We start from the raw sequence: 1,029,863 nt of genomic DNA, 5'->3' as shown, positions 1-1,029,863 counted from the left end.
TACCAGATCACGGGGAAAAATATTTGAATAAAAAATACGTAGTCAATATTTTATTCAAATTCATCAATTCGTTATAATTGAGCATCTAGAAATTGTAACATGTGATGTTGCAGTGAGATACGCATCCGCATTCTGTTACTAAACACTCGGCTACCGCGACATATATTACCGTCATTATTATTATAATTATTATTACGATAATACTGCACGTTTGAAACAAACAAAAAATAACAAAAAAAAAAAAACAAAAAAAAAACAAAAGAAAAAATTACAAAAAAACGAAGCGAAGTGAAATAGAAATAAGAATTTTCAGAAAAGTACATTATTTCAGGGTAATGTTTTTTGTAAAATTGTCTGCTACGCAATATTTATATACATACAATATAATATTATGTATGTATACATATATGTAAAAAATTACGATATATATATATATATATATATATATATATATATATATATATATATGTATATTTATACATAATCACGACGCAATTGTAATAGGACTAATATAAGAAATTCATGTATACCTACGTTTAGCGATATAAATCGAATTATACATATAACATATGTAATAATTCAATTTAACAATAATGATAATGATAATGATTCAGAAAATTCAAATACGAAGAGTATCGTCATTATCATGCGTGTAAAACAGATACGTGAATGTAAATGATGTTACTGTATGTATCGGTTCAAAAATCAGAGTCAAAGCGAAAGGAAATGACACGATTACGGTAGGATCTGTAGCTAACTAACACATATCTTATACAAAGTTACGTGTATGTGATATATATGCATATGGTCGTTAAATCGCATGCGTCGCCCACGCAGGTAGGTTGCGAAAATATTATATATATATATATATATATATATATATATATCTTAATATATATATATATATATACACACACACATCATTTATGTACCTTGGCGATAAGTCACAACCCCTTCGTGTAATATTGCACCTCTTCTTATGTACTATATTATATACAGCTGTTTCAGAAAAAGGAAAAAAAAAACTTCTATCGGCGATAAGAAATTATTCATGCAACAATTCGACGAGCAAAATTTGAAATTGAGTAAGTGTAAGAGACAAAAGAAAAAACGACTTGTTCAAAAATACCCTCGGACCGTGTGATAATAAATAATTTTTATTCAAATTGTATATCATACAATATATCCGATCGTCGTGTGTTGATGTATAATATTTTTGAGCGACCTACCTGTTTGAAACGAGAGAAAAATCGACGTGAAAATTGAATATACTATATATGTATAAAAAGAAGAAGAAAAACAAAACAATCAAAGCCAAGATAGGAAGAGCGAAATTTCTTTTTTTTTTTTTTTTCTTTTCCGATCTATTATAAAATTGTCACGAAGGAGCCGTGTGTATAGACCCAATTAACACATAGTGCCCCTTACCCAAAATCAGTCTACATATCAGACTCTAGCTAGCGCCATAAATCCATAATAATCCTCTTCGCTCTGCCGCTTATTTTAACATCGTGTTATAATTGCCTATTTATATACCCGTATATACCTGTTAATTTGTCATTGCGGCGATTTCGAGTTTTACTTAATATCTTGAACGTAGTAAAATATACATAAATACAAAATCGGACGAAGGTCTTGACGCGCAAATTTCTAACCTAAACCAATTCACCCCGACCGTGTCAGGTACGTAACTCGGTCGGCCATCTTGGATTTTTATTGCTGAAATACGGGGACTTGTACAAACGGTAAAATTGATCTTACGCCTCTGATATTCGCTCAAATCTCGTCGCCTTGGGCGTCAAAGTTTTCCCACTTTTTGTTGAATGCGTTTCGCTTTGCTTCTGGGTGAATTGATGTGCGGATAGTTTGCAAACTTTGTTTGCAAACAAAGTGATGTTCGGTTTTCGGCAAGGATAGATCTTCGATTCTTATGTGTTTAAAAAAATTCTGCGAGTTGTTGCGCAAAAGTTTGCTGACTACACCGTTGATCCACGATCTAATTGCCCGGACGATTTTATGTGTGTGATACTTTTTAATCCTGCATGCGACAGCTGCCTGGACTCTCGGTGTATTAAAAATATCACTGATGTCTAGTCTGCGTGAGTTTTATTCGATACACATCGTATGTGGTCGCATTATACTTAAAATTGTTGTTTTTTCTTCTCGCTATAATGCAATTTACACATATCTGAATATTACATATTATTGTAAAACCTAGGCCCTATTGTAATAGTAACTCTGGTTTGTAGTTATAAATAATCAATTGATTGATCAATTATTGTACATCCCCTTGTCGAAACATCGTCAAAATCTTCAATACAACACGTGCCATGTAACCACGAAAATTGTATCAACGTCATTTAAAGTCGTACACATTTGTAATAAAAATTATTTATTAGTTGTTTTTTGTTTAGTTTAGATGAAAAATTGTTGATGATTTTTTTTTTGCCTCCTAGTTTATTTTTAAAAATTCATTATATTGTGATAATACTTAGAAAAAGGGACGTGCAATAATACATTATATAATATATAATACAATGGACTATACATATACCTACCTATGATCTAGTTATACATTTCTGTCCCCCTTGGACAAACTATTTATTTTCTGCATCATTGTTTTACTTTTGTTCCTTCGTTTTATAAACAATTATATTGTTATGTATTTATATGATAATTATTATGATATTTTAACATGCGTAGAGTATAATTGTATTGTATGTACGTTGTTGATTAGTTGTTATGATTTGACTATGTAACTGAGAAGCTGGTTTTAAAATAAGGGCAATCCATGTCAGTATGGAAGTTGAACAAAAAAGATAAACGAAATGAAAGCTGAAAGCTGAAAGGCAAGACCATTCTTTCACGTCATCCCCAGATTATTCTTACATACAACGCGAGCATGTTTTGCGCGTTTTTCGTACGCAAAGTACTCGTTTCTATGAAGTTCGAGTGTCCCTGCAAATGCGCATGCGCGCTGTACTGAAAAACAACTTTCAAGTCCTAGGACTTCTCAGTACTTTGCGCACGCGCTGTCGCGAACAAATCTGACATTACGCGACCCTAACCTCAATTTCGTGCATCGTAAAGAAACGCGTGACATATTCTTGTTATATCAAGAATCGTGTGCAACCAGGAGACACCGGTTTTTTCGTCGCGCGTATTTGCAATACACGTTTTCGGCTCGCCTACGACTCATATTGCAAACTTACGCTCGGTCCGAAAAAACCGAGTTTGCCTCCTTGTTACACAATATACTATTCTTCTCCTTCGTTCTCTTCTCTCACTGTTCGATGGAATTTTATTTATTCATTTCTTACTTTTTATCACTTGTTTAACAAGTAAATTAGGTAAAGTTTTAACAACCTTATACTTTACACTTCCGTATCTTGGATCTGATCAAATTTTCTGCGTGACCAAACTCTCGTGTTAGTTTTCTTAACTTATTTCAAGTTTATTTATTTGTTTAACAATTGTTACTATTGTTATTATTATTTTTTTTGTCTGTGTCTACAGTCTACGTTTAAATCGGTAGTTTGCTCAAAATCTATGTGTCATACATAGTTATATATATAAAAAAATTGTTGAATTAATATGCCATAAGAAAATCATTGGAATGGCTCAATAATTTTGCTGTGAAATTACAACTCAGCAACTTCTATTTCGCATAATCATTATTTGTAAATTGTTTAGTAATTGAGAAATTTTTTTAACACCTCAACGATCTTCGCTGTGATTGGCTTCAATTCATTACGCGCATGTCGAACCAATGAATTTATTTTTACACTATCGTGATTTCATGCCCCTATAAAGATGTATCTAATTATAAGTAGATTATAGAGTTTAATCTTATCAAGATTGAATTTTTTTTCTTCCCATTTCTTCACCTAGCAAAAAATACTCGTTTCTCCATATTGCTGATCTTCCAATGTATCGTTTGGTTACATTGCAGACATGAAATCAATTTAGTTGTAACAATTTCTTTTTTGTATCAAGAAAAGACTTTGATTTTTTTCTCTTACCGATACTTCATATCATGAATTATAATATAAGATACACATCGTTAAAGTTATTTAATTTATATTTTATACTACGGTAATATTTTTAATTATAACTTGGTAAGAATCGATATTTTTATTATTATTGCCGTTGTTGTTATCGTTATTCATCTCGGTAATTCATTTTGATCAAGGTAATTTATTTAAAAATTATTTCAATTTCATATCACATTTCTTGCCTTCTTCAATTTCGAACAGTACGTGTTATAACGTATTTAACCATGCGTCGAAAGTTCGAAACACCGAATCCAGCCGAATTTCAAAAAAAAATGAAATAAAAAATATATATATACGTATGTGTATTACAAATCTCATTTATGTACAATATACAGGAGTCATATTAGTTTTTGATCCTAACTACGTTCTAGACAGCGATTTAATCTCAAATTGACGGTCTATTAATGAAAAAGACAGTAAATATTATTATTATTATTTATATGTATCTCTTTCTCTCTCTGTCTCCGTCGCTCCTTGTCTCGTCTCGCTCTCATATTCTCTCTCTCAACATTACCTTACTTATGCAGGTGAAAAAAAGAGTAATAAATTATTACCGTTACCATCATCATTTTCAGATAGTAATGTAATAATATAATTATCACATAAGGGCAATAATAATAATGTAAATTTTTTGCAAGTACACATGACGTATGTATTTGAATACACATATATACATATATATATATATATATATATATGTGTGTATGTATCAATATACTATATCTATATAAGTTGCATAAAAAAGACAGATTTTTTTAGATAATGCACTATACATATGTAATAATGACTATAATATTGAGGAAAAAATAAATAAATTGAAGAAAATAAATGAACGTTAGATCGATTATTATTGTATCATTATTTCTGAGGTTCGAAATGAGTCAGTCTTAAAAAAAAAAAAAAAAATACGCGTTTCAGCTCCCTTTCAATTTTAACTGCTATTTTGTTTCAAGTAATCAATTATAGATATTAATTTTTCTTGAATAGTCGTTACCACGTAGATTTTTTATTCATGGTAAACTTGATTTAACTAATTTTGTAGGGATAAAAACCTGTAGTTTGGTAATCATAACAGTTTCGAAGTAAATGCATATATTTAACTTCTTAAAGTCTTCAAATTAACGTTACAAACTTTTCAATCGCAGTTTCCGCAGATTCTTCCGAAAGGTCTGTGAAATACACGGAAGAGACGTTATTAGTTAAACAGTTCTCACATACAAGTTTAATGAGAATTACGATCTGCAGAAATTTATGCACTGGATATAATTCAAGTCGGGCAGTGCATATTACGCCTACCAATGAAAAAGCAGGCTTATAGTCGATTTTTTTTACTCACAGTACAGAAAATGTAAACAAAAAATTAATCAAGAACGATCGTTTCAGCGTGCAACCCACAGCGATCCTATAGAAATCCGTGCAGCCACCGAATTAAGATCATGAAAAATCCAGGAGTAGGTATAATCTCAAAAATCATTTATGAAGTATTTACAATTTTCGAATTTTTTTATTATACGGTTAGTATTTCCGTATTTAGTTAATTTTTTTTTTTTTTTTTTTATTATCATGCGAGTTCGAATGAATAGAAAACAGCTGTATAAACACTTTACTTTTTTTTGTTGTTGCAAGTATCCAATTTTCTCCCTGATTGTTGCTGCCATAACCTCAAAACTCATGACGAGCATCAGTGGTTTGAGGAGTTTATTGTCTACTTTGTATTCTTGTTTGTTGTAGGTATACAAAACAGTGAAAAGTTGTTAAATAGAGAGTAATAACTCGCTCGTTTCGTAATTGTATGGATTGATTTTCTTCTGTTATTTATCACTGTCACTAGAATATTCTAATAAAATAGATGCATATCGTTCTAATAATCGTTTAAATATTGTTGAGATCATAAGAAAATGTGATACAAGTTAAGCTATTTATCGTAATTATAATAGTTTTCGTTACTTATAGATTTTCTCATTATTGCCACATTAAAAAATGTTTATTCGGATTGCTGCACTTTTTCAATCGAATACGTTATATTCGTATACCATAATCAAATTATCGCCTTAGTTACAAAGAAAAAAATTGCGAGTGACTATGATGAAAAATGATAGTAATGCATACATCGTTTTTCAATTACAGTTACAAAACTATTTTTTTATTTTGCATCAATAACCACATACTTCCGATTACGGTGAAAATTGGAAATAGACACACATAAAAGTTTCTCCAATTGTTGAGATTTTTTTTTGAAATTGAAACGTTACACCGAGAGAAATTTTTAGTTCCGGTTAGCGCTCGGTCCTTGACTATTTTCATTTTTTACCAAAATCGAAAAATATAGTTCAAGGTACAAAATGTAAATTAGTTTCGTAGCTGTTACCAGAAAGTCTGGTATCCGTTACTATTTTTTCTCATTACTATCACTGTTACTATATTTTCTTGTAACTGTTGCGAAGCTTTAATGCTTCTGCAAGGATAAATTGACGTTAAAGCGTTTTTAACTAAAAAGGTGGAATAAACCGAAGAAACTGATTTTGCGTTGCAATTACCAAAAAAGGATCGACGATATCGCAAAATGGTTACGCGTACCTCGTTTTTCGTAATCCCAACAATATTCAAACAGTTTCTTTTTAACGATACCTGTTTTACTCAATTTTTCTAGTTTCTATAACAAATGAAATTTTTCTTAAGAGTAAGAATTTCTTCTCTGCATGCACGATGTAAGGAGACTGTAGTGTGTAGATGTTTATGTTTACCCTTTTCAATCCTTTGCTTCCGATGAGAAGCCCGTAAGACGGCAATGCCGTCTAATAAATGAGATACAGGTGTGCAAATCATTAATCTACGAGAGAATTTTGTTGAGAATATGTAAATTTGAACAACTGGTGAATTTGAAAAATTAACGACGGAGCCAGGAATCGAACCTGGAATCTAGCGATGCTTTACCGGAGACTTACTTCACTAGACCACCTAGCCGCCCTGACTCTGTTGTCATTAATTTCTCTCATAACCAGTGAGTTCAAATTTGTTTTCATGTGCCCGATTTGTATGAGTAAGAATTTCTTCTCTGCATGCACGATGTAAGGAGACTGTAGTGTGTAGATGTTTATGTTTACCCTTTTCAATCCTTTGCTTCCGATGAGAAGCCCGTAAGACGGCAATGCCGTCTAGTAATTATATATATTTTATATAGATATTTTTCTTAGCGTACGGCAATTCTAGTGCGAATTTACGCCGCGGCGGGACGCTGGCGTCGCGACGCCCCTAGGCGTCCTCGATCCACCCTCAGTGCGCTGCGCACCGCGAGTGATATCGCGTCGTTCTTGAATTTCTCTGATAAGAATAAACCTGCACCAACCAATTCGGGGCGATCCGTTGTTTGCTTGTCCGCTTTTCCACAACACTGTACTCATTCTAGTTATCATACATCAATATCAATACAACTAATATTACTCGCATAATTACGGGTTGCACAACGACACGGTGTGTTAAATTTACTGTAAATTTATATGTAGGTATGTATATAGTGCCAATTTGTGCCATAGTCGACAGTCGCCCACATCGCTAAAACGTAAGTTTTTTCTTTTTATCATCTTGTTATTTTGACATCTATGTAATTCTGGCGCCACCTCGAAGCTTCAAGTTTCTAACGTTCTACAACGAAAGATTTTACGGAGAAATGTTCAAGCTGAAATCCTGAATTCGCAAATTTAACTTCATCTCGCCATTTTTATTTTGCAACACTGCACTAAATTAAACATATCAAATTTAGTTTTATGTTCTTCATTGATTTAGTTGCAATTTCAAACGTTCGACGATGGACAATCTCGTTATGTACTTGGACGCTCTTATTAACGATTTCTTTTATCGATTATTGACCGATCAACTATTCACCTAGTAATTAGTCTAAAAATACTTACATATATCTTTGAAATCTTACCACTTCGCTCTTGTTTCGTTGATACGAATTTTTTCCTCATTCACTGGTCATTGCGAATCCATTTTTTTCCAAGTTCGCCAATGTCAGAAATCGAAAATGATAGAAACTGTGCTTTTCAATCTACCGTTGTATAAATTGACTCCCTTTCGTTCCTTTCCCCCATTCTACTCACATGTCTAATTACGTCGCGAATAGTTCACACTTGGCAAATTACGTCTACTGCGTAGAATCCAAGTATGAAATAAAGGCAAAGGCATTGACGGTGTCACATTGCCATTATCACTTTAGATTTGTTTCCGCTCGCTTTCTGTTATTATCAATTTCAATTTCAATCATTTCAACTGATAACTATTCACAAGTTGTATCATATATTCATTCGCTGGTCACTTTAGTAGGAAAAGTATTCTGACTTTTTATTTAAATTTGGTAATCTGTCAACGTTGTACAATATTACTTGGAAATTTTTTTATTTTATTTTGTAATACATATTATACCTGCTGAAAACTAATTTAACTCGATTCTTTTGGTTGATTTATAATTCTTGACGAGGGAAAATTTTTTTTCTGAAAATTGAGAATTAATTGACGTTTGAGTGGACTTATTATACGTAAGTGACTGAATTGTTTAGTAATTGATCGTTCGAACGACTTTGTAACAGTTTGCTATGGTTTACTGTGCGTCTGTATACAATAACGCTTGGCTACATAAACTCTACCATAACCAATTTCGCACACCATAGGGTTGATTAATAACATAACGTAGTCTCACTGTGTTATATATATCTGATATATGTGGTTTTTACGTCGGGAAAAAATAACCGTCAAAGATAAAGCAAAATGTATCGAGATTATCCGGTCAATATTCTCGCGTTATACGCATTATACGATAATGGTTATAGTAAATACATCGTAAATCGTAACTCGAACATCTGATCTCTCTTATCGAGTAGAGCTACACTATTATTATATGGGACGCCATGCGAACCAGGCGTTGTCAATATTTTGCCAGTTTCTGCTGCAGTCTTGCTTCCTTCTTGTTTCACTGTTTTTTACACGCTCATCTTCGAATTGTTCTTTTGTTTCTTTACCTCCTGCCCACAAATAATGAGTAAAACTTTCCGATGTTAAGGAAATCAATGGACTGAGAATTCTTATGGCTCCCCAATTTTTTCTTTCTTCGTACGTCAGTTCTTGAATTTGGATATTCTTCAGAAAGACGAGTAATTTGCAATCAAATGGATTAAAGGGAAGAGCGTTCAAAATGCAGATTCAGGCCTGAAATATGACAATTTTGAATTTTTTATTACCGAATTCTCAATTCACAAAAGCTTTTATTTGAAATAGAAACATGATAATCATACTCATGAGGTAATTGACACCAAAATCCATACTCAGCATGAAATTGCAGGGAATGGATCGTACTCGTGCAATGTAAATAATAACATATTTTGTAAGCTGCAAATGTGTGTAATTTTCGCTGATTTTTCTTCATTCTCTCTGCTCTTTCTACCATATTTCGCAAATTTACTTTCTTATCTGTCGCATAACGACAGAGCCCGTAGTTCCGAGTTAGTTTCTTTCCTAGAATTAGGTATATGCAAGTACACAACACAGGTCATTAACAGTCACCCTCGACACTTTGCACCTTTCGCAATCTCCTCCTCGGCTGACTCGTGGTGGGTAAATAGCCAGACGGACAAAACACAACCGCTAATTACATGCGTGAGACTCGACTGCAAACTCTTCTTTTGGCACTGTTCTATAAAACGACAAAGCCTTCAGTCGCTCGAAGAGAATTAGCCTCTTTGACGAATACGCGACGACTAAACGGAAATCAAAATTCTGCCGATCAGTTCAGGTAATAGAGTAAAAGTTTCTGTTGAACTTTCATAAATTTTGGGAAAATCCTGTGCGTTTGCGAGTCGCTAAAATTCCATAGGATATCCGAGAAAATTTTCGGATAAAGTCTGTACGCAACTTTGAAATTCTAGACATCTCGATTTATGTAAAGCTCATATGCTTTTTCTTCCTTCGTCTCGTTTCTTTTTTTTCTTGCTCTCTCCGAAGACCGCGAAAACAGTTGCGCAATTTATCGAATGCACCGCCACGCGGGTGCCAAATAGTGTAAATTATACGCACGTATATCTGGTGTGCATCCGTCGTTGGTTAAATACGGCTGCCAAATGGTTCGAGAATTTCGAAGGCTGCATGTATACAATAGCCACCGTTTTAAATACTTGTATTATATGTTATAAATGCCGTCCAAGAATCAGCTGATTCACGGACGTGTATTTTGGCCGAAACTTCCTAGCCGATCAAGCAACTAAATTGGTCAAATCGACGCTTGAACTCTATATCGTTTGTATAATATATACTTGACAATCTGTGAAATTGTCTATTGATATTCAATGAAAATTTCCAAATCTTGTTAAATTTATTATTTATTTGTATTAAAAATGCGAAGCAGGCAAACAATAGTTCTCAAGATTTGCAAGCGAATCGAACAATATGTATTTCGACTACCGTGAGAATTTAAGGAAACAATCTTTGCTCTTCAATGTGGCTCAAATTGTTACTAATGGTTATTGTAATTGCGCGGCTATTCGTGATAAGCCGCGCTGAAGTTGACTTCGTCTTTAAATTCGTCGGTTGAAAGACTCTTAAGAAGCTGTTGAGGGCATAAGAAAGCGAAAGAGAAGGGGAAAGAAACAAAAGGATACATAACACTCGAGATGCACTCCGGCGGTCGTTTTTCAGAATATGTGATGCTATAGTACTTGTAATAAAATCTGAATAATGAAAGTGTAACGTTGAAGTATTATCCGAAATAGGGATACGGAAAGGAAGGTATAATGTAAAAAACAAAAGTACGGTACAAGTAAGGAAAAGGTTTTTTTTTCACGTCTCGCTCAAATCTTCAATTTCGCTTCGAAATAAAAATTACAGAAAGTAAGTAATATAATCGGTATATTACATAGATGAATAATTACAAATTATGAATTAGGAAACTTTTTCTAACAGTTTTTTTTTTTTTTTCAAGAATTTTTATTTACTTGTCATGATATTTCAAGATTGATCCACGCATTTAATGAATATTCAGAATACTTGGATAGTAAAAGATTTTTTTTTCCCGTTGATGTATTTCGAAATTCGCGCATTTACTTTGACTCAAAAGCGACAAATTATCATTAACATTTTCACATGTGAAAAAAAAAGTGGATTCTATCCCTTTTTCATTAACAGGGCTGAGAAAATCAAAAAATTTGTTTTTCAGCATTTCTTGAGGATTTACCTTAAATTGGCTTACTTTAAGTGGATCAGGCCATTATAAACCTATTATATGGTGCCCAATTCGAATGATCCACGCTTGCCAAAACGAATATTGCTTGTAATGCCTGGGTAAATAGACACATGGTTATGTATATTATACACACATATATAAAATACATTCTGCGAGTTGAACGAACTGACAAACGAGTACCTGATAACCCGATTTCTCCGGTCAAAAGTCTCAAAGCCACAGACTCATCTTACAATATTTTGTCTGTAATTCAGTTAGTAGAAAATGACATCTTATAGAAAATCAATTCGCATACAAAGAAACGTCGAATTTACAACTAATTATTCGAGACTATCAAAAGTCAAGCTCAATGATTTCAGTAAAATATCGATAATTTCAAATTACTCAAGAATCTTTAAAAAGGTTGGAACTAAACCGAATAGGCAAATTTTGATTCGTACAGTATTTCCTTTCCACATACAGTTTCCCATTCAAAAATGAGCGGCACAATAGCTCGTTATAACCCCAAGTACGAAGCTGCATGGGTGGTATTACAACAACGGTAAGAAACTGTCGAAATAAAAGTCTAGAAAAATTCATAAGACGTTATTGAGTTGAAATAAACGTTTTTGCGCTTTTTCATATTTTTCATAAACTTGACGGTTTCCTACGTGTGTTATCCGAATATAACATAATAAGTTGTAAACATCACTTTTCGTTCGACGTTTAAACGAGTAAAGGTTCGTAAAGCTCGGCTGCGCTTCAGAGTGGAGTAAAGGTTTCGTTTTAACACTAGAACTACAGAAAATTCAACGTGACTGGTTTTACAATTTCATTTAAAAAATCCTACTTCATGTTACATTTTTTCCCCGCCATGACATAATAACTTTTATTTTGGTTTTGTTAGACTGGATTCACAATTTCGTTTTAAAATTTCTGCTTCGTGTTACATTTTACCTCGGTAGTCTAGCGTTAACCAGTATGGTTAGAACGAGTGAAGAAGTACTCTACTATGAATATGAAATTCCCAGGAAGAAAAACTTTGCTACCGATGTGATGAGGAAGAAACGGTGTGTTGTAGGAACGCTTGTCTATCTGAGTCGATGGCTTGAAACCCATTCGAATAAGAGAAGAGAAAAAAGGAAAACGGAACGGAACGAAAACACAAAAAGGAAACAGAATAGGCTTGTCTACATGTAGTAGCGTTGAGTCGCAAATACGTAGCAGCGAGGGGGAATACAGATATATTTCACAAGGAATCGATTGAGATTCTTGGGAATTGCGTGACGGCGTCACCATGCCTACTCGAGACCCTGCAGTATAAATTCTATGTATACGTGTATGGATATCAATATAAGAACAGCAATGTCCTTGACGGGTGCACTTCAGGACTTCCTTCAATATACATATTGCTGTTTTAGTTCTATCCGTGTAACGGGGGTTGAAAATTGCTTCCCTTAACCAAGTTCATGGCTAATACACCCGCAGTGATCTTCATTTTTTAGCTCAAAGGCATTAAAAATTGTGATTTACACCAACGACGGAGATTTGAAGTAATTGATATTATTGCAGGATATTTATTCATTTGCTGAAATTGTCATAACATAATGCTGATATTCAAATATTGACTGTCAAAATTAAGATGTAACAGATACGAAGAGAAAACGGCAGAGCTTTGCGAGCAAATCGTGAGCGACCGACTGCTCGTGTGCAAAATAATCGAACTTCATTGGTCAGCGATATCGTACACCGGTAATATTTTCGCCTGCAAAGCACGGAAGCCAACTTATTCAAAACAAACGATGAGATATCAAATTGATCTCTTGAGTCAAGTGGCGAATGGAAATTGGATTGTTACGATGGCCGTAGCAGCCATCAATCATAAGTCAGGCATTATAAAAAGTATACCAAGTGAGATGTGTTTAATCTAAAAAGAATTCGAATCGGCTGCATAACCTCCATAAGTCGTGTTTGACCGCTGAATCTTGAGGTGGCCAGCCTGCGCGAAGATCGGACAAGGTTCGCGCATGCGTGGCTGGATGCTCAATGTGCCGAGTTTCGCTGTTTCTTCTCGATGACAGATAATGCGAATAACCCGAACCTTTGCAAGCCTTCGGCCTTATAGGCAACTTTAGGTCATCGCCAATTGACGAATCGATCTGCAGAACGAAGGCGGGAGGTACAGCACGTATTGTAGCAATTTTCATACACGTTAAACGGGTGGATAGCAAGGAATGAAAGGCTGCGCGTATAATATCGATCAAGTGAGCCTTTCGGCTGGCTAAAAACACCGGGAGACCTTATTAAATATGCTAACCTTTTAAGCTTCCACTAGCAGAAACTTCAGTTATATTATATATACCGTCCACCGTTCATTCTTCGATAGATAATTGCGAACGGCCGTGGCGACGCTTTGCTGAACTCTTTTATCTTGGAGTACCGGAAATGTAACGACCGCTACACGTAATTAAGATCTCGAATTAATTTATGTTGAGGAGTTGAAGCAAATTTTTCTACGCTTGGGTTTCTTTTAAAGAAATTGTAAAATTGCCTTCCCGAATTTCATTGCGAATTTGGAAAATTTAACAGATTGCGAAACCATTTTAGGAAAAAACGAAAACGATCGATTGCCTTGAACTTTTGCAAGTTTTATAACTTTTGTCGATCGGTTCGGTTTCTTTGATTCCATTTATACCTCGGTCAAACTTTATCCTGTATCTACACCTTTAAATTGCGCCTCAGGAATCGCCTGCGTTCTACGTCTGCGGGGTGAATTTTTAACGGCTGAATGGTTCGTCGTCTGCTAAAATTTAATGCGCATGCACTACAATTCGCGAGCAGTTGTTCGCCGGGGCGACCAACCGTTCCAAATTGAGACGACATGGCGACAATTCGCTGCAATGTAAGTAACCTCGAAAATTTTGACAGCCGTCGGTGTTGAACACAAGTGCAAACGACAACTTTCAAAATTTTTGAGGTTACGTTCGTGACGGTTGGTCACCCTGGCAAGCAACTGCTCTCGAATTGTGGAGCATGCGCATTAAGTTGTAGCAGACGACGGACCGTTTAGTCTTGGCAATTCATCTTGTGTAATAAATGGCTTAAGAGATATAATAACTCCCGCGATTTCTATATTGTAACGATTTCAACGTGGTCAAACTGTTGCCAAGTTGTACGTGGGTATGTAAAATATCGTGCAGACTGGAGCAGATAGTAGGTAGTACATAGAGAATACCTTACACAGGACTTGTTGAAGAAGGAAAGTTGTATGATCTTGTAGAAATACGTGAAAGACGGAATAATCTCACTTGAAAAGCGCGGACTCTGAATGCGACGCTCGTTTAACGCTATTCACTACCCGTGAGCGATACTTTGTACAAAATGTAATCTGTTCAACTACAATCACGAGATTTTCTTCACTCGCAGAAAATGGAAGTTTTTATATTGACAGGAACGTGAAGAATGTTTTCAACTGTAAAAAGTCCGCTGAAAATTTTGAATTTACAATACATGTACGTAACTACTGCAGGCTAAGATTGAAATACTTTTTAACAGTTGAAGGAAATTCCGTCTGCAACGTGGAAACTAGATTTTCCTTTACGATCACTTGAACTGTTTTCCAGATTTAAAACTTAGGAATGTTATTATAATCACCTCGAAAGCGGAAAATTGAGTTTTCACTGCATCTTAACGTTTTAAAGTTTGGGTTTCTTTTCTTTCAACAAACCGTGTTTTACACGTTACACAAGAGTCAAGAATTTTAGTTTCACAGCTTCAAAGAATCTCCCTCATTCAAATGTACGAATTTGGCCTTAACAAAAGAGCACGTTAATGTAAATCATCTTGAATCAAAGGACTGTGTCTTTAAAATTTCAGAGCTTTTAACTTTTTATTCTGCAACAAATGGAAATTTTTTTTTCGCATTTCTTCAAATTCTTTTACGAATTTTCACTGACTGATTCAATCTAACTGCTCTTCTATCTTTTTCCGATATATCCTTATTAATAATCAAAATCGGTTTTTTATTTTTAATATTTCTAGCGGCTGAAACAATTTTGCTTATAAGACAAATTCTAATTTTTGGTGCTACGTACCTACATATTGTAATTCTCCAATTTGGCTTCTGTCTGTAAACCGAAAATTTCCTGAACCGCGTTGTATAAAATAAAACCGCAATTCTATTCGTCTTGCAGTAAAATTGATTCAACGCCAGAGATATAGCAACGGCTTCCACTAAATTATTCCATCGCCATTTATACGTACATATGGTATTATACTACATAGTAAACCCTCTGTTATTTAGATCGGTCGATTCCTACTCATAGATAATAAATTCGATGTATCCGGTCTAAAGACGTAGCAGCTCACGTGCTATATAATTTCGATGCGAAAACGAATTTCTTACAATACATTGCGGGGTCCGTAATAAAATAATTCACAATATACGGTTCCATGTTTAGATATTTCGTTGTAAAATTGTCACAAATTCGAAGATTTTTTTGTTCATCATTAAAACACCTACAATCTTATTGAAAAAGTGTCAAAGCGAAAAAAATAAAAACCAAAGACTCGAAATCAATACCCTACTGAATTAAGTTAGGAATTTCGTTATAAATCTCGGTATGTTGTAAGAAAATTGAAAACCGTAAATTTTTACAAAAATAGTTTAGCGATTGATAACCTGAGACGTATTGCATTATCGTGCATTTTTTGTTAGTTCGTAATGCGAAAAATTGATACGATCTTAATAAATACTAGCTCGTTTTGTTCTTACGTAATTATACATGAATCGCTTGACGTGAATTTTCAATTGAGTGAATATATTTTAAATGAAAGGATTAATTCGTCTCTTGCGATCTGTATTAATGTTACACAAGTTGTGTCTTCAGTGAACTGAAGGGCGAAATGAAAATTTAAATCTAGACGATCTGTCGATAATCTATTTACAAATGAAACAAGCTACAATTTGTTGCAATTTAATATACGGTATGCTTTTTTAATTACGAAGAACGGCAGAAAAGTACGATATTCAAACAATTGTTTACAACCGCAAGCCAATGTTTTTTCCAATAAATAAGGGCTCTACGATCAATCGATTAATCGAAAAATCAATAATTGAGCGTCCCAATTGAGCGACTTGCCGAGAAACGATTAATCAAAAAACAATTGAAAGGCTTGATTACTTGATTGATCAAGTAGTAGAGAATTAGCTAAACCGTGCCGATCAAACGATTAATCGTCCTAATTCAATTTGATTAATCTCACTACTTGCACTTGTTCATCCTTAGCCGCTAAATTCTTTCGTTTAGACAATCTTTCGACCGGATGATACACCCAATAAATCCTTACAATGTGACTCTCGGTATGCAAAGCAATCACATATGTTTCGTAGATACGAAAAACGGCAGAAAAAAGAATGAATTAAATCAATCGATTCCTTTTGTCTGATTGCGAGCAGTGAAATTCTCTCGCCGGCTCATCCTCTTGGCTTCGTCTGACCTCACGGCTACCGTAACTACTGCGCACCGTCTGCCGACTCTTTTCTGGCTGACCTGTGACAGGGAACAACCTCTTAAGCCCACACACGGCACGGCTCCGTCTGTCTGACTCATACGCGGCGTCACTACTGCGCCGCAGCTGCATTCTCATATTACATTTCTCGTTGTTTTCCTCTCGTCGTTATCAACACTAATATTATTCTGATTATTATTATTATGCCTCTAATTTACGAAGGCATCCGCAATTTTCAAATCGGTGAAAAATTCTTTTTGATTAAGGGTATATAATTGAACACCACCCTAAATTCTTATTTTGCACTTTCATAAGTTCACTTGCTTCAATAACTTGGAATAATTTTGGCGTGATTTAACTTTTTTTGTTGAATTATATATCATGGTTATAGTTCGGAATGGGTGACGTAGTAAGTCTGTTATTACCAACCCGTCGTACTGGCTACAATTTTTTAGCAATTGGAAAAAGAGAAAATGTGACTTGATTACTTTTTCGTGGATTATTTGATTTCATTGAGAAAGAAAAACTGGCTTTGGCTCAATTATTATTCAATTCAATTGGGGTTTGTTATATTCAAAAGTAAATACATCGAGTTTTATTTACATATATTTTTATTGGAACGAATCAAACAGAAGCATTGTTATTGACAATCATGTCAACCATATTGAACAAACTGCTCTCGCCCATTTTTTTTACCCTAGAACCTCGATCCGTGCCACTCTGGCCATTTTTTGGCGATATTGTCACACATATTGGAAGACTCTGTAATTTTTTCAGCAACGAAAAAAGGGTCCTTTTTGAATAAAAAAAATAATTTCTTTCTTTTTTGGTAAAAAATCAGCGTTACCTGAACGTAAAAATTTTTTCAAAAATTCCCTTCGAAAGCTAACAAAAAACTACAACTTTTATGTAGAGTCGTTTTTTTCAGTTACTTCAAGTTTTCAAGATATATTCGTTTGAAAAAAACGGCAATTTCTCAAATAATGAATGAAAAAATCTGAAAAAATTCACATAGAGTACCTTTTACTAGTACTTTAATATAACCAAGTATGGGGCAGATCTGAGATGGTCGAAAAAAAAGTGGCCGAGTTGACGGAGAATCCCTCATAAATGGGTTGAACGAAATTTGAGAAACATGCCACCGAACAAAATGGTCGACGTTATTTTTCATAACACTGTCTCCTATCGATTGATTTAACCCCATTAGAATTAATTAACCGATCGTCGAGATGTAAATTCTTAAAATTCATCCAGCTGTTTTAATCATCAACCCGATCAATTAATCGAGCTTAACGATTATCACGAGACTGCAGTTTTTCTCAATACGTCATTTTAAAGTTATTTTCCATTTTTCTGTCACGGGCGAATGAATGATTCAGTCATATCTTATTCCGCCGAAATACTCCATCACTCGTCACCTCGAGTTAAATGCCTGGAATTTCATAAAGCTTGGCTTCAAGCCCCTTGGGTAATCCGGAAGCTCGACGCGCGTCGCGAACTCGTTTCATATCGGTGGCTGTGTCAAATTGCTCAAGCTGATCTATCACGGGGCATGCGGAAATTCTCGAGAACGCGGAGAAAACGACACACGTACAACTCGTCCGCGGATTGTAAACGCGTTTCGCGATTTTCCCCTTATTCATCCTTTGTCTGTTTCTCTCAATTTCCTTCGAGTCAGAATTCACTCTTTGTTCAACTACATTGCGTATTTTATACGTGCCGTTGTGCGTATTGTATATTATGTATATAACGTACCAACTCCGGCACTTGCCAGAGAGATGAAATACTCGGTATATTCTTGGGATATTTGCACGCGCGAATTATTCCGCTGCAAATCGAGATGTATGCATTAGCAACAACTGTTTGTACAAAGTCGTGAAGGGTACTTTACCGAATCAATCTCGTCATTCTGTCTGAACAAATTCGCGAAATTGAAACACTTTTTGACATTCTTTGTACAGAAGCTTACCGTTAGATGGATTTGTGTAGAGAAATAATCAATCTGATCATTGCATGGAAGAATGAATCTGTGTTAATTTTAAAATTTATCATCGCATGATCAAATTTCTCGCAAAATTCCGAAATTTGTATGAGTGTATACGGAAATTGGAATGCTTTTTGGAAAATTTTACGATGAATTATTGTTTTCCCTGATGACGGAGTGATAATCATTGTTTAAGGCATTTTCTGTAAATTGTAAGATTATTCTGAAATTGTCCATAAAAAAATATAAGCATTAATATTTGCTTATAAATTTTTCTAATTTTGAACGAACAGAAGCTAAGAAAAAGAACACAATTCTTTAGATTAAATATTTCGCTCAATTTTATTACAGCAGTATAAGTACATATTAGGTGCAGGGAAAATTACTAATTAGCAAATCTAGAATAACAATTTGAACTATCTGTATCAGCAAAATTTAATTACGTCAATGCTGCCTGCCGGTTTAGTGAATTTCGGAAAATCCTATAAAAATATTGAACTTTCACCTGATTACTCTATCACGTAATATACTTTGCCAAAGTTTCCAAAAAGCTTTTAATACAATACTCACACCCGTAGCGTAATAATCTTAATTCACCCGCAGTACAGGTATAAAATACTTTATAATCATGGGATTACGATTCTGAATAAACGAGTACTTTCTTCAAACTGGAAATCTGCAGGAACTTCTGCGCCGAAAGATTTAACAAACGAATAGACTTTGCTCTCTTCCGGAGGCCGAAAAATTTCTGCACGCGAATATTTCGCTTGGGTATCGAGACGTGGAGTTGCCGCAGCGGCTGGCTTTGAACCACTCGGTATACAGCAGGATGTGCATGGCGACCTCAGTTGACCCGATGCAGGTAGCGCGGGTGCAGAAAGAGGAAGAGGGCGGGGGGTTGTTCCCTGAATGACGTCAGAGCTTCGAGCGCCGGTGGGTCGTTGGGGGTGGATGAAAAACGGAAGAGGAAGCGGGAGGTTGGAAAACAGGAGAAGGATAGCCCATTAGCGTTGATTCGGTTGTCCGTGTTCCTCGTTCGAGGGGAGGAAAAGAGTGTTGAGAAGGAATCAGAGGGAGGGAGAGGACGAATCGGAGAGTTTCAAGTTGAGTGTTTCTCTTCTCCCCGTTTCGAGACGAGCCGGATCTGCTCCGATTGTTCGATCGTTTCGCTCGGCGACGTTGCTTTATGGGCCAAATTTCAAAAGAAATTCACCTCAAAGCGGAATAACAAGTAAAGGAAGGAAGGAAGGAAGGAAGGAAAAAGTTAGAACGCGAAGGGTCGTATTGTCTGAAAATTGACCAACGACGATGCTTGTGATTAGATTTTATTCAGGTTTAATGGTTTGCAGAGTATGTTATACCGAGAGGAATATCCTTTTGCGGTTACCATACAGTCTTCAACTATTTTTATTTTCAACTAGAACCGAAATAAATAATTCTGGGGGATGTGTGAGAATTAGGTTTGTACCAGAAGCTTGAACCGCAAAATCTGGTATGTATTACTATTTTTTTTTTTTTTTATTATCTTCACGTCTTTCCACGTCGTTTTGACCAAGTTCAGCCTTCGTATTTTTCGTTTTTTCCGACATTTTTTGTGGGCGTAGCAAGGGCGCAGAAACACCTTAATTAATGTCTTAACATTTTTTTGAAAAATCTCTTACAAGCAATGACTTTCGAAAGTCGTGAAAACTTTTGGTTGATCGATATTCCGATTTCAAATGCGACTCTAATCAATGAAATGTAAAGTCCACTGTTGAAGAACAACAAAAAGAGAAAAGATTTTTTGGGAAGAGGAATATTTAATTCGATAATCAAATGTTGCGAAATGAGTTTGCATAGATTTTTAATTTTAAAAATTTTTTTAAGTCAAGCTTAATTGATTTTGATTTGAAACATCGGTGTACGGTTGAATAATTTACTCAATTATCGAGTTGAAAAAACAATTTATTGATTAAATTCTATTGAAGCATTCGTTTTCAATTGGCGTAGATATAATTACATTTGATTGATTTCACGCATGATTTTCGTTTGCTATATGTATAATTATAGCGCTGAGAAACTCACATTATATTTATAATAAAAGATCATTCTCAACTTCGATCATCCAATATTTCGATCCTTCGGTATTTATCGTGAAAGTCACCATTTTCTATGCAATTACAAATGCAACACGAATGATTTTTTTCATCTAATATTCAACACCTCAGATTTGTCTAGCAATTTGAATAACACAACGAAGACGTAATTGTTTCAGAATTATCAACACTTAGACGAATACAAGAATATGGATTCAATTTTGGAAGTATTTTGTACAAAACTAAATTCTGCGCAAAAGTGTCACTTCAATTTTTATTGCAAAGTCAATAGTTCGGTCACTAAAGTCGTTCAAGCATGAGTTTTTAAATAAAATTTAAATATCGAGCGGAGTTTTATAACTTTTCAATTGTTTTAACTACGGATTCAGCTCAATGAACACTACAAAATACTTCCAAGATCAAGTCCGTACATTGATATGTACCATGAACAGTAACAATAGAAAAAACACATATTCCTCGTGTTATTTAAATAAGGAAGCATCGACTTCCGGAAGCGACCCTTTAAAATTGGATTCGGCAAGTCTTTCGGGTGACACGGCATAGAAAAATATGTTGCTTTGGAACGAAACACCCAATACATATGTACGTACCCACCTATGTACACCCCAATTCATTTACGGACAGATTTTACCAGCCGCCACTTTACTCGCGAGGCAAACAGGCCGTAATTATCTCGAGTGCGCGTGTCCTCAGGTCTGATTAGTTGCCGCAAGCTTACGATTAGCGGTTAATCTTTCGTTGCCGATCATATATGTACATGCGTATACCTATAGCCTCCTCACCAGACGTGTAATTTGCTTAATTTACTCATTTACTCGGTCACTTCGTAAGAAGCGAAGCTGAATACAGACCCTCAAAAACGTGCAAAACTTTTGTTCAACCCTCGTTTTTCCGAGAATTTAAATATAAATATTTTCTACCATGTATTTTAGTGTAACGGTGTTTTGAATTTTGAACAAATGAGTTGGGGCTGAATGAGGACAGTTGAAATCTCTATTTTTGCAGGACGAGGCATAATTTAACAGAATTTACCAAAAATTGGACAATTCGCCGTCTGTTTTGTGAAAATAAGATAACAGAATTGCGAATTACCATTTTAATTTGAAGCGATAACTTGGTTTTAAAATTATTTTGGTAATTACTTTACTCGTGAGACATAACGAGTCGAATGACAGATCGAATGACAAAATTTAAAGAAAAATAAGTATAATATTTTGTACGGATTGAATTTTGATTCTTAAAATTGTGGATAACTCAAAATTCTAGGTAGATTATTTCATACTAAACCAAAACGACCAAACATTAATCTACCAACTTTACCCATTTTTGTCATTTCCAGCAGATAATTTTAAGTAACGTAATCAAACCGAAAGCTTAAGTTACTGCTCCAAATCCTCTCCGAATGATTTCCAAAACCATTCTGAATATCGGTATCAATTTCCGAAAATTAGGAAGTAAAAGAAAAGTATAAAAAACGAAGATCTTTGAAATGTCAGTGTTACATTAATACAAAGCCATAAACAAAGATAAGCCGGGATGCCGCAGATGCGGATTAAAGCGATACGAATCAGGGCTTCGTGGATATTTCACTGCAGTTTTCATTCCCAGAGAATTGTTGCCTCTGCAGAATAACTGAAAAGACTTTATTTGCCATTTCGATTGCTATACGAAATATTGAGCAGTGTTTTGAAAAATCGATCAAAATTCAACGGTACCTACTTATTGTTGAAACTAGTTGAGGAGATTGATTGACGAAATATCGATACTTTGATAGTACCTTGAGTAAAAAAAATAGAAAGTACTAGAATTATAAAAAAAAGTCTAGACTGCACTGCTTGAATTCAAATCACTTTACAATTGTTAAAAATCAAGAGATTGATTCGATTTCACTTTACGACAGTTTATTTTGTTCAGATCATTCTCTACAAAGTCGCTGAATCGAAATATCTTTTTTTTTTTCTAGCAGTTCATTGAACATCGCCATTTGATGATCACAATCAATATCTGTGGAGTGTCGTAAAATTGAATATTTAGCGATGCTAATACGACAAAAATAACGTTTCAGTAAGGTTGTAAGAATAATCTGTTAAACTAAACAATCAGCCACAGAGTAGACAGAATTTAATAAATGCTGTGGTAAAATTTTGGGCGACTTGGCACGGAATGCCCCATACATCAGAACACGTCCCTCGAGTGATCAGACTCATGCAGAAATATATGTACACCGCTTCCCGAATGAACGGATAACGTTTCTCCTCGACTTCACTTTCAACTTTACCTGTATATAGGTATAAATTCTCCGATATACCAGCCGTTGTGCTTTTATCGTCAATTCACTTTGTGCAACGCCTTTGCGCGGCAGATCCCTGTTGATAAACTAAACACCTCTTCAGAATGAAGCCGTTGTGGCAAAGCCAATCCTATCTCTCGATTGTCTCGTATATGCGGAGGGGGGCGGCTGCCAAGTGTCGAGATAGCGACTCTTGGCAAGAGAGGTGTTATCGAGAGTGAAAAGAGGTGAAGGAGGATCGCTTAGTGACGTCGATGCCACTTAAGCGAATGAACTTTGGAAAAATTGAATTTATTAAAAAAAAAAAAAAAAAAATATTCAGCGTTTTTTGATTTCTTTAGCCACTCGCTTGTTTTCTTTATTTTTATTTATCATGCGCGTTAAAATTCGTAACAACGACAGTTCAACTTTTTTTTTTATTGCATCCGTTTACTTTCTTCATCACCAGCATGACTGTGTTAAAATTCACTGTTTTGTATACCCAACATTCGATCATTCATTTGTATATTATTTTTACAATCTTTTTATTTGAAGAAATTTTAAGCCCCTTGTTGATGATTAAAATTAATGAATTATTAAAATTTTTTTGGATCTTGTTCATCTGTAAAGCGTTCATCAAATAATTACATCAAAATTATGATTTAACGTTCGTTATATTGTTCACATAAATTATTATCTATACATTTCTTTAATTAGCAAAACATGAATCGAGATCCACGAATATTGGAATAAAATAAGTTTTTCTGTTATATGATGATTCAGTTTATTTTTCGTAAGAATTTATAATTTCTTTTACATCCAATCAAAATTATGTATGTATTCTGAAAAATGTTTATCAAAGGTTAGCTGAAAGTGCAAAAACAGATTTTGACGGGTTGCAATCAAGAAAAATTATGCGCTTGTGAATAATTTGTCGTCGGTACTGATCCGGACAAATTTCTTAATTTGTCAACTTTGGAGATTTTTAATCTGTCGTTTCTCTGTTTTCAGAGAAACAATGGAGTTATTGTAATCACCCCGAAAATGAAAACTCAACTTTTTGAAATCTAGCAAATCACTTTCGACCATTTTCGGATGTGTGTGAATGAATGTGATCAATTTATTTTTCCGACGATATCGCGAAAACGAGTTACGCGATTTCAATGATTTTTATCTCAATCAACGCGACTTTTCCAAACTTAGATTTTGGCTAAAAATTGACACATTAATATATAAATAAAAGAACAATGACAACAACAATAACAATAATAATTATGATATTATGAGATTGGATGAACGGATTCGAATGAAAATTGGTACCGTCAAGATTTGGGGTCGCTGATCACCGATCTGAGGTCAGATTTGCAAAATCCAAAATGGCCAATCTAATATGGTAGAATAAAAATTTGAAAATATTTGGATTTTGGTAGAAATTAGTAGGCTGAAGTTTTTTGCGTCACCGATCCAAGGTGAGAATTCCAAAATTTTTAACAGTGGATCCATTCCAGTGGATAAGAATAATAAAATCGTAATGTTTTCACGTAATATGGTATTCAAGGGCCTTTGAATCGTCAATCCGGAATCTGAATTTGTAGTTCGAAATTCGAATTGGGTATAAAAATTTTTTTCCCGTGAATCTGGAACCTCCTGTGTGAAATTGGGAAGTTCGAGGGCTGGCGCACCGCACTGACCGTGCTTTAGGCTGACCGCCTAAAGCCGTTTGTTTAAAACAATGTCAGATCCATATTTTACAATATTTCAACAACTTCTTAATTCTCGTCTGAAACACCTTCTCTGGTTATTTGACATCTTGGAAAAGCTTAATAAATTTTGCTTGATTAAAGTTAAAATGTTGTTTCAGCTTTTTGTGTTTTTCGGTAAAAGTTTCTGGAAAGTTCCGGTTCTCCATTCAGACTTTAAGCAGTTCTAATCTTGATTCTAGAACATTATTGTAGCCTCATTTTCAGCGGATGAATATATTTGCGTGAAAACATCGCCTGTATCTTAAAAACTGACGAAAGTTTTCATCTATATATTAGAGTTTTTTTTTTAAATCACTACAAACGTTTTGAAGTTAGCTGAAGATAAACATCCTATACGGCCGAGAAGAAAATCAATCATTTCCTTGAACGAATTCGCATATATGTAGTATCGTACATACCTATGTGTATCCGAATTTGAGTGCATTAGGAAGTGAAAAGTCTGTTTGCTTTTGGACGAAGGGAAGCTTGAACAAACTCGCAAGGGTTTAATTTTAACTTGAAGGCGTCTGGATGAAATTTCTTACCCTATTTAGTTAGTTAATTAATTCATTCATACAAACCTTTAATAATTTCCGGGTTGGCTGATTACATGGAATTGCAGCTTTTGCCAGAAAATTCGCGAAACGTCAAGAATATTATGTTTTGCAATAATGCAAACGGTGATTTACGTTTCACCCAGGCTCACTTATAGAGAAACATATTAGAACTTCTTATACTAAAACTAGGAGGCACACGAGATGCTGATAGCCACTTCGCTAAATCATCAAGTTCGAATAATCAGGTTCAGTTCTGGTAATTATGAATTGTTTTCGCTGACGTTCTGGTGTTTTAATAAAAAATTTATATCACTATATACAAAGTTTTCATGCTCTCCTTAAAAAAGCGTATGAAAACTAAGTTGTGCGAGAAAAAAAATCAGAAACAGATTGAAAATATATAAGTATCATGGGGGATTTGAGAAAAAAATGATTCGCAATTTTTCAAAGGGGCAACCCCTAAAAATTTTGCTTAGGTTAAAAGAAACATTCTGAGAATAGATACCTAAGCGTTAAGCGTTATGTGGAAGATCGTCCTGATTTAATTTCTTACTTTTTAATTTTTTGTTTTTTTTTTTCAACCGAGTAGAAATTTCTAATCTAAAAAACTGGCCAAAAGTTGATGGGTCGACCTACATCGCATTGTATAACTTTGCATATTGTATTTTTCATCGAATGGCTTCAGTTTATATCCCACAAAGATTTCCCCTCGCACAAAATTTGGCCCTAAACTTTACGCTCCATGGCTTCAACCGATGAAAGAGGGACCTTCGAGAAATTGACGTTGATAAATAACCGTTGGCAACATATTATTATACCGTACACGTTACATTAGCTTATATACATGGTATACCATCTCCGGTTTATATATTCAATGGGAATTTATTGTAAAATAAAAAAAATTGCATGCAACGCCGGTGTTGAACCGCATATTTACTCGCTGACAGAGCGCGGAGATACGGGAAAAGCACTTTACCCACAACGCGGAGCTTGAGTCAACTTTCAAAGTTGTATATTATATGTGAGTATGTATATGCAGCGTGTGGTTTTATAGATGTAAACTGAGAGTGCCGCTGACGTGCTCTCTGAGAAGTACAGCCGCAAGCACGAAACGAGCTAAGGAGTCCTTGGGTTGTGTATTATTATGACTTATGCCAAGGGTTAAAAGGTGAAACAAGAATTTGAGAAACTTTATTTAAGGTATTTCTTTGGTTATTCTTGAAGAAAGAAAAAAAGTTCCTGATTCCAATTTTCGGCGTACATAAAATATTGCCTGTAAATAGAAGTGAGTAATGAAAATTTCGTTATTTATCTCACAGTCAAAGAAGTCAATCGATTATACAACGTTTTGTTGATAATACTGAATTCTATTGACGAATACTGTACTTACAAGTCGTCTGAGATCAAAATGATCGTTCGCAGAATCAGTACAGATTATCATTAGCAAACTGTTGTTGCTTTGTTAAAAAATGTGTAGTCATAAAAAAAAAATAAAAAATATCTCCAAGGAAAAAAAATTTCAGGAAATCTATTAGCAAACAAAATTAGCCATAATATCTATGTCAAAGAAAATGGATTCCATATCTGCAAGCTGTGAAAGTCTCTATAAAAATACAAAAATATTGAAATTATGAAGACGAAGCTCAGATATCGATGTTTTATTTCAATTTCTTGAAAATGCAAGTTAAAAATTCTGTATATTCGTTCAGTTTTACTCTCTGGGAGTAATTTTATCCACAAGCATATTTTCATCAAAGTCACTAATAATCAGACAGGTTTTTTTTGTTTTTCACTAGTCAATTTATTCATCGTTATCATTTGTTGTTCATAGTCAATGAATAGTGTAATGTTGTGCAATTAAATTGACACGTACAACGATGCCTAAACATGGTGAAAAAAAGCGTTTTAGTAACTTTGCAGACAATATAACATTAACCATTAATACTGGAGTTTCCTTCAAGTTTCCAGTATTTTCATATTATTCTATTTTTCAAAGAACTCTTCATGATTTAAAAACATAGTAATCTGATGAATACCAATATAAAACTATCTCGCAATAAAACCAATAAAAACTATAGATTTCCAGCTAAGCAACGTCCTCAAAGTTTTAGAGTAACGAATTCTTACATCAACATTTGTCTTGTTTATATTTTAGTTTTCTACATATAACGGCAATACAACGTTCAAGAAACATACAGCCTGACTTAAATACGATTGACTCGATCGGTACATTTCCAGCTTTCATTCCGTCATATTCTCAATTTCTTAGACTGTTTTTGAAATCCTTTTTTTTTTTTGCATCACATACGTGCATCCCAGACGTGTTGGCTCACCTTCGATCTTCAACGGCCGAATTTTTTAGACAGAACGACGAGCTTTTTGTCGCGGTGTCGGGGGTTGTTTGTCCATGTGGCCTTGTCGGTGTCCGCGACGTACGTCCGACAACTAAAGCCTCCTCCCCCCCCCCTCTCTCTCTCTCTCTCTCTCTCTGTGTCCCTCCACCCCTCTCTCCTGCCGTGCAGATAGAATGCAAGGTGTTGTGCGGGGGTTGCGCCGGTCTGCCGCAAGCGACCGATATTGATCCTTCGGGCTATTTTTGCACTCCGCGCGACTAGTTTCTATACGTGTATAAGTATTGTTATAATGCCTCTTCAATACGTCCCCCTGTCACAAGTTATTCTTTTCTCCCTCTGTTCACCCTTATTTCCCCACTCTTCACCCCCCCTCATCTCGTACACCCGTGCAGCCATTTACAATGCCGGTTTCCAGAAGCTAAATTTCTGTTTCTTTTTCATTGTTATTCGCTTCACAGCTCTTCTTTGGCTTCTATGTATCCGACACTAATTCTCCACGCTTTCTTCGATCATGAATCATAATCGTATATGCCAAGTTTCGGGACTGAACTGTGTAAATATTCCTTATTCGTACGGAGGTGGTAAATCACTGCCACGCGAAATGTTTTACTCTACGCTAATGAGCGTTTTTTAATTTGATTTATTCTTATTTCTTTTTATTTCAATTTTGTTTTAATATACTTAAATACGTTTGCATAGAAACGAGACTTTACTGCGGCATGTATTTTGTCTCGTTATTGCGTGCAGCTTGCAGCGAAAATGGAATTATGAAAAATACACAAATGATAGCTTTTATAAGAGGGGCGAGCTTCTCGCAACTTTCACGTTCGTGCCGACGCTAAAATTTTTCTATTTTCTTTTTATTCTATGTTTGTTTCTCAAAACAATATTCATTTCGTGGGTTTCGCCTGAATTTTTTTCCAAATAATATTTACCTCATACGGTATAATAATCAACGTGTCCTGAAAAAAATACGACAGAAGGAATAAAATTTTATTTGTAGAATTTGTTCTTATTTTCAGCTTGTCTATACTGTACATCTATAGCATTCAACTTATTTACTGTGTTTTAAAATTTTCAAATTATGATATTTACTTCGTGTGATTATATATATGAATTCAAAGAATTTTTTTCACCCACATTTTTGTGGGTATGTTAATCGTTCACTCTATTTGTTTAGTTTGACTGAATTTTTTCAGTAAAAATAAACCTCTTGTAACGCCAATTCATTGTCACATCATTATTGAAATAATAATCAAACGATAGTTAAAAGAAAATATATTTCGAGTGACCATAACGATATCCACTTGAAAAAGAGGAAATTTTTTTTTTTTTAAATGTTTACATGCACCAGTTTCCCTGTTTACAGCAACAAAACTCATTTTCACTTTGAACCGACGACCACGTTTTGGGTAAACCATAACTCGAAATTCATCTCGGTGTTCAGTTTAATAATTCAGTATATTATAGGTATGTCATATCATTTATACGAACGTGTCGTACGTGTAAGCGGAACATTATGCGAAGGCTACAGAGTTAGATGCATATATATTATATGTATATATGTATATATATATATATATATATATATATATATATATCCTATATATCCTATATATATATATATATATATATGTATATAATATACGCATACACAGCAACAAGCTATAATTAACCTGCAGCTTGATCTTGGCTCTCTGTTTGTGACCCCTTTGCGTGCGAGACGGGATCCGGACGGATGTGAAACCTCCCGGTCTTTGGGCACGACATGTGTTACGTACGTACGCCTCTGCGAAATACCGCATAAACGCACACACTCGCGGCTTTGGATGGCATGTCCAAGTGCAGTGTGTAGACCAGACTTCCCTTGGCACAGTTAAATTAAACAGACGAACGATTTAGTCGCGACTGCACGGGCTGGCCTGACCCTAAACTTTGAGATTTGAGCTTGACCCGGAGACGCGGCGAATGGCAAAAGACGCAGATGGGGTCGTTATTTCTCGGGAGGAGGGAAAAAATTGCATCCATACGCTACGATTGTCGGAAATTTAGGAAATGTTATTTTACGGAATTAATGTAGGTACTAAATTATTTTAGAATTCCATGCGAAGGAGTTGTCTGATTTTATCTAATCATTGTTGGATTTTTGGTATTTTTGAAAACGAAGCGAGCCCAAGAATAATTACATGGAACGAGTAATGACGCAAAAGAACGAATGTATAAATTCAGTATTCTCTATTCACCAAAATAAATGACATCCGATACAAAATAATATTTCATTTTCTCTCAACGAAATTAAATGTAATATATTTCTGGATGAATGCAAGAATGATTAGCCTTAAAATCGATTCAAAGTCATGGGCAGGAATTTAATTTATAAATAAAGTCGTACCGTTCTCTGGGAATAAACTGAATCAGTGACTTCAAATCATATTTAAATAATGTTAGTTGAGTAAAAATGATATGAGTTAGTTTTTCTGGTTTCGTCGAAGCAACGTCGCGTTTTGAAAATTATGAAATCATTCCAAGTCTTGACCAATAGGTAACTTTATCCACGTTTAGATGGCGCTGTTATCATGGCTGAAATATCGCCAATTTGAATTCAAAATATCGAGTTTAGTTTCGTTTTTTGCAGAGTTATCTTAACAAAACTTTAAAGCTAATCTTGAGACACGTTTCATTGTTTGTACGATTCATGTTACCGTAATTAAACTCTCTCTGTTCCTTGCTACGATAACCTTCAGATTCATCACCGATATTTAAGTATAATGTTCACTGTCTACATAATTTTCTCGTTTATCGATACAAAATAGTCAAAAACGATTAAATGAAGTCTACGGTATTTTACTCGTTTCATATTTCCTCTGATCAATTTTCTTTTGAGATGTTTTCCAAAATCAGTTCCATGAAGAAATTTCGTATCGAATGAGCATACCCACATTAAAATCAGAACTACAGCTCTCGGTTCAGAATGATCTCGTCAATGTTGCCATATATACTTAAAAGTTTTGCGGAGTCTCTGCACCTGGACTCATTTTTCGAGGACTGTCCCCGAGGCCTGAGAAATGTCCTACAGATGAGTAAACATGAGAACGATGAAATGGGGCTTCTGCAGAGTTTACACTCGCTAACTACCGGCCTCTTCACACCCTGTTGGTACAAAATTAGTAAACCGCAGACGAGTTCTCTGCAATAAGTTTACTGGGATTGGGACTAGACTACCTAGTCGGCATCACTTTTTGGCTATAGTTACGTTTGCGAAACGTGAAACGGTGCTTTGCTTGAGCTTTCATTTCTAAAATGGTGAAACTTTATTCATTTCCCACGTCCGATTTCAAAAATCGTTTCATATACACGTATATATGTATTTTTTTTTTTTCTCTTGATTTTGACCGTGTGCGACACTGATCACTCGACAAATTTCAAGAGTTTCTTTTCTTTTGTAAAGTCGACGGCGTGACTTCATCATACGGTTGAAGAGTGTATTTTACTGCAGTAAAATGATTGCCTCCGAATTAAGACTCGAAGTTTCTTTCGTGTCAGATTAAAAAGAGTTCGAAAGATAAACTATTACGCCGTTAACGAGAAATTGGTGTTTCGGATTCTTCTTCACGTATCCTTCACTTACTTGCCAATTACCGCGTTAATCGTATGATTTTGAATCTACTTCCCCAATTAACTGTCCGCGCGTATATTTGAATACTTGTCACGTTACGACTTATTATTTTTTTTTTTTTTTTTGTCAATCCAATTCTCGAATCGAATATCAACCATGAAGTGGAAAATTACCTGCTAATTATGACACGGAGAGAATCAGGGGCCAAGGTACATTCATGACAAACTTAAGTGTCGCGGCACGTACTTGCGACGTCATTAACGGAGAAATGTCTCAACGCTGTAATCCGTAATATTCTAGACTTCTAATCGGTCTGTGTATTTGATGCTTGTCGGTGATTGTAGCGGAGATATCCAAACCATGAAGTTCCTCTTACGTCGTAAATTACTCGTGCACCCCCCCGTGTAGGAGCGTAATGCTTCGATTATCACGTATCTACATTTGATTATCCGATGAGATTGTGAACGAAAAATAACAGCAGAAACAAAAAAAGCAGGCAGTTTTAATTGTATTGCATCTACGTAATCACGAACATTCGCCATTTGACGCTACGTTATGACAGAGAACATGTATAACTTACAGGTCAAATTCCTAGAACGAAAAATGTTTTCTTATGCAAATATTTGTTCCATAACTATATGGACAAACATGTTCATAAAGTGGTTCATGAGGAAAATTACAACGCAGATCGTATAGTCTTTTTTTTTTTTACGAGAAGGTATCGAGTGCTGAAATTTGGAACTATACACTCAAATAAGAATTTTTCCGAATTTGCTTGGAAGAAATAAATTCCAATTGTATATGGACCTATGTAAGATAGTTAAATTATTTGGAACATGAATAGATCAGGTTGGAATAAATTTGAATCGAATTGAATAAAGCTTATTCGTTTTTGTTGAGTGAATCGTTTGATGGATTAATACATTCAAGTAAAATCTATTTATTTGACACAAATTCATAAAAATTAGTGCACGGGTGATATTGCGTATCTAATGGTATTAGGAGGTATCCGCCAAAAAGGCAAATTTCGGCGTGAAAGGGCTGGTAATTTTTTTTTCGTGACATTCGCTACAAAAGCACCCAAAACGCATATCTACACTAAAATTATCCGAAAAACTAAACAAAGGTAAAAGGCTTTACATTTGGTCGAAACGACCTACCAGCATCAAAATATATTTTTATTCATCATATATATAAATGGTTGAAGGTCACATTCGCCGTTTTTGTTTTTTTGGTGCAAAACCCTTCAAAGCATCAAGATTTATCGGTTTCGGTAAAAGTCTTTTAAACCGCTGACTTTCTGAATTATATATATTTTCTCAAAACATGATATCGAACGTAACTGTATAAGGTCCTATGTGGGCACATGCAACCTTGCACCATTAGTGAACGCGATTATTTTTCACAAAGTTCGTGATGAAAGGGCATAACCAACAGTACTTGCGACCTTTTACCGTTAATTGATCCATGTTTCAATTTCAGCGTTTTTAAACGTGTTTTCATGTTCTTCGCGTACATATAAACGAAAAAAAGCCTCTTTACCTATACGAATGGTACATGGTCGCATAATAGTGCAAACGATCTTATGTCGTTAGACACGCGATACAGATAAACCGTAAATCTTTTTTGAAACGGGACGTTCCAAGCGACGCAGCGCGCTTTCGTCTTTTCGATTTCCGGGTATAATCACTTCCGCAGCTGACTTCTACTTTCACAAACACAGCATTTAGAAGTTAAAAAATGTTTTGGCGTGTAAAAGAAACCTGTATGTGCAAAATGAAATCCTGAAGCGTTCGCAGACTCGAACCAATCGGTAGTTATTTTCGAGGGTTTCATTCGGGTAAAAAGTTCGAAATGTAGAGAATACACTCATACAAACACACACAGCGCGCGACACCAGAGAAAAGGCTATAAAGGGCTGGTGAGAGGGGTCTGAAAATGCTACGACATTGCGATAAGCCTTTCAGATGAGACTTGGAAAGGGTACTTGGAAGAGGTGAATATTTTCGACGACCAGGCTGCGAAACTCTGGTAGTATAGGTGAATCCCTTATGTCCTGTCGGTCATGCTTTACAAATTGTCCGCTGGACGTGTGGCGGTTGGATTTGGTAGACAGTGAACATGCGCGTGAGTCAACAGAGTAAAACACTTTACTCTGCCATGTTACATTGTTTCTCAACCTGCTCTCACTAGTTGTCGCCAATCGACGATCCAGCAATTTGGTGTGTATTCCAAAACAAAATTGATTTTTCATTTACTATGCAATACACTTGCTCTCATTGATCATTAAGCTATCAAACTCAGTATAACCCTCCCTTTCATTGCGTCTCAGAAGAGAGAATTGAGTTCGTAGGAGTCATCGACTTATGGTAAGGGACTCAACCATCAAATGAACCCCGGCAAGATCGTTCGAGCCTTGGCAAGTAAGTCTCAGGCGTAAGGAAGTCGAGAAACTAGGATGAGGGAGTATAACGAGGCGTTTTCCTCGACTCGCACCGACCCACGGGTTCTGTAATGCGGACAAGTGACTTAGAAACACCAAGCGGACCAAGCGTCCGTAGGAGCCTACGAGGGATAAGTCTGCGAGGTGGAAAGGCAGTTTCGGTATCTTACTGCAGAAGCGCCCTCACGAGCGAGGCGCTGCTGCACCGTACTCGCGCCTGGAAGTAGCGGATCGCGAGCGTCCGTACTGCGCATGCGCGGCGGCGAATTCACGCGCCGAGCGAGGCTGCTCGGGCGGCGCAGTAGCGCGCAGTCCATGGAGACTAGAGTACAGGAGTCCAATCTTTAAGACGGAGAGGCAGAAAAGGCGTCCGCGAAACTCCGAGATTTAATAGTGCATGGTTTTATCAACAGCGTCGCTCCGGACGTTCTGATCCTATAAGTATAGTAATACAGTGATATAGTGACCAAAATTATAATAATTATAATAAACGTAAATATGTGCGGCATCATGGAGACTATTATATTTAATATACATATAGCTATCGGTCCAGAGTGACGACAGCGCCGCTGTAGCGGAACCCTTATTTCTCATGATTTCGCGGACACATCTTCAATACAGAGATTGAACTCCTGTACTCTAGTCTCCGTAGCGCAGTCAGTCTGAAAGCGAAGCCCGAATGAAGCGGTGAGTCGGACGAGTTTCGTTGCTGCGAGATAAAAGTAAAGCCAGCCCTCGTGTACGTCACACTAGTGGCGCCCAGACTAATACTTATTCCTAATTGGTTGCGCCATTTTCTGTCAAATCCCATATATATATATTAGGCTGATTCAAAAAAAAACGGCTAACTTTTTTTTTTCAAAATCCTCACATAAAAACTTCCGAGAAGGTGTGAAAAGACGCCTGTAAAAAGCAGAGCCCTTAATATTATTATTAAGAGGTCGCGCATCGGGAATTTCTATTTCCCGTTTAAATATACAGGAATAAATTTTTTTAAATTTTGCAATTTCGTATTTTTGCAACGGCTTATTGAATTAGCGGACCAAAGCACATTTTTCTAGGAAATTTGACGCTCTACAAAAAAAGTCCTTACAAAGTTTTCGATAGTCACACTCCTTCAAAAGTTATTCTAGGTCAAAGTTGAACTTACAAAAAATTCAATGTTTTTTTTTTTCGATGATACTATGAATCTTTTCTCATTATTTTGTTATAAAGAGGATAGATTTCGGAACGATTACATTTTTAAATAGTCAAGTGCATCAGTTATGGATTCTCCATAATAACATGTTTATTATTTAACGTCGCATTTTTGTAAGGTAACTTTATATTGACTCGATGGGAAAATTAATGATTGAAAAAGCCTAATTAGAGTAAGATGTATTTATTAAATATATATTTATAACAAAATAATGAGAAAAGATTCATAGTATCATCGAAAAAAAAAAAAAACATTGAATTTTTTTGTAAGTTCAACTTTGACCTCGAATAACTTTTGAAGGAGTGTGACTATCGAAAACTTTGTAAGGACTTTTTTTATAGAGCGTCAAATTTCCTAGAAAAATATGCATTGGTCCGCTAATTCAATGAGCCGTTGCAAAAATACGAAATTGCAAAATTTAAAAAAATTTATTCCTGTGTTATTTAAACGGGAAATTCCCCAATTTTTTCAGATACCAACTTTAAGCCCTCTCTCTACAAGGCAGGATTTCCCTATTAATACACGTGTTTCGGTAACATTCTTAGAACATATTTCATTGCAAGTAGACTACTGAACTACCAATAAGATCGTAGCACCGCGCGACTAGCGGTTGATTGAGGAAGCGTAGCTGGAGACTGTAAGAGATCCGCCGCCAGAGTTTCCTAACCTGTAAAATATACATAGCCGTGATATTTTCTGCGGAGTTGAGAGATGCGTCAGTTGCGGGGAAGGTGGTACCACCTTAGACAGAGGCAAACATGCACGCACGGTACATTCGAAGCATTAACGAAGTACGCCGACGTGAAACGGCCGCTCATCTCATGGACACGAAGGTCTATCACCGACGCGCGCAGGACGGCGAGGTTATGTAGATGGTGAATACGAAGGAGGGCAGCGGGTCAAGGTCACGCCTGCGACTACGCAACTCGCCCTGCGCCCTCAGTGAGGCCTAATCTAACCTAACCCAACTCAAGTCAACCTAACCTATCCGAGCTCAACCTGACGCGCAACCACCCTTAATCGGACCCAACCCAACCTTACTTGAATCAACCCAGCGGAACCTAATCGAACCCAACCCCACCATGTGCGCGGCATAATGTTGTTCTTTGAACACACGTAGCTACGACCCCTCACCCCCTCTCTTGTAGCGGGACAGAAATTATAGCGACCGGAGATTCCGCCCCAACTCACCCTTCCGCCCTTCCCCCTCCTTCTCGCACCCTGTACTGAAAACAAATTGCCCTGCGGTCGGAATCGCTTTGAATCGCTTCGGGGACGCTGGAATTATTCTTCGATCAACGCGCCGCCATCATGTTGATGCGGCTAATGGACTTACAGGATATACAGTCAAGGCCGAATGCTTGTCAAGATAAATGTAGGACAACGGCAGGTCTTAACAAGTGTAACCAAAGGCATTCGAGTTGGATCTAATTCAGAAATGAAATAAAAATATGTCTCCGTGATTTAGAGAAATATTTTGAAACGTTGATTCTTAACTGTTGATATCTTGTTACCAAGAAACGAAGGAATGTCACATTATTTTACCGGTTTTTCACCTACAACAAGTCGCTGTACTGATCCCCTGAATAGTTGAAAATCGTTTTTTCTTTTCAGATATTTTCATGTATCACGAAGATGTTTTTATAGTCAAAGGTAACTGATTAGATTCAGTAAAACTTTTCAACCATTGCATTCGTCTTGTTACATTTTCTTTTCAACAATTTTTTCACCTCACTTTATGTGGCACATTATATTTTCAGTACTCACTGCAGCTTAAAACCGTGTTCACCACGATTAGGAGATGCTTAAATATCCTTGTGCTGCTCTGTTATGTTTGTTCATGAATATTTTCACGTTCCCTTTTTTCTTTTTAAATAAAAAGAGAAAATGCGTCAAATCTCGGAAACTTGATACAACGGGCCGTGATAAGTATGTGCAAGGCTTAAAAAACAATCCAACATATTTTTCCGTATCAATTGCTTCGGTTTTGGATAATTTTACTTATTATTAAATTAAGTGATGTTTAATAATTTCATATAAAAATCAATATTACAGAATACATATACATATATATAGTTCTATTTTCCTCACTTCCGTATTGAAGGTTGCAAAATAATGACAAATGTCAAAAACGCATAGCTTCATGAATAAATGACGGTTTGATATCGAAAGATTGAAATGTAGCTACAAATCTGCGTCAATTCTTCAATAAATTAATCAGTGTACTTCAATTGTCTAACGATCTTTCTATATATTATCTGTTTCAGGTTAAAGAATAGTAAGATGCATACATTCCACCACAGTGAAGATCGTGAATGGTGAAATCGTGAAGTGTGATTATTATAACAAGGGGATAAATTATTAATAGAGTTTTCACAGCAACAGTGTCATAATAAACTAAGTACAATATAACAACAACACCAATAATAATAACAATAAACCAAGTTGCGTAATTAGCAACAGTGAAGAGCTGCTGTTGCAAAACGTCCGAGAGGTAATGATGCAGTCAAACTACTGCTCCAGAAGTTAGAGAATCTTACAGATATTATTATCGGCATCCTGCCTCCTACGCTGCAGCCAGTCACACCCCTAACGCTAAGGTAATCCACCCTATGTACTACATTTATTATTATCATTATCATCGTCATCGTGTACTTAAACGCAGCAACCATGTCTAATCCTGGTTCGAAGTTTTATCACAGCTAAGCCTGAACAAATTGGTTATCTAATTGTCGCTGAATAAAATAATAATATCCGAAGAGATTCCTACTTTTTTTTCATGAGTTTTAAATGTCGTTCTCAAACGTGGTAGTTTTTAAAAGTAGCGAATTCTGTTCACAAATTGTTTAAAAAGGTAAATTTTGCTTCATGTGGAGATACATCCCAAATTTTGTATATTTTCTAAAGGTTACGTCACTAAAGGACCCCACAGGAACCCTTATGGAAACTGGCTTTCAGTGAAACTCTTTGAAACCACCTGATTCTAGTAGCCTATTGCCAGTAGATCAAAAATGCCTGAAGGCACTATGCCCCAAAAACTCAGGTTCCTACCATTTTCTAGGATCACGTCCTTGGTGTGCAGAGTAATGAACGTTTTAATCCCATACAAAGATCGTGAATAGCAAAGAAGCAATTCAACAGATTCCCTAAACCAGTTCCCATAATCGTGCCCACGACTGCCCCATATCTTTTCCAGCTGGAACTATTTTCAATTCACACCATTGTCCTCCGAAAGGCCCTTGATCGAAGCACATGTTCCTTTACCAGCAAAAGTTTTCCAAAAATCATACATAGCTTGCTGGTAGTTTTAAATGTGCCGCGGGATCATGACTCCTTCAGGCGACGATAGGTGGCTCTGTTGTACATATTAACATTCGAGCGCGCACTAACGCACACACGCACACAAGCACACCTACACACACAGATTCACTCCCTCACTCCCACACACAGTGACAGACAACCTGGCAGAGACACGCACCCGCACGCACAGACTCACCGATGACATAGAGAAGGGCTGAATGTTGTCTTTTACATGGTGGTTATCAGGCACAAAAGAGTACACTTCAACGATGTATACATTGAAAACCTGAGTTTTTGGGGCATAGTGCCTTCAGGCACTTTTGATCTACTGGCAATAGGCTACTAGAATGGTTTCAAAGAGTTTCACTGAAAGCCAGTTTCCATAAATTTACGGTATTCAAAGTTTGTTGGCCAATGTTTCAAAATCTCTGAAGTTCTCTGTACACAAAGTCATCTTTGATTGTTCAAATTTCAGTGAAATTTAAAATTTTGTATAACAAGACCAGGAAATACTCCAATATTAAAAGTATCTCGTTAAAAATACGGTAAAATTATATTCGCAGGCCTAGCATTATCCAAAATCAAATTTTAATCCACGAGTTGAATAATTTTGTGATTTTTGTTCGAATGAAATTGCTCATTTAATAATATCATCATCTACTTATATCTTAACACAGCAAGTAAACACCCAAGGGATATTTTCACCCACTTTTTCCCACATTTCAGAGTCGATCGTTAAGCGAAGGAGTTTTCGCAACCGCGATTTTGTCTTTCACCTTTCTCTTCTGTCATATCCTGCCATTTCCTCCCGTTCTCCTCGCATGCGTGCGCATTTCGCCGCTGTGGAGAATTAACTGGAAAATATTAGCCGAAAGTGGATTCAGGCCTATAATTGAGACTCTGTGCTCGCGTTTATCAAATATGTACAAGACCCTCTCCCTTCTTCGCTCTTCACCGCTCCCCTCGAGCTACCGCTGGATATACTTTTACATACGGTGTATAGTACATGAGCACAGCGTATATATGTACCATAATATACTGGTGCGCGAGTCAGTTAACAGTTAAATCAGGGCGGATGAACGCGTGAAACTTTAATCATAAATTTGTATTTTACCAGTCGTATTAAAAGTTGTGCCTTCGTATACATATATATATAGGTATATTACATGGTGGAACGTTAAATGTCGCACACCGTGGAAATCTGCCTCCGTCGACTCGTAATTTTCCTGAAATTTCATTTCATGCTGCACATGTGCGGCGTGCATAGATTATGAAACACATTCTTCATTCCATTTTGTTCGAATTGCAATTTTGCCCACACATTTTGACGAAGTAAAATAAACAAATGAAATATAGGTAATGAGATATATGTATAACTTGTGCGGTTCGTTTTACGGTCACTTGGATGATGGTTTGAATCTCTTGCGAAAGCCCGTTTTGCTCAGTAAAATTGTAACAAGTCGTTGTTGGGATTTTTGATAAATTTCAAAATAGTATAACATCTTTTTCTATCGTTAAATCGATTCTGAATAAATGTATCTTAATATTGAAGAGGGAAAAAAAATGAAAGAATTGAAAATTAAGAAAGAATTTGTGACAAAAATGGTGATTGACTTAGGTTTGTGATAATGACATTTTCGCGTCACTCTTGCGTCAGAAGAAGAGTTTGAGAGATATTAGTCTGGAATTTTCGAATTTTGAAAGACGCTGAATTTGAATTTGATACCAGATATTCAAAATCTAAAATCATAGAATTAATATGACGGGTCGAAATTCAGAAAATGGAAAGATTTCTATAAAAATTAATATCTCGTGGTTTTCGAGGTTACTGATTCCAAAGCAGAAATCATATTTCAAAAATTTTGGATTTTGGTTCGCTTTATTATATTCGATGCATTGCATTTTGAAAATATGAATTTCAAAACCGGATTCACCCAGTTTGAAAACCTTCAGAAACCCAAGTTCAATTACTTTTTCACCCAGTAGTCAACGGTGTCAAAATCATAATATGAAATCTTCGAATCGTAAAATCGAAGAATCCTTTGTTTAAACTGCGAGTCAGGAATATTCGGAATTTCTGCATTCTCCTGAATCAACGTAACGTCATAAATCGCGGTAGTAAAACTTTCAATTTTTAGTCAGCTCATCCCGGAGTATAATATAATTTATTCGGTGGATATATAACAGGCACAAGAATAGATCGCTCTTTCACTCAGCTGGATATTGAGTGGTGTGCGCTCGAGTTTAGATGGCACATAAAAGTTGGTCGATCTTGAGTCAGCCCCGAGTTTCATACGAGTGTTTGCTGTAGAGATATACAAAATAGAGTGAGCGTCCCGCGAACGGCTTTGAAGCAGTTTTCTGAAGGACAGAAAATAATAATTCTCCCGTGATCTCTGTCGCCCTTCCCATCGAGAGGGTGCCACGCCTGCCAACCTATTCCATAGAGTACGTTTACACGGCGCTGTTATTCCGGTTTTATTATTGCCGACGTAGTAATATCAGATTTAAAAATGCGTGTAAATGGCGCATTACACCGGATATAACGGATTTACACGCATTTTTAAACCCGGTATTTCTACGTTGGCCGAAGTAAACCTGGAATAACAGCCGTTGCGTAAGTGTACACCATAGGGATCGTGGCCCTTGTTCCATGGGAAAAATGACAGAGCTGACGAGATAATCATTACGCTTATATAGGAATGCTTACTCTGTATTATACCGGAACAATCTCTTGAAACTCGAAAATTAACTGCGCATGCGCCAAATAATTGAATCTCATTGGTCGGTGAAATCTTCTCGCAGCGATATTATTCTTGTCCGCGTTACAGGCCGGCCAACGTACGCAAGATGTGTACGTTTGAATTTTCAAAGAGCATAAGCATTAAATTCAGACCGTTATTTGAACAATCAACTTTCCGAGCCAATGACAAATGCTTCTCAAACCTTTCCAAGTCACTACCTCAATTATTTAAGATTCCAACCTCGAAAATTCGTATCAACTACATCGCCGCCAGAAACAGTTTGACAGCTGAAAACTCGGGATGGCCAGCTTGCACGAAGAGCCGAAAAAACACGCGCATGCGCGGTTGATTTTCAAGTTTTAAGAGCTTTTCCCGTACATATCTATGGAGTTTGCCTGCCTTCCGAACCATTGCCAGAGATTATTTTAACCTTCGGAGGAAGTTTCTAGTCACGATTGTTGTACAGTCTTCAACTGTTTCCATTTTTTACATTAACCAAAAAATATAGCTCTGGTTAAAAAATAATTCCGGTCGAGTTTGATTACTGGAGCCAGAAAATCCAGTGTTTTTTTTTTCTTATTATTATTATTCTTATTATTTTTTTGCAACGATTGTGATAATTTGTCGTCGATGCGACAATAAATTAATCCATAAGTCTTATTTCACTTGAATATGTACAGAACTGAACGAATTGATTTAAAATTGCAATACACCCATCAAAAATGCTCTACTATTCTGAGAAAAAATTGATGCGGTTGAAATTTGTTCTGTTAAATTGAGTGAATATTTTTTTCTTTTTGCCACAAAGAAAACCAAATATTCCATCCTACTTGTAATGAATAAACGATTTTATTTGAAGAATGTTTTCGTGGTATTAAGTTGATGAAGTAACGCTTTACTTGCATGAAATATATTAATACTTCTGCGAACATACCACGGGCTTTTATAATAGATGGTCTCGGACCATGATTGGCGAGGGTGTAAGCTGCAAGCTTGTGACGTTCTCAACCTTCCTTTAAGTCGTCTGTTAGCGCGCATACAAGGCTGTCATACTCTGCGGTACCATATGATTCACGGATAAATAGTCTACCTGTACAGCCACAATATTTACTATGCAGTGTGCAGTAGTATCTAATCGTAAATTTTACACTCAATTCTATGTTACGAATAATACGATGTTGCATGAATAATTCATGTGCTGGGAAACGTAAATTTATTAGATTCATGTACACCCATTTTAATCTTGGTCATGAGTAGTATTGGGACTTATAATTCCCATATGTACGTCCAGTACATGTTTCTCTGGGTCTAACCAGGAAATGTATTATTGATAACTGTAATCCCATCATTTCTGTAATTACAAAACCATATTTGAATCCTTGAGTATAACGACACTCATTTGAAGTAGGATACAATTTCCTAGTTACTAATATAAATGAAGTTTTTCTCATTGTTTGTGGTCTATGTTGGACAAAAACCTGCAGACTGACAAGTGATTTTCTTACTTCGGGAATTTTAAGCAACATTTTAAAATTGAACAAATATGGTACACATATTTTTCAACTAGGGGGTTGAGCATTGTTCGTATATCTGTGAATATTAAGAATTCTTTTTACTTCCTCTTTTTCCATTTGAAGGAAATTTATTTCATCTTTCGGTTCATATTATATGCCAATGATTCTTTTTATTCCTCATTTCGTTCTCCCCATCTCTTCATCTGGCTTTACTCTTTACCCTCGGCCTAGTTTCTAGGACTCAAGCTCGCGAGGCTCGACCGAAGATTCCTATACCCTCTGAAGAGGGCTGAGACGTGCCTTGAAAATCTAATATAGGTGTAAGAGGAACAGGCTGAAAGGGCAGTGGCTCGTCGTCGGTTAGACATACATACCCCTCTATTTGGCGTCTCGCATATCAAAAACGCGGTCTCCACCTTTTTTTTCTTGCGCTCACAGAACGAGTCCCATACTAGAGGATAATTGTAATCCATGAAGTAATATTAGGAGGAGATATATCTCCCTACTATGTCGGATGGCAAAAGTGGTACAGATTTGCGTAAAAAGTTTGTAGTACCGATAACGCCACTCGCAGCGCTGGTTTCGTTTGTTGCATCGGAAATATGCGTGCGCATCTGCGCGCGCAGAAGCTTGACGTTCTATTAGCGTTGCCGGTGTTGCCAGCCACCAGGCGCAGTGAAACAAACGATACCAGCGCTGCGAACAGCACAATTGGAACTACAAACTTTTGTCTGAATTGTGGTCCACTATTGTAACCGGGAAGATATATCTCCTCCCTAATATTATTCCCTGTTGCAATTATATGATGTGAAAAAAAGTATGGTGAAGATTGATTGGCTTCAATCTCCGTGGAAGAAAATAAATTGTGCTGGATTTAATACTTCTCCGGCAAAATGAGGAACTGGCGTAGTTTTTTATTGAAGTTACGGGCGAAGTGCTCTGAGTTACCAGATCAACGGTTCAATTTATCTAGGCGAGATTCTGCATGGTTAGAAAAATCATAGTAAAGTGAGCAATAAAAGTGCACCAGCCGCCAAAGTAGGAAATTCAGCTATATTTTCTCCCGCGTTTGTTTAAGGATGTATGGGACGTTCGGTCGAAAAACTGTTGAAACAAAGGATCAAATAGTGTCATAGAAAATAATCTAGGTACATCTGACCGTAAAAAAGCTTGGGTGATACAGGAATAAAGTTTATATGAATCCTGCACTAAGAGAAATTTTATTTACAACGATTCAAGTATTTTCAAAATTCCAATAAAATGTGACACTGGTAACTGTTTCGTGTGATTATAGTTGTACATACGGTGTTTTTTGGTTATAGCAAGATTGAATCTATTTTTTGTTTTTAGTTTGATACATTTTTCTCAGTTAAATAAAGTCTTATCATCAATTTATCGATCAGTAAAATCAAATTATTTTCACAGTTACAAGACAATACAGGACGAGTGACCTTAATCGACAAGAATAGTGAATGAATTCTTTATAAATCGTCTGAGTATAATATTCGATAGCGATAATCTATTTTTATCTACATCAGAACCTTGTAATCTTTAAATTACAGCGATCTCACAAATCGGATATCTTTCATCAACTTTACAGTTAAAATTCACAGTTTTGTCATTTTTCTCTGGACTGCGAATATTTTTCTAATTACCGATTTTATTTGATGAACATCGCTTGAAGTTTTCGAATTTTTTGTCTCGGAAGTTTGTTTTTTGTTTATAAAAATTTTTGATGATCTGCTGATGCTGGGTCGCAAGCATTTTTTAGATCAAGACATCAAAAAAGTCATCGCAGTCATAAAAATCAAGATTCAGGACTAGTATACTTTTGACAATTCGTGTATAAGCTATTTGCGTAACGCAATTTATACGGGGACACGTCTTGTACTGACATGAGAAAATAACTTCTTGAAGAAACAATTTTCCCTTATCCATTCTTTCCCCCTAAAACGATTCCGAGGATTTGGGGATATGAAGCGGCAACATGGAGCAAGCCTTTTCAGTCTCTCTGTAACAAGTTTGTAACAAGATAAAATCAATTTTGCTTGCCACTCTGCAAGAAAGAGAAAAAAAAATAAAGGAAATCAAGAAATTCTGCATTGCGAGAGATTCTGCAGTAACGGTATTTCATTCCAGCTTCGAGAGATATTCGTAGGATTTTTTCTTTACCTGTCGTCATTCTATGGTTTATTGAAACTTGATAAATAACACGTGAATTTTTTTTAGTACGTATAATCCTTAACCGGCACTTTAATTCTAGGTCTTTCAATTTACTATCCGGTTTCAACAAATTTTATTCAATGTTTCTTTTGCTGTACCGATGGATTTTTAGGATTTTTTGCAAATCAAAATGAATTATTTAAGAAGGAAATATGTTGCTGATAGAAGTAAAGGGAAAAACAATTTTCGAAATTAACAAAAATTCCCTTCAAAGTAATTGAATGTAGAAGTGAAATACCAATCCCTTACAATAGCAAAATTTTTGTGTGCATAAGAAAAAAAACTACCCACGTTTCAGTGTTTAGTTTAGGTATTGTATAAAATTTCTCTAAATATGTTAAAGAAATGACTAGGAAATATTTTAAAAAAAACCACGTACACTCGTGAAATTGATTGAAAAGTTGACGGTAGTAAAAATCTTTTTCCCACACACAATCACAGTGTCCTCGTTTTTATTTTTGCCTCAAGGATAAAGTTACGTGTTATTGTTACCCCTGTCTGCGTTTAACGAGGAAAAAATGAGGAGAAGTAAAAAAAAAACGAAATACATATAATATACATAATGCAACGTATGTATGCATGTATTGTACACGTGTATTGACGTGAAAGGACGTTGGTGATTCGGTGACGTAAATAAAAGGAACGATCGAAGCACCTTATAGTATTAAGATTGGGTTACGAAGAAAATGGTCTATACCTTCACATCACATATTGTATATAGCTGTACGTGTATAAATAGATTTATTTACCAAGCACCGACCTGGCCCTTTGTTAGGAGGACAGAAAGTAGGCCACAACGTGACAACCTTTGACCCTCGTCACGGGTCTCGTACACCACATCGATATTTTAAGGGAAAATACGAGCAGCACGTTTTTGAGTCGGGGAATGGTGAAAACGCGCCAATTACTTCTGCGTGGAACGGATCCTTATTTTTTTTTCGTTTTTATAAATAAAAATAAATCCACATGGAAATTGAATTTGACGTAAGGTAGGAGGAAAAATTCTTTGGCTAAAAGAATTCTGACCACCGTTGCAACCTTAGCATGGTGTTGATTAGCAGTAATTGTGCAAAAGTAAGTTCAAACTGTTTATAATTCAGATAAAATCACGAAAAACGTGTGCATGTACGAATATTCATTACAAATTGTGGTAATATTCAGTAGTGCTGTAATAAAATTCGTTTTACAATCCATAAAGCAATAGTAGTTGTTGAGTATAAATTCAATAAAATTGAAGAAGAAAAAAAAAAAGAAAAACAGAAAACCATGCCTGAAAAGAATTTTATTCGATTCGCAGAACTGATTGTAGGCTACAGCATATTTATTTTCAAAATTCAACAGTCCAGTTTCACATTTTATAAGCAGTTTACTTCTTGTAACAGCCACAAAAAAAAATGATATCCAAAATATCACATAGAATAGTAACGGAAACCGAGAAAAAGTTTTCGACTTTTCCATCACAGTCTACCCCGTTTATTGACGTGTCAGTCTGGGAATTTTACTCGCTAATACTTTCATTAGTTGTTATGTCCATAATACCAACTACGGTGTGATTAAATATTTCAGTAAATTCCAAAAAGAAAAAAAAAAATACAAAGCAAAACAAAAACAAGAATCATTAAAAAGGTCTTTTGTTCGTAATCATTCAGTTTAACTCGAGAATAATATCTTACCAAATGGAATTACATAGATGCATTTCTTTCAACAAATTGGTCTGACTAGGGTGAACGGTGTTATAATTAAATATTGCTTAATGAAATCACGTCTCCATGAATAAGTTTTTCTCTTTAGTGTAAACAATCGAAATTGGACACTTGAATTTTATTCATGATTGAATGGGTTAGAAAGGGGATGAAAGGGGAAGCAAAATGTACAAGGATCGAAGAGTTGCCGCGTTAGGTGGCGTCGAGACGTCTGGCGTCTTGATTCCGGTCTCCACGTGTCTCTTTGCTGGGCGTTGTAGGCTTGCATGGGAACGCCGTTTGACTCGTACGGAAATTTTTCTCTTTCGAACCTCTTCCTTCTTTCAAGCTGTTTTCTACTTTTTCGACGATATACGTATACAATTTAAGCTCATTATGTACGGTGTATATTTTCGATAACTTTGTAAGCATTATTAAATTAGGTAGCCGTAACCTGGAAATCTAATACGGCGCAATTTGGTACGCTACTGTTTACCCAGCTTGCAACGCGATTTGCGCAATATTTACCTACCTCTATTCCGACTGTATGTACGCGAAAGCTGAGGTAACTAATTCCAGCCAAATTTTACCGCGTTACTCTGTAAGCCACTCGATTAGCGACCAAGCTCTATTGTCTTGGTGTGCTTAAACGCGAGCTTCCTTAGTAACTTTTTGGTAAGACATGTCCGACTGAACTAGGACTTTGCCTAACCGTAGACGGTATACCTTATACACATTTTTCCTCACTTCGAAGAGTCAGTTTCTTGAATCGAACAACACCGCATTGAAAGGAAAAGAAATGAAAGTCATTGTGTAAATTCGAATCCAGGAGGGTCCAATTGTCAAACATTTTTCTCTACAATTTGTTTGACGTCAGAATCATGTTTTTTGTTCGGTATTGATGAATTAGAGCGGCTCGATCCATTTCTGAAATGACCTCATACTAGTCGTTAAAAATTAACTTTCGATGTTATGAATAAATTTCTTTAGTAATGTGTGATTATATGCAACGTTGTTGATGGCAACCGAAGTAGTAACGAAGAAGATCATATCATGGAATTTGTAGAGAATGACTTTGCTGTGATAGCAAATAAAACAAGAAAATGTTGAGCTTTTCTTGCTGAAAAAAAAAATCAAGGATGACGTGACTGCTGTGAAAATTGTTATTTATCATCCGGCTTTCTTTGCAGTAGTCAATTAATCGTACTGTAAGTAGATGTGAGGCTTAATTATTTTTAACACTTATCTCGATACGCGAATATTTATTTTAACCTATCATTATTAGTAGCGACTGATTTTTATGCAATAAAAGAAAGAAAAAAATCAAGCATGTCGATACCATTTTGGTGTACGAAGTAGAAAAATAAATTGTTAGGCAAGATCAGAGTAAAGCCACATACTTGAATGACGTTATATTGAGTACAAAGTGCAGGGTTTATTTTGATTCATTTGATGATTTTTTCTTTCCAGAGTTAATCATGAGCAAATTAATGCTGCTGAACTCAAAAATTTCAGAACATAATTGAAGGTTTTTCGCCATGAATTTAAATGGCGCAGAATGGCTCTCAGTGAGCAACAGCACTTGGAAACAATATTACGGCCTGAGCAAAATCGCAAGCGTGTGATCAATGGCCGCCATATTGAAATTTCAAGTGTTGACATTAGCTTGAAGAAAACTCCTGACCAAAAACTTGATGTCGTAGTGGAGAGGTAATTTAGCATTGAAAATTAGTAATTCAGAGTTCGGTGTATCATTGAACCTCTTCGATTATTTAGTACTTCATTATCAATCAAGGGCGAAATAATGATGGGCAACGCATTGAGTAGACTTAACGAATCTACCGTAATGAGGCAGTGAGCAAGTGAGAATGGGCCAGTCAGCCACGTGATATTAGCGTTCCATGCCGCAACGCCTTGTATTGATCGAGCTACCATCAGCTGTAGTCGTCGCTCTGACTCTTCGTTTGGTACTTCATATGAATTCGCATACATATGTGCGTTATTTTGCATGTATATAACATGCTTACATAGCTATTTTGTCGATATATCTTATCTACAATTTAACATGAAGAAAATACGCCTGCATGTATGCAATTCAGTGTACGTCTTACAGAAACCCGCCTGCAAGTACGCAATTCAGAGTGCGTCTTACAGAAATCCGCCTGCATGTATGCAATTTGCTGTAAACTTTACAAACTCCGCCTGCATTTATGCAATTCAGCTTACATATTACCGATCGACATTTGTCCGTGAAAGTTGACGATCGGAGAGAGTGACGAGTCGACAGATGATCGTAAGCAATCAGACAAAAGCCATTCGGTGAAATTTACTCTCAGTTACCAAAATGCAGGTGGATTTCGATCAAATGTACTGTTGTATTTCATAAATGTACGTGGATTTACCTTGGATAGAATTATCCGTGGAAAGCATTTTCTTTAAACGACCCGGTGTATATGTACACAAGTGTAAATCATACAAGAACGTGCGAGCCTGGAGATACAGAAATTCTTGCGCAATCGCAGTATATCTATGATTATTATCATTATTATTGCACACACACAGGTATGGCGCTTCACTTATTAACCGAAGTTACTTCTTTCCTGGAAGCTTTTAATGTTTTTGAACTAAATTGCCCAGATTGCATCTCTTGAACAACAGTCGAGATAACAATCGGCGTTTTTTACCGCGGATTTTAAAGCTCAAACGTATCTGTGGTTTGCGTTTTTTTCTACGAACCGTTTTCTAAAACAAGTTTGAATACAATAGCTGACTAATTCACATTTCTGTGAGATTTTTCCAACGTAATTTCATGCACTATTTTTTTTTCCATGTTTGCGGTACGATTTTTTCTTTCATATTCTCTCTATCAACTTTTTTTCTGTAAAGGCTTGTAAACTTACCCAGCGTTCTTCCTGAACATAACAGAGCCACTGCATTTTGCTGCTTCATCGTGGAAATGTAACAAGTAAAATCTAGAATTACTGTAAATTTCAATGGACTGACACAGAAGAGTTCGCCAAATTAACGTGTTTCGACTTGACCAGTTTTTTTCTTTTACATCATTGTGATTTTACGTTTATTCCATTTATTTTAGTATTTTTTAATTCAGGTGAGGTTTGCAAAAAAGATCAACGGTTTGGGGATAACAATCGAACCTACCTCGAATATTGAAGATAAAAAACCACAGATCGTAATAAATTTGAACTAATTATAAAACTGCTTCAAACATTCAAATAAATAATGGATAATCCTAGTGTAACGGACCAAAAAATAGTTAATTTGGTAAATTTTTTTCTGCGAATTAAAATACGCTAATCTGTCTGATTTTTTTAATGTCAAATCGAAGCACTCACGAAGAACATAAAAAAAAACACACACACACACTGATCAGCGTATTTTAACAATCTATAAATAAAAAAACAGTAGCAAAAATCAGCTATATTTCGACCCGTTACATTAGGATGATCGCTCAATAGTTTCCGTGATTTACGATGACTTATCGTTAAATTAGGCCATTAAATTTTTGCGGTAACTTTGTATCTTTTTCAGTTTCCGAGAAGCATTAATAACGATTATTGCTGTTGTCATTTGTTTTATTTCGTTCGATTTCGTGATGAATTCCGGTTAAGTCTCTGCACCGATTTAAGACGATAAGCCGCGCTGCCACTTATTGCTGTATCTCGGGTATCGCAATCCTCTTATGCAAAAGTGCATCTGCACCTTTGCAAGTACTCGAGCCTATTTAGAGCCATTTAAGGTTTCCCGGCCGGCTCAAGGAAAACGCTTGGGGATATTTTACGAGTAACGAGGCACGAGTCTTGCTTCGTGTCGTATTTCCAAGCCGTTGCAGAGCTTGTGGCGTCTGCTTACTTCGGATTCACCCATGTCACGTATTAAGCTGCTCACGCCTCTCACCGAAATCCGCTTAGAATAAAGGCATCATGTTTTTGTTTCAGCATTTACGGAACAAATTTTTGTGCAGTTTTTTTTGCACTCTTTATATAGTAAAATTTCTTCATTGTCGCAAGCTTGTTTTTTATTCGCGAGAAAGAACTCCATTGGTTTTCAAATCTAGTGAAATTTATTCGCAAGCTTTTATTTGAATGATAATAATTTTTTTCTGGTGTAGACAACGATCGATTCGGCTCAGTTGGTTGTGTGGTTTTTTATGGTGCATTCCACGCTCCAATTCAATAAATTCAAATTCAAGCCCGTGAACAATGATAAATTTTATCCGTGTTATTCATGTTACTTTTCCAATTCGAATATCAGCTTTGATTGTTCTTTGTTCTATTTTATTTGTTTCTGGAACCGTTATTTTTTATGAATGTCTTCAGCTTATACGTTCATTTGATTTGAAAGAAAAATCAGTGAACAAGTAATCCCCTGAAATTTTGCGGTCTTATTGGATAATGATTATTTTTACCCATTTTCAAAAGTAAAAGTAATTTCCAAGCAGTTCTGAGCTTTAGTTTCGGCAAACGTATAACAACAACGATATTTTGTACTAAAGAACTGTTGATAAATAGTGTTATTTTTGTTTTATTAAATCGGTTTAGGAGAAAATTTCTTTTTCATTAAACATTTAAAGTTTTAAATTGAATATTATTTTCAATTCAATATTCAATTTTGTCACTTCCCAATTCGATTCCACTTATCAAACAGTTTTCTTTGCGTAATTCTAGTTACTTGCGTATTTTTTTTACAAAAAATATTTTTTTTTCCCGACTGAAGTTGTAATTAAAAACGGTAAATGAGTAAAGTCTTCGCAAATTAAGATCGACTGCTCATAAAAATAAGATTTTTTCACATCAGGTGTCAGTTTTGTCAAATAATTTTTTTTCGCATCGAAATTGATCTACTTAAACAGTTAATTGTTCCCCCTTCAAGATCGATTTTGTATCTATTGATTTGTTCCTTTTAAAAATCAATTGTCTTCATCCTGTTACAATGGAATGTTTACTATACATTGATTTTCTCGACAAATCAAACTGTTAGATCAAATTATAGATGGTAAGCCTGACGGGGAATTTACATAATGGGGTTTGACCGACGAGGCTTGAAATAGAATAATAAATGTGCCAAATGGACTTTTTAACTCAGATTAATTCTTTGTGTTCGGAATACTTGGCGTAAAGCGGATCGATCGCGTTTTGATTACCCCTGAGATTAATTGGATTGCCACATCAAAATGTATTTTTCTACTGAAATAATTTTACACTCATTGTCTATGTAAAATTAAACATCGAGTTGAATCTGAACGGTTTCGATTTTTCATTAGTAAAAATCTAAAAGAAAATGTTTTGCATTTACATATTAGAAAAAAAATTAAGCTGGTTATATTTCTGTATTACGATCCATTGCATTGAAAATATCAAATATAGGAGTTAAAGTTACTATTTCTTGGCTAAACTTTTAAAATAAATTCGTTTTATACAATGCTTATCGTAATAATATTGCGATAATTTTATTTTTCACTGTTTCATGCTCTAATCTAAGATCCACAGATTCCCAGAAAAAATTAAAGTGGCGTTGTTTTTTAATCAAGAGCAATTAGAAACATAATTTTTAGAGATCACGTTTGTGTTTCTGCGACCGAAACAGTAGCTGTCAAAATTTATTCTGTATTTAGATGAGTTGATTATTCAGGACGATTTTTGTTTTAGTTGAAACTTGAAATTTTTCTTCATTACGTCTGACGAAATCCCATAATTGTCGTAAAAGTTAACATAATCTCTAAAGTTTTAGATTACTCTTTAACTCAGCTCCTTATTGAAATGATAGACATTTTCTTAAATTTCGTTATAATAACGACGTTCAACGCTTCGAAAAAGTTTGTTCAACCTTTTTTTCAAGAACAAAGTTAAAAAGGTTAATTTATGCAAACCATCCTTCAAGTTTACAGAGACATTTATTTCTATCTCGTTTTATTCTCTCCCCATGGTACGTATTTTGCATAATTCATTGTACAAACATATTTTTAACCATCGTTTTTTTCACTTTATACTACAGATTGGCCCAAAGTTAAAAAAAAAAAAATAAGAACCTTGGTTCCAACACAGAATTTCGTGTAAGAAAATCGAGTACAATTACCACAAATATTATTTATGTTTAAGGATTTTAAACATACCACTTTTCTGCGATCAAAGAAAAAATAGCCAAGGTGAAGTTATTATAATCACCCCGAGAATGGAAAGTTAAGTTCTCACCAGATCTCGACGTTTTAAGGTCTATAAAATCACTCCGCAATATTTTCAGAAATGTATTTACGAATTTTCACGATTCTGTTCAGAATCAACGCAGCTTTTCTCAGCTTAGCAACCACCTTGTTTTTGGCTTTTATTGGTCGTTCAGTTTTTCAGGTATTTGAATAGTAAAATAAAAAGAAAACCACTCTACGCGTTAATATTTCATGGGCTCACTTCAGCGGGAAATTCTGGAAATTAACCTCTTGTTTTCAGGGGTTTTGTCGTTATTTCCCAGCGTTTTATTTGCTCGCTCCTCTATCCTGTTGAACCCGTTAAATTCGACAAATTTACGTCGAGCTTATATACTCAGAGCCCTTTGTGTCGACGACACGGGAATTCCGAGGGATCAATAGATTACAGCAGAGAAGTTGAGAGGTGGCATACGGAGGACGAAGATTCCGGCCGGGTACGCGAGAAACGACGGGGCTAGGAATTTCTAGATGAGTATCTGCGAAATTTTATAATCAACGCTTCACGCCGACTCGACCTTGTTCAGCATCGGGAATTTTAACGCCTTGAATCGGCATGCTGAGAATCGGTACGGAAAACTTATTTAGCAAAAAGATATTTTCGGAGCGAACAAAGAAAAGGAGAAAAAAAATTCGGAAAACATTGCTTGATATTTTTTGAATGATTTTCAACTTTTTTCGAAACTTTTGATCCGGATTGTCCAACCAATCCGTGCTTTATATCGGATCACTCCGCACAATTGAATTTTTTCAAATATTCTTCAGATTACGTTTATTGTAATCTATGTTAGAAAAATTTCACAATTTTTAAAATTCACATGTTACGATCTGTATTTTTTTTTTCTCTTGCTCCTTGCTAAAAGTGTAATTCTTCGATTTTTCCTTTTAGCATTTTCGGAAAATCGTCAATCTGAGGTCTTCAGGAATTATACGGAGATTTTTTCTCGTGAGGTAAAATTTCATCTGCGAGATGTTGAGATCGATTTATGCTCTGAATTTATTATATATACAGGCTTTGGGTAAATACGTCGGGTTAAGAGTAGAAGCTCTTTTCTATATGAGGCTTTTCCGCATCTCATATGTCAGTGAAGAAAAAGATCCTTGGATAAATTCCTCTCGACGTTTTGCCCGCGTCTCTGGATTCTGCTTTGCGAAACGTCGAGTAGCATAATAATATGACGAGAGTCGTTCCGACAGTCTCCGGCATTCACTTTTTTTTTTTTTGCTTATATTTGTTCTTTTAGGTATTCAGCTTGTCTGACTAGGACGGAAAAAACTTAGCAACAGTTTTAATGTAAAACCCTAGAATGTATTTTCCGTACAAAAATATAATATATCATCGTCGGAAAAAGACAGTAACGTTATCGCAAAAAAATTTGTCTGGATAAAAAGTCAGAGCTACTAAAGAGAAGGTAAAAATATTGAATTTCTTTTTTCTAGATAACTTCGTCGTAACGAAACGTTGGCACTAAATCATTATTTCACAAATTCAGAATTATTCTGAACTGGTTGAATTTGCAAAATATTAATCTGTTTGCAGTCAGTATGGTTTATTTAATTTCGAAGGTTCCCGAAGCTGCAGAATTTTGATTTTTCTCAAAAATGCATCGTTAGATTAACGTTACAACATTCAACCTCATTATTATTGACCTAAGAATTGTCGTAACAAGAAAATTATGCAGAATAGATGTTGAAAATGGAACTGAAGTTGATCTGATTGAAATCGACGTACCAAAACAATTCTCCGTCGAAATAGAAACATTAAATATCTTAATCACAGAGGAAGAAATTAATCCAGTAGTTTACCAAAAATTCGAAGCAAATCTTATCTTCAAAAACAAAAATTGCTCAAAGATATATGTGTTTTCCATTTTTAAAAGTTTGTAAACAGCATGTTACTTTAATTTATGGGTTCTTATTTCTTTACTCGTGCAAAAGAACTCGATCCATTATCTGTCCAGTTTTACATTTCGAATCTCAATTGCAATTTTTATTTTGGTTTCATTAATTGATGAATGAGATCGATTTGTTTATCAATACTTTCAATTTCATTCGTTAAATTTTGTGTGTGTGTGTGACGATTTTCCAAGGAAACAAAAAACAAAACACTTGAATCGTAGCCAAGAGCTTGGATACCGATTCTTAATTTTAAATCGCGTTGTAATATTAAGGGGATTAGGAAGCGAAAAATATCGGAACTTTTATTAATTTTTTTATTTTTATCTTATTAGTACAATCTCTTCCAAACATTTTGGCGCAAAAAAAAACTGAAAATTCTGCAAAATTCAGCTCAAGATGAACTAGGAAGGCTTCGACGGTTGAAAATGTGTTCAAAATTCAATTCGTCTTTATAAACTACTGAAAAAACATACGAAATTTTTGTTATTCCTAGGTTGTTTGTCATATTTTCGTCGATAAAAATCGGGCGTGGGAAATATTTCACGCGTTTCCCTCTAAACAACATTTGTCATTAGTTTTTCCACGATAACTCAAAAACGCTTTGACATATCGCCTTAATTTTTTTTTTTTTTTTTCGAACGAAGATATCAATTTTCTCTACAAAGTGAATCTATCTATACGTAAAGTTTTTTCACAATTATTGTTGGTATTTCGCAACAAATGTCATTTATTTTTCGGTTTTTTTAAATTTTAACAGTAACTTCTTTTTTAACTTACATGTTATTTCAAAAACTTCAGGTTCGGTCTGTAGAGAAACATTTCTTCAAAAGAATGGCACTGAAAATTACCGAAAACTCCAACCGTTACTCGGAATCATGGTAATAAGGGAACGGCGCATGAGACGCGTGGTCTTGTTCATCCGCCAATATCTACCGTAAATATTTATATTTTTCAAACTTCAACTACTCAGTTTTATAGCTCAAATTTCAATAAAAGCGCTGCAATAAGTTTTCAGTTTTTCACAAACGCTATTTGAATTTTATCTCATTTTCGGCCTTTTTTCGCTTCGTAATCCTCTTAAAATATGTATTAAAGTCGTTCAATTTCGCTCTGTGATGATTGATATTGTTCAAAAGACTATTCTTTAGAATTTCACTCAAAAACTTTTCTTTCATCAATTTGGTGTCTTTGAATATTCACTTTTCAATGCTGCACTGAAATTATTCATTCCAATCAAAGAATAGCAGTGTAGGATCTCCAACTGTTATAAGAAGACTGCTTCGATAAATTGGTAAAGTGAAATCGAACAAATCTATCAGATTTTTAACAATTTTCTAGTGCGATTTGAAATAACAAATCGATATCGAAGCTCTCGTTGAAAATTTCAGTACCTACACTTTGATTTGTTAACATATTTTATGCGTATTTTAATGTAATAATAATAATTCAATCTGCGACAATCTCGCTTTACAATCAACGTAAAATGTTTATCCCCGACTCACCGCATCCTAAAATCTACCGCGAGGCCGAAACACCTCGATTTTTCTCATATTCTCCTCTAGAACTGTCCGCAGTAGTGCGTCCAACGGTCCGCTGCGTCCGGCGAGTCGGCAGTAAAACAACCGTCACGATTCGGCGCCACAGGTTTGATAAAACCGTGTCTGACCAACGCTGGAATTACTACTGGAGGGCCGGACGCAGCGTGCTGTCGAACTACTTCGCCGCGATGTTTTATAACGGGGCGGGATTTAAATTCCGAATTTGAAAAGTTGCGAAAGGGTTTAATTCCGGATTATTTGGTGGCGAAACTTGAAGTAAGGAATTCGAACTTTGACGAAACAACAAAGTTTCCAAGAAATGCAAGATTCCGAAAATTCAAGTTACGATAGAGCAAAGTTCCGAAGAATAAAGTTTCGATAGTGTGAAATTCGGAAAATTCAAATATACTGAAAAAATCAGCAAAACCGAAAATCAGAATTACCAGGAGTCTGAACGTAAAAAGTACCGAAAATTCAAAACAAAGATTGTTCGAAGTGGTGAAATTTCACCAAGTTAGAAATTCATAGAACTAAAAATTTTTGATCATCGGGAACTTCGATGTTTCAGATTTTAAATTTTTCTTATTTTCGCAATTTCGAAACCTTGACTTATTGGAGTTACGCCTTTTCGGAATTGTGCCCATCCGAAACTTTGAGCGTCGGGTTTCGGACCATTCGAAGTATCGACATTTCCTCAAAGTTTGATTTTTTCACTTTAAGTTTCGCCGCCAAATAATTGAGAATTTTACGTTTTCGGAACTTTTTCAATTCGGAATTTCAACCCCGTGCCCCGATAACTGGAAAAGTGCGAACCGAATACGCGCGACGCATGAATTTAGTCCCAAGTGTAAAACCGCTCGTTCGAAAGTTGTGAATGGATAAAAAAGAGGCACATCAAGCCCCCAGCTTTGAGCTTACAGCGAAGCTCTCGGCAGGCCGACGCGCCTTATCGCTGTCGAGAGTATTTATGGGCCACGGACGAAATCCGGCGACGGTGGCAAAGTGTCAAACCAATTTTCAGCAAACTGATACAAACTTGGTTCAGGCTTGGCTGCTGGTTTAATACAAAGCGGTGCGGAGTGTGAGGAAATTATTACGAATTTGAAATTGTGCGACCTGAGTGTGGCGTTTTGTACTATCGACAATTCGTACTCCGAACGATCATATTATATACTCTATTCCATTTCCAGTATACCGTATTCCGAGGAAATTAATTCAAATTTTTTTTTTTTCTCTGCCAAAGATCATCGAATGGAACAACATTCCTACCGTATTTCGGAATTGATATAAATTACAACAAATTTGCACAACGCAAGATAAGATATCAACAGTTTGAAGCAGGATTTTATAATCAGAACATTCAAAGCGTCTCGATTGGTATCTTTTTCCTATTTTTCATTCGATTCTAATTTCTTTGGGCGTATTCCGTTTACCTTAATATCATTTAGATCTCCATCTTTACAAATAGTTAGTTCAAAAATAGACTCGTGTAAGTACCGGACAACACATTTCATTCAGTCATAACATTTGCGCGTTATAGCTATACTGTAACGTAAACTTTATTGAATGTTTTTCCGACAATTTGCGCGGATCTGGTCATCAAGCAAAACGAGCCTGAGGATATCAGAACAAGCATAAAAAAAACTAAATTAATTAATTACTTTTAACATTCTAATTATAAAACATCTTCTCAACTTATTGATATCCAAGCTAGTGTTTTTAGAATTTGCCCAAACTAATTTCCATCACATAGGTATAACAGAAACATTAGTTCATTCGTTTTCGCCACAATTGGTGCAAATGACATTGCTAGATATTAATATTTTCCAAATACAATCTTTCCAACTTTCGGTTCAGGCCAGTCTTCTTACCCATAAATATCCACTCAAAAATTGTTGTCGAATGATTTCGTTCATCCTTTTGAGCTAAAATGATAACGTCCAAAATCTTTCGTCGCTGGCAAAGAACAAAAATAAAAAAAAAAAAAATAAAAAAAAAAAGTAAACCGAAACAGAATGTAATAAAATTAAGCACAAAATTTTTTTGAGTATAAATTATCATTACTTTTTAATTTGTATTTCGTTATTCGCCATAATCCTTTTGTTATTGAAACAAAGGAACGATTTCGTGTGTATAATATTTTGATCTATTGACGTCAAAGACTTCATCTCAAAAGTGACGATTGGTAATTGTCGATAAGATTCTCGAAGGAGTTGAACGAAGTAGGATTCTTAAGAAAATGCTACCAAAAAAAAAAAAAAAAAAATTAAATAAATTACAGTGAAAAGTCTAAAATGAAAAAATAATACATGGTGTACTTGTTGTTTTTGTCGGATTGCAGATGACATAGGATGGGTTGGGCGGCGCTCGGGCGGCGTGCAGGTGGTGGCAGCCGCCCCCCTGTCTCCCCCCTCCTGTCGCTGTCTATCGCCTCCCTCGTTGGCTCCTTCACCCTAGCCATTATCTGCATCCTCACCCTCACCCTCACCTTGGCGACCCTGGCTCACGCCGATGACATGTACGTATTTTATACAATTGTTATTAACCACGCCGATACATACAGTTTGTTGCGACGTTGACACCCCTGTTGAAAAAAAAAAATAAATAAATAAATAAATAACACCCCCGTACGAATAGATGTGATACAGACATTTATTTGTACATATATTATAATGCAACGCGATGTAACATGTGCTATAAAAATTTCGTTCACAGTGATTAGATTATATGTTTAAATTGTTTTCTTTATATTTCGCAGCGGTTCGGAAAATTTTTTACCCTTTTTTCATACTACGTTTTTTCGTTCACTTCAGTGTATTGAAATGTGACATGTAACGAAAATTGGAATGATTGGGAGAGGATAAGTTATTTGAATCGAATTATTATTTAGGATTCATTTATATTATTTTTCAATGCAATTTCATTTCGATGACAATCGATGGTAAATAATTGTGATTTTATTCTTTTCTTTCTCCTAATGCAGCATCTTTGTGATTGATAAATTATCGGTTGGGTTCGTTGTACGCGATACAAAATGTCGGGCGTTCCTTGCTAACTTTACTGTAGAAGTTCGACTCTCATAATTTCGGATTTTGTCCACCATTCCTTTACATCGTCATCCTAATACAGAAGCGCGCTTTCGATTTCATTTTGTTTCTCTTCAGATCTTATTTGTTGACCGGTGTTTATCTTCGATTTTTCTGTACTCAGAGTAGATGCCAAATGTCATTATTGCAGGAAAAGAATTGTTGATAAGTTTGTTTCAAATTAATGTTGCTAACGAATCCCACTTTCGAAGGCAACGGGTTAACAATTCCCTTCTCTTGCTGCAAGGTTTAATTTTTTAGTTTTTTTCATTAATATTCCATCTACTCTATTTTTCTCGCATTAAGGTATAATTTTGCCATCTTCACCAGTTTTATAAAAGATTATTGTTTATCAATAATCGTTTGGGATCTATTACGAAAAAGTTTATTACATAAAATTCGTGAAAATCGATAAGATAGATCGAAAAGAAAACGAAGTAACGGTCTTTAAAGCCTAAAAAAATTACAAATAATTTCCGACTTGCGAGAAAACGTGAGGTAATACGATTTCTTTTTTTTTTAATTAAGACAAGGGTGAAAAGAAACGAAAATTGAATTCAAAATGGTAAATTTGAGACAATGGTTGATTTGGCATGGAATACTCGACATGCAAATTTCATAAATATTCTCTAACTTTTTTATACTTATACGTATAGTCAATAATCATTCTAAAAGTGATGAGCTGCAGTTCTTTTAGACGTTATAATAGTTTGTTGCAGACAATTGGTATTGTTTTCGTGATTTTTTCACTTTTTTTCATCATCTTTCTTTGAAATTAGACGCAGCTTAGAGAGTTAACTTGTGCATAGTAGGTATAGAATCAGTTTATAATATAGGTATATTTCAATGAAACTTGTTTGCAGAGCATTGAAAGGCTAATAGAAGGTATAATATTTTACTCTGTTTCCTTTAGCAATCTAAATCGATTTTAATTTGAGTTTTCACTTATGTCTTATCAAACGGCACGTGAAATTATGAATTTTGTTTCTTAGACGATTTTTCAGATTTGTGGGAATCATAATTGGGTAGTTCAATCATATTCGTTGAAATAAATGGTCCGTTGAAATGTATATAAGCATCGTGATTCAAAATTTTTCAAATAATTTTCAACACATCCAATGGGATAAATCTGGCGTACAGTAAAGTTAAAAAAATTGATGAATCACAGAAAAGAAAAAATGGAAAAGTCTGAGTTTAAAAAGCGCAATCAAAGTCAATTAAGTTGAGTTTCATACAGAAGGAAAACGAAATTGAAAATTATTCACTAAATAAAAAAAATTCGGTTGTTCGTCACCCAATTTTACAAAGAGTAAATTTTTGTTTCCTTTTTTTTCGATACAGCCAAGATTCTACTTCTGATCCAATTTTCAGTGTGTTTAGCTCTCATTTAATTTATGAAAGGGTTTTCCTAAAATTATCTGAAATAAGTTGGCGATAACCGCAAAGGTTTTCATTTGTAAGCATAAGTGTATCAATTGCAAAGTAGGTAACGGTTTTGTATGCAGTATTCTAAAGAAGAGAAAAAAATTCATCGATCTGTGTTTCCGAATTTAAAGTGTTCAGTAGGTTCAATATTTCTTTCTTCGGAGGAGGTATTTTTAGAGCTAGATTGAACTTGAACGGCACTCAGAGACAAGTTATATATTGTATAAAAATATTTTCTCAAATGAAGTAACACAATTTTATACTGCAAAAAAAAAAACGCCATGATTTCTAAAAAAAAATTCTTTTCAAGGGATTTAGTTGATGTGACGAATAAATATTGTTCGTTATATTTAAGTGACCGGATTTTGTCTCTGAAACAAATAATTTTGCGAAAGGCATGTGAATATTAGACAATGAGCACGTGTCACGTATTGCTGAAAGAAAAAAACAAATCCTTCAAGTTGAATAATAAAGATCGATCAAAATATCATTTTCAATTGAATGAGAATTTGCTCAGTCGAGTATCACAAGTACAAATGTTAGGTGGATCTGAAGAAATTTGTCTTTGAATTAAAATAAACTTGGCTCTGAGTGCGTGTGTAAAAAAGAAAGAAAACAAAATAATTGCGAAAGCGTTTAATTGAGAGTCGGTTAAATTTAAAAAGTGATCGGAAGTTGAGAGATAGAGGAAAGAGGAAAAGGATCGACGATTTTCGGGGCCTCCAAGGAGCCTGGAAAATCGCTGGATCCTCGACACGTCTATAATTGATTGTGTTGCAGCTTCGAGGAGGGGAAATCGGACAAGGAAATCCTGGACAACCTGCTGCTGTCGACCAGATACGACAAGCGGCTTCTGCCTCCGGTTCAAGGTACTCTGCGGCCCCCGCCCCACACCCGCCAAGATGACTACACCCCCGACCTCGAACCCCATGACCCAGACCACCCCGAGCACCTCCACCACCACAGGCACAACCATCATCATCACCATCATCAAACATCACCACACAATCACAGCACACAACAAACTCCCCGACGAAAGGGTATCAATACCGTTCTCCTATCTCTTTATCGCCATTTATTCAAGCATGCCTGATCCGGGCTGATCGGCTTCGCCGCGCAATCACACCTAAAATAGGTAAAGCATAGTTCGTTTCGCGTTGCGAAATTCACGTTTTTTACCACCCTTTGTTTTTACCTCCTGTCCGGTATTATTTCTTATTACATATCGTTTGTAACGGTTTCATCCGTTTTACCGTCACACGTGGAGAAATGGAATCCCAGAAGCAAACAATGGCTTAGTTGTGTACGATGGTGCTGAAAATTTAATATCACAGTGAATAGATTTGAAGAAGATCATTGGCCAAAAATCGATACGTTTCATCAATTTTATTCTCAGATATAATCGCGCATCGAGTGTTCGTTAGATTTTTCTGTTGAATTTCAAGATCCCTTTGAAAACATTAAAGTTGGAAAAAACTAGTATTCTGAATACAGGCTTATAGATATAGACGATTTGTTTAAAATCTCTTTAAAATGTTGGTCAAAGATCCAGTAAATTTATTCCATTTCACTCTACGAAAGCTCATTTCATTTGGATGATTATCGCCTTTGAAATTCGCTCAAAAACTTTTTTTTATGTCACGTTGGCATCGATAAATATTAAATTTTCTTAACATCGCACCGATATTGATTATGGTTGAGAAGGATCAACATTGATTTGACGATTGAAAAAAACAATCTGTGCCAGTGGCTCCGTGAAAAATAGTCTTTTGCATAAAATGAGCCATCTCGGAGTGAAGTGCGAGAAATCAACTGGATTTTGGATTATTTTGAAGTGTTTTGAAATGTAAAATCGATATCTCAGTATCTATCTTTGTTCATAATTCCAGAATTTCATATTTTTGTATTCATAGAGATCTTCATATCTTGCGATTCTAATAATACGTAAAATTGACAAGATATATCTATTTTCCGTTGGCTAGACAGCTCAATTCAATTTTAAAACAGTTTTCATTTCAGACGAATGTGACAAAATTTCTTCAACTAAACATAAATTTTTGGCTGTAAAGAGCTTCTTTTGTTCAACTAAACATTCATCTTTGGTAGATAAAATTTTAGTACGTTGATTATACACAACTAGAATTTGGTCGCTTTCTAGTATTTCATTTTTCCAGGTGTACTGCGGTCGAATTTTATTTTACAGGTATGCACTATAATTCTATTCTGCCAAATGTTGGCCTTACTCACTGAACCTGTAATTTCCTTCTTCCATTTATTCCAACCCCTGCACTGAAAAAAATTGTTATTTGATCCGAGTAAATATCTAGCCGAGTCAAGTATTTCTCGAATTAATCAATGCAACAAAAGCTTACAAATTACTTCGAATTAATTGATTGCAGTTGATCACTCATTTGATATAATTATAACACATACAAGTAATTACTAACCTACTTGGATCAAATGAAGTCCTTGTTTTTTTTTTTTTTTCCTCCTTATTGTATGAGTTCAAATTCACAGCGAGTGCGACGTGTCAAGCTTTCGGTTCTTTTTTTTCTCTCAAGTGTTTTCAATATGCTAGTGAGTTATATTATTGATTCAATGTTTGTTCGTAAAACTCTTGGCAAGATTCAGGCGTTAGAAAATATCGTTATTATTTCGCCGTCGAAATGAGGTAAATTAATGACAAAAAATTAACGTCAATTGGTACTTGATATTTTTTTTTTTTGTATCGTGAATGGTGTATTTTTTTTTATGTCGAGTGTTTTTCATTCCTCAGCAAAGAAAGCATTTTGACAGGCTGTGATACGGATTGAATCTTCGGGTTTCAAATAAAATATATTCGAGTACGGTTTTACACTTTAATTTACATACCAAAAAACATTTTCGTTTAATTGTGTAAATAATGTGTCGAGATCCTTTTCTTCTCTTACTATCTTTTTTTTTTTCGTTCCGCTTCTCTTCATTATTATAATCTTATATAATTTTCATAACGTTCTATAAATAAGGATAAAAAGAAAAAAAATGAAACTGATAAGACGATTGTCATGGTGGACGAATATGCTTGACACGCTCGCGTGACTCGCTGAATTCCTATTTCAACACTACATAGAAGTTCATACGCTTTACATGCAGGACCGAGTATTTAGTCGGGTTAATTTTATACGCTTGAAATGAACAACCGAGCTTTTTCAAAAGATTGAAACAAAGCTAGCCCATAGCAGAGCTGCGCAATCCGTACGTACCGGGGTGTTTGAAAAAACGACTCTTGGAAATAGTCGAATTGACAAAAAATTTGCGTTGCGGAAACTGTTTGCGAAAAAATGAAAAAAAAAAAAGAAATACCGGGAATTTATTTTACTCCAACAAGGAACGTATATTTCGATAAAAGAATGAAAAAAATATTTACGGGCTGGAGAAATGATACCGCAAAATTTCATGTCTCGGAAACACGAATCCGGTTGAAAAATATGATTTCAGCGAAGAAAAAATTGCATCGAATATCATTTTTTCTCAGCATGTTTCCAAATCTTTCGAATCAACGAAAATCTCCCAGCAGTCTCGCGACGAAAGCGATTCCACTCGGGATATAATATTCACCCCAGGATTTTTCTCGTCTTATCCAAAGTTTACACGCACGGTGAAACGTTTGATCAGAATATCTGTGCAGATCGTTTGTTGGGAAATCGAACGAATCGATCGAAGCTAGAACCAGAAAAATTCTTTTCCAGATCTCTCCGGCGCCCCGGGTTTTGATTTATTCTGACTGTTTTAAACACCCTGAGGTACGTACTAAAATGTCGTACGACAAGAAGCTTTTCAGCTGCCGCAGCATAATTAATCACGTAAATATCACGTAGAAAATATACACGTATGTACATATACTATGCGAAATACAAAACGACAACAATAACAACAATAGTAATAATAATATAAATGATATACGCGGCGTTGTTATCATTACTATTATTGTTGTCGCTGTTTTATTACTTTGCAGTGATCGGAATCGCCTTTTTATCGATGAAATTGGCTTATAATTATAATCTGTATGCGCATATGATAGAATATTTATTAATATATTACTGCGTATAATACATGATAAATTATAATAAATATTCACGGGTGATATCCAGGTTTACGTACGGAGTTAGACGGCTATCTAGTTACTCGTTTAATTTCCTGTTATTCGTACTTTCGTTCTCTCTCTCTCTTTCTATTTTTATCCTTTTCCGTTCTTTTCTTGCCTTTCGTTTTCTGTTTGATTTTAATTATTTCTCAATTTCCCAACGGTATAGCATATAGCATAGCCGGCTGATGTTTCGGTGTACCGTGGAAAAAGGTCCGGAGTTACAATATTCCCGGATGTGCTTATCGTGGTTCGCTGAACCGAGAGAACAGGCTTATATACATGTTTACTCGTAACTGTTACAATGCAGAACTCTGCGGGATTAACTGACGACAGCGTGGCTTCAATTTTCTCTACAGGAATTTTGAAACGTGTATAAACAAGCGTTTGTATTTTAAAATAAACAGTGCGATATAACCTAATTTGCCTGTTCATGAAAGGGACGGAAAAAAAGAATATTCACTGAATTTCAACAAAAACAATTGGCATTAATTATCAGTCGAGCAAGTTTTTTTTTTTGAAATTTGTTCATAGTTGCAACTGCGGATCAACGACTGCATAAATAAGAAATAGAGCATATGGAAAACGAACAATAATATTAATAGTAATAATAATAATAATAATAATAATCATCATCTCTGTACAAAAATTGCAATATTTGGCACGATTCGAGTACGATTACAATTGTTTTGTTTTCTTAATTCGAGTACAAGGTCTGAAACATTCTGGGAAAAAAAGGTGAAAGCATAAATCAGGAAAAAAAATATATCGTCAACTTTCGCGAAAATTGTCATGAAAAAATAATATCCTGGAAAATGTATTATGAACGAAATTGAATTAAAACGAATCGTGAAATGGACTTGAGTGGCTAAAAATACACTTCGTATCAGTGTGAAGCAATTTTAGCAAGTCTCAGCAGTTCAGGTCTGCAAACGCAATTTGTATCGGTGAGTGTATATTAACTTTCATATAATTAACTAATTACAATGCGTAGAGGCGTGCGTGCGTTCCTATCCTTAACAGATAATAATAATAATCATAACAACAGTGAGGTGTATGAAAATACATCACATATATCGGTATTTTTTTTCTACTCTTCCGCTTAAAATACTTGTTGTAGATCGTAATAAAAGAATCGTGGTGAAAGGATGTAGCTACCCAATTTGAAAAGCTTGCTCTGGAAACTCGAAGACTCGCCATTTGAATAACAATAAGATGTCATATATTCCTCTTTCAATTGTTCCCACTCACTAGACATGGTTATTGATACGGACTTCATCGTGAAAGGATTTTTTATGCAGCATCAATTTTTTTTTTTTTTTTTTTTATGAGTTTGCAGTGACTGAAGCCTGCAGCTCAAATGGTTTAAAAGTTAAAAGTCTCTGATAGAAAGTGAGTTTTTTGTGGAAATCCGTCTTTGAACAGGCTGAAGTACTGACATTACAGAAAAAGTACACATAACAAGTTTCGAAGCAATTATCGATTATCTATACAAATATCTTCAGAGAAAAGTGAATCTTTTTTTTTTTTTTTTCGTACGAAAATGTATTTTCAAATATTCTTAGCGGATGAACTATTGATCTTACAACAAAACTTCGTGCTACACTTTTAGCAGAAAGTTAAAATCGTTACAAAATACTTCGAGGATCGAGGATCCGTATCATTAAATGCTGTTGAATGGTTACAAATGGAATTAAAAAAAAAAAAAAGACACATCGAAAGTAATGACCTTTTTCAACGATTGATTTTAATGGAAAGATTTTGGTTTCCGAGAGTAAAGCTTACCGTTAGGAGATTGCATTTAAGAAATATCTTTCCTCGATTTTTTTCTCTCGCTATGGAGAACAAGTCTTTCGAGTGAAAGAGATGTAGAGAAAGGTTGCTTTCGAACCAACCACCCTACATTAGGTAACAACGACGTGGAATATGCCGCGACATTGTTATGAATAAATGCTACGTGGTGTCGCAAAAACGTCACACCTTGTACATACATATACATCCATGAATTATTGAATAAGGGCGCATCAAGCGAGGAAAGTCAAAGTTATTCACGAGCATGCAATCCGCGTTGATTGTGTGTGAGAGTACAAGGTACTCGCTATGGCTATGTGGGCGTAATATTGCCGAGGGGCAACTCCACGTACCTCTCTGCTCTTATTACACGTCCTGCGGTTGCAAGAAGCCAGCATTTCGGCGGCTCATCTGCATCAAAATCCAATCAGAAACTAAAACGTGATACGAACCGGGCACCGCTCTCATCCTCAAATTCCCTGGCTGATCAAAATCACAGAAAGTGTTCGTTAAACGAGGTTCGAAACCAGAGAGATGACTTTCAGAGAAATTGCGAAATTTACTGATAACTCAAGGCATTCGATTCTTACTTTTTATTTATTATTATTCAAAACAAATTTTCAACAAGAAAACAGTGAAGAACTATAGTGGTTTCAAAATATTTTTTAACGCCACGTTTCAAGACTAACAACTATTTCGTGGATTTTTTTTTTCATACATTTCTAAACGTTCCGAACAGACTTTCGGAACTTCGCAGGCTTTCAAAAGATTTTACGTAATGACTTCGCAAGACTTTATATATCATGTGTATGTACGGGCCGTTATCCTACACTCCGTGAGAATAGAGTGTGTATAAAGTCTTTATGAGACATCAAAATATTTGTCAGTTCACGATATTTTTGATAAGCTGATTTCGTCGGCTTTCACGAGATTTCGTAGACAAAACGACAACCGAAGGATGCGCAAAATTTCATCAATTTATTTCATTAGTCCCGCGAGACCTTGCGTGACGTTAGAATATATTATCTAATGGAAATTGGACTCTGTGAGACATCAGCATATTTTCGATTTCGGCAAAATTCTTGGAATTAGACAGTAAAATTTCGCCGGACATCACGGGATTTCAAAGACCTCTCCATATTTCATGGGACTTTATGACGTGGAAATTCAAAAATTGTAAGGTACAAAAATGAACTAACAAAAAAAAAAAAAAAAAATAGAACTTCGAAGAAATCGAAAGATTTCATGCGACGTATTGAAAAGATTCTAAATAATTAAACATGTTGTGTGCGCAAAACTGCTAGACGTGTAATAAACCTACAGAGAAAAAAAACTATTCAGAAAAAATATGAAAAAAGAAATGATTACGTTATTTATATTATATAATCGTATTATTATGTTATAAATAGACCAATTTTTGCGAACGAATAGAAGCCGATTTTTCCAAATTAGCCGTAAGTTTGAAGCTGTCTTAGAATTTCAAAATATCCTTGACATTTTTCGAGAAGAAGGCAAGAATTTCTTCCAGCACCTGCTTGGAAAGTTTGATTTTAGAAGCATGAAAAGCATGCGTAAAGTGCGGTTGAAAGATATTGGCGCATGCGCACATCTGAAATGCTCGATGTTCCGCACTATGGCTTTCTTTGGCGCATGCGCACTTACTAATAACTTGATTTCACGCACTGTGTCATCAAGTAATTATCCAACCGATATTTTACACACTGCCAGCGGCACCTTCGTGGCTTCTTAAATCAAACTTCCCTTTACAGGTGTTGGAAAAAATCACGTGTGTCACACTTGTAGATTATAGGTAATATCTGACCCATGCAAATGCTGCACCCGCCGATCGCGGCTCACGTTGCTAACTTCACAGTCATTGAAAATCACATATTTTCTGCATTTGTAGGATGATGTACTATTCCAAGCTTTCGTTGTTACACTGGGTCGAAATGACTCGAGCCTTTTTTGAATCGTTGTCATTGCAACAATCTAGGTCCGATCGGTTCGAAAAAAAAAAAAAAAAAATTGATTCGCATATTGGGTATAGAAGTATATTGAACAACCGCATTCACGTACGGAATCAAATAACTGAATGGTGAACAGAGATGAAGAAATAAGTTCCGAAAAAAAAACAATCTTTCATCGAAATATCGTGATTATTGGAATTCTTTTTTTTTCAGATCATTTTCACAGGTAAAAAATTTTCACACTTGAAGAGACGTTCGTCGAAGCAAAAATTAGTCCTTTAGTGAGCACATGAAAATCGCTCATTATTCTCAGATCTGAAGCGGGTATATTTTCGAGTGACAAAAACAGTGAGAACGAGTTTAACAGGAATCGCTTCTATATGGGAAAAGTTCTATAAGTTCGACCTCACATTCGGTGGTTCTATGATACATTTATTTCACACGCGGTGGTTCCACAAGTTTGTTTCTACATTTGAGCAAATTAGCGTGTGCCAGTTAGGTTTGTTATTCTACGAGTTTATTTTTATAGAACCAGATTTACCTACAGGACGAAGTCTACGAAAGTGTATACTTTGGTTACGATCTCTGAGGTTGTCCTATAATCTACATTGTACAAAAGGAAACCCGTTGAAACGAACTGAACTTGCTCATTTTGAAACAAATCTAGAGAAACGACAGCGTAGAAACGAATTGTATGAACGAATCGAACCTGCTCATGTAGTATTGCAGCGTGTAGAAACGAACCTGTGCAAACGATCTTGTAGAATAGCCGAATGCAGAAGCGATCCCGTGCAAATGAAATTGTGAGACCACCGCATGTCGGATGGAATTCATAGAGCTTTTTACTTGTAGAAACGATTCGTGCAGCACCAATGACTCATCAAAACAAACATGTAATTGTAAAAATATGAATGTGTTTATCAATGTTTTTTCACGGGTTTTTCATGGAAACCTGTTGTAAATCGATGCTGCTATTCAAAGCCTGTTCGTATCTACTTACAGAGGGAACTTTAAACTTTTCAATTCGATTCAGTGTGACCACGGAGGGTTGAACAATAAGATTTCCAAATATTCCTGCAAATCTAACATTGAGAATTTTGCGACTGATGGTAACCAAATGGAAAAGGTCGATGGATCGAAATGCCAAAAGTCAAATTAACGAAAGTCCAAAACGTAGAAAGGCAATAAATAAGACAAGGTGTACTATAAAAAAATTAAAATTTAGAACGCGAATATGTGGAAGTAAATTCGTACCGAAAAGAACTCTTAAGAATAAGCAAGATTACGAAGAGCAAAATATCGATTTGGGAAAAATATTAAATACTGGAAAAGTCGAGTGTTCAAGTCTCAGAGTCGTAATTTGTACAAAAATTCACAAATGCAAATTTTATCAACGCGAAAGATCAAAAATTCAGAAATTCAAAATGCTGAATCTTATTTATACAAAGGGACCAAAGCAGCGAAAGCGTATCTGCTACCAGTTTCAATTAATTCGCGGCGTTGAAACTGTTCTGAAAAACTTTTTTTCAAATAAAAAACCGGTCGGATTATTAACCTTTCGGAAAACAGTTATTCGACTTAGTGATTTATCGAAAGTAAAATGTTAGTTTCACTGATCTTTCGTTATTTTAGAATTCGTATCTTAACAATGTCGAGTTTTCGGCCAGTCGACTTTTTGGTCTTTCGGAAATTTCACTCCCACTCCTCAAAAACTGCTGGATCGATTTTTATACAATTCTATCAGAAGCTTCTGTACTAGGTCTAAAGTATCATAGGAGGTAAGAACAATGTAATGAAATTATCGTATTATGGATCAGAGAAAAAATGATTGACGACGTTCCGCTGATTGTTCCATTTTTTGATGTAAATTATCGAAAATATTTTAAGATCCTAAGCATTAATCTCCGTCGCATTTTGTGCTTCTACGTTATTGGAGAAAAAAAAATCCACTCGTCTCTGTACAATATAAATCCAATTTACTTCACCCTCTTCGGCGCAATTTGTCATTAACGCCTTGCAATTATTTAACAGGTAGATACCGATCCATTCGCCTGAGAGAATAAGGAAGATTCTCTGCTCACAATTAGGTTTTGAGATTATACAGCGGTATGGAAACTTGTCAGGATCTAATTCATAATTCCGTGTAACCGGCACGGATTCAATCCTCTCGTCGGGCGTTAAGACGAGCCGAGCACCGTCAAAGATGCATTATTCAGCATTCATCTCCGATATCGAGTAGAAACTTTAGGGCTTAGGATCATACATACATATTCATGTAAATACGCGGAACGAATTCATGCGATGCGAATAGATCTAGCGGAAAATTTAAAGGGCGTAATAATGCCTGACGTTTTTGGTTGTTTTCATTTTCATTCCTTCTTCCTTTACCGTTTTTGCATACAACGAGACTTAATCGATGACTCTGATAGGATAGATATGCGCTTGTAGAAACAAACGTCTCTCAGGTTAAAGAATTTTTCACAAGTAATTGTAGCAAAAATTTTAACATCGTATCGATATACTTGAATTGTTTATTTTCTATTAAAATGTAGTTATCGTTTATTTCTCAAATCGGAATGCAAAATCAAAAATGTTGGCCCAACATTTCACTTCTTCTCCAATGTCTTAATCCACGTACGTATTGTTCAGGTACAGATGAAATTGAAGAAAAATAATTGAAGGGGTTTTTGGAAACATCAAAATCATTATTAACGCAAACATTAGAACCTGATATGAAAATGAGTTATATTTGCACTGTTTATCGATGATTAATCGACTTCGTTCCCCAATGAAATCAGTTAATTGAAGTATGTTATCGTTTGTTATGAGTTCGTCTGATTAATCTAACAGAACAATTCGAAAATTGTGTTTGTATACAATAATATATTCAATCAGTAACACTGCTCCACGATCACACAACCGCAGCCATTCATTAAAACCCGAAATCACAATCAGTCCGATACCCCATTTCTATAACCCAATCATGGACGAAGATACACGTGTGAAATTATCTCTTGGAGATGTAAATCGCCGAATGCGGTAAATCAAAGTGGTAGAAATAACACGCTTCACGGACACCTTGTACGTATCATTGGGGCGATTGTTATGCAAATTGAATTTCCACTTTAAAGCCGTCACCTGCTCCTCGGATTAGATATTGTAGATACGTACCTACTCTGTGAATTATGTACAAGATAATACGTGTACGATTTTTCGGACTAATCTGAAGTATAAATAATCAGTGTACGACACTCGCACGGTGCTCAAATTGTATCCGAAAAATCCATTTCTATGTTGACCTATTGGATTCTCGTTGTAAAATTTCTCGTGGATTATACACAAAACAAATATTTCCGTCTCTAACATTGAGCAGCGAGATTTCGGCGTCGATACAATGAAATGAGAATAATTTACAGTACTTGAAACTTTCATTACAGTAACCGAATGACAATTGATTCATTTTTTTTGTCCGCATAGATTTTATGAAAGATTGCCGAACTCTTTTCAATACAATGGAATTCTAGTTTTCAATAACTTTGTCAATTGGCAATTTTTATTTCGATTTCATCGGTGATGTTTGTACCGTGCTTGCCGAAAATTGTTTGAAAAACAAAATGTTCGACGAATTTGATTCATTCGTAGTACAGAATTAAGTGTTTAATTGCATTGCATAGTGAAAAAATTCATACCAAACTGGCGCTGTAAAGATAGTTTGCATATATCACAGAAAAATTTTCCGTAAAGACCCAAATTAGAAGAACGGTTTTAATCTGTGACTACTTTTCAAATGATGAAAAGAAGAGAAAATTCACCCTCGTAATGAGTATTGCTTATACAACGCGTAGTAAGTGATGGCCTGACAGCGGAATTAAAATGATAAAGTAGCAATCGCTTAAAATTGGAGCTAAATGAATCCAGGTAAGTTTTTTACTGCTTTTTTCATTGCTCTCTTGATTGATTCTGTTTTATTACATTGTTTTCAAATCCGAAAGAAAATTTGTCATACGTCAAAAATGTATGTAAAAGTATCAAAAACTTACACACACATACACACAAATGCACACATATACCTTTGTATCTGTTATTATGTAAACTGTTAGTATTATTATTGTTATTATTATTATTATTATTATACTGTTATCCAGACCACGAAAGATACGTGGATATATATACATTTCATAATTCGAAATGATATGTATATATATATATATATATATACATATACTATATGCATAGAGTAACGATAAACGATGATGATTAAATGTATGGTATGGGATTATAATTGGAGCGCCGAAGTTTCAATCCTGGATCACCAAGAGCTGATGGTGATGATGATGATGATGATGATAATGATGACGTTGATGATGATGATGACGATGGTGATGATGATGATGATGATGATGATGATGATGATGATGAAATGTTGAGATCAGGATCATCTCAGCGCTACGGGTTGCCCTACGGGTTCGTTGGTGTTACAGATGCGGACTTTTGCTGTGGGATGCGACAGCCAAGCGACGTGGCATCGTTGACGAATCAATCAACGCCAACACCCCGCAATCCGAACCAGAACAAGAACATCAATAACAACTTCATGCCGCACGAAAATCTCCGCACCCATCTCCGCGGTCCGTCCCACTGTTGAATATAATATAAAAATAATGATTACGAGGATTGATTATTCATTTGATTTGATTGTTGAACTACGTACCGTGAGTTTTTCTAACCGCGGAACGAGCCATGAGCCTGCGGCAGGCAACCGGAGTTACAGCTAATGTTTAGGTTGAGCAAACATTATTTGTCAAAATAATCTGAATATTAGGGAATGTGGAATATGATGGAAATCTTAACACAGACAATCACCTCAGGTAATAATGAGGCAGTTAAGAATAGGACTGTCATCCAATTTAGTTATGAAGCGCGGTAATGAGGTGGCGGGACACGGTGATCGACCTGGGCATAAGTTGTAACTACGGTTGCCTGCCGCAGGCTCGTAGATCGTTCCGCTGTCAGAAAAGCTGACGGTGTATTACATATATATGTATACATACCGAGACAATCTCTTGAAACTTGAAAATCAACCGCGCATGCGCCAAATAATTCAATCTCATTGGTCGGCGAAATCTTCCCGCAGCCATATTCTTGTCTGCGATGCAGGCCAGCCAACGTACGCAAAATGTGTACGTTTGAGTTTTCAAAGAGCATAAGCATTAAATTCCGACCGTTCGTTGAAGAATCAACTTTCCGACCCAATAACAAATGCTTCTCAAACCCTTCCGAGTCGCTACCTCAATTATTTGAGATTCTCACCTCGAAAATTCGTATCAAATACATCGCCACCAGAAACAGTTTGACAGCTGAAAACTCTGGATGGCGAGCCTGCATGAACAGCCGACAAAACTCGCGAATGCGCGGTTGATTTTCAAGTTTCAAGAGATTTTCCCGGTATATAAAAAGCAAAGAAGAAAAAAAAAGCGGGCGAACGAATAATAATTATCATAATGTAGGATATGCAGGTATATTATTTATGTATAGGTTCGTCTTGACGATGATGTCGGTGATGGTCGTGCAAATTCACACTCCAGTATACATATTATATACATATACTTTGTGGAGATGTGGTTTCTCTCTGTTTAGCAATTACGTGTAGATTGTACAGATGTTCGACTGTGGAGTCCATTGTGGAACAAAGCGCTAAACTGAGATACAACATTTTCCCAGTCATTAGATAAAATGTATGTTGGCTAAACAGTAAACAGAATTCTTTTTTGAATTACTCGTCCACGGCACAAGAGAAGGGGATATTTCAAATTGAGAAAAGCATCTTCAAAATATTCGAACACTTGAATTTCTGGTACAAGGTGCGAATTCCGCATGCAAAATTATCGGTTAGCATAAAAATTTCTTTAATTCGTAATTCTTTTTATTCGAAATTGGACCGTAATACTTTACAAGGACCTTCTCTTCGACGGAAGGAGGTGGCAAAAAAAAATTTCATCGTGATCCGAGAGAAGCATGTGAAACATGGTTTCTAAATCGCACACCACTACCCAATTCAATACGAACGGTGGCGGTAGCCGATTGTTACATCCGGTTGAATCGACGATTCACTGATCAAATTGAACCCGGAAACGTTCTACGAATTTCCGTTTTCCGAATTATCTCAGCTTTCCTTGATCCAATTAACGATAAGATTGCGAAGACGAGTTGCGGGGAAAGCATGGTCAAGGGCTAAGCAGACCGGCGCTCGTTTTCTTGTTTGAGCCAATTTTCACGCCATTAGGAGATTACTTAGATTCTGTACAAATTGTGGTACAGTTTCAGAGCGCACAAGTTCCAAATGGAATCCCGCAGCCACGTGTCTTACATTGCTGGGGTTAAGACAAGTGCTTCGTGGTTCCCTTTTAGTGTTTATTAGGAAGTTAGATGCGAGATGAAATGAGAAATGAAAGAAAAAAAGTAGAGTGACAGAATGGAATTTAAAAAGCGTGCTATGATTAAGAAAGAACGGCATGCAAACGGTGTTATAGCGATATCTGAGGGTAATTACAGCATGATGGATTAACTTTGAATGGCTGTAGCTGTGGTGGTTTGGATTTTAGACCTGATGTCTTATCGCAGAAAAGGAATTGGTTCGCTCTCTACCAGCTTTCAGTCAATAGCGGTACGTCAATCATCATCAACTCATGCAGAATCACTTCTGGTTCTGGATAAATAAGACACCTACGTTACTCTTCCTCTCAACTGTCTTTGGCATGTTTTATACTACGAGTCAAAATTCAATCGGAGGTTCCACAACGTCAAAGTAACAACGTCTTTAGTCGTTTCCATGAAATAACTGCCCACAATCGGTACGATTACATTACTAGAACTCTTCTAATTTAACTGAAGAGGAACGATTTTCAGTAGTATAGCTCATAGCTCAGAAGAATCTACCATTTGTGAAGTCTGGTGTCCGCACTTCACGAAGATTTACGTAAAATTACGTAAAGTGTCGAAGTCGGGTGCGAAATCAGCAATCCAATAACACTGAATCACTGGTACACAGCTTTCCACCTTTTCTGGCATGAGACGTTCAGAGTAGCACTATCAAAATAGTGCCGCGTTAATGGTTGCGCACTTGATCTTAACCCCAGAATTTTCGTTGATCGTTTGTCGTACTATTCTATATTGTACATTTTTATACCTACATACCCAGATGTGTTTTACACTTTCAAATACATACACGCCGTGTGTGATGAATTCAGTGTTTGCTGTGTGTGGTCACGATGTGTAAACCCAGGGTCTCACTGAACCATGCGCTTACAAAATTCACCCTCCAATCTTGACTGCGGGACATCCTTCGAATTATTGCGATATGTGTTAGTATTAGATGTTCACCCTGCAGTCGATCCCCAACCGCACCTCATCATTCTCTCGTTCTCCAGCCATACTCCCAACAATGATTAGATTTCATTGAAAAAAAAGAAGATATTAAAGGAATGTTTTACGGTGTTTCTTATTGTTTTTCGTGAATTTTTTTTTTTTTTTTTTATTTAATATTGAACTATCCATGTGCACCAATCAATCATCTGCATTCGGCAGTTTTATCGCAGCATTCGATCACCTCTCACCGTGACTAATTCATCTCAGTGGATAACGAGGGGAACGGCAGAGCCATTTTATGAATCGTTAGCCATTCCACTGCCGTCAATGTTTTGGTTACACCACTTTGAGTCGTTAGATCGATAAAACTATGCTCTAATCGGTTCAGAATCCCTGACCTACATCCGTGTTTTAGCTTTATACTTAAATACACCTTTTTTACCTTGATCCCTTCACTTTTTTTTTTATCACTGTATCTCTGTCTTTCTCCATTTTTCTCCGTACCTTCAAACAAATCAGCATCATTACTCGCTTCATACAAAGATTTGTGTACACTAAAGACACGTTTCTAACCTGGACAAATGTGACTTTGTTGTTCATTTCATATTAGTTTTATGATCAAGAAACTTTGTGTCGGTGAGTTAATGGAATTCAAAAAGGTTGATTATTCTGCCATAAAAGCTTGCACCTCGTTAAGCACGGTTCTGGGAACTCTACGACTGTAATACAGTGAGTCTCAAAGTGACGTGTTGAGAGAAAACTTGAAGTAAGTTCTGAAGACGTTGACGAATGACTTCGAGTGACTTTTGAAATTTGAATTGTTCACTTGAGATCAATTAAAATGAATATTACTTACAAGATATCGTCTGACTTTAAGTGGCCCCAATCAACGAAACGTGACTTACGATTTTAACTGACTCCAAGTGAATTAAAATCATTTGAGATCTAATAAAACGTGTTTAAAAAACATCTTCACTGAGCGTAGGTGCATGCTTTTAGGAATGGTTAACCTTGCGGAGAATTTACGTTGATTTCACAGTGTCTCAAATGCTTGGAATCGTCATATGCAGAATTGTTTCTTGCATTCCAATTTTGACTAAACGATATTATGATAATGAAACTATCCGACTCATATTTTAACTGACCGATCAATCTCAGTAACTTGAAAACCCATTTTATCGATTTCGTAACTATTTCGAACCACCCGAATGATATCTAAAAAATGTCGCAAGATATTTCTTAGCAGTTTTGAGCGAATTTTTTAAGTAACTTTGAAATAGAATTTCCAACACTTCGAAGAATGTCCGATCATAATATTAATCGCGCCCAGGTTTATCAGAAAATTTCATAAACATTATGAGTAATTGAAAAAAGTTGTTTAATATGGATGAAAGCTTCAAAAGCTCCGATTAAAATGAATCAATCTCGATTTATTGTTGAAATAACTCCTCGAAAAATCGCATTGATTCTGGCACATTTATCTCACCCCGTAGTATTTTTTTGTATTTCAATATGAAGAACAGACAGTCGGCCAAATTTGTATACGAATCACAGCTTCGTTTGTTCGCAAATGAATTTTTCGTGAATTCAGTATTGCCTGACATGAAGTTTTTCTTCTGTTCGCGAGCGATTTCAGTCGCATAATTTCTTTCGCACAATTGCCGGAAAATCCATTTAGAAACAAAATAGAAACTATGTTCTGGTAAAATTGAGAACGTAATGCAATTTTGTGGTTTAAAAAAAGTGGGAACATTCACGTAGTCCGAAGCTAGTTCTTTTCTTTCACTTTCAATAAAATTTCACTTGTCCGACTTTTGGTCAAAATTTTTGAACTTAGTTTTTTTCCCATCGGTCTTCTATTTTAAACAATTTTTTACTGGACAATGCTCGTTGAAATTCTCTTTCAATTCCGCATCGAACATCGCGAGCCACTGTACATACAAACTTTCAACACCGTTATGAAATTATAACATCATCGATTTTTTTGTCACGCTACTGACACTTTCTTACACATAAAATCGTGAGGCTCGTGATCGGGATATTTTGCACGTTTCTATTTAGCAACTAGGCTGATATAATCACGCACAAGCTGCACGTAACTCGATTCATCACGTCGACTTTTGTGAACTGAGATAATTGCATATTGACCCCTTGTTTCTTTACTTCTTTCTCTCTCTTTTTTCTATTTTTTCTATTTTCTGCTTATTTCCTTTGTTCACCCTTCCTCTTTTCCCCACCTCCCTTGGATTTTCTTTGTTCCACTTTACGTCGTATTACATGTTATCCTAATTTCTCGCCAGGCGTGACACGATTAAGAGTCGACAAAGCCACTCAAGTGAACGGAAATACCAATATCCACTTTGTGGATACGTATAAGAACCGTTAGATATGGGAAAAAGTGTAATTCCATTAAAGTCACCAATAATCACCGCCGTGTTCAATTAGCCATCGGCTGTCTATGTACGATTCAAGTTAGAGATAGACATAACAACGATTAATTAACACAGTGGATCAATCCTTTTTTTTTTTAAAAAAAAAAGAGAAACAACATATATAAATCGAACATTACTTTCCTCATGTATTCATCATATTTTCGTCTCTTTTCTTCTCATCATCATCCACCAGCAGATAAGTATTAAAAAACAAAAAACTGTTTCATCTTGTTGTATGACAATTACGGCGGAATTACATATGTATCGATTTTTTTTTTATCCACTTTTCGTCCGCAGAATGATTCAATCTAGCTCACATGTGGTATCGTCATTATATTCGTAACTAAAACTTCCTCGATATGGTGTTTAATAAAAGAAGATTATCGGAATAGCAATCGAATCGAGTGTTTTTTATTCTTCTCGCTCTGTAAATCAACCACGAAAAAACCGATTTTATAAAAAAATATATCAGAATCAAATTATGTCATTTATTATTGACGACTGTTGAAATCTTTTAATTTCTGGCTGGTTCACATGCGCCTTACGTATACGTTGTTTATACCTATTACATCATATGTAACTACATAAGTATATATATTGAATATTGTGATGAACAAGTATTACATTATATCATAGTAGATTGCATTGATTGATGTTCTGCAAACATATGGCTTGTATAATGATTGTTTTTATTAAAACGTTGACAAGGGTTCGAGGGAAAGAATTATTTCAGGTGGCTAATTCGAGACATGATTTAGTGCCGAATGAATAGTGTTTAAATTTCGTTCCAATAATGAGTTTACCTAGTCTGAACTTCGAAGCTTTGTCAACGAGATGCGCATGCGCACTGTGGCATGAAAAAAATTGCTTTACGTTGTTACAGCTTTCTAGCTTCAGCTATACACCTAGAAATTGTCTATTTTTAATAGTATTCATAAGGTGGAGGTATTTATGATACATAATGGTCTTTGGTACATCAAAATTTAATAACAAGCCTCGCCGTTACTCTTCGGATGAGCGGCGACACGTGAATACGTGATCAAATCGATCCATTGATCGGGAGATTGTTAATCAACTGCCCGATTAAACATATACGGGATTTGGCATTTCGTATAACTTTGAAAGTTCGCGATTTCTTGGATTAAAAATCATTTGCAAAAAAGTTTAATTCCACTAAGTTATTAAACCATCGTGTTAAATCATTGTGCGAACTTTGAAGTGTTTGCTTGTTCGTTCTTGGATTATCTAATACGTTTTCTCAGTCATTAAAATAATGTAAACTCCGTTACAATTATGATCAGAAAATTCTTCCAATATTTACTATTTATATCTTTTCGGATTTTCGACAGAATTATAAATAATCGGTGATAAAACAAGAAACTAAAATAGTTAAAATTCAGTATTCAAACCAAAGATAATGACGCAAAAGCACAATATTATGTAACGGTAATAACGTTGTCGCAGAAATTATTTTAAATGAATAGTTTCGTCGGAAAATATTAATCTCCTATAACTGTCTCGTTACACAAACGTGAATAATTGATGTGTTCTATGTATATAATCATGCAATGAATTCAAGTGATCTAGAAAAATTGGATTTCGATATCGTCATTTCAGCAATGATATTATTTCCTTTTCTTTTTGTCGAACTCCCAACGAAAGATCACCGAAACTTCAAGGCTATGGTTCTTATTTTAGAGACATTCGTAAGTACGAAACGGCGAGTAATGAAGAAGAATATGAGAGGAAAAAAAAAAAAAAATCGCCTAGAATTCACGAGTGGTTATACGTCGAGTCCTTTTATAATTCATTGCTGGAGTGATCGAGAGTGTCGTTGATATATTGTACGTACTACTTGAAACGAGACACGGATCTGAAAGCTTTATTTACAGTCAAGTCGCTGGATCTTCCACTTCCACGACAATTTTTAAAGATAAAATTCACTCCCCCATTCAGTGTTTCTCCCTCTATCTCTGTGCCACTGTCCTCTATGCTTTTGTTTCACGTTGGTGCTCAAGACCTGAGACCTCAGACGAGGGTTCATTGTTATCCAGTGCAAGATGGAATTTTAAAAGTGCCATAAAAATTTTAGAATTTTTCACTCAACTCGGGACTAAAAATGTTCTTCCTCTTTTATATGGAAAAAAATGTGGAAACGGACTAATTTTTTTTTTGTTTTCTTTCTTCACGTTTTTGGCTCTTCAAATTCCATGCAATACTCGATAACGATGAGCGATATGAAAAATTTGTTTACTTCGACGTATGCAGACTTACAGGTGCAGCAATTTTTATTCAAGCATCGTGCAAAGTATTCTGCAAAAATTGTTGATAGTGAATTTGTTGATGTGTTTCAGGCACTCTGACCGTGAATGTAAGCGTGCTGCTATTGAGTCTGGCTTCGCCGGACGAATCAAGCTTGGTAATTTTTTAATATTGTATACACATAAACGTTATCAAGTTAATGGTAAATTAGAGCAAGACAGAATTGAGAAGGTTGATTGGCCAAAATCGATACTTTTTATTAGTTTTATCACGAGATGGTTGTACTTCACCGAGTATTTATGGAGTTATTATATTCGTAAAGTAATACGATTTTTTTTTCCAAATACAATGATATAAGATACTGTGATTACAAAACAAAAACTTAGAAATCGATGCTTCATTTCAAATTGACTTAAAATTGTTAAAAAAAAAATGTTGTAGATTTGTTCAATTTCACCCTATGATGGCTAATATTTTTCAAAAAACTATTTTCTACATATTCATCAGAACCTTCTGTTATCTCTTGGCATCTTAAAGCATTCAATCTTGCAGCATTGCATAGGCGTTGATTTTGATCGACGAATAGCAATCTTCCATTTCACCTCATGGAAAGTAAATGTGTTTTAGTTGCTTTGTAAAAAATAGTCTTCTAATAAAAATCAGCCATTGAAGAGTGTGTTTGAATTTGGAAGTAAACTCAGTCCACGTCAAGGCCTTTGCTTCCGAATCCATGTATCAGAGACGAGCTGACCGCCCGACCATAACAACGCTCTAACGACCACCAACATCTATCGCACGACAACAATCGGTAATCCGGCTTTTGAACAACGAAACACAGCTCAGATATCATTCTGTATTCGGTGGTCGGCGAGTGCGGTTGTACGATCTGGAGCTACACTAGATTTGATATCTGCCTTTACCATTCTGTTCAATCCCGGCTATCTTTTGGTTACCCTTGTTTTCAATTACAAGCTTGTCGTTCCCTTTCGACTGTGAGTTCAACCCAGATAATTTACGTTATTTTCATTTAGTTACATTATTTCTGTCCACTTTCATTTGGTTTCAGAGCCCAGTTCTCTCCTTGGAGTTGAGAGCCCGGTGCTCTCGATGCGTGTTATTACTTACACTGAAGCTTATCTTGCTATTATCGTAATAAGTATTATATTCACCCTTCAATGCCGTGTACCAACACCAGAAATGAAGTTATTTTATATTTCAAACAGACAGAGTGGAATTGTCGAAATTTTAACGATATTCAAGCGGTTTGAAGTCTAGCATCGCTTTTGGTTGCTTCTGGTGCTAATATAATTCCATTATTTTCGTATTTTTAACTTAGAGGCATTCATATCTTACAAATATACAAATTCGATAAATACTCAACTTACGACTATCTCTTAATAAGATTAATAAAAAACATTGACGCTTTGGCCAACCAACTCGCTTAGAAAAGTACAATAAGAAGAGAGAACAAGGAAAAAATACAGGGATGAAAGTACCGACTCTTCGAAAAGCGAATCAAGAGGGGGTCAAGATTCGAGGTTGAAATCCCACTCGCGAGTTCCTTTGAGCCGAACAAGAAGTGGGAAGGTCGGGACACCAAGTGGTAGTAGTAGAAGTAGTAGCCCAGTAGCAGCCTGTCGAAAATTCTCTTTGTCCGATGGGAATGAAGGAGCACTTAATCCCGATCAAAGTCGACGCCAAAATGGTGTCAGAACGTGGGGTTGGCCAGGGACAAGGCTGCTCTCCGAAATTGGATGAATCGTTGTTCGGACGTTATCAAGATCCGGTTTTTACCCTCGGCTGGAGGAACAAGATTAATGTTTTTTTTTCTCGTCGCAGTAAGAGTCTAACGGAATGGCGGCATTTTGCTTTTTGCTAGTCGAATGATCGCGTCAAGGGTTATTAAGGGTGTTCGTTTGGTTTTTTTTTTTTTTTTTTTCTTGTTTCATGTTCGCGGAAGCTTTGGCGTTTTTTCGGTTCTTGGGGGGGGGGGGGGGGAGTTTCAAGATTTACAGATTTTTATGAAATTTTAATTACTACGTATGAATTTTTGCGAAACAAGTAACTTTATTGTCTGTTTTGATTCGTTTTTTCGCGTATTTTCTTACGTGTCTGTTCAAATAAAATAAAAAATTGCCAAAAATTGCGGTTCTTCGAAACGCACCCTTGCGTAGAAATGCTTTTTGTAGGAATCCGAAGTAATTCTACAGCCATTCCTTGTAGTATGGAGATCAAAAGTTGATATCTACTTTTAAATCTTAGTGCAATTATAAACGATCAAGTTATGCCGTTCATTTGAAAAATAAAGTTTATAAAATGAATACCGCGATGTTGAATATCAACACTAGTTTTCAATCTAAATATATATTCTTCAATTGAAATTTCATGTGAATATCGTCAATTAGGGCCGTGAAAATATGAAAATGATATTAATTGACAAGAACAGGTACTCAAGTACGCAAATTAAATATAAGCTCTATTTCTTCCATTCACAGATAGAGCGATTTTATACGGATAGATGTGACCAAGACAAATACTCTCATTTTGTTTATTGAAGAAAGTAATGAATTTGGTGTCTTGACGGAACAAAAGATGAAAAATTAGATTCTTATGTCATACCTTTTTTTTTCATGACTCTTTTGAGAAGAAGTATCAAACAAAACTCATTCGTCTCACTGTCCTATTTAAAAAAATATAGTCGGTTCACTTGTGGAATTGGAAATACTAACGAAAATCACCTCTTTGTTTTTTGACTCTATCTAATGTAATGTGTGAAGAGAATTAAAATTCTAGCGGAATAGAATTTTTGCTTGTAAACAATTATACTTAAAGGCCAGATTGAGGGACTTTTGCAAATTATTTTCCGAGTATATTATTTAAAAAAAAAAATTCAAACCCCAAGACCGTAACTTCTCTTCAATAGATAAATTAAGGGGATGTATTTTCGTTGTGGTCTCATATATATGCAGAAAAAAAGAAAAATACCGAGAAACCTGTGAGTTGGAAAAATAGAACGTGGTCGATTTTATGTCTAATTTAACTGGACTCCGAATTCTATATAAATTGATAAAAAATCCCATGTACATGAATTTCTGAACACTTCCGTTATTCGCGATAGTAAGTTTTGAAATAACTACTCTTAGAGAAACTGTTGAAGTGAAATTAACAAAATATATTCGTGAAAAATTTTAATAACCTTGACGAACATGGTGATAAAAACATGCTGTAGAGTCCAATTCCACCCAATTCCACAAACCTATGATTGCAGAAATTTGCAATCTTTAGTGTAATGAGAATGGGCAATTTCTGTTTTAATCTTATTTCGTCGTTGTTCCGCCGGTGCAGAAATATGAGGTAGAGTTCCTCCTGCAGCAGCAGTGGTACGACCCGCGTCTGCGTTACAGCAATCGTTCAAGCTACGAATTCCTGAATGCAATTCACCACCACAACGATATCTGGCTACCGGATACCTACTTCATTATGCATGGAGACTTTAAGGATCCCCTAATACCGGTGCACTTCGCCCTGAGGATATACAGGAACGGGACTGTGAACTACCTGATGAGGTGTGCAATTTTATTAAGCTACCTTGCTCCACTTCAGCCCTTCAATACTTGCTACACCCCAGACATTAGAAAAGAGTTTGTGCGTGTCTGTGTTAACCCTAATCGGTCATCGATCATTTTTCAAACTCCTCGTAAAGTTCAGGAATAGACTGTCATCATTTTTTTGCTCGAAGTCGAAGCTGTAGAAAAAAAAATGTATATTTGTAAAATTTTTATTCCCGTTTAACCTTAACTTTTCCGATGCATTACAATATTTATGCAATCAATTTTGGTTAAGAAGACTGATTATTTGATTTTTATTTTGAATTGAGATTGAAAAATTCCAACCTGTTACAGGCGTCACCTCATACTTTCGTGCCAGGGTAGGCTCAACATATTTCCCTTCGACGATCCAATGTGTTCATTCGCCATCGAAAGCAGTGAGTATATATATATATATATATATACACATATATTATACTTTAATAAATTTAAATTAAAAAAGCAGAAGCAGGTAAACAGAAAAATCAGGAGATAGAGAAAAATTAGAGTTAACGCAACCGGTTTGTTCCAAGTCATACAAGAATTCAAAAGAACGTAGTTTTCATAGCGAGAATAAACAGTCAATTATTATTCAGAACGCAAAAACGAGCAGAAAAGCAATTGGGGAAAACGAATAGCTCAGAAAATAAGAGTAGCTTCGTATTCATAAATTTTATTTTACTTTGTAAAACCATTTTTTCTTATTTTCCTTTGTAAATTCATACAGCAATCTTGTTTCATCGTTGAAATATAATAGCGAATGCATCGTATGCATTAATTTGTGTGACATAGGATTGTTTCCTTATTTGACCTGGAACGATTTTAAAATCAAAACAATAGCAGGCACGGCAAGGCTCGGTGTTTTATCCAAGCTCTGCAGGAGGAACCGGGTAACGGCATTTATGCTCGAGTCCGTAAGAAGGCAATAAGCAGCGACGGTAAATTGTTTACCCGAGTCTTGCCAATATGAAGACGGTTATTAAAAACTACCCGAGTCAACGAAAACTCAATTAGAACAAACAGCACAGGGTTTTTCGACTAGGTAGCACCAAAATCTTTTTTTCTCCATCCCAGCGGTGGTCCTTTTATTTATTAAAATCACATATATATACATACGAAATATTATGTGGGGAAACTTGAACATTTTGAAAATTCACAGCTCGTTAACAACTTCGACTCCTAGCTGGAAATTTTCAGCGTTGTTTGGGGATAGAATGAAGTATATTCCTTAAAAATTTCAAGCGATTTCGAGTTGATAGAAAAATGTTACAGCTATCTGAAAACAGCGATTTTTCAGAAAACAGTTGGTTTTGCCAGGCCGTATATAAAAAGGAACGTGGTAATTAATAATAATTCGTGTAGGTAGTGATAAAGTATACCTAGGCGAAATGTTTGAGCCGTCGGTTGGCCGTCTACTTGGAAAATTATTGACTTGGCAGCGTTTCAAAGTTATGCGAAATTTTGTTAAAATAGTAGTTCATGAAAACGGTCCTAATTAAACTGGATTTTGCTTTGGAGTAAAGAACTATTTTTTCTTAAAAATACAAGGTCAGAGAAAGGGAATGCCGTTTGATTCGAGTCTTTAAGTCCCATAGAGCTCCCATGAAAAAATCGTGAATGTAACTAAAAAGCCCGCAAGCTGCGGTCGAAAAGTATTGGACGTACCCATATATATATATATGAAAAATGAAAATAGTTAAGGACTGAGAAGTAACCGGAACTAAAAATTCCTCTCAGTGTATACATATATTAGACTAACCAGTTCTTAGAGTTGACCTACAGGCTTCAAGTTTTGCGTACATTTTTTTTTGATTTTTTTGCAAACTTTTTCCGCCTTGTCCGCAGGAATTTTCGAAAATACCCTAAATAAGGACCACCCCACTGTAACTATATTTTCCTGTAACTGTTATGAAAATTTAATGCTTGTGCAACAATAAATTGACGTTAAAGTCGTGCTTAGCTAAAAAAGTTCAGTAAACCAAAAAAACCGATTTTGCGTTGCCAAATACCAAAAAAGGATCAACGATAGCGAAAAATGGTTACCTGTACCTCGTTTTTCGTAATTCCAACAATATTCATAGTTTTTTTAACGTTCAATGTTTCACCGAATTTTTCTAGTACTGTAACAAATGAAATTTTTCTCAATGTATAGCAAACAATGCAGGAATGAGTTTAAAAACGGGGCGAATGAAGGGATCGCTGATCGGTTCATTTTAATTAAACGTTTTCAAAACGGGGGAAACGGAAAAGAAATAGGCTGAAATTCTGTAACTCGATACTGAGATTAACGCTTCAGCCAACAAGCTTGGATCCTACCGGGAATATCCTAACCAATTCAACGCTGGCGTTAGGTTTCAGAGGGATTATTTGTATTTTTTTTTATTACTCGTCTTTTTTTTTCTCTTTCATAGCTGCCGACTCATCCGTGCTTGTCGGTCATTTCAGGTGGAACCCCAACATTGAACAACGGTTCGATTATTTTTCGACTTTGAGTTCGACTAGCTGGTGTCGGTGTACTGTACTGACTTGATTTTTTAATTAACTGGAAAATTAGTCTACTACGATGAAAAATTATTATATCCGTACACAGTAGGAGCAATAAAAGATGTTCAAACAATGCGGGATAACAATTGTCTTGAATTATGAATATCCTGAAAAGACACGATCAAGTTGATTAAGATATTTTCGAAATAAGAATATTTAGCCAAGAAAGAAATAAAGACTAATAACAATAATGAAAGAATAAAAACCAATAGAACGATGACATTTTTTTTCAACTTTGATTCACCTGAGGAATTCATATTATTCACTTCGTTGTGGAAAAATTCTTGAAATACTCTTGAAGAATAAGTGAATGTATTCTTTTCACATTCAAATATTCAAATTACGCTGTTTGTTCCTGCCGAAAATTTTATAACTCATCAAAAATTCTTTCTGATGGACGAACAGAAATTGATTGTAACCAGTCAAGTAAATATGAGAAGGCAAAAATGCTATTTCGGCTTTTCTTAACGAGAAGACAATCACCGTCTCAATTTTGCACCGAACTTTCACTACTTAAATCAAGACTTGTATGAAAAAAAACCTGTGTGCGGCTGTTTTAAAGTTGGAGCAATAATATATTGTAAAAAAAAAAAAAAAAAAAAAAAAACATCGGCAATCAATAACGCACATCAATGCGTCAAGTTTTTGTGTAATCGTTATAATTATAATTATTCCTAATATTCAATTGATTCCTCGCATAAATCAAGTAATATAATAATAATAATAATAATTATAATAATTTTCGTACGATTACGAGGCAGAGAAATCCAAAATGACCCTGTCGATTTTTTTCACAAAAAGCATACGAATCGTAATAGTAATTACGAAAACTACAAGCAATTAAATGCAGGTAGCATAACATATTTGTTATAGTTTACGATGAGCTCAATTTCCTTCAATCTCTAGTGAGTTGCAAATGGGAAAAGAATATAGTTCAATTGTTTTTAGTTTTTCTTGCTTGTATCTATACCTACATCAAATTTGATCCTGCAAAGAACCGATCACCTCGACAGATTTTCAAAGCGAGCTTTTAATATTCCAGTTTCGTACGAGCAAACGGCGATAACCTACGTTTGGAAGAACGACGAAGGAACTCTTCGCACCAGCCCGAGTCTGACCACCCTGAACGCATATCTCATTCAGAACCGAACCATACCCTGCCCCATCAAAGCCAGCTGGAGGGGTAAGTGATGAAAAGCCCTCTTTCACCCCCACCCTCCCCTTCTCCATCTCTCTCACTCAAATCCCCCTCCATCTCCTCCAAAACCTCCCCTTTCTCCCTCTTTCTCTTTCTCTCTCTCTCTCTCTCTCTGCTTTTTATCTCTGAAATTATTCCAAACATTTCGATGTTATTTTTTCATTACTCACACTTGCAGATGCAAACGCGCATGACACGAATTAAACAAACATTCTTTGCTTCCCCAACTTATTTTTATGCTCGCAGATAAAAAATATTTGAAGAATCAGGAATCTTTCATCGATATAATGAAACCGCACTGTTGCCGAGTTACCGACTCAAAAAATTACCAAATTTCAATATTACACTGTTAAGAAAGTTAGAAAATTTTTAAAGTAGAAATTTTTTGGAAACATTGTAGAATCTGATACGTTGTCGCCAAATTTCACAGCTTGTCAGTCGCTTGTAGATGCTGAATAATTCCGCGCTGAGCGGTGGCAAAGGTGGCTATTTTTACGAAAAACTGGGCTACGTTCGTACCTATGTAGCATGCTGTATATATATGTATACATTTGAGTATATATATATATACATATATATGCCGAGGGCGGATCAATAAGCTAAACTAGCCGCTCCGGAAACCAGACTTAATTCGCGTATCCAGCGTCGTTGCAGAATTGTTTTTTTTTTCTAATCATTTGCCGCTACCTTCTCTTAGCTTTTTATCTCAAACTCCATCTGTAATTAAGGCTGAAGTGGAAAGGGCTTTTTTCAACTTTGATATCGAACCGTTACAAACGATAATTTTATTTCGGAGTATGAAAAATTTGGTGAACTGGGCTTGCGAATAAATTGAAAAATAAATCATATTCTCGTAATTCTGATATAAAAATTCGTCTATCTGTAATTTTTTCCAATCATTTTAAAGGAAAGGATTGAGACGTTCGTTTTTTAAGTTGGTTTGAAGTTTTCATTTTCTTATGCTCTCATTCATCCAAATTGTAGATTCCTTGCAAGTTTTTAATGCTGTCTTCATTTCTCACTCTCCGAGAACTAAAAACTGTCGTAACATGAATTTGCTGCTCGTTATTATCGGCGAAAAATACAATAATTGAATCATCGATTTGAATTAAATATTGCGATTCGAGTGACGAGCGTATACTTACCGATAGTGAAAACCTCGTATTTCCGGAAGTTAACAGAACTTATCGTCAATTTCACATGAGCGAGATACGTTAAGTAAAATAACACTCTCAGATCCTACACAAGAGAAAAGAGACTACAGGCTGCAAAAAATGTTATATTCCACATAATCATTACATTGATTGATACTGATTCGTTTTCCAGCGTTATTTCAGCGCCTTGTAATCACGCACATACATTCATTATAGTGAACACGTACAAATTATACAATCATACTTTCACATCATGCGCATAGGCAGATAGAGCTTTGGCTGTGCTTGTTGGTATATGAACGTTGATTTTTCGCTGTAGATCATACGATTGTTTTCTCGTTTTATTTCTTTTCTCATCAGAAATTAATTTGTTTCGCCGTGGTTCGATTCGTCATTGACGTACTACGTACAATGAACTCCTATACAATTATACACACATACAGCATATTCACATATGTAATACCTGTATAAATTTAAAATAAAAATAGGCAATCATTATAACCGTATTACATAGTATGTATATTGTAATACGTAACCAATACCGAAAGCAAATGTTTCATTTCACCGAATGAAACAGAAAAAATTCTTTCGTTTCACTTTTTATCGATGATCAGTTGTTGGAATTATTTATTCCGCCACATTCTTATTGTACGTGATTCGATATTATTCGCGAGGATCCAACCACGGTGAAGCGCTGGTATGCTTGGTCTAGATAGAAATTAGTGCGATGGTGTGGTGAAATAGTGAGAGAGAAGAATTTAAATGCGTAGAAAAACGAAATTCAAAGTAACAAAATAATAATAATAACAATAACTATAATAGTGGAAGAATAATTTGGCAAACTCTGAAACTTTCTATTCACATTGTATATACCTATCTGTATATCTTATAAACGATGGAATAACGATTTTAATATATACATTAGAATAGTGTAGAAAAAAAAAAAAAATTGTTGGAAGTAAATTGAAAAAGGGAAACAAGAAAAACAGACAAATAGAAGAAGATAAGAAAAAATGGAGGTGAGTGAAGATCGTTAGGGAATCGGAGGCACATAGGAGCTGTTATGTTGCAGCTGACGGACAGCTGATACCTGACTACGAGGATGATGATGAATTCGATGAATTTGGGGACTCAAAGTGTTCGCTGTGCCAGCGCAGGTTTGAGGAACAAGGTAAAAAGCCGCCTTATCCCCGATCCCTACGTATATACAATGTGCACATATGTACACGTTATGTACACGTTAAAAGATGTGTGAAGCTAGGAAGAGAGAGACCGTTTTACAGTTTTGCACAAGGAGAATTTTACTTTGTAAACAAGAATTGAACAGAAAAAACCGGACCAAGCTTACCAACGCCTAACGACTAAATCCTCCACCAAATTTCATTACTCTGACACTTTCCTCTTCGATTCTGATGCGATATCGGCCATTGATTTTTATCTCTGATTTCTCCTCGTTTTTTTTTCATTCAAGTATTCATTTTTTCATTTAATCCGTTTCTGTAACTGTCTGTGATAAACTTTAGCACATATTCGCTAAGTTTTTTAAAAGTAAATCTGTGTTATACGTAAAACCTACACTACATGAAACGTCATTTTTGTGCATTCAAAAATATTTCATTCACACTGAATTATACAAACATTTATTGAGTTGTAACGATCAAATGATACGAGATGAAAGAGAAAGAAAAAATATTGATACCGTTATATTTATTTCCTGTCGCTAATGTTGCTACTGTTATTATTATTGTTATTATTATTAACTTTATTTCGATTTTCTTGCAAACTGTTTTTATATGTTTAGGTTGATGCTTTGTATGCTTGCAGCCGTAGCTATTCCATCAAATACTTTGAAAACATATCGGCGTGCAGTATACATTGTCGACTGTGACCCGAAAAAATTTGCAAAAATCATCAAAATGATTAATCATGGGTTAATTTCAGTCTTCACGTATTCATATTAGCTAGAAATAACTTAGAATTAAAATTCAAAGAATGGGAGAAAAGATAGTTGTAGCAGCTTGAAAATACAAGTATTTTGCGTCACAAACTTGTTACTTAATCGTTATAAATTTGAGAAAAAAATATTGAGATTGGTCTATTCGTAATCCAGGTAATTACAGTTGCTTGAAAGTTGATCTCATTTTCACGAGAGATCGAGCATTCTACTTCACCACCGTCTTTATACCCGGAATCATCCTGGTCACGAGCTCTTTCATCACGTTCTGGCTCGAGTGGAACGCGGTGCCAGCGCGGGTCATGATTGGTAAGTTCTTTCGTCTTTGTGTGAAAGTAGAAAGAAAGGAGAGACAGGTAGGAGTGAGAGGCTAATTCCCGCAACTGAAAACGTATCACGAATATGCGTAACACGCGAATAATAATTCGGACAGCGATCGAAAAGTCAATATGGCCGCCGTTGAGCTCCACCTGAGATTTTGTTTCGATTGTCAAAACTTTGCAAGCACTCAGCGCTCATCGATTGATAATTCGTTGGAACAAGGACGATGGCACGAATATTTCGGTACAAAATTTTGCATTCTCTAAATGGCTAACAACCCGGAATTCAGCAACTGCGTTGTGCGTGGGGTAAGCAGAGCGACTTTGTACCGCGGTCGATAACGTCACGCATATTGTCGGTCTGACTCAAGCCTCGGGGTTCAATCGTGTACCAGTAGCTGCTCCTTATCTTGATCGACCCTCTCGTACCTGGATGAATAATAATAATAACAATCCGCATGCAGTGAGTGCCAAGGGGCACGCTTTTCTTGAGGAGCCAGATTCCGCCCAACGATATAAATGGAACACGAAACGTCGTACTCACACACTCCGTCGCTTCGAGAACCTTGTCCGCGACTTTCTTGCATGAGACCCTAAGTTCTCAACGATGATGGAACGGAACGCACGCAGGACCCTGACCCGAAAGCGCCTATCGCGATTACGAATTCCGTGGTTTTTACCGGGAAAGATTCTTGTCGTGACCTTGATTCGATATCCGAGTTCTACAAACCTCTACGATTCAAAGGGACCAACAACCCAGAGGCAAAAAATTGTTCGGAGTTACACTTAACGCGTAACCCGTTAATTGACCATCAGGGCCAATTGTGCATGCTAGTACGAAACAGCGTACCTAGATTTTTCACTTTTTTTTTTTTTTTTTTCTTTTACATTCTTACGTTACCACAAGAATGAAATCTCTGATTCACTAAACAAAATTTTGCTGATACATGAGCAAGCCTTACTTTGAAGAAAAACGAATAAAGTCTGAAGAACAATTGTTGAAAATTCTTCAGACTCGCCGTTTTTCGTTTTCATTAAGGCTGTGCGATCAGTCGAAGAAACAGTTTAACGAATCGATTACTCGAATTTCGATAAAATGGTTGATTGAAACAACAATAATCGAAGTATATGATGAATTTGTATTTAATTCAATTAAATTCAATCTGATTCTTCGATTCTATTTGAGTTGTTACCGTTCGTTTTTTGTTTTTTTCATTACCCTTCGTTTTTGTTTCAATATTACAGGGGTGACTACGATGCTCAATTTTTTCACAACCTCAAATGGCTTCCGCTCGACGCTTCCGGTCGTGTCAAATTTGACTGCGATGAACGTATGGGATGGTGTCTGCATGTGCTTCATTTACGCCAGCCTCCTCGAATTCGTATGCGTGAATTACGTGGGCAGGAAACGGCCTCTTCACAATGTCGTCTATCGCCCAGGCGAGAATCCCGTCACCCAGGTACTTTTCGAATATTTTTATACATGATACGTGTTTAGTTTACTTATTCATCCGGACTGTTTTTCTTATCTCTCTCGATTAGAAACTCGAACTTCACTTTTCAATCAGTTTGAAATTCTCATCAGAATTTATTACGCGCAAAATAATTTAACTGAGTAGAAAACGCTACTCGTTGAACTGTTATAAAAAAAAAAAAAAAAAAAACGTAGTTCAATCGGTTCATGTTGTGTCAAATTGTAATATTTCAATAATTCCGATCCCCAACCAGTTGATGAGGAATTTTACAGTTTTACAACGAATCTTATCGTAAATTTGCGAGTTACCTGCACAACAATAAACCTGCTAAGTGTAAATTATATGAGGTGCGAAAGTTATTTATAATATTCAAAATTTCGTTCAACACGTTTCTTACAATTTTGAAAGAAAATTTTTCACACAACAATTATTATTGCTCAATAATTTTTCCTTACTTTATTGTTTGTATCGCGTAAAATCACTGCCATATTACGAACGCGACCTTAAAAAAATGAATTACCTGTAATAAGCTGTTGCGTTGTACGAAACATTAACGGTTCATTAGAGTAAAATTAGGCAAGACTACGAATATTTATCGAAGAAAAAAAAATATACCGTACGGTAGACCGTTATGAAATTATTTCGGTTCCTATGTACTCGTAACAATTTTTTTTTTCGTATATCTTGTGGTTACAAGGGCAAATGCAATACGTTTCGCTGAAACAAAAAAGCATGCGAGAAGACAAACTTGTAGTTGACTATCCTACATGTAGTCCTTCTAGTCAAATTATCGGTTGTATATAATATAAACGCGTTTCTAAGAGAAACGTAACACCTACAAAAGAAAAAAACAAACATATTTATAAAGAATTCGCGCAGTTAAACTGAATGTCTAAAAAAAAAAAGATTTAAAAACTAATTATGTATTTCTTTCACCAGTCAATATTCCATTTCGTTGATTTGTCAAAACTGATTTATCTCGTGTGATCATGATCGTTACTTGAATGCTGTTCAATATTTTTTTCGAAATTCACGGTTCCTTCCTTATTTTCATTAATTATTTCTAAAAATTATTTACACCCATTCAAGTTTCATACATTTTTTAATTGTTCTGTCTCGTCAATTGTTGTCAGCGCTTCTGATCATACACGATATATATTATGTATTTGTACACACCGGTTCATGTACTTCTGTAACTTGAAATCAGTAGTTTCGTTTTATTACTTTTGTCGGGTCTTGATCATTGTTTTTGTTATCACGTTTTCTTAGTTTGTTAAATAATTTCTTTACTCCCTCACACTTCCTTCGGTTATGTCAAACACATTCGTGCACCTGCAATTATATATTGGTGTGACGCACAATGTACGTATTATATTATATAATTAACATACATTATGTATAATATAATACCTTACAATAGAGTGTTTGTAATTGAAGCTGTTTGTTGCAAAGTTTCAGCATCATATTTACGTATTATATCTGTCGTGTTGTTTCATTTTTTTTTCAATCATTCTTGCGTATACGAAAGCTGCGTTACACTCATGCCGTAGAATTCATTGAGAAAAATTGACTTCTATTTTCATCATTAATTAACACGGATATTAGGAGAAATATTCAAAAATTGAGCATTCAATTTCACGTTTCAAATACACTACACAATCTCGATTGCAAAGCGCTGCGGACCTTGCATGCTCTGTTACTTTTCTTTCCAACTATTCAATTTATTCGATTCTTGTTTTCTATACAAATACTGAATACTTCTTCCAGAAATTTGCGTTCACAACGCTATCGTATACCATGTATAAGAATTTTTTTTCAACCAGTATAATAATTCCCAATCATTTTCTTCGTCATTTGTTACAATCTTCTACAACACTGCCATTATGCAATATATGTATAACGACGTGCGTAAGCATAAAGTTTAGTGCAGGTACTTAGGTTATTATACCGTTTCCTAATTTTTTTTTATGTTGCACGAATGAGAAATATTCTGTAATGACATTTTAATCTATGACTGCTAAAGCATCATCGTTTTTTTTTTCTTTTTTATCAGAGTGTAATGCTAGAAATCCTCCGATATTTTCATACACTTTTGGGGAATGAAATACTTTCTTCAGCTAATTTCACCGTCACTGACGAAAAAATTGTCAAACTTGTAGTTTCTCAAAGTAAACTAACTGACGTAACGCCTTAAATTACTCTCAAATATTCATCTGTTTTCTTGAAAAATGTTGTCACCCAGTAAAACTTGAAACCACAAATGTGACGAGCGTAGTTTTTATCCTTATCTCAAATCTTGAATCGATTTCATCTGACGTGGAATTCCGACGGAGTTAGCCATAGTTAAATTTTCAAAATAACTCCAAAAAGGATTGATCACAGAAGGTAACAAAGAGAAGAATTTCCGTAAAGGTTTAGAATTTTAAAGAGGTAAATTAAAAATATTATTCATTATTGTGAAGAAAGTCGAATTAACAAAAAAAAGAAAACCATTTTTGAGTCGGTATAAATTCATATAGAATTCAACCTTCTGGTATTGGAAACTAAAATGTGATGCGAGGCGAAATTCATTTTCCTGCTTGTTAACAAAATCTGATTTTTTCAATAAATGTCCTTCGTTTGTTTGTTTGTTTGTTTGTTTTTTTTCAAATTTATTTCTTCTTCTCCGGCGAGTATATACGATTTGATTTACACTATTTTTCAATGTTTTCATTTGTTTTCTATATATTGTTTGAATGATATTCGAATACAGATAATCTTGCAAAGAAAGTGATTTTCAAAATTCCGCAATGAAATCTCGAGCGTGCAAAAATGTATTAAAAGTCGTTACTGCACGAATGGATCGTGATAAACGATCCGAGTTTAAGATACGAATGAAATGTCAGGGCTACGATAAAAAGATCTCGGGAAGACAGGTTGATAGATAATTAAGTGTGATTTGGCTGATGGAAGGTTGGTGAGATGTAAGTCTCTTTGTTTGGTGTCTGTGATGTTGCAGCGGCTCCCGGCGGTGCTCAGCAGGATAGGCATAATATTGGCCAGCCCCCTGGTAAGATCCCCTTTCACCCTCGTCACAGTCGCGACATTCCGTATTACATCCTTGACCGGAACGCCGCGACTCTCAAAGAATTTTCAAAAAATTCAAACCAAAAACGAGCAAACGAGGTTTGAACAAAAACTCTACTCGAATACGCGGAGTTGATTATTTTCTGTAACGAATATAGAAAAATCCGGTAGCAAGAACGTTGGAAAGTACCTATCGAATTATTTTTCTTCTCTTGTTTTTTAAGTTCTTTCTTCCTTTTTTTTTTTTTCTTCTTCTCTCTACTCTCGTCAGTCTTTTTCGCATCGCGGTGTAATACGAAATGGCGCAACCGTGCTTTATACAATACAATACATACATACATACATACATACATGCATATGTATACTTTATATATTGCCGTATGTGTTTCTTAATGCATAACATGTATCACGAAAGCATTTACCTGACTGCTGATCTCTAGAGCTGGGCATTTCAACCTTTACGACGTATAAATCGTAATTTATCTATTGTGCCTTTTGAATTCCGAACACCCCGCACGTCTCGCATGAAGATAATATATCATATATTTTAAATAGGGAATTCGGTACAAGATTTACCAGTCTCAAAATCTCACGATCTTTGATTTTGTCCGCGATTTTTGAATTTAATGTGAGATCCTCTCATTGATTGATAAAAGGACAACAAGTTGACGCAATCTTACTGATGTATTTTCGGAAGGAATTAGTGAAGAATATGAAAAAAGTAGTATTCGATTGAGTTTTATATCAGAAAATATTCTTGTTGGATAAATTTCGAGAGTTTTTTTATTGCTGGTGCTGGGAAAACAGTATAAAATATTTGGAATTTAATCAAAGTTTGTCAAGATCTGAGACTAATCAAAAGTATTGAATATCTCAATTTATGTATATAATATAATATATATTTATGTTAGCCATGAATTATAAACCCAGCAGCAACGTTATGGTGTCAAATTATGACTTAGAGAAACTAAAAAAACACTAACCGCATAGTCAGTTATTATTTTGACTGGCTTAGGGCGGGCCACAGATGCTCATTATTTTATTGCATGAATGGAAACCTACTGAATTTTCCATGAAGTTTTCTGATTAATTTTCAATGACTTGTCTATTACAGATCATAGTTGTTACAATATGACATATTTTATATACTAATTTCAATCATTATTTCATTTGTCAGCTTTTATTTGCATATAACGCATGAGTTGTAGAAAATTCATAAATACGTCTGATCATTTGAAGAATAATTGCAAAACGCGACCACATCTTTTCTTTACAGTAATCATGACGATAAATTATAAAAAGACGTAAAAATCTCCTGACTTGTCTATTAATTTTCGCTTCTCGCATTTCATTGTACTTAAGTTTGCGATTTTTGATCGAAAAATAAGGGCGTCAATTATTGCTTTCTCGATTTTGTGTTGACCATTATTCATTTACCACGGCATGTCGGAATTTCGTTATTTCTTAACATTCTTCCATGCAATGAGCTTAGTTTGTACGTATTATTTCTGCTTTTTTTCTATCTGTTTTACCAATAGTTGTGACAAGCACGCACGTAATTCGTTATTGCTGCACTTCCGCTTTGCCGTGTATTGTATCTATTTACTACTTTGACACATCGTCCGCACTTTTCGTACGAAATCTCATCAAATTTATATTCAAAATAAATCATTAAGAAAATAATTATAATATAATAATTGAACATCGAGATGTAACAAAAAATATCAGATATGCATTTTCTCAAGCAAAAAATAACAAAAAACAAAAAATATATAAAACATAGGTTCGTGGTTATTTTCTTTCCAACCTATTGCACGATATGCAAATTGAGGAGTAGGTTGTTTTATTCAGGTTCAAAAAAAAAAAACTGATCGATGCAAAGTTAATCTGGTACCCGTCACATTGCACTGAAATATAATCGATCAAATTGTGGAAGGTTGATTCTCGTATAATTGAATGCGACGTAGCGGCTTGGCGTTCCAACAAGTCACAGACTCAGAACACAATTTATTAATTTATCTATGCACGAACCGATATATCGAATGATTTATCAAAGAATGGTAAATTACAGTAGAATTAATATAAATTAACTTGAATTGAAAGTGACGAACTTTCACATTTAAGTTTCAAATTTAAGTGAATCAGTACATCGTAATAAGACATTATAGAATACTCTAAAACTCTTTTCAAGGATACTAAAAATTTTTTTCATCAAATTAACGGTTCAACCATCGTGAATCAATTTTATCTATATAGCGTAAAAATTTCAAAAACGGACGATCCAGGTTTTTGTTATCAGTGCAAATTTCGAATTAAAATTGTACCAAGTTAAATTTTTTCGAAGGGACCTAGAAGAAATCTATTAACAAGAAAAAATTGAAGCATAAAGCCACGTCGTCTTGAATAACTTCTTATTTTGCAACTGATTCATTGTTTCCAAACGAATTACTTACTCCAGAGTAGGTAGAATTCTCAACGTCTTATAAAATTACTCTAACTATGTATCAGGTCGTAAGGTATCGATAAAATAAAATACACGATAAAATTTGTTATGTCTACATACAAATATACGTGTATCTACTATTCATGAAACAATTTTGCAGTCAGATATTTTCCAGGATATTTAGGTGAAGCAGTTATTGCGAATTGTGCAGAAATATTACAAAAGCTTCTTCAATTGAACATTCAAATACATTTGAAACTATCATTTTAACGATCGAATAACGCGCCAGTTATTTGGATTCTTCGGTATAAAATTATAGACAATTCTTAGAAAGAACTAAAATATTCAACTTTAACACCGGCCAAACTTCAAATTCATTATTTTCTTCAGTTCTTCTATTAGCTATGAAATACTGTTTGATGATAACAAAAATTTGGCTACCCTTCAGCCAGTTAATTCGTTAAACAGAAAATAAATAACTACAGATAGGGACAAATATAATGCATTTCTCACTCTCGTTTTGTCGATTCGTTTATTTTTATTTTTTTTTTATATATACGACAATGATGATAATTTTGAAAAATTTTCACACCGGTTCGTGAATTATGAGGCCTTGAGTTGAAAAATCCATACTATCCTGAATTAGGGGATGGAAGAAAAAGTTTTCGAAAACATGTATTCGAGGATTCAATTGAAAACCGAAACCTCAATCTGTACGATATATCAGTACTAAAAAAAAATGTAGATACTATGCTGCGGCAGCATGTAAATTGTAATTGGAACTGTAAAATATAACGCATGCGTGAATTTTTTCGTAAAAATTCAGAACCAGAAGAAAAAGTAGAACACGTTTACGATACATAATTACAGAATATCAAGTGGGCGATCCGATTTTTCAAAACAAAAAAAAAAAATTAAATAAAAAATAAAAATAACAAGAATCAAAACTCGGCTAGCGATAACGATACTGATTATAAAAAAACGTACACAGGGGAAAAGAAAAAAGAAAAAAAAAATAGTAAAAATTTTTTCGAGCGAAAAATCACGGATCGCTCAAGTTCGAGTGAAATATAATTTTCTGCCACGGAGACCCTGTCACAGGGCGACAAGAAACGGGAGGGTGGCGGTGCAACGGTACCAGGTGGTGGAGGAGGGGCGCCGAATGAAATCGTCACCTGCACAAATTGCGGACCAAATCCATGCACGCACACAGCTACGAACGGATGTGCAGCCGAGGTATGCATCAACCCTTACCACACATACAATCATCTCACCCCTGTCTGGACGCAGTCTTTACGACATCCGGTTCAACCATTTAGCCGCATGGTTAAATCTTCGAATTATACGCGTTGAAGATTTTTAATTCATTTATCGTACACACGTCAATTTCGAAATTGCGAATGAAATTCTCTGCTGATTTATTGAAGAAATTTTATTTCGCGTCAGAGTTACAGAGTAAAAAATGTTGGAAAAATTGTTTAAGAGCAGAATGTATTCTAGGTTAGGTTAGGTCAGTTCGTATATCGTATTTATTGATAAAGAAAGGTAGTGTTTTGACATGTTCTTTACTCTGTGTTAATTTTGCTTTTACGAAACATCGGCCTAGATAGTTGGCGAAATCCCTAGCCATGTTGCTTTGCCGTGCTTGATAAGAATTTTTAGCAATGAACCAAAGGGAAAGAAAAGTTTCAGGTACTGGAATTACATTCTAAATTTGAACCATTTCATATACGATCGATTCGACTGTCTGGAATTTTTTTACAGGGAAATTATAGAGAAATCGGAAAATCCTATGCATGGATTTTAGATGAGTAAAGTTGGCCGCTGATCTAGTTCCGAACTAAGGACGAGTGCTGCCAACGTAAAAATAAGCGTGAAATTTCTCTATAATTACCCAATGGTCAATGTACATGTTTAGCTGTAGAGTTGTGATTCAATGTGTAGATGTTGCGTGAAACGACACTGTAATGACCCTGAGTAGTGCTGCTTTGTGCAGGTGAGAAAAAAGGAGCCGCCGCATCCGATAAGAGTGGCAAAAACGATCGACGTCATAGCGAGGATCACGTTTCCGACAGCCTACGCCGTGTTCCTAATATTCTTCTTCATCCACTACAAGGGATTCTCCTAGACTCTGGTTAATCTACGGTTGAAAATACAACGACGAAATTTCAAACCCTGAACGAGTTACGCGAATTATGCACGGAACGTACCGATTTGTGGCCGGCACGCTTTGCGAAGATTAATTATCGACGAGTCGATAATTGCTGCCAATATCACGTTTTACCGAAGAAAAACGAAGAAGATTAAAACAATATACCGCGCGAATTAAAATCAACTCGTTCCTGATGCGTTACTTATACACATACACACGTGACATTATTATAATAGCAATAAGAATTATACAGTGCGTACACATACCTAGTATATATAATAATAATGATAATCAATGAACAGTTCGTATATGATTGAAATGCGAAAAAATATACCGACGTAACTAGAAGAAGGAAAGACCGAAATTAAATGTGAATGAATCGAAATCATTGTGCAATAAATGCTTGATTTAAAGAAAAAACACCAAAAACAAAAGGAACATCGGGCAAAATGTATTTCATGGACCATTATAATTTACGGTATCGTAATAAGAGCGCCACTTTACAATTACACTTTACACTCACAGTATAATATAATGTCATGTGTATATTATACAATTGCATATGCACAGATATAATGCGTAATTTGCGGTAGTTATCGATAATATAAAAATAAACTTAAGAGGAAGAAGTTTGATAATCTTACGTCGAATTATTCGATTATTATAGGTGACATACTACGTCACACGCATAAATATATGACGAATAATCCCACGCAGCGTTAAGAATTATGAAAATGTAACGAGAATTTTGCTGAAATTATTTTCAAAATACTTTGATCTGAATACCTTCAAAATCCGATATTTCTGAACAATTCGGTGACAAATTCTTCTTTTCTGAAGAAGAATTTCATTTGACGGATAATGTATAATAACTTGTAACAAAGGAAGCATAATCGCATGATTTTATAGTAGCGAGCTTTGAAAAATATTACGCGACTTAGATTTCAACGGATTGTTGATAATTGCATCATATTTTACACGTGGATTACACTCGATGATCGGCAATACAAATTGTACTATTTAATATGATAAATGATACGGAACCGCAATTGATATTATATAATTGTTGTAATATTACCCATATAAATATCGGTGAAAATTAATTACACGTTATAATAGCCTTAACTGTTGCGGCAAAAAGTGCTTGATCAATTATTCGATTTTAGTAGTCTATAACAATTTGTCGACTGTCGGAACTACGAAAAGTAAAGATTGGGGAGTAGAAAAATAACGGAAATAGTCAAATTTGTACAATGTATGCATTTTTCGCAAACACTGTACGTGTATAATGTGAAAATAGTGAAACGTAACCTAAAACTTCCCGTACGCGTTTATACGGTTCGAATATTTTCATTTACAATCGCGGCGACAAAACGTCATAATAATTGGTACAATATAATGCATCTCGATACGGTTCACAACAAATGCGGGCGAAATTTGAAAACTTTCACCAGATTCTAAACTTGTACATACTAATATTTATAATATTTTATCGAAAAGAATAAAGTTTTTCATAATTCATAATTATCGATACAATAAATAATGAAGGTTAAACCTGTACTCTGAGTCTTGTAATGTACGGGGATATTGAGGGACGGGTGATGGTCAAGCTGTCGATCAAGTAATATTGGCACGACACGACGCAACACGATTGATTTTGCGCACTCCTTGCAGCCTTATAAATAAATGTTAATAAGGGTGAGAAATAAAAAAAAAAAAAAAAAAAAAACATAGCAAATACTCGACGAAAAGAACCAGAAACTGAAAGGAGAGATTTCAAAAGTTAAATTAAAATTCGTCATCACATTTGCTAAAATTAATTTTAATAATAATATTAATAATGATGATAAAAATTTACTATATAAATATCATAAATCAATTAATCACAAAATACGTGCATATAAATAAGGATACAATGAAAGTAAAGAAAGAAAATACCAAAGAAACAATTATTATGTGGTGCTTTTTAAACGCTACGCTTTACATCCAAAATATATAAATAGTAAATGAATGATAAATAAGCTTGAGTATTATATAATATGGTAAAAAAAATAACTAACGAACTATTATAATATAAAAGGAAAATTATGAAATTTTATTTCTGTAGCTTGAGTTATTACCGATTATGGTTATTGTCACTATCATTATCACTTTCGAACTTAACACGATCGTCATTACTGAAAGCCATACGTACTGTTTGTACCCAATATGTTACAGCAATATATATTAATACACAGACCAATCAATCCGCATATAAAAACAATGTTTGCATTGAATAGCTTAATGATAATTGATATAGTATTAGAGATTTTAGTATGTAGGGTGAACGAAGAAGGATGGTAGAAAAGTAAGAAAGAAAGAAAGAAAAAAAAACGCGTATAAGTCTCTAATTGTAAGTTACAATTTTACATTTCAAGATTATATTGTATAATATCCGTATATACATATGAATACCTTGCACGAAATTGACTGCCAAAAACCACGTTCGAAAACAATAGAAACATACAATACGACACAAACGGGAAACAAGAAACAGAAAAAATTCGGTTTGAGCACAGATCCATTTTTCACTTGATTATAATCGCGTAGAAAGTACGTATACCTTTTAGAAATTTTTCAATATGTACGTAATTACCGCGTTTGAAATCTGACGCTAATGTGTAAGATAGTAGATATTCATGGTATCAAAACTGCTAGATATTTACGTAGAGAAACAATGTCGAACTTAAGAAATATCGAATTACAATTGCACATATACTTATATATGGGACATTATTTTTCACGTGTTTTGATGTTTTGGCAATTTTTTATGTCATGCTGCTGGATAACGTCCAAGTTCGCGAGTTTTTCAGATTTTTGTCACTGACGTTGATTGTAAAAATGAACCAATGTTTTCCCGAATCAGGCGATAGGGTATAAGAACCGTTTGTGGCCACCATTGAATGTTTTACTTTTTTCTTTTATTATAAATCCATTCAATTATCGGGTATTAATTCATTGCAAAAAAATCCCCTGCATGTAATATCAAACAGAACTCTTTGATAATCAATTCTGTTAACAAATCAATATTAACAGTGATCAGTGCTGATTCAACAGTTTTGTACTATTTGTGATCACGTCCTCATTTACGTGCAATTGGTATGCCCAATAGCCAAAAACGGTGTATATTGATTTCATGTAAATTTCGGTGAATTTTTCTCGAAAACTCAAGTTCGTTTCAAATTTTCTAGCAATTTATTAGCAATTGCAAGCTGAAAATTTACATTGCACACTCCGTATAAATGTCTGTGTGAAATACGTTTTGTTAGCATATGATATATCACTTCTTTGTTTCATTATTATTTGATAAACTCATTACTTACGTTTTCGAAATATAAAAATCAATTAGAATTATATCATAATACCTGTGCACTTAGCTTTCAATATACCGCACCTTAAATAAATGCTGAAAAAATTTAGAAACTTCTTGATCTATAGAAAATACGAATGTATATTATGCAGGTATAATTAAATACATAACAAAATGTCGCGATCTATGCATAAATTGCGACAATTATAGGTATATCTTTAAATACTCATCGTTTAACAAAAAAAGATCTCTCTCTATATATATTAAATTATATTAATATGATACGATATAGGTGTGTACAGTGCATATTAGAAAGTACGTATGATATATATATACATGTATGGAATATTAGACGTGTCCCTAAGGATCTGATATCGAATTTCAATGTTGTACTTCTCAAATTGGTTCGAAATAATTGATGAAAAATTGTGCGTTTTTTCCCTTCATATTTACCCGACCCTAGAAAGCCTTACTTATTCTCGAAAGAAAAGCATTAAGTTTTCGAGGTTCTTGATCGAAAGCGCGTACTGGGTTCAAAAAAAAAAAAAACCGTACAAAATTTTCTGAGAAAGGAAATGAAGGTAAAGTCCTTCTTATGAGAAAAAGGAAATTCTTATTCTTATAAAAAGGAAGATGAAGTCGTCGTGATTTTTAATATCTCCTTATTATTTCTTACGATAAATTCCCTTTTTGCTTAAGACCAATCTAATTCAGATCCTTGATTGCTCAGAAGTTTGGATTCACTAGTCGAAATTCCTTGCCACACCAAAAGTTAGACAGCGGAGTCAAAAATAGAGATAGCCAAATTTCCCAGTGGCATTTTAAAGGGAACAAATACACCTTCATTTTACTTTTTTACAAAATTTTGTACGGTTTTTCTTGAACTCGGTAGACATTTTTGAATAAAAACCTCGAAAAATAAATGTTTTTCTTATGAGAAAAATTAAAGCTTTCTAGGGTTGGGTGAACATGGAAGGGGGAATAATATGCAACAATTTTTTAAAATTATTTTGAACCAATTCGAGGGATGCGACCATCGGAATTCGATTTCACTCTTTTTGAGGACAGGCCTAATAGAATATGCATATACTTTTCTTACATTAATGCATCCATCCAGAGAAATACTTTTGCGCTAGAATTTCAAGGAATATCCATAACTAGCATCATTTACACGTAACGGCGCATTCTACGAGGTATAAATCAAAATCAAAGATCGAGATTTTGGATTTGCTCTATAATGTTTGATATGAAAGTATTGGTAAAAAATAGAGCTCAATTGAGAGAATAAAATTTCAATATTCCCTGTCTAAGATATTATTTCCGGAGGACCCGTTTTCTAAAATCTGAAAAAATTTAGAAAAATCTATTAAAATGCAACAATGTTTGTTAGTAGATTCGAAAAATGGAGCTTTCATTATATCAAAATATATACTATTTTGCGAAATGATAAATGTCAGGAAAAGCGATTCGTGGAATAAATTTAAAAAACTAAAATGAAAAACATTTTTTTCAAATAATGTGGATAAAACAAAGGTTTTGGGAAATCAAAAAAGAAGGTATACGTATATTGTGATGTCAAATATTTGCCAATCATAAAGATATATTATCAATATTAAAAATGAAGTACCTCTTACTGTAACGTATTTTACTGGAGCTTTCAGATTTTTTTACAGATTACAGACAATGGCCGCTTCGGAAATAGCGGATTAAATCGTATATCAGATAGGGGTTGTATAACATTAAATGGCTTTCCGTTTTTCGACTCGTACATTCATATAAAAAATTGTACAGTAAGTAAATCAGATATGTTAACTTCCGATCTTGATCGATATCTCGTGGAATACCCCATATGTAAGATATTCTTTTCTAATTTCATCGAAACAAAAGTTTCCTAACCGTCTGTTAGTTGACAGAAAAAATCAAATAGCGAAATTATTTGTCCGTTATTTATATTTTTGTATTTATTCGATAAGCGATTGAATTTCTGAAAATCGATAATGTATAAAATTTCAAAGGATTCACATTCGGTGCACCAAAATTGTCATTTTCTTTACTTTTCCACATATTCACTTTGATTTTTATCCCCCTCCACAATTTAGATGAGGTGAAGGAATTCCGCAATCCGCATTGATTTAGACATTATTATACAATACCGTAAATCTTTTCACAAATACCTTAATTACATAGTGTAACAACATAAACTTGTGTATAAAGAATTCGAATACAAAATTATCGTGTATCCGCATCACATGTGCACACACATTAAACGTTGTAAGTATAATGAAATTTCAGCTATACGCTGTCGGTATAAGCGCACGTTTGAAATTGTTCATTTTTTTTTTTTTAAATTCTATATCCATAAAATTTTTCTAGAGCCTATGAAAAATGGTACATGTATAAATATCGTTTCCTATTATACATATTTACACAGACACGCGTAGGGTAATGTACTTGTGTAAAGACGTAAATTAATTCTTGTCGATCAATTAAGATATACAAACGATAACACTGGTGTCGCGATAAGAAAATCACACAACGAATATTGCGTAGTAGCTTGAAAGAATGTAAGGGAAGCGATCTGTCAAGAAAAATACACAACATTGTTAGCTTGAAGACTTAAAAAGAAAATCAGCAGGCTTAATCAGCAATTACTTAGAATTTACACAAAACCAATTCAAAGTTGTATGAATGTTGGGTAAAAGGAACGAACGTTATATAGATATTCAAACGTATATTTGTAATTATAACGTAGGAAGCATGAGCTATATACATAATATAAAAAAGAGTAATTAACGGATAGCAAAAAGTAAAGAAAATAAAATAGAAGCAAACAAGCTTGAGTGATTAATGGTATGGCTTTTTTAACACAACGCTTGACGGAAGTGATGAAATTGTTGGAGCTACTTTCTGAATACGTGAATATTTATAAAAATGTCTTACCCAGGATGAAAATTTTCCGTTTCCTGAGTTTGATTGATTTTTTTTTTCCAATTGCCCTTATAACTTTTTTGCTCCTGCAAATTTTTTCTCCACAATCGAGCTAAATATCGATTAAAGATTTCACTAAAACTTGACAACTTTTCAAACAGTAATAAGCGTAGTAAAGTTCCTCTGAAATTGTTATGCTTGAGATATAAAAAGCAGCGGCTATAATTCCTTTTCATGCTTATCAGAAGTCTTTTTTTCATCCTGCCTTCGCAAATTTCAAGCCAGATATTTCGTTATTACTTCCGAGGTAACCGAAAATACAACTCGAATTATTTGCAGTAGACATTTTGTCAAGGAAAAATTTATCGCCTTCGGAGAATGGGTAAACTTTTTTTCTGAAAAGGTGCATCATACTTAGACTAGAGTATTTTTCTATTGGACAGAATACAAGAAGCAAATCTCAGTTCCAAATGTCTTTTATATTATTTTTATTTCCAAACATCTATTAAATCATTCTGGGTAGCAGCCAAACTACAATTTGACTCTGTATGTAATCTTTAAACCCAAATCTGTCGAATCAATTTTATACACGTTACCCCGAAACGCTCTAAAATCACACGCTAAATTATGCGTTAGTTGATTAGACATCATCCATAATTAATGCTCTTCGGACCAAAATGTTATATTTAACTAATCCAACGAAAAAAGGAAATTAGTATGTTGTGTTACAAGTGCGGAAAGTGAGTGATTTCCGATGAGTGTGAAGTTTGCGACGTGAGTCGCAATTGGCAAATGCTGCGTTCACATGATTCAGATATTGCCCATTCACACGTGTGACATATGTGATTTTTTCCAACACCTTTGAAGGAAAGTTTCATTTGAGGAGCAATAAAGGTGCCACAGACAGTGTGTAAAATTTGGGTTGGGTGATTAATTGATAATACAATGCGTAAAGTCAAGTGATTTGAAAGTGCGCTTGCGTTAAAGAATGCCGTAGTGTTTAAAACCGAGCATTTCAGCTCTGCGCATGCGCCAACATCTTTTACCGCACTGTCTGAAAATAGGGCACTTTACAATCGAACTTTCCAAGCAGGTGTGGAAAATAATATTTTTCTCCTTGCATTAGCTGCACCAATTAACTAGGCTGTGGTTCAAATCAACCAATTGTATGCTTGTATATCTCGTAAGTTAAGCATAGGAACAAAAGCTATACTAACATTATTATATTGTTGTTATGCCGTATATTATACATATACTTATATTATATTGTACGTTATGAATTATTATTATTATGACCATTATCATTATCAATACTGTTGTTTGATTATATATATACATATACATATATATATATATATATATATATTCGTTTATTACATGTTACAACTAATTATTGTGTGGAATTATATATCTTGCGAATGAATTGATGTTATTATGTGAAATTGTTTTTATGTATACTGCAGCAAATGATTGACAGTAACGTATTGTTATACAAATTATAACAATAATAATACGAAAGTTGAATCAAATCAGGTTTTTTCTTTCTCTGTATCGTTTGTAAATTTTCATCGTTGTTATATTCGTTGCTGGGCAGTCGATTGTTACATGACATCTTAGGTAGATTATATACACTGTTTACATCATTCTGTTTGTATCGACCATAGATTTATTTGAAGAGTATTGTAAGGAAAATAAGATAATTTTTATTCTATTAGTATGTGATTCGTTTTGTTTTGTCTTGATTACGATACATTATATATTTAGTATAATCTAATATATAAATGATAATTAATATTGTGTTCTGCGCAATATGCTGCCAATGATAATGGCAAGGACAATTCCGTATGTATAGTAATAATTATCTGATATGTTGATACATAATATGTACGTATTAAGGCAAGAATCAAGGGACGATAATTAAAGAATTAAAAAGACAAGCTTAAAAGAGAGAAATAAAATGAATGAACGAAGAAATATGTAAGAAAAAGACAAAATCACCAAAGCTTGTTTTGATAAATCGTCATCTAGTAATATAGCTACGTTCAATGGTCAACTTTTTTTTCTTCCATTTTTTCTCATATCTTGCACGCATCGCACGAAAACACAGCTCGATTGTAATTGCAATTTGTCAAATAATTGAGTGTGTAACTATACTATTATAAAGATGTATCGACGTCGTTGAGAAATTGAAAAACGAGAACAAAAAATATTGTAGTTCTAAAGGAAGGAGAAAACCTCATACATAACAGTAATAATAATCTACATTTATCCAATTTCCAATACTATTCTTGTTATTTTTGTACTTTTTTCACTGCACTGGCGAATATGCGTCTAATCTTTCTCTCATACTCTACTCGCTCTGTCTGTTTATCTCTCTTTCTCTCTTTCTATTTCTATTTCTTATACGTTGGCACCGAACTACATACTTTCGGTCAAACAATGAACTCGCAAACTCAGAAGTAAAAACGGAGAAATCTTACGGACTTTGATAGCTTTTTAGGGAAAACAATATTAGCTTTCCTATTTCTTTGAGTGAACATTCGAAAAGCAAGGACATTGGAATGCTTAACGACAAAATACTAGAATGAAATAAAAGTTTCTTATATAATGTGAAATTATGTAGTTCATTGAAATTCCATACATTTATAAATATGTATATAATAGTATATTGTGTTACAAGTGTGGAAAGTGGATGATTTTCAATGAGTGTAAAATTTGCAACGTGAGCCGCAAAGGCAAGCGGTGTAATTACACAAATGAGATATCGCCCATCCGTACGTGTGGCATACGTTGTTTTTTCCAAAAATTGTGAAGGAAATTTTGATTCGAGAAGAAGCGAAGGTGCCGCTGATAGCATGTAGAATTGAGGTTAGGTAACTCAAGCTGATTGCCACAGTGTATAAAATTGAGTTATTCGAAAGTGCTCATGCATCAACGAAAGCCCTAGTGTGTAAAATACAACACTTTACTTGTGCGCATGCGCCAACGTCGTTTTACCGTACTTTTCAGAAATGGCGCACTTTACGCACACCCATACACTTCGAAAATCAAACTTTCCAAGCAGGTGTAGGAAAGATAAATTGGAGCAAAGAAAAAAAAAAAAGATAAACAATATGGAAAAATACGAAAAGAAAATAGAAATAATCAATTGTCAAGACAAGCCTTATAGATATAGTCAGCAAGTGGATATTATTACGTAATTAATAATTATATGATATATGCATAATTATAAATATTTAATAGTATATATAAATTATACATTGAATCAAATTTTACTATTACGATACTATATTAAATTGTATTATTCTGCACTTCTAAGTACCCAATAAGTTTGGATCTAAACTAAAGTGTGGATATATTGCAGCCTGTGATTTAAAACGAAATATAAAATATGGTGTGAACAAAAACGATATTGTTCCGAAACTTGAAACCGCAGACACATATAACGATTGATAAAAATTATAATCACCGAGTATTTTATAACAAGCATTATGATCAAACTCTCAACGGTTTGTTGGAATATCCGGTGTAATCAGGAAGCGTGTGAAGCACAGAAATATAAACAGCTTTTGCAAATAACGTCAAGATGCTGAATAATCCCTTTACATTATACAGACCTATATAGAAATATGAATTACAATACGATGTAAAAAATATTGCTATTGTAAAATGCGTGGAAACGCGTGCTCTATTATAAATTCACAAACACTCTATGTACAGCCGATTGATCCGCACTATATTACATACATATACGTTATAATACATATTTAATAACCTTACGGTAACACGGGATTTCTTAATGGTGAGCGCGAATTTGTTGATTGTAAGTAATAATCATTATTATTTATCGGCTGTGTTTGTATGTACATGATTAAATATTAAACTACGGAACATAGATAAGATAATACTGATCAACGTGCACAGTGGTTTATTATTAATTTTCTTGAACGGCCCGCCACGCATGGATAATTTGAAATTTTCATTTCGTCCCTGATTCTATATTTTTTGTAAAGGTTTTTTGGCTTTGCAAGAAAGTTATAAGCCTGTCAGTGAGGATTTTCAATTCAATGTTTTTTGGATATGAGGGTATTGTTGATGGTACTTATTTGGATGCTAATTATCATTTTGGTAATTTCCAAATTGCAAAGTGAATTCTTCTAGATGTATTCCACTTTGATGTACTTGGTGCAGGGTATTTGTACACATGGTGTGTTGGAAAACACCCTCCATTGACGTGTTTTGCAGGAGGATTCAAGTAGCCGCAATCTGAGGTCGCTATAAGGGTCGAATCAAAAGTTACAGCCGCAAACAAGAGGTACGCAAAACTAGATTTCGTATATCCTGAGCTGTTGATTCTGCAATCTTCCAGATGCCCTTTTTTGGTTTCCTGATGGTCCAATTATTCTCATAGGGTTCTAGGTATCTAGTTGGGTCGATTACGAAAAAAAGAATATTTTCGGCGTTGAAATTCGCAATGAAACAAGCTGAATTCTTTGAATTTGGTCGGTGGAACTTTGGCTAACTTTGACCGATACTAAAATGACTTCGTCGGATCACTGTATCGACGTTCGAATTTTGGGAAAAAATCGATTACGCGCGGTTTGAAGTCGCTGTCAGCGTCAGATAACGGGATGCAGCCGAATAACAAAAATTATTTACGTATTTTCTTCGACGTCCATCAGCTGTTGATTCGACGTTGTTGTAGATGTTTCTGAAGCTTCCGACGGGTCTATACAATATTATGTCGTGTCAATCTATTCGCTGGTACAGCACCTTTGTTATTCGAATTCACAGAGAATGCGAAACTTCATCAGACTTGGTCTGCAAATTTTGACGATTCTAGATAGTAATGAAATCAGGTGGTTGATGCACGTTATCGAAATAATATTCCGGAAATAATCGATAGCACACAAATCAAATCCACATCGACCAACGAAACAAGAGTTATAGCCAGAATACAGAATATTTTTGTCGTTATTTTTCTGCTGTTCGCCCCACGCTCTTTTCGCTGCGTTCTTCGAGTTCCCGAGTTCCTGGGGGTCCAATAAGTCAGGAAATGGTCATACAAATCGAATCTGAGACCAAAAATTTTCCGCTCCATAATTTTGATCAAGATGAAATGGATGCTCCGTGTACGAGACGTTATTTGACGCAATGTCCTGAATTGAAGGCCTAAAAAGGTGACTGTTGGCGATTTTTTTTTATAGGTAGATACAGAATGAAGCTTCTTAAAACTTCGAGTTTCTTTTAACTCATATTTGAAAGGTACGAGCAAAAATTTTTATCATCGAACTGTCGTAGAATGGCATTGTTATTAGCTGACCCGTCAACTGAAGAATATATCTTTAGACAACGGTTGACAATCGAAAGACCTAGTCTCATGAGTCTGGAATCGGCAGGAAAGATAAGGTGCGTATTTCTTGTCTGAAATGTAAAAACTAAAATCATCATACATCATACATCATACATTCGTAGTATTGAAGTTCGAAACTAAAGTTTGGATGTTCGGATGTTCGGATGTTAAGAAAGTAACGTCACCAAAAATTTTTTTTCTCTGACTTGATCGATCTGTAGTAATCGTCGGTGACGAAAACTAGGTAGTCAAATTTCTCAGTCTGGAAACAACCGCGCAGTAGAGCGGACGGATGAGAGTCGCGCTCCGCAAATTTCGAGTACCGGGTTCTCAACCTCCCGGATACCGCGCTTCGGGTCCGCTACGCGGTGAAACTCGACTTCCAGGATAAGCGCTCCGTGGTTCCTGGTTCATGTTCACAATAAATTATTTCAATTCGCTTTTCACGCAAGCCCAAATTCAGTAGCTGTCAGTGCGCTGATAAAATTTCTATAACTTTATAGTCTTCTCATAATCTTTTTGGTGAAATATGTCGATAAAAAAATTATATTAAACCTTACACATTATTTTTGATTTGTTCTCATGCTGAAAATATTTATTAGTATTCGAGGTATAACTCGAGGTGGTTGGCGGTGGTCGTTGGAGGTGGTTAGGGGTGGTTGCGGGTAATCAAGGTGATTCCGGAGGAGGGGGACGAGGATTTGTGCTCGGTGAGTAAAACACTTTTATAATATTTCATGGCAATTGTAATTATATTTTATCTAAAATATTTCAAACTAGTCATGTTTACAATAAGTTATTTCAATTCATTTTTCGCGCAAGCACATATTCAGTAGCTATGAATAAGCTTATACAATTTATTATATTATTAATTAATTAATTGATCAATTACTCAATTATATTAATCCTTACACAATATTTTCGATGTGTTCTTATACTGAAAATATTTATTACTATTCAAGATATAACCTGAGGTGGTTATCGGTGGTTATGCGAGGTGGTTGAAGGTGGTCGGAGGTGGACGAGGAGGAGGACGAGGATTTGTGCTCGGTGAGTTTAACATTTTTATGATATTATATGGCAATTGTAATTATATTCCACCTAAAATTTTTCAAACACTCCATGTTAACAATAAATTATTTAAATTCAATTTTCGCGCAAGCGCAAATTCAGTAGCTATAAATGAGCTAATAAAATTTATATTATTAATCAAGTAATGAATTATAGTAATGCTTACGCAATATTTTTGATGAGTTCTAACACTTGGAATATTCATTAGTATTGGAGGTATAACCTGAGGTCGTCGTCAGTGGTCGTTGGAGGTGGTTAGCGGTGGTTGGAGGTGGTCGAAGGTGGACGAGGAGGTGGACGAGGATGACGAGGAGAACAAGGTGGATGAGGAGGATAAGGATTTGTGCTTGGTGAGTTTAACATTTTTATAATATTTAATGACAATTATCATTATGTTTTATCTCAAATTTTTCAAATTCGTCATATTTACAATAAATCATTCCAATTCATTTTTCGCGCATGAGCAAATTCAGTAGCTATAAATGCGCTAATTAAATTTATCATATTGATAAATAATAAATTGATTATATGAATCCTTACAAATTATTTTCAATGTGTTCTTATACTGAAAATATTCATTACTATTCCAGGTATAACTCGCAGTGGTGAGCGGTGGTTAGCGGTGGTCGCTGGAGGTGGTTGGAGATGGTCGGAGGTGGACGAGGAGGAGGACGAACTGAACTGAGTCTCAAATCCCTGTTGACATAAAAGCAGCTATTCGATAGAAATTGTAGTTTGTAGTTTACACAGCCCATTGCATGATATTTCATTATAAATACATATGTTTCAATGTATTTAGGAATAATTTATCAAATATACAGAGGTCATGTGCAAATAATAAATGAATTGATTCGACCGCAGTTTGATGTATTCATTAGAGCTTTAACAATAAATTTAAGCTTTAATACTTCTTTCATTTTATTATGGATGATCGAAAACATTTCCGACTAATCGTGCTGTGGAAGCATGGGGATTAAACCAAATGTAGCAAAAGATTAGAAACAGTGTATGTAGAGTACGGGTATTTTTCTAATAATGCAAATAGAATAGAATACCACGTCTTGCGAATTAGCTTTCCAGTCAGAGATGAATGATGAATTTTAAGGACTGCATTATCGTTGTTGAATACTCTACGCCTCATGGGAAAAGATCTGTAACGACAAACTTGATGCACCGGATCATCGTCGACTTTAACTTTTGAAATGTCCTACCATTTTCGAACGCCTCCTACCTCCCCCTGCCACCTCCGACCATCAATGGCCACTTTCGAGCACCCCCTATCACCTTCTGCCAGCGCCGACCACCTCCTACCATTTCCGAACACCTCCAACCATCCTATTTACCTATATTACCAGATTAGCTATGATATGAAAAGAGAAGAATTATTCATTTGGAAATGGGATTCTATTCGACGCGCGCTCGACGTATTCCATGACATTAGTATTCATAATTATTCCAACAACTTTTCATTTGCTCTCTCGATCTTGAATTTTCATAGGCATAGAATCGGAACGTTGTTTTAGCTGGTCGCAAGTGAAGTATCTGCGTTGGGTGGAGGAGCAGAATTATTTTTCAAAAAGTATTCGGATGGAAGAAAATTCAGAGTAACTGTAATACATCACGGATGCGGTAATTTTGAACGAGATGAAACGGATGCTTCGTATATGAGACAGTATTTAACGCTGCGTAGTGATTTAAAGACCTAGAAAGGTGATAGGGAGAGAATGAACGACGCTTCTTAACATTTCGAGTGTATTTTAACACACATTTGAAAGATACGAGCGAAATTTTTCATTATCCAACTGTCGCAGAACGGCAGCGTTATTAGCCGAGCCGTTCACTGAAGAATATATCTTCAGTCTACGGCTGACCATCGAAGGGCCTGGCCGCTTGAGTCTGGAATCGGTAGGAGAGATAAAGTGCGTATTTCTTGTATGAAATGTGAAAACTAAAATCATTATACATCATATCATATCATCGCACATCATACATCATACATCATACATCATACATCATACATCATCATACCTAGTATTACAGTTCGGAACCAAAGTTTGAATTTTCGGTTGTTCGGAAAGTGACGTCACCAATCTAAAATCGGCTAGCCGAATTCCTCAGTCCGGTAACAACCGCGCAGTAGAGCGGACGGATGAGAGTCGCGCTCCGCAAATTTCGAGTACGGGTTCTCAACCTCCCGGATCCCGCGCTTCGGGTCCGCTACGTATTTCGAGTACCGGGTTCTCAACCTCCCGGATTCCGCGCTTCGGGTCCGCTACGCGGTGAAACTCGACTTCCAGGATAAGCGCTCCGTGGTTCCTCGTTCATGTTTACAATAAATTATTTCAATTCGTTTTTCGCGCAAGCCCAAATTCGGTAGCTGTCAGTCCGCTAATAAAATTTCTCGACTTCCAGGATAAGCGCTCCGTGGTTCCTCGTTCATGTTTACAATAAATTATTTCAATTCGTTTTTCGCGCAAGCCCAAATTCGGTAGCTGTCAGTCCGCTAATAAAATTTCTCGACTTCCAGGATAAGCGCTCCGTGGTTCCGCGTTCATGTTTACAATAAATTATTTCAATTCGTTTTTCGCGCAAGCCCAAATTCGGTAGCTGTCAGTCCGCTAATAAAATTTCTCGACTTCCAGGATAAGCGCTCCGTGGTTCCTCGTTCATGTTTACAATAAATTATTTCAATTCGTTTTTCGCGCAAGCCCAAATTCGGTAGCTGTCAGTCCGCTAATAAAATTTCTCGACTTCCAGGATAAGCGCTCCGTGGTTCCTCGTTCATGTTTACAATAAATTATTTCAATTCGTTTTTCGCGCAACCCCAAATTCGGTAGCTGTCAGTCCGCTAATAAAATTTCTCGACTTCCAGGATAAGCGCTCCGTGGTTCCGCGTTCATGTTTACAATAAATTATTTCAATTCGTTTTTCGCGCAAGCCCAAATTCGGTAGCTGTCAGTCCGCTAATAAAATTTCTCGACTTCCAGGATAAGCGCTCCGTGGTTCCTCGTTCATGTTTACAATAAATTATTTCAATTCGTTTTTCGCGCAACCCCAAATTCGGTAGCTGTCAGTCCGCTAATAAAATTTCTCGACTTCCAGGATAAGCGCTCCGTGGTTCCTCGTTCATGTTTACAATAAATTATTTCAATTCGTTTTTCGCGCAACCCCAAATTCGGTAGCTGTCAGTCCGCTAATAAAATTTCTCGACTTCCAGGATAAGCGCTCCGTGGTTCCTCGTTCATGTTTACAATAAATTATTTCAATTCGTTTTTCGCGCAACCCCAAATTCGGTAGCTGTCAGTCCGCTAATAAAATTTCTCGACTTCCAGGATAAGCGCTCCGTGGTTCCTCGTTCATGTTTACAATAAATTATTTCAATTCGTTTTTCGCGCAAGCCCAAATTCGGTAGCTACGAATAAGCTTATACAATTTATTATATTATTAATCCAATAATTAATCAATTACTCAATCATATTAATCCTTACACAATATTTTCGATGTGTTCTTATGCTGAAAATATTTATTACTATTCAAGGTATAACCTGAGGTGGTTGAAGGTGGTCGGAGGTGGACGAGGAGGAGGACGAGGAGGACGAGGATTTGTGCTGGGTGAGTAAAACACTTTTATATTATTTGATGGCAATTGTAATTATATTTCATCTGGAATATTACAAACTTGTCACGTTTACAATAAATTATTTCAATTCATTTCTCGTGCAAGCACATATTCAGTAGCTATGAATAATCTTGTACAATTCATTATATTATTAATTGATTGATTAATTACATTAATCCTCACACAATATTTTTGATGTGTTCCTATACTAAAAATATTCATTCCTATTCCAGGTATTACCCGAGGTGGTCGTAGGTGGACGAGGAGGAGGACGAGCTGGACGAGGAGGAGGACCAGGTGGACGAGGTGGACGAGGAGGAAGCGGGGTGGGTCGTGGGAGAGGACCTCTCCTCTCCTCAAAGGAGGGGAGGGGGGGGGCGGGGAAGGGGGAAGGGACGGGAAGGGACGGGAAGGGAAGGGAAGGGAAGGGAAGGGAAGGGGCGGGGCGGGGAGGGAAGGGGCGGGGCGGGGAGGGAAGGGAAGGGCGGCGGGGCGGGGGCGGGAGGGTGGGAGGGAGGAAGGGCGGGAGGGAGGGAGGGAGGGAGGGCGGGCGCGAGATGGGGGGGGGGGGGTGTATTGCTCTATTAACTCTAACAGGCTCGCATCGACATCCCTCCTCCACCCCCCCCCCCCGCCCACCCGCCCACCCTTCCTCCCTCCCTCCCTCCCTCCCTCCCCGCCCCGCCGCCCTTCCCTTCCCTCCCCGCCCCGCCCCTTCCCATCCCTTCCCGTCCCTTCCCTTCCCTTCCCCCTTCCCTGCCCCTCCCCCTCCCCTCCTCTGAGGAGAGGAGAGGTCCTCCCCCACGACCCACCCCGCCTCCTCCTCGTCCACCTCGTCCACCTGGTCCTCCTCCTCGTCCAGCCCGTCCTCCTCCTCGTCCACCTCCGACCACCACGGGTAATACCTGGAATAGGAATAAATATTTCTAGTATAGGAACACATCAAAAATATTGTGTAAGGATTAATGTAATTAATCAATCAATTAATAATATAATGAATTGTACAAGATTATTCATAGCTACTAAATATGTGCTTGCACGAAAAATGAATTGAAATAATTTATTGTAAACGTGACAAATTTGTAATATTTCAGATGAAATATAATTACAATTGCCATCAAATATTATAAGGATATTAATTAATTAATTAATAATATAACAAATTGTATGAGATTATTCATAGCTACTGAATATGTGCTTGCACGAAAAATGTATTGAAATAATTTATTGTAAACGTGACAAGTTTGTAATATTTCAGATGAAATATAATTACAATTGCCATCAAATATTTTAAAAGTGTTTTACTCACCCAGCACAAATCCTCGTCCTCCTCGTCCTCCTCCTCGTCCACCTCCGACCACCTTCAACCACCTCAGGTTATACCTTGAATAGTAATAAATATTTTCAGCATAAGAACACATCGAAAATATTGTGTAAGAATTAATATGATTGAGTAATTGATTAATTATTGTATTAATGATATAATAAATTGTATAAGCTTATTCGTAGCTACCGAATTTGGGCTTGCGCGAAAAACGAATTGAAATAATTTATTGTAAACATGAACGAGGAACCACGGAGCGCTTATCCTGGAAGTCGAGAAATTTTATTAGCGGACTGACAGCTACCGAATTTGGGCTTGCGCGAAAAACGAATTGAAATAATTTATTGTAAACATGAACGAGGAACCACGGAGCGCTTATCCTGGAAGTCGAGAAATTTTATTAGCGGACTGACAGCTACCGAATTTGGGGTTGCGCGAAAAACGAATTGAAATAATTTATTGTAAACATGAACGAGGAACCACGGAGCGCTTATCCTGGAAGTCGAGAAATTTTATTAGCGGACTGACAGCTACCGAATTTGGGGTTGCGCGAAAAACGAATTGAAATAATTTATTGTAAACATGAACGAGGAACCACGGAGCGCTTATCCTGGAAGTCGAGAAATTTTATTAGCGGACTGACAGCTACCGAATTTGGGCTTGCGCGAAAAACGAATTGAAATAATTTATTGTAAACATGAACGCGGAACCACGGAGCGCTTATCCTGGAAGTCGAGAAATTTTATTAGCGGACTGACAGCTACCGAATTTGGGGTTGCGCGAAAAACGAATTGAAATAATTTATTGTAAACATGAACGAGGAACCACGGAGCGCTTATCCTGGAAGTCGAGAAATTTTATTAGCGGACTGACAGCTACCGAATTTGGGCTTGCGCGAAAAACGAATTGAAATAATTTATTGTAAACATGAACGAGGAACCACGGAGCGCTTATCCTGGAAGTCGAGAAATTTTATTAGCGGACTGACAGCTACCGAATTTGGGCTTGCGCGAAAAACGAATTGAAATAATTTATTGTAAACATGAACGCGGAACCACGGAGCGCTTATCCTGGAAGTCGAGAAATTTTATTAGCGGACTGACAGCTACCGAATTTGGGGTTGCGCGAAAAACGAATTGAAATAATTTATTGTAAACATGAACGAGGAACCACGGAGCGCTTATCCTGGAAGTCGAGAAATTTTATTAGCGGACTGACAGCTACCGAATTTGGGCTTGCGCGAAAAACGAATTGAAATAATTTATTGTAAACATGAACGAGGAACCACGGAGCGCTTATCCTGGAAGTCGAGAAATTTTATTAGCGGACTGACAGCTACCGAATTTGGGCTTGCGCGAAAAACGAATTGAAATAATTTATTGTAAACATGAACGAGGAACCACGGAGCGCTTATCCTGGAAGTCGAGAAATTTTATTAGCGGACTGACAGCTACCGAATTTGGGCTTGCGCGAAAAACGAATTGAAATAATTTATTGTAAACATGAACGAGGAACCACGGAGCGCTTATCCTGGAAGTCGAGAAATTTTATTAGCGGACTGACAGCTACCGAATTTGGGCTTGCGCGAAAAACGAATTGAAATAATTTATTGTAAACATGAACGAGGAACCACGGAGCGCTTATCCTGGAAGTCGAGTTTCACCGCGTAGCGGACCCGAAGCGCGGAATCCGGGAGGTTGAGAACCCGGTACTCGAAATACGTAGCGGACCCGAAGCGCGGGATCCGGGAGGTTGAGAACCCGTACTCGAAATTTGCGGAGCGCGACTCTCATCCGTCCGCTCTACTGCGCGGTTGTTACCGGACTGAGGAATTCGGCTAGCCGATTTTAGATTGGTGACGTCACTTTCCGAACAACCGAAAATTCAAACTTTGGTTCCGAACTGTAATACTAGGTATGATGATGTATGATGTATGATGTATGATGTATGATGTATGATGTGCGATGATATGATATGATGTATAATGATTTTAGTTTTCACATTTCATACAAGAAATACGCACTTTATCTCTCCTACCGATTCCAGACTCAAGCGGCCAGGCCCTTCGATGGTCAGCCGTAGACTGAAGATATATTCTTCAGTGAACGGCTCGGCTAATAACGCTGCCGTTCTGCGACAGTTGGATAATGAAAAATTTCGCTCGTTTCTTTCAAATGTGTGTTAAAATACACTCGAAATGTTAAGAAGCGTCGTTCTTTCTCTCCCTATCACCTTTCTAGGTCTTTAAATCACTACGCAGCGTTAAATACTGTCTCATATACGAAGCATCCGTTTCATCTCGTTCAAAATTACCGCATCCGTGATGTATTACAGTTACTCTGAATTTTCTTCCATCCGAATACTTTTTGAAAAATAATTCTGCTCCTCCACCCAACGCAGATACTTCACTTGCGACCAGCTAAAACAACGTTCCGATTCTATGCCTATGAAAATTCAAGATCGAGAGAGCAAATGAAAAGTTGTTGGAATAATTATGAATACTAATGTCATGGAATACGTCGAGCGCGCGTCGAATAGAATCCCATTTCGAAATGAATAATTCTTTTCTTTTCATATCATAGCTAATCTGGTAATATAGGTAAATAGGATGGTTGGAGGTGTTCGGAAATGGTAGGACATTTCAAAAGTTAAAGTCGACGATGATCCGGTGCATCAATTTTTTCGTATATTTGATAAATTATTCCTAAATACATTGAAACATATGTATTTGTAATGAAATATCGTGCAATGGGCTGTGTGAACTATAAACTATATCTTCTATCAAATAGCTGCTTTCATGTCAACAGAGCTTTGAGACTCAGTTAAGTTGGATCTCGATTTTTGCCATCGTATGTAGGACATTGGGTTACAAGAACAAATGCGAATTACGAAGAACTCCGTATTAGAGATAAGGATATTTTAGTTCAAATATACCTATACACAGAAGTCCGTATGTGAATATACTAAAACCTCTGTGTTTATTGTAAAAATCTAGTTTTAAATATGTGTACATATGTATATACACACGCATAAGTATACATATACATATATACACATACATGTACATAAATAATTGCCAAGAAATTCGAAACACTCACAACTTGTCGGAAATAGAGTAAAACGTAAGGTTTATAATATACAAATTACACAAGCGCACCATAAAACGTGGCAAGAGTAATCCCAGTGCAGTGATTGTATAAACTGAAGAAATATACATTTACATATACGTGATATAAATTAATAGTCTAGAAAAGAGTATTTAGAGAGCTTATCTAATTCCGATCTTGTCACAATAGATCATTAACATAATCAATATACGGTTAAAGCTGTATTAGCTACATTCACTATTAGAGATAATATTTTTTCTCCATTTTTATAGTTATTTAATTTCTTGTACAACAATTTTTCAAATTTCACCGCAAAATGCCCAACGAGTTCTCGTTGTTCAAACATGAGTCAAATTACCTTACAGATGGCATTACATTAATTTTTGCCTTCTCGCGTCGAGTTATAAATACAGAGAAATCCCAATGAGAGCTCATTTCTATAAGATTTATTGTAGTGTTATATTCGTAGCTACACCTGTTATTCTATATTATATAATGTCCTAAATTTTAAACACACGGCCCAACAATGGCTGAAAGCACAATGGCAAGAAGAGAGGAGCAATTTGCATCTTAATCAATCTTTTCTTCTCTATACGTAGCACAGCGATGTCACGTCGGAGGATATGTACTAGTGGATCACTAGGTGGGACACAGAACTGAAACATGATTATGTTAAAAATCTTCAACATCTCTTACAGAAAGTAGGTACGTTGCCAGACCTTATATATCAACAATGAATATTCATAGAGGCTATATTCATAAATACGTACAAAAGTAAGCTAATATTTTACCCGCAATTGCTTATTACTGATAACTTGATATGATAATGTCCCCTTCCCACCCCTCCCCTCCCCTCACACGACCCACCCCGCCCTACCTACTTCTGCTCCTACTCCTACTCCTACTCCTAATCCCACTCCTACTCCTACTATTCCTACTTCTACTCATATTCCTACTCCGAGTCCTATTCCTACCACTACTCCTACTTCTACTCCCATTTCTACATCTTCCCCTGATCCTACTCCTGATGCTGATTCTACTTCATCAAATATTGTAAAAATGTTAAACTCACCGAGCACGAATCCTCGTCCTCCACCTCATCCAGCTCGACCACCTCCAACCACCGCCAACCACCCCCGACGACCACTGCTAACCACCTCGGGTTATAACTGGAATAGTAATAAATATTTTCAGTACAAGAACACATCAAAAGTATTATGTAAGGATTAATATAATTAAATAATCTATTAATACGTAATAAATTTCATGAGCTACTAAATATGTGCTTGCACAAAAAATGAATTGAAATAATTTATTGTAAACATGACAAGTTTGAAATATTTTAGATGAAATATAATTACAATTGCCATCAAATATTATAAAAATGTTAAACTCACCGAGCACAAGTCCTCGTACTCTTCCTCGTCTACCTCCGACCACCTCCAACGACCCCTACCACTTCCTACTATCCCCCACCACCTCCTACCACCTCCCAGCACCTTTTACCACCTCCGACCACCGCCAATCTGCCCGTAAGATTTTTTTTATATAATGTTACAAATTACGTTTACACGTGCATGTAAGGATAACGTATTACAATTTTATGACAATAAATTTCGTCAAAAAATACAGATTTGAAACACTACGCACAGCAATTTTAGCTCTAATTGAACGACGTTACTGTCATATATTTCTATTTATACCAGGACAACTACTCACCAATTGCAATTTGTTGATCCTAGTCCTTCGTTGTTTTTCGGATTCAAAATGTTATCTGAAGCATGCATACTGATTTGATAGTACAAATCATGACGTTCTCAATAATCAAACTTGTGTACTTGAAAATTAGTCCTCAAAGTCCAAAGTCAACACGTCAAGAACCTGGACAGCCAAAACCACGGAGCGCTTGTTCTGGATGTCAAAATCCACCAGGTAGACGACCTGGACAGCCAGAACTACGGAAAATTAGTCCTGAAGGTCAAAAGTCACCAGGTCAAGGACCTGGACAGCAAGAACTACGGGGCGCTTGTCTTGGAACTCGAGTTGCACCAGGAAGCGGACCCGGAGCGCAGGATCCAGGAGGTAGAGAACCCGGTACTCGAAATCTGCCGAGCACGATTCTCATCCGTTCTCTCGACTGCGCGGTTGTTTCCGGACTGAGGAATCCGGCTATCTGATTTTCATCTATATAGATCGGTGACGTCAGAGAGAAATAATTTTGAGAGACGTCACTTTCTGAACATACGAACATTCAAACTTTGGTTTCGAACTTTAATACTATGTATGTATGATTAGACCTGTCCTTAAGAAGGGCAAAATCGAATTTTAATGGTTTTACTCCCCAAATTGGTTCGAAATAATTTAAAAAAAATGTCCGAATTTTTAAAAATTTTTCGTTCCATATTTAACCACGCCTAGGAAGCCTTACCTTTTCCCATAAGAAAAGTATTGGTTTTTCGGTACTTTTAATCGTTATTTTACCGCTGCCGTAATTATCAGCAAAAAAATCGAAAATTTCAGAAAATGTTGACTCAGAAATATGTTACCTTTTTGTCCAATTTTTTGGAATTCGATACAAGCATTTTTGGGCCAGATCAATCACATCTTTATTCTCTGTATGTTGCGAAAAACGCAGAAAAAAGTCGATCGATCTAGCCCAAAAATGCTTGTATCGAATTCCAAAAAATTGGACAAAAAGGTAACATAACTGTCAACATTTTTTGAGCATTTGAGATTTTTTAGCTGATAATTACGGCAGCGGTAAAAAAACGATTAAAAATCCCGAAAAACCAATGCTGTTCTTATGGGAAAAAGTAAGGCTTCCTAGGCGTGGGTAAATATTGAGGGAATTATTTTTAAAAATTTGGACATTTTTTTTTAATTATTTCGAACCAATTTGAGGGGTAAGGCCATTAAAGTTCGATTTTGGCCTTCTTAAGGACAGGTCTAATGTATGACGTATGATGTATGATGATTTTAGTTTTTACATTTCAGACAAGAAATACGCACTTTATCTTTCCTGCCGATTCCAGACTCAAGCGGCTCGGCGCTTCGATGGTCAGCCACTGGCTCAAAATATATTCTTCAGTTAACGGGTCAGCTAATAATAACGATGCCGTTCTGCGACAGTTGGACGATAAAAATTTTTATTTGCACCTTCCAATTATGTGTGTTAAAATAAACTCGAAGTCTTAAGACGTTTCGTTATTTCTCTCCCTATCAACTAAAAAATCGCTAACAGTTACCTCTTTAGTCCTTCAAATCAGGACACTGCGTTAAATACTATCTCATACACGGAGCATTCATTTCATCTCGATCAAACTTAACGCATCCGTGATGTATTACAGTTACTCCGAATCTTGTTCCGTACGAACACTTTTCGAAAACAATTCTGCTTCTCCACCCAACGTAGATATTTCACTTGCGACTACCTAAAACAGCGTTTCGATTCTATGCCTACGAAAATTTAAGATCTAGAGAGCAAATGAAAAGTTGTTGGAATAAGTATGAATATTAATGTTATGGAATACATCGAGCGCGTTTCGAATAGAATCCCATTTCGAAATGAATAATTCTTCTATTTTTATATTGTAGCCGTATTATTGTAGATAATCTAGTTTATCTCCTGGAAAATTATAAAATTTATAGTATGCATCACGTATTAATCGTAAATGGATCATATATGTATATCAATATCGTACATGGACCGCATATATACTTTTTGGTCTCTAATTCATTATTATATTATGATCTATGTATATGTACATTCTTTTCTTGGGTACCTATACTTTACTTAAACCACTGTTTTGCTACTAATTTCGGAAGAAATTTATTCTCCTTATCAATTTCTTATATCTCTGACAAGACGGTAAGTACACACAGGCTATGTACCGGCTTGGGCTTACCATTGCGAAGACTGTGTTACTTGGAAGGTGAATGCAGCCAGTATCATGTTGAAATCGGTAACTCTCTGATGTACTGCAATAAGTTCTCAACTCTACCTTCGGAACACCTCAGGGAGTGCAAGCGCACGACGATTTTCGGTTGTCACACCAAAGCCCAGTACGACAGCTGTCTTTGTATTCCACAGTCAACGTATTAGCTTCATGAGACGTGCATAGGGAAGGATGACAGTGTCATGAAATTTCGCGCCCCGAGGGGGGGGGGGGGGGGGTCGCAAACGTACTCGTTGAATGGCGTCTTGTATAAAATAACATGTTTTTTTCCACGTTAAATACAATTTTACTTTTACCAAACATACAATTGTTACGACGCAAACAACGCATACAAACTGAACAGAGTTTGATCAGGTGTTCAGACGGAGAAGGAAGATGACAATGTTGCTACATTGCTCACTTCCGAGGAACGTATCAACGCATAAAACAATAGCAATTTTTTGAGTGAGAATTGTGCGTAAATTCCTAAATTAATATAGGCCCATGGTTAGCACCCACGTAATAAGTCTCTGAGCGGAAGAACCACCTTAAGCGCAGTCCCAATATGCTGCGAGCAACATGTAAAGAGTTTCAGCCGAAAAACGAAGAATTTTATTCGTCATTTCTCTGCTGTTGATCCCAAGCTCGTTTTGATGGGTTTTCTGAGTTTTTGGGGTTTCAATTGGTTAGAAATGGTTCATAGAAATCTATTCTCAAACCAAATATTTTCCGTTAAAAAAAAAACGTGAGACTAATTGTTCCGATGTTTCGGAAATGTTGTTGACTTTGAACAATGCTGTTTTCAATTTCAATTTCTTAATGCATTTCATCTACAGAATTTCGCTCCAGAAATTAATTACGCCTCATTTGAATACGCTGCGAGCAAAAGAATGACAGTTACAGCCGAAAATCAAGGTTATGTCTCAAATTTTCTCAGCAGCTGCCCCTCGGCTCTTCAACATGTCTTTTTTGCATTTCTGAGTGTGCAACATGTCTCATTAAATTGCAGAAATAGCCAGGTTAACTTCCGAATCCCCGGTTTAGAAGTTACGGAAGAAACTGTCGAAAACCTTGTCTAGGTGTAGCCGGACCTGAATCCAAACCACCGACCAGCAACCCGGCGCCTCGATTGCGCGACCCGTCTGCTATTTTTGCAAGTTGCAGTTTAGGACCCAATCGATAAGCCGGGGATTTGAATCCAAGTCATTCCACTCCGCTAGCACCGAGCCACTTCGGCCAAAAAGGCTAATCTCTCTGGATTTTTCAGTTTTTACGAGTCTTAGCCTCGTCATGTTAGACACGTCTTCAATGACCAATTTAGACATTCTTTTGGTAGGTAGACTTTTCAGGCTGCCGACGAGGTTCACTTAGTTGAGGTCTATTACCTTCGATGGAAGTTTAGTATTACACGTTTTTCTCGCAGGAGTCATAATAATTCGCGACGATGAAACGAAGAGAGCAAAGTGATTGCTGGAATAAGCTCGCGATCATCCACACTTTACTTCATAACGAATTCTTATCACTGCGTAACTGTGCTCAAGCATATGACTTATTTGACGCTTCCAAGAACAGTTTTTATAGGTTACCAAAAATCAATCATGAAACGAAAATTCGTGAACGTTCGGAACTCACTTGGAGGGTAAGGCAGATCTTTGACTCAGAGACCGCCCTATGTGTCGACTAATGTGTGATTATAAAAATGGTATTTCTCAATAAAAGTCAAAGCTCGGAGTTCTCTCAGAGTACATAATCAGAGCTTGTTTTTTTTTTTTTTTTGTCACACACTTATCACTTTGAATGTTTTACTATGAATTTTAGTTATAGTCGAGGAAATAAAGCACTAAAAACGGCCCAACTGTCGATTTTTTGAGCAGTAAGACGGATTTTAATGCGGTTTTTTGCATTCGCTTCGTAAGAGCGCCTACAAACTTTGTGAACTAAATTGATTAATTAATTTTTTGAAAATGCATTATGGCATTAATAATATGCATTTTGCAAGTGCACTTCCAAGAGACACTAAATAAAAAATTTGCTACTCGGGGGTTTTTGGGGTCGCTGAACACGAATATCGCCACGGCAACCGTCTCCGAGGTACCTGGTGCCCAGGGTGGACAGTATCAACGTCTTCTCCTAGAGTTTTGGCGAAAATTGTGATCGAATTTGTGATTGAATTAAGAACAATGTTCTTTAATTGAGGTAAAAATGATAATACTCAAGATAATTTCAGAAAAAGACGTTGAAACGTTCACCCTGGGCACCACGTACCTCGGAGACGGTTGCCGTATCGATATTCGTATTCAGTGACCCCAAAAACCCCCAAGCAACGAGTTTCGACAAATTCGATCACAATTTTCGCCAAAACTCTAGGAGAAGACGTTGATACTGTCCACCCTGGGCACCAGGTACCTCGGAGACGGTTGCCGTGGCGATATTCGTGTTCAGCGACCCCAAAAACCCCCGAGTAGCAAATTTTTTATTTAGTGTTTCTTGGTAGTGCACTTGCAAAATGCATATTATTAATGCCATAATGCATTTTCAAAAAATTAATTAATCAATTTAGTTCACAAAGTTTGTAGGCGCTCTTACGAATCGAATGCAAAAAACCGTATTAAAATCCGTCTTACTGCTCAAAAAATCGACAGTTGGGCAGTTTTTAGTGCTTTATTTCCTCGACTATTATCAGAGATCAATTCTCTCAGTCAAATAGAAGACGAACTTCAATTAGTGGTCTTTATAAAATTTTTCAATAAACTTCAAGAAATCTATTTTTCGCTTAAATTTGTATTGATCTCAGATACTGAGCTTCATGAGTTTTAATTTAAACTGATTGACTAATTGAGTAATTGACCGATTAACTGATTGGCTGATTTTTATAAAGTCAGATCTTTTGCTGCACCTTCTACGTATTGAGCTTCCAAACCAATTTATCAAAAATTCATGTGTGTGACTATCATCTTGGGTCTTCTTATTCAGCCTCACACTCCTGCCCTTGGACCCATAGTAGGGAGCACATTAAATATAACTGTAAAACGATATTGACATAAACATTGAATTTTACAAAAGCGGCTAAGAAGCAATAATTGTTTCAAATATATAATTTGAATGTCAACAGAGATTAGTAACCAAATGGGAAGGGTTTCGAACGTCACACAAAATTATACTAAGAATATTTAAAACCCTATATAAAAGTGGTTTACTCAATATCAATCCGTATGTACCTATAAGTAGAGAAAGTAAAATTCATCTATTATTCAGGGGCATTGAGAAACAAGGATGTCAGACTAAATGATAATCAAGTGGTACGTCTGCAGGTCGTTGGTAACGTTTTAGGAGAATTACTGGAACGTGTCTGTGGTGTATGGCTAGGTCATGTAACGGTTATGTCTTTAAGCCCCCCTTACGTACCTTACAAATCAAAGGATATGATGAATCGAATTGCGTTGTTCGTAATCAATGATACACTACTCCAAAAAAGCAGAAATATGTGGAAATTACGTTCTTATTAACTCGTACTCATTATTGGCTATAACTGAGACATGCTGTTATTTTAATCAGTGATACATATCTGACATTGTTGTGACCACAGTGATGATAGAATTTTTAACGGCTCATCTCGACCCTAAATTAAGGGATGAGGATAATTTTTACCACATCCTTCTCTCGGTGTACGCATGTGTGTTATATCTGTTACATCTCTACTCTGTAACTTAAATCTCCGTGTGTGACATGCAGGTTATAGCAGCCTGTGGCGGACATTATGTTGGTCCTGTACAGGTTATTAACAGTCCGTGTGATATAAGCGTTATTCTATGAAGAAGTTAAGGATTGTTAGTTTAACATCACTCATACGAAATTTTGATACTTTGGAGTGGATCTTTCACATAAAGTACAGGTGTTCGAAAATATCGTCCACAAAGAATATGGCATTGCGTAGCAAACGATTTTAGATCTTAATTCAAAATCATAGGGTCACTTGCTTGTGTAGTAGGAGGCTTTTTTCCTTACGAGCATCACGTCATCTCACAAGAAACGATGACGAAGACAGTAGGGCTTAGAGAAATATGAAACTCATGTGGTTACCGCAACACCCCATCTCTTCCCCGTTTCGTCGCGTCTTTTAGTTTGGTGTTGTTATTGGATGAACAACCCGGAGCGTATAGTGTGTTCTCCTAACGTGGAATTGTACATGTGAAAATTCATGTGCATGTGGCGAAACTTGTTACAGCGCAGGAGAGATTTGTGAATGCGAAGCAGTGCCCGGGCAACAGCCAAGAACGCCCGGGACGCCTGCGCCGTCGTTCACATGCCTCTGGGGGAGGCTTTTCTATACGGGATTGTCGAGGTATAGTGAAAGATCCCAGGCAGCGGTAGTAGCGACCCGGGACTCTGCGGGATGAGTTGTTAAAAGACATACATAATGTATCTTATGCCGTACCGCGCAACCGAGAACGTGAATTAGAAAAACGAAGCCTAAAATTTTTTTTTAAGAAGAACTGACATACGCCATCGTAGTTCAGTGCTTTTCACATCGAACCTTGTGTCACCGTGTTTTATTCGTTCATTAAACTTTGGAACGCGAGACTTTAAGTGAAAATCCGGTGGTGAGTCGTGGCTAACAGGCAACAAAAAACGACAATCACTGACAGTATAATAACGAATGCAAACTTGGTGATTGGAAATTACGGGAGGGAAAATACAGTGATGAATTCTAAGCTGCGCATGTTTTTGGTTCTGTGTGTCGTTACAACTGTCACTGCTGTTGGATATAAAGGTAGTATTTCGGTCTGAAACTACTAGCTTATTATTAATTGAAATTGATTATCTAGATGTCATGAGCTTTGGAGATTCTTTTTCATTGTTCAGACTCTATTTTCTCACTCGGATCTTCACAAAATTGAGTCATTTTTCAAGTCAAGTTTTGACGGAGTTAGTTAGTTCTGAAACTGACTACAGTAAGGTTATAATATTACCAGGTGGAAACGAGCCTGTGACAATTAGTTTACAATTTAACGAATTCTACTTGGCGATGGTTTTCACTACTGGTGGCTTACATGAAATAGGAATTTATTTGATAAATTTCACTCTCTATTGCAGTGGATTCGGGAGATGCAATCATGTGAACTGGGTGTGTTTGCAAAATGTCTATTTCATATTCAAATCACATCTGAAACCTAAAACACTACTCTAAACATTTATATCAATTTTCACATACCGGATTCTTTCTGGCGTATCTGAAAAATCACTTTTTTCGGACAGTTATTTTGTTCCGGGGGTGGTAGATGGCAGATAAAGCTGATCTGGGATCAGCTCGTGAATATGGGACTTTCCACGTGGTTTTAAGGTGGGCTTGAATCTCGCTATCTCTAATAAATTGAAATTTTATCAAGGTTAGAGTACAGTCGGCGATGGTAGTAGAAATGATTTTAGGATATTTAATGAGAGCTATTTACGAGCGCACTTATTTACCAATGAATATGCTAATGATTTTTCCACGACTATTGTACCTATATCTTATTCGGGAAACTCCTAAAAATTAACACAACCTTGATTTAAATAAAGTGCTCGAAATGTTGAATTGAATCTTCATTACTACATCCTTTACATACCTTTAAATTGTTACATAATAAATAAAAGTAAAACTGCATCTCTCATAGGTGCCATTAAATGCTCATGCAGGTCAGCACGTGTATATTTGCATTTACGTTTAAATAAAACGCGTTGATGACATTTCAATCGTGATTTTGGGGTAAACGTGGAAACCAAATTTTAAGACGAGTATCATTCTTTGCTTCCTTAGTTACGGAGTAAATTTTCTCTTTCTTCTTTACGAGTTTTTCGTTCCAGGACTTTCTTAAAGAGTTGCTATGAATAGAAAAAACAATCCAGTCTACGGAGGACAGTCAAGATTGTGATTTTGTTTTCATTTTATGATAAGTCATCTTCGATTTTCAATGAGCTGAAAAATTTCGTAGAGCGCTCTACCGCCCAGGCATTGTGAGATGAGACACTGTATGATGAGATGCAGATTTTGACGTGATGTTTTATTTGGCTCTCTTGTTGCGGGGTGGATAATTCGGATCACGAGTGACTATCGATGACCGAATCCACACCCGGCGTTGATGTTATTACGGCCTATTTCGGGTTCGTAACCCGTTGACTACGCGCACGTACGAAGGATAAGAGGAAATGTGAGGCACTGCTATTGAGGAGTTGAATGTTTGAGTATATAATTGATTGACTATAAGGAAAATGGAGAGTACAATGAGAAGATGCTGTAACGTGTCGGAATTCGAATGCTCTATTCATATAATTTCGTCCATCTATTCTGCCGATCAGCAAACAAATGGATTCCCGGGCCAAAACAGCGCTACATGGTCTTGCTGGATTACGGCTGTCAGCTTCGAGCTTCACTCGATCCGCCGCGTGGCACCGATTCCCTCACTATCGTCCCGTAAACAAATAGGAAATATTATTATAAATAACCAGAGCTTAATTAATCGGTCACGTCAGCGAATCATACCTGCTTTTACATAACGAGATGAAGAGGCGAAGCATCGCGGATCGTACGTCGGTATTTCTGTCCATTGGAAACTTTGACCTTACGATTTAAATCGGCAATGGTGTCCGTGGATGTTCACTATCGTAGCATGTTTGTGCAGCCATCCGACAGTTGAGGTTCATTCTTTATGCTAGTAGGTACGTATCAATGTCCGGCCGAACCTTCGGCTTCAGCCACCTTCGACCAAAAAAGTACCGTTGCCCGCATCTTCGGCTTCAGCCAAAAATCAGCCGACGGTTTGGCCGAAGCCAAAGTTTTTTATCAGTTGTCGAAAAAGGGACGAATTTGTAGAAGCGCGGGCGAGTTGCGTGCCGAGTTAGGTACCGTCATCTCATTTCATTGCAATAAAGAAATAAATATATAAATCTTACCGAGTACTTCTTTTATTACTACTATCACGCGTAATACCAAATGATTCTACGCAATTTGCATCGATATTATTATCGGTCTTAGCCAGTGTTATAGAATTTCTTACTAAAGTTCAACCTTCGGCTTCGGTTTTGGGCAAAGGTTGAGGCTAGGGCTAAACAATCGGCTCCGGCTTTAGCGAAAATCTAACCTTCGGTCGGACACTAGTACGAATGCGCGTAACCATCTGGATTCTGGAAGTGTAGGTTCCTATTATTAATCCTTGTGTAACTATCCGAAAGCGCAGGTTTATTGATTATATTTGTGTATAACTATCCGGTAATGGAAATGACGTTACTCCAGATGCTCTCCTTTCTCATATATAATACATTAAAAATTGTGCTAATTCCTAACCACCCAATATCATTACTCCCACCAATACATGTATACCTTTTTATTCCATCAACTTCCTGAATAAACAAATACTAATTTCCTGTCACATGTAATTGCCTGCTTCGCCTCGCTGATTCATTGCCTACGTGCATTTACTTAGCCTAAGACAACCCACGGTTTACTCCAAACGTCCTGAGTATGATCATGTTAGTTTCCGCTTCGTTTTTTAATTATTATTACAGAAAGCAATTGGCGCCCAAAATTAACATAGAATGAAAGTGCACGTGGCCGGAGTATCGCAATATGGCGGAGGAAAAAGGGCAAAGAGGCGAATTTTGATGTTGGCTGAATGGAAGATGACTTGCGAGTGTGAATATATGGGGGAAAGCATGCAAGGGACTGGTTAGTTGCAGTTTAGGAGAAGAGGGAGCATTCTGCTGATGCGGTATGAGAACGAAGGCAGTGAGGTGATGACGAGAAGAGGATGCAGGATATAAGGTAGCTGTAAGAGTGTGAGGAAAGAATTCAAGGTCTGGAGGACGTAATACTCTCAAAGAAACTTGGAAGGTGGTCCGTCGCAGGGAAAATAAAAAAAGTTTATTACTTAACAAAATTAAATTGGATTTCTTAGGGAGTATGAAAAATATATTTTCGTTTCCTCTGCAAAAGCTCTAGCCAAAACGCATGTAAATATACCTCAGGAAGCTTCTTGATGCTCATTCAAAACAATATATAGGTCATGTGAAGAAAAAAAAAAAAAAACTTCCAACAAGTTTCAATCCCTTATCGCTTTTATTTAACCTTCAGTGTCAAATTTGATGTGTTTGATTTCAATTTTTTTCTTCTGCATCTGAAGGAGTTGCTACCATTGAAAAATTTCGCTTTGAATTAGATATTAAAACGCGCATGGGGATACATTATTTCCACTTTGACGGCAACTCCGAATGACGAACAATTCAACAAAGTTTTATGTCAAGTTTTTACTGTGATCGAGTTGGGTTGTACCTAAATTTATTTTTTCTCAAATAAAATTTGTGAAAACTACAGTGTTAAAGAAAACAATGTTGAATTTAACACTTTCTGCATGTCCCAGTTGGTCCACTATAGAGTTCGTGCGAATTTTACACAAACCATTGATGTCGAGTCGAGAGACGCTGAAAACCGAATTGAGAATGCAGAAACCAAATTAGGAATGCAACCGATCTGAAGCTGCTCGAAATCGAATCTATTGTAAATTCAAGGCTTTGAGTGACGACCTATGCAAACGTGTGCAGTGATACTCTGCTGTTGGTTGTAAGAGAAGTCGATACCATCGAAGGTTGCAAAAGGTGTAAAAGGTATCGAAAGCGCATAGGAACTAGTGAACACCTTGGACCTTCGGAGCGTAAAAATAAATTCGAAAAACCCGAGAAGCAAACAGGTATCACTTTAACATTAATGCGATTTTTTTGCAATATGGACAACGGCCCTCACGTCTGTTATTCACATGTTTGGTTTTTAAGTAGCAAGTCAAGTGACACATTATTCTATTCCCGAAGGGATTTTGACATAAAGTGGTTGCTGTATCAAAAATCGGAATGTGAAGTTAATGTGATTTCCACGTCAATAAATGAGGCAAAAAAGTAATATCAATTTTGGACAATATCAAATCTGGTAAGACAAGTTCTCGTACAAACAAATCGTAACCAATTCAAAATCAGGCAGTATCCGATTCATTATCATCTATTTATTATTCATACTCATATTCATTTTTTACATTATCAACTTCTGTTTTCAGTTTGAAAATGTATTCTATTAATATGTCCGGAAATATTTCAGTAATTTTGTGATAATTTCTTTATACACTTCAGCATCCTGTCAAGTTTGTACACTGGTTCTTATATCTTCGGAAAGGTAAGATCATTTTGAAAATATCGATATTTGCTATCGAAAATATGTCATTCGCCCGAAGCAATGCGACTTCTCACGTTAATCCGTAAGAGATTTAGATATAGGGACACTTTATTTAGACCATGAATTCAGACATCATATGTTTAAGGTGAGTTTGTCCACTTTTCACATCCTGTATACAGCTTAATTACGGGAACATACCGCACACATGAGGCTCCGTACAGAGGAGATGGGCTGCATGGATAATAGGAACGTTACTGTCAGCAAATACCTTATTCGTTGGACCTGTTTTGCTTGCTACAACAAGATGGGAAAGTGGTCAAATTCACCCGAAACTGACGCAGAATTAACCGACTACCAATTAAAACCTAAAAAATACACCAATAGAAAATTTATTACAGAAGTGTGAACGGTATTCATGGCGCATGATTTATTTCAAACTTCGTTTAGAGTAAAAGCGGTTGTTTTTTGGTAAATTTGTTGTATAATCCTCGGGTGTTACAAGCCGCTTCCCCTCCGGACAGAAAGTCACTTCGCAAGCTATTGGACGCTACAACGTCCAACGGAATTTGCTATTTGGAGCGAATTCTGTCACGTTCGGATAATTATATTTGAAAAATTGTCAAATCGAAAAAATCGAAGATCGCAAAAATGTTTATTTGAACCCAATAGCGCAATATAATTTTTATTTTTTTTATTTCTGTGGTGGTAGGACAAAGAAACTCGCTGGTTACAGATTTTTTTGAACATATTTAGTCTTACGGCAAAACACATACTGAGAACATGGCCGAAACACGTTTAATTTAAATGGGGAAATCCACCCTTTTACAGGCAGGGGTCAGAGTTGGGATAAAAATCTGAAAAAAGGGGTAATAATTTTGAAATTTTTCGGAGCCGATCTAGGGGTTGTCTGATGAAAAATTCCTCCGAGCCCTAAATAAGGACCACCCTAATGCACATATGTATATTGTATACGTATTACGTACCTACGCTGCGCGGCACTGTTTGTGCTGCCGAAAAGTTTCACTTCTGTCGCGTGTGGTTTGCCCAAATTGTTTTAAAATTATAATACGAGAATTTTTTAATTTCATTTGCAGCCATTTATCACACGTTTGGTCATATCTTTGTATTTTTTCTTTTTTTTGACCAAATTTTAAATTCCCCAACATTTCCACGATTCCCTGACCAATCTTTTTTGCCTTCAACATTTCCCGGTTTTCCCTGATCGTGGCCACCATGGTAGAAAGGCAATTAGTGCGCCACAATGCTACCGCATGCAGCAGTCGGGAAACCTCAATTCTTAGTAATGTTACCCCTGTGATCTCGAATACAGACATAACGTGCGAGTACTGTACATACTTTATTACTGTTCTTTATTTGTGACTGTACACGGTTGAGAATTCGGAGTACCTTGGGTGTAAAATTTGCTCAGTCAATTTGAGCCCGTACGCATTTGTGACAATATTTGCACTGAGACGTGTTCGTGCGAATGTTGTTATTCCAACGATAAGTAAAATTGGAGTGAATTCTTATGAGTTTGAGTAAAATTTGCACAAATTTAAGTTAAATTTTCACGAACCCGTATTGATTCCAAGCTGCAAGAAATTTACACGAAAATTTTTGACAGTGTAAATTTGTTTGTTAATTTGTAACGCTGATATTGTTGACAATGATATAAAAGTTCATATTGCGATAGTTGCGATGGGAATAAAGCTGATAATAAGAATGAAAATGAAGATACAAATGAGAGTAATGATAAGAAAATAGAAATGGTCAAGAAACGAATGTAAACGATAACTACAATAGTGGCCAAGGTCCATCCATTTCGTTTTTAGTATTTAGTATTTTTAATTCGTTTTAGTACCGTATTTTTCCCCTTCTCTGACGATGTCATAATGCCTTTAAATCCAATCTGCTAACCTAAAATGTTTTCAGTTTTCTGTTATTATTGAACAGAAGTAAACACTTCAAAATTTGTGTTAATCCAAATTGATACGTTACCAAAAATGAAGAAAATATATTTAATTAAAATTTTGACAGTTTCCTAGAAGATTCAGGGTACGGAGGGAGGATTAAGTACAGACTGCATAAGCACTGTAATGGGTTTCATAAAAGTTTTAATGCGGTTGAATCCATCGTGGTGCAAACATCTTTCTATCGGTTGTTGGCCTGTTTAATTATTTGAGCTATTTGAAGCGACTTAATCAGTTGAAACGGTTTCCATTGCAGCAATATGGTAATAGATTTGAAGAACTGAATTGTGTACATAAAACTAGTTTCTAAGAAAAAAAAGCATTCCAGAATTCAAATCTATAAACAATTCGCAGAAATGTCAACCATTAGAAACCAGCAGATTCAAAAAATCGATAAAACAGCCGGATACGTAGTAGTCGATAATAAAGAAATAGTTGCTGTGAAATTGATTGTTAATGCTGAGAGAGAATATAAAATTGTGAGTACTCCTTCAAATATAAGCGAGATCTTGACATAAAAATTCATAAAATCGAGCATTTATCTGCCATTCAGAGATAGCTTTACTGTTATCCCGATACTATACCAGAGAATATAAATAGTGACATTTGCGTTAGTCAACACAAATGTAGTTTTCTTACGGGTATACACGGCAAAATAAAATTGCAAAAATCTGTTCACAACAACATATTAAACCTGTTTAATAAGCCTGTGATCACGAAATTGGTAAATCAGGAATATATAACATGATTTTAGTCGTTCATATGACTATTTCTGACAAAAGTATTTTTTTTTTCTCAACATTTCTTGTAAACCGTTATTAATAGATTATATGACGATGAATGGCGATATTTTTTAAAACTTGATTCATCTTTTAACCAAAAGAAACCGTATTTTCAATGCAATAATTCTATTTTAAACGTACGTATATATATATATATATATATATACGTAATCATTCTAAAAATGGCAGAACATGAAAAATAAGGCTCAAGAGTTCAAGTTCAAATTTGAATTTTTTTGCGAATTTTGTCAATCACTATGTGATAGATACCTACTTATAACATGTGTGTGCTTACGATTGTTGTTCATACTTAAGAAATTGATCCAAGAAATTCGAAAATCTGCTTGTTTCTGATTCATCCTACGTTCTAAAAAAAAATTACAATTTCAGAAATGTCAATAAAATTTAGCAATCAGGTGATATAAAAGTTTTTGGACCTGTGACAGTCATAAATATTACGGATTTCCTGTTGTTTACTGTGGTGTGTAGGCAAAACGATATTTCTAAATTAAAAATACATAATAATACAATTTTTCACGAATATTTCTCCAACAGAAAGTTTTTACTTACTGCAAAAAACAACGACGCACGTTACAAAAGACAGTATATCCGAAAAAGATGGCACGGTTTGGACCATTGGTAAAAATTCCACACGGCATTGTTACGAAAGAGAGTCAATGCCTTCAGATACTTCGGATGATACGTCAACAGATGATGAAAATCGTCCGTCAACCCGCAATTCGAACACCTCGAATTCACGACTGAATATCAACATATCCAATGCATCACCTGGCATCTTTTCTGCAAATATAAAATATCAGTTCGCCCTTCAGCTCACAGTTTGACGAGGTCGATACCTGAATATAATCTATCAAAGTCACAAACTATGCTCTCAACTTCGGTATGTGAAGTTTCACCTGTAATTGTATTCCGAAATCCAACGAGGACCTTCTACGAGCAAACTATACGATATCTGAAAGGTACCTATATAAGTTTTCCGTCAACCAGAATCAACTTATGCTGAGGAAAATCGTATCAAGGCAGAAAATAATTAAAGAGACGTTATACAACAGCCAGTGGTTTTTCCGACGTTACCGATTGATTCAATGGAAGAATTTGCAAATCTCGAAGAACTTCTGACGTCAAATGAGCATCGAATATGCTTGGTTAATAGTGCTAATACTTATGAAATGCACGGTTACCAAAACTCAGTGCGAATAGGAATATCATTTCAAATATTTAGTCTGTGTGAGCTCATTTTTCCAGACTCTAGAAATATATTTGATGTACAACGCGTCTCAGAGTACGAAGAGTTGTACCAGAAAATAAAACGCCGATACTTTTTATTCCACTTTCTGCAAAAATTGAGATTTTTTACAAAGTCCCGAGAAGATATGAGATAACGATTTTTCTCATTAAGATATAATAATTAATCATTATATAGTACATTTCTTTTATGTTTGATTTGTTGCCTTATCACACGTATATAGTACAATTTTTTATTTGTTCATATTTTCTTAAGTTTAGTAATAATTGTACTTCTATGCTCTTGTGAGTATAAGTATGTGTAATAGACTGTGTACAAATATTAGATCCCAGGCAGTTTTCACAACATTCACATCGCAAGCATATAAGAATATTTGCCTCAATAATAACAGACGAATTGGCATAAAATACTGCTGTTATGTCCCAGAGACATTGTTGAAGCAAATATTAATTAATTATTAATATAAAATATTCCTGCGATGTCAGTATTGTAATTGCTGACTTGGATGAAAATACCTAATAAATATCATCTTTCGCAAAAGTGTGTGATTTATCTTATTCAGTTGTCCTGCGTTTTTTCATGAGAAAACACAGGTACGTAAAATGAAAATAGGTAAATGAAATAGGTATGTATATAAAACGAGCAAAATCATTTGATGGATACAAGTTACGATTACTTGATTAGCTAAAAATACTCACGATAATAATGCAATTAGTTCGGTGACAAAATTTAACATTTTATAAAGTACGGTAAGTCTTGAGCAAAATCCATTGTTCTGCACGTTAAAGGTGGCGAATGGCGTTTATTATACATATTATATAAAAAATTATACTAAAAATATATTCTCAGTTTGGATATTATACGTTTATCGTAGCATTGTGATATTCGGTCAAGTGAATTCAATTATACGTATAAACATCGGTTACCGATGTCGTTTTACGTTAAATGCTTTCCAAAAACCCTAATTTTGATGATGAATATCCGAATCGTAATCATTCAAATTATTGATAAGCGTTGTTAAAAAAACCGAAATCAGGGCGGACAATTTTTAAGTAATATGCAAAGTCAACGTCCGAAGTAAACTTTTCCAAATTTTTGATTCCTTCGAGTCACACATTATTGTGCTGAGTCAACTTTTATAAAAAGATAATATTCGGTGGTTTTTGGGATAGCTGATTACGAATCTGAAATCAGATTTTGAAAATTCAAGATGGTGGATCCAATACAGTGGACAAGGATTTCAAATTTGATGAAATCCGGTCAAAAAACTCTACGCAGCGTTTTTCGGGGTCACTTGATTGGATTCGCCATACTGAATTTTCAAAATCTGATTTTAGATTCGTGATCAGCGACTTCAAAAACTCCTAGGCAGAATAATTTCTCTGGATTAGATCGAATTTCAAATTGTTGTCCACCGTATTGGATCCACCATATTGAATTTTAAAAATCCACTAGCTTTAAAATCGGATGCACAGGATGCACAGGACACAGGCTCACAAAAAACTCTAACCCGGCGTGTCAAATCGAGCACTTCAGTTTTATGCATGCGCAAACAGCGTTTTACCGCACTGTTTGGAAATGAGGCACTTTACGCACGCTCCAAAAGTTTTAAAAATCGAACTTTCCAAGCAGGTATTGGAAAAATACCCGCGTCTCTGACACAAGGCAGCCATTATTCTCAGCGTTTTGAATGAATTGAATAATTCTTAACATGAGGTGTTTACCAGATAGATCTGGACATGTTATTTTGCGTATTGCTACATCCACTCACTCCGCAATTGGTGCTCAATGCACGAAAGTGTTGATCATTTGACTTTGTATCGACTGATGGCAGAAATTTTGAGAGTCGAGGAATTGTCGTGATGATCCACTAATGAAAAACATGATTCATTTAGCAGAACTTTTCGTTCGATTGCAGTTACTCTTCCGCCATCCAACGTTGGACCCATGTTTGTTGCTCCAGTCGGCAATCAAACTGCACCGACTGGTCGTGATGCGACCTTCACTTGCAGTATACGCAACATTGACAAATATAAGGTAAGCGCAAATTAGTATAATGATTAACGATCCGAAGTAATTGTCGGTGAAGAAGAAGAGATGGCGTGAGAGGAACTCAAAATTATAGTCACTATTGTGACAACAATACCAATAGCCGAAAAAATGACTTAAAATGATTCGCTGTGTCATAAAAAGAAATAATAATTGTTTCACACGCTGCCTAAAATATTTGCCGTATTACTAAGATTAATACAGTATGTTAGGCAAAGTCAAAGGCCAGGCCATAAGTTAATCACAGATACAGCTGATATACGCAAGATCTACACTTTTCTACTTGTTTCGTTCTTCACAATTTCCTTGGATCCTCATTAATTGTTGTACGCTGCTCTGGCCTGTGAAGACCCAGATTACAAGCTAACATTGAAAAGATTTTGTCATGTTGTGACTAAAATGAAAGTTGACTAGATTGTAATATAATTGTGATAACTTGGAGCAGCGCTCTGTTGCAAGTATAAAAAAACTAAATGAAAAAAAAAAAAAAATATCGATTGATCGAAAGCCGAATGATACAAGTTTCGAAATGCAAGATTACGAAAATTCAAGTTACGATAGAGCAAAGATCTGAAAAATAAAGTTTCGGTGGAGTAAAATTCTTAAAATTATAACATACTAACGTAGTGATAGTTTACTCAACGAGTTGGTGTAAAAAATCAGAAGAACCGAAAATAAACATGAACAGGATTCCGAACGTAAAACTATCGAAAATCCAAAACACAGAAAGATCACAGAAGTAGAATTTCATCAAGCCAAAAATTTACGGAACTGAAAATCTTCGATCATTCTGAATTTCTATGTATCACATTTTTTAATTTTCTCATTTTTGCACTTTTGGAACTTTGAGCGTCAGCCTTCGGACCATTCGAAAGTTTAATGTTTTGTCAAGGTTTGATTTCTTTACTATGAGTTTCACCACAAAAAAATTCAAAACTTGGCGCTTTCGGAACTTCAACCCCGCCGCCTGTGTGGGCGAATAAGTGTGTTCAGCCAAGCTTATGCAGATATGGAATAAATTTTGAAAATTTTTCCAAATACTCTGGGTAATTTATTGTTGAAAGGGTTGAAACATTTAACTCACACTTATGAAATGAAAAACGAACCGTTTATTCACTAGATATCAGAAATTTAATGTTCACGAGTTATTTTATTGATTGGAACAAGAAAGTATAATGATCGAAATTCAAGTGTGATTCTATTTTAACGGATAAAGATTTTAATATAAAGTAGCTGGATAAACAAAAATGCTTGGAGTTTCTTGCAACAAGGACGATTGGATAATCGCGTTTTTATTCCTCAATAGTTTGGTTTAGTTTGTTGGATGTTCGAAGAGAAAAAGTCGGAGCGCCCAGTCGTCCGCGAAAAATTTTCAGTCGGCGAACGATGCCCAGAGAAAAACAGATACATCTAAATTGAAAACGAAAAGTCGTGTACCAAATTTTATAAAAATTAATGGAAAATTCTAAATTGTTTCGAACTTCAGGCTATCGTCGTTCCGTAACCGGAAGTCGACATATATTCAACAAAACTGTGTCTAATCTTCATTGGATTTTGATTTTTCACTTGAACTTTAATTGTTTTTAGTAGTAGAAGTGGTAGAAGTTTCAAAAAATTTTTGAAATTCTTCTACCAAATACTTTATGTATCACTAAAATTTCGTCGAAGTCGGTCAAGCCAGTCCTCTTTAAGTTAAGCCTGAACAAACTCTACTCAGGGAACCCTATTCAACCTTGCTACCTTTCTCGAATCCCGATATTTACTTGGTCCTCCTAAAATTCTTGTCATTTGAACCAATGCGCAAAACTTACCCCTAAACCAGTTCTTTTCAAATTTTCTTATTCTTCCTCAGGATCAAACTCTTGCAACAAGGGAAGTGGAAAAGTTACGCACACTCCGACTCTTCTTGAGAGGCTTATTTTAGTTCTAGGAACATCGTATTCCGAAGGAGATACCACTTGTTGCTGGAAAGGTTTTACTGTTGCACATGTGCAAAAGTTGGTGCGTGTTCGAAAATATCGCGAAAAATTTTTAAACAGTGGGTACATTTTAACGAACTATTGTTTAGTATGAAGCAAATTTTGCTTGAAAGCGGAAAAGAAAAATATAAATTTGAGAAGGTCGTGTATATATCGAGTGTGAATTAAAACCGTTGGCCGTCGATTTTCAAGAACGGACACCTGTATGTTAACTTGGGAATAAACGTTCTGAACTGATAAATAAACCGTTCGAACTAATTCAAAAGTGAAATACGCTGGATGTATTTATACGCGTTTAGAACCCTTAGCCTACCAGCGCATGAAAGAATGCGTTGGTTATAAAACACACGTGTATGCTGTTTCATTTATTATCTGACTGTGATGTTAGGTATGCAAGAAATAGTATGAATATGAGATTATTTATAATTCTATCAACATAGACTTAACCTTTTTAATCCAAAATTGACAAGCAAATATAAATTAAGACAATAAAAGAGAAAATATTGAATAGGTTGCATGGAATGTGTCAAGTCTCTAAAAAATTGCTATCAAACTTACAGTACGAGTATATACAAACATGATCTGCAGTTACTCAACAATTGCGCCGTTATTAAGTTAACTCGTGGAGAAATATTTCCAGTATCAATACGTTGATACTTAGAGCAGGAATACTTGAATTACAAAAAATGTGAAAGTAAAATTGAAACGCGACGCGATCAATGCTGTATACGTGTTTACACCTTGCGAATGATTCCCAAAGATTATTGAGGACCGAAGACGGTACATCAGTAAAATGTACCGTAAATTTTTACCAAATCATGCTGCACCTTCCACTTGAATATATCGTCCAGCACTAGCGCACCTGGAGTGAATTTGAAATCCCTGACCGTTTAGCTGTGCGATTTTGATCTAGCAGGTCGTGGAATTGAAAGATCCATTAATATCAACGATTTTTATTATGTCTTATAGGCATTGCCGATCATCAGGAAAATGCAATCGTCATGGGATTCTCGCAATTGGATTATTCGTCATAATATCTCATTGACAGTACACATTGTTATTGGTGATCAATCTGCTGCTTTTCGTTTCATTGATTGGTGGATATAACTCATCGTTTCTGTAAAACGTACGAGTTTTAATTACCGGTTGAAATATTTTATAACACTCCGTTACGATGCAATAAAGTTGATTAGGTAGTTTTGTAAAACATATTTGTCGCAATTATTCAGTGGCATTCTACTGCAATTACATAGCCTGTTCAACTTATTGAAAAGCTCGGATTTTACTCCGACGACCTAAAAAGACTCTACTCCCTGGATTTGTTTTAATTCCATTCGTACTAATATTATTGTTGCTTGAAGCAAATTACGTCTAACGGGAACAATACATAAATCTTTGCTTTGCACTCACCTTGATTTACTTGTATGTACCCATGTTGTGCGATGAGAAAACGAAGTCAGTCAGCACGAGCGACAGCGTATATCATGTTTGACATTTTTAGTATATGTATATTCCACATTGTCTTTCTCATGTGAAACACGATGCGAAACGTTGATGCAGTGAAACATCTCGTACGTGCCCACATAAGCTCAAATACCATCGGAACGTATAAATACACACCTTCCAGCACCTTTCAGATACCGGTTCGTTGTACGACGTTTTCAAGATTAATTTGCAATCTCTTTTCATTTGCCTGAAAGGTATTTAAAATGTAAGAAATTGTCATTTCTGCTTAACGCATCGCGGTTGTCGCGTGACAATGGTCCAGTATAAGTGATGTAACAATGAGACATCTGTGATATATCATAATCATATTAATTCTACGAAAAGCACGAGGACAGCATTCAGTAACGTGAATTAGAGAACATCCCGTGATGTCAATTTTATCTATCAAAACACTTAATTCGTGATGTTATACCGGTATAGATATAGATGAAAAACAAAAAAAAAAGCAACGCTCATAGACCAGTGTTACATAACATTTACACCAACAGAAGTATTAACCAGATTAATCAAAATGTGATATCATAGTATGACAAATGTAGCAAGTATGTTAGCTAGTTTTTTAAGGAAATTGGTGAGATTCATAGTTAAAACGAAGTATTGTAATATTGATTCATCGAGATACTACCAAGAATACATTACATTCAAACCTTGTTTTTTTTTTTTTACCCCAAGTGGTGCATTGATTTTTTCTTGGATATGGAGCTGTGAATGATATATGGCGAATCGTTGACGTTTCGAGCCAAGTGAGGACCCTATTCAAAAAGAAATTTATATTTCAACATCCATTTGTATAAATAGGAATTGTAATTAGAATAAACCTATCGTAATTCAGTTTTTTAACAACGACGAAGCCATGACCCTTTTTTCAGTAACATACCTTGAGTAGTAGAAAAAGTGTCGTACATATAGATTCTTGAAAGGAAAGCTCTATGGAAATACCAATCTTCCACTTGTCCACCAACAGGACGTTTCATCTAAAATTAATTACACAAAGATTTAGCGTGATCAGTATTGAATCAAATACCTATAGCAGAAAGATGATGGAGACCGCGAAGATTATTATCGGGAACGACTATAGCGTAAATAAACTAATCGTGAGTGAAGTCACATAGTAACCCGATCGATAACAAGGTAGATGAGACTCGGGCTACAGTAATGACTTAACTCGAGTCGAGTTATTTCTAGAGAAACATGCATATTTGAATTTCTTATAGTCTTTTTGATAAGTATACTAATTTATATCTATCAATTTCGAACAAACGAAATGTGTTAAAAAAATAACGGGAATTGTGTAACTTTGCGTGTTGTATTAGTCCGATTCACGCGATTTTTTTGTTGTTGTGTTGGTGAACTTGGCTGAAAGCTTCTATATTGACGATGAGATAGGCATATTGGATATTTAGTCGCTCGTTGCCTGTCACAAAAGTTACATGTGTTTTGGTAGGCACGGTGATTTCTAAAATAGAACAGAGAATTTTCGTTAAATCTTGCTATAAGAATTGAAGAAAATGCCGCACAGTTTTATAAATGTTAAATATTGCCTTTGGTGAGTCTGTTATAAGTAAAACAAGGGTTTACGAGTGATGTGAGCGTTCCCAAGATTCACGTAAGGACGTTGAAGATGATAAGCGCCCAGGATGCCCCAGCACATCACGAGCCGATTAAAACGTGGAAAATGTGAAAGAAACGCTTATGAATGATCGCCGAATCACAATCACCAAATAGCAATATTTAAAATTTGTGAAACTTTACAGCATTTGATACCATTCTTGTAGTAAAATTTAATACAAATTCTCTGGTCCATTTTCAAAGTGACCGATCCTATCAAAACACATGTAATTTTTTTGACAGCTGACAGTAAACTAAATATTCAATATGGCTACCACAGTACAGCAACTTTTCAGTCAAGTTTATCAGTACAACACGAAAAAATCAAGCAAATCGGACTAATTCAACTCGTAAAATAACAAAATTCACATTATTTGTTTAAATACTTCGTGCGATGCAATTGCGCTGTCACGTGTAATTGCACTCACACGTTGCGAAGTGTTCGTATCTTTTTCGCGCGTTTATATAACGTTTGCTTGTAGCGCTGTGTTTATTATAGCAGTGACTTGCATAAAGTTTGATTTTCTCTACAAATTGTCCAAAATTTTCAGATTTATTGCTCAATATTACGGTGATTAAGTATTATTCATTATATATGTGACACCTTTCATTGATTTTATGCGTTGAGTATTTGATAATTATTGTTCAATGTGATAACTGAATTATTAGAATTGAGTGAATGTATTAGCCATTACAAATAGTTAATAGAAATCTTACGATTCATCTCAATCAGCTGCGTTGGCCTTTGAATAATTAATTGTGTTCCTTTCAGGAGCAAAGAAAACGTGAATATAGATTTTCAAGCACATTTATCATTCAAATAAACTTCTTATCTGAGTCCTCTTCCTTGTCATCCCGATTCTTCCTTTATGTAAAAGCAGAGAACGAACCTAAATGCACGATCTTAAGATCGTGACTCTGTTAGTAATGAAGCAAATAGATCCACGAATATCTTGGTTAGACGTAAGTTGAGTTGGTAGATATAAAGTACATCTCAAGTAATGAAATGTTTCAGGTGGGCTGGCTACGTACTTCAGATCGTACAATACTTTCTGTTCACACACGAACAGTTACGCACAATGCGCGAATATCCGTTTCCTATGAAAGTGGTAGCGGCAATAGCGGCACAACCAATTTTGTGACGAACCAATCGTTAGAAGATACAAATATTGGTACTTGGCGACTCCACATACGTCATCTTAAGGAATCTGATAGAGATTGTTACATGTGTCAAATTAATACAAGTCCGATGAGATCGGAAGAAGGTTGTTTGGATATCCTGGGTAAGTGATTTTCATTATTGCATGTTGTACGCACAGAAGAATTAGGACTCAATAATCGATCAAAAATCGTAGATTGGTTCAAAGTTTCATACACCAATAATATGCAGCTTCTGGCTAATATTTAAAACTTACTTTGGCTTCGAACTTCATTGAAACTCGAAAAGAAACCTCAAAGCATCATATGTCAGTTGTACGTTACCCAAAATCCATTTACGGGGCCAAAATTGTCAACTTGTCTCATGTCTAAAAATGACTCTATAGTTTTTGATGAAATTTGGATGACCAAGAGTCCCTGTCAAACGAAAATGAAAAGACAATAAATCAGAATTGTCGTTAAGATGGACAAATAAATTAGGTAATGTATTGAATGTGATAGCACAACGCAGATCCAATTCTTTGTTATTTTATCAATAACCTAACTGTGAAAGAATCAGTCAAAACAGAATTTCCGTAAGATTCAGTCTTTGGAGAATAATCAAAATTTGACCAGCTGATTTCAAAAATGTTATAATGTGTGAGTGGTTGTCAGGAAATTTTGTCTTCACACTCCTTGTACACCCTCTCATCAGCTACTTTACCTGCTGTTTTGTATTGCACTGTTCCTCAAGCAGCTCTTTATTATTATCATATAAACAGTCCTTTTCCACACTTCGATTGTAGACCACGCATTCTGAATCTTCCGTATTTTACAAAATTCTTCTTAACCAATTTGTCTTTGATTCGTTTTCACTCACATGTCGGGGTACTCTTTTTGGAAGCTTCTAACGCAATCCCTGATTGCCCCTAGTGACATTGATACCAAAAGTAGGATTGTGCTCATGATTTTTGGACTGTAAGTGTCGTCGGACAGTTTTATATCCTCAAGGTTCCATTAACGGGTTAGGTTGTCTTTGGGTAGTTGATACCGGAGTCGGGGTATCTCTAGTTCGATCAGCTATAATTATTTTCCTTGATGGAATTTTCTCGTTCTCTTATATTCATACCGCCAACGTAACGACTGCCTCGGTTTCAGGTAAACATGTCGTACAGATGCACATTGAAAGCTCAACGATTTTGCTCTGACCGATCGCATCAAATAATATATGTGATGCATGCATTAGCAACTTACAAAAACTGTAATGTAAATGTGGTTGAAATTATTAGATTTAGGATTTGAGATGAGCTCACCCGCACTGAGATACATCATTAACTTCTTTTTATTCGTGTTCAATATAGTACCACCTGATATTGTCTATGGTGGTGAGACAAGTGCTGATCTAGCTGTCTCAGAGGGTGACAATGCTACCTTGACATGTCGCGCAACCGGTCGTCCAACTCCCAGGGTGTCATGGAGACGAGAAGATGGTGAACCTGTTCTAACGAGATCATCATCATCAACATCTTCAGGTATGTGGTCATTCATCTCATGTAACAATCTTCTTACTTTTATTTCGAAGCTGATTGGCCTACACGGCATACGTTGAACTGATACTACAAAAAGAAATGTAAATAACGAGAGGCAGTGAAGCAGCCACTGTGCAGTAAAAAATGATAGTTTAAACCTCATCCTCGAGATCACAAGGTATTTAAATACGAAGTTTCACGCCAAATAACACGATGAGGTATAAAGTTGAACAAATACACTCAATGTTTCTTGTTACAATGTATTAAAAATCTGTACTCAACTAATAGAGTGGACTATACATAAGAGATATGAAATTTAAAATTGAATGAGTCACCGGCATGAAGGGTTATGAAGGTGAAGCAATAAATCTCAGTATTCAAATATTTCTCCTTTGTTCATATTGTGCATAGAACATTACATTTGCAAGCGTAAAGTGTTAACAAGGTAAATGCGATCGAATGGACAACACGAGTGAAACGGTTATACATGTGTAACGTCAACGATCAATTCAGAATACGTGCGCGTGTCCGATAGCGGGACGACCGACTCATCAGCAGGCGGGAAAACCAAAAACTTCATGGGTTTATGCATAACCAAAACCGGAGTTAATCAGTAACTCAAAAATTACAGAAGAAGTTAGTGAATCGTATAATTTGATTATGGCACTCTTGATAAAGGTGAAAAATGTGTCGCATAAAAATACACAAATAATCTATTGCAAATGGTCTTTGTGCTTATGTCATGGATCAATCAGTAATAATTTATGGATAATATGTAATCATTCAAAATGAAATAATCTTCTTCAATTTATAAAAAAATGAACCATTGCGTGTAAAAGAAAAGAATCAAACTATAAATAATAGATCATTGTATTTTGTATGAATACTTGCGCAAAATTTCAGTTCAATAGGTCAATTAGACATCGAGTTATATTGGGTGCTACGCAGCTGTTTTCAAAAATACGCCAAACCGTGAATAGCTACCACATCATCGGTTAAAACCACTTTCGAATAAAACTTACAGGATTCGTGAATGAAAATACATCATTTCAAATGTTTACAATGATTTTCCATAAAAGAAAGAAAAAAAAAAAAAATCAACACTCAACAAAATTCTTAAAATTCACCACGCTTTTTATTATCCTGCTAAATGTATGTACCCCCTCTGAGACAGGCTGACAAGGAATTGTTTCAACACTATTGCATCTTCGTTAAGAACTTCTTCGTGAAAATTTTTTCAAAATGCTCTACCTTCAGCAAGGTACACGGAACTGCTTCTGTGGCGTTGCGTCGCTCAATATCCAGATACAAATACGATGTGGGTGATATGCGCCTTGACTTTTTGACGCCTGTTTTCGATCCGTAAAGTGTCACCTTATATGGGCTGACTTCGGAATGTCCATATAATGACTTTATAAGGCAGTTCCGATGTCAGACACATAAAGTGACACTTTACGGATCGAAAACAGGCGTCAAAAAGTGACTTTTTCATAAAATCATCGGAACTGCCTTATAAACTCTTTATACGACAGTTCCGATGCGCAGTTGAAAGTGCACATTGAAACAGATGTATAAAGATACTTTATACTTCAGTTCTGACTTCTGTTGCTCGGGCCCACGTTCAAATCTCAACTGGCTTTAAATTGACTTTTCATGTTTTACCGAAAAAATAAAGTATGAGGCTCGCCTGTAAACGGTTTTTGGCTCGAATAATAATTTCAGTACTTGGTTTCGGCTCGCCTTCAGCTCAACTTCAAATCGTACGTGAAATTATTATCTTCGCCTAAAAACACCTAGTTTACGGGCATGCCGCATAATCTACTGTCAGAATGAACAGTTTTCTAGTTGAGCTTTCATGGCCAAAATTAATCCCCGCAGGTCTACGTGAAGTAGTCGGCAGATAAAGATGATAGTATTCAGAAATAAACTTTTCAGTTACAAGATTATTCAGGAAATTTGTTTGAAACCACACTGTCCTACGTTGCAGGGGTGGCGAATCTAATAAGACACGATACGTTCAACGGATCAGTGTTGCAATTGCATCGGGTCGAAAGAAAGCAAATGGGAGCGTACCTCTGCATTGCGAGTAACGACGTTCCCCCAGCAGTAAGCAAACGGGTGACTTTGGCAGTTAATTGTGAGTATAAATTCTCCTTATATAAAATCGATATTATCGCTGAACAGACTCTGAAAGATTTGATGTAATGAATTACTGCGATTTTCGTATTATGGCAATATTTAATTTTAATTAAATTAATGCACTACATTGTTGTGATAAAATTTAAATAAGATTCGAAAGATTTAGACCATCTCTCAAATGGTACGCTACCAAATTCAGATAGAGATTTCAACGTCGTGGTATGCTATCTCAAATTGCAAACAATGAAAATGCAATCCGGCAAAAAACCATTTCATTTATAAAAATATCAATATAGTCTGCTTGGACCATAAGTAGCACATTAACCTGACAATAGACACGTATAAATAATTTATCACCACTTCTACCATAGAAATCAAAAAAAAAAAAAAATGTCTGACACGTTGTACTGTGTAGTAATATGAAAACATCATTCCAAGAGTTTGAGCATAGGGTCACGAGGATTACTTAACACCACTAGCAAAAGCTAGTCCAGTTTTTTCTCAAAACTTCAAATTGAATCGGATTTTTTTTGTAAAATGATCGTGCTATTTTTAGACGAGGGCTTTACTTAGCGATGGCTTAATAAATATCGTACCGACCTTGCACCTTTTTATTCTCTGTCATACGGTCTTTGAGATTAAATTTAGCAAATTATTCAATTGCTATTAATTCATATGATAATTAAACTTTCCCAGCTGACTGAAGCGCACTTTTTGACACATAAACGATCATATCACAAGAAATTTCAAATCGAACCGACGTCTTACGAAAAAATGAAATCAAATCTCGTAAATAGGCTTGAATTAGTAACCCCGCGTACGAATAACTTACAATTAGCTAGTGTAAGTCATGCAGCTAAGGAAGTGAAAGCCAATAAACCTTTGTTGTTCTGATCCTCTAATTGTGAATGTAGATCATTCGGGCCACGCCAACATGGCTTCCTGGTTTCTGACATACCTAAACATATACACTCAAGCGACCGTAGATATCTCGCACTTCCAAAATCAAACTTTCCAAGCATTTACTGGGAAATTTCGTTTCGCTACAACAAAGTAATCACAAGCGAATGATGTATGTACCTCAGCAAAAAAAAAAGTCGAGTAAACTCACATAAGGCTAATTTTTTCAGGCACTAGGATTCAGTCCTCTCAACGTACATATTTCTTGGATGCATTTTCATACTTATCATCACCAATTTCATATAATGATAAAGTTGAAGAAAAAAATTATGAGAATAATCTGATTTTGCATAAAAGCATTCACTACCTTCCGTTTACGAAGTTCACGCTTACTGCTCACTAAGAGGGTATCAGACCTCTGTATCATTGATTCTGCTCAAGCTTCTAGGGTTTTTTCATTGGCCTGAGATATGAGGCCTGTCATATTTAATTTTAATAAATAGATTTCTCTTGGGTCCAATCGAAATTGATTATATCGGCACTTTGATAAGTAAAACGTCACAATGAATGGAGCCTGTGGTATATTTTTGCGTTGAATATCAATTTCCGTTGTCCTCAATTCAAGTTTCGACGACGAGATTTCATAAATTCCAATACTAACGGATACCAAAGCATGATAAAATGCAAATTTTTAGCAAATTGATTTATCGTCAGTTAGCGAACAAATACCAGATAGGTAGAACTATTTATAGAACAGCTTTGCAATTGCAGCCAAAGAAACACCCTTTGAAGTGAAATCAACATCAGTTCTCTGGAGGTCCGATACTTTCCATGTCGGTCAAACAGAGGTATATTTTCAGAAATAGCAGAACTTACTTGGGCTGTTCGATTCAATCATCTCAACTGATCAAGATGGACCTATTTATTCAGCCAATGGTTCAACCAGTTGACTGACCAAAAATAGTTATTCGTTTACAATGGTTCAAACCCTATTGGTCAACCGGACAATTCATTTTTACATATATCCATTTTAAACCGATTCAAAAATTAACTGATTACACTGTCGAAACATTTTGAACGGCTAACCGGACTTGGCTGGTTAAACAGTTGAACTATTGGTTGATTAACCACGTTGGTCGATTGATCCGGTTAAACTGAACTACTTAGTAGCAGGCCTCAAATTTACCTTTGAGTACCTTTCTGTGGCGGAGAGTCCACTACCCTTTGAGGAATACTCGGGGTATGTAAAAGGTCTCACGTAGTCACAAGCTTTGCCACAAGGCGACATCAACTTGTCAAAATTTTCTAAATTACAAATTTATTTTGTTTTTTCACCAAAGTACGACAAATTTTTAAAACTGTTGTGTCTTCTGTTCCTTCTTTCAAATTCGGATATCGCACAGTCGCACCTGCAGTTAAAGTTCCAAATCAATTGCTTGGAGCACCATTGGGAACTGATGTTCAGCTAGAATGCTACGTGGAAGCGTTTCCGAACACGATAAATTATTGGCTGAAGCATCGCGGGGAAATGTTACTGGATGGGTGAGTACAATGAATTCGATACCAAAAGTTCGCAATTCAAGAAACCCGGTATATCATATAAATATAAATATAGCTGATGTTTGAAGTGGTTGGAGTAAAATGTAAAACTTTCCTCGAAAAAGTAATGCGTCACCTTGCAATCTCCAAGCTCTGTTATGCTATATTGTATCGATAAAAATATTGTCCAACAAGTTCGAAATAAACAGAACAGACTAGTAGTGCATAATTTGATCAGGGTAACCAATGGAAATGGTTCACTTATTGTCAATTGATTACCTGCCAGTCACGCCTCACACTGAATCGGTCAAAGCTGTTTATTCGGACAATCAGCCACAAGCTTAGCTGACGCGACTGGTTCAAACGGCCTACGAGGTTAATTAACTAGTAGCGTGGCCTGACGGTCAAGCTTATTCGACCATCCGAACTGGCCAATCATTAAAAGGTGACTAAGACAGCTCAATTCTTTAAAGATATAGATTTTCTGCTTCGTGTGTACATTGAAGTCTTGAGATTTTCTTCACATGTGAAAAAATGCCTCTAAAAATTTCATAAAAATGACAGTACTACCGGTAAAACAGTAATGGCGTGTCTATGCACTCTGCCGCGTTCCGCACTGGCAGTGTTACATATTTTGACCAATCAAACATTTGCTATCCATCGTCAAGTTTCAAGTACCTATTGTAAAATAGTGTATTCATTTTTTGAGTCCTTAGTCGTCTGGTTGGACTACTCCTGGCGTTTCACGACCCTTGAATAGCAAGCGAGCAAGGCCCCAAGTGTTACATCCACGTGCAGTGCCTTTAGAAATTTAGAGAAACGCATGTCACGATGGCCCTTCAAGAGAAACTCGCATTAGTCGACCTCGTCGTCGAAAGCAGAAAATTTCGGACAATGGTATATGTGGATGTGGCTTAAGATACCGCGGGAGAGGTTAGGAATAAAACTTCTAGCGGAAGGCCGGGCCCGACTTACCATTGCGGTCCCCGCTAAACTACCTTGGGTGTAGATTCGCCACGAGTTCGCGCTTCCGGATCTCGTTACCCCTTTCTCGGAGAAACATCTACGTTGGGTCCTCCACACTATCTCTACCCTCGTTTCCCCTCCTTAAAAGCTCCTGAAATATATTCGAACCCCCATTACTCACCTTTTCCTTCAATCCTCAACCCCAGTAGGTCCCCGGATGGAGTCTAGTGGTAAAACTTTTGAAAAAAAAGGAAATTTTCATAGGTATTCACGCCTTTCGCATATTTCACGTGAGATTTTTTCACCGAGACATTTTTGATTGGATCCCGATTTATTACTGGCCAAACTTTGGTGTCAAAATTGAATAACTTTTGCACGAAAATTCTGTTATATTAAATTCCTTTGGTTGCTGGTTATGCTGATTTTTGATACAAGACGCAGGACAAAAAGGGTGTCATTACATCATACGTAGCTGTTGAATATACTCACCAAGTACGTTGCTCTTGGAATTTTTTGATGTCACTACGCGTAACAGCGAGGTCCTACTTGACGATGTATCCTTGCTGAGAGATTCCACAATTGGCTACACCAATTTTGTGTGATTCGTTATTTATTTTCAAGTGTTTTCGATCCGCGAACTTTAATAACCACGTTGGTTTCACAATGCGTCAACCACCCCGGGTACAAACCTCAATCATGAGGTCTCGGGAAGACCAGCGCGAGATTTCCCAACCGGCTCTACCCGGTTCTGCTCTCGCATTTAATTACCCGATCACAATTACATTGGAAACACGATCCAACGTTATTTAATAATCAAATCGATCGGTATGAGCCTCGATTCGTCGAGTTGATAGCCTCACGTTCACACAGTTCACTGAATCACTCTCGCACACATAACGAGCCACTGTCAACAAAGACTCACGTGTTATCTCTTCCGAGTTTCAACTAATACTGATCCGATTTTGGATTCTTCTCCAAATTTTCGTCTCGCTCCCTCTCGCGGGAATTTTGAGAACTTGGGACTGTACTGTCTTGTTGACCACTCGCTGTAGTGAGCGCGAGATTAGTGTACTTGGTTTCATTCCCACACACATCGTAGTATTATAATACGTTCTGTCCCTTTACTAATATCCAGCTGATCTATAGCGTTCGTTCACCTCCTCGCCTTACCTTACCTCTCTGTTATTACACATGGTTTCAAGTAATGCTCGTCCAAACTGCAGTGCTAGTGCAGTACACTTCTTAATTTTTTATCACATTCTGAGGTTGAGATCGCGTTAAACATCGGATTATAACTTAATAATCACATGGGGCAATAATGGGTCTGTGCTAACGGTCGATTACGAAATTATAGTTCATAAGGCACTAGTTTCAGCTGTTGTTTTCTGTCTGTGTATCGGTACGTGTCGCCAACAATCATCTTTTCACTGCGGTATTTGTTTTTTCGAACCAGTATGGAATTACACATTTTTTGACTTATCGTACGGTTTCTTAGTCCAACTGAAACACCTTAGCCGTGTATTAAGATATGTGTTTGACACCGTCCAAAATTGAGCGCAACTGCATTAAATTTTCCAATACAACTCTGTCACTTCATACCGTTACTTGACTATCATCGTGAAACCGTACTAATATCGACTATTATTTTATCATTATACAGGCCGAAGTACAACATAAGAGAAGATCGATCCGGTTACAGAGTACTGATGTGGTTGCTCATCAGGGGGTTCACTCAGGAAGATGTTGGTACTTACAATTGTGTATCAACCAATAGCCTCGGTAAAGCCGAAGGCACTTTGAGACTTTATGGTAAGCTTCACAAAGAAACTTGACGAATTCTTTTTTTAGTAACCAGCCACAATCCTTCGTCCAATATGCACGTCTTGATAAAAAGTTTTTGTTTTTTTCCACCCAAAACTGAAATGTTTCAAACACTTGACTTGCCTTGTGAAATATTCTCCGCTCGCATCAATTCAGTCTATGATCACGTAGAATATTTACGTATGCCATCCGTCTTATTACTGATGTGGGTGAGTGTCGTGTTCGTTTATTTCGCTCCAGATTCGATAACAATAGAAATTTTTTGTACGTGGCTTAATTTTTGAATTAATCCATTTTTTCATTTATTTTTATATAATTGTTACCGCCGAAAACTTACCTTTTATCGTATCAACATAATTGCAAGCAAAAGCAAATTAACATAATTCCTAACTAGTCCCTTACAACTAATTCTTGGGCAAAACTCAATTCGTCTCTGTAGTCGAACTTTGCATGAAGAACACCTACGTTTTATGTCATGGGAGTTTCTATGTACAGATATTCGGTACAGTGACGTGTTCTCCTATCAGCCTAATTATAGCAGATTTATTCATGGAACATTCAGGAAAAAAAGTTCTCAATGGTGCAACGTTTAGAGTTATCTTCTGCCAGAAACATGTCGATGATATATTTACATGTGTCAATAACCAACAATTAACTACATTTGTGAATGTTTTCAATATTTTTTATCCGAAACTCCAATTCACGCATGAGTATAAATTAAAAACTCCATCAGCTTTCCAAATGTCCTTTTCTTTAACATGAACAATAAATGAAAATGTAACTGGTTCACGAAACTTATTTGGTCTGCATATTACTTTAATTTTTCCACCAAACACCCGATGGATTATGAAATCAGTGTGGCCATAGGACTGTTTGATAGAACTGTTGTTTCATATTAGGCAAATTTTCTGTTGTTAATCTAACTCTTATACTTCTACTTCTGATTGGATTTATGTATTTCGTACTTACATTTTTATTGTTTGTTTCAGAAATCAAGATATTTGTTGATATCGGTAGACGGGGCAACGATGAGATCGCGATCTATGGAGGTTAGTACTTATTTAAGAGTTAATCATTGGCCGGCTATTCGGAACCCGCTCAAGGTCGGGGACGCTGGATGACCCGATGTACCTTCTATAAATTTAATGACAATATTTAAAGGCAGAGAAAGAAAGATGGGGATAGCACTGTATTAACAGAAGTAATTTATTTTAATCTTACTTGGTCGAAAGCGGTTAGATAAATATTCCCCTTGACGGATTCTCCCTCGAGAACTCTTAAGTTGATGTTCAACTGTTTGTCATTAGGTTAAATGTTTTTGTTTGTTTTTGATTATAATCTGGAACAGGGAGCGCGATAATTAATTATCTGAATGCTGTATCGATACTTTCCTATTATCCTCGGTCATGGACGTTTGTATACTTTTTTAAACGAAGGATAATCAAATATTAACGCATTATGAACACTGTCACATAGCTGTTCAGTATAACGTTTTTAACTATGAACAAACTTCGAAAGCTGTCTGAAAGAGTTTTTTTTGGTTTATGAAGAAGAAGATTTTACTGGTAAATTTGTGTAATGCATGTACGTATAATACCAAAAATCACAATTACCTGATGATCAACTGATTTATAAGATAATTATTTTCAACAACTCATAATAAAATACGACCGAATGCGACTAGATTTTTCTATATATTTGTACACATATTGAAATAGAAAATTTCTGCATCTTCTTCATTATTTTCGCTGCGTAGTTCATTCGTTATTTTTCATTGTTCTCTGCGAGTTAGTAATGACCGTCAGCATAATTTCTGTTGCGGACTTGTATTTGAAATTGACAGACCCAATGCGTAAAATTATTTTTGCAGTTTGTAAAAATATCAATGTGAAGGTTTACAAAATTTGCATAAAATCACATTGGGCTCATCATCCTGACAATCAGAAAAAATGTTTTACATGAATATAAACTTGTTTAATGATTTATTTGAGATAATCGGAGTCCTGTCTCATTGCGCAAAGTAATGAAATTATAACATGACTTCCCAAATCTCATCTTAAGTAAAATTTATTCCCCGTCGTTAAAATATTAGTCACATAAAAATTAAAATAATGTTACTAGATATATTCTATGAAGCGCTAGACGTTATTTTTTCACTTTACTTAACCTGTCTTGCAGAGAAAATGAGGTGCAATATGAGAACCTTGGTTAAAAATAATAATTCTATCGAAATTCTATAATTTCTATTAATATTCCAAATGTGTTTGAATCATGAACATACTGGAAATTAATGACATAAATAAAAGCCATAAAACAATTTCGTCTCCAATAATAACTCCACATTATGAAAAGAAATTTCTTCTGACGGAAAATTATCATCTTCCACAATTTTCCTGTCCATGAAGGAAGGACATTGGAGAATTGCGAAAATTTGTTCCACAACAAGGCTAGATTATTCATTTCACTTTTATTTTCACTTCATATCAGGCGACCATGTCTGGAACGTATAAGAGCAGATGTTATTTGAAATATGAAACGTATACTCGCAAACGTTTGTATCTTTCGAACAAACTTTACGTATATATTATGTATTTTACACTATTATGTAGAAAGTAGGATCAAAGTGCAGAGATACCTGTAGAATATGTGTGGGGTTTGTTTAATCTGTTTATTTATAGTAAAATAAAAATACTCTCAGGTAGCAGGGATGAAATTCAAGATATAAATATCAGAGAAACGTGGGATAAGAATGAGAATGTCAGACCGATTTTTATACCCTACATTTCATGAATACGTGTAACGAAGTTGAAAATTTCGAAGTGGCTAAACATTACTGAAATACAAGACTGCATTTTTTATGTTTAGTTGCTGGGTGAGATTTTGTGGCATTGTCTAGCTCCGGATAATTTATTAATTTCTCATAATTTGTTCGATGTGTTTCAGGTTCAGCGGAAGCTGCGCGTGGCTCGGGTGCACTTCAAAGTGGATTGTGTTTGCGCACAGACTTTTCGCGTAGACTCAGCTTTGTGTTATGGTTCATATTACAAATGTTCAGGCGCTATTAAATGTGTACGTGGCATTGAAAACCGGAAACCGATAGTGAATCAACGGTGAACAATACATCACCTGATTGACAAGTGCCAAAATGACAATTGTTAATATAGTAATAGGAAAATACACGGACAAATGAATTGTCATGCCAAACAAAGACGTAGTTTTACAACGTCAAATTTAATAGTACAGCGTGAAGTGGAACGAACAAGATTAACGTTGATGTGAATCACTAGATCATCCAAATATTGTGTACAGAAATTTATGTGAACATCGACGTTCAACGGACTTACGTGAAAAAATGATAACTAAACATGTGAATGATGATTTACTAAATATACACAAGAACCCACCGTAACGGCAATATGATTCATAACTTTCGATTGTACAAATATTCTTGTTGAACGTGGCTTTAATAAACCAAATATGCACAGATCGGTTAACCAAACTATTACGTTATTGTAGTCGTACAGTACGGACTATGAATCATATTGTAATTTTGCAAGAAAATAAAAGAAAAAAAAAAACAAAACAAATATGAGAAGTATTATTTTAAGAATTTATTTTGAACTATGTACGTTTTTGAAAAGAAGCTATTCTACTCCTGAATCCTGGGAAATTAACTCTTTTGAAAATTCATTTCTGTAACGAATAAACGGAGAGAGGATTTTCTTTTACGACTTGATCAGTGGTTGTGTCACATAAATTTTACCCTGTTCAAACACTTGTCAAAATCCTGATTAATTTTTTTAATAATAGCAATAAGCAGATTGAGTGTAACGTACGACCGGCTTCGTTTGGAAAACAAAAGACGAAGATTTGTGAAGAGGCAGGCTCGCACTAATTTGTTGTACAAATTTTAGGAAATGGATCACATGGAAGTAGACGTATATTTTTAAATTCACAATCAGACAAGTGCGTATGGATTATCACAGTAAACGACAATAATATTATAAATTTTGTGAACAAATCACCTACTCGGACAACCCAGTCATCGCATTGTCGCATCAGCAGTTCATTGCCACGAGATTCAGATCACGAACCTCTCTTGCAGGTGAGTCCAAAGTTGATCTACACAAGTGAATCGACGAACTGGCAGCGTGGTTAAGTAATATCACACCAAAGGTGGGCAGAATGCTTATGTTAAATGCCCCCCTCAGCCAAGTTGAGTTTCATCGTGGCACACCGACCAAGTCAACCTGAAGGAAAACTCTTGAACAAATTCCAGTCTAAATCAAGAAAGCAACTGGCAATGACGAATGTTCTCAGAAGAAGGTATGCGCTTCGGTTTGTTTGTACTTTGCCACTAAAATAGACAGGGATCCGTTTTTTACCAGCCTGGTACAGGATCACAGAAACGTATTTCCACCAAGGTACCCGTTGACGGGCTACAAGGAAAATTGTTTGATATCCTCTTGGTGGCAGGCTTGTGAAAAGCAACGACTAGGTTGCGTAAAGACAGCCTTCCGAGTCACCTTTCCATCGAAACTCATCAAACTACCCTAGGATTGTTTTCGTGTTGTGTTATGGGATACCTGCCACATCTCTGTGAACTTTTGATTGATAATATTTTTATCTGTGAATCGTCTCTTCATATTTGAAATATTAATCTTAGCCATACGGTTTGAGGGCCGCTATTATCTGGGAAGCTCATCTCCGCAGTGACAATATAAAAATACTTGTTCCTGTGATTATGTACAATAGATAAACCTGTTAAGTACAAGAATTAATCTTTTCATATCGTCAATCCGGAGATGGTAAGCCTTTCTTGATAGTGGCTTTAGGTTTATAGTTGCCTAATTTATTAAATAAATAACGACGAGAATTCCACCCAATCCAAACTCCTGGCCATCAACCAAAACTACTCTACTGCTTGATGTCAGGATTCGTAGTAGAAAACCACCGCTAAAAATTAGTCCCAGGGGGCCAGCACTTGCTAGCATAATATGTCAGCATATGAGTTATCTCTAAAACAGAGCATAATTTCATAAACTTTGCAAAGTAGGTAGTGTTCTCAGAGAGATAGACACTGCTGAAGTTCAAAGAAAAGTTTATTCAATAGGTCGGATAATAACCATCCAAGCCGAATTGCACGAATAAAATAATCCATGTTCCAGTTCGCAGTAATCTCCCGTGCAAAAAATTTTCCGTCGTATGAAAATGTCTCTTGACCTGCATATTTATACCACCCAAATCTCACTACTCACCAATTTTAAGCATAGCTTCAGATCGCAAAGCATAGTTATTAAGATTTATCAAATTCAGTCAAAGAAAATTGTAATGTACATCATAGATATGTATGTGTGAGCTTTTTCGTACTAACGTTTCCTACCTTACCTCCTTTCTGGGACCCAGGGTGGTCAAACTGCGCTTACCGACAGCTGACCTATGAGAATTCAAATAACCTCACCTTTCATTCGGGTCTTTACCTCTGACCGATGAACAGTCGAATTGCATCACCATTTGTTTCAGATTTGGACCGTTAACGAGAGCTGTATTGACGTTCTACTGACAGAGAATGAAAGTGCATAACGTTTCGTTGTAGGTTACTTACAATCGCTACATGAAGCCATGTTGACCTCTTACTGACTAGGGAAGTACCAGAGATCTGTTAACAACGGAGATATGAAGTGCATATCCATTTCATCATTTCATTTGGATTTCAATTGCCAAAGAAAGCCAAAAATCTTCAATTCGCTATGTTACCAAGTGATTTCACACCAATGACTGATATGGTGTGTTTTGTTTTCAATTTAAAAATTTACTAACTTCTAGACTTTTTAAATTAAATTCACAACTGAAATAAACCCACGTCGGCACTACTCGTGAACGTTGATTCTTTTAACTAGAGAATACAATGTTTTTGTACCGTCTGGAAAGGTAATATATTCTAAAGGGTAAGCCAGCAAACATACCCAACGCTGTGAATTAAAAAAAAAAAATAAAAAAAAAAAATTACACAAAATAAGAGGGACTACAGAAAAAAATTCATGGAATAAATGTAGATCGCCAGGCAGGAATTTCCAATGAAACGAAATTGAATCAACATAATGAAATACCATGGAATGAAGTAAAATTAGATAAAGAATGTTACTCCGGGTGAAAGATTTACTCGACTATCGGTCGTTGCTGTCGCAAAAAGTTTGTAATTACAAGTATGCCGGTATCCCCATTTATAGTTGACGATTGCAATCAACTCGACGAAAAGTCCGTGATTTCAGTTGAGAATTGTAATGAGTTCGAAAATGTGCGTCAATTGCACTTGAAAATTGTAACCAGGCGAAAAATAAATACCAATTACAATTTCTACTCGTAATTAGGAAGAAATTTAATACTCATTGGAAGTGTAATTTGTTATGAGAAGAAAGTTGGATGAAAAGTACAATTGTGATGTTTAAGTAGACAAAATTTCGTTGCTAATTATAGATATGACTTGTGATTTATAAAAAAATTCGTGTTGAAATTCGCCAAAATTATGATGCTGATTACAATTGTATTTTGTAATTGTTAATCAATTCGGTTCACTCACAAATCAAATTAGCTTATTAAAAATTTACCCAGCATAACGCGGAAGTGTCGCAAGCTAATGAAAAAGGTTTTTATGTCCTTCGTGGTAGCGGGGTTCAGTGCACTGTACCTGAAACACTTCGACCAGAACGTAAGCAGGTCAGGTCGTCTGCCTCAGTCAAAATCATCACACCGTGCCGCCAACATCGTAGGTGAATAGCAGGGAAGCATAATGAGGTATAATATAATCAATATGCCTAATTATTTGCACGGTCTAGTGATGAATAGTATTTAATAATTAAACTGTTAATTTTCCAATCAATCGTAAATCAGTATTCCTTTTATTCAAAAAAGTTCACTTTGTCATATTTCGTTTAATTCACCGTCGAAAATTGTCGTGCGCAAGAACTTAGGGATTATATTTCCACAGAATCTGCTTTGTGTATAAATGTTTTTTCCGTACTACTTATCCACTATCTTCACTAGTGTAAGATAAGATTGCCTTGTATTTTCAACTCATGAATAATCGAATTTTTAATTTTTGACACTATATTATTAATGCGAAATAATTTACGAACGTGGTCGATGATAAAGAAATGTTGGGCGTAATTATCATCCTAACATTTTCAAGAAATATTAAAATTCAAACTGATAACCTCAAGCCTGTCCTATAAGAAGGTGAACGTAAAATATATAGTTTATTTCCACCTTGTGTAAGTTGATAAGTTTTACCTTGTCATGATATTAGCCGATTGTCTTGGAGCTGGTAGTCTCACAAATAGTATAATCATTTCTGTGGTGAACATAAGGAAAATCAATTAATCCGGCCTTAAGATAAATCGTTTCAATAATTACTTGCCGATTGTTTGAAGCTGAATGCCTTATTCTCATTTTGTTTCAATTTTTTTCTTAGTACTAAAAAAATTATACTTCTTTGTGGCTGCAATTTTTTGTCAATTTAGCCCTTCTGTCTCACATGTTCTGAGTAAAATGGAAGAATCCTCGCGCTTTGTGTCTTCTTGACTTTTCAAGTAGCGAAAATTTTAGTAGTTGGTTTCACCCACCCGTCGCGTAGTTGTTGAAAAGTTTGACTATACCTGCAAAATTCTGACAGATGTAGCGAAAATTCAGTTTTTCCAGTAATTCCCCTTTCCTTAGGAATTGTGTTGAAAATTCATCACATTTAAAATAATCAGTTACAACTTTTTTCGGAATATTCCCAAGAATTTCTCACTGCCGTGATTAGTATCCACGTGCACAAATGTCTAATACATTTCAAAGTTCATCAAAGGACGATTTTGGTAAGATTTAATGAAATTACCTCACCTACGGTTCTTCTGGTTTGATAATTTTCCGCTTCGCTGTCAGGTCACCCACGCGAATATAATGTAACAGGAAATCCTTATAGTACGTTGAACCAGGAGTAACTGCAAACCAGTAGCATAGCCCTTTTTTCATTCTGCTAAGCAAAACGTCAACTCCAAAGTGGCAACAAGGAGGATTGAGTATCCGCAGATTATATTCTATCCTTATAAAAAGATTCATTAAGCTCAGAAACAATTTCTGTGCGTGAACCATTCGGGGATTACATAATAGCGTATTAGAAAATAAGATTATTAAGAGTTTAAACAAGTTTACGCACAAACGCGTCATTATCAAAACTTTTCAATCACGTTACGTCTGTGGTCTCTCATTGTCAGCAATCTGTAAATATTTCACAGAGTCATTGATTTTTCTGCACTGCTTTTACATCTTGGCATGCGTACGTTGAAATTGTTTTAACATAGGACAATACTGTGAGAAAATAGTACGATTATCTCATAATACATAGGACTCTATAAATGTAAATTATTTATGTTATTATAGAACAGAGTACAGAACTTACTAATTGAAGAGAAATTAGGGTTCATGCTTTCTTTGAACGTCTCACTAACAAATAGTATTGAAAATTTCATACAGGCAAATGCTGGAAATTTTTCAACGATCACGGTAACAACGGTAAAGAACATTCTTTGGGAAAAATTGTTTGGTTTCGATGATAACACATCAGATTTCTATGTTTTCACTGTGCAAACACAGTTACGAAACTCGACGTTTTAATATTCTTACGCTACTCACGATTCATAAGCAATGAGTCCGCGATTCTAGGAACATAAAAAATATCGAATTCGAAAATAAAACTTTATACGTGTTTTTCGAACCTCAAAAAAAAAATTCTTTCTTTACCTGTCAGACTAGACTTGCTCTTTAATATGCTAATAAAATATTCTGTATCGAGTAAGAAATTGGCAACCTTTCGAGCTGAAAATTTTACGAGCTTCAACAAAATAACCCGTATGCGTAATTCTCATTACCACTTATAGCTCTCCTTACAATGCATCAATAATTAAGTAACTTATATGAACAGATAACAATTACATAGTATTAAACCCAATCAATTTTAGATTCGCTCAAAATCAAGCTTCCAAAGTTTAAAAACTTTCATAAGTGAAAGAGAGACAGAAAAATACATTATACGTTTAGATATAGGTACAGCAGAATGAGTGAGTGAGTGACAAAAAGAGCAAAAGAGAGAGAGAGAGAGAAGTAAAGAAAGAAAGAGAGTTTCACAAAGTGAAATGGAGAGAGGACATGGCATGAGCTTCAGAAAATGTCTACTGATGTGACTGATATAAATGACTACACAATGTCGTTCTGGGTAGATTCACAGAACCGGATATTTGTATAATACCGCGGAAACGCGCAAGAACTATACTTGTCAGAGAAAATCAGTTACTCCGTTACTATTCAAAGCATAGTGGCGGTGGAAGGGGGGGAGCAGTGTCATGTGCGAGCACCAGGGATCGAGGCCAATCCGACCTGTTCACGGATTGGCCGGATATGCCATACTTGTCTTCCCGTCCATTGTTTGTTTCGGTAAAAATTTCACACAGAATTTATGCAGTATCGGATTGGTACTCATTGTACTCACAAAAGTCAGCTACTTGACCCGTGGTGGTTATTTGGGGTGGTTCACACCCTACGCTAAATTTTCAGCTCATATTCTACTATTTGTAAAGAAAAACGGATTAATTTAATTTTTTTTTCTCTTTTATAGAATATCATTTTTGAAATTTCTTAATTCTATCGTAATCGACTAAATACCAACACCTACACTTTTAAATAGGACGGAAATGCTGCTAACCTTTTGGGTTGGGTACATACTCGCATTGCACGTGAGCACTGCGGCAGTGGGCGAGGCTTATGATATATCGCCGACTTCCACGTATCACTTATCAAATCATCCTTCGTGGTCCGGCTCGGCTCTTGAAATTCGCAGCGTGAGCGGAGTTGGACACTTTGCAGCATCCGTGAATCCACACGAGACAATCGATCATCGTAGAAACAGACGTGGGTTAGAAGAGTTCGAGACAGATCCAGAAAAGTATATCGAGGATCTATCCTTTGAAGATTTTCCACGCAGCCGCCGTGAGATGAAAGATGTTGAGGAATTTACCCGCTTTGAAGGTTGTTTAATCATTCCACTACTCACGCGTAAAGAGAGTTGTTAAAAAATCGATAATACACTATTTCACTGTTCCGCTCTTAGGTCTTATGAAGAAGCCAAGGGTCCGCAGAGACGCTGAACCAAATTTGGAGAAGGTGTCCAGTTCAAAAAGCGTCCGAGAAGCTCGACTTAACTCCCCTGAAACGTGGTCAAAGCAACCAATCTCCATCGAGCTTCGTCGGCATTCTAACGCTGATCAAACACCCTTTGGAAAGGACATCCACGGGTCATCTGGTCACCACGTACCGAAAACTGACTTTGTTACCGGACACCGGCGTGACTTTTCCGAAAGCCGAGAATCGAGAGCAATGCCAGAACTCGCTAGATCGTATCAGGACTACGTACCATTGTTTCGGGAAAAGGTCAGGCAGCGTGATTTCGACGTGACGATTCCACGATATTATTACCCGGACCGTTTTGGGTCCGACCGAAGCATTGATGAGCGGAGACCTGCCAGTAGTACCCACTACTACAACCGATACAACGAAGAAGATGTCAGTCCATACGGAAGAGCTCACATTCAGTCGAAGCCCAAGAGAATAGTTTACTATGCACACCTTCCTGAAGTCGCTCGAAAGCCCGTTGATATTAGAAACAATCGCCATCTCTATGACGATGTCGTGCGTTCGCCACCCGAAGCTGTCGCTAGCTCTACATCGTACAGTCGGGCACCAGGACACGTAGACAATAACAATTATCGTTACAGGATGTCCTATCCTTACGAAGCCTACCGACCGTACCAAAGATATGCTTACAGACGGCCGTACGATGCTCTATACCGATCGGAGATGAACGATGACCAGTATATGGATCATGCATCGCTGAGAGAAGAACTCCGATATCCAGAGCTTGAAGGTGGGAGTCTGGACCGAAAAGTTTATAGCAGGGTTTTCGATAGATCCGAGTCTACATTGCCATGGCCAGTGGAAATTGGGACCAAACTCCATATCAAGGATGACAAGAGAATTCCAGGACGTCGGATCTTTGGTCAGAATAATGATGACAATGGGTATGAGGTGAACGCCAAGATTCAGGCCGCTTTGAATTCGGATAATCCAAATACCGAGCGTCGCGAAAGCAGCAAATAGGTGTAGGACGTTCAACTATTTCACGATAACCATTTTCATCAAAAGTCGATCATTTGATAACGGGGTGAAAATGGTGATTAGGGAATTCTAATACCTATAATACGGAGAAAATACCTGTTGGAATTTTTTGGTTAAATACATTGCGGTGAACTGTCATGTGCAAATTTCACATTTCCGGTAGTTGGTCGCCCTAACAAATAGCCCTTCTCGGAGTCTACCGCATGCACATTGAACTCTAGCAGACGACGGAGTGTACAGCCGTTAAGTATTCACTCTGTGCACTTGGGTACAATGAATCTGAGACGGCTAATTTTTTACACTAGACAGTTATATTGGCAAGACAGAGAAACCTACAGCACCATAGTCGGTCGAGCGCGAAACGAAGTCGATCTGAATAAAATTAACATAACCCGTGACCGTCGAATCAAACCTTAGAATACCGCGGGGATAACGACTTGTTGGATTGACACGGTCATGGGTTACATTATGTTTATTGAGATTGACTTTGCTTTGCGCTCGGCCGACTGTAGCGCTGTAGATTTCTCTGTATTGCCAACATAACTGTCTAGTGTAAAAAATTAGCCGTCTCAGATTCATTGTCCCCAACTGTACATCTAATTATTCATAAGTACCGCTCTGCGTACTTGGATATAAGTAGAGCTCAAGGACAGTTAGAACCAAGCTAATTGTACCCCGTTTTTTTAGTTTTTGTTTTGAGGAGATACCCCCGACCAGTTAAATAGTTTATTTACTTTCTTAGTATAACTAAATCGTGTTTGTTTTTGTTTTATACCTCGCTCAAATACCGCTTCTTTCGTGAAATCAACCCTGGTCAAATTCGAGAAGATGATTTGGTGGAAAGAGGCATGACCATTTCCACACGGGGTATCCCGAGCCTGACCGCCGACCCGACCAGAACACCGTAACAGTTAAAGTCACATTCGCGGATGTAGTTTCAACTTGTTGAATACCGCAATTGAGGTAACTTTTACTCGAAAAAATTGCTTTCGATATAATTACCGTCACGCATGTAAATCCAACAGGTTTTTATTCAGTGTGTATGTGTCTTCAAGTTACCTTAAACGACCAGTTAATCAAGTTCTCTTGGTCAAAGTAAAATAAATATGACTGCTTCCATATTGCAATGCTGTAATGCGTATACAATAGTAATGGTTAATTGGTTTCTATTATTATCATTATCGTCGTCGTCGTTGTCGTCGTCGACGTTATTATTATTATTATTATTATTATTATTATTATTATTATTATTATTATTCATGGAAAGTCAACGGCAATTACCTAACAACCTAATTACTCAAATATCGCGAACTTGAGAAGAGTCGCCAACGTCAAAAGAATTAACAAATTATAGGATAGGTGAAGGAATATACGTATGAATGAGAAAAAAAAGGTGTAACAAACGTTTGAAAATGATGTGTTACTCACAGTTGAAAAGCTGTGTGTGAAGTAAAGAATATATTGTAAGAAATTTGAAGATGTTAGACGTTTTTCCAAGGTTTCGAAGGATTGTCTACAATGCTAAAATCTCCTGACAAATGTTTACAAATTGTTATAAAAAACGAGTGTAATATATGCAATTTTTCGAGTGAATTAAAGTTCTGTTGTAGCTGGTATGGATTTCGATTTACCTTCAAAAAATTTATGATCGCAGCTCTTGCCGTACAAGGTGTATCGATGCAGATTCGAAGAAAATTATGAAGTTATAATATCCACATGCTATTGATGAAAAGTGTTTTGAATGTGTCAGAGAACAGAATGCAGAATTGAGTGTCTACAGTTTATATGTGCACGCAGTCAACGGATGCGTAACCTGTGGTTCCATGTTGACACGGATAGATATGTTGATTCATTGTGTACCGCTCTCTATTGTGATTTGATTTTTGAGTAAATAATAATATTTTTTATTTCAAAGGCGATTATAAATATTGATCATCCCAGCTGGCGATCGCAATGCATCACAGAAGTCTTTTCAAAGTATGAATAACATGCATGCGATTATTTTGAGTCTAATTATAGGACAAGATCTTTGGGTTATAGTTTTCAAAACTACTTACATTATATCTCACCAAGTTTACCAAGATGTAGACCTAATAAATTCATCACGGAACTACTGAAAAGCAAGTTTAGTAATTTTTTCAATTCCATAGTCTTCTAATGTTTCTAATCAAACGAATCAGTAGCTGCTCAACTTCAACTCTCGTGATTCGACCAGTTTAAGATTTTAATGAAAATTGGATTCGTCCATTTCCATTTTTGATTCGCATTGCCACGATCTCTGAACAACCATCTTGGAGGTATGTCATAGTCTCACGTGTGATCGGGAAATGGAATTCGCCAACAACCTTATTCAAATGACACAATAATATTCGTCATACAATTTTATTTACAAACAGTATTCAAGTAAGAGTGTTGATTTCATTTCAAACCTGCACAATATACACAATACATATAGGCAAAACTGGACCTTGAAAATTTCTTTGTATCAGTTGGTTTAAAAATTTCATTTGGTCAATTTTTTTTTCTTCACGAAAGTGTACTGGACAATTGATTTTCCAAATTTGTTGGTTTGTATTAATGTGCCGATCATGCACTACCGAAAACTTCTTCGAGTAAATGTTCTGCCAAATCTCCTGAAAAATCACCTCTCGACGTTATTTTGTGGAATTCTGCAAGCCAGGTGTTGATCTAAAAAGCAAGCAGCATAACAGTATTTATTCCGCAGTATTTACCGTGTATTTGTTTTAATAGAATGAATCGCTATTAATAATTTTTATAATTAAATAAATGGTTGGTTGCCCATTCAGATTTTTTTCAGAAATGGCAGTCGAGACCTCAAACGTAAGGTCAGCAGCCCAATTGCTAGTACTGAGCAGTGGTCTCGTGTGCCAAAGGTCCAAAATTCACAGTACGTTTGATCACCTTTTTGACAGGTCGACCTTTCATGAATCCAGATAATTCTTCTGGCGTCATTTTTAAAATTGAACACGCAGTATTAAGGGCCTCATTACGACTGGCGTCATCATCAAACTCAGCTCGCACTTCCAAGTCTTCTTCGTGATTATTCAATTGTTTCAGAAGCCCCTGGATACACAAATTCTTGGTACACAAATTATCCTAAATTGTTTTAGCATTATAATTAACGTGCACTAAATTTAATCTCGCAAATTATATTTGGTGCACTCGTTTCTTCCGAATTTGATTAATGAAACTAACATAGATCTGGCTAATAATTGCAAATACGAATATTGCATCCTGATCCCAGCCATCAGGTAATTCTTTCGCGTATATAGTTATAGCGCTACCAAGGTGAAATAAATGTTGTAGAATCAATCAGATTTATGAGGCAATATCATTATCATTTACCTAATTTCCTTCATACATGATTTACTGTTATATGGCAAGAAATTGTTAGTTCAAGAAGATGAACACGAAGCAATTGATAAAAATATACTCTCTCAGTTACTAGACCCCTGCTGTTTATCGTCAACCAATCGAATCTCTGGAGATTCCGTTGTGGTCACGAACCGGAGGAGACAACATTCTGTATATATTGTCGATACTTGTTGAAAAAATTTGGATTTTCTTCTGCCAAACGTGAGTGGAATCACTCGTATGAAGAACCAAACATATATTGATACAAATTATCTGTTGCCAAATAGTTTTGTAGGTGCATGTACCTTAACTTTCAAATGAGCGTTAGCATTCCTTAGCTGAGTCAAGTCAATCTCAAGTTCTTTATTTTTAGATATTGCTTGCTCTTTTTCTTTGACCAAATTTGCTACTTGTGCTTTATAAGTGTTCAGTGAAGATATTTCATTCGTGTTCGTCGACTCAGAGCGTGCTAATCTGGAAAATTCAATTCCGGGGCTTATTACAGCTGAACGTCACTTCTCAAGCATGCGTTGCCAATTGTGAAATAAAAACACTTCTGTTACAGATGAACCGAGCTTAAGAGACAAGAATTAGTAAAATAACATTGAGCCCAGTTTTTTCAAGTCTTGATCCAATTGCTGTATTCACATCTACCGATATTCCAATGCTTCGACTAAAAGGACGAAGAACGTAGCTCACAATCGGTAATACACTAGAACTCATGGGTGTAACGATGGGTGTGAGATTCGGCAAATATTTGACTCAATAATAAATTTTGGTTTCAAAGAGAAGCTGAAAGAGTTTTGGTCACAACAATTGGATCAAGGCTTGAAAACACCGGTTAATCACAGTGAAATAATCAAGATTTGAGCAAGAAAATGAAGAATCGTAACTTTCAGGCGACATATTGCAGCCGACATTTTGTTTATCAAGAAAATTCCAACGCGATATGAAAGGGGTGATCAAAAATAAGCGATCAGTGCCTTTTACAATGGTCGGTATTGCTTTTTTCACTGTCAAAATATACGATTTTTGCGAAAAAACATGGAAAAAGTCGGCTCTTTTTTCGAAAAAATGGTCATAACTTATTTCCAAAAAATCGTAGGCTGATTTTGACCATGCCATTCGGAAGAAGAGATCAAAAGCTATCGAGTTATGTTTTTTTTTTTTTTTTCAAGTGACGTTTTGATCAAAAGTTCCATCGCCGAAAGTCGTGTACAAATTTTGGACATTTGGGACGAAATGGGTTAAGCGGGGATTATGATGGACTTGACGCAATGTGACACGGTACAAAGGAACGGATCGGGACGTGAACTTCGTTGAAGGAAGATTGGTACCGGTTACGTTACAACATGGGTCGTCGTATGCAATTGAATATCGCATTACGGATTAGAATCACATTCTGAGAAAAAAAATTGGGAGGTACATTGTTGATTTCCACATGGTTGAAAATTTATAGTCAATTTAACTTGATTTCTAGTAATAAATCGTAATATCGTTGACATTACAATATTTTGGTAACTGTGGTAATTGTGCGGGGAAAATAAGAAAAAAGATTTCACAAATAGTCGATATTACCATACATATTGTTGTACATGAAACTATCTAGAGTAGAATGAACTATCCTGAATTAACACACCTTTCTCAACGTTACTCAGTTCTCTAACGGTGTACTTTTAAAGAAAATAAGAAATTTTTTCACAATTCCTTCCAAATCCATTTACCACCCACAGAGCCCGAAATTATTCGATTGGATTAATCGTAAGGTCCGATTTTACTGATCGAAAATTCAAAAAGTCAATGCAAAATTGAAAATACAAGAAAAAATAATCTTTTGAAATATATTTTTCAATTGTTTTACGGTGCATATATTCCCGCAATTTCATGGTACCAATCAAGACAACGCAAGAGTCCACTTCACCGTGCCCGAGTACCCTTGATTTGTTAGAATGTTTCGCAGTCTTAATAACGAATGAAATGATGATATATATTTTACATTGGAACAACGAGATCGCAATGCATTGCAGTACACTGTCAACGGCATACTTTCTCATTTTTTATTTAGAGCGAAGTTAAAGCAGATACGATAAGTTAAAAAAAGACACTGTGTAACGTCACTTATGCCAAAGTATATCCATATGCATTATACAGGTACAACAAAAACCTCGAAATTCAATTGCTCATGTACTTTTGAAAGTATGATTTTTACGGAAATGAAATAACGGGACCGAATTATTTTTAAATACTCTGCTAAAACATTTCTATTGAGTTTACCGTGAATGTGAAACAACTTAATGACACTTGTAAGATGGAACAATGTTTTTACATTAGTTCTTATACCGTTGAGTCGTAACAATCAGAAATTTGACTTACTTGCTTCCAAGTTGAGTTTTCGTACCGACGTCTTCATCGGTCTTATTCTTCAAATTGATGATAACTCTGCTTTTAGGCACATTTTTGAGTTGCATGAAATTGTTTCGTTCGTGAAGGTCTTTCCCAATTTTTATCTCCATCCATTTTCTGGTGTCTTCAAATTTTTTGCGCAAGAAAGAGTTTTTATCATTCAGATCTCTCAAATTGAGTTCAGTAATTTCCAATTGTTGCTTGAGTTTGGTAAAACGCTGGCTCAAGAGGTCGTGCTGTATTGTTTTTTCACTGAGAACTTCCTTGGTTTTCTTTAACTCATCTCTTAGTTTATCAGACAAAGCAAGAGCGGACCTAAGCTGTATAGTAATATCATTCTTAAGCAACTAATGAAATACACAATAAATTGGATACTTGAGAAATCGGAATGAGCAAAATTACTTTTCGATGAAGTTTTTTTGTCAGCTTTCCATAAAGTTTGTAAGACTTGTTACTCTTAACCCGAGCGCATCCACTCGATTGCTTTGCATTGAAGGCATGTGGTTTAAAATTTTCGAGGACAGAACTACAAATCTGGACAATTTTCTCGTGGACAGCATTTTCCCTCGTCGCTTCTATTTTCTTATCACGTATCGCCCTAGCAAAATGTCAATTATTCAAACGAGGTTGTTTAGCTTTTTAAGAAAAACAACTTGATCGTAATTTCAAAGCAGAATTATATTAAATTTCGCAAGTGAATTCTTTGCGGAAACAATAATTCGTTTGTCACAATTAAGTAAAGTGAAAATTGCAAACTTCAAAACTGCCTGACAAGGAGACTATCAAAGCTGGTTACGAATCTTGGGATCGTTCCTACAAGTTGTTCTCCACTTTTACATGTAGAAATAATCGAGAAATTGTAAAGTAGGATATAAATAAAGGTTGAGTTCGATTATCAGAACATGAGTTTCACGATTATTATATACTTTGCAATTTGTAACAAGGTGTTTGGTTTGACGAGTAGAGATGGAGTAGATGAGTAGTGTAAAAAGCAGAGTGTAGAATCAATGTTCTGGAAATGAGAGAAGACAGTAAAGTGTGAACAAGATTTGCAAAAGAATGTTTTGTCTAACAAAATGAAGAAAAACATATAACAAAATTAAGGCGCTTTCGGATAGAAGGAATAAATGCCATAGCGTGAACGTTGAGAAGTGTGAAGTGGGAACAAGAACGCTACACTGATAATCATGGATTTTTAGGAGTCTAATCAATATTGTAGAGAAATCGATGCGAGTAAAGAAGAACACGTTATGAACCAGTTTTATGATTCCCACGGTGGTAAAGTAAATATATGCGATGCGAACATTGAACTTTTAAAATAATTGAACGCTTTCAAACAAAATTCAAATGAATTTGATAATGAGTCACGTTTACGAGTGAACGTGGAGTAAACTGAAGCCGGTAATCGGATAATAAGTTATGTAAGCCAATATAATCGATAATCGATTTGTCAGAATACAATTTTGAGCAGAACAATAATTGCAAGTATTCAGAATAACGATGTGTTCATCAACCAAAACTTAACAATTTTTGTAGAAGTTTAATTGATGAAAAGAAACCTCTGGTTTTATTAACTTATAATTGACACTGAAATGCTGGATTATTAATTAGTAAAACAAATTATGAAAATTCACAATAATTTATTGGGGATAAGGCTGCCGTACCCTTAAGTTTCAGAAGGTTAATATTTGTGAGTGGCAGCGCAGCATTATTTAATTCTCGATGAATGGTTATGAATCTTTTAATTACTTTAGTTTTTAATGATCTGTTACGAAAATACGAATCGTAATTTGATAAAACTACTGGATTATTTTCTTCAGTAAGATATCTCCACAAATTCCAATATCAAGTAAATTCAACATATTGTTATTTGAAATGCTTAATTACTGTTCTAATTAAAACTGTATTTTGACAAAATAACTATCCACGATAATGGCTTTAATAGTGTAACAGCCGTTCACTACTAATGGCAATTTTAAAATTAGTGAAAAAACCTGTCATACTTGAACAGTTTTGAAAAATACCGATGCTTTCCCCTATTTGTAAAAATTTGAAAATGAACCTTTCAAATTGATTATGAAGATTATTTTTCTCTTTGTGAGCCATTTCGAGTTCCAGCTTCAAGTGATTCAACTTTTCTTCAAGGTTCCGAATCATTTCTTCGTATTTTTTCTTTAAGGGAGACACATCTTCCGCAGGTTTCATACAATACTGTTCCATATGGTCCCACCGATTCGTCACGTTCATCTATACACGTTGAAACCGATTAGGTATTGTTTGACTTTTCTTTTTCGATAGTTATACTATTGTAACATATGTCATTTGCAGTATCATTTCATGCAAATGACCAATAGTAAGCTGTGGTATACTAGCCTAGACCTCATCAGGCTTCCCTTAATGCCCGATCAGGTTCTGAACAGGGTGTCTGATCGGGCCCTAGTGACGAATGTGGCATAGAATTCCTTCAAGGGGGCCTGACCCGGCAGTGATCAAGTTCCTCAATAAAACCCTGATCAGGCATTGATCAGAACTGGATCAGGAGTGGTCAAGGTCAAAGTACCTGGTCAGACTTTAAAAAACGATCTATCAGTTAAGTCATTTTTGGAATTATATAACGAATTATCTTGTTTTTATGGAAGCAAAATATCCACGCAAACAATGTTAGATGTAATATTAGTTGGTACGATTGGGAACTTGGAAGGTAGATGGACTCGGGTCATCAGAAGTTAACTGATACTTTTAGCACGCGAGCGCCAAAGACTTCCACGAGGCCATCAGATGCGCGCAGTACTTGCAACGTGTAATATTTGGTCAGAGTCAGATCAGATTCTCCCTAGCAGAGTTTTTCTGACTTGCAGCGGATTAGGCCTTGAACAGGCATGCACAAATCAGGTATGCCTGATGTTCACCTCTGATCAGGGTCGAGTGGAACATCAATTTTGTTGTTCCGGGCGACTTGTCACTTTGGGTGTTAGTCGTGAACTGATTTCTCGAGCTCTGGTTTTCAGCTCGATCGCTTCGAACGCTGGTGGCGCCCTCTGCGTGCGAAACAGATTTGTCGCGGGCTTATCACATTTTGATAGTGTATTTAGGCGAGCTTATTCTTCTGGCATATTTATCAAGGTAACCCGAGCCTTGAATGCGATTACTTGAGTGACACGGGCTTCCTTGCGTTCTGTCTTTCAGAACCGCCCGTTGAACCTTGCGCCGTGTCTTTGGGGTTTTTTACTTAAACCAAGCAAATATTCGGTCACCCTCCCCCCCCCCCGGGGGTGTGGCCCCCACCATCTCGAGAGTACATTTTTTCTATTTTCCGAGTTACATCTGTCGATAATTAACTTGTTTTCATGACCGCTCTGGTACAATAATGTTAAGGGAGTGCCCTGATCGATTTCGACGTTCGCGTATATGTTTCCAGATATCGAAGTCCGCGTATCGCAAACGCAAAAAGGGCTTAACAGCGCCATTTCATACACGATTTTGAACAAAAGCAATCAAACACATTTTCATCCGACGCAGAAATAAAGAAATTGCACGGATTCTACGAAAACGCAAAAGTAAATCTGTAGAATTCAAGCCATCTCTTTATTTCTGCGTTAAATGAAAATATGCTCGAGTCTTTTTGTTCAGAAATGCGGATAAAATGGGGCCGTTAAGTTTTTTTTTCGTTTCAGATACGTGGACTCCGATATTTGGAGATATATACGACAGCGTTGAAATCGAGCACCCCCTTAAGAAGAGTCGAAATATCGACCGAACGGTTTGTGGCAACGCCAAATCTGAGGTAGTGAAATTCAAATAATAAGTAGTCTTATCCCACAGGCTGAGCCACAATGCAGTAGACAACACTTGGTTTATAAAACTTCAACTCGGTAGATGAAGAACTATCGTTAGTGAACAAGGTTTCAAGAGTCGTGACTGTTCAGGATACAAAGAGCCCAGCAGTGGGTTGAAAAACATGTTTTCTTGCAGTTCGTCACGGAAGGCAGGGAAGCCAGATAATAGTGATAATAATCACAATTAAAGCTATCGTACACTCTCAGATATATTTCTATAAGCGATGAACTTGTATGGGGTAAAGGAGGGATCTATTAGTAACCATCATTATGCGGCTTTAGGCGTTTTAAGTTGTTCAATAGAAACACCCGCATTTGCACAGGGGCAAAGAATAATCCACGGAAATGAATCACAGAAATGGTCCAAAATTGAAATAGTTTTGCAACATATGTTACCCGGTGTTAATTAAATTATCTCTCAGTTAATCCTACCTCGCATTCACGATTGAAAACATCCTTTTTAAGCCACTGCGATGTTTGTTTGTCATTGCTGCTCCAATACTTGGAGAATTTCCTACCCTCTAATGTCCCTACGAAGACATGGGTATCTGACAAACATCCCGGCTGCTGGTGCTTGTTGATTTCGACTGGAGCGGAGTTTGTGGTTACGTGTATTTTCGACAGGGCAGCGTGGTGATCTGAAAAATTACCAAGCGTATGAGCTTCATGTTGAGGGTTGTAGTACGATCTTGATCCTTCCACAGGACATGATATCGTCTATAAATCTAATGTGACGCGTATTCTGTTGACGTATAAGCATGAAATCGTATACCATATAGGGACTCCATCCCTGCACGCCAAACCCAGTCGGTGCTTCACGAATTGTCAATGGGAATCACAAAGGTATTGTGGTTTGCTGTACTCAAAACTTTAAAAGCAAATCAAGTCGATATCGCATCGCACCTAAAATATATCGAGTGGCTCCTGACGTATAGCCTTTTTTGCTATATACCTTTACTTCAAAAATAGTCCATACAAACATACAAGTTCAAAATACAGCCATCTGCTTTATAATCAGCTTATATAAACCGTTTTCGGTAATACAAAATGAATTTGTGGGCTGTTCTTATATCTCATTTTACGTCATAACAGGTGATGTGAAATATTAGCTTTTCAACTCGATTTAATTTCTATGTGTGAGAGCTCAAATATTTCGGACAAAAATTTCTCACTAATAACTTTATTTATAATTCTTGTATTGCGTTCTTAATTTAGAATCTTGGATTTACATTCTTATTCACTTAAGTTCATTATATGCCTTTTTATCACGTGATGTCACATCACATCCGATAAGATTTCATTTTGCGTATAATTCTCTGCATGCATCATCCTTTTCAATAATATTATCACGTCGAGCACGTAAGCAGAATAATTTAGTAAGCGTTGGTGCGAGCCTGACAAGTTTGCATAACTAGCATCTTTCTCTTTACGCTCCAAGAGTATAACGTTACTGAGTAAACAACCAGTTGTGATCTCGTTTTATGGGCTGAATCTTTTTGTAATTTGAGGTATGACGTGTTGGATTCGTAATGTGAATAACGTAGCCGAAGATAGCGAAATTGTTGCACACTTTAATTTTTGACTAAAGAAATCAAATTAAAAAAGTCCAAAAAATATAAAAAACAGTGTGTTTCATGAAACAATTTTTTTTTTCCAACGAGTAACTCGTTCAGATGTCATGGCAAGTACGTTAAGCATGAGGCATGCTAATGTTCGAACACTTGACTGCCAGACAGAGGAATTTCCGGACAGACCAAATTTCCAGACACACGGATAATTAATCTGAATTATACACCATGAAGCTTGTGGTACACGAGTACACGTGCCCATCTATTTTATCCAACCGCAAGTGTGTGAAATTCAAGAAATACTCCTTTAACGTTCCCAATTCAAAGGGCAGTTTCGTCATCAAACAACTTTGTTTTACCGATGCAAAAAACACGTATCTTCTTTTTTAAGGGGAGTAACATATCAAAGAATGATCAAAATCGTGGTTGGACACTAGTAAACATTTCCTTATCGCCAATCAAAAGTGGAAGGCTGAAAAAATGAAGGAATCTGCGCTCAAAGCTTCCAACAATTCACGGCTTAGCATGTTTAAGGCTGTTGACTTTTTGGTTAGAATTTCCGAGGATTCGAGTTCTTGGTACTACAGCTGATAGGGATATTCAGTACCTAATGTTCTTGTGCTCTTAGCCCTTAGCTGCAGTGCACATCACGATTGGTAGTAAAAATACCAACAACAATAAGAGGTACTACATTCAATGTCCTGCGGTTTCGCTAGTATTCAAGCTGTATAATAATATTGAAGAATTTCACAGGAGTAGGTAGAATTCAAAAAAAAACTGTACTGTACTGTAAAATCCGGATTAATAACTGAAAATCTCTCTCGAGCTACAATGCCGAATGCAAATTTCCTGCTTGATGTGTCTCATATGTGTACACACATTTTTTATGAACATTGAACATTTTGAAACCATTAGCTTTGAATCCTGAGAAGCAGAATTGAAGGAGCTTTATATGACGACTTTTTCTACTTAAACTACATTTCGACTGACTATAGAGATCAGGGCCAGTGAAATACTTTATTAGAAAATGTTTCTGCCATAGCAGAACTATGGTTTCAGTTGAATTGTTTTATCGTCATAGCAGATCATGTAATATGGAAAAACTGGTGTAACAATAATGTTAAAACTAAATCACATGTGGCTGCATTCGAGCTTGTGGATACAGTATCCTTGCATATCGACACTACCTCGGTAGATATTTCTAGTTTTACCTTCTGTGAGCTGCTGCCACGTAGCGGACAAGCCTTGAATCAGTAGCTCCACCTTACCTCAGCATACGAACTATGCGACCTTTCAAGGGCATTAGAGCGATGGGGTAGAAAAAGGAGAGAGAATTTTGAGGTTTTAAATACGTAATTCATTTCACATTCGAAAATGCAAAAAAAATTGTTTGTTTCGATGGTTAAACTCATCCACATACTTATATAGGCTGAAGTGAAGGCGAAATTTAAGGTCATGGTCAAGTACTCCTCCTTAAAAGTCTGAAAACTTTCGTATTGAACACTTTTCGTGAGAACTTGATTCTTTGAAGTTATTTAAGCTTTCGGTTACCGAACACCCTGTATATTTTATAACATGCGGTTTGCTACGGATTTTATGTATCCTCTTCTAGGGCAATATTCGGCACGTTTACTTTACACGAAGTGCCTATGGCACATGTGTCGTGCAATAGGCCCTCCTTAGTATAGAACCATTACCTTGTTTAAGGATGCGTCACTCTTCATTTTTTGCTGAAGCACTAGCAAGATTGTTCAATTCTTTATTGTATACGATATCCAACAAATGATCAAACCTATATTAGCATATCACCAGGTGTCCTATTTAGCATTGGTGGACTTCGGAAATGCATACACTTTTACTAAAACCTTCTCGTGGATGCCAAGAAATAAGATCTCGAAAACGTTAAAAGATCGAGAGCAAACGGAAAAAAGTTAAATTTCATAATCAAGAATCCATTAAAAGCATAAGAGATTATAGAGAAATCTATAATAAACTACCCATGCCAGTTCCCAGCAAAAACGACACGAAAGCAAATACTGAAGAAAATAATTTTGACTCGGATTCACCACCGCGCTTACCGTCAGTAGAAAGTGCTAGAGTAGAACCAAACGATTTCAAAGTGGGAGTAGAAATGAATAATTTCGAAGTACGAGTAGACAATTTCTGGAAGATTCGCTTTTCTATCAGTCTTGGGATTAAAATTAATTTTCCGCCAGTAGAACAAGCACATTTCCATAACGTCACTAGCCTCTCGAAAGGTATGCTGTTGCCGAAAATAGAAATCACACCAGACACGCAGACCGACCCACGGAGCCCAAAATCATCCAATTCGACTGAAGGTAATTGCCGAATCATAAATCAGAAACCCAGTTGTATTCTGAAACAAACGGTGATTCCCAAGATTCTCAAAGAAAAGATTTTCATCGATAATCTAAGGTAAATCACATTTAGAGATTCGTCTCAAATTTAACGTTCATTCATGTTGCAAGTTGTTTGATTCTTAAGTGAATATTATTTAAATCCAATTCGTGGTACACTATAGGATATTATACGACCATATGGAATTTGGGTTCGAAAATGGGTCCCGTGCAGGAAATTGCTAACGACTTAAACGTTGAGGCGTTACCAGGTCCGGGGTCCTATGATCCCAATGATTGATGGACCTCGCTCTTGGACGCCACTCTGTAATTTGGAGCGTTATAAGCGGACCACTAACACGGACACGGGTAGTGTACTTTGGTACTATAACCTTTGGCATATGCCAGCCTGTTTGTCCACCAGTGGATCCGACTCGACCACCTCGTGCCTTGGAGCGCTTTTTGAATATCGTTCAGGCTATCTGCTGATAAGAAATCTCATTCGTTAAAAGTACGTATCCAAATCTCAGAAGCACCCAACTCGACCGCGAAAAGTCACGTGTCATACGAGCTTTTTGTCTTTACTCTTACAATTGGTAAACTTATTTTCCAGTTTCATTGAAAGTATATCTAAGTATAGTATTCTCGCTTGTTTGGTGTGGGAACTTTCACGCGACGTATACGAGTATTTTACATGCAAGAGAATTGAAAAACTTTAATAATCACGCAAGAAATGACCTATTAGATTTTCAACATCGGACAAATGCAGCTTGTTCAATATTGGAAATTTAGTTTTTCCAGATGTGGGTGGTTTCCCAATTGCAAAAGCAAAGTTGTAGTGTACCCTTGTAATGGCTCATTCTCTCATAACTTTTACAGAAGACCCCCCACCCTGAATTGGCACCACCGTAATTATTAATGGTTTTCTTAACGACCTATTAAGCTATAAAAGTATGATGAATTCTTGAAAATTTTTAAAATACATTTGAAAACTCTTTGTGTTACATCGGAGGTACATCAAGAATGAAACCCGGAGAATAGATTTTTTCTAAAAAAGAAGAAAACCCAGTTATCTGATAAAAATACCGAAAAAAATTTCGGTGACCAGAAATCTACGAAATTTAATTTTTAAGCAAAATAACCTTTACTTGTTTTCGTGAGCTTATTTCTGAACAGTATGTAAGTTAAACAGGAATATAACAAAAGTTGTATAGGCGCTTTTATTATTTGAAGCTTTAGCTTTGACAATGGACACGTTTTATCTTCAACAATTTAAGATCATGTAGCTTATTGCATGAATGCGACCTTTATCTTTTGGAATTTCAATGCTTCAATCAACAATTTTGCGAACTTGAGTAATATTGGATCAATAATTGCTATTGATTTTAGCCCCGTTTATTCACGACTGAGAAAATTGATTGTCAACACTTACACTTATCAACTTTTACGTTGCTCCTAAGGTGCTATGCTTAGCCCGGTAAGCGGTGAAATGAGCGAGAATAAATACTCGGTTGGATACAAACCAATATTTTCTCAGTAGTAGGGATTGGTGGAACATGGTATTCGTCACGATTGTTTTGTACATTTTTTTTTTGATTGTTTTGTGATTGATTTTTTAATACGATTAAAGTGCACCCATGCAATCTTGCTTTCACGATAAACCAGGTATCACCGAGATGCTTGGCAGACTAAATAATGTCAAGCGCTGACGATATCTGCGTGAGTCTTTGCTGTGACACTAAGTGTCCGCTCTCACTCAGCTGTTTGCTGATAAATTTACTACTGTTTTTAAAATTCGGTCCATCACTAAGCGTGTTGAACTCCCAGCCACCCGAATCCACGCCCGCAACATTCGGTACTCCTGGCGATTTTCTATACAGACAAGCAAGAAACTTGCTCACGTTTTGCTTCGGTACACTAATATCAGCTTGAAAGTTTAAATATATAGCTAATATTTTTTCCCAACTAAAACGTAAAAATATGTGATCTTTGCCGCATGCTGAAAATGAACAAAAACAAGCTGTTCCTCAATGAATGACGTGTTAACCATTTTTCCGCTAGAGAGCAAAAGATGGTTTTGCCTACTGATACAGCGAATAGCCTCCATACAGAGGCTCCTTGTAGCACGCGTTTCGCGAATGTATATATAATAAATTAAACAAGTAAATAAAACTCCGGAAAAAGAAATGACTTATACAAATACAGAGAGTGAAGAAGAATATAAAAGAGAAATCTATTATTCTTCTACACAAGATTTAAAATTATTGTGAAATTTAAGTTTGAAAAGATACACCATTGTTTTTTTTTTTTTGGAATCAGCATTTTTGTATTAGTCGGGGAGCTCCTCCAACCTCGTAACTATCTCTCACATTTGTTACCATAATCGTAAATTAATTGAGAAATGCGTCCAATTCCCTAATTTAACATTTTTATTGGGTGAAATATTATGTGTAACTCATGGGCAATAACTATTCTGAGTTCGTGTCATATCTTTACTCACTCAAAATCGGCACTTTTACTCGCTCGTTGCACAATATGCTATTTTCTTATAGGCCAAAAGCTTTTTTTTTACGGTAAAGAAACTGCGTCAACTCACGCGTGAATTCCCCCCTTTTTTTTCTTAATTACTCGGCGCGAAATTCTAGCGAGTTTCTTGATTACAATTATCTGTATTCCCTCAATAAGCAGTCTAACGGCCACAAGTTTTTCCGTATAGTATCATGTTTGTATACCTGTGCATTCAGAACCAATAAGATGCGGCCTTTTGTCGTCCTTTTCATTTCTTTCTTTTTGCGTACGATTTTATCGAATTACCAGACTTGCTGGTATGTTGTTCATCACTACCAGCAAGGTTTCCGTGAAACATCAAAAATTTGGTGGGCAGGTTATTTTTTATAGGGTATATTATGTTTTCACTTCCAAAAACATTTCGATAAAATACATGACTGCTGGTTTGGATTCCCCATTTGTTTTTTTTTTTGTTTTTTTTTAACTGTTTTGTGATTTCATAAACAGATTATTCTTCGCGTGCTCGCTGACAATGAGTAAAGGTTCTTTTTTCTGATCGGTATCTGTTATCTATGTGGCCTTAGATCGTGTTAATTTGGAGCATTGTTAAGAATTGTTTTGTCGCCTTCGAGCGCACTGGATTCTACGATGAAATCATACCATTGTTAGGATAACCATGATTTTGGTATGAAACCAATCCTACCCGTCGAAGTTATCAATTTCTACAAAAAGTAATGAAATTCTTAAAACGAATCGAAGCTGCAAAAATCTTGCTCCGAGTACATCAAAGTGGATTTTATAAATGGTAAGTGAAGAGCCTATGAAATACAATGTAATCAGTCAATAATATTGAATAATTAAATGATATTGCCAGATTAACTCATCTCTAAAACGTCGGAGATAAGAAACTACTTTTACAAACTTCGTATCCTCGTCGAAATTACGCATGCTATGCGGACGAACTTCACACAGGTGTAATAAAATTGAAGTAAGTTTTCCTGGCAAGTGGACAATGAAAAATAATGTAATAATAATTGTTCGGGCAACTGACGTTTACTGATATAAAGATTTATCGTCTTACGATATGTTTCTCTCACTCTTATTCATTCATCGTTGATCAATCCATTGCCGGGACAATGAAGGTGAAAGTGCAGATAATACACTTGTCTCCCGAAAAGTACAATATATTATAGAGAATGTAAAAAAAAAAGAAAGAAAAGAATAAAGAAAGAAAGGAAAATCTCACCGAATCCTCCGTGACGTAAAATTATTGTAGATAATACACGATAGTTAACCAACGATTAGCTCGGCCGTCTGTCCGTTGGATTATAGTAACTCTCCCCCGAGGCGCCGCGGGACGCCCTGATGATAAATGACCGAATGTTTTAGAGTTTTTAACCGCGAACCGCTTACCTGCTTCACGGGCCCTTCGTGGTCGAAGGTCGCTGCCGCAATCTTACCGTAAATCACTGTTAACACTGACGCAAACGCTACAATAAGTAGATACACTTACCGGAATAAGATGTTGAACCCAATTTTGCTTCTTCATCCTGGAAAATCACCCCGGTTCCTTTGCCGTTCCGATTCTGGAGAAAAAAAAGCGAAGATTGCGATAAGAATTATGAGACTCGGAATGTAGGACGTTCGTTATAATACATGAACTGTGGCGAAAGCTCTTTTACAGTAAGAATCAAGCGATACGTATAACGAGTCTCATTTTTGAGAGAAAGTCCCAACGTTGTCGTTCAAGCAATGACATTTTTTTATGCTGTTTTAATTTTTGTCCTTTTTTCTGCTCCCTCGTCTTCCTGCCTCTTTTCTCTTTGCTGGTACATCGTTAACCATTGGCCACCCCACCCTTCTTACCTCCTTGTCCGGGGTATGAGAATCCCAAGCCCAAGCGAGTGTCTAGGGCAAGGGGATTTTTATGTAGATTGGGAAGGCCCCGCGTAATTTCGAGACTCACCGTTGTTTATTGCCAAATCCTTTTAGCCTCGAATGGGGTGTGCCTGGCTACGGATTTTTCGTCGCCGTTTTCGTCGACTCGCACGGACTCTTTCTTGTTAGTGAGCCACTGTGATATTAAAAAAGCTAATTCTTACGAAGCAGGTATTAACATAACGACATTCGCACTTAGTAATTTACAACCTTGAGCAGCTATGATACTATAATGGTACGGCCTTAATCAAAACTAACAACCTTCCCTGTAGACTGCGTCTTTGCAAGTATACTCAATGGTGGATAAAGCCAAGATCAGTCCTGAAAATATAGCTAATATATCTTTTCACGTTCATTAATTCATCGCGTATGGAATACAGAAAAGGGGAAGCGTCACAATATTTAAACGAATTGAATTTATTCGTTATATTGCTGGCTATGAAAAGTTGCGGCAAACTGACTATTCAAATGTGCGTATAGTAGCTGAGCGGATCCATAAGCCCATTATTATTAAATATTATTAAATGTTCGTATTTTAAGATCAATTGTTACAATCAGCCATTATTATTACAGCAAGTCAGGAGCTAGCTTGAATTTTTCTACATTACTTGGTAATTCTATGAAACGAATATCTCAGTCTAAGAAGCTGATTTAAATGCCAAAGTCGAGTAGGAACGGGTGTGCAGCCTCCCACGGATTGGTCTGTTTTTAGGTTATAAGTTACCTCTGATAAATGGTAAATTGTTACGAAGATGAATCCTTTAACTGCTGATAAAGAGCTATTCAAACAAATGTTATTTCTTGTTTATTATTTTTTCTTCAAATCCAACAAACCGATTTTTCCGAAAAAAAAGTACCGGTCAAGAATATATTAGGGACAAAACAGAGTAAAGATAGAGAATCAAATTCCACACGTGTAAAGACATTGACAAATAGTTCCAATATTCGTTATTTTTTTCTGCTGAGGTGCCTAAAAGAGACAACTCTCATAATTTCTTTACACGCGATTCGAACGTATTTTCACAGCAGATTTTTTTTCTTATCTGAGGGAAGAAATAGATCGTAGTCAAAAAATTAGATCACACTTATTCAGTAGTTATCCGAATTTCAACGAATTAAAATAAATGATAATTACATTTTTTTTTTCAAATCCATCATACTCTTGATTTTTTTCGTCAGGACTATGGCCATTTTTCTAGCAGTGGGATGTCTCACAATCAGTACATTTGCTTCGTACGACTTTATGTTGGAGATATTACGAATTTTGAAATACCACACGTTTTCACTATCGTTACTTGTACTTGTTCGATGAACTTAGAAAAAAAAAATTTGTAAAGATACGTTAGAATTGCATGTGAAATAATTACTTCAGCTGCTTCTTTTCCATCACTCATAAAGAAATGACATTGATTGAAATTATTTTTAACGTAGTCACACGTGTGGGATTTGATTTCCAATTTTCCTCTTGGTTTGTCCCAAATACTTTATTAAACCGTATTCTGTTTTGAAACATTGATCTACTGGATCAGGAAAAACAAATAAGAACCAAAAAACAACATTTCATTTGCTAGCTCTTCATCAAGAAAAGTTTTAGAGTTATATTTGGGATTGACTTGATACTTATCAGACATAACTCACAGTTTAAATATCAGACCGATTGACGTGGAGGTCGTTCTTACTCAGCCACGGTCTCTTCTTCTTTGAAGTTCAATCACTTTTGGCGAATTGCAACCATCTTTGTAACTTTGTAAAAAGGTACTTTAAATAATTGTACTTATGTTTTGGAAATATTGGCGTCCTCGTCAGTGAATGCATTCGGTTGAGTTTTAGAACAATGATTCTAGAAATAATGTTCACTGATGTCATTAAGCGTATGCAAAGTTTGAATCTCTCAAGTCATACTTAAGTCTACTGTAAAGTACACTATACTCGTACATATGAATATAGGTTCACTGATCAGATTCAATCAAATATAAGAACCAAAACCTCTTTTTCCAATTTCCTCACAGTTGCAAAGTCGACATTATATGTCATTTCGAATAGTATCGCAGAACTTTAGCCAATATTTGCAACTCGGCTTCCATTCGTAAAAAATAGATGAAATACAATTTACTGTGTCATTCCCACTACTTAACTCCAGAAACTTGAAAAGATGTGGTTCCAAATTGAATAAATCAGAGTTAAAAATAAAATTTGACTGAAAGAAATCTTTTATGGCGTCACCGTTAACGAATACCGAGATCGTCGATCAACGAGTTCGACTTATTTTCTCAAAGACACCGGTATTGTGATTGGTGGGAAGTTGTGGAGAGGTATCCATACGTACATGTACTTAAGGCATACGTTGATCGAAGCCTGGCCGTTATGGCGATCCATCATTCACCGCCCCATGAGTCGCGGACGGATCAGCTGTTCACGGATGCTTACCAACGCTTACGGATAAAGTACCTACATAGTCAACCCGTGACCATCATTAGTCGCAGGATATAAAATACCAAGACTGGTTAGATCTCAGATTTGATTTACTTATTATTTATAAATTCTGGCAATGGTGTGTGTATATAGAATTTTATATGATGAGGTATTAGAACTAAAGAAATTTGGTGCCATATCGTTTGTAATGTTTTTCCATGTACGGGAGAAGGCAGGAAGATGCGGAAGAAAGTAAAAATTATTTATCTTATGTACCAAACTTCCGGAAAATTATCATACCATCAACTGAAACGTTTATCAGCTATTATTAATCAATTTACTAGTCAACAAATGGTTATATATAATAATAATCATTCATCATACTGGAAATATAGCACTTGATATGCTATAGTAAAAATAGTAAGACTTTCTTTGGCTTTCTATCCGTCAACTCGACAATCTCCATCCGTCAAATAAGCCTTGAAAAATTATAAAATACCGCATAACAAGCATTATTTCATGAGTTTATGAACACATAAATTTCATCTGAGCTGTAAAGGTAATAGACGGCCATACGTATCAAAACTTGTCCCGCAATCACGTTCTACATTGATGTTTTCTTGCAGCTCATAATATTGTTCCGAAGACATCGACAAATGTTGATGTAATGTTATTTGCATATAAATATGGCTGGTTATACATATATAGAGAAAAATTATTCGAGAAGATGAGTTTGAAAAAAAATATGTAATACAAAGATGTGACAATCTTAAAAAGAGAATTGGATGGTAACTTGACAAAATTTCTTTTGAACTTGCAATATATTTGATACAAACATATATTATATACTTCTCATCTTTAGCAAAGACAACCTATACTTTAAAGAAGAACAAAAACCAACTTTGGATATTCTGGAAGGATTTTTTTTGTTTGTACTTCTCCACCTCAGTCATCTCCGTCAGAAATGTAAACTATATGTTGTAACGTGTACGATTTTCAAGAGCCTTTATTTGCTCGTATGAATAATCGTGCGTTATTGTGGGTAGTTTTACCGCTTTTAATAAAACTGGCAATTAGTGATTGATCAAAGAAATACGGCCTCCTCTTATAAGTGAAAGTCTGGATCGATCTCGCCGACCCAAAACACCCTGTGCTGTGAGCTAGAAGTTTCGCTTACTCAGGTTTTTGAAGCCAGAGTTGCAATTTTTGAAGATACGGGCTTTTTAAGCCAGTGTTTCCCTATCACTAGTTGCGAACTTGGGGTTTTAAAGCCAGATCCGCTTCCCTCATTCAACCAGATAAGACACCTGACATGCAAATATCTGCTATTAATTTGGAATGCAACGATTACCCTCAGAAAAGAGGTTTTTAAGCCATGACTGTGTGTCAGATTTGAGATATCCCAATATCGTTTTCGGACTCGGAATTTATGAGGACAGAGCCGTTCACTTTAAAGAATCATCCTACGTTGATCGAACGAAATGCAATAGTGCAATTGAAGCTATGATGTTCCCGGTTAAAGAAACAGAGTCATTTAATTTATAATTTCAATGGTCAAATAAAGTAGCGAAGAAGATAAAGAAAATTAATCAACTACTCGATATAATCGTACAAAAATTAATATAAAATAAAGTTTTACAGTATTCCTAGATACTGCTCCTATTTGAATCTAATGCCCCATGCAAAGATGTTGAGTTCAAATTCGGTGAAGACTAAATCTAGCGCTAATCCATCTGAAAAATTTGAATCCAATCTGAAACTTTAAATCTTCCTAACGAACCTAATACCGATCATTGACTCAGCGAAGTGCTTTACTCCCTACTGGCAACACACCCGCGAAGCACCTCTATTTATACCGAATTCGGACTGGTTACGAGCGGTTATGGGATGTCGTTGGTTCCATTCGGCTATCTTCGTTGTCGTTCGTACGTCTTCGGCGTCATGTCACGTTGTCATTGCCTGCGGTCCTAGTGGTCCTCTCGGCGATCGCTTCGGTTTGCGTCGGGTATATTCGGTTTTAGTTGAGGCTGCTCCATCATGTATACGATTCAGTTATCGGCGTGGTAGTATCAGATTGATAGCATTACAATGTTTGTATTATACTCTTGGCCAATAGATATGCCAAGTCGTATAAATGTTTATGAATAACAGTACGCCCCCCGTTATTTCGTAAGTTCCGAGGTATATAAAACGTCGGCACATTCCAATAAGTGACAGTAAAATATTTGATATCCTCATACATTAAAACTCTGAAAGAGTTTTAATAACACAAATTGTGAGAATAGTTTGCAATTCTCGAATCTTAACGTTAAGAGTAATCGCGAGTGGTTGTGGTGGTAAACTTGTTTAGTCTGAAGATTGAAACAGTTGTCCAAAAATACAGTGATTGCCGCGAAAATCTCGTTTGCATGAATATAAGACACAAGGTAATTATGGAAATAAACTAAAATTCACGCAGGTTGTACAAATTATTTATAAATTAAGATTTTAGAGAAAGGGCCAAGCAAGGCATTGAGTTTTACCAGCCAAAAGGCCACATCTGTTGACCATATGAAACTGACAATGATCTGTTTGTTGTTCCATCTTTCAAACACAATTCATTTCACTAGAAACATTTGGTGATACTGCAATTATATTTAGATTTTCGTGCAGTCCGACAATTGTAAATTATACTACTCATTATTATCCTTGCCAACCCTAGTTAACTTTCAACCCGACTCGTCCGCAAGAGAAATGGAGCACAGCCACGTCGCATCGGGAACTTGCAATGTGGGCCAACTAGGACCGAGCTTGACAAGCTTGTGCAATAACGTCACATTATACTATTATTTTATGTCGATTCTTGACGCCTTCATATACAAAAAGCAAAGCATAGCTCAAACGTGCGAGCGCATCACGCCTATCCAAACACCAGATCCCGAGTACGACTTCATCGTAGTCGGTGGTGAGTTACTTTATGAAATAAACGATTTATACTTGGAGGAGAGATTTTGGTATGCATGAACGTTACCGGAGTCAATGAACAAGATGAGGGAAACAAGTACAATTGCAAAATAAACCTCAGTTCTTTTATTTATAGGTGGTGCAACCGGCTCTGTCGTGGCTGCAAGACTGAGTGAAAATCCATCCTGGAAAGTTATCCTTGTTGAGGCTGGCCCTGATGAGCCAGCTGGTGCATCTGTCCCTGGTTTTCACAACACGATGATCCGTAGGTGTACAGGCAAATATAGAAATACTGTCTGAAAAATTTCAAGTAATTCGTGAGAGCTTTGTTTGGTAGAATCACCTATCGATTGGGGATACCAGACAACAAACGAGAGTTACGCCTGTCTTGACTTGAACAACTCCTGTTCGATTGAATCTGCCAAAGTACTAGGTGGAAACATGGTGCACAATGCAATGATGTACCTGCGCGGCAGCCCGTTCATATACGATCAATGGGCTGAAATGGGTAACGAGGGATGGTCATGGAAAGAAGTCTTACCGTTTTTCAAGAAATCCGAGAATAACGGTGACATCGATAGTGTTGGTCGAGAGTATCACGGCACGGATGGGCCACTTTTTGTCGAAAGATTTCCTTACCAACCACCTTTCGTAAATGTACTACTCACTGCAGCCGAAGAAGCAGGTTTTGGCTACAATAACGACCTCAACGGAAAAGATAACCTTGGCTTTGCTGTAATTCAAGGAACGGTTCACAACGGTGCCAGACGCAGCAGCGCCGCTGCGTATCTGCGGCCAATCAGACACCGTAGTAATCTTCACATCACTTTGAACTCCACCTGCACGAGGGTCATAATCGAAAATGGAAAAGCAGTTGGCGTTGAATATTATAAAGTAAATCAAAGATAAGCCATCAAGCTGGGGAATAAAAATTAATTAATGTGACCACGTATGATTTTTTTATTTTAAATGCTATTGACGAATGAACTGATTCCGATGAATTGTACGCAGGACGGCAAATTCCATACGATACGCTCAACCAAGGAAGTCATCATCTCCGCAGGTAATATTCGGTCTCCCCACATTCTACTCCTCTCTGGAGTTGGGCCAGAGGAAGATTTGAAATCGCAGGGAATTGACGTGGTCAAAGATTTAGACGGCGTTGGCAAGAATTTCCATGACCATCTTTCAGTGTCGCTTACATTCACCATCAATGAGCCTGATGTCTACGACAACAACTGGGCCGCTCTTGCTGAATATCTAGGTTTCCGGACTGGACCCTTGTCTAGCATTGGAACAGCTCAGGTGGTGGGTTTTTTACCATCCAAAATCACAACGCCCGACCTTCCAGACATGCAGATAATCTTCGACGGTTATCAGGCCGCTTGCGCGCCTGGTGAAATCGGTGCCCTTCAAAGCGATGGTAACCGCCAAATTCTGCTTTTGGCAGGGTACTATTACCCCAGAAGCAGAGGTATGTCTGAAGCTTTCGATTCAAGCAATATAATTCTCCTACCTATAATTAAGGAATTGAAGACTATATGGAGCCCATCAAGCAACTGCAGTTGTTTTCTTTCACAGGGCAAATCAGTCTGGCTTCAAGTGCTCCACTTGAATATCCTTCTATCTGGGGAAACTATTTAAACAACCCTGCTGACGTTGCTGGTATTGTAAAAGCCATCGAAACTGGTCTGAAGTTTGCTGAAACAACGGCCGCGAAAGCCTATAACATGACCTTGATCACACCACTTGTTGAGGAATGCTCCAAATACACTTTTCCAAGTGCAAATTACTGGGAGTGTGCCGTTCATTACTTGGCACATGGGGCAAATCATAATGCAGGCACCTGCAAAATGGGTCCCCCATCAGACCCACTTGCAGTTGTCGATCCTCGGCTACGAGTTTACGGAATAGAGGGACTACGCGTTGCAGACGCATCCATTATGCCTCAGGTAATTGCCGAAATGATTTAATTCGTGGTGTGATGCGTGAACTTTGTCTTTGCAAAGAAATGATAGGCGAAATAGAAACCTAAATAGTGAACTCTATCTGCTTGTTCTGGATGATAGCACTTTATGCAACAAGTGACGAGAACTAGGGAATGGTGATGAGTCTGCACGCGAGCACAAGTCGGAGGCGAAACGGAGAAAAATGCAGAGCTCGCACTCGAATCTCCATTTCCTGGTTTCGTCACTACTTGCATACAGTATTTTTCATCATGAACGCGTCGAAAACCAGTTTTGGTGCCCGTAACACGTGCCTATAATTGTCTGCAGCGTCAGCTGTGTATCAGAACTAGCCTCACTCAGTTTGCTTCAAGTGCTCATGTGTAGCTGTGCACAGTGCTTTTTAGTGCGCATCTGCAGTGGCGCACATCATTCTATACGACGTAATGCGCGTGCGTAACGGTGCGCGGTGATTTATATAGTGTGGAAAATTAACGTTTTACAACACCTGCTCTGGAAGTTGACTTTTCGAGCGCTGTATGTCATCTCCGAAATACACAATAATCGCATACTTGACTATATATGTTTCATAAACGCACATGTTCGGTTAAGTATCAGATAACTGCACAGATTCCGCCTAAACTATATTACTATAGAAATATAACCACACGAGTACAGTCTGTATTAAACTCACACTATCTTTTTCACTTTACTAGAAACTACTCAAACGCCATCTGATGCCGCTGTAGTAATTTAAGTTTCTAAATTATTATATTCCTCTGAAATTCAACTTCCAGATCAGTTTTTGTAAAAAATATTGTATTCTACGTGTGGGATAAGTAGCATAAATAACTATTACAACTCATGTGTGGCAAGAAGATCATTACATAAGCAGGAGTAACAGTGCATGATATACATGTTTTTATAGGTGCCCACCGCAAATACTCAAGCAACTTGCGTCATGATTGGAGAGCATGCCGCTGACCTCATCAAGAAAGATTGGAAAAGTGAAATCTATTCTTCGTAGGAAACTTGTCCGTAGCGGTACCAAATGTGAAGCAAAAACGAATGAGACCCAATGAAAATAGCTTGATTTAGACATTTTTAAACCAGCCCCACTTCGATCTTAATAAAATCTCTTGCATTTGCCGCAAGTTCACGTTGGAATTGTGCTAAAAAATAAAAATAAACCACGGCAATAACTTTGACGAGAGTGAATGAAATACGAATCTCTCAACTTTGGCTTATTCAATTCGTTAGAAATCTCAATTTTTATATTTGAACAATTATCACAGGCGTAAAATAATTATTGTCGCCGAATTACAAAAGCTGTGCTGCATAACTTCAACGAAATAATTCGACAGAAACACGTTGTTCCTGAGATCTTTACGAATGAAAATTACTATTGCATGTGCTCTGATATTCACTACTTTGGGGACTGGCACACTTTTCTTGCTCACGTTACCGCAATTCTTGTAACTACAACTTCTTACCGTGATAAAATTACCGTAAAAAAAGCCCACCGCCCCTAGATATTGATTATACTCTACAGTTTATTCGGAATTGTTCCATACTTTGCCTTTATCTTATGCAATGTTTCATTTTCTTTATCCGTTTTCGGAAATTTTTTTTATTATCTCTACTTCAAACCGCTTGCGCGCTTTGTCCGTTATCCTTCCTTCACTGTAAAACGAAGTCATCTTATTGATAACCGACGTAAACCGCCTTGTATGCATGCGTCAGAGGGATCTTTTAAATATTTACCAAATATTAAATAAATACCTGAAAATACCGGAAGTTATTTTTTAGGATATAACATCTGACGTGCACATGCATGCAATAAATCACTTATGTAGAGATATTTGTCTTGGGTGGGTAGGCGCATCATAGAATAAGTATAAACAAAAGGCAAGAGAGGATTCTTACGTATACCCGTGGAAAGAGTGGTAGCGGGCATAACTGTCCCACTACCCTGGGCCCAGGGGGTCGAAATGAATGAACAAATAAAAGGCGCAAAACGCTTTTACTTCTTCATTGGTCCGGCTCGACGGAAATTGCGGGGAGTCGATCAGGGAGTTCGTCAAATTTTCCCAAACTTTAGAGGAAACTTGTTTCAATAAGACACTTCAACTTGAAAAAGATCCTTCTAACGAGTCACTTCAGTTTTTGCATGCGATTAGTACAGTTTTTCAAAATTTTCTCCGCATTTGTTCAACAAAGTTAAACCTGTAATTTGGTAGAATTTTGTCTTGCGCTATTTCTTCCAACGTCGCATTCAGTTCTTGCGAAGCTATATTATTTCTTTTAAAACTCGTTCCATTAAAATTTTTATGTTGAACCAAATATTTGAATTAACCTTTTGTTATTGTGGTCCAAACATAATTATTTTAATTCATTGAACATTTTGTTATTGTCTTCTAAACTCTGTCTCCACAACTAATTAATTCGCAACCGATCCTAATTAAGTTCACAAAAAGACATTCTCTAATTTCCCGCCGAACACGCAGAACCGCCCACAGTCTGAATAACCAAAATCAACGAAAGGTAAATGGCACCCTTTTATTACGAAAGGTCTTTTCCTCTCGATAAGCGCCTAACCAAGAGAGAAAAATTCAGTATGCATTTGGAGTAATCGTGCATAATACCATTTTCCTTGCATACAAATTATGTGACGAGTAAACGTTTTCGTACACAACTAAAAGTCAGACCCGTCTCACAACACCTGCAGGCTGTTAAAATATAAAACTGTTGTGCTTGTTTAGCTTGTTTACTTACCGAAGTCTTAACCGCACATGAACAAATATCCACATAATATGAAATATATACGCGGGAAATCTGCGGCGAACAGAAAACTGAAATTGTATACTCTGGCACCTCTACCCAAGAGTATAACTTGCGATCGATGTTGATATTCGCGAGTATACAATCTCCACCTGTGATTGTTATTTGTAACCGGCAAATCAGTTTGCTTTAGAACGACAAGGGCCAAACAGTTTTTGCATCCCGCGAAGTTGTTATCTCTGTAGGAGCTATACGGTCACCCAAAATCGTGCTCCTGGCCCTAAGAGCACCTCGAGTCAAAGTGGGTCAAAATCATTAAGTATCTGCTTGGAGTGGAGGAGAACTTTCATGACTATGTTATGTACTCCGTCGACTTCACCGTTAACGAGCTGGATCGCTCGGATAACAAGTGGGTTATTTGGCGAATTGTACGCCAGGTGATTCGTATGCATATATTTTCCGGTGATAGCAATTACTGTAAGCTCCAGTCGTACTATGTGAACACGATTATTCGAGTGGTCTATATTAAACACGGTTCAATTAGAGCCGATTTGGAATGAACGCCAATGGTATATCAGCCGATCCACTGATTTCACCCTCGACTGATTCCCACGGCTTTAGGTCATTTTGGCACGTCCCAGTCTGTACCAATACTAAATGTGTGGAAGCATCAATGAGGCTTTTCACATATTGGTGGTACACCTTTCCCACCGTTGTCATGGATTCCCAAACGTAGTTGAAAAGTATTGCACCACTTTAAACAAAATAAGAGATAAAAATAATACTTTTTTATGGTACTTTTCACCCGTACCCAAGCCAATTCAATTACTGGAAGTACCGTCAAGCAAAGACCACTATCGATAGAGGAATCCAATTGAAAGCAACCAATTGATTATCAGACGCCTGGGATAAGGCAACCAGCGTACCAGGTGAGAAGTACGCGCCGGAACGAAAAGATCGTTTGCCGAGCTCCAGAGGAGACAACCTACCCACGTGACCATCTAGACCAAGAAATCCCATTACAATCAATTTGCCTGATTGTTGTAAAGTTATTTTGATGCATTTTTTTTTTTTTTTAATCATGCTATATTTTTATCGTACTACTTGCATGTGAATCGATTTGTCATAATTAGGGCAAAACTGACACATCTAAATTACTGAATACACCTGTTTAAGATTTGATCCTTCACTACTGTCAAATTTTCACCATACGAAGTGACTGGGTACTTCACTATCGATAATAAACCTTTGCTTGATCACTTAATATTCCTACACGTATCATTCTTTTATCCGAGCAAACGTCGAGGATTCGGACAAGATTGCTGCACTCTTTCTAGTTGAATTATTATTTGATCCAAGACTATTAACTAATGTGACAAAATCACCTCGTGTGAGATCTGAACAAAATTTAAGCAACTGTTTGAGCTTGCTTAAATCCGATCGCCAGATAGGGAAGAATTTAATCTAATACAGTTTCAATTCATTGGATTCATGAGCTCTGAGAGAATAATTATTTATTTGTCAAGGATAAATTTCAAATTCAAATAATGTTGAGATATTTAACTGATGTCCAATGAAACCTGGTATGAACTAGAAGTTCAAAAGAATTGGAGTCACGGAGTTTAGAATAAAGCAAATTCAGTAAAATTAAGTTAACACGACGCAATATATGAATTTTTAGTCACTATCGTATACAACGAAATTTTGAGGAATATATTAATTTACATTCACTGATGTGCAAGCATGATGAAAATTCGATAACGAGGAAAGTAAGGTGTAAATACCAGCCAATAAAGTTTGACTTCACGTCACCTGATCACGCGCTTTCTAGTGAGGTTCAAATCGGGGTCACTCATTCAGAAGCTGTCTGAAAGTCAGCCAATCCCAAGCAGACTTTCGTAGAAGATAAAGCTACAATACATCAAAAGAATGAAAAGGCGAGTTTACAATTCGCATTGGATTTGCATCGAGATTGATTTCAGTCTCTGGCTCGTGTCAAATGGTTGACAGTGTCGACTGGGGGTTTCCAAAGAGTGACCAGCGTCGTTGTTCTGTAAGCAGTCTTTTATCAACAACGGCACCAATAAACGAATTAAAATTTAAAGATGTTTTGGTAGAGTTGAGTCGGTTACATCTTCATGCCACGACAAATAGACTTAGGAAGTACTTTTGCGTAAGGACTTGGCATTCACTTCGCTTCTAATCGCGTACGTTTTCTTTAGTGGTTGCCGATGGAGTTGGCAAAGACGAGTCCTGTATTCACTTCTATTTGTATGTTTTATCACGTACTTGTAATTTCGGTACATCAAGCTTGGAACAATGATAAAAAAAAGTATCAACGCCTCAGCCATTACAATAAGTTTCGTACACTCAGGTAACCACCCAAATTTCATTCACCATTCAAAAATTTATCGTCGAATCTCAGTAGTAGCAGCTAATTGAATTTTTTATCGGCTCCGATAAATCGGACTTCAGGTACATACATTATTTTTCGTCGACATCACACAACAACGAATGAGCGGCTAAATGTAAATCCGGAGAATCGCTGAGCAATTAATTTTTCGTTAGACCCAGCCTAAGAGAAATCTGCCGTTACAGCCATGCGAAGTAACGAAGCGTCATAAACGACTTTAAGACTGAAACATTTGATACTATTCCTTTATACGAAACAAATGAAATTCATAAGTATTTCCGGCAATATTCTTGCCGAGGGAGGATTCTGAAGGGGACTTCCGGTTGTAAGGTGAGCTAGTGTCCCTAATTACCGTGTCGGTTCATGAATACGATTGCCGTTCTCCGCTGCACGGAAGCTAGCATGGCGTCACTGGTTGTTGCTTGCTCATGAATTTATGTATCTCCATTTTGCAACGTGCACAGAGAAAAGTTTGTAGGATTTCTTCGTCAAATTTTGAAGTGAAAAATGCCATGTAATACCGTGATCGCTGGACATACATGTAATATACTAATTTCTACGATACTGCAAATGAAATATTATGAACTAACGATCACATTTTTACAATGCTGGAATCCCTTCCCACTACACAAACTGCTTCAAGTTTTTCCGAAGTAGGTAATGCTACAAAATTATTAAGGCACTGCCCCACCTACAACATTTTGAAGGAGACTTATTTCTTGTAGGGTAATAATGGCAATTTGGTTTGTATAGAGTGTTACGGGACTATTAACAAACGTGCTACAACTCAACAACGAGTACTTTTATACACCTTGCAAAAAGAACTAGATTATGAAAAACGATGTAAAAGTTTTAGTTCATCGCTCCGTATACGGCGTTTTCGTAAACGACTACATTCCTTATGCGAAAAATATTGTAATACCGTACAGATCGCTGTAACAAGTATTTTTGATACATTGAACTGCAATGTGAAAGAAATGACAATTCTGTAGAGAAATGAGGTATGTAATGTTTGGAAAACAGTGGCTACGGCAATCATCATTTTACTTTACATCGAGTGCGTCACTGACCGTTATTCTTCAGTAGTGGATTTTTTTTTCAGGCCTCATATTCCAGGAAACTACCTCAAAATTTATGCCCTCATTTTTTTAATAATCATTCCGAAGACACGCTATAGAATAAGAAATTAAGCTGTTCACACCTCAAAGTTCAATCGTAGAAAAGAGTACTCAATCAATATATAATCATGATTTGAAAATTCAGGTCACATTCGTAAAGCTGAAGACAAAATTACTCCTAGCATCGATACTCCTGCGATTATTAATGATCATGCCAAGAGTTGCCGCTCTTGTTCTCTTGCATCCATTATTAGAATAAGAGGTTCGGATACCTTGAGCGAGCGTTAGTGAGGTGATGGAAGAAGGAAACCATCCGCGATTTAACATATTAGCGTTAATTAAGGCAATTATGTCCCCGACGTGAGCATGAGAGTGTGTCCGATGCTCGACTCATCCATATTCAGCAGTCACTTCCGTCCACGTTACAACGAGACTTCAGCCTCGTCGTCGTCTATGCGTTGACAGTCATCGTGGGATCTTTTGTACCGCGTGACTTTTCAAGAAATTGAGGACAATGCAACGGTTGTACAACACTGATTAAGAATGCGATTAGCCAAGCCATAAAACTCATCTTTCAAGTACAATTCTTCCCTGTGACACAGTCAGTCGTTTCGTGGATATAAATCCATACTGCGATCAGGAGAAGTTCTGGATAGTTCCCAAATTCAGCTCTGGCGTTGATTGAGGCGTCTGACAATGAGCTCGACAACGGCGAGATGCTAAGATCTCTGAAAGGCAGCAAAAGGTGCAGGATGTACATGTATAGAGGAGGCAACTTCCAGGTGCACACGAGCATAAATAGGAACCGGGAAGGTCTAGCTTTGTGGAATGACCAATGGCAGAAGAGAACACAGCGCGCGCCGTTCGTATCGATCCTTGGAAGAGAGGAGCTCCCGGGTCACCCGCGGGTCGCTCTCTTAGTTTTCTCGCTGTCTCCTAAATCCTGCCGGCAAGATTTATTCAAGCTATGAAAACGCTGCATTTTGTATTATCTTGGCGGTGTCTGCTTTCTGATGGAAATGCAGCCCAGCGGTCTAAGCCTTCTTCTCAAACATCTGCAAGTGCAAACTGACCCTTGAACGTTGTCTCCTCCGTTTCTCTCCACAGGACGCATGCGTCGAACGACAAGGCAAGTCCACCCTACTCTTCGAGAGGAGGGCGAGAGTGTCACCAGAGTGCGTGTCGCGCTATGCTGATGACATTTCTCCGCACATGCGTAGGTCTTCGGCCTATCGGTGGTCACGTTATTAAAATTTCTAAACCAATGACGTTCTGGGAATCGAGTTACGTGGGCTGGACCTCTGAGTACGGGGAGTTGTTATCACTTCCGAGATCGCGATCACCCAAAGGTGATGGCCCAGGCAATTCTGGCAAGTGTCGCCGCTGATTCTTTCCTCTCAATTATCGGGTTAAAGGTTGTTACGAACTTAATTTGTAATATTTTTCCATCGCTTATGGCGATTCTGCGTATATTCATTTTGAAGGATGGAGCAAAAATATTTTAAATTTACGTGAGTTATAGGCAGAAAACAGTTAATTTGATCCAAAAATTCGTTCCATTTTTGAGAACTCCCGCTTGAGCTTAAGAAAACATCGTGAAATGGAAATTTGTCACATTGTGTCAAAGGTCAAGACTTTTTTTTGGAAAGATAAAATGCTCGCTGATTCGACATGAAGCTTATCCGCCTTTATTGAACCTTGCTGATCTTGTATTTTCCTGGTCTGACCTAATGGTGAAAAGATTGAAGGTTATGTGTAATATTTTGAGAAAAAGGATAACAGACGATCCACGTCACGTGCATTTTTTATAGGGTGTTGTGTGTGTCTGGTTGAAGAATCTGATGGGGAACGAGGCTATTGTAGATCTGGGAATCACCTGGTTCATAGCATCGAATGATTTTTAGATAAATGGTACTTGTTATGACGTAAAATATGGTATTTGTTATACCTTAGCCCAGTTCTTGTCCTCATCCTTCGAGAACCGCCTATACGATTACCATGGCGATGAAGAGTACGCGAACAGACTATGGCTCTTGTATCACGGGTAAACAGAATCACCGTCATTAGATATTGTCTGATGTCGGTTAATGGAGTAAATGAGTTTTAAGCTAAAAAAGTAAACGAAAAAAAAGGAAAGTTCCATTAACAGTGGTTTCCCATGGTGGGAATAGAAATTTTTGAAATTCAAGCGACAAAATCTCTCTTTGCGCTTATAACAGAAGGAATAAAAAGATTCGTAAAGTATGCGTTAGCAATACAAATTTTCGATAATTATAAGTAACAAAAACAATTTTTTTAAATTTCGCCGCTGGATTTTGACATTCGTGATTATAAGTGAGCATCTGAAACTCATTTTAATCCGCATTAGTATGCTGGATTTGAGAACAAGTAACGTATAAAAAGTGAGAGTAAATCCAAGTGTTTGGCGATTTGACTTTTCCACGTAACTATCCATTTATGACTGCGGTGTTCGTGTGCAATGAAAAATTGACCCCTTGATAAGATCTAATAGTTTCTCTTCCCAGTCAATTTGTCCTTCTTGACTAGCGTTGCTGCAGAAGTAGTATCGTAATGCATTATACATGCACATGAGACAGTGACAAGCATTAATTATCGTACCAGACAAAGCTCACGGGGTTCTGATTACCCTCGATTTTGCCTCCGTTGTATCTGCCAGCCATCGGATGGCGGAAAACCTGATACAGTTGTAACTAGATAGCTGTTTAAGTGCTCACAAAAGCAGAGGTTGACGTCTCAATTTTTTTTACCCGAGATAGCATTGTTACCAGAGAACTCTGGGACCACGTACGTCGCAAGGAGTTGTTAGAGCTGTTTGGAAATAAATTTTATTTATCAAGACCGGACAGTGCAGGTCGTCCTTGCTTAAACATATCGATGCTTGAATGATAAAATGTTCATACCTTGACCGCGCAGCCCGTTTTCAGTACCTTAGCCTGCGATTGTCAATTGATCAACAAGATAAGCCAAACTGTGACTTACGAAACCATGATCGTTTTGTCTTATTCTTGTGAGTTGTGAAATTTTTATCAAGTACTTTGATTGCTTAAATTTTTGGACTAAGAATTGAGCTAAATGTCTCACTTCCGCGTTCGAAACATTTGACTATGTCTTTTTTTCACTGAGATATTCGCGCTATTTATATATATACCCCTATTATTTTCCCAGATGTAATTAACAGATATTCAGAGCATTTCATGCAGAAACAGTACAGCTGAGGTACGCAGACTACGCAAATTTGTCGTTTTAATTAAAGTACTTTAATTTCGAGCTGAAAACGAGATACATTTCTCCCGTATGGTGGAATCGGAAAGTCAAATGAGAAAAACAAAGTGATTCGGGAAACACTGAAGTCCGTACCTACGAGTATATTATTCCGTGAATATTACATTTGTGACTTTGCCTTGGCGCAGGTCGCTGGAAACGGGAGGCACCGGGTTTCCTAATTTCCTCCGGGAAACGAAATGCGAAGCATCATCCGCCGCTGCACCGTCGGTCCTGTTCGTGAATTATTTACCAAATATACAATTGTCTTCGAAAATTGGCAAGAAAAAAAATCTCGCCGACGTTTCGTTTACTTCATGTTTGTTTTCATTCGATCTCTCGTAATTAAAAAAAAGGATATTTTTTTTACAGTTAAATTACCCAATGCTTTGAAATTTTCGAAAGTTTCTATTCAAGGAATTCAACATCGCGATAACGCAACCATCAATATCAAGCTAATGATTTGTTCAATTGCAAGTGTTTCTCAATGTCTTCAAGCACTTTTGTTGATCTAATGTTTTGCATACCTTTCTCCATGAACTACCCCATTTTTCACCATTTCCAGCGGAGGCTAATTGGTCGAGGAAAGTGTTTTGTTTCGTCCATATTGTAGGCACATTTTTTTACTTTGTTACCGCACCGTCTCAGGAGACACAGAGGGATGAAGGCCTGCTTCGGACGTTTCAGAACAGTGATGAATAACGTAAAAACAGTTATTTTTCGTCGCACGATTGTTCGTTTACCCCCGCGTATGCCTTGGCTTTGATCCCTCATTCCCTCTTATCACCCTTTGGCGGACAGAAAAGCCCGGGAAGAAATGCTGACGCATGCACTTTAAATCTGAAAACCCCCTGGTACCGAGCCTTTAAAAATTCACGTCGTGAGACGAGAGAGTGATAATTTGTTGCCGAGACGTGCTTTTCACCGCCAAAATTGATTAGTTTCCCAAGACGTGGTTGACGGAGTGCCGACGGAGTTGGGGTTCACTTTCGTCTTGTAATGGAACAAAACATTTCCAGGGTGTTGCGATTATAAATTGTACGCTTTCAGAAGCAGTAAAGAACTGCCGGAGAAGCTCGAGGTTTGTCAGCGAGATGCAAATGAAATTGTATTAAAGTTTCACCTCCTATGTTCGAGCTACGTCAGGAGCGCCTCGACGCGCCCTAGGGAACGCCATGGAAATATTAAACTTGTCTTTTCAACCTAAAATAGAGCGCGAAAAAACGAACTTTGCTATCTCTGTGTGCTTATTCAAGAGGTTTCTTGAAATAAAGGAATAACCAACAACGCATGGATCATATACATGACAGTGTCCACGTCATTATTGTCTCAATGATTCGAAACGTCGCTTTGACAGTTGATTGAAACGCCCTTCGGTAGAGAAATTTGCCGAATAATAAGTAAGCGCGTCTTTTTTGAAAAAGATAATGGAATCTGAAAGTTCCTTTTTCTCTATGCAAAATTCAGCATCCAGTTTTCTTATCTTCGTATTGAAGACTTTCCAAGTTTCTTACCCTGTAAAATTGCCTTGGTTGAAAATCACCGAAATCCGTTCATTTGCTTTCCAAAATTCAATCTCAAAATTCATCACCGTTTATCTGAAAATTGTCGGAAGTGATTCTCTAGACCTAGAAACTCAATTTTTAATTGTTATGGTAATTGTAATAACGTCCCTTCTTTTTCTTCTACCGTAAAAAAGTTGCGGAAAGTTAAAAACGGAAATCCGCGAGGATAGAAAAAATACAAAAATACCGCAAACTTATAACTATTTTCCCTGAATTTGACGAAGAATAGACAAATTGAAGAGTTTGAAATACCACTGACTATCGTAAAATACTGATATAAAGAAAAAAAAAAAAACTGGTCAAATCGAAATGTTTAACATATCGCTGATGATGAGTTACGAAAATATTGTTCTAAGTCGACTTGTTTTTCGATATTATACGTTCAAATTTAAGCCATATATTCAAAAATATCTCTAATCTGCAGAAGTTTTTCAAACGGCCTGGCCATTTTAGGTACCTCGATCGCGAAGCATTTTATTCTATCGTAGCTTTTGTATTCTTCTTCATCATTGTTAGTGTTAATTTGGTTTAACATATTTAAATTACTCATTGTCAGCGAACAATAATACCCTGCAAATTCGTTTGCCATCGGCCTGATACACTTTTCGGCGAGTCACAAGGGTTCATGAAAGCATGATGAAGATCACCACAAGGAATGCGAAGCTAGCATTAGACTCGTCCGTTGTCTAGCCAATCACCGGAAGAACCGTATAGCTACCGCGGCAAGATTTATCCACGTATAATCACAGACTCTGGCCTTAAGCATTGTTATTGGTGCATTTTAATGCGAGAGATGACCCATGGTGTTATTATCGCCGTAGTCTCGTCATCGTCTGGTGAAATTAGCGGTTGTTTCAGGGGCTCGAACATAACTCACCCATCTGTCAAGTCCAGGATGCCCGAATTCGTTAGTTCTCGAGTTATCCTTAACTTACGAAGCAGCGAATTTCCATTTATCTAGACGTTTACATGATCAGGGCCGTATCCGTCGTGTTCGAGAAGCAACGAACAATTTCGGGCAAACTTGGGAGTTGTCAAAGTCGCTAGTCACATTGTTTTCATCTTTCGCCCTCGGAGAGTTCACCTCAAAAGGGGAGCATCCATTTCTCAAGCACATGAAGCTCGTCATGGATGACTGAGTGCCGGTCCAACTTCTTGAAAAAGTATCCGTTAGCTCGGGCCAGGTTATCTCGAAACTCGTCACTGCCTTGCGGGACTGTCGACCACAGGTAGTGTGGATGTTAGCCTTGGTAAAATTTTGGTTTCTCATCATAATGTTGATTATCCTGCGGTCTTTCATAATTATACCCGAAGATTTCGTTAATACGCACCCTCGAAACACCATATCAAACCTCGGGTTCGTCCTGGTAGTATATCCAGCGTCTCTAGCACGGCACATTGATTTATGTCCGAAAAATGCCTTCCAGGCAAAAGGCTTGAAGAACCCCGGTGACCCAAGACTGAAATGGGCAAACTCAATTTTCGAACTTCCCAATATCACACTAAAGTTTAAGAAATTTCAACCCTTGAAGTCCTGATGTAACGGATCCCGAGACTTTTACGGACAAGTACGTGTAGCGTCCTGCAACTAAATGCGGCACTTCCACACTGTTTGAACCTCTCAAACATAATGATCGAGCAGTGTTTTCAGAATCAACTGCTGAAAATGTACAGAAATCTCTTCATTATTGTCCTAGTCCCTGTGATGCGATATGCGGAAGATCCTTTTCTTCTGGCTGTTCAGTAAAAATGCAAAAGTTTTCACAAGATTCACGTCAGTTCAAATAACAATGAGTATGAACAAAACCGTACAGCCAGAAATGAAAAGTCATACGAATTGTGAAGTTCAGAAAACAATTGAGTTAACAACCAAGCGATTAGAGGAATGCGGCAAACTTGTTGTTAACCGAACTAATTTTACTGAAATTATCCCTGAACACATGATCTGGTGGATAGTTCATTCACAGCGTATTAATCGTACTGGAAGGTATATATCCCGGAGTACTCGAGACGAGGCGTGATTGAGGACAGATTAGACCGTATCATTCTGGGTCCTCGATATTAATTCAGTCCCAATTAGTACCGTTTCCTTCCCGGCATTAGTGTCACGGTGAACGCACAATCTCGGAATCTCTCGTATTGTACGCCACCCGGTGGATGCGCACCGTCTGCCGTCGTTGTCATGAATATTACATGCTTCTTAGCAAGTGGAAAGATAATTGTCAAGATGTCTAAATGGAGCCGCGAGGAGGTGGACAGAAAATACATAATACATAACTCGGAGCGAGTCCATACTGAACGCAAAATAGCATGTAGCAGGTGCTACTGTACAGGTAATTGTTGTTCTCTCATAAGTTCTTCGCCGTCACAACGCTTCGGCTTGCACAGACTTTTTATCAAACAACAATCAGTTTGATGTAAAATAATTCATCAACATCCATCGCATGATGGGATTCATCGGTGAACTTTAAGCGGACAATTTGGTAAATATTATTTTTGAGACAGTCCCATATGGGTTTTAAAAAATATCCATTAATTGGAGTATTATGCGGACCCTGATCACAATACATTAAGTGGGCTGACTTCTACTTTAACAAGTTGATTTCAAATCCTTCTCTATTGCCACCGTAATAATTGGACTGTCTGTTCAATAATGGGGGTCAAAAGAAGATTAAGAATAGTATATGGCTTGCAAGCAGTGCGAGGCCGGTAGTCACAACGCGCGTATCTGGTTTATAAGAACCCTCTGCAGGAAAGTCGCGATGACTTATGTGGCTCTGACGTTATCGGCAAACGTCTCTGGAGCTCGACCCAACACTGGCCTGGTGGTGGATCTCGTAAATCACACCGATTTACCCACCCACTTACGATCCCTACAGTCCTGAAGATGCGATATGACAATCAACGAGGCAGGAGGTAACCTCCATTTCGTCCCATCGTTCCGCAACTTATCGAGTCTCTCATTGTTACTGTTTTCTTTCCCTTATTAATATACCCAGAATTTCCCCTGAGTTCGGACACTCCACATCCTGTGCCATACCCACCACAAGCGCATACCGCATACCTGAGTTACTACTGGCGCTCATACTGCAACGTCTCCCTCCCAAAACCGAGCTGCACGAACACCACGTATGTCGGTGTGGGCTTGCCGCAGGATGTAGGGTGTCCGAACTCAGAGGAAACTCTTGGTTTGTATGTGGAGCATTTAACCACGGTGCAGGAACACACTACGACAAGTATATTCTTATTTTATTTTTTTTTCTAATTACTCGTATTAGGCCGGCCGAATTTTTAAAGTGCATGTACTGTTTAATCAAAGTTGACTCCTCGGTCATTCCATAACCCCAATATTTTACTTGACCTGTTTATTTGACCACTTTTTTTCTAAATATATTCTAGATCGCTTTGACAATTTGCACGATACACTCCTTCGTCTCAAACCACGATTTTTACGAAGTAGTTCTAGCTGGGTATGAAAAAATAATACATATATTGTGGATTATCGAGTCAATTCTCATTCGAATAACTGAAATATTATGAGCAATGACAGCCGCGTCGTGATTAGGGTATCGAATGTATGATTTCAAAGTCATTTCAGTGAAAGATGATGTAAGGAACCGGCCATCGTTTGGGAGCTTTCTAATTTTATTGAAGTGTTGCCAAGCCGAGTTCGTCTCTAGATCGCGAGTCACAAAGTGACAAAGATACTGCCATCGCACAGCTACCGCATACGTGTCAGTCTATCTACCTTATGAAGATTCCCCAAAGCTCCTCTAGAAGTGATGAAACATTTTTATTAGGCCAATTTCAACGACCCACAAGTGGTTGACCCGGTTCTTAGCGAGATCCGCGTTTAAAACATATCCCGCTGTTTTGCACCAACACGGAGTCAGGGAAATCATCCACTTGCCATCTGTACACGTGAACAAACGGCTGCGCTAGCTGTTGGGTTTCGTATGCTTTGCTACCGCTCCGCTCTCCAGAGGCGGGATGTCCTCAGAATAAACACCGGGCTTTGTTCCACGCTTATGAATAAAACATTCGATAATGCATCTAAAACCGCACTGTACACACTGCACACCGACTCATCTTCTCTTCGCTTGCTCCATCTTATTCTCTTGGTGCCTCATCTGTCTTTCTATTTTGCCCGTTCTCGCGCGCAGTTCACTTCGTATCACGTTGCAACGACAATTTTCGAATGCGTTACACTGCGTAAGGTGGACTGTACCCTTGATCAACCGTTTAATCTGACATCGTACGCTCGGCTTTTTCCCACCATCGCCGCCACAGGGTTAGTCTTACTTTTTCCTGCGTTATATGATCTGGTCCGTGAACTCGATTGATGTACATACATCAAAAAAATAGTGTGTATTGTTTAACAAGCGCGGAAAATAGGTCGTATCTCAAATCATCCTTCCGCAAGTGTCACACGCAATATTTTTTCCGACACCTGCGTGGAAACTTTGATTTGCAAAACGAACCGAAGGTGACACTTACACCGCGTAAATCAAGGTTACTTCCCAGGTAAAACGCGGTTGAGTGATATTTGAGTCATTTCCGGCAGAAAATGAAGTCAACTGATCGAAGACTGATAAAGAGGGCGCACTTCAAACCACTAGTTGATTACATGTCGACCATTTGTTCAAGAATGTTCACAACAGTATGAAAATGGACTGTAAATTGATTGATTGTGTCATCGAAATCACGTCGAGCGAAACTTTAAAATTTCAAAAATTTCCCCATTATTTTTTTTTTTCTTTTTTTTTACTACGTTCGCTATGGCCAGATATATACGTCATGGAATGTTTCACTGGAGCAAAAATTGTCACCGTGATTACATATTTAATGTTTACTTACATTTTATAAAGTGGTTCACGAGAGATTACTTGGCAAATAATTTAAATATGATTAGGTGATTTTTTACGATTTCTAAGATTTCGTATGATTTCTTGAGATTAAAAAGAGATTCCCGTAATCCTAAATGATTTCTCTGGACTACCAGTGATTAGTCGTGCAGAATTTTATTTCAATATTATCGGTTTCACTGTAATTTTGGAGATGATGAAATTATTTCAAACGATGTTGAGACCATGATCCCTCGAGTGAAACATATATTTAATTTTTGTTACGGCGTTGTCTACATCTTCACGTTTTTGAACACTTTCGTTGACATATGATTAGCACCGCTTCGTCTTTTGGCTTATTGACAATCATCGTCACATCTCGGGTGAACAGGTACCTTGCCGACTTTCCGCCAATTCTAAGTTAAACTCTTTCATCAATATTTCGACTTCATAATTGGTCTAATGGCAGTTGACATTTTAAAGAATGCGTTACGTATGTTGATACGTGGGGAAATATTTACGAAAAAAATATTGCAGCGTAAGGTTTATTTAAAAAAAAACTCAACGAATTGTATACGCATAGGGATCTACATGACTTGGAAGTTGTAGGTATTTTGAACTCGACTTGTACAACAAACTTGAATCCTTACATGGATAACAAAGTGGAATAGATCTCTATGCCTGTACAATTCGTGAAGTTGCTTGGCATGAATCTTACGATGTAAAATTTTTTTCAGTAATTGTCCAAGCCTATGAAGTTTACCCGTAGGATGAATTTTTTTTCATTGATCCGATTCGAATTCAATGATTTTTTGTGTATATTACGTGTGGCATTACTTTACCTGTGTGTTCTCAGAACCAAACGCATTCAAGATTGTTCACAAAAATTCAAACATATTGTAAGCAAGTTACAGACATTTTTTGACGAATGGAACAGTAGAAACTGATTGCAGTGCAGCTCATCTATCAATATTCTGATAGGTCTTAAAATCAGGTAAAAAATTGCAATTTATTCTGATACAAAATTTTCGTTTAATCAAACGGGATGCAAAGAATCGAAATAATTAGAAATCACCTGAAAATCGAAGTGATTTTTAATATTTCACGTGTTTCTCTAACATTTTAAAAAGCCTTATTCTAAGTTTTAGTATTGGCTTCAGACTTCTGTAACATACGAAGCCTGTTTGGTGGATATTCCTATTCTACCTGTAATGGAGCTATGCCCATGTTTAAGCTAATAGGTAAACAAATAACTAAATAAGTAAATAGTCGTTTATACGTGAATTTTGTTTCTAAATTTGACATATTTGTGGCCATGTAGTCAGACGCAGCTGAATCGAATTTCACTTTAATACGATTCGCCAGACACGCGCGCACATAACGTAAAAGTAATCTACGATCAATTATTATTAGTCGAGGAAATAAAGCACTAAAAACGGCCCAACTGTCGATTTTTTGAGCAGTAAGACGGATTTTAATGCGGTTTTTTGCATTCGATTCGTAAGAGCGCCTACAAACTTTGTGAACTAAATTGATTAATTAATTTTCTGAAAATGCATTATGGCATTAATAATATGCATTTTGCAAGTGCACTTCCAAGAGACACTAAATAAAAAAATTTTCTACTCGGGGGTTTTTGGGGTCGCTGAACACGAATATCGCCACGGCAACCGTCTCCGAGGTACCTGGTGCCCAGGGTGGACAGTATCAACGTCTTCTCTTAGAGTTTTGGCGAAAATTGTGATCGAATTTGTCGAAACTCGTTGCTCGGGGGTTTTTGGGGTCACTGAATACGAATATCGATACGGCAACCGTCTCCGAGGTACGTGGTGCCCAGGGTGAACGTTTCAACGTCTTTTTCTGGAATTATCTTGAGTATTATCATTTTTACCTCAATTAAAGTATATTGTTCTTAATTCAATCACAAATTCGATCACAATTTTCGCCAAAACTCTAGGAGAAGACGTTGATACTGTCCACCCTGGGCACCAGGTACCTCGGAGACGGTTGCCGTGGCGATATTCGTGTTCAGCGACCCCAAAAACCCCCGAGTAGCAAATTTTTTATTTAGTGTCTCTTGGAAGTGCACTTGCAAAATGCATATTATTAATGCCATAATGCATTTTCAAAAAATTAATTAATCAATTTAGTTCACAAAGTTTGTAGGCGCTCTTACGAAGCGAATGCAAAAAACCGCATTAAAATCCGTCTTACTGCTCAAAAAATCGACAGTCCATTGCTTTATTTCCTCGACTATATTGAGCGTGTGTGGATATTGGAAAAAGTGTATGCAGAATTGTAAACACAACTGCTACACCCGTTTAGTTTTCTCCGCTTGGTATGCACGAATCAATACTCACGCAGCGGAACGCAAAACTTAAGACGGCTGAAGAGATCAGAGGGTCAAAGAAAATGTGGGGCTGGTACGATAGGCGGGAGGGGGTGAGTCGAGGCGTCTTCATCGTGTCTCAATGTCTCCCCGAAGGCGCTCCGGCAATTTGAGCTTTCATTCGCACAAAGCAGCACCGCGGAAAATGCCAACATAAAAGAGAAGTTAAAACTATGCCGCCGTCTTATTACTGCCAGGGGCCACTCTCTCCCCTTACCCTCCATCTCTCTCCCTCTCGATAGCTATTACCCTCTGTACTACGCCATCACGCCTCCTGTTATGGTGGGGAAAATATTTTCTTTTTGCCTACTTCTGCGGGAGCCGCCTCAGCCTTGATTAAATAATTTATAATCCTCAACGAGACGGGGAATGTCATTGGGGTGAATCGGAACATGGGTAAATGCTTTTACCATCGAATCGTGAAGGCGTTTTACGATACGCTGTACGTCGTGTGACAGCGGTGGGACAGTTTTTCAAGGATCCGAGTACAACCTTTACTCTAGTTTTGTAACATAATTATTCATTTTTATGCACCGAGCGAATTCTGCATTATACATGTAAAAAAATTAATAAAATGAACCAATCAAAATACTAAATTAAGCAAATTTGGGAATTTTTAGTTTTTTGATATCGGTCAGATAAATTTTAGAAAAATAGTTTTCACTGCCAGATTTGGCCTCAAATGATAGGTTACATGTATAATTTCCATTAGAAATACCGAATCAGGAAATATTTGGGAATTTTTATTTTCTTTTATGTTAGTCAAACGATTCTTAAAAAAAAAAAAAAAATGGTCTTCACTTCCGGATTTGGTCTCGAACGATCGTCTACGATCGCCAAAAATGTCATGCTGTTTTCATCTTTAAAATTTTATAAATGCAAAAAACGATTGGAGAGAAAAATCTGAAATAAATTTCCAAAAGAATCTCAGTTCGTGCAAACATTACATGAGTAAATTTTTCATTACATGTACATTATCGTACATGTTGGCCCTTGAAAGCAGCTATCATACGAAATCACGCGAAAGTTCCACGCCCGAGGCAATACATTATTTTCTGTACCACGGAGAGACGGGCTCTTCTTATTACCAGACCGGCGAAGAAAAGGATCGATTAGTTCGGTGTGACTGTTGCCTGCGACACGTCCGAGTGACAAAGAGCGATCACGTTTCACCCGTGTGAGAGTCATGTGTTTGTTCTCCAGACCTTCTTTTTCCATGGCTCTCAAAGCGGCATGTGGCACATATTATAGTACCAGTGGAGCTTGGCTCATTCTTTCTTTCCTTGTCCCGTCACGTACGCATAGTTTCCAACTGTATGACATATTTCGACCGATTACGGTCTACGAAGTTCGCTTTGATACCACTTTTTTCTTTTCTTATACTCTACTTCGTGCAAAACCGCGCTTGAACAAAATGAGGAAACTATTTGACACAATGTTTGTACTTACCGCGGTTCCAGCAGTAATTTTCCCCACAGATATTTTAGTTTTTGCGGCTGCTTTGACCGGACACCGAATGCCGAAAGCGCACCAGCTCACCAAAATTTCAACTATTCCACGCGGTAAACGATAGATCGCACAAATCAGCCCCGCATTTGCCTTCGCGAGCGACTGTGCGGTCAAACGAACTTCCATATCTACAATACGCGCAACCGACTCAACGTTTGACCTGGCAGAATAAGATCGCCGTCAAACGAAAAAATTAATTGGAATAACAATCGAGATACGATGCAGTTACGCCGCTTGCGTTGTTTTTTAGCCCTGGGTAATACAGTAGCAGGTATGTATTAGGTACGGCCGAGGCGAGGTATCCAGTCTCTTTGTGGAAGACATCAGACATCGGCATACCGTAGTTGCTTTGCACAAATGCGTGCCTTCATGTTCCATCGAAAAGCCAAACGACCGCCACGATCATTCGCCATTCGCATCCGACCGCTTGCACGTTTGCATTTAATGCAACTCGTTGAACTGCACGCGCTGGTATATCGTACGGAAAGAGCACGAGCTTGAGCGGCGTATTCTGAGTTCAGAATTTTCAATCGAAACCACTAGACATCCCGTACGAACAGGATGATAGTCCTTGGAGCAAACGAGAAATTGCCGGCTTAGGGAGGAGAGCGGGGAGAAGAGGGACGGGCCAGATAGGCGAGAAATTCTTTGACAAATAAAAACAAATGCTTGTACTTGTTCGAAAGAATTTTGTCATGGTGAGATCAAGCGTATAATACGACATGTATGCGCATATGTAAATTATTACAGTTCGTAGAGTAAACGTGTCTCCGAGAGCTCGAATACATCGGTTCACGGAAACGGTTCCCTGCTGCATAGATATGTATCGGTGACCATTTTATGCGCACTTTGCCGCGAGTGTAGGTTCGATTCTGGCTATAACGTTGTTATATTCAAATTTAGATACTTGACTAGTCCATAACTGCTATGCCGCTATCCCCCGTACTCAAATTCTGATGATAATCGCAACGGTGATGAAAATAACAACGACATAAGTGATAATTTTGTATTGCATCGTTTTTGTGTTACATATGTGCCGTATGTGGTGTGCAGACGAGGAAAGATAAGCAAATCACGCGATACTGCGGTTGATATTTTTTGAAGCCTTGACAATTATTGGCTAATAATTTTCTACTGATAGAAATAAAAAATTAATTATTGAGATTAGAATCACCATTTCCAAGAAGGTCTCAAAATTCGCATCTTCAAGCACAGAATTATTACTAATTTTTTGAAAACAACCGTAGGCATGTTATTGGAGGTAAAATGGAATTCTTAATTCCTTTTATAAAAAGTACACTTCTAACCTCCGAAAATTTGCTTACAGGCTTATTCTTTCAAATGCATCCACACCCAGCGCCTGTCAGATTCCTTACTGTCTCACATTGTTTTGCAAAAAAATTTACAATCATTTCTTTATCCGTCAGAAGGGTAATCACCGCTGTTCATAAACATCGCAGAGAAATTGTTCAAATTGTAAAAATCGTACAGTTTCAGTGATATAACAATGTGACATCTGCGATACATGACATCAATATTAATTCTGCGATAAGTGCCAGGTTAACACTCAGTGACGTTCATTGCATTTACCAATTAAGCTTCCCTCGCTGTATAATAGTATGATATCTGTGTTACTTTGCAGCAGCATCGAACTTGTGGAATGCTATATAGAAGGCACCCCGTGATGTCAATTTTATATAAAAATAATTCACAATGTGACGTCACAGTCATGCAAAAGAATCAAGTGTGTTTCCTGGGACGGAGATCTATGGAACCAACTCTGAACGGGATGGTTATATAAATGAACGAACGCTACTACAGAGTTATTAACAAGAAATCAAAAGAATCATACTCCTTATTTTTTCTACCGCGTACAAGTTGCATTTGGACTTGAGCTTCGTTCCGTGCTTGATCGCACACACACAGTCGGTACTTATGAGCGGGCAATGGTTACCTTTCCAGAACTTTCCCTTTCCCGTATTCCCTTTTCCAGACAACGAACCGGCGCCTGGAGTTGATAAGAGACATTTCATTAAGAATACCGGCGAAGGCCGCAGAGAAATGATATTTGAGGCGGGTAATTAGAATTGTGTTCATCCCGGTTCTTTGAGACGGTTGTTTTCATTGCGGCACAAAGAAGCGACCTGGGGCTAATCTCCGATCTGTTACCTTCCCTCCCATCCGCACCCGTCGAGGTCCTCGTCCCCGTCCCTCCATCTGGCCACGCGCTTCAGCTGTGCTCGATAGGGGCTGGTGGATGAAAATTTTTTCAATCGTTTCGTAATCTTGTTTAAACCTGTCGCCCTCACCCTCGCGGCTGTTAGCTCACTTTGTTTACACGGATTATGAACAGTCTTGATTCAAGGGAAAGGCGCTTCAACGATCCACGTTTGCGGTTCTTTGATAGTATCAACTTTTCTTCATCTGCGAAATTAGACTGTTGCCTCTGTCGTTGGATCGTACTTTTTAACAACGCAGATCGAGATCTCGATCGCATTGTTGAAAAGTACGATTCAAGGACGGAGGCAACAGTCTAATTTCTGTACCGGATCATATACAGCTATTGATTCATCAATTTAGAAAATCCGGTACAGAATTTGTGTGACGTAATCGGCGTGCGTTTGCAGTCTATATATATGCGTAAAATAAGGTGTGCAAATGTAAATGAAATTTGTTTTTTTTTTAAACGCGCATCAAAATTTTAAGTAGAACAAATATGAGCTTTCAATATTGATATTTAGAGGTACCTGTTTCATTTTTTCCATTTTCCATTTGAATAAGACGTAAAAAAATCGGAAATCTTTTTAAATTTTTTCTCTCGGAAACTGCTTGACTTATCAACTATCCAAGTACAGATTATAGTCTGTAGTCTATAGTTCAATGACTGTACAGGCAACTCGTATCTCTTTCACAAAATGATTGACGATAAGCCGGTACACGTTTGGTTTAATCGACAAATTCAAAAACGCGGGGTTAATTACGTGACAGAGTTAGTCGCCACAAGCATAAACAGTAAAAACGTTCGATACGCAAGTCTATGTTGTGTTCGCGAAACTCTTGTGATACATAGAAGAAAATATTGACACAGTGGCTATGACAATCGCATCTGTGCGCTTTCTTCGGCTGGTTTAACTTGACCTTTTCATTTAACGCTGAAGAGGAGCGAGCTACTTCGTTACGGGGTGAATATATTAATAATGAGAGCAGACGAACACACGGATGTGAGTCGAGTCGCGCTCTGGCAGGTATATTTGCCAGGGCTAAGCTTCGTCCCTTTATGAATACCCAGCAGTTAAAACGGAAGGAGCATGTAAAAGAAAGGAAGAGGAATAAAAAACAAAAAAAAAAAACAAAAAATAATAAATAAAGAAAAAAAAAGTGAAACAAGATTTTAAAAAAGGAATAACGAAAACATTTTTAAAACTTCGCAAAAGGCAGTGAATTCGCGTCTGCCCAAAACTCCCAGAGTACCCAAAGCTTGCTAATTTAAAAGGCGAGACGCGTTGGCCGGTTGGCGGGTTGTGGTCGTTGGGAGGAAGGAGGGTTTGAACAGGATGGAAAATGGAAGGTTGGGGAAGGGGGAAGGGAGGAGGATTTTTCATATGCTTACGTGCACAGGAATAATGAGCTTGTCCATAAATAAAGAATAGAACCTGGCAGAAGCCGAATGGGTATAAATGAATTCTCTCGTGGTTACCTGATTATTATTGTTATCATTATCATTACTGCGAAAACAAAAAGAAGCACGTTCTACAGTAAACGGCGCAAAAGTAAACTCGATACCTCGGATGAACGAGGGTTTACGACGATGATCGATTTTTTTTAGATAAACATTGATGAGACAAATACCTACACGTTGTATGGATTGTTTTCGAAAAATACCTACAATTTGTAAAGTCACATTCACCGATTTCGTAGTGGAATATGTTAGTACTCGTAGAAATATGTACGGCTTGTGTTACATTTTCATACTTCTACACTGATTCATTTTATTGTGGTGCTTTCAGGGATTTCGAGAAATTCTTTGACAAATTTGAAAACAATAATTTTTCTCGACGGAGTGACGTTGGGAAGAATAACGTAACAAAGAATCTATTCTTACGTATGGAGAACTATCAGCTGTCCAATAAACACAACGAGTTACTGTAACAGTTTGTTTTACCATCCTCTGAAAATAGATTCGCTTACGCGAGACGGTACGATTTAATTTTAGTGATTTTGATTAATTACTATTTGAAAATAATGATCATACCTGTAACAAATCGCCTCTCTTTTCCTGTCACCATTTCACGGCCTTCATCTGCGAGGAAACACGAGACTTTGTTGCACAAGAATTTCACACTTTATTTGGATCACACACAGTTACGCGAAACGATGTTGGACCGAATGCAAACTACGTTGAAAGGGAAAATCAGAGTAAAGAATTAGTTACCGAAAACCGCCGAACAACGAAAGATCACCATTCACTGCTCAGGCCTGAACTTGTTCTGAATGACAATTTCGCAGCACTCGCGAGACTGCTAATCCTCGGTGTGTACAGAAAAGGGAACACACCGCAAAAACAAACAGGTGTATTCGAGCACGATAGAAGTTCGAAGGTCGAGCGAGTAAGAGCACCACAATGCGGTGTTTACGAATGAGATTGATCGAAGAGGGAGATAATGGATAATTTTGTATTGGGAACTCTGGCCTTCGAATACGCTATCTGGTGGCGAAATTCAACATCTCAGCGAGTAGGTCGTATCACTAACAGCTGACTTGGACTATATGCTTGTTTGTGTCGAAACATTGATGTTTCAGATGTTTCGTGTAATGAAAGTTTCATTTTATATTTTAAAATTGCAGACACGAAATGTATTTTTATAAAAATTGTTTACATTCGTTTATGTACTCCGTGACCTACTCACTCTGATGCATATTTTCACCTCTAGGTGTAATTTTCTAAGCCATGTTTGTGCCAGAGATCGCAATAATACACAGAATGTGAATTATCCATTGTGCAAGTTCACGTGGTAATATTGCAATCGTGTGTTTCTTGTTAAAAGTAGATTTATGGCTAAAAATAAAACATCTTGGAACCAATCGGAAGATAGGCTTTTGAAGAGAACACTCTAATTTTTAAGATGTTACTAATTTCAAATTTCGAGAGTACTCTTTGCAGCAGACCCACTCGCGAAAGTGATTGGATTCGATGTTTGCATATTTGATTGAAAAGATGATAACTCACGGTTTTTAGAGCACTTTCTCATTAAACGATTAATAAGTTAGAAAAAAAATTGTACAGCAGGTTTGAAGAAAGTGTTTTGAACGGGATACGTTTCACTTTAAAACAGCTGTCTCTGAAGTCGATAAAAAAAATTATCATGTTCCGTGCAGACGTTTGAACTCAAATTTGCAAATTTGAAACATATTACTTTAAAGTAGTGTGTTGCTTGAAGAAAAACTGATGTGCACAAAACTTGTGAAACCCATCTTCAATTTGACGTTTCAAGCTACAAAATGGTTTTTAAAAAGTTTCTGGTCTCAATTTTTTGCAGAGTTGTGTAAATTTAAAATTGCTGGGTTCTCTTAAAATTAAAACGGGTGCCCCCCTTAATAATCGTGATCAGTGTATGTTCAAGATTCACTCATTGAATTTATAATTCGTCGATTTAACATTTCGTATTTCAATGTCAAAAATATATCCTTCTTCGATTTCAATTTGCAGTTATTCCATTTTATCGCAAAATTCATGGTATTGTTCGACTAAATAAACGAATTGCAAATTTTATATCCCACCTAGGCGTACTGTAGCGTACAACGTTACATGTTGCAAATCAAGGAGTTCAAAATTCTCACCCCTCCGAATTGAATAAATATTGGAAAATTCATGGACCGGCTATCATACACAATTAAAAAAACATATGGTGTATAGCACGCGTAACAATGGTCACTGACTGAAAAGTTATCGCGGGATTGGTGTGATGATTATTGTCGATATTATTATCATTACTTTGCTGTCGATGATCTCCCGTCTTTGTCCGCAAAAAAATCATTAATGAAAAGTAGAAGCCTGAACTATGCTTACATATACTCAAAAAACTATTTCCATTTACCACAACGATCAAAGGGGGATCACAATCGCACTATCCAAGGCTCTGTTCTCAGTCAAAGAAGCTCTGAAACCGTCAAGCATATCGAATCGCAACAATTAAGTCACATGCCAGCCACGAGGTGTTATTTATACTTGACTTCACCGGTGTAAATGCAGAAATAACGCGTTCACGCACACGAACACCGTTCAAACGCGTACCGTACCTACGGGAGCATCGCTAATCTTGAGTTTCTCCTCTGACCAATACCTGCCTCTCGTTGACGTCGACGCCGACGTCGAGTCCGCCTCGGGTTCGGGTCCTGAACCAGGTCTGAGCTTTTTAATTAAACATACTAAGGGCCGGGGGATACTCGGGTCGGTCCGCGGTAGCGGGGGCAACGAGTTCTGGTGCGCCTAGAGTTCAAAGCGCTGCCTTGAGAAGTCAATATCAAATACCTCCAAGTCAGATGGAGTGCGAGATGAAAGGCCGCTCAAGGCGTCCACTGGGACTCGAAAATACATCCTCGGCGTAGACTATTATTATAATAAAAGCGATAAATTATCATCCGTAACACACGGCGTATTACATGCGGGTGCCGTAGAAAATTTAAACAGTCGTCAAAGAGTTCCTTCTACACGTTATAAACGAAAATTTGAAGCAAAAAAGCTGTGGCTCGAAAATTTACGAAACATTTGCCTTGGCGTGTGAGGGGGTCGGAGCGACGTCGAGCCTTTATTTTCGGTGTGAAACTCGGATAGTACTAATGAACGAAAGACCGGTGTAAGTATCGTTCGAGATAAATGCGGCAGCGCGGCGGTATCGAAAAGTGGATAGTATCGTACGCGGTCGGGTCTGCGTATACCCATAATCCTTGTAATTGGCTTGGCTAACACGTGAACTGATGATTGTCGCCAAGGTTCGATATATATCACCCGAAGACACGGGGACTCGCGGTAAAAGGCCTGCGTGTGCGGAATTCATTGCGAGCAGAAGTCTGGGTGACGTCGCCGGACCGAGATAACGCTGAAAAGCGGCCACCAGGAGTTCGTTCTCGCGTGCAGGACTCCTCTAAGAGCCCTTCGACTGGAATTATCTGCTAGCCTCGCAGGCCTGCCGCCACCCGGATTGCCGAACTCCACGATTGCGAAAGCACAAGAGTCTGAAAGCCTGCACTGGCATACCTCGACATGTGTGGAAATTTGTTGAAGATAGTCCGGAGAGTGTTGCAACTGTGGTGGAACTAGTTGTGGTAAATTCTCACAATCTCTGTCACTCTCTGATCAGCGCCTCAACAGATTCCGTTATACTTGAATATCTCAAAAGTAGATATTGAGCTTTCGATACAGGCACAAAAATTTTCTCAAATTTACTAAACGTGGCGAAATAAATATCTTGTCGATGAAAATAACTGTGATTTCATTCGATAAACCGAATTACTATTTGGATCATTTTTCTATTTCAACAAAATTACATTTTTCTCAATCGAAGAACGTTTTTCTTTTTTGTCGTATTTGGTGAATTTTATAAATCTTTTCACTGTGCCGCCATGCCGGTGTGAATGGATTCTCATAATTCTCCAAAAACTCTTGTGGATTAATTTTAATAAGAACAAGTCGATGGTAAGCTTTCATGAATTTTAGGCAGTTTGCTTGCGAGTAAATCCTACTCAAAACTCATTGTGCCGTAGTTGAAGAAGCACCTTTTGCAAACAAATACACTCAATATTTCCAAATTTACATATCTTCGTTGCAAGTTCACTGGAATTTTCAAAATTTTCGAACTGATTTTATGACACTTGTTATATTGTACGTCATGTTGTAAGAGTTCGGTTTGACCGTAAACTTTGCGTAGTAAAAATCGAGTTACCACTTATTGACATATATATCGAATAGGAATAATACTACAGTGAATTTTGAAATGACGTTTTACTTCGTCAAAATCATGGTCACGCACTTTGAACCAGATCAAGGCTCCATGTTAGCCAGGAGACACGAGGATTTGTTCAAGACGCCGAAATCACGTTATCCTTAGGCAAATTAAACTGATTTTGTAAAGACTCTAATTGTAGACTTAAAGAGGATCGATCATTGGTTTTTCTCGCTTACTCCGATGCACTCTCATGGTAGTGGTGATCGACCTCTTCAGATAATCGAGAATAACCGTTAGTGCAGCTCACATCTTCAAAAGAGCGGTATCAATTTGCGTGTAGTCAAATTTATTTATTCAAGAAAAAGGAAACAAATTGAAATTCAGTAGCTGGGTGCACGAAATAAAATCGAAAACACTGGTTAACAAAAATTCACTTTTCACGTGTAACATGAAAACTCTCAACTGATTATGTTAGGAACACGATTTAGTATAATATAATTGAAATTAGAATTAGAATAAATATGGTTTCATAATGAGAGTAGATAGGAATTTCAAAATTAGCAAGAACCTTCCTCGTTACAAAATTTTCTTGACCAGTGAAGTCAAACGATACAATATCCGACACACTTTTCGTAACGAACGTTGATGGAACGTAGCGAGTGTGTTAAAGCCTCTAAACTCGCGGAAACGCGTATGATGTTTTCATATCTATATCACATCATGCTTTTTTGGGGAGACCTCTTGATCCAACGGCGGATCGCTTGAGGTCCCGGTAAAGCAGCATGCACTCCGGTACTTAGAAAATCTTTCAGGATTCAACCACCTTTCAATGTCCTTGGCGAGAGCGAGAACTGGACCCGGTTTAACAGCTACGAGCTTTTTGCGATACAAGCCAGTGCATTAGTAGTTCTGGTCACGACTTGCGATCACTCGGATGACCGCCAACAGCCACCTATCTCAGAGCACTTCTTTCTCCCAACACCTTGTTCGACGATGACAACATACCGCCGGTAAGAAGAGTCGGCAAAAACTTACAAGTTTATAATTGAATTTATACGTACGTGTCTCTAGCACCTGTGATTCTTGCTGTGGTCAAGTTACAGAAGCGTCGGCATCAAAAGTCATCTTTTGATCCGTACTTGAGAAAGTCAATTATATTGGACATGAAAGTAATTTTTAACTAACAAGGAGAATATCAGACTTCCGGATCACAGATTCTGCTGGAACTTTTGAGGGTGTTTTTCGGACTCGAAATATTGAACTTTTAATGAGCAGTTCCATCTTTTTTTTCCCATTTGCTGCACTATTTTTGCCTCCGTGCATCATATTAGTTTATTTCTAGTTTTAATAATTTTGTACTTTTATATCCATATTCTTTTTCCCTATTCAATAATGCAATATTTAGTCAGTTCGTATATTGACTTTGCAGTTTGTTTTACTTTTGTCGACTTCCATTTCTGACGACAATTCTTTTGGCTGCCCATATACGTAATGTCTGTCTTCTCTATTATACGACGTATATTTTCTGTAAAATGGTTATTTTCTTTCTACAGTATAGCTGTTATTCAATTATCCACGTTTTGTTTTAAAGGCATTTTCTTCACATTACGTGTATGGCAATCCACGTGGAATCAACTTTCGAAGAAATTGATAGGTGTTGGGTAGAGTTGACATTTTACGTTAAATAAATAAACAAATGAATGGTTGATCAATATCTGCACTTTTGAGATAAGTATAAATAAATTTTAATTTGCCAGGAAATTTTCCTCACGCATGTATTGTTATCCTTCGTGATCTTCTTCATGCCAATAAAAATATCTTTTAATCTAGCGGAAGAGAATTTATCATTTTATTCCAATAGCAATTTTAGAATTGTTCCGATTTAAAAAAAATTTTGAATCACCAATGACAGTTTTATGAATATGACCCGCAAGGTATTATAAAAGATTTTGTATCGCACGCAACGCATTGAGATAAAGGTCTATACGAGTACGAACGTAAGTAAGAAAATTTTTTCATTTAGAACAAACTGTAATTGAAACAGATAAAAGTTTATCGTTAACGCCAAGTCAATTACCTAATAGGTTCATACTCGAGTCAAATCTTTTTTTTCAGACAAACTCGAAACATTTTTGCTCTGAGTGAATTCAAACAAGCGAGGCGTACTAAAATTGGATTGTTTCGAGACGTTCCCTTATTTCATCCACGTTAATAAAGGGGGCATTTTGTACGGTGAAACCTAAGGAACCTTACTGGACACTGAAACAAGTGTCTGGTTAAAAATAATTATATACCAGCAGGACAATTTAGTAAGATTTCGTGTTAAGTACATATCGAATGTAATTGGAAAGTAACTAACCCTATGTGCATATAAATCACATTACATAACACTTGCCGGTGAAAACGGTTAACTCGACTATGAAAATGACTGAAATCAACTATCTAAGTCTTTAAATGCTTGTAATGTATTAAAAAAGTGGAATTTCTGAAATCACTTATCTCAGCGCAAGCATCCCATTTATATCGATGAGTTGAAAACCTCTGACCGAACGAATTTTAACGTAGACATAAAAAAAATTTGAAATCTATACCTAGGAGACTTTTTGGATCAGTAAGCTGCAACTGTGCGAAAATAGATTTTGCTGTGCTTGCCATATACGTTGGAGCATGTGCAAGTAATAAAATTTGTACAAAATACGAAATTCTTCATCATGCGACCAGACAATCAAGTAACGGAACTTATGCAATGTGTAATACAACTAGCAGCTTCACTTTGACTTATATCAGCGATTGTAAATTACGGTAATCCGAGGGAGTATTCACTTGTTGAAATCACAAACCACTTTAAAAATCAGGCACTTGGAAACCACTTAAAATCATTTAAAATTGCTGAAAATTATGTGTAATTGCGTGAAATTGCACGTGTATGCAATTGTGGAACTCACAACTTAAATTGCAAAACAATCGCTTAAAATCACTCAAAATCAGTTGAGATCGCTTGAAATCTAATAAAATCGTACGTCCTTTCACTTCTTGAAATCGCATCCAGTTTGAAAAGCAGTCACTTGAAAATAGTCGAAATTGCTTGAAACGATTCCAATCGCACGTCACCCAATCTATGAGTGAATAACCCCTCGCGGTGATCGGCCTAATCGTGAGTCACACGTGAACCGGAGGTCGGAATACGACACCATGATAAAATCGACCGGTGATTTTCTCGACTAGCGGTAGGATAACGAGTGGGAATTTAACCCGTAGAGTTCGTATCCGACGATTAAATGGGAAAGCGAGTCTCATGCGTAGACCACCGTGGTAACTCGGCTTGGCATGGCCTCGGCATAGTTGACCTTTGTCAAGACCATCTTCAGCATCCATGATATTGAACCGCGATGCAACTCCAGCCGACCTTTCTCCATCTCATAGTCTAATGCACTTGGGCATTGCAGCTCCGGAGCTGGAACTGCAAGTGAATGCAGGAAGCGTTGGAATATACTTCTCAGCTTTGGCATTACTGCGCCAGTTGTGGAATCTCCAACAGTACTCTGATGGAACTCTGGTGCATCTAATGGCCGATCCGTGTCCTGACGCGCACCCCTCAGACTCCTGTGCCAGTCGCTCGTCGTGTTGCTCCAAGGTGTAGATACCCGGTGATGTAACCGCTGATGCAACTTATATCAACTGAATCCTTGATCAGCTCCATGAGACTCGAACAGTCGTGCTGCATGCTGTTCCGGTCTTTCGCTCCCAGCACGAGAACATCAATTGGCAAAATGGACACTTCTGGTACAGGAATGCTGTCACCACAGTAGAGTACGTGTGGAGGAATCCACCAGAACTCGAACATTTCCCAGACCACAACCGCTCTCATGTTTCTTTGTTTTTTTTTTTTCATTTTTTATTTCAACTTTGATCATACTACGCAAGAGTATCTTTTCTGATATTTGTAAATATTCTTTGAGCCTCTGTTCCTAAGCTATGAATAGCCGTTTGCGATCGCACAAATTCAGTTATTTTAAACTGTCCTAATCCTACAACTGAGGGCAGATAGTGGCAAGACTAAAGTGAAAATAAGTCACCTTGATTCTTCTGTAAAGAATCATTCATTTATATAACTTGGATCTGTTTTTCGCATTCAAACTTTACCATTAACGCATATATGGAACTATTCGCAGTATTTCCATAATGCTTCGTATCAAAAAATCGTTACTTATATCTTAAGATTGCGAATGTACATTTCCAAGTTACAGACGGTTGATTCATATTTGACTTATTACCAGTATAAAATGAAGTCAATTGATCCGGGATTTGAAACCAATAGATGACTGCATGTCAAACATATGTTCACAAGTGTCCGCTAGATGTTGCATAGGTGTTGTCTTGATCTTAATGTTTTTCAGAACATTCGTCAACGTACGATTGATATTGTTTCGACTTTTGGCTTATTACCAGTCAGTACCACAACTCAGGCGAAGAGTCATCGTTTTATCGTCTTCCTGCCAACTGCAACTCAAATTTTTCGTTACATTACACTAGCCTCAATTTGTCGACCATATGTCGACGTTTCGACAAGTGTGCTCTCTTGGTAATAAAGTACTGTAATATAGGATTCAAATGCCTGATAATCGGTTTGATCCTAGACTCTTTGATGGCAAAATGTGCTCGTCAGTGATCGTGAGTTAAAATTTTGAAACTCGTCTGATACAGCAGATGAGTACGCGTCCCAACTCCATTTTCAAGGATCGTTTAGTATGGATTAGTGTACGGTAACTGGTTGTGAGCTGACATTCTGAAAACCAAGATCGCTTCATCGGAAATTTGATTTCTTATGCTTGTGAACCATTGTTCTACACTTTAGTACGCACGGAACTCATTGTTTTCTCTCTCTTCAATTGTACCCCCTTAACTTTCAAAAATTTTCTCACTTTGACGACCGTTAACACAGCCAAGTCTGAGAATCGTTAACCCAACTAATCACGTGCCCGGTAAGTAATTTATGTACATAATTAGGAGCTGACGAATAGCATGCACTATGATTTTCATTGTCTCATTATCGAGAACATTTATGCAATTCCACCATTGAAATTTCATTCGATAAATCTACGAGACATGCGTCGCATTAATGTATCTCCGCGAAAATCACGATGTCGCCGTGGTGCCTTGTTGATCGCATAGATACAAGCCCATGAGAACGCTCGGTGAAGGAGCAGCAAGTTCAATGATGGTTTTTTCTCTGGAGGACCATCGGCCAGGGTATTTCGCACGATAGGTTTGCCCGGAGTTGACAATAAATTCTGTCGTCGCGAATACATAAGTGCAGCGTAGGTGAGAACAGGTTGAGCTTGCTCGTGTTTACCACCGCCTGGGAATCTATCGCCACCCACTCTTTGGGTGCCAGGAATCGTCAGATAGATGCGCTATCAGTTTTGGTACATGAACTACCGTCCATACTCCGTGTTTTGCATGTTTGTGTCATATTAGACATAAGCGCTAGTGAACTATAATTGCATATATTGGTATGTATAGATATGGAGATTAAAATTTTAGTACTTACGGCTGATTCTAGAAAGGTACCGTCGACTGCAGAAAGACTTTTTGACGTGGAATCGATCCTGAAACAAAATAATTATACTCATAAAATCACATGTAGAAAAATATGCATCGTATTAAGGAGTAGTAAAAAAAGTTGTTCGGGTGAAACTTCAAATGTGTTGAGTCCATAATAATTTAGTCACACATTCTAACTTGTACGTTTACTTTCGAAAAGTGCACTAACAAAAATCAAGCAGGTACAGAACCGATGAAATTCGATAATTAATCAGTCCAAAGTCTTTCAGGGTATTTAAAAAGCAACGCATTGATTAAAGGCATCGCGAGAATAAATTAATGGAAATCGATGATGTATTTTATAAACAATAAGATTCGCTCCATGCGAAAATTTGACACATTTGGAAATCCATCCGTACTGTAATTTTGTAATAAGAAATTGTTATTCCCTAATTTCATTTTACCGAGCTCGAAACAGATCGGAGCCAAAATTTCAAGAGATGGTCGGTCAAGGTCGATCAAATTTTAGTATTTTTTGTCTTATGATATTTGAAATCTATAACGACTTTGAGAAGCACAAACAACGTTGGAATAGATGGGTGATTCTCACTCGAGTCAAATGGGTTCTAAGTGTTGACTCTTTGATTTGACAATTGGAACTATGAGAAATGAATTCAACTGACACAGTAGCAATACTGTGCACAATAATATGTGTCAGTTCTAATTCAGAATGTTCTAACTATTCTAATGAATTACTTATAAATCAAGAAAGATTTGTTCCCTTATCGAATCAGGGGTGAAAATTTTCATTTTTTTATATTGTGTTTCTTTCAAAAAGGAATATGCAAATCAATAGTAGCATCTTTATAGTCTTCACTTTTGTGTATATATTCGAAAGTCCCCCGCCATTGTTTTCAACAGGAGTTTAGACTGTTTATTTATTTTAATTTTTTTCTCTCGAAAACTTCTAATCAAAATAAATGATTTACAGCCTAGCAATTATTTTCTCATAGCAATTTATATTTGAGAAATAAGGTGTCACAAGTTGTCAACCGATAATGCTCCAAAATTTTCTATAATTGGTTAGATGAAAACGAGAGGCGCACAAAAAAGATGCCTTCAAATAAACTTGCGAATTGTATACGAAAGTTAAAATTCAGAGCTCCATCAATATAAGCAAGAATCTCTCCTTATGCAGCAGGTATATCAATGTCCTTTGCATGCCACTCAAGTCTTACAAATCATACCTGTTGTCAAAGAATTTTTCGAAAAAATGCGCGGCTATAAAACAGTATTTCCAGTTGTCAAGACGAAATTTACAATTGTTCAGCAATCTATTGTTTATTCATAAGAGTAGTTAGACCGTATGGAAGGCTTGAACAATTTGATAATATATAGTGTTTTACCTCGAGCTTTGAGATCTTGAAAAAATTTACAAATGAAGAACTTGAAACTTGATAAAATGGTACAGCTGAGTCGCACGAGTTGTGTTCTTTTTTTTTTCGAATAACAGAAAATCAGTGCCCACGTAATATATTCCGGTAAGCGAGAAATGCATTTATAACTTCAATCCAAGGTTCTGTTTTACGTGAAAACTAATCATACAACTTCGAGCTTTGCGACTGACTTGATAAATATAACCAGAATGAAATTAGCTTTTTACGGATCAAGCTGAATTCATCTCAGTGAAAAAAAAAGAGACAGTTCGGAGTAATCGAATCACAATTATTCTTACGTGTCAGCCCTTTTGGAGAAGTCCTCTTCAGAACAATTGAAATATTTATTATCTCGATAGAAGGAAAGCGCATACACATCAATATTCTACAGGATCCTCGCAAGGGTCACACCGTTAATAGTGTTAGAAATTATTTTTACTTGTCTGACGACTAATTAGTTGATCAGGTGCAAATCAGCACTGAATTCGACGGTGAAACTTCAAATTAATAGGATGGAAAAATGTGCGAGGTATAAATGTTTACGACAATGTAATGCGCGTACTTGCCGACTCGTCAATTTCGACATGAAACTATATTTGCGAAAAGAAACGTGCAATATTATTGTTGGTAATGGAATAGTGAGAGAATGTTGGGATTTCTAAGTAAAGTGAAACCAGCGGCTGGATCGTTCGGTACAGTTGGATCGATTGCACTTTCGCAAGTTGAGCTTTCTTTTTTACGACGGGATGCCGGTAACAAGGAACTCAGTAATAAAGTTGTGTCGTGTTAGGTTTAAGGACGATGCACCATGCGCTGTGCGCTAGCACCTGCGGCATCGGTGTAACAATCTGCCCCTTACACTGAAATTACTTATACCTGAGGTGCATTATTATGTTTATAATGTGCGAAGTGAAAAGTTACAACCGTCACGATGCTTCGATACACATGTCGGTCGTAGATTACATGTAGGTACACATATTTGATGACATACGTAAAGAAACAACAGAACAAATTATATAAATTGCATCTTACGCCTCATTATTTTAGCGGCATTGACTGCATATATTTTTGATATATCTTAAATTTGCACAGCATAGATATCTCACGTAAGTTCAAAGTAACACAAATTTCATTATATTTATTTTATTGCTCATGCGTATCGTGTGTTTAAAATATATCTTTCGTTATATTTGACGTCATTTTTTTTTTCGTTTGGAATACCATTCTAATGCCACTCCAAAGAAACGTCAAGGAAGCCAGCAGAAATATTGTGATTTTTTATATGAGTTAGGCTGCTTGTTTAGAATCGTGAATGATGTCAATTTTCTCGAATTTGACAGCTATTGCAATCTTTAAACTGGAAGTGTTGAATTTGAATATTTTTTCAGCACACGTCGAGTGGCATTTAATTAATTATCCATTAGGGTGGTTCGAAGAAACAGTTTTTCTCTTTCGGTATTCAACATTTTTTAATCCTTGACTCTGGTTCTTTAAGCTTTTCAAAACTTTATAGCAAAGTATAGTTATCATCAATAAAACACTGTGGATTTTCTCTTTGTCGGTAAAAATTGGTAGTTTTTAGATTACTTTAATGTGTGCCCTAATGATGATAACTATTCTTTGTTACAGAGGTTTGGAAAGCGTGAAGAATCAGCTTCAAGGATCTATGCATGAATTTAAAAAAGTTTGAACAGATTACGAGTTAGTTAAAACTTAACGAAAAGTGAAATTTTCCCTTGTTAAATGAATAGGAAATAAAAATTTAAAGAGCAGCCTGTCAGACTTGACACTTTTTTATGAAACACCAGCATTTGAGAGCAAGAGAGCGGATAAATTCAATTTCTATTTTCAACCGCCCTTATTCTACCCTGAAAGAAATTTTATTGCAATATTTGCTTTTCCCCCATACACAAAAGTACAATAAAATATAGCATTTTAGGGACAATCGCGGTACAGTCGTGAAAAGTACAATAGTGAGTAACTAAATGCACAACACTTATAACAATGTTTCAAAGATCATATAGTAATTCTTGCTTGTAAAGACAATATTAATATGTATAGAAATAGTATAATGTCGTATTATTCTAGGAATGTTTATGATTGTACCTCGTTTGTTCCTAAAATGCTATACGGAAAACCAGATATTGCAATAAAATTTCTTTCAGTGTAATATTCTGAATCCTGAAAAGAGAGATCTTGCTACGAACAAATGGATGGAATACTTCATTTCAATTTTATGTTTAAAACGTGGCATAAACTGCGATGTGAGATACAAGTTTAAGTCGTTATTTTAAACGTCATATGATGTGATTTTCAATTACTGGGCAAGTCAAAGATTCACATTCAGGAAATAAATGGCAACATTCAATTACGCATTAATGACAAGGCGGCGAAAACGCGTCGTGATTGATACAATGTGCAGGATGGGTGATGGAAGAGCCACAAGGGGGAGGAGAAACGATCACGGATTTTTTGTGTTCATAATAAACGGGCTTGTTGCCCGTAAGCCGTTGGCAGGATGTATAAATACGACAAAATGTGGCATGCGAAATGAGATTCGTTTACGTTCCATTTTTTTGTTTTTTGTAACCGCTTGTTACCGTGCAATTTCTTCGCCAGGCGTGCGAAGGATCCTTGGTAATTAGACACTTTACATGCATTTACAATCAAGGCCAAAGCAATGAATTCATTTTCGCGGTACGAAGAGGACGTCATTGCTGAGCTGATAACATCTAGAAATTATACTTATGAGACTTTCCTTGCATTCTGTCAAAGGCTTAATCAATTACGAACAATGGCTCACATCGCTCCATTTTATTTATCAGAATCTGCACAGCTATGTATTCCTATACATTTCTAAGATATACGATCCGAATCTTTTGTCGTTAATATTATTATTTATTAATAAAATATTCCTTTATTTCTAAAGAAATTGTTTCCTATTGCATTGTTTCGTTCGTTTTATAGCATAATTTGTATAAAATTGTCTACGAATCGTGTCGGAGTCCTTCGACTCTTATGAATTTTTGCTCTCGATAGAAGCATACGGTCAAAGAAAACGGGACATGACAATTTTTTATGCCCTCATCATTCCGTCATTTCATCGTGACGTCACATTAATTTCAGATTTATACATCTATTGATCTGTTTAAAATTAAAAACCTGTTTTTTTTTGGAAACTGATATACTTTCAAATACACTCTAGCGGTTCCAACCAACGTGCGTATCCTGCGTCTAATTTATTTCGGTAAGAACCGTGAAATGATTAAACGTGACATGGAAAAAACAGCCGTCCTTTTCCCTATTTCACCCCATTGTAATAACCGCCGTTTAATTGTCGCCTTCCTATTAAACCTGTAAGAGGAGCGCCCCTGCACGATATCCTTCAATTAACAACGATACCTCAAATTTCCACCACAATGTGAGGATCGAGTGCTATACTTAGGCGCGACTATCAGAACACAGATCGGGAATTACGGTCGCGAGGCAAGACACGCAACCGCAACTTAATTTTGTCTCTGACGACCGTATACGAGCAATTTAGTAGCCATATGCGGTATAACGATGCTGTATGCAAATTCAGAAAATTACCTCTTCCTGAGAACAGAGACCATGCAAAGTCCCGTGAAACGAATGCCCATGTGCATGCTTACAAAAAAGCGACCAACTACCAAGAAGACTAACGTGCAAGATTTACAGCAGTGTTAATTTCAACCAACGGAAAATCAACATCTTACGCGATATCGTCATTCTTGGGATGATTCGACATTTTTGATTCCTTCATTTTTGGATAGTTTTATTCAGAAGCTTCGAAAGATGACGATGGATAATTCTTCTTTAGCAACCGAGGAGTGAATGACACCGTTGCAGTATAATAGGCGGCTTGCGCCATCCCGGAAATTCAAGTATAATATATAAATTACGAGGCGTAATTTAGCGATTGGACATCAGCAAGTGCGCGGTAACCGCAGACTAGCAACTAAAGTAACGGAGCGCCGAGAGGCCTAATACTATCTTATGACGCCCTAATGAGATGTCTTCGACTCTTTACTGCTACCGCTCTTTATTATTTGCTCCTCCAATAATCTATTTGATATCTTGGTCCAGTTCTCTGATCGTTTCCGCGGTCTGGACCACCAACAGTCTTCGATTTGCTCCACCTGCTAGATCAGCTACTCTTTCCGGATTGCACGAGGTCGACTCGGCCAATTGATGTTCCTGAAAAATAGAGAAGATTGTTCCGTCTGCTGTAACTTTTTGCGAATGGAAATCAGTTTCAATCTTCTCATGACCGTATCTAAAAGACTAGAATCCAAACAAGAATGTAACCGAGAAAACCATGCGTTAACTTGACGGAAAATGAAGAATTCCCGAGAAAGAATTCTAGACTTATTTGTTTAATAGGATTTCTGAACATCTAAGATCGCACCGTTTTTTTGACAAATGTGTCCGTTTACCGTTCCTCGACATATCACCACCACGAACCAGCCTCCAAGCCCGCGAGCGAATCTCTCATTATTATAATTAATATGGGACTTCCTGTAATGAAATCGAACCTTTTGCTTCACCAAAAACGCACACAGACACTTTACTGACATAAAGTAAGGAAGTGGATTCGACAAGTAATTGATGGTTCAGGCGCGATCCAACGATCGCACTTGGCCTGTGCTCCCCCTTCGATGGTTCGGATGAGAGTGTTTGCACCTTCACTCCTCACCGCTCGCTTCGGGAAATCGCGCGCAAAAAGCATGTTTTGATTCAAAGGTATTGCGGTTAGGCAAATGTTTTGGAAATTCTTAATAAATCTAGCTTAAATCTGAGAGAGGGGGCGCCTATACTTCCAAAATATGGTTTTTTATACGACCATTATTTCGGATTGACGGCATTGATGAATCTTAAATTGGTAAGGGTATTCTGCTTGAAAAGATCTTTCAAACAAGCCGTCATTTGACTCTCTCTCTCTCTTGCTCAAGCTTCTCATCCTGCCCCTCACATCCACCCCTCTAGGTGTGGCGGGGGACTGTCCACCCTTCCAAAAGGTTCATTTTTTGATCCCATAAATTTCCTCCAAATTTCATTCTCATCTCGCCATCCGGTCAAAGTCACCCAGGGCTACCGTTACTTTTAGCGTACCCTGCATATTGGAAAGTAAGAAGGGGATGTAGTGACAAATCAATCAGCACACGCAGCTGTTGACATACTAAAAGATTTTAATCGTATATCAACGCGCTTTCGTCAGAACAAAACTGTTCATTTAATTTCGATTTGGTATTTAATTAAAAGGTGGTCGTGCGATTTCGCGGCTTGGCATGCCGCTGAGGTCAGCCAGGTGTCTCGCATTCCCGGTCTGAAGCGTTTATCAAGTTATTAACAGCAAATTGCAGTCGGGTTGTTATTACGTAGAACGTGGTTTCCCAGCAGAGTGTCGCCCCGTACATGGCTTCACTCGCTTGAGACCTCAGGGTCGTGAGACTCTCAATACCCCGGCATGTCCCATGGTGTTCTAGAACCCCGGTCCCTTACCATTTCAATGTTAACCTTTCCAAGATTTCGGAGCGCACTTCTCTTTCATCGGATCGAAGACCTTAAATTTCTTTGCCGTGTTCGCATATTCGGTTTTTCATATAGTCCAAAATCTAACGAAATAAATTTTCGCGAAATGTAACCGAAACCGCAGACTTCTGTCTCAATTCCAAAACCTGCCGGAGAGCTTTTTGAATTTCACCGTTTGAGTAACAGGATTTTTGGTGGCGCTTGGTTAATTGTTTTTCCTTACATTTTTAATATTTTTTTTTTTTTTAGTATCCACTAGCATAAGTGAATATATTCATTCCATTTATTAAATTTGATCTATTTACTTATGAAAGCACATGAATTTAATCATGACCCTGATACATGTCGCGTGTCTAATGGCATAGGGAATGAACACCGTCTTACGACCTTTTACTGTTGAAAAAAGCAAAAGGGTGTATATTTTTTTTCAACGCATCTAGGGTTAAATCATGAAAATATGTTCATAAACATTGAAATTAAATAAGAGTTTAATTAAGAGCAAATTCTCGTATTTACTAGTAGATACGACCTTCCGCTGCTGATTTAACCATAAAAACTTACGTCGACTAATTCTATAAGAGCGTACTTGCGAAAAATATTTTTTTTTTCTCACTTTGCTTAGGCTTAAGTATAAATTCATCAACTAAACGTAAAGGGTCGTATGTGCCGGTAAATACGACCTTTTGGTCCTGATGAAAATTGAAAAACTGATTTTCTGCAGTGATTGCATAAGGGCGTAACTTCCAAAAACTATTATTGTTATTCGTATTATTCCGATAATTAATGATCTGGATAATTGACGCTCAGAAAATCGATGTCTTCGCTGTATAACTTTATTATTTTCAATATTTTAAGCATTTTAGTAGTCTTCAAAGCGTTTGCAAAGAAGAAACAAAAATTGGCGATTGCGACCTTTTGTTTCTATCTTTGTACAATCTTTTCCAAGATCTTCAAATTTTTACAGATTCCGACTCATTTATGCATCTAGACGGTTTAAGAACGTTTGCAGAGAAAAAAAATTCGTACAATCTTTCGTTTTGATCTTTTCTTTTCCACGTATACTTACTAATAAAAAAACTTTGTATCTGCCCAAATGCGACCTTTTGCCTTGATATTTACGAGCACTTGATTCCAATTAAATTACACATTTCGATCAGTTTCAGAGCGAATGGTAAAAATAAAAACACTACACACCCTTCGACCACTGTAGTCGCATTTTTAGCTGCACCGACCTTATTCCATTAGACACGCGATGTAGTTTAAGGAAGCAAACTTACATGTCAGATGCGCTTCGATGCAATGACTGCGGTGGGATAACTGTACGATTTGATTTTCTATTGTGCATCGAAATCCACGTTTATATAGGCGTGATGAATACCTGTATGCGGCTGCTTCGAATAGAACAATCCTTGCACGTTCCTTGAGCCGTGTTTCTATACCTGATTGCTTTATTTGTTGCGATTCTTTGGTAGACAATGCAATAAAGACGTCCGCAATATAAATCAGGCTTGTCATGATCGCTGGTTCACATTATAGCAAAACAATTCTTACTTTGCATAAACAAATATGACACTTCCTCTTTCCCAGAATAAACAATCTTATAAGCGGACATTGCGTTCACCCACATTTGTCTTCCGCTTTTTGCTGCGGAATCTTACGAGAGATCTTGAACTTCTCGTTCCACTCCTTCTTTTCCTTATTCTTACTCTTCTTCGTTAAATAATTCGATCTTAGATAGAGAAATTCAGAAAATGTAGAAGCTGAAGTGAGAATACAGACGTTTCTCAAAAATCTATTGCATTACCCGAATCGATGCTTAAAATCAGAAAAATAATACCGACTGAAACAAAAAAAAAAATACCTCGCAATTCCGATTATTTTCAATATTTCAAAACCCCCCGTTACAAACCCAAAATCAGTGCAATTTGGCTGTCTGATCTATACGAAACTGAGTAATAAATACTCATTTGTTTCTGTCAATTTTTACTCCATTCAGGCATGAATTCATCAATTTTGTATACCGATGCTCCATGTGCTCTGCTAACAGAAATTCGATAGGCTCGTATTCAATTCTTTTAACCTCAGTGCATGTGATTTAAACACGAACAGCATAATATTATAGTGTAGAGGTATAAACAATATAATCTGAGAACTAAGCAAGCTTATGCAAAATAAAGTTATGATTGTGTAACGCATCACAAGTACGCATTGCATACTTGAATTCCATCACGTGAAGAGGTTGTGACTTCTGACACACTACTACCCACTACGTTTCGCGTGTTAAGAATTCCTAAATGCTGACTAGAGCGAAACTCTTTTCGTTTTCTCACAATTTTCACCCTCGTTATTAATGGGTAAGAAAAGCATTTAATACTGATCTCGAAAAACTATAAAAGACAATTTTGAAATCTCAATATTCCCGGTTTCCTACTCATGGCGAAGATTGAAAAATATTCTTTTTTTCGTACCTCCTTGACGATTTACTCTTCTAGCTGAATTCTCATCAGAGATATGAAATTATCGAATTGAAAGTGATTCAAATAACGGTGTGTGAAATTTTGGAAGTCTATGAGAAAATGAGTTTTGATTTCTATTTCAAGGCGTGCAGATTTCAAGATCTTCCAAGGTGGCAGCTGTTTTAATTTGTCACACTTGGTTCAACGTATTTAAGCATTTTCCATGCTTTACTCATTGATTGTATATTTTCTCTTCCCTTTGGAAAAAAATAGCGTCCAGTAGTCTCGGTGATAGGCAGTGTGGGAGCGGCATGCTTCTGTCGGTCGGTTCCAAACGGCACTTTCACTCTTCTGCAATCCTGAGGACACTGGCCGACCCAGATCAACTCGCACTCTCATCCCGGCTGTTTTGACCGTATTCGTGACTAAGCCATACTAAGGCACCGAGAAAGGACTTACAGACGAATCTGGACACCTTCGTAGGGCGATGGCACCAACGGTAGGCCACTTACCAGCCACGTCAAATTCAAACAGAATTTCCGTTAATCTACGTGTGACGAATGCTTTCGAAAATCGTGGTAGAACAATCCGTGATTACGTAACTTTGAGATCAATGCATACTTGTTAATAGATGAATCACAGATGATATCAATCCATAAGTCTTATAAATATTTATGGAAATCACCAGTAGTCGACAACCATTCACCAGCTCTCAGCGGCCAGTAGAAAGCGCCAGTAGTAATCGACCACGAATACCAGAGCAAGAATGTAAAATGAAAACTTCACGCATGACCTGAGAACTCCTAAATACCTACATTCTGCTAGTAAGCTTTGATAGGGTAATTCTGAGAGAGATGCTCCCCTTAAACGGAAAATGTCATAAAAAATCATTCGCTTACAAAATCGAACTTTGTACAAAAACTATGTTAGGCAATGAAGAGTACGGTACAAGGAATTTGTATCTTCGTAATTGCATATAATTACAAGAGCTATCAACATACCGCATCGGCCATCTCACCCCTAAGGCATGATTCTAGATAAAGATTTTCAAAAAATACTGTACAAACAAATTATGTTATACCTGAACATTAATAATCTACTGGATCCGACACAATCTGCTGGTAGGAATCATTAGCTCTTTGAAAATTAACCGACGCTGTCCGCCTTGACATAGAAAAGAAATCTGTCGTCGTAGTAATATTCATCGATTTTTCAAAAGTCTTTAATCTGATCAACGATTCTAAACTTTTTACCAAATTGAAAATCCTCAACTTCTCGGGAGAACTAATAAAATAGCTTTTCTCGTACCTCACTAATAGATCTCAAGCAGTTTTACTGTTAGATCAAAATAGGAAGTGCTCAAAGTCCAAGAAAATTTATTCTCGACTTCCTCAGGGATCTACATCAGGACCATGACTTCTTCTCCTATTCATTGATGAAATTTTCTCTGTTCCAAAATACTTTAATCATTTATTTTTGACTAGCGATTCACAAATTTATCTTGATGTCTTACCTCGTGAGGTTAGAGAGGGCCTAAATGACATAACAAGCGATGCTCATGCCATTACGGTTTGAGTCTCTGATAGTGGATTAAAGTTGAATCTAAGGAAAACCAAGGCAATGATCTTTGGCAGCCTATTCTATCTGAGTCAGCTAAACGTTATTCAACCGATCGAAATTGTTGCGAATGGGGCTTCTATCCAATATGCCCATTCAATTAAACACCTTGGATCGCATATCTCGGCTGATCACACCTGAAACACACAGGTTTTCAATGTTTTCCGAAAAATGTATAGAGTTCTACGCAAGCTTAGGTACATGAAATGCCCAAGAGTTTCACTTACCGGTTTTATTTCACGACGCTTACCGCAATATGGTGGATCTTTAACTGTTGATGATCGGATGTTCTCGAAAGTTTGAACAAATGAAACAAGAAAAAGCAATCAGACAGTTATCTAAAACAGAACCCAAAGCCTTCAAGTTTCGAACTGCATGCGTATTACTTTTTAAATATGGGTACGCGCATTGGATTACCAACGTGCTAAACGCTTGACCCACGACCTTCACCCATGGGTTGCCTATCTCAAATGATTGACCAATTTATGCAAACTTGATCACATGTTCAAGTCTGACACATTTACTTGTCAACACTCTGCATAATATCATTATCCGAGTGTATGGATGCAAAATTAACCGTCACTAATGTTTCGATAATTTTTTCACATAATTAGAAAAGAAATCGGAAATCAAAAAAAAGATAATCAAAATTTCTCGGCCGAAAAATTGCATACACAGCTAGCGTCCGATAGAGTCAGGAGAGAAACGAGAATGGAATGTATTGAGTATATACCTACAGAGAGCGAGGCACTCCTCATACCCTGAAATCAGTTCTATCGTTGATATCACAACTGATACCAGAGTCCTGTGACTCGTATAAGCGGGCTGCGGCAGGTACGGCAATTATGTAGAGTTTACATACGTAGACACACACACACACACACACGCGAGCGAGCGCACGTATGTACATATGTAATATTAATAGGCACATGAATATGTTGCATGCATACGTATTATATACGGCGTACGGTGTATGTAGACAGGAGAAAAAATCCAGCCTGCGGCGTCACCGCATCACAATCGTCGAGCCTCGGTCGAGTTCTACTGATATCGCTTCGTGCGTGGGCGAGCAGCAGAGCAACCGGGCGATGGGGCGACGGGCAGGTGGATCTTGGTTACCCGCCGGCGTTAAAACCACTCCGCGGTCCCACCTGTGTCTGTGTGATGCCCGAGCCTACGCAGGTACCGTCGTCGATCCGCAATAATAAACGGCGAAAGGCTCGACGCGCCTAGATCGTAAGCGAGTTTTATCTTCAGGGGAACGTGGACGGGGGTCGCGGATCCGATGCAGCGGTCCGCAACGGCGACTCGTTCGAACCCCTCGGCAGCATTTAACGAAAGTAATTCACCGGGCACTCGAGTCTGCGAATTCTGCTCGGATATTTGATCAGATTAGCTACAGGTTACCTATGCATTTAATAGTAAGCTGTGAGCAATTATTTCTTTTCACATTGGAATACTTGTGCCTATGAGCTACTAGATTTTTATCATCTCTGAAATGCGAAACGGTTGGTTGGGATTGCCAGATTTTGGATACTCGAGTATGCAGGGTACTCATGTCGGAGTGGTATTGATTTCGAGGAATCCCATAGCTTCTCTGATTAGGTTTAATTGAGATCCTTCCATTCATGGCACACGAGATCATGTGTAAGAATTATGAGCGTGTGTATAGCCGACTGACTTTCAAATTTTTGGGACTTATTTTTGGGACTTATCTTTGGGCCTCGTTTGCAAACAGTCCCAGGACTATGCTCTATGTCGTATGGGAACATAATGGATAGTGTGACGTGTAATTACGAGATCGTATTATTAAGTAATGAAAAATGCCATAAAGCGAACTAAGCCGTCGAGGGTTCATTCATGTTACCTGACAAAATTTTTAAAGATAATTTTCTCGATTTTAGCCGTCAGACGCAGCATTCGTCAAGCATACAAGGGATAGAGAAATAGGTCATTTGAGGAAATCTACGACGGTTTTCGTCGGTTAACACAGTAACAGTGCTTTGTGGCAGAGTGGCGGATTTTGCCAGATAGTTAGACAGTCAATTGGTTAGTAAGACAAATTGATTTTTTCAGAAAATTTATAACCACATATGTGGTTCCCAGATGGTTTCTGCTAACTTTCACTAGTTCCTTCACTTTCCTATCTTTACTTCTATTTTCAACGTTTCTAGTACCTAGCTGCATTTTTTCTCACCACCTCCGCATCTTGAAAATTTGTGAACCTTGTTCTGTCTTTTCTCTATCCTATCGCACAACTTGCCTCTCTCAAGCTTTCCGTCAATGTCAAATATTGTAGCTGTCCACGTACTCTTAAACAAAGCGGAGATGTTCACTCCGCGAGTTATTGTCAAAAGTTTTCTATCCCCTCATGTAACGATATGTCAATCCAAACTTATTGTCAACAATCTATAACTTCGATCCACTGCAATATCATCTTGTTAAATATATTCATTATTATTTTTAATCACTATTAATATTGTAAAAGGAGTTACAGGTACACTGGTTGCTCAGACATGGAAAAATATGGTTCATTGTGTTGATCTGTCTTAGGAAATTAATGTCAGAAAATAATTGTTTTTGAAACACAGCTAAATCACATCTTAGAAACATCCATAGCCTGTCAAGCAAAGGTAATTTAGTCAAAATGTCTTTTCTTTGACAGCTAAAAGACGTCGACATATATTGCATTCACCGACTTTTAGACATCTTTTAGACGGTATGTGTCTTGTATGAGTACGTTTGTTATATCCCAAGAAAAACAAATGCGACAAGCAAAATATCCTTGATACAAGCGAGGCGTAATAAATAGTGTAGAAAATGTAGACGATATAGCTAAGCTAGACAAAATAAGCGTCCAAGGCAATAATTAAAGAACCAAGCATGTTGAAAAAATCACAGTATTCAACGAAACCAAACTTGACATTTTTGGTTTGTCTCCTAGGATTCACAAGTAAAGTTTAGGCCATACTTTATGCTCTTACGCTTTAAGACTTGACTTGAGGGACTCACAACTCCAAGATAATTAACAAGCTATTAACAAGATAATTACCAGATAAGCACATCACCGCATTTTCGCCAGATGGTACTCACAGATTTTCCACGTTGGTATTAATGTCGGAAAGATAAATGCTGATCCTGTCAAACAATAACCAAATGAATACAGACGGATGCCGACGATGTTCATGGCGATCCAGCATCACTGGACAGTCCTGACCACAAGTATGACGACGTCAGAGGCTTATTACTGATCTTAGGCATCGGCTATCTGCTCATAGAAATCGTCAGCGTCGAGTCCACTTTCGCACTGATTACTGCTGAAGTGATCTTGCGCAAAGAGTATCGCGCAGTCTCGGAAATATTTCGATACTCTGAGTACAGCTGCTGTGTCGAATTAGTGCACCAGCTGTTTGTCTACACTTGGGATGTACGTGTGTGGAGGATTTGGCTGGATTTGGATTATTGAAAATTAAATATCAGTTTCTTTGAGTCGTTGAGAATCGTTACTAAAGTTCTTGTTTTAGATGTAACCGAGAAGGAGCTGCATCGACGCAGCTGATTGTAAGATATGTACGGGTATAACCGAGGCCGGTGGTAACATTGAGTTGGGTCTGAATCAGGTAGTCGGCTAGCTAGGATCATGTGTGGCAATTGCTGCGTTTCTAGTGTGAACGCCTACTGGACTGCAGCTGTGCTGTCCGGCTATCTTCTGAATAGCCTACGATACCAACACCGAATGCACTTCGCACAGCCGGATTGCATTTACTTACGTTGCATTGCTCCACCTTCTTGCGATGGTTTCACTTCAAGTCATTGCCAGTGGTTCTCTTCGTAGATTCGTAAGTTCGTTCAATCTGTTGTAAACTAGTAGTATGCGTTTACGGAATGGATCTATAACGCCTGCATGTTTCGTCGTCTGCTGAAGATTAATGCGCACGCGCTAAAATACGAAAGCGACTGTTCATCAGGGCGATCAATCGTCATAGACGAAGAATCGCTGCGATGTATGCAACCTCAAAAATTTTCACAGTTGTAAGTTGAGTGCATAAATGTGTACCGTCACCATAAAATCCTCGATACTTAGTACCTTTAACCTCCACTTGCAGCGATAATTTACAAGTCACAAGTATACATCTTTGGTAACCAGCACAGTGAAGCCAACTATCAATTTGATTAACAATACTATGCTGCTTCACGCGTCTTCATTATGCAGTACGCATACCGATACAGCAGTGAATGAAAATGATTAAAACCTGGGTCTGTTGAGATTCTTATTTGCACATATACGGGGGATTCCACATCAACCAAACCCATTTTTTGGGTCACGACCTCGTTTTAATTTTCTAGATACTGTGAAGTATATTGTCACATACTCTGAAAGAGAGAGTCTTACGCTAATTTCCAGATCTTTCAGTATCATACCCATTAAGATACCCGCGGTTCCTGTTCCAAATCCAAAAGAGAAACATACCCTGATTCATTCTACAGAGAATGCAAATTCGAAACTTTCAGGTGACTTGAAAAATTAACGACGGAGCCAGGAATCGAACCTGGTATCTAGAGATGCTTTGCCGGAGACTTATCCACTAGACCACCTAGCCGTCCTAAACGTCCTGTCACTCTAAACAATAGAAATACGAAACGCAATTTTTCTCAAAAAGGTAGTCGTTCATCGTGATACCAATGTTTTCCATCTTTCGTGGACGTTTGAGTCGAACGATGTCTTACCTCCCAAGAAATGTTCGAAGCACGCCATTTCGTTGTTAATTTCTAGAAAAAATTAGATGAAACATTTAGCATACGGGTATTAGCAGTGAAAAGTCAAAAAAATCTACGTGAGACTCTGTTAGAGTGGCCAGAGCATTCATCGATTTAAAAAAAAATCAAAAGAGGTGAAAATGCCCTCTTACCGATATTGCTGTTGGGGCTCTTTTTGCTAGAACATAAATTCTCTCTCTCTCTCTCTCTCTCTCCCCCTCTCTCTCTCTCTCAACGGTAAACAGGTGTTTCACATCGAAGGGTTATTATTTTGGCCTAGAAATCGAAGCTGCGTACAGCAATTAGAGGATTGGATCGAATAGCGGTGAGGCTTGGCGTTCGACGTTGGAAGATGATCAATGATAATGATTCCACCGAACGTGATCGACATGCGTGATCCCGTGCAACCACATGTGGCGTACGAGTTCAACTGACCCCACTGCTCCATAACATGAATCTCAAGTTTGAACTCGCAGCCCTCTTCGACGCCGATTTGCATGCTGATGAAGCGCTGACGACGTTCGAATAACTGTGCGGATAACTGCTGGTAGTGGCGATGCTCTACAGGCATCCAAGTTCCGACGTACAGAACAACGGTTCTCGTATATAATGCACGTCTACATGCTGATAGTCGTCGGATATCCAGGTTTTATGCGAGGGTCCCGGATCCCACCTTCGGGTCGTTTACCTGTGGGCATGGTGGTCATCGATAAACGAGAGCTTCGTTGGGTTTAATCAAAGAATACTCCCGGTCAGCAAGTACCGAAACGGTCTTGTTCTCGTGAGATGTCAGGTTGAGAATATTGGTCTCACAGAAACGGAATCCTAAACCTACAACACTGAAAATAGATATTGCGTAGCCTGCACACAGTACAGATATCCCAAGCTATCGGAAAGTTTGAACCGAAAGATCCTTTCTTTCCAGAGACATTGAAAATACAGCAAAATCGTCTGAACTAAACTTGAGAGTTGTCCAGTTTGGATAAAAATTAATACCCACTTGTTTTCTTATTATTTAAGTTGGATGTATTTGAGATTAACAACTCATGGTTGGCTTGACTCCATTTCGGCGATACAGACCATTGAAGGTGTTGCGAAACAACGAATGCTGGTTGTTGGCAACTCACATGACATCAGGCCACGTGTTGTTTAGTTGTAATCTTGTAAATATGGTGACAATTTTGCGAAGCTTTTCGATATTCATTTGATGTACAAGAAAGCGAAATACAATTCAAAGATAGTTATAGTATGTCTTTACTACGACAAAATTTTTCCATTAGCCTCACCTCTGTTTCCACATTTTCAATGCGATCAATCGGGGATTGTGGTATCCGTTTGCAACCCGACGGCCTGTACCACAGAAATGGGATCAGGCGGTCCATCGGTTAATGATTACGAATTGTTTGTATTGGCAGCCCTTACAACCTCTCAAAATTTGTTACCAATGTTCTAAAACATCCTGTAGTAACGCTTTTGGTTGGCAATGGCAAAGATGTTACTGACGAGTAAGGCGTTTTATCTATGAGTAAATATTTTTTTGCTGGGTCAACTAGTCTTTACTTTTTATGTTGCGGCAAGTCTCGCTATTCAGCCAAGTGTAGTATCAGCATCTGTGTGAAATCAACTAAGATCTATGATAAATATTGGACTATCCAGTCATTTCAGCTTTCATCCCTTCCAATATCGCATTGGTATATGCCTCGTTGTTTGGCGGAGGTGACATTTGACATGAGCGGTTCAACGATCAATTAATCGAGACTTCTTCCGTAGAGGTCGAAGATAGAACCAGCGCACGTGATCATTTAGCCATTTCTTAGACGCGCCGCAAGGCATGCCAAGAAGATGAGGCACTTGGTATTCCTTGCGCGGGTCTTTTAGCTAAGTGATGCAGTTACTTACCATGCGGTCTGTAATCTTTTCAAATCAAAATCAAAAACAATTCATGGAGCTTGTCGTGGCACAGATGCTCGTCCAAATCGCTCGCCGACCGCAAACGTGGCAACAGAGCCCGTGATCGTTGGATATAACCAACCGATACTGCATCACTGAATCTTCCACCGTGCCCCCTGGGCCTTTCGACGATCTCACGCTCGCAAGTGAGTTGATTTTGGAGAGGCAAAGAAGAAGAGAGGTTGAGAAAGGGCGCAGGAAGAAGCAGCCTAATAGATTATTAATTTACACGTCCACTGATCGAGCCAAGGACCTGCGAGAAGAGCGGCAGATAGATGAGGACAGCGCGCAGACTCGCATCTGTCCCAAACCTGTCTCTTTACTCGATTATCTGGCATTATGTAAAATACGTTTTCATCAGGGTACCGGGTAATAAGTGGTTGTCGGTAACGGTTGACATAATGCGCGTACCATTACGCAGAATTGAGCCTTTTTGCGGCGAAGCTGCACACTGCTATAGTGTCGCTTCCATACGATCAACGCTCACCTCTGCGTGGACATATAGGCCAACATGTATGAAAGCTCACTGAACACCTTGACCACTGAACCCAATAGACTCATCATTGAGCCCGTGATGATGCGACGTTGATCGTGACACGATACATGATTGAGCGGCCAAGCTGCAACTTTAAAGAACGTTTTTTCACACAGCTATGACGTTATACCAAATTTCAGCGACTGCAACTGCCACACTGCTACACTATATATTCTCATTGTCAATATATATGCTCACTCACTGATTAGTAGGGCGGCCTGCAAAAACAATGCTCGATCAGATTGTCTATCACCCATCATGATAAGTAGCAGCTTTCCAAAGAGAGCTCAACCAGTGGTCACTCGTTCTTTGTAAGCTTCCGCATGCGGATAGGTGTGACATGTACGTGACCACAGTTTTCCCAAATACGTTCGCATCCGTTGAAAAAACTATCCAACATAAATCTGGCACGGATTATGTAATTTTTCAAGTTGATTTCAGTGCTTCATTGTGAATAAAATTGCTGTCGGAGAAGTAGAAAACAAAAAAATGAATACTTAACTGCTCTACGTAGACGAAGGGATGGCCTGTGAGGGTCGAAGCACTAAACCATTCAAAACGATCATATTTCTCGTACATCAGCATGTGCATAAATCGGATTATTCCTTAAAACCTAACATTTCACCGAGTTGTCGAGTTTTGCAGAAGGCTGCCTTACGTGCTGCCGCTAAACCTGGAAGAGACCGAGAGTCTCGTTGCAGACGACGGAATTAATGGCAGGCATTTTCGAGAGTCACGCCGCGCCAATTAGCAAAGGTTGCCAACCCATCGTCGGAACGGCAGCGGCATAGCGAACTCTCTCGGACTCTCTTGGCTACGATATTCAACGGCGTACTGAAATCGTGTGCACCTGTGTCATCGACCCCCCATGTTACATACGCAGGTATCCCGCGCCTTGCGCGACATTAAAGTCATTGAAGGAAACGACACTGCATATGTCACATCGTTCACACGGCTCGACCAGGGGGCCAGCACCCACCACGCCTTGGTACCGGGTACTGCGCGACGCCTTGCTGCGATAGTGAAGAGAAAGAGGGTACAGGGTCCCCACCCTGGCCGCGTGACTGGACCTGATGCAGGTAGCAGCTGACTCGAAAGTGACCTCGCGCTACGGCAAGTGCATATCCGCCTTCTTCAACGGCATTTCGAAAGCTCCGACGCACCCTCGCATGTCCCCGTCTTAAGAAAGCCTTTTCGTGATTGAGACCTCGATGATTTTTTCAAATCCATTCGAAGAGTAATGTCGCTCAATGACGTTAGGTTGAATAATAAATTCCAACCTCGAAGATATCTAATTACAAATGGTATATAAATTTTAAATCCACCGAGAGTTAGATTTTATTGATGCATGCAGAAAAAAATTGATTGTCAGACTCCCTGAGTGTAACATATAAAGTAGGGCTCGGTTATAAGATAACACTCTATGGTCTTATTTCGTCTAATTTCTCAGTGATGTTTATGTTTTCTGTCATTCAAATCGGAACAAAGTGTCTTCGATGTTTTGAGTCAGAGTTGTGTATTTGGTTTCATTATATTGAATTCACATGATTATTGTTCGATATGGTACAAAACTCCTGTAGCATTGATCGAAGCATAAAACATAACTCATCATCAATGAATATTATGCATAGAACTGTACATTATTTTTAATTAATGTATCTATTGCAGAGCGTTATTTTGGGAGATAGCATTTTGTTTTGTTTGCAGGATGGAAAGTAGAATATTTATGACAATTATAAGTTATCACGAATGGAAGAATGTCATTCAAATGATCGTTTATTCCCTAAGCAGGTTGGTTATTTGCATATAGAAACTTCTTATTAGTTTTACTACAAGGGAATCATTGGTGAGCTCCGAAGATGTGATCAGAAATTCACAAATAGATAAACGAAATTATGTACAAACGTTTAAATACCGATACTTCATTTCGAATCGCTTCAAAATGATGACAAAACTAAAACACTCGTTTGATGCCATTCCACAGTGGCTCATTCTATTTAGATGGTTATTTTCTACAAAATCACAGAAACAGATTCTCTTTTTATTTAGCAATTGACTCACTTTTTCTATATGTTGATTTCAGTAGACCAACGTCAATACCTTGACATAACAAACCCAAGAACAGCAGATACAAAAATGCGTTCATATGAATAAATTTCAATGATGTTAAAAGAAAAGTGATACCATTTGACTTTAGAACCCCATAAACATACAGCCTTTAATTTGGCATCTTTCCACAATGCTCGTTATTTTTTCCCGCATTTACATTTTTCGTGTTTAACACGATCTGTAATAAAATTCACAATATTTAAAAGTGAATTCAAGTTCATAAGAAACTTGATTTGAATTCGCATCTTTCAGTGGCTCGTTTGTACAAATTTTGAATATTAAACGAATAAAATTCCAGAATGTTACAATGCTTCTACTTGTCAGATTGTGATCCTAAAAGTACTACTCCTTGAAAATTTCCTCAGTAGAGCTCCTTGAACGGATGATACATCGACTCGATAAATGAATAAAATATTTTCAGGAAATGAAGAATGCCTCACTCCGAGTGCATGCTATCACATCTAAACTACAGCCGACCGATATTGCTTAAATTAAATTTTGTAACTTTTCTGCGATGTCGCGGAAGAGAACAATTTTCAACTTTGTTGTACTTCCACCGTCTTTCGTTCCAAATGCAGTTCTCCGATGTTTCTTCCTCTGCAGGTATATTTCTTGGGATGCAAAGTAAGATCAGGAGAACTATCGCCAGGTTAATTACAGCCGCTACCGCTAACTCCATTTTAACTATCTATTTTCTCCGATGTTACTGCCCACGGCAAAAGCAAGGCAACGGCTAAGCAGCCTAGCCGCGTCTCTTACCGATGGTAAATGTGTCCCACGATGTCTCGGGACGTAAACTAATGTCTTCAAGCCTCGGCCTATCGGCTACCGGTCCGAGGAACTTAGAGCCGGAATTCCCGAGGCACAGACTTCAAGGCTTAATGAATCTACTTACTCCGCGCCGCTAATTCTTTCAAGTGCGTGGTGGTAATTAAACGTCACAGGTGCAGCCTCACCGACTCTCGATAGCTAGAGTGAATACCGTTGCTCTGTGCTATTAAACCTGTGAAACATACCGTGTATGATCTGTAAAAGACGACAGTTTGCTTTCGACCTTAGCTGTATTGCGTTGCGAATATCGAACTGCAATCGCATGAGTACAAGTCACTGTGAATTTTTTGTTCTGTCACTAGTTCTTTGTTATTTGCGTTCATTCCAAGTTTTACGGAGAGGGCTGTCTATATAGTAATTTACGTTTAAATGCTTGATTTTATAATTTTTCTTACACCACGAAAACATTCTTTTGCCTAACTCTTTATATGGATTTCAACATAAATAGGAAATTTGAGAAGTGTTCGTAACTTCAGTGTACCTGGCGCAAGGTTTTTACACAGAGTGCAAAAGTATGGGAGATTCAAACCGAATGTTGTCTGCTGTTGCACTGCAGTAGTGAATAATCCAAAGTCAGATAGTTTCAATTCAAAGAAATTTCACACGGTCCCCTCTCCAATAGCGCTCAATTATGCGTTTGATACTTTTTTCACCTAGCATCGTCACTTGACGTATCCTATCACCGGTAAGTGCAAAAGTGGGCGTAATACACACGTCATTAGTACACCATCTAATACTTCCACCGTGATCAAGCCTTCTGCCACCTTCTACTCAGCACTGCCATTGCACAGAGTTAATTCATTCGTTATTATCCACAATACGAATTGCCTTTCGGCACTTACGAAGAGTGCGAAATGCGCGGCAAGAACTCACGCGTATATCCGATATTTCTTACGTTTTTGGAAGTAGGTGGATCAGACACATTCTATACGTAAGCTTCGAAGAACATTGGGAGGGTGATTTGCTGCTCCTAAACACTGAACATCTACTTCTCCTTATCCATCAACGTCCATTTGTGACGATGATTCTCAGCTGTTGGTGCACAAGCATACCTGTACACGTACCTCGCGAATATGAAACCGCTTACAGGCAGGTACACCGACGTCTACCACCCTTGTTGATGAGAGAACGAGCTCTTTCAGATGAACAATTTCAACGTACCTCTTGTTCGTCCGGTAATTCCCTTGGGCGATCCACCCACGAGGAAGCGGCGCGGCAAGGCGCAGGTGAGATGTCACGACGTGCGCGCGTAATATATCGCTTTTTTTAGATAAGCAGGTAGGTAGAGGGCACGGGTGGGTGGGTGGATGCACTTGTGGAATACCGCGAGTTGTTTTGTATAACGTACTTCCCTGTAGATAGCCGTATTGTACATTTGTATCCCTCCAGTTTGCCCCTGGCGTCGCATGTCAGTCCGACAAAGGAGGCAGGCCAAGATAAAGGAGGTAATGTTTTCGGATTACCATTAGCAAATGCCAACGACTGATCACCTGCCTTCCACCAGCGCATTGAACTAACCCTTTTTTCAACTTGCAGTAAGCATGGCCGACGAAGTTGAAAAATGAACGAAATTTTTAAAGTCATCAAAAATAGGATACATACATGTACACGAAAAAGAAAAGAATAAGTAGTCTGCAACTTTACTTATTCAGATTAAGTAACGGGACGTTAGGTCGTTAGTATAAATTGCACTTCGATAAAGCTTACAGATTTTCTTTCTTTTACATACAATTTTTCATGCATATAACTAATTATTTCAGTAGTTGCCTAATATTGCATTGATAGCCAGAGGATAGAGATAGGTCAGATATTTTTAATTTTTCATTAAAGTCAAAGAAGACATACCTGCTAATAAAAGCAGCTTATCTCAATGGTGCTTTCGAAAACAGCTCATCTAGGCAATTATGTTGTCTACATCGTTTATCTCATTGGCTTTGACACGAACAGCTTATTTCCGGGGTTACGTTAGAAACAGCGCAAGTAACAATTTTGCGCATTTAGAGATAACTACTCAATGTACCAATTCAGCTGTTCTCTCAAACAACTACTTTTTTGAACCTACATGAGAAGGTAAATTTTTCGCACTGCTCCACTACCTAAAAATCGTGATGGGCACTGACGAGTGACTTCCATGCTCCAATGATGTTTGTTTCATCCAGATATTGTATTTAAATTAAATCTATGTCAAATAAATCGACCTTTCACAATGCACATTTACTGGCTTCTACAATTTTCTAAATTCCACCAAACTTTTAATAGTCATAATCAATGTCAATATCAACTTCGTGAAAGTTAGATATCTTGATTGCGATTACCCCATTTTTTTCCTATTAATTTTCTACTCTTTAAAAATTGTGTTAGAGAAGATCAAGTTTTATCCAATAATTCTGCGCTTTATTGCACATAATCTTAGGCCTATTATCTAACACCTAATGCGCAATGGATGTTTCAAAGCAACCTTAGAAAAATACTTCCATCGTTCAAATCGCTTGTCCTCTTGAGCTCAAATTTCGATCAGATTCTAACATCGGCTAATTTCCAGCTAATACTCGAATCGACGAGTAAGGATGGTAGAAAAAATATGATTTCTGTCAAATTGGCCCGTGATGCTCAACAGCCACGAATTTCCATAGCGATAAAACGTCGAGGTGGGATATTCAGGCTGGTGGCTGAGATGCGCGAGGTCTGTAACGGAACTGCGATGCAGGCACGCGCGCTGTGGATACTAAGTATCCATTTACCCCTACTTTTTGTGCATACTGCATATAATATGCAGATGCAAACGTTATAGAGATACATTCCCAACTCTACAGCTGAAATACGTGTATTTATACGACCGCACGACTTCTCTTACTTAGGTCAGGAAGTGCGACTTATAATTACCAAGATTCTACGATCTGTAATAGGTCTGGCATACCTAAGCATCTACGGTAGGTTCATATGTTATTAGTTGCCATATTCCTGCCAAGATCCCGGTTCTCTGTAACCTCTTAGTCGATGAAGTACTATTTTTATAACCTTGGAATATTTACTTCTATGCGTGCATGTTGTGTCTTTAGGTACATGGGGTATTCCATGTCAACTCGGTGTACGTTTGATCGTGACGTTCTGAATTCTTATGGAGGATTTTTCCTACGGTAACATAATATTTACAGAAATCTGCGAAGCTTTAATTTTTTAGACTAAAGTCACGAAAACATCCAATAAATTTTCAGTAACTAGAATTGAAAGTATTCAGCTGTTAATTTAAAAAGTTGAACAGAACTTCCAATACAAATTCTCCTCGAGTCGAGCTTGGATGCAGTTCGGAAATATCCTCACAATTTTCAAAATTCACCGAAGAGTTATTTGCTCATGCGTATGTAATTACGCTTACGTTGTCAAGGATATGATTCACTAGATTTGATTCCAGACTCTGTCGCACACCTACGTACATGTAGCGTAACGCGATAGAATAAAACTGTTGATCAGGTTGGATGGACAAACGTAGAGAAAGTCGGACGCGTAACCCTGGTGACCTGGCAATGGACCAGATAATACTTTAATATGGATGCCAAAAGTTGATACACCTGCCGTACCTAAGCTGAGAGAAATTTTTAGTTCCGGTTACCGCTTAGTCCTTAACTATTTTCGTTTTTTATCACAATCGAAAAATATAGTTCAGGGGTCCAAAATGAAAATTGGTTTCATAGTTACTACCAGAAAGTCTAGTATCTCTCACTATTCTTTCTCATTACGATCACTGTTGCTATATTTTCTTGTAACTGTTGGGAAAATTTAATGCTTGTGCAACAATAAATTGATCTTAAAGTCTTGTTTAGCTAAAAGAGTAGAGTAAACCGAACAAACTGATTTTACGTTGCAATTGCCAAAAAAGGATCGACAATAGCGCAAAATGGTTACGCGTACCTCGTTTTTCGTAATTCCAACAATATTGAAACCGTTTTTTTTAACGATACCTGTATTACTGAATTTTTCTAGTTGCTATAGAAAATTAAATTTTTCTCAGTGTACGGGGTCCCGTGTAAATGTTGCCCAGAAGGAAAACCGCAGAAATTATAAACCCATCGCAAGTATTTGATCATTACTTTGCTACGAATGATTAATCGACCACTAAGGGACATGGCAGTCGTCCACCACAAACTACGATGGTAAAAGATACTGTAACTCTGAAAAATATATCATCGCTTCCGCAGTAGCGAGATACTGTTATGATAACAACACAATTCCGCTGGAAATGAAGATTGTTAATAATTGCCTCTGTTTGGAGAGATTGATTTTATCTAGCAAATATTATTTATACGTACACATAGTTCCTTAATGCAAGAACGATTCAGGCCATTTTGTGATGATTATTTATCACTCAAAAGGAAACTATCACTGTATTCATATTTAAGAAGATGCCAATCTACTTGTTGTAATGTTTTCATGAAATTGGACGTAACTAGAAAATCAGTGTGACTCTGGAAAAAATCTCAGCATTCAAGATGCGGTCTGTACAGTAACAGAAAGTATCATTCGCAGTATCGACCAGGGCAACAAAAGAATATTTACCTATATCGATTTGTCAAAATCATTCCATACTGAATAAATAAAAAAAACTTCTTTTTTTTTGAAATTTCAGAGTCACATATTCAATACATGGAAATAAGCTCAAACAAAAATAAATTAAATAGAAAAAAAAATCAATCAATTATTGGGAAACAATTTTTAAAAAAAATTCCTTGTTGAATCCATCGCGATAATAAAAACTTCACTCGAGTCCGATACGTTATTGTAAAATTTTGGGGAACATTACACTTTTTATTCATTACCATTGTTATCAATGTAAAAAGTAATATAAAAAAATGAGGGTTTTTTATTTGTTCAGCTGATCCCAACGCGCTTACTACCCGAATGTCATACAGTGTTTTGATCAGTACACTGAGGACTACCTATGATTAAATTTTGATTCAAATCGGTAGTGTCCACTTACAGTTACTCTTCTAGTCAACATTTTTTCAAGTTAGTTGAATCGGTATCTCCGTTTCTATGCAATGATTTTCGACATGGGGTCTTCAGCGATCCCGGGGTGACACCAGTATTATACAGAGAAGGTATGCAGCGTATGAGTTAAGAAAAAACGGAAACGCTATCGAACAACGAATATTCAACCACGAACAAATTAAAAAAGCAAGAGAAGACGATAACTGATATTTCCGAAAAGAAACAACAACAGGGTACAGACAAAAAGATTGTTCGCTATCGAACTGGGTACATGACTAGAGTGCTTTTCCCAAAATCACGATACTGGACACTTACTATGCGGGGGCTCTCGGGTATGTAAGGAAATAATCCAGACGGTCCCCAAAATCGTGGCCTTAAAAGCGTTTTGACGTTCACAATTTTTCACGGAAGACTAGTATTAGTCCACTTCATCATCCAGACTAGAGCATTTCACACAAAACTGTGAATAGACGTGGCTTCGGATATCAGAAAAACTTGGGAATAAAGTTTAAGCAAAACTTCGGGCCTGACGTATCATTGCGGTCCCCGTCGAACTACCCTGGGTGGAGATTCCCGAGCTCACGCTCCCGGACCCCGCTGCCCCTGGACCCCTAGGTCCTCCTCCCTGTCTCCTGCATTGTTTTCCCTCCTCAAAAGGTTCTGAAGTACAGTTCAACCCTTGTAACCCACCTTTCACCTCAATCCCAGACCCCAGCAGATTTTCGGCTAGAGCCTAGTCGTAACAAGACGTTTACCAGAGAATACTAGAAATTGGTTACGCGACAAACAAAACCCACAATATGATTAATGAAGAACGTGGAAAAAAGCATGCGACGAAATAGCACAAAAATACTCCCCACGTATGGTATGGCCGCTTATGGAGGGAGTATAAAGAAAAAAAACATCAAGTTACGACAGTGAAAATAAATACATATAGAAAAAAAAAGTCTTTCGACGCATCATTCATATTCTGTTTTGTTATTCTCGTCAGTTTGCACATCTCAGAAAACTTACAAGAAATATCAGTTTGTTGCCCGCCTCCTATTTCGTCGCAACACATGTATCTTGAAGAACGTTAAAAATGAAAATGTACGTATTTTTTTTTTACCGGTATAAAAATGGTCTAAGTAGGTGAAAATGACTCCTAAGGATGGGTAAACAATCGGGTGGTTTTTCAGATTCGGATTGAAGCGATTGATATATTTGAATGAAACCAACGCTGAAATGTTTCATCCATCAATAGACACTTCAGTATTAGTTTCATTCAAATACCTCAAGCTCGTTATTAATTTATCCCGTTGGGTGCCCGTTTTTAGGGTCATTTCCACCCCTTCAAACCGTTTTTCCTTCGACAAAAAATACGTGTCTTTGAATACTTTGAGTACCTTAATTCTACACGCTTTCAGTGGCACCTTCGGTATTTCTCAAATCAACCTTACCTTTACAGGTGTTGCAAAAAATGGTGTGTTTCACACGTGCACATGGACGTTATTTGACTTATGCGATTGTAGCACTCGCCTTTGGCTTGAGTTGCCAACTTTGCACTCGTATTCTAGTGAATGCAGCACTTGTCTTCGGTTCACGCTACATGCTTCGCACTCGTTGGAAATCACCCACTTCGCCCACTTCTAACACAATATGCTAGTTCCATATATTTGATACGTGTCCAAAATGTATTTTTGTGTTGACTCGACGTCCACTCCAAAACCGGGATAAATTTTATTTGAAACCCTCGAAATGCCCATCACAAAATGGCACCCTTCAAAAACGAACCCGATCCCAAGTGTAGAGATTCTTCATGACAAAGTGTGTAGATGTTCGTATATTTTATATCCTGCGCATTTCTCTCAACATTTGATATGTTGTCGGAATTTTTTAAAATTCATTACATTAAATTATGTCTTCTCTAAATTTAATAATACGGGGATTCTCATTAAAAAAAAAGAATATACTCGAGCAACGTGTTGTCAGCATAATTGGTCATGATTTCGTCGAGTTTGCATTTAGCAGCCAGGAATATCGATTTTTTTTTTTTGTTACGTCATCAACATAGAACAAGATTCTGAAGAACAAATTTTTTTAATTTAAAGTTTGTCCGTCGAGTACCTTTTTCTTTTGGCCACCTCACACAGTATGACTTCCGTAATACTGTGAATCATTATCATATAAAGGTACCGTACTAATTGTGAAAGAAACGATACCCAATTCGATTCTACGTCAATTTACGAAACTCGAGTCGTCGGTCAGCTCATTTAAAACGTATATTGACTTGTAATTTCGATTCAAATTTGTGTTCCATTCGTCACTGAAGTCTTTACAAAACTATGATTTCTTAAGCTTTCAAGTACTACAGGATAAACGTTTTTTTCTCTTTCATGAAGTGTTCCGAAGTTCGCGATTTTTTTTCTTGCCTGTCTTTTCTCCGACTTCACGAATATCAATCTCAATTCAAGGAGTGCATTACTTGCAATCGATAAGCAAGGCGTGAAGTGTGTACTATCTTCGTAAATATACCGTATAGATATGATGTAAATATTCAGTCGTCACACATCCAGGTTAGTCCTTCGCCTGAGTAAGAAGCGGCGGAGGATCAAAAGTTGAGGTGAACGTCGATAACAAAACTACAAGCTGTTAACAGGTAATTCTGTAAAGGTCGCGCAGTCTTTCACTCGTTTTTCTACGTCTTTAGAGTCGCTCGCGCTACCATTTGTGGGCGAGGCGATCGGATCGCTGTTTGTCGACGGCGGTGCTCTTTCTCCCTCGATGGTTCGCGCATTATCCCACTGTTCTGTCACACCAAGGTTCACCCGGCGGATTTCGAGCCGTGACTCACTCCCTCGTCCATAAATTCGACCTACGCCGTTTGTTCTACCGCATGTGTTGGTCAATACCAAGTGCCAGATTTGCGGCTCGATTCAGGGACATGCCAAAATGGAAAACCATGGACTACGAGAGGAGGACTACGACGACTTCTGCGTATTGTACGTACGGGTAATACAAGCTCACATCCCTACCGCGGTACCTCTGTCTAACTCGGGGACTCCGGGGATCGAGCGCTTGGTACATATCCATCGAGAGAGGAGGGCTTCTAATGAGGCGGCGTGGGTGAATGCTCGCGGAACGGCGAAGATGCACTAAACGGGAATACGGTGACAGAGGTTACCTACCTGCTTCGTCGGCCGACGCCGACTGAAATACCGTATACCACCTCACACAAGCAATATTGGATTTACAGTCTAGAGAAAAAAAAAAAAAACGTCAGTATCCGATGAGTGCCTGTCGATAATTTGGTTCAAATCTTATCGAAGTCGTGTCAAAATTTTTGATGAGTTTTTCTCAGAACCAGATTTTTCAAATTGATGTCCATGGTGTCTCAAAAATCTAATGATCGATGAAGTTAAATTTGTGTACACGTCTTCGGCACTGCTACGTTCAAAGCGAAATATATTTCTTTTAAAATCATTTTTGTAGCACTTCATGCTGAAATATAAATCACAGAATTTCGATATCAGTCGAATTATAATTTTTAAAATAACACTATCGTTTTAGTTCTCTTTTTTCATTCATTCTGGTACTTGCTGTAGCTTGCAAACGCATACGGATTGAAAATGCTTTTTGGTTCCTATTGACCTATTCCAAAAACACCTTACAATTTAATGTAAAAAATGGACTCAAGTGACTACTTAAGGACGTTGAGAATTCATTACACAGAACGTAAACTCTAAATAATCCATTTGCGAACACAATGAGTCCTTATTTATTGAAATTTACAAAACAATACGATGATGGTATTAAAAACGAACAGAAAGAATCAACTAAGGATTTGACAACTTTGAAAAAGGGCTCCTGCTCCCAAATTAAATGTTGCATACGAACCTGTCTATCTGTTTTCTAGTTGTTGCCGTACGAAAAACAAATTTCGTTTTTAGAATAGGTTAAAAATAGCTCCACCGATTTTGGTAAGGATATAGTTAGAACTAATTATTCCGGTTGAACTTTCTTTAGTAGAGTACACAATTTTTAATTTTTCTCAAGTTCAGATGAGATTTCGGGAACGAAATCAAGTCAAATAACTACATTATTATTTTTAGACCTCGATGTTGATGGTTTTTATTCATTCATATCCTTGCTAGGCATTGAAATCTGTGTAAATTAGATGACTATCTATTTATCATCATCCGAAAACGAAATTCAACAAATCTACATACTACAATGGAGAATACAAAAAATTTGAACCTACCAATATAAAAATCGAATTTCTCATTTACAACAAACCCAGTAGTTTTTACTCCTGCAAGAACGCCGTCTATATTATTAAAAAGAAATTTTTCCAAGTTAATTCAAGAAATTTAAATCATGTGTAACGAATATTGCATCACCGAGTACACGAGTTACGGTTACTTTGCAGCGATTGGGCAATCTCATGTTCTAGATATGACTACATACCATAATTAAATATATACAGTATTGATTTCTAAGAATATTGAAATGAATCATGTAAGAAAAATAGGAGCTACATATACTACGTTGATTGATTTATGAATCATGGTAGATCTCGCTCCACAGACTTACTTACATATATGCGGCTTCTTGGCGGATAGATCTGTCGTCATAAACTCATACCAACTACGTATTATAATTTTATTGGACGTGTGAAATCACTGGACATTTTACGTCTCTTATAAAGTGTTGGACAGAGGTCGAAAATGTGAGTTTACTATGAAAGATTGTTCTGATACGAGGCAAAAAATAAATTCCAATATATCCGTATGCAAATGACCTGAAAGCAAAATTGAAGTTAAAAAGAAAAAGAAGAAAGAAACAACAGATGGTAAAAGGCAGAAACAGCAGTGAAGAGGAATGAGAAGGCGGGTGCGCAATTGTGATTGAATGGTAGAATTACGAGAGATAGGCGAACAGGTTAATTTTTATGCAAGGCTAATAACACGACGGCTTGATGCAGATAAATCACACAACAGAGTAAATGAAGCGGATTAGTATATTGTTGAGAGTGTTAGGCCAAGGCAAATTATTGTATCTAGTCAATGTGCATTCGTTTACGTGCCTACTATTGCTGATGAGCAACGAGTCGATATAATTAATTGAGATACCTACGAAGATTCTCAACGTTCACAGTAAATGCGCAATTCGCTGGATGTTTATAATGAACTTTGCGTCAGTTTGCACGACTGTATAAAGAACTATATGGAACAAGAAAATGACTTGGTTCAGGGTAGTTTCTGATTGTCATAAGAAATGTAGTCGACTCAAGTTTGAGTATGAATACGAAAACCGAAGACTATCGATACGAAAATTATCCTGCAAGTCAGACTCGATCAGCAGTAAACACAAGCAACATTGGAAGACAAAATATCAACTTTAAGCTCTGTCCTCCTAAGTCGTCACCTGATACACTTTTTAGTCAGTCTTTGAGTTAACTGCAACGTTAAAATGCGTCTTAGAATGATATTTTTCATGGTTTTTTAAACAATGAACAATTACGTACGAATAGACAGAACCGATTAAAATCATCTATAAGGATGAAGACGTGGTTCTAGACGAACGTGATTTACTTTCTGATAGTGCGGCATAAAAGATCGATTAAACCTCTTCGATTAATTGAATAAGAATCGAAAATTTTTGGCTTATATTTATTGGAAATCAATAATACTTCGAAAACACTTTACTTGTATGTCATCCATGGATGGAGAACCTCTTTCTTGTGTTGAGCTATGTTAGGTTGCACGACTGATGACTAGGCCGATTCAAACGATGAAGATACGAAAATCCCACGGATGTCACATCTGCGTAATTAATTGCCACATAATCCTACGATTACAGAGGTCAACACTTCGTTTTCACACCGTATCCCTGTTTTATGAACGTCGACACAGGGACGTTTGTCAGACGACGAGAAAATCCGCGTGTGATGTGGCTTAAGCTTATCAGTATACATATAACTCGATGTTGCGCCGAGAAAGTGCACATCGCACACGCTCACCTCCATAAGTCTACATGCAACATATTCACTAGTTATTGATGCATTACGATAATGTATACAAACCGAGGAATGATACTTTGAATTCAAATTTGTTCGACGGAGAAATCAGCTTATTGTTTATAGTGGCGATGAATAATTCGTATTCATGATTGTAACGCGGAAAATTTATCACGGTGATCATAAGAGGTGATAGCTTCTGAACTTAGGATAATGATAGTTAATCAGAAATTCTCAGTTTATCCTATTCTTTTAAGAAATGCAGCGATGATCGCTTCCAAAAATTATAACGAAAACGCCATTTATACCTACTACGCAGAAAAACAATTTATTTGATGGAAGTGAACCATCAGCAGTCCACTAGCAAGTGAATAATTTATTAGTATCAACTAAATTCTTGTTGATTCAAATATATTGTGTTGTAAATTACATGAAGTTTTTTTCCTTGCGTCAAGCGAATGATATAAGGGAGTCCAGGGTAAGGTGGGATGCTTAGATAAAGATCATGATCATTACTATTCAAATGACATTCTTGTATGCCTATTCACTCACGGTTAGCCAAAATGTTTCGTTATTGAAGTAGCCAATGAAACAATGCTTTCACTGCAAAGTGGGAGATCTTTGAAAACCGTATATCCCTTCCTCTTTGCCAAGGTCCCTCCTATTCGATCCAATTTCATATCAACTTGATATTCGACAGGTGATCGTTTCTTTGGGTCGAACCATTTTTCCATTCATGTACTATCCGAAATGAAAGGTTATTCAAAGCGTTGATGTATTTAGGGTATTAATGAAAGCTAATTTTTTTTCATCACCACCATTTTACGCGATGGTTGGCACGACGCGTACAAAAATGTGTGTCTCCGATACTGTAGTCAATATTTAACAGCCAAAACATTTATATATACCCGTGAAATTAAGAACAATACAACGTTCTGAAGCACTTTGGTAAGTAGGACGAAATATGCTGTGAGAGCTCTGATTGACTCTCGTTGTTTCTAGTAATGATCTATTTCCTTACTAAATGTCGATGCCAATGGTATGTCTTAAAAGGATGGTTGTGTTGTCAATCAACCTGAAGTTTAAACCAGTTTGCTAGTTTTCGCTGCGGCGATCGTGTGAAGGTGCCGTCCAGGCGTGACCTGAACGGGTGGAAATAGCTTCCTACTGCCTGATAGTGGGGCAGCATTGGAAAGCTATGAGTGGATGTACAGCTGCGATTCCCGCCACATATGTAATGATTTTTTGTGCGCTTTCTTGCGTCAATTAGTTACGAATACGTAGATGCTGAATAAATTACGTGAATGATCAAAGTTATTTACATCTGATTCGAAGAAAAATTGAATACCATAATAATCAGCTACCAAACCGGTTCAATCACTTGCGGAAGATATTTGAAAACGGGGCAAATTGATAGCATCGTGCGTATCGTTTGCGAGTCAAAAATTGTCACACGCTAAACAGATTGATGCGGAAGCGACATCAGGCAATTATCGCGAGTCTGTCATTAACTAGTGACGTTTATTGTCACGGTACCGACATATACGCTCCTCAGAAAAAGGCATCAAAAAATAATTGGCACGTCGGTGAGATTCATGTGAAACACATGCAGAGCAAAGGTAGAATATCGAAACATGTTTTGAATTCAACCCCGAATCTTGGTATTTATGATAGTTGCCAGGTTTTGTCGTGAGATGGGGGGTTCAAAGCACGCTTTTCAAAGTAGTATAGGAACGGATTCCAATACGCTGCGATGAATCGTATATCATACCTACAGATGCAGATGCTGCGGACAGTAGGTAGACATTCCATAACAAAATTCTAATTGTGAGTATTTCCTTTTCTGTAGTCGTTAAAACCGATACGAGGAATAAATTTATATTACCATCCAGGTACAAAACGCAAGAAATACCTACATCAGCAACAAGGAAGTGCACCAATGGTTGAATTCCTCTGACATGTTGTTTCAGAAGTGAATCGCAAGTTTCAACGGAACGTGAACACACGAGGTAACCTTACCGGACAAGTTCAATCCATAAAAAGTCTCGCCCATCACTTTCTTCCTTTACTTAAAGGCCATCAAGGGTGAATTTCCTCCTAAGGATTCATTACTTTTCTCACGTGTAACAAATCTAGTTGATCGCCTTCCTTCTGTTAGGTACCGCGCGTTACACAGTCACATACCTCGGTTAAACTCGTATCTCGTATTGCACGCAGAACATTCAGCCCGGTCACGTACAGTGGGTTCTTCTGTTGTTAGATTTCCGCTGTGTGGGGCTACACGTTTTATCAAATCTCATTCGTCAGCGGAATGTCTCCAAGTGGGTGTTCGCGACATGCAAACTCCAAAAATGGTTTTATTATACGAGGAAGATCCCGTTGTTGCCCGTGCTCCCTGAAACTCGCTCTCTGCCTGCACCGCGTCCTTACTTTAACTCAGGCGCTAGTTGAGGCATATATCTCGCACACGCACATGTGAAGAGACGGACGCGAATGTAGAAATACAGGTACACGGTGCACTCTCTCGGTTACCGTAGAAGTGGTCCTAGGAAGAGGATCAGGTCGAGGGCACTATACGGTTATGCGGTTCGGTGTCACCGGCTTACCGTCCAATAAAGAAACTCGAGACGTTAGCAGAAGAGCGCACGCGATCGCCTAGAGACATCTTTTGCGGTCGGTGCGGCGAAGCAGCCTCCGGGTACTCGTTGGCTCGTGGCAGGAAGCCGCGATGTAATTAGTAGAGTTACTCTGATTGCCGCCAACCATCATATAGACATCAGTTCAATGGACGATGATTAGATAAAGGAGCTCTACATCTGCAACGTACTTATCGAATTATGCCGAAATTCTCGACAGCCGGCTACGCGATAACTATTGTTGGATTACTATAATCCCCGGTAGCTCATTGTTGCTATCGATAAAAATATAATCTTGAAACCTGCCAGATCGGCAGTTGAGCCTACTATGTAACGAAGATGTTGTCGCAGGAAATCGAATAATTTTAATATGAAAGAAAGTATTAGTTCCAGTGCAACGGTTGCAACTAGAACAGAATTTCTTCTCGTGCACCTCAGATCTTAAAATCTAATGCGGTATCGAGTTGAATATTTTCAGGTTGCTCAAATTCTTATGACAGTGATTGAAGTCCACGTCAAAATTCATCTGAAAAATGATGAAGAATTATACATACGAATGTCATGAGTTATGATTTACAATGTTGCATTTTTCTGCCTCTACTAGATCAGAGCCTAGCTAAAAGATTTCTTCAAAAATAGATGTCAGGATATTTCAAGATAAGCAGGTTATAATTTTGCAGGTCACTGTGAAATCCTTAGACAATGTAAGAGCACAATAACAGATATTCGAGATAAGAGCCAATCGTGAATATCAATCTTTGTCCTGTTCAAAAAAATGATAGGGTTTGGCCGAATGTCTTATCACCCGTCTCTTGAGCACAGATTCGAACTATCTAATAATGACGATTTGGGAGACTGACCCGGAAAACAGATAGTGCAAAAATATCACTCTTAGTTTCTTGGAAGAACTAGTGTAACGTAAGTTCTTAGGAGGTGCTCGACCATCGTAAAAGACGTTAGGTGACTTGGGATCTCTGCTAGTCCCGAGATCTGGTGGTCAAGCAGTGCCGCTCCCAAAGTAATGGCGCTATCAAGTGCGGATCTCTCGCTATCCACGGTCTGGTCAACAACCTTACTTACCCAGCCGTATATACTTCATAATAATATCCACGGCCAACGATATCGTTCTCCTGTTGGTGGGTTTTGAATTACCATACCTACCGGATTATCTTTCGGCGAAAACATCTTCATCGCCAAGACCCTTGGTAACCCGATAAGCGAATTAAGATTAGTGGCTTCTGATGCGGCGCTGAGTAAAGTCCAAAATTTACATATTCACCAAAGGTCGGTGACAGCGACGAGAAACGTCAATCCCCGGGCGATATCCTTTTCGGGCTAGAAAACGAACCGACGTCGATCGGCAAGGGATCACTGTACAGGGCTGAAGTTGGCGCCAAGAAAATAGTCCCATATATGCACGGTAGGTAATTTTTAATACGGCTTGTCGCATCGATGTTATACATATAAAAGTGTGCTAATGTTGATCGGCGACGATCAATCGGAAGCTCAGAACAGCAAAATTTCCGGTAAGAAAGCTTGCTCGCGTTCGACTTAAGTGAACGTAAAATTGATCATCTCGCGACTTGAAAGACCCACTCAGCCGTGATGTCACTGATCTTACAAATATCACGCGCAGTGAGTCCTGACTTGTAATCCAGTGAAACCGAGTGTATGAAAGTGTCACGTTCCCACGACTACGTAGCCGCTTGAATTTATGAACGTACTTACTCTGCACCTGACAGTTCTACTTTCTGCAGTAAAATATATTCAATGACCATTTTCACTCTACTTATATCTCTCCATATAACGAAACAATTTTCAAAATCAAATCGAACATTTTTAACAATGAATCTAACAATAGCAAAATATAACAATACCTATTACAATGCGAAGTTACGTGAGAAAACAAACAAATCGTGTGCCGATCTCTCATTAATAACTCCGACTGCCTAAAAATCAACGAAATTATTATCAAGATGATCCGTGATATTGTTTCCTCAGAGTATTACCCTGTTATCTATTCAAGTCACAAGAGAGACTCGGGAAGATACGATCAGAAATTGTGGTACACGTAATACGTTATTGACATGCATTTGAAAGACTATCGTACGACTTAGAACGCTACAACAAGTTAGGCTTTGAGTGATCCGTGATACTCCAATGGCTCGTAAAAGTTAGACCATAACATCCAAAAAAGAGTGAGACCAGTGATCTCACATAAATGTTTGATACTTGCTTATGATATCCTTGAATATAAAAACTTGTAATTTGAAAAGACACATTCATTTCATTTTAGTGCAAAAATGTTTTGGATTTTAAAAAATTTTACCGCAATCGAAAAAACTTTTTTCTATGTGTGAATATTCGGCTTGTACAGTATAAATTGTGTCACGTAGATTTTAATTCCTAGGAATCCCGAATAGTCGTATCGCCTCAATTCTTGTAGTGAGTGATTATGCACAGAGAAACTTGCGGAATAATATCGTAGTATAAGTGAGCATGCAAGCGGTCGCGTTTAGTAAATAGCGAAGGATTTTCTTGCGAGGAACACCCGCTGCGAGATCTCACTCGCGAACGTGCAGCGCCGTCGGTCTGTAGAATGTCGAAGTAGAGTTAGGTACCGAAGTGAAATATAAAAGGAACTTGTGAAAAAAGGCCCTCGTGACGGAGTGACACTTCCTGAAGCCTCGTCGGGCCACCAGTCGAGACAGTGCAATCATTAATGGCCATCGCACGAGCGAGTGCTCCCATTGTCCCAAAGGCAATTCGAACAGGAAGCGTCCAACCGCGGCATTACGGTTCTGTCATTATTGTGAATTGCCACGGTACGGTGCAAGGAATCCCCTGCAGACGTCTGTCTCGAGCGATTCAAACGTCAAGATAGCCACCATCCGCGCTTCAGGAATGGATCGGCGCTGAATTGTTCGTCGTGTCTATCCGACCTCTCCTGAGATATCACGCGAGTTGTTCGCGAATATAACGTGACGAACTCCCTTCTTCCCGACTGGACCAGACTCAGTCGCTGTTCTAGGACTCTTTGAGATATTCCGCAAGCTAGGAGATTAAAAATGGTACAAGGTAGCGAAAAGTCGAGAACTCGAGGACCAATCGTTCGCCAGTTGTGAACCAAATTTGATCACACCGCCTTGATTCTTGTCGTCGTCGAATGCTTCGGGCGCCATAGCCATGAGCGCATCGCACGCCCTGCGGGTCAAGGCGATCTGGAGGATTGCTGTGTCGGTAGAATCTCTGTACACATGGATCCTGTGGAATAACCACACGTGCTGGCTCGTTGAATGTGTGCGCGTTGCACAGGTACGCAAGAGGTTGCCCCCCGTATGCACCGTCCGTCGTTTGGCTCGGTTTTATCCGCCCACTCGGAGCTTGCGTCGCATGAGACCCCCCCGGGCCCCCCTATCTCTCTCTTCAGTTGACAGCTGTCACCTTCCTTGCGGCCCGATGAATCTGGCGCTGTAGGGGGTGAGAGAATCCGGCAACCTCCCGTCAAGGCTTCTTGACGGCTCTGGAGAGGCGACATCGCAGGCTCCGATACTATCGGGGAATAAACACGGCCCCGATTAAATCTCAAACGCGAGGTAAAAACTGGGGAACCAAAAAGAACGTTTAGAAAGAGATCGGATGGACCGTTGCTGCCCTTGACCGCTTGTCACGGTGGACATCGGTGACGGGTCTTTGTCAAGCCAGCTATTCGCCTCCGTAAACCGAGGACTTGAGGATGACAGAGAATCTTGAAGTATCATTCGTCTCGAGATTAATTTAGTTCGCGATGCGGTACCTCGAGTCGCAATCACTTCGCAGCGTGTGGTCAGAATATTTTGTGACGCACGTATTGGCCGTCGGTAACGCTGGCACGCATGCGCTGTGTAAATATTCAACTGAAACAGATGATTTCAAATGATGATTCATTCCATAGTTAACCGTATTATCTCTGTAGCTGTTTACATTTTATTTATATTTTGTGTTCTTTTTGTGGAAACATTATCCGCCTGATGGCGAGCAACTTAAATCGCGATGCGAGTACCTAACCAAACCCATTTAGTGACTCTTCGATTCGGATGTAATTAGAAAAGAATATTTGTTTTGAAGGACAGTCGGCTTTGTTGTATATAAAAAACATTTTTCTAAATCCAATGAATTTCTCAAATGAATACTAGCTTGAAACACGGAACTGCACTTTTCATTTTTCAAAAACAAACAAGGCTTTTTTTTCACTCGGAATACATTTTTGCCTTAGATTGAAGGAAGGGATTTAGGAAAAAACAAAAACTGTTACAACAAGTAACTTTTTCGTCTCAGTGTATGTACTTGAGTTTGGTAGATGCAAGAATATTCGAAAAATGGATTTCTATTTTGAAAAATCACTTTCTAAAACTGAGATATTGCTTATGAAACTTGGAAGAATTCTGTGAACTTATAGTTTTAGCTTAGTTCATACTGCCGGTAAGTAGTTGATAATAATCATTTCAGCGTCCTTACACGGAACATTTCGTATAATTGAATTCTCTAACAAAATAAGTACACACCCATCTTTATTGTAGACTCAAACTTTTGATTTTTACTAAAAATATATTGTGTAAATTCCATTAACTTCGATTATGACTAGCAGTGACTTCTAGCAGAACGGAAAAGGGGTTACTCGATGTCAACGGTCATCAATAAGAATACGTATCTTTGACGTTTCGGCCCTTTGAGGAGGGCCCTCCTCACACTAAAGTTAATTTATTAGGAGGAAAGAAAAAATTCTAGCAGAACATCTCATTCTCGCGAACGCGTTCGAGTGCATTACACACATTCAATTTCAATTTAAAAATGCATGTATAGCTCATATTATTTTCATCAAAATGTAATCTCGAGGGGAAAAAAAAGTTTCAATAAAGAATATAGAGATGTGAATTTTTTACCACCTAGTTTTAGAGATATTTGTGATTGAAATAAAATGAAAAAAATTCATTCCACAATTCTCCATAAGTTCGTAACGCATCCCAATAGGAATTCCTTAAACTGGCCCCACCAAGGTCAACCAAATTAACCACTTATCCTTCTATATCCCGCTACAGAGATATTGACATTCGAATATTATGCGCGCGTATCGGATCGTTTCCGACCAATGTGGGACGTTTGTACGTACATGTGATGTGGTATATGCATAAATGACGAGGTTTAAGTCTAGACCAGTCGTTGATCAGTCTTACAAGCACGTTGTTTCTAGATTCGCTTCGAGTTCGTGCTTCATTAGCTAATGGAATTACTTCAGCGCAATGACACAGCGGTTACATAATTGCAAGACTCGAGCACGATTGAGAGTTGGGCAACGATTTTCCATCGCCTTTCACCCACACGTCTTCAACTTCGTCTCTCCCCGCCTGACCAGTATTCCGCTGCTACCTCCTAGACCATCACTTATCTTCAGAGACAAATGACGAATGCCATCCGAGATTAACAGTCTCCTGCGAAATTGGGGTTGCCCTGTTGTGTTGTGCTATGAGTATACACACACTTCCACGTATGTGTAGGTACAAGATACGTGTGCACGCAACTTTTGTTAACTTGGTGAACATCGAATACGACAATCGACATGCCGCACGCAAGCAGTGACAATCCTGTATGCGTATCTCACTGGAAGAAAGACCTCTGACATTATTTACGTCATCATTAGCCTCAAAGCTAGAAGTGTGACACTGATTTATATCATTGCATGATGTCACATTTCAGCGAAGCAGCTCCACCGATCCTATATATTCAGTGCCTGAACAGAGCGAAGAGCGAAAAGGTCAGATGATTATCGGTGTGGGAATCAACGGCGATTTGACTTGACAAGGTTAAGTTTTCCGAGAACCATAATGCACGCACGAGAACCGTCATCAAATTAAATTGGCAAAATTCTTCTAACAGGATTAGACGCCTCGCCTCATCTCTTACAACTATCGGGCGACTATATGCCGCGAAGAAGATGCTGCGAGTTTAACGGGGTTCTTTACAGTTTTAACTCTTCCCCTCCCTCTCGACGAAGGATCCTGAGGTACAGCAGAAGTTGTATACGTATCGATTCTCCGAGTATCACCCCTCTGGCTGTTATTCATACCAGACTGTGTTACAGCATCCTTGGCTCGCAGATCATCTCACCCCAGCCATCTCGTTGATATTAATGACACCCGCTGGATCGTAAGTTTGTCACTCCTGCGTAGGATGGGGTTGCTGAAGCTGTTGCGGCATCATTCAAACTACCCCGTAAGAAGCATCAGCTCACGGTTGAGCCGGAGAGCGCTAATTGCATACATTTTTAACAGCAAGAACTCTTAATCAAGCTTGTATCATGAAAATGTATGTATAAAGCCTCATGCCCGTATAGCACCCGGGAGGCGGTGGAAAGTTTTTAAAAGCCACGCCGCAGAAGGGTTGCACTTTTCCTGGCATAACTGCACGAGCCCTCTACTTCGACTCTTTACGACTAAGTGCGATGCTGTGAACGACTTATCGCCGTCGACCCACCGACTCAACTCTTGGAAGTAGTCCTCGCCACGGCGTAAATACCACTGCAAGCTCATCCACGTCCGAGCTTTATAACAGCTATTCTAATTACCACGAACAACTACCACAGATGTCTGCTATGCCAAATCCTGACCCTTCAGCTGATGATAGAACCTTAACAGTGCCCCACCATGCTTTTGGAGTCAGGGCTCGTCGATATTCAGAAATGTTCTACTTTCCAGGCTAGATACCATTCGCTTGATCCGCATTGTACGCCAGGTAAAGCATTCAGACTGAAGTATTGTGTTGCATATTATGGAACATTTTCGGTTCAATCCACCGAGTACTACTTGGATAGCTTGATAAGATCTTTCAAGATAAGGCTAACCAAATACAGCAAGATCTTCGGTAATCATCTGCTACACCAACTGAACTGTCGTTCCCGAATTACGTGTATTTGCGGCTTTCCATGCTAACGGTACCAACTTTTAATCCTGATTCCTTTAGATTGTTTTGTTAATTTGTTCTCAGATATACCATGCTCAAGATGTTGTGGGAAGTTTTTGCCTGATTTCCATTCAAAATACCTCTACAGTGACAAATTTTTGAAAAATTCATATTCTTAATGATCACTTGTTTTTCAGACGCTTACATCGCTGCTTCCACTGCGCGAACTTGCAAAAAACTCTAATGCAATTACTTTTGTAGCTTGTCAGGAATCTCGTGCCACTGTAAGTTTAAATGGTAATTCGTAATTCGTAGATAATCAATTACGGATACGTCCAACACTGATATCGGCCGTCATGCGGACAGTAATAATGGGATCCGACACCTCTTTTAATCAAACTGCCAGTTCGATACGCATCACTATTATGAAAGGTCGGACTCATGTAACGGCTAAATTCATGTCACGGTCTCTTCACACGACAGAAAATCCACTTTACTCCGCTTATTACGTAGCCGAAATAATACGCTACCCAGGATATCTGGAAAGGCATCATTATTTTGCTTTGGTGAAAAAATCTTCGAAGTCTTACCACAACCCTGTCAAGCGCGGTTACCGGAGTCATTAATTTACAGCCTTAAGATCTAAGGCACCAGGGACCGGCTTACTTGCGAAACTGAAATGGTATCAGCATGAGAAGTCACAAGCTGAGATACCAGACTCTGATCTCTCAGTGCGCCTGACCCCAAGTGCCGTTACAAAATGTGACCCAAGCACGGCGGACACGGGCTCTACCGCCAGGCCGCCAACCCTTGCACGGAGACTCGGACCCATTATAGCTATAGCACGGATGTACTTTCTATAGCGGTTGGAGACGAAAACCGTTGCTGAAGTGTTACGTAAGGACGGATTGATTAACCCGAGATCAATCGTTGTACGAGCAGTTTGCTTACGCTTGTCGAATGTCCTTATTATTTTTGACAGCAGGTCCAAATAGCTTCGATTCATTGTCTGGATCGTGACCGACTGATTTTTTGTGTCATTGAGTTATTGCAGGAACTTGAAGAAAAATGTACTCTTGTAATAAAAAAATAATATAAAAAAAAAATTGTGAAATGGTTCTTATGTCAATTATACGTACAGTTGTGAAGAATGACGGGACTTTCAGAGGAAACCTATGTCATCGGAATGCGGTAGACATTAACAAGTGTCGTAAGTACCGTTTAATAAGTTTTTGTTCAGCAGAGTAAGCTGAGATCATGATTTTTCCGTCACGAACAAAAGAAATGCATAGAACTTCAGAAATAATTAAATAATAATCGATGCAACTACCTTAATAAAGGGCGCGAATACCGTAGAATATTAAGGACAGTACCTAACGCGAGACTGAATCGAGATGACGGTAATCACTTCTTGTATCATGACAGCGCCACTTTCATCGACAAATATTGAACAGCGTAATAGCTGAGTTCTTGTATCGAAATTACATCTCAAGTACGGAAATGGCCGACAGACAAAAAGCAGTTATCTGTCATCCAAAGTAGAGTGCTTCGTGTAATACACTTGTAGTAAAAAACACGCCTATAGAAAAACGTTTCATTTTAACTTGACGGCGTACAATCACACATTCGCTCTCTAGAATCGTAAGAAACACGTGTTCGTGTACTTCTTGTTGATACCACAGATCGGTGAGTAGAGAAGACTATTATTCGACATTTGGGCCCTCAAATAGAGGATCTTCTGAGAAGCGATCGGACAAATCTACACTCAGAAATGCGTGAAATACGTATACGTTTTATCAAAGTATGAAAAAATATACTCGTCAAGCAGTCAAGTGAAAACGGGAAGAGTGGAAATGATAATGGTATCATCAAGCAGATAAAATACCGTAGTCAGTTTGACAATCTACGTCTGAAATTATCACTTACCTACTTTAATTGAATCCCGTCGAATGAGAAGTTGATGGAGACGAAATTTGCCGCTATATTTTCAACACTCTCCAATGCTTGAAATAAAGTTGCGAAACTGATTGTTTGTGAAGGGTACCCAAAAGAATATTGGTACCTAAATACCATGGCCGTGAAACATTTTTACTTCCAACGTATGCCTGAAAGCCGATACATCGGCATTGACAGTTTTTGCCGCGTGTCATCAAGATAGAGGACGGCACAAAAGACCGCCGTTGTCGACGCAGTCATCCGAAACAGCCGCCGTGGTCGCACTGTCCAGAAATAGTCGCCAGTACCGGGGCACTTATCAGAACTGGCAATCGGCCCACTGAGACAATTTTATGTTCATTTTTTACTCTGCCTGCACTGCGGCTAAAAATCAACCTCTGTAACAGAAGATGACTGAATACTCGATGTCCTTAAAAACACACAATCCTTCATTCAGGGAAACTTGCTTGTGAGACCAAGATCGATACAGTATACAACTATGTCAAATTTTATCATATTTTCAAGAAAACTTGATGAATATTTTGTGCAATAAAGGACCCCGCAGAATCCTTGTAGAAATTAGCTCCCGGTCGAATTGGCTGGATTTTCAGTATGTTATAGCGTATATCCTCCCGATGAAAAGTTCTCATGAACACACGTCCCAAAAATCAGTCGTTTCCGAGATAAAGGCTTCCGAAGAAAGGTGTCCAGATTGTTTGACATCTGTGGATTCCGAGATTTTTACCAAATGTAAAGCTTCAAGGGACTTGAAATTAAACATGCCACTCAAAACGCCACACGGTTGATTTTCAAAGATAGAAAGCTGTGATTGATTCAATCAATGCATTGATTTCATTCATGAACTCGCTGGCTTATCGGAAGGAGGTACAACGTCAGATTTCGCGTGAAGAACGAGACGTGCAATAATAGACTTGTTTTGTTTTTCACGCGTGTACGGAATCTCTGCGAATCGGTTGTACAATTTTAGAGTGATATATTTGATCTCAAGTCACCTTGAAGCTTTATAATTCATCAAAAAAATCTGGACATCTTTCCTTCGAACCTTGTACCACGGAAACTATTCATTTTCGGGACTTGTGTCCATAAGAACTTTTGATCGGGAAGATATGTACCATAACATACTGAAAACCGGGCCAATTCGACCGCGACCCAACTTCCATAAGGATTCTGCGGGGTCCTTGCTGTGAAAATGTTTCGAGACACAGTCTTTGGCCAAGTATCCGAATTTCGACGACTCAAAATCCGTAGAAGCGGGAATTCAAGTATCCCGGATTCCAGTCATCTGGACACTGTCATTATCCACGGGATATATCGAGTAATAGAGCGTCGCGAAGCCCCGAGGTAATCAATTTGCGCCAACACGTATAGGTTACGTTCTGCTTGGGAGGGATTGCGTTGTGTTCGACAGCGCGTGACGCCGGGATGACCACAACACAGAAGGCCGCTTCTGGGTGCTCCCGGGCCGCCCTGGACCTACTCCAGATCTCGCCGAGGAGTCCACATGACGTTGCGCTTCGTCGCCAGCCACGCAAACTCGTGACATCGTTATCGGCACCATGGCTCTCATGCAGAAGCATCCAACGATCCCGTCGTGCCAAGACTTGATTCTCGGACGGTGTGAGTTGCGGGTAACCAATTGTCTCACCATCCTCCGAGTCGCAATCATACATACTCACCCACCTTGGGGTGAAATTGTTACGCGTAATGTGGGTTCAGGGCTCACATTGTTCCATAGTCAATTTCGGACGTGACCACACAACCACATAATTGAATACTTTCTCTATATTCGAAAATGTAGTGCAAGTCCAAACCATCATTGGATTTCGAAAAATGTTGAAAGGCTTCTTTCCATTCGTAAGGTTTTTTCCAATTTGCGATCACACAAAATTAGAGTGTGTTTGCTGGGATAGAATATTGAGCTTTTTTTAAATTATACTATATTCAAGCCATACGTCTTACTGTTTGATCGTTTTACCAAATGGTAGGTACTCAACACCACCCATACTGGCAGAGTAGCTTACATGGATGTTCACCTATGATAATAAATGGTTCATTATTAGAAATAATTTCACATACTTACTCAGTAATTTAAATTGCACACGTTGAAACCGGATACTTTAATAGAATTTAGCATTTTTCTAGAAAATGCGTTAAAATAATGACTTTATCAGGTGAATTTAAACATTTTTTTTGTACCTTATCATCCTACTATATAACTGTCACTACTGAACATAGTGGGGTCAAACTGCAGTATTCTCTGCAAACCCAGACATTTATCTGATCAAGAGATCTCTATGCAGGAATCAAGCTCACGCAAGATCGAGCAAAAATTTTTTAAGCCAGAAACTTTATTGTTTCAAATCATGTGAAGATCTTTCAAAGAAATCGTTGCGCCTAGCTTTAGATATACTCAATATACTCATATCTATTGCCTAGCTCATTCAAATGCTTGTTCAATGTAGCAGTTCCAATTCCTCCAAGAATACGATTCTGACGATAGGATGAAATGGCCGTGCAGGGTAATCTACTCATCGGATAATAATTTTCGCAACATTAATCTTCCGGACACTACCGGGACACGACAGCCAATGACGCCTCCGCTGAGGAGTCAGGTCACCAAGGACCTTTTGCGTCACCGACCCAACGGGTTCATAGTATAAACAGCCGTGGTTAAATTCACAGATATCTTTCAATCTTGTCCAAATACTCTTTTATTCTGAAGTTAATAATTCCTTACGATCTGGCGTACACGCATGTAACAAACAATCGTCATAATACACCGCAATGGTGTATCGAAATGCCTTGATTATTTATCAAGGAGCCACAAATTCGAAACGCTTCACGCGGGAGCTCCAACGCGGTCTCATGGACATTGTTAAGTCCACGCCGCCGCCAGTAACTCATCAATCGTGGCGTCATGTCAGGGGCTCCAGCACACATATGTACACCCGCCTCGAACCAAAAACTCCTCCATATTTAATCGCGAAAGCCGTTAAAGCTTTATTTCAACGATGACAACAATCCGGAACAATGGTCGATTCGATACGTGCAATCTGCTGATAATCAGACGCCGGGATCCCTACGTGGTAACACAAACAACTCTGTGTCGACGCCGCAGAGAACCAGACGGCTCTAATGTGTATCCGCGCATACTCGTATTCAACTCAAAAATGACGGACTCCCCCCTCGTATCGCTATTGGTTGGATACCGATGTCTACTTAACTGTCTCGAGCACTTCTGGCCGTCACCGTATCTAGAACTCGACTGAAAATCTGAAAACCAGCGCCTCGTTTCTGCCCGATTGTAGCGCCCGACTCCAGTGGCTAATCCAAGAAACTTTTGACTGACAACACAGGGTCCGTTATTCAAATCAAATCTCTATCTATACGTACCGCAAGAAAAATATTTTCACTTTCTGATTTTAACTAAACATTTCTTCTCTGTATTAACATGAACGTGGACATAAATTATTATATTTTTTTGTTTTTAATAAGGTTTTATTTTAATTAGTTGGTGACAATTACGATCAATTTTTTCTATTATGTTCATCTTCTGTCCAGTGTAAATAATTCATGCGATTCATTGATTCGAACACACATGACTGTCTTCGTGAGATGTGTTTTCAGTTTTTTTTTTTCTTCATTGCATGTTATGAAATATTCCTAAAAGTGTTTTTTTTATTTTTTTCAGTGACTGTAACGATCAACATTTCGGAAACACATTATGAAAAGTCACGTATGGCCTGGTGCACATGAAAACTGACATGAAAATCGAAGCAAGGTGATAAGAGGCTTGAACACAGCGTAGAAAGGTAGCCTTTCTTTGGCGTATCATACTGGTCAATTAGATCACCGATGAATAGTTGTAAAAAGTCGATGAAACAACCGGCCATTATACGTCCTCGGCGAGACTTTATCAAAGGATAATGACTCATTGTAGTCAACCGGCCATCAAACTACCGACAGTTTCCAAGTTTTGCTTAACGACCGTCAGTTGCGGGTGGATTTCAGGCTTTCAAGGCTTGGCAGGATTCACTATTTCAAGGCTTAAAGGCTGCAACACTGCCTGCAGGTAACGTTACCTCCGTCTTGTTACATACACCGACACCCGCGTGCAGCCTACTTTCACCGAGAGATCACACGTTGTTGCAACGAGCTCACACCTTCTGCATCGCGTGATACAGGTAATTACTCAAAAATACCTAGCTTGGCGGCGTTTTCCTCGCCTTGACTTAGCTAACAAAACGCTTCGCAATTGGTCGTTAAGATATCGTGCGCCTAAATGCTTTGCGTTCTAACTTTTCAGCTCCTTACTCTTCGTCCTTCGCGAACGCCCCATCAACGGAACGACGTTTACACGTATCTTCTAATGGACTGTAAATTGACAAAATCTAAAGACAGTGTACTCGCAGTACTCGCACGGCAGTCCAATCGCTTTATCATACAAATGACAGAGCTGGTCGGACCCGTGCAATACCATAGAAACTCCTGTGTCAACAACCGGGCGTACACCATGGAGATTCAAGATTTCTTTTCGCGTCGATGATCACGAGACAGCCGCATTGCCGCAGACACATTCTGTAAATTATCTATTTGAACGAGCATGAAACAATCTCGGAGTGACATGAGGTCGAATTGGGAAGCGGGGAACCTACGCTAGAAAATATTTCGACCCAAATAAAGAAATCAAGCTCTAGTAGAAACCCTATACTTTTATATGGTACTATATAGCGGCTAGTTGCCTTGTTTTTTAAATTTAGGTTACTAGTTTTCAGTAGTAGGTAAGCGCCGATGCTCCTTAGCTCGATCCTACACGAAATTATTTCACATGGAAAAATCTTGTACAAATTTATTCACACCCAATATTATCCTACACAAAGTCATCCTATTCAGTGTAAATTTTTTTTTTCTTTAAATGGTATCTTGTGATACAAGTGCGGAAAGTGGGCAATTTCTGATGAGTATGACGTTTGCAGACGGGATCCGCAAAAGCGAGTACTGCATTCACACGAATACATCCGAGTGCTACAATCGTACGAGTACCAGTGTGAATGTAGCCTGATCAGGTGTGGCAAACCCTATTTTTTTAAAACATGTGAAGGGAAGTTTGATTTGAGAAGCAGTAAAGGAGCCACTGACAGCGCGTAGAATTGGTGTAAGAAAACTCACGTTCAATGACACATTGCGCAAAATTAAATTATTCGCAAGTGTGAACGCGCCAAAGAAAGCCCTAGTTTGTAAAATAAAGTATTTCAATTTCGCGCATGCGCCTACGTCGTTATATCGCACTGTTTGGAAATAGGGCACCTTACGCACGCTCCACAGACTTTGAAAATCTAACCATTCAAGCACATGTTGAAAACAGATATTCTTAATATCACGCGCTGTCAATGGCACCTCTGATGTTTTTTTAAATGAATCTTTCGGCGTAGATGTTGCACAAAATATCATGTGTGACACATGTGGAAGGGCGATATCTGAACAAGTGCGAATTGTGGTACGAGTCAAAATTTTCGTTACTGGTTACACCATACACCATTACTCACTCAAAACCTGTACGACTCAAAAACATGTAAGTTAATTCATTACTGTTCTTATTTCAACTGATGTATAATTGCGCGAATCGGTGAATTGTTCAAATATTGTTCGGAAGTGAAGAATTATTCTTTTCGTTTGACAACTCTTTTTTCTCAGTATAGATGATCTCACCCACTGCCACATTCAATGTGGTGAATACGCGTGTGATTTTGAAATGTGGTCAAAAACACGTTGGTACAGACTGTATGGTCTTCCTTCATTATTTTCAGTGATACGTCTTTCTAATAGTCAACCTCCTATGCGAAGACGTCTTTCAAAGTCGATTCCGAAATTTGCAACTTGACTCATATCACATAGTTTCTAGATTGAGTAACGTCTAAACATCGACTGGCAAGCCATATCACCGGTCCGTGAACTTCAGAATGAATGTAGTATCATTAACCCGTAGAATCCCGCCGTGCCTTTCACTGGAATTCAACGTTTTGGTTCGGATTGATAAGTCATTTAAATTAACAGGAGATCTGATTCGTAATAACGGGATTCTGTTCACAGGATATATTTTTACCTTGGCTACACTTATATGCAAACTAGCCTTCGGTAAGATTGTCATGCACAACTTCAATGACGCCTTCCGCGGCAACCGGATCAATTTTGTCTAGTTCACGGTCATCGAGTGCCGTGAAACTGTGATGCGTTGCGCGTTTATCAATCAAAGTCGCGGGTAAGCAGTTTAACTCCGTAAGACTTCATTGTCGGCTGAATGGTGAGAACGATAAACAAATTCAGATTTGCCCAGTATTCGTTGCAGTGTAATGTTTTTATTAAAAATCGCAAATTTATTAGAGGCGGTGTATTCATGCATTTTTTCTTCTCTATAAAAAGGCCTTCCAAGTACCAGGCACTACAAACCTTTTACTTTATTTCATCTAGGTCTTTATTTTTCACATTCATTTCAATTCTATCATTACGGAGCTGAAGTAGATGTGTTGCAACGGTCACGCGAATCTTACCGAGATCAAGGCATATACGGATACACAAGCGTACACACTCGAAAGAAAAGAAAAAACAGAATCAACAAAGTAAAATAATTACAACGAAACCAACAAAATGAGAACAAGAGAAAGCACGGGATCATAATGTTCGACACCAGACAGTTGTAATTCCGCTGCTGTTAGTCCCACGCCCTTTTTGATGTCTTTTTTCTACTCCTGAGGGTCCAATTAGTGGAAAAAGAGTCCTGCAAAAACTATTCTGACACGAGAAGTTTCCGTACTCTGAAAATCGCAAAAAAGCAACGACCCCTTTTGTATTTTTAGAGTAAAAATTTGGCCGATTTAAAACAATAATCCAATCAATTTTTTGATGCACTATATCGACGTAATTCTGCTAGAGGAATCGATTGCGCAAAGAGGTACAACCGAAAAATATAAAACTTTCTTTTTAGGTAGGCGCTAAGTGCTAACGACACGAAATTCAATAACCAGGACGAAATACCACAAAATAAAATGAAATTGGATATAGAAAGTTTGAATACTGACTAAAAAGAACTGTGAGTAGTTGGTAGAGGGGCACGAGGGAGCGGGGAGTAAAAGAAATACATACAAACGAAAAGAATTAGTAGAGAAAACAGAGATGCAGTCAGACTAGGTAAGCCATTATTGTACTGTACTAGCAGTGCCGGAAAGATGGTAACACGGATTTCAAATATACCACGTTGTCCACGACATAGAATGCAACGGAAAGACTGGAGCTATGACTAAGAAAATATAGCAAGTTACCAATACCAGAAAAATATGATACAAGATACGTACGTTAGATTTTACAATGAAATAACGGTGGGTCATAAAAGTTGAAATTCTGTTGCTAGTATAGAAATTTGATTTGTAGGTACGAACTAGAATTATTCACGCTCAACACACTCGATGCGATGGTAAATCAGATAAGCTAAATAAAAACGAACTCGATACTACGGAATATATTACTGAAATGGATAATCGAGATTTAAAATGTAGATAAGAATACAACGAGAGAGAACAAAATTTATATCATACAATACGGTAAGTTTTACAATGACACAATTCAAATCCTGGAAAATACACGGATTCAAATTCGGTAACGCAATTAACAGGATATTTTAGTATTGCTTAATATTTTATCAGATTTTAAGACGTCTCAAAATTTTCTTCAAAATCGTTGCCTCGGAGGCAAGACGTTGATTTATTTTTGAAGATCCAAATCTGTGCGGATATCATTTTTCTTGAACTTCGTAAAATTCATAAAAATAATTATGACTTACGCAAAACTATTTTCATATTTATCATCTAGACTGAGAAGAGAACAGTGGAATCGTTGGATCACAGCAAAGAGGAGAAATAAGGTGGAGAGGAACGAACAAGATGAAATCGCAAGATTGAAAATGCACGACACACAAGACGGGTGTCGTAAGTATGAGGAATGAAACAAAACCCTGCAGTCAGGACTCAACGAGGACGTGGCTGCTTTGTTCCCATTGTACCCGGTGTCACTTCAAGGTAGCGTTCGGTACACGCAGTCGAGCGTGGTGTCGGGTCACCAATGCGTCCGAGTGTCCAAACCGCCTCACCCGCTCGAAGAGACCAGATGATTGGTGATAAAGGAATAAGAAGAAATCGTTGCCACCTGGGCGAAGTTGACTGAAGCAGGAGTAACGAGTGTTCGTTTAAGAAATCGTTTTCCTTTACTCGATTTGACTTTACTTGCGAGAGTCAACTAAAGTGAAAAACAAAAAACTTGAACGAACACTTGGAAGTGCTTAGGGCTGCGATTTGACATGTAGGTTCGTCATTTCAATGTTTGTCCTCCATACTTCACGATGTGATTCGATAAAATAATAAGGATCTAGGGACTACCATAACTGCTACGAGCTGATCAGGTTATAGAAAATCAAGGTATGTTCAAGCTGATGGCGTTGCGTGTTACCTGACAGCAGCCAAGGACTGGGCGTACCCAGTGATTGACTGGGCTGACATTAACAGTTATTAAATCAAGATAACTACTAGCGATGGACTTGGCGCAGCCCTTGTGTACCGTATAAAATAATAATACCTGAGTTTCGACAAATAATTCGTGACAAAGATAACTACTCGGACGTAACGTTCGACACCTGACCGTCTCGATGTGCGGTGCCGGCAAAATGAACCAACTTTAACGATGGGTCAATCAAGAGGTACACGTTTCTCTCAAGAGAGGCACAAGCTGCTTGCGTCATTGGCGTACGCTTCGATTTTCTGAACCGTCGTAGCGTCTGCAGGGTAAGACAGCACTTTCCAACACTCCAAGATAAATACAAATAAGGTATACACAATAAGTGTATGTGGTAATTATTTCATGGCGTTGTCGGTTTTTGTTTGGTGAGCTCAGAAGTACAGCCAATGAATTGGCTTAGGAACGAAACCATGCCTGAGTCCTTGCAGGTATCGGGAAAATGGAGTCTTCGGAATTTTCATTTGTCGTCAAGGTACAATTCGTGTCGGGTTGTCGAATTGAGGCTTCGTGTAAGACGGATGTTGGATTTTTGTCCACACTCGTTCCGTAGGAGTGAGGTGTTTCACAAAATTAGCTTTTTCAGCAGGTTGACACGAAACGAAACTTCACCCTGGTAAGGGGGGCAAGGGGGGTCAGTACAGTTGCTCTTGCGTTGGGCGAACGTAACGCGATTCGCGAGAAACTTTTCGCGATAATAATCGTTGAAACCGTTGGAAAATTCAAATGCTCGTATTTGACAACCAGATAACTTATGGCCAAGACTTTCCAAAAGTTCGGTGGTTTTTTCGAATGAGATGAATGAGGTCGCGGCTTATTGGCACTGCTACAATATTTTTCGGATCAAATGCTATTCGGATAAAAACTTTCTGTTTAATGCAAGACTTTTTATTTAAAATCTTGTATGGAGTTATGGACAGTATATCGCCTTGTCCTTTCACCATGGCCGAGGCAAATGTACCGATACGAGATTTAGCGAAGAGAATGACGCGCCGAATCTTACCGCTCGTTCATCTCTGTCAGATACGATGCGGTGAGGCAGTATTTGTTTACCGACTTAGAAAATTGGTCGAGTGACAGACATCACTGATCCTGCAAGGACCGAGTGTCGTTTGTCCCTTCCACAGAAAAACGATCCTCACGGTTGTCAAGCTCGGTGAGTGCTTGCGGGAGCAGAGATAGCAGCTAATACGAATTCCAATGTTCCACAATGAACTGACTATATGAGTATGTGAAGGAAACGAAAACGAAGGGAACATGCCACTTTCAGGGATACATCCTCAAAAGAAGTTGGCTGTGCTACAAAGACACGTGGATCCTATTACAGTTTTTTGATCTCATTGCAAGTTGAGGTCTAAATATGTCTAGAACTTGATTTACGAGGAAGCTTATACTTGAATGATTATTGTAACTTATTGTCAGCTATACGGGAATAAATACGGGTACCTAAATTATCTGGGAATGAAATTCGTTATCATAAATCCACCGCAGACCGTACCGGTTATCCGCAATGGTTCTGTCGTATTTATCTCACCGTTGAAAACGTTAAAGAGAGCTCAAAGTGTACGTCGGGATCGCTTCTAAGCTTGACCTTTGTCAGACTCACGTGGATACTTAACCTCCGTTACGTTTTACGTACAAGCGAACTCTGAAGAATTTTTCCGTGATATGATGTTTACAGTCTGCTCTATATCAAAATTACGATTAGTCGCCTGGATCCCCAACCAATTGTCACAAACATATCGCTTCATTGCTCCGAATATAAGTGGCCATGCGTTTTAAATTACTATTTTGAACCTGCCATAGTTATGATTATAGCCATTTAGCGGATCTTACATGGTTGTAGCGCCTGCGGGTGTCGGTAACGGTGCATAGACAACAGCTGTCTGGGATATTGCGATATCGATTTGCGACTCTTGAAATCAATCAGATTTTATTCTCTGTTGGCGTTTTTTAATATTACAATGTCATAAAGAACTCCTTGTTACTGTATGCAAGGTTTGAGATGTCGCTACAACTCATGTCCTACATCGTGCAGAGGATAGGAATGAATCTATCGCCTATGATTAAATCTCGCGTACGTATAGACATCTGATGTTATCAGGGTTTATCGCAAGAGAATTCATTTTACATTTCATTGAACCTCAAAACAGACGACCTATCACATTTTGAGCTCATCAAAGAAAACGAGTTACACTAACAATAAGTTGAAAAAAGCTCGTGAATTACACGGTGAACCCCAAGAACCATTTTTCGCTGGTGATTTCTCGAAAAAAGTCAACGCCGACTGACTTGGGCAGTTTCAACCTCTAATATTATATTGACGGAGAACCCTGCCCGTTTATCTTCGATTGGTACGGGTATACGTGATTTTAAACACATTCTGCGCCAATGCTACGGGCAATGGTAGTTGCAGAAGTAGTCGTGGACAGACATGGTACCAGCGCCATAGGGGGAGAGGCCGGGGACGAGGCACACGATGTGACGTGGCATTAATAAAACCTCGGAAGAAACAGGAGAGAAGACTGGAGAGGTGAAGAGTCGACAGGTGACCCGAGGCGACCCGGTCCATGCGAGACATGACGTTCTGACAAAACTAAAATTAGTTCACCGGCCACGGTGTAGTGAACAAATCAAACGATTACTTGCCCGATGGTTCAGGGTCCGAAGGAGCCGATGCAGCCTCCGTGACTCTTACAAAGATACAAATGGCAACGTACAACGAATTCGTTAACGAAACAGAGAACACTTCTCGGTATAATATTGGTTAGGCTGAGATAAGCCAGCAGCATCATTTATAGCTCTTAGAGAGTGACAACAAAGCACAACTTTTCACGCGTAGAATCGAGTTCACGTGCTCATTTAAGTCGTACGGCTGTTCTCAAACTACGAGGTGCGTTTGATAAAAAATTATCTCTGAGTTATAAGTCGGTTATACTTTTTTTTTTAGAAATTTATATGTCCCAAAACTTGTGTGGAATAGTTCATTTTTCTAACGAATATGATTCTAGAGATCAAATTCAATCCATGTTTTGTAAGGCCGGATAAACTTGCTTTTCTCTGCTTCGTAATTTGATGAGTGAATAATGAAGATTCACAATACCATAAAAAGTGGGAAACTACGACACAATAATATTGTACAAGTGATAAAACTGTGTTGTTACACTCGGAGAAAAATTGTAGTGCCTTTAACAAAATGATTTTATCATCAGTGTTTTTATTTCAAGCATGAATACGTTTGGATGAGTGAAGAAAATTTGTTGATTCTGTGAGACCACAGAGTAATTTTATAAGCTGGGCCTTGAATAGTGGGAAGAGAGTGACCTTGGGACTATGACGTAAAAAAAAGTTTGGGGTCTTCTCAGTAGTGACACGGGTCGGTGCGATCAGTTGCCGGCAAGCCACTGAGTAGCGAGTCTAAAGTGAAGCCGGGGTCTCCCAGACCCCAGTGTGACAACGATGTAATTTTTTTGAGCATAAGTACTTCTATGTCAATTTATTTTATGTTTATAATATTATATATTTGTTCCCCATCGCTAGATTCAAGCCAAAGATCCACTGAGTAAATGTTTATGCATAATAACTCATACAAATATTACTAACGTACTTTACAGTCAAAACATGCAAGCTCGGAGTAAGGCACGCAGCTGCGAGGAGGTAGAAGCGCTGTTTTTCTCTCGGCCACAAACGAGAAAGTTTTGATACTCGAAGCTTGTACTAGTAATACCGTAAATGGATTGTAATTATGTGGATTGAAAAATAAAACTAATAAATATTAAGACTATTTTGTCTCAGAGAAATGGAAAGGCTTTTGGTTAGGAGGGACGAAGTCGAAGCATTAATGTCGAGAAGTTTGAGTATGAATAAGCATATAAACACCATTATTTACTTTCTTTTAAAAAAATGTCATTTGTTTTAGATATTTTGTTACATTTAAATCGTATTCATTTGACTAGATCAAATTGTTTTCGAATCTTCCATCTCATCCTAAAACAAATAGTATTCATTGAAAATCATAATTAATGCTGTTGAAGGTTTCAAATGAACATCCTCATTGAAATCGGATAATTAGGAAAGCCAAATGGCTAAAGTACAACGAATTATTTCTTAAAGTTTTTGAAAGCTCTCTTCTTTGAAATGAACGAAAATTTTATTTCAATCAAATGAACCAACGTAAACAAAAGTTTTTTTATCAAACTATCGAACAATCGTTCAACCGTATAGCAATGTAAAAATTCATTTGAACTGATTAAACTTTTTCCTGAATGTAGGTATTTTCTGCTGTAAAATAAAAAATTAAAATCAAGTGGATCACCCCCCCACCCCTTCATAAGTATATTGCCCTGTGAAGACTGAGATTATTCCGCTAAGGGGTAACGTTGTCGTAAAAATTTATATATTTGACAATTTTTTTGATTGGATTGACGAAAAGGTAATAAGATAATAATATTTAAAGCAGTTATTGGTCATACTTAGATTGGTGTCACTCTTTAACGATGTAAGAAAAAATCGTTTCAGCAAGCACAACATAATTAGTTGAAAAGTTCGACCCACAATAATATTGAAGTAAGATCGCACTTCATTCTGTCTAATCAATCATTGCTGATTGTTTTACCAACTCACAAGAAGCACATTTCTCATCCTAAATGCCCAGCAGACGCCTGTTACGTAAACCGATATTGGAGACGCCGTATCGTGGTCTCAAATTGAAAGGAATAAGAACTCTTCTCGCTACGCGTATGGTAAATAACCGTGTCGTACGAATATCACCGAACCCTAACCTCGATTTGTCAGGTGGCACACCTGCCACGGTTGGACTGTAACGTGGAGCGGCTATTATCTCGAATCTCTGGAAAGAGGTCCTCTTACAGCAGCCACTCCACAGCAAGATATCGTTCGAGGTAATCGCTTTTGTTTCGCTGGCGTATTATTATACCTGGCAAAGCTATTGTCCCTGCATGCTCGGCTTCGTATACGTTTATCTCGGGTGGAGTCAGGCTGGCATGAACTTATATTAGATTAGAACCACGGCACAGCGAAGGGGCGGACCAATGTGATGAACTAAACGCGTCGGGTCCTGGGATTAGTTCCCTGGCCGGTTGTCATCTCCGCGGGAAGCCACTGTACCTACTCTCCTGCAGGCTCGAGTTACCTCCTCGCACGTTCATTGGCGTATTTGCCACTCGGTTGTTATACCTTCGTGTTACTTCAATCGTTACCTTATTGTTAAACACAGCGATTGTCCAACTCCATTTTCCGAACACGTAGCATCGCAATTGCCTGCGCAAGGCAAGCAGGGTAAAGATTGGCTCTCACGTATTGCGCAACGTTGAAACGTGCTTGGCTTTGGATTCTCATCTGGATTGCAGATGCGGAAAATGATATTTAATTTGGAGTGTATGGTCCCAGTGACTGCGCTGATGTGAAATTATGGTACAACGTAACCTCCGTCGATAGTTCTCGCCGGGACGCTCGTGTTTTTAAAAGTATAGTGCAACAAACCCAGTGTGTAGTCGAATTGGAAGTGTTAAGATCTATTGAATGGCGTTTGCCTTCTGACCGTATAACTTTACGTCTTTCAAGTGCATGCCTCTCGTTATATCCTCAGAATAAATTATATCATGTGTGTTATGTTTTGTCCCGGAGACCACTTGAGAGTGACGAAAGTTTGATTACCATAGCGGAGAGAGAGAAAAGGAGAGATCTGATACTGTCGTAACCACTTTTATAGCCATAATGCACGTGCCTATATTCACAAGATCATTATATACAGGATGTACCGACCTAACGGTTGTCGTCCGGTCCAGGACATTCTATTCAGACATATCTTCACTTGCTACCTAGTAGCCGTTTATTTAGAACTTAAACACCGATTAGTGATCGTGCTAGTCACGATCTTACGATCACGCACGCGATAACCCAAATTTGAACGTCACGCGGGATGTCGTAAAAGTCACTAATGTATCATTTCGTTAATAGATAGATCTTCACTTTCTGTTCTTTTTGATATTCACGAATGATGATAATAACGTCGTTTTTCTAATTATTCCACGTCATACACTCTTTCATATTCTGTCAATACAACGATAAGGATACGAAGGAAAAAAAGTATTTCTTTGTTCTTGGTTTCAAAATTCTCGATGATGCAAAGAAATATTCGGTCAAGTCTAATAATAATCGTTTCTGTCAATGTACGTGATTGTACAGGTTATGTGGTATTCGATTGCTCTTGGCTGACAATTCTTCGAACCATGTCAAAAAATTCTGCAATTCTATGCAAGGAACTGTGGTCCACACGTGGAAAAAATTATTAACGTAACGTTTTTCCAGTTTCCGAAAACTTTTCAAAAAAATATAGTATTCTTTTTCGCTTATTTCAATGCGTTTCCTTCGGTTCATCCATTCAATGTTGATGACTTGGAATGGAAAATTTTTAAATTAGAATCTTATTAAAGAGTTGATATTTCATGCTCTCGCCTATAAATGAGACATTTATTTCAACTCTCAGGAACAGCTTCCAAAAATATCCATTGTTCTGCAGCTATATTTTGCCATGCTTGCTAAATATATTTACAATTACTTATGAGAAGTAACTGCCGTAGAAGCTTGGCAAATTTTTCATCAACACTTTTCGACTAACCAAACTAACCAAAAAACAAGTTTGATTTGTTTGGTTATTCGGAATAGTTCACCAAATGTGCACAACAAATTCCAGCCAAAACAGGAAATATTGTAGAAATTATACACTTTGCAAGAATGAAATTTCCCAAAAATATATCGGAAGTGATTCCACTACAATGTTATGTGGATAAATGTAAGCAATATTACTGTTTAAAGTAAATAATTTTAACAATTTTACTCTGCCACCTTCCCCCTCCCCCTACTCCTAAGAATAATCTAAAATTGAAATTTCGATCTTGTGCACTTCCGTTATTTATTTCAAATACAGCGTACCTAATTTGAACTCACTGGTGATGAGTGGAATTAACGACAACAGAGTCAGGGCGGCTAGGTGGTCTAGTGGAGTAAGTCTTCGGTCAAGCATCTCTAGATACCAGGTTCGATTCCTGGCTCCGTCGTTAATTTGTCGAAATCACCAGTTTTTCAAATTTATATCTCCAACTAAAGTTTAAAATTTGCTACTTCACCAATGGGTGTCATCGCCGACCGTCGACCGAAGATTGCCGACTGCAATCAACTCGATGTCTGCCCGCCGAATCCCTGCCCGATCGAGGAGAGAGAAGAAGAAGAGAAAGCGACGAAAAGGCACAGGAAGAGACTGCGTGCACGCACCAGGGGCAAGTATGCAAATCCACACCGGGCACCGTGTACAGGCGATAAAAGCTTCAGGGTGTGACACAAAGTCGACGCGGTATTCTTATGAGAGGATCCAGGCAACGGGATTGCGGGTAATCTGGCGTGATAGCAATTGTGTGTATTTGCTACCTACCCAGCTACCTGCGGTGTTATTAAGGACGCAACGATCCCATGAGATCAAAGGAACCAAGGCGAAGCTTTTAATTAACGGCTGTCACCGCACCGCGATGCGACGCATCGGTCCCCGACGATAATGTCCGACGATCTCGTTCGTCGATCGGTGCGAATGCCCTCAAGTGACGACGAGTGGCGGGCCCGATGAATCAGCCCTCACCTTCGGGTCCTTGGCTCGGCGAGAAATCACAGCACTGTGTTTGGTTGGTTGGCTGGTAATGCCCGTCACCCGCAGCGATCCGATTCCTTCTTATAATTGCGATTATCCGGATGTCGCGCCGGCACGGCGGCAGTCAGCGCTCTTCGAATCGCCATCAACTCGCCGGCGAAGAGCTGCCAGTCACTCGTGGTGTTGGCCGTGCCGGATGCGCTTTGCCGCACTTTACGACCCCGTTAAGTTTGTCATTCTGTCCACTTTCCTTCCTTCTCCAACCGTCTCATCGCGGCTGACTCGCGCCTGGGCTAATTGGACGCGATAAATTCACGACGCCACACCATAAACTGCATCGATACTACCGCGATGTTCTCCTCCAGCATCCCCGAGCTTGAAGAAACTCTTTCCGACCCTCCGCCAAAAGTACGAACCCTACGTCCTTGTCATCAAGGTTGCCTCTCTTCGCATCACTCTCTTTCACAACTGCCGATCTTCGCGGCGTTATGTCTGAGACGATAAATCTAATCGCTTTGATTTTCAACGATCGTCGAGTTGATACTGTGGTTTGAGGAAGAATTCTACTCACAAAAGAGATTCAAGGAAATGAAAAGACTCGAGAGACAATTTCATTTTGTTTGAGCTACTATGAAATTATGACGATCGATATACTGATTCGTCGTATTACTGCTATTACGATTTTCAAAGTATGTATTTGGGTACATCCCTGTTTCCGATAGATACACAAATGTATCTTACGCATTTGGGGCGAGATCGCATATAAATTGAAAGGGAGATTTTTAAATTACTATATGATGAAAACAGTAATCGACGATCCTGTAGGAATATAATCTGGGGTTTATGGTTGCCTTACCGGGGACTTATCCGATTCCAAGAGTTTTTAATTATTTTTCTTATTTTCTGGTAGTTTTTAATCCCCCCGATGAAATTGTGTTATCCATCACATTTTTTCGGTTAAATGAGAAATTGATATTACATTATTCGACGTTCGTCGAGTCGTAGCAACAATCGCCAGAAAATATGGTAGATAATTACGTTCAAAAGGAGTAGCAACACATACAAGATTGTCCGCTTGCAGATACGAAACAGATTTTCATCGTGTAGGTGCCCAGAATGGTATTTTTCACTTACGGTGAAAGTGAGAATAGTTCAAGACTTTGTAGCAGCAACGTCTAGAAATTATTCTCCAAAGCTGTGGCAGAATTGATCTTTCGACGACACGAAAACTCCACACGAATACTTTGCCATAATTCAAATTGACACCTGATAGATCCTGAACTCTTGATGGATCGAGATTGGAAGGAGTACTAAACTAAGGTTCCGATGAGACAGCTTACCAAGAAAGTTTCTTTCCAGGAATACGGTGCTTTCAAAAATATTCTCCATCGATCTGTACGTAATCCTTTAACGCGAACGAAACGTTGCATTACGAGACAAACTTCTGCAGCATTCGAAAAGTTATCACCAGGAATTTGAGGAGACAGTCGATGCCGAACAACATCGTGAACGGACCTTACGGACGACCGGGAGAACCGCAGATAGGATCTCGGTGGAAGAACAACGGTAGGATCGAACAGGGAGCTAGCCTCTGACCTTTGTTCCCGTCAAAGACCCGCGCGAAGACCCGGCCTTCTTCAGCACGCAAGTCCGTACCTTGCCGCGTGGTTAATGCCGATCATTGCCTGCCTGATCGGCGGCAGGCTGCCCGTACGATACGACGAGCCTAGAGAATCGCCGCTAATGGAATCAATTAGGCTTGGATTAATATTGACAGATTTATTGACTCGGCTTTTGTAGGCGTCATAGTGCAGCACCGATTTCACGCTGCGAAATTAAAATCGACGCCGCTTACCAGTTCCTAAACTTGTCAGACTTCGGATTCGTCGAACCATTCGGGTACCAGAGGCAGAGTAGTTCCGAGTGTGTACAGTAGGTGCGTTACAGGCTCTGTTGTACGATTGATGAAAACCACGCTTGGTAATGGTACCCGTTCGAGACAGAGCGATTTCGTAAGAAAATTTCGACAACCACGCGAGGAGTCGATCGGTAAAGTCAGCGAGAGACGGCTGAAATGGATTATACGAGAAGTTTCTCCCACCGCACTACGGCTACCGATCACGCAACACGTTCACATCTGTCGGAAGGTCGACTTCGAGATCGGTTACGCATTCGCCCTGCAGAAAGGAGGCTCGCGGTAAACGCGATAACTGAAAATATGCAAAGCCCCTCCCTCCTTGTTGGGAGTACTGACACCACTCTATAATCAATTTCACACGTTGATTAATACGAAGTAAATGAATAGTTGGGAATCGTAGCTCTGCTCTCCGCGAGGCCATATACGGTGTGAAAGATGATTTATCCGGTTGGGGTCGCGAGGTCCTTCGCTCGCGTAATTATCATACGACGGCCGATTAAAATCGCAGCCCCTCCGCGGCTAACATCAATTTCAGCTAATTACATGCATTTTCATTTCAAGTCCGGAGACCGTATTGCCGTTCGTAGCGATACTCGCGAGCCGTCTATCGGCATCGGTGTTCTATCTATGGTACGCGGTGTTACAGTATAACCTACGCGTCAAGAAAAATTGTCCGAACGTGCCGAGGGACGAGGGCAATCATCCTCGCCTTCTTCGTCCACGTCGTGGAGAGGAGAACCGTAAGACTTACCCAGAAGAAGCAAGGATCGTAACTTCCGACTATTAAGTTGTCAGAGATTCTTTACATTCCGGATCGCTGACCAAATTTATAACATTGACCCGGTCATTTTAAGAGCAAGCTTATACCCCGATTGTCGTGCCTCTTTCAACCATGGGATTAAACTAGTCTTATAACCCATTGCCGACGATATTGCGAGGCAAAAAGCAATTATTATATGCGTCTCCATGTGGGAAACTTCACTAAATTCAAATGCCTGTTAGACGTGCAATTCGTTACTTTGATTTCTCTTCGATCTGTTCGTTTCTTACGTGACGTACACTGAACTCTCAAAGATCCACAGTTTTTGGAACTCAGTGGCTCACGTCGTGCGAATGAATTTTATAGTGAGATAATTATTCACACAACATATTTATGCAACATCTCAGATTGGAAAATAAACGTTGAATCATATCATCTGTAGATTCGTTTGTAAATTTGATAAGATAATACGTAACGCCAGAAGTTTTATGAATATACCAAACGGTTGATGTTACTTGAACTGATAAGAATGCACTAAATATAATCGATCCCGACCAGGCAAGGTACTACGTGTTCCACGTATCCGTATTATTAACTAAAATCTCACGTCAATCGAAATAGTTTCGGAATTTCCTTGTAGAGTTGAATTGAATCTTTTTATTCATACAAGAGAGAATTCTATACCATTTCAATTGAATTCTTGTAGGCAGTAATTACTATTTCGTATTATAATCCGAACTTATTTAGAAATTGTGTCACCATATCAAATTTTTCAATCTTGGAAATCGTTCCCTAACCGGAATTGTACAACTAATTATTAAAAAGAAAACGAACAAAATTTCCGTGAGAGAGAAAGAGAGCGAGAGTGAACTTACCTTACAATTTACCAAGGATTTAAACGTATTGCCGAATGTTTAAATCCGGTACACTGATGCTAATTTCAGTCACCTTTTTAACGATAATTGCTGGATATAATACATGTACTGCATATTGTTCTACAGTTTTCCGCTATCAGATGCAGTCAGACGGATAGAAAATAAAAATTTCTTATTCACTCGAACCGTAAGCTACAAAAAAGTGATACTTGCAGCTACAGATTTTTTAGGTCGATGACAGAACATCGACAGTCGCCTGCTGGCTCCATATAAGCGAAATCTAGCACAAAAAGACGCACGGAATGCATTACGCTCCATTGATATGACGCTCGGAAGTTTGGTATCATATTTATCTTCATGCCTAGATATTCCAATATTAGCAAATACAATCCTCAAAATGAGAAATAACAATTATATTATATAACAGTAACTGAGAACAATGTTTGGGTTGGGATCAGGAAATCCCGTTAATCTAGATGCTAAAACCATTTATGGACCGATTATACGCCATGAATAGGCCTCGAGATGAAGTCGGCAATTTTGTTGCAATAAAGAAGTTTTAAGTGCCATGTTTTTTTCTCATTTCATACTTTACTAGGTTGAAAATAATCAGATTGTTTTTACTTTCTTATCTCATTTTACTTTTTCTATTTGACATAAACCTGGAACGAATTCGACAGGTTGTAAAAGGCTACGGTATGACGTCACTCATGCTAGAGTTCGTACATTACGTGGGATATTTCACGTGTAATCAACCTGAGCAAAACTCTAACCATCTCAGAACCGGTTCAAATTTTGTGAAATATTTTTATTGGTTGCCGAGAGTATGTGTGATATTTCGTGGATTTTTATTTGAAGGCATTTAGACATTAGCAGCCAATAAAGTATTCGGTTTTGGATAAATCTGAAAAGCTCAAATATCCTTGACTTATTATCAACTTTCAAGAGTCGCTGCATTGTTTTCGATATCATGACTTTGGAATACATTCATGTAATAAGAACTTTTTTATTGCCAACTTCTCTTTTGTCTGATTTCTAGTTTTCGAATTATGTTAAATTGAGCCTTAAATGTTTTTTATTATGGAATATATAGAATTTACGAAAAATCGCGCGTCCTCTTATCAATAAATAAAAACATTTCACCAAGCTGGAACTGGTTTTGAAAGGCTGACGATTTTGGTCACTGCGATTACACACGGAATGCTCCATTTACTCTTGGGATCACCATTCGCAATCAAGATAATAAAATTCGACCTAATTATTTCAAATTGCTCTGCTTTATACACGTGTGAAGAGTAGAAATTTCTTGTAAATATCTGATTGTAAAATGCCTCATAGGAGTGCTACGAAATCTCTGCCCATTTTGACCGGAGCGCCTTATTTACTCGATTGTTGACAAGTTAGTATTTTGTAATTGAACACAGGTTCAAAACTTTTCTCGAGCTTAAGATTAAGCTACCTATTCAGGAGTAACTCTTGGTACCGCATAACCGAACGCTTTTGCTCATCGTGACTATTTTGGAATATAATAATACCCAAATTCGTCAACAGAATAATAATCGAAGGTATTTGCTCACCCAATTCTCTGCCGCCTGATATCCGCTGCTCGAGACACGACCTCCGTCTTGGTACAGAATCCGCGTTCGTGGCCACGAGACTTTCTCCGCAATTGCCGTTTCATCCTGACCCAAGGGACGGATGGTGACAGCTTTGTGGAGCAGGAAGACTTGGATTTGGCGAAGCTAGCAGTTGACCCGTCCATCCCACGACCTGATTGTTCCGTCACTGTGTTGTCAAGCTTGGCGTTACTCTCACATTGTTTCAAAAAAACAGTTTCCTTTGACTGTGAACGGGCTGCAGCAGCTATCAGCAAAGTCTGAAGCGAACAGTTGCTGTTCTGCGGAACGCGTTCAGATATTTCGGGAAAAATTTTCTGGTCCACATTTATATTGCAGGTCTGTGGAAACGCGTTTACAGGTTGCATGTTCCCTGTCGGTTTCACATGTCGAATATCGTCCCCGATTTTACCTTCCAACGGGGTGGCGGCCAAGATGTACTTTGAAAAGGCATCGATGGACTTTGAAGGTTCGTTGACGAGAACGTGCAGCGTGTCTTCGGAGACAGAACAGGCGACCAGATTCTGGGAACCTTTGTCATCTGTCCCGACATCGTTTTCCCGAGGCTTCGACAAGACAGGTGTAGAGAAAAGTTCGTTGTCAGAGTCAGATGGAGGTAGCATGGAGAGTTTCAACTCTGGTACAAGGACTGGATGCCGTCCGCCGGTCATCGATTCTGTCAATTCAAGCTTGTCACTAATCAACTGGTTCAGATTTGCTTCCGAATTTTGTCCACGAACAACATTGTCTGAATTTTCTTGAGAATCTAAGCTAGTCGAAGAGCCTTGCGCGATGCTAAGGTACGAGGTATCGTCCGATGTCTGTGGAGTGTTCGTCTGAACATGAGAAGCGATCGCGTGCATGTCGGCAGCGGCATTTTCCAACTGCGCTACTCGATTCTCGAGAAGCAGGATCTGCTGGTCCCGAGCCTTCAAAAGAAGAAGTGCCTTCTGGGCCCTGCGCTCTTCTTCTCTGGCACCTCTGAAAAAAGAAGCAGGTCGAAGATTCACACTGAGGATTAAGCAATATCATGTGTAATGAGACATCGATTAACGACTAGCTGAAGTCCTGCGCACTATTTCACTATCTACGAGACTCAAGTTCGAACTGAAGATTATATCCTGTTTAACTTACCCTGAGTATCAAAAAATCTCAACTCATTTGAACATTTTAAAGCCTGAGTGAAACTCATCATTGAATACCTAACGCATAAGCCACAGAAGACCTTGAATTCTATGTAATATTTTTCTATTTCCGAATCAACTTTCAATTCTCGTATCTTATCCGGATGTCTGTTTGAGATCTGAACCAAAAAAGGAAAATACCAATGAATGCGTGTTTCAAGTAAATTACTTTAAAGAAAATGTAAGCATTTCGATGAAAAATTCGACAAAAAACCGTGGAAATAAATGAAAACCACCTTTTTCGTTTACACATGAAGTAAGGTATCTGAAAAATTTCACGTCTCACTTAAATTCATTTACGTATATAAAAATGTATATACTCAGATAATTACTTGAGCGCAAATTTTGCCAGATATAAAAGCAATACGTGCAAAGTATTTCTTGCAATACAACAAGGTGGTGTTTACATTTGCTATCGCAATCAGAGCAAGCCATTCCGGATAAAGGTTGTCAACAGAACATCCGTTAAATCCAAACAAGCTTTGCTATAGGTATTACTGATTCATGTAACGCTTGTTACTGCGCATTTTCTACCCAAGAAAATAATACGTGAAATCAATCTTACTGCTTAGCGGAAATTAGCGTTCAATTTTGAAATCCTTTATCATGGAGGCTCCAAAAGAACCTGATAAGTATCCTGCGGGTTCGGGTCCTCTCCCAAAATTGTGGAAATTAGCGTTGTTTTTAATTTTCATACCTTTTCATTTTATTTTTTATGCCTAATCTCTTAACTCTTTGTACAGTATGCTCGGCACCCAAAAATTGGAATCGATTTAACTTACATCAACATCGTAGAAAATTTATATGCAGTCACGAATTTTATTTAGAAACAAAATTTGCGATTACTTTAAAAATTGTTTCCAGTCGTTGAAGAAGGTCCTCTTTCGGGCTGAAACTGTTCGATAACAAATCGTTGTGTTTTTGAGATGTTTGATATCCATTGTAAAATCAACACTCATCAGTAGTATTAACAGAGAATTTATATCAAGGCTAAGAACCAGAAGGGCGTGACCCACGTTCTTTTTAATTTCGAGGATCTCAAAAACATCAGCGCGTCTCAAATAATGTAAAAGCAAGTATTTGATTGACATCCGAGACCTTTTTGCTGTTTTTCTACTCTGGTACATTATGCGATGAAACTATCTCCATCTCATCTTCAAAGTTACAGAAGCTACAGAATTCTAGAGTTATTCGAACTTTCGAGTGCGGAAGCAGTTGATTTATCGGGCTCATTACACTCGGGGTGGAGACGAAAGTAGGGGTTAAGGCGGAGGGCTGCTACCCCAGCGGCATGTTTTACAAGACGGCATTAATTGCTCAAATTAAATATGCACCTCTCTGGTACGCGGTAATTTATTTCGGCTTCCTTGAGCTCCTCGCGCGATGAGCCTGGCCGGTGGACTTCGTCGCAACCCACACCCACCACCATCATCCTTACGTTCATCGTCATCGCGCAGTGAAATATTTGGAAAATGAATTCGACCTGTCGAATAACAGGCAAATGCGTAGACGTATTCCCGTGTGACGTATTAGCCCGAAAGACGGACAATTACTAATCTTTCAATCAATGTAAAATCTGAAAAAGTATCCAGTCTTGTTTCTTCTTCAAAATTCCATCAACGGTCCAATATTCACCCGAGACAGAAGACTTGTTAGCAAACTTTAACAAATTTCTGTAATAGCCTATTAGATGTTTGGCTTAGGTTAGTCACGAGTATAATCCCCCAGATTTATGGCAATTAGTTAGCTGTGAAAGGCTCGTCGTTGTGAAAAAAAATTTCGCAGATTACTGTCTTAATCTGCGGGCGAGGGCGTCGTTGAGGGCGACTGCTCCGTGACGCCTTCTGACGCCTAGCGACGTCCTGCGAGGAATTCATTAAATAGGTTCCCGCATTTGTTCACGACACCCTCAAGATTCTAATTAAATAAAATAATAAATGTACAAGGTGGCAATTAAATGGTGCGACCCCTCTCCACAAATTGGGACCGGAGTGGTGTCCTACCGAACCAAGACCGAGAAGTTTCACGACCCCCTTATTCAGATTTTCTTATGCTCAGCTACACCAATTTGTCCTCGTTAGAAATCACTTGCACCCAGGCTTATGATTGTTCCGTTGCAGAAAGTATTATCAATATGATTTTTAGGCCCATCAATTACTTATTGTTAGAAGATATTATTGAATATAGCATGTAAATTAGAAACGTAGTATGATAATACTTTCAAGTTTTAAATTAGTGATCTCTCCTTTTGTTCAAGAAAATTTCCACACTGACCATATTTAGTTTCATATTGAAGGAATTTTTATATTAGAACTCGTACTGCTTTTATTATATGTATTTGTCTGTTTGGATAGAAGATAAATTTTATTTCTGGTGTTGGCATGGCGACGATTGAGACTGGAATTACATTGTATTGAAGGGTGAATATAATACTTATTACGATAATAGCAAGATAAGCTTTAGTGTAAATAATAACACGCATCGAGAGCACCGGGCTCTCAACTCCAAGGAGAGAACTGGGCTCTAAAACCAAATGAAAGACAGAAATAATGCAACCAAATGAAAATAACGTAAATTATCTGGGTTGAACTCACAGTCGAAAGGGAACGACAAGCTTGTAATTGAAAACAAGGGTAACCAAAAGATAGCCGGGATTGAACAGAATGGTAAACGCAGATATCAAATCTAGTGTAGCTCCAGATCGTACAACCGCACTCGCCGACCACCGAATACAGAATGATATCTGAGCTGTGTTTCGTTGTTCAAAAGCCGGATTACCGATTGTTGTCGTGCGATAGATGTTGGTGGTCGTTAGAGCGTTGTTATGGTCGGGCGGTCAGCTCGTCTCTGATACATGGATTCGGAAGCAAAGGCCTTGACGTGGACTGAGTTTACTTCCAAATCCAAACAGTATTTTATAATAATACACAGAAATTTTATGATATGGAAAATATTTCTAAAAAGTGTTGTCGCAAATTTTTATTAACCTACTGCTTTTCCCAGTTGCAGACGTTTTATCATTCATTGTCTCATTGCCAAATTCCTCTCGGTCAAAAATCAAAAATAGCCGACATTGGCATTGAGGATGATGCTCCTGTTTGTCAAGTTCAAACACATAATGTCGAAAAATTCATTCCGTAGCTGACTAACTCCAATGAAACCACTTTAACGATTGCTATAAACTTTTTATAGTCCAGTATGTGTGCACATGGCTAGTGCTTGCAGCCGCTTTGTTCCTCCGCGTGTCCCAGCCATCGGTCATAAAATTGTCACGTCATCATTCTCTGTCACGACGCGAACAGGGATATAAAAAAAAAAAAAGAAAAGTGGAACGAAATTTCACGTGTGACGAACGCGTCGTCCCAGAACTACTAATTACACAATACCCTCAAATCTTCAATCATACACCCTACGGAATTCTGACAGGACACATTTCCTTTAAGACAATCGTCTCGGACGCACACACGGAAATGGGAACATGGTCGAGTTGAGTAATTCGTTACCGAGGAGGGCAGTTTCGGCATGACTGTAGAGGAGAAATTGAACCCAGGCGTACATCTTCATAATACGGCTTATTAAAATTACAAATGGGCTGCCTGAAGGGTCCGAACGTCAACCGCAGCCCCGTCTAGGGACAAGCCGCAACGTACTTGGGACAGTGGGAATGGGATGGATTTCCTTGGTGACTCGACTTCTGTTACGCGCTTTATGCCAACATTTTGACCGTTGACCGCCGGAGATTACTCTGGGAGACCTTTGGCTGACCGCGAGATAGCTGCGAGGCCCTTCCGTACCTTCCTTACCTGCTCGCCGAACACTGAACTGAATTAATGTTATTGTTTTGCTAGCTCTCTAGCCATTTCGTCCCTGTAAAAGCCTCGGGAACCTAGGCTTCTCAGAATACGTAAGCTAAGTAATTTAGTCTCAGGTGACGGATTACAAACTCAAACGCATCCGAAGTCCAACTATTGCATCTTTATACTGTACACGAGACGGCTTTGCTACACGACGTAGTTATGCAAACAGCGTCCAGCGGTCCGGGAAATATCCGTCAATTTTTCTTGTGTCCTTTAAATATTCTATTTTTACTGCCTTTGAATAACCTAAAAATGTCCTGGAAATATTCTCGAATTTGTTACGGATTTTTAACCGAACACCATGATACAGTCGGTTAACGGTTGTGATCAGACCTTTTCGGAAACACATTGGCACAAAGCATTGAACCCCTCGTGATGCGATTAATGATAGTGAAATGAAGAACTGAGTTCTGTCATTTGATCACGGCGTAACATTGAAAATTAACAAATGAGTCAGCTATGGTAATAATTTATTGTTGTACTGAGTAAACTTCGACATCCAGGATTATTTCATCCTTCTGACGTAACCTCACTTTTAAAAAAACAAGTCATATCACACCGACTATTAATAATCTTCATACGTACTGCGATGGGGCATAAGAACCTGCTTTACCGAATAAGAATGGGACAATGACAACCCAAATTAACAATACGACGAGCCATCAAACGTTTCAATTATCGCAAAAGGATTATGTAGACAATATGGAGCACCGACGTAGCTACACTGTACCAGAGATCTTAGGAACAGAAAATATGAAGAAGGTAGTACGAATAGCGCGCAAAATTCTGCGTCTCTTGAGTGAATTTCTTACAGGTTGTAATGATTCCCGTATTCCCTCCTTCGCTAAACAGCCATAACCCTGAATGAACCAATATGTTTTCCTTGTCTTTGTCTCGCGATGAAAAGTTACTCTAACGCAAGCTTCAACCATTAAAATTGAATTATAAAGAGTACCTACACCTTAAAGGAGACACATCAGTGAATCTTTATAATTTTTCATTTTACTGAAAATTTAAACTCATATTAAAGCATAAAATAAGAAGATTTCACCCAGTTTCAATCAATTATGTTCCATATGTGTCCAAATACGATTTAAAGTAACGTCAAAGAGTGGTGCTTTTCGTAAAGCCCCTTGCAGTACAATTTTTGTCGTAAAAAATTTTGCAAAATAGTGACCGTAATCGTATCATACCTAGTGTGAAAGACTGTGAAATGGAAAAACTCCCGCAGGAAATCGCCGGGTTGACGATAAGGACTTGAGCAATAATTCGCGAAAATTATAAACAAGCCTAACGGCTCGTGTGGATTTACCCTATTAGGTATAGCAGGTGTTGGTGATAATTATTATTATTATCGTAGGAGCGTAGAGGACGAAAGTTGCTCTGGAGACGGTGATCCGACAAGTTACCACCTAATTATGTCATTAATTGCAATTGACGATATTTGCAAAAAAAATGTTAAATCGAAATTAATGGTTGAAATAAAATGTTGCAAGAATATTTTTTTGTCATTAATTTTCAGACCTGCCTTACTTAACTCTAGTTTCCCCCTTTTCTTTACGTTAAAAAGTTAACATTCAAATTTCAACTATCTAATGTTTCGTTGAAGTAATTTCTTCTCGTAATAAAATTTGTCTGCGCTGCACGTAAGTTTGTATGAGTTCAGCACTGTTTGGAGGAGTTGAAGATCTAATGACATCAACCGGCAATGCGAAATAATCTTATAACTGTAATCAAACAAACGTTACTTTTATCGCTGATTTGAAAAATGTCAAATAAAAGATAGAAATGAGAAAGAAAAACGAAAAAAACTTTGAGTACCCGGTTCTTTAAACAAACATCTACAAAAAATGATCTCGTATGTGGAGGGATATTCAGTGAGAACTTAATGCAAAAATATTTTTGTGCATGTAAAGATTAATTGTAAGTGATATTTGAAGACGATTCGTATTAACACCACTCGAAAAGTGACATTCTGATGATTAAGTCGTATTACTTATTTTTTGATTTTCGAGCGATTAGAACTCGCATTATATTGAAATAAAGATTGTGAAAAAAATGTTTTCCGCAATATTTGAAATTCCAATACCTCTCAAATTCTTCAATGTCAAGGTTTACAATTGCGAATTAGTTCTTCAATCGATAACTAGGAACCGAATTCGAGACTGACACCGAATTTTGTAACTACGCGTCCAAAAATGGTCTGCCAGGAACAGAATACCTCGATAACCTCACCAATTACACGATCCTTCCCCACACTTCATTTATATCACGAATATAAATAAAGCATAGTGGAAAGGATTATTATCCACAATATATATATACACATATATTATGTCATGTATATGTATATATATATGTAGGTATATATATATGTATATGCATATATGTATGTATGTAAGTGCAGATCGAATTGGCTCATTACTAGAGAAGTGTCAGTCAGTTTAATATCACGGCAGACCTAGGTACTGTTGGCTAAAGTGAATAATAAGAATAGGAATACTCAGGCCTTGGTACCGAGTCAAGAGAGCAGATAAAATCGCTTGCCACCAATATTAATAACAATAATTGCGTCTCAGATGATGAATGATCCGGCGTGTCGTCCGAGCAAGGAGCGCCGTGCTCTCCACCATTAAATTCTATTCTATTCCATTCGCGACAACGATCTTCGTCTCCTAGTAATTAGAGTCGACTAATGACGCTCTATAAGGACAAGCCGCCTTGCTCAACAGGGGACCGTATCTTCCATCGGACGTCTACGCTGGTTTATTAATAAGATTTGATTGCCTCGACTGATTCCAACGACCTTTAATGCGCTTTTCACTCTGGCTGATCTACTTCGCAGCTCCTTTGGTAATGTCACGTTCAACCTGTGCTCACTTATAAGTTTACGAGCCGGTACGGACAGCGCTGATTGCATCCTTGTCCCCGCGTCGCTAACAGCCAGGTAATGCAGCTAGGCGCGTAAATAACCAACGAACACTCGTCCTCCGAGCTTATTAAACACGCGAAGGGAAGGGTGAGGAAGGAGGTGAGAAGGTGAGTACAATAAACCCACCATTTCTGGTAGCGAGGAGGCAAAGGGTTAGGAGAACGTTGCTAGGATCAGAGCGGCGCGCGGAGTGAGCTCGGTGCCGTCAACGTCAGAAGTCGAAGCCGCCGTCAAAGGAAATGGTGAAGAGTCATCCATCGAGTATCCATCAGCAGTGGTTCCCACCGGCCGGGCGTTGAAAAATAAACAGTCGAATTACAACTGCGGAGAAGGCGCCTGGTCGCGACAAGGGCCATAATTACACTAAACGATCTCCAACCACATTCAAGTAGCTAACGATTGTAAATGTGGCAATGGAACCCTAAGCCTAATGCTACGAAAGTGCAGCCCTCCAGCAAATCCTTCATGGTCGAGCCGCTCCAGTTTAGTCACGAAATTGTCGTTCTAGATGGCTCCGTGGACCATGTAAGGTTCTCATTGTTCAACGTGTCAACCACTTCCCTCCGCGGTGATTGTTTTTCTTCTCACCATGGTTATGCCGGTATAAATACGAATATCATCACCGTTAGGTATAGTTCCATACGAAACACAACTAACTACGAATCGTTCAACTGCTCTAAGCAGCTCCGGTTTGGAAGTCCGATGCCTCGATGATCGTACGCGCTCACGTGGCGTTAGATAAACTTCCCGATGTGTGCCCGTGTTGGTGTGCGTGATGCGTGTGTGACGGATCCCCTAAGCAGGAATTAAGGTGCAAGTCACGCCGATGGGGCGATCCAGGCTTCTGAGGTTAGGGACGGGTTCCAGACGTTGGAGATGCACCGTTGACTCCAGGGACTTGGAGGGCGGGGAAGCCATCTTTGCTCTTTTGCGCCCAGGCCTCCACGAATCGAACCTCATTGACAGGTTCACAGCTTCTGAAGATTCCCTACTGATTCTTCGCTCAACAAGCTCTTCGGAGGGGTTCCTTGAAATCATGTTACGTACGTGGTCTCAAGACGCACACCCACCCACGACAGGTTACGAAACGATGAAACTTTTCCGTCTGTATAATTTCAATCCAGAAAATTAATTTTCACGTCCTTACTCGTATCCATAGATATTTAACGGTCGAATATCCACATCCGCACTGGAACTAAGAGTGCTGAGATCATTTTTTCTTGATTGAACTGCGGATTCCATACTATCATTCAATATTTATTTTCGAAACTGTAATAATTAGCTGTTTTTATTCAAACGATCCAATTGTTCGTTATTAGCTCATGCGTAGCTCGTTGTGTTCATTTAAAGAATTATTCTCACGATGAGACAAAAATCTGATTGAACGAAACAAAACGACGTTCGAAACTTCAACGACAAGCTACTAATTACATGAGGTAGAATTTTTTCACGGAAAAATACCGTTTCTAACGTGTAAAAATTTTTTCAAATTTTCTTATAAAACATAAAAGTGTCTTTTCCGAGCGTGACGAATATTTTTCACGGCGTTCTGTCAGAGCATTTTCTGAGGGGGGATGTATTCCTTCGAACAAAAGGAAAGCGAGGACGAAGCAGCCGCTGTTAACACCTTCTGGACAAATCACTCGATTTTCGCGGACGATTTTCTCGACACACGTCCGAGAAATGGGGCAATCTAATGTATCACCCGGGGAGTGGACAAGACACGATAGGAGGAAGGTGGTTTACTGCTCACCGGTAATGACGAAACAGATGGCCTCCCACGAGGTCCTAGTCTTGGTTCTTACGTCACGTCCGTGTATCCCACAGGAAGAGCGAGGCGAAAGACGTTGATGAAGTGTGCCCATTATCGGCGGAGGACAAAACCCACTTCGCGGGTCAAGCTGGCTTTATTACCGGAAAACACACCACCTTAAATCGACCCTCAAGATGTACCACTTCGCTCGACCTTCCTCTCCAACCTTTTACTTGCTTTAAGTAGGTAGGTGCCGATGCTGTTCCAAGTTTAGCTTCCCTTCTGCAATTTACTTTTCGTACTGGGTATGAACTTTGCCAATTACACACTCACAGATCAATTCGGCTTCTGTGACGTGGGAAAAAAACGATGTAAGTAGTCTTACGATTCAACAACCTCGAAAAACTATCTCTGCAAAGAGCGATCAAATCGCGGAGCTAATCACATTTTACGCTTGTGCATCACAATAGAATTTAATGTATAACATTACAGTTATTCGGATCTAGTCGAACAGAAGTGAATAACTGATCAGAGTATTATGACTTCTATTAAACGTCAAGTTCAGTTTCGTATTTGAACCGATGTAACCAATACTGCAACACTTCTGGGCACTGCAAATCAGCACGTAGGTTCACTTAATTCAATTCAAACATCTTCATGAAGTCAGTTTTACCTTCTCTCCAATGTGGACAACAGACATGGGTAAAGGTCAAATGATATACGCGATAACGTGCAACGGGACGAGTGGAGAGTATATAGCGAATATGAGAGACAGTCGCTGTAACTTATCAATGCATCGTTAGTCCAACGCATAGCACCGGATCAGTTCAACCGTAACGAACTATTCAAGTTGCGGTAATAAACAGCAATTTCTTCGTTACTCACAGACTCCAAGTAGGCGTCTATCCTCTGAGAGGTGACACGGCCAGGACTACGACACCATTTGATATTAGGTCAGAGAGTCGATGTACATGTCTGAGAAAACAAGGCAAGCGGGAGCTGATAACTCGATGAAAAAGTTGGATAACGAAACGCGTGAACGAAAAATACAGGGAATGAAACTATGATCATTTAGTTTGTGGTCAGTAGAGATTCACTTCAGATATAACGTCAACGCTAATCTGCTCTTAAAGCTGATGTATATAATTTAAGGTCATATTTGAACGTTTTTAGTTGACGCATAAAATCCTATTCCTCGAAACGAATCAAACCTGCCAGATAGCCATGTGTCGCAAGTGAATTTTTAATATTAAAAGAGACCTTTCAAGTTGAAAATATAATCATTTAAATTATGCGAGTTTAGAAAATCAATTACAAATTCACCCTAAAATAATTTCACCAACTTTAAAGATATTAATGGTTAAAATTTGAATACGTATTTGTCAGTCACCAGATATTGACGAATGAAATCTTCATATAATTCTGTAATCGGATAAATATCCGATTTGTAAGGAAGGTGTCATTTTTACGGTTTGTTTTTCAACTTCAACAAATCTTTCTGGATCAGACTGGTTCACTTGTAAGCTTCTTTGATTTTTGTTTACCTTAACAACAACAATTTTTCAAGATAATGTGTACACAATTTTTCCAGAACTGTCTTTAAACATTAACAAGGGCGTAGATTTTGAGTCGACAAAATACGGTAGCGATATTTATCGATTTCAAGCTGAAGAATCATCTAGCGAAGCATCGATACAAACTCTTTTCATATCCTGCATAAATAGAGAATAAGAGGTAACAAATTCACTGAAATAACAAATTCTTGACACAAATAAATTAAACTTGTCTGAATATAATATTTTGTCGATCCGAAACATCTTTCTCTCGGTGACACAAGTACGCAACAGTCATGACGATTCCTGAGACCACTGAAGCAGCCATTGTCAGATATCGTTTCTCTAAATGTTCAATCAATTCACATTCATCCATATCGTGAAGTTCCATGTATGCCTGTCAGTTCTTCTCAACATTTAATAATAATCAGATATGAATGAGTTTTCAGCGACTTGATTACACTCATGACAAAGACACCCTGTAAATCCGCATTTCTCGAACGGACTTGAAAATACTCCGAGCGAATTGAACACACAAGAAAAAAATACACAATATATTACAAAAATGTGTCAGAACTTTGTAAATTATACATGGTTAATTGGTTATGTGTCTATCAGTACACTTTCAATAATAATGTTCAATATATCGCATAAGTATAACGCCATGTATCGATAATAAACTTAGCACTGAATTGCCTTTCAATTGTGTAAATTCAACCAATGTGACTTCAATAAAACTCCTCTGAAATTGAGGTCATTCACGGAGAGAACAAAAGATCAGATTGTACTAAAAACTGCAGAAAAAGAGGAACGCATCTGGTTTTTTGGTAACATATACATCGTAAAATACAGAATTTGCTCTAAAAACAGAGAAAACCAGTGCTTGCCTTCTTTTCTCCGTGTTCGCCCTATTTTTCCGGACGCTTCTCCGGCCTTTGAAAATGTATAAATCAAAGGAGCCAAGTGCTTCAAAATTGTAACCATTTACATCTTAGGTCAGTTTAGATTTTGCGATGGATTCGATGACCTCAATTGAGTGTACGCACTGCATACACGGATAATACTTCTGACGCATTTTCTATCTCTACTGAAAAACCGATGAACATTTTTACATAAAAGTTTGTCTTCCTAAGCTGTTTCTAAATGACCAGTATCAACACTAAGTTCCGGTCAACGTGTACTTTGAGATTGAACCACGATTACGGTTAGACGATTGTGTTTTCTTCCATCCGAGCCCGCCACTCTTACCGCCTACCGGCTGTTCATTAAAAACAGCATTGACATCAACAGTCCATGATAATCTACGCTTTAGGAATTGGCCATCCGTATCATCACAGACGAAGGGGTCCTGCAGGTATCTCAATTTTTTTCCATTTAATGCAACCGAGACCCAACGCCAAATCGGTGTTGTATGCGTGGAGCAGCGACTAAGTCGCGTCCGTTGATCAATCGGCGTTGTTATTTGGTAAACCAAGAAGCGAAAGAGGACCGTGTGGTCGGCATAGACGGTGTTTTTTTCTGCTTCTGTCGTTTCAAAAGAAATTCCTCCGATCGCCGCGTGGCACAAAAGATTAGTTAGCGGAGTATCACTCGACCGGGGACAATGTAAAAGTAATTTGAAGCGAGCGCCCGCGCGTACGTGTGTGCGTCTTTGACATAGGCGTCGACGAGGAGGACCCGGTCGTGACTGACGTCCCCGAGAGTCGTGCATCGTCATCGTCCGAAGAAAAGGACACCGGTTTCTGAGGACACCGAATACCCCTCCTGGAATGAACGTATCTTGGACATAATACCGCAGTCTTTTCTGGCTACATCCTACGCTGCCTAAAAATCTCACATTCGCGCTACCAGAGCTCGTGGTCCTCGATGTGACGCAGCCGGATCTGTGTTTCTTCTTTTTTTATACTAAAAACTTCGGAGACTTGTTTCTATCCTCTAATTTTACAGCTTCCTATTAGTGTAAATAAGTCGTTGGCAATTGACTACATTTCACTTAATCACGGTGTGCCAGCCGGTAGGACTGCAAGCTCTGCATTTCCAAGCTCACGTATGTCTCGTATCGTAAAGTATAGCCGTAGGGATGATAATTAATGGAGTATTTCGATTTAATATTTCCTAACGCCACGCGTCGGAAGAGGATCAATTTTGAAAAGTGTGAATCTCAGTTTTATTTCACTCGATACAGTGTCAAACACGGAACGCGTGCCGCCGAGTTCGAGTGATACAGCGAGTAGTGCCAAAATAAACAAGGCTACGAACACCGAATCTACCCAACCAGCTCAACGTATTGCTCGTTGAATCTAATCAAACTGCAAATGTATTTTATTCGTGACCAAGTCTGTCGGATGAATCTACAGGGCCAATTCACTTTGCTTGGAGCTTGAGTTGTCCTGTTTTGAAAAAAGGTTTACCAGGTTGAGACCTACGGTCGCTAAAAAAATTTTGGAACCAACGGCGAATAATTCTCCGAGTAATAACGTAACAAAGTTGACGAACTGTTTATTAGAGCGATAACCGAGGCGTGAGTAACACAATACAGGCTAATTATATGTAGTAAATGGCGTTGACGACCGGGTGGGCAAAAAGCACCCGACACACGCTCGAGCGAATGGATCCATGTGTGTGCGTACACGTATATGTGTCAGCCAGCAAAAAGGACCAGTTAAGTTTGGTTAGAAGGTTCAACTTCATTCTCCATGGATTCATCCGAGCCGGTAGTCGGCTTGGGTGGCTTTCCTATTTCTGTCAGTTTTTTTCTGTTTTTATTCTTATTTTCTCTTTTTTTGTGTGGCCGTCTCTCTCGCTCACTCTGTTCACTTCTCTCACTTTGATCCTCGCGAGTCGTCGCTAATGCGTCTCTGTTATTTCAGTCCTTATCCCCAGCAGTTAGCAGTTAGCCAGTTAGCAAGTTAGTAGAGATTCTCGATTAGTGTAAACTAATGCCACTCTATCCCACCTTCACCTATTGCCGGAGGTACACCATGACTTTTCGGCCGGTTCTGAACCCACGCAAGTTTAAAACCCATGTGAAAACTACCGAAAAGTCTATCCGTTGCAAAGTATCCCTATATGTGTATGCAACGTTCCTATTCAACGGAAAGATATACCGAGTGATCAATGCTTCATCAATTTGCGGATCAATAGGCGACGTAAGTCGATTTTTGCGTACGTTTATATCCGGAACAAGTTGACTGATTTTCATGGAGTTGATGATGCCAATGGCAGTGTTCTAGGACTACTTTTATGAATTGGAAATACTCCATCCCGTCAACTTACCGATTGTTAACAATCTACACAATGACTTGTGATCTACATAATATTTGTCAATTGAATGTAAGTCTTCAGTGGTAAAAACTAGTTATATAATTCATCTCACTCACATTTGGATTTAGCGTTTGACAAATGTGTTTGAACAGAAGATACGAATTTCCTTAGATTCCGAGACGATCAATGGTTATGAGTAAAGGTCATCAAACAGCACAGACATTTCATGCCCATCTTTCAGAAGCCGGTAATTCTTTTTCACCAAACCTCCTCTCATAAAATATGAATGATCTGCTGAACGTGAAAATTTTCACCAAAATTCTGACAAATGTATGAGTTTTTAAATGTTTTAACAACAAAAATTAGCTTGCCGCAGTTATCAAAGATGAATGACTTTTCTAACGAATAATGTGCTTTCTAGAAACTAAGAAGTTAATGCAAAACTGTTCGGGTGGAATTTTTTTTTTAACGATTCGAAAGCTAACTGCAAGCTTCAACGGTCGAGTTTATGTGGAAAAATTTCCAGGAATTATGATCTTTGACCCTGTAATAAAAGTTCGGCGATAGCTGGTAAATTGAGATTCATGATTTTAGAAAAAGAGGAGACAAACTTCAGGTACAATACGTTATCTTCTCATAGTTATGCGCTTGGGCGGTGAAGCCTGCAGATAACGTTTATATCATGATTGTCTTAATTTGTATGAAGTCGAAATTACTGCAGTGCGATCGAAACAATAAATTTTTTACGACAAAAATGGCTTGCTCAAACTGTGTGTCTACTACAGGCATATAAATTAAAAAGTTATAAGATACCTTTATCGACTTTACCTCATGGAGGATTAATTGAATTCATTACAGGATATGAGAATTTATACGAAAAAATATTCCTAGTAAATTTAACCATCACCCCTCGCCATTTTTTTAATGAATTAGTGTAATTCCTAGACTATTAATGCATCCTTCGGAGAAATGTTCGTACTAGGAATTGTTTGTTCACAATGGTAATTGAGGATAAAATTTTCATAACTTGCTGGTCGAGTCCAATTCTAGTATTGTTCTATATAAGCAATGCACGTTGTTTTTAAGCAGCTACTATATATACTTCACCCTCCACGCGTACATACGATAATCACTGATTGATGTTTCAAATTCATGAAATGCTCGTTAATAATGCGTTATGGGAAAAAAAAATTCATATATCAGAAAAAATGAAAAAAAAACGTCTTGTAACTCTGAGTTTTATTGGAATATCTTTGTCTTTGATCATGAAATTTTTGTGAATTTTTTCAAGATATTCCGTAAGGACGTAATTGTCGGCTTGAAAAAATCATAACTCGCGAACAATTGGGAGTTTTTTTTTTTTTTTTTGGAACAAGTCACAAGTGTTTTACAGAAAGTACTTATACGATGAGAAAAATTACCGACTGTTTTTGACTCATTGACTCAACGTGGAATACCCCATACATATTTTTTTTTCCTTTTTCAGGTCTTAAATTGTCAGCAAAGTAGTAAAAAAGTATACATGATTTTCGGGATTACGCCATTTTTTTTTAACTGTCAATATTTTTTAGTCATTTACGTGTAAGCTACAATCAAATTCATACAACTTCAGAATATTTGTGTATTTTTTTATTATTATTTTTGTTTTTTGTTTGAAATGAGCAAAACAGCGTGAATCGTGCGAACCATGTAGTAACTTTTTTCCATTACCTTCTTAAATATTGCACACAATACCTATTTGTAGTTATTGAGCAGCGAATAAAATTTTGAACATCCTTCGAATATGCACGAATATGCATTTCTGCAATTAAAAGATAGTATTTACGTTCATGGACTTCATTATTCTGAACGACACTAGAATATCTTAATCGCGAAGTGAAAGAATAGTGAATTTATTCATCCAATAGAGAAAAATGAATTTCGCAAGATCTGCGAATGTCAAGCAAGCGGAAACCTTTCCGGATTTGATTAGTCATTTGACAAAATGTATACTTCAATGTTAAGTAGTTACTACTCAAATACCGTCTGACTTTTAGGCAACCGTCGAATTTCAGTAGAGTGCTTCAGAAAAAAATTCATTTGTAAAAGATTTGTACATCATTAAGCTAGGTTCTTTGAGTGCTGGCGATGAATAAATTGAATCATACTTTGATCTGCATTAAAAAATAATTATTTATAACAAATCGAATGAATTTAATTTAATTTTATTAGAAAGTTGTGCAAACGTTATTTTAACCATACATAGCAATAAATCTGCATCAGGTTTCGAGAGTGATCATGGCAGCTGATTTGTTCTCGAAAGGCATTGATTCGCTGTTTACCGAACAATAAACAGCCCTTGTCATGAGTCGTTGGTGACGAGGCATTTCAGCGACCCTCATTCTGAAAGCAGGCGCGAAGAGCGTTCGGGCCCGTTCAGGCCTAAAAAGTAGGTGATTAATGATTTTAGGACTTGAGGAACGTCTCGCTAGACTAAGCATGCTTTCCCTTCGTCTTTTTTGGCACACTGACGTGTCTGTAATTGATTCTGAATTACTTGACATCAAGGGAAAAACATCGCCTCGCTATATTAGAACTTTTGACAACATTGTACCGGAATCCAATCGTATTCGACAAGTGCATATCAATTATCAGCGAGAAATTTGAACGATATTAAATAATTTACTGCCAATGCTAACCGGTGCTCGAAGTAAATATCACGTTAATTCAACGAACTATACGTCGCACCAACTAAATAAACAATAATTCTCCTAAATAAATGACTATGAAGTTGATTTACACAGAACGATGTTCAGTTAACGAGAATTTTTAGTTCAACGACTTGCTTTACGTAGTGGATCGAAAAATCATTTTGATCATCTATACTTGTCGAACCAAAGGACGTTTGATTGAAACAAGATCATATTTTGCTGGTTGAATTTCATCGACTATCTTGGATCAACGATACAAGGCTTTCTTTCCAGGCTTTTCAGTATAGATTTTTTTTTAGCCTAATTGAACTAATTTGTTTTACCAACCATTGAAACTTTTTGACCGAAGCATACTATGTATGCTGGGAATTTTATGAGAGTTATAAATGTAAAACATATGAAGTGAAATTGTGAAACGATTTGCTCATTCAGTCAGAAAGAAAAAAGAATCTGAGTGAATCTAAATTTAGGATGCAATACAAGAAATTAGATTCGCTTTTTCACCTTGTGCTAGTTAATGATAACGATTAAACGTAAATACCGTGTATTACATTGCGTCGTAGACAAGTTGGGCAGCCGTTTGTCCCGCGCTCTTGGAACTGAAGTAAATCGAGTAGCTACGAAACGGTTAAAACAGTCACTTGAAGCGTAATATTTCAAAGCCCCAAAAGGGAGCGTGGAATGTCAAGAGTAATTTGAACAAACGGACGACAACGTCGTCATTTGTCACTGAGGTGACGCGGGCAACGAGTGACATCGAAAGCTTTGGCGTAGGTATTGCTCGGACAAAAATAAAGAGACGCATTTTTTGGACAACGGTATCCAAGCCGTAATAAGCGTTTCGTGTCAAAGAGTCTATTTTCATTTGCTCGACACACGAAGCGTCATTTGAATTATCCAAAAATACCTTGCACGCGCTTTCGTGGATTCCAATTTCTAAATAAAAAATCTCACTCTAAATTGGATGACATCCGCCCAACCGTTAGACTCATTCTTACTTGTCCATCAGCTTTACGATTCTGTGCTAAGGTGATCTTACTTGTCTCGTTCACGGCTATTAGTAACATGCGGATCAAGAGGGACCCTGAATGCGCCAATCAATTAACGAATCCTGCTTTTCTTTTTGTACAAAAATCATACTATAATAGAAAGTCGATTATCCAAACGTGTTACATCGTATTATTTCTTTCTTAATTCGCACTATGAACGAGTTCAACATTCAATCCTTCGACTTTCAAGCGTCAATATCATGTTCTTACGTATTTTTGCCCCGCTGAATCTTCAACTATCCGAACGGTACTTCATCCGAATTAATTCCGATAATCGACACTCTGCAGAAGAAGTCGAGGAGAAAGTGAATCGAAATATGACACACATGTCTTCAAACCAACTAGTCGAGGAAATAAAGCACTAAAAACGGCCCAACTGTCGATTTTTTGAGCAGTAAGACGGATTTTAATGCGGTTTTTTGCATTCGATTCGTAAGAGCGCCTACAAACTTTGTGAACTAAATTGATTAATTAATTTTTTGAAAATGCATTATGGCATTAATAATATGCATTTTGCAAGTGCACTTCCAAGAGACACTAAATAAAAAATTTGCTACTCGGGGATTTTTGGGGTCGCTGAACACGAATATCGCCACGGCAACCGTCTCCGAGGTACCTGGTGCCCAGGGTGGACAGTATCAACGTCTTCTCCTAGAGTTTTGGCGAAAATTGTGATCGAATTTGTCGAAACTCGTTGCTTGGGGGTTTTTGGGGTCACTGAATACGAATATCGATACGGCAACCGTCTCCGAGGTACGTGGTGCCCAGGGTGAACGTTTCAACGTCTTTTTCTGGAATTATCTTGAGTATTATCATTTTTACCTCAATTAAAGTATATTGTTCTTAATTCAATCACAAATTCGATCACAATTTTCGCCAAAACTCTAGGAGAAGACGTTGATACTGTCCACCCTGGGCACCAGGTACCTCGGAGACGGTTGCCGTGGCGATATTCGTGTTCAGCGACCCCAAAAACCCCCGAGTAGCAAATTTTTTATTTAGTGTCTCTTGGAAGTGCACTTGCAAAATGCATATTATTAATGCCATAATGCATTTTCAAAAAATTAATTAATCAATTTAGTTCACAAAGTTTGTAGGCGCTCTTACGAAGCGAATGCAAAAAACCGCATTAAAATCCGTCTTACTGCTCAAAAAATCGACAGTCTATTGCTTTATTTCCTCGACTAAACGAGATACCACGCGATGCATACCAATGCTGTAGCTTCGAACGATAACCTCTCTACGGTGGTTGTATGAAAAAGCGGGAGTTGAAAAAGATGAAATACTGAAAAATTGTATTCGTGTACCCAGTCAAATTATGTAGAATCTCACGGAGCTTTCATGTGCGGATGAGAAGCTGTTTGCATCGAACAAACTTCGATAATTAAAATCCTTTCGCCCTCTTTGGCCGGCAATCAGCCGGGCAAGCAGATTTGGTCTTTGAAAATGGTCAACCAAAGGCTGCACGAAGCCAGAGTGCGACGGGTCAAAGCTCGTGCTTTCCTTCTTAACACGGCAAACATTCACCAGGCGATCCTCGACCCATTTCAACAACGTTTGCCTGGATGATATGTGCGACCTGGACGGACTCGCTGCTGAGTTGATAATTTCAGCAAATTAACCGTTCAATTATCTTACGATTCTACACGCATATCGCCGTTGGTGGACCGGTACTCACGATTTGCACACGCGTTTTGGTCCCCGCTGTTCAAGTAGGTGTGTAGCAGCCTGTATCGCACCACAGTACCTGATCCCGTATTTATTGAACGCGCCAGGTCGAGAAAAACGCTTCACAGGCACCGTTATATCACGGTTGTGATGCGGTATGGATTGCTATAGAAGTTCGTGTATGTACATCGAATTCCACCCACCTAGTAACGTAAGTCTCGATTCTCTTCGTTATTGTCCGTGGAGATTCCACCGCCAGCTGACAATGGGATTTGCCGTGAGCCATCACCTAAAATCACAACAAGTCGTAAAAGAAGTATAAACTCGTTTGAAATGTTTCACCAATTCTTCACGAGTTTCGACATATCTCTATATCTATTATATAGAGGAGAATGTTGCACCTTGGACTGAAAATCATTACCCCACTAAACTGCAAATAATAAATGACTAAACATAAATTGAAAATCTGAAACGTGTATTGCAAATAACTTTAAAAGTCATCCTTATACTTCATGGATTCGTGAAGTGACATTTTTTTCTCGGTTTCAGAAGTTATCGTTCAGTTTTCCAATTTCTATCGGATAATTTTGTTTGTCAAATGATGTTAATATAAAATGTTGGTTCAATTCTATCCTGATCATACTAAATAAATAAATTATGCAATATTGTTCAAGTTTAGCCTGACAAGTACGTCTAAAATATCGTTATATTGTGTTTGGAACTAAAAAAAAATTACATGAATATCACGAAAGAATTGAAACTAGTATGGTCCAAGATACAGGCCCATATTTCACTTCAGACCCTTTGCCGTTTGGTGAAATCGTGAAACACAGTGTAAAATCGAAGAGCTTTGTTCTTTAGAGTTAGACATTGACATAAAAGGTTATGGCAATTTGAAAAAACCCGGTCCGTCTGATCTTGTCATCCACTCTATGAACGTAAACAACTCGCATAAACTACAAGTGCGGCGGAATCATCAGGTAAAATGACTCATATTCAATTTATTTTCTTATCCTATTGATTCTATAAACTTACCGCAGTTTAATGGGCGTGCTGCATTTGAAAAAATTTCTCGTTTCTGTGACTGGGTATAGAAGATTTGAAACAGAATTTTTTCTGGCATTTAACAATTTCCGACTAATCAAACGGCGCTTGGAATTAAAATCGAACATAATTCAAACAACCTGTTGTTGCGTAAACTTGCGAAAACAAACAACTGTTCACGAATTCTAATTTATATAGTAAAGGCGAAAAAAAAAAAAATGGCGCAGTCAAAGAAAGAATATGACTATGTTTATTCGAATAGAATTTTTAGGATTCCGTTTACTTATATTTTGGTAGAATTACTTTACTTTTTAAAACATTTCGTTTTCCAAGTTTTCACCAACGTCACATTTTTGCAAACGAATCTTTAATCTTTAATTTAGAATTACTTGTACTACGTAAGAAAAAAACCAGACATAATGTATTCAAACCTAATTGTACTTGTCGCGATGTATTTACGCAGCCCCGAATCATTGACTTCGTTGAAGTGTAGGTTGTATAATCGTGAGTTGATCCTTGTCGTTCAATCCGAGATGGCACCTTTACAAACGCGTGGTTTTCACACGGTGGGCTATAAATATAGTTGCCTGAAAGCAGGGCGATGATACGGACATGTCACTGGCGGTAAGGCCTGGCCTAGGAGACGTTTGTTTGCCCCGGAACGCTTGAGTGACAAACACGAGCGCGCACGAAGATCGTCCTCGGTGTTTTGACAAGCAGCGAAGCTGCGGAGAGACGCTGTGATGCAGCGGTGTAAACGCGACATGTAAAGCGAACGGGAGTCAGCATCTTGAAATAGTATGTCGAAGATTTATCAGCGTTTAATGGTCCCAAAATCGTAAAGTTTCAAGCTGCGCGCGCTCCGCGTCTCCGAGACTTTGTCAACGCCTTTGTCAAAGTTATGTCAACAGAATCGAAGGCTCGGTGCCAACAGCTGGGCAAAGCTGGCGTTTATTCTCGAGTTAACGATGCCTTGTTTGCTGCAGGCGACACGCCACGGTTTTCGAAAGTCGCCTCCTTTACTTCCCTCGAGACAAATTTCCGACCGACGGAAAAAGCTCGGGTGCTATGTACTTGATTTTTTCATTCTATTACGCGAAACTAACATTCAGATCTGGTCGTACCAACGCATTGTTGTATTAACTGCTTATTGACACGTAAATTAAATCACGGAAATCAATGAAAAATGAACTAGGCACGTTATTTTACAGGCACCCTTTACTCGAGAAAAATCAGCTTTACTTGAAACATCGATAAATTTATCTTCAAATTTCAATGAATTCATGACAGTTTCTAGACACTTTCGAATATGTTCACAAAATTAGCGATTTTTGTACTAAAATAACCGCTTCGTGCAATTAACTAGATCTAAATCTAGTTACTCTAGGAGGTCCGTGTAGCTTTTTGAAAGACGTTCAAAATTGTTTACTCTGCAAGCACGACGAGAAGATGAGATTGGTAAATAAATGCAGTGGAATACAGAATTTCACGCCTAGCATTGCTTCCAGGATCAACACGAGTCTTCGTGCTGAATACACATTGGCTGCGTATTTACTACGGAGCTTGAATCATTTCCAACAAAATGTTTTTTCGTTTTTGCACAGAATGAAATTCTTCGTTAAACTTGTCACACGGCTGGACGGACGCGCCCCAAACAACCAGAGCCATGCCGCATTGTTTAATGAGATTTAATTACGCTTCTCGGACGTACGTTGAGCACCGGAAGAATAATGCTGTAAGACGTAATCGGCTCATACCACTTCGCTAAAGCGTCAAGTAACGGTAATGTGGTGAAGCATCTGCCAAATTACGCCACTACGTGTTAACTCTGCGCAAACTTACAATCATGGTTCCATGAGGATTTTGCAATTAACCATCGCGGGTGCGGAAATTTGCAGTAATATAAGGTAATTAATAAATTGCAACAAATAAACCTTGTAAAGTGAATGAAGATTCTCAACGCGTGTCTGTATTTTTGATGATAATTATATTTCATACCCGATGAAAAAATAGGCTGATAGCTTTTTTACCAGAACTGTCGTTAAAAATGACGTGAGTCTCAAAATGCGTTCACATTTTTTGTACATGGGTAGCAAAAACTTCAATATCCCGTCATTCAAATCAGTCAATCATGAATGTGTCAAGATTTCCATTTTAATATAATCAATATTCTCAATAATCAATTATTCATGATCGTCCCGATCTTAGAATTTTAATTGATTGTTATTCACATCCATAGGCCATCAAATTGCTTAAGACTGAAATTCGAGCTGACGCTAGCGAGCCAGCGGAATCATTGAAAGATCGCAGTTCAATATTTATTTCCAGATTCAAACAAAGCTGCTATAGGCATCAAAAACGTGAACCAGTCTCTCTTCTTCTACATACATTACGGTTACGTTTATTATACATCCAACATTTTGTAACACAAACAAATCAAAAATCTTAGTCCATTCGGATGTATGTATAAATCGAGTTCGCTTAGGCGGGAAAAAATCACACTCATATAAATGGCCCTTTTTCGCTCCTCTTGCACAATGTACTGTTTCAACAATAATATGATCATTCGTCAATGATAAATAAATTGGAGGCTCGAGTGAATGCAAGACTTTTATAATGTGTTGCAGTACACTGAGAGAAATTTTTATTTCCGGTTACCGCTCAGTCCTCAACTATTTTCATTTTTTACCACAATCGAAAAATATAGTTCTAGGTACGAAACGAAAATTAGTTTTCTAGCCGTTACCAGAAATTCTAGTATCCGTTACTATTCTTTCGCCTCACGATCACTGTTACTATATTTTCCTGTAACTGTTGCGAAAATTTAATGCTTGTGCAACAATAAATTGACGTTAAAGTCGTGTTTAGCTAAAAAAGTTCGATAAACCGAAAAAACCGATTGTGCATTGCCAATTACCAAAAAAGGATCGACGATAGCGAAAAAAGGTTACCTGTACCTCGTTCTTCGTAATCCCAACAATATTCAAACAGTTTTTTTAACGATACCTGTTTTATGAATTTTTCTACTTGCTCTAACGAATGAAATTTTTCTCAATGTACCAAAACGGCTCTGTCAAATTGTAAAATACAAACCGAAAAGGCCGCAGGCGGCACTGTAGAACTCTAGAACTGTAGAACGTCCAATGTAAACATGAATGAGAATTTTAAAACGGTCCAAATTATTTCTAGCATACGAAATGCAGACGGTTTGACGATTCACGGCGGAACAGCGCAAACGCGTGAAAGTCCCAATCTGTCATCGGTGGAGGTCTTGACTCCCGGAGGCTTCCGGGTGGCGTGGCAAATGGGTTGAAAGCAAACACAGATACGAAGCCGACTGACGACAAGCGGAGGGCATCGCTCAACAGGCGTGACATTATTAAAATCTGACCGCGAGCCGCGGGGACCCGTTCATCTCATCGGGGACTTTATCACTTCGTCATTTCCTCCGGTATCTTTGTTGACAATCCGATTTTTATCCGAGATTTAATAACTTTTCAGCAAACAAGCCGATCGACGATCGCGATTATAGAAAGTTAACCGAACAAGAAGGAAGAAACGGAGGTTAATTTTCCAAAAAACTGTTGATTTTTTGTTTTGGAAAATTCTACGCCTTGAATTGAAAATTGAAACAAATTGAATGAAATTATTTTTCTTGCGTAGGCGAGAATGTTTTACCTGAGACCAAATTTTTTTTTCTCCAACAGATCCTGGTGAATGAGGTATCAGAACGTAGATTATACTTCTCAATATCGAGTGAATGCGTTTTCATATACATTTTTTCTAACAATGAATCTTGCTGATTTGGTGCTATATTTTGTCTTTCGGACAATATGATCCATGCATGGTACAACATAGTGATGTACCTTTTACGAGAGTGTACATATTGCACCTTGGACCATGCACATTTTTCGTTTGATGTGATAAATTTCGACTAGTAGAATGTGTCTTTTACCTACCAAAAAATATAAAATACAAGTAGGTGATAAAAATGCGTAAAACGTTCACTTCTCATAGTCGCATAACATCAGTGTCGTAATTATTACTGAAACAACACAACAGACGGTAACTAAAAAAAAGGAGTGCGTTATTTGTTTGAGGTTGGGTTCCAACTGAGAGATACACGGTGTAACTACTTCGAAACAGGCATTCCCTAAGTTATACGAATTCAAAAAACGTGACTTTAAAACCCCTTTATAACATACATTTGAAACGTTCGATCTGACATACTAAGCAATTACACAGGTGTGAAAAAAAAATTTTTTCAATTGCGTGGAATGTTTTTTGTAAATATTATGTTTTCGAGTGTGCTAAATCTAAAATTAACTTCCATTCCCCTCGATCACGAACGGTATTCTTGAAAAATACAAAGTGTTCGTATGAAAAAAAAAAGCATAACAATAATAAAAAACCACCATTTTATTACAATGAACCAAGCAATATTTTTTACAAAATTGAACAAACAATTTCTTTATGAAATGTATTAAACATTCCGTGTTCATTCTTTTCGCCTATGAAACTTTTTCTTTTTGTCTTTGATACAATTCCGAACAGGCTTCCGCTTTCCATTTTTTTTTTTCCTATTTGTATTCATTCTCGAGCCTCACTCTGATAAATATTAAATGGAAGTAAGAAATCATCTTTGCATAGGATTTTTAGCATCAAGAATAGGATACGAGATTTCGAGATAAACGGGAGTTTCACTCTAAATGAAGCTCCAAACACGAGTTCAAGAAAAAAGCTGACGTGATGGAACTTTTTGAGTATTTTTCCCGGTTTCAGTGAGTGATAATCGTTAAAAAACAGTATAAAAAACCTGTGCAGATTTTTTGGTCGCAGACCTGTGTTATTTCTCATCGGATGATCCAGTTTTATGTACATACAACGCCACTCAGTTCGACCACACGGTACTGTTTGGGATGAAGCAGTATTGGGGGATTCCTCGGAAGTAGTACTCGAGAAACTTCACGCAAAATTTTACAGATGGCAGATGTAGCTTACGGAGTCCAAGGTTGAGAAAACGCGAGCTGAACATATGAACACGTGATAACAAAAGATGTCTGATTCGGTTGGAACCACGAGAGTTATAATTAGGTTAACTGGAACAGAACTCCCCTCGTCGCAAAAAGAAAAAAAAATGACACAGATGAAATCCGGGTTTTCGAAATATTAGTTATGTCTCATACTTCCCGAAAATCTTCAAGTTGTCGTTGCTTTCGTTAATCATTACCACCTCACAAATATGGGTATATAAATACGCGGCACACCAGCGAAGTCATCGAAAAATGATGTCCTCATAACTGTAGTTGCATAGCTGTGGTTAACTCTGCACGCCAAGTCTCAACTCCGTGTTATTATTTTTGGTTTCACCTTCTTGTTCGTAGGTGCATTCTTCTAAAATATTAATGATTTCAATTATCTAGCATCAAGTGCAGTGTTACAATCTTCAGACCGATATTGAAATAGTGTCATTTGTTGCGAAAGTTCTTCATTAAATACACTTACTTTCAGCGAACCTCGTCTGGATCAGTAATTAATTCTCATCTGCTTATTACGCAAAGAGGTCTGAAAGGTGTCTGCAATGCCAATAAATGAACGCATAATAATGGCTAAACGCGATTCCAATTCGAAGGAAAAGCGATTGACTTTCAAAGCGAGTATCATATCGATTACATACTTATAAAGCACTTTGGGAGAGCGCTTGATCCGTTTAATTTCCGAATTCAGATCCAGATGGAAAAATTGATCGGCGACAATCTTCGCGACAAGGAAGTATAAGAAGACGGTTTACTCGCGCAGTGATTCAGTTCCCGATCGCAAGTTTTAGGAAAACTGGAGTTACGACCCTTTCAAACGTTGCCCACCAAAAATAGATGGTTTACTGCTTCCCTTAAACACGTCAACGTTTATGCGAAAATTCCTGAAAGTAAATTGACTGGGAATATTTTGGTACGACAGCAGGCTGTCACGATCCGAAGCCAACTCAAACGATGAAGCTGCTTCGAGGTTCCCCTTCAAAATGGCGGGTATTAATATCACAGCGCCGGAACAGTGTTTGGTTTGGAGTTCGCCTGTCGCCGGTCAGGCGTGTCGCCCGTGTAGAGCCGATACTGGATACACGTGTATGTTCTGGCACGGATACGCGATCCACGCGTGTCGACGCGGCACACACGCAGCCGTGCAAGTCATCCGGCGGTCGTTCGAACCAACTGCTACTGTTCGCGATATCGCAAAAATCCTCATGTTTTTCTACATCGATATCTTTCAATTACCGCTAATATGATAGCTCGCCGTTGTTGCAAGTCACCGTCACGTCGTTCACCGCAACCTGCGTCACGCAATTAATTGCCGTCAGCCGCAGACCGCCTATCGCGTCACTGCGGATGTGCATTTCGGAAGATGGGATTCGGACGAATCACTGCAACCTCCATTTCACTCCGAAATCCAATATGCAATACGCGTCAACGGAGTGGCATATTCGGTTGAATTTCACAGGTACGACTATAACGACTCGAAAGCGAAACACTGTCGCTACACAATTGTGAGCTTGTAATAGACGCTATAGTGACGTAACGAATATTCGCATTCGCAAAAATCGTGCCAATATTTTGTGAATGTGAGTGTCACTGATGTTTCATATTCTGCTTATTGAAATTGCAAAGATAATATTAAATAAGACAAAAAAAAAAACAAATAGTAGTTTGGTAATAAACTTTCATTATAAAAGTTTGTTGTCTGTATAAAGTATTCTTCGATTTACTGAATTTGATTTAATCATCTTAAAATCACACTCTGATCTCAAAATTAATTTGTTTATATTATCAATTTATTGTCAAGTAATCAAACAAACAATCGGCTTAGTTTGAATGAGCTCGACAATTTTTGTAATAAGACACAAACGGCGCTAATGTGTGCGTGCGACTTGCCAGTCCGTTGTCAACTTTTAGTCGTAGAGAAATATCGCCAGATTTAAAAATCTATATCCACATTCGCATTCTCAAGTACTTAAAAATTCACATTCGTCGCATCACTAATAGACGCGTATGGTTACAAGTTGACTGCACATTGACGGCGATTCTCAAGCCAGGCAGTTTGTCTTAAGAGCCACACTTCTGTGTTGTGGAATACTAAGGTACCTAGTTGATTTGAAATGTCAGCAATATTTGAAATCGTACAATACTGGTTTGTACATTGCTAATCACGTATTACCAAAAAACAATGTACAAGTAATACTAAGAATTATATATGTTTCTTTCAGCTGCTTGTAAGCATTCCCATAGGATGATGTATTAGCATGACTTTTGAGCTTGTCGAAACAATGGGCTAAGCAAAATATTCTTTCACAGTTTTTTCTCTACAAAGTGAACATTCCCGCCGTATGATAACAATTCAAGGATATTCAGAGCTTGAAATCTTCAGTCTTAACGATCGCGAATGACTGTATATTTCGGTGTTTCTGTGAATAAGTTTGCGATAAGATTTACGAACGCTACGCGGTGAATTATGTTGCGTTTTTAAATTTTTTTGGTGATTTTAAAATAGATCAGAAATACAACTTCTTTGATAATTACGTTAACTATGTAAGTATAATGAGGAAAATAACTTCGAAAAGATTGAGAAGTAAGATGAACTGTTTTCGCTTGGTTGATCCTAACTATCACCATAGCATGAGCAACTATAAATGTGCTTTCAGTAACCATATATTTATAGTTTCACGTCACGTTGTAATAACTCGTACTCATAACAACATTACTGACTTGATTAAGAGCCTTGTATAAGAGGGTAAAAATAGCCTTATTCTCAAAAAGTTAGGTTGGTATAACACTGGAGCGTGTGGCTAGCCGTGCAAGCGTCCCCGGTTCAAATTCTTACAATTGCGACGATTCTCGTATCAATGGCAATGCGTGTTTCATCGCTCGATAGTTGACAATGCATAGTATAGTTCAGACTGCCATGTCCCTGTGTCAAATACAACAATAAACTTCTTGTTTGGACCATGCGTGTAGTTGGTAGTTCATATCTACCGCTACTAAACGCGTATAGTAGCATACAACTATGTTTAAAGCATGTTTTGAACAAAAATTGTAGTGGTAAGGTTTGGTGACCCTATTCCATGGCTAAAATATGGAAAATTCTACTGTATATTTTTAAAAGCGTTGTTTAATAAAAGCAACGATAAAATCATTACACATCCATAAGCAGCAAGGGTTTTCCAAAAAAGTGTAATGTTGTATTTTTTGCGGAAATTTTTTTTTCTGCGGTACCGGTGACAAAAATTGGCGAGGGTCACAAATTTCCGGGTGTCGGAGTGCGATAACGACCATTGATCGAGGGGGGTCGATTAGGACAAGTAATTGGTGTGTGGGAACCTCTCCACACGGTGAGCGTTCTGCTCGTTCTAGTTGATTCGAGTTCATTTTACCGCGTGTCGTACAAACCCCGATTATTCGCTGTTCCCCGTCCTTCCAGCAACGCTACACCTTTGCAAATATATTCGCGTTCCGCCATGTTTCTTCATCCCTTGAATCATTCTCATTAAAATGTCATCAATTCGTTCTTAATAATATTACCAATCTTCGATAGTATCGCATGTCACGCAGAAAAATCTGCATTATTTTAAAAACACGGAAAGTTGCATGGAAATATCGGGTTCGACTGTTTATTTGGAGAATAAATTTTTATTCATTCAACCCCCATTGATGGCATTAAAAAAATTGAAAAACTCGGTTTGAGAAATTTCTGAAAACCTTTGTGATGGACATAAATATCATCTCACAAACGAAACTAACCACTTTGCTCACATGCTTGTAGAAAAACATGTGTATATCAGATGTAATAAAAATTATATGTAATCGCATGTCGTACATCTGTAACAAAATAAATTTAACATACGCGAAATACATCTGAAAATGAAATTCGAAATCCTATTGTTACGATGCATTTTTAAGAAAACTCGATATATCGCGACTTTAGGATAATTTGAAGTTCATTAAACCATAATACATCATTGCCAAAACATACTCATATTATACAAACATTGAATTTGAATTGAAATTTTGCATTTGCCGTGATTTTTTTGCATCGTTTTGTTACTTTATCTTTACGAACTTCAACCTCGTGAAAATATGCTACCAGAAACAATATATATTTTTGAAAAATAAATCTATAGTCATGTATCGATAATATGCAAAAAAAAAAATAACATGTTCCGTAAAGAAGACAGTAAATAACAGTGTATACACACATAATAATCTATAGCATGAATGTGGATTACGTTTATAGTTACTTTTCAATATATTAATTGCGTTTCCAATTATGTGCATACATGTGTGGCAAATATTCAACACAAGGTAGTCATACAACATACACGTGTGATTATTTTGTGCTAACGAAATCTGCGTTGGTTTCGAATCATTGCCCGTTACAGTAAGTGCATGTAAAATATGTACGACGAATATGATTTATTCGTGAATTTTATTTTCACCAAGTAAAATTGAGTATCTTTAAAAATTCTTGACTAATGATTGGAAAAGAATCTTCTCTCTTACGAACTTGCCGCACCTGATACTTCTAACCAAACTAAATAATGTTAAATATAATTGACGCACAACAGCGTTGACAGATACAGATTCAAATTAGAGACTTAGATAGATTTTTCAGCTCTGATTATTTACGTAAATTGTGTAAAGTCGGATGAGTTCTGCGGAGAAGTTGTCGATAACAATCTCGCAGTAAAGGCAAAGGAGTCTACGGCGATCGACTGATCGTGGATAATTCGCTCGGCCACCGCAGCATTTCAACAGATAAAACCGAACACGATTCTCGATCCTCGAGACCAAGAGTAACGCCCGGAGAACACGATGCGACGAGGCATTCTATTAGCAGCGCGCCAGAACCGCAACACGACTACAGGCTAGATTTTTTACCCTACCTAAGTCCTTCGCTATTGTTTCTAGATGGCCGAAGTTCTTGTTGGAGATATTATTGATGCGACGGTTTCACGTAGCTTCGAGCCTATGACCGCAGCGGTTGGATTACGAATGTCACGTTGATATCTGAAATAACAAGGGGGACCGACGACAATCGTCTTGATTTGAGACGTGACACTGCAGCGTTTCGATGGTGCAAGTAAGCATTAACCGAAGCTTGAAAACGTTTTGTAAAAAAAAAAAAAAAAAGAAGCTTAGATGCTGCAGAACTAATCTTACGTCGTTTCTAATTGCAGTCCTGCGTTTCAACATTCAATTACAAATCATTCGGAACATCGAGACGTTTCACTCGAAAAAGTTTGGCTAATCACTCAATGAAGACGTATTTCCACGGTATGAAGTCTTGGGATTGATTTCGACAAATGATCTGAACTTCCTCTTGTTTCTAAAAAAATTGACACAATCAAAGGGTTCATATTATGTATTGCAATTACCAAACTAGTCGGATTCGTAAAGCTATAAATTGAAAACTGTATCGTGTGCATCGCGTAAATTGAAATCGTGGCTGCAATAACGAAATTTCACAGAATTTTTTTTTCGGAGGGAAAGGAAGGGAGCCAAGAATTGCCTAAATTTTATCACAAATGTGCAAAGTGTCCCCATGACGGTTATTTGAAAGTTGATCCATGAAGGATATATTCTCTCAAAGAGAGTCTTCAAATTTTTTTGAATAACCTATCAACTGATCTTTCAACACCTCTTCAATGATTTGAAAAAAAAAGAGTATACCGCAATATTATCTTGGACTACAAGTATTGTAGTAACCCTAAGATCGATTTGCACACACAGCTCTGTTGCGTAGTAATATACTCTGAGACCACGACTCCTCAAGGGTGCATTTGGCGGCCACATTTAATATATCTTGAAATCAGCACCCAGGGATAGTTAGAGAAGGGCGGAAATTTAACGACCGTTGGATCGTTAGAACTGACAATAACAAAATTTTCCCATTGGCCGTGGGTGTTGATTGCATTATGACGAACGTTTGACCACGTCTTCAGTGTCCCAGTGGAGATGATTGAGCGTTCGAGCTTTAATTAGAGCCTCGCCTGATCTGATGATACAGCAACGCGTCCGGGCGAGATTCCGCCTGGCGCCTGGTTTCGGTTAAGCGAAGTGGCCAAAAACCTATCATGTTTATCTCACTCTTTCCATATACATGTCTTTTTTGCATTCAATATTGAACTCAGTTTTCAATACTATATCACTGTGGAACGTTGTGGTTCTCAATAGTTTTGTTCAACAAATAACACCCAATTGTAAGACGTACGTCGATATTGAATAGTTTTTTATGTCAAGTTAACGACGCTATTTATTGCCATTTTAAGACTGCATTCAGTAGTAGGTAAATCTGTGAAATTCGAAAATTTATTAAGAATTTAGTTTACCTACTTGATGTAATATTTGTCTGCAAGATAGAACATATCAATTATGTTTAATATCCAGTATCATTAAGCATTCGTCGTGAGCGATATAATCGATAATATATTCTTTCAAAAAGTTATAAAAAATAAGTATTTCGATATGCTGTAAATTTGAATAAACATCTCCATTGTCCCAGCTTTAACCTCGCCTCTGCTTCGTACCGCCAACATCGTACTCGTATTCGTGTAAGCGTAGCACTTGCCTTTGCGGCTCACGCCGCATACCTCACACTCATCGGAAACCACCCACTTTCCGCACTAGTGACTAAATATGATTATTGTTTTGTTGACGTTAACTTTAATTAATTGGTAGTTTCGACTGATTTTTATTTGGCTTATTGTGTTAGTAATATGAATTGAGTAGAATAACTCAACTACCTTTTCTCTTAAATAGTACATCAATTGGCATCAAACAGATCTATAACCAAACCCTTACAGGCATATTTATTGGCACCCGATTTGACACTGGTGAATTTTTGATTAACGAACTTAATTCCTTTGTATAAACCACCCAACAGCGCTCTCTTTGGCTTGGGTTCAATGTTTATTTCATTATATTTCTCTCGTATCACCTACAAGTCCATCGGCTCTTTATTTGGCATTGGTATAGTTAGGAAATGTACACATTATACCTCCATAGAACGTATTCGTAGGAACCAACGCATAAAATCACTAATTGTAATGCATTGAGAAAATGATCGAGAGCAAGTGAAAGAGTTGAATTTCGTCAAGAACAAGCCATTCAAAGAGAAGCACGTCTCCAGGAAATCTTTAACGAACTACGTGACTAAAGATCAAAGAAAAAACGTGAACTGAGTAAGATTTCAACAAATAGCCATTTTAAATTTTGAGTTGAGCGTATCAGATTTGAGTCCGCAATTGCCATTCTTTTAGTGAAGTCTTCAGCAGTGGATCTGCATCAAGCTACACTGATTGCCATCAACATAGTGCATTGCATCGTACCTCCCTTGATTGAAAAACTTTTCTATACTGGACAACTGCCCACTATCCCGAAACTTCTGTTTGCCTTCATTTAGCGTGATTCAAACATTTTCTCTCGATCCCCGTATCCAATAGTTAACCTCAATTCATTATCACGCATTCGGATACCTTAACCCTGTTTTGTCTCGCATTTGAAAGCAGCGCTACGCTGCACTTGTTCATTGAAAGTTTCATCGCGTTCTCTTCGTGAAGCATTGCTACCGAACACTTGTTGATTAGGGGTCTTTGGAGTGATTTCCTCCAGAGTCTAGAGCACAATAAACGACGAGTTCCTAGGCCAGGCCACTATCCTCAGTGAGAAAAGGTAGGAAACCTAGGTAGGAAAGTCAACACGTTTCACGTGACTTTGAAACCAAGCCGGCGTTATCGCCGCTGACTAAGCCGGTGACTTTTGCTACCATGGTTAAGCGTCTGTCCGGAATGGACCAGAGGCTGGCAGCGGCGTCGAGACAAGGAGTTATGATATCGGTGCCGATCGCCTCGCGGAGTGAAAATACACCAGCGTGAGTAATATACAGGCAGGCCCAAGCGAGCAGGCGTGGGTACATATATAGGTAGGTGCCTTTGCGGGTTGATCTTTTATAGTGTAACATCCAGTACGCGAAGGGAATGATCCGTGAGCACTGGAGGCGCGAGATGATATCGGCGCATCCCTGCGGTAGAGAGGGTCAAGGAGCCCTGAACCCGGAGGAGTCAGCGATTCTAGTCGTAAATACAGGCATGCCCTGCTACTATTGTCGATCCGGCGTTATTACGACCGATCCAACCGCCACCTGGGAGTTGGGACCAACGCACTTCTCAAGTGCGGTAAACGTGGCCACTGTAAGCTACCACGACGCCGTTCGTGTCTCTGCCGGTGGAAGTCGTTCCGAGCCCGGAAGACCAGACGAGAAGCGTTGCTAGATAGGTATGCATCAAATTTCGAGAGTTCTCGTGAGCATTCTTTTATGTCTCTCCCTCTCTCTTTCTCTCTCTCCATCGTCTAAATGAAAAATATACCGCGCAATCTCATTCGAGCCATTCATTCCATATAGGGCCGCTTCTCCTCAATCTATCAGCCGGTGGATTAAACAATATCTAGAGAATAGTGGAGTGGATACGGCTACGTTTAGGTTGCATAGCATACGTCATGCGGCAACATCAGCGGCGTCGCGAAATCGTGTGAACATTGAATAAACATGTTGGGCATATTTGAATTTTTTTTCTCATTCGTTAAATAAAATTGAATAATTAGCGGACTCGTTTTTGATAAATTGAACTTCACTTCAAGTAAGTTCGTCCGATCATTTAACTTGTCTCGGAGGAGTAGAAAATCGGGCACAGCATTGCTCTAGTATCGTAACTACACGACGATGTAGTAGATGAATATTTCTAAAATGTTACAGCGATAACACGCACTGTCAGTCTTGTGAAATTCAACGCTATCTCCCCTTATCCGACCTTCCATGGTTGTTTGTTTCGGAACAAGCATACGTCAGGTGGGCCATCTATATTCTTCGGGTGTTTCAAGTAATACAGCCTTTCAATAATTAAACTTCCTTTTTCGACTATAGTAAATCATGGGAGGTTCCGATTCGAGCGCAATCTCCCCTCATTCCCTTATACCGGTATACGTGTTTCCCCTGCCCGTATCCTGCCAGCTTTCGTGCTCACGCGGTCAGCAGAACTACAGTGAATCGAGAGATCAGAGGCAAGCCTAACTCCTCAACCATCGAGCAAAGCGCGCGGCTCACTGATTCCGAACAAAATTGGCACGCAACCCACAGCTGCGGGCCCGATTGGCCGTAGGATGGTCAGGCGGCAAGGAGGCGACGAGGCGGAGGCCAAGAGGCAAGGAGGCATCTGTGTCCAATCTACTTGCTGGCCTTGCCGGCAATCAGAACCAGGGTCCGTCATTATCCATCAAATTGCCAGCAAACGGTAGGCCCTTGGTGCGCGAGGGAATCATATTAACGTGCTATCCCACCACCGGCACAAAAGGGTACCATCCTCGTCGGAACCACCACCAGAAATGATTAGGTGATCGATAATTCAGAAATCCGTGGAAATGATCGAATAATAGCCGTGAACTTGTGGTTCTCGAAAGTCTAGGACAGACACACGTACCTACAACTCGTTTCACAAGCTGTGGCGTCGAATCAAAAGTGAATCCCCGCTCGAAGCGCCACAGATGGTTCGTCATTAGAGCACCGCAGTCACTGACTTAATAGTTTGAGGTTGTTCAATTTATTCCATTAGTTGTCTAATGAGTACTTTTGCCATGTAATCACGTATTTTCGAGAATAGCGGTTATTCTTAGAGCATTCGTCAATGAAGCTGAAGCTAGCGGGCAAAGGTAGCAGCCAAACCTTTTAAACCTTTTGGGATTAAAATAATGCAGTTTAGTTTCATCCAATAATTCTGTAAACGTATTGAGGGTTCAAGGTGTTTTGCAAAATTTTGATTTCCGACTTTCATTACCTAATGCGAATGATCATTAGAACGTTTGGCTGCTAATTGCGGCTGCTAGTATAAATTAAGTACGGATTTTGCAATACGATCATCAATCATTTGATAAGGAAATTAGTAAAAGTGATCGAGGATTATACGTTTTCGTTACTTGTTATTAGTCCATGAAAATATTATGATCATTCGCTATTTTACCTAATCTTTTTCACACAAAAACTCTATTCTTAAGCAGGATTACTAAAAATTGGAAGACGAACGGCATGATTTCGATTATTCGAAAAATCGATACCACGATTCTAACCAATAGAGATTGGGGAAAAAAGATGTTATAGCAATAGGAATTATAGGCTAGGTGGTCTAGTGGAGTAAGTCTCCGGTAAAGCATCGCTAGATACCAGGTTCGATTCCTGGCTCCGTCGTTAATTTTTCAAATTCACCAATTGTTCAAATTTACATATTTTCAATAGGAATTATACTTTGCGATATTATGTACCATTTACACAAATAATTATAATCAAATTGATGGGCGCGAGGGAATTCAGAGAATAACTCTGTGTATTGACTCACCAAGTTCTTCGTTGAGGTTACGACGGTGGACGGTTAGTAACAATCGCAAAATTCAATATAACAAATTTTCCAACGAATAACAGTATCTTGTGCCCTCGTTACATAGCGTGCCAGTTATCCTGTGGTATGATTTCAATTCGAAGACTTAATCGCAACAGTTATCGTGTTTTCAATCAATCAACGCAATGCTTTACCACCCTTTTTACTAACACAATGAGATTTGAACAGCTATTTACACCTTGATCGTAGGTATTCACGTTACTGTTATCGCGTGACTTTCAACGAACCGATCTTATTCAACTGGGTCGCAGAACAAGGGGTAAGATAGCGATTTAAAAAAGACTTAATTGAGCCCGCGGACGATGAGCGAGAGATTGTGTTCACGCGTGAGTAGATTCAGTTACTACTTTTCATGATATTACTCACGTACCTCGGTTTGGAAAACGTAGTGTTTGACCGTTGATGGATACTTCGTCTCTTCTATCCGCGGTTGTTACGGTTATTCACACTACTGGGAACGGATAACCCCGAATCATCTGGTCAAACACGTCAAGCGCGAGACAGGAAAAACAAAATAACTGAAGATTTATACGCCAACTCAACCAATGTCCAACCTTCCTTTTAACTTTTTGCTAATGTTTCATTGATTTTATCGTGCTAAAATGTATACTAGGTGATTTTTTTCATCTTCGTGTTTTTTTGTTTTTTCACAAAGCTATAATTTTTCTTTCATCGAGACGATAATTCAACCAAATTATAGAATCGACGAAGCTTTCCCGAGATATTTGTAACAACAAAATTGCAATAACATGCAGTAATAGAAAGTGAACTTTTATTTTGTGACCGGTAAAGAAGATTTATCCAATACTTGCATCACGATAGGATAGTTTCTGACGGTATAGTGACAAATATATAATGCGTATCAGTCTTTATCCTCACTTGCAAAATCTGCAGATCCCTCTTTCCAAGTAATCGTTGATAAAAAAACACTCAGTTGGCTTCATTCGGATTTCATGTTTAATACCAGCCACCATCGCGTTTCTTCGATATCCTCGGGGCGTAGATACGAATAGTTTTTCAGCTCATAAGTTTTCTTTTCACGCTCAGGATTGAGCTCTGAAATAAATGATGGTACAAGAAATGTGGGATTGAAATTTATCGGAATGGCAGTTAATTTGAAGTCACCTCACCAATTGGTAATCTGATGTTTGTACCCAGCGAGGTGACATTGCCAGTGCCAAGCTTTGGCGATACTAACGCCGAGGATTCCTGGATCAGGTGACCGGCCTCTGTGTTGAGAAAATAGAACAGTTTTGGCGTTTGTTCAAATTGATGGCACATCTATACCACTTATTAAAATTAGCTTTGATGAAGAACGCAAACCCGTAGTGGAATAATATCTAAAAAATCATCCATGGTGTGACATCCACCAAGCAAAAATAACTATAAGGTTCATCAAATCTGTTTCTCCTACAAGGCAATACGGTTTTTCTTCTGTGAAAATCTCAGGAATCCAAAAAAAGTGTTTAAAGCAAGATTGGAGCGAAAAATTGCGTAAAAAATGCATTTTTAACGAGGAAATTAGTTTTTCTATGGTTGTTTGAATCAGCATTTATTTACAGAATTTTTTTTTTTAAAGCAGAGGTTTTACCTGTCGACGATATATGTCAAAGAAATATTTTCAACTACTCGAGGGAATGGATACGGAAAAATTGGTTTGAGCACGAAGAGCAAGAAATTTGGAAAATATAGTCATTGGTACGAAAAAACCAATCGATTTAGAAACTTCAAAACCAATGCCAAAATGTACTCTCATAAGGTACAGTACGGATTTCTAAACTTGCAGATCGATAAGAACATGAATTTCAAACACATGTAATTATTCAGATCGTCACAAGTATTCATTGTTTACCTTTTAAAAGTATATCACTTCGAGAAGACGCCGACTTCCCTATATTCTGGTTAGAATGCAGAGTGACGTCAGGATGTATTGTTTGCATGCGAGTGAATATGGTTTGAGATTCAGTGATTTCATTGTCAGCAAGTCCTCTTGAATTTTGAGAAACTCGACCAGCAGAATCACCTGTTAGTTTATTTACGAACTGTGTGAATAAGTACATTACTTGGATTGGACAGACATAAAAGGACATTTTCAGAGCGTCGACACCTGTACTGGTAAAATATCTGACGCTGAATGAAAACAGTAAATGATCTACTAGCATGAAATGTTTACATACGATTTATCCGATGTCAAACCGGAAACTCTTGAAACATCGCCATTTTCAAATTACCTGAAAATTTTTGGTTGAAATGAAAGTCGTGTTTAACCAAACAATTTATTCTATAATTTTGATTTTTGAACGTAATTTCAAATTTGGCACGATCATTCTTCTTCTATTGGCTATATCTTCCAGAATACTGAACGTAATTAAACAAACAAACAGGCATCGGAAAGAGTATGAGATACTCGTCAAACTGAAGTGACATAAATTTTTTTTTTACGACCATTTGGTCATGACCTTAATTCTTGTCATCGACTGGCAAATTTAAAATTAAAAAACAAAAAAAAAATATCGTCGTATTCGGTTCCCAAATGTACTGGCGAGAAAGAATATGCATTTGTCGGAATTGACGTTTAAAATTATGTTTTAAAATCGCGATTTGTAAGCATATAATTCTTTTTTGTTTTTGTCACAGAATACGTGTAAAAAATTCAGGCAAGTTATAAGAGTCAATCGATACTTTACCTCCAAGGTTTTCGGTTTGATATTAGATGACACTTATATAAGGTACAGAACGATACGCGAGAATTTGAATTCAATTGCAAGAGTCTGCAGTAGCGCATTTTCATCAAATTTAACTACTCCGTGTCAGCGTGAAATTTTCACAAAACCTTTACACCGCAGCCTTACATAATCACAGTGTCTACGGATTGAAATCTATGAAATATTGATCTTTCATGAAATTTTCATCAATGTTGTAACTCAAAGCAATTGCAGCTACTCGAACATAAAAAAATAGTTGTGAAAACTGTATATAGTTACTGTATATTTTTTTCTATAATTCTCATATACTGTACATATACGTGAAATATAAAATGGCAAAATAAATATAAGCAATTGAACATACGTCATACGTCAATATGAAGCGTGATTAAAGTGCCCCATTTCCTAACAGTACGGTCAAACGACATTGGCGCATGCGTACAGCAGAAATGCTCTATTTTCCACACTAGGATTCTCTCTGGCGCATGCTCACTTTTGATTAGCTCAATTTTGCCCACTATGTCATTCAGCATAAGTTACCTCACCCCAATGTTCGCGCAGTGAGTGCACCTTCGGTACTTCTTAAATCAAACTTCCCTTCACAGGTGAGTTAGAAAAAATGGCATGTGTCACACGTACGGATGGGTGATATCTGACTGGTGTTATCACAGCGCTTACCTTGGGCACACGCGGTAAACTTCACACTCTTCAGATATCGCCCAATTTTCGCACTTGTAACACAATATACTAATGCTGTCACATTTACTGAACACGTTTTTATGTCTTCAATTTACACGGCATGTATTACAGGCTCACATATGTTCAAGGCAACAGATATTTCACGTATATTTATTTTGCTATAGGTTATATGTGACACATACATTTTTCCATATGTTTGATATACCTATATATTCGTGTCGTCATAAAATTTTGGTGCCGTGGCTGCGTAGAAGTTTAATTACTGAATTTCAAACAGGAGCACCCTGATACGGTGGCTATTTACTCTGAATACACTCAACGTTATAGGATCACGCTTTTAGGAGAATGAGGACCAGCACGTATCGTTAAAATGATTTTTCCGGCCCGAGGGAAATACTCACACAAGTCTGCGGTACGTTTTTGTACAACTTCCAGTATTCGGTACGATGCTTTGCCCGGGGCTCTCGGTTGAGATTCGACGTTGTCCGCTGATACGACTCTCTTCGAATTGATGTAAAATCGAGGCACGAATTCATGGTTGTGTACTGCTCCTAATCGACATTTCTTCTTTATTCACCGTCGTGTGTGTTTAATTTTACTGTCGCAGTCCATTTCATAACGGTGGACGGATCGTGATTGTAATAATCGGTCTGTATAATTCATGTTTTAAAAACTGCAGTCATTCTTCACTAGGTTTCTTATTTTTAATAAAATTTTGATACAGGGTAGGATGTTTCTTGCGCGGTTCTATGTACACAGTACCTATCGAACCGGATGTTTTTTTCAAACCACTCTTCGCAAAAAGTAACTGATCAAGATTGGGGATGGATTTTTTTAACGGAACATCTCGACTGCGCCTGCCAGCAGCCGGACAGGCAGAGTTGTAAGGTGAAAGGCTACTGATGGTGTGTAATTTTTTATTCATTGTCTCATCAACCTTAGAATTTTGTGTTGCGGACTGCTTGCGACCGAATAATCTCCGTTTACGTTCAATCTTTGGACGAGTATCCAACGCAGGTAAATCATCTGTATCTCCCTGAGCTTCTTTACGTTTAGGAGGAATTGTTTTGACATCCAATTTCGGTTCTGGTGGCTCCGGTTGCAAAAATATACCAGGAAATTTACCTGCAGTTGACTTCAGAGCTTGGAGTTTTTCCATCTGACGTTTACTTTTCAAAGCAAGATCTTTCCATGCTGCGATCTCATCATCCGGCGTCACTGCGGCCGATGAATTATCCGTAATCTTATCAACAGATCCTGCGGTTGAGAGAATCGAAGGTACTTCATGATTGCTGGATTTTTTCTCATCAATATTAGACGACTGGCCGTCTGGCTTCTGAATCCGATCACCTCTCGCTTGAGTCGTGCCCTCACTGGCCTCAAATCTGCTACTTTGTTGTATCGGTTCTCGGACTACTAACGACGATGTTGATTGTTTCTCTCTTTGACTCACTTTGCCTTCCATCGATTTTACCTGCTGATCGTGTGACAAAGTTAAACTGGAGGAGCTATTCGCGGTAAAAGAATCACTCGCTGGCCGAGATAAGATATCGTAATTAACGTGTTTCGACGACGTCGTATCAGAATGTATTGTATTCCGTGTGAGTGCATTTTCTTGTGCAGCCTCGTCCCTGGTCATAAATTGCTTCACGTTAACACCCCATAGAGATTTTACGATGTAGAATGGCTTCTCGACTGTCGCCACAACGTCTGAATATGGATCAACTTTTCGCGCTTGATCCTTTATCCTCACTCCCCATTCGGTGCGCACAAAGTTATCTTCAGTTACGGGATTTCCATGTTCATCCATCATGGCTGACTGTACGCGCATCATTTTTTCACTGTCCTCTTCTGCAGGCTGCGATGTGGGCTTTATGTCACTTTCCATGTTCCTCACATCTTTTGTCGGCTTCTGGGTTGTATTTGATTCATGCATCGGACTATGATTTGAGTTTCGAGGTCTGAGGCCGACCACGGCCTTGACGAAATTCAACAACGATATTTTCCGAAACGGAACGACTTCCTTACTCTCAATAAACTTGGCTGATCGCTGGAGTGTACTGTATCGGACCAAAGGAACTTTTTCAGAAAACAAATTAACTTTTTCGGTTCTCTTATCAAACGTGTTACTTGTGCCGTGGAAAGGTATCGTCCTTTCAGAAGCTCCATCCTTGCGTACGCGTTCTGTGCCCATAAACGAAACATTCAACCGTATTGACAAGTATTTAAGATACGTTTTTTCAAATTATTATTCTAATTTCCAGACAAAATTTAGGCAATGGATTCACGATGAGGCAAAGTCCACCACAAACAGGCAGGACTGAGTAACGTTTGAAATGATTCCACTTTAAATATGGATTCAAAATGTGGAATGTAATTTAAAATGGTCCATTCAGTGATGAATCAATTTTTTCACTTGGATGAAGCAATGATTTAATAAATATCTTGACTATATGGCATGCATGAAGGCCAAGTATGTCTGCCTATAGCTATTCGTTGACTATTTTCATAGAATAGAATGATAATGTGGCCAACAGTTGGCACATCGACGACAGAAAATAACACGGAGAATTGCACTTGCTTGTCGAGATTAATAACATATGCACAAAACGGAATGACAAGCATAGCAAGACGTATATCAATCTTGGGAGAAAAAAAACTAATCGCAGTGTTTAATGTACCATTCTATATTTCACCTCTTTTACATTTTTGATTTGAAATGGAATTGTGGAAGGCATTTCCATTTGTTTATTTGAATGATATTTCACATGCATATTCCAAGTTGTGTTTTGAATCCATTAATGAAAGCATTTTACCCAGCCCTACTAATACGTCACTCCCTAACGCAATAAGTTGGACATATATCACTGTATAATGATATTTTTCTCACCAGATGATCTTGTAAACCTTTTACTGAGTTTGGATAAGAAGCCCTCATCGTTCTTCTCACTTGCGATCACGCGCGACTTAGCTGTAAATAGTCACATACGTCGCAGTTTAGGTATATGTACGTACAATCTAAAGGTGCAGATAACTCGCTTTGAAATTTGGGAAGATAGTATATAAAGCAAAAGTTGAAAAATTAATAGACAAAAATATTAATATTGATAAAAAAAAAACTATGTGGAAAAAGGCTCCAAAGAAAAAGATCAAAGACTTTGCGGATCAACAACATTGCAGAAAATTAATCTGATATTTTGTAGACCTTCAATCGAGCTTCAAATCTTTTCTCAACTGTCAAACATCAAGTTTCGTTACGTTAGGTTATTTTTCGAAGTAGCAGTTGTGAAATGTGATGAAAGAATTCGATGACGTACATTGGCATTAAAGGAAGCGAGAACTCCTTTCCTTAGGCGAATCAAACGACGTTTAAAGCATGTTATTACACTTACAGGTCGATATGTGTCTGGCAGGACCGAGTAATCTTTCAATCAGTACGCAGGAAGTGCCACTCTGCTGTAGTAACGAATTAATTCTTGCGGAGTGTAAAGTTGCGTTCATCGTAAGAATAAAAACTTGACAAATTTTGCTAACGTAATCAAGAAAGTTAAAATTTTACTTCAAAATATTATTTTGTATCGAAAATCCAGAAAACTGTCTATTTTTCGGAGTGTCGATATTTCTTTATTTTTGAACGCTTTTTTGTCACGAATCGAGACTCACACTCGAGATTCTAACACAGCATAAGCAAACAACTTCAAGATTGTGAGACTCGTGTACTTGCTAGTTTGTTTCGTGGGTACGGATTTATATGACAAAAAAATACGTATCCACAATTCGATAAGAAAATGATAGCGTTTGCAAAAAGAACTATGTTCCGTAGTTTTAACGCTTTGACAGAAAAATAGTTTGTCTATTCGATTTTATCGCACTGGTCGGGAATATCGTTGGTAATTTCAAACTTTTAATATCATGCTGAAAATATTTTTGATCAACTCTTCGGTACAGGTACGAATTTATTCTCGATAATACGTCACTTTCTGTGACGCTGGGAGCGACTGAACCGAAAAAAAATACACAATTATGAATGAGATTGATTATAAAACTTGAGTACAGAAGGTTGGACAAGTGGTTTAGTATTACCGTCATCAATTCTCAATCAGGAAAGTCATTTTCTTGACTTGTGGAGTTTGGCAGGTAGAAATTTTGCAGCTGCATTTAATTTGACGGACTCATATATGCACGTGATATTTACTGATTAATTTCCTACGTCTATATAACTTGTTTTATTTATTTTCATAATTATTATTTAGAGTAAAACTCGATTTTGACTTTGAAAAACCTGAAATTCTCAAGGAGTTTATATTACAGCCAACTAGGTTTCTTTCTCAGTTACTTTCAGGTAAACTTTCTGAAGTTTCAGCTTGTTTTTAACACTAGTCTCAAAAAAATTATCTACAGTAATTAAATAGAATTCCCATATTTCTTGATATTTTTTGATGAACCACGCCATTCGATTATAACAGATACATCAAATCCGCAGAATCAAAGATGGAATAGAGAAGTTGAGTTGGAGGTCCTGGACGACGAAAAAATTCCATTAAAAATCTACCCTTGATTAACCATCGACTGAAGATAATACAGTAGTAACGATATTTCATATCGCAGAAATACATGTACTCTATAATTTGAAGCACTGTTTTAGTTGCGACATTGCAACTAGTTCGCAACTATATTTCGTGCATATGACTTCTCTCAAGAGTGTTTTAAGCGGAAAAATATTTTTCAGATTTAAATTGTCGAGGTATTGTTCCCAGCTCTGCCCCATGCAACGTCCACCCGTCAGAATCAATGATTTAGCTTCGGTTAATCATCTCGAACTTTTTTCCCTGGAGACGAGACCCCCACGCCACCACGGTAATGGAATAATGGACCCGCTGGCCTCTCACGAATACGCGGGATTTTGTATCGATCTACTATATTCGACGTCGAAGTACAGGAACTTAATTTTCAGACTAGTAACGGACTTTGGTCCTGCGTGTCGTCCCATTTTGGTTCTAAATCGAGCACCGCAGCCTCACCCCGTACCTACACCGTAGAGGTTTATGAATGTCGAAAGTGTTTCTGCGGGAACGACACTGTCGTGAGCATTGGTCTCGAATCGCAGGCAAGACCTTTCAATGGGCTATGGCAAGTCGATCCACGTTCCTCGATAGCCTTTGATGAAAGTTTAAAGGACATTATCGCGGGTATCGGTTGGACATTACACACCACACGTGTCCCTAACTGTACCACCGTCGTCGATGCAGCTTTAAACAGCAATTCTGTCCCTCGCAGTTTAACGTCCGTTTCGCCTGACACATGTGCTCTATGCCTTTTATTTCGCTTCGCGACTTGAATCACAATCCGTATTTACCTATTTGACTTTCGAGTTCACAGAGCCTTGCAGTCAAAGCCCTAATTCGACATTCCATTTTGCCTGTTTCAAATGCACAGTTTAACTCTTATCAACTATTGAAGCGTAGATGTATTCAATTCCACACATGATGAAACGTACTTCTTCAAGCTTGACCACCCAATTTCTGAATAATTATTCTGAGACCAAATGATTTTCAGAAGTAAGGTCTGTTGCACTTTGGTGTAGAGAATATGGTAAAGGAAGAAAGAGCATATATTATACGTAAAAATGATTAGGAATCAATTCCCTCTGTGATAACTTTTCAATTCTCTTTTCAGGGAAATTCTCGAAATCACGATACGATGCTAGTTTTTGAACGGACTATTCATTACTCCACATCGCCGTATCATTTTTTAGTCAAGATTCTAATTCTCTCAGACACACGCCGTAGCTGAAGTTAAACATCGGCAAGTACCAAGCAACACCCAAAAGAGCTGTGAGGGAATTTCAGATATTTCCCGTGCCGAATGCCAAGAAGCCAAGACATTAACCGTAAATTTGTGGTCCCTCGTGCAAAATACCGTCGCAGCACGGCAATTGTATAAATTGGCTATGACAAACTTATCGTTCTTCCGACTTGTACCCTATTTACCGAAGCGTATGTGTTGTCGCAGCCCTGGTTGAAGTGGGGCCCTAGACTTTGGTCAATATTTTTTCTTCGTCGACGCCGCATGCAGGTGCGTCTCTCGGTCCCTCGTCGTCGTTTGAGACATCGTTCCCTAGAGGCATTGTCCTTCTTTTGCCGATCACGTACACCGACCAACTTCTCCGCTACGTTGTTTGATTTGTCGCAAAATTGATCAAATAAAATAAACGCCCGTGCGTTTGGTGGAAAAGCTGCCTGCTTTCTGCTGCATGGAAGTTCATCACACCCAACTACAGGCGCTCTTTGAATCGAAGCGTACGATAACGCAACAAGTGCATGAGAATACATTTTTCAATTGAATTCATTGCAAGTATGCGACTAATCACGTTTCCAAAAGTAAAACAAAACCAGTTCTTTTGTTTTTCATTATATTGTTTTTGATTGCATTATTTTAACTCCTATTACTGAAATTTGTATTAGATTTTCTATAAACGTCGTATGAACTGTATCAGAGTTCTCTGAATTTTATGAATCTTTTTTTTTATGGAAACGAACGTTCGAAAAAAATGGTGGACATCAATTTTTCACGCTCCCCATTTGAATTTAAGGTAATTTTCATCAAAGCCGTTCTCGAGATCATCGTGAGAGTTTATCGGGAAAGACAGACAAACCGAGGTTTCTTTCATTTGAAAAAGTAATTCTCTTCCGAGACCAATACTTTTCCCATATCACGACAGGCGATAAAATGTAAAAAGGGAGGAAGAGCGACAGAAATAAATCGGTGCTTAGAACCTGAAGGAGTAATCAATCAACCAATTGACGATGAGTTAACAAGTGTGTCGCTTAATTCGAACGATGCTCACGTCGAAGCTCGTCCGGTGCGCTCATACAAATACTCACAGACAGACGCAGGCATCGCGGTAAGCGTGTATACGCGATGGCTGGGGTTTAAAGCGTGTCTGCAGGGGGTGAGTTTACATTCACGGAGCAATGCGCGGTCCCGAGTCCCTGCGGCAGGGGTGAAACCGCTCGTTTATCAGGAACCGACTTCCAGTGAAAGCGACACCGGCGTCCCACACCGTGCGAATAACAATTCCTTCGATTGAAAAAGTATTGCCCGGCAAGCGACACGCCGAGTGGTTTGGAACTGGGGACAAATTTTTTTCAGCTCAACGATTTTTTCAATCCACTTAGATTCCATTGAAGAATTTCCTCCGTTTGAACGAGTCTTCTCCCGGGGGTTCAAGACTCTCTGCAATGGAAACCGAAATCACACTGGGATAGTGTCGATCCTTTAGACATATATATATATATATATATACAGCAACACTATCAAACGTCAGAAATTATGTACGCCAGCTTTCTCTCGCTGATCTCGATTACTCAAGTTGTGGAACGTCTTATATCTCTGCTTAATCACTTGGTAACGTGACAGTAATTATACATCTCGGATTACAAATTCGAGATCTATTCTAAATACTTACAAATGTACGGAGTACTTTGTCTCTATTTTCAGGTTCCATATCGATGAAATTTTTCATCCGAAATAGTTCTATAAGTTTCGAATTCGATGTTGGAGACAAACCTATTAGTAGAGTGTTGAGTTACTTTCAAAGTATCCTCGTGACTTTCAAGCGAATCAAGCTTGAATGTGGGAGGAATCAACACCGAATCCAGCTCGACTAAAACTGTTTTGGTAGCAGCGTGCAACCTTTCATTCGGCTGATTCTTTGAGAGAGAAGTATATTTGATTCGTCAGATTTCAAACGATGTTTATGAATTTTTAACAGCCTTAATAAATAAATCCGCATGGAAAACAAGTCTTCGTGTAAAAATCTAATTCTTTGACTCAAATCACGAATCATGCTTTAAATTTCGAACTCTACAAATAGTGAGAAAAAAAAAGAATCCGAAGTCCAAAAGACAAGGCAAGTGTTCCAAGTTAAATCTGTTTGTATTCCGGCCGACTTGAAATCTCAACACCCGACGTTCTCAGATCGCGATAAGATCGAGTTACGGACGGAAGAATAGCAAAACGGTGTTCGTATAAAATAGGTTGTTGGAAAGGTAACGTTAAAACGACGTGGCTCGTTGTCAGTAGGGACATGACTTTAATTTCCAACCAAAAATACAACCTTGACGTGAAATTAGGCAGCATCGTTCGGGGGATAAGACAGGATTCCGGTCGTTCCCCCTCTTCGTGAAAATTTACCGAGTCTGTTTTACTTTGTCATCTCCGGTTCATCCCGGCTGTCAACACGGGTATATTATAAATGCGAGCCAATTTAAAATTCATTACAAGGTGTAGAACCCGCCACACGCCCCTTGTCTGTCACTCCTCCGTCCGCGGAGGGGGTAATTGTTCGTCACTGGTACGTAAGCGGATCTCCGTGGACCGAGATGGAAGCGAGACTCGAAGGGCGAAACGGCCGATGAAGAGAGACGGAGAAAACTGTTGAGGGGCTCCGCTGCGCGGGGTTGACTTGGGGCGAGGAAAGGGAAAAGGAGAGGGATCGGAAGGGGGATGGGAACGAGGCAATCTCCCTCGTCTTGTTTATTTAAATAATGTAGGCGGAAGGGTGGGAGAGGAGGAGACGAGCGAGGCAAAGACAGAGAAAAAGAGAGAGAGAAAGAGAGAAGGCCAAGGGGGTTTGCCGGAAAATGGGCGACTACAAAGCCTTAAAATCCGCTAAGCTGTCGGGGGAAGCTGTCTGAAGCGTGTGACATCAGAGAAAACCCACCTGCCACACGAGCCACATTAGCTGCCACTTTTGGCTGGTTCCTCGTGTTACCGGCGAATGTTTTATTTTCGTTTGCCAGAAATGTTTCAAAGCTATCCAATTTTCAATTTTTTTTTTTTTTTTTTTCTTTTTTTCACTTTTACGTACCGCAGAACCTACAAGGTGCGTAAAAGCCGAGGGAAAGTGAAGAGAAAAAGGAATCTAGTTAAAGTATTTGTCCTCAACTATAGCTTTTTCCCGACAGGCAAGCGGAACTCATTTTCAGTCATCGTCTAGTTGTGAGAAATTTATCTGCAATGCTGTGTAATATATTCTGATATCGTGAAATGTTATGATTAAGTAGAAATATGCGGGTAAACGGTTAGAATTGGGTGAGTTTTGACAATACGTAATATATTCGATTAGGATTTCTTTTAGTTGAAATTATGTAGATCAGGCTTCTTTGAAATTTTTTTCCCTTCGTAAAATTAATAATCAATGAATAAAATTGTTACTGACGATAACCATTTGATTCCGTGACATGTTTTGCGGTTTGCACGGTATTTCAAAAACGGTTCAAACCGATTTCTTTTCACTTTTGAAGACATGATTTTGGGACAGTTTTTCCTCTTTGCCACGGTTCGAAGTTTATGTCCTTTTTTTCGACAGAATGACAATCATTTCAAGTTGAAATTCGACTTTTCATCATAATCTTCCGACATTTATACTTAATTTTTAAGAAAATTGTAATGATTCGAAAAGTGGGCATGCCACAAAGAGGTGAAACTATCCAACAATATTCACTCCGAAATTAAGATAAATTGAATCAGCCGTTTTTGAGATGTTCTGAGCACTGCAAGGCACGTCACCAAATGGAATAGTTGATTTTTGCGTCAGCATAACAATACTTCTGATGAATCAATTTTTTACTAAAAGAAAAAAAACTGTAAACGAAGCTCGAATCATTATAAACAATACCTCTAAATAAAATGAACCCCAATCGAAACGAAGAATTGAGCCATGAATTTCAAAAATTGACTAATTTTTTCAATCGTAATGACCACAGAGTGATTATGTAAATTATAATTCCCATGTGTTCCAACTTCAACTCGAATACTTCTTTAAACTCAATAAAATTTGATCATTTTATTAGACATAAAATTAATTGCAAATAAATCATTTCTTTTACCAAATTCAGTTGTAAGTAATTTCGAGTAGTCAGTTGGTTCTACAGAATAGAATACTTCTAAACGCGAATCGAATAAAAAAAAGTATAATTGTCCAAGTGTATACTATGGTTAGAATCGTCAAATAAACAGAAAAACTGACAGATTTACGTTTCATTGTAAAATTGTAGATGTGCAATGTTTTTTACCTCTGTTGCGTTTGTAGTTTAAAATCAACAATCGAAGCACTATGTAGAATGAATTACCAGCTCATGTTTTGACGGACAGTCACAAGAGTGAAACCTATTAAAACCAAATGAGCTTTTCAATTCTTGAGTAATGACGCATAAAATTTTCCGAAAATGCGTACAACGAAGGAAAGCGGAAGAGAAACCCACGAAACGTATTATCAATCAAACAATTTCAGAATCGATGCAGTAAAAAAACGCCTTTAGCGTTCATGCTGAGATCAAGATGTTACATTGTCGTCAATTCGGGAATTTTAACACCAGCCAGTGTTTAATCGACATCAGATAGTGTTTAATTCGCACCAAACTGTGCTACATTTTATTAACAAATGGTCAAACCTTTTCACAACTTTGATAATTTTGAGCTAACTGTATTTTCGATACTTGTCAAAATTAACCTAGGACTTCGCTGTGGGCAGACAATTTTCACTGAGGGTAAAAAAAACGTAGACTGTGTAATTTGCATAACATTCCGCAGGATATGAAAAAAGCGTCTTACCGCGGAACGGCAAAACTCGTGCCACCGAGAAAAGATATGTCATGAAAAATTGCAAAACGGTAATTGGAACAACCAACACCCTTCTTTCTATCCGCTGGAGCGGAAGGCCGGGAAACTCTGGGTCCGAGAAAAAGTGGGAAGAGATAGGATATATAGATATAACGCTGGGAATAAAGAATTTACATGTTCGAGTTGCGCTATCAAGCTGGATCCCCTCTCTTCCCCCCGATTCTCAAGCCCTGCGCCTATCGGCCCCACCGCGAATCCAAGGCCAATCAATCGCTCCTGGAAGTCTCTTCTTTATAAATGAGGAGCGAGAAGGGAAGGTCGGGGTGGTAGCAGCTCAGGCAGTTCAGATATTCACGGGTTGATTACCGGGCGAAGGGGAGGAGGGGAGGAGATGTTGGCGGGGTACGGAGTGGTTGTAAATTCCCGGGAGGACGCCTAACTCGACAACTGACAAATTAGCCCCGCTTTTCGGCGACACTTGCGAAATGGGGTGACTACCGGTTGCCCCCATTCTTCCCTTTCTAGCCGGTCTTGTCTCCTCTCGGCAAACAGCTCCGGTATAAATAGATATATATATATATACACGTATATATTATGTTATTTCGCGCCGATCAAGGATGGCTGCCCCCCCCCTCTTGCCCCTCCCCGTTCCACGAAATAAGCTTCGAAACGTTGCGCCCTTCCTCGACTCAATTTTCTTCTTGACGTCCAGCGATACGTCTTCGACTCGCGGTCAGCTGAGCCCGTGCTATTCGTCACTTATGCAAAGAACACCGGGCTTTGGGCTTCACTTGGTATATAAGCATGTACGTAGTCTATTTTTACGAGTCCTCGATGCTTCGAGTCCGTAGTTTAATGATGATGGAGTCATAATTGCGCCACTTGGACGTTATCATGCCTCTCACGGGATCAACTCGAATCGCACTGATTTTCAAAGTATTCGTTACACTTTGGCTAACGATCAGTTAGGAACAAGATCTATAATGAGAGAATTGTTTTTCGGTATGTCTGAGATTCATTGTGAAGTATAATTTGGACGAGTAATCGATACTTGGGATCTTTCTACTTGGGTAAAGTAATCATGCTTCAAAGAATAATGGATGCACAATGAGTTGTAGGACGTGGAATGTGAGTCGAGACAATTTAGCTGCTAGGCGTTTGTGAAAGAAATTTAAACGATTACGACCGACGATACGTGAAGTTAACCCACAATACTAATTGTAAAACTGAATTACTCGACTTACAGACATGCCATGCCTGCCATACTGATTTTTAATGGGTTACCTGCAGGTATTTGTATTGAATTATTCCGATGCGGTTCAAAAGTAAGGGAACCGAGTGAACTTCCAGTGTCGGAGAAATTTCATGGTCAACCCCATCCGCCTGTATGCGATATCACAAGTGACACGATAAGCTTGTAGGTATGTAGCATGCAAGGAAAACATGGTCGTACCGTACAGTAGATTCGTGCTACATATAATATATACGTTAACATATTTGAGCATACATGGATTACGTACCACTTGGAAGGTGATATATACGAGGAATATAAGACAATATATGCGTCAAATGTGAATCACATGTGACCACATACGAAAAGTATGTTACACATTTAATGCGAAATATGTATAAGGCATAAACACTGCTGACCTATGTGGAATTTCTGAGAGGATAACTATATACGTGAAAAGCACAATTATTTTCACCTATCAACTGTAACTTTTCGTTGTTCTCTTTGTTCTCGGGATAGGTGTAAATTGGAATGCACAATGTTCGCGATACTTAGACTTGAGAGCTGAATGTGAAATACAGCTGCGGAATACCAGGAGGACGTGAAGAGAACTCGATGCTTGAGGTTCGGCAACTACCGTCTGGAGACCGGTGCCCCGGATCAACTCATCCTGCGGCATCGTTCCTGAAACTAGACCGCAGAACGAGGCGCCTAGATGCACCAAATTGCTTCCCAGTATGTACGAAGCCGATATAGAAATCCACGAATATGTCTGTTCAAAGTGTGCCTCACGCGGGTCCCAGGTATATAAGTCGAGTGCGTGGGTTAAAAATAACTGAGACGCCATCTGCCCATCGTCGCACATACGCGCTGATAAACACCACTCAAACATTAGGTCAAAAAACTCTGAGATCTTGGCCCGTGGACTCCTCCTGCTCTAGCTTTGATCTCACAAGGTGATCCACCTCCACTCCAAGAGGCAATCACCCCCAAGGCGTTTCAGATTATGGGCACAAAAGACTCGGACGTCTGCGGACCTAGTGAAACTTTCATCTCGAGACGGGCTACCGTGCTTTCCCATGTCCGTGAATTCACGTTCTCGAATCTTGGCATAAAAATATCACCGCTCAGTTCGGTATCGAAAATCAAACAGTGATTTTTCTTCACAAGTTGAGTAGAATTTGCAATTAGACGCAACGTATATAGAACTGGTGTTTTATTGTCGTGATCACGTGCCCGTCGAAGTTTATTATAAACTGAACAGATATCTCATCTCGTTATTATCTTCTTAATGAAAATAAACACTAAAAACGAAATGTCCCTTGAAACGATTGTCTACTCACATTTTATGGTAGCATGGGATGACCCGATTTCAAGTATTTGTCGCTAACAGCTGTTGCCTGGCATCATTTCACTTCAGGAGCAAAATGCATGTATCAGCGCAGTCGAAAATTATCGTAACACGGAGTGTTTTTGAAAACATCATAAAAAAAAACTCGGGGGAATAAATTAACTTACCGACTGGAACGAATAGCTTCATAAGTATAAATGGATTTAGGTTTCATTCAGATCCGGCTAAAAATGTGTTATGATGTGATCGACGTGCCCGAAAAATTGTTGGAAATAAATTGTTTTTCTTACCAGTACGGATACGGCATTGCCTAATATTTTCGTATATCTCGACAAAAGTGACTGTTGGAATGTATGATAAAACGGTTCCTATAAATATCCTCCACTGAACTAATTAAGAGTAACTGACAAATCGATACACTGCTCAAAATCAATGAGTCAAAGTATTAGAATTATACAGTAGGTATGCATGAAGTTAGCAACTCGGAAATTTTACCTTCAGAGATCTAGAATCAGTCAACTGAGAAAAATCATGACAATGTGGATCGACAGCTCGGCAATTATTTTCCGAAAACATAGATTTTTAAGACCATGAATCATAACAAACATTGGTATCATGAACATTCAAGCTTTTTGATATTTCAATCTATTGAATATCAAAAATTGCTAATAGTTGTATGGAAATTGTCATAATAGTTTTCTTCAATATTGAGTTGTGTTGAGGTCAAATTTCATCGTTGGTGAGATTATGATTTTTAAATCTTCAACTCTTCGGAAAAAAAGAGTTCGCTTGCAACAATTTTACCCCAAGTGCCTTTGTTTGGAAAATAAAAGTTTATTCTCAAGACTGAGAAACTCTAACGATCGGAATTATACCACGTATAGGTTAAGTAACTGCATGATCGTTGATTTACTTTGATGTTACCAATAGAATTAACAATCGTTGAACTAAAATCGGGTAATAAAGCTTGAACCTTCAATCATGTCGTCAATCCCCGTTCGTTGTACTCCGAAGATAGAAACTTCACGACAACGTGACTGAAACTGTACATTAACATTTGACCGAAGTAAACTCATACCGCAGATTTTATCGAAGATAGACTCGATTAATCCGGTATAAACAACTGGCGCACCGGTTACTCATTCCTACTTTTGTAAATTCTGTAAATCATAGCTAGTCCAAAACGTCCCGTCACTCTTTCTTATTTTCATACCTTTGGTACTTCATTGCTCGATTAAAAGGTCTTGTCACTGACACGCACAATAAGTTGCTGCATTGCGTGCAGCGACACAAGCATGCGTACGCAAACGAGCACGGCTCTACACGATGCTGAAACCGTTTCTGAGAAAGTTTTCCGGCAGTACGTTGTAAGGAGTGGTACTCCGAGAGGCACCGCAGCCCGAAGCATCTTCTAGAGAGGATAATATAGAAGGTCTATCCTCGGAGTCTCTAACTTAGCCACGTACAATTACCATACATCTCAGTACTGCTCGTATATAGCCAAGCCGGGTTATATACGCTTAGACCAGAGTTATGGATGGATACGCTAACTTCCACCAGCTTAGCGCTATTCAAGATATATCGCGTCCCATTTCCCTGGGCTTGTTTCTCGGTTCCATACTTTGGTTTGCACAAGAAAGAAAAACAACGGAACCGCCTTTGCGAAGGATGGGAAAATCTGGGCTGAAAAGACATCGCTCGCCTTTTCGCGCAAATATATGAACCACTGCATCGGGCGTGAATCGAGCCAGTACTACCGCAGTCTTGCACTTACATCCTGGTGCGAAGGAAACAATACCAGTACGACGTTCCGCAATGTATAAATTTGAAATTGGCGCGGGTTGAGGACGAGGCGCGAAAGATCCGACATTGCGAACGAGACACGGAATCTGAAAAGAAGCGATTTTCCTTGGCCATCATCGGCACGGTAAACGTTTCGTTCGCTGTCGCCCGCCAGACTGTGCCGAGCAGGACTCGTTGATCGATGGGCGCCCGTCAGTTGGCAACAGTTTTAATTAAACCACCCTCGAGATTAGCTCCCCCTTCCACGACCAAACGCCTGTTTCCGACTCATTCTAATTGTTTTAAATCTCACCCCACAACAGTGCAGAGTTTCACCCGTGAGTGTTAGGGGAGAAAAGAAAATATATCTATTAAAAGAAAGAGAGGAAAGCACGCGGCCCATCAAGGTGACAGATTCCGCGGTTTAAGTGACGTTTATAAGATCTTATAAGAGAAGCCTCGCTCCAGCGGCACCCCTTCTCACGATTTTCATCCCCAATTGTATCCCCGTGAATTCGTTCTATTAATTTCTTTCGTCCCACGGTTATTCGTCACTTCGCAGTCTGCGGCACGAAGAAGGTCTCGGCGCGTGCACGCCTTGGCATTTCGGATATGTTCGACCGTAGGGCACGTGTCAGATCAGGATTTCTCGGAATCTCTGCCACGTCTGGCATGTGCCGGGAATGTCCGCACGGATGACGCCTTGGCACACCGTCGCCCTTCGTCTTCTTCGTTTCGTCGCCCAGACGTCTTGGACCCCACGAAGATCCGACTTCCGGCATCCCAGTGTCCGTCGGACACCGACAACTTCTCGAAAGCCAGGAGACCGAACGTCTGTCAAGCTGAAGAACAGCGCCGCAGACTCTTGCCAACCGCGATGTTTCGCACCACAAATCACAACCCTCAAGGGACTCGGGTAATAGCTTGGTGAGATCGTCTCGGTGATGCGATGTCTCGTCGAAAGATAACAGCCAGGATCTCGCCATTCTGTGGTTGAGTGAATATCTGAATTTTTCACTATCATACGAGATTTCCCTCATGTTCATGAATAATTCAATTATAGCTTACTTCAAATGACCTGTGACTCGGTGAGACTTGATGTTCAAACTATGATTGTTCGGCCCGAAAGTTGGATCAAAAAATTTTATCCTTGATACCTGTTCGGACTTACAAAAATTATACCCAATATATGGCAGAGATTAATATAAATAGTTAATTGGTGCTTGTGTAAATTTAAAAACCTGTCGCCTCTACGCCCTTGACCCCACTATCTCTCCTGACCAAGGGTTGTTTAATCGTATCACCATAAGGGTAGCAAGATATTAAGTTCACATCCCATTACCATCATTTTGCTATATATACACATAAACGTGTTACAAAAATCGAAGTCATGTTCAGTTGACAGTCATTGCGATATGTGACATAACGTTCTCTATCAACGTTCCCAGATATCCTTGAACTCGGAAGTAACGATAAACAGCAACGTACAGATTGTACAAAACCTTATCACCAACCTGAGCCACATATTTCCAATCTTGAAAGAATTACGTCCGGTCAAAGTCGTAAGCTCGAAATCTCGTCGCGTTGTTGACATTTTACTCACTCCCTGATTCGACGGGCGGCGGTTTAATTGCTATTTTGTTCTGGTCTTTGCTGTCAATGTGTCACAGTTTGTACAGAGGAACAAAGAAATTAATATCATCACCCATCAAAATAAGTGCATTGAGATAGGTAGAAAAATAATGCTATTTATAATAATATTAATATTGAGAAAAAATGTTTGCCTACTGAAAAGATTAGAGAATATTAACAAAACAGTCGTGACGGAACAGTGGTTAATTTAAGTGGATGACAGTCTATCGTACATGATTTTTTTCACCTAAGAGACACGAGATTTTCAAAACTTAATATTAGTTTAGGGAAGCAATTCACGGCTAATGAGTAATGAAAAGATTATTCATTTATGAATGATAGATAATGTTTCGGAGTAGCAAAAAATAATCATGTGACAGTAGTATGCTAAACAATTGATTGTTGACGTACGACATCAACATCCCTGTAATTTGCGTTAAAATATTGGAACGTCAAATATCTGTATAAATTCAAGCTGAGTTTAACTACGAAGGCCTTACAAATTATCGACCATTCCAAGAGAGAAGTTTCACACTGATTACCTGCTTCTGACTCAAAATTATTGAGCAAATGGATGAGCCTTTTAAGAATCTCTGGGAGTTTTATTAACAAGCAAACAATTAAAAGATTAACTTTTCCAACAGTATTAATTTATCTTTCTCTAAAGTTGCAGTGCTGTTACCTATGTATGTACGCGAAGAAAAAAGCGTTTAATGTAACATCATCATAGTTAAGAAATAATACATTTTTCAAAAAGAAACGTTATGCAGGCATACTTTTAGCACAAAAATAATCTCAACGGATTCTGACATTCTTTGAAATATTTTGCATCACAATGTTATCATTTACTACCTACTCCTGTACGTGAAAAATTATAAAAATGGCTGTGAGTCGACTGATTCACATCAGACAAAATTTTACCCGGTGGACGAACGACGTTTCCAATTCGTATCTTGCTTGATTTGTCTGCAATAAACTAGAGCTGGCCAAGATTCCGTCAGACTAGTTTTGGTACAATCTTGACCATGATATTCATGAAACGAGCTTAACTTTCGCGAAACGCAATTTCCCGTTCCGGAAGTAGTACAACTTGAGTCGGAACGAACCGATTGCAATCATAAAAAGATACTGTCTGAGAAATCGTAAAATATTATCGAAACTACACGTTTCTTCCTCAAACTCTGCGACGATCCGAATCCTCGCAGTGACAAACGTCATCATAGGTCCGCAGTGGCGAGATATCACTGAGGTTCAACTACAGGCTGAATTGAAGCTGGCACGTTCGTAGTAATTCAAACTTATCCGAGGCTGAATCGAAGCAGGCTCCCTTTCCACCCTCATCGGAGCCAGAGATTCTGTTCGCGTCACGCTACCTTCCTTGGAGTATTCCACATGGTCTGCACCTTCCTCCGGCGAAACCACGAAGCGATGAACCCCCGGAAAAGCGGAAGTTGGAACACGCGACGCGTAGAAGACGTCCTTCCGAGCCGTGCTCGAAGAAATCGTCCCGAAAAGAGTGACCTCGGGAACAAGACCGGGCAGAGCTTGCATCGTGGAAACCTATCGCCAGGCATTGCGTGTGGCGAGGTCATCCCTCGACTCCGTCGACGATTTATACTCTCGTCCCTCGGACCAACCCAACTAGTGCTGTAGCAGAGTCCACCCACTAACTTGCACAACCCTACCAGGACGCTCGGCGTCGAGGCGGATGCCGTTAATATATCGCCTCCTGTCCCGCTGCTCGAAGTCTTCCACTTTTATCGGCTTCCTCAGGCTTTCCGACTTACCTACCGCCGAATTCGCGATGAAAACCGACGAGGAAAGTTTTTAAACGGAAAGATTCTCAAACGCTGACCCTGCCGGGATCTCGTAGAAGTTGAAGAAATCCAGAGGGTATGTAAAGCAGGAATTTACATACGGGGAACAGTTTTATCGCGTCTTAGGTACGAGCTATCCGAACAGATCTGCGGGCAGAGTTCCGAGCTGGACGCGATATATGGACAACCACGGTCAGGAAGTAACGCTGGATGGATTTATGGTCATCCAGGGTGTGCAGGAGATGCAAATCGGCAACTTGCGAGAGCTAAGCCTCGCCGAATTAACTCAAGCATCGATCCGACAAGCCGGAACTTCGTCGCCCTCATCCTCGTTGGCTCAAATATGCAATTGTGAATTCCGTCGACTTGTACTTTTTAGATTTCGGCTGAATAGCACCGTGTGCCAATTTCTCTCGAATAACGTTTCTATATCCATGCGTGCGATACGAAGTTTCTCAAAATCACAAATTCGTGGCAAAATCTATCGGGATATTTTAGATAATTCGTAATTATCTCTCTATCATTGAAATGCTGCACGAATACTACAAGATGACTTGTTATCTGTTTACTGGGTGGAAAACTATTTTCATTACCAGGTTTTTCCAGATTCTCAACATCTCAAAGTTTTAATTGAACAAGGGAATTTGCAGAACTATTTTCATTACGTTACCATGAAGCTAGAAGGGCCTTTCGCCCCTTCATATTTGTATATCTTAATTACGATGATACACGTTGTACAACTTTACTTAAAAAATCGTTTTTTCTCAATTACAGTAGCTTCCAATAAGGCTATTGAGTATTCCATTAAAAAACATGAGTTATTCCGAGCTGCAGTTGTTCTCCCTTCAAAGTGAAACAAAAAAAAAAAGAAATCAATTATCGTTACACTTTTCACAAAGTTCAATCGATGGACGGGGTCTTCTCACAAAATTGATCTTGTGATTAGAACAGTAACGCAAATTTGTCGGTATTTTGCAAAATCAAAAATAAAAAGGAAGATGGCTCAGGGAAATTTCGAACGATACGTTGACTCAAAAAATGATCCATTTGATAACATCGCCAAATAAGAGTTCGGTGTATTTAGTGGGAAATAAACGAAGAGTAATTCACACCAGATACCAAAAGCGGCCCGAGCGACTCCGATTCATGCAGGTTTCAATTCGAACGACTGGACGCGGTGCCGTTTAACCGGAGCCGTCACGCACCCCTCGGGTCTAATGAACCGCAAATGCATTTTCTTAACGACGCTGTTAATATTTAAACAAATGCGATCCCTGTCGGCATTTAGAAACCCATCCGGACCCTCGTACGTCACAGGGTATAAGGTAGCTCCAAAATTTTGGGTCATCGACTTTCTCGTTGACCTTTGGTAATTTGTTCGCTATTCTTCTTTTCGAGTCGCGGTGTAATTGGAAGAAAAAATAAAAATGTTAATGATCTAACTGCCGCTGTTGCGTGTCGCGCATTCCACGTGTGATCGGCTGAACCGAAACTCTCAACGTCTCGGAACCGGTTCAAACTTTCTGGAAAAATTTCGCTAGTTGTTAAGAGTATGTGTGATTTTTTATTTTTTTTGTTAGTAGATTTTCATTTGAAGACTTAATATTCAAAACAATATGGTGCCCGCCCTTGAACGTTAGTAAATAGATGAAAATATCTTAATTTTTCACATTTCTCGAAACCCATACATTTTCTCGCTAATAATTTCAAAAAATACTTCTTTGTGAGTGCAAAAAAGGCGTACTTGTATTTCATCATGGGGCCAAATTTGATTAAGCAGACACGAATTTTGTGCTGAATTGTTGTTTAATTTGACAAAGAAAACATAATCATTTATCAACGCATGAGGAACACTCTCCAAATGTGACGGAAACAAATCAAACAATGAAAATTCCTGTTCATTCAATGGTATCGGAAGAATTAATGAGTCGATACAAATCTGAATCCAAAATGATAGCATTTACTCAAACCTGTATTTTTTGGATACGGACTACATCGACCCATTACTTCTGCAGGAACCATGCAACCAACGAAACTTTTGGTTTTGTAATCTGTTTCATTTGAGTTCTCAGAATACTTTTGATGTGACTATTTTTTCATAATAATTCAGCAAGAAATTTATAAATTCTGAACTGGATTCGGCCGGACGATGAAATTAACACACGTTGTTCTAAATTGACAAAGTAATATTTTCGAAAATTTGTAGAAAACAAATTTAGAGCATTTTCCATTTTTTGTCACCTTTCAGGGGCAGCCGTATGGTTTTACATATTATGACTGTAAAATTGGCTTATTTACACATTTTTACTGCGATGCGATGTATCTCTATTTCACACATAATGTTCATTGTCCACTACTGCAACCAATCGGTCAGAAATTTAATATAGAAAAGAAATGAGGCCTGACGATCTGTTCTCTAAACATGAAAAAGCGACGTTGACCAATTAAACAAAAATATGGGCATAATTCCCAATGGAGTGAAACAAGTTCATGATGAGACAAGAAATTCAAACAAATTGAAACATCCATTTGATGATTCTAAGTAGTTACCATTCCGTGGGAGGTGATAATACGGACATAAATGGTTAGCGCTGGAAAATCGAATATTTAAAGGATGTCTGATCTCCGTTGAAAACAGTAAATAATATTTGTAAATTTTCACTTTCTTCTAGTAAAAAGATCTCTTCAAACTCTGGCAAATAGTACAGGGCTTAGGGTTATGCTTATGTGTGAATTGAGAAAAGGCCGGGAAATTGACGGTAAAATACAAAAAAATATATCATTCAGCTGCAGTAACGTACCATAACATCTGATCCAGTCAAAACTGTCGCAGCAGATTACTCTCGTGGTTCCGTCAATCTTCCAAGCTTTTCTTAGCCAACCTCCAAGTACGGTCGGTAGCCCGGTCATTTCCCAAGTTTCGAACGGATATGGTTTAGAAGAAGAAGGAATTGTGAAATACGATCCGCCGTATTCGACGTAGGTCTGACATCCCTTTAGTGGGTCATTTATCCAGCATAGTTCAGATCGGCGGGATGTGGCGTAGCGTTCTCATGGCGACCCGTAAAGCACAGGCCGAGTCTTGAGTTTGGGCTTAATTGCGTATGTTTATGCCCCTTTGCTTTTCTCCGGCTAAAAGAAGTACGTGACATGTTTATGAACAGCCCGGTCCACTAATGCTCGATGCCCTCAATCAACCTATTGGGTGAACCGCCCCGACCCCCGACCATCCTCTTCGAGCCTCCGCTCTCCGCAACTCGGGGGCGTATTGATCTTTGGGGGCGCTTTGATCTACGAAAGGGTCCCCCGCGTGCGTGCACACACGAGCGTGATCACACACTAGCCCGAAGCAAGAGTTCCGTCGGGGCACGTTCTACTCAGATGGTAAGTTTATCAAGGAATTCTTTTGCCTGGGACAGAAGTGCCCGCTTAATTACAAAAATGAGTTAGCCGTTCCGTCGCGGAGTGGTTTAGTTAGCGACGAATTCCAACGTGTCAGGGAAAAATCTGGACTCGAGGGAGACCTTTTTCTCCCTGGTGTTGTAACGCGGTTTATACTTGCCGCAGAAGACGAATGAATCCGCAATTAATCATTCGTCAATTTTAGTCTCGGCGTACGAAAATCCTCAAACAAGTTGAGCCGAGCCCAGCGGCTCCCTAAGGGAAAAATAAACGTGATCGGCTTTTCCGTTGAAAAATAGCGATTAAAAGTAATTTAGCTTCACGCCCCTTCTCTCTCTCTCTTTCCCTTCTTTTGCCTTCCTCTCTGCCCCCTCAGACTATAGATCAACGTGGCCGTTCGGAGCGAGAATATTTAGGGCGGTAATTGCTGGTATATTTTATTAGAATTGCACACCAACTTGGCTATCCCGTAAATTTTCTTCGGAATGTCCTAGAATTTTTACATCCAGAGTAAATGCATACACTAATTCTCCTCCTCTAACGTTCAGTCTTCTGGCTTTTTCCTTTCTTCTCTCTGTCGATTTCGTAAACTAACAATTTCATTTGTTTCCTGGCTTGTGCATTCGCGGCAGACGAATTGTCGCTAACAGCGTCTTATCTCTGGGTAGGTACTCGGCCGTCTCGACAATCCCTTCGGTGTATTTATGCCGCGCAATAAATTGGTAACCCTCAATGTCAGCGTCTTCCCATTATTCGGGTAATTAAACTCTCCAAGATCCGGGGACACGTAGCCTTAGGGGTTTGCGTTGAGGCCTCGTTTGATGTAGCTAAATGCGTTTGACAACAGAATATCTTGTCGTTCTCTCTATCCCTCTCTCTCTCCATGTGTACCAGATTATCCATCGTCTTTATAGCCCTGAGGATAATTTCTCTGGTGTATAACGGAGGTACGGCATGAAGACGGAGCGGACCAAAACGCGAAGGTACCTTTGCTTTCATGTCAAGTCATCGGTTATTTAATGCTACCAATTACGCAAATAATATCAATTAGTGTACTTAAGCAACGAATGATCTCAATCTAAGACCAACAGCTTGGTTCGATACCGAATTATGAATGTGGATACGATGAGGGTTGAATCTATGTGTTCGCTTGAAGCCTCATGGGAAATTCTCTCCGAGTAAAAGGAAAACTGGACATCAACTGACCCCTACATCGGAACGAGTTAAGCTACACCCCTAATATTAATTTAATAACGTCAAACGTGAACAATTGACAGGCAATATAAGAGATCGAGTGATCGTGGAACGAGGCGAAGTCCGTCGGAAAAGAGAAGCAAAGAGAAACTCCCCTGGTTCTCGGGGCAGTTGTCCCAACTTCCCAGCTAGTTAGGAGAAAACAACGACCAAGGGCAACCCTTCCATGGGCTGTCACTGGAGGCAAGTGCCTTTCCAATACAATAGAAGTTGTTCTAGTTGATTTCATCACGCCGTCGTTCAGTACTCACCCTTTCGCAGAGGGAATAAACGCTAGGGTCAGTGAGGGGGTCAAACAACGTAAGGATTTCCAACAAAGGGTCAACTGCGCCACGGGACAAGACTGCCTTCTTAATTTCCTGTCCTGCTTTCTCTTTCTTCGTGACGGGAAACGTATTTTGCTGTCTGTGGACCCCACTTTTTCCCGTAATCATCGTGTATACGAAATACGCGTACAGACAACGATCAGGCCTCAGTGTTCCAAAGTAACAACCCCGTATAAGTGACCTTACAATCGGGCTATTGCACGTAACGAGAACATCTCTCTCGTTTTGCCAGCTCAATTTTCATTTCATTTCACCTAAGTATTGCTATTTGATTCTCTTCAATTTCGAATGAACCATATTTGTTTATAAATATGAGGCAAAACTCGTTACCTTGTTACTACAACAGTGTGAGTAAAGCTGAAACATGTTTTGCATTTGGGGTCTTATTAAAAAGAAGACATCGAAATCCGATATTCGAAAAAACGTAAATAATTCCGCAATCATGATTATCAACCACAAGTAGACGTCTCTCAATTGTTTTTTTACTCGAAAACAATACGTTTGAGTTCCTATTTTAAACCAGCTGTGATTTTTCGTACGAATCATAAATGCAGCACCATGGTTACACTTGCGGACTCGTTTTCAGTTTTGTTTGCTGAAGTCTGAATCTTGAAAACCGACGTCCGGATAAGCACAGGCTGCTAAAAGACTATTTGTTGACCCTGTATAAATAGGCTTCTTGATTGGTGGGTTATCGCGAAACGATGAATTCGAATGCCTACTTGTCGAAATCACGGACGTGTAAGCAGATGAACGGCGGTCGCGGTGTGAAAAAATAGATCGGTTGCTCAAGAGCGCGGTTCACCGCACGAGCGACCGCTTGGGGTACTATTAAAGCCCTGTGCACACTGTGCGTTTTTCCGCGTCCGATCAGCCTGCAGGCTGCAATGTCCGCCAGCTTTGAGACTATGCCTCCTTTACAATTTTCCTGCGATATTCCGTTCCTCCGTACAGCGAGAAACAAGAGAAAATGAATATCCCGATACACGATCAGCCAGCTACAATAAATCAAAACCCACAGCAACGGTATTCGAAGCTGTTCAAAGTTCGCAAGCTCAGCGCAAGCGATCCAGCACGAAAAAGCACGCCGTGTGTGCACTAGGCCTTAAAATACGGGACGAAAGCGTGTCGTGAGGTCACCCTGGCGGTATAAATATTTAAACTCCCGAATTAAGCTTAGATGATAAAGTGGCTCTAAGTGAGCAGCTCGCGCAGGCCTCTGGCTCCTATCAGCCGCAGGAACCCAGCAGCTCACTCATATCGGAGACGGGGACCACGCGCAGAGACCAACGAGCGCTTGTATACCGCCGGGAATAATCTTCTGAGTGTGTCTTGTCGAGAGCGAACCTGTCAATCCGTGGACGAGCGGGCCTATATCGAGACGCCAGTCAAAAACGCGGTGTCGCATGACGTCACGGGACGACGTCCGACTTTGCGGCACCGTCGTCGGAACGCGCGTGGCGAGGCGCCGATAAACCGAAGCTTTGCAGCGGCAACGTTTTATTCCGCTCAAGTGCTTCTGGAAATATAATATTCAGCTCTGACCTTCGCTCGGTGGTACGGAGGTTGGGCAATTTCATTCTCTTATCCGATCACCCCAGAGTATATTCACACGTGAGATACCAGCGGTGGTGGCGGGTAAACGCTAGGTAAAACGAACGGGGTGATTGGAATGGAGTTACTTCTGCAAGAGCCTTGACATTGGGCTACAGTATGTAAACGAATCGAATCATTTGAAACTACTACGGAAATTTCGCCTGATCCTTTGACGTTCGTTCGAATGACCGAAAATCCTTGAAATCGCGTCGAACCCAACGAGATGTGAAAATCTTTATACATGATATCGCGTGAACCAGTTAATCAGTTGTCAACCCCTCGTGGACTCTGGGCTCAACTGAAATGGTGACTGAAAACGTTGATCCCTAGGCTAATAATAGACTTCTGTATCAGAGTTTCGACACTCTTTTATCCGATGGGTACAAAAATGCACCGAGAATAGATGCGCTGGAGTTGCGATGCTGGGTCGTTTCAAGTTTATTGCGAGGGCGTTAGAGGACGAGGGTGTGACGAGGGGACTAATGCACGGTCAAGTGCTAATTACCCTCGGAGTGGTGTTTCCTCGTAACAGCACCAATTTTATGAACCCCACGACGTGTACGAACGTCTTTACCGAGGAAACGAACCTCGCTCGACGTCATCTCCGGGGGCGCCGTTGGCCAGACGGTCTTTGCTTCGGAAAGAGAGATAGAAATGAGAAGAAAGAGGGCAGACTCCCGGCGGCGATCGATACCTCAAAAGCTCAAGGTGCACAAAACAGAGGTAAGAGGAAGTCCCTTGCGGGCGAGCCGACGGACTGACGGAAGGACGGACCCTGCGCTTTGTTCGACGTTGTTGGATAGCGGTGGTTGTAAAAATGATAACGGATGGCCGGGGAGCTAGGTGGACCACGGGTCGGGACTGCTGGGTAATGAAGTACGGTCTGTATAGACGCAGCCTCGTCCACATCTAGTTTGCCCATCCTAGGAATTCCTCCCGGGACAACGCTGATGCGAATTTACTTGCAGCTTAATCCCTGCAGAGAGTTTTCGACACGCGGTGAATATGTTCTTTCACGTATACTCTGCAATGGTATTATACGTTGATATTATTATTATTTGTCGAAACCAGAAAAAAAGTTATACGCACTATGTACTTGAATGTACTCAAATACGGTGCATGTAGCAATCCTGCACAAGTAAAAATTATTATTTGTCTCCAGGGATGGACAATGTACGACTTACAGCTTGGAATTTCTTAAACTCTATTCAATTTTACCACTTTATGTGTAGTTGTAAATATGAATAGAAAATATAAAATGTTGATGCAGAAAAAGATTTTCGTTTTAGGTATTAGGTACTTCTAGCAAAAATTGACAAATGAAAGCTACTGCAGGTATTTCCTAAATCCCCGTGTTGATAAGCAATGAATTTGAGGTAAAATGCAAAATAATGTTTGTTTCTTCACATGCAATTTTGTAATGTATCTTTGATTGTTACTGCTATCAATATTCACTGCCAATTATAAATTACAAAAGAATACGCGTGTTAATTTTATTTGTATAGCAGTATTTTAATCACCTGACAAATAACTTTTTCTAGATTAAATTGGTAATTGAAAATAAAAATTTATAAGCTGATGTCTCCAAATTTAATTATTTATAACTAAACGTATCACATTGGCATTATTTCTCAACTTCGAGAAACTGAGGAAGAAATTTTGAAAAATACCTAAAATAATATTCGTTGCATATTTTCAGGCCAACCCGCACCTTCCTTCAATATTTTTCTACGATGCGAAACATTCCTTACATATGATCAGGGATTTCCATCCAACATTTCTTCCAGTTCCCTCACACTTTCCTTCCTATGCGGTAGGGACTTGAGATATGGTAAGCCTTTCACATTCGCCAGACAACTTACTCACCCCGATCATCGATTTTACATAACTCAATCGTGACTGCACAAGCCATACGGATTCGTGGAAAACTGTTCAACAGTTTAATATCGGAAGCTTATGCTTTATTAGTTCTTAGTAACAGTATTCAATTTTAGTTAACTTTCCACGACAGTTGAGCATCTCACAACAAATGTGTATATACATCATACACACATACGCTGTATATCACCTTTCAGTCTCTACGAATGGAAATCAATTGTGTGTTCTAGTGCGTCACACGCTGGAGATTGATTCGGGAACTGTACAATTTATTACACACTTCGTCATTTATAGATATCACTCGAAACTAAAAAAAAATTTTAAACCGTGGATGAAATATTGACCTATAGGCGTCCCAGAGTGAACCTATGCTTACTAATTTTGTACAAATCGATGAGCTTCGTAACGTACTTAATTTTCATCGAGAACCAATAGCCGGAAAATAAAAACGTAGCCTCGGTTCGTGCGGAAGGTTTCGTACCTTCCTTACATTATACCCATCGTCTCCGTGAGAAGGTTGACGTACAAGGATCATGGCATAAAATCATTCGGCAATAACTTTTGGGTGTAAAGGTGGTGCATAAACGAAAGCGGGACGCGTTGGTGAGCTGACCTTATTTTGCCCTTGAATACCGGGTGCGCGGCATTTGCCAATCGGCCGGTAATTTCGATTGGCTTCGCCTTTCAAGATTCACTTCGGTCGGAGGCAGTTGGTGCAGCATCACGCAATGCAGGAGCCGAGAGACCGTGGAGTCATTTCACTGCTGAAACTCATTACCATTCGTCAATTTGAAGTACGCTCCGGCAAAGTGACCAATGGCTCTCTATATTCGGGTAATGGCCGCGGACCGGCATCCGTCACCCCGATCCCAGCAACTCCTCGTCCAGCTCAGTCGACTCCTGGACCGAGAGCCAGTACACAGGGTTATGGGTGTAACACATAAGCGCCCATCACCCTCTGGGAATTCTCAAGCGACAGATTGGCCTTCCCCTGAACGGCTGAACTGCACGGCGGCGAGGGGGGGGGGGGGGGGGGGGGGGGGGTAGAGACTCGGCCAAGCTCAAATGAGTTTCACTAACGAGTTGACAAATCGAGTCTCTCGGGGCTCGTGGCGAGTCGGACCTATAAAGCAAAGGTCGAGGGCTGACCGAGGCTGACCGGGGGCACAGATCACCCGTTATTGCCAGCGGTCGTTTATTGCTCTTGTTCCTACTCTTGTAATGAATTACTTCCAACCGCGCGAACCTGTGGACGATAGGAGGCTCCATTTATTTACCAAGTAAATGCCGTCTAGGTGCCCGACGTTCCCGAGGTACAATAGCAGTCTCTCCTCCTTGCCACCTTCTTCGTGGGACTTTCCCTCCCAAGGACAGCTGCCAATCAACCCTGCCCGAACGAAGAATTATCGAGCGAATATCCCCGTTTACTTACAGTCACGGATAGGTACGCCCATCGACCCACGGTACTCGCCAAGGTCTGTGCTTCAAAGTTCTAACCAACACGGATCTAAGATCCTTGAGCTATCCGCTCGAACGTCCTGCTAGATCTTCCAACCTCTGCACCTTCGTATCAGCAAGATCGTTGACTAAAGATGTAGGTGAAGACGGTTGTTGCGGGCGTAAGAATTCATTTCAAAAGCAACGTTGCGTTCTCGACAGAAGTTTTTTCTATCCTGCTTGTGCACACTCCTCACGACTATTTAAATTTGTAAGAATGTTTAGGATTTTGGATGATTAGGATACTGGTAGATGTTTGATGTTTGATTTACTCACGAACTGCAGTCAGCCAGTTGTTCTTAACAATTCGGTAATTGAATTTGTTCTGACATATATTTTTAACGAGCTCATGTTGCTATTCGGAAGAGGAAGGTCAACTCTAATTATTCGAGGTGAGAAATTCTTCTCAATAATGTTTGAAAACTAATATGGGTAGGAGTTAAAAATCCTATTGGCTTATATTTTCTCTCGAAAAGAGACGAAAACGTGTTTTTGGTTTACTTTAGATGCTATCCAAGAGATTAAGATACCAGCTACTTTCAAAGGCCGCATATGCAAGTAAGAAAAACTTTCATCGCCAGGAGAAAATTTGAATGGCTATTGTTTTAACGGGCCATCATGGTAGTTGGCTGAAAAACAGAGTTTTGATCGTTGATGCGCGTTTACACGAATACTCCGAAAACGATATTTTGTTTTTTTTTGTTTGCAATGTATGTTCTGAGACGTCTTTAAGCCTGTTATATACAACGCAACAACGGGCAACCCTGGACGAATTCTTTTAATGGCTAGCGGTTCAGGTTGGGCGCGGGACTATAAAAAGTTGCTTCTATAATGACCGAGTTTTCTCCATTAGATGCCGTGTGAAACTACAGATAACTCTCGTACCATCCGGACTGATTCGCACGCAATTCCAGATGACACACGAAACCCCATTAGGGCGATCGTTTCTAACAGCTTTTTATCAACGTCGAAAGTGACGATACTCTAACGTAGGCAATAAATACGATATGAAACTGCTACAGAGAGATCCGAGGAAAATAAAAAACAAAAGAGGAGATCAACGAAAGACTGAGAAAAAGAGAGCGGGGGAGAGACACAGAGAGAGAGAGAGAGAGAGCAAACAATAATATCGAAGTGAGACAAAATAAATAAACTAGATGTGAACAGCAAGATGGAATAAACTGGCAACATAAAGTAAATAATAAAATAAATTATAAACTGGAAAGTATAATGCAAATAATAACATGAAGTACGTTACAATCAAAGATAGACACGGCCTGACAAGAAGACCTTTGTCTCTGTGACAAATTTTACTTACGATTCAATTTCTAATTTTGCCGTCATATTCACAAAAGACGCCTATATATTCACGTCTCCGTTATTAAGCTAACTACCGAACAGGCACTGTGCTTCTCAGCCGCCGTCAGATATCAGTAGAAACGCTCTTTAAACTCGGGAGAAGTCGATGCTAGAGTACCTAATTTCAAGTAGTAAAACATCCGAATACCATATATCTGTGACTATGAACGATCTTCGGTGCGTGGCATTGCAAGCACAAGAAACATATGGCGTGTCCGTTTGACTAAGATCACGTCAGGACACGACGTTTTTCTGTAGTCGTAGTTAGTTAGCGAAAATTAGTCACATAAGACTGCTGACTTGATTAGAAAAAGGCGTCATTGTTTTCAGACTGCCACTTTCACATCGATGCAAAGGAGAATTTTTAAATCTAAGTTCCTATTCGTAGAACGATTGAAATCATTGTCACTGTAAAGCTTAATTTTTAGGACGATGGTTGCCAGTTTAAATGATATTGTAACCTCTTCTCCAACGTTCTTTGGAAATGGCGGGCAGGCAACTCTGGTTCGCTAGAAAATACTAAATGAAATCCGGGGCTATTTTATAAGTAAATACACAGGGTACGCGAGCAATGGGAATAGCGATCAATTATAGCAGGCTCCTGAGTTGGATCCACGCGATCTCGAACCACGGAACGGAGAAAGCTTACTTGACTAGCTATCGTTCAAGGCTGATCCGACCTAGCCGAAGCCGTCATTTCGAGGAGCGGTGTATGGATGGGTGTACCTACAGGTATACTCTACACGTGAACGCGGATGCGATCGGGCCGGGCGGCTGCATCCACCAAGATACACCCTGTTATTTTCTGGAGGGCAAATTATCCTTCAGGCTGCAGTGCTCTCGATGTACTTGAGGCTTGTGGAGACTTGCCGCAGTGGCCGGGCTGCATTACCGCCGTAGTTGCACAGAAGAAGTAGCCTCTTCGCGCACGTATCTCCAACAACCACGCCGCATCAAGGCACGTCCTACTGGATTGCGGGCGAATCATTTCTCCGTGCTACCTGGTATTGCCCGATCATCTTCCTCCTCCGGAGTCTAAGAGACTTACGTAAATGTCAGTCGTAACATCGTTCACATGGATATTACGTTCGTCGCACAGTATCGTGACTCACATGGCGAGGCTTTTTGGGAGAAGTACTCACCGGTTTGGACCAGAGATATGGACCAAGGATTAATCAAGTATCACTTTGAAATATCTCATTGTCAGTGATAGTCCCGATGATGGACCGTGCCTGGGATAGAGAAGCGAATTGCGCAGAAGTCAAGGTGCAAAGTTTTAATGAGAAAAACCCAATTACCAGGATAATCGCGCCACACCGTCCGATACAAACGAAATTCGGCAGGATGGACGAACTCACGGATGGCTCACGCTGATGGTTTCGCGGCTGTTGTTAATGGTGATTTGTGGCCACGGCTCCTTTCCAGTTCAATTATTGGATTAATTGGTTCGTAAAGAGGTGAAAGAGAAAAGGACAAAACAATGCCACCTCGCTTTAATTAGCTGCCATTGCCATTATCCCCTTTCGGCTCCCGACCGCCCAGCTTCGGGAGATCCACGCCGTAGCGAGTCGACAATGAACACGAAGCAAGTCTAATTTCTGAACAACATGGCATCTCGAGAATCATAAGAAATTTTGCAACGACGTGATAATTGTGACATGAAAACGCAAATAGTCTCGTCAAGAGTATACGGAAAATAACCACCTTGTATCTTGATTACTTGAGTCTCGTTCCGTGTCAGGTTTCATGCGCTTTTGACCCTCTTTTCTACAAGTTTATGCTCCAAGAATTGGCTCACCCTCGTTTAGTTTGTTTCATCGTACAAGCTTGAAGTTTCCACAGTCTTCTTCCTTTTTTTCCCAACACCCAACCATTTAGTCAGCGCACAAACTTTCCCCTGATGACTCTTTTTGTCACGAACGTTACGCGTCACCGCAAAGGCGATTAGGAATGAAGTAAAAACTGGCTGTCATGAAAGGAAATTGGAATGAGCGCTCGTTTTTCCTGGTAGAAAGGGAACCTGTGTCGATATTCGATGGTTGAGACGAAATGATGTACCCAGTGGGGGAGAAGAATCACTCAGTCTAAGGATCCTGGAGTAAGAAGGCAGCTGGGACATTGGTGATCACCTCAGTTTTCTGCGCAACGATAAATATTTTTACGCACTTGTGCGATTCTAATTTGCAAGCTCGTGCAATAGTTGGCTTATCAAACATTGAAGAGTCAACATGAATCATGTGAACTTTTTTAACTGACATGTATACCGGCCGGAGAGTACGGAGTAACTTTCATATTAATATTATAACCATTATTTCATTTTTCATAACGCAAAAAAAGGAATAGATATGCATACAGAATAAAAATAAACATATCCATAGTAAGGATTCGTGACCACGAATTTCGTTCCCCGACGTTCCTCTTTCATATAAAATAAACGTATCCGAATTACATAAAATTCAACGTTATCACAAACACATTATGACGCACCACTTCTTCCTCACTGAGAGATTAAATAATTCAGAGAAAGAAATCAGTATTTACTATGTGTTCTAAATCATTCATGTCTTGAATCTAATTTAATTATGCCAATTAACGATCATTCAGTTTGATTGCGGTAAGACAAGACGTGATATTTAATACATTCGCTCATTATTCAATCATTATAAGTTAGAAAATTGAAAAAACAAAAAAAAAAAGAAATACCAAATAATTGAGGCACACTTTAAATTGACGCTTTGTCGCAGAATTAATTGAACTCTAAATTAAATTTAATCCAGTAATATTATTACCAAAGAAAATAGCCATTTGCATTGACGATTATTGTAGTATATGTAATAGATATCGGTATTTTCAGGCTTGTGCCTCATGCTTTATACGCGTTCGTTGATGAGAGAAATTCCCGATTAATCGTCCAAATGGATCCAAATGGTCGGTTGAGAATCGCAAATTTGAAAGACGTCTCTTCTCGGTCACGACTATAGATCGACTAACTAGTCGTTATCGTACATACTTTAGTGAATTACTAACACACACGGACACATATATATTTCACAAATTTATCAATCTCCGTCAATTACGTCCGCATTTTCCTGACAAATAAGGTTTTTTTCAATAAAATGCGTGTCAGGAGCTGAAAAATCGGCTTTTTATAACAGTTTTTGATACCCCTTATTTTGATCACTCACCTCTCATCCTTATCTTGGAGCACCCGGTGAGAAGGACTGTAAGTTGCGGAGCTCCGACAGTGTATGGTGCTGGAAAGGTATTGTCGCTCCATGCCCCATCCCATGACCAGCTCCCTCACTTCGCACACTCTAGGGTCCTACTGGTATTGGCCCATGAACCTGTTCCACGATACTACAGACATAATATATCCAACATCTTATTTCTACTCCAGTACATGAAAAAAATAACATCAGAACAAGTAGAGCCATTCCAATGAGACGCTAGACTGGTTTGTAACAGTCACAAGTTCAGCTTATATGCCGAGGCCGCTGTGCGGATGGAAAGATGATGACGGCAAGACTCGGAAGCAGAAAAATCGACCCAGATCGAAATTGGTGCAAGTGCTACTCACGTAGTAGAATCATTGAAATAATTAAACCGCGAGCCATGGGATAAGAGGCCTGCCAGAGTAAATCTGCAATTAAGCTTCCCGCCTAGCTACTGTTGCAATTACTTTTGGAGCAATAACGCGTCTACAGAAAAACTTGTGTTCATATAATTGCATATTTTCCAACAACAATCGTCAAAATATTTACTCACCAACTTTTCCCGTAAATTAAAATACATTTATGTAACGTTCTCACGGTTCACGCTTACATTTTTTACTTAAAGTAGCGGTTTCTACGACAGTAAAAAAAAAATCGTGAAAACTTCTCAGTACTTGAAAGTGCTCAAATTTGTACTCTGCGCATTTGCTTTTCGAAGACGTACGAAGAAAAAATAAGAAATAGTAAACCATGCTTTTGTTACATAAAGCATCATATGCACCCTAGATGCAATATTTGTCTTCCGTTTGTGCACACGCACTTTCCTACGACTCGTATCACAAGCAGATCCACTTTGCCACCATGATACACAATCTACCATTAATCACATTAGAAGAATCTAAATTGAAACAGAAGCATATTTAATTGATGCCTGCAAACATTGCAAAAAATTAAACACTCTGAAGTACTCTTGCATCATGAATATTATGGGATATTGATAAATATATAGACGAAAATATGTAAGGTAAGATAAAATTGCGTTTTATAAAAATCATCGAACATCTACACTGAGGCGATAAGCACGTGAAGCAGCTATTATAGTCCTCTGAAGTTGAGAGGCATGTTCGTATGTGAGTCCAAGATAATAGTGAAGTTGGGTAGTTTTCTGGTGGACGACTTTGGGGACCTTCTGCTCGTCCGAAGCAATTTGACGCAGTGTTCTCGGTTACGTGTCCGGAGTGCAGAGGTCCTGATTGCGGGGGGAGTTGATGAGCCGAACATCCCTCCCGAATGGTGCGGAAGGCGCGAAAGACAGACGGGTATAAATCTCACCCTATATTATTTCTGCCACCCTAAAAATGGTGAATGCCTATTTCGCGAGCCGAGGGGAAAGGTTGAGCGCAAACACGACCGCGCGACGTTACCGCTGACCAGTACCACCGATCAACTCCGAACATCGCAACATTCCGCTTTGATGCTTCCAAGGACCTTGTCAAAATATTTGCGAACCGTCCTCAGACCTCTTTCCCATTGCCGAGGGGATGTCATCGGAGTTCTCCTCCTTTCCGACTTCCAATGAATATCATCATCCACGTTCTACGCACACTACTGAAAATGTTCACGTGTCCGATCATAAAATATTTTTAAAGAATTCAGCGTGTAATTCATTACATGATTTATCTTGTAGATTCGATAAAAGATATAAGAAATTATATAAAAAATTACGAAACCACGAATCATCAGATATTATGGATCAAAAATCACGGGATCAACTACACAGTGATCTATGTGATTTTCTATCTATACATTCGAGTCGAGTAGGCGGACATCGGGTGTTCTTTGATGGCACTGGGGGTTGCGGAGGTGCAGGAGTAACCTCCGTCAGGGAGTCGAATAATCGGCAGGACTTCGTAAGCATCAGGGATCCTGGCGGTGCAGCTTCCGTGAGAATCGCCTGGGACAAAGCTGCGCTATCGAATGGACGATGGCGCGGTACCGAGCGAGAAAGGAGACTCGGTAATGTATGCAGATTGCGAGAATGCCATTATGTCTCTTTGAGGCGGCACAACTCGCTTTGGTACCACTTTGCTGGCCAGCAATCCGTGCCTGTGGAAAACGTACATAGCTGGTACATACCTACGTGTGTACGTACCTCAGCGGCGATCCGACGATAATAATTAACGTTGATTACGCAATAAGCAACGAACGCCGCGGCCATCTTTGTAGAATACTTATTAGTTATTACACGTGCATCTGCGCTAGAGAAAGGCTCGAATGGGGCTTGAAGGCTCACTTATTATGCCCGCACGGGCACGGATCACCTCGCTGTCAATTATCAGAGTGAAAATTTTGATCCACGTTACGTCCAACGGAGTCAAGGGTCATTACACGGATGCCATACTTATAGAGCAAAACCGCGCTACACGATAACAATTATGGTGTTTTGGCTGGTATAAATATTTTCAAACTCACGTGCGGGCAAAGCTAGAATAAATTCTTTCTATTATTTCTACGTCACTGGAGAAATTACGGTCAATTCTACGATATGATGAGTTATTTAGAAAAGTGATTACACTCGTACGAACATTGGATGCACGTAATTCACCAAGGAGTTGAATCACACACCACAATGATATCCCGTAAAAAATAATTTGAAATGATCCGTGTACGATATGGAAATAGCGGTAGTCTGGACAAGCTTGATAGGAGCAATATATGACAGTAATTTTCTGAATGGCTAGATTCTACATCCCAAACATTGCAATAATTCGAGAAATGAGTATATACCCGATAAATTGCTTACGTGTAACGAATCTTATCGATTCTAGAGTACGGAAGCGATCTTTCAGTTTATGATAAGTGCTCCAAGGGTTTAGAAACGACAACTAGCCATCTTCCCCCAAGGGTATTCAACGATAGGCTTGTGCCTTGGCCTTGAAGGGGGAGCGGAAGGACGTGGATCTAGTCGGCAGACGGTGGAAGATGTAAGGACAGTTTAGAGACGAAGTCTGGCCACCGCAGATTACTTAGGTAATTGGTAAACACGAGGGTTTACCTCGAAGCTACGGTAGGCACCGAGGAGAGGAAGAAGAACAAGGAGGAGAACGGTAAGGATAGAAGCGAAGGGTCGTGAACGCTGCAGGCGATGCTGGCGGAGGGCCGACCTCCGGAATATTCGCTTTAAGGGGGGAAATGAGCCTTAAAATTGTTTAAAGCGGCCCCTGCACGTAGTCGGAGGGTTCCAAATCCCCTTACGACGTCTCCGCGAGACCTTGGGGAAAGCTCAACACTTTCCCGGCGGCAGCTAAAGAGATTCACCCTCGAAAGTACCGAATTGAATCAAGTATCGGATGGCTATACCTAATAGTACGAACGAGGTAGGTCGTGGCTCCCCAATCTCTTCGAAAATCTGAAAAATACGGCGAAAAATCAGTTTTTAAGTATTGTTGGCGCGCCGTCCAACGTTATTGGTGGATAACGAGAGAGCAGGACTTCAAAATATGTTCACTTTTCCAATGTAATCAGGTTTGAACAGTCGATAAAACTCAATATCCTGACATTAAGGGGACACTTCTTTGAAATTTCAAACTTTTTCAATTGTGATGAAATTTTTATCTTCAAGAATGTTTCATTGAGTGAGCACTTTTTCAACTCTGGATTAATTGCATTTAATAAAATTCGGTATTCTTTAAAAGGCTTCCTACGCGACACTTTTTCTCATAAAAATTTTTAATAATTTCAGTGACGCCATCTTAATCAAAACGGGGCTGGAGCTGGCAATAAGTTATGTTGTTATGGTGATTCGTAGCATGCATCGGTAACTGGCCGGTTGACGATAAACGTTTTCCAAGCCTTCTCGAGGGTATGAGAAATTTACTGAGAACTAACAATATTTCAAATTTCCAACGTGTTGCAAGTGCATGAAAGTTCACTAAATTTGGTATTACGTTTAAAGCAGTACGGTTACCGCCTGTGCGAATAACTGTATTATTAAATGAATGAATTCTATCAATCACTTGAAAAAAATAATAATAGAGAGAATAAATGTAGTCAGCAGAAAATGCAAACATGTAATCAATATATTAAATATGTAATATAGATATGTAAGCACCGTACGCATTAATATGCTGATCTCCAGTCACGTATTGATATACATTAAATGGCTAATGAATGTCGTTTTAAGTAAATATTAACAAATACGTGTCCATTACTAATGACTTATTCACGAAACGTGTATTGTTCCATATATAGTATATTATCCTGTAATTTTTTTCTATATTTCATGCACGTTTTTCGTTATTACACGGTACGTTCTTATTAAGTGGAAGAAACATATTGGAATGCGCATGTCATGCTAGCTAATCTTGTATCTCTCGAGTTAATTTGACTGTACGATGCATGCGATTGAACACCCTATTCATTTCATTATTGCAATTAAACTGACAGGTTACTAGTCAGGGTATTGGGCGGATTTGGAAGCGAGAATATTGATTTTTATAGTATCCATTACCTAGACAATGAACAAATAAAAGATCACAGTCGGTGTGAGAGTACGTTTAATAATTATCGCACTCTTTTTGACAGGTTATTCTTCATACCTTTAAAGCTTGAGTGCATAATGCATAAACGACTATTCGTGAAACAATTCGATACTGATCATGTAATTTCTATTATCGAAGACTCTTTCACGTATTTGACACAAAAATGGTCAATTATTTAAGAAATTATTTAAAAACAGAATATCTTAAAAACTCGAGTCACAGTCACACTTTGTTGTCCGGATATTGACGCGAGTCTAAAATTCACCGTGTACAAATATACTTACTATTTCATGATCAGCAAATTATTCCACGTAAGTATAAAGGAAAAAGAAAGAAACAGAAGTCGAGGGCTGTCCGCGGTCAGGTGCGACAACGAGACAAAACCAGAGGATACCATTGCCAAAGATGAAACTGACGTGCTTAACCCGTGAAAATCCGATTACCTATTCTTCATCGGACTGAGCTTCCGCATCGTCTCTAATGAACAGTGATTAATTATAGTTGAATATATCAGGTAGGCTGTGACCGACTAGCGAGCATCCATTAAACTCCCTTCCTCCGTGGGTAGTCAATTCCGTCGAAATAATTACTCACGCTCTTCCGCAGAGAGATATCATACCTGCGTCTACACACACGCACACACCCACATTGCTCCGGCTTACGGAACATTCTTATTATTTTACCGTGGCATAGCTAATTTTTAATTGCGACCGCGCTCCAAGGTAATACTATAATATTACGGTCGCATCGTGCTTTATGCATACTCGTTACACACGCACTGGCTGGGACGAGAATAAGGTGTTGCAACCTGAACGAAGTTGTGCGAATGAGCAATTGTCTTAGCCGACGACTTTTAACAATGTATTAACTATCTCGCTGAGGATAAATGGGTTATTATCATCACGGTATAGAACCACTTCTGCCGTTTACGGTAAACTATGATGTCTGACCTTGAAACGTTCAAGCTTACAATACAGTTCTATTACTACAACAGTGCATAGGAGATGCGATGCGAGCGTGAACAATTAATCGATATACATACGTGCCGTGCCTTGTCCTCTACTCACCTACATCCAACTTTTCCAACAACTGTGTAAACGTCTTTCGACGATGCTATAGTCACGCTTTACCGAACGAGTGAAATATCACTCATTTTTACTATTACCTACGCTTACGCATCACTAATGCAAAAAAGCTATTGATAGTACCATTCTTCGTCCAATGCCGAACAAAAACACTCGACTATTTTTTTTTCCCATGCGAGAATAACGCCAAGAAATGCATACCTGCAATAAGTGGTAACTGAATGACAGGAATACATTTCCTGGCATTATTCTCGCGTAAAACAAAAGTTTTTTCAGATATTCGTATTCGGCATTGCCTGTAGAATGGCGATATTAGTTGTTTTTTTTTACGTCAGTGATACACTGAGAAAAATTTCATTTGCCACAGTAACTAGAAAAATTGAGTAAAACAGGTATCGTTAAACAAAACTGTTTGAATATTGTTGGAATTACGAAAAACGAGGTACGCGTAACCATTTTGCGCTATTGTCGATCCTTTTTTGGTTATTGCAACGCAAAATCAGTTTCTGAGGTTTACTCTACTTTTTTAGTTAATTAAGGCTTTACCATCAATTTATTCTTGCACATTCATTAAATTTTCGCAACAGTTACAAGAAAATACAGTAACAGTGATCGTAATGAGAAAGAATAGTAACGGATACTAGACTTTCCGGTAACAACTACAAAACTAATTTTCATTTTCTACCTGGAACTATATTTTTCGATTGTGGTAAAAAATGAAAATAGTTAAGGACTGAGCGGTAACCGGAACTGAAAATTTTTCTCAGTGACGCGTAAGCTTGAATAAGGGACAAAATAAGTTAGAATTGCCGTCATACTATGCACTGTAGGTTTGATACTTCGCTTGAATGATTTAAATTGTTACTTTCAGAGGGATGTCAATACTGTAACGGTTTTACATGCGATCCCTGCGAACAATCTTTTCATTTCATGTCGTGTGAATTACAGATTACGAAGTGCAAACCATTGACATCAACCACACATTTTTGCAATCCGTCGCTACCAGGAGTGTAAAATTGCCTGAAACACTAAAATATTTGCAGTTAGTTTAAACTCGACTCAAGGTTATGCTAGCTGAATGGGATATTTTTTGAAATTATCCAAGCGAACCCATAATCACAAACATAAGCCCTACCATTTGTCAAAGTTTAAAAAAATTCCATCGGTCAGAAAAAGTGAAAACTGTAATAGTGTATTGTATAACAAGGAGGCAAACTCGGTCTTTTCGGGTCAAGCTTAAGTTTGCAATATGAATCGTACGTGAGCCAAAGACGAATATTGCAAATACGCGAGGTGAAAAGACCGTTGCCTCCTTGTTGCACACAATTTTTTACATAACAAGAGTATGTTACACGGTGTTTCACGAAACACAAAATTGAGGTAGAGACGCACGATGTGAGATTTGTTTGCGGCAGCGCATGCGCACAGTACAGAAAATACCACTTTCGACTCCTAGGAGTTAAAAGCCGTCCTTTCTGTACCCTGCGCATGCGCATTCGCAGAATCACTCTGCCGTGATAGAAGCGGATGCTTCGTGTATTTACATAACCACGTTGTGTAAAATACTATTTGCCACATTTGACAGAGGTTCGACATCCCCTTCAGCTAAAAATTCAGCTAGAGAATATCTCACGTCGAACTAGTAAGTGCGAATCATTGTATTCTCCTAGGATTAATAATGATAATGAGAACAACATCGACAACAATAGTATTGTTAATCGTATCATGGCTTAGTTGTCCAGGCGAGTTCATTGATTAATCCCTGATAGGTATAACCATCGCCGTATACGTCTGACATTTCGAGTGACAAGGCTGTGTTTCTAGATGGCGTGCCGCCGCACTGCCGTTCCTGTCCTGACGTTCTATCTATTATTTAGCTTTCGATAGGTCACTGCGGACTTCTCGGACGTATAGCCCTCGTCAACCTGGTACAAGCGATTTACAGGGCGTCGCACGAGAGGAATTAATGCTAAACAGAAGGTCTCACAGCCGCTGTCAAATTCGCATCTCTTATTGACTCGGAATAAATTCGTCCGAGAGATGTTACATCAGTCCACATAAAAACTCAGATGCGACAATCGAGTGGCATTGGCGGTAAATAACACAGAATTTTGCTTAAATAAAAAGTAAAATGAACTTCCTTCAATGACAATGACCGGATTTACCGAAGTAACGTAATTCCGTAACAATTTGAAATTTGTTGGGTTCACTCGGAAGTATCAACGTTGTTTTCAAGCATCAAATTGTTCTTTTTTTTTCATCTACACTAGCTTAAAAAAATAAATAAAACTGAGCAAATGACATTGAAAATTTCAATGTATTTTTACATTTAACGTAACGCAAGCGTTACGGAATTCGGGAATTTTTATACTTGTTTCTATTTTATTTATTTATTTATTTTTTTTTTTTTATTTACTACGAACATGTACGCTGGGGAAGATTGAAAAAAATTGAAAAACGACCAAAGTAAATGACACCCTAACGCACAGTGATATTTCGTAAAACTCCAAGGAAGCACGCCGGTGTTCTCCTCGTGTTAATAATCGCAGGGCATATCCACCCCTTGACAAACAGGAAAAGCAACAGACCAGGGCTCGGTTATGGTGCTCGGTTGGAGTTGATACGACATAACCGTAGATTCGACCGCGCTGCATATTTAATATCGCATGTTCCATGATCGCCAGAATTTTCCCTGGTGGATCGTACGGTCATAAGAACCCCCAGTGATTGAGGGTTAGCGTACCCCTGATGCCACCACGGCGTCCATGGCCGCATTAACTTTTCATTTTTATATAATTCCGTGGCCATATCGTCGGGCACTTGATGCTGGTTCTACGTTCCTCGAGACTCGCCCCATGCGACGGGTAAATAAACTAGCAAAATAATACCGGAGGAACGCCTGGGTTTCTATCTCCTTCAAATAAACAGTCATTATTCACTCAAATCGCCAGGTTATAGTCGCAACGATATATAAACACCGGAGCGTATATTTATTTGAAACAACATTTTCTAGCTCAAGTTTCTTCGGATCAATACGCGCGTGAGAAATTCCGAACCGACATACGTCACACGGTCTGCTTCGCTCGATCTCCGACCTCATCTCGCGTCTCTGTTTTGTATAAATATATGCTTCCTTAGCTCGGCTTGAAATTATTTGGAAAAATTCGACGTCATCTTTCCCATTTTTTTACACTTTCACAATATTTATACTTGCGCGTGCGATCGAATCGCAGACGTGCGAGAGCTTTAAAAAAGCTTTTAAATATTTTCGAACTGTGAGGAAACGTAAAAGAATACGGATCATCTTTTACTACGCGTGATCTAGCATTGATCGCTTAATTTTTCTACGCAAGATTTCTTGAAATGTATCACGGATTTAACCACATATTTTCATTCGCACGAAAAATTAGTCAAGCTGATATTCAAAGTTATAAAAATATGTTTAATAAGAAATCGTATCAAGTTATAAGATTTAACTTTAATTATTCGATCGGCAATCTGCTTAATAATTGCGACAAAACGGTTCATGTAGTGGAATAATCTATTTCCTGTTGAGTATTTAGCTATCCTTACCTACACTGATGAAAATTTTATCAGGGAATAACAAGAACTCTTAATTCGGCGATAAACTTTGTCCGCAATATAAAGCTTGTCAAAAATTTGGAATATAAATTCCCTGCTAAGATTGCAAAACGTCTCTGAGAAATTTTCATTAATCCATGTGCAAGAACAACGTACGGAACAGAGCGATGATGAAATATTTTAATGTTCAGCCGAAGATATTATCATGCATTTCTTGACGCTGCGAATTTCATTGGTCCCGTGATCCGCGATGTTCAAGTTATTTAGAAAAGTACAATTTGTGTTTTGAACAACTGCTGAGAGAAATAATTTAAAAAATATTTGAAAACTCAATAACTCTTCTTAATATTTTATTTGTGCAAAACCGTTCCAGAGGGTAACTGCTATGGACACAGTGGGTTGAAACGAGATCAAAGAATACGATCAAAGAGTGACTGAAATTGCAAATGTGCTCTGGCTCGCGGCAATGAGTTAAAGGTAAAAATTGGTCTCAGGTGCTGAGATTTATTACGGACTTTACCTATTTTCGGTAACTCGATCGATATGGAAGTGTCGAAATACACCGAAATAACGGGTTGTAACAAACTTCTTTGAAAACGAGAGAAGGAAAATCTGATGCAGCTATAATTTAATATAAGACGAAGTTATACAGAGTACCAGAATTCATCCATTTCCTGTGATTTGAGGTATTATTATCAAATTGAGATGCGAACGAATTGTGCAGAAATAAGTTGACCAATGTAAACATTCAATCAAGGACGGCCGAGAGTTGAACGGGAATGATTTTACATCTTAAGTTTAAGTAATAATAAAAAGAACATTGTCCAAAAATCGCAGAGCTCAGCTTTGTGATAAATATTATTTCACGCATATTGATTAAAATAGAAACTTGAGAACGTAATTGAAGAAATAACAACACCTAAATTACCGAACCCTTGGGAAACTTTATTTCTGTATTTTAGAATCAAACGAACAATATAGTAGAAAGTCAGCCAGTCAGTAGAAGTTCATTATCCTCTAGATTCTGTTACCTCGCTAACAGTAAGTAGGTATAACCTGCTATTTCATCACTTCAAGTAACTCAATTTTCGTTTTATCCGTACACTTTATTGATGAATAAATAATAGACAAATTAATATAAATTATAATTTAGGATTCTGATCTATCATGTAAAAAAGTGCATTTATCTTCGATCACGTACCCCCTTGCACCCTTTTCTTTTCACGGAATAAATTTGAAAAAAAATTGTAATGTCGGTGACAATGGAACCATATATAGCGATAGCAATAGTGATAACGGATGAAAGTAATTAATCTCTTCGTAATAATTTGTAATAACGATCGCTATCTAAACGTTAGCAGCTTGTACCAGCTTACCGAAGACAAAGAATCAAGGCCAAAACTCTGTTCCCTGAAAGTTCAATGCCCAACCCTGACACTTCAGAAATAATACACACTCGTTAACGTAAAATAAATCAGGGATCGACCTTCCGGTTAGGAAGTACCAAGTGAAATCAATGAGTGCAAGCTGTCTGCTTATGAAGTGCACTTTTCACTTGTAGGAATAATTCTCCGACTTTTATCGATTCTATCTTAACTGTCTGAATTTTCATTGTCTTTCATTTCCAAAGGTACACTATTCCAGTCCGTAATCAACTCTATGGAACATGGTGAGAGATAAATGGGTACTGGATGGCTTTACTACAAAAATTCAGTCACATCACGTTCGATTCTTTGCCGATGCTCTCTATTTTCGAGATGTAATGTAGAAGAAAACGAGGTCTGATTACAGCAAAATACGGATATTGAATGAACGATGTTTCGACGTAACAACAGGAAAGAACGAGTTCCGACTTCGGGATATAATACTTGGCATTTTTTCCTGATTTCATGACAGAGATAGCCGATAAGTATCTCGTACCTTTTCATTGTGAGTTGATTTTGGTTCTCGATAGCCTTTTTTAATATTCAAAATGCATTTTATTCGGATCTTGCCGTATCAACTCAATACGTGAATCTTGAACACACGAGTATGATTCATATCGAGGTGATCTTAATCGCTGAACTCACCATAAGTAGATGGCGATTTTACAATCGGAAGCCAGTCGTGAAGTTGAGGACAATGTCGACAAGATTCTACACCCGGTCTGTAAAAGCTGCAGCAAACAGCAACGTATAAGTCTAGGTAAACGCGACCGGACAAAAAGCCACTCGTGGAAAATCTATTGCGTCTTTGGGTTGAGTGTGGGCGGAGTGTGCGCGTAAATGATACGGAATAAAAGTAATGTGCAGCACGATACAACGCCCCTAAGTTTCCCAGCCTTGTCCAAGCCACTGGAGCCGCAAACCCCGCTAAGATCGTATGTGCCGGGGTTTCGTCGACCGCCTTGGTGCCTCTGTAGGAGTCTGTTAGTCGACCCGGACCTCGAGGGTAACCCGCGTAATCGATATACGCGCGATAAGAACTTTCCTCCACAAAGACGGGACCACCGACTCGTCGAGGGGGACCAGCCGACGACGCTAGACAATCAATACGCAATTATCGAAATCGTCGAGTCTACTGCCGACCAGCGGCTATGTAACAACGATTCGAGATACGTAGACGTAGATATGCGAGTCTCGCACCCTTGGGTTAGCAGTCATTATTGTTTGATTGAAAATGAAGGTCGGTAACAACACCAAAAAATTGTTTAAGGTGGTTGTTCATTTTAATACGAGGGAGAAGAGTTTCTGGCTGTGACGCTGGATGTTTAAAGAACTTTACGTTCCAACAAGTTAATAATTGAGCCAAGTATACTTCAGTACTATCTTGTGGTTTGTTTGATAAATAAATTAGAAAATGATATTGGTGACGTCTACACTAAGAGATATTGATAGACGATGAATCGAAAAATCTAGTTCTTGGAACGAAATAAAAATATGATTTGTAGCTGTGATTTGTGGTCTACTTCTTACGTCTAATCGCGCGATATTTTTTTGTATGTACTGCGACGAGTTTATGACGATGCGACTGTATATTGATGTTCCAGCCTTATATTTAACCGAAGAAATGACTCGACTAACCAATCAGATTTAATGCTGCGATAACTAGAAAATCCAGTATTGTCAACTCCGACCACACTCAACAGTGACTTTTCAATTATTTCACCGTAATTGTATTTTCTCACAGGCAAATCACGAATTGAAATTTGTTCAGACCATTTTCATTTTACGATCCTTCTCTGTTTTCTTTAATACGTTGTGTAACACAGCCCACGGAGAACTGATACCATCCAATGAATGCTTTTCTATTAAGATCCTTTCTTTGCTTACATTTCTCGCGCAATTCAACGCAAAGCAAATTACTTATTCCATAGCAATTGAAGGATCTCAAAGCTTGAGTGTCTCTTTTCGTTCTCTTATTAGTCGCAGAAACGTATGCTGATTGTTACGGGAATTGTTTTCAAATTGAAAAAGATTTGTTAGAGTTGGGAAAATTCGGGATGTAACTTCGCTAGCTTTAACTTCAGCCCGGTCGGATCACTTCTGGAAATTGGATCCATCTACCCGTACGAACGTGAATAATTAAGCTATCGGACAAGTGTGGCTTGTAGGCCCGATGATCAAGTTACGGTTCAACAATCTCGGTTACAGCGTGGATTTTTTGCTGGTTCAAGTTTTGGTACACAGCCCTAATCGATTCTATACTGAAATAAATTGCGATCGGACGATCCAGCGCGACGCGACGTATCATATTCACAGCATTCGGTGTGTTACAGCGTGCCCGGCATACCTAGACTCTTGGTTAAGAATAAAACGTCGCCGTTGTCCTTTTTTGTAGCGAGACTTCTCGGTCCGTTTCATGCTTAGCTAATGGCTCTTGGACCGGGGACAATAATCTATAAGATGGGACCGGCGAGCCAGGCAATAGCAGCATCGGGAGGAGCACAAAACAATCGATTCCAGGAACCCTTGAACCATTTGATTACAATGTCAAGCCTCAATTAAGTCGGTAAAAAATCACCGTGGGCTGTCAACCAAGCACTCTGTGCTACGGGCTGAGAAAACAAACAAGAAAAGGTAAAAACTAACAAACAAATGAAAAAGAAAAAGACACAACTCGGTCTCTTTTGAATACGTGACGCCGAATGAGTAAATAGCCTCCGCTGTAAAAAAGGTGACACGAAATACTGACGAGCAACGATTCGCGGAATACGCTCAGCGGGCAAACGCCGACGTGACGGGCTCATCTTGTCTTCATTACCTGTCCACCGCGATGTCCAACGGGAATGGCGGTGTGCTCAAGTTTTTTAATCTTCTTGGAAGACCTTACAGAAGCGATCGGAATGAGCAAAGGACGTTATGCACGGGATTTGAACCTCAACGCCCTCGGGGAGATGGGAATCAAAGTGTCGCTCGGACGACGACGCCGAGCAACGATTAGCCAAGGCTAACCGAGCCGAGAGTCGAATCCAAGCTCACCCTTTAATTACACAATGCCTCTGCCGCTCTGAACATCGACTCTTCTTCTTTGTGACTTTTTTTGTGTTTTTTCATTGTCGAGTCGGACTGTTCGAACGAACGAATGATAAACACGCCTTTGCATTTTGCAATTTTAACATAAATCCGATACATCAGACTTGGCTTGTAGGGGTATAAAGTACTTGAGCATGATTCTCTAATAAGTAGAGAATGTTTTCAACGGACCATCTGGGAACCCGATATTTTCTTCATTAGCTATTTGTTGTATACCTACCTTCGATTAAATGAAATTCTTACTCTCTTGTTCGTTCTTTTCCGATTTCCTTCATCAAAATGTGAACGCGATCGTCGGTAACTTGAATAATAACGTGCTCGTAAAAAATTCTCGTTTCAATCCTTGCTCAAGTTACATTTTTACATTCGCTAGATAGGATGGATGAAAAGATTCAGAAGGATGTGTATTTTTTTGTTATTCGAATCGGATTTACGAGTAAGTAAAAGTATTCGGAACGTTATAAATATCGTATGGAATTGAAACGAATGAAAAGTTAAGTTCCGTTTCGAAACTTTGCCATTTTCGATACTCGTCAATTGTGCGGATGATGAGAATAACCAACAGCCTAAAATAAGACCATCGATCGAACTCAACGTGAATCAGTCAATAGTTTACGTCGTCGAAGGTTCTCTGAAAATACGGAAAAAAGAAAGAATATGTGGGACCGGTCCCCGGAGATAAATAAGATCCAACGGCCGCGGGGATAAGATCTCTTAAGTGGCAATAATACATCGGCAGAGTGACACGAAGCGCATAAGTTGCGGAGGATCATCGCTGCGTCCTCGCAGCTTCTCTCTTGTACCGGATCGAATCGGACCACCTTGCAGGCAAGGACTCATCGCCGACCGAGTCGACTGCCGCGGTGCTTTGAAGGGATTTGTCACACCGCGACATGTAGCTGAACAACGACCATGATACCGAGAAGTCTGAAAAAAGTGTCACGCCTTTGGACAGAAATTTACTTTTTTTTATACTAATTATGGTCAGGATGGAAGAGCTTGATACACCCGACGTTACACTCTCAGTAGCTTTCGATGCTACCGAGAAAAAGTTCGATTTGCAAATGGAATGGGAACGTAACGAAAAAAAAGGATTAATATTTCTTTGGATTCTCTTATCCGATCATTGACTCAATCAATTTACTAACAATCGCTGCGGAAGAGAATTTGGATTGCAGCTTGTGATGATCGGAAAGTACTGTTTTAACTATCGCAAATGCTGTAAAAAATAACTCTTATTTTTTCACCAGTAAGCATCATATAAATTGGCTTGCAACAGCTTCTGAGAAAATATTCTCTCGTCTTTAAAATCATACGGTATTTCTGATCATTCGCAAATTGTTATACATGGAATTGTTGGGTATTGAAGATGATGAAGTTGACGTGGAATCTCGTTCTTCATTTTCAAGCGAAGGTATTACGTATCTGACACAGTGACCTAGAAAGGGGATTGTATTGGGGTGTAACGCATGACGTCATCCCCCCACATGGGAACATGGATAAGGGGTCATGTTAATCATGCAGGGGTGCACCGAGGGTGGATCGATACAGAGTCCATGGACCAGAGAGCATGTTTGGCTTGGGGCAGGGGTTGCGGCGCTGCAAAATGATATTGAAAACCCTTACGGGAAGGTCAACGCATTCACGAGAATATCCAAAAGCAATCGAAAATGGTTATGCATTATATACGTAGCAACCAAAATCGTCCAGTTCACACGTCAGCAAAAGGATTTTTTGTTTTTTCTTCATACAGCAAATCATTTTGCATTTGTCTTTCATAAGAATTTCAATCCTGATTATGACGCGTTGTCTACAAAGTTGTCATCAGATGTGGCACAACGTCTAGATCAAGTTGACGAACTAAAGCTTTTATAAACTCGGAAATTTTGCAATCTGTTCATACGTAGCGGGTAAAATAGACAAAAATCTTGTCTTTCATTAAGAATCGAGTCGAAATAAATGAACGAAAGGATGTCCGATTGAAGAGGTTTAACAAACGAAGCTATGTAACCGCTGCCTACGATTCGGATAGCGCAAAAGCTGTGATGGAATTTGATGAAAAAAAAAAAAAAAATTGGTAGTATACGGTAAACAAGCACAACGATCTCAATTTCTTATTGGATGAAGTGAGACAGGCGAAAGCTAAAGCCCGAGTTCATCGCTTGCCTCTCCTACGTTCTCCTATATGCCTAACCAACCGTGATAGCGACGGGGGAGAAAAATCAAATCCAAAAAGTGTCCAAACAGCGGCGATGGCTGCTAGGCAGGGATCTGGAGTCAATTTGTCAGAACGGATCGTCTCAGTGTCTTACGGATCATCAGTCTGGGATATGCGGGTCGGTGGAAAAAAGTGGCAGACGAAAGTCGGGGGCGTCTGGGAAACCGCCGATTAAAACTTTTCCAAGACCGGTGGAACTGAGCTGACTAAAGTGACAAAGTTCGATCAGCCGGACCTTTTTCTCCTCCCTGAACAAAGCGTGTAAGCTTTGTCTTCTTTGACTGCGGCTGCATTCGGTTATTCGCTATAACAGCTGCGTGGCTGTCGCTTTGTGTAAATGGCCCCGCTCTGTTTCCGGACACAGTCAAAGACAATACAGTCGTTGTAGTGTTGCAACTCTTTTATTGGATGCGATCGGATCAATAGTTGGTTTTCACGTAAGGTATGACCGGTTATATTCACCTTACCAGAGTAAGTTCAGAGTTTCCTGAAAGTGGACACAAATCGGGCATCTGCCCTGGCCGTATTTATGCGTTGACGATTGTTTCGAGGGGAAAAACGCAGTCAATGATTTTTTTAATTTTGGTCGATTACGTTCATGCCGGATTATCATCTTTTTCCATTAATAATAAACGAATTCTCCTGCCACAGTTCGGTTCTACCGTTATTTATCTTTTCAACTTCGGTAATGTGATACTTGCAAAAAGTTTGATCACATCTACGATCTCGTAAATTCAGTAAAATATTGGATGATGTAGATTAATCAGGTTCACGCTAACAAATACTACGATTGAAAAGTTATTCGTAAATAACTTGACCTTTGCGAATTTCAAACCACTCACACCCTTCAAAAAACGTCAAGCATTTATTAATCATGGATTTATGATTTTAACTCGTTGATATTCTACTTCAGGAAGAGTACCGGATGAAATGCGCTATAAATGATCGTGGTATGTGAGTATGATTCAAATATGCGAAATGAAAGAGTATTAATTGCCCTTAATTACACGAGATCCGTATTCAATTAAAAGATTATTGTAGAATAACCGCTGACAGTTCTCTGGAGCAGAATCACTCGACGCGTAAGTAATTCTCTTTCATGTTATTCTGCTCGTCCCTTCACTTGCGCACTGAATCCTGCTGTATGCACGATGAGACATACCGAAACTTGATCACGCCAGATCCGGTAGACAAGTTATTCATTAGGAGAATTGGAACAGGTTGGCCAATTCAGTCCAGTACCGTAAACTCGCTCAATGATAGGGGGGAAAAAAAACAAAAAAATTTAAAAAAAATTTTGCAATCGTCGACCGCGCCGAGCAGCGATCGTTTGGTGGAAAAGTAGCGATGTGCACGGGTGACTATCCGTCGGATAAAACGTGCAGCTTACAGGTTAGTTTTGCCTTGCCTACCTCTAGGTATCTCTGGAAAAGTCTAATTGACCGGACGGATCACGTATCCCAGCGCGGCCTGCCGTATATAGGACCGTTTCAAACGTTCACGTATGAACTACGGACGTACGTGCAACAGACGAACGTATAATGTGTAGGCATCCAACAAAAGCGACCGAAGAATCTTATTTAAAAATAATTGCTCGGTTATGATTATTTCCTGCTGTTGATTACGGTTAATTGTTTGAAATCTAAAAGTATAATTAGACAGCTATTTAAGTCATAGCCACCCAACGCATTACCGCTTCAAACTATGACTGGCTGGTCGCGTGAAAGGCGCGAAAATTTACACCGCCAATCGACGTCCCTGTCGTTACAGATACACGTAACGCCAACGCAACGCGGCGCTTCTCGTGTAGGAGTTTACTGGAGAAAGCCTGAGGAAAGCCTAGTAATTAAAGCCTCGGTATTTAATAGTCACAGTTGTTGATCGCCTGACCAGGGCTCGGTACTAATGATACTGCAATAAGGGTCTATTTTAATTTCACTATGAAAATTGGAACAGTTTACTTAAAGTAAATCACAATTTGGCAATGATTTAATCTTACTTGCAACTCCAGAAGTGATCGACTGGAAATATCTCGTAATTTTTAAAGAGAAACACAGTGAGCGTCAATTCTTTTTCAAATACGACTATTACTTGATATTGGATTTGGACAAAGCGTAATGCTCATTCTTCGGACCCTCCTCATCGGATATGTTGAAACCAGACTTGTACGTGTTGTGAAAAAAAAAAAACTAAAATTCATAAATTATAACACGATGAGAGATCGAAAAAACCGTATTTGTTTGAAATTTTCCGCTTATTTTCATCGGCGCAACTAGTTTAGTGAAAGAGTCGTGTCGCAGGCAATTCATCCATTGCTTGATTCCAGGTAGTGTGCGATCCACGCGTATACGTGACGCTTTGAAAGGAGCTTTGCCGAACCGCGCACTGTCAACGAAATTGAGATTTCGAACATGGTCTGACGAGGCCGCGGTCCGATTCGAGCTATCAACGAAATGAGCATATTCACCGTTTCACCGAGCATTGGCCACCGCCAATTTGTCGCTGGCTGCATTAGCCCAGCTTTCAAAAGTTCCCCGCGTTTGATGAAACGCGCCGGTACGCCGTGTTTTCTCTCTGTGCAGACTCGCGTAGGTACACTTTTAAAGTAAATTAGCTTTTTAGTTTCCTGTGCCTAAACATGGCCACCGGTTCTGTAAAAGGAGGGCCGAGCCTTCCAGCGCTGTTCGTTTCGTTCGGCGCTCGGTCCGCGCAGTGCCAAGGGTCGACGATGGTCAATGGATGAATGGGGATTATATACACCGTGCCACGCGGCAGGACTGAATACCCAAAAACACAAAGTGTATTGCATTCAATTCGGACTTGAACCGCGCTCGTGTCTGTGGCGGGCGCGTTGGCCTGACTACGTTTGGTTCTATCAAAGATCCCAAATTATACGGAAAAGCATCATAAAGCGCGAAGTACACCCCATCTACCGCACCCAACTTCTATTCTGGAATTGTAAATGTACGCACTTCTGGATTCATTTCAATTATTCTACTCAATCCTGAAACGCTTGCTGGTATGAAACGAATACCTGACAGGTCAATGAAATAGATAAATTTCGATTCTGTGTATCGAATAATAACCAAAACCTTTATTTATTACGTATAAAGTTTGTTTTTTCTTTTTTCTTTTTACTTTTATGAATAGTTTCTGAAGTTTTCGGTTGGTAGGTAATACGGATGCCTATTCGGGAGGAAAAGGAAAACGTTTTCACCAAGATGCGATGGACTTTATCGTTGTTAACGTTATCAGGGGCAGTATAATGAGAGCATGATGGAAGATTGAGTTCGGGGTTGGATACGAGAAGGTCGATACGAAAATAGAAGAAGTACGAAAAGAATTCATTTTTAAACTTTGTTTATCGATTCTTTGACATCTGTAGTTTATTACTAATTATTGTTTGACAAGTTTGTTTAGTTGTTATTTAGAACAGATGTTTGAGAAAATATGTAGTTTTACCTGAAATCTAAAATATCGTTCTGGTTTCTACAAAAACAAACTTTACCTAACAAAAGTATTTTTTCATTTATTAGTCAAGCAAAAGAAATCAAAATTTGGCATCTAGATCCAAGACTCGAAATTCGTGTTGACCAATGTCTTTTGAACACTCACGCAACATGATTTTGCATCAAATTTAGAAATACACATATGTCACGAGAATGCAGTAACGTTTGACGCCGACTTGACGGTACCTGACGAAGAATGTAAGAGATACGCAAAAATTGATTTCAATTTCAACCACCGTATTTCGAATTTCGCTACAATCATTACAATCATACGCACCACACCTTCGGTCAGTGCACTTAGTTTGACCCGATTAACCATCATAATCACTAGTAATTTTTCCGGTAGGTCGAGGATCGTATTCGGCAACTGGAGTTTCCTGCAGGTACCACGGCACTTATTCTAGATTTAATAATCTCGTACAGACTACCCAGTTCACAAGTAAAGCAAAAAAAAGTTGAGGGTTAAAAGAAAAAACGTTTAAAAGCAAATACCTGCCGCGACTCCCCGCGCGGCGACCCCGGATGAACTCTTGGCAGTCGTTGCGGGGGGCTTTCTAACGAGGCATGCAATTAACATTTTTATTAGGCGGTCTCGCTTCCATGGCCCTTCGCGCGAGCCCATCGACGTGGTCCTGCATCTACACTCGACTTCACATCCGTCGATACCGCTGCGGCGATGCATAAGTTATTAGCACGCGTTTATTCCTGCAAGTAGGTACCTACGATTGCAGCGGCGTGCAAAATTCCAACCATTTTGCACCATTCGGTCTTGATCCCGGTGCGTGGACGATGCGCAGGAAATATAAGGCGACAAACTTGGATTCGAGTTCGACGAGGAGGACGGCTCTTATCTGTTTTTAAGATACCCGAAACCTTGTCTTCCTTGGTTTGTTAGAGCCCACGTCATTTAGACATTGGACATCTTCGTCGTTTGGTACTCGCGTGAAAACATACACATCCACAAATAGAGTATAATCGTTTCATTCCAGTGTTCAAAGCTTACGATGGGTGCGTATTATACTCATTGAGTTACCATTGTTTGTAAAACTTTGGTCATTGATTGCCACTTTCTGCGTTGAGTTATGAAATAGAAAAATTTAGTCGTAAATATGCACGTTCATATTCAGAATCTCTCAGTCTAAGAAAAGCAACTTGATTCTGACGAATCGCAGCAATGCATTTTGCCCTTAGTTACCTCACGCACAGATTGTCATGTTGACGCAATACTTCTGGAATACTGCTTGGATATGACTTAAACAACGCACTACTGGGTAATGATAAATTTGAAACTGCACCTTAATATCGACATTATTTTTCTTCCAAGGCTACAGTTTCGTTGAATAAAACGAGTAGGTACCCACCTAAGTCAGGTACGATCATTTATCTCCGATCATAATCATTAAAGTTGCTTAAATCGACACGAGACGCGTGTATTTCTCACTGCCAAATTGTCGCTGGTGTAACTTAATAAAAAAATCATACATCACGCGTCCGTGAAGATTTTACCAAATTCTCAGGCAAAATGGGGTCCGTTACCGCAACGCGAGCAATGCTTCGGCAACAATTTCCAGCAGAATCGAAGCGGCATCTCAGGACGTAAGAATTCCAGTTTAAACGCGGTTTCGAGACGTTTTCGCCGGATGCAGCTAATGGGACCGAAAGAGCGTCGTCGGCGGCCGCAGTCCTCGTCGATGTTTCTCGGGCCCAAACCGTCGGCTCGAAGCATCGGCTGTATCGGAGGTTCGATCGGTCGTTACGCGTGTGCCCACGCATCTGCCTCATATCTGGTTCTTCCTGGCAGTCGATGCTCTCGGCAGCGCCTTCCTGCCTCGTAGCTTTGGGACCAAAGGTCACCGGTTTCCTCTTACTCGGCGAGGAACCGCGCGACGCGTATGTAATTACGGACCCCCCTTTCGGCCCGTCGGCTGGGACGTGGAATTCGTCCTCCAATTATCAGCTGGAGGCGCAGGGCCGACGGCTCAGCCCCAAGATCGAGCCCCGAAGGCCGAACGTCTCCGGCGACGATCCGAGGCGCACTCTCCGGATACGTGAAGCGACGGCGTCGATACGCGGTGGACGCGTGTGTTGCCTACGAGGATGCTGCACGCCCCTCGCTCAGAGGCGACTCTCTTAAATCAAACGGCTCACCCCGCAACACCCGCTCTATAAATTAAGACCCTCGATGTAAGTGCGCGGGCTGCTACCTCGCCTCCGGGTATTTCGCCCTCTGTCGGAGAGGCGAGAACCCGGGGAGACACCGCGAACACGCACGCGAGGGACTCCCGTCTTATTCCACTGTGAGTATGTCGGGGTGCTTTCTCAGAGGTCAGTTAGTATATTATTCCGCTTCATTTTCGCACTCCGGTCAGATCGGATCGTGATATGGGTTCGGTGAGTGTGCTCGAGTACGGAAAGAGATTTTTCGAATAGCGCGTACTTTGTACGCGAAAATTGAACGTACGCACTTGAAATGGTACGGAATGAAAATATCTGCGTAATCAGAATTTTGTGTCAATCGTATTATACGTATTCACAATAACGGCGAAGGAATAGTATTTGCTCGATGTCTAGAGTTGAAAAATCACTGTGACAGTATCATCTTGTCATAAAACTATCGAGTCGATACGTCAATCGTCATTTCATCAAGTCCGAAAGTACCAACAAAATTACTAAAAATTTTATCACCCAGCCCAGCTACCTGTTTAGCACAAGCCTGTTTCAGTGTTGAGTCTCACGAACTGCAGAATTGCAGATTTTGTTTCTTCTGCGGCTATACTATACTCTTGCACGGGTGTCGAACACGATATCACTATTATTTCCTGTTGCCCATTACAAGGGCAAAGAAAACATCGCGCAAGTAGTACCTACCACACGACGTAAGAATCCACATCCGATTCGAACACGAATTATCTAACAGATTCTCAAAACTGCGAAAAACAACGTTCGCTGATAATAGAAACAGTATAAAATTAGCCGTGACCCACGGCGAGCGTCAATTGTCTACTATTACAGCCTTCTCCGAGTGTAGGTATACACACCTATCTCGACGATAATAACCGCACGACCTTTCGGCCAGGGTAACGAGCAGCGTGTTTCCTCAACGCTCTCCATGTCACTACAAACCGCATTGGTAACCAGTCGCCCCTATAATTATCACCAATCGGCGTTCAAAACACACCGACGTTATTCCCAATCCGACTACTTATTCCGTCCTTGTGTGGGTGCTCGAGCGGTGCGTGGCCACGGTCAGGTACGTACCTCGTAACTTGTACAGGTACCATAAGCACAGCCCCGAGAATGGTACCGGGTCCGGTCGTCCTTCTGGTCCGAACGTCACGTAGCGAACCCGGGTACGGGGGCGGGAACGAAGATGTAATGGGGTCCCGTACAGTGGTCGGTGTTGATAGCTGACGGACGGTGAGAGCGAACCGTGGGTTCACCGAGAGGTCACTAATGACACACGCGGACGGTGGAGACGAGAGATAGCCGCCGAGTGCCGCGGATCGTACACATCGCATGTACCTACACCTCGCGTATAGGTAGGCAGGTAGGTAGGTAGGTAGGTACATATACGAAAGGCGGATTGGTCTCATCAAAGCGAGCAAACAATGCTGGATACCGTCGAAGCTCGATGGCCGCGACTGGAACGTGTGGTTAACCAAATCACCGCCGGCTCACCCGTTGCTCTTTGCTGGGTGCCATACAGTCAGGTTCGTTCCGTTCGCCTGCCGGCCCCGCCGATCACGCGTCCCGAGTCCTGAAGTCCGCGCCATCGGGCCTGCAGGTAGTAATTTGTGTTTGTTTTATTCTGTGACGCCTGCGAGCGCGTTTTTCTAGATGGGACCGTAACGCGGAGATATGTAGGAATGATATCGCGGTATTAACGAACCCGGTTACTTATTACCTGGGACCTTATATCCCCTAGAGGAATCGACCGTAGCAACCTTCTTCTTCGCTCTTGCGTGAGGCTGTAACGTCTGTGCGAGTGTGATGTCCGTCTGTGCTTACGACTTGTAGACTTGAACCGTGAACCGCGATCAGTTGCCTCGGGTGCTTTATACGTCACCGCAAGAAAAACGTTCGCGTCTCACCGAATCGCCGTCCTTAACATTGGCTCGCGTTTTGTCGAGGGGAAAGAAACTTTTTCCTTATCTGTCGTCGTGGTATATGTACCTATAGATTCAAAAACACAGTCATAGAATCTTCGTTTCCGGGGTATTTGATTCATCCCTCAACAAGAAGTAAAGGCGCGAACTAAGGGCTTGTAATCGTTCTACGTGAATCAAGTCACTGACCGATAATTACAGTACCTATCTATTATACCTACAGCTTCGAGCCATGTGGGAAAGAGGCGCGGTGTCCTTGAGATTGACAATTACCGGGATCAAAGCTACGTAAACATTTATGAAATCGTATTGAAGACCCTCCCCAAAGCCAGTAATTATTTCCCTCCGTTCCGCCCCCTTTTTTCCGCCGCAATTCCATCCCGCCGGTCCGTTGATACCCTTCCAGCACGGCGAGTGGTTCGGACCGGATTTTCAGCGTACAGTGAAGGGTTACGCCATTCATTTGCTCTTCGTTAAGGCATGTCATGTTACAGAGATCATTTTGCTTGACGGAAAAATGTGACACGCGACATTTCATTGCACGGAAATTATTATCAAATATGTATCACGTGTCATGATCTGCCTTCTTTATTTCGAAGTATATAATTATTTACAAGAACATAAAATCGACGTAAAGACAGTCAATTCTTGCTGTTATAAATTTTCACATCCCAAAGATATAGTACGAGCCATATCGATCGATGGGTAATCCGCAAAGATTTGTCGAAAGTTATATTGTGATTTGATACTTTGACATTTCCGAAGTAACAGAAAATTCGGCAGAGCATTGCATCGAATTGAAAATATTTTTCTAAATTAGGTGAGTTATCTTTAATTACGAACGATAGAAAAAAGATTCTCTTTTTTCTAAGGAACGGGTGAGAAATAAATAGAAAACATTGTTGATATAAAATCATTTAGCTTGAACCTTTATCGTAATCATATCGACCTTGTAAGTTTGATGCTTTTACACAGTGAAAGCCGAAGCAATTGACTACAAAGTGATTTTCGTGTCTTATGCAATATGCTCAGGCTCTAGATGCAACGAAGCACAATGTTCCGAGAAAGTGCAACACTTGTTCCGCGATTCACACGCACCACCTGATCATCGATACTTTTCCATCGGTCACTTTATCCCTGAACACTCTGTGCCTCGAGTCGCTGTTTGTAACGACCAACTTCAACGCGTTTTCCATTGATTCAACCAGTGCAGCAATATCGCAAGAAAAGAAAGCCCATTAAGCTCCATCGATTGGTATATTTTCTAATCCTCATACAATTGAAAATTATTACCGTAGATCGTGAGAAAGGCTGTTAATCCAATCGTATATTCGGACGGTATACAGATATTGTAACAATATCTGAACCCCCCCGCCGTGTTTGTACATCACGACACAATGGCGCTATTTATCGCACGATTTTCCTTAACGCACGCGTCCTAAAAGACCTCGACCACGGTTTTTCATCGCACGCCTACGAACAATAAGCGGCGACGAAGAGAGGGGTGTTCGTAAACGCATGATACTCGACTGTCAGGGCGCAACGTTGTAATTATAAACCAGTCAGCGGGTGTGATATCGGTTGTGCGGCGTAGTTTATCCAGGCATACCCGGACCTCATAAACATCAAGAGCTACCTCGCTCTTGCGTTGTGTAATGCTCGGATGGCCAGGCGCGATAGATCCGCGCGTTCGCGATGTGGAAGCAAGTGTTTCGCCCAGGTTTCTACCTGTATACGCTCATTGCTCCATACCACTCGGTATACCTGTTCCAGTTAAGCGAAGAGCCGAAGGGGGTTGCCGTTAAACGTAGACACCGAGACACGGACGAAGGCGGACCGGAAATTGCCCAATTTCCTGAGTGCACACGCCGATCCGTCAACCTGACGGAGACGAAGTTGCACGGGAATCTCGTGACTTTTAATGTCAAGTGTCAAAATAGAGCTCGAAATAGTTTCAATAATAATGAAAGATCGCTCTGCGGGTTACACAATTTTTCACGAGACAGGTTTCGCGATACAATTACGGCAAGTACGGATATACCCGAGGCATTCGACTAGGGTCTGACCCTCGCCCTGTCGGATTTGGTACCGGATTTTTTATATCGTTGTTCCAACTCTAAAAAGCATTCCGATTGTTTTTTTCACGTTTTACCTACCCTCGCCGGTGCCCACGGAGTTCGTGAAATTATGATATTTTGACAATGATTGCGAAATTTTTGAAAATTATTAAAGAAATTGTGTAAGTCGTGCGATCGAATCGAAAATATTGCAGCCAAACTTGACGTGAGCATACAAAACGGTAAGTTCTTATTCATTTTTTAACTAATTATTGATTTTTTCAAGTCATTATGATATTTTTTTTAATTTTCAGGATTCAATATATTTTCTATAACAACAGCAATCTGTCCATTGAAACTGAAATGCAAAATTGAGAAATCAAAGTGACTAAAAAAAAAAAATCCGTTTCAATATTGAATCTTTTGTTGATTTTCGATTGACATTTACATATAGTTGTTGTATTAGGAAAGATATATTGAACCCTGTTTCGTGGAACGAAAAATCGATTATGTATTAAACAACCGACCAACCGTTCGAAATTAGAGGTTACGCACTAAATAATGTCAACATTAGGAAGAACGCATCACAAATTTTTTAACGTGTCTAACATTTAATACAAACGGTGAGTCTTTGAAATTTGTTTCATTTTTGATGACTTTTCGGAGTTATTCCGCAAGGATTCGATATTTTTATTGAACGGTTAATCGTCGTGTTTCACTAAAGAACAAATTTTTGTTCTTGGTTAGAAGAAAGAAATTATAAAATCCGTGAGATCACCGATAAGTCAAATCTGTGAGCTTAAAAATCTGAAACAAATAATACTCATCGTCAGAGTATAATTAAGACATTACACCGACATGTGTGATGGTGACAAAGGAACTGGTAATTATGAAGTCAGAAATTTAAACAAAAACTACCCGAAAAACATGACAAATGGTAGGTATTTGAAATTTCATGCCCCTGCGTGGATTCGTCATTTTTACGTAATGTAAGTATATACCCAAAGAAAACTTCACGTCGATTCGACTAATGTTCTCGAAGTTACGCGCTCATTTGCAAAGACACCCCAGCGGTGTACAAAGTGCTTTTGAAACTTTGAACGCGTTTTTTTCAAAACTGTTTTCAAAGTCGATGAGCAAGATATCTCGAAAGCCTCCTGATCCGATCAGCCTCAAATTTTTACTCGAGCTTAATGGATATATTTTTCAGTCCTCGACCGAAGGTTTTTTCTCGCAGATAAACATTTTCCATTTCACAAACAAATTAGGGCAAAAATTTTTGTGGAAAATCGACATTTTTTTTCGCGGCGCCACCGTTTGGTAAAAAATTAATATTTCGCTTATTCCTTCGATTACAGAATAGGTAATACCTTGTATTAACTAAATATTTTTTGTCTTTTCATTTCAGATTATCCAGTCCAGAGATATCTTGCTTACCGGAATACGCCGTTTTATAAAGGTGCTCCCGAAGATCGGCTACAGCAGCTTTAAGAATTATTATTTTAACAAATAAAAAATATCAGAACGAAGTTCAACATTACCACAACATGTATGTAAATTTCTACATTAATAAATCGTAACGTCTCCGCGTGAAAAATCCTTTGAAAAAGTCGCTTCTTCTCGGCCTCCTGACTGGGTATAACCCAATTCTAATTCAATCAGCTTGGTTAGGTTAGCAAATACGACATTAGGACCGGTACCAGTTTCGGAATAGCTGTGCTTGAAGTAGTAGGATAAATACTGCAAGGCCCGAGGCACAACATAAATCATTTTGAGATGTTTTCCCCAATTTTGCGTGGGGTGCGACTCGTTGACGTGTGTGACATCCATCACTCAGGCCAAGTGGAACGTTGTCGGGAAACAACCCTCCCGCCACACTGCACAGCCTTCACTTTATTACCAATTTTCAACTTACTCACCCGCCGCCCCGCGCAAGCCTACCTATACATGTGCGATATACGTACTTATAAATATATGTATAGCTGGTTGCTGATACGAGGAACATGTGACGCAACCAAATTTCCGCAAGTCGTGCGACTCGTCTCAACCGCTACGTCTGTGTCGAGAATTCTCGATGGTGTTAAAAGAAAACTAATCGTTGCTAGAATAATCTGCTACGGTGTGAATGTAACACCGGGTAATAGTTAACAGCTTATTATCCTGTCTATGCACCGGCTGATATAGAAGAACGCATGGTGATCGACCTTTCAACTATAATTTATTCACTTAGTCTAGGCCAACAAGTGAAACTAACATAGAGCCAGCTAAACTAAAGTGAGAAACGCGCAAGCAAAGTAATCCCCGTACAAGAGAAATGTTATTAATCAAATAGTTTCAAACTCGTCGACAGTCAGCATTTTATTTACCTACGTATAAGGTCTTTGTTCATTTAGAACAGCGTTTCTCCTACGGTAGACTATACATATAGTGAAATTTCCTATAATCATAGCAAAAAAAGCTGGCCTGCAATCGATCCAACGAGTCGTAATTTTCGTTTTCTATTTTTCGTCTGTATTTCAATTAACTTGGAAATTCACACGTCCAATTTCATATCAAGTGTATACTTTTCATGTAAAAAATTTTCACAACTCGCAGCTGTTTTCAATATTTTTAACCAACAATTCAAGACCGCTGTCCGCTATGCCCAATGTAATTGTGATCCACGAACGAATATGACCTACATGAACGTACGCCGTTGTATCAGAGGATGTTTCGAAAAAGATTAAACACTCTTAGCCCAGGACTAGAGTGACGGGGACTAATCCATAGGATCTTGGACTTGCGGAATCCCCTAGACTCGGTTGAAGGTGACAGTAGATAAGAGACGGCCCGTAATTAACAGACGTCAATCGTTCGGAAGAGCTAAGACCAAGGGGATCAATGCTACAGTAGGAGAATCCAGCCTGCGTCCTCACGCGAGGGGATGCTCGTAATACGTTAGCTCTATGGGTATCGGTAAATTTTCTCACGCGGGCAGTGAACTCGATTCCACATGTCCTAAAACAAACTCAAATCCAAGATACTTGACGATAAAATTTCATTTCGTTATCAGGTTTCGAAAATATGTAAATAAGATTCATGCGTCATCAGTAATCGTAAGGTAGTGCGTAAACCAAAATCGGATCGTATTTCAAACATTGCCGACAAAAACTAGTCAAGCGAAGGCTCTCGATCCTTACGAGCTTTATAGACAGGAAGACTCGCGACCTGTTTTGGTACAGATTAAAAAAAACTGAAATTTGCGAAAAATATAGAAAATAATGAAGCGTCTCTGATCGCACGTGACAAATAATGTCGCGTCGCTTTTGGCGTCCCTTCGCGGCGGCACCAACATCCGGAAACGTATATTACTTTCTGAGACTAGACGTCGTTTCACTCTGTCACTGACCTCACTCCTGTATTATACATGTATGTAAATGAAACGGAGCCAGGGAAGGGGATGATGTCAATGTGCACATGGCTTGTAACGTTACATATTTATGGGTATTTACCCGTGACTGTATAACAATAACAATCTATTATCATGGATACAAATGTCATTCAACAAATGCGTTCGCCTTTGCGAAGACTTTAGACACCCGCTGCCCCCATCTGACGGTTGGTCATTTACTTCAACCCCTCTGAGATAACGGATACGCCCCCCGCCGCCCCCAACGCTCTCACTGAGAAAAATTTCATTTGTTATGGTAACTAGAAAAATTGAGTAAAACAGTTATAGTTAAAAAATAACTGTTTGAATATTGTTGGGATTACGAAAACCGAGGTACGCGTAACCATTTTGCGCTATTGTCGATACTTTTTTGGTAATCGCAGCGCAAAATCAGTTTGTGAGGTTTATTATAATTTTTTAGTCAAACAAGGCTTTAACGTCAATTTATTGTTGCACAAGCATTAAATTTTCGCAACAGTTGCAAGAAAATATAATAACAGTGATCGTAATGAGAAAGAATAGTAACGGATACTAGACTTTATGGTAAGAGCTAAAAAAGTAATTTTCATATTGTACCCAGAACTATATTTTTCGATTGTGGTAAAAAATAAAAATAGTTAAGGACTGAGCGGTAACCGCGACTAAAAATTTCTCTCAGTTCACCACTGTCGAAATTTTTTTAACAAAACACGTACTAGACTTTTAATGGGTACTGAAATTGCAAAATTTGATTACAATCAAAAGTTTGAGACAAAATGATGAGAATTAGTGTAAATTTATTGAACAACAAAATCGTGCCATAGTCGCGAGGAATCCAGAATCTAAGAGTAAAAAGAGATCGTCACGTTCTTTATGTTGATTTATACAAGACAGAGTTTCTGTTTTGTGAATTCTTCAATGACTTCTTTGTAAAAAGTGAGGAAGATCCAGATGATCGGCTTGGCCGTTCTAGAAATAATGAGCAATCGAAAGCTGATGTAAGTTACACAAGTAAGTACACTTATATTGTTCCATCGATCACAGGTATATATGTATAAGTATACCTATCGCGCCAGGATTCAGTTGTATCTGATTAGGGTCAATGCACACTTATATACCGCTGCGAACGGCGGCGATGCGCGCCGAACCGCTACGAATTAATATTCTCACGTGCTTTCTTGTGCAAGTACGCGCATTACGCCATTTACACCGCAGCGAACGACGCCGAACCGAACGGCGGTCAACGGCTATGAAAAAACGGCGAAATTCTCAGTTTTAATTATTTGAGTACCTACTTATTTTTTCAAGTTTCAAGTTTTCAAAAATTTTCAATATTTTCTAATCACATTTACTGAGTAAATATTGACATAAGGTATGGTAGAAGGAACACTGCATTCCACATCCATTGCGATTCTTGTGTAATGTTTCACATTTTTCCATTATTACATGTGTTTCCTCCAATTAATAAATTCATTGCGAAAATATAACCTGCAGACAAGGGAATTACAACATTGAAGGCAATTCTTTCGTAATCAATTATTTAAAAAGTAATTTTAGCAATGATCGAAGTTGATTAAGAAGTTTTGTACTATTTACGGCCACGTTCTCATTTGCATGCGATCGGTATTGGCACAAATGGATCAATGTACATTAGCCAAGAACGATGCATCCATACCCTATCAAATGTACATCGTGCCATTTCGAAATGCGATCCAAAACGCTGCTATCCCGAATTGTCACTAGAAAATACTGAAGTTCAAATTTCGATTACAAAAATTGAATCATACCAAGATCAATACGTACACCTACAGACATTTAAAATTCTACAGAAAAAGAATATCACCAATAAAACATTCGAATTATGAAAGCTGTACTACACAGTAGGTTAGAAGTTACGAGCTACGCGCTAATTTTTAATTAATAATTGGGACAAACAAAATTTTGTAGCCCGAGTCTTACATCAACTATTCGCAACGAGAACGGCGTGAAATTCGCAGTTGTGACTTCGATAAGGATAAGCATACAAACCGAACCAGTTTTCGACACAGTCAATTACAACGAAACTGCACATCCCAAGCGTACCTACATTTTCCTATAAACGTATAATATACAAGCATTTCCCAAAAACAAACGACTCTTACAGCTGGCTGAGTGCTCAAGCCTCTGAAACTCGCGTTACCTACGCTTGTGCCGTTTCAAAGTGCAGCGTCAGACGTCGGCCAGAGGTAAGTATGCTGGAAATGCAAGCGGTACGAAACCAAGATCGAGCTGCGAAGGCGACGCGTCGAGATTCTCCGCGGAAATAAATGCAGGTGCTGTTAAAACAAACTTTCACTTTCCGCAAGGCTGTTCGAAGCCCGCTGTAATACGACAATAATTAATAACCGCGTCGTAATATCAATATTAAGGTTCTACATCAGCTGTACGACGTCGCATGCACCTCGAATTTCATTTTCACGATCGTCAAAATTATCTGCCGATCATCGTCGATCCAAGCGACGAGGAAACTCGGCTCTGTACGAAATCAACGTCGCGCGTCATACGCAGCGCGAGCTCGGGCATGCCTCGATATTTCGGCGCGAGCTCGGATGCTCGCCCGCTGCGTAAGGCGACGCAAAACGCGCAGGCAGGCAGACAGACGGCAGCGTGAGCGACCAAAGGGGCATTTGACGCGAGCTCGGATCGCTCGGTCCCCACCACAGCGCCAAATGGGCGTGTCGATGCCCCCACCCGGGTCGCCGACTTCCCCTGATTCCCCTGCGACTCCCCCACCATCGGTAGTCCAAGCCGCGACAGCGGAGCGGCTGTCGTCGGTGTCCCCAACCGTGTGCCTCGGGTGTCCCCCGAACGTGATCCACGCCTTCCAAACGCTGATTGGCCGAATCTGTCCCCGTGTGGTGACACCGCCCATCGGAGTCGTGCGAATGATGCGCCCAGGGATCATTTGACAACGAAACTTGACCATGGCATACGTAATTCTGTCATCGTAAATTGATGGAAATTCGCCATTAGAATTTGTCGGTTTAGGAAAAAAAAATTATTCTTGGAATTGAGATTATCACGGCCTACTCGTCGATGTAAATTAAATACGACTATGAATAACGAATCGATATAATTCGACGGTGTCACATTACCGCAAATAATGCGAGCTCGAATGCATGTATGCAGGTCGGAGCGAACTTATTCGTTCTTGTCTGGCGTGGTAGACAGCTGGGCAGCTGGACTGCGGGTAAACAGGGTTATATAATGCTAATAACGATCCGCCCCCTTGTATGAGAAATAAAAATATTTACTTTGCTCGGAATAAAGTCGGTGCCGCATGTTATACGCGATGCTAGCCGCCAATGTGAAGTTCGAATATACTGCACACGATTTTCTGTATAATCGATAGCGCGATTGTAAAGATATTTCCACAATCGTTGTACCTAACACCGATCTTTGAAAGAGAATTTACAATCTTCCAATACCTCATGTACAGTATTTGTTAGGGACTTTGTTACAAGAATCATTCGTTATTTATGATACTTATGCATACGCAGGTTCCATGATATCAATCTACTCTTCACTCTCATCATTCACAACCAGCAGCATTCAGATTGATAAAGATGTCATCGTTAATGTCGAACGATATCTGGTGTATCGGATCGAATTACCAACCGAAAATATTAGCCTGGTATTATTTGACTCGATCGATTGGCCAAATACGTTACACACAGTATTACAGATACGCTGATTATTACTTATTAAAGACTAGAAAATTGTCTTTCTATTCGCGGCTAGGTTCCTTATTTTTAATTTTCAGATTCTTTCGCCCGATACGATCATCGTGCAATACATCCCTCGACACGTCTCTCTCTCTCTCTCTCTCTCAAAAATAACCCAGCGATGAGAGAAGCCCTGCTTTCATCCTCCTCGGATGCGCTGTCATGCTCGGCTATTCACCTATCCGACGTTTCGTCAGTGAAACGGTGGCACAAGGCTCCCTTTCATTCTCCGTTTCATCTCCCAATATCCCTTCGCACATAACGCGGATCGTGTCCATGCGGGATCCGATACGCGGCGCGTCGGTTCTCGCAGCGTCTAACGTACGTACATCTCAACAGTACAAGGTAGTGGATCGTAAAAGGTGAAGTGGACCGGCCTGAAGGCAGCGGCGCTCGGCGTCCGCTCCTTCCTTCGGCCGATCGTGAATGTTCGGGTGTCCTCGGCTCGGCTCGTCGTTTGTGGCAGTGGCCGCGCACCTCGGCTCCGAGTTTCAAGCTGCGTGGATAAGCTCGTATACGCGAACCAGCTGAACGGGACTGGCTCCTTCACCGGTGGGCGCCCCACGTTCGATGGATTATACACGCCGATTAACGATCTAATTAACCCCGTCGCAGTCATGACCGGTACGCGTCGACCGTCTCTCGATTCGAACACCTCCTTACCCTCCGAGTTTGAATCAACGTGTAACCGCGTCTCGCCCTCTCCTCACGTCTACCGCAGTCTTATTCCGTTCGCGCGGAGTCGCGCAGCCTGAAACAACGTTAAACCGCTCGGCACGCGGATAAAACGAAAAATTCCCGACAAACGCCGGTTCGTCGCAAGTTCCCTCCCCGAGTGTGTTACGTACGATACGTATACATGTACATAACGTATACCAGTGATGTTTTAAAATTGTATAATATATATATATGTATATAATGTGTGTTTGTGCGAAGTATTAACATTGATCCACGAATACGTCGAAACGTGACGTCTAACGTGAATCGATTACAGTCACCGTCGTTCCTGCGACAAAAGCTGAGCAGCGATAATCTCCCTCCCTCGCCCCTCGCCCACCTCTCTTGAATTACCTCAAGCCTGCGAGAATTCTGGAATCTTTCGTGGTCCTGGGACACACGGGGCACGTCGTCGCCGTCTACGATCACTGCGGCAAGTGATACGCGAGCGAGGATACCGCGAAGGGAAAATCGGACTCGTAGGCGGAGCCTAAGGTCGGGGACACGTGACAGGGAAACTGTCACGCCGCCCTTTCTCCCTACCACCTGCCGCTCGCTACCTGCCCCCTCCAACCCGCCCTCCCCCCCTCCCCCATTGGGCCGCGTCCCAATTCCGCGGACCGAAATTCACCCCGGATATGTATCGCGATATTGTTAAATAAACAAAAACAAGTTTTTCCAACCACGAGCGGGGTGGTAATTTATTTACGACATGAATGATACTTGGAAGCGTTTTTCTTCGATATTCGCGAGTTTTATACCCTGCGATTTGTAGATGCGGGTAGGTGTAACACGCGTGAAAAAATGTCGGCGATGATCGTGTTGTTACCGAGTAGTTGTATCTAATCGTGCGGTATGCAACAAGGCAGCGTTGGAGGCTACGAGAACCAGGGGGTTCCGATAAATCTGGAAAAGAAAAGCCGGAATGATTTTGTGCCGTTTAACAACGACGACGTTGGAGACGTTCTTCGCGATAATTCCTCGCGCGGGGGTAGCGACGTTAAAGTGAAAATGGAAGCCGAGGATGCGGAAAGTGTCGTCGAGGTTGCCGTGAAGGCGGAAGCCAGAGAGGGATGCGAGGCGACGGCGGAATTCTCGATCCAGAAGACGGTTCCCGATGCCGAATCGGCGCCTCCGACGTCCTTCGCCAAAGTTATAAATAGCGCCGACTTTCTCAAGCCTCAATATCACCAAACTCATCCCGGCTACCATCACCCACCGTTTCCGGTCGTCGGACCCAACAAGGTGCCGAATTTCAACTTCCAGAACTTTTACGCGGCTGCCGCCGCCGCCGCTGCGGTTTCACCGTTTCGCGGTCAACACGTACAGCCTAACAAAAGTATGAACAATTTTCACGGCGGCGCTACGCAGATTAACGTGCATCAAAACCCGACGCCTCAGCAGCAGCAGCATCATCAAAACTTTAGGGGCAGACCGCTGTCAAACGAGAGTTATCAACATCGTTTCAACACCAATTATCACCAAGTGAACAACAACCCCGTTTCTTATCCCGGATTCCAAACCGCTTCGCTGATGTCGCCGCCAACGACGAACTCGCTCACCTACAACAACAATCATAATAATAACTACAGGACGCAGTATCCGAGGCATCGGAAATGGAACAATCCGGCAGGACTCCGAGGACTTCATCCGCCTATGCCGGTGAGTTGTTCAACGCGTCCTCGTTTTTACTACGATTTCGGAAAACGTCACAGATTGCACGTATAGTCGATGCTTCCGATTCGGAAAACATGCGGGATTCGCAGGGTTTACCTGACAGGATCGGGTATCCTTTGTGGGTGTGATTCGTGATTTCTTCAAAATAGGCTAGGTACGTTAAGCGAGTACGGTTTTATTTGCAATCTGCACGCGTTTGCGAAACATCCGATCGGTAGAACCAAACTTGCCGGCGTTTCAGATTTCAGAAATCCGTCTATGTGGGTTCAAATTCATCGATGCCTGGTATGGGTAGAGACAAACCAATAATACGCGTTCGTTGAATATCCAGAAGTCTCTTTATGTGGAACTATACATTGACATTTTAGGTTACGTGTTGTAAATTTGAATTTCTAATAATTTTTTTTTTTTATATTAGTTTCCGTTTGCGGATTTTTATGAGAAAAATTTTATGACCTTACGTTTGTGAATATGTGCAAGCTTCGATGTTTCATTTATCGATCTAAAGACAAACTGTAGGTACTAGGTATGTATTAACGCAGCATTCAAGCTTATCAATGCAAACTTCACATTTCTGGAATTTTTTCAGATTTATACCTCAACTCTAAAATAGCCCGCTTTGCGATCGAAGGAAATAACGCGGTAAAAACTTTTTTTCAAGTTTTATCGCAACAGTATCAATGTTCAAAAAAATCTGTAACGGCGAGGACTTAGTCTCGGCATTATTGCTGCTATTTGAAAAAAATATGCGTCATACCATCCAATCTCCACGAATTGTACACCCTCGGAATCCGACTTTTTTTGTTTATTCAGAGGAAGTGCAATTCATCTAAATCGCCTGATATGACGGTGTGTATTTTTTCCAGACAGCAGCACTAATGCCGACCAAGACCTCGCATTTACAAATTTTTTAGAACATCGTTACTCTTACAATAAAATGAGAAAAAAAGTTTTTCCCATTTTATTTCCACGAGAAACTTCGATCGTAAATCGGGGACTATCTTAGAGTTGAGGTAAAAATATGAAAAAATGAGGCGATTGTTTTTGAATTATTTGAAGTTGATTCGGGGGGAGGCGAGGCGGCAATAATTCGTCAACCACCCTAATGTGCACTCAGGGCTTCTGAATCGGATAAAAGTCTGACAGGTCCGTCGGGATCTAACCTTACGTTCGCCATTGTAAAAGCAACGAAAAAAAAAGAGGTAAAGAAAGAGAGAGATAAAATAAAAACAGTTTGTTCTTTTTATCCTACGGCGTTCGCTATCGCTTTCGTTCTTTTCTCTCTCTCTCTCTCTCTCTCTCTCTCTCTCGCTGTCGGTCATCCGGTCACTCATCCTGCACTTCCACTGCGCTGCTGCAGCGGCAGACCTCGGCGCGTATATTAAATCTCGCTCCGCAAAAGAAGCAAGCCGACAATTAAACGGTCAATTATAAACCCATAGTTTATATTTTCACGAGCCTTGGTTGCGACGTTCATGGGTGAGATTCACGGGGTAGGCAGGAGAGGTAAAGGTATAATGCTCGCCTGACGTGGGCTCGTCTTCTCTATCAACGCGTAGCGTCCTACATCATTTATGAAAGAGGTAGATTTTCGGTACATGTATACCGGGCTCTCGGTGTCAACCTGACCAATTATTTTCCCTGACCATTATCGATTCGCTTAGTGATTTTTCATACGATTTTACGATCTCAAAAAAAGGAGACCTGAATTTTTTTCAGATTTTTCCCTCCAACCGTTAATTTTCTGTGATTATTCAAATCCGTCTAAAAATTTTTGATTCAATTAATTCATTTCAAACAATTAAACAAAAAATCAATTTTTAGACGGGTTTGAATGATGACAGAAAATCAACGGCAGGAGGGAAAAATCTGAAAAAATTCAAGAGACCTGTTTTGAGACCGTAGAATCGCATGAAAAATCGTGAAGCGAATCAAGAATGTGGAGGGAAAATCATTGGTCGAGTTGGCGTGGAAAGCTCTTGAAGCGAATGGATCGCGATAAAATCAGAGATTCGAAAAGTTTGCATTACCAGTTCGTACAGTTCGAATTGTGTCGAGGAATAATCCGATGGTGACGATAAGGCGGCATTGCTGTTTAAATAATTGTCGGTCGCGACTTACGAATTTCGAAAACGCACACGACGCAGTGTAGCTTCGTCGTCGACGGAAATGCGCAGTGGGTACACATCAACCGCCAAAAAATCCGAACTCTCTAGGGGTCGAAATTACAGTGATTACAAGCGCAGCCCCTCCGGGCGTCTCCGCACCTCGTCGCGAGGAGGAAAACTGTGTTCCGAGCATCGAGATACGCCTTATTGAGGGAGAGCAGGGGTTTGATTACACGTGAAACGTAAGTGGCGTTCGGTTTACTTAACGATCATAATCTATCGTGTAAAAAATTGACGTGCGGAGGAGTTCTCGAAGGGTGCCTGGTGGTAACACGTTCACAGCGTATAACGTATACACAGATTCGCCGATGTCATAGGTATGCACATTAGGGTGTCCGTTATTTACCAATTTGGTTTTTGACTTTGCAGCGCCCCTAGAATTTTTAGTTCGTGACCTGAAAAAAATATCAGACCCATACAAGCCCTTGATATTGATATCGAACCCTGCCACAAAGACGATACATTTCCCATTTAAATAACATGGGGTTTTGGCACGTTTTACAATTAATTTTTTTGTTTCATTGCCAGTTCATATGTGGCAATGACAAACAAGTATTTTTGTAGAAAATTGAACGCTCTGCAAAAACTTTCTCTTGACTTTTTTCGATAAATTTACTTGCTGAAAAGTTATTTAAGCTCAAAGTTAAACTAAAAATAATTTATTCGTTTTTTTAATTATTTTGACCGAAAAATTGTCATTATTTATGTAAAAATTAATTGTTTATTGCAAAAAATATCTCATTTCAACTGTATTATAAGTCAAATTAGTGTTAAATATTCCGATAACCAGAAAATTTAATTTACACTCTGAGTTGCTCTTAAAATTTTGCACTTTATTTGAAAAAATGTGACAGGATTTATAAATTTTTAATACATTAATGAACACAATTTATTTTATTAAACATTTCTTAGTGAAATTTGGAAATTTCTTTTTATATTCACTTACAATTTGAATGACATACTGTTTTTGACTTTCGTGCTTGGTGAGAGTGTTGAATCAACTTTGATCTTAAATAACTTTTGAGCAAGTAAATTTATCGAAAAAAGTTAAGAGAAAGTTTTTGCAGAGCGTTCAATTTTCTACAAAAATACTTGTTTGCCATTGCCATATATGAACTGGCATAGAAACAAGACAATTAATTGTAAAACGTGCCAAAACCCCGTATTATTTAAATGGGAAATGTATCGTCTTTGCGGCAGGGTTCGATATCAATATCAAGGGCTTATATGGGTCTGATATTTTTTTCAGGTCACGAACTAAAAATTTTAGGGGCGCTGCAAAGTCAAAAACCAAATTGGTAAATAACGGACACCCCAATACACATTCAATTGCGCCACATAGGTACGAGCTTCTCTTTTATCATTTTTTACGATGAAACACGTTTTTCCTGCATCCGTATACCGGAGAAAGAAGAATTGTTCGCTTACGAAGAACTGCTGTCAGTCAACCGTTTGCAACTTCCAATCCGTATATAAGAAATGAGGAGTTTGTTAGATTTTTGGAAATCGCGTGAGTTGAAATCAAGCTTCCAAAGTTCCTTGGAAATCGATCGAAACACTCATCTATCATTTCATTCCCGACAACTTCATATCCTGCTTCTTATAAACCCGCAAGCAGTGCAGGTTAACTGTTTTCACCAGTGAATTACCTGCAGTTGCAGAAGAAGCATGTATATGTATACCTTTGACATATGCTACGTTATGATTTCAACATGGAATTATCTTTGCGCAGCCAATCACTGCGAGTGTGAATTCTAAAGCGGTCATTTACTGTACATAACGTTTATTCTATCTTTCCTCATTGACTATTCAACGTTGTCGGTCTTGTGTCGACGACGTCCTTGTATCAGTGCTGCGCTGTCAAATTTTGTTATCTTTTACCTTACAAGCAGAGATGAATATAAAAAAGTGGTTCAGGCGTACAAATTTGTAGTCTCATACGCTACGGCACGTGCTACAGTGAATTTAAAATCGATTTAAAAGCAAAATAATACCGAAAATAAATAGCGTGAATAGAAACGAAAAAACGAACTAGGAAAATCTTCGTACGACTCTCTCGTGTGTTGCCAGCACTTTTTCTACACATGTACATGTATCCCGATCTTCCGAACAGCCCTGCTGCTTTTATAACCTTCCCGGCAGACACGATCAATCACTTGTCAATAGAAACCATTGTGATTTTCTCTCTATCGTGTTACGAAGCCAGGTATATATGTATATGTATAATATACTATACACGTATAGTTAACGATTCTTATCCCGCGTCAGACGATCTCATACAGCAGCGATGCGGCCAATGCGGAACGATATCGTCGTCTCGTATTTGTAAGTGTTATCAAGACTGCTGTTTTCTGACGAGTCGTTCTGCACTTTGTCTGCATTTCTTTGTTACGTCGGTAAGAACTGCAATCACAGTTTACATTTGCCGTCGGATAATTCCGAGAATGTATGTACATAATGTACTATAATCTTCGTGATCCTTAACCCTTACGTTGCACACCTCTAACTTTGAATATGGAAAAAGAAAAGATTCATAAAACAACAATATACCGGAAAATGGATCATTCTATTTTAAAAATCATAACTCACTGAATTTTCAACATTTTTAGCTGGAAATTCAATGAGTAACTCTCAAGATATTTCACAAAAAAAAAAAATATTCATTTCAACGCGTGGGGTTGAATTTTTGTGAAAAAATGAATAAACGATTTTTACGATATTTCATTATTTTTCCTGCATCAAATTCGATCGATTTGGATGTTTTTCACATGGAATAATGCGATGGACATGTCGCGGGGTCTTCTTGACCCCCGCGTGCAGTGTAAGAGTTAGTGTCACACTCACATCCGCAGCATAAATCCTCCTAATAAAATGTAATATCTATATTTGAATCCTCAGGCAGTTCTGAATTTATAATATAACAGTCCACTTGATTTCAAACGATTTTACGACACCCCGTACGGGTTGATCAAGCGGTTTATAAGTACGGATATAGCTAACTTACGTGTGAGCCTCGAACAACTTTGTGCCTCATACGAGCTGGTTTCTCTATCAACTCACGTTATACCTATAGTGCATATTAGATCTATAAGCGGATCGTGTAATAGCTGAACTTGAGACTGGCTGGCTGATTAACGAACTTGGTTAGCGTCTCGGTAGCATAAATTATCATCATAATACGGCAAACTTGAGTGTAAGTTTAAGGCGTTTCATACTACAGCTGTACACGTGAAAAAAAAAAAAAAAAATTAAACAAAATTGTTTCAATTATTCCGCAATTTTCTTTTCACGAATTATTTTTAACGTTCACGTGTTACGAACTCATCATATTTCAAAAAAATTCGATTTTCAATCACAGTCACGGAGGACGCTGAAAAGCCCGTCAGATCAACCTTTCCCATCCAATTAGGGTAGAAAACGTTCGGAGGAAGTAAACAGCACTGTTTCCTAACAGGCCAACAGACTCTCCTAGGATATTGAGTGTATACTGTTTACACGATTCGAGCGTGTCTATTGCTTATACACGCCGAGTTTGGGGCTCGCGCGGTGCCCGTTACGAAAGGCTTTTGTATCCAGCTATGCAGTTCTTCCACGGTGCATCGGAGGAGAAGATCCTCCTCGGCTGAAGCGGCCTTCCTCGCAAGCACATGCCGAAAACGCCATGTGTTACGGCCGGTCGGCCGCAGGTAGGAATAACGCAGCGAGAGAATTGAGAACAACGGAGACAACAACCTTGCTGCTGCAGTTGCAGCACACCGACGTAAGCGCCAGGTGCAATGCAGCGTCATAAGAGGGGGGGGGGGGGGGACGAGACGCGGCGTTACGGCTTTTTCCTGTATTTTTAGTCATTTTATACGTTCGAGCATCGGAAAATTATTTTATCCGATACTTCGGAACAATTTCAGAGGACTCGAGGAGGCTCAACTGTCTTTGGGAGTGAAATTTCTGCAGGGTAAAAAAATTCGACGAGGCGAAAACGATTTTTATGATGCGAGTGGTCGTGGTACGGGAACCGGAATGTGTACAAAGAATATCAACCGCGGAAAGGATTTTCGTTTACGAAGTAGGTACGTGGTATCTGATTCTGAAGTTCATTTAAATCGAGTGAATCATAGTCAACTCTCTTTACGGCTAAAAGAAAAACTGAATATACTCGTTGGGCGCAATTTATTCGATACATTGAGAAAAAATTTCATTTCTTACAGTTGCTGGAAAGTTCTGGTAAAACTGTTATCTTTTAAACAACCTATGAATTTCGATCGAATAACAAGAAAATATGATACAAATACGGATTCAGTTTGATTACAATTGTCTTCTTTTTGCTAAAACGTGAAGTCATTTTAGGATTCAGCGTACTCGAAAACATAATAATTACCGAGAACGTCCCATACAGCTGAAAAAAAATATTCTTTCGCAGACCTGTGTAATTGTTTTCATTGTAAGGGTTATTATTCGCAATAATTGCGTCACATTAAGGGCTTCCGACAGCATGACGGTGGGATTAAATAATTATCGGTTAAATAGGATCAGCCGTCGTTTCGTCGCGTTGCGTAGCGTCGCGGCTGGGCAGACAGTCAAAGGAGAAACGACGGCGCGTGCGCAAAGCGTCGAAACCACAAACCTAACCGCACGGGAATTATTCATATACATACTTTGTTCAGTTTTTCGTCCTCATTCGGACGTTGCATTACTATAATTCGTCACGTTGAGTGACTGCTTCACCGCCCCGCAAGGCTTGGGTCGCACTTTGAAAGTATTCAAAATCCTCGATGTGAAACCCAAAATTATTAAGTAGAGCTCCATTTGTTATGATTATCAAAAAGTACAATAACGAATGGAGTTGGTCTTTGCAGTGATTATTAGGATACTCTAAAATGAATAACATGAAAAATCTTTTTATGAACATATATCAGCGATGAATGTGGAAATATGTGTGGATTGTGTTAAGGTTAGTTGTTCACTATATATGGGGGATTCCATGTCAAGTCGAACGAAAAAACGAGATTTTTTGCCTGACCACTCTTCACGTTTTCGTCCTTTTACTCACTCGAAGTTTGTATTGAAAGCATCGAAACGGAATTTTTTCAGATTTTCCTGACCAAGCACTTTCTTACAACAGCTAGTCGCAAAATCAGCTTGTTACGATTTCTCATTTTTTCGAGTTGACATATCTTGAATTTCAGATAACATATGGAAAAAGTTCCTACGCAAAAGTTTGGAATCTTTGTATGAAAGTTCTAAGAATAATTTTGAGTAATTTTTCGTGCCCCTTCAAAGTAGGTATAGTTTTGATGAAAAATGTTGGAAAATCTTCTGTAACAAAATAGTGCCCGAATCGAATTGGCCGAAATCCTTAAACAGCATATCTTTTTCGATACGAAAGATTGTCTATAAGTTTCGTAGTGGGCGGAAAAGTAGTTGAAAAGTTACAAGCAACAGTTTACATGGAACTGTGAGACTTCTCATCCATTCGTACCGTAACGTGACGGTAACGACGGTGAAAGTTATACAGTCGGCATTACGATACGCGACACGTCGTTGAATTCTTACCTTGGATGAATGTGCTTCAACAATGTTGTCCGGCGGTAGGGAAATCACGTAAAGTGTCAGGAATCGCGATAAATGACAGACTGAAGTACGCTCCTCAAGAAAGAGTCGTCGACTGTTATAAACAACACGCGTAACAATTGACGATCGCGCTCGAGTGGGCAGGGTAGGCAAATCGCTTGACGAGCCGCGAACTTTGAACCGAATTCTCGCCACTGTGTGAATATTTGTTGATACATTTGCACCGCAACAATTGCACCGCCCACTATGAAGTTTTCAGACAACCTTTCGCATTGCAGAAGGCACGCGGTGTTACAAATTGTAGCCAATTCGATCAGGGCTCTTTTCAGTTACGAATAATTTGCGCGCATTTTGTATCAAAACTACACTGAAACGGGGTACGAAAAATCCGAAAAAATACTCTCGCGAAGTTCGCAAGGGAACCTAAAATTTTTGCGAGGGAATTTGTTCAAATGTCGTCCAGGTTTTAAGCTACTATAGCCGTGAAATATCAAACATTGTTGAAATCAATTTATTCGATGAACTGTCGCGAAGAAATCATGTGTCGAAAAAATCTGAAAGAATTCAAAGTTCATCCTTTTAATGTATACTTTGACTGTGTGAAAAGGTAATCGGATAAAAATGGGTCAGGCCGTTCTATTTGACGTGGAATACCCCATATATATTCGGATTTTTTGCATTCACTTAAGATTTAAGGAATTTAGTGCGGTACTGTTTTTGGGCGTCATAATCATGGCAAAAAAAAAATGCGATTTCTTCTTGTACATCTAACCGATTGTAATCAACAGTTCCTTCCGTAATTATTTTGAGTTTGAAATGGAACATTACGGTAAGGTACGGTTGAAGCTCGGTAGGGCGACGCAGCCGTCACTTAAGTCATCGAATATCTGTCTTGATGCTAGTCGTATGCATTAGTTTGCTACATCTAATGTATCCATCTTTTACGCTGTACACCGAAACTCACATCTGTATCGATCACAGGAATTCAAAAATTCACCATGTATTCAGATATTGAAAGTTTGAAACTTGCACCACGATAAAGTGAAATTTCATCACGACATAAAAGATGTACCATTTTCATACGTAGTAAAATTATTTTCCATTACGACATTTATGAAATTGTGACGGTTCTGCTGAATCTTAGAAGCCTGAGTAGACTGTAATTCATACCCCATTAGGTATGGATAATTGTGAATTATTGCTACTCAGCAAAGTAAAATCTTCGATCATCTATCGGTCAGAATGCACTGTTTTACACACACGACAGACTCGTTGAGTATAATGCTTGTAGTCAATTTACTTCGGTTAAAATGGATCTTCAAAAGTAAAAGAAGCATAAAAATATTTCTCACCAAGCTCGCTTAATCCTCATCCTGGATAAACCGGACCCGGTTAATTGATGTTACGCTGTAATTACCCAAATCACTTGAGAGACACTTTTATCCGTCCAATATACAGAACATAAAGGATCGCGAAGAAGAATTTCGTGGAGAATCGGACGTACCACCACTTGGTTCTGATTCGTAGTTCCGTAGTACGAAAGCACAGGTATACACACGGTACTGTAAAACATAGTATCCCACGGTACAATAATGTTCTTTCGTATAATTACGATCGGAATACGGATCGAGGGTCATACAACTGACCGGCCAGGCACACATCGACAACGCGATATAATAATTTTCAACCTAACCCAACTCCAATAGGTCACGAGCAAGTATCGCGGTATTCACTTTGAAAATTGAAATTAGTAGGTATATCACTCTATTTCATACTGATTTATCTAATCGGTGATCCCCGATCCCGATCCCGATCCCGCGCCAGCACACCGCACCGCATTAAACTACCCTGCATGCGGCGTGGATCGTCCCCCTCCCCCCCCTCACGACCAAACCGCGGTTCCCTTCTTCCTCGATCGAGTTGTTGGTACACAAGGCTATAACGGGCACGCACATTCATCCTCATTCAGGCATTGTCAATACACCTACACGGAATGAGTAGGTACAGGGTGAACTACAATATAATATACCGAAGGGCACTCACCTTTGAGAAACCGGTTGAATATATACGTATGTTGGATACTGAAAGCGTCGCAACTTGCAAATAAAGGACTTTAATTTATGTATTCTCATGATTTCGGTGACAGAGGAAGAATCGGTGTGTGACTCTGTAATTTCTGTCCATTGAAGCTTCGCCCTCGGCGCGACGATGTCGGTAAAAATTATGCAGAATTTACGATAATGAAAACCACTCGTAAATGATCTGGTAACAATAAGCATCCTCGACAAGGTTACTTTGCCAAAAGCAAGACGAAGGAAAGAATCTGTCTCTGTTGAAAAAAGCGAGGCTGACGAAAGATTCTTTTAATATCGCGTATTGTTTTTTACTTTCTTCAACAAACACTATTTTCTTTATACGAGTTTGCCAAAATTCGCCACCCCGTATACGTTACACAACGCACGTCGCAACACGCAGGTCTGTGTATGTATTTACGTACGTACGTAGGTACATAGAAGCCAGCGTCGATCACAACAGAGTGTTCTCAAACTAATCATATCTTGTATTTGGAATGGCTATACAACCTAGTCTAACGACCAGATGGTGGTTGGCTCCGCGGCAGGGCGACGGTACACGATCCGGTGATTGTTTATGGGCCCATTAAACAAGTAACTCATAGTCGCATAGTAAACATTACTATAATCCAGGCAGTCGACTAGACCAGCTCGCCGGCCAGTCGGTCGAACTCTCGCGAGTTCACTCGAGCTATCTCCTATCTTATCCCATTCCATCCCATCCCATCCCATCCCATCACATCCCATCCATGTTTTCTCAAATCCGCTCTAGGCGTATACGATTACGTTATATACAAAGCAGAAAACAGTGTTGCCTCGGCGTGCGCAGCTTTACGATCGCTGACACCTACCGACCCACGGAACACCGCCGATATTACGACCATGAATATTAAAGTAATTGATGCCTCCATAAAATTGTATGACGCGCGGTCCGTCTCTGATCTCTGCTCGTGCTGTCCGGAGTTGTCGCTACGGCCTCGTGTCGTTGCGAATGTGATTAGCCGCGATTTACGCACCGCGCCGCGCGAGTGCCGTGCGTTATACATCCGAACTCGAAGACCTTGGAACATGTGAGGGGATTTTCGCGAGAGTGTTCGACGAGACGTGTTGAATTGCCGCGCTCGAGTCGCGCGTCTGATCGTTTTAAGGATCGGTACGGTTGGTGTAAAGAAGAAGATGAAATAAAAAAACAAAAAAAAAAAAAAAAAAACAATATATACACGAAAGTGAGAAGGAGAAATGAAACATTTAACGTAAAAATACAGAAGGTGAAAAGTACTGGGATGTGTACTTCTCGAGCGGAACTTGATCGGGTGACGCGGCGCCCCGCGTTCGAATGCTTGCGTGTGTCGGTATCGGTGGGTGTAGAGGGATCATCCGGTACGGGGATCCGTATGGGATTCCATGCGGGATAAAGGGAGGAACACCGTGTAACGATGTATCATGCTGTTGCGCCCCCGGCGCGTCCCGCAATGGCGGAGCACTGCTTTGAGTCGAAGCTTTGAAACGGGCCGCTTCGTGGTCCTGCATCATTCCTTTACACGCCTTCGATGCCCAAACATGAAACCGCGCGACCGATACGAACGAGCACCCTTCGCTCCTCGCCGCCGCCAGTACGGCCCGCATCGACATTCCGTGTGCTGGAAATCTTTTCGCGTGGACACTATTAATTTCTAAATCCCTTGTAGACGTGTACCAACGCCCGTTGGTCTTCGAGAACTTTGGACAGATTTTATGTTCTTGCCACCCAACCAAATTCCGTTTCACGTACACGCTTGATACACATTCGATTATTCATTGGCAGTCTCGGTCGCAGATTTTCACGAGGAATACACGTGGTGGCCTATGGGGCGATAGTCCTGAATCACCTTGTACATCGAAAGCGATCTTCTCGTTATTTATGTTTGTTTTCAAACATTTCATGTCTATTTATATCTCGAATTGTCCGTCGTGGTCAGACATGAAATGCATTTCGAGGATGCCCGACTTTGTGAAACATCCTGTGTCTAAATCCTTCGGGGTGAAACTTGTTCATGGGTTGCGCTCCGTACATCGTCTCGTTTACACGCAGTCAGGTTGAATATTTCCTCGTCAATACAACCATACCATACAGTGGTACAGTTACCTTACACTGTCACACTGTTTGCCTAACCTAACTCAACCTGGTGACACGTTAGAGTCGAGTTTAAAGCTTTCCCAACTGCCATACAATTGGAAGTCAGTAGATCAAGGAGCAGTAGCAATGGTGCGGCATGTTTGTTGAGGTGTGTAAGCGTGCCTTTTAACGTCAAAACGACACTTGAGGGAAGGAACACGGTTAATTAACTGTCAGAAATTCCTAGTTTAAATAATTTGTGAAAGTGTATTTGAACTTATAACCGCACAGTCGGTACAGTAGATCAAAGTTCTCCTACTAGTGAACTCAGGGTTTGGTTCCTGCATTGGCTGACGATGAGTAAAGCTGCCTCACCTTACCCTTGAATATGGGTAAGTGAATTGTTATTTGTACGACACAGACAGGTTACAGAATAGAGTTTTTTGTAAGTGAGAACCAAGTCTGTGACTGCTACTATGTGTACTTACATAGTAGCAATAGCACTTAATTCCCACTTCCATCGCAATGATCGCCCACGGGCAGTTTCTGCCCCATATCCCGTCTTTCCTATATTCGTGATAATGGGTATAATTTACACACATGCACGTATTACATAAGCCGATCTTTCTCAGGTGTTTGCAAAGGTCTGAGTGAAAGTTTGTAAATCGAGCAACAAACTTGTGCTGATTAGAACACGGTATCAACACCTCTATAAGTGTATGTCTACACTCGTTACGTCTGTCTTTACCAACCGAGAAAAATTCTGATCCTTCCTAAGTAAATTCTTGGAGTTGATCTTCTGGATTTTTCGAGTGGCTGAAGTTAGATTGTTGCCAAACGAAAGTTCCTACTAATGACAGATTGCATTGACAGAAAATGACAAATAGCTTTCCAGTAATTTGCTCCGTATAATGTTGGCGAGGTTTTGTTTGGTAGTTTTTTACACCTCGGTTCACGGCTTCGAAGTTTGTCGCACACTGGCAAAACCGCGATGAATTATTTGCCAGGATACATGTATGCTTAGACATACTTCGATGTGAGGATATCAATACAGGTATCATGAAGTTACGTATAAATATCATTAATCAATGAAGAATATTATTAGACGGTAAATAAAAATCATACATGCATATAATAAAGGTGATAGGCAATACCTGTTGTACGTTAGCCACCTTTTAACGTCAGACCAAGCTTATGCAAAATAACTGTCAGCAGTATTGGAAAAGTACTCATCCTACGTCACCCATCATCAAAGAAACGGTAATTATATTGGCTGTAGTAAAAAGCTGGTGCTCGGTTAATTTAAAATGTCTATTTTATTTCAAAAACATTTATTCGGGAAATTCTGACAGTCAATTTTTTGTAATTGCATTTGGTCCTTGTGGGGAGGGGGGGGGGGGGGCAGCTTGTACTCGTCGTGCCGCCATTTTATTATTAACTTCACTGAAAAGATTCTAAAATGTTCTTGAAACTATAAATAATTAAGCCCTCACGCGGGTGCGCGGTTGATTTTCAAGTTTCAAGAGATTGTCCCGGTATAACTCGATTCACATTTAACGACATCTTCGTCCAAAGCTGATCAGACCCAGATGGACAACCACGCCCGTCGCACCAAAATATATAACGAATGACAAGTACCATACTGTCCAGTACTTGTATTCAGCATACTTCAGCGATATTGATTTCCGTAGAAACTCATCTCCGTGACGCAGCAGCGAAGTTTTCGACATGTCGCCTGCAATTTAACGAAAATAAAATACGAACCCGTTCGGTCTCAGAGTCTGTTTTACGCATAGCGATCGCAGAGAGAATTTCGTTCCTGGCGGGTGGATGCGGCTGGGTACTTTGACGTACGGTTATTTATAGGATAACCGTTAGCTTATTAAAAACATGCGTCATGATGAAATAACTATATGCCACGTATACGGCGGATAAAAATATATCGGATGATCCGGCATGCGCGTTGAATACGCGGAGTAAGTTAATTGAACGGACAAATTATAGATTTTAAGACCAACGCGGTATAAACGTACACGCATTGTACGCATACCTGCATCCCTACATCCCACATTATTGGAGACCACACGCAAACCAAGGCGAGTTAAATTCTCCCATTACGTCCATTGTGGCAGGCCTTAACGCGGCTAAAATATTGGCATTGTCCGCGACGACGCCCACGGACGTTATCAGGTATCAAGCGTCGTGACGCTATTGTAACCGTTGACGGCGCTAACAAGCTGCCATGAGTTGTGTCTAATGGAATTATCTACGCAACGCGATGCTACGTATGTATAATGTACAAAACGCCCGTCCGCGTATCCCGTTAGGGAACGTGACTATATTAGGGGTAGGATACAACGGAGGGGGTACGTTTGTCAGGGTTACCCCACGTATAAACCACGAAATTGAAAAAGTTTTGATTTCGCCTGTCTCGAGAGTACAAATAATCAAATAAATAAAATAAAAATATAAATCAAACGAGTTCTTGGTCTTATTTTCGATTTATAACCAATCATCAGGTGTTACAAGATGTCCCCGAAATTTCAATTGCCGGGTGGAATTGTCCGATAGCACAAATTTTCAACCGTTCTTTAATAGTCTTCACCACATGGTGAGATTTACCATATGAAATTTGTCTACGTTACGTTTAGGGCCGTAACGCGAAGACCCAGTCGGTACAAAATTCTAAGTTATTTGACTCATCTGTAATCGTTACACGAAGTCGTTTTTTTTTTCTTTTTTTTTTTGCAGCAAATTATTTTCAATTTCGTCCTTTTACCGCCGTATCAAGTTTCTTGCCGTGTTATATACATATATAGGCACATACCTAGCCATAGGGAATCCGCGAGTCTTGTTCCGTCAGCCGTGATAATGTTTATTCGAATTTAAATAAGAAAACAACCTGTTGAAAGTCTGGCTAACGCTGGGGCTCCCGGTCTGTGGAAGAGAAGGAATCAACTCAATTAAATCTCTCCATGGACGCGTCCTAATTAACTCCTCAATTACGTTGCTCCACCCCCCCCCCCCCCCCCCCTCCCCCTACCACCGTCCGCACGCTTTTCAGCAAACAAAGAAACCCGTCGATCTCTAACGTAAAGGGGAGACCGGCGGGTACAGGGGTTGACTCTTGCCGGGGATCGAGGCTTTGGGTACACATTATAATTGCGCATATTAAAATGGCGTCACGGCCTGCCAGTCAGCCATCTTTAATCAATAATGGAGCATGAGGGACCATGACAACAGATACCCTTTCCCAGCTCCCCTCACCTTTCCGCACCCGCTCTACTCTCATACTCTTCCAAAGACTCTCGCTCTCTCCGTCTCGGTACCCTCGAGCAAGGGTTGCTCGACCTGCTTGGCTCATCCACCTCCCCGGATGCCCAAAAGGTTTCCTTTCACAATCCCCCTGCACTACGCCGGTGTCGTATTACGGCCGCGTCAATCTCTGGCATCCGTTCCGAGCTGCGTCAATTCTTCGTCACGATCTGTAGTTCTTTTTCCAGTTGTTACGAGTGAGTAGCCGCATTTTATGACACCTGTGATAATTGTCTCTTCCCTATTGTTTCGGAAATTGATATCGTACTATTTCGAATACGTAAGTAACGCTGAATTGCAGATTTTTATGAATTGCGCTGATTGCATTGTTTGTTCGAGTTACGAATTAAAACGAAAACGATAACTTAGGATGGACGAAAAACCGACTTGACAAAATACGTTTGGTTGAATCAACAATTCCTTATAATTATCAGGATATAACTTCGAGAGCTAACGTGACACCTAAGATGACTTTGCATAACTCGTGGCGTAGCTTCGCGGGATCTTGAGTGACATTGTGATATTTCAAGTGACCACTTCACCTCGGATGATTTCATGAGAAGTTCAAGTGAATTCAAAAGACTTTTTACCAGGATGTACACTTGACTTTGAGAGCGGGATTCTCCCCTCGGTATGACAAACCTCGTATTTTTTGGGTACAACAATCGCTACTAACGGATCAATTTACGGCTAGACTCTCATTCAACGAACCTTATCTAAAAGTTCTGTACAACTAAAATGATGCAACTACACAATTCATAGTTCGAAGCGATAGTAATGCATGCAATTCTGGTGCACGAAGCATTGCCTCGAGGTATAATCATGCTCCTAAGAAGTTCGCAGTCGTATCTAAAATACAAATTAACAAGCTAAATATAATATACCTAATAAAAAGCTCAACTATCCCTGAATAACGTAAGCTGTAATTAAATTTTACGAAATTAAGTTCTTAGTTCGAATTCTCAATACTTGTAAATTAAGTCGTAACACTGCTTGGACTGCTTTATCGGCATGCGCTAACCAAACGGTTGGATATACGTGAAATATAACATCAGCGCGATGTGATAGATAACTTTACGTTTCGGGGTTACAAAGCCACCTTTTGTACAAGCTTCAAGCGAAGAGACACTAACGCGATTAAGTGTACATTCAACTTAGATTTGTCTACCCATGCGAAACCGCTTTTTGTATAGAAATGACCATCGAAGTCCGTTCAAAAAAAAAAAAACAATCCGTTTCGCCGAGGTCTTTATTGTGTGCCATGCGGCTGATGGTGCAGATTGGTTATTATATATGGGGTATTCCAGCTGAACTCGACCCGGTTTGGACCTCATGGATTCGGATTCAGTTCTCAATTTTTTTCGAAATTCTATTAACCCACAAAAAGACCCTCAATTTTTTTGAGATTTTTAAAATCAAACTATTTCGAGTTATGATTTTTTGTTCAAATCACCTTTTTTCAAAAATGACATTTTTCAAGAGGACGTAACGCAAAAACTTGAGGTCTGACAATGAAATTTCATGCAAACAAAATACTCGTTTCGACCCAAAGTTTCATAAAAAAAATGTTGAATAAAAAAAATAAAAAAAATGATGTTTCGTCAAGTACGTCACAATTAATTTGGCTCGATTTTTTTTTCATCAAAAGGTGCATTTATTACAAACATTTTAAGACCAGGATCAAGATGCCTGGAATTTTCGTTAAAAAGTTACAACGATTTCAATTCAAGAAAATCATTGAAATCCGAGATTCGACAATATGTACTCGTACATCGCAAAATACCGAATAACTTGTCTCGGAAAACGTAGTAAAAGTTACTCATTTATTTTTTTTTTTTTTTTTTAGAATAGTCTTTTGAAAAAAATTCAGAACTGAATCCGAATCCATGAGGTCCAAACCGGGTCGAGTTCAGCTGGAATGCCCCATATGTATATTGTGGAGCCAATACAACTATGCACAATTATACTATAAAAAGTAATTCTGTTGCATGTTTTTTCGTACACTGAGAAATATTTCATTTGTTATTGTAGCTGGAAAAATTCAGTAAAACAGGTATAGTTAAAGAACCTGTTTAAATATTGTTGGAATTAGGAAAAACGAGGGACACGTAACCATTTTGCGCTATCGTCAATCCTTTTTTGGTAATTGCAACGCGAAATCAGTTTCTTCGGTTTACTCTACTCTTTTAGTTAAATAAGGCTTTAACATCAATTTATTGTTGCACAAGGATTAAATTTTCGCAACAGTTACAAGAAAATACAGTAACAGTGATCGTAACGAGAAAGAATAGTAACGGATACCAGACTTTCCGGTAACAGTCATAAAACTAATTTTCATTTTCTACCTAGAACAAAATTTTCCGATTGTGGTAAAAAATGAAAATATTTAAAGACTGAGCGGTAACCGGAACTAAAAATTTCTCCCAGTAACTCTTTTTATCGGTAACGTTATCACCAAAGACGACGTCTTCCGTTTTCGAAGTTATACCGTACAAGAGGGGATCTTGTTTGATTGCAAAAGTACGTCAGTGCCGTCCGTAGAGGGATCGGAATTATTTCCGAGCAGTTGTTGCATATAATACCTGCGGGTCTCTTTGCCTCTCGTATTTGAAGTATCGTCTCGAAGCTCCCGCAGGTCGCCGGGCATGCGATGCGTGCGTCGAGCGTTGGAAACAGATTAATCGGAGAACTCCTGCGAGAGAGTAATTTATTCGTCACGCACCACAGCTGGCGGTTTCTCTGCGACCGGTGCGTTCCCGAACGATTCCTCCCAGGTATCCCGAGTCCAGGCGAGAGAAAGGTAGGCTGAAACCCTGCAGCTATCCCGTGTTATACCCGCTAACAACTAGTTTGTTATCAATACGCGTTACCGCAATATATACACAAACGAGCCGACGATACGCCGACGAGTGACGATTATCGATCAATTACACGTTTCGTTCATCCCGCGAGTAGGTATGCGTACTTATAACCTGTCATTATATCAATCAGCTAGTCGAACGGACGACCGCCAATGAATGAATGGCAATTAACCGCGTCGCGTCATCTCACCGTAAAAGATATCGGGTATTATGTGAGTATTATATACCTAATAGGCATTCACGTTACGTAGGTACGTAACTACGTTGGGAATTAGTTGACCGAGGTTCTTAGTTTAATAAAGCGCCAAAAATATCTATTAGTAGATTGAATTTGACAGACTAAGAAAAGCACCGGCACGTGGGCGCGAAAGATGAAGACGCTACTTGACGTGGATCCACTCGAAGAAATCTGACTCCAAATCGCTTTGAAGTGTTACAAAGATAACGTATAGTCGCATCTTGCCTGTAACTCGCAATCGGTGACAGATTCGTTCAGGCTCTTACTTCCGACTTCTTAGGCGCAATACGAAAGTGTCCTACGCATTTTTCGGAATGTCTACCATTTTTTATTAAAATTAGTAAAGCGTTACGTTTTCGCAGATTCACTTATAATAGGAGGTGTGATGGGTGAAATTCTCTTAACCGTTGAAGAAGATGTGCCGATTCTACTAGTTTGTTGATGGTAGTAAAAATGTGGTAAATTATTACACAATCCGATCTACGAAGTAGCATCAATACCATGCAGATGAAACGAATTTAATAAGGTTTCGAGGAAGAGGTATAAACCTATTGACTTGTATAACTCGGTCGATTTCTTTATAACGGTTGGTATGATAAAATTTTAGCAAAGGTTCGAAAGTTTATTTTTCCTAAGATTTGCTCCTACTCGCCACAAATAAAAATAAATTCCTATACCACGGTTTGGCGTCAATTCAAAAATATCTGGCGCTCGATGTTCCATTTAACCACAAAAGTTTCTTCTCGGCATCCGACACCGGCCAATTTCAAGACCGAATTGTTGTCGGTATACGAATCGAAATTCGGACGGACGCGGGAAAGATCCAGCTCGGTGAAACCGGTCCTGAACACTGTTGCGAATAGGTCGGGAAGTCGCGTGTCTCCGCGGTGTCTCACGGGGGCCGGAAACGGGCGTAACACAAACAGCAGATGACACCCTCGATATTACAGGCTACATATCTCGGGATAATATCGCCCTCTTTGCACCGAAACTCTCTTTTGGAAGCGGTCCTTGTTATTACTGACCATTCTTACTGAGTGAACGGTCGCACGTCAGAGGGGCCCGACATCCGTCACATGTTACCTCGGATGTAAGCCGCTCGCTTTACCGCACTTATCGAAAACGTGAGTCGACCGCTCGTTCCGGCCGCAAGTTTTTCCACCGTGGCTTCGGCCCTGGCCGTTTTGTCACCAGTAATCACGCGCCTCCAAGTGGGCGTCACATGGCGTGTCGCCTGTCGCGTGTTGCGTGTCGCACGTGCCTGCAGGGATTGATATGGGTTGCGTGATGACGATGGAACTATCACTTGATTCGCCAAAGTCGAGCCTTGGTTATCGTTATACGACTCTCGTGCGATGTTCTCGAGTGGAAGAAGAAAATTGCTAATCGTAACCTCGATTAATCTGCAATTTTTCCACAAAAGTTGAATCAACTATTACTTGGAATGAATATTATCTCTCGCTCGCGAGGCGGGCAACAATAATATAACTTAAACACTTCAACCGAGGAGTTCGTCTGATATCGGCAAACCGTTGCGAACGAACAGCTTGTTACAGGGCAGGAAAAACTACGAGAAGTAAAATTAACTCTAAAGTCACATGATTGAAACAAAGTTATCGGTTACCAGTTATCGATCACTAATTATAGTTTATTTCACGGTAAAGAATAATTTAGTAATATGTATTATACCAAGATTTGCGGGGAATATTAAATATTCTTCTCCTTGCTGTGATAATTAATGAACACGATAAGTTGTGCCGCAATATGATACGGGATTTGGGAGGGTGAGAGGATCGTAGAACTGAGTTCGTATTTGAAAAAACAAACCGATTCGTCAAGTTTTACGAATTTACGGACGTGTTTCGTTAAACCATGAAACGAAGCCGAATACAGTAGCTGCGTATTCCGTGACTTATGAAAATACGAAACGGGCAGATCCTATTTCTGTAGCTTTCACAGTCACATATTTTAATCCTGTATTACTTTTTCTCGAAACCATTCTGAATTCAATCATCGTTATCTGAAAAAATGGATATGACGAATGGAAAAATAGCGGACTCGTATCGGAACAATATACTGTCAGAAACGAGTAGTTTTTACATTGATCTGGTTTCCGTAAATGTGCACAAGTCCCCGTGCACTTTGCTCGCAACATAATATTTGCCTACTTTCCTGGATGATAGAATTATATATATATATGTATACGATCGACCGAGATCTGTTATTCGGATTTTACAGCGCGCGAAGCCGGCACCAATATTCCAGAAATTGTTAAATCTTCGGAGCTGGCTAAAGTAGCATAACTCACGGCTTTAGGAGTTTATTATCTCGTGGGAAAACGCTTACTTCTGCGGGCTGAAGCGACGACAAGAGACACTCACCAGACCACCGGGAACCATTGCACCTCCTCCCATCCCATCGCTCTCCCCCTACGGCACGGGATCTGGGATTCTGGAGGTCAGAAATATCTAAATACTACAAACTTTGAGTGGCCGTTTCGAGGCTGACGAAATACTCGCGCTTTACCCGTTCGGTCGGGGATGAGAATAAGTCTGACGACAGAACGATCGCCCTTTTCCTTATCAAAGACTCCTTAAGGAAAAGGAGAGCCGAGCGTCGACTTACACCCACCTTCGATTTACACCGGCGCATCTTTCACCTACTGCAGGCCACTTCTTAAACCACTTTTCATTAACGATTACACAATGGATCCGTGCTCGGGGAGGACCACACAGATCGCTGATGTCGAGCTGCACGCTTTGACCACGGTCAGGGATTAAATCATCTATCTTATATGAGGACTCGTATTATACCACAGTGACACTAATGTTCACCACGACTTTGCCCCTTAGTTAACTCCAGGATGAAGAGGGATCGGCTCGCCTTTTAGCGACGAAGGTCGAAAAGGAAAGAGAGAGGGAAGTCGTATAGCCGGAGTGCACTACGACTTTCGGACTCCTGGGCAAAGAATACACATCCAGTGTAGAATTACGGTGTCTAGCTGTTAGGATGGTCGGAAAATTAATGTAGTGACGGGAACTTTCATCGACCTGGAAAGCAATCAGCCAGATTGCTTCAAACTCACCGGGATTCGTAGCTGAAATTAAAAAACATATATTGTATAATAGTGTATTGTATAGTATACAACACAGTATATTGAATATGGGGTATTTCACGTCAAATCCTTTCTCACAATCAAAGTACGTATCGAAAGGATGAACTTTGAATTCTTTCAGATTTTTTCGACACATGATTTCTTCGCGACAGTTCAACGAATAAATTGATTTCAACAATGTTTGATATTTCACGGCTATAGTAGCTTAAAACCTGGACGACATTTGTAAAAATTCCCTCGCAAAAATTTTAGGTTCTCTTGCGAACTTCTCGAGAGTATTTTTTCGGATTTTTCGTACCCCGTTTCAGTGTAGTTTTGATACAAAATGCGCGCAAATTATTCGTAACTGAAAAGAGCCCTGATCGAATTGGCTACAATTTGTAACACCGCGTGTCTTCTGCAATGCGAAAGGTTGTCCGAAAACTTCATAGTGGGCGGTGCAATTGTTGCGGTGCAAATGTATCAACAAATATTCACACAGTGGCGAGAATTCGGTTCAAAGTTCGCGGCGCGTCAAGCGATTTGCTAACCCTGCCCACTCGAGCGCGATCGTCAATTGTTACGCGTGTTGTTTATAACAGTCGACGACTCTTTCTTCAGGAGCGTACTTCAGTCTGTCATATATCGCGATTCCTGACACGATACGTGATTTCCCTACCGCCGGACAATATTGTTGAAGCACATTCATCCAAGGTAAGAATTCAACGACGTGTCGCGTATCATAATGCCGACTGTATAACTTTCACCGTCATTACCGCCACGTTATGGGACGAATGGATGAGAAATCTCACAGTTCCGTGTAAACTGTTGCTTGTAACTTTTCGACTACTTTTCCGCCCACTACGAAACTTATAGACAATCTTTCGTACCGAAAAAGATATGCTGTTTAAGGATTTCGGCCAATTCGATTCGGGCACTATTTTGTTACAGAAGATTTTCCAACATTTTTCATCGAAACTATACCTACTTTGAAGGGGCACGAAAAATTACTCAAAATTATTCTTAGAACTTTCATACAAAGATTCGAAACTTTTGCGTAGGAACTTTTTCCATATGTTATCTGAAATTCAAGATATGTCAACTCGAAAAAATGAGAAATCGTAACAAGCTGATTTTGCGACTGGCTGTTGTAAGAAAGTGCTTGGTCAGGAAAATGTGAAAAAATTCCGTTTCGATGCTTTCAATACGAACTTCGAGTGAGTAAAAGAGCGAAAACATCAAAAGTGGTCAGGGAAAAAAACATCTATTTCGTTCGATTTGACATGGAATCCTCCATATAGTAGACGAATTACACCATTTTACTCATAGTTTGTCCTGCATAATCGTTTTGATGCTTCTTTATATTCGTTGGAACTTGACTGAAACTTTGAAGAAGTTATTGAATCTGGTCAAGGCTATTTGTCAGGGCTAAAATCACAGCTGCATATATTGGATCTTTGTCACGCCTAATTTTTTAACTGTGCCAACAGCAATAATATCAACATTCGACTTCTTTTTTGCGCACTCGAAATACTTCTGACTTTCGGTTGTTGTAAATTTTTATCACTTGTTTTTCAGTGGCCAACGTGGTTCTTTCGACCGGATTTACCTCCCGTTTCGACGCCCGTCACTACCCACGTTTCTAGTTCAGTGGATGGTCCGATTACTTCTCCATTGACACCAAGAATTCATCCCGACATCTCAAAAGTTCAAGATCTCCCACTGGACGGCAGCAAGATTCATGGTCAAACACCGACTATTTGCACGGTTAGTTGAAACAAATACTATGCCGTGGATGTGATGCGTTTCAGCTTTACCCGTTACAAGAAACATTCTCTGCCTATAAGTTAAATTATATTCGCATACACGTATTTCAAACGGATCACTAATATTATGGGGTACAAGTATAATTCCTTTTGCAATTAAAGAAAAAGTGGCTTTGAAACAGTAGATTTTTTGATAATTTTCACGTGGTTTCCATGTTCTCCGGAAAATCTCTGGAGGTTATTATGTATAATAATACCAGCATGAACTATAAGTATTTTACAAACAACGAAGATCTTGATCGATTCGAGTGGTAATTACATCATTACGAAATACTCCATAATCTCAGAATTCAGAAGATTTTGGCGAAGCTCGCGATTTGCGCATTTTGTCACGTTTCACTTTCCTTATTTGGATTTCACTAATATTCTAGACTCTGTATCTTGAATTATTGCAATCAAATGGTATTGTGAAAAAACTCATTGCACGGTAGATGGTCAAAATTTTATTTTTTAGTGGTATCCGATCTTAAATGAACTTGAAAATCTGAATTATATTAGGTGATGGATAAATTAGATTTCGTCGATCTTGGAGGGAGGATAATACAATTATTCGATCGATCGGATGACGGTCCTCGAAGAACAACCGAACCGTGAACAAATAATACCCGCGCGTGTACAATAAGTCCGTTCGAATAATACTTTCGGCAAATAATGTCGTGTTGAATTATAAGGTCGTGAGAAATGTGCGAATAGAGCGAAAAGCTACCCCTTTCCGTGCATATTCTTCACATAATTAACCTTAAATAACTTTGTACAAAAAACTCGTATTATTCTGATCTTGTCATCGACTGTAAAATACTTCAATCATACAACATCGTCGCGTTCTTTTCCCGAAAAAATGCTCTCTCGTTTACCCATGTGTACTTATCTTATCAATATCCGACGAGCAATGATTTCGAACGAACTTTAGAAAGTCTGATATTTGATTTATAGTGTATACATTTTTCCAACCAATTTACAAAGTTTCGAAAAATACTAACGGGATTTTTATAATCCATCCGTAAGTTTTGACACTCGAAAAAGTTAACTCGTGTTAATAACATTGATCGATTGGTTTTCGGATAACGAAAGTTTCATCTTCGTACAAATTGGTAAGGTGACTGACCACCTATCACCCAATGTGTAAAAGTTGATCCTCGGTGACGCGCGAGTGAATTCGAAATGGACAATTTCCATGTCGTCAGTCTGTGCGAAGATGCGGGAGCAGTGACCATGTTATTCAATCAATGTTCACGGGACTCCATTGTACGCGGATGCATCGTCGTGTAGCCCGCTTGTCCGGAGACACGAAACGCACAGTGTACCTACCTGTACCTGGTTTTATGTCTCGAGACTCCCGCAGGCTGATATGTGCGGCACCGTGCGGACGACATCTCGTGATGAATTACCTCTCTGATCTAGGAGAGATTCTTTCTTGTATTCTAACTGTAATTCCTTTCAACCGCAGGGAATGTATCCGAGGAGAGAAATCTTCAGCCGCGATACGAGTACGAATGTTTAATCGCGGCCCGCGGATGGCGACAAATTAATCTTTAACATTGGCCAATACAAACGAACATTCGTCACTGCAAATAAGGTGAAAGAATTTGGAATGTCGGATCGGGGAAACGATGAGTGATTTTTGGCGACCAAAACGGTTTCGCAAAATTCGAAGATCATTTTTCGATAACCTTTCGGAAACACGTCTTAGGAGCTTATACTGTGACGGTCATTTGTACTTTATTTGTCCGGAATTGATTCGTCGCAATCCGTTGTGCTCAACGATTTGGAAAGGGACAATTACGAACGAGGTTGAAGCTGGCATAACGTTACTGTAACGATGATCACTTACCTCACATCGTCGGGATTGTCTGAAATTTCATCAAGCACAATAAGCGAAATATAATCATACTTTGAAAAGCCAACTAATTGAAAGGTAATTCAAAATTGAACAAGAACGAAAGAGTGCAGTTACACTCTCGATTTGTGCCACGATCCATGGTGAAATATCCAATCACACATTTCTTAGCATTCGTACGTCAAGTGACTGTAATTGCATTCAAATTCTGTCTATCAATAAGTCAAAGCGCTGAGCCCAAAGAAACGCTTTAAACTCCTTCGACTCGCTGTCTAGTTTTTTGTCTATATTAAATGAGCCTAATTCGTTCGAGATGAAACTGCAGCCGGATAAATTATGCACCCCTTTTTCCAATTCTTCGTTGATAATTAGATTCTGAAAAAGTATTCAAATTTAATGATCAAAAATTTGGAGCTGCTTTCTGCCTCATACCTAAATACGGTTATGGAAGTTGTTTGGAACCTCGGAAGCGTGATCACGATCACCGAAGTGAACGCATGTATTTTTCAACGCTATCGAAAGCCGACCAGCCACCCTTTACCGATCGATGTAGAGTTTACATTTCTGTCGCAATATTTGGTATTCCGTTTCCGGCGGGATTGGGGATGAGTTACGCTGTTCGTGTGTTATGCATAACTGCATCGCGATGGAATGTTTTTAGTCCAGATTGATGTCAAAATCACGGCGAAGTCCCCATGTATTTTTACTTTTGTAAACCGCAATCTTTCGAACATTATTCCCGAGAGAATTTCATCCTCAAGGATCGCTCAAAATCTGTAATCGATGCATTGACCAAAAATCTTCGAGTTCCGCGTACTTCGATCTCTTTTTATACGCGTAGATATTTCACTGTAAAAACATAACGCCTGCTGATAATGAGTTTACGGCACAATTTCCTACGAGTTTCATGAGAGACAAAAAAAATGAACAGAAAAAATAAATTCGAATCATGGAAATTGGCGGCTTTACAACCTGCGGTCGTCGGCTCGCAGGAGCCGGTGTAGCGAGGCGTTGGAAACTTTATGACAGGCTGCGTGGTATTTTATAACGCCGGCGATAAGACAATCTTGGTAATCACGTGAGAGGACGGGGACCGGTCAGTGTTCGAGCATAAATAAGGATTAGTTAAGTTGGCGCCATCGCATTAGCATATGGCGTTGTAAAATAAATATCCCGTAACGGAAGCCCCTTGGTTTCGTCCCCCCTCTTCGGCATCATCATCGAGCCGAACAGCTGAAGCTGACTGACGTTTGAGTCGGAGCCGGAAAGCAAACGTGGCGCGTTGGATGCGGCGTCCTATCATTTCTCGGAAATAATTAAGAGCGATGATAAACTGGCTTAGGTTAATGAAACGGCGTTGCAAGTGTCTTCGTGAACGAAGCCATTATGCGCGGCCGGCGACATTAAAAGCTCAAGGCGAATGACTTATTAGTACAAACTCTGCTGCCACGAAGACGAATCTCTGAAAGGATATAAACGCGAACGAGAAGAGAAATTAGAGGCCGGAGTTCGGGGGGGGCAAAAAAATCTGTACCAATTATCTATACACGAAAAGTAATAGGCGTAACAGGAATTACAAGAACGGTGCTTGTATCAGACGTTGCGAGAACACGTGCGTTGCGTTAAAATCGTATGTTTTCACCGCTTCGGATCAAATTTTTGATAACGCGAGTGTTTGAAAGTATCAATACCGAGGTAAACTGCACGCAATATATTGATAGACTATCGAGTCATGACCATTCGAAGGTGGTAAAGAGCCAGTGCAATGAAATCCTTGTTACAAGCTTGAAGCTCAACATTCTTGTCTCTTGAAAAGCTGTCGAAGAATATCGAAACGAGTCAGGCACGGTCTTTTGAAGCGGTCAATTTGCCGTACCATCCGTAACCAGATTTTTCATATCCCATATCAAACATATTTTAAGCTAGTTTCGACAAAGACGGAAAATCATAGCAATAAATTTCATAGTTCTTCGATTTTAGACTTTGATTGTTCATAACTAAGAAATTTTTGCTTTTGGAAAGTGACATATTCAACATTTTCCGTAGAGAGTTTAATAAAGCTTTGACAACATTTGCTAGGAAGTTAGATTATCCGAAGCCTGTTAAGCGTGCGTAAAGTACCTTATTTCTGAACAGTGCGATTAACCAACGTTAATCAGGCACATGCGCACAATTGAAATATTTTATTTTCCACACAAAGGCTTACCATTGTTTTCAAATTTTGGTTTCATTACCAAATTTTTCATTTGTTTCGATGCTGAACTACACTCTGAACGGAAGTATCAATAGAAAATTGATTATTTCGCCGCCGTTTAAAAAACATCGGTGTTCCTGGCTTGCAGGTCCAGAAAAAACTTAAAATTAGTACATTCAATTTCGATCGTATTAGACTTGAAGCGAAAATAGCATCATTTCATCAGTTTGGCGTCATGGCCTATGAGAAATAACGATTGTTTCCAAATTATCATTGTTAATTAGTAATAAATTTCATTCTCACGTAAAAATTTGACAATTACGAAACCCTAGAGAGTGGAGAATTTTGAGTCCTCCTTGTTGATTTCTATCGAGATTCACAACATCATATTTAAGTTACACCGCTTTTAGTCACAATCAATCGCTGATATTGAAATCGTATAACGCAAACAGACAGCGGTCTCAAAGTCCGTCCGAATTGAACACTGTAAGGCTGTACGCCAGTTGTCCCAAGTACGACTTGCCTGTGATCGATGAATGAAAAAAAAATTCATCATCTTAGGAATAAACATCGTTATTCCTGCAACGACGACGTCCGATGAGATTACATATTGTAGAGGATATCAGGTATTCACGACGGCGACGTGCCCTGCAACCTGGCGACGGACGGCTGTGACTTATAAAGTTGTAAGGACGCGGGTACAGAAGTTTGTATAGCCAGGTAGATTGAACGAGCGCGACGACGGGACGCGTATGCGTAAAACGCGGGGTACTTGGAGATGATTGCTTATTAGACATCAGGCCCAGTGACAATTTGATAGATCGAGCTTTTTGTCGCCTTCCTCGTCAGTCGCTGGTCGGTCGAGAATTGAGTTTTTTGCCCCCTCACCGAGTAACTAATAACGAGATCTTCGCGTTGGCTTATCTGTGAACGACGTTCGGCCAGGCGACGCGCTCCTTATTTTATTTTCCTAGTCCTGCATCGTCGTCCCCGACGACTCGTGTCGTCAAACCGCGTCAAGAAACGTCGGGAAAATAGTAATAATTGTTACTCCGATATCGGACCCTAATTGCTCGCAATTAGTCTCACTTCGGCATCGCTTTCCTCTACCGAGAATGAGGCATGTGCTTGCAGTATGTAACACAACACCTACCTTCCTTCTTTCTCCTTTATCGGATGAATTGTTTCTAATACAGTGAAAGACTTTTTGCATTTACACTTTTTCAGATCTTTACAGGAAAACGCTTGTGATTTTCTTCGGACTTTTTACATCCAACGATTCTAGAAGCGCACTGACAATGAGGGAAATTTTTAGTTCCTGTTACCGCTCAGTCCTTGACTATTTTTTACAACAATCGAAAAATATAGTTCTAGGTAGAAAATGAAAATTAGTTTTCTAGCTGTTACCGGAAAGTCTAGTATTCGTTGCTATTCTTTCTCGTTACGATCACTCTTACTATATTTTCTTGTAATGGTTGCAAAAATTTAATGCTTGTGCAACAATATATTGACGTTGAAGCCTTATTTAACTAAAAAAGTAGAGTAAACCGAACAAACTGATCTTGCGTTGCAATTACCAAAAAAGGATCGACAATAGCGGGAAATGGTTACTTAAGTCTACCTCGTTTTTCCTAATTCCAACAATATTCGAAGAGTTTTTTTTTTAACGATACCTGTTTTACTGAATTTTTCTAGTTACTCTAACAAATGAAATTTTTCTCAGTGCACGGTGTTTTCGTCGTTGATATCAAAACACGTTTTGAAAAACTTGTGCAATTTCTGACCGGTGGTAACTTTCAATTTCTAACGGACGAAAATCGACAGAAAATATGCCCTACATGTCGGAGATGAATAATCCATGAAAGAGAGACGAGAGTAGGAGATGCGTAAAATCATCCGCTTTGAATGGAATGATTTGATTACGTGTATTAAACGGTGCGCAGTGATCGGGTGCAGATATTCGTGCCGTGCGATTAATCGATTAATCGGCAGCATCGATTAATCATTTTTTCGATCAATTGACCAATCTTTTTTCCGATTAATTGATCAATCGACGGTCTCAATTAATCGAAGCTACCTAGTGATAATTCTGCAGGTCGATCGGTATATTAATCGAAACCATCGATTAATCGATCAATTGGAAAAACGATTAATCGAAAAATTCAATTGATTTAATCGATTAATGGATTAATCGCACAGCACTAACAGATGTACAGCTGACGATAAAGCTGCTGCCTGAGCTTCGATATGTGTAAGCGAGCTGAAATTTTTCTCGGAAAATTGCTCGCGTTAATAGCTCAGCTGATGCCGATTGCAGGCCGAGACTGACATTCGAACAATGTGTTCGTGGATAAGGAGAAAGCGTGCTAGTGACGGTGATGTATGTACGTTACACGTTTATCCGTGCTTCACTCTGCTCTGTCTTCATTACCCCGAAGAATTGATTAAAGATGTGTCAAACCTGTGCCTAGTCACGTCGAAATAGCGTCACAAGGAAAAACTTACGCAACTGTGTTCAAGGTGACAGAACCAAAGCCGCAAGAGTTGAAGTCGATTGGAACAAGAATATGCATTGATACGGAGAAGATCTCTGATTGCAAGTTGCGTATTCTAACTGGAAAAGCCACATCAGCGTTTAGTTTTTTTTATTTTTTTTTATTACATTTTTTTTTTGTGCGTGTAGCACGTCTCTATTGGGAAATTCCGCTTTATTTCTTTTAGAATTAAATTCTCTACGGTTTGCTCAGAATACATTTTTTCTTTAGTGTCGTGTATGTTCACTGCGGTTATAAAAATTATAACTGTGCGAGGTCTTGGATGCACGCCAAAAGCACAAGCGATACGCAGTTTCAACGATTTCGAATGCAGGCCTTATTCAATGTGACGCCAAATAGAAATATCAGAGAAAAATATTTAGAAATTGTTAGAATTATAAAAGTAGAATGTGGATATTCTCTCATGTCCATAGGAATTGGATGATCCTACATTTTTTGGGTAGACCTTCTTGGATGTACGTATATTTGATGTTGAAATTACAACATTCTCCCGAACTGCATGCGTTTTTTACCCCCCATGAGTAGGGCTTTGGATAAAATAAGTCTTGGAAGTAAGAGGAGAGCAAAAAGCTTCGAGGTTAGATAAATTAGTGCCACCCTAATGCACAGATACCGCTTATGTATACTTATGTAGGACAGAGCACATTAATTACGGAGGCTTGACTACTTTCCGTACGGTATAAGTTGAGCATAAAGAACGTTGTTAAAACAAGTGGCCACCAGTGAAATTAATTTCGATGATAAATGACACGAGTCAAATCCTTCCGAGTATGATCCATTTAATATTACGCTATACGCTAGAACTAACGTATATTATGAAACAGCTTTGGCTATAGGCTGCTTTTGGCCTCGACAAATTAATGGCCTTTGTGTTTTTTTGCGCTTCTAATAAGCGATACTTATTCGCCGAATCAATTCTCTCACCTTTCATGTATCCGAGGATCACCGAACATACTGATTATTTTAATGGCTCTAACGCGATTACTTTCTGTACGTCATTTTGTGACACGCGATAACGATGAGAAGAAAAATTGAACATAAATAAAATCAGTGCCTTGCGAATTAAATAAAACAGTAACGAGCTAAGGTATAATGATTACTGAATGAACGTATCTTCTATCTTTCTACGACATGAAATGAACAAATATTGAGTTCCATCAGGCATATTGAGTCTTTATCTTACCGCGTATGTAAAACCTTGTGATCATTACTGCCGAATTTTTATCATCCAGAAAAATTTACCCTAGAAAATCATATTTCTTAACTCTCTTCCGTAAGACTCGTTAAACGTAACATTCTATCAAATAATAGACGATACAATATCCCTGAGGCACTTCAATAATACACTTAAACTTTACGATCTACGCTTACAATTAGCATAATCAGCCATGCGCTGATATTAGTCGCAGGTTTATTACAATGTGACTGTAAAATTATCGCTAGTACACGTTCTTGTTTACTTTCGCACGAAATTTTTTCAACATATCTCACGACCACATTCCGGTTGAACAAAAAATTTTCGACGCTTGAGATTTCGTTTGACAATCTTGATCGGTGATTATCGATCGGACGGCGGATAGGCGAATGGCCCGAGGCGATAGCTCTGTCAACGTGAGTTTTTAATTTATAGACGCGGTAGTTTCCACCCTCGGAATAAAAAGCTCAGGCAAAGCTCGAGTCATCGCGCCTCGACGACGCCCGCCGCCGCAGGCGCAAAGCCGTCCCGATGGAAGGCACATCTGCGCCCCTAATTATTCTTCAGATTTAGTAGATCGTTACGGCTTGTAAAATTACCGGCAATTTCACACCCCTAACCTTCTTTGATCCTCGCCTTTCTTGCTGGCTAGTTCAGAGCTCTCCGTGCGACTGAAAAGCAACGCGCGAAGCACCCGTACGTGAATCGTACGCGGGCACATATTCCTATCGATATTCCGAACAGGTAGTTACATGCACACCTACATTAGGCATGGCACGTTTTCAATTATTGGATCGTTCTTTACGACCGCGTCGAGGAACACGCGATCCTACGATGTCCGAGTCCAGAACTCTCCTCCGGTAGTTAAAAGTTGAAGGCCACGTCGATTGGTACAATCCGTTGTAATTAATGATTGAGAATACTTGAGTCAATTTCCACTCGTTTTTAATACTATTGGATATTATCCTTCGGTTCGGACCGCTCGTCGTCCATTCGGCACGGCGTTAAGGGGTTGCGGAGTCAATGCTCCAAGCAATTTAGGTCTTACTTCAGATCCCTTGATTCGTCAAACGTTCTTAGACTGATATTCCACTTCGTGGCGATTTAAATTCAAAGTCTTCTCCCAAAGAACCGTTTCTGAATCGCACGGTGCGGATGATCGCTGAAAGTGCCAAATAAATGTGGAGACAATAACTTCGCCTAGTCAACTATATAGTTATTTATAGATTATAGGTTATGGATTCTTAGGCTTTGCCGTAATTTCATAGTATTTTATACGTACTCTTACGTAGTTTTAAAATTTTGATTATCTCGATTCGAATATATATGGTTTTAAACTGTACTTCAAGATTTGCTTATATTTGGCACGAATTGTGATCTAATATACTTGACACCAAGTAACATTGAGCCAAATAGTTGGGAGAGTTGACTTGAAACTGTGAGCCACGATGCAAGATGGTTTGACACTAATCTTGTCAGTAAAAAATTTGCAAGGACTTATTGAAAAATTTTCAACACGCAACAACATATATATTAAAGATTGGAAATGCCTCCATCTTTAGATATCATCCTACGAATTAAAATCGACTCAACGCGCATTGCCCTGCAAGATTTACTTTCTATTCAATCCAACTTTCTCTGTGCTGGGTGAAACTTTGGTGATTCAGCTTCAACTTGAACTTGAATGATACATTGTAAAAGGTTCGGATTAAAATATGTACTTATCAGGATCAACGTAAAATCCACAGTTATGGTTGTTGAATATTTCAATAGAAAATGACCAAAATTAAAACAAGAAAGAATGTGTAATCAACCGGCGATACAAATCCATACATTATCTAGGAATTAATAGCAACAAAATTTATATGAAAACAAAAGTCACATTTTCACAGACGCAACATGAATTGGTAACTAAGGGATAATGATCCGAGGTGCAGTTGCCGTTTGATTCGATATTCGCAATGCAAACAGAGTCTTTTTGGTTGTTCAATTGCAGTTGATATTTGCTAACGAGAAAGTGGAGTTTTATTTCATGCCGATTAAATGTATGAGAGGTATTCCACCCTGACTTGGTAAATCATTTTCCCTCGCCATTTTTGATCTTGTTCATAACCTTTCATAGGATCGTCCTTAACTCTAAATGGTACTCCTGAATTATTTCGGATTGTCCTCCTCAGCCGTTTTTTTTTTTGTTTATAAATGTTTAAAGATCAAAATAGAATGACATTTTTTAAATCCTCGAAAAGTTCTTCGATCAAATAGGATCGATCATTGGAGGCAAACGTTATTTTGTATATTTATTTGACTAATTGCAAAAAAGCATTCCGAAATTTACTTAATGTGATATTTTTATCGATAATTATTCATTCTCATTGAGAATTTTTTCGAAAATTTCAAAGATATCATTCCGTTTCGATCGTCAAAAATTTATTAAACAAGGTAACCGACGGAGAGAAAAATCTGAAATAATTCCGTAGTGCTATTTAGAGTTAGGACAATCGAATAAAAAATTACGAAGGAAACGATAAGTGGTGAGTTGGCGTGGAACGCCTCGTATACATATACATCTCCAAAAACAATGTCGGGATCGAGGACGACTAGACGGATCGAAAAAATCCTGATACCATAAGGGCAACGCTTTGAGGACGCGAGAGTTGATAAGATTGAAAATCGGTATGAAATCGTTTTACGAATGAACGGGAGACTACCGGATGCTTCGGCATCGGCCGCACTTCAGCCGCGGTGAGCTGCATGGATCACTGTAATTTAATAAATTGCGATAGCTGCCGTCCCGGGGCAAATTGTAGCATAATCATTCATTAGTGGGTCGTGACTTGCCTCGGCGTGTGTAAGTCGAGCCTAGCTGTGTAGGTGCAGGTTTCACGGAGCCCGATAGTCTGATACACCATGTGGCAAGCAAGCGAGCGAGCGAGCGAGCGAAGCGACTTCCACAATCGTTGTCTCTATCAGCCACCGAGCGGGGCTGCCTGCGAGATAAAAGAGCCTGGCCGTACAATGTTGTGTTTAGAATGTGTGCTGTTGGTGCATTCCCCTTTCGTCATTCCTAGAACTAATTCCGTGACTAGAATCACGCCAAGTATTTAAGAACCATTCTACTAGGGTTCCGATCGCTCGCTTGCGTCGCGTCCTTTCGCTCGGTACGAAAAACCGCTTACTCACTTCCGATAAGTGGTAATTGATTGAAGTTGGTGGACACTGGTCGTCGGTCGCGTCGTTAATCGCATTTCCGTTTGCATTTGTTCTTTTTCTTTTTTTTTTTTTTATTTCATCGGAGCGAGAGAGGAGAGAGGATCAATTTTGCGCCCATCTACAAGGTCACTGATTTTAGTTGATTGGGCGACATTTGTTGACCTTGAAATGAATCACACGCGATCAACTCATTTTTCAATCACATAATACACTGCCGGCAAAACGATTGGGTACACCGGTCGAAATTACGTGCCGCACTAAACGTTAGATAACCGACTCGAATATAAAGATGATCAAATTTCCCAAGCTGCGTTTTAAAGAGGAAAAATTAACCTTCGTGTTGATATTTTAGAAAATTCTCTACGATTTTTTTTTTCTTTCTTTTTTCTTTTTCAGGCCCCGGTACGTAATTTTGAACTGGGCGTTTTTTTCGGATGTCTCAGAGTCGTCGAATATTAACCCCACAGCTTTGGGAAAATTTTTTCTTCAGTTTTTTCTATGAGAAACTTGAAGAGGATATCAAAACCTACATGTTCTTTTTTTCGAAAGTTTGCTACGATTTTTTTTCGCCCCAGTATCGCATTTTTAACAAAAAAAAGACACGTTTTAGAAAAAAGGCATGATCCGCTAACTATAGAGTTTCAGAGGAAATGTCAGGAGGGTAAAAAGTTGCGTAAGTTGACACTGGAGTAGCTACAATTTCTTCAGAATTTTCAAGTATTCTTTTAACAATTTTTTCGCCTGGAACTCGGAAAATCTTCGTCAGTATCGAATTTACGAAAAAATATTAAAAACAAAATACGCAATACCAGGGTGACGATAAATCGTACGGAACTTTCTAAAAAAGACAAATGTAGGTTTTGATGTGTTTTTTAAGTTTACCATAGAGTAAACCGAGGAAAAGTTTTTCCTTAATCTGTGGGGTTAATTTTCGGCGGCTAAAAGATAACCCAAAAATGGCCATGTTCAAAAGTACGTACGGGGGTCAAAATGAATCGTAGAGAATCTTCTAAAACAGCAAAATGACAGTAAATTTGTCTTCTTCAAAACACTGCTTGGAAAATTTCCGCTATCTAACTTTTACCGCGGCAAGAAATTACTTTTGGCCGGCAATGCATATCGTTGCAATAAATATATGGTCTATTCCACCAGTATTCTGAATGATTTTGTTGAATATTAGTACTGTAAACTGGGTCCTTACTGTAATTGGAGTTATAACTTTGAAATCCGTCCCCTCTTTACAACGCTATCTTGAAATCAAGCAAAACTGTCGAATAGTAAAATTAGATAAGATTGAAAATATTAAAAGAAAACAATTTCCAAAGTTAGTTATATATTTCTTGCCTGTAATAAGATTCTCTAAAATTTAGCTTTTGCAAAAAAGACGACGTAAATTTTCAGGAAAAAGAATGATAATGAAAGCCATTTTTATTCCGTGGAATCCTAAAAAATGGCTTTTTAATCGCTGTCGTGTGCTTCTTTTCCCCATTTCGCTATTCATCACAATGCTACGGTAATTTCCAGTAATATTATAGAATCCCGGGTAGGCAGGTATATTGAATTTATTATCTCCGTAACTGGTAACGTGCGGTATATGTGTACAAAATAGCGAGTAAACATCGTTTGCATAAAATTCCGTCCCACGTGACGCGACCCCCACGAGAGTTTAAATGTGATATCATTAATCACTTTCGGTCAATTTAGCGTCTCCGATAAACACGACTAGTTCGGCTGGGCCAGATAACGGGTGTCGGAAAAGGAGGAATCTGTCCCAATGACCGAGTCCCGGGTTCTAATTATGCTTACTATTTTAATATCGCGTGGGACGATTGGATTTTGCTGTAACAAAGGTGCACGACGAATGTTAATTAGGTGATAAATAGAAAATAAATTTGCCCTCATCCGCAGAGTAAATAAAAATGTTCAGTTATTCGGAAACTTACAGGTTTTTTGAAACAACGTTTTTTGAATAATAATTGTTATAAATAGAAAAATACAAAAAATGTAAATCATTAATCAATTTAATGGATATATTTGTGGCATTAAAGAATCACAGAACATCCAAAACTGAAAAATCTAATTAATTCGAAGACATGTAAATTTTTTTTTTATAAATCACAATATATTTATAACAAATACAGATGAATGACCGATCGTGCAGTTTCAGAATCTTAGCACAAGCAAATCGTTATGTGTAAATACAGAAATCGCACGAAGGATATTGATGTATTCTATATCATATCTAAAGTTGGTGTGAAAAAGTTCCGTATAATAGAGGGATTATACACTCTGTAATTGCGTAATGTAACGGTAAAATCAACCCCACCTAAGGGCCGCTTTCCTCCAGAGCAGAGAGCTCATACAGCAGTGATATAAAATCCCGCGTAAATGAGATTTTTATAAAAGCTGGTGGAATTAAGCTCTTCATCGCCCCCATTAAGCGGATTTTCCCCGAGTTCTTTACCCCCATTCTCTTTCTGTTAGAATTTGAAATATTTCGCATGTGCGGGTAGGGCGCGAATATCTTACGCGCGTGTGCGAAACTTTTTCCTTCTTTCATTACTCCGGCAAAGCTAATCCATATTTCAAACCACCAAGCTTTGTCTTTTCACCAATTTTTCACCTCCGTCATTTTTCTTTCAACGTTTCTTTTTTTCCGCTGCAGGCAAAATTCCGACATTCGTTAATTAACGAAACAAATGAAATTTGACCTTTAGTATGCAAAAAATGTAACGAGGCGAAAAAGGTTTGCATTTATTTTCCACCTCTGATGTTCTCGTTACGCATACAATATACCATCGTCTGATGTAACTTATTTTCAACCCCTTGTCAAGTTCTTTCCAACCCTCAATCCTCAATGCGTTCTTCACTCCCGATGAAGACTTTCAAAAATAAAAATATCGCAAGACTCGTCACGCAATAAGAAAGTGTATTCTTCTCCAAATTAAGCAGCTTTTGGGAATGCCGGGGACTAATCCACGGGATCAAAGTCTATAGTTTCAGGATAAGTCGAAGCATCGCTTGCCTTTAAGTGAGTTAACGCTTACTGGCTCCGAACGCGACGTTACGACGTTAAATTTTGGCAAATGCTTTCCGGCATCGTTTCGCTATCGTGCCTATCGTCACAAGGCATACATAACGGAGAAATGCATTTTCAAGGTAGCACTTGGATGTGTATCGATTACCGGGAATCGGGTGTGCCCGTGCCATTACGGGATGAGTTCTAGTTACCCGCAAGTCGCCGAGATGTTATCGAGATTAGTTCGTTATAAATGATTACGTCAATTTATCGATATTTCTCGGAAGCGTGCCCATTATTTTCAGAATGGCATCGAAACTCTGTATCATGCTGATCAAACGGACATTGATTGAATTGCATTTGGAATCACTTTGTTGAAAAAAATTACATCAGAAGTACAAAATTCATATTCTGAATAAAATATCATCACGATTTTGGCGTCAATATAACAAGGTGACTGTCTCACTTGGAGCAATTTGAGTTTGAGCGGTTTCAAGAACATTTTACAATTTTGAAAATGAAATTCCCAAATCTAGCAACGAGCTCGAATCGATAAACAAATTTTAAATATTGTGTTGAAATTTCAAGTCGATCGAATGAAAATTGATTGAAAACATGGTCTTGGGGACTTACATACGCCATTTCGCGATTTTCTTATTAATTTTAATGAAAAAATAATCTAAAATAATCTTAAAACTGTAAATAATAAAGCCCTTGAACTCAAATTGCTTCAAGTGCTTCCATTTTCTTGAAAAAAAACCCTAAAAATAGATATGATTTTAGACCGTCCAAGCTATACCCCCCATAACTCGGAGGTTAAGAATTCAACAAATGTGTCTTCTCGTGAGATATATACCGACTGATTCCTGAAGAAATATTAAGAAGCTAAAACAAAAAAAAATAGGTGAAAAAAACGTACCCGCAATTAGGTGCAACGAGCGAGTCGATTCAACGTCGACGATGCCACTCGACGTCTGTTATTTCCTTATAACCAACAACTCCACCCGCTTGTTCAAAGAATTTTAAAGGATTTTCATCGAGTAATATCGATGGTACTCGACGATGGCAAGAACTTTTGTTGCAGGCTTTATTTTCCCTTGAAGAAACGACGAGTTGCCGGCAATATCTTCGGGCAAGGATCGCAGTTTCAGAGACGGAGGGGGGAAAACGAGGAGGGCTCGAATTATGCGCCCGTGGAGGGAAAAGAATTACGAAGCGAATCCATTAAGATGCTCGATTACGAGTGTATACAGCAATTGTTCAACGTTTGCTTGCTCTTCATTACTCGCTGCTTGTTAGTCGCAGCTGGTTATGTCCGTGTGTTCGAAGGTACGCGTGCAATGGGTACATCGGGTACATCCTACCCAAGGTATACACACAACCCAACGCAGGTTAAACGGAGTAATTAATAACGTCGTCGTCGTCGTCGTTGTAATCGCATCTCCATACACAGCATCGCCCCATTATATAATGTCGTTTTTATTTTTTCCTTCCATCTTCTACGTTTTCTTTCCCTTCGTTTTCTGGTCTCCGACATACGCACCGGTATACATGCGAGAACGGGGAGAGTTCGGCCGTATCATCGGCGCACGGCCTGCACGACCAGCATCTTTATTCGAAATCTGTTCCGCATCAATAGAGGTCCGCGCACGCCGCGATGCTTTGTATCGTTGGGACGCCCACGCGTGCTGTTCGGGCCACGAGGGGATCCTGGTAATAAGCAACGTTGGTTGTACCCTAATAAGGGTGCGGTCCCTGGACATCGGTTCACGAGAACCAGAAAAAGAGATATATAGACGTGAAAGAGACCTTTTGGTCAGCGCCCGGCGCTCGTTGATTGAGAGAAATCGCGGAGATCGACGGTTGATTCGTTTCTCTACATTCGTGTGTTCTTACACGTGTACGATAAACCCGCCCAACAATATATTACGTGGTTACACACAGGCGAATCTCGATTGTTCGACTACTTTCGCGTACCTATGGGGCATTCCGTATTCAAATATTTTTCCATACTCTCCATAGCTCTGAGATTTCCCAAAATCCTTTTTCTTGTCTGCAATTCGTTAGGTACACTTGACCGTCGATCGATGGTGGAAAGAACTATCTAAATACAGGATCGTCACGCAAGAGTGGTCATAACGAAATGGAAGACGTGATTTGAGTTCGCATGGAACGCCTCATATGTATGAATGATAAATCCAGATGCGCAGGTATAACTTTGCGATCTATCGAGCCAACACGCCTACGTTTTAAAACGCGTTGCGTAAGGCCGCGGGACTTGTTCACGTAATACGTATATACCAATACTTGCTATAGGTTAAGCAGCAAGAGGTTGGTTCAGGTGTGGTAAGGTGCATATCGATGTATTAATTGGGTTTACGCGTGGGAAAGACCTAGTGAACTTTACGATCGTGTACGGTTATCGCGTTGACCGAGTGTGTACTTTGGCACACAGCCTACCAGCATCGGAGGATAATTCATAAACTTTGGGTCTGCACCCGTCTGCATATCTATCTCAACGTGTTTATGTCCGTGCCGGATACGCCTCAAAAAGCTGCAGACGAGTGATTCTGTTCTGAAATTATCTTGGAGTCAACTCAAGTAACAAAAGTCTCGGGAGTTTGATATCGTCTGCCTTAGGAAATCTCTTTTACACCTTAGCATGTCCACGAATTATTCTTCATTGAGATCGACAATTTTTGATTGAATTATTCAGAAGAAACGGGCACCGTCAGTAACGATTTTGCAAGCTTATTCGACTCGTGATTGTCTATTGTCATTCTAATTTCAACGAGTGTTTAAAACGTGTAATATATCCGACACTGCCATGCGTCTACATTAGAACGACTTGGTCGTTTGACATGTCGGGTCACCAAGCTGCTTAGTCAGAACGGAAAGTTAATTATTTCTATATTTCATGACCATTTCTTCTTCTTTGTGTCGTCCATAATGCAAATTAACAGTCAAAGCCACTCATACTATTCGAAAATACGTCGATACGGACACATGATCAGTAACCGTTGAAAGTATGTCTGATTATCATGATATTCGACAGGTGACATATCGGAACCCGTCTTCGTTTATGGTACATCGTCGCTCTTCGTACGTTATTACCGAACCGCAAACGCGTTGGATTGATCGAAAGTCACCGAGAGTTTACAGTTTACAGTTGGATGAAGTTCACGGGATACGAGCGCGCAGGTACACAGTGAGAAAAAACAAAGTATAGGAGAGAAGCTGGGATTATTTAGTTTTATTGTCCCAATCGATCAATCAACACAGCAGCGAGCGGTATACTTCTTGTAGAAGCCATTAGCCTAAACACGGTTTAATAGTCGGGGTGCTGGATGTCGCTACCAAGGCATCATCAGCCAACCACGGACGTCAGATCCCAATCTCTTCTTGACTGCCTTCATACTTGACGGACGGACGGACGTACGAACGGTGTTTTCTATCGCGGAGCTGCTCGTGTACCGCAGCGCTTCGTCAAATACTTCCTCAACGTCGTACGTATGTGGAATACCGAAAGAACGTGGTTTCAGGAATTGCGTCAGTTTCATTCGGATGGAAGCGCCAACCGCACGCGGGAACAATTCAACAATGAAATTTATTCAACAGAGTTTCTGCGCATTTACAATCATCGTAATCAACGCTTTTTATTATTGTACTGTTACTGTTATCAAGATGAATTTCAAAGTGATGAAGAGAAATATCTGTGACGGCGCTTTATAAAGTTCATAGTTTATTCAAACCTGCCGTTTAACTCACGATTCACGCTCAAAATTCACACGTAGACATTTATCGTGGTTACAGTAAGCACAAATCCACAGTGTCTAGTACACTGATAGATTTGCTCCAAATTCGGAGTGAAGAAATCAGAATCAGCGCATTCGTGACGGTCCTTTCAATTCTCATAACTGCAAAACTGATTCTTCACGATTTCGTGAAATGATTCTCTCCGGGAAAAAAGTTATCCTTATTTAATTCTCACCGTCTCCTACGTCTACAGCAGAACCGCGAACGGTTTAAGCCTGTGACGAACACCTCACAGCCTTGGAGGCATATTTTCTTCGAAGGAGCATCAGGACAGCCCAAAGTAGCAAAACCTTAGGGTGCTCGTCAAATTGACACATGCTTGGCCATCCCTGTATAAAAAAGGGACAAGGCTAGTCCTCTACAGGCGCAAGACGTAAGCGCGGAACGTGAAGCAGCGACCTCTCCAGTCTCGCTGGTAATTATACGAAGCTACTCGCGAGTCTCGTGGCCCTGCGAGCGCTACCCAGGTGCTCAAGCAACCCTAATTACGTAGAAGAACACTAAACTGCAATTAACAAGGTTCTCGTGGCTCCGCGCCATGATGCCTCGTCTCGCCTGCTCCATTCTTGAGTCCATTTTTTCTCTTACCGTACACCAAGTGGGAGAAGAGGAGGAGGTGCTTTCGCAGACTGCTGACCTCGGCCAGGATGAATTATCTCGAGACGTTCGGAGAACGTGTACCCTTCTGTTTCCTACCGTAGTTTGAATTCTTGACCGTAATCACACTCTCTGAAAACTCATGTACGTTGAGCACAACCTATGTTACACAACGCTTGGTATAACCTCTGAACAACGTGCTTAGAAGTGTCGAGAAAAAGTTCCTTAGTTTAGCCTATGTCTGTCCAGCATGATTTCAGACCAGAGAGATTAACATTCTTCGACTGAAATCAGCCAAATCCTCGTTACGCATGTTGTTTCGAGAAACGGCCGTTGAGCAGCTCGGGATGTGTTATACCGTTTTCAAAGGCCAGCCGTATCAAAAGCTTGACATGCGATTTCGCGGAAATGCAATATTCATTAACGAAAAGGTCCTCGTCAGACGATGACATGAAAATAGTTCATCGTAGAATAAAGGTTCTTGATCAGCTCATTCAAGGAGACACATTATGGACAACCACACAGCCCGAGACTTGAAGTCGTCAAGAAGACGTTTCAAAGATGTCTTATGACCCGTTCGTGACGTCTAAAGGCCTCGACAGAGATCTTTAGGCCTTGAAAATATCTCTTCGACGTAGAGAAATCTGTCTGAGGTCGAAACACGTATCATAAGATTTGTAGTTTTGTGCTGTTTAGGATACGACTCAGTCGTGACAGGTTACGTTGAATTAAAGTCTTAATTACTACAGTAATGACGCCTTAAAGGGAAAACTGAACCATTATCACAAAACCTAGACTTTTATGACACAAAAATAATATAAAAATGATAATCTCAAGCCCGATAAAAAATGTGATTTCATAGCTAGCCACCTCATCAGACCTCAGGTATGCTCCTCTTCCACTGTAACTTTCTTTAATCAGCGCAACACTTTCTCTTACGATTACTATAAATCGTTTATCCGTTTTTCATATTCCCAAAATTTTCAGTCAATTTTGGAAAGATCGCACCGATGTGGAATCATACGTAAGTGACCGATTAAGATTCCGTGGAAAGGCCTCTCGGTGTTAGCAAAATCTGCCAGGATGCCTCCAGAATTATTTTGAGATGCTCTTTTGCCGATAATCATCAGCCATTACAAGTGAAACGAACTATATTTTTCCGGCAAATCAGTATACCTGCGTAAAAACTGTTCTCCGGGCATCATTTTATAGAATCGAACTGAATTCCTTACGCTAAGCCCAAGCAAGTACCTAGACGCGCGAGCAAACGTCTACGAGTGGCAAATAATTGGTCGAAATCAGAAGGTCCGCTGAACGATGTCTCTACGGCTTCGTTTCTCCGGGCTTTTTGTGACCCGGCAGACACCGTTATTTGCCGTAGTATTTAGCTGGCTTGTCCCCTGTCCATCGGAACCGCTCCATCGGAAGCGCCGGTCGCCGGCACAATTAACACCTCCCAGGACGCTAACGCGTCCTGGGCTCCCGGGCTTTACTGCCGTGCGGACCTTTTCCCCCCTTTTTTTTAGATTTCCTTGCCCGAGTAACAAGAAAATAAACGTGGCCGGTCCAGGGACTGAAATCCTTCTTTCTTACTTCTGTTCCTCCCGCATCCCTGTTTGTCCTGCCCGGTAGGAGCCGCTGCCCTCGTACCGCTAAACGAATCTGTTTGTCTAGCCACCTGACCTGGTGCGCCGACTCTCCGACGGTAAGACGCCTAGACAATACCGAAATGCCTTCCTATACCTGCTACAATTTTTTTACTTAGATCCCCGAGACTTCCCGCTCGTTATTGTTATTGTTATATTTTGATATTAATTCTCGGTCTCTAGACTCGGTCTCTAGACTCGGAAGGTCGCACTAATCTGGAAACTGAATATCACTGTGCCAAACCGTCTTCAAACGACTTATTGTCAATCCAATTTTTCGGAAACCAAATGGTGTACTTTATCTGCGATTGATCGGTGAAAGAGTTGGACGTATTTTGAACATGTACATGAAGTTTCGATTCATCGTCCTTGATCGAAATACAAGTTGCCATACTGAGAGAAATTGTTAGTTCCGGTTACTGCTCAGTTCTTAAATATTTTCATTTTTTACCACAATCGGAAAATATAGTTCTACGTACAGTATGAAAATTAGTTTTGTAGCTGTTACCGAAAAGTCTAGTATCCGTTACTATTCCTTCTCATTACGATCACTCTTACTATATTTTCTTGTAGCTGTTGCGAAAATTTAATGCTTGTGCAACAATAAATTGATGTTAAGGCTTTATTTAACTAAAAAGTACAGTGAATCGAAGAAACTGATTTCGCATTGCAATTACCAAAAAAGGACCGACAATAGCGCAAAATGGTTACGCGTACCTCGTTTCTTGTAATTCCAACAATACTCAAACAGTTTTTTTAACGATACCTGTCTTACTGAATTTTTCTAGTTATCGTAACAAACGAAATTTTTATCAGTGCACGAATAGTGAATCCCAAAAATATACTGATGAGGCATGACTGAAATCTAGTTAGGCAGCATGAAATTGTGAGATTATGGCTGAACATTGTATAGACTTGTTCGCTTTTAATCGAAACTCTTTTCCATCAGGCTTCTTCGATTGAAACGTCAAATACATTCATGCTACCAGCAACGGATTTTTTCATTAAGTCATACCGATTTTTTACTATATTAGAACTACGTAATTCTGCAGTTGATGTTTGACGAATTTTACGAGACTTCCGTTTTTGGTCAAAGCACATCGTATAGAGGTCCTATAGATCTCTTCAGAAACCTTTCGCACCCCATTTGGATATCGTTGTAGCAAATCTGATCAAATTCATGCATAATAGACGTTTATGAAACTGTCAAAACAAACTTCGAAAATCATCACGACGCTTTTAACATTATATCAGATGGATGTAGATGAAAAGTAACAGTAACGAGAGTTGCATAATATGATGTATAAAATTATGTGGTATACCTTTACAATTATTCGAACTATAGAAATGTTCAATTTATGCATATTTCAGAAGATTTTTGTGAACAATCCTATCAACTTGTAATCTAGGGCGAAGATATTACTCTGCTAGTTTTTATTTCACTTTTGAGATTGGATTCATACTGATCTTTCCATTTACCTTTTTTGTATGTTATTTTCATTTAATATTTGTAATTATCATTCTGACATTAACGTTCATTTTCAGGGCAATTATATACCATATTTGCAATTTTTTTTTCCATCGCAGTGAGACAGAGATGTAAGGTAATTTCTCAGAGTGACGAGACAAAAATTTTCAAGTTTACATTCACAAAGATTTATTCGAGATAATTGGTAATGACGTGAAAAAATTATTGTTACAAAAAATGGTTGGTAGGTTATGATGATATTATTCTAAAGATGGCGCAGGCGTCATAATAATTAAGTAGTTGATTGATGTGACAGTTTAAATATTCTTCCACTTATGGCCTACCGCACCTCACATTACCCAGTACAGGCTAATAATCATCCAGCGTATAAGGAAACGTGCAATCGCATCATCGGCAATTAAAGTTGTTTCGAATAAATTTGAAACTGCATTTAAACAAACGCATTGATACCGCCTGCGGATGGCGGATGAGATTGGGGGAGGTGAGATCGCGGTTATTTTCTTATTGTTAATTAACACGCCACATATGTGATCACGCGAGCAGTATCGCGGTTTGTAGTTTTGTTGCGAACGGGTTTAATGCGTGTGAGAGAAGGCAGCTGGCTCTTCCGATAATGCGGTCCGTGCTGGCGAAAAGCGTGACGCAGGTATGCTGCGGATATGCTCGTTGCTCTTTCGCGTTATCAACAAAAAAATGTATGGGATAGTCGTTTGCGGGTCCCCGTGCCTTTCTCTGGCTGAGAAAATTTAATGATACCGTAATACGTGAGCACTTTGACACAGCTGATTAATTTCTGAACAACAGCGATGTCTTCTTAACGATATTTTGGAATGGTTGCAGTGATCCGTTTAGGAAATGGATTGGAGCGTTTTGGAAATTGCTGGTTCGAGTAACAATCTAAAGCACAGAAATTTCACAGGTGTTAGAACGAACGAGGTGACGACTGTTTCCGTTAATATTACATAACGAATTTTTAGAAACTTCAAATATGCATCTTGAATTGTCAGTATTCCATTTATTGTTAATCACTTGCAAACCCTGATATCTGGTCGGAGACACTTGCTACTCAAACAGTTCTTACGTAAATATTTTTATCTTCTCAAGTTCAAATGTACACCAAAATCCGACCGCGTATTATTTTCTCCGCAATCAACAAGCTTGACAATTTTATCTGTTTGAGACCCGATCATCACAGGTCTGCGGTATTGAAAGCGTAATACCGCTAAAAAAGTTTTATGAGTGAAATGAAGCTGCCGCACCGCAGGGCATGAGAGCGGTAAAGTACTGTGGTCGAGAATATACGGAGGAAAATAGCCCGAGGAGAAGAGAAACGTGAACGCGAAGGCAGCGTGGGAGGACACAGATTACAAGCCTGTCATTCGCCGAGGCGCCTGCAACCAAGGATGATACATTCGCTGGAATGCAAATTTTCCACGTTTGCGGCCGAAGGGAAGAAACGCATGCGATTATCTTCCTTGAGAATGTCCGGAGAATTAACACCGCGATCGTGTCTCCGTGATGGCCAATTCCAGGGGGACTTGAGGATAGTTTAATTGGAGAAACGCCACGGATTCGAGAATGTTATCGGTTAGACTAGGCCAGGTGGAGCATCGGTAAGTTGGGAAGATTTTAGAGATGTCAAAGAATTCAGACTTTGTAACGAAAATCGTGGGGATTTAGTAGAGAATTTGGTCAAGATTACGGAAAGATCTGATATTCAAAATCTGAAGTGGTTAGAAAAATTAGTTTTTCAGCGTTCGAAGAAGAATAGAAAAATCTGCGTTATGTCAGGGAATCTATAACGGGCAGGAAATTGATTAATCATTTAGGGGCTTCAGGATAGCGTAAGAAATCTACATGAATGCCGGAAAATGCACAATTTTTTCAATTTAAAATAGCTCACGGAGATCAGGAAATTCAAAGTGAACCGAAAATACTTCGGAGGACTTTTCGAATTCTTTTCGGGACGTGGAAAGATTTATTCACATCTTTCGAAAAAGAGGATCATTTTCTTTAAGTTGGAGAATATTGTTGAATACGAGGGCTTGTGAAAATTTAGATATTGATTCAGATGTAGAAGTATAATTTTATTTCGTTTTTTCTACATTAATCTTCTCCAACGATGCGTAGGTACAAATTTTACACCGTAAAAACCTTCAAAATTTGAATGTTTAAAATAGCTTTGTAAGGAATTTTGGAAACGTGAGGATGATTCGCAGCTTAGATCCTGCAGTCGCAAAACAGTTCAAAGATACATCGCATTGCTCGATCTGTTCCTTTCACAGACGCGAGGTCGCACGGCTGAATGAAGATCGATCCATGACACATTTTCTCATTACAGTCTGAAACCGACGTACACCTATTAGAAACGCAATTATTTTCATGAACTAGTCTCGCAGTGAAAATCTTCCTTACACAACAAAATAATTATTGTACTCATAAACATGCAAAGAGAGGGTATGACAAGGATGTGCCTCGCGTGTATTACAGGTACCGGCTGACAGGCCATGAGTAATCGATGTGCCCGTGATGGTGTCTCCTAAGAAACACAGCCAAGTGGATACGCGGTACGCGTGTAGATACGTACAAGTGTCGGAAATTTATGGAGGCCGACTGGTCGGATTTTTCGTATGATAGATATAGGCAGCTGGAAGAGATCAGTGTGTCCATCCTACAACGCGATACCTTTGCAAAGCCGCGCGGCGTTACTGTGAATTTTTTATACTTTACGTGAAAAATTGATACTGGGAGCTGCTAATATCGTGGCGTGACTGCTGATGCCACGGCATTTTATATCTATATTTATTAATATTTATTAATCATTTCTCCAGCGAGGGCAAAGTTGTCGATAATTCTGCCACACGGCCGGAGTCAATCATACGTAAGCTTACGATTAGCCGAGCCAAGGTGAGCCAAGGTAGGCGAAGCGTTCCCGCGTTGTCACGGCAATTAACCGTATAATTTTACGAGTGTCTCTTCTCTAGCGATCGGCGCGTTGCTCAACGGTACCTTTATCGTTCTGCAAATTGAATTCCAGCTGAGAGTGATGCAACGACATTGCAAGTTTTGCGTCCACCTTGGCTTTATTCTCATCGTAAACTAGGGAATTTATCGATTATCTAAATGGCGCGGTAACACGACGGCGTGCTTAGCCATGTATACTCGAATAGATCCTGTAGTGAATCTTGTTTTAATTCTTCATCACGTTTCATGATATTTTCAAAACTGACCAAGTAATTCGACAATAATAACACAAACATACGATCATTTTTTATTCGAATCAGTTTTGCGCGCCCTCCCTTAGATGCGTCAAGCTTCACTCCCAGGCGACGCTAAAGATTTTTTCCAACCACTTTTTATTTGCCGTATGAACATTCTTCACATCGAAGTGAGTAGAAAAATTCTTTCATATTATAGTACCGAGATATCAACATCATATAGCGATGGAATGAATTCGTCCAAAATACTCAGTCTTAGAAAAATTATTTTTCGTGAATAAAAAGAGATGAATGTATGATGTTGCTAATTCACCATCTACCGCAGGTCTCTTAAATGTCATTTCCTTTCTCAGGCAATCAACTTGTGATCCGATTTGTCAAAATTAACCCTCAGCATGTTCAATGATTTTTCCAAATTAGTGCCGTTAATATGAATGAATCTGTAGGTTCATACTGGCTTATAAAAACTGATTGAATTTCGCTATTTTTCTGACCCTGAATAGACGTGTTAATTAAAAGAGTTGCTTGGATTCAAGTATATACACTATCTAACCCAACCCAAGTGACATTTTAATCAAATCCAACCGAGTCAACAAGACCTACGCTACGTGGTGGTATTAGTGATATTTTTGCTTAGTGACTTAATTGGAACGCAAACCAGGTTTCAGTGATGTTGACTTTGCACTTCGTAGTTTAACCTACACGTTTGGTTCGACCGTATGGTTTTGATTTTTATATGAGCACCTTGTACACAGTATTCAAAGCAACGCAAAAAAAAAAAAAAAAAAAAAAACGCTGAACGGAGGTACATGGGAACCAATTATCCCCCATAAACGCATCATCACAGTTTATCGATGGACCTGAGGCCGAATACGACGTTAGACTATTTGAATGACGGACTTATGAAGCATCCGCGAACTAATTGAAGCCATTTTGAGGAATAATTATGGAGGGAATAATCGGTGACGTGAACCCTGGTGGTGTTGAACGAAAGTGTTTTGCAAAGATGTTTAGATCGTAAGTGAAGCCTGGAGGCAGAACGAAACCGAAGAAGGACGAGAATGGACCACACAACTTGTGGTTATTAAGCATACAGGTCAAATCCGCAGAGGACGCTACGACGGCAAACAGTTTGATTAATTATCATTACCGCGTCGTACGTTCTTTACAGATGATCATCGTCCCGCTTGTGCAGTCGGCGACATCATGGCCAATTACGCGAGTGAGGTTACCCGGCTTTACAATGACATGTTCAGAGCTGGATAATTAACTACTGTCGGAAAAAAGCGTCGTCAAAACACATTTTTTTCCAAGCCGAGAATGAAACATTGCCATTTTTGGTCGATAGGTAATTACCTAGGCAAGCCACCTGTCGCAACACTTGTGTCCGCGTAGTTACTGTAGGTGTTACGGAATTTAACGATGGCACAGAGGGTCAGGAGCAGCTAAAACTTGAAGAAGAATTAAAAAGTTGAATTTTTTTTTGTCGATTATGTCTTTGAATCGAAATGCCATTACAATGAAATCAATATATTTTACAAATAGCATGTTAAATAAATTCTTGGAAAATTTTTCCGATGTCTATAACTGCTCATGTCATCAATCATTCCAGTCACTTATGGTTTTACAAAAGATTTACACGAAAAATAAGATTGCTCATGAAAGTGGCAAAGAAATGATTTACCGTCAGTAGTAAAAAAAATGGAGATCGAAACCAAAGTAGATACTACTGAGGTTGACAAACGGTTACTTCTTCGTTGAATCAACATGATTTTGATTTATTCATCAGCTTCAACTCACCCTTGGCAATGCTTGCTGTCGTGGAACCAGTAGTAGTGTGTTGGAATACTGTAGTACATTCGGCATCTCATGGTACCTTTGATTCGTCATTTGCTTTGGTTGCAGTATTGATCGCGGATTACTAAACATCATCCGTTCGACCCATGGAATTGAAGCGTACAATTGACTAGCGAAATTTTCAATTAGATACAATACTGCTAGAGCGGAGACGTGTATAATTGACGATCAAGCATTCAACGTGGTAAAAGAACTCGAAACTCTTACATTGACACTTGTCGTTCGGACAGTCAAGCCTCGCGAAGCGAGATTAAGACTATGAGGCCTGGTAAATAAGTCTTCGATGAGTTCGATGAAGGGCGTTTTGGTGAAGGAGGTTGCATTCGCACCTGCAGCGTCAGCGTCTATTGTGCACCTGTCGTGTAGCATGCTCTTAAGACAACACTTTGGTTGACCCAGGATAATAATCCAAGGTAAGAACCCGGCTGGTGGCCGGGAAGTGAACATCAGCTTGACAATCACTTCGAATGGAAGAGTGTGACTTAGGAAAATTCTTTGCTTATTTAGAAGACGGGACCTCGGGGGGTAGAAGTGAAGGAGACGAGCGACTCCCTCGCTCTCTCGAGTCCCTCTATCTCCTGGGAAAGTACTTTAGAAAACTGACAGGAATATTTATACTACGTCCCCTAAATAAAGCATCTCGGGTTCATTCATTCACATAAAGTCTCTACCGAGAACAGCAGCCCGGAGAGACAATGCCCGCAACAAAAAGGGGAAATCAGATTTTCACACCGTTTCAAAAACCCGAGACCATCGGCGTCATCGTAGTATCAATTTTCCTCGCGTCAGCAGCAGGAAAGAAAAGGGTAAAGGGCCGTTTTGTTTGCTCAGCAAACAAGACGCTCGACGTCCAAGGGTCAACCTGCGCCACCTTGCGGCTCGTACAATATGCACTTCGAGCTGACCTCGCGCCCTCCGAGCTTTTGCTCGTCTGGTCCACCGGCGGATTCTCTCTCCTTTCCACTTCCCTCGCTCGTAACAAGCTCGCTCAGTTTGCAATCGCGCATTGACAGTCCCAGACGAGTTTATTCTCGCCGCAATATTTGCATATTTACGAGCCGCTCGTGCACCTGCATATAATTTTTCTCTCGACCCGTAGCTGATCTCCGGCTTGAAGTGAGCCGGTGGATCAAGTAGCTCGGAATTTCGACTGCCTTGGGACGATCGAGGAACGCGAGAACATCCTGGAGGTCAATGAAAAATATTTCCTATCGTGCCGCGTGGCATGGTCCAAGTTTCACGTCGATGACGTTACACCGACGGGCAGAGGCATATTGCTGCCAGGGCACGGTGCATGGTGTCACTGCCTTCGAGGGGGCCGGATGGCCAGAGAACTCGGTGGCGTCAAGGGTACTCCAAAGAGCTGCCAGCGCTAATTAGCGCGTTGCCAAGCGACGGGGACGCTCGACGTGATCCAAACTTTCCACAAATTCCGTCGTACTCTCTCGAGAGATGCCGCTGACGGAAAACCCGTACCTGAAAATTTACCTGACTGACGCAAACTGTTGGGTTTGATCTGAAAATTTGTACATTCCGATAACATTAGGCAGAGGGAAACTGGTCTCTCTGATTTGTTTCGTGCTACTCAAAACCTGGAAGCGCGTGTGTCTGTGTAATGGGTGATCAGTGCCTCTTCGATTATACCTCGAGAACGAATGAATGGATATTTGCCAAAAATCTAAGTTCCTTGACCGATAATAACTTGCACACGAATGAATCGATTTCTATGATATTTGGGGCATTCATTTAAATCACTACTGATTACATTTTTGAGCAAAATCAGCTTAACCATCTATGAATTATTCCGCGAATGAAAAAATACCTTTGTCCAAATTTTTCGTTTTCGTAAATAACGACTGGTTCTTTACGTGAGTAGTCTATTTTTCCTGATGGTTTATCACCCATGTCAGTAACCTAAACTTCAAGTAATACAAGATCATAATTTATTTTCCAGCCTTGACTCGAGTAATCACAAGATTTGTACGATGCATCAAAGTCATTCGTTGTGACAGGGTCAACAATTCAAACGGTTACCCTATTTTAGGCTCGCTTATCGTGTCCTCGAAGGTGCAGTTACATGTATAAGAATCCTGTTGGCAAATTTACTTGCCCCATAGCGTTCAACGCAATAATCAAATGCATAAAAGAACATTTTTTTTTTTACGCGGAATGTTTCTTTCCCCGTTTTGCCATTAGCTGTCGAAATTTTACTGCGTCAAATTACTCTGACTTATCATTCAAGCTAACGAGACCCTAAACCCCAACCCCACGACCGCTTTCAGACTTCACCCATTTTCTTCTTCTCCGTCTTCTTCATTTTCCCACGTCTATTCTTCGCCTCTCGAAGGTAATAGCGAGGCAGTCGAGAGACAGGGCGCTACTTGGAGCAAAAAAAACTTCACCAAAGTATCCCTCTTGAGAATGTTCGCAAAGGTGAAAAAGTATGAAAAGTAAGTTTTAAAAAAGTGCTCACAAACGTACATAGAACTGAAATAACCATCTCAATGCATGACTATTCCTTCTTCCTCAAATTTAAAATCACAGTTAGATACTCTTCGATGTAAAATCACCCAAAATTATCAAATTTAATCACCTCAGTTCGTTGTACGCCAATGATTCCGGTGTGGAATCAGACTCGAAGAGACTTCATGAAGCTGTCACTTTGAAGATAACGGTTCGAAGGTGGCAAACACATACGTTAAATCGCCTGTGATTCGCGCCGCTGCGGCCGCGAGGTACTGCAGTCTTCCATTGTTTGCAATCGTTGTTGTTTTATCTCGCATCTTTTGATTTACACACCTTTCTCTAACGGGCACGCCTATTTCGCAACAGATTCCGTAAGGCGTTACTATCTCGACTGTTGTACATCTTCAACATCGTCGTAGTCAACTGAACTGAAAAGATGAAGTGAAAACCGATCCAATTCCGTTTTTACAATGATGGACTTGAAAACGCAACGTGAATAATTTTTAGTCGATCCGTATAATCCGTATAATCGTAGTAACAGTTGTACGAATGTTTATAGTGTTATATCCATCCAAAACCTCGTAATCATTCCGTCAATAATACAACAAACTATACTGACAGGTTGTAGTTTAAATATCGTAGCAATATTGAATGGTAAATTATAATTCACACGCAATGTATTTCATTTAATTCCTGATTGATTCGTCGGATACTCGCACCATGTACGGTAATGTTTAATTTTAGCCAAACCAAGTGCGAAGATTTTAGTGACAGTTCGTGCGTATAGTAGCTCGATAATTGCGAAGGATACGACGATTTTTCAAATATAATTGGCGATCAATGTTCGCGACGCCAGTTGTGACGTCATCTTCATCACCCGGAATGGAAATTCGTTGTAATTGCTGACACACCGCCATCTCATTTGTCATTTAAAAATCCGCTGACAAGTGTATCGGAATCATGGTCAATTCTGTAAATGATCAGCGACGAAGCATTCCTTACGAACTATTCCCACCTGAAAAATGTTGTTCAACTCTCGCAGGCGAATCACTGCGACGTATGAAGTAACCGGTAGACGTGGTTTTTTGTTCCGATATTCACAGCCGGTACGTACGAGTAATAAATTAAAAGCGTCATTGAACGCATCCGGCAGTGTCACATTCGTTGCGATAAACCTTCTCTCTTGAAATATCAAACAGTTTAATTACCCGAAGGCCGGGGCGTCTCAATCGTATCTGATGACTATTGACACCGCGAAGAACGCCAACCAACAATGACGAGCCTGACACGGTGGGAGTGACCGAAGTCACTCGACGGTCTCACGGAATGACGCAACGGGCTGACAATGAAACTACAAGGTCACGATAGCGGGAACTCGCACAAGCCTTCTGGCAGGACTCTGTTATTCATAATTCTTATTTATCAATTTTTTTTTTTTTTTTTTTTATCCGTAGTACGTACTTTCGACGCTAGCCTTTGACAATTACGTCGCGATGGGCGGCTCTCATAAAATTCTCACCGCGCGATCACAATCGCTTCTATCTATCTATCTAGCTCTTTCAATATTTATATTTATAGATATGACACAATGTACAGCCTTCAACATCCGTCACGAAATTGATAGTTATATTATGTCATTCTCAAAAAGAATTCTAACGTAAGAGTCTCGTCACTGCAGTCGCACGAACGATTTATACCAAAGAAACAAAAAAAGTACATCGCCACTCGAGTGTGTTCATAAGTAAACCATTACCATTTACCTGTAGCTGCACGTATCTAGTCATCCTGAAAAACTTGGCGATTTTTCAAATGATCTGGAATTTCACCCCTGTTTATGTCGTGTACCCAATTTTTCTTTTTTTTTCGTTACATGTTCACCGTATAATAATTTTTCTTGTCATTCTCGTTCCCCGAGGTCCGTGAGTTATATATTATATATATATATATATATATATATATATATATATATATATATATATATATATATATATATATACTTCAAAGATCCGTTAATCTCGCAAAACCGAATCCTTCCCCTATACTCTCTTTCAAGTATGTTGGAAATAAATTTTTTTCGCCATTCGGCAATTATCGGTTGTTTCGAATTTAAGAATCGAGCCTGAAAAAAGTAATGCGTATAATCTGTGGCATAAAACCGTTTGACCTTTCGTCCAGTGTGTAACATGTGCATACAGACGTATACATACACACACATTCTAACCCTAGCATTACCGAAAATCTCTCGACCGCTTACGAATATTCGTCGAGCCGCTATGGTGGGTTTCACCAACCTACGTGGTGAACGTGTAATTTCACTATTACAGCTAATCTGTTGACATTAGACTACAGTCTGCCAAATTGTTGGGTCAGCATCGGTCTCCGGCACGGTTTCCCGACCGCCGCTCGGTCGCGGTGCTATTATGGTAAACAGTCGAAGCCATTCCGAGCGTGGTGGAACCACCGAACAGTCGTGATTATTCTAATTTCTTATTTCGAAATGACCATAAGAAAACGTCCGCTGTTCGCGATTACCTGCATGAGAGGCGAGACGGGACAATTATCGGACTTGTTCCTCGGCATCGGTGGGCAACGGTGGCCGTGTGGTAGTAACCATGGCCTCGGCGACGCGAGGTTCGAGCTCCGGGGGAACAGTGTCAAAAGTCTTCGTCTCACGTCGCAGCGAAGGACTCACTCCGGTTGTGTATTCAAACGAGAATGAAAGTGCCGCAAGTAAAGTAGCGAGGAAGAAATGACGGACGACTAAGTCCCCCTGGGATTGGGAAGTAGCTGATCCATTGTTGAACTATCTCTCTATTCTGCTCCACGTTTAATGCATAATCTATTACGGGCTTTTAACAATGCCGACCACCTCGAGCACTCGCTTCGCCAGGTCCTGGGGAATTGATCTTCCGCGGTCCGCACCCTCATATTTCACGAATGTTTTGACGTCTGCTTTGTAAGCGTCCGCGGCGGGGTGAATCGATCAGCGGAGGAAGCGTACTCTTCTTCAAACTGTGGCTTGGGGTAGCGCCGTTGGGGGATTTAGCCCAGTGACGACGATCACCCGTGTGCCCTAGACGTCTTGGTTACGCGACGGCATGCGATAATCCATGCCGCAGCCGTCAGTCCTCTCCGAACAAGAGTGCCACGGAGAGGCAACGTGCCTGACCCAGCATCTTCATGCGCCGCGCGTTACCGAATCAGGAACAGGAAGTCGTCGCTGATTCCGCCTCGTCATTTCCCGTAATGCGATATATGGCAAAATTTGGAGCATCACTCCGGGGCTATTAATCTATCGGTAGGCCCCCAGGACCAATGCACTTTCAACGATATACATATTCAACGACCGGCGAAAGAATCATCCAGGGGTCGGTAATTAGGCGGGTGCGCTTCTTTCCTCCTCGCTGTGATCGATTGGCATTGGAGAAATGATTTTTGCCAGCTGAAACTACATCTACTCACGTCTCAACGCAACGGTGCAAACGTCAAGATTGGCGGAATACTCTTGCAATTAGGTACTTGTAGTTGTTTAAAATACGTGTGACCGACACTTCCGATCTGGAGAAATACATGTTGCTTTGATATACCAAATCGAACGAATATGACATTCGCCCAAGTGTCTTGAGATGAAAATTTGCGGAATTCAAAAATATTGGAAACAAAAGAAAAACATCATCTACAAAACGCTGAACGATTTCCACATATAGGTACAAAAGTGAGTCTTCGCCATTGTCGTTCGGATTTACCACACCCGGTTGTCAGCCATATTGTTAGCGCGTCAATACATGCCCCCCTCTCTCTCTCTCTCTCTCTCTCTCTTCCCCTTTAGTGCGTGAGCAATCTCCTCTCCCCCTGGTAAAAAGGGTTGACCAAAATAATCGTGGCGAATAGCCTATAGGGTCGCTAGCTTCCTCCGTGTCCACGTTCTCACTGTCAGCGTCCTTCCGTTTTCGTTTTCACTCTTACCTCGGCCTTTTTTTTACGTCGACCTACGTGCGGCCATCCCGTTTTCCGACCCTTTTATTAATAAAGGGGTCACTTCGGTTCGGTTGGCCCGGGGGTTGGAAAAAATCGCGCCCCCATGGCCCGGGGATATTTTTCGACCCATCAGTCCCGCCCTTTAACAAGGTGTATCAATCTCTTCTTCCATCTAACCGCGCTCGGCGTATCGCGGCTGCCTCGGGAAGGGCCGGATATCGTGAGCCGTCATTAGTGTCTCGGGGAGGTCACACCTGGCGCCCCCAGCTAGGCGCGACTCCTCGTGACTTAACGACGCGAACAGATGTGAATCGGGGATCGCCAAAGGTCTGCGAGAATTTTCGTTGCTGCATCGAAGGAGGTGGTTGCGCTTCGTCAGAAAGAATTGTATATAGTCAATATATCTATGTGTACACGTGTATTAGGGTGGTCCTTGAAAATGTCATTTTTGAATTTCAAACGGCGTGCCCCCCAAATCGGCTCTATATCATACAAAAGTAATTCCTCAATTTTTTTTCATTCGACCCTTTCAGGAGCACATCACATGTACCAAACGGATTTGCATGAAATTTGATACGGGGCGGTTTCTTGGATCGCTGATTACGAATCTGAAATAAAAATTTGAAAATTCAGAATAGGGGATCTAATATGGTGGAGCAAAATCCATACTATATATATATATATATATATTGCAAACTTCTCGAGAGTATTTTTTCGAATTTTTCGTACCCCGTTTCAGTGTAGTTTTGATACAAAATGCGCGCAAATTATTCGTAACTGAAAAGAGCCCTGATCGAATTGGCTACAATTTGTAACACCGCGTGCCTTCTGCAATACGAAAGGTTGTCCGAAAACTTCATAGTGGGCGGTGCAATTGTTGCGGTGCAAATGTATCAACAAATATTCACACAGTGGCGAGAATTCGGTTCAAAGTTCGCGGCTCGTCAAGCGATTTGCCTACCCTGCCCACTCGAGCGCGATCGTCAATTGTTACGCGTGTTGTTTATAACAGTTGACGACTCTTTCTTGAGGAGCGTACTTCAGTCTGTCATTTATCGCGATTCCTGACACTTTACGTGATTTCCCTACCGCCGGACAACATTGTTGAAGCACATTCATCCAAGGTAAGAATTCAACGACGTGTCGCGTATCGTAATGCCGACTGTATAACTTTCACCGTCATTACCGCCACGTTACGGTACGAATGGATGAGAAGTCTCACAGTTCCATGTAAACTGTTGCTTGTAACTTTTCAACTACTTTTCCGCCCACTACGAATCTTATAGACAATCTTTCGTATCGAAAAAGATATGCTGTTTAAGGATTTCGGCCAATTCGATTCGGGCACTATTTTGTTACAGAAGATTTTCCAACATTTTTCATTCAACATTCAAAATGATCCCGCAGTCTGGTCGTCGTAAATTCCACCTGAAAAACATCTGAAATAATCTGATTTATCCAAGATAAATAATATAATATGGCAGAAATTTCTAATTCATTCTTTTTCAAAAAATTCAACGTCACCTGCTGAAATAAATATCTGTTTTTTATCGCGCAGTATCTCCATATATACATATATATATATATGTATTTTTTTTTCATATGTTTGTGTCTTAAGAGTTACGCGGTCAATTTTCAGCTAAAAATATCAAAAAACCAGTGAGTAATTTTTTTATGAGAATGAATTTTCTGTTATTTAGTTATTTTATGAATGTTTTTTTTCGTATTCAAAATTTCATTTTGCTGAAGATACCTAATTTTCCTCAAAATATCACGGTTAAAGAGTGTCCTAGAACTTTTTCAAGTTATTTGAATCTATATATCCGTTTGTGCACAATGATTTTTTATGCGGGGTCCCCAGCGACTCCGGTGTGACACCAACGTTATACACGGTTGGTATCCACCGTGAGGGTTAACCGACTAGATTTCGTAAATTCAAACAGTAATTCTTGTTTCGACGTTTCATTACGTTAACGTTACTAAAATCAGGCTCACGAAACTCTGTATCAAATATTCTGTACATGAAATGTGAAAAAAAAACATGCACTTAACCTGCCGGCACGGAAATCGATATAGTATGCCGAAAAATGAGTGCACCATATTTTCGTTATTTTTTATACACGCAAACCGTACGCATAGTATGGGTTTTATAAAAGCTGACACCGAGGTCTTTGCTTGCAGAGCTTGTTATTAATCAAAACGCTGCCATCTCCCGGGGCAGGTCTACGCTCGTTAGCGACGGGGGTGAAAGGGAAAATCAGGGGAGTTGCGGTCCATCTCTTAATTACTTCCGCGCCAATTAACACCGCTTCAACTAAGAAGGGGTGAAGCATGAACCACCGATGGGAGAATTCACCGCTTCGAAACCGGTCAAACGTTCCAATTTCCTTTGTCTCAACCGGCCACCCCATACGTTTTTTATTTCATGGCTTGTCGCGATAAATAAGCGTGTAACAAGTCGGAAACCGGAGAAAAGTTGCGGAAAAAGATCATCCGTAGAATGCAAATTTACATCTCACAACGAGTTGAGAAATCGAAGTAAAGTTGTTCTTGAAAAGCTGTAAGGAGCGGTCGATGGCATCAAGTGGTTCATCGACGAGCCAATTCTTCTTCCAAACTAGCAGTAAAGAAATTTTTGTACCTAATTATATTTATAAATTGAGAAAAAGATGAAAATGTAATATATCGATGCGTTGTCTTGGTAACCCAGATTGGATACGCCAAGTGATCGTATCCCCACAGCGAAGTTGTTATCATGTGATTTTTGAAGTGAAATTGAAGAGGCCACGGCGCATATCTGAATCAATTCCGAAGTTTGAAAAGTTAAGGAATGTAAGAACACAGATTTGACTTCATCAATTCCGCCAAAGGATTAAGGACGAAAAGAATTGTTAAAAGAACGAATTTCACCTCGGCAAGGAATCGGGCTCCAGTTTCGTGTACCTTCCAGGGACCGACCTTAAAAGATTTCCGCGACTCCTGATTTACCGAAGCATCGGTTAAAGGCAGTGGAGTAAGCCAGTCACGTGCCAAGAATGCCCGGGAGTGCCCCGGAGTGCTCTCTCGACCAAGGGGTTGAGAGCTAAGATAGCCAAGAGGGATCAGCTGTAGACTCCGGGAGGAGAGTCCCGTGGGAAGTCAATCAACCGGCCTTTCTTCGCTTCTTTTCGAAGTCACGAGGCGGTAGGGTCGGAGGGCAGTAGCGGAAAGACGAGGTGGGGGAAAGGGAAGAGGGCAAAAGAAGGCCAGGATCCGGTCTAAGCTATCGGTATATCAAAGTGTTAATCTTTATTGGGAAATGTAGCGAACAATAACGTGGTCTCTTTTCACTTTCCGAATGGTTTTATTTTTACCCGGAATACCGTGCTCGAGCGTTTATAATACCGTGCGCTGATTTAATCACGTCCGAATGATTAATCATGATTCTCGCTCCGATAATGGTCCCCTACGTATTTCTATGTCTGGGCTGGTAAGAAAGCGTCACCGCAACGAAACCTCGCGTGAGAAAGACTGTCGTTAAATATTTCGACACTTCGCGATCGACTTAAGAGTCCGTAAACTCAAACTGAAGCGAATTAAATACCTCAACTTTTGTATCTAACGTTACTCAAAATATTTGAAGAACACTTTTCTGCGATCATCGTAATGACTAAAATCTTTACAACTGTGTGGAACAGGAAATAGAACAACCGTGAATGCTTGTAACTTATACACTGTGAAAATATAATATATCAGTGTGCATTTTGATAAACCTGGCCGTTTTAGCGGCCAATTCGATATTCTTCAAAGCCAGCCCCACGCTGTTTCGTATTATTTTAACGTTGCCGGAGTTCAATCCTGAAATTGCCAATAAAAGTTACTCACAAAAGCCAACACGTTTACCGGGCTATTTAAAACTATTTTGATGCAGGGAGTGCTTCGACATACCGGTAAATCGGAAAATAATGCGTTTTCACAGGTGAAAAACTTTGAATTGTCACTTCAAAATACGTTTAACAGAATACAAAAATTCCAGTCTGAGAGTCAGAAGGTTAATTCGTGAACGAAAATCAAATCAAATTTACCGAACGACCGGCGTCCTTTCAACAACCACGTTGCTCCCGGCTTCAAATCTATACGCGAGAACAGAAGCAAAAGACGTTCTCAATACGAAGGTTAAGCTTTTTCTGAAACCATAAAAATCTCTTCGGTGTACCAACTAACTAACCGCAACACCCACGCGGGAAAGTAATTTTTTACTCATCTCTGGAGTCCGTTCTGAAACACGCGCAAACATACCCACACAGATCCAGGTGGGTATATCAAATACCGCCGTCCCCCGATAGAATAACGCTTTCCCGGGCAAAGGATCGACCGGGGCGACGGGCGGGGGTGAAAGAGGAATGGGGTGAATGAGGGGAGGGTGGCGGAGATCGCAGAAGTCCAGCACACGGCAAGTCGGGGGTGAATCCAGTGCAGAAGCGAGGGTAGAAGGTTCACGGACCGGGGGTTGGCGATTGGCATTTAATTAGCGGCCGGATGACCGCCGCCGCCGCCGCCGCCGCTGCTACTGCTGCCACCGCCTCCGGATCAATACGCCGTCCCTGGCTGAGGGCGACCGCCCTCCTCCGCCTCAAGCTCGGCTCGATCGTTCGCTCCATTCGAGTCCAAACCCTTTGCTTCTCGTCCTCCTCTCCCGTTCCACCCTTTTTCCCCCCGCCCCTTGGACTCTAGGTCCTGAGGTCCTCCGTTCCCCGCCCATTTTGACGAGAATTACGCTCGCCGGTCCCGGGCGACCGGCTGCTGGTACGCCGGATCTCGTCCAGTCATATTCCTGGATACGTATTTTTACGATCCAGATCTCGGAGTGAATTCCCTGATTGCTAACCTGTCGGCACCCGTGTTAAACCGCAATCGCTATTGGAGAATCCGCCTCGAGAGAACAATCTGGAAACGAATCCCTCGCGACGAGTCACAGTTCCGAACACACCTTTACGTGGACTCAATCGCTGTGAGAGGAAAAATATTATCCCGATATCTTCCTGCGATCTTGGGCGAAATCGTTATTTATGTTTAAAATTATGACAACTCGCGTAACGAGGTTGAAAAAGTATTGCCACCTTGAGGGTTCGCAGAAATTCACCTTGTATTCTCTTTCAGGCTGAAGTTATCTTTGCTTCGAGACGGGTTTTTGAGACGGCTTACAGTATGTATATCATGTCCTTCACCGGTTATATTACCTATACCTAAGTACTGGTGAATGACCTGGTTTGGACTTACGTGCGGAGCTGAAATTAAGACGCTGCAGTGGAAGGATCACCACTAAAATACGCGAAATGGACTGATCAAGTCGTGTTTGGGTAACTGAAATAGAGAATTCGTGTTTTAAATACGGTTTGATCAATTATTTCGTACGTTCGATTCTATTTCAGGAATACGAATCTTGAAAAGGTTCTGCTCATTTGTTATTCAATTCGAATATTTTGTGGAAGGAAGCCGGAGAAGTTAGCGTGAATACGCGAATTGAATGTAGATGAATCAGAGATTCAATATCGAACCATTTCTTGAATAACCAAGAAGTGTTTAATGTTTCCAATAATCGAAATATCGCCCCCTACTTTGTGTAAATGTACCTAAGACGAACAGGTTTAGTTTAACCCATTTACTAGGAAGAGACCAATTAAGTCTAGGGAAGGATTAGGACGCCCTCGATACTCACATAGTCTAGTCTATTGGTTTCCAACACCTACGATGTTTCGATTAAAACGCTATGCTCAAATACTTTCACCCACGATACAATCACGAAAAAATCATATCGTACGAGTGATAACGATTAGAAACAGAAGGTCGTTTCTAACGCTGTCATGACAGTGTGTGTCAGTCGATAGTAACAGCTTCTGACAACGAGTAAAGTGGCAATAAATACTCTCCAAATTTTCAGACCGATCAATCCATTTCTGAAAATCATTCCTTAGTCCGCCAGAAGCTGTCACGATTATACGGAACAAGGTGTAGGTACTTGAAAATTCTCGTTAATCACCGATTTGTCAATTGTTGCCAGCATGACTGCGCACCTTTCTTACGATACTTACCAAAGTCGTCTCTTCACGAAAGGGACGGAGCTGCAGGGAGAGAACCACTGATCGGCAGTCAGACAGAAACAACACACAAGACGTGTATAAAATACGCGACTTGTTAACATTGTTCGCACCTCACATGAGCACCGCACTCAGGGAGCGTCCTGCGGTATAATCCAAGGATTGTGCTCGGAGCATGCCCGTGCTGGTTTGGCCGAAGAGAGACCCTTTCGGCGATGGCGACCTTCGCCCTGAGATCCTACGGAGATATTTTATCCCCGAGGTTTTTTACGAGCCGATATATCATACATCGACCACGGTACGAGCGGCCTGCTCCGCGTTCACGCCCGAGACCAGGATACCCAACACCAATGCTGACCGTGCTGGATATCCGTACGAGTACCTTGGACTCGAGGATATTCTTCGACGTAGCATCGTGACGGCTTTCGCGTCCCGCGCCGAAGGGATCGGTGTGAAATCTGGGCTCACTGAGTTTTGTGCCGTTTTATGTTTCCGATGCCTGTACGCGCCGCTCTGCCGACAATCCCTTCGTGTACCCTTCGTAACTTACGACAACTCGTTCGCTTTCGATGTAACGCATCGCGAAGCTCTGCCTACCCAAGGAACCCGGTCTGCGCCCATCGCGGCATTAGGTACTCATGGACCCACTTTCAAGTATAAACGCGTTACAGTTCAACGCCGCTTGCCGAACCTCGAGCTTAACCACACCCTGCTACCGCTGCACCAATTCGATAATTTTTCACGCCTCGTGCAACTTTGCTGCAGGTCTCGCTCGTGCGAGGAGAGAAGTCGAAGAACGTTTGAACGCTGTCGAACACCGTTTAGACCTAACGTATGCTGATTGAAACCAGTACGTGTTACGCGAAGTAAGTACATCGCTTCCACATTGAGCAAGTTTTGCTACGGCTGGTGAACACGTGTCAATATATGACGTCGGATCAGAACTGCAAGAGATACTCATTACGGAATGTATCCAAGTGACCTTGATTTCCGCGGTTATACCGACCTAACAAAGGTGACATCGACAAGTCAGTCAGAAAAAAAAGACTTCTGGATACGTTGACAAAAAAATAATATACATTTTTGCTAAAGAGATAATTACTGCGCAGACGATGTTGATCATTCTCGTTTTCCACAGTATTTCGTATCCTCGTGCCTGGACGGCATGTTTCGTCACTCGATTCCAGTTAACCCGAGACACTGCGGGGCAGAAGCTTTCTTCCGGACACTCCTTGGACGCATCACGATCGCTTGACACGAGAAATCCTCATCATTGCATTATGTCTCGTCCCTGTTGTGTCCATCCCTCGATTTATTAGCGGATCCTCGTTCTACACCCTCCTCGTCCTGCGTTAACAATTTTTTTCTTCCATTATCGACGCCTCACCGTTTCCCGCCTCTTTAGAAGAAAAAAAGAACCCTTCGAGCTGTAGTTTCAACACGCAGTCTCCCTCGTTAGCACAGAAAATTGCCTCATACCCCGCTACGATAGACCTGATCCCGTGGCTAATTTAGACTCTGAATAAAATTGTTCTCGTTTGTTATTCTTGTAAGCATGTCATCATCATAATCTTCACCCAAAGTTACATGCGTATGTGTAATACAGTATTGACTTTGTGTCACGTTTTTTTTTTTTTTTTTTTTTTTTTGTAGTAAGTCAGTTCATTCATTTCCTTAGTTACTGTACCAGTACTTACTAAATTTCAAGAGTAATAAGCTTTTATGAAAAATCACGTTCAGCGTTCCAGAACATCTGATCCGAAAGTTTTTATAAATCGTTGAATACTCAACACTGCTTTTTCTTCACGATATCACATTCTATGAGTTGTTTCAACATTTTCATAGGAAATTGGAGGACCAGAATTTTTCAAATTGAATCAAATACATGTCAATCTAACTAATTGTAACTCTGTCAAAGATTGAAGCGTGGATTGAAAAACGAAAAAAGTGGTTATTGGGAAAAATTTTCATACTTTTCTGCCACGAGAAATACGATGAAATCGGTTTGAGCACCTTTTGAAACAGCGGGTAAAATTGGCACTATTCAACAGCGTATCAATGAAATGTAACAGATTTAACATTATTTTATATGGGAAAATCGTGGATGGTGCTTCAATATCGTAACGAAATATAGAAGTTCGTTTTCAAATTATAGTCTTGCCCGTCTCCTAGAACCAAAATAGACACGGGTATTGAAATCAATTTCAAAATAATTTTTGCCGAATCGCGTCAGTAAATTTGTGCCACTAAATTTTTCAAGCTTACACTGTTTCTGAAGGCTCGGACCATACAATCAGAGATCCTGGTTTCATGGCCGATATCCGAATCTGTTATGATTTACGTTATACTTGCAGCTGCTTGTAAAAAAGTAACAATTCTTCATCGGCAGTTTCGAGTTGACCGGTAAACCAAAATTGTGGTAATATCCGAACGTCACTGGCATTCGATCTTGTACCGCGATATTAAAGCCAACAAGTTTAGCTAGCGCGTAAACTTGATTCGACTTGGAACACGCGTTGGGGGAACAAACGAGCGTAGGAAGTATTAGTTAACACGTTTCCACTGGCAAGATTATTACAAGCCTAGGGCGTCACGTTGAAAACAATTTGGACTGCCGATAGGCTCTTAAACTCCAGACCTCGGATCCGACGACCTCAGCAATCACGCTTCAAAAACTTTGTCACGTGTTAAGAAGTCATCAGGGTGGATATTGTTCGGTACCGGGATAAAACTTGGCGGAAACAAGTTATCAAGTTTCGAATAGTGGGTGTACACTGTACGCGTATATCTATAACGGAAGGATACAAACTGGGATGAATTTGTGAAATAGTTATGGGTTTGGGTACAAGTGGTGATCTACGTACGCATTGCGTGTAAACAGGTTGTAGAATCGCGTGTGTCATTTCATTTAGAGAAGTGTTTCATCGGAGTGTCCTAGGTGCGTTGAGTTCGGTTGTTACAGAACATTCGTTGCCCATTATGCTATTACGGTTGATTTTCGTTCAGCCACCAGACCGCAGCTATGGGACGAGTGAGTGGCAAGGTGTGGCAGTCACGATGAAAAGTTAACCCCCGCTCGGATATAGACAATGTCGATCGATAACCCAGCCTTTGCGACCCATCGGAAATTGCCGGTGAAGAAAGAAACGATAGATGGATGAAAAACATACTTCATTAAAATGTCCAGTCACTTCGGAAGACCAACCCCGAACCGTGGGCTACGTTGCCGAGTATGTTATGGGGATGAATATGCCGCGAATCGATAAATCGACCATGAATTGAATCGAAAACTGAAATATTATTGACTTATTCGCCGTATAAATCGATCACTGAATCCGTAACATTCAGTCGACACTTGTAACACAATTTTGCCTTCTATTCGCAAACGCGGTAATTACACAGATCTGCAAAAAAAAACACTTTTTTTTCAGCTGCATGGGATGTTTTCGAGTGTGCTAAATCGAAAAATGAGTCTAAGTGAAAGTACAAACACGAGGTCGAGAAAAAACCTGACGTGATGGAACTCTTTGAATATTTTTTTCCGTTTTCAATGAGTGAAAATCTATAAGAAACAGTATGAAAATCCTGTACAGTTTCTTTATTGCAGACGTGTGTTATTGAAAGTCTTCAGACATTGCTGGAATATTGCCACGTTGCTGCAGCTTGAGAAGATTTAGCGATGTTTTGAAAGATAGCAATACTTTCGTCAAATACCCACAAATTTTTTAGCTTTATTTCGAAAGAAATGAAATTTATATATTTTCACACTATTGTACGTATTTGGGTTACAGTTTGATTGTGAAAACTAGTTTCAAAATAATTTGATACATTTTATACGTTACACTGAATTTTGGAATTCCGTGTCAGAAAAATCCAGACTGGTATCTGATAAGTTCATAAAGTTTACATTGAAAGCTAATGACGATTCTAAATTTCTTTTTTTTTTTTTTTTTTGTTAATGGTCAGCAAAAAGGTTCATAACTTTTAATAAAAAAATCAACGTTTTACCGATAAAAATTGAAAAAATTTCACTCTACATAACGAAAACTCTATGCGCATGTGTCGATCGGAGATCAAATTAACGAAAATCATAAAAAACGAGCATCGCGCATGCGTTGTACAAAGTACCTACAGATATACGAATGATGTTATAAAACGCGGTGAATTAAAACGAGCCCTAATGTGTAGCTTGCACTCTTAGCGCAATAAACAAACTCTGGGGATTTCATCATATTAAATTCCGACGGGGAGCACATTCTCCGGTTTTTCCAGATGCGAACATATATCGTTGCATTAGCGAATGCCTTCATTGGTATACACGGGTATGTATGTACATTTTGTTTTATCAAACGCGCATCAAAATTTCATTAGAGCATCTCAAATAGAATATCTCAGCCGAATATGAGCTCTTAATATTGATATTTAGAGGTACCTATTTTATTTTTGCCATATTTCATTCAAATAACAGGTAAAAGAATTCGAAAAATTATTGAATTCTTTTGTGACGTAAACGGCCTGATTTATAAACTATCTAAATACAAATTATTGTACGAAATTGCAAAGTCTATAAAAAATACTGAGATGGTATTTTCGGAACTCTAACCGATTAAGAGATATTCGCCTATAAACATTGTGTCGTCTTGAATATCTCTTAATCACTCGGAGTTAGGAAAATTCTATTCAAGTACTTTTTTATTAAGCGTGAAATTCCCCATAACAATCTATACTTGGTTAATTTATGAGTATCGCCGTTTACGAGAGAACAAAAATTTTTTAAATTCTCAATTTTTTTTAACGTATCATCTAAATGGAAAATGGGAAAAATAAAGTAGGCGCCTATATATAAATATATATTAATCTTAAGAACTCATATTCGACCGAGATCTTCTATTTGAAACACCCTACCGAAATTTTGTAACGAGTTTGAAAAAACAAATTTTTTTTTATGGCACACCCTAATATACAGGCACGTCGAAGCTTTGTTTTCTGTCTCTTTCTTTCCCCGTATGGGGTTGAAAAATCTTCAACACACCGTGAGTCGCGTGCCTGTCAGTGCAAAATCCCAGGCGCAAAGCGTTACTCGTTTTAAATTTAAACCCATGGATTAAACCGCGGATCAACTTCCCCTCTGTGGCCATGTAACCCCGGGTTATTTTTCGTATTGTTTTTCGAACGAAACGATAATGGGATTTCAAGAATACGTTGTCCGTATTTTTACTCACCCACCACCTTGTTCGTGGTGCATAATTTTTACTTTGCTTTTTTTTTTCTTTTTTTAATGCCTTTGCCCTGCCGTGTCATTTCCCAAGGGATAATACACTGCGTTCTGATTCGGCCTTTCTCTGGGGGTTATATCGAACATCATTCTGGTAACGAGAATTCGAACAAATTTTCGAATCTTCGATGTACTTTCCGTGTCGAATTTTTTGCCGAGAATTCGTATTGAAAAAAAAAAGTTGATAAACAAAATTATTCTAATATTGTGGTTGAGTTTCGTCACATCTGTCTCAATATGGTCAAAGGATCAATTATCAATCTTTAACGAAGAAATCAAACTAATTAGTTGTTCAACAATTTATGCACGCTCAATACCAAGGCTTTAAAAAATGGGACGATCGTCACGACATTCTCTTCTCTTTGCTTTAATTTCGTCTCTCTGCAATCGGCTAGACGAACTCGAATGTCATTTGGAATTTTCCCGCTGGATTAAACTATCGCATCGGTAAAACACAAAGGATTTCGAACAGTCCCTGAAAAAGGTTTCTAAATACAACGAATTCGTAATATATTTAAGTGCGTCGAGATCCTTTGATCAATTTAACCGCCCCATTTCGTTCGTTCCACGGTAAAGGTTAGGATGAAGCATCAGAGGCAACTTGCGGGAAACCATCTTCGATCCTTCGGCATTTTAGAGAAGTTATACGAAGCCTGGATTGGGTCAGGCTAGCCGGGCCAGCGAGGCTGGGACTTGTAAGAGACAATAGGAAACGCGTGTAACGCCACGCGCCCCGCGCAGCCACGGATCCACGCATTCACGGACTCACCCTGCACGCACACGCACGCATCTCGATTGCACCTTGCGAACGTAACGAGGTATTCAGCAGATGTGGGCGTCTGCTTCGAGGGGTGCCCTGGTCGATTTCGACGTTGACGTATATATCTCCAAATACCAAAGTCCACGAATCTAAAACTCGAAAAACGGCCTGACAGCCCTACTTTGTACGTACACTGAGAAAAATTTCTTTTTCTACAGTAACTATAATAATTCAGTAAAACAGGCATCGTTAAAAAAACTGTTTGAATATTGTTGGAATTACGAAAAACAATATCAGTTTCTGAGATTTACTCTACTTTTTTAACTGAGCAAGGCTTTAACGTCAATTTATTGTTGCACAAGCATTAAATTATTGCAACCGTTACAAGAAAATATAGCAACAGTGATCGTAACGAGAAAGAATAGTAACGGATACTAGACTTTCTCGTTACAGCTAGAAAACTAACTTTCATATTGTACCTAGAACTATATTTTTCGATTGTGGTAAAAAATGAAAATAATTAAGGACTGAGCGGTAACGGGAACTAAAAATTTCTCTCAGTGTAATTATAATCAAAAACAATCCAACGCATTTTCATTCGAGACAGAAATAAATAAATGGCACGGATTCTACGAATTTACTATTAACGTTTCGTCGAATCCGTGCCATTTCATTATTTCTACCTGAAATGAAAATGCATTGGAGTATTTTTGTTCATAATTGTGTCTAGAATGCGGTTGATTGTGAGATACGTGGACTTCGATGTTTGAACATATATAAATATATTCGTGAACGTCGAGATCAACTAGCACCGGCACCCCATTAACTTCCAACGTCATTGGCTAATTCGTACGAACACTAGGATGGAGTCAAGTAGGTACAGCGATTGTATGCACTTAGCGAATAACTCGAGCCCAAAAAAACCTAAAGCCTTCTAAAACTATATCTTTCTGAATCCCAAAAGTTCGTTGAAAAAAAAAGAAAAAATAATTTCAACCTCACACAAAACATCGAACATCAGACATTTTCTCACCTATTCAATTTATCAGGGCACGAAATTTTCGTCGTAACTACAGTCACAAATTCAGATAAGATGTACCCTCGATCGCGGAATCCACTACCCCTAGATTTTCATCAACCACGATTACGCTTTTTGGTCACGCAGTCCCAGTTCAGCTTCGCTCTCGCAAAGTTGCAGTTGAATAAAAAAATGGGTGCGTGTACTTATGTACGCGCGTGAGAAGTTATACTTCTTTGGCATCATTAAAAAATACACAACATGTCAAAATCTTCTGTCACACAATGATAAAGAAAAGAAGTATGTAATAAAAAACAATAAAACAAATAACGGATGTCTTACATTATATTTAAATAATCTATTAAATTTTTGTGACGAACTTTTTATTAAATGTTCTATTAAATTTATTTCTTTATTTTGTAAATATTAAAAAACCAATAATAAATATTCAACATTGATAATTCAATAATATTTAGTATTAATTATATTAAATAATGATATTTTGATTTATATCAATAAATAATACATACGGATAACTAACCTCAATTATATTGGAGCACTTGAAAAAGTATTTCAGCACAATTTTTTCACTAATATTCACAAATAGTAAATAATATTAATCCAAATATTCAATTTAAATCACTACTGAATATATTTTATTGCCACATATATAATTCGCACCTGTATGAAAATAAAACACGTGTTGTGACTGTAAAAACTAAAACCATGTGGATAAATATTTAGCTTTTTTTCGAGACTTAATGAATTCGGTTGAGTGGGCAACTTCATCCTGTTAATTTTGTGTTACAGTTTTGTGTTACAGTGATGCGCGCGCATCCTGAAATTTCACTCTCATCAGTTTTTCATAACGCGCCTAAAGAAGTATAACTTCAAAAAACTAGAAATTACGAAGCTAGAAAGAAGAAGAAAGCGTAAAGAAGCTGGAAATACGTGCGTCATGCGAGATTTCTCACAGCCACGCTTGACGCCGCGCCGCAAACGCTCGTAACAGCCTCGTTTATAGTGTACGCGTGTGTCCATAAAATTTGTTACATAGTATACACACTCGTATACCCGTGCAGACACGGGACTACACAGTGTAAGACCCAGGCAAGTGTTATCTCGAGCCGCTCCTAATACGCGGATGTGTATGGTGCGTATCCCGACGCCTGTAACAATAATTTCATTCTCCAATGGCTCCGATGCTGTGCGCTGGAAAAGCCTACGGGTGGGTAATGAAATGCTAACTGCCTGCACCCGCCGGCGCAGCCTGTTTAGCATATTGTCGCGACCACAATGGCAATTTGCGTGAAATATATCCCCCATTTTACCAGGACGCGGGCGTTTCAAATGTACCGGAATTAACTCGTTTCACACGGAATATAGGTTCATCGGAAAAACGCGTGTGCGCGGAACGCATATTTTTCCTTTATGTGTTAAAATAATAATAATAACAATAATAATGACAATAACAACAATAATAGAAAGGAAACGAACGACACGGCTAGTATACGCGACTTGCGCCACAACCCCTAGAAATCACACGGACAGAATTCATTTTCCAGAACTGCGACTGCGTTTGAATCCGCGGCGTCTCTCCAACGATAAGTTCACGTACGCCGATCATGCCGATGTATCGCAAGGGTCATTTATTAGCAAGCTATTAAACAAATCATATCTATTCTAAGTTATCCTTTGTGCTATTTGGATCGATGAAGTTTCTCGCTGCTCACGAAAATATTTTCTACGTCAGGTGTTAGCTGTACAAAGTAGAATCGTTTGGAGAATTTCTCATTTTTCTACTGAAATTAAAATAGCCAATTCAATTTTGAATTGCCAAATATTACCTCAGCTAGTATGAGGTAATATGTATCGAAACTTTTGCCCCGATATTTTGAAACTTCTTTCGGCATAAGTTTGGTGAAACAAGCAAAGCTTGGGCCTTCGTTGCAATCACAGATTCTCTCAGTTAAACGTTTCGCAAAATAACGAGAACGTGAGTGGAACGACTGTATTTTACACGCTTGTCAGATTCGTAAAGTCGATTCCATAAAGTCCGTCTCAAGTGAAAGACAATTTTTCAACTTGTATGCATTAATTTGGCAATACGTGAAAAAACTCACTCGCGAGTGATAAATCCCTGGTCCAATTGAGGGATATAGGTGTGCTGCTTACCCGCGTGTAAAAGAGGGCCATTCGAGCCTCGCCGCGCGATAAATATCCTCAGCGACAAAATATTGAGAAATAAGAAAGGTCGGCCGGAGGAGAGATGACAGACGAGGCCCGAAGGAGCGGTAAGTCAAGGCGTATGCTAACCGAACCGTGTCCCGGACCCCACGGAAATGATATCTGCACCCCGACAGAATCGCCCTCTCTTTCTCATCCTTCCATTTTCCTCCTTCTCCCTTTCTCACTATCCCTCGCTTCGTCTCGAAGTATGATCCATGTAGCAGAAGAATAATAACGGTCGAAAGGTCGGCTGGAAATTGGAAATAGTCGATTGATATCGATCTTGTGTCGAGTCTGTGTGAGGAGGCAATTAAACGTTGCCTCGAATTACTTGTATTACCACCGACTGCTTGTAACGCTTGCAATTAATAGTTCGACGTACGCGGTTATAAAGCTTTAATTTTCCGGTAACGAGCCGAAGTTAACATTTTAGCGCGGAACGTATTCTACGTGGAATCCGCATTGATTTTGATACCATAAAATTACCCTTCGTAAAAATTATTTTCTTTTCTCTGACGAGGAATGTTTTAGCAGTAATTAGAATTTCGATTGGAAAGAAATTTCAGCTTTTAGTTTGACGGATGATCTCTGTATGTTTGACATTTTATGGGGATAATTCGGTTTCCGGTTCACATTCAATTCTTCAATTCAATTTATCGAAAGAAAAATTATAAGGCATAGGCCTAGACGGAACGGAACTCGCACAAAAATGTCAGACATTTGTCCGTGCTTAAGCCCATTCTGTGTTTTCCTTATCTTATCTTACCATCTTCTACGTATTAGTAATAACAAGTACAAGTTTTTTAATCCAGTGTTCGTCCATTATCCGGAAACTATACCGTTATGAAATAGAGATAAACCGAAAGCCGCAATTATCCGAATGGATAATCAATACGCAACTTGTTGAACTGACAATTCAACGCACACAAGGATGCATGTATGTATTTTTATACGCATTATTCGCTGGTTTTATGTCCGATTGAACGATCAGTTTCCCCGGTGGCCTGTAGTTTATTGCCAAAGGTCGTCGCTCACTAGTTGCTACCGCCGCTAGATACGGTCTGTAAATAACTCGATATAATTCTCATTTCATAAATCGCCTCACCTCGAAGCGATAAATCTCTACATACTTACGCAGTCGCTTGAATTCTTATCTTTCGCACGCGACCCCCACGTTCACGGCTAGTTGACAGCTCGAAATATCCCTGACAGCGTTTAATTTACATTACTTCCCAAAGTACGTCACTTCCTGTGAAATGTACGCACGAAACAGCGAGCAATATATTATTGTGCAGGAATGACGAAAACTTTGACTTTGTTCATTTTTTTTCCCCGACATCCATCGTCCCGCGCTTTATTCGGCAAGTGGGACAACATTTTTAATTCGTTAGTCGGTATCGATAGAGATAAACACGTTTCTTCGGATTTATCTATCATCCGAACCGTATGTTAGAAACGAATCGTAGGTTAGGTTAGAAAGTAAGCCAATACGTACCTGTTCGATGCCTTTCCTCTATATTTAAAGATCTCGGTTAGAAACTAATTCAACCATTTTCAAAATCGCCGCGAGTTCCTACGGCCTACATCATTGAAATTGATAATAATACAGGACCGAGGAGAAACTTTCCTCTCTCGAACGATTGACCGTAATTACGATTATTGCGCCGAATACTTTTTTTTTCCGCAGCGATAAAAATCGCAGGTTTTAAAATCTTTCGAATGCAAAACTGTCCGATCGATTATCGTGCCGATTGTCGAGATCTGAAAACGTTTTCTGTAATTGGGACCGCGTAAAAATGCGTGGTCGCTAATGATTGTACGGCTGCCTGCTTCCGGAAGTGTGATGAGGCTGGAGCGAGAAGCCGTTTAGGATAAAGAAACGACACTCGTACGCCGTACCTGGGCATTATACGTACATATACTGGCAGGAGATAGAATTGCTAACGGTTATAATGAGGATACAAAGGCGGGAAAGAGGAAACGTGAACCCGCCAACCTGCGGAGAGGCCACCAACACCAGTAATAAATGTTCTCGCTCTCGTAAAAACGTTATTGCCTGCTGGGCGGCGGCGCGATATGAAAGACAGTATATATGAATATTATACGTATAGGGATGTACGTGCGAAGAAGAGACACGCCGAAAGTCGTTCGCACGTAATATCGCGATGTTCTTCAGGCTTTCCGCTACCCTGCCGCTCTAAGTCGTGTATCATCACCGCCTGTCTCCCTTGCCCGATGAAACAGAACGATCGTTTCAGCGACGCGAATTATCAAAAGTGGCGGAAAATTGCCGTAGCGAAATAAAAGGGGAAAAGAAAGGGGTAAGTCACAAGGTGAAACGGAACGGGATGAAAGAATGGAAAATAAATCGGCTTTGGAGAATTCTCGCGATTCGAAGGAAAAAGATGCGCCGAATATTATTATTTTAATCTGACGCAATGCTGGTACAGAAGCGTGGAAACTAACCGGTCGAACAGTTTAAATTCGCTGAAATTTATACACGAAATATTAACTGGAAAATTGTACGTGTCGGAACGCGTGATAGCAATTTCAGCACATGATCGCTTGCTGTTATTCCAATGATCCAAACGTGTTGTGACGATATTGAAAATAAATACGATTTGCGTGCAAGAATCCGTCAAGTATCTAGAAGAAATAAAATCCTGATCAGGTAACGAACTGGTACACAATACACGACGACATTTCAAATAATAGATATAAAATCGCGTGATTAAATTTACAAAGTACGTATGCTCGAGTATTTATAGTCGAAACCCCCTTTCGTTATATGGAATTTCTCCGATCCGCTTTGCGCTTTAACGTACATTTCAACGATAACTGCTCGATACATCTTCTTCATTCTTCTCTATTTTATTTTATAGACTTTGGATTGAAGTCTACTTTTATCGTATAAATTTTGCGCCGTTTATACTCGTTTAATATTGAACCATCAGGTCTGGTTTGTTGGCCTGAGCCGAGTAGGGGGAATAATTTTGTTCTACTGTCAATTTTTGACATGGTTAATCGATCACCCTGAATAAATGGATCATTGTTTGGAATATTATTTAATTTATACAATATTTTTTTTATTTTAATCGGCTTTATTTCCATTGTTTTACAAAGTGTCACAGTGTTTTAGCTTTCGATTCGAGCCTTCATTACACGGATGATGGAATAAGCCCTTTTCTTTTCTATAGTTTATTTATTCATGTGTGTCTTAGTTTCCAAATTTCGAGAAATTTTGTTCAATCCGTTGGAAAAATCTGGGAAAATTTACTCACAAATGTATTTTTGTAAATAGAGGTCGTAATGAGAAAAAAAAAAATCATTCGTCAATTATTTCGACAAGTTCTCCAGACCAACGCAGACCTTGATATATGAAATGGAACCTCATCTTCGGAATATGATGGTATGAGAGATAAAAATCCTCGAACTATGATATTGACATACACAAAATGTCACATCTTACATATCAAGGGAAAAACATTTCTAATTTCTAATTCAATTGCAGTAACTGGCCTTGATCGACTCAAGTGTGTAAAATTTCTTTTTCTCGATCTATACACTCGTTGTACAATTGGAATAATCATTGAACATACGATACTTTCACAGTGTTCAAGATACGCGAAAATTGTAACAGTTCCCCGAAGAGGTGAGAATATATCTTAAATCCATCTCATCACGAAATTCTCTTTCGTGCACTTGGCTCCAATCGCCTGTCAATTATCGGCTTTCCCTTGCCACGTGTTCTCCTTTTCTTCCGTCCTTCCGTCTTGTCTTTATCTTGAGAGACAAAAAGCAATACACGATGTGCAATTTCCATATCGCGTAGGTCTAAATGGGCGCGCGTGTTTTTCGACTGCAGGGGGATGATTCTTGCTCGAGGTAAGCAAGGGTGGGAACGGGGCTCGGGTTCTGGAGCTTTTGGGGCACGGTGTTAATATAAAGACAAATGAACCGCGCTTACGCGACCCCAGCCATGTGTCTTTATATAGACAGAGCGCGTCTCGTGCCGGCGTGGAAATATCAACGGAAAATATTTGGTCGTAAAATTGTTGGGTCGGCCCCCTTTTCCCACCCGGTGTGCAACGTCCTAACGGCAGTCTGTGTATCTGGACGAAAATTTCATAAGCGAAAGAGAATTTTATTAGCTTCGCTGTACGTAATTTATTCCGAAAGAACGGGGCGACAGATTATAAAGTGATATTAGCTGTCGGGTGTTTCGCCTTCTTTACGTCCGCGCGCATTTTACTTTACGCATCTCGGTCCTCGTCGTGCTCGCGCTTGCCGAGGAGGGCGAGATGCGCGAAAAGGGCGAGAACTGGTCCTGTAAGCTCTTCCTCTGAGGTGGACGATTACGTGGCGTAGGTGGCGCGGTATTAAGACAGGTCCGCGGAACCTGCTTGTGTGCGTCTGCGTCGTTATTTGCATCAACGGAGCAAAGTATAACTGACGCAAATGGGAATTTATGTACTCCTGGTAATTATTCCACGGTTTTCAAATATTTATGGTTGAAACACTGCAGTTTGTGCCGTCGCGAGGATGCGCCGGTTCGAAGATGGTTTAATCCTGTTTTGCGCACGATGATACAAAGGCACTACGTCTTCCTTTGCCATTGAATATTAACGAAGAGATGTCTTGAAATATTCCAATTAAACAGAATAATCAATTGGAAACGTTTTAATTTGTATGTAATTGTTTTAGTCGCGATGAACTGCTTAGGCCTGTCACGAGTGCACGGGAATTAGTGATTTTTAATACAAACAAAATTTCTAATCTTTATTTTAAAAAATTGGTTTACAACTTTGGTAGCAATAATTTTGCTTAGCGATTTTTTATTGCCAGTAGAAGACATTACAATTTTATATAACTTCTGAAGGCACGTTTCGACTTTAAATTAGGTGTAGTTTTTGGAATGACACGAAAGTCTGTCGCGATAGTTTCAAGTTTGTTTAAAAAATAGTGAAGATCGAATATTTCAAAAAAACATTAACCCTGTCGATTATGATCAGTCATACGCAATAAATGGTCTCAAAAATGATTGAAAATGATTTTCGGTGTTCGATAAAATTAGATTTAAATCCAATCACGTTCAATATGAATAACTCAGTATTGTCTGCAATGAATTTTTGTAATAATTCAAATCGAGATTTACCAAGTCAGTTGTATCGACCAAAGAAAAAAAAAAATATGTTTTGTGTATTTCTCCTATTTGTTACATCTAGAGAAATGTTTACGATCAGCTCAGTCATAACGGGTTATTTCTTTCGACATTTAGCTATATAAAGTTGCCAGTCAAAGTTCAGTAAAAATAAAAAACAAAAAAATAAAATAACGTACAATGACGTGATTGATTATCAGAGGCCAAGAATGTTTCGACGGTTGGCACATCTGGTAGTGATATTTTTTGTTCAATACTAAATTTTGCGCGAGTCGCAATTATGCGAACAGCCAGCAAGAACAGAGTTTCGAAAACACATCAGATACTCGTTTTGAAATACAAAATAAATGCGCGATACAATCCCGAATCAAGCATTTCAATCAACTTATTCTGACAATTACATTTGCACCTCGTTGTCTCGATTTGCATGATGTAATATTGACAGTCTGTGGAAGCCGATGTGTGACTGCATCTTTGAACATTTCTTATCGCTTTGAATCTTCAGATGTTCATCTTTAAGATGCTACACGTTGATTGGATCTCTGCAGAAATTCCTCCATAATCTTATTCAGTAAAGAATCAATGAAAGAATCTCGGTAACAAAGTTTTTTTTTCCACTTGTTCGATACAAATTTTACAGATTAAACAAAGAGAATTATTCTGTTTAAGCTGTCGCAACCAAAATGTAGCCGACCAAGCAGTAATAATGCAATCTCTTGATAAATGCCGAGAAAACTATTTTCTTATCGTACAAAAGTGAAATAAATTTTTCCCAAGTCTGATATTTGCATCTGAAGTTTATATCTCTGCAATATATTGCTAGAATACCCTTAATTCAGAATGATTTTCGGTTAAATAATAACACTACGCAACAAATTGAATACTTTTTTTTTCACTGGGTTTACATTATGTAATTATGATTCCTATTTAAAGTCAATTGAGGATTATAAATAATATTTTCACATCACGTCAGATTTCATAGAGAAAGGCATTAGCTGATTTTTTTTAAAATTATACAAATAAGCGACAAAAAACCTTGTCTTTCACTAAGGAACTTGTATTTTTTTCGACAATTGCCTTTCCTTTTTTAGTTAATTATCGCGGTATCCCACTTCTGACACTGCTGTAACGAACTTGGCGTTACGGACTTAGATCGGGTTCGTTAAGCGATAAAAAAAAAAAAGTGACCAAAACTGGTAAAAATTACAAGGTGGGAAAAATGCTTTGTTAGCGATACGTGTTCCTTGGTATAGGTGGAAAACAAGACTGTTTTTAGCAGCAACCTTATTCACGGTGGCATATTAAAGCTCTTATGTCTTTTATCTATGACGATTACTAGACCAGAAAAAGGGCAAAACGTGTGATTTCACCCTTTGTAATATTTACCTAGCAACCGTGGTTTTGAGACGTGATATCTAAATATAAATTTGCTGTCTTTTTTTTACTCTTTACACGTAATGCGAACAACTATTCGAGATATTGATGATTTTTTAGTGTCGCACAGTGTTGCATCGGTTGATCAATTGTAAGGTAATAGAAAATCATGATCAATCAATGACGCTGACGCATGGGCGCAACTTCAATGCTGTATTTTACACACTAGGACGTTCTTCGGCGCATGCACACTTTCGAATAACTCGATTTTATGCACTGCGTCATTGAGCATAAGCTACCCAACCCCAATATTACACGCTGTCAGTGACGCCTTCGGTAATACACAAATCAAATCTTCACGGATGTTGAAAAAAAGTGCGTGTGTCACACATGCCGATGAGTGATATCTGACTCTTGCGATTACAGTGCTCGCTTCTGCGCCTTGCGCTGAAAACTTCCCACACGTTTGAAATAGCCTATTTTCGTCACTTGTATCACAATATACTATTTTCCTCATACCTCAGCTAAGAATCTCTCTCCGTACCCAAACTCGTCACACTCACATTGAAATACGCACTCTGACGGTTATTTTGAGAACCATTTCAAAGAGTCTCGAAATAACTCTTACGTATAATTAGTCTATTGTTTAGACCCAACGTTTCACCAGTTTTATAAAATCAATTTTCAACAAGGCGCTTAACTTCGTCGCCATTACTTTTTCGGAATATTTGAATATCATTGTCGGCCTCGGATTCTCTCAAGAAACAAGGATTGGCGTCGCGCTGTTTTTTTTTTTTGTTTTCTCTTTATTACGGTTAATCAGCCGGAAAATTGGTCAAGTAATACACGCCATTGCTGCCACGCATTGTCTTTACCAGATTGAAGATGTTTCTCGCGCACGCTCGCGTGTATAAATCGGCGATTGCACGCATTCGTTCGTTTATACGAGGCGTTTATGTTCGTCGCTCGCACGCTGCGGGGCTGAACGCCTGTCTCTCACACACAAATGCGATGCGAGGTTAATGATTCCTCCACAGATTACGGCCAGCCACAAACGCCGTCGGGACGCACCCTTGCACCCTGTTACGTCACCGTAAAGGTGACCTACTGTGGAATTTCAATGATCCTATGATGGGGTCCCTGAAGCTTTTTCGCTGATGTCAGAATGGCTCTTCAATTGTTTGAATGACATGTCCTAGATATCGTACGAACATATTCAAATGGTTCTCCGAATCACGTGTATTGTTTGGGCCATAGAATATTGATGGATTTTACATCTTTTTACAGTTCTGGTTGGTAATCGAACCAGAACTCTAACCCCCCCCCCCCATGAAACAGGTTATTACTTTGCGAAATGTTTTTGTTAGTAAATAAAATCATGTGTGATATTTTGCGGATTTTCAGTCGAAAACGTTTCGATGTTAGCAACTTATAAAATAGATGCGAAAATATCGACAAAACCGACAATAATCGAGTTCAATCGAGTATAACTTAAAATTATAGAAACCGCAAATAAAGAAAAGAAAAAATCAAGAAATTTCAGTTCAAGGTAAATTTTAAAGTTGCAATATTCTTGATAAAATATGGAGGCTCCGAATTACGAATCATATGTAAGCATATTCAAGACTTTATGCGTGACAATGTCAATCATTGCACGAGAGTGAAAAAATATTTCTTGTAATATGCTTAATCCTTTGAAGCGCTAACGAGCTAATTGTCTGTTTCAACGGAGATAAGCCTGTCTCGTTAAAAAGTCTTCCTCCTTCTTTCAGCATATTTTATTTTACTTTACTATTCTACAAATTGTTCGGAACGGTTGTACTCGAGGTGATAAATTTTTTAGTTCTTAGAACAAATTTAGCGTAGGTACCTGTGAGAAAAAAAAAAAAAAACGATTGAAACACACTTTCAAATTTGCGGTTTAAAAAAAACATTTTTATTAATTTTTTGCAACAGCAGCTCAAAATCTAACCAAAAATATAAAAAAATTGTGAGAAACTCGAAATATTATCGGTACGCAATGATTTCAAGTTTCTCAATTTTACGCATGAGAAACTTTTCACCTCGCAGATGCTATCGAGGAATAAGTTTCGGAAGTAATGCATCTTCCGAGGGTGCAATATGCGAGAAAAGTGTAATTCGCGGGCCACGTAATCGACATATGTTTCGATCAAGGCATACGATTTCGCTCCGGTACCGCCGCGTGAAATACGAATTCTAACGATGTACGGTCGGTCGGGTGCTCGGGAAGTAAGAATAGATGGTATCGTTGGCCCGATTTCCTTATTTATAACGGGGTAAATATTTATCACGGGTCGGTGTGCCGCGTATAGAGAACAATGCCAATCCATAAGCGGGAGATTTTCCTTCCCGCCTCCGGCAGCATCGGCTAGTGGACCCCGTGGGATTAATTTTCGGCCGAAGGGTAGAAATATTCACGGTTCCTTAAAACCGGACAAACCCATCCCTTACGGACCATCTTGGGCGGCGTTCTGCCAAATATTCACTCGAAATACTGACCTCCAGCCATCGCGCCATGGATGCCCTGCAGTTTTACCTCTCCTTCCTTGGTTTATTCACCTTATTTCTTTTTACTCTTTTTCGTTTGGTTTATTTGTACAGAAAATGTCGTTTTATCGTACGATATTTTATGGAGGGTGATTTGGAAAGTCAAATTGTCGGTGTTATGTACAAAACACAGTAATAACAAACTTTAATTCGTGGCTAGTGACTGATTTCTAGCTATGATCAATGTTTGGACCAGCAAGGAAGGTATCTCGGATCGATCTCTCCGATTTGATTTATTTTGTAGTAATATGTTATAGTAGAGCAAAACTAAGCGATACGTATTTTTTTTATCTACCATTAAACACTTTGAGGGGGTGAAACCACCTCGCACAGTAAGGCATGTCAAGGGGCGATTTGGTAGTTTGTTTGTTTTTTTTTTTTTGTTAATCGAGAAAATGAAATTTTGGCTTTTTCGTTGTGTCAAAATTTTTCCAGTTGGATTGGTTAAATAGTGTTACGTCCTTGTGAGTTAAACTGCCAAGTCGCCCCTTGACGCACCTCACTTTACATGGTGGTTTCACCCCCATAAAGTACTTAATCGTACATGAAAAAAAAAAAAAAATACGCGTCACTTAGTTTCTAGTCTACTATAATAAATTACAAAAGAAATCAAGTCGGAGAAATCGATTTTAGATAACTTTCTAGTACAAGTTTGTTGGTTTTCGTGTCAGAGAAAATATCCTGGCTTCGTAGTGTTCATCTTATAATCAATCCTTCCGCCGGCGAAGGTGGAACAAAAAATGAATAATAAACGAACAAATAGTGGCGAGTGTAATTCCTACCTCATAAAATTAGCGATTTCTGGACTATCCAAATCCTCATTGTCCATTTTCTGTTACAGTCGATCAGATGCACGGTGAACGGATGCTCGTGCGACTCGTTTACACCAGGAAAGCGTCACCTGCGGTACTGCGAGAAATGCCATCACGGCTGGGTGCCTCACGGTGAGTTTTTAGTCAAACGTACAAACCCATAACTTCGACGATCCTTGTTCGGCATTGAGTTAGGGTGAGTTGTCGTACGGAAGATCGCGCAAAGCCGGATAACGCGCGGCGGAACGCAAAGCATCCTCCGATAACTCTCGACTATCGTACAACGGGCATGAAGCGAATTTCTCGAATGTCAGCATACTTCATCCGGCGAATCCTGAGGGACAAAATTCAATTTTCCGACGATGACCAGCACTCGTCCCTCCGGGGTTCTCGCGCTCTCGCTCCGTCGCGTAAGACCTCGGACTTTATGCGGTCGTAAGTTTTAGAATGTTACAGGACGGCGTTGCGATACATGTATTTTTCGATATATACACGCGCGTATAGACACGGTTGTATCCCGTATCGCGCTTAAAATTCCGCTCGCTTGACCCGCGATAGATTGGAGGCGGCCCGGCGGTGCACTGCGGAATACATATCAATTTCCAAGCACGTCTCCGGGGACACCCGTGACGATACCGAATTTTCCTCGCTCTTTTACAAAATCATAATTCCCGCGATCCCTTTGTGCGGTTCACCTACGGGCGAATATTATATATGGGTGAAGACGAGGAACGTATCTTTGCGTTTAACGCAGACCCCTGTCGCACCGCGTATAATCTTTCGACGAAATGTTTCCCGAGTCAGTTTCGTCGTACAGGTTTGCGAAACTTTCGATTATCGACTTTCGCAATCCGCACAGTGCTTCGGTACGTAACAAAACCTGAGATTTCTAGAGCGTACTAAGCTTTGTAGGTGAAAGCTTTTAGTTCAATCGTGATACATTTAATGCCGATACGAAGCTGATCCCCAAAAATGCAAAGCGAACTTTGTTGCTAATCTTTATTCGATGAAACTGGCTGTTCGGCTGGTTTTACACAGATTTTAACCGAGCATGCCAGGAACGATGAGATGTAATTGTGATCCAAGCTAACGTCTCTGGATGTAAAGCTTGGAGCTTCGACCAAGTTAATAGAAGTAATGTAGTCGATAGAATCGACGATAAAAGCTTCGCTCTCGTTGCGATTGACCATTGGGTTATTTTCGTTCGTTGCCCGAGTCACAATTATTTCGACATATCTATATTTACGGGCGTTGCGCCATGCCAAGCTTGATATCCTTACGAAACCTGGTCAGGTGCACTGGCTGATCTTTCGCAAGAAAATTGCATTTACAACAGGCTTGGGTTCCTTGGAAGTTGGTCAGGTATAGAAAACCAACTTGATGAGCATTTTGAAATTCCGTAAACCGATACGACAGTAACAACACAATCGGAACAAAAACTGCCAACTGTCTTCAAAAGCTTCTCTCTGATCGAATGCCGTTGCAGTTTCGCGTCGATTTCATTACCTTTTGCTCGGTTAAAAGAAGCTTCGCTTCGTTGCAGAACCTGCTAAATTCACCATCGGAAGGAACAAATGTCCTGACGCACCACTTTTGTAAGGTAAAAAATTGTAGAAGAGAACCGTCGCCCGATCCTAGTGGATTTTCACACCCGGTCTCGTAAGTCTGAGAGGATTTGCTATTCGGTCCGAAAGTCGCCCCGGGATACGAGGCCTCGCCTAGGATGGAATGCAACGCGACTTCTCTCGAGTTTGTGACAACGGACTTAGACACCAACCTCCTACCGTGTGCGTCGCGAGTTTCCTTTCTTTTCGTCGCATCATTTTTCTCCTCTATTTCTCCTCGATTTCTCCCGAGCTTCGTCGATCCTCATTGTGAATCGTCCGCATTGTCACCCCGGTACAATGGGAGCTGGTGAAGGTAAGAGGGTAATTGGCCGATCGCCGCGTCGGAAGACGCACAACAATGTATCGCCTCGGCATCCTGCACAAAACGGCAATCGGGCCGATTTTCCTTTGGACACGGTCAATCAAATCGTTCCGTGCCGCGTCGCCGCGACTAAGATTAGAAATTTTCTCTTCTTCGAGCCGACTGACTCCGTCCTTTCCCCTCTTCCTCAAACCAGCTCACACTCATCGCTCGTCTTCTTTACGAGCCGATCCCCCTTGTGTACGCGTGGATATTGTACGCCTCTACCAAAATCCCCTCCCTCCCTTCACCATCTTCTTCTTCTTCTTCTTCTTCTTTAAAGACGGGCTCGTATTTATTTTTTCAAAGGCTTAATTGTATCAGATACGAAAGTTTCACCCTTTGAAACAGGCCCGAATGCCGTCGAATAAAATTAGTCCTGGTGATTTGGTCAAGGAGGTAAAAGATCCCCCCCCCCCCCCCCCCCCGTTCACTGCTCTCGTCGCGATCACCGGCATCTCCCTCCATCACGCACCAACCGGAATCATTCATCTCTAGCAAATTAAGAGTTCCCACAGCGCAGTTCCCATGGCGACGTCGACGCGGAGATAAGCGAGACTCGAAAACGCCTCGCTGCTCAACATCGTGCCGAATGTTATACTTGGCAAACGTTATTTTCGGTCACTACGTGTTCGACCAGCCGTCGAGGTCCGAGGATCTCGTAACCGTACGTCTCGTTTCGATCGAGTGATCACCTGTTATGCGATAATTCGCCGCTCGGTTCGTCTGTGTATAATTATGTAAGATCGATTTTAATGAAGATTTGTAAACACCCGGAAAACCAAACCCAACCCGGTCAATACGGACCGAATTCGTCAAGACCGATCGAATTGTGGGCAAAAACTTCTCGTCGAACATTCAGCGTGGAATCGTTTTATCTGTAATAGCGTTATACCCCGTTATGTGGGTACACGGTTTAAGCTCGTTGGAACATTAACGGTGCGCTTGATCCAAGGAGAAGCTAATTTATTCCTTCTTCTTTTTGCGCATGCAATCTCTTCACACTTGAGGACGCTAGAAGCGATCGAGTACAATTATTCTGTGTAGATTTTACACGTAGATTCAATTAATTCGTCAAATTCATGCGGAAAATATATTTTTTGCAACTCAGAGCAAGAAATCGGTTATGTGAAACTAGAATAACGTCAAATGGCGAAGATTGTTTCAGGTGTTTGTTCAAGAGTGATTGGAAATTCATGATACGATAATTTCGTGGTAAAATGACAAGATTCCTACTATTTCTAATGTCAAGTAAATAGTGTGAAGTAACTGTACCTAATACGGCGTAGTAGCGATTTTTCGATAACTGTGCTATGAATCCAAAAAACGTCGACGGCATCTTATATTAGAAAGACCTTTAATCGCTGCATAAGTTTGTTAATACAAATTTAATAATATGCCTATCAATCGATACGTTTAGTCTAATTTGAAATCATGGTAGGAATTCCTAATATAACCATAACTGTTATTGAGTCGTCGGAGAAAATTCTCTTTCTTGCGTAGAGGAACCAATGTATCCAAAAATTATACAGAAACAAACATCTGCACTTATTGCATTGAATAAGTTTGATCAAAGTAATTCACTGATTTTTTTCGCAAAAGTCTCATCGAAATAGCTGCACATTTTTGAAAATCTGCCGGTTCTTCTGTTTGTTTTTTTCTTCAATTTTCGCTTTTAGGTCCGATTTGTTTCAATCAGACACATTTTTCACAACGCAAATCTCAAGCAGGCCACATTGGATCGAGTTATCTTATGAAAACAAGGCAATAGCCATACTATTCTCAACCGTACAGAGTTTGGCTGTCAGAGACTATCCGGAATACCTACTGCAACCAGATTTATAAAAGTGACCCGATTCAGCCTATCCCGATCGATTTGACCACCTGACGAGTCCAAAAATTAATTCTCCGCCAACTCACCACCCGAGAGTCCCCGGAGTTTAACGGAAAGAGCCAACCATCGACAAAGCACGCGGTTAAGATAAGTTGTCAAGACAATTGTAATTTCGCACTGGAGGCATTGTACTGCCAGGGAGCTGACTATAGGTCGGAAAAACGTTCGAGTGAAAATATCTTTAAACCATTACGTGTAGTAATGCGCCTGGTTTTTCTGTTCTGTTAATATAGATATATATATATAGGTAGATGTACGCAAATCGTTCGGTGATTTTTGTTATTCACTCTCTTTTTCAGAGACGACACCGATAATATATTATTCATACATTTCATGAAGGGAAAAATTAGACGTCGGTTTGTTGGATCCATATCCCCAAAATTTAATATCCTTTTATTTTGTGTAATCTCACAAACTCGTCAGTTTTCAATCCAGATCCTCTGTTTCTTAATTGTAACGATTGAATCTCAAATCGTATCGACTGTTTTCCAACCGTAGTTTTCCGTGTCAGGATACAGTCGGCGCTGAGAACCCTGCAAAGCTGTGTATACTCGTAATTACGTAGTACCGATAAGGTATTTTTCGCCGACGACGTATCGTTGTCAGTCAGATGTCGCAGGGACGACGGGACGTCGCGTCGTCCGTCCGCTCGCGGAGCTCCGACCGCGTCCCGAAGGAATCTTGAGTAATATACTGACAAAGGCCTTTTTAAATTGTAATGAGCTGCCAAAGAGTGAGTTATGTTTCGTCCAAGTGCCATCGGGTCCTCAACGAACCCCATATCTCGTCGGCACCCCCGTCCGCCACCCCACGTCATGAATATATTTACATTGATCGTCAGACTCGGCATTTTTCAGTCGGTTCCGCGTCAGTCACCGATCCGTGTGCGTCTGTCCCTCGATATTTTATTTATCGGTCTCTCGCCCGGCCGTCCGTTCGTTCAAACGCGCAAACGGTGTGAGTGTACGCGCGTATATTCATCCCGCAGGACGCTTCCCTCGAAATCTGTCGAAGCGAAATCGCTTCCGCATAACGCCACCCACACCAACGACGCTCTGCTCGTATTCCCGCTAGTCGGGTATGAAAATAAACTGCGAAGGATGAACGATGACTTCGACGACAGCCTTCCAATCTCCCGTTCTTAATGATTTTCTTCGTCCCTCGGAACGTCCGTGGAAATGTGCTCGGATCTTTCTTTACGTCGCGTCGTTCGAATCGCCGTGACAGATTCCTTGGGATCACCAACCGCGTCCGTTCGGTAATTTAGATTCCGCAGTTTGACTCGGCGCAGAACTGTGCCTCGATTTGAGTTTTAATCCGAAGGCACGCTCGTTAAACGCGGTAGGGTATCGCGGCAGCCTCCCCCGGTGAAAATAAGTTTTAATACGGGGACCGAAGATAAATTGATACATTAGCATCTAAGAAATGATTCATGGCGAGGCTGGTCGCGGTACGCGTACGAGCGTGATGTATCATCGTTGGCATTGGTTTCATATTAGAACAAATAGGATCGTGTTTTAGGCTTTAAAAGGCACCCCCAGCCCTTAATGGGACCCGGCACCCCCCGGGCCGAGGCGACCGCTCCGGATGCTCGTCGATCCGGGCCTCCGATTGGCCGATTTCCCCTGGACCGCGGAAGCGATTCGTCGAAGAGACGCGCGGCGCAAGGAACAAAGACATCGCCGGCCGCCCCTCTATTAGTAATTTATAGTTTAGCCGGTGTTTATTAACGGAGGGGTGAGTGCGTCGCTTTTAACTACGGTTCGCATGATTTACGCGTGACGTAGGCAGACGGAACGCGAGGCAGGGAGGCCGTGCCGGGGGTGCGTGTAAGGCGCTACATTGCCACGGGACGTCTTCATGTCGAGGGGCTTTTCAGGTTCAGCTGCTTTGCTCCAGGCGCAGTTAACGCAGATGGAAACGCAGATGTTGGATAGGTCCGTTGCAGTTCGTGCGGTTACACTGCGGATCTCGGTCTCACTTTTGTCAGTTCTGCTTCTTCCTCATTCTCTGACGTCGAGAAAATGCGACCTACGACCCTACGTGCGATCCTCGCTACGAGATGACTGTGCACCGAGAATAATTTCATTTGTCACGGTGACTGGAAAAATTCGGTAAAACAGGTATCGTTGAACAAACTGTTTGGATATTGTTGGGATTGCGAAAAACGAGGGCTACGAAACTAATTTTCATTTTCTACCTAGAACTATATTTTTCGATTTTGGTAAAAAATGAAAATAGTCAAGGACTGAGCGGTAGATGGAACTAAAAATTTCTCTCAGGAGGGCTCATCGTCGGTGGCACCTGGCCGCTTATTCAACGTCCAGTTAACTCGAAACTGTGTTGGTCTAAACCGTTGGTAAAAACGGTTTTTAAACTCCCCTTAAGGGGGTATTCTAGTGTAGAGGCATGAATTTGAGGTGTTTTTTGAAGTGCTATAAACAAAAAACAAAAAATATTTTTACCATCCATTTTTTTATCAGGCGTTTATTATTATTTCACGATTACAAAAAAAAAAAAACAAGTCAAAAAATACAAAATTGAAAGTGCTATGAGTTGTTGAAGTGGGGGGTACAAAAAAAATGGCGCGCCAATGTTGTCACGATTGCAAGCATTTTCAAAATCAGAAAAAAAAAAAGATTATTAATCTACATAAATGCAGCTATCGTACTAACTAAAAAAAAGTCGAAAAAAAATTTTTTTTTGCCAAATTACGGCTGTCCGAAAAAATAATACGTTTTTTTTTGACTTTTTTGGACGTTTCTGAATTTTTTAAAAATAGTAAAAATTATTATTTCGTTATAATAATAGTTCGTGCGATAGAGACATGTATTGAGAAGATTCTCACCAAATTTCAAGTAAATCGGTTCAATAGAACTTGAGAAATCATGTCAACCGTTTTGAAAAATGTAGTTTTGAGAAAAACGCGTTTAAAGTTTCGAGTAAAATTCGTTCCAGCCGCGCCAGTATTGAAGACGTGTCACTAAAATAGCTATATCTCTGAAAATAATTGAAATTTTGACTTGTCCTTTTAAGGACACATTCTTGAAAGGTTAAGCTTTGAAAATATAAAAAAAAAAAAATCGATTTTTTCAAATTTCTACACTAGAATACCCCCTTAACAGGTCGGAGGATGTGGATTGAAATTGCGAATAATGAAAATAGCGGAACGCGTTACTTACCTCAGATTTTACCAAAGGCAATTGGTCAAAAATGGTAACCAATAAGAAATTTTACTCTCCGGGAGGGTAAAAAGAGGTCTTGAAGTTGATTTTACAATTTACACGTCTGTTATTCTTTCGGAAAAATTAGCAGATATCGTCTGCAAAAATTTCTGTGACTGTGCGACCGCGGGGTGTGTGAGGTTGCAAAACACAGAGTGATTTTTTATAGCCCTAGATGAAAATCTCTTCAGCACGGTGAGATATAACGAATACAATAAATATAAAATCTTGAGGGATCGAAAGGGTGAAATAATCTGGTCATATCACATTTTTTGGCAAGACTCTGCAACGACAGGTTAGCGTTGTTTTGAGTTTATTGTAAAAATAGATCGATACATTTTTTCTCCTAGAATGTAAAAGTGCGTGGCATTCTGTATCAAAAAATACTGACAAATGTATGATCCGAACCTGATTTATTATGAAATATCAACCTGGTAAAGTGGTACAGAAGGGCCCTTCTGGGTACCTCGTGGTAAAGGTAAGTCATCGGTACCACAGAAAAATTCTGAACATTGGCACTGATTGACTTCTGAAATGTGATCACAATTTGACAGATATTTTTTTTATAAATATTGTATGATTTACGAATTTCTGAGATGCGTTAGCTCCGAATCATATTCTCGAATGCGATGTTGTTGAACAATAACCAGAGATGCGACGTTGTTCTTCTCAGTCGTCGAATCGTCCAAGCTTCATTAGCGGTAGTCATAAGTGTAATTGTGTGGGCAGGTAGAGAATTCAAATGGTTTTCTCTGATGTGACTGTTGCGTAACTTGCTGAATGTGAAACACCTTTTATATTAGGCTTAGATAACTACGTTTGATGATTTCTTCGAAATGTCTATAATTATCTTCACGCATACACCATAGGTAACGATGCAGACCTGAGGCTGTTTCGTCTTAATGACTGTTTAAAAGTGACATCAAAATGTACATAATTCATATTTTGAATTATACCTACCTTTTTCAATTCTTGCGGAGCCTTTGCTGCTTTTCACATGCAATACGTGCTTACGTAATAGATGCTTTACAAGCTTTGGTGATACTCTCATAAAGTATCCCCCAAGATTGTGTTTCATATTATAACGTCGTATTGATTACTTAATCGGAACCTATGCGATCCTCAATCCATTGTTAAACAAATCTCCCCGTCAAAAATTGTTTATTTGTAAAAGGAAGAATTAGATTTCGCCAAGAATTAATTTAAAAACTGGAAACTCAGAAACAAATCTGATATAGAGATGAGCTTGGCCTCAAATCATCAAACTTTTGGATCAGACCTCTTCAAGTTATTAGCTTATAAACATACACAGTTTGTTTATTACCGTCTAAGTGATTAATAGTATCAGACGGCATCAAACAAAATTTCAAGAAAATAGGTATAACATTCTTCCTATGTATTAGCGGTCCAATGAATCAGCAGATTTTAGACCCTGTCAAAATTTACCTTTTCTACAGTTAATCCTATCATAATATGTCAATAACAGGATAGAGAAGAATTTTTGTTTTATTTTTAGACGGGCTGTCTCTACTTTTTTCGGAATCCTGACGCATAGACGTAAACTCATTGTGTCAATAAATTTTAGAATGAATTGAAACTCAAAATTCCATATCTTTATTTATTTATTAGGAAAGATCAATTCAATTCATATATATTTTAGAGTCAGAATAAAAAATCAGTCTCACTTATAATCTGTCATTTTATATTTTCAAGCGAAATGTAGGCTTGCATGTTTTATAGTACGTCAAGAATCGTGAAAAGCAAAACGTATATTAATATTGATGCCTTATGCCATATCTTTCAATCTAACTTGTTTTCGGTCAAAACAAAATGCAAGATCGATTCTATACGAATCATTGGACAATTACTGGCGATGAACCCGACATGAGAGATTGGAAACAAATGTCACACAATTCGTACAGAATTGAACTCGCATTTTGTTTTGGACTGAAAACAAGTTAGCCGTAAGATTGAGGCATAAATAAATATTACACTGAGAGAAATTTTTAGTTCCGGTTACCGCTCAGTCCTTAACTATTCTCATTTTTTACCACAATCGAAAAATATACTTCTACGTACGAAAAAAAAATTAGTTTTATAGCTGTTGCGAAAATTTAATCCTTGTGCAACAATAAATTGACGATAAAGGCTTATTTAACTAAAAAAGTATGGTAAACCGAAAAAACTGATTTTGCGTTGACAGTTACCAAAAAAGAATTGACAACAGCGCAAAATGGTTACGCGTACCTTGTTTTTCGCAAACTCCAACAATATTCAAATAGTTTTTTTTAACGATACCTGTTTTACTCAATTTTTCTAATGACTATAACAAATGAAATTCTCAGTGTACCGTACAAACTAAGCACATTGAAGCGCGGAGGAGTGAGCAAACAAGATCCTTGAAAAGTCAAATTCATCATCTTCGATTTCTGATCTTCGAATGATCGTAAATCTAACGCAGCTACAAATTGTCATCGATCATCGTGCAGCGTCACCTTCAGATCTCTGCGAGCAAGGTGATCGAAATCGTTGCGGGGTACAACGTTGTAAGAGAGGTAAAAATAGCTACTGATACGTAGTAGGTGCCAAGTGACGAGAGTAGAGTCACCGAGAGCGAACCTCCAAGAAGCTCGGAGAAGCTCAGACGCGAAACGGCGCGGCGTTGGTGGGCCGCGACGTCGCGGTGTAAACAGTGAGGCGCCGCGGCGCTTTACGACGCCTCGCGTCCCCGCGCGTTGTTTACCTTTCTGGCAGTAGCCACGCGCTCGCACCAGCGTCGGAGACACCGGCGTCCGTCGTTCCGTTCCTCGCCGACGCGTCGGGTGGCGTCTTCCGTAAACTTACTGCACCGGAGATGCAAAGTTTTATTGGTTGGCACCGTGTCTACGTGCGCGTGATCCCCGGGGGCGAAACGCCGCTTGCCTACGTCGCCGTCGCTTTTCCAAACCGAGGAAATCTCCGATACCGCTGTAAAAATGTCGACCGATTTCTTTTACAGGCCTTCCGAGTGTCGTCGGGAAGACCAGACGGCGCTGGCGTAACGCGTCTAACTACTTGGTCTAACTATTGCGTTAAGATTCGCGTCTTTCTCTACGCAGTTGCAAAACAAACTGTTTGCCAACATTTATAGACTGGTCGATGTATCGATGCTGGAAAAGTCAGGCTGAAACACTGAATCATGCATAAATGGAACGCCGAACGATATTAGGATCAGCGAATGTACAATCAAAGAATTCAAGAAAAACCTGATCGAAAGTTTGGACCGTCGATCATACGATGTTACGTATCTGGATAGTCGTTGTTTTTTCTTACGCTTGTAAGATATTTAAATGGATACTCGTCGCGAAATGTTCACCAATTTTTTTCAGAGGCTTTTTTTCCAGACGACGTTAGCGTAACGCGTCTAACTACTGAGTCTAACTATTGCGTTAAAATCCACGCCTTTGTTTCTGTAGCTGCAAAACAAGCTTTTGACGAACATTAATAGACTGGTCAATACGTCGATGTCGGAAAAGTCAGATCAAAACACCGAGTCATGCATAAATGGAATGCCGATCGATATTAGGAACAGCGAATGTATGGTAAAACAGTGCAAGAAAAATCTGGTCGAAAGTGTCGACCGTCAATCACGCGTTATTATGTATCCCGACAATCGTTATTTTTTCTCACGCTGGTAAGATATTTAAATGGATACACTTGCACCCCGCCTTCCTCGGCTCCCACTCCGCACAATAACAGGGTCGATAAATCTTTCGCGCGCGTTCGGAGCACGTGGGCTGACTGAAAATCGTCTTGTTAGAGCACCGGGCGACGACGGAACTAAGTAGGTACAGACCGTTCCACTGGTTGGACCAAATTTTCTGTGACGCACGAGGAACCCCGAAATGCGCCAGGCGTCAAACCAGTTGGCGTAAATATTTGCGCGAAGGAAACGGGGTCACCTTGACAACCCGTCTCCATCGACGTGTCACGAAGAGGACGCTGGGGGCGAAGATTTTTTAAAACCGATGCTAGGCAAGCTTGATAACGTAGCTGTTTATTTTTGGCCTTTTTGTTTCTCTGTTTTCATAAAATCGGGATCTTAGAAGCGCGCGCCACACATTTCTTCGCTTCCAGTGTGTTCGAATGACGGATATTAAATGGTTTGATCAAATGCTCTTCATTTCGTTTAATTTAGTCGGCCTATTCAACGTCTGGATGTTGGCCGCTTGACAGCTACTGGGTAATATCCGATCTTGACTAGAGTAGAGAATTCTGGATAGCAACGTGATGTGATTTTGCCAGAGAATAACTCTTTGAAGTTCTTCCAAGGTTCCATCACCTGAAAATTTTCACATCGTTTCAACGCGGAGGCTTTGATGCGGACGCATTTTCGTACTTGACAAGTTCGGTACTTTTACTGGTTTACTTACCGATAAGTGCTGTTGTAAAATTTATTCTATGCCGAAACATATAATACACAGCACTCTCTCTCCCTCTTGCTGCAACTTGGATCGCAGCTCTGAATTTCGAAATTCTTTGAATACTTCTATCAAGTCTGACGAGGAATGTCGGCGTTACGCCATTAGCTTCCATGCAGGTGGCGCCACTCTTACCATTTACGCGAGAATATATACGACTTGAAATCTCGTCGCTGTTTCGCCAAAGGTGCCGTCATTGGTCTACAAGTTGACAAGTTGATTGATTCACGTTATTACATTCTTAATTGCCATCAATTTTTACACATCGCGGAGCCACATCGCCTTCGGTCAACACGGATATATTATAGAAAGCGAGTTGTTTTTCACAACCTCCAAATAGGAGGTGTTAGTCGATGAGTGCTTTTTTCAGTCCTGTGACGAGAATCGACAGTGATCAGAGTAGTCAAACTTACAACATCGATACGTATCATTTCAACAAAACACTTTACAAAAAGAAATCTGTTCTTCTTTTCCCGAATTGGTCCCAGCTATATGGGACAATTAGCGGTGTAAATCGAAAGCTATTTTCGACACGAAAAAACGTTGGATCCACTCGAGTTGTTTTCATTTTCGTAAAAAGTTTTAGGTATAGGAATCTTCCAATCATGCGTCCGAAACATTAGCTATTTCTCTTCTGCCACGCCGATGACTCACTCACATGCACACTTATACATACCTGAAGAAGAAAATGCGTTGCAAAAATATGTAGGCTAGAGTCCTTCGAGTAGATTGAGATTAAATATTGATGGAATCGGTTGATATAGATTAATGTGCGACGGTCCTCGACTCCGATCTCGTTTGGCGTCCGCGATCTTCGAGGGGGTTATTTGTCTCTCGTCGTCATTCGCTCCCCTTCGGTGAAACAGGACGAGGAGAATTTCCTGATTGCCACCTTGGACACGCAGATTGTCGCGACGCCTTATCTCGACCATTCGTCTCGGCGGCCTCGACTCTTCTTTTCTCCGTCGCTCCAGCACTCGTAGAGTGAGGAAGGAAGGAAGAGCTTCCGTTATGAAGAACGGTGTCTCCGGAGGTCCAACGCATCCATCTCTAGATAGCCGGACCCGGCTTTTTCCCTCCCGCTCCAGTTTTACCATGGGGGGAATCTATTAGCGGGCAGAAATAGATGCGCCCTTGCACAATCACTCCCGTTACTCCTCGCCTCATGGAGAGGCGCCGAACCGTGTGCGGGGACCGATAACAACGAATTATTTCATTATTCATTTATGACCTGTTTTACGAGGCCTCGAGCTACGCCCGTTACGAGTCCAATAATAGAGGCTGGACTACTGTGAAACACTTTGGCGTATTAAAAACTACTTCGATAAATAACGCTTTCGATACGTGGCTGTTGGTAAACAGTCCAAGTATGAGACACGGTTTGTCAACCGAGCCACTCCCTTTTCCTCGTCAATTACCTTCTTGGCCTGTGTGATAATAAATTGATACAACGAAAGCAGCGTGCTGCGGATAGCAGAATTTCAAATAGTTGAAGTGACATTCGAAATGGCAAATAGTTTCGTCGTACGCGGCATTAAAAACTAGCGATTTGTGAAAACCATTCAAGACATCGGTGGAAAGGAAGCGTTCGGTCGACGAAGCAGTTTGTGCACAGCGCGTATCTGTATAATCCGAACGAATTAAAATCTATCGTAAGGTTTTCCCGAAATTATGAAAGTTCGTTTACTCGTCAGCATGACCATTCCTATGGCGTGGCTTGCCTGTGTTGCCTCAGCTTTAACGACGTACGTATGGATGACCTAACCACGTACATGCGTAAAGGATGATCATCCGCGCGCACCTTGTAATATGGGTCCTTACTACTTCGATCCTTTGATTAATTAATGGCGCGCGGTGAAACGGCTGATCCCCGACGGGGGCTTCTGCGTAATAATCAGTAATTACTGAGAATAATTAAATAATACGCGTTTATCGCCCGGCAATCGACCGCTGTATGGGTGGCCCCGGCGACCACCTCAACAACTGCTTTACCAAGTGGATATCGGAAGACCTTAATAATCCTGAGATTGATTTTAAAACATCGTTTTCGCGGTCCTAAGTGCATCCATGTATTATTCAAACGCACTCACGAGAGTTGATGTTGACAAATGAGAAACGCACAGATTCGTGTTACGTGGTAATTACTTTCTTAGGTTAGCGATTTTTCGAACTACAATTAGAGTGAATGTTCAGACTTACTGAGAACGAGATTCAACGGGGTTTATTAACGATTATAGTCATGTGACGACGACTAAACAGCCTATTTCCAAAAAACATGAAATACAACTCTCATCAGTTATCGATGACAAATAAATGTAAAGAGTTCTAAAATGTTTCAACATCCGTCAAATATTATAACACTGGCTTAACTATTTATTGCAAAGGACTAATCTCAAGGGATTAATCCCAGACAGTTTTTAATTTTCGAAGTAATCATAATAACTTATTTTCTTCTCTAATGACAGAGAAAAAAAAAAGTTTTAAAAAAATAACGTGACTGAAAGCGTATTTTGCCCCTCCGTCAAAATGACCTTATAATATCTTGAAGCGTTTCATTGTGGGACCGTTTCGATAGCGTCGAATATGGATAGTGTGACAGGCGAAAGGTGAAGGACATTGTTCACCTCGGGAGGCGCGAGGGATTGTGATATCGGAATACAAATGGCGCCATCTTTCTGGCAAAGACTCCCCTTAACAGTATACGAGCTCGAAGTTCTCGCGAGCGTATTTGTCAGTCGCGCAGCGGTCGGTTTTTGCCAACCTCAGGGTCCGTGACCTGAGTGTCGAGGAGCGGTGAAAAGAATTATTGACCCTTTCCACTTTCTTTAGATGTACCGGGAGCCAGTCGTGCAGCCTCAACACTGGATCACCTACAGACTCGCCGATAAAAAGAAAAAAAAAAAAGAAAAGAGAAAAAAGGAGAAAGAACTCGAATGATTGAACGGAGTAATCGATACGAGAGTCAAATTTTAGATTTTATCGACGAAACGGGGTGTTTTAGAGTACCAGATCCCATGTTTTCGAAATATCTCTTGCCCTTGGTATCGTAGACTATAAATTTTAGTGTCGGTGCCACGATTCACCTATTTTTAATAATACAATGTATTTTTAGCCCACCTTCGAGTCAATTTCAGTGAAATCACATAGATTTTATATTGTTGACGTGCGCTCGCGACACTTACATTTGAACTAGGTTTGTAAATTTATTTTTTCGGTTTCTGGCGAGTAAAATTTACGAATATTACTGAATAAGAAAACTTACGAAACGAGCGGCAAAATTTTTACAGAGCAACGGTTGCATCAAACGACCCTCAAAACTACCATTCTGAAGATTTTTAGTTTTGAAATGAGAACTCAGCTGCGCTATATTTTTGTTAGGTAACTTTTTTAGTGAGGTAAACTTATCGTAGAAAATAGCTCAGGACTTGGAGCTGGCAAAAATGATTAATCGATTACTCCAAGATCGATTCAAAACAAACGGAGAAAATATGAGGTTGGCGAGACCATATTGATGTTCACGCAGAATAGTAAACGGAACAGAGTAGTTCTTATCACCGTACTAATTGTCGTATAAATTGTAGGTAATCCAAACAACCGCATTAACCCAAATATGTAACTTGTCCCGGCACAATGTGTGCCGTGAATGCACCGACAATTTCAACCTCAATATAAATATCGTTGAGGGTAAAAAACTAGAATGGTCGATTGATAGTAGAACCAAAATATTGAATTTTCAAAGTCGCGGAAATCTAGTTCGTCTAATGATCAACATGAAGAAAGTATAGAAAGTATAGAAAATCGAAAACATAAAAAATCGAAATACAGAAAAAATGTCAAAACACAGAACGGCAAGATCTAGAATTTGCATACGATATTCCATATTATCAAGAAAAATTCTGACGATTTTACACTTGGCATTTTGTATTCTAACCTTTCCATTTTTGACTTCTCCATATTTTGCCCGTCTAAATTTTTAAACACCGTAAATAAAAATTTCACTGTAAAAAATCCAATATTACGACACTTTTATTTTTTTCATCTTTCTACATTTTCACCCCCACCCGATAAACATCGCGTGCTTCTTTGAGGCAAAAAAGAATGAAAGAAAAAAAACACACACACACACACAAATAATTATCACGCTTGTTCCGTTTGCAAAATATGACCTGAAAATTTGAGAAAATAAAGATTAAAAATTATCAACAGTCGTTATCACCCCGCCCGTTACATAAAGCGTAATTCTTGGTACAGAGTAGCGGGATACATCGGGTCGTGGGTCGTGTGTTAAGGGGGAGGGGGGGGGGGGGGATGTGGGGGGAAAGCAACGCCGTGAACGCGAAGGTCGCGGGGTCGGATGGTCTCTGTAACCAAGATTGACGCGTCCCCTCCCATCAACGGTGATTGACAGTGCTTGGACCGCAACAAAGCGCCGACGCGCAAGCCTTTTGCGCCGACCTGCCGCGCGTCCAACGCTACGTGTTACATCTATTGTCTTTCTCTCGCTCGGAGCTTTGCTTTGCCCTTTGCGCTTTACCTACGCCTGCCGCCCTTATGGCTCGATTCAAGTGGTCGCGGCCCGTACGTGGAAGACACGGTACAAGTACGCCCAATTCTAAACGCGAATCGGAAACTGAAGCGAGTTTGATGGAAAAAAAAATAAAAAAACAAATCAAAACTGGAGAATGTAATTTTTCAGCGACGTTGGATGAGTTACATCCGATAACTTGTGATTAAAATAACACCGGTATGCGAAAAAAATAATTTTCTTTTTTTGGTGAATACGATGACTTTTAGTGTGCTGAGTTCAAAAATGATTTCCATTTCTCTCCATCGCGTACGGTATTTGTACTAAATACAAGGTGTTGGAATAAAAAAAAAGCATAACAATAATGAAAAAAACCATGATTTTTTACAATGACGTAAACAATGTTTCTTATAAAATTAATCAAACGATTTCTTTGTGAAATGTATTCAACATTCCGTGTTCAGTCTTTTCACCTATGAAACCTTTTGTTCTTCTCTCTGATACACCTCTGTAGACGCTTTTGCCTTCCATTTTCTGTTTCCCTGTTTGTATTTATTCTTGAATCTCACTCTGATACATATTAAATGGAAATAAGAAATCACTTTTGCATATGGTTTTTAGAATCCAGAATAGGATACGAGATTCCGAATTAAACGGGAGTTTGACTCTATTACTGAATGTGATTTTCAAAAATCCTCAACCTTTGTTCACACCATTGATCCGATTTGTTTGCCTAAAAAACGAGGTATTCAATAGAATAATTTAATGACCAATTCAAATTGGTACTCTCCTTATTTCCTGAATTCCACTTGTATCGGTGTTCAACTTTTTTTGCCACAACACTCCACACTTCAATGTCAGTACTCATCGATTGAAAAAAAATTATCGTTTAAACCAATTTAGTAGTTTCCCTTTAACCTCCGAAAAATTTATGTCATTTGATCAAACATAAGTTGATTCAGCCGATGATAACCTAAGCACAGGCTTTACCAATAAACCATAGCTGCGCTGATTTATGTTTCTTCGGAAAATAAAATGTCTCGTCGTTATTAGGTCACATGATATCTACGGCACTAGTTGGAATGACGAATGTTTTCATCTATCTTTCCAAAAACTGTGAAATTGTGTAAAAAACATTCTTCATCATCATTTCCGTTTCATATTCCTCTTCCTACTCAGAATTCAGCACAAATGAAACAGTTTTAAGTCGAGTAATTACGAAAGTACCGTCTTCAAGCCAGTCTACACCGAGCGTCATTCCTCTAGATGGCTGATTCCGAGCTACCTTCGGAGGTGTTGTAAGGGCGTAATCGTAAGATGGGTACTTCTGCCAGCACGATACCGGTGGATATAATCGTAACGGAGCTTCGCATACAAACTGGTGCTAATGGCTCGGATAGCTTTTGTTGTTTTTAATTAACCCTTTCTTTTAAGACGACCGGGGGGAGCTCTAAAGCTCTTCGGAAAGGGCTGCCGGCCGTGGAATATACCCGACACTTTTACACCCTCGCAGTCAGATTCCCTGGGGCGGAGTAAATACACGCGCAATTGCACCTCGGAGACACAAACGCTGCTAGACTGCCTAGTACCTACCTAAAGGTACCGAAACAATTACTAAGGCTTATCCAATCGACGACTCATCGCGTTCAATGTTTGCCGCGCGTGACGCAAAACTCCCAGAGAATTTCAGATCTTTTTATTTTCATTACCCGTATCACCGATGCCAGGTACCCCCAAACATCCTTTGATCACGGTCTGGGTAAATTGATTTCCAAAAACACCCGTCTACGTTCAAATCGTTGTTCATTTGTTCAGCTGATGAAATCGATTTGTTAGTTACTTAATCTTGTACGAAATTTTTTGTTATCACTGTTTGGTATGAAATATGCATGTTTTGCAACCTCTCTGAATTGACTAAGTTTACTTTATTTGTAGTGCAAAACCATTTTGCGAAACAATTTGGTTTTTTTTCTTATATTTTTACCTGCGAGACTGAATCGAAAATAATTTCAACTCCGTGATTTTTGTGTTTTCGTCCACTGTTAGGCGCGAATTAATTGAGTTACAATGAACCGGTTGGCTTGTGCTTCAAGATATCATCGTTTTGAGAAAGTTATACGCGCGTAGCGGGAAAAAACAAGTCACGTGAAGAATGAGACGAAAAACTTTGAAACAAAACAATAAAACCAAGCATACCGTGAACGAAGAGATACCGATGCTGTGAGAAATGTACAATAATACAGGAATGTGTGCGTTTAGCTGAAAATAAAAAAATGTCTGTAGCGCATCGTATTATTTAAATTGAGCGTTATTACCGTATCGTATAATTATCTTGTATGAACTCCCCATGGACTTGATTTTCGAGGGTACCTACACCTATAATATACCACTCGTGTTTCACGAGTTAAAAATTGAGATGGATGGAACTCTAACGCCGCCATACGTAAACCTACACATGTGCCTTCAAAGGCTCGACATGTGTGACAGCGAAGGCTACAAACCACAATCGAACAAGCTTAACCCAAATTCCCACCGCTCTCTCTCTCTCTCTCTCGGTCTCCATTTTTCAGACTTCTTGGAGGTTCAAGTCGTTTAAATCAAGCTTAGGTGTCAATTGACTATAAAAAAATAAGCACCATGGCGGGTTATAATGAGGCAATATACCCCGGAAGCACGTGGGTTAGGGGACTTTTTTTGGGACTCGTGTATCTCAGGAACGGTTTCGAGTTTGAAAGAAAGCACGTGTACCTTTCAATGCTAACTTCAACGTCTTTCGATATTCGATTAAAAAATCAAAACATTTCGGAGTTGATTTGATTCGGGGTATAGAGCTAGATTCTGCTCAAATGGTATCGGTATTGCATTGCTAGGTCTTTAAACGTATCAGATTTCAGAGTCAAGTTCAATACGCGTTCCTATCAAGGCACTTTGGTATTCCGTTCGTAATTTCCGAATCTCTGAACCCATGTATGCATAAATTTACACACCGTACCTACCGTGCCGTTTTCTATTTTAGTTACCGCTGTTGCGTTTGAAATTGCTGACAATCATGTCTCAAAATTAGTAGGGTATGCAGTACCTTGTCTCTACTAAAATAGTTTCGCCGTGTATCGTTACGTTCCTGTTGTCGAATCACACGCAGCAGACTCTCACCTTTCGCGTCTCCGTCGTTTATACGAAACTTATGGCCCTCGAGTGGTTCGAGGATAAGAGGCAGGAGATTTGGTACGCGGATAAGCGAGCGACGAAGAAGAATATCAAAATACAAAGGAAACAGTTCCATAATTACATGGTTGCAGTGCCATGGCGTTCGCCGCAGATGGGATAATGTTATTCTTAAACGGTCGTTTAACCCGAATATTTGCATGGATAATGTCGGGTTGTCTCAACGGACGTTATAAGATTTCCGCAGGCCATACGCGCTCGCTCGCTCGCTCGTTGACTGGCTGCTTGCGACGATGACCGCAGACGATGTCCAGAGTCAGGGGCTGATGGTTTAATTACAGTTACCGGGGTTTAAACTCGTGGTAAATCTTTTTGATGCCCCATAAAACAAATCAATGCGAAATGCACCGAATTACATACATCCCCACCTTGGAAGAGCATTCGTACCTATCTAAAATATCCCGCCAATCTGCATCGTCTGCTTCGCGAATCACACCATGCAAACTCGAAATGACTCGACGTGTACCGACCTCGAGCTGTGGTTGGTCAAAAAAGCAGCAAACACCGTCCAGGCATGTCGACTGTTAAGCTGTCATAATCCCTACATTTTTTATAGGTCAATTGGCGCTTTGGAACCTGAGGCTCCAGTTGATGTGGAATACTATCGCGAAACATGAGTCGTATGACTTTCTGCACACGACTACGGAAACGAAGGAATTAGAACGGGGCCTAATTTCGGCAGTCGAAGGCGTGTCGCGGTCGGATAAAAGAGAAATTTTTGCACCATGCAGGAAACCTTATACCGCAGGTCAGCCGAATGATTTTATGCTGTCCAGGTCAAATGTGGGTTCAGACATAAATATTTTCGTAACGGAGAATTATCGTTGTCACCGATACCAGAAACTTGCGAAATCATTCGTTTCACGTTTCATTCCCGTTATCGTTGTTCGCATTAATGTGATACTATGTACCACCCAAGTAAGATTCGCTGTTAAACGCTGGGGCCTCCTCGGAGACAAATTAAATACAATGATACTTGGGCCTTGGACTAGAACATGAGAAGTCGTCACGGGAACGAAACACTGCAGCGATCATAATTTAAATGTTTCGGAAGTGATGGTAACGTTAGCAAATTTGCTTTCAAATTTCAAGTCACGGACTTGGAATCATAGCTAAATGCTCCCTAAGAACGGTTTGGATTAAGAATTGATTCCATATTTAAATGTATATCGGACTTGCAAAGTTATTTCCCAATAAGTATTCTCTCGCTTATTATTCGTCAAGTGATACTTTCGAAAACAAGCAAGAGGGCCGGAAAAGCGGGGAAGTGAAAAAAGTTTCGCACAGAGACAAGCTTTGGATCGAATTTGGAGAGAGGCCAAGAGGATGTGATAATACCTGAAAGAAAAGGTGGGAAAATTGGAGTTCTCGGTAAAACCTCGAGTCTAGATAAGTGCAAATGAAGAACCTACGCCAACGGATGCTCGTAAGAAAAATAAAGCGCGTCAAGTTCGACCCGGTTATTTCCCCTCGCACAATTTCTGTGCCTCTCACTGCCCTCCGTCCCCTTCTCGCCCCATTGGGCGCAGCGTGTCCGATACCGATCGGAGTTATCTCCCCCGCAAATATATATTAATGCGAGTGATATATCAACCAGGCCCGCGAGGGACAAAACCTTAAATATTGGATAAGTTGGTCCGCGGTCAGTCCGGAGAGACCAAATCTCAGTGATGGATGGTGCCTCGCTGACTGTCATAACAACTTCGCCAAGGATGGAATCGAACCGCGTCAAGTCTTTCCAACGGCGGAGCCGCGTTTGATTTAGGTTCTTCTAGGCCGTCGGCTCTGCGTCATGCGATTCCGGACACCTCGGACGGCAATAATAATTTCTTAAAAATCTCGACTCCTTGCACGATATTGCTAATAATCCCGTACGGAGGAGTGAAAGAGGTCTACGCGTACGCGCCGGTTATCTTACCGCGGGCAAAACTCCTCGAGCGATAATTTATCGTCTCACCCTGGAGGCTGGGCGACGACGACGCTGTTTACAACTACGGGTGCGGATAGGTGTATATCACTGGCACCGTATCCCGGTTAGACGTTACGTTCTATCGGGAACCGGCTCGCTCCGCCGACAGCTACAGCCGGTGTCGCGTCAGCAGACTCGTCTCCGGGGACTCTCAACCCTTTGCTTGGCCTGCATAATCCACAAGCCCTCCGAGGATCCGAGTGAAATTGGAGCCGCTATCCCCGACCACCCCCGTACGTACACCTTTCCAATCCTGCTTCCGCCCTGAGACAAACACCGGAGGGAGATGATTTAGGACCGAATTACCAAGATGAATCCAATAACCAACGCCGCAAAATTTGTCCTGCAAATTAAAATTAGGACCCCGACGGTCCCCGAGGAGCCACAAAACGGCAACCCGGCTTTACCCTGAACCTTTTGTAATATCTTGCCCCGTTGATGCGGTTCCGGTCGCCAAATATATTTTCTCATCCCATCGCCAGTTTATGATAAACTAATTTTTCTCATCGTTATTTCGCAATTCTTCTCGGCAATGTAACAAAACTACGAGTATATTATGCGCTCGCGTATCACGTACACGAGTCTCGTTCAGAAGCAGTTTCGCGTCAGTTCGACTTACGGCAAAGTCAAGAGTAAGCTGGAAATAAAAAGTAGATGAAAATTGTTTTGCCCGCAGCAGCAGCGAGCGCGGCGAAAGAGACGCAAGAGTTCAAACGTCGCGGAGAGAGATTCGTCGAGATAAAAAGCACGCGATGTCGTTTACTCATCTTGGTCTTATTTTTTTTGGTCGGTTCAGAGTTCTCAGAGCTTGGGACCTGGACTCTGTCATTGAGTGTTTATCTGCTCGGTGACAGCCGGCGATACCCACCAATAGTTTGTTTACATCGTAAAACTTGGCGATGCAACGCAAATTCAATATGTTAGAAGACTCAAAGAGAGAGAGAGAGGGACCGGAAAGGAGAAAAAAAAAAAAAGAAAGAAAAATCGAAAAGCGAAAAAAATATGTACGCCTAGTGGGACTCCTCTAGTAATTTTACGGCGATGAGATGTCTCTGCGACTGTTTATGACGAGTGGATAGCAAGATATAACCCTCCGAGAAACCTTGTGACACATACATCCTCCGATACGTTCGCATCGCCTCCATTAAATACTACTTAAATGCGTGTGTGTGTGCGTGCGTGAATATAGATAAGTTGTACATTTCGTCGCTTTCGAGGACAGACGCGGGCTCGAATTATCTATATACACAATTTTTAAATGTTTTCAAAGCATAACCATTATTAACAGCAACAGCAGTTTGAAGTGTCTGAGAGGCAAAAATAATGAAACTCCGACACAGACTGATCGATGTCATAGTCCATGCATATTCGAGATAACCCTTCGTTGCGAAGTCACTCAGCTTGAGATATGTACAACTGCACTATATACGTAGTGATTTTTCACTGTCACCTGTTGATATGTACACACATGTATATATGTATGGGGCATTCCAAAAAGTTTTAACCAATTCTCCATCCTCTCCTCTTGCAATTTTTTTTTATCCTTTTTTGGACAAAACACCCTGACCTACAGAATTCTGAGAATTTGTTCCATTTTTTTCTCGAGGCTTTTGGCTTGAGACTTATGATTTTTACGGAAACCTTCGGAAGACGTGGCATGAAAAAGTTTCGTAGAACTGTGAATGATTATTGGAAAAACCAGTCGTTTTCTGTGTTTCCTAATATCAGAAGAGTCAATCAATTGTAAGAAATTCTCTACAAACATATAAAAGTCTCAATTTTTTTGCGAGGATTCCCTGACCTCACAAAAATTGATCTGAGATTTAGTTTTGCAATGAAAATCATGACAATCTTTTGAAAAATCTAGAAATAAAAAATTATTCTGTACGATAATATCGTTGAAATTGACGAAAAGGTTGGATTTCTTACTTTTCATTGACACTTTTTCGTTACCTCGATTTCCGTTTGTTTTATTTCTCATTTTCTGCCCATTGCGTTGTCACGTTTTGGTCGCCCTTATTTTTGTCACATTCGGCAACTCTTTTTCTCACCATGAAAAAATTGATGCTTAAAAGCAAGAAAAGAAAAAAAAAAAAAATTAGAAAAAGATTAAATGACTTTTTTAAATCATTGTTCACAATTCTACAAACTTTCGAAATTGGCTGCTTCGGATAAATTGTTATTCAGAACCCGTGATCACATAATTCTGACAAATTCAACAATATTTAAAAAAGTAAGGCCTTCTACGCAACAAATTCATTCGAGAATGAAAAACCTGAGTGTCAGCAACTGGTCGAGACTTTTCAGAATGCCCCATATGACAATATACACACGATTGATAGTTTACTTTACTTGTTTAGACTCGGATCTTCTTTTTCTTCTCTTTCCTTTCTATCTTTTTGGCAGGTCCGGTTTTTGCACGTAAAAATTTACGAAACGTCGGTCACTGCACGATGTATACACGCACGAAAGGCCGCGGTAAATTCAAAAACTTTTCGCATAATCGTTGCTGTCAAGAAGTTGAAAATCTTCTTCTCTCTTCTATATAATATAAAGATACAAGATACGATGAATTATACATTTTACAATTGCGCAAGTCAAATCGCCGTCAATGTCTTCTCTGTTTCCGTTGTTTCATATTCATCTAACATCATGGTTCACGCGTTCGCACGTTTATAACGGTACAGTCATTTGGACTAATTTTCAGTTTGTCAAAACTGATTTACACCGTGGCTTCTACCAAAGATAAACATCTGCAAGCTTGATCCTAAATTAGTGATGGTTTTAATTCGAAAAAAAACGTTTGACAACTGTAGTGAATTTCAAAGTCAGTAAAAACAAAAATTTCATAATGTCTCCCTGATATAATTCTAGATCAGTGACTTCAGGTAAAAGTAGAATCGTTCACCTAAACCTTAAATGCGAGCTTTGAGTAAACAGAGTAAATGGATATTTCACTCGTTCTCTCGTTTTAATACTCAATTTTCGTAAAAAACAATTAGAAAAAATTTTGAAATGTAATAGTATCCTCGTAACAACTGCTGAGCTCGCTAATAGCGAATCATGACTAGCGGTTTTTCAAATCATTCCATCCTTACAATCCTTACGGAATCACTGATCACTCTCTGAAATCGCTGTACATAAGAAGCTGCATGCGATTGTCATTCATGATGAAGCGTTTGCTGAAACCAAAAAATTATCGTTTCTCACAAATTTGCTAGTCGATTTATAAGTATGGATAAATCAACTTTTTGCCAATCTAGACCAAAAAGATCTCTCCTTTATCTAATCCTATTGAAATTTTTATCCCAGGTCAAGCCAACTCGCTAGAACAGACTAGGTATTTACTTATCAAATAAGTCTAGTTCAATTATTATCGCACACGTACGGAAAAATCGTAATTGCCAGACACGTTGGATTCGAAGATGGGCAAGAAATTGATGGCTCATTGTTCTCAGATTTATAGGTAGAAAAGGAGTAGTTGAGACCGAATACTTCTGCTCGAGACGGTAAAAAATAGGCAAGCTATTTCTATTTCAATCATCCACGATCGTCCACGCCTGCAGCGCAGTGTTACAATTGATTATGCTGTTCTTTACTTGCCACGTAAGACAGTGAATACCGCCATGGATAGAAGTCTGTGAACCTAAACTTAAACACTACAAGTATACACAAATTTTGGTAGAACTAATCACATTATGACTCATAATTTACCGTCTACTTGAATTGATGATTTGCGGATAATTGAAACGAAGCAATTTTGTAATTGCAACGATCCAAAGACATTAGTTAGTGAAAGCGATAATTGATTTGAAAATTTTTCGAGTTTCTGTGTTGTTAATTCAGTAGAAAAAAAAGTTCAAGTCGCTGGATATTGGCCCACCTGAAATAAAGATTTTTTTAAACCTGGTAGAATTATTCACCTACTGACCAATCATGCAACTGTTAACAACATTTATTGTACAAAATAGACAAGTTATTCAAATTCATTTGACGGATGATTGTGAACATGTACAGTATACTTGTTCAACAATCCCATACAGTGATCGTTCACCAATTACGTTTCAGTTGTATCGAACAAAACGACAATTTACATCTTCACGATGTAAAATATTTGATTGAACTAGCATAAAGCATTACTCGATGCTGCATTTCATAGCCACACACACCATGAATTCAAATTAATCGATCATTACTCAATCGCAATACTTGAAAATTCATTCCGGCCACTTTTAACAGAATGATCACTCATTTTTGCACATTGAAAACTAGTTTCGTAGTTTCCCTGTAGAATCAAAATTCGATTGAACATTTTTATCGCATAATAAAAATTCTCTCTCTCTCTCTCCCTCTCTCTCAAAATCGAAGTTTTTTATATTTCTAAACGCGCGTTATCGTTACGGGTAATTAATAAGACGTCACTAGGACGAATGAATGGATCCAGTGTCTCCGTACGGCAGCGTTCAACGGTGCGTCAGGTTAGTTACGCTCATCGTCATCCCGACCCATCCCGGTTGCGCCGTTTGCCACCAAGGGGGGTCTCTCTCACTCTCTCTCTCTCCCTCTCTCCCTCTCCCTCTCTCTCTTCCATTCGACGTAACACACACTAAAGAAACACGCCGTATCGTATCGCGTTCCCGACGAGCCCTCCGCTCTCCTGGTCTTCCTCATCTTCCTCATCTCTGTGTGGAAGGCCGGTACTTTTTCACACATCGTCAACGGGTGAAATGACGAAAACAAGACTCTCGGTCGGGCTTCTCGGGGACACAGAGAGCCTCTGTGCGGCATCCCGGGTGAAGATCAGGGTGACCAACCGGCCACCGGATGCGGCGGGGAGGACCAGTCGTCTTTCCTCTTTTCGCTCTCTCTCTCTCTCTCTCTCTCTCTCTCTCTCTCTCTTAATCTCCGCTCTCGTTCTTCGTTTCCTTCTCGCTTTCTCTCGGCGCATGTGTTTCACGGAGATAACGCTGTCGCGACCGCGTTTATCGTGCCGTGCGAATTATTCCGGCTTATTTTAATACTCGGAGTTAATAATCCACTCCAGAAGGGATTTATTTATTTATCGTTTTTTCCTTTTTTTCCATCTGTTCACGGAATTTGGCGAAGAATCTTACGTACCAAAATCGCTTGTGTCTGGTTGATAGCATGGTTTTTGGTTTTTCGTAACCGCGAATAAGAAGAATTCACGAAAATACGAGTGGAATGATTGTAAGCGTTTTGGATGTACTATAATTTATGCACTTTTCGGTTGAAATTGAGGCGACTCATCCTCTCATTTTTCGATTGGATTTCATTGTGAAAATTAAATTTCAGAAACTATTTCAACGTTAAATTGGAAAATTATCGTTATACGGATTTGATTATTTTCACTTTTTATACGGCTAAGTATGGTCGACATCTCTCGCGCCGATAAAATTATGCTCTTACAACGTGTGCTTTAAGTTATGAAAAAACGTGAAATTCTTTAACTCGAGGAATCTTGACCGTATTTACGCTGAAAAATGTAATGTTTAACTATGCGATATGAGAAGTACTGAAAACTTTCAGAAAATTTAGGCATTATTTAGCTATATAATAAGAGTACAATTCGTCCTTAGATCACATTAGCCATATGTTTCTTGAATAGATAAAATTGAATTTAACAATTAGGAATCTTTCTTGCCGATTGGCTTTGTGTATCGACTGTTTTTTCGTAGGAAGAATTAAGTGTTTGCCATTTTTCACCATCAATGACGCCAATGCACCGCTGCAGAAAATTAAGAAAAATCGTGCAGAAGTCAGCAAATATACGTGTTAATCGTTAAATGTTTATCCTGCACCCACGAATTATTCAACGCAAGGTGCTCCTTCAAGAAACGACAGTCGTACGTTCACGAGACGGAAAGAATCTCCATCGAAATTGTACGAAGATCTATAATTATCGAGTATATAGTACGAAGGTGATTAGATTGTTACAGAAAGGTTGCGCCGCCCTCGCATTTGCCCGCCACAAAGAGAATATAACATTTCAAAGAACGGCCGAGGTTTAAACGATGACTTTTCCTCCTCTCTCTCCCTTTCTAGAAATGTTACCGTATCCAACCGAATTCCGTTATACGCAACCTCTCACGCACGTATGTGGGAGTGTGCGAGAGTGTTTAGCCGCGTGGTTTCCTCGAGGGGCGAGATTGTTCGTCTATTGTTCTTTGGGAACGACGTCATCGTCTCGGACAGTCGAGACCTGGTCCCGAACGCTCACCAGCTGTTCCGGTGACGTCGAGGTTTTACGATTAAAAGAAATATGGCGAAGGAATTCAAAAAATAACCATCAGCGTGTTATAAAATTGTTACGCAAATCGTTGAAACAATAATCTCCGCCAACCGAGCCGTGAACCTTCCGGTTCTCGCATTAATAATTCTCACACAAGCCACGGGGAAGTGTTTCTTATCTCTTTCTTCCCGGTCTTCTATTCTCCGCGGCTGTTTTCCACAGTCGGTGGGCACTGCGCGAACACCCGGGAGATGATGCGGACCGGGTTTTGTCAAACAATACAATTCGTTAGTGTCACTGAAGAATCGGCCGTTTTATCAAGTATGTTTATAAGCGATGCGCAGACGCCACGCCGAGTTATGTGCCTGACACCTGGTCTCTTGTAAACGACTCAACGGGCTCGAATTAGGCAGATAAATACACCGCGTGATGATTCTATAATAGCCCTGTGTTTTAGGATCGCAAACTCGTGACGCTGCCCCCCACCCCCCACCCCCACCTCCATACGTCGCTAAATTATGGACGCGCATAACATACGAGGAGAAATATTCTTTAAATATCCACCGCGCGTTGCGTGTCTTAATAACGTAAGGGTTATATTTCAGAAATTAATGAAATTAGGGAGAATATTTTGAAAAACAACTCTTTCAACATCGATATTCGTAAAGTATAGTCCGCTATGTCAATGGAACGATAATATTGCGAGTAATCGAACAGTGGGCGTGAATGATCGTAAAATATCGTAACACATGCGTGATTTCAGTCTTTCTCGTACATTGAGAAAAATTTCATTTGTCATAGTAACTAGAAAAATTCAGTAATACAGGTATCGTTAAAAAAAACTGTTTGAATATTGTTGGAATTACGAAAAACGAGGTACGCGTAACCGTTCTGCGCTATTGGCGGTACTTTTTCGGTAATCGCAACGCAAAATCAGTTTGTTCGGTTTACTGTACTTTTTTAGTTAAATAAGACGTTAACGTCAATTTATTGTTGCACGAGCGTTAAATTTTCCCAACAGTTGCAAGAAAATACGGTAACAGTGATCGTAATGAGAAAGAATAGCGTAAGATTATTTGAAAATTAAAAATGAGGCTATATCAATATTAAAAATCTTTTATCAACTATGAGTAGTAGAGTGAAAATTTTAATTTATTTATAAATATATCCACACATGAGCCGTTATTAAGTTTAAAATTCATTCATTCATCCAATCCACAATTCATTCATTATAGGTGTATATGGTTAAAAACAGTGTATATGGTTAAAAACAGTGTATCTGGTTAAAACTGGTGGATATGCTTGAAATTATAAATAATTGTCGATAACCGTCTTTCGTCGAGGCACTATATTTTCTGATTTCACTTTTAATGTTCCTCTTTTATATCGTCTCTCTTTAAATTTGGGCTTGGGTTTGGAGTGTTTAATTTTTATTTTAATAGGTATGTCCTCGTAGTTTAGATTTACTTTTTTATGTTTAAATGGTCGATTCTGAATCGATTACGAGTTCTTTTCAGAGAGGAACACCTCCGCACCTCCTTCCTCCTGGAGAGACGTAGACCAAGCCTCTTAATTTTCTCCTTCTCAAATTTGACCAGGTTCCCCACTCCCTGGGCCTAGCCTAATCCGATCGTGCCGTTTTCATTGCGCGGTTATATTTGAATCATTACAATAGCAACGGATACCAGATTTTCCGGTACCAGCTACGAAACCTAATTTTCATTTTTTACCTAGAACTATATTTTTCGATTGTGATAAAAAATGAAAATAGTCAAGGACTGAGCGGTAACCCATTCAAAAAATTTTTTTCTCAACGTACGATCGAATTTCCGTCAATGGTTGCATAGCGCGCGGTTTCCTGCCATCGCATTCCGATGATTCACGCTAACGACGTAAATTTACAGGGTAGATAGGTTGGTATATTTTTGCCTTCGCACAGCAACGACCGGAAAATGAAGTCTGGAGCAGTCGGACATTAGACAATGACGTATAACGACGGGGGCAGCAATTATCGAATGTTACCGCGACGGGCACTCGCCGCCCTGCCAAATTAACATACGTACCAGCTACACGTACGCCTTTTACTCCTACTTTTGTTCTCGATACGCAGAGCTTGCAGTGAACGGTGTTTAACGACGGCGGGCTTGCGGATGCGGCGCAACGAACCCCGAGTCGAAAGGTTCCTATGGCGCATGCCGCACCGAGACATGACAGTCCGTGGCGAATAAATCATTCCAACAACCGACCCTCCGCGCACGCTCTTCCCAAGGCGGCCGGTTTTCACCTGCAGACGGGCAAATAGCCCAGTGCATTTCGTTTCTGGCGCAAACCGTAGCGGCGGGTCTCTCTATGCATTATTCAGACGGCCACAGGCACGGATAGGAAGGTACTTAAGTACGTGGTGTAGGCATGTATCCCCGTGTGTGTTTTGCATAAGGGTCGTGCCGACGCGACGGCGAAGCCCTGCAACTCGCGGGCTCAATTAGCACTGGATAATTAGCTCACCGTCGTTTTATTAGCAAGGGACAGTGGCTTCGGAACATTGGCAGCTGCTAATGTCTGCCCCGACTCGCACGTGCTAAACACCACGCGTCTCTCGCCGTTTAAGCACCTACTCGATTTTTCCTCGCTCGTTGTCTCGGAACGAAGCGGCAGGCGGCTGTGAAGAATTCTCAACGTTGAGAGTAGCGTGTATTTCTCTTAATACAGCAGTTATCGGAACTGATACTGGATTTCAATAGCAGGGATGCTTCGTTAACTGCTGGAACAAAAATTGATTACTGCGTTGGAAAGTACGAAATCAAACTTAACCCTCCGTTGGCCATGTGCTTTTTTGGCCAACGTGTACGACTTCGTCCGTAGCTGTTTTTTACCGACTTGAAGGCAAAAAAAAAAATACCTCTCCAGGTTTCTTTTTTTTATTCCGACAGTTGGATTAGGAAAATATTTAACAATTGATTACACTGAGAGAAAAATTTGCGCATAGTGTTAAAAACCTGTATAGCTAAAATATTATAGTCGGGAAGATAATTTTTATAGTAGAATTCACTGAAATTATCGTTTGGCGCACTATAAACACAATATCAATTTTACCATACACTTATAGTTGATGCAAGGACGTCAAAGGTACTATAATAATACTACAATTAACTATATTTTTGTTTCTAATGTTCACCGTACACAGATGTTCATCAGGATTATATTCGTAGAGTGCGGTGAGCTCTGTTCTGTAGTCTTCGATAGTATAGAGTATGGTTCAATTAACTAATTTATAATCAACTATTTACGGATAAGTATTTAGACCACCCGAGATGATTTCTGCAACTTTTGTCAGAGTTGGATGCATCGTACATAGTTTGACTCGACTTAAATATGGTTAACGCCAATACAGTAATTATTCAGACAAGATCATACGAACATAGTTTCAACAACTAAACATACACTGTTGAAGATATTTGAAAATCTACGACACATTTACAACACAAAGTGTAGTTGAATTACCAATTTCGTGTTATAAAGTGAATTACTAAGCATTCTCAATAAATGTGCATTATGATTTTGTCACTTTGCTTAACTTAGTCGGAAATACGCAAAAGAGTATTTTGAATTTACTTCATTGTGCAGTAAATGTATCAGGTGTATTTGGAAATTTCATTTACGGTACTTGAAATTTACTAAAAATTCTGCTGAATTCACTTGATAAATGGAATAATCTTGTTGATCAGTTTTCAGTGACTGTACCCGTCATGTCTGTAGGTATGGACCGTACATTGTATTATCAATCAAATAAAGTCACATGTTCCCATAAGGTAGTTTGGCGTAGTAGGTAGGGTGCCCGATTTATATTCCGAAGATTGCGAGCGAAAGGGGTTCAAGCCTCGGTTAGGAAAAAATAATGCGCTAGGTTTCAATCGATCCAAAATGCGTTTTCAACGGTTGTAGTTACTGATAAATTGTCAAAATGGTGTCTGCGCTCACGAAAAATCATTGAGATGATTTATCTACGAGTTCCTCATCTATTTTTTTTCATTCCAGTTTTACTATACATTTACGATGAAGCTACTCAACTCGCATAGTAAAAGTTAACAAATTGCAATCTAAAATTTCCAAATTATAAATCGAGTAACGATAAGTTTATCACGTTTACCGCACTAATGTTTGAATATGGTCAGGTCTTCATTATTGTACCGTTAACCATACAACTTTTGTCAGATGTAACCATAAATTCATAGTTCGGAACAACATAATGCAATAAGTTCTATTAACTATAAATTCGTACTGTCCCCTGAGCACACTATTTTTTATGGTAAAGACAACCATAATTTTCTCTGAGTGTAATGACAAATTAATTAAGAAAAAGAAATCGAGCCAAGCGATCATTTAACAGAAAGTCAGTGTGGTCGAATTCGTATACGTTGGCCAACGGAGGGTTCAAAAAGATGTAATCAGCCTGATATTCATCGTGTGGTCTGTCTCTGTCTCTCTCGTCTATGTCTATTTTCCAGAGTCTTAGGGCTTCGTCCGACTTTCTTAACGGCAGCAAGCAGGTATTTCAAATAATGACATTGAAAAAAGAGGACGACGTGTAGAAACGATTACCGTCATTTTGAATTTTATAATCTGAAGTGGTAACGATTATTTAGAGATAACGTTCAAATGTCATAATCTTGGCTGTGAACAATTTAAAATTGGTATATTTAAGCAAACAAACGGCGAAAGCCGCAGCAAATTATCGTGGTCATTTTTACCGACAAGATCAAGGAACAAGATAGACGAAATCGTCCAAGAAATTCCACTAAAAAAAACATCAGGTTCAATCCTATCTGTTCTTTCTCTTTGATCAATCTCGGGATGATAACATCACAACAATTCTCATTTGGTTTAACACAAGGTACCAAGACAGCTTCATTAAAAATATAATACAAAACGGAAAGTGTTTCAAACAGCGTGTTATTTTTGTAACATTTTGACGAAAAGTAATCCGCAACGATTATGCAATTTCAGTCAAAGAGTCGCGATGTTTAGGTGTTGAGTTTGGTTATAAAGTAATTTAGAAATTGAGACATCGCTTGTGGTCGAGAGTATAATCGAATCGAAATACGATCAAAACAAGAAGGTCGTCACGCACAGACTATTTTTTCATCCTCTTGTGATGAAAATAAAGGCGTCCGAAATATTATACGAATCGTAGTAGCTTCTTCTGATCTCTGAAGCCTTTCAAATAAAGAATAACATCTTTGAAGTCAATAATTCACAATCAACGTTTCTGCAATTTTCTCGTGGACGTAATGTTTGTTTGCTGCCGATCTAATCACCTTGGAAGTTTTCTCTTTTACCGGATTACCGTGTCGCACAGACGGCTGTCTGCGCACAATGCGGAAAGCTGCGGAAACTCTTCTGCTGATAATCCGGAGTTAGAGGACCTAGCTGGGGAAAAGTTTATCCAGCCAACTTGTAGAGCGCGCCGATGTTTCGCCTTGTTTTCTCGCTAACTTCAGCCAACTTCTTTCACCGCCGGGGGATCCGAGAAGGAGTTGACAAGGCACTGTAATTATAGAGATTCTACCAGCGCGGAACTTCTCTATGCCCAGGGGCGTTTCTAGTTCCGCTAAACTTTTACGTATTTATCAGAAATTGTCGTTAAATGTCGAGTACTTATCGATAATCAATCTTTGAACGAAATTTCATAGTTGTATTATAATCTAATCGTTCCTCAATTCAACGATTTTTCACCATAATCACCGTATTTTGCTCAGCTTCAACTTTACAAGAAACGTCATGTCAAGGCCAAATTGAGTATTTGGTTGTAAGGTATGCTGGGAATATCTGATATTAGGTAAAAATTGTCTGAGAATATTTCGTGTTTTACGAAAAATAGTTATTTTCTTTACCAACGATGAGAAGCGAGTCTGTCTCCGAAACCTTACTCTTCTCACCGTGCCTAACAAAGCAGCAATTCATATGCTAATCAATACGGATAACAATATAGTGAAGGTTCGCACTAAAATTATTTCCCGGAGGAGCAATACTTGTCCCTTTAGTCGTATATGATACGCGAAGGTCGTAGATGAAACTACCGACTACATGACCCTAACAATTTATAACTGCGGTAAATTCATAACCGTGTACATTAAAAGTAACGATACAACCTCGGTATTGCGGCAAATGACCCATCACCGTTTCCCGACAATTTGGAAGCCGAATCCATCCACGAAATTCGCCACTTTTACGGCCGCAAGTCATGAGGCGTGGATTCGGATGCGAACGAAAATTTAGAGACGTATAATCACCGAGCAAGAAATCATTTGTCCAATATTTTAGGCTTTGGCAGATAATTTTAATCGTTTGTGAAATTCTTTCAAGTATTGTAAACAAGTGGCGGGGAGTTAATCAGATGACGTTCAAACCCAAGGCCCAAGCAAAGCAATAGACGAAGACATAACGGTGGAAAACTGTTACCGCAAAATAAAATCGCTTCGTACTAGCGTGTGGTAGTAATTGAGAATAAGGTTGTTATTCGCAGTCCTTCGGGTTTCATGTCACGCAGAAAGCACATGTAATAATGATAAGTAGGTATACCAAGAGAAGGTATCGTATACCCGCTATTATCGTTAAGATGTAAATGTTCCCTGTCTAATGGTGACTTAATTGAGTTGAACATTAGACTCTCCCTCCTACGCGCCGTGTATTACTCGGGAATATTGAGATATTACGCTCGTTTGCATAATATTCGTATTAAGGACCGATCAGACGGCAAGCTGCCTATCGCGGGCGTTGAAAAGAAAAGTATAACCTTCGGTTCTTTTGCCTAGTGAACTGTATTCCCGCGTTGTACGATTTAACTCCCGAATCGCACCTTCCGGCTACCTTTCATAATCCTTATTCCCAGTTCGGTAGAGTGCTACCAATTTTCGGCCTCAGTCCCATTCGGTGGTAATAAGTAGGTGCATACCTACTAGACCGAATGTCGAAAGCAGTCTCGGATTTGTAATTTCGTTCCAAAGTTGCGAGACTTCCCGATATGTCGTGGAGTTCGGATTGAGGATGGTGAAATAAAAAGAGTCGGGGATATGCCGAGTAGCGTTGCAAAGAGTCCTGCTACGGTCTCTGAACCAAATTCGAATACCTTCGTCTTGATCATTGCTGTAAAAAATATTAGGTTATCGAATTTACGGAGAGTACAACTGTCAGCGATCCAAATGTACAGAGTTTATTTTCTAAAGTGCCTTCGGTCCGTCAAGAGTTAAAACTCAACATCGATGTCTCGCCAGGTATCGTTTTCACATGCCGGACAGTTTGAGTTGAAGTTGCTTGATCACGCATATTCAAAAACAGCTAACACACAATCCAACACTGACAATGAGCGGGAATAATTGCATTCCAAGATTCTTTCCCCGATCATCGAGTGTTGTTTGTTCATCACCAACTTCAGTCTATTAATCTTGCAACTGGGTGCTTCGGTTATCGACGACGAGTGTACCACCAACCAGTGGAATGTCGCGATATCAAACCAGTAAGATCGACACATCGCGTTCTTTGAAACAAAGATGACAAACAATTTATCAGTGGCAAGAAATATCCAACAATCCCAACAACCATTTTCGCGTCGAAATCTTGGATGACTGACGTTTCGAGAGTTCTGGCAAAGAGATCACGCGGCACACTGTGCGTATAACGAGTATGCCGTGCAAAGGTATCAAAATCCCGCGTGTGAGTTCGCCGGTGGTTTTATATACCCACAAGCTGATAGAGTCATAAATAGCAACGTAGCCCATTGATCCGAGTAATCGCATGTATTACCCACCTGTGCCACAATCCTCCTCTCCCTCTGCGCCGCTGCCCTCCTCTGTACCCTCTCCCTCGCTCCTCCCTTGCTATCTGCCGGCGTTTAGCCCGCACTTTTCTCTTTTTACACCGGGGGCTGTGTGCCACGTGTATTATTACGTGACTCGCCATGCCGCCGTAGTTCCTTCGCCGCGGCGTGGACGTGATTTCGCATCCCATTACTCAGGTTCCGTTCCTCAATTTTTCGCAGCTCTTTAATTCCGCGTGCGGGGATCTTCCTGCTTCCGGTTCCGAGGCGACCTTGAGACCAAGATCGGAAAACCACGGTACGCATGCTGCGGACATCGGGTTCCCCGCTGCGTCAACTCCCTCCTCCCTCCCCGAGACTTATTGAAACGAGGTGCTTTTTACGAGTCCCGATAGATCAGCACCGTCATTAGGAAAGGCGCAAACACTCGTATCTCGGCTCTTTAGAGCCCGGGTCTCCGTGTAATCTTGTCACAGGCGTGCGGTCACCCGAGATAGTGATCTTCTACCGACCGGGCGATGTCCCGGTTGGCATGGCACGAGCCACGATCGGCACCAGGTCGTATACGTACCTGCTGTGACGGAGTTTCGGCGAGGGTTCTCAGAGCCTCTGTGTCGCGCCGCCTTTCAAAGGGACGAGGAATTCCCCGGAAAAACAGGACACGCGGAAAGTAGACACGTAAAACTCGCGAGTGGCAACGCGTCCATTTCGCGTCACGATAAATCCATAAGCCACCAACGAGAAGTTTTGCTTGCTCGGGCGAACCCTACCATTGTTGGTACGATTGTTGAGGTTCTGCATCACGGGTGACAGATTGGTATCCACCATGACCTTAACCACGCTAACTGTGGCAGGCTAACCACGAACAACGACTTGTGTTCATTATTACTTACTCGGGGACTCCGACGATTTGATCTATGGAATGATGCGTCAAAGGACCGTTGCGCCGGATCACGAGGATGGGCGACAATGCCACACACTTCCACCTACAGGGACGGGAGTCTGGCTCGAAGTCTTGAGGACGACGCCAGGTTTTCGGGGGTGCTTTGAGCACCGCGGCGCCAAAGTTTTGGCGTCCCGCGGGGGCGGCGGCTTTGACCCAGTAATGGTGTGCCGAGAAGAATGGAACATGTCACCAGGGGGCAATGGACCATGCCGATGACCACTAACCGCCCGACCAGCCGACTGGCCTCGAGTCAACCTGTGTTTTTTTTTCTATCTTTATTGTATTTTTGTTTTTTTGTTTTTTTTTTTGCTCGTCTTCTTTCGAGTTCTCTCACTTTTTGTCGGGCCCAGCCGCAGGAACCGCATGGGGTGGTTTGGATCACTCTCGTCGCGTCATTAGTTGTCTCGTTGACGTGCACATTTGTTATTCGTTCGAAATACTTATTTTTCTTTGGAAAAAAAAAGTAATTAGTATAAAAAATAAAAACGTTTTCCAAACGATTAACTTCGAACTTCTTTTCAACCAATCGCTGTTACTTTTAACACAATGTCTAAAGTCTCGTAATACTTTTGCATCGGTTCGCATTTGTAACGGTCCATTCGAATCCCGTGATATCCATCAACCCTCGTATACCTCTACGTCCGGTGTACTCAATATTTCAAAGTCACTACACTCCCGCTATTTATTCGGGGTACGCATTGGTCGTTAAAAAAATAACAATAGCAACTCTGAATAATTCGTCAGTCATTTTTGCAATACCCAATAGTTGCACAGCGTGACTTTTGGGAATATTTTGTAAAGAATTCTTAATTTTTCAGAATATGCTAATCTTAGCATACAATATAGTCGAATCGAAACCTTTCGGGAACTTTCTACAAGTGTAACTACGAAAGAAAAAAAAAAAAAAAAATGGTCGGAGGGTAAAATTTGGCAGTTAACGCTGTAAAAACAGCATTGACATTGCAAGCCCGCCGATATTATAAATTGAGGGTGGATCTGTGTCCGCCCGTTAAAAATTGAATGATTTTATTCGATATTCGGTTCTGCGTAGGATGAGCTTTGAACCTCCAAGACCTGGATTATTAGAAACTTGCTCGTATAACTTCTCCTCATTGGATATCATCCTCGTCTTTTCGTGGCCCTCCGACTTATTATGTATACCGAAGACACGAGAGGATTAAAAAGACAAAGAGCTCTAGAAGCCAATCAAATGAATGACAGTCCGGAGCCCGCCTCGTAACCTTCAAAAGGGCTGCCGGAGGGCTGGTTCGGGATTGGATGCGGCTACTCCATATTGATGAGTAGCGTCAGACTACCGGCGGGTGATCGGGCTGAGTATATGAAACAATAGAGGCGCGTCCACGGTGCCGGGTGACGTGGCGTCGATCAGATTTTAACGATTAGCCGTGTCAGTGCTCGATTCGTGTGCCTAGATGGTCGATTTGCTCTTGCACGACGACGAGTTGTTGCCTAGAATCATCGGATTAGAATCACACGGCGCAGGTGATTGAATTCGTTGTTGGTTCGTTTTTTTTTTTTTTTTTTTTTAAAGTCTTTTTTTTAATGTACATTTAAAAGTTCTTTGGGGTATTGGCAGCCAAACGTAACTTGAATTATCAGGACTAATTGTTTTTCCGAGAGTGCGTTATTGATGTCAAATTTACAAGCTCTTCATTCAAGCAACGTGTATCAACTAAACGAATCAATTGTTAAACATTATATGCAGCTTGTAGATTTATTATATTTTTATCAAAGTTCATCGGTGCGAGGATAAATTTTTGGTGAAATGAGCGCCCGCGTGGAAGGAGAAATATTGTAGATTTTGCATCTTCCGTAGTGAATTTATGGACTAGACTTTTTTGGAATTAAAACTACCGTGATTGTGACAAGCTTTATAAATCTGACATTGATAGTTTAAAAACGAATAGTAAAAGTTGCAATATGCTCAGGTAGATCTACCACAACTGATGTAGATTCGACTCCAAAAAAAAGTGTTTTCTATATATTCACCACAGAAGATGAATAATCTACATGACATTTTTTTCTCTGAGGTGGAGCAAAACGTTTGGGACAGATTGACAAACTTTTAATATAATTGTGGCTGACAAATGTCAAGTTTACTGCTAGAATCAGTTGGCTGAATACTTCATTCTGTTTCACAATTACAAACAATATGACACGGTGAATAATGATTGCGTGTTATCGATGATACGCAGTGTCTTTAGCAGAGAATCTTACCGAAATTGTAATTTTCGCACTTGCCGAACAACATCTCAAGCAGTATAAATACAAATTTATCAAACCGTAAGTATGTGTCAGTGAATGAAACATACATGAAATCGCCGAAGTTTGTTTGCAATTACACTCCGTACCTGCGACCAGTTGAAAATGATAAAATGACAAATTGACGCGTCACATACCGCATATTCTACAAACTCAATGCATCTTTCAAAAGTAGGTGACGTCCATAGTATGACGAAATACTCACGGTATCTTGAATTTGCCCGAGATTAAGCAAACGAAAAGAAGTTTGACATTATTTTCCCGTCAGATGATGATAGCTGTGCAATGACGACGATATAAAATATATTCTGACGTATTTCTATGTAACATATCGCCTCTCGACCTCTTCCCAGAACTTGAGGACACAGCGTTAAAAGATTTCAACAATCAATCAAGCAAAGCTTCCGACAATGAGCTTCTCGGAAAGCGTATAAACTACGTTCCTGACGCTTGTGTTATTTGTTCGTATGGACAACCTGATATCCGCGATTTTAATTTTCTTTGTTTTTCATATCCTTTTTTTTTTTTTTTTCATTTGACCGTAGTTGGCGCGAGACGGTACCGCGTCACTTGATGTACGTATATAATTCGTCTGAAAAAGATGTGAAGAAGCTTGGGTTCATCGTCGAGGTTATCCTACGAGACAAAACTAACGACATGTCACTCAAGCCGCAATCGAATCAACGACATGTCGCTCTATCGTACTTATGGCTTGCTAATTAGCTCCTCCAGTTTATCCGCGACGCGTAACATAAGAGAAAAGTCGACCGTCTCGGGACTTGATAGCGTGCGACAGCAAAGGCGTCTCATTCTTGAAAACCATAATCTCTTCGTATGTTCTCGCGTAAAATTTTCTTCCATGCAACGATCGGAACAACGACCACGCGACGGTTTATTTAGAAAAATTTTTAATCATCCTCGAGTTATTCCGAGTCACTTCTAGACGCTGAATCTTCTACCTTTTTAACTTTTGGTTTGGTTTGTGATACAAATACTTAGCCTGAAACTACACGACTTGAAACCGTTCATATAATCGCATTTTCAGCAATTTCTTGAGGTACTTTTGAATTTTGTGTTTAAGATACCTTGAACTTCAAATCAACGTGTATGTAATATGACCCTTCACGTATCGATCTCAGATGTCGTTTCTTATTCCCGAAGAAACGAAAAAAAAAAAAAATAGTAGTTCACGTTCTTGATGGGCTAAAATGTGAAAAGATTTAACCCCACCGAGTTAAAAATACCGAAAACTGTGCATTTATTTCATTTATTCAACAAAACCAATCAATATTCATCGGTGTGTGAAAACAAAATTTTCAGAGCTGTTAATCAGAAGCTGTTATGAAGTATCAATACTGACTCAAAAGTGAAAAGGGTGTGAAAAAAACTTTTAAAAAACGGCTCTTTGCATTTCGAGCATCCGATTTTCTATCATGGTTTCATTTGAATTGAAAATCAATAATATGTAAATTAATGTTCATTCGTCAACTGGCAATCAGACGAATTTTGCCAGCTTGCCGAAGTGACTAGCGATGCAATTTCGTAATAAAAATTTTCTCCTTATATTCTGAAAAATATATTCACTCTTCTGGGAATATTGTTTCCGTGGTTCCGATTCGAAGGTATTTATGTCACGAGTATCCGATGATCGTCGCGTAATAAGACCTCCCGTAATCCATCTCCAGTTGGACCGGTTGACGAAGAGAATCACGAAGCTACAACAAACGAAAAGTGCGCGATTGACGTACACATCCTTGATCATTCATTGTTGGCCGGGCTGGTATCCACTCGAAGGTAAGGAAACAAGTATCGTGCCCAGGTCGTAAAGAAGCGGTGCGGTGACCAGAAAGACTCGATGATTTCCCGACAGAGGGACGTCCGCTTTGAAGATGGAGGGCAATCCGTTGTCCGGCAAGGATCACGAAGAGGGAATTGTAGAAGCCGAAGCGGATGACAGATCTACCCGTTCACCCCGTGGAAGTCACAACAGAGTCACTCACGGCGTAGGTACCTGTACCTTCCATCACGTGTTTCATAAATTAATGTAACCTCATCAAAGGCGACCAGCTCGTAGACTAGCGGCACCAAGGGCTTGCGGAGAGCGCATTTATTACGTCCCGACTCTCGAGATATGGGAGGCACTCCGCGTCGTCGTTCACGACTCCAGGGGTCATTACAAAGGGGATGGAGGCGGCGGCAGTCGACTGAACGAAACAAAAGAAGTAAGACTGATGCTCGGGGATAAATCAAGACTAACCAGACGAGCGGGGTTTAATTCGAACGCGTGGGACGGGCTTCGTTTGGTTCTACTTTCGAACCCGCCCCCCAAAACGAGGAACGGACCCGAGCTACTCCAACTGCTGCCACTCCGACTGGATGTTACGCGGAAATTAGACTGGACGACCTGCGACTCGGCGATGTCCGATTGCTTTTTCGACTTTTCACATGACGCGAATGACCGTTCGAAATCTCGAATCATTTTTCATTATTTGCCCGCGAGCGAGACGAGTAAAATCCAACGGTATTATAATCTCCTGCAAATTGAACGCAGGATTTTTATAAAGTTGACCAGCTCTGATAGTGACGCGGAATTCGATGATTCTCGAGATGTTTCTGAAACTGCGTTTAGTTACTTGATTACATTTTTACTGGAATTCAACAATTTGAAGCAATTTCTTTCTGATCTTATCTATGATATCTTGCACTTTTTAGATTTAATATATTCAGTGTACAAGTATACCAGCTAGCACTCTTATAAAAGTAAATCTACCTTGTCGCAAAGTGAAACTGATCAAGAAAGCGAGGAAAGTATGAGCGATCAGGGCTGAGATCTGGATACACCGGCTGTCCTATGTAAATTTTATTCAGCAGTGAAGAGATTTAACTCTTGATTTAAGATTCACTGAGAAAATTTGCGATTTTCAACAGTTATGACATACGTGATTCGATTCTAATGATTTCGTCTTTAATTCAGAGATTGCTATTCTTTTTCTCAGAGAAATTTCAACCCGCGTAAATTTGACAGTGAAAGTCGAATACGATGCCCACTTCCCTGTTGGATAAACATAAAAAATTATATTCATAAACGAATATCTTCAATGAATTAGCGATTCTCGCTGAAGGCTCCTTTTAATTACAGAATATTGATTCGTCTTCTACATTCAGACAATCGGATTCTTATGAGGGGCGGGGGGATGCTTAAGCGGTCTAAAATCAAACCTATTTTCAGAAGCTTTTTTAATAAAAATACTTCGAGCAATTTGGGTTTCAGAGCTTTATTAAATATAACTTCAAGATAATTTAAAAAAAAATTTATTGAAATTAATAGCAAATTATAATCCAGTGGCGCAGATTCCTCGGTCAATTTTTATCCGATCGACTTGAAATTTTAACACGACGTAAATCGATTTGTCGCGCCTGGCTATATTTTTGAATTCCAATTTTATAATATTTTGAACAATATTTTTGTTCAAAAATAATTTTTTTTTCCATTTTGGCTACAAGCTCCAACCCAAAAAAGTGTGTGTAACTCAAAAAACATTTCTATCTCTGACGAGTTGGACAGCGATATCGGAAGATGTGCCACAGCAAAAGCTCTCGAATTCGGAATCGTTCGCCACTCGCATGCGCCATGCCGCTGTTGCGTTATGAATTTCAATGAAAAAAATCCTAAATGTTCTCTAAACTATAAATAACAAAGCCGTCAAACTCGAATTGCTCCAAGTGTATTCATTACCTTTAAAAAAAAAAAAAAAAAAAAACACCCATGATTTTAGACCCTCCTTAAGCTAGAACGGACCCAACATCGATATAACAACTTTTCGGCGGTACTTCAATCTTGTCGTCGGGGTGTAAGCTCGAGGCCGTTAATCGCGAACATCGCTGCAAAGGTTCGTTGAGAGCAGGGATGTGTGGTGCATGTGTTGGACCTTGAGACAACCGTGCTAACTGCTGGCGCACGCCCGGTAGCAATTTATTCGTTGCAGGCACTGACTGGAAAGCGAGCATTGAAAACCTGGACCAGCAATCTGCATTCATTTGAATGAATAACCGATCAATAACCAATAATAAGTTGGGCAATTGCCGGTTTGTCATTTTAGCGATACAACGAGGATCGATGATAAACTGCGCCGATTGCAGATGCCTGCCGCACCGACCGAATTTTGGTTTTTGCTACGCGGCTTGTGGGGATCGTTGACAAGGCTCGAAGGCCAGGGAGAATGCCATTGTGTCTGCCGCTAATTTGGTACCTGGTGCAAACGGGACTGAAATTGTTCACAGCTTTTTTATTACTCGAAGAGCGCTCTCCGAGTGGACAAGACATTGCCAGGTAGCGTCGCGTCAAGCGGTCTAACGAATGGCGACCGAGGGGACGCGATGTATAAATCATAAAATAATTGCCGGTTACAACGTAATGAGGTATCGAAGGAATTCCAGCGTATGTTTTCCTTTTGTTGTTTATGAAGCCACGCAACTCTTTCTTCCGTATACTCAATTCTCTTTCGCACTTTTTTTTTTTCACACGAATTGTCTTTCCTGGAAATAATAAACGTCCCACTGCATGGCCCTGAGCGAATATCGTTTTGCAATTCGGTGCGTGTCGAAAAACAGAACATGTATCGAAGATTCTGCACCGATTGAAAGATGAAGCGAAAATAATGAGGTCATCGATTTTTGGTCGACGGTCAAAATTGGCTTGGATTTCACGAGGTTGAAGTTCGGAAAATTAATGCAACGACACATGTTTAAGAAAACCCGTTATTACGCAACTTCGTGATTTTCTGAAATCTGGTACAACGTCATACAGTATTGAGAAACTCGTACATTTTTTCAAATCGAACCTCTTTCGAGCTATTCTCAAGCTGCATACTCGTGATTTTTTGTATAACGTTGAGTTGTGTTATTGGTACTAACTTGTAGCTTGCTGGATTGCAGAAATCGATAACGGCAAACCGAAATTATACGTGAAAATTGATCGCAACCCGTGCGTCATCTCTAGGTACTCTTACTTGGTTTGACACTTTAGCTAAACTGTAGCAACGGTATCTCAACGACCGTTAAACTGATTGGGCTGAAATTTTGAGGATATTTGACGATCAACTATGCCACTGGTATAAAAATTTGGTAACAAATTGTACTCAGAGCTGATGGAATGAACATCATGATGTATTCGTTATTTTTTTGGTCTATTTTACGTCAAAACTCCGCCTTTTTTTATAAAAATTAAAAATCAAATCAGCACAAAAAAGCACATTGTAATGAAAATAATACTCGGATAAAGGTTGCGTATGGACGACTGGTAGTTTGTCCACCCGTTTGGCGAATGTGCTTGCTTCTGGCATAGTTCTGGTCCGTATCTTAACGACCGTTCCACCAAAGACTAACTACAACTATCATGTTATTTTTACTCGGCATAAAGTTGAAATAATGGTACGTATACCAACTCAAGACGTCAGTTTAAGCGCAATACAATTACGAATGTAACTTGTTGACAAAAACCATGCTAGACTATAACGACTTTGACTTATTGTTAGTAGATGTAGAAAGATTTAAATTCGAACCGAGAACAAGTGACGATGAGCTAATATTCAAAATACTTTCCCGCGGGTTGCGTGTGAGAATAAATTGGTCTATGCTGGATATTTTATCCCCCTCGATACGCATCCCGGTCCGTTTTTCATTGCAAATGCAGAGCGGTAGGTCGAAGAGTAAAGGTGGCGGTATAGAAATTCATCCATTCACATGGGGCGGAGGAGGGATTCGTCGATGGTGTGTAGCTCGCCGAAAGCAATTTGTGTGACCGCCCCGCCGGTTGGTAACAGGCAAGAGGAATTCAAATTGGTTTAGTTTTTCTGCGGTTCACCGGGGACGTCGAGGAGCGTCGACGTCCAATTGGCCCTCGAATCGGGTCGGCTGTCGTCGTCCTTGCGGGGTCCTGAGGGGTCCTAAAAGGGCTCGGCTCGGCGATGCAGCGATCCCATTAACCGGGCCTTGTTCCCCTCGGGGCCCGCGCCCGGAGAAGACAGGGGACCGCCTCCGGAGTGTGTCTCTGTGCGTATAGTGGAGGCAGGATAGGCGGCCAGTGGGCTCCCTATATTATAAGCGCGGTGGACGTGTTGTAATCTTCTCGAAACAATGGACTTGCCGGACCCGCACCGTCGCTGGGTGGAAAAAAGACAAGCGACCGATAATAGCCATGCAGCAACGCCGGTTCGGTCGCCTCACGCGAAATACCGTGGTGGTCATTTTCGCCAAATAGGAACGAAACATTCTTTAACCAAATCAGCCCTGATCAATATCATCGCGTAGAGAAAGTTCGAGGAAATTACACATCGGGGTCCCATTCCTTCTTATCGACGATCAAGCGTATCCAAAACATCAAGCAACGATCAAAGCGTTGCTCAACCGTGCCTACTTGTTCTCGAATCACCTTGGATTATTTTTTCTCTTTTTATTACATGCTCACATAATCCAAGACCGTGTCGAACTTCGCATCAACCTCTCAAAGTACTCCTGAGATTCAAACCAGGTTGAATGTTATTTCGTTCGTCTTTTTTTTTTTTTTTTTTCTCATTTGCTGACGTAGTTTTTTATGCGTCGTGTATTTTGTTTACTCTGTATCCTCTTGTGAGCTTCACATCGGTAGAAGTGAAACAGAAATCTATCAGATAGAGCAGATCGTGGTGATTTGGAATGTCAACAAGAAGAAGAAATCCCTAAGAAAATACCATGTTCACACCAAAAACAGTGATCCATTATAGCACCACTGACTTCTTTCTGTTTAGATAGACGTCTACTCGAGTATATTATTCGGTTGCACCGAAAGTCGAAACGCTCTAAATTAGAAAAATGTACAGAGAATAATGTAAACCATTGAAGTTATATACATGCATGTTACCGAAGTACCGATTCACGAGATCATTTTTCGTTTTGAAAAGTCTGTTACATGTACGAAACAAAAATCAGACCAATGCCAGACCGCCGCAACTCGTGACTCACAGGTTTTTGAAACGTGTCCGTGAATTTTGACCTCATGGTATTTGCGAATAATTGCTGCGAGCGATTTTTACTCGCTCAAATATTAATATAGACAATATAGTCGCAAAATCCCCTGCATGGATATGTTGAGATCACGTTTATTCAGTCGCGCCGAGGATATTATCCTTGGTATCAAGACAAATAGCGAATCGAAACATGTAATAATTATGCAATTTATCTTCGAACAAAGTTATGATATAAACGAGACACGCTATAAACGCACTGATAATTACACCAAATGATTGGTTCAATCGAGTCAAAAATTATGCCAGTACAGTTTATACGGAACACAATGACATCCGGAAAGGCAATATTAATCGCCAAAATTTACCATTACCCGAACTTATACGCAATACTCAGTCAGGAAAAATTTCGTATCCTCGAAGGATGAAATTAGAAAAAAATGGGGCAAACGGGACGATAAAACACGCGAGACTCGCAATCACTTCTTAGAAGCTACAGGACTAATTGGTCCATTGGGAGGAGACAGAACCATAAACTGTCGCGTGCAATCAGTGAGCAGGCCAATTCTAGTCGGGCGGTAGAAGGGTCCTGGGTCGCAGGGCCCGACTTTTAGTTTTATAAGGGGTTTTGGGGCCCCTTGCATATACGCCTACCATACAGAGACTGCCTACATACGGTAACTACCAACGCATATGAGTCGCCGAGAGCGTGTACGAATTTACATTTAGAAAATATAACGAAGCACCGTGAAACAGCCATTAGTCGTTCGGAGATGACAGACGGTCCAGAACCCCCGCGGATCCTCCACCAGTCGACCTGACCCAACTCTAGACCACCGAAACAAAGAGAGAACGAAACGCGCTGGGCCTTAATGACAACGGCTTACCGACTCCAGTGGTTTTCATCGAATACCTGCGACCTTTTCCGCGGGATAAAGCTCACTCTTGATCCCGTCACCCTATTTCCGACACCGAAAAGGCGTCAGCGGCCTGAAATTCACGCGAGATATCGGTTAACCGGTTCCCAATCAGTTTGCCAAAAGTTACAAGATTGACGTTATTAATTTACAGCGTCACCAAGCATGTTCGGGAGAACTTGTAACTAGTTGAAAAGATTAAACCATTACCACGCACAACCCTGGTAGGAGACACTACAGAAAACTGTATGAAAATGGTGTTATACCATTTGCTAATGGCAGCTTTTTACAGGAAGCAGCATTCAGTGAACATAGTTTGAAAACATGACGTTTGACTTTACGTAATTCGTCTGGAGATTTTGTGTAGTTCAGGTTTGCTGATGTAGCTAGAGCAGTTTAATCTCATGTTGTGTAACCGAAATGCGCAGTCATTGTAAGCACTCTAACATTACGTAAGCCCACGGCTGAAGATACATGCTTATCTACGCACGTTATTCGTCGGAAAACGTCGATCGTTGGAGACATTATAACTGTAATGAATTCAAATGGAAGAAACGAGGCTCGTATGATTCTTTATCCAACGTACATTGATCATTCAAGAAGTAGGTAAACTGAAGTTATGGAAGTAAACTTACGAATGATAATAAATAAACACTGTGTAAGTATAATCTGCATGTAAAGAAATATCACTGCAGAAGAAAAACCCGGCCATCCTGATGCAGAAAACAACTGAAAATAAATTTCAGGCTCAACAGTAAAGTACTTGGCTTTGGATTAGAGTTTTATCTGTTTATAATAGTACACATACGTGGTCCCAGAAAATTTTAACGGATTGTGGCAAAAATATGCATGTAATATCACTCCTGAAACGAAGAATCTTCGACTCCTGCCTAAAGCGCTGTTGTACAAAATTGTCATCTTTGCCTGATATTCGCGTGCAATTGGACTCTATTAGACGACCTCCAATAGAAGCAGAGGTATCGACGTACAAAAGAGACAGACAGTTTCCCGTGCTTACAGACCGACGATCCACCTGCCAAAATAAGCTACGACGTGGCCTATAATTTCTGTTGAAAGGATCGACGCAACGTGTTGTCGTCAGTGGCGGATGGATCGGGTCGATGCTTCGAGAGGAATGGCGCAGGTACCCTTTGCACCATGGATTTAGGGAATGCGCGAATATAACGGAGCAAACAGATTTTTCCCCTAGCAACAATTCCTCAATGATCTGGTTTGTAGATTACGAATGATCACGTTGACTGGGTACATGTGAAAGACCCTCACGTAACCGATATTCACGGTCGGAACGTGACACTATTGTAATACCGAATGTAAAAGTGTCAATTTCACGTTGCAGAATTATTGATGTACGTCATCTGTAGCCAGGGACCGCCTATTGTAGCATCTTATGCCGCTTGGTCCTTACAGACTGGGATACGTACCAGCAAGGTTACTTAGAGATTTACGTATGACGTGATCAATCACGTTGCGTTGCGTAACCTCTGGCAGAAACCTGAAAATAGACTCATATTGGCGACCATTCAAGCACTGAACCATATTCAAGACTGTCGTCTGGTCCTGCGGGTTGTTCGACACACAATGTAGTAGACCACAAGGTTGAACTCATTGTCAGCCACCAGCGAGCTGGGCCAACATTTGCATACGAGATCAATTTATGCCGGTTACCACGCTTGGGAGTCATCTTCAAAATGGAAAAAATTACTGGGTAAATTTTGATTGAAAATGATTCCATACTCTTGTGGAAGACTATTTCATCATGTTCCATGATTACGTGTTGATTTCAGTTTTCTTTTTTCCATTGCGTTGTGAAGATGTATCACGCCGGATATCAACCATTGCGTCGGTTACTTTACAGTACTGAATAGCTTATATCGCTAAGCTTTCAACAGTTTCCAATAATGTAAGGCGGGTAGATTGTGCAAACCGATCACTGTGAGGCCAGTCTTACAATTAGAGGCTGCTAATACTCGCCCGCTGTTGACCCGTTCTCTGAAAATCTTTGCTATTCATAACTTGTGCCCGGGATATGTTCAATAAAGCAGGTGATCTTCTCCGTATAACGAGCCAATTAGAAAGATGGCCGATGACTCGAAGTCTTTCTTTCTTTACCTAAGAATAGGCCCAATCTCAGACGATTCCTGCACCATCCATCCATCTCGACTAGCAAAGAGGCGTGTTCTTTAATTATTATAATTATCAGGGCCGTAAGACCGAAACCGTAATTAACGCAACTGCGCGCCAGGACATTTTGACAGATTCGTTCGCGGCTGCGTGGCTCTGAGGTAGGTATAGTGATAAAAAAAACGTATGCAGATAGATGTGTGCGCATTTCCGTTGCGTCCACGCCCCACAGCCTATTCCAGCTACACCGGTGCTCACACATCTTCTCCGAAAGCCTAACATCGCGAACTATTAAGGTGTATCTGCGATAGCCTAAGGAGATGGTATAGTTTCGCAGTGTCTGACGCAAACGCTCCTTGCCCCTTTTTGCTCGAGCTATTATGGACTAAATTAGGTTGCTACCTATATATATACATACGATTACGAACCAGTAAACAGACCAAGCGTCAAAAGCGCTGGGTTCGAAGGTATACGTTATCACATACAAAACCTTGATCGATAAGGGGGTGATGATACCGTTTCAACACGCAGACTTATTACTAAAGTCCCAGTCATTCCTAGAACGAATTAGCATTTTTTATACATTGTTCCATTTTGAGTACTAGTCACGATTTCTGGAAATAGTGGAAAATGATTGCGAACCCGTGAGGATTAGGATATAACTAAACGTATCTTATCAAATTTGCCAGCCAATGATAATTGCGCAAGTGCCTCAGATCGCAGTCCATGCAATCTAGCATTTGATATGTGGATTTTTGACAATTTTTTCAAGATCTTCAATAAATGTATTATCAGCTGACGGTTACCAAAACGGTATGCTCCGTGCATACGTACGCCGAGGGTCGCGAACAAGGACAATTACCGATGAATATAGGCGTCGATCGATAATTAAATCACGAGGGATATTCCCGTCACGCGTTCACGCAATTATAATTAAGGATTTATTAGCGAGCGTACACGCCCCCTCGCCCGAAGACCACAGAAACGCCTCCCTGGGTCCTAACAACCAGCAGGTAACAGGTTCCGGACCGTGGCCCAAGTCGAACTCGAAGTCGAACTTGAAGTCGAATCCCGGTCCCAAAGACGGTGCCGGGATCGTCCCGACGTGGTCCTCTTCCCGAGAGGGAGAACAAATTAAAAACTGTCCCAGTGGCCGTAAATAAAATGCGGTCGGCATCCCACCCATCTGCATGGACGAGACTTAAGAAAGGCCTCCAGACACGCACCGGCGTATCCGCCACGCTTCTACCGGGTGATAGTCGAGCAGCGTATTGCCGATAGTCCAGCGGAATTGAAGGTACTTCATCGAGCTCAGGGTTGCCCAAAAGTACGGAGTTCGATTTCAAGTGATCCGACTAGTCGAGGATTCCGAGGCCTTCGACTAGGGCATGACGTTCGAGTCGGCGGTCCGATTTCGATCCGAGTCTTCGGACACCCGGTACGTGGAGTCCGTCGTCAGTGTGTTATTTTTGTAGAAGGATGAGAATATGAGATACTGGGTCCTGGCGCCGCGCGGACCAAAATAATGACACAGACCAGGCCGCGGTCCCGTCAGGAGAGCTTTTAATTACAAACTGATGACCAAGCCAAACCTGAAAATAATGTTTCCGAGGGGTTGGTGCGTCCCATGGACTTGGATTTATTAGTCGCCAGCCTCTCACGTGGCAATCAACCTTCCCGAACCGATGCCATGCGACTCGCCCGCGACCGTCGCATTGGATCCTTACCATTAAACTCGTTCCTTAAACCTCTAGAGTCAGTTCTTAACAGCTCGACTCAAGGTCTGCCGTACGGAATGGCATCGCACAGGCTATCGTTCCGTCAGATACTTGTGTTTACAAGTAGCAATTTGCAGGATAAATTCATAGTTAGCTAGCGCGTTAATGGTTGCAACGTAATTTCCGACTACGTAGACACGTCTTTTTTCCCGATTAGCGTAGGTCGATGTCGTCGCTAAATCAAATCTAATTGCGGAAAATCTCATTCGCGGGAAGATGATATTGCTGAAATTACAACAGTATGACAGAGTGGAACTATATACTCTGTTTAAACGTCAAATTCCCTTTAAAATTACTCTCCAAGGTGTTGAATTTACACTCATGCTGCGGTGAATAAATTACAGTCAACTCTACGTGCTCAGGGGCAGTGTCGGTGGTTGGCTCGTGTAATGTCCGTATTCGTGAGTGTAATCAACCATTTCACTCGTCATACGGTAACACGGAACTCTGTTGATAAAGCAAACTCGACTGTTTTCCCAGTTGGCCACCTGCTCCTTTCCTGCTCCAGGAAAAAGGAGCACGGAATTATTGGCGTTATAGTCTCCGGCTATCCTGCGAGCACCCGAAATCATTCAACATTTCATTTTGTTAACAAGCACACAAGCACCTATTGATGTTTATAGACTATAGAACATCTGACACTCCCACTTGTAGCGACAGAACAAATTAACATTGATAATGCTTACCAGGATGAAAAAATTGATATTATTGATACGTGCAATTGTTGTGGATTTTCGATTGTTGAACTTATGTACCTGTATACGTATAGATACATCAGTTACAATAGAAGAATTCACGTGCGTTACGCAACGATACATGTAAATCACTGATCCAGATGCTACCCCTTTACACCTGTTCCTGATAGTGAAACAATTCTACCCGGATCACAGTGAAGTTTTGATGTGTTATTAAAACTTTGGTTATATTGCTCGGAAATTAATTTCATAAACTAATTACGATCGAGTTCCCTCGTGAAACAGTTTTTTCCTTTACGTAACGCAATTATGGTTTACGCGTGGATTTTTACGTAATGTAATTGTCTCCGTGACAGAACGAAAATTGAGAATCGCAATACAACAAAGTGCACTCTTACGCCCTAGTACTAAAATTTGCTTATTTTTTTTATTCCGCTATAAAAAAAAAAAAAAACTTGTACACCATACGCTTGTCTCTCAAAGTATCAATCAACTGTTATGCTCAAATCGTGTTTGACAAATATACCTACTTGAGTTTTTCCTCGAGCTTTCCCACAGGAAACAACCTCCGACAATTTTAATAACTACACATATGTATCCGTGTAACTTTGAATCCTCCAACCAATGGAAAATTTCATTAACTTAACCACCGGAGTATTGCAAAGCGAATTCGGATTTCCGATGCTTTGATATCCTGGATGACGCCATCGGTGGGCTCCCTGTGAGGGGTGACGAAATCCAAGGGTGGAAGAATCTGCTCTCCACTGATCTCGACGCCACTGGCACAACGCAACGAAACTCCTTGTCAGCCATGCCGTTCGATCCAACCTCACCTGCACCAAGTTTACAGTTTGAAATTACCTGGCGGTTGGTCAGGGGGCGGGGGGTGGAGGGAGTCTATGCACGGGCTCAATTTCCGATTCAACCAATTCCAACTTTGGCCGATTTGCCGCGCAATACGTACGCCGCGCCATGCCGGGCAACTTCTGGTTGAGGATATAATCTGATCCGGAATCACCATTGGTTGAATAATCTTATATATACACATATATATATATATATGTATATGTATATATATATATATATAGCCACTGCGTGCCGTACTCAGATTGCGGCAATTACTCGACCGGGGTAATTATTGAAGAGACGGACCCGAGTGTTGTTTAATCTGTGATCTGCGGCTCGGAGCGGATTCCGCCGCGGCGACCCCGCGGGCTTCGATTGCGTAAAAACACCGCGAGCGTGTATCTCGGGCAGATCGCTGCGGCAAGATTTCCGCGAGATAGCTGAATCGTTGGCTCGATTTTCACCCCGCGGTTTACTCGTGATTTTCACAACTCGGTTTATACCATTTTCACAAGTCGTTCGCGCGCCTTGGATTCCCCTACGAATAATCGCATTTACTAGCGGTACCTGGTACAGCGCGTAATGTGCCGCCTCTCACGATTTACTCCGCAGTCAGATTTCTCCCGAGGTTCGCGCCGCACGAAACCTGCGGAGAAAATACCCCCGGATTCAGAACTGCCCGGCGCAAATTATTCTCCACAATACGGCGCTATTATGAAATTTCGATGATTATACCGCTGGAGAGATGTCGACCGAGCTCGGGAAACGATTTTAACCGCAGTGATTGGATTGAGTATTGTAATCGGGTTGTGAAATCCGAGACATCGCGTTCCTTGCACAAAAGTCTTTAAAGAGACCGATTAATATTTGATTTTTATTGATTTGTTTTGAAATTTATATTTATTGATTTGTTAAATTTTCATTAATCTCTCGTTATCCGATTTACAACTTGTAACTTGCTTAAGAACATTCACGTCTGCGAAACTGTATATATATATATGTACGTGTATAATATACATCAGTCAAAAATCTCTTCGAGGTGGTGAGAATCATTGAATATAAAATTCGCGTAATTTCTCGCTCTCGAAGAAATAGGCAACTGCAGCGTGCGAGTCAGCATTATACTTTGCACTTATCTCGACTGTGATTATTGTTGTAGAAAACGAAGCTGCAGTAAATTTAACGATAACTAGCAAGCTGTATACTTTTTATAGGAAAAATATTGCTGACGTCGCGTGAGTCACGTAGCGTAACGCGGGATCATTGGTGTGTAGGTAGAGCCTAATAGGTTGAAAAAAAAAGGAGATCATGAAAGCCGAAGTATTTCACTATCGACTAATCTCAGCGACAGACCGAGTCGGTCAGCTTGTGTAAACAACTCGTTGAATGTTGAAATGATTTATTTACCCAGGTAATTTATTGTCCGCGTTTCCTGCGAGGCGAAACTCCTACGTCGAGAAAATTCAGTTCAATCAATTTCGCTCATAGTTCAAAATTTTTTCAGAATCAATCTACGTGACATCTGAAATCAGAGATTGCACTTGCACACGATTTATTGCGAGTGATTAGAGATATTTATTTACCTTCCTTACTTACTTACTTACCCTGTTTACCCTGCGCCATGGATGGCGTTCGAGTAGATTATGAAAAAAAAGTTACGTATGGACAAATTGAAGTGAATATTGATTTTGCGCAATTTTAAAAATATTCTGAAAATTGGAAGAAATTGACAAAGGACGCAAATTTGTGTACTTATCGTTCCTGTGTTTGCTCAATTACAGTATGGCAATTGCGATGTCAGAGTAATTCTAGTTTCTATCGTTCCTCGAGATTTGCGATCGGAATTTTCTGAGGAGAGCGAGATTAACGGTTATAATAAGTCACTCGACCGGATACAACGAGAGGTTGAAAACTTGAAGGAAACAAACGAACGAACAATTCCGGGATGAGTAATGTTTAGCGGAGAAGTTCTCGTTGTGCTGAAGTAAGAAAAAACGCGACGCAATGGTTCCTCATGACACCTAATTGCGTGCAATTGGAGAGCGGCGCAAAACAATTGCAAAAAGCCAAGACGTACCGTATGCAATATTCCACGGCAATTAAACAACGCATAAATAAATACAAAATGGTCGTTCCGAAGTCCCACGGCGCAGACTGGTTAGTAGATGTTGGAAAACGTCGCTACGGCGAATGATTCTGATTGTAAGTGGCGCGTGTTAGAACTCGAACAGCAAACAACCGCTGCAATCGGGCAAACCGGCCGCTCGATGCGTTCGCGCGCGGGCAGATAATTAAACAAAATGTTAATTACATAATTGCGCGAGAGCTGCACGCGGAAAAAGAACGCGTTGTAGTATGCAGCGGAATATTAGCGCAAGGGATACTGTGCAGTCACTGGGGAAAAAACGTATGAAGGTAGGAAAAAGATGTTTAATAAGACGCCGATCACAAATTATTTCATACGGTGAAAAACGACAACCGGTCGAAAATATCGCACGCGTTACGGTGTAGCAAAAATTACCTGTTTCAAAAATTTCATGCCTGTTGTATCTTCGATGTTGTAACTGCGTTCTCGGCGGGCTGAGCCTTTTTCTTTTTAAAAAAGCCACCTTTCCGAGGTGGATACAAAAATTGTTCCGCAGTAGTCCGCACCGCCCAATTACGTCGATTTGAACGATTGTTTCCTGAAGATTTTCGAAATACAAAAAGCTGCTTTACACCATTTCCTAACCTCGCATGATTAACGACATGGAAACTAAAACGGAGTCCGAATATTTCGAACCCGAAAATCACTCCGAGAATCGTTGGCTTTTGATTTTTGGTTACTTCAGACTTTCGAACGAAGTGAAAGGGTGTTGTTCGTTGGAAAGTTGAGCGAGGATCTAAACAGTCCCAAGTCTCATCCTCGTTTCCGTGGACTACCATGCTCTCTAAAGTTGATATTCACTCATCGGCAAAGATTTCGTCTACTTATAATTAGAGTCGAATGGATTCTATGATATTGAGAGATTCATTGTTGAACTGCCTCTCACAATATACCTACGAATAACAGTTTACTTGACGTTGTATTTTCGCATTACATACTATAAAATCTGGGTTGCTTGCCCCCTACTGAGCATAAACATATCCAACATGACGTGATTGCTTTCTCGCCGTGTGAACACTTGACCAGCAGAATCAGCTTGTTTTCAATGATACCCACATTTTTTCGAAGTATTGCATTCCAATGATATGATACTTGAACACTGCTGATAATTCTTTTCGTTCTTCAATGCAAATGCCACTTTATTTTTACTTTTCCATCCCACTGCGTAAGCTAATATTACATGAGGCTGAAGTTAAAAACGTCAGTGTAACGAAACTTTGGGGGGCAAAAATCACTATTATGCAATTTTCTCGTGACTCTGAAGTGGCTAAGTTTTGAAAACATGAATCATTTTTTCCTTAGTATAATTTACTGCATTTCAGAGATTCCTAATGTTATTGCCATTATTTAAGGTAGCAGAAACCTTGAACGGAGATTTTTATCTTCGCAAATAGAATGGGTATAGTTCTGTTGATTTTGCTCTAAATTTGAACAGTTATGAGCAGAATGACGTTAATTTGGTGAAAAATTTTGTCTGAATTGCTTCATCCGTTTCCGAGTTATTGCCGATAGAAATAACGATTTGTTTGTTTGTTTTTTTTTTCTTTTTTTTTTCTTTTTGCACAAACTTGACTCAGCAATAGTTCGACAAATTCTGCGCAACACCAATTCAATTTTGTGTTAGGGAAAGATTGCATTGACTGAAACCGAGGTTATAAAAATCCTCTTATGACTTTTGAGTTTTCGTTGAGAAAATTATTGTCTCACACACACACACACACACACACACACACACCCAAAAGCAGGTAACCGAAAATGCTCAAAGACGACTTTCTCAATCTCAAAGCGTAACGATCTAGTAGGAACTCGAGCACTCGTTTTTCAGGGTGATTGTATAACAACGTCCTGCGTTGTCTGAAAACGGAAAGGCGAAAAATCAAAAAGCATTCCGATCTAAGAAAGCAGAAAACTTCTATGACCTTAATCATTATTCAATCCTATAATTAGTGTACAGAAAAGTTCTGCGCCAAGTGCACTGAGTACCTAGAGGTGAAAGGAAGAATCTAGATCACGTGAAGAAGAGGTTGTACACCTACTTCAAGGCGTCAGGGGAAAATAAAATTGAACGGAAAGAACGGAAACTGAGTATCAACTCTGAGGATAAAACCGAAGGTGTGCGGATCCGAGGTATGTATTTTCCACAAGTAGTTTCAGTGGGTTTCTTTCACATTCTCGGTTACGGAGGAGGCCAACACTAAGTGAACAACGTGGTTTATCGCGATGCGCCGCGTGACTGCGGTACAAGTTGTCCGCACACATGCACATCCGTGCTACATTACGCCCTGGAAGCATTTCTGCTCCGACGTCATTCCCGATCCTCCCGGGTATCAGTGTGTATAAAAGGAGACAAGAAAAGGTGGAAGAGGAGTGCAGAGTAGAATACAAAATAAGCAGGAAAATAAAACAAAAGGCAGGGGAGGGCCGGGAGCTATGCGTGCTCCGCCCCGCCCACGCTTTCAAGAGACCCAAGTCTTCAACTTGTCCACCTTCTTTGCGTCGTACAGTCCCTCCCAAAATCACTTTTTGCTCCGGCTCTCGCATAATCTGCATATACTTTGCGATTTTTGTACAGCGGGAGAAATCTTGGAGGGAATCAGGCGAGACCTAAGGTTTTTGATGCTGCGGTTATACAACAGATTTAACCCTCGCCTGACACACTGGGGTCTCAGAAACCCGAAAGTGTAACCCCAAGCTCGCGTTTCGAGAGATGAAAATATCTTAACTTAAGGAGTCTTCGTCTCTTACGACTTTTCCAACGCATAGATAGATTTCTCAATCAATTAGCTATGGTAGAAAATTTTTTTTTTTTTTTTTCTTTGAAACACGATCACGCAAACCCCAGTGTGGCAAGTATGTCGAAAAATAGTGTGGCATGCGAAGGTTAAGTTGGGTACTCAGAGATAACGTTTATAGCGAAGTCATTATACACTTTCTCAATTTTTATTCACCGATTGAGGAGAAAAGTTTGCATTTACGGTAACTATTCCGCAAGGATGTAGTGCACTTCACGTTCAAGTAATTGCCACATTTTCTGTTTTCGCTAAATATTAGCTATTGTGGTAAAGCGTTATTCATCATGAATTAAGAACCATAGCTTCTCGATTTGATTACACGAAGGTAAAGAAAGTATAGGACGTTATACCTAAATACCGACGTGATGTGAACAGTGGCCGATAAACGAATATCTTTTATTCGATCTTTGCAATTATAACATAATGCGTTGGTCGAAATGTGGAATCGTATGAAGGATCCAAATTGTAGAAGGTTACCTCAAAGTTCCCAACTCGTTTCATATTAGGAGCATTTAATGTTTACCGACGTGGTATTTTTATGCATTATTTGGTTAGAAACGAAATTCCCAATGTAGAAACCACAACAAAGAACTTCAATATCCCTTAGCTGCACATTGAGTTCAAAATAACCCCATGGCATGTTCGCCTTAAATTTCACGTGAAAAACATTCAAAATAATCTCATCTGATTCAAGATAAATAATGAAATTAATAACCCTGTTTTCATCGTATATTGTCTCCATATTTTTGTTGTTTCAAATATCTGTGTCCTTAGACTTACTCAATCCAATTTTAGCTCAAAATATTGAAAATTCAGCGAGATGTGATTTTTTGAGTAGGACGATCCATTTTCCCTTACTTTATTGCTGCATGAATTTTTTTTCGTATTCAAAATATCATCCTGCGAAAGACGAGATAAGACAAAAAAGATAAGAATCCTAGAATTTTTTCAAGTTATTTGAAGCTGTATCTCCGTTCCTACGCAACAATTTTCGACGTGGGGTCTCCGACGACCCCGACGTGACACCAGCGTTATACACGGGAGGTGTGCAGCGTAAAGGATGTTGAAAAATGACCACCACCGCCAAGTTCGTTTCTTGATCTATCAGGCGAAGGCGCGATGTAGAATCTGAAGATCCTTTTGGCGCGGAGCGTACGAACGTAGTTGACGGCCCCAGGCGCCATCTCCGGAGGATCGCTTATCCTTCGTGTGTCCCTCGTCGAGGTATTACCATAGTACGCCCGAAGCACGGTGAACGGTGTATAGATGGGCCTGCACCTCCTCCGCGGCGGCGAGAATACGAGGAGAGAAAACGAGGGAGAGCCTGCGAGAGATCGGGTCTTGCAAGCTTCGAATAACATTGACTGGCAGAAAGAGTCTCCTTTCGTTGCCCGAGGAGCGAGGGGCTGGAGAGTCGGACATTATGCATGGTGCTGGTTTCTAGCACCGGCGTTACAGTGGCGGTCATTGAGCAAACCCCCGAGTCCACAAAAGCCGGACGCCGGTCCTCATCGCGTTTTGAACAAATACCGGTACGCACGAAGGCTGCTCGCCCATCGGTGGCCGAGGCGTGGGAGTGGGAGTGTTTTGAAACATTGTTAAAACGCGGGGCGAACGGGAAAAGCAAGGCTCCGCGCATTGTCCGCGGCTCGGTGTTCCTCGACAAAATGTGCGGAAACTCTCTCTTTCGTTCGTTCAACCCCTCAGATCCTGCGGCCGGTGTTTACAATGCAGAGTCCAATCGCAGCCACCCCCGCGAAACGAACAATCGCTTTTGTCTTCCGACAAACGCAGGGGTCGCGAGTTACGAGAGCGGGGTGGCTCGGTTTCTACCTCCCAGAGATTAAACGTTTTCGCGAGGGTCTTTTTCTTCGCTTCGCCCCACTTACGGTAGGTATGGTATAACGGAAATCAAAAATCGAGGAATGAACTTCGGCGCGTTGCAAAAGCCGTTCTTTTTTTTTTTCTTTGTTTTCTCAACGCACTTGTCGTTAGAATCACGTCAAGTGCGGCGTGTCGGAGGCAAAATTAAGGATAGAAAGAAAGTACTCGAGCTAATCTGTGAAAGGAGAAGAACACAATCGTTACCCTCCTCGGCAGCACATCATCGCGGCTCCAGAGATTAATGCGAGAGTTTGATTAATAGGAGATGATATTCTCGATAGTCGATACAAGTGTGCATGTATGCATATAGATACGAATACACGTATGGCGGGGACTGGAGAGAATCACGTGACAGAGGATGAAACAATTTATATGCGGACCCCGTGGGAGACGTATTGTCTCTGGGTTGACCAAAGAGAGGCCGCCCCGCGCTCTCGCCTTGTCTCGCTTTCACTCCCGGCCATGGGCGCGGGACACCTTTCTGGTTCGAGCGAGGCCCAACAGGGGGCGCTATTGGCCTCGGGGTTCAATAATTATCACAGAGGGGGGGATGCCCGTCTTTTTCATTCCAGAGAGAATAAGAGAGGCAAAGACAGTAAAAGAGAGAGAGAGAGAGAGAGAGGAGGATGTCCAAAAAAAAAAAAAAAAGGAAGAACGTTCTCTGCTCTGGTAAATATACCTGTATACTATATATTTCAATCTCTCGAACTTCATTATCCGAAGCTGAACGTTTTTTGGTACCACTTCGTTGTTCACTGTTCATATGCTTCTCTAGTTCGATTAATTAATTCTTCGTTCCAACGGAATGCCCGCAATTGCGATATTTCCTAGAAACGCCTATTCGTTGCTGAATTCAATATTTCACTTCAATCACTTCAATATTTCACGTCAATTTTAAAATCCTTGTTTCAAAAAAAAAACACTATCGCGGCACGGAGTTGCGACTTCTTCTCTCCTCCATTGTCAAATTTACTGCTTTAGGTGTAACAAAATAATGATTGAATGCATTGCGATAATGCCGAGAAGAATCTATAAAAAAATGTTCGCCATTGAAACAAATAAAACACCACCACGAGATGAATTGAACGACATTGAAAAATGTTGGTCGTGCAGTTGAGACATCGCTTCTAATCTCAATGCGTTATACGCGAGGGTGAAAATGTCTCCAGAAAATTAAACAAGTTAACTTTCCACCAATTTTAATCAAACGTAGCACAAGCTTTTATCATTCGTAGCTTCTTCGTGTGATGAACTTTCAACAGTTTTTCAGTGTAACATCAAGTGAGATAAAAAACAAACTACGTCCCGTTCAAAGTGCTCTTGGGACCAGCCCATTTCTAGTCGGGAAGGAAATCAATACTTTTTTCTTTTCAACCTCTCTAATCTCTCATTTCCATTCATAGACCTTTTCATACAGTAGCAGAAGCTTCCTAGGATCTCAGTTCGGTGGTAGATCCGGGTGTGCGGTGAACCAGCCACACCTCTGCAGTCCTCGATTGACGCGTGGCACATGGTCGGCTGCGTGTATGTACAACGTACGCATAATCTCGGTGTAGGGTGTCGGATCTGGAGGACTCTTCGGGATGCCTTAGAAATGTTTACACATGTCTCTGCTCGGGGGAAATGGCTCTTGGCTGAGTTTGCTCGGGCACACGATGAGGCTTGTGGACGCACAAAGATCGTTTTATAGTCTGGTGCCTCGCGTAAGGGATAAAGAATCGTGATCCTCTCACAGCGCTACCGCGTGTCACGTCTCCGATCTACGCGCGCACATCGGGGGACAAAACGCCACAAGGCCTGCCTTGTTAATTACTACCGGCGTAACCGATTCCATTAAATAACGGTCACCCCGTGGCCGGAATCTCGGATTAATGCACATCTTCGCTTACAACTCAGAGTTCCTTACGCGGCTGGAGGATTCATCGCCATCGTGTTAAGTTGCCCGCATTTCACGGATAAAGCTAGTAATCTCACACAGCGAGATGCGTTGGGAAATATACCGATACGGAACTTGAAAATTTATCCTGATCCTGTCAATATTTGAAAAAAGTCAAATCCTCAATCAATTGAAATCATCTTTTCTGTAATTATGTTCTGATCTCAAATATACAGATTTTCCCGGCTCCCGGTTGCATTTACACTCTTGTTTCACACAGCGAATAATTTTTTGAATACGCATGTTTTTTTTTTTGCGTACTGCATGGATAAGTTGAATGATTAGTCGATTGGGTTTTCGGTCTTAATTCTAAGATCTTATCGGCGCAAACCTCCCATTTATCCTGATACAGAACAGGTCGAGTCGAGTTAAGTTGGTTTATTTTGACACATTACGAAATGAAACGTACCTTTGATAGGATATTGTTGCAGTTTCTTGTTTAGTATCAATTGTCTCTTTTTACGATGAATGGTACAATTTGCAAAAATCTGGCTTTGCCGAAAAAATATTCAGAAGCTGGTGAAACGGCTCTAAACGTCAAGTTTTCTCGTGATCCATAGTCGCTGACGTCTGAAAAGATTGTTCCAATTTTTGTTAAATGTTAAATAAAAAATGTCCAGCTTTTTCATTCAAGAATTGTACGCAAAGCTATTAATGAGTGATCCACGTTGATAGAAAAGACATAGAATTATCGAAATTACTGGTTCAACTTCGCGGATGCTGCACGGAAAGTAATTACCGTTGGATCTAGCACATGTTCAGTTTTCTGTTGTCGTTACTGAAAAAAAATGCCCTGTGTTTGCTAAATCGGCAGTTCAATTTACCACGGAGGAAAGTTGCGATTACAAAAATTGTAGTAACTAGAAATGTGCCAGTCTCCAAAGTAGCAAATTGTAACAAATTTCTTTTCTATAACAACGTTGAAATCATATAGAATGAGTAATTTTCACGATAAAGTGCAGCGAAAAAATAACTTTGACGTAGTTTTATAATTTTGAGTCACACAATATATTTTATTAGTTGTTCTGCCCTTCGAAACACGATTCGGTTAAAATTGTATGTAACAAAAAAAAAAAAAAAATGGTAGTTGAAGAAACAGGTGTAATTATACGATACTTACTAAATAGGTATGCGTTCACTCACGTAATTTACATAACATACCTGAATTTTCTATATCGTTTATTACAACGTCATCTGATCTCTTGGTTTTGGAATTTCGTTGAATGACAACAGGCCAAATTTGTTTTTAACGTATAATAACTTATCTCAAGTTCGATGTCCGCCCCATGTTTCGTGTATTGCGTACGTTGAATTTATAATTATAGCATTGACTGTCACAGGTGCCTTTTATTTGAATTGAAATATTAAATTCGAGATAAGGCTGTGTTTTTGACCGCTGCGGAGTACAATGTCGTAGGTTTACTAGAGTCGTGGTGTCTCTCCAAAGAGTGGCTTACGTCGCACATTCCGACTCAATCACAGACGGCGCACTATCCAACCGTCACAAAATGCAACGGTAATTTTGTTTTCCATGTAGAAATAAAAAATCGACAATACTAATCAGCAATTTCGACATACCTCCGAAGCGTGATTATGAAATTCCCTTCTTTCGTTTCGTGAGAGTCTTTCTTGAAACGCGGCAGGCCAATTAGCGAAATATAAGAGGCCAATTTGAAGTCGACGAGGGATGAAGTGGCGGAATAAAAAAGTTGTAATCCCGAGGAGTCAACTCTGCAGGGGTACTTAATTTGTAGCTCGTTTAAGGTACCCGTGAAAAGTGAGGACCGGTAGAAGAGGGGACCTAGAAAGGAACAGCGGCGTCTAAACGTCGTGTTATTCCTGGATGGTGATCGTCACTTGGCTTTTGTTTATACTCGGTGGGACAGAAATACGAGAGTGTCGCGGCGCCGCGACGCTTCTGGCTGCTTTGACGGGGTGACGTCGGGTCGACCAGCTAGACGTGGACCATCTGCTCACGGTGGGGAGGAGAAAACATCGCTGGCACCGACGCCGCCGCAACGGAACTATTTCTGATCCACGCGTTGTTTGATTACACGCGACGACCAGTGACAACGTCGATCAGACGGTTGGTTCCAGGAAGACTTCGTTAGGTAAGATACAGTGACGGGATACAGAGACACTTCTGTGAAGCCGCTGAAAAATTTCACCCAACGACCTCCCGCACCCGCAGTGCCTAAGCCTGTGAGCATCGGCCATAAGGAACGTCGCGACGACAAACGAGCCGCATGCACTAAGCGTTGTAACGCGTAAGTACGCCGGACGATCCGATCCGTACGTACGGAATTGGGGTTTTGAATGAATTTTTTTTCCATTTTTAGAGGTGCACAATGCACTGCAAGGCAAAATAATGAGGAGGTATTTTTTGTTTTTCGTTAGAAAATGATAATTTTTCATGTTATAGGTGATTGAATTTCACTGACTTTAATATATATATTAGGGTGGTCCTTATTTGGGGTGTTGACGAATTCCGATAAGTGCGCCCCCTAGACACGTTTGAAATAAATTAAAAAAAATGTGTGCGAAAACGGAGCGCTGTAGTCCAATTAGAAGACGTGCCTGTAAGCTCGTTTTGTTTTTCATTTGAATAACATGGGATTTTCAGACTACTTCAGTCATTATGTTTTTGAGTTGTCCCCATGAACGCAAAAAATTCTTTTTTCACATAAATCTGTTGTTCATGGATCTCGGAATATCGTAAAATCTTTCCCGATCCAGAAAAACAGACGGCGATCAAAACATTTTAATTTTAATTATTACTTTTTAAAAAAGTATAAAGTATAAACGATGTGTTTTTAAATACACTAATTGAAATACATATTTTTTTCCACATGTACAATTATTTTTTTTTACAAACGTATGACGTGAATAAGACTGCCTTTTAATTGGTGAAATACTGTCAAGCACCAAGCGGCTAAAAAGAGGTATTCTCACGTTGATCAATTTGCCGTCGTGTATAATATCAGGGGGATGGGGGGCGTAAAGGTTGTGATAACGACTTGTGGAAAAATATACGCGTAGTTGTACCCATGAACAACAGATTTATGTGAAAAAAGAATATTTTAAAACATAATGATTGAAGTAGTCTAAAAATCCCATGTTATTCAAATGAAAAACAAAACGAGCTTAGAGGCACGTCTTCTAATTGGACTACAGCGCTCCGTTTTCGCACACATTTTTTGTTCATTTATTTCGAACGTGTCTAGGGGGCGCACTTGTCGAAATTCATCAACACCCCAAATAAGGACCACCCTAATATATATAGATATACCTTAACATGGGTGACGTCACAATGTTATAGCTTTCAATCTGTTATATTAATGGCAATTTTGATTCAATCGAAAAAATAAAAAATACGTCCAAAATATTTTTTTCCAATCTACAAGAATATGAAATAAAAAAATTTCATTAGAAACCCCAATCGCGGAAGAGAAAGCGGATGCTCTGGTCGATTTCGACGTTGACGTCCATACGTGTTTCCAGAATATGTGTAAGTGCACGTATCTCCGACGTAACAATGCGCGATTCTATTATCTATATGCAATTCTGAACACAAAAAAACTCCAGCGTATTTTCGTTTGACGCGGAAATATTAATAAAAGAAATTCGTGACATGACTTTCCATGTCTAATTTACTCCGTGTTGGATGATATTGCTTAACAAAATAGACTCGTTTTATTACCACGAATCGTACCAACCGTCTAGCAGTGGGTTTTCAATTCTGGATACTAATCTGTCGACAAAAGCTTTCAATCGCGTCGGGTTTTTCAGACGATTGTACATCTGTACGCGTTATAAAGTTTACGGATAGCGACGTTGTTCGGTCAGCGATGCAACAGAAGAGAGCTTATTGTTAGGTTTGAGCCAGCAAAATTAACGTGTCTTGTCAATCGTGGGTAATCGTTTGAAATATTTGAAAGCAAAGTTTGAGGAAGAAAACGAAATTGATCATACATCTGCGGAGTATCAAGTAAAAGATGTGTATTGTTGTTAACTCAATTTTCCATCGAAAATATTTTCCATCATTTTCCCCACTGTTCAATATAGAGGGTAATAATCTTTAATGAAAAAATATAGTGTATATTAATTTCCATAACAATAGATCAAATTAAAAATACAATGGTAATAATGTTCTTAGTAAGCTTACAATTAGTCTACGAAATTTCGAAATCACTCACTCCAGTCACCGAGGGCTTTGCCATGTAGAGTATTATGTGTCACATGCGTAGGAAAAAGTTGCGTTTCGGTCTCCGAAATCGAGCAAAAATTCACACCACGAACGAATGTAGGTGTAACCACGTCGGAAAGTAGGACAGTAAATTATTTTCGGCATTGACCACAAAACTACAAGGATAAACTCGTCAAGAATTTTGCCCCGCATTACACAGAGGAATTGGGCATGGGAAATTTTGTCCCAGTCTGTCGTAAGAACTTTTTCCTTTGCCTGTAAGACTCCGGACTTTCGACCAAATTATACCCACCCCGGTGACACTGAGGATAATGAGAGGTTATCCGTGGCATTCTTGCACGCAAGCACGGCCAGGCCCGCCAGGCGACACTTTGTGTAATCATTGACCAACAACGTACGAGGAACCTTTCGAGTGGCACCGCGGGCGACGAAATCCTCCGTTTTTTCTCACTTTATTTGGAACGAATAAAAAACGAACGGCAAATGATGAAAAAAAAAAAACATAAGAAATGAATTTAATCATGTAAAAGATACGTCGAACGCCAGGTTTTTTTTTTTATAGTGCAAATATGTTAACTTGTGGCCTTGATCGTCCAGACTATCAAATTTTTGAATTACGTCGCTGCGACAATGATCGTTGATTGGCAAAAGGTAGCGTATGGATAGCTTTTAAGATTGCTGTGCCACGTCAAAATTAGGTTCCCGGTTTGCCTATAGAAATCAATTTCATCCGTATTATAATTCTCCTTCTTCCTTTCAGGGTCATCTTCTTGTATTTTCTCATCAGGCCTAATTCTTTCACGGGGCCATTGGCTGTTTGATTAATTTCGATATTAATTTAATACGCACGTCGCCCGAAGCCGTCTTCGCATCACAAGACCCCGTTATAGATTAGCAAAACAATTGAACGTAATAAGGCCCGTGCATTTGTCTTCGCCTACTTAGGCTGTCGTGCCAAGTGGTGTGAAGAAGAAAACAGAACAAAAACTGAAGTTAACAAAAAAAGGGGAAGAAAGGAAAAAGTCACGTCATATTTCATGCAAACATGCACGCCTGTCGGCACAGCGTCGACGTTTGTGCCCGGTAGATATCTCCTGCGCCTCAGCAGCGTCGGGATTGCAAACAGGTACCGTCGGTGTTGAAAATGAAAATTGAACGATACGGAAGAACGTAATTTGGTGTTACCATTTTTTTTTTTTTTTTTCAATTAAAATATCCTCCACTTAAACAATAACAAATCATTTTGAATTATTTTCTGCTATTTTTTTAACAAATACACATCAGAACTGGAACGTTTTCGGATGGTTTCACCAAAATTGGAAGCACAAACACAGATTGCCGTTTCAACTCCTGCTTTGACGTGTTACGAGCTGGAGTAGAAAAACGGAAGGATGCTTTTCTCTTAACTACCTACCCGTCGTATTGAGGGTTTGAATCGAGGGGGTTGGATTATACACATAAGTTGCGAGAGGCAGCTGGATGACCACTCCAATCAGACGATGATAAATTGTTACGATTCGTCTTGTTGTGCGTGTATTATAGTCCGGAGGTACGAGGGCGCCAAGTGGGATGAGCTTTCTCACAGTTTGAGCTCCTGCATAAAGTAAGATCCTCGTCTCTCTAATGAATCGTTAGTATTTCTTTCCAAATGACCGCATAAGGACAGACGTATATACCGTTTCGGACCAAAGGATAATAAGCTTGAATCAGAGCAACGCATTAAGTTAGACAGAAGTGAGTTTTCTTTGAATCTTCCGATCTTTACAGCGTCATGCGCTGTGCTAGTGATACCCCATATTCTGTACCATTTCATCTAAATGAATCAGGAGATTGATGCTTTCTTATCGGTACCGTTGCAGAACATGACCATAAATCTGAATCGTAATAACGTGGTTGAGAAAATGTTCGATTATGTGCAGTAGCTGTTTAGATATATGAGTGTCATCTCAATATCTGATTCACGTAGATGTTTTTTCAGTGTAACAAGGTATCAGTAAAAATGACGTGAAATAGTTAACCCGAAGAATCCAGCGCATGAGCAGGCTTTGCGCTGTACATCGAGATCTGGAAACGAGCATAACGTCCGAGTAAAATTGCACCTTCTTATCCGAAGAAAATTGCGACCGCAGGCTTCTCTAAGAAAGTGGAACAATGTGCCATTCCGTTGGAACGGACGTCAAAACAATTGGATTTTTTTTTTTCGCTGCATTTCGTTTCGGCTTGCTCGGACTTAAGCAGACATGACAGCGTTATGGTTGTATGAGCACGCGGTCCAAGTGTGTATACATGTGGAGGTATGTTGAGAGACGAGATGTATAACACATTGAAACAGTGCGAAGCTGGAAGAAATCGTCGTTTCGCACGACTGCGTACCGAAAGATTCTCCGCCAGTGACCAGTAGCTAGACCGACAAAAAGTGGACTCCTAGTTTTCACGAACAGCCCCGTTTAACCATATAACCTTCCTGCTCCGCGGTCCAAGATTGTCGTGAATGGTGTCGGCGTTGAGGAGAACCAGCGCGACTTGATACTACCTCGTGTAGATGCAGCCACGGCTGCACTTCCGTCGTGCTTTGTGCTTGGGTGCCGAGTTACACGGTGCGGACATCCGCTCTACCCGATAAGAGGAATGAGAGAATAAAGAAGGAAAGAGAGAGAAAAGAAATAGATGAAAAGAAGAAGACCAGAGAGAGCTGATTGTGAGCGTAATTATTGCATTCGTTTACAGCGTACAGTTTGGGCTACGCACGTCGGCAGATGCCTCGCCATTCATGCTCAGGAACGATAATCCTTATTTGCTTTCAGGTGTGAATCCCTCGCGCGGCGCAGGGTACGATCCGTGCATATATTCAAACGCAATAATGACGGTGCCGGGACAGGACGCGAGACCCCGTTTCAAAATTTAATATCCAGGTAAAAAAAAAAAAAAAGAAAAGGGAGATGAAGAAAAAATGGCAGGGGAAAGGAAAGAGGGAAAAACGACATGCCTCTGGTCTGTTTTCTGTCCGTACAAGCCGTGTGGCTGTACGGGAAAACGAGTCGCGTCCCATGAGATGGCACGGCGAAACGCATTGACAATGTAATCGAGAGCAAAGCCAATATGGAGCTACGCGTTGTAGGCGAATTGTGTGTGGAGCAGGCATATTCTTGCGTACAGAGAACTATGTGGAGGTTGCACAATTCGTTGGGTTCTTCTGTTGCGTACCGTGAAATTTGAACAATGGTGCCTTCTTCTATCCTTTAAACGTACGAACCACTCAATTTTCTTGAACGCCAAATAAATTTCCTACATATACCTAATTCCAATTTCGCATCTGCCGCGCTGGTCGCATTTATACATACAGAAATATGACACACAACGCGTGCTGTCGTACTCGCACATTTTTATGCATGCGTGTTTTCGTACGCTTGGTCATAATTCACGTACGTAATACCCACACTTCACCTTTACCAGTCGCTGTTTTTCTTCATCTCCGCCATGCACCCACTACGTTCCAGAAATGAAATTTTCACTTCAGAGGGGTGAGTTTGAAGAATTGACAAACCTGGCAAAAAAACGGAGAACCTTGTCAGCAATCAAGTGCTGTTTTCATGAATACAAAAAAAAAAAATAATTTTCTTTCTAAAAGAATTGGTATAGAAAAGTCGAACTCCTGATTACGCGTATAGAAAGAATGATTTTCAGCACTTGAAATATTAATCGACGAAATACTTAAATAAGATTTGTGTGAAAGCAGTGAGTATCGGGTCTCTATGGAAGAAATCGAAGGTGATTTTTACGTGAATTTCACGTAAGAGTGAAATATAGTCGATCAAGTTCAATAATCAACCATGCATCTTTTGGATAAACCTATAGTACTCCTGTAACGAAAGTAACATATGGCCGTGCCAGAATACACTGGCATCGCATTGAGTTTGATGAGAGTTCTGAAGTATCAATTACAAAAGCAGTTGATAGTTGATTCTTCCATCACTGACTCTTTTAGTTACTACGACCGCAACAATAACCCATGACAACACAAAATCTGTATTGACTATCAGCTACGTGCCGCTGTCACGTGCAGTACATGAACTTTCAACTCATGATTCTCAGTAGAATTTAGCTTCAAAGATCGTGGCACATGGAGATTGTGATGACAATGCTTGAGCTTACTAGTCATACAGACTCACGATCCTCCAAATTTAGTTTTATTCTCACTATAAACAAATAGGTAAAATGTAACTTTGAAATGTTACTCGATACGTTAAAATATACTGTTCTTCGGAGTAAACTGCTTTTGAGGATATTCTTATATCTGGAATTTATTCTCATGCGGTACAACCATGAAACAAAAAAGGAATAAGAAGGATCTACTCATGTGTCGCCAATTTCCTGATTGTCCTTCTTTTTTTTCGTTAAGAAAGTTCACGTCTACCGTACAACAATCGCTTAAACGATAACAACGAACACCGTCTCTTTGCCGTGTAGTGTAGAATTTGGTGCAGGTAGGGTGAAACAGCGTTTTTTTAAAAGCTGAATGTTTCCGTGAGATGTCCGAGGACGGCGCGCATACGCGCATGCGCACAAACCTAAACCTTCGCACTTAACGATGGAACGTCAAACGGACCGCGTGCCGAAAATCCAATCAATATAAATTAGAAATGCGATGACGATGCGCGTTTTCGCGGGCAACCCGGTGTTGGGTGGAACTAGAAGAAGAAAATTGATAATAATAATAATAATGAAAAAAACCACAGTCGCAATTATCGGCTCGTTTTATGACGTTTCGATCATTAGAGGCGCTGCGTCGGCTCGGTCATTGTGAGGTCGGAAACAATGGCGCAACCCTGGGTGTCAGAATAATACAAATAACCTGGCAGAATCGTATACGTGTGTTGGTACTGTTTAGTTGTTAATTTCCTTTGAGGTCCTTTTTCTCAGGCACCTTTCAGGGAGGGAACCTGGGGCGGAGCCCGTCACACCTCTGCGAGAGGGACGCAATTTTTCGCTACCCGCCTGACAGTCATCCTCGTGTATTGTTTCTCTCCCTCTCGCTATCCCCGTTTCTCCTGTTTCTCGCTCTTTCTTTTTTTCCACTTTCCGCGCGTCATTATTGGCTCCGAGAAGAAAAGGTGTTTTCATAAATGAGGTGAAACGTGACGAGAAAACTTGCACTAATGCCACACCATGGAGCATATCTATGAACAACGGAACCGTTCACGATCTGACACATCGTATCCACTTGGACTTTAAAGTCCTCAAACGAGGTAGCATTTTTCCTTTCTTCTCGACTGCTCGTAAATCTGCTGTGCAAAATTCCTGACCGTTTCCTTATTGGGTTGGTTAAACTGTAATTATCGTGCATTGCAATAATATCTAAACTATACCAGTCACGAAGTGTCGAATCAGGAAAAGGTGAAACAATAGAAATAACAGACAAACTTTACTGCGGACCCGCGATTGAACGTTGTTGCGTGAAAGTATCCGAAAAAATTTAACGATTCAAAGTACGAGGCACGCGAGGATGGTTGTAACCGCCGTGCACAAACAGCCGGCGTCGACTAACGATGAGCGAAGAACTTCCGCGGTTGAGAAATCGTTACACCGTTTGACACCGATGGTATAACGGAAAGACGAGCGAATTCAAATAAACAGATGGGAAGCTATGGCGATATAAACCGGAGGCCACGGACCATGCGGCGAATGGAAACGACTGTAGTCGGGCTCCCTCGACGTCCGTGTGTGTCGGAGAGATGTTTCTCTCGTAACCAAATACGAGCGTGGAGCCGAGACTACGGAGGATCCAGGTTTTGTCCTGTCAGTCATAGAGGAAAGCACGTAATCCATGAGAAAAAGTTCGCGAAAAATTCCTGGGACGCAAAGGACCCGCGCGCGGCGTTCAAACGACAAAAGACAACGGGGAAAAAAGACGAGGGTCTCTGCCGCTACCCCCCAGCCTTGGCTCACGGCTTCTGGATCCTGGATCCTGGCTCCCGGTTACCTCCTGCAGGAAGGATGATACAAAATATTAATATTGCGTCCCTCATAACTCACGGGTGGGTGAACGCGTTACGCACGCTCGAAGGAACCTCCCTAGGGACTCCGGGGATAAGCAGGATGCGAATGTCTTTGTGCTTTTAAAGGCTCAAGGACCACCTCGCCGACGTCCATTGTGGCCGAATTACAACGAGCGTGTGTTTAGAGCCAGCCCGGTGCACCGCGTGGAGAATTGGGAAAATTTCTCTCTATTATACCGCAGGCATAACTTGTCAAAAATATTGTGATTGGTCGAGTATTCAGCCGGCCGCTCCGGGCTACCTGGTGAAACTTTGGAAACCAAAAAACATTCGATGAATATCGTCTACACGTGGATTAAGTTTTCTCCCACAATGGGACCCGGAGGTGAACCCATCGAGTTTACCTAATGGAGTATTCACGAAACGCCAGATATGCTTGACGATAAATGCAGTTGCGATGTAGTTATACGGATACAATGCTTACATTGAATGAGACTCTTCGGCATTTCTCAATCTGTTCGAAAATATGATTCCCGGAATTATCGTCCTCGTACACAGCATCCCTCACATGCTCCAAACGCTTCGAACTGCTCTCGATCCAAGTTCCAAACCAAGAATGAAGAATGATCAGCTCAAAGTTGAACAGTATGAGTATAAAAATACATATGCACATTCGTATCCCAGTCCAGCCAAGATTGTATCGGACGTCTCTGCGGAAATCAATCGATACCAGGCTCAATCGTTTAACAATCGGATCGGGAACCCAGTAATGAACAAATTTTCGAATACAAGCGCCGCATAATGCCAGTGTATCTGGATAGCGTGGTTTGATTGCTACTTTAGGATCGAATTCATTCGTAGGCTACGCGCAGCCAACGAAAAATTACAAGGTGAAAATCGGGGCCACCACCAACTGAAGGGTTAATTAGAAATTTGGGTTCGTACAACAGAAAAAAGGTCATCTCATCATTGATTCCCAGCACGATTGTTAACGTTTACGAATTAAAACGCGGCATAAGGAACGAGTGCGACTATGGTGTAGGTACCAAAGAAAGGTGGTTAAAACTGGACTCGCAAAGGGTTACGCTGGGAGGAGGTGGAATATTTCTGGCTCATTTTCATTCCATCTCCGCTTCCGCAGAGGGATATAATCGCGGCAGAGAAAGTTGCAGGTAGGTATATTTGCACAGGGGCCTTGGAGCACCGGACGTACAGCGTAGGTACCTACAGACGGAGTGGGCAGCCCGCCGGGATTCGACCTTTACTTGCACGATTTAGGGTCGCTGTGATGATGTTACAAATTTAATCATCTGCATACTTCGCGATTACACAGACCGACGATCACAGAGGTCGTCACCGGGTGCCCTACGGCGTTGCGAAACCGGCGTTATGGGGTTGGCCATCGTACGTCTGCGTCGGACACCGCCTCATCCTCTCGGGTGTTGCTGAGACCCCGTGGTCGCCGAGGCTTGTCACTCGAAAATTTTTGCCCGAATATTCGATGAAATTTGACACGCTGAGCGGTGCGTCGAGCTCCTCCCAAATCCCAATTTGCGAAATGAAAATTTAACGCAATTTTCGTACCAGCGAATGGATTCTTGGAGAGAACGTGTCATGGGACCGTGACACAACCCACGGCCCGCTTCAAAGCGGGTTAGGACAGTGACACGTGGCTGGGTTGGGAGCAGGCGAACTTCACCCTTGGCATTCGATTGCTTGGATTTCGACGGAACAACCTCGGGCTCGATGCTTTTAATTCGCCACCGCTTTCGCCGAGACCTTGATCTATGATCGCTATCGCAACACAAGGATTCCGGCGTAATTGGTTTTTACCGAATGGTATGTAAGCAGGATATCTGGGTACACTGGTGCGGCTTCGGTACGATCGTATATTTGTTTTCCATTCCAGCGCATCCCTGAAATCTGGTGGCAGATCAAAGGTTGATGAATTAATTAAGGTATGTACTCTATCGGCATACGTACTTCTCGGTCAACCTTCCTCTCTCGCTTCGCCTAGTGCCGATTCCACCGTTATCCAAATTTTTGTCTGATGATCTTGAGCGACGCTAGCTGCTCATCGAAGTTACATAAAGTGACGAATTACGGGCCACAAGGAAAAATTGGTTTGAAAAGTTATCAAAGTGTAAGTCAGTTGAACTTTCCTGCATCCGAATATGACTTTTATGATCAAGAAGTTGAAGAATCTGACGCTGATGCAACGTTGAAAATGTTATTCGATCGATAATTGAACGTTATCATTTATACTTAACTTTCCAATGAAATTAAGACATACCATGGAATTCGAATCTTTCACTACCCTAACAAATATTTTAATGGTGATAAACAAAAAAATACTTTGACTGTCATTTTCGGTTTCACTTAATCACTGCGTCGATGTAAATGAAATTCCAACCCTTATTGCTGTAAATAACTATCAGCATTCATCCAATCACGGATAGAGTCGATAATTCATTGTTCGGTTGAGCACGATCAGTGGAAGAAGTGAAAAAATCGCAAACATAGTTTGGAAATTGCCGCGCAAAAAAAAAAATTGTCGTAGCTATCAGTAAATGGAGGAAGCTCGGCGATCGATCCAACATCAGTTTAAACATTTAGTAACGTACTTTAGTATTCGGAATCGATTTTTCAAATACTGCGAATGGCATTACCGAAGCAGGAGACGGATTATGCGTATCAGACCTCTTCAAATCCGTGAAAAAGTGGCGTAGCGCATATCGCGGATAAGCTGTGCGATCGTTTTTATACCCTCGAGCATTTAACCTGGTTGCAGGTTCTTCGGGTCGGCAAAACTTCTCCGTCGCTCAATCTTGCCTCCTTTATTAGCCTCGCCCTGGGGGAATAAGGGTGACTTTTTTATTTCCCTCGGCTTGACATCCGCTGATCTCCACCATTCGAGTGTTCCACTTGTTGCGTCCCGTCGCGCCTAATCGTTCCGACGAAGCAGCGGGTCCCCTTCTGTTGATATTTTATCCTGCCCGGAAAAAACGAGTGGATCAAAATGCATCCACTTCTCTACCCCTCGCTCTGTACCTTCTGGATACGCGACAGAACATTGAGAAGACGCAGATTTGAATCTTGGTGCGGAATGCATTGCTGAAACGAATTACTCACGGTGGGTTCAAAAACTCTTGTCCATTTAATGAAATTCATTTTTCAACTCAATTTCTGATCTTGATATTTTAACATCGCAAATCAGGATAGAACTTCGAAACGGTTGACATTTTTCTGGTAATGAGGCAAGCTCGGTCTTTTCGGGTCGACCGTAAGTCTGCAATACGAGTTGTAGGTAAGCAACCTATAAGCCGAAGACGAGTATGCTTGTGCAAAGTTACGCTCGAACCGAAAAGACCGAGTTTGCCTCCTTGATACATAACACACTGTGATCTAATTCGACGAAATTTGTCATAGATGGGCTATTCCACTCGCCACGTGAGCTTAGAGTGCGAAAAGCGAATTAAAGGTCGTAATTCTAGGCTAGAAAAATGGTGTTGCGTGAACCCAGGTCGGCCTTGAAGGACTGGTACCACCGCTTTAACACAAAACATCACTGTCAGTATGCGGTATTCGTTGATGAGAAATGTTGGAAAAGATTTGCTACCGTCAAGCATTCGTCGAGAACGTTAATTCGCGTGAATTAAAACGATTCGAGTACTTTTCGACTTATTCCTACCCACACCTAAGCCATTTACACAGTGACTCGGGATAAATGGCAGCGTATTATTTTCGTGGTATACTTATACGGCGTGGAACAGTGTTTGACGTTGTCATAATTTGTTTTGTCGTTACCCGTTCTCCGCACGCACGTCGAGCTGCGCCGTTCCGTCGCGTCGTTACTACTGCGAGTCTCGCTCCAAAGCACTCATTTGTCATTTCTTTTCTTCGGGTTCGGTTCGATTCAACGCGCGTGAGATTCCTCGCACCTAACCCAACTCCGCCTGAAGCTCACTGCGTAGTTCTTAGTTTCACCGGTCTTGAGATAGTCAAAGTTGAATCCGCGTCACGACTCGATGGGCACTTGACACGATTTGTCAGCGGATGGTCTTCGAATTTTTGACGGCATGTGCGTGTGGCCCTAAACGAGAGAGGAAGAGAATGAATCCAAGGCGATGATTACCGTACTAAAATCGTACCGCCGGCTGAGAGCCACTGCTTCAGACCACAAAACCGCAGTCCAATATAATGAGATTTAAATTACTGTGTGACTGTGACACACTATGAATATCTTTTTTCATCTTTTTTCTCACTTGTTATGTCTGTTTCCACTGTTCCGCCTGAATCCCGATCCCAAACGAAAATCAACCAATACGGAACCTTGAATTTTCGATTAACAAGTCTTCAGATTGTCTATTTTCCCGGCGCGATTTTTCACTCATAATCTTCGATCAGCTGAACAGATGTACCGATTCGTGGAAACTTGTAACACTTGGTGAGCAAGACGTGAATTCAGAATGCAAATTACCCTCATCGATAACATTTTAATAGCATTTTAAGGATACGGTATCCTAATTTATAAACAAATGAAATTTGAGTGTCGATGAACAAAAACAGGGTTGATATCGATAAGACAAACTAGACATTTTGATACAAAATACCGATACCATTATGTTCAAATGAATTTCAAACTTCTATGCCATTACGTTATGATTATCATTATAATTATCATTATCATTATCAAGTACTTACATCATTACACATGAATGAATCAAAACCTCTATAGTAACAACAATCTCAAGCATGTGATTGTTTTATGAAGCTGAAGTTATTTCTATTAGCCAAAGTTCGGAGTGAGACACGCTAAAGTTGATTCAAATAAAGCAGTGAAATCGAATAATAAAAATTTCGATAAATCTCATGAAATGTTATTGCTTTTATAGAATTATAAGCAAAAAAAAAAAACTGTACAGTATTATTCTGTTGATTGAAAGTGTAGTAAGCTAAACTGTCAACTCTGACTGCCACCTTCAGCTTCCTGATTATTTTGAATAACTTATGTACGTAACGTACCTACTAGACCAAATACATAAAATATTCTGAAAACGATTCGATGATAAAAATTCGGGCATCAATATCTGTTCTGGATCTGAAAGAGACAGTTTTTTTCCATCATCGAGGTTGCACGGTAATTTAGTAGGTATGCGGTGCTAAAGTATTCAGTCGTGCCTGAAACCCAGCGTCACATTTTTGCAGTTTCACACCGCTTAACTCGATTAACCGTTGGAAGACATCTCTGTGCAGGGGCTGAGACGGCAACGTGACACGTAATGAAACTCGATTTGTCAGTCCAGTGGTCCCCTGCCGAGATGTTAATTTTTTCTCACTTCATCCCACTCAGGTGAACAAAAAAGTATTAGTTGCGGGCAGGAAGTAACTTTTGCTAATTTCGTCATGTATCTATACGCGTATCGTTACTATTCATCGACTGAACTTGATGATCTCTGTAAGACTCATAGACAGAGTCTCATTGATATATAGAGAGATGCAATTCAAGCATGAAGCAAGGAGACCTTATTTTGCCTTATTCATCTTGCACACGTTCATTTGTCACCCAGTTTTGTTCGCGTAACAAATATTTCTTACTCACGTGGCCATAACAACCGGAAAGAGACGCGTTATAACCACGTGTCACTGACCGAGATTTTTTTTTTTTTTTTTTTTTCTTTCATTGCTCGCAGTGTTTTTGTCAATCAATTAAGAGCCCCGTTGTAATTTAGAACGCATTAAGAACCCTCTTGGCATTCCCGGCATTCCTGTGGCCCTCCTTGGTCCCGGCTGGCTGGTCCGGCTGCAGAGCTCCTTCGTCCTCCGTCCGGGCAGGACCTCGCCTCAAGCCTTCGCCCAGGACCTGTCATTAATCTAATGACGAAATCTGTATTTAATGCCAATGCGGCACCACTTTTAATACAGGCATTATCAGATTATCACATTTCAGAAGAAGAACGGCCCGACCATTGCAACTCCTCACCTCCTCGGGGAAGATCCGATCGCTCATCTTTAACGTCCTTTTGCAGTCGTGGCAAAGATTTTTCCTCCCTTCTTTCCTTTTTATCGTCTCTCTCTCTCTCTCTCTCTCTCTCTCTCTCCCCCCGAGATCGAATCTGCTTAAAATCTCTCCTCCGTGAGGTATCGGCTTTCAGTACCTGCCGCCGAGTAGCCTCACCTATTGTTTTCAACACATTTCGCCGCCTGGATTGCTTCGCGCTAAGATCTCTATACTTTATTTCATCAATCCCGTGAACATATTAGCCACACGGATTTCGACTTCGTTGGAAAAATCCCGCTGCCTCAGTCATGCGAAAGTTCCATGCGGTGTGTAATTCCCGTCGGCTGAAAAAAGATTATACGTATAATATGTATGACTTCAGAGTTCGATAACTCTGGTAAGAATATGATGGAGCGAAAATTCACAAACGTTTAAATAGCTTATTTATAAATAAAAATATTATATACATACAGTTTCTTATATCCAATTATTTGTCGTTGGTTATAGAGCAAAAGAGCGTAACTTGGTTTTTCATAGTTCATTGCCGTATTGGTAAAACTAAGGATTCGTTGCTTCTCAAACAAACAATATGCGAAAATTAAAAAATGTTGGAAGCCATTTACTGCTGCCAGTTATATTTGTGAATAAAATTGAACAATCAACATTTTTGTATAAATTTAGCAACTTTGCTGGTTCGTTTATCCCACGCTCCTTCAAACATCGCATCTTTGCACCTTTTTATCCTTGAAGACTAGGACTATTGAGATTCTTCGAAATTTCAAATCACGAGATTCAAGTAATTTTCAGAACAAGTCTTTAAATTTTTGAAATATTTCATACTGTTTATCAGCAAGTAGCAATATGCCAAAGTCTACCTATGATAACGAACGCTTAAAACGACATTTTTTTGAATTTATTGGCGTCGATAACTGCAACGTTACGATTTTCGCTTGACAATGACTAATGGCAAATTAAAAGCAAAGAATTCAACGCTTCTAAAATTTTTTTTCCCCACTTTTAATCCATACTTCTTTCACGGTGTTATCAAACTCTGAAATGACGGATCTCAGCCTGAATTTTTGCACACACAGGAATTGGCGTTGATTTGTACCAAATTGCGACAACATTAGTTACAAACGCTGAAAATAAAGCACTCATAACTTGATTCACCTAACAAACTCATCGACTTGGACCTATTTTTACGAGCCCCGACTCGACCGCAAATTTAATCAACGAAACTGAATCCGCCGTTTTCATACGCGGCACGTATAAGTAAGTTTATTTTTTAGTGTGAGTAACCTTTCGCGGAACTACCGACTAGTGTGGATTCTACCGAAAGACTTACGAAGACGGCGATTTTTGAGCGAGGTCAGCTTTGTCGCATCCTCTAATTCAGAGGCAATGTAATTTTCGTCTTCGGTCTCACGGTGTGCGACGTCACGGGACGTGCGCGACGAAACCCATGTCACGGCACTCTGCGTTTACTTAAGCTTATTACGGTCAACTAACGTCGCCTGCAAAGTTGATGCTCACGCAGAAGAAAAAAAAAATACCAGACGCGATGCATCGTTCGTGCGAATATGATAGCATCGCAGAGCGAGAAGGAAATAAATGTACACATACTGCGATTCTGCTCTAATTGTTTCGAAATTTCTACTTTGTATGCACACTTTCAGATTGGCGTTAAGATATTTCTTCTACCACCCCGTTGCTTCTTAATACAGGATTGTGTATTCGAAATTATTGTTCATACAAAGGTACTCCGAGAAAAGTCAAAGTATGAAAGGGCGTTGTGAAAACCACGCATGATTTACCGAACGAAGTTGAATTTTTCTCCATTCGAAGTGAGACGTCTTTTTTACTGAATCCATGCATCCCTTGTCATGCTCAATTGGGGAAATTTGTATATATTGACCCTTCCAAGTTTTCATCCCCACCCCTCAATTGGCGTCTTGACCGACGAACCAGATGATTACTGAAATGGAATGGCGACTCCGTTAGTGTAAATGAATTTTTTTAAATTCAAGTTTACCTTATTTCACCGAAAAATACCGTTATCGAGTAAATGAACTGAATAATGCGAGATTACCGATCGTTATTTACTGTGATAAAACGTGGCTTAATTCGAGGAAAAAATAACGAATCGACCGAGACTACGTCTTCGTCAAATTTTTCCACTTCAGAGTTCGATAAAGTAGATAGTAGCTAGTAGTATTCGAAAGTAGATAGTCCACTTAAGAAAAGAGCACAAGAGTACCAAGTAGTTCACCCTAAAAGCCCGCGGGGACGAAGAAGAAGTCAAGTGGCCCCAGATACGGATCGATTATCGGTTCATCTCTCGCGCGTGTATACGAGTGCATAGGCAAAGTCGCAGCCTGTCAACTCCTATCCAACCGTGAAAGCCTCGGCCGACAATGCGCCCTCAACGACAAAGGCGACATCCTTAACAAAAGCGCCCGCGTAGTACCTGCGGTCGTTTTAAACCGCTCAACTAATCCTGTTACGCTTAGGTACGCTTTACGCTGTCGCCTAGCAGTCGACGTGTGTCACCGCGAGGATGTCAATCCGAAATACAATCCCAGAGTTAACGCCGCACGCTCTGCGGGGTCGGCTTACACAAGACTCCAAGGGAAGCTGCCGCCCCGGATCTTAAGGGTGGATGAGACACACGGTCCGAAGACAAAATTAGGAAGACCGTCAACGCGAATGAAACAATAACCCGCAATAATGCCATAGAAACGAAGCTCAGCAAACTCGAATATCGTAAGCTGAGATATAAAGTGTTTGAGAAAAGTTTTCCTAATCCGAACGATGAAAATTATTGAATTTCGGTGTTTCTGGGGACAAATTTAACGTTTTTTTAACTCATTTTCCTGACCAGATCTCCACGTGTTTTCTGGAAACATTTCGTCAGAAATCTTGCATTATAATAGACTTATAATCGGGTGAATATAATTGTCATCGAACATCTGATGCATGTACTTACACAAATCTATTTTCATACAAGCCAAAGATTACTGTTTGTAGAATTTTCTTTCACTCAATATCTGGAGATAGATCTCTACGGTAAACAAAATAAGTTGAAGAACATTATTTTTAATGATTTTAAACGTCCCGATTATAACATTTTTTCGCGAATAATTGATATCTTAGTTTGGGTAATTCGAATTTGCTTGTACGCCAGTCTGTCGTATCCGCTATTTTTAACTTCCTATTTTAACACTGGGCTTAGAATTTTTCAACAGCCTCAAAAACGCTATGATAGCAAATTTGATTGACATCGTTTAAGTACTTTCAAAAATGTACGACACACGCCGGTATCTTCGATTGACTATTTGAACATACTTGCTCCTAAGAAAAAAATAAAGTACGATTCGTGACACCGATTTTCACTGACAAACATCTATATATTTACTACTTATACTAACAACATAAACAAAAATAGGTATAAGGATGAAGAAACCAAATTTCTTTTCACCTATGTCTAGGAAATGATTAAAAATTGAATATAACGTACCAATACGCATAAGTTGGTCATAAATTACAAACTGAATACTACTACTGTCGATGAAAGGTCTTGAAAATTCGAGCCAGCTGAGTCAATAGTGAATATCTAATTAAATAATTGATTAAATTAATTTTAAATAGTTTCTACAAAATACTCATGAATACGAGTGTCCGTTCACCTGTCAAGACACCTTGTTTCGCAATAATTATCGTGACACACACGACAGAATGAACCTTAAAAGTTACAGTAGATCCATCGCGTCGCGCGATAAGATGTCGAAATATAGCAATCAAATATTATAATCAGTTACAAGAGTCTGATTTACAAAACACTGAAAAATTACCTTCTGTTTCGCTGACAGTTAAACAAACTATTTTTACCAAATGAAACATATCGTTCTGGCGGTAAAAATGTCAACCAAAGCGTTCGTTTTATTCTGTTACTTTTTTTCTACCTTTGATCGAACGTGCGACAACTTTTTGTCAATTCAACCGACAAGAGACCCTTACCCCACACGAATCGTTTTTTTAATCGCCAGGAAATACTTTCGTTAAATCAACGCTGAATTTTCGTCACGCACCTTGCGAACAACACGTGTAACGATCCACAGAAGCTGCTTCTTTTTTCTTTCGCACGGAATCCCCGTGCATTTCGATGCGGCAGTATCTCCGTACTTTAGCCTCAAGTTCCTTTCCTTCTCTCTCTCTCTCTCCCTCTCTCTCTCTCTCGTTCTCGGCGGACGGCGCAGTCACGCGTCCGGAAAATGTGACCTAGTGTCACCGAGCAGGTATAAAAGGCGATTTTCAGATTCCTGTGTATCCCTGTCGAACGGCGACGGGATGACAATACCTGCATAACTTGGGTGAGGTAACCGATGTCATTGTGTGTCCGCCAGGCGCGGCAGCCCTTTAATCGCATAGACATGATCGTTTCACCTGTGGCTGGTGCCCAGCGGGGTTCGGGGTCCCTTTTTTTCCTCGTTCACACTATTATTATGTACCGGGGTGTGAAATTATGGTACACATTCCGGATAGTTTTTTTTTTTTTTTTCTCCTCTTTTCTTTCTTTTATTTTCACGAGTCGATACGTGTTAACTTGGACAAATGGGAAAAATAGAGATTCCGTCACGGTGTAATTATTTTTTGTAAAAATTCATTTCCTATACTGACCAAAAAAAAAAATAAAAAAAAATGTTCGTGATGTAGATAAAGAAATATTCCGTACCTTTTGTAAACTCGTTTTAGTATGCTTGTTATCATTGGTATTCGTGATACCAGTACAGCTGCTTTCAAAAAATTTCACGTACTCCAGAATCGATTTATTTCTAGATCAAAGTTCAATGCTCATCGAAAAAAAATTGTGCCGTAAGTATTTTTCCCCGCCGTTGGTCAAATTCGTCCTTTATTTTGTTTATCCCGGCCATCGGTGGGAACAAGTAACTGCGGGAACAATTTTTTTTTTTCATACATTTTTTACTCATGTGAAATGAAGAACTTTGGTTAAGAAATAAGTCGATTTTGGACGGTGAAAATTACTTATTTAAAGAAGATGTACCGGTCTCCTTAAAACATCAAGACGTGTACGTCGTAAGATGAAGTCTGATGCCTTTTTAAAATATGAACAATTTTTTTTCTCCTACAAATAAACTAAAATTGAAAAACTCGAGACATCATCTCTTACCGTTCATTCTGACCTACTCTCTTTGCCCATCACCGCTAATTTATCAGAAGCTCCAACTCTCGATAAGAGAAGCCTACATCCGAACTGCAAAAGTTGTATAACATTTGTTTGAACCAGTTATCCCAAACAGCGCAACGTTTTCAGCGTCATTGAAATATTCGGCTGAACTTCCCGTTCATTATTATGTGTATATATTGGTATTGGCCAAAGATTCATCGAACATATTTGTCATACACAAGTGTATTCTTGAATCGTAATAGATGTAGGTACGGAAACGAGAGACTGCACGCGGTGCCAAATATAAATGTGACAGCATGATGTTTATAATAACTGCTAGCTGTGTACTGGTGGATAATGGGTCTTAACTTTTATGGTTGTATCTGTAGTTTATTAGTTATGCTAATTTCGTCGCTCACCCTGGGGCATTGAATCTTTTAATACCGTAGCTTTAGTAATGTATGATTTCCAAATTGTCACTTCGATTTAATTCCAGCTAAATTGATAATGAAATTACCGGCAAAGAAAAAACGAAGAGATCAAAAAAATATAAAATAACAATTTTCGCCTCGGGCGGAGGAAAGTGGAGGGGAATTAAGATTCGGGATGTCGTTTAGGAAGAAAAATCACGCGCACATTTCGAGATATTCGTTCGCGGCATTGTACGTGAAGTGATCCCGTGACGATAATGTAATGTCCATTCCCACGCACAATCGATCCTTACACAGCCGCCTCCGGGAGGCGGTTTACATCCTACTTATGGCCTGCGATTTAAACTAGCTTGATTGCGCCCAATTAAACAGGTTTTTCTTTTTGCTACTTATCTTTTTTGACAGCCTATGTTTTTATGTCTGGTTTCAGGTAAGTCGGGACAACTATTATACAGCCTCGGCCGACACATTCACACGAGTCATCTGTCCCGTAAGTGGTATTTTAGAGGTTGTACATCAAATTTCAGTACCACGGTAATTCCCAGTCGCGTCGTAAAGCGTGTCGTGATACTGACGTTTTTCGTTTATTCCTTAATCTTTTTTTTTTTTTTTTTTTTCTACTTCTTTTTTTTATCCTTACTTCCATTGCAGCCAGAAGATATACCGCCTACAAATTGTTAACGCAGATATTATCAACCCACCATTTAATTAATATCGTCGAGCTCAAAGGTAATCACGTTGATTACGGAGTCACGGGATTGACATTTCAAAACGCGGAACAGTCGGGGATTCATAATATGCGCGTGCGTGACGCGACGTGGTGCCGTTTAAATTATCTATTATCGTACGTTAATTGCGCAATCCTTTTAGAGACATACGAATAATGCACACGTTTCGTCATCGTGATGCCTGCGCGAGCTTGGGAAAAAAGCGCATTCAAGCCAAACAAACGTTCGTGTCGTGTAATTTGTTCTTCAAAGTCTTCTCCTTGAGAAGAGACTGCGAATATATTCCAGACTTCGGCACTTGTGATCTGATTAGCTCGCTACGTACAGAATTTTTTTGGTTTCGCATTAAATTTCGAATCATCTCAACTAACAATACCACGGATGAAACGATTTGTTTGTATTCGCAAGCCCGGTAATAAATCCTCCTCGTGTCATGAGAGTGAATTTATTCATTCTAAACAATGCTGGCTAATATAGGAATATCATGCGTAAAAATTTTCGTCAATTCATTATAGTGAAATCAATTTTGCTTACAGTAGACAGTTATTACGATTATAAAAAATTTTAGGCGTATAACCTGTTTCTTGAGTTGAAATATTGACTGTTCTTGAAATCTTGAAAATTGGTCACTAATATCGTACTAAAATAAAAGCTCCAAGTAAATTTGTAGGTAGGTATAAGAATATGAACTGGTCAGTTGCAGCAAAATGAATCAATTTTTAGCTAACGAAAAACAATACAGGCAAGACATGTCACAATTTAAATGAAAAATTTGTAGAATAATCAATTTTCTGCATATTTTTGAGACGTGTAGAAAATTCTGTGAGCAATCATTTACTTTCCCAACTGATTTCATCTTACGTACAATTCGAAAATTTAGTTTTTAGCTTCAAACGAAGCCTCGTAAAACCGGAACACGGTAGCAAAATTCTAAAAGATAACTCATCCGATTTGAATTTTCTAAACACTAACCGAATTATTTCGAAAACTATAAAAGTTCGGAAACTGTTTTTGGTTTCATTTTGCGGACAATCAAATTTTCTACAAAAAGATCATGAGGCGTCGGTTGAGGCTGAAAACTAAATGTTCAAAGGTTACGTAAGAAGGAAAAAAAGATGAAAAATATGTAAGGTGGCCTAATATGTACTCAAATCCCACATACATTTGAATCATACGAATTCTTGCCTACCCAATTAATTTCGACTAAACTAGGGATTGCAGGAATCAAAAACGTCTGAAAAAAAACAGAAACAGAAAATAACATTACTTTTAAGTTTCACATTTTTAATCAAGCAGTTGTCGCAAATGTGTCGCGGATAAACGGACAGGTCAGCGTGAAGATAAACGCGATAAAATTGGATGCGTCGTAAACTGGTCGCCGCAAGCACATTTTGTTACTTGGGTCCAATTTAATTTATGCACAATTGGAAAGAGCACGGCAAGAAGCCGCCACACCGAACAGACATGACACGCGGACCCGCGAAATGTCGCCAGTCACGACGACTACTCGAGAAAGGGGGAGCGGTGCGAGAAAATCTGTAGGCGGGTAATTAGCAGTTTACTAATGCACTCGGCCTTTTGTCTCCGGACCGCATCGGTTATCTCAGCTCTGATCGGAGCGCGCGGCTCTGTCGATTGGTCGGCGTGGCTCGGCGTGGACCCGCACTCAGTTTTGTGTGTATAGAAAATCACGGTGAGATAAGATAGTCGATACGATAAGAGGAAAAGAGCTCTTTCGGAAAGGAACCCTGGATCAGAAAACGACGACCTAAGTGCTGCGGTCCAGATCGAAAGTCCGCGAAGAGCTTTTGGGAGGATGACGATATCAACTTAACAATAGAGTGCGGTGATGGATTGTTCAGCTACCCACGCGACATCTTCAAATGCTAATCGTCCGTGCCACTGTGCATCCATTTCTCACCTTTGCCAACAGTCCGATGTGACTCGTCCCGATTTGCCAGAGTCAAGTTCGACAGAAGTTACGATGGTTCAATAGTGTCGTATCAAAGTTTTATCAGAGTTCGTGTTCCGCGTGAAATGGCGGTAATAAGGTTCAAACGTTTTCTAATGCTCTGAAGAAGAATACTTGTCACGGTCGTTGGGCTGAATCCAGTGAAATCACGTATCAGGCTAAATTGTTATTCAATGAACGGCTTTGCGGGGATAGTGAAAATGCTACTCATCAGCTTATTACTAGAATGCTCGTACTTCACGTCGTTGGTATAATAGTTTAATCAGTTGCGATTGTATTTTTTCCATTACATAGCTATAACTATAACGAGAGATTGGAGACGGATATTAAATGAAAATAAGGCACGTTGTTTCACAAGCGTCAATTATACACTCAGGCTAGAAAAATATAATACGGTGTAATATAGTAAAGTACTAGAGAACCATATCATTACATTTATCGAATTTTGTATTGATCGAAGAGATCGGTTTCTCGGGAGAATTCGTCCAAAACGAAGCAGGAAGTATGCATGGTGTAGCAGCGGTTGACGACAGCATCGTAAAAAGTAACTATGAAAAATTGTTATAGCGGAGATCTTTCTCACAAGGTGATCCTGACAAAGTAGGAAAAGACGTCATCTTCACGGATCCTTCAGCGACTCTAATCACGAGCGACAAAAAAAAAATTCCTAGCTCACAGTTTTCTTCTACACAATTTTAATTCCTACGTTACGAATATCCCTTGTAAGGTATGTGTTATGAAAGTCGACATATCCAAATGCCAGGTTAGTCAACAGGGGCGTTTTTTCTGAACAATTAGAGACCAAAAGATTTAATATCTAACGAGCGGCTCCTCTGACTCGTTACGAAAAAATAATTTTACCCAGACTGCACCTTACCACGCAGAGAGGATGGCTCACGGAACCTGTCTTTTGTGTAATTGTACTTCAAAAGGCTTCTAAGCTGCCGTTTATAAAACTGCCTCATCAGGAGGTTTCTTTGAGACACTCCAGTTCTTCGAATTTGTTCTCCTTCAAGATTTGTAGATATACCTACGTACCTGTACATCCTCATCATGATCCTGAGCATACAGATAACATATTTAGGTTTGATATGTGCCTGAGCCTTCACAAAAATACCTGTGATTTCTGTTCAGTTAATCACATCAATATTGATGGTGCGTTTTCTTTTGAAAATATGAATAAAACGGCGCACCTTCTGTTCATCTAGTTGAGTATTGCTTTTGGAAACTATAATACAAGGTTGAAAATCTGTTCTCTGTCATAGCCGACTTTCCAGCAATGTAACATCGATAATAAAATCTTTGCGGGGTTCGCGTGGCAATTGTAGAAACAGGCACGCGGTTTGGTACATCATTGCAATCTCACCAGGTTACCTTAACGATCATGGTTGCGTTGAAGAGTTACCACGTTTATTGGATGAAACGTCGCTCGCGTGTACCAAGTCTTTGATAATCGCGTATGCTCGCGAAGACGCTACGTTAGCAACATACCAGAGGCTTGTCTTAATCCCATTACCTTCGCACCGTACGTTATACGAGTGCTGCACAATTCGAACTCGCACCTCTCGCTGAGGAGGCAGCGACGGAAACTGAGAAATCAAGGCAAGCCCCGGGGTTTGACCCGCTCTCACGCCCCGATTAACGACCAAGCCGACGAATATGTAAATCAGCCAACGTATTCTATTGCCGGGCCAAATGTGGGACTAAAACTACCACTAGCGCCTACTTCCTCAAATGTCCATCCAGACGTCTACGTATCCTACGCGTGACGAATGGAATCTGTTTACTTTTACGTGAACTTAGACCAGTACATTAAGCATGTAAGTTGAATCTATGGGAAGCATTTGGTTAAAAAGATGGACAATTGGAATAAAAGAACCGCCAATTACTAGTAAAACTCTTTTTGACAGTTACAATAAGACTTGTTACTTTAACGTACCATGAATTCAAATTACTCTAAAGTGATCAAATCATAAGAGGAACTGGTCGTCTACGTTGTTGGCTATTATGTTGCTTTTTAAAGATTTCCTATTCGCAATCAGTTACGATTGAGATGCGAATCAAGGCCACTAGGCAGCCACTCTGAAACCTAACGAACGCAACACACAACATTTATTCAATGATCAAAATGTCCAGAAAAAACCGATGTGTTTCATGCGTTTGAAACGAATTGACCATTAGCTGATTTCTTACTCGACAAGTAAAATCTTCGTTACCTCAAATACAAGTTTTGTGGTTGTGTGTCAAGTTCTCTGCCGTGCGGATGAACTATTGTGATCCCAAGGCATGACCGATTTTCACATCAGAAATAAATACCAAAAGGGGCAAAGGAGGCTGCCGGCAATCCCCACGGGTGTCTTACTTTCCTGACGGTGACATTGGAGCCCTTCGATTCGGGGATACAAACCAAGGAGAAGACGGCGAATGAGATGAAGCTAAGAAGTCTGCAACGTCATCGCGGCTGTCGGTCGGTTGGGCGGCTCTGGTTCCGCGTTGGATGCTGGATGGATGTTGTATTAGCATGACAAAGAGACGATGGGACTCCTTCTAGGCGCTTCTGCAACTTATACGTCGAAGAAGGGCTGCTGATGGTGATGTTCCTGCTGCCGCTTATGCCGCTGCTGCAGCCTCTTCTCTCAATTCAAATGCGGTGGGCGTATGTTATGCTAATACTACCATCTACCTCTGCGTTAATGTACTATCAAACAAAAGGTCCGTTTTCTCGGGACGCAATGCATGCTGTACCTTCCTTCATATGATCCTGCAAACGATCTGCAATAAGGTGCAAGTGGGAATAGAAAAACCAGAAATGCGAGAAGCAATAGAGTCACATTTGCATTATACTTTACACTAATGCTTACGTAGTATGGACGCATGCAGAAACATTTCAAATGGATTCAGTCAATCATAGAACACGTAGAAACGTGTCATCGAAACAGACACAAAGTCCCTCTGTGCGTTGTAAGAAAGTATTACGCGAGTGTTCCAAGTACTCTATCCTGCCCTTCGCGTACTTGACTACATCTTCCCAAGAACGTCACTAGTCACACTGTGAGATTAAATTCAACAGCTAGAGAGAATGAGAATCGAACGGTGAACCTGCCGAGGAGATCGGCAGGGGACGGTGATGAATAGCGGCACGACGCACCGTGACGAGCATCACATTAGTCCGTGCTCAGACAATGGCGTATAGTGATTGGTGGCCAAGGTAAAAGATGTGTACAGAGATGGATAGAGATGAAAAGAGAAAGAGTAAGAATTGGCGGAAGCTGGTTGTAAGAGGAGAGAGATCAGACGAACCGTATTCGCTTCCAGGTGAATGTTTTTTAGGGTTTTGAGTGCTGCTACAGGAAGATTCTCCGGACGGGTCTTATACAAACCCATTGGCAGGTCGTAAAGGCAATCGTAAACGGGCTTCGGAGAGGCCTTACGGGCACCGCCACCATAAAATGACAATTCTCGGGAGTTATTTTTGTCGCATTTGCAGAGTGTCCCGTCAGAGACCCCTTGAGTACACCCGATGATCCTCGAAGAGCGGAAGCTACATAAGACGAATTTTTGACTTGCCATTTTCAACCACACACCCCACGCACATAATTCACTAGTCTACATTTTTACTGCCACTCAAATGCCACACAGTGGTCACACGTTTCACGATTTAAGCTTTGCTAACGTTCCATTATCGATTATTTCATCGGGCATTTTACAGAATGCACGAGTGTTGTTCTACCTGATATTCCGAAGTATGTGAAGGTTGTTTTAAGGGCCAAATGCAGTTGCGACAAAGAAAAGTGTAGGGCAAATTTTTACCATTTTTTTCATGCAAAAATCACATATACTTAAACTGAAATGTACTTTTGTTTACGAATTCTATGAGTTTCATTTGAGACTAATTGAAATGCATGACGTGGCAACCATTTTCGGGTCGGCGGATGTTTGAAAATAACTTTCGCGGTGCCGAAAATATCTCAATAATTAATGAAACGGGTTTCCTGAAATTTCAGAAAGATATTTTTAGTACAATCATCCAATCTGTATCGTGACCGGTTCTACTAATATTCATTTTTCGCGAAAAATCGGCCATTTAAAGACGGATATGCGATTTTTAAGAAAAATAGTCGGAATTCACACTGATTTACCTGTTACTACATATGTGTAGCAACTCAAGCTAGAGTGGTTTCTCAACAATTGTGTTCGTTTCGTTTACGTTGCTATACGGAGGGAAAGGAATTCTTCAACTAACAAAATAGATTTTGTTAGAGTCCATTCACTTCAATCTAGTATCCCTTATTTTTTTCCAAATACGATGACTTCAATTCAATAATTTCAATTTAGTTAGTTTTTTCAAAATAATTTAGTCAAGCGAATTCCTTGATTCCACAAAAGCCCTTCTTGTCCTCAACTAAATATCATTTCTTTTGAATTTTATGTATTCTTCCTCTATGACGCGTGTTTGTTAACAGAAACAATTAAGTACTTCAAATAAAACAAGTACACGAATCTAGCCAACAAAAAATTTACATCGATTGAATGCCGTGCTTTGTTGATCTAACCGGAGCTTGTGTGGCGTAACTGATTGAATCAGTTACACTAATTTGTTTACGACGTAAAAGAAACACTACATACTTTGAAACAAGTAGCGAATATATTCATCGTAAACATCAGTATACTAATACTATAAACGGCCACTAGGCAGTGAACTTTCTTGCTACGGAAATATCTTTAGAGATGGTTATAAAACCAGGTAGTCAGCTAAGAAATCAGATACAGATCAAGTAAGATGAATTTGTCATCAGACCTATTAAAATCGAAGAAAGCATAATACTAAGTTTCTCGAGTTATCGAAATTGATATTGACTACAAATAAAGAAAAACTATTGACGCATGTTCAGTTTATGCTTCTACATATACAATAATAAGTTTTCGGATTTTACCCATTCAATATCGGCTAAATCCCACAAAATTTAAAGTTAAACAGAATTATAAAAAATGTCGTTCGAAAAATAACTTTTGTACGCCTGAATAACTCTAATGCTCAATCAGCACAAAAGGTTCTGTAGCCACAAATTTCATTATCTGTTTCAACCATTGGACTCTTGATACAACAAAGCACGAACTGGAAACAAGCTTAATTTGTTTCGATACAACAATTTCATATTTCCAAGACAAAACGATTGAAGTGCGTTCAATCAAATTTATTATCATTTCAATCACACATTTTCTTGATACAAAATTCAGATTTTCCCAAGGAACTCGCGCGTGTTATCTTGAATAAATTGATGGTCAGCATGTTCACTCAAAGGCTTGATTCGGTTCTATGTAAAATTGTCACAAGCATTTTTTTTAATCAAGTAAGTATTGCATTCGCCGAATTTGAGTTGAATCAAACGAACGTCACTTGACTCAAAAATACTCCTTTCCCTCCGTGTGCCCGGAATGTGCACATCTCGCTTTATCGCAGGGAATTAGGCTGGATGAGGATTAGTGATCGTCGGCCGTACCTTCTTCTCATTATATCACTTGGCATACCACGTACTAGGCGACCTGCGTACCCAATAACCTTTTAACTATCCGTGAGCCTGACGCTCATGACGTGCGCGCTTGGATCTGGGGGACCTTGTGCCGACGCTTCCGCTTATTTAAGCTTTTCGTAATCCTTTTACAGTCGCTGGTGCCCGTCATTGGAATTCTCTTCCGACTGATCTCAGGTCTGCTTCGACTCTTGCCTTTTTTTAAGCACGAGCTCTACCTTCACCTCTTCTGGACCGAAGAGTCTCGTTCTGGCTTTCGTTATTTCTCTTTTTTCCATTTCTCTTTCGCTGTGTAGTCACCCTATCGCAATATCTTTATGCTAGCGGTAGTCTTAGACTCGCAATCAGTTTTCAGCTTTAAGTTAACAGCTGTATCAGCTCTTTTCGCGTTACACGATACTCTATCTCCTGTATTTTTCTCGCTTGATTTTTTTTTCACAATTGCGATGGAAATACCAATGATCTAACATCCAACTGAAAACAACCCTCCTATTCGTACTAAGAACACGGAAGCAACGAGTAAATGTCCAAAAATACGGCGTGAAATTCCACAGCAGCGAAAAGTGCTCGGAAAAACACTGACATAAACGACATTGTCTGACGTGTTGACCGTAGTTCAATTACGTTGTCGTTAAAAATCCCTAACGATCAATCCACTTGTCTGTCTGACGGAAGAATGCTCCGAACTATTGCACAAATGTAGATACCCCGTTCCAGATATCATTCTGCTTGCAACACGTCATCCAGTTTTCGAAAAACATTCAAATTTTCACAAGTCTTTCAGCATCTAGAAAACCAATTTTCATTTTCTGACATAAACGACATTGTCTGACGTGTTGACCGTAGTTCAATTACGTTGTCGTTAAGAATCCCTAACGATCAATCCACTTGTCTGTCTGACGGAAGAATGCTCCGAACTATTGCACAAATGTAGATACCCCGTTCCAGATATCATTCTGATTGCAACACGTCATCCAGTTTTCGAAAAACATTCAAATTTTCACAAGTCTTTCAGCATCTAGAAAACCAATTTTCATTTTCTGACATAAACGACATTGTCTGACGTGTTGACCGTAGTTCAATTACGTTGTCGTTAAGAATCCCTAACGATCAATCCACTTGTCTGTCTGACGGAAGAATGCTCCGAACTATTGCACAAATGTAGATACCCCGTTCCAGATATCATTCTGCTTGCAACACGTCATCCAGTTTTCGAAAAACATTCAAATTTTCACAAGTCTTTCAGCATCTAGAAAACCAATTTTCATTTTCTGACATAAACGACATTGTCTGACGTGTTGACCGTAGTTCATTTACGTTGTCGTTAAAAATCCCTAACGATCAATCCACTTGTCTGTCTGACGGAAGAATGCTCCGAACTATTGCACAAATGTAGATACCCCGTTCCAGATATCATTCTGCTTGCAACACGTCATCCAGTTTTCGAAAAACATTCAAATTTTCACAAGTCTTTCAGCATCTAGAAAACCAATTTTCATTTTCTACCTAGAACTATATTTTTCGATTGTGGTAAAAAATGAAAATAGTCAAGGACTGAGCGGTAACCGGACCTAAAAATTTCTCCCAGTATAGGGTTACCGATATTCGACTCTGACCAACATCAGACAACCGCAGTGCCGGTATACATGATAAGAATTACCAGGCTTAAACGTAACGAAAAGCCGAGTCACGCACGAAGCGACGTGTCAACCGAGGTGACGCGACAAGCATCATCGTCGATGTCGGACGAGCGTCCTCGGCCATCCTCTTCTGGCACCCCAACGCGCCCCGTCACTCCGGCGTAAAATATGGGCAACCCTAACAGAAGAGCCCGTGATACGCGTGTCGCCGCGGCAAGTTCGTCGGTGTAAACGCCCAGTGCATTCTGGTGTGAACTCTTGGCGCGCTTCCCTGTCTGTCACTAAATTATTCACTCCCGCGTGCGGCGCGCGAACGACGCCCCAACAATGCCACCCAGCACCACGCTCACCCGGACACGCACAATGCCGCGTCGCACAGCCGCTGTCAAAGTCCCGTCAAACTCCCGTCGACTGTCAACCGTCAGTTAAACAGCGGAAGAACCGTGCAAACGAAACCGCACGATTATTATACGCGCCGATACATGGCCAAGGAAGAGCGATCCTGTTTCACTCGATGCAGCGAAAACTGGTTGGTTTTTTATTTTTTTTTTATTTTTTATTTTTTTTTTTTATATTTGAATATTTGAAACCCATTTGAAGGTTTACGTATCCGCATTAGAGCGGTCCTTGTACGGGGTTCAACAAATATTCACGGTGGAACACGAGAAATTATTTCCAAATGGTGAAAAACAAATTCCCTAATTTTTTCAGATTTTCATTTCATTCCTCTGATCTCCCTATTTAAGCGGGAATTGAATTTTAAATATGCTCATTCGCTGTATATCTTACTTAATTTTATTTCAAAGTTATTCGTAGGCGAAAAAATACGTATTCTCAAATATCCAGTGAGATTCATCTTCTTTTCAGTGAAAAATGAAAAATCGTAACTGGAGTATCCCAAGAGAAACGCGTGCTACAATAATTCGTTTTGTTTTTCAACATGACAGATGATCAGATTAAGTAAAAAAATTACCTCAATATTTGCATGTCATCGACGGTGATATTACGTAGTGCGGACATGTGGGTTATTCCATTATCGTCCTGAATGAATGAATGTCAGTGTTTTGTTTAAATTTTTTTATTTAGTTTATACCTGATTGACAAAACGATCTTTTTTTTCACCCAAAGGAAGATGAACCTCACTAAATATTCGACCACCCTAATCTTCATACATGGGTTTACAATACTTAGTTTACAATGGTTTACGGTAAATTAGTTTAGAATAATTTTGACAGTGAAAAATGTCTGAAAGTTATATAGTTATTTGTTATTTGGCAATGCAAGCGTTTATGTTGGGATCTGAATTTAGAGATTCGGCACTTGAAGGTAGATGTAGATTAAGTTTTAAAAGAGCACTGATAAACTCTGTTCTTTGTTGATCGTATAAAAGGCATTGCCATTATACATGATTAATATTTTGTACGTATTGACCACAAGCATAAAATAGGCTGTCAATTACATTGATACGAAAAAGAGACGCAGTCGGATAGCAGCGAGAACTCTGTGAATGTTATCGTAGCTCAGAAACTCGTTATACTCCAAATTTAAGGTTGGATTCTTTCCCATCATTTCAACTGTGAAGGCTTATCAATTTTCAGGGAATATTTTTTAAAACAAACCACTTCAATCTCCGATAATTTATATGGTTGTTTTAACTGTAAACTTCTTACCATACAGAATGTTGAACTTGATACGTTTTTACGTAACTTGAGGAACTTGAGTCTTACGCGTTGTTAGAATAAACAAAAAATAAAAAATCCGTGGATGGGCCTCTTTTTCAGAGCACTGTGCTCGGAATAAATTGAGCCTGACCAAATGACAATAACAAAAATACTTTCACTGCATACACATTTTGGTCGGAAATAGGAATTTAGATTTTGAAAGTTCCTGCTTCTTTGTACTTGACATTGAAAATTTTTCGGTCTAAATCAGACATTCGTCCGCTTCAACAGAACGTCAAGAACGAAGGATGCGAATGATATAGTACTTTTGGCAGGTAATATAATCACGTACAATAAACTTGGGTAGTCCGTGGTAATCAGCATCGCTAATCCTTAGACCGACCATGCGGCATATCTTCAACGTCAGTTTTCACAAACGAGTCCGGTAGAATGCATTTGGCGACGTAATTCAATTTATATTAAAAATCCAGAACACCGTAAAGCGCCTCTCTCGTAAACCATATAAAAGCAATTCTATTTCACGACAGTATAATTAGAGAAAATCTTTACCGCTCAAATCTCCATACATATGCTCCTTGGACATCTTATACAATTGCGGATTACAGATGTGTCCCTGCCGCCTCAGCACCCCGTGGCTATTCCGTAATCGGTTCGTTTTACGAGAAAAATATTTACAGTCGTATTCGATTTTTATTACCGTCGTAAAAAATTGTGGAAATGCCGTAAAAGTGAAGAGCTCGGTAGAGCGACAGAGGGACAGTATACACTATAATTCACGACACACCAATGCCCGGTATCTCGTGGTAACCAAGAGCCCATATTGAAGGTTGGGGACTACGCAGGGCCGTTCGGTTTATGGGGGCAGAAACTGGCGGGATGACAAAGACCGCGCTGGCAAGAGGTTTTCGGCCGAACAGCATCCCTTTTATTTCGGCCGAGGAACGGTACTCCTTCTTATTCCTCATCTTCCTCTTCCTATTCTCTGCTCTTGCGTTACCCATTTTTTGTCCTCCAGAATTTTTCCGCGAATATTGACCCTTTTATACCTACTGCAGGCGTAATATAGTCCTTAACCGCCCGCGGCACGCTTTGAATGACAACGTCGTTTACCCGAGCGCTGCTTCGAACCGGCCAGGCAATCCATAAATCTGATAAAGATTCTTTGCCTGCAACGGGGAGAGCAGCGATTTTCGAAATTACGACGTACTTAATCCCGTCTACATCTCTTGAATAAAAAAAAAAAATAATAAAACTCGGCCGTCACGTGAGATTTTTCAAGGATATCGGTTCTTTTCACCTCCTGCAGACAATTATTTACTATTAACCCGCAAGAGCTATCAAGTTTTTAGCAGGAAATCGTATCTCCCGGGCCTTTTATATCAAGGCCGGGAACCGGGAATTGTTCCTCAAGTATACGTCACGATGTGCATGTATCATGCAGTTTAACGGTCCTTGTAGTTTGCTCGTATTCGGTCGCGGCAACAAAGACCGTCGGGCTTGAGTTGACGGAAAGACGACTGGGATTCATGCCTCGGTATTTTCCACGTGGCCGGGGAGAGGTGGTGGTAAGAGATAATCGTGAGTTCCGGAGGAGAGGACCCGGGATTGTGAGCCGGAGAGTCGAGCAAAGTCACCGAGGCCTTTCACGAATCGTTCACGTCTTTAATTAGCCGTGAAGGCCACTAATCGTCAGCCGGTATACTTGGAATTCATGGGCTGGTGCAATTTCGAACAATCTACTTGTCAAAACGTTTTTGTCTCGATTTCGTGGCAAGGCCATTATCCCGTCAATTCGTCGCCCGTCTTCTACCTCACTGCCTCGACGTCGTCGCCAGCTGCGTCGGTAAAAGGCAATCCCAAGCTTTTCCAGAAGACTCGTTGAATTCGCCAGAGACGCTACAGTTTTAACCTATATATCGAAAATGAGTAATTTAATTTTTTCCAAAAACAAGAAACGAACCTTCCAGGAACAATGATTACCGTTTCGATTCAATGTTTGGATGTAAAAGAACGTTCGATATTTTCTATCGATTACTATAGGATATGTTTACTGTAACCTCATGCGGTGGAAAAATAATTATTCTGAAAAACTTTCAATCATTCCCGAACTCGTTAATCACGGAAACCAATAATTTTTCAAACCTCTTGTCCATTGCCCGAGAGAATCGGCAATCGTCCCAAACATTGCCGGAGGCCATTACTGTCAGTCGTACTTAAACGTCACCGAAATTCTCATGTTTCACCAACTTAATAATTATTCCGAGGAGATTGTTGAGCAACATTTTACTGTACGGTAGTTTAGAGCATTCTGACACACAAACTGGCTACATGGAATCATCTGTGCCGATGCACTTCACTTGCTTCCATTATACCTATCCAAGAAACTATACCTACTTGTGAACGTATCCGCAGCATATGTTCATCGGCTTTTTGACAGATGTAATAATTTCTGCTACAAAAACAAAAAGAAACGTACCACGTAACGCATCAAAGCCCAAAAGGACCCGTTTATACCGATTCGTCGTTTTCGTTTCACCTCGGGGTTATGCCAAACGTTCTCAAAGATTATGAAAAGACTCGGAAAAGTCGACCACCTTCCATGACAACGAATTCTCCACCACTTCTGGGCACAATCGTCGCTGATACGCCGGAGTCGGATTCAAGAGCATAACGTGCAAAAACCGACAATAAGATCGAATCCAGGTTGAGCATACGTCACGAGTAGTCTTGGGGCTCGCGTGCATCCTCGCGTTTTTGACAAGCCCGGCACTCGGCACCTTTCGTGACACGTCCGCAGAGCCCGTCCTTCTGCGAACCTTCCTCAGCCCGTGATATTCCTTTCTTTCCGTTCACTCGACACGTAACTACGGTGCTGCTGAGACGTCTACAACGACGTCCACTTCACCGCGGCCTGCGTTCACGCTACAAATTTCAGCTACACGTAGCCCACGTGGATACTTGTAGGTACAACGTCAACTACCAGCAGTGCGGATCGGCACTTGGACCACGGCTCGTGACTAGAGACTTTATTTTTACGACTCGTGCGTCATCGTCCAACCGATTATCACAACTCGAGGAAGAGTCGCGCTTCGTTTCCTTGACGTAAGTTCTGCGTTTCATGGGAGACCCTCCTCCACTCGGTGTACCACTTGGACCCATGCTTACACAGGATCCAGGGATATTCTCAGAGCGTTACGTTGCAACGCACCGGGCACGAGAGAGTCGGGTAAGGAGAGGACCGAGAGGGGAGAGTGCAGTCTGCTGGTTCCTGGAACCTAAACGGTTCAAGGTTTCCCTTTCACCCGCCTCCTGCCCCCTAAAATTGCACGTTTATTCGTATCAATTACTAATCGCGTATAGTATCTTGACGATCCTTAATTACCGTGGAAGGGCATCAGCGTTACGGACCGTTCCGGATCCTTCTCTCTCTCTCTCCAACGGCAGGTGAACAGTCGCCCCGAGTCCGCGGCACATGTTCATTCTTACCGGCTACTATACGCCCGACCGTACACGTCGGCACCTCTGTAGAAACTCCGGAGCCCTACATGCTCTCACGAAAGTTCAATAAACCTGATGAGAATTATTGCAGTTTCCTTTGTTTTTTGCTTTTTTAATCTTATTCACGTCGCTGCTCGATTGCAGCCGGTTGAAAATAGGGATGAGATACCTTGAAGAGTGTCTGGCAGTCTAGAGGTTTGATAAAAGTAATGGATTTCAAAGAAATCGTGACTGATCCGTACACTTTTGCAATAAAAGAAACATCAAAGGCGTTGCCGTATCGGTTGTTATCAAAGATCAGCCGATCACGTAAAAGGATGCGAAATGACCGGAGAATAGAAAATCGGCCTTGACAAACATTTGAAGATAAAGTACCTACTTGGATTACGTATCTACAATTTTAAACGGAAGCATAACACAAACAAGAATCAACGGCATTGGAAAAACAGAAATAACTCTAGGTAATTACGTATTGCAAAACTTGATCGAATGATTCAAAATGGAAGATGCTGAGATGCACGATAAGTATGTTCTTTGGAGGTCGGAAATTTAACAAAATTCACAGAATGCTGAAAGTTTCGGTAGGAAGCTAGAACTGATTTACAATCAATCCATCATCGTTTCTGTGTAAAAAAAAAAATTCCAGTACACGTTAACCGTTCTTCCAAACTCTCGTGTAAAAAAACGTTTCAATTTTTTAACAGACGTGTCCACGGTTGCAAAAATTGTCGTAAGCACATTAAGATTAATATACTTGTTTGCTCGAGACTCGGTCATCTTCCTTCGCAAGCTTTCGTTTTTACAGGATACAGGTTACGAGTGCGCTAAAAAAAGAACACCGACATACACAGAGAGGGACGAAGTAGGTACGTTGAAGTATCTACTGTTGATATACACCGCGAGTAAAATTTAATTGCAAAATTCATAATTCCCGTACGGAATGTAGTCGCGACGGAGAGAAGCTGCCCGTTTTATGACGCCTGTCCCCGACTCCATGCACGCAGAGTCCAGCATCGCGTGAGAGACGCCGTCCGCCCGCCAGCTTCTTTTAACGATCAAATTAAGACGTGTGAATTTTGGCGAAGTCCTGTTACGCTTAATTATTCTATCAAATGAGATATACCATTGTCGAGCGGTGTAATTGAGATGTTTCTCAGCCTTCGTGTTACATATATCGGTATGTATGTGCGTACCTCGTACCTGCCTCTCAGCGGATACACATAGGTACAATGTACTCGAAGAAAAACGCTCGTGTACGGCTAGTAAATAGTGGTAAAAAACGGAACAAGAAATCCAAGGTATGCTATCCCGAAGGTAGATATGCCTAACCTGCGGGTAACGATGATACACCTTTCACGAACGAGCTTTCATACGCTGCAAAGTATTTTCTATGTAAGCTTGTAGCTTTGAGAATGCTACTAATTGTAAATTAACTCTTTCGATGCAGTTGTCGCGCTGCTCTCTCCGTGCTGTGTGAGAAATTGCTCAAGTTTCATTTCGTCGTTCTAAAATTGCTGCGTGTCAGTCAACGTGCATCGAAAACATGAAAATTTTCCTCAGCGACTGTAGATGAAGGAATGTTTTCTGAGAGTCTATAGAGACCAAGTAATTTGAAGTCGAGAATTTGATGTTATAATTTTTGTTTTATCACAATTACAAATTTCACAATCAATTTCTGTAGAGAGTATTAATATAAGAAATGAAAAAATTAAATAAATCGGAAGACATTCTGATACACGATTTCTAAAAATCACCGATCGTCATCCACTTTTTTCATCAGACGTAACAACCTCTTTTGACTTGGATGTAGATACGGATTGAGCGAGAGAGATATTACAACATGAAAGAAAACAAAAAAAAAAAAAATGTAGAAGAAGAATAAAGAAACGAAACCTGCCGATTTCCATCTACTACGTTTTATTTAATGTTGTGCTGGTACATGGTATCCTGTATGAACAAAATCGTTGTCACTTCCGCACAAAATTGTCCGAAGAAAACGAAATATACATTCTTTCAAGAAGCTTATATTTTCACGTAGTATTTCAAGTAACTGGTCGTTCTTATAATACCGGTTGACACTGTTATTTAATATTTGTAACGCAACAGAATCATTCATCGTGTTAAACCAAATAGTTTATCATGCGACTGGTTTTTTAAATTCAAACGGTTCTCACAGCCAAATTTATCATGTTTTAACTGGAAGTTTTTCCGAACGAATAATCCAACATCTTATGCAACTTTCTCATTTTTCTAACTCTTTCTGTAACTTTGCAGCTGCGTGACGTGGAGACTAATTGTCACAAATAATTGCTGATACAAAGACCTCTGTAGGAGTTAATGAGCAAGCGTATCTCTGTTACCGAGTATGTCCAGTAAAGATGACAACACACAGCCGCGTGCGAACCTTTCGAATAATAAAAACAAATTGTTTTTCCTTGTTAAATAAAGCGTTGCGCAATAAAAAGAATAAGTTTGTCTCTCGGCGGACTCGATTTATCTACGGTGACAATCAAAACATGTTTGCGCGGAAAATGTAGTCGTCCTTCGAATTAGGTGACGAATTTCGTGCAACGAGGCCTCCAAATTCGGCAAACGAGATGAGAACCCGACCCGATCGATCCATGTTTAGTTTCACTGCAAAAAAAAAAAAAAAAAAAAACAGCAAAAATCATAATCGTTCAAGAATCAAAGCGATTTGTCACTCATCGTAAGACACGTATATTTTTTGTACAAGCAACGCGATGAATTTATAATCGCGATCGTGTTATTTGAATCGTGGAGACACGAAATTGAATATCAACCGCGGACTAGATACGCAGAGAAGAAATAAATGTCAAGGGAACAAGGAAACAAAAAATTGTGAAAAATATTATATATTTTGACGTTTTTAAATTCCGCTCGAATCAATCTTCTGACGCCAGACTGTTCAATCACGCATAAGCATAATGCTGAAACACCCTAATTACGGTGACTTGCAATTCCAGGACACGCGGTGCTCATCAACTAAAGTCACTTCAATTGCGACTGGAATAAAGCACCGTTTCAATATCGTGAGAAGTTAGCAGCCAGCCAGAGAGTGATTCGATAGTTGTTTGTGTTGTTCCATACCGCAATGTATCCATTCCAAACGAAATCGAAAATATCCGTCGTAGCAAGTGTGTCAGTGTGTAAATAAACTTTTCGCGTTATTATAAATTCTGAATAACTTTTATATCATTATAATTGAATGGCAGAGACACTGAATTGTAATCCTCGTATCGCAAAGTACACAAGCTTCAATAATTTTTGGAGGAAAAATTTGATTGACGTCGTAATTGGGAAAGTTTTTATTTTTCGTCGCGACGGTAACTGTTTTGAGAAAACAGCTCTCGGAACAATTTCGGAAAATAATCTAGGAGAATTGAATTGAAATTTATTTATGGAAATTTATGTTTCGAAAAAAATTTAGAAAGGAAACAGTAATTGCGAAAATACGGCTGGCACTAATCCACAAAGTATGACATGAAAATCGTTGTCGTATTTCACGTGAAAGTTAATTTTTTTTTTTAATCTAAATTATGTTTACCATGGAATTACAGAAAATCAGAGAAGAACATTTGTCTAGATTCAAAATGCGAGCAGTTAATAAATGTTATGAAATTAGATTAAAAATAAAATTCAGTAGTATACGTTTTATTAATTTTACTACCAGGTAGTGGTGGTCATACATAATATTTATCAAATTATTACACTTGCACAGATAAGAAATAACTGTGCAGTGAATTTTCGATAAAAGAGTCTCCTGAATAAAATGAGACATCGTTGAACGAAATCGAACAACTATGCTCGATTTTTAATAATGTTCAAGCAGTTTGAAACAAAGCATCGATATCTTAGCAGCTTCGGTTTATGGTTGCGGTATTTTTCAAAAAAATTCAAACGCAGCCCGCGAATACCACTTGACTAAAATCAAATGTGCGTGGAATCCATTAACCTTCACGTGACTCTAATTTTAGTTGCGCAGACTTTCCTTTGACATGCTATTAAATTTTTCGACGTTAACAAACACCCTTGCGTCATAAAAATCACATGTTTTGCTAATTCACCCTTACGATTTTAGTCACTCGGTATAATAATTCAAAAAATACTAAACGCACGGTTATTTAGTAATAAAAGCATCAATTATCATCCAACCGGTCTCTTTTAATAGCTTGCGCTCATTAATTATCACGCTCCGTGGTCCGCAGGGTTGCAAAATTAGTTGACAATGGGTTCGGCACGCTATCTGCACATGCACGTGAATAATGATACAGCCGTTGATGCGGGGTTGCAGGGATGCGACAAGGCCCTACGTGTTTTCGATTTCGCCCAGGGCGGGTTGCCGGTGTAAACGCAGTAATAAGCTGTTTTGGCTTAGCCGTACTTCGGCAGCAAGGGTGGGCAATACGAGCAGTCGATGAGTAATTATTTGCATTACCCAAACCCATTCGCCCGATGATAATGCGCTAATCGTGCTCCAGTCAGACGCAGCGACAGTCGAGGCATCGCCGGGCTTGTTGCGTTACTTTATTGATGTCATTCCAGACGCGGGGAAAATCCCTGCGGAAACCTCGAACGTCATTAAAAATTGTCAGAGATCCGAGATAATATAGCGATTCTGTTGACGCACTTGTGCGTGCGTACTTTTAACAGAGTTTCCGATTTCTCGACTTTTTTATTCTCGCGGGGATTGAAGAAATTTGGACTTGTAGGAATTTCCGGGAATTGTCGAATTTTCGAGAATTTTCCAAAACTTTAAAAAAAATTATGAAATTGTTAATTAAATAAGAGTTATTTGTCTTTCTATTAAAATGTAGGTACTTTGAATATGTATCTTAGCTTACTTCCTGAGTTGAGTAAAAATATTAATCACACGTTCTTTTAAGTAAACAAATAGTGGCTACCTGAAGTATTTTCATAGAAACAATCTTTAAATTAAAGTTACGTACGATATCTACAGTCACATACTATCAAGACGCGATTTCTCGATTCCCCGACACTTTTTTCTCGTCTCGAGCGGAAACCCTAACTTTGAATTTTTTACGTAGAAATTCAACCTAGCAGGATCAACAAAACAATACAACTTTTTTGGATAAGGGAGTGACGGTAGTTAATTTTTTACAAAATCGATCATAGCTGCGACAATTTTGGAATCAGAAACGATAAAGGTTTTTTTTAATCTTGTACAACTTCCAATTCACTCGATGTAAGTATGTTCTCATATCAAATTTATATAAATCAACTGAGAGACTTTGTCGTTCCAAATACCGCCGGCAGTAAATTTTTTTTTCCCACCTCGGAACATCGCGGATTGACAACAAAGCGTAGTGTAAAAAATTGACAATCCTTTGTCCAGAAAACATCAATATTTGGCAAGTTTAATAATTCCGCTTTTGAAAAGGAACGGACACTTTTTCGTCCGACTAGATAAAAAGATTGCTGCCTTTTGACGAATCCGTGATCAAACGATCCCGTACCTAAAAAATTCCCCATAAAACAGTACAAATATCATATTTCCCTCTATTCTACGAACGTCGTCTGCCGTATTCCGGATTCTACAGTCCGAGCTGTCACTTTATCGCTGGGAAAAACACGGGCGTCGTGAGTCGCTGTGAAAAATGAGATTACACGTGGAGGCAACCCCTGCACGCAAAGTCCTCGAATTGCCGATTCACCCTCGGAACTCCGCGTGAGCGTTACTGCGCATTACGCGAATCCACTTTGTACGGGTGCGGTCGGGTGATCCTTGGCAAGGACTCTCTCTTTCTCTCTCTCTCTCTCTCTCCCTTTCTATCAAACGGCGTATTTTTCACCCGGTGGTGAAATATGCTTTGCGATTTAAATTTTGTCGCGGGGACAAATTGCCTGACAAATCGAATTTCCCCGTCAGCTACCCGACTTTAGCCCCGTATTCGCCGATCGAGCCGAGCAGACCTTTCCTTTCTCCTGTCCCCGCATTGTTCATTTTCCGAACGATTTCAGTTATCCACTGTCAATGACAGCAACTGCCGTACGGTTTTGAATTTAGGTTACACGCGCCATCCTCTACTGGTGATATTGAAAAATTATTTTATCACGAGGTGCGTTTTACCCTTTTTCTTCCTCTATATTCTGTGATTTAAATAACCAGGCCATAACAAATACTCAATTCAATTTTGTCTTACTCTCTGTGTCCGTCATTATAGAATCTCAACAATGTGATGAGGGGAAAAACTTATATCCATACATTTTCGAGAGTACTAATCGAAGTGTTCAAAAATCATTAAACTTGGCATAATTTCTTGGCAACGATGAACTCGTTTGCGTAACAACTAATTCAGTCGTTGCAACCACATCGTTGCAACGTTGCGTACTGATGGGAATCGCAAGCTCGCTGAGCTTGCGCGCCAAATGAAGGAAGGAATTAGTTTTCAATGGCACGGCGAGTAGTCCCTGCCAATTATTACCCCGCAAATTCTTGCCGCACTAATTAAGTGCCTGCGGGAACTTCTTCCCGGTATAATAAACAGCAGAAGTGGCCGAGCGTCCCGCAACTCTGAGTATGAAAAGACCTCTTGTGCAAAGCACGCGTTTGAAACAGCAGCAGTGAGCATTTTGGTTCACCCTCTTCGTCATTTACCTACTCGAAAAAAGCAGGAACCGTTCTTTGCGAAACATGCTGCGGTCGGTATAACCTTTTTTTACATCTCGCGAAATATTCGTAAGGAATAGGAAACCTTTTCATTTTTATGCATGTCAAGAGGGATGTGAAGGTACGGCAAGACAAAGAAGCGGGCTCAGCGAGTCGGTGGAGTGAAAAAAAAAATTGCTTCATACTTGCAGCATGAATTTTGGCCAGACTTGTCATCGTTAATTTCACCGGAAGCCGCGCAACACGATTGCAGCTGCAATTACTCCGGTGCACCAGTCGCACAGGTTGTCGCCCTGCGATTTCGCGATTTTATCGAGACCGCGTAATTAGAGCCATCCGCCGGTATTCACTGGCGAAAAATACTCCGAAATTCAGCAAATTAGTATTGTAGCTCATACCGGAAAGTCTAGTATCCGTTACTATTCTTTTTCACTGAGATCACTGTTGCTGTATCTTCTTGCAACTATTGCGAGAGTGTAATGCTTGTGCAACAATAAATTGATGTTAAAGCCTTGTTTAACTAAAAAAGTATAGTAAACCGAACAAACTGATTTTGCATTGCGATTATCAAAAAAAGATCGACGATAGCGCAAAATGGTTACGCGTATCTCGTTTTTCGTCGTTCCAACAATATTCAAACAGTTTTTTTTTAACGATACCTGTTTTACTCAATTTTTCTAGTTACCGTAACAAATGAGATTTTTCACAGTGCAGAAAGAAACGACTAGAGGGTTTCGCATCGTTTGTTTGAGATCGAAATTTCAGTGCGAAGAACGCAACGATATTAACAAAACTGGGTGCAATAGCTGAGAAAAAAATGTCATGCAACAAAACGAAACAGTCATAAAGTGCACGTCGAGTGAGACAAATCAAAGGTTGAAATTTTCTCTTAACACAGAATCCCTTATTTCGAGAATAAAGGAACTTGATTTTCATCTACGCGCACCGAAGTAGATGAAAGTTCGTAAGGTACTGAATTCGTACGAAATGGTTGAAAACTATTTTTTGTTTGGGCAGTGTTTCGTTGAGCTAGATTGATATTTAGGTTACCACCGTGGTTATCGAACAGAATCCAAGCCGGATTCATAACGACAACGATGACTTATACATAGGGAAGGTAAGTCTTTGTATTTTACAGTTGGGTAGGCGCGTTACGGGTGGAAGTGACGGAGTGTATCCTCATCTAACCGTGTAGGCCACTTTCTTGTTCTTTCGTTACAGTCGTGACGTGTGAGAGTTCGGAAGATCGTCCGGTTGTTATCATCTAACGGTATAACAGTGTCACGATGAAAAGCGTCCGAGTGATATTAACCCCAACGCTCCACGCCGGGGTCAAAACGACCCCGCGGTACGTTAACAGTAAACTCCGTATGAAAAACTTCTGTTATAATTTGATTTGATCCAAGATAAATAACGAAATATCGTCAAGATCTTCAATTTATTCTTTTTACAAAAATTCGTACCTCACTCGCTTAAATAAATTCCTTTTATTATTTCATCGCGCATCATCTCCACATTTTTTCATTCGTAAATATCTGCATCCTGAGAGTTACACAGACAATTTTCAGCTCAAAATATTGAAAATTCAGTGGGTTATGATTTTTTTAGTAGAATGATCCACTTTTCGTTATTTTGTCGTTTTATGAAGTTTTTTTTTTTTTTTTCTAAGAATCATAATTTCATTCTGTTGATGGTACCTAATTTTCCTTGAAATATCATGGTTAAAGAGTACCCTAGAGTTTTTCAAGTTATTCGAATCGACATATCCGTTCCTACACTGAGAAAAATTTCACTTTTTACGGCGACTAGAAAAATTCAGGAAAACAGGTATCGTTAAAAACACTGTTTGAATATTTTTGGAATTACGAAAAACGAGCTCCGCCTAACCATTTTGCGCTATCGTCGATCCATTTTTTGGTAATTGAAACTCAAAATCAGTTTGTCAGGTTTACTCTACTTTTTTAGTTAAACAAGGCTTTAACATCAATTTATTGTTGCACAAGCATTAAATTTTCCCAACAGTTGCAAGAAAATATATATAGTAACAGTGATCGTAATGAGAAAGAATAGCGACGGATACCAGACTTTCCGGTAACGGCTAAAAAACTAATTTTCATTTTCTACCTAGAACTATGTAGTAAAGATAATAATAACAGTGATGCAATTAATAATAATAAAAAATAAAGAACAAAAGGAATAATAAAGCAGTAAAATAGTTTCACAGTGTTAGCATCATTTGATAACAGTAATCGAAGACTCAGCATGGCAAATTAGCAATTCTGCAAGTAATAATTATAGCACGCGCTACGGAACAGTTCAAGATTTTCGGCTTCGGTAACTTCAGCGGGAAACGCATTCCAAATGCGTATGCCGCGAACGAGAAAAGAGTTTTCATATATACAACAATTCGATCTAGGCAGACGTAAATAATCTTCTCTTACATCGCCCCTACGCAACTCAACAGGCAAAAATTTTAAGTTACATCCGAACAGCTGATGATAATTTAATCGTATTTCTTTGTAAAAGAGGCGTGCTATGAAATAATTTCTTCTGTCGCTCAATTTTAACCATCCTAATCGCTCAAAATACGGCGTAACGTGCTCAGCCCTTGCAATTTTAAAAAATAGTTAAGGACCGAGCGATAACCGGACCTAAAAATTTCTCTCAGTGTGCGCAGCGTAAGGGTTAAAAATAACAGTCAGTACCGACCCAATTTCCGCTATACACGAGATGAGCCCGCAGAACTGTAAACTGAAACAAACCCACGGTTTTTTTTTAACTGAAACCTTTTTCAGCGGTGGTTACGACACCGTGGGGTAAGAGCCTCGTATCCCCTGATGAGCCAAAGAATCTAATTCCATGAGTGGAAAAAGGCCGAAGGAGGGCGGATCTCGGAGATCGGGGGACGGCAGGCTTTTCTGGGTTCTCGTTCGCGGCTGCCGGGGTTGGGTATAATTTTCAGTAGCGGTTGGCCCGCGGCGATATTTCGGCGTCGACGGCGGACCGACATCAAGCGGCACTGTATCAATTCTGTCAATTGTCAATTCACCGAGGGGTGAATAAAACCGAGCGTTTGAAGTGCGTTCAGCGGCATCGTAATCCCATTCGTTCGACGGTCTCCGACACTTTACCCGAATTAGGTATCCAAATTCGGCTATTTCCTCGATGAAAATTTCATTCGCTAAAGCCCTTTCCGTTCCCCTTTTACCCCGGTAAAATCAACCGCAGCGATGCGAGAGGAGGAATCTCTCATAGATTTAGTGGGACGTATCCTTCGTGTTTCGGATACCTATCTCGATTCCTCCGACAACATCGCCGAAAGCAATGTGCGAGAGTGTTTTCCCTCTGGTTTTGGCACCGGCATGTGGCTTCGGATCGCGCGATTCTATACGGTTCATAAAACCCCTCGCAGCCTTGTATCGCGTTGGAAAATTTCCTTAGCGTTTCTCGAGGAGCATCCGTATCCTTACCTACTTTAACAATTTCCGTACGCCTTTACGCGATACTGTCAGCGGGCCTGCCTCCCATTCTGGAATTAAAACGACCAGGCAGTGCGAGGGCCTTCTTCCCGATCTTTCTTCCAATATCATCATCTGGCTGCCCGTCCGCCGGATATTAATCCGTGAGCGGGGCCGAGATTATTGAAATTACACCGCGGATCCGAAATTGAAGGCAGCGATGCGACCATCGTGTCCGTTGTGCCGGCGAGCCAGCTAACGATTACACCACCATCAACCGGCCACGACCACCGAATAGTCGGTATGCCAGTGGCAAAGAGAGGGGCCAGCGAAATAATGAGTCACCGACCGATCTATCTGGTACTCCGGCCATAATGCGAACCCCCGAATATCTGGTATCGCTGGGGTCGGCCGTGACCGCAGGATTATTGTGAAATTCATACGGAAGAGGTCCGACCACAACATATTGAAAACTGCGGACCCTGGGTCAACACACTCCGCCCGTTTGTTATCCACCTCCTCGTCCCTCCCGGCGAACAAAGGAACGTGTCCCTCAACAATCGGCGACAAATTGGTCGCCCTGTGTTCAGATTTTATATATTTACCGCGTATCAATCACTCGGTCATCCGAAAATGTAGCGTGCACATTTACTCAAATTCGGCGTGATTTTCAATGAAATCGGAATTCCGTTACATCAACGAATCGACCTTCCATCGAGTCTAACCTCGAGAGCTCGTTCTTACGCACTTCGAAGCTCTCGCTAGTCGCGAATTCGTTCGTTTCACTTATCACATCACTCGAGAAATAATTTTAAACGGCCAAAGGAACACACCGCACCGATTCACTTGTGTAACGTTTCACCGAACCGTTACTTCGTTACGCGAGGGCAATATTCGAACGTGAAAACTGCTGGGTTTCAGCGATCCAGCACCGAAGACCTCGAGCATTTCAATCCGGAACTACGACCGACGAAACCGACAATGAATCGTTATGGGGCACTTTAGTGAGCTCGGTTTGTTCTGAGAAACCAGTTTGAAAGCATCGGCGCCAGTCACCCTTGCGGATCACATATTGGAGCATTAATCTCCGCAGGGTGCAGGGTGCGGCCCAGGGGCGTGTACTTCTTTGCCATAGGTATGCGGATCTGGGACGCGGTTCTACCCTCGCGCAAAGAAAGGTGTGCACACCGCGGCATCGTGGACCGAAAGACGTTTCACGTACCCCAAAGGTGGACCACCGTTAACCTTCCAATGTCTGGATCAGCAATTACGAGCATTGCCGCACTGACCGCTGGTATGACGAATTTTGTTGCCACCTTGCATGATCAGTCGATGTTACGCCGGCGCGCAGGACGCGTCTTGGAGGCGGAAGTTCCGGGGCCGTTATATTTGTGAGTGTCGCTTCTGTCGGTGCCTGTGGATTTCCGTTCCTCGTAGAATCTCAGACCTGATTAGGACGAACGGAACGGTTTCCCTGAAGAACCGGTATGACATGTTTTTTTTTTTTTTTTGTACGTTAGACGACCTCAACGTATATGGTCCAATTTTGCTAATACTTTCAGATTTTTTGAAAGTATTGCCGCTGTTTAGCAACAGATTCTTCGGGAGTTGGTTCAAATATATTTGTTTTTGTCACTTGTGCTCTCTTATTATCTGTGAGCTACTGGATGGTTTTCCATGGTTTAGTCATTGTCGAGTAGGTGGGGGGAAATATATAGAAAGAGCAAAAAGTAGGATCAAATTTTTAAATAAGAGAAAAGTTAATTTACAGAATTCCAAAATGTAGACCCAAAACTGTAGAAAAACCACATAGAGCCAGTAAAGAATCGTTAGAATTCGTCTCAACAATACAGAATCTTGTACTGATTAGAGATTTTGTTTTTGCCTTTCTATATTTTCTCTTTTTGTACTTCAAATTTCTGTATTTTCAGTTATATATACTCGAACTTTCTGCACTTCGATCATTCCACGAATAAAATTTTTGCCTCTTTGAAAATTCGATGTTTCGGTCCTTCTATCAATCGGCTGTTCAAGTTTTTCGCCCCCGCCTTGTCGAGTATGAGATTATTGGAATAAATTATTATCAGGGATATAAATTAGCGGGTCCTTTTGTCGTCCGAACGCGTTTCGAATACGAAATTCTGAGTCTCGTTGTATTTTCGTATTTTTACGCTCACGTTCTGTTCGTGGATAAAAATTCGGCGCGGTGGTAGCCCCGGGTGTCTTTGAGCCAACGGAGATTGAGTCGTCAGAAAAATCAAGTATATCGGGTGGTATTATAAAGAGTTCCGGAACAGGTTTCCACATGTATTACAGGCGTATACACGTGTATGCACGTTCGTGCGGATGCCCACTTATTTATGAGGTGAGCACCTATGTCACGGATAGAAAAGACCGTGGAACGCTCTTGGGATCCGATAATGAAAACGCGGAGACGAAATGAAGCCGTAATTAAATGGTAAAATTTAGTCAAAATTCTCGAGTCGAATACGCGGTGCGCGTGAAACGGCTCGATCCTTGCGACGTGGTCAAAGGCATATCCACGCGATCCACTCAGCCCAGCTGAATAAAATTTATTGTGAAACGAACGGCCGTTTTTTCCATCACCGCGCAGCGGTTCCTGCGATGCGACGCCGCTAATTGTAAGAACCGGGTTTTATTAACGACCCGATATCCTAACGCGTAAATTATCCAAATTCGACGGCATATAATAGTCGTCGCTTCTTACGTACCCGTTACTAATTTGTAATTTCGACTGCCGGCCATGCGCGCATGCTGTGTGTACGTCAACGTAGATACGTACACGTTATACCTCGTGTACCGTACAACGTCTCTGCGATATATACGCGTCGAGCATTAACTTGTGAACCTACATTGCGCTCGAGTGTAATACAGGTATGTCTCGTCGAGCGAGTGACCGCTATATTAATATCCAATTTATTTTAACCGTCTCAAAATCACTTCCTTCCATCATCGAGACGACTGCCTGCTCCGCGGATCGATTATTATCGCGATTCGGCCGATAGATTGTCGGATAGAGGATACGGTGCTCGGCTTGCCAACCAAGGACATCGTAGACACCGATTTTTGACACGTCGTAGCGCCGAAATGACCGGAGACAGGCGACTGCCGTATCTTTATCCGTATCATTCAATTAATATTTAATCAGTACGTAACGGAACTCCGTCCGCTCTGCATCGGGACAGAGATTGGACTAGTTGTGGGAAAAAAAATAAAGGATTCGGAGAAGTGAAAGAACTGATCGATAATTAAGCCCGGGGAATTTGTCGCCATAAGCGACTCGTCACCTGTCGCCCGGAGCCGTTTTCTTTCTGACTTGTATTTATACGTCACTGTTCAACGTGTTTGTGATTTTAATACGCTTTTGCCGTACAAACGTGAAGCGGAAGTAGAGCTTTCTCTGTAGCAAAGTGGAATCGTTGTACGTGTTTCGTAACTTCAATAACAAAATCAGAATTATTTAATTGGTTCTTGCAAAAATACACGACTGCTTTTCAAGTTTACTTAATTTACGGTGCAAACAAACTTTTGTTCTTTAATTGCATACCAATTTTTTGAAAGTTACTTTTTTCCGAGCCATTTAAACGTGGGCGGAAGACACGCAAGTAACGGGAATAATAATTTCACAACCATGATTGAAAAAAGGAATTATTTTATATTTCATTTGAATTTCCTGTTGCTTTCGAATCCTTCTGAACCGTATCAAAATTTTCTTCTCGATAGTTTTTAACTTGACTCGTCGTTTCTACTGAAATCGTTACTTTGTTTACAATTTTCCTGTCACAAATCAAAAATCAGAACCCCGTTGAAGTTGTTAAACACGTAAGACACGAGAAAAGAGATAAATTCTCATAATTTGATTTCGAATTCATAAATTCGTTCCGCGAATTGCCTCAGTATTCGTATCTTCAGTCCTAGATTTTGTATTCATAACGAATACATATCGCAAATGCATTTTTTCGTGATGATTTCATTCGAATGAATCCTTTTTCTCTCTGTGTACGACCTGAAAACAGTAATTTTGCTGCATCACAGAATGTCAACCTAAATAACTTGCGGAAAAAAAAAAAACACCCTCATGGCGAATTGAATCGAAAAAAAAACGAACGAATCATGTGTAATTTGTATATTTAAAAAAAAAAAAAAAAAAAAAAAAAGAAAAAACAGTAATTGGTGAATGTTGAATGCGGGTTCACGTCAAGCTCCAGGGCATAGCCTCCAGAGGAATGCAGAATCCCGGCAAAGCCAGGATATTAATCCCGTCGTTGTTAGTGAAAAAAATCTGGACGTGGCTTGGTCCCGGTTGTAATTTTTTTTTAATCAGTGTTTTCATACTCTGTACGAAATATTGAAAATTAAACGTAGAACGGCAGTGAAGCGATAAAAAAGTTGATCGAAACAAAATACGTCAAGTTTTCTGCAGGCAATATAATGTACGGAGTAAAGTTCGTGAAATAATTAAACGTAGTTCATCACGCGCGATTCATTGGAACAGATGTAACGATAAACTGAGCTGTGTTAAAGATACCATGTATCAGTCATACGTAGAAACGATTTTGCATCTTCTTACGCAATTTTTATTTACCCACTTGTAATTAATATGGAAAATCGTAACAAACATTCTCAAAATTTGAGGTATAATATTTTCGTAGCAAAAACCATGTTAGGTTTAATTTATAAAATCAAGCTTTGAAAGGATTTTTGAAGCCTCGTTGCAATTTGTAAAATTTCTTTCGAACTATCTTCCTAATACGTACGTTTAATTGCCACGTAAAATTCCGAAGGCAATTTCAATTTTGACCAGTTCTTTCAAAGAAGGAACTCCAATTTTTTTTCATACTTGTTTCGTACCAGGCCAAAATTCCTGTCTTCGCGAAAGCGTTAAGATATAATCCGTACCGCGATATTCACTCGGCAATTCTCCGAACGCGACGTCGAATCGCCATATTTCAGTCCCCTGTGGCGTTTTACACCCGGAAATGCGGCAAAGAGTAACCTAATTACGTCCCCAATTTTACCCGACCTTGCCGAACGTCAGTGGAACGTTTCGTTTCGGGATGCGCCTCGCGCATCTGTTGATTTCGAGTCCTTGGGAAATCTGTAACACTTACAGCATATCTGGCTGCGGCGAGTGATATGCTAAACGAAATTAGAGGGTGCAGAGGTTGTTGCCTGGGTGGATTTCCGAACACGCGATATCAAACCCGCGTGCAGCATGAAGAGCTATAACCTAATGTATGGACAAAGCCAAACGGCGCACGCTGCTGCAGTAAAGCAGAAAATTGCCCGTCGTTCCTCCCTTTTCTTCTCTTATTTGCCTTCCAAAATCCTTCACTCAATGCCGCTTCCATTGACCCGTGCTTCGGGATTATTTTCAACAAAAATCGTCGCGTGCAATACCGCACGAAAATTATACGATACTTTTTGCTGTTTTGCATACTCTGAGAAAATTCGGGGAACGCTATCCTGCCTGGGACAGCTATCATTTTTCAAAAAACGATGGAGCACGCTTGCCAAAAGATGGGGCAAGGGGGGGGGGGGGGGCAAAACGGGGTACTTGAGGAAATACTAAAATTTTGTGAACGTAAATATGTTAAATTTTCTTTTTTTTTTTTTTTAGTTGCAAACAACGTAAATAATGTCAATTTTCAATTTCCGGTAAGAAAAAAATTTTTCTTTTTGTGGGCAAAATGGGGTACCCCTAAAAAAAGTAATTTTTCTTTTCTTTTTTTCAAGTAAATAAAATACGTGTAATAACTACTTTTTAAATTGACGTTAGTAATAAAATTTACTCTCAACATAATTTTAAAAAAGTTGTTATTATTGTTCTTAAGTTATTCGTGGATATAAATTTCTAATTTGTGATACTTCGTGAAAATAAATTTTTAATACGTTAAAATTTGTATTTCGTTTATTTGTATTTTTTCGCAAAAAGTATACAAATATTTTTCTTTTTCAGCTTTTAATAGTGTAAAATGATGCTGGATGTCATTTTTGACCATTCACGAAATTTTGTCGAAAAAACAAATTTTTACGAAATTTTTGGGGTAGGCCCATTTTGCCGGCCTACCCCGTTTTGCCCCCCCCCCCCCCTTCTCCTATATTGATTTTCATACCGTTTGATATTCGATATTTTTTAAAACTGCAATAAAAAAAAAAAATATACTCGATCGACGTACGTCGTGCAGTCAAATTGCGTTTCATGCAAATATGATCATTTCCAAAAACTCGTTAATCTTACTGGGCTAATTGAAAGTTATATTTCGATCAGGTCTCGCGTGTGCACTGTTGGAAATTATACGTTGAAATTATTACTGAATATTGCACCGACTTCCTGTCTATGCATGATAATAGTACACGTGCGTAATTTCCTCAAAGAGTAGCGGGTGAAATTCACTAAGGAGGTTGATTAGCCAAAAATCGACACTTCTTATTAATTTTAATACGATCTAGACGTACATTGAGTATGATTTATCGAATTATTAAATTCGTAAAGTACGAAGATCTCTCTAAAATTACAAAAAGAGAAAATACTGAAACTATAAACACAAGGTTCGATGTCGATGCATCGTTAAAATTGTTAAAAAAAAAAACAAAAAAAAAAAACCGGCAGATTCGTTCGATTTCGCTCAACGATTGCTTATTTTATTCGGAAGACTGTATCATAAAAATGCACTAAAAAAACTTTTTTCCGTCACGTTGGCATCGTTAAATATTAATTTTACTGTACCGAGTATTATCAATAAATGGTAATATCGAATTGACTAGTGAGAAAAAAAGAAAATTGGATTCAGTAACTTTCTAAAAAACCGTTTTTTTTTTTTTTGTCTTGTTTTTTCGTTTTTTCTGTCTAACGCGAACCCTTCTCACGGTAAAATCAAACAAATTGGCTAGATTTTCCGCACCGGTTACAGCCGATTTAATACGAAGCATCGATATCCCATCTTTCGATTGCGACTCCAATGTCATCTATTTTTGTTTTTCCACCGCGATATCTTCGAAGCTTACGAATACGAAATGTGATAAATGGTCCGTACAGCTCCGTATCTCGCAATAAAATTAATGAAACGTATCGAGTTTCGACCAATCAAAATTCCCCGACGCATGCGACGACATTAATCGAATCACGGACCGGAGACGACAATTGAACTACGACTGGCCTTCGGCGTTTAAAGGCATCGGTTATACTTCTATCTTTGGTTATATATATATATATATATATATATATATATTTCTGTGAAAGCAGTTAACCCGTTTCGAACGAATGATCGCAGGTGTGCTCACCTGACGCGGGTAAAGGCACTTATATAGGCGACAACTGGAATCGTGTCACGTACGATCTCGGCATACGGTGTAATTTGATATTTCGCTTCGATTGCGTTACGAGCGTCCGAGGCTAATGCTTTTCAGCCGGCCGTGCCGGTTAATTAATTCAATCTCGGTGCCCGGCGATAATTGCCTAAAGTTTACCAAAGTTCAATTTGACACCGGGAGAAACGTGAAGAAAATTCGTAAACGGCGATCCCGGGATTTCAGCTTTCAGCGGCCAATATCGTTACCTGGACCTTGTGTAATATACATATATATATATTGTATGTACAATATACGTGCACACATACGCACACATGCACCTGCATTCATAGTACGGCAATTGCGCAACGCGTCCAGAACACGCGTGCATGCGGGTTACGATATTATTAATGAGCTGGAGTAAGGAATTTCTCAACCGGAAGTGAATCTCCTCGCTCCTCAACGCACAGCGTTATACACCTTTGTACCATACCCCCCGTGCAAAGTAATTTCCAGGTTCATTCGGATGCTTCGGCAACGGTTAGCCAAAGGCAGGAAACAGTTATTGCAAACCATCCATCCCGCTCTGTCTTTCTCTGCATCTTTTTATCTCTCTCTCTCTCTCTCTTTCGGCGTTTGCACAGAAGCGAAATTCGGTACCGATGTCACAGTACTTAACGATAATCAAGACCAAAGAAAATTTATTACTGGATAGCAGGCAGGAATTGTCTTGAATTTTTTTTTGGAAAATTCTCTTTTCCGGTAAACCAATTCCGCGATCTGTAGGAATATTTTTAAGCATCGTATCGCGTCGGCGTAATCGTTTCTTTATGGGTTCTCAAGAGTGCAAGGGAGACGAGTCCATTGATATTGTGTGTGAGAATGCGATTGGTAATCGGGCAAATTTAACCAAGATTAAAAAATGAAAACTCTGCAATAATCATCGATGAGTTGTTGTAAGAACTCTGCCGTTCTAATTACCAGCCAAACATACGCGTGAAATAAAATACGCTCGTTTTCGAATTCGAAAACCTGTCGATTAGTTTCTCAAAAGAAACAATCATGCGCAGGACGATAACCTCCACGGTAGACCGGAACCCGGTTTGTATTCGATTAAAGGTAAAAGATAACCGATGTAAACGACTACTTTGGCCAAATATATTTGGGACTTGAAAGAAATCCGTAATTCCCTGCGTATATGCTCCAAAAATTACGTACATTGTACCCAAATTTTAACGGCTAGTAAATCTGCAGTTTAATTTGAATATTTAACAGCGAAACTAGACCTACGTTGAAGATCAAAGCTGGGAAGTAACCGTAAAGGAGTACTGCAGGGTACACGCTGATCCCAGGATATAAAACGAGTATTCGGGGCACATAGCCCGGTTGTTAATGACTCTATTATTAATTGTCACGCGTTGAGGTGTGTGGGTATGTATACGCGTACCTGTGACTATGAAAATGCAGAGACGGCTGGGACGCGAGCGTGGAATTTTTCGAGAACTGGAGTGGGCGAGAGCGCGTTGTAGGCGCACTTGACTCTAATTAGCGAGCCATACATATTCAAAGGCATCGCAAAGTCCCGAGGGAAGTCAAATTATGATAATCTCAAGAGTAATGTTTCCTCTTTCTGGCCCGTGTAACTGAACCGACCGACGACTGACTGTCTTCGTAGACGCCACAGATAACTGACGCGGTAGATGAAGGAGGGGGAGAAAAGGGGAAGGAGGGAGGGCGTCTCGCTAATTATTCATTAAAAAGTTTTTGCTCTTAATTGGGAGTGTTTAATTTAATTTTGCCCGGTGTAATTGAAGCGGGCTATGATACGCGATTCCAGATGAAAAAGGTTTCGACACTTTCCTGACGGTATAAGGTTATAACCTTATTAACAACCGTCGAGTATCCTGCAGGTGAAAATATGCGGGACAAGAAGGTGACAAACTTTTCCGATTCACCGGACGTTTCGAAAGTCAATAAAGTTTCGCGAAACAAGGATTTTTCAAACTTTTGGAAAATTGGAAAATGCAGTTCAGCTTCATCGTCGTAACTCTATAAATGCAGAAATTTTGATTTTCGGACTTCATTGCCTTATTCGAAATAACGTTGGAACGTTTTGCTGCTAGCTTCAGTCTTTTTCGAATCATTCCATGCGGTGTGTTTCTGGATATTAATGAAGAAAGTTTATGCCAACTTTTGTTCTTTGTACTGGTACGAAAGCTGTCAAGTTATTCCAAACTTTCGTGAGAGAAAAGGTAAGGCAAGAAGCTTTTCAAAGGCCAATCTTAGATAAAATTCGAACTAATATCTAGGAACTTGACGCCTATTTCATTACATTTCATTCCATTTTAGCCTGGAAAAATACTTGCGTGTCAATATTTTATCCACACATCCGGTTTTTTTCTATACATAATTATTCATAGAAACTTTTGACATGAAAGATTGTGTATTCAAATGGCAATAAGTTTGCTTACGTGGTAATAGAAATAATAGGACTAACACTTTTGCTGCGCGGTCCTATTGAGAGGGATGTGTTTCAAAGATACAAACTTGGGCCCGAAAGTAGGGGGACAGTAACCGAGTAAGAAAGCAGGGAATGGGCCCTATTGGGAGAGTCCACTGTATAACCATTAGTAACAGGTGGAGATGCGCCCGTTTCATGAAACTTCACTGGCGGTTAAAATTTCCTGATGATTGAAAAAAAAAAAGAACAATTTAAAATTCCAGCGTCGTGTCCCAATAAGATGATTCGCGTGAGATGATTTAGCGAAAGGAAAGTAACCCGAATGTTTGGCATGATTTGGCGTTTCAAGAAGTTGTCGTAAAATGTAAGAAAATAAATAAATAAAAAACCAAACTAAAATATGAAATTCCCGAAAAAATTCCGGTGCGGCGTGTCGCCACAGTGAAAGTATCCGGATTCGCCGCCGAGGAAGATCGCGGCGTTTCGATCTCGGGCGGATCGAGGTATTGTCGGGATCGAGACGAGGGGAATAAGATAGAGGAAATTGAAGTAAAATTGCGGAATAATTCGAACCGAAATTGGCACGCGGAGGCGCGTCCGAAGTCTATATCTGCAAAGGGCCGTAACAAACACCCGCGGACCGATTCCATCAACCGGCGGGAAACCACTCGGCAAGTTTTGATATCAATGCATCATCTCGATTCTCGCGCGCTCACCTCCCTGATCGATTTTCATTCCGTCGTTGGTTGCGCGCTCGACGCTATCCGGATCCTATCTGCGACCAGTTCGCCTTCGTCGGCTGCAATCCGAACCGCCTTTAGGTACGGGGTGTTCCTCAAAATCAAAATTCTCGTATCTTATCCGTCGTCCCGATAAATCGCGAAAAATACTCGGCCCTTGTTGACTGGCTGCTCTGTGATTAGAAAAACTGGTGTAGTTCAAGGGGGGATTTGCTTTTTGCAAGCTATGATGATGATGCTTCGTTTGAGAATTTTTAATGACGAAACTGGCCGGTAGATTAAATTCGAGCTTTGCACATGCATTTGTTATGTATTCAGGTAATTGCACAATTTTTTTCAATAACTTTCTTGGAGAAAGACGTCTGCTACACGTCCTCGACCATAACGGCGCTCCGTCGCTGGTTCAACATGTTTTCTCGAGTCCGAGTGATCTGAAACAAATAAATGAAACGGGATTTCACGTACATGAATCTATAGTATGACCTGGGGAAAAAATAAATAAAAATAATTGAAGAAACGGTGACTTTTCAAAATGACGTTATCAATTTCGGTCGAAAATTCGGCCCGTTTCTTTGCAATAAAAACGTAAGTAAAGACCGAAGAAAACATTTTACCAGCGACGGAGCGACGTCAATGTGTTCGAGGAACGGTAACAGGCGATTTTTTGCAAGAAAATTATTGAAAATTTGGTGCAATTACCTGAATACATAGCGAATAAATGTGCAAAGCTAGAATTTAATCGATCGAATAGTTTCATCGGTAACAATTCTCAAATAAGATATTATTTTCGGCTTGGAAATAGCAAATCTCCCCTTAATACGTATCGGATCATGTATTTCGCAGTGCTTCAAATTCAATTATGTGTACAACTTAGCGTTGGATCATTTGGAGTATTGTAAAAAAATTGATACCTCTTACGAAAAACTAAATCGTTTGCTCCTTTTTCTTACACACTGAGAAAAGAGTTTATTTACTGTTAGCAAACGTATATTTGGATAAGGCGAAATAATGATCGATAGTTGTTTAACAGTTAACAAATCATATTTGGCTCAGCTAGAATATGATAATAAAAACGAAACATTCATTTCGCCATATCCAAATATACGTTCGTTAACAGTAAATAAATTATTTTCTCAGCTTATAAGTTAACGACTCTTTCTAATATTGTATCAAAAAAATTTTCCGTGTGTTCGAAATAAAGTACATTCGTGCAATAAAACTTTGACAACAACTTTCCTAAGATGTAAATTGTAATGATCGATGTGATTACAGAGCAAATTAATAACATCACGTTAGTTATAATTCGTACTTAATTTTGCACTCTCAAGGAGAATTTGTGGTAATCCTGGGAAACAAAGAATCGATAGACGCTATTGGTGATCAATGTCGTCTGTACCTCGGGAAACTAATTTTACTTTCACTTTATCAAACTGTGAAAGTCCACGACATACGGATCCTCAAATCGATTATCCAATTGCGCTTCAAAACACAGACGGTACTCCTGACTGCCGCATAAACTAATCCTCAATTTATAAAAAAAATGTCGTTCAAACATGCGAATCCTGCGAGATAATTTTTCGATGCACTATTTAAGAATTTCGATCACGATGTGAGGAAAATTTAATACCATCAGATATTTGTCTATTTACATAATTTTCAAAACACAGATATTTCGAATTTGCATAAACTCGTCTGAATCTCAAATATCGAACGAATCGACGCTCAAGCAAACTAATCACGAAGTCTGCACGATACTACATCGATTCAAAATTATAAACATACGAATTGCGACTAATTTACTTACGTACCACTTGACGATTTTCTTGACGACTGAATTCAGCGTATCGGCATCGATTTCACGCAGGACGATAACGGAAAAATTTCTGACAACTCCAACTCGATCCGCGCACCTTGTCAATGAATTCGGTGCGGAGCTTTTTCAGACACCCAGTATGAACCGTAACGTGTGCATGCGGGTATGCCGCACATATATATGTGTGTGTGTGTGTGTGTGCATATATATATGTATATATATAACATACCAGCTATGCCGTGCGAAGATATCGGGCTAAGAAGAACCGGGTTCCGTTTAAGAGTTTACGACCGCTCGCGTAATTATCTTCAATAAATATCTCCGCGGCACGAGAACCTATATCGAAATACTTCTGGGGGTCAAAGGCGAGAGCCCCAACCTCCATCTTTCGATCAACGCGTTTCCGTCGCTCGCCAGCTCGCCGTAGTTCGATTATTCCGGCTGGTGCTGATAAACTTATAATAATTTACCGGCTGGAACCGGGCTGCCTGCAGGCCGGTGAGTAATTAAGAGATTCGATTCTGACGCCGTCCAATGATCGCCGATTCGCTGATCCAACGACACCCTTATCTCCGAATCGAATTCCGATCGATCTATTCGCACGAGGTAATATCTCGGCGCGCTGCTACGCGTCCGGGAACTGAAAGGAAAACCGGCCAGTAAATGGACAGGCAAATTTTTCGTACCAATAAATGCCGGTTGTTCAGGAACGCGGCGAAAAAGGATTGATATTTTGCTAAGAATTTGAAGCGTTTGCAAATTAGACAAAGGAATAGCAAAGACCGATTTTTTTTTTAACACGACCGGTTATCTGACGGGTTACAGGGAAATTGTGCCTTTGAACTGTTAAAAAATTATAATTAAAGATGAAACGACACACCGTTACTAATTGAATCCGGAAGTGTATCATTCGAGGGTTGAATACACGACGAAACGAATCATGAAATTGATTTTCTGTGCATGGCTGTTATAAAAATGACCGGAATTATAATATCTATGACTTCATTGGCCGCAACTTTTGTGAGATATAAAGTTACATAGTACCGTAATTGTAGTAACCTTCCGAACTAAAATTAGTTGTCAAGCTCTTTGAACCACCCAATGAATAAATTCGACCATTAATTGTATTCGTAAACTATCATCGACTTTATCGTCACTCGAGAAAATTACACGATATTTTGGACAATCGTTAAAACTTGACTTGTTTTCCTGAATTTCAATATTAATGTCAATTCCCTAAAAGCAGGCTTGACGAAGAGTCGATTGAATTCATTCCAAGTGTTCGGAATACTTGAAGTTGAAGTTACGTGTAAGTATAGTCGTACGACAGATCGTTTAACTTCACCTTCAAGTCTCATGCTAACTCTTTATAAACATAGGAAGTAACTCGAAGTCACTTTACGGTCGTGAACTGTGAAGTAATTTCAGTAAATTTTACGTCATTTGAATTGATGGGAATTCAGTTGAACTAGGACCTCAACACGGACGGAGTCGGACGAAATGATGTATGACTTCAACGCGAAGTCTTGCACAACTAAATAAGCGTCCACACTCTATACTGCAGAACAGTGAACCCATCAGCTACGATATTGGACACTTTGGCGGTACACGTGTGTGTGTGTGTGTGTATACATATACATTTATATATATATATATATATATAGATGTTAAGAGGTAGAATGTGTTTGTAAAAAAAAAAACGTGGAAGTGGATCATTCCGTTTCGTGTATAAATCTCGATATTATACGCGTATGCAAATGGGCTTCTTCTCTCTGCCCCGGGGCGTTGAGACATCGCTGCGACACGGTTCGAAGAGGCCGGACGCCCAGCGAAAGGGACGGCGGCGCTTCCACCTCCGTAATAGTCGGTCGGACAGCCGGACGAACGGACATTCAGACATACCCTATGCTAATCAGCTTCCTATTTCTCGAATGGAAAATTAACGCCCGCTGCTCGTGGTCTAGAAGCGTAATTTTTGGTGGCGTGGATAATTGCGCACATCCAGCGAGGCCGGGCAACGCAAGTAGGAGGATGCGAAGGCATCCGATACGCCGTGTTCTTCGCTCCTACCAGCCAAAGAGATTGGCTGTTGTTTGTCAGCCGAGTTTCCGATGCCTGATACAATAATCACCCCGCGTGCGTAACGTGGGATAATAAACCGTGATCGAGGTACCATTTGCGCCAACACGAACGGAAGTAAGAGGCGAGAGGATGACGATTCCGTCACAGCGATCACTTTCCGAAAAAACAATGACCGCTTCGGTTCTGGGACATTTTTGGGAGCGTGACGTTGAAGAAAACGGCAAAAATCGAATCGGGCAAGGAACGCGAGGCGCGTAGTAATTAGACGAGAGGTCAAGCAAGGTCGGAACGATCGTCCAACGAAAGTACAGAGTTTCGGTTACGAAACGATCTCCGACGCGGTGTTGCAAAAATGTGTAGTACGTCGGTCGGGTACCTACGGGATTCTTCGTAGAGAATCAAAAACCTCCTTCTCCTTCTGAGATACGATCGACACCGCCTGGTCTAAGCAGAGGTTGGCCCGGGGCTATATTTGACCGTCTTTGAGGACCTGAAGGCAATAATCTTGATGGCACACCAATTACCCACGTCTCGAAGCCATCTGCTCCTTCTGGCCGAACCACGAGAGAACGAAGACCGGACGCTGGTGGTGTTGGTGGACAGGATATCGGTGCTGGAGGCTTCGTCTAAGGCGAGAGGCACCGGCTACATACTCATCGTGCCTTGTACCATCCGCGGGGCCGAAGATCGACCAAATGGTCCCGTCCGTCGCGGAGGATACCCTGTCCCATAAAGCAAAAGTTAAAGGCCGGAATCAATGCGCCACGGCGAGCGGTTTGTCACAATAATCACAATCTGGTGGTCGCGGGATGAGAGGGTAGACTGGGACTTGAGTTATGGGATATTGTGATCTTGGACGAGGCCGGGATCTTCGTTCAGTCGTACGGCTGCGTAGCTATCCTATATAATTATGCCGAAATCAGAGTTGCCTACACGAAATTGATCACGTTCCGAGCAGCACGGTCGCCCTGTTATTATCGGGGAATAAAAGTCACCGCGCTACCAAAAGGAATCTCTTCCCTGGCGACAACCGGGTACCCTTCCTAACGGTCCTTATCTCCAACGTGTTATTTAAATCCCGCGATTGCTTTTCCACGCTCTTCGTACAGACGTGTATGTATACCAACCTGCGCACCTGACTCTGATACCGGTGCGATTCCAAGAGTGTCGTGGTGCTCCCTTTACACTCTTCGAATGCAACCAATTTCACGTTACGCGTACCTCAAATTACTAGCTACCTGTCGACGATTAGGATCAACCGCACGGATCTATCATTTTTCCATCCATTATACGGTCTGATCCAGGATTTCCGTAGATTTCGGAAAAGAAAATTTCTCAATTTTTCAATCCAGCTCCAACATCCTTTCCCAGATCTCATGAAAACTACAACAAGAACCGAAAGAACATGTTATTCAAAGTTCCTTGAACTTTTTTCCAAGTTACGTAAAGCGGTTGTGAAGCGATTCTTCGAGAGCACCGAATATCATTCAAACTCGTTAAATTCCGTAAATGAGATTACTGAAATTATGCCGAAACGTTCGTTAAAAAAAACCGCGATACTTGTCGCAGTCCGTTACGAGCGTGTCACGGGGTGGCGGCAATAGCTGTCGCTTATCATATTTTCATCGGGTAAAAAATACCCCGGTCATGAGCCACACGATTGGTCACCTGTCCCCCCGTCTAACGAGTAAAATGACTTTTACGACGGCCCGACGTTGTCCACGGGAGGTCCTTGCGGCTGACCTTTCGCCTGGTCGGGGTGTCTCGACCAATTCCTACCAACGCCAATCCCCCACAGGACTTCGTAAACGTCATCGAAACTTTATTGCGCCGTTTTATACCCGTCCCACCTTTGGTAACGTGGCAACGAAATTTACGGCAGGGCGATGCGTAGGGATAGACATACGCGATAAATGAAAATATCTCCAGGTGGGGGTGAATAAGTACGCAAAGCGCGTTGAACTCGCGGATAAACTGGATCGTCTTCGAAAGTTCGCGCTTTCCACCATTCGCGATGATCAAGGATCGAACCGTGACCGTTCCGATTTGTTTATAGATCGGTATAACGCTTATTTTGTATCAGTTGCGAACGCGGTGTAGATTCCCGGCACCTTGAAGTTCAATGAAATTGTAAATACAAGTTGTAAGAGTATAAATCCGAACATGTGTTTTGACTTTTTCATTTCAATACGCGAAGCTGAAATCAATCGCTAATGAAACATTGAAGTGAATTTCAAGAAGCAGTGTGTTTGTTCCTATCGTTTCTTCGTTTATTCGTTATTTCATTTCACCCTGAAATATAAAAAATTACTTACCGGTAGTCACGTATTCAGAAAAGTTCCCGATCCTGCAGAAGCATGCACGTGCTTTGAGCCGAAGGGTGAAAGTGTCATCGCGAGATTGACTGAAATTTGATTGAATGAAAAGCACGCGAGGAGATCGTGTTAAGCCGATATTGGCCTCGATGCGCGTCTGTCGCGCATTACACCGATAATAAGCAAACCCATAAAAAAATTGGAATGATCGAGAGATCGAGACACCGGAAGCGAGCGTTTGTCGTTAAATCGCAGCCCATTACCTTGCGGGTGGTCAAAATTCTTCGGCAGTTAAAGAAAAAGAAAAATGAAAAAACAAGGAGGCAACAATTCCTCGCGGGTTCTTTTCCCTACGGATTTTTTTCGCTCTTCCGCCTCCGCGTCAAGACGCTCGTCTTCTCGACGCAACGCCACTCCGAACTCCTGCACGAGCCTCGCGGTAGTCTCATGCCACTTTCTCGACGGGGACGGTTTATGCCGTGGAGAACGTTACCGGAGGGCCGCTGGTCACAGTGGTTGCCTCCGAGTGACTCCCGGTGGATTACCATACAATACCCGATTTCCATATATACGCGTTTTATTGCGTCCACACACGCCACCGCCTTGCCGCCGTCCGTCTCTGTGTCGAGTTACACGAACACAACGATTCGTTAATGCAAGTGTCGGCGTAGCATGCGCGCGGTGTGATATGTAGAATTGAGCTGGTACACCTGTTTCTCGGGTGCGCTAGGTGTAATCCCGATTTCCAGAGCGTAGAAGGAACCTGATCGAAAAAAAAAATAGAGATAGAGGCTCGGTGAAATTGTCATGTTTGAAAAAAAATTAACTCGCTGGGAGAAACATTTCTGCATGTGAGAAAAAAAGAGCGTGTAATGAGTAAATTTCAAAAAAACTAGCCTGCATTTGTATCCTAGATAGGATTTACGAATTTCTAGTTTCATTTGAATCGATATTTTGCGCAAGAAACCATGTGTGTATGTATACCATTCCATGAATTGAATGAATTTTTTTTTTTTATTACCAGTCAAATAAACGTTCAATATATAGAATTGACTGACAAGTGTTAAGATTGAAAAAAACATTTGATTAGATTCGGATACGTGTAATATTTCCGCAACGTTACAACTAATTCGGGACGATTCAAATAAACATTTCAAGTAGAAATAGTTTTGACTTGAAACAAGCGAAAAACATTTCTTGTTCTCAAGAATTTTCTTCGTTCTGCAGTGTAAGTAGTTTAATCTTTAAAAAGAAAAGCCCGTTGATCGTTTTTTGTGCGCTGACTGCGGAAGGCTAAAGAATCGGTTATACGTTTTATGTAAAACACTCAAGTCGTCCTTCGTCATATAAACAGGTGAGATTATCTATATATCTGAATTCGTAAACCGAGTTTTCAGCTAATCTACGCGAATACCAGGAGTACTTATACAGATAGACGGTCAAGGACGATCATTTAATAAAAGGTACAAAAAATATTGGAAAATACAGTACAGACAAAGTTTACAATAAATACAAATTTAACCAATAGAAAAGGAAGTGGGATATCCCGCCACTATAAAGCGATTCGCGTCAACTTACGACTTCCCCTCTGATCTAAGCGTCAACGAAAGAAGAAAAAAATAAATAAATAAAAATAAAAAAAGGAAAGAAAGTAGGGAAAAAAAAAAACAATCCCCGCAGTACGGTGATAAAAATTGACGGAAACACGCGTGGAAAGCGAGTATCATGCTTAACCGTAACGTGTATACCTATATATGTGCGTACGCAGGTAAGAAACGGGGTGCATAGTAATGAATAATACGAGTACCTACCTATCCACCTATATATTCAAGACCTAAACGAAGCGTAGGTACGTTAAGTCACTGTAGTCCCTTACTCGAACGATCCGCACCGTTTTGACCCCCCTCCCTGCCCTTCTTGATTTGGTTGCGGTACGTAACGAAATTGCTCGATCATCAGACCACGATTCGCAAAACAGTTCGTATTATAGCGAGATCCCTTAGGGCCTCCACTTCTTCCACCTCTCCCGTCGTGCACCTTCCTACTTCTTGGACAACTTCCTTTCCGCTGGACGCATGCTTTCACCATCACAACTTCAAACTACGCGACTCTTCCTCGTGGCGATCAGTGGCATCGCCAAAAAAACCCATCCGCCTTGACGCTTTTTACCTTTTGACGATACTTCGATTTTTTACCGCGTAGAATAACATTGGAATCGTCCTCGATCGCGATACCGGTTGCTCATACACAAAATACGTGTTGCCTAACTGGAGTCAGATGTCTATATTTGAAATATCTCAAAAACCTACTAATTTTGTATATAAAACTTTTTCTTTTATAGTTTTTCGTTTTTGAGATATTCGCCAGAGACGATTGAAACCGATCAAGAACCGTGTGCAGTGAAAAAGAAAATTGCTAAGATCCGTGAAAACTTTCTTTATTTTTAAATATCATTACTTATCAATGTTACATAAGGCGTCGCAATTAGCGTCGTGTTGGAGTACGGAAAAACAAGAAATATTATAACTACGTGGACATAAATTGACAAAATTATTGCAAATATCTGTCACTGGATGCAGGCATCTCACAATCAGTCGTTCCCATAAATTACGGAAGGACTAGTTTTCTCGACAATAAGGCGTTCTTCCCTAACGGACCTGATCCGAAGGTTCAAACTGCATCAGAGGTAGACCGCGTCCACGGATACGATTTCACATGGATCATAAGGTAAAGGAGTTATGTGCCCAGAACTTTCCTTTCAACGAAAGTGTCCCAGCAGCCGTGGTGAGCGGCCGCCAGAGTTGTCGGCAAAAACTGCACGATGGGCGGGGTGCGCTAGTTCAATGTGAATTCCTCCTGGAGCGAGGATTTCACCTCGACCGGCTTTATACCGACGAAAGAGAGACGACCGTCGAGTTCACGTGGACCTGCCTATGAGAACAAGTGACACTGCCCCACGACCACCGGCGGAGATTTCAAATAACGTGCGAAGAAGAAGAAGGAAGAAGATAAAGCATGCTTTCCTTGGTGAACAGAAATCTCATTTTCCTTTTCGTGGTCATCGTACTTGGATGTCAAATCAAATTATGTTGAACTCCGCCTGGATCGTACTTTCTATCGATCTATGAAGCTCGGATCTCCGGACTTGTTCACTTTAAAATGGATTCTTCGCGATACTTGATCCTGTCGTTATAGGATCCTTCCTGCGCCTATTCGATAAGCTCCGGTCTTCCTGACTGAGCAATAAGACGAAGATGGTGACGATGATAAAGTAATTAAACTTGGTCACAAGTCTCTACTAAAATAATACACCACCTCGTTTGAGCACCGCTACAAAAACTGTGAAATTTATCTGAACTGAGATTCCAGAATTTTTTTATTTGGATCAGAGTTAGGAATATCCTCTCACGTCACTATTCCGCAGAGCCGCCTCGAACATGATCACGCTGACTCTTGTTCGGTCGTTTTCCGAGATGCCAAAAAGATGCCTGAACAAGTGCACGGTAATGGAGCAACTTTTTACCGACGACCGTCGCAGGAATGAGGAGCGTGTAATTACGCGCCGGAAGTAATATGCATAAAACCAACAAGTACCGCGGAGTATCTGCACTGCGTGTATGCGTATGGCACGGATACCAACGCACGCGTCATCTGCCCGGCGACGCGCTTAAACATTTTCACGGTAGTGTGTACTTTTAATAAGCCGGAAACTAACTAGAACCGACTGGAAGAACGAACAAGGGGACAAAACGGACGGATGGACGAAGGAACGGTCAGGCGAAGGGTGAGCAGGAGCAGCGATTATCGACAAATGACAGAAACCACAACCCCGCTGGTAACGGCGCCATATGCTCGCCTCGGTCTAGCTGTCGACGACGTTTCAAACCCCGGTGCCGCACAGTGTCCAGTTGTGAAAGTGTCGACGGTCGTTGTGGTGCGCCGTAACCCGTCCCTCAAGGAGACTCGTGACATCTGCTCGCTCAAATTGAACCGGAACGAACGATGGCAAAAACGGCCGCAGGCGGTCGGAACGACGAAGCGAGCGAGCCGGCAGGCAAGCATGGGCCCAAGAGAGAAGAAGAAGAAGAAGAAGAAGAGGAAGAAGAAGAAGAAGAGAAGAAGGACGCCAATTGCGCCGATGTCGATGCTGGTGAAAGTAATTGGAAAATGAGGAAAATCAGCATTAGCTGGACGTCGAGGCGCCTGGGGATCACCTGTAACCTGCCCCGGTTGCAAGCTCGGCAAGGCTTTCCGCCAACTGGCGAACCGTCCTGCGCGCGACGTGTACCAGCCGATAATTTGTTAACAACTTTCAGGACCGGGCCGTACCTGAGGCACGTGAATCGAACTGCCTGGCTCTCCACACGTCTCGACATCCCTGTTGTGCCCTGCAGGCGCGTTAACCTTCCGCACAATGTTCCACGGTCGGAAAGGTGGGTGGGTACATCGAAACAAACGGACAGATGTTTAATGAGTTTTGTTCCGAGTTTGTTGCCGAGCTACCCCTGGACTGCTGCTGCTGGGCTGGATGTATGCAGTTTGAACGGGATGGATGGAAGTTCGTGATTGTAAATAGGAAATGTGCCATCGTGCACTCCCTGCCAATGCCTGGGACCAGCCAACGGCCGCGTTGTGATTACCCAACTTGCGATCCGTGCAACCTCCATCACCGTCCCCGTAATACCCGGTTTAATTATATTATCACCCTGACATCGTGGGGCGTTTAGGACGACGCGTCTTTCGTACTGTCGTTGAACCGTCGATTGCCAAGTTATCGAACTGTTGAAAAGCTGCGTTCAATCCCTTGCGGCACATGACAATTCGCGGACATTTCAGGTATCTGAGAAAGAAGGTACGCGCTCAGGGAAACGGTGGTTACTGATTCCGAATTGGAAATTGAAACGGTCGGTTTGGTACCGTGAACGAAATTCGAAAGACGGTCATTGTGGTGTGGATGAAAAATGTACGATTTAAGAGGGTTATTGAATACCTTAGAGGAAAACAGACGAGAGAATTTGAGTTCTAAAATTTCATTACTTCAAAGTATGGCATATTTATAGCCTTGTTTGAAGAACCGATGACAACGGTTAGGTCTAAACGATCCAAATTCCATTGCGGCAGTCCGTACAACAACGGGAAAACCCCTTCCCGAAGAATTGAAGGGTTCGGATCAACCCTAACGTTTCGCTTTTTAATAAGAAGAGAGAGAGAGAGCGAAAGGGGGATAAAAACGAGAAGGACAAAACAAAAAATCGTCTCTGACAGCCCGATTGGCTGGCACCGCCTCGAGGGGTCCCACAATACACCGGGGGGGCTTGTCCACGTCCTCGGTAATGTCCAAGGGGACCGTCGTTCTGCTCTAGAACACACATAATGCTTTATACATGCGTGCGCGTACGGGGAAAAGCGAAGAGACACACGCCCCCTACATTGTGGGACCTACAAGGACCCTGTGTGCGATCAAGGGGCGCCCTTATGTCCTGACAAAGGGTTGTCGAGCCAAAGCTGTTTTAAAACCGAATTTTTTTTCTTTTTTTTTCCGATTCAGCCAACAGGAAAGCGGCCATCATGGGTTTTGTCAGCTTTCAGTTCCATTCGCTCTCTTTCTCACCCTCTCCGTTTCTCTCTTTCTGTTTTCTCTTGACGCGGATACGGCTTTGCGAACTGAACTGTACTCCATGGAGGGTGACAGGACGAACCAACGATCAAGAGTGAGGGAGAGGGAAAGAGAGCGGCACATTTCTCCCTCGGCAGAGTAGCTGGGGTCGCCGTCAAAAGAGACTGCCAAATGCTAATCAAGCATGATTTAACGTCGTATTAAAGGTGCGCTATCTTTATTACCCTCGTCGAACGATGTCGGCTGACAATGAGTTGTTTATACGCTTCTGTCGTATCTTAGCCTAACCTGAGTTCATCTAATATTATACGCTTGAACAAACAAGACCGATCGATGTAACGATATCGTTTTTTTTTTTTTTCCTAGTGATATCTGAGGTAACGTTCAGCTTTTCGATCATATGTATAATTACTTAATTACAACGGTTGAAATTTCTTCTTACAAACGGCGTAACATTGCATGGCGTTAGTGTAACGCATCAATTACACCGGTACCCAATTCCGAATGAACATAAATTCGGGGTAAATGAAAAATAAACAAATCAATTTTACAGAGATTCATACGCTACGCTTCAATCTTGTAAAAAATCAAGTCGACAGTCTCGGTGTGTGCAAATTGAGTCCGATTACGTGAACGTCACCAGAGTTTCTTGCAGTCGGAAAAACTTCTTATTACACATAATCCACACGTTTCAAACGCGTACGAGTAATAACAGTAATCGATCGGGTAATGGCAATGAAAGATTGATGGAAAGAAATTTCCCCGTATCAAAAAGACACGTAATAATAAGTACGCGAGCAATATTTCCCGTGAATAATGCAATCCCGATTCCTGTGGTTCCGGGGGTAGATCGGAGGCACGAGATAGCTGGTAGAAGATTACCGTCATGAAAGGGTCCAATTAAAGAGAACGAAGTGTGTATGGGTCCAGGCTTATACACCGGGATGCACGCGGGGTACAATGAAATGAAATAATAAAAAGGTACGCTGCAAGTACCGCGGCGTGATGTGCAGACGTGCAAATGTGTGCGGGGTTCAGGGGACAGACGGACAGACACGCATGTCCATGCTCGTGTTAGGGACACCCATGGAAGGCACTTACAACCCTGCATGCAGGTGATTAGCGATATTTTATTTCGCATGGGAACCCGGACAGATGAGAACTAGTTGAGTGGGAGCTCTCTTTCATTAGGGCAGCTCCCCCCGCGACCCCATCAGGCCCGTCTTCTCTCCTGGCAAACATACGCACACGTAGGCTTACGTCTGTATGCCGACTGATATTTAATATTGCCCCAACGTGCCCTTCGTACCTACTTCTAAACCCGTTCGACCGGAATTGATAATCCGTCAATAGATACGCTGGCAAAATGGTGCCACGCGTGCGCCTATTTATTCATTTTTTTATTTTTTTTTTATACCATGGACCAAAAGTGAAATAATTATAGTCTGGGTGGGAGGAAAGTGTGGAAAATTAAATTGTTTGTCGAGAAATCGGGGGACAATGTCATTCGGACTGTAAGAACTATACGAACCTTCTTATTGCTGGCACTGACAACAAGGTTTCCATATTTGTTTCTTATTGTGAAGTTGGACCAGTCGCGCTAATTAGAATGATATTCAGGTAAATTAATAGACAAAATTGGAACGGTATGTTCAAAATTTAGCCGTAATTGATTCAAGCTTAGAAGTAACTCAAGATTCAAGACATGAAATTTCTCATTCTTCGTTCTCGAATGTCTTGCGTTTTCCGGCTGAAGCCCAACGGAGCTAAAATCAGCCATGAACAACGTGTTTCAAGTGATCGTTTTCAATAAGCGTTTTAGATAATATTCATAGTTCTTTTTAACGCACCAATACACTGAGAAAAATAAACAGGTATCGTTAAAAACACTGTTTGAGTATCGTTGGAATTACGAAAAACGAGGTACGCGTAACTAGTATTTTTTTAGGTCGATACACGCACAGCCAGCAGCTAATATTACGCAGGTATCCGATTAGAATGGCGAAGAGGTGATTTGAAAACATCGAGAAGCCGGCCTTCATTTTGTTCGTCGAAAGGCGACACGGCATAGCGCCCTGTCACCAGGGTGTCCCAGTGTCACTCGACGAGAAAGGGCTTCTGATTGGTCCTCAGGGCGCCGCGGGTCGCGCATCGCGACAAGGAGCCTCGGTTCCGGGACGTGGATTGGTCGGGCAGGGCCGAGAGCCAGGTGTGTCCCCGGCATTTCCGTGACGTCATTAAACCACCCTCTATTTCGGGGACGTGCGGGCATTGTGTAACGCGCGGGGCGGTTTAAGGACGCTGTGAGAGAAGAGGCAGTGGCTGCAAAGGGATGAGAAGCGAAATGAAGGGAAGGTAAGGGGAGAGGAGAGGAGAGGAGAGGAGAGGGTAGGGTCGTCACAGAGGGAGAAATCGTGCCATGCAGCTGCTAACGAGGATGGCCCTGCTGGCTAACACAGCTCGGGCTAAGCCGGGATAAAATGAGATGTGCCTGCCTCTGTGGATCTCTGTGCCAACAGACCGGATTCCCTGTTGTCGAATGGGAATGGCGGATCCACGGTGAATGCGTCAGCTATATTGTGAAATTTTTTGAGTCCCGAATTCGTTCGTTAACCTGCAGATTGTAAATTTAAGGTACCTTAGCTGAGAGCGTGTTGTTCGGACCATCCGCTTAGAAAGGAAAAAGAAATATTTGTTTCTACCTGGCGTCGTCGGCAGTTGTTAAATGTTCGATGAGCAGCGGATACGGAAAAAATAACTTATTACCAAAATACAACTGCAGTCAAATTTTAGAACGATAACACTTGCAAATCGGTTGAACGTCTTCTAGTTTAATCGACCCCAAATTAGGGTTTTATACACGGAGAAAAGAAAAGGAGAAGATTTTACTCAAAACTGCGGGAAAAGAGAAACACGTCAGGGTTTTTGGTGAAAAATACCCATGTCAACTACATTTCTTTACTATAAATATAGCAGATTTTACTCTTCACACTGTGGTTTTCACTGGTCCTACAGTAAATTCTGCATTTTACGTATTATATCTTACCAAGAAACCCGATGCGTCCTTGTTTTCCTGTGGTTTTGAGTAAAATCAGCTATTTTATTCTCTCTGTGTATAGGCGATACGACGATATAAAATGAAATTTGATCTGATATATTCTATATGACTGAGAAAAAGATAAAATAACATTTTTTTGTACAAACTCTTGAATCAAATTATAATCCGTATACTTGAACCCAGATAAAAATTTGATGTTATTTGCGAAAATCAAAATTCTTTCCCCCACGATATTCATTTTAGCCAACAACGGCAATATTTCAACGCTAGTCGATTCTTTTTTTATTTTTGTACTTGTTACAATAATTAAGAGCAACGTGGCATCTAAAGGTATCGGCACTGTAAAACAATTCTAAATCATTATTAAAAACGTTTGTAGAATTTGAGTTTCTTTTTCGGAATTTAGTTTCGTCAGTCGTACGTTTGATCAACAACAAAAGTTTTATAAATGTGTGTTCATTCTCACACGTCTACGGAATAAATCACGAAAGTTTTCAAGCTGTCGTGCCTTCCGGTTACAAATTGACAATCACGTAAACTTTCAATGAATCGATAATTCTTGTAATTTCACATGAATTTGAATCACGATTTCGTCGACGTCGCGACGCTGGGATCGATTATACAATAACTTCGCCACAAGAGCAGGATGCCACGATGATCGAGGAAACTCTCGCGATGTTGGACGGCTGCCACGTAGAGACAGACGTAGGAGCAATACACCGGCATTGTTTGATCCACCGCGGGTGGCTATTGTCTTATTGTCGTGGGGACCTGAAATCAAGAAGGAGGACCTTGCCTCGCGTTCCTCGATCCTCGATCCTCGATCCCGTCCCGCACAGGCGGCGACGACGACGACACGTTTATGAATTTACAGTCCTTTTGTCTGTCCAGGAATCTTACGGACAGGTACCCACCGCTTTAGAGTCCCCTCCATTGTTGTTTGTATAAAAGAGGAGATCGTCTCTATATTACGCTGCAGAAAGGTTGCGCTGCGCCATCGCCATCGCCGGGCCAAAGCCGCAGCCCTTTGCTTATAATTAAGACACGGTGGTGTATCCAAAAAGGGGAAATCTTTAGAAACTTTTCAGCTAAAAGATGGATGCAGGAAGACGCAGGGAGGGGGGGATAGGGAAAGGGTTGTACTTTACTGACGATGCATTAATTACGTCCTCGCTAATGGCCACTTTTAGGTGTATAATCTCAGCGAAAAACAACGAAATACATCATTGTGCCGGTTTTTCTCCTTAGCTTACTTTAATTTTCAATCGGTTTAATTAATTAATCGCCGTTTCTTCCTCAATTTTGCATGTCATGTAGAAACTTGCATGTACAAGCCGAACAATCTGAAAATTAAATTATCACGATGAACGTTTCAACGTCCGATGCCTGAATACACGGAACATGTACTCTTTAACCCCATCCTACAATATTCCGAGCTTATTTTCATTCGGGTTAAATTTGCGAAAAAATATTATCAGGAAACATATCGTCGTCAGTCAAATGATGAAAAATTGTATAAAATATCAAGCCGCATCAGACGGTAAACATTCGCCAAATCTCTTTTCGTCGGAATGTGGATATTATTCAACTTTTTATTTCACGAGGAGTAAAAATTGCGCCTAGTAGGTATCGCGTATAAATTATCAGCCGGATATAAGCGTACCGTAGAGCGAGAGGTTACAGTGAAAAGAAGAGTGGAACCTTGCGTTTAAACTGTTCGATCGTGCGGGCGGTTACGACTGCTCCGCGCGGCGAGCGTTGATGACTATGATTTGATCCTTCTGTTTCCAATTCGTGATTACGAGGACTCGACTCACTCGGTATAACGTGGTAGCCATTCCTTGGCAGAGTCACGTACGCGATACGGGGCGGCGCAGAAATCTCTCGTACCTCCATACCTTCGGTGTCGAGCAAACAACGCCTACTCGTGAACACCACTGAACCCGCGTTGAAATCGTCTCCGGTATCTGTTTCTTCCGATCTCGATGTATCGCACACGCACCGATACCAGTACCAATACCATTACCATTACCGATCCCCATGGAGGCACATGGTATAAATATTACGCGTACTTCGTATGCCCTTGTGTGCGTAACCTAACCTAACCTAACCTAACCTAACTTGCATACGGCGTCGTTTCGTATGATATAAATAATTCATTCACGAAACACCTACTATTTAATAACACCGTAGGTATCGAACGTGCATACCCATACAAACCGAGTCAGGCCAACCCAAACCTAGAATTATTGCGTTCGAGAACGCGCAGGCGTGTCGTGGATTCACGCTTCCTGGCAATCGGCCCGGGTCTCGGTCCCCCTTAAACACTCGTCCCCTGAACCCCCGCGTAACGTAATGCTGCACGTATAAGCCGAGGAGATGGGAGAGAGGAGGACGAGAGTTGGGCGAAACGCGAGCTGCCATCGGCGCTTGAAACATGAGTTCGATGTGTTATACGTATAGATATAATACGTGTTATTTCCAAATTCTTAACGCTGCGCTTCAATCGCATGTAATTCCACTTCGAGAGGGACGAAACGGACGAAAGTTTTCGGAATGTTTCAGATTCATCTGCCATTTTTAAAAATTTTTTTAATATTTTTTACCTTCACCTTGTCTCTAAGGTAAATAAGTTTATCAAATGACTTTTCCGTAAGGCCTGAATCCAGTGTATTTATAAATAAACCTAAATCCATTCTCTCAGTGTGCGCACGTCAACTAACCGAGGATCGAAGTTTCGTTACGTCGACTCGGTATCAGTTATCGGTCAACTAGTAATAAAGCTTCACGATCAACCGTTCACGATCAACTTAACCTAAAATATTTGGCGTTACCTACGTAACCTCCTTGGCTTTTAACAAGCAGTGAAATACACTTGCAAACACCTCACATACATACAAAGATCTATATTTGTGCTTCTTGAGACGAATTTCATGATAGATATCTACGTAACCTCCGTAAGCCGCGTTTGACGGGTGAAAACTTTACTTGTGGTGGCCACCCTGCACGAAAGGCTGACGCATGCGCAGCGGAACGTTCAATCCGCCAAGTTCAACGGCTTCGCCGTTTTCTTTTTCGGTGTTTGCTCGCGTGGGGTACGTCTTGAGCAAGTCGCGGCGAGGGTGGTGGACATGAAAGGTCGAGAGTTCACAGCTAACCCCCGAAGTGGTTGACGACGTGCGAAGAGTTCGTGTATCCGACGATGAGGTGGATACGGGATCCGGGGGCAACGGGGCATGAGATGTAACGTGGCGCAGACGGTCAACCAGGCCTGTAATTACCGGGTCGGCCTTCAGCGTGGCAATTTGTCAAGGCTGTAATATTCCTATGGCATGCGTACGGACGTATGCACGTACGCCCGTCTTTGTATAATATACCCACAGCTTTGTATACCTACCGATTCCTCCCACCGAATAAGATACCATCGCGGCACGACTCCCGCGGCCCCCTCGAAATGGCTCGGAAACGACCGCGATTCTACATCTGATTTCGTCTACCGAGAAGGCGCAGGTGTGCTCGCTATTTGTTACCATTAGACGAAAACACGGATGGAAACACCTCGCCGCATGGCGGAGGGCAAAACACGCGGCGATATTACTTGCATCTATTATTAGGGTGTTTAGAAAAAAGTTGGTAGTCATCATTATTCATCGAGGGAAGCGATACGCGGACTTGAGATTCAAAAATTCACATGGTAAAACAGATTCGGTAACATTGTAATTACGGTCCGACAAAATCGCTGTAGTAATAGGAAATCGGTGACGTGGTGATTTTCATTGTGGATCTTGGGGAAAATCATTTTCACGAGTCTTATACGCAGAGTGAACTGCCAACGATCGAACGGTTTGATAAGCATGCGCTAAAATTCGAGAGCAAGAGAAGTTGTTTTTTCAGGGCGACCAACTCTCGTAAATTCAGATAACCGACAGCTGTCAGGATTTTTGAGATTGTATACATCTCGGTAACCTGTCATTTGAATTTACAAATGTTGGTCGCCATGACAGAACAACTGCTCTTGCTCTCGAATGTTAGCGCATGCGCGTCGAACCATTCGGTCGTTAGCAATTCACTCTATATATATATATGTTTATCGGTTATAAACACAGGTATTCTTTTTAATACATTTTTGGAAAGGACGTAATTCAAATTTTCTACAAAGCTTTTACAAATCCACTCACGTGGCCAGACCTTCTTGACCTCGGCATATTCAATTTCTTTTGATCTTTGTGCGAGTGTTCTTGCAGATGGTACATAAATAGGGAAAGGAAACCTTCCGTACCATCCTGCCTCATATCTATTCGCCTTCGGGTCAATATTTCTATAGCGTAACGAGAAACTGGAGGTTCGATCTTACAATTAAACTGGCAGCCGAAGGTTCCATAAATAGAAAATCACGGATAATCACTGCTGTCCGCTTCGATTACGTAGAATATATAATTATGTACGTATATACGTGAATTATATGCAAGCTGAAATTATGGTGGAACATTTTTCAAGCTGTTTCAATTTTTCGCACGAATAATTCTGGGATTTCTTTTCAGAAAAATGTATCGTAATCTGGTTTAAACATTTTTAAATTCAAGAAATCATTATCAATTCGTATATCTCGTTTAAGCTGATTGAAGTAAAAATTAAGTTATATTCTTGGTAGTTTGCTGTCAACATCTGGGTAACTTTTGAACACGGACTATAAATCGAAAATGTGTTTAAAAATTGTAAATTTCTCTGATCAGTCGCTGAGCATTTTGAGTAGCGTTCGTACAAATTATCTAATTAGGTTTGAAGAATTAGCAATGAAATTCGTCACCGACTTATTGAAATACAGATAAAAAAAAAGTGAGGCATTTGATGTGTAAAGTAAATCTCGAATCGAAATTCACGTGAAAAGTTATTGCAAAAATGACACAGACTACCCCACATGTAGATATTCTGTACGTCCGCTGCACCAAGACGTACCGTTACAAGTGAATTATAATCCCGGAAACTAATCCCGCATCTCAGAAGTTGGCAATTATCATTCTAACGCTGGTGGAGTTGAAACAAGCGATAAGAATAAAGTAAACCAACAAATAAAAATAAAACAAACAAATATGAAGATGAGGACAAAAAAAAAACAAATCTAGGTAAAAGAAGCTTAAGAAGGAGTGCATTTATATATCTGTAAGGGGTTCTCGCATCGTCTCGGTTATTAGCGGGTGATTGCTACGCGGTATCCGTATCTGGATACAGTACATGTACACAAGAAATATTATATACATGGAAAGGAAGGATCATGTGCATTGCTGTGTAGTACCCGCCTAACCCGAGCCAACCCAACCTAACCTAACCCAGCTATTCAGCAGGAGTGGAATAAGAAGGAACGACGGATTACAACGACGCCCCGGAACGACGTTGCCGTGGGTGCCAGCAAGTGCCAGCGAGTGTTTGCTCCGCTATCTAGATGAGATCTTGTTTCTATGAGTTGCTGCCCCCCTGCAGTGTCGTGCACACCGTGCACACGAGTACGAGTATTTATCGAATAGTAGGCTGTTACGACTAGTACTACCTTTCGGTCATTCCGATTCTCACTACCGTGAGGACTTTGTTGGCTCTCTCGGCGGCCATATTGAATCTCGCCAATATTCATAACCTCAAATTCAATCACTTCTCACGTATTGGCCCAGAATTGTGGCGTACATATTTCAGGGGGGGAGCGAGCAGATCGAACTCTAAATCTTGATACAGCCCGTGAACCGATAACACTGGTCTGCAAAAAACCATTTTTTATTTTTTCCCCTTCTTATTGTTACGTGCGATTATCATAGATTTGATACACTTGAATCGAAATATGGTAATAAAAAATATGTACCACGTACACTTTTCATGTAACGGTTTTTTTTTTTTTTTTTTTTTTATGAAACATTATTTTTCCTTACAAATTATAATCAAACACTAATCATAGCAACAAGTTGTGTAAAAACGAAGTTGAAAAATTAATTAAAAACCTTCATCTATATATATCTATTTTATTGCTTTTCTCTCTCTCTCTCTTTTTTTTTTTCTTGTAATTAGATCATTTTCGTGCACGTAAATTTCCATAATATCCGTCTAATCGTAAAAAGAAACCGATATGGATGATCAAAGAACATCCAACATGTTTGGCAAGTTGGATCGTCCATCTAATTACTCGCAGCATTAGCGTCGTAATGGCGGCCCAGATGAAGGCACCGCCGTCGAAGAATCGGGTCACCTTGCCTTTCCTTCGACTTATGTCGAGACCTCTGCAAAGTATTCGTGCACGGTGTTCGGTGAATTTTAAGGCATGCACATAATGCCTACCGCCCGCTCGATACAGCTCCGGACTTCAAGCTGTTGAAAGTCGTCGACACAATCGAATCACGACTCAACAACAGCCCGCAACCGCCGCACGGACGTTTATCGCGGTAAAAGCTGCGGACTCGCCTTGCAGCCGAGTATTAAATGCCAATTGCTTGATCTTTGCTCGATCTCGTATGATCCGTGAAAATTTTAACTTGATCCATGAAACATTATTCAAAGACTTGCGCAAGCTTCCGGGTCTACCTGGACTGCGGCAAGTGAGACTTCGACCTTTGCGATCGTTTCGCCGCGGATTTAAATTAGTTATACGGAGCAAGGTGGAAAATTTTGATAAAGTCTTTTACGATGCGCAATTTTTTTTTCTTTCTTTTTTTTTAACGTGGATTCGAGTACGGGTTGAGAATTAGCTTCGACCTGGAATCACGATTGTTTCTGATTTTGAGAACCCTGAAAGAAATTCACTCTTGAAGTGTTCGATTAATAAACAAAGACCCGCCATATCCATCGAAAGTAATAAGAATTGATTTGATGCTTCATTTTCCGTCCAGACTGATCTGTTTTCTGAAATTATACAGGTGTGTTTAAAGTTGGTGAAAAAAAAATGTCAAGCCAATGTTACAGTTCTCATTCCGTCGAATTATCAAATTTCTCAATAATAACCAAAAGCAAATTGTGATATCGAAGTGAGGCAAGCAATTTTTTGTGGCAGGTGAAGGACCGGGTTTCATAATTTCTACCGTACCTACTTGGTCTACCGAACGTTGACGTTCGAAAAATAGACTATTTGTATCGCAACGAAACGAAATATAAATGTGAAAAGAAAACACGCTGCAGCAAAATGTTTACGCGGCGAGAGTAGATCTTTTCAGGAAGTGGAAGGAATCGTAGTTTCCCCTTACCCACACTCTGAGACAGGGGAAGAAACTACTAACAAATTTCATTCAACCCTAAAGCGTTTGACGAACCCCACAAAAAACGCATTTTATTACCTCCTAATTGGGATGACAAAGACATCAATGGCGGCGGGGCACAAAGCAGCACCCCAAAATCTTTGGTTTCGGGTGTAAAGTCGGCATTTTAGTGTCGCCAGGCTTTTTTCAGTCGGCTTCATTCTCCGACCCCCGTAAGCCCCGGTGTTTATGGGGTTGCGTAACCGCCCCCGAAAGATACGATATAATATATTAATAAGCGCCGTCGTCACGGACTATGACGGAAATTACCTGTCCTGGAGGTCGTAAAATCGCTTTAATACACGCGGCAGGTGGTCTACGTCGTCCGCAACAACTTTTCCGACTTCCAGACGAACCTTTATCACACCATTAGACTCGTCCCTGCATTTCTATGCAAGGTTCGCAGTCTGTCGGGCACTTCAAAAATTATTAATGTTATTATCAGTCTTGTATGGTTGTTTCAAGCGCTAAGAATAACCATTTTCGTTCGCTTGATCGTCTAATATTAACACAGTTTTTATCTTTATTATCCTTGAAAATGTTCGAATGCATGTGTAGAATGAAAGTGTTTCAATAATAAGTACAAAATACTGTTCGATCAAATCCGTACCCAATAAAAATGCGTTTATTCTAATTAAAAGAGCTTTATCATAGATTAAATTAGGCAATCTTTGTTTGAGATCCTTTTTCAAATATCCAGATAAATTATTACGTACAGCACGATCGAATTAGTGAATTACCAATTAAAGATTTGAATAACTAAACGACCGCCTTCGTGCTTTCGAATCCGGTCCAAGTACATCAACTATACAGTGATTACCTACTTTATTCCGAATTTTCTTTCGTCTTCTTTTCGTCAAGTATCTTACACGCCTAGATCTAATACTTCGCCTTGACACACCGTAACCACTCATACGTACAACGTGGTGAATCGTCATTTTTCATTCGCATGCAAATCGCGGTTGAATCGTGTAATTCAGGCCTTAATGTACCCCGAAATTTCGGTCTGGCGAATAATAATACCTACCTCACATGCCGCTGATACTCTCTGCGTCGGTCACGTGCTCGTAAAGACTCAATACGCCGAGATACTCGCGCGTACTCGCTCACTCACTCACACACACACATCATCCCGCACGCGGTTCCGCAGGTACGACGCGGTCCATGTATTCCGATCGCATGCGTATTGCCGACGGAGAAGCGCCTCGTCCCGAACACTGCGGTGAGATCCCCTTGTAATTATAAATTTATGCACTAGTAAGCCCCGTGTGTTATTCAAATGTGACAATATACTTGGATCGCGTGGTCTTCGCCACGTTACATTATGCGAATAATGTTCAAATACATTCTATATTCTCTGGTTGTCTCCCGTCGGCTATTAATTACCACATTAATCGCTCCAGCGACACGAGCCACGATCCTCGCACACAAACACGGGAAGACTCGTTTGGCTACGATTTTTCGTAATAAGTATAATACAACGGATACTTTCGATCTCGATCGATGTTTGGAAAAAAGTTGGCAACAGCTTCGCGGGAATTGTTGGAAACGAACAAGTCAACTTTCAACCTTGATTATACGATACGAATATACGATCGCGGTACCTTTTCTCAAACGAATACAGACGCGTAGATACGTGATCGGTCACGCTTCCAATCTCAGTGAAATCGATGCGCGTAGCTACAATCCCAGATGGTTTTCGTATATTAACCGCGTACCAAATTTTCAGTTAACAATTTTTCCCCCGACGTTGTAGATCTGGTTTCGTCGCGGTTGAAACTCGCCGATCGTATCGCAGCTCTGCGGAATGCAGGCAGGCGATGACAGCCGACGTTGCACCGCCGTGGCCGATGATTAATTACGATGATCCAACTCCAGGGTACGCGGGGCCGGAAGCGTGCGCGCTCGTCTTGTCCGGCTAATTGTAATCCTGCCCGGAATATAACGCCAAAGAAATAAAGCAGGATGCCGTTCAACTTTGACCCGATCCGAACCGATGATCCACCGGCGAGTGATTACGACTGATAATAAGACACGGCGTGGCTCGTTAGCAAAGAGAATTATACCGAGAAGCGCCGGATTCGAGGTCCGGCCCATGGGACGAAGACTGAAAATGAGTTACGAGTTGGCCGCGACGTCGACTTCACAGCCGATGATCGGGGATCCTCCGTTGTAACAACGAGCAATTATCATCGGAGACGATCGCGATGAGGTGATTGATTTTGGCGAAATCGCTAAACCGCACCGGCCATTTGTCAAGCTGTCAGCGTTTCATCTATCGAGGAGCGTGAACCAGGCTGACTCTTTTCGTGTCCGAGATAACGATCTCGACGTCTCTGGAACCGGCGGTATGTATACTCCTACACGTTGGTCGGTTTCGACATTACGCGCGTACGCGGCCGACTGTCCGTCCATCTTGCGATAGAAAAGATTTCCTGCGATTTTCGAGAGTTAAGGTGCGCTCGGTACTCGTGAAGGTGGGGGGGAACCTTGCGCCCTGGTATAATAATACGATCGTGGGAAAGAGGATGGCCTGAAACTGAGCAGGGAGACCGAGACCCGGCCCCCCGATCCTAATGAGACTCTTTGGCGTTATAAACGTGTCCTCCGGTGGGTACAACAGGTTGTTCCGAGGACATATTTATTGAGGTGGACTTCGCCTCGTTCGGTACCTCCCTTTTAATTGAATCCTCCGAGTTTGTCATGGACGTACCGGAATCGACCTTATTAAAAATTTAATAACAACTCAGTCGGTACCGGTGGATTTATTTAGGGATGTGTGCCTCGTATATTCGGTACTATATGCGTGTATACGTAGCGCCGTGTCTACGGTACCTTGAAAGGTATTACGACCAAAAATTATATCGAGATGGCGTGACAATTTAAGTATGTACACGGAGAAAGATTTCATTTATTACAGTAACTAGAAAAATTGAGTAAAACGTTACATGACGATCATTGTGTAAGCTGTTTGTATGTCAACCAGTATGTGAATTGATGGTTTTGACGAAACTGGTTCGCATCCGGTACATACCGCTAAATTGCAGCACCAAAAAGTTTTGAAAACCATGTACTAAAAGGAAGAATTCTGTTCTTGCGTTTGTCAAATGTATGGGGTCAAATATTGCTACAGAACCATCATTAGCCAAGAAAGTCTTCGAGTTTCTTGGATGCTTACATCGTTTCCCGATGACCGCAGAGAGAGTGCTCGTTAATCTTTAGTTAATAAACGAAAAGATCTAATGAATTTCACGATTGTTCAAAATTTCTGTTAGTTGCACATGCGGCTAAGAGTTTTATAACTGTAGCGCGACAGATTTCTAAATACGGTAACTGTACAGTTCCTTTTTTACCTTCATTTTTCGCTTAAAAATTCTGAGTTTTGCAACTATAAGCAGGAAATGTTATATTTGTGACTATTCTCTTTGAATACGGTCATTTCTACTAAATTTTCTTGCAACTGTTGCGATAATTTCATGTCGGTGCAACAACAAGTTTATTTTGCGATTTTATTTTATTTGTCTGTTATGTTAACAACATCCATTCACTTCAATTTTCTTGTTACTACAATAAATTTAATTCTTGTAATTCTCAGTGCGATGTTGACTCGTCTCCAGACTTTGCAATAACGTTCATCCAAAAAAACGACTATAAGCAACAGCCGGTTCAGAGGTTCTCATTTGGGACATCTGGATCAAAATATTTTTGAGTAAACTCTGTTTCGTATAATATGATTTGATTTTACTCTCAAACAATTCAATCATGTCATCGTTTTGAATCATAATCACGGAGGATTCTGTGGAATAAATAAAATAAAAATATGAAATCTTTGGATTCGCATAAAGCTTACGACGAGTGATGCCGATGCTGTTTCTAAGCTCAAATTGAAAATGAAACTTTTCTCAAACCGACATGTCTCGAACCAAAAAATTTCATATTAATAACTTCCCGAGTCATTTGGCCTCGTTCAAGCTATATACCGATCTCCCATTGTGTTCTATCCTCGACTCAACTCGGTACACACACATACAGCAAGACAGCAAAGCGCCCCCGATTCCATTCCCGAAAAACGCGTTCGAAAAAAAAAGGCTCGTTACACAACGTTTACCAGCCCCTCGTTCTCTCTGTTAATTTTTTCCTTTCTTTCCCTTAGCCCGGATCAGTCATCGCCACGCACCCCCGACAAAGCGCGTTGAATACGTCATAAATCGCGTTAATTAAATCTCGCCGAGGTGACGCGTAGGTTACAAGAAGGGCTGGCAAGGGCGTTCGTACAACGCGACTGCGGAACGCAAGAAACCCGCTACGCACCTTGACGAAGGGGATCCTTATCGTTCCAACACGTGCGATCAATGCCGCGACGCGGTGTCAAGACGCTCGTCTGTCCCTCTGGGGGGTGAAACGCGCCAGTCGAATCTCGCGCCGGGGGATGAAAAGAGTCGCAGCCTTTTTTCGGAACGCAAACCCCGACCACGTATCTTTCGCTTTCTCTTTCCCTGCCCCCGCAGCGCGGCGCACCGACACCGGCACGGCTGCCCCGCGTCTTTGGGGCACCATTAACACCCCCGAGACCGCTATCTTGAATCAGGGTTTATTAAAAGACGCGTTGAAAGCCACGGTTGCGTGGGACTTGATTGGATTTTACGACCGGCTCTTGCAGGGGCAGCTGCTCCCGTCTTCGACGTCCTTCTTCTCCTCCTCCTCGTCCTCCTCTTCCCTCCCTCACCTTCTTCACCTCCTCTTCCGCGTTCACCGGGCCTTCTTTTTCCCCTGATGCGTCACCTTCTCGAAACCCAGACTCCCGGTGATTCGAAATTCTTCTCTTTTTCAACACACCTGATGCGGCGAATGAAACTATCAGCCTCTGCGCAGGAAGTATAAGGGCTGCGGGGGTTCATCTGCATTATAGTTTAAGGATAAAATTAATGCTTCACGTTGCGTCAGTCCTTGGAAACGGAAACAGAGCAATGAGTATTTTCAGTGTACATTTAATAATCTTAACAAAGTTCGATTATCTTGAGAACGATGTGAAATTTACGGGCAGGTAAAATATATTATGTCGAAACAGAAACGCGACAAAAAGTTGTCTGAATGATCCAACCGGAGTAAGTAAAGTGAAAAACATTTCATTATTAACAAGTTCGGAGAAATCACATTATCCCACGATTTTTTCACCGAATAATCCGAATAGTTCGTCCGATTCTAATAAAAATCCTTTCGTTTTATTCATAAACGAATTACCTGCAAATCGCGTGAGACTGAGTTCTTCTTGACCGTGTGTAAGTTGGCAAAAAAATCTGACATCTGTGGACAATTCATTACGAATGAAATCAGCTATGAGACAGGCAATATTTATTTGTTTATTCTGATGCATTTAATATATCAAAGTATTTGCGGTTAGAATTCAGCGTTTCAACATTTTTTCCTGTTTTACGAGAACGTTTTTAGACGGATGTAACCAGATAAGCTTCGGTACTACTATTCAAAGCTCTATTTTTCACCCTACCGTATAAGTTCTATGCACCCTAAATAACTTTGCTAAAAATTAGTGCAGTCATATCGGAATAAAAGACTGCACGTCTCGATTAGTGTCCAGACACAAGATCAATTTCATCGAACCATCAATACTTGACCGAAACTTCGTCTCTACACGTATCAGCGATAATTTACACCGATCCGTGCAAACGATTTGGAAATAAAGAATTTCGTATTATAGAATGCACATTATACGCGGGGTGAAATATTGGCCAAGAATCGAAGCGGCGTATAAACCTGACCCCCGTAGGTGCGGAAATAAGTTGCAGGTGACGCCGCGTTAGGAAGCCACGCTAACGATCGTCTATCCATAGAAGAAATCATAGCGGTCTGACCAATAAGAAAGTTATAATAAAAAGCAATATAAAATGATGTAGAAAGTGCGATAACGGCGTCGCATAGGGTTTTTCGGTGGCACAATGGGGTGTATCATGTCCGAATGACACGGCAGTTTCTGTCAATGGCTACCCACAGGCTTCCCATTGTGCTCAAGATCTCGAGTGTCTCTTCTCGTCATCGTCTCTCTCCTCTTTCCTCTCGTCACTGCCCTGCGGTTCTCCTCGGGTCTCCGCAGGATACCGGCAAGCTTCTCTCACCGTCTTCGGACCAATCACGTATTTTCTTCGTCGACACGCGTGTACTCGTGTAATTACCGTGCCTCGCTTATATTCTTCGACTCGCGTCTTACACGGACGTCGATTCTAAACCGAGGCTCACACAAGTGTCCGTACATCGTTTCCAATCGACGCTTTGCAAAATTTCACCAACAACGGACAGTGGAACGAAAATGAATGAAATTGCACAGGGATTCGACAAATGAATCGTTGAAATTACCGTCCGTCAAGTGCTTTTCTCGTGTCTCGAGGGCGAAACAAGATCCGGCTTCGAAGAGTCGATTCAGGACGGACCCACGATCCGAAGTTGCAGAAACGATTTTACCTGCGATTTATCAGCTCCGTCCGTAAAGCAAAGGACGTCCCGACCTCCGCCGTTTACCGGCTAGGATATCGCTTGCGGAACTAAATCCTTACGAATGCGATACCTGGTGACAAAGCTCCGGGGGGTGGCGGCTTGACGGGCGTATGCAAATTTGTTGTGACACGGCCATGGATCTTGGCAAAAGTTCTTAATACCTGGATCCGCATTGTCCTCGAGCAACTCGTCGACTCTGGGACTTGCCGCCGAGCATTGTCCTCCGGGGTCAGAGCGCCGTCTTGGGTCAGACCGCGTTGCTCATGGTCAAACGTTTGCGCCCTCGAACGGGTAGGTACGCAAATCGACTTCCTCGAGGGCACGAGGCCCCGAAACAATGAGGCGCACCTGCCGTCTCTGGCGTTGACACTTTGCCAACCGGGCCCTCGACCCTTCCGGCTCTCGGGACCACGAAGAAGGCCGCGCTCTCGAACGGCGGCGCATGCCTTGGTGTATGGGAACGCGGTCGCTACGCATGCAAACACAAAAGACCGCAGCCGGCCGTCGGGCAGTCAGCCAGGCAGCAGGAAAGGGGCCGCTAATTATGAAAACTATCATTTATTACGAAGGATGGGCGTGTTCCCTGCATGGGGTTCCAAAAAGACACTCTCTGCCCGGTCGGAGAACAACGCCAGCTCCGCGGGGCGCCCGAGTTCTGCCGCGTATGAACTTTTCCGCGCGTTATATGCCGCGTTCGGTCCCCGGGTGTATCTTCGTGTATATGCAGCCATTTACGTACCTGGCGTAACCGACCTAGCTCACGATTTTTCCAAATTATAATCAAAAGCCGAAACGACGCGGTGGCTGATGAAACTTCGGTTCCGGCACGATGTGGATGTAGTTTGCATTCGCGAATATCACTCCGCACCGCTCGACTCGACGCTGAAAAATATACAAATTACGAATTCCAGTATCCGCCTACCCTGTGCAAAAAGTCGTATGGAAACTGATAAATGCGTTGTGGACGCGGAATGAAAAACCAGATTTGCTGTTCAAAAATCGTATGGCAAATCCGGTTTTTGACTTTTTCTGCAGGATAGACAAGCGGAAATGTATATACGTTAATTTTTTTCAGACCTAATCAATGTATATGTATTTTCACGCAATGAAAAACGAGATACGAGTTCATTGACGTCGGGATGTAGTCGTAAAATTTTATCACTCTCCATTGGAGTTCCAATAATAACAACAGAGCATACCTGAAAAATCGACGTATTTTTTATGTATTACCATCAGCCCACAATATTTTTAAACCTATGATCTACAATTTTTTAAAGCAAATTTCTGTTCGTGTTGAATCGAAATTGTTGTAATCAAAAAAAGTATTTCACCTGAGAATTTGATGGAAATCGAAGTCAAATGCGTCTGTTTGAAAAAAAAAAAAAAATTGTGATATTCGATGACTCATATCCGTTGTTATTGTTTGTTTATTTATTTATTTATCTATTTTTCTTTGTGCCCTATTCCGAAAACAATAACGGGATGTAGAAGAAAAATCTAGGAAATAAAATTTCACACTTCAACTTTTTGTGTAATAGATTTGGAACGTGTATTGAAGTATAATTGATAAATTGTCGCCAACACTTGCCAAGTCGAAATCAATTTTTGAACATCATTTCGTCACGATGTAAGATAATCACGCGGTTGAAGTTCGTAACGTGAACGTGTATCGTTTGAAATGAATTTTTTCAATCACCATTCCACAAATTCCAAATTATCGTAACCGCGAGAAACGGTGAATAATAAAAACTGAACAAAGATGCCAAAGCTCGGTTAATCGGTAATCGGCACCCTCACAGAGCGGAGGGAAATTATAGCAAACGTTGCAATTCCGAGCAAAATCAGGACAGATATGCGCTAGCCCAGAAGCGACGACGAGACATTCGATAAACGCGGAGCGGAACGGCGAGAGAAACCTTGTGCAAACTAGCCCCAAGCGATAGGAGGTAGTAGCACACGGTCTACGAACCGGGTAGCTGCCGGGGTTAGGGATGCCCTTTATCCACGGGTGCTCGACTACTCGGCAAACTCCATTAAAGCATTAAGCACAAGTCGATGCACTCGGAAAATCATCAGACGTACCTACGGTTCGCTTGTTTGTCTCTTCGGCCGCAACGCGGCGCTGCAGTGGAGTCAGGCCGCGAAGCCCTCGACCCTCGTTCAGCCGCCCTGATGTTTACAGTGATAAGGGGGGGGGATTTAAAATCATACCTATTTTTAGAATTTTTTTTTTTAACCTTTAGGCCGCCGGAAAACCTAAATATATGCGCTGTGGAGCAATCTACGTCAAACCTCTGTATTCGGGGGGTTTTGAGGCAGATGATAAAGAATCTGAAATCGAAATTCCCAATTTCTAAATCGCGGATCCAATATGGCGGACCAAGAAATTAAAAGTATCGCTCTAGCTTTGAAATTTTCCACATGGGGATTTTTGGGGTCGCTGATGACGGATTTGGTATCTGATTTTCGAAATTCAAGACGGTGGATTCAATACGGCGGACCAAAAAATCAAAAATATCCCTCTAGCTTTGAATAGTATGAAAAGAAACTAACGCGGAAGAAAAATCAAAAAAAAAAAAAAAATTATTTTGAAACGTGAAGACGGAAATTTTTTTTTTTTTTTTTCACGCCGAAAAAAAATAACAAAAAAGCAAACAAATAAAGTCACACTGTCTCTCTACGTCGCCGACGTTACCTCTGGGTAATACTAAAGCCAGAGTCATGTGGAACAGCCTTGTATAATCTCGGTGCATAGGCACGACAATTGAAGATTTTCAATAATTGAGCGTAAACTATCAGCGACCACGAAAACCTGTAGAAACAGACTTTTAAGCAAAACTGCACACTTTTGAATTTTTCCCTACCGTTAATCGCCGGAAAGCCCAAATATAGGCTCTACGTGTGATCGGAACTTTGTTATAGCTTATATTCAAGATGTAGGCACACTATCGAAGGGTTACTCACATGAGAAATTATTGAACCATTTAATCCAAAATCAGACAGGCAATCGCTAGAAGTCGCTGGAAATCACTCGAATCGAATGATTCCTGATTTCCTCATGATTTCTTAAAGTATAGATATATTCATGGACATAGATACGTTCTCGATGTCATCATCCCCTATTACAAGTGAAAATTTTTTTAATGTTTACGGAAAATCTTTACGAGAGAATAAAAAAATTATTCTAATTACTATAACAATCTCTGTTATTGATTGCGTATCCACGTATTACCGATAGTAAATTAATTATTGTTAATCTCTAATCATCAATCAATATTCATTTCTCGAGAGTCTAAATATCAATGATTTCCAAAACCTAGAAATCACTCTTAATCGTTGGAATAGGTAATCTCATTGATTCGGAAATCACGGGAATCACAGTCTAAATCACAAGAAATCGATTCCTTTCGCAAATCGTCGTGTCACCGAATCCGCGAGTGAGCAGCCCCTCGCACACTATTTGGAAATTTTGTAAGGGGATTAAATCCCATCAAATCCCGGCAATCTAAAAGTTATATAAAATGAAAACACCCGGTGCCGTCATTTTTTTATTAATTTGAATAGAATAATTCTGAAACGTTCATGAAACTATAAATAATAAAGCCATGAAACTCAGATTCCTCTGAGCGTTTTCACTTCGTTAAAAAAAAAAAAAAAACTCCTCACAAAAAGGTACGATTTTAAACCGTCCAAGCTGTACTACTCCCCCCTTAAACCCACGACAGATGAAATAAAGACCCGCAGTCAGCGCAGCGGCTAGACTCGACGTCGCCCTGCGCAAGTATACGTTATGTAGTCAAGAGCAGACGGGGTTGGCTCTGAGTTTGCCGAATTTTCTGCACACACGTGCCGATTTAATGCGCGCATGAAAGCTGCGCGATGTTTGTATGCGAACTCGAATGCGTCGGGCAACTTTTCGGCTTGGAAACCTACTCCTTTCACCCACGTACGAAATATTCATATCGTATTTCTGCCGCGGTCACTTACAAGCAACGACTCGGCAGAAAAATAAATAAGAAAAAAAAAAGGGCTCGATATTATATCGCCGCTCTGTATGCTCGGCTCTTGTTATATATTATAGAATCGATTTTACAACGACGGCGACACACGGACCGGAGGAGGCGAAGCGTCTGGAATTAGTCATTCGGTGAATATTTTCAACTTGACGGGTTTTCGTATTATTTCGACCGTGATCAACGTTCGCCTTCGACATCGCGTACGTGCCGGTCGAATGATCGGTCCGATTTCAAATTTCCAAAAATTTTCGCGATGGGAGTGAAATTTGAAATCGACGTTTTTTTGTACACTCCGTAGTCCGAATATAACGGACTCGTTGAATTAAAGGGCGGAAGTAGTGAGATATATTTCAAAGTAGAAAAACGAAAAAACACCTGTCAAAGCGGAGTCCCTGCAAAGTGATCTACTCTATAACGACAATAGAAACGAGCCCTGAAATCCAGCTGTTCTAACGTGTATTGGATTTCTGTGGCTCGAAAGCCGACGATTAAAGCCGTTTTAAAAAATAATGTTACAGCTACCATCGAATCATTTGTCATCCTGTCCACGCGGTCGCCCAGCGGGACCCTCTCTCGCCTCCTCTCTCTCTCTCTCCCTCTCTTCCCCAGTCTAACTCCCTCTCTCTTTTTCTCCTGGGACCTGCGAAATAATTGTTCCGTGGCGCAGAGATAGACCACCGTTGCAGGCAGCCTTCTGCGCCCAATGGCCAAACCAATTTTACCAACTTTTGTAATCCAAATAGGATGAGTCAACGGTCTATACGTCGTTTGTTCACAATAAGTCCAGGAATGCACCAATTTTTCACTCGCCATGTTACAGCGGCTCCGGTATCTATCGCGTTCCGTCCTCTTCTTCTTTTTCCTACGTCCTCGTCCATTCCGCTGTAAAAGATATTCTCATCGTCGATATCGCGGCGAACTAAATTACTGCACGCGTCACGTTTTCACTATATTACGGAGTAAGAGATGTACAGTGCCCGTAAGTTGTCCACTTTTGTCTCGAGATGGAGCTCTAGAAAAACCACCAATAATATCTAAAAGTCGGGTGTAAGGGTTTAGAGATTTTGAATTGTTGTAAAGAATACGCGATATTATTTTTCAAGTTCGATGGTTCGATCGAATTAAAATCGCAATTTATTCGCACGTTTTTCATCTTGGGCAAAAATTTAAACACTGGAATCTCGCAAGAGATTCGAGAAGTGAAAAAGGATCGATGCGACGTTCCGTCTTGTCTTGATTTCCGGATTCTTCACACTCGTCGAATTGGATTGAATTTTCCGAAAAGCTTCAACGCGTCGTCGAACCGCATTGCGTCTCAGACGCACAGCGCCGCAGCGGAGCGAAGACAAATTCCGCGGCCATATCCTGCGACGTGCAGAGAGCAGAATCGGCTGGCCCATTGGTGCCATAACTATACGTGGATGCCGCTTTGATCTGACCGCCTCGATCTTGCTCTGGGGGTTTTTCAAGGGGCTACGGCTCGGCGTTGATCGTCGCCTAGGTGAAACCGCCCGGTAAAGGAATCACTCCCCGAGGCTCGTTTGACATTTTCACTGCGGGGTATGAGTGAAATATGATAATAATAGGGCTTAACTCCGTTGCACGGTCAGCCTTGTCAACTATTCGGCTCAAATTGGTCGGAGAGGACTCCGGGCCCAAAAAGGTATTTGGACCCTTTTACGCCCGTTTGAATTCTCATCCCAGTGTCTTTCCGAGTTTCTGTTGGATTACATTACGGGATTACGATTGTTCGTTAAAGGGATATCGCACGATATTGCTGTAGGAGATGAATAATGGGATTGCGAAAAATAGGTAAAATAGCCATTTTGATAATCCGGTACAAGTCGGCAAAAACAAAATTATACCTCCGGATATAACAATGCCGGTAAAGGAAAATACCACCGATTGCGGATCACGGCTGAACGGATGAACTTCGATGCCGATACCTCGAGAAAACCTCACCGTCTTGTCTCCAGTTATTGGATTATAAAGGTACCGTAGCCAGTGCTCTTTTTCGACTGATTCTGAAACAACAAACGTTACCGTTCGGCCGAGACCTGCAAAGTGACACGGAATGTAAAATACACTGTAAATACTAATTTTGCAAGAAAATTATATTCTGAAGCTCATTGTTAGACTGAAACGAACGTGTATTTATAATGCCACTGGCTGTTGGATAATTCTTCTTTTGTTTTCATTCTTCCCTGAAATGTTGGAAAAATTAAATGAAAATTTGAATTTGAACCGTTGATCTTCAGGCTTGATTTTACGGTCTTCTGAGTATGTGATAGTTATTCTTCTTCTAACCTTTTCACATATTTTCAGCCCGAAATAACTGAACAAGTCGGAAAGGGAAAGTTTTTATCATTCTTACAGGGTTTTAGAGATATTTGTAGAAAATATTCTACGCTTACTTGTCCGTTATAAAAGTTAAAATTTTACAAAATCCAAATAACAATGATTCTTCTCTCAAATTTATGTGCCAATTGATTTGAAAGGATTAATCAAATTATAAAACAACAATTTGCGCGACTTGATTTATTCTGAATCTTGAACTTTATTTTGTTTTCGCAAAAATGAATGACGCTACAATTTGAGGCTCCGTCAGTTTTGATTCAAGCTTAAATTTAAAATTTTTTTCTTATTTTTAATCCAAAACTTGTATTGAATGAGTTACTCTTGGTTATTGTAGGAATTTTATAACTTATATAATTCTTCGTTTTACAAAAAAAATTTGTTCGATCCAAGGGGTCGGCGATTTTTTGAAATAAAAATGCATCCAACCGGCATTTGCGATAACAAGCGCCGTTATCTTTCGGAATGAAACGTGAATCCTGAACGCAGTCGTTCTTAGATCAGTACCAATAGACAATCGGAACAATTGGTTTAATGTCTTTTTAACCTAATTAATTAGAGGCGTCATCGAGGGAGTTCGGGGGCGGGCCCTAATGCGAAATACTTGTAGTTGACCGGGAATGACGTCACCGGCCCGTCACCCGCTTTGGCGCCCCAGCTTCCGGTCAAATAATTGATATTAATAGTGAAAGATGGGTCAATTTGCTGGACCGTGGAATGCTCACTGGATCAGATAATCCAATTTGATCGTCATTCGCGCCGACTTTTGCCGTTTCAATTTATAAGTTTTCTTGAATCCTGGATGCTGACGGCGAGGCTCATCGCGCAGGCTTATAAAGCATAATTACGCAAATATATTTATATAGTTAGGTATGTATGACAGAGTGTTGTACGTGGCAAAAATAATGATCGTAAAAGGATATCCCTTGATCCTATTTTTAAAGCTGATCTAAAAATTTGAACTTATCTCATTCAAGGGGTATCGAAAGAATGCAATTTTTTTTTAAATTGTTACCACAGCCGTATTAATTAATGCGTAGTTGTTCTTGGAAGTGTTGTGTGCTGAATTTGAATTCTGTAAAAAAATATCCGCGGTGCGAAATCCATAGCTCGAACGGTTCCAAAGTTATAACTGAATACTCAAACATCGGAAGTCGGTCTTATGTGAAATAAATAAAATTTCAAATGAAAAAAGTGTATAGCCGGATAACGCTGCGAAAATTATCCCCGCTCCAATCTTTCTACATTCAATAATATCGTGTGCTGATACATCCGTAAGCACTGAGTCAATTTGTACGTAAAAATATTGATTCATTCACAAGTTGTCGTCAAAAAACAGGACATCGAACGTTTTTTTTCTTTTTTTTCGAAATCCACTCTACTGATTTTTTTCACCCAAGTTGAAATGCTGGACCGCCAACTATGAAGAAAACGGATGGTTTGTTGGACAGCAAAAGAAAGCAATGCATAAAAAAAAAAAAAATTTAACTTTTGAAAATTATTTCTTTGCTATTTCGAAATAACACCCCCGCCATTTTTCTTTGGTCATCTCTCTTATTACCGATCTGCACCGCATGATTTTTTCAGAATTTTTGCAAATCGTGTTATTCGAAAGTGCGCATGCGCCAAAGAAAGCCCTAGTGTGCAAAACGTAGAATTTGAATCGTGCGCATGCGCCAACGTTGTTTTACCGCACTGTTTGGAAATGAAACATTTCATACACGCTCCGCAGACTTCGAAAATCGAACTTTGCAAGCAGGTATTTGAAAATAATAATTTTACAACGGAACACCACGCTATTATAGTATAATGCACACGATACACGTGGGTCGAAAAATTTCGAAAGAGATTTTTCACATACACGGATAGTCGAAAAAATTATTCACGCAAATAATAACAAAGGAATTAGCAAATGACCGTCGGTCAGCCGAACCATGCGTTCCCCCGAAAAGACTGAAATATTACTTTCGAAGGCACCGCGGTGCGAGCGTCCCTTTTAGAGGACCGCCACCCGGCGCCTTCTTCAATCGCAACCCGCTGGTACAAATTTCGGAAAACACTACAGCGCCCACAAAAGGCTCGAAAGAGCTCCGAGACCCGGACGGCCTCGGAAGGCCATTGTCCACCTGTCACCGGAGCCTGTGGGAAGCCTCAGGATCAAATCACCCTCCTAGCTTCGGCTATCATGGAACGGCATAATTTGTTAAGTCACTGCTCCCAGTACTCCGGGGAAAACGTGACTCCGCTAACGGAGTTGTAATTATCGTCAAGTTTTGCGGTGTACTCTGTAATCTAATTACTAAATTCGCTACATATTTTTTTACTTTCATTCGATTGAGTTTTTTTTTTGGATTTACCGATTTGTTGATCATTGAACAGGTTCATAGGTAATTGACGGTAATAGTTGCAATTTTAAGATCCCATTGAATCGATGATATTTTGAGTCTTTAATTATTCACAACTGTTACGGTACTCGATGACCTAAAACTTTGAAATTACATCAAATCTGCGAAACTGTGACGCGTCGAATTGACACGTCTCGTTGACGAAATTCCTTGATCATTGAAAGGTCTGAGATCATGCAATTTGACTATATTTGATTGCGATGAAAAACGTTAATTTTCAACGAAAGTTTCACTGAATTGCAAACCGAATTCCAGAACTCTGGAATCCTGGAAGGTTAGTATGAACCTCGCTCACCAATAATCTCCCTCTGGCCCTCAGGTACGTTTTGGAATTTGCAGCCGATCAAAACCGATAATGCGTCATTACATACAACTCGTGGAAAGTGAGGTAAACCAATCGTATTAGTACCTACGAGTGTAGCACCGCATAATTCACAGGGTGCTTCGTTCCGAATTAGTCATTACGCTGTTTCGAAAATTAAGCGAGAAATAGAAAAAAGTCATTCAAATCGATTGAGGATGATGTCGGTTATGAAAAATCTGCCGACATTCGTTTTTTGTTGAGGTCGATTCGCATGAGGTAATCAAGCTTGTATAATGTATGGTTTACTGAATGCGTATAAACTAATTATGTGTATATAATTTACACGTAAATACATATGCAAATTTTTAATATTACCGAACGTTTATTGCAGCATTGAAACAAAAAACAAAAATGACTCAAAATACGTGCGATATAGAACCGAACACTGGTGGTTATAAATACAATTATTTTCAAATATTCAAAATTTTCTGATTGAAACATGGTAGTGATAAAAACTTTGCTATACTCCTCAAAATTTTGTATAAATCTCCACAAATTCGCGTGGATCCCTCCCAATAATTTCCCCGCATAACTTTCGCTGCGAGAGTAAAAAATATTTATTGTATCAACTCGATCTTCTGTGCTGCTGAAAAACTCGGCATATTCTGTTCAATATTAATATAATTTCACTTAAATTTTTTGTATAACCAGGTTAATATTCTGCCGGTTATCCTTTGTTCATCTTGTTTGTTATTGATTAAATTTATACGTAAAGCTGTGCGAGCATTGCGGCGTCAAATCCAGATCATACGAAACTCCGTGACAGGCGACAGCGAGGATGGACAGGTTGGAAAACAAAGCGTGTAAAAACGTCGATGCGAATTATACCTACCGAGCGGCAAAAATCTGCGGTTTGCAATCGGTCAGCCACCGAGAGCGTTGAATAAACAACGAATCAACGTACGCCGTATGAAAATATGCTTTTCTTTGAAATTTTAACGAACTAAGTATATATGACCGAACGCGTGGCTCGCAGCCCCGGTAATTCTGCCGCTGTAACTCGACACCCTATCGCATGTGGGATGAGAGTACAAATCGGGGTGGTTTCGAAACGTGTATAATGACTTGTCTCAATTCGTTCGGTAAAGTAGATTCGAATCTGAAAATATTCAAATTTATGCGTGAAAAATGCTTGAACTATTCACGTTTATAATTTAACCTCATTTCAAATACAATTTACCAAATCAATTATGCGTTATGGGTCGAATTCTTTTTATATTTTTTGTCATAGTTCCAAAGTCGAGATCTGCAATGAAAAAACGTTCCACGCTACGTGCTATAACTACGAAAAACTTTCGCCCAACTTCACAGAAATTTTATTGAATTATTAGAATTTCTATTAAGCAATCTCAATCACTCAGTCTAGTTCGGCTTCGAAATAAATTATCTGCACATTCAATTCTTCACGGGATAACATTAACGGGTTGAAATTATGCACCTGAGAAGAATTGAAATAAATTATTGATTGCAATAGTATCTACACTGAAAAAAATTTCATTTGTTACAGTAACTAGAAAAATTGAGTAAAACAGGTATCGTTAAAAAAACTGTTTAAATATTGTTGGAATTGCGAAAAACGAGGTAGACTTAGGTAACGATTTTCCGCTATTGTCGATGCTTTCTTGGTAATTGCAACGCAAAATCATTTTGTTCGGTTTACTGTACTTTTTTATTTAAATAAGACTTTAACGTCAATTTATTGTTTCACAAGCATTAAATTTTCCCAACAGTTACAAGAAAATATAGTAAGAGTGACCGTAATGAGAAAGAATAGTAACGGATACCAGACTTTCCGGTAAGAGCTAGAAAACTAATTTTCATTTCGTACCTAGAACTATATTTTTCAATTGCGGTAAAAAATGAAAATAGTTAGGATAATAGAGAGGTAACCGTAACTAAAAATTTCTCTCGGCGTACATACACGGTCTAGAATATCGAAACGCGAATCAATGATCGTATTACAGAATGAGAAAGTAAAAAATACTCTGCATTTACACGACAAATGTAGAACGCGAAGCGCGAGTCCCTCGAAGAATGAAGTGCAAAACAAAAATATAAATATTATTGTACACCCAGGTTATTCGCGTGTGGTGAAAATATTTCACGGTACCGCGAGGAGCGATCCTCTGTATATCCTGAACGTACGTAACGTATTCGGTTATTACTGGATTACACCGAAAATCCGATTTCCCCAGATTTTCCAATTACTGCGTCATCCTCGAGCCACCCGCGCCTCGGCGAGTTGAGTGGGGTGGGGGGATTAAGCGGATCCGCAACACCGTGTGTGTGAGTGTGTGTAGGTTTGTACCTACCCTGCAGAAGCTGCACCTACGTACGTGCGATTATGATCCAACCCCCATTCGAACATTTTGACAAAAATCGGGTATGTCGGAATTAGCGGCACAACTTTGCGAGCGCTGCATATGCATAAGAATTTGCAAATCTTTATTGTACGCATTCGAAGGAATTGCCGTGTAGGAACAAAATAATAGTTGAGGAGATTCCACAGCTTTGCTGAAACTGATGAATCGATCGAAAAAAAGAACAATTTTTCTGGTTGGTTTCAATAAAAATAACTTGATTTTCAAGTTTCATAAATTTTTAGAGAGTTTGTTCGCGACCAAGTTCAATTCAAAACTCGTTATGCCGTAATCGGAGAAGCTCTTAAGCAGCATTTAAAAAGTTTTATAACTTCGTCACAAGTTCCCTGAAATTTTTGAAATTTTTTGTAACGATTTTATGATCCTCGTATTATACTGACTCTGATTTTTCCGAAAGTTCTATGATCATTTTTTAGTCATACATTTTTTTTTTCATCAGCCTGCTAGTTGAATTGATATTATTGACTAAAAAATGTCAAATCCTATGATTGGAATTTTTTCATCGACCCTCCTTGACGTAGAATCAATTAAAAAACCATAGTTCTTAGGGAATAAAAATTTAAGGACATACGACAGTCTCGACCATTCACAGGAATTGCTTTGAACAGTGCAGTCCGCATCTATTCAATCGCCTACCTATACATCGTACATATGTATACCTAGGTATATTATGTAAAGCGTATACAGGATCCTGGCGTAGGGGCGTCCTTCCAAGAAAAAACTAGGTACTCTAGGTGGCAGATCGTCATCGGAGTTTAATTAAATCGAAAATCGAAGAGTCATTAATGACAAGTGGCGCCCAATAGCGATGACTCCATGATTTCTATTGACCGCGCGATACACGGTGGGGCCTCCTTGACTCGAGCCGGGCCATGGCCGAGCTGCGGGACCCACCGGTCCCATAATGGCAGTATAACAGTCACCCGCAAAGGCCATCCGTTGTGTAAGACACACCGCCTTCTCAATATTATCGATTGGTCAGAAAGAAAAAATATCTAATGGGTCCTTCTCTCCCGTCCGTGTCTGCTCTAAACGTGTGTAATGTGCGCAGGTAGGATGTGAATGTCATGATCACTCTACCTGACAATTGGATATAGTATTCGAATTACCGGCGTAGCCGTTGGTTTTTTCACGAGCAACATACAATCAGACATTTTGCGCGAAATTGATCGGTTTTTAACAACGAGAACAACGATAATTTATTACCGGAATTCACTTTAAATGTACAGTTGACTCGCATGCAGTTGCGTAAAAAAAAACGCTCGTACGCAGGTTCGCAACTAATATTACAATTAATGTTAAAATTAGACTATATATAGACCTTTTGACCTTACGACTTTTAATTTTGAACATTAAAAACCCCCATCTTTTTTCACGAAAGCGTTTTTGAGTTATAAATATTGAAGCCGTTTCACAATTTCAATCCTTAAAATTGTCAAGAAATTTGCAAAAATTCAACTTCAATATCACCAGTTTAATATACACGTATACTGTAGAGTTAAAATTATTTGAGAATCACCGACAGGAAAAAAATTTCAACGTTCCAACATGAATTTAGGTAAATCGAAACTTATGGAAGTACTAAAAAAGTAAGACCAAAGTACTCCGTCATTGGAACAATATTAAAAATGATCAAAACAAAAAAATGAATTTTTGGAAATTTTTACTGAAGAATATCCATACAATCGGAGAAGCGAAAAGCTTACCAATTAAAAGCTTTCGATATTCATAACTCTATATCGGTTGCAGAAGAAGAGAATCAGGGTTTTAGAGATACATACTGTCATCGGATAGTGTAATCAGCATAGAATGCACCACATATACCTCGATCCGTTGAATTGTCTTTTCTTACTTGAGCGAAACGACCAATTTGTTTCTTCAGTATTGTTAAGGTATAAGCCTGGCTTACCCCGCCTCTCGTCAAACCTTTAGTGTCACTTATACGCATCGATGCTATGAAATTTCACACGGTAAATTTCTTACTCGAAATCGCTTATATTGTCTCTCAAACGAAATCAGCGGTCGCTGTAAAAAATATTCAACAAAAACGAGATGACATATTTTTCCCACGCTGAAAATAGAATTACCAATCGCGTGGTACAAACATAAAAAACCTCAGTCCTTTGTACCTGCGAAGATCAGAGTACTTCATAATGATTGTATAATAAATCCGTCCCGTCACGTTAAAGTTGCGAACTTCAATCGTACATCGTTGATCGGCTGTGCAAGAAAAAAAAACAAAAAAAAAATACCGTTCTGCAAAGGTTTTCCGTAACGAAAAAGGCAGACGAACTGTCTCCAACGAACTTTTTGGTGTCAAAGATGAATACTCAAATTTTCCGTCACGTCAAATATTTGTCGATAAAAAGAAAGATCGAAATAAAAGACCAAACCCGCGGAAAGAAGAATACTCATCACTTCAATCGACTTGCGGGACAGCTGATTGTGGAATTTCCAACCATGCACGTTGAACGCGCGTGAGTAAATTAGTCGTTAAAACGCCGCCTCGTGCCATCCGCTCCAATCGTGTCTCGTCTCTTCCTCCAGCTGCGAGTATATCCGCAGATGCTGAGGATTCTACGAAAACCTCAACGGCAGGAGTACAGAATCGATTGACCCCAGCTCTGTCCACCCACCAACTTCACCCGTCCATTTATCTATCCAACCAGTCATCCATCCGTCCGTGTGTACGAAAAAAGCTCGCAATTCCAACAACCTCTCCATAAAGCCGCTTCAAAGATCCTGGTATCTCGATGCGGGTGCTGCCACCTAGGAGCGTTGTTTCAAAACGGTCGAGGAATCGTAAAGACGGAGGCAGGCATCGTGCATCGGGAGCATCAACGGCAGCACAGCAGCAACGGCCTTTCCTACGAGCAAGTTATAGAGGCGGTGGGGGGTGGATGGGGAGGCGGGGGAGGAGGGCAGAGTCGTCGAAGGCGTAAGGCCATCGTCGTTGCGGTCCATCGGCAGCAGGTTGATGGATATGCTTCTGCCGCCTTGCTACGGAGGAGGACCGGCATATAGGATGCATGGGAACTCGGCTCTCGATGCGCGTCGTCGTCGTCGTCGTCGTCGGCGGCGTTTCTCCAGTCCTTCCGGAGCGACAGGCGGGCCGACGGGGGTGGCGGCGGGGGTGTGAAGGGGGCTGACGGCGGTGGCGTGCGGGGGAGGGGGGGGGGGGAGCGATAAAAGCGTCGCCCCAGAGGGGAGGATTTGAGGCGACGCGCGGCGAAGGCGTCGGTCCGCCTAGGTGGGGGTGGGGAGGCGGCGACGTTGGATGGTCGGTGTGTGTCTAACCTCTCTCTTTTCTCTATGTGTGTTGCAGCGCTCGCGCGACTGTCAAGCGTTCGGGTTGCCGGCGGTGGTGGGGATGTCGCCTCCAGCCCCCTCGCGACCTCCGGTGGTAGGGATGACAACGGCGCCGGAGGGAGGGTAGCGCCGGTACGTGGTGGGGATGACCGGAGAGGCGAACAGGAGGTGGAGAAGTCACGCAGCCCAGAGAGTGTCGAGCCGACGGCCGCGTTTGACGTCGCATCTCTCGTTCTCTATGGTTCGCGCGCGCTACCGATACGACTAAAGATATTGCTCGATCAGTTGCTTAACCAACTACCGCAACAACAAGTTACGCGTCTGCTTGCCGCTTTCGGCTGGACCAGCGAGGATTACAGTAGAGGATACATACTGCAGGTGAGTCTCCTCTTCTCGTCGCCTCCCCCCCCCCCCCCAACCACCCCCTCTCACCGCCCTGCCCCCCCTTCTCTCTCTCTCTCTCTCTCTCTCTCTCTCTCTCTCTCTCTCGCTCTCTCTCTCTCTTTATCTTTCTCTTTCTCTATCTCTCTTCCCTCCGCTCAACTCTTACACTCATCAATCATCCGTTGCGGACGATTAATTCTTACCCCGGATTCGAGAAACAAAGATCCGCCTGTGTCCAGGCAACTCGCCACACTCGACGCGTTTGTCATTTGTCGAATAACGCAGCCCTCTGCGTTAGGGCGCGAAACAAATGCCGTTCGAGATGAATAGCGCGAGTTGCCCACACGCAGGCGGACTCCACCCTGTCTTCGTTGTGTATTGTATATAACAAGGCGCTTTGACGCGCGGTTCTTCTTTTGACGGATCACTCGGGCGTAAACCGATGGACCAAATGTTACCGGTTCTCCCGTCAGAGCAACTGTCCGCTGCTGACTCAACTTTCGAGGTGAAACGGACTTCATAAGCCACATCATCTCCACGCTCTCTTCTCCTTTATCGCTCCGATTTGACGGACGCGGTGTACCGATCACCTTGCACGCTCTTGCATCTTTCTTTACAGATCTTTGATCAGAAGTGACAGGGGCGCCGGATTTCTCGATTCCTCAATGCTACGGATTTTTGTTTCTTGTTTCTCAAGCGTCGTCAACGTAAATGAAGAATCGTAAAAGCTGTGCTAAATATCGTTACGTACATGTGTGTACGCGTTGCGTTTACTAAACTCTCCGACATCTAAGTAATACGAGACCGAGTACCTATGTGTGGCGTAGGAAAAGAAAAGTGAGATAAAGATGAAAAAGTCAAAAAAAGTGTGTCGCAATAAACCCGCGGTACGGATGTATAAACGATAGCGAGATATTTAAACAAACAATTCTTAGAACAAACAGATAAACGAAGTGAATCATAAAAAGAGGTAATTAAGAAGTGAACCAAAAACTCGTGGAAAATAAGAAAATAACGAACAAATCAAGTTGAGGAGAAGTAATAACAAATTTTTAAAACCAACTACTTACGTGTAAACCATTTGGTGGATTTGACAGTTGGTTTCGTGAAAAGTGTCATGTAAATACAAATGTATAATACAAGAAGACGAAAATCGAGGAAAAGTAACACTGTGTGAATCGTGGAAAACAACAACTGCGAGTATTATAAATACACGTATGACAAAATACAACGAGAATAAAACAAGTTTGACCGACGTATGTATACAATATATAACGTTATAGGTATAACGGCATGAGCGATGAAAAATGCTTCTTCCTCAAACCGATATCAAAGGACTGGGATAAAGACTTTCGTGACATTCGTGCGTGTGTGCTTTTGTGCTTCCACCCCAGGTCATGTATGCATGTGCCTCTGTGTATCAACAATTTGCAATAATCTCTTACCGATCGAGGAATTATTGTGGATTACGCAAGCCGAATGTATCAGGACATCGACAGTTACGTGTATGGATCAATCAAGGAATCGCATTCGAATCGCGCTGTAATCGCGCGATATTATCAGAGAAAAGTCAGAGAATTTTATTGAAAATCTCGAACTTAGAACGCAGTACGTATAATTATTGACAGATTTTTTATTCTTCAACGAATCTCGCCTGACGCGCGATTATTGCACAGATTTGTCTCCTCTAACGAAGCAATTCGTATCATTATTTTCAAATCTGCGCGATTCGGAGATGATGTTGTTTGTTCGAATTCGCGAAATAATCCCGTCAATTAATGTATGAAAAATTTTGTAACCCGAATGCGGAAAGTATCGCACCTAGTTCGTACATTATACTCAGGCATAGGTCAATTGACGCGGTATCTGGCATTGAAACGCGAAATGGATAACGATCGACCACCCTAAGTGCATAAAAAATGACCGACTTTGCTGCCCCCTCGTGCCGAGAAATTATAAAATAAAAGCGAATCACCCCCGTCGTTCAGGCACCGAGTCTAACGAGTCTTCACGCGTCTTCCAATCCGCGACGTGGCGTGACAAAAAACTTGAAAAAGGAACGACGAGGAGCAGAGCGTAATGGAGGGGGGATGTTGGTCGTGTTGTTCGTTCGTTCGTTCGTTCGTTCGTAATTAACTGCTCGTTATGCACCGACCTGACTATAAAGACCACGGATCGTGAAATAAAAGAAGAAGAAGCGGGAGCGAAGGAGCGCTGATTGCGTAGAGTTTCGGTTGGTCAAATCTTTAGGCAAATTGAAATCGTTCTGCGATCGATCGGCGAGCCTGGAACTATTAAATAATCCGCGATGTATCGAGCACACGCGATTATTGGCTCGTTGATCGGAATTTTGATGGAAGAATCTATGTCCTAGCTCGCCGTTCTCTACCGGTTTTAATATCTCCAAGTTGCCGATCTCATCTCACATATCTCGCAATGATGCACGACGCGACGGCTGCAGATCAGGAGCTGGAAACGAACGCGATGCGACGCGAATTGGCGGCCTTTCTTCCACGGCTTTGTTGACGAAATCGTTGTACGTGTGGAAGATATTAGATGCAAATAGATGGAAGAATTTTGCGTTGTTTTTCAACGTTTCGTCACGTATCTCGAATTGTAAAGTATCGTTGGACCAGTAATATATGATGAAGGAAACACGTATATGCCATGTATGCGTGTTACGTATTAATCCATGATGTGTATGGAAAATTGATCGTGAAAGAAATTAAGTTCCGATTATATGTGTTTTATTGCAAAGAGTCGTACATGCTCAAGTTTTTTGTTTCGTAAAAATTTACGGTTACAGTCCTGTCGCTCGTACAGTCAACGTTTCATTTGGAAGAAATTATTGTAATTCACATCGCCGTCGTTGCATCTCTTCGCGTGAAACCGAATGACGTAGATTATTATTTGGAGGATGAATGATAATTACATGGTAAAAATGCGCGCTGAATATCATGTACAATCACCCGTTTCTTCGTACACTGTGCGACGTAGAGAATCGTAAGTGTAGGCAAAAAGAAACATTTCGTGCGAAATCAAAGAACGAAGCTATGCCTCGAAGGAATCTTCATTTTCATGCAGAGAAATTGTTACGGTTGTTTTTAAAACATTATCAAGATAAAACCGACTGTGCAAATTAAGAACTTTTGGGTTGTATTTTAAATATCGATAGATTCATTGACAATTTGAAGTCACGGTAATCGATGCGGTACTAGATTTCTATTGTGTCCATAGAATGCGGAAAAAACGGCTTCAATCGCGTTCCGTTTACTTTACGAATATTCATTGCGGATAATTCTCTTAATATAAACTTGAAATCGAAAGAAATCGACCTTACAAGTAATTTCGAGAGATACCGCATCCCACTTCTTCGTGTTCGTAAACGTTGATTGCAATGTCAGGAGATCGCTTGTATACATTTGTATAATTATACCCCGTGACGATGGCTAATACCAGGATCCTTCACGCGTCTCATTCGCGCCGATACCTATCATAATGCAAAACTGCAATACTCGATTCTCACGATTAAAGATGCACAGTCCGAACAAAAAATACGTGAAGAAAAAATTCTAATTAAATAATATAACTGGCATTAATCAAGTTTAGTCTCATCGATGCAATAAATCTCTTCGACACTGATCGAAGAATCGATCGATCTGTCAAGAAGATATTTCTCGAACGATTTCTGGAGAATTTATTCAATTGAAATCGATTAACCTTACAACTAGCTTTAACTTTAAGTTCAAAATCTTTGTTTCACATTCATTTATTTTCAACTTGATATTTTTTTTCTTTCCACCAAGTTATTTGTACGATACATCCTTTAAAATTGTACTATGCTTAATTCAACGAATCTCAGAAAGTGAAAAATGACGGGCAAATAAGGAAAATCAAAGAATATCGTTCGGTATGACGATAATTTTCGACCGCGGTTAGCAATACCGGTTGAATAAAATTCTGTCGCGTAGCTAGAGATAAAAATGAGACTTGAAGCATGGCTGACGTATAAAAACTTAAGTGCAGGATCGGAGGACGCGGACGTCCTGGACCCCCGGCCCCCCAGAGGCACCGAATTTGCGGTCGGATCTCCCCCCGGCCTTCTTCTCCTACACGCCAGGCAGTAAAATCACCGATATTATCAATTTAATACCGACGTTGTAGGTACGCGCAAAAGACACACGTGTAAGTACAGCTGGCTGTGGGTATTTTATAAACGATCGCGGCGCGACGAACCTTCGCCTTACGAAATACACGAAAGAGGAGAGAAAAGGACGCGCCACATGTGTGGACGATTTAAATTGACGGTGTCACGCGAGCCAAAGGCGAGGTGGGTTTTACGTATTTATAACGTACACGAGGAGACTGTATAAACTTCGTTTAAATGACAATAAGCGGCGGCGGCGGCGGCGGCTCGAACGGAATCTTCCGCTTAAATTACAATCCCCTATTCGGCCAGAAGGGAATTTTACTTCTGCAGGTTGATGTTCCAGGAAGCGAGAGGAGACAGCCGCTTTTCTCTTTATTTCTTTTCATTTTTCATCGCATCGCGCCGCGAGTTCATTGTTTCTTTTTATTCTCGTCGATTCCTCTTTAATTTCATTTATACAGCCGCTGTACCGCAACTCGTCGCTGAAATGCTTACTAGCCTCGATTGTAATTGTGCACGATGACAATTTTTTCACGCTTACGTTCATTTACGCATCGATGCATGATTTCAGACTCGCCCGTTCTGTTTTCTTTCTTTTTTTTTTTATTTTCTTCCAATCTTTCGTTTTTTATGATTCAATGAGTATGTGAATACCGTTGGCAATCTCTTCTTCACACAACGTCCGTTCGTCAAATAAAAAGTTGTACGATATGTGGTTGCGTAACTGCGTGCATCGATAGCAAGGTTTTACCGATTTTTCAAGCAACGTTCGTGTGTCCAGAGGCTTGGTGTTAAGAGGTTTAACCGATTTTAAAAATATTGTTATCGATATATGGAGAAGGTCGTTGAAAAAAAAAATTTACTCTCATATTTATAAACAACATCTCGGCACATTTATTAGAGTAGAAAACTTGTGCGGCGAAAAGTAGTTTGCGTCAGCTTATAAATTTCACGACTGGTTCTATAATTACTAGATCGCGCGACATCGCAAATGCGGTTCCAATTACGAAGGTGTAATTTTTAAACATAAATCATATACGCACCTACTCTGTAGTTAATTAAATACGAAATAAACCGAACCACACGTAGCGTATAAATCGTGAACGAATTTCCCATTATTAATTCGAACGTACGAGTATAACGGAGCCTGCTTATCTCTTTCACTCGATTTCTGTCTAGACTTGTAATCCTATAGAACTGGACGATGTGTGTCACTGTATCTGCGATACTCGCGTGAGGGACGCCGTGGTCAACCATCTTGTTCGTTTAAAGGTGGAAAAAAAGAAAAGACGGACTCTGGAAAAGAAATAAAAATATGTGTTTCGTATGTAAATCGTCGGTCGTTGGGGCGTCGTTCACGGTGGCCCCGTGCGGCAGGACCCGGAGGAAAAGGAGAACGAGAAGAAGGATCTGGGAGGACACGCGGGAACCGTGAGGGAGCCCGATGATGTGGGAAACCCGGTGCCGAGCCACTCCGAATCGTATCAACGCGAAGCTTGGCTTTTTTAAGCGGCCGCCCTGAGGCGGTCGAATTATATTATCATACGGTAATATCAATATTATTGATATTATACGCAGAGGACGCGATATCCTCCGGGGAACAAGTACGGGAGGAAGAAGAGGCAGAAGAAGAGCAACAAGATGATGAAAATAAAGAAAAAGCAGAAGAGAAGACGAGGAAAGAAAATGAGACAAAGCTCCAAGTATTCAACTGTTTCAGATTAAAGCAATATTTCTACGTCGTTTTAGTTATTGTCTTTCGATGCGCTTAAATAACCTCTAGTGACGTATACTCATTTTAGTTTCTCGATAGAATTTTTTTAAATAATCGTAGAGCAACAGTCTGAAATCGTTTAACAGTCGAACTGCGGGCCTCGTTTTAACGCAATTAATAACATATTCTGTTTTCGTAGACCTTGGAAGGTCGGATTCGGTCCGTCATTCCTAACAAAAGGTACGAAAATTGAATTATTAATAAATAATAAATTAATAAAAATAAAATAATACGATTTATGAAAATAACTTTATCATGGTCTTCCCGTGTAAGATCGTACTTGTAATTATTTTGGCAAATACGGTAAAACGAGTGGAACAATTCTGTTTCCTTTTCAGAGTTTATTCGAGAAGAAAAATGTCCGAAGCGCTTTTCATACTTGAGATAAAAATCCCGTATACGAGTATACTTGAAAAACTAACGCTCAGGTCTTGTCGCAGTTTGAAACAAATTATTGCCCTGTTTCGAAAATGTCTAGTTATTACGTACCTTTGCAACGTACATTTATTACGGACAGATAATGACGAGTAGTTTTTTTTCTCCATCATCTTATCCTTTACCCTGAAGTATTCCCTCCAGATAGGCAAGAACAACTCACGCGTGACGTTTTTCTTCCGCCGCTCATTATCCCCAATTGTTTTATTCCGCAATTCTGCGCAACGGTATTTCGGCGGCATTTGTATAACGTTTCCAAACAACGCATCGCGCCCTGTTGTACAGCTATAACAGGGTAGATGCGCGATTCGGCGCGTTATGCAGTTCTTTATCGGTATTTATGTAATTATTATTCGGGCTGCAAACACAATTGAAACGCTATCCCGGGTTTCCTTTGCGGTCCTACAGGTATACCGTGCAGGTGTAATGTTATATCCTGTCGCGATTTGAAACTTGATATATAACCAGACACCATTAACGACGACGAAATTTCAATTGAGAGAAAAGATCGCAGGTTGGCAAGTAGGTATCCTTCACCTGTACTACATCGGTGTACGTACCTACATACCTTATACCTACCTACCTACATATTATAACACACGATGCAATTGAAAAGCATACTGCTATTATATCGCCTTATACGATCTTCACGTTTTCTACACACGAATAAGACAAAACCGTCTGCCGTGAAATTATATTCAGTGTCCAGTCACGGATGGCACCTTCGATTGCATTTTGCTCCTCTTATTTCTTTTCACCGTATCTACACCAGAACCGGTAGCATAGGGTCAATTTTCTCACCTTTATACAAGACTTTCAATTCTGGTTTCTTTTTCTTTTGCAATTCTGGTTTTCGTTCCGCCGAAGCTTCTGTCAATTATCACGATTTATTTTCCGCGTTGCTTCCCCTGCCAAATTACGCTGCGATTTTATCCTACAAATGATGTTTTCAACAACTTTTACCTGAAATCACGAGTAATTATTATTATAGACTACTTTGATCTTATCTGAGGTAACGGTTTATTCCAAGAAACGTCTTACCATTTACCTGTCCAGCAAAGAAAGATCGACGAACGATATTCGATTCTTCAAACGTAACAACCGATGAAATTCGACAGATTTCGCCAGAGATCAGTGAGTCGATTCAAACGGCAAGAAAAGCATTTCAAGCTGTCCCTCGGTTTTTACCACGAATCACTCTCTGGGCGACCTCGTGTTTTAGGTTGCTTATTGGGCAGAGGTATCCTGCAGGGTGTTACCGCGAAAATTCCGGCGAGGCGTGAGAAGTGACAGTTGATAGTTTTATCATTCGATTCGCGGAACGAGCTGTGAGGAAATTGTTTAGCCGATTCGACGAATGTGTCGACGACGCAGCGATCAGAAGAAACATGCGTAAACTAGTTGTAACGAATAAGCCTCGCGACGGTGGGGAAACAAAAACAATGAGACGCGGAGTAGAACAAAAGTGGATGAAAAAAATTAGAAAAAGTGACTAAATGGAAGGTTGAAATACCGATTTATACGTAGGTACCTGTAACGATCGTAAAACACAACTTGTATAAAACTATATCAAAGTTGCTTCTCGGCTGGACCGCCTGATGTCGAGGAGGAGGTGAACACGTACACGGTAATAATTACACCTATAACAACAACAATAGTATAGATCGTTTCACGGAAATGTTCAAACGGAATGCCACGATGAGTGACGTAAGCGATCGGTATGCATAGATCACTATAGCAAAACGCTATACGGATAAACGATAATTGTCACATAAAGTAAATTTTATAACTGAATAATAATTCAACTTGCTTATATAAATGTAATTACACGTGTGTTTATATATGTATGTATCGATAATTCGGAATATTTTATCGATACCTCTGCCCCCTCCTTTATTCTTTCTTTCTTCTCTCATTGTTGCTCCATCTTGTTACACCGTTTTATCATCTATTTTTTTTTTTTTTCTTTTCCTCTCCTCTCCCTTCCTTTCAATCTCCTTCGTTACGGGATACGCGCAAGTGCCGAGGCGATGAGCCCGCGGCGCGTGATCCTGTGTGTGCCGCTGAACAAATATACAGGCTAGAGACGCGAAGACGTCGCGGCGCTGGGCGTCCTGGGTTACGTCGACGGTGGTGCGGCGGCTGGAATGCGTAAATATACAAGAGAGAGAGAGATAGAGATAGAGAGAGAGAGAGAGAGAGAGGCGAGCGGCCGCCTAGGCTATTCTGTGTATATATACACGCGTCTAATCCAAATTTATAAGGACCCCCGCGTGACTCTGCACTATCTGATTTCTTACACGTCTGCCATATTTATCGATATTTTCAAACCACGCGCTTCTTCGGAATCTAAATCAAATGCAAAAGGGCCAGAAAAATTGTACATAAGTGATGGAAAAGAGGGTAAAGAAGGGGGGGGGGGCGACTTATTTAGCAATTGGTGCAGCTCGATCGTCACTCGAAAAGACGAAAAAAAGGGAGACGACGAAAACTATTGGATATACCGTGTAATGTACGTTGAATACATATATCCACACGACATCCACCCATGCGGCTTTGATAATTTGGGTTCAACTTTTTTCTATCTTCCTCTGTTTGTTATTAGCGTCTCTTTGAAGTGAGAAAGTAGATGGCGGCTATTAATGGGGAGATCAAGGTCCATTATACGGGATTCTCATTTCGTACGTTTTTCTAACGTAAACGGAGAAATTTGGATTTGTTACATACGCGTGCACTGCCTTGACTCGCCTCGGATGAGAATTCGACCGACTACGCAATGAATATCACTACGAATGAAAATTTTTAATGATATTAATCAGCTTCTGATATTCTGTATACCTAGTGTGTTTTTTTTTTTTTTTTTCAAATTGATACACAGTAATGCCAAACGATTGGATTATTGTGGTCCCGATCGAGAGTTTATAGGTATAACTTATACCTGCGTATATTACGGATAGATTCATTCATTTATTACGCATAAACTGAATTCGAAGGGGAAAATTAATTACAGGTAGTGGGGGACGAGTACATTCAGAAATTTGAAACTCATTAGCGGCTATGATATTGTTGCAATTTATATTATTTGGAGAATTCATTCTCCATGAATGATGGTTCGTTAGAAGTGTTTTTTACAGTAGGGTGATTAGTTAAATTGTACAGATTAAAAGAAATATTTAGTGAATATATGCGACAAAATATTATACAAGCAATAAAATTAGCACAGTGTCGTAAATTCTCTGATAAATCCGCGTTGACATTTGTCAATAACAATCACTCACAAAAATTAAAATTATAACGATGATACGTATTTCGCATTCGCATTCACACTTAACGTCTCTGCAACGAGTTCAAAAATTGTTACAGTGAAAGTTATAATACTTGGGATTAAAGCGTTTGTACACCTACGCACTGATAATATTATACGAGTTTTTTCGTTTAAAGTTTCGTGACCAGTTTCTGATAATACACTAGATTTTGTTCATCCCCTGAATTACATTCCTTGGTCGCGGGACAAGCGACAAATAATTCGCGATCTGTAATATAGTTGAAAAGGCGAGCGTCCGCTTCGCGTTCCATCCTTGGAACGATAATTATCATTTTACCCAATTCCTCCTCGCGTTCATGAATAACGAAACAGCGGCTCTCCCTCCGTGTGTATTCTGCTGCACCGTTTACCCTTTACCCTTCCCGCGGGATGGACCCTTCTCGACCGTTTCTAGTCCTCCGGGATTCGAGGCTGGTATATAAGCAATTGAATTCACCCCTGCCACGTGTGGCTACGTATCACGGATGACGGAGAGAGTTACGTCGCGGCTGATTTTACTCATTTTTCTTTTTGCTTATTCTGTACAATCAGGTACACAGATCATATAGCAATATGCCAGAATTTTCATTTTCGCAGTCCCCAATTTTACGAAGGTTTTATGTTTTACCCTGCGGGAATGCTTTTTTTTCGATTTTATGGCAATTACAAGTTATGTAGAATTTTTATCTGAAGTTAATTTGGCAAAACCTTGGAACCGTGACTTTAACCGTGCGCAATATTTACGAAGGATACAATTTCGAATTCACGTCATATTTTCTCATCGATGGTTGTTTAAAGTGGATCATATCTTTCCCCTTTATATCTTCTTGCCCTTAGATTTAATGTACATTGAGAAATGAGCCTTGTAATACAACGCAGAACTTGAATCTTATAAAGTTCACGACTTTTTGATTGAAAATTTTTCCAACAAAGACCAGGCTATCATTATATTCACGAACAATGTTTACCTGGATTAAATATTTTTTCATCTTCGCTTACTTGAAACGTAAATATTTGAAGCCCACGAAAAAGATGACAAAAAATCGAGACAGTCTTATTAAGAGATGGTTTACTAATTCTTCGTTCAGACTTGAGATCAATAATCACCCCCCGTAAAATTGTATAACAATTACTCCGCACCCCGGCGATAGCGAAATAACGAAGTTAAAAAAATTCTCTTTCTTTACGCTTCTAGGACTCGCAGAACGGCCCGGTTCTGGACCGATGGAGCATATGCTCGGCTGAGGAGGAGCCGCTGGTCCTTCAGCAGTTCCTCAGATTCGCCGAGACGCGTCCCTTCGTCCAGCAACTGTTGTTGGCAGCGGGAACGCCGGGATCGGATGCTATGTCACCGAGTCGTCGACCGTCGCCGCCAACGATGCCCCTCGCCCACCTGCCACCGCCGCTCCACCTCCTCCACTGCGGACTTCCACCCCCGGGTTCGCGGCTGCCGCCCCCGCCGCCGCCGCCCCCGGTATCACACCCGTCCATGTCGCCCAGCTCGGGGCAGAAGCACCACTACAACCACTCGTCGATAAACGCCTCGACGACGACGACGACGACGACGACGAGCGTCAGCTCGCCGCCACGGAGTATCGAAAATTCACAATTCACCGTGTCCCCGTTGAACAGGCTGCAGAGCATGCAGCCGTTCGACTTCCGGAAGCTCGGGGCCCTCGGTCTTCCCGGTTTCCCGCCGCTTCCACCGCCGCCGCCGGCCGACGTGATCCTCGGATCTCGAAAGTCGATGCGACACTCCCAAAGATCTCACAGTCCTCCTCTTCACATCTCGAACTCCCAGCTCAGGCCTCCGGTACCAACGATGCCGCCGGTGTCTTCGGCCGCCCTCACCTTCAGTCACTCCCTAGCCGCGGCCGTGTCGTCGGGCACGCTGCCTCCGAATTTCCCGACTCATTTTCCGCCCCCGCCAATGATGGGGAAGCCAACGGGCGGCGGTATGCCCGGATCTATCGACATGCACAGCAGCGGCGAGAAGAGCAGCGATTTCGGCTCCGAGGACGACGAGGACGACGACGAGAACTCGGGGAGCGCACTGAACCTCAGCAGGCGGGGGGACGGATCTGCGAAACATGAGAACCACCAGAACCACCACCATCACAACAACCACCATCATCATCACCATCATCATCATCATCCGATGTCGATGCAGCCTGCGCCGCTTGGGAGGCCGCCCGGTGTCCCAGGACGGAAACCGCACTCCCCGGGGAAACGACAGCAGTGGGGAACCTCGCCGAACCTACCGCTCAACCTTGGAACGCAGTTCATAAACCCAGCGACGGGGAAGAAGAGGGTTCAGTGCAACGTTTGTCTGAAGACCTTTTGCGACAAGGGGGCGCTCAAGATTCATTTCAGCGCCGTTCACCTGCGGGAGATGCACAAGTGCACGGTCGAGGGCTGCAACATGATGTTCAGCTCGCGACGGTCCCGGAACAGGCACAGCGCGAATCCTAATCCAAAGCTACATTCCCCTCATCTCAGAAGAAAGATCTCACCGCACGACGGACGTTCCTCGATGGCTCACGCTCTTGTCCTTCCACCCCAAGTTGGGCTCCCGGTACCGGCGACCGGTCTGAACCCTCTGTCCTTCGGATCTTTTCCTCTCCTCACTCCGCCGCCGGATCTGCGCCACTCCGCCGCCCTTGACTTCAAACACCTCGATCTCTCGTCTAACCAGAACTGCAACCGCGCCGGGTACGAGGAACTCCATCAGAGGAGGACGTCGTCGAACACAACGGCCAGTATGTCGCCACCTGCTCCACCCACCGCACAGGAATGCGATGAGGAGGAGGACGACGACGACGGTATCGTCGTGGTAGCGGAGGAGGAACACGGCCATCAACCGATGATCGTTTCGCAAAGAGACGAGGAAGACGATCAGCCCGCCGATTTCAGTCTGGCTAAGCGACCCAGGCTCTCGGTTAGCGATCTCGACGACGACTTTGCGAGCAACGTCGACAGCAACGAGGACAACGACTCGGTCGGCACTATCGACCAGCCACCGTCGTCCGTTCATCCGAACTCCGCGAACTCGAACACTCACAACCGGGGCGTACGGAAAAGAAAGTCCCAGAATCCTACGAGGTGCGCGATGCCGACGGAGACTCATTCCTCGTCCACCGAGGGTGAATCCTCGAACGACGCCATCTTCCAGGACCAACCCGAGGACATGTCAATGTCTCGACTCCAGGAAGTTGAGGAAAAGAAGATTACGTCTCCTCGACCTTCGTCCCGGAACAGATCGACCTCTGGTTCCCCGGAACGGGCTGCGGTCGTCGAAAGTTCCGGAATCATTACTACGGGGTCGAAGCAGGAGAGCAACGGGGATACGCCAATTCTCGTTGCGGATGAACCGCTCCAGGAGGAACCGAGGGATCTTAGCTCGAGGGCGAGCAGCGGTCGTCGATCTCCCAGACAGTCTAGTACTCCGGAACCTGTCAAGGCGGCGGCCTCGCCGTCGAGAAATGTCGACACGACGTCGCCGCACGAAAGCCGGGATCGAAAAATTCCTGAGAATCGCAGAGACGAGAATGAGGACCACGAGCAGGACCGGAACCAGGACCAGAACCACGACCAAGACCAGGACCAGGAACAGGACCAGGTGGACGAGGAGGAGGAGGAGGACGAGGAGGATCAGGCGGAGGATGATGATGATGACGAAGATGTCGAGGACGAGGAAGAGGACGATCAAGTCTCGGTCAAACGCCGGCATCAAGAAGGTGAGCGCCCCGATGATACAACCCCCCGTGCCCGATCGAGTTCGGTCGACAGCAGCCACCTGACAACTGCCGACGACCTCTCGCTCGACTCCTCGAATGCTTTGCGTCAACTCGAGTCATTGTCGCAGGGTCGAATGCTGTTCGGAACGCTACAGCAGCAGCAGCCGCAGCCGCCACAGCAGCGGCAGCAGCAGCAGCAGCAGCAGCAGCAGCAGCAGCAGGAGGGTTCGAGGTCTGGCAGAATCTCTACCAGCCCCACCAGCTGCAGCCCAACGATGGAGAATACGATGATGGAGCAGTCGATGATCGGGGACCGGCTGGACATCCACAGCCTGGACAGATTCGAGCGGTTGGACCAGTTGGAGCTAATGGACCGAATGGACACCTACTCTCATGGCTCACGCTCATCCAGCGCCTCGCCCTCCACAACGGGCATGGACATGGACAATAGCCTTATAACTTACGCCCGTTACGAGAACGGGGGCTTCGTAAGTACACAGGAGGTTCCCCTGGACAGGGAAAATCCTCGTCGATGTACCGCCTGCGGCAAGGTGTTCCAAAATCATTTCGGGGTGAAAACGCACTACCAGAACGTCCACCTGAAGCTGATGCACCGGTGCAGCGTCGACGGCTGCAACGCGGCATTTCCATCGAAAAGATCGCGGGATCGGCACTCGGCGAACCTTAACCTCCACCGGAAGCTGTTGTCGACGTCGTCGAGTCCTCCCCTCGCGAACATACCATCGGGCAGCCTCCCGCCGCACCTCGTCGACGATCCCCAGCTGAACCCGCTCCTCCACAACGAGTTCTTCGCGAGGCTTTACGCCGATGCCGGTATCGGGGCGATCGGCGGCTATCCGCTGCCCCCCGGAGGTGTGCCGGGCGTCGATCTAGCCGCCCGAATCCCGCCGCCCCATCCCCTCCTCCTGCCTCCTCACCTCGGTGCTTTCACGGGTCTCTCATCGTTCGCCAGTCATCTCGCAGGGTTGAACGGCATAACCCATCAGCATCTCAACCATCTCACGAGGTTGTCCCAGGAGCGTAACAACCCTCGCAACAGCTCGTCCCATTCCGGTTCCCCGGTCTCGTCGCCGAACCCTGACGACCTTCACGGGAACAAGGATCAGGAGGCGGCGAGATGCATGATACCGGGCTGCGACAGGGTTTTCAATTCCAAAGCCGTACGCGACGCGCACTCGCGCGATCCTCAGGCCCATCGCGATCTACCACCAGTTGTATCGACCAACACGTCGTGACCGCTATCCTGGTATCACGCTCTACGACAACGTAATTACTCTTTGCTGTGATGCCAAAATCTATTATAACAATAATAACAACAACAACAACAACAACAACAACAACAACAACAATAATAATAGCAAATAAAAAAAAAAAGAATTCTCGCTGCTCACTCGTGTATGTATACAATATATATACATTTATACATCTATATATCATATATATGTGTACATGTATAGGGATAAACGATTTTTCGTCAATCGTTGTTCGTTGTATACTTATAATTATATATGTATACCTATACCTGGGTACACGTTATATAGACGGTTTGTTATAGATATAATATACCCAGTTTCTATGATATCCTGGGTATCATTATTTTTTTCTTATTATTTTTTATTATTATCATTATAATACGCAATCTTCATCGGTCGATCGATTTTTACAGTCTTCGTGCTTGTTTTTATTTTATTTTTTTTTATTTTGTTGTTTAATTTTTTTTTTTATTTTCTTATTATCATCATACGGCGGGTAACATGTACAATATTTATTGATTAAAAGCTAATCGTGCGGAATGGTATATATGTATAACAACCGTTGAACTATCTATGCTGTATAGACGAATAAAACTTAGAACGTTATTTAGTTAGTGCAGACTTATATTGTGTTTGTATACGAGAAAATCAGATGCAAGGCGTGTATGTGTTTGTGTGTGTGTACATGAGAGAAAGAGAGTGAAAGAGAGAGAGAGAGTGAGAGGGGGGGGGGGGGGGAGAGGGAGAGAGAGAGAGAGAGAGAGAGAGAGAGAGAGAGAGAGAGAGAGAGAGAGAGAGAGAGAGAGAGGTACAATGAAGAATAAAAAATTACCGGTAATTAATATTTAATCACTAACCAATCAGTACTGTGTATATAATATACATACATACCAATAAATACATTATATTATATAGTCCTTAAAATGTCGATGTGTTAAGCGTAAAGATAAATAAACTATTCTAGGCTATACTATACAAATATAATATACATACACCTACGATTTATAGTATCGTATAATATTGACATATGTATACCGCACCTTGGTGTGGACTATGTTGCAAATTTTTTCATTAAATTTGCAAAGGAAAAAAAAAAAAAACCAACACCAACAAACAAACGAAGGAGAAAAAAAAATAAATAAAATGATCGAAACAAGGGCAGCTAAAATAATTGCAATCTTATAGTGCAGGGAATTAGCAGTAGCATTAGCGTGGTAACAGTAGTGAATAATAATAGTAGTGCAGTAGTGGTACTAAATTTTAAGCTGATAAGCTCGCCAGCAATATATGTCTACGTGTATCTGTAATGTATATTGCTCAAACGCGGGAAATTGATATCAAATTTTGACGGAGAAAGATAAGAAATTTGAAAATAATTAATTTAAAAAAAAAAAAAGAAAAAAAAACACAGAAAGAAAACCACGAACTTGAGTCTCTCGCTAGATACATAAATAATGAAAATAGTTAGATTTTATTTATTGTTTCCTAATGTATACATATATACACAATGCAATTACACTGATGTAGATACTAATACAACGATGATGATTGTCATTACTATTATTTTTATGATTATTCTTATTATTATTATACAATATACACATAATACTCCCGTACAAGCGGCCAGTAGCGGGCACTGCCGCCTGACTTCCTCCTCTTTATTATCGTAGAAGAATTTATAAATTTTACTTGATTAACGCATATATATCTGCCTACACTTACGTACATCTGTAAGATTTTGTGTATACTATCAGTTTTAAATGGATATAATTTAAATTTTATTCACCGTGAAGTGTATTTCTTACACTAAAAATCCTTTTTAATATTCCCGAAAATTTTCACGCGAAATTCTCCACATACCGTAAATTACGTGCAAAAATACACCAAATGATGTCGCCTGTTCCGTTCGAAATTTTTAATACGGTTTTCGCGAATTTTCTGCACGTATGAATAATACACGTACGTATTTTTATTCCCAAATACTTTTTACGTATGGTTATATCAGTGTTAAACATTATTTTGGCATTTACATGACATTTGTTGTAGATACATTATGTGATACATGTATATTGACGATATGTAGGAATCGATCGACTGAACGACGATAATTTTTTTTTGTTACTACCGCGCGTGTTTTATTTTCCTTTTTCTTTCGTAATTTCAACTTTTATTCATTCTTATGTTTCTTTGGTCCTTGGCTATTATTCGAAACGTACGTATGCGTAAATTTCAAGGAAGAAACTTGAGAGATTTTAAGTACGGAAAGAAAACGAAACACAAAACGAATGAATTGTTGTATTGAAAGAACAACAGCGCAAAAAATAAAATCAAAGGAAAAAATCGACCTAATCTACAATTGTAATTATGTATAAATTGAATGCTATGATGTATATTATAGATCAATTATAAAGAATACACTCTCATTATGAAAATAAATATATTAAAATTAAATAATGAGGAATTAATTTCGACCTGACGGCACTTTACATACATATACAATAAAGCCCAGAATAATGCGTCTGAGAATAATTTTGCTTACTACCTAATTCTAATACATATGGATAATTCTTGTTCAAGTCGAAAAGGTTCTGAATTTCGACTCTCGGATTTAGCTCCAAAATTTTGTCGAGCTATTTTTTTTCAGTAAATACTCTACTTCAAAGCCTTTTTGTTCACTTACCAATCTTTGCTAATCGTTTATAAAAAATTTTCATTAATTACCAGTCAACGTACGATATTTTTATTTTCAAAATGTAAGGTAAAACTGCCAAGGCTCGAAATATTAATTTTCACTCAAAGTTTTCGAAAAAAAATAATTTCACGTTTTCGAAATTAATCATAATATTGGAAATTCCCAAAGTATGTAATTTTTGATTTTGATCTTCTTATTTAAAAAAAAAAAACCATCACCAAGTAAACGAAACATTTTTCCCCAAATTCGACATCCGATGAAGTTTTCTTCATTTATTATCGCTTTGTTTGTTTAAAAAAGTCGAAACCTTTCTGTCTACCGCGGAATACGTTACTTTCCTCTTTTACTCCAATATTCATCAGCACTCTTCAGTCTTCTGTTTCCTATATTATTCTCGGCTATTCAGATCGCTCTATCTCGCTCTCTCCCTCTAATCCGCATTGTAGTTCTCAGCATCCGTCTAAATTCTATTATCGATCGTCATCGGCGGACGCTCTCGCTCTCGTTCTTCGACTATATAAGGGAACTCTCTTTTGGATAAGAGTTCAGTTGTCGATCAGCTTTCGGCAAGTCACCACGGACCGAGGTCCATCAATATATCGCTTGTTACCGTATCTCAGGGTTTCAAATCAGCATTCTTTCACTCGCGATCCATTGATCCATTGTACTGCATTGAATATAGCATACATGTTTAATTTTGCACTTACTATGAAACAAACAGAACATCGGATGTCCGGGGTTCTCATATTAGAATTGACGCAATTGCACTTTATCGTAAGTATCGGGCCGGATAAATCATCTTACTAAAAATTATTTATTCTCTCTTAAAGCAACATCGTATTCAATAAACTTACTTCTCAACAGTTTCTTGGTGACCATTTTAATTACAATTTTTTAATTAGGACTTTCTGAAACGAAGTCTACGATTGCATAAAAAAAATTCCAATCATACCAGTTGAATTCATGTTCGACGGTTCTAATTGCCTTTTATGGGACTTGATTTAGATGAAAGTTTCAAAATGGTGAAGTGGAAAAAAAATGTTCCATTTTTACTTTTTTCCAAATTCCATACGAAGTTAGCGCATAAAACGTGAATTCAAGTCGTCGAATATCAATTTAACTGGCATTTTAACTAATCGTCGGTTTCACTTCAGCAGGCCGTAATTTAAAAAATTGATCATAAAGCAGAAAAAATTCATCCCATATTGAACCTGGCATTAAAAATTTCCTTTTTTTTTTGTTTAATTAAAAAAAAAAAAAAAAAATTGAACCAAAATTAAAAATTGTGAATTTTGAGGTTCTCCAATCTTATGTTTAAATTCGAAAATATTTGGTCAGTGATCACGACGGAAGTTCGAATTGCTACTTCCCGAAAACTGAGTGACCGGTAACATTTTATGTCACGGTAATTTTAGTCTTACAATTGGAGCAAGTCACGTTTGAGAAAAAATGTCGAGAATTTTCAACAATTTGTTTAAATTTTCGATAGACAGTTGATTAGTCAAAATGCGTAGGTACGAAAAACAAAAATTGCTATGGAATATAGTTTCAAAGTTGAAAAAGTAGCTCGAGATAAATTTCTAACAGTCCATCGCAATGTGACTCATATAATGTATAGCCGTAATTAAAAGACGTAACTGTATACCTACATGTATATACGTCGAGTTATCAGTCGCAATACGAGAGCGAGGAAAGTTTTGTAATTTTTTACACGTATGTATTATACGCAAGTGACGTAAGGATGAGAAATTCTGGAGACGAGGAGCCCCGCCCTGCGCGGCAGTTCGCTTTTTGAAAACCCGAAATCTTCCGAAATGAGAAATACTTAGCCATTTATCAGAAAATATCTCCGGAGAACCGTCACGCCCACCTTTCCGATCTAGAGCTGAAAGGCGCGTTATAGCTGCCCGTGCAATTTGACGATATATTTATATCTTTCTTTTTCTGTCCGCTAGCCATCTTTCCTTCTTTTATTGCACTTTTATTTACTCACATGTGTATTTATTTCTCAAACGAATTGAGTAATACTCAGCAACAACGACGTCGCGATGCCGCTGCAGCCATCGGAGTTTTCGGTGTCATGGTAATTAGTCGGAACGAAATATTCCGAAAGAGGTCGCCCCGTCGATTTGGCGAGTTAATTACACCCGAGTTAGAGCCGTGCCGGCACTTCGTTAAGTTCCTATCCTCGAGGCAAGATAATTACTGGCTTTTAATCGACTCGCGCAGGGCGATTAGATTATACCAACTCAACTTTGCGCCCTGCGCGTTTCCCGGTTACGGAGATGTGTATGATACAGTTTTCCACGTACAAGGGATGTAAACTTTTGCTCAGAATTTCGCGTGATGCTGGGAGGAAAACGAAAACGAAAACGTTGCTTTACAATTAGGCGCCAGATTCGTTGCGAACGTAACCGATAGCAGAGGCGTGCGTTAGTGCGACAGAGAAGAATCGGGATGAAAGATGACGCTGCTGGGTCTTTTAATATTTATTAGAATTGTCTTTTTACAACGCGCCGTCTGAGGGGTTAAAATCAAATTATAACGGTAGAACAAGGCCGACTAGAGGCTGGTTGAACGAAAATATTACATTCATTAATTTCCGTGCGACACTTAATTTGAATTCCAAAAACTTACGATTTACGTCTATAAATATTTAAAACTTGGGTTATGTAGTGCCAAATTACGCTGGCAGCCTGACTCCTTATTCATCGTTATTGAGGTCAAGAAAATCACATTCATTAAATAATAACTATTGAAACATGTTTAACTTATATTTCTACGTATACGGTACTGAGGTTTCGGATTTTATCCATATTTAAATATCGGGTAAATTCCGCAAGATTTAGAGACAAGAGAATTATAAACGACATCGTTCGAAGAATACGTTTTGTGCGCTACAATAATTCTAACGTTAGTCAATGCAAAAGATTTTTCTAACAACAAAGTTCACATCCTGTTTTGACCATTGAATTCTTGACTCAAAAAAACACGAATTAAAACAAGCTCAATTTGTTTTGACAGAACAATTTCATATTTCTAAAACGAAACGAACGATGTGCGTTCAGTCAAATTTTTAGTCCTTTTCTTGATGCAAAATTCACACTATCGCGAGGAACTCGCGCCGTGTTATCTTGACTAAATTGACAGTCAGCACGATAATTCAAATGTCTGTACCAAGTTGCGACAAGTATTTTGTTGAATTAAGCAAGTATCGCAAGTTCGCCGCATTTGACTGTAGCATTAAATATTTTAATCAAACGAACATCACTCGACTCAAATAACCCGTTCCCTCCGTGTATACATAAATATTTTGGTTTTAAGATTTTTAGATTCTTAAAAACAGATTCGTCGCGTATTTGAAAACCCGCCATTACGACCCTTTTACTCTTTACCCTCCCAACGAGCCACGTTTCCCGATACGTTACGGATGTAACCAAACGAGACCTATAGAGTCCCGAGAGTTTACAAGCGAGCGAAGGACAGTGTATTGCAGTGGTGGGACCGAGAGAGAGACGTAAGCGGGGAAAAAGAGAGCAAGCGGAGTCGGTCGAAAGAGGGAAAGAGAGGGCTAGGCGGGAGGGCGTACCTCGCAAGCATAGACATATAACGGCCGCCCACCACATCCCCTTCCTCTACGGTCCGCCGGCGCGGTGACCACTCGGACAGACGCGTGAGCTGCAGTGAAATGAATGCCGGTCCGAGTGGTCGTTGCTCGCCGAGTTTACTGGGATCGAGACCGTGCCGTTTGAAATACGTCAAATCAATAACTATGCCTGCGGCAGCGTGGATTGCTTGAAAGATTTCATATTATTTGGCAGGATTTTCGGATGATAAAGAGGAAAATAAAATTTAAAAAACAAGAAAACGCCGCGTGCAGTGGTCGCTTTCCTTTATCCTCCTGCCACACGGCGCGGCCGCAGCGTGAAAGATGATTGAAAAATAACAGGCGTCCGGCTGCGGGCACGGGAGGACGAGAGGAGAACGGCAAGGGGCGAGGATGACGATCGTTTCGAAAAAAACGCTAAATCCACCGAATATTACGTGCAACCAAGCCGGAGAGCCGCGGCCACGATCCGCGACGGGGACGGAGGACTCCAGCCTTGCCGAGGATGGGTATACCGTTTAATGAAAAGGTAGAACCGTAACCTGTCTTTACCCCGAACCCATCCTTCTCGGCCCCGCTACCGTGGCGGACCGCAGAAAAGTGGGCCCTAGCAAAATACGGTCTATACCCGGCTCTCCGAGCGCGATTGGCCCAAGATTGTATAGATCCGATCCGAGACGATGCCGATGCGCGTTGCACCCTACACACAGCTGTATACCATGTATACCTGTACCCACCTATTAATGCATCACAGAGACACCGCACGGCACGCAGATCGCACGCGAGACAATTTGGCGCATCGCGTCGGCGTACTATAGATTAATATATATATAAGTAAAAAAGTATTTTGTAGGTAATAAAATTTTATAAAAAAAATTTATACGCCCTTTTACCACCAAAATCGCCTTTTTGCCGAACGGTAACAAGCATCTGTATTCATTTATTCGATGAACTCAACTTTGAACGTTCGTATCGACTACAAGATGAATAGTAGTATAGACCTTTTTTATAGAAAATTTTATTACCTACAAAATGAAAAAAAAACGACTCCGTAACTTGCATAGTTTCCGAGATATCCCGGTTAGAGTGTTTGCATAGCCCTCATCCTGTGTTAATCAAATGGGAAAAATTCAAACCGTATGCGTCACCTTTTAGAATTAAGCCACCGTGCTCCGGTTTTACGAGGCTTCGTTTGAGGCTCAAAACTAACTTTTTCGAAGGTAGGTAAGAAAAAAAAAAAAAAGTTCAAAAAAAAAAAAACCACCCTAATATATATATTATATATATATACATTCACCTATTGCTACTGTTGCTGCTGCTAATCGCACGGGTTCCGAATAGTCTTTGGGCTCACGAGCAGCGGGAAGCTTGTGCGGATATAAGTGTAGGTCTGGGTGGTATCTTTTCGTGAATTCTGTCTAAAATGAAAAATGGAAAATAAGTATACACTGAGAGAAATTTTCAGTTCCGGTTACCGCTCAGTCCTTGACTAATTTAATTTTTTACCACAATCGAAAAATATAGTTCTAGGTAGAAAATGAAAATTAGTTTCGTAGCTGTTAACGGAAAATCTAGTATCGGTTACTATTCTTTCTCATCACGATCACTGTTGCTATATTTTCTTGTAACCGTTGCGAAAATTCAATGCTTGTGCGACAATAAATTGATATTGAAGCCTTGTTTAACTAAAAAAGTAGAGTAAACCTCACAAACTGATTTTGCGTTGCGATTACCAAAAAAGTATCGTCAATAGCGCAAAATGGTTACGCGTATCTCGTTTTTCGTAACTCCAACAATATATATTCAAACAGTTTTTTTTAGCGATACCCGTTTTACTGAATTTGTCTAGTTACTGTAACAAATGAAAGTTTTCTCGGTGGACTCGAAGTTAGTTATCGAATGTGACATGTGGCGTATATATTGTAAATACTGTACATATATTTTTTCAAATAGTCGAGATGTATCTTTTTGTTAGCATGGAATAATCGACGCGTTGCTGAATGAAATTAATCTCATCGTGTTGAGAAAAAAGAATGAGAGCAATGAATTCCAATACAATTTAGTCCGATTGGAGATAATCGGTCTCGAATATAGGTATATATGTATAGCCATGTAATTTTACGAAAAGTGTAAGATCCATTTGAGCAGAGGTATTCAAAAAATGGAAAAAGTACATAAATTTTTTTTTACTTTGAACAGAAAGTAGAAAATTTTCTCTAATTCTGATGCACGTAGACCTGCACACGTTGGTATAATATATAGCGTGCGAGCGTAACCGTGAATGTCAGCGCGCAGTCGCAGATAAAATCTGTTGGTAATTTAACGTCCTGCACATGTCGTCGTCCCCCTCCTCGAACCACCAAGCTGATTTAAGGGGTTAGGTGGGTTTCAAAATTTCAAAAAATCGAATTTTTTTTTTTTTGCTTATCTTATAATTGAATATGTTGAGAATATTCCTTTAAAATTTTAAAACGATCCGAGTCATATTCTAAAAGATATAGCCTTTGGATGTTTCACCCATCAGGCTATAACCGAGCGTGACGCAGGTATATAGAGGCAGATATATCGAGGCAGCTGCTTAGCTATTGTTCGTTTATTTTTGTGATGCGAATACTAGGCTTAGGACTTGCCGGATGTAAAAAATTCTGTGGTTTGATGGATATAAGTTCCTAATTCTTGAATGCATCAACGTACAATTGTTTATGTTGATAAAATACATGAGTGCGTCATAACTGTTGCCGAATCAATTTTGTTGTCTGCTGCAAATCAAGAAAAAAAATTAACGTGTGATGAAAATAATGTTGAAGATACGACAGATGTTACCGTGTCAGGTGATGGCACGTGGAAAAAACATGGGTTTGCATCATTATACGGTGTAAGTACGATTATTTACATGTTATTTGAATGTAAATCTTCAATCGCGTTTTTCTCGAAACTACATTTTCGAAATCGGTAGTCACGATTTCTCGAAAACTTATGAACCGATCTCTTTCAAATTTTGCACACTTCTTTAAAAGAACATTATCTCGTACTTGAACGAAGGAATTTTTTTTTTTTCTATTCCAAGTAATTTTTCAAGGCCATGAAGGGTGCAAATTTTACTCAAAATAAGGGTTTTTTGTTTTCAACGCCGCCAAAAATGTAATTTTTGTTTTTTTTTTTTTTCCTTCGTCCAAGTACGAGTTTTAAACATCTACTAACAGAAAATTTTTGGTTTCTGCATTTCAGATGAATCTGTCATGAGTTATCCTGACTACGCCGAGAGAACTTTTTTTTGAAGGGTCATAGCAGACGACGTGTCCACGCCTTAAATTTCAATATTTTTCAATGAAAATTTCACAAACTACTTATAAAATATGTATCTTTTATGTGTTAAATTGATGGAATGAAATATTCTGTTGATTAAGTAAAAAAAAATTCATAAAAATGTACCTATTTTGAGCTTTTGAAACCCACCTAACCCCTTAACCCTCGAACCGAATTATCCGGGTTTCACGGGATATCCTGCGGTAGTCGATCGCTCTTTTCGATCGAGACCAATCAACCGATCTGTCGTTTTATTCTCAAATAATATACAAAGGTGTAATAATAGAAGAGACCGGGGATGCAACTTCGTGAATATTGCTGAATTGCAACTAATCCAATGCATTACAAAGCCTATTTACTTACTGAATCGAAAATAGCATTCGATGCAAATATTGAGTTGCATGTAGTATAAGAATTGAACATGTAATTATTTTTTTTTACGGTTTCTGCGATATTCTCTGTAGTCAATGTTATATTTCTCTGGGAGTATCGTATGTACACCACCCATGGTCGCACTTGTCAAACGTTCTACATACTTGTTTCCGGTACTGCGATCCCATTCGATTGAGATTCACTTTTACGAAAATCGAAAAACAAATTCTACAACAATTTATAACAACACTGTTTTCATACTTTGGACCAGATATATATCCAACAGTGTAGTATATGGCTGTGATAGTTTGTTGAAAGCAATCTGTTCGGTGCATGAATATACAATCCTCTTATTACAGTAACGAGACTAACATCAATGAGTTCCACTTTATACACGTATGTCCCTGCATGTACCTCATAAACGCGTCAAGATAAGAGGCATTGATTCCAAAGCTTCCACCACTGTAATCCAGAAAAAAATCATATCGATGAGTGGCGAAAGTGGTCGCAGGCTATCCAAAGATGGAAAGCTGTAATGGTCATACGGAGACACCGCAAAGGACGACGTATGACATAAGTGAATATAAGGTATCCTATGTGGTAGGTAACCATCTGTTCGAACATATATTTCTTCGTCACAGGATGTCACAAGTTTGCTGCTCGACCATCCACCACAATTGTTGTGCCTCCGGCCGATTCGGACACGCGAACCTATAGGTACCGGTTTTTCAACACACCGCGTCTATTATTATGCACACGAGATGCGTGTGTGCATGTCCCTAAACTCAACAACGCTGATAGTAGACGAGGTAAGATTGCAGTGAATTAGACTCGGTGTGAGTGTTACAGTACGTCACAGGTAAATATCCGTTGCCTCCAATTCAAACCCTGATGTTGTACTCCAGTACATATATGATGACGTGCTTAAGATGCAGCCCTGTTTAGACGCAGGACATGTTTGATGGATTTTGATGCAGGCCTGTAGCCTATAATCTTGGAATAAAACATTCAATCTTCTGACCACTGAAACACTTTTTTCACCAGTTGCATATAATACACTTATTTTTCTCGATTCTCCGTATGTCTGTAGTAACAGGAAAGTATTGAACGCAAGTAACAAGAATAGTTACGTTCTGTATCGGCGAATCAAACCAGCAATATAGCATAAAAAATTTGAAAAATTATTCAATAACTAACCTTAATATGTGTGCTGTGCCTTACAGATTTGAAATTACTCGAGTGTGAAGTTTTCTTTTTGTTTGGCTCGTTATCGTGGCAGAAAATGACAACATTTTCGAATATTTGCATTAGGTTTGCAATGTGCAGATCATTGCAGGCAAATGACACTGGGTCAGCATCGCGTGTCTATAGGTAAATCTATAAAAGACCTGGCAGAAAGATTCGGCACTGAGAGAAATTTTTACTTCCGGTTACCGCTCAGTCCTTAACTATTTTCATTTTTTACTACAATCGAAAAGTATAGTTCTAGGTACGAAATGAAAATTAGTTCTCTAACTGTTACCGGAAAGTCTAGTATCCATTACTATTCTTTCTCATTACGATCACTGTTGCTATATTTTCTTGTAACTCTCGCGAAAATTTAATGCTTGTGCAACAATAAATTGATGTTAAATGTTTATTTATCTACAAAAGTACGGTACATCGGACGAATTGATTTTGCGTTCAATTACCGAAAATAGGAACGCCAATAGCGCAAAATAGTTACGTGTACCTCGCTTTTCGTAATTCCAACAGTATTCAAACTGTTTTTTTAACGATACCTCTTTTACTGAATTTTATAGTTATTATAACAAATGAAATGTTTCTCAGTGAAGGCAATTGCGAAACGTCTGATTCGTTTCTCATATTTCGGTCAAACTTCCAAAAGTCCATGTGGGGCAGATTTTTAACACACCTTCGTGTGTTTAACTCTACAAAAATCGCGCTCGATAGCCACGTTGATAACCGACTGTTTTCGGCATCAGGTACAAATTGGGGGCCCTTAATCGCACCAATGCATCAAGGCGCGCACGGAAGTTTGACGGTAAAATTGGCCGGAACCCTTCCAAAGACCTCGTGTGATCCTATCGCGTCGTTAAATATACATCGTCGCATGACTTACCGTGACGAGAATCAGACCTTGTGGCGTTCACGTGATTATTCTTCTTTTTCTTCTTCTTCTTACTTTTCGTCTATTTTCTTCAGTAGAAGATAAGTACTCATGTACTCTTTATCGCGTAGTTCTCTGCTCACACCAATGAAAACAAAGAGTCCCAAAACCTGTATTACTTGTTCTTGTCCATGTATTACCGAGCTCAATTGTCATGTTATAATTCCTTTCCTTCCAGTATCGAAAGTCAAATATTAATATCGATGAATGTAGAATCATACATCGAAACCAATGGCGTTGACATTCTGCGCAGCGTGAAATGAACTTTAATTGTATGCCTTAGAGAACTGAACCGTCAATTGTATTGAAACTCACTAATCATATATCATACATACATAGTATTAAAGTTCGAAACCAAAGTTTGGATGTCGGATGTTCGAATGTTCAGAAAGTGACGTCACCCAAATTTTTTTTTCTCTTGACGTCTTCGATCTATAGTAATCGTCGACGACGAAAATCAGCTAGCCAAATTCCTCAGTCTGGAAACAACCGCGCAGTCGAGAGGACGAGTGAGAATCGCGCTCCGCAGATTTCGAGTACCGGGTTCTCTACCTCCTGAATCCTGCGCTTCGAGTCCGCTTCCTGGTGCAACTCGACTTCCGGGACATGTGTTTCGTAGTTTCTGCGCTCCAGGTCCACTACCTGGTGACTTTTGACCTTCAGGACTAATTTTACGTAGTTCTGGCTATCCAGGTTCTCCACCTGGTCAATCTTGACATCCATGAAAAGCGCTCCGTAGTTCTGACTGTCCAGGTTCTTGACCTGGTGACTTTTGACCTTCAGGACTAATTTTACGTAATTCTGGCTGTGCAGGTCCTCCACCTGGTCGATTTCGACATCCAGGAAAAGCGCTCCGTAGTTCTGACTGTCCAGGTTCTTGACCTGGTCACTTTTGACCTTCAGGACTAATTTTACGTAATTCTGGCTGTGCAGGTCCTCCACCTGGTCGATTTCGACATCCAGGAAAAGCGCTCCGTAGTTCTGACTGTCCAGGTTCTTGACCTGGTCACTTTTGACCTTCAGGACTAATTTTACGTAATTCTGGCTGTGCAGGTCCTCCACCTGGTCAACGTTGACATCCAGGAAAAGCGCTCCGTAGTTCTGGCTATCCAGGTTCTCCACCTGGTAGATCTGGACATCCAGGAAAAGCGCTCCGTAGTTCTGGCTGTCCAGGTTCTTGACCTGGTGACTTTTGACCTTCAGGACTAATTTTACGTAATTCTGGCTGTGCAGGTCCTCCACCTGGTCGATCTTGACATCCAGGAAAAGCGCTCCGTAGTTCTGGCTATCCAAGTCCTTGACCTGGTGACTTGACCAACCTCTGCGTAGTTTCTGCGCTCCAGGTCCGCTTCCTGGTGAAACTCGATTTCCAGGACAAGCGCTCCGTAGTTCTGGCTGTCCAGGTCCTTGACCTGATGACTTTTGACCCTCCGGACTAATTTTCAAGTTTGCAAGTTTGATTATTGAAAACGTCATTTTTTGTATTATCAAACCAATATGCATGCTTCAGATAACATGTTGAATCGGAAAAAAAACCGAACGACCTGGATCAAGAAATTGCAACTGGTGAGTGGCTGGCGCAGTATACATAGGAATACGTAACAATAACGTCGTAACAATACTATTTGCCTTTTCGTCATTTACATTGAAGACACAGAAAAAAGGTGAATCTGCAGATAGACTGTTGATTGTACTTTTAATAATTGCACAAGACTCGAAGTACGTAGAACAGATCACAGAAAGTAACATGAGTTGTTTATTCTATGCGCACAGACGGATTAACGCTGCCTCGACTTTCCTATGTGGCACAAGCACACGCATTAACATTTCTATTGCCAGAAGGCTTCATGTATGCACAAGCAGACCGTGTAACATATCGTATTGCAGGGAGATTGCGTGAACGGACAGCTGAGAGTTGAGAGCCAAACACAAGATTAACGAACGGATGGACGGAGATTGAAGAAGAAGGGAGAGGCAGTTGAAGCAAGTACCAAGAAATGAAACGATTGTAAAAAAAAAGGGTACAGGAATGTCACTGGCCCCTGCCAATGCCTGGAATAATACCTCCGAAGGGCCCCCGTGCGGAGGAACCGGCCGTAAGTAATCGTTCGCCAATTACATAATTACTCGTGGTTACGGGCCCCGGGGGCCCCAACGGATGGCCAGGACTCTCGAAGAAAAGTCGTTTCGCGATCTTTACTGCCGCGTAATCGTCCTTCGTTCTTCGCGGCTCTTTCCCCCTGCGCTGGGCCAGTTCACATCCTCCGTTGTCCCTAAAGACGCCGCCATCTCATCCCCTATACGCCGATACACGTACGCAGGTATGCAGGTATGATGCTAATTTGGAACTTCGCTGCTGTTTTTACAAGAGAGCGCAACAATTTCAAATACTTGACTACCGTTTCGGTATTTATTTTCATTTCTTGGATAATTCTTTTCTGATTTCTGGTAAATTTCCGAAAATGCAGGAACAAATTTTGAACTGCAATGACGTTCGCGACATTGCGGGAAACGTAGTTTTTAACTCTGAAATGTAATTGATGTACAGTACAACCAACGAAAGGATTTTCTATGTTTGTAAAATATTGTAATCAAGTTCTTCCTAAAGAAATGTTTTTTTTTTTTTTCGATTCATTGAAAGGCGGTTAGACTGAGAATTCTATTCAATTCTACATCAAATCAAAACCACATATGAACGAGTTGACAAAACATTTCTCTTGCCGTATGTGACAGCCATTTTCGTAAATTAAACAATATGCTGTATGTACAGCAATTTTACATCATCATAGCCGGGAATCGTTACTGTATTATCGAAAAAAAATGTTTCTCTGCATGGAGCATTCCATGTAAACTCGGCGAGATTTTGAGCTCGCTATTTTAAATTTGGTTAAAACATTCCGAACTGATAGCAGCAGGACCTCCACAATCTCCGGCCATGAAGTTTTAATCACTTTTTATACAACAGTTTTCGAGTTATGAGTATTCAGACATTTTTGTGCTTCCACCGTTTTTAAGGTTCTCGAAATATTCTCAAAGATTATTTGTTCGAAAGGTCGGTTCCATGATGAAACAAGTTTTTCATAGCACTTTGAACATATTGGTTTATCGAAAAATGATTGATAACCTAATCGTTTGCATAAAGTTCGAGAAAATTAATACGAAGTCAAAAGTGTTGGGGAATTTTTCAAGAATTCTAATAAAACATGGAGCTGAAAAAATCTTTCAATATTCAGAGCTAATTTAACAATTTTTCGTTCTGTAAAAGTGACCAGCAACAGTGTTAAAAATGATCGTGAATTTACTAAAGATTTACTGTACAAAAGAGTTGTCAATTTACAAATCCGGTGCAGAGACTTAAATTACTGTCTTTTTTCTCGAATATTTATTTTGAAAAATCAATTTATCTTGAATTTACCATAATAATTTTTGATTTTACTAAAATTTATGGGAAACACACAAAAAAGTACTCAAGTGAATTTACTAAATTGTGTAGTAAATGTATCGTATTTGTAAATTGAGGGAACGGTAAATGTATGGTGAATTCCCTGTTCCGTATCCGAATAAAACTTGCAATACGGTGTGGGAAGTACCACAGAGAAATTTTGAAGAGCGAAGTTTCTCTGGCCGAACAGACAAGAGGCAGGGGAAGGCTGACGATTCGTTGAAGATGAATTCCCGCGTGTGACTCGGCAGAGACGGAGGACGAATATGCGGCGCATGAATACCTCCATATTTCCCGGAGCGTATAGATAATATTCTGGAACTGCACAGCGTCGAGCGAGGCATTTGAACAACAATGGATCAAATCGGTGGTCTAGCAATTGGTGCAATTTGGCAAATTACCGCACGTCATCCTCGCCGCCGCTGCCGCAGTCATTGTGCGGTTCTCCGCATAGTCCGAGTAGCCGTACCTACGTGTAACGCAAAAGAAATAACGACGCGAGCTCCCTGCGAAGAGTCAAGTCCCGCGAGGAGGAAATCCTCTCCCAGTCTTCTCCAGAGGTCGAAGACGTCTTTTTGAGTTATAGGCACATACACCTATATACCTTTCGACTATTAACTCCACTTAGAGGGAAGAGAAAAGCTGCAACCGAATGACCACGTGAGCCGAGCGTTTAAGCCTCTTCTTCTTCGCTCCCAGGCCTCCGAATCACTCCGCCAAGTTCCATTTTTCACTTTTATTTGCAGCGTCTTTCGTTCGCAGCACGCAAACGTTAAACCATCGATACACCGGGGCTGTACAGCCACCGGACTAAGTGGTAGGTACATATACCTATACCCACCCTTAAGAACCCGTCGCTACTTTGCGACGAATCCATAACGGACTTGCGGGCTTTTATGTTCGCTGTGCCGTTCGTGTTCACCGATTGCTGCGAGCATCGGACTTCTCTCATCACCTATAAATACATATATCTTAGTAATTTCTACAACTTTTACACGCTTTCGTACTCCTACTGTTTTTCTCTAACATCACGAATATGTTACAACACTCTCCAGAAAAACTTCAGTATATCGTGTATCGGGCTGTTTCTTTCTTCTCGTGTTTTTTTTTCGTTTTTTTGTTTGTTTTTTTTTAAACCGCATGCTCGACTCCACTCATACACCGGATATCTTGTCTGCGGTACCAGTCGGAAAATGGGAATTCAGTAAACGATGAAAAATACGGTGTCAACGAAAAAGTGAAAATTCTTTAATAGTTACCGGACACCAAAGAAAAAGAGTCCTTTGATCTTATGCTTACTTTTGGACGAGAGCATCAAGTGTGTCAACAAATTCAAAATGGAAGAAGGATAAAAATTTTTTTTGGCGATTCAACACTGGAGATTTTTAATTGGGATTAGGACAGTTTGCGATTACCGCGGAATGAAAATTCAGTCGACCCAGTAGTTCGAAGACTAATAATCGATAGTTTTCGGTCATTATTGGGGGTTAGAATACTATTACACAGACAACTTAGATCCTAAAGTGCCAGCAGTCCACAATCAAGGGTATGTTACATTCGATTTTTCACTCAATATCTCACATCAGTATCCAATATTTAACATTAAAATTAGAAAAGTGATATTTTCACAACTTCGGAATTAATGATGAAATTTTCTGAAATTCGTTACAACATTGTCCTTATAATTTCTCTAGCGCGAACCAAGTTATTAATTATAAGTACAATCACAACGTAAAAATATCGGTAACAATTTCATGGAAACCATAACTGTGTCGGTATATCTCGCAGAATTCCGGAATGTAAGAATTCCAGTAATTTCGTGAATCTGACAAAGCCTATTCCGTGAACATTGAGAAAGTGCCTCCGTGCGAGCAGTTAAATTTTCCAGACTTCGTAGGTACGCCGGCACTGCCCGCACATCTTCGTTTACAAGTACGTATAAATGCCGGTACGTATCTCTAACCTTTTCACCATTTCTCGCGGTCAACGGTAATAAATTCAGAAATACATCCGAAGACCCCGCGACCCGTGAGATCCGCAATGCAAACAACAATAATAATTATTAAATATCCAATAAGTTAAATAACTGTTGCCTCGGCCGCAGCGGCCTTATAATCTATAATAGGCTGTTCTACTCGAGTGACCTGTCAGCCAACTTCGAATTAATGGCAGTCGAGATCCCGGGCCAGCCGAGCCGTGCTGGGGCTTGCCGATCTTGAATTGTGGCTCACGATTGCCGCGTGATTTTAGTTATAATACCTACCGAGGTTCGCCAAGCGCCTCGCACGCGTCACGCTCGGCTTGAACGTGTCACGCCCTCTCTCTCTTTCTCTCTTCTCTTGAAAATAGATAAGCGCTACACGCAATGAAATTGATCGTTTTTTAAATCCCAACAAAAAACTAATTTCATTTCGTCAGCCATTAACCTTCGGAGTACGCACCCAATTTTTCGATCATTGACAAGATAGGTATCCCGGGTCGATCTCTCAGATTTCATTTCTTTTGTAATATCTTACAGTAGACTAAAAAAAAAACTAATTGTCAGCGACACGATGCCTGTTTTTTTTTTTTTTTATCGCTCATTAAACACTTTACGAGGGTGAAACCACACTCCGAAGTAAGGTTTGACGGTAGTTTCACTGAGGAGAACATAATATTTACTAACCAATCCAACTGGAAGAAATGAAAAATGTCATTTTTTCAATAAAAACGGAAAAACGAAAAAAAACAATGCCAAATCGCCCTTTGACATGCCTTACTTTGGAGGGTGGTTTCCACCCCCTCAAACAGTTTGATGGCAGATAAAAAAAAAAATACGTGTCGCTTAGTTTGAGTAGACTCTAGGTCTGTGAGATCCTGTGATTTTTTCAAGATCCATCATTTCAGAACTACTTATCCCATCAAATTGAAAAAATTCTTAGATATTCCTGAAATATTGCAGAGTCAATCTCCGTGGTTTAAATAACTCTTTAGAAATATTAAATGATCGGAGAAAATTCCTAAAATTTGTTCCTTTCTTATATACAAACCAAATTTCGTGAGAAAGTTGTCAGTTTTAAAAATTTGGAATGTTTTCTGCGAAATCGCGACGATAAATTCGTAGAAATCGTCCGATTTCTTTATTTTTTCGTTAAATGAAAATGTTTCGGAGTGGTTTTGATCAGAATTGCATCTACAATGGGGCTGTTGTGCCCTTTTTTGTACTTTATATACGCAGACTTGGATAATTCGAGGTATATACCACAGCGTCGAAATCGACGAAGGCCTCCCCTTGAGGTGTCAAGTTGCTGGCGGATTCACGACCGTCTCCCTCCGAGTCTGATATATGCCACCTATGATTACAGAGACTTGCGTTCTAAATTCTAATATTCGTAATGAGTAGAAGTAGGGATAATAATAGAGGGGCGAGATCCTCCTGCTAATTAAAATCTGCCCAAGAAACGCGTTGTTATACGTATAGTATGTTCCGTGCATACCTGCATGCGTGCATGTATGTAAACCACGAGAGGATGGGGAAAAACAACGCCCACCACACAGACCATTTGACACTTCATTATTCCTTCCCGACTTTGAACCCGGTCATTAAAATGAGATTAGCTTAAAATCTTCCGAGTCGTCTCGGTGTTCACAACCACTCGCTTCCTCGCTTCTTCGCTCTCGCGGAGTTGGCAGCACTGATTTTAAATACGAACGTATTTAGTCTCTGCTCCGTACGTGTAATATGAAAAGCTCGCAGCTGCCCATTGCCGGGGCAAGTGTTTACGATGCGTAGGTACGTACTGTAATATGCACGAATAATACCGTAGTAGGAAATATTTGACCCTTCGTTGACCCAGAGAAGTTCGAGGAGAGCTGACAATGTCGTTTGGAAAGCGATATACGTCGACACTTCGACGTCCGGGAGTTTCGGCTGAGGATCAATCATTCATCGTGGTGGGCATGTTTGCATTTAAGGTCAACGATCACGCGAGAGAGTTGAAGTTTTAATTTTAACAAGTCTAGTAGGTATCACTCGCATGGCTTATGCTGGAGGCGGTGCGTACGAGGGAAGATTGCATATTATTTTTCAACCAATTTCGTGGCTGTTTCTTGTCGCAAAAACTGATGGGTAAAACCCGGAAAAGAAAAGAGTTAGAAAAAAGGAACCTCGTATGCTGTATTAAGCGTGGGTATCGTACAATTCGGTACGCCTTTAGTTGAGAGAAAATATTTCATGCATAAAAAGACGCGCAATGTTTGTACCGTCGCTACTGATACACGGAATATTGATTTACGAGCTGAATCGTCTTAATCAAAAGAATAAGAAATCAACATAACGTTCCTTTTTACTTACACTATTGATTCCATTCGCTTGCACCGATATAATTAGTCTCAATAATTGGAGTTTACTCATTATTGATACGCTAGCCGACTAATTTTAATCGCCATTTAGAGCTGCATTCCAAATTCTTTAGATATACCGCAGATTATTTAACACTAAAGTGTTAGATGAAACAAAAGTTTCTGACTTTTCGACATTTTAGTAAAAGTAAGAAAAAAGCTAATTCCAGTTTTCATTATTTTACTTTTCATTTAGCGCGACTATGTTTCGAATGCTTCCCCGTCTTAAGCAGAATTTTCAAAAATCTTTAACGTATTTTCCTTTCGAAACTACAAGTTTCGTATGGAAACCTTTATCGCATACCTTTTAAGTGTTTCAGCGACTTTAGATTAATGTCAAAAGGGTCAAAGCACGGAAGACGAAAAATAACTGCATACAGTATTTTTTTTTTTCTACCACATCGATACACGTCCTAAACAATATCTAATAGGCATTTATGCATCGTGCACTCGTGACAGAAGATTGGAATCGAGGTGCCATCGGTATAAGTCACATCGCATCGCATCACACGTTTGAGTTAAATCCTGCGAAATGCACAAGTAAGCTGTAGCAACTTGGAAACAATATCCAGTGGGGCAGAGCCTTCACTAATGTTTGTTTCCAATCCGCACCCCCTTTGGAAACTCCGAACGCCGAAGGAAGTAGGTAAACCACTCTGATACCGTACTCAATCCCATATGGTAATAACGTTGCGGTTTAGGGAGACCGAAACTGCCCAGCGGACGGAGGATTAGTGTCACGAGGCGAAATGGCCCGCTTCCGACAGCGTGACATGTTCAAAAAATTATTATCTTTGCCCCTCTGAAGCGGTGACTCGGAGGGATTCTGTTGAGGGGACAAATCGAGACAAATCGAGAAGTGTTGATTAATTTTTGTTTAAATACTGATAATTTTCTTGTATCGAACGATCTCTTGAATTGTAACAAGCGGCTTTCAGTGCGATCACTAGACTTTCGTGTCAAGTTGAGTGAATTGAAAAAAATATTGATTCCAGTTACTGAAATTTCAGATAAAGAAAATGTTGCATCGGCTACGCATCTTCAAAGTGAGATGACTTGTCTGGGTTTAAAGAAGTAGATCACGTACTACAGATGGTATAAATTCAGTTATCGGTAAGTATTCTATTCTTTGACAAGTTTTGTTTCTCATCTATCGATGATTTAATTAAAATACTTACAATCTTTCAATATATTTAACCTTGGCAATCGAAGGCTCGAAATTCATTAATAAATTTCATACAAGTTTTCTTCTGAAACTCCAAATAAAAAAAAAATAATAAAAAAAAAAAAAAGCAAAGTCTATTCACCTGCGTAATTTTTGTGTTTCCAAACTCTTCTACCACAAGTTCAAGTCCAACATCCACGCAGCCGTTTAATTTTTGTTCGACGATTTATCGTTGAGAAGCCAGCCAAGATCGTCCGTTATCTTATTGGCCTGAGTCTCGATTCCTGGATGACGGGTTCGAACCGATCCGAAAGAACGGCAACGGACGATTCAGCACTCGCGGCTGCAGCGTTGCACTCATACATAGAAGCGACCCATACCAATCGCCAGCGGCTGTTAGTCGCGCGCAAAGTTTTTGCAAAAACGAGATTTTACGGCCCTGTGCTGCAAGAATGCTCCTTTGTCTCTTTATGGGCTGAAAGTGGAGGCTCGCGCGGATTACCCACCAGCCCCTCCGCGGCTCCCTGGACCCCGGCCACCGGGACGCCAAGCGCCACGAAGAGCTACGGTTCGATAATAACACGGCTTGCCCGCTGTCCTTTCCTCGACTCTTGCGTACCGTCGCTCGTAAAACTACCCCCCTGCCTCCCTCTAACCCCACCACCGCCCCCCACACCTCCCTCTTTACACGGGCTTACTTCTCACGAGGAGTCAGTGTCAAATGCTTACGTGCCGGTGAACCTGCGCATTTTATTACTCTCAACCCGAGCTGATACACACGTGTTATAGGTATATGACAGGGTAGGTAACTACACCGCGACACTAATTGTGGGTATATTCAGTCAGCGTACGTCGGTGTATATATGCGTAATTCTGTCGAGATTATTTTTTTTTTTTTTTTTTCTACAGTGTAGTTTGAAATCGTCATGTTCCGAGAGTGAAGCAAATTTAAAGAATTCTCACGGGAAGGGTGATGTCGCCGGTAATTTACAACCTTGAACCGGTTTTTTTGAAGAGTAAAATTGCATTAGAATGCTCGTACGAGCTTGAGGAGACCGAAGGACGTGAAAATAAGGAACATTAAGTTCATGGACATTTGTTATCTTGTAAGGTACACTGAGAAAAATTTCATTTGTAACTAGAAAAGTTCAGTAAAACATGCATCGTTAAACAAAACTGTTTGAATATTGTTGAAATTACGAAAAACGAGGTACGCGTAACCATTTTGCGCTATCGTCGATCCTTTTTTGGTTATTGCAACGCAAAATCAGTTTGTTCGGTTCACTCCTCTTTTTTAGATAAACAAGGCTTTAACATCAATTTATTGTCGCATAAGCGTTAAATTTTCGCAACAGTTGCAAGAAAATATAGCAACAATGATCGTAATGAGAAAGAATAGTAACGGATACCAGACTTTCTGGTAACAGCTAGAAAACTAACTTTCATTTTGTACCTAGAAGTATATTTTTCGATTGTGGTAAAAAGTGAAAATAGTTAAAGACTGAGCGGTAACCGGAACTAAAAATTTCTCTCAGTGTAGGCAAATACTATATCATACTCGCGTGAAAATAAGACCTTTCACCGACTGAGAGACGCCGTTGCGACAGTTTACCTGAATTGAGAATTAACTGTAGATTTCGAAAATCCCTGCAACTACATGCCAGATCAGGGAATACATGCATTCCACAATACTTAAATTTTTGCAAATCTAATATTTCCTGACTATGTTGCAAACGCTCGCTATTGTATGAATCTTGGTAAAACGCAAATCGTTAAACTGATGTTTACGACAACCTATCTCATATAGCGATGTCCTCTGTTTAACAGGACACCCATAATGGAACACTGTGATACGAGTGCTTCTGAAGTGGAAAGCACTAGTGCGAGATGTAAAATCGAGCCGTTTTACGCATCTTTATTCTATCCCTGCTTGTAAAGCTAACTTACTCTACCCTCTGCAGGAACGAGAAGCAGCACTTCTCACCCATGCGTTGCATAAAAAATTAAACACAGATACAGTGGATTTAAAACATCTATATTATACTGCGTACCAGCAGTTTTTCGCGGGGCTATTTTCACACAACATAAGATGACCGGTGTAGATTTTTATCGCGCGTATACTAACGACGAATGAACTGATAGGAATGTTTAAAACCCCATAAAATACACCTTCCAGGATTCATGCTCGTAATAACGTTGCGACCGAAGAGACGTGTTATTAGCGATGGTTGCACTTGCCACACTTTTTCTTGCGTGCTAAGCCTTCGTACCTTTGCGTATATCACACGTGTGTGAAATTGGTATTTTTGTGAAATTTTTTTCGATCTACCTATTAAATTAATATACTTTTCTCTGGAACGAAACATGCTACACGAGATCCGTGCCGCGCTTGTACTCTGCATTGAACAGTGTATTACGCATTATGAGTATAGCATGCATACAACAGGGTCAAGTGGACGGCCGCATGCTCAGTTGCTCTAGGCAACGAAACAATCCATCAATCCATCTATCATCGTACCGTTATATTCGACGTTTTATAAGGCCGCTAAATGGCTAGAAAGAATTTTTCGTCACTCGTGAACTTGAATCACGATTACAGACGTCCATAAAACCTGTTCATGTCCCTGAAGAGCCTTTCATCAACATGCTCCCGATAGTTCGTACGGCATGCTGTCGACGTGGCTCTCATAGTCAGTAATGGTTTCACCCAACCCAATGCATCACGAGTGAAAAATGAGATGCAAAATCTTGAAAACTAAGGGCTTGTTTACAGAACCCACGTGTATGTATATTGCAGTTAACACTCTTTAACAAAATTATCATTAATTGTAGGCAGTTTCACAAATTCTGCAGTCCTGGGGACATTTCAACGTAACATCTGCAACGATGAATCGAGTGTTCGTGACCGGTTCACACGTGAGAAACTTCAATACAAATTAAATGACGGTACGAATGACTTATACGTTCTATTTAGATATGTGTGTATTTGTTTATAATCTTTGAACAGGGTGTGTTGAATTCAGCGAGTTTAAAATTAGGAAATACAGCAACCCTTGTGAGTTCACTGACAAGACAGATTTTCGATCGTTCTCCTCGAGCAGCGATCGATCTGACCACGATTATTGATCAAGGTACCGATCGATAGCGATATTAGGCGCAAATGCGTGTGGCCTTGATCGATCGTATAATAACCGTAATATACGACTTGCAGCAGGTTATGACGAGTTGTGAAATTTTCGAGTGAGGAATAACGAATTTGCTGGCATCTTACAAAGTTATAATTGAACAAATTTTAAAGAGCAAGACTGTTCGGAAACGTATTTGTACAAGATCGGATCCACGAAGGGAAAACAACTCGTTATTGATAATAAAAATGAAAAATAAAAAAAACACAATGTCGTTGAATAAAGAGTACGTAGCACGAAAACGTGAAGCAGCAAACTTTATCAATTACAGTTGGGTTCGTCGATTTCGTCGAGAGTCGGTTAGTTGATAACCAATTTCATTTGGAGAAAACACGACTGAATGACCGTCCGTCACGCGAGGAATAAATGCCGTGCGTAAGGTATGCCTTCGGAGATTAGAAGTCACCCGATTTACAATGCGGTGAGGTGAGCAGAGTAGGAGAGGTATAATCCTAAAGTAGTACTTATCACTTTTAACACTATCATAAAATCTATTTCTAGAGCGGGTGAAAGTCTGTAGGTGGTGACGTTCTCGAATGGAACATATATCAACGCAGCAATATACACCGGATCCAAATAGCTAGTACTTTGATAACACCGACATTTTTCCACACGCGTAGTTACATCATTGGCGCCTAAATTGCTAATAGAAACGAACCGTTATGACCAAAACTCACGAAGTCAATTTGCACAGAAAACACATCAAATATGGTTTAAAGAAACCCACCAAATGAAAAAAAGTACAGACGAACCGAGTGTGAATTTCATAAAAATGGAAAACAACTGGGTTGATTGTGTCTATGAAGCTTGGTGTACGGAGTTTCTTAATATATTACGGAACTGGATTCTAAAATCTAAATTAGAAAATTCGAAGAAGTAGGTTCAACAGAATAAAAATACAGAACAATTGTATGTATGTTACTAAAATTGGGTTTCTTCGTGTACGAAGGGCATCAAAATTAGAAAAATGATGTAACTTTTGATCCCATATGAAGCGAGCATAAAGAATCTGAGTAGAATGACGGTCGTTTTTCACGGAAATCGATCGATTTCGATCACACCAACTCTAAATTATGGTACTCCTACTTCGAGCCATCAGCACATAAATATACGAAACGAATTTTGTAAGCCAGAATAAGTTTTCAAGCACGTAATAAAACGAAAAAAAGTTATTAGTAAATTCCAAAATTTTCCAGCAAGTAGTGCAGTAGTAGTAACTTGCGTGTCAGGGAAAGAAAAGTAATAAATAATATATACGACCATTGAATATGATTTCCGTTTTGTACCACAACGAACCGCAAGGTGTGTATTGCATGTGGCTAGACAGTTTTTCCCCTTCTAGTTATGTTACCGAAGAGGTTACTCAGTTTTTGTAAGAAAAATACCTCCAGAATTAGCTATGTATAGTTCAGTGAGAAAGTTCAAACCGTTATTATTGGTATTCTACTTACAATCAACATTACTACAGCATTAACTGTAACCTGCTGGGTAGAATTTATCAGGATGACCGTTGTCTCGAAATTTATAAGCATATTGGGTAGACGAGGTTCCGTTGAAAGTTAGGTACAAATTTCGTATAAAGAGAAGCGTAGAAGCCCTTGCTTATGGTGGCAGAGGCTATTTTCCTGTTTTCCAGTAAAGAAGCATTACCAGATTGCCTTGCATGGTTAGCATTCACTGCTGGTCTTTTACATTCATGAACCTTTTATTTTCTCCATCAGACTATATGCCCACGTTTCGCCGCTTGCAGCTATTTTATTTGCATTGATTGGAGTGCTTCGTTCTCCAATCTGTAATGCGCGCCTGCAGGTGTCTCGCTTTAGTCACGCTCAATATCTCTAACCAAATTAAACTTTTACTCGACGATCGATGAAAGACGACGAGTCAATTCATCTCTGGCATTGATTTCACAGCCTCGTTACTTTAGAGGCTACAAGACATTTTTGCTATCGTGATAAAGATATTCCTTTTGTTTGCTTTTACAATCTATTAATGCTTAATAACAACTTGAATACCTGATTGGACGATTATAGTTATAATAGTATAATGAAAAAACATTTGAATTTCAGGCTTATATCTACGATTCAGAGTGGAATCAAGAGCTTCACCATTTTCATGATGTAGGGGTTAAATACAGGCTACAGCAGATAATGAATATATCGGAGTAACAGCTGTACCTGTTTCTTTGACGTTACGCTGTGTTATTTGTGATCGCTAATAAACTAGTTTGAGTTATCCGTTGAGAGTTGATTTATTGTGAGCAGGCTTATACACGGAAGTCTCCATTGGCTTCGACAAATATATCTATTTTACGAGGTAATTAATATAACCTGATGATGAATTTAAGGTCTTTTCCTAGTCGGCGTTCAGTAAGGAGTCCACGTTACAATGTTACATGCATGGTGCCCGATATTTCTTAGTGTCTCCACGATCATTACGCACAATGTCTTACACTTATAAACGGAAAGCAATACTTTCCTAGAAGAATGATCATTCGAAATTTTGCGGCTTATTACAACAACACTGTTACTACTTACATCTACGATGTGACTCATTTCATGTCATCGTTGCATTTTACAGAAGCGCGGGTGACCATGATAGCACATGCAAAGTCTCTGCTGAAGGAAGCAGACACTACAACGCAAACCACATCTGCAAAGCGGTATTGCAATGAAAATCATTGAGGGTCAACCTTCCATACATCCGCGCTGAGTTTCATCTCCATCCATGGAACCATAGCCGAGGCGTGACCTGCGCGGCGGTGTAACAGGTTGGTAATTGATGTCTTTGCAAGCACGTTGACAAAGAAGCCCCGTCGTTTATGCGGGTGCCGCGTCAAAGTGAAGTATAACGAACTAAAATATTTAATGTGAGGCCTGTCGGTGAGGATGTGACGCCAGGGTGTCGCCTTCCATTAATAAAAATCATTTCACCATTAATAGAAATATTTATATTGTCGCGCCACAATGGCTGTACGTAAGCCGGACACCTTTGGGAGCGCGGTGGAGAATTATGGCTCCCTAATACGACGAAAGTCATTTGCCCGGAAGATTCGGAGGACCGACCCTTGGAGTTCAAATAGTGGAAGTATTTTTGATATCTAATCGTCGCGGGATGATATTCCATTTTATAAAAATAAAATAATAAAATAGCAGCGTAAGGGCCACCTGAGAATTTCTCACGTTCAATTCCTAATCGAGACGCCCTGGAAGAAATAAAAATATGAATAACGTACTTCACATCAGTTGTGAGCCATAGTGGTAGTACACGTTGCCGGACACACAACGATAAGTAACCCCATGCATTTCGATCAATTGAGAAGTTGTGTTTCACGTTTCTCGTACCTAGTCATAACGATCGCTTAAAAGTCACGGTGTTGAAAATTTTGATAAACATGACGTACGTTGAATACTTTTTGGTTAAGAAATAACAATTTAATTAAAAATTCTGATGGCGTTCGCAAAAGGAGCAAGTAATTCCCGAGAGTATGGATTACCCTCAAACCGATAGTTTGCACCATAAATATCGAGGTGTGTACGCCATATTTTAACTGCATTTTTCGAATAAATTGTGATCAACCCCTTGACTATCAATGAGACGCATATGGGCAGAAAAAATTCGTGCCACTATTGTTTCATGACATATCTGTGGACATTTGAAAAAACATGTTTTTACTACATCGATTTCACTATAATTTTGTAAATCAGCGTTTTTGAGGTGGTTGAGTTATAGGATAAATCTATGACATTTTTTTTCCAACACAAAACTGGCACGAAAATTTCATTTTCGCCTGATTGCTAAAGGGTTAACCGAAAAATATAACTCATGCAATTGAAAAGTGCGAAAACATTTTTATCTTTAAATCTCAGCCACGCATTGTCGTTGCAATAATTTTTTCATATTATCGTTTCATTACATATGAATAAAGAAGACCTTGAATATCAATTAAGCTATCAGAGCGCCGGCACGTTAAATGTGCTCCAGAAAGATTTCTACGCGTCTGCAATAATGAATAATAATCCTAATGAATAAAAGAAATGTGTGTCTTTGCATAAATTAGTCTATTTCAATATTTCTTATACATAATATTTCCATAGCTTGGTACAACACCGGTCTGAGAATACGAAGATCGGTTATGACCTATACCCTCCTTCTTGCTCCTCCTGGTAAGTGTTACTGAATAAGACAAAAACCATTCTTCATTGTGTCACCATGCTGAAAGTAGTTCAGGACCTGTATCCGCCTCTACAATTACCTAATTCTTGCGAGTAGCTCACTATACATAATACATATATTAAATATTCGGGCTCAGGACAACTTTCGAATCAAATGTTCTAATCAAATGGAAATTATGTAAACCATATACCGGTATACTTATTATCGAAATACGGGAAGAACTTTATCGATAATGGAAGAAATCAATTTTTAGAAACTTTTACTATTGTAATCTACAATTCGTACAATTGCTACCCCCTTTTTAATCAAAAAGATCCACTAATTATACTCGTAACGTTATTTCAAACAGCAACATGTTTCACATATTTTTACAAACTAGAGTTTCGTTCGTTAGTCAATAAATTGTTCGTAAACATCGGTTAGCTTAGAGGCAACCAAGCCGCATCCTAGCCTGAAAAATCTCGGGTGTGGATACAGTGGAACGATTTCCTATCACTCAGAAAAAAGAAATGAATTTTTCACAGTAATACACATGTGTATAATCAGAAGACATTCGGATTAATCAATTTCATCAATATGATTTCGGTAGGCTAAGTATAAATGGTCTGAAAGGCAGAAATGTTAAAAATGAAAACTTTCATCACTCGCACATCCAGTGTATGTTTCACACACGACCACAAAACTTTAGCACAACGTGAAGAAACGTTGGAAATAGGTACATGTTTCATTTATCATTCATTTCTGTTTTTGCACGGGATAAGACATTGTTCTAATTTTAAACGCTCAAACAGGATATATCCAACATTTTCTATTCTGAGATACTCTCCTCACTCATTACAAGTTATAGGTACACAATATGGTCTGCAACATTCATCGCAAGTGAGTTCATAATGGATGAACTATCACTTGGCGAGATCATCGTCCAGGGTTTTGAAGAATTTGAAAGCTGGAAAGCGACGTAGTCGTAAAAGTTCGTATTCTGTTTGCAAGACCAACAATTCTGAGTAATTGTCCTGCAGTTTTCGCACGAGACGAGAACGCTCAGCGAGGACGTCCATTTTATTTTTACGATATGCGAGTGCCTTGGACTCAACGTCAACGTCTCTCTGGAGCTCCATTTCACACCGCACAACGTTCATCGTACCGATCCTCTTATCGAGGAGAGAGTTTTTCTTTTTAATTGCCGTAATTTTCGCCCCGATAGCCGCCAATTTGTAGACCCAGTCCATGAGCTGCTTCTCCCAGTTCCTTCGCAGCAGCTCTAGCTCTCTTTCTAACTGTTGCTGCGTTCTGTCTTCCTTGAAGCCCTTCGCCTTTCGCTTCAAATACTCTTGAACCTCTTTAGTAACAGTTATCCGTTCCACGCAGTACAGCTCCTCGCGAAGGTCCTCAATCCGCATTTTGCGCGTTTTGTGATCCCACTCCTTGAAATTAATCCCCCTCCCAAAGTTTATCGTCTTCTTCATCGCGTTGAGCTTCGCGGTTCCGGCGATACTGATGACAACGTTAACTTCCTCGATTACCGATCGTGGTATAAGAATAGCCGTCGCAGTAGATGCGTCACTGTTCAGGGCGACTTCGATCTGACCCATTTTCAGAACGAACTGTACCTCGACATCCTGGTCAAAATTCACTCTAGCCAGACGTTCGGCGTTCAGCTTCTCACCAAGCATTTCTATTTCCGTCTTGAGATTTGCAATCAGCTTGTTAAACTCGACCACGGTGTGTTCTGCTTCGGCAATATCCGCCAAGGCAGACTTCACGCGCATCTCGCTATCCACCTTGAGGCGGCGAAGACGTACTAAATGGTCCCAGTGCATTGGATCGATGAACGGTGGCAACGACGCAGGACGAACATCGAGCGCATCCAAGGCCTTGAGGTAATCCAAACATTCTCCCATAAGGAAAAAGGGCTTGGCCACACTTAAGACAGCCTTACCCATTTCTTTGAGATACGTCGAAGGAATGGCCTTCTGTATTGATCGCGGACGACGTTTGTAATGCCGCTTTAAAAGATCGTGGCCGACCTTGGCCAGTCCAGGGAATTCGGTTTTAAACTTCTTCTCTTGCCACTTTTCACGGTTACAAGCAGTGTCGTAATGTCCTTTGAGATCTGCTATGGCGGACTGTTGTCTCCGGACCTCCTCGCTCAAGCTTACGATCTCCGCTTCCTTCTGGCTGATCGTGAGCTTGAGTCTCTCTTCACTCTCGTACATTTGTTGTCGACGCATGTTTCGGTAGCAGCCACGCCAGAATCGAAGTCCCAACTGTTGAATAGCCGATTCGACGCGAATTCTAGTCACGAAAAACTCTCGCAGGCGTTGTTCAAACCGCTTGATACCATCCTCCAGGGATCCGCTGACCTTCGAGTAATCAGCTTCGAGGATTCTCTTATACTTTTCTCGCTCTTGCGACAGAGTCTCGACTTCCTTCTCATATTGCTGCACAGCCAATACATCTTCAGCGCTGTATGCATCCGTTGTCTTAGTCAACATGCACTGCGGCTTGAGTATATCCTTTTTGATCAGATCTTCCCAGCGGACCTCGAGGACTCCATCCATCATAGCCGTCAATGCCCGCTCTCGAAAGTCATCGGCAAGTAGCAGCAGCCTTAAACGATTTGCTTCTGTAGCCTGCTTATTCAGTATGTCTTGGGCGGAGGGTGAAATGTATGGTGCCACCTCAACCTCCGAATCGACCACCTTGACCAGACTCTCAGGTGTTTCCGTTTGATCCCAAACAGGATCTTGTGGGACTTCGGGAACCCTTTGGTTAAAAAGAAGGTACAATTCAGAATCGATGTGTCGTATGCGGTCATTTCTTTCCATAACAAGATTCATCTCGCGTTCCTTGATGGCGTAGACATCGTTAAAAAGCTTATTAAAGTAAGCTCGTAAGCGCTGCACATCATGGCTCACCATCTGACTCTCTGTCATCATTTGAGCATAACTATATAATTCAAATTGAGAATAATAATGCTCCGAGGGTTCAATGAACCTGTAAGTTGTCATACCCTCCAACATCCTCTGGTTCAACAGTTCTACCTCGTCGACTACCGCATCTTCTTCATCCTCCTCAAGTATTCCATCCATCCGTTGTTTCTCATCGACTACCGACAAACTCTGTTCAAGTTTCATAGTTGACTGTGCCATGATGTCCTGTACTTTGTTGAATGGTGCTATCCATGGGTAAAAGTTTGTACTAAAATCAACCACGCTGTTTGTAAACTGCTTGGAGAACCGTGCCCAGTTGAGCAAAATAGCATCCTCCCGATCAGTTGGAACGGTGGGATAATTAAGTACCTTGAACCTACCAAAAATCGAATAAATTGATTGCGCTTGGACCTGTTGCTTTTCCCAAAATGACTCCTTTATCCAATCAGCGACACGATCCATTCCCGCACAATTCCATTCCAGCATGCAGCGAACATCCTCTCGTTCGTCCCGAGCCGCTTTTAGCTTCTGATCACGACTTACCTTGTCCAAGTCAAATGCAGATATTGGTAGTTGTTCGATCTCTGCGCAAGCTTCGTTGACATTAATCAGGTGGGCAACCGTTGCCTTGAGAGCGGCGATGGAACTTTGAATCGAAGCCCTGGTTGCCGCGTGTTCCTTTGTCTCTGCAGCAATCTTTAGCGACCGTTTCCATTCTATCCAAGTTTGATCCTTGCACTCAGACGCGGGGGCGAAATGTACCCGAGCCTGAGTAAGCATCTTCACAACGCCTGGATCCAGCGTTGCGTAATCATCTTTAGAAACGTATGTCCGCCACTCGGACTCCTTTGCAATAACCCCTCTTAATTCAGTGAAACTCCGATCATCCGTGCCGGAATCTTCCGGTTCGCTGTCCTCAAACAATTTGGTGCACACCAAAGAACCATCGTGTCCAAGCGATATGATCACGTCGCCGGAGGGTTTCATGATTCCTTTGACGACACCCAGGTTTTGGCGATGATGCGACATTATAAACGCCACACGTGTTCTCAGTTTGTCTCCTTTTCTGACCACAACAATTCCATCACGCGAACACGTTGTTATCCACCGACTATCACTGAAAATTTTTGTTTGACGTACCTGGTGGTCTGAGGGTGTCGCCTCCAGAAGAGTGACCTCTTGCCAACCCCGAAACCCAAGGACTTGCAGCTGCCTCGTAAGATACGGTGAGCCAAGTACTTGGTAAACACTGACCGGACTGTACTGCAGATTTTGGAAACTGTCTCGTAGCTCTATGATGCAGCTAGCAGCCGAGAAATGAGTCTGACCATTAGGGAGATCGTATAGGAGAATCTGATTGCTGATGACTGCGTGCCTCGATGTAACGCACAACACAAAAAGCCTCAGGTGCCCCATATTATCATAGAGCAGAACATCCGATATTTGACGGTTGACCTCGAGGCGAGCCATGACCTCAAACTGCGAACCAACCTTACTCGCGATGCAAAAGCAGGTGCCTGTTAGTGAGAATCCTGCTGCAATATAATTCCCGGAATAGGAGAATTTCAGTAGGTTCAGATCTTCCCGATGGAGATGGTATTGCGCAAGAATCAACGGCTGTTTGGGCTCACAGATACCGACTAACGTAAATTCTCCAGTATTGCTGGTCAACGCGACTAAAGGCAAATCTCTTCTTGAAGTAAGACGTGATACAGATCCGGACATCTCCAAATTGATTCTGCAGATCTCCTTTCCCGTGTGAGTTTCCAGAACGCCGAGGTCCGTGTCATTGTCGACGGCGGTAAGATGGTGGCCCCAAGGATAAATCCAGTTGAAAAAGCGATAAAAGCCACCACGCTGGAGGTGTGTGACCATACCAGGAGTTGCGGTGTCAGGTTCGTCAGGTACTTCAAGCTGGATTAGATCACCCTCAAGAGTGTGAAAAAACAAACGGTCAGTTTTAAACGGATGTGATGTCAGTAAGTACGGATGGGTCTGAAGTTTTACCATCCATATTCTATACCAGTGATTACTTTCCGTCGTTTTCTTATAGTATCGTATCTGGCAAAACGTCGTTTTGAGGACAAGACCACCGCGATACCAGCAGATATCGGATGCCTCGATATCTACGCACTCGGAACATCTCTGCGTCTGTGCAATTTTTGTTGGGACGGTTGTGTCGTGCTGCAGCACATACATGTGGCAGCTTTCGTCAAGAATTCCTAGAGTCGGAGGTCCTGGTTCTGGACTCCACGTTGCCGCATTGATACGCTCTCCGTGTGGCAATTTTACGTCCTTGAATTTAAGGCTGACGATTTTCCCGCATATTCTCATCTGCCAGACGGTCAGCTTGCCAGACTCCTTGCCGAGCTGGGCAATCATAGTGTGCCCGCTGTAAGTCGTCGCTATCATCTGCCTGTCTATGTCCTTAATGTGGGTTGCCATAGTCGTAAACCGCTCTCCAGTTCTCCATGACCAAACCGCCAGTTGGAAATGCGGATACGAAGCAAGAGTGATTAGATGCTCGTGTTCCATGAACGCTGTCGCTAGGTAGCCGCTCGGACCACCTTTTAAGCATTCGGATATTCGTTTCATGCTGGGATAATTATACACCAGGACGCGTGGATTGCTCACCTTCTCAGCAAAGGCAAACAAGGGTAGCGTCGGGTGACCGGAAAGACAGCATGCACCTTCGCCCTGCGAGTGTTTCACGTAACTCTGCACTTTTTCTGTTTTCTGTACAACATCATAGAAGATTATGTGCACGCCTGAACACCACGCTAGAACATCCTTTCCAATCCAAGCCACGTGGGGTATTTTTCCACCGCGAATCCAATGCGACTTCCATTCGCTGGTTTTTGCCTTCATCTTATCGGTCTCTTGTATCACTGAAAGATCACGCGATGATTAAAACTCTATAAACCAGTGGATAATAAAATGAGGAACGTAAAGCACAGTCTCTGTTATACATAAAACTACAGAAATTGGGTTAGGTGAGTCTGCGAGTACATTAATCGTAAAATCTCGAACTCGGAAGCTCGGGACCTCGTTTGTTTCGCGAACGTGAAGGTCGTCGCAGTTCGAGTTGAGCCACGCGACTGAAATACCGTATAAATAATGATAGCCGAGGGTAGGTTCGTTGTGTATAAAAAAGCGGTCTTGAAGTCCTAAAACAAAGGCTGATTAGGATATGCGTGGTCGGAGCGGCTCGTATAAAGACCCCCAGAGCGCCGCTCGATGAGGTCAGCCAGCGGGGCGGCGAGGGCTGATCAAAAACTTATCCCTGCCTCCGTGATATACTGCATCTCGTGGTACCGTATCGGAGAACGCACCAAGCTTCTTGCCACGACTCGGAAACGATCTCGAAGTATGCCCCGACGCTTTACCATTAAACCGACGCCCGCTGTGTACTTTATTTGCATATAGGTACCTAACCATGGATAGACGTGCACGGCGTCAAGTACGGTGACCTTCACGTCTAGCGCGGTTCATCATGCTCACCGATAGCTTGGAATAGCGATATAAGCATCGTGCCAGCACTCTAAGTATATAAATGATCAGACATCTTGTCACATCATTCGTACAGCAAGTGCGGCAAGTCGGCTCATGGCAATTAAGATGGTGAGTTCGAAAGAAAAAGAGTTTCTACTAATTGGAAACAGTTTTTTAACACGGTCGGACCTAACGAATGTGTATAATACAATACAATAAGTCAGACATGACACGATAGACCTTCTTGGGTTCGGAAATTCCGTGAACGTAGTTCGAGAAAATAATTGATTAACTATTCATACATTTGAATTACCGCGGCATTGTCCCACATTTTAGTCAGATTCTCGTCCAGTTCGTATTCAGTATTTTCCGCACAGAGACCCACCAAAGAATCGCGAGCTTTTCTCAAGTTGATCCTTCACAAGATGCAGTGTGTAGTCACGTTTCTTCCGCCAGCTGGTTTTGAAAGATAAGTTTTACAAAATATGCTGTATAATTTCACTAATTTAGCATGAAAAGTAGGTAAAAAATTAACAAGTTTTTTCTAATGCAAATTTCAAGCTAACGTAGCATAGGATTCGATCATGCGAGTATAGTATTTATCGTACCAATGCTTGCGGAACAAAGGTGCGCCGTGTCGAAACATCGAAGTGATCGAACAATCAAGAACTGATTCCATTTCTCCTGAATATTCACGTCTAGGGGTAACTGCTGTCCAGAGTATTGCTCATCGCAAGAAATTCTATGGTCGGTACAAAAACGCCACCAATAGAATCAATACCTGAATTGATCAATATAAATTCAACCCACGTCAATCATCTTGTCCCGCGTTGGCCACCTACCCTGCACGCGAGCTGTCGCCACGAAGATCGACGTGGAGAATATCGTGAGTGTCCCTTATAATGACGAGCTGATTTTCGCAATGACAAAGGAAAACTTTAACAAACTACATTTTTGTGACGGACGTTTTTATTGTGATAATATCAAATCCAGTGCGTATAACATTCGTCCGTTTTCAAGTTCGCAGTTACATTTGATGGAAATCAAATTACTGAATTGTCGCGTATACGTTACAGCTACTGGTGGGAAAAGTATTTTACACTACCGTCACGAAACGTTATCATTAAAACCACCCGGCCCGGTAGTTAGAGGTATACCTGTACGTACCTATACCGTCGAAACGGATGTTACAAGAAAATAATAAAAATCGTGTGCAACTGACGAATTGTGTAATTTGATCAGCGGCAATTTCTTCGAATCGCGGATATCCCCCTTCGAAAATCATCCGAAACTGCGTACAAAGTGGCGGTTAGAAAGACTGCAGGGCGAGATTGCAGCGGGTATACCTACCGAAGGTGGTTGCAGTAGTGCAGCGCTCTCACGTGTTCGCCCGGGCGTAAGCGCGCATGTTTCAGTTTATTCATTTTTTCAAAATAACATTTAATCCCCCGTCCCCTCAATTTCGATTTTTGTTTCTTCCCGCACCGACCGCGAGTAACCTGCCGACCTGAGGAGGCGGCGTGATTACTGCGAAGCATTTCTAACCTGCCCCCCCGCCCCACATGCATACCCATACTCGGACACGCGTTTCAGGATACTAGGTACCTACATACCTACCTACGCGTCGGCTCTCCGGGGTCCATTGCGGCGCGAGGAAAGAACGAGGAGAGCACGAGAGCAGAGGTTACTTTTAATGTCTCGCGTCACGCAGCCGAAGGCACGCCGAAGAGTCCCTCGTTCTCCCCCCGTTAACCCCCGTCCCGCCCTGCTTGGCTTCTCCACGCCGGGTTCGTCTCCTTACTAATTTGGCGCCAATTTCCAGGCAACCTCGCAGCAAAAACTAACCGAACCATATACCTACTCAACGGGCGATGGGGGCCGCCGCGTGCAGGGAGGGCCCTGATTAAATGCTACTCGCGAGCTCGGCTCCGAGTTCCCACACTGGCGCGATTCTCGGCGCCTCCTTTGCCCCGCGTGGCATGGCAGGCCCTTGTACTTCTATATAGGTAACCTCGACGCGACACACCACGTGCGTGCCTATGGGCCTGCATGCGTGCCTGCGGACCATGCGGAGAACCGATCGAGCATCCCGAGGAGAAAACGGATATAGACCGTACACCTTGGGCATCGCCGGGGCAATAAACGAGTCCGGGCCGTCGGTGTTACGATGTCCGAAGACTGTATTATCGAAGGGATGGATTGTGGAGAGAGGAAGAAAAGACTGGACGAAAAGCCATTCGTAAGAATCGAGCGAAAGATTCGCATTTTGCACCGCTGAAGGGCCGTCGCACTTTTCCATCAGAGAAGGGTAAGTACAGAGCTAAAACTTTCGTCACACTCATATTGTTATGGGCTGTTTCGCCTGTATTAACTACAGGATCAGTGACATTAGCTACGGTCATCGCCGGGAAAATAACCCGTTCTTCACGCGTTTTCCGAGATAATCATTTCTTCTCGAATCTTTTGAGATAATAACTTTTCTCTGCTCAGTATACATGTAAACAAATATGACGAGGCCTATATTCACCTTATCATATTTCTTCCTCACTCCCAAATTTGAAATTTCACCGCTCAACAATGAGCGCTCTTGGCAGCTTCACGGTCAATAGCACATGCGGGTAAACATGAGCGAATACAGACGATAGAATGCCGAGAGCATGTGATAGATCAGTACATAAGCTATTATCAGCGGAATCGCACGTAGAAACGGCAGAACGAGAGGAAAATAAGCTGTAAATGTCGTTTCTCCATTTACAGGTAATATTATTTTTATTCAACGTAGAATATAAGTACGTAATGTAAAAAAATAGTAATGTAATGTAGTGGTATACGAACCAATAAACTCCATTTACAGAGAAACTCATCGCAGCTTCGATAAGGTTAAAAAAAGGAACATTAGATACATATAGTCGATACGTAGTATCCTTTAAATTGCCCGACGTTGGCTGACAGCACGAGGGACGTCGGTTGTAGTCTTAACTAATTAACCTCGCGAATAAATAAAAAGTGACAAAATAGAGCGCAAGGAATAATTGATAGTAATCATTGGATCGTATTTCCATCATATTGTAATTAGTTGTGTCAGATTCGATGAAAAATCGGGAGGCTTAATATCGTCGTGTTCACCGACGCCATCAATTACCCCGATTATACTCTTAAGGCGTACCGGCGGTCGCTTGCAACCCGTCAGAGCCAAGGTACAGACTAGGATAGCGCAGCTCTCATGGGCTACTTATAAAACGAATTTAAAAAGCGATAGGTGGGGTGAAAAAAATGGCGACTAATACGGCAGACAACAAGGCTAACCCCGGGGTGTTTTACCTCTGAAAGATAGCTCGAACGGATATAGGTAGGTACCTGTATAATATCTATTGCTGGTGGTAGCAGCTGCGCCCCGACTCACCTTGCATGTCCGAACTCCGAATAGCCCAAAGATTATAGATGCGTCGTGCAGGCGATCACAGACGAACGTTTAAATCGCTAAACGTCAAATAACACGCTTAGAACTCTTTTCCACCCCGAACCCCTTCCTCTGACCCCTTTTTCTTCCGACCGTTCTCTCTCGCTCTCTCACCCGTCCCGACCTCCTCCAATACCGCGGCGTTTCGCGCGTCTGCCATAAAAAATAATAGCACACGATCCACGCTCTTAGCAATAGGCAGTAGACGGGTATAATACGTATGCATTGAGCAGAAAATTGCTTTCATTGAACCAAATTTTATTCGAGCCACACGATACAATTTCACTGGATATTATATATGCAGCAGAACGCGGACACCTTTTGTTAATACATCGAAAATGAATTCAGGATTGCATGCGTACATGTGTGCGTAGTATGTGGGTAAGAGAAAAAACGCGAACAAGATTGATTAATCAGCTATGCACCATTCTGTGGTCTGATGTGCATGAAACTCATGGTAGGTAACAACACGGATAAACTGTGCTCACTAGATCAGGATCCGATTTCCGATCAGTTAATTAACCTTTTATGCGTCTCATTTTCTGTTACATATTGCCGGTATCAACTCAAAAGTATTTCTTCTTTCTTATACTTAATGCCCGCAGAAACTGAATGTTATCGACCAGGACTTGCAGTCACTATGCAGAGACTTTTCTAACATGAATGGTCCCTGATACCAGACACAGATTTTTGATCTATTTTGGCTGCTCTTTACCGAAAACCTTTTCCCATTCGTTGTAGCGATTTTTATTACGGCGTATCTACTTGGAAATACGGCAAAAACTTTGCTAGTTTGAGGAAAACATATCAAGAGTCGTTGAGAAGATCTAAAAAAATCTGAAAAGATGACTTGTAGAAAGGTGTGGTACGAATGGGATCCAGTACTGTAATTGTTAAGAATAGACTCATGAGGCATGCACAGATATTCTTGATTATTCTGACCAATGTATTCGTGACCACTGCGAGTTTTCATGTTTCTGATATAGGTACTACTTCTTCCATTCGCACTACATATCAGAATTCGGTACTATAGATGCCATTTTTTTGACACGACACTTTTTACGGCTGACGTAAACTAATTTTTTCGCTACATTTACGTGAATTTTAATATGTTATCGAAAATAGTCTTAAATTTGTTCTGAAAGAAGAAAACTTTCAAGTTCTTACGTATTTTATGACTTTGTTAACGAGTAACTTTGCACGTTCGGTATATTAGAGGACTTTCCTCTATAAATATACCGTACCTATGCCTAAGAGTATCAGAACTCTGCTACTATAACCATACTACATGTACAAATGAAACTATGGGTACTTTCCCTAACAGACCGAGGTATTCAACTATGATCGTTGTTTTCAAAAATACAACATACAGTCTACAAAACTGTGAAAAAATTCCTATCACATCTAAAATAAGACAGTTTCATCTAAGGATTAGGACAAAGAAGACAGTTGTTTTTCTGATCGGACTCTACAAATTCGCCGAGCACCCAATTGTGAATATCCAGCAAGCACTTTTGCGATTTTCATGCGCACGCGCATCAATTCGAGTATAAGCTTACCGTAACCAACAAGCGACACGTTTATCCAGGAATATATCACGTAGCTTGGACTCGAATTTTTCAGTTCCACACCTGCCGTCGTCGAAACCGTTCGTTCGCTTACGGTGTTCTTTCCACCGATATGATAAAGCGACGCGTTTCTCACGCTCGATGTACCATAGTTCAACGTTCGGACTAACGAGTGCCGCACGTGAATTCCGTTTCACTCCAGTTACCCCTGCGAGCTTATTGCGTGCCAACATCATACCCATACGAACTTGGCGAGAGCATTGCTTCGGGACAGGATAACAGAGGAGCCGGGAGTTCGGTCAGAAGAAGGAGTGCGGCACACAACGAAGATGCGGTGTCTGCCGGCTAGCCTCAATTAGCAATCCCTTGTACCACGCGGGCTTTTGCTTTCTGGCCCTGACGCAGGCTGCAGCGTTAGAAATGCACGCTCGGGCCTCGAGCCGCGACGTATCACACCAGTTACACGCTTCTAGATGCACGCCATTGACACGCCGCGATGACATATGAACTCCAGTGGTCTTTGTCCCGAGGTGAATACGGCCTAAATTGGAAGCGATGTTACGAGCCGCTACCGCGCGAACATCTTGCCGCCTCAATGCCCTGCACCGCGTCTTTTCGCGCTTGATTTATCGTCCTCCCGTTTTGCCGCAGGGCCGCCCCCGTAAGATCCTCGGCAGCCCTCGAAAGGGCGGATAAATTCGGTCTATACTGTAAAAAATCAACTAATTTCCACGAGGTTATCCGACGTCAAGGCGCATGCGAGTCAATGTCAGGAATGGCGCAGAGAGTAATGTATACTTATACAGGTCGTAACATACCGAACGGATGTATTTGTACATCACGTTCAATGGATTACCGAATGAAGGTTCTCTAGCAATGAGAATACCGATAAGGTTTTCATGAAAGAACACTTCTCGCGGCAACAAGTATACCCGATGAAATCAATTTAGAATCTTCGGGTACGCGTCAAATAAAAATGTCTGATTGGTCAGAATTATTTCACGTCGATAAAGATGATGTAATAGAGTGATATTCGTTCCGGTTATGGGCTGCATCTGCGCGACGAAACGGGATACTGTATATTATTACGTAAGATGATCGGAAGCTAGGATGTGGATGTGATTCGTAACATTGATTAAAAGAAAGAAGGTCCGCTAGGCGACCGAAATGCACGCTGGTTGGTGTATGTGTACCGATATAGACCTACGTATAAACCAACCAGATGCTTTCATCATTAATATAAACTGGAGAAGCGATTAATAATCTGTTAATGAGGAGTGTTCTCCTCTCTCTCTCTCTTCCTCTCTTCCGTGCTCCTTCCCTCGACCTATATATGTAGGTCCGTATACAATATACATATATGCGATATATATCATCTAATTCGTGGCACTCGCCGCCGCGCTCCTGCACGCTGCATTTATATATAGTGCGTGTTGCGTGCGTGCGTACGAGTATACGGGCAGAAGAACGAGACCTCCATATAGTCATATAGCACCGTCAAAGGGCTCCGCCAAACATATTTATGATTTATAATCTGGCCCGTCTTTTTGTGTTCTTGGATATATAGCTGTATACTCGTATGCCGTTTGATTTCGAACCGCGTTAATTGTACGACGGACCGCTGTACTTTTCACGTTCCCTTGCGGGAGGTCTCTGAACCAATATACGCCTCCAGAGCGACTCAATTTCCGTCGTGTAACTGGTTTCATTCGGTAGAAACCGATATAACCTGCCACGATTACCTCAATCGATCTGATTGGCGCATAACGCGAAAAAAAATTAATATTTTTACACCTATCTTTTCGTGCACTCAATCAAAATGTCAAAAGATTTTTTGAAAATGACGCTAGTGCCGTACCAAAAAGAAATGATTGATCATTATTGGACGATGTAATATACCTATAATTGCAGGTATGCGCAGCTGCTAATAAATGATGATCAGCTAAAGAAATGCTTTCGATGCAATTATCGGGCGATTTAATTTATAACAACATACTTATTTAGGACACAAGACGGTATATCTGCGCGTTAACTTGATGAAACAGCCGATCGTACTGTTACAGATATAACATGTTCTGGACCACGTTGATCTGTTGAAGTTCCTGATTTTAAACATGTTGAATGGATTCTATTGCCTATATCATTGCGGATATCTTCGATTGTTTGGTACGCAGGCTTTGTCATTTCTCTTCAGTCTCTGTAGGAAATATGCCATATATCCCAAATTTCGGAAAAACAGCGTAACTGGCCTGTTCGATGAAGTGGAATAATTAAATTTAATTACAAAACCCGATGATTACAGAATGATGGCCAACTCAGCGTCGCAAAAATAGGTAAGTTTGATAATTATCATTTCTAATGTATGTCTTGTACAGAAATTTGGGACGGGTGGGTGTGCGGATCTTACCTCAGAACTGCAGATTAGATTTTGAGCGAAATTGATTCATAGCTGTGCCTGTGTTATTGCTCAGAAATACAACTTTTTTTTTGTCCGAAAATGACTCAAAAATGGATGGACCAATTTTGATGGTTTCGTTCAATTTTATAAGAACTTGTCAGATTTAGAGCAAAATCAGCCTAGTCAACACTGATTGTTTTGCAATAATAAAAACCTTAAATTCTCTAGAATTCTTACTCGGGCAAATAACGATAACGTATCGAAAAGTTGTTATTATACAATAAGACTGGTCCTATACCATACCAGTCGATTTTCCTACTGTTGCTTTATGAATTTACTAATTTCATTTTCTCTTTGCCTCGATGAAAGCAATGAATACTCATGTACTCGTCTAATACTGTGCAAATCGTAAAGCTACAGGTATACAAGCTAGAGAAATCAAGTCTGTACACGATACAATATCTTACACGTGGTATAAAATTACCGAAAGCCGAATCGCCACAAGTCGCTGTACGTAGAGACGTTCCGCTGGTATAAAACACGTAGACGCGCTGTATAACAATATGTATGTACAAACGGCGTGATAATCCGTGCACGGTTTGCACCGTGACGAGAGTTGAGAGCCACTGAGACAAAGACAGGAACGCCCACGCCATGCATCAAGTACGAAAGGCAGATAGTAGGCACCTACGAGCACATTGCCGAGAGACCAGCTAACCGGTAAGGCGGTCGGCGCAGATGGAAAAGATGGTCCTCCAAGATATATACCTTCCCATTTCTACCTTAGTTAGGGTCAGCTATCTCTCGCGACCCATCTCCGCCTCCCCAATCACACGCGGCTATCCGCGTATACGTAAGGTACCTTGTATCGGTACCCAGCACACCTTCTACCAGACCATACGTGCGATGCCACGCAATCCCCGCCCGCGACGTGTCCCAATTATCCGTTAACACGAGACCCATACAGCTCAAGGTGATCATACGTTACATATATACGTACGCGCATGAAACGCCGTGCGTACATCCGTTCGTACCCTGTTAACGCGGTGTCCGAGTCCAAGGGTACCGCGATTACGGAATAGCCGAACGCGTCGATCGCTTGTCACAATCGGCACCATTACCGGTACCTACTGCAGTTACAAGTCCCAGACTCGCGTTCGGTTGGCGAGCCGCGGCTAGAGATGCGAAGTAATTACGAAAAGACAGAATGGAGGCGCACCACGCCCTGTCGCGACCGGAGGACCAATGCGGGCTGTCGCCGGTTGTCCCCTCGGCCGGGCGACGAGGAACGACACTCCGAATGACGACAGAACCGACCGACCGACGGAGACAGAGACACTCTCTCTCGGGGCCGACCGCCCCCGCACAGCACGACAGCAGCCCCACCCCGGCCTCGGCGAGAGCCTATGGACGATGTCGCACTCGGAGTGTATCCTATACAGTCAGGCATTCTCCGAGCCTCCTCGACGTCCTCCTCCTTCACCTCCTCCTCCTCCTCCTCCACCTCCTCCCTCTTCGAAACCAACCGGCGACAGGGCCGAATGACACGGAGGGTTGCGAATGCTCGCGGCAAGCGGATGGTGAGCGGTAGAGAGAGAGAGAGAGTGTGATGCAGAGAGAGGGGAGGGGATGTCGTCAGGGATGACGACGTCGACGAGGACGAATCAGCGATGTCGCAACGGCGAAGAGCCAGGCGCAAGCGCCGGGGATTCCCGGCCGGACAACCAGAGCCTGGCGACAAATCGATCGACGGCTCTCGAACCGAGCGACCGGCCCCGTCGCCCGACGATCACCATCCCTTCTTCCGCCTCCGCCACTTCCTTGATTAAACCACGCCGGCCTCGCCGCGTCGGTTCTGCTTATGCAAGTAGGTATACATGTATTCTACCAGTAGCAGACACCGCATCGCGTTGCCGCCGGTGAAAATAGGAAAAAGGAAAATATCGTCGAAGCACTGGGATCCATAGGTAGGTTGGTAGAGCTGTTTAAAGTGGTCGAAGAGAGTGATCGCCGCCGCGCAGTGCCCGGGAATCGGGAACACCTGGATGGGCGACGAAGAAACAGGGAGTGGTCGGGTCAAACGTCCCCTGAATCCCGCTGACACCGACTGTCGCACACTCTCCGTGTCGTCGTCACGTGTGGATATCGATTCCAAATTCCCGCCTCCGGCAGGTCGCGCGGACCTCTTCGGAGGAAGTCGGGAAGAGGCGCGGGAAGTAAGGGGAAGGAATGGGATGGGATGGGATAGGGATGGAATGGGATGGGTGCGGAATATAGGTTGGGTCGTTTGGGTTCGTTGGGTCGTTGTGGAAGCGGTGGGTATCGGTCGACGTAGCTCGCATGGTCTCACGAACGACAAGGGTGATATATTACCCCGAGCGAAGGCCTCCTCCAACCCCCTCCAAACCCCCCCAAACCCCCTCAATCTCCCCCCAGCGGACTCAGAGCCAGACTCGCACGTCGCTCTCGAAACCACCCCCGCTGCCTCCAACCTTTATTCGAACGAAGATCTATCTCCATAATGGCCCCCAGAGCCTCCCCCGCCCACCCGTCCACCCATCTGCCAGCCGACGACCGACTCCTTAACCACATCGGTGATATACATGTATCGTCGACGTGTCCTCGGCAAGATATTGCCGGATATCGAACGCACTCTTCAGGTAAGTATTGTGGGTACAATACATAAGTACGCCTGTAACACCAAGGCCACGTAACACGTCAGTGCGACGATGCTGCGTGACTACAGGAGCAACGCAGCAGCCTGATCACGAGGTACGGTACCTATTTCTGTATTTGTCTTGTTGGGACCTAAAACTGGTAGCTAGGTTGGGTTCAGCAGCTTCTAAATGCAGCGTGGACTCGTCAATGCATTGGTCATAGGACTAAGCAAATGCAGTTGTAGCGATGCATGAAATAACTGCAATACGTCAACAAGTTGAAATTTCTTTCCATTTTTCTAGTTTAGTTCCATTTAGTACTCATCATTTTAATAATTCATTAAAGCTGTGTACGAACACGAGTTGTCAGAACAATGGACTGTGGTCTAATCGTTCGCGATGACGTTGGTAAGTCTCGCAGTCAACAGCAAAACCTGTTCTGTACTAAGCACGCACATTTTTTTGACGGCAATCAGAAAGGTTCCATCGATCTAACGTATTAACGTGAACTCGATCATCGTTGTGCTCAAAGCGAGAGAAAGAGAAGCTCCGTATATTCGGGAAAACATGAATTCATGAATGTCGTGGCGTCAACTTGTGGCTATATTGTAAGTAACAAGTAAAATATAAAATCCGTCAACCTCGCAAGAATTCTAACAGATAAATTCGACATATATACCTAGACTGAAAAAAATTTCATTTGTTACAGTAACTATGAAAATTGCCTAAAACAGGTATCGTTAAAAAAACTGTTTGAATATTGTTGGAACTACGAAAAACAAGGTAGGTACGCGTAACATTTTGCGCTATTCTCGATCCTTTTTCGGTAATTGCTATGCAAAATCAGTTTGTTCGGTTTACTCTACTCTTTTATTTAAACAAGACTTTAACGTCAATTTATTGTTGCACAAGCGTTAAATTTGCGCAACAGTTACAAGAAAATATAGTAACAGTGATCGTAGTGAGAATGAATAGTAACGGATAGCAGACTTTCCGGTAACAGCTAGAAAACTAATTTTTATTTTGTACCTCGAACTATATTTTTCAATTTTGGTAAAAAATGAAAATAGTCAAGGACCGAGCGGTAACCGGAACTAAAAATTTCTCTCAGTGTACATTACCTATTCGAATATAACGTGAATTGAAAATGAAAACGTGTCGTATTCCAGACTTGACTTTTATCGTGAATCGTCAATTTGTTATACCTACTTTTACAGTCATGCGTAATTTTATTGATTAGGAAACAGGTACTGTCAAGACAGAGATGACTCAGGCATATAGGCGCGATTCGAGCGTCTAGTTATACTTTCCGAGAGTAATTCGCGCATTTTATGGAAAATTTTCTACTAAAAACGTTCTCAGGTTATGGTGGGGTGAAGAAAAGAGCCATAGCTCTTAAGTTTGCCAAAAGATAAAAAATTATGAAAATCTGCGGCCCGGACACACCTGCCGCCGACAGAGTTTTCCAAGTATAGGCGGGACGAAGGCGGGAACGAGTAAGGACCAAGGAGGCGAACAGATTAAGCTTAGCAAGAAGATTTATGAGCGAGCGTGTAACGAGCAACTTTTTCACGTGATGCTCGAATGAGGGTTGGAGAGGGTGGCTGCTGAGACGGGAGATCATGGGGGGTGGGATTAGCATAAGATCCGGCCAGCAGCTGCACGCCAAGATCGGGACGAAACGGGGTTGGTGTGACGACAGCCCGATAGCATCGTCTACCTGTATATTACAGGCATTCGAATCTTCCTTCAAAAACGAAGCGTGCATTCGTATATGTATATACGTAAACACCAATCTGAAAAGTTCATGGTCGGGATCTTTTCCGGTGATCGGAAATAAAAATTTTCATCAAGAATTCGTATTGCAATAAAAAAAAACGCGCAGCCGTATGAAGAAAAGAATTCGTTTTAAACAAATTTTCAATCCGTGGCCACATAGATTTGTTCGAACTGAAAGATGTAACCTGCCACGATAATCAAGTTAATCAAGGTCTGTGTACGGGCACACTGTTAAAAAGATCCTTTTACAAACAAATTTACAATGCAAAGTCGTATGACATTTACAAACTAGGTATATAAATTGGTCATTCGTAGCCTTGTGTAGCTAAATTCATACTAGCACATCAATTTTCATATATTGACGGAAAGTTTAATACACACGATAGTGGATATCAAAACCAACAGTGCATTGAAAATACAATACAATTTGGAATATTAACCGTGGCCGAATTAAAAATACGATGCATGTAACATGGAATATTACGATACAGGAATTACGACGCAGGACACCAAGTCAAAAACTCGTTTAAGGATTTTCCAAACACGTAATGTAATAATATTGATTACCATACAATGTTCGCCTGTTGTAGGAACCTGCATCGCAAACAATCTTGCAGAAAATTCTGAGCCCTAATAAATTGTTTGTTACGTAAACTCGAAAGTCCAAAGTTTCTACTCAGGAAGATTTCCAACAATAAGCTGTAGAAGTGAGAGCAGGTAAACAAGACTATACGTACAAAATATATCATTACGACAAGTTAATTTATACCTAATAATCATCATGTGACCAAACAATCACCCGTCAATCAGAAGGTTGCATCAATTAGCGCCATTTCTCAATTTTTCACCCGGTAAAGCTAAAGAAGTGTCACCATTCAGCAGAGTACCAGAATTTAATCCGTAGAAGTGCATCGTGCCTTATATTTCGTAACGCTGCTTCAATCTCAAATATACAACTCTTTCGGTAAGAAGTAAAAAAGTTGATTTCGGACGTTCGATCGATCGCGTTTCGCGAAACTGGCGAGATTTGTGGATAATAGGTACCTATAAGTAGAACTGTTTATAAGGGTCAGCAGCTGCGGGACCAAGGGATCTGGTTCCCGCGGTCAACGCCATCGTGGATCTTCGTATCTCCCCCCTAACGCCGCAGCGTATTGTCTAGATATAAATTAGTCAATCTCTGTCGATTTCAAGGAAAGCTGACAAACGGCAGCCACTGACACCGGGCATCAATCGTCCAGCGGGAGTATTCAATTAAGCACGGTGGGACGAGGGGGGCGGCCGCGGACCCGCGCCGCGAGGTCGTGTCTCTACGCCGTGGATATTAATGGGAGGATATACGGACCCCGTACGGTTCCCATCCCACCTCGGATCTCAGCAGCAGACTCTCAGACGATCCGGCCGAGCTGGAGCTGGAGTTGGAGGTAAATGTAGAGGTCGCAGTCGCAGCGGCGGCGGCGGCGGCAGCGGTGGAGGACGTGGAGGCAGCAGGGGGGTGGAGGACGTCGGAGGGTCACGAGAGAAAGAGCAAACGAGAGAGAGAGAGAGAGAGAGAGTAAGCGAGGGATGCGGTGGGGGAGAGGGAGGGGGGGGGGCGGAGGAGACCTGGACCTCACGTAGGAGACGTTCAATACTGTAGCGGCGACGAGGAGGCAACGCCATTGGCTACCATTTTCTCCATACCGTATACATACCTGCCACGGAGGTCGCACGGACAGCCGGACGAAGGGACGGAGGGACGGAGGGACGGAGGGTCGGAGGGACGGAGGGACGGAGGGACGGAGGTATCGGAGCTCCATCCGTCCGTCCGTTCGTCTGTGCATCCCCTTCGAGCAGAAGATGTGACGAACAAACGGAGGAATGGAACTGAGGGAAAGAGGAGCTGCGGGAGGATGGGGGAAAGTGAGGGAAGATACCCTGTGAGGAGATGCTCGTTGATGAAGCGAACTGACTGTGACAGAAGAAACTTTGAATGTGCTAAGAACGAGAAGTATCCGAAAAGACGGATGTAGAACCAAGGTCCGTGTACAGCATGTGGTAACAGAGGCATTTTTACTCTGAAATAGGGGTCGTCACACTAGAGGGCTGCATGTTTTCAAATCTCTCTTTTCATCTTTTTTGAGACTTGACGTATACGCAAATCTTAATATTTCAATCACGCAGCTCTACGGTGTACTTGAATAGCCCCTCTCGTAGCTGATATAGACGTGAACACCTCTTTGACACCTCTTGCCTTTGTTTTTGAAATCACGTACCAGACACCACCCGATTATCTTTCCGATGAGTTGGTGTTCATGACGTCACCAATTTGCCAACGGGTTACTCTAGAAGTGACCGAAAATATTTGTTCATCCCTTCGTGTGACGCAGTTATAATGTTTCCAAGATCGTTTGTTATGTACGCCTGCTCTCTGAAATCCTTTGCATACTGCTGTCTGGGAATCGTTCTCTATTGGTAACTTTGAGTTGAAATGAAAGATTATTTATCTAGGCTGGGATTCAGCTGTTTTCTATAAGCACTCACGTTATAATGTACCGTACTTTTCATCAATGTATGCGCTTGCCTTTACTTGGATGAAAAAAAAATCACAGAGTGGAATTTACCTGTGACCTCACAAGTGTAGAAAAATTAGTGCAATTGGATTTTGGGTTGTTTAAAGTACACTGACCGAACTTTAACTTGAAATTACAAAATTGTACGCTATTTTCATGGTATACGTATATGATAGTTTCGAACATTTGAAAAAATTTTATTTTTGTGGTTTTAATTGCACCTCTCAGCTATACGTCACGAATGGAAATTCTTGAATCAATACAACTAATCACTCTAAACATTCTATGGTCTGTAGGTATCCTTCCAATAGCTAAATTTAAACCGAGTAAAAAGAATAAATAATAAATAATACACGTCAAGTATTGAATTAATAAATAGAATAGAATGAATAAATATCCCTATGCAGACATAATGAATCAGATAGATAGATATTTTATTGTTCATGGCAATGTTGCACAAACGGATGTGACAGAAATCAGTAGTGATAGATCATGACAGCAAAATAATAGATGAGAAGGGAAATACAGAATGAGTAACAGCTGGAAGTAGGAGAGCTTATAGAGAAATAAAAAAGAATCTTATATGTAAGGTCGATCCATATTTGTATTTGAAAATTAACATATTATATAACTAATGTACCTTCCTTTTTCAGCGAAAACATTGCGACCAGAAAATCCATGCTTTTTCAGAAAAACGATGTACGAATACTCACCAAATTTCAGACCTATGCGATAAAAAGTGAAGCGATAGAACCATATTTTGGGCTTATAACTTGTAGAAGCCGTTAAGTGAGAAAGAATATAAATAATAATTTCTTGTGTCGTCTCAAAGTTTTCGGAAGTGTAAAACAAGTACCAGGAACATCGATAATTTGCAAGTGAGAAGATTCTGTGACTTCAGAAGCTCACGAAATCTGTCCTTAAAAATCGAAATTACAAATAGGTGCACCATGGTGGTATGTATTATTATATACGGTAAATTCCGTCCTCTACTGTTCTATTATACGATGATCGTGTAATTTCTGAAACCTTATTATCTGAAAATAATATTTTCGAGAACAACTTGTACAAGTTTCGGTAACGTTTCCCCGTCTATAAATGAAGAACTAAATTCATAGCGTCAAAGTAAAGCAACGACAACCACGGAATAGTTCAAACTGGAAAAATTAGCATATAGGAGATTTAAATGTGTACAATCTCTGACACTGATTTTGAAAGTTTTTTTCTAATTGTCTCAGATGCACATTGAGAAAAAACGAACAGATTTTTGGTGGTGCACAAAAATTGAGAGCAAAGAATTTCTCCACCGCCTTTCCGATCGTTAACCTAGAACTTGAGTCCGTGTGCATGATGTGCGCACAGGTGTTATAGCTGAGAAGCAAAGCTGCCACGACACTGGTCTCCGTGTCGTGTCGACTCGGGGCGATTTAGACTTTTAACAATTTCAAATAGCACCACTCCTAAAGCCCGGACCAGTGTAATTCGATAATTGCAGCAATCTCGAAGGGCATTTAGTTGTTCGGAGTTCGGACCATATGCCTGCTACCCCACTGTTTCGCCTCCGGTTAAAGTCTGCTGAACTACCAACTATAAAATTTCCCTAATAGCCACGCTGGAACAATTTTTTAACTCGTAACGGCTGGCCTGCGTCTTATATAGCGTGCAAGACAACACGCGTAATTTCGCACTTGCGCTTCATTGACTCTTACGTGCCGGAATATATTCAAGAGCAAAGCTCTATCTCGCTGCGGCCGTGTCACTCCAACGTTTTGAATCAATTCAATGCAAGAATAACCTTCCGAAGTGATAATTTTATTTCCTTTCACGCTGAGCGGTGAGATCGAAATCTTTCTTCACGCCTGGTGATGAAAGTATTTTTTTTCTGCCACTGAATTTACCTTAAATCTTTTTTCGATTCAACATATTATAAAATCAGCCGCGAAACATAAAATTATAAAAAGCAAAAGGAACCGGAATTCACGTGATCAGTCTCGAGTCTACTACGCTGCCTTTCTGATCTGGTCAATTCTTGACATAGCGTGTCGAACTTCTTTCAACATTGATAAATGTTATATTCCTAAATGCTAATAACGATTCTGCGAAAACTTTGATTGGGACGAATGTATATACATTCAGCAATCTCCGGTTATTATACCGTTCGCTATTCCAGACACAACAGAGAAAAATAAATATGACGATCTTCTCATGAACCCGCACAGGTGAGGTACCTCAACTTGACTGCTACAGCCATTTACTTCAATCTTTACCATAAGCATAAGGTGTCATTTATTTCGACTCTTATTTGCAGAGTCGAGTATGCATCAATGGCCCGAAAGAGTTCCCAGCAGACACGGTTGTATACCCTTAAGGTAAAATTTATCAAACCCAGTATAACATGTTGCACAGCTGGTTAGTCCCCAACTACCGTCTCGTTACTTGTAACTTCCCGCTCATTTATTAACTTGAATCTATTGACACGAATCCGCGCACAAGTTCGAGCCAATATACCCAAATTTTCCGCATATTCACTAGACTTTTGTGCGTAGATTCTAACCAATGGATTCGAGTGAAGCTTTTTACATCCGACTGCCATCGCACACAACGGTGACAGTGAGGTTAAAAACCAGGAAGTAAATTATGCGTAGTAGGTACACGCAATAATTTTTACGCACCGCAATTCGCTGATGCTCAAATACAATTCTTGCTGGGTTGCAGCGATCCCGATTTTACATGCAATGCCGCAGCAAATATAAAAACAATGTTTTTTTCAAGGCCTGCTTGAAAAATTCGATTATCGAACGAAGTCTGTCTAGCGTGCGTAAGGTGTCTCATTTTTTAACAGTGCGGTAAAATGACGCGGGCGCATGGGTAAAACTGAAATTCTCGGTTTGATACACTGAAAGCTTCTTTGGCGCATGCGCACTTTCGAATAAATCAATTTTCGCACCGTTTCACTAGGCACAAGCTACCTAAGCTAGTTTTATGAGCTGTAAGTGGAACCTTAGTTCTCAAATCATACTTTTCTTTACGGGTGTCGGAAAAAGATAAAGTGTGTCACACGTGCGGATGGGCGATACCTAACTAGTGTGATTACAACGCTTGCCTTGACTCGTGCTGCGTTCACACTAGTACTTGTGGAATTGCAACAGAAGTGACACTTCAAGCAGTCGGTAAGAACTGACTACAACATTCTCCTAACAGCTCCGTAAGATCCGAAAAATGCTATGTTTCGCTATTTCTATGATTGAGGCGACGTCTTTGTAAACCGATTATTGTAATTCCTAAATGGATGTCCAGACGAGCCGGAAATATTATTATGGGTACATGATTCGTGTGATCTTTGGCCTACACAGGTCGAAGCCCCGAAGTAGTGGGGGATCATTATAGTTGATGAACCAGACCCACCAATTCATTTTATGGACCGATCCATCAACTTTCGACCAGTATTTTAGAGTTAAAATCATAATCTCATTTTCATCTCAGCCTAACAATTTTAGGATTCTGAAATGCCTACGATTTTAAATAGAAAAACGAAAACAATTAATTTCTAGGCTTTTGATTGCGTACAGACTGACAGCAAAAAATCGTATCTTTACGCGTTTTCTGAGGATTTAGTTCAATATAAATTTCTTATATGGGAATATTGGACTTTTTCACATAAAAATTACATGTGCTTTTTCAGTTGATAGTTGTGCTCAAAATTCTGAGACAAGTGTTCAATGAAATTAATTAACTTATTTCTTGTAAACGGTAATTAGATCTAGTCCATATCCGAGTCGACACTTACGATGACATGTCCACATTGCAGCCACACCAAAAATTCGACCCTGAAAAGTAAACCGAAATGGGCCGTCCATAAATGTAAAAAAGTGCCTAAGGTACTGAATAGTCACCATTGTAGACTCAGAAAATCATACATAGGATTCGATTACTTGCAATCTTATCAAAGAATTACAGTTCTCTGATTATGATAATTGATTCTTTGATCGTACTGGCAAAAACCAGTTACTTGCGCATTGATTCGCAAATGTCGAAAGCAACAGTGATTGCAGTTCGCTGTTTCGTAAAAGATTTGGTTGCACCCAGGTTAGTTTCGAGTGTGCAAAATGTGAATATAGTCACGTCAGTGGCAAATGCGAATGCTCCATTATAATCCGTAAATATGTAATATGCGCAAGAAATGAATAATTGATGCATGTTCGTATCGTAAGTAATGTATCACTGTTTCGGATCATTACGGACGATATCCGAGTCGAAATTTTGTTCCTACGGTACCAAGTAGGCTTTATAAATCCTTTTAAACCCTCTGTCCTATTTAGAATCTTAAGAGGTCTACCTTCTTGATATGTATACCTATCATGATGTTACAATTAGACATTAAGTTGTGCCAAGAAGAAAAAGTTTTTTTATACGAACGAGCTTCAAAATTTCGGTAAACTATATCGAATAGAGTTTCTCAGGCAAATATGAGCTCCCAATACTGACACTCCGATGAGCTTATTTAATTTTTTCAATTTTCCATTGAATAACACGTAGAGAAAAAATGAAAAATTTGTCATCAATTTTTATGGTAAACGGCTTGACTTACAAACTATCTGAATACAGATTATTACATTTAATTTTTCGCTCAATGGAAAAATACTGAGGTAGAGTTTTCCTAACTCTGACTTGGGATTATTGGTAAATATTTATAAAATTAAAAATAATGCTAAAATCAATTCTTCGGCGAACTATATCTACATAATTTTGCGAAGAAAATCGATTCTGCACGGTTCGAATATGCTGTAATTAACGGATCAAGAGTCGCAAGCTGAAAAACGGAAGATTTTTTTTGTAAGTTCTCTGCTGCCGGTCTTTCCTTCGTGATCTCCCTGCTAATGATCCTGGTCTGTTATTGATGCGTATTCAGCGTTTCGGAGGGTCAATTTTGAATCGTGGGACGACAAACTTTTTGTTAAAAAAAGTAGGGCCATCCTCATTGAATTTTTGAATAATTTCGACGATTTTGAATGGTGCGGGAAACGGATTTTCGATCCACTATGTCTGCGTGATTTTGCGAGAGAACACTAATCCGTGCAGTCCGAAAACGCTGCGAATGACGGGTAGAGAGTGACAGCCAAGAAACGAAGGATTTTATTCGTAATTTCTCGGCTGTTGGTCCTGCGCTCTTTTTGCTGCGTTTTTTGAATTCCTGGGGGTCCAATTAGTCAGGAAAATTCATACAAACCGAATCTCAGATGAAATATTCTATGCCTAGAAAAAAGCAAGGCTTACCACTATGGAGTTTCTGTGAATATTTAGAGGATTTAGAAAAATGCAGGATGCATCACTCCGATGCACCATGAGAACGTAATGTCGCAAGAGAAATCGATCGTGCGCAGTCTGCAGACGTTGCAACCAATGGATCCATAGTTACAGCCAAAATACGTAAGTTTTTATCGTGTGATGTCGTTTCTGCTGGTCCCACTCGCTTTTGGGTTTTCTGCGTTGCCGGAGGTTCAAGTCAGTTGGAAAAGGGTCACACAAATGGATTGATGGACATCGAATTTGTCGGTTAAAAAAGAAATAATAATAATCAAAAACTTTATTTCACACAATTATGTTTCCTAAGTCACAAGGGTAGTTGATATGAGAGTATTTATTACATTTCGGGGCAATAATCCTTAGCAACCACAGACATCATAAATCCATCCATACAAACATCATACATGTATGTAATATAAGGTAAGGCTATCGGCGAGCCATAACAAAATTAAATAAAATAAGAAATGTTATAATAGCAACACACCGGGCACCATGCAAATAGGCACGAATCCACTGAAAAGCATACATCAAAAAGCATGCATACACAGAGCAACCACATCCATGTACACCATACATCATAGAGCTTACAGTACTTCTGACGATTGCATTCACGCGTTGACTGAAGAATATAAAGACAGTTGCCCTAATGGGCTTTGGTGTGACGACCGAAAATCGTCGTGCGCTTGCGCTCCCTGAGATGTTCCGAAGGTAGAGTTGAGAACTTATTGCAGTACATCAGAGAGTTACCGATTTCGACATTATGCCGGCTGCTGCCTTCCGAGCAACACTGTCTTCGCAAGGTAAGCCCAAGCCAGTACTCACGATTAGCCTGTGTGTACTTACCGTCTGGCAGTTACCGACTTGTCGGCAATACAAGAAATTAATAATGAGAAAGAATTTCTTCCAAAATTCGTAGCAAAACAGTGATTTAATCAAAGTATAGGTACCCGAGAGAAGAATGTGTACGTAGATTATAAATAATAAGAGATCGGATGTAATAATAATGCAGAGACCGAAAAGTAAATATGTATATGCGGTCCACGTACGATAGTAATATACATATATGATCCAATTACGTTTGATACGTGATGCGTACTATAAATTTTATAATTTTCCAGAAGACAAACTAGATTATCTACAATAATACGGCTACAATGTGAAAATAGAAGAATTATTCATTTCGAAATGGGATTCTATTCGACACGCGCTCGATGTATTCCATAACATTAATATTCATAATTATTCCAACAAGTTTTCATTTGCTCTCTCGATCTTGAATTTTTGTAGGCATAGAATCAAAACGCTGTTTTAGCTAGTCGCAAGTGAAGTATCTACGTTGGGTAGAGTAGCAGAATTGTTTTTCGAAAAGTGTTCGTATGGAAAAAAATTCAGAGTAACTGTAATAAATCACGGATGCGCTAATTTTGATCGAGACCAAATGGATGCTCCGTATATGAGACGGTATTTAACGCAGACGGTATTTAACTTTCCGTATATTTGGCTGTCCAGGTCCTCCACCTGGTGGATCTCAAACTCCAGGCCAAGCGCTCCGTAGTTTTGGATTGGAATTTTGACTTTCAAGACTAATTTTTCCTAGTTCTGACTGTCAAGGTCCTCCACCAAGTGGATCTTGACCTCCAGGAAAAGCGCTCCATATTTATGGCTGTCCAGGTCCTTGACCTGATGACTTTTGACCTTCCGGACTAATTTTCAAGTTTACAAATTTGATTATTGATAACGTCATGTTTTGTGCTATCAAACCAATATGCGTGCTTCAGGAAACATTTTGAATCCGAAAAAAAACCGAACGACTAGGATCAAGAAATTGCAATTGGTAAGTGGTTGGCATTGTATACACAGGAATACATGACAATAACGTCGTTCAATTAGAGCTAAAATTGCTGTGCGTCGTGTTTCGAATCTGTTGAAATTTACTGTCATAAAATCATAATACTTTATACTTTTAATTTTTGAAACTTGTCATGTTTGCAATAAATTATTTCAATTCATTTTTCGCGCAAGCCTAAATTCAGTGGCTATCAATGCGCTAATGAAATTTCTATGATTTTTTATAAATTTCTCATACTCTTCTTTGTCAAATCTGTCGATAAAAAAATTATATTCATCCTTACACAATATGTTTGATGTGTTATAATACTGGAAATATTTATTAGTATTCTTGGTTTAACCCAAGGTGGTTATCGATGGTTGTTGGAGGTGGTCGGAGGTGGACGAGGAGGACGAAGATTTGTGCTCGGTGAGTTTAAAATTTTTATAATATTTAATGGCAATTGTAATTCTATTTCATCTGAAATGTTTCAAACTTGTCATGTTTACAATAAATTATTTCAATTCATTTTTTGTGCAAGCACATATTTAGTAGCTCATGAAATTTATTACGTATTAATAGATTATTTAATTATATTAATCCTTACATAATACTTTTGATGTGTTCTTGTACTGAAAATATTTATTACTATTCCAGTTATAACCCGAGGTGGTTAGCAGTGGTCGTCGGGGGTGGTTGGCGGTGGTTGGAGGTGGTCGAGCTGGACGAGGTGGAGGACGAGGATTCGTGCTCGGTGAGTTTAACATTTTTATAATATTTGATGAAGTAGAATCAGCATCAGGAGTAGGATCAGGGGAAGATGTAGAAATGGGAGTAGAAGTAGGAGTAGTGGTAGGAATAGGACTCGGAGTAGGAATATGAGTAGAAGTAGGAATAGTAGGAGTTGGAGTGGGATTAGGAGTAGGAGTAGGAGTAGGAGCAGAAGTAGGTAGGGCGGGGTGGGTCGTGTGAGGGGAGGGGAGGGGTGGGAAGGGGACATTATCATATCAAGTTATCAGTAATAAGCAATTGCGGGTAAGATATTAGCTTACTTTTGTACGTATTTATGAATATAGCCTCTATGAATATTCATTGTTGATATATAAGGTCTGGCAACGTACCTACTTTCTGTAAGAGATTTTGAAGATTTTTAACATAATCATGTTTCAGTTCTGTGCCCCACCTAGTGATCCACTAGTACATATCCTCCGACGTGACATCGCTGTGCTACGTATAAAGAAGAAAAGATTGATTAAGATGCAAATTGCTCCTCTCTTCTTGCCATTGTGCTTTCAGCCATTGTTGTGCCGTGTGTTTAAAATTTAGGACATTATCTAATATAGAATAACAGGTACAGCTACGAATATAACACTACAATAAATCTTATAGAAATGAGCTCTCATTGAGATTTCTCTGTATTTATAACTCGACGCGAGAAGGCAAAAATCAATGTAATGCCATCTGTAAGGTAATTTGACTCATGTTTGAACAACGAGAACTCGTTGGGCATTTTGCGGTGAAATTTGAAAAATTGTTGTACAAGAAATTAAATAACTATAAAAATAGAGAAATAATATTATCTCTAATAGTGAATGTAGCTAATACAGCTTTAACCGTATATTGATTATGTTAATGGTCTATTGTGACAAGATCGGAATTAGATAAGCTCTCTAAATACTCTTTTCTAGACTATTAATTTATATCACGTATATGTAAATGTATATTTCTTCAGTTTATACAATCACTGCACTGGGATTACCCTTGCCACGTTTTATGGTGCGCTTGTGTAATTTGTATATTATAAACCTTACGTTTTACTCTATTTCCGACAAGTTGTGAGTGTTTCGAATTTCTTGGCAATTATTTATGTACATGTACGTGTATATATGTATATGTATACTTATGCATGTGTATATACATATGTACACATATTTAAAACTAGATTTTTACAATAAACACAGAGGTTTTAGTATATTCACATACGGATTTCTGTGTATAGGTATACTTAAGTTAAAATATCCTTATCTCTAATACGGAGTTCTTTGTAATTCGCATTTGTTCTTGTAACCCAATGTCCTACATACGATGGCAAAAATCGAGATCCAACTTAACTGAGTCTCAAAGCTCTGTTGACATAAGAGCAGCTATTTGATAGAAATTATAGTTTATAGTTTACGCAGCTCACTGCATGATATTTCATTACAAATACATATGTTTCAATGTATTTAGGAATAATTTATCAAATATACAGGGGTCATGTGCAAATAATAAATGAATTCGACCGCAGTTTGATGTATTCATTAGAGCTTTAACAACAAATTTAAGCTTTGTTACTTCTTTCATTTTATTATGGATAATCAAAAACATTTCCGACTAATCGTGCTGTGGAAGCATGGGGATTAAACCAAATGTAGCAAAAGATTAGAAACAGTGTATGTAGAGTACGGGTATTTTTCTAATAATGCAAATAGAATAGAATACCACGCCTTGCGAATTAGCTTTCCAGTCAGAGATGAATGATGAATTTTAAGGACTGCATTATCGTTGTTGAATACTCTACGCCTCATGGGAAACGAAAATCTGTAACGACAAACTTGATGCACCGGATCATCGTCGACTTTAACTTTTGAAATGTCCTACCATTTTCGAACGCCTCCTACCTCCCTCTGCCACCTCCGACCATCAATGGCCATTTTCGAGCACCCCCTATCACCTTCTGCCAGCGCCGACCACCTCCTACCATTTCCGAACACCTCCAACCATCCTATTTACCTATATTACCAGATTAGCTATGATATGAAAAGAGAAGAATTATTCATTTCGAAATGGGATTCTATTCGACGCGCGCTCGACGTATTCCATGACATTAGTATTCATAATTATTCCAACAACTTTTCATTTGCTCTCTCGATCTTGAATTTTCATAGGCATAGAATCGAAACGTTGTTTTAGCTGGTCGCAAGTGAAGTATCTGCGTTGGATGAAGGAGCAGAATTGTTTTTCGAAAAGTATTCGGATGGAAAAAAATTCAGAGTAACTGTAATACATCACGGATGCGGTAATTTTGAACGAGATGAAACGGATGCTTCGTATATGAGACAGTATTTAACGCTGCGTAGTGATTTAAAGACCTAGAAAGGTGATAGGGAGAGAATGAACGACGCTTCTTAACATTTCGAGTGTATTTTAACACACATTTGAAAGATACGAGCGAAATTTTTCATCATCCAACTGTCGCAGAACGGCAGCGTTATTAGAATATATCTTCAGTCAACGGCTGACCATCGAAGGGCCTGGCCGCTTGAGTCTGGAATCGGCAGGAGAGATAAAGTGCGTATTTCTTGTATGAAATGTGAAAACTGAAATCATTATACATCATATCATATCATCGCACATCATACATCATACATCATACATCATACATCATACATCATGATACCTAGTATTACAGTTCGAAACCAAAGTTTGAATTTTCGGATGTTCGGAAAGTGACGTCACCAATCTAAAATCGGCTAGCCGAGTTCCTCAGTCCGGTAACAACCGCGCAGTAGAGCGGACGGATGAGAGTCGCGCTCCGCAAATTTCGAGTACCGGGTTCTCAACCTCCCGGATACCGCGCTTCGGGTCCGCTACGTATTTCGAATACCGGGTTCTCAACCTCCCGGATCCCGCGCATCGGGTCCGCTACGCGGTGAAACTCGACTTCCAGGATAAGCGCTCCGTGGTTCCTGGTTCATGTTTACAATAAATTATTTTAATTCGTTTTTCGCGCAAGCCCAAATTCGGTAGCTGTCAGTCCGCTAATAAAATTTCTCGACTTCCAGGATAAGCGCTCCGTGGTTGCTCGTTCATCTTTACAATAAATTATTTCAATTCGTTTTTCGCGCAAGCCCAAATTCGGTAGCTGTCAGTCCGCTAATAAAATTTCTAGACTTCCAGGATAAGCGCTCCGTGGTTCCTGGTTCATGTTTACAATAAATTATTTCAATTCGTTTTTCGCGCAACCCCAAATTCGGTAGCTGTCAGTCCGCTAATAAAATTTCTCGACTTCCAGGATAAGCGCTCCGTGGTTGCTCGTTCATCTTTACAATAAATTATTTCAATTCGTTTTTCGCGCAAGCCCAAATTCGGTAGCTGTCAGTCCGCTAATAAAATTTCTAGACTTCCAGGATAAGCGCTCCGTGGTTCCTGGTTCATGTTTACAATAAATTATTTCAATTCGTTTTTCGCGCAACCCCAAATTCGGTAGCTGTCAGTCCGCTAATAAAATTTCTCGACTTCCAGGATAAGCGCTCCGTGGTTCCTGGTTCATGTTTACAATAAATTATTTGAATTCGTTTTTCGCGCAAGCCCAAATTCGGTAGCTGTCAGTCCGCTAATAAAATTTCTCGACTTCCAGGATAAGCGCTCCGTGGTTGCTCGTTCATCTTTACAATAAATTATTTCAATTCGTTTTTCGCGCAAGCCCAAATTCGGTAGCTGTCAGTCCGCTAATAAAATTTCTAGACTTCCAGGATAAGCGCTCCGTGGTTCCTGGTTCATGTTTACAATAAATTATTTCAATTCGTTTTTCGCGCAACCCCAAATTCGGTAGCTGTCAGTCCGCTAATAAAATTTCTCGACTTCCAGGATAAGCGCTCCGTGGTTGCTCGTTCATCTTTACAATAAATTATTTCAATTCGTTTTTCGCGCAAGCCCAAATTCGGTAGCTGTCAGTCCGCTAATAAAATTTCTAGACTTCCAGGATAAGCGCTCCGTGGTTCCTGGTTCATGTTTACAATAAATTATTTCAATTCGTTTTTCGCGCAACCCCAAATTCGGTAGCTGTCAGTCCGCTAATAAAATTTCTCGACTTCCAGGATAAGCGCTCCGTGGTTCCTGGTTCATGTTTACAATAAATTATTTCAATTCGTTTTTCGCGCAAGCCCAAATTCGGTAGCTGTCAGTCCGCTAATAAAATTTCTCGACTTCCAGGATAAGCGCTCCGTGGTTGCTCGTTCATCTTTACAATAAATTATTTCAATTCGTTTTTCGCGCAACCCCAAATTCGGTAGCTGTCAGTCCGCTAATAAAATTTCTCGACTTCCAGGATAAGCGCTCCGTGGTTCCTGGTTCATGTTTACAATAAATTATTTCAATTCGTTTTTCGCGCAACCCCAAATTCGGTAGCTGTCAGTCCGCTAATAAAATTTCTCGACTTCCAGGATAAGCGCTCCGTGGTTCCTGGTTCATGTTTACAATAAATTATTTCAATTCGTTTTTCGCGCAAGTCCAAATTCGGTAGCTGTCAGTCCGCTAATAAAATTTCTCGACTTCCAGGATAAGCGCTCCGTGGTTCCTGGTTCATGTTTACAATAAATTATTTCAATTCGTTTTTCGCGCAAGCCCAAATTCGGTAGCTGTCAGTCCGCTAATAAAATTTCTCGACTTCCAGGATAAGCGCTCCGTGGTTGCTCGTTCATCTTTACAATAAATTATTTCAATTCGTTTTTCGCGCAACCCCAAATTCGGTAGCTGTCAGTCCGCTAATAAAATTTCTCGACTTCCAGGATAAGCGCTCCGTGGTTCCTGGTTCATGTTTACAATAAATTATTTCAATTCGTTTTTCGCGCAACCTCAAATTCGGTAGCTGTCAGTCCGCTAATAAAATTTCTCGACTTCCAGGATAAGCGCTCCGTGGTTCCTGGTTCATGTTTACAATAAATTATTTCAATTCGTTTTTCGCGCAACCCCAAATTCGGTAGCTGTCAGTCCGCTAATAAAATTTCTCGACTTCCAGGATAAGCGCTCCGTGGTTCCTGGTTCATGTTTACAATAAATTATTTCAATTCGTTTTTCGCGCAACCCCAAATTCGGTAGCTGTCAGTCCGCTAATAAAATTTCTCGACTTCCAGGATAAGCGCTCCGTGGTTCCTGGTTCATGTTTACAATAAATTATTTCAATTCGTTTTTCGCGCAAGCCCAAATTCGGTAGCTGTCAGTCCGCTAATAAAATTTCTCGACTTCCAGGATAAGCGCTCCGTGGTTGCTCGTTCATCTTTACAATAAATTATTTCAATTCGTTTTTCGCGCAACCCCAAATTCGGTAGCTGTCAGTCCGCTAATAAAATTTCTCGACTTCCAGGATAAGCGCTCCGTGGTTCCTGGTTCATGTTTACAATAAATTATTTCAATTCGTTTTTCGCGCAACCCCAAATTCGGTAGCTGTCAGTCCGCTAATAAAATTTCTCGACTTCCAGGATAAGCGCTCCGTGGTTCCTGGTTCATGTTTACAATAAATTATTTCAATTCATTTTTCGCGCAAGCCCAAATTCGGTAGCTACGAACAAGCTTATACAATTTATTATATTATCAATTAATTGATTAATCAATTACTCAATTATATTAATCCTTACACAATATTTTCGATGTGTTCTTATACTGAAAATATTTATTACTATTCAAGGTATAACCTGAGGTGGTTGAAGGTGGTCGGAGGTGGACGAGGAGGAGGACAAGGAGGACGAGGATTTGTGCTGGGTGAGTAAAACACTTTTATAATATTTGATGGCAATTGTAATTATATTTCATCTGAAATATTACAAACTTGTCACGTTTACAATAAATTATTTCAATTCATTTTTCGTGCAAGCACATATTCAGTAGCTATGAATAATCTTGTACAATTCATTATATTATTAATTGATTGATTAATTACATTAATCCTTACACAATATTTTTGATGTGTTCCTATACTAAAAATATTCATTACTATTCCAGGTATCACCCGAGGTGGTCGAAGGTGGACGAGGAGGAGGACCAGGTGGACGAGGAGGAGGCAGGGTGGGTCGTGGGAGAGGACCTCTCCTCTCCTCAGAGGAGGGGAGGGGCAGGGAAGGGGGAAGGGAAGGGAAGGGAGAGGAAGGGAAGGGGGGGGGGGGGGGGGGAGGGAGGGAGGGAGGGAGGGAGGGAGGGCGGGCGGGGGGGGCGGGAGGGAGGGAGGGAGGGAGGGAGGGCGGGCGGGAGGGCGGGAGGGCGGGAGGGAGGGTGGGAGGGAGGGAGGGTGGGAGGGGGGGAGGGAGGGAGAGAGTAGAGAACGGATGTCGATGCGAGCCTGTCAGAGTTAATAGAGCAGTACACCCCCCCCCCTCTCGCGCCCGCCCTCCCTCCCTCCCTCCCTCCCACCCGCCCGCCCGCCCTCCCTCCCTCCCTCCCTCCCTCCCACCCGCCCGCCCTCTCTCCCTCCCGCCACCGCCCCGCCGCCCTCCCCTCCCCTCCCCGCCCCTTCCCATCCCTTCCCTTCCCTGCCCTTCCCCCTTCCCTGCCCCTCCCCCTCCCCTCCTCTCCTCTGAGGAGAGGAGAGGTCTTCTCCCACGACCCACCCTGCCTCCTCCTCGTCGACCTGGTCCTCCTCCTCGTCCAGCTCGTCCTCCTCCTCGTCCACCTCCGACCACCTCGGGTAATACCTGGAATAGTAATGAATATTTTCAGTATAGGAACACATCAAAAATATTGTTTAAGGATTATTGTAATTAATCAATCAATTAATAATATAATGAATTGTACAAGATTATTCATAGCTACTGAATATGTGCTTGCACGAAAAATGAATTGAAATAATTTATTGTAAGCGTGACAAGTTTGTAATATTTCAGATGAAATATAATTACAATTGCCATCAAATATTATAAAAGTGTTTTACTCACCCAGCACAATTCCTCGTCCTCCTTGTCCTCCTCCTCGTCCACCTCCGACCACCTTCAACCACCTCAGGTTATACCTTGAATAGTAATAAATATTTTCAGTATAAGAACACATCGAAAATATTGTGTAAGGATTAATATAATTGAGTAATTGATTAATTAATTAATTGATAATATAATAAATTGTATAAGCTTGTTCGTAGCTACCGAATTTGGGCTTGCACGAAAAACGAATTGAAATAATTTATTGTAAACATGAACGAGCAACCACGGAGCGCTTATCCTCGAAGTCGAGAAATTTTATTAGCGGACTGACAGCTACCGAATTTGGGGTTGCGCGAAAAACGAATTGAAATAATTTATTGTAAACATGAACGAGCAACCACGGAGCGCTTATCCTGGAAGTCGAGAAATTTTATTAGCGGACTGACAGCTACCGAATTTGGGGTTGCGCGAAAAACGAATTGAAATAATTTATTGTAAACATGAACGAGCAACCACGGAGCGCTTATCGTGGAAGTCGAGAAATTTTATTAGCGGACTGACAGCTACCGAATTTGGGGTTGCGCGAAAAACGAATTGAAATAATTTATTGTAAACATGAACCAGGAACCACGGAGCGCTTATCCTCGAAGTCGAGAAATTTTATTAGCGGACTGACAGCTACCGAATTTGGGGTTGCGCGAAAAACGAATTGAAATAATTTATTGTAAACATGAACGAGCAACCACGGAGCGCTTATCGTGGAAGTCGAGAAATTTTATTAGCGGACTGACAGCTACCGAATTTGGGCTTGCGCGAAAAACGAATTGAAATAATTTATTGTAAACATGAACCAGGAACCACGGAGCGCTTATCCTCGAAGTCGAGAAATTTTATTAGCGGACTGACAGCTACCGAATTTGGGGTTGCGCGAAAAACGAATTGAAATAATTTATTGTAAACATGAACGAGCAACCACGGAGCGCTTATCGTGGAAGTCGAGAAATTTTATTAGCGGACTGACAGCTACCGAATTTGGGGTTGCGCGAAAAACGAATTGAAATAATTTATTGTAAACATGAACCAGGAACCACGGAGCGCTTATCCTGAAAGTCGAGAAATTTTATTAGCGGACTGACAGCTACCGAATTTGGGGTTGCGCGAAAAACGAATTGAAATAATTTATTGTAAACATGAACCAGGAACCACGGAGCGCTTATCCTGGAAGTCTAGAAATTTTATTAGCGGACTGACAGCTACCGAATTTGGGGTTGCGCGAAAAACGAATTGAAATAAGTTATTGTAAAGATGAACGAGCAACCACGGAGCGCTTATCCTGGAAGTCGAGAAATTTTATTAGCGGACTGACAGCTACCGAATTTGGGGTTGCGCGAAAAACGAATTGAAATAATTTATTGTAAACATGAACCAGGAACCACGGAGCGCTTATCCTGGAAGTCTAGAAATTTTATTAGCGGACTGACAGCTACCGAATTTGGGCTTGCGCGAAAAACGAATTGAAATAATTTATTGTAAAGATGAACGAGCAACCACGGAGCGCTTATCCTGGAAGTCGAGAAATTTTATTAGCGGACTGACAGCTACCGAATTTGGGCTTGCGCGAAAAACGAATTAAAATAATTTATTGTAAACATGAACCAGGAACCACGGAGCGCTTATCCTGGAAGTCGAGTTTCACCGCGTAGCGGACCCGATGCGCGGGATCCGGGAGGTTGAGAACCCGGTATTCGAAATACGTAGCGGACCCGAAGCGCGGTATCCGGGAGGTTGAGAACCCGGTACTCGAAATTTGCGGAGCGCGACTCTCATCCGTCCGCTCTACTGCGCGGTTGTTACCGGACTGAGGAACTCGGCTAGCCGATTTTAGATTGGTGACGTCACTTTCCGAACATCCGAAAATTCAAACTTTGGTTTCGAACTGTAATACTAGGTATCATGATGTATGATGTATGATGTATGATGTATGATGTATGATGTGCGATGATATGATATGATGTATAATGATTTCAGTTTTCACATTTCATACAAGAAATACGCACTTTATCTCTCCTGCCGATTCCAGACTCAAGCGGCCAGGCCCTTCGATGGTCAGCCGTTGACTGAAGATATATTCTAATAACGCTGCCGTTCTGCGACAGTTGGATGATGAAAAATTTCGCTCGTATCTTTCAAATGTGTGTTAAAATACACTCGAAATGTTAAGAAGCGTCGTTCATTCTCTCCCTATCACCTTTCTAGGTCTTTAAATCACTACGCAGCGTTAAATACTGTCTCATATACGAAGCATCCGTTTCATCTCGTTCAAAATTACCGCATCCGTGATGTATTACAGTTACTCTGAATTTTTTTCCATCCGAATACTTTTCGAAAAACAATTCTGCTCCTTCATCCAACGCAGATACTTCACTTGCGACCAGCTAAAACAACGTTTCGATTCTATGCCTATGAAAATTCAAGATCGAGAGAGCAAATGAAAAGTTGTTGGAATAATTATGAATACTAATGTCATGGAATACGTCGAGCGCGCGTCGAATAGAATCCCATTTCGAAATGAATAATTCTTCTCTTTTCATATCATAGCTAATCTGGTAATATAGGTAAATAGGATGGTTGGAGGTGTTCGGAAATGGTAGGAGGTGGTCGGCGCTGGCAGAAGGTGATAGGGGGTGCTCGAAAATGGCCATTGATGGTCGGAGGTGGCAGAGGGAGGTAGGAGGCGTTCGAAAATGGTAGGACATTTCAAAAGTTAAAGTCGACGATGATCCGGTGCATCAAGTTTGTCGTTACAGATTTTCGTTTCCCATGAGGCGTAGAGTATTCAACAACGATAATGCAGTCCTTAAAATTCATCATTCATCTCTGACTGGAAAGCTAATTCGCAAGGCGTGGTATTCTATTCTATTTGCATTATTAGAAAAATACCCGTACTCTACATACACTGTTTCTAATCTTTTGCTACATTTGGTTTAATCCCCATGCTTCCACAGCACGATTAGTCGGAAATGTTTTCGATTATCCATAATAAAATGAAAGAAGTATTAAAGCTTAAATTTATCGTTAAAGCTCTAATGAATACATCAAACTGCGGTCGAATCAATTCATTTATTATTTGCACATGACCTCTGTATATTTGATAAATTATTCCTAAATACATTGAAACATATGTATTTATAATGAAATATCATGCAATGGGCTGTGTAAACTACAAACTACAATTTCTATCGAATAGCTGCTTTTATGTCAACAGGGATTTGAGACTCAGTTCAGTTCGTCCTCCTCCTCGTCCACCTCCGACCATCTCCAACCACCTCCAGCGACCACCGCTAACCACCGCTCACCACTGCGAGTTATACCTGGAATAGTAATGAATATTTTCAGTATAAGAACACATTGAAAATAATTTGTAAGGATTCATATAATCAATTTATTATTTATCAATATGATAAATTTAATTAGCGCATTTATAGCTACTGAATTTGCTCATGCGCGAAAAATGAATTGGAATGATTTATTGTAAATATGACGAATTTGAAAAATTTGAGATACAACATAATGATAATTGTCATTAAATATTATAAAAATGTTAAACTCAACAAGCACAAATCCTTATCCTCCTCATCCACCTTGTTCTCCTCGTCATCCTCGTCCACCTCCTCGTCCACCTTCGACCACCTCCAACCACCGCTAACCACCTCCAACGACCACTGACGACGACCTCAGGTTATACCTCCAATACTAATGAATATTCCAAGTGTTAGAACTCATCAAAAATATTGCGTAAGCATTACTATAATTCATTACTTGATTAATAATATAAATTTTATTAGCTCATTTATAGCTACTGAATTTGCGCTTGCGCGAAAATTGAATTTAAATAATTTATTGTTAACATGGAGTGTTTGAAAAATTTTAGGTGAAATATAATTACAATTGCCATATAATATCATAAAAATGTTAAACTCACCGAGCACAAATCCTCGTCCTCCTCCTCGTCCACCTCCGACCACCTTCAACCACCTCGAACAACCACCGATAACCACCTCAGGTTATATCTTGAATAGTAATAAATATTTTCAGTATAAGAACACATCGAAAATATTGTGTAAGGATTAATATAATTGAGTAATTGATCAATTAATTAATTAATAATATAATAAATTGTATAAGCTTATTCATAGCTACTGAATATGTGCTTGCGCGAAAAATGAATTGAAATAACTTATTGTAAACATGACTAGTTTGAAATATTTTAGATAAAATATAATTACAATTGCCATGAAATATTATAAAAGTGTTTTACTCACCGAGCACAAATCCTCGTCCCCCTCCTCCGGAATCACCTTGATTACCCGCAACCACCGCTAACCACCTCCAACGACCACCGCCAACCACCTCGAGTTATACCTCGAATACTAATAAATATTTTCAGCATGAGAACAAATCAAAAATAATGTGTAAGGTTTAATATAATTTTTTTATCGACATATTTCACCAAAAAGATCATGAGAAGACTATAAAGTTATAGAAATTTTATTAGTGCACTGACAGCTACTGAATTTGGGCTTGCGCGAAAAGCGAATTGAAATAATTTATTATGAACATGAACCAGGAACCACGGAGCGCTTATCCTGGAAGTCGAGTTTCACCGCGTAGCGGACCCGAAGCGCGGTATCCGGGAGGTTGAGAACCCGGTACTCGAAATTTGCGGAGCGCGATTCTCATCCGTCCGCTCTACTGCGCGGTTGTTTCCAGACTGAGGATTTCGGCTAGCTGATTTTGAATTGGTGACGTCACTTTCTGAACATCCGACATCCAAACTTTGGTTTCGACCTTTAATACTATGTATGATGATGTATGATGTATGATGTATGATGATATGATATGATGTATAATGATTTTAGTTTTCACATTTCATACAAGAAATACACACTTTATCTCTCCTGCTGATTCCAGACTCAGGCGGCCAGGCCCTTCGATGGCCAGCCGTTGACGCAAGATATATTCTTCAGTTAACGGGTCAGCTAATAATAACGATGCCGTTCTGCAACAGTTGGATGATAAAAATTTTCATTTGTACCTTTCAAATGTGCGTTAAAATAAACTCGAAGTTTTAAGAAGCTTTGTTCTTTCTCTCCCCATCAAAAAAAAAATCACCAACAGTCACCTTTTCAGCCCTTCAAATCAGGACAATTCGTTAAATACTGTCTCATGTACGGCGCATCCATTTCATCTCGATCAAAATTAGCGCATTCATAATGTATTACAGTTACTCTGAATTTTTTTTCATACGAACACTTTTCGAAAAACAATTCAGCTTCTCTACTTAACGTAGATACTTCACTTACGGCTAGCTGAAACAGCGTTCCGGAATTTCAAAAATCCTGCAATGAATTTTGTAATGCACTATTTCGACGTGATTTTTCGAGCGAAATCGAATGAGTGCAGTTCGAATAGGCTGCAAGCAACGGATCAAAAGTTACAGCTGAAAAACAAAAGATTTCCTTCGTCATATCGCTGCTGTTGATGCCACGCTCTTTTCGCTGCGTTTTCTGAGTTCCTGGGGGCCCAATTAGTCAGGAAAGGGTCATTTAGATCGAATCTGAGACCAAAAATTTTCGGCTCCAAAAATGAAGAAAAAGTAAGGCTAACCCCTTTGCATTTTTAGCGAAAATTTCCGAGATTCTGAAAAGTGCTGGAATAAATTCTCTCGTGCACTATTCAGTAGCAATTTTGCGAGAGAAATCGATTGGGCACAGTCCCAATACGCTGTGAGGAACGGTTTACTGCTGAAAAACTTCAAATTCGTGCTGGCTTATTAAAATGAAGAGAAAGGCAAGTGAAAATTCCACAGCTACAATTTTTCTTGTTCCCTTTGAGTGACAGTTCATTCAATATTATAAGACTATACTGAAATTTGAAAATTATGCGTAATCAATTACTAAATGTTGAGTATATTTCAGAAGGTACGAATAGCAGAGTACAATTTAATTTATTTATTGATACATTAAAACACGAGCGGTCGTTTGGTTTAAAATTCATTTATTCATCCATTCCACAATTAATTCATCCCATGTGTATATTGTTTAAAAATGATGTATATTGTTAAAATTATAAATAAGTGTAAATAATTGTCTTTCGTTGAGGCACTATATTCTTGAATTGCACATTGTTTAAGTTTTTTCTTTGATTCAAATCCTCTTTCTTTAAATTTGATTTGACTTTCCGAGTTGATAATAGTTAATTTTAAATGTTCTTCTTCGTGGTAAAATTTACTCTTTTATTATAAGATCGTCGATTCTCGGTCTTTTAATACTTCATTTCGGAGATGGGAACCTCCACACCTCCTTCCTTCTAGAGAGAGTTGACCAAGAAGCTCCTTCTTCTTAAATTTGAAATTTGTGACCAGGTGTCCCACACCACGAGTCTAATCTCATCCGCTCGTGTCGTGCTTATTGCGCGGTTATATTTGAATCATTAAAATATCCCTCAATTCAGGTACAAGCGTTCAAGCGTCAGTGTATGGTATTTCAACAAGTTGCCAAACTGTATGAAAGTGAAACATAAAGAGCAGTTAAGGAAATAGAAGTGTAATACACGTTACTTCATGCAGAATACAAAAAATATCATATGAGATAGTTATTTTCTGTAGTTTGCAAGTTAGTTCAAGTTCTGTCCTGCACACAGGTACATTGTACAATGTATCTCTACAAGATACGATATGCGTGATATACTGTCAATATTTTATATGACCTGTATTAAAATTAACATATAAACGAATTTCCCCGTATAGTCTTCTCATTTTCTCACATGTGGGTCCTACGCCATTTAAAATGCCTTCATTGCAATCCTTGGTAATTGCCTCACAGCCTGATCCTTTGCTCTTTTTGTGGTCCTGAGGGTCTAATTAGTATAGAAAGGGTCGCAGAAGTCGATTTTAAGAAGAAAAGCTTTTGTGCCGAGAATCACGGAAAAAGTATAGCAACCCCTTTGGATTTTTGTGGAAATTTTAGATGAAAAATGTATAATATTTTTTTTACATCATTACAACCTGCATCAATCTAGCTTCCGAGATTGAAATAATTTTTTGGGTTCCGTTTATACTCATTTGCGCTAATGTCCTCCGGACCATGTCGTATCGTGCGGGAGTTTAGGTAAAATTTCAACCCGCGGTTGATGAATATTTACTTGTTCGGCACCGCATGCAGAACGATACATTCCCAATACCAGTGATAGATAAAGACATTGAATTTCATAGTACACCACCATGTCTATTTTCGTAATGGAACTAAAATTCATAAATTGTTTCCTGTATGGTTTACGGTTCAGCTCATTTACCGTTGCAGTGTGTCAGCTTATTTGAGTTCTTCACAGTCGACGACTTCGTACGGAAATCTGTTATCTCATCGCCGTATGTATTCAACTGTCTATTCATTTCAACTGTCTATACTGTAATCGGCTACTCCTCTGACAAAAATGTGTGTGTGAAATTTGTTTAAATAGAAATAAAAATTCAAAAACAACTTATTTGCTAGCCTGTAGAGTGTTCCCTTTCAGAGTCTCGGATGCGTGAAACTTGTCTTGGCTATTTCCCTAACCTTAGATTCTACCCAGGGTTCGGAAAGCCGTTTATAACGCGAATGAAAAATACCACGTTACAGTACATACAAACTTTACTATGCTATTTTACTATTTTTATAGACGCCATTACAACGCGTATTAATATTGGATAAACGTTTTCGCAACTTCGTCTCTTCCCTTCACATTTTACAATCACCATAGCGTCTCCTAGACGAAGGAAGAGGCTCGAGATACTGCTGCCGATTCTTCATATTGCTCAGTCCCATCTTGCTAAAGTTGTCCATGTACTCAGATCGTCCGGTGAAGGGTTCGTTCCACATGTCGAAGGTCTCAGGAACTGGCAAACGATAAATAATTTAGCAATCAAGAGTCAAACAAATTCATCATTCCCCTTGCAAGCGTAAATAAAAAAACGCCTGATCACCTGTTAGGAAGTTTATACTCTTGGCCGGCTGAATGGTCGGCCTGTTTATGGCGCTGTATCTGAAACGAGTCGGATCTCTGTATCCGTCCCTCAGATCGGTAACCACCGGATTGATCGGCGCCCCGATCGGTGAATCGACTGCCGCCATGAGCTGCCTGTAATGGGCGATCGGTAGCCCTGGGGAAAATCGGTTCCAATTACAGTGAACAGTTGTCTTTCATTTTGCAAAGATAAGAGCGCACCTCGTTTTTCGTAATCCGTCTGATAGACGCTCTTCATCGTCTCGTCCCCCATTTCGCAAACATTTTCCAATATCGTGCTCATCAAATTCGTCATCTCCCGGTTCACTGCCACCACATCGTCGTGGAGTCTTCTCTCCTTGTCGGCCAGCTGCTTGTACCTGCGTGAAAGACAGTGAATTAATCCTGAAATATATGGCCATCTTTGTTTTCTTTCCCCTCACCTGTTCATGTCGCTCTGAAACCCGTGAGCATCGCATCTGCAATCGTTCGGATCAACCTTCGGCATGTAGAGTCTGATACCGGTGCTCATCGGTGGCTGAGTGGGCCTTACGATAAGCGGTTTAGGGTACGGCCATGTGAAATCCCGGTGCGTCATCGTAGCAAAAGTCTCGCCGAGGTTCGTCATTTTGGACGAGTTATTCAGAATTCACGCAAAGAATCCTCAAGGTGGTTGTTATAACAATTCCGGAACCGCTGCAGGACAGTTAGAAATTAAAGGATTTCATGGAATATAAAGTGAATCAAAGTTGTAAAAAGTACCACCTACTGGTAATTTTAACGTGCTGATGAGAAGCAAAGACCATTGACTAAGCTGCGCAAAGCTTCGTCTCGTGATCATCTGTCAAGTTGCAGGGTTCAGGGTCAGTATGATAACGCTTCGCGATGATCTGGAGTGTCGGTTTAACAAAACCGCGGTAAAGCCAGGAGAGTCCGGTTCCAGTTGAGAAAATAATCATCACAGCTACTCTGTAGAAAATATAATGAAGAACTGCTCGAACCGACATCACGATTAGCCGCACCATCAGAGATTTCGTCGCCATACCCCGTTTGCAATTTTGTGAAAATTCTCACGTCTTGACTTGTGGAAACCCGACTGTGACGGGGAAGGTGAAGAAAGATTGATTTTTCCGAATATTGTAAAAAAAAAATATTCCAGAAAACGGTACACTGCAATTTTGCTATTCTAGGCTATCAGGAGACCGAAATTGTGCGCAAACCGATCCGACGATCGCTGAATGTTTATTTTTGTTTAAAAAATGGACAAAGAAAGATCACGTCAAAAGCTCTCGAAAATCATCGAAACTCGATCTCCTTGATTCCCCTTAAGAAAACAAATATTTCACAGATACATATTACGATGTATATTTTATATTGAAATCACGCAGCTAGGTCATTATATCACCACAGATATTGAAAACACTCTTTCACGATTACTAAGATAAATCGACAATCAATCGGTAGAAGTGTCATTGTATTTCCTAAGCGGCGAAAAGCTCCGCGGTTCAACACTGTTCCTGATAAAGCTGCTGCTGGCCGTTCCAGGTCTGCGAGAAACGGTCTTTACGAGCTGAGAATCGAGTTGCGATCGATTTTGCCGCACGCCTGAATCATTTCGGAACTTTGAGTCCTGAAGAAGGTGTCTTTTCGGATCAGAGGCCGTCCTGCAGGTTGCGAACATATTGCGCTGGTCAATTCGAGGCCGGCAAAGTCTCGGACTTTCAAGTCTTCCGCACGCCTCTGTGTTAGAAAATGACTGCAAATGGTCCCTCGGATTTGGCGGAGCGATCCTGAGGAGGGCCGAGCCGGGCCCATGCCGGCAGTTCCGGTTTTCCACCCTGCCACTCAGCGTGGTGAATATGGGCCTGATCGTCTCTTGCATGCAGCCGCAGTCCAATCTTGTAATGGTCGTCATGGTTCCGCAGGGTTCGAGGGCCTTGGAGACGGTTTCACCGATAGTGCAGAGTCGCTGCTCGGGGCCCGATTCCTCCTTCCGCTTCAGCGAGTCCCCAGAATTGTCCGCCGGTCCCCTGGCGTAATACTCGCTTACTAGCTTCCGGATCTCCTGAGAGTAGTAGCGCTCCATCAACTCCCGCTTCCGCTGAAGGTCCTTCAGCCGCAGCAGCCGCTGTTCGGCGATCGTCGCGTTCCTGTGACCGACTTCCGGCCGCAAGTATTGCCGATTCGCCATACTGTAGGGGACCGTGGAAGCTCCGGGTACCTGCTCCTTCCCGATTTTGTTATAGCTCAAGTCCTGGAAGGCCGGCGGCTTGAGGTCTCTCGTCTTTGTTTTCGCCTTCAATTTTGTGGTACCGGGGTCGTAATGTTCAGGATAATTGATCTGCCGTCAGGGACAAAACATTATGCTTCACATTTTCGAAGAATACAGCAGGTCGAGACATACCTCGGCAATGTTGGTGTCCTCTTCAGACTCATCCGACGATTTTAACCCTGGGGATTTGATTTCGTGATCGCTGGCAAAGTCGCCCGCGTAGTTGGTCGACCTCTGCCGAAGTTCGGAGGGCTTTTCCTGCGGCCAAACTGGACCAGGAATCAACCCTGAGTCATTCCGGAAGCGGGTACTTCGGCTTAACTGTCTGTCAATCGAGGCGGTTAGGATTATTTGATTTTTCGACTTTCGAACTGCTGCGTTGAAACTTACTTGACCGTGGCTCCGCAGGGCGTTCTGCAATGTTCGGCTGTGGTCAATTCCATGCCAACATTTTCGATTATGGAATTTAGAAACTGACACGCGTGACGCGTGAATTGCACGGGGAATTTTAAGGCATTAGTGTCATATGCCTCCACAAGAAAACATGAAAATAAAAACAAAAGTTGTCTATAAATGGGCCATATTTTTTTTTGGCTCTTCACCCCTTGAACACGGCTGTGACAATTTAAGTCCTCCGTTTGCCGATCATGAATCCAATCGTTCCCATTTAAAATCTGGTAATATAATATCGATCTTCTTCGCTTCTTTATTGAGATACATCAATGCAGTAGCCGGGTACATACATCATACTCAAATTGACAGTGTGAATAAATAATTACATGGAACAGCCGATTCTCGCGTACGTAATTTTACCCTTAGACAAACCACCGTGCTGATGAAGTCTTTCTTTTATTATAGTGTGACCAGTTCTCGAAATACCGTCAGCGTATTCGCTTTTCCACGGCGGTATGGCCGTGCTGGCGGATGACCCGTCTTCTTCGACACCGGAACGAAATCTTTTCGTGCAATTTGCTTCTACCCTCTTAACGAGTTTGAGTCTGGGGCGGGTTTCGACTCCCGGAAGTTGAGTGGGCGGAGGACAAGGCGCGAGATCATCGACCCCAGAAGCTTTGAGGAGATTCTTGTAATCACCCGAAGGATGCTCGTCTTTGGGAGGAAATGGTTGCAATTTATATATTTACCGCCATTTCGATGTAGAATCAGAACCTGTATCGTTCTCGACTCACCCAAGTGACAGTAGTCAACCTGATACGTTGTTCTGAGACGATCTACGTTTATTCGTCTTATCATGTCGTCCGGTGGCGCACTTTTGAGTACGTTATATAGGTACGGATATTTCTCGTGCAGCTATTGTCAAGAAAATTTTTTAATTAAAGAACCATGGTGGCGGAGACTTAACGGAGGAGTACCTAAGCATGGCTGCGTATGCCGTCACAGTGAAGAATTTTCTGCCGCAATGAAATGCACAACGACTGCGTCAAAAGTAATATTGTTGAAATTTATCAACCCTGCACGCGTTAGAAAGATCACTAGATTGTTTGTACTTGCAAACTTGTGAACTGATCGGAAAAACTCGAGAGCTAAAGGCACGAGGTGGGCGGAATACGGGTGGCCATTTCGAAAACTCCAATTCACTATTAAGAAATCAGTTCCAACAAACGACGAATGAACGGTGAACGGCTAATTACCTTCTTTAAGTACGTATTTGGCTGGTCGAGTCTCATCCCGGGTGTTTCAGGAGTGGCCCCAACTTTCGCGGGATATAATTTAGGGTCCAGAAGGGGTCCCATGGGACCCAACCTACTCCATTCATAGGAGTCAGCGTTGGGAGGAGCTACGGTTTCCGTCGGTGGCATTTCCCCACCGGGGCCAGCGCCGCAGGTGCATGGCACACCCGAATAAGGCCCTCGAGGTGGTAATACCGTCGCGTAAGCAGGCCCTTCACGTAGAGGATACGTCCTAACATATGGCCACAAGTAATCCTTGCGGTAGGTAGTCACGAACTGATCCATTTTTATCTAAAGTATCAATTTCAAAAAGAGAAGACGGAGAAGAATGATATGTCATATGCAAACCGTGCACATGGTTTGGATAACTCAAATCGCTGAGGATTTCGTTTTCGAAAATATTACACGGGTGTTAAATTTTTTTATATATTTCTTTTTTTCTTTTCACATTTTGTTGAAAAACCCAGTTCACTAAGGTGTTACTAAAATTTGGTTATTTCAAAATCGAGGGTTAACGTTTTTCGCCGTGGATTATATTCACGTCACATTTCAATTGTTGCATGGTTCGCCTCTTTTTATAGTAGCGCAGGAAAAGATTCGGGTCAGTTTTTTGTTTCTGTTGATATAAATGGAAAAAATGCTAACGATATCAAAAATGATTTCCATTTACGAGTAACATTATATACAATTGAAGATCCCAATAAAACTATTGAATAATTACGATTGAGATAGGTTTTCATTTTCCATTTTAGGTAATTATATTCTGCACTTAAGATTATGTAATCTATTTATAAAAAAATAGTATTAGTATTTAACTAACAGGTATACAGTTGCGTACACTCTCGTTCATCATTATGCTGGCATTTCGTTCACTTACACAGTATTCACAATACTTAAATGCTGTAGTTTAATGACCAATTACTGTTCACAGATGTACATAATTAATAATTACTTATACACTTACTTACACACTCAGAGAAAAAAAAAAATAATATTACTGTATATTACACTTCACGTTGTATTTCAACCCCGTCATTTCAATTTCACCTTCTCTTTTCAGAGAAAATGTCGTTTTATTTACATCTAAAATGTAATCTGGAAAACGTATCGTTCCACCCTCTTAAAGCCAGGGATGCCACGACGGATCCATTCTACACAAATTGTCATGACTATTAGCTGCGGCAACTAAAGTTCCGACCTTACTGTCGGTACCGTCGAAATTGGCAAGAGAATTGAGTCGCGTTACTATCGCCGTAACAGCTCGAGTAACCATAGTGATGAGCAGTTCTCCCTTCATGTCTTGGGGCGCTTGAGACGCGTTCTCAGCATCCTCCTGCTTCTTGCTATGTTCGGCAATTACCTCGTCACGTAAAATGGCTCGCAAAATGGTATGAACCTTGAACGATGGCTGAACCAAACATCGAGCGGTCGCAATGGCGCTGGCGGTGAGCGGACCGGAAACACCTGAGAGAAGGAAACCAGAAGTGAATTAAATGGTAAATAGTATACTTGGGAATGGTCAAAGACGATGATAATCAGGTAATGCATACCGGTGCTTGTCAAAAACTCAAGAATGTTGGGTGTTAGACGGAAAGGCACAGGTCTGTTAGCGTCAAGTTCTCCGGAGATATCGTCGACGTCGAATTTAAAGTAAGCGACGTTTATCAGACCTGAATCCTGATGAACGTATGTCATGTCGGGGTTTAGCCGCGTCAGGTGAAGAACGTACTCGGCGAAGCAGGCGAGCGATAGCTGCAGCGTGAACTGAAAATTCCAAGAGAAAGAACCACATGAGATAGCGATCGTTCAAAGATCACGACGCCATTACCCAAAACTCCTTGTACTGTACCATTTTTCTGAAGGTCCAGTAGTCGGTTGCTGTTGGAAACCTCTTCACCGCCCAGTCACGGAGCATGGTTCTAGCTACCATTGTGGTTTGAACTTCCTTCAATATGTCCCTGAGAACTTGGTGGCTAGCCTGAGCCCCCCTGGCCTGCACAGTAGCGAGTCTTTCATAGTACCTGGCGATGGGGGCATCGTGTTCGATTCCGAGTTTGGCGCAGCCCTGTTTGTAAATGTCGAGGAGCGATATGGAGGCCGGATTATCTTCGACAAGCCGCATCTGCGGCGATACTGCGATCACTCTCGGTACAGTGAAGTGGAGGAACCTTCGGGAGGTTTCTTTCTGCTTTGCAAGGTAGTGATTTAGCATTCTCAGCAGCTGCAGAACCCGCTCCTCTCGCCTCGCGTCTCCCAATCCAGCGTCGTTCACGACTAGATAAGGATAAAGGCGGCCGTTGTGACCCCGAATTCGCAGACGGCGTGCTGCTGTGTTGTGACGTTGAACAACTTCGACTCGAGGCATGAAACGAGCGACTCGTACATAATAATGAGAATGCTGCAGAAAACAATGAATAATAAGAAAGAGAATAATAACTGGAGCAAGAGTGTCGGATCGCTGATCAACCATACCTTGGGTAATAAGAATTCTCCGGGCAACTCGACCTCCGCTGTTTTCAAGCTGAAGTTACTGAGGAATCTGCATTTCTCTTCGATCAAAAATGACCTATAAAAATGAAAAATGTAAGTTGGTGAGCAAATTTTATGGAACCCATTTATATATATATTGTACACGTACTTTGGCAGTTGCTTAGTCTTTCCCTCAAGTATTTTTATCCACTTCTTCAATTTGCTAATCAGGTTGTGAAGAAGTCTAGCACCGGGTACGGTGAAGTCAAAGTCACTCGTAAACTGACCCTTCATCGTCTGGAATACTGGATCTTGAACAGTAGCCTGTGCTCTGCGGGCCAAGGACTCGGAAGCGGCAGATCCAAAGGTGTTGTTAACATTTTGAGAAGAGGAAATATTTTCTGCAATGATGATTGGGTGATATTATCATGTAAAACATTACGATAGTAATTAGCTAACAGCTGAATTCAACTCACCAATACCAATTCCAAATGTGGAAACGAGTTTTTTGACGAAATTAAGAGTATGAGGTGTTATCGTTGCCTCGCTAACCGCACCACGATTCTCAAACGCAATTGCATAGCACTTGGCCAGTCCCTGTCTAAGCTGTCTGAGCACCTCTTCGTACCATGTCTCTCTGAACCAAACCATCTTAAAGAAGACAAAGTGATAAAAACTCAAATATTCGCTGTGAAATGAAAACAGAGACTATTGAAACAATTTTTTACCTGATCTACAATCCCCTCAAGACTGGAGAGGATCGTCGGATGAATGTCCCGCTGCATGTGCATGATCTTCGAACACCTCCACATGGGCGGAGTTGCTCTGATGGGTGCAGTTTCCGGTGCAGATTGGTGGGCCGAAGCACCGGCAGCGTTTCTTCCTTCAGTACCGTCGTGAGATTTCCCAGCTGCGAGTTCTGCACTTTTGTATCTTTCCCGTTGTTCGATTTTCAGAGTCAAGTAGAGTGTTCTTATCGAGAAGTAAACAGCTTGGGGAAACATCCGTCCCACTTGACTGAGCAAAGTTAGTATGACGTTACCCTCGTGCCTGACGAGGCACATGAGTAGTTGAGGTATCCAGGGGAGCCACTGAATAGGTGGCACCCCAACCGCATACTTGTCAACAGCCTCCATCAAGGAGCATTTGTCATCGTCGTAAGTTAACAGCCATAAAACTTTGGCCAGGTATTTCCTGGACTTGGACTCGTTCTGATGTCTGCACGCGTGAAGGAAACACGTTATCGCGCTTACGCCAATAGATATTTGTCTAGCGTCACGTGTGAAAATGTGCTCAAGGTAGTCACCCCATAAAGCCCAAGCCTTCACCAAGGTATCATGGAGTTGGACTGCGGCTGAGAAGGCTTTGTTCGCGTCGTCCGATCGGCCAATTTGCGAAAGAAGCATACCTTTCAGAGCGTAAAATTCGGCAGTCATCTCCTTCGTGAAGTACTTGAGGTTCGTCGATTCGATGACTTCCAATCCTTCCTGCAGTTCGTTTTTTCCAGTGATAGAAGCCATCTGTAGATAACACTTGACCTGCTGTCTTATTTTTTGGAAGCAATCGACTATAGGAACACTCGGTATCGTGTATATCCTGGAGAGGGAGTCGAGACACACACCGGAGAGATTATGTTTCCTCGCAATTTTGCCAAAGTGGATAATTGCCTGAGCCGATGCGTGGACACCCAGCATGGAATGATTAGTTGTCTGATCCTGCTGGGAGTCGTAGTGGTTAGAAATGAAGGTATAGTGATGTTGCCTCCAGGTGAATATGTCAGACCAGTGACTCAAATCGTCAGCGATCACAGGTAGACGATTCCGCCAAGTTTTAACGACAGCTTTCATGTCATGTAAGGACGAAGTTCGGCCGTGTAAGAGACCTTGATGAATCTGCATCGCTTCCTGTAGCTCCATGATTTGTTGCGCTGCTTGAAGAAGGGGAAGATGAATGTGACTGACGATGTGGGGAAGCCGTCGCCATTCCCTCATACAAAGCCCGGATGCTAGTTCAACGTACCGCTCGACAGCGCTGAGGTGTTGATCCTCGCCATGACAGATGGCTAAGAAACCACGATACAAGTTCACTTTCCAAGCCATTTCCTTTGGGCAGTTATGCTCCACCTGGGCAAGTGCTTCCTTCATCATCGACCAGTTTGGTATTCGCCACGAGCTTTCGAGTATGAGGAAAGGATTCTTTTCAGCCTTTTTACTCCCGTAGTCGAGGAGCAGATCCCACTGGTTCAACTCTTTGGCGCATCGTATCCAATGCTGGTCCCAGAGTATAGCTTCACGCTGGGTCTTGAACGGGGCTGGCGTCGCCACGTAGTCCTGCTTGAACTTCGTCATGGCGACATCGTAGGCATTTTGAGCCTGCTCGAAGAAACCTTGCTGCTCCAGAGCGGTTGCCTGGAGGGTCTCCTTGTAGTGAGCATGCTTCTGCCAAAGTCCGGACCACATGTCCTCCTCGCACAAAAGCGAATACATGTCTGACAGCGAATCGAGGATTTCGGCGTGAGGACTATTGTCCGGTTCGAAATCATAGCAGTCTGATTCTCTCTTATTTTTAAACTGATTATTACCATTGTCAAAGGCCATCTGTTCTAAACTGAGCGTCATTCGGTGCCAAAGATTGTGCGACCGACCCAAGTACTTCATCAGCGCTGGTCTTATGGGAACCGGCGGGTCGCAGTGCGACATTGCCTCGACAAAGGTAGCAATAGCGCTGGGATGACAGTCCTTCTGAATAACGTGAGTGCCGCTGCATATGAAAGGGACCATCTCGGCAATTAGAGTGTTGTGCTGGTGCTCGTCAAGAATGCTCCACAATCTTGGGAAGGTGTCGAGCCAGACGCGTTCCGCCAAATTTGTATCCATGTGGCAAAGCTGGGCTGTTGCAACAAGTAGTTGTTCTGTACGGATCTTCCTTGACTCTTCGAGGAACTCCCCTTGCTTGGCGATTGACTGCTGAAGCGTAGCTTTTCTGACTGACGTGATTTCTTCCGTCACGATAGCCGGATCGCCACCGGACAGATCCATATCCAATATTTCGTCCTTAACATCGTTAGTTTCGTAAATATCGCGAGGTTCCTCCTTCACCGATGTATAAATTACGAAATTTTTGTGCTCCTCACTATCGGCCATGTTGATTACAGACGTGATACTGGGCAGCAGAGTATCCTCGTTCGCTAACTGTACTTGAGTCGTTGTACTGGCGGTAACTATCAGCAATTCTATGCACTGCTTTATCCAGTAATGTGGTCCCATCGCGTCCCAGCTCTGGCTGCAAACGATGTAAAGTAATCTGTCATGCAAGCGTCTCCGCATTGAGCCGTCAAATACTTGGAAGAATTTCGCCCTTATGTGAGGCTGGATACAGCGCAAACCGGACAAAAACGCGGGCTCGAGTTTCGATGTCAATTCAGATGACTTGAGCGTTTCATCACGGTAAACGTAGTTCACCAGCTCAAGGAACTGTCCATTAAGCTCGAGATCATCCGGGAATCTTTTTTCAACGTACTGCATCATCTTAACGAGCAATATCGACTTTTCTCTCAAGCTAGGCGCCTGATTCATCGCGATTGGATTTTTATTTTTCATCCATTCTTCCAGCATCTTTGTTATCGCTTTCATCACTTTGATATCCTGAGTTTTTTCTATCAAACCGACGAGTATCGAGCCAACGAATGATTTTCGCATTTCTACCCCCATAACGACGACTCTATTTTTAACCAAGTCGAGACTAAGTATAAGCAGTTCGCTGCCAACCGGGTTAGCCTCTGGCTGAGCGGGATGAAGGTGATCCTTGGCCATCCTGTGAAGGACCTTCATAAACGGGGTTATCAGACGGTCGATATAACTCTGATTGTTGGTGCAGGCTGCCTTGAGCATCATCAGTGTACCGAACAACGAGCTCGGAGCGGCAGACGGGTTTTTATCGTAAGCAGCCAACCCGTCGAATATAAACTTGCCGACTGTCGTGTAAAGCGTGTCAAGCTCTTCGTACTTAGATGCGACAGTCGACGAGGTTGGTTCGGTTGGAAAAATGGTCATCAAGCGAGACAAGAGTCCGTGGACCAATCGAATGACTTTGGTATTGCTGCTCGCAATGCATGCGCCCAAACCTCTCTGCAAGGGTTTACAGCTCGACAGTATTTGTTCCCTTTTCATAACGCCAAGGAGCAGAGTCATCAGCTCCAAGGCAGTGCATATGTTTCCATAATTTGGCTGAGCGTTGTCAACACTCGCGAATACTTTGTCTAACCACGATAGTTTCAAGTCGCAGGTTTGTGGCCACACGTCAGGTTTCAGTGCCATTTTGAGCAGCGTTACACAGCGTCTGGATAGCTGTTCACCTGGGTTACCCGGCGTCGTTGTAGCGTCGTTCACCTGACACGCCAGACGTAACAAGAAGTTCAACACTGCATCAGCATGAGCTCTTTCAATGGGCTTTGTCGCCCCGGGTTCTATCTTCGGTGTTATCAAAGGCAATGTGGCGGAGCTTGTCGTCGCCTGAACAGCCAGACGCTTTGTCCCACTCGCGTCATCCGTCGATGGGCGTTTTACAGCACCCGTCATCGTTCCGGTACCACCGGTCTCCACGTTCTCAGCTTCATCCTTGATACGGTGTAACTCCCACTTAATTATAACCTCGGCTAATTCGACGGCCAATCGTCTGTGCTCGATGGTAGCTGTCGGGCTGAATCCGAGCCTCTGAATCGAGTTCACCATGTGCTGTACCAGTTGATGCCTTACCGGGTAGTAGACTTTGTAGTGGCGCACAACCAACTGCAAAATATGGAAAAGTTGCTGCATGGAATGTCCCTCTTCAACGATTATCTTTTTTGTCCAATGCGTCAGCATCGTGTTACCATCTTCCATCCTAACTGGCATCGCGGGTGTAAGTATTTCCAGTGCTTGCCTAACGACGTTTCTCGCTTCCACAGCGTGCGCCTTTAGAAGGCTATGAAACACTTGGAGCACGATACGTTTGTGAATTGCAAATTTCGCTATGATATGACTCAGTAGCAGGTGACCGTGGTACCTCGTCGCTGGATCGACGCAATTTTTACCGAGAAGACACGGCCAGGCAAATGTCATAAGCCGACGAAGCTTGGTGCCCTGCTTTTTGTTCGATACGTCATGGATATGCTGGGAGACTTGTTCGACAAGAAGGCAGGAGAACTGAAGTAAGGAAATGCGCACGCAGTCCGCAAATCCGAACGGATTGTCAGGATCAATTATTTTACTGATAAACACAGAGACGACGTTCTCTGGATTGTCTTGGTACGGCATTGGAGCACTTCCAACAAGTTTGAGTCCCTCTCCACGCTCGAAGCTGGTGGCAAAGCATGGTATAATAATGAGCTGCAAGACCTTGGCTTTCAACTCCTGAGACATATTGTTGGTTGGGAAATGTTCGACAAATCTAAAGAACGCGTTCCTTTTCCACTCAACGGTGTATTCCTGGGCGACAGTGTTCTCCAAAAAGTCCCTGAGGAACTGAAAGTCCGGTACAAATCTGTCACAGGTTGCTCTGAGTAGTTGGAACAGAAGGTCAATGTCGTTCGGCCGATGTCCGAAGTAATGCAATAATATTTTTACAATTAGCTTTGGCTCTTTCCAGTGCCAAAAATCAACGCTGTCAACTTTTTTGTGAAGCGCCTGATATTCGTCATTGCACCAGATTTGCTTCAGCGCAGCAACGAGCTGTCCCTGAGTCGAGAACCATTGTTCGTCAAATTTAATTAAAATAGATATAATCCGCACCGCCTGATGTTGCAGCTCGCTTTTTTCCGCCGCGGTTAGGCTGGAATTTGTTTGCGAGTGGGCCAACAGCATGGTCGTCAGTCTAGCTGTGCTATTGCGAAGAACATCTCTGAACGGTTTTCCATCCTTGTGCTTGATCAGGAACTCCAGATACCTGCTCCATTGTTGATCCTTTATATTATTGTCGTGCAAAAACAGGTTCAGGGTTTCGGCCGGATATCTGAGCAGGAATTTCATCAGAGGAACTCTGAATGGACTGGACGCCTCGACGAGAAGTGATTTTTCCGTCTGTAAGACAAGTCTGCAGAGGACGTCTATAAACTTCGGTGTAGCTGCAGGTATCTGATGGAATATACTGATAATAATTGCGATTTTCTGCTCGCTTTCGCCAGACTTTGAAACGCCCTTGCGAGCTTGAATAGCGTTTTCAAGCAGTTTCTTAAGGTGCTGAAGCAGCTGTTCGCAAAGCGTGATGCTGAATGTGCTCGGAAAGAGTTGGGTAAGGTACGAAAGTCGCTTGACACAATTCAGACTGAGATTTCTATGATCGCCTAGAGTTAACAGCATCGGTCGCATAATCGCGTGAACGGACTCCATGTCAATTTGAAATCCAGCGATAAATTTCTTCATACACTCAAAGGCGGCTTCCTGCAACTCAGCATTCGGTTTCTCCAGTGCTTTATAAAGCACGCCGAATATGTTCTCACGACAAGATACCACGTAGTGACAAGCGGCCAGTGCCTTAAGCGCTGATTTTCTCAAAGGTATTAGATTCGAGACAGATTTGTAGCACGGAAGTTTGTTCAGATTCGCGTCCTCGGCTTCACTCAGTGCTAAAAGTTCCTTGAAGAAAACTTTGTGCTCCACAACCGTTAAATCGATGGTGAATAATCGCGGCTCAAGTGTTGTGCAGAAGGTATTACCGTCCATGAGACCGATCTGCGCGTTTGCCGGCTGATGTCGGAGCAGATGCTTCTTTGGCGGAATCATATCGGCCAAGACCTCTTTGTGCGGTTCCATTACTTCGGTGACAGTTTTGTTCTGAATTTCACCGAGTAGACGTAAGGACGCCATCGCCTGTTCGCGTACCATCGTGTGCGGCGATGTGACCTGTCTGACCAGCTCGTGAGTGACTTCGTAGAGGCTTTTGTTCTGAGATTCTGTGAGATCAGTGTTGCCATCTTGAATTCCAGGGTTTGCGCACACCCTGAGCATCTTCTCGAGGTTTCCCTTCGCCATATCAATAGCCCCGTTAGAAACTTCACCGGTTAAATCCATCATGACGAACATCAGGGCTTTGAGAAAGACGAATAAATGATCGAGTACCCACTTGGTCGCCATTCTCTCGTACAAAAACTTTATCGCCGTGCATCCTCCTAATTTCGCGTACCAGGCGCGCTCGTAACACAAAGAGCACATCCGCTCGGCCAAATATTCCATCAGTGGTAACTGGCAGGCTCGTTCCCTTGAGCCCAGGATATTCGTAGCAGTTTCAAGTATTAGTACGAGTGCAAGATTTCCCGGTTTGCACAGTTCCTTCTCCTCGTGTCCCATTATCACTGTCAGTGCATCGATTAGTACCAACGGATCAAGCCCCTGAAGTCGGATTTGTTTCCCCATCAAACAAAACGGTCCAGCCTGCTGGGCGATAGCTACCATCGTGTAGTGTCTGACCAAGGCAACCATGTTACCCAAAACAGAGTGACGCAGTTCCTTTATCGCAGCTGCTACGAAGAGTCCGGTTAACGCGGTCTGGTGAACGTTCCTCGCCACGGTGTCGCTGCACTTGTACCGCGGACCTTGTTGTCGGGGTATTCTTCCCTCTTTGAAGCTTGGGTGCATAAACAATTTATACAGTGTCAGTTTGTCGTCGTCAAGTTTGAGAGATGCGGCCAAATAGCACCGTATCACTTCCCAGCACTGCCGCCTGTAGAAAGGATCAGTGGTATTAGATTTAAGTGCTGCAAATGCGGTTTCTATAGCTTTTTCGACTGGAAAATCGATCGGTTTAGCCGATTCGTGGAAGAAGGCAACGATAGCTGGCGAGTTTGTCTCCCTGTCGTTATACTCCAATTTCTGTGGTTCAATCATCATCTTTCGATTACCGCCACCAAATTTACCCAGAACTCTGAACGCCACGTGTGCTACTTGATCCGTCGGGTTTCTCAAGGTTCTCCACAGCGCTTGCATAAGGTCAGCTCTCACTGGCTGAATGTGCTCGTACAAAAAGTCCGGCTGCAAATTGTCCACACATAATTCAAGCGTCCTCAGACCTTGACTTACCAGCGTATGGCTGCCGTTTAGTGCCGAGACGAGCGGGTCCATCAGCATCGGTAGGTAAGGAAGCAGCGAGCTGAGCCGTACAGGAACCGTGAGACAGAGTTCGACGAAAAGATCTTTCATGTGCTGTTTATGCAGTCCAGACTGAAGCCTGTTCAATCCTTCGAGCAGATTGGGAAGGAGTGGTAGAAACTCCTGGTAAAGTAAATCATGTGAACCACCACCTATTGATCGGAAAAGCGCCCTGAGCAGTAGAAAATAGTTATAAGGTTCTTTGGCCGACATGGCAAGCTCCATTGAACGATTGACGATCTGATGAAGATGAGGCCTTAGCATATGTTCGTTTTCCGCCGGGAATAGTGACACGCTTCCAAAAACGAGCTTGAAAAGTCTCAAATAGAGGTTGCTCCTCTCAACATTTGACCCCATGTCATCCATCCGCTCAAGCAGATACTCGACAAGGACGGTAGCAAATATCGGTGAAGTTGTAGGATTTGCCAGAAACGAGTTGCCGACTATCTGCAGGGCGCAGTTTTTGAATATCCTCTCAACCATGTAGTCAATGGTAGTGGAAAATATTTCCTGAAACGTTTGCGGGTTCATCATAGAAAATACACCGCTAAAATGCTCGAGTACTTCCTTTTCTTCTTTGGTTCTAACAGTTTGCGGTTGAGCCGGTCTGCCGGGTTGTGCGATAGCGCCAGCCGCCGGTGGTCCGATGGTGTAAATGTCAAGAGCCTGCAGCGCCCACTTGACCAGTCTGATGAAAACCAGAGTTTCCTTAGGCTGAAACTGTTTCGACTGTGGTACCTCGCCAGATTTACAATTAGCACAGCCCCAAGTGATTGTTTTAACACCGCAAACGAGAGTCTTGACCAGACTCCTATAATCTGCAACATTGTAGTTCATCGCCTGCGATGGGGGGAATCCAAACTTCGACTTTCCGGCGTCTTTGTCCTCCGCGTTAAGATCCACAATGCTCGATTTGGTGTCCTCGGTCTTTGTCTCGTTCGCCAACGCCTGAAGCTGCTTAGTCTTGCCCAGTAGTACCGGCATCTGGAGTTTAGTTATAGTCTTGAACTTCAAAACGAAAACCTCTAGCATCCGCATCAACAGTTCTCTCCCCTGATTGCTGTTTTCGGCATCAGATCTCTGACGTATGCATTCAACCAAGTTAAGCAACAGCTTGCACGACATCGTCTGTATCGTGGTCGGCAGACTCTGATCGTGGACGTTTTTACTGAACAGATGAACAGCTCTGGCCAGATCACTAAGGGGAAGAAGCTGTCTGACATGGTGGACGAGATCAGCCAGCGTCGAATAAGCCAACGGCCGGAGGGACTCGTGAGTCGTCCAACCGTGACCCAGGAGAACGTCCTCATCAAAGAGGCGTTCCATGTGGGGAACGAACTTGTTCCTCAAATCAGTTGCGAGAATGTGCCTGGCAGCTATGAGCAGTTCTTTTCGCAGATGCGCCACTTCCATTGGACACAGGGTGAGTAGTCCCAGCATGCCTTTCACCATCATCGCACTGTGTTGAGATACTACGTCCTGGTAAATTCTTATTATATATGCGAGAAACGAGAGCGTCTTTATCTGGGCACCCATGAAATCGACGAATACTTCCTTGTTGAAGCCAGGCGATGCTCTGTGCTGGAGGCTCGGTTGAAGCGTTATCGTTGTCATTATCAGCGGTATGAAATCCGACACGTCCTGATGGACATTCTGCTTGTATATTTGGTACATCAATACCACAATTATCGGCAACTCTTGAAGTACTTTTAAAGACAGCACTGCCTTCGGTATTAGATTGTACTGGAAAAGAAAATATCATGATTTTCAGAGGCATTTCGTTCTATAAAAATATATCCTACAGAAAATATTCTCAAGAAATTTTATTTTGTAGAGTGCGATCCTACAATACAAAAATCATACAGAGTGAGTACATACTAGAAGAGACCCTGTAGAATATTCTCTGTAGAACTTTTACACTGTACTTCAATTTCGTTCAAATATCAAGAGCGACAAAACCACAGTTAACCAGTGTTATTAATACTCACGGTGACAACGGTGCCGTCTGCAGCTTTCTCCCCGCACTGAATGGTGGTGATGGTAAATGTTTCAGTTAACAGGGCTTCAATGTTTATTTCGGACAAGTCCTTAACTTTGAGGGCTGGTCTAGGCTCAAATATATTCGGTAAATGTGTCGGAAGTTCACTGTATATCGATTTGACGAATTGTAAAAAATGTTGAATCTGTAAGGAGCATAAATTAAAACATGTATACAATTAAATATCATGATTTTTCATAGCGAGAAATTTCCAGACATTTTACATATCTGATCGCTATTACAATCGCTATGTTATTACCTCGGGATTAAAGGTGGGTCTGTACTGCTTGTGAAGCTCGATAATGATCCTCAGGCAAACCAGTATGTTCTCTTCGTTCTCAGTTTCCAACAGCTTCAGCATCAAGCTAAGTATCTGCTTAACGTACGTTCTGAGATACTCGTTCGTTGGCAGCCTGTGTATCATTTCTAATATGAGCTTCCGGACCTGCTGTATGTTGTACTCCGATATGAAATGCGGCTCTCCGTCTTGTAGGATTTTCAAAAATATTTTCATTAAATGGTCGAGGAATGCTGGGTACTGGGGCGAACACATGATCACCTAAAACAACCATATCGACATTCCATTAGCAAATCCTTTGGACGATTGTAAAACTTATCAACCAAGCTCACCTCAAAGTTTTCAGACAACTCTTGTGCTGCCTTAAGCTTCAGTTCGTCCTTTGAGCCAGGGTCAGCCAGCATGGTCACGTACGACCGATAGGTGTTCATCTGCATCGATGGATCCGGCGGAGCCATGGTGAGAGATTATTTATAAAGTATGTCACGATGCTTTTAACAATTAACCGTTGCTAACAGTTCTTCACCCACGCGAAGAATCTGTAAAACCGAATCCATAATCAAAATTGATTATAAATTCATATCATTTTCCATCGTGCACATTCCCTCTCAGCATGCATACCTAGTCATTATCTGCATCAACGACATACACGTAATGAGATAAAAACTTTTGACAGCACCATAAATCACCCCGTTTTCAAATTGTTCAAAGATTACCCTGCCAGCGTTGACGTTGACTCCTCCACTGACCCTGTTTGCATAATTTCAATGCCCGTCATAATTTATTTTCCCATAAACCTACATAGAAACCTCCTCAACAAGCATCATTTTATCAATAACGATTCGCGGAAAAGATAATTAACGGAGGTGCACGAGCTGCAATCCTATCGCTGAATTAATCTGCCTCGGTGGATAGCCGTGCAGTAATATATGTGTAGTTATATAACGCCGTAAACAACCCTTGGCAACGACTTTGTTGAATTCCTGCACATTCCCGAACCATCCCCGGTGTTATTCTGCGCGAGAATACTTGCCGCTGTCGAACTGTGTCGGAACATGAGACTCAAGGCAGAAAGTAATTACCAAGTTTGATCATCGTTACGAGAATTGTGACCCTCCGAGATACAAAGAACAGAATACCTATCATGAAAGTAACGCAAGTTTCTTATCGCCGCATCTGAATCATCATAATACAAGGAATAAGGAGTAATAATAACCGGATAGCAAAATGGATGAGAAAACGATCGACTCAATTTTTTCTGGATCTCTAAAATCCCTGCCGCCGGTGAGCTCGAAAATTGTCAGAATATTCACGAGCTCGACATTCACGGGTAAGTCTCAGACTCCACGCGCGTCGTTACCAGTAAAATTCCACCCAAGTATTTACTTTTTCTTCTAAATTTTGAAAGAACCTGTTCTCATACTTTATACTCGTAGATACGACTATGGAAAGAAATACGTTGATGGCACAGTGCTACCCGAAGCTGAAAGACTACTGTCGAGAAAAACATGGACTCGAGTTTCAGGTGAAAAAATAATTATCAAATTGTAAAAGTACTTCCAGTACGACATACGAAGACTGTAAGTTTTACACGAACATATGTACATAGTATACACTCACAGCCGTGACCTAGAAATTCGTGCAATTTCGACTGAGAATTGATTTTACTGATGGCTGGTACCTGCAGGTGCCAGGTACCAGAACAAAGAGGCGCTAAATATCACGTCAAAAACAGAGGTTACACAGTAAAATCGAATGAATACCCGATACCAAAATTAACGATTCCATTGCTAGGTGGTGGACATGAGATGGGGAGTCAGAGACGAAGCAACGGACGATCACATGACAACGGAACTCTGCATGAGGGAAATAGAAAATTGCCAGCGACTGTCCATGGGGCCGAATTTTGTGGTAGGAATTCGATGTAATGGTCATTGCCAAAATCAAGACTACATATTTAAATCCTCGTAGGTGTTCTTGGGTCAGAAATACGGGTACCGTCCAATACCCACCTACGTCTTGAGTTCTGAACTCGAGATGCTGAGAATGGAATTGGAAAGCCAAGGAATGGACGTGAACGTTTTGGACACTTGGTACAAGAAGGATAGCAACGCGGTGCCTCCGACAAGCGTGTTGCAACCGATATCGTCGATCTTGAAGAACTTTAACAACAAAGTACGCGACGTAAATTAAGCTGAAACAAGCAATGAGCACATTCACAAAGAACCCAAACAAGTGTAGTAATTTAGTGCTATTTCGTTGCTAAATATTTACGCTATCACCATTTTTTTAGCTGCATATATTTTTTTGAAAATGGTGGTTGTATTGACTTGATACTTGAGCTAATACGACCAGTCGAATTTTTTTTTTTCATGTTTAAGGGGGTAGTCTGCTTTAGAAGCCGAAAAAACGCGTTTTTTCGGCAATTTTTTTGAAAGGGAAGAAAATGATTGCGGTAAAACGAAATTTTGAGACGATAGTGTATGATATTTAAGCTTTAAAGAACAATTTTTATTATTAAAAAATATTGAAATTTTTAAAAGTTATAACAATTTTTCTGGGCGCCTGGAGTCTGCACTTTTAAATCGGTGCCGGTGGTGGAGGTCGTGCGACGCATCTGAAACAGTCGAACCAATTTTTTTTTTAGTTTTTTTAAGTTTTTTTTCTATATGAACTAAAAAAAATACCGAAGAAATGATGAAATTCCAAATTTTTTCGAAGCTTGAAAAAAAAATTCACTTTCTTGAAAAAAAAATTTCACTTCAAGTTGCAAGACAAGTAATTAAAATAGTACTTTTGTCCAACTTTTTTAGTTCAAATAGAAGATAATTTAATACTGAAGCTAGATCACTTTGATTTTTTTCGATCGGACATATATTGTTTTTGCTATCGCCGGCACCGTTTTCTAAAACTTGTGAAAATGAAAACTCGAGAAAACGGGCTTTAAAGTTTTCGTACATAATTTTCATAATCATAATTACAATCATAATTTTCTTGAACTTACCGCATTAATATGCTAATCAGCGATTCCTGGTCCATAGAGTTGCCCTTCAGACTCTTCAAAAAACTGGTTCAAAACTTCAAAAAATTGGTTCAGACTCTTTAAAAAACTGGTTGAAAACTTCAAAAAACGGCTCGTATACCTGCTCGACGCTTGCTCACTATTTCTTCTGTAACTCCGAAAATATTTCGAATTTGCTTCTGAAATTTTAGGGACACATCCTTGGATAGTTTAGGAAGACATTTATGCAAAAAAAATCGATTTTTTGAAGCCTCTAAAGCAGACTACCCCCTTAATCATGAGGTTGAAGTTAGTGACGTTAACGAAAGGAAACATTGGGGAAATATTCATTATTGTGCAATCTTAGAATGACTTCAGCAAGTTGGCTTTTCAGAATATGAGTACGTTTTTTTTTTAGGATGGTTTGGTTGACTAAATTTCAGACAATATGATGCTGCGGAATAACGATTTTTCACGAACATGCATGTAAAATCAGAAATATTCATTTTTTCAAAAATAGATGGCACAACGAAATTAAAAGTAAAGCAACAAATTACCAACCAAAGGGTACTAAATTTGGCCATCCTGACGAAACAAAAAAAATCGAGTGTTTGTGTTAGCTCAAGAATCAAGTCAGCACAATTACCATTTTCAAGAAAAATATGTCCAACAATAAAATCGGCACTACTGAAATTAATTAGCAACAAAGGAGCAGTAATATACTACCGGGTGTCCCATTTTAATCTTACATCTAAATTATCTCGAAAAATATTGCTCTGATCAAATTTTGTTTGAAACAAAAGTTTTAGAGTTCAAAGGGGGACGTTCAAAAAAAATTTTGTTGAAGGTCCCAAATTTACAATAGCGACGCTACGATGGCTGACATGGTTTTTTTTAAGGGAAACCTAACTTTTTTTTATGACAAAACAATGCATTGCATTGAAACTAACAACTTTTGTAAGAAACATTTTTCGATTCAGATTGTGGTTTTCATGTTGGAACTCCATTTTTGACTATTTAGCGCTGTCCGGAAGGTACCATACAAAACCCAAACAAACCCAAATAAACCCAAACGAACCCAAACAAACCCAAACAAACCCAATCAAACCCAAACAAACCCAAACATGGGTTTTGTATGGTACCTTCCGGACAGCGCTAAATAGTCAAAAATGGAGTTCCAACATGAAAACTACAATCTGAATCGAAAAATGTTTCTTACAAAAGTTGTTAGTTTCAATGCAATGCATTGTTTTGTCATAAAAAAAGTTAGGTTTCCCTTAAAAAAAACCATGTCAGCCATCGTAGCGTCGCTATTGTAAATTTGGGACCTTCAACAAAATTTTTTTTGAACGTCCCCCTTTGAACTCTAAAACTTTTGTTTCAAACAAAATTTGATCAGAGCAATATTTTTCGAGATAATTTAGATGTAAGATTAAAATGGGACACCCGGTATACTGTTTAATACTGCTTTAACACTATATTGTTGTTTGTAATTCTGCGTATTTTATTGTGTCAACTTAACAGGCAGAATTACGGGCACAGCCTATATTTGACAATAATCAAAGAATGTAAGTTCTTGTATGCTTTTCCCCCTTGAAGAGAATCCCGAAACTACAACAGGAGGACCAGGCTATTTGGTGGGACACGATGACGAAGATGCAAAAGTTATTTCGAAAGGGGGCTCAGTCTCTCTACAACAGTGGAAAGTTCGACAAAGACACGATGCACAACTATTTCATGTCCGGTGAGGGTCGTTAATGGCTGGCCAAGTTATATTGGAGAAAAAACAAATATCAACGACTTGATTGGTGCAGTCAATTCTATTTTCTATTCCCACTTTCAGTTACTGAGAGAGAGGTGATAAACGGTATCCTGAATGTGAAGAACACCAAAAACCACTGCCTGGCTTACGTCAGGTACATAAACAATATTAATCTCCAAAATTTAAGAAAAGCAGGCCTCTTCCTCGACATACTGAACAGAAGCTTGGACAACGAAGCATCGCGACTACTCGCCGACCTGAGAGACGAAAGATTACCAAACAAGATAGAGAGTGTAAATTTACAGAGGTTTGTGGATGTCGTGATTTACGTTTCTACCTATCTCCAAGACCGTGGTGAACTATTGTTCTGTAATATTGGCTTGAAGGTACACGGTCGAGTGGATCGGGAGGGAAGGTCTGGACCCGGAAACACACGGAGCATACTTACAACACTTCATAACTCACTTCTACCGAAACATAGTTAAACTGGTAGATCGGGCTATGCGAAAGGAGGACAGTTCGGCGCAGGGTCAAATAATAACGGAAATACTGCAGCACCTCCACGCGTGCAACAACTCCGTAAAGGTGGGATGAAATTTCGAAAAACGATATATTACATCACAGGACGTAGAGACAAAATCGGTAAATAAAAACCCACCCAACAATCCGTCGCAGGTATTTTACGGCAGAGAAGACACTCTGGAGAGAATAAAAGCGTACATGCTTGACGAGGGTGAAAAGCCGCTTGTCTTATACGGCGAAGGAGGTTGCGGTAAAACGTCTCTCCTGGCAAAGAGCGCAGGTTTAACACACACCACTTGGCTGGTGGGTAAGAAACCTATAAGCATAATCAGGTTCCTGGGGACCACGCCAGACAGCAGCGCGCTCACGCCGACCTTGATATCAATCTGCCAGCAGGTATTTACCTTATTCCACTATGCAATAGTTGTAATCTTCACCATTGAAATCCACGTGTGCACCGTTGCGCAGATATCGTACAACTTCATGCTACCCTTCGAAGACATTCCCGACGATTTGGTTCCCCTCACCGCCCACTTCAAGCACTTACTGACACTGGCTAGTCCTGAACAACCGATACTGCTGTTCTTGGACAGCGTTGATCAACTCACGGGAACCCAGGGAAACAAACTGTCATGGCTACCGACCAGGTTGCCTCATAACTGCAAGGTAGGTGTTCCGCAACTATTGCATACGGAGAAGACGCGTCTCATGATAATTCGTAAACAATGATCATCAGATGATCCTGTCCTGCGCGGCGGAAGAAACGAACCCGACAATTTCACGGGACTATCATTTGTTACGTAGAATGATAGACACGGAGGATAGTTTCATAGAGGTAACAGCGCTCGGAGAAGACCTGGCGATGGACGTAATAAGGTAAGTCGGCAGCACTTTCTGCAGTACGTTATTACGTCTTCATCGTTTTTGCAACGGGTGCATAGGATGTGGATGAAAACGGCGCACCGTGATCTGAACAACTACCAGTGGCGTCTGGTGGCGAACGCCATAGCGAAGTGTTCTTTACCAATATTCGTGAAGCTGGTATTCGCTGAGATATGCCGATGGAGAAGCTACACCAAACCGGCCGACACCCACCTCGCGAGTACAGTGATGGATAGTATAATGATGCTGTTTGAGAGGATAGAGAAACAGCACGGTAGAATTTTGGTCTTTCACGCGCTAGCCTACATCACCGCGGCGAAATCAGGCCTGTCCGAGTCTGAGCTTGAGGATCTTATTTCCCTCGACGACAAAGTACTCGACGACGTTTACCAGTACCATCTTCCACCGGTGAGGAGGATACCGCCACTTCTTTGGACTAGGATAAGAAACGACCTGCCCAACTACCTAAGCGAGAGAGAAGCTGACGGTGTCAGCGTGATGAACTGGTACCACAGGCAATTTCGAGACACGGCCAAAGAGAGGTACTTCAAAAACATGAATATGGCGATGTACTTTCACTCAATGATCGCTGACTACTACCTCGGTATATGGGGAGGCGGAAAACCGAAGCCTTTCAAATACACTGAGATACAGAGGCACAGGTACCGATACACAATTTCGTCATCATTTTCCATTCGAAAATCAAATTCGCAAGTACCTATCGCCCTTTTTCCAGATTCAACCTGACCGACAAAGAGGGTATCGCAGATCGAAAGGTGCCTGAACAGCCGCTGGCGTTTTACTCAAAGGAAGGAAAGCTCTCGAGATATAACTTGAGAAAGGTATATACAACTGCCTTCCTTGTAGCTTGTAAACAGTCAGTTCTAACAACTTCCTTCCGTTCATTCTAGTTTGGCGAGTTGCCATACCACTTGGTCAGAGCACGGAGATTCAAGGATCTATTCGAAAATGTCCTCTTCAACTACGAGTGGCTTCACGCGAAGCTGAGCTCCTGTCCTCTGCAGGCTGTATTATCGGACTTTGAAGACGCGTGCAATAATATCGACGATCAAAACCTGGTCAGGTGAGTAACTCCGCAAATCCCCGTATCAATCATTGTTCGTATCATCTCTTATCATCGATTTCTATAGAGAGTTGATGCTCGTCGCTGACGCACTGCGATTAGGAGGTGCTATTCTAGGCAATCATCCAGACATGTTGGCCCCGCAACTTGTGGGTCGGCTTCTTCCAGAGATAGGAGGTAACGTCAACATCAAGATGTTGCTGATGGCGTGCGACAAGGATGGGGCCAAAGACTGCGCCTTGTTACCGCTCTACCATTGCCTCCACACCCCCGGCGGACCGTTGAAGGTAGACAATAAACACCCCCGACAAGCTCTTAAAAACTTGGGTTGATCAATCATTTTTTACTCCCTTTTTTCACGCAGTATTCTTTGGAGGGGCATCAATTCGCGGTTTTCGGTTTTTGCCTGACGTCGGACTTCCGATATATCGTCTCGATATCAAATCGATTCATAACATGGGACCTAAGCACCAGTGACATGACGAGAGACGTCAATCCAGGGATTGAGGGCATAATGCAGCAGCTGGTTCTGAGTCCAGACAACAGATACGCCGCCGCTTACACAAACAACAATCAGGTATCCTCAGAATTTTTCAACAAGAACCGAATCGATATTTTTTAATTTTTGCAATGTCACCCGTAGATCGTTGTTCTGAACACGTTGACCAGCGAGTTCGTCACGATAAGTAACCCTTTGCCAAACGAGGAGCCAGTATACGGCGTCCATCTGATGAACCAGTATGTATTCATATTCGGGCGAATGGGTTGGTGCAAGTTTGATCTGAGAGGAAATTTATTGGGCAATCACACGACACCCGAAGATTCCAATCAGTGGCAAATATTGCGTGAGATGATATTCGCTGGTTCACTTTGCTTCTTACTTTCAACTTTAAATCACGACTACCTTAAAACGCGGATGTATTCCCTTTTGGTTACAGATCTGGAGTACACTACGCTCAGCGAGTACAGGATAATATTCTGGTCAGGAAACTTGGAAGACTCAGCGATGCTCCTTCACGCGTATCGTTCGAAGGGAGCACTGGACCCGTTCGAGTTTCACAGGTAAAAAATAACTGTGCTCTATACTTTTCCTCTTCGATCTAGATAATAACAATAGACGCATTTTGGCCACAGCGCGATGGTGATGACCAGCGACAAGAAGACCCTCTACGCATGTTCAACGAAGAACGATTACCGCGTGACGAAATACATTTGCGAAAAGAGTTCCTCATACTGGGAAAAGGTTTGCGAAATGCCTCGCGCTCACAACGACGACGTCGAGTATCTACTCCAGCTGAAACTGGACCGTGACGAAGAGACGCTCCTCGGGACTTCGGGAAATGGCTTCGTCGTATGGTTCCTCGAGAGCAAAAGCGACGCTATCGTAATGATGCTACCGAACGGCATCAGGAACATAAGCACGCGGATGATGTGTTCGAATTCGATAATGATAAGTGGGACCAAGAATTACGCGGTGGCAGGAGTAAGGTGAAAAAAAAAATAGTCTTAGCTTTTTCCATATAAAACTCTTATCATTGTCACTTATGCCATTCTTATACGCAGAAAAAATTTATACGTTTGGAGCCTCGAGACGTCGGCTCTCGTTAAAGTGCTCGACGCCCATTTCGCTAGGATAATTCAACTCGAACCGTTAACAATCGGTAATTGGAACAGCGTTATAACATCGAGTATAGACAGAAGCGTGAAGGTTTGGAATATCAACAATATATTCGAACAGGTTCACGTTATTGACAGACACGAGCTACAGATAGACTCGATCAGGTGACAATAATCTTCAACATCCCTCTGGCCCTAAATATTCACTTCAACCTATATAACATCATTTCAATACACCAACAGCCTTGCGGAGCACTGCAACTTGGCTGCTACAGTCACCAGAGGCTGCGTTGGGATTTGGAATCTCCAATCAGGACGTCTGATTTCCAAATTGGCTGACAGCCCACTGGGAGCGATAGTGACTCATGCCTGCATCACACACAATGGAAAGTGGGTAGACTATATATACCACTGTCAAAGATGTGATAATACCTTGGAAAAATTTTCAGGTATATCGTCTCCACCGAGTCTGGAAACGTTTTGATATGGAACAGAATAACAGAACAAGTCTTATTCAAGGAAGAGCAGCCAGGCGTACGCCAGCTTACGCTGATTCCTGAGACCAGCAAATTCCTGGCTGTATCAAGACCGAGCAATCCTCCGGGTGTTGAAAGCGTTAGAACAACGGCTACTCTTGTCGTCAGAAATATTCCAGGTAATCGAGAGCAGCGTGTAACCTATGTGAACCTAGCACCCGACTTGAAAAAACCTAACTATTTTTTGTTGATTCTTGTAGGTCTTTGTAGGTAGTTGTTTGTAGTAACAATGATTTCGGTTGTAGTAGCGCCAAAAAAAAAAAATATAAGGGGTTGAAAAAATGTCAGCACCCCATTCTGAAAAAAATCGAATTTATCGATAGTTTTCCGTACAGAATCGTTTGTAGTTGATTGTAGTGAAGATATTTTACTTTGTAGTAAAAAGGAAAGAAAAATACATTTATTTTTTTTTTTTTTTATTTATAGCTAGAATTTCTGTGGCCCTGCTGTCTACTAATGTTTCGGAATCTTTTGTATTTGTTTGTAGTACAATTTTTTTCGTTTAAAGTTCCTCGAAAAAAATGGTACTACAAACAACTACAAACGATACTGAAGCGAGTAGGACGTTTGTAGTAAATTCCCAAGGAACTACGAACGAAAAAATCGGTACTACAAACGACTACAAACGATTCTGAAGCGAGTAGGATATTTGTAGTAAATTTCCAAGGAACTACAAACGAAAAAATCAGTACTACAAACAACTACAAACGTTTCCGAAGCGAGTAGGACATTTGTAGTAAATTTTGGAGGAATTTTAAACGAAAAAAATTGTACTACAAACAACTGCAAAAGATTCCGAAACATTAGTTGACAGCAGGGCCACAGAAATTCTAGCTATAAATAAAAAAAAAAAAAAATAAATGTATTTTTCTTTCCTTTTTACTACAAAGTAAAATATCTTCACTACAATCAACTACAAACGATTCTGTACGGAAAACTACCGACAAATTCGATTTTTTTCAAAATGGGGTACTGACATTTTTTCAACCCCTTATATTTTTTTTTTTTTGGCGCTACTACAAACGAAATCATTTTTACTACAAACAACTACCTACAAAAACCTACAAGAATCAACAAAAAAATAGTTAGGTTTTTTCAAGTCGGGTGCTAGATTCACAAAGATCAGCGTGTCAAGTCTACTAAATCCAGTGTATAAGGAACCAAATTGAAACTAATTTTAACTCTACTCAATAGATGGAAGAACAATGTTCTCGTTGGAATATCCAGTGAAAAGTCAAACAGGAGTACCGTTCAGACAAGCTGTTCTGACCTCGGATGGTGCGAACCTAGTCGTACCGGCAGCTGACAAAGGTAACCGAGACTGTGTGATTGTTTACAACGCAAAAACAGGGGTCCTGGTCAATAGAATACCGGTTAAAATACCGGGACTCAAAGACATAACAAGCATAGTACCAATGCCACACCGTGCGCATTGGGTTGGTATAATCGGCTCGGATAAAGGAAGCATCATGGACATAAACAAGAAGAAAATCATCAGATCGGTGCCCAAGTGGAGCGGGAATATCAGCAAGGATGGCAAACACACTTTATATGCTCCCAGCAGGTAAAAAATTTGTAGTTCAATTACCAATTCCTTATCTCGTGGCAGTTTATGTAATTTTTATTTTAAACAGGGGTGGTCTCGATCTCATCGAACTGAAGAAAGGAACTACCGTCAAGACCTACATACCAAAAGTTGCTGAGGGTGTTTTCACCGTCATTTCAATGTTCAACAGAACGGATGACTACGTACTCTACTATCACAGTGGTCGCAAAACAATTAGAGTATTCAGGTAAAGAAACCATTCAAAAGTAATAGTTCTGACAAATACATAACAAGATGATTTACTTCAACAATAAATAATGCTTTAATTCCATTTTTATTCCCACAGATCTTCAGACTGCGAGATGATAGCCAACTACAGAGTCCAAGCAGAATTGAGCGCAATCGACAGCACGTACGATGGAAAAAGCATAGTACTGGGGACCGTTGATGGATGTGTATCGGTGCTGGCAATCGCAGACCCGCAGAAACCAGAAATGAAGGATTACTTGTTGAACTTACCGTCGCGAGACGAGCAGGTGAAACGAGATGATAAAGAAAAGCGCATGTTTATTAGAGGTTATGAACGCGACGGAGAAAAAATTGCGAGATGAAGTTAGAATATACAAAAAGGTGTTATAATATTCGTCGCGAGATCGGAGATTGAGCAGGGGTGAAAATTCGGATTGAATCGTGGGTGAAATGAAGCGACATAACATAGTTACTAACCTTCTTCGGTATGATGACGCACGGCAGACCCTAACCTCGATCTCGGTAACTTCTTGCACATAGTTGAAAGTCTCTCGTACTTCCGAAACATTTCGTTCACACCTTCACAAGCGAATTCACATCGCACAACACAATTGTCTACTTTTCCGCACTATGTTTGTTTGTTTATTGAATATAAAAACGCAAATATACCGTACAGGCTCCGAACGCCGCGAAATTGTGCGACATAACTCGCACTCGCATCTTCCATCTGCTTCGTTTGCCTCCCGGCCATAGACTTATAACGATAGACTGAGCGTTCCTATAAGAGGCACTGACAATTACATATAAAGGACAGAGATATACCGGGAGTACTGCTCTCGCTTTTCATTCGGCGTCATGGTGGAAGATAACGGAGCAGTGGTAGTGGAACAGCTATAGATATAGGCGCATAATTTCGCCTCATCTCCTCTACCGCCTTCAAGCGGCTTATAAGCGCGGTCAGTCTATCTTTATAAGTCTATGCTCCCGGCCCAGTGTTGGCAACCCTCTGGTGGCGACAAGTCGTACTCGATGTGAAAATGAATCGTACTTTGAAATTTCAGGACCGTACAAAGATTTCACGGAGTACATTTTTGTTCTTTATATTTTATGGTCGTACAATTGCCACAATTTTGCTTCTTTTCTCAAGGACCAGATAAGTTTCAACCACATTATTGTCAGTTTTACCTTCAAAAATATTTCACACTAACGCTAAAGGTTGTGAATTTTTCAATTACACGAAGCAGTTGCTGGAGACTTGGAGAATAATTGAACTAATATAACCAAGAATGTGAATTACTGAGACAGTTTATACTTCTGTACTTGATTCTTTTACAATATCAGAGGCTAGCCAAAAAATGACCTAAATTCCTAAAATTTTTCCATGACCGTACATTTAGCGTGTCCGTACAAGAGGCGAAATTACCGTACAAATACGGTCCTGACCGTACGGTCGGTAACTTTGTTCCGCCAAAGAGTATAATATGCGTACACACACACATATATATATATATATATACATATATATATACATACATATATACATACATATACATATACATATATCTCATTTCGAGTTGCGCGTCTTCAAAACCGCGAAACGAAATTAAATTCAAATCATGTGTACAGCCAACCTGTATATTATTAATTATGTAATATTTACTTTCAGTGGAAAAAGAAGATGGAGAAGCAGCGAGCAGCGACAAAATTCAAGGCGGCGGCTAGAATAGCGAGGGTAACGCACGATCTAGTGCACGTTGTGAGGAAGAACAATGCATTTGTCGAGGAAAACGATGCGACTGATGAAGAGGCGGATCAGTAGGCTGCCTTACAATTATATGATTCGTACTCGTTGCATCTAGTTATCGGCAATGAGAATACCTGGCTTGTAGCAAAACTTATATTGGCGTGTTATGCCTGGTGCATAATTTTCAAGCTAAGAGTTGAGCATAGATAATATACATATTATTGGCAAACTGATAAATTATTATAATCGTTGATATATTGAGATGAATTTATAGACATTCATAAATTATATACAATATGCTAAGGGAAAGAAACGAAAATGCAATTGTAATGTTAAGACATGAAATACGGAATTTATAGTAATATTTATTTCTGTCTTTTAGCGAATATCGAATTTGTATAATTGTTTGTTTATTTTTTCATTTATTTATTCTAATTCTCTCTTTCACTTTCTCTCACTTTTTCACGCTTCCTTCAAACTTCAATATTTCAAAACACTTCGTAAATATTTTGCCATTCGCCTTGGTACATGTGATAACCTTGCATTTTAATAAGGATGACAAAGACGGCGACAACGGCTAATGACAATGTCGCAGGATATAACTCGGTGTAGCTGCGTAATTGAATCGATGATGTGGGTTCAGATCAATGCATTTGAAGAAACAAAATGTAGCGGAAAAAAAATATTCACAACAAAACAACCGTTCTGCAATACAAAGATACTATTTATAATTAATTTAAATTTTACGTGACAACACACTATATGCTCTCTTTCTCTTTAATAATGTTTTACAAATAAATATATATGTATATCTATATATATATTATCCAACAAAAAAAAATAACAAAAACTTCAGTTCCAGATTTTCTTATATGTATATTTGCATTAAGATTTTAGGAGAGACTCTTGATCGATCGCATTTTACTTCCACAAGACATTTACCCTGTGGTGAAACATTCTACTTCATTTTTTTTTTTTTTACTGTTTAGCTAATTTGCAGAATTATTTCACTGTACATCGCTTGTTTATTTTCATCATTATTTGTCATTACTCTGAAGAAATAATGATTGGCAAGAAAGAAAAATAAAAATAGAATTACTGACATATCATTGTCATGATTATAACTGCTAGATGTTACCTAAGATCGATCGTAGTGAATTTAGTAATTTAAACTACCCGGATGTTTCTCCATTCGCATTTTATTTTCCATTTTGTTTGTTCACGTTTTAAAAAATCAATTCGTTTATAGCACAACAACCAGCTATCCGCGTATTGTTCGCATGCGCTTATTTTGAATCGTTCGTTTGCTTAGCTTTCAATTTTTCTGTAGAAGTTGCAGTCCTCTCGACTACTGCAAGCTGGCACTTTTCTGCGCAGTTTGTTGATGCGACTCAGCCACAGCAGAGTCTTTTACGTATTTTTCAACCTGTGGAAAAAAATGAGAAGTTATTAAAAGGCTAAACGGAGGTAAACGCTTCTCAACCCACGTACCACTTTTCTAACATGGGTATAAGCCTTTGATTCCTCATCGCCATGGATGTTCTCAAGTGTATAAGGAGGTGCGATGGTGACAGATTTCCAAACTATGATGTTTGGTCCACTCCACGTTATGTCTTGAATAGTTTTTGCTATCGCTATGAAGAGCTTCTGGCCGTCCGGTGAAACGCCGGCCTGCAGCGCTTTTACCATCCTCTTTTTCTCCTCGACATGATTTCGTACCCGCGTATTCAGCCTCCGGAGATTCAGACTCTGCGGGGGGTCGCCACCCGTCGGACTGACCTCTCGCTTCACTTGAACGTCCGATACAAGGGACAGATTCACTATATGGACGTCATTTAGAGACATTCTACCACACGTCGCTGGACATTCTGATTACATCCAAAGTTAAGGAAAAGTAGAAAGAAGTTTTCAGGTGAGAGAGAGCTGGCAAGTGAGCAGAGGTTCTTTCAACTTTTGAAAGAGCCTGACTCATTTAAATCTACCTTAATATTTGCCTATTTTTGCAGAATCATACTTGAACTTGCTTCGAATGAATTGATGCAAGGTGAGATGTTGCAACCATTGCCGAAACGTTATAAATGTCACTACAACTTTAACGTTAACGAAACGCGCAACTGTATTCAAGAAACGCGTTTTCACCGTAATTAGGTTATATTTCGTGTTGATTTGTTTGAAAAGGTATGGACCAAACGTGGGATCACGCCCTGACAAGCATGACAAGACTAGTAATTTCTATTTAAGACATCCGCGTGCACGATAGAAAAACGCAGACGAGAATAACTTTGTGATCAAAAATGAAATGACAGTTCGAGTTCCGGCGGAAGTTTAAACGAGTTTTTAGGATTGTTTGATAGTAGGATTGACATGATATGAACATGAAATGTTTCGGGCAGAATTGGGTGTCATTTGGGAGAACGCCAAGGCGATGGGTTCATGTTAAACGTGGATGAAAAAATCCCATGTATCAGCACCGAAACTTCAACATGGCGTCGCATGGGGCAAACGCCGTCTAGCAAAGAGGTTATCTCAGTTTATATTCATCGAATTCAGGAATGGCTGAGCTTGGAATAACGATATAGTATTGACTAGGTTGTTTTGTGAAACGGGAACGCTGGAGGGCCGCGGAATAATAAACTAACTTCAGTCACGAACGCGATAAAAGGTGATAAAAATTGGTCTGTTATCTGGGCTGGTCAGTCCGGCGCACGCAAAGATTAAGATGACAAACAAATGGGTAGTAACCAAGAGGCGGCGATGTTTTTAGGCAAAAAGGATACTTAGTATAAGCATTTTTGTCTGTGGATCAAAGGCGAGGACTTCACCCTCGATCTCCTTGTTGTAACACGTTTTACATGCCACCGTACTACCGATGCTAAACCAGTCGCTGACGCCAGCCATTTTTCACCACACTCCTAACAAACGTGAATGTGAAACCGTCCCCCTCCGCCCCGCCGACGGTGCAACCGCAAGTCCTTGTCTTCTGCACGCACATGCACCGTGGCTGCGATTTACTTCGCTGGGCGAACGCTGCAGCGCGGCGGCAGAAGCGCGCCGATCCCCGTGTCATTGACCATGAAAAATTCAAGATGGGGTGGTGGACCAGCAAATACGGTCTTCGCTATTGTGCTGCCACCGGCAATGTTTGAGTTTCCCGCAGCTCACGCGTGTCTGTCAAGTTGCCTGCCGCCTGTCACCACGGCGCAATTTAAAAAATCTTGGCAGTCACTTGATCTCGAAATTACTTTGGAATATTTGACGTTATTCGTAATGAACTCATCATTTCACAACTGCAATTTTTTCATTGTTCAGATTTACTAATAAAGTACGAATATTTAAAATTTTTTTTTCTACTTATCAGTCTATCAAACTGTCGTATTTTTAGATGAATTTATCTGAGAAGGTCGACTTGACGTACTTATGATAGATGATTGCTATGGTTCACATGATTGAAATATCGAAAAAAGAAAAGGCTCGATAAATATAACAACAACTGTAGCGAAAAGAGGATCACAGGGTATTATAAGATACTTTTTACATATCGTCAGCGATTAAACGCATTGCATACAGCTCAGGTGAATCATGTCGGAGGCGTGCGACTTAAGGGTACTTAAGATACCTGGAAATATAAATACAAGTATATAGGTAAAAAATATGGAAATGTGACTATGACGGTGATAATAATAATTCGTCCTATGCGACCAGTAGAATGAGCGTACGCAGGCTACGCGAACTGCTGTATACTGTGACACACGGCGTAACTGTACTTTAAAAAAAGCAATGCACAGGTGCAGGATCGACGAGCAGTAGCTGCAGGGTAGACAACGCATGTGCATATGAAGGTGTATGCGCATACATGTACATACGAAATAGCGCGGAGCTGTAGTATGAAGCGCGAACTATGACCTGGTATTGGAATATCAATTGTTCTTGGCGCCGCACGAGATATGTATATATACGGCATAGAGCACGTGCCTTTTTAATGTGTCACACGTTCGACGGTACGATCATGCATGACGATGCACGTAATTCTTATCGATCAGTTTGCATGCTGCAGTTTACATTATCACCATTCCAAAGTCTATCCAGCTCCATCTCCGCGTAACCCTATAATACATACCTGCAGTCTATGCTCCTTCTGTCATCCGCATGGTCTCCGTTACTCACTCAGATATCATGCATGGATACAGTTATTCCTAGCGTGTCACGGCGAACGACCTGGTTACGCAATAAACCCCCTTGTCACTCAGATCTACAATTTTATATTACGTAAACAGTGCCAACCATTTCACCAGATTTAAAAAAGAAATCATACAATGATCTAAGTATTATTTTATTTCTTTTAACGTCAGAAAGAAAGTCTGTTTTCCACTGACATTCAATGCTGAACGAAATCAGCCAAGTCACAGTAATCACGAACCTGTAAATAATACAAAAAACGTAGACGAATCAATTCAACTGGAATAGAACAGACATAAGTACATGCATTAATTTAAAGAAACAAAGCTTCACACTTCCTTCACTTACGTTCATTCGCTGACCGTAAAATATCCATGAGTTACCCTGATTACAAAATGCTGACTATGCGACATTAAACAGAAAAATAAAACACGTCATGTCTGAATGTGAGTAATAAAATAAAGATCAGAATTAAGAGGATTAAGAGGAAAGAAGAGGGGGGGAAGGGGGGGGGGATAAGAACAGGGTGTCGATAATCTCGTTTGTCATATTGATCATCCATGTGATCAAATCTATAATTATCCGTATATGACAGCTGATGCGATAGACGTCATATTTGCGAGCATTGTGCGTTTCCATTCGCATGCATCGTGCAATTTGCGCGAAGTAACATCGGCGAATAGATATACTGCTTAATAGCAGTCCAGTAAGCACAAAGGTATAACATACACGACAGTGCACAAAAGAAAAGGCAAGTCAACGAGTTAGTCGATAATGACTTGTCAGTTATATTCTGTAAAACGGTTATCTCCGTCAGCGTTACGGTAATTTTACGCGGGAGGAGGGAGCAACAGTCGTTAGTTGAGTAACTGTATTGAATGGCAGAAACTGTGAAATTTTGAATTTTTTTTTTTTCTCTACATTTGAGTACACGAATTTTTCGACAAAGTAAAAAGTTGAGTGGTTGGCGGATAACATCTGTTCCCTTAACTAGGCACTCACAGTGCTATCTCTCTCACACTTAAATTTAGAATAGTAAATTAGTTATTGTGTTGCAGATTATTATGTTTAATGTTACGTAACAGGTGTCGGGGGGACTTGACTCGATTGTTACGGTCTGTTACATAGAAGAGGGGGCTGATCAAAATGACCGATAAAACGTTACGTAATATTTTAACGCTCCCTGAGATATAACAATTATGTGATTAACAAATATTAATTCATGTTTGCAGGTATGATAACACTCCAGGTAGCGATTTCTACAAATAGTAATTGAAGATTAGTACTAAAATAAGTTTTTCATACAACACTATGGATACAACGTTTATAGAACATTTCCAAACCGCTCGTTGATTGAAGGAGCTGTTGAAAATGGGAAGTGACAGAATACAAAGAAAAAAAAATGAAAAAGGGAATGAATAAATAAATAACATATCACTAAAAATGATCTGATCGACGAAAAGTCGCATTTACAAACAGTTTTTAAGGGGAGACTACGGTGAAATTATGAAAATCACCACTATAAGTCTCATGAAAAAAAATAATTGAAATAAACTTTAAATCTTCCGCGATAAAAGTGTAAGCGCAAGGAATTTTTGGCAGCAGTGAGTAGAATATTCTACGAAAGATTCCTTGCAGCTACATATTCAATGCAGGAGGTTGAAATTGTGAAATTTTGTTTTAATGGGTCCCCCTTCAACCTACCTCAGACCCATGAAATCCCTTTGTTAGTCAAATCAGTATTTATTGGACTTATAATTTAGAGATCGCCGGTGGATTAAAATTATGGATATTTTGATGATTACAGAGTGGATGTTTTGAGTGTAATTTTGGTAAAACTGTAGTGGAAAAATTTCACAACTATACGGAAGAATTGAGTGGAATTTGAGTGATTACCTGAAATATCACTCTAATATCGCTGATCTTAGAATCCACTGAAAAAAACACTCTAATAACAGGGTGGGATCGAAACCGCCATGGAATAAAGATAGAAGACATTTCAACATTGCTGCAATATGTCGACAATTGCATGCAATATTATAAATGTTACACGTTACATTGCTGCAATATTACTGCAATATTGAATGCTGAAGTAGCGATTCCGTAAACAAGATATGGAAGAACGGTGAGAAGAGAAACCGTTATACGTTAAGCGCGCTACTAGCGTGTGTGAGATCTGTGTACAGATACGCACATCAGCGTTACATGTACACGCAAAACAAACTTAGTTTATTACTGTATAAGAAATTTCGTCTCTTTAAGCACTGTGTATATGTAGGACTATAATGTATAGATGGTGTGTTTACCCTTTTGAAACCTTGCTTCCGATGAGAAGCCACGCAAAACGAGCAAAGCCGTCTGATTGGTTTATTACTATTGTTCGTTACGCACCTAGCATACAACAGTAAAATTAAACACAACGAAGCGAATACCGACGAATCGTCTTATCGCTCCGCCGGTTTCTTATTAGTTTATGTTCGAGGATTGCATACAGTAGATGCTTCGCTAACTCAACCGTTTCAGTTTTTTAACTCGTTTCCACGGTGACCAGTTCCCACAACTCAAATTCCCATATCGCGGATTGTCCCCACTTCAAGCGTCGAGTGTCGCACACAGTGCATTGACGATTACACAGGACAACGTTACTTCGGCGACAAAGTTCTTATTGTTCTTCCTGTTGGTCATCTTCAAGAAGGTCAGTGTCAACTGTGATAAAATTGCTTAGGAAACGTAATGTTCTGGTAATATTCATGCGCATGCGTGTTCGTGGATACGAAAGTGGGAGAACGAGTTGTAAGTCAAGTTATGGTAACGCTCAGGATCCCGACGAGTCAAGTTATGGAAGCGTCTACTGTATTCAGTAGCCTCTGAAACCAATTCATGATCTGGTGTATGCAAATGAGGGGGATTAAACTCTGTGAGTAATATAAACAAATTTCGAAGTTGCAACACGGTGAATCGTGACAGTTGATCGTTCGTTTACGAAGAAAGGAGCCGTTCGTCTCGCGTGGTGAAAGTCAATTCTGCACTACAGACAATTTTCCTTAGTCCCAGCATCGGAATTCACGAGAATTACGCTATGGAGACTGCGACTGCTCTCACTGAGGTGATATAAAATTACCTAAATGCATTATTTTACTCAGTCACGAAGGGTCAGTTCAAGTTCTCATCGATTACACAAGGCTCTAAAATTTTTGCCAAAAAATGATAAATGAATAAGTTAGTATAATTCCAAACATATTGTTACGCTGGATACGATGAAGTTGCTCGTTTTTTTCCATCACTTCGGGATTTCGAGATATTTCGAGATATTTTGATCGAAAAATGGTACTTTTTACTACAATTGCACATTTTGACTCGTATCGTCTCCGAAACTGTTTCATACTGTGCGATGAAAGAAATGTATGTGTTGTGCTCTGTAGAATGACATACGTTTTTGAAATTTTATCACGCTAGCAATTTTCTTCACCTTGATTTGTGAAACGGTTCGGGAGATAATCCGAGTTAAAAAGTTACATTTCTACCAGAAATACCTTTTTTCGATCGGAATATCTCGAAATCCTATCGGAAATCTTCAAAATACGTCAGAATCCCAGTAAATCATTTATTTAGCATTTTTTCATAAAAATTTTGTAGCCCTGTGTTATCCTTTTTCACTTATTTTGAGTAATTCGACTTTTTAGGGAGATGGACAACCCGAGAAGTGCAACAGAAGATTCAGAAGGGAAACTTTTCACCAGGTTGGTCAAACTTTTGCAACCACGAATTCAAATTTAGCTCTTTTTCAAATTTTTTTGTCGCTTCATATCACTTGTTGAAATCAAAAATACTTTGAGTTACAAAATCAAATACCAATGACGTGCGTGCCTTTTTGATTCTTTCATATTTTTTTCTCGCTAAACTTCACTTACATGTATCAATACTCTTCTTCTCGTTTCACTTCTGTTTTAATTTTTTTAAATAACTCAGCGATTGTACGAAGGTAATTAACACAATTTGCAGTTAACGTGTAAATGCAATCGTGATTTGAATGTCGGTGTGTTTTTCCAATGATTAAAAACGTCTTGTGACACATGAAACATGTTTATACAAATTCGCATCGACGTAAGTGCAACGGCAAACAGATTACAGATTTATTCTCGTACTAATTGCTTTATCTAACTGATGCCAGCTCGTATAATGTTACTTGAATATTTACAATTTATACATCCAATAGCTTTCAGTGATGAAACGATCAATTTATTCGCAAATATGAATCTCCATTCAACGATTTCCTAATACTATCTGCGTAAATAACTCTTCGTTTCCGTTATTTTTCTTTCTTACTTTATTGCGAAAAAACCAGACTTCATGCTACCTTATCTCGCCGCACAAAGAACGGCTGTTTACATTTCACAATGACGGCTGTCTATTATTATAACTCGTGTATTATTCACTGTTGACTAATTGCGTACGTCGAAATCGAGGAAAAGCAAAAAGTAATAGTTTAGATAAGAATTGCGAAAGAATCCATGCAATAAATATGGATAAAGCAAGGCTTAAGTTTGGTGAACCGATAATATGAAAGCAAAATTGCATACGCAATTGACGATATTTCTTGCGATAAATATTGAAATTAAACATTTCGATTCGTTCAAATCGTTCGTTCAATTCAAATTGAAAACCATGTAACAACCGGAAATTTGATAGAAGCTGCGATAGCAAATAGACGCGATTGATGCCGATAGAGATAGATATGTGGATATGTCTGTCGCATTATTCCTGTTAATTTTTATCGAGAAAGAGGCCTTTTCTCGTGGGTCACTAGCGCGCTGAGACAGTATACTGATTTCGCATATATCGTCGATTGTGTTGGTGGATTTGCGATCACGGGGCCGATGTATGTGCATTTCGCACGGTAAACCTACACACGCGAATTGCGGGAATTGAAATGCATAATATTTTACTCCGTCGGGGTAGACATTTTTTCACCCAGATTGTATTGTATGGCGGCACGTTTACGTAACTCGCAACGACGGCGTCGGTGGTGGTAGCGGTGGCGATATTCGTATATAGTACATCCAATATTAGAATGGCACGTATCGTTAGATCCTGAGATAATTGACCCGCCCTTGACACAGGGTGCGGCAAAAATATCGCCTTTTTAACGCGCGCGCTGCTTCAGTAATTCGAAAAACGCTAATTGAGGATGCAAACGCGGTCACCGCGTTGGTCATCAGGTCGTGGCAGTGTTATAACCCATTTCTAATCGACGCCATTACCCTCCAGATGCTGGCTTGCTTGATCGCGAACTCTTCGGTTCTCGGACCCGCAATGGGAGTCGGATACAGCGCCGTTGCCCTCGGACCACTCGGCTCACCCAAAAGCGGGATGTCGATTACTGATGATCAGCTGTCTTGGTTTGGTCAGTTCAAGTTCTTTGTTAACCAAATTTCATTCGACTATGTCTCTGTAGTCTTTCAGGGAGTTCGAAAGGCTTCAGGGACTATCGTGTAAGCCACTTTCAAAGCTTTTACAGACAATGCAGGAGATTTTCTCAACTGGTCTTTCCGACTTCACATTATCTCCACAATGTTCTTCGGAAGTCTTTCCGACGTTCTACTTGACCTCCTCAAGATTCCAAAGACCTCGTCAAGAAATAGATCAAGCCTGTGTTTATCCAATCTAAACCAGTCCGATTTTGTTTCATTTAGCGAGTGTGACGGCGATCACTACACCAATTGGATGCATACTGTCCGGTCTGGCGATGCAACGAAGTCGAAGATTCGGGATAATGACAACATCGTTCGTGTCGTTGGTTGGCTGGCTGGTGATCTACTTTTCACCAAGTTTCGGCTGCGTCCTAACTGGAAGAGCGATTTGCGGTGTGGCCGTAGGCCTGGCGTCGGCACCGTCGACGATTTACGCAGCCGAAGTTGCGGGCTCTAACATCCGGGGAATCGTTGTGACCTGGACCAGCGTATCGATCGCGACTGGGGTCTTAATCGTTTACATGCTTGGATTCTTCTGTAAGGTGAGGTCTTCTCGATTAGAGAACATTAGCCAACGCAACCGAGTGAGTCGTACCGACGATAAGAGTAATTTTTTGCTACGTGTGTGCGATCAGCTGATCGAATAGTGGTCCGCAATTTCGGTTCCATCAACGACGCGAAAGTTATCCGTAACCTCTTTTGCTTCAGGAAAACTGGCGACTCGTAGCGTTGCTCTGCGGTATGTTCGCGGCAGGTTCGTTGGTCCTGACATTCCTTATGATGCCGGAATCCCCGACGTTTCTGAAGGCTTCCGGGCGTTCGAAGGCAGCTGAAGATTCGTTGCGGCGTCTCAACGGCGTGCGAAAGGACAAAAAGACGCCGGAACACCTCCTCGAGGAGCTATTGAAATCCAATGCGAACGTCGACGATGCGGCCAGGCCGGTTTCGAGAATTGGCAGCATATTCAGGGCCGAGAATCTCAAGCCATTTTTCGTAATGGTGGGCTACTTCTTCTTCCAACAGTTCTCAGGCACCTTTGTCATTATTTATTACGCGGTCGACTTTGCCCGGGAGGCTGGGATCCAGATGGACGGGAAGCTGATGGCCATCTTTATCGGATTAACCCGGGTCCTGGGGACGCTTTGCGTGTCGTGGGTGTCCGTGAGGTATGGACGGAGGATTCCGTCAGTGGGATCCGGGGCAGGGATGACGCTTTTCATGGGGATACTGTCGGTCTACTCGTGGGCTTCGAGTAACGGCTTCGAGATTCCAGACCGAGGAGTGATACCCGCGATCTCGATCCTCATGTACATACTGATGAGCACTATGGGGTTCTTGGTCCTGCCATTCGCTATGATCGGTGAGGTCTATCCGGCCAGGTTCAAGGATATACTGTCAGGATTGACGACCTGCCTCGCCTACGTCTTCAGCTTTATAGCGCTCAAAGTGTACCCCGAAATGCTTAAGTCGATCGACAAGCACGGTGTTTTCATCTTCTACACAGCTTTCTCACTAGCCGGGACTATTTTCGTTGCTGCCTTGTTACCCGAGACGAAGGGCAAGACTCTTCGGGAAATCGAGGAGTCGTACAAGAATAACAAAAAGGCGAGTACCGTCAACGGCAAAACGAAAACTATAGGCTGCAGTGATGAAAATGGTGATAAGGATCTTCAGCTCAAGATTATTACAAGCAAAGATCAACGTCTTAATAATTCAATGGACCAAGTTTAACATTACGAAATTAGTTAGTATAAATTATATAATTGTTTTTAACGCAAATGCCACTATCAGTTGTTTTGCCAAAAGCTCGTTCTACTTATCATTCTCTTTTCGCAATACCGTGCATTGCGATATTTTCATATCTGTGTCGAACGACATTATCAGGACCCCCCCAAGAGCGGCAAACGAAGATTATCTATACAACATTAAGAATCGATTGTGAAATGGACATTGCGTTATACGGCTACATCACTAGATATATAAGTATTCAAACTGTCCTAATCAAACAATAAAATTAAATGAAGAGTGCATAGGTTAAAGACGATACACGCCGATTAAGTTTTGCTCCAAAGCTCTCCAATATTAAGGTTGCTCCATTTCTGGTTTTGTTTTATTTGTTTTTTTTATTAAAATCTTAAATAATAAATTAACAAAAGGGGTAACAATCACAATAATTAAATAACAAACACAACACATGACGTGGAAACAGAAGAAAATAAAATTAAAGAAGAAATGAAAAGGCAATAATAGAAAAAAAACATTGATGATAATAATATTAGTGATAGAAATAATGATAATGATGATGATGATAATAATAATAATAATAATAATAATAATAATAATAATAATAATAATAATAATAATAATAATAATAATAATAATAATAATAATAATATAATAATTGGAATAAAAATAAGAATGAAAATAGCAATACAAGATTGACGATACTGATAACAACAAAATAACACATAACGGTAATAGCGGTAATAATAATAAAATTAATAAATAACAAAATGATGAAGTGCAATAATAACCGAAATATTGGAATAATGGTAGTGAAAAAAATGACGATGACAATGGTAATAATAATAACAACAATAATGACGATAGAAATGACGATGATTGCATAAGTATAACAATATTTATCGCTATACATAAGTGTAGCTAACATTAATAATTAAAAGATGTTACCTCGATTAAGATTTCGAAACAGTGAAAGTACATTTTGCGTAATAACCGCGGTGTATAACATTTTTCACGCGGTACTTGTGGTTCAAGTGTATTATATACAATAATGAAAATCGCCGATCGAATAATTGGGTGACCATGTATATTGTTTATTTTTTTAATAAACCTAAATAGAAAGAGACAGAGAGAGAGAGAGAGAGAGACACAGAGAGAGAGAAACAGAAACCTTTGCTAGAATAAAACTTTACACATAATCGGAAATTGCAACTCTAATAAACGGAAAACATCTTTCAACGTTTTACAATTTTGCCCTCGAGGACACCGCAAAATGATTGATAATATAACAGAGTACAAACTGTATCGACAATTTGTATACGTACAAAACGAGAGGGTTTTTTTTTTGTTCCTTCCATTTGAGAATAACGCTACCGTTCTACCTCGTCAAGTATACATATCGTATACACATACTGTAGATCTAATATGTATGTATTATATATTATATATATATATATATATGTATATGTATATATTTCGTTTAGACAGATACGAATATGTATTCTTGAATGACTAATAATGTCAGTAAAGCTTGAAACCTAAACGAGTGTAGGGGTGATCTAATTCCGGTGATATAACTTTTCTCTAATCAATCCTGTCATTCCCCGGTATCTCGGGTAGTGTAAAGAAACAATCCAGTAAAAGTTATCTCCGCTGGAAACGGAAGCTGAAAGAGTTCTCGGGTAAGGCTAGGTTGCCGATGGGCACCTTGTACACCTCACCGCCGACCGGCAGTATGGTAAAGTTTTTCAATACCGTTGCTAATATCGAAAAACTGAGATACTGTACCATCTTGTAACCCATACATGATCTCCTGCCACCGCCGAACGGGAGAAAGTGCTCAGGCTTGCATATCCTGCCACTCACGACGAACCTCTCGGGTTTGAACTCGGTCGGTTCGCTCCAGAGCTCGGGGGACATGTTGAGGTCATAATTGTTGAGGAATATCAGCGAACCCTTCTCGACTCTGTACCCTGTAACGAGATAATAAACGAATACGGTCAGTAAATGAATCGGTACCGATACTTTTAGGGCGATCGGTTCTCCGTCAGTTCAACGATCGTGACTTACCGGCTACTGAGCTCTCCTGGTTCGCAACGTGAGGCACTATCGGACTAGTGATCAGCCTGATCGCCTCCAGGACTATGGACTCGGTGTACGGCATGGAACCACGATGCTCAAGTCCAACCGATTGGCATCCATCCACGGCAGCTACGGCGTCGATCTCGGCCTGTGCCCTCAGCTGGACTTGGGGATTGGCTACGAGGTAGCCGAGTACCTTTACGAGGAGATTACCAACGGCCGAATGTCCGCCGACGATGTCCTCGAGGGCGAATAACGCTGTGTCCCAGGACATCTTGGGCTCGGCGAAGGACCTCACGTGGTTAACGAGGCAGTCGACGTAGTCGTTTTCCGGCACAAAATCGGTCCATGACTCAAGCCTGTCCTCGATCACCTTGCTCTCGACGAAGTGCCTGATCTTGTGACTCCAGTTGGCCATTCTGGCCATATTTCGCTGGTGCAGGGGCATCAGGAAGGGCATGAAGTCGGCCGCATATCCCTGGTTTACCTCGTAAAACACTTTGTCGAAGTTCTCTATCATCCCGCGGAATTCCGAATGGTCCAGGTCGAATCTCTTCGAGCAAAAGTAGTTGGTAAATATGTTGGCGCAGGTGTGGAGGATCAGCGGCTTCGCGGCCACAGCGCCGGAACCCCGGGAGCTCTCGATGTTCAGGTACTTGACCAAGCACTCAACCTCCTGTCCGATGATGGAGTTAAGCTGGTCGTACTTGGCAGTGAACGCCCTGGGGAAGGTGTGCGCCCTGAGGGTCTCCCTCCGGGACTTCTGGACCTCGGACCAGTCGCAGAAGGCAAGCGCTGCAAATGGCAAAAAGGGGAAAAAATTGGTTAGACCTCCGTACAGGTGGGCAGGGTGGGGTGGGAGGGGGGGGGAGCAGGACGTAACTAACATGTAATAGCGAATTATCCGGTTGCCGATGAGGGGCAAAGAGAGAACCGGCGAAGCAGCCGGAGACTCGTCCGGTTTTTCCTTATAACGCACATACCCCCGGTGATTTGATTTTTCGTTTTGTTTTGAACCTCCTCAAGTACGCGAACCGCCAGCAAAAAGATCGCTCCCTTTCCTTTCCCTCTCTCTCTCTCTCTCTCTCTTTCTCTCGCGATGCACACGTCAGTGTGCGAATGCATTGCAGCATCCTTACACCCAGAGACCGCAAGTGTTTGTTGACACTCAAAGCCTCACGTCGATGACCCTGACCGTCCGACCGAGCCTTCGCATTATCCTCCAGGCTATAAACCGGAGAGCCGGTAAATCCGGATGTCGGACGCTGTCGAGACTTTACGCGACGGTCCGCGGTTCTTGAGGAGGAATGATAAGTCGAAATGGCCCCCCCGGAAACAAAAATATGATAGATATTTAGCAAAATTTCATGCTTACAGTTCTCCTTGTCCCCGCAGAATAGCTGGTGGTATCTAGCGAAGTTTGGTCTCGAGTCGAACTGCGCACCCTTAGCGATCAGGACTTCCTTGATGTTCTCCAGGCCGTTCACCACGACGCAAGGAACCGATCCCATCCTTAGTTTTATTATTTGGCTATCGTAGATCCTCGCCAGATCGGCGAACGCCTTGTAGGGCACGTCGTAGCGTCCAAGAATGTGGAGGGAGCCCAGGATCGGCCAGGGTTTTGGTCCTGGTGGCTCGGGAAGCAGCGGCGTTTCCATGTCCACGATGCCCTTCACGGGTTTTCGGGATCGCAGGTAGTCTAAGAATACCAGGATCACAGCGACCATGGTGATGGTGATGAGGAAGTAGGTTGTCGTGCTGAACGCTAGGGCAGGCATTTTCCTTCCTGTACGATTTCCTTTTTCCTCTCTACGAAATTTCACACGTCAACGGCACTTGGTGTCTGTATCTCCGATAAAAAATATCGAAGGATCGAAGATGACTTTCACACTGTTTCACGTTTTAGATGCTTGCTACCGGTATCTCTCTCGTCGTTAATTGCTGCAGAATGTGTAGCGAGAATAAACGATAACGAGGAAAAATGGCAAACAAGCAAACGAATCTATGATCGGGACGACTGAAAGGTTTCTATTTTGCGTGAATCGCGTGGACTCGAAAGATGATCAATAGTAGCTGCAGCGTCAGATGATGGGCTTGTCAATTTTAAACCAGTTTATTTTCTTGCAATATTTTACTTTTAAGTCGGAGTATGTATGCAAATTGATTAAAATCGGATTAATAGCGTTGGTGTATATTTGGCTCCCGGTATTTTGTCTCGTGGCACGCGTCTGCTATTGTCCGCTAACCGTTTGCCGATCTGACTCGGTCTGGGGATCGAAGCTTGCCAGGCGATCTTATATAGCGGCGTAATGTAGTCAGCACATTTGCTCAAACCCCATACATATGGATTCGTCGACGTCGTCGTCGAAGTTGTAGTCGAAGTCTACCGGGAGACGAATTTCAAATATAATACCCGGAGGGACAGAGGGCGGGCGGGGGGGAGGGGGAGGGGGCCCTTACCCTCCCCCGGGGGACCCAACCCGACTCGATCGTGACTTCCGACTCTCCTGAGACGCTCGTTTTTTGCCCCTTCGTGCCCGGATGCATCCCCCACCCCCTTTTTTCCCTCTCACCTCCTCTTCCCCAGCTGGATGCGGTGGTACCAGTTTCCGAGCCGCAGATGCACTTCGGGATCCCGGAGCAGCTCGCTACGTCACACCTCCAATTAAAGTTATATACGAGTATAGTTACTAATACGATCTCCGAAGAGGCCTCTTCGCTCGTTAAATCACCTGAAACTCGTTCCTGACTTTCCTGTGCTCTTGCTGTCTATGTACCAGTTGCTCACTTGCTTACAATGTCCGCCACTGATGCGGTAGATCATTTCATAATGGAAATTCGATCGCCCGCAGTTTGAACCGATGCCGGTGCATCTCTCCCATCTCTTTCAAATCCCATTTTACTTTTCACGAAGTGACAGGGTTCTCGATATTTCCTTCATGAGTTGCTATAAGTCTGACGGTGTCATTGAACTCGTTGCATTGGCGTGTTATATAAATTCCATTTTAATATAATGGAATGTTGTAGGTATGCTGTGTCGTTCATTTGTCACGTTGCAACGGCGTTGCATATAATTTCACAAAGAAATGCAATGGTGAGAGATTATGCAAAACCAGCGCTCCCATAAGACTTATGAAACTTTTACACGGTAGATCTTGAATAAAATTTCCAACGAATCAATCGAATGGCCCACGCTTGTACAGGTATTTTCAATTTATCGCAAGTTACGCAGTTGATTTATACCGCGCATCGGAATTCGTATAGCAATAAAATGATTAGCGCTTGCATTGACATGAAAATAGTGACAGTTCACTCCGTCCGATAGCTAACCGAACGAAGAATTTCAGTGTCAGCAAATGTACCTATTATAGGCAAGGGGAAAATTTGCCATTGACAAAACGTGACATTTGCTTCCATTCGCCGACGCAGCACTGCACGGAATGGATATAGCGCATCATGCGTAAATTTATAAATGGCAATGCCAACGTGACTTTTTAACTCCAGGATGGAACGATACCTAGATAATTCTGAATCTCGGCTTCCTTCCACTTGGCTTTTGCTTCTCCTCCATTCCGATTAACATCCATACCGCGACGCGGATGGGTACAGGGTGATGTAAAATCTGCGAACCATAAAAGCAGCCCCGGTTTCTTCGAAGAAACCAAGAACACTTTCCACACTTTCTTTCCGAATGGATGCGTGGCCGACTGTTCCGGATTACCGTTTCCACAAATGGTCGTTCCTAGCAATTTGCAAAGGAAGTCGTGCGCGCCCGCCAAAGCATCGAGCGTGCAGTTTGCTTAGCTTGCCAATTCAGCAACACCCTGTGTGTGTTCGTACCTATCACTCTCTCTCTCTCTCTCTCTCTCTCTTCGTCTTTCCTCGCGGGTTAGATGTATCTATAATGTACAAATACGGTAAGCGCGTAGCTCCATTCTTGGTCTCCTCCTCGCGTAGGTTTTAATATACTCCTGTTTGTCAAAGAGCAGACATACGTGTGTAACGGATATAGGTATAGGCAGGTTCTCACACGGGGTATTTATTATCGTCCTGCCATGAATCAGATATACCCTCGAAGCGACTCGGTTCTCCAGACGACGATTAATCGGCTCGAGTTTTCTGTTGCCGACATTGACGTAATGTCGCGTCTAATGGAAAACGATTTACCGTTCTCAGATTATCTTCTTACCTACACACATTACAACACGGGCGTATCGATTATGCTACTGCGTTGTGTTTTTAAAGCTTTTTCTTCAAGACCTATTAACCCACAAACATATCGTGGTCATTGTTGTTTACGTGTATTGCACGTCTTATTCTCGAGAACGCGAGACGTCATCAGAATTTCTCACGTAGTCCTTGGTTGAAAATCACCATAAATTGTAACAACATCTCGCCTGATTGCGGAAAATACTTCCTGCCCAAATTTGGTACCGCGGATTCCGAATGGTAAAAAAAGCGAAAAGTCCAAGCATGAAGAAGCAAAAGAAGAAAACGACAAGCGGCAAGTTACCGGGGTAAGTATGAACCCGAAACATGGTCCGACGGAATAACTGAAGTCATTTCCGGTACAGAAGACGATCAAAGAAGCACGGCTGGAGGTTGCAAGAAGTTTGCTGCAGAGACACGGATTGCGACACGCGATGTGCAAGTTCATTCAAACTTCTTGGCTATATAAGAGCGCAGCCGTACCTTCCGACCTCAGCGACGACTCTTGGAGCGTCTTCTAAAACGATCGTCCTTCCTCCGAACGAACCATTTCCCGAACGAACACTAGCCACCGGATGCAAGATGGTTTGAGCAAGTGACCGGGAACCCTGGTTCTCAGAATCCCTGCCCCTTTTCGGGGTAGCCGGAGACCAAGAGAGACTGTGACTGACGGTTTCAAGATCACGGATGAGGTTCGGGGACGCAGACAAATGCGAGGGGCTCTCATCGGGCGGCACGGCGGTCACCGTTTTCGTGCTCCACATGTGTCCGCGTAAATGCCTCGGCTCATAGGTATACCAGGCACCAACACAGAGGCGGGTCCTCGGAGGCAGACGGCTTGGCCGGCCGACGGTGCTGAGGACAGCCTGAGAGAAGCACCGAGGAGAGAAGGAGCGGGGCTTGCGGGGCCGAACAAGACGGTATCCGGTACAGCCGCTGGACCCAACGTATAATAGTATGCCAGACGCGAAGGCCTCGTACCAAAATCAAGGTTGCTTCCATTAGCAATGAACACAGGTAACTCGCGTATTATCTCCTACCGGCTCGCGACGTCGTCGAAGGGGACGCGAGGGGAGGACAGATTGGTCTTATCTCCTATCTATCCTCACCGACCGACTGATATCTTCGCTATAGCTCGACAGTAGGGCCCCGTCTAATTCGTCATTCGTTACGAACTCGCAATCGGATAGCAATCGTTCGCCCCACCCTCTACGGAAGGCGGCCGAAGGATGGAACCGCGAACGATTCGATGCGTTGTTCTCGATACAATTCGACTCCGGCAGAATATCCGAGTGGGATTCATTTTCTACGAAGCTTCTAAGAACGCGTAACTACGCTCAACTATTTATCGTAGATACGCGCTGATCTGCAAGCGCGCGACCTCGTGTCCGGAGTATTTTTACAACCAACCAAGGCTTTCGTTTCTTAACTCCTCATCTTCAGTTCTGTTCTTTTTACTATGCCTTCTTCTTATCGCCATCACTCGCACACATACATACATACGCACACGGGCGCTCGCGAGCACGGGCATGTATTCACACATCTCAGAGTCATCCTCAATGGCTCCCGTCCGATTACAGATCGAAGATATCGAGGAGCGGTTGAAAAATAAAAGGTGTCAAATCGTACGGGGTGGCTGGACTCTGGGTCAAAAATGAGGGGCAATCGTGTTGCGGATACGTTTTTCGACTATCGCGTCGTAACTATTCATAAAATGAGACGATGCAGAGGTGAGACGCGGAGGTGAGAGCGGGATCAAATTTAACGGTTGGATTTAATTTCGTTGCCGATACCTGATTCCAACGTATTCCCGAATCACACGTACGACATGTACATCGTACTCTTGAACGTGTAACGTCGTGGTGCATGCGCGGGTGTATCTATCTAAGTCCGTAGCATGCAATTCAGATGTGCCGAACGGCCGTCCGGGTCGAAACGGTCGAGGCTTTGGGAGTGCGTGGGCAGGAATTGTGCACGTACGTGAAACAGCGCGAATGTATATCGCAGAGACATGTGTAGGCGTGTAAGTAGCGTCTTCTTACTTATGTACATTTATTTCCCACCCGCGTAAATCGGTGTATCCTCGGTGCGCTCGGAGCGTGTTGATAATCCGTGTGTAACTATAATATTCAAACCGACAGGGGCACCTTCGAGACAGAAATAAAATCGCGTGAAAATATTTATTTCGCCAAGTTCCGCGATCGGTAGGTATAGGTGCGCAAATTCATTGTACGAGGTTTGTTAGTATATCATGTGTGTACCTGCATCGTCCAGACTTCTCATAACCGTGAGGACAAATTCGGCGACCTTTTTCGCCCGGTAAGTCCTTGGAGAGATCCGTATTTGAGACGGAATGTTTGTCACTTTTTCGGTGTTCAGGCAGATGCACCGCAGTGTTACATTATTATACATCTGACTCCCAAATACAAAACTCGGTGCTGCACAAACCTGGATGAAAAATCACCGGTGATAAACGACGGGCTGACCGAATCTTTTCGAATATATTTTCTTTTTACTGTACATGTATATGTATACACGTACCCACCTATGATCGTATGCGAGGGTCCAAGTATGAAGAGATCCAACCGCCGTTTCCACCGAAACCGAAGACGCGATGCCCTCGTTGCAAGTCATCGGATTGCGCATAATCAGAGTATAATTTTTTCACCATTAGGTCGATTGGACATGCCTGACCGGATCCTCGACGACTGGATATCGTTCCAAAAAACCTCCTCTGCGTCCCACTGTTGCTACTGATCAATTCATCGCTTTAACGAACCTTCGACTGTCGCAAAAGAAGGCTTCGTACCTGAAAGAGAAATGCATAGGAAAGGGAGAATGGAAGGTTAAACCCTCTCCTAGATCCTTGCGTGTCTCCGCAAATGTTGGGAAAGCGTCTTTTCAATGTGACAATATCGTTTCCAAGGGTTGATTACGTCGGTTGGCCCGTCTGACGGCGTATAATCGGATGATCAAAATTGCGATGATGAAGGAATTGGCGCTGCTCGGGGAAGGATGTCAAAGCGTGCGTAAGCCGGCTGGCCGACTAATGTGCTTGTAACCTTGGTGAAAAAATCCTTGAAGAGTAATTCGCATGGCTGTGCGACGCGACGTACTGTAGTGACCAGGATACGCCTAGACTAGCTGTAACAGCCGGCTGCGCAATTGTATATCTGCGAATCCATGGAAGAGAGAGAGCCACGGATTGTTAATACCACCTAGTTGTTTATTCCGAGGTATGTTTTTGAGCGGTAGCTCAACATATGAGCTGATAGCTCGGATTGTGTTTTACAAATATCATGCAAAACTATCGGGTGTTTGCGCACATTGTGTACGGGTATACCGTAGCAGCCGTTTGGCCATGGAATCTTGTACGTAAATGAGTTGTTATTCGGTATCGAAGCCGTCATTGAAAATAAACCCCCACAACTTTATTACAGCATACAGCGGAGAATGGGGATCATGAATCGCGTATTGCCGCGGTTTATTTTCACCTATTAGAAGATTAACCGTATTCAGGCAATGGCACGGAACGAGTGCAACCGAGTTTCGACGAACCGATGTCTGGTTCCTTCTTCCGCAAAATCGTAGCTCGCTCGCTCGTTCACTCACTCCCGGGTTACGGGTTACGATTTACGATTGAGGACTGATAAAGGCGTGCGCTGGGTCGTTCAATGACTCTTGCAAATCCCTCCGGCGCACTCGGTGGTACTCGGCTCGTAGTAGAAAAATTGAAGAGCATCGTTATTCCGGGGCTCATTCGTCGATTCTTTACTAGCTGACCCAGCTGCCCGGGCATCAAAAGCGTCCAGAACTGGCCCAACCAGAATCGGCGCAATCAGCCGATCGGCGGATTGACGAGAAAAGGAACCGAAAATTGAATGAATAATGGAATCGAAGCGCGCCTCTTCTTCGCGTCTGCGAAAAGTCCGAGGGTCTTGGTCCATCCCGCCTGCGACTTTTCCCCACAAGTTCTTACAGCTAGTCGTTCGTTCCGGATAATCGACAAAGAATACACACGTGCCGTTTCCCATATACGAGGTTGTGTGATCGTTTCGCCCCGATATCTATGCAAGTCGGAATTTTATTATACATGGGTTGACCCCTGCTTATGTATCAATACGACATCAGCATAGATTGGGATCGAGGTGGTTCTCAAGTTTTTGGATGACTGCCTTTTCGTTCGTTCGTTCGTTCGTTCTTTCAGCCACGCTGCCGCCGGCAAGGTATGATCGCGGGCAGCAGTTATCGTACGGTCTGCATCAGCGATACGCCTCGGAGATTCACCCGCACCTTCGGAATATCCGCCTTCACAGGTTCCCGCGGCTCGTCGCTTCCAAATTTCTCTGCAACGGCGCAGTGGACACGGCGTCAAGTTGTGAAACGATGGTGGGTGGACTAGATACCAGCTCCACTCCCAGCATGGGAGCTTTCGATCTTTTATTTATGAAAAGCTTATCTGCTTCGACTCGGCGTTCACCCGGGTGAGCTCGTCCGCAGTCCATCACTACCGTTTGCTGCACTCTCTTTCTCTATGTAGGGCTTCGGACAGTCATAGGTCCAGCGCAGAAGTTCAATAACGGGAACGTGTTTTCCCATTCAAATTATACCACCTATTCATACGACTCATTTCATCTCTCTGTGGCTATGCACGTTTCTTAATGTCGCGGTGAGTTCAGTTGGATCGGAGGACCAGAAACCAGAACTTGTGAACCAGATCTGGACACCGGACTCCGGATGCATTAACAGGTCAGAACGGCTCGAAAGGACTCGGCGGGACTGCGTTGCGCATTAGAATCTCCTGAGGCTTGGATAATGGAACTTTATATTTACGTGCGTGGAAACACGTCACTTGACGGTTAAGTAGGTGCAGCAGCAGCGCATAGAATGATATCTGCATTGAAACAAGAACGACGATCGATCATTGTTCGCGCGTCACTCGGGGTTTAAATTTAAAAACAAACTCCCTTTTTGAATGTATAGTATATCCGGAGATAAGTCATCGATTCCTATTCAGACTCAAATAGCTCCTCCGCGATCATTTCTTACTCCCGCATTTTTTTCAACTTGCCAGTCTATAAAACATCTCGCGCTACTCGTCATCGAGGTGTTGCTTTCTCTCCATCTAACTTTCTTTCTCTGTCTTTTCTTTCTTGCTGCGATAGCCCTCGTTTCTAGCCACGCACACGAAATCGCCCGACAGCGGTTATACGTTGAATACGATAGCTCTCGATCTCAGTATCGGGATGCAACCTTGAACCATTGAGTTACTTCTCGTAGGTCTGCTGAATAATGAATATTGCGGTACCAGTGCCGCGTGCCCGTACAATGCCGTCTAACTGCCCCATTGCCCTCAACAGTCAAATCCCCGAGGATCGATGAATTATTAGTAGGATCCTTAAACGTTCCTTTGATTCGATCGACTTTCCAATCCATCCCTGAACATTTCACTTGTGTATTACTCTTCGACCGATTTCGTCGCGGAAGAAATAGACGGGTGAATAGAGAAAGACTCAATTTCATTATACGAAATAAAGATACATAAATAACACGTACACAACAACGTCGACCGACAGCTTTACCATATGTACAGCGTAAAAAGAGTTCCACTTTCGGAGTCCTTCCGCATACTAGAAATGTGATTGCGTCGCTTCTCGGAGCCGTCGAGGTTTCTTGGAACCTTTAGCGTTGAACTGATGCTTCGACAATCTCCAGTCCCGATCTATGCCTATAAGCTCTCCAGGACAACGAGGCTATGGATCAATCGATCAGCGATTATTAACCGTTACGATGTTGGAACGATAGGCTCGGTAGACTGTAGCACGAGCGATATTTTCTATAACTGCGTATTTCCTCACTCGAATACTCTGGGCTGTGATTTGCAATTTCCAAAGTCAATGCCGAAAACAAGGACAAACGATGGTCCGATTCTTATGTTTCAAGAAAAATCGAACTTTCGTCGTGGAATCGGGGAAATGGGAGATGCGTGAAAACGGAAAGGAGCGTATTGACTCGGGTGAAATGGCAAGAGACGGAGGAGCGTTACATCGGTCAGGAATTCAATTATATTCAGAATCCACGGGAAGTAAATACAACATCGCGAATAGACGATCGGTTAAATTTGCGCGTGTGTGTCGTTCACAAATGTGACCGTCGTATTTCTTCGCGAAACGACTTCGGTGCCACGACTATACCGCAGGCAACAATCCATACTCTACAATAAGGCCCCTGAAGTAGCTTTGCATAAGCTCGGAATACGGAATAAGTAATAGGAAGCAACAATACGAAAGATAAGCAATAACGTGTGGTAAGACACAATTAAACCCAATACATTTCCTTAGGTTTTCCACACTTTTTGCCACCTGCCCATCGTGCGCCAATTAGATGTGAAAAAAATTGATCCTAGCCCCCAATTTCCTTTTTTTCGTCTTCGATAGTTTTTCGCGATTTCGGTTGAAACTTCATTTTCGCAAGAGAACGAGATCGTGAGGTTATCGAGTACCGGCTTACTGCTAGAATATAACCATGATAAAATCGGGGTGCAAGATCGGGGACAAGCTTAACCCATATACAATGATATAACGCACGTGGAGACTGCATTTACACCCGCGGACCTGTGGTTGTGTAAACGGTGTGTTTTACAAGCCTGGGTTTTGTGTACATGTATAGGCATTACTTTTCGTCGATCTGAAACGATATAAATTTTCACTGGCCCACATACCTAATCGCAGAGTGACCGAGCCGGCCTGGACGCGAATGCAGGCTAATATGCGTGGACCTCTTACCCCTGATTGTCCTTCGTCAGCAGCGATATTAGTATGTAGAAATGCAACCGCGATTGCAGGCCATTACATAATCCTTACTTCGTTTGTAAATTTGAGAAAAAACCTGCGTTCGCGTATGCATAAATAAACACCATTAAACCCGATCCGATCGAATTATATTATACACGTATATACGTCATTTTACATTACTGCGTGAATTTTTTTTCTTCTATTTCTTTACATTGAAGTGAAAACTGCAGAGAGAACGTTCGAGAATTCGAGCCGAATCCGTCAAATCACGGCATTGGATACGAAAAGGAATAGACAAAAATTCGTACGGAACTGTAGCGAGTTTACGCAGGTCAAAGAATTTCGTTACAGGTTAAGACGAGAACTGTTATATTAAAATGATGTTCACGGAATCCAGGAAAAACTGGAAGCGAACAAAGAGAGAAAGAAAAAAAAACAGACACACGCACAAGACAAACCGTTAGCTGCACCATTCGTCTAACGGATATTAGAAATTATAATAAAACGTCGCCCACTGCCGCACATGCCATAATGCAACGATCGACGTCGATGATCAGCGGCTTTGAACGAATGTAACACGGTGTGCAGCAGATACCGTTTTCTTTGGTTTTGTATTCTCTTTTTTTCTTGCGTATTCTTTGTTCAAGGCACGGCTGTAAGGAAAAACAATTGAGACATTAATTTTCGTATCCACCACCCCAGCATGTATGTGAATTAGTGAATATATAATGCATAATAACGCAATATATGTAAGTTGGACATATGTATATGTGTGGCTCGATCGTGTGAACTACTTTCACCTACCGAGAATATTCTCCTTCACCTTTTTTTTAAATAGGACATTTTTTACGTTTCATTGCGTTTTTTTACATTTTTTGTTTCTTTTTCTTCCTCTCGATTCACGGTTTCTTATTCCGTCCTCTCTCGCTTGGCTACACACATATATATACACAGGCAATTTTATCTAATTCAAATGCTAGAAAATTCGACGAATCTATTTGAAGGAGTTCACACCGTTCTTTTTACCTAAATATAGCAGTGATTATTATCGCATCAGTGAGATCAAAATGAATTTGTACATGTATAGTTCCTCTCATTTTTGCATACAATACATAAATTTTGTTCATTGTTGATCAATGCGTATATATATATACACATATATATATTATATATACAAATTCATTTTGATCTCACTGATGGGATGATAATAACTGCTATATTTAGGTGAAAAGAACGATTTGAAATCCTTCGAATAGATTCGTTGAATTTTCTAGCATTTGAATTAGATAAAATTGCCTGTATACCTAGTATATAAATTTGCAATGTTTTATAAAGATTATATCATCGCAGAATGCATGATTGCAATCCTGAGAAAAATATTTTCGCCGATGCGTTGAAAGAAAGAGGTGAGGAACAAAGACCTATTGGTGCAGATGCAGACAGCTATACGCGGAATTAGAGAATCAGGGTACACGTATGCGGAGAACGTTACTCCTGAGGTAAAAGATGCGATATTGCAAGCAAGATATCGATGCGGCAAACTCTTCTAGAACGCCGCGGTATAAGAGCTGGGATACGTGTAACGGAGCATTCATGTTTTAGCATTTGCCAAAACGATTGACCCCGTCTCACGCGTTCACTCAAATTTGTATTTTATACCACTTTCCGTTTTTTCGTATTTTTTTATTTTATTTTATTTTTTTTTTTTTAAATTTCGGTCGTCATCTTCTTGTTACACAAACTGCTACGTAAGTATCGTCTTTTTTCGCGTGTCTTTTCGGATCGCTGACCTATGCGGTTATTGAACTTTTCACGCATGATTAACGATATAATAGAATTGAGAATTCTGCGATGATAATGGTAAAAAATGGCAAAGAAAATTTGATAAAAAATCGAGGGAAGCGGAGACCGAAAGCCCATGGTAAAAAAATCTGGTTATAAGTGATCCGAATGCTGGTCGTATGGTGAATCACGAATAGACCTAACGTCGAGCAGCGACACCGGTAGGTATAGTACATTATACCTATAGTATGAAAAGTATAAGGTGGAAGGGATAAATGGGTGCTGATATAACGCCTAAAATATACCTTACCATTGACGCAATTCGTTTGACGACTGTAAGCCTGTACTGTGCACAGGAAAATAAATGGAATACAGCACTATATTTGAGCAAGTCTGTCAATTCTTGACGTCGGATCCGGCCTCACTCCCTCAAATCCTCTCGCGATTTTTCACCCCAAGGTCCTCATCGAAAAACAGCATCCCAAATTTTTTCAGATTATTTTCCCTCTCATATTCGAAGTTGTTGTATGAGGTATTCCATGTAGATTCATAAGTCTTGTTTTATTCAATTTTTTTTTTTTTTTTTGAATTTTTTTGCCACTGTAAACACATTTTCAAAAAACAAGTTTTGTGTAAAGAGAATCACAGCTTTCCAAAAAAAAAAAAAAAAATACGATTTAATGTTTATGCTTGTGCTCTTAAATAAAGCTCTTAATGTTGAGCTTAAGATCTGAAGGGCTGTTCTTTTGCCGTTGTTCAAATTTTCAAAATTATTGCAATATTTTTTTTACGAAACCTGAGATAATTTTACATAACATTCGTAATTCTCAAAGTGGGATCTCGATAAACACACGAGAAATGAATTATTGAACAAAAATTGAAGAAAAGTTTCAATTCGTTTTATGTATTCAATAATTTTTTTTTTCTCTTCCTTTTTCACTCTCTTTTTTTCTCACTTCCTATTCTTATTCGACTATGGGTGCGTTCCAGAATCAACTAGCAATGCTAAAAACTCCCTAGAACAGAGGCTGGATATTCCCGAACTCGGCAGCGCAAAAAAGGATAAAGGATAATAATTGATAGCACTGGGAGCTAGTTTCGGAACACACCCATAGTAGAATGAGAGAAAAAAGTGAGGAAAAAAAGAAAGTACGAAAGGAAAAATTCGAAAAAAAAATTATTGAATACATAAAATGAATTGAACATGTACTTCAATTTTTGTTCATTAATTCATTTCTCGTGTGTTTATCGAAGTCTCACCTTGAAAATTACGAGTATATTGTAAAATATTTTCAGCTTTACTAAAAAAATATTGCTAAAATTATCAAAATTTGGATAATGGCAAAAGAACAGCTCTTCAGAATTTAACCTCTATTTAAAGAGCTTTTCACAAGCATAAACGAAAGAAAATATTTTTTCTTGGTAAGCTGAGATTTTTTTGAACAAAATACCTATTTTTTGAGAAAAATTTTATAGTGGCAAAAGTACGCAGAAAAAATTCAACAAAACAAGAATTATAAAACTATATGGAATCCCCTATACAATAAATTCGAGTATAAAAGGAAAATAAATCTGCTAAATTTGGAATGCTGTTTACGATAAAGACCTTGGGATAAAAAATTTGCGAGAAGATCTGAGGGGGGGCGGCTGGATACGGCGTCTAGAATTGATAGACTAACTCGTATACGCAGAGTGAATTCTTAACGACTGCATGATCCGTCGTGTGCTTAAAGTTTAATGCTCACACGCTATAATCCGACCAACCGACAAAAAAAAATGACTAAAAAAATTGCCACAATTGTCGCAGGCATGCAGTTGCGCTCAACACCAACAAATGTAAAAAATTTTCAGGTAATATATCTCGTCGCGAATTGTCGTCTAATTTTTATGACGGTTCGATTGTAGGCGACAGATCATGCGGTCAGGATTTCATTCTGTACGTATAATTTGAACGCAGGTTGTGAGGATAATCAGGGAATTATATTACACAGGGTTGGTGGTACTCGATCATCAAATCCGAATTGATTTATCCTCCTATTTTTTATTTTTTTTCTTTTTCCTCATTTCCTCGCTAAAACCAGCGCTGGGTTAAAAAGCTGGTCCAGTTTTTGGGGCAACGTAAGAGGAATAGTCAAGATGCGACTTAAGCGCCTCTTGCGGTGTAAACCCGTATAACGCTCTCCCCCCCTTGCCCCTATGACCTTACGCGTCGTCGTTAGCTAGCTTTTCCTCTGGTCTAATGTCGATTGAGACTGGAAAAGTAATTGCTTGGTATTCACTGGTTTTCACTCACTTCAAATGCATATTTTACGAATTTGCGGAGTACGTTTACAGCACGGAGGTTTGTAGGTTACGATCACCGCCCTTCTTTTTTTACACATCACAGCGAAAATTTCACTTGTTTCCGTAAGGGGCGCTTAAATCGAATCCGGACAATTTTTCTTACGTTACCTCAAAACTTCGGACAAGTTTTGTCGCAGAGTGTTGTCTTCCTTCTACTAATCCGTGGGTAAAGCGCAGGACACGTGACAGAAAAGTCCGAAATTCCATGTGAAAAAATTGAAAGACGAAAAAGTCTTCCCGCCAAAAAATTTGAACGCTCGGTCTTCGGCACGTGTCCCACCATCTATTCTACATAATCGGTTTCTGCGGACCGCGTTGTTGAATTTCTCATTTATATGTGCTACACAAAAGATACATCACTGTATCTAATCTTTCATCTGTAAAATGTAGTGTCGTCATCTGGCGTTAGAATTGTTATGCTACTAAGTTCAGCTCCTTGTGTATTACCTTGCCCTACGGTTTTTTGTGACGAGAAGCACGTTTTTACAATAGTCTTTGTGTCAAGTGTTATTGAAGCTGCCCGTATAAAAAAAAATACCACCGAAGCACACTACTCGGACGAATTTTCTATACGCTTTATTTCCGTTCGTGACGCAATAACGCGGAATCGATTTCAGCCTGTAACGTGGATCATTTTTAGCAATGATATCCGCGAGTCCATGAGCATTATACGTACGTTATACATATACATGTATACAACATATGTTTGTATGTACCTGTGAAAATTGTTTGCACCGCTAAAATGGAGGCGTCGTCGTCACAGAAACAAAAGAAAGTACCGCTATTCTTAGGTATCGAAAAGATTTGTATCTGGGTAGGTATCCAGCCGCGTTTTTTACAATGGTAATTTTTTCTTTTCACGATGAATTTATCTTGTTATACATATATATGTATATTTATATATATATATATACATATAGCGATGTATCGTACCGTTCTCTAATACGTACACACATCCATCTATCCGTGTGTATGACCGCACACCCGGATTTTTCACACATATATTGAAAGAAAATTATACAGCAGGTGATTGTATTGAGAAAAACGAAAAATTATTTTACCACACGGCCCGAACTATTTAAACCAGTGCTTTGAAATACCCGGAAGAATTTATTGAGCGTGATACTTTGTTATTGCTGCATGTTATACTCGGCTGCAAAAGCATTCAATTGCATACGTGTACGTATCCATGTACCCTAAAGCTAGTTGAGTAAATATATATATATATATACACACACACACACACACACATATGTATACATATATATAAGATTACGGAACATCGCGTGCTGATGCTGATGCGGATGAATCAGAATTTCAATCGAACCGTTATTTATCCCTCACCCCTCTTTTCCATGGTCATTTCTTTTTCGATTTTGTAAGCATTTCGATTCGTTCGAATTTTCTAGAATATTTTCAACGTTTTGTCTACTCAACGAAATAGAATTCCGACAGTTGTTGCACGAATAAATTTCATAGCCGCAATTACAGGTAGTAAAAATAATTGACAATGAACTGTTCGTTTTTTTTTTGTTTCTTTTTTCTCTCTCTCCTTCTTTTAGCTAATACCTAATAGATAATGCGGGAAAGATGTTAGCTATAATTTGAGCCGTTGCATATGTGACAGCTGAGAATTACGCAAGCCATTACAGACGTCAGACGGAGAAATTGTACCAATGTGATAATATCTACGAGTGACTATTGAATACGACTACCTGTATACAGTTTAACAATCCGCGGAAATTCGCGCAACGGTTTGGAAATTATGTCGCGAATGTTTACTTCTTACATTATTCAAATAGGTATAATCGGTAAATACTCTTTGGAAACAACAATTCTATGAAAAAGAAAGCTCCAGACTGTGTCCCCGATAAGTTCGCGACGCTTGTACGAAAAAAAGAGCGGGGAACTTCCACGAAAGTAAAACGGTCCAGATTGGTAAACAGGCATCCTGCGATCGTGATAAGGGGTACAAGGAAACAAGGATCAACTTCGCTAAGCATAAACATGCGGATACGACTGTGACTTTCTTCGCGGCGGCATTTCCCCGAATTTTTTTATTTTTCGTTGCCATTTTGCCTCTTCATTTCTCTCTTGGGGAATTTTATAACGGTATTATTGAACGATCAACGGTGTATTAAAAGATGCAACTACGCCATTTCATCGATCTGGGTTGAATTTGATAAAAACAATGTACCGTTACAGGAGAATCTCATTATAGCGAAGGTATAGAAAGAGATTAGAAATAACTGTAATTTTCACTCGTGAACAAAAGGAAGAGAAAAGAGTACAAAACAAATGCACAGATCTTCGATTAGATCGAATTCTGATTATGCTAATTGAACGAGTGGATTTTTTTACGAGACCTTTGGATCAACGTACAAAAAAGAAAATTTGAGATTTTGTTTACTATATCGCAAATTTTTTTCTTCTCATTTCTCTGCTAATTCTCGCTTGTAGTGTATACAGAATAAAATAACTCAAAGTCTGTTAAAAATTGAATTTCATCATGTTCGAAACTACATTATAGGATTCGAAGTGAAAATTGTTGAGAATGATGGTGAAATTGAACAGAATCGTGAACAGAAGGCGTGAAAGAAATAGTGACAGACGGACGTTGCAGAGATTCGGGGATGAAAGAATGATGTGAAAAAAAAGGAAGGTAAATATTTCGTTAAATATTTGATGGTACAGTATCATTTATATCTTGCGTACGGGATCGAATTTCAAACAGTGCATATACCAAAGTAGCTACGTTAGGTACAGCTATAAGTATGCAGCCACGCGAAGAAGGATACGCATATATATATTTAAATACGGTTAGAATTCCGTAAACAGTGCATTACAATATTAAATATCTGCGTGTGTATGGTATTGTAATGCATTGTTTACGGAATTCTAATCTAATATTTCCAATATATATATATATATATATGTGTATATATATATATATACACACCTGTTTGTGTGTGTGTGTGTGTGTGTGTGTGTGTGTGCGCACGATTGCTGTATAGATATACCGAAAGGTTTGAAACATGGAAGATCTATCTGGATGCGATCCGCGCAACGGAATGGCGACGTAATATGTATATGAAAACGCAAGCGGAAGCTGCCCGGGACGACGCGTCGGTCAGTCGATTTCCAATGTATCCATAAATATATATATATATATATACATACATACATATATATGTATATCAATGGTAGATGAAATTCAACCGCGTCATCCTCGTACGTCACAACTTTTTCGCACGACCCTGTTGGACGAATTTTTTCCCAGATTTTTCATCTCGACGATGCGCACTGTATTGGCTAATTGTCGTCAGCCAGAGTCGTCCAAAGATCGTGGACAGAGAGAGCAAGATTCTTAAAGTTGTGCGAAGTTGAAGAATTGCACATTCGACTAACGGATCGAAACAAAGTGATCGTACAATGTAAGATATACGGAATGAAGAAAGAAATCACCTTGAACATGATAATAATATACTAAGGCGATATGCATAAATACATGCAGCAGGGTGCATACAAAGTGCAAGATCCTCGATACACTCGTTGTGCTTTCTAAAGTGATGCTGATCATCTCGCGAAATGATAATTCCACGTCGCACGGTGTAAGTCGATTTCTGCCGATGTACAGAGCTGCATTTGCAAGGGTCAATCCTGGCCTGAATGCCTCGGGATGGAAATCTAAGGGCCGAGCAGCGTGTCGCGCTGTGTCGTTGAGGAAAATTTATAAATAATTGACATTGAAATGAATACTGTCCCTGAGACTTACGATTCATATATATCTCATATTTCATTGATTCAATGCCGATAGAGCGTTGTAACAATATAAATTGTACATGCATAAGTGGACTTTCCACATAAATTAGAATAGCATTTTAACTTCCTGCGGCGCTTCTATAGCGAGCGCGCACGACGAGTCATATCCGAGTCGATTCGAATCGAACGTAGCGAGCAGGCGAACTGATCGTTTCTTACATCCAGCAACAATGACCTCGGGCACATCAGAAGTAAGCGTGCATTTGATTGAATTAAACGCGATGCATTTCACCTAGGAATAGCATTACGCTTATTATTCCGGGCTACCTGCACGCGTCCACTCGACGACAACTCGTCGCTGACGTCGTTCGCAATTGGACGATTAAAAAATTAAGCTCACTATATAACAAATGATCATCGGATCACGAGCCATCCCGAACGGTACAAAGCTCCGACGAAGCTCCTAGCGAAGTTATTTTGCTCTCGGCGAAACAAGTTCCGGGCGAGCTCATTTTTAACAGGTTTGAGCAACTTTTGAGCACATTTTTAACTCCGCGTGCATAGCTCGCAGAAAGCTCCTACAGAGTTCCTCCGACAATACTGTGAGATATTTATAAATCTCACCTACCTGTAATATGTCTGTCATCACTTTGATTTTTTTATCTGACTACAATTCTTTTTCATGTTAATACTACAAGCCGACGCAAACGTAACGTCCATTTATTCTTTTCAAAATTCGAATTGTATAAATATTCATCCGTAAATCTTTGAGTACATTTGAGGGTTTTATCGCCATCTCAAATGTCAAGAACTTGAATTTTGAGCATTTTCATAAGGCGGTTTGTTTAGCTATTTATACGTTCCGACGATGCTCTCTTGAAGCTTTGTAGAATAGCTTACACAGAGCTTCTGCACAGCTTACTGGAAGTTTTTGGCACGCCTCCGGAGAGCTCCAGGGAAGCTCGCAATTCAGGACATAGGCTCTACGGTGAGGAACTTCAGGTAGCTTCCCATACGCTTATTGCTGAGCTCGCGAGAAGTTAACGGACAGCTTTTCGTGCTGTCTGGTATCAACGCCGAAGCTCCATCAATAAGATTGAACTGTTCACAAGCGGTCAATTTTCACGGTGATAAATCGTCGGATTTCTAAGGTCTTCCACTTCCGGCAGACCGGATGTACGAATCTGTGTGCGAGGGTACCGGCGAAGGATCCGTCTCATAGACCTATTTCTATTCGATATTCCTGACGCATCGATGCGTCCGTAGCGAACGGTCTAAACAGCATGCCAAGAACCGTCAGGGTCTGTAATACATATACATATATACCATAAGCTGAGCGATCCAACCGGCGCCTCATTTTTCCTGAAATTTGAATAAATAGGAAAATCTATGCAGAAGCACGAGGTGCAGCAGCGAAGCGAGCGAAGAAAATCAGCGAAGAAGCCGCGAGGACATGGAAATCGGATACCGGATGCACGGTGCATCTATACCCATATGTATGGGTATGTAAAAAGAAAATAGATATAAGGCGTAAGGGACGTCGGAATTTCAGCTGATTTGCCTTTTGATTCGTCGTCTCGAATTATCGTGCGTCGGAACCGCGCCGGTTTGTTTCTCGGTAGATTATTAAGTGCGCAAGTATGCATAGACAAGAGTCACAAGGACGATGAAATTCCGAATATCATAGACGAGGGGGTTTGAAGAAAGCGGAAGGCTAGGTCGTGATGCGTATCGACGGGGCGTTTAATTAAACAGAAGCCCAAATCCAAGTTCAAAGTAGAAAACCGATTCACAGACGCAAACACACTCACGGAAGTAAACACAGCGCGATAATGGCTGCAGTACACACATTTGCGTTATAGGTTGCACGAAACGCGGGTATTCAGCGTGATAGGCTTGCTCTGAATTGTGCCTCGGAAAAAGGTTTTACGATTGAATTTCACCGCGATCATAATCCAGACCTAGTTTATAGATTCGTTCCAGAGTCGGCATGGCGTCTAAGCGCTTCGTTTCGATGGTTGAGAAAAATATCGATGCCAAATAGTCAGGGGGTTGTGATACGGGGATAGGATCGGTTCGCGTACGAAAATTTTCCAACGTTCGAGCCAATTTTCGACAGCCACGATACACGTAGCGATTATATTCTACAACAGGCGATGGGAATTTATACCGAAATATAGTCCGGTTACACGCGGATGTGGAGATTATAGTCTCTCCCTCGCAGGTGTATTGAATATTATAATTGGGTCGGATCTGAAGATGTGCGATACATGCCCAGGTATGTATACATCTTGATAATTTGCAATTTAAAAAGCACAAGCCATCGGGCGAGCGGATGTTTGTCAAAAGATGAGAGACAGAAGAATCCCCGTCGAGTTACAGTAGTAGGTGTGGGTATAAAAGCGTTATTTCGACCGACTGCCTTCCCGCGTCAGAATTGATGTATCAGCCTTATTCCGCCACCGCGAATATCACGGATGTGCGAAGATCACAGCCGGGAAGTTATACCAGCCTCGGCAATGCGGCAATTTGTAAATTTCGTCCCGGGTGAACACGGGCGAGTAAATCAGTCCGGATTTTTGGTATTGAAATTTTTAGGGCGAACCGCGGTACCGCTTTGCGCAATTCGATGCGCGAAACGGGAAACACGCGACACGTCAGACGGTGACCTGGGTGAATATCGAAGCCCCGTTTTTGCGGGACCAACTGTATTATTCCATGCGAATACACAACGGCAAACCGGAGAACCTGAATTCGCTAAATTCCGTCCTGATATTCGTCGGTAGCAGATCGACGCTGATTATTCAACTATAGCTGAACGTGAAGCTTCTTGATCCATGACCCTGACCTCGCAGAGGCAGCATCTATCGGCAAGCCCCGTAGTAAAGGGTCCTTTTTTTTTCGCTACACCGGCGCAAGGATGCGGATGAATTGTGCAGGATTCGTAAAACGTGCATAACGTGGTGATAATTAAGTTCGATTCGATAAATTTTCTCAACCGCGCACCGTGAGATCCTCTTCGAGACGGCAGTTGAGAGTGGTGTTATTCTAATTCATTTTTCCTTTTTTTCTCTTACCGGCAGGTACAAATGCCGATTATACGGTGTATTCGAGGGCATTTAAATGCCGAGATGATATACAACGTACTATGCAATATGGTCGAGCGTGACCGAGGAGCCCCCTTTAACTTTGGCGAATAGATTTTGATCAGGAATCGATTATGTAAGTGATGAGATATGCGCCATCTTCAGGATTCAGGCAGGCAGGCACAGCACACGGCACGGCAGAGCTGCAGAGGGCTACTTTGAAAATCAAATCGTGTGTCATGCGCGAATGGTGGGTGGCCTCCGTTTAGTTTTTCTATTCAGGACGCGGCGAGCAACGCGTGCCAAATCTTCGGGGGCGGTATCGGATTTAAATCCACTTTGAATGAGGAATCGGCAGATTCTAACCGATTCCTTTAAACTAGCCGGGCATTGAAATGCGACCTGTTAAAAACCCGGAGACAGTCTGGCCGACCGGCGTACGTGGACTGGTCCATCATTGTCAGATCTCGAAGTCGAGGAGGAATCGAGAATCCAATCAATTTCAAATTTCCAAGTATAAACCATGGCACGTATAAGGTACAGAGCGGCCGCTCGACCTCAGGTACCATCACCATTTATTGATCCCGTGATACCGACAAGCTGCACCAAATGCACGCGTATGATATGACTCGCTCCATTCGATCGACCAAACGACCGCGTCGTGAAGAATATAACCGAAACGCGTCGCCACGGTAACAGTCCTCTGTTTTCTTCGTGGATCAGTAACGTAGAGACTTGACCCTGTCGCAAAAGTTGCTTGTCAAATTTACCCTGTCGCCGTGTTTCGAACGAAGGTATAAACAGCCAAGACGTAAGTGCCCAACACACGCCTCTGCTGTTCGCCGCAACTCATGAGCTCTATGCATTCGATCACTTTTCATTGACTGGTCAGACTTCGTCCCATGAGTCAGCCGGCTGAAGTGGAAACTCGCGGGTCAGGAAACGAGCGAGAACCGGTGGGTATTCAAAATTGTTTAAATCAGCATTCGAAGTAAAGACCACATTGTGATGTAAAGGAAACGAGTATCCTTGGGGTGAAGTTTTCGCAGAGTTTTAACTGTAATAATGGTACATTGGCACATCTTCACCGACTGACACCAGCTGCGTACGAACATACTCGTCAATAGTTTTATGCAACGAATACAATTTGAATTGAAAATTCAACTTATATACCCGACTATTGAAACGCACAATTACAATAGGTGTAAAAATGGTATGAGGAAAATACGTGTACACTATACATTCGCAGGGTTTATAGTTATACTTGCGCCATCTACGTGGTGCTTGAAATCAAGCAAGGATCGTTGTTCCGGATAATTCAGGTTACAATACAATTCAGCAGCTTCTGGCCTTCCCTTTTGCTCACTCAAGTTAATAAAACAATTCATGTCCAGGTCGAGGCGGTTGAACCACGCTTCAATGACCTCAGCGACATCGATGCAGAGTTATCAAAAAGGTTGGGAGATGCGGGTAGGGATGACCCGGACAAGGTCTTGGAGAGTTTGAGAGACATCCTCGAGGGTGTGGACAAAGCTAACGTGGTGATATCCAAGAAGGCGGAGACCAGTCTGATCGAATTATCAAAAATGACAGAAGATAGCGGGCCGCAGGACGAAGATGACGTCGCGCAAAGGTTGGCGGAAATCGCGGAGGCGAAGAGGAGGATCGAACAGGAACGGGACGATGCCTTGGACGCTGTCAAGGCCGAGTTTCACCCGGGGGATGACGAATCGGAGCGCGTGATAAGTAGCGGCTCGGACGACTCGTTGGAGGAGGTTTGTAACGACGGTGAGCTTGAGATGCCGTTTACAAAATCGGAGGCAGTGGAGAAACTGAGAAGATTAAGGGCCGCGGAGAATCCGGTGGAGTCAATAACCGGTGAAACGGGAGAGGAGGAATTCGCAGAGGAAAAAATCGCCCGGGGAAACGCGATTTACGCAGATTTGGCAAGCTTTGGATCGGACGGCTCCGATTCCGAAGAGTCGATATACGAGGAACTGATGAGGAAGCCGCCGGAAAACTTTATCAAAGGAAAAACGTACGATTACGACGAGAAGAAGCACGGCACAAGGTGACGTAACGATGCCGATTCAATTACGCAGGACTGTTCTAAAGGAAATCGTTTCAACTCTGTCCTTAGAATGACCGAGGAATTCATCCTTAAACACTGCAAGGAAAACAATTTGTACCAGACCCCTTATCTGAACGACGTACTCTACCTCCACTTCAAAGGTGAGACGAAATGATGGCAATCACTGTCGTTGGATACCGTTTAGTGCAAGATTGATATTGAAAACCACGGTTTATTAGGGTTTTCGTTCATTGAGAGTCTCGAACGTTACACTGGCCTGAAGTGTTTGTGGCTTGAAAGCAACGGTATCCGGGAGATAGCGAATCTCGATAACCAAGGTGAACTGAGGTGCCTCTTCCTGCATCACAACTTGATCAGCAAGATCGAGAATTTGGAGTGCCTACCGAAGCTGGACACTCTGAATCTCGCTCACAACAGCATAAGGATGATCGAGAACCTCGGTGAGTCGGATTCCCGTCGAGCGTTCGATAAATTTGTTCAATTCCCGACCGTTTTACCTTTCAGACAGCTTGAGGAACCTGAAGACGCTTCATCTGTCTCACAACTACCTCCGCGAAACAGCCGACTTCGAACACCTTAAAGATTTGGACCACGTCACGATTCTCGACTTGTCGCACAATCGGATCGAATCCTTCGAGGTGGTCGAGGCGAGTGTTAAACTCTCGACACTAGATCGTTTTATCGTTTAACCGTGACTCTCGTTATCCATACAGGTTCTCGGAGCGATGAAGAGCCTTCGAGTAGTCACGCTGACCGGAAACCCGGTGATAAAGTCTATAAAAATGTACCGAAAAACTATGACCCTGAAGTGTAAGAAGTTAACCTACCTCGATGACCGCCCGGTATTTCCGCGGGACCGAGCTTGCGCCGAAGCTTGGTAAGTTGGCAGCGCGGACCTGTCTGAATTGTCGGTCAAGCCGATTTTTATTTTATTTAGGATGCGCGGCGGACCGGAGGAAGAAATTGCCGAAAGGAACCGATGGATCCAGGCGGAACAGAAAAAGATCAACGATAGTGTTGCAGGTAACTTGTAATATCGACACAGACATGTAAAATGGTGATTTGAATGTTGGAAATTGCACTCCGAACCGTTAGCTTTGCTGAGCAGAAAAAAGCACTTCGAGGCAGTGGCGGCTGCTGAAAAGGAGGAAAAGGAACAGTCGGAAAACGTCGAGGCGGCCAAAGGCTGTACCGACTGCAGAGTTTCGTCGGAACTGGTGAGTTGGTGAAATTTAAAACCCTGACAAGGACGCAAGTTAATATTATACTCACCAGTGATTTTGATTCCATGCTGATTTTCCAGCTGGAGGTAGAAGATAGGGTGAAGGCAGTGTCTTCGTCTCCGTCTCCGTCTTCGTCGAGCGACTATGAAAACGAAGATGAACGGGATCACTACGTCGAAGATTTGTCGGGAGTGTGCGAGTCCCAGAGATCGGGAAGTCAAGCTTTGTTGGTAGACTCCGAAAGGAAGGCTTCGGATGAACAGATCAAGGAGCTTCTTCTACCTTGGAAAGCCGAGGTGAGCTTTGGACCGCGAACGCCTAAACTCGTTCGAAATAATAAAAAATACAATGAATTTACCTGCAGATTCGCGCACCAGGGAAACCTCCGAGACTAATTGAAGATATGACGGAGATAAAGGAACATGGTGCTGGTGACCTGGAAAGAAAGCGGTTGGCCCGACGTGTCCTAGACAACAGGACGCACAGAGTAGACCAGGCTTGTTCGCCAGACTCTGACTGTGTCCTCGGCACCGATTTAGGAAAGGAGATTCTGCGGCCGGTTGAGGGTGATAACAACGTTGTCAGGTCGCCCGTATCCGTAAAAAAGGACTGCGTTCTGGTTGAGGATATGAGAAATGGTACTATAGGGCTAAGAGAAAATTATATTTACTGTGATGCTGTATCCTCAGATTTTGATCTGATCTTCTAGTTTCTGCCGAGGGCGATGAATCGTCTGAGGAACCACTGTCAACGTCGGAGAATCACATTAGCTCGCAGCTGAGTTCGGTGCGAGAGGAGATGAAGGAGTTCTGCGAAGGCATCAGGAAGTTCACAGAAGAAAACGGTACCGTCTACAAAAACGGTGAAGTAGTCAGATGTTGGGGGGGCGAGAGTAAACGGAGCGAGGAAACGAATGATTCGAAGTCTCGAGAAGAAACGGGGCAATGGTGGAACACCAAGGAGCGGAAGCAGAGGGTAAGGAAGATCCTGAAGCAGCGGGAAGAAGAGTCCTTGACTTCAGCGATGGGCTCGCTGGTGGTCAGGGGTCCGGAAGACCCAGCCCCCAATCACTTCGAGGTGAAGCAGACGGGGGGCGGTAAACGTGCGCACGAAATCGAAGGCCCTGAAGTCAGCCGAAAAAAGTTGCAGATCGTGGAGGCTGGGGGCGGGGACCCGGAGGTGCCTCGAGGAGCTAACGAGAGCTTCGAGAGCGTGGCCGAGAGGTGCAGAAGACACGTCGTGAGGGAAACCCGGAGGCAAACGGCGAAGCCGTCGCCACTGTTGGACAGCTGCATATCCACGCTGATCCGAGAGACTGGGGAAAAGCTCTCGCTGGAAGAGCGCGAGGATTTCCGGGGCGAATTGGACGACCTGAAGTCGGCCGCAAGTATCTTCGAAACAAACAAGTGTCTGACGCCGTTGGAGACGGGAGAAACAAACGTGGGATCGGCCGATCAACGGACATCAAATCGTTATTCCGGTGACGGTGACTTCGCGACGAATCTTTCTCAGGAGGTTGAATTCCCCGACATGGATGCCGCACTGAGGGCTAGAATCACGAGAAACGTGAACGCGCCGAAAACCCCCGAGCAGAGAGAGCGGGCCAAAAAATCGGCAAGCGCCCTGATGGACAAGTCCAGGGAGGCCATGGCTCGGGGTAAAATGCCGGCGCAAGACTTTGACGTCCACGACTATGCGGAGGTAGGTTAAAATGCAGGCGTGCACATTTCGGGAGGTTATATGTATCTCGTATGGGAACGGACAGTGATACACCGATATAGAATGGCTCATCACTTAGTCCACAGTGCCCATGACTTATTCACCGTATGTCTAATGCCTCTGTGCAGGTATAAAAGTTTGGTCACGACAATGTCAACCGATGAATATGCAATTCGTTTTACTGTGTTAGTGGGACTATGTGGACCTTATTCTGAAATTTTACCACTTGTGCTGTACGGTGAAACCGTGGTATACGTAATAACGCTTCAATGTTTTCGGGTCGTATTAGCTTTCCATGCCCATTTTCCACTGGACACAATCTTTCGTCCATCGAATCAGATTTCAGTGCAATCACCTTCTCCCTTGGACCATTTTTTTTCTATCGATTCATTAAACAGACCGACAAATCAGTTTAACAATTGCTCGATTGGCTTTGCTATGATCGAATGAGTTACGTCACGTGGAGAATGGACGTAAGCAATATATTACCCAACCCAATAACATGCAGCGGCAATCACTTGTATCAGAGCTTCCGCACAGTCTCCTATCTGCAATTCTCTCTGCAACCAGGCCAGGAAAATTGCCAGTATGAATCTCGAGACACGTGAAAAATAATGTTTGGGTACATTTTAACGAACCTTTCTTCTTCGACGAGATACAGGATGCAGCTGCAGCTACGATACAAACGACCCGTCAATTCCGTGGCTTCACGGAGGAGGATCACCGGGAAACGGAGGCCGCAATGAACGAGCAGGACAGGCTTTTGGGATGCGGGAGGAAGTTCGAGATGTTTGGAACCAGTGGTGGTGAGGAGGACGTTTTAAGGGTCGGAGCATCGCCGTTGATCGAAGAGTTGAAACCGAGGCTGCAGGACGAAGGCAAGGATTTCGGAGACGGTGGCCAGCAGAGGTCGTCGGGGCAAAAGGAGGAAGACGAAACCGAGGACGAGGCCAAAGTCGTCCAGCAGCACGAAGTCGAGGACTGCGGTCATGTTGTAGCCAGGAAAGTTACCAAGACTTTGGAGATGCTTGTCGCTCTTCAGGAGAGCAGCGAATAATAATCAAAGAATCACGCGGTCCTACCGCGGCGAGTATCCCAACGCATCGACACTTTGCAACACAAAAACAACCCTACATTCGTTCGTATCTGTAATAATGCAGACGCCTGCATGATGTTGGATGGTGCGGGTAAACGAAGATGGGTCGAAGATATCCTCGCGTCCTACAAAAGAAAGATAATTAATCGATTAACTAATGAGATGAACTAGAAATTATAATTGAATTAATCAGGCGCTCTTCACGACAACTGCACAGGAAGGCAATTTTAGATGTCATTCCAATGCGTTATTATAAGTTTCCTATTTTTTTTTTCAATCATTCATTTTTATAAATTTATTATTCTATGTATATCATATTGGTCTGAGACAAGTTACTAATATTAGTTTGTTGTTGTTACTCTTGTTTGGTTGTTCGCATTTGTTTTTTTTTTGTTTATTTTTTTAGTAATTTTTCAAAAGACTACAATTTATTTGAGTGTAATAATTATTCATCTCATGAATGAGCTATTAAACGAACGATTGTAAACACTATATAAGTATATAGCATTTTTCAAAACTCCTCGCATTCTCTACTTTTTATCTAGAATGTAAGATGGGATGTACGGCAAGCTGTAAATGCCGCAGCGGTTTGAGAAAGAGAAAATTATCACTGAACTGCCGTTACAAATTTTTCCGCAGATATAGACGAGTAATCTAAAAGAGCGAAGAAGCACATAGATACGTGATGTCGTGTATCATGTAACCTCAGTACTTCGTCTCTCTTGTTGTATGTTCATTTGTCACATTAATTATTCTTCACGACGGTGAAGAAGAAAAAAACAAATCAAGCAAACGATCGCATACCATTCGTTTCAAGAACTTTTAAGCAATCAAGGACCTTGAAATTTTTTCCCGTTTTTAATGCTTATTCCTTTTCTAAATTTATTTTTTTGCTAATCTCGCTTTCATTCTGTTTTTATCGTTACCGAAATGAGTTCTGTGTATTACGATATATCATGTCATTATATGCTACACACGCACATACATATAATATTCAATTATATACCCATACCGTGAGTTTTTATAACAGCGAAAAGATTCGGTTGCCTGAATCAGGCGCACGGATCGTTTCGCTGTTGGAAAAACTCTCGTGGAGGTAAAATTCGTGATGACGTGTACGATATATATTATACCTGCACGGAGGGAAAGATTAAAATCAAAAAAGATGAAAATTATTTGAGTCGGGTGACATTCATTTGATTCAACTAAATGCTATAGTCAAATGCGGTGAACATAATACTTACTTAATTCAACAAAATACTTTTGTCCAACGAAATAGTTGTGACAACTTAATATAGAATTGAATCAAGCCTTTGAATGATCATGTTATTATTTTATTCAAGATAACATGGCGCTAGTTTCTTGCGATAGTGCGAATTTTGTATCAAGAAAATGTGTTATTGAAATGACTAAAAATTTGATTGAACGCACCTCAATCTTTTGCTTCAAAAGTATAAAATTGTTGTATTAGTACAAATTAGGCTTGTTCTAAATCATGATTCGTTGAGTCAAGAGTTCAATGATTGATTCAATATTTAAGCGCAGAAAACGCATTCTTGGAATGATATCATTTATAATTCTGTTGACTTAAAACTCCGTGGGATTTACTTAATATTTCATGAGTAAGACCCGAAAACTTATCGTGCTGTATACGTAGAAGTATATAATGAACATATGACAATAGTTTTTGTTAAATTGTCCTCAATATCAATTTCGAACATTCGAAGCTTCGTATTAAGATTTTTTCGTTTGTAATAGGTCTGATGATAAATTTATCTTACGTTATCTGTATCTGATTTCCTAACCGACTACCCGGTTTTAACTCTCTCCGAAGCCATTTCCGTAGCGAGAAAGTTCACCACCTATAGTTGCCGTATATAGTACTAGTATACTGATGTTTAAGATGAATATATTCGCTACTTGTTCCAAAAAATGTGAGGTTTCTTTTAACTCGTAAAACAAATTAGTGCAACTGATTCAACCAGTTACGCAAAACAAGCTCCGGTTAGATCAATAAAGTATGACGTTCAATCCATGTAAATTTGTTCCCTAGATTCATGTACTTATTTTATTTAAAGCAGGTACCTAATTGTTTCTGTCAATGAACATGCTATTTGAAGGAACCATACGTAACTTCAAATGATATGATATTTAGTTGAATTAATTTGAAGAACACATCAAAAGGTTCGCTCGAATCAATATTTTACTTGATCGCGACGAGAAAGGTTTTTGTCGAACCAAAGAATTCGATCGACTAAATCTTTTTGACAAACCAACTAAATCGAAATTGATGAATTGAAGTGATCGTATTTGGAACAAATGAGGGATACTAGATTGAAGTGAATGTCCACGCCAACGAAACCTATTTTGTTCGTTCAAGAATTCCTTTCCCTCCGTGTATTACGTAGGCAAACTCACATCTACAAAATGGATTTCATTATTATGATTATTATTACATTATTTTGTGGTATCAACGGGCCTATAATTTTCACTCCTATTTATTTAGATGTTTTTGTTGGATTTTCCATACACACACACACACACACAACGATCATAAATATATCGCGTGTCTAATAGTACAAGGAATGCGCCAAGAGTGTGAATTTGGTGTTAAAGAGCGTATCATTATTTTTTGTTTTTCAGTAAAAAAGCAATTAATACGCATATCTACAGTAAAATTAGCCGAAACAAGCAACGAAGGGTTAAAGCCTTGTGTTCGGTGGATACACCCTTTCGGCACCAAAATACATTGTTAATCATCACATTTATAAATGGTATAAGGTCGCATCTGCCATTTTTGATTTTTTTCTCGTAAACGGCGCTAAAACTCGAAATCGAAACATAAAGATCTATCGATTTCGGGTAGACTTAAAAAAAAAAATTTTTTATTTTCTCAACAAACAATATTGAACGTAACTGTATAAAGTCGTAACGAACATTTTTTGTTATTAAGAATCGAGGTGGCTGCAGAAGGTTATTGAGAAGTAAGTTTATTGAATATAATGTTGAATTAACAAGGAATGAATAATTCTTACTAAGATGATATGTCTGTGACGGTAGGCCTTGAGGCTGAGAGAAACTAAAGTTAGCCAGCAAGAGGAGAATCGACTGAGACATTGCGAAGATGAGTTTCTGGCCTAGAAGCAGGCTAAAGGGATCGTAGTCGCTTTGCGGTAATCATTGAATGCAAAATGAAACCTTACGTACTCTCAATACAACAGAATAAATCAATTGAACAAAGGTAGGGTGTCAATGAGAAATTGCTAATTTAACTCCTTGAAATACGATAATAAGAGATATATACGTATAGCTGAGCGTCGTTCCGTAACAGCTTCGCTGAAAGCTGATCCACAACTGGAGATTCGACCCGGAGGAGAGCTCCCTTACGTACTCGAATACCGGGGGCGAGAGCGTCCGCTGACGAAGCTGAATAACAAAATTTAAACGGATGCTGAGAACTACAACGCGGCTTAGAATTAGGCGAGAATCATCTAGGAAATGGAAAACCGAAGAGTGCTAATAAGTATTGGAAAATAAAAGAAATAAACGCTTCGTCTTCCGCGTTGTGCAAAAACATTCCCGACTTTTCTAAACACAAACAGTTTAAAATTGAAATATCTTCGCGTGTCGAAAATTCTTGCGTGGGTTGAGAGAAAAAAAAACGCACATGCGACCTTACGTATCATTGGTTGGAATGATTCTTTTGTCGTACGGTTAATAATGAAACGGCGTAACCGCCGGTACGTACGACCATCTACCGTTAATTAACAATATGATTCACGAGAAGAAAAAAAAATCGTAAACCTGCCATTCTACTATTACACGTGGTACCTTACACCACCAAGGAACGTGATTATTTTTTATAAAGTTCGCGATGACTTTTTACCATTAATTCATCAGTTTTTCAACTTCGACCTTTTCGAACGTATCCTCATGTTTTTCGCGTAAATACGATAGAGGAAAGAAAAAATTGCCATTTTACATTCACGCGTGGTAAAGTGTCGTACAACGGCGCACGTTCTTGTACCATTAGGCGGGCGATCATCCGATGACGGCGGTAATAATAATAATAAATCCTTTCTTCTCTCACTTCCTTGCTTCTTCATTCGCCTCGTCAAGATGATACATATAATATGTATATTATAAGATTTTATAAATCTGGTATCTCTACATTATACATAGTTATACATATGTCCCCATACGTATGTTTTCTCGATCTCTTGATTCCCCATAAATTTTTATCATACGCATAATACTTATCAATTTATATTACGACTATACGTAATTAGCGTTGCGCATCGACACTTCTGGTGCTTTTATTATCATCTTCATCATTGTTATTACTATTATTATTGATCACAGGGATGTACAAACACATGTATATTATATACATACATGCACGTATCACGGGCATGCATTTAATCGGTGGGTTGTTTTGTGACCTGCCGCAAAACTTGTTTGTTCGCGACAAAATTAAAGTAATTAATAATATAATAGTAATAAATAGCGATATCGTGTCACTAACTATTGTGAGAAACATAATCACGATCCAGCTCGAAATTATACACCTAATAATATAATTAATAATAACAACAACAACAACAACAATAGGTAACGTTGTCATATGATAAAAGTGTCGATTCGCGATTTTCAACGATCGATAATAAATATTCTCGATGGTGCTCGTATATGTGTATAATACATAATATATTTGTATGTATGTACGTATAATTGATATACGATATGATAAGATTTAATACACACGATCGATAGTTTTATGTACGCACGTATACAATAACAATAATAATGCTAAAACTACACATAATAATAAATACTAGAGACATATTAATGTTGTATAGATTTGTTTGTTTCATTTTAATTTTTTATTTATTTGCTCATTTCTTTTCGTTATTATATTTACTTAATGCTAGCAGTTTTTTTTTTTTTTCTTCCCCCACTTTTCACATACAATTTTTATACCATCTTTCCGCAGCATTTATTAAATAAATAGATACAGATTCCCCGCACATCCCTCGCTGTGCACAGAAAGAGAATCAAGCCTGAAGTTATTACGTAGGCAGTGGCCGAGCCCTGAGCCCTCTGTATATCAGTATATACGTATATATACGTTGTACATATAAATATACAATACGAATGCAGGTATGTTTAACATATTGGGTGTGCGTACACATACTTACAAATTATGCGTACATGTATTACTCTAAGTTATTTTCCGTCAACTCCGAGAATTGACGTGATTATATATGTATATACCTACCTGTGTGTATGTGTGCGCGTGTGTGTATACATACATACATATATGTATTTTTCGGATCGAATACGAAGGGTTTTTGACGAAAAAACAGTGCAATCGCGTACATAGCAGTATCCATACAGAAAGATATATATATATATATATATATATTATAAATGTATAGTAGTTTAGTGGTATAAATATAGGTATAATAATATCGTTCTTGGAACGAATTTTTCAATTGTATTATCATTTTATTCACCTTATTGTTATTATTGTTATAAATAACCCATATTATCATTATCATTATTATTGTTATTAGTATTGTTATTATTATTATTATTACATATAGACTCGGCCACCGTTAAGCGATGCGCGATTTGTTTTATACATAACCGCGTCCGTAAGACGGTGTGTGTGGGGGGGGTGGGGGGGATTGGAGTAAATTAGTTGTGCATATACGTATAATAATTTAAATTGTTATTATTATTATTATTATTATTATTATTATAGTTTGTTTAACGTATATTAAGTCCTCTACAGCTGTATGCATGTATATAATATTAATATTATAATATACATAAATTGTACGTCCGACTGCAGGCGTAAAATAATAATTCGCACGATCACGTATACAGTATACAATAATGATTATTAATCGTAGGTATTTTCTATAGCCTAATTTCATATACATATAATCAAACCATATTAGTATTCTGATTATTATATAATGTATTAAGATGAATCTTTATTCAATTATATAATTCACTCATTTCTTCGTCTTTCCTTTCCTATTCTCTCTTTGGATCCCCCCCCCTTTTTCCAAATTCTTCATCCTGCACGGCGGCGACGTGATTAATAATTTTTTTATTTTTTTTTGCACTTCTGACTTTTTTCGTTATATATATATATATATATATATATATATATATATATATATATATATATATATATATATATATATATCATATATCATATATATATATATAATGTATATAATATATTGTATACATATATATTATATGTTATTTTTATAACCATTATATTCATATAGTATAATGTATGTATGTGGCGTATCATCATGCTTATACATTCATGTGTACAAACAATATGTATTATTATTATTATTATTATTTTTGCACCGCAATATTGTTTTATTTTTTTTTATTTTTTTTTTTTTTGTTTTTTTTATACCGATCACACAATTTATTATTTTTCAATTTCATATACGTACATATGTATATATACTATACATATATGTCCTAATATACTTCCACAGTTTCGAATTGCACGACGAATCTATATATTATATGTATATTTATGTATGTATAAAGGTGTATGGAGTAGATTCCGTAAATTACGGTTACTAATGTGAGAACGGAAAAAAAAAAATTTATCGGTATGCAGGGAAAAAAAAAATTGAAAAAGAAAACGGAAAAAGATATCATCTCTCCAATTTTCATACTTAAATTATCAGCAATATTAGAAAACATTTTTCTGTCTTTTTGTGTTTTTTTTTCTTACGTTATTGTTTATTTATAACCCTATTACACATACCTATGTGTATGTATAACCGCGCCCCGTTCACGATTGCTGATAAGTGAATCGGTGAATTTCACCATTGACGAACAATTACAGGTGAAAAAAATTTCTATCTTGCTGTTATTTCAAAGAGGACTTTTTTTAAAATACATATATATATAAAATTACGGCCCCACTGCAGCAACGTTTCACACGTAACGCGTAATTTTTTTTTCTTTTCGTTTTTCCCGTGTGTTTTATTCTCCTCTTGTAATCAATTAATAATATTGTTATTAACGCGTAAATATCGATAATTAAAATGTCATTATCACTATTATTATTGTTATTAATATTATTATAGTTCTTTCTTGTCGTTTCTGTTGATCATTGTTCACACTAAATTTGGTCGAACAATTTCCGTTTGAAAGTACGATTTTGCAAATTCCCCCTGAGCGATTTTTTCATTTTATTTCACCATCATCTTTTTATCCTCTTCCTTGTCATATACATCGCACGTATGTATGATACGTATAATATACTGTATTATACGCTTAATCTGCAATATATTGATACATGTACGTATAATTGATTTGAAAGAATCGCGTAAATGAATGGAAAATGAAACACGAGACAAACTGTAGCAAAATGATGATATGCAGGAAAAGTTTTTTTTTTTTTTTTCTTTTCATTCAATTCAGCAGAATATGAATGACAGAAAAAAAAACTCTGCATACTTCTAATTGTTTCTTCTTTCTCTCTTTTTTTTCTCTACAAGTATACACAGACATACACACGCACACACATAATGCCTAATAGAATCTCGTTATGCTACGCGTTGCAGCAGCAGGATTAAACGGGTAATAACAATAATATCAACAACAACAATAATAATAATAATAATAGTAATGAAGATGATGATTGTGACAGCGACGTTATAATTTGTGATAACAAAAATAACAACAAGCGTAGAAAGATATAAATTATTGTTACCGTTATTATACGTATGAATTTATAAAGTTTAGTTTATCGCACGCGTATAATATAATCGGCGATAAAATTAAAATTACACTTTCCTGCAAATCTTCCTTGAATCCGGTTATATACTTGTACCCCCATTTCCCGTTCTTTCAAATAATTACATCACTTACGCATCATCCTTCTGATTGAAATAGGACCCGCTACATGTTTGTATTACACTACTTAATAAATAATTATTATTATGTTGTATAAATATGTATACCTATAACAACGAATGGATAATAATAGTAATAATAATAATAATAATAATAATGTAACGATAGGTAAACGCGTCACGTATGCCTATATTTCTATTTTATCTGGATATCTGTAATATAGTATATTATACGCATAATAATAATAATAATAATAATAATAATAATAATAATAATAATAATAATAATAATAATAATAGTGAGTTTGCGATGTTACATGTATGTATAAGATAGATACGAGACTGCGGTATATAATTATAAATTATGCAAATGCGGTGTATATGTGTAATTATATCGTATACGATATACCTAATTTCTTGCAGGATCAAATCGAATAATATAAAATTCAAGGTACTCGTACTAAACGAAGAGCGTGTGAAAACAGTTTAAATAGTTGCTGTTGTTTCGACCTTTTTTTCAACGCCGACCAACTGAAAAGAACGTACGGAGGAAGAAAAACAACGACAAATTGAATATAGGTAAAAAAAACGGTAATTGCGATTAATCGAAATAGAAATTTTCCTGTGAACCACTTTTTTTCGTTTCACTTCTCTCCTAAACTTCAATGTATTTATCTATTCAATTTTTACTACATACTTACAGCTGTCGGTAAAAGTATTTCTAATTTTCGTACTGGCGGTTGTATTTTTTATTATTATTATTTTATTTTTTTTTTTCTCTCGTTTACGCGGTTTTTCTTCCGATATAAAAAGAGATTGAAAAAGTGTTTTTGCGATCATCTTCATTGATGCGGGTTTGATAGTTAAAAAACGATGAATTAATCCTATAACGATGAATATTATATACAAATTAACGTTAAACTTTATCAATCATAAGGTTTCCTCTTCTTCTCTTCCCATTTGTTACGTGTACTTCTTATTTTAAGACGATAAATACATTATCATACATGTATGTATGTGACTAGAGACGTATAACTAGAGAGATAATTCGAATTTTTATATCTTTATTAGTTAGTCAATAAATGAATGAATTATTATTATTATTTTCATTTATTATGCGTGTATCCGTGCATGTGCGTGTGTGTGTATGATATACGCATGACGTATTGTGATGTACGTATCTATTCGCGTAGTACGATAATTATGATAAGTTTTCTCAATGCGGAATAAAATGATTATTTTTCCCTCGAACGATTAGAAAACAGGACGACGAAATGAAAAGGAAATGAAAATAATAGAGAAAAAAAAAATAAATAAATACACTAATTAAATTTAATCCCGCGATAGTTGCAACAAGTGCTGATTTTAAGTTTCTTAAACGATCGATTAACATTGCATTCCAATGACGAAGCATCGAATCTTTTTGTTTTTCTCTTAATAATTTCTTTTTTTTTCGTTGTAATTTGTAGTAAAGTATGGTTAGAAAATACGCGCGCTGAATGAAAAATTAGTACGGTTTTCATCTTTGTCACTCTTACTTTTTCAAAATTAATATTAACATTAATAACAATAATAATAATAATAATAATAATGGTTGTACAAATTGTTACTAAATCTGAGCCATTCCAAATATTTCTATAATCACTTCTGAAAGTTTCTTACTTTTTTTTTTTTTTTTTCTTTACGCAGTTACAATTTCTCCCCTACCAAAGTTACATCGATTCATTACCGAAAGTTGTATCTTTCAAATAAATAACTTACACGTTGTTCCTAAAAATAATCATTATCGTTATTATTATTATCATCAGTATTACCACCTTTCGATGAATCATTTGAATTCAATAAATGTTGGGGGAAAAAAAGACTGGAAACTACGAGCCTGTTGGTATTATACATACAAATCGCAGGCAAGATCGACGACCATCAAAATATGTAATGACTGGTGTTTAATATCAAAGAATCAGTACTGATCTTACCTAATTGGTAAACGCTCAGGCGGCCACACACATTATTCTATAAAAGAATTGAATTGGTTTGCCTTATTCTTGGGCCATATGATTTTTTCCCCCGTAGCTTACTAATTTTCCATCCGTTTTTCCATCCCTTATTTCTTCCCTATGTCACCTTCGTCGCCTCATTTTTCTTTTTCATCTCGCCGTATCATTGTTGCTCATGTTATTTTATTATTGTTTGCAATTTGTTGTTGCTCTTTAACCATCAAATGCCTACATCATTGATTAGGGATTAGAAATAACGCTATTATAAATTGGAAGCTATTATTTCTTTACTTTTTCCCTACTTCTTAATTTCTTCTCTTCTAAATGCATGGTACATCAGTTGTTTTCCTGTTTTCTTTGGTTGTTTTTTTTATCGTTCTTTTGTTTTTGCTTCTTTTAACGACTGTCGAAAACCCAAGATTTGCTTAACATGTGTGGATCAATGGGTCCTATTTCAAAAGGATGAGTTAAAGAAAGAAACTCAAGATAGTAACGATAATAATAACAATAATAATAATGATAACAACGATAACGACAATTTATACAAACAACTACAAACTAAAAATTTACTCGTCACTTATATTATTATTATTATTATTATTATTACTATTATTATTATTAATAATCTGAAGATTGTACATAATATTCGTAGATGTATAATGTATTTTAAATATGTAGGTATACATATCTATCTGTATTTCGGGTATTGGGATATTTATTATTAGTTTTATTTGTTTTCTTCTTCAACCACTTTTAGCGTTTGGGTTATATATATATATAACGCTATATATAATATATATATATAATTCTATATATATATATATATTTAGGTATGTATATATATACACACCATACGATCAGGATTCGAAAGACAAAAACGGAGATGAAAAAAAAACCGAACTAAAAGAATCTTCCGACAAAGCGCACAAAAATACACATATTCATGTCGTCTTCGGTCTCCTGTACATACATGTATACACAATAATACCTATATATAGATGACAGTATATTCGTATATTAATAATAATCATAATAATGATTATGATGATGATGATGATGATTTTATAATTTTTATTGAAAACATTTATTAATAACTTGACCCCTTACGATGCGAATTATACAAACAATGAGAAAACTCGCAAAAAAACCAACAAAATAAAAAAACAAATGTTTGAGATTCCTTCATTAATTTAAACCGATTTTGATTGTTTCTTTTCTTTATCTTCTTTCATTTTCTTTTTTCTGACTGTGTGGCATTTTTGAATTCTATGTGTGTGTGTTTGTGTGCGTGTGTGCGCGCGCGCGCAGAGGGGGAGGAGGGTATCTATATAAGTCATAACGGTAAAACTAATAATAATAATAATCAGTAATTAAAATTGAAGGAAAGGTCGTTTACTTACAATTAAATAATGAATGAGAATATAATAATTTCAACTAATAATATAATCATATTGATAACACCTTTGATTCAGTTACAAGGATTTGATTGGCATATTTGGACAGTCCGGAATGTTTATTCGATACTTTTCTTTTTTCTTTTCTTTTCTTTTCTCCTTCTTATCCGTTCGGTCAATTTTCCGGACCGCCTATGGCTATATAAAGTATACAACGAATAACTATACAAATAAATAGGAAATAGAAACATAAGAAATTATCATAATACATCGTATGCGTATTTATATGTATAAGTGTATATGAATATGTCCGTGGGAGTTAATTTTTGGGATATAAAAATGGCGGTGTCGGCGAGGAGGGCGCAGAAGGGGGGCAAAATGGAATTTTCAGATGATGGGGCGGTAAGGGATACACATTATTTTTTCGTATCATTATTATTATCATCTACCTTTTTCATTTTATCTTCATCACTTCTTTTCATCTTTTCACACTTCAATAATCTTGTTCTTCAACATTTTATTTATATTTATAATATATATATGTAGATGTATATATATATATATATATATATATATATATATATATATATAAGAATTCCAAATTGATTTCGATCTTTTTCCATCGCTTCAATTTCTATTTAAAAAAAAAATTTTTTTTTGTCAATTTTTTCCCTCTGCGTTTTTAGTTTTTTTTTCTTCCTTCTATTTTGGATTGATCTTTTAATTTTCTTTCACTTTGCTCTTTTCTCTCCTTTCTTTAGTATCATAATGTGTTATAATGTATTGTATTATATTATGTTATATTATATTACATATATATGTATACATATATGCATATGTATATATTTATATATACATATATATATATATATATAAATGTACACACACACATATATATATATACCTATATTATGTAGAGTACAGAGGAAAACAGGTAGGTCTCTTACGTTACACGTTACACGTTACGTTGCGTTACAGTTTAGTTAACTATAGTTGTATCATAATAGTAGTAGTAGTAGTAGTAGTGGTAGTAGTAGTAGTAGTAATAATAATAATAATAATAATAATAGTAATTGTAATTATATGTAGTTTTATGTGAATAATTATAATTATATACGTGTTTCACATCATACACAACGCGCGTGTACAATTCAAATTATATAATCATCTCTTTTATTTTTTCTCCTTTAGTTTTATTTCTTCTTGTACCACAAACGCCATTGAGCTATTCATTTTGTGCCGCGGTATTTTCGTTTATTCCTCTACTATTTGTAGTTGTTTTTCTCCTCTTTTTTTTTTCATGTGTAAGTGTGTATTTGATTTAATTATCTTATTAATAATTGTGTTTTCTTTTTATTCTTTCCTTTGATTCGTTTTTCTAATTCTCAATCAACATTTTTTTCTTCTTTCACATTAGCGTTTTCATTGAAACGTGTGCGCCTGTGTGCCCGTAATTTGTGCGTCCGTAAACATTTACCGCGTTAAGTTAAATACATGTGCAGATACAAACAATAATCCGTACATATACCTTTCCAGGGCTCAAATTTCACTTTTTTTCTTCAACATATTTTTGTTCTTTTTGGATTTCAGCAACAGTTTCGCTTCTTCCACGTTTTTGTCCTCACTCGCATCATCGCCTTTTTCTTTGATCATCATCCATCAATTCTTCTCTCTCCCACATATCTTAATTTTTCTCATTCCTATTTCTCACGTTAATTTGCGTAGACTGCACGCGAGAGTAGAGGAAAAAATTTGTATAGATCTTCTCACAGGCAATACAAAACAAATTCCAGATTTCAGAATATCACGCGATACTCGCATGATAATTCCGGATGTTCGAAATTTGTCGATTTCCGTGATTTCCTAAACCATAACGATTTTCTCACCAATTCCAATTTCTCTTTTTCTTTCTCTTTCTCTTTCTCTCCCCCTCTTCCTTGCTTCTGACTGAATAAGAAAAGACTAAAAAAATACACCAAACGATTGGCACGAGGGAAAATTATCTCATTATTCGCGGCAGCAATTGGTCTAAATATTTTCTTCGATCTACCATCTGTTCATTTTTCATCTTATAACCGTTATTCCTCGTTCCTCCTTCTTGTATTTCCTCTTTTATACTTCATTTTATATCGGACTTTCAAGTACTTTCGCTTTCTCCTCTCTGTCGTACATTATCGCATTATCGAGCCGCAACGGCGTAATTTTCGAGATGTGCAGTTCGTAATTTATTTCTCCTGTCCTCTCACACTTGCGTATTATGCTTCAATCATTTTCAACCCGTCGGAGGAATGGGAACGGAGGAAAAAGGCTAGAGGATGTGGGACGATTTCAGTGACAAATGATTAACAACGACAATAAGAGACAAATCGTCGTTTTATCGTTACGTATGTATATATAATAATTAATAATTATAAATTTTCATATCATGTGTTTCTTTAATGTTGGGGCAAGGTGCGTGGGGGATTCATGCGAGGGAGGATATCATGCGTTTCATTTCATTTATTCATTCTTTTCACTTGGTTTTTTGAGATTACTTTTTCCATTCAACAAAGAGACTGGGGAAGGGAATTTTCTCTTCTTTTCTTTTCAATGTCCAGTCAATTTTTAGACGTCTCTACTATATGAATTCTCCTTTGGTCTTCCTCAAGTTCCAGATGGGAAAGTAAGAAAAGGGGGTCGGCAGCATTCGTTCATTTTTCAACTCCTCTTTCCCCATATTTTTAAACTATATAATATAAACTAGAAACGTTGGTACTCGTGGTTTACCTTGGCGTCATTTGTAATAACTCTGGCGTTGTTAATATATCTACGCAATTTAAAATCGACGACTAGGCTACTAGGTTGTTCTCGTATTTCTTGTTCTTCTTGTTCTTGATGTTGATGTTGTTGTTGTTGATGACGATTCCGCACAATACAATTATCTTTACCACCACAACCAAAATTATCGTTCTTACTATTACATTTAATACTTTGACGATGTCCAAAGTTCCTGATCAACTTCAACTCCGGTTTATTGTGGGAAATCGGGGTAGCAGTGGAAGTATAAGTATAAGTATTAGTAGTATTAGTAGTAGTAGTAGTAGTAGTAGTAGTAGTAGAAGTTTCATTCGTATCTAGCTGATAATGTACCGATTTTGTTGTATCGTCTTTAAATTTTTTTTCATTACCATCATTATGCGTCGTCGTAGTAGGAGTAGTGGTAGTAGTAATAGCAGTAGTGGTAATAGTAATAGTAGTAGTAGTAGTAGTAGTAATAGTAGTAGTAGTAGCAGTAATAGTGGTAATAGTATTATTAGTATTAGTAGCTGATACCGCGAACTTGTCCCGATCGTCATCGCGATCCTGATAACGACTATCTTGATCTTGAGAATGATCATAGCCGTACTGATCGCCGTTGGTCAAGTGGTGGTACTTGATACTGATGCTGTATGCGGATTGGCTGGTGCATTTGGTTCTTTGGATCAACATGTTCGGCTTGAAAGGAGCCTCAAGTTAGTTCCATATGCGAAGGAAAGAGTCCCATGAGCCCGTCGCCACCGCCATACCGTCCTCCGTTACGCCAAGACAGGATACGCGGTTGTCGTGTCCAGCCAGAATTCCTTTGGTTTTTGGCCACGCCAAGCGTCGAGAGCATGTTCGAGTAGTGATAAAAAAAAAAGGTGGGAAACAAGAAAATACAACAAAAATGAATTATGTGTTAAATTCCAAAACATAAACGACACGCCGTGTAAGAAATAATACAGCGAATATATACAAACAACAGATAAATTTGGTCATTTTTTCATAAAATAAACTTACCGGCACGTTCGCTCTTCATCGAGTCCCAGACATTGCAATTGAAATCATCGTAACCGGCTAGAAGGAGCCTGCCCGACTTGCTGAAAGCCACACTAGTTATGCCGCAGATAATATTGTCGTGGCTGTACATAGCGAGTTCCTGGTCTGCCCTTATGTCGAATAGTCTGCACGTCGCGTCGTCTGAACCGGTTGCGAACGCGTAGCCGTTAGGGAAGAACTGAAAAGAAAATTTTTCTTCTGTCTTTCAGTTTGTCGGATTTGTTGTTTTTCCTTCAGCCTCTCGCCGCCTAATAATTTTTTGTTCTATTTTCATATTTGCGAAAAACGACCATTACTCACCGTAACGGCGTTAATGTCACTCTCGTGACCCGGGAAAGTCTGCTTGCATGAACCCTCGCGAATATCCCATAGCTTGGCACTTGCGTCGCAGGCACCCGATACAAATGTGCGCATGTCTGGCGCCAGCGACAGCGACATAACGTCACCTGTGTGACCAATGAACGATGTGCACTGTTGACCAGTCTCGATATCCCACAACGCGCTGTCAAATATCATAGGAGAACCCATATCAGTCTGTTTTATACTCATCAAATTACACATTTATCAGTTCAGTTCGATCAATTATTATCACTCGTCGATAGAGTAAGCAGTATATTTTCTCAACTCATACGGCATATGAAACAAAAATGGGATAAAATCAGTACAACAAATTGACTCACCATGACATATCACCTGAGCTAGTGACGATTTGATTGTCGTCGAGGAACCGGCAGCATGACAAATATCCAGTGTGACCGGGCAGCTCTCGGCTTACCCGGACGTTGCCTTCCCTTGTTTTGAGGCTATAAATGGAGCATATATTGTCGAGGCCACCACAAGCGACGTAACTGCCCGACGGCGCATAGGCGCATGTCATTACCCACGAAGAGCGGAGTGGTATGGCGTGGACCTTGTTGGTTGTGTAGCTGTCCCAGACGATCAGCTTGCCATCCTGGGACGCAGATACTAGGTTCCTACTAACAATGATCACGTCAAATGTAGTAGTAGCAGTTGTTGCTCTGTCCAATGCAATTCTTTGGAACGCAATGCAATCAATCAATCATTCGCATTGGCTGATCAATAATGACAAAGTTTATAAACGAAACGCACATTAAAATACCAAGAGACAATTCTTATAAGGAAGAAAAAAAAAGAGAGAAATAAATAAAAAGACACGATATATTTCAGAAAACTTTTGGTAAACACTGTCATCTTCGCTTTCTTCATGTTTTTCTTTTTGTTCCTTATGCTTACATTTTTCTTACGTGAACCACAAGCTTGTCGGACTTAGTAAGAAAAACAACAATTTTCAAAGTGGGAAGAACGTTACAGTGGGTAATACCTGGAGTCGCTGCCCCAGTGCATAGCGTAAATCTTTGCCAAATGGCCGCGAAGTGTGCGTCTCGTTCGCATCTGTATCCGCCCAATTGGTTCCATGCCTGACGTCGCCTGGGAAAGACTTGTGTCGCATGCCGCTTTCCTAGCATCCTGCGTAGCAATGATACAAAGTTTAAAAAAAATTAAATTGTTCAGCATTTAAAAAACCATAATAATTGAATAACAAATTCAATTTCACAACATAATTGTAGATTTGTATGATACAATTGCTGATACATTGCTTGAATGTTTGAGCGATAGGTATTTTCTGTTTCTACTAGCAGTAAATTTTGTACAATGTTTGTAAAAAAATGTATATCTTTATTTAACGGTATCATTAATCATTAATTCTATCTATCTACATCCTGTAAAAATTCATTGTGTTCCGTCAAATCGTTTATAATCGCCAGTAAAAAGCAAATCATTTCATTAGTGAAAATTTAAAATGATTGAACGATTGTAAAACCGCAACAAGTTAATTCAATATGTAATAATAACTACTGTGTGCAATTGTTATTGTTATTAAGTGTAAATAAAATTGATTTGAATTTTTTCATATACAACTACATTCATTTCTATGTATTCATAATTACTGCTAAATTATGTTTTCTAACATACGAAAAAAGGAAGATTTAATCGGAACAGAAGAAAGTAAAAGAAAAAAAAAAAATCCCACACGAGAGCAGAACGACAGAGAAGAAAGAAGAAAAAAAACTTGTCCCGCTAATTTTCCTCCCAATTTCAGCCATTTTATTTATTTTTTTTTTTTGTTTCTTTTGGTTTTTCCTTTGTCGTTTTTCGCATTCAAAAAATATTACTTCAATCCATTTAAAACCGCACGCGTGCGCCATTACGCATGTACATGTACAAGTATTACATGTACAATGTAACTGTAATACGTATCGCGGAAAAGATTGTTACATGCATTATTTGTGTAATAGGTACAACATACATATACGATGTATCAAATTTCGCGAGTATTTGCTGCACGTTTGCATACGTACTGAAAAAAAAAAATGTCGGTTGGGAATGCGAAGAGTGACAGGGAAGCGATAATAAGTGGAAAAGAAGCAGGGTAAAAAGGTAAAAAGGAAAAAAAACGAAGAGGAGAAGAAGAAGAAGAAAGGGGTCCAAAGGGCAGAACGGAAAGGGAAGACGAGAGGAAAACGACGACAAAGCGAAGGTGGTTCAGGAACACAGGGTACGTAGATAGGTATAAGGTAGTGAGGTATATACTGTATGTAACACGAGATTTAAAACAGGGCGTGGGAGCGAGAAAGAGAGGGGTTGTACAACGTGTATTGATCGGACACGCGACGACGACGCCGGCAGGCAGGCAGAGCGGGCAGGCAGGAAAGGAACCTAAAGCCAAAGCCAAAGAGAAACCGAGAATCCTCCTCGTCGTCGTCGCCTGTGCCGCGCCCTATACGACAGAGGCTTTGATGCATCGTTACGTTGTACACGCTGTGGAGAAATTTCAATTTTACACGGTTGTCTGTTGCGAATTTAAAAAAAATAAAAAATCTTTTTCAAACATCATTCGATGCAACACGCGATGATTACAGTTATCGATGATACGTTTCGAATCAATCTTACGTCTTTTTTATTCATTAGATTACAGTTCGGTTGATTAACCCTTTGAGTCACACGTTATTGTGCTGAGTCAAATTTAATAACCGGATAGTATTCTATGGTTATTGGGCTCGCTGATTACGAATTTAAAATCCGAGTTCGAAAGGTCGAGATAACGGATCGAATATGACGGGGAAAAATTTGAAATTTCATCAAATCCGGTCAAAAAACTCTGTGCAGAGGTTTTCGGGGTCACTGATTACGAATCTGAAATCAGATTTTGAAAATTCAAGATGATGGATCCAACATGGTGAACGAAAGTTTCGAATTTGGTGAAATACGGTCAAAAATCGTCATCAGCGAAACCAAAAACCCCGGGATAGAATTTTTCTCAGGAATCGATCGAATTTGAAATTTTCGTCCACCATATTGGATCCACCATCTTGAATTTTTAAAATCCGGCTTCACATTCGTAATCACCGACCCCAAAAACTTATAATTTATGTACGACATGGGTATGTGTAGAGGGGTAAGTTTCTCGGAAATGAATTATTCCTTCAATTTCGACGATTTTTTTCAATCAATTTGTTTCTAAAAATAAAAATTAACATTATGTCGCAATAATGACTCTCAAATATTCAAAACCTATAAGTATACCTACGGAAATAGCAAAACCGCAAAGAAATATGTGGTAAAATTACTTACCACTACAACTCAAAAGGTTAGTAGATATAAAAAAAAAAAAAGGAAACGCGTACGAACATTGATTAGTATAAACGTTGCCAACGCAGAATCGAATCATCGTAAAAGTTATAAGAAAAATTTGTACATACATGTCTGTGTGAATCAGTAACATGCATATGCTATAAAAAATAAAAACAAAAAAAAAATTACAAGCGTTTGCTTTTCTACCATAGCCGAAACTTTTATATTGTTTGGATAATACTGTAAAAAATGAAAAGTTCAAAGATTGTACAACTACACAGCTAATAATGACACTAATAGCCTCAATATCTTGTACAGTTTTCTTATTGATAGGAGTTTGTCTTTACATACTTCGATACGTTATTCTCGTTTCTCTTTTTTCCCAATTCATCGTCTTCATTCTCACATTTTCTAATTTTCTTTTCTATATATATATATATCATTCACGCATGGATTCATTCATTCGTTGAAAAACAAAAACTTCGCAGAGTACCTCTGCGCATTTTTCTACATCCTTACACGATATAGAAAATATCATTACATGATACATACTAAACGTGTAGGTATATCATGTATAAATAAGAGTATGCGTCAGATCAATTGCATAACACGAGATTCGCGATGAGAAAGAAGAAAGAAAGCGGAAAAAACTACATTAGTTGCGAATGATTAGACACTTGTACATTACATGTAGATATATGTGTATGTAAGAATGTATATTATGTACTAGTTGAATTGAAAATCGAGTCGAATATTCACGATATAAAGAATATCAGAAATTCATTCCTTATTTTTCTAGTTTATTAAACGGTTGCAAAATTCTTGTGGATTTACAAACCGGTTTAGTTTTCTCTTAATTTTTGATTTTTCTTTTTTTTCTGGGTCATGCAAGATGATACTATTAATTATATGCAATGACGGAAAGTGACCGCGTCAAAAGGAAACCGAGGATAACATGCAGGCACCTCAACTTCCGGTTTTTGACCGATTTGAGGAATGAGTGTCGAACATTCCGTGAATAAAACGAGGATATTGTTATTCTTGTGATTCCTGTTGTTAGTATTATAAGATTACTGTAAAGTATCGTTAAAATATCGACGAAACCGAAGAATGTTTGAAACTTTAATTAAATTCAGGTGTGAAGAAAAAAATATCTCATATTAAAATATTTGTTTGATATGTAAATACGTTAGAGAACGAAGAACAGGGAGAGAGAAAAAAAACCGATCAAAAATAATAATATTAAAAGTATCAATGAATTATACAGCTTTACTGCAGAACGAAACCTTTTTAATTTTAATCTCGATATTTTGTATTTGTCAAACTTTTTTATCTACTTTTTGGTTTTCATTTACAGCTTGCCTCTTCTTTTTGCGTTTAATAGATTTGGCCTACTTCTACCTCCTCTCGATCTCTCTCTCTCTCTCTTAGTTACATGCATACCTATACACATCCATACAAACTACATGACATCTACATATGTATAACATATAACAAACGTCAAAACCAATTCAACGACCTAGAACAACAATAATTTATCGCTGGCTCGTCATTCATATAAAGCAGAGCGTAAGAATATATTTATAAAAGATTATACGAGTTGAAAAGACAAAATCTGGTATTCGAGTGTATTTTTTCATCTTTCTTCAATATCTCTTTTCAATTATCTATTTATAATTATTTAGTTTCAAATTCGACATGAGGTTGACGTTCGCGACACTACGAAATTACTACACATACAAGTGTATTTTTATTTCATTTTTCTTCGTCGTTAAGTGCGTCAAAATATGATAAGAAAAAGATTATAAAATCGAAGACGAAGGAGAACGAAAAAGAAATAGAAATACATATACTTATACATCACACACACGTACAGCGGCGACCAAAGGTCTATTTTAAGAATTTCCAAGTATCGTTTTAGCATTGTTTATCAGATAAATTAGGAAATGTTTAAAAAATGAGAATGATTCGGAGCCATTTCTGTATGACCCGCGCGGCTATCTGCAGTAGTTTAGTTTCTCCTCTTCCTAATTCTTTACTTTGTCCATCTCGTATATTGCATCGAGTTCAGAAACTGCCCTTCATCTCTCTTATTGCACATGTGTAATACTTCTATAATTTGATTTTTGACTCAATGCCGACTAGAATTGTGTTAAACGCGCGACGACCTAAATTTATACGTCGTAATGTCTCATAATTGAGACCGATTTCGCTCCGTGTCTAAGAAATGCCAGAAAAGAACGTGACAAGAGAGCGAATAATACACACAGAATTCTCGGTATAAAATTCAATCAAACGTTGACAGATGATGAATATGTTGTTTGAAGTTAGAAAGATAACAATAGCGTACATAAAATGACGTATGAAACGCACGAAGTTCAATTTCGAAAACATAAATTTAGAATAACCATTTGAAAAAAAGTTTACCTTGCAGAATGTGAGTATAATGTGTTTGTTTTCAACTATTTTTAATAGACTTTGAAATGCATCGCGGTAAATGAGGGCAAAGTTCGTAACGTTGGTGTGACGATCCATTTGTAGAGAAAAACTCGTTATATATATATATATATATATATATATATATATATATATATACATATCGAAACTTTTAGAATTTTCCATTAAGGTCGCTGAAAGGCGTAATTGAAGTAAAACTTACATACATCCAACGGGCGATATGACATTATTGTATCATTTCTGCAGTGAGAAAAACGCATCGTTTGACCAAATTTAACGAACCAGGGCTGATTTTGTTATTTTGGAAAATGAATTCTCTACACACCAAAAAACTCATATTTATTTCCATTTGGCGCTCCGGTTGATAAAAGAATAACGATTCTGGAAATCATTACAAGTGACGAAAAGTAAACCAATGCCTTCGTAAAAAAGAATACTCCACAGTCATCCAAAATCTGAGTTTTGTCGACCTGTAGAGAAATCATTTTTACGAACAAAACTAGCCCCTAGACAGTTCATTATAAAAACGTTTCATCAATTCGATGTTTTAATCGTTGAAATAATTGGTGAACAATGCGATCTCTGCAAAATCGTCAAGAATAATATCATAGTAGTTGAAAGTTATGATTCAGAAACATAAATAAAAAAAAAAAAAAACATCCTGCGTTATGGAAATATTTTTTCCACTATATTGAATCGCGCAGTCAACTTTGCACTTTTGCTTTCGAATACCTACGTTTAAAATAATTTTCAAATTAAAACTTCGGAGTCCGTCTCGCAGCGAAATAAACAGATGATTAAATCTGTACGATATTTATTCAGTTCTATATATATATGATTGACCACATTAGCGCACATTCCACAAAATAACGCGATCACTTATAAGGTTGAAGTTTGTAACCGTATCATAATGATGGATCTTCGAAAAACGTCGTTATTTCGTAACTTTAGAATAATCTAAAATTTCAACAAACTTACATTTTGTAAATTCAACTCCTTCAGTTATTCTAACGCTGCAAAATAGTCATTTTTGGTTTCAACGTTTCGATACGTTACAATTACTAACTTCAGCCTTGTGATCATTTTACCGAGAAATATGAAAAATAAAAAATAGTTTCAAATCATTTTCATGAAAGAAACAAAACAAAAAAAACATCCCGATTGAATTCCGCTAAGCATATACTTATAAAAAATACAAATAGCGTAATAAAACTGAGCAGATGTTACATCAAAGCAAAGATCGAAAAATCATTCGTTCCTATATTTCCATGACTTTCGACGAAGATTTCACCATTTCACACCCTAATTTTCATGAATTGCCTATTCGCCGTCGAAACACCGTTATTCACCTCGTGACCCTTTACGAAAAACTCTCGTTCCAATGCCTACATTATCGACAAATGTATAAACAATACAAACACTGCAACAATAAAACATTACACATAAAATAAGAAAAGAAAAACTCTCACCCTGATCGCATTCTTGAGCGTCTCCGCCTCCTGGCGAAGACTATCGAGTTCGTTCATGATGCGTTTTCGTACCCCGTTTCTCTATCGAAAAACAGACCGTAGTCGGGTTTTCTCCAAGCGACGGAAGGGGTAGTGGGTTAAGGGTGCGTGGGGTCGGACGGGAGGGTGGGTGGGTGGGAGGGGTGAGAGAGAGGCAGGGGGGCCGGGGTTGAATAGAGGGAGGGGTTCGGGAGGGGGGGGAGGGGGACCTGATGTCCAGGCCTGCAGGGGTCCGTCGTCGTCCCTCCTCTCCTCGTTACCTCTTCCTCTTCCTCTTCCTCCTCTCGCCCCAGATCCTCTCGATACGATATTTACTATCCTCCACCACCACCGCCTCCTCCTTCTTCCTCTTCCTCTTCTTCTCCTTCTTTCTTGACGCTGTTCTTGTTCTTATTGTTGTTGTTACTACCGTCGACGACGATGCTTCTGCTGCTGCTGCTGCTGCTGCTGTTGTTGTCGGTGTCGCTGTTGGGATTATTACAGTAACGTTGTGACTGGATTCGATTGACGTAAACGACGACACCGAACTCGATGATCCTCCTCCGGTTTTCGAATGTACCGCTTCAACTGCACCTGCAACCCGCGGCCCTCCTCCTATCCTACCGCAAACTATGGACCTCCGAGATGCCAGCACCGCGCGCCAGCTTGACTTGTACCTTCAAATCCTCCGCCTCTTCCTGCTCGTCCTATGCTTATCCACCCGCGGATTGCCTCCTTCGCCCTCCACAATTCCTCCTCCACCGCCTCCTCCTCCCTGAAAACAATACAACAAACGGTCAACATTGCAGTCCGATACTTTTATCGTTTCGGTTTCTCTTTTTAGCAAATTCAAAGTTTCTTTTACATTTCCCCTGCAATAACAACAATAATAACAACCGTTATCGGTAATAGAATTGACCAATTTTCAGCAATTCCGTCATTCGGTGATTACAATTATTCTGTTACATGCTTAGAGAGGAGAAACAAATCGTATTCTCCTTCTTTCACTGCGCGGATGTTATTGATGGAGCATTGATGCAGGAAAGAGAGAAAAAATCTGCACGAATTTCATTCGGCAAATGAAACGAGTCGTAGAGAGGGAATAAGACTTGAGGATTACAACAGAAAAAGAAAAAAGAAGACCGAGATAACAAACGCAATCATATTTTTCGTGTATCGATCCTTGTTCGTCGCAATGTTGTTCAACGTGATAATTAAATAATAATTGTACCTCGCAAGTACCGAGTCAAAAGTGTAGATATGCATATATACCGATTATCAACTTACGCTTCGCGAACTGCTGCAAAACAACGATGATACAATCGTTACGTCAAAACGTCATCTGCGTGAAAAGACGCGATGCAGGCATCTGTTCGTCATTTCGAGAAAAAGAGAAAGAGAAAGAAAGAAAAGGAGAATAAAGGATATCTACCTATATAACGATTTCTTTATATATTATTTCTACAGAAAAATCGAGCAACGGTAAATTTGCGTTGTTAATACTGTGTTTTACGTATATCCTTTCTTAGTATATCTTTCTTTCTTTCTTTGTTTCTTTATATATATTTTTCTCTGTCCGATGAAGTATGACAAGCAAATGTAACAACGTCAATGCATCCGAGTTTCCTAGAATATTCCACTTATGATATTTCCTCCTTCTCTCCGCTTCTTCCTCTTCGCCTGCGTGTGTGAAGTAATTAATACATCAACGACCAAACGAAACAGCGACAGCAAACAACGGATCTTGAATCATTAGTCCAAACAACATTGACAACTGTAACGACACATCTAAAGAAAAAAAAAAAAAAATTGCGCGACACTATTTTTCCAATCTTCACCTCGATCTTTCTATTTCGTCGTGTATCGTAAAAAACACACACCCACACCTCTGTCACTATTAATTATACAATTTCCTTAGTTCTTTGCACTTCTAGCACTTCTCCGCCGCGGTGGTAAAATTTTTAGGTTGATATCAAAGTAAAACTGCACTTATAATTATACTCCAAGAATAAGACGGAAATACGATGATAAATAAATTTACAGACCTTAGTTTACCATCGGTCAATTATCGTAATATCGTACAGAGTTTCTCTTTGCATACGCATATGTAATAAATTAGTTAAAATCGTATATAGACCGAAACTCAAACGTCAGGAGTAAAAGCAGCAGCAGCAACAGCGCGTCGTAATCGATACCGCGAGGAGGATCTTCTCATTATCGGCTTAAAGCAATATATATAATCCTCCGTCAGGCGCTGCTATACACACACACACACACACACACACACACACATATATATATATACGTGTATATATCTCTCTGTCTCTCTCTCTCTCGCTATTTATCTATATCATCTCTATGACATTTCTTCTTTCTACTCGGATTCTTTTTCACTTTCACAGAATTAATCAATCACGAACGACGATATATCACGATGATAAAAGAATCGGAGGTTGGTTGACAACGAGAAGTGAAAAATCGCCGTTAATTCTTTCACAATTTATACACATATATTATACATTATACCAAAAAATACCCGGTGTGCATAGATATTTACGTATGAATATCGTACATTCACACACCCCCTCCACCCAACATCCGAAGAATATAACTATTTTCACAGTGCACGAGATTTTCCTCTACTATACCTTGCTAGTGTGTTGTAATTATACTATCCGTTTAACGCGTATATTATATCTTACAGCTTCTGTATTTACAACAATAACTATCCTTCACTTTTCTTCCATCGCAGCGTCTCTACCTCTCTCTGTCGATTACGTTTTACACATACGAGCTGTATTGTCCAACAACGCTATCTCTTTCCCGTTATTGTTGTTGTACAGTTAATATTATGGATAATTATTGTTGTTCTCAATGTCCTCGTTGTTGTTGTTGTTGTTGTTGTTGTTGTTGTTGCTGTCATCGATAACAAGTAAAAATAATTTTCATTTTCATTCACGTTACAATATCCTCGGTTATTACTTTCCGTTTCATATTATTCATTTATTTATTTAGTTTTTGACTCCGGTGACAATCGAAAGTTTCTTCCTCTCGCATCGACTGCACAATTATCCAAGTTTTCTTTACAAGCGACGACGACGACGACGACGACGATGACGAAGAAGAAGAGAAAGAATAATAATCAACAGCGAAACGGGTTTAACCGACGGACGAACGAACGAACGAAGGCAGACCACACCCAGCGAGTCAGAGCGAGCCGACGACGGGAACGACGACGAGGACGACGACGTCGGAACGTTTGCGCGGCGCGCGCTGGAACCGACGTCGAAGGGAGGGAGGGAGGGAATGTCGTGACGGGGGGGTGAGGGGGGGAGCAGGGCGAACCGGCAAACCGGCGAACCGGCGAATTACGCGGAGACGCGACGCTATATGGGGAGAAAAGCTACGGCAGCGCCTCCCCCTCGAAACGACGCCGGTATAGAGATATTCGAGCGTCGAATTTTACAACTAAAATTGACGGGGCGCAACCACCGCACACGACCAACAAACAACCACCGTTGTTTCGTCGATCTCGCGACGTGGAGGTGAATTCTTTCCGATATGCTTGTTGAGCGTACGCGCAAGGAAGGGTGGAAATTAACGAAATGAGAGAAATTTTTAGTTCCGGTTACCGCTCGGTCTCGTAACTATTTTCATTTTTTACCAAAATCGAAAAGTATAGTTCTAGGTACAAAATGAAAATTAGTTTTTCTATCTACTACCGGAAAGTCTGGTATCCGTTGCTATTCTTTCTCATTACGATCACTGTTACTAGATTTTCTTGCAATTGTTGGGAAAATTTAATTAATGCTTGCGCGACGATAAATTGATGTTAAAGCCTTGTTTAACTATAAAAGTAGAGTAAACCGATGAAACTGATTTTCCGTTGCGATTACCAAAAAAGGATCGACGATAGCGCGAAATGTTTTTCGTGTACTTCGTTTTTCGTAATTCCAACGATGTTCGTTTGTTTTTTTTTCAAAAACAGTTTTTTTTTTCAACGATACCTGATTTACTAACTTTTTCTAGTTACTGTAACAAATGAAATTTTTCTCAGTGTGTAGAGATATTATTGATAAATGTGTGGAGAGTTATAAAATGTGAAAATTTTATGTTTGATAGGATTTTAAAATTACGCTGAAAGTCGGGTTGTAATCGCGAAGATAAGAAAGATGATAAAAAAAAAAAAAACATGCGCGTAATATTAAATATTCAAAGAAGCAGGACACATCTGTATTCTTTGTGTAGACTTTTTTTTATAGTGAAGCTTTTATAAAGTCGAGAAGTTTATTGGAAACAGTTGAAATACAAAATCAAGGGTGGAGCGCGGAAAAACAGAATTTTCATTATCCTGACGATTCGATACAATCATTCCGTGGTTTTCTATACTTTAACCTTCCTGTATCGCAATTGCGATTTATGTTTACGAGGGGCTACTCACTCCTTGTTCAAATCGCAAACCACTTTGCGGAAATGATTTCTAAGGTATCGGTAATAAATCAATATAAATAGCTGAACAAATTGTTTGAAATCGTTCGGTTTCCGAGCACAAATCGTTAAAAATTTGACCAGAAATCGAATGAAATCGTTTGAAATCAAGGTGTAAAATACTCGAATTCCCTGAATAAAAATCTTCGGTACCAAAATAGGTTGAACTTGCATGAAACTGAGTGAAATTATTGTAAGAATGAAGGTAGTAACTTTACTGGTGTAGAAGGTAATAACAATAAGGATGCATGTTTGCGAAAAATCATTACTTCGAACGTTTAGGAATATCTGACGATGAAATGTAGTAAACCATGACAGAAAAAAACAGTCTCATTTTGGGTAAGCTAACTCTTTGAAACTCCTACTAAAATTGGATAATAATGATTTATTCTTAAAGTTTCGTTACTTTAACGTTACCAACTTCAGCCTCGTAAATTATTAGGAACCGCGTGAAATCATTGAAATCTTGCAGTCGCTAGTCACTTGATTTGTAACTAAATAGGCCCTCGTATCGTTAAAATTCTGTCAAACGAATAAACAATTTTTTTGAAAATTCAGCACTAGAAAACGTTTTCTTCAGTTTTCTGATCTTTTTCATTATTATTTTTTATTCCCTCCAGCGCCGATATTTTTGCTTGTTATATTCTCATTAATTTCGACGATTGCATAAAACAGATTCTATTATACACACGTTGATGTAAATTTTTTTAACGACGCTTACCTTCTTTACAATTAACGACTTTCCATACTTTGACAACTTATACAATTGTATAAAATTAGAAATTTTCGCATTTTTTTTTTTTTTTTTTTCCAATGAAATTCGACACTCTTACTCCAGACTGTATCAATTTCGATCATTCTACACTTTACATACCCCAATCCACCCGATTTTGTCGTCGGGATTGTAAGATTGTGCTCCTCTCCTATTTTTATTCGTCACCTTTCTACTTTCCTTCTCGGTAAAGACTTGGTGCAACGAACGGTCATACTTCAATTAATAATAATGCATAACAAAAAAAACAAAAAACAAAAAACAAAATTCATATCATTTAATTCATATCATTTAAATAAGAATAATTATTATTCTTTCGGCAAATTTCCTCCTCCGTTTCTTATAACGAAATAACAATTTGAATACCTCCTCATCGTCGCTACTCCCAATTTAACATTTCAATATTGTGCATAGATTACCGTTAACTATTAAATATATAGAAAGCGCAGATATAACTATACTTCGATAAATATTCTATGCAAGTTTATATACGCTAGAGGAATCGAAATCGTGCCGGTCAGAATTAATTAATTATCATACCTCAAAAGAATTTACATCGAGCATAGAAAAAACAGGATATATCTGCGTATACTTATTCGATTAAAATGACAGACACAAAAAAATTCTTCCTTAGATTCGACGATTTTTGTTCTGACCTCCGGCATTTTATGTTTCGTAAAGTTTATTACGCACACACGGATAAAGGAAGCGAGGTGTTTGTTGCTATGCTCGTTATTGCCACGTATTATTATTTTTATTATTGAAATATTGTGTGATATTATATATACTCCTCTTCTGTTTCAGTTTCATCTTTCTCTCGTTACCTTGTTACTTATTACGTACACCATGTCTGTCTACTCGATTATTATCAGACGTATTAGATTTCTAAAACTTTGCAATTCATTGCCAGAGTTTACACTCAATAAGAAGAATAATTAAGAAAACTGTGTACATATCAATTTGCTGCAACGCGATGTTTCGTTAAGTTATCTCACTCCGTCTCGGCGATCGATGATTATAAACGTGAAAAACTTATAATATATTACGCTGTTGCACTCCGCGGGTGTAAGAAAATTAGAAAAAAAAAAAAAATAAAATAAAATACAGATAAAACCGAACACGTATGCATCATGGACGATTATTAGAGTGCGGCATGTGATAAATTGGCCAATAAATTGTATCATCAATTATTCCACACCGAACACTTACATGATTGCGCGCATGTAGGCATCTGTGTATATGTGTGAGTTTAAGCTTATTCCTGCGCGCAACAACAACTCGACGTACTCTGTGTACACATACATATCGAATGTTAACCGCGGTGTGCAGTAGCGTGCAATAAATTTTCAAGGATCAGAATGATCTCGTAATGTAAACGCGAACGATAAGAAAAATCGAGAATGGAATTAGAGAAACGAATTCGGCCGTGTAGAAAGGCCCGTCGTCCTCGACGACAAGTGTAAAGAGGATTTCTGACCTGACTGTACATACAAAGAGCGCCGCGAACGGTGCTTCGTAACTTGTAATTTCCTGCGTAACAAAGCAGCGGCTATATCGGAGAGCTGGTGTAATGTATGTACGCGGGTCTATAACTCCCTGTTCATACTGTGCCGACCGACTTTTCTGCGGTTTCCACAATTCACTCGAGTAATAGAGAAAAGGGTGAAAGAGAAAGAGAGACAGACATATATATATATATATATATATATATATATATTTGTATATGGAAAGTGAGGAGAAATTGCGGTAATGAAAACGAACGATGACGATGACGAAGAAGAAAAAAAAGCGCAACACGCGAGCAACAAGAAAAGATGGTGGGGGAGGGGGGGCAAGGGAGCGGAGAAAAAATAAGGCTACACACCGATGACAAGTCACTTCCTTCGTTCTCCCTTTTGCTTTCAATTCAAACCGTACCCCATCGTTGGTTTGCAACAACGACGACGACGGAGGAATGAAAGAAGCAAAAAAGCAGTAAACTAAGGTCTTCTGATTGTCAGTTAATTGCTCTCCGTTTTGGTTCGTTGTACATGGAGGAGGTTCAATAATATCATGTCAATATTAACATTCTCGATTATACACATATTACACATACGTTATATGAATGTACAGATTTGTGGAATAACGATTCAATTTCACGAACAACTTTTCCTTCACTGTGACCGAGAGCGATCTTTGCCGAAGAAAATTTGTCCACGTAATTATATATTCGTGAAACTCTGATTCTTCTTCTCGACAATACCGATGAACAGTTTCAACAAGTAGAGAAATAAAATTATAACCAAACCGACTGACGAATTGTACATACAAAAACTGGGGTATAAAGTCCTATTGAGCGATTACATAGAATGTTTAAATCAGTTATGGACGGAAAGGAATTCTGTTTTTACGATAATTGAGCGAGACTTTTCACATGCGCTTTCCATCCCATTAATGACCAGTGACATACTATCATCATATCAAGTTGAAATTTTACGGTTACTCTCCTCATTTGTACAATGTTTAAAAATCTGTGAATCAGAAAATTCGCCGCTATCATTTGCTTCGAGGGTTCAATCAATTCGGGTTCAATCGTACAGACGGACACGATCATCGAGGATAGAAGATGTACCTATAATAACATGCATGCACACTGCTCGTGTTTAACATAAACCGGCCTCCTCGCAACGCCTTCTACATCGGTGCCAGAGTGCGTGTGTGTGTGTTTTGTGTTCGGGGCGTTGAATCAGCCACGAAAATATCATGACGAGGGGAGAAGGAAGAAGACGAGGAGTACGAGGAAGAGGAGGAGGAGGAGGAAGAGGAGGACGGGGGGAGTTGAGAATTTCGCCGACCGCGTGAAGAAGCCTCAGCATCACGTACATGCATGCATTTCCCATATTTAACGGTCAAATATGAAACACTCTCAGTTTCCTCGGCGTTTCTTTACCGAGAGAAACTGTCGTTTTGTGAAACACCGCGGCCTCGGCGAGACTCGCCGCTAATGTATAACCGCCGCCATGTTTGATCCCCTATCGCCAAGCAAAACGCCTAACTCTCGCCCTGTCTTTATCACTTCTTTCTCATGGCAGCTAGTCAAAGGCGATAACGAACGAGTTATGTACAAGTCGAGGGACTTAATAAACAGATGGGGATCGGAGACGGTGGTTTTCGGGCGAGAAGAGATCCGATCGGATCCATACATGCTTGGAAAGGGTGGAGGAAGGAGGATGGGGGGGGGGATAGGGGGGGGAGGGAGCCTCGCGATGAACCCAAGGTGCCGGAATAATAAAATATCGCCCGAGAGGGGGGATTGATGCTGTCAAAGTGTAGATATCGTACCTGATTTCTCGGTCGTTGGATTCGGCTTGTTTCTCCGTTCGATCCCTGAGCCCTTCCTCAGGTCGATTCGGCGTTCACCTTTGGTAGATATCGAACACCTCGCACTCCGCCTCCCTTTCTCTTTCTCTCTCTCTCTCTCTCTCTCTCTCTATGTCTCACTCCGCGTTTCGCCTGGGTAATCGGACGTGTTCCGGCGTTCCGTTGGTCGGCTAGAAACTGCGATGACGAGGACGCGAAGACCGAGAAGAAGAACAATCGAGCTACGACGCCCGGCTCGTACACAAAAAGCCCCGTTTCCCGATAATCCCGCTCACTCTGTCCGCTCACCGCACGATTCACACTCTACGAGCTGCCGCTCCTAGTTCTTCGTCTCGCTCGCAATGGCAGCGGTCCGCGCACCTGCCGCTATCCGCACGAATTACACTGCGTCGCGTTCCACGTACCGCGGACCAGTCGCGGACACCGGGCACTGAGGAACGAACCACTCCCCTGAGTCCCCTGGCGCTGTTCGCCCGGGCAATGCGTCGGACAAACACGTTCGGCCGCGATCTCGCGGCGTTAAAATCGTCTGGCCGCTGCTTGACGGCCTGTTTCGGCTCTCTTTATCACGCTCGAACGAACTGCAACGTTCACTGAATGATCCTCACCGCCGTACAGTTCTTTTCATCGAGGGGCTCGCCGACGGCCACGGAGCTGCTTAGCTGCTGCTTTGCTGCCTCGCTGCTGCTGCTGCCTGCTTCTCACGTTCGATGGTGGGGCGCTGTAATGGCCGGCGAAGGGGGGAGGCCAACCGAGGCGCGCGGCAAGCAGGGCGGGGCTCCTTGCCGATACTCTCGTCGACCCCGGGCCGGCGCTCGGGAACCTTCGGCTAACCTCGGCTCCCCCCCCTAAGCCCGGCTGACGTCACACCCGAGATGCGAACGCAGCGCCACGCGCCCGCGAATATTCGAACGCAGCTAGAGTCGGGGCGTTGACTGAAGACTGTTAGAGATGGTTGCCCTAATGGGGTATTGTGTGCCTTGTGGAATTACGTGTAAACGGCTGGCACCGGTAAGGTAGCTACCGGATCGCAAACCCAGTTACACTTACCTACCGAGTATTGGTCGCGATAATTTTCTTGAGGTTAAACGTCTTTAAATTCTTCGGTCAACAGTCTGGGTTTGCGAACTGCTATTAGAGGTTCTCTCTGCTATTAGATTTGAACCACGGGTTTGGAACGACAAATCCAGAGACGATAAGGATTGAACGTGCGGTTGTGACTGGGCAGTATGGCGGCAAGATCTGGGCTGTTAACAAATTGTTGTAGGTCAATTGCGCGAATATAAGAGTGTAAAAAACTTGATACTAGCTGTGAAGCTTCAGTTACTTTGCAAGAAATTGATGTGCGGAAGAAAATATAGCCAAAAAGGCTTGCAAAACTAAATATAGCCCACTTGGAGTAACGCATTATTCTGCTACCAGATATTACAATGCCATATTTTCATTCATCCTAGCATCCATAACTCAGCATCAAACAAATTTGCGGAAACTGTTTCACCTTACGACGACTTTAAATCCACTCAAGAATCCAACTCGCATCATTGGTGTGGGTGCACTTTGTATGTAAATACCGGTCTGGCCGCCTCTCGGATTTATTTCGAATTCGGAATTCGAACCGTCGGATGATTAATAATTGTGATTGTCAGTCCCGTTCAGTCGCGTCGTACGTCATGGAAGTCACTTAATACGGGAAAGAAATTGGCAGCTAAAGATTTCAAATTTTCTGCTAATTGTCGAGTCGATCGAAAGCTAAGCACAGTGTTTTCAAGATGATAATGAGAATTTCAAATGTTCCGAGAACCTCTGCGAAGAGCGCAATTAAACCGAGTTGTCAAAGTACGATCTTGTTGATCATTTCAGATTGCGTGATTGCTTTCGAAACCTTGTATCGAAAGCGTCAATGATAATCTTCGGTTCCTTGGAATCTTCACGATTCAAATTTCCATCAATGCTCTAAGACATCGATTCATCTCGCGGAGCTTCTCGCAAACGTCGCGATAAAAGTCTAACAGCGCCGAGACAAGGTTCTACGCCCTATTCGTCGTCTGACGTCACTGTTCGGTTGATCACCGAACCGTAAATAGCCCATTATTATTTCTTAAATAAGGCTTCAATCGATGAGGCTGTTCGAATTCAATTGATTGCAATTACAGTTACCATTTGATAGTCAATTACGAGTTACGCAAATTAATAAATTGTAAAATATTTGTAAGTAAATAAAATATGGAATGTGTTTACGAATTTGTATTATTTCCCCTTCAAAGATTTACCATTCCGACGAATTTATAAATTGTGTAAGTATTAATTATCGAGAGAATTCGTTTACCAAGTGACTTATTGATCGCGGTGCGAGACTATTCGTTTCCTGCATCACCGAGGGAGCAACGAGTCGCCCAAAGGACGGTGAGGTATGTGAAGTTGACCCGTGACTTTCAAATTTCGAAAAAAAAACCGGTACCAAATGATTGCTCCTTAATTTTTCCTAGTTGCTCTATAACTTTTGTTGACTTTTGTTGTGCTCCAGCACCGTTTACAAGAAAATTGAATAAAAACAAAATCACGAATAGCTGGATATTTGCTTTCAAATTGCGTCTAATTGCTCCATTCTTTTCATTACTCGTTTCCTCGTAGTTTTCGAACAATTGAAGAAACGAAATCGACATTTTTCCTAAGGCCAAGTGCCGTGATATTTGAATTTATGGTTCATGTAAGCAAACTAAATTTTAATTGGTCCAAATTACTCCTAATTGTTCAACTATTTTTAATAATTACTTCCCGAGGTGTTTTTCGAGAAAATTGGAGGAATCCAGATAAACCCATTTCCAGAGTCGAGTGGTGCCGAATTAGATCTGTCATTTTTTCTTGAACCAATAATTTCATTCTCTACACGTCTATAGTTAGCGGTGGGTCGCTGGTTCGTTTCCCGTCATGGGCGGGTTGTTTCTTCTGCAGATTTTCACTCTTGAAGAACATTTTTAACTTCTTTTTCCACTTTTGCTCAAACGCTTCGAGTATCGACTCGATACTTTCATATACCATTTTCAACAAATTGTCCCGCTTGAGGAGTGAATAAAATTGCTATTAGACTTGCAGTTTTCACAGTATTCATTACATTCAGTTGGTTTCAGGTTGAAATTTTCATTTTTCATATCGAACCTCTCGTTGCAGATATTGTAAAATCTTATTTATACAATGACTCTCTTATGGTTTGTTGGTATTTTCCGATTACTCAAATATTCGCTAACCTCGACAAGTCTTGCTACAGCTAATTTTGTAATCAAGTGAAAACCCACCACATTAGATTAATATTTAATTTTCATAATCCGTATTCAACACATGCATTATTTTAATATGCTGAATAATTATGTCAAGTTTTGGAAATGATCTTGAACCTATCATACCTGTTGTTCCAAATCTGTGATAAATTGATGTGTTCAGTAACCACATGATGGTTTTTCAAGCAGCTTCTCTCAATGCAAATAATCGTTGATGCCGATCAACATTGTTGCTGTTTTCTTCTGTAATCAAGTAAGATATCACAATATTTTGTTAGTAATGCAACTTCAAAATCGAAATATGCAACATTGAAAATTTACCGTAATTTTTCTGAAATAGTAAACTTTTTTGAAACGAAAGTAGCATGATAGTACCATCAAGAATGATCTGAACTGTTTTCTTTCCTTCCATAACATTGTGAACTGTTCAGCTTCTACATTCTAATTTTCAATACTTGTTCCCACGGCGACGTTCCAGAGTGAATACTATACTAAACATGTAATTTTCCTACCAATAAATAGTAAATTATTACTAACTTAGTTTCCGCGTGGGTCGGCGGTGTAAGAACGTAACGGTCAAATCGCAATCGTCATTTGTTTAACCATTGAAAAAAGTCAGTCAGAGGCATACCGCGTGAAAACGAAACTCTCGGTGGTTTTAAACTGTTTATTTGACAATCACTCATCAATGCTAGCCACACGGATCGAGTTAGTTACGAAAAACCATTAAATTGCATAAATTCGGAACGCACGATTCTACCCGAGTACTTTCGAATTCTACGCCGTCCCAAAAATCCTCGAGTACCCTGAAGTTGGCGCTGCAGCAGCGACGCCTGCGCGGCAAATAAATGCGACGCTATACCCTCTGACCAGGATTTCGGAATTAATTTTCAACGACAAAAATTTGTCGGTAACTTATTTACTGTCGGTATGCAGAGTGTACAAGGGTAGACCGCTTATCGACAATCATTTACCGTCCCTCGAAGATTAGTTTCAAGTACCAATTTCATCTCAGAGAACTCAGGATCTTTAATTCTTACGAAATGCGACAGGTGGCTGAAAAATTAACGCGGGCAGCACGGAACCGCATTGCGCAGTTTCAAAAGGGAAAAAGGAACCGGGTGTGTTGTAAGCCTGCCCAGAAGTACGTGCGGAGAATGAAATAAAATTATTTGATAGCCGTGTGTACGTTCGGATGTCATCGTGACTCAATGAAATCTGAAAAGCGGCAGCTAATTACAGAGCTTTGACTTTAATCGCGCGTATCTCCGAATGCGAATACATAGGTGCGATTGAAATCTCCTTATCCCAACGGGATGTGTGCTATTTGTTTGATTTACTGCGCGCGTATAATAAAAACAATTGTGTGCGCGACTCGTTTGCGAATTTTATGATGGATTCGCGGGCGCACAAAGAGCCGCGTTCTTCTATCTTCCGCGAGGTAAAAGCTCTGCAAACAGGCAAGGCAGCTGATAAAGCGGTGACCGGTTAGCGCGTCTGTTTTATTCGCGGGATCGACGAATACTATCGGAATCGCAATAAATCTATCATTCCCGCGGAGTCAATTATTGACAGCGGAAAATTCCCTAGCGCAAAATTCTCCGAATGATCGTCTCTAATCGCGCTCGGTCAGAATCATTCCGAAGCAAGTCGATCGAAATATTGAAAAATTAAGAAGTTTGAGACTTACTTACGAGAGAAAGGAAAAAAATACAAATCCCAGGGATTATCAATTTTTACAAAGCCTCTGCAAGTGGCCCGCTGCCAATTTGCGTAGGTATATTATGAGTAAACTGAGTTCGTGGAAGTCTGCAGCGGAGCTAATTCGTTTCACTCACGACAGGCACAGGCAAGCCGACAAAAATTTTGACGTTTAAAATACGTAATGCTTTTCTATGTTACACTCTAGTCGACCAATGTTTTTGTTTTGCAAATTACGAAGATTGTCTAACGACGCGAAAAAAAAAAAAAATTTACGTAGATTCCAAATTTTCTAGAACAGCATAATTATAGCATCGGGTGAATGTTGTAAAGAATTTAAATTACCAAACAACTTGGATGTAATAATCCAATGTGAATTATAATGTTATGCAACGTAATTTAGAGGGAAGAATTTTTATTATACCTACGGAACTCTGGTTCAGGATTTGTTTGATGAAATTCGTCTGCTGCGTACTGCCATTCCCATTTATTACACATACATATGTATGAAAACGGCAATTATACCTCAAAGAAATATCATAAAAGTACGGAAAGAGCAGATTACGTTGCGATTCTACTTTTGGATCCAATTTTAGACCCCAAAATTTGGAGCCGTGAATCAAAACTCGAATTTCTCTACCTTTTTTTCGTAATAAAGGGCCAATGAAATGTAATATATATTCCGAAGAAGAGATTTTCGAGTAAATAATGATTTCGAAATTACGTATATCGAAATTTTTGGTTTTCTACTCAAGGTCACTTTAGACTACACAATTCGTTCAATTTCACTCTGCGATTAGTCATTTTACCGAGACGACTATTTTCGAAAATACCGCAGTGAGATACTCGACGTGACATTGATTTAAATCGAAAAAGTATTAATGTGGATCTGACTATCGAGAAAAACAAACGCAACAATCTGTTCAGCGAATTTGCAACAAAAAATCTTCCCAATAAACCGATAACCCATCGTGTCGTGGTAATCGAACAGTAAACGTATTGATTTTTAACAATTTTTTAAATCGATAACATCCGTAAGCCTTTTGTTAATAAATTTATATTTTTTTTACTCTCTTTCTTCTTTCATGCATATATTTAGAAAAATTGCATCGTTTAGTTTATGCTGAATAAAAAAAGAATTTGACAAATTCGACCAAAATAAAAAAAAAAAATGTGTCCGATTTACCAAATACAGCAAGAGAAATTTAGTTGGATCGAACGATAGAAAATTTGTCAAAATAATATAATTTCAGTTCAATTGTTTGAAACACATTCAAACGCCGTACATTGGCAAATTCGACAAAATTTCGAAATAACGATTCCGACTCTTCCTCGGCAGCCTTCTCCTAAAAATTTCCAAATTGGGTGTGAAATTTTGACGATGTGAGGGAAAAAACCACACAAAACAAAAAAAAAAAAAAAAAAACAAAGAAAAAATCAGAATTTGCAAGTAGGAAGAGCAACAATGCCGCTGCGGTCAGATACGTGAAATATAAATTTCAACGACGGCAACGAATCAACGGAACCGTCGAGCTAATCGCGTTGAGGTGGAGGTGATGGGTGCGGGCGGATTTTTCACGACGCTCGGCGTCGGCGCAGCTTTTTGGACGTCGACGCAGGCGCCGCGACGTCGGCGTCGCCGGTCGTTGGCGGAGGTATCCGTACACACACGCATCCATAGGACGTGTATGCGAAGAGAGACGAAGAGAGAGAGAGAGAGAGAGGGAGAGAGACGAAAAGAGAGAGGGACCGGGTCTCGGAGAGCGTACCGGATCGTATTTTCAGTTCCACCCCGACCGAAACGGCCGCAGTGTCTGCCCGCCCGCCAAATGCGCGATTATTACACGTCTGTCTGCGCTGCACGATCATGTATAACAATTTTTGAAAAAGAAAATACAAAATAATCACAATCGTCGTCGTTATCATTGAAATATAAATATATATACATACATATATATATAATCTTGTTGCATGGCCTTCGAACTTGTATATTAAAAAATACATTCATATATATATATATATATATATATATATATATATATATATATATATGTGTAAATATATATATATATTGTATATCATAAAACAAAACTACGCAACGTTGCACGATTAGCCGGTTTCGATTGAATATAAAGTATACGAATTATTTCGATATGTTTATTTCTTATTTATTTTTTTTCACGCGTTGTCGTTGTAAATCAAGCTCCTTGTCAATTTTTGTCAAACTCCTCGGCTTTCACTCTCTAGCTCTCTCTCTCGCTCTCTCTTTCTTTCACTTTCCGTGCTTCATCTTCCTTCTTCGTTTTACTTCCTTTTTTTTTTCTTTTTCACACACACACAAACCAACACCAAAAACAACACGGGAATATCAAAATATGTACATATCGCGCAGGTTGCGAAAACGCGTCGATTGTTCCATTCAATTTATAATATATAACGATTATTTCCTTCGTGTTTTATACACATATATATATATACATATTTTTTTTTTTTTTTTTTCACAATACATTTTCGACACAGTCAAAGTTGTATCTTTTTTTTTTCAACTAACACTAACGCACAAGCGCAAACGCATGTTATCTACAGAGATTATTTTATATACATATGTTAAAAAGTGGCGAAAAATTTACGGATCACGATGCGCGAGGTAATTACAAGCGTATAAAATATATCCGGATCGTTTTTCATCAGCCGCGCGCAGTTCGCACATAGAAACCGTGTTGCGGTCATCGTCGTTGCCGTTGCGGGTTTCGTGGATCACCCTTAAAACGCTGCCGTCACTCCGTTGCCGTTGACATCGTGATTATCCGTGAACTCGACGTGCGCGATTATCTGTGTGCATAAGGTATACGGTATTTAAACGGCGCAACGCGATCGAACGAGTTTCCTGCTGCTGGACGGCCGGCCAGCTCTGATAAACGTATATATTTAACCGAGGGAAAGAGTGAAGGATGAAGAGATAAAGAGAGAGAGAGAGAGGGTGGGAGGGAGGGAGGAGAGAATAGAAATATCCATGTATAAATATTTCACCACCTATTGTGCATTAATAATTGAAATTCTTGCAGTAATCTCTAGCCCGGGATGAATTTTAAAGCGCGTGTGTGAGAGAGAGTGAGAGAGAGAGAGAGAGAGAGAGAGAGAGAGAGTGAGTGAGAGTGAGAGCGAGAATCGGATATTATTGAAAAATATTGTGGTGTGTAAATAATGTTGTTGATATTTGAGACGGGAAAAGAAATTAAGAATGATTGCAGTATTTTGGATATATTTACGCGAGAAGCAGATCTTTTGAAATTTTTATAACATATTACAAAAATTTCGATATTTATTCATTACAATACGTGCGTAACATACGAGTATGAATATATATATATACATATATTTACAATAAAATTCAAAATCGCACGTTTCTTATAATTATTTTCCATTCTCAATATCGCTAAATTGCAGATCGTGAAAAAAATTAGTGACAATGTAATATTGTGCAACGATACAATAGTGACAATGTAATGAAAAATTGCTGAAACACTGCGCGCCACAATTGGATAATTGAAAGTTTTGATAAATCGTCGCGAGTTAACGAACGGCAATAAGGAAATAGGTAAAAAAAGAACAAACGAATGAAGAAAATGAAAAATAAAATAACGCCCAACGTATATTATAATGACGCGTGAATAGTGGGTGTGCGTTGTTTAGAAGAAGAAGAAGAAGAAGAAGGAGAAGAAAAAAAGAAGGAAGGAAGAAGAGTTAAAAAAACAAAAAAAAAGAAAATTAACAATAAAGATCCGCATCGGTACTCACACATACACAGGGGCACAAACGCGTGTACGTATGTACGATATGTGCGTGCGTGCTTACACGACGATGAAACGGAAGACCGGAGGACAATCGATAGTGAAGGTGTAAATAGTTGAGTGCGAAAAGTAGGAGGAGGGTAGTGACGGTGGTGGAAAGGCTACGCATACACACACGATTATACGCACGCATCTTGGCACATGAATATCTATACGTACGCGTGTGATACGTAAAGGAGAAGGAGAAGAAGAAAAAACAAAAATAAAGTAAAAAAAAAAAAAAGAAAGAAAGAAAATAACTCCGGGAGACACACGCGGCGTTTGTGCGGTTTTAACTACTGCCGCGGCAGCCGCGCTTCTGACTTTTTTATACACCTGACCGCGGTTCGGTAAGAAAAAAAAAAAAAATAAAACGTTGAAGAGAGGTAGAAACAATAACGAGAAATTCGGACGGAGTGTGGTTCGGAAGGGAAAAAAATTTAAAAAAAAATAAATAAAACAAAAACCAAAGAAACAATAACAGTAGTGGTGGTGGTGGTTTTTTCTCTTTCGTTGAATTAATTGATTAGTACATTTTTCACGCTTACGAATAAATATCACCTGTCACCTATTATATATATATATATATACACGTATATGTATATATGTGTGTATATATGCGAAGGTGTAATATACGCAAACGCTTCGATCGCTGTACCTAATTTATTGTAATCATATACATATAAATATGTCACGTATAATATACACGCAAAAAGTGCCTTGACGAGATTGAAAATTAATGAATAAAAAACAGAAGTAAACTGGCGATGGTAAATATATCGGACGATATTGGTAAAACCAAGTGTTGAGCATAAGTGATGCTTGGACAAAATATGTATTGTAATTTTTAGAGAACTGTTATACATGAAAAATATTTCTAATTCTCCGATCGTGTCTTCATTTTATCTACGTTCGCGCTAGTTTTTCTTCTTTTTCTAATTGTTCTGTGAAACCAACGCATACACACATACATATATATATATATATATATATATGTTATATGCGTATGTGTTTGTACACATATTGTGCATATAATATGAAATTTGTAGCAAACTTTGCGGCACGTAAACAACTTCCTCTCGATCAATATAAATGATAGCATAAAGAGAGAGAGAGAGAGAGAGAGAGAGTGAGAGAGACAGGAGGTAGGAGAAAATAAAAAAAAAAATGAGAAAAATGTCGGTACGTAATAATAACGAACTTTGTGTAAAATGGAACGATGTTGGTAAAAACGACGATGGAAAAAATATTAAAATAATTCGACGAGGAAGAGAATAAGTGATGGAAAAAAGAATTGCACCATGCGTTACGTGTATGTAGCGTACAATTGTCAAAGTGAAGTTGATATTGTGAATGAGGAAGGGAATGGGAAAGAAACCGGAGCGAAAAACGTGAATTTTAACGTAATGCTAATAATAACAACAATCACGATCAGGCGAAAAATTTAACGACGACAAAACGAAAGCAAATGTCACAGTACGCAAAGTTATCGCGGCGTTGGAAAAGTGGGGGTGATGTGGGGAAAAAGGTCGGACGCAAAAGCGAGGAGGGAAAAAAATAACAAATTTCTCGTATCGTGGAAATGGTATCAATTAAATGCTTAATAAAGCGACGGGAACATCGGGCAATTGGTGTAAAAAAATTCATCGACGACAACTGTTATAATCCCATGAGTATTGATAAAAATAATAACAACAACAATGAAGATAACAAACGCGGTTGTGTAAAATATCCGCGCACAGAGCTGAGATTGATCGTTAAAAAATCGTTGCTCCCGGGGCGATCGATAATAACAATAATAACAACAATAATAATAATAATAATAGCAGTGATAGTAATACTGACAAAGCAAATTGACGACGGTGAGATTGCGGAAAAATCATCGTTAGCGGCGTGGTTTTTTTCACACAACGTAGCGAAAAAATCTTGTCGTTACATTATTTTTGTCACGTTGCTAAATCCGTACGGCGAACGGCAAACGCGGGATTCTTGGCAAGGAGGATCGGACGGAGGGGGAGGAGGAGGAGGAGGAAGAGGAGGAGGAGAAGGAGGAGGAGGAGGAGGAGAAAAACCGAAGGGAAAATCGGCGCCGAAGCCGGGGATAATAAGAAGCGATTCCCCCCCCCCCGGAAGTTAGGGGAATGGAAGGAAGAAGAAGAAGAATCGTCTCGAATGGTCAAAACTCGCCTGGTGCCCCGGTGAAAAGTGTCGGATGAAAAATAAGGATAAAGTAAGAGAGAGAGAGAGAAAAAAAACCACAACGCGTATAATTGAGTCACGCGTGAATTTAAGTATTCGTATAACGCGTTTCAATTTTGCGAATTATGCATCGGGTTGAATAATTTGTACGCGTTGTGCGGTACAAAGTTTCAAAGGGTCGACGTGGTTGCTTTGGTGGTGGTGGTGGTGGTTCGTTTTAATTACAATCGACTTTGTTATACGTCATCCCTACCGCGTATACTACGTAACTAAGTTACTGTATAAGTAATGCGAACAACGGACTTGTACAAGCAACACAAGCCGCGCTTAACGTTCGATGCGATATTTAACCGTTCAATTTTCCCATTGAAAAGACCGAGGAGAACAAGTTTTATATCTCTTCTAAGCCGAGTGACGAGATAGGAAGGAGAATAAAAAAAAAAAAATTTGAATAAAATAAAATAAAATAAAACTTTTAACCACTTAATTGCATGCTCGAGGATAAAACAGAGGCAAAGAGAGAGAAAAAAGGATGTAGAAATAATGGATGAAACGCATGTTTTGCGAAAATAACTATACGAAGCTGCGTTCTTATTTTTTTCAATTTATCTCTGCAGTTTTGACGTATAAACGATAACGTTGGTAACGATAATAATGATGACAACGATGTGTCGCGGTGTTATTTTGAAACGTGCTGTGAAAATTGAAGGGAAATCTGCACAAGTGGTATAATAACAGTAATAAAAATAACAACAACAACAAAAATAATAATAAACCAAACGAACGAAAATTAAAAGGAAAACAAAAGGGACGCCGACAAAAACGAGTTTAAAAGCAACAAGAAAAAAAAAATAATAATAACCAGAGAACGATAAACAAATGAGAATAATCGTACATCGATTCTTCAACGAAGGGAGAAAGAAATACATGCGTTGAAACAATTCGTGATGTTGCGCGATGTTTTGTAACGTATGCTTGTAATACATAACTTACGTGTACATGAGAATACGCTTGAATTTATAATTTGTTCTTCTCGAAATAATCTAATATTAACAAATACAGTAATAATATATTAAACGGGATATATAAGCGTTGATGATTTTAAAGAGGAAAAAAAAACGATAAATTAAAAGACGAAGAAGAAGAATAAGAAAAATTTGATGTAATAGTAATGAAAATAAATATGCGCTACAATCCAATATCGATCCTAAGAAATAAATAAAATATCGCTTGAGTATGAATAATCAACCTGTTATATGATAGAAGTGAAATGCGTATAGTAATAATACTAATAATATATACTGCTGAAATTTTTCAAACACCTGCGCTTATAATATAATGAAACGGCCTTATATTGTAGAATCGTGGAAACAACTCTCTCTCTATACATGTGTATACGTATATAGTATTGTTATAACGGACAGAAGCAGGGAGAGAGAAAGATAATCGATAACAAACTTATTAGTACTGCAAGCGAGGGGAAGAAAACAAAAGGAAAATTAGAAAACAAAACAAAAAAAAAAAAACAATCGGCCTGAATTTGTCTGAGATCGAATTAGTATATTAATCATAGTGACAATGACTATAATAATAAGAAACACGTACGTAATATATAATTGATGCATAAAAATTACGTGTATAATAATATTTAATACGTCTCTGGGGGTGAAAATCGAAATACCGTATAGTTGAAGCTGTGAAGATATATTACTATTATTGTCGATCGTTTGAGGAAACGTGAAGACTAAGAAAAAAAAATACAAGTAACAATATCAATATAGAAATGAATAAATAAATAAAGTTTCAGTGTATTTTGTTTTCCTACCATTTTTTCATCATTTATTACAAATATATACACACATTACATAATATATAGATTATACAATGTTTTTCCTTTCTTTCTCTCTTTTATAAATATTTATACATATATACATATGTATATGTATGTATATATCTATATGTATACATATACGTATATATAGATATATACATATACATATATATATATATTATATATATATATATATATAAATATATATACATATTACATACGCTCAACTCGTGCTGTGCTTTTCTACCGTTGAATTAAATTTGTACACATTAGTAATAATTAATAATAATAATAATAATAATAATATTAATAATAATAACAACAACAATTGCATAATATTACACAGTCTATATAAATGTTTCGATTGATAAACGTTGCACCCGAAGTGCAGTCTGTGTAATAAATTTTGAAACGGGAAAAGTAAAGTGAAAAAAATAAAATAAATTGATAGAGAGTGAAAAAAAAAAAAAGTGCGCGGTGTGCAGTGTAATAAAAGTTTTACGTGCAAAGGGAGGAGAAAAAAAAAAAAAGAGAAAATTACGAGATAAAAGAAATAAGGTGCGCGGGCGAAGGAGATATTTCGTTTTCCCACGATTCTCTCCTCTTCGGAAAATCGAAAAAAATTTTTGGCAAATTTTGTTTGGAACGTAGCCGATAAATATTATATCATCTGAGATGCCGGTTCGTCGAGGACACGTCGCCCCTAGGACAACGATCATCGAAACTATCATCAGGAAATTCGACACCCATGGTAAATATATACATATATTATACATGTTATATACTATCAATTGTTGTATATCACGCGTAAGCATTTTTCAACAAATTTTTTAATCCTCGTCCATCGTCTTAGCGAATGTACGCTGTTTGAGAGATTTTCTTGAAAAAAAAAAAAACCAAAAAAATGAAAATGATACAAAATTGACAAAAACAAGGTGGTTGTTTTTACGGTTGAGGTGATGAATACGCAATTGTGTGAAAGAGTGGAACGACACAAAAGGATAGGAACGATTTAAGAAGAAAACTCAATCAAAGCGAAAAAAAAAGCTTTTGAATCGAATGGGGGGAGAAAATTTATCAGGCTTCGATATCGTGCTATAATTTCGTCTGGTTGTGTAGAATAACGTTCAATATCTTATAAAGAGGTATGGGACAGGTGTATACAACTTTTACAGAAGCATAAAAAGAATTGACCGATCAATCAAACGGTAGAAGGAAATTGATTACACGGCTCTACAAAAAAATTTTTGTTCTTCGTCCTAAAGTTTATTTTATGATTTTCTGGTTAATTATGAACAAAAACGAAAAGAAAATACCTTTTTTTTGTACAAAGTTTGCTTTTGTAATAGTTATAGTAAAAATACTCATTTTTGATTATTTTTTTAAATATTAATTATTTTAAATACATCAAAAAATACCGCGCGATCGGAGTTGGGTTTTAACGTTCAAACAGTACTTCTAGATGGCACTCGAGTGATAAACAACGATCAGGTGTTTTGTAGAAATCCAGAATAACTGAAAATGTTCTCATTAAAAGTACATATGCTGCATGCTCATTTAGATAAATTTAAAACCAACATGGGAGCGTATTCAGAAGAGCAAGGAGAACGTTTTCATCGGGACATTTTGAGCTTCGAACAACGTTGTCAAGGCCAATACAATGAAAACATGATCGGAGACTATATTTGGGGTTTATTGAGAGAAAGTACTTACGAACATAAGGGAAAAAGTAAAAGCGTGCACTTTTAAATTATCTTCTACTTTTTTGTAACTTATTTTGATAGTAAAACTTAATAAAAATAATAAAAATGTTTATTTAAATGGTTTCATCTTCAATTGATAATTAAAACCACAGATTTTGAAAAATATCGTTCAATCGATCTCCTAAGTACAAAAGCAAACTTTTTCATGCTATATATTTTTTTTTTCGTCTAATTACGAACTAAAGAATCGAAATCTAATACTTTGAAGTCTAGGTAAAATTTTGTGTTGATTCGTGTTATGTATGGGGATTTCCACGTCAGATCGACCTGACCAAAAGCACGACCCTCTTAAAATTTGTTTAAACATCGTGAGAGTGTTTGTGATTTTTTTCAAGATTTATATTCGACGACGCTTAGACTTTAGCGTTCTGTATGATATATGCGGAAATCGGAAACGACCGACGTGTAATTAAGTATTACTCGAAAACTATTGATTGTATAAAAAAAAAAAGTTGCTTGTGAAGAAGTTTTAGTTTCTTAGTGAACTTCAACGCTAAAATATGCAAAAAGTTATCGAGGCCGCGGAAAGTCCGTAACAGCTCAAAGAATATTAGTTTTTGAGATTTCTCAAAAGCGGCATAATTTTTTTCGACAAAAATTTTGGAGGATATTCCTTTCTTATTGTTCAAAAACTTGTGTGAACATCGTCACGGGCCGGGATGTGGTTTCCAAGCTATGAATTTTTTTTCAGAATTGAATATCCACGATTTGACGCGGCAAGTCCCATATATTAGATTGTTTTGCAATAAAATAATTTTCGACCTTCCAAAGTAGAACCCCTTAAAAACTTTGTTTCCATCGAAAGAAAGATTCTGTAAGAAAATGAGCGTTCTACGTTACGTGGAAGATGGCGCTCGTTTCATTTTTCACCTTTTTTTTCACATTTTTTGAATTTGTAAAGAAACACGTTGTAGCGCTTCAGTTATTATTTCCTTCCTGACATTTACATTCAACCCAAAGATCACGATCCATAACACAACAATATATCAACCGCTAATCTTTTTTTCCTAAATTAAAAGTTCATATCGAATTATAACTATTTTATGAGATTGAATTAATAATGAAAAGATCGTCGGAAACACTTTTCAAACATCGAAATTCCTCGATACATGAGGAAAAACGTAATCACAATTTTTTTCAGAATTTTTCGACCCAGCGTCTCTGAAGTATGATTAAAAAAATTGAAACAAAAATCGCCACTTTCTAAAGTATAAAAAAAATTCAGAAAAAACTTATGAAAAATAACAAAAATTTTTGACACCTATTAGAAGATGGAGATTTCATAAGTTCAAAAGATAAGTGTAAGAAAAATGAAAAACATAAAGAATTATTATCATTCGATTGCATTTTCGACACAAGAATGAACACAAGAGTGTTTTTTTTTTTCAATTTTTTTTTTATTCACCATTTGAAGTTATGAAATCTCTATCTTTTAATGTCTTATTACATTCCGTAAGATTTTCCTGAATTTTTTCACATGTCAGAAAGTGGTTTTTTTTTTATTCCAGTTCTTAAATCACATTTCACATACGCTGGGTTGAAAAATTCTGAGAAAAAAGTTGTGATTGCGTTTTTCGTCGTGTACTATGATGCAAAAAACTTATAAACCCAGTCTGAGACATCGACGTAGAATTTTGATCGAGATGTCACGGAATGCCCCGTATATAAATGCCTATTATACAGATCGCCGCATGTGACCGGCGTTATGTATAGAGCTGATGTAATCGCGATTAATCGCGCGACCATATCGCGACGACTGTGACGTCCGTATCTCTCTCTCTCTCTCTCTCTGTCACTCGATTTTTTGCCACTTCAATTTTCTCCAATCTCTACAAGTGTTTATACGGCTTATATTACCCTCGCCATCTTGGCTCAACCCATTGTTCTATTGTGGTATTTCATCCACTTTAGAACATTTGTATAAATTATTATAAATTTTTTTTCAGCTTTCCCGTTCCAGGGCTCCCGGATTTAGATTTATTGTTATTGAAATTTTTTAAACGATCCTATTTCAAAAATAAGAGGTTTGTGGGAAAAATGTATATCAAAAAATTATTTCTATCAATATTTTACCATGTGAATAAATTCTTGTAATTTTTTCGCATTTATGGCATAGGTATGTATGAACAAAATAAGTAAAAAATGTCGTTATGTAAAAAAAAATTTTTTTTGAATGTTTATAATTTTACATGAAATTCTATACCTCAAGCCAAAACTTTTAAAACTTGTTCTAAAGTGTTTGAGAGCCTTTGTTTAGAAGCTACAGAGTTATAACAACGGATGAAAAATTTCAATGTTTTTTTAAACGAATTCTTTGATAAATTTTGGCTACCCTAAAAATCTATGGCTTATCGTATAGAATTTTAATCATTCTAACCAAACGCATAAAAGTTTTGTAACGCGTTAAAAATGCACACGTCAAAATGCGTCAATACTAACAACGATCTGATGATGTATGTGATGGTGGGCTTGCTTCCTCGGTTATGAAAATCGCCCATTTCACAAAACTTAGACAACGATCGTAACGTCGGAAAAATTGTACGGTAACATTCGTTAATCCCTCAACCTTCCGGCCAACTTATTTTCGGTCCGAAACAAAATGAGACTTCGATTCTATACGATTTATGTGACAATGACTGACCAAGTAGCTTCTAGAATCGAACTCGCATTTTTGTCTCGGGCCGAGAACAAGTTAGCCGGAAGCTTTAGGCATTATTCAACATCACCGTACCAATTGGATTCCTCGGTCTAGAAATTTACTTTTCTTCTCGAAGACCTTCTCATGGTCGCCGTTTTTGTTGCAATTTGTGTATGTTGTGTAGATTTTGTACTATAGTATGAAGATAATAAAAGAAGAAAAAAAAAAGCCCTCGGGCACCGCTTGAGATCGCCATTTTTGTTCCTAGGGAAAATTCCTCATGCGAAAACCTTGTTCTATTCACTCGTCTATCTACGGTCCTTGTTGCGACACGAGTGCGAATAACAAAGATAGGCAGTGATGTAATTCAAAAAACGATTCGATAACGCTGATTCTGTCCCACAGACACAAAAACTGCAATGCATCATACCAATGACAGACCGTAAGGTATCCGTAAAAAGATAACCCGTATCTGGAGAAGACAAAGTCCACCAAATATTTAAAACAAATAAGTAAGGGATTCAGCCATATCATATTTTCATATTTCTTTTGCACTTTCCTAACTGTAGTCAGAGTTTTTGAGGTATTTTGACACTTTCCTACTGTTAATGTAACATTGAAGTCAACATTTCTTTCAATTTTCTTAATATTAGCGATTACACTTTCTGAACAAAGGCTTAAGCCTTCTTGGGCAAAGTATTTCGTATAAAAATATGAAAGTTTTGAAAATGGTATTTTTTTTTAAGTTAAGTATTAATTTTTTAAATGTCAATAATTTATTCGGATAGGTAAGATAAAAAAGAATAATATTTTTGGTATACATTTTTGCGAACTAAACATCAAATTTAGTAAATCTGAAACGGAGGCTGAAAAAATCTATAATAATTCACAAAAATTTCTTACAGTAGGTAAAATACCAAAATAATCCGGTGAGTAAATCTAAGACGGTGAAGGTTGGGAACGTTACCGCCACGATGCGTGTTTAGGAAGAATTGTTGCATCGCACCTTTAAGAATGTACGAAACTTAGTAAACCATGATAACAAAAAAACGTACTCTTATATTGAAAAACTAACTCCTTCAAAGTTATTCTAAAATTACGCATTTATAATTTTTTCACCCGATGTCTCGTTACGTCAACGTTACTAACTTCAGCCTCATTTCGAATCGACGTAGACTGCCCCATATTATATTACAACGTCGTAAAATTCAAGGCGAAACTTGTACATTATTACACGTTACATACCCTGAAATGTAATTGTCGACGTATAACATGACAAGGGTCAGGGGGGGTCAAAATCTTTGTGACGTCACATGTTAAAATTTAAAATACTAAAACACGAAATTGATATACAAGGATTATTCGACAAAAATGAGAAAAAAAATGAAAATAACTGTTTTCTTTTGATTATTTTTAAATACATGCGTAAGTTTGAAAAATTTGTGACGTCACATCAGGGGGGGAGGGGGTTCTAAAAATGTGACGACCTGTGACAAGGATGGGGGGAGGGGTTTAAGAGTTCTAAAATTCGTGTGACGTCATTTATGGATGGCCCCCTTATGTGTAAAAAACGAACGATCATTCGCAGTAGCACCGAAGTGCTGCTGACTCGCTTATTCCGTGGTTCATCGATTTTCGAAAGGAATCGATTTCTTGTGATTTCGATTGCGATTTTCGTAACGCCTGAATCGATGAGATTACTCGCGATTTCTTGTGATTTTTCCTGACTTCCAACATTACGAATGATTCCTAAATTTCAAGAATCACCGATTTCTAGATTGGAAATGAGAAATTCATAAATATAAAATATTATCTTATTCGTATTTATAAAAAATTCACGATAAACGTTGGACAAAGGCTTGCTCGTACAATATATATATATATATATATTTATGCATAAACGTTGAACGAAGGCTTGTTTGCATGGAGAGGGGATTAGCGATTTCCTGTATATTTGGAAAAATCATGAGAAAATGAGGAATCGTGCGACTCGCGATTCCTAGCGATTGCCAATCTGATTTTTTGTAAAATGGTTCAATGATTTCCTAAGTGAGCATCCCCTCGAGTAGCACTGCAGAATTTTTCAAACGCGGGTGTAATGTACGTACGTGTATAATACATGACTTATGTATGAAAGATATTACACACATGTATACACGTACAGCCGTAATTCGCTGTCATAACGATCTGCACGCGTCAAAGATTGCAGGCTTCTAATCCGCGACGCGTCTCTCGTATGCTGTATTATACACATAATGCGGCTCCTCGTATCGATAATAATGCTCGCATACGTATGTGTCTTATCTATTTATACCGTGAGCTGTATGTACAATGTAGCTACATGTACAACGTATGCCTATATATGTATATATAGATGATACATACTTACATAGATGAGTTGCATTATGCACGTCCTAAATCTTCGACATTATTGTAACCCGTTGTGCAGTATACACGTACGTATATACCGTGTACACAGATACGGTGCAACGGAACGTGTTAGACTTCAGATTATATATATATATATGTATATATGTATGTATGTAAAAGTGTATTCATATGTAAAGGTGTATGGTATATACCTGTGTATGCGCATTATCGAGCAACCCGCAAAACCGCTGCAGAACCGCTGCATCGCTGTAAACGAATATACAACTTCTTATACATGTAATTTGAGGTATGTAGGTATTTATAACGTATGCAGCGGACTTGCTTGTAAATTTTTGAGATCGTAATATTGGCACGCATGTATATGTATACCTACCTACTTATTGTATATTATACCGGGAGAATCTCTTGAAACTTGAAAATCAACCGCGCATGCGCCAAATAATTCAATCTCATTGGTCGGCGAAATCTTCCCGCAGCGATATTCTTGTCTGCGATGCGGGCGAGCCAACGTATACGCAAAATGTGTACGTTTTAATTTTCAAAGAGCATAAGCGTTAAATTCCGACCGTTCTTTGAAGAATCAACTTTCCGACCCAACAACAAATGCTTTCCAAACCTTTCCGAGACGCTGCCTCGATTATTTGAGATTCTAACCTCGAAAATTCGTATCAACTACTTCGCCGCCAGAAACAGAGTTTGACAGCTGAAAATCGGGATGGCCAGCCTGCAACGAAGAGCCGATAAAACTCGCGCATGCGCGGTTGATCTTCAAGTTTCAAGAGATCGTCCCGGTATATTAAGGTGGACCTTAAAAAAGTAATTTTTGAATTTCGACCGGCACGGTCCTCAAATCGGTTCTAAATAATTAAAAAATTATTTCTCGAATGTTTTTAGATTTTCATCTCATCTCTAACCCGTCCACCAAAGCGGGCCGATTTCCACATCAAATTTACCGAACGGATTTAGATGAAATTTGGTATAGAGAGGTTTCTTGGGTCGCTGATTAGGAATCTGATCTCTAAATTTGAAAATTTAAAATGGTGGATCCAATATACTCGCCCAAAACCCCAAAAGTCACATGATATTGCCATATTAGATCCACCATTTTGATTCGGAGGGCGCGCCGGTCGAAATTTAAAAATGACTTTTTTGAGAACCATTCTAAAATATATGATTATATACGTACAGCAAATAATCATTAATTTCATTAATTTTCAAAAATACTTTACTTTTATTTAATCATTATTATATTCCATAACGGTTGTATTAATTCCTCCCCCTTTTTTCCTTCAACTCGCTCTGCACGCAATCGCGGATCACGCGCGCTTTGGGTGAAAAAAAAAAAGAAACACTTCGGATTAAATTGCAAACGCAAAATGCACGTGTGTTGTAAAGTGCAAAGAGAGATGATCGGATAGATAAATAAATAGAGATTGATTGATTGATAAAGAAAGTTTATTAAGCCAAGGCTGAATTCAGCCAGATGGCTAAATAGAGTGGGAGAGAGAGAGAGAGAGATTGGGTAAAAAAAAAGAGAAAAGGCAGAAGCCATTCGCGGCATGAATTTGATCGTACCGAGAGAAAAAAAGAAATAATTGAATGATAAAATGAATATTAAAGGCAGAGGAAAAAAACATTACTCGCAATATCGATCATAGTTATTTGAATTAAATTAATGCGAATATGGCAGAAAAAGGAAGAGAAAAAAAAGAACGTCACCGAAAAGAAAGTTCCACATTTTTCGTCCTTTTTATTTATTGTGTTGTACATCTGGCAGAGCAGGTGCACAAAGTTGGTACAAATTGGATTATCGGAATAATTCCGGCAAGGTTTTATCTACGATACCTCAGACGTATACATGTATACCTATTGTACGTATACACATACAAGATCACATCTGTTATCCTACCGAAGATGCGCCGAATTAACGTTAGGGCAAGAAAAGGATGAACGAAGTAAAAACTTGGGCTACGTAAAGCATATTCATTAATGCCTTTTGCTTCCGGCTAACTTTTTTTTCGGTTCGAAACGAAATGCGAGTTTGATTCAATCAGTCAATGTGAGAGAACACTGAACTGTAATAACACTGGAACGATTACTGGGCATTAATGAATATTACTGTAAGTATACTTGGCCATAGTGATTCTGTGAGGGCTAATTTTATCAATGAGTCCGTTACGTTGGCAATGAAAAGTCAGTCCGCAGCGCCACCGCCGGCCGATCTTGAAACAGGCGCAATCTTTGTAAACATAACATAACCTATAACCGTCGAATCTAAGCCAAAAATACGAACAAGCGACAGCTAATTTTCAGGAAAAATAAGCTGCAGGCTGATTCTGCATTGCCAACGTAACCGACTCGTCGAAAAAATTAACCGTCTCAGAATCCCTGCGGCCTTAGATGTACATATAAGTATCAGGGTGGTTCTTAAAAAGGTTATTTTTGAATTCCGACCGCTCAATCCCCCCTCCCCAAATCGGTTTAAGACAATTAAAAAGTAATTTCCTAATTTTTTCAGATTCTTGTCTCAACCCTAACCCCTCCCGCCAACAGGATGGACTACCCCATTAAAAATACACGTGTTTCGAACACATTCTCACAATCGGTATATATTTTATTGCAAGAGTTGAGGTAAAAATCTGAAAAAGTAAGGAAATTATTTTTCATTTATTTGGAGACAATTTGAAGGGGTGGACAGTCGAAATTAAAAAATGACCTTTTCAAGGACCACCCTAATATGTATAAATGTACACGTGATTTTCCAAAAATGCTCAACTACGTGACTTATGCCGAAAATCCTCCTTCTTCACCGTATTGTACATACGTACATGCACACATATGCAAATAAATACCGACTATGTCCCGTTTTAAAAAATTATCATGTATCGCTTGTACTTTATTCTAATCCTTTGATTTAATTGTTTATTTCTTGTTTCCACATTATATAGGTATATACCTATACGATATTTGATTCATAATTTCAGTCTTGGTCGTTTACTTCATCTGCCTATTTTTTTTTCTCCTTTTCTTCAAATTATGCGCACTTGACGGCAACATCGGTCAAACTTGAGACGAGATTCTTCCGCGTAGGTGAATCAATCGTTGAGTTTTAATACTTGGAGGTGCTGTTGTTGTTGTTTTTTATTTTCTTTTCTTCCAACATATTTCGAAAAGAAATTCCTTATTCTCGAACGTGTTAAGTAAAAAAACATCCGATCATCGTGAACGAAGAAACGAAGAAAGAAACAAAGAAACGGGAAAAACCACGCGGAAGGGAAATTGTTTTTAAGATAAATTCCTTAACCATTAACAATAACAATAATAACAATAACGACGACGAGCATTGGATTCCACGAACTACGTATACACGAGTGACAATTATAGCGTAGAGACCTGTGTTACCAACATACACACATGCGGTGCACACACACGTACGCGTTCACACAACGAACACAAGTACGGACGTGACATACGCCTGATATTGATACACTGCGTGAGAAAAATCAAACTCCCCAGCGGGGCCGCGGATCGCGACATGGAAAATTAATTGCCGGGGGTGGAGGGGTGGGGGTTCGGGGCTGGGGCAACGTTGGGGATAATAAGGAGGTCACGGGCCAGAAAGCCGGCTGGTTGGTCGGGTTCGCGCTTGTTTATATATAGCCTCGATAAAATTAGCAGCAGAGGGACTGTCGTCCCGCGCACACGACAGATGACAACTGCGACAAGGCCGGCACCCTACCTTCCTCTCCCTTTCCCCCTGACCCTAACCTAAACGACCCTGTTTAGTAAGGAATTTGTACTTTTCTTTTTTTCTTCTTCTATTTCTAGATCGCAGCGCGTGTGTAGCATACGACGTATAACTAGATGGGCGATGGTTGTTTGTTTTTTTTTTTCATTTTTCACTTTTTTTTTTTTATTTCTCACGTGCCCTGTAAAAAGTCTCGAACGAAACCGGAACTCGGTAGTGAAATTCTAAAAGGTGCATCGTCCGGTTTTAATTTTTCAAACACTCTGACCGGAATATCTCGAAAACTGTAGAAGATGTTTTTGATTTCATATTGTAGATGATGAAATTTTTTGTAAGAAAGGCTTAGACTACTTTACACTTGAATGTTCATCTTATATATTCGGTAGAAAGAAGTTTAAAGTTGAGTGCACTTAACAAATGAATTAAGATCCTTATTTACCTTGCAAATTTTTATCTCAGCCTTGTTCTGAGCTGATAGAAGTTGTGTTACGCAGTAGTCAAGACATTTTTTAAAAAACTCATGATCATCTAGAAAATGAAACCAAGAACAGCTTTCCAAATTTTATGGTTTTCCAGGTATTTCGGTTAGACTGTTTGAAAAATTCAAACCGCATGTGTCACCGTTTAGAATTTTTTTTACCGAGCTCCAGTTTCTATGCACGCTGCAATTCGTTTTTTTTTTGTTAAATAATCATCAGACAATTCGCCAACTCGTATATAATATAATGTATAAGAGAACAGTTTTCGAAATTATTCACAGTTTTTGATTTCTTCAGTTGAACGGCGAATCTTAATGTAGAGGTGAACATAACATGAAAAAATGACAAAAACAAAAAACGAATGATTTTTTTTTTTTCCACTTTCAATTACCTCTCTGGTGTTTAGAACTTTTCCGGAAGTGATCGAACAGCAAAAATGCGGCTTGGATATCAACCCTTCATTAGATACGTCAGCTTTCATTGCGCCAATACGCGTGTGGGGTCGTCGGAGACCCCATTTTCCTAATGCAATATTTACACCTGGAAAACAAATAAAAAGTTTTAAATAGAAAATTTTGTTTTTCTGTGTGTCTGGCAATAAGGATTTACTGGTTACAATTTCAAATTTATTGCTGATCTTTAATGAACAATATTTCATCTCAAAATTCGAAAAACTTGAAAATTTGACCACTATAGACGATATCGGATGAAAAAAAATAAAAATATTTCTTTGCTTGAAAATGATTCTTTTTGAACATAGTTTCTAAGACAAAGATACGAACAAACAAAATCATCCACGGCACAAATTTTTTTAGAAAATGAATAAAAGAACACATTTTTGACAAACGAAAAATTACATGTAATGAGAAAAACGGACTTATTAAATATTTATAAATTCCTAACGTTATATTATCAATATTATCTCCAACTTTCGTTAAAATTTAAGTTGACAAAAATAAAAATCTGACGTTGCACCTCCTTCCAATAAACCAGCACGTTCGCGGATGGAATCAATGCATTGATGGAATTAATCACAACTTCCTTGCTATCTTTGGGAATCGATCATGGAGTTAGTTGAGTATTTCGTTAGATTTCAAGTTCCCTTGAAGCTCTGCAATTCGTAAAAATGGCGCAATCCAGAGATATCAAAATCTCGGAATCTCGGAAAATACTGATTTTCAACACTTGTGCCCGTGGAAACTTTTGATCGAGAGGTTATGTATTACAACATAATAAAATTTCAGCCAATTCCCATAAGGATTCTGCGGGGTCCTTTACAGGTATTCTTTGATTACACAAAGGCGAATACGTTTTTTTCTTCTCGTACGTATCGCATTTTTGCGATACTTTTTTATTCCTTCATTATCTTTATTTACTTATTTTGTTTCCTTACAACACGCGCTAATAATACAATTAATTCCGATACAACCTATTAGTTATTTATCTATAAATTTTGCAAAGAATCTCGGTATGAAAAACTCGAAAAACTTTGAAGGTAAAAGTGCATTGAAAAAAGTAAGTTATATATCAAAAAAATGACGAGGATTTCCCGATGATTGCAGATCGCAGTTTCCTCGTGGCGAACGCTCACCAAGGATTATGCCACATAATATACTGTTCGGACGGTTTTTGCCGCCTGACGGGATTCTCCCGTGCGGAGGTGATGCAGAGGCTGGCGGTATGCGAGTTTCTCCACGGACCTATGACGTCACCGCACGCGGTCGCCGCCCTCCGAGACGCCCTGGCTGCCGGCGTCGAGAAACACTTCGAAATACTCTACTACAAGAAAGATGGTCAGAGCCTAAATTTTTTTCATTTTTTTGCCGGAGCGTTGGTCGACCTGCGTCGAGAAGGTTAACCCTTTGGGTCAAGTTTTACGACGATATGGTTCGCCTAGGGTTTTTTTGGATCGATGATTGCGAAATCTGATATCGGAGCTAGAAGATTCAAGATGGCGGATACAGTAAGGGAGGCTAAATTCAAATTTCATTGAATTTAGACGAGATACTTTACGAATGGGATTTTGGGGTTGGCGAGTACAAATCTCGTACCGGATTTGAAAAAATCAAGATGGCGGATCCAATGTAGAGGGCGAAAGATTGAAAAATTGATTAAATTTGGACAAAAATCTGGACACAGGGGTTTTTTGGGTTACTTATCACGAATTTGAAGTCTCATTATCATAAATGGTACGGACAAAGTTCAAATTTGATTACAAATATCGTACCAGATTTTGAAAATTCAAGATGACGGATCCAATGTAGAGGGCGAAAGATTGAAAAATTGATTAAATTTGGACAAAAATCTGGACACAGGGGTTTTTTGGGTTACTTATCACGAATTTGAAGTCTCATTATCATAAACGGTACGGACAAAGTTCAAATTTGAGTACAAATATCGTACCAGATTTTGAAAATTCAAGATGGCGGATCTAATAAAGAGGGTAAAAGTTTGAAAAATTGAATAAATTTGTACAAAAAACTGAGCACAGGGGTTTTTTGGGTTACTTATCACGAATTTGAAGTCTCATTATCATAAACGGTACGGACAAAGTTCAAATTTGATTACAAATATCGTACCAGATTTTGAAAATTCAAGATGACGGATCCAATGTAGAGGGCGAAAGATTGAAAAATTGATTAAATTTGGACAAAAATCTGGACACAGGGGTTTTTTGGGTTACTTATCACGAATTTGAAGTCTCATTATCATAAACGGTACGGACAAAGTTCAAATTTGAGTACAAATATCGTATCAGATTTTGAAAATTCAAGATGGCGGATCTAATAAAGAGGGTAAAAGTTTGAAAAATTGAATAAATTTGTACAAAAAACTGAGCACAGGGGTTTTTTGGGTTACTTATCACGAATTTGAAGTCTCATTATCATAAACGGTACGGACAAAGTTCAAATTTGAGTACAAATATCGTATCAGATTTTGAAAATTCAAGATGGCGGATCCAATATAGAGGGTAAAAGTTTGAAAAATTGAATAAATCTGTACAAAAAACTGAGCACAGGGGTTTTTTGGGTTACTTATCACGAATTTGAAGTCTCATAATCAAAATTGAAAATGGTGAATTCAAATAATAGACATGATTTTTTTAAATTCGTCGAACAAAGAGCTTTGACTTACAAAAATTACATACCTAGTCGATAAAATGAAATTTATAAAACAGCAAAGATTATTCGTGGCAACAGAAAACTGTGGATAAAATGGGATTCAAAAGTTGCAGCCGAGACGAGAAACACAAAGAAAAAAAAAAAAATGCGTAGCCCGAAATGGCGCGATTTAGTTGAATATGTAATTTCGTAAGAATTACGCAATGCGTCGCGTCACTGCATCGGCAGGTATGCATTCGGCAAAGAGCTCGGATCTTTTTGCGAGTTCTGCAACGTCCGGATTAAGTCGCGTATACGCGTCGCCTCCGCGTTCCTATCCTGATTGTCGGTCTAATAATATACTATATATCTGGGCAACGACGGTACCCAGGTACGTAGTTATAATTCGCAGTACCCGAACCCGCGATGCGCCAAAATTAACCGTCATTATACGATTGCGCGGAACGGTGTTTTTCTTTCAGTTTCGGTAATAATATCGGATACCACGCAAATAAAAAATACAAAGATAATAAAAAATATGTTACCAAATGCAGTTTATTTGTCGGCAGGCGAATGATATTAACTCTATAAATATTGCAATTAATTAATTCCGCAGGTGTGTTTGTGTAAATTATTTACGAACAAATTATTAGATTTTTAATTTGTATTCAGTGGTCTTTTTTCGTTAATTTATTTTCATCGAAAATATACGCATTAATTTCAACTCACTTTTTTTTAACAGCGAAAATTTAACACTCTGCATAATTGCGATCATTTTTGATTTCGAATACTGTAATTCTCTTTACGGGTACATTTTCAATCACAATCAGATACTTTTTCTTTTCTGTCGGATGGGTATCGTTGAATTTTAGATTCACCGTTAGATCAACAAATGTAGGAATAGATTCGAATCGACTGTTGAAGAAGCGAGTTTATTCTCCGGTGAATTATTGCGAACAACAATTTTCCAAACACGTTAGAAATCTAAACGAATTTGCCAGATTATTACTAACAATTCAAATGCGATATGAAGTAAAAAACGATACCTGTAACTCCTCATTTTTTTTTTTTCTCTCAAGTTTCTCTCTTCCATTTTGTTTTTTCGTTTTTTTTTTTTTCTTTTCGTTAAAAAAATCATACCGGGTCAAGATTGCAAGTTAATGAATATGACAAATAGCAATTTTTTAAAGATTTTTTTTTTCCCTCATCTATCAAAGATTCGCGCAAACTCAGTCAGTGTCGCGAAGTTGTGACGTCACAACGAAACGTCGCCCCTCCCCTCTCCCCCCTTCACCCTTGCGCTGCGGCATTCGCTACGTCATCGACGAACAATGCCCCCAGTGATGTGCAGAGAGGAGAGGAGAGGAGAGGAGAGGAGAGGAGAGGAGAGGAGAGGAGAGAGAAACGGCGCCTTCACTACTCTGCATACTATGACACTTTACTTATAGTTGGACCGGGTCGATCGAACGGACAAACTAGAGGCGAATTGAGTCGTGCAAGCTGGTCGGTTTTTCTCTCCTATTATACTCTTCTTATTCTTATTTTTGTCCTCAAGAAATAAGAAAAATAAAAAAAACACACAGCTGTGAATCGTTGTTCTATCCAAATTTTCATCATTCATCCTCTGTTCTTCTGTTCTACTTCTTCTTCTTTTTTTTTCCAACATTTTTCATCAATTCAATGACCAATTTGTCACAGTGAAAAGTTTTACGTTCATTAGGGTGTTTCAGACAAAAATTATACGCTATTTTCCAACGTGGCAACCAATGAAAAGCTTGTTTCGGTTGAACGAAAAATTCTGTCAAAAAATGAGCGTTCTAGGTTATGTGGAAGATCGTGATTTTTCACTTTGGTAAATTTTATTGCAATTTATGAAGTACCGCGAATGACAGTTTTTTCTACTACTTACGTCCATCAGAATATCAATTAACGTCGTAAATAGGACTCACGCTTGTAACTTTAATAATAAGTCTCCAGTTGATGCTTGAGAAATGCATGTGACGATTTTTTCACCATTTATTAAATCTCATAAAATAGTTGTAATTTAATATGCTACGGATCTTTGAGTTGAATATAAATTTAAGGAAAGAAATAATAATTCAAGTGCTACATGTTTCTGTATAAATTCAAAAAAGCGTTTAAAAAAAAAGTGTAAAATCAGATGAGGACGGTCTTCCACTTAACGTAGGACGCTCATCTTTCTCCAAAATCTATCTTTGAACCTGAACAAACTTTGTAGGGGATGCCAGTTGGGAAATTGAAAAATTCTTTTTTCTTCTTTCAAACACCCTCGTGTTCATGACGTGTAGTAAGTAACTCTAAATTACGGAAAAACCTAATTGGATGTACGAGATAATTGATATCACGTGATCTGCACTCTGGTGAAAAACTTGACTAACAATAATAACACCGATCAACACGAATTTTGAGTCTGGATTACAGATGTCAAATTTTGATTTCTTCCGCGTAAATAATAAATGGAAAAATAATTTTATTAGGTAAAGTTTGTTTTTGTAGAAACCAGAACGATATTTCAAATTTTAAGAAAATTGACCTACTTTCTCAACCATTTATTGTCAATAACAACTGGACAACCTTCAGTTTTGCATTTAAATCACTTTTGTTCAATAATAATAATTGATAAAAAACTACAAATGTAAAAGAATTGATGAACAAAGTTTAAAAATGAATATTTTTTGTACTTCGTCCATTTTCTTACGGACTTTCTCGTATCAAACTCCAAACGTAATCTCTCATCATGATCTCGTTATACCGCCCCTGATAACGTTAACAACGATAAAGTCCATCACATCTTGGTGAAAAAGTTTTCCTTTTTCTTCTGAATAGGCACCCATATTAGCTATGAAGCAAAAACTTCAAGCCTTATTTATCAACGTAAAAAAGACAAAAACAAAGTTTATACGTAATAAATAAAGGGGTTGGTTATTATTCAATGTAGAGAATCGAAATTGATTTATCTCAATAGAAACTCGACGAAAATAATATTTTTTGCTGATCTGTGATAATCGGGCCGGTAAAGCTCGACCAAATACGTAAGTATATGTATAATCAACAATTCATAATTGATTTTTTTCTTTTTCTCGTTCTTCTCTCTCTCTCTCCCTCTCTCTGCGAAAAATAAAACCATCACGGAGAATTGATTACACACAGTTGTACGATACAATTCATACAACAAATATGTAACTGCCAAGTTTTTGTCTGTAATTTCGATTTTATAAAGAAAATAGGGGAAAAAATAAAGAAGTGCGAATACCTTGATATTACGGTAATAAAGGTCGCAGAAACATTTGACAAAGTAAACTACAGCTGTAATTATAAGCGGGTACAAGGCAAGGAAAAAGAGAAGAAAAAAAAAATGACATTCAACCTTCGAATAAGCACGCCAAAAAGTTAGTTTCAACAATTTCGAGCTGAACTATCGTCAAGTATACAGCGAAGAATAAAGAACAAAGTACAAAGATTGAGTATTGCAGAATAATTATAGAGTCTAGTCGGGCCGAGGGAAGAAAATAAAATAAAATAAAAATAAAAAAAAAAAAAAAAACAGCAATAAAAACAACGTCCGAAGGCGATATTACAACACGCTGTGTAAGGGTACGGTGAAAAATATAACTGTATACCGACCCGAGTTGCCTATCATAATCGCGTATCGGAATCTTGATATCGGAACTTTTGCAGCTGCTGCACGAGCTTTATCGCCGCGGCTTATTTCCAAGCGATTCGACCCTTCCTTTTTTCTTTCCTTCTTTTTCTCCGAGGTTTCGCCGCTCGCATTTAGTCGGAGGTCGAGGTCGAGTGCTGTCGAAAAGATAAATGAGAAAAAGGGAAAGAAAAATGCAACTTGAAAATAATACGATCGCCTACACATATGTATGTACGCATACATCGTATTCGAATTGAAAGTGACAGCAAAAACGACTCGAAAAGAAATGTTTTTTTTTTTTGTTTGCAACTCTCAAACATTTCGCGAAAGTTGTCTTTTCGTCGGGATTCAAAGAGCAAAGTTTTTTTTTTTTTTTTATCATTTTTCATTCTTTCAATTTGAAACTGAAATTTTCATTTTTCAAAATTCAATCTGTACTATTACTATAAATATAAACATTGATTTTTTCATTATTATTATTATTATTATTATTATTATTACCATAACGTTGTCGTTATTTTCTACACTTCTAGATTCCTTTTTTTTTTTTTTTTTTTTTTAGCTCACGCCTACGATTTCAATTCTGCCAGTGATGAAGCAATATTTTCGTGCAATTTATAATTATCGTCGATTACTTGATAAAGGTGTGTTACGTTATTAATTTGACGAAAATTCAACAGGAACAAAGTTCCTCTGCAGCGAGGTGATTGCCTTGATAAGGAGCGAGGTAGACGATATCTGTCTGCAAATAATAAACTTCGAGGACCTCTCAGCTCAGCCGTCTCAACCACCCGCCATTCCGCTGCCAAGTCACGCCAACAATCGCCTCGTTACTCGATGTGAGTCCCCTTGTTATTATTATTATTATTATCATCATCATCATCATCATCATCATCGTTTTTTCCTCTCATTAATCTTTTCCCTTATATACCTATTTATATTCTTCTCTTCAACGTACAACTTGTATATTGTTATACCTGTAGCAAAAAAGATCTGTTTGTCTTTTCATTTTTCTCCCGCTAATTGTTTATAACTAATAATCTGAAATCGAGCCTGAAGATAATCGGAAATAAAAATGTTTCGTTTTTTTTTTTTTTTTTTCATCGATTCGTTTTACCTTCACTTATTGCCAATTTCAAATCAATGATTGGCTTACATTTAACGTTCGTTAATAATATTACCCGCCAAAGAGCAGGAAAAGAAGGAAAAGGATAATTGAAAGAAAAAAACACCAGTTTTTTTTTTTTGACATAACGTAGATTATTATTTCAATAACGGTGATTTGTATACGGAATGAATTTCTAACGACTGCATGATTCGTCGTCTACTGCATTTTAATGCGCATGCTCTAAAATTGTAGAGTAGTAGTTTCCCAGGGTGACCAAACGTCATTAACTCAGATGACATTTCACCGCGATTTACGTAACCTCAAAAATTTTAACAGCCGTCGATGTTGAGCACAACTACTAGCGACAACTGTCAAAATCTTTGAGGTTACGTTCACGACGTTTGGCCGCCCTGGCAAACAACTGCTCTCGGATTTTCAGCGCATGCGCATGACATCGTAGCAGACGACGGACAGTTCGGCTGTTAAATAATCACTCTGTATACTTACATATGTACGTATGTATATTTGGACAGAAAAAAACGAGAAGAAGAAACACGTTTTTGCTAATCAAGAATCGTTGCAAAAACCGATTAAAAAAAAAAACCGTAAAGACATGGAAAAAGCAACAAAATATATACCTTAGGGTGATTCAGAACAGGGCCTTTTTTTTAGAATTCACTCTTCTCTGAGATTCTTGATCTTTTTCACTAAAAACTAGTTTACGCAAAAGGCCTGGGTTGACAAAATTTTTTTACCGCAGTCTCGACGACATTGAAACTTCGGAAAAGGCTATTTTCGGTAATTTTGAAATTGAGATATCTTTAAATCCTTCGGCGACTATGTTTAGTACGACGAAACAAAAGTTTTCGTAAAACCTGAGACGCGTGCGATTTTTTTAGTACCGAAAATAAAATCTATGTTGAAATTCTTAAGAACTAATTTTTTCAACTTTCAAATATTAAAATATTTCACCGCTCTCTGTTTCTCTTCTTGCTTTACAGCGAACAAGAGTTCACGCGAACTCGGAGAAATCTGAGCCGATAGTAAATACCGCCTCATCAAATTATTATTGTTGAATTTTTTTTTTTTTTTTTTTTTCAAGACCTCAGGAAAATCCTTACAACGCGACGTTTATTGGTTTTTAAAAATATTTCGACTGAAAAACAAATCTCGCGCAGGTACTAAAAAAAAAAAAAAAAAAACCACACGTATCTCAGGTATGGCAAAAACTTTTGTTCCGTCAAGCTTTTGCTTGGCCAACGAAGAATTTAATGATGTCTAAATTTCGAAATTCCCGAAAACAGTCTTTTCCGAAATTTCAACGTCCTCGAGGTATTAGTAAAAAATGTTTTTTCAGTCCAGTCAGCTATTTCGCGCGATCTATATTTCAGTGTTAAGAATTACAAAAATCTCGGCGGAAATAACAAAGCGAAATGTAAAAAAAAAAAAAAAAGGGCCCTTTTCCGAACCTTGCGTATTCGGTATTCTAGCATACGCGTTATAATAAAATAACCGACTAACTAAAAGCGGCCGGGCTGTAGATAGATTTCTGTTCTACCTACTAACTTTTGTTGTACTAATAATCGAATGCAATGATGGGTGACGGGAGCAGTCGACAGGGCGCGAGCATCGTTCCGGGCCGGATTATCGAGGACCGGAGTCGTCGGACCGCCCCGGGTTCTCGGACGCCAAAGAACATCGGCCACGCTTCAACCGAGGAGACTCGCCGACTCTCACGCCCTCGACGAGGAGGCCTCGGAAAATTGGTGAGTAGTTGTCTGCTTTTGTTACCGTACGATTATCAAATTTTCCCTGCTGCGCGAATTCTTCGTATTATTATTATATTCTTAATTTCAAATTTCGTTTTTTTTTTTTTTTTTTTTTTTTTTTTAAACAAGTATCGAACCGTTACACCCGTTTTCGATCATAAATTTATATGAATATATATACGTATACTGCGCGCTGCGGAGGGATGTGCGATTTTTAGACTATGATTGAAGGGAAAATTGTTTACATTGAAACGTAGAAAAATTCGTGACGGTCACTGAATGATAGTCGGAGAAAATTCAACGAATTTTTTCCCCGACTTTCCCTGACAAAAAATCATCACTTATCACCGACTGATATTCAAGCTAACAGTGACGAGTGTCTAGGAAATAAATCCTCCGAACAAATCGGTGTTCAAAAATACATTTTTACCATCTATTTAACGATCAGGGAACCGAACACATGGAAGAAACTTTGTTTTCTCTCTCTCTTTCTCTATTCGTTTTTCTTGAACAAAAAGTAAAAAAAAAAAAAGAGCAGTGTTTTTTTTTCTTTTCGAACTTGCCTATTTTTCTTCCCTTCAATGTATATTACAATTAGAGAAGTGTACGCGGTAAATACCAACTTGATGCGTTACATAACGCAACATCATGTTTTGTACAATTTATATTCACGAATTTATTGCACAAGGTATAATGTTATATACCTAATGTCCATGTAGATGAGGAATCTGGGTAAACAAGTCTATGCAGAGGCATACATATGGTAGATTATTATACAAGTTATACATACATACATGTGTATATATATATATGTATGTATGTATATATAATGTATGTGGACACGAGCTGCATCGAATACAGCTGCGAGTGATATACGATCCGATCTTTGCTGTGTATACCTGTATGGGGGATGGAAAAAAATATGTTTGCGACATTGAGGAATTGGTTTTATGAATCCGATACCGCGCCTTCAGAAGCAGAAGCAGCTGTTCGAGCTGCTGCTGCTGCTGCAGTAAATTCATTCCCATTCCGACTCTCTCTTAAAAAGTCATCTATACACATGTATAATTAGCGAGAGTAAATAAACGAATAAATCAACGAACGAATAAACGAACTAATCAATAAATCAATCAATCGACCCGGTGATGAATCAATGTTGATCGCAAAATGTTTCAACATATCAACGCTATAAATTCTAGGCTATTCAAGTTATGCCGATTTCCGTATAGGAATGTACACGTAACCAGGTGGGTATACAAATAATGCCGGTTTATTATGTTTTTAATTTTCCTTTTCGTGAAAATTGAAAATATAACAACAACAACGAGAACAAAACCTTCACTAACGAAGGTCGGCAAAAACTTTTCGGAATAATTCCAATCGTCGCAATACAAGACACCGGAAGTAGTAATCATAATAATAACAATAACAATTATATTCCAGAAAAAAATTATTCACCCTCATTAAAATTAATGTTATTTATATAACGTAATAATATAACCGAGTTTAAATGAAACTGTCGATAAAGAAAACAGGTTACAAAAAGAGTTTGAAAAACATTATCAAGGGACCCTTTTTCAACCTAACGTAAGAAATTTTTTCATCCCCCGCAAAACCGTCGGACGTATCGTTGCAATGCCATGAGAATGGCTGCGGGTAGGTCGATCGCATGTTATGGGATTTTTACAGGGGTTCTTTGGGGCTTTCTCGTCCGTTCCTTAATTCCTGACAATACGACGAACGTGATTTTTCTGAATTATTTACACCTGTATAATAAAGGAAGTCGAAAATAGTTGTAGGGGTGAGAGGTAATCGTATACGTGGATCGATGCGATTTTTTCGTTGAGACTGTTTTTCAAGCGTTGAGCGTGTATTGTGAAGGAGTGATAGTGAAAATTGGGAAAAAAAAAAAAAAAAAATTTAACAAAATATATCCAATTTCACTAAAGTACCATTTTCTTTTCTCGTCTTTTCTTTTTATTTTTATTTTTTTTTTTTCTTCAACCATCGCGCGCCGATGTGCTAAAATATTTTACTTTTAAAATAACGCGGCGCGGAATATCGAGAAGAAGACAAAAACGCAGAGAAACATAAAATCGCGAATCTCACAGTAGTCGACAATGATGACGCGTAAGCATTCTAACCTCGGTAACGGGGAAAATTTTCTTGAAAATATTGGAGTCGGGTACTGATTGAAGCGATTATTTCACAAGGTGTTTAAAAAAGCTGCACGGAAATGCGTCTTTTCTCTATTTTGCTCTGTTTTCTCAAACGTTACGAAAATGTTCGTCTTCGGCGTGCTCCCTAAAACGCTGCATACTTCTTCTAACAGAGATCCGCAAGCAGTAATTTTGTCAATATTCAGTCGTAATTCTTCGATAAGTTATAAAATAATTAAAAATAAAAAATTTCTCTATAACGTTGTAGATTATCTCTTACTATAGCCGTATACGTGTAACAAAAAACCCGATATATGTATGAATTTAATATTTTTTTAATTATTTGAAACTTTGAGGTTTTCGGCCCCCGTTGAAAATGGTTTTTTTTTTCATTTTTATTTCTCCCTGATTCTTGAAGATACGAAAATAAACATGAAATATAGTTTGTTTTTGTTTTTTTTTTTTTGTCCCCAACAACTTTTGTTTGACATATTTTTTGATAAAGTTGTCAGGTTCCGAATTAAACGGTTTTTACCGTTTTTTTTTTAATGGTATCGGGGGAGATTATCACATGTATAAATATATAAATAAAATTATTATCACAGTTCGATTCGGCGTACATCAAATAACCCTTGGATCAAGTTTCCGGATTCATACTTAAAAAGCGCTACCTTTCATGCTTATTTACTAGTCTAGCAGCACAAACGTCAACCATATAGGCCGCACAGAAGAATCAAATTGTACATTGTCGCGTTTCTTCCTACTTCCGGTTGCACATTTCCGTCGCATTTACGAAATTAGTCCCACAAAATGCCACACACCGAGCAATAATATGTTACACGTCGAAATAAAAAATAAAAAAATCTGTCCGCACAGCTCCTTATATACGCTCCGTTTCTGTTGATGTGTTTTGACTGGAGAATTAGTAGGCGAAAAAAGCGAGGAATAAAAAAAAAACACCAACAACCCGATCTGCATTACAGTCGTTATTATTACTATAGTTTTTGCAAACATGGCGACGTCGGTACCTAGTTGTGAGAAAGAGCCAATTGTTAATAGAGCGAGCGAGAGAAAGAGAAGGAAAAAAAAAAAATTTACAACGGAAGAAAAGAAACGTGGCAAAATATAGAAAAAAAAGCGAAAAAAAAAAACGAAACACGTTTGCTAGGGTTGAAAAACTAAAAAAAAAAAAATGTACGCACACGTTAGTATAATGTACATACTTACGTGTAAGTACCGACAGTGTACGACATTATAGGATAATTTGCGTGCTGTGTTCGTGCAGCAGGCTCTATTATATACACATTGTATATGTATCCTAATGTACATATATATATATATGGTGCGTTCCAAGCCGACTCGGTAAACGGTTGACCGTGACATTGTTTAATTTCACCAAGGATTTTTCCTGCGCTAGTACGACACCTGAAAAATTTCCACTCTTTTAATCACTCATCTTTACGCCGTGATTTTTTTTTTTAAACCCATCTCAAAAACACCCGTATTAATTTTTGTGAAACATGAAAAATAAAGTTTCGTCTTCGAAATGAAACATTTTCATGCAAGATTCAAAGTGTGACCTCTGGGTTTGTTTCATCATTTTTTTTTCTGTTTTGTTGAATCGTTTTTTCTATTTTCATACCTGTTAAAAATTAGTTACGAAATTTTGAAAAAAAAAAAAATCTTAAGTGTGTTTCAAAACCAGAGGAGCAATAAAACAAATCAGTAATCAAATCGGAGATGCGGTGTGTATTATATTGAACCTTTAACAGGTATGAAAATAGAAAATACAATTAAAAACACGGGAAAAAATTGTTAAAAAAAAAAAAAAAAAACTTGCGTGAAAATTTTTCATTTCGGAAATCAAACGATTTTTAGTTTTTTTCCCCTATTTCATAAAAATCAATTTGGGTGTTTCTGAGACGGGTTTAAAGAATGACGGGGCAAAGGCGAGTGTTTAAAAAAATTGCAATTTTTTGTTTTTGGAACATTTTCAAGGATCGTACTGACGCAGGCAAAATCCTTGGTGAAATTAAAAAATGTTACGGTCAACCGTTTACTGAGCTGGCGCGGAATGCCTCATATACAAGTATATTTGTGTACATATTATAGGCGTGTGTGGAGAAAAACGAGCAGAAGTTAGTGAGTCAATGCAAGCTTTTCGTGAAAAGTAACGATTCGAGAAACGCGCCCACACACAAACGCAGACGCGACGGAACGGAGAGGACCAAGAGCGAAAAAAATACTTTACAAGAAACCACAAGGCTCGCGTAACCGGTTCGATATATCGATGGATGGACGGACCCGTACAATGTTTCACATAGGTGAATTATTGTATTGTATACGAGTATGGGTACCTGATACGTATCGTAACGTAAGGTTGAACTTTCCGCAGCTTGCGGCAAAAGTCGTCCGATGTCAGCGATTAAACACGTGTTGCCCGCGGGGGCCGATCTTGGATGTATTCCAAAAAACCAAAAATCCTTGCTCATCGCTCTGGAACTAGGTTTAGGTATCACCGACACATATCTATACGCATATAATTGATGAACATGACACACGTTTTTGGAATTTGAACATTTAAGTGTCCGTAACAACACTTAATTTGTAACATTCACTTTCTTTCGCTTACCGATCCATTGAAAAGTAGGTTAAATCAACCAAAAACTTTTAGTCAACCTGCTGGGACGTTTTTTTTTTTTGTTTTTTTTTTCCAACCACGTACAGTATAATATTAACCCCGCGTATGCAAGAAAATCGGGATTGAATATTCAAAGACGAAAATTCTCCTCGTCGATGTAACAATTCTACTATACTACGCACGTTACAACTAAATAATGCTTAAATAAAGAATTGGAATGGCCGCAAAAAAAAACGCTTCGACGCCTAAAAGAATGAAGAGGAAAATTAATAATTAAACAAAAAACAGCAAACTTAAGTGAAAAATAAATGTATAATTACACATGTGTATAAAAGATGTATGTGGGGTTGGTGTGGCGGCACGGAGTTTATCGATCCCTGGGCAGACAACGGGAAAGCTGGGAGTAGAAAGAGAGAGAAAGAGAAAGAGGGAGAGAGAGAGAGAGAAAGAGAGAGAAAGAGAAAGAAAGAGAGAGAGAGAGAGACTGGCAGCCAGTCTGACCCAACACTGACACACTCCACTGGCGCGAGCCTGACCTCCGCGCTCTGCAGCTCTTTACCCCAACTATTGATTATTTCACAACCAACGCATTTCCACCCCCGAACCCCCGTTTCATTTTCTCCCATGATGCCTGTTGTTACACCCGTATTATACATGGATAATTACACTCGAAACTTTCATTTTTATTCGACGAAACGACGACGACATGTAATTGTTCGCATTATTTATATTATTTTTATTATTTTTGTTGTTGTGATTATGTTTATTATTGTTATTATCAGTAGTAGTGGCAGTATTAGAACAACGAGCGACAAAACTTCGGTGAAGTGACCGTAGAATCGGTAAAAAAAAAAAAAACTACGGCAGTGGTTTTTTTTTTTTTTTCTTTGGGTTTTAATTAGATTTTTTTTTTAACCAGAATCAAATCGACAAGTCAAATTTCGTATCGGTCGAATATTATTTGTTATTGAATTTCGTGAAAAATTTTACGCGGAAGCGTGTAGGAACGAAAAGGAAGCGAAACGAAACAATCGAAGATAAATCGTGGACAAAAAAGTACAAGCAAAGTACTCCAGAAGACTAATTCTTTCCTGTGCGAATGTATGTATGTAATAAAACACCACGCGGCTGTGATAATCTTATTACACCTTATACTTGGATTCAGCGATTCGATCCGATGTGTATTTTACACACGTACGAATGCAAAATTTACACACAGCGTGTGTACACTTTGCACGATTGTAACGATCATCGATTCCCTATCTAACGATACATCTGCACAGGCGAATACACGGATACGGGTATACTTTACACGTATATACGAGCGGAGTCGTGATAAATTATACTGAATTGTGTTTGCCTGCAGCAGGGCAGAGGAGAGGAGGGTTGGTTGGTTGCTCGGTTCTCCACCCCCTCGGCGACCTTGTTCCTGACCTTGATCCCGATTCGCTATAACACGCACTCGTCGTTACCCCAAATCTCCCCTGCAGCCGATATCGATATTCTTTCTTACGAGGAGCGATAACGATGACGAGAAAAAGAAGAATACAACCGATAAGAATGACGGGGTGAAATGGAATGAATTTATTCCGTTACATGCCGGGAGTTTTCGGTGAAACTTGCCGCTCGACGCCTGTCGGACAGGCAACCCGACCTGCATCTCGTATTCCAGCGTTACCGGAATGCACCTCCGGTTGCCTATCCCGTGGCGTCGAACGGTCAGTTTCACGGAATACTCGGGGGCTACATTGCTCGCGGTTGCATGCCTTCAAAGCGGTACCGTTTCGATTACGTTTTTCTTCATTTTCCATGCCTACACGTACATGTATAAATGTATATGTATGCCTGATTGTTTAGGGCGATTGGAATCCTCAGGGTGCATGGCAATCCGGAATTTACTCTGGTGCATGCAGTGCAGGGGAAGGCTGCACGGGGGGATGGGGGAAAAAAACTTCATCGTCGTAAAATCTAGACCGAGGACAGCCGTAGGTTGTAGGTCCGCGGTTAATACATGCATGCATAAGTATGTGTATACCCTCTGCGCATTCAACTCGACCGGGCGATACGTCTATAGACACGTGTTACACCGGCGCCTAGATATTTAGACCCGGATCTCTCTCTATTGTCCCCGTTAGATCGGCTCGCGGCATGTGGAACGTGCTTAATATCTACAGACGAGGACTTGACGTCTAACCTAACCTAACTCGAATGGATTCGAGGCGACTGCGAGTACTTAAGGACGAAGCGTCGATTATACCTTGAGGATGCATCGGGCGCATGTTATTGTTTGCAAACAAAAAAAAAAAAAAAAACAATCTCCGTACAAAATGGTTGCGAAATTAACGACGTGACTGAACAATTTTTCAGATCGGGGTGTTAATTTAATTAGGCTTAATTAGCTCGAAGGAATGCGAAAAAACAACAGAAATTTTTTTTCAATTCTTAACGGATTTGCGCATCGTTGATAAATTTTTTCTCGAAACAATATGATTCTGCTTCTTGTTTTTGGGTTAGAGGAAGAAAAGAAGCTGATTCGTTTTGCGAATTGATTCTATGCACGTACCTATCTTATACAATTAATCACCTGAACTTCATTTTTTATTCAACTTTTCACATGGCCAAAAAAGTAATGTAGGAAGAATCGATGCAGAGCTTTCGTATAGGTACAAGAGATTAATGCTTCGTGATCAAAATATTCGTTGATCTGATCTGATTAGAAAATATTCGTTGAAAATATAATTATTTGTTGAAATTGGTCAAGTATAAATTTGTACGAATTTGACACCAGCAAAAAACTTCTCGACACTGTAACTCGTCTCAAATTATTGATTACCGATATATTTAGATGAAAATTTATAGTTTTTCAATTTTTCTACTGTCACCAAGTAGACGGACTTTTAAAAACCCTCAAAACTTGTCAAACCGGTGATTCCATCATTGATTTAAAACAACTGTATCTCGGACATTTTCTTTTGACATTTGTAATATTGATAATCTGCACGGTTCAACGATTGGTGCATGTTGTAATTAATCTGTTTCAATTTACAGATTAAAAATCACAAATCATGCATATCGCAAAGTAAAAATTACAAATTACAATTTCAGATTATAAATTACAATGAAAATTTATATCTGCAATTTTCCCTAAAAATCACAATTCCAAATTATGATCGTAATTTTGAGACGTACGGGGATAAATTGCATTTTCTAATTACATTCAGCGATTCGGGGCGCCTAAAATACAAATTACACACAGTAGCGCTCAAAAGTACTTTGATAGTATGAAATTCGTAGTTACTTTGTCCAATCGTTTTTCTTAATTTTCTTCATTTTCACTTTATTTTCGAGCAATCGAAAGTTAATTTTGAACAATCATGTAGAACATCGAATGTCATTCAACAAATAATATTATTGATCTTTGTAGTCTACACTTGCACGTAATTAACTCACTTACTATCTTTGTCAAAATACTTTTTAGCGCTGCTGTATACGTACGTTCGTACTTTGTCCTCGAGAGAGCTGCACTCAAATGTCACGATTAATTACAAATTGTAATTTAGCCACTGACCCGCAATTTATATTGCAAGCTCGGGTTGATCGAAATCTTTTTTTAGTCCCCTGACGCGCGGCTCGCCGACTATGATGGACTCTTGGGGGGGTCCGGGAGCGAGAACGGGAACACCGCCGCCTTCGGCGGTCCTGCATCATCACCCGCATCAGCATCAGGCGCAAGGAGGCGGCGGAGGATCGGGAAACGGGTGCGGAAACACGGCGACGATCGTCACAACGCCGACACCTACGACGGGGACGACGTCGGTCACTCACGGGGGGTACGGAAGGACCGGTGGAACCGGAACCGGAACCGGAACGGCGCCAATAGCGAGTCCCGAGGGCGTCAGCGACGTGAGTTTAAATTTGTTCGTCCGTGCGTGTCGATTATGAAAGGTAGAAGTGTCAGAGAAAAGGGAACGGTGGCGGTGCGGTGTCGAGTTTTCAAATAATCGAAGGACTGTTTTTTTAGAATTTCACAAAATGGAAAGGGATGAAATAGAAATTCAAAAGTGGAGAAACGCGTTCGAAAAGACATTGGATGACGGTATACTTGTTCTTGCCGAAAATTCTACTGTGTTTGATGCTTTTTGTACCGAGACATTTCTACGTCGTTTCGAATTTTTCGCGTTTTAATATTCTAAAGTGGAAAAGATTTTCGCGTCGTTGAAGTATTGATATCACTATCCTTCTGTTTTCTGATATTTCTTTTGCATCTTTTTTGACCTCACCCAAAAAGTAGAATCGTCATACAAGAAAATTTAGCCATATCGAATGTATAAAAATCGTGAAAATCTGATACTTGAAATTTTTAAATGCGGAGAGTCGATGTAGAATATAGAAAAGTTGAAGTTTATAGCGATGAAAATACAGAATGCCAAAACGGAGAGTGTAGAAGCTTACAGAAATTCAAGTAAAAGTGTATAATACCGGTGTGTAAAATCTTTAAAACAAATGTAGAAACACAGAAAATCACAATCGTTGGAACAAAAATGTAGAACGCCAGACAGTAGAATCGTCGGAACAAATTTGGTGCTATGTAAGAGTATAAAAATTGGAGTAAAAGCGTGGAACGCGGAAATGTAGAATCGCCAGATTAAATACAGACATGTGGTTCTAACATCAGCTGCCTGAGGATTCTACACTTCGGATGCTCGTAAAATTTCACCCTTCCACGTTTTGAAATTCTACAAATTGATTTTTCGCGTCTTTGTAAAATCGATAACGGTGATCCTTCCATTACGTCGCCGTTCTACTTTTCCACCCCCTTCGAATCGGCGTGATTCGGCGTTTTTTTTAATCGACACAAAACTCCAATTTCTCCGCCAGGTATCCCAGAAGTCCGGGATGTGGGACGACACGGGAAACTCGTCATCCGGAGCCGCGGAAGGCCCGTCGAGGAGCGTTTCCCACGCGGCAAGTCTCGACGCCATATCACGAAGGATGGTAAAACCGGAAGCCGGAAGAGCGCCATGCCGGAGTCTGACCTGCAGCGTTTGTAAGTATGCCTCGCCGAAAGATCACCTAACTCTACGTTAATCGGCGTGACACAAGTACGATACATACTTGTTCATCGCATTAAATCGAATCCCCCAAATTCCGATTTCATCCCCTTCCCCTCCCTCAGGCCGATTTTTCCCTTCTTTCCTCGACCGTATTTCGTCTCAAGCCATCGTACGCGTTGTAGAAATATCTAATAAATATACTTAAATAAAATACACGCGCGTTTTTTTCTCTTGGGAGATAAGGCGGTAAGGAAAGGATGATACGGTTGGTCATTAATTAAGAAATGATACACTCATGGAAGTGACGAAACAAAAGGGAGGACGAAAGTTTAGAGTATTTGAAAAAAAAGGAAAAAAAAAAAAAAGAACAACAACAACAACAACGGCGAAAGAAATGGCGAGTGTAAAGAATCAATGGTACAGTGTTTTGTTATCGTATTTATTATTTTAGATTAAAAATTGAAAATCAATTACTTGAAAATGAATTTTCTGAGTGAAAAATGAGGTGTTGAATATAATATTTTAGTAACGGGTCGAGGGAGCGAGAACGTGGCCCTCGAACGACGACCGGCGACCCTCGATAACTTGGCCGAAGGTAAAGCTTTGAAGGAAAAAAAAAACACGAGCTCGTATATATTTGTTATACGTATATAAAATATATACAACTCGAAGTATTGCATAACGTTTATATACTGACCGATTTATACTATTATTAATTTCGATCATTATTATCATCATTATCATTGCTGTTATTATCGTCATAATGATGTATAATAATGATAAGCTACCACTGTTATACACCGAGCTTGACGCTGCAGTCCTGACTAACAAAACGATCAATTCTTATTTTTATAGTATACAACTATGTATAATTTATTAGCCAATCAAGCCTGACAAATCGCTTTCATAGCTTACATACCTCGATTCTTGTATACACGATATTATTGAATACGCGACCCGAAAGCTTTGAGATTCCAGTATTTATCTGTGAATGCAACCGTTCCTGAGTACGCGTGCGCGTTTCTCTGTGTGTGTACATATTTTTCAAACGATATTTATACACTCACGGACACGCGTACGACACGCCACACCACAAGCTTTTATGGCCGTTTCGTTACCACTTTCACTTTGGTCTGACACACTCACACGCTCGTTGAACAGACACGCAGTTTTCCCCGTTCGAATCGATCGCCGTGATATTCGCGCTACTGAGCGAACGCGTTTTGAATATTGTGCAGAGATGTGAAACTTTATGCAACCTATTTTTTCACCAGTTTCAGATATTTTTCAACGGAAATTCGTTACGCCGTTACGTCGAGCCTGTAGAGGGGATCTAGCCGATTCCAACGACACCAAACAACTCGTCGTTCCGTCAAGCCGCTGCTGAAATATCCGCCCTCGATGTCAAAAATCGTCTGCTAGCGCTCGACGGTCGGCCGAACAATGGCCGTTGTTTTAATTCGGGACACGATAACTCGATGATGAGTTATCGGACTGGCGTCGTGTCGGGTGTCGTTGGAATCGTCTCCTTTCCCGCTACAACGTAGAGCGGGTGAAAAAATTGACGGGGAAAAAAATACGCCAAGTAGTAATTTATAACGTTAGCGTTACGGAAAACGTTAGAGAGATAGACAAAGTGCAGTGCTGGCTTTTTGCCTGAATCTTTACGTAACAATTTGCGATGATTTTTTTGCGTTCTTTTTTTCTCATACTCTCTACTTACACTCACACCCGTTAGCCCCGCAGCATAATGTATCAACGATAATGCAGATACCTTATACTTATACATGAATTTTCAAAGAGCACAGTAGTTGATGCGTTTTTGGCCGCACCTATATTACGCTATAGTACGTTAAGAATGAATTTTTCTTTTCAAATTCATATTACTATACTATACCATCAACGACAAATCACGGTTCCTCAACCCGGCGGCGGCATGTTACGCTATAATTCTGCATTCCTTCCTACCTTCCTCACTTTTATCACTTTTATATTACGCCGTGACATATTTATTGTCACGATCAAGAGAGAAACGGAGAGAGAGAGATGGATACAGATGCTGGAACCGCGGGGATGTCCGCATATACATACGTATCTAATATACATACGTATTATATTCTTTTTCCGTTTAAACGATGTCGACGTATTCCTCGCACGGTCCACTATAATTCCAATATTTTACTCTCCGCGTGCTTGATTACATATTGACGGTACTATTCTGCATACCTACCATTCAAATGTCCGAAAAAAAAGATAAGAATGTAAAAAAAAGTATCTAGTTTCGTCAATTTTAACCCGAGTCGTGTTAAAGTTATAATTATGCAATTAGCGATTATGGAAAAATGCAGTAATTCGAATGAATATATTGGTAATAAAAACACAGAGAGAAACGAGGGCAAAGTATCAATTACGATGTTCCGTAAAAAGGCGTGAATAATAAAACAGTGAATCCTGCAACAAATCGACAATTCGACGATGAAAATTAAGAGACGAGGAGTATGCAATATTTTTATATAATTGTTAAAGAAACGAGCTGGTAGGTATATAATAACGGAACCGTAAATTATATACCCATGGAAGTGACGAAGTTTGAAAATTTCCATATATTTGACGAATGGGATGAAATTATTACGAATCGACTTCAAATCGCACTGATCATTGTACAAATCATCAACCTCGCTGATACTGTTATTATCACTATTATTACAATGCCTATATTACTGTTATTATTATCATACATTGTGTATCGATTATGTATTGTCAAATATCTAATACAACATCATGTAATTAGTAGTGGCTGAATTATTAATATATAGACGAGAGTATATCGAGTGACGTTATATACTGTTCGTGACACGTTTCTCCTCTCATTGATTTACTTTATTTTGCGTTTTTCTTTTTCAATCTGATTTTTCTTTTTTTCCTCTCGTTATTACCGTTTCAAAAATTCTTTTCACAGGTTTAGAGCTTCTAGTGCCGATTTATTATATTACATACAATTGACCTGCGTTATGTATCAACTATATACAATTTCACTCGCAGTTATAGTGCTTCTAGATTGTACCTATAATAAATCTATACGTATAATTCATGCTCAATTTGATATGATAAAAGTAGAATAAAATTAGAGCTATGAAAGAACTATAAAGACGAAGAATATTTTACGATCCTTATTGAAAGAAATTTCTCCAATTTTTACTGTATCTGTTCGATGAAATTCGTTAACAATGAAATATCGAAAAATCGTTGATACGATAATTTAGAGCTAATTGAAATTCAAAATGAGTCTGAATTATCGAATGATTATATATAAACAATTAGAAAACTGACTTTTTATACATACTTGAATAGAAAAAAAAAAGAAAAACATAATGCGCAGATTTTACACAGAGAAGAGAAAAAATCTCAAGTTTCATTTACACGTGTTAAATTTTTTTATTGCGTCTTTCGCTCGTTTCTGCGAATCGTTTGTTAATACTTGTTTTCATTTATCCACCTGTATTATGTATGAATATTTTCCAGCCACAAAACACTCCAAGATATTTCCCGGCGTAGCCTCGGAAAGCGATCTTCAAAAATGGCGGACTTCGAGGGACCGGAAGTCCCCTTCGCTAAGTCAAATGGGACCTGATTCTATCAAGCACAAGGTAAATAAATATAAAAAATGTAATAATTTACCACCCCAAATATACGTATAATAGCTTGTATGATATTAGGTATGCATGCAATTGTCGTAAAAGCGATTATAAATTATCGAATTATTGTAGGTTGGTATAATAAATATCATCACGCGATCAGATTCCTTATTCTTATTAAGCGCGTTATCGCTATCCACTTTTTATTGACCCACGTAATTATATCTCGTTACAGTTCTCCCTTCAAGATAACGGCTCGGCGAAATTCTTCCAGGGAGCAATGCACACGCCTAACATGGGGGAAAAGGTCGCTCAGGTTAGTAGCAAACATTCCGATGTCCCTATATTAATCCTTCTTATAGTCGAGCTATGTATAGGAATGAAAGCAGGAATCGCGTTTCCGAATTCCAGAAATTACAAACCCCATCGAATTAACATTTTATCCTCAATAACGATGCCTTAGCCTAGTTTCTCGGATGTAACGAAAATTGCGTTCATTTTTTTTTTTTTTTTATTTGTATACATCATACAAATGCATATGTGTATAAAATCCGATCGATAGCTTCACAATTATATTACGAATAATTAAAAGAACGAGCAACAAATCGGATTTCAAAATTTTTTCAACCTCTTCTTCAATGTTCCAAAGTTTTTCTTACATCTTTCGACGAGTATAAGCTTGAGAATATTACGAGTATGTCGTTCGATTCGAAAAAAAAAAAAAACAAAAATCGGCAATTTCACGGACGCGGAGTTACATATTTTGTAATAATCGTGAAATCTCATTTCGATAATACAGAATATTGTAGAAATGTAGCATTTCCGAAACTATACATTAACTCGTAATGATACATCGAAACAGACTGGATCCGATTGCCTCAATTCGATACGGGATATAACCAATGTAGATATATTGCACGTACGTAATGCATGTTACAATATAACGACGTGACGGCCGTCAAACTGTCGGTTCGCATATCCGGGATTAATTTCCGTCGGTAAGCGAACGAATGCGAACAATCCGACAGTGCAAATCCTCTAGGACGAGAGGATAGAAATGACGAGAGAAAAAAACCGCAAAGAAAAATAAAGACACCGACAGTAAGAAAGAGAGAGAGAGAAAGAGGAAGAAGAAAACGCTTTCTTTCATGGCTTCTTCTTTCGCACCTCCCGCGCGTCTCGTTACACGCGTTCCACGCAACGTCGTCGATCTAATTTCAATGATTCTCAAATCGCCGTTTGCCCTGGTTAGTTTACACTCGGCACGTTGCAGGTATTATCAAATTTTCAGCACACCGAATTACGCATACGATGAAAAACTCTAAAGTGTGCCAGAAAAATGAATAGGAATAGCGAGCTGTGCGGAAGAAAAAAAAAACGATTGTTCGATACTCTTGAGGTAAGCTTGCCAAACGCCGCGTTGGTACATTGCCAAAAAGGGTGGGAAACAGACGAAATGCAAAGAATGGATAAGAAGAGGAAAAAAAACAAAAAGAAAAGAAATAAAAAAGATAAAAAAAAAAAAGCAGAGACGGTTGAGTAACGAAAACCACGGAGTGCCGATTATCGACTCAAATGTTCGGGTATCGATTCTGCCACGCGGTGTGGATGAAAAAATTAAAAGAAAACGAAAAAAAAAAAAAAAAAAAAAAACCCAATGAAAATGGTAAAAAATAAACAATAACCGTGGCTTCGCGGTAAACGGACGGAACGGGTGATTGGCACGGAACGCCCTGTATACACGGCATGTTATGAACCGCAGTTCGACGCCTCGAGAAGGGGATGCGGGGGTGGGGATTCAGTTCTGGTAGAAAATTGTCGATGGCGCTAGCGTCGCGACGTTTAGTGTCGCAGTGTGTCTCGTCGGCGACTCACTTGCCTCTTTTCATCCTCTCGTCACGATATTCCATTCGCTCCTCGTCGGGTCTTACGTTTAAATAAATAACCCGCGGCCGAGTAACGTTCGACGGTATTTCCAAATAATAATAAACAATTCGAAACTAAATAACAATAAATTTATATATTTATATAGATATTTATATTTGTATGTCTTACATACATGTGTATATATATATATATATAAATATATATCTATACGTATATGCGTGCATAATAAAAAATTGAACGATATTGTAAAACTTTTACATCAAATAATTAACGAACAAACAAATTAACAATGATAAATGTGCAGCCGGAAGGAATCGATTGATTAAGAAAATATATATGTATTGACGACATGATAAAATAATGCAATAACGGTATAACAATGAAACTACAATTTTTATTTATGCAGCGTTTTTGTGAATTTTCGTACGTTTGCTAACGTTTTTTTTTTCTCGTCCATCGAGTATACGACAATATATTGTAATACTCTAATTATATGTTTCGAACGAATTGGAGCAAACGATATATTTATGATAATAATAATAATAATAATAATATCTTTCGACTTCTTCATAGAAATACATGTCGCGGAATTGGATTACGTATAAAATCAAAGGTATTTCATTCTTACGACGAACTATGCATAATAATAATAGTAATAACAATAATTACGACTACGATGATAATATTAATGAAAATAATTTTGCACATTTTAAGTTGCAACGTTTTCCGGCAGACGACGACGATACGCTTCACGTTCCTCCGTCCAACGGAAATAATAACAACAATAATAAATAATTATTTATAGTATAACCCACGACGAAGAAACAAACGTGTTACAAACTGTACACGTATGAGAGTGTGTGTGTGTGTGTGTGTGTGCGTGTGTGTATATATATATATTTATATATCTATATATATATACATACGCCGCCGAGCCCGCAAATTTGTATAGCCTACTGCCAAAATGCACCGCGGAATGTACCTCTTTGTCCGATGAATATGTCATGAATTTGTTGAGCGAAAATTAGAGAGAGAGAGAGAGTAATATCAATTTATACATTAAGAAGACGAAGAAGAAAAAAAAAGGAGAGATAAAATCAACTATTTCGAAAATGCTAGAAAAAAAAAAAAACTATAAAAACAACCCTTCGAATAATTGGGCAATTTATGAAGAAAAAAAAAATACACAACAATTGCGGTCGAGATATTTTTATAACCCAACGTTCTATGTACGATGGTATTATTTTTTTCCGTTGTTCGTGTATCGATGTGTTGGAGAATGAGAAAGAAAGAGGGAGGGAAATAACGGTGAGGAGAGAAAAATTTCGTTAACGAAACATCTGGGTGACATAAGTAAATAATAAAACGTCTATGAGACTTGAATTCCACGGAGAGAAATTAAAACGCAAAAAAAAAAAAAAAAGAAAGTCTCTCTGCATGATAGGTGAATTACATTTCGTGGATTATTTTTGAAAAAGCTCGTTCGTTGATCAGCCTCTGCGGTAATTTCGCATCGATTGATTTTCATCGATCATTATCAAACAACGATAATTTTTCTTTCTCATTCGGTAATTATTCTTGCACATGTTAAAGTAATCATCGTTCGATGCGGCAGGCGAATCGGTGAGTTTGTTAAACAGTCGGATTATTTTTTTTGCTATCCTTTCCTTTCGTCAACGATATAATTATAGTACGAAATTTTTCGAAGAACAACGACTCGGCTACGATGAGTAAAAAAAATTAAGGAATAAAAAATCGGAGGTACTACAAATCCGAGCGAGTAAAATAGAAGCGAAAATGAAAAACGGCTTAAAAGGAGGTAATAAAAAAAAAAAAAAAAAAATGTAGTCAACGATTTTGATCACTCGATTAAAAACGACGAAGCGATCTACGCGGTAATTAAATCAGCGAACAGTGAAATACGGGGACTTTCTTAGGGGTGAGAAAGAGAAACGTTACATGTAGAAAAAGCTGTGAGCGGGGCTGCGAATGACAGTACGGAACGACTTGCGGAGGTTGGCTGCTGAAAGCTGGGAACGTAATGCGGAATCGATAGAACACACCGGCGTGCACTTCCACCTTCTTACATTAACAAACGACACATGCACGTCTTCCCGTCATATATTTCGCCTCGCGAATTAGGTGGAGGCGAATCCAACTCTGTACCTTATTATTATTAAAAGCTCGAAACTGTCGCGCGGCTTGGCGTTTCTTTTTTTTTTTTTTTTCTACTCAATTATTCTACAACGTTTCTTTTTCTCCAATCGCTTGGATTTACACCGAAAACACATTATCATCGATTTTTGGAACGATTGATAACAATTTACCCATCGTGCCTTGTCTCTTTTTTTTTTTTTTTTTTTTTAAGAATTATGAAAGAACTCTGAAAGGCGAATACGATTTGTGCAATTTCAATAAATTCGAGGACTCGCGTTCAATATCTTTGTAAAGCGAAAGATGAGCAAGAATTTTATAACGTGCATATTTGATTCAAGTATTTTTTTTTTTTTTTTTTTTATTTTTCTCTTGGTATCATACAACCGTCGCAAAGTTCAATAATTAGAAGATATTTCACGGATAAATTGCACCGTATGTAAGACGTTCTAAAAAATTGGCCCATAATCAATATTGTTATCTGTCTGAAACGGTTTGATCGCTCTGGGCATTATTATTATTATTATTATCATCATCGTAGCTGTTGTTTAAGAATACGCGATTGAATCAATTTATGCATATTAGAAAACTGTGCGAAAACAACTGCATTCGAATTGTTTATCGGCATTAAAGATTACCAAAGATTTACCATCGATAAAAATCTATTGGCTCGATAAGCAACGACAACATCATTAATAATAATAATAATAATAATAATAATAATAATAATAATAATAATAATAATAATAATAATAATAATAATAATAATAATAATAATAATAATAATAATAATAATAATAATAATAATAATAATAATAATAATAATAATAATAATAATACCAATAATAATAATAATAATAATAATAATAATAATACCAATAATAATAATAATAATAATAATAGTTATAATAAATTCGTAAAGTATGATATAACACAGTCTCTGTATGATGATTTTATGATCTGTCACTCACCGTAGATAATATTCAAGGGGATTTCGCGATAAAGTTACTAAATCGTTGCTGGATAACCAAAAATCCTCGACGTCGAACATGGTTATTACAATCTGAAGTGAAAAAGAAGCGAGTAATAATCGGATGTAAATTACAGGTATTTGAATCGGAACCGTTTGTAAGAATGGAAATCGGTGTAAGGGAAATCGGAGAAAATAAAATAATGCCTCAGACGATTTGTACAAAAATATAAGTAAATAAAAATAATATATAACCGTTAATTTTAGTGAAACAAGTGAACAGACCGTCCGAAAAAGAAAAAAAAAAAAAGTTTCAACAAGATGGGGGCAAAAATTTGAATGGGGAGTGAAACAAACGATTCTAAGTTGTAAGAAAAAGAGACAAGACCGAAACGTTGATAAAACATTGGGTAAAAAATGTAATTGAAACGTATAAACAGGTCGAGAAGCAACGATGCGAGAACTGACTTGAATTGCGATAAAAAAAAAAAAAAAAAAAAAAATAAAAAAACAAAGAAAAGAAACTAATTGCTCAACATTGGTGAAAATAATTGAAAAAATCGGCGACCCGTCGGCGGATCCGTGGATGATAAATTACGAATGCGCTAAATGTACGATAATGAGAGGGAGGATAAGAAGGTGACCGAGGTTTTCGGGGGCCGCGACGTTGGGGGTGGTACGAGGAAGGGTGGGAGGATTTCGGAGGGGGGAGAAGCGGCGGGATCTCGGGAGCTACGAGGAGGGGGAGGGGAGGGCGACCGCGTCTGCCCCCCAGGGCCGGGGGACGCGGACCCGGATCTGGCGCCCCGCACGATAGGGGCGGGGGTCGCGGGGGATCCGCGCTCCCCTTGCAGCCCCCAAGACATACGGCTGCTCCACGAACTCGTCGAGGACCTGACCAAGGAGCAGGACGAGAAGGCGAAGCCGCGGGCCGAGCAGGTGAGGAGTCGACGATCCTGCCGATTCCCCGCTTTTTACTTTTCCATTTTTATCTTCTATCCTTTTGCCAATTTCCCCCTACGAATTAAGGGGGTATTCTAGTGTAGAGGCATGAATTTGAGGTGTTTTTTGAAGTGCTATAAACAAAAAACAAAAAATATTTTTACGATCCATTTTTTTATCAGGCGTTTATTATTATTTCACGATTACAAAAAAAAAAACAAGTCAAAAAATACAAAATTGAAAGTGCTATGAGTTGTTGAAGTGGGGGGTACAAAAAAAATGGCGCGCCAATGTTGTCACGATTGCAAGCATTTTCAAAATCAGAAAAAAAAAAAGAAAAGATTATTAATCTACATAAATGCAGCTATCGTACTAACTAAAAAAAAGTCGAAAAAAAATGTTTTTTTGCCAAATGACGGCTGTCCGAAAAAATAATACGTTTTTTTTGACTTTTTTGGACGTTTCTGAATTTTTTAAAAATTGTAAAAATTATTATTTCGTTATAATAATGGTTCGTGCGATAGAGACATGTATTGAGAAGATTCTCACCAAATTTCAAGTAAATCGGTTCAATAGAACTTGAGAAATCATGTCAACCGTTTTGAAAAATGTAGTTTTGAGAAAAACGCGTTTAAAGTTTCGAGTAAAATTCGTTCCAGCCGAGCCAGTATTGAAGACGTGTCACTAAAATAGCTATATCTCTGAAAATAATTGAAATTTTGACTTGTCCTTTTAAGGACACATTCTTGAAAGGTTAAGCTTTGAAAATATAAAAAAAAAAAAATCGATTTTTTCAAATTTCTACACTAGAATACCCCCTTAAGTATGCCGGGAATTCTGTTCGTCCACCGTCTGTGGTTTTTACGCAATACAACTGTAAGTCGTTAATTTGTTTACCGAGAGAGAAATTTTTGGTTCCGGTTACCGCTCAGTCCTTGACTATTTTCATTTTTTACCACGATCGAAAAATATAGTTCTAGGTAGAAAATGAAAATTAGTTTTCTAGCTGTTAGCGGAAAGTCTAGTATCCGTTACTATTCGTTCTCATTACGATCACTGTTGCTATATTTTCTCGTAACCGTTGCGAAAATTTAACGCTTGTGCAACGATAAGTTGACGTTAAAGCCTTGTTTAACTAAAGAAGCAGAGTAAACCGAACAAACTGATTTTGCGTTGCAATTGCAAAAAAAGGATCGACGATAGCGCAAAATGGTTACGCGTAATGAAATTTTTCTCAGTATTGTATAAAAAGTAGGAGTGATTGCACGAACTCTTCGCTCGGATCTCTTTCCATTTCGATAAACGTTATTAAATTATGCGAATGGTTTGTTTTCTTTACTTTTGTTTTTTGTATTTTTTTATTTTGTTATTCGAGTAACTCGAAAACCGGAGCACCGATTGAATGTGAAAACTTGCCAGTTCTGGGATGAGGAGAACTTCGACGGTTGAGACCGAAATTACCACATAATCGGTTCATCCGATCTCAAGGTGTCATGATTGGTGTCATGATTTTTTTTCTTATTTTTTTTATTTCAATTTATTAAACTCGTAATCGGAAAACTGGAGCACTGATTGAACTGAAAACTTAAAAATCGGCAGTTCTGACAATGGGTTAAGAACGGTTGTATTAATTGAAATCAAAGTTATGAAAATCGGCTGAGCCGATCTCGGGATATCGTCATTGCATTTTTTTTTTGACCTTGATATTCGAATAAATCGAAAACCAGGGCACCGATCAAATCTAAGATCTATTCGTTTCTGAGTGAAGATTCGCGTCAATTGGGACATTGATAATGAAGATCGGTTGATCCGATTTCTGTATATCATTCGATTTCAAAAAAATGATGTTATTTGAATAACTTGAAAACTGGAGTACCAATTAGATTTTGAATAATCTCTGCTTTCAGCTTCCCTTTTATTACATATTTAACACAACATTGTATCCAGTAAACGAAATTATCATATTGTACAATTCGAATAAATGTTTGTCCATCGTCGATTGAATAATTGGATCTAAATGAAAATACAAAATACAAGGGAAAAATGAGGGAACAGTTATTCTTCTTGTAGAATCGTGAAAGTTTTTGTGTTTCTTTGTTTCCTCTGTGTTTGCATACGCAAGCCTTGGGGTTCTCATGATACGTATAATTATACATATATAAATGAACTTATTAAATTAACTTTAAATATGCCTGTATATACATATATATATATATATATATATATATATATGCCTGTATATACACATATATATATATATATATATATATATATATATATATATATATATATATATATATAAATTAGGGTGGTTCTTATTTTGGTTATGTCAGAATTTCTTCGAGCTCACCCCCCAAAAGTAATCAACATATATGGAAAAAAACTTTTAGTCTTTCAAAACTGTTATAAAAAAATTCCCGTGGCCATTTTGTAGAAAATTTAACGCTCTACAAAATAGATCTCTTGTAAAATTTTCCGAAATCTAATATTTAACACGTTATCAGCGAAGAATTGTCTTCATTTTATCACTAATAACATGATAAATATTAGATTTACGAAAATTTTACGAGAGATCTATTTTTGTAGAGCATTAAATTTCTTACAACGTGTTTGGAGGAAATTGTTTTGTAATGTATAGTTTGAAAGTGATTAACAATTTTCTTAAAAATATTTCAAATGCACGCATTTTTCGATACAAAAATTCAACGACTTGGCGAAGCGTGTTAGAGTTATCAGAAAAAAAATGTCTTTGCACGTTGATTATTTTTGGAGGGTGAACGTGAAGAAATTCCGACATGACCAAAATAACAACCACCCTAATACACACTCATATATATATACATATATTACATATATATATATCGAACCACAGCCCCGCCAATATTTGATTTCCTTCAATCACCGGCCCACATGTTTCTACCTACCGGCCAAAAACCGTATTTGTGAGAGAAAAATTCAATTGTTTACCGAAAAAACAGCTTCGGTCGAAACAATAATATATGGGTATATCGAATGCGTAAATAGGAAAGAAAACCAAAAGACGCCCACGGCACACAATCTTTTTACATCTCCATGTGTCACATATATTGTACGTTACTTATGCATATATATACGATAATTATTATGCCATATCAAACACGATGCATGATACAAGATAATAATGTTAACCTGAGGCCAAATATGAGTATGACGTGTACCTGTAAAATATAAACGCGTCATATCATCGTTCGAAAGGAGTAATATTATAATTTAAATCCGTGAAACGTTTAACATGCGGTAATCTTACGAGCTTTTTTCCCCTCAAATTTTCATTTCCACCTCAGCCAAATCTACTCTAGTTTCCCCTTCGGCGAGCGGTACAACCTGTGTTACACACACATACATACGTTTAACATCAATCTATAATACACGTATGCACGTGCGCACGTAAAAGACAGAACTTCTACCGCGGCATTACCGCACCAGGAAACTCCGAAGTGTGCAAATAAGTAGAACTCGGCGAATCGCGCGCGTTAATTGCTGCACGTTGCCGTGCGCAGCTCCACCTAGCGTGGTTCAGTTTCAAGTTAGTTCCGCGAGAGGTCGAGTGTCTGGTCTACGTACAAAGGTATATCAAACCCACGTCTACGTTATACATGAGCTATAAGCTAAACGGATAAAACCACGGTAGCGATGCATTATAAGGTGAATAAAAAATTAACCTAGAAACGAGGCTAAATGTCGACGACGAACGAACAAGAGAAATAAAAAAAAAAAAAAAAACATAAACAAAACAACAGCCGGAATCCACAGACCGTGCGCTCTCTTCTGATCTGCGATTCGCGGCACTAGACGCTCACGCCCTCTCGAATCTCCGGGGGATGCTGAAGGCACGAGTGGGGAAAGGAGGGTGAACAGAGGGGGTGGAAAACCGAGCGGCAGGGGGCGGAGGGGGGTGGGGGGGGGGCGGGTTCACAACCACGAGTCATGGCGCCAGCGCAGGAAGAACAATCAATACCCGGGGGTTGTACAGGTGTGCGAGGAATTTTCTACCCCTCCCCTCCGCCTACCCTTTCTCTCTCTCGCTCTCTCTCTCTCTCTCTCTGTCTCTATCTCACTCCCCGTCAGCTTCCGATCGTTCGTTTCGCCGTTGAGAGAGAAGCGTCGCAGTTGGTTGTAACAATTTCTGCTCGTCCGTCGTACCAAGCGCCTAAAGCAGAGCAGAGCGTACCTCTCTGCAAACGTAACCTCGCGCATCACCCTTTGGATAGAGGGTAGTTATTTGTTTTTTTTCTTTTGATTTTTCTCGCAACCCCCGTCGCGATTATCGAACGTGAAAAAATTTCGTTCTCGAATTACACCGCACCGATCGTATTGAAATACGGTATGCGGGTTTTTTGTTTATTTATTTATTTTTTTTTTCGTCATACCTGATCGTCGATTTTCATTTTTCTGTACGCGCGCATTTTTTTTTTTTTTTCTTCTTTTACACTCCCCCGTATTTTTCTCATCTCACACGTTGCGCTTATCGTTTTTATAATTCGAAGACGATACAGTGAGATTGTTTCGTTAAACGTTGCACCGAATATACCTCGACTGTAATAGAAAAACGTAAATAAATAAGGAAATTTTTTTTTTTCACGTTCTTTCGTTGTTCCCGATAGTGTTAACAATTTTATCGTTCTGTTTCTGGTATTATGTACATTTGTCATCTTTTGTTTTTGTATTCTTTTCATTCTTGCCATCCCAATTTTTCATCGCGGATCGTGATTGTTGATAATTCATTGTCAGTGATGTTGACTGCCAGTCAATCTTTCGTATTTTTCTTTCGTTTTTGCTTTGTTACTATTATTTTCGAAATCATGATTTCACGAGTGACGTATTTGTGCTAAATACCAAATTAAAATCCTTTACTTATTTTCATATGAAAGATTCCGTTTCATCGCTTCCGTTCTACCGGCGACCCTGCGAAACGTTTTATTCTACGTAACGCAATTGACAATTTTTACGAAAATATTGATGTACACGTGTATGAGATGAAAGAAAAATATGTATACGTGTAACGGAGTGTGAAGTGGACTATGAAACATTATCGCAACGATGTGTCAAACGGTGAAGAAACTTACGTGATGAAGTTGCGGTATAGAGAAACGAATTGATAATGAAAATTATCAAATAAACGAGCGATAAAAACTGATCATGAAGCTTCTTGAAAAAGAGGATGACGATGAATATTAATACATAATCCAATTTTTTTTATGAACGCGTAGTTAGCCGAGGAGTATTATTGCAACGTTATCATTACTACAATTATAACGTAATTAATACAGTGCCAAAAGTGAGACTAAATTATAAAGATAAAACGGTAATCGAAATAAAACCAGAAAATAAAACGAAGGAGGTGCAAAGAAAAAACCTGCACCACTGATCTCGTTCTTTGAGCGAGTCAAATAACAGGGGAGGAAAGTGATACGGAAACTAAACCGTACAATAATCAAAGAAAAGGAGCGAAGGAGAAGAATAAAAAAAAAACAAATATTTAAAAAAAAAAAACATAAAACGAGAAATTGAAAACAAGCACCAAACGCGAGGAAAGGATCATTATCTCGCGGTATTACGACGACACGAATACAACACGAAGCACAAAGTACACACACATATACGTATACATATGTATATATTTACAATATAAATAGAAATTATACAGCGGTAGTGAAATACAGTTTCCTTTTGTACCGACGTCTGTGTTAGGTTTTTCGTTTTTTCGTTTTTTTTGTCAAGCACAAGAGTATCGAGGTACCCAATTCGATTTTATACCGTGTGTATTTATACATTGGTATAATGTATAATGTATAAATGAACTCATCTATATTCCACGTACCATAAGACTAACAAGAAAGGTTAAAGGCTCCGTATTGATTCACCGTTTTTCACTGTATATACTGACATATATATATATTTAAGTGCAAATGTACATGATCAAGTAGAGGAAACCGTGTCGCATTTTACACGAGGGTATTTTTCATCCATTTTCCATATCCACCATTTGTTCTTGTTCTTTTTTGTTAAATTTGTTTATTAATTTTTTTTTATTTCTTTCTTATCTAACGTTGATATTTTTTTGATATGTTCCTTCTTCCGTTTCCTACCCATAACGAAATAAATTTGTTTATGATTGAGCGATTTTCTGACGACGTGAAAATATAACACATACACCCAAGTAAAAGTCACACGAAAATATCTGTCCGCATAATATTGTCTAAGCATGATATACTATACCTAGTACGTTGTAAATGATAAAGTCACTCGAGCTTATATTACAAAAAGAGAACGTGAATTATGCATACAAATTAAAATTATTGGTAATGATAACGAGAGCGAAATTAATGGGAAGAAAATGAGACTTGCAAAATTTACCTTGCTATTAGTTCACTTTGAATGAGAGAGGAGAAAATTTTGCTGTAATTCATAAATTACTTAATCAATAATCGTTGCATATTTAGACTGATGTAATTCGAAGAAAGTTAAAAATCAATCAATGTCAATATATTCGCGTATTATTGAATGAATGTATAATATTATAAAAAAAGAGACAAACCTGTTCTATACATATATATATATATATATATATATACACATTAATATATCCAGGAATAAATGAATTGAGTGAATAACCAAGAAATCTACTGACCACATATTAAATATATACCTATAAATAATACCGCGTGTTCCCTCCAATAATTGCCGTTATTTTCTACACACTACTGTAATATCGTTATCATGAATTATCGAGTACTTGGCTATTTGTTTTATTTTCGTTTTTCCCGATAGCCAGAACGAAAAAAAAAAAAAACTGCGAACAAACAACCGAACCAAAAAATGATCGCTCCGAAGGCACACATAATTACGACGTACAATCTCACCAAATTATTATACATGTACAATAAACGTTGTATTGTATATTTGCGTACCTGATGATACCCAATACCTGTTATATATTTCAAATAATAATATACTATACATGTGTATGATATATATTTTTAAAAAAATGAGCTTTATACCTCGTCGCAAAACGATCACTTCTTTTATTTTCACTTCGTCGCCTTCAAATATCCGCGTACAGACACAATTCAAACCTACTGCTTAATATCTTTGTAATTTTTCCACAACACCGAGGTGTCGTTCTTTATTTTCACTCTGCCAAGTAAAGTATTACACACACAAGTATATACGAAAAAATAAACGAACAAATAAACAGATGAAAAAATAAACGAGTACGATAATATTCTTCGTCATCCGCGATCTGTGATAAAACGTTCGATACCGAAAACAAGAGAAAGAACAATATAATAAAAATAATAACAATTATTATCACCATTATTATTATTATTACAAAGGAACGCACACAGGCACGTACAAATAATTTATCACATTACGTGTACGTATACATAATAAATGGTAAGAACGTACATGGCCGTGTACAGGTAGAATCGGGTTAATTAGCGAAAAAGCTGCTGTGAATAATACATGGGACGACTGGGACAGCGTTTTAAAAGTAGGATGACAGAGAAAGAGAGAGAAAGGATAATCCACTGGGTAAATTTTATCACGGTTGTGAAATCTACAAAATGTGTAATACCTTATCGTACAACAATTCTACGCACGATAGAAAAACGAGTTGTCGAATGAGTTGTATTTGCGTGTATTGATGAATTGAAACACGATTATAATTAATATCAAATACTGTAATATGAATAACAATAATAATAATAACACCAACACCAATAACCAATATATCGATATTGCACGATAAAGAAACAACACCAAATTTAAAAGAAAAGATATTAAAAAAAAAAAGCTCGTACATAAATAAAAGAATACGTTCTAATTCTTTCGGTATTATAGAACGCGTTGAGTAACAAAGACGAGTGTGTCAATGATAATGAAAAAGATAAAACGAAACTAAAAGTATTGTAGAAAATAAAATTCCTACGCAAATTATTCCTGTATAATAATAATAAAATTGTGAGAGATAAAGAGAAGGTTTGCTGAAAGAAAAAAAAAAGAAAAAAAAAAACTACAACACAAAAATTACATCAAATATAAAACGAAGAAAAAACAAATTCAGCCGAGATAGATTCCAATCAATATCCTCGTCATCCTCTTTATCAACGAAGGAGAGAAGGTGGAGAAGGTGCGAATTAATAAGATCGTGAGTGAAACATAAAACTTGCCACAAAAAAGATATACGAAAACGAGAAACAAAAAGAAAGAACGCACAATATACAAGATTGACCTGCAAAAGAAAGAACGCACAATATACAAGATTGACCTGCAAAAGAAAAACGTCAATTCCCAAGTGCAATCGAAATCGCGCTCGATATCCTCGCCCACTTTATCGACAGAGAAAGCGAAGGGAATCGTGGCAAGTTGGGTATTACTAACAAATTCGTGAGTGATAAATAAAAGGCTTGCCGTAAGAAAAATCTCGATAAGTAAAAACAGACCAAAATAATACACAAGGTGAAAACCGAAAAACCAAAGAAAGATAATCATCCAAGATTGACTTCCTAAAGAAAACAGTCAGATCCCGACTGCAGTCGAGATCCCGCTCGATATCATCGTCGTCCTCTTTATCGACGGAGGAGGAAGAGGAGGAGGCGGCGGCGGCGGCGGCGGTATTGGGGGGTGGGGGGCGGGTCTCCTCGACGATTTTCGGACGGCTTCCGCCGCCGGTGGTGATACGACGTAAACAGCTTCTGCTCCGGGGGGCGGGCTGCGGTTCAAATGCCCGGGGCGGGAATTATTCCTCGGCGTCAACGCGGCTCCTGGATCAGTTAGAATCGCCGCCCCCGTCCCGCCGCCAGGATACCAATATGGCCTGCCTCAAGTCGCCCAGGGCCATGTCCGAGCACCTTCTGGGCCAGCTGCAGGTCCCCGTCGCACCCGCCGCCCCCACCGCCCCCGTGATCTTAGGCGCCCTCAGGGCCAAGGGCGGCGGCTCGCTTCGCGACGGCGAACGCGGCGAGAGGATCGCCGAACTCGCCCCCAGGCAGCGCTGGAGTAGCGTCAGGGTCAGGGGCGGCAGCACCAAGAGTCTACTCGTTGAGAACGGGCCGCCGATTCAAACCGTTCCGGTCAAGGGGGCCATCAGGAAAGAGGTAGCCGGCCGACATTTGATACACCGATACTAGGTTGTGGAGGAATTTGGGTTTCTTTTTTAACGGGGGGGGGGGGGATCTTGCGAATGCTATTTCGCAGTTTTAGTTCCATCCGAAATCGTTTGGGAAATGGGGCGAAATTTTAAAGAACAATATCTCGTTTACACATTCTTCCAGTCAACGAATTTAGAACATCATAGGTGATGCATAGGTTTTGGGAATTGCTGATTACGGTTTTGAAGTCGGAATTACGAAATTCAAATTGGCGGGAAAAAATATTCGTTTTTTCGAAAATTCCAATTTCTTCTTACTTGCAAAAACCAGCGTACGGATAATTCGGAAAAAATGCATGTTATAAATCAGAGCCTCCGCTGTGAACGTTACGAAAAAACCGGTTGAGCAAAAAGATTGGTCTGTGGTTACGAATTTGAAAACAAATTTCCTGCTTCCATTTTTTTTTTTTTTTTTTTGGCGTATATGTAGTAGGACGTCCGTTGTTTACCAATTTGGTTTTTGACTTTGCAGCGCCCCTAAAGTTTTCAGCTCGTGACCTGAAAAAAATATCATACCCATATAAGCCCTTGATATTGATATCGAACCCTGCCACAAAGACGATACATTTCTCATTTAAATAACATGGGGTTTTGGCACGTTTTACAATTAATTTTTTTGTTTCGATGCCAGTTCATATATGGCAATGCCAAACAAGTATTTTTGTAGAAAATTGAACGCTCTACAAAAATTTTTTCCTGACTTTTTTCGATAAATTTACTTGCTCAAAAGTTATTTAAGCTCAAAGTTAAACTAAAAATAATTTATTCGTTTTTTTTTTTATTTTGACCGAAAAATTGTCATTATTTATGTAAAAATTAATTGTTTATTGCAAAAAAAAGTATCTCATTTCAACTGTATTATAAGTAAAATTAGTGTTAAATATTCCGATAACCAGAAAATTTAATTTAAAATCTGAGTTACTCTTAAAATTTTGCAATTTATTTGAAAAAATGTGACAGGATTTATAAATTTTTAACTTATTAATGAACACAATTTGTTTTATTAAACATTTCCTAGTGACATTTGGAAATTTCTTTTTATATTCACTTACAATTTGAATGACATACTTTTTGTGATCTTCGTGCTTAGTTAGAGTGTCGAATCGATCATGTTGAATCGAAGTTAAGGTTTTATTAATCAGATCGTCCTGGCCGAACCTGACAATTTTTGTGTGCAACATTTTGCGAAAGATGCGGATGCTCAAAATTATTCGCGTTATTGTTACCAAGGATACTTTTTCACCTTTATTCGGCCCGTGGAGGTCACGTTGACCCTAGACTTTAACGCATACTTAAACTTAAAATTTATCGCTCTTTCCGATTCTGACACCAAAAATTATGATTCCCATTTGAAAAATGGAAGTTGATCTCAAAATTACCTCGAAGATGAGGTTCAAGGTTAAAGCAAAGGTTACCATTGATCCCTCGTTAAAAATTACTCAAGATTTAACCTTGGCAATCTTTTTTTTTTCTTTTTTCCACACCCTGTACATCGAAGGCAAGGGGGGTGCTGAAAAAATTCGAAGAGTGAATATTTACTGCAATCGGATAAGATTTTCGCGTCAAAGTTTCATTTAATTTTGCCTGTCAAACGGAGTATTCACAATTCTTTCGTAATTCTTATCATAACTTGATCTCCTTGGTTACGGATTTCGGCAAAACATCTATCTTTCAATTTTTCAAATGAACAATATAATCGTAAGACGAAAAGATAAAAATATGTGTTTTTTTTTCCTCTTGAATGATAGATTCGTGGAAAAGTGTGAAGCAATTGTATCTCCTATAAGACACCGAATTTGTTGAATTTTTCACAAAACAATTTCGTCTTCTATCATGCTGGTCACATTTTGCTTGTTTGAGAAAAATATCCTTCCTAATTTGTGCTTTTGAAAAAAATTGGTTCTTCGTGAATTTTAAATCAACAATAAGTATCGTAACAAACTGATCACTGATGCACTGGTCAATGTGTATCCCAAGGTACTTTCAATGCGTTTTCCTAGTTAAGGTCATGTAGTATTCCAACCCTTACCGATCGAGCAAACTCACCCCTTTCCTTCCTATATTAAATAAACAAACGAACAGATAAGGTTCAAATTTCGACGGTGCAACGCTCTTTTGTAACGAAATTCAGGAAAGTTACTCATATCCCGAAAATCGTTAAAAAAAATGTCTAGTTTTTTGACACGTGTTACTATTCCCATATTACCCGTATTTCAGGGGCCAAAAAGTTCATAACTGGGATACTTTGCGCAATCCCGGCAAGAACGAAGAGTAAAGTGAGCCATCGTGAGACTGTTTTCGTACAATATTAAGGTCGCTAGACGAGAACTAGGAATTGAAATAATATCGTAAATAAAAGATGATCTCACGATTTGCTGGGAGCACGGTCGCGCGTTTTTTGGTTGCGATGCACCGGCGAAATGTCAACACTTTCAATCCTTTTGTTTATTTAACATAAGAAGAAATAGGTCGAGTTTACTCAGTCGGTAAAGGCAGGAGTACTACATGACCTTAACCGAGCACCATCAATAACCACTTCGAACTCGTTCCGTACGGAATCACGGTATCTAATTTCCAAAAGTAATGCCTACTGATTGGGCTACGATAAATGAAAGGCTATTCTTATATAACCAATACTTAGTTATTCCCAGTTTAATCATTGACACTTTTTTTTAAACCAATTTAATCGTCAGCACCACAAGGAACGGCGGTAATATTTTCATTTGCAATAATATTAAGAACCAGTTCCGAACAGGCTATTTATGTAGATAATGAAGAACAATGAACCCAGTATTGTTCCCTGTGCCACTCCGATATTTACACATTTATAGCTACCTTTAACATTTTTCATCTTGACTGATTGAGATCTGTTTTTTTAAATAATTATCTAATAACTGCAGAGCAATGCCTCGAAAATCAATATCCTCCAACTTTTTTAATAGTTTTTTAGAAAATATCATGTACGCCCTTTAGTTTGGTAGAAGAAAATTTGACAAAATAAAGCAAGTCGAAATTAAAATCTTGACAGATTTCACAAAGATGCCTCGCATACATAACTAAAGTTTTTGCACGCTTCGTGGGTGTTTTGTGAAATTTAATCGTTTCATACGTAGGTAGGTGTTTGCATAAGGCTGAACAAATTTTTTTTTGTTCAAGTACGTGATGTGCTGCGCAATTTACGCTCAGACGAAACAGGCTTAACAATACTTTGGAATTATTGTTAAAAGTGTGTATTTTTCGCCAGGCGATTGAAGCGAAGTGTGTTTTTTCTTTTTTTATCGCGTGCTTATTAGGCAGATACAAATTTTTTCCGTCCATGAGTATGCATGGAAAAAAACATAAGAAACAAAAGGTCGTAACCGTCATTTATTTTTTTATTTTTTTCGCTAACACTTTGAAGAGTTCTAAAACGCGTAAAAAATTTAAACTAACAAAGTTACGCAGTGAGGATGTCGGTTTTCTGTTCTTCTATTATCCAAGTTGTCAATTATCGGATTGATAGGAATAACGATAATAATTTTTAGCGGCTCTGAGCTTATGCGATTAATGCGACAAAAACGGTCGAATTTATCAGTACGTACAACGTGTTGCTCTTAATTAAACTGATATTGAATTTCAACGTTTCTGACAATATTTTCATGTTTTAAGCCTGGATACGATCAACAGAAAAAATATACGCCCTTTTGTCTTTTGTCAACAGCAAAAGGTATATTTACTTTGACTTATGACCTTATGTCATCACACACGCGATATGATCAAATTGTAAAACCGTATATTTCGTTCATTATAGATTCGTTAAAATTAATTCTTCAGATTTAAAATCAGGCTCTCATTTTAAAAAATGTTAGAAACCCCTTTATGGTCCTAAAAAAAAACGTCATTTTTTTTTTGCAAAAATTCCCATAATTTCTGGGTCCTAAAACAAACATTTTGAGCCATAGTTCAGAGTGGAGATTTGATTTTTTGTATTTTTTGTATTTTACATACAAAACATTTGTTATGGTTGTAACATTTTTTAAAAAAGAATGGTTGGAACGAAAAATCTGAAAAAAACGGTGAGTGCTTTTTTTAAGTTGTAGAATCACATAAAAAATAATAAAGCAAATTGGCGGGGGTCAGGGAAAATTACCCTTCAGTTGGCATGGAACACGTCATATATATATATATATATGTATATATATATACTCGAACGAATCAGCAGCCCGGGGTGATTCTCGGAACTTTGAAACGAGAAACTCGTTCAAGTCGAAGAAGGAAAATAACGGACGATAGAAATTGAACACAGAAAACTTGGCGATGCGTAAGATCAGGCATTTACATTCTTATCATTACCAATTCGACTCTGCAAAATGGATGAGCGCCTGTCGAAATTACCAGCGCTGAGGGAAATTTCAATTATTTTATATTAATTCTCGATGACAGCGGATAGTAATTTTTTTGCTGATCGCGCAATAAATAGTTCATATTCCGTTTCTTTAGTTCACTAGATATTTTCGAAGTTCTGTCCATAGTTTAATAACGGTTTCAAACCACGTATCACTTCACTTGTTCCACCTTCGAAATCAGATTATCGCAATAGTCGCAACGAGATGCGAAACACTGTATAAAAAAAATAATGCCAAAAACATTTTAGACTTTCCAACACAGTTACGATGAATACTCGTTTCCATTTTGCATCAATAATCGCGATATCTTCCGGTTATAATGAATAACGAGAATAGTTGAAGGACTGTAGGTCAACAACGACTATAAAACTCTGTCGATATGATCGGAATGTCAATGTGTGAAGAGTGAAAAAGCGTGTAACTTACATCTGATTCCAGAGAAGCTTTGTAATATACGTATAATTTGCGCAACCATTGCCAAAGCGCAAAAGTATCGTTTCGATCAATCAAGCGCCGATAACCGATAATTCGCGTTTAAAGCTCGGGAACGACCGTCCGGATCGTTACCTTGATTCGCGAATGAAATTCGCAACGCTTGGTGATGGTGGAAAAGGTGTCGCGATAGTTGAAAGGCCTCGTTTATAAGCTTACGTTAAGTTGATCCGGCGTTCTCTGCAGTTAATCCAAGAGTTCTAGTCTTAGTCAGTTTCGGTTTATAGTCGAAGCAGAGAATTATCATCGAAAGCATTCAACACAGGATAGTGTATTGATACTCCCTTGAGTAAATACACAGTATATAGGTACGTCGGATCCCGGCTCTCGGCTGTGTATTCGTTACAGTAGTTACGGATGAATCCGCCTTACCGTCTATGTCAAAAGTTATCGGGAGATGCGAAAAAACCATTCACAAGATCTCCGGCGTAATTTTGTTTCGGCCTATGACTTTGGTGAGTGCGATACGAAACAACGCTCTTACTGTGCCATAGAAATAACACCGAGGAAATCCAAATAAAACCAGCTAATTGTGTATCAACGATGTGAGAAAAGGTTTAGTTTCGCGTACGATTAGAACGTTCGAAATCATTAATCTCCGCTGTTTTTCATCCGGTTCCAACATTTCCGAGCCTATTTTCCCCACTAACCAAATGCCAACGAATTTTCCGATGAACATTCAAGATATCTCACGGTACAGTGTAATTGCTACGGGAGGATCCAATTGTCGAGTAACATCTGTTGTACCCTAAGTTTGTATCAAATATTTTTCAACTGATCTCTGGAAATCCGCACGGTGTCCATAACGAGCCGAAAAACATCAGAGATCGACTGAAAAGCACCGAAGCTTTCACGTTTTTGATCGTTCTAGTGATCAAACCTTTTGTCAAATTGTTGACCTGGTATCGTAAATTTTGTCGTTAGAATTTATTCAGAATCATTCCTACGACGCGGTAAGATAAGCGTACCAATTACTGACCCTGTCCCAATTGTCGACCTTTTTCGGTTGTATCCGTCTGAAGTTTGTTTCTAAAATTACCAAAAAATAAATATCCAGCGTCTAACCCTCCGGCAATTGGTTTCAGTCGTCGAGAAACTCGCAATTAGTGCCGTGAATTTATAATTTTGAAAAACAAAAGGGTCAACAATTGGGTAGTCCAAACGTGTCGATTACCATTCGAGGTCACCGTCATCGGCGCAAATAACATTCCTGGACATGTTTCGAAATTATTTTCTTCCTCCCTCCAAACTTTCCACGCAGACGGTCCAGCCGATCCATCCTTAACTCAGCGTGCAGCACGTGGCGATGCCGAGTGGTACATCAATTCGGATCAGCTTTCGACGTTCGGCCGTTGCCGGCAGTGACTATTTCCGATTTTTATGCCTCATCTTGGCCCAGTCGACCGTCGGCATCGTCGGCCAGCTCTTTCCGATTATTCGGAAGGCCTCGCGGCGCTGCACCAACTCTGTTTAGTCTGTGCGCGTTTGGTGCACCGTGCACACGCCCACGTGTCTCTCCTCTCCTCTCATCTCCTCTCCCACTGAACGCTGGGTCCGTAAATAGAGTGCATACCGTAAATCCCGGTACAGTGCACGTGCGTGGCGTCTCCATGCACGGAGAGTCGGAGAGTTGACCGGAAAGAGAGAGAGAGAGAGTGAGTGTGTGCAGTACCGTTCCGCATGGTGCACGGTGATCACCGTTTCGTGCACAGTGTTCAATCCTGCCCTTTGTGCCAACTTTCGCATCGAAGATGAACCGATCGGACGACCACCTCGGGTACCGATAATGTGGAAGAAGATCGCTCGCTACTGCCTCAGGCATCGTGGCAGAAAGAAACAGCCCTTCAACTCGGCGCTGACCACGGTAATGACCCCAATGACGATGTGAGGAGGCCATGGTCGAATTACTCCGCGTTTCGCATCGGTCATGGAAATGATCGTGCTGCAGGTATACGATCGCACGATGGTGATACCGCGTTTTTGAAACACGATCATACGCGGTCGGATGAATGGTTCCAGTTACTCCTTCTACTTCTCGGCCGTTCGCAGCCACTCCATTATACTTGCAAAACGAAATGGCTGGGAAGGGCGGATCCTGTCTGTCGGTTAGGAATATGATTAAAAGGCTGCTCCCTTCGGCTTTCAGTACGAGTTTCGGCAGCCGGTCGAAGGGTCGCGATTTTCGCTATCGCATTCTTCGTCCGCTTCAGTCCGTATCTGGTATCTCGACACACCTCGTGTACACTCGGACCCAAGCCTTGCTCACGCGTTGAATATCGTATACGGACACACGTTTTTTTGTCCGCTAGGTATTGAGAATACAAGAAGTTCGCTTGTGTTGTACAGAAGCGGAAGCTTTCGGCACGGAGAGAGAAAAGCGCTCGTTGAACGCTTTTTTATTACCCTTCTCAGTTTGTAAATGACTCGTAAATTATCCGCACCATTGTATCTCCGTCTCTATAAATACCTCCACCTGTCCATACGCGCCGTATAACGCCGATGTAAACTTATAGACGAAGATCGATTTTTCGCCTACCGATTGTTATACTCGTGGCTTTGTGGATACTGTTGGATATAATATACTGCGAACACTAGGGTGGTTCTTATTTTGCTCATGTCGGAATTTCTTCGCGCTCCCCCCCTCCCCAAATAAAAATAACCGACATGTGTAAAAAAAAATCTGGCCAAGTCTCCGAATTTTTCCAATTTTCCAGATCCCAGCAGTCGTATTTTTGTACGGAAATATGCATGCATTTGAATTGTTTTTTTTTTTTTTAAGAAAATTGTTTTTATTCGTAATACACAGTTTTTTTTTAAACAAAATTTCATACGTATGCATTTCTTCACACAAAAATTCGACTGCTTGGCGGTGTGTGTTAGAGTTGACGAAAACATTCGGGGACTTGGCTAGATTTTTTTCTATACATGTTGATTACTCTTGGGGGGATGGAAGCGGGAAGAAATTCCGATATGACTAAAATATAACAACCACCCTAGTGCACGCTTACACCGGTACGTGTCCGTTTTTTTCTACGGATAAAGAATCGATACCTACGATAATCGAGCCGCTCGTTTTCTTCAGAATGTATACAATTTATTTGGAATTTTTATTTTTTTCTTCATCTTCAGGGTGATTAACCCGCCCACTCACAATTGTACCTGAGCTCCGATGCTGGGGTTGCAAATCGAGCTCCGTCTATTGAATTATTGACGAGACGCGCTTATAGGGTGCATGTAGGTAACATCCCACATAGAGTACAACCGCAGCCTTTAACCCTTGCGGAAGTCAGACTCCGCTGTTTCGAGTATTTCGCGTCTATGAAAATACGATCGTGTTGAGAAACAGCGAATCGCAGCGATCTTTCGGGTGCAATGGTAAGGAACGGGGTTGTAAATATTTTTGTCAAAAAATCATACGTTAACCATTGAATTTAACAATCAAATGAAAATCTTTTCCACGCTATGCGTCGTAAACTTAATGATTAATGAAAATGACAATGCATCGGAAAAGTCAATGCGTTATTTAAAAGTCCGTTTTGGAATTTTGTCGTGCACGGTTGGAAAGGCGGGATTTTTTGGTTCCTGAGACGCGACAAAAAAAATGGGCGTAGGGTCGATAAATTTGCGATTTTTGTTCCAGGTGCTCTCCCTCGGCGCCGACGTACTTCCGGAGTACAAATTGCAGTCGCCACGTATCCACAAATGGACGATACTCCATTACTCGCCGTTCAAGGCGGTGTGGGACTGGCTGATACTTCTCCTCGTGATGTACACGGCTATATTCACGCCGTACGTCGCTGCCTTTTTGCTGTCCGAGCCTGACTACACGAAGAAGAGCAAAAACTACACGAGCAATCCCATCGTCGTGATCGACCTAATCGGTAAGAGCTCGGTTCTACTTGCATTCTGAAATTATGAAGTACTAGTCGAGGAAATAAAGCACTAAAAACGGCCCAACTGTCGATTTTTTGAGCAGTAAGACGGATTTTAATGCGGTTTTTTGCATTCGATTCGTAAGAGCGCCTACAAACTTTGTGAACTAAATTGATTAATTAATTTTTTGAAAATGCATTATGGCATTAATAATATGCATTTTGCAAGTGCACTTCCAAGAGACACTAAATAAAAAATTTGCTACTCGGGGGTTTTTGGGGTCGCTGAACACGAATATCGCCACGGCAACCGTCTCCGAGGTACCTGGTGCCCAGGGTGGACAGTATCAACGTCTTCTCCTAGAGTTTTGGCGAAAATTGTGATCGAATTTGTGATTGAATTAAGAACAATATACTTTAATTAAGGTAAAAATGATAATACTCAAGGTAATTCCAGAAAAAGACGTTGAAACGTTCACCCTGGGCACCACGTACCTCGGAGACGGTTGCCGTATCGATATTCGTATTCAGTGACCCCAAAAACCCCCGAGCAACGAGTTTCGACAAATTCGATCACAATTTTCGCCAAAACTCTAGGAGAAGACGTTGATACTGTCCACCCTGGGCACCAGGTACCTCGGAGACGGTTGCCGTGGCGATATTCGTGTTCAGCGACCCCAAAAACCCCCGAGTAGCAAATTTTTTATTTAGTGTCTCTTGGAAGTGCACTTGCAAAATGCATATTATTAATGCCATAATGCAGTTTCAAAAAATTAATTAATCAATTTAGTTCACAAAGTTTGTAGGCGCTCTTACGAAGCGAATGCAAGAAACCGCATTAAAATCCGTCTTACTGCTCAAAAAATCGACAGTCCATTGCTTTATTTCCTCGACTATACGTGGGGGGAGGCTCGGCTGGTCGACGAAAAGTAGAAAACGATGGTCCCTGACAAAGTTCGCTCAACTTAAGGGAGGCTGATTGTGTCACGATTATAATCCAAGTAACTCTACGGAAGCCCGATGATAAAACAACTAGCTTCTATGCGCGTGCGAACAAGTTGACCGTTTTATCATCGAGGTCCGTAGAGTAATTGGCGATGGCCACTAAGCTAAAAATAATGGAATCGAAAAAAATTGTCGAACGTGACTGGATTGAATCGGTAAGAATTAATCGATCAATCGATTATTTAATATTTTTTTCTTTGAAACACCGCATTTGAAACGAAAATCTATTAAATTTCAGTATGCAGTCTTAATGGCGGAACAGTTTTTCGATAATTTATAGTTTCATTCGAAATATTTTTCAATTTCAGGTAAAAACATTGATTAACCTTACACTTGTTATATCAAATAGCTGATTAGTAAATAAGACAATGATAATAATTGATACTTGAATCGTATTAATTGATATTGTATTGCGTCGTTCATGGGAGTAAAAAACAGAAACGGATTGTGAGAAAAAATAATCGAGTTTGAAATATAATCGATTATATGTGATTAATCGGAAAACTTATCGATTATTTTTTGTCATTCCCGGTAGAGTTACTTAGATTATAATCGTCACGCCAGAGTTAGGTGTTTTCTAATCAGCTTCTACCGAGGTGTGACCTATTAGGGTCAAGTTACGCAAAATCATGATGCACGGTTTGAAGATAAAGGAATCTCCTTTCCATCGACCACCGATCAAAGTATACATATACCGGGATAATCTCTTGAAACTTGAAAATCAAACGCGCATGCGCGAGTTTTATCGGCTCCTCGTTGCAGGCTGGCCATCCCGAGTTTCAGCTGTGAAACTCTGTTTCTGGCGGCGATGTAGTTGATACGAATTTTCGAGGTTAGGATCTCAAATAATCGAGGCAGCGACTCGGAAGGGTTTGGGAAGCATTTGTTGTTGGGTCGGAAAGTTGACTCTTCAAAGAACGGTCGGAATTTAACGCTTACGCTCTTTGAAAATTAAAACGTACACATTTTGCGTACGTTGGCTCGCCCGCATCGCAGACAAGAATATCGCTGCGGGAAGATTTCGCCGACCAATGAGATTGAATTATGTGGCGCATGCGCGGTTGATTTTCAAGTTTCAAGAGATTCTCCCGGTATATAATTGCAGGAAATTCGACGTTTAAAGTTGGGATGATATAGCGTAAAGTCGAGTGTAAAGCTGTATTATACATGTACATATAAAATAGAGTTGAGGGTGTTTTATCATCTGCGACGTCGAATGATATTCCGATCGTTTTCCTTTTCTTTTTTTGCTCTCATTTGTTTTTCCTGGATTTCTCTTTTTCACCCGCAGTCGACGTCACCTTCATCGTCGACATACTGATAAACTTTCGGACAACGTTCGTTAATAGGAACGACGAGGTTGTCTCGCACCCTGGCAAAATCGCCGTACACTACCTAAAGGGTTGGTTCATAATCGACCTGGTCGCCGCAATACCGTTCGACCTCCTATTCTTCGGCACAAATACGGACGAGGTACGATTCAAAGCAAAGATAATACATTTTATGAGTATAATTACAATTACGAAAACCCAATCGATATGTGTTACGAATTTATATGAGAAACGGAAAGTACATGGAAAAAACTTTGCAAAAAGAAAAAAATGAGGGAAAAAAAACGATACCACGAATAATCAAAAATTTTTACGGGCGTACTCGACGCGTTTAACCCACAAATCATTTTTCCCTTTCGTTTGATGTTTTTTTTTTCTAACTTTTTTTTACGTATGTTTTTCAATCTTCTTCTTCTTCTTCTTCTTCTCCTTCTTGTTCTTCGGTATATCTCTTATCCCTCCCCATCGTGCGTTCCACGTCGGATGAAAATTCGCGTTTTTTTCTCTAACTCTACGTACCTTGTTGATGGATAAAATATACCTACTGCAACTTGCTGTGATGAAAAGTTGACGAGAATTTTTAGAATTTCATTTTTTTTAAACAGTCGAATTTTTATCCGACGACGTTCCGTACGTACGCGTCGTTATATATTCGATGTTAGCCCCTAAGTTCGTTATACTACTTTTATATCATTATTCGAATTATCGTATTATCATTACTACTATTTTTTTTTTTTTTTTTTTTTTTTTACTATTAATTTTTTGGAGTATCTTTTTTCCATTATATTTTGTTACTGTCACATAAACGAGACGTTAAGTCGGAAATTATGTCTATTATAGATGTATTTACCAGAATTGGCGCTTAGTTGTTGTTTTTTTTCTTTCCTTTCGTTTATATTCTCATATTCGTTATTATATCTTATAATCAATCTCCTTGTTCGTATTCTTCTTCTTGTTCTTCTCCTTCTTGGTCTTCGTCTAGTTCTTAGATTAACGGATCCAATGAGAAAAGTCAATACTAAATAAATTGCTGGACGAGTATAGAATATTATATACTGTCTATAAACAAATATATATATATATATACATATATTATATATGCATGTATATATAAGTGAGGGAATAATTTCTTTTCTTTCTTTTCTTTCGTTAGCCTTTATTCTTCGTTGTGTTTAACAAAAACCCTCTTCGCTAGTTTCATCATCGACAGCAGGGTGTTATTTTGTTTATTTTTCTTCAAATTTTTCTTTCATTCAAATACATGAATGCCGCAGTTCAGATTCAACTATGCAAAATTCTCCGTCATTGAACAATTGTTTCAAAAAACAATTTCAATTACTTTCATATCCTCGATTCTCTCTGCTCCAAAAATTGTGTTCATATTTTATCTGATTTATGTTTCCCGTGATAGATTATTGCTATTATTTATTAGTTGTCATTGTTATTATTGTTGCTGTTATATTGTTGTTATTGTTATTATTATTACTAATATTGTCGTACCTATACATAAATACTGCAATATATAATAATAGTTGTTTGCCGAAGCGATGAAAGAGAAAAAAAGATAACAAAAAAAAAAAAAAAAAAAATTGTCAAATAGAATAGAATGAAATTAAATGAAACTGCAGAATTCGGAGGAAGGAAAAAAGAAATTTTACAATAACGCCGCGAGAAAAAGAGAGAAAGGAAAAGAAATTTTGTACTTCACTATACATGTATGTATAAAACATTATATAATATGATATCAGTTCAACTTTAGTCATGTCACAGTAAAATCCTAGAACTTTACAAATTTTTATACTTTGTCAAATGAAATTCATTCGTTTATTCATATTATGCTATTATTTCATTCGTATACGTCATTCTATTTTAATTTTTCTCATTTGCTCTCCATCTTTCTCTCTTTCTCTCTTTCGTTCAAAATAATATCATAATATATCAACGACTTCATCTCTCCTTCGAATACATACAACGGCGATGACGAACAAATTCAACAATCGGTGAAATTTATACCGATATGTTTTTATTTTTGCCGAAAAAGAACAATTCCGCTCATCAAGAATTGGCTATATAATAACAAACAATTTTCTTGTTTATTTTTTTTTCCTCCTTTCTCGCAATTCATTCGAAAGTTGCAGAACGTATGTATAAAAGATATACTGTACGAACAACAGTCACGCTTTTTTCTGCCTTCAAATAACTTTGCCAAAATACCGTGTCAACGTATATCAAATATACAAGAAAAAAAAAAAAAAAAAAGAAAGAAAAGAGAAACAAATCCGCGAGCGCAGAAAAAGAAGGAGAAGTGAATGAAAGAGAGAATGAGAAAAAGATACGAACAAGAAACCGAAGCAAATCGATGATGAAAATTTGATAACCCGAACAAACGAGACGGAAAAAAGAAAAAAAGAAACCGAAAATACCTACCGAATATATGAAATAAAATTAAATCATTGCAAAGAAACAAAAGTATTGAATAAAGAAAAACAAAAAAAAAAAAAAAAAATGCAATTACAAATTTAACAAAAATTAAAACAAAAAGTGACGAAAATTTAACATTAGTGGTTTTCCGTAGCTCGGCTTGGACAAGGATGAGGTTAGTCAGCAGAAATCACAACGCAGATTCCAAGACAATGTTTAGCGAACAACTTTTTCCTATTCTATATATTATATATATATATATATATATATACATGTATATATGTACACACACACAAACACACGTATTATGTATATATATGTATGTATGATGCATATACGTACACGTATATACATGCACGTAACGGTGCATTTACGCATGTGTGTGTACACAGGTTCATATTACATATATGTATATAGATGTGTGTGTGTGTGTTTGCATATATATATATATATATACATATGTATTTGCTTACATATCAATATACTATTTTGCACAGTTTTTTGACAAAAGGCAATTTTTATCAATCACACACACTCACACAAATACACTGTACACCCACGTTTTATTATATTCTATCATCGAATTCTATGTTATCACTGTTATTATATATATATATATTATACATATATGTCATATATATATTATCCACATATATATATATGTATATATATATGTCTGTATATAGACATGTACCCGTTCACGTACGTCAAACATATACATACTCGACATGCTCGAACAGATATATGAAGTTGTAATTTTTCTCTTACAATTAGTCCTTTTTTTTTTTTTTTTTTTTTTTCGAATATTTTTCATCACCATCGTTATATTGGATTATAGACACATAGTATACATGATATATATCGTTTCGTTTATTCCTATATGTTATATTGTTGTTGTTATTACCATCGTCATTATTATTGTTATTATTGCCGTTTTCTCCTCCTTATAATTTCGCCTGTTATAAACTTCTTTTAAGAATTCTAACGAGGACGCGCTTTACGGGGGGGCAGGTATGTCTCACTCGGCTGCGAATTACCAACGTCAAAGACCGAGGGGTTCAAACGTAGGTATTGACAATATATGTACATACCTATAACTTTACCTAAAACACGCTACATTACACAACGATATACAAATTATTAATAAATATGTGTATATATATGTATATATATATATATATATATATATACAATATACGTACCCTACATATACATATTGTATACACATGCAATACATACGCAAAAACGTATCTATTATTACATGCATATCAGGATCAAACTGCCAATTCGTTCTCTTTTATCCTGCGCGATGAAGTGAAAGCTGAACTTTTCTTTACTCGATTTTCTCAATCACGTATTTGCTAAATTATTTGCATGACCACGCGATTAAAAACTGCATTATGTACAGTTGTATTTCTGTATTTCTGTAACACAAGCGACGGATTGGATTGGATCTTCAGTGAAAACGCTATTTCATTTTTGTTTTGTTCTAGTCGATCAATTTTTGTTATATCGCTAAATTTTGAAATGATACAAAAAGAACCAACCACATGTAATTGGTATTTTATACACGTATAGATATATACACTGGCATGTACAGAGTGATTATCTAACGGCCCAATGATACGTCGTCTGTTACAATTTAACGCGCATGCGCTAGAATCCGAGAGCGATTGTTCGCCAGGGCGACCGACCGTCGTGAACCTAACCTTAAAAACTTTGACACTTCTCGCTGGCAGTTGCGCTCAACACCGAATGCTGTCGAAATTTTTCACGTTTCATACACACCGGCGACTTGTCATTTGAATTTATGACGGTCGGTCGCCCTGAGAAACAAATGCTCTCAAATTTTAACGCATGCGCGTTACATTGTAGCAGACGACGTACCGTTCGACGGTTAGACAATCACTCTGTATATAGATAAATAGTATAGATTGTTTTGGTTTTTCGTTTTCTTTTTTCGTGGTGTGTTTGCCTTTTCTTTTCCTTTACTATCATTTACTTCGAGATCAAATGCAAAATCAAACGAAATTAAGATTGACCAGAGCGAGAACAAACTTGACGGAATTTTTTTTTTTTTTTTTTTCTTTCCTTTTTGCCCTTTCCTTCATTTTCTATTATTAACGACGTATTACAATTGCAAAACATATTACAATTATTAACCTAATTTGTTATTATTATTATTATTATTATTATCGCGTGTGTGGTGGCGATCTACAGCATGGTTTGTGTATGATTCCGGTGTTGACGATTCATACAACAGTTGAGATGATATTTCATTTAAAAAAATTGCACAACAAAACGCCTTGTTTCAAGACAAAAATGCGCAAATTCATTTTCACGTATAATTGTATACTCAGCACCCGACAATAATACCTGTAAGATATGACAAATAATCCGTCGTTTACGAGCGACATACCTGCCCTTATTTAAATACGCAATTTTCGCACAATATGAAAATGAAAAAATTTTAAACAATCATTTAAAGATGTTACTTTGTTTTTCGATTCAAGTCTCGTGATCGTATGATCACTTGATGAATTAATTGTCCTTCAATTAATCGATTCTACTACTAAAAATCGTGCATATTCATATGCCGAATATAATGTAAAGGAATTGTGAAAGCAAGTCAAAATATTCATCATTGTCGATAATCATACGAATTTATTTATCGTTTTCGATTCCGCCACGGAAATTTTTTTTTTTTTTCTCACATTTTTATGAGGCGTTGAAAAATTAAGGGAAAGAATTATTTTGCACGTTATGACGAGTAGAATCTTAAAAGAAGTTCGACGATGTTGCGTACGAATTGGCCATAGTGAGGGAAAAAAAAAAAAAAAAAAAACAAACGAGTAATTAAGTAAATTGTAATTATCGATTGCGTCTTTGTTACGCGGATATATGTGTGTTTTATTTTCGTCCAAGACTTTTAACGACGACAATGAAATTTTCCAAAGTCATTCCAAAATCTGCATACTCTTACACGTCATCCACAAACACGTACACTTACACAACAAAAAGAAAACAGAAAAACGTACGAACAAACAAACAAACGCACATTACACGAAGACCGAAAAAGAGGAGGGCAAACATGATATACGATCAGTATGAATAACATACGTACAAACTTCACACGAATACCCTGATATGTACAATAAAAACACAAGTCCGGAAAGAGTACAGCGCGAGGTTCAAATTGTACGTAAGCTTTTTAAACTTTTCTAAATTTTTTTTCAACATTAATAATAAATATTAATCTGTTCGATCGGTTTTTTTATCACCGATATCTTATAATTATTTTTTCAACATTTTTTTAAATTTTATTTTCTTTTACTTTCTTCTCGTTCTCTAGCGATTTCTTTGCATTCATGTAACATCTAACGATAATAACAATAACAACAACAACAACAACAACAACAACAACAATAATAATAATAATAATAATAATAACAACAACAACAATAGCAACCAATTTTTTTTTTTGTTTTTAAACATATGATATGCATCACTTTTCTGAACACCTAATTGCGTAAAATCCTTGTCTTCATATATATATATACATATATATGGCAATATGGTACATTCTCACTCTTATTTTTTAATATTCACATTATTTTGTTCTTATTACTATCACATTCTATAATTCTTGCTCCATTGTTACTATTACTATTATCACTATTATTAGTATTATTATCATTATTATTCTCATCATTATTCCCATTATTATTATTATTATTGTTATTATTATTGTTATTATTATTATTATTATTACTGTTATCGTTATCGTTGTATCGTATACGCTTACGTTGCAAGCTTCGTATGCAATTGCGCGTGTGCGCGCGTGTGTGTGTGCGTGTGTGTTTGAATTTGATTTTCATTTTATATCCACTGATTTATTTAAAATACATTTTGTTTCTTAAACTCGTACAATCTCTCCAATTGCCGCTTTTTATTTCTCTGCAGGCGCACGCGTGCGCGTGCGTTTACGCGTGTGTATGCGCGTGCGTGTGTTTTTTCGCACAAACGCGATCGCTTTGCCGTGCAACATTCACTACGCATAAATTGTATAATTTTTGAGCTTACCTACATATCGCTTATACATAATACATATACATGTATATACAATAATAATAATCAATTGTTATTGTTATTATTATTGTTGATATTATTATTATTCAACCCTGTATTATACTTTTTACCTTTGCCTATAATAAATTGCGATATTTACTTCTTTTATTTCACTCTTGCGAATCTGTTTTTTTTTTTTTCAATTCAATAATTATTTTCTCGTCACGCAGATGATCCAGTACATCTATTATACATATAATGCTGACACAATTTTAATAGTAAACTTTGTAACTTGCTACTGGATTAATTCGTAATTTCTTTTCAATCGATTTTCTTTTATTATTCGTATTGAGTTTGAATTTATTTTATACGCCCTAACGAAAATCTCGAGGCTCGAGTGATTTGTGATTACAATAAATTTCGATTCTTCGTATTCTTCTTAATATCCTTATTGATACATTTATTTATTTTTGTTCATCTAGCTTTGTGTTATTTGCTTCTCCTTTTCAATTCTTTTTTTTATATATTTGGTAATGCCACGATAAAAAAATATGCAATGCATGCTTGTAATTCGTTGTATATACCTATACATAATGTAGTAGGTACAATGTATGTACAGTATGTATATATCATATAGATATACGTATATTCATTCACCATACCATTGATTGGTCATTCATTCATTCGTTCATTCATTCGTAATTTCATTTTCGCTTAGACAATGTAGACAATCATTCATCGGATTGAGAAAAAATCACCGATGAAAAGAAAAAAACCTGTATCGCACATTTGTATATCCTGCATCGTCATTTATAATTCATCGAGTTCCCGCACATATATTTCTATACCTTCATTACCGAATCCCAGAAAAAAAAATATGTACCTGCAATCAATTCAGCAACGTGAATCGCGCGCGATGTACAACGTATTTCAATCTCGTAATCGTTTAACTTCGATTTGGTGAAAAGAACAATTTCTTCCTTCACATTACCCTCATTCTTCATTTATTCTAACAATCGCGAACGCGGTGCGAATTTTCGCGTTATTTTGCAAGCACGTCTCTCGTCAACTTTCGGATTCGCTCGATTTTTCATCATCTTCACTTACGATGCATCGAAGAAGACGGTGTCAATAACGAGAAACGGAAATGAATTGAACGGTCCTAAATTGTTTCCAAATGGAGGATAAGGAAAAAAAAAAAAAACGGTCTTCATTGTCGTTGTTTCAACACGTGATACATTCAATCGATCCCACGAGGTCTCAAAGAAAACATTAACGCCGTTATTCATTATGTACGTAAAATAGATCCCGGGAATCGAGATTTAAAAAGTGCGTCAAAATAGAAATGAAATGTGAGACTAGGTCGATCGGATAAACAAATCAATCGATATAGAGAAAGTATCAAAAATAAATGGAGCAATGAAAAAAAGCATTACCAAAAACAGGAAACCTTACCATTTTATTGCAGACGACTACTCTGATTGGTTTGTTAAAAGCTGCCAGATTGCTACGATTAGTAAGGGTGGCAAGGAAGATCGATCGTTACAGCGAATACGGCGCTGCGGTGCTTCTTCTCCTAATGGCATCGTTCGCTCTCATTGCTCACTGGCTTGCCTGCATCTGGTAAGAGAGAAAGAGAAATTGTTTCCCGTTATTCGTTGATTCGTATATTTTGTTCTCGTTGCGAATAAGCTTGTTGAAAGAAGAGAGACGCGGAAAGAAATGTCCTCGAGGCTGTTGATTGGGCGAAAATCGGGTGGGGGTACCAATGTGGAAAGAGATCGAAAAATCGAAGGACCAGAATATCGAATATTTAGAGAAGGAGAAACTTGATTCATAGATCTTCAAAATGTCAAAGGTCAAAGTATGGGGCAGTAGAAGAATAGAAAGGTCACAACGTAGAATGCCAAACTCTCGAATCGTCAGTATTCCTCTCGATAGTATAAAATCGTATTCAGAATCTCGATTTTGCCGTTCTGTGTTTCAACCTGTCAATATTTTCAACTTTCTATATTTGGACTTCACACGTTTTTAAATTTTACGAATAAAATTTTCGCGTCTATGAGTATTCGACATTCCGATCCTTCCGTCAATCGGCGATTCCAGTTTTTTTTTACCTCTACCCCAAAAATCGTTTCTTCTAAATTAATATCGTTGTATAACAAGATGGTCGTACTCTGAGTATTGCGCGAATTATTATATCCTTGAGAGGATGCTACAGTCAGTCTTTACCGACCGAGTGAAATATGATTTATTTTCACTGTTACTTACGCTTACGCGTCACTAACGCAAAAAAGTTACAGACAGCGCTATTCTACATGCGATGCCGAACAAAATCGTCGAAAAACTTGATTGTTTCATGTTAGGATAACCCCAGTAAATACTTTGTTCTGTACTGTATTCCTAAAATAAGTGGTAATTGAATTACAGAAATACATTTCCTGGTGTCATTGTCGCGTGAAGCCAAACTTTCTTCAGATATTCATATTCGGCATTGTGTGTAGAATGGCGCTGTCAGTGGCTTATTTCCGTTGGCAATGCGTGTATCACGGTGAGTCTTAATATTTTTAAATGAAAAGTTCGAGGACCCCAAAACTACGATTGGGAATTTGTTATAAATCGTCTCTATAATACATTTTTCATCAACTTGAAATAATCCCCTGGGCCGTTTTTTTTATTTCTTAAAAATTCGTCAAAATTGCTATGTATAATAACTTAAACGCTAAATAAGCTGGTTCATTCTTATGATACGAGTTTGAATAAATATTTAAGTAAGTTAAAGTACTTGCAAATCATTATTGTAATAGTAACATGAATATTTTATTCAAGTATTTTTCAACAATCACTAAAAACTAGCCATATTTATAAAATTAATAAAATAATTTTTTTTTTGAAAAAGAAATTTTTATTTGAAAAAAGTTACTTATTCAAACTCGTATAATAAGGATGAACCAGCTTATTTAGCGTTTAAGTTATTATACATAGCAATTTTGACGAATTTTTAAGAAATAAAAAAAACGGCCCAGGGGATTATTTCAAGTTAATGAAAAATGTATTATAGAGACGATTTATAACAAATTCCCAATCGTAGCTTTGGGGTCCTCGAACTTTTCATTTAAAAATATTAAGGCTCACCGTGGTATAAGCATAGTTAATAGTCAAAATAAGTGACATTTTACTGGTCCCGCAAAGACTGGTTATTGCATCCTTTTGAGGTACGGGAACCTCACCGAAGATATAAAAATAAAAAACACTATTCTTGGCCAACTTGTGTGAACGAATGTACAAAAAAAATAGAACAGGGCTTGTTTATGATATTTTTAGATCGAATCCGTTTTCAGGTATGCTATCGGAAACGCGGAGAGGTCATCGCTTAAGAGTAAAGTTGGCTGGCTCGACATACTGGCGAATGACACCCACCAATTTTATCACCTAAACGACACCGGCGGTCCGAGTATAAAGGTAAATATTGTAGTACGACAGTAAATATCGTGAGCTTGACGCTGAACTGTTATAATTTTTTTTTTTTTTTACAGAGCCGATACGTGACAGCTTTGTACTTCACGTTCAGCAGCTTGACTTCGGTCGGTTTTGGAAACGTTGCGCCGAATACTGACGCCGAAAAAATATTCACCATAATCGTAATGCTGATAGGATGTGAGTTGGACTTTCGGGATTCTGCATATCTGCAGCGATCAATAAGCATTTACATAACAAGTTTAGACACATAGTTTTAAAATGAGGGTGCGGCGCGAGATGGAATGTTAGGGGAAAAAACGAGTAAAAGGAAACAAATTAGAAGTCATAAATCATCCCGCAGCCTCGCCTTCGACCCTGTAACGTTATGTAAATTATACATGTATATACTTTCTTAGACAGTAATGCGGACGGAAGTAAGGAAGGAACAACTTATAACTATAATACGATCTTGACATAGATTATCTCTTTGGAACCTGAAGAAATTCAGTGTTACGTATAAATGTGAACCTAAAGTATCCCCAAAACCCAGAATCGATTCACGTTATCGATGCCGTATCGATCGTTTTCACCAGTATGTTTCTACTTGTTTCGATCAACATCCTCGAATTTCAGCTCTGATGTACGCGAGTATATTCGGAAACGTGTCGGCGATTATTCAGAGGCTGTACAGCGGGACTGCTAGGTACCACACCCAGATGCTGAGGGTGAGAGAGTTCATAAAGTTTCACCAGATACCCAACCCCCTTCGGCAAAGGCTCGAGGAGTACTTCCAGCACGCCTGGACCTACACGAACGGCATCGACATGAACAGCGTGTTGAAGGGATTCCCCGAGTGTCTGCAGGCCGATATTTGCCTTCATCTGAACAGGAACCTGCTCAGCAATTGCACGGCATTCGAGGGAGCGAGTCAAGGCTGCCTCAGGTGAGTTTAATTTTTGTCAAGCAAAACTCGGGGTCTGAATAGAAAATCGTGCATTTTGTTCGCGTCAGTCATGGTATGTACACGGATGGAAGGATGTCTCTAATGTGCGATAGAAATGATTATGAGCAAATACGTATCACAAAAGTTAAGACGTGCTACCATCGATTTTGAGAGAAAGTTTTACAACGAGAACGTTAAAATTCATTAAACTCCTGGTGTTTTTGATACGTTTCTGATGCAACTTTCCCATTTGATTCGTCATAGAGATCCATTGCTGGATGCTTTTGCGGTGGATGGTTCTTTTCTCTTGTTTCAACTGTTGACTTTTAGCGCACAACACAAGTGGAGACTGTCTTGTAACCGCAACAAAATGTTGATAAATTTCGCAGAGCGTTGTCCCTGAAGTTCAAAACCACGCACGCGCCTCCGGGAGACACGCTTGTTCACCGAGGAGACGTGCTCACCTCGCTCTACTTCATATCGCGCGGTAGCATCGAGATACTGAAGGACGACATAGTCATGGCGATCCTCGGCAAGGACGACATATTCGGCGAGAATCCATGCATTTATCCAACCGTCGGAAAATCATCCTGCAACGTACGCGCCCTGACCTACTGCGACCTCCACAAGATACACCGAGACGATCTGCTCGATGTCCTGGCGCTCTATCCGGAGTTCGCCAACCACTTCAGCACCAACCTTGAAATCACGTTCAACATGCGTGACGTGAGTATTGTTTTCTGATCGTAAACTGATTGTGAGAGAGTCGGACTCTCGCGATAACTGACAATGGTGTCTACCAACCTGTGATATTCAAATCCCCTCGAAAGTTGCAGGATTAGGTTAGACACTTTTCCGGGTGTATTAGAGACTCCTTTAATCATTGGCGGACTGGACAGTTGCGGTCTCCGATCACGTTCCAATTAACTCTGGTGTTAATGTTGTGTGACGTATTTAGAGTTAACGTACCGTGTTTTATCGTTTTTTTCATCCAATTGCTGAGACATTTTAATCCGATAGATATGCAACAGTAAATCAGGTCCAGTGAAACTTTGCAAACCTTTGTTCTACAACATCCCTCTTTCAACACATTAATTAATTTAATTAATTCAAAAACTTGGTCAATAATTGATTTCAAAGTTCCCTATCAGAGATCGAGGTTTACCAGATTTTTCCATACAGTAGACACTCGAGTCCGATTTATATATAACCTGCCTAATAAGACGCGTGTACAAACAGGAGGAACAAGCTGGCGTGGATCCAATGTCGGCTCGATTTCCGGTCAGCACGCCAACCGACGTGGACGTCGACGCGAGGCGATTCGCCTTCCGGCCTCCGAGGTACCGTCGAGGTCCAGGAGGAGGTGGAGGAGCGCCACCGGGATCACACCTGGTCCCCACTGGGCGACAGGACTCGCTGCAGGACGACCAGGAAGAATAGTAAGTAAAAATGTGGTGGAGAAAAAGTGATTCAAAGGATGATGAAATGTTCGACAATTTTTTATTGCAACAGTGACAGAGGCAGCGGTCACGGGATCCTCGAGTTCAGCACCGACAAAGCCGGCCAAGACGTGACGCCTCTGAACCTGGAATTCGACGAGCCGAAGCAGCGGAGTTCTACCTTGAATTCGATAACCGGTCAGTACAGCTACTTATAATCGCCTTATCACGTCGGTATTCGTATTGTACCTTCTTGAAAGTCCACTCATGATGCATTTTACATCATAAATCGTTAGTGTTGCATACTTTGCTTTCGTGTCTATTGTATATTATGTGCTTATACGTAGAACGCCTTTGTCCATTTCACGGTTTTGGTTCTCGTTTCATCCTCACTCCCCGTTTCGTTTTGTTCGACACGAATGAATGGTCTTTGCACGATGCTATAAACACCAGCTACACTGCGATCCTGATGATCAATGTCAGCCCTATTAAACGCACCCTGCCGCAGCCGATGCTTGATCTCGGTAACTCTCCGGACTGTGAATAATGATGCGAATGTCGATCTGTCAGAGAAGGGTTATAAGTGAATCCATGTACCGTCTGTCACCCGCTTCTTCCCTCCCAAAGTTCTTGTTAGACTCGCCTGATTATGGTCTCCGAAAAGATTTCGCTGCACGCATGACGCAAATTCACGGTATGATAACCAAAAGGTACGTATTACGATGCAACAGCACTGCTGCACTGTTAAATGATCGAAAACTTACACACGCACACAAATCATCGTCTGCATTATCGTCATGATAAAGATGTGAAAAGATATAATGTTACACCACTCTCTTAATGTCTTGGAGTGAGAGGATTCACTCAAGTGGTGTGAAAAATCACCAAGCGAGAGTGAAAACTACGCAACTCCGAGTCCAAGCGAGTGAATATTCATTCCAATCGAGTAATATTCACAGTGATTTTATTATCTGTAAGCGTTTGGCGTGGAAATTTCACTCTTAATACGAGAACTACCAGATCAGGTAAAATGACTGGTTTTGCAATTTCATTTTAAAATTCTTACTCCGTGTTACATTTTTTTCCTCGCAATGATGTAATGACTTTTACAACGATAACTAAATGAATCATGTAATGAATTTTTTGTTTTACTGAATTAGACTGGTTTTACTATTTCATTTTAATGTCCCTACTTCATGTTATTTTACCTCGGTAGTTTTAGTGTTAAAGAGTCAATGTTCATTGCACCATGCGAGTTGTGTTGTTTCAACTCCACGGAAATTCGGAGAGCAGACAAGAGCGATCGATTGCACACATCTTTTAACGAATTGTATACACTTCCTTCCCAAGCGCTTTGAATACTGAATGAATTGAGTTTCGGTTTTATCATCTCCCGGTTTGTTAACACCTTGTAACCTGGTTGTTCAGGCATGCTAACCCATCTCAAGCGCAGCATACCGGACCTTCGCCAGCACAAGATACACCTCCAGCCACTGACGAGCCACGACTACCTCGCGAAGCAAGGTACGTCCATGCATTGATATACGACCGTCGCTAACGGACGGCCATTATCACCTCGTCACCGCCCGTGCATCGTCAAATATATCCAATCACTCGCATCCTCATTTCCATACGTTGATCATCGACGTACGAAGAAGAGAGAAAAGCACCCGACGGTGATGAAGACCCTTCATTCCGGGTCCTATACAGATCCTTCCTGACCTTCTTGTCTCGTTAAGAAGAGGGTACAGCTTGAACGGTCTGAAATCATACCTATTTGTAGGAGTTTTTTTTTTTTTTTCTCAAAGAAAATATAAACAGCAATTTCAAATCGAAGGCTTTATTATTTATAGTTTGAAGAATATTTTTCCATTTTTTCAGTGAAATTAAGAACAAAATGGCGGCAAGGCGCATACAAGTACCGAACGACCACGTTTTCAATCCGGTGGCGGATCGACTTTTTTATCGATTCGTGCTGCATAGCTATATTTTTGAATTTCGATTCCAACATTTTTCTAACAAATTTTTGGTTTCTTCTTTGAAAAAAACTTCAAAAAGTAGGTATGATTTTAGACCGTCCAAGCCGTATCGCCCCCCTTAAGCTCAGCCAACGGTAGTCACTCGCCAAGCAGCTTGCAGCTACTCATTATTCGCTCTGTTCCGCAGTTACTACACCCCTGACTAGACCCGCGAGGCGGAGCTCGGCTGCCGGCGAAAGCTGCCTCAGTCACACTGCCGCCCATCCAGCATCAACCACTTCTAGTCACTACACGACCCCATCACCGCCCCAGCATCCACACTCGCACGGTACGGTTCTGCTGCTACTGTACTAGAATTATTTCAATTAATTTACTACGCGATTTCGCGGGTTTCGCTGGTTGACTGCATACCTTGCTTCGAGGTTCACGGTATTAGAGAAGATTTGAAGGGGGTTGTTTGAAGGGAGTTTCCCTGATATCATATCTGATGAGAAAAGCATCAAAGATCTCAGAAACTCGCGTTTCAAACTATTTCGCACAAGCTGTCGTGACGTTTCGTATGAATTTACGGAATGATGACAGGTTTCACGAGATTTTAAACGATTTCATCCAATGAGATTGACAAGTAATAGACACTATATCAAAAGGGTAAAAGTGAACCACTCGCGAAATCTCCGCCATCTTCACGCAAGTAAACAAGTTTTCAGAATATTTCCATGGTACATTAAAACCACCTCACAGTGCAACATTGCAATACCTATAACTAACACACCTCATCAAGAGAGTATCACTCAAGCAGTTCTCACGATCAAGTCCTTTGCACGCAATGACATCAAACCAGACTGCGCAATTGACAGAATATCATGTAACCTGTAGAAGTATAGACAAACTAGGGAGGATTGAGGCAAGGAACATTATATCTCCGTGTGCCAGAAAGTGTCCGTAAAGTCCGCAAATTGAGATGGCCTTGCTGCAGCAAAAGTTCCACAAAGTACCAATCAGGTTCAACCCGATTGAACCCTGATTGCTGAGCACCAATCAGATCGTTACCTTTATTGCTTATGAGCGCCATTCTGGTGACTTGTTTAACCACTATTTTTCGCTTTTTGGCGGAGAGTTTTTCAGTCGAAAGCCCGTATGAGATACTTCTCCTTACCTCTACCCTTCATAAAACGAACTAACACCGGGCTGAAAAAAGCCGACCGCATAAATGACACTCTGGTTCGCAGGTGAATTCCAAAGTGGTCCAGGCCGGCCACTGGACGAAATAAACGCCAGGATAGACCAACTCACCCGGCAAGTCACGTCCCTCGAGCACTCGATGGCCGGGGACGTGAGGCTGATCCTGGCCCTCCTCCAGCAGACTCTGAACTCCTCGCGGGAGAGTTCGAGCATCGAAATGATACCCGGTACCGCGCCTGCGATGACGATAAAATCAACCGGAAGAGCACCGGCTCTCGTTCAGAGATCGGCGAGCGAACCGCAACCTCCGAGCATTCCTACTTCAACCAGCTACGGCAATGGACATGGGAAAATCCAGCCGAGTACCTCGCACAGTTTGTTCAGGTAGGAGATAATAACGTCTCTTTCGAATTCATTGATCAGGGATTTATTTTTCTGCAATGGGAAAATGGGGACGGTAGCGAATCTAACCAAAATTGGTACGTTCGGACTACTACGGGGGTGGGGGTCAAACTTTGGAAGGATCAATATTTGGAACGATCGATATATCGAAACTTCAAAGGTGCGAACGTAAAATATCGAAAGATGAATTGTTAGAAATCTTGATTTTCGCATGTTTGACATTTCGATATATCGGCCATTCCAAATATTGATCCTTCTAAGGCTTGACCTCCACCCTACCGCGGGACAATTTTTGGATCAATTCAGAGGTTCGGTATCAGATAGTGTTACATTGACATCAAAATGCAAAGTATACACTGCATTTTTCTTACCGTGCCTTTTTGTCAGATTACAAAAATTGTGCAGAAGAGAATTTTTGCGCGAGGTTCAAGTTGGTAACGTTATACAGCATGTAAAGAATAACTATATATTCTGAATTAATTAACGATTTTGCGATATCAGTGCTTTTAGATTTTTTTTAGGATACCGAATTTCGGAAATCCCTCAAGTCGAAAATTTACGATTTTTCTTAAACTTGCATAGCTGCATCGACATTACGATCTTCAACCTCATATCGCACTTTATGATTTCACTATTCATTACGCGTTCTTTAATTAATCTTGATCCCGATATTTATCGTCATCACTATCATCATCATCATCATCATCATCGCATGTTTGATTCTACAATTTTTTTTCCTTCTTATCTCTGAATCGAAGAAGAAGAATAATAAGAAGAAGAAAAAAAAGACCCACAGTTTTTCTTCTGTCCCGGATAAGCTTTCTTTCCAAATCCCTGGATCAGTTGCATTTGATATCGGCGTCTTTTGTTTTGGATAAATTGGACAAGTTGAAAAGGTGACGTTCAGTAGTAATATGCTTATAAGTATAATGTTGCGCATACTTGGTAAAAATTTTCTCGTTGTCATTCCTACCCGTTACAACGCTCCGTCGTATGTGGAAAATAACCGTATATAGAGATGTATGTATATAATACATAATTTACACGATAAATACCATAATAATTATGCAATTACATCGAGTATACGAAGTACGGTAATTATATACACACGGAAATTTTTTTAAACAGTATAATTAAAATTGCAAATTATTCAACGATCCAACTGCACAACATCTCGATACCACGTATAATGCGTTACACTCTTAATTCTTCCCCGGCAGTGAATTGGCTGGTTTGATGTAGCGGGAAACGGCTCGTAAGAATTTCTCATGACGAAGCATATGCAGGGCCTTAAAAACGCGTTTCGGAACAGCCGGTAACGAAGCCTCGCCCGATTTGTAATGGGGGACAATTGCGCAGGATGATCTGGTGGTACGTCGCCTCGGAGTTCGATTCGCGATCGTCTTCGACGCTTCGGACATTCCCAGGATCTTTGGAAAAAGAATATTAGCTCCCTATTTTTCCATGTCGAAATTTGAAGAGATTCCACTGCACTTTCCCAGAAGATGATGCCAAATTTTTCGCGACAAAAAAACGTCTCGTTTGTCAGTTTCAACGATGACGAGTTCAACGATATTGAAATTAGTTTTATGAATTTTTTCGATAGTTCGTCTGCGAGTCAATACAATGAAAAAAATAAATTGAACCGTTTTCTACCAGTTCATTGTTTTTCAGTATCGTCTGTTACAGTTGAATCAATGTTCGCAACTAAAAGATGCGACTTCTTGGTTTGAGACATTTTATCAACCGTTATCACGAACCGCGTTTGAATTACATAAAATACAATATCCTCCAAACAATTACGGAGGGAAATTTTTTACCTCTTTCCCCTGCCGGTGTCGTCTTCGTCCGTTTTTCTTCGTCGACTTTCGGTTGACCCGACGACGCCGATTTTGGCTCGAAACCCGTTTCGAAGACCGATTCGCGCCGTCGAAATTTTTGCCAATCGAGTTTGATTCTATGCGCCGACGCATCGTTCGCCGATCTTCGCGATTCGTTTCACCAACGCTGTTCTCGTCGTGCTTCCGTTTTTCGACCGACGAAGCCCGCGGATTATCAACCGCCTTTCGATCCTTGTTCTCTTGAGATCTGACTTGCATAATATTATTGAAGAAAAGAATCTGAGAAGATGTTATTGGTTCGTTCGGAACGTACACGTACCGTCAGGTGAAACCTTAAGATTAAGGTAAAAAGTTTGTGTAATTTGCCCGATTTCCATGAAAAAAATTATCTCGTCCAAAAATTAATTCCATAAAAATTATCCGATTAGGCATATTTTCTACCTGACCGTACGTCTCGTTGACTTTCGATTTCGTTAATCACGCCAATTTTCACCTGCGTCTGTCACTGCGAGCAGAATTTGTGCCTTTCCTCGGTTCTCTGTTATCGTTAATTTCGTCTTTCGTGTTACTTTCTCGTCTTTCCATGACACTGTTCAATTATCAATGTTTGGCTTTCAAACGGCGTTATTTAATTTTTACTTATCACACTCAAACCTTGAGTCCGAGATTACTTTATCGGGCGACAAATTTTATTTGCCAAGGTTAATTCATGCGTATGTAATATGTACAACACGTAAGAAATTGCGATTACTATTTTTAAATATACCAAACACCGGAGTGAATTTTCATTCCTTCGCTTATGATTTCTATGTTATTTTCATTATTTATATAAAGAAAAATGATGTATCAATGAACGCGTAATTTACATATCTCCACGGATTACGTTAGTCATGCAATCGTCGAGCCGAAAAATGACATCTCGCGTTGCTCCGCGAACAAATCCGCACACATCACGATTGTCATTTCACAATTACCCGCGATGCAAATATTTTTAAATTTATTAATTTATAAATTTTTCCTCCGCCTGCGTTTTTTTTCCGTTTCTATTTATACGTAGGTACGGTAGTATAATTTTGTGCTTATTATACACGTAACGTATTATTAATTAAATACCCCAAGCCTCACATATTCGTTGAAAAGGATAAATGCACATAATATTATACGTTTAAAACCTAATATTGCTTTTAGAATTTGATCGTTGAATAAATAGACAATCATCATAATAGAAGCTCCGTATCGTGTGCGTATACAGTAATTAATATTTTGTACAATCTCACGATCGGAGAACAAATATTTACGTGATTCTTCGCTTCTGGAAAACAATTTGGTTTCACAGTAGCAACTCGTCACGGCTTCACCCACAAATATTTTCAAATGCTTGTTACGGTAAAACTATCAAATATAACCATATGCTCTCGTGGACTTTTTCGTAAAGCTCGTCGGTACCTTGAAAACTCTTGAATATAACTTTCCTTTATCTGTAAGAGTTTAGACAGCGTTCGTATAAGTGTGTCATCACGTCCCGACTTGGCTTACAAATATCGTTGTAAATTATTGCCGAAAATTTGCTCTGTAAAACCTAGCCAGATTGTTTAGCTATCCAGAGCAAAGAACATAATAAAAATCGGTTCGGTAGTCCTGAAGTTATTAGCTAACGCGCGGACAGACAGACAGCGAGACGTTGAGTTTTACGTATAATTAAAATGACATTGCAGGACCGGATTCAGAATAAAAATAAACCACCCTCATTCGATTCGAAGTAAAAGCTCTTATCTCGTACTTTCTTGATAATTTTATCTCGAATAATTAAAAAAAAAAAAAAATCAATAACACATGCTGCACAATGTTCTTGCGAAACAAATAATGGGATAAATATTTTCTCTCGCTAAATATCAACCAAACTATTTCAGAGAGTTGAAGAATCACGTTCAATGAACTTTTCACCTTAGTTCGCAGTGCAGTGTGACGAATTATTTTCTTGATGCACCTCGTAGGTATGCCTAATTATAGGCAATTCAGGGTACACACACACTTTGAGCAAAACTCTTGAGCTGAATTGCCTATAATTAGGGATCGTTATGGGGTGCTTTACGGAAATAACCCGATGTAGTAAGGTGACAATAATTATTGTAAAGAGCTAGACTGCACCAAATGTAAACAAATCGTAGGTATAACAGCATTATATTTATGAAATTTAAATATCACGGGCATTAGAAGACAAAAAAAAAATAAATAAGTACGTCGTTTCAATGATGGGCCCAATTTTCAGGCCGCCAACCCGAGAGCCGACCTTCGCGTCATCGGGCACGTCGCGCTTGACGGTAACGTCGGAAAGCTCGGCGTTGGCTTCGGCTCTACAGTCCGCCCTGAACGGCAGACCAGGACCTACGAGGTCCCAAAGCCAACCCGTCGATCTGGCAGTTCCAGCCACCGTCCAACAGGCCCATCATCAGCCGTCAGCCTGGCACAGCCAGCCGGCAGCCTTTAGGAGAGGCGAGTTCAGGACCGGGTGAGTTTCGAATTAGTTTTACGAAGTTTAATCCGCGAAAAAATCGATAAGAAATCGGTTCAAGTCAAGTTTTAAAGTCGAAAAACAAAACTAACCTACCAAGATCAGTTGTCGATAAGTTAAACAGCGTGTCAACTAAAAAATTACCACGAAATTTGTCCAAGAATTTTGGAGATTATTAATTCGGGTTGTGCCAGAGTATGGTGACAACAAATTTACCCGATTTGGTGTAATATTTATTCAAACGATATCGGGTTTTCACTGAAGAAACCTGAATTAATGTTCCAATTACATCCCCCCTCTCCCATGTCTTGGTGACAAAATAGTATTTCGTTGAATGATAAAAAAAATACATATGTGCCGTCATAATTTCATCGGCATATATTTCAGAATCTCAGTAAATTCTGCATCTAGATAATCTACATATGTTTGAAGATACTCTGTTAAAGAGGTTGTTTGACCAAAAATCGATCATTTTCATTGATTTTATTACGAGACAGTCTTACATCAAGTTGTTATACATTTCTTATAATCTCTATAAAGCTACAATGATTTCTTTAAAAATACAAAAATAAAAAGTACTGAATTTATAAATATTAGCTTGGAAGTCGATACTTACTTCGGATCGGTCCAAAATTGCCGAAGATCTAACAGATCATATTTAGTCGATTTCACTCGGCGATGGTTCGGTTTATACCAAGGACTATGTATTTTACAGATTCGCTTAAATGGCTATTCTTTTTTTCCAGTTGTCAATTTAATATTCCCATATTTGTGGACCATAATCATAATATCGATGCAATGTGGTGAAATAAAAGATTTGTCAATGCCAATTCTTCCAGATTCTTAGCAATTTTGAAGCGATTCGAAACGAAGCATCGAGCTTTAAGCTTTCGTTTATAATTCCGGTACAAAAAATCTTCGTACGCTGACAAAAATTTCATTTTCCATACTTACTAGAAAAATTCAGTAAAACAGATATTGTTGAAAAAACTTGTTGAACACTGTTGCAATTTTATACAGCGAAACGAGGTACAACAAGTTACAATTTTGTGCGTTTATAGATGTTATTAGTATACATTCTCCAGTAAACTGCATGGCAAAATCAGATTGTTTGGTTTAAAGCACTTTTTTACTCAAATGATTATTATTGTGCCAAAATCAAATTTTCGCGACAATTATAAAAAAATGTTGCAGCATTGCCCATAATGAAAAAGAAAAGTCACAAATACTAGATTTTCTAGTTACAGCTAGGAAACCAATTTTCATGTCGTACCGACGAAACAATATTTTTCGATTATTCTTAGTATGAAACAAAAATTAAAATTGTCAAGTACAGTAAACCGCAACTAAAACTTTCTCTTGGTTTACTTTCAAATTGATAGATCTTCGGGAAACAATGATTCGATAAATATAACACAATGTTTGACAATCTCTTAATAAAATCGATCAAAATTGTAAGTAGATATACAAGGCTGGTTTTGGATACAGATTCCTGTACTGACATTGTACCGAAACTTAGCTAAGACGCAAACCCTTTTCCAGAATGTTTGTGGATAGTCGATGCCCTCAAATTGTTGGCAAGGTAGAACAACGAAATTATCGGATGTTCGATAACGTCGGATAACTAAGTGATCTGATGATCGATAAGGTCGATCAGACTGGGGATATTCTCGACCCTCAAATGTTGTGGAAAAAGGTTCGTGTCTTGTCTAAATGTTGGTAAAATGTAATTGGTTGGTAAAACAGGAGTCTGTATCCAGAACCGGCCTTATATATCTACTATTACAGATCTTCGGCCGATCAATCCAAGCGTCGCAATCTTACCTCGCGTGTTTAACTCGCGGTAGTTACAGCTCGTTCAACAAACGGTCGGAAACTGATCTCGGGGCGGGATCCGAGGATCCATGGAGCTGCGGCGATCAGTCGAGAACAAATCAGCAGCAGCAAAGGCCGAGGAGCAGTGAGAGCCGGAAGGAGGTTTCAGGCGAGGCGGTTTCCGGTCAGAGATCCTCGGCGACGCCGGGTGTCGAGAGTCACGCTCTTATTCAGCGGCCGGAATCCTCGCGGCAAACCAGTGAGGACATGTCCTGGGAATTCGCGATAAACGAGGCGCCAATAGCGAGGCTCGAATCCCTCGACGAGTTGGACCAGGATCACGGAAGTTAAGACGTGATTAATTGATGAGTTACGAATTGCGAACATGCGGGGAAAAATAAGAAGAACGGAAAATTTTTGCCAACTAATCAATTGCTTGGTAAAAAATATTCTTAAAACGGCAAACGGTTCGTTGTAACTGAGGTGAATTTTTTTTGAACCATTGTTTTATATATCTATATAGTCGAATTATTTTGAGAACGTCGCAAAATTCGCCATTCAGTGTAGAATTAATTATGATAACGATGACGATTATGATTATGATTATACGAACATCGTCCAGTGTACCTGATGATGATGACGAATAGTTGCAAGTCACGCGTCAACGATTAACCAACATATTTTAATGTATAACGTAATCATGCTTTAAGAATTATCAAAATCGAGAAGAAAAACAGAAGTATATATGTATAAGAGAAAAGAAATTTATTATCAGCGGGATTGATCACCATGAAAATATATTCATATATGTTACTTTAATTGGCAAATTTCATCCGATGTTGTTATACGACAGTATGATCATTATTTTTGTTTTATTATCATTACTATTATTATTATTATCATAATCACTATTCGCGTTGATTCGCCTTGTTATCAAAGTATGAACTTTTATTATATAGATTAACTGTATAAATCATCTTGTTAAACATATATATTTGTACAGAATTATTGTATATTTGGTTGTCATGTATATCAATTATAATTACTATGTATACGCTGTCACGTATCACATTATAACCAACCATCGTTTATATAACCAAAGATAAATTTTGAAATATTCGACATTGCCTCGATTTAGCCGCATATTGTAACACTTGACGCGAAATTTTCAAACCGAAATGAAAATTATATACAATACATATATTCCTATACGAAGTAAAAAGAAAATAAGAATGAAAAGATAATAACAATGCATTATGAAATCACCTGCAGCCTATATATGTGTGTGTATAATATAAATGGCGAAGTGCGCGTATGAAAATCGTCCGTATAATATAATATTTCTATTAATTGTAATCTCTCTCTCTCTCTCTCTCTCTCTCTCTCTCTCTCTCTCTCTCTCTCTCTCTCTCTCTCTCTCTCTCTCTCTCTCTCTCTCTCTCTCTCCCCCCCTCTCTCTCTCTCTCTCTCTCTCTCTCTCTCTCTCTCTCTCTAACTATCTACCCTCTATATATATATATATACACGTGCAATCTAGCAAAAAAGAAAAGTATGGTAACGGACGCAGAAAAAAAAATCTCTAAAATAAAAAAAATATTTATACTATATGCATTATATTATCAGGAAATCGAAAAATTTGGTTTAAGTACTTTTCGTTTATGCTTTTACCTGTATTATTGTGATTATTTTTATCATTATTATGATTATTCTGGATCGGAAAGTAGGTCAGATTGTCACGCGAGAAAAGGAACGAGAAGGAAAATCTATAAATTGAAAATCATACACAGCTATTAAAATGGAATCAAATAAGAATACATACGTAATATAATATAATATTAATTATATTAATTACATATAACGTTATATAGGCATTGAAGTGGCACTTTTTTAGGAGTTATTTCATTTTCTAATTTTTTCACCATATTTGCACGTTAGATAAGAAATACGATATATAAATGTAGAAATTACATATATTATATTATAATACATAATAGGTAAATATATACATTAATTTATTCGTTTATCCGCTTCTGATTTTCTTCTTCTTCGAAATTGAGAAAAAAAAAAAAAAAAAAGAAACAAAAACTAACTTCAGCGAAAACGACGATGATATTTAAATAAAAAATAATGTGAAAAACGAAAATAACTTATTCCTAAAACGGTGCCATGTACACATCACGTAAATTGTGCGTTTATGAATTTTACGAAATCACCCACGGGCAAAAATTCCGAAAATCACTGCTGATCAATATCTTCGAATAAGACACGATTTGCCCTAGTATTAAAATTATAATATATCATATATGATAGTACGTACATAATATACATAATACAATACACCTATAGCTGCCGCATCGAAAAATTTATAACACTTAGACAAAAATAAACTACATTGCATACGATTGTTACCGCCCTTTAATTATAATTATTACCATCGTGTTGCAAAAAAAAAAGTATTTCCGGACTTGGAGAAATGGGATATAATCAGGTTTTCTATCGGTATGAATTGACGGTTAATCATCAAACATGTCGAATAAATGAGACGGCGCTCCTCGTCTTTCCGTAAAATCAGAACTATCGTACCTACTTTTGTATCACGATGTTCCTGATCGTTATTCAGAAACAAGGAAAATCCTTTATTTTAGCCATAAGTCTGGATTTACACGAATTTTTCGAATTTTCGAAGACTTGAGGTTAATATTCAACATATCGCGTTGTATGCATTGTTTTTGATCATTTCTTCTTTTTCATTATGGAAAGTCGTCGATATAGAACTGTTTAAGAAAAAAAAAAAAATAATAATAAATTCAAAAAAAAAAAAAAAAAAATTACACCATTTCATTTTTAATATACGAAATTGCCTGCGCAGCTTTAGGCCTAGTACCTATACGCATATATGTATACAGCTATTATACATATTATATTTCGTATGTCACTGATATGCCATGATTACAATGCGAAATTACATACACGTGATAAAACTTTTAAGTAATAATAATACCATTTACGCGTCTGTGAGGTATTATTATCGTTATTATTATTATTATTGTTGTTATTATTATTACGGAATCGCATTAAAACAGCAATATTCAATGTATATTTATATACATGCAAAATATCTAATTCTTTTCTTCAATGGCTTGCATGTATTTACATCTACAACACAGAGTCCGTTGAAACGATTATCAAGTTACATAACGATGATGGTGATGACGGTAACGATGATAATTATAATAACAGTAATAATAATAATAAGAGAACAACTAATGCAACAATAGTAATAATAATGGTAATGAACATATAATTAAAATATATGCAGTATGTAATTATACGTACATAATAATAATAAAAATAATAATAATATAATTACAAAGTATAGGAAAGTAACGGAATTCGATTATAATAATACATACAGGTATATATATATGTATGTATATTTTGACATAAACAATCGCGTATTAGCATAGAATGAAATTTGCTTTTGCAAGCTCGTAAACGTGAATAATAATTATCACAGCAGCAACGATAACAAAAACAACAACAGTAAAAATAACAATCGTAATAACAACGGTACGAAATTTTTGCGCGCTGCATCGCAACTGTTGTACACGATATTATTTTTTCTTCTCTCAACTCGCTAAAATTATAAACAACATGTATAGGTACGAAAACCGGAAGTGATAGAAAAAAAAAAAATAAAATAAATAAATAAAGATTATAAAAATATATTGAAACGGGAATAAAATCAATCAAGCTTGCAGAGAAAACGTAATATGAAATACGATGAGATAAATAATCGACGTGGTATTATATTGTACCAGGTGTACAAGGTGAATTTCTAATGACTGAATCGTCTGTCGTTTGATGAAATTTAATGCGCATGCGCTACAACCCTGGAGCAGTTGTTTCCCAGGGTGACCAACGGACATGAATTTAGACGACAGTTAGCCACGACGACGCATGTAACCTGAAAAATTTTGACAGCTGTCGGTGTTGAGCCCACCTGCCAAGCGACAACGGTCAAGATTTTTGCAATTTCATCCGCGACGATTGGTCACCCTGCTATACGGGACATGTAACAAAACACGAAAGTTGATTGATCACGCGAAACGAATGGATAAATAAATATAATTAGAACAGCATATAACAATAACAAAAACACAAATCTGTGCAATAATTATTATTGAAACGCAATAATCAATTTTTTTTCAAATATCTTTTCTCACTAATTTTTTATCAGTACGCGTTCACGTCGTCGTTATAATTTATTTTCTTTTCCTTCTTTCCTCCATATCATCAGATATAACGAACAGTATAAAACTATAAGCTATAAACCTAGTAGCTGATCTTGTACTTGTGTAATATAATGACAATAGATATTGTTGTTAGTATTTTTATTGCTATCAATATTATTGATGTTATTATCATTATTATCAGACAAGTATCACACATATGTTTGCGCACGCTGTTCATTTCTTGCTCAGTCCTAGGGTACATGTGTATATAAATTGATATGTATGTACATGCATACGCATAGATACATATTTTAGACTATTTATACCCACGATAAGTAAGTTGTTATTATTATTATTATTGTTATTATTATCAATGTAATTTAAACAAAATATCATGCATAAATAGGATAGTATCGTTGTCACGTGTTATGATAGATAATTTTGCCTATTTATATTAAAAAAGATAATTCTCTGCATAGTTTCTCACTTTACGAAGAAAATTTTAGAAAATGGAATTAAAAAAAATTTTAAAACATTCTAATGAACGGTAAAATTAGCGAAGGGAACGATTGAAAGTGAAAATTAAGAGAAAAGATTATGGCAAAGAATTGAGCTTCGCTCTAACCGGGCTCGTGAAAAAAAAAATGGAAAAAAATAGCAACAAACATTATAACAATTACGTACAATTGCTGTACGTCATATAATATATAATATAGGTGGTAGATTCACAAGCTGTGGTACAATACAATGTATGTATAATACCAATTAATTAATAATCATACATTTCATGAGAAAAAGACGCACACTGCACGTACATACGAGTATATGGAGCATTCCACGTCAAATCGACCTGACCAAAATCATGACCCTCGCAGATTTATTTTATACTTTGTGAAAACTTTCTGTTACTTGTCGAAAGTAATTGTGATTTTTTTCTACATTTTCATTCGACAAAACTTAGGGGTTAGCATACGATATAATATATATGCGGAAATCGAGAATATCCGAAGTTCAATTAAGTGTAACTCGAAAACTGTTTATTAATTTTTGAAAAATTTTCAATAAAAAATCTTCAGTTTCGAGTGAACTTTAATGCCAAAATATGCAACAATTTATCTAGGTCGCTGACAGTACTTAAAAACCCAAATATATTAGTTTTTGAAATTTTTCAAAAACAGTTGAATTTTTTTTGCTGAAAATTTCAGAGAATACTCCTCTCTTACAATTAGTGTTGAAAAACTTGTGTAAATTTCATCGTGGGCCGAGACTTGGTTTCGAAGTTGCGACTTTTTTTCATACACAGTTTTCGCAAAAATTGTCATGTCACGTCATGTCGTGCTGTCGTCGACATGATATGAAATAATTCCAAAACTTTTTATCACGCGGCAAATATATGATTACACAGAAGCTTTCTCGTGTAATCGTTTCGTGACACATAACGCCCGGTGAGGGCTCTAGTGGTAGCACGTTTTCTTCTTCTTTTTTTTTTTTTTTACAGGAAACAATGTAGAAAAACATGCATAACTTTGGAATCAAAACTCGGTCCATGATGAAATTTAAACAAGTTTTTGAACACTGAGAGCGCAATGTCCTCTGAAATTTTTAGCGATAAAAACTTAACCATTTTTAAAAAATCTCAAAAATTAATATTTTTAAATTTTTAAGAACTTTTGGCAGCCTCAATTAATTTTTGCATATTTTGGCGTTAAATTTCACTCGAAACTGATACGTTTTCGTACGTAACTTTTTTTTTATATAACTAATAATTTTCGAATTACACTTAATTGAACTTCGCACATTTTCGAATTCCGCACATATAATATCGAATGTTAACATCTAAACAACGTCGAACAAAAACTAAAAAAAACTCTAGAAATTCTGGACAAGTAACAGAAGGTTTTCGCAAAGTTTAAACTAATTCTGAGAGGGTCAGGCTTTTGGTATGGTCGATCTAACGTGGAATGCCCCATATACGTACATATATGTATAGGTATGTCTAATTTCATGTACAATATATAAAAAGATATTATATATATATTGACTCCATATATAAGAATATACCTATATATATTATATTGATTCTAAATAATTTTTCTATTACAAAACGATTCAAAGAATATTGATAAACAATGAATATCAACACGTCCGTTTAATATAGCTGTACCTTCGAGATATCGAAGAAGAAATATGGAGGAAATTTCTGTTTGCCCTAAATTTCGAACGTGAAAAAAAAAAAATTAAATAAAAACTAATTGTCGTCGAATTGAATTGTAAAATAAAAGAAAGATTTGCAAATATTTTCACCCTGATTTTATCGTTATGTCTTTATTTTTTATTTTTTCACATTTTCATTTCAAAATCCGCGCTTAGTTGCCTTGTGTATGAAAGCACAGCCTTATCATGATTCAAGCTTTCGTCTCATCATAACGTAGGTGCACTTTTTTTTCTTCTAAGTATCTAAGTATATAGTAGTATATATAACAGAGTAATGAAAATGCGCCGATTGAATCTGCAGCTTCTGTATAATATGATTATAATGAATCAACGATACTTTACAATTGAACTTTGAATTTGCACAGGGTAGAAAAAAATTTATCGCGTGTGTAAGAAATAAATATAAGTGAAGAAAACGTGTAATTAGGAAAGGAGATGATTTAAAATTGATCACAAGATAATATAACACACACGCACACACAAAATATTTTTCAAGTTCGATTGTACGCTTGTATTACGCGTTTGATAATAATAATAATAACAATAATAATAATAATAATAATAATAACAATAATAATGATAGGAATAATCGATAACCGATATAAATTAATAAACCATCGTTAACGAGAAGCGTTAAAAGTTGCTATATAAATAATTAATTATGACCATTACACACGTACTAAAAATAATTAAATCACGTTATAAACAAACGACGAAAAGGAAGTATAATAATACGATTGAATACATAGAATATTGAATAGAGTATTTAATTCACGATTATATTGTTATTGTTGTTATTGTTATTGTTGTTGTTGTTGCTGTTGTTACTATTGTTGGTGTTGTTATTAAAACACGTCGATCAAATTCTTATCGCTATACATATTACGAAAAGTCACCGCTGTTTTTATATTGCTAAGATTAAATTATATTATTATGTACCTTATTATAATATATTACATATGAAGTAAGCTTATCATATTAAAAATAATAGATTTTTTTTCTGAGCGCGGCATAAACATATATATATATATATATATATATATATATATGTATGTAGGTTATGTGCAATGCACGGCAATTACAGGCTCTCTTATTAAGTATAATATATTACATATTTAATTAATAATGTAATCTAAATACAATATATATATACATATGTATACATATTATATGTATACAGGATGAATATAATTATGTACATACATACATATATGTAGATATGTATATGTATATGTATTAACGCTACGATGACATCATATTATATATGTATAAATTTTCATATATTGCATATAAATATGTTTATTACATATTTTTCGGTTTCTATATTGTCTGAATCATTTTTAGTAATACCGTAATACACGTCCAGTCCTCCTTTGCATAATATAATATTGATATTATATTAAGTCCAGCTTTTACCATCCGATTTGTTCTTCTATCTTGCTCCGTTCTTTTTTTTTTTTTTTACTTGTTCTCTCTCTCTCTCTCTCTCTCTCTCTCTCTCTCTCTCTCTCTCTCTCTCTCTATCTCTCTTTCTTTCGAGCCTGCAAACGACTTAAACGATCGTCGTATAGCACATCGATTTGCAGGGAAAGAATAGACAAGGAGACTCGATGGTAAATAATGTACTTGTTTTTCTCCGATTACATTTCTTTGATCTATGTTTGCGCCCACAATCAACTGCAGTTAGGGTACGATCCAAGTCTGCGCTCGCTAAGTAAAGACCATTTGTCAGTGACTTTGGTCACGTTAGTTGACGTCTACACAAAGGTTTTCGACTTTTTAGGCAGCGACATGGCGGAATCAACCGACTCCGAGACCCCTTACAACAATTTCTACGTCAAAAATCAATCCGTATTAGGTATAAGCGACTTGCAGAGACTCGAGATCACCGATCTTAGATACTCGAGCTCGATCTACAACGTGTCAAAAGAGGACACGATATGGATCGTCAGCTCCTCCTTCATCATATTCACCATGCAGACAGGTGAGTCCCGGAAATTTGATGCGGCACAATCATTACAAGAAGACTCCGGTAAAATGGAAATCCCAAGAGAATCTGTAGCACAAGTGACTGTTGAGTGTGATTACATAGTTGTCAGTTACTAAATTTATACATTAGCGTAACGTCAAGTCTATTTGTTTAGTTGACTACGTAATATCATTTTTTCAATGGATTTGGTGCTCCAACAAAGTCAAACTATCGCAATGATGTGTGAGAAAATGTAGTGCACGTGACCACAACTAGAAAGAATTATAGTATGAGCACATCGTAACGGATATTCTCGTTACAGCTAAGAAACTAATTTTCATTTTCTTACCTAGAATTATCAATACTTTTCGGTTGTGGTCGAAACTGAAAACAGTTTAGAACTGTGTAGTACGGTACCTGTAACCACTACACAACAAACATTTTACCCGTTTTCCAGGGTTCGGAATGCTCGAGTCCGGTTGCGTGTCGCTTAAAAACGAAGTCAACATCATGATGAAGAACGTCGTCGACATCGTCCTGGGCGGACTCACTTATTGGCTCTTCGGCTTTGGGATGAGCTTCGGAAAGGCTCAGCCCGTCAACCCCTTCATTGGGATCGGCGGGTTCTTAGTCGATCCGAGCATCGATGATGAGCTCATGGGCTCAACCTGCGCTGCGTTTCTCTTTCAGCTCAGCTTCGCCACCACTGCCACAACCATCGTCAGCGGTGCCATGGCCGAGCGGTAAACGCACGTTGCGTTACGGTGCTTGACCATTAACATCGACTTCGAGTGCTTTTAACTCACTTCTGTCTCATTATATGCTCTCGTTGATTGACCAGTGTACCGAGTGGTTCCCCTTCATTTCCAATGATGTCCTAGCGTTCTCGACGTCTTGCCCTGATTGTCGGATCGGATAGAATCACGATAGGTCAGAACGCTGAGAAAGCATTGGCGGTCAATGGAAATCACGGCGTAAACTGGAAGTCGTGGAATTAATATAATGCAAACGATAAGATACCTGCAAGTCAATACCTAGAATAGAATGTCAATGAATTGACACCGTATCATTTGGCATGTAGGTACCCCAAAACTTGAAACGATTTTCACCACTTCCAACGCTAATTGTCACGCAACTTCTTCACCGCCATCATATGATTTCAAGTGATTCTCGAAGAACATTCAGGTCACTTCGGTTCCTTTGATTTACAATTTGATATCGAAGTGTTAAGCTTATGACTTCCTCGGATGATCAATAAGAGCATTTCAGGTGCAACTTCAAGGCCTACAGCCTCTTCTCTTTACTGAACACCGTCGTCTACTGCATCCCTGCCGGCTGGGTGTGGGGCGATCACGGATTCCTGAAGCGAATGGGCGTTGTCGATATCGCCGGATCAGGGCCGGTTCACCTGGTCGGTGGAATTTCCGGCAAGTCGATGATGGGGACGGAGCACATGTCACCCGTTATCCCTTCCATTCCTTAGCTCATGTTTTTTTCCGTTGTAGCCCTAGCCGGCGCCATAATGCTGGGACCAAGACTTGGTCGATACGACAACGGGTTGAACCCTCTTCCACCAGGTTGTCCAGTCAATGCTGTGATGGGAATGTTCGTGCTCTGGTAAATCCCGAGAAGCTAATCACTTCGAAATCACTTGGGGATCGTCTGTGATATTCCAAATGATTTCCAATATTGAAGGCTAGCTTGACTTCCACCAATTTCCAAGGGCTTCCAGCAAATGTTCAAAGTCTTTCAGATTTTCACTGATTCTCAAGCGATTTTCAAGTTTCTGATTTGCAAGTGATTCTTCGAAAGGGGAGAGTCCTTTTTACTTCTATTATGATGCACCCGTGCATTGAATTCTTCCAAGGTGGGGTTGGTTGGCGTTTAACAGCGGAAGCACCTACGGCGTAAGTGGCGATCGGTGGAAATACGCGGCTAGAGCTGCAGTCTCTACGATGATGGGCAGCATTGGTGGCGGCTTGATCGGGTTTGGATTCAGCTTGATGGGTTCGAACGGGATCGACATTTTAAGTCAAATTAACGGCATCCTTGGAGCGCTGGTCGCAGTGACAGGTAAATTTTTCATTCACAATCAGTTTCACCTCATGTTTTGTACAGTTGTTCCTCAGCACTGATCGATCCATTTTTTTTTTTTTTATCCATGCACTGAGTTTTGATATCCCTCATCGTTCCAAAATCGCGTGTTGTACGATATAGAATCACTTATTTCGGCCGTGTATAATTATTCGAATACAGGCGGGTGTTTCCTCTTCCAAGCCTGGGAAGCATTGGTGGTCGGGTCAATCGGCGGGTTTATAGCATGCATCGCGATGCCTGCCTTGGACAAGCTGGGCATAGACGATCCTGTTGGTGCTTCTGCAGTTCACGGTGAATTTAAGCTACGATGAAGGACAAAAAGGCTGGTGGTTTGAATCAAAACTTGGCGAAAGAGAAAAAACTCTGGAGATTTTTAGAACAATTTTGTCTCTCTCTTTCCCTAACGTTTGATTTCGCCGTTGTGGTCCATTGATCCTTCATAGTTTAGGTTCCTGTTTTCTCCCTAGTTACATCGATTTTTTTAAACAACGAGCTCTATAAACATGCATTTAAGTAGGAGCTAGTGGAATTTGGGGAGTTCTGGCGATTGGTTTGTTCGCGGACAATCCTCGACCATTGACAACAACGAATGGCCGAAGAGGCCTCTTCAAAGGTACGTTATAAACGCATCAAGTAATTAAGATATCACAATTATTCGTGCGAAGTAGGATGAAAAATTCTTCATACAAGAGAACGAATTTGATTTCAATTATAAACAAACAATACCGAGTATAATACTCATCAGTGGTAAAAATTACGATATAATCGCATCCAAATATACCGGGATTATCATAATGTCTTAATTACACCGATTTGGTGATTACCTTAATTAAAGGTGGGGGATGGTACCTACTCGGGGTTCAAAGCTTGTCCGTGCTTTGTCTAGCCAGCTGGAGTTTTCTATCGTCGGTTATTCTGTTGTGGGTAAGTATGTGTGAAGACGGAAAGAAGCGGACAGAAATTTGAACTTGACCGCAATTACAGATGATCGACAAGGTGCTACCGATCAGAATGAGCACGCACGAAGAATTACTGGGTGCAGATTTGGTCGAGCACAGAGTGAGACACGTGCAGGTGGGTAGATTACGTAGTGATTTCGCGCGTGTGAATTTTAACGCACACGTTTCAATTTAATTTTCAGGTGGGAGTGAGTAGAGCGGTTTCCGCGCTTCGTCCATTCCCGGATCAAATTCGACTGGAGAATGTTTTGAAAATAGGATTCAACCCAGGTTTGATATTTTTTATCGTGTTGCATTTAAGAGGGGGAATTGATAAAAATTTATCGACTCGATTCGACAGGGCACGAATCGTACTTGGAGAGATACAACCGCAGCCAGAGAGCCCAAAAGCTGAAGAAATTAATGGCGCGCAGTCCGGGAAAAGTGACTGGTTTGAAAAACAACCGAATACAATCCGGGGTGAAGGATCTTTTAAAAAAATCATTGAAGGGCAAAGAGACTCCAAAGTTGTCGTGGATTGAGTAAAAACGAGGTGTGATGGATGAAACAAGTAAACACGTAAAAACAAGATAAGATTTTCACTTTACATCGTTTTTCAATGTATAAATTTATATTATAGAAACTTTTGTATAAATAGAAATACAAACACGTCTTATTACTGAGTAAATATACAATCCACACGTTTTTTTATTTTTTTTTTTTTTTTCTTACTCTTTGTTCTGCCTTCTCTAGTTTCCTTTTTCATTTTGTTTTCTCGTGTTTTCCGAAATACAAATAAATAGTGTAAATAAATAAATTAAAGCTTTGAACTTGAAAAATACATGTACGTAAGAGATAAATAATACAATGAGATAATCAAGAGACGAGATCTGTTAATCGCGTAATTCATTTTTTCGCCTAGACTTTACAGTAGTACTAATAATAATAAAATATTGGCTACACAATTAGTCTACAATTTCAAGGTATAACCAACATAATTAAATATAAGTATAGAACTAGAAACTCTACGCATGTTTCATATTTATCTATCGAATACAATAATAAGGGTTGCACGTAAAACCCTATGAATACTGGTAACGGGAACGTCGTTCAATACGAAGGGAAAAAAATGTAAAATAAAACGAAACAACAATCCTATTGTCAAAGAACTGCTCAAGTTTAACACATTTCATTAAAGTTAGTTAAATGCACGGATTTTCTATTGTAAACTGCTGACCGCCCATTGGGAAACTTCAGTCGGAAGCTCGGGATAGTTTTTAACGGCATCGGCTATCTGCTGCCAACCGAGTGAAAACTTATAGAGCTGATGCTCCTTCTCAACTCGTGTGTTCGGCCCTCCAACAGGCTGAATCAGCTCCAAATTCTGCAATTTCAATCATCCGTTATCTATAATGGGAGTCTAAAGGCACATTGATGCTCACCTTGATGTGCTCGAAAGCCTTCATGATCACAGGTCGCTGGACGGTTTGAATAGACGAATTCTGATTAGCGAACTTGACGTATCTGTTTAAAACCATTTCGAAATTCAGCGGCTCGTCGTCGTATATTTCAGTCTGATGTTTCATGGCGATAATCTGCAAAAAGAGGTGGATAAAATCGGAAATTCAACAGACTCGCGACCCTTCGTTCGAAGGTGAAATTCTCACCAGGCACAATTCTAGAACAGACAACCCTTGAAGGGTGAGAACCTTGTCGTCCTGATGGAAGAACTTATTAGCCTCAACGAAATCATTCACTTCTAATTTCGGATGTTTTTCGGACAGCGACGATATAACGAGGGCCAAAAAGTTTCTGAAACTCCTCTCGCTGACATCCAGCTGGTACATTCTCTTCAAAAAATTGACCATAGTCATGTTTTCGGTCAGACTTTTTATGTACTCGTTCCATCTGGCGCCGAACTGCGGATTTATTTTACAATCCTCGTACTGCTGATCGGTTTCGTTTACATTTTCGTCATCAGGCAGACTGAGGAGGTGCTGGAACAACTTGAGACGATCGTCAAAAGCTGAGGTGGGTTGATCCGAGCCAGATGTGTCGCCCGGAAAAAGGAATATCTGTCTATGTGAGAACCTGGACTTGACGCGCTTCTCCAAAAGTTCGATAACATCAAGCCTGCAGGTGATTCCAAGCACGCATATCGGGGCCTGGACAAAATTGAGGACAACGAGGGATATATATAACTATTGTTTTATTTCTTGCGTGATGCTCACCTGTGCAGATTGCGCAACGTCGAATAAATTGTAGAGCAGAGTCTGGTTTCGGTGGGCGCAAAACAGGTCGAACTCGTCCAGAATGAAAATTACCGGCTTGGACTGAGTCTTGTCCCCAGACTTGAGACATTCAAGAAGGAAGCTCAAGTTCTCTGCGAACGTGCCAAATACTTTGTCACCGACTGCGTTTTCCAGCTGCATCTGACGTGTGGTGTCTTTGAGCGCAAGACGATCATCCGTATGAACTAAACCATGCAAGTTCACGACAAGTGCTTCATCTTTGAATGATTTTAATGACGACAGCTCCTTCAGTACACTGTTGATGAGCTAAATTCAACGAAAGATACATTTTGTAAAGATTTACAGGCTACTTTGCGTTACTCTTGTGTCTTTTAGTCTCCGATATTTGCATACATGTTTTTGGCCACATCTTACCGTGGTTTTTCCACATCCTCTGGGACCGATCAGTAAGGCCGAATTGCTCTCGCCGTTTTCAACGGTCCTTTTCAACAAATCCAGAATATGTACTCGCTCCTTGACGTGATGCCTGAACTTTGTTTCTGGACACATGATTTTTCGCTTCAGATACTTTCTGGTCAGTAGTATCATATTGTCTTGGAAATCTATAGCCATGTTCTGCTTTTTGCTCATAATTATTCTTGTTTGTTTCTGAGTTTGATTTGTTTCACTATCGAAAGATAATGATTACAACATTTTTAGCCCGTTATTCGTGCGATTAGTTTTATAACATTCATTCATCCGTACGGACGATTAAATAAACGTTTAGGTTATGACGGTTGCGTGCGGTGCGATAATCGTTGGTGAAAAAATGATGAATAAAAATCGCAATCCGATTACGAAGAAATAGTGTCGACTAAAATAAGACAGAATTTTGTATACTTACGGTGAAAAAATTCACAGTTCAGGGAGAATTTTATTTCAACTTATTGGATTTAAAAAACGAGAACTTCACCGCACTCGGCAGGCTGACACGGTTAAATGTTTACAATTCACAGATCCAAACACAAACACTTTCGCCCAGTTTACTGCCCGAGCTGTGATCACGACTCTTGAAAGATCCGTAACCATTTCGGGAAAATTGAGTAACGTCCGTCGGTAACGTTGATCGCATTGCTTGTTTTATTCAAACAACGCATCAGACGCTGCGCCCTGACGGATTCGCAATTTGAAAAAAAAAATTCTAAATCAATGTTTGTTATTGATATTTAGTAAGCCATCGATTGTCTCGGAAACCAAGCCGCAGTGCATAAATTCCCGTTATCCTAGTGACAAAACTTGGGGCAAATACCTCTACAACATACCTGCAATCCATTGGTACCATGTCCGAGGGTCCCCTTTCAGATGCACAAAGTGTGTTCATTCCATGTATCTCTTCTAGGCATTCCATCTTTCAGCTCATGAGCTCGGCACCTAGCCCCGAAATCTTCCGCAAATAGTCTGCATCCAATTCTGATGAGACACTTTTCCTATACGGTAAATTGTCAATTTGTATGCAAGAATGATATTCCGGGTTGATGATGATTCGAGTATGCATAATCTAACGACCACTTTTTATTCGACAGCACCGCGAGCCACGCGTTGTAACAATGAAAATCGAACCGGTGAATTTCCCTGTCTCGATACTTGTAAATTTAGATGCCATGCTGTAAAAATTCTCTGGCATACCCTATTACGAGTAAAAATCTACATCCCCGCGTCATTTGACACGTTTTTTTTTTTTATTTTTAATTTAAGCATTTGAAACCCTTGTAAGGGTTTATATTTGCATACAAAAGTTTAGTTTACAATAGTCTCATAATGGTTGATGTAGTTATTATACTTATTTGTATTAGTTTTGACAATTTATACTTTGAGGTTACATGTATTCAGAAAGCGTTGAGTATAGATGCAGTCGCTTAAGTTAGGTTTACAAATTATTAATTCAATATTCAGTGGGGGGCGTAAGTTAGACTTAGATAGATTGCTGAAAAACTCTATTCTTTGTTGGTCAAACAATACGCATTGCCACAGTACGTGTTTAATATTTTGTTCAAATTCACCGCAGTCGCAATTTGGGCTGTCTGTAACATTTATGCGAAAAAGGGAGGCGCGTAGGTGGTAGTGGTTCGCTCTGCAACGGTTTATCGTGACTATACATTCTCTTGAGAGGTCTTTGTTGTGGAACCAGGGCTTGCAGTTTTCACGGAAATAGTGTGTAAAGTATTTTATGCCTTTAGTTTGGCCTTGTTTTTTTTTGACGATATTTGTTTGTATATGTATAAGCGTTTTGTTTGAAGATTCGAAACAGATCAGTGTGTGGAATTTGTGAGAAATTTATCAGTGTTTTTTTTTGTTGCCGTCTTGGCTAGTGCATCAGCTTTTTCGCTTCCTTCGAGTCCAATGTGGGAAGGTATCCAGAAGAATTGTATTGTTTTGTGCGGGTGTCGAGAAACGAATATGTCGTATTTGTACTTAATTTGAAAGATGAGGGGGTTTGTGGAAGTAGTAGGTGTGGGGCTTGCAATACTTTGAACAGAACTGAGAGAGTCGGAAAAGATGTTAACGTCTTCATCTGTACTAGAGAGTGCTATATCCATAGCTTGGTTTAGTGCAGTGCATTCTGTGGTGTAAACTGAGGCATGTTTAATCAAGCTTTTTTGTAATTCTACGTTCTTTTCTGGGCAGAAGCAGGCAGTGCCTACCACGGAATTGTCGTGGGTTTCGCTGCCATCAGTATAGATTGAGCAAGCTTTATTTTCGTTTAGGTATTCTTGGAAAATAGCTTTGGGATTTGCGCTTGTTTTTAATTGCAAACCTAGTTTTGCAGTTGGGAAGGTAGATGAAGCTGCCGTATTCGATAATTGAACGAACGTAACATTTGTAGAGGGTTAGAAGTGTTTGAGGATGAGACGCCCACTAAGTACCTCTTAAAAATGTTACAATGTCGAGAGACATGTTATATTTAGTTTGCACTTTAGACATATGCGAGGACAACGTCATTTTGTAGTCAAATATGATGCCGAGGAAACGTGCTGTTTCGTTAGATTTTACGATGTTGTCGTTGATTTGTATTTCGGTTTGGCCTGGTAGTCTGTTCTTGTTATTCAAATGTAGTAGATAGGATACGACAGTTCTAACCCAAAACATGACGTAACCAGTTGACGTAACCATGGCGGCCATTTTGATTTTTTGATGGCGGCCATTTTGATTTTTGCTTAGTCGGATGAGCAGCCATTTTGATTTTTATCGGCAGACAGTTTGATAATGTGATTTATTTCTTGGCCGGATGAATAGCCATTTTGATTCGGACGAGCGGCCATTTTGATGGCAGCCATTTTGATTTTTTCCTAGCCGGATGAGCAGCCATTTTGATTTTTGCCTAGCCTTAGCTTTTTTTTCGCTCTACGGGCATGGAAACATTTTTCCGAGCTAAACCAATGCATAGGTCGCATAGCCTGTTTATTCAACTTCAACATGCTTTTTTTTAAACCTCGATACGACCATTTGTCTTCGAGATATCGAATTTTGAATGCCAAAGGATCCTTTTTCACTCTACTGCCGATATCTCTAGAACTACTGGTCGCACAGCGAGCCGGAGGGCAGTTTCTTTTTCTGCAGAAAATTTCCTACAAAAATCTGTAGAGGTTGATGTCAAAAAAAATTTTTTTCCACCGGTAGCGTTAACGTGAAAAAAGAGCAAAAAAATGCCATTTTGCCTTTTTTTGGATAATCGACTGTATCTTCGTCAATATTGGGGGAAAAGCTTAGGTGAGAAGAAAATTTTACAGCCTAATGTACCCCAAAGGTCCCCCTGAATCGGTAGATCGATCGGTTCAGCCGTCTTCCTGGACCGATTGATTGAAATTTTGAAAAAATTAAGGGAACAAGGTTTTTGTTTCTTGAGGGACCTTGTTCTCTTAATTTGAGAGCGAAAAAAAATGTAAAAAATTCTGAAAATTTTTTCTTCGTGCTTTATCCAAGGATTGCATGGCTAATAGTGCTTCGAAAAATTTTTAACCAAAAAATTCAAAAACCAGAATCTTCAAGCTTCAAAAGCTTTGTTTTTTTATTTCTTGTACGACCATTTTTCACTGAAATACAGCCTGTTGAAAATCACCTAAAAATTTCGAAAATTTTGTTGTTCCCTTAATTTTCGCGAGAAGTGTATTTTCCACATACTTCGAATACATTCTTTTGTGCTAATTGACCGGATGGCGACACCACAATCAGATAGGCTGGGGATGTTCACCACAATTAGATAGGCTGGGAATGTTGATGACGATCCGTAAACTTTCACGCTAATAGTTTACTCTAAGGGCGAAAAATAATATTTTCGACATACTTCGAATACATTCCTTTGTGCTAATCGAGCGGATGGCGAGTGGGGATACCAAGCTTGAACCTTTCACTATCACTCCCCCAAATTGTTACGATCTATCTGCATATATTAACTCAACGCATCCGATGCAGACGCATCAGTCTTACACCATACGTGCAAGTCAAAAGTTCATCAAAGTTCTGCAAATATCAACGTTAAAGTCATGGCCGCTGAAACATACTCAAATATCGTGAAAACGATGGAGAACGTGCACGATTTGTTGGGCGAGCTGCATCCCGAGCAGAAGAATGACGACATCTTCCAGCACTGGATTGGCGTTGGAATGGAAAATCTCCAATTGCTGCGTGATGTTTCCAAGCGCCCGAAAACGAGCAAAGGTGCGAAACTGCAAATTCAGCACACAATCACGCTCGTACAATCCTGGATAGCAAAGATTCGACAACAGCTGAGGCAGCGACAGCAGCAGCGGCAGCAGCAGCAGCACGCCGTGGTCATGGGTGCTAACATCGGCAGCCCTGCGAGGGTGCAGTGGGACGAAGTCGAAAGTGCTTTCGGCAACCTGATCCGAACAGGAGTCGTCACAAATCTCGGGCATAAGAATTTGGACGCCTTTTTCGACGACGCGCAACGGATCATCGTTGAGCAATTGAGGCTGGTACTGCGCGAGGAGGGTAATGTGAAGGTTAACCTCACATTATCGTGCAAATTTGAAAACATAAAGCACGAGGGGATTGCGGAAGAAGTTAAAAGCTTCAACACCGCCAACATCGCGATCCTCTCCTCAAGCGATATAGACGGTTGGTTTACGCACGCAAGGGCCGATCTACTTGTGAAGGTTGAGGATTTTGAACAACGCGATTCTGGGTGGAGCATGATCGAGATCCTCAATACTGCCGTAAATATCAACCGGTACCAGCCTCTGGCTGCGGGGCTTTCGACATTCGTTGAGCTGCCCAAGGACATTAGGCGGAAGAAAGCGGTGGTCAATGTGAAAAACAAAGATGAAAGATGTCTTCTTTGGTCCATCACTGCTGCCCGCCACCCAGTCAACACCAACACCAATAGGACTCTCCATTATCGCCGCTATATTTCCGAGTTGGACTGTACAGGTATCAAATTCCCTGCTACTCTACATGATGTGAAAAAGCTTGAGAGATTGAATAATTTGCGAATAAATGTATACGGGATAGAATCTCAAACTTTTTCAGATCATGCAAAATCGAATAAAAGCGTCATCGTGCCAATTTATTTGAGCGATAATTTGAGTACCGCGAACTTTGACACGATTCATCTTCTGATGGTTGAGAGTAACCCAGAAAATGATATGGCTCGCGAGTTAACACCAAGATTCCACTTTGCTTGGATTAAAGATCTTTCGCGATTGGTGAGCAAACAATTGTCTAATCATCAGGGTCGACTGTTTTTATGCGACAGATGTTTGTGTCACTTTACCGTGAAACATGCCTACGACAATCATCGGCAAGTTTGTATTATGCTAAATAAAGTACGCATGGAATTTCCCAAGTCGAAAGATTTAGCATTTTCAAATTTTCAGAACAAGGGTACCGTCCCGTTTGTCGTTTACGCCGATCTCGAATGTATATTAGAGTATATACCGCTTGACGAATTCCAAAATCACGTTTCAACCCGTAACACACGTGAATTTCAAAAGCATATCCCGCACAGTGTAGCGTACTATGTACATTGCGCGTACGATGAGACTTTATCGGAGTTCCACAGTAAACGTGGCGTTGACTGCATAGATTGGTTCATACAGCAGCTTAAAGATTTATCGATTAAAGTAGAGTCACGCGTCAAAAACATAATTCCGATGGAGTCTCTTACCCAAGTGCAACACGATCGTCACATGCGCGCAAAGAATTGCTACATTTGCGAAAAGCCGTTTACCCCTGAGGAGAAAAAGTGTCACGACCACTGTCACTTCACGGGTAAATATCGTGGTCCTGCTCATAATCGGTGTAATTTGAATTTCAGAGAGACGCACACAATTCCAATAGTTTTTCACAATTTGTCCGGTTACGATTCTCACTTTTTAATAAAATCCCTCGCGTCAACTTTTCCCGGTGAAATTACCCTGCTACCCATAAATAAGGAAAAATATATATCCTTCACGAAACGCGTTGATGGGACGATGATGCACTTGAGATTCATCGATTCGTTTCGATTTATGGCTAGCAGCATCGATAAACTTGCCAAATATTTGAATGATGCAGACAAGCCCATAACACGTAAATTTTATAATAATCCGACTCAGTTCAGTTTGATGACCCGCAAAGGCGTTTTTCCCTATGAATACGTCGATTGTTGGGGGAAACTCGATGAAACGCGATTACCTGCAAAGAAGCATTTCTACTCGCACCTCTGCGATGCAAATATTTCAGACGCCGATTACGAGCACGCTAAAAATGTTTGGAGGGAATTTCATTTAGAGTCATTGGGCGGCTATTCGGATTTATATTTAAAGACCGATGTTCTTTTGCTTGCCGATATTTTCGAAAATTTCCGCGCTAGCTGCTTCAAAACGTACGATTTAGATCCGTTGCACTACTACACTGCACCGGGACTTGCTTTTGACGCGATGCTCAAACATACCAATGTAACTTTGCAACTTTTAGACAACCCTGAAATGGTGTTATTTATTGAAAGAGCCATTCGAGGCGGCGTAGCGCAATGTTCCAATCGACACGCTCGGGCCAATAATAGATTCATGGGAACAGATTTTGATCCAAACAAAGCGGAATCGTATCTCATGTATTTTGACGTGAATAACCTGTACGGTGCAGCTATGAGCGTGCATTTACCAATCGGTTCGTTCGAGTGGGAGTATCAGCACATCGATATAACGAACCATCCGGACGATTCGCCGATCGGTTACTTTCTGGAGGTAGATTTGGACTATCCTGTGGAACTCCACGAGGATCACAAAGACTTGCCTCTTTGTCCCGAGCATTTTACTCCTCCAGGTAGTAAAAACGCCAAACTCGCGACCACCCTCCACCCGAAAACAAAGTATATATTGCACTATAGAAATTTGAAGCAGTGTTTGAGTTTAGGATTGAAAGTAACGAAAGTGCACAGAGTATTAAAGTTTGCACAATCTCCATGGCTCGAACCTTACATCACGCTCAACACGGACATGCGCAAGCGGTCTACGAATGAATTTGAGAAAAACTTTTACAAACTCATGAATAACGCGGTGTTCGGCAAGACTATGGAGAATGTACGAAATCATAAAGATGTAAAATTCGTCACAAAATGGGAGGGACGAGGTGGTGCGAGAGCGCTTATTGCCAGGGCAAACTTTCACAGCTGCACCATATTTGGCGCTGATATGGTCGTCATTGAAATGAATCGTGTCAAAGTTCGCTTCGCTAAACCTATTTACGTCGGTGCATCGATTCTAGATCTGTCAAAAATCATTCTTTACGATTTCCACTATAATTATGTGAAATCCAACTTTTCGAACAGCGAGGTCAAATTGTTGTATACCGACACAGACAGCCTTATTTATCAATTTAACGTATCGAACATCTACGATATCATCAAACGCGATGTGGATACAATGTTTGATACCTCTGACTATCCGCCCGACAATGTGTATGGCATTCCGCTTAAAAACAAGAAACGACCAGGGCTAATGAAGGATGAAAATAATGGTAAAATTATGACAGAGTTTGTGGGACTGCGAGCAAAGCTGTACACATTTACTACAATGGGCGGGGATGGGGAAAAAGTGAGCAAGCGCGCCAAGGGTGTAAAAAATTCTTCGATAAATAGCATCACGTTTGATGATTATAAGCACTGTCTGATGGCTTACCAAGAGTTGACCCTCCCCCAGTATTTGATACGAAGTAAGAAACATGAAGTAAGCACGATCGTACAAAAAAAATTGGCTCTCAGTTGGCAGGATGACAAGCGGCAATTGATACCTGGACAGACCGACACCCTACCTTGGGGGTTTGTCCCAGCCCCCCAATACCTATAGGATAAAACTGTAGACGTAGAATTGTTGTGAATATTTACGTTTGACGCCTCAGGCGATCCGCCATCATGCGGGAACGATATTTGACTGGATTTGAAAATGTGAATTCATATACTTAACATTTATTTATTTATTTGTTTATTTATTTATTTATTTATTTATTTATTTATTTATTATCAATATATTGAGAAATTATCTATTTTTATTCGTTTACCACGTGAAAAGTTTTCAGAAAACGAAAAAAAGTTTTCAGAAAATGAAAAAAATTTTTCAGTGGTATCGAGTATGGCACATGTCCATGCAAAGGAGATAGCTATAGGATAAAACTGTAGACGTAGAATTATTGTGAATATTTATGTTTGACGCCTCGGGCGATCCGCCATCGTGCGGAAACGATTTAGACTGGATTTGAAAATGTGAATTCATATACTTAACATTTATTTATTTATTTATTTACTCATTTATTTATTTATTTATTATCAATATATTGAGAAATTATTCATTTTTATTCGTTTACCGCGAGAAAAGTTTTGAGAAAACGAAAAAAAGCTTTCAGAAAATGAAAAAAAGTTTTCAGAAAATAAAAAAAAGTTTTCAGAAAACGAAAAAAAGTTTTCAGAAAATGAAAAAAAGTTTTCCGAAAACTTTTTTCCCATTTGATTAACACGTAAAAAAAGTTTCCAGAAAATGAAAATAAGCTTTCTGAAAACGAAAAGAAGTTTTCTGAAAATGAAAAAAAGTTTTCCAAAAAATAAAATGTGTAATAATCGTATGGAAAATTGCAGATTATTATTATTATTATTTTCATGGTATCGAGTATGGCACATGTGCATGCAAAGGAGATAAGTGTGGAAATATTTGTATATTCAAATCTTTTATTGTAATTCGGAAAATACATACAAATTATGTTACATGTCTGTTTTATTTATCCAGCTATTGTGCGAACTATCAAAACCCAACCACTTCACATAGACCCGATTCCCCCGTTTGCGTAATACTTTCTCCACAAGATAGCCGTCGGGGTATTTTACTTTGCCTAGCTCCTCCTCGTAGAAGCCCCCCTCGACGGGATGATCTTGATAATCGGCAAGTTTGTACGTCGGTAGATTGGTATTTTTCACCTCACTCACGGTGAATATTTCTGTCGTCCAATTGGGTGTATAGCCTTTTTCGAATACATTCTTGGACTTGCTGATTCGAACTCGATCGCCCACACTGAATTTCCGCGCCCGATCACTTCGTTTGATTTGCCGAGGCTTGTACACGCTACGATACAGCTGTTTTTCATTCTCCGTGCTAACATCCACCGGTTTCATTCGAATCGTGCGATGTCTGGTGTTGTTGTAGGACTTCATTAAATCAGCCAAAATATTAATCCACTCGTACGGTCCTTGGAGAGTAAACCGCTTCCACATTTTATTTTTTCAATGTTCGATTAAAACGTTCGCATATCGGCGCCTTTAAGCTGCTAAATGTCGAATACATGTTGATATTGTGATGCTTCGCGAGGGCTTTGAATTCGCTGTTGTAAAATTCTTTGCCTCGATCAACGTGTAGATGTGTAGGTATACGGCTCTGGGTCAGTACAGATTTCATGGCAGCAGTAACATCTTTCCCACTCTTGGACTTTATCGGTACCGCCCACGCGTACTTGGAAAATATATCAATGATTGTTAGTAGGTATTTGTATCCCTTGTTGTGCGAGCTGTATGCGGTCATATCGACGAGATCAGCTTGCCAGGTCTCATCCAGTCCGCGTACATCTACGAATCGGCGCGGATAGTTGCGTCGAGCCTGTCTGTGAAGTTCGGCAGCTATTACAGCCTTCATTGTTCCCCACTCTTCACCTTTCAATTTTTCGAATCGCCGTCCAACCACTCTGGTTCCTCAATCGATACTAATTCCCTGCTGGTCTGTCCCGGCGTCGGTGTTGCTTGCTCCCCAATATGTTTGATGCGACTCAACTCATTTTCTATGATTTTGTTATTTATGCGCAGCTGTTTCAACTCCTCGTTGTGATTATGCGCGAAACTCGCAAAATTTGATTGAAAAGTATCCACAATATCCACAGCCATAGACTGTAAAGCAGTATTGAGAACTTTTAAGGAAACGGCATCGTTTTCCATCTGAGGATCGGCGATATTACACAATCGTTTGCTGCCTATATCGTAGTGGTTATCGGCGGTGGTTTTGAATCCAACACCCGGAGGCCCACGAATAAATTTTTTACCCCCACCACGCTTCGAGTGTCGTCCAAATATGTCTATACTCATCACTGGACGATCACTGAACAAACGATGATTCTATGTTCATCCGCCGCTAATAAACGATTCCAGCCTCGCGCAACTCCTCGATAATGGAGACTATTTCGTTGGAATGGCTGGTATTGCCTGCAGCCTGTGACGCCATAAGCAGTCGGAGACAATCTACAATTTCGTTCGGATCATCCCAGTAGACATAATCAATAATAAGTATTTTTATTTCTTTTAACAGATGCTGCCTCCAACAATACATTTATATATATATATATATATATATATATATATATATATATATATATATAACTATAATAAATTCTATTAATATTTTTTCTGTTTTTCGAAAAGACAGAGCGATTTCATGAGAGACCCCGTGCACTCCTTGACATACCACTTCTTCAAACGCTGAACATTTTCGAAGGCGCAGTTGTATCCCGTTGAAGCGTTTCCATGATAATCACAGCACCAACCCGCCTCTTCCATATGTTTCAGTTTTTCCAGTGATGGTGGTGAAATGTGTAAATCTTCCATGTTTATTACTTGCTTTGTCCCACCAAGGATCTTCGTCAGCCACCGTTTCTTTTCCTCACCTTTGACATATACATAGCATGCTTATTTAACAACCTTTTTTACAATTTTCTGCACCTCAGCATAAGGTTCGATTCCCGCATTCCAGGGTATTCCGTGAAAATTGCGTGTTAGCCAAGCGTTAGTAGCTTTGTGTTCAGCTGGTAGATCCTCCCAAGCGTACGGCGATTTGAAGAGAATGCGGCTCAAAGCCGATGAGTTTATGTTTGATGCAAAGTTCCTTGGGTATAAATTTATCGTTGGGGCCAACGAAACTTTGAATCTCCATGATCATCTCCATATTGAAAATTGGAACAGTGCTGTTTGTTACGCTCAAATTGCTCATCTGTCACACAAAAATTCAAATTTGTTGTATTCGCCTCCTTGATATTTCATTCGTAGAATGCCCTCGATTATCGTTTTTTGCATGGCGTTGAATTGCACCACATCATTTTCCATGAGGCTTACAATTCGCGGGGGTAAAAATATTTCGAATTGTTCATTGAGCGCGAGAAGAATACTCGTGCCGTACTTAGTATTTACGCGCCTTACCCCCGTCACGCTGTACTCCTCCCCAACCTCCAGATCTGACATTCTCTTGGTGGGTAGCGTTTCCAGGCGACAGACGATTTTATTTAGATCCATCACGTTCGATGTAGATTTTATAAATTTGACGTACTATGGATACTGAAGTTCACAATGGGAAAACTTTGAGAACAATATAACGTGTTGAATGAGCTCGCGATTTATATACCAACTAACCACACTCTCCCCCCTAATAAATTCTTGAAAGCGAAAGTTTACGAATCGCCATCAACATTCCCGACCTATATAATTGTGGCGAACGTCCCCAGCTTTACTTAAAATTAGGTGTAACTGTAATTCGAAATATATATATATATATAACTACAATAAATTCTATTAATATTTTTCGAATGTAAAATTTTCGCCCTGGGGGGTAAACTATTAGCGTGAAAGTTTACGGATCGTCATCAACATTCGCTGTCTATCTAATTGCGATGTCACCATCCGGTCGATTAACGTAAAAGAATGTATTCGAAATATGTGGAAAATATTATTTTTCGCCTGGGGCAAACTATTAGCGCGATATCTAATTGCGATGTCGCCAACCGGTCGATTAACACACAAGAATGTATTCGAAGTACGTGGAAAATATTATTTTTCACCTGGGGCAAACTATTAGCGCGAAAGTTTACGGGTAACGGCGAAAAATCAACGGGGTACACTGTTAGCGTGGAAGTTTACGGGTAACGGTGAAAAATCAAAATGGTATATCGAAAATATTATTTTTCGCCTGGGGCAAACTATTAGCGCGAAATCTAATTGCGATGTCGCCATCCGGCCGATTAACGCAAAAGAATTTATTCGAAGTACGTGTAAAATATTATTTTTCGCCCCTGGGGCAAACTATTAGAGCGAAAGTTTACGGGGTAACGGTGAAAAATCAAAATGACTGTTCATCCGACTTAGCAAAAATCAAAATGGCCGCCGTCAGACGGTAAAATCGGTCGATTATACTGGTGACGTCATAGCAAAAATCACATTATCAAACTGTCCGACGATAAAAAATCAAAATGGCTGCTCATCCGGCTAAGCAAAAATCAAAATGGCTGCTCATCCGGCTAGGAAAAAATCAAAATGGCCGCCATAAAAAAAATCAAAATGGCCACCGTCAAAATGGCCGCCGTCAAAATGGCCGCCGTCAAAATGGCCGCCATTTTCAAAATGGCCGCCGTGGTCACGTCAACCGGTTACGTCACATGGTTACGTCACCTGGTTACGTAATGTTTGTTTTGATTTAGAACTGTCATATCCTATCTACTTCCGGCTAAGCAAAAATCAAAATGGCTGCTCATCCGGCTAAGAAAAAATCAAAATGGCCGCTATCAGAATGGCTGCTCATCAGACGGCAAAATCGGTCGATTGTAATGGCGACGTCATAGCGAAAATCACATTATCAAACTGTCCGACGGTAAAAAATCAAAATGGCTGCTCATCCGGCTAAGCAAAAATTAAAATGGCTGTTCATCCGGCTAAAGAAAAAATCAAAATGGCCGCTCGATAGGGAACGTCATAGCGAAAATCACATTATCAAACTGTCTGACGATAAAAATCAAAATGGCTGCTCATCCGAGTAAACAAAAATCAAAATGGCCGCCATCAAAATGGCCGCCATCAAAAAACCAAAATGGCCGCCGTGGTTACGTCAACTGGTTACGTCATGTTTTGGGTTAGAAGTGTCGTATCTTATCTACTTAATGTAGAAGTTTTGTCTTTTCAGGAGATAGGGTTAGACGGGTTAGACCTAGCTCATGCAAGTTGTGGTTTACTTGTTTTGCCGCGATTTCAAGGTTATCTTAGCACAGTGATAGAGGTTCGCCGTAGGAGATCAAGGCAACGTCGTCAGCAAATTGTGAGGCAATAACATTTTTTGGCAGATTATTACTTATGTTTGATACATACAGGGTGTACAGCAAGAGGCTTAGAGCACCCCCTTGAGGTACTCTCTTGTACACTTTTCTTGATTCAAAGCCTTCCACGTCTGATTGGATGATTCTTTCGTGTGTATTTGACACGTTATTTCATCACAAAAGCAACAAATTAACGATTTGTACGTGGCTCTTGAACTTAATCTGTTGATCTTCAAGAACTCAAATTTCTCAAATAACAACGAACGTTCGTTAAGATGGCAGAACAATCGTTTGTCGATTGTTTCACATGGCGTCACGTGAGTAAAACGGCTGAATATCGACAATGAAATACTCGCCGTTGACTGAAGATATTTGGCGAAGTGTTTACCACTTCGTTTGAAAGTGTGCATGATGCGATTCAGATTTACTCAAACACTAGAAATTCCAATTTAATGTAGGCCGAGATTCGCATGGAAATTATAATATATATATATAATTATAATTGTAAATAATCTTTTGTTACTGGAACTGCGATGGACCGTTAGTAACGGAAACCAATTTATACTCATAATTTACAATTATCGCGGTAACTGCGATCATTTATTTCAAAGAAAATGTTCAGCTGAATTGCACTTATTATTATTAACTTACCTTTTCGATATAATTGCGAAGAATTTATTAGGAAATATAGCGGAATTCGTTATACCTCCAGCTCCTTGCTGGGAAGCGTCTGAAAACAACCGCCGATCGTTCCCGTAAAAGTAGGACTGACGGAAATGAACCATGGAACGCCGGGATCGAACTATCAGAATCTCACTTTATCGACGACCGTATAAAAAGAATTCTTTTTACGCTACGCTTACGATCTTACCCAGCGTCGTATACGAAGAACTCTTTGCGGATCGTGTTGGCGTTAACGCGACAGACGCGCCTCGCCTTGCTTTCATCGTTAAAAATAAACATGGCAGAAAACGAAGCGTCAGAAAAGCCAAATTGCACGTTTTTGTTCAAGAAGCGAAAAATCCGCAACAACGCAGCAAGAAAACGGAAAGAAATTGTGGTAGAAAATGGTGAGACGACTCTAATTAAAATTGTGCTTTCTAATCAGAAATGATTTTTGCGGATCCGCCGGATTGAAACGAGATTTTCGTATCAGACCACGCGTCATAGGTTAACTCTCAATATGTTGTTATTGAAATAACCCACCGTATCACTTGCAGACGATAGTGAAGAAGAAGCAGTCACGGTTGTCAAAAAGGAAAAAAAGACCGACGTTCAAAATCCTATGAGACAAAGTGTAAGAAACTTTACATATTTTTTCCCCCTGTTATTTTGTTTCAGTCATCTTCCCCACGATTATCAACTGTGCTAACAGTAAGTTAAGTTTAAAACTCCAACAACCAATCACTGTTTCAATTTCTGCAGACAAGTATCAAGAGGCAACGACCTGTAATAGGTGAAAATGACGAGGAAGCCGAAGATGACAGCGTCACTGTCTCTTATAAAAGTAAGCGGAATGTGATGCCTGCAGGGCCCAGCGATCAAGGAGCAACGGCCATTCTGGAAACAGAGACAGAAATTGACAGAGATGCCCAAGCTCTGTTTGAAAGGGCTCAGAAAATCAATGAGGTATTGTGACTAAAAGCAATTTTGTTTGTTATAGTCTGAAATCTGGCAAAATTTTTGGTATGTTGCTTTGTGATCTAAGCGTGCCATTCAAATTTCTTTGCTTACACCAGCGAAATATATGACCGGAAAGGTATTCTGATTGTCCTTGAAATCTTCAAGAATCCTTTGTTGGTCACTTTTTCATCTATTTTTCTATTACAGGAGTTGGAGGGCAAAGAAGACGACAAAGTATACCGTGGCATGAACAATTATGCTCAGTATTACAAAAAAAAGGACACTGCAGCAGGCAACGCGTCCAGTGGAATGGTGCGCAAAGGACCCATCAGAGCACCAGCAAATCTCCGAGCCACTGTAAGATGGGATTATCAGCCAGATATCTGTAAAGATTACAAGGAAACGGGTTTTTGCGGATTTGGTGGTGAGAAAAGAAACAGATTTTTCACTCTATCCAGTTTCGACGAAACTTTTACTGTTTACCAGACTGCATTAAAAGGGCTGCTCAATGATATGAATTGCAGTAAAACGTCGTCTCTAAGGTAATCTCTTCTATTCCCAGACAGCTGCAAGTTTCTCCATGACAGATCCGACTACAAATTAGGCTGGCAGTTAGAGCGAGAGGCAGCCAGTGGCGAATATGACAACAGCGGTGACGAGGATGACAAGAAATATGAAATAGACAGCGACGTTGACGATCTGCCATTCAAATGTTTCATATGCAGGAACAGATTCACCGATCCCATTGTCACAAAGTTTGTAAAATTTGATTTACAACCAAAAATAGTCCGATCCAATTTAACAACGACAAAAAAATTATCCCCAAGTCTTTCTTAATGCAAGAGCAATTTCTAAATGACGTTTCAATCACTTTTTCAGGTGCAAACATTACTTCTGCGAAAAATGTGCCCTCGAACAGTACAAAAAGAGTACGAGGTGTTTCATTTGCAACGTACAAACAAACGGCATGTTCAATCCAGCCAAAGAGTTGGTGGCGAGAATGAAGGTGGAAGAAATGGAGGCGGCGGAACAAGAGAAGGCCGATAGCGATTCTGACTAGTGCAGATCCGACTTTGTGTAATACTTTAATTTAGGTAATTAATTTCTAAATTTTAATTCCTTCGAGTTAGAGTGGAAGAGGGAAAAAACAGGGGCGTCGCCGTTTTATTGTTCTTGAAAACATGAGCATTGTTGGTGCATCCGAAGGTGTACAACAACAAGAATAAATAAAACCAGAAAATATTACATTACAAATAACAGTGAAACAGCGAACTGATATGCACGATGCATTGCGGTATACCTTATGTGTTCTACGAAAAACTTGTTCATCAAAATGCGAGAGATAACATCACGAACGATACACTCAATTTTGTTGTAAGACAAATATAAAAGATGAAAAAAAGTAATAATAATTAAGATACGGATAATAATGGACGTGTATATTTAAATTTTCTCATTGTCTGTACAGTGAACCGCGCAGCAATCAACTTAAACAAATTTGCCCTCTATTACCGGGTGGCGATGTAACAACGCGCGACGTAGGACAGACTTCGGACTACATATATGTATATCAATTGTCCCCAGTCCCACACGTGCTCAGTCATCGCGTGGCAGCCTTTGCAAACGCTCATTGTTAGCCGAGTATCTGCTCCCGACGGTCCGCCGCCGCGTGTAGTCATAGACCCCCGGAGTTTTACGATCGGCTTTGTTTACCAACGGCTGAGTAACGAGCGCCACCGAGGCTTACGGGCATGTATTTTTTGGCCAAGAGCGTCTTTCTTCCCCTTTTATTCTCTCTTATCGCGTCTCTGAAAAAATGAGTGATTATACCAACTAGTTATTATCTAATCTACTCGTAGAGACCTTCGGCTCTGAATTTCGGAAACAAGCTTCGGAGAAGCGGGCAAATTTCACGTCAGTTTACTGAGATCAGTTGGCGCTAAGTTTCACGTTTTTCAGCCGTCCAAAGTGTCTTCAAATCTTCCATTCGCCTTGAGATTCGGGCAAAATAGGAGCGGTGAGAATCCAGTGTGAAAAGTGCGTTCCCTTATCTCTGCAAACGTGACCACGACGACGACGACGATCAAGAGAGCAACGACCGAAACTAGTGGCGCACTAATGCGTCCTCGTAAAAATGACTAGACACTGATAAAAAGTAAAACAAAACCTTCACCTTCTGGAGGAAGGAAAGCTCCAAGGCTGCTATTCAACACTGATCGCGTTTCTTTTCGTTCTGGATATATATAGAGCAAAAACAAAGGGCCAAAGAAAAAGTGGATGAAATGCTGGATTAGTAAGGTATTTTCAAATAAATTCGAGAAATTGAATGAAAATAAACGTTATATAAATTACCAGTATAAATATAATGTATACTACAGATATTTCACAGATCTTATCAACTTGTCTCCGCAGCCCCGATAGCACTCACTCAACGTACATGTATACTGTGTAAATAAATTTCGATTTATCTTTTCCGAGGAACTGATTATGCAGCTGCAACGTGACCGTACCGATTCATCCGTAAATAGATACGCAGGTTTGAAGTCTGCTGGGCGCGGGGTAAAGAGGGCGAAAAATTCATGCGGCAGGTACGGAATCGCGGTTTTGATAATACGGAGCGACACGATCACTGCACGATGCGTGTGCAGCGAGCATCTTGACTGCGCAATTCTTTATCTCTCGGCCGGTCCCCGCTACCTACTGCAATTACGGTATCCGTCCTCATCAATTAGCAAACAAGACTCGCTCCCGACGTTTTTTATCTCCTCGAACCGCGTAGGCGATATTATCACCGCGACTTTGCCCTGTAGGCGAGTTTTTAACTCAGGAAACTTATTTCTCAGCAGCATTCGAAATTCGAAATTTTACGCGGGAAGCGAGTTGCGCAGAAGGAGAATTTAAACGAGCGTGCTAGATTTTTCGACGAGGAAAAATTCGGAATTCCTCGTCTCTTCGCTCGCGGTTCTAATTGAAGCGCCTTCGTCCAGGCGAGATTCTTGTCTCGCACAAATGCCGTACATGTGCAGTATGTCAGAGCCTGATATCTAAATTATCGATTTTCAAGCGGTAGCGGGACTGTGACGCGAGCGCCGAACGGTGCAGGAGAGCGTCGAACATCATTCCTCGTCCAAACATCGTCGACGAAGGAACAAATGTTTTCTTCCTGTTCAGTATAGCTGACGAGGGTTTCAGATCGATAATACGCGAGTGTTACCTACCATTGCCAGTACCCTTGCCAAAAAAAAAAAAAACTAGAAATAATAATAATAACAATAATACAGGACAAGTTTTCTTTCATTTTATCAATTTGAAAAAATATGATAATCTAAAAATCGGATCGCCAAAACCAAACGAAAATATTCTAAATTCGTTAAAATGCCACCCGGACACCGCGATTTCTTTGACATCGTATTTCGTCGAGTAGTGATCACAGTTGGGCTCTCAAAAATCACTTAAAACATATCGACTTTAACAGTAAATATATATACATATCGTATCACATCACTCATCGTCGAAGGAGAAAAAGGTCCAAAAATATAATCCATGACAAAACACACAGTGCTACTTGGGTGCTGCGTATCACGTATAATTCATATTCATAATTCGCCATAGTGAGTAAACAAAAGATCGAATGATTAATTTGATTTTTTTTTTTTACAGTAAGTGGCGCAATTGTAAGAGTAGGAACTATATAATTCTGACACAACCTGTGATTAGCAGGAAGTTCAAGTTCAGTTTCAGTGAACTCTGTAACGTTCAGTGTATATAATATATCGGCATAAATCTCTAATCATCTTTGTTTCCGGCACATTTTATTATATCGCAGCGTTTTACAATACGTTTGTTTTTAACTTAACGTATTATTGTTATCATCGTCTGTGTGATTATTATTGTCATCTGCAGCGAGCCTATTGATAAAACTCGTCAACCATATAGAAACGTGAAAATTGGAGAGTGGCATAAACAGCCTCAAAAAAGCTCAAGTATCGAGTTTTGAACAATTTTGGAAACGAGAAAATACGCCAGTTCATACATATCCTGTATTTTTCAAACTCGAGGCATAGTTTTTAATACAACGCTTAAAAACGCGACATACTTTACAACAAGCGAATATATATATATACGTATATGTATACATATATTCACGTATCTATGTACATGAAGTACAACGTATATATTTCGCGTTCAATATTATAATAATTTTGTACACTGAGATAGAGTGAAATGTTGCGCGTGTATACGTATAGCGATGAACATAATCGATAATAAAGAATACAACGCGTGTTACGTGATCGGAATCTAGCGATTATATCATTATGCAAAGCAAACAGAACGATAAACACGCTTCGGCTCGTCGCTGCATCTGCAAATCCGCAAAACTGATATTAACATTTCGTTATTAATTACTTTCTTAAAATTTGTATCAACCATTACATAATCGTAACACATCTCGCGCTGCAAGCGGTATACACGCATACATAATAATTACAAAAGAACGCTTTCGCGTCGAAAATTCGCTGCGATCAGCTTGCAGAGGATTATCGTTGGTTCCTGATTAAGATATTCGTTGATAGCATTTGCGCAAAGTTCTTTAAACCAGGTAAGAATACGAAAATCAAGAATTAATACGCAAACTTTTCATTGGAATACACAAATATGCCCACTTGCTAATTCCGTTTTGCTTTTAGTCTTATTTATTGTTTTTTTCGTATTCTCTCTTTTCTGTCTCAATTTCCTATCAATCTACTCGTCTTTCAGCCAGCATGCAACTGAACTGCACTAGTTATACTCGGCCTGAATCACGTTGCAGTACGCGATTTGACCTTATTCTATATATTATTATAATGCGTAGTTCACGCACCGTACACTTTAATATATCGGTGTACATACACCTATGTATATACATAGTGACCGTTATTTCGCAAGAAGTAAACTCGGTGATAACGCGGCGTTGATTTTAGACACCGTGTATCATAAATTATACCTGCAGTAAACGATACATGACGTGCTAATAATACGCGCTAATTATTTCATCGCGTAATGACACACTTATTCGAGTGCACAATCGTCGCACGGTGTAATTGCCATTTATACACACCTGTCGTCGCCCCGATGCGGATCGACATGTTGTAATATTATAATAAACGGGTGCGCAATTCGTGCAAGAATGTACCTACACACAAATTGACTATCAACTGACGGGCTGGCGTATTAGAGCCATTAATTATTCGACATTCTCAATTCGTTAATTAGCTGGGAATTATAATTAGATCGGTCTTACGAACTGAGATAAACTCTCTTCAAACCGGAGATTAAGACGCGATCATTCCCTGCCTTCGCGCAGAAGGATTATTTTGTGGAAATTTCCGATGAGCAATTTTAAAAATTTGTTAGCGTAAGTGTCCTTACATTTATGCATTTCAGGTTACATTTTAAACGAAATCCGCCTGCATTTCGGCAACTGAGGGTACATTCTGCGTACGAATTTGCCGTTATCTAAATTTCAAGCGAATCCTTCACCCGTAAATATATTTTTTGATGATAGTAAAGAATTGATAATAGTCAGGAGTATTGCACAGCGACCGAGACATTAACAGATTCATCATATGTAATATCGGCGCATCTCATAACGATTGAATCGTCGTTATACGTATACCGTGTAACAATATCAGCCTGCATGCAGCCGCACACACGTGTAGATCAATTCCGCAGACCCATCACACAGCAACGATATAATCTGTATAGTTGCCGGAGGGTTATTACAACTAGGTGATAGCTACGATGCACGTATATTACGCAGATGGTTTGTGGCAGTGATGCCCTCGTCCGAGGAGGAGAGCTTACTGTGGCTTGCGGGGAGCGGCGGAAGTACGGGATCCGTTGTGGGATCTGTCCAGGGGTCAGTGGGTTCGGTAGGATCCGCACCGTCGGCTCATCATCATCCTGCGACCGGCGGTCACCGCTCCGTTACAATTAGAGCCGGATTATTGTACACCGAAGAGATGTCTTCCCAGGGTCCAGGCAGTGCCGCCGTCGCCGCTGCCGCAGGCGTAACTCCTGCATCGGCCGACCCCGCTGAACACGACCTGATCGATTCCACCGCCGACGCGACCCTCCTCGCACAATTTCACGAGGACGCTATCAAGCAGGTACGTGATCGTTATATCATACGCGCGATTAGATTCGCGCGTAACAACGTGCGTCAGTCGTCGACGAGTGGGAATATTATATGAATGAAAACTAAAGTGATCACACGGCTATTTTAGAACTCGAGCCAGTAATTATAATCGGAAACGAGCCAATTGCATGTACCTGGTGGTTTCTTTGAAACTTGTCGCTCAACACCGGCTGATAGGCAACCGAAGCTACGTTTCGTATTCCTACATGTTGAAAATGTCGACTCAGTTGCGACTTGTTTGCTGGCGTTGTGCGGTAAGTTTCATAAAAAAATCCCTGAGAAACATTTACGCGTCGATTGTACCAGATACACATGATTCTATCGATGTATCAGACGCTTGAATACGCTGTTTCAAATTTTCAATTCGAATGCTTTCCAGTTTCACGGTCTTTTATCGATCCAAGGTGCAGAAATGCATGATTCGCGTTTTTTAGAGGGAAAATCTCGTTCAAACACCAGCCAATCGGACCCCGGCGTTATTGGACACCAAAAATAATCGAAAGTCGTATCGGACACCAGCCCTTTTGGACACGGCCCAATTGGACACCGAGATTTATTGGACGCAGCCCGATTGGACACAGAGAATAATTGGACACAGCCCGATTGGATATGAGCGTTGTTGCGGACACATCCCCATCAGACCCCAAAGATTGAATGAATTTATAAATTCCCCAACAAAACCAAAATTGTCAGACGTGGAAAAGTAATACTGATGTGCCATTTTTAAATAATTTTGGTTTTAATCATTTATATATTTATTGAATCTTTGGGGCCCAATGGGGCCGCGTCCACGATACCGCTGGTGTCCAAAGGGGCTGGTATCCAATCAAGATGTGTTCAATATTTCTCGGACTTCAATCGGACTGTGTCCAAAGGGGCTGGTGTCCGATACGGCTTTCCGTTATTGTTGGTGTCAAATAACTAGGTGATACCTGATCGGCTGGTGTCCAAACGGGGTTCACCCCTTTTCGATACAATTAAGCATTTTTTAATATCGTTTGAATTTAACTTTCCCAGTCGTAATTGGAGATAGCATCTTTTCCTAACGCACTATTTTGAAATGGCATGGCGCTTCTTCCTATCGCATTTCGAGCTAGCACTTTGCACCTCTGATATGTCTATGTACGATCCGTTGAACTAGACGGTGATTATTTTAGCGCGTTCGTAACAGTCGTAACGCTCAGGTGTGAAATCGTGGTGCAAGCCTGAAACGGAATCGATGTCGCTCATTAATATACAGCTCAGCCGTCTGCCGTGAACTGACAATGGATTTACTCATCTAATTTTTATAACACATTTGGAAACTAATGCCGACAATTTCATACCTATAATCGTTCGAAATCTCTGATTCTACGCACAGTTCATTGTTTTGTTTATAAAACGTGTGACATCGAGAATGATGGAATAACTTTTTAATTCTATTTTTAATCACAGAATCTATAAATACTAAATAGAGGAGCGGCAAATGAGAAATAATTAATAGAACAAAGAAATCAAGTACAGATAATTTGTTGAAGACGATTTTTCTTGACCTTGGTGAATTGTTGAATAATATTATTCTTGGATATGAAGGTCGTGAACGTCAAAACACTTTTTTTGTGTTAACGTTTCAGCCCGGATGGGGGCCCTCCTCAGAACAATTTATTTAGAACATCTGTCATGAACAGAAATTACAAAATAATCTACAACTAAGTTATAACAAAATTAAATGTGAAAGGTTTAGGTAATAAGCAGGGATGTTTGTGCTAATATAAATGAGAGGAATTACCTGATGATGAACTGACACTTTCAAATAACGAAGAAAAGGAACCAACTAGTATGTAGTGAATGCGTGTTAGAATAACCGAGTAAAACACAAAAGTTCATTTTTTAAAAAACACTACGACAGCGATACGAAACTCGCAAGCATTCATCCTGGTTGTTAATTGAATAAAAACACGCAACGACCGTTTTAGGTTTTGAGTCTGGAGCACTTTTGAACGTGTGGAACGTCCAGTGTGTAGTGGGGGGAGACCGATATCAGTCATTATCAGAGCAAGCACAGAGTCAACGAGTTAAATAGAAATCAGAAAATGTTAAGAAGGTAAAATCGAGAGCAAGCTCAGTCGGTAATAGATAGTTACGATGGGTGTATCACAGAGGTGTAAATAGTACTCAGATGTTCAATATCTTGTCTTCGATTGACAGAATTGGGATGTGCAACAATATTGCAAATTTCTAACAATAACCTATTATAATACAATGGTTCAACGTCTATAATGCTGGCTTGAGAATAATTGAATGAATGGTCGAAATCGATGGCATGCCTAGTCAGTGCAGTATAATTATCCTCATGTTCATGGATATTGCGTTTATGTTCAGTTATCCTGGTGTGTAGTTGCCTATGTAGGACCTATGTAGGACATGTTGCATTGGTTGCAGGGAATTTTGTAGACTACACAAGAACGCATTTTTATTCAATTAACAACTAGGATGAATGCTTGGGAGTTTCCTATCGCTGTCGTAGTCTTTTTTAAAAAATGAACTTTTGTGTTTTACTCGGTTATTCTAACACGCATTCACTACATACTAGTTGGTTCCTTTTCTTCGTTATTTGAAAGTGTCAGTTCATCATCAGGTAATTCCTCTCATTTATATTAGCACAAACATCCCTGCTTATTACCTAAACCTTTCACATTTAAGTTTGTTATAACTGAGTTGTACATTATTTTATAATTTCTGTTCGTGACAGATGTTCTAAACAAATTGTTCTGAGGAGGGCCCCCATCCGGGCTGAAACGTTAACACAAAAAAAGTGTTTTGACGTTCACGACCTTCATATCCAAGAATAATATTATTCAACAGATAATTTGTATTTGTCGGTGCAGCGCCTGAATGCCGATTTCCAGTAACTCATGAGTGCACCATCAGTTGCCGACCGAATTATGCGCGCGTTTGATTATTCAAAAGTTTAAATAATCTCAGCGCGTTTTATTCGATGAAAATTTAAAAACTCCGAAGAACGAGTGCACCGTAGGAGAAACAGACTGGAAATAACAATTGCGATCGATGAATGAAGATCCCGGTCGACGAAAATCGCTAACCAGGCGTCGCGGGGTCGGATTTTGACCCCGCGTAACGGCACAGGTTAAGAAACTCCGGTTTCTGGGTGTAATTAGACTGCTCGAACCCCGCGAAGATCGCGGGGATCGTCGACCCCTGCAGCCGCCTCACTGTTTGAGCTGCCAGATATGCGCTGAATGGTCTGCCTCGAGTCGGTGCGGCCAGTCTTGAGTACAATAGCAGCCAGAGGCAAGATGCGCGGACGGGTTTTGTGCTGGTTTCTTTTTATTATAAAATTCCTGACCTAACAGTCTTGTTCGACGATGGACGTGCCGCCGGGCCTCGAAAACTCGATGACTTCACTCAAGTGCCGGTCTCGCGAATTTCCCGACTTCCCGGAAGACGCGACCGTAAATATTCCGCCCCCCGGGGCATCTCGCATTTGTTCGTTCACTCGTTCATTCCTCAGCTCCGTTGAGGCGGACGTCAGGTTATGTTTTGTTTTGTCTGGGGGGTTGAAGCTGTGTTGCCAGCCTGCCAACCCCTCGCGGCCAATTTCTTCATCTGCGGTTAATTTTATCCTCCTGGCAAATAACCGCACGAAGTCGATCGATTCTTTGCAATTTTTCAGTCAAGGCTAGTCCGTTAATGTTCTTCGTCTGTATTAAGAAGAATTAATTTTAAAATTCAGGAATTCAGCTTCCAAACTACTTGAAATAATAAAAAATTAGTTGTTGATTAAACTGCGGTTCATGTTCAACAAGAGTTCTCCATTAAAAACGTACGATTTAATATTCGAATGTGTTTTCAGGCTGGTGTCGGTTCCTTTCAAGCATTAGTCGCACTCTGCGCTGGTTTGAGTCTCGCCGCAGACACCGTAGAGTTTTTCGTAGTACCTTACATCCTGCCCAGTGCCGAAGTCGAGCTGTGTATAGAAGACAATGAAAAAGGATGGCTAGGTAACAATATATTTAAACTTTTTACTTTACCTTGTTTCAATCTCCACCAAAAGCCCTTATCATTTGTGTTCAACTTATCAATGTTCTTCATCTCTTAAATCTTACCTCACCGACGGATTTCAGGCAATATAACTTTGGTCGGTCTAGCCCTCGGAGGATTATGCTGGGGCGGACTAGGCGACAGGTTGGGAAGACGGAGAGCTTTGCTTTCCGCAATGGCTGTGCACGCTCTGTTCAGTGGTGTGGCTACCTTCATGCCGACATACGGCACTTTCATGACCGCTAGATTCTGCTCCGCAATCGGGTGAGTTGAAGGGTTATTCAAGAAAAGAGAATAGGTATAAACAAACCCATTGCAGTGCTTCAATTATCGATAACGTTGTGTAATTAAACAGTGTTGGTGGAGCGCTTCCTTTGTCATTCGCATACCTCGCAGAATGCTGCCCTAGGTCCAGCAGAGGCTGTTGGACTGGTGCTCTAGTCGGCGCTGGAGCTCTGGGCGGCGTTTATGCGGCGCTTTTGGCCTGGGCTGTTGTGCCGACAACAGGGGAAATGGTTGTTCTTGAGAACAAGGAGCACTTTAGTGCCTGGCACAGATTTCTTCTGCTTTGTTGCCTTCCTGCACTTAGTGCAACAATCGGGCTTGTATTTTTACCTGAAAGTCCACGCTACCTTGTCGAGGCAGGAAGAGACGTCGAGGCAATGATGGTGTACCAGGTGAGCAGTGATCTTCCTTTTGCTCCTGTTCGCAGCCTCAGAATTTGCCTATTTAACTTTCTACTCACACATCCTGTCTCTTTGCAGAGAATATACAAGAAGAATAGCGCTCGCAAAGGCGGAACTGGCGCTCAGTATCAGCTCTCGGAATTGGAATTGCCGAGCAAGCGGCCCAGAGGATTGGCTCCATCTTCACCAGCAACACATGCCAGCGTTTTAGCCGATATTTTATACTCCATTGAAATGGTTGGTACATGGCACATTTTTTCACTTTGTTTTCTGGTTGCTTTCTATATCACACTCTACCGTCAAGATGCATATTTAATTATTTTGCAACTCCCACATACTTACACGATGCGTATTAACCGGTTTTCAATATGGTTAGCGTATGACTAGTTTTCGATAACTAACTTGTGTTAAATTATGAAAAAAAGTGTGTGCTGTCTTTGCTTAAAAACAGATAGCGAAGAGAGTTTGTTCTAAATGATTGATAAGATAAACGAATCAAGTAATAACGATTGCTAAATTTGTTTTTTTTTTTTTGTTTCTATTTTCATTACAGTTTTGGAACTCTTTTCTGCAGCTGTTCTCGCCTCCTCATCTGCGCATCACAATCGTTCTACTCATCATTTGGGTAGCTGCCGCATTTGGGTAGGGAGCTCTTCTTTTCTTTCTCTCCTATTTTTATAAAACTGTGGGAAACATCTTTCCTTCGCACGTAGAAATTCATCCATTGATTTTTCATTAATATTTTACCTTGTCTTTTACAACAGCCTCTACGGTCTGATGGCATGGTGTCCTGAATATTTGAAACTTCTTAGGGCAACAGAATACGAAGCTCAGACAATACATTATGCCGACAAGACTCACAATGGACGAGTTTTTAATGGGTCTCTGGAAAATCTTCAATACAAAAACTCTAAATTTATCAACTGCAAGTGAGTGGTTGAAATTTTATTTCCATTCTTCAAATATTTGTACCATCCTCATCACTGAATTTTATCATGTTGCTCCTAAAAAAAAATTCCACAAACATTTCACAAACATTTTACAAACATCCGATACGATTAAATTTTCAGATTTACAAAGATGATATTCAGCCACGTCGATTTTGACAACTGTACGTTTCAGAATGTCGAATTTAGCAGCATTAAATCTAGCAAAACACACTTCACCGACAGTACAATTGTAGACTCAAAGTGAGTATAGAGTTGGTCGATGAATCGACTTCTTTTTCGGACTTTGTAATTCTACGAATAAGAATTTCTTTTATAATGCCATGTTCAAGCCTTATCTTTTTTTTTACCATGTCTGCAACTTAGATTCGTGGACACAGATCTGTCAGCGCAGGTCTTTATTAGATGTAAATTGGAGAATAATACGGAGCTAAGCCTTAGCGGTCCGTGCCCAAGCCTCGACTTAGACTACAACATATACATTGAGGAGGCACTGCACGGCCATCTCGTGGCGCAGCTGGCCTTCGTCCCTGCGGCAGCTCTGGCTGGGTTTGCGCTGACTGTTGTCCAACGGCCGAAGATGATTGGTGGGATTTCTTTCATCTCTTCCACGCATTTCGTCTTCTTTCCTACTCATAGTAACCTTTTGTCAACAAACATTTCCGTTTCACAGGCATATCATTGTTCCTGTCGTCTATGGCTGCACTCTCTCTCATGCTCGTGGGCACAAACAGTTTGGCAATTCTTGGCTTCGAGGGAGGATTTATTGTGGTTTTCGCAGTCGCCTGGACCTCACTGACCTTGGCTACGGTCGAGAGCTTCCCTACGCACCTGAGGTGAGTTGTTGCTCATTAGAAGTATTTATCAAACATTTGCAGTCCAGTCCAAGAGCTGTCAAGCCAACAGTACGACCTAACGAAGGTTTGAAAGTGCGCAACTGAAGTTAATCAAATTGAATTATGTTGAAACAATATTACCTTGACACAGAAAAATTTTGAAACCTGAAAATTTGACCGATGTTAATTATCCAGCGCTGATTACAAACAAAATGAATGCTCTCCAAACCAACAGCCTGTCATATTTTTTTCTATTTGGCATTTCAGTTGATCAAAAACACGTGATTATTGAAATCATAACGAGTGAAGAACAGTAAACCAATACCTTGATGAAAAAATACTCCACCTTTATCCAAAATCTATTTCTACAAACTTATAGATAATTCATTCACGAACATAGTGAACCCTATTTCGTTACAATTGGTTAAAGATGCAATTTTTTCGTTTTTGAAATGATTCAATAATGCGATCTCTTCAAATTCATCAATCATTGTGCTATTGTACCTGAAATTTTTCTTTTTCTTTCTTTTTTTTCTGTGTCAGGGGAGTTCTGTGTCAACTAAATTCCTCTCAATTAACTTTTTTTGATCTTCCAAAATTTCGCGACGTCATATTATTGTCTTGATAGCTCTGCTACTAGACTGTATATTTGCTGCATCCCTCAAATTGCTTCCTTCATTTCATTGTTAGATCCAGAAAAAAAATATCAAAACATTCTTTGTTGTTCTAAGGTGTACTGGTTTTGGCTTCATGACAGCAGGCATACGATTATCGGGCTTGATAGGCACAGCTACTTACCAGACTTTGATTGGCGCGCCGCTAATAGCGCCAGCACTTCTGACAGCGACGGCATTGTTCATCGGTAGCATAGCTACCTTCAAGCTACCACAAACCCATACTGTCTTTTTGTAAAAGAAAAAAGAAGAAAAAATTAAGTCATAATGAATTAACATGTGGGTTCGGTACCTGATTGACGACTTTTTAAACAAATTGTATATGTCTACCAATGAAGAAAGTATGTTTGCTCGTATGTGCGTGTATGCGTGTGTGAATCTTAAATTGTCGTTTGATTTGTGAGTTTGTTTTTTTTCTGTTTTGTCGTCTCCAAGAAAGAAACAAGCTCCTAGGTACGAATATCTACATCATTTAATCACATTCTTAGCGTCAAATAACAATCAACGGTACTTTATATATGTATTATAGTTCGATGTCGACAAATACTCACCGCTGACTTGGTGCTGCTGTAAACGAAACCGCAAAAATTCACAAAAAAAGTTGTTAGGCGAGTAAGTGTTTCAGCTATGGCACAAAAATTCAATTGTGAAAAAAAGAAAGGTACTCTCGCCAATCTTTATAGTCACCGACAGGTTGTAATGAAAAAAAGAACCCTTAAATTTAATATTGTATAATGTAAAAATATTCTACGAGCTTGAACTCTCACGTATTACAAATCTATTGAAATGAGTTGAATTCAATATATTTATAGCAAATGGCTGAAAAAATTATTCATCAAAGTTGAAAATTATGTCCTGACCTACTTGACTTACGCCAAACATTGCTGCTAACTATAAAGCATAATAGAAAATTCAATTTTGAAAAATATAACACCGTGCACGCTGCTTTTAACTTGTTATACTAGAATTTAACACCTCTTCGTTTATTCAATCAAGAATGCTAACATGTAGAGATGAGTCAATGAGATTATTATCCCCTAATTCCCGTCGTCGTAGATTGTTGAGAGTTGTTATGTATACACAGACATTGATGATGTATGTTTATTAAAATATTAGCCGAATATTTAAAAAAGTAAAAAAAAAAAAACGAATGGCAATTTAAAAGTAGCCGGTTCATTTATGAATTAGAATTTGAATCGGTAACTTTTTTAAATGCGTACGTCCCATTGTGGTTAGTGAATTGTTGTTTCATATCAAATTGTTATTTTATAATGGATGAAGATTCGGGGAGAGTGGAAAGGCCGCTATTATAATAACGAAATGGTATTTTTATTTGAATTTTTTTTTTATAGCTTCATGTAAACAAATTGCATGATAATGATTGTGATCTTTTGAAGATGAGGACATTTCTGAAAAAAGAATTTGATATCTACGAAAAAGCAAGATTATCTAATTCGTTGGCTGTTGCGCACTTGTACTAGAGCTATATTGTATTGTTAGATAGTTCTATTATATCATTATTTGTATCAAAATTGAAATCTGACTATAAAACGAATGGAAAATAGAAGGAGAAGGGAAAATGACGAGTGCTGCGTTTAGATACAAATTATTGTTTGATTTTACATATCACGTTTTAAGTAGAGTTGAAGAGATAACTTGGTTCATTAGCTTATGATTATGGTTGTTATCATTAATATCATTATCATCATTATAATCAATTTTAGATAATTACCGTGCATATACAGGTATTTTTAACATTTAGGATTAAAATGAGAAAATTTGAAGATGGGTAAATTTAATTTATACAATGATGTGCAAGATTTGATGATGTAGCTAAGAAGGAAAGAGCCGGTGAGCGAGGGTGACTATGTGGTCCGAGGCAATATTATTATACATAATCTTATGTTTCACTTAATCTTAGGGATGGTTACATATCGAGGTTTTTTAGTAACAGACTTTCTATATACTATATATATATATTCGTATACGTATATTTATATTTATATGTTTGACGCGTACGGTCTTGGATGATTGTAATCACATCACATGACAATTTGACTGGATTGAAAAGGAGATAAAAACAGAAGAAAAAGACTTTGCTACTCAAATCACAGCACTCAGCACTTAGAGTGGAGACTGTTTTAGCTTTTAATCATTACACATACCGTTTATATTGTGTTATATATCATATTATTTAGTCGCTATGAAATACGTAGCTTCGAGTAATAACTATGTTATGAAACTAACCAGTGAGCGTTATCGCGACTTCATTCATCCCAAAGTGAGTTATAATAGAGAAAGATGACCATAATAAAATCAAATGTACCATTTAACATGCCAATATCGTAGTTCGTTCAAAACTCGCATTGGAATAACAATAAAAAGCAGGAGTAAAACAAAGATCCAGTCACGAATTATCACAGGCTGCGAGTTTGTCAAAATACTATTAAGCATTATTTCTCTTCGTCACATAATAAGAAAAATACTATGAATAGAAAATAATGAAACTTTCAAGAGACACTTCTACAAGCAATTGATACAGAAATGTTGGCTTATTTTGATACGAAGGAATAATAATACAAATTCGATCAGTCATTGCAGCCTGTGTCAATGAAGAAGAATAAAACAAATAGAAATTTATAGGATTCCAAAGTGATGGATCGCAGAAGAGTATCAACATTTATTGTCTCTCAATTAGTTCTTTTCCGGACTTTACGAATAATATATCAATTCGCTTTAAACAATGAACGCAAATAGACATAAATATGTATGTAATACAATGTTAATCATTTGGTCAGCCCGAAATAAGTAATAAAATATATGTATCAAGAATAGATGATAGAACAATACGTATATCGACTTTGGTGTGAAAAAAAATCTTTACATTCAGAATAATCTTGAAGCGCAAACTGTATTTTTACAATTTTGACATACGTGCATTATTGCTATAAAGTCAATAAATGAAATTAACAAATGCAGATTAAAAAGGATGTCTGCAAAGTTATGTTACACATATATTTGAGGTATTCCACCCTAAACCAACCTACGTCTAACTCTCACGATTGGGTACTTTTTTCTTTTTAAATATGGTGTAGAGTCTACAAGAAAACATCTTTTGCCGAGTTTTAGATTCTTTTGACCAATTTTATTGCTCTCAAAAACACGAAAACCCAATTTTCGCATGAATGGTCCCAATCGATCGTCTTCAAATTTTTCGTCTAAATTCTTTGTTAAAAAACAAAATTTCGAGCCCTAATGAATGTGGGCAAGCTATTGGTTTAGAAGCTAAGTTCAAACAAGTAATTAAAAAGTGGAAAAAAATTGAATTAAATGTGAATTTAAAAAAATACAAATTTATGTTTTATTCGTTTTTTCTTACTTTTCAATTACTTGCTTCACCTGTAGCTTCTAAATCAGAAACGCAAAAGTGAGAAAAATCAAATAGAATATAAATTTTTATTTTTTAATTTCAGATTTAATTCAATTTTTCCCACATTTCAATTACATGTTTTGACTATAGTTTCTAACTCAATAGCCTACCCATTTCCATCTTGATTTCAAAAGCGAGTCGATTGGGGCTATTCATTCGAAAATTGGGTTTGCATGTTTTCGAGAGCAGTAAAAACCAAATCAGTGGAAACAAAAATCTAAAACTCGGTGAAGGGTGTTTTTTTTTTTTATACACTCTATACCACATTTAAAAATAAAAAGAAACGCTGATGGTGAGGGTAAGACATAAATCGGTTTGGGGTGGAATGCCTCATATACATAGAATACAATACATACTGAACATTTTTTCCAGATTGTTCTTATTGTTACTCTTTTTATACTGTTACTGTATTTTATTTTTTTAATTTTACTGGTTTAAATACTGTCATATACATTTGAGAAGTAACTAAACGAAATGTAGATGCGGTCATAATGAAACCCAACGTTGTTTCGAAACCTTGCGAATACACAGGTATAGTAGTAAGACGGTACGTTTAGAGGTAAATAGGTGAATTGCGAATATGAGAAGAGGAGCAGTAAGCTAACGTTAAACTATATCTGTAAAGTTTGTTTTTTAGCCAATATACTAGTATTATAATCTAAACTATTTCTATTTGATCTCAATTTCAGAATAGTAAATCATATTTAAAGCGATGAAATTATTATATATAATAATAATAGTAATAGTAACAATAAAATAAGAAATGGAGTAAGAAATTTAATAAAAACATCAACTTCGTCAGAGAATTTTTAAACTAGACGCCAACAAGGCTAGGATTTCACTTTCTTACCGACCGAGTCAATTCATCACCCACCACAGCTTTCTGTACCTACATCACGTTCCAGTCAAAGTTCCAGAAATTATAATCACAAAATGGATCAAAGTTCGTACTGCGTCAAATATGTATACGCATGTATAAAGGGGCATATATACAATCATTCCATCCGTTGATTAAACAATACAAACGTTTTTCCACATATGTACAAATATGTTAACATGACTTACGTGATGGCGCCGATAATGAAAATATTATTGTTGAGTCTGCAATAACCTAATGAATAATGTGAATGAAAAGTATTGAAGAACGGACTCACTATGCGGTGAGTAGTCAATAATAATTACACATCCATAGAATAATGAATTAGGAGGAGGAAGACAAAAATCAGTATTACGTGAACTAAAAATGAACAAAAAACAAATCTAACGTGATACAGGTGATAAATCAAGGTGGTTTTGATATCTGCAGAAATTATACCAAACCAGTCATCTTCGTAGCGTTGATATTCTTCGCCGGGATATTCTTGACAGCTATCCTCTTACGGCTCAACATTCAGATTCTTTTCGCATCTTCATGGCTGGAAAACCAGAAATACCTCGCATCCTTATCGAGCAGGTTTGAAGTTCATTGTAATTCCAATTCTGCTTCTTATCTCCTTCGAGACCTAGTCATTTAATTTTCTTGAAATCTTTCAGTGGCAAGGTTGTTTGCTACCTAACAATACCAGGGAACGACACCACGGCACATCTAAGTGCTTCAAGCGTCGATCCAAATCTCTGCACTCATGTCATAATTGGTTTTGCCAGTGTCGTCAACTGCACCATCAACCTGGGTGGAAATGACAAAATCTACAAAGATGCCATCAACTTGAAGAGCAAGAATCCACAGCTGAAGGTTATGGTCAGCGTCGCCGGTATGAATGAAATATCGACTGGGTTTCCAGTAATGGTTCGAAACCACGCAAATAGGAAAAAGTATAACTGATTTTCGGGCATAAACGCATTTTTATGGTTTTCAAATCTATCCATGCAGCCAATTGTGCCTCAACTAACGCTCATCTGTCTCTTTACAGATTTATTAGGTCAGTATTAGCAGCAGCCAAATCTCTGCGGCTGGACGGTCTTGATATCGACTGGGAATTCCCGGCATGGCTAGATGCTGATGCTCGTCAAAAGATCCACTTTGTCCAGCTGCTATACGAGTTGAAGAGGGCGTTTACCAAGAGAAAAGACAAATTAGTTCTATCCGCAGCAGTTGCTGCATCCGAGGCTATGATAGACCAATGTTACAATGTACCTGAGATAGCGGAGTGAGCATAATGATATTTGAACTCATATGTTGTGCTCAGAACTTTTATGATCTGTAATATTTCACTACATTCAATCGTTACGTTCTAGACACGTGGACTTTGTTAATTTAATGGCTTATGATTATCATTTCTACGCTCCTGAATTGCCCTTCACTGGTCTCAATGCCCCGCTTTATCGGAGCGGGAAGGATGCCGGTTTGTTTGCCACTATGAATGTGAATTATTCAGCGAATTACTGGGTGATGAAAGGAATGCCTCGAAATAAAATTGTCGTTGGTATACCGACGTACGGACATTCGTTCAAATTGCAAAACGTCGAAAATCACGGACTGCAAGCCCCTTGCAGTGGATATGGCTTACTGGGTTATAGCGGCTTCGCATCATACCCAACAATCTGTGGTTTTCTCAATAATTCGGCCACGCGTGTTTTTGAGAACTCAAGTCAAGTGCCGTACGCCTACAAGGCCACGGAATGGATATCATATGATGATATTGTCAGCGTGAGTACAAAGGTGCGTGAACTCCATTGTTGATAAAGAAAATAAATACATTGATTTCTTCTGTCAACTTTCGTTTAATCTCTGACTTGTTTCGTTTCTTCAGGCGAACTGGATACGATCATCAGGGTTCGGTGGCGCGATGATATTTTCTCTAAATGCGGATGATTGGAACGCGACTTGGCACCGGGATTCAACATTCCCATTGACGCGTGCTGTCGCGAATATTATTCGCGATGATCTGAATGAGACAAATCACATGTATTAGATTTTGTCGAAAGATGCAACGATTTTTTTTTGTATCGTTACTCTCAAAATCTAGATTATACCAAATTTAATTCCCGCCGGCTAGAATGTGGCTATTAATTATAGTGCGAAAATGTTTTGCATCACGCGAAATCATGTCGCGGAACATCATAAAAGTAAAAAAAAAAAACATGACTATTGAATCTTTATCACTTTATGTTATACTTCGTATTCTTATATGCATGGCAAGATCGTTCGCTCATCGATGAATGTTTCGTTTTAAATAAATTAAACATCCACTGTAATCTTAAGATCTTTTTTGTATCTTTTTTCTCCGTTCGCTGTGGGCATAGAATCAGCTCAGTCGATAACAGCGCAATCCCTTACCGTGCCTATTACAGGTTATGGTACGCATGGTTTGAGTGAGTTTGACGTGATAACATCGCAAGTTCGAAAGAAGCGATGCCGTTGATAGTGGTGACGGGGACACCGTCGAGCGGAAAATCGTCAAGAGCCTTAGAACTGAAAGGATACTTGGAAAAAAATCACAGCAAAAATGTTGAAATAGTTAGTGAATTGGACGCAATAGTGAAGGCTGGTTACGACAAGAATACTTTCTATGCAGGTAGGCAGATGCCCATTTACCTTAGTGCATTCAACTCGTCTTCTGCTGTTTAAAAAATTAAAATATTATGTTTTTACCAATCTACAGACTCGCGGAAGGAGAAAAGCATCCGTGGCGATCTCAAGTCTGAGGTGCAAAGGCGACTGAATCCAAATGACACTTTAATTCTGGATGGTAGTAACTACATAAAGGGATATCGATATGAATTGCACTGTATGTCGAAACTTTACAAAACCCCTCAGTGCACTATCCACTGTGAAATCCCTGCTGAGCACGCTTGGATGTTGAACGATCGTCGAGACGAGGAGCATAAATATACTAGAGAAATATTTGATGCTCTGGTAGCTAGGCAAGTAGTTTACTTTACGCGATGCACAACCTGATTCAATTAGCAAATCTCTTCACTCATTCTGTCCACGTTATTTAATTAAGGTACGAGGCACCGGATAGCAGAAATCGCTGGGATTCTCCGTTATTTGCTGTATCTCCAGAAGATGAATTGAAACACGAGGAAATTTACGCTGCTCTGTACAATGTGAAGGCTCCAAAACCAAACATGAGCACTCAGTGCGTAAGTATTTAAAATTTTCAGAAAGGATAACAATGTCAAACATATGAATGAATTTTAATACCTAAAACATTTATTATTTCAGCCTCCTCTTTCGTCTACCAATTATTTGTATGAATTGGACAAAGTAACACAGGAAATTGTTAGCGTAAGTTATTACTTATTGAATATTTGAAACCAAGAATGTAGCACATTCTTATGCTTGTGATTTTATTTTTCAGGCTATTTTATCAGCAAAGCAAACTCTTGGTATTGAAAGCAACATAAAAATCCCAGGTTACGGATTGACAGTCAATCGTTCTGGAACTGGACCACAGTTGACCAGGCTTAGGAGGCAGTTCTTGACCTACAGTAAAATGCAGCAAAGCGAGCCTAGTCAAATAGCACCTTTATTTGTACAATATTTGAATAAAAGTTTGTAGGTATATTTTATGTTCTGTATATTTTATAACTCATGATAGGAATGAGTAGTTTAAAGAGTATCGATCGATTGGGAAATTGATATGGAGTTTCAGCAACAAATTTTTTACTAAAAAAATTATATTAATTGTAGAACTTTATGGACACTTTACAATTCTATTTTACATATTAGTTCCAAGTACTTTTACATGTACTTATTTCTAATAGAATTTTATATGTACACGAATTTAATTTGGTACTTCGATTCACAAGGGAATACATATTTATTACTATTATAGCTTGTCAATATTATTACACACGTGTGTAGTGAAATAGGAAAAGAACAAAAAAATTCGTTACACATGCACTGATTGAATAATCGATCAGTACAAAATAATTGACATACACATATTTTCCAAGCATTGAAAAGGCACTAAGAATATATTTTAATAATCGAGTTGTCGGTGTTGCGTTTTATACTTACATTAAGATTTAACTTATATCAAGGATTTCCTCAACTTATAATAATCATTTGAAATGAAATTAACATGTGTTGAGATACCTGCTGTGTCATGTATGTAGTATCTTTTCAATGGACTGAGTAATAAAGAAAGACGTGGCATACAATTTTTACGTATGACTTATGACTCGGTTTTACCGGTGGTTACGCTATAAACGTATAATACATCTATCTACTCAGGCATGCATGTTACAATATTTTTATTTTTGTCCGTTAAAGCTGCGTAAACCTATAAACATTAAACATGGAAGATTATTCTATCTCGCAAAAGGGTATTTTTAAACCCAACGTAAAAAGATGCTTCAACTCCAAACCACAGACTGCATTTCACATGATAAGACGAAATATGAAAGGTACTGAAGTTGGTCTTAATTAACAGCTTTGGCCAATCACAGATATGAATCACCTTATTTATACTGTCAACTTGGATTGTATTTCTTTTTTTTTTTTCTTCAATAGCAAGTTTTAAAGTAATATAACAATTATATTTATATTTATTCTTATATTTTGTAGCAAAATCAACTACAAGACATATTTGCTTCGAAAATATCAGTATTTCATTTTGCATTTAAAAAAAAGGTTTCAATTATTTACTAATGACATAAGGACATATATAATTGGGAGAAATATTCAGTCAGGAATGCACTTATGATCTATTGATGATGCAATATAACACGTATTTGTTTTATATGGAGTTACAACAATAAAAATAGTGTCAATAGTGTTAGATTTCGAAACAAAAAATAATATATGCAAGGATGTATTTTAAGTTCATCTACCTTGCAACTGCAACGAGTGCAATTCATTTGTACTTGAAATATGACTGAAATTTTCTGTAAATTGTACGTAACTTAGCGAATCATATAAAAAATTCACTCAATATACGCGCGCGCGCGAGTGTGTGTGTGTGTGTATGTGAATATACACATAAATAAATATATATATATATATATATATATATATATATATATGCATGCTCTTGATTTTGTTCTTCTAAACTAAGTGTTCGAAAACGCTTTTCTTATACACATTATATTAACACAACTAATAAAATTTCTAACGATTCTTTCTTCTAATCAATACAACATTATACGCACAATTGAGTGATTCAAAGTTCCAACGTCCAGGGCGTGAACACCCATTCAACTGATTTTATTCTTTTTTTATTTTACTTCATTTTATGTTTTTCCAACTCTACGTCGCCTCATAATTTTCTCTAATGTAAAAATAAATGGTGACCTTTTGTAACCTATAGTATCGATTTGGTAAAAGTGTCTTTGATCCAACTGTACAACCGCTCTAATTGAGCACTGCTCAACAACACGTAATCAGCCTAGTAATTCCAACAGGTATTCTTTTCATGTGTCGCAGAATGTCTAATTTGTCCAACAACATATGCGGAATTAGCCGTAAGCTCTGGCATTTAGTTTTCCTGCTCCTGTGAACCGTTGGATTCTGAACCATTAATGTGATTACTCAAATCCGACGACGAATTTGCCTTAGGTTTTCTACAGACGAAATACACGCTGTTGTACTCATACTGTAGCATGCTGTTCGTGTTCTGAGCATAACGGGTTTTTACGTGGGTATCCTCTCTCTGTAAAAAGAAATGGGGAATTAAAAATTTCTCAACAGAGGACAGTCTAGGAAAATGAATATTATAAGAGACGATAAGTAAGAGATCTTAACCTCCATCCGGAATCCGAGGCCCATTATAACCTCGCGGACAGCCTCGTAGCTTGGTTCTATCGAATCTTCCATTGGTATGTCGCTGAAGTGGTACAACAACGGTCCTAAGTTTATCCAAACTCCGCCAGGCTTCAGAATTTTATAAATTGTTTCGATAAATTGTACTACGTTGTTCGCACAGTCAATGAAAAAACAAGTTGCTACACAGTCCCAGTGATTATCTTCCGTGTACACCTGGATTGAATCAATTAGAATTCAAGAAATTTAAGTGGCTGTTGAAAGATTTTACGCTTAATAAGTCAAGGCAAATTGCTCACCTCCAAAAAATCACCCGCAGCCATGGAAAATTGTGCATTTTCGGGGAGGTCACTAGGATTTACGTCGGGAAATAAAACTGCGTGCGTTTGATGCTCGGGCTTGAGGTTGTTCATGTATTGATGAACCCAGGGATGAACCTGGTACGTGTTTGTTCCTCTGCACCTACAAAAAAAGTGTTAAAAATTGATTATCCCAATACGTAACGGTTATTAGATGAGCAACTGAATCCAGAATTCCATTAAACGATCCACAATTATTTTTACTCACTTGTTCAGGACAAAATGTGAAGCGAACAGCATGAAGAGAGAAAATTCATTTCCTTGGCATGTGTATCCTCGTCTGGCTATTTCGTACGCAAGTCTTCCGAGCCCTGCGCCAGGTACTAGGACTTGCACTTCTGACGGTACACTGGAAACGAATCCAGTAAGTTAGATTCAATTTATAAATTACACTGTTTTAGTCTAGGACAAACAAACTTTGACCAAGACTACCTATGATTGGTCAAATCAATTTCTTTTACCAAAAATCAGGAGGAAACTGTTGGAGTATTTCGTCTATGATAGGTTGATAACAGGACAGTCTTTCTTGGGCACCCTCTTCGCTCCAGTCTCTAACTAGCTGCTTTATTGTTGCTTGTACCTTTTCCTGGTCAGCCATAACCGGTCGAGGATTTGGCGTCTGGAATCAGACCTACCTATGTTTCGTACAATAGAATATATTTCTGTGAAAATTAATCGTTGAGAGTCAACGAGGTTCAATGCAATTTTTTCGATTTAACCACTTCTAACACGAACAATAATTAATTGGAGCTTGAAAGAATATATATGTAATATACATGGAACATCCTTATCAGATCTGCTACAGAGACTCAAGACTCAAGGTATTTATTAACTTTTTGTGAGTCTTCTTTTTCTAAATTTCAATTAATTGTCATCGCTCGTGTGAACTTTGTGAAATAAAAAACACAGAATGTGAATTATGCACAACATATTAGAAATGTGTTGCAAAACGAAAAAGTGTCACCAACGTGAATGTTAATATCGGGGAATATTTAATTGTAAAAGGTAATCTAACACGCAAGGATGAAAGTTGAAGGTGTGGTGATGCATCAAACGATGAAAAACGTTTCTTACACTCTCGGTTTGGGCAGTGGTCGGACTGACGTTTTCAAAAATATGAGTCACATCTTTAATAATGAGTTTAATAATGTGGTCGTTGTTCTCAATGCATCTTTTTATCTCTTGGAGTTGTTCTCTGTACTTGGAAAGCAGCTTCTGATGATGACCAGGTAGAGACATGAAGTAAGTTTCCGTTTTCTTCACCCGTTGTAGGGAATGGGGTCTGTAAAGAGAATAAAATTCTCATGCTATTGAGCGAAGGGTTGTTGACAAGAATCGTGCGAAGTATCGACAGTCGCAAAGTACACCGAAATCAAACTCCGGTGATCGCGTGCCGGCAGTTTCCTACTAGTTGCAAAAATACCGAGGGTCCGAACCGTTGATCGGACTAAAAACAATTCCAAAGTAAGTGGAGAAAAAGGCGGTGATAGGTTATGTCGCCGCTCGGTATTCAATCCCGAGCGAGGGCAAAGCGGTCCAAATCTTAACAGTTCAAGAATAATTTACCTGTAGTATTTAAAGGCAGACACTATGCGGAGAAAATGCATTCTTTCCTCCTCGTCTTCGTACGAATTGTGCATTTTTCGGGAATAAGAATTTGGCGACGTATCCATTGTATTATAGTTCTTAATTTTTATCTATATTCTTTTATTATTCCTATGATGTACCAAGCGATGGATCTTCGCGTACACGGTATGTACTTATGTAGAGTGCATACAGCATGCGCTTCTGTTTTTCGAAGGTGGAAATATTTTTTTCGCCGCTTGGTACATGCGTTGCCGCTTTACCAACCAACCGAGAATGTAAGTTGATCGAATGGCGCGACGCTTCAGTCAGTAAGGTCGGAAACTGCATTAGTTGAATTCTCGCGAGTAGAGAAGAATTCACCTCATCCAGCATGGAGACTAAAGTACAGGACAGTACAGGAGTCCAATCTCTGTATTGAAGATGTGTCCGCGAAATCATAAGAAATAAGGGTTCCGCTACAGCGGCGCCTGTCGTCACTCTGGACGGATAGCTATATGTATATTAGATATATGTATAAGTCTCCATGATGCTGCACATATTTACGTTCATTATAATTATCATAATTTTGGTCACTATATCACTGTATTAATATATTTATAGGACCAAAACGTCCGGAGCTACGCTGGTGATAAAACCGTGCACCATTAAATCATGGACTTTCGCGGACGCTTTTTCTACCTCTCCGCCTTAGTGATTGGACTCCTGTACTCTAGCCTCCATGTCATCCAGCGTTATACATAGAGCGTAAGCAATGGCGTAAGCGTCCCGTAAACAGATTTGAATCGGCTCTCTGATAATGATAGATAATCCTTCTGCCCTCACTGTCGCTCTACCCATGGAGTAGGCGCGACGAGAAGGGAAGAACAGTTAGGCAGGCGCGTGAAGCTACCCCCACTCCATGGGAAGCGCGACAAAGATAGAGAGAGAGAGAGAGAATTATTATCTTCTGTCCTTCAGAGAACTGATTTAAATCTTTTCTGAGCGCCGCACGCCGTGCGGCATCAGTCGTTTTCGAGAAGTCGGAGCGAAAACACTTACTCTCGAGGTGTCCCCCTCCCGATTTCGACCATTTGAGGATATGTTATTCTTCATCGAAATCTAAGCGTCACGTACTTTTTTTTATCGGCGGAAAAACGGTTTAAAGGGGTGAAATCAGCCGCCAAAGTTGGACAGGATGCATACTTGCATACTTCAAGTTGAGATATTTATATGAAACCAATTGGAGAATAATTCCTATGAAGAATAATGAAAAATGCATTTTGGCGGGTTACGACGGGGTTGAATAGTCGAAAATTATAGGGGTTGCAATTTAAAAAAATTTTATAACTACAAAACTTTTGTTCGGATTTCAATGAAATTAATTGCATTTGAAACAGCAAACAAAAGTAGGGGATACTTGTTTTTGCGTTTTTCGAAATAACGTCACTTAGGGGTGAACTACCCTTATACACGTACAGCCAAATTTCCATTAGAATCGCACTATTTTGCTTCGATTCGTCTTGTTTAACATTACAAAGCTCTTTCCAAGCAACAATTAAAGAGCTTCTTCGTTTTAATAAATTTCGGTTGCATTTATAACAAAAATTATTCCCACCAATTGCCGTACGGTTTCTGGCACAGTTTCTTTTACGGTCGTGAAAACTTCCGGAGTCCGGTATTTTAGTAGTTTGTGAGGTGACTGGGATCGATTCCGAGTTTACAATTTTTAAATCAACATGGCTGATGCTGTAAACATTTAGGACTATGGTTATTATTCTAATGTCGGTAGTGTATACTGATGATAGAAAATCTTGTCGTAATTATTTATGAAATATATCTGAAATGTACAGAAAAACTCGGATCCCTGATCGTGTTATTTTCGGTTTCAGGGCAACAAAACCAAATTGTTAACAAATGCACTGAGCACTAAAGAATGTTCGATCAAAAAAGATATTCACTTTGATAACTGAAAGCAAAGAGAGATGTCGAAGCAATGAATATTAAAGCGAATATCATGTTGGACTCAACCCATTTTTTCTCCGTGTTTTCACATGATCACTCCTTTAGCCGATCCAGCTGATCGAACCTTTATCTGTTTCAGCTAATTAAACCTTTGTCTGTTTCAGATAATCAAACCTTTAGTCTGTTTCAGCTGATCAAGTCTTCTGTCTGTTTCAACTGATTCATTTGTCTCTTTTTTCGTTGATTATATTTTTCACTCAACTGAGCTACATAATCTTTGTTTATATCGAGATATGTCAAAAACGATATTTTCATCTGTTCCCGGTAACTGAGTTTTATTGACTACGTTGAAAAATTGAATTTTCATTTTTTAGGCTCAGGTCTAGTTCTGGGTCAGTCATCTTATTTCCATCGATACGTAGATTCAGCGATGTATTTCAGAATCATGATAAACACAAAGTGTAATGAAATTTATTGAACTGTAGTTTTGAAAAAAAAATATGTTTAGAGGTTTTACAGTTTTTTATTGCAATAATTTTTGTGTCAGAGTTTGTTTGCCGTTTGTATTTCAAGGTGAAATCATACAGCTCTGTCGTATTTTGGCGGTTGTGCTTATTCTACTCCGATTTGTATCCGTTACTTCGAAGATTTCTGCATCGTCATCCGATAGATGGATGCCGACGCCTTACAGCGAATCGTGTTTTCGATCATCATTTAGTTGTTCGTTGTTTGGCGTATTTACCGGGTTACCCATTTAAGTAATTATCTCATACTACATAAGAGAAAAAAACCCTTTCGCAAATATACAAGTTCAATCACCGTTCGCATATGAGATGAGAAAAATTATCTTTCAGCCATAATTGAAACAACCATTTCTCATCCATAATTCAAACAGTCATCATTCATCAATGATAAATGGTCAGCGGAGGTGATGAGTTAAAACATTTCAAACAGAGTGCGAATATACGCAAGTACAAACTAACTGGGAACAACAATATATCACAATTAACATGGTAAAAAAAAGTCATTTGCAATTTTTCAAAGAACGCAAGATCGATCTTTCAACTGTTCTCCGTGGAGTAGGCCTACTGGGGATACCACGTGAAAAAAAAAAACGCGCCGGGTGTTCTACCGCTTGCGGTGGTGTGGAAACGAGCACAAGTGAGCTTATTTTCACTGGTCAAATACTAACGTATGTATTGTAGTTATTCAAATGACAATTTTATTACTGCGCAAATTTAACTTACTGTCAATGAAACTCATGCTTCGATGATCTGTAACGAATGTGGAATCGTAATAACTTCGGATTTCTCTAATTTAGTCGGAGTGAATTCCACGTGAATACATTTTTCTTTTTGATAAATTTCGCTTTTTAATTGAAATGCGTAAGATGCGCATGCCTTTGGAAATTCAGAATTTGGCAATTCCAACATCTTTCTCCCTCTCTTGACCTTGCGCAGTCGACACAGTAAAGTCGTTGAATTGTAAAATTCGAAATTTCCAATCTTTACTCATTGGACAGCTCGACTTTTCGGAGAAATTAGTTCTATTTCAATTGCCTATCCGGCACAGCATTCCCACTATTTCTTTCTTGAATTTTTTGTATTACAAGAATTCGTAAATTCAAATTTAACCGCGCGTTTTGTGCGTAAACTTGATACTGCAAGGTTCTGAGCACAAGTCATTCAGCGCCGTGGCTGACACGCGTCGCGCACGGACATTGATAAAACAATTATCAACTACCGTTTGAGTCGAATCATGGTCACCCGCAATCAACACGGTGCTCGGATCAAGTTGTTACAATAAACCACGATATTTGCGTAACAAATGAGCACGTCTCCCGTGACAACTGATAAAGAGCAAAAAACGCGAAGCTCATTCGAAACCGGCTACTAAAAGTGACAAAAAGAACGATGTTGAGAAATTATGTACGATTGTCATACGGGTGATCCGTCTAAAAGACCCAACATGATGGAATACAGTAAGAAATTCACTCCCATCTTCGCTTTTGAATCTATTTTGTCGGAAATTGTTTAAAATTCTTACGAACAATTTCTATACCCGCTTGATTTTCCAGATTACTTAACCGAATCTACTGTTGAATACGTATTGCAATAAATCATTGTATTTACATAAATAAAAAGAAAGGCAACTAATACGATAACTTGCATCTTATAATATTATTAACTGATTTGAGACCCAATTAGGTATCACCAAAGAAATGTTTCGTCATATTATACGTGTTGATTCATTACTCGCCATAGAAAGGAAGAGATTCGTCAGTAACGCATATCACAAATCGGTTGCATTGAAAAATATTACTACTTCAGTGGGAATAATTTTCAACGGCTGATTATCACATTATTGTTACTTGGGATCTAATTATGAATAAAATAGTGTGTCCAAAAGGTCGTATCTACGATACATTCGTGAATTCGTGAATTTAACGGACTTGTGTATATTTCCCCAAAACGGTCAATCAGCCCACCACGGGAACCCGATGCTGTTCCAATAACTCATCAACGACGCATATTTCTTGGATGATTTCTAAACAATTACATGAATTTCAAACAAGTTTCTTGCAATTTTAACACATATTATGTAACTCATTAACATTCCACCAATGTCCCCTCCTCGCTTCGTGAAATTATTCTTCTACCTAAGCCTGCCAAATTTTTAAATTCTGTTTGCGGAAATCTGTAGAAATACTGGGATAGATCAGAATCTTGTCTCAGAAAAGACCAATGGATTGTTGGAAGTAGAAGAACGCTCTTGAAGCTTCCGAAAGGTCTTACAACTTTTCCGCTATGTTTTTTTTACAGAAATATCGTACTTCAAAGCCTGCACGTATCCAAACTTCTTGCCAAGACTTTTGACGCATTCATTCGAGCGATAAACAGTTCAGCATGAAACCATCCGTATATAATTGATAAGGATTTGATTACAAATAATCCGGAATACCCATCTTTAAGTCAGTCGTTATAGTTTCTCATATCCAATTTATAATTGTAATTAGTTATCATCGTTTTTCAACAAAGTTTCCTGAGTGGAACGTGGGATTGACGTACATTAAATTACGTTCAGTTGTTATTAATTTACTTTACATCGGTAAAACCTTATTCACAGACTTTTTATCGATGTCACTTTTTAATTACGTACGTTTGGGTTGCATGTTCCAACAATTGGATTGATACTGTAACTTCTGTCTCTCGGACTTTCAACATTTAACTAGTAATTTTCTACCGAATTGACAATGAATGATTTTCATTCCCGTTTATTCATAATAATCTATGAATTTCACCTCCTCAACACTACAACGCTCGGTAATCTTTCAACTTTCGTCCTGAACGACAGAATCGCGAGTCATATCATTATCACTATACGGAGAATCTTCTTGTAACAAAAATTCCAGTACAGACAGGTAATTTGTGGACACTTCGTGCATTTTGACAATGTTTCATGAATTTCTTCATGAAAGTAGGAGAAGATAATTATTTTGTCGTGAATAACATCTTAAAATATAATGAGCGTTTCCTATAATTCCGACTAAGAAATATCGTCAAAGTTTACGAGATGTCCGCAAATTACCATTCAGCATGGGGATTCTCAATACAGAAGGTACCTTGATTATAATGTACTTCACTTTTCTGAAGAAATAAAATTCAAAAATGACTCGCTATTGATGGATATTGTATGGTCGGATATCCGGCCAAATTGCTATCCTGCACATCCTTAATATTATTATTAGGGGTTAACGGCAAAGTGTAGAAATTGCGGGTAATGAAGTATCGACTTTGTCGGGTATATGTATTATATTTTCAAACTCGAAATCCCTAATAATCAACACGGGCACTGCCATAAATGTATAATGAAGCGGACGGATGTGGGCAATTATAATCTGGGCCATTCGTTAATAAATTTCTGAACAATCTGGTGTTTGGGGGTCAGCGGACAGAGTCATAAACTAACCGGGTAATTGAGTGAGAAATTCGTCGGGGAAGGTCAATTTTGAAAGGTGAAAAACCGTCAAGGTTTTTCTAGCGACATTTCGGCTGGGCCTAGCTAGCCATTATCAGGATTAAAGGACATTCCTAAGCGCCCGGGTATTCGTTATACGGCTGCCATCGAGGAAGTGATTTTATGGCAGCACTTCCTCGATGGTAGCCATGTCCTTTAATCCTGATAATGGCTGGCTAGACCCAGCCGAATCGTCGCTAAAAGAACCTCAACGGTTTTTCACCTGTCACCTTTGTCACATGTGACCTTCCCCGACGAAATCCTCACTCATATACCTTCTCGGGTCACGAAAAGCCACTCGTATAACCAGGTCATATGAGTAGACTTTGCGAAGGACCGACTAGCGACGAGGGAGGACCACCCCGATCACCACCAAGCCATCATGGAGCTGTGCGGATGACGAAATTGCGATCTAACGTTAAGTTCTGCGCCGCGATGCTACGACAGGTTCGCGTCGAGTTGCGCAATCTACGAAATCGATGACGGATCGATTATTGCGTATTCTTGTAGGTATGACGTCACGTAGGGCATTGCGTACCGAGATCCGTGTTGCGGCAGGTCGTCGATTTTGTAAATCACTCAAGTTCTGGCGATATTACGAGATAGTCGCTTTTTGGAGCTTTGCGAACCAATGGAGCCGCCAAAAATCACGAGGGGATTAGAGAATTTGTTGCGTGGATGTAGAACGGTAAGCGCTGCTTATATCCTCGTGACTGAATTACTAGAGTCATCGAGTAACGGCTTGCCGAATAACGACTAGCCGTTTTGGATTTGCATTGTCGAAAAGTACTCGAAATTTGTTTGCCGATACTTTTGCTTGGTGACGGTAGTCTGAGTTGCGCGTTATGGAGTTGAATAAATTTTAAGTTGGCGAGAATATTGAGTAGAGTCACGATTTGGAGTTAAGTCTTTTTCGTTTTTTAATTCAATTGCAGCCCGAATTCCGCTCTACAAGGTTGAGTTACGGTAACGGATTTTTCAGTGTCGTCTCTCGTCTAGGTCGCAAATTGCCGAAATGGAGTGTTCAAATTAGCAAATAGCTTTTTTCAGAGCTTTGAGAAAGTTTGAGTTCGAATGCGTTACGCTTGCGTTTAGTTGAGTTCACGTTTAGTTAAGATAAATAACCTCGGCGACCGAGGTGCAGTAAAAATCAGCGTCACAGTAAACACATTACATAAGGAACAACTATACATCTTCATCCTTTGGTTAACTTCTTCGACTATTTCTCCTATCGTTCGCATCAAGAAAAGGTTTCTAACTCTATAAACAGGAAACCAGGTGTATATTTATTTTGCATCTATTTAGATAACATTATTTTTGTCGATCTGATGGAGTTGCATTAACATTACTGAATTTGGCTCAAATGAACTTGTATAGTTGAAAAGTATGGATAGATAGATGGATAGATACGTCGTTCGACTCTGCAAAATTTGAATACACGCTGTGAACGATGGTAACACCAGTCCTTGTCGTTTTTACGTACCGATCGTTTGTCGGACTGGGTTGGGCGCGCACGACAGTTTGTCGGACTGGGTTGCGCGCGCACGACACGATGCAGAGGGCGTCGCTTGACGATGAACTCATAACGCCCCCACCCTATTACGAAAAGTCCCATGAGGCTATCAGTCTTTCCGTGTCCTCAGTCGACGCTGGATGTATCTTCAGTCAACGCTGCGGACATAGTTCACAGTACGTTCGAAATATATACCGAAAATTGAATAATTGACTTTATACGAAAGTAAATCTTTGATATCTCGACCTTGGTGATGCTGCTTATTGCTTTCAACAATCTCATCAAAAGAGATTTCAGTTGTTAGTAAAATATCCAACATATCTTCACATCGTTATATGAAATACCCAGAAAGTATGAAGTGCCACTACGAAGTACTCGGCGTTTCGAGAGATGCGTCAGACGACGATTTGAAAAAAGCGTACAGAAAACTAGCACTGAAATGCCATCCTGATAAGAATTTCGACAATACCGAAGATGCTAAAGAACAATTTCAAATCGTCCAACGAGCATGGGAGGTCTTAAGTGATCCGCAAGAACGAGCCTGGTATGACAATCACCGAGAAGCTATTTTGAAAGGAGGGATAGGAGGGAATTACAAAGATGATTCGATCGATTTGTTCCAATACTTCACTACGAGCTGTTATGAGGGCTATGGCGATGGCGAAAAAGAATTTTACACGGTTTATGGAAAAGTTTTTGAACAACTGACTGCTGAAGAATCAGAGTTTTGTAAAGAAGAAGATTTGGACGATGAAGTATCTGGTTTTGGGAATTCCACTAGCTCATATCACGATGTTCACAAATTTTATGCATATTGGCAAAGCTATTCGACTAAGAGGTCATTTGCTTGGCTAGATACATACGATATTCGTGATACCCCAAACAGACGTGCTTTAAGATTGGCAGAAAAGGAGAACAAGAAAATTAGAGACAAGGCTAAAAAAGAACGCAATGAACAAGTTCGGAACCTTGTAGCATTCGTTCGCAAGCGTGATAAACGAGTTAAAGCGCATGCAAAAATCCTGGCAGAAAGAGCTAAAGAAAATACCGAAAAAACACAAGAACGGAGAAGGCAACAACTGATCCAGAGACAAAAAGAACTGGAAAGTTATACCGAGCCGGAATGGTCAAAGTTTTCTAATATCGAACAAGATTTAAAGGTTATTGAAGCAAATCTTGCTGCTGAGTTTGGAGAGGAATTAACTTCAAATATAGATTCTAAAGATGCCGATGATACGGATAGTAACACCCTGTATTGCGTTGCTTGCAGCAAAATATACAAGACACAGAAAGCATTTACGAATCACGAAAATTCCAAGAAACACGACGATAATGTTTCAACCATGATAGCCTCCTTCATGGCTGATGAAAATATGGAATTTGAATGCAGTATTCGAAAGTACAATTCGGACTTTGAATTGAATTTTAAATGCGGTAGCAAAAAAAATATTTGTTTGATAAGTCGAAACCGGAAAAGTGTGATATTGGCAATAAGCCGAGAAATACGAGATCTCTTGATGAACCGCAGTGAGAATATCGATGTGAATGCGAAAGGCAACCAGCGAAGTACATCAAATGAAGAAATGATTTCGGATAGTGAATCAAGTTCTACAAGTGAAAAAAATACAAATAAGCTTGTGAAAAAACAAGGTGTTGAACTAGCCACAGGCCCAGAACCGGAAGACTTTCTTATAGTAATTAAAATACACGATAACATGAATATACTGATTCCTGAATGTAAATTGATATCAGACCAAGAGAACGAACTTGACAACCCAGTGTTACATATGAGAGAAAAATCTCGCAAAAGTAAGAACAAAAAGCGTAAAAATGTTCAAAAAGTCATTCTTGAACAAACAACCGACGATGAGCAAGAACTAGATGCTCATTTTGGGTGGTCCAAGAAACAGCGAAGGAAACAAAAACAAAAGGAAGCAACTCTTGACAACAAATATCACACTGTCCCAGAAACGATTGACAATTTTACTAAAGGCAACAAAGTAAATTTTGACGATACTGACTTGAGCTTTGAAGTAGATGCCAGATTATTAACTCAAAGTACAAAAAAATCTAAAGGTAAGAGAGCAAAGGAAGCAAGAAGAATTCAGAAGTTAAGCTCTGATGAGAGCAGACGCAAGGACAAGAAGGAAAAAAAGAGAGAAGGGTCATGGGAAGAAAGCGTTCTGGATTTATATCACTTGTGTATTCTATGTGGAGTAGACTATCTAATCAAGAATGAATTATATGATCATTTTGCGGAGACTGGTCATTTTATCCATATCCGGAATTTACCAAAGAATGAGATGTATGATTATTATATGGAGGCCGGTTATTTTTCATATATGCCGAATTTAATTTATCATTTTTAAAATGTTTAAGGGCTATTCTGGTTTGGACGCCCGAATTTTAGGTGTTTTTCGGATGCTGCAAAAAAAAAAAAAACCAATAAATATTTTTCGTATCCATTTTCTTTTACCAGTTATTTATTGATATTTTAAGAGTATAAAAAGGTCAAATTAGTTAAAAAATAATGAAAATTGAAAAATCTGCAGGCCGGCAAATTGGGGGCTCACAAAAAAATGGCGTGTCTTGGTTGGCAGGATTCTAGTCCTTCCAGTGATCTGAAACAAATTTTTTTTTTAAATTCTTAAAGAAGAAGGATGTAGTTATCGCACTACGTGTGGGTTTTTGAGGAGAAGAATTTTTCATAAAATGGCGGCGGTGTGAAAAATGAGTCGCGTTTTTTCCCTGTTTTTTTCAACTTTCAGAATTTTTAAAACATAGTAAAACAAAAAAAAATTTTCGCAAGCACGCTTCTTTACGCGATGCTCTAATATATACAGAAGCTCCGTGCTAAATTGCAAGTAAATTGGTTGATTAGAACTTGGGATATCGTACCAACCGTATCGAAAATAGTAGTTTTGAGAAAAACGCGTTTAAAGTTTGAGGTCGAGTTTCGCGGAGTCTGATTCGTTTAATGGCGTGTTATACTTACATTTTCCTAAGCAGCGATCCCTGCCCCATTTTTCCACTTCAGACGTGAGATTTTGTTTTTTTCTAAGAAAACATCGAGTACAAAAGACCTTTTTTAACTGATTCTTCTTAATCATTGTTTGCCTACTGTGTAATGTTCATTCGTTCCGGCCGGACCGCCGACCGGTTTAGTCGGCGCGTCACAAATGAAGCTGTAAATTTGAAAAGAATGAGAATTTTGAAAAATCCTCTTGAGGACATATTCTTAAAACTCTAAGCTTTGAAAATATGGCGAGAAAAAAATCGAATTTTTCGAATTTCTAAACCAGAATACCCCCTTAAGACAATCCTGTGAAGAGTATATAATCTGGGCCACGTGATAATAAATTCCCGAACGATCTTGTGTTTGGGGGTCAGCCAGTCTTACCTAATTTCCAGAAAAATATTTACAAGTAGTATTTTTGTTTGAAAAGGTCTGGGATTTCTGCTGCAAATAAACTGACTGGGAACAACAATATATCACAATTAACATGGTAAAAAAAAGTCATTTGCAATTTTTCAAAGAACGCAAGATCGATCTTTCAACTGTTCTCCGTGGAGTAGGCCTACTGGGGATACCACGTGAAAAAAAAAAACGCGCCGGGTGTTCTACCGCTTGCGGTGGTGTGGAAACGAGCACAAGTGAGCTTATTTTCACTGGTCAAATACTAACGTATGTATTGTAGTTATTCAAATGACAATTTTATTACTGCGCAAATTTAACTTACTGTCAATGAAACTCATGCTTCGATGATCTGTAACGAATGTGGAATCGTAATAACTTCGGATTTCTCTAATTTAGTCGGAGTGAATTCCACGTGAATACATTTTTCTTTTTGATAAATTTCGCTTTTTAATTGAAATGCGTAAGATGCGCATGCCTTTGGAAATTCAGAATTTGGCAATTCCAACATCTTTCTCCCTCTCTTGACCTTGCGCAGTCGACACAGTAAAGTCGTTGAATTGTAAAATTCGAAATTTCCAATCTTTACTCATTGGACAGCTCGACTTTTCGGAGAAATTAGTTCTATTTCAATTGCCTATCCGGCACAGCATTCCCACTATTTCTTTCTTGAATTTTTTGTATTACAAGAATTCGTAAATTCAAATTTAACCGCGCGTTTTGTGCGTAAACTTGATACTGCAAGGTTCTGAGCACAAGTCATTCAGCGCCGTGGCTGACACGCGTCGCGCACGGACATTGATAAAACAATTATCAACTACCGTTTGAGTCGAATCATGGTCACCCGCAATCAACACGGTGCTCGGATCAAGTTGTTACAATAAACCACGATATTTGCGTAACAAATGAGCACGTCTCCCGTGACAACTGATAAAGAGCAAAAAACGCGAAGCTCATTCGAAACCGGCTACTAAAAGTGACAAAAAGAACGATGTTGAGAAATTATGTACGATTGTCATACGGGTGATCCGTCTAAAAGACCCAACATGATGGAATACAGTAAGAAATTCACTCCCATCTTCGCTTTTGAATCTATTTTGTCGGAAATTGTTTAAAATTCTTACGAACAATTTCTATACCCGCTTGATTTTCCAGATTACTTAACCGAATCTACTGTTGAATACGTATTGCAATAAATCATTGTATTTACATAAATAAAAAGAAAGGCAACTAATACGATAACTTGCATCTTATAATATTATTAACTGATTTGAGACCCAATTAGGTATCACCAAAGAAATGTTTCGTCATATTATACGTGTTGATTCATTACTCGCCATAGAAAGGAAGAGATTCGTCAGTAACGCATATCACAAATCGGTTGCATTGAAAAATATTACTACTTCAGTGGGAATAATTTTCAACGGCTGATTATCACATTATTGTTACTTGGGATCTAATTATGAATAAAATAGTGTGTCCAAAAGGTCGTATCTACGATACATTCGTGAATTCGTGAATTTAACGGACTTGTGTATATTTCCCCAAAACGGTCAATCAGCCCACCACGGGAACCCGATGCTGTTCCAATAACTCATCAACGACGCATATTTCTTGGATGATTTCTAAACAATTACATGAATTTCAAACAAGTTTCTTGCAATTTTAACACATATTATGTAACTCATTAACATTCCACCAATGTCCCCTCCTCGCTTCGTGAAATTATTCTTCTACCTAAGCCTGCCAAATTTTTAAATTCTGTTTGCGGAAATCTGTAGAAATACTGGGATAGATCAGAATCTTGTCTCAGAAAAGACCAATGGATTGTTGGAAGTAGAAGAACGCTCTTGAAGCTTCCGAAAGGTCTTACAACTTTTCCGCTATGTTTTTTTTACAGAAATATCGTACTTCAAAGCCTGCACGTATCCAAACTTCTTGCCAAGACTTTTGACGCATTCATTCGAGCGATAAACAGTTCAGCATGAAACCATCCGTATATAATTGATAAGGATTTGATTACAAATAATCCGGAATACCCATCTTTAAGTCAGTCGTTATAGTTTCTCATATCCAATTTATAATTGTAATTAGTTATCATCGTTTTTCAACAAAGTTTCCTGAGTGGAACGTGGGATTGACGTACATTAAATTACGTTCAGTTGTTATTAATTTACTTTACATCGGTAAAACCTTATTCACAGACTTTTTATCGATGTCACTTTTTAATTACGTACGTTTGGGTTGCATGTTCCAACAATTGGATTGATACTGTAACTTCTGTCTCTCGGACTTTCAACATTTAACTAGTAATTTTCTACCGAATTGACAATGAATGATTTTCATTCCCGTTTATTCATAATAATCTATGAATTTCACCTCCTCAACACTACAACGCTCGGTAATCTTTCAACTTTCGTCCTGAACGACAGAATCGCGAGTCATATCATTATCACTATACGGAGAATCTTCTTGTAACAAAAATTCCAGTACAGACAGGTAATTTGTGGACACTTCGTGCATTTTGACAATGTTTCATGAATTTCTTCATGAAAGTAGGAGAAGATAATTATTTTGTCGTGAATAACATCTTAAAATATAATGAGCGTTTCCTATAATTCCGACTAAGAAATATCGTCAAAGTTTACGAGATGTCCGCAAATTACCATTCAGCATGGGGATTCTCAATACAGAAGGTACCTTGATTATAATGTACTTCACTTTTCTGAAGAAATAAAATTCAAAAATGACTCGCTATTGATGGATATTGTATGGTCGGATATCCGGCCAAATTGCTATCCTGCACATCCTTAATATTATTATTAGGGGTTAACGGCAAAGTGTAGAAATTGCGGGTAATGAAGTATCGACTTTGTCGGGTATATGTATTATATTTTCAAACTCGAAATCCCTAATAATCAACACGGGCACTGCCATAAATGTATAATGAAGCGGACGGATGTGGGCAATTATAATCTGGGCCATTCGTTAATAAATTTCTGAACAATCTGGTGTTTGGGGGTCAGCGGACAGAGTCATAAACTAACCGGGTAATTGAGTGAGAAATTCGTCGGGGAAGGTCAATTTTGAAAGGTGAAAAACCGTCAAGGTTTTTCTAGCGACATTTCGGCTGGGCCTAGCTAGCCATTATCAGGATTAAAGGACATTCCTAAGCGCCCGGGTATTCGTTATACGGCTGCCATCGAGGAAGTGATTTTATGGCAGCACTTCCTCGATGGTAGCCATGTCCTTTAATCCTGATAATGGCTGGCTAGACCCAGCCGAATCGTCGCTAAAAGAACCTCAACGGTTTTTCACCTGTCACCTTTGTCACATGTGACCTTCCCCGACGAAATCCTCACTCATATACCTTCTCGGGTCACGAAAAGCCACTCGTATAACCAGGTCATATGAGTAGACTTTGCGAAGGACCGACTAGCGACGAGGGAGGACCACCCCGATCACCACCAAGCCATCATGGAGCTGTGCGGATGACGAAATTGCGATCTAACGTTAAGTTCTGCGCCGCGATGCTACGACAGGTTCGCGTCGAGTTGCGCAATCTACGAAATCGATGACGGATCGATTATTGCGTATTCTTGTAGGTATGACGTCACGTAGGGCATTGCGTACCGAGATCCGTGTTGCGGCAGGTCGTCGATTTTGTAAATCACTCAAGTTCTGGCGATATTACGAGATAGTCGCTTTTTGGAGCTTTGCGAACCAATGGAGCCGCCAAAAATCACGAGGGGATTAGAGAATTTGTTGCGTGGATGTAGAACGGTAAGCGCTGCTTATATCCTCGTGACTGAATTACTAGAGTCATCGAGTAACGGCTTGCCGAATAACGACTAGCCGTTTTGGATTTGCATTGTCGAAAAGTACTCGAAATTTGTTTGCCGATACTTTTGCTTGGTGACGGTAGTCTGAGTTGCGCGTTATGGAGTTGAATAAATTTTAAGTTGGCGAGAATATTGAGTAGAGTCACGATTTGGAGTTAAGTCTTTTTCGTTTTTTAATTCAATTGCAGCCCGAATTCCGCTCTACAAGGTTGAGTTACGGTAACGGATTTTTCAGTGTCGTCTCTCGTCTAGGTCGCAAATTGCCGAAATGGAGTGTTCAAATTAGCAAATAGCTTTTTTCAGAGCTTTGAGAAAGTTTGAGTTCGAATGCGTTACGCTTGCGTTTAGTTGAGTTCACGTTTAGTTAAGATAAATAACCTCGGCGACCGAGGTGCAGTAAAAATCAGCGTCACAGTAAACACATTACATAAGGAACAACTATACATCTTCATCCTTTGGTTAACTTCTTCGACTATTTCTCCTATCGTTCGCATCAAGAAAAGGTTTCTAACTCTATAAACAGGAAACCAGGTGTATATTTATTTTGCATCTATTTAGATAACATTATTTTTGTCGATCTGATGGAGTTGCATTAACATTACTGAATTTGGCTCAAATGAACTTGTATAGTTGAAAAGTATAGATAGATAGATGGATAGATACGTCGTTCGACTCTGCAAAATTTGAATACACGCTGTGAACGATGGTAACACCAGTCCTTGTCGTTTTTACGTACCGATCGTTTGTCGGACTGGGTTGGGCGCGCACGACAGTTTGTCGGACTGGGTTGCGCGCGCACGACACGATGCAGAGGGCGTCGCTTGACGATGAACTCATAACGCCCCCACCCTATTACGAAAAGTCCCATGAGGCTATCAGTCTTTCCGTGTCCTCAGTCGACGCTGGATGTATCTTCAGTCAACGCTGCGGACATAGTTCACAGTACGTTCGAAATATATACCGAAAATTGAATAATTGACTTTATACGAAAGTAAATCTTTGATATCTCGACCTTGGTGATGCTGCTTATTGCTTTCAACAATCTCATCAAAAGAGATTTCAGTTGTTAGTAAAATATCCAACATATCTTCACATCGTTATATGAAATACCCAGAAAGTATGAAGTGCCACTACGAAGTACTCGGCGTTTCGAGAGATGCGTCAGACGACGATTTGAAAAAAGCGTACAGAAAACTAGCACTGAAATGCCATCCTGATAAGAATTTCGACAATACCGAAGATGCTAAAGAACAATTTCAAATCGTCCAACGAGCATGGGAGGTCTTAAGTGATCCGCAAGAACGAGCCTGGTATGACAATCACCGAGAAGCTATTTTGAAAGGAGGGATAGGAGGGAATTACAAAGATGATTCGATCGATTTGTTCCAATACTTCACTACGAGCTGTTATGAGGGCTATGGCGATGGCGAAAAAGAATTTTACACGGTTTATGGAAAAGTTTTTGAACAACTGACTGCTGAAGAATCAGAGTTTTGTAAAGAAGAAGATTTGGACGATGAAGTATCTGGTTTTGGGAATTCCACTAGCTCATATCACGATGTTCACAAATTTTATGCATATTGGCAAAGCTATTCGACTAAGAGGTCATTTGCTTGGCTAGATACATACGATATTCGTGATACCCCAAACAGACGTGCTTTAAGATTGGCAGAAAAGGAGAACAAGAAAATTAGAGACAAGGCTAAAAAAGAACGCAATGAACAAGTTCGGAACCTTGTAGCATTCGTTCGCAAGCGTGATAAACGAGTTAAAGCGCATGCAAAAATCCTGGCAGAAAGAGCTAAAGAAAATACCGAAAAAACACAAGAACGGAGAAGGCAACAACTGATCCAGAGACAAAAAGAACTGGAAAGTTATACCGAGCCGGAATGGTCAAAGTTTTCTAATATCGAACAAGATTTAAAGGTTATTGAAGCAAATCTTGCTGCTGAGTTTGGAGAGGAATTAACTTCAAATATAGATTCTAAAGATGCCGATGATACGGATAGTAACACCCTGTATTGCGTTGCTTGCAGCAAAATATACAAGACACAGAAAGCATTTACGAATCACGAAAATTCCAAGAAACACGACGATAATGTTTCAACCATGATAGCCTCCTTCATGGCTGATGAAAATATGGAATTTGAATGCAGTATTCGAAAGTACAATTCGGACTTTGAATTGAATTTTAAATGCGGTAGCAAAAAAAATATTTGTTTGATAAGTCGAAACCGGAAAAGTGTGATATTGGCAATAAGCCGAGAAATACGAGATCTCTTGATGAACCGCAGTGAGAATATCGATGTGAATGCGAAAGGCAACCAGCGAAGTACATCAAATGAAGAAATGATTTCGGATAGTGAATCAAGTTCTACAAGTGAAAAAAATACAAATAAGCTTGTGAAAAAACAAGGTGTTGAACTAGCCACAGGCCCAGAACCGGAAGACTTTCTTATAGTAATTAAAATACACGATAACATGAATATACTGATTCCTGAATGTAAATTGATATCAGACCAAGAGAACGAACTTGACAACCCAGTGTTACATATGAGAGAAAAATCTCGCAAAAGTAAGAACAAAAAGCGTAAAAATGTTCAAAAAGTCATTCTTGAACAAACAACCGACGATGAGCAAGAACTAGATGCTCATTTTGGGTGGTCCAAGAAACAGCGAAGGAAACAAAAACAAAAGGAAGCAACTCTTGACAACAAATATCACACTGTCCCAGAAACGATTGACAATTTTACTAAAGGCAACAAAGTAAATTTTGACGATACTGACTTGAGCTTTGAAGTAGATGCCAGATTATTAACTCAAAGTACAAAAAAATCTAAAGGTAAGAGAGCAAAGGAAGCAAGAAGAATTCAGAAGTTAAGCTCTGATGAGAGCAGACGCAAGGACAAGAAGGAAAAAAAGAGAGAAGGGTCATGGGAAGAAAGCGTTCTGGATTTATATCACTTGTGTATTCTATGTGGAGTAGACTATCTAATCAAGAATGAATTATATGATCATTTTGCGGAGACTGGTCATTTTATCCATATCCGGAATTTACCAAAGAATGAGATGTATGATTATTATATGGAGGCCGGTTATTTTTCATATATGCCGAATTTAATTTATCATTTTTAAAATGTTTAAGGGCTATTCTGGTTTGGACGCCCGAATTTTAGGTGTTTTTCGGATGCTGCAAAAAAAAAAAAAACCAATAAATATTTTTCGTATCCATTTTCTTTTACCAGTTATTTATTGATATTTTAAGAGTATAAAAAGGTCAAATTAGTTAAAAAATAATGAAAATTGAAAAATCTGCAGGCCGGCAAATTGGGGGCTCACAAAAAAATGGCGTGTCTTGGTTGGCAGGATTCTAGTCCTTCCAGTGATCTGAAACAAATTTTTTTTTTAAATTCTTAAAGAAGAAGGATGTAGTTATCGCACTACGTGTGGGTTTTTGAGGAGAAGAATTTTTCATAAAATGGCGGCGGTGTGAAAAATGAGTCGCGTTTTTTCCCTGTTTTTTTCAACTTTCAGAATTTTTAAAACATAGTAAAACAAAAAAAAATTTTCGCAAGCACGCTTCTTTACGCGATGCTCTAATATATACAGAAGCTCCGTGCTAAATTGCAAGTAAATTGGTTGATTAGAACTTGGGATATCGTACCAACCGTATCGAAAATAGTAGTTTTGAGAAAAACGCGTTTAAAGTTTGAGGTCGAGTTTCGCGGAGTCTGATTCGTTTAATGGCGTGTTATACTTACATTTTCCTAAGCAGCGATCCCTGCCCCATTTTTCCACTTCAGACGTGAGATTTTGTTTTTTTCTAAGAAAACATCGAGTACAAAAGACCTTTTTTAACTGATTCTTCTTAATCATTGTTTGCCTACTGTGTAATGTTCATTCGTTCCGGCCGGACCGCCGACCGGTTTAGTCGGCGCGTCACAAATGAAGCTGTAAATTTGAAAAGAATGAGAATTTTGAAAAATCCTCTTGAGGACATATTCTTAAAACTCTAAGCTTTGAAAATATGGCGAGAAAAAAATCGAATTTTTCGAATTTCTAAACCAGAATACCCCCTTAAGACAATCCTGTGAAGAGTATATAATCTGGGCCACGTGATAATAAATTCCCGAACGATCTTGTGTTTGGGGGTCAGCCAGTCTTACCTAATTTCCAGAAAAATATTTACAAGTAGTATTTTTGTTTGAAAAGGTCTGGGATTTCTGCTGCAAATAAACTGACTGGGAACAACAATATATCACAATTAACATGGTAAAAAAAAGTCATTTGCAATTTTTCAAAGAACGCAAGATCGATCTTTCAACTGTTCTCCGTGGAGTAGGCCTACTGGGGATACCACGTGAAAAAAAAAAACGCGCCGGGTGTTCTACCGCTTGCGGTGGTGTGGAAACGAGCACAAGTGAGCTTATTTTCACTGGTCAAATACTAACGTATGTATTGTAGTTATTCAAATGACAATTTTATTACTGCGCAAATTTAACTTACTGTCAATGAAACTCATGCTTCGATGATCTGTAACGAATGTGGAATCGTAATAACTTCGGATTTCTCTAATTTAGTCGGAGTGAATTCCACGTGAATACATTTTTCTTTTTGATAAATTTCGCTTTTTAATTGAAATGCGTAAGATGCGCATGCCTTTGGAAATTCAGAATTTGGCAATTCCAACATCTTTCTCCCTCTCTTGACCTTGCGCAGTCGACACAGTAAAGTCGTTGAATTGTAAAATTCGAAATTTCCAATCTTTACTCATTGGACAGCTCGACTTTTCGGAGAAATTAGTTCTATTTCAATTGCCTATCCGGCACAGCATTCCCACTATTTCTTTCTTGAATTTTTTGTATTACAAGAATTCGTAAATTCAAATTTAACCGCGCGTTTTGTGCGTAAACTTGATACTGCAAGGTTCTGAGCACAAGTCATTCAGCGCCGTGGCTGACACGCGTCGCGCACGGACATTGATAAAACAATTATCAACTACCGTTTGAGTCGAATCATGGTCACCCGCAATCAACACGGTGCTCGGATCAAGTTGTTACAATAAACCACGATATTTGCGTAACAAATGAGCACGTCTCCCGTGACAACTGATAAAGAGCAAAAAACGCGAAGCTCATTCGAAACCGGCTACTAAAAGTGACAAAAAGAACGATGTTGAGAAATTATGTACGATTGTCATACGGGTGATCCGTCTAAAAGACCCAACATGATGGAATACAGTAAGAAATTCACTCCCATCTTCGCTTTTGAATCTATTTTGTCGGAAATTGTTTAAAATTCTTACGAACAATTTCTATACCCGCTTGATTTTCCAGATTACTTAACCGAATCTACTGTTGAATACGTATTGCAATAAATCATTGTATTTACATAAATAAAAAGAAAGGCAACTAATACGATAACTTGCATCTTATAATATTATTAACTGATTTGAGACCCAATTAGGTATCACCAAAGAAATGTTTCGTCATATTATACGTGTTGATTCATTACTCGCCATAGAAAGGAAGAGATTCGTCAGTAACGCATATCACAAATCGGTTGCATTGAAAAATATTACTACTTCAGTGGGAATAATTTTCAACGGCTGATTATCACATTATTGTTACTTGGGATCTAATTATGAATAAAATAGTGTGTCCAAAAGGTCGTATCTACGATACATTCGTGAATTCGTGAATTTAACGGACTTGTGTATATTTCCCCAAAACGGTCAATCAGCCCACCACGGGAACCCGATGCTGTTCCAATAACTCATCAACGACGCATATTTCTTGGATGATTTCTAAACAATTACATGAATTTCAAACAAGTTTCTTGCAATTTTAACACATATTATGTAACTCATTAACATTCCACCAATGTCCCCTCCTCGCTTCGTGAAATTATTCTTCTACCTAAGCCTGCCAAATTTTTAAATTCTGTTTGCGGAAATCTGTAGAAATACTGGGATAGATCAGAATCTTGTCTCAGAAAAGACCAATGGATTGTTGGAAGTAGAAGAACGCTCTTGAAGCTTCCGAAAGGTCTTACAACTTTTCCGCTATGTTTTTTTTACAGAAATATCGTACTTCAAAGCCTGCACGTATCCAAACTTCTTGCCAAGACTTTTGACGCATTCATTCGAGCGATAAACAGTTCAGCATGAAACCATCCGTATATAATTGATAAGGATTTGATTACAAATAATCCGGAATACCCATCTTTAAGTCAGTCGTTATAGTTTCTCATATCCAATTTATAATTGTAATTAGTTATCATCGTTTTTCAACAAAGTTTCCTGAGTGGAACGTGGGATTGACGTACATTAAATTACGTTCAGTTGTTATTAATTTACTTTACATCGGTAAAACCTTATTCACAGACTTTTTATCGATGTCACTTTTTAATTACGTACGTTTGGGTTGCATGTTCCAACAATTGGATTGATACTGTAACTTCTGTCTCTCGGACTTTCAACATTTAACTAGTAATTTTCTACCGAATTGACAATGAATGATTTTCATTCCCGTTTATTCATAATAATCTATGAATTTCACCTCCTCAACACTACAACGCCCGGTAATCTTTCAACTTTCGTCCTGAACGACAGAATCGCGAGTCATATCATTATCACTATACGGAGAATTTTCTTGTAACAAAAATTCCAGTACAGACAGGTAATTTGTGGACACTTCGTGCATTTTGACAATGTTTCATGAATTTCTTCATGAAAGTAGGAGAAGATAATTATTTTGTCGTGAATAACATCTTAAAATATAATGAGCGTTTCCTATAATTCCGACTAAGAAATATCGTCAAAGTTTACGAGATGTCCGCAAATTACCATTCAGCATGGGGATTCTCAATACAGAAGGTACCTTGATTATAATGTACTTCACTTTTCTGAAGAAATAAAATTCAAAAATGACTCGCTATTGATGGATATTGTATGGTCGGATATCCGGCCAAATTGCTATCCTGCACATCCTTAATATTATTATTAGGGGTTAACGGCAAAGTGTAGAAATTGCGGGTAATGAAGTATCGACTTTGTCGGGTATATGTATTATATTTTCAAACTCGAAATCCCTAATAATCAACACGGGCACTGCCATAAATGTATAATGAAGCGGACGGATGTGGGCAATTATAATCTGGGCCATTCGTTAATAAATTTCTGAACAATCTGGTGTTTGGGGGTCAGCGGACAGAGTCATAAACTAACCGGGTAATTGAGTGAGAAATTCGTCGGGGAAGGTCAATTTTGAAAGGTGAAAAACCGTCAAGGTTTTTCTAGCGACATTTCGGCTGGGCCTAGCTAGCCATTATCAGGATTAAAGGACATTCCTAAGCGCCCGGGTATTCGTTATACGGCTGCCATCGAGGAAGTGATTTTATGGCAGCACTTCCTCGATGGTAGCCATGTCCTTTAATCCTGATAATGGCTGGCTAGACCCAGCCGAATCGTCGCTAAAAGAACCTCAACGGTTTTTCACCTGTCACCTTTGTCACATGTGACCTTCCCCGACGAAATCCTCACTCATATACCTTCTCGGGTCACGAAAAGCCACTCGTATAACCAGGTCATATGAGTAGACTTTGCGAAGGACCGACTAGCGACGAGGGAGGACCACCCCGATCACCACCAAGCCATCATGGAGCTGTGCGGATGACGAAATTGCGATCTAACGTTAAGTTCTGCGCCGCGATGCTACGACAGGTTCGCGTCGAGTTGCGCAATCTACGAAATCGATGACGGATCGATTATTGCGTATTCTTGTAGGTATGACGTCACGTAGGGCATTGCGTACCGAGATCCGTGTTGCGGCAGGTCGTCGATTTTGTAAATCACTCAAGTTCTGGCGATATTACGAGATAGTCGCTTTTTGGAGCTTTGCGAACCAATGGAGCCGCCAAAAATCACGAGGGGATTAGAGAATTTGTTGCGTGGATGTAGAACGGTAAGCGCTGCTTATATCCTCGTGACTGAATTACTAGAGTCATCGAGTAACGGCTTGCCGAATAACGACTAGCCGTTTTGGATTTGCATTGTCGAAAAGTACTCGAAATTTGTTTGCCGATACTTTTGCTTGGTGACGGTAGTCTGAGTTGCGCGTTATGGAGTTGAATAAATTTTAAGTTGGCGAGAATATTGAGTAGAGTCACGATTTGGAGTTAAGTCTTTTTCGTTTTTTAATTCAATTGCAGCCCGAATTCCGCTCTACAAGGTTGAGTTACGGTAACGGATTTTTCAGTGTCGTCTCTCGTCTAGGTCGCAAATTGCCGAAATGGAGTGTTCAAATTAGCAAATAGCTTTTTTCAGAGCTTTGAGAAAGTTTGAGTTCGAATGCGTTACGCTTGCGTTTAGTTGAGTTCACGTTTAGTTAAGATAAATAACCTCGGCGACCGAGGTGCAGTAAAAATCAGCGTCACAGTAAACACATTACATAAGGAACAACTATACATCTTCATCCTTTGGTTAACTTCTTCGACTATTTCTCCTATCGTTCGCATCAAGAAAAGGTTTCTAACTCTATAAACAGGAAACCAGGTGTATATTTATTTTGCATCTATTTAGATAACATTATTTTTGTCGATCTGATGGAGTTGCATTAACATTACTGAATTTGGCTCAAATGAACTTGTATAGTTGAAAAGTATAGATAGATAGATGGATAGATACGTCGTTCGACTCTGCAAAATTTGAATACACGCTGTGAACGATGGTAACACCAGTCCTTGTCGTTTTTACGTACCGATCGTTTGTCGGACTGGGTTGGGCGCGCACGACAGTTTGTCGGACTGGGTTGCGCGCGCACGACACGATGCAGAGGGCGTCGCTTGACGATGAACTCATAACGCCCCCACCCTATTACGAAAAGTCCCATGAGGCTATCAGTCTTTCCGTGTCCTCAGTCGACGCTGGATGTATCTTCAGTCAACGCTGCGGACATAGTTCACAGTACGTTCGAAATATATACCGAAAATTGAATAATTGACTTTATACGAAAGTAAATCTTTGATATCTCGACCTTGGTGATGCTGCTTATTGCTTTCAACAATCTCATCAAAAGAGATTTCAGTTGTTAGTAAAATATCCAACATATCTTCACATCGTTATATGAAATACCCAGAAAGTATGAAGTGCCACTACGAAGTACTCGGCGTTTCGAGAGATGCGTCAGACGACGATTTGAAAAAAGCGTACAGAAAACTAGCACTGAAATGCCATCCTGATAAGAATTTCGACAATACCGAAGATGCTAAAGAACAATTTCAAATCGTCCAACGAGCATGGGAGGTCTTAAGTGATCCGCAAGAACGAGCCTGGTATGACAATCACCGAGAAGCTATTTTGAAAGGAGGGATAGGAGGGAATTACAAAGATGATTCGATCGATTTGTTCCAATACTTCACTACGAGCTGTTATGAGGGCTATGGCGATGGCGAAAAAGAATTTTACACGGTTTATGGAAAAGTTTTTGAACAACTGACTGCTGAAGAATCAGAGTTTTGTAAAGAAGAAGATTTGGACGATGAAGTATCTGGTTTTGGGAATTCCACTAGCTCATATCACGATGTTCACAAATTTTATGCATATTGGCAAAGCTATTCGACTAAGAGGTCATTTGCTTGGCTAGATACATACGATATTCGTGATACCCCAAACAGACGTGCTTTAAGATTGGCAGAAAAGGAGAACAAGAAAATTAGAGACAAGGCTAAAAAAGAACGCAATGAACAAGTTCGGAACCTTGTAGCATTCGTTCGCAAGCGTGATAAACGAGTTAAAGCGCATGCAAAAATCCTGGCAGAAAGAGCTAAAGAAAATACCGAAAAAACACAAGAACGGAGAAGGCAACAACTGATCCAGAGACAAAAAGAACTGGAAAGTTATACCGAGCCGGAATGGTCAAAGTTTTCTAATATCGAACAAGATTTAAAGGTTATTGAAGCAAATCTTGCTGCTGAGTTTGGAGAGGAATTAACTTCAAATATAGATTCTAAAGATGCCGATGATACGGATAGTAACACCCTGTATTGCGTTGCTTGCAGCAAAATATACAAGACACAGAAAGCATTTACGAATCACGAAAATTCCAAGAAACACGACGATAATGTTTCAACCATGATAGCCTCCTTCATGGCTGATGAAAATATGGAATTTGAATGCAGTATTCGAAAGTACAATTCGGACTTTGAATTGAATTTTAAATGCGGTAGCAAAAAAAATATTTGTTTGATAAGTCGAAACCGGAAAAGTGTGATATTGGCAATAAGCCGAGAAATACGAGATCTCTTGATGAACCGCAGTGAGAATATCGATGTGAATGCGAAAGGCAACCAGCGAAGTACATCAAATGAAGAAATGATTTCGGATAGTGAATCAAGTTCTACAAGTGAAAAAAATACAAATAAGCTTGTGAAAAAACAAGGTGTTGAACTAGCCACAGGCCCAGAACCGGAAGACTTTCTTATAGTAATTAAAATACACGATAACATGAATATACTGATTCCTGAATGTAAATTGATATCAGACCAAGAGAACGAACTTGACAACCCAGTGTTACATATGAGAGAAAAATCTCGCAAAAGTAAGAACAAAAAGCGTAAAAATGTTCAAAAAGTCATTCTTGAACAAACAACCGACGATGAGCAAGAACTAGATGCTCATTTTGGGTGGTCCAAGAAACAGCGAAGGAAACAAAAACAAAAGGAAGCAACTCTTGACAACAAATATCACACTGTCCCAGAAACGATTGACAATTTTACTAAAGGCAACAAAGTAAATTTTGACGATACTGACTTGAGCTTTGAAGTAGATGCCAGATTATTAACTCAAAGTACAAAAAAATCTAAAGGTAAGAGAGCAAAGGAAGCAAGAAGAATTCAGAAGTTAAGCTCTGATGAGAGCAGACGCAAGGACAAGAAGGAAAAAAAGAGAGAAGGGTCATGGGAAGAAAGCGTTCTGGATTTATATCACTTGTGTATTCTATGTGGAGTAGACTATCTAATCAAGAATGAATTATATGATCATTTTGCGGAGACTGGTCATTTTATCCATATCCGGAATTTACCAAAGAATGAGATGTATGATTATTATATGGAGGCCGGTTATTTTTCATATATGCCGAATTTAATTTATCATTTTTAAAATGTTTAAGGGCTATTCTGGTTTGGACGCCCGAATTTTAGGTGTTTTTCGGATGCTGCAAAAAAAAAAAAAACCAATAAATATTTTTCGTATCCATTTTCTTTTACCAGTTATTTATTGATATTTTAAGAGTATAAAAAGGTCAAATTAGTTAAAAAATAATGAAAATTGAAAAATCTGCAGGCCGGCAAATTGGGGGCTCACAAAAAAATGGCGTGTCTTGGTTGGCAGGATTCTAGTCCTTCCAGTGATCTGAAACAAATTTTTTTTTTAAATTCTTAAAGAAGAAGGATGTAGTTATCGCACTACGTGTGGGTTTTTGAGGAGAAGAATTTTTCATAAAATGGCGGCGGTGTGAAAAATGAGTCGCGTTTTTTCCCTGTTTTTTTCAACTTTCAGAATTTTTAAAACATAGTAAAACAAAAAAAAATTTTCGCAAGCACGCTTCTTTACGCGATGCTCTAATATATACAGAAGCTCCGTGCTAAATTGCAAGTAAATTGGTTGATTAGAACTTGGGATATCGTACCAACCGTATCGAAAATAGTAGTTTTGAGAAAAACGCGTTTAAAGTTTGAGGTCGAGTTTCGCGGAGTCTGATTCGTTTAATGGCGTGTTATACTTACATTTTCCTAAGCAGCGATCCCTGCCCCATTTTTCCACTTCAGACGTGAGATTTTGTTTTTTTCTAAGAAAACATCGAGTACAAAAGACCTTTTTTAACTGATTCTTCTTAATCATTGTTTGCCTACTGTGTAATGTTCATTCGTTCCGGCCGGACCGCCGACCGGTTTAGTCGGCGCGTCACAAATGAAGCTGTAAATTTGAAAAGAATGAGAATTTTGAAAAATCCTCTTGAGGACATATTCTTAAAACTCTAAGCTTTGAAAATATGGCGAGAAAAAAATCGAATTTTTCGAATTTCTAAACCAGAATACCCCCTTAAGACAATCCTGTGAAGAGTATATAATCTGGGCCACGTGATAATAAATTCCCGAACGATCTTGTGTTTGGGGGTCAGCCAGTCTTACCTAATTTCCAGAAAAATATTTACAAGTAGTATTTTTGTTTGAAAAGGTCTGGGATTTCTGCTGCAAATAAACTGACTGGGAACAACAATATATCACAATTAACATGGTAAAAAAAAGTCATTTGCAATTTTTCAAAGAACGCAAGATCGATCTTTCAACTGTTCTCCGTGGAGTAGGCCTACTGGGGATACCACGTGAAAAAAAAAAACGCGCCGGGTGTTCTACCGCTTGCGGTGGTGTGGAAACGAGCACAAGTGAGCTTATTTTCACTGGTCAAATACTAACGTATGTATTGTAGTTATTCAAATGACAATTTTATTACTGCGCAAATTTAACTTACTGTCAATGAAACTCATGCTTCGATGATCTGTAACGAATGTGGAATCGTAATAACTTCGGATTTCTCTAATTTAGTCGGAGTGAATTCCACGTGAATACATTTTTCTTTTTGATAAATTTCGCTTTTTAATTGAAATGCGTAAGATGCGCATGCCTTTGGAAATTCAGAATTTGGCAATTCCAACATCTTTCTCCCTCTCTTGACCTTGCGCAGTCGACACAGTAAAGTCGTTGAATTGTAAAATTCGAAATTTCCAATCTTTACTCATTGGACAGCTCGACTTTTCGGAGAAATTAGTTCTATTTCAATTGCCTATCCGGCACAGCATTCCCACTATTTCTTTCTTGAATTTTTTGTATTACAAGAATTCGTAAATTCAAATTTAACCGCGCGTTTTGTGCGTAAACTTGATACTGCAAGGTTCTGAGCACAAGTCATTCAGCGCCGTGGCTGACACGCGTCGCGCACGGACATTGATAAAACAATTATCAACTACCGTTTGAGTCGAATCATGGTCACCCGCAATCAACACGGTGCTCGGATCAAGTTGTTACAATAAACCACGATATTTGCGTAACAAATGAGCACGTCTCCCGTGACAACTGATAAAGAGCAAAAAACGCGAAGCTCATTCGAAACCGGCTACTAAAAGTGACAAAAAGAACGATGTTGAGAAATTATGTACGATTGTCATACGGGTGATCCGTCTAAAAGACCCAACATGATGGAATACAGTAAGAAATTCACTCCCATCTTCGCTTTTGAATCTATTTTGTCGGAAATTGTTTAAAATTCTTACGAACAATTTCTATACCCGCTTGATTTTCCAGATTACTTAACCGAATCTACTGTTGAATACGTATTGCAATAAATCATTGTATTTACATAAATAAAAAGAAAGGCAACTAATACGATAACTTGCATCTTATAATATTATTAACTGATTTGAGACCCAATTAGGTATCACCAAAGAAATGTTTCGTCATATTATACGTGTTGATTCATTACTCGCCATAGAAAGGAAGAGATTCGTCAGTAACGCATATCACAAATCGGTTGCATTGAAAAATATTACTACTTCAGTGGGAATAATTTTCAACGGCTGATTATCACATTATTGTTACTTGGGATCTAATTATGAATAAAATAGTGTGTCCAAAAGGTCGTATCTACGATACATTCGTGAATTCGTGAATTTAACGGACTTGTGTATATTTCCCCAAAACGGTCAATCAGCCCACCACGGGAACCCGATGCTGTTCCAATAACTCATCAACGACGCATATTTCTTGGATGATTTCTAAACAATTACATGAATTTCAAACAAGTTTCTTGCAATTTTAACACATATTATGTAACTCATTAACATTCCACCAATGTCCCCTCCTCGCTTCGTGAAATTATTCTTCTACCTAAGCCTGCCAAATTTTTAAATTCTGTTTGCGGAAATCTGTAGAAATACTGGGATAGATCAGAATCTTGTCTCAGAAAAGACCAATGGATTGTTGGAAGTAGAAGAACGCTCTTGAAGCTTCCGAAAGGTCTTACAACTTTTCCGCTATGTTTTTTTTACAGAAATATCGTACTTCAAAGCCTGCACGTATCCAAACTTCTTGCCAAGACTTTTGACGCATTCATTCGAGCGATAAACAGTTCAGCATGAAACCATCCGTATATAATTGATAAGGATTTGATTACAAATAATCCGGAATACCCATCTTTAAGTCAGTCGTTATAGTTTCTCATATCCAATTTATAATTGTAATTAGTTATCATCGTTTTTCAACAAAGTTTCCTGAGTGGAACGTGGGATTGACGTACATTAAATTACGTTCAGTTGTTATTAATTTACTTTACATCGGTAAAACCTTATTCACAGACTTTTTATCGATGTCACTTTTTAATTACGTACGTTTGGGTTGCATGTTCCAACAATTGGATTGATACTGTAACTTCTGTCTCTCGGACTTTCAACATTTAACTAGTAATTTTCTACCGAATTGACAATGAATGATTTTCATTCCCGTTTATTCATAATAATCTATGAATTTCACCTCCTCAACACTACAACGCTCGGTAATCTTTCAACTTTCGTCCTGAACGACAGAATCGCGAGTCATATCATTATCACTATACGGAGAATCTTCTTGTAACAAAAATTCCAGTACAGACAGGTAATTTGTGGACACTTCGTGCATTTTGACAATGTTTCATGAATTTCTTCATGAAAGTAGGAGAAGATAATTATTTTGTCGTGAATAACATCTTAAAATATAATGAGCGTTTCCTATAATTCCGACTAAGAAATATCGTCAAAGTTTACGAGATGTCCGCAAATTACCATTCAGCATGGGGATTCTCAATACAGAAGGTACCTTGATTATAATGTACTTCACTTTTCTGAAGAAATAAAATTCAAAAATGACTCGCTATTGATGGATATTGTATGGTCGGATATCCGGCCAAATTGCTATCCTGCACATCCTTAATATTATTATTAGGGGTTAACGGCAAAGTGTAGAAATTGCGGGTAATGAAGTATCGACTTTGTCGGGTATATGTATTATATTTTCAAACTCGAAATCCCTAATAATCAACACGGGCACTGCCATAAATGTATAATGAAGCGGACGGATGTGGGCAATTATAATCTGGGCCATTCGTTAATAAATTTCTGAACAATCTGGTGTTTGGGGGTCAGCGGACAGAGTCATAAACTAACCGGGTAATTGAGTGAGAAATTCGTCGGGGAAGGTCAATTTTGAAAGGTGAAAAACCGTCAAGGTTTTTCTAGCGACATTTCGGCTGGGCCTAGCTAGCCATTATCAGGATTAAAGGACATTCCTAAGCGCCCGGGTATTCGTTATACGGCTGCCATCGAGGAAGTGATTTTATGGCAGCACTTCCTCGATGGTAGCCATGTCCTTTAATCCTGATAATGGCTGGCTAGACCCAGCCGAATCGTCGCTAAAAGAACCTCAACGGTTTTTCACCTGTCACCTTTGTCACATGTGACCTTCCCCGACGAAATCCTCACTCATATACCTTCTCGGGTCACGAAAAGCCACTCGTATAACCAGGTCATATGAGTAGACTTTGCGAAGGACCGACTAGCGACGAGGGAGGACCACCCCGATCACCACCAAGCCATCATGGAGCTGTGCGGATGACGAAATTGCGATCTAACGTTAAGTTCTGCGCCGCGATGCTACGACAGGTTCGCGTCGAGTTGCGCAATCTACGAAATCGATGACGGATCGATTATTGCGTATTCTTGTAGGTATGACGTCACGTAGGGCATTGCGTACCGAGATCCGTGTTGCGGCAGGTCGTCGATTTTGTAAATCACTCAAGTTCTGGCGATATTACGAGATAGTCGCTTTTTGGAGCTTTGCGAACCAATGGAGCCGCCAAAAATCACGAGGGGATTAGAGAATTTGTTGCGTGGATGTAGAACGGTAAGCGCTGCTTATATCCTCGTGACTGAATTACTAGAGTCATCGAGTAACGGCTTGCCGAATAACGACTAGCCGTTTTGGATTTGCATTGTCGAAAAGTACTCGAAATTTGTTTGCCGATACTTTTGCTTGGTGACGGTAGTCTGAGTTGCGCGTTATGGAGTTGAATAAATTTTAAGTTGGCGAGAATATTGAGTAGAGTCACGATTTGGAGTTAAGTCTTTTTCGTTTTTTAATTCAATTGCAGCCCGAATTCCGCTCTACAAGGTTGAGTTACGGTAACGGATTTTTCAGTGTCGTCTCTCGTCTAGGTCGCAAATTGCCGAAATGGAGTGTTCAAATTAGCAAATAGCTTTTTTCAGAGCTTTGAGAAAGTTTGAGTTCGAATGCGTTACGCTTGCGTTTAGTTGAGTTCACGTTTAGTTAAGATAAATAACCTCGGCGACCGAGGTGCAGTAAAAATCAGCGTCACAGTAAACACATTACATAAGGAACAACTATACATCTTCATCCTTTGGTTAACTTCTTCGACTATTTCTCCTATCGTTCGCATCAAGAAAAGGTTTCTAACTCTATAAACAGGAAACCAGGTGTATATTTATTTTGCATCTATTTAGATAACATTATTTTTGTCGATCTGATGGAGTTGCATTAACATTACTGAATTTGGCTCAAATGAACTTGTATAGTTGAAAAGTATAGATAGATAGATGGATAGATACGTCGTTCGACTCTGCAAAATTTGAATACACGCTGTGAACGATGGTAACACCAGTCCTTGTCGTTTTTACGTACCGATCGTTTGTCGGACTGGGTTGGGCGCGCACGACAGTTTGTCGGACTGGGTTGCGCGCGCACGACACGATGCAGAGGGCGTCGCTTGACGATGAACTCATAACGCCCCCACCCTATTACGAAAAGTCCCATGAGGCTATCAGTCTTTCCGTGTCCTCAGTCGACGCTGGATGTATCTTCAGTCAACGCTGCGGACATAGTTCACAGTACGTTCGAAATATATACCGAAAATTGAATAATTGACTTTATACGAAAGTAAATCTTTAATATCTCGACCTTGGTGATGCTGCTTATTGCTTTCAACAATCTCATCAAAAGAGATTTCAGTTGTTAGTAAAATATCCAACATATCTTCACATCGTTATATGAAATACCCAGAAAGTATGAAGTGCCACTACGAAGTACTCGGCGTTTCGAGAGATGCGTCAGACGACGATTTGAAAAAAGCGTACAGAAAACTAGCACTGAAATGCCATCCTGATAAGAATTTCGACAATACCGAAGATGCTAAAGAACAATTTCAAATCGTCCAACGAGCATGGGAGGTCTTAAGTGATCCGCAAGAACGAGCCTGGTATGACAATCACCGAGAAGCTATTTTGAAAGGAGGGATAGGAGGGAATTACAAAGATGATTCGATCGATTTGTTCCAATACTTCACTACGAGCTGTTATGAGGGCTATGGCGATGGCGAAAAAGAATTTTACACGGTTTATGGAAAAGTTTTTGAACAACTGACTGCTGAAGAATCAGAGTTTTGTAAAGAAGAAGATTTGGACGATGAAGTATCTGGTTTTGGGAATTCCACTAGCTCATATCACGATGTTCACAAATTTTATGCATATTGGCAAAGCTATTCGACTAAGAGGTCATTTGCTTGGCTAGATACATACGATATTCGTGATACCCCAAACAGACGTGCTTTAAGATTGGCAGAAAAGGAGAACAAGAAAATTAGAGACAAGGCTAAAAAAGAACGCAATGAACAAGTTCGGAACCTTGTAGCATTCGTTCGCAAGCGTGATAAACGAGTTAAAGCGCATGCAAAAATCCTGGCAGAAAGAGCTAAAGAAAATACCGAAAAAACACAAGAACGGAGAAGGCAACAACTGATCCAGAGACAAAAAGAACTGGAAAGTTATACCGAGCCGGAATGGTCAAAGTTTTCTAATATCGAACAAGATTTAAAGGTTATTGAAGCAAATCTTGCTGCTGAGTTTGGAGAGGAATTAACTTCAAATATAGATTCTAAAGATGCCGATGATACGGATAGTAACACCCTGTATTGCGTTGCTTGCAGCAAAATATACAAGACACAGAAAGCATTTACGAATCACGAAAATTCCAAGAAACACGACGATAATGTTTCAACCATGATAGCCTCCTTCATGGCTGATGAAAATATGGAATTTGAATGCAGTATTCGAAAGTACAATTCGGACTTTGAATTGAATTTTAAATGCGGTAGCAAAAAAAATATTTGTTTGATAAGTCGAAACCGGAAAAGTGTGATATTGGCAATAAGCCGAGAAATACGAGATCTCTTGATGAACCGCAGTGAGAATATCGATGTGAATGCGAAAGGCAACCAGCGAAGTACATCAAATGAAGAAATGATTTCGGATAGTGAATCAAGTTCTACAAGTGAAAAAAATACAAATAAGCTTGTGAAAAAACAAGGTGTTGAACTAGCCACAGGCCCAGAACCGGAAGACTTTCTTATAGTAATTAAAATACACGATAACATGAATATACTGATTCCTGAATGTAAATTGATATCAGACCAAGAGAACGAACTTGACAACCCAGTGTTACATATGAGAGAAAAATCTCGCAAAAGTAAGAACAAAAAGCGTAAAAATGTTCAAAAAGTCATTCTTGAACAAACAACCGACGATGAGCAAGAACTAGATGCTCATTTTGGGTGGTCCAAGAAACAGCGAAGGAAACAAAAACAAAAGGAAGCAACTCTTGACAACAAATATCACACTGTCCCAGAAACGATTGACAATTTTACTAAAGGCAACAAAGTAAATTTTGACGATACTGACTTGAGCTTTGAAGTAGATGCCAGATTATTAACTCAAAGTACAAAAAAATCTAAAGGTAAGAGAGCAAAGGAAGCAAGAAGAATTCAGAAGTTAAGCTCTGATGAGAGCAGACGCAAGGACAAGAAGGAAAAAAAGAGAGAAGGGTCATGGGAAGAAAGCGTTCTGGATTTATATCACTTGTGTATTCTATGTGGAGTAGACTATCTAATCAAGAATGAATTATATGATCATTTTGCGGAGACTGGTCATTTTATCCATATCCGGAATTTACCAAAGAATGAGATGTATGATTATTATATGGAGGCCGGTTATTTTTCATATATGCCGAATTTAATTTATCATTTTTAAAATGTTTAAGGGCTATTCTGGTTTGGACGCCCGAATTTTAGGTGTTTTTCGGATGCTGCAAAAAAAAAAAAAACCAATAAATATTTTTCGTATCCATTTTCTTTTACCAGTTATTTATTGATATTTTAAGAGTATAAAAAGGTCAAATTAGTTAAAAAATAATGAAAATTGAAAAATCTGCAGGCCGGCAAATTGGGGGCTCACAAAAAAATGGCGTGTCTTGGTTGGCAGGATTCTAGTCCTTCCAGTGATCTGAAACAAATTTTTTTTTTAAATTCTTAAAGAAGAAGGATGTAGTTATCGCACTACGTGTGGGTTTTTGAGGAGAAGAATTTTTCATAAAATGGCGGCGGTGTGAAAAATGAGTCGCGTTTTTTCCCTGTTTTTTTCAACTTTCAGAATTTTTAAAACATAGTAAAACAAAAAAAAATTTTCGCAAGCACGCTTCTTTACGCGATGCTCTAATATATACAGAAGCTCCGTGCTAAATTGCAAGTAAATTGGTTGATTAGAACTTGGGATATCGTACCAACCGTATCGAAAATAGTAGTTTTGAGAAAAACGCGTTTAAAGTTTGAGGTCGAGTTTCGCGGAGTCTGATTCGTTTAATGGCGTGTTATACTTACATTTTCCTAAGCAGCGATCCCTGCCCCATTTTTCCACTTCAGACGTGAGATTTTGTTTTTTTCTAAGAAAACATCGAGTACAAAAGACCTTTTTTAACTGATTCTTCTTAATCATTGTTTGCCTACTGTGTAATGTTCATTCGTTCCGGCCGGACCGCCGACCGGTTTAGTCGGCGCGTCACAAATGAAGCTGTAAATTTGAAAAGAATGAGAATTTTGAAAAATCCTCTTGAGGACATATTCTTAAAACTCTAAGCTTTGAAAATATGGCGAGAAAAAAATCGAATTTTTCGAATTTCTAAACCAGAATACCCCCTTAAGACAATCCTGTGAAGAGTATATAATCTGGGCCACGTGATAATAAATTCCCGAACGATCTTGTGTTTGGGGGTCAGCCAGTCTTACCTAATTTCCAGAAAAATATTTACAAGTAGTATTTTTGTTTGAAAAGGTCTGGGATTTCTGCTGCAAATAAACTGACTGGGAACAACAATATATCACAATTAACATGGTAAAAAAAAGTCATTTGCAATTTTTCAAAGAACGCAAGATCGATCTTTCAACTGTTCTCCGTGGAGTAGGCCTACTGGGGATACCACGTGAAAAAAAAAAACGCGCCGGGTGTTCTACCGCTTGCGGTGGTGTGGAAACGAGCACAAGTGAGCTTATTTTCACTGGTCAAATACTAACGTATGTATTGTAGTTATTCAAATGACAATTTTATTACTGCGCAAATTTAACTTACTGTCAATGAAACTCATGCTTCGATGATCTGTAACGAATGTGGAATCGTAATAACTTCGGATTTCTCTAATTTAGTCGGAGTGAATTCCACGTGAATACATTTTTCTTTTTGATAAATTTCGCTTTTTAATTGAAATGCGTAAGATGCGCATGCCTTTGGAAATTCAGAATTTGGCAATTCCAACATCTTTCTCCCTCTCTTGACCTTGCGCAGTCGACACAGTAAAGTCGTTGAATTGTAAAATTCGAAATTTCCAATCTTTACTCATTGGACAGCTCGACTTTTCGGAGAAATTAGTTCTATTTCAATTGCCTATCCGGCACAGCATTCCCACTATTTCTTTCTTGAATTTTTTGTATTACAAGAATTCGTAAATTCAAATTTAACCGCGCGTTTTGTGCGTAAACTTGATACTGCAAGGTTCTGAGCACAAGTCATTCAGCGCCGTGGCTGACACGCGTCGCGCACGGACATTGATAAAACAATTATCAACTACCGTTTGAGTCGAATCATGGTCACCCGCAATCAACACGGTGCTCGGATCAAGTTGTTACAATAAACCACGATATTTGCGTAACAAATGAGCACGTCTCCCGTGACAACTGATAAAGAGCAAAAAACGCGAAGCTCATTCGAAACCGGCTACTAAAAGTGACAAAAAGAACGATGTTGAGAAATTATGTACGATTGTCATACGGGTGATCCGTCTAAAAGACCCAACATGATGGAATACAGTAAGAAATTCACTCCCATCTTCGCTTTTGAATCTATTTTGTCGGAAATTGTTTAAAATTCTTACGAACAATTTCTATACCCGCTTGATTTTCCAGATTACTTAACCGAATCTACTGTTGAATACGTATTGCAATAAATCATTGTATTTACATAAATAAAAAGAAAGGCAACTAATACGATAACTTGCATCTTATAATATTATTAACTGATTTGAGACCCAATTAGGTATCACCAAAGAAATGTTTCGTCATATTATACGTGTTGATTCATTACTCGCCATAGAAAGGAAGAGATTCGTCAGTAACGCATATCACAAATCGGTTGCATTGAAAAATATTACTACTTCAGTGGGAATAATTTTCAACGGCTGATTATCACATTATTGTTACTTGGGATCTAATTATGAATAAAATAGTGTGTCCAAAAGGTCGTATCTACGATACATTCGTGAATTCGTGAATTTAACGGACTTGTGTATATTTCCCCAAAACGGTCAATCAGCCCACCACGGGAACCCGATGCTGTTCCAATAACTCATCAACGACGCATATTTCTTGGATGATTTCTAAACAATTACATGAATTTCAAACAAGTTTCTTGCAATTTTAACACATATTATGTAACTCATTAACATTCCACCAATGTCCCCTCCTCGCTTCGTGAAATTATTCTTCTACCTAAGCCTGCCAAATTTTTAAATTCTGTTTGCGGAAATCTGTAGAAATACTGGGATAGATCAGAATCTTGTCTCAGAAAAGACCAATGGATTGTTGGAAGTAGAAGAACGCTCTTGAAGCTTCCGAAAGGTCTTACAACTTTTCCGCTATGTTTTTTTTACAGAAATATCGTACTTCAAAGCCTGCACGTATCCAAACTTCTTGCCAAGACTTTTGACGCATTCATTCGAGCGATAAACAGTTCAGCATGAAACCATCCGTATATAATTGATAAGGATTTGATTACAAATAATCCGGAATACCCATCTTTAAGTCAGTCGTTATAGTTTCTCATATCCAATTTATAATTGTAATTAGTTATCATCGTTTTTCAACAAAGTTTCCTGAGTGGAACGTGGGATTGACGTACATTAAATTACGTTCAGTTGTTATTAATTTACTTTACATCGGTAAAACCTTATTCACAGACTTTTTATCGATGTCACTTTTTAATTACGTACGTTTGGGTTGCATGTTCCAACAATTGGATTGATACTGTAACTTCTGTCTCTCGGACTTTCAACATTTAACTAGTAATTTTCTACCGAATTGACAATGAATGATTTTCATTCCCGTTTATTCATAATAATCTATGAATTTCACCTCCTCAACACTACAACGCTCGGTAATCTTTCAACTTTCGTCCTGAACGACAGAATCGCGAGTCATATCATTATCACTATACGGAGAATCTTCTTGTAACAAAAATTCCAGTACAGACAGGTAATTTGTGGACACTTCGTGCATTTTGACAATGTTTCATGAATTTCTTCATGAAAGTAGGAGAAGATAATTATTTTGTCGTGAATAACATCTTAAAATATAATGAGCGTTTCCTATAATTCCGACTAAGAAATATCGTCAAAGTTTACGAGATGTCCGCAAATTACCATTCAGCATGGGGATTCTCAATACAGAAGGTACCTTGATTATAATGTACTTCACTTTTCTGAAGAAATAAAATTCAAAAATGACTCGCTATTGATGGATATTGTATGGTCGGATATCCGGCCAAATTGCTATCCTGCACATCCTTAATATTATTATTAGGGGTTAACGGCAAAGTGTAGAAATTGCGGGTAATGAAGTATCGACTTTGTCGGGTATATGTATTATATTTTCAAACTCGAAATCCCTAATAATCAACACGGGCACTGCCATAAATGTATAATGAAGCGGACGGATGTGGGCAATTATAATCTGGGCCATTCGTTAATAAATTTCTGAACAATCTGGTGTTTGGGGGTCAGCGGACAGAGTCATAAACTAACCGGGTAATTGAGTGAGAAATTCGTCGGGGAAGGTCAATTTTGAAAGGTGAAAAACCGTCAAGGTTTTTCTAGCGACATTTCGGCTGGGCCTAGCTAGCCATTATCAGGATTAAAGGACATTCCTAAGCGCCCGGGTATTCGTTATACGGCTGCCATCGAGGAAGTGATTTTATGGCAGCACTTCCTCGATGGTAGCCATGTCCTTTAATCCTGATAATGGCTGGCTAGACCCAGCCGAATCGTCGCTAAAAGAACCTCAACGGTTTTTCACCTGTCACCTTTGTCACATGTGACCTTCCCCGACGAAATCCTCACTCATATACCTTCTCGGGTCACGAAAAGCCACTCGTATAACCAGGTCATATGAGTAGACTTTGCGAAGGACCGACTAGCGACGAGGGAGGACCACCCCGATCACCACCAAGCCATCATGGAGCTGTGCGGATGACGAAATTGCGATCTAACGTTAAGTTCTGCGCCGCGATGCTACGACAGGTTCGCGTCGAGTTGCGCAATCTACGAAATCGATGACGGATCGATTATTGCGTATTCTTGTAGGTATGACGTCACGTAGGGCATTGCGTACCGAGATCCGTGTTGCGGCAGGTCGTCGATTTTGTAAATCACTCAAGTTCTGGCGATATTACGAGATAGTCGCTTTTTGGAGCTTTGCGAACCAATGGAGCCGCCAAAAATCACGAGGGGATTAGAGAATTTGTTGCGTGGATGTAGAACGGTAAGCGCTGCTTATATCCTCGTGACTGAATTACTAGAGTCATCGAGTAACGGCTTGCCGAATAACGACTAGCCGTTTTGGATTTGCATTGTCGAAAAGTACTCGAAATTTGTTTGCCGATACTTTTGCTTGGTGACGGTAGTCTGAGTTGCGCGTTATGGAGTTGAATAAATTTTAAGTTGGCGAGAATATTGAGTAGAGTCACGATTTGGAGTTAAGTCTTTTTCGTTTTTTAATTCAATTGCAGCCCGAATTCCGCTCTACAAGGTTGAGTTACGGTAACGGATTTTTCAGTGTCGTCTCTCGTCTAGGTCGCAAATTGCCGAAATGGAGTGTTCAAATTAGCAAATAGCTTTTTTCAGAGCTTTGAGAAAGTTTGAGTTCGAATGCGTTACGCTTGCGTTTAGTTGAGTTCACGTTTAGTTAAGATAAATAACCTCGGCGACCGAGGTGCAGTAAAAATCAGCGTCACAGTAAACACATTACATAAGGAACAACTATACATCTTCATCCTTTGGTTAACTTCTTCGACTATTTCTCCTATCGTTCGCATCAAGAAAAGGTTTCTAACTCTATAAACAGGAAACCAGGTGTATATTTATTTTGCATCTATTTAGATAACATTATTTTTGTCGATCTGATGGAGTTGCATTAACATTACTGAATTTGGCTCAAATGAACTTGTATAGTTGAAAAGTATAGATAGATAGATGGATAGATACGTCGTTCGACTCTGCAAAATTTGAATACACGCTGTGAACGATGGTAACACCAGTCCTTGTCGTTTTTACGTACCGATCGTTTGTCGGACTGGGTTGGGCGCGCACGACAGTTTGTCGGACTGGGTTGCGCGCGCACGACACGATGCAGAGGGCGTCGCTTGACGATGAACTCATAACGCCCCCACCCTATTACGAAAAGTCCCATGAGGCTATCAGTCTTTCCGTGTCCTCAGTCGACGCTGGATGTATCTTCAGTCAACGCTGCGGACATAGTTCACAGTACGTTCGAAATATATACCGAAAATTGAATAATTGACTTTATACGAAAGTAAATCTTTGATATCTCGACCTTGGTGATGCTGCTTATTGCTTTCAACAATCTCATCAAAAGAGATTTCAGTTGTTAGTAAAATATCCAACATATCTTCACATCGTTATATGAAATACCCAGAAAGTATGAAGTGCCACTACGAAGTACTCGGCGTTTCGAGAGATGCGTCAGACGACGATTTGAAAAAAGCGTACAGAAAACTAGCACTGAAATGCCATCCTGATAAGAATTTCGACAATACCGAAGATGCTAAAGAACAATTTCAAATCGTCCAACGAGCATGGGAGGTCTTAAGTGATCCGCAAGAACGAGCCTGGTATGACAATCACCGAGAAGCTATTTTGAAAGGAGGGATAGGAGGGAATTACAAAGATGATTCGATCGATTTGTTCCAATACTTCACTACGAGCTGTTATGAGGGCTATGGCGATGGCGAAAAAGAATTTTACACGGTTTATGGAAAAGTTTTTGAACAACTGACTGCTGAAGAATCAGAGTTTTGTAAAGAAGAAGATTTGGACGATGAAGTATCTGGTTTTGGGAATTCCACTAGCTCATATCACGATGTTCACAAATTTTATGCATATTGGCAAAGCTATTCGACTAAGAGGTCATTTGCTTGGCTAGATACATACGATATTCGTGATACCCCAAACAGACGTGCTTTAAGATTGGCAGAAAAGGAGAACAAGAAAATTAGAGACAAGGCTAAAAAAGAACGCAATGAACAAGTTCGGAACCTTGTAGCATTCGTTCGCAAGCGTGATAAACGAGTTAAAGCGCATGCAAAAATCCTGGCAGAAAGAGCTAAAGAAAATACCGAAAAAACACAAGAACGGAGAAGGCAACAACTGATCCAGAGACAAAAAGAACTGGAAAGTTATACCGAGCCGGAATGGTCAAAGTTTTCTAATATCGAACAAGATTTAAAGGTTATTGAAGCAAATCTTGCTGCTGAGTTTGGAGAGGAATTAACTTCAAATATAGATTCTAAAGATGCCGATGATACGGATAGTAACACCCTGTATTGCGTTGCTTGCAGCAAAATATACAAGACACAGAAAGCATTTACGAATCACGAAAATTCCAAGAAACACGACGATAATGTTTCAACCATGATAGCCTCCTTCATGGCTGATGAAAATATGGAATTTGAATGCAGTATTCGAAAGTACAATTCGGACTTTGAATTGAATTTTAAATGCGGTAGCAAAAAAAATATTTGTTTGATAAGTCGAAACCGGAAAAGTGTGATATTGGCAATAAGCCGAGAAATACGAGATCTCTTGATGAACCGCAGTGAGAATATCGATGTGAATGCGAAAGGCAACCAGCGAAGTACATCAAATGAAGAAATGATTTCGGATAGTGAATCAAGTTCTACAAGTGAAAAAAATACAAATAAGCTTGTGAAAAAACAAGGTGTTGAACTAGCCACAGGCCCAGAACCGGAAGACTTTCTTATAGTAATTAAAATACACGATAACATGAATATACTGATTCCTGAATGTAAATTGATATCAGACCAAGAGAACGAACTTGACAACCCAGTGTTACATATGAGAGAAAAATCTCGCAAAAGTAAGAACAAAAAGCGTAAAAATGTTCAAAAAGTCATTCTTGAACAAACAACCGACGATGAGCAAGAACTAGATGCTCATTTTGGGTGGTCCAAGAAACAGCGAAGGAAACAAAAACAAAAGGAAGCAACTCTTGACAACAAATATCACACTGTCCCAGAAACGATTGACAATTTTACTAAAGGCAACAAAGTAAATTTTGACGATACTGACTTGAGCTTTGAAGTAGATGCCAGATTATTAACTCAAAGTACAAAAAAATCTAAAGGTAAGAGAGCAAAGGAAGCAAGAAGAATTCAGAAGTTAAGCTCTGATGAGAGCAGACGCAAGGACAAGAAGGAAAAAAAGAGAGAAGGGTCATGGGAAGAAAGCGTTCTGGATTTATATCACTTGTGTATTCTATGTGGAGTAGACTATCTAATCAAGAATGAATTATATGATCATTTTGCGGAGACTGGTCATTTTATCCATATCCGGAATTTACCAAAGAATGAGATGTATGATTATTATATGGAGGCCGGTTATTTTTCATATATGCCGAATTTAATTTATCATTTTTAAAATGTTTAAGGGCTATTCTGGTTTGGACGCCCGAATTTTAGGTGTTTTTCGGATGCTGCAAAAAAAAAAAAAACCAATAAATATTTTTCGTATCCATTTTCTTTTACCAGTTATTTATTGATATTTTAAGAGTATAAAAAGGTCAAATTAGTTAAAAAATAATGAAAATTGAAAAATCTGCAGGCCGGCAAATTGGGGGCTCACAAAAAAATGGCGTGTCTTGGTTGGCAGGATTCTAGTCCTTCCAGTGATCTGAAACAAATTTTTTTTTTAAATTCTTAAAGAAGAAGGATGTAGTTATCGCACTACGTGTGGGTTTTTGAGGAGAAGAATTTTTCATAAAATGGCGGCGGTGTGAAAAATGAGTCGCGTTTTTTCCCTGTTTTTTTCAACTTTCAGAATTTTTAAAACATAGTAAAACAAAAAAAAATTTTCGCAAGCACGCTTCTTTACGCGATGCTCTAATATATACAGAAGCTCCGTGCTAAATTGCAAGTAAATTGGTTGATTAGAACTTGGGATATCGTACCAACCGTATCGAAAATAGTAGTTTTGAGAAAAACGCGTTTAAAGTTTGAGGTCGAGTTTCGCGGAGTCTGATTCGTTTAATGGCGTGTTATACTTACATTTTCCTAAGCAGCGATCCCTGCCCCATTTTTCCACTTCAGACGTGAGATTTTGTTTTTTTCTAAGAAAACATCGAGTACAAAAGACCTTTTTTAACTGATTCTTCTTAATCATTGTTTGCCTACTGTGTAATGTTCATTCGTTCCGGCCGGACCGCCGACCGGTTTAGTCGGCGCGTCACAAATGAAGCTGTAAATTTGAAAAGAATGAGAATTTTGAAAAATCCTCTTGAGGACATATTCTTAAAACTCTAAGCTTTGAAAATATGGCGAGAAAAAAATCGAATTTTTCGAATTTCTAAACCAGAATACCCCCTTAAGACAATCCTGTGAAGAGTATATAATCTGGGCCACGTGATAATAAATTCCCGAACGATCTTGTGTTTGGGGGTCAGCCAGTCTTACCTAATTTCCAGAAAAATATTTACAAGTAGTATTTTTGTTTGAAAAGGTCTGGGATTTCTGCTGCAAATAAACTGACTGGGAACAACAATATATCACAATTAACATGGTAAAAAAAAGTCATTTGCAATTTTTCAAAGAACGCAAGATCGATCTTTCAACTGTTCTCCGTGGAGTAGGCCTACTGGGGATACCACGTGAAAAAAAAAAACGCGCCGGGTGTTCTACCGCTTGCGGTGGTGTGGAAACGAGCACAAGTGAGCTTATTTTCACTGGTCAAATACTAACGTATGTATTGTAGTTATTCAAATGACAATTTTATTACTGCGCAAATTTAACTTACTGTCAATGAAACTCATGCTTCGATGATCTGTAACGAATGTGGAATCGTAATAACTTCGGATTTCTCTAATTTAGTCGGAGTGAATTCCACGTGAATACATTTTTCTTTTTGATAAATTTCGCTTTTTAATTGAAATGCGTAAGATGCGCATGCCTTTGGAAATTCAGAATTTGGCAATTCCAACATCTTTCTCCCTCTCTTGACCTTGCGCAGTCGACACAGTAAAGTCGTTGAATTGTAAAATTCGAAATTTCCAATCTTTACTCATTGGACAGCTTGACTTTTCGGAGAAATTAGTTCTATTTCAATTGCCTATCCGGCACAGCATTCCCACTATTTCTTTCGTGAATTTTTTGTATTACAAGAATTCGTAAATTCAAATTTAACCGCGCGTTTTGTGCGTAAACTTGATACTGCAAGGTTCTGAGCACAAGTCATTCAGCGCCGTGGCTGACACGCGTCGCGCACGGACATTGATAAAACAATTATCAACTACCGTTTGAGTCGAATCATGGTCACCCGCAATCAACACGGTGCTCGGATCAAGTTGTTACAATAAACCACGATATTTGCGTAACAAATGAGCACGTCTCTCGTGACAACTGATAAAGAGCAAAAAACGCGAAGCTCATTCGAAACCGGCTACTAAAAGTGACAAAAAGAACGATGTTGAGAAATTATGTACGATTGTCATACGGGTGATCCGTCTAAAAGACCCAACATGATGGAATACAGTAAGAAATTCACTCCCATCTTCGCTTTTGAATCTATTTTGTCGGAAATTGTTTAAAATTCTTACGAACAATTTCTATACCCGCTTGATTTTCCAGATTACTTAACCGAATCTACTGTTGAATACGTATTGCAATAAATCATTGTATTTACATAAATAAAAAGAAAGGCAACTAATACGATAACTTGCATCTTATAATATTATTAACTGATTTGAGACCCAATTAGGTATCACCAAAGAAATGTTTCGTCATATTATACGTGTTGATTCATTACTCGCCATAGAAAGGAAGAGATTCGTCAGTAACGCATATCACAAATCGGTTGCATTGAAAAATATTACTACTTCAGTGGGAATAATTTTCAACGGCTGATTATCACATTATTGTTACTTGGGATCTAATTATGAATAAAATAGTGTGTCCAAAAGGTCGTATCTACGATACATTCGTGAATTCGTGAATTTAACGGACTTGTGTATATTTCCCCAAAACGGTCAATCAGCCCACCACGGGAACCCGATGCTGTTCCAATAACTCATCAACGACGCATATTTCTTGGATGATTTCTAAACAATTACATGAATTTCAAACAAGTTTCTTGCAATTTTAACACATATTATGTAACTCATTAACATTCCACCAATGTCCCCTCCTCGCTTCGTGAAATTATTCTTCTACCTAAGCCTGCCAAATTTTTAAATTCTGTTTGCGGAAATCTGTAGAAATACTGGGATAGATCAGAATCTTGTCTCAGAAAAGACCAATGGATTGTTGGAAGTAGAAGAACGCTCTTGAAGCTTCCGAAAGGTCTTACAACTTTTCCGCTATGTTTTTTTTACAGAAATATCGTACTTCAAAGCCTGCACGTATCCAAACTTCTTGCCAAGACTTTTGACGCATTCATTCGAGCGATAAACAGTTCAGCATGAAACCATCCGTATATAATTGATAAGGATTTGATTACAAATAATCCGGAATACCCATCTTTAAGTCAGTCGTTATAGTTTCTCATATCCAATTTATAATTGTAATTAGTTATCATCGTTTTTCAACAAAGTTTCCTGAGTGGAACGTGGGATTGACGTACATTAAATTACGTTCAGTTGTTATTAATTTACTTTACATCGGTAAAACCTTATTCACAGACTTTTTATCGATGTCACTTTTTAATTACGTACGTTTGGGTTGCATGTTCCAACAATTGGATTGATACTGTAACTTCTGTCTCTCGGACTTTCAACATTTAACTAGTAATTTTCTACCGAATTGACAATGAATGATTTTCATTCCCGTTTATTCATAATAATCTATGAATTTCACCTCCTCAACACTACAACGCTCGGTAATCTTTCAACTTTCGTCCTGAACGACAGAATCGCGAGTCATATCATTATCACTATACGGAGAATCTTCTTGTAACAAAAATTCCAGTACAGACAGGTAATTTGTGGACACTTCGTGCATTTTGACAATGTTTCATGAATTTCTTCATGAAAGTAGGAGAAGATAATTATTTTGTCGTGAATAACATCTTAAAATATAATGAGCGTTTCCTATAATTCCGACTAAGAAATATCGTCAAAGTTTACGAGATGTCCGCAAATTACCATTCAGCATGGGGATTCTCAATACAGAAGGTACCTTGATTATAATGTACTTCACTTTTCTGAAGAAATAAAATTCAAAAATGACTCGCTATTGATGGATATTGTATGGTCGGATATCCGGCCAAATTGCTATCCTGCACATCCTTAATATTATTATTAGGGGTTAACGGCAAAGTGTAGAAATTGCGGGTAATGAAGTATCGACTTTGTCGGGTATATGTATTATATTTTCAAACTCGAAATCCCTAATAATCAACACGGGCACTGCCATAAATGTATAATGAAGCGGACGGATGTGGGCAATTATAATCTGGGCCATTCGTTAATAAATTTCTGAACAATCTGGTGTTTGGGGGTCAGCGGACAGAGTCATAAACTAACCGGGTAATTGAGTGAGAAATTCGTCGGGGAAGGTCAATTTTGAAAGGTGAAAAACCGTCAAGGTTTTTCTAGCGACATTTCGGCTGGGCCTAGCTAGCCATTATCAGGATTAAAGGACATTCCTAAGCGCCCGGGTATTCGTTATACGGCTGCCATCGAGGAAGTGATTTTATGGCAGCACTTCCTCGATGGTAGCCATGTCCTTTAATCCTGATAATGGCTGGCTAGACCCAGCCGAATCGTCGCTAAAAGAACCTCAACGGTTTTTCACCTGTCACCTTTGTCACATGTGACCTTCCCCGACGAAATCCTCACTCATATACCTTCTCGGGTCACGAAAAGCCACTCGTATAACCAGGTCATATGAGTAGACTTTGCGAAGGACCGACTAGCGACGAGGGAGGACCACCCCGATCACCACCAAGCCATCATGGAGCTGTGCGGATGACGAAATTGCGATCTAACGTTAAGTTCTGCGCCGCGATGCTACGACAGGTTCGCGTCGAGTTGCGCAATCTACGAAATCGATGACGGATCGATTATTGCGTATTCTTGTAGGTATGACGTCACGTAGGGCATTGCGTACCGAGATCCGTGTTGCGGCAGGTCGTCGATTTTGTAAATCACTCAAGTTCTGGCGATATTACGAGATAGTCGCTTTTTGGAGCTTTGCGAACCAATGGAGCCGCCAAAAATCACGAGGGGATTAGAGAATTTGTTGCGTGGATGTAGAACGGTAAGCGCTGCTTATATCCTCGTGACTGAATTACTAGAGTCATCGAGTAACGGCTTGCCGAATAACGACTAGCCGTTTTGGATTTGCATTGTCGAAAAGTACTCGAAATTTGTTTGCCGATACTTTTGCTTGGTGACGGTAGTCTGAGTTGCGCGTTATGGAGTTGAATAAATTTTAAGTTGGCGAGAATATTGAGTAGAGTCACGATTTGGAGTTAAGTCTTTTTCGTTTTTTAATTCAATTGCAGCCCGAATTCCGCTCTACAAGGTTGAGTTACGGTAACGGATTTTTCAGTGTCGTCTCTCGTCTAGGTCGCAAATTGCCGAAATGGAGTGTTCAAATTAGCAAATAGCTTTTTTCAGAGCTTTGAGAAAGTTTGAGTTCGAATGCGTTACGCTTGCGTTTAGTTGAGTTCACGTTTAGTTAAGATAAATAACCTCGGCGACCGAGGTGCAGTAAAAATCAGCGTCACAGTAAACACATTACATAAGGAACAACTATACATCTTCATCCTTTGGTTAACTTCTTCGACTATTTCTCCTATCGTTCGCATCAAGAAAAGGTTTCTAACTCTATAAACAGGAAACCAGGTGTATATTTATTTTGCATCTATTTAGATAACATTATTTTTGTCGATCTGATGGAGTTGCATTAACATTACTGAATTTGGCTCAAATGAACTTGTATAGTTGAAAAGTATAGATAGATAGATGGATAGATACGTCGTTCGACTCTGCAAAATTTGAATACACGCTGTGAACGATGGTAACACCAGTCCTTGTCGTTTTTACGTACCGATCGTTTGTCGGACTGGGTTGGGCGCGCACGACAGTTTGTCGGACTGGGTTGCGCGCGCACGACACGATGCAGAGGGCGTCGCTTGACGATGAACTCATAACGCCCCCACCCTATTACGAAAAGTCCCATGAGGCTATCAGTCTTTCCGTGTCCTCAGTCGACGCTGGATGTATCTTCAGTCAACGCTGCGGACATAGTTCACAGTACGTTCGAAATATATACCGAAAATTGAATAATTGACTTTATACGAAAGTAAATCTTTGATATCTCGACCTTGGTGATGCTGCTTATTGCTTTCAACAATCTCATCAAAAGAGATTTCAGTTGTTAGTAAAATATCCAACATATCTTCACATCGTTATATGAAATACCCAGAAAGTATGAAGTGCCACTACGAAGTACTCGGCGTTTCGAGAGATGCGTCAGACGACGATTTGAAAAAAGCGTACAGAAAACTAGCACTGAAATGCCATCCTGATAAGAATTTCGACAATACCGAAGATGCTAAAGAACAATTTCAAATCGTCCAACGAGCATGGGAGGTCTTAAGTGATCCGCAAGAACGAGCCTGGTATGACAATCACCGAGAAGCTATTTTGAAAGGAGGGATAGGAGGGAATTACAAAGATGATTCGATCGATTTGTTCCAATACTTCACTACGAGCTGTTATGAGGGCTATGGCGATGGCGAAAAAGAATTTTACACGGTTTATGGAAAAGTTTTTGAACAACTGACTGCTGAAGAATCAGAGTTTTGTAAAGAAGAAGATTTGGACGATGAAGTATCTGGTTTTGGG

General features: G+C 39.5%; 29 protein-coding genes and 5 long non-coding RNA genes across 55 annotated transcripts; 21 read left to right on the top strand and 13 right to left on the bottom strand.

Annotated features, from left to right (window-relative positions):
- The first annotated feature begins 7,346 nt into the window (after positions 1-7,346).
- On the top strand, positions 7,347-102,916 carry LOC124302033 (glutamate-gated chloride channel). Of its 11 annotated transcripts, none has more exons than XM_046757788.1 (15): positions 7,347-7,614; positions 37,300-37,632; positions 58,491-58,667; positions 61,441-61,529; positions 73,023-73,169; positions 80,693-80,757; positions 83,946-84,166; positions 84,503-84,585; positions 87,774-87,914; positions 90,156-90,254; positions 91,194-91,346; positions 92,603-92,817; positions 95,831-95,881; positions 99,443-99,577; positions 100,338-102,916. In XM_046757788.1, the coding sequence occupies exons 3-15, from the start codon at positions 58,501-58,503 to the stop codon at positions 100,467-100,469; spliced, it is 1,698 nt and encodes a 565-aa protein (XP_046613744.1). In that variant the 5' UTR covers positions 7,347-7,614; positions 37,300-37,632; positions 58,491-58,500; the 3' UTR covers positions 100,470-102,916. The 11 variants fall into 11 exon arrangements, with proteins under 11 accessions (XP_046613744.1, XP_046613745.1, XP_046613735.1 ...); XM_046757778.1 differs by lacking the exons at positions 7,347-7,614; positions 73,023-73,169 and adding exons at positions 34,148-34,275; positions 34,376-34,521 and having other exon boundaries at positions 61,441-61,700; positions 100,323-102,916; XM_046757789.1 differs by lacking the exon at positions 90,156-90,254 and having other exon boundaries at positions 100,323-102,916.
- Positions 102,917-122,382: 19,466 nt separating this feature from the next.
- LOC124302043 (uncharacterized) lies at positions 122,383-123,403 on the bottom strand. The gene is made up of 3 exons (XR_006907620.1): positions 122,964-123,403; positions 122,642-122,770; positions 122,383-122,413 (listed from the first exon to the last, which is right to left on the bottom strand). It is a non-coding gene; the product is annotated as an uncharacterized LOC124302043 (long non-coding RNA).
- A 6,139-nt stretch (positions 123,404-129,542) lies between these two features.
- Positions 129,543-159,275, top strand: LOC124302617 (lachesin-like). The gene is made up of 9 exons (XM_046758948.1): positions 129,543-129,950; positions 140,310-140,428; positions 146,549-146,816; positions 148,032-148,202; positions 150,187-150,336; positions 152,642-152,780; positions 155,404-155,552; positions 156,554-156,613; positions 158,508-159,275. The coding sequence occupies exons 1-9, from the start codon at positions 129,881-129,883 to the stop codon at positions 158,627-158,629; spliced, it is 1,248 nt and encodes a 415-aa protein (XP_046614904.1). The 5' UTR covers positions 129,543-129,880; the 3' UTR covers positions 158,630-159,275.
- A 3,034-nt stretch (positions 159,276-162,309) lies between these two features.
- Positions 162,310-168,373, top strand: LOC124302449 (uncharacterized). Of its 2 annotated transcripts, none has more exons than XM_046758643.1 (3): positions 162,310-162,359; positions 165,289-165,629; positions 165,712-168,373. In XM_046758643.1, exons 1-3 carry the CDS (start codon positions 162,355-162,357, stop codon positions 166,755-166,757), a joined length of 1,392 nt encoding a protein of 463 aa, XP_046614599.1. In that variant the 5' UTR covers positions 162,310-162,354; the 3' UTR covers positions 166,758-168,373. The 2 variants fall into 2 exon arrangements, with proteins under 2 accessions (XP_046614599.1, XP_046614600.1); XM_046758644.1 differs by lacking the exon at positions 162,310-162,359 and adding an exon at positions 165,081-165,175.
- Positions 168,374-169,303: 930 nt separating this feature from the next.
- Positions 169,304-363,512, bottom strand: LOC124302446 (uncharacterized). The gene is made up of 11 exons (XM_046758641.1): positions 363,419-363,512; positions 290,556-291,575; positions 225,457-225,514; positions 184,336-184,408; positions 176,822-177,027; positions 174,616-174,800; positions 172,956-173,151; positions 172,524-172,873; positions 170,456-170,624; positions 169,698-169,859; positions 169,304-169,463 (listed from the first exon to the last, which is right to left on the bottom strand). The coding sequence occupies exons 1-11, from the start codon at positions 363,508-363,510 to the stop codon at positions 169,362-169,364; spliced, it is 2,613 nt and encodes an 870-aa protein (XP_046614597.1). The 5' UTR covers positions 363,511-363,512; the 3' UTR covers positions 169,304-169,361.
- LOC124302447 (glucose dehydrogenase [FAD, quinone]-like) lies at positions 189,383-194,461 on the top strand. The gene is made up of 7 exons (XM_046758642.1): positions 189,383-189,598; positions 189,874-190,116; positions 190,252-190,380; positions 190,453-191,009; positions 191,127-191,589; positions 191,697-192,067; positions 192,990-194,461. Exons 2-7 carry the CDS (start codon positions 189,906-189,908, stop codon positions 193,086-193,088), a joined length of 1,830 nt encoding a protein of 609 aa, XP_046614598.1. The 5' UTR covers positions 189,383-189,598; positions 189,874-189,905; the 3' UTR covers positions 193,089-194,461.
- A 33,102-nt stretch (positions 363,513-396,614) lies between the features above and the next one.
- LOC124304039 (uncharacterized) lies at positions 396,615-657,735 on the top strand. 2 transcript variants are annotated; one of them, XM_046761977.1, is made up of 6 exons: positions 396,615-398,609; positions 421,614-421,802; positions 480,242-480,344; positions 641,903-642,264; positions 653,129-655,670; positions 655,799-656,262. In XM_046761977.1, the coding sequence occupies exons 1-6, from the start codon at positions 397,803-397,805 to the stop codon at positions 656,119-656,121; spliced, it is 4,326 nt and encodes a 1,441-aa protein (XP_046617933.1). In that variant the 5' UTR covers positions 396,615-397,802; the 3' UTR covers positions 656,122-656,262. The 2 variants fall into 2 exon arrangements, with proteins under 2 accessions (XP_046617933.1, XP_046617932.1); XM_046761976.1 differs by having other exon boundaries at positions 653,129-657,735.
- An 11,571-nt stretch (positions 657,736-669,306) lies between these two features.
- On the bottom strand, positions 669,307-673,485 carry LOC124302840 (uncharacterized). Its single transcript, XM_046759409.1, has 3 exons — positions 673,375-673,485; positions 669,767-670,222; positions 669,307-669,336 (listed from the first exon to the last, which is right to left on the bottom strand). Exons 1-3 carry the CDS (start codon positions 673,483-673,485, stop codon positions 669,307-669,309), a joined length of 597 nt encoding a protein of 198 aa, XP_046615365.1.
- A 12,856-nt stretch (positions 673,486-686,341) lies between these two features.
- Positions 686,342-691,240, bottom strand: LOC124302839 (cilia- and flagella-associated protein 43-like). Its single transcript, XM_046759408.1, has one exon. It carries the CDS (start codon positions 691,238-691,240, stop codon positions 686,342-686,344), a length of 4,899 nt encoding a protein of 1,632 aa, XP_046615364.1.
- Positions 691,241-728,545: 37,305 nt separating this feature from the next.
- On the bottom strand, positions 728,546-730,005 carry LOC124304053 (uncharacterized). The gene is made up of 5 exons (XM_046762002.1): positions 729,887-730,005; positions 729,561-729,813; positions 729,340-729,497; positions 729,098-729,274; positions 728,546-729,010 (listed from the first exon to the last, which is right to left on the bottom strand). Exons 2-5 carry the CDS (start codon positions 729,743-729,745, stop codon positions 728,853-728,855), a joined length of 678 nt encoding a protein of 225 aa, XP_046617958.1. The 5' UTR covers positions 729,746-729,813; positions 729,887-730,005; the 3' UTR covers positions 728,546-728,852.
- A 3,713-nt stretch (positions 730,006-733,718) lies between these two features.
- Positions 733,719-757,941, bottom strand: LOC124304038 (transformation/transcription domain-associated protein). The gene is made up of 11 exons (XM_046761975.1): positions 757,679-757,941; positions 746,335-746,541; positions 745,964-746,263; positions 745,655-745,849; positions 736,275-745,409; positions 736,023-736,197; positions 735,716-735,947; positions 735,550-735,643; positions 734,927-735,475; positions 734,628-734,841; positions 733,719-734,541 (listed from the first exon to the last, which is right to left on the bottom strand). Exons 2-11 carry the CDS (start codon positions 746,458-746,460, stop codon positions 734,198-734,200), a joined length of 11,364 nt encoding a protein of 3,787 aa, XP_046617931.1. The 5' UTR covers positions 746,461-746,541; positions 757,679-757,941; the 3' UTR covers positions 733,719-734,197.
- On the top strand, positions 747,025-759,612 carry LOC124304055 (NACHT and WD repeat domain-containing protein 2). Its single transcript, XM_046762005.1, has 25 exons — positions 747,025-747,332; positions 747,439-747,527; positions 747,797-747,913; positions 747,974-748,177; positions 750,603-750,747; positions 750,847-751,072; positions 751,152-751,350; positions 751,441-751,683; positions 751,756-751,953; positions 752,024-752,163; positions 752,229-752,831; positions 752,906-753,011; positions 753,081-753,253; positions 753,321-753,540; positions 753,618-753,830; positions 753,897-754,098; positions 754,192-754,315; positions 754,388-754,741; positions 754,817-755,035; positions 755,114-755,260; positions 755,320-755,525; positions 756,601-756,970; positions 757,041-757,199; positions 757,299-757,488; positions 758,868-759,612. The coding sequence occupies exons 1-25, from the start codon at positions 747,230-747,232 to the stop codon at positions 759,018-759,020; spliced, it is 5,103 nt and encodes a 1,700-aa protein (XP_046617961.1). The 5' UTR covers positions 747,025-747,229; the 3' UTR covers positions 759,021-759,612.
- A 514-nt stretch (positions 759,613-760,126) lies between these two features.
- Positions 760,127-761,973, bottom strand: LOC124304054 (protein LSM12 homolog). The gene is made up of 3 exons (XM_046762003.1): positions 761,723-761,973; positions 760,437-760,813; positions 760,127-760,371 (listed from the first exon to the last, which is right to left on the bottom strand). The coding sequence occupies exons 1-3, from the start codon at positions 761,841-761,843 to the stop codon at positions 760,294-760,296; spliced, it is 576 nt and encodes a 191-aa protein (XP_046617959.1). The 5' UTR covers positions 761,844-761,973; the 3' UTR covers positions 760,127-760,293.
- A 3,679-nt stretch (positions 761,974-765,652) lies between these two features.
- LOC124304045 (facilitated trehalose transporter Tret1-2 homolog) lies at positions 765,653-771,463 on the top strand. Of its 2 annotated transcripts, XM_046761988.1 has the most exons (6): positions 765,653-765,816; positions 765,941-766,227; positions 766,805-766,861; positions 768,390-768,525; positions 768,815-769,134; positions 769,301-771,463. In XM_046761988.1, exons 2-6 carry the CDS (start codon positions 766,201-766,203, stop codon positions 770,321-770,323), a joined length of 1,563 nt encoding a protein of 520 aa, XP_046617944.1. In that variant the 5' UTR covers positions 765,653-765,816; positions 765,941-766,200; the 3' UTR covers positions 770,324-771,463. The 2 variants fall into 2 exon arrangements, with proteins under 2 accessions (XP_046617944.1, XP_046617945.1); XM_046761989.1 differs by lacking the exon at positions 765,653-765,816 and having other exon boundaries at positions 765,840-766,038.
- Positions 771,359-774,695, bottom strand: LOC124304046 (cytochrome P450 307a1-like). Its single transcript, XM_046761990.1, has 3 exons — positions 773,793-774,695; positions 772,406-773,212; positions 771,359-772,308 (listed from the first exon to the last, which is right to left on the bottom strand). Exons 1-3 carry the CDS (start codon positions 774,193-774,195, stop codon positions 771,980-771,982), a joined length of 1,539 nt encoding a protein of 512 aa, XP_046617946.1. The 5' UTR covers positions 774,196-774,695; the 3' UTR covers positions 771,359-771,979.
- A 20,640-nt stretch (positions 774,696-795,335) lies between these two features.
- On the top strand, positions 795,336-800,894 carry LOC124304041 (uncharacterized). The gene is made up of 12 exons (XM_046761981.1): positions 795,336-795,349; positions 795,788-796,464; positions 796,534-796,625; positions 796,704-796,925; positions 796,990-797,132; positions 797,199-797,362; positions 797,423-797,508; positions 797,581-797,702; positions 797,789-798,004; positions 798,073-798,346; positions 798,418-799,409; positions 800,083-800,894. The coding sequence occupies exons 2-12, from the start codon at positions 795,980-795,982 to the stop codon at positions 800,482-800,484; spliced, it is 3,198 nt and encodes a 1,065-aa protein (XP_046617937.1). The 5' UTR covers positions 795,336-795,349; positions 795,788-795,979; the 3' UTR covers positions 800,485-800,894.
- A 13,282-nt stretch (positions 800,895-814,176) lies between these two features.
- On the bottom strand, positions 814,177-832,578 carry LOC124304050 (guanine nucleotide-binding protein G(I)/G(S)/G(T) subunit beta-1). 3 transcript variants are annotated; one of them, XM_046761998.1, is made up of 7 exons: positions 831,838-832,578; positions 823,239-824,031; positions 817,001-817,146; positions 816,339-816,632; positions 815,959-816,160; positions 815,620-815,836; positions 814,177-815,420 (listed from the first exon to the last, which is right to left on the bottom strand). In XM_046761998.1, the coding sequence occupies exons 2-7, from the start codon at positions 823,293-823,295 to the stop codon at positions 815,314-815,316; spliced, it is 1,023 nt and encodes a 340-aa protein (XP_046617954.1). In that variant the 5' UTR covers positions 823,296-824,031; positions 831,838-832,578; the 3' UTR covers positions 814,177-815,313. The 3 variants fall into 3 exon arrangements, with proteins under 3 accessions (XP_046617954.1, XP_046617952.1, XP_046617953.1); XM_046761996.1 differs by having other exon boundaries at positions 816,339-816,635; positions 831,838-832,576; XM_046761997.1 differs by lacking the exon at positions 831,838-832,578 and adding an exon at positions 824,544-825,472 and having other exon boundaries at positions 816,339-816,635.
- A 6,051-nt stretch (positions 832,579-838,629) lies between these two features.
- On the top strand, positions 838,630-843,795 carry LOC124304056 (uncharacterized). The gene is made up of 2 exons (XR_006908046.1): positions 838,630-838,721; positions 840,300-843,795. It is a non-coding gene; the product is annotated as an uncharacterized LOC124304056 (long non-coding RNA).
- A 1,204-nt stretch (positions 843,796-844,999) lies between these two features.
- LOC124304040 (potassium voltage-gated channel subfamily H member 2-like) lies at positions 845,000-928,595 on the top strand. Of its 2 annotated transcripts, XM_046761979.1 has the most exons (25): positions 845,000-845,463; positions 857,294-857,524; positions 863,177-863,335; positions 865,217-865,370; positions 873,788-874,076; positions 875,052-875,220; positions 875,754-875,822; positions 878,750-878,874; positions 879,098-879,178; positions 902,526-902,766; positions 905,054-905,235; positions 907,669-907,689; positions 913,051-913,205; positions 914,924-915,044; positions 915,119-915,239; positions 915,675-915,984; positions 916,374-916,710; positions 917,224-917,423; positions 917,497-917,621; positions 918,852-918,947; positions 919,590-919,730; positions 920,632-920,968; positions 921,805-921,882; positions 925,097-925,336; positions 927,187-928,595. In XM_046761979.1, exons 1-25 carry the CDS (start codon positions 845,388-845,390, stop codon positions 927,503-927,505), a joined length of 4,377 nt encoding a protein of 1,458 aa, XP_046617935.1. In that variant the 5' UTR covers positions 845,000-845,387; the 3' UTR covers positions 927,506-928,595. The 2 variants fall into 2 exon arrangements, with proteins under 2 accessions (XP_046617935.1, XP_046617936.1); XM_046761980.1 differs by lacking the exons at positions 875,754-875,822; positions 907,669-907,689 and adding an exon at positions 908,492-908,578.
- On the top strand, positions 888,981-890,399 carry LOC124304060 (uncharacterized). Its single transcript, XR_006908049.1, has 2 exons — positions 888,981-889,068; positions 889,726-890,399. It is a non-coding gene; the product is annotated as an uncharacterized LOC124304060 (long non-coding RNA).
- On the bottom strand, positions 922,204-923,403 carry LOC124304057 (uncharacterized). Its single transcript, XR_006908047.1, has 3 exons — positions 923,321-923,403; positions 922,807-923,074; positions 922,204-922,416 (listed from the first exon to the last, which is right to left on the bottom strand). It is a non-coding gene; the product is annotated as an uncharacterized LOC124304057 (long non-coding RNA).
- Positions 928,596-935,342: 6,747 nt separating the features above from the next.
- On the top strand, positions 935,343-939,219 carry LOC124304043 (putative ammonium transporter 3). 2 transcript variants are annotated; one of them, XM_046761987.1, is made up of 11 exons: positions 935,343-935,587; positions 936,030-936,315; positions 936,842-936,999; positions 937,078-937,189; positions 937,440-937,645; positions 937,829-937,960; positions 938,187-938,282; positions 938,505-938,593; positions 938,654-938,743; positions 938,811-938,898; positions 938,969-939,219. In XM_046761987.1, the coding sequence occupies exons 1-11, from the start codon at positions 935,395-935,397 to the stop codon at positions 939,151-939,153; spliced, it is 1,635 nt and encodes a 544-aa protein (XP_046617943.1). In that variant the 5' UTR covers positions 935,343-935,394; the 3' UTR covers positions 939,154-939,219. The 2 variants fall into 2 exon arrangements, with proteins under 2 accessions (XP_046617943.1, XP_046617942.1); XM_046761986.1 differs by having other exon boundaries at positions 938,184-938,282.
- Positions 939,220-939,281: 62 nt separating this feature from the next.
- Positions 939,282-941,905, bottom strand: LOC124304047 (origin recognition complex subunit 4). The gene is made up of 6 exons (XM_046761992.1): positions 941,743-941,905; positions 941,274-941,526; positions 940,839-941,165; positions 940,275-940,772; positions 940,050-940,202; positions 939,282-939,991 (listed from the first exon to the last, which is right to left on the bottom strand). Exons 2-6 carry the CDS (start codon positions 941,487-941,489, stop codon positions 939,827-939,829), a joined length of 1,359 nt encoding a protein of 452 aa, XP_046617948.1. The 5' UTR covers positions 941,490-941,526; positions 941,743-941,905; the 3' UTR covers positions 939,282-939,826.
- A 13,450-nt stretch (positions 941,906-955,355) lies between these two features.
- Positions 955,356-957,317, top strand: LOC124304051 (E3 ubiquitin-protein ligase RNF113A). Its single transcript, XM_046762000.1, has 6 exons — positions 955,356-955,507; positions 955,658-955,734; positions 955,863-956,066; positions 956,268-956,484; positions 956,623-956,815; positions 956,940-957,317. Exons 1-6 carry the CDS (start codon positions 955,399-955,401, stop codon positions 957,118-957,120), a joined length of 981 nt encoding a protein of 326 aa, XP_046617956.1. The 5' UTR covers positions 955,356-955,398; the 3' UTR covers positions 957,121-957,317.
- On the bottom strand, positions 957,202-958,543 carry LOC124304058 (uncharacterized). Its single transcript, XR_006908048.1, has 2 exons — positions 958,413-958,543; positions 957,202-957,868 (listed from the first exon to the last, which is right to left on the bottom strand). It is a non-coding gene; the product is annotated as an uncharacterized LOC124304058 (long non-coding RNA).
- Positions 957,862-972,256, top strand: LOC124304042 (synaptic vesicle glycoprotein 2B-like). Of its 4 annotated transcripts, none has more exons than XM_046761983.1 (12): positions 957,862-958,358; positions 961,861-962,209; positions 966,092-966,239; positions 966,363-966,543; positions 966,635-966,956; positions 967,044-967,202; positions 967,519-967,607; positions 967,730-967,894; positions 968,036-968,155; positions 968,279-968,499; positions 968,586-968,748; positions 969,480-972,256. In XM_046761983.1, the coding sequence occupies exons 2-12, from the start codon at positions 961,877-961,879 to the stop codon at positions 969,658-969,660; spliced, it is 2,082 nt and encodes a 693-aa protein (XP_046617939.1). In that variant the 5' UTR covers positions 957,862-958,358; positions 961,861-961,876; the 3' UTR covers positions 969,661-972,256. The 4 variants fall into 4 exon arrangements, with proteins under 4 accessions (XP_046617939.1, XP_046617938.1, XP_046617940.1 ...); XM_046761982.1 differs by lacking the exon at positions 957,862-958,358 and adding an exon at positions 958,907-959,671; XM_046761984.1 differs by lacking the exon at positions 957,862-958,358 and adding an exon at positions 959,721-960,660.
- Positions 972,257-973,726: 1,470 nt separating this feature from the next.
- LOC124304048 (chitinase-3-like protein 2) lies at positions 973,727-976,047 on the top strand. Of its 2 annotated transcripts, none has more exons than XM_046761993.1 (6): positions 973,727-974,012; positions 974,127-974,305; positions 974,386-974,664; positions 974,763-974,999; positions 975,088-975,511; positions 975,603-976,047. In XM_046761993.1, the coding sequence occupies exons 1-6, from the start codon at positions 973,980-973,982 to the stop codon at positions 975,762-975,764; spliced, it is 1,314 nt and encodes a 437-aa protein (XP_046617949.1). In that variant the 5' UTR covers positions 973,727-973,979; the 3' UTR covers positions 975,765-976,047. The 2 variants fall into 2 exon arrangements, with proteins under 2 accessions (XP_046617949.1, XP_046617950.1); XM_046761994.1 differs by having other exon boundaries at positions 973,728-974,012; positions 974,159-974,305.
- A 34-nt stretch (positions 976,048-976,081) lies between these two features.
- Positions 976,082-977,367, top strand: LOC124304052 (protein KTI12 homolog). Its single transcript, XM_046762001.1, has 5 exons — positions 976,082-976,367; positions 976,455-976,716; positions 976,800-976,938; positions 977,021-977,083; positions 977,157-977,367. The coding sequence occupies exons 1-5, from the start codon at positions 976,205-976,207 to the stop codon at positions 977,355-977,357; spliced, it is 828 nt and encodes a 275-aa protein (XP_046617957.1). The 5' UTR covers positions 976,082-976,204; the 3' UTR covers positions 977,358-977,367.
- A 904-nt stretch (positions 977,368-978,271) lies between these two features.
- Positions 978,272-981,833, bottom strand: LOC124304049 (carnosine N-methyltransferase). Its single transcript, XM_046761995.1, has 7 exons — positions 981,487-981,833; positions 980,995-981,202; positions 980,382-980,539; positions 980,129-980,269; positions 979,861-980,023; positions 979,544-979,777; positions 978,272-979,451 (listed from the first exon to the last, which is right to left on the bottom strand). The coding sequence occupies exons 1-7, from the start codon at positions 981,591-981,593 to the stop codon at positions 979,278-979,280; spliced, it is 1,185 nt and encodes a 394-aa protein (XP_046617951.1). The 5' UTR covers positions 981,594-981,833; the 3' UTR covers positions 978,272-979,277.
- Positions 981,834-989,278: 7,445 nt separating this feature from the next.
- Positions 989,279-991,388, top strand: LOC124302838 (dnaJ homolog subfamily C member 21-like). The gene is made up of 2 exons (XM_046759407.1): positions 989,279-991,283; positions 991,358-991,388. The coding sequence occupies exons 1-2, from the start codon at positions 989,314-989,316 to the stop codon at positions 991,386-991,388; spliced, it is 2,001 nt and encodes a 666-aa protein (XP_046615363.1). The 5' UTR covers positions 989,279-989,313.
- A 5,913-nt stretch (positions 991,389-997,301) lies between these two features.
- On the top strand, positions 997,302-1,004,481 carry LOC124302837 (dnaJ homolog subfamily C member 21-like). Its single transcript, XM_046759405.1, has 2 exons — positions 997,302-999,077; positions 1,004,447-1,004,481. Exons 1-2 carry the CDS (start codon positions 997,337-997,339, stop codon positions 1,004,479-1,004,481), a joined length of 1,776 nt encoding a protein of 591 aa, XP_046615361.1. The 5' UTR covers positions 997,302-997,336.
- Positions 1,004,482-1,005,324: 843 nt separating this feature from the next.
- On the top strand, positions 1,005,325-1,012,504 carry LOC124302836 (dnaJ homolog subfamily C member 21-like). Its single transcript, XM_046759404.1, has 2 exons — positions 1,005,325-1,007,100; positions 1,012,470-1,012,504. The coding sequence occupies exons 1-2, from the start codon at positions 1,005,360-1,005,362 to the stop codon at positions 1,012,502-1,012,504; spliced, it is 1,776 nt and encodes a 591-aa protein (XP_046615360.1). The 5' UTR covers positions 1,005,325-1,005,359.
- An 844-nt stretch (positions 1,012,505-1,013,348) lies between these two features.
- LOC124302835 (dnaJ homolog subfamily C member 21-like) lies at positions 1,013,349-1,020,527 on the top strand. Its single transcript, XM_046759403.1, has 2 exons — positions 1,013,349-1,015,123; positions 1,020,493-1,020,527. Exons 1-2 carry the CDS (start codon positions 1,013,383-1,013,385, stop codon positions 1,020,525-1,020,527), a joined length of 1,776 nt encoding a protein of 591 aa, XP_046615359.1. The 5' UTR covers positions 1,013,349-1,013,382.
- Positions 1,020,528-1,021,370: 843 nt separating this feature from the next.
- LOC124302834 (dnaJ homolog subfamily C member 21-like) lies at positions 1,021,371-1,028,550 on the top strand. The gene is made up of 2 exons (XM_046759402.1): positions 1,021,371-1,023,146; positions 1,028,516-1,028,550. Exons 1-2 carry the CDS (start codon positions 1,021,406-1,021,408, stop codon positions 1,028,548-1,028,550), a joined length of 1,776 nt encoding a protein of 591 aa, XP_046615358.1. The 5' UTR covers positions 1,021,371-1,021,405.
- The last annotated feature ends 1,313 nt before the right edge of the window (positions 1,028,551-1,029,863 follow it).

This window comes from Neodiprion virginianus, chromosome 4 (genome assembly GCF_021901495.1).
Source record: "Neodiprion virginianus isolate iyNeoVirg1 chromosome 4, iyNeoVirg1.1, whole genome shotgun sequence".
NCBI classification, from domain to species: domain Eukaryota; kingdom Metazoa; phylum Arthropoda; class Insecta; order Hymenoptera; family Diprionidae; genus Neodiprion; species Neodiprion virginianus.
Note: the sequence above shows the minus strand (reverse complement) of the source record. Positions and strands in the feature narration are given on the sequence as shown.

What these genes read in the sequence shown, in the direction of transcription:
- LOC124302449 (XM_046758643.1), top strand. An exon ending in GGAATTTACCCGCTTTGAAG is followed by an intron (nt 165,630 to 165,711) that starts GTTGTTTAATCA and finishes TTCCGCTCTTAG; the next exon opens with GTCTTATGAAGAAGCCAAGG.
- LOC124304039 (XM_046761976.1), top strand. Translation starts at nt 397,803, where the DNA reads ATGCAACAAGGCAGCGTTGGAGGCTACGAGAACCAGGGGGTTCCGATA. An exon ending in GACTTCATCCGCCTATGCCG is followed by an intron (nt 398,610 to 421,613) that starts GTGAGTTGTTCA and finishes CTTGTTTTTCAG; the next exon opens with TGGCCAACGTGGTTCTTTCG. An exon ending in TCACGGCTGGGTGCCTCACG is followed by an intron (nt 480,345 to 641,902) that starts GTGAGTTTTTAG and finishes TGTGTGTTGCAG; the next exon opens with CGCTCGCGCGACTGTCAAGC.
- LOC124302834 (XM_046759402.1), top strand. Translation starts at nt 1,021,406, where the DNA reads ATGAAATACCCAGAAAGTATGAAGTGCCACTACGAAGTACTCGGCGTT. An exon ending in AAGTACAAAAAAATCTAAAG is followed by an intron (nt 1,023,147 to 1,028,515) that starts GTAAGAGAGCAA and finishes ATTCAATTGCAG; the next exon opens with CCCGAATTCCGCTCTACAAG.
- LOC124302835 (XM_046759403.1), top strand. Translation starts at nt 1,013,383, where the DNA reads ATGAAATACCCAGAAAGTATGAAGTGCCACTACGAAGTACTCGGCGTT. An exon ending in AAGTACAAAAAAATCTAAAG is followed by an intron (nt 1,015,124 to 1,020,492) that starts GTAAGAGAGCAA and finishes ATTCAATTGCAG; the next exon opens with CCCGAATTCCGCTCTACAAG.
- LOC124304046 (XM_046761990.1), bottom strand. Translation starts at nt 774,195, where the DNA reads ATGCCTGCCCTAGCGTTCAGCACGACAACCTACTTCCTCATCACCATC. An exon ending in CTGCGGGGACAAGGAGAACT is followed by an intron (nt 773,213 to 773,792) that starts GTAAGCATGAAA and finishes TGCCATTTGCAG; the next exon opens with CGCTTGCCTTCTGCGACTGG. An exon ending in CCAGGAGAGCTCAGTAGCCG is followed by an intron (nt 772,309 to 772,405) that starts GTAAGTCACGAT and finishes ATCTCGTTACAG; the next exon opens with GGTACAGAGTCGAGAAGGGT.
- LOC124302837 (XM_046759405.1), top strand. Translation starts at nt 997,337, where the DNA reads ATGAAATACCCAGAAAGTATGAAGTGCCACTACGAAGTACTCGGCGTT. An exon ending in AAGTACAAAAAAATCTAAAG is followed by an intron (nt 999,078 to 1,004,446) that starts GTAAGAGAGCAA and finishes ATTCAATTGCAG; the next exon opens with CCCGAATTCCGCTCTACAAG.
- LOC124304054 (XM_046762003.1), bottom strand. Translation starts at nt 761,843, where the DNA reads ATGGCTGGCGTCAGCGACTGGTTTAGCATCGGTAGTACGGTGGCATGT. An exon ending in GACAAAAATGCTTATACTAA is followed by an intron (nt 760,814 to 761,722) that starts GTATCCTTTTTG and finishes GGATGTAATCAG; the next exon opens with AATGTCCAGCGACGTGTGGT. An exon ending in ATACCCATGTTAGAAAAGTG is followed by an intron (nt 760,372 to 760,436) that starts GTACGTGGGTTG and finishes TTTTTTCCACAG; the next exon opens with GTTGAAAAATACGTAAAAGA.
- LOC124304042 (XM_046761983.1), top strand. Translation starts at nt 961,877, where the DNA reads ATGCCCTCGTCCGAGGAGGAGAGCTTACTGTGGCTTGCGGGGAGCGGC. An exon ending in TCTAAATTTATCAACTGCAA is followed by an intron (nt 967,895 to 968,035) that starts GTGAGTGGTTGA and finishes TTAAATTTTCAG; the next exon opens with ATTTACAAAGATGATATTCA. An exon ending in AGCTTCCCTACGCACCTGAG is followed by an intron (nt 968,749 to 969,479) that starts GTGAGTTGTTGC and finishes TGTTGTTCTAAG; the next exon opens with GTGTACTGGTTTTGGCTTCA.
- LOC124304048 (XM_046761993.1), top strand. Translation starts at nt 973,980, where the DNA reads ATGAAAAGTATTGAAGAACGGACTCACTATGCG. An exon ending in AAGAACGGACTCACTATGCG is followed by an intron (nt 974,013 to 974,126) that starts GTGAGTAGTCAA and finishes AACGTGATACAG; the next exon opens with GTGATAAATCAAGGTGGTTT. An exon ending in CTCGCATCCTTATCGAGCAG is followed by an intron (nt 974,306 to 974,385) that starts GTTTGAAGTTCA and finishes GAAATCTTTCAG; the next exon opens with TGGCAAGGTTGTTTGCTACC.
- LOC124304041 (XM_046761981.1), top strand. Translation starts at nt 795,980, where the DNA reads ATGACAGAAGATAGCGGGCCGCAGGACGAAGATGACGTCGCGCAAAGG. An exon ending in GCAGAGTTTCGTCGGAACTG is followed by an intron (nt 797,703 to 797,788) that starts GTGAGTTGGTGA and finishes CTGATTTTCCAG; the next exon opens with CTGGAGGTAGAAGATAGGGT. An exon ending in ACGTCCACGACTATGCGGAG is followed by an intron (nt 799,410 to 800,082) that starts GTAGGTTAAAAT and finishes TTCTTCGACGAG; the next exon opens with ATACAGGATGCAGCTGCAGC.
- LOC124304052 (XM_046762001.1), top strand. Translation starts at nt 976,205, where the DNA reads ATGCCGTTGATAGTGGTGACGGGGACACCGTCGAGCGGAAAATCGTCA. An exon ending in CAAGAATACTTTCTATGCAG is followed by an intron (nt 976,368 to 976,454) that starts GTAGGCAGATGC and finishes ACCAATCTACAG; the next exon opens with ACTCGCGGAAGGAGAAAAGC. An exon ending in TTTGATGCTCTGGTAGCTAG is followed by an intron (nt 976,717 to 976,799) that starts GCAAGTAGTTTA and finishes TATTTAATTAAG; the next exon opens with GTACGAGGCACCGGATAGCA.
- LOC124302836 (XM_046759404.1), top strand. Translation starts at nt 1,005,360, where the DNA reads ATGAAATACCCAGAAAGTATGAAGTGCCACTACGAAGTACTCGGCGTT. An exon ending in AAGTACAAAAAAATCTAAAG is followed by an intron (nt 1,007,101 to 1,012,469) that starts GTAAGAGAGCAA and finishes ATTCAATTGCAG; the next exon opens with CCCGAATTCCGCTCTACAAG.
- LOC124302839 (XM_046759408.1), bottom strand. Translation starts at nt 691,240, where the DNA reads ATGAAGGCAAAAACCAGCGAATGGAAGTCGCATTGGATTCGCGGTGGA.
- LOC124304043 (XM_046761986.1), top strand. Translation starts at nt 935,395, where the DNA reads ATGGCGGAATCAACCGACTCCGAGACCCCTTACAACAATTTCTACGTC. An exon ending in AGCGGTGCCATGGCCGAGCG is followed by an intron (nt 936,316 to 936,841) that starts GTAAACGCACGT and finishes AGAGCATTTCAG; the next exon opens with GTGCAACTTCAAGGCCTACA. An exon ending in GAAAATAGGATTCAACCCAG is followed by an intron (nt 938,899 to 938,968) that starts GTTTGATATTTT and finishes TCGATTCGACAG; the next exon opens with GGCACGAATCGTACTTGGAG.
- LOC124302838 (XM_046759407.1), top strand. Translation starts at nt 989,314, where the DNA reads ATGAAATACCCAGAAAGTATGAAGTGCCACTACGAAGTACTCGGCGTT. An exon ending in AATTTACCAAAGAATGAGAT is followed by an intron (nt 991,284 to 991,357) that starts GTATGATTATTA and finishes AAAATGTTTAAG; the next exon opens with GGCTATTCTGGTTTGGACGC.
- LOC124304050 (XM_046761996.1), bottom strand. Translation starts at nt 823,295, where the DNA reads ATGAACGAACTCGATAGTCTTCGCCAGGAGGCGGAGACGCTCAAGAAT. An exon ending in CGCTCAAGAATGCGATCAGG is followed by an intron (nt 817,147 to 823,238) that starts GTGAGAGTTTTT and finishes ATTGCTACGCAG; the next exon opens with GATGCTAGGAAAGCGGCATG. An exon ending in AGCTCAGGTGATATGTCATG is followed by an intron (nt 816,161 to 816,338) that starts GTGAGTCAATTT and finishes GATATTTGACAG; the next exon opens with CGCGTTGTGGGATATCGAGA.
- LOC124304047 (XM_046761992.1), bottom strand. Translation starts at nt 941,489, where the DNA reads ATGAGCAAAAAGCAGAACATGGCTATAGATTTCCAAGACAATATGATA. An exon ending in GAGGATGTGGAAAAACCACG is followed by an intron (nt 941,166 to 941,273) that starts GTAAGATGTGGC and finishes CGTTGAATTTAG; the next exon opens with CTCATCAACAGTGTACTGAA. An exon ending in CTGTTCTAGAATTGTGCCTG is followed by an intron (nt 940,203 to 940,274) that starts GTGAGAATTTCA and finishes CTCTTTTTGCAG; the next exon opens with ATTATCGCCATGAAACATCA.
- LOC124302446 (XM_046758641.1), bottom strand. Translation starts at nt 363,510, where the DNA reads ATGGAGCGACAATACCTTTCCAGCACCATACACTGTCGGAGCTCCGCA. An exon ending in ATCAGGCGGCAGAGAATTGG is followed by an intron (nt 225,515 to 290,555) that starts GTGAGCAAATAC and finishes ATTTTGTTTCAG; the next exon opens with GATCGATTCCACGTCAAAAA. An exon ending in CTTCATAATCAATTTGAAAG is followed by an intron (nt 173,152 to 174,615) that starts GTTCATTTTCAA and finishes ACATTTTGCTAG; the next exon opens with GGCGATACGTGATAAGAAAA.
- LOC124304051 (XM_046762000.1), top strand. Translation starts at nt 955,399, where the DNA reads ATGGCAGAAAACGAAGCGTCAGAAAAGCCAAATTGCACGTTTTTGTTC. An exon ending in AGAAATTGTGGTAGAAAATG is followed by an intron (nt 955,508 to 955,657) that starts GTGAGACGACTC and finishes TATCACTTGCAG; the next exon opens with ACGATAGTGAAGAAGAAGCA. An exon ending in ACCGATCCCATTGTCACAAA is followed by an intron (nt 956,816 to 956,939) that starts GTTTGTAAAATT and finishes TCACTTTTTCAG; the next exon opens with GTGCAAACATTACTTCTGCG.
- LOC124304049 (XM_046761995.1), bottom strand. Translation starts at nt 981,593, where the DNA reads ATGGATACGTCGCCAAATTCTTATTCCCGAAAAATGCACAATTCGTAC. An exon ending in CCACTGCCCAAACCGAGAGT is followed by an intron (nt 980,540 to 980,994) that starts GTAAGAAACGTT and finishes GTCTGATTCCAG; the next exon opens with ACGCCAAATCCTCGACCGGT. An exon ending in CAGTTTCCTCCTGATTTTTG is followed by an intron (nt 980,270 to 980,381) that starts GTAAAAGAAATT and finishes ATTCGTTTCCAG; the next exon opens with TGTACCGTCAGAAGTGCAAG.
- LOC124302617 (XM_046758948.1), top strand. Translation starts at nt 129,881, where the DNA reads ATGAATTCTAAGCTGCGCATGTTTTTGGTTCTGTGTGTCGTTACAACT. An exon ending in CACTGCTGTTGGATATAAAG is followed by an intron (nt 129,951 to 140,309) that starts GTAGTATTTCGG and finishes GTTCGATTGCAG; the next exon opens with TTACTCTTCCGCCATCCAAC. An exon ending in GCAACATTGACAAATATAAG is followed by an intron (nt 140,429 to 146,548) that starts GTAAGCGCAAAT and finishes GAAATGTTTCAG; the next exon opens with GTGGGCTGGCTACGTACTTC.
- LOC124304038 (XM_046761975.1), bottom strand. Translation starts at nt 746,460, where the DNA reads ATGGCTCCGCCGGATCCATCGATGCAGATGAACACCTATCGGTCGTAC. An exon ending in GACCCACCTTTAATCCCGAG is followed by an intron (nt 745,850 to 745,963) that starts GTAATAACATAG and finishes TGCTCCTTACAG; the next exon opens with ATTCAACATTTTTTACAATT. An exon ending in ACTGGACCTTCAGAAAAATG is followed by an intron (nt 734,842 to 734,926) that starts GTACAGTACAAG and finishes TGGAATTTTCAG; the next exon opens with TTCACGCTGCAGCTATCGCT.
- LOC124302033 (XM_046757778.1), top strand. Translation starts at nt 58,501, where the DNA reads ATGGGTTGGGCGGCGCTCGGGCGGCGTGCAGGTGGTGGCAGCCGCCCC. An exon ending in CTGGCTCACGCCGATGACAT is followed by an intron (nt 58,668 to 61,440) that starts GTACGTATTTTA and finishes ATTGTGTTGCAG; the next exon opens with CTTCGAGGAGGGGAAATCGG. An exon ending in GCGCAGGTTTGAGGAACAAG is followed by an intron (nt 90,255 to 91,193) that starts GTAAAAAGCCGC and finishes TTCGTAATCCAG; the next exon opens with GTAATTACAGTTGCTTGAAA.
- LOC124304055 (XM_046762005.1), top strand. Translation starts at nt 747,230, where the DNA reads ATGGATGAGAAAACGATCGACTCAATTTTTTCTGGATCTCTAAAATCC. An exon ending in CCCCCGGCGGACCGTTGAAG is followed by an intron (nt 753,541 to 753,617) that starts GTAGACAATAAA and finishes TTTTTCACGCAG; the next exon opens with TATTCTTTGGAGGGGCATCA. An exon ending in CTACAGATAGACTCGATCAG is followed by an intron (nt 755,036 to 755,113) that starts GTGACAATAATC and finishes ATACACCAACAG; the next exon opens with CCTTGCGGAGCACTGCAACT.
- LOC124304053 (XM_046762002.1), bottom strand. Translation starts at nt 729,745, where the DNA reads ATGACGAACCTCGGCGAGACTTTTGCTACGATGACGCACCGGGATTTC. An exon ending in GACGGATTACGAAAAACGAG is followed by an intron (nt 729,275 to 729,339) that starts GTGCGCTCTTAT and finishes GATTTTCCCCAG; the next exon opens with GGCTACCGATCGCCCATTAC. An exon ending in GAGTATAAACTTCCTAACAG is followed by an intron (nt 729,011 to 729,097) that starts GTGATCAGGCGT and finishes ATCGTTTGCCAG; the next exon opens with TTCCTGAGACCTTCGACATG.
- LOC124302840 (XM_046759409.1), bottom strand. Translation starts at nt 673,485, where the DNA reads ATGAGAGAAGTCCGATGCTCGCAGCAATCGGTGAACACGAACGGCACA. An exon ending in GTAGCGACGGGTTCTTAAGG is followed by an intron (nt 670,223 to 673,374) that starts GTGGGTATAGGT and finishes CTGGATGTCCAG; the next exon opens with ATCTACCAGGTGGAGAACCT. An exon ending in ACCTGGATAGCCAGAACTAC is followed by an intron (nt 669,337 to 669,766) that starts GTAAAATTAGTC and finishes CACGCTGCGCAG; the next exon opens with AATGTCAACGCCATTGGTTT.
- LOC124302447 (XM_046758642.1), top strand. Translation starts at nt 189,906, where the DNA reads ATGGAGCACAGCCACGTCGCATCGGGAACTTGCAATGTGGGCCAACTA. An exon ending in TTTTCACAACACGATGATCC is followed by an intron (nt 190,381 to 190,452) that starts GTAGGTGTACAG and finishes TTTGTTTGGTAG; the next exon opens with AATCACCTATCGATTGGGGA. An exon ending in ACGCATCCATTATGCCTCAG is followed by an intron (nt 192,068 to 192,989) that starts GTAATTGCCGAA and finishes ATGTTTTTATAG; the next exon opens with GTGCCCACCGCAAATACTCA.
- LOC124304045 (XM_046761988.1), top strand. Translation starts at nt 766,201, where the DNA reads ATGGAGACTGCGACTGCTCTCACTGAG. An exon ending in TGATCAGCTGTCTTGGTTTG is followed by an intron (nt 768,526 to 768,814) that starts GTCAGTTCAAGT and finishes TGTTTCATTTAG; the next exon opens with CGAGTGTGACGGCGATCACT. An exon ending in TGCTTGGATTCTTCTGTAAG is followed by an intron (nt 769,135 to 769,300) that starts GTGAGGTCTTCT and finishes CTTTTGCTTCAG; the next exon opens with GAAAACTGGCGACTCGTAGC.
- LOC124304040 (XM_046761979.1), top strand. Translation starts at nt 845,388, where the DNA reads ATGCCGGTTCGTCGAGGACACGTCGCCCCTAGGACAACGATCATCGAA. An exon ending in CGACTACCTCGCGAAGCAAG is followed by an intron (nt 918,948 to 919,589) that starts GTACGTCCATGC and finishes TCTGTTCCGCAG; the next exon opens with TTACTACACCCCTGACTAGA. An exon ending in CCAGCATCCACACTCGCACG is followed by an intron (nt 919,731 to 920,631) that starts GTACGGTTCTGC and finishes TCTGGTTCGCAG; the next exon opens with GTGAATTCCAAAGTGGTCCA.